This window comes from Ursus arctos, unplaced genomic scaffold (genome assembly GCF_023065955.2).
Source record: "Ursus arctos isolate Adak ecotype North America unplaced genomic scaffold, UrsArc2.0 scaffold_12, whole genome shotgun sequence".
NCBI classification, from domain to species: domain Eukaryota; kingdom Metazoa; phylum Chordata; class Mammalia; order Carnivora; family Ursidae; genus Ursus; species Ursus arctos.
In genome coordinates, this window is record NW_026622786.1 from 48,364,057 (window position 1) to 49,517,489 (window position 1,153,433).

Genomic DNA, 1,153,433 nt, shown 5'->3' on the forward strand with positions numbered 1-1,153,433 from the left:
AGGAGAGCCCCTGAGTCCCTCCACAATTTGGGACGTGCTTCAGTCTGAACCTCATAAGGAGGAAGCCCTACACCTTGAGGTGCGTTTTTGCTCCTTAATAGGAAGGATAGGAGGGGCAGGAGCAGATGGCGTGGGAGGCACTGAGGATGGTGACAGGAGCCAGCTACCAAAAGTGAGCATTCTTAAGCAGTATAATTCCAGAATAAATTGTAGATGTCTTTCAAGAATGTGTTTTTGGCAATATATTTCCAGTTTTTCATGCTTCTATTCTCTGACCAAGCAACTCCACCATTAGAAATGTTACCTAAAAAGAACTACTTTCATCTACACCCTAAGATCTATGCCCAGGTATGTCTGATGCAACATTATGAAGTATGAAAATTTTAGAAACAGATGTTAAATACAAGATATTTACATAAGGTATTTACAAAAGCATCCCTCAGAAGAGTCATTTTTATAACTGACTCCCCCAACACACACACACACACACACACACACACACACACACACACACAAATTCTCTCACATTTCTCTGTGCCCTTTCAATCACCTTCTTTTGAACAGGCAAATAGTGTTTAAAGGTGTATTAGCCAAAACAAGCTCTAATCAGTTAAAGAGACTGAGAGAAAGATAGAAAACTTTAACACAGATGTCGTAATCATTCCAAGTACGGCTCACAATTAGAAGTGTTGGATATGCGATTAGCAAGCCTTTTAAAGAAGACTTAAAAAAAATAATTCACTAAGTCGTGTTCAGGAATATGAAAAAAGCAGCTGTCCTAACATTATGCAAACATTATGTGCTTTCAGTATGGCTTGGTACACAATTTCAAGTAATGGCAGCATAAACAGGTTTAAAAAATAAGTGTAATGAAGATGATATGCTTTAGAAAACTGTCAAATGATTCAAAACATGGTTCAGTGACAGATAATGATAACAAGGCTGCATTAGAAGAGTTCGGATTACATTGTTTCATAATAATGTAAGGATGACAAAAACCAGCTACTAAGTTAATACATTATTCTACAAATATGCATCATATGAGATATTTATGGATAACTAAATTAATATTAGAAGTAAGCATTTCATCTTTATCCTAAAGGCTTATGTATTCAGTATGACCAAAAGAAATGTACATATTTGGAGGCTCTCATTAAAAGAATGAGAGGAGTTGCTTTATTTGGAAAGTCACCCTACTTTAGGGTAATAATTGCCCATCAATAAGAGAGTCATTAAATAAACAATATCCAAACTATTTGTGGAATAAAATCAAAAGTTAGAAAGAATGTTAGACTTACATGATGTGACATGAAAATTACTCCAAGAGAGTTAAAAATAAAACAATACGGCTGACCCCTGAACAAAGAGGTTTGAACTGCGTAGGTCCACTTACACGCAGATTTTTAAAAAATAAACACAGCATGGGGCGCCTGGATGGCTCAGTCGGTTAAGTGGCTGCCTTCAACCCAGGTCATGATCCCCGGGGAGTCCTGGGATCCAAGGTCCCTGCTCAGCAGGGAGTCTGATTCTCCCTCTCCCTCTGCCCCTCCCTGCCACTCATGCGCGCTCTCTCTCTCTCTCTCTCTCTCTTGCACTCTCTCTTCTCTCAAATAAATAAATAAAATCTTTAAAAAAAACTAATAAACACAGCACAGTGTTGTAAATGCAATTTCTCTTCCTTATAATTTTCTTTTTGTTTGTTTTTAAAAAAGATTTATTTGTATTTATTTGAGAGAGAGGGTGAGTAGGGGGAAGGGCAGAGAAAGAGAAGCTCAAGCTCCCTGCTGAGCACAGAGCCCGGCAATGTGGGGCTTGATCTCATGGCTCATGAGATCATGACCTGCGCCAAAATTATGAGTCGGACCCTTAGCCAACTGAGCCACCCAGGTCCCCCCCTTATAATTTTCTTAATAACATTTTCTCTTGAGCTTTCTTTATTGTAAAAATACAGTGTATAATACAAATAACATACAAAATATGTGTTAATCAACTGTTATCAGTAAGTCTTTCGGTTAACAGTAGGTTATTAGCAGTGGAGTTTTTGGAGAGTCAAGGTTGTACTTGGATTTTAGAATCCATGGGGGTCAGTGCATCTAACCCCCATGTTGTTCAAGGGTCAACTGTACTTGTTTTGTATGTTAATTTTTTAAAAATTTATTTGAGAGGGGCAGAGGGAGAGAATCTCAAACTGACTCCCCACTGAGCACAGACCCCGCTGCAGGGCTTGATTTCAAGACCCACTGAGTCATGACCTGACCTGAAACCAAGAGTCTGATGCTTAACTGACTGAGCCATCCAGGTACCCCTCTTTTGTATGTTAATTTAAAAGGCTCCAGACAGGTACAACAAAACATTGTCAACAGTTACATCTGGAAAAGTGAGAGTGGGTGAAGAGGGACATTAGTAGTTTGCGCATATATTTTTTATTCTGTGAATATATTTGTGTGTTGCTTATGTAAATTTTAACAGAAAAATGAAATTGATATGGATATAATGACATAGAAATACAGCAAAAATAATTGTTAATTTTTTAATGTGATTGGATAATTTTTATAGAATCATTAGTACATGTATATGCACGTATAGATATATATTCTGTAGGGTTGTGTTTGTGTGTGTGTGTCCAAACAGATTAGCATGATTACCTCTGAAAAAGGGGGTGGGGTAGTGGGATTTGGAAAATGGAAGGGACAGTCAATATTTCAGTGCTTAAACTGTTTATATATATATTATATTTATATGTATATAAATATATATGAAAATAATATATAAATACATGTAATATATTTAAATTTAGAAGTATATTAAATATATTAATATATTTATATTTATTTTATATTTTAGAAAATATAAAATTTATTTTTATATTTTATTTTAATTTTTATTGTATATATTTATATTTATTTTATTTATGTAATATATATTAATATATAAAATATAAAAAATACATAAATATATTTTATATTCTAACATATAAAATATATTTACAAACATAAATTTTATGTAGTTTTATATTTTTGTAATTTTAATGATTCATATTTTATATAAATACATATTTCTAAATATATTACATATAAATATATATAACATATATAACATATATAAATATTTTATGTATTATTTATTTTATATAGTCTATACATAATATATATTATGAATATATACATATATTAAATTTTTTGAATATATTTATGAAATATATTTATATATTGTTATATATTATATTATTATATCACATATAATATAATATATATTATAAAATATATTTATATATTATATTTACATTTAATTTATATTACATTTATATACAGTATATATGTTTAATATATATACATTATTTGATCATTTTAAAAAGTTTAAGATAACACTTCTTTGCCTATAATTCACAGTCCTCTCCAATTGGCCTTAAACTACATTTTCAAGCTTTGCTTTCAATTCCAAAACTTGTATAAGTCCTCTCGCTCAGCTCAAAACTGCTATTTACATAAAGCCATATGTAATCACCACAAGCCAAGACTGCAGGGTACAGTTGTGTAAGATGTGCCCTGCACAAGGGCATCTGGCCAGTGAAATAAGTTGGGACCCACCAAGGGGGTGAGGAGTTCATCCTCACCACCTCTGGCATAGGCCTAGCAACCTCTCTGACCTCAGCCAAGAGTGAACTTGCTCTCCTATGAATTCTTCTGACTCAGTCACCATCCTTTATAGAACATTCATTTGTTAACTTCCTTTTCTCCCCTATTATAGAGTGAAAGCTCTTGAGGATGAAAACTGCATTTTACTATCTTTCCGAGTGCCTAGAACACATATAATTTGGCAAGAAATATCTGCTAAGTGTGACATACACACCAAAGTAGCATGAACCTTTCAGTTATTACATTTTGATTAATATATAAATTTAACTTTCACTACAACTGAGGATCTATATATTGTAGCAATATCTTGCTGCCAAACTTTGAGCTAAGCAGGCCATGAAAAATGGGGTAAGGCAATAATCAACTTCCAAAGAGCAAAAATCGCATCATTTAACTTCGAGCTGAGACCAAAATACAATTATTTATTAAAACATAAAATAGTTTGCCCCTTGGATATATAAGTGAGCCAGATAAGGGAAATAAGCATTCTAATCAAATAACAATGCAGGATTGAAGAAAATCAAAAAGAAGAATGATAATTTGCATATGAAGGCAAATTAATTCCATAAAGTATGCTACACATATTGTGGCATTCAAAAATGTTCTGTGGACTAAATAAAGATAGTAACCCAACTCCCTATGTGGGCTCTGTGAACAGGTTATTCTCCCAGAGCTCTTACGCTATGACTCAGATCAACAAGTATCATGAAGCAGGAGCAGGCTCCAATCTGTGGTCTACATTCAAACCAGCATGTGTTGATTTAGCTCCAAAGATTGGACTACAGGGAGCTATATAGTCAATAACCTCTGGGGATCATATTTGAGTATCTCAGCCAATTTAGTTAATGTCTTTGGGTGCCAGCTTCCTTATACAATGTGTTTGTGCACTAGATAGATCTGTATGCTTGATCTGAACTTTACGGTTCCAGGATTTAGCACCAGGATATCAGGGGATTATATCGTGGGTGAAATGAAAATTATTTGGATAGGAGCTAAATCCTTCTGCTACTCCTTAGCCAAAATGCCCATGCTGATTACTTGTTACCTATTAATAAGGATTAGAATCTTACTTGATTGCCAGTGAACTTTATTCTTTATTGGCAAGATTGTCTAGGAAAAGTGCTCAGAATTTCCAGATAATTTTATTTGACCCCCATAGTTTAGGCCCAAGAACGAGCTTGAATACCTGTATCATAAAAGTAGTTCACTGAGAATCAAAGTCCCTGAAGGTGTTTCATGTTGATTTCATTAAATTTAAAAGCAAATGAGCATATAAAACAAATAATTTTCTAAGCAGAAATGGCACGTTTCCTGCAGAGGACACAGCTGGACCCAATTCCCTGACATATGCCAGTCTGATATAAGGGGTAATCAATGGCTTATGGAGTCCTGTCCTACCTATGAGAGAAGTGGGTGAAGTTTCTCTAGATCCTTACCTTGCTTCTACAATTTCTCACGTCGCCCACTCTCTCCAAAGATCCTTCTTTTCCTAGATATCTGGATTTTGATGCTTGATATTTCCCCGGACATGGAGTAAATCAATAGAGGAACTAATTCACATTAAGGTATTCATTACTAAAACATTTTCTGTTCTCTCTCACTCATGCCCCTGATTCCAATTTTAACATTGGTAATACTTCAACCTTTCCCTCATGCCCATCTTTCCAGGGATATCTGTTTCTGAAGACTCTCCTGATCACTTTACTCTCCAATTCCTGGTATTAGGAGAATCTCAACATCATCTCATGCAATTCTTTCTTTCATTTCTACACTTAGTCAAGTGTGGAAGCCAGCCATTTTTCCTTGATTTCTTAAAAGGCATTTCATATATAGCAGACATTACTGAAGGTTCAGGGGAATGCATAAGGTTTACATCAATGCAACATAAATGACCTAAAATTAAATGTTAGGCTTACCTGTACTTAAAAATAGTTCCTCAGCTTGTTTCTACCAACTCGAACGGCAACTTTCAATATTGCTACTCAATTGGTTTGCCTCCCCGCCGCGCACACACACAGACACACACACCCCGCCCTGCCCATTACTCCTGCTTCATTGGTGTAGGCAAATTCCTCTGTCTTCAAAGCCAGCAATGTCATCTTTCTCTGGCCATACTTCTGTTTTCTGTTGTCACGTCACTCTGACCACAGCCTCTTCCTAGCTCAAGGTCCTTACCCTTAATCACAACATCAAAGTCCTTTTGGCCAATTAAAGTAACCTATTCACGAGTTCTGGGCATTAGAACATGGACATCTTTATAGTGTGTGTGGTGCAACCAATGAACATCTTTCAGGTGTGGGGTGTGGTGCGGGGAGTGGCATTCTTGTGCTTACCAAACTGCCCATCCATTGAAACCTTGGCATTGTCATATACAGTTAGTGGAACTGACTTGGCAAATTCATTCTGGAGGTAAATTTCAAATATATCAAAATTAAATGTGTTCCTTCTCTTCGATTCCATAGAACTTCACATGTATGAAATCAATGCCACAGAAATAGTTACACATTTATTCATTCAACAACTAATTATTGAAAGTATATTGCACCCCAGGTATTCTTCTGGTTTCTAGGAATAAAGAGAAAGCCCTTGATCTTAAGCCACTTGTGGAAGAAGGCAAAGCATGAATACGTATCATGCTAAATGGGGGTTGATGCTTTTTCAAGCTGATCAGACCAAAAGCTTTAGAGTCTTTCTTAATTCCTCTCATTTCCACACAAACCAACACATCTTACTGGTTCTATCTTCAAAATAGGTAACATTTACAAAACGTTTCCCAAAGGAAACCAGGACATTACTACCAGAGGAAAGGAGAGCAAGTAATGGGTAGGGCACAAACAAACAGGCTTCTACCATGATATCTTACATATCTAAATGTGTGTAGCACAAAGTTTAGCCAACTAATTAGCAGTTATGACACACCGGCTATCAGGAAATCTTCATAGATATCTATCACATTTTTATTTTTGTATAAATATTTTTATACCCTATACAAATTGCTGTGAATAAATCTAGAGCGATAGTGAAGTATTAAGATGGCATCAAAGTAAGATCTCACATTTTTTGGAACATAGGAGAACCTTGTTTCTTAAACATGTAGGCAAATCCAGTCAAGACCATAACCCATTATGAGGGCAAACTTTTTCTGTGAAGAGTGAGATACTAAATATTTGAGGAATAATGTCCTCGCTTTGCAAGGACAGGCCATTTGGAATCTGCCACAACTACTCGACTCTGCCATGACAGCATGAAAGTAGTCACAGAGAATACATACCGAGCATGGCTCTGTTCTGATAAAATCTCAAGTGTCATATAATTTTATCTACAAAAAGATTAGGATGAACATCTAAAAGATACTCACTTTTAAAAACATGACCATGTTTTCAGTAGTTGATAGGCCAGGGGCTAGATCCTCGCCACAACCAGTTCCCTTCAAACAACGTAATACTGAAAGACACGAAAGTGCATAGCCCAATAAACATTAATTAACTGTAATTTAATTACATCAAGCATGCCCCAAACATTCCTATGTTTAGAAGTGTGCTATGACTACGGTTCAGAACCACCCAGGTCCCCATTTGGCTAGATGTGACTTTCTTCCTGAGTGCTTGCTGCCGTGATTCAGAACAGTAAGTGTCATAAGGGAAGGGCAGGCTCTAATCCGTGGTCTATACTCAAAACAAAAATACCTTGACTCTCTTCAAAAAAGCATCCTATTTGAAGCTTAGCAGTCAGGGAACCGCAGGGTACTCTATTTTAGTAGAGGTGCCCAGTTAATTAATACTCTTAGCTGACACTTCCAGTGGGTTTGAGAATAGGTGCACTAATCCGTGAGAATCTGTACTCCTTTTTTTTTTTTTTTTAAGATTTTATTTATTTATTTGACAGAGAGAGACAGCCATCGAGAGAGGGAACACAAGCAGGGGGAGTGGGAGAGGAAGAAGCAGACTTCCAGCAGAGGAGCCTGATGTGGGACTCGATCCCAGAACTCCTGGATCACGCCCTGAGCCAAAGGCAGATGCTTAACGCCTGAGCCACCCAGGCGCCCCTGAGTATCTGTACTCTTGATCTTCCTTTCCTCATACATAAATTTTGTCAAGACTAAAGTTTCCACATCATCTTTTCCCAGCCTGTCTATATATTCTCACCAAATGTGTTTTTTTTTTCTTAAATGACCTAGCAACCCTATCTGAAAAACAGAGACAGTTCATACCCATAGCTACACAATATTGGACCCGAAATATCTTTTTTATCTTTATTTCTGCTGTGCCTAGCACAAGCACGCACATCTGAGGATTTCATTACAGATTTGTTAAATTAATCTAGAGACTGAAGGGCTTTAAGAAACACTAAGGAACTACTGCCGGTGAGGAATTTTTAATCTTAAGACATCAGTGATTTTGCAAAGGGACAGGAGGGGCCTATTTTTGATTCAGAGCCCAAGCAGAATTTGCCAAAGCAAATTTAAAACATCCACCCATCCGCAAACACAGCATGTGAAACAGAAAACCATAACATCAAGAAGTCATTTTTATATATTAATGCAAATAAAAAAGGCAGCCAGTGGTTTGCCAGACATATTAGAAGTAAGCATATCCTTTTGCAAAAGACTATTAATTAGGGCTTGATCCTTAAAGACTGCACTTTTAGTAAGTGCATAGTCAAAGGCTGGCTTCGTAATAAGAGCCCTAAAGGAAGAAAATGACGGATCATATTATGTGGGACAAGACCCATATGGGACATACTCAACAGTATACAGATAGGACCAGAATGGAAACTATTTCTCTGCTATACTAGATAATGGATGTCACTAGATTCTTAGCCAAGGGAATTGAGGATTATTTCTGAAACAACTAAGAATCCTTTAAAGTCTGTTATATGTAAGTACATAAGGGAAACATTTCTTCTTTCAAAGTCTGTTTATTTATCCCTGACAAATCATTTTATTATCTATATTAAGTCCCCAGTTAGAGATAGCAGAGTAGCGCAAGACTCCTGACCATGGTGCAAATCTGGAAATAGCCTGCATTGAAGAATTGTAATGAAGCCTATTTCAGTCTTGAAAGGTAAAAGGTAGTATTAATTCAGATTTTTCCAAATAGTATTCTTTGAAAAAATAGACGTGGCTGATGCTCCCTGGTTTTGGGGTAAAGGAGGGAGGGTCACGGGAGAAGATGGAGTGTAAGTTCCTTAGCTCAAAAAATGCTTACTATAGACGTCTCCTGGAAATTGATAAGGTGTGTTAGCTTATTAATGATGGAGAGTTGTTGTAGTAAAGAAACATCTTTAACTTTAATATAGCATTGCTCAAATTTAATCTAGGAACAGCTTTTTTTTTTTCACAGAATAGTCAATAGTCCACAGAAAGATCTACTATTTCACAAGACAAGCTTTGGATGAGTACAATACTTTATGATAATTAGAGATGTGCAGTAAGGGCCTAGAATATAATCAGGCCCCCATAAACAGGTACTGTTTTCTTCCACCCCGAATTATAAATCTGTTCAAGACAGAGATTGATGGTTTAATAATCAATATTCAGGAACAAGGGTATAATTTGAAATATCTGGGATAGAATGACTTCCTGGGGAGTCTATCTTCAAGAGTTTGGTCAGGAAGAAATACTGCTGGGTTGCTTTGTTTGACTAATTGGAAGAGTGGGGAAGAGTATGATGGCTCATAAAAAGGGAACAAGTCATAAGACATCTAATGTGATCTTGGGAATCACAACCTCCGTAAAAAGGCTTTAAAGGAGGAATTCTTCAAGCCCCAGATAAGAAAGGTGTGAAGGGGGCGCCTGGGAGGCTCAGTCAGTTAAGCGTCTGTCTTCGGCTCAGGTCATGATCCCAGGGTCCTGGCATGGAGCCCCACATTGGGCTTTTGCTCAGCGGGGAGCCTGCTTCTTCCTCTGCCCTTCCCCCCGCTCATGCTCTCCCTCTCTCTCTCTCTTTCTCTCTCTCTCAAATAAGTAAAAAAAAAATCTTAAAAAAAAAGAAAGAAAGAAAGGTGTAAAGGTTAAGAATTACAGGTAGGAGATCACTGGAGAAATTAATTCCACTTTATAATATGTTGACAAACTGACCCTGTGTCGCAATTTGCACCTGCTGTCTCAGCATGAAAACTAACAGCATCCACTTTTACTCTCAAAAGTGTTTCAATTTGGATATAAATCATATGAGGACCCCCTATCTATTGAACACCTGCCATGTGCCAGTTGAACTAAGCAGTAATAAAATTTAAATAATAATAATAAGGCAGGTTGCTTGCATCAAAAAAGTGAACAATTTCATTATAGAGGCAAGAATAGCACGTCCAAAACAAGCTGAAAACATTAACAGGTTTTCAAGTTCAAGGTCAATGTGTAGAACAGCAAATAAATTGCAAAAAGAAAGCAGCAAGGAGAGTATAATGCTCTCAAGGTGTTGGGGCAGGTAGATGGACAGGCTGGAACCTGGAACCCAAACCTGAATCACTGCGGCCTGAATGAAAAAAGGGTGCATACAGATCTAACGCACTGACTCCACACCTGTGACCTTCAGGCTGCCTTTCCTGCAGGAAGGGAACTAAGACTCCATTCCGTAGTGGAGAGTCAGTTTTTTTTTTGTTTTTTTTTTTAATAAAATTTTTTTATTATGTTATGTTAATCACCATACAGTACATCCCAAGTTTTTGATGTAAGGTTCCATGATTCATTACTTGCATATAACACCCAGTGCACCATGCAATACGTGCCCTCCCTAATACCCATCACCGGCCTATCCCGATCCCCCACCCTCCCCTCTGAAGCCCTCAGCTTGTTGGAGGGTCAGTTTTTTAAACCAGTATCTTCAGATTAGAAGATCAGATACTGCTTCTACGGCAAATGCACCCCAAGTAAAAGCCAGGACTTTCCCTCATCTCTTTCAGACCACGAATACACCAAATTTGAAATTTTATTTATTTCCCCCAAGAACCTTTTACCTTCCAGCAAAGGGCAGGTTTTTGACATCTAGGAACCAACCTGTAGGACTGTTTTTGCTTTCAGAACCTTTTCCATGTCTAGGGGAGCCACTGGTTCTTGGTCTCTTCATTTTTCACTATTTCAGCAGTCCCTTGCTGAGTGTAAGCTCCTAAATTCAGTTTGCTCCCCATGGTCTTAGGGGCGGAACTATGCCATTTTTCTAAAAAGTAGTAATTCATTCAAACAGGTCTTACTTCTAAGTTGAGCCACAGAAGAACACAGCCATGTGCTATAAAAGCACATTTAACATTCTGTGAAATTTGGTGGCCTAGGAAGAAGACACATGCGGAGCATGGCACAGAACTCTGTAGTTGGTTTTCACAGGGAAAGAAGATGAATAACGAAATGTAATCATCCCCTCTGCGAGCGGCAGACCTAATGAAGAAAAGAGCCCTTTCATGTGGGTGCTTCCTAATGCTTTTCACTGACTTCACACAGCAACTTCAAAGACTTCCTCTGCCAAGAGTAATTCTCCAATTTGAAGAGCAGCACACAGTCTTTTCATAGATCCACAGTCCCCTTCAGACCTCGGGCCATCTGGATGTGGTCACTGGATAGCACTTCATTTCTAGTACCGGAAACAAGATCCTGATTCAGCCAACAAGGGAGGAAGGGGAATATTTTCAGTTAAAGACTTCCTGAAGAGCTATGTCCTTGGTGTTAGCATGCTACTCACAGATCTAAGAGCCCAAGTTAGCACAACTTGAAATTAAAAGACAGCCTTGATTCTTGGATCACTAAAATAGAATCCTAGCATGTGGGGCAATCCTTGTATGAGCAAATCAATCCTAATGCTATATAAGACAGAATAAACTAATAACATGAACAAAATACTGAGTTGTGCAACCTTAATTTAGGCCCTCAATGGTAGGTACTATTGTGTAACAAACCACTTGATTCCTCAAACAGTCAATGACTGGCTGTGAAACAAAATATAATTCATGGCATCTTATTCAAAGGCAGTAGACATTTCTTCAACATAGGCTCCCAAATGGTTCTAACGTGCAATCTTTTACATAGAGATTTTGATCATTTTAGTACATCACGCTAAAAGATATGAAAAGTGTGTAGAGGCTCTTAACCATTATGAATTGATTTTTCTAGGATTTCATGTTTTATTTTTAATTATCCAATGCACCTTCACATCAACATTCTAGGAACGATTGCTAAACTCCTACCACCGTTTCTTTGAGGTGGAACTGATTGGAAACCAGCAAGAATCAACTATGCACAGAACCTTTCCCCAATAGATTGTTTTAATTAATTCTAATTTTTGATCAAAGTATTACATCTGAAGCATCTTCTCTTCTGGTATTGAAATGCCATGATGATTAGCCTTGAGAAAAATTTGTCATTATTTCTTGTGCTGGGAATTTAGTGGACTTTTCCAACCTGGAGTCACAGTGTTTCAATTCTGGGAAATTTTCTAGAATAATATCTAATTGAAAATTTCTTCATTTCTGTTTATTCTCTTCTTTTGGGACTTACGTTAGCAGGATGTTAAACCTTCAGAAATAATGTTATCTTTCTTTTCTTATTCTCTTATCCTTTCCTTCCTATTATCTATCTCTTTGTCTTTTTATTTTTCTAGGGATTCTCTTAACTTTATCTGCTGACTTTTCTTTTGAATTTGTTTTTATTCAGCTATCTTAGTTTTAATTTCTTGGAATTCTTCCATATTCTGATTGTACTGTTTTATTGTATCCTGTTCTTGATTAATGGATGTCATGCTCTTATTACCTCTCTAAGGATAATGACTTTAGTTCTTTTGATGTTTTCTTCTGTCTCTGGGTCGTCTCTGCTTCCTCCAATGATTTCCTTTTTTCTGTTGATTTGTTTTGATGTCTAGTGCTCCTTAACTATCAGGGTCAGCCAACTATGACCCTGGAGCTAAATGCAGCCCACAGCCTATTTTTGTAAACAACCTGATTTCACTTTCTCTAAAGACTAAATCCCTAGTCTCCTGTGGGATGAAGAGGGTTAGTAACCTAATTAGCCAGTATGGGGGAGAAGACAAAGTCAATCTAACTGCTTCCTTTACAGACTTTTAAATAATCCCTATCTTGGGGCCCCTTTAATACCACTTATGCCTACATTATGAATTACTTGATAGTCCAATTACTGAGTTTTTCCAGGGTTCTTCAGGGCAAATTAATTTGCTTGTCCAAAGGGAAATTGCTATCCCTTCTAGGGATAAAACATTCACCCAACACACAAGGTCACCTTCTTGGTCTTTGAAGAGCCTGAGGAAATGTCACCTATACAACAAACAGCTGGCTTATGTGCTAAAATTACTATCTTGAGAAACCCAACTCAGGATCAATATATTCTGTGATACAAAGATTTCCTAGAGGCATAGCTGTTTACTGCAGAGAGAACCTCATAAAGATGAGAAGGGGTAAAGAAATAAAAACGGAAACATAACCAGAATGAAACCATCTGGTAGGGATATTGCCAAATACAATCTAGAGTGTAATTGAACATCTGCTTAATGACCTTTGAGAGCTCCAGGGAATGGTTTTTAGCCACTGAACCAAGGATGTCACTAACCACATTTCAAGTAGCCCACACTATGTCCAGAAGAATGATTTTCAAGTTTAGCAGAGACCTCTTAAGAGACCTCACACCAAATCAGACTGATATTAGAGAGGGTATAATAATGGAAATCTTTGAAAATAGATAGAATACCTAATGCAATTTTGCAAAGACTGATTTGCTCTTAACAAATCCCATGTTCTACTCTGAAAACTACTCTGAGCTCAGAAATGCTGGCTTCACAGCATGTAAAGCATTTTGCCCTAATTTTAGTTCCAACTAGCCATGAGACAGAGAAAAGAAAGTGAGAGAAGAGGGAGACAGAATAATAAAATATAATAAAAATGACTCCCATGAATAAAACAACCACTGACCTCTATTCAAAGACAACCAATTTGTTTGATTTTCTAAGTACATAATAGAAGAATAAGATGAAGCCCTTGCTCACATGGAGCCTAGTATAAAGACATAAGATGTGTATATCAGAAATATGGGATCACAGAGGAGAGAAATTATTTCCAGCTAAAAAGACCAGAGACGGCTTTTATGGGGGTATGATTTGAACTGGCTTTTAAAGGACGGATTAGATTTTGAAACAGATTGTAATAAAAATAAGGACCAGAAATTCGGATTCAAAGAAAAGCAATGCTTCTCACAGGTCAAGAGATATTCCAATTTTGAGACACCTGGCTGGCTCAGTCAGTACAGCCTGCGACTCTTGATCTCAGGGTCATGAATTTGAGCCCCATGTTGAGGGTAGAGTTTACTTAGAGAGAGAGAGAGAGAAAGACATTCCAATTTTGAGGCTCTCAGTGTAATAAAAAGTAAAGAAATGAAAAAATATAAGGTTTCCAAATATCTATATCTATATCTATAGATATAGATATATATGGAGATATATATAACTAAATATCTACATATACATAACTATATATATATATATATCCATACATAAAACTATATATATATATAGTTATAAAATATAGCATATTTTAAATATTCAGTCTTGTGTATGTGTCTCTGTTTCCTTTTGAGGCAATATTAAAAAGCATAAATTTAAGACTCTTTTTCAATGAAACCCCAAACAAATGGTCTTTTGGTGTCTCTCTATCATTCAGCCCAAACAGACTCTGGGATATAAAAACCAAGGGAGACAAAATTACAAAGCTTGTTCAGGAAAAAATAAATATGATCTTGATGACAGAAATATACAAGACAGGTTAGGTGGGTTTTTCCTTTTTCCTTCTCTATCTTTAAGAAATGTTTAAGGAAGTTCTTTCAGAATAAAGGAGGCACACAAAATGTAATTTTTAAAATGGCTTAAAAGATTTTATCTATGATCTTCACATATCAGCTGCAGTAATAATTTGCCTTCCTCGTAAACTATCACAGATTTTCTTCCACATCGATTTTGATTCTCCAGCAAAAGGAAGTATTATTAAAGCACAATGTGACTTTGCTTGGAATGGCAGCAGATTTTCATGTCATAAACACCAGATGATCTCTTTACCGAGAGTCAGAAGGCAATTGTGCTCTGAGGGAACAAGCTCATCTTCAACAACAAAAGCATCCAATAAAAATCACTGTAGATGCCGACACTCACGAGCTCATAAAGTCACTATTTTATGTTTTGCGAATCCCTGTTGTTTTGCCAACTGTATTTCACACAAAAATCACTCACTCCCCCGGCTTTTTCCCTATGAATATGTTCTTAGGATTAATCATAACATTTTAGATGATGTTGGTGAACAAATCAGAGTTTATCAGACAGAGAAGTTAGCAAATCTATATTTATTTCTCTAGACCTTAGAAGACAATGGGTTGGAAAACTCTAGGCAAGATACTGGAAGTGGGGAAGGGCCAGAAGTCACAAGAAAAAGGCTTTGAAATATATTGGCTCAAGGTTTTTTAGGATAAAAACTAACAAAAATTGAGAGCTATGAGTTCCACCTGAAAGTAACCAGAGTGTCATTTGAAAGTACAGGTGTCGAAGTTATAGTTTTGTTAGCTTAATTCTTTAAGTAATACCTTCTTATGTCAAATGGAGTTGCTATATATTAGCTTATAGAGGATGCATACTTAGTGGTCTTTTTTTTACAATACGATTTTTCTCCATTGATGAGTGAACGTAGGAAGACTGGTACTAGCGTCATTTTTGATGATTCCTAATAAAGGTAAGTATTTTTTAATAAATAGAACTTAAATTACATACATGCTATACATTAGTCTCCTTTTGGGAACTTCCCTGTTAGATCTATCTCTATTAGAAAGAAAGATTTATTCACTCTCCTTCGTCGGTATGTCCTAAGAAATCCATCATAGCAGAAGTGGCACCCGATAGGTTACGGAGGAAGATACAGATGGCTCAGAGGATAACTGAGTTGTCACAATCGACTCCATTCATGATTGTGATATATTAACGGCAAAAAGGTCCCCAATCATTTACCTCCTCCCTGTATCCATATCCCTTGGATTGTGACTCTCGGCTCTTCCCATAATGAGGCAAAGTCTCTCCCCCGTTCCTTGAATCTCTGCTAGCATTGTGACTTGGTCTGGCTGATAGGATGTGGTGGAAGCAATGCTGTGCCAATTCGAAGCCGTGGTCTCGAGAGGCACTGCACATTTCCACTCGCAATTAGAATCCTGCCGCTGCCATGGTAACAAGTCAGAGCTAGCAGGAGTGCTACGAGACATTTAGGGCAAGTGTAACTACTGCTGGATTGAAAATAAAACAAAAATACCCGCAGGACTGATCAAACTTGGGCTTGAGGAAATAAAGGCAAGAATTAAGGTAAAATGAAGAGAATGTAACATTTATATCTTTTGCAGTTACAAATCATCTTCTCAGATATTTTTATTTTGAGAGAATTTATACAAAGGGGATTACTATTTGCAACAATTGTTTTATGTAAATCAACTTAGTAGACTTTGTGAATATTGTAGTTTTATAGGTTGTTTTCCCCTTATATATATATCAAATATTATCTTTTAAAATCAACTGTCTGAGAGAATGATTAAAAGAAGGGAGAAGGAAAAAGAAAAAAAAAAAGAGCTTCCTAAAATAACCTCTCTTGACAAGTGAGGATATGCTTCTCTAGAAACAGATTTATTGACAACATAATCTTGTTGAATTTGTTTGCTGCAAACTTCAGTGAAATATATCTCAGCAGTGGGTTGCTCTGTCTGAAGTTAGGTACTTCCGGTTGGGGAGAGCCCTCAACCCCTTGTGAGCCAACTGTAGTTTGCTGTTTCTGACACTGTTAATGAAACTCCAGCACCAGACCAGATGTTCTTGAAGATTTAGCAAAGATTACTGATACATGAAGCCTTTTTTGAAAACAAAGAACCAAGAAAACACATTGTCACAATTTGCAGCAACTTTTAAAACATTAACAGTTTGAAAAAGTGAGAAGTGAGAAGAGAGTGGGATTTTGAAGTGTCTTTTGACTACAAAACTATAGTCAAATTTGGTTATAACTGATTTGGGGCATGTGGACACAAGATTAATACTTCTCTCCTATAGATTTTCCCTAAGACAGGGAGAAAAAAAAAATCACCCAACATCACAATATAAACATCTTTGTGGAGATTCGAAATGAGCTCTGATCTTGGATCCACACGGTCGCACTTGGCCATGTGACCACTTTCAAGTTCCTTCTCAATACCCTGGAGGTAATAAAAGTGCTCTTTCAATAACAACTTCCTTCATTTGACAAGCATTCTATCAGCTGTGGTTCAAAATAATGCAGAAAAGTAGATGTCATTGTCATCCCTGTTTTAGAGATGAGGAAACCAAGAGGAGAATAAGTAATTTGCTGAAAGCCCCAGGAAAGGAAAACCAGGATTCAAATTCAGGCCATATGGCTTCAGAGTCCATACTTGTAGCCCTATTTTGTATTTGAAAAAAAGTATAATGTACCCTAGAGATCGTATGTGATGTATAATATTGAAGTATACTTCACAGTATTGCAAAATATGGGGTCTTACCAGTTAAAAATATAAGTCTTACAAGTTAAAATTGTATTTCATCATAATTACATTAAAACTATGCTTAGCACAATTTCCCCCTTCTCTACTTCTGATAATACTTTTTCCAGCAGACTGGTGAGTAGGGCAGTAGAGGGGCATCCAGATCTGAGAGCCCTAATTTTCCCTCTCCCTATGTACCTCCTTGTTCCATGAATTTAGGAAATCTGGCATCTGGCATCCAAGTAAAAGAATCGAGCTTCTCGCTTCAGATTGGTTATCCCTTACCGAAATGGGCGTGATACTGCTCCTTCCTGTGGCTCGGTTAGATTCAGCTCAATACAGAGGGTAGGTCCTGGTTACTGCAGGTCTGAGGAGCAAGGAGGAATCCTCCAAGAGCTGAGGAAGACCCTCAGACTCAGTCCACCTTGTATATGACCTGGGAGCAGGAAGGAAGCAGTGCGGTAGTTCATCACCCCAACTTTGGTGAGGGGTAACCAGTAGAAAACATAATCTCTTTGATTCTGCAACCTGAAGACCAGAAGCCAGACTAGAGAGTACATAAGCAGATTGTCACCCTTTCCAGAATAACCTGAAGATATATCACCTCGGGTTGTCCAAGTGAGCTCAATCTAATCATATGAGCTTTTAAAAGTGGAAAATCTTTCCCAACCAGGACAGAGAAAGGGAAAAATGAGGAGAGATTCAAAGCAAGAGAGGCATTCAATCCACTGTTGCTGGCTTTGAAGATGGAGGAAGGGAACTGTGAGGAACGCGGAAGGTTGGAGCAACCCGCAGATGACAGCCAACAAGAAAATAGGCTCTCAGTCTTACTACTAAAAGATACTGAACAAGGAAATGAATTCTCCCCTGGAGCCTCCAGAGAGGAACACAGCCTGACTAATAATACCTTGCTTTTAGGGGCAGCTGGGTGCCTCAGTCAGTTAAGCATCTGCCTTCAGCTCAGGTCATGATCCCAGGGTCCTGGGATGGAGCCCCGCATCAGGCTCCCTGCTTGGCAGGAACTCTGCCTCCATCTCTGCTTCTCTCCCCGGCTCATGCTCTCTCTCTCATTCTCTCTCTTTCTCTCTCCAAAAAACCAGAAAACAGAACAAAAAAACCTTGATTTTAATGTAGTGAGACCTGTGTCAGACATCTAAACTTCCTAACTGTAAGATAACGAATTTGTATTGTTCAAGCTGCTAATTTTGTGGTAATTTGTTATGGTAGCAATAGAAAACTAATACAGAAGGGATCTTAGAGATGTTTTAGCTTAGTCCCTAATTTTAATCAGTAAGAAAACTGTGTCCTAGCTATGCTGTAGAATGTTCTTCCGAACCTGTTCATCTGATTAATACCTACTCTGCTTTTCAAGATTCAACTTGGACACCTTTTCTTCCAGATGTTTTCCCTGGCCCTCCAGGACTTGGTTAGATGTTCCTACTCTATGGTGTCATAGCACTCCATGCATAATTTAGCACAGTGCCTACTTCCCAGAATTCCCACTAAATGTTTAAGAACTAGGACTTCATCTTACTCAACATGGTATCTCCTAAATATAACATATTCCCAGCAGTTATAACTCAAAAAAAAAAAAAAAGAATGAAAAAAATGAAAGAATTTATGTCTCCTGATTACCAATCCCAGACTCTTTCCCCCATGCTTCCAGAGTATTCTACTAAAACTGGCAGAAGTATGGCAAACAAATTTGTAACCTTGAAGTGGCAATATGGCTTTAGAATCATACGAACTAGGTTCACATCCTGGCTCTACCATCTACTAGATGGCCTAGGCACGTTTCTTTAAAGGTTAGTTTCCAGGGCACCTGGGCGGCCCAGTCGTTAGGCGTCTGCCTTCAGCTCAGGGCCTGATCCCAGGGTTCTGGGATCGAGCCCCACATCAGGCTCCATGCTCTTCTGGGAGCCTGCTTCTTCCTCTCCCACTCCCCCTGCTTGTGTTCCCTCTCTCATTGGCTGTCCCTCTCTCTGTCAAATAAATAAAGAAAATCTTTTTAAAAAAATAAAAATAAAAATAAAAAAATAAACGAAGGCTAGTTTCCCTTAGTGTTAGTTCCTCATTTATAAAACAAAGGTATTAATAGCATCTGCTCAAATAATTGTATGAGAATTCATTGACATGATGCTTGTAAAAAGCTTAGCCAAGTACCTGGCATATAGGAAGCGCAAAATAAAAATTGGCCATTATTACTAGGTATCTGTGATGGTTAATTTTATGGGTTAATTTGGCTGGGCCACACTGCCCACATATATGATCAGACATTATTCTGGATGTTTCTGTCAGGGAATTTTAGACGAGATTAACATTGAAATTGGTATACTTTGAAGAAGATTGTTCTCCACAACACAGGTGGGCCTCATCCAATCAGCTGAAGGCCTGAACAGAACAAAAGACTGAACTTTTCCAAAAATAAAGAATTCCTTAGCACATGGTCTTCAGACTTGAACAGCAACATTGGCTTTCCTGTGTTTCCAGTCTGGCAATACACACACTCACACACACACATACACACACACATCTTATTGGTCTGTTTCTCTGGAGAACCCTGACTAAAAGAATATCAAACCTGCAAATATGATATTAAATTGTACATAATAATTATGTACAATTTGTAAGCATAAAAATATGAAGATAAGTAAGATTCCCATTATCTATTGTAAGTAAATGTTTCCTTCGTTTCAATATCAGATGGGACTCTTTCTGTTCAGAGCAGCAGTAACTAGTAAACAAAAGAGAAAGTGGCTTAACCAAAAACAAACAAGCAAACAAAAACAAAAGGAAAGAAAAAGAAGGGTGAATGGATACCAGGCAGTGAAAAACAAGAGCTGGTCACTCTAACTGCTTAACAAAATCACCCTTATATAATTTTGGTTATTCTGCCTTTTACAAAGGCTATTAGATTTTTAAGAACCAAAACCAGAGGATACCTGGCACTCAATATTTTTTTATTTTTTATTTGTTTATTGCTGTAAACACATCCAACATGGAAAATTTTTAACAGTAAACTTCCTTTCTTGGCTCCTTTAAAACAAGAACAACTTCAAACCTTTCCGTGTTACAATGAACATTATGGCTATCTGGTGATGATTAAACTTATAATCTTGCTTTATATTTTCCAAATACTGTTATCATTTGTATTAGCTACCACATATGGGCCAGCCAGATCTTCTGACATTTCTTTCTGCAATATTCAATTAAAAACAAACAAACAAACAAACAAACAAAGAATTCCCCCACACCAGCTGGTGGAAGCAGCTTGTGGCTAAGCTAAAATGAAAACTTCTTCCCCTCCTCACACCAACCAGAATAACCAGTCTGCTTGTTAATAACAACAGTGCTCTAAGTCTGAACTGCAACAGGAGTTGAATCCACAGTTTTTATTTGCCATGACTCCAGTATTCAAAACACTGTCTATATAATTAGAGAAAGAACTTGAAGACATACACACAGAAATTTTACAGTGGTTACCCCTAAGCCAGAGGCACAGCTAACGATGACTGAACACCTACTGCATGTCCTTTACATTTATTATGGCACTGAATTCTCATAACAACTCCATGAAGCAAACATTGTTATTATCCCCATTTTACCTATAAGGGCAGACACTGATGCTTAGAGCATTTAAATAAGTCACTCAAAACAAGGTCAAGTAGCTGGTAAACACGTGGGAGCTGGGTTTGGAACTCAGTCTGATTTCCACTTTTCTATAATGGAAGCCTATTTTTAAGAAACTGCTTTTCTGGGGCGCCTGGTGTGGCTCAGTCGGTTAAGCATCTGCCTTCGGGTCAGGTCATGATCTCAGGGTCCTAGGATTGAGCCCCGCATTGGGCTCCCTGCTCAGCAGGGAGTCTGCTTCTCCCTTTCCCTCAGCCCTCTTCCCCGCTTGTGTTCTCTCTCATTCTCGCTGTCTCTCAAATAAATAAAATCTTTAAAATAAATACATACACACATAACTGCTTTTCCGGAATCAGGGAGCAAGAGTTTCCTATCCCCTTGAAGGTCCTTCTAGCAGGACAAGATTGAATTGACATAAGACATTAACAGGAGAAAATAAAATTTAATTTTGTACTTACAGGGTACTTACACAGACATGGAAATTCCAAAAACAGTTTTGCAAAATGCCATATATATGTCTTCCAAATTGGGGTGAAGGAGTAGGAGTCTGGGACTTTATTTATTTGACAGAGAGAGAGAGAGCACAAGCAGGGAGAGTGTCTGAGAGAGAGGGAGAAGCCGACTCCCCGCTGAGCAGTGAGCCCAAAATGGGACTTGATCCCAGGACCCTGGGATCATGACCTGAGCCAAAGGCAGATGCTTAACCGACTGAGCCGCCCAGGTGCCCCAAGTGTGGGACTTTAAAGGGAAAAAATGCAATTCACAGGAAGATGAAAAAGAGTAAATGTTTGGTACACAAATGTTTGCTGGACGAAAAAAGAAACAATGGGATGTAGAGGACTTTGATCAACAGGCCTTGCTAGGTTCCTCCCTGTGTGCCACTCCTAGTTCATTGTATAATGTAGTTATCTACGGTGGTAACTCTCTTCCTGGAGCAGGTCCTCCATCTAAATTCTTTTCAGGCAGGTAAGGGGGTGGGAGGCTTGGTAAAAAGGTTTCCTGACGCCGCTGGGTTTTGACTGCTTTTTAACTAAAAAATAATCCTCATGCCAAAGTGGCCCATCTTGAGGCGGCCTGCCCTTGGCCCCTATAGCTGTAACTCCCTAAACTCTATAGAACAAAATCATTTTTCCAAAAAAGAAAAAAATATTGTGGAAGGAATGGAGGAAGGGAAAAAATTCATCATATTCCAATAATCACATTATAGCCACAGTAAGTTTTTTAGACTGGCTTGGAGGTTATCAGATCAACATGGACAAGGCATGACTTAATACTTGCAGTGGATACTCTAGTACCCATTGGATAACCTATACCCTCAGAGCACGCATCCACCCTTCTCCAAAGAATTGCCCTGTGCTGGCTGGAGCCACTTAATCAGGGAGGTTACACCACCAGCTTCCCTGCCCCTCTCCAACCCCAGTCCATAACTAATGACTGAATAAAACAGGACTATAAAAGGTAAGTCCCTGGTCCCATTCCTGTAGGGCATTTATTTCAGAGACCACTTCTTGAAAAGCAGGCCAAGGCTAGACTTTGCTGGATGCTCTTACTCAAAATAAAATAAGCTGTATGGATAAAATACATGTCCATCTTAGAAAATTGCCACCCTATTCTCTTTGCCCACTAGAACTGAGGGTTTTCCTTATGAGAACTTGATCACAAAACAACAACACTTGCAATTTCAAGAGAGTGGTTTGCTAGTCAGCTTAAACAGTCTCTCTACTGGACTAAAATGACACACTGGAACAATGAAATGAGTTCAGAAAACCAGAGTTGCAGCCCTGGCTCTGCTGTGTAATAAGGATCAGTCACAAAACCACTCGGAATTTTCCTTCCTTTCTCTGTAGAAAATGGACTATACTTGTGTCTTCTAATTTAGCAGGTAGGTATAACAAGTGAGCTAGTAAATGAAAACAAAAACACACAGAAAAGTCAGGCCTGAACTTTTTCCTAATTGAAGAAATTGAGATATAAAGTATAATAAAAATAGTAATGAAACGAGAAATCTCTAATCCCTAGCACTAGGCCATGTGTGTTCGGTCAGAGGCATTTTACTCAAAAGATTGGGAATGTTTGCAGTTGCTGACAGTTCTCATTGGAATAAGATTAAATTGATTTTGTGAGCAATAAGTCAACATTGAACCAAATGTGGATATTAAAAAAAAAAGACATACAGCAATCCTTTCTTCAACTAATCTTTAATTTCTACCCCAAAGCAATTATACTTTTCATTGCACTTATTTTTTTCTAAGTTTGCATTTGTACGATGAAGCAAATGGCACCAGGATTTCTTTTACTGTGGAGGTAGAAACTTTCTTTTTTTTCTTATTTATTTATCTTTGGATAATTTCTAAGAGAAGATTCCTTATTTTGAATAATACTACTTTTATCACTAGATGACTTTTGGCTTAATCATTTTCTCTCTCTCTCTTTTTTTTTTTTTTTTTGCTATTGGCCTTATGGTTTTCTTATGGAGCATTTGCATTCTCTTTTGTGTTTCTGTAAAATGCATTGCAAGCTTTCTTTCCTCTGCCCTGAAATTTTCTTTAGGTCCACCTGAGTAATTAGGTGATTGTATTATTTTCACTTTACAGAATTACCGAGTATTAGATTTCCATCTTTGTGAAAATAAGTTTGTAGTTCCCAAGTGTTTCTTGGCTTCTCCATGGAATTCAGGCCATTTAAGGCTACTCTGTGGTTAAAAAGGATGTCTTAATTTTTAAAAAATATTCCAGATTTCATTGTTACTTTCTGTTTACCCCTCACATCTCAGAACTAGTAGGCTTTGGCACAAAATTCCAAAATAATGGATGGCCTTACCAGCCTTACCAATGACAGAATTCACTAAAAAACTAAGAAAACATACAAGAGAACTGAGTGGAAGAGTAAGAGCCATTTCCCTTATTATGTAATACAAAGCAGCCAGAAGTCGGCTATGAATAAGTTCTAGATACAAATACATGACTAAACTGAGCCACAAGCAAAAGAAATGAGCGTGTTCTACTTTACCATGCCTGTAATGTGTTCCCCTACATGTTATCTAGCTGAATATAATAAACACGATGCTATGTGGCTACTTAAGATAGTACCCAGTGGCCATGGTATAAGATACTGATTTCACTCCGAATTTCAACAGTGAATGTGGCAAACACGAGGTTAGAATGGAATTTTGAGTAAAATGCCCTATAAAGCAATTCAGTGAACATTAGTGTTCTGGAAGCCTGACTTCATTTAACCCCACCAGAACGTGTCTAATTATTTCCCTTCTACAAAGCCAGATGTATTATGAAGGTGGCGGGAGGTGGAGGGTGCATTGTTTAAACACTAAACCATTGTCTCAGTGCAAACTATGTTAATGGAGAGAGACGTGTTTGCAGATAACCAAAAGTTGTGGATAAACCTCGTAAACCATAATAAACGGTTTAATAAATGACGGTGCCTCCGCAGGCAGTAAGGAACAGTGCCTGAAACATGGCTGTGATGGTTAATTTTATGTGTCAGCTTGGATAGGCTTCTGGTGCCCAGCTGTTTGATCAAATACCAGTTCAGATGTCACTGGGAAGATAATTTTTAGATGTGATTAGCATTAAATCAGTAGACTTTGAGTAAAGGAGACCAGGCTCCATAATGTGGGTGTCCTTCATCCACTCACTTGAAGGCAAAGCAATTCTGCTTTAAGCCTGCGACACAGAAACCCTGAGATTCCAGCTTGCTGGCCTGCTTTGCAGATTTTTGAACTCAAGACAGCAACAACTCTTTTAAGTGAGTCTCCAGCCTGCCCCATATATTTCAGACAGGCCAGCCCCACTGTCACGTTAGCCAATTACTTAAAATTAATCTCTTTCTCTCTTTACACACACAAACAGTGTTTCTCTCTGTTCTGTTCCTCCGGAGAACCCTTACTAATACAAGGGTGGTTACTGCTCACTAGAAGCTCTGACAGACTGAATAGACAAATGGACAGTCGATAGACCATATATAAAAATAGAATTTTGACCTACAATCTGCAGCAACCTCCCCAGAAAACCAAACCCTTTACCTAGAAACAACAACCGAGGAAGCCAGCCTGCTTTAAGTCAGACCTGCAGGAAACCTGATTGCTATCTCTACTGACAATTCAGGAAGCTAAACATTAACTTCTGGAACAATTGGCACCAAAGGGCCAGCACTTGATTAATAACTGACAGCTTCCCTAATTTTTGTCTGTTTTCAACTGAGGACCAACCCTACAAAGCCAAATATATACCCCTAACCAATTGCAGCAGGTGTCCTACTTCAAATCAGGCTGCCTACAGCTTCCCCATGCCAGCAGCCTCTCAGGGCATACCTGAAAACTTCCCTTATTTATTTATTTATTTATTTATTTATTTAAGATTTCATTCATTTATTTTTGCAAGAGAGAAAGAGAGAGAGAGAGAGAGAGAGAGAGACCAAGCAGGAGCAGAGAGAAGGTGCAGAGGGAGAAGCAGACTCCCCGCTGAGCAAGGAGCCCAGTGCGGTACTCAATCCCAGGACCCTGGGATCATGACCCAAACCCGAGGCAGATGCTTAACCGACTGAGCCACCCACGCACCCCAAACCTTCCCTTTTCTACACTACAAAACTTGTCCACTCCTCTATCAGCCTTAATTTTTCAGTTTTTTTTAAACATTTCTGACAGTGATTAAACATTATCCATTTAAAAGTCCTCTGACAGTTTTATATACGGAAATTTTAGTTTCTCATCCACGTCAACACATATTAAAATTTCTACAATTCTTTATGCTCTGCTTCCCTTTGAGTCTCTGTCAAAACACAAGATGACAGTAGCTGACTCCCTTGTAAGCTTGGAATAAATAGTCCTTGCTTTTTTGATTTGCTTGGTCTTCGTTATTTCCATGGCACTACAGTGTAGCCTCAAAATGCTGCTGCCCAGAGCCAGAATTTCCAGACTCTGTCACGTAACTCAAAATATGAACAATACGTAAGACATAGCCTTATGTATTCGCCTCCTATCTTGCATTCAGTGATACGCTTTTTTAAGGCGAAACAAATGGCAACAGCAAATGACTAAAAGCCTTTAATATAAAAACAATTTAAAAAACCTATTTGACATATGACTTATTAACAAACACTTGCTGACTATGTACTTTACTCTAAAATACGCTATTTTAAGCATTTCTCTCTTTAGGCTCATTAAGTTGACTGTTACAGGTAAAAATATAAAAAGTAGTATGTCCCTCTATAAAAGTGGCTTTTGACCTCCATGACAGAATCTATAATCTGCAAACACTAAGATTTGGACATGATAGTTATACAGTTGAACTTACAAAAATTACTGCAAGTGGCTGAGACCTCTGAGAGTTGAGTATTAAAAGGGCCCAGGAAAACAAGTCAATGCCTCATAATATAGGAATATCACAATGGGATACATTTGGCAATTAGATTTATTTATTTTTTTTTTAAATAGTAAGTACAACCTTTTATCAGCAGAATTTCACAGTAGGCTTTTCAAGTATTTGATTTTTGGCTTATGATAATTATGTGTAAACCATTGCTTTGAGTGCTGTTTTCGACAACATGCAAGAATCACACTTGATTTAAGAACATTCATTTAATAATTTAAATTCTTCAGAAAAACATAAAAAAATGAATTATTATATTGTAAACATGATCAATATAAATCGTAAGCTATGAAAAAAGGTCACAATCCCCAAAAGCAGCACAAATCCCACCTCCTTCAGAGGCAAATGTATACTAAAATTAACAAAAAGATATTAACAGAATTGACCTGTCAGTTACAATAAGGGAAAGAGGAAACAGTTTTTAATAAGGAGGATCCCTGGAAGGTTACAACTCTGACAAGTAATGAGGTGCCTTAAAATTTTCACTTGAAAATTCTGCAAAGGCTCATTCATGGTCCGTTCAATTACACAGAGTTGATCTTCTCAGGAAGCAACTTCTACCAGCAGTTCTGGAATGCTAGTTACGACCTGCATTTGGAGGGTGCTGCATCAAAAGTGCACAAGAAAAATAGGTTATTAAAACTGCAGGCAAAGACTTCACTTCTTCCAAGGACTCTTTTCTGAATACTACCAGTTTTTTAAATCTGCACTTCAGCTGAGTTCCTTGCAGATTTATATATCCTGTCTATTATAAGAAGAGAAGAAGAAACCTTCAGAATTCAGGGAGGCCGAACAGTGACCACCGGGGCGCCAGGGTGGCTCAGTCGGCTGAGTGTCTGACTTTTGATTTAGGTTCAGCTCATGATCTCAGGGTCATGGGATCAAGCCCCATGTCAGGCTCTGCGGTTGGTAGGGAGTCTGCATGAGATTCTTTCTCTCCATCTGCCTCTGCCCCTTCCCTCCGCACTCTCTCTCTCAAATAAATAAATAATCTTTAAAAAAAATAAGAGAGCGGCCACCCCCCCAAGATTAAACACACAAACACACCAAATAATTAAACTTACTGCTGCCTTCAAAGCTTGATCTAGATCTTCGAGTAGGTCTTTTTTATCCTCTAAGCCCACAGACAGTCGAATCAGTGTGTCACTAATTCCAAGGACATCTCGGTCACTCTTAGGCACTGATGCATGGGTCATGATGGCCCTGAAAGAAAGAATGAGCAAATTTTTGATCAACATATTGTATCTGTCTTATAAGTTGCAATTATCTTCAGTTTTTTTTCTATTCTAAATACCAAATTCTTCATATGCCTATAATTTTTCACAGGCAAAAAAATAAGGAACTGTGAAAATGATCTTTTCTAGTCACTATTGTAAGTGAAAACTAAGATCTTTTATCCTTTTTTATATCATCAATAAACTCAATCCAAACACTGAAGGTGCCAATCAAGCACTCCCACGCAGGAGGGAAAAAGATAGCCTCCAGCTGTGGATTTTAACATCTGCCTGAATGAAGCCTTGGCCAGAAGTCATATACCCCATGACCACCCAGCTGAACTTAAAAAAGACTTGTTGGACCAAGAGCCAGCCAGAATTAATTCCCTCCCGGTCAATGGCACCTTGTGAGGCAGATCAGGGAAAGACAACCCAGGACCAACACCAGTGGCAACCAGTGAGCATTAGGAATTTCAGCACATAATCCATGAATGGAGGTAGAGGCCTGGAAGGATTTTCAAAACCAGCCAGTAACTCATCATCATCATTAACGTGTATAAAGGTAAAGCACCTACTGTGGGTCAAGTACCACAGTAAGAATTGGGAAACCAAGAAAAACGAGGTATTTTTCTTGACCCTACCTAACAAAGCAGAAGCCAAACACTGTGACAATTCACAGAACCGAATAGTCTACAGCACATGCCAAACAAGAGTGGACAGCAAGGACCGCCAGAGTTGAGAGGAGGCAGAAAACTCTGGGCTGAGGCTGAGGCCGAGGCATCATGGAGGAGAGGCTAGTAGTCTTAGTGAACCCTGCCACCAACACTCATCCTTTCCGGGCACACTACCCGAAGATCAATGCCTAAGTTGCTCCGTCCTATCTCACTTCAGATCCAGGGACAGAAAATCTCAGATGCGGTCAACACAAATGAGTATCTTCTTTTATCACTCTACTGAAGTTGTACATGCAAACGTCCTTAAAATGTTCTGTCTTGGGTGCCTGGGTGGGTCAGTCAGTTGGGCATCTGTCTTCGGCTCAGGTCGTGGTCCCAGAGTCCCGGAATCGAGCTCCAGGTCAGGCTCTCTGCTCGGCAGAGAGGCTGCTTCTCCCTCTCTCTCTGCCCCTCGCCCCGCTCGAGTCTGCTTCTCCCTCTCCTCCTTAGCCCACGTGTGCTCTCTCTCAAATAAATTTTAAAAATCTTTTTAAAAAATTAAATAAATAAAAAACGTTCTCTCTTTTCAGGCTTTTAATTCCTCAAAAAAGAGTGTACACATAAAAATAAGAACTTAGGCCTCTGAGCCCAATAGACCTCCACATGAATCAGCTCCTTTACACACTGAGTAGGCTTGTAAAAGTTACCTGTCCTCACAATCAATTTCTTTATCTAAAATCATAACAATAGCTATCACTTATTATAGGTTTACCATGAGGCAGGTACTCTACTAGGTCATTTGTGTGCATTACTTCATTTTTTTTTAAATGAACAGAAGTTGGATGTAACTCCTATCCCAAGAGTTTATCACAGTCATTAATGGAAGGAACACATATAAAGCATTTGCAACCACCTGGAGTGTATCAGATGCCTAATAAAACAAAAATTCCTAATAATAATTAACATTTATTCGGCCCTTAGTATGAACCAAGGCATCGACTTAGGGATATTTTCCCCCCATGTTCCCCTAACAACCCTAAGAGCTGAGCGCAGGGTTATGCACATGTTACAGCCGAGGAAACAGACTGAGACAATGTAAGTCACTTTTCTGAGGTTGCGGAGTTAATGTGCCTGTCAGGCTGGAAGACTAATCGAGCACACATTGGCTCTGCCTCCTCCCGCCCCTATTGCAATGCTGCACCCGTTGCCGCAGCTGGGAGTCACAGAATGAGGGGTGACAGAACAGACAAGCCCTGACCTAATTCACTCGTCCAATAGCAGGCATCGGGGTGATGGCCTCGCTGGCTGGTACATCTGAGGGCCAAGCAACTTTAAACCAAATCCCTGAAGAAATTAGGAGGTGCCAATTTTTAAGAGAGCTTTAAAGTAATACACATTTCATGACTATGAAAAATAACCCAATTTCATATGCTGAGTGTGCCCTCTTGTGCATTCAGACTTACTAGCAGGCATCTTCTGAAAGACTCACAAAAACCTATTTGTGTTACCTTAGTTATTTGAATAATTATTTGGGTATCATACATTTTTTTTAAACTTTATGTGGAATTGCCTGACTCTTCCTTCCAAGAAGCCGCAAGCTACTGTGCGAGGACAGCAAATGTGCCTAAATTCTGGTAATCCCTGACACCCCTCAACATCGTGCTTCCAGAACATAGTTATTATGCAAATTAAAACACAGAAACATGCCAGGTGCATTTAGTGCTCTTGAAAATTATTAGCTAATGATGTTTATTACCACTGCAATATTTACAAAACATGGGTAGAGTACCATCCAATAAAATCAGGATAGCTCTGGAATGCTTGGGGGATAGGTAATCAATAAATGGTAATTGTCATTTTAATTATTAATCCCATTTTATGGATGAAAAAACTAAAGCTCAGTGGTGAGTAACTGGTGGAGCAGGTGTCAAATCCAGATCCAGGCTGCTTTTACCTCCTCTCCTTATCTCTACGCAAACCCTCAGGAGAGAAGTTGCTAACATATTCCTATGTGACATTTGAGTAACCAGCAAAACTTTCTGAATCTTTGTTTCCTTATCTATAAAACAAGCTGTTGGAGCACCTGATCTCTGGCTGCATGTTTCTATATCCTATGGTGCTTTGATAAAATTAGATGAATTGATTGGATCGGGAATACCAAGTTAGATTTTGGGTTTATCTTGCAGAAAACATGAAGTCATTCAAGGTTTATCCACAGAACAGAAAATAAATGGGATTCGGTGGCATCTAGTAGGGTCCTCTTCTGACCATCAGGGGCATGGCAGTATTTCAACAGAGACACAATCCCCACTTCCAAGGAGCCTTGAAATCAGCCCTTCTCATAAATGTCTCTGACCTCCCTCCCAGAGCAGAGTGGGATAGAACAAGCAGCTCTTGGTCAGAGGTCAGAGATCCTAAAATAACAGTCCACGGGAATGGCCTTCAGGCAGAACGGAAGGAAGCAAAACTGGGGAGGACACACAGAGCTCACTGAGATTTTGTTGGGGTCTCCATTCTACTGGGTTAAGAGTCCATTCTGATTAACTAGCATGATGCTATTCTTGTCAAATGTCTTGAATTACTCCTGATTTTACCATATTCCTTTTCAAACAACTGTTAAAGCTGACGTCAACGTTAAAACACTGAGAAAAACAGAAATATACTCACGGAAGTTCAGCAAGACTTTCGTATCCTCCCAAGCTCTCAGCCAGAGTAAATAACTATGGCAAAGAAAACATTCATTTAGATCTTTAATTAAAGTAAAAATAAAAAAATACAAAACTAAATGTTTTTAATAAAATGGCCCCGGACACGGGTTAAGAAATGGTGGTTATGAAAGAAAGTACAAGTTGGGCAAGAAACCCAGAGAAAAAATGAAAATAAAATCCGTAACACTGATGTCACCGATTAGACATATGATGTGCAAACTTTTAAAACATTACAAGTTGAGGAAGGTGAATCTCTCATACCTTCCGGATTTGGCCCTCTAAAGTGATAGACACTTCATTAACATAAGTCCTAAAACCTCAGAATTATTACATTTGAGACCTACCTCCGTGGTTACCCTTTAAATAAAAATCTCGACAAGTCTACCAAGTTATACACACTTACTTGTTAAAATAAAACACTTCCTAAATTAATACATCCATTTAACTCCCTCCTGGAGTAGGGAAAAAAACCAAACCCGTTTTTGTATTTAGTGTTATAGTGTCATAATTTTACAAGTATTTTAAAATTACTCTCACAACTGTATTTAATTAAATATACACGCTCTTTCTGCTTTTAGTACAACTTTTAGATACCAGTACAAGATAACTAATCTGGCAGCGGCCTCTGCGTTCGACCTCAGTATTTAACACTCAATCTGCTGCATGAACTCTGCAAGCCCAGTGTATGGAGTTACAGAGGCCTCTCTCCCAGGGGCCCCGAGAGCCTCCTGCCAGCGTGAGACTCAAACAAAGGCCTCTCTTCCTTCACCGCAGGCAGATGCAGCCTGGAAGGCACAGGGTTTGGAAAGTCATTCCTAGGCTGGACTTCAGAGCAGCCTTTGTGCAGTGCACCAGCCGCACATTGCTTTCAAGTTTCACATAATATTTCATTTGGAAAAGGGGTTCAATTTTCAATAAATCTGAAAACCAGTGCATCAGGACGTTCCATCTCTCTCAAATTGATGGCCCTGTCTGGAACATACTCAGATGTCTGCCACTGCACCAAAGTCATTTTCCAACCTAAAGCATTTCATGATACAGAGGTCTGTGGGTGCGACCTGCAGGTACAAAGACATGAATCTGAGCTGGATGGAAAGGAGAGATCATGAACTGCTGTTAATTTACCTCGACGATTTAAAAACCTCTTTTGAAAGTTTACCTTGAGGTTCTTGAGAAACGTCTGAGCATGCTGAAGAGTGCCTTTAATATAAAAGGTGATCATCCCCGGGCAGCCTGTGCACTGACGCTTTGCCAGCTCATGCTGAGGATGAGAGGGCAGCCCTGTGATCATGAGGCATAATAAAAGTCTTATTTTAGAGTCAGACATGTAATTTCAGAACAAATAAATTCACCGTTTGCCGAAGCAAACTGCAAGTAAGCCTAATAATGATGAGCTTTACGCCATGTCCACATCTGACGATTGTACTCTGGCCTCCGTTTCTGGGTCTCCAGCTTCATTCTGACCTATCTTTTCTATCCTCTCCATGCTCGAGCTACATTGACTTTCCTTACACCAGCAGTACTGCACTTTTTTCATCTCAGGACCTTTGTACAAGCTGTCCCTTTAACCCGGAACATTCTCCCTGCTGACTGCCCCTGCCCTTCTATTAATTATATCATTCTGCAATTTCTTGTTCAACATCTGTCTTATCCACCAGACTAGCTCTATGTGGAGAAATCCATTTCTTTTGTTAATAATTGGATCCCAGGCCCTAGTTCAAAGCTTGCTCCATCGTGGGCAATTAATCAACATTTGTTGAATGAATCGGAATGTCTGTCCATGCCCATCTAACAAATGCTTCTCATTCTTCAAAGCACAGGCGAAAACTTTTCTCCCTCCCTCCATTCAAAATACACACCAGTCAACAGCTCTTTAACCAGGGCATATACGGCATTTAATCTCATATGTAGTTCTGCCTTGGCTTATCTAAGTTCCTTGAGGACAGGAATCAAGCTCAATTCTCCTGTCCATCCAAGACCACATGGCTAACACCTCAAAGGGTTCAAAGTAACTATTTACTTAAGACCACAGCACAATTTAATAGACTGGCAAAATAAATTCAGAGAGTTATATATAAGTCTGCTAACTGCACATGAGTTGGCAGAGGTGAAAAAATCTGAAAAGGAAGTAAGAGAGCTTCAGGGGAATTTTGATGCGTAAGGAGCAAGTCCCAACCTAAATCAGATAAAAGAGCTAAGGCAGAATGGCAGACTGAAAGACTGGAAGTAAATCAACTGGAAAGTACAATGTTGCAATCTTGGGACAAGTAAACACAAGCCTTCAAGCTAAAGACCATGGCAGGAGCATCCAATGCATAAAATCAATTTCCTAACATCCAAGCAGCCACTAGATTATAGGCAACACAAGGACACAGACCACGTGTATCTTCACCCCCCAGACCCCCTACAGAGCCTGACATACAGCAGCGTCCAATAATAGATGAACAGCGTTAAAATACATGAAAGCAGCTACCTTACCACAGCTGTCATACACAGGATACTTAGGATAACCCATAAAATCCTAGTGTAAGCTTTTGTGCTTACAAATCATATCAACACTGGGGCACCTGGGTGGCTCAGTCAGTCGAGCGTCGACTCTTGATTTCAGTTCAGACCATGATCTCAGGGTTGAGAGACTGAGCTCTGTGTTGGTTCCATGCCCAGCGGGGAATCTACCTCTTGAGATTCTCTCCCCTTTCCCTTTGCCCCTTCCCCCCACTTGCATACACTCCCTCTCAAATAAGTAAATAAGAAAAAGAAAGAAAGAAAGAAAGAAAGAAAGAAAGAAAGAAAGAAAGAAAGAAAAAAGAAATCATTATCAACATACCAGGATAAATAACCTTTTCTACCCGAGGATTAGATTCCAGAAACTGAGCAACTGCCATTCCATTTTCGAAATGCTTCTCCATTCGGACCTGTAGAGTCTTCAGACCTCGATTGCAGAGGTAACAGTCAACAGGGGATGGAACTGCTCCAAGAGCTGTAAAATGAACATATGCTGGGTTAATCTGAAAGGCGGGGAGGGACCCAGGAGATTCTCTCACTCTCTTTTTCTTTATAGTGACTCTGAGAAACGAGCTACGAAGGCCAATATTTGAGTTTTAGGGGGGAAATTAATGTATCAAATCAGAAGCATAAGAATGAAGCCTAAAGTACACTCAAAGAAATGGGCTTTAAAATGAGAGGGGAAATGAAGATCCTGCAAACTAAACATGAATAAATATGAACTTTTCAAATATGAACATAAATAGTCCTATGATTTCCATTCAATGACATACTGCACATCGTTGAATCTTACATTTCTTTGAATAAGCAGAAAAAAACAGCATTCAGCTCCTTTTGTTCCTGAAAGTTCTACCAACATTCTATTTAGCTTTTGTCTAAAGCAGCCTAGGAGTTACTATGCCTCCAAGGTATGTACCTCGCCTCAACGTTTTATAAATCAAGCAGTAAGTTTTGGTTTTCCTCCTTGGTGTTTTTTTGCGTTTTTTTTACTTTAATGCTTATTTCCTTTATTTATTTAATATTTATTTACTTTATTCCTAAATATGTTTGCATCTGTCAAATCAGAACGGTTTAAACTAAACATCTTCAAATAAACCCTTACCCATACTTGACGTAACTAAACCATCTAAATAGGAAATGGTTTCAATAGACATCTATTGAAAAATACAAGTTTATATATTAAGTGCTATTTAAAGTTAACCACCATTCCAGATATAAAAGACAGAGTATAAGAAAGCCATCATTTCAAATGCTTTATCTAAAGAAAAAAAATCTAATAAGTCTGAAAACTAAAAATTCACTTGGGCTTTACCTAATTATGGTCAAAATTAACATGGATTTGAAAAATAACAAAACTCATCCCTTGAGTCACGTTGTAAAGCCCTGTTATGCTCTAACTATATTTTTATATCCTAATTTTTCTGCTTTCCTTTAAAAACCAGAATCTTTCTCCTCCATTTCTCATTTCTTCCTAATTAGTAGAATGCTATCACTTCACAACATTTAGTGGGACTAAAATATCAAATGTAGTCCCTGTGAGAGGATAAGGGGAATTCTGGGACTTTTTAATACTTACAATTTTGTAAGAAACGGAGCCTATTATGGAGGCTCTCAGAATTAAGAGACACTAAGCCCATTACGACATCACTGTGGCCTAAAAAAACAAAAACCTTTAAGTTAAAAACAACGTGTGTTTATTCTTCATTCTACAATTTCTAAAATGTAACTTTCACTTGAAAAAAAACTCTCTGGGAAAAAGCCCTGTAAAATTAGTTTAAATAAACTGTATTCAATTTGATAGTACCAAAAGCTGTACCTATAAAAAATGAAATAAAAATCATATAAAAATTAAATGTTTCTCTTTAAGCTGTCAGTAGAATAAAACTGTAACTTTTTAAAGTAAATTTTACTCCTCTGTTCATAAGTCATGAGCATAGTTTTGTCTGCTATAAATAAATCGCATATTTAACCAAAGCATAAATTTTTTACTTTTTACATGAGTCACATGAATAATACAAGAAAAGGATCAAAGTATCAAGCGCTATGGTATTTTCACCTATCCATGGAAAGGAACACTCAAAGTGTAGACTATGTATGTCTTACCATTCATATATTTTGTTGCTGAATACATACAAATATCAGCTCCCAGAGCCAAAGGCCGCTGAAAGGAAAAAAAAAAGAGTTTCATTTTAGATAGTAAATCACCTGAAAATATGCTTCATTACATGCCTATTTGCTATTGTAAATTTCATTCCTATTCTACCTTTTCAAAAATACATGCATCTTAAAATTTTCCAGGATCTCTGATGGTATCTTTCCCCTTCATCTTTCCCACCAAATAAAAATACAAAGCACTCAACCCAGTACTCAGTCCAAAACCACAAATTTTCTGGAAATAGCAGGTAAACTCAGGTCAACAGGTCTCCTGACCTTGTTTCTTTAGAGCAGTTGCTGGCTGGTCCTAAGCGTATTACTAAATTTTACAATGCAGGGATGCTGGTATTTTATGACTCAGTAAACACATAAAGTAATAGACATAAACATTTAGCAATTATTATGTCAAGTGAGTATATAATATGCTTAGATTTTTGATCATTAAAACCTGATAATGTATGCTGTGATTATTCACTTGATGTGCCATGATCTTGACTCCTAATTACTCTTTTATTTTACTAGTTTTGCCACGCGTGAAGTCACTTAGAAAGAAATTTCTTTGGATTGTTTTCCCTCACTCCATTTTCCTGCAAATCAATCCTTTAGTCTTAAAATGTCTTTGTTTATAGTGAGAATTAAAGTTATAATCAACTTATTCACTAAAAAATATATTATCTATATCTTTCTATTTACATTTTCTTTTTTTTAAAGTAAGCCCTATGCCCATCACAGGGCTTGAAATCACATCCCTGAGATCAAGAGTCAGTGCTCTACTGATAGCCAGCCAGGAGCCTATTTACCTTTTCTTTAAAAGATAGTGTGTGTGTGTGTGTGTGTGTGTGTGTGTGTGTTTTAATCTCACCGTTGTTTAGTCATTGGAAGGTGTTAGTGTAAGGGGCTATAGGACTTTTCATTTGGGGTGTTTCAAAAATTGGATGTTTTAAGTCAGGTATTACTCAAAGCACTCTCTACATAGGTGTCTGCACATCTCCAAAGTGATGGAGTCGAACTAGATGATGGTCTCTTCCAATGCTAACATTCTGTAAACTCTGTGGTCAAGAGAAAAGGAAAAATGAAAACAAATAACATTTGTTGATATCATTAAGTGCGGAGAACCATGTTAAATATTTGACATATCCCAGTGAATTACTACACAAAATATTTTACCTAACTCAATAAAATCAGTACTTTAAGATTCTTATTGTACAGATGAAGAAAAGGAACTAAGAAAAACAAAACGGTGGTGATTGGGTGGCTCAGGCAGTTAAACATCTGACTCTTGATTTCAGCTCAGGTCTTGATCTCAGGGTGGTGAGATCGAGCCCCATGTCAGGCTCTGCACTGGGCATGGAGCCTGCTTAAGATTCTCTCTCACCCTCTCCCTGTGTGCCCCCTCCCCCAGCTTGCCCTCTCTTAAAAAAAAAAAAAAGAAAGAAAAGAAAGAAAAAGAAAGAAAAACAAAACAGATCATTCAGATGAAGAAGCTGGTAGAGCTAGCAGCCACATCTAGATTATGTAAATCCAGAGGTTCCACTCTCAAACTATGAAACTTTATGATGGTATGCCCATTTTGCCTTTTGTGACATCTATAGAAGACCGAGAAGACAAAAGGCAGGGAAGAAAGAGAACATATCCAGTTTTCATGAGGATAAAATAATGAGAGGACCTTTTCAGAAGATCTACTGTATGCAACTAAAACATGTAGCCACTTAGGGACAACATGATTCTGATTAACTCAACTGGAATGAATCCAGATTGAAAGGAAGCAAACTGCAGTCCCTGGCATGCGGAAATGTGATGTGGGCTTCAGAAAGGTAGAAAAACTGGACCTATTTTAGCGACAGCAACAGGGGGAATAAAAGGGCCGGGCCCGATGAGTAATCTGGGCAGGCCCAGGCTAAAACAATTCATGTCATCTCTTTGGGAATATACAGGACTCACTGTGACTCAGCTAGAGCAACCTATGCTGTGTCAAGTGGCCTTTAGTGTAAGTGGTAGATGGGATAAGGAGTTGGGATAACAAATCCAAGACAGAAAATCACCTGGGACAAATAGATGATGCCAGGAGATTTTCACTTGGAAATAGACTGCTTTACTGGATATAAGAAGCAGCCAAAGATATATCGTGAGCCAAAGGTAGGTGGCCCATGAAGCTGTGTGAATCCAACATAGCCAGGAAATGTGAGGAATACAAAATAAACCTGGTAGTGCCTTCTCAATAAAATGGAAGAAGGTGAAGAGCAGATTTATACAAACTAAGGCAGCAGCCTGTGCCAACTCCAGGGACCCAAAACGAAAGCGGGGGAAATATAAACAACTGAGCTATAAACATCTGCCCTAATTTAAGAGTAGCAGAAAATGAGCTGGGTTTTCAGGAATTCTGCAGAATAAAGGCCAAGTACAGGAAGTGTAATAAGAATGATCAGAAGGTACAAGCAGGAAGGAAACATCGAGGGGAAGGTAAGCTCCTAACAAGGAAAGGAAACAGATTGGGCTGTTCAGAGGAAAGAGAGAGAGAACACGTGGGGAAAGGGCAGACAACTAATCAATTATAGAGAGATCCTTAGATGATCTACCAAAAGGAACAAAACAGAAAGAAACATCTGGAAAAAAAGTAAGAGAAAAAAGAAAAGGAATGGAGGATGAATGGGAGGGTTTGAGGTGGGAAGAGATGTATGTAGAGGGGTAGGTAGGAAAAGAGATAGTTTAAAAGGAGCACTGTAAAGGACTTGGTACTTACAGCTACAATGTGAAACAGGGAGTAGAAATTCCTAATACAAACAAGGTAAAGCTATAGAGAGCTGGGCATAGTGCATGGGGCACTGAGGGAAGAGAAACTAGAAAGGAGGAAAGTGGAGAAATAATATGTGTGACATCCACTGAGATGTCATGCAGTATAGCTTTCGTTTTCGTTTCATTTAGAAGGTTAGCCAGGTTTAATTAGATAACGTATATATTACATATATTATGTAATACATTTAAATACATCTTAAATTATATAGCTTAAGATTTAATTATGTATTTTAATAATTTAATTATATATTAATATAGTTAAAAATAAACATATATATTAAATATATAACATGTTTTTCAGTCACACCATATATATATAAAAAAACATAACTGATTTATAACCAGCACATAAACATTAAAGTCCCTACTGTTTATAAAGCACTGATAGATAAAATCACATAATAAGGCCAGCTCTTCAGAGAGTTTACACATCCTGAGAGAACTTCAAAGCTTTAATTAAGACATTTAAAACACACAAAGCCCCATACCGGATATGAACCTAGGATTGGCTGAAAAGATATTAGCTAATGGTAGAAAAGGTCCAATTTTAATTCTCTGTCTAATCAATAACTATGATTAGATTCCATGAGTTTGGTAATGATTTTAATGTAAACAAGTCTTTCCTTTCCTAGTTACAAGTATCTGTAGTCTACAATTTATGCCAAAAATATAACTTTCATTTACCTGGAAATAGGCTGACATAAAAGTGTTATCAATGACCAAAATGATGTCGCCATGTTTATGGACCGTATGTGCACAGGCTTCAATGTCAATCATCTTCAGGTTAGGGTTTGTGGGGGTTTCAATCCAAACAAGCTAAAACAATTCAATAGATGACAATAGTTTATAAAAATATACTGCGCCAATATATGTCTTATATATTGTAACCATCTGGCAGACTACACTGGAAGAATGTGGGTGATGAAGTTGCAAGGGCTGAATCTGAATCCTAGCCGCCATTAATTTCTGAGAGGTCTTAGTTAAGTAACTTACCCTCCATATTCCTCAAATTTTACATCTGTACAATAGGGTTGATAATATTTCATAGCGTTGTTACAAAGATCAAATGAGATAATGTTACATATAAGAAGAAAAGTGCTCAAGTTAATTATTGTAATTCCATTCCATTAAGAAGAGGAAGGATTTCAAAGACAAAATTCAGTGTCTAGGAATTTTGTTCTCAAAGGTAAATAATACAGAACATTAAGACCACAGCCTAGAATTTTCATTAAAGAGAACTATTCCTACAATGCCAAACACATGCTAAATATTAACTTAAAAAATGCCAGATGCATTAGAAACTATAAAATAAGTACCCAGAACTAGAAGAGCATGGGTTTTAAAGTGCAGGAGAGAAGTTACACACAATAGAAAACCTGGTCACAGCTCATTTAAGAAAGAGATAGCATCATACCCCAAAGCCTAGCACAATTCAGGCACACAGTAGATGCTTGACAGTGACTGAAAAGACCAAAGAAAAGAACAGAATTCTGTTTGTTAAACAAGATGCCACTGTATTGAATGACATTACCTCAGCTTTCTTTTTAAAAGGGTTAATGATTCTTTATTACTATATAAATGAGCAAGATAACTAGTTTAATATTCTTCCTACTCTAGAGTCTTACTGTGGAAAGATAAGGTAATTAAAATAATGCGTATTCTACAAGAAATGAATTATTTTAAAAATCAATAAAAAATTATTTCTGGGTAAGAATCTATTACTTATATTTATAATAAAAATAATTAAAATAATAAATGCAAAGTTGATTTTATAGGGACTTAAAAAATCTACTTCATATGATGAGGCAGATACTTCAGGGGGAAAAAACGTACTAATTCAAGTCAGTAAGAGCCACTACATAAAGTTCTGTTGACAAGAATTAACATACTCACAATTCGCTTTCCTCCCTTAGAAAGACTCAGACCAGCTATTTTAATAAGTATCTTTTCTCCTAAGCAAGATAAAAAACAAGTTCCTTTGAAAACAAACCTTAATCACTCAAAGCTCACCCCTGTGTTAATCTTCAAAGTAATTATTTGTGTGAGAAAAGGTTTTCATTTTTTAGCACTCACTGCAACATAATCTTGAGTACAATTCAAACCTTTTAATCATTAGCAAAAAGTTGGAAAGGGCTGACTTATAAAAGACACTGGTCCTTCTTTTACCCATGCAGAATTTAAATGAGGCCCCAAGAAAGAATATCACATATGCCATTCACTCAGGCACAAAACACCTTCCGGTGGCATGCAAGCTTCCCAGGATGGAGGCTAAAGATTGCCCGTGGCCCATTCTCTACTTGTAACTATTACTTTGTTGAAGTACCGCTTAGAATTCTTAAAAGGCCAGTGTGCTTAGGGTCTGGGGTCTTGGCAAGCTTCCTTCTCTGCAACCCAATCTCTGTAATGACTTCTGTTACCAAAGCAGCTTGGTAATGCAGTATAGAATTGTATGCTTTTGCTAACAAATTTTTTAAATTATTATGTGTTGCATACTGTACTGAGCATTTCGTATTCCTTATCTCATCTAATTTACACAACCATCTTTCTATAAAGCAGGTGCAATTATCCCCATCTTGCAGATGAAGAAACTGAGTCTTTAGTTAAATAATTTGCCCATGATAATACACCATGACACAGAATTAGAACTTGGATCTTGCTATGGAATTCATGTACCTAACCATTATGCAGTAATATTCCAGAGAAGCCAGACCTATCCTAATCTTGTTGATGGTTTCCAATGCCTTCTAATAAAATTTGTTATTCAAATTTAAATTATGTCCTCTAGTAAATAAAATGATAAAAACAAAACAGCACACAGAAAACAGACAAAACTGAAAACCGGGTTACCTTGGTTTCTGGTGTAATGGCTGCCTCTAGCAATTTCGTTTTGGAACAATCAACAAAAGAAATCTTTAATCCAAATTCAGTTGCCACCTGCCTGAAGTACCTGTTTGTACCTGAGGCAGAAAAGAATCAGACAAAATGGAAAGGACATTGTACTGAGAAATGTTCATTCCTTATCGGTATAAATACTTTAAAAATATAAGGAAGTATCAATTACCAATAAAAATACAACTAACAGCAATTGTACCTGGGTTAAATCATTTGGCTATCTTGTATAGTAAAGAATATAAGGCTTGGATTTTAAATTAAAGGTTAAAGAGTCAAATCAGGTGTGTTTTATTTGACTCTTTAAACTTTAGTTTAAAATCAGTCTTGCTTAAAGGTAAGGGCAACCTGTCTTCCTTACCTTCCCACTCACCACTTTAAGTAACTTGCATTTAAACTGTTTGGAATGGATGCTCTTAAATTTGGATCCATAATGGACTTCAAGGGGTGAGACCCCTTGATCCTAAAATTAAAATAATAAACATTGGGTGCAGTCTTAAGCACACTTTTCCAGTTTTGTGGGGAAGGGGTGCACATTTTCAACAATTTTCCAAAGGTTCCCTAAAACCAAAAGCCTAAGTATGTAGGGGAGATTAAGGGTCGGGTAGAGGCAAGCTCTTTGGGAGTGGCCTGGGTTATAGTTCATCTTCACTGCAGGCAAAAATTTTAAATAACACTAGAACACCCTCTCTCTTTAAATACTACCTTCTCTGGAACAGAATATATCTGAAAGTTGATCAGGTCCAACATCCTCATCCAGCAGTTTAAATAAAATTATTATTAAACAATCTCTCTTACAAGCAGTTCAGAACATAGACCCTAAATGTTTATGCTCTTCCAAGTCTGGGCCAAGACAGAAGGGTCCGTCACACCCTTAAAAGATAATAAATGATCAATAATCCTGGTAACATTGGTAATATAATTCAGGACCCACTTTATCGTCTTTAAAATATCAGCTGACACAACATGCATGAGAAAGGTCACCTACCTCCATACACATCATCCATGCAAATAATTTGGTCTCCTGCTTTTAAGAGATGGGTAATAGTCACAGTGGCAGCTAAGCCTGAAGCAAAGGCCAAACCTAAAATAAAAGCCAAGTTAGAGTAAGTCAAAAAAGTCAAACCTCTCAGTTGAAAAACACCTACAGTATTTCCTTGCATTACTTTATGATCTTCTCTCTGCTGATAGGACAGCCATCACCACTGAGACACAAGAAGTCTCCTGATGAAAATACAATTGCCAACTCGCCCTTTCTATTTCAAAACTAAAATATCTTTAAGAGAAAAAATAAGTAATTCTGCTTTGGTGGTAGCATTTCTCTGAAACACTTCAAAGAAATAATTCTTTACAAAGTTCTGAGATTAAAGGCCAATTGCCAATTAAATTACAGTTTAAAAACGACAAACTCTAAAAAAAATTTCAAACCTGAGGAACAGAGCTAAGGTAAGATTCACTCATTAACTATATGGATATCCAACTGAGCAAATATTTTAACAAAACTCAAAATCAGACCTGAGATGCGCCTGGCAAATTTGAAAATTTTTGTTTTTAAAATTTTTTAAGTGTGGAATTTCCTTTAAACAAATACGATCCTGAAATCTCGTATAGAACAAAAATAATGAAAACAATTAAAAAAAGAAAACCACCCGGCATTGTGCACATTAAACACTATAAAAGAAAATATCCTGACTAAATATCAGTGCATCACCTTAATGATAAAAATCACCTGTGACTGGTAGAAGGGATAATTCAATTAACTTGAAAAATGTAATTCCTATAAAATCTTCTCAGAAAAGTTTAGGTTAGAATTACAGTTCTCTACTCAGAACATCTGTAGTCCAATTCATACAGAAAGCTAAACTTTAAACCCAGTTAAAAACAACCATGTTTTCTGGAGCCCACTTGAAAAAAAAATGTCTGCCACAAGACTACTCAGCCTTTACACCCCCTGCAGTAAATAATGTTCCCTCTATAGGACTAAATTACAGAAGTTTAGTGTTCAAAAAGAACTCCCCTCAACCAAAACAAAAGACAAAACTCCCCAAACCCCCAAAAACCCACATTAACATTTCTAACCCCGGCACTCTTGCTATGAGAAAACTCATAAGATTCATTTTCTCTTCACTATTCTATCCTCATTCAGTATCATTTATATAAAAAATATGAAAATGATTTAACAGTAATCCACCCCTTCACGAAAAAAGATACAAAGAGTTAATCCTTAATCTCTGAGAGCATATTATCAAGGGCACCAGGTAAATGTTCCCTGGTGTTGTTCTCAAGCATTATCAGGTGAATGAACCAGAGTATCAGAAAGCTTATATTCTCAGAGGTAGTGTTACAAAACTCTGTTAATATTTATCTATTTATACTGACACCTTCAGATGAAGAGTGCATTTACATGAATACTAAATGGCAAATTCAGCCATTTTCCTCTATTCATATTTGTTTTTACCTAATAATTACACATATGCATATTACGCCATCTGTGGGACCTTAGACAAAAAAAATTCAATGTCCTGGTAAAAATAAAAGTTTTGAATTAGCTAATCCTTATTCCTTTCCAATTCTAAATTCTGTGCCTCTATGACTTTGTCTATACATATAAGAATGGGTTTTAGACTTCACAAACTTTGAAATGGAAAACCGCTTACTGTACTTGGCCCCATCCAGTGCTGCCACTGCTTTTTCCAAGCAATTCCTGGTGGGGTTTCCAGAACGGCTATATTCAAAACCCTGAAGAAAAGAAGTTAGAGTTTATCCTAGGAGATTTAGGTTTATTTATCAGAGTCCTAACATAGACACCTCCACAACTAGAGGTTCATCCAATGATAATGATCTTCTATTATTTAGTTATGACATGTCTTGCCACTAAACAGGAGTTTAACACATCTGCCTTCGGCTCAGGTCATGATCCCAGGGTCCTGGGTTCCAGTCCCACATCGAGTCCACCATCCTGGCATGGCATCATCGTGCTCCCTGCTCAGCGGGGAGTCTGCTGCTCCCTCTCCCTCTGCTCCTGCCCCCCTGCTCCTGCTCTCTCTTTGCATGCACTCTCTCTCTCCCAAATAAATAAATAAAATCTTTAAAATAAACAAATAAATAGGAGCTTAACAATATTCTGGGGGCAATGGTGTGAAAAGGCTCTGAAGTCTACCAAACTGGATTAGAATTCTATAGCTGCCCCTTATGAGCTGTATGCCAAATAGATAAGTTACTTAATGTTTCCTAAAGTCAATCTCAGTACCTATAAAATGGGAATAAAATACAAAAAACTAATTTGTAAAACTGTTGTGATGATAAAATTACACAATGTATAATAAGTTCTCTACATGGTGCTTCACACGTGCTAACTACTAGAGAAAGGGTTGTTTTTACCATTAGCATTATTATGATGTTAGACTCACCTTTACCCATTAACTTGGGGAATTCAGGAAAAGGGAATCACCAGAGCCTACAGAGTAAACTTACTTCTAACCTGTATTTCATTTCCTAAGAAATAAGTGATACAAGTCCTGTTTAGCATCCTGCAGGAAACTATGAACAGATCCTACAAATGCTCAGAGTTCAGATCTTGGCGCTACAAAAGCAACTCAAAAAATAGACAGTAGTTCTTGGCAAAGTGGCTACACACAATTTTTAAAAATTCGCTCTTTTTACATTTAGCATACTAGGAGTATTCATTCAGTCATTTTATTTAATACTCATGGTCGGCTTTTAGGAAAGTGAAGCCAAAGGTTATAGGGAACATCAGAACCAGTATTCAAACCTAGGATTTAAACACTGACTGAAAATGCTATATTTTCCCCATGCCTCATACAGCACATAATAAAACACAACAACCATTTTTTACACATTGTTTCTGATTCGGAAGCTCCTAGTATTAGTAATATATTACTAAAATCTATATATTTTAAGTTTGGTTGTTTGTTTTCTTGTTTTAGACAAACTGAGCAGATATATTTTATACAGTTCAGGGATATCCTCATCCCTCCCTCACCATCACCTCCTTGATGTGACTTGTACTCCCCAGACAGAAAAAATTTGGATTCATGTGGCTTCTGCCACAGAAAGGCACCCGTGTTTCCATAATTATTCACTGCAGAGATTTAACTCTGGGGTGGGGGCGAGGCATATTTTAGTGGCAAATTCCCACCCTCTCACCCATTCAATGGCTTTCCAAGTGGAATAGGAGAAATAGATGGTTCTCTTCAGCTCCTCAGGTTCTCTTTAGTGCTCTTCACTGAGTTTTTAAAGGTACTAAGAGGTGTCTGGTATTTGTAGATTTTACCACCCCTATTGGCTCTCTGAAAATATTTAATTACTAATATCTGGTTAAATGGTTAACTTTTGTACCAAGAGCTAAAGCTTGGACAGTCACACGTTCACAAAACCCTACACCAGCAACAGACTACAAGCTTGGAAAACAGGTTGTGTACACGTTCTGATTCCAAAATACAGTAGCTAGAAGCATCCTAAACCAGTTGTAGAAATGCCCTTTAAAACTGTACCTCACAAAACAAAGGGCTATGTTTAAAAGAATTTTCCTAGACTTACATAACAACACACTAAAGAGGTCTTTGAAGTATAACCAAAGCTTTGGACCTACAAAGTTTATTGAACTGATTTCCTTAAAAGCTCTGCAACTTTTAAATACTTCAAATTCCCATCAGTGTGTTGCCAAAAGGGATTAACAAAGACTGCTCCATCAAAACCTTACAAGTCATTTATCTATAACTGTAGGTCAGTTCCTTTTGTATAAAAAGTGTGTAATATTTGTCCTGCCCTCTGGCCTGCTTGTTGAGAGGATCAAATGGAAAAAGTATAAATGTGAACACTGTGAAATACCGAACTACTGAGCAATTATAATGTAACATAAAGCTTAACATCTATATCAATAATTTATGTAGGAGGTACTGATTAACCCCCTTTACTCAGGATTAACCTGAGGCTTGGATAGGTTAGGCAACTTGCTCAAGGTCACCCAGATCAGAGGAGGTGCTGTCGGAATTCAAACCTAGCCCCTCTGACTAGGTGATTTGTGCTCTTAATCACTAAGCCACACTGCTTAAATGATGCAATGGGTTAGATTATTACTAGTATTATTGGAGTATAGCAGAGTGTAGCCAAATGCCTAAGAGAAGGGTTCTAGAACAGGGTTGGAATCCCAGTGTGCATACACCATTTACCAGCCATGTGGCTCCAGGCTAGTTACTTAGTATTCCTAAATTTGTTCATTTGTTTTTTTCATAAGAAAAATGAGAACCTAGTTCAGACTAGGGTGGTTGTGAGGATTATCCCAGACCATACTTGTAATACATCTGACATACTACATGTAAGTCTGTATCTAGCCCATAGCAAGTAAATCACTATTAATAACAACAATACAGCCATTGGGCATGATCTTGATTCTAAGTGAGTTATCAGACCCTGAAGAGTCTGGTTGTTGCGGCTGTTGTTGTTTGGTTGACTCCCTACGTGTCTTTATAATTTTTTCTGCTGAAGGTAATTCAACAAAGTTATGACCCTCAGTTCTGAACCGCAAATTTGCCAACATTACATGAATTTCAGTTCAAATCTATATGGCAAGTTGGACGAACTGTTCCTTCCAGTCCTGCTTATCAAAAGAAATGTGATCATTGGACCAGCGAATACAAAGATTTAGTACTAGGAAGATCACGGGTGTAGCAAACCTCCCTTTGGAGTGCCTTCCTGATGTATAAACCATCTTATAAATTTCTTGCACGCCTTTTTATGCATAAGCCATCTCTCTTTACCCGCCCAAAACCAGCCCCACCCCCCACCTTCCCAGCCAGCCCCAGCTCACCGAGTGCTGGCCGGGAGCCTCTTGCTTGAACGTGGTGGCCAGTGAGATGGGGGGCACTACAGCGTGGGAGGTCCACTGCTCCGGTTCCTGGCCCACATGGATGGCCTGCGTGGCGAAATGTTGGAAGCGAGGCTGGAAACCATACAGGGAGGCGTCTTTTTCCTGCATGCTGAGCTGCGAAGGAGGGAAAGAGAAAAAGAGCGAGGAAGATAAAACTAGAAAACTAGTGTGACAGGGCCTGAAAGAGACACAAGAATCAGGAGAAAGGGAGCTAAAGACACGCCGGGCTGACGACACCGAGCGGACAAAAGCCAGGCTCCGGGACTCAGTGGCTCAGACTTTAGTAGCCGGCCGGTGGTTCGCGTTCACCGCAGGCGGAACGAGCGAGACCCAATGAGCGAAGGCCCCGACGCGACCCTCGTTCCTCATTGGCCGGAAGCGGAGGCGTTGCCTGGAGCGTCGCTGGGACCGCCCTTCCCGGTGCAGAAAGTGGAGTGAAGCGGGAGTCTGTGTGTCCACGTGGTGTAGGTCCCTGCGGGCAAAATTCCTGAGTCCTGGCGGTGGTGGGGGGGAGGCTGCCATGCTGGCTCCAGTGAGCCCCTCGGGCGTCTGTGTGACCTCACGCCGGAGGTTTGCCTGAAAGGTGGAGAAAGGCGGGCTTGGTGTTGAAACCGAGTAACCTTGTAAACAGGCCACACAAATAGCCTCCTCCTACTGTAGCCAGTGTCCCTGACCCCTACCCTCAGCCCCCTTTGTTCAGAGGGCGGTGCTGACCGACGCAAGCAACGAAGCGGAGATTCGTACGAAAACCGTGACACGACCTGCCAAATCTGCAGCTTGGATTCTCATTAACTACGGCGGTCTGCCTTTTAAGGTACACTGAACTCTGTAATGACCCAGTACTTGCGATAATTGAAACCTGAGTGAGGGTCATATTTTTCTTAAGTAATGGTGAAGCAACTGTAGTGAAGATCTCTAATCAGAACTCTGGCAGCGTAAGAGCCATTCAAATTTGAGTTTTTTTCAAGCAACATTATCTTCTTTTGAAGTAGCCGGAGAAGCTCTCCCTGATGAAAAAGATTGTATGACTTAAAACACAAAAAACCTTATTGGAGCCTCAAATCCTTATACAAAATGCCTTCATTGTTGCACAATTGACAGCAACATTTTTGTAGGAAAAGGGAAGCAGTTCGTGTGACGATTTACCACTCACCTGCACCCAGAGCCCTGCTTTCAAGGATCACTAATGTAAAACAAACAACGAAAATCTCCTTGTTCCTAAACAATACAGATTTGACCTACTTACTATTGTGACTATTTTCTAGGACTAGGGAATTCAGGAATATTTCTGTTCCTGCAAAGTATTAGCTAAAGATCCGAAACTATTGAACGAATTAAGAGAATAGGGAATGAACAGTTCTTAAAATTTTAAGGACTGTGGCATTTACTTTTCAGATTAGCTTCAGGGACACCTAGCCATTAAGCACTAGAGAAGTAGTGCCTGAGGGCCTGTTAGCTTTTAGAGGCAGAGCAAGATTTGTATGCCTGGGGGAAGAAATGGTTAGACTCCAAAACACTGATAGATATTAATATACATTCATTTTTTTCTATTTAAAATATAACATGTCAACTGCAACTCATCTCAAGAGGTATATGTAACTGTACATAGGTATGTTTTTATGTGATATGTTTAGGGACCATGAGGGTCTAAAACAGTACCTCCTAATATTTGTGAGCAAAACCTGAGTTGTATAAATACGGATATTTTATTTAGTGTTATTGTAATAAGGATTCTTTAAAAGATAGCACCAATATAAATGCTCTAAATTATACCCTTTTTTACTAATATAATTTGAGGAGACTTTATTAGATGGTGGCTTAGTATTATGTATTGAGGATTCCTATGACTCAGCAATTTTACTTGTAGGAATTTATTTTTCACATGTATTCCTACATGTGTGCAAAGATGAGACAGGATGTTCTTTTTTGTTGTTGTTTGGCTGGCTTTTTTTTTTTTTAAGACTTTATTTACTTATTTGATATAGAGAGAGAGTGCACAAGCAGGGCGACTGACCAGCACACAGGGAAAGGGAGAAGCAGACTCCTTGCTGAGCAGGGAGGCCAATGCCAGGCTCGATCCATCATGACCTGAGCCAAAGACAGACGCTTAACCGACTGAGCCACCCAGGTGCTCCCAGGATGTTCTTTCTATCTATTTTTGCCATTTTTAATGTCAAAAGAATGGATAATGGCTTAACTATCCCTCGTAGGAGACTGGTCAGTCAGTTATGGAATAGTTAAGTGGTGGCTACAGTATGGCAGAAGAGCAGGAAGACATTGATATGGGCTGGTATGTCATGATCTCTAATTTCTGAGACAGTAAAGCAACGTGCAAAGCAAAGTATATGTCAGTGCTTCCACTTTTTTCAAGAATGTACCAAATTGCATTATTTTTAGACAGGTATATGATTAAATAGATATAGAAATCATTCGGGTAGTAGAGACCATAGATCTGTAGTAAAAAGTTAACTTTCTTTATATTTATTTGCTTTTGTGTTCAAGTTTTATACCATAGGCATATTTTACCTTTTCAACAATAATAATACCAAAAGTCCTAATTTAGAAATTGTAGTTAAGCAAGTTATTTAACAAAAAACTTAAAAAAAAAAAGATAACCACTTTGTAGTAAATGCTATACAGTTTGGGATGTTTATGCAAATTAGCTTGTAACAACAACATAGCATCATAATACCTACTGAAAAACTATTAATTCCTCTCGAGACTGGGATTCAGCAGGGCGTATATTTTAGAGGAAATGAGAGATTTCTCATTTTTACATTTCTTTATTCCTTAATCCTTTTATACAACACAAAGTTCATTATTACTTTCATAATATATACTTTTTAAAACTATGAAAATGTCAGTGTACTTCTTGCATATGTATGCAAAGACTAAAACTACTCTCATTAAAGGCAGGCTGTGGATAATTATATTGTGACTGCATAGCAAAAACAACACAGTAAGAACTTGGGAGGGATGTCCATATACTATGTTATTATTGTCAGGATTCATATAGGAAATTATTAGATCCATTTTATTTTACCTCAAAGGAAAAAAGGTCTTGCTCTTCCTTAGGCTTTTGCCAATGAAATTATGAGAAGGGAATTTGGGGCACAGGAAGAAGTCCTAAGGAGCGGTGTATAAGTCCTTAATTTGTGGGTTTGTAGATCACTGCAGTGGGCCAAAGCCCTCCAGACATCACTTATGACACACACTTTCACTTGCCAGTGGAAACAACTTTTAAAAATAACAACAAAAAGAAACAATCTGGTTTTGATATGACATAATTAAAAGTGACATATCTTGAGAATAAAAGTCTTAACACTGTTGATGGAATTAAATTAAATTTAATATCGAAAGAGACATTGGAGAGCAAGTTTCTAGCACAGTTGCTTTGTTTTAGTGATGAGATGCAGAAAATAGAAGTGACATGCTCATGCTAGCATATATAGTAAGTATCTAGTCTGAGAATAGAACAGAGTTTCAGGCATTTGGGATGAGGAAAAAAAAAAAACAGAAATCACTAGAATGCATTCCACAATGATATAAAAGGAGCCAAATATGACTGGAAAACATAATGAAGTACTGACTCAGGCACTTTTGACTAACAGTAAAGCAGCTGAGTTTTGGAGTCAGAATGCTTGGTTTTGAAACTCAACCCTAGCACCTGCTATCTCTGTGACCTTGAGCAGTCAATTAACTTAACCTCTGTAAGTCTCTGTTTTCTCCTCTGTAAAATGAGGAAAATAGAATAATTGACAGTTCTCAAAAAAATAAGTCTTAGAAGCTCATGGCAGGCCAGAGATAGGGTAAGGGGCAAGTAGACTGAATGAATAGCACTTAGGTCAGAAAGCTACTTTTTTTTTTTATATGTGTGCTATTTCAGTATCTTTGCAAAGGTATACTGTACTTAGGCCATGTGGTCTAATGGAGAAAGTGGGTGAGGTCTTTTTGCACAGTTCATAAACCACCACAGAGATAAGATATAAGATATAAGATATAAGATAAGGTGACTTGAACTATCCAGACACGCAGAAGCCTTTTTCAACTGGTAATATAACAATTGAAAAGCTCTTGACTTTGTTGCTGACGATTTTATATCATAGAGAAAACATTTTAAAGGAAGTAATTATCCATGTTTTAGGACTGTCTGACTTACTGCAGAGCAGTTAACTTTCCTAGTGGCCAGTGGCATACCCCCACATATTTCCACCAACCCCAGTTGAGAACCATGGCTAGAGGAACTGAAGGATCATTCTGAATTTAGTCTTTCCGACAAGGAGAATGGATTGGTAATGGAGACATGGAGAACTTTGGGAGAAAATGACTTATTATCTTGAAGATTGTGGTATCTAGGAAAAGGAAAGACAGATATATAACACATACTAGACCAAACCTCCCCAAATTGTGCCCCAAGGAATATTTATACAAAACAAATGGTTCTGTGGCCAAAAAATGTTTGGAAAACACCACATATTCAGTCATATTTAGATTCCTAATGCCCACTATTAGCATGATAAACGGTCAGAGAAGTCCTACAGTAAGAAACCAAGTATGAAATATTTCAAAAGGGAAAATTCTTTTCCCCATATATCTCTTAATATGTTTTCTTCCTATGGCCCTTTTCCCATTTCTGCTCTAACAGTTCTGTTAACAATTTAAATTGAGCTTCTCTGCACAGGTTTAAAATATTTAAGGAAAGGTATAAAATAATAAGAGAAGATAGGTCAAGAAGTTAGTAGAGAAATTCCATCTCTTCCACTATTTTTTTTATGAAAAAGGAATGTCAGATTAAGATTCTCTCTTCTAATCCTTTAAACCAATCACAAATTCCCTTGGATGTCCACAATTGGTCAGTTTCTTTTCTAAAGGGCCACTATAGCTCTTTCAAACCCCAACACCAGGACTCTCTTCCTTCTTCTCTTCTTGGCAACTTCACAGAAAAATAGGTGTGAACTCACTTAATTTTTCCTTCTGCTCCCCAACTTCTATCGCTCTTTTATTGTCTTTTGTCTTATCTGAAAGTCACACTCTTAACAATAATAATAGTTATAACAACTACCTTTTGTTGAATGGCTACTTAGTCTAAGGGTTCTACATAATTACGATTGACCTTTGAAAAATGCAGGGGTTAGGGGGCTGATAGCCCCACCCCATGCTATTAAAATGTGCTGTCAAAAATCTACATATAACTTTTGACTTCCCCAATACTAAACTACCAATAGCCTACTGTTAACCCAAAGCCTTTCTGATAACATAAACAGTTGATGAATACATATTTCGTATAGGTACTGTATACTCTATTGCTACAATAAAGTAAGCTAGAGAAGAGAAACTGTTATCAAGAAAATCATAAGGAAGAGAAAATGTATTTATATTACTGCAGTATACAAAAGCCACATATAAGTAAACTCATGCAGTTCGAACCCATGTCATTCAAGGGTCAACTGTACTTTCTAATGCTTAGAGCAATTCCAGAAGGTAGGGATTACCTTGATTTTATAAGTGAGTAAACTGAAGTTCAAAGAGTTTACATAACTTGCTCCAATCACAGAGTCAGTGGATGAAGACTCTAAAATTCCAGATCCTATTCTCTACCTTCTACATTTTTATTATATCCTTCTGTCCAACTCCTTTCCCTCAGGATGCAACCATGACCAGGCTCCTCCTGTTTAAAAAAATAAATTCCTGAACCCCTTCATTCTTCTCTAGGAACAATGCTAATTCTCTTAATCTTTTCATAATCAATATATCTTTTAAATATAGCCTTACTTCTTCATGCCCATTGTAGCCTCCTTGATCAGGTGCTACTACGTACTTCAGTCTGTTCCCTCTTCAGCTGACCTTGCACATTATGGGCAGAATCATTTTTCTAAAGTGTAGTTTTGATCATGTCAGCTTTCAAGTCCCTCCTCTCAAGAAAGGACTTTGTACCTACAGCTTTATATATGTGTGTGGCCAGCTACCAATATGAAGCTATATTCATTCTTCATTAATTTATTCATTCAACAAACAGCTCTTCAAGTTATTTATGTGCAATCATGATGCTTTGTCTTGTCTCAAGTCACCTTGTTACCTCAAGTTACCTGTCACCTGGACTATCCATAATCCCTCCATGCTACCAGAAAGAATGTTGAAAATTAAGGTGCAATACTGATCATGGTATGCCCTGTCTACAAAAATTTTAAATTCCTTTAACTGGCATCCCAAACCCTTGGTTATCTTGCCCATCAAGATATGTCATTCAATGTCACTAAAAAGATATGACTGCTGGTTGATCTCTGAGTTGGACCCCAGCACTTGGAGGTTTCTCATCCCCTGCCCTGTCCTTGGAATTTGGGTTCCACTTGTCTTTCCCACTCCCAGAGGTTGCTCTAAGAATATAGCCTTGAGGTAGTGATGTGGTATTGAGAGCACCTACACAGTATATGTGACTAAACCCAGTTAAGGCTTCTATAAACTTTTAAGATTTGGTGGGTGTGTGCGGGGATCCAATCATCTTGCTGCCACCCAAGGCAATCCTCATATGTAAGTTCCCTTTGCTTATTAAAACTGCTACTACCAACCTATAGCGGTCTGCTTCTTTCTTCTGGTCTCTCCCTGTCCTTTGAGTATAGGGGCCAGTTTCAGATTACACCAGGGAAGCTTCCAAGAAGATTGCAAACCAACACATCCCTACCCCTCTCCAGCCATACCAACTACATCTAGTTCCTGAAATATGCCACTGTCCTTTCATGATTATGGGCCTTTATACATATTGTTATCCTGGGACTTTCTTCCCCCTTCCTCACCAGATGAGCTAATTCATATATATATGAATTTCCTTTTCCTCTTCTGGCAAAATCTATCTGAAGTTTCTATCCTGAGTTAATTTCCTTCCCACAGACATGGGTTCCATAACAGTTCTTATTGTTTTTAATTGAAATTGCTTGCTTATTAATTTTTTTAAGATTTTATTTATTTATTTATTTATTCATTCATTCATTCATTCATTCATTCATTTGACAGAGAGAGAGAGCACAAGTGGGCAGAGCAGCAGGCAGAGGGAGATGGAGTAGCAGGCTCCCTGCTGAGCAGAGAGCCCAATGCACGGCTCAATTCCAGGACCCCGGGATCATGACCTGAGCCAAAGGCAGATGCTTAACCGACTGAGCCACCCAGGTGCCCCGAAATTGCTTGTTTAAATGTCTTTTGCTAAATTATATGTTCCTGGAAGGAAGGCAGCAATATCTTATCTTAATATCACCAGCACCTAACTCTGTTTCTGGCATACAGAAAATGCTTAATAAATATTTGTTAAATAACTAAATAAATACTAGGCAATCGAGGGAATAGAAGCACTCAATCTTTGTCCACAAAAAGTCTACAAAGTAAATAGTGGAAACATACCAGTATTGCCACACTACTTACCGTGTTGTTGAAACTAACTTCTTTACAAAGGAACTTTGTTCCCAAATGAATTATAAACTATCGATTATAAGAAATCTTTAGGTATATCCATAAATCTTTTGTTGTCTGTTGGAGTGATTTTTCTGAAATACAAAGAAGTCCATAGCAAGAAATGAATATGGATGAGGGAGGCAGGATGGTAGAAGAGTAGGGGACCTCATTTCATCTGGTCCCTTGAATTTAGCTAGGTAACTATCAAATCATTCTGAACACCCATGAATTCAACCTGAGATGTAAGAAAAGAATATCTGAAACTCTAATCGCTAGTAGAAAAGCGATCACTTTCTGCAAGGGAGGAGGTGTGGAGAAGTGAATCTAAGGGGAGCTATCAGAAGATAAACAGCAGGAGGGAGGGAGACTCCATAAGCTGGCTACTGGAAAGTGATATAGCCCTGGAGGATAAAAATCAGAACCCTTAGAACCCTGCTCCAGTGAGAGACAGCCCTGCCTGAAAGGTGTTTACATGGTGAAAAGGGGCAAAATTCTAGGTGGAGCAGTGTGGCATCAGGATCCCCAGAGTCACAGAAATAGCGGGGGTGCTTGAACCAGTAGAATTCCCAAGCATTGGAACAAGGAAACTGGTTACAGTCAGTGATCCTGGGAGGGTGCTCTCAGCTCAGTTTGCATAAACTGCAAGCCACAGCTTGATCAGGTGACTGCTCTCAGCGTGGGGACCGTACAAAGGATGGGAACATGGGCCCCTCCGCCTTCCCTTGGGAGGGGCGGAGCAGGTACATGTACAACCATGGCAACAGCTCTCAGGGTAGGGGCCCTGTAAAGAACAGTAACAGGATGACCCCAAATTAATAAAAATAGATCAACACCCCAACATGTAATAGTGAAGCTTGCAAATTTCAGAAATAAAGAGAAAATCCTGAAAGCAGCTTGAGATAAGAGGTTCCTAACCTACAGAGGTAGGAACATTAATTAGTCTTATATCAGACCTATCCACAGAGACCAGACAGGCCATAAAAGGCTACCATGATATATTCAGGGTACTAAATGAGAAAAACCTGCAGCCAAGAATACTTTATCCAACAAAGCTGTCATTCAGAATGGAAGGACAGTTAAAGAGCTTCCAGGACAGACAGAAACTAAAAGAATATGTGACCACCAAGCCAGCCCTGCAAGAAATATTAAGGGGAAATCTTGTAAGCAAAGAGAGAACCCAAGAATAACATAAACCAGAAAGAAACAGAGACAATCTACAGAAACAGGGACTTTACATGTAATACAATGGCATTTAATTCATATCTTTCAATAGTTACTTTGAATGTAAATGGGCTAAGTGCTTCAATCAAAAGGTGCAGGGTATTAGGTTGGATAAAAAAGCAAGACCCATCCATATGCTGTCTACAAGGGACTCACTTTAGACCTAAAGACATCTCCAGACTGAAAATGAGGGGGTGGAGAACCATTTATCATGCTAATGGACCTCAAAAGAAAGTTAGGGTAGCAATCCTCATATCAGACAAATTAGATTTTAAAACGAAGCCTGTAGTAAGAGATGAAGAAGGACACTATTTCATACTTAAAGTGTCTACCCAACAAGTAGATATAACAATTATAAATATTTATGCCCCTAATTTGAGAGCAGCCAATTATATCAACCAATTAATAACCGAATTAAAGAAACACATAGATAATAATACAATAATAGTAGAGGACTTCAATTCCCCACTCACAGCAATGGACAGATCATCTAAGCAGAAGTCGACAAGGAAATAAGGGCTTTGAATGAAACATTGGACCAGATGGACTTCACAGATATATACAGAGCATTCCACCCTAAAGCAACAGAATACACATTCTTCACAACTGCACATGGAACTTTCTCCAGAACAGATCACATATTGGGTCACAAATCAGGTCTCAACTGATACCAAAAGACTGGGATTATTCCCTGCATATTTTCTGACCACAAGGCTGTGAAACTTGAGCTCAATCACAAGAGGAAATTTGGAAGGAACTCAAATACTTGAAGGCTAAAGAGCATCCTACTAAAGAATGAATGGGTTAACCAGGAAATTAAAGAAGAATTTTAAAAATTCATGGAAACTAATGAAAATGAAAACACGACTGTTCAAAACCTTTGGGATACAGCAAAGGCGGTCCTCAGAGGGAAGTACATTGCAATACAAGCCTGTTCCAAAAAATTAGAAAAATCTTAAATACACAAGCTAAACTTATATCTAAAGGAGTTGGAGAAAGAACAGCAAATAAAGCCTAAACCAAGCAAGAGAAGAGAAGTAATAGAGATTAGAGCAGAAATCAATGAACTAGAAACCAAAAGAACACTAGAATAGATCAACAAAACTAGGAGCTGGTTCTTTGAAGGAATTAATAAGATCAATAAACCCTGAGCCAGACTTATCAAAAGGAAAAGAGAGAGGACCCAAATTAATACAATCACGAACAAAAGAAGAGAGATCATGATCAACACCAAGTAAATACAAACAATTTTAAGAACATATTAAGAGCAATTGTATGCCAACAAATTAAGTAATTTGGAAGAAATGGATCCACTCCTAGAAACTTATAAATTACCAAAACTGAAACACGAAGAAATAGAAGAAAACTGAACAGACCCATAACGGGCAAGGAAATTGAAGCAGTAATCAAAAACCTCCCAGAAAATAGGAGTCCAGGGCTGGATGGCTTCCCAGGGGAATTCTACCAAAGAGTTAAAGAAGAAATAATACCTATTCTACTGAAGGTGTTTCAAAAAATAGAAATGGAAGAAAAACTTCCAAACTCATTCTATGAGGCCAGCATTACCTTGATCCCAAAACCAGACAAAGACCCCATCAAAAAGGAGAATTACAGACCAATATCCCTGATGAGCATGGATGCAAAAATTCTCACCAAGACACTAGCCAATAGGATCCAACAGTACATTAAAAGGATTCTTCACCACAACCAAGTGGGATTTATTCCTGGGCTGCAAGGGTGGTTCAACATTCATAAAACAATCAACATGATACATCACATTAATGAAAGAAAGGACAAGAATCATATGATCCTCTCAACTGATGCAGAAAAAGCATTTGACAAATTACAACATCCTTTCTTGATTAAAACACTTCAAAGTGTGTGGGTAGAGGGAACATACTACAATATCATAGAAGCTATCTATGAAAAGCCCACAGTGAATATGGGGGAAAACTGAGATCTTTTCCCCTTAGGGATCAGGAACACGACAGGGGTGCCCATTCTCACCACTGTTGTTCAACATCGTACTACAAGTCCTAGCCTCAGCAGACAACAAAAAGAAATAAAAGGCATTCAAATTGGCAAATAACAAGTCAAACTCTCACAAGTCAAACTCTCACAAACTCCTCTCAGATGACATGATACTTTATGTGGAAAACCCAAAAGACTCCATCCCAAAATTGCTAGAACTCATACAGCAATTCAGCAACATGGCAAGATAGAAAATCAATGCACAGAAATCAGTTGTATTTCTGTACACTAACAATGAGACTGGGGAAAGAGAAATCAAGGAATCGATCCCACTTATAATTGCACCAAAAACCATGATACCCAGGAATAAACCTAACCAAAGTGGTAAAGGATCTGTACTCTAAAAACTACAGAACACTTATGAAAGAAATTGAGGAAGACACAAAGACATGGAAAAACATTCCAAGTTCATGGATTAGAAGAATAAATATTGTTAAAATGTCTATGCTACCCACAGCAATCTACACATTCAATGCAATCCCTATAAACACCATTGACGTTTTTCACAGAGCTGGAACAAATAATCCTAAAATTTGTATTGAACCAGAAAAGACACCGAATAGCCAGAGGAATGTTGAAAAAGAAAGCCAGTGCTGGCGGCATCACAATGCCCGACTTCAAGCTATATTACAAAGCTGTGATCTCAAGACAGCACGGTACTGGCACAAAAATAGACACATTGATTGATGGAACAAAATAGAGAGCCCAGAAAAGGACCCTCAACTCTATGGTCAACTAATCTTCGACAAAGCAGGAAAGAATATCCAATGGAAAAAGAACAATCTCTTCAATAAATGGTGCTGGGAAAATTGGACAGCCACATGCAGAAGGATGAAACTGGACCATTGTCTTATACCATACACAAAGATAAACTCAAAATGAATGAAAGACCTAAATGTGAGATAAGAGTGCATCAAATTCCTAGAGGAGAACCCACGCAGCAACCTTTTTGACCTTGACTGCAGCAACTTCTTGCTAGACATGTCTCCAAAGGCAAAGGAAACAAAAGCAAAAATGAACTCTTGGGGCTTCATTAAGATAAAAAGCTTCTGCACAGCAAAGGAGACAGTCAACAAAACTAAAAGGCAACGTATGGAATGGGAGAAGATATCTGCAAATGATGTGTCAGATAAAGGACTAGTATCCAAGATCTATAAAGAACTTATCAAACTCAACATCCAAGAAATGAAGAACCTAGTCAAGAAATAGGCAGAAGACATGAATAGACATTTCTCCAAAGAAGACATACAAATGGCCAACAGACACATGAAAAAATGCTCCACATCACTCGGCATCAGGGAAATACAAATCAAAACTACAATTAGGTACCGCCTCACACCAGTCAGAATGGCTAAAATTAACAAGACAGGAAACAACAAATGTTGGGAAGGATGTGGAGAAAGAGGAACCCTCTTGCACTGTTGGTGGGAATCCAAGCTGGTACAGCCACTCTGGAAAACAGTATGAAGATTCCTCAAGAAGTTAACAATAGAGCTACCCTATGACCCAGCAATTCCACTACTGAGTATTTACCCCAAAGATACAGATGCAGTGAAATGAAGGGGCACCTGCACCCCTATGTTCATCGCAGCAATGTCCACAATAGCCAAACTGTAGAAAGAGCTGAGATGTCCTTCAACAGATGACAGATGAATGGATCAAGAAGTGGTATATATAATACAATGGAATATTACTCAGCCATCAGAAATGATGAATACTTATGATTTACATCAACATGGATGGAACTGGAGGGTATTAGGCTAAGTGAAATAAGTCAATCAGAGAAAAACAATTATCATATGGTTTCACTCATATGTGGAATATAAGAAACAGGACAGAGGATCATAAGGGAAGGGAGGGAAAACTGAATGGGAAGAAATCAGGGAGACAAACCATGAGGAACTCTTTAACTATAGGAAACAAACTGAGGGTTACTGAAGGGGAGGTGGGTACAGGGATGGGGTAACTGGGTGATGGGCATTAAGGAGGGCACGGGTTGTGATGAGTATTGGGTGTTAGTTGCAACTGATAAATTATTGAACACTGCATCTGAAACTAATGCTGTATTATATGTTGGCTAATTGAATTTAAATAAATACATACATACATACATACATACATAAAAAGAAAGACATAAATGTGAAAATATAGGGATAATTGTTAAGAAGCAAGGGAAAATGGGAGAATAGGAAAAGTCAGCTAGCAAATTAAACTGTTCTTCCTATAGCTTCAGTTCAAGAAAAAGAGGAGAAAAGATATGCATAATATTTGCTGTTGCTCTTAAGTCTTCTGTCATCAGATTATCACTCATTAACCAGAAATACTTTGTCTTCTACATGACTGTTTTATCTAATCATTAACAAAACAAATTATTCAACCTTAAAGACCATTGAGTAATTTTATGCAATTACATTGGAGCACTGTTGAGTTCCTAATACAGTAGTTTTTATTATAAATAGACCTGAAAGTCATGTTCCCCCTTTATAATTCCATAGTTATTTATTAAAAATTCCTTTAACCTTTGCAGAAAAATTTTTTATGACAAGATAGATCCCCTGATACATAAGTGAGAGACCCTGAGACCCCTGAGATAATAACCTTAACACATAGAAAGTCACTTTTAAAAGGCATCCTTATTTGTTTTGTGATCATCCAACTGACATTATGCATGATCCTTTCACTTTAACTGTGAAAGACACAAGTACTTCCACTGCCTTTCACCACTGTCTTTCTCCTGGATTACTGTCTTGGCCTCCCTTTTCCACGTTACACTCCACGCAACACAGCAGCCCGTGTGATTATTTTAATATGTAATTCAAAACATGCCACTCCGCCTTAATACTTTTACTCTTAACACTCAGAGTAAAAGCTGAAAGTCCTTAAATTGTCCTTCAGGACCTTAACTTGCTCTCATCTCCTACTCTTCTGCCCTCCATTCACAATGGTCTCCTTGCTGTTCCTGGAACAAGCCAGGTGTGCTCCTGCCTCAGGGCCTTTGCACCATCTGTTTCCTCCTTCCCTCTACCAGGAAGACCCTTCCTCCAAATAGTCTATGGATGATTCCTTCACCATCTTCAAGTCTTTGCTCAAATGTCACCTCCTCCTCAATAAGATTGCCCTGACCACACTATTACAAGTCTCATTTTCTCCCCAAACTCTGATCTCCCTTATTTTGCCCTAATTTTAGCATTTGTCAGCTTCTAGCAGACTCTATAAATGCCTTATTTATTATGCTTATTAGATATTATCTGTCTTCTCACTAGAATTAAAGTCTTTGGGACAATACTTTTTATCTTGATTACTTACATGTATTAGCACCTAGGACAGTGTCTGGTAGATAGTAGGTATGCAATAAATATTTATTAAATAAATAAATATAGAAAAACTACTACATTCCAGTTGGGCAAAAGGCAGGCTTGTGTTTGCTTGTATATTTATTCAGCCAAATTTATTAAGCATAAGTCATGATTTAGACACTCTAAGTAGAAGATGAAGATGAATAGAACCAGATTTTTTTCTCCCTGCAAGTATTCATATACATACTAGTGGGAGAGACACATAATTTCATTTTGTTGGGTTAAGTATCATAATAGAGGATACCATAGGAAAACAGAAGTCAGAGTAGCTAATTTTTGGAGATTCTCATAGGATGCAGAGAGATTTTCAGCTCATAATAAATTCATTCATTGTATGGCTGTTTGTGAGGGGTAGTAGGAATCTTGCTCTTAAGGAGGCTGGAGGTATAAAATAGTGGTTGAGTTACCAAGGTCTAGAATTAACATGCTTGGATTAAAATTCTAATTCTACTCCTTGATAGTTCTGTGCAGTTGGGGATATGATGGAATATCTCCAATTATAAAACATAAGCACTATTATTACTTATCTTGACACAATAGATGCTATAACAAAGATTCTTACACTTCAATTTAAAATAAAGAACCTGTCAAAGCTGTAGATTTCCTTTACTTTAATGCACAAAAGGAAACAGACATATTCTAAGCTTTCTGTCTAAAACCCAAGAGGATCAGTGTTTATTCTTTTAGAAATCAGAGATGTTCATCTGAATACTATTACTGGAAACAACCAGTTAACAAGTGAAATAGGCAAGTCAATAAGCAAAGCTCTTTAGAGAAGTAAGGTGGTATCTTAGTGTGGTTTTGATTTGAATTTCCCTGATGGCTAACGATGTATGCATTTTTAACAATTGGAATATGTGGCATGTAATACTCTGCTTTTACATCTATTTATTTTGAATATTAAATGAATTAATACAAGTTTTTAGAACACTAACTGCATGTAGTAAACGTTCAACAAATGTTATTTATTATAATCATGCATAATCTGTTACCCAGAAAATGCACTCCAAAAGAGGTAGAAAAATGCTAACAAGCCCATTCAAAGTGCTGTAAAGAAATCTCACGTGTTGATTCACTCTGATTTTTAAAACCAAATCAAAACAAAAATATTTATTGAGTACCTACTATATACAGGCCCTATCCTTTGTCCTGTGTTTATAAATTATTATTAGTTTCATATTCTATTCCTGATTTCTCCACAGATCCTTAGGGAGATAGCCTAGAAATCTGTGTCAAGATATTGTAAGAATTAATATGCTGGGGCAGCAGTTAAAACAATGACAAAACAAAAACTACAATAAAAAGTACATGCATGTTTTTTAAAAAATTCGCTTCTCAAAATTAACAACACAAGAAACAACAGGTGTTGGTGAGGATGCAGAGAAAGGGGAGCACTGGTGCACTGTTGGTGGAAATGCAAACTAGTGCAGCCACTGTGCAGAACAGTTTGGAGGTCCCTCAAAAAGTTAAAAATAGAACTGCCCTACAATCCAGCAGTTGCACTACTAGGTATTTACCCAAAGGATACAAAACTACAGATTCGAAGGGGTACATGAACCCCAATGTTTATAGCAGCATTATCAACAATAGCCAAACTATGGAGAGATCCCAAATGTCCAATGACTGATGAATGAGTGAATGAAGAAGATGTGATATATATATATAATGGAATATTACTGAGCCTTCAAAAAGAATGACATCTTGCCATTTGCAACAATTATGTGCATTATGCTAAGTGTATTGTGCATTATGCTAAGTGTATTATGCTAAGTGAAATAAGTAAGACAGAGAAAGATGAATACCATATGATCTCACTCATGTGGAATTTAAGAAAGAAAACACATGAACATATGGGAAGGGGAAAAAGAAAAAAAGGAGAGAGGGAAACAAGCCATAAGAGATTCTTAACAATAGAGAACAAACTGAAGGTTGATGAAGGGAGGTGGGTGGGGGGATGGGCTAGATGGGTGACAAATATTAAAGAGGGAACTTGTTATGAGCACTGGGTGTTGTGTGTAAGTCATAAGTCACTGAATTCTACTCCAGAAACCAATATTGCATTGTGTGTTAACTTACTAAAATTTAAATGTAAACACACAAAGACACACAAAATTAAAAATTAAAAAATTACCTCTTCGAATGCTTATCTCACCTTCCCCTCTTGCTATGCATCTTTTGCCTTCTCTTTTGAATTTCAGTGAACTTCTGTAAGAAAATTTGACAATAAAAATTAAAAGATATAATCTAATTAAAATATCTGACATCTGAAATTTTTTGATTACTTTTGTTGAGAAGATTTAAAAAATTAAAAGAGTTGGGGCACCTGGCTGGCCCAATCAGTAGAGCATGCAACTCTTGATCTTGGGGTTGTGAGTTCAAGCCCCACATTGGTAGAGTTTACTTTAAAATAAAATAAACGTAAAAAATGAAAAGAGTAGGATCCTGGAATTCTGATGCCCTGAATGAAGTTTTTTGACCTCCAATTTTCATCCTTCTTTGCCAAATGGTGACATAAGGCCTATAGGAAGCTAGAAGCAAGACAGGAGTCAACATCAGCCCCCCAGTGGGAGTGCCTGGTCCTCCCGAACTTCCAGTCCTGTGGCTGGGAGAATATGGGAAGAAAAGGAGACATAGAGGCAGCAATGCCTCACCAGGGACTGGCAGATTACCACCAGTCCATGCGGAGAAAAATAGAATTGCTTTCACCCACCTGCAGTACTGCGTATCTCAGGCTACCTTTACAACCAGACTTAAAACTCAAAGCTGACAAAGAAAATTACAATTCATTCCAGGGACCATGCATGGTATGTCAGGTTCCCCTAGAAACAGTCTCTGCAACTGTAAGATTTGTGTGTAGGGGATTTATTAGGGAGTGTTATTGGGAACAACAGTTGTGATGGGTGAAGTAAAGAGAACCAGGCAGAAGGAAAAGATGAACTGCCATGCCATTGCAACAGAGGCTCCAGCAGTAACTATGGGGTGCTCAGCACCTGGAATGGCCTCTCAGCATTGTTCTGGCTTGAGGCAAGGGGGATGGACTTGCCCTCCCATGCACCAGTCACTAGATATGGGCTATCCCCAGGAAGGGGGTACATTGTTGGGTAAGGTAGCTCTCTTCAGCTAAGGACAATTCCTAGAGAGAGACTCAGCAGTGAGTCATCAGTCATCAACATTCAAAGCAGCTGGGAGAATGAGTGTGTCCTATAGGGGATCTGAGTGGCACACTACGCCATCCACCCAAGTCCTGGGAGCTAAAGAGAGTGAAATCCATCTGGTCAAATAGGATAAACATTCAGTGAAAGAGAACTGCTAGAGGAACTAGACGTCACCTTAAGTGACAGAGATATAACCTTAAATGTAAGAGAGGCTAAAATAATTGTAAGAGAATACTAATAGTAGCTATGGCAACAGATTTGACAAGTCAGAAGTGGGTAATATCCTAGCAAAATAAGCATTACCAAAATTGACTTAAGAAGGAGGAAAAATTTGAAGAGACCAAAGAACAGAGATGAGAAAAGTGAGGAAATTTCAACCATTGAAAAGTGATTACATGCAGCTCAGAGAATTTCTTTTTTTGTTGTTTTTTAAAGATTTATTTATCTTTGAGAGGTGGGGGAGGGGCAGAGGGAGAGAGAGAACCTTAAGTAGACTAACCACTGAGAGTGGAGGGAGCTGGTGGGCTCAATGAGGGGCTTGATCCCAGGACCCCAAGATCATGACCTGAACCGCAATCAAGAGCTGGGCATTCAACCAAGTGAGCCACCCAGGTGCCTCAACATCTCAGAGAATTTCAGTGTTAATGTTCATAGGAAACTCCTGAGGATCTAGTTAGTTTTAAATGTGGCTACTAATAAAGTAGATATAATGTTATGCCTAAGATTATAAATTTCCAACAAGCTTCCTGTGATGCTAATACTGCTGGTTCATAGCCCACACTTTGAGTAGCACGGATTTAAACTAATGCAGTCATAGCAAACAGTGGAAGTTTCTTTGGTTCATTTTACGATGTTAATATAATTTTAATATGAAAACATGGCAATGATAATATAAAAAGAAGGAAGGAAACAAGGGAGAGAGGGAAAAATAGGGGAAGGAAGGAGAAATAAAGCTACAAAACAATGTCGCTTAATTGAAAATAGGCTCCAGCAACGTATCTAAAGGAAGGTATGTGACCAAGAGAGGAGTGTGGTTTAAGATTAGGAGATCTAGCAACCTAATCCATTAAAACAGCAAATTAGAGGGAGAAAAATTCATATGATTATAACAACACGTGATAAAAATGCATTTGATAAAATACAGTCATTATTTTTAATAAAACCTCTAAGTAAAATTTTAATATAAGGGAACTACTTAAATGTAATAAAAATTATATCCAAAACTATATTCAATTATTATTTTAAATGATTAAACCTTTAAATTGTCTTATTAAAACTTATCTTATTATCCTACATGGTTAAAAGCCTTAAAATCATTTTATTAAAATTTGTTTTGGTAGTTTTCATGAAATCAAGATAAGGAAACAAACAAAAAAAGAGAATTAAATAGCTAACATAAACATCAGAAGAAAAAAGCTGATGGTTTGATAGTATTCCTAAAAACACCTAAGACTAGTTAAAAACAAAAACAATCTTCTGGAATTAATAAGGTAATTTAACAAGATGGCCAAATAGAAGAAAATACACAAAAATCAATACCTTATTACCTGCATAAGTACCTACAGGAGATGTGGAAAAAGATATTCTATTCACAATATGAACAACAACCATAAAATATAAAATGTAACAAGAAAAGAACAGGAAGAAAACATAAAATTATTGGAAAAAACATGCCACGTTCTTCGATGGGGAGATTCGATTACATAAACATATTGTCACAAAATTAGAATTAGTGTTTTAATACAATTCCAATTAGAATCCCAATAGGATTGGGGTTGAGGGGTGGTGGCTGAAGTACTTTTAGAAGAATGAGAGGGGTGGTGGCTGAAATACTTTCAGAAGAATGAATGCCTGAAAAGAGCCAAGAAAATCATGAAAAAGGGCAATAAGGGAACACTTATTTATTAGATACCAGAACACACCATAAATCTTCCATAAATGGAACAGAGGGTTAAATTTGACTAATTTAAACCTCTGTGTCTGAAAGGTTTAAAATGATAGATTCTAAACCTATTTACATAGGACAGCATAAGAGATCATAAAAACAGGTTTTACAACCCATTGTCCATCTGTCTTCTTGTAAGAGGAGGTGAAGAAATTGATCAAGATTCAGGTAGCAAGGATTTTGTTTAACAAATTCCAATGTGTTGTATATTTATCATCCATCTCCTCCCTAAGGGGAAGAGGAGACAGGTATTTTTTCCATCTCCCATACGTGAGTCAAAAAATTGGGATGTCGGAAGACCACTGATTTATCATGGATCTCCTGGAATTTTAAGGTATGTAACAATTACCTCTTAATACCTGAAAAAATGTGTAAGAGAGTAGATGGTTGATACTGGGCTTGATGGCAGGGCAAAGAAAGAGCAATGGTTGAAGCAAGCTGAAATTCTGCAGTAGTTGGGCAAAGATAACTATTTCTCAGAGCATGATGACCTGGTCCTCACAAAAAGGAGCTGCAATAAGAAATCCACCCAAGAAACCTATCTGGAGGGATGAGAAAGAGTCTATGTGCAGAGTATACCACCAGAATCAGCCAGCTAAGAAATTACAAGTGACAGCCAGAGGAGTATCTATATCAGGGACCTTTAGTGATGTGTGTGTCAGGGGTGGTCATGAAAGATCCCTGCAAGAGAGTTAGCATTTGGACGACTACCAAGACGGAGTACATTTGACAGCCAAGAGAGAACTAAAGATGGCACCAGTTACGTAAGCCCTTCAATATCCCTGAAGACTCTGATGCTTATGTTCTGCCACCCAAGAGAAACTGGAAGTAGGAAGTGAAAGAGACACAAGTGCAGGACCAGAGGAATGATGATAAAGACTGACCACGCTGCTCCCTACCTTCTCAGTTCCAAGCCTGAGTCAGGCATAGGCTTGGGATAAGCAGGAGGTTTTATATTAGATAAATGGTTGGAGCTTTAATATTTATTAATATTTGAATGAAAGTGGCAAAATAATCTGGTCTTATTATATCTGACTGAGACTTCATGCAGTTGGAGCTAGGGGATGGGAAAACCATTTGACAAAACAAAACAGGTTTAAAGGTGCAGAAATGAGGGATGCCTGGGTGGCTCAGTTGTGTCAGTGGCTGACTCTTGATTTCGATTCAGGTCATGATCTCAGGGTCATGAGATCAAGCCCTGCATTGGACTCTGCTCCCTTAGCACAGAGTCTGCTTGAAATTCTCTCTCTCCTCTCCCTCTGTCCCTCCCCCTGCTTGTGCTCTCTCTATCTCTCCAAAATAAATACATAAAATCTTTAAAAAAAAAAAGGTGCAGAGATGAGAATAAAATTTCTTGCTTTTAATTCTAGTTCATTTAGGTAACTGCTTACATGATTGTATCAATATGGTATTAGAATAGGAGTAAAAGGAGCAGTGAACAAAAGTGAGAGTACAAAATTAGATCCGCAGTAAAATGAAAGATCATTTAGTAAATTTTGCTGGAGTATAATCTAGGAGACCGCAAGGACAGACTCGGAGTTGGAGAGCTCTCCACCCTTAGCCTTGAAACTCAGAAACAAAAAACAAATTTGATTTTAAAGATAAAAGACTTTGGTATGAGAAAAGAAACCCCAATAGGTAAAAAAGGGTTTGGAAATATGCTGACAGAGGCTTAATTATCTGTATGTAATCTACAAAGAAGTCTTACAAATTTATTTTTTTTAAAGACAAAAAAAAATTCTCCCCTCTAAAAAAATTTGGAAAAGGATTAGATAATGAATATATAAGTCACAGAAAAGCAAATCCAAAAGAGGAACAAGTGTATGGAAAGATGTTCAGATTCACTGATTGTCAGGAAATTTGGAGTTGCCGTGACAACAAATATCATTTTATCAAGCTGTCAAAAACTAACAGGAGATAACTGCTGAGGATATTGATTACTTATTTTATTTAGGCACTACTCTATATGATTTGTATGAACTGGCTCATGTAATCCTCAGTACAACCCTGTGATGAAGGTACTAGTATTATCCTTATGAATAAGATAATCTAGGCACAGAGAATTGAAAGAAATTGATATTGCTTACCCAGGTAGTAAATAGCAGAGCAAAGTTTCACACTCCAGCAGATAACTCCAGTATGAACCCTGCTTCCCACTATACTATTCATCTCTCTGAAATGTGGGAAAGGGCACCCCTCATATTATTGATTATATGATGACAGCCTTTTTGGAAAACCATCTGACAACATCCATTAAAAGCAAATGTAAATACATATATGGCCATTGAATCTATAATTCCATACCTGGGAATCTAGCCCATATAAATAAAACAACCAGCATATAAAGATAAATGTATAAGGATGTTTATGGGGAATGATGAATTAGGTAATGATATACCCAGAGAATGGAATACTATGATCACAGCAAAAAAGAATGAATTAGAGCTGCAACGACTGACTAAAAATTTCTTTAAGGTATTGTTGAATGAGAAAAGCAAGATGAAAATAATTGTATATATAATATAATCCCATACTTATAAAATTGACTGACAAAAGCTTTATATGTATGTGTGTATATGATAGAATCATTAGAAGCCTGGAGAAAAGAAAAAAAGAAAGCTATAAACAGTCATTATAAAATAATGGTTAGGAATTTCAGTTTAGAGTCAAATTTTATAAGCTCAAACTTGAGATGTATCACTAAATTGACTGTTACTTTAGACTAGTTACTTACCCTCTTTGTTCCTTAATTTATTTATCTACAAAATGGAGATGATTCTAGTAAGGACATCATACAGTTGTTAGAATGATTAAGTGAGTTAATATATATACCTGAAAAAATATTTTATAATTGCATTTACATAAAATTATGTCCATATATGTATACATATTTTTAATAGACTTTATTTTTTAGAGCAGTTTTAGGTTTATAGCAAAACTAAGTGGAAGATACAGAGATTTTCATATACCCCCTGCCCTCATTCATGCATAGCTTCACCCATTATCAACATCCCTCACCAGTGTTACATTTTTATGTTTGATGAATCTGCATTGACACATCATAATCAACCAAAGTTCATAGTTTACATTAGGGTTCACTCTTGATGTTGTGCATACTTTGGGTTTGGACAAATGTATAATGATGTGTATTCATTTTAGTATCATAGAGTAGTTTTATTTCCCTAAAGATTCTCTGTGCTTCACTTATTCATTCGTCCCTCACCCTGGCAACCACTGATCTTTTTACTGTCTCCATTGCTTTTGCCTTTCCGGAATGTCATATAGTTGGAATCATACAGTATACAGCCTTTTCCAATTGATTTCTTTCACTTAGTAATATGCATTTTAAGTTTCTACCATGTCTTTTTATGGCTTGATAGCTCATTTCTTTTTAGCACTCAATAATATTGCGTTGTCTGGATGTATCACAGTTTATCCATTCAACTACTGAAGGACATCATAGGTTGCTTCCAGGTTTTGGCATTATTAATAAAGCTGCTATAAACATCCGTGTACAGATTTTTATGTGGACATAAGATTACAGCTCTTTTGGATAAATACCAAGGGGAGTGATTGCAGTATTGTATGGTAAGACTATGTTTGTTTTTGTAAGAAATCGCCAAACTGTCTTCCAAAGTAACTGTACCATTTTACATTCCCACAAGCAATGATTGAAAATTGCTCCAAATTCTCGTCAGCATTTGGTGTTGTCAATGTTCTGGATTTTGGCCATTCTAAAAGGCATATAGTGGTATCCTGTTGTTTTAATTTGCATTTTTCTGGTAACATATGGTGTGCTTATTTTCCATCTGTATACCTCCTTTGGTGAAATATCTGTTGAGATCTTTGGCCTGTTTCTTAATTAGGTTATTTGTTTTCTTGTTTTGAGTTTTAAGAGTTCTTTGTATATTTTAGGGGCACCTGGGTGGCTCAGTCAGTTAAGCGTCTGCCTTAGGCTCACGTCATGATCCCGGGGTCCTGGAATCAGGCCCCGTGTTGGGCTCCCTCCTCAGCAGGGAGTCTGCTTCTCCCTCTCCCTCTGCCCCTCCCCCTGCTCATGCTCTGTCTCTCTCTCTCTCTCGAATCAATCAATCAATCAATCAATCAATCAATCAATATCTGGGGGAAAAAAGAGTTCTTTGTATATTTTGGATAACAGTCCTTTATCAGATGTGACTTTTGCAAATATTTTCTCAGTCTGTGGCTTGTCTTCTCATTGACATTGTCCTTCACAGAATAAAAGTTTTAAATTTCAGTAAAATCCAGCTTATCAATTATTTCTTTCATGGATCATGCCTTTGGTGTAATATTTAAAAAGTCATTGCCATACTCAAGGTCATATAAATTTTCACTTATGTAATCTTCTAGGAGCTGTACAGTTTTTGTGTTTTATGTTTAGGTCTATGATTTATTTTAAGTTAGTTTTTGTAAAGGGTGTAAGATCTATATCTAGACTCTTTTTTTTTTTTTTTTTTTTTTTTTGCGTGTGGATATCAGATTGCCCCAGTACTGTTTGTTGAAAAGATTGTCTTTGCTCCATTTTATTGTCTTTGCTCTTTTGTCAAAGATCAGTTGGCTACATTGATGGGGGTCTATTTATGGGCTCTGTATTCTGTTCTACTGATCTATTTGTTTAATTTTTTTGTCAATACCATACTGTCTTGGTTATTGTAGCATTGTAGTAAGCCTTGAAGTCAGACAGTGTCAGTCCTCCAACTTTGCTCTTCTCCTTTAATAATGTGTTATATGTTCTGGGTCTTTTGCCTCTGTATATAAAATTTAAAATCAATTCATCCATATCCACAAAATAACCTGCTGGAAGTTTAATTAGGATTCTATTAAATCTATAGATCAAGTTGGAAGGAACCTGTATCTTAACAATATTGAGTTTTCCTATCCATTAACATAGAATATCCCTCCATTTATCTCATTCTTCTTTGATATCTTTCATCGGAGTTTTACAGTTGTCCTTATATAGATCTTGTACATATTTTGTTAAATTATACCTAAGTATTTCATTTTGAGGAATGTTAAAATAAATGATGTTGTGTTTTCAATTTAAAATTCCACCTGTTCATTACTGGTATGTAAGAAAGCAATTAGCTTTTATATGTGTACATACTTTTTAATAATTTGATGATTTTTTCAAGGACCATGTCATCCTTAAATCTATTTCTTAAAATTTTCTTTCTCAAATTAAAAAATTGAAGCATATTAAACTTTGAGCTTCATATAAATTCCAAATGTTCATCAATTTCTAGTCTGAAGAAAAAGTCACAGTAGAGGTGGACTGCAGTTAGAAGGCAAGTTCATTTAAAATAGTTCAATTAAGGGTGCCTGGATGGTGCAGTTGGTTGGGTGGCCGACTCTTTGTTTCAGCTCAGGTGGTGATCTCACAGTCCTGGAATTAGGCCCCGCATTGAGTCCGGCATCAGGCTCAGAGCTCTGCATGGAGTCTGCTTAGGATTTCTCTCCTTCTCCCTCTGCCCCTCCCCAACAGTCTCTCTCTCTTTCTCTCTCTCTCTAATAACTAAACAAATCTTTAATAAATAAATTAATTAAATAAATAAATTAAATATTTCAATTGTTCATCCTTGCTATCTCTGGCCCATGTACCTCAACATCAAAAAAGAAGGGGGGGTGGAATTTATCTTTCTTGAAACTTACTAGCATGAAAATACAATGGGGAATTTCATATTTTTCAATGGAGAAATAATTTGGCCCATTGCAGAACATATTGTTCTTGCTAAATGAATCAGTAGAGATGAGTAGTTAATTCATTTGAGAAAAGTGTGTGTTATCAACCTAGAAAAAGATGGTGCTGGTGTTCTACTGAAATAGGTATAGTTTTTAAAAATACTAATAACAATATTAATAATTTTTAAAACCTATTCATTTGAATAGTATTTTCAATTTCCAAAAATATTCTTATACACAATATGTTATGTAATTCTTACACTTATTTTTGAGGTTGGTATTATCATGATCCCATTATATAGATGAGATAGCTAAGGTTCAGAGCATTAATAAACTTGCTTGAATTTATACAACCAATATATAAATTGATGTGCCTACCTTCAAGCTTGGGTCTTCTCATTCTAAATTCTAATACTTACTCATACCTGATTACCTATGACCTATAAATATATATACCATATCCTCTTTATCCATTCATTAGTGGATGGACATTTGAGCTTTTTCCATTATTTGGCTACTATAGATAAGGCTGCTTTACACCAGATTTATCTATAAAAATTATAGAAAAATTAAAAGGCTAAAGAAGAAAAACATTCTAATCTGATATATAGGTGGAAAGTAGATATTTCCATCTTTTTTCTACCTTAGATGAAGACATCAGAAGAGAATGGGTGGGTGGAAGGAGCAAGAGAGTGGTGGCTTAAACTATGTCTACAAATTATTTTATACTCCTCTCCTCAAGAGTTGAAGCCTAATTCTCATCCCCTTGTGTGTGGGCTAGATTTAATAACTCTCTTCTAATGAATAGAATAATGGTGTATAACTTCAGAAATTAAGTCATAAGAGTATTAAGTCTTCCTACTTGCTCTTCCTCTTGTATCTGTCACTCTGGGAGAAATCAGCTACCACATTGTGAGAATACTTTGGAATTCTAGGTAGAAGTTCACACGGTAAGGAACTTAGGGCCACAGCCAATAACTAACACTAATTTGCCAGAATCTTGGAAAGAGATCCTCCAGCCCAGTCAAGCCTTCAGATGATTGCAGCCCCAGCCAACATCTCGACTACTATGACATGAAAGACCCTGACTGAAAATGTCTCAGCCAAAATGCTCCCCAATTCCTGACCCACTTAGTTTAAGTCACTACGTTCAGGGACAATTTATTATACAGCAATAGATAACTAATACAAGAACTTCGGCAAAAAAAAAAAAAAAAAAGAAAAGAAAAAAAAAAAGTAAGTATAAACCAGGATGCCAAAGAATATTTAGAAAATCAGAGGGGCCAGGGTAGGGTCTAGAGGCTTTGTGTTAAGAAATGGATTCCTTAGTGTTTATCTCCTACTTGTTTGTACTAGGAGTTAGTAGGGAATTATACCTGTTGCAAATCACTTGTGAGTCAATTTCATTGGTCACTGGAATAGCTGTTCACCTTATTCCTTTCCAGTTATATGTTGAGTGATTGCCCAACAGAAGTTGGCCTCTCTCCAGTCTAGAAACGGAACTACAGACCAATACTCCCTTTTTACTTTCTCATTTTCTTCAGCACTTTAGTCAGTAATCAGTGATTGGCATAAGACCTTTGATCTGTTTCCATCTTTATTCAAAACATACTAGAAATAAAGGGCCACACTTTTAAAAAAGTGGCAGATCCTTGGGCTAAACTGAAGGGATGCTAAGACATTCAGAGGTCCTTTACAGTTATCTAGCCTAATTCATCAGGGCATTGGAATATAAAGAGGAATGATTGCTAATGGGTACAGGGTTTCTTTTTGGGGTGATGAAATATTCTAAAATTGATTTTGGTGATGGTAGCACAATTCTGTAAATATACTAAAAACATTGAGTTGTGTACTTCAGATGCATGAATTGTATGATATGTGAATTATCTCAATACGGGTGTTATTTTAAAAAGAAGAGTGGGAAAAAAATAAAAAGAAGGATGGGACAGAGTTAAGAAGATAAAACCTTGATTCCAGTGATCAAAACCCAACTCTGACTTTGCAGTGACCTCAGTATTGATCTTCCTTCAGTTATTACAAGGCACAGTTTTGAAAATATAATCTTAATTACTACAAAATAATGCTCCAGCAAAATTTATTTATAGCCTTTAGAAACAAATGCTTAGACATCTGAATCTTTATGCACTGTTTGAGCAAAGAAAGAAATTAACATTCATTCAGTGTCTGCTACTTGTCAGGTACTTTGATATATATTATTCATTTAATTCTTGTACAATTCTTTAAGATGGGTATTATTATTCCTGCTTTAAAGGTAACAAAGCAAGTGGTAGAGTCTAGATTTAAACCTAAGTTGTCCAATTATAGGTTTAGTGTTCCTTCTATACTATCATAAAGGTACCATACAATTTGCTTAGCTGTCATATTTAGGAACCTTAAACAATCTTGTTAATTGTCTTTTTTAATGTATATATTATCTCTCCCTCAGTGATTTTAAGCATCTTATTGATAGAAACCACTTTTTTGATAGCTTTCATATCACCTTTTATTCCAAACAACTGGTCTAGTGCTGTGAATGCATAAATGTTTATGATGATGAAAATGCTAAACATAGGATAATAACAATAATTTTGGGGTAATGATTAATTCAGGATATTTAGGTTGATGCTATAACCTTATGTATCATATATGCCACTGTAACCCTCACAATCTGCAAAATAATGCAATAAAAATGATGACATTGGATTGAGGCAGACCACTCAAAACCTATGCAATTCTATGGCCAAAAAGCTATCAAGAAAATAATTGGTACTTCAGAAGAAACTTTGTACAGCCTAGTCAGGCAGCTCAATATGTCTAGAGGCTACTTAGGGAATAATAAATATGCCAAAAAGCAATAAAATAAAAATGTCGGTATGAAGACCAACATAAATGAAGAATTGCTTTGAACAAATAAGGTTGCTATTTCTCCAAGATGGAGAAAGACCCCCTAAAGGGGAAATCTTTGAAGGGCATATCAATGGCTTTAAAAAGGACACTTAACCTTAGTTAATCACTAGTATCAGAATTAGGGATGGCAGTTTGCTATCCACTGAGTCAAAACTGGAATTTATTCTATAAGGTCTGGTCTTTGTTTACCAGATACTGTCTAAGTTTGCAATAACCTTACCACATTCCTCCTTTCTCCCTGCACTGCCAAACTCCCTTCCTTCAAAAACCTACTAGTTGAGGTCAGATGATTTGTTGATGAATTGATTCTCGGTCAGGATATGAAATTTCATTGTATAGCTCAAGGGAACTCATGCCTAATACTTGAATAGTAGGCTGAAGCCCTTTTTAAAAACAAAGTTCCATGTATCACCTTAATGGAACTTGCACATACACATCTTTCATGCCGATTTTAGTTTTTTGTAAAATGAGTTTTTTCCCAGAAATTATAATAATTAACATTTACTGAGCAATTATTATGTTCAAGGCACTCTTCTAAGTGTTTCACATGTATTCACTCTTTAATCCTCATAATAACAATTGAGATGGAAACTATTATAACTCTCATTTTATAGATAAGGAAACTGAGGCACAGAAAGATCAAATAACTTGCCTAAAGTAATGTGAGCTCAAGCAGACTGGCTCAGGGTTCCTATTCATAACCAATAAACCACCTATCTGAGATGATGTCATGTGATATTCCTGGATCTGATCTGATACAAATATTGGTCACTTTGTAAGTCATATAAGAATCTTATTTATAATTCCCTGAGTAGGGTCATTTAAAGTATTTTTAATTTTATTTATCAGAGGATGAGGGATCAACTTTTTAGTTAATTCTTACATTTGGGATAGCTGGTTATTTTATTATTGTGAAACACATTGTTGAATCCTTTTTAAAGTGCTTATTATATATGACCACTGGTGCTAATCAATTGCTGGATGCATCTTCTGCTTGGCTATTCTATATTACCAAAAGGATTGGTTAGCCCATTCAATTCTGGCTCAGTACCTATTTTTTTCTGGAAGCATTTGGCTCAATTAGAATTCTCTCTGTATATCTTGCTTATACAGATAGAAAAAAAAGTACCTATCTATATTTTACAGACACATACTTCTGGAATTAATAAAATGAACCTCTATATTAATGTCCCTTATTTATAATAAAATCACTAAAACTTGTACATCCATTATAGTCATTCTTTTATATTAAAAATACTGTTTTGCACATAGCGTATTAACCTTTTTTTTTCAATATCATTACCAAATTCATGGGCTTTTTATACTTAACTTGTTTTAGTTAGCAAAATCATAATAATAAAGATTCTGTGTCTCCCAGTCCCCTTTGCCCATTTTGCTTATACCTTCGACACGTCCCCTCTGACAACTACCAGTTTGTTCTCTGGTATTATGGGTCTGTTTCTGCTTTTTTTGTTGGTTGTTCATTTGTTTTGTTTTTTTAGGTTCCCCATATAGGTGAAATCATATGGTATTTGTCTTTTTCTGTCTAACTTATTACACTTAATACCCTCTAGGTCCATTCATGTTGCTGCAAATGGCAAGATCTCACTCTTTTTTATGGCTGAATAATATCCCTCTTTGTGTGGTGTGTGTGTGTGTGTGTGTGTGTGTGTGTATCACATCTTTATTCATTCATTTATTGATGGACACAGGTTCCTTCTATATCTTACCTACTATAAAAATAATGCAATAAACGTAGGGGTGCACATATCTTTTTGAATTAATGTTTTTGTTTTCTTTGAATAAACAGTAGTGGAATTATTGGATTGTGTGGTATTTCCTTTTTTAATTTTTTGAAGGATCTCCATCCTATTTTCCACATGGCTGTGCAATTTACATTCCCATCAGTACTACACATGGATTTCTTTTTCTCCACATCCTCACCAAAGCTTGATATTTCTTGTCTTTTTGATACTAGCCATCATGACGGGTGTAAGATGGCATCTCATTGTGGCTTTGATTTACATTTTTCTGACGATTAGAAATGTTTAGCATGTTTTCATGTCCCTGTAGGCCATCTGTATGTCTTCTTTAGAAATATGTCTAATTTGGTTCCCTGTCCATTTTTTAATCAGATTTTTTTTCTTTGGTTTTGAGTTGTATAAATTCTTATATATTTTGGACGTTAACCCCTTATTGGATATATCATTTACAAATATCTTCTCCCATTCAGTAGGTTGCCTTTCATTTTGTCAATGGTTTCTTTACTGTACAAAAGCTTTTTATTTTGGCGTAGTCCCTATACTTTAATTTTGCTTTTGTTTCCCTTGGCTTAGGAGATACGTCCAGAAATATGTTGCTAAGGCCATGTCCAAGAGATTACTCCCTGGGTTTTCTTCTAGGAATTTTATGGTTTGAGGTCTCATGGAATGTTTTAATAAATCTAAAGATTTTTTAAAAAGCAACAAGTAGATGTACATGAGATTTGGGGATGGAAGAGTTAGTCATCCAAGAATGCAAAGAAAAATGAGTCATAGAAGCACAGGTTGGCCCTGACCATCAAAGCATGGTGTGCTGGTGAGGAGTGGGTTATTACTCCTCCAGTCTTGTGAGTCTCCATCTGCCTCACGGACAGAATTGTTCTTGTGGAAGAGTGCACATCAGGCTCTCAAAATGCAATGCCATTAAACATTAGAATCAAATACCTGACTCCTCTTATTCTGATTCCATACTCACCAAGCAGCCTTCTGCTTATTTGGCTTTGTAAACAGTTTGTCTACAGGGGGGTGTGCTGATGGGTAATTCTAGTACACTCAATCATTAATTTTAGATTGGAATTCTGATATATTAGTCCTCTATCCTTGGCTATTTCAAGTCCATCCCTGGAAAATGGACTCACTCACAGGGAGCTGACAAAATTAGATTTCTTTACTTGTCACACTGATTACAAGCTCACAGACTATGGTGAATTCATCATCATAAGTGCCACTAAAGAAAGCTCTTGACTGCCAGCCAACATTCTGCAAACAATAGCTTTTTGCATTCCCTGGGCCAAATGCTCCTAACAGTCAAGGAACCATAGTAGGTTTAGATTTTAGCAATAGGGGTCCTCAATAATCATATAATTGCTTGACTTATTTTTCTTATTTTTCTACTCTTGAAGAGTAGAGTCTAGAGGCAGTACATAGAAGAAGTACCTAACCCAGATATAGACAATACTATTTTAGAAGCTGCAAAGGTAGAATGTGAGGATAAGAGTTCCCTAAGTGCTGAATTAGAAAGTTTGAGAAATGGAAATAAATAAAGAGGGTACAGTTGGAGTAAAGATGGCATCCTTATGATACCATACTTATGATATAGTTTCACATACTGTTTTACCCTGTTCAACATGTTCTAGACTCAACTCTTCACCAGTATCTGTCTTTTCTTCTGTTAATGAGGATGAGGAAATGCTAAGAAGCAGACTCTAAGAAGCATCTTAAAATCAGGTAAAGAAGAGACCTTTATTCCAGGTAATGATTTTTTTTTTTTAAAGATTTTATTTATTTATTCGACAGAGATAGAGACAGCCAGCGAGAGAGGGATCACAAGCAGGGGGAGTGGGAGAGGAAGAAGCAGGCTCATAGCGGAGGAGCCTGATGTGGGGCTCGATCCCAGAACGCCGGGATCACGCCCCGAGCTGAAGGCAGATGCTTAACCGCTGTGCCACCCAGGCGCCCCTCCAGGTAATGATTTCTAATCTACACACTACGAGGTGGTACGATTTATGATTTCACCTAGATACTGATTATAAAATAGGGTTCATGTTAAAAGTAAAATTATAAAATACCTCAGGAATGTTAAATAAACCAGCCTATCATTCATTAACTAATCAATTCCTACAACAAATATTTATTGAGGGTCCATTGGTGCCAGGCACTTGGTGGGGGCTGGAGACTTTATGGTGAATACAACTTAGTCTCTATACTTTTAGATTTTGTATTCTAATGGGAAATACAGACAAGTAAGTCAGCAATTACACTTGGTGAAAACAAATGTAGGTAGTGGTAAAGGTGCTGAATTCCCTGGCAGCACATAGGAGAAGTACCTAACCCAGATATAGATAAGGTGCCGGTGAAGTCCTGCCAACTAATTTGAGATTTAAGGACAAGAGGGAGTAGTATGGACAATCTTTTGAGGAAAATTGTTCAGGACAAACAGACTGTTGTGTACAAACTGAAAGTGACAAGCTAAGAGAGGTAAACAGAGCCAATGAACCCATGACGATGTTTATAATCAACGTTCAGTTCTTTGGACTTTATCTAAAGGGCTATTAAATATTTTTAAAATATTTATTATAAGCATTCAACACACACAAAAAGCATAGTAATGTAAAAAATCTGTATATACACCACTAAGCTTAAGAAATGGAACATCACTAGCCTTTAAAAGGGGGGGGGGAATCTAAAAGCAAAAATTAAAAATACATGCTTAATACAAATACAGCTATGATGGAATTTCCATATGGATACTTAACTGAAGACACTTTTTTCCTTCATGCTCCGTAGAAACCATTATCCTGAATTTGGTGTTATTATTCTGATACTTTCGGATTTGTACTTTAACTCCATATGTAACTGTAAATAACACAAACAAATGAGAGGTAAGTTTGCCATATAAAATACAAGATAACCAGTTAAATTTGAGTTTCAGATAAAAATAAATAATCTTTTAGTATAAGTGTGTTTCAAATACTGAATAGATATTTGCAATGCTTGCAATATTGTCCCATGCAATATTTGGGACATACTTTTATCAAAAATTGTTTATCTGAAATTTGAGTTTAACTGGATGTCTTGTAATTTTACTTATAAATCTGGCAATCCAAGGGGTGAACGGATGTGGGTTTCTGTGTATGCACGCATGAGTGGGAAATGGGAGCCAGAGACACAACAGTTTGGAAGCAGTTTTAAGTGGCCTGAACTCAAGGATGGCCACTGTAAAATCAAGAGAAGTGGTTCAATTTTAAAGCTATGTGAAAGGTAGAAAGGTCAAGATTTAGTAACTGGTTGAATGAGGGGCTTAGGGAGAGGGAGGAATTAAGGGTAATGGAAGCAGTATACAGGTTTGGGCAGTGGAATCACTGATGGAAATAAGGTCTACATTGGACAAGTTGAGTTGGATGCACTCTTGAGGCATATTTAGGTTAATTGATACAGTATGTAGTTGGATGTATTCTAGGCAATAAAACAGAACCAGGAAGCCATGGACACAAATACTGACCCTTATCCATCTATTCCATTTAATCTCTTACATATCTACTTATTTTATCTTAACCTCTTTCACTGAAAAACCCACTCCTATCCCTGTTCTGTCTCTTGTTCCAAGCCTTTGTTGGTGATCTAAAAATAATTTCACTTATAAATGTTGCAATGTATCTTTTCATATTCATCTCATATTGACTTGTTTTCTCATTATGCTCTTGGCATCTTTCCTCTCTCCCCTGCATAAGCCTGTGTGTTTAATCTGTCTCAGAGGAATTCCTTCCTTCCTTCTGGAACTTCCACAGCTATTGGCTCTGGTTTCCTTGGCAACCTCTGCCTCTCTGATTTTTTTCTGATTATTTAAGAGAAATCTGACTAAATCACTAATATTCGCTGATCAGAAAGAGTAGGGAAAAAAAGGAAGGTGCCCAACATTGCCTCAGAGAAAGGAAGTGGGAAGATTTAGAGGAAACAGGAAAATACTGAGACCGAGAGAGATGTATGTAGAATGTGCGAAGAAGGTATTGATCTACATGTTTTGTTATTTTCATTTTCAGTGCACTGTTAGGAATGTTGTTAGGGGATGCTCAAGACGAGAACCTCATTAGCCAGGCAGCTGTATCATCCATCCAACCAAAATTCTCCTAGACCTACCTCAACCAATATGGAGTGTAGGAAATCATATTTTAGATTATTGTGAAAATATGAAATACAAGCCTTCAGAGAAGGAGGGGGAAAAAAGATGTAGACCGAACTTCCTTTAATGTTTACATTTAAAATATATTAGCATACAAAGTAAGGAGGATTCAGTAAGATTAGTTAATTACCAATCTTAGTTGTAGGTCTGTTGATGCATTTATAAAATATAACCAGTGAGATTTTATTATTGTGTACTGGGCATTCTGTATTTCATACTGTGATATGATTTTTATTAAATGAAGATACCATGATGGGGATTAGGTGCTTTGTCTAAAGCTAATACAAATACATACATTTCTGCTAAAATTCAGAAATATTCATTCTGAGAATAAGGCTTAATCCTCTAGTCATCATTGGGTGCCAGTGAATCGACCACTATTTGGAGTCTTAGCCACACCAGGAGGGAAATTAAGAAGGGGTAGTCTGTAGGACCAGAGTATTATCTAGTAAACTGGATAGTTGAGTTACAAATTTGAACTGTTGGATTGAATTCTATCTTGGTAACATTTAAATAAAAAGTAAATTTATTGTTTGATATTTGTTGTTGAAGTTATTCACTCATTACCTATTGATATTATTGCTAATCACAATGTATTTCATCATATTTAGTCCAAGATACTGTGACAAGAGGCAAGTATTTTTTTTTCCAAGTAAAATCTCACTTTAAGTCTGAGTGTAGTACTTTTGCTGACTGCTCGTCTTTGTCTCCTTAAGATCTTTTCCACCTATTTCCCATTATGAAATAGTTTTTGCAGTTTGGGAGGGTTTATCCCCAACTTGCTGGATTCAGAGATGAGTGCTGATTGGGCAAAACTGATCAGAGTAACCACATCCCCTGCAGGGAGTTGTTTAGGTAACCCAGGCCTGAGCCAATCAACACTCTCCTGGATACAGGGATTGAATAGGGTCCTTTTAGGAATGTCAGGGGCCAGATGTCTGTGGTTGTGGGCCCTCCCTCCAGACCTGAAGGAGGGAGCACTTGTCTCTGTTGCTGCAGGCAGGCATCTTGTTCCTTGAGGGAAGCTGGCCTTTGGAGGACACTCCAAACAGGAAGAGGCACGCTGAGAGTCACCTAGAAACTGACATGTAGTTTAGACCAGGCCACTCTTGAAGACGTATCTCTGCCCCTTTCTGTTATGTAAGTCAATAAATCCATTTAATTTAAGCCAGTTTCCATTGAATTTACTGTTATTTGTAAGTGAAAAAACAATCCAAAATGAAATATTTACTCTTGGGTCTCACATAAGAATCCAAGAGAGTAGTGGTCAACTTCGGTGTTGTCAGATTGGGATTATTTATTTATTTAGCATCTCATCACTTAATTTACAATTGTCTTGGTACCTTGTAGATACTTTGGGGTTTTATAGTCTAATTGATAGATTAATTCAACAGCTGTTTATTATTACTATTAAACATTCACTATTTAACTATCTGAAAGGCACTGTGCATACAGCAGTGATAAACATAGTTTTAGTACTCAGAGAGCTCAGAGGACTGATTGAGGAAGCAGACCAGATGTATCAGAGAGGCATGCAAAAGTTAAAATGGGAAATCAGAAAGAAGCCTAAGGCGGGACTCCTAATTCAGAATGGTGGGGTGTTGGATAGGAAAGAAGGAGAGGGAAGGTGTCATTAAAGACTCCTAAGAAGAAGTTGCATTTAAAAAAAAAATTATTATTGAAGTGTAGATGACATGCAATGTTATATTAATTTCAGGTGTACAGCATAGTGATTCAACAGTTCTATACAACAGTTTTACTGAGTGCTCACCCTAAGTGTAGTAACCATTTGTCATACATTATTATAATGTCTTTTTATTATATTCCCATGCTGTACTTTTCATCTCTGTGACTTATTTATTTTATAACTAGAAGTTTGTACTAACTTTTCTTTTTGTGCTATGGACCTCTTTGGCAGTATGACCCATTTTCAGAATGATGTTTTTAAGTGCATAAAATACTTCAGATTGCAAAGGAAATAACTATTAAAATATTTTTTAAAATAAAAATTTGATATAGTAACTGTATGTGATTCTTTATTAACTCATTAAAGAATAAGATCCAGTAATGGAAATAATTATTAAAATAAGTTTGAGGTAGTGATGAGTGTAAATGATATTTTCAGATATCTGTAGCAATTGTAATGTGATACAGAAATATCTGTGTTTTCTTGTGATTGTAAAGGCACAAGTACTGCTAACACTTTGGTGGTTTGTGACCTACATTCATAATAGAAAGACATGCTAAATTTTATTCAGAGGTTTAGTTTGATGTAATTTCCTGGACCCCTGGATTCTATGCCAAGTTAAAAAAAAAAAAAAAAGGGAGCGCCTGGGTGGCTCAGCCGTTAAGCATCTGACTTCCGCTCAGACTATGATCCCAGGGTCCTGGGATCAAGCCCCGCATCGAGCCCACATCGAGCCCCACATCGAGCACCACATTGGGCTCCCTGCTTGGCAGGAAGACTGCTTCTCTCTCTCCCACTCCCCTTGCTTGTGTTCCCTCTCTCACTGTCTCTCTCTGTCAAATAAATAAATAAAATCTTAAAAAAAAAAACCAACTTGTGCTAAGAAGAAAGAGAATCTAAACTAATTTTTGACAGGCCGAAGGAGATATCTAGGTGAATGAAATTGAAATAGGCTTGGGACATATGGGACATTGTGTGCACAGGCATGGAAACATGAGAGAGGATGAGGGACTTCAGCAGATTGTTTTGGTTAGAATGAGGAATGAGTTTGGCAACGCGGTAGGAGGCAAAGCTGGAAAGTTTGGCGGAGTCTTCTATCTTTGGAATGTGGGTTGATTATACATTACGGCGATTAAATGTGATCCTGTCTTTACTGTGTTTGAAATCCTTTACAAACTCTCCACTGCCTAGCATATATTGTCCAAATGTCTTACCAGCTTTCCTTTCTAGTCTTATTTGCCACCACTTTTCCTGTCACGTGCTATGCTCCAATGATTGTCAAATATAATGCTGCATTTATAAATACTATTCTTTTTACCTCTACTCATCAGCTGGATGATCACTTCCTGTGCCTCAGTTGCCTCATCTGTAAAATGGGGACAGTAAGTACCTCATAGAGTTGTTGTGAGATTAAATAAAATAGTTACTGAAACTTGCTTGAAGCAATGCCTAATACATCATAAGCTCTCAGTAAATGATAATTATTATTATTGTAATTATTATTATTACCTAACTTTTCCCCTGTGCCCAATTAGTCCAATGACCCAAAAGTCATACATTCTTTCAATTCAGACAATTAGCTCCTTCAGAAAGACTTCTGATCACCTGACTTTCATTTCTTCCAGAAAGAATTAATAACTTCCTCTTCTGTATCATGTCAGGATCTCATATAATTTCAATTCTTGTATTTTTCATGATGTATTATAGTCTTATATTTCTATATCATTTTTCACTAATTATACTGTTGAACCCTTAAAAATAAGGGCAGAATATTATTTTTTGATGTCCACAGTGTTTGACTTTACTAGGGGAACACTTAGGAGGTTTCACATCTATCCACAGGTGGCAGCCACTAATAAGGTACTTTTAAATTCTGGATCCAGTGATAGTATACTTCTCAGATATAATGGTAGAATATTTGGTGTAGGTTTTAATCAGAACAGGGTACTGGCCACTCTGTTTATACACCTCCTTTTATGTTGGTGTTTTATGCTAAACTGGACCTTAATTTCTCACACTACACATTTTTCCTTGGGGAACTCACTTCTATGGTATGAATTACTCCAGAATTTTAACCCAGATCTCTGCCTCCTACGGTCATTTCAAAATATTCAAAATATATACCATCTAACTACTTCTGGGTGAGCAACAAGAGGCTTCAATTCAATATGCCAAAATTGAACTAATTTTTTTTTAACTCTTACCTCCTCTAGTATCACCATGGCTCTCCTAATTTCTCATCATCTGAATTACTGCATACTTCTTTAAAAATAATTTTTTTCTGATTAATAAAAACGAATACTTTTTCTTTGCAAAAAATATTCAAGCAATGTAAGAAATATGTGATTTAGCAATCTCATCTTCCAAAGATATCCACTGTTGACTCCGTGTGATGTATATATTTTGCCAGACTTTTACATGCATATACTAACACACTTATTTTTTGATTTATGCAGTAGTCTGTCATTTCCTTGTCTCTAGAATAGCCCCTCTGTAATTTATTCTTGATACATACTTTTCTCAAGTACGGGAGAGTGAGTGACTTTTCTAAAAGGCAAATCTCATCATGCTATTCCCCTATTCAACATCCCCAAAAGGCTATCCATTTCTTGTGGGATAAATTCTGACCTTTTAAGAAGACACGAAAATCCTGCATGATCTGGCCCTTTCCTGTCTTTCTAGCTCTGGAATCAGGCTGGATTGTGCTACATTCCAGCTTTGAAGAATTGTGCTGGTTTTTCAACTGTCGAGTGAAGATTAAGAATAATATCACATGGAGATAACAGCATATAAAGTGCCAAGCATACTGCTTGCCTTAGAGTTAATAAATATGGGCTCTTGTGAAAGAAGAACAAATGTTTTTGTATGTATGTGTTCAGTCTCTCTTGCTTTCTGAGTAGGATTCTTTGAGGTGTTAGGTAATGCTTGAACAGAATTGGAACAACCCTCACCCTTCACAAAAACAAAAACAACAACAACAACAACAAAAAAAAAACCCACCAAAGAAAGAAAGAAAAGAACAGCAGAAATAATTTGATTTGAACAGATTTGAAAGAACATGGGAAGTGAAAACCTGAGTGGCAGGGAAGGATAAAGAGAGGCCAGTTCCTACAAGTTATTTATTTATTTGTGGGGGAATGGAGGTGGCAATGAAGTTTAAGAAAGAAGAGATTTGAGAGAAGCAACTGTCAGTGTAAATGGGACTTTGGAGAGATAAATGGGTGAAGGAAAACCTTTACGATATCTAGCTAACTCTCCTCCCTTCTAGTTTCCCACAGCTTTAGTTATTTGGTCCAGACTTCAGGGATGTTAGATTTAGGCTTAGAATTTGACGGTGGGTCGAGTTTGGCCAGGAACTAGCCCAGTGATATCCCAGTTACATAATTATTATTTGCCATCCTTTAGCGTCCATTCCCCGGCTTGAAACAACACCTGCTTGAAATTCATTTATCTAACAAAAATTAGAGTGACCTCCTTTCCTCCCGTTTGCTGAATAGCCTGTTTTCCAAGGTCAGCCCCTAAACTACGGTGACTTTTCTGACACCCCAAAAATAAAAATTTCCCTATTTTTTTTGTGCAATGCAGCTCCCCACATTCGTCGCGCAGTGAAATATTGTACCCAATTGTTTGTCTTTCCTCCCCTGCCGAGCTCTTTGGAGTCACGAGTGGCGTTTTATAAATTTTACTAGCTCAGTGTATGGCACAAAGTAGATGCTTAGTAAATGTTTATTGAACGAGTGTCTTGTGCATCATCTCACTGACATCATATCCTGTGTGCAGTGGCGTCAGTTTGCAATAGTCTGCAGGAGGCCCAGAGGTCAGAGGGTTTAAGTCATCGTTTATAACGTGCATCGAGTATCTCAAGCACAGGTTAAAGGTTTCAGACTGCACAGAAGAAGCTCGGCCACCGCGGGTATCAGGTCATTAGCTTGGGGCGGAAACACGCTGCCCGGCAGCCGCTGGCGCTGGGCTGCTCTCTGGGAGTGGAAGGTACAAGGGAGGGAGCAGGCAGCTCACTTATCGCGGTGTTTCCTCCCTCCTCCCGAAGGAGCTCTCGCGAGAGGAGTCGGGGTAAGATGGCCGTGCCCTGTTTTTCGGTGTGAGGCTGGCGGCTGCGGCAGCGGGGACAGGGATCCTGGTGTCGTGGGCACCTGAGCTCTAGCTCCCCCCAGCGAGCGCGCGTCCCTTAGTGCCTAGGCGAGAGCCGGCTCTTCTTCCTCCAGGAGATGCGTTTGTCCCGGGCTCGGGGGCGCTCTGAGAGTTCATGCTGCGCTGGAGGCGCCTGGCCACCGCTCTAATCGCCTTGCGCCGCCGCAGCGCCAGCTCCGTCGCGGGCGGTGAGCCTCCCGGATCTCCTCTCTGCCTCTGGCGGCGATGACCGGGGAGAAGATCCGCTCACTGCGGAGAGACCACAAGCCCAGCAAAGAAGAGGGGGACCTGCTGGAGCCCGGGGATGAGGAAGCGGCGGCAACCCTCGGCGGCACCTTTACGGGAGGCAGGATTGGGACGGGCGGCAGCGGCAAGGGCGGCAAAGCCTGTCATAAGATCTTCAGTAACCATCACCACCGGCTGCAGCTGAAGACAGCTCCGGCCTCCTCCAATCCCCCTGGCGTCCCGGCCTTGCCGCTGCACAGTTCCTCCGTGACTACCACCTCTCAGTCCCCAGCTCTTCTAGCGGGCACCAATCCCATTGCTGTCGTCGCAGATGGAGGCAGTTGCCCCGCACACTATCCGGTACACGAGTGCGTCTTCAAGGGGGATGTGAGGAGACTGTCGTCTCTCATCCGCACGCACAATATCGGACAGAAAGATAATCACGGTGAGGAGTGCTCGTCCCTCTCCACCTCTTCTTTCCCGAACCTAGGGTGTGCCTCCCCAGGCCAATGGAATCCTAGGCTTCTCTCCAACAGACCTTTCTTTCCTCTCCTTTGCCCATCATCCGGGCCAAATGCCTGTAAATCATGACCGTTTCAGTAATAGCATGCCAGTGGTCAGGGGATTGGTTCTTGTGGGTGCAAAGGAATGTTTCCTCCTTGCCCACTTCAGAGTTTCCTCTGAGAAGCTATTTTGTTTATCTTTGAGACAGGCCTTCAATATACTGATTTTTGACAGAGAAATTTTAAAGTGCCTCTCATCCAACCTGGCCTTCTTCCTTTGTTTATGAAACTGTTCTCTTTCCTTTCTCTCCCCCTCTCCCACCTTGGAATGTCGAATCTTGAGCATATAAATAGCCCACCTCCCTTCATTACTCAGGTATAGATCCCAACTTGACTGCAACTGGTTGTGATTTCTACCTGCCATCAGGTTGTCGGTTTTTCTCTGCTTTCGAAACTTAGTTTGATACAAAGTGTCTACACTTGGCATTTAAGATGGAATATAGAATGCTTTGGTTTCTGAAAGCCACACGATAGAAATTTGTTGGCATTTGATACCTAGAGCAAGTAAAAAGTGACTTGAGTAGCTAAAATTTTGTTGGAGTAGAGTTTTTAGTGTTTTGCTTGTTTTACATAATTGCTAATAATAATGTTTCATCTTGATGACTCTGACTAAAAATAGTACTGTGATTTTTCATAGTAACTTCATCATAGCCTATATGACAAAGTAGAGTATCATTTATTATTCAAGGACTGTATTTCTACTTTCTGCCTTAACTCATTAGCTGAATTTTTTCCCTTTAGTTTTAAAAATATGTGATTGAGTTGACTTATAAGCAACAGTACAGTTATTAATAAAAACTAATGTAAACACTGATATTTTCAACATTTAATAAGTCATTTTAAATTGAGTAGTTAACAAATATTGTTGGTAGCTCTGCTTTGAACTGAACATGACAATTGTATACATTCAATTGGAACACACTTAACTCTGTGTTCAAAATAATATATAACATATTAATGAAATGCTTGCCTGAGGAATAAGCTCCCTTAATTCCATTGGACTCTAGGCTTCTTATCTAAAATTAGGGCAAAAATTGAGATTGAAAAAATGAGAATAAGATTTCTTTTGGCTGTATAATTCTCTAACAGCTGCACTTGTATCTGAATTTACAATATTGTAATAATATCACTGGCATTTATCGTATTTCAAATCCCCAAAAAAGTACCTGAAAGCTGCACCCAGTTTTTCATTCCTACACTTATTTATCATTTTACTGTTGTTGCAACAAGCATAATATTGCTTGTTGATGGTAATTATATTCTAACCCTTCGGGAAACAGTTTGTATTAGGAGATGTGTTGTAGTTTCAGGTTAATCATCATTTGTTAGGAAGTATTTCAGAGTTGACCTTCAAAGTGAGTGTGTGTGTATGTATATATATATATATATATATATATTTTTTTTTTTTTCCATAGGGCCATTACCTTTAAAATACTTACCTTGAAATATCTGTGAAAACAGAAATTTCTTTTTGAGAGGTAATTTCCTTTGAAAAAAGAGATAGATGAATATGACTGACAAAGTACGATAGGATGGTATTTTACAATTGATCCTCTTGGTTAATCACACAAGGTACTGAGTTATAGGATTATTCGGCTTCCATATTCTGTAATCCAACATTTAGGAGTTGGTTTGTTAAAATACAAATTCTCTTCAAAGTAAATAGAATCCTAAATCTCTTAAATTCTTGTCCTTCGTCCACTCAACTTCACTTTTTAAATTGCCTTGATATACCAAATGTTTGCATTGTACTTAGCTGCCTTCGTATTGTTGGTATTTCTGATGATTGTAACCAGTGGTTCATATACCTCTGGAAAGTGTAATGGTTTTTTTCTCATCTCCTGTGAAGTCTCCTAGGAAGAATAGCTTATATTTAATGTGCTACTTCTTTAGTCCCTTTTTTTCTGTAGCCGCATAATTTCCCCATTGCATTATTTTTAATCCTGATATTTTTACTAACCTGGATACTTTATTTAGATTTTAAGAATATTTTTTCCTTCACATTACAAAAGATAAATGCTTTTTAAGTCACCAAACAAATATAAGCTATATATTATATTTGGATTGTTATAACATGATAAGTGCATAGCAGATTCACGTACTCATACAGGTGCATAGCAAAGCTGTACAGTCATACCACATCATACCACATAGTTTTATATTCAGCAGAGAGATTCCTTCTGCAACGTGATGATGATGATTATTATCATCATAAACACAATTTACTGAGTGTGTCAGCACTACGCTAAATGTTACCTACATTATCACATTTAATTCTCAATAACCTTGCAAAGCAGATTGTTTTATCCTTATTTTAAAGGTGAGGAAAGTGAAACCTAGAGATGCAAGGAAACTTTGCTAAAGTTGCATACTTGGTATAAGTTGCAAAGCTGGGGACTGAAATAATAGCTGGGACTGAAGTCAGTGGTCAACTTCTGTAAATATTTCCATTGATTAGGACCCACTGTACTGCACAGAAATAAATTCTAATAATGTGTAGTGTGGTAATTTACAACAAAGTTCTTTTATATTTTCTCATTTAGTCCTTATAGTAGCCCTTTTTTTTTTTTTTAAGATTTTATTTATTTATTTGACAGAGAGCACAAGCGGGGGGAGCAGCAGGAAGAGGGGAGAAGCAGGCTGTCCACAGAGCAGGGAGCCTGATGTGGGGCTCTATCCCAGGACCCTGGAATCATGACCCGAGCCAAAGGCAGATGCTTAACTGACTGAGCCACCCAGGCGCCCGCCTTATGGAGAGATTTTGCCATTGGACAGCTTTCACAGTTTTTCTGAGGAGCACAAATCTCTCACTCTTCTTTGTTCTGTTTCTTTTTTATGTAATGGCACAAATAAGTGGGCTACCTCATCCATGTGATAGCCCTTTAGATATTTGATAAGAGCTAAATCATGTTCTTATCTTTAGGTTAAACATTCCTAACTTCTGTATCCATTCCTCATAGGGCTTGGTTTATAAAGTGCTAAGATGGCCCCTGAAATAGTAAATGCTATAGACTTATGTTAAATAAGTAAATGAAAATTTTAATCAACTTCTTTTAATGAAACTCAGTTTGTTAATTCTTCCTTTTGAGGTTGGCGCTCAAGACTAACCTTAGATGTAAAGACAAAAAGGAGATTCTGTTGCTCTAAGCAATATACGTTATATTACTAAAAAGCACACATTAAATAGTACAATGCCAGAGTATGTTAAGTTTTTAATACTGCTTTTTCTCAAGTGATTGGCTGTCTCTCCATTCTGTCTCTTCTTGCAGTTTTTTTTTTTTTTTTTTTTTTTTTTAACAGGGGTTTACATTTATTAAATTTTATCTCGGTAGTTTTGATCCTTTATTCTACATAGCTGGAAAGCTTATTGAACCTTAATTTGGTCACTGTTTAGCTCAGTATTCATTAGCCCTTTGAGTTTCCTGTGATCTCTAATTTGATAAACTTTTTTTGGAGTGCATATGTAATGTGTGTTTACAAATTACTGACTTGAATAGGAGCAAGGATCGAGCCTTTTCTTTTGTGGTAAAATGTTGGTTGAGTATGAATTGCTTTATCTGAGTTAATTTGAGGAATACTGTATTTGGATCCAAACATATCTTTGAAATGTAAGTTAAATACAGTAAGAGGTATAACATCAGAATATACTGTGTTCAGATACGTGAAATGATTATGACTCATTGTATATTTAGTAAAAGCATTTTTTTGGGTGGGGGAAAAGGTACATTAAATATACACAAATTTATTAAACTTTATATCTTTAGTGTATTTTTAGTTAATGTTATTTCTTTCTTTAGTATAAAATTAAAGTTTAAGTTAAGCCTTTTTTCACATTGTAAAAATTTTTCTGAGTCACTTTTTGCCATTGGTAAAGTATCGTGGTGACATTCTGTTTTTTTTTTTTTAATAATTCATGGTAATGAATTTTACTTCTTTAGCACCTTTAGAATTGAGAGTGCTTATGAAGCATATAGAACACTTTCTTGATTTTGACTGTGCTTAGTATTTGTTAAACTTGTAATTTTGTTTTTTCCCTTGAGTTAAATATCCTTAGACGTAAAGTACTTTCCCTTGGACATTCATCAGAAACTTTTAGGTACCAGAGTGATGAAAATCCTTGATGTATGAATTGCTTAAACCAGCCTTTCCTAGATGTGAGAAATTTCTGATGTATTCTGAGAGATTTGGCAGTTTCTACTCTCTTTAATTACAGTGCCTGGCATGAGACAAGCCATCTTCTCCATACAGTTAATTTTTATTTTTACTGAGTTGTAGCATAATCTTTGTGTAGCTGTTTCACAAAGTGATTAGAAATTTCAAATGTAACTTAAATTTCAGTTGAGAATATTGCTGCCGATGTTGGTAACTCAAGGGAATGATAATGAAATGGTTAATATGTATAGCCTCTGCCTGGTGGCTGGCAGATTTCTTCAGACAGGGATTTTAAAACATCATAATTTCAGAATGATTAAAAATTTATGTTTGAGAATTGAGGCAATAGGATAATCTGTTCAGTGCCTATGTGGTAGGTTTATTTTGTCTTATTCTATATACATCTTTAAATTTCCTTCTGATGTTTTCTCTGCTTTGTGTTTGTCACTAAAATCTTTATGATGGGTGATGCAAGAAAATAATGCATTTTATGTCTGTTTGAGAAGTTACTATAAAGTTATGGCAAAAAAAAAAAGAATCTTAAGTTAAGCCTTAGGTGAACTATTTTAGCCAGGAAGGTTAAAATGATGGCACATCTTTAAAAAAACAGTAATAGTTTTGTATTTTTCTCCTCGTGTTTTGTGGTCTTTTCTGGACTTTGTTTTTGAAAGGGAGACCTCAGTTTGTCTCAGAAAAAAACGAAGTAGTTTCTGGAGGCTCAGGATAATGCATTAAAGTCTACTGTACCTTCACTTGGTATGAGGATGGTTTGGCAGTGAAATCTGTCACTTCACTGATCTATCAGGGTTGATTCAGTTAATTTTTATGACAAGGTGGATATGACCTTCCTCTCACCTTTTCCTCCATGTTCATCTCCTAACAGAGTAGGACTGTCCTTGGGTTAAGTGAATATGTTTCATGATGGCATCACTATAAGTATTAGAATGTTTCTTCACGCTTAGAATTGTGATGTGAACACATCTGCAGAGCTGCCTCATAAGAGGTGGGGGGAATCCTCTCTTTTCCTGTACTGAGCTCTAATAGGAGCAGGAATTCTGACCTTTCAACTTTGGCAAAAAAGAAAGCAGAAATGAGCAGTTATTGACCATGTTGCATTCTTTGCATCCTCAATAAGGCAGGAGAATTCTGGAGGACTCCTTGATGAATAATAGAATTCTAGGCAGTCTGTCCCAAGTTAATTGAGTCATAGAACTCTAATGCAGAGTACAATGTACAGTGTAATAGGATGCTTTGGGTTCTAGAAAATGAGCATAGTTCCTCAAAAATTAGTAGGGGCTGGGCAGACCAAGCAGTGTGTTCTTGTTCACATGCTATTTATTTCATTGGGGGATAGATGGAAGACCAGTTTTAGAGCAATACTGAAGCATGTAAAATGGGGTAGGGAAAAGAGAAAAGGCCTTTTTCCTGTCTGAAAATTATGAATGGTGTATGTTATCAGGATATTTGACGTTTAACTGTATAGCTTAGTTGAACTTCCACCTATTCTTGAGCCTGTTACTCTTGTTCAAATCCCAGAGATTATCTGTAAAACTGGAAGACCATCTCTGTATTTGGAATTAGATCTAACTTTGAGACCATGCTTCTCTACAAACTGGTTTTTATGAAATTATACTATTTACTTAACTAGTGAAATAAGTAGATATAATAATATCTACCTCATGAGGCATTATAATCTCGATTGGGAGACTGCCATTGAACTATTTTAACTCCAAAGGCTCATATAATAGTAATACCCATTGATACCAGTATCTTACTCTCACTTGTGGTGTAAGTACCTTTCAGCAGAAGACATTCTTGTTCTTGAGGTTTAGATAGTACTTCTGTTGAAGTTTTATCTGGTACTTCAATGTATACTGCCTAACCTTTAATGGTTAGGTTTATTTGACTCTCCTACAAGTCATCTTTAATCTACTGGTGTAACTTGGTTTAGTGTATTTGAATTTTTGGCTGTAGATATTTATCAGGCATGTTAATGCTTGTGTTCTCTTACTCAGCACTATACTGAATTCTATAAAACCACCTATGCTGTGTTGAATATCCTCTTAAGCGTATATACCCTTTGGTTGGCTTTCATAGAGAATCATGTGGAGACCTGCGTTGTTTTGGGATGGAATGCTTTTTGGAGTAAAAACAAATTTTAACACTATTCAATGGTTCTTTATAGTAATTTTTTCTTTGTTCATTCATTCCTTCATTTAACAGATAAATGCTGAACTCCTAATATGTGACAGTGTTTTAGATGCTGGGGTTATAGCAGTGAACAAAGTGGCCAAAGTCCCTGCTCTCATGGAGCCTACATTCTAATGGGGGAAGATAAAAAATAAACTAATAGATATGTGGTATGACTGATAATGAGAAATATCATGGAGTGAAATAAAGCAGGTAAGGAGAATAGAATGTGCTGGGTGTACAGGCGAGGGGAAGTAGTAAGTATTTCATTGAGGTCAGGGTCAGGGAAGACATCAGGGATAAGAGAAATTTAAAGTTACCTAAAGAAAATTAAGGAGCAGATATCTGGCAGAACAGAGTTTCAGATAGAGAATAACAAATGTAAAGGTACCATGTTCAAGGGGTAGAAGGAAGGCCAAGTGTGGCTGGTCCAAGGGGGAGAGTGATAGGAGATTTGAGAGGTAGCTGTGGGTATGAGCATGTGTAACTTTTGTAGACCATTGTTAAAGGATTTTGGCTTTTACTCTGAGCAAAATGGGAAGTGAGGATTTTGAGCAGAGGAGTGACATGATCTAATTTTAAAAGACTCAGTCTGGCTGCTATATGAAGCAGAAACTTGGATGGGCAAAGGTCAGTTTAACATGCTATTAAAAGTGGGGATAGCTTTCAAAATAATGAGAAGGTAGAGCTGGTTAGGAGTCTGATGGATGTAATATTATGTGTGTATGTGAGTTTTAGTAGTATAATACTGTTTATGAGAGAAAATACAAAAATTCTCCCTTTTTACAGCCTGCTTGGATGGGGCTTGAAGGTGTCTGTAGAAGCTGGAGCTCTTTTGGTTCTACTACTTAGAATTTACTGTTTTCTCACTAGTTAGGGGGCAGGTGAAATCAAAACTATTTTTGTAATAATATAAAGTCATTGCTTGCCTTTTTCACTATGCTCACATTTTTGCCAATGGTACAGAAGCAATGGGGGGTAAAATTGTTGGAACCTGAGTATGAATCAATGCACTGCAACTACTAGTATTCATTGCGTAGTCACTGCCACATACTTGTAGTTAAAAGAAAAAAAAAAAAGCCAGTTTTACTTAATGTCTTTGATGAAGCTGTAGAAATGATTAATTTTATTGTCTTAATCTTGAGTACTTATCTTTTTGATATTCTTTGTGACATAATGTAGATTTTGCATAATGTTCTTCTGCATTCTGAAGGGAAAATAAGGGAAAACATTGGTATAGTTGTTTGAGTGGTAAGCCAGACTAGCAGCTTTTGTCATGGAACACCATTTTTACTTGAAAGAACAGCTTACAGACAAACTATGGTTATTCCAATTTAGGTACTTGGCAGAAATTTTCTGGAAAAAGAATGAAGTGAGCCTGTGACTTCACAGAAAATAATTGGTAGTATTTGTTGCCAATTAAAAAAATTCAAGTCTTGAATTAAAAATTAGAATTTGGGAAAATCGTTTTCGTTGCACTAAGGTTGACAGCTTCTCTCACTAAGTTTGACAGCTTCCCAATATTTAAAGACTTCTCTGGTCAGATTGGTGATATTACCAAATGTGATTTTTTTTTTTTTTTGTATAATGAAATATGTTGACATTTGGAAGATCTGTATAACTCAGCTTGTATTTTTCAGATGATCAGTGCATGATGTTTCAAAATCATGCATCAATAAAAGATCCATTTAAAGTACAAGAGAAACCAATGGATTTCAATGTAATTCAATAGAAAAAAATTATTGATATGGTTTTAGATTTAACATTGCTGCCAACCTTTAAGAAGTCACCACTTACTGAGTTTTGATGTAGTAGCAAAGAACATACAATTATTTAAAAAGGCTATTTCAATACTCTTCCTTTTTTTCGAATGTGTATCTTCTGAATCTAGATTTTCTTCATATACTTCAAACCAAAGCAAAGTTTACACGATTCAGTGCAGAAATAAGTATACAAATCTAGCTGTCTATAAAGCTGACATTAAAGAAATTTATTTTAATTTTTAAAGTTTAAAATAGCACACTCCTGTCATTTATTTTTATTTTAGAAAAGTTATTTTTTCATAAAAAATTTATATTGATATATAGTGGAGTTATTGTAAATGCAAAATTAATAAAGTTTTACAACATTTAATTTTAATTACTAATATGGTACATATCAATAGATTTGTCCATATAAATAATTAATCCATGTAAAAGATCTTTAATAATTCTTAAGAGTATGAAAAGGGTCTTGAGACCAAAAAGTTTGAAAACTATTGGTCTAGTAAAAAAGCATACAGATTTTAGAGTCATGACTCACACATTTCTAGATATATTGTCTTAGGAAATTACCTAACTGTTGTTAGCTTTATTTTTCTTACCTGTGAAATAGGAATAATATTTGTCTCACAGGGTGTCTGGGTAAGATAATGTTTATAAAGTATATAGCATAGCTGGGCGCATATAATAGATGCCCTGTAAATCTAGCCTTTTGGTTGATAATTTGCATACTTTAGCACTGCAGTGGTCTTAATATTACTGGAATATTTTTTATTCATTTGACAGAACAGAATTCAGTTTATTTACCACATTAGAACCAAGGCATCTGATTTCAGATTTAACAATTACATTGTGGAAAGTTGGTAGAAGGTTATTTTAAGTTTTTAGTATCTTTTATGTAACAAATTAGCTGAAGCAGCAGGTCGACGTCTTAGAAAACTGAAGGAATAGAAGAGGTTTAACTGGGACATTTGAGCACTTAGTTTCATGGTATACATGGCCAGTAAAGTAAATCCAGTGTTGGCAAGAGGGTGAGGAGGATGAGGATGAAGAAAATAATGATGATTTGCATTTAAAATATTGAAATCAAAGCTTTATATTTGGTATCCTTAATTATAATGTGTATTTCTGATTATGTACTTACCTGTAAGATGAGAGGGATTGGATGGTTACCATTCTCTATATGGTAACAAGGGTGATCTTGAAATATAATTTGTATCATGTCATATCCCTGTTCAAGATCCTTTAATGCCTTCTCTACTTGAAAGTAAGTTTATATTTCTTTTTTAAAAAATATTTTATTTATCTGAGAGAGAGAGAGAAAGAGTGTGTGTGCACAAGTGCGTGCGGGCTCGCACGCACCAGCAGGGGGAGCAGCAGGCAGAGGGAGAAGCAGGCTTCCCCCTGAACAAGGAGCCTGATGTGGGACTCGATCCATGACCTGAGCTGAAGGCAGACGCTTAACCGACTGAGCCACCCAGGCGTCCCTAAATTCATATTTCTTACTATAGTTATAGAGCCCAGCATGATCTGGCCCTAGCCTGCTTCTCTGATATAATCTTGTACAAATCTCTCTTTTTTCTATTTTTTGGCCATACTTGTTTTCTTTCCGTTCCTTGAATCTGTCACGTTATTTTTGGTCTCTCACTGTAATGCTTTTCTCATTCTTTGATTTCTTAGTTCCTACTCCTCTTTAAGAGTTCATTTTAAGCATTGTCTCACAGAGATTTTCCTGCCTGAAGAATCAGAAGGTGATGTCTTTCATTATTATTTTTGGTCTTAGCTATTATTATTTTTGGTCCACCTATCACAATCTATTTTGTTTCATTCTGTTTTTTTCTTTTTTGTGACTGTAAGCTCTGTGAGGACAAGAATTATTTCTAGCTTGTTAATGGTTGAATCTTTCATATCTAGCACTATGCCTAAAACATAGTAATGCTTAGTAAGTATTAAGTGAGAGTGAATGGATTTTACCTCCAGGTAAAATTTTGGGAAGATAATGGAAACTTTGAACTTTTCTTCAAATTTTATTAAACATTAAAACACAACAATGACTCTAGAATCAAGTAAACTAGATTATGAGAGAAGATTTCAATAACAGTGATATGTGATTATATATAGAAATTATATTGACTGACAGGTGTTCTATCGTGTAAGCAATGCAGTATGACATGAAACCCTTGCTGATTACAGCAGGGGTCTACGAACATAATTAAAAGGTGAGATAGTTACAGAGTTGTTGAATCACTATGTTATACACCTGAAACTAATGTAACATTGTGTGTTAATTGTACTTCAATTAAAAAAATTTTTTTTAAAAAGGGCAAGATAGTAAATATAGGCTTGCAGGTTGTACCATCTGTTGCATGAAAATAACCATCAACAATTGATAATCAATTGGCATGTGGTTATGTTCTAGTAAAACTTAATTTATGAAATGTCCCTGAATTAGAGGATGAGAATGTGTCTAATATGGGAAACAGATGGGTGACTGGGTGGTTTAGTTGGTTGGGCATCAGACTCTTGGTTTCAGCTTGGGTCATGATGTTGGGATGGTAGGATTGAGCCCTGCATCAGGCTCTGCACTGGGTGTGGAGCTTGCTTGGGATTCTCTCTCCCCCTGACCCTCCCCGCTCCTTTCACCCCCTCCCCCAAAGATATATATGGGAAACAGATGGCAGGAACAAGTTTGTGCCCTACAGCAAGCCTACCCCTTCCTTTTGCCATCATTTGTTACTGTCCTTCGGATTATAGCAGTAGCAAAAAAAATGAAGGTATTTCTAGTACCTTATTGAATAGAAAAATTCATACCAAAGAAGCAAGTGGGCAAGAAAGCCCATTTTAGTCCACAGCTGGACTAACCTGGGTGATGATTTTTTTTTTTTTTAAGTTTATTTGTTTTTTAGTAATCTCTATACCCAGTGTAGGGCTTGAACTCACAACCCTAAGATCAAGAGTCACATCCTCTTCTGACTGAGCCAGCCAGGAGCCCCTACCTGGGTGATTTTTTTTTTTTTTTTTTTAGATTTTATTTATTTATTTGACAGAGAGAAAGAGAGAGCACAAACAGAGGGAATAGCAGGCAGAGGGAGAGGGGGAAGCAGGCTCTCTGCTGAGCAGAGAACCCGATGTGGGGCTTGATCCCAGGATCCTGGGATCATGACCTGAGCCAAAGGCACATGCTTAACCAACTGAGCCACCCAGGCACCCCTGGGTGATGATTATTAGGGCAAAATAAGATGTCCAGTACAAAGGCTTTTTTAAGGAAGAAATTATTAGGGGCATGAATAAATATTAGCTGCAGTTCTAGCAAATTTTACTTATCCCCCACTTCTATTTATTTATTTTAAACAGCTTTATTGTGATATAATTCATGTACCATGCATTGATCCATTTAAACTGTACGGTCAAATGGCTTTTGGTATATTCAAAGTTGTGTAGCCATCACCACAATTTAAAAATATAAAATATAAATCCTGTACCCTTTACCTTTCATTTCCAACCCCTCCCCCCATTTCCCTTAGCCCTAAATAGCTACTAATCTGCTTTCTCTATAGATTTGATTATTCTAGACATTTCATGTAAGTGGAATCAAACAGTATGTGACCTTTATGACTGGCTTCTTTTACTTAGCACATTGCTTTCAGGGTTCATCCATGTTGTAACATATATCAGAATTTTATTCGTTTCTGTTGCCAAATAATATTCCATTGCACAGGTGCACCTCATTTTATTTATATATTCATCAATTAATGGACATTTGAGTTGTTTCTACTTTTTGACGATTATGAATACTGCTGTGAACATTTGTATGTAAGTTTTTGTGTGGACGTGTTTTCATTTTCTTGGGTATATACCTTTTGCTGGGTCATGTGGTAACTCTGTGTTTACCATTTTGAGGAACTGACATTCTGTTTTCCAGTGTGGCCACAGTATTTTACTTTGTATGAGGATTTATTTCGGTTTCTGTTCCTTGCCAACACTTGTGTTCTGTCTTTTTTATTATAGCCATCTTAGTGAGCATGAAGTGGTATCTCATTGTGGTTTTGACTTGTATTTCCTAATGGCTAATGATTTTGAGCATCTTTTCATGTACTTACTGGCCGTTTTTATATCTTCTTTAGAGAAAAAGCTATTCAGATTCTTTCCTATTTTTAAATTGGGATTTTTAAAATTATTTTGTTGTAAGAGTTCTTTATATATTCTGGATAGTATCAAACATATACCTTGCAAAATATTTTCCCCTCTGAGTTATCTTTTTACTTTCCTCATGTCATTCTTTGCAGTGCATTTTAATTTTGATGAAGACCAGTTTATTTTTGCTTCTGTGCTTTTGGTGTATCTGAGAAATCATTATCTAATCCAGGGTCACAAAGATTTCCTCATTTGTTTTTTTTCCCAAGAGTTTTATAGTTTTAGCTCATACATTTAGGTCCATGATTTATTTTGAATTAATTTTTGTGTGTAATATGATTGATCCATTGATACATAGGTCTCTTTTTACACAAGTGCATACTGTGTTGATTACTGTGGTTTTGTAGTAAGTTTTGAAATTGGGATGTGTAAATCTTCCGACTTTGATATTCTTTTTCAAGATTGTTTTAGATAGTCTGGGAACTTTGAATTTTAGGCTCAGCTTGTCAGTTTCTTCAAAAAAGCCAGTTGGGATTTTGATGGAGATCATTTTGAAATTACAGACCATTATATCATCTTACCAATATTTAATCCATGAACTCAGGATGTCTTTCCATGTATTTAGGATTATTTAATTTCTTTCAACAATGTTTTGTAGTTTTAGGAGTATGTCTTACACCATTTTCCTTATCTTTGATTCCCATGCAGCAACTGTCTCTCAACTATTTGATTCTCTTTGTTTTATCCAGAGTCGCACAGGAAAATGCTTAAATATCAGCTTGTTCTTTCAGCTTCAGAGTTTAGAAGATGTTTCGCTGTTCATTTTGTGTATGAATTGAGAGGAAAGTGGGGGCAGTCTGATTGTCCTTTCCCATACTAGATTTGAATAAATCTTCATTTCAGGATGGATGAGCAGAAAAAAAGTCATTTGATGGTCTTTGAAAAATATTCATTATAAAAAAAGTGTCATTATAAGTATCCTGAAGATACTGTTAAATAAAGTCTTGACAGTATAGAAAACTGAATGAAAGATGTAAAAAATTCATTTGAAAACAAAGACTAGAGGAAAAGGAGAAAAATTTAAAGAATGAGGGATAAGCTATAAACATGGAGTTAACACTGCTATAGATTTTATTTTATGAGTAATATGTATTTCCAGAGAATAAAACAGAATAAATGGATCAGAGGCAGTACTCAAAGCTATAAGTAAAGAAAGAGATTTTATTTAATTGAGAGAGATTTATTTAATTGAGAGAGAGAAGAGAGCACAGAGGGAGAGTGAGAGGGAGTAGCAGACTCTCTGCTGAGCGGAGAGCCCGATGTGGGGCTCGACCCCAGGACCCTGGGATCATGACCTGAGCTGAAGGCAGCGGCTTAACCGACTGAGCCACCCGGGTATCCCACAGAAGAAAACATATTTGATCCAAAATTGGTTCAGATGCCAAAGTCAGCACATAATGTATTCCAGGGAAAGTTAATGAAAGGAGATTCTGCATATGTTGGTGATATTTTGAAATTTAATGGAGAATTCTATACATATACAAGTAAAGAGCACAGATTGCTATTGGACAAATGAGTATCAATTTGGCCTCGGACCTCTCCAATATTAGAACATAATTGATTAGTTGATATCCTCCAATTGTAGAAATCTTTCTAGGCAGGTGTTCATTTGTGAAAACAATAACATTCTAGAAAAGAGAGTAACCACCATGCTATCATTCCTGAAAAGTATTATTCAAAGTAGTATCCCAGATCATAAGATATGAATTTACATGATTAACCCAAGAAAAGAGAAGTTGTGTCAGAAAAGGGTTGATAATGAACATTAAAACCAGTTAAATATACCATAGCTGAAGTCTAATAATCATAGCAAATACGATTACAATCTTGAGAGTAAATTTCCAAAAAAATCTTTTGCTTCAAAATTTAAAAGACATGTGTTCTATAAAGGGTAAGAAAAAGGTGTATGACTACTGATTAAATTAGTGAAGCAAAAATGGAGATGAGGAGAAATAAAAGTATGGGCTTTCTCATTTTTTGTTAAAGGGAATCGGGGTACCTGGGTGGCTCAGTCAGTTAAGTGTCTGACTCTTGATTTTGGCTCAAGTCATGATCTCAGGGTCATTAGATCGAGCCCCACATTGGGCTCTGTGCTCAGAGCAGAGTCTGCTGGAGATTCTCTCTCTCTCCCTCTCCTTCATGCCCCTCCCCCTGCTCATGTTCTCTCTCTCAAATAAAATCTTTAAAAAAAAAAAGAAAGAAAGGGGGCGCCTGGGTGGCACAGCGGTTAAGCGTCTGCCTTCGGCTCAGGGCGTGATCCCGGCATTATGGAATCGAGCCCCACATCAGGCTCCTCCGCTATGAGCCTGCTTCTTCCTCTCCCACTTCCCCTGCTTGTGTTCCCTCTCTCGCTGGCTGTCTCTATCTCTGTCGAATAAATAAAAACTAAAAAAAAAAAAAAAAAAAAAAAAAAAAAAAAAGAAAGAAAGAAAGAAAAAGGGAATCAAATGTATGGTTTATTTTTTTACTTTGTTAGATAAATGTAAGTTTAAAAACATTTTTGAAAAAGGTGTTAATTTTGCTACAAATAGAATTTTAAAAAGTATCAGCCTATATTCTGTGTTATTACAGAAGATAAATTACATTTTAAAAGTCCAAATAAAAAAGAATAGAAAAAACACCTAAAAAATAAAAGTCTCTCGAAGTTGATTATGGCAAATAAGGCTTTCTATTCCTGTGTTGTATTACTAATGATTCTTGCCATATAAGTGAAACTTACTGCCAACTAGCTTAAGCCCAAAGGCATTTATTGATTCATATACTGAAAGTGATAGGGTAGGAGCTAGTATTGGGCATGTATGTATCTAGACCTCCTGCAGTGTTGTCAGGACTTCTTTAAAAAAAATAACCTCTTTACTTTGCTATTAGGTAGAACTTCCTTCTTTTCTCTTGCAATTGGGCTTTATCTATTTCAGCTTTTCAACCTCTATACTTGACATTTTGTGCTGGAAAATTCTTTGTGGGAGGAAATTGTCCTGTGCATTGTAAGGTATTTAGCAGTATCCTTGGCCTATACCTTCTATATGCCATTAGCACCCCCACTGGTCAGTTTTTATAACCAAAAATTTGCTAGACATAGCTAGCTGTTCCCTTGGTATAAAATTGTCCTTGATTGAGAAGTACTAACCTATGTTGTAGAGAATATGTGGTCCCATACGCACCTTAAAGCACTGTAGTTCCAAGGGCAAAAGACAGTCTTCCCAACCAGTTCTAGTTTAAAAAAAAAAAAAAAAAAGGAAGGAAGGAAGGAAGGAAAGAAAGAAAGAAAGAAAGAAAGAAAGAAAGAAAAGAAAGTTGCGGAAAAGCACCTTGACCCAGGTGGGAATTGTTCCCTTTCCTGAAACAGTTTCTAGTTGGGTGTCAGACTGGTTAGGTTTGAGTCATGTGCTCTCCCTGGTTCATGTACTTAATGTATGAGGTTTGTTACACAGAAAAAGGAGTAGGGAAAAAAATTAAACAAAACAAAAAAACCCCCTATGACATCTGCTAAAAGAGAAGAACAGGACTTTTATGAGACACATCTAAAGGAGATTGGAAAAAATGGAGAATTTTTTGTTGATAAAAAAATATGAATGGCAAGATTAATTACTGATAAAATTGAACTTTAGGTAAGAATGATTTAAAAGCACTGAGAGAGTAATTATATTTCGATAGAAGTTATGGTCATTAGTGCCTATAAAATTATCTCATCTTTATGTATTAACAATACCAAAGAATAGAAGGCACATTATTACAGATATGGAGAAAAGTTAACAAATAAAATCGAAGTAGAATTTCTGCCTGTAGTAATGATAGACTAGATTATTAGGACTAGTCTTCCTTAGAAGCAGATAAGAATAAAATATTCAACTTAAGGGTATTGGAGATCTAATGAGGTAGGAAGGAATTACTGGGCCAAGATCTGGCAGAAGATGGAAATCCAAAGATTTGAGCCTTGCATTTTAGGTTATTTTGCCCCAGTAGCTTTTGCAAAGCCAAAAGAAGTAGTTAAGAGGCTGAGTAGCACTTTTGACAGCCTCACTGAGCTAAGAGGACAAGAGATGAAGGTCAGGGCCTACCAAGTGTGGGATATCTCTTAAACAACTCTGCTGTTTGGACTGGTAGCTTGAAGAGCTACACCTTAGGAATAAGAGTGAACAAAAAGTAAATCATTGCTGATGAAGGCTGGAGCACAGCTTTGAGTCTTTCGTGAGGGCTAGAAAAAAATGTCAGTTCCTGAATTAATGAAGTCTAGTACCCCCAGCCACATGTCAAAAGCAAATGAAAGTATCTGGAGGATTTGGTTCTTAGGCTTCAAAATTTTTATATGGAGAGCTTCTTAAATACTATATCCAGTATATAATTAAAGATGACCAACACTTTAAGGAAACTGAACAACATAAGTGAGAACCAGGGGGAAAAAAATAAACTCATCAGAGCTTCATTTATTATAATTATTTTTAGAGGCTTTAAATAAGAATGTTTATTATGTTCTTGAGGGATAAGAGACAAGTCTGAATATTTTAGTGGAGAACAGGCAATTATAAAAATTGAAGTCATGTATTTGAAAATGAACCAAATAGAAATTCTCAAATGGAAAAATATAATAGCTGAAATTCCAAACTAAATAAATAGGCTTAGACCCTGAAAAAGACAGAATTCATGATCTTGGAAATAGGTTAAAAGAATGTATCTGTAATGAAATTGGAAAGGGAAAGAAGTTTAAAAAAAAATAGGAAGGGTGACAAGTTCTACTTTAATTGAACCCTGGGAGAGAAGAGAGGAAATGGAGCTAAGGCAATATTTGGAGAGATACTTGCTGAGAGTTTTACAAAATTGTGGAAAGACACTGATTCAGAGATTCAAGAAGTCCAACCCTAGCAGAATAAAAACAGGAATCCACATTGGAGTGAAATGGCTGATAATTTAAACAAAACAAAACAAAACAAATTTAGCCAGAAATGTCATGTTACTTTCAAAGGAGGGATAGAAAGTCCTATGGCTGCCTTCTCAGCAAAAAAGGAGACCAAAAGACCACATAGAGTGCAGGGGAAAAATAATAGCCAATCAATAATTTATATACTCAGTACAGTGTTCTTCAAGATTGAATTTGAATACACAGTTACAAACAAAAACCTGAGGGAATTCACTTATCACACCTTCACACAAGGTAATCTTGAAGGATATGTTTTGGGTAGAAGAAAAATGATTCTGATGGAAGGTTAGAAATGAAGGAAGGAATGAAGAGCAACAAAAATGGTAAGTAAATCTAAATGAATATTGACTCTATAAGATAAAAATACAAACTTGTAAGAATAGATAACAGCATAAAAGAAGATACCTAGCTCCCTAAAGAATCTGAAATATTTGGAGAATTGAAGTTTGTCTTTTGGAAAATAGTTTATACCAATAATTTGGCAACTAGTAAAGTTTAGTAGTATTGTAAGCAAAACCTCTTTTCTGGGGACATGCTTCAATGTATGATTATTAGCAAAGTTTGCATATCTCAACTGGAATTTGTTATGAATGTGAAAACTGGGGAGTATATTGCCTAGTTGCTAAGGGAAATTTTATTTTGGAATAACATAATGTGAATTATGTGCCCAAATCTGTCTTTTTGTTGTTGTTCCTGATAGGATGAAGGAATTTATTGTTGGTCCAGGTTTTTTGTTTTATAAAATTACTTACAGAGAAAGTTTAAGTTTAGTGAATTTATTGAACTTCTAAATTTTGCACAAAATACTATCTTGCTATATTTACAGCCAATAATTCATATTCCATTGTGCTTTTATTAGCAGATTTTGTGTGTGTATTTTGACCATTTTGGCATTTTTGTCAAGCTAAGAGATTGAGGTAGATCATATATAAGGTTTTTTTAAAAAAGTAGTCAAATCTTGTTTTATCCTGTATATGGTTTTTTGATAAGCGTGCAGCTCATTTTATTGGCAAAAATTGTTCATGTGGTGCCTTCTGTAAAAATGCTAATATCTGAAAATTAGTATATATAAATTTATTCAGTGACTTTTTAAAAAAATATTACTATAGGTTTGCTTTCTTTTATAATCAAGATGCTTTTAGGCTACTAGTGTGGCTTAGGGTATCATTTTGAAATTAAATTAATCATTATATGACATCAACTAATGGGATATAGTCCAAACTTCATAGCATAGGCCATTTTGCTCATTTTGCCAATTTCATTATTTACTATTCTCTTTACCCCGACTAGTCATAAACATTTGTTTGTTTCCTAAATATAAACTGTTCTTGCATTTGAATGTAATTTGGGGGAATTGTTTTTAATATGGAATACTAGTCAGTATTGCATTGTTTGCCTATAAATTTTTTTTTTTTTAAGATTTTATTTATTTATTCGACAGAGATAGAGACAGCCAGCGAGAGAGGGAACACAAGCAGGGGGAGTGGGAGAGGAAGAAGCAGGCTCCCAGCGGAGGAGCCTGATGTGGGGCTCGATCCCATAATGCCGGGATCACGCCCTGAGCCGAAGGCAGACGCTTAACCGCTGTGCCACCCAGGCGCCCCTGCCTATAAATTTCTAACCCATTCTTCAAGACTCATTTCAGTCTGGTTCCTCTTCAATAGTTAATTCTGTTTGCACGGGCAGAATTAGGAGCTCTGTTTTGTGTTCCATTATCATGCTGTACTCTCTTCTATTCTAATAAATAATAATAGCAATTATTTATTTTCATATCAATCTCTAACAGAAGACTTCTGAACAACTTGAGGACTGGGATTGGGTCTTTTTGATATCTGTCCCCAAAGATGAGTATATAATAGGTATTTAAATTGTTTGCTGAATGAACAAAGAATGATATGATAGAGAAATTAGTAGCAAAGGAATCTGTGAAATCTATTGGAGAAGAAATCTCAAAAGCAAACTGGGGTATCCTTTTTTTTGGTGGGCATTGAAGGGTGGGGAGTAGAATACGTTGTATTTAGAAACCTCTAACTTTGAATTTGCCATATAAAGAAGATCATTTTGCAGTCACATTATTTTTGCTTAAAATCTGTCAGTGAGATTTCTGAAGGAAATAAAACCACTTTTAAATAAAATTTCCTATGTTTTTATACTAATTTATTTATTTTTTTTTAATTTTAGGAAACACTCCTTTACATCTTGCTGTGATGTTAGGGAATAAAGGTTAGTAAATATTTCCTTTCTTATGTTTAACTTCACTAATGTAATATCAAATGTAGTTATAAATTTTTAAAATGAATTTTGTTTTTTGAGTTTTTCAAAATTTACCTGATTATTTTATTTGCTAATTGAGTTAGGATTCAGTATATTAAAAATATTTTCTCATTTTCCATAGTTCATCTTAAGAGTTAATGGAAATCCTGTACTAATTTTACACTTTTTGAAATGGTGTTTTTTTTTTCTTATTGTTATTTTATCAAGTATTTATAATTTCCAACTATTAAGATTTGTTTATTATAATCCTTTTAATATTCAGAGAGTTTATAAGATTCTTTAATAGGGATTGTTTTGTATATCTAAACTCAGAAGGCTAACGTTTTGTGTGTTAGATGATTGTAAGAACTTGTTCTTTAAAAAAACCTTCATAGATGGTTTAAAAGATTTACTTTAAAAAAAAAAAGATTTTATTTATTTGAGAGAGAGAAGAGCATGAGCCGGGGGGAGGGGCAGAGACAAAGGGAGAGAGAAGCAGACCCACTGAGCAGGGAGCCCCCATGCGGGCCTGATTCTAGGACCCTGAGGATCATGTCCCCAGCTGAAGGCAGATGGTTAGCTGACTGAGCCACCCAGGTGCCCCTAAAAGATTTACTTTTTAAGGCTATTCCTAGAAGTAATAAAATCTTCCCAGTAATCCTGGAAAGTGAGGATTTCAGATAGCATATTGGCAACATTTTTATGCTAGATTTTTAAATTTTAGATGTGTTTGATAAAAATCTTTTAAAACGTAGGTTTACATTTTTAAACAGGGTAATAAATTTTTGTTAACGCTTTTCTTTCTGGTGATCTAGGAGTATAATTTTGGAACATCGATTACTGATACATAGTATAATACCGTTGGTGTAAACATTTGAACTGAATGTATGCAGATCCCAGGGGTGTGACCAGAACTTGCTTTGTTGAGAAACAAAATTCTTTCCTTAGTTAGGTTTTTAAGTTTATATGCTTAAGGATATGATCTGCAGACTAATTTAATTTTGATTTTAATTCTGTATAATATGCTGACTCAAATATTTTTTTAGTTCTTTTTTTATTTAGTTATGCTTTTTAAAAAAATACCTTCTTGCAAGGAATACTCATGTAACTTCTAAGTAAAGAGATTTATTAAGAGGCTACATATTATAGAAACTCAAGAAATGAGGACTAGCTATATCTCAGGAAGAGAAATAACAAAGACTATATGAGGAATCAGCCATTCTTCTCCCTCCACCCCACAATCTCTCTCTACCTACCTGCTTACCTACCATCTGTCTATCTCTTACGGTGTGTCTGCTGTTCTTTATATATATGTAAATTACATCATTATATATAACACTAAGGGGAAGACAAAGCGAATGTGATAAAATGTTAACAACTGTTAAACCTTGGTATAGAGTATTTGAATGTTCATTGTGATCATCTTTCTGCTTTTCTTGAATATTTGGAATTTTTTATAATAAAGTATTGAAAGAAAAACAGAAATGGTATTGTTATGCTTTATCATAGGTTTACATTAATTAGCCTGTTTATGTTTCACAGAACATTAGTGTTATGGCATACTGATAAAAGTTTAGGAGAAAATAGTATTTCCAGGTCAAATCTATTTGGAAAATAGTGGGTCAGTACGTATTAAACAGTTTTTTATTGTGATCTTTGTTAGAACTTTAATATGCTGATATGCATTGTGACCTTCTAAGTTGGGGCAGGTGTTGGATATACAGTCGTTGTTCTCCAGAGTTTTTTGATTTGCTTTTTCCCACATGTATCTTGAGAGACTAGAGTTCTGTGGAATGTATTTTTGGGGAACACTTGGTTAGATGATTCAGGATCTGCAAATAATATCAATATTCACTTTTTCTGAGTCCTTTTCATGTAGAGTAGGTACAACAGTTAGTATACTGATATATTTACATTTTTTTAGTTACATACTCTTTTTCGCTTTTTTCTTTATGGCCTTTTCATATTTTTGAGATTTGGTTACATAGGAGCAATATTGAAATGTGTAGTGGAAGATAAAACTTCTACCTTATTAATTCTGTAAATTAATTTTGCATTGTACCACTCTTCAGTCTATGGCACTCCATTCTCTTTTATCTTCTTCCTTAGAGATAAATATACTTTTTTTACTGATTTCATTGTTGAATGAAAACTTGCTGTTTGTATACTTGTCTGTAAACACGGTAAAAATACCCAGGGTGCTCAAATAATATTTGTTGATTGACTTAAAGAGGGATATCCTAGGACTTTTACACTGTTATTTACTTTTCTCATTCATCTTAACAACCTTATTTTTTTACCATTGAAGTCTGATTTTTTTTCTGAATTTCTGGGACTGTTAACCATGTTGGCCTTCTAGGCTGGGAAGTTGTTGAATTATGGATTTGAGTTGAAATGGAAAGAACGTTATACTTAAAGAAGATTTCAGGAATCTTTAGAAGATGTGAAATAGAAAAGTAATCTTTATTTCTTATCCTTTTGGTTGGACATGAGAGAAAGGTTCATCGAACCAGTTGCTGCACCTTTTAATTCATTCTTCTGGGTCTGCAGTTTTTGTATAATATTTTCCCTGAAATGACTCTAGAGTTAGTATGATTTCTTACTCTCATAAGTCTCTGTCTGGATGTTCTTTTTCCTTTGCACTGTCCTATTTATCTTATTCTCTTTGTATTTTATTATCTTTATAGCTCTTGCTTATTTGTATGTGATTTCTACTCCTCATAATTTCATTTTATCCAGACTCCTCAAGTCCTAACTTCTTTGTGGCACACTTATGCATTTTTTAAGCCTTAGTGCCTGGTTGTTAACTGTCTTGTTTTTTTATTACTCATTGTTAAAATTGCTGGGAGAGGCATTTGATTGATCCTGCTTTTTTTTTTTCATGTCTCAGAATATGTTATAGGTGACTGACATATTTATGATGATCTGACGTATTTTTTAGTTGCTCGTTTCTACATCACTTGAATTGTGAGTGGAGGGTGAGTCAAGGGCAGCCATTCAGCAGGATTTATGGCATATCAGAAAACATAGCTGACATGTCTAACATATATATAAGTCATACCAGTCTTATACCTTAGTTTATATAATTGGGATATTGCTTTAGATTGTTGTCCATCTTGCTTTATTTTAGGCTATTAATATATAACTATTGAAACAATTGAAATAATACAGTAGAAAAACATATAAAAATATTGTCTCTTCTACTTTTTCTCCTGATGTAATTAACATTAATAGCCTTGTGGGTATCCTTGCACCCCTTTCTCCTTACTTATATAACGCAGGGGCTTAGTTTGTTTTTACTGAAGTTGAATCACCATACACAGTACTTTGCTATATTTTTCTTTTTACTGAAAAGTTTATTATGAAATAGTTCTGTAAGTCCGTAGATATCTATCCATGTTTATGTTCCCCTAACTTCTTTATATGTACACACATACACACTTAACTTGCATAAAACCCCATGATGGTAGGTTTCTTGGAGAATCAATTTTATTTATTTAAAAGAATTCTTTTTAGCTGGGCTGTCATCCTCTTTCCTTGTTAACCTCCTTCTTTCTTTTTTTTTTTTTTAAAGTTTTTATTTAAATTCCAGTTAGTTAACATACAGTGTAATACTAGGTTTAGTTGCAGAATTTAGTGATTGATCACTTACATACAACACCCAGTACTCATCACAAGTGCCCTCCTTAATACCCATCACCCATATAAACCATCCCACTGCCCACCTCCCTTCTAGTAACCGTCAGTTTGTTATCGATAGTTGAGAGTCTCTTATCTGCTTTGCCTCACCCTGCCCACTCCCCATGTTCATCTCTTTTTCTTTTTGAATTCTGCATGAGTGAAATCCTGTGGTACTTGTCTTTCTGACTGACTGACTTCGCTGAGCATAATACTCTCTAGCTCCATCCACGTCACTGCAAAATGGCAAGATTTCATTCTTTTGATGGCTGAGTAATATCCCATTAATGTGTGTGTGTGAGTGTGTGTGTGTGTGTGTGTATGGCACCTCTTCTTTATCCTTTCATCAGCCAATGGGCATTTGGGCTCTTTATAATTTGGCTATTGTTGGTAATGCTGCTATAAACATCAGGGTACATGTGCTCCTTTGAATCAGTATTTTTGTATCCTTTGGGTAAATACCTAGTAGTTCAATTGCTGGATCATAGGGTAGTTCTATTTTTAACTTTTTGAGGAACCTCCATACTGTTTCCCAGAGTGGCTGCACCAGTTTGCATTCTCACCAACAGTGTGAGAGGGTTCCCTTTTCTCCACATCCAACAATACCTGTTGTTTCCTTTGTCGTTAATTTTAGCCATTCTGACAGGTGTGAGGCCATATCTCATTGTAGTTTTGATTTGTATCTCCCTGATGGTGAGTGATGTTGAGCATCTTTTCATGTGTCTGTTGGCCATCTGGATGTCGTCTTTGGAAAAATGTCTACTCACGAATTTTGCCCATTTGTTATCTGGCTTGTTTTTTGGCTGTTGAATTTTATACATTCTTTATATATTTTGGATACTAACCCTTTATCAGATATGTAATTGGCAAATATCTTCTCCCCTTCCAGAGATTGCCTTTGAGTTTTGTGGATTGTTTCCTTTGCTTTATAAAAGCTTTTTATCTTGAAGTCCCAATAGTTCATGTTTTGCTTTTGTTTGCCTTGCCTCAGGAGACGTATCTAGAAAGAAGTTTCTAGCCTATGTTAAGGAGGTTGCTGCCTGTGTTCTCCTCTAGGATGTTGATGGTTTCAGGTCTCACATTTAGGTCTTTCATCCATTTTGAATTTATTTTTGTATATGGTGTAAGAAGGTGGTCCAGTTTCATTCTTCTGCATGTTGCTGTCCAGTTTTCCCAACACCATTTGTTGAAAGGACTATCTTTTTTTTCATTGGATATTCTTTCCTGCTTTGTTGAAGATTAGTTGATCATATAGTTGTGGGTCTATTTCTGGGTTTTATATTCGGTTCCATCTGTGTGTCTGTTTTTGTATTAGTACCATATTATCTTGATCACTGCAGCTTTGCAATATAACTTGAAGTCCAGAATTTTGATGCTTCAGCTTTGCTTTTCTTTTTCAGTGTTGTTTTGGCTATGTGGGGTCTTCTGTGGCTCCATACAGATTTTAGGATTGTTTGTTCTAGCTCTATGAAAAATGCTATTGATATTTTGATAGGGATTGCATTAAATGTGTAGATTGCTTTGGGTGGTATAGATATTTTAACAATATGTGTTCTTCCCATCCATGAACGTGGAATGTCTTTCTATTTCTTTATTTCATCTTCAATTTCTTTCATAAGTGTTTTACAGTATTCAAAGTATAGATCTTTTACCTCTTTGGTAGGTTTATTCCTATATTGTATGGTTTTTGGTGCATTGATAAATGGGATTGATGCCTTGATTTCTCTTTTTGTTGCTTCATTATTGGTGTATAGAAATGCAACAGATTTCTGTACATTGAATTTGTATCCTAGGCTTTACTGAGTTCATATAGCAGTTCTAGCAGTTTTTTGGTGGAGTCTTTTGGGTTTTCTACGTAGAGTATCATGTCATCTGTGAATAGTGAAAGTTTGACTTCTTCTTGCTGATTTTGGATGCCTTTTATTTCTTTTTGTTGTCTGATTGCTGAGGCTAAGACTTCCAGTACTATGTTAAATAACAGTGGTGAGAGTGGATATCCCTGTCTTGTTCTGACAGTAGAGGGAAAGCTTTCAGTTTTTCCCCATTGAGGATAATTGGCTGTGGTTTTCCATATATGGCCTTTATCATGTTGAGGTATGTTCCCTCTATCCCTACTTTGTTGAGGGTTTTCATCATGAATGGATGTTGTACTTTGTCAGATGTCTTTTCTGCATCTATTGAGAGGATCATATGGTTCTTATCCTTTCTTTTATTAATGTGGTGTAGCACATTGAATGATTTGTAAATATTAAACCACCCTTGCAGCCTAGGAATAAATCCCACTTGATCATGGTGAATGATTCTTTTAATGTACTATTGGATTTGATTTACTAGTATTTTGTTGAGAATTTTTGCTTCCATGTTCATCAGGGATATTGGCCTGTAGTTCTCTTTTTTAATGGAATCTTTATCTGGTTTTGGAATTGGGCTAATGCTGGCCTCATAGAATGAGTTTGGGAGTTTTCCTTCCATTTCTGTTTTTGGAATAGTTTGAGAAGAATAGGTATTAACTCTTCTTTAATTGTTTGGTAGAACTCCCCTGGGAAGCCATCTGGTCCTGGACTTTGGTTTGTTGGGAGACTTTTGATTACTGATTCAATTTCTTTGCTGGTTATTGGTCTGTTCAAGTTTTCTGTTTCTCATTGCTTTCGTTTTGGTAGTTTATGTTTCTCGGAATTTATTTCTTCCAGATTGTCTGATTTGTTGGCATATAATTTTTCATAATATTCTATTATAATTGCTTGTATTTCTGTGGTGTTGTTATTTCTCCTTTCTCATTCATGATTTTATTTATTTGGATCCTTTCTCTTTTCTTTTTGATAAGTCTGGCTAGGAGTTTATCAATTTTATTAATTTTTTCAAAGAACCGGCTCCTGGTTTCATTGATCTGTTCTGCTTTTTTAGTTTCTGTATCATTTTTCCACTCTAATCTTTATTATTTCCCTTCCTCTGATGGCTCTAGGCTTTGTTTGTTGTTCTTTTTCTAGCTCCTTTAGGTATAAGGTTAGGTTGTTTATTTGAGGTTTTTCTTGCCTCTTGAGGTAGGCCTGTATTGCTATGTACTTCCCTCTTATGACTGCTTTTGCTGTGTTCCAAATGTTTTGGACTATTGTGTTTTCATTTTTATTTGTTCCCTTGTGTTTCTTTTATTTCTCCTTTAATTTTCTGATTGACCCATTCATTCTGTAGTACCATATTCTTTAACCTCCATGTATTTGTGGTCTTTCCAAATTTTTACTTGTGGTTGACGTGAAGTTTCATAGCGTTGTGGTCAGAAAAGATGAATGGTATGATCTCAGTCTTTTCTTATTTATTGAGGCCTGATTTGTGACCTGGTGTGTGATCTCTTCTGGAGAATGTCCCATGTACACTTGAAAAGAACATAATATTTTGCTACTTTAGAATGAAATTTTCTGAATATATCTGTTGTCTATCTGGTCCAGTGTGCCATTCAAAGCCAGTGTTTCCTTGTTGATTTTCTGCTTAGATGATCTGTCCATTGATGTAAGTGGAGTGTTAAAGTCCCCTACTATTATTATATTATTATCAGTGAATTCTTTTATGTTTGTTATTGTTTTATATATTTGGGTGCTCCTACGTTAGTGGCATAAATATTTACAATTGTTAGGTCTTCTTGTTGGATAGTCCCCTTTATTATGATAGAGTGCCCTTCTTCATCTCTTGTTATAGTCTTTGGTTTAAAATCTAGTTTGTCTGATATAAGTATGGCTACTCTGGCTTTCTTTTGATATCCATTTACATGACAAATGTTTCTCTATCCTCCCACTTTCAATCTGCAGGTGTCTTTGGTCCAAAATGAGTCTCTTGCATGCAGCATATAGATGGATCTTGTTTTTTTATCCATTCCAACACCCTGTGTCTTTTGATCAGAGCATTTAGTCCAATTACATTCAGATAATTATTGGTACATATTAGTGCCATTTTATTACTTGTTTTGTCATTGTTCCTAGAGATTTTCTCTGTTCCTTTCTAGTCTTTGTCATTTTGGTCTTTCCTTCCCACTCGAAGAGTCCCCTGTAATATTTTTTGCAGGGCTGGTTTAGTGTTCACAAAGTTCTTTAGCTTTTGTTCATCTAGGGAACTCTTTATCTCTCCTATTCTGAATGATAACCTTGCTGGATAGAGTATTTTTCATTGCAGATTTTTCCCATTCAGCCTGTTAAATATATCATGCCCTTGGCTTCTGGCTTCTCAAGTTTCTGTGGATAGATCTGTTGCTAATTTATGGGTCTTCCCTTGTAAGTTAAGGACTTCTTTGTCTTTTAGGATTTTTTCTTTATCACTGTATTTTGCAAATTTAACTATAATTTGTCTTGGTGTTGGCCTGCTTTTGTTGATTTTGATAGGAGTTCTCTGTGCCTCCTGGATTTGGATATCTGTTTTTTTCCACAGGTTAGAGAAGTTTTCAGCTATTATTTCCTCAAATAAACCGTCTGCTCCCCTTTCTCTCTCTTCTTCTTCTGAGACTCCTGTGATAACAAGTGTTATTACATTTAGTGGAGTCATTGAGTTCCCTAAGTCTGCTCTCGTGTTCCATTGCTCTTTCTTTTTTTTCAGCTTTATTATTTTTCATAATTCTTTTTTTTTAAGATTTTATTTATTTATTTGAGAGAGAGCAAGAGAGAGCACAAGCCAGGGAAGGGGCAGAGGGAGAGGGGAAGCAGGCTCCCCACTGAGCAGGGAGCCCCATGTGGGACTTAATCCCAGGACCCTGGGCTCATGACCTGAGCTGAAGGTGGACACTTAACCAACTGAGCTACCCAGGCGCCCAATTTTCCATAATTCTATCTTCTATTTCACTTATTCATTACTCTGCTTCTTCCATCCTTGTCATTACTTTTGAATCTCAGATATTGGTTTTTCTTTTCTGGCCAATTGTTTTTTAGTTCTTTTATTTCTTTGGTAAGGGTCTTCCTGATGTTTTCTATGAGTTTTTCTCAAGACTGGAGAGTATTCTTATGATTGTTGCTTTAAATTCTGTATCAGGCCTATTACTTACTTGTTTTGATTAGATCTCTGGCTGTGACCTTTTCTTGTTTTTTCTTTTGGGATGAATTCCTCCATCTTGGCGTTTTGTATAGGTCTCTGTCTTCTCTGTGTTAGAAAATCCTGTTATGTTTCCTGCTCCCGTGAGTAATGGCTTTATGAAGGAGAGTTCATATAATGTCCAGGGTCTGGCCCTTCAGGAAGTGCCTCTGGTGTGTGCTGCCTGCACTCTGCTGCTGTGTTTTCTCTGCCCTTTCTCTCAGGTCAGTCCTCTACAGAGGCTCTCCTTGCCTGCCGTGGACAGTGTTTGGACCTTGGCCAGAGTGTGGTGAGTTTTAACTAGGTGTGCTCTGGTCTGCTTGTTAAATGAGACCTGATGCTATTTCCACTAGAGTTGAAGCTTTGCAGAACTCTATGGTCAGTAGACGTGGCATATGTGGGGGTTTGTGCTGGTCTTCTGGGGGGAGGAGCTTGCTATGCTGGTCATTAGGCACACTTGCCTGAGAGAAGCGCACCAGCAGAGCGTGGCAGGGCAGGACCTGGTGTAAGTAGGTTAAACAGCCAGTGTTGGCACTGTGCTGTTTACTGAAGTTGGTTTCTTTTGAGGGGCGGGGAGGGAAATGGCTCCAGCCAACTCCTTTGTCCCTGGAGAGGGGAGTCCTTGCCTGCTGCTCTCAGGGAAGCCTTGCAGAAAAGCGAATAATTTCCCCTCATGTGTCCGAGCCGTTTTTGGGATCCCTGTTTTCACATTGCCTGTCTTCAGGTTGCTTGCCTGCCTGGAGCAGGGCTATGCACTTAGGGCTTTATTACAACCAAGCCCGCTGACTTTTAAGATTGTTTGTATATTTATTTATTTGTTTATTTATTTATTTAGAAAGCACGCGCAGAGGGAAAGGGAGAAGTAGAGAATCTCAAGCAAACTCTCTCTGAGTGCAAACCTGATGCAGGGCTCAGTCTCAGGACCCGGAGATCATGACCTAAGCTGAAACCACAAGTTGGATATTTAACCAACTGAACCACCCAGGTGCCCCCATGCCTGCTTACTTTTAAAACTTCAACCTTTAGGGACCCAGTGTGGCGGGAACCTGTGCTAGTTTTCTGGGTAAGGGTTTTGCTGCCTTGGGACTGACACAGGTTTCACCCAGAAGGGCAGTGGTGCCAGCATGCAGGGGCATGGTATTTGGAACAAAGCAGGCTAAATAGCCGGTGTCCAGTGTCCGGGTTCGCCGCCCTCAGCAGGTGCCTCTGCACTTATGCTGAGGGGCGGGGGAAATGAAATGGTGCCCGCGGGCTCCTTTGTCCATGGAGAGACAATGCTGTCACAGATGCATTCCAGGAAGAGTGAACAGACTCCCTCCATGTACCCTAGGTGGTCCTCAGATTGTGCTGTCTTCCCAGGGGTTGCTTGCCTGCCTTCTCTCCAGCAGTAGGGCAGTACCCTCAGGTCACTATGGCTGCCAAGGCCAGAGACCTCCAAAACTCCTGTCTTTGAACCCTGCTGGTTGCAAAACCTCATGAGAATCAGCCCCTCTCATTTTCGCAGTCAATGACTTTGGGGAAGTGTTCTTGTGCTTATCCCTGTGTGCTCCACTCTCTCGCCTTTCTCTGTAACCAGGGCTTTCTCCCCTCCCCAGCACCCACAGTCCTTTTCTCTCTCAAACCACTTCACTGCACTTTCCACCTTCCTTGATGTGGCCTTTTTTCTCCCCCTAGTTGTGGAGTTTGTTCTGTCAGTCCTCAGGTTGAATTCTTGGGTATTCAGAATGATTTGATGATCACAACGAACATTTTAATACTCTCTACCTAGGTTCAATAGTTAACATTTTATCATATTTGCTTTGTTTTTCTCTTAGTGTTACATATATTATTTTTGCTGTATCATTTGAAAGTTCGATGTAGACATGACATTTTACCACCAAATACTTTAGCATGCATCTCTAAGAATAAGGACATTCTCTTTCATAACCACAATATCATTATCACACTTTTTAAAAAAAGATTTTATTTACTTATTTGACAGAGAGAGAGAGGGAGGGAGAGAGCACAAACAGGGGGAGCAGCAGGCAGAGGGAGAGGGAGAAGCAGGCTCCCTGCTAAGCAGAGAACCCAACATGGGGGACTCTGGGATCATGACCTGAACTGAAGGCAGATGCTTAACTGACTGAGCCACCCAAGTGCCCCTACCATTATCACACTTAGGAAAATTAATAATATTATTATAATCTCTAATATCTAATCCATATTTTAATTTTTCCAGTTGTTCCAAAAATTTCTTCTATATGTGCTTTATATTGAATCAAGAGCCAATTAAGATTTACTCATTGCATTTGGTGGTTATGTTACTTTATTTTAATCTAGAAAAGTTTGCCTGCTTTTTCTTCTTCCTTTCTACTTCACTTTTTGAATAGTGTGCCCAATCAATTTGTAGAATGTCTCCCATCTCAAATTTGCCTAATTATTTTCTTATGATATAATTTAACTTGTTTCTTATCTTGTGTATTTTCTGCAAATTGAAAATTAGGTATCAAGGCTTGATTTGATTCAAGTTAAATATTTCTAGAAAGAATACTGCATAGGTGATGTTGTGAACTTTATGTCACATCACATTAGAAACATATAATGTCAAGCTATGCCACTATTAATGCCACCATGTTTGGTCACTTGTTTAAGCTGATGATCTCCAGATATCTTCACTGGAAAGGAGCATTTTTCTCTTTATAATTTGTAAGTGATCTTGGGATAATACTTTGGTATCATGTGAATGTCCTATTTTCCAGCACTGTAGCATTTTATATAGTGGCTTTAGCATTCATTGAGGACATTTGCCTAAATCAGTTATTACTTTGGTGTTGTAATACACTGATTTTCAAATTCTACCATTTCTTCTACGTTTATTAGCTGGCATTTTTCTGTAATTGATTGTTTTTAGTTTAATGTGTTATAACTAATCATTATTCTTTTTAATGTGCAGTTTCCCAAATTTGGCCAGTACCTGAGCATTCAGCCTGGTTCATATGTCCTTTTGATATGACACTATTCTTTAAAAATGGCTGTATATTACTCTAGTGGTATAGATGCATCCTATCAGTCAGTCAGTCCCCCATGATGGATATTCATTTAGTTTCCAGTATATTTGCCATTATAAACTGCTAGAATATACATTCTTGTACATATATTCTCTCTTTTTCTCTCTCTCTCTCTCTCTTTTTTTGGGGGGGGGAGGGAGAGAAGGTGGGGGAAGGGCAGAGGGAGAGAGAATCTTAAGCAGACCACACTAACACAGAGCCCAATGTGGGGCTTGATCTCATGAAATCAAGAGTCGGATGCTTAACTGACTGAGCTACCTAGGAGCCCCTCTTGTACCTATGTTCTTGTATACTGCTGTAGACTTTCTTAAGTACCTTTGTGAAATTTCTCTATTTATTTTATTTCATTTTAATAAAACTTAGCATAGTTATTCCTAGTGCTATATGTTGGTATAGTTATTCGTTTTATAACTAGGAATCACATTCTTCTTCCACTTGTGCTTAACTACATGACATTGTCATTACACCGTTATTTCCTTCAAAGCACTTACCATTATCTGACTTTTTTTTTTTTACTTATTAGTTTACTTATTTTCTTCTAACACAGGATGTAAGCTCTCTGATAGCAAGACCTTATCTTTCTTCTCACTGCTTTTATCAAGGACTTAGTGCTTAGAAATAGCATATTTGCTGAATGACTGATTGAATGAATGAAGTATTCATTTAGGAAATTTACTAATGGATAGCCATCCTAAATTTCCATGAGCCTCAGTTTTGAATTTTTTGCCTATTAATATACCTTTTATTTCTAATTTTTAAGAAGAGTATCTTCAACCTATAGAAGGGTCTATACCTTAGACTTCTTTTGATTACTAAAAAGACTTTCCAGATTTGTCCTTGGAATCATAAACAGATTTTTTCCTCTTTTGACTGTTTCCCTGAAGTAAAATAATTATAACATTTGAAAAATAAGGGTTTATGGAAACATTACTGGTCCTTTTGGAAAGCCCCCCCTTTTTTTTTAACTGAAATAAATTAGGAACTTTTCACTTGACATTACATACGTACAGATCCTCTTTTGAGTTTTATTAGTGGAATTTTGATGTAAATTACTCTTGGGGATCCTGGGTTATCTTTTAGACTATGGAAATATTCTGAAAATACTCTTAGGGATAATTATTAAGGAGCATAGTACTTCCTTGGAGAGATACAATTTATTTTTAAGTAATAGAATGGATACTTCTTGAATCTAAGGATCTGAAATAACCTTGTTTAGATATATAGGGCTTTTAAAATTATTTTTCTTTATGGTACAGTGTTTATATTATAGATCTATTTATATTACATGGTATACATTTATACATACAAATGTATATATACATTTCTTTAATTTCTAAATAATTTTTATATTTAGAGATTCTAAAAATTGCATGATGTTTGATATTATTACCGCTTTATGTTTCAGAATGTGCCCATTTACTTTTGGCTCACAATGCTCCAGTAAAGGTGAAAAATGCTCAGGGATGGAGCCCGCTGGCGGAAGCTATCAGCTATGGAGATAGACAGATGAGTAAGCAATATAAATTATTGTTTTTGATATAAACTCTCAAAATATAAAGTTGATGCATTTGATGTAATTTTCATTTAGTGTAATTTTCCATAGTATGAAATGTTTGTCATTATTTATAAACTTATATGTGAATTATTCATGACTTAGGAACTTGGATATCAGGTAGTACACAAAAAGAACTGAGGAATCATGTTTAAAAGTATATTGTTTATTATTTTTTTCTTTTACAGTATTCTGCTCTACTGATATTCTTCCATTGTTTTACTTATTTAATACGAAGGATTTTTAAAAGCACTGAGACCTGATTGTCCTTTCTGGCACCTACTTAATTATATGGAACATTAACTGCAACTGAAAGTAATCACAGTGTGTTATAACAGTTATCTTTTTGCTTTAATTGGTGGGAATAGGCTTTGCTGAAAGCGAGAAGCAAGTGTCTTTGTTTTAGTTTTTGAGAATTTCAAAAAGTCACATGTTTTCTCACAGTATACAAAGTGTTCAGTTACTCTATCTTCTATTCCTAAGTTTTCTTTTTTTTTCCAACTTCATATACAGATTTTATTTTTGTCAAGCACATCTCAATAGTTGAAAATTTTATAAAATTTAAATCTGGATGAACGAGAATATTGTCTTTCTGGTAATATCTTTTTACAATTTGAGGTTGAAAATAATATAAATCTCTACTTGTGGAAGAAACAATAAAAAAATTGGGCAGTTTTATTAAAGAAGTGCATTAAGATTGAACGCTCTTAGGCTGTTACGTCGATTTAGTTCTGTTTGATGCCACGTTTTGGGCTCTTATGTTTAAGCTTTATATGTAATCCATGTATTACATCTTTGTGGACTTTCTGCACATTTTGATGGTGAAGCTTTTGATGGTGAAGTTATATTTGGGCTTAGGATTTAATGAGATAAAATTGTGATGATGTAACAGTTATATGAGTATATATATTTGTTATTCATTGACAATTGTCCTTTCTGGGCAAAATCAAGAGACTCTTACGAGAGTAAGAAACGATACTAATCCTAGAATTATGTCAGGGAAAAGACCAAAAAATGTACAGATCTAGCATACTGAGAATAAAGTAAAATTTGCAGCAACCAGTCTAAAGGAACTTTCTCTGATGTTTCTAACCCATTAACAGAATGGAGAGGAAACCAGATGGACTCCTGGGTTTCTGACTTACACTGAGACTTATGTGGCTTTCACATAACTTTTATTTAGAGTCAGTGAATATTTACTGAGTTCTGACTATACGGCATGTATATATAGTAAGATGTGGAGAATGAACACATGGTCTCTGCCCTTTAGGAGCTTATAACCTATTGAGAAGTCCAAGAAACAGTTTTCTTGGAAAATCAGTTACCGGATTTTAATGTAAAAGATTGAGGCCCATAGTAGTTGAGATCTGCTTTTAAAGTGATTTTCTTCTGTAGAGTGATGTCTTAGATACACGTTCTGAATAGTATTCCATTGCCAATCATTGTATATACATAATTATTCAGTGCTTTCAAAAATTATTTCCCATCACATGAAATGGAAATATTTAACTGCTAACTTAAAGAATAGTAAATTTAACAACTCTTAAGCTGCATATTTAGAAATATATGGATGTGGGGCGCCTGGGTGACTCAGTCATTAAGTGTCTGGCTTCGGCTCAGGGTGTGATCCCAGAGTCCTGGGATCAAGCCCCGCATCGGGCTCCCTGCTCCGCTGGGAGCTTCTTCTTCCTCTCCCACTCCCCCTGCTTGTGTTCCCTCTCTTGCTGGCTGTCTCTCTTTCTGTCAAATAAATAAATAAAATCTTAAAAAAAAAAGAAATATATGGATGTATTTACAATAGTATTAAATGGGTCTGTACTTTGAAATTGTTTTAAATACTATGATTTAAGTTTTTAATTACTTAGCTTGTGTTACATTAAAAATTTCTAGGCATAGAAGATTACATTATTTGAAAAATCAGAGCTAATCTAATATAATTATTACTGAAATATTATCTTGTTAACAAAATATAATCTGATATTATAAATTACTAGCAAAAGCTGTGACCTGTTTCTTTTTTGGTCTGATTTTTGCTGATGTTTTTGTGCTACAGAACAGCTAGATGATATGATATTTTTTGGAGACTATCTAGAATTATTTCACTTGGGAGGGGGCGCCTGGTTGGCTTAGTCGGAAGTGCATGTAGCTCTTGATCTCAGGGTCGTGAGTTTGAGCCCCAAGTTGTGTGTAGAGATTACTAAAAAAACTTAAAGAACTATTTCACTTTAGAGTTAATAAAATTTCAAGATTATGTTGCTTTTCTTCCTTATGGTGGTTACGTGGTGAACAGTGATCAGCCCAGGTCAGTATCAGAGAGATATCAGTCTGGAATTTAATTACTTTGATGTTAGATTTGTTGAGTTTGAGTTATCTATGGTATGTCCATAGAACTATCTAAATAAGAAGTGTGAAATAATTTCTGGAGCATAAAAGGAAGTGGAGGGCAGACGATACAGATCTGAATGATTCTTGGAGCAGGAGGGCATAGTTCCAAAGGCTTTAGGCACAACCAACTGAATACTTTAAAAGTGCTTTGTATGGGAAAAGAAGGAAAGAGAAAGTTAAATAAGTTGTGGTTTATTGGAGTTCTTCATTTGAGTCTTTGTATGAATTCTGATACCATCCAAGTCCTCTAAAGGTAATTTTATCCTTATTATCAGTCATTAATGTGATTCTTACAATATGGGAGTACAAATCCTGATCCCACAAAAACATATTGCTAATTTTGTATAATTGCATTCTGAATGTTTGGTTCTGTTTCCATAAGAAAGTTTGAGTTGATGTTGTTTTTTAATGTAATGTAAATTTCTTTGTCACTATCTTTTTAATAATGTTTGGCCATTTTAATGTAATTGTTAATTTACTGCATGTGTTCAGTCAGTTTCAGTATATTTACCTGGTGAAAAATATAGGACTTCTGCTTTACATTAAGATATCTTTTCTGTTTATGAATTGACTTCTTTCCATTCCTTACATTCACAGAGGTTTATTTGAGTTTGAAGGCAAGAAAGATTTATTAAAATACTTGAGCTTATAGTGGAGAAGAACTATAAAAAGAATCCTACTACATTTGGGTAATGTAGCTTTGATATTAAAGTTAAATTATAACAAACATGAAGTTAGCCAGATTCATATAAATTTGAATCTGGAAGGAACTTTAATGATTATCCAGGTCATTGGTTCTCAGACTATTTGGATTTCACAGACCAGAAAAAAATTGTATTTGAGGATTGATGTGGAGTAGCTAACGTTTCATTTTAGCATGTAAAAACTTTAAAAAAGGATAATTACTTTCTTCTACGATCACCATTTCATTAAAAAAAAAGACATTTTGAAACCAAAAATACCAGAAAGAATAGTCCTTAAATTGAAAAAAGTATATAATTCATAAATTTAAAAAAACCAACTACTCCAGCCTGGTTCCCAATTTTTTCATTTTACTGCATATCACTGGGAACTTGAACAGTTGGGCACTGAAATATAGACTTGTATTTGGAAACTACTGACCTAGGTCACAAAGCTAGTTGTAGGACAGTATGATGAGATGAGGTCCCACACCTTGACTTCTAGGTCTCATCTCAGCCTCTTCTGTTGTTCCAAAAGACCATGAGTGATTTAAATTTGCTCTTTGATTTTTGACTTTTTAAAATACAGTGGGGTGATGGTTAAAACTGTGGTTCAAAGTAAGAATAGATTCCACTGTTTTTCAGATTATTTTCTGGGCTTTTCCTAATTTGAGCATTGTACACAAAACAAATCTGGTCTAAGCTTTCACTGCCATCTTCTTTTCTTCTTTCCTTTTTGTTTTCTTTTTATCTTTTGCTTCTGTATTCCACATAAGGCTTTAAGTAGGTTGTAAGAATGCATATTGTAAAATAGTAAAAATAATAGTATTTTAATGTATATGAATATATATATATATATATGAAAAATATGTCAGGACTAGGAGGAAGTCAGCATGTAGTGATGTACATATTTTTCCCCCAGTGCATATTTTCTATCTTCTTATCTTTTGTTAGGCTTATTTCATTTAAGTCTAATATTTTCCCTTATTTCAGTTGCATCATCTGACTGAGACTGGGTAATCTAAATACTCACTGATAATTAAAAACTAGGAAAACTAGTGTGAATATAAGTTCATGTTGAGGTATCTCTTCTCAATTTTCCTTGGGGTTCATAACAGTTTTATTAAACTTATTGACTTATTTATAATGTCTGTATATATGTCTTTGTATAATAAACTAGTGGTGTTTTCTAACATGACGAAAAAGTTTTTTGTATAAATTTTTTTTAATTGAGCTATAATTGACAATTTAGCATGGTGAAATTCATTTTAAATTAAAAACAATTTTTTAATTTAAACTTTAGTTACGGCTCTTTTAAGGAAGCTTAAGCAGCAATCCAGGGAAAGTGTTGAAGAAAAACGACCTCGATTATTAAAAGCCCTAAAAGAGGTAGGCTATATCTCTTTACTGATCTTGCACCTAAAGAGTAATTAAAGTATACTTTTAAGCATTTTTTAAATGCAGTCTTAATCGCTTGATTATTAAGAGTCAAGAAATGGTAAAAATCCTGTTTGAATTAAGCAATGATGATAAAACAAAATACCCTGATTATAATGGATAAATTTCATCCTATGGAAGCACTGTTTACTTTGAACTAGGAAAGTAGATAAAGAATTACTGTTTTCAACTAATTAGATAAGAACTCTAAGAAAAAAGGAGGTAGATCATAATTAATGGCAGTAATTTTCCTTTGTACTTTGGTTTAGAAGATTCCCTAAGAGCTGAAGCCACTATCTGCTCCAGGAACAGCATTTTCTCTATATAGCAAAACTCTTTTTGTCTATCCTACATCATGATGGTAAGAGCTGGGTGTGCTGGCACAGAAAGGAAGAGAGCTTTGTTCTCTTTTATTTTTGTCCACTGTATTTTTGATATCTGAAAGAACTGTGGGAGATAGACCCATCATGTTAACTGTGTCTCCTCTGAAGTATGCTTTTTTTGGTTTTTTATCTCTAGAGATAAATTTGTTTAGAATATTTGATCACAGTAGTTTCCTTAACAGTTATAGGCTTTGCTGTCTAGCTTCTAATTTGTGAAATACAAACTTTCATCTCGTAAACTTGTGTTAACAGTTTGTAGAAAAAGTTTCTATTTCAGAGTGTCATTTTCTTAGTTCATTATGAGGCTGCACAAATAGTCATTTTGGAAGTCATATTTTATAACACATCTAAAGTTATTAGCTAGTTTTACAGTTATTGTTATTTTGGTTATGGCTGAGAAATGGACTATTTATTGATACCAATTTAAATGCCTGTCAGTTTCAGATATGTTTCAATGTAGTTAAGATATTCTTGTAAAATCTGTAGTTGGTGCATATTTTCCTTTGTAGATAAATATAATAATGTGTGCTATTGTAACATTTTAAGTAATTTAACCATATTTTTTTCCTCCAGTTCCAAAAATTGAAACTACTTTCTATTCCTGTCTATAGACCGTTAGCGATAATAGATTTTTTTTTAAAAAAAGCAAAATATTCAATAGATATAAGAGCTGTTAAACTAAGGTGCATTTAGTAATTATTTGTATTTTGTTTCTTAGCTAGGTGACTTTTATCTGGAACTTCACTGGGATTTTCAAAGCTGGGGTAAGAGTGTGCTATGTTTTACTGTAAAATATGTACACATGCAGAAATGCAAGTTAGAAAAAGTTATTATATAGAAATGTTAACAAATTTGATACTTACCCTAAGGAAAATTAAATATTTTTTATCACATTGAATGTAATGTTAATAAAGCCCTGTAGTAATACTTAATTATCCCAACCTAATTAGTAACTTCCAAAAGTTTTATTTTTAAGATTGAAAATTATTTTTTTTAACAAAATGAAGGTTTGAATATTGTAATAAATATAAGGAATTCTCAAAGGGAAGAGAATAATTATAAGATTATTAGATTACTGAATTTAAGGAGGTTTGAAATATAGTACTTAGATCCCTGGATGAGAAGAATTCAGTTAACGTTATTTGATTTTGTATATTTTGTCATCTTTCAATCATTTTTGCCACTTTTATTGTATACTTTCCAGCTGCTTTCTTAGCATAGTGTTTGGTTGCACACTGTTTCAATTATTTATAAAACCTTAATCCCTAGATATTTTGTAATAATTTAATGATTTATCTTGGCTAGGTAAGTTTCCCTCCTCCCTATTTTAAACCTCAGTCCATTTAGGGAGAAAACCTTCATGTCTAAATAGGCCTTTGATCCTAGTGACCTTTACTAATGAAGCAACTACTAAAACAACTAAATTTGGGTTTTTTTTTTTTAAGATTTAAAAACAATGTAATCTGTATATAGGTTTGGATATAATGAGCTTACATGTGTTTTTAAAGCATTTGAATTAGTTTCTGTGATATAAAGATATTTGAATGCTCAGTGATATTTATCCCCAAAATAATCATCAAACTAATCAGATATTGACAACTATAAAAATCACTGTTACTGTTCATGTGAATGCTTTCAAACGCTTTTCAAAGATTATACAAGTGTATGTGTGCATGTATATACACAAATACATATATGTGTATATATCTTCAGAATTATTTTTTAATGGGATCATACCATTATATCATTATGCAATTTGCCATTTTTACATAATGTATCATAGGCATCTTTCCATATTTTTTCATGAGGAAGTACTTTAACAAGTACATAATAATGTATAGCATGAATGATTAAGATTTTTGTAGTGTGTTTAATCTCTAAATGTAAAGTTTTGATTTCTAATGTAATCCGTTCTTTCCAACATTGTTACAACTCTAGCTTGTTAGGTCAATTTTGGTTCCATCAAAATCACACATGATTTTGTTACTCTGTAGGCCTACCTTGCCTTTATGCTTTATATATCATTCAGAGTCCCGCTGTTTTAGAACACTGAGAGAAAAAGAGGTTTGTAGTAGCTTTGTAAAATAAAAGAACTCCAAGTCAGATTGGTGTAAAGCCTGAATACTATTTTTTTTTACCCATTTTTTTTTTTCCATCTGTAAAAACCCCAGGACTGCTTGGTAATCTTATATTCAAGGTAGTCCCTTGAGTATATTGGCTCTTTAACTGATTCTCAATAAATTGTTAGTGGTTTAAATTCTGAAATAGTCCATTTATCTTCCTGAGCAAATGTTTTAGAATATTTTAAAAGTAACATTTCAATTATATGAAGAGACAGAAATGGAAGTAATCACTGCTGAAATTGTACATATATCTATAGTTATAAACGTTATAGATGTTGCATAATCAAATTCATGACATAACTACTGCGGTATTTGTTGAAAGTATTGCTTCTTTGGGAACTTGACTTTGATGCAAAAAAGTCAGCACATCTGTTTCATTGTTGATTAAGGATTTTACTGATTTCATGTCAAGACTACTAGCACCTGATGGTTAGATGTCATGTGTAATTCTAAAAACTTAGCTCTTTGGCTAGATTTAATTTAGACACTTTGGACTTAAAAAATGCAGGATAATCCCTATTGTTAGATTTGATTAGTAAGCTTTTTTCTAGAGTTTAGGCATGTTTCTTTCTTTCCCTAATATTGGGGCACCTGGCTGGCTCAGTTGGTAGAACATACAACTCTTGATCTCAGGGTTGTGAGTTCAAGCTCCATGTTGGGCATGGAGCTACTTAAAAAAAAAAAAGAATGAAAAAGGAACAACTTATAAATTCCCTTTGCAAACATAAAATGCTAAATAAACGTGACACTTTGATTTTTATTAAGAAAAACCCTGATATTAAAACATAAAAGGGCAATCCAGAAATAAGGGGAAGTTAGGAAATACTGAGATCCAGGATTAGGTTTAATTAGAGGTAGTGGAGCATGAAAAGGATAATTCAGTCTTTCTCATAGTGTTATATTTAGTGTGTGGCTGAAAATAGCCTCAGACTTGGTTAATAGCAAGTAAACCAAACTATTCCAGCTTGGGTTTTTAGATATAGAAAAGCTTTAAATTGGAATTAGAAGTACTGGCTCCTATCTGATGTGGCAAATTACATGTCTTTCCTGAGCCTCAGTGTCTTCATTTTTAAATGGCGGATAATAACTGCCCCAGATATTGCAAACTTTCGTTTTGGTGTGGATAAATGAAACTATGTTTTGAAGGAAGCCCTTTATATACTTACTGTAAAAGCATTAAATAATTTATACTATTATAATAATCGTGACTTCAGATTTAGCTTTGTGTATATAGCACATTTAAACAGAAAAACTAATAGTTTTTAAAGTTTCTTTATCTCATAATCTACAGAATATCCATTCTGTATATGAGACTATTATTTGTGTATTTTAGATGGAAAACAGTAGGTTTACACACTGTTCTTAAGATCAAGGTGTAAATGACAGCAAAACCAAAATTAAAATGTAGAGACTCTTCTTTTTTCAGTTCAGTGAATTATGCTACCTTTGGAGTGCTGTGTTAAACTCTCAGATTATGCTGAGATAAGATATAGAGAACTTGATTATTCAGTTTATATGAGGGAGGAAAAAATCACAGAATTGGGAAAATGGAAATTGCTCCATTTTTGGACTGTATTAAAATCTAGCAGGAATCTCTTTTTTTTTGTCCATGATCTTCCTTTTTTCCTTTTTATTAGCTTTTGCTTCTCAATCCCTAAATTTCTTATTTTCTCTCTGTATTCCTCTGTTCCTGCATTTCTGATTTTTGATAAATAAGTATTGATACATAATTCTAAATTTTGTTATTGTAGGTTACCATACTACTTCAAAAGATGCAGTAAATTAAGTTAACAAATTAGAGTGCTATCTTTTAATTATCTTTTTCATGCTTGACTAGATGCTTAAGGACAGGAAAACTGGATCTTGATTAAAGAGCATTAAAGAAGAGTTTTGATCATTTATATAAAATAAATGCTGTAATTGTGCTTCTCAACTTCTGTTGTTTCATATAAGGAAAAAATTTTTATCAGATAATGACTACTGAGCCATCAAAAGGAATGAAACCTTGGCATTTGCAACAACATGGATGGAACTGGAGGATATTATGCTAAGCGAAACAAGTCTGTTAGAGAAAGACAAATACCATATGATTTCACTCATATGTGGAATTTAAGAAACAAAACAGATGAACATAGGGGAAGGGAAGGAAAAATAAGATGAAAATTGAGAGGGAGGCAAATCATAAGAGACACTGACCTCTAGGAAACAAATTGAGGGTTGCTGGAGGGGAGTTGGGTATAGGGAAGGGATAATTGGGTGATGGGCATTAAGGAGGGCACTTGATGTAATGAGCACTGTATATATTCAACTAATAAATGACTAAATTCACCCTCTGAAACTAATGGGAAAAAAAAGAAAATGACTTCTTATATTCTTTGACTAGGGTAACTCTTAGTTGACATTCCCTTTGGGCAGTAACTTTTCTTATTTTTGTACAATAAAATGTCTAGAAAACTGTTTTTAATGCTGAAAATCATTTTGGATTATGTGACCTCTAAGAATTTAAAAAAGACATTGATATAGTAATATACCTTTTATGTTAATTAGAAAATACTGATGCTTCTTAAAAAGTTAACTAAAAAACTAGCCTTGATTTTCTCTAAAGTTTTTGTTTCTTTCTAACTGAGGTTGATTTATCACTCATTTTTAAAACACTGAGTTTTATAAAATAGGCATGTAGTATATCTTATACACACACCACATTCTTTTTTTAAAATTTTTTATTATGTTTTTGATGTAGTGTTCCACAATTCATTGTTTGTGTATAACACACATGTATTCTTATATACATATGTATATGTGATGTTATCTTGATTTCAAGTATTTTGGGCTTCACATTTTTTCTTCTTCTTCTTTTGTGTGTGGTAGCTTATTATAGCCTGTATGCATATTTATTCATCCATAGAATAACTTGTATTTCCCAAAATGTAACAGATAATAAATAATAAAAAATATCAGAATATGCTTGTGATCTGAATGTGAACAACACTGGATGTAGAAATCTGTAGGTAAATAGTATGGTTCCATTTTACAGATTTTGAAACTGAGGTATAGTAAGCTTAAGTAACCAAGGTCACATATTTGGAATTCAAACTCAAATTAGACTATTTAACTCCAAAAATGCCTGTTTTTTCTTTAATACTCATTACTTTCCTACTATTTTATGAGGTTATATTTAAAGGATCAGAAAGGATCCAACTTCATCGGGTTACCCATTCAGAATGGGTTAGTTGTCATAGGGCACTGTTTTCTCATTTATAATAACGTCCTACAATATGTACCCAAGAGTGGCACTGTATTGACTCTGATATTCATGTATGTGTTTGTGGGTGCGTGAGTGGGCAGAGTGATGAACTATATAGCAATTACAGTTAAATAGTAGATATTTGAAGTTGCTCAGAATTGCTTTATATATATTTTTTAAGTGGAAAAATACTATTTTAAAGGGAATTATTAAAATTATAAAATGTTTAAGTTACTCTTTTTTTAACTAAGAAATTTATAATGTCTCAGAACTCTAGGTAGTTATTTTTTATCTTTTCTTTTTAAAAATACAGTGCCTTTACTTTCCCGAATTCTGCCTTCTGATGCATGTAAAATATACAAACAAGGTATCAATATCAGGTAAGGTGATTTGATTTTTTTCTGAGTAACAGGAAATTGAGATTTAGAGGAAGCTTTTCTTTCTGTATTAATAGGTTACATTTTGATGTAGTATTTTATAATACTTCACAATATTTTATCTTATTTGAGACATCCTATAGAGAAGGAACCGAAGATAAAATCTTGACTAAATCTATTAATTCTTATTCAACTGCAGACTAGAAGGCAAACAGAGTGAAGATCACAAAGATCTTAAAATGAGAAGATTTAAGGTGGTTATCTCTCTGATCCTGACTTTTTAAGGAATAGGGACACACACAAGGAAGACCCAGCTCTTGTCCTTTTCTCTCCATCCCTTTCATACCCCTCCTTTCTCTGTCCAACCATGCATCTATCTAATCATCTGTTCCTTCTAGTGAACACTTTAAGGCGAATTTTAATATTCTTCTTTTTCTCTTTAAAATTAAGATTGATTTTTGGATTTGATGGGTATTTATTTTACTCATTTCAAAATTTTACTTCTATCATTCTTTATATCTTAAACTTTATATTAATATAGGTGTATTTATAAGTTATACATATGTAAGATATATATAATACTGGTGAATATGCCAACTTTTATATATATATTAGTGTGTTTATAAATTATATATATATATATGTATATATATCAGTAATTTTGTAAATCTATATCATTATCTCCAGAATATTAATTTGGACGTGTAAGGGTCTAGAACTGGAAGTATCTTGAGATTATCTCATAAAAACTCTTAATTTTATAGATGAGAAAATTTAGAGAGGTGAAGTGATTTTTATAAGAGCGTATTGTGAATTAATGGCTGGGTCAGGACCTCTGACTTCCTGTTCATTCTCACCATGTCACAAAGCAGAAATTTTAGAAAGTTAACTCTGAGATTTATTATGAGTTATGTTGAATTATAGTGAAGAGATAATCTTTAGTTGAAAGTAAGTTCTAGGGTAATTGTTCTCAAGCAGTAGAATTTGATTAAGGTAGAAGTTTCTGGTTTTTGTTTTTAAAAAAATAACCTCTTCAGGGGCGCCTGGGTGGCTTAGTTGTTGAGCATCTGCCTTTGGCTCAGGGCGTGATCCCAGGGTCCTGGGATCGAGCCCTGCATCAGGCTCCCTGTTCTGCTGGAGCCTGCTTCTTCCTCTCCCACTTCCCCTGCTTGTGTTCCCTCTCTCACTGGCTGTCTCTCTCTGTTAAATAAATAAATAAAATATTAAAAAAATAAATAAATAAAAAATAAAAAAATAACCTCTTCAGGTGTTTCTAATTATGGAAGTGCTTATGTACATTAAATTCCATGGTCATTATAGAAACGTTGCAAAATACAGAAAAATATAGAAGAAAAACTAGGAAAGAATTTGATAATGATGTAGATTTATTTCAGCAGCCTATTAACATTATATTATGGTTTCATCAAAAATTATTCATCAATTTAACAATGTAAAGGTGCTTGCCAAAGGTAGTACGTAATTTGGGAGAATATTATTTTTCATATGCTACTTTAAAAAAGGGTAGTTTTAGTTCTGTTTGAGTCTTAGGGTTAGGAAAAAAGGAGCTTCTTTAAAAAAATTATTTCACATTTATAAATGACTTTTAAAAGTAAAAGATATGATGCGTATTACATAATAAGTATAGATAATAAAAACCACAAAATGGTTAAAATAGAGACATAAGAATAAGAGCCTGAGGGAAAATAATTGTGTCAGAGAATATAGAGTAAGAGAAAGCTACTATAATTCAGCAAGACACTCAGACCTGGAGCTTACAAGGAGCTGAAGATAAAGGAGAAATGTGATAGGTTCTAAAACTCTTGTTACCAAAGTTTACCAGATTAGTGGAGAGGCTGGGTTTTAGAATAGATGGCAAAGGGTTTTTTTTTGCATAGATAAGAAGAATCTAATGAAAAAAATCCATTAACATTAAATAACTTTCAAATGTAAACATTGTGAGACAGTTTTTTTTTTTTTAAATCACTTCAAATGAAACTGAATTTTAAAATATGTTCAAAGAAATCTTTTAAGTTTATTTGTATTTCATGACAGGCATGTGATCATTTAAAATATGTTTCTGGTGTGAAAGAGAAATGAATACTTTAGTGGAAATAGGAAAGTATGAGTAACTTTGTTGTTGAGAATATTAGTAAATATTTTCACTGTTAATAATTATGAAGTAATCTATAACCACTTACTGAAATAATCAGTGCAAGCTACTTCATTTCAGGCTTTTCCTGTCTCATGGGAAGGGTCTATATTCTTTTTCATTGTTACTTGGCATTTTTCAAGCTTTTATCTCAAAAAGAACGTTTTCTGTTTTTTCTTTTTTTTTTGAACATTTTCTATTCAGATTTTTGTGGTTATATAAAATTTTTTTTTTTGTTTTTCATGGCTAACTACATGGCAAAAAATTAAAAATATTTAAACTCAGAGGCTTAAAGCAAGGACTGGTTAATACATTAAAATACCATCATGATAAATTAGATCATTTTGAGGCATGTGTAATACAGTAGGCCGTCTAATATGTCAGGCATATTCCAGAAAATGTACTGGGCAGTCTCCTTTCATTTGCAAATTACAAAAACACAAATGAAATAAAAATTGACTATTGAGTGTTTTTAGGTATAGCTAGATCTAGGGGTTCAAATGTCATGTCAGTCTGTCTTTGTCTTTCTGTCTCTCTTTCTGCATCTCTCCCTCACTATCCTTATCTCCACCCCTTCCTCTTATCTCCATCCCTTCCAACCCATTACCACTTTCATCCAGGATAGGCAAGAAGGAAATGGAGGCAGGAGATTGTTCTGTTTCATTCCCTCTTTATGGGGGGTGTGGACTTCCCTGGTAGTTGAAGCTTGAAGTCCAAATAGACCACTTATATAAAATGATCTGTTCCTTTTTGATCTCAGTAGCCTACATCTTACAGAGGTAGGGGATGAGCCTCTTTTGCTGGAATTATTTTTTCTTATGCCACATATACGGGTAGTAACAGGGTATACTGAGTAGTACAGGCACTAGTAGTACAGTAGCAGGCCTCTGGAAGTGGACCAGGAGCTAGAATTCAGCTATAAAGCAGCAGTCAGCATTCACCCCTACAGGAGTTGGTGACTTGCTTTTTTAGGGCTTCTTGATATCATTCTGTGGGGGTGTATACATTTTATATGGCTCAGAGAGGAGGCGCTTGTACATAAAGTAACCATACTTCCCTGTTTGCTCTTGATTCCTCCTACTGTCCTGGCAAAATTATTAATAGTATCACCTTCACTTTTAAAAGGTACTGGTTTTGTTGATAAATTATATGTAACCCCAGCTACTCTTTTGATGCAGCATAAAAGATATAATTCTAGTTCTCAGATTTTTCTGTGTAGGGATACCAAGAATGCTCATTCCCTTTGCCTCGTCTGGGATGAGAATTGAATAATTCATGTAGTTATGAATTCTTAGAAACTCAGTAGCTAGGGTGTGATCAGCTGCTCTTAACAGCGGTGTCAACCCATTTTTTAGATTAAGTACTGTGTTTTGAGCAGCCAATAAGAGAGATCCTGATGTGATCTCCTACAAAGCTTAGTGAAAGATTGAAGCATTTTGGGGTGCTTGTGAACTTTTCCATTCTAGTATATTCCCTAATTTCAGCAAGCAGTGGTTTGTGGAATTTATTAGAGACCAATTCGCTGGGCTAGGCCATGCCATGTCTTGGTTACCAAAGAGTACGATAAACACATTAAGTGTGTGAGTCCATGAATCTTTGGCACATGAATGATCCATAAGGTTTTTAGGCTATGGAGATGATGGGAAAGAGACTGGTAATCTGCACCAGGGAAGTCAAACAGAAAGGATAAGAATTTGGAATAAGTTAAATGATTTATCTAGTTGAAGTACAAAGCAAGGTTTGGTATCAAGTGGCTAGGCCTAAGACATAGATGTAGACCAAAAGAACAAGACTGGACACATAGTCCTTAATCTAAGAATGTGGTCCATCCATTGCTGTACCCTCCTTGCGTACTCGGCTGAGCTAGCAACATGGTCTTATTGGGATCAAAGAATGTTAAGACAGCTCTGCTTTCCTTTAATGCCCGTCACAGTTGAAGTAAATTTATGGAGTATCTGCAGCAAGAGCAAAGGTAGGGAATGAGCTATAGTTAGGGAAATATTTGAACAATGTGGAAACAATCTTTTTCTTGTTGGATTAATAAAGTATATATTCAGGAAATGAAATATAGGAAAATGGAATATACATTTAAATATTCTTTCAGTGTTTTTAAATAAAATAGCTTTTACTGTAAGTTTGACTTTGAAATATGGTGTTAGCATCTTGGTTTGAGTTTAGAAGCAACACTTGTTTAATTATTGTGGTGTTTTATAAAAATTTTATTTGTCAGGATTTCTCATCTTCCCATCTTTCACAGGCTTGACACTACTCTCATAGACTTTACTGACATGAAGTGCCAACGAGGGGATTTAAGCTTCATTTTCAATGGGGATGCGGCACCCTCTGAATCTTTTGTAGTATTAGACAATGAACAAAAAGTTTATCAGCGAATACACCATGAGGTGAGCATGTTGTCTTATTGGTATTTTTCTAAATGGTTCTTTAAAAATGTCTATGTATGCAACCAAGCCTCAGTGTAATTGCTTTAAAAGGCATAAAATATAGGTGAGATAGTTCATTCCCAGTGCTTTCATTTCTTTACTACTAGCTTTAAGTTTTTTGTTTGTTTTTGTTTTTGTTTTGTTTTTTTTTAATATTCTGGTCTTCATCCTGACCATTCCATTGAGACCATTTCCTCATAATTCACTGACGATCTCCTAATTAAATGAACTCCACCTTCGTTTAGTTCTCATTTGTAGCTCTGATTTGTTGAACCTGTGCTGGCCCTTTTACCATTTTTTATCTTGCTACCTTAGCTTCTTTTAATGTTGCTGACCATCTCTGTCTCCTTAATAGCAACATCTCTTTTGGCTGTCTGTCTGTACTTTTTTTAATACTATTTTACTGTCCTTAACTCTTTGGCTCCTTTTCTCTATCTTTTCCCTCTTGGTATACAAAAGTATCTTCGTTTTGTCACATCATATCTCCCTGTTGGTATTGCCTCTGCAACCACCATTGAAAAATCATATGCATATTATCTTTATCCTTTGTTCCCTGAATGTCCCTTTCCCTGCTATGAACCAAAGAAAATGTTTCCTGTATCTATATATCATTGATAGCCTTAGAAATGTTTTTAAATCAGCATTTTATTTTGCCACTGTTGCTTTTCTTTTCTCTCCTCTCCTCTCCTCTCCTCTCCTCTCCTCTCCTCTCCTCTCCTCTCCTCTCCTCTCCTCTCCTCTCCCCTCCCCTCCCCTCCCCTCCCCTCCCCCCTCCCCTCCCCTCCCCTCCCCTCCCCTCCCCTCCCCTCCCCTCCCCTCTCCTCTCCTCTCCTCTCCTCTCCTCTCCTCTCCTCTCCTCTCCTCTCCTCTCCTCTCTTCTCCTTTCCTTTCCTTTCCTTTCTTGGTGCCCAACACAGGGCTTGAACTCACATCCCAGAGATCGAGACCTGAGCTGAGATCAAGAGTCAGATGCTTAACTGACTGAGCCACCCACACACCCCGCTTTTCTTTTGGCTTTATTTTTCAAACACTTCATTTCCCTACATCGTCATTCACCACATCCTGTGGCTCCATCCTTAATATCTCTTAGTTTAGAACTTCTTATCGAGATGCCTATTGATGAGACCTTAATTACGTTGTATGTGTATTATTAAATAGTTTCCTAACTGGCAGTGAGCAATGAAGATTTAGATTGGAAGAGGAGAAGAAAAAGAAGGTATTCCTTGTGGAGGAAACAGGATGAATAAAGTCAGGAAAGTGGGAGTGAGAACGGTTTGTTTGAGAAACAGAAAAGAGATCTGACTGTGGTGAAGGTTTCTGTTACTGAGCATGGGAATGTGGTTTATGGAAGGCTTTAAAAGCCAGATGAGATAACGGGATCTGCTGTAGTTGGCAACAGAGAATCATAGATTCTTAAATAAGGTATTGATTTGATCCACAAGTAATTTAAGTGCTTTACAGCTTTTCTCATTAAATCTTCAAAATAATCTGTCAGAGCAAATAGTTTTGCTATCTCCATTTTATAGATTAGTAAACTGAGGCTTATAAATGTAAAGTGACATCTCCAAGATCACACAACTAGTATGTAAGATGGATTGGGAAAAGGGAAAGATTAGAGGCAGGGAACTTATGGAAGGAGTTTTTATTTTTTACAGTTCTACAGTTGAGAAGTGATAAGGCTCTTGACTGGGATGGTGCAATGAATACCTAAAGAAACTATGACTTTCTAAGAATGAAAGATTGTGATTTGCTGATAGTTTGAGTGTAGTGAATTAAGAATTAGAAAGATTTAAGGGTAAGTGTAGTGTTTCTACCTTGAAAAGTAGAATGATGGTGGTGCCAATGATAGAATTGGAATGGAAGATCTAGAAATGTATAGGTTTGGGGTTTTAGATGATGTTAGTTTTGAGTCATTTGCTAAAATCAGTGTATTTGCTTCAACCCTGTCTTTATCAGACTTCTTGGTCTGTTATTGGTAACTCAGTTCTTAAAATTATCATTTCCTTAGGATTTGATTTTGCTCAATTGTTCTTTTCCCTTCTCTTCTTATTCTTCTTTGCCTGTTCCTTTTTCTCTGCCATATCTTGAACATTGATGTATCCTCAATGTAGTTCTCATTTTTACAAACTGTCAGAATAATCTCTTCCATTCCTACTCTCGAACAACCTACTATAGGTTGATGATTAATAAGTATATATTTCTATCCTAGATAGATCTCTGAATGGAGACCTATCTGCTTCAGTTCCTTTTTTTTATCCTCATCATAGTATTTATTTATTTATTATTATGTTATGCTGGTCACCGTACAGTACATCATTAGTTTTTAATGCAGTGTTCCATGATTCATTGTTTACATATAACACCCAGTGCTGCCTGCAATATGTGCCCTCCTTAATATCCATCACTGGGCTAACCTATCTCCTCCCAACCCCCCTCCCCTCTGAAACCTTCAGTTTGTTTCCCAGAGTCCATAGTCTCTCATGGTTTGTCTCCCTCTCAGATTTCCCCCATTCATTTTTTCCCTTCCTTCTCCTAATGTCCTCCATGCTATTCCTTATGTTCCACATAAAAGTGAAACCATATGATAATTGTCTTTCTCCGATTGACTTATTTCATTTAGCATAATACCCTCCAGTTCTATCCATGTTAATGCAAATGGTGGGTATTCATCCTTTCTGATGGCTGAGTAATATTCCGTTGTATATATGGACTACATCTTCTTTATCCATTCATTTGTTGAAGGGCATCCCGGCTCCTTCCACAGTGTGGCTATTGTGGACATTGCTGCTATGAACATTGGGGTGCATGTGTCCCTTCTTCTCACTACATCTGTATCTTTGGGGTAAATAGTCAGTAGTGCAGTTGCGGGTCATAGGGTAGCTCTATTTTTAACTTTTTGAGGAACCTCCATATTGTTTTCCGAAGTGGCTGTACCAACTTGCATTCCCACCAGCAGTGTAAGAGGGTTCCCCTTTCTCCACACCCTCTCCAACATTTGTTGTTTCTTGCCTTGTCAGTATTTGCCATTCTAACTGGTGTGAGGTGGTATCTCAATGTGGTTTTGATTTGAATTTCCCTGATGGCTAATGATGATGAACATTTTTTCATGTGTCTGTTAGCCATTCGTATGTCTTCTTTGTCTACTTAAGTTCCTAATGGATATCATTGTCTCCTAGGCACCTCAAAATTCAGCTCATCTAAAACTTAATTCTTTTTTTTCCCCTCCAAACTCCAAATCTGCCCTCTCTTCCATTGTCTTTCCTTTGATGAATGACAACATTCTCTATTCATCCAGAAAACTGTGAGTTATTTTTGAAATATTTTCTTGTATTCCGTGTTTCCTAGTTAGAGAACGGGTGTGGTACTTTCTGTCTCCCTAATGTCTTATAATTATCTCTTTTTAATCGTACCATTACTGCCACAATTCAGATATTATCTCTCAACTGGAACGTTGCAGAAGTCTCATAAATGATCATCCTGGTCCCCTTCTTGTTGGGTTCTAAATTATCTCACATATCAGAGATAGACTGAACATTGAAAATTCATGAAACCTGCCTTCTTTAAAGATACTTCAGAAGATCCTGTTTCCTAAAGAATGAAATCCAAATTCCTTAACATGACATGGAACCTTCTGTGACCTGGCTTTTGCTCACTTTTCCAGCCTGTTTTTACCTTACTATCTTAGATACCCTCACACTGAGCTCTTTGCAGTTTTTCAGATATGCCGTGCTATTTAGTGCTTCATTCCTTTGTTCACATTGTTTCCACTTCCTGGAATGCTCTTCTTTCACTTCCGTACTTCTGGGGCACCTAGTTAGTGTTACTTCCTCCTTTGCCAGGTGACCATTATTTTGTTTATGCTCCCACTAACTCTGGTACCATAGAGCTTCTAATGCTATATTCATTTATATGGCTTTCTTCCTCTGGTCCCCGTGGTACCTTTAATTGTGTTCTCTGGTACCTAATAGAGTGCATCAGTACATTCCAGGCTAGAGTTTGGCAAACTCTTTCTCTAAAGGGAGAAATAGTAAATATTTTAGATATTTAGATATATTTTTGGGCCAGATGGTCTCTGTCACAACTACTCAACTCTGCTTTTAGTAACCTAAACATAGGTATAGATAGTATTTAAATGAATGAGTGTGGCTGTACTCCAATAAAATTTAATTTATAAACACAGGTGGTACACTGGATTTGGCCTACTGGCCATAGTTTACCAGCCTTTATTCTAGACTCTCGGATAATTTATTAAATATTATAAATTTAATTTATAAACACAGGTGGTACACTGGATTTGGCCTACTGGCCATAGTTTACCAGCCTTTATTCTGGACTCTCGGATAATTTATTAAATAAATTTAACCTCTTGTGTATTAAAGACAACAGGATAGCTAACTAGGCAATAAGAGAGCTAGAAGCATGGTATTGCAATAGAAGCCAGAGATTAAGGCTACTGGTATAAGTATTAGTTAATGTTTAGGTATCAATGAGGTCACCAAAGGATTGGTATTTAGGGTATGTGTGTGTTTATTTTATGACTAAAAAAATATAGAAAAGCTAGATTTTGAACATTAATCCTCAAAGCAGGGAATAGTTTTTGTTTTTCCTAATATACATACATAAATAATAACTGTTCAATAAATGTTTGTTGGACAAATGTAATTAACAATTGATCTTCTTCAATGTTGTGGTTGGGGGATGGTCAGTCTATGATTTATGGAAGAGTTCTGTTCCAAAAGTTTATTTGAAAAGAGGATTTTTGAAACTTAAGGCAAATTTCTTCATCAACAGTGTTGTATATAGGATTATTCCCAAGCTAATACATGAAATCCTAATTGATTTATAGTATATTTGAAACATATAATGCCTAACAGTTCTATACCTATGCCAGCCAAAGTTTTTCTTTGGAGAACTGTGTTCAGAACTAGTTTGGTTAGCAGGACTACATTTTCACCTCTTACAGCTTCAGCATTAATGTCAAGATTTTTCATTTTTCACTTTTGAGGGTGAAGGAAATGGCACTGTCCCAGTCCCAAGGTTTTTTTCTATAGACTCATAGATTCAGAAATGGACTATATCTGGGTGAAGTTTGGTGGTGAAGAATAGAAAATGGGCCTCTTGGGAAGCTAGAAATCAGGAGGTATGGGAAATAGAGCGTCTAGTCATCCTAAAACCCTACGGACAATTTTTATTCCCCAGTCACCTCTCTAGTTTCTGCCTTTTTTCTCCTTTTTCCCCCCTTGGGACCCTGTAGGCCTAAGTATCAGAGATTCTGTTCTTGGCCTATTATGGAAGAGAACCTCATTTTATACCTACTCATTTACCCTTCTATGCCTGATCCTTTAGTCTCTGTCCCTGAAGCAAGCACAAACCTTTTTTTTTCTCATTTAAAAAATTATTAATCAATTATTATATACCAGCACTAGGGAATATGGAGAGGATAAACCTGAAACAAGACGAATTATTAAGTTTCGAAACCATGGGTTGATATTTTTGGATTCCCTATCTTTCTATAAGGAGTATAGAGAGGAAGATCTCTTTTTTTCCTTCTCTCCTCTCCTTCCCTCCCTTTCTCCTTCCCTTCCTTCCACTTATTGGGAAAGAAAGGCTCAAATGATGGTGGTGGGTCTTTGAAGGAAAAAGAATTAAAGTAAGAATGATCTATATTTAAAGAAAACCTTGATGTGGGAATTTTGTCTCAGACCTCTCAACTTTATTCTTAATCTTTTAAAATTGCTCTACATACTCTATATTTCTGTAATCGGTAATCCAGTGTTGTTTCCATGGCCTATCTGTAACAGAAGAGTACTGTATTTCATGTGCCCCATATTTATAGATTTATAATTAGTCATAATTCTAACTCATTTAGAGATATGGAGCTAAAACTTCTGTAATTGGTTTTTAGAATAAGTAGCACCTCACATTTTTTAGAATCTGTCCTTTTTGATTTTTGAAATCTTTAACATTTTAATTGTTGATATTTTCATATGTAGTACTAATAACCTTTGAAAGCCTAGATTCTTATATTTAACTTTTACCCCCACTGCAGGAATCAGAGATGGAAACAGAAGAAGAGGTTGACATTTTAATGAGTAGTGATATTTACTCTGCAACTTTATCAACCAAATCAATTTCTTTCACGCGTGCCCAAACAGGATGGCTCTTTCGGGAAGTTAAAACAGTATGTGTAAATCTTGATTTTTCAGCTTTAAAGATTGTTCAGTATTTAATGTTGCCAAGATAATGTGGTGAAAATGCAGGAAGTAGTAGCTTACTGAATTGTGCAGTAAGTGCTTTATTCCAGTGCTTTTATTCCCTCCTCCTAAATCCAGATAGTGAATTATAATGGTTGTTTACAGAGTTGGAAGATATTCTTACAGAAGCCAGGAGAGAAAGTTTAGCTCTTTTGAATTTTGTTGAGAAAGATCCTTGCTGTTGGCTGCTTTGTTAAATACAGGGAACAGTGTCTTCACATGGTTCCATTACATTTCTAATGCTTTTATTCCTAAGACCACAAAGAGGGATACACTTTTGAATTCGTTCCCCTGGATCTTTTTTTCTCTTCCTACTTTTAGACTTCTGAACTATTTACTCACTCAGTATCTGTTTCTCAGTATTGCTTATATATGACTAAAATTAAATAAGCTTACATTTCTAAAAAAAAAATTATGTTTTCATTTCTATAACACTGTCATTAAATTAAATTTCCATGGAGGTTCCCTCATTAATGAATTATAAATTCTTTCCATAATTCCCATTTCATCTGTCAGCAAGAGGTTATATAAGACTATTCAAAATATATTTAAAAATGTTTAATTAGAGATATGAAGAAACATTTTATAAAGTTTTAAATAAAATTAAGATTAAGTCATCACAGAGGTGACTGGCTGGCTAGGTCAGTGGAGCATGCAACTCTTGATCTTGGGCTTGTGAGTTCGAGTCCCACGTTGGGTGTAGAGATTACTTAAAAATAAAATCTTAAAAAAAAGAAGAATAAATCATCACATAGGTGAGGGCCAAGATTTATTTCTTTTAACAATTAGGTTTTAAAAATTATGTTTTATTACATACAATAGAAATGAATACATTCTTACTGGAAAAACAAAAACAGGTGGTATTACGGTTCTCTGATGAAGAACTCAATAGGAGATCTCTCTCTTTCTGTATCTCTATATATCCACATGTAGATATATGTATATCTAAAGATATGGATATAGAGAGAGAAAGGGGGAGGGGTGTGGGAGAAATTGATTTATTTAAAGGAAGTGGCTTATATGAATATAGGCACTGGCCAGTCTGAAATCTTTAGAGCAGTCTACCAGGTTGGAAATTCAGGGAAGAGTTGATGTGGTCTTGAGTCTAAAATCTGTAGGCTGGAATCTCAGACAGGGTTTCTATGTTGTAGCCTTGAGGCAGGATTGATTGCTTTTCCTTTGGGAAACTTCAGTCTTTGCTCTTAGGCCTGCATTTGTTTGGATGAAGCTTACCCACATTATGGAGAGTAATCTGCTTTATTCCAAATCTACTTATAACTGTTAATTACACCCAAAAAAATACCTCTACAGCGACATCTAGGCAGATGTTAGACCAGACAGCTGAGCACCATAGTCAAGCCAAGTTGACACAAAATTAATCACCTTATAACCTTATACATAAACCTGACAATTACCCCTTTGTTACTACTCAGTCCCTAGAGTGCTTTGGTAGAGGATTATGCATTTGTATATGCTTTAGATATTTTTTATTCTCTGCATACATAAATATGTATCCATAGTAATATGTAGCTTTAATTGTTGTTTATTTTTTCTAGTGTTATATTGTGTCTATTGTTTTGCATAGTATGTTTAGAAAGCTTTTTCTTATCAGTAGTACCACTTCATTCTTTTTAGCAACTGCATAGTATTCCGTAGTATGGATATATTGTGGTTTATTTATCTAGTCTTTTATTTTTGGACATTTTGATGAATGACACACATTTGTGTCCAGTTTTCTGTTACAAATGATGTTGCATTTACTATCCATTTACACGCCCTTGCATTATCTGTTATAGATAGCAAAAAATGGAATGGCTGGATTATGAAGAATATATACTTAAAATTTTTATTAATATGATTTACTTTTAATAAATGCTTTTTCATTATAAGATTTCAAAAACTGAGAATTATCTCCTGAGTATTTCTCAACCACAGATGAATTCTCACTATTAGATGGAGGCTCATCAACTTTATTTTCTAAGCCTATTTGACAACAGATAGTATTATAGGATTCCCAGTTGTGAGCTCCCACACTGCAGTCCGTTTGTTGGCTTGAAGTCTTATTTGTTTGTCCTGTGTTCTCTGGACAGCATTAGAAGGATCACCTCAAGAGAAGATAAAAATTGAAGCTGCTATTCATCTAGTGCTACTGCTAAGCAGCTCAAAGCTCTTGAACAGCGTCTAGGTGATCTTCTTAAATCTTTGACAGGTAAGGAGGGAGTCAGTAATACTTATGGTTCCCATTTTGTAGGTAGAAACAGATGCAGAATGCTTTACTTTTTGGTGACTAGTAAGGCCACCAAAAGCAAGGTGGACATGGAAACCACTCTAAACTTGTAGTTTTGGAATGCCAGAAAACATCAGTAAGATGGAGACCAAGTGATTTGCATGCATGTAGAAATGGGAAGCTTGTTTTCAGTAAGTTATTGATCATGGTTTTTGTAGTAAGGTGTTTAACCACCCATGGGTCTGAAAAAGGTGAAGGTTAATGTTGAAGGAGTTCTTCTTTGAAAGAAAATAAAAACTCTTTCCTTGATATCATTTATATCACTTGAGTTTCCTTATCCCGAATCCATAATGTAAACACTTAATTGTAATTGTATTGGTGAGCAAGACTATTCTGTTGTTCTCTCTTCTTTATTGAAAGCAGCAAGCAACTGTAACTTGAAGTTAGATTTTGTTAGAGAATAGAGTATTGGAGCAGGTAATTAATACTAGTTGTGCTAGAGATTCCTATGTGAATTAGAATATTTTTTATTCCATTTTTTTTTTTAATTTTTAAAATGGGAACAGTAATTATCACTGACCCCTCCTTGTTACTCATGATGTTTGATTGTCAGCTAAATAAAGTTTTCAGATAGCTTTGTGCTACTTGGGAGTAGATTCTAAAGGAATACTATGTGGCATTTTGATTTAGATTTAATTCATTTGCAGATTAACTTCCATACATCTTGTGTGTTTTAAATTTTCCTTTACAAATGTGAAATATATGATTTAGATATTTTTCAATTTAATAGAATCTGTAAGACAATTTGATAAGCTCAGTTACCAAAGGACATTTATTTTCACCTAAATGTTACATGTTTATGGAAGAACATGTATGTTACTTTGAAACTTTCTTTTTAATCTAAGATAAACTTAATTCATTTTATTATTTTAAATATTTGAATATTTTATTATTTTGATTATTTAATTTCGTTTTAGGAGAGAGTAGGAAACTTTTTGGCAGACTTTTATCTGGTGAATGGACTTGTTTTAGAATCAAGAAAAAGAAGAGAACATCTTAGTGAAGAAGATATTCTTCGAAATAAGGCCATTATGGAGAGTTTGAGTAAAGGTGGAAACATAATGGAACAGAATTTTGAGGTATAATGTTTATTTCTAATTTATAATGTTCTAAGGAGAGAGAGGGTAGGCTTCATTCCTGGTACTCGGTGAATTTATATACGTACACGCATAGGGTTATTTATTTATTTATTTACTATATATCACCTCTTATTTTTCTTTGATAGGGGCTTTGGTGATTTTTTGTGAATGTATTCTTTGTCTTTGAGTCTTTGCTAATAGATTAAAATAGTTTTAAAAGCATGAAACCCAGTGTTAATTTTTAATCTGTGTCCCTTTACATATCTTCTTTTTCCTACTTCACCAACTGAAATCTTGTGCTGCTTTAAAGGCCCAGCTAAAGATTTACCTCCCTTATGAGGTCATTTCTAATCTATACCTTCTCATAAGTTTTATTTAGCATGTGTATATTGAGAGCATGCTATATGCAAAGAATTGTGGGACAGTAGGGAAAGGGGAGGGAGAGGAAATACAAAGGTATATGAGACATCATCATTGCCTCTGCAATCTTATTCCGTAATAAAATGAATTTGATGGGGTCTTAAATTTACTTTTTATTTTGAAAATTTTAGATTAACAAAAAAAGTACAAAGAAAATAGTGCAAAGAATTCCACAATACTCTTCATCAAGATTCCCCAAATGTTAACATTTTACTACAGTTGTATAGCAGTGTTTTTCAAATCGAAGGTGGCATAGGGACCCCTTAGTAGGTTATGAAATTAATTTAGTGGGCTGTGACCACCCTTTTTAAAAGAGAAAAAATTAGAACCTAAATAAAGATGTTAGAGTAAAACCAGAACACATGACCCAGTATGGGTCATTACTTTATGAAATACTACTTTCAGGGGTGTATGTGTTATATAAATATGCATATGTATGAGTGCTGGTTTGAAATGTCAAATATGAGTCACAGTTGTAAAAAGATTAAAGGTTACTATGAGGAGGCTTGAATCCCTTGAATGTTTAGTTTCTCTCCTATAGTATTGTGCCAGATTATATTTTAGGGATAGATAAACTTTTCAGAACAGTACGGCAGGTTCCAGCTAATTCATGGTAATGGCTGTACGTGCCTGGAAAACATTTTAATGTTTCGAAAGTTCATGTGTTTAGTGAATCAGCTATAGTTTAGTTAAATAAGTAGAAGATATAAAATGTCTAAGAATTCTCATTAAATGTTAAAGTTGTGATTATGCCAGTGTAGTGTGATCCTGTCGCCTCCTGCCATATCGTCTTTGTACACCTTTTTCTTTTGTCCTTGGGATAGAGCTTCACAGGACTTCATTTTCTGGAAGCCTTCTGGTATTTACTGATCTCATGATCAGTAAGAGATATAGGACACGATATGCTCAGGAAATAGAAATGCAGATGGACTGAGAGAGGGAATGCTGAGCTCAGTCTCCGACAAAGCTGCTGCCCTCTCCCATTGTTGACCAGACAAAAGGCCATTTCTTTGGACTTGCATTGTGATTTAAATTTTATTGGACTTGTTTTTTAAAAAATGATTTTGTTGTGGTAGTTATTGCTACCTTTGTTTAAGTTTGGCAATAAACTATTTTGGGATGAATACTTAGAAACAAAACTTTATAGAATTGAGTTTCATGGGCCAATTGCCTTCAGTTGTCTGATTTGTCTACATTTAAGCTTAACAGTACACAACATGATTTTCTTTAGGGCAGAGATTATAACCTCATGCACCTGAGTTGTTAAAGGGGCCTTCAAATGGCATTTTAATCAGCAGTAGTTTTGAACTCTGAACTTAAACATACTTTAATTCCAAACGGGTATATAATGGAACAAAATAATATGAAATAAATTAAGCTTTTGACTTCTGCTCAGAAATCAAAGGAAACATTTCCTGTGTGAAGCATAATCCCTTGAACTGTATAGTTCTTGACAAATATTTAAAATCAACTTGTCAGTTTCCACAGAAGATAAAAAACTTGGTGGGCTTTTGTTAGAAGGATGTTGGATATATAGATCAATCAATTTTTATATAAAGGTCTGCCTGATTTTTCTGAATTCAGCTTTTTACTTTGAGATAATTATACACATCCATAGTCACAAGAAGTAATACAGAGAGAATCTATATACACCTCACTCAGTTTCCTCAAACGATAACATTTTGCAAAACAGTAATATAATATCATAACCAGGTATTTGAATTTATAGTCAAGATATAAAACATGTCCATCACCACAAGATTCTTCCTATTTCCCTTGTATAGGAACACCTTTTACCTTTTTTGTGCCTTCCCCGTCCTTTATCCCTGGCAACCATTAATCTCTTTCTCCAAGTTTTTAAATTTTGTCATTTCAAGAATATTATATATATAACCTTTTGAGATTGGTGCTTCCCCCCCCCCCCCCACTCAGCTTAATTCCCTGGTAATTTTTCCCAGCTGTAAATCAGTAGTTTGTTGCTTTTACTGCTGAGCAGTAGTCCATGGTATGAATGTACCATAATTTGCTTAACTAGTTACCTGTTGAAGGACATTTGAGTTGTTTCTAGTTTTTGGCCATTATGAATAAAGCTGCCATAAACATTCACATTACAGGTTTTTGTGTGAACATAATAAGTCTTAATTTCTCTGGGATAAATGCTCTCTTTGGGAATGCAGGAAGCTGGCTGCTTGTGTGTGTGCTTGAGGGGTAAATGGGCAAAGGGACCCTTGGGGAGTGGGCTGTAGGGTCCTCTGTGCCCCACTGCCCTGGTGGCTGTAGAGGACGGTTCATGCCAGTTGTCTGATTTGTCTACTCTGTGTACTGTTCATACTGTAACGAGGGCCCAAGCAAGAGCACCTGGTTCTGGGGGGGTCCCAAACAGATGAGGTTCAGCCAGTCACTTGCCACTGGCAAGATCCAAAGGCAGATAGACGAGTGGTGGTGAAGTAAGAAAGGACTTTATTTTGGTGAGGTCAACTCCAGGAAGGCAGCTAACTGATGTCTCAAAGACTATCCAAAGTGCTGAAAATACTTTTGGGTTTATGTAAGGAAAATGTGGGACAAAGGTACGTGGGTACGTGCTGCTGGACAGTAAAGGGTCAGGTTGATCATTGCCTTTGGGTCAGTCATGCAGGGTCTTGCTGGTGTTGGGGCAGTTCTTATTGCTTGAAAGAGTAGCTTAGGTTTCCATCAAGGAATCCTTTGCCTGTAGGGTTTTTTTGCCTGAGTTAAAAGATAACTGGAAAGAAGAACTTAAATTATAAAGTACAGACTGAGGTCAAATGGAGGTAGCTGAGGTCCTTTTTCAACACTCATCTCTAGAATGACCAGATCCTGTCTTTGCTCTGGTCCATTCAGAAGTCCCTCCATAATGAAGAGTTCACATCTCTTCATTATCTCTTCATTATGGGGGTGGGGGAATTCTGTACTCAAGTGCAATTAAAAGTACAATTACTGGGTTGTATGGTAGTTACATGTTTAGTTTTGTGAAAAACTGTCAAAATGTTTTCCATTTTCCATTTTTAGCAGCATATGAATGATTGTTTCTTTGCATCCTTTCCAGTATTTGATACTGTCACAGTTTTTATTTTACCTTTTCTTTCTTTGTTCTTTTTTATTTTATTACTATTATTTTTTTATTATTTATTTTCCCCATTCTGATAGTGTCTTCCTTATTAGCTCATGATGCATAACAAAATACCATAGACTGGATGGCTTAAACCATAAGAATTTATTTTTCACAGTTCTAGAGGCTGGGAAGACCAAGATGATGCTGGCCTATTTGCTTCCCAGATAAGGGTTTTCTTACAGACTTAACAGATGGCTGACTTCTTGATGTGTTCTTAGGCGGGGGACACTGGTCCCTCCTTATCTTATAAGAACAGTAATCCCATCATGTGGGTCCCACCATTATGACCTCATCTAAATCTAATTACTTCCCACAAAAATAGATTCAAAATGGATTAAAGACCTAAATGTGAGATAGAAATCCATCAAAATGCTAGAGGAGAACACAGGAACTTCTGTGATCTCAGCCGCACTACTTCTTGCTAGACATGTCTCCAAAGGCAAGGGAAACAAAGGCAACAATGAACTATTGGGACTTGATCAAGATAAAAACCTTCTGCACGGCAAAGGAAATAGTTGACAAAACCAAAACACAACTGATAGAATGGGAGAAGATATTTGCAAATGACATATCAGATAAAGGGTTAGTATCCAAAACCTGTAAAAAATTTACCAATCTCAACACCTAAAAAGCAAAAGAATCCAGTCAAGAAATGGGCAGAAGACATGAACGGACATTTCTCTAAAGACGATGTACAAATGCCCAACGGACACATGAAAAAATGCTCCGTATCATTTGGCATCAGGGAAATAAAACCACAGTTAAATCCCACTTCACACCTGTCAGAATGGCTAAAATTAACAAGTCAGGAAATGACAGATGTTGGCGAGGGTGTGGAGAAAGGGGAACCCTCTTACACTGTTGGTGGGAATGCAAGCTGGTGTAGCCACTTTGGAAAACAGTATGGAGGTTCCTCAAAAAGTTGAAAATAGAGATACCCTGCAACCTAGCAATTGCACTACTTGGGATTTACCCCAGAGATACAAATGTAGTGATCCGAAGGGGACCTGCACCCCAGTGTTCATAGCAGCAATGTCCACAAGAGCCAAACTGTGGAAAGAGCCAGATGTCCATTGAGAGATGAATGGATAAAGACGATGTGGTATACATATACAATGGAATACTACTCAGCCATCAAAAAAATGAAATCTTGCCATTTGCAACGGCGTGGATGGCACTAGAGGGTATTATGCTAAGCAAAATAAGAGAAAAGACAGAGAAAGACAATTATCATATGACCTTACTCATACGTGGAATTTAAGAAACAAAGCAGGATCATAGGGGAAGGGAGGTAAAAATAAGATTAAATTAGGGAAATAAACCATAAGAGACTCTTAATCATAGGAAACAGACTGATAAATCACTGAACTCTACCTCTGAAACTAATAATATATTATATGTTAATTAACTGAATTTAAATTAAAAAAAATGTTTGCTGGAAGAGTAGTCGGGAGATCCTGCCAGTGAGAATGTTGGGGATAGCCCTTGGCACCTTGTAGGAGCTGCTTTTGCTGCTCCTCTGTGTTGGTCAGTTCTCTTGAATTCCTTAGGACAGACACGATTTTGCTTGGTTTGTTTTGTTTCGTTTTGCTTTGCTTTGGTTCGAAGCCCTGTGAGGGGGGGTAGGTGTTGTGATACTGAGTCACACTTCTCAGCCACCACTGTCTTGTGTTCCCTACCATCTTGGAGAAATGTGGCCTAGGAAATTGGATGATACCAGTCCACAAGCATACACTTGGCTGAGGAGATGGCAGAATAGCTCCCAGTGGCTCAGAGGAAGGCCCTCTGCAGAGCATTTTATTCTTTTTACTACTTTAGAGGCTGATAGTCAAAGGAAGGCCTTGGTGCTTGTTTATAATATATGCCTATCTAATTTCCATGAGGTGAGGAGACCTATAATGAAGATCATGTTTAGAGAGATGTTTGAAAGTAAAAACGGAAAGCTCGAAGTGCTGAGGAATAAGCAGAAATGGCAGGGGCTGTGGCACAAGGTGATTGTCACAACTGAGTGTTGTATTTAGTTCTAAATTTTGTCCTAGCTAAGGAAAAACTGGCAATACAGGGAATAATACAGTGCATTGCATGAAAGGAAGAGATACAACTGTCCTTCAGAGATACGTAGTTTCTGTGACTGCATGGAGGTGTTAGCTAATACTGTGGTGGTAGTCATTTTGCAATATATAAATGTATCACATCAACATGCTGTACTCCATAAACCCACACAATGTGATATGTCAGTTATGTCTCAATAAAACTGAGGCAAATATAAAACAAAATAAATTTAATTACCTCCCTAAGGCCCCACCTCAAATACCATCACATTAGTGATTAGAGTTTTAACACATGAATTTTGAGGGCATATAAATATTCAGTACATATTAGACAGTAAATAGTGCTGTCTTATTGTGGTTTTATTCTTGCATTTCCCTAGTGGATAGTGATATTTCAATGCTCATCTTTTCATGTGCTTGTTTGCCATAAAATATACAGATTTATATCCCCTCTGATAAAATGTCTCTTCATGTCTTTTGCCCATTGTCTAACTGGATTGTTTCTTTACTGTTGAGTTTTTAAAGTTCTTTATATATATCCTAGATACTAGTTCTTTGTCAGATGTGTGTACAGATATTTTTTTCCCTGTGCTGTAGCTAATATTTTTCATCCTATTAAATAGGTCTTTTGAAGAGCACTATTCACTTTTGAAGACCTATTGAAAAGGTCTTTAATTTTGATGAGGTCCAGTTTTCAAATTTTGTTTTATGACTTCCACCAAGTCTAAAACCTCTATGCTTAGCTCCAAGTCCCTTAGATTTTCTCCTGTATGTTTTTCCTCAAAGTCTTATATTTCTACATTTTACATTTAAGTCCATGAATTAGTTAATTTTGTATAAGGTGTGATGTATAGTCAAGGTTTATTTTTTGCCGTGGATGTCCAGTTGATTTAGCACCATTAAAAAAAAGGTCTATCCTTCCTCCATTGAATAACCTGCTGGAATTTTTATTGGGGTGGTTTGAATTTGTAAATTCAAGTGAGGGGACTTGATATCTTAAAAATATTAAATCTTCTGTTTCATGAGCATGGTATAGCTCTCCATTTATTTAGATCGTCTATAGTTTATCTCAAGTGTTTTATAGTTTTTAGTATACAAGTCTTACGCATATTTTACTGAATTTATCTCCCAAGCATTTAGTATTTTTTAGGACTTTCATAAATGGTATTGTTTTTAGATTTCATTTTCCAGTCATTCCTTGATAATGTATAGAAATACATATGATTTGTCCATATTGCTAAATTAATATATTAGTTATATAGTTTTTATAGATTCCTTAGGATTTTCTACAGATGTTCATGTCAGGTAATAAAGGTTTATTTTTTCCTTGCCAGTCTTTTAGACTTTCATTGTTTTTCTTACCTTATTGTACTGGGAAGTAGTGCCAATATAATGTTGAATAAAAGTGTTGAGAGCACATCTATGGAACATAAGAACTAGAATGATCAGTAGGGGAAGAAAGGGATAAAGAAAGGGGGGGTAATCAGAAGGGGGAATGAAACATGAGAGACTATGGGCTATGAGAAACAAACTGAGGGCTACAGAGGGGAGGGGGGTGGGGGAATGGGATAGACCGTTGATGGGTAGTAAGGAGGGCACATATTGCATGGTGCACTGGGTGTTATACACAACTAATGAATCATCGAGCCTTACATCGAAAACCGGGGATGTACTGTATGGTGACTAACATAATATAATAAAAAATCATTATCAAAAACAAAAAAAAAAAGTGTTGAGAGCAGGTGCCATGCCTTTTTCCTGACCTTAGAAGGGATTTTTTTTATATGTGTGAATTTTAAGAAATTATTATACTAATTTTCAATCTGGCATAAATAATTTCTTAAGAATTAGTAAGAGCCATGGCTATATTGTTATTTGTTAACTCTATAATCCTTGTAAGATTACATTTTTATTGTTTTAGAATAAAGAAAATATGTGTCTCATTATATATTGTTTGGACTTTTGATAGGGAAGAACTGAAGAATTACATTTGAGAATCTTTTTGGAGTTCAATTATAAATATTTAGAAGAAATTTAAAGAAAATAGTAATTCTATCAGATACTCATCTATACATATAATTTGATTTGTTTGAATCAGGTAAGGTGCAGGATGAAAGAACATCAAAATAGAATTGATAAATGTAATTATAAAAAAGATACAAATAAGCTGTGCGGGGTGTGTGTGTGCGCGTGTGTGTGTGTGTTGTTGGGTTTTTTTTTGGCTTAGAGACAATTTGCTAACACATGGAAAGCAACATGAAACTGATACCAGTTTAATTATATTCAATAGTGGGCATTAAAGGAGAAGAGAAATATTTGAATGCATTTTGTAGATAATTTTAGGAATGTAGTTCTTTTAAACCTACATAAGCTTTTTAGGAAAGGTATATATAAATTAACATGTGAAGTTTAGAAATCGAGATTAAAAAGTAAAGGAAGGGATCTATTGAATTCAAGAGACATTTAATGATGAACTATGTTTAAAATTTTAACAGAGTTTAAAAAAACATATAATAGTATTGAAATTAATGGCTGCTAGGTCACATTTGATAATACAAAAACAAATCAATTGTGGAAATCAATATATGTTTTATTAACTTTCAAGTCAGGGTGAAATATAGATTAGTTATTCAAATGTATATATTTTAATTAGTGACCATCATATACAAAGTGTTACATTATATTGTAGAATAAAAAAGGATTCTCCAGTGGCCTAATTTGAATGGAGTACCTTAAATCTAAATTCAGTTTCTACGTAGAAAACTGAATCCATATTCACCTCAACAAGTTTTTTTTTCTTATTTGTGTTGGCTTAAAACATTGGAGTTGTTTTTAGCATAGGCATTATATTATTTCATATATCATTTCATTTATTATAATGGCCTAATGAGACAAGTATCATTGCTCCATTTTATAGAAAGGAAACTGAGGTTTAAAGAAATTAATCTATATGGAGTCACAACACTAGAAGTAACTAAGGTAGGTTTTGATTTTAGGACCCTTACCCTAAGATGTTTTTGCTCTAAGTATATTCCTTTCCAGCCTGCCTTTGTTATAGTTGCTTCTTCCTGTATATCAGATGTTTAACATGTCTTAATAATTCCTTCAAAATATTGGGAAGGTGAAGTTGGAAAAGGAGTGGGGGAACCTTAAGATACAATTCTGGGAAGGATGCTATTGGTAAATGTAGTAAAAAATAAGTATTGTGATATTTTTAAAATTATGGGCATAGAACACATATTAGTAAAATAAATATTTTGACTTTGGAGCATTATTGAAAATTTCAAGAACCTAGAAAATACATATGACTTCTGATTGTTTTCAAAAAAACATGACGATATTGTATTTTGAAGCCACATTTTGATAGAATTTCAGTTCTTAAAAATAAATGTGTAATTCTTTTCAGAATGAATTTATAATCTTTATTGTAAATGAATAGCTTTGAGTTTTTTTTTTTTGAGGCAAATATTTATTCTAATTTCCATAAGAAATAGCTTACAGGTAGCATTTAGGAGGAATTATTTGCCATTTAACTAGTTTTGCCATTCCTCCTCTTCCTTTACCTCCTTTCCAGACATGTTTTTAATATTTATGACATATTTTTGACAATATTTTTTATAATAAAATCTAAGTGCTCAGAAATTCTTAAGACACCGATACTTGCTCTTATATTTTTGGTGTTCTTTTTCCTCTTTGTTCTAACCAGTTATTGTTGGAGGAGGAAACAATGCCCTGTTTATACCTTAGACATAGAGTCGTTGATAAAAGCATTTATTGTGTGCCAACTATATATATAGAGTACTGGGTTAAGGTCTATTAATGCTTATGTATTTTTTCAAATATATAAAATCTAAATAGGAATACATAGATACAAAATACATGAATGTCTTCAACTTCAAGAAACCTTTGCCATATAATAGAATAGGAGCAAACTTAGCAATGCATTAAAAATATATTTTTATATGCTTCAAGGAAAATAGGCATTAGAATTTTTGCATTTAATTATGAAGAAAGGTTTGATGACATTTCTGTTACAGAGCCTGTTGACTTGGGAAAATAACGTTAGAAAACCATCTGATGTCCTGTGGTACCCTTCATGTCTTCCTGTTTTATTAGACAGCTATGGTAGCAGTGTAGAGGGAACACTGATGGATTTAGGTACAAGTGTCAGTGTATAACAAAGGGTCAGTTAGAATAAACAAACTAGGAAAGACTTTATTAAAATACAATAATTGATACTGTGATAAGATAAAGTACTCAGTAAAACATTAAATTATAAATTAGATTCATTGCAGTTTTTTAATAAGATGGGTAATGTATAATGTACAGTTTAAAAAGAATTCTACTAGAAACAGAACTGCTTAGGGAAGTTTATTACCTGAAAAAATATACTTAAGTGACATACCACGTTATCTAATCATGCCTGGCAAATGAGTCTTTACTATGATAATATATATACGTATGCATGGTAATATGTATGTATACATAATACATATATGTGTGTGTGTGTATACACACACACACACACACACACACACACACACACACACACACAATGTATAAAACCATTTATAGCCAAATACATGCAAGTATCAATTAGACTGGAAGCAAGAATAAACAAATTTTAAGCAGTGTTCTGAAAGAAATTGGCTCTGGTCTGCTTAATTAGAGATTTGGATGGAGGCGAGATTAGCCTTTGCTATTGTTCTGGGTTGGAGCAGCAGTCTTAAATTTTTCCAGTCTCTTCCCTTAGAATTACAGGTTCTGTTAGCATGTATCTGTTTCCCTTTTGTAGTATCACAAGATACTGTTTTACCTAATATCTTGTTACAGTATTTATGAGGGTCACTAACTACCTTTGAAGCCTGCTCGTCATTCTAGTAAGCCAGTACCACATGCCATAGTATTAGGTGTAGTATCCCATTATGTGTATTAAACTGGTATTGATTACTTTTTTCCCATATAAAAATCTGAGTTCATGTGGTTTCTCTGCCTTGCGGGTTAATCTCAGACCTAGTTTTTTTTGTCTTATTTCTCTGCTGTTCTTAGATGTGACTCTTATCCACATGGTATAAGATTGTTTATTACCTGTTTAGTATTCCAGCTAGCAGAAATAGTAATTCCTAATAGTAATTTGGAAGGAGAGGGCTTGCCTGTTTTGTTTGAGAACCCAGTCAGAAGTTGCACACTTCACTGTGCTCACATCCCACTGGTTAGAACTCAGGAACATGGTAACACTCAGCTAGCTGCGAGAATGGCTAGAAACTAAGTCTTTAGTCTATGAAGTCATATGTCCAGACAAAAATTTGAATAGGAGGCTTTTTTTTTTTTTTTTTAACCAATAAAGAACGGGAGAATAGACACTGGGTGGACAACTAGTAGTCTCTAATGTCTCATTGGTTAGATACATATCTGATGTCGTTTCTATTACCATGTAAATACTGGTAACTCTTACCCAAAATATGCTTTCAGTTGTGACTTCTCCTAATCATCAGATCTGTAGTACTTTCATTTACCCCACTTGGATAAACATAAGTATCTAAAATTTTAGTATGTTTAGGGGCTTCTGGGTGGCTCAGTTGGTTAAGGATCTGATTCTTGATCTCAGCTCAGGTCTTGATCTCAGGGTTGTGAGTTCAAGCCCCAAGTTGGGCTAAATGCTGGGCATGGAGCATACTTAAGTAAATAAAAATAAATAAAAATAAAATTTAGTATGTGTAAATCTGATCAAACAATTTTATTCCTCCTTCCTATCTTCTCTATCTTGAGTGGTGGCACCATTATCTACTACCATTACCCAAGCCAGCAACCTGAAATTTGTCCTTAGTCTTCTTAGCTTTCCTTATCCTGTGTCTGGTCAGTAATAAAATCGTGAAGATTTCTTGAATCTGTTTTTCTCCTTCCATTTTGAAACAGCATGCCGTTATCATTTCTCATTTGGATTACTAAGTTTGTAACTTACACACTGCTCTCAGAGTGCTCTGCCTGAAATACATGAGCTATGTAGTGCCTATGCTCAATAGCTAAAATGTATAGAATAATTACTGCTTGTCAGTCACCGCTTTAAATTAAGTGCTTTATATTTAACAATTCATTTTTATCTTCACAAACCCTGTGAGGTCATATAGTTGTCTTACTAAAATGAGACAAAAGAGGTTGAATATCTAAAGCCGGTTAGTAATTAACGAAGACAGGGTTTGATCAGTCTGGCTCCAAAATTTGTGTTTTAAAAACCACATTATATTGCTCAAAATATTTGTCCATTGCTTCCTGAGTAAAATGCAGTCTACTCAATGCACAAAACCCATCCAAACTACTTTTTCTTGTTTCTGACTTGCTTATTTGCCCCTGTATCTTACTACTTTCTCTTCATGTATACTACTCATACTAAGTAGGTACCATACGCTTGCAGTTTTCCTGTACAGCACATGACTTTCCTCACCATTGTGTTTTCCCCAGTCTCCTTTAGCTGGTTATTTTGTTCTCTTTCTTTTTGACTCCTCTGCTCAGGAACCATGATTACCGGCACTTACCTTTGGCTACCCCAATCTGGGGCAGAGACCCCTTCTCTGTGATTTTATGTCATCCTTTAGATCCCTTAAGCCCCCATCACTCTGGATTATAACCCAATTTCTGTGTGTCTCTTTGTAAACTTTTCAAGAATGAAATTGTTGTCTTTCATACTGCCTGATGCTCCAGCACTGTTAGGGTCCTCCCCGCCGCCCATCTTTCTGATGCTATTCAAAGATCTCAAATCATTTCTAACCAAGAAAAAAAAAAGTATGGCCCTTTTTTGAGGCTTCTTTCTCTTTAAAGTGTTTGTATTGTGATATATGACGGTCTTTTGGCCTCCATGACAACTCGATGATCTGATTTTCCTTTTTTCCTTGTTGATTAATATCTGGCTCCTTTCTGTCTTTTTTTCTCCCCCTAATGCATGTTGTTTTTAGAACTAGTTATCAACCCTCTGCTTTCTCACTTTTTTTTTTTTTTTTTTTTTTTAAATCTAGTCAGAGAATTCCCATGTCTTTTAACTCCGACTTCCCTTTTCTTTTTTGTAAGTGTCCTCTGGGAACTTCACAGTATATAATCATGACTGTTATTTACTGAATATTTTCTGCCAGGCATTATGCTCTTTCTATACATTATTGCCCTGAATTCTTAGCTAGGAGATAGGGGGTCATACATTTTGCAGGTGAGCTAAGTTGACGTAAGAGAATGTAATGCCCAAATTCCCATAGCTATCAGGTAGTGGGCCTGGGATTCCAATTCAATTTGTTGTCTTCAAAATGCTTGATTTTTAACAGTTCTAATATCCTGCCTACTAACATCTTATAATATCTAAAACTCTGCTAGGAATGAGACCCTCTCCCAGCGTTAGCTGTTTAGTTTGTGCTTTATATTCGTCCTTCATTTGTTGCGCTTTTGCTCCATGAGTTTGTCTTAGTAGTTGTCCTTAGCAATTTTTAATTTCAGAAGTGCCACTTCCTTAGTTCCTTATTGCCAGTTCATCCTGTGGTGGTACAAATGCCTATTTAACAAAGACAACATGTACGTTTTAAAATCTGACATGACCTTTATCACTATTGTTGATCTCCCTTTTGAGCTTTCTTTTCCAGTTCACATGAATTCGTCTGCTTGTGTTTTTTATCATCAGTTCTCCTTGTCTAAATATATATCTTTTGATTTTGTTTTTGTTGAAATCTGAGCCCCAATCCCTAGTCTCAGTTTATTGTCTAAAGAAGATTGCTTTATTTTCTGAACTTCTGTTCAGTTTTTTGTAAGCTCATTTGGCCTTTAATCATACAGTACTTTGTATTTCTGATGGTTATGTTTGTATGGTTTGGTTTTTTTTCTTCTTCTTTCCAACTCTGAACTGTAAAGTCCTTGAAGTCAGGATTAGTTTTTATATTTCTCTTTATTTCCCATGTTCAAAATCTGGCATAATACCAGGAACATTTTAGATGATTAAACCATTGAATGAATGGATTTTATTTTTTTGATACTTGTCTGATTTGAGATTTAGAAAAAAAATTGATAATAAATCTTCTGATAGAGCTTAAATCACCATGGAATTATCTTGGAAGTAATTCCTTAAAGCATTATATTGAAGAGATTTAATTTAAGTACATTAGTAATTTACATAGTTTATTGCATGTTTTTATTTTATATCTTTAAAAATATGTCATTTTTCTTTTTTTCTCCCTGTCTCTCTTCCTCTTTCCTTTTTCTTTTTCTTTTCCTTTTTTGGCAGCCGGTTCGAAGACAGTCCCTTACCCCTCCTCCTCAGAACACTATTACATGGGAGGAATATATATCTGCTGAAAATGGAAAGTAAGTTTTTTTGTTTTATTTTATTTTGGAAAGTAGGGCTATTTTTGTTTTATTTTGTTTTGTTCATTGGTTTTTAGAACAGTTTGTAAAAATGTGAATTGGTGTAAAATTATTTTAGAAACAATTTTTAGTATAGTTTTGTCTGAAGCAATTTTTATCTTATAAAACATGGATTAAGCGTGATGAAGGAGAGAAGTAATTCCAGTTACATTTGAATAATTGTGGAGCCTTCTTTTTACATCCCTGCTGCCATTTTATACAACCCAAAAAACTTAACAGCACATTATTGTAAGAAAATATGTGAGGAATTTTTCATTGCAGTTGCTTATTTGAATTTTTCCATTATATGTGAACTTTTATATTCTGTTATTATCCTCAGTCTTTAGCATGGCGAGTAAAGCCATTCACTGTTTTTCTACTTTTTGCCTTTCTAAGCTCATACCCTGTCATTATCTGTTTCAGCCTGTACCAGGCCTCTCCTCGCCATCCTTACATAAGACTTTGCTTAATGTTGTATTACTGATCCTTACTAGAGTACCTATTACGTGATTTGTAAGTAGTAAATATTTATTGAATAAAAGGATGATGAGTGAGCAAATGGTTTATTTTGAATGAATAAATAAAAAGATTTTTTTCTAGCCAACCCTGTTAAAGAAGGTACAGTTGTTTGTAGAAATATTTTTTCCTTTTGGTGGGGAATAAAATATTACCTACTTCCACGATTAGGAAGAAGTTGTCATGACTTTTTAAAAAAAATATTTAAGTTTTATTATTATACTTTTCTAACTTCTCCAAAATGTTTCCAGCTTATAGTAGTCTATAGTTAATATAGAATTCTTTATTCTTTACTTCTTACTGGTCAGTGCTAAGAAGTATAGACAGTAAAGGAGATTGAATTGAATATGTGATTTTAGAGATATACAATATTTTTAAAGTTTACTTTTTCTAATGGTTTGCTTTATTCCTAAAAATAAGCAGAGAAAGACAATTATCATATGGTTTCACTCATTTATGGAACATAAGAAATAGGAAGATCAGTAGGAGAAGAAAGGGAAGAATGAAGGGGGGGTAAACAGAAGGGGGAATGAACCATGAGAAACTATGGACTCTGGGAAACAAACTGAGGGCTTCAGAGGGGAGGGGGTGGGGGATTGGGATAGGCCAGTGATGGGTATTAAGGAGGACACATATTGCATGGAGCACTGGGTGTTATACGCAAATAATGAATCATGGAACACTACATCAAAAACTAAGGATAGGGGCGCCTGGGTGGCGCAGTTGTTAAGCGTCTTCCTTCGGCTCAGGGCGTGATCCCGGTGCTCTGGGGTCGAGCCCCACATCAGGCTTCTCCCTAGGAGCCTGCTTCTTCCTCTCCCACTCTCCCTGCTTGTGTTCCCTCTCTCGCTGGCTGTCTCTCTCTGTCAAATAAATAAATAAAATCTTAAAAAAAAAAAAAAAAAAAGCTAAGGATAGACTGTATGGTGACTAACATAACATAATAAAAAATTATTATAAAAATAGTGATTATTAAAATTATATTCAATATGAAATTTGTTGACTTTGATCATTTTTTTCTGAACTTTTACCTAATGCTAGCTTCTTTTTTTGTTACCCTTGGCTCATTTCTTAAACATGTTTTAAGTCCTTGTAGCATAATTTAAATTTATTTCTATACAGAGTAAGGAAAATTAACAGATTCTTCATAGGAAGATGGTAGCATGTAGAAAATGTTTACTAATTTTTGTTTTCTTCCCGTTTTAGAGCTCCTCATCTGGGTAGAGAACTGGTGTGCAAAGAGAGTAAGAAAACATTTAAAGCCACGATAGCCATGAGCCAGGAATTTCCCTTGGGAATAGAGTCGTAAGTTTGTTACTAATATACAAGTCTATGAAAGAAACTAAGAAACCCTAAAGGCTGTAATAATATTTGCATCTGAGTGTTGCGTTTGAGTTCTTTGAAATGAAAAAGCAAATAGCCATTGCTTTGATAGTTTGTGCACCCTTCTAGACAATTTCTGTTTCACAAATTATTAACATTTTTACTATTTTAACCAGATAAATTTTTTAATATTTTCTTAAAATTATAAGAGTAGTAAATGAATCCATGCTTACTATAAAAAAATCTAACAGCATGGAAGTTTATAGAATAAAAATGAGTTTACTTTTACCTCACTAATAGTTAATAGGTGAATAACTGCGGTATTTTTGTCTAGATTTTTCTGTGTGTTTTTGCCTTTTTTTTTTAAATAAGATCGAGGAATAGTTTAGATTTTGTTCTGTGAGTTTTGTTTTTTCTTTTAAAAATGAGTATACCTTGGAGTTCTCACAATAATTACATTTTTATCTCTCTTTTTCTTCTTTCCTTGTTATTTTTTAGTATTGATATACTGTCCTTTATTTTGTCATCTCCCTATGATAAACATTTTGATTGTAGTTTGTCATCATTGTAAACAATACTGCAGTGAACATCTTGAATATATCCTTTCAAACCTGTACTCATCAGATGTTCATTTAAAAAAATCCAATTTGTGGGGTGCCTCGGTGGCTCAGTTGGTTAAGCATCCACTCTTGATTTCAGCTCAGGTCATGATCTCAGGGTCATGAGATTGAGCCCATCATTGTGTCAGACTGCGCTGAGTGTGGAGCCTGCTTAAGATTCTCTCCCTCCCGGAGATAATGCTAAGTGAAATAAGTCAAGCAGAGAAAGACAATTATCATATGATTTCTCTCATCTATGGAACATAAGAACTAGGAAGATCGGTAGGGGAGGGGGGGATAGGGAAGGGGGGTGATCAGAAGGGGGAATGAAGCATGAGAGACTATGGACTCTGAGAAACAAACTGAGGGCTTCAGAAGGGAGGGGACTGGGGGAATGGGATAGGCTGGTTATGGGTAGTAAGGAGGGCACGTATTGCATGGTGCACTGGGTGTTATACGCAACTAATGAATCATCGAACTTTACATCAGAAACCAGGGATGTACTGTATGGTGACTAACATAATATAATAAAAAAACGTTAAAAAAAATAAAGACTATTATAATCTTATAAGAATATCATATTATCCATGCAATAAATATCTGTTTAATAAAATATCCCATTAATGAAATACAAAAAAAAAAAAAAAAAAGAAAAAGAAGATTCTCTCCCTCCCTTTCTGTCTGCCTCCTTCTCTCAAAAAAAGGAAATACAATTTGGAGAGATGGGTGGAATGGGAGTGGTGGGTTGGGACAGCTGACTGACAGAACTATAACTTCAGGCTCCTCTCTAAAGTAGGGGATGAATTGAAGCACCAGGCTATTTTTCCTTCGTAGTTCCTTCCCCCTCTAATCTGGCCTAGTATATTAAAAAATAATTATCATAGAAGAAAGAAGGACTCATATTTTCTACAAAAGTTATACATGTGTCGTACTCCTCAGTAACCAAAGTGAGGAAAATGAGTGCTATACAGCTCTCGATCTGCAGATCAGAGAGGGGGACTGATAGTTGTGAGAAGATGTGGGAAGGGCATTTGGCCATACCTGCCAATCTGCATACTTCATCCTATCTTGGACCCATCTGACTCAAGGAGCACCAGTTTTATGTTCTAATAAAGAAGAAAAATGTGGCTAATTGTAAGATGCTGTCAATTTTAGGAGCTGTCCCAATTTCACAGTTAATATGTGAAAAAAGTGGGTACATTAGAATTTATAAAATGTGGCCATTATAACCATTCCTTCTGAATAAAACAAGAAACAGTATGTAAAAGCCAGACAAAATATTCATTTTAGAATAAAACATAGGTCAAAGACAGAAGAAAATTCCTTGTAAATACTGTAGAAAAACGTAAAAAGAATGTGAAATCAGTAAACTAGGTATTCTAGATGAGATGATAGGATAATAGAATGAAATGAAAAGATTATAAAGCTAAGGAAATAAGTACTAAACACTGTTGCAGAACAAATACATTAGACACAACAGTGAACACAAAAGATGTGGCTGAAAAATAAGATTTGATAGCTCATAGTGAATTTAATAAAAAAAGATTACAGGAATTAGAGAAGCAGTATTTATGGAGGACAAAGAGTGTTCAACATAAGGATCATTGGTTATCCACTTACATAGAAAGCGTCCAACATGTAACCAAAATAGTATTCACAGTAGGGTAATAATTTCTCTGTAAGGAAAAACTGAATCTGTAGCATAACATTAGGTTCTAAGAAGAATCTAAGAATGATTAATAACAATAATTATCCTGATTAAACTCTTGGACTTCACTGGTTAATAAAGAAATCCTCAGGCATTTAGGCAAAAAAGCAGTAAAAACCTGGCTTTACAGTTTTTCACATCTTGATGTTTCTGAGACAAAGAAAATATGATTAGGTTGTGTATCTGGCTAAAAGGGATATCAAGCAATTGAAGAAAACATAGAATTCAAAAATATAGCAGCCATATGGGTCCATTTTGAAAGAAAAATAATACTATTTGAAAATGAAATCCGTTCAACTAAAATATGAAAGATGTAGTTACAGTTAGGCTAATTTGTAATACTGAATTCTGGGAGACATTATGAAATTATAATTCAGAGGGAAAGAAGCATAAACTGAAATTTTATGCCGGCCCAATTTCCCTTTAAATATGCAAAAAAGAAACACTCCTTTATGAAATCTGTAAGAAATCGAGGAATACAAAGAATGTAAGAGTCCTTCACACATGCAAAATTGACCATGAAATTCAGCCACCCAGTGAGACTAATTAATGAACTCAGGGATGTGTAGACTTCAGGAAGAACATGGGTGTAAGCCTTTTCATTTAAATATGGATCTAACAACTGTGTTATTATGGCTTCACAATCAAATGTAAATGTTGTAAACCTGAACACAGTAAAAAGAGCAAGAAAACAAAAAACCAGGAGGAAGAAGGAGGTGACATTTCCTCATCCTTCACATCTAGAAGTCAGTACTACTGTCTGAGTTTGGTGCATGTAGTTATAAAACAACATAAGGGTACAAAGAAGTCAATTTGAGAAATAACATTTTTTTCTCCTTCCATTTTTCAGGTTATTGAATGTTTTGGAAGTAATAGCTCCCTTCAAGCACTTTAACAAGCTTAGAGAATTTGTTCAGATGAAGCTTCCTCCAGGCTTTCCTGTAAAACTAGGTAAGAGAAAATTTACGTGTAATTTCAGTGTCTATTAGAAATATGGAGCTGTTTCCTAACATTTAATAAGAAATGTGTTTTGAAGGAAAATGATTTCCTAGTTGCTTGCATTTTTATAAAGTTTTTCTGTGGTTACATGGATTGAGATTCATGTTTTATCAAATGTGTAAAATGCCCAATGAGAGTTCTAATTCTACTGGATTTAAGTTAAATGTAAGGGATATGCAAATATCTCGTATAAGAGAGTGTGGGTGAACTTACAATGCACTGTGATAATGTTTTCTAATGTCAAGTAGGGAGACTGGATTTTAGCCCAAATTTTTAGCAGATTTTTGAGTTTCTGAACAGTGGGGATGTTTCTGGGATCAACAGTCACTATTCATGGGTAAAGTAATACTCATACATTTTATTTTTCAGTCTTAAATGTTTAAACTTAACTTCATCTTAAGCAATGATCTTTAAGAACAGTAAGCCCCCATTTTCATGCATATTTAAGTATATCAGAAAACTGGGAACAAGAGACTATTAAAAGACTCTTTAGGCGCTTAGGCTTAGATTTAACATTAAGCTTCAGGAGAGCCTTTACTACCACCCATACTCTGTTTGATGGTATTAAATATGCCACCAAATATTTATTTAATTAGTGCTTGCTGTATGCCAGATGCTTTTCCAGGGGTGAGAGACAGTTAAAGTCTCTGCCCTCTTAGGGTTTACCTTCCAGAGGGAGAGAAAAATAAATATATAGTAAATATAACCTTTATTTAATCCCTCAGATGGATTTTATTTTTTAGTTAATATTACTCAAACCACATTTCAGAATAATTAGGCCAAAATGCTTTTCTCACAGAAATAATGCTTTCGTTGCTAAAAAGTAAACATGACCTTTTCAACTTTACAGACTTGGAAATAAGCATGTTGTGGGTTAAAGTAGATTTTAAAACATTTCATAATGTCACTGTAGATTCCCTTTGTGGTGAAAAAGTACTGGAAACCAGTGTCTACTTGAAGAAACCAGTGATAAGATCTTAAGGCAGAAATGATTTGAAAACTAAAGCAATCAAGAGATGTGTGTTTGAATTATGGGTTGGGATCATTATGTGATCATTTCTGCAGACGCTAAAATCCCATTGTAATTTGTTATAACCAGAAAATAGTTGAAGCATTGGACTCTCTTCTAGGTACTGTATTTAAAGTGTCAAACTTTAATCCCAGTGGGCAGGGATTGAAAATATGAGAGTTTCAAACTATCCCAGCATTCACATCTATTTAAGTCCTAAAATATCTCTTTAAGTCCTAAACCCCATTCAGACCCCACAATACACTATAGATTTATATGCAAAAGAAATATTTTGATTATGTGAAAAGGAAAAAACAAAGTCTACAATACATTTTTGCAGGCATTTCTCTAATGTAGAACCACATTCTTAACAAGGGATTGATAATCTTTTGCTTGCATACTAAAGTTATTGGGAATTTGTTTATCTTTCTCTCTTTTGTCTTTTGTCCTTTTGAATTAGCCCTGTAAAACTCTAGCACTGGGTCTGTTTAATCTTCCACCATTTCTGTTTCTGTATTCAGGCTTAAAAATAAAATTGAAGGGAAAATTATAAAAATTTAGAAATTGTTGTTAAGATAATTCTGTTTTCAAAATCAGCCAGAGCTTTAAATGCTAGTTATGAATGATCTTTTCTCTTTTTGCTTCTCTTCCCATTCGACTCAAAGGCTAAATTTGAACCTCTTTTACCAGTCCCCAGCTTCTCCCACTACTTTTTGCATAGTCTAAGCAGATGATTTTTGCTTCCTTAGTTAGGAAAGAAGACAATCAGAAATGAGACCTCCCTATTACTCCCAACCCCCCCCCCATATACAGATGTTTTTTGTCCCAAGTTCCATATTTTCCTTTATCTTTCCTATCTCAATGGAAGTGGTACCTCTCTTCTTAGCTTGAATAATCTCTTCATTTGAGCTATGGATCTGTTCTCACATTTCTTTTAAAAACCTTGCTCTATCAGTCTCCCCATATTTTTCTTTTATCTTCAGACTCCCTTCTCTGCTGCTTTTTCTGTTAGCTGTTAGGCTTTGTTCAGGTCTTTCTCCTTTTAAAATTCAACCAATAAGTGAAATAACCCCTTTAACTCTTCCCTACCCAGCACTTGCCTTTAATCTTTGTTTTTCATAGCCAGGCTACTTGAAAGTCTAGTGTTATATCTCCATTGTTACTTTCTATTTACAATTTTTTTGTAAAGGGGAGAAGGTAAAGGGACATAAAGGGAGGCAGAGTTTTCTACTTGAACTGCTAAAATGATGACACTAGAAGATATGATAAGTTATATATAATATATATACAGACACACAGACATATATATGTATATATATCCACACACACACACAGCTAAAGAAGCTATACAAAGAGGTATATTCAAAAACACTATAGACAAATGAAATGAAAATGAAATTGTAAAATAGTCAAGTAACCTATAGGAAGGTAAGAAAAGAAAACAAAGAAATGAGAAACAGACAACAAATAAAAAAATAAAATGTCAGACTTAAGTCTTAATATGTAAATAATTCCATTAAATGTAAGTAGTCTAAATAGACTATTTAAAAGATAGAAATTGGCAAAACAGATTAAAAAACAAGCTCACAACTTTCCAGTGGCTTTCCACTTCATCCAGAGAAATAAATAGCGAAACTTTTTGATCTAAACCCCACTTGATCTGGGTGTCTGTTTCTCCCCGATCCCTTCTCCTGTTCATCTTCCCTTCTTCACTCGGCTGTTAGTCAGTCACACTGGTCTCTTAGCTGTTCCCAGAATACACCAGACACTGTCTTTTTTAGGGCATTTGTACTTGTTCCCTCTACTTGGGATTTTTTTTGCTGTAGACAACTAACTGTATGGTTCATACCTTTGCTGAAAGGTATGAGACTTTATTGAGGTTTTATTATAACCACCCTTCAAGAGCTCTTATCCCAACACTGCAACTCCTTTCAGCCTACCATGCTTTACTTTTGTCTATGTAGTCACAGATACTTTTTACTTATTTACTGTGTCTCCCAACCGGAATATAATCTCCATAAGTGCATTATTTTTTCTCTTGTTCACTTGTTTTGTTCCCTTGTTTCCAGTGCCTAAAATGGGTCATTAACTTTCTGAAGGATAGTAAATATTTTAGGCTTTGTGGGCCATATGGTTTCTGTCACGATTACTTAATTCTTTTTGGAAAACTAAAGCAGACATAGACAATAAGTAAATGAATAGCATCCTGTGTTCCAAAAAACTTGACTTAGGGACACTGGAATTTGAACTTCATTTAATTTTATCAGCATGAAATACTATTTTGTGTGTGTGTGTTTTTTAACTGTTAAAAAATGTAAAATCTTTCGTTAGCTTGTAGACCTTAAGAAAACAGGCCAGGCAGTGGGACTTACTTTGCTGACCCCTGAATTAGAATAGCATTTGTAACTAGTATGCACAAATGGATGATCCCCCCCCCCCCAGAAATAACTGGGAACTCTGTAATGTTTATGTAGATCTGTGTGGGTTTTTTTCAGAAGAATTACTACTTTCTGCAGTACAATACTAGCCGTGTAACACTTAAGTTACTCTTTGCCGTTATTCAGACAGACACTCACCTTAGTTTTCATAGAATCATTCCAGGGTTTTAAAGGAAGCTTTGGAGTTTGTTTATTTTGTAGGTGAACTCCCTGAGGACCATGAATTAAATGATTTACAGGAATCAGAACCCAAGTTTTATGATTTGTGCTCCTTCTAAAAACTCATATTAAGGATAAAACTAAGGGAGTGATTAAAGTATTTGGCCATTTTTAATGTCGGATTTCACTGTAATTTCAGTGAGAAATGCATATGTTAAAAATGTTAGGCTGTGTTGGCATGATGTTGCCCAATTCTGATGAGACTTTTTATCGCATATATTTAAGTGACGGATTGTATTTAGTATTTTAAAACAAAAGGGGTTAATGTATTTCTTTTGCATTAGAATGAAAATAAATCAGCTCAGAGTCAGAACAGTATATATGCTATAATATGAATAGAAAAGTTGCCAAAATGCAAAAAGTACAAATGCATGTGTCTCTTTGCCCCAAGAAAAGGATTAAAAGACTGGTGGAGTCTGGTATTATAGTTTTAAGATTGGGAAGCAATGGGAACTTGTTTTTGATGTGATTCTTGATGCCTTGGTATCTTTCTCTCTTCACTAATAAAAAACTCTTCTTCAAAATAGACACATTCACTATTGGACATATTATTAGGATTTGTTGAGTCCTTGAATAATGCTTTTTTACATTTTAAGGAATATGGATATCTCTAATAGTATTTATAGTCTGTAAATAGATAAGCATTTTATTTTACAATGTTGTCATTGATTGTCCTCTCTAGATATTCCCGTGTTTCCTACCATCACAGCCACTGTGACTTTTCAGGAGTTTCGATATGATGAATTTGATGGCTCCATCTTTACTATACCTGATGACTATAAGGAAGACCCAAGCCGTTTTCCTGATCTTTAACTGACATGGAAAATGATGTCATCTAACCAAGGAAAGCAAGAGAATACAGAGACCCCAGAAATGAATCCAAATAGAGGGGACAAATGTTCTGAGAAGAAAAGGGAATTACACTGAATCGACACATCAGTAATATGATATAATGAAATGGGCCTTTAAAAAGAATTCAGCGTTTCCTGATGTGCCATTTTCAGTCTTTTTAAAAATATACATATTATAAGTGTAATAGTTTGACACCTTAATGACCCTGAGTACTTCTTATGTAAAACAGCTATAAGTGCTGTGATTTGTTTTTAAAAATTTTTACACTTCTTCTTGACATATATATATGCATATAAATATATCTATATCTATATCTATATCTAAAACACTCCTGGACCATTAACATAAGTTAAATGTCTTAAGAGATATGAAGCCCTTTTAAACTTGTCATCTTATATTCAAGGTGACATTTATAAATATTCCTTCAAGCTTTGTTTTCATAAAATGTAAACTATGTAACATTATGTATAGTTCAGTAATTTGAATGTTTGTTCAATATAATGAACTAGAAGGAATGCAGTTTTCTGTAGATGAATGAACCAAATGGTAACCATTAAACAATTGCATTTATATGTTGCAATACATTTCAGAAGGAGCGTTCACTCTGCAGGGAATAAGGTACCTCCTTTAGCACCTTAGTGCAATTCATTGTGGTGCTATTTGTTTTTACCTGAATTCTTTCTTCAATGGAAAATGTTTGTTACTAATCTTCCTTTCATAGAACCTCTATTTTTTTTTTTTCTAAACTTGAGTTTAAAAGTCCTTTTTGTGTTCATGATAAGGTATGGTTAGCATGCTTAAAGATATTCCTCTTCCAAATCTCAGCACTTTAAAAAAACTCCAAATTTTTAAACTTGCTTCCTAATAAGTGCACATCATTCTGATTATTTTGTTTGTTTTTAATGGAACATGGATGCATTCATGTCAGTTTAAAAAAAAAAAAAAAACCACATATTTTGGACATCCCTACATATTTAATGCTTTCAAAGTAAGGTAAAAACATTTTATATGCTAACAGAATATATTTGTTACAAGCTAAATTCCAGAAATGTACACAGGATTGACAATTCCTACTGTTTATTTTTTTAAGTCACAGGAAAATATTTATTGATTTTAATCTCCAAAGTGAAATCATACATTACTCATTTTTGCATTTAAAATTTTTCATATTTATTCCAAGATGGTTTGAAGGTCCAAGACTGAAAATAAATTAGGGAGAATAATGTATAACAGTCACAAAATGTTATGTTGTATTAAAGAGCTTAGCTAAAGAAATGTTTTTTAAATGTATCCTGATAAATGTGTCAGAATGCATCTGTCAAATTTTATAGAGTGACCAATAGTTTAAACTTTTTCCAGGATTTTAAATAATTTGAATGAATTTAGAGACTTTTATTGAAGAGATGATTTATTTAAAAATCCAAAGCATCAACCATAAGAAAATTTTATAATAAACATCTTTAAAGCTGCATCTTCCATGCTGAAACATACTACATTGCATATGTTGACATTTTATTAAATACATTTTATAATGAAGTAATCATAGTTAAAAATTCAAAGACCAATTACTACCATATGTGGGTCTGTTGAATTTTGTGGAAAGAGTTGGTAAACCCAGATTAGGTTTATTGAATAGAAGTTGATCCCTATTATTTTGGGAATGCTTGTTGATCAAGTGACTTGGAGATTGAATTATCCTGTCTACGGTTATTTGAGGTGTGAGACACTGAACGGCGGTGATCACTGTTGCTTGTACGCTCCCTTACTTTGTGGGAATATGGTATACTTCAGGAATATAGTGCAGATTTTTTTCACACGTACAGACAACTTAGTGAAGAAGAAACATGGTAAATTGCAACTTGGTGTTTATCAATTTCCTAAAAGCTGTGAATATTTTGCTGGGGTACACTGGAGGTAGGAAGACTACTGAAAACTTTTGCACTTGGATTTTGTTTTTAACTCTTATTTTTTTCTTTCATAAAGAATAGTAGATTATCCATTCCAAAATGTCTTTTATCTGATCACAAAGGACAGCAAATGTATCTCTAATGATGGTGAAAACAAGGAGTTAATTAATGCAAATAAACTTTTCACAATATTAGACTTTTCAAAATGTGCCTTTTAATCCAGTTGATGAATGAAGCTCTATGTATGCTGTGTTTCACGTAAGTAGATCAAAACACCATGTATTTTGATAATCCCACATGAAAATTTAGATTTTATGTTAAGTCCATAAAATTCTATATACCTTCCATTTGTGATTGAAGAAACTGTTCAAGCTTGGGAGACTGTAAAATGGTCACCTTCAGTGGCCCTTCAGAAGTGCTCAAAATTCCTGCCACTAGTACAGTATATATAGAAGATAAGATTCTTACTGTCAAGAAAATTGTTCCCTAGATACAGTTTACCTTTGTCCGTCGTCATTCATTTACAGCGAATTGTCAAATTTCATAAAAGAGGAGCATTAAGCAGATGCTGTGATTATTTTGAGTACGGGTACATATGATGGTCTGGAAATAACACATTTCAGAGAAGCTGATAGCCGACAGAAGCTGAAAAATTACGTATGTATAGCTGACCCTTGAACAACATAGGGTTTGGGGTGCCAACCCCTGCCCCCCCTGCACAGTCAAGAATCCATGTAACTTTTGATCTCCCCCAAACTTAACTACTAACAGCCTACTGTTGACTGGAAGCCTTACTGATAAAGGTAATACATATTTTGTACATTATATGTATTATATATTCTCACAGTAGGGAAAAATGTTAAGAGAATCAAGAGAAAATACATTACATGTAGAGAAAAAATCTGCATGTATGTGCAGCTGCACAGTTCAAACCCATGTTGTTCAGGTGTCAGCCATAGTTTGTTTCTCCCGCTTAGGACTGGTGTTGAGCCCCACTGACACAGAATGGGTTTTCTGAGTGTTATGTATGTACAATTGCTTTTTCACACCTGGGGGGATGATGGTAAATGATTGTTCAGTGAGCCTTTTCCCCATTTTTCACTAATTCTACGGCAGACAAAGATCCTGTTTCAAGTCCACAGAAGGGGAGTAAATATTTTCAGGATATACTGAATTAAGGAGTGCTTCCTGCTGCTCATTTTTTTTTCTTTGCAAGCAACACGGTTGAGAAAAATTTGTAGTAGAAAACTAGGTGAATTTGAAGTCCTGCTACTAGTATTCTAGTCTTTAAAATTGAGAATTCTTGATGAGCATGGAACACAATATGTCTCTACTGTTAACTCAGCAAAAGGTACCTTAACCGTGTTTTGCAAAATTAACAAAATGCATCCTTACTTTGAAACTATAGAAAGTTTCAAAGATGACTGACAGTGAAACTTGCCCCAGAGATAATTGCACAGGAAGCGTTAAACCACTTACAAAATTAAACTTGCTAAAAGCCCATCATTTGTATGCTACCAATTAGCGAAAACTACCCTGGCAAAGCATTTTGTGTCAGGAATCTGGGGCGATAGGTTGTCCTAGGCCGCCATCTCAAGTATTAACATATTAACATTTTTCAGATCATGTGACCATCCTTCTAGTACTGTGATAACTTTTAAAACGTTTATAGCTCAGTTTAGAATAGTGCTTTCAGCCACAATGGCACCTGTGGTACACAGAATTACAATTTCACATTTGCCACAGCACCTAAAAATAGTGAAGCAAAATATCCTAAGGGTTTTAAAGGAAGGCAATTGACGATCATTCCTGAATTTGTTTTGCAGGTGAAAATGACTAGTAGAAACTTTGTGTAATATAAAAACAAAAAAATAAACCCACCGCTTATATTATCTGTACCTCCCATAGAGTTCTTGGTCACTAATGGTGCCCAACAATGACTGGCTGAGGTGTTTTAAATAATGAATGTGGGTGGTGTAGGAATTTTGGAGGGCAGAAGGAAGCATGTGTCTTGTAGTTTATGCACATTGTGGCTTCTCTGCTGGCCCCTTTGGGATGATGAGGCGGTAGCAGGGCCTACAATTGTCTCACCTTTTCCTACATCCTCAGCTTCTCAGACTAATTGGGCCAGTGTGTGTTTACCTTCACCACGAAGGTTCCTGGCTTCCTTAGACACCCCTGTCACCGAGGTCAGGATGAAAACAAGACCTGACCCAAGTTTCAGCCCATCCTCCTGGGCTCTGGCTCTTGTTCTTGGTTCCATCCTACTCCAGCTGTCCATCTTCCCTTGTAGACTGCCTGTGGGGTTCAATCTCTAGCATCGGATACAAAGACAATAAACACCTTTGAGACTAACTACTTAACCAGCCCTCACAATTAAGGTCAAACCTCTGTAATAAGGGTCGTTTCCAGTGATTCTGCTCCTTGGAACACAAACACATTCTTAGGGGCGCCTGGGTGGCTCAGTCGTTAAGCGTCTGCCTTCGGCTCAGGGTGTGATCCCGGCGTTCTGGGATCAAGCCCCGCATCAGGCTCCTCTGCTGGGAGCCTGCTTCTTCCTCTCCCACTCTGCTTGTGTTCCCTCTCTCGCTGGCTGTCTTTCTGTCAAATAAATAAATAAAATCTTAAAAAACAAAACACATTCTTAACCTACATGATACTTGTCTTCCGAAACTCGGTATTTAAGCAAGCAAATTTTAACTTTTTCCCAGTGAATGAAAAAAGGCAGTTTTTACATTTGGTATATCGATAAACTTGTATCTTGAGGTAACTGAAAAGTGATATTAAACATCATTTGGAACATTCCAAACATGACCCTAGACCTTTAATTTCTATGCACAAATCATACATTAACTAGCTTAAAAAAAAAAGATCGTGATACTCATTTTAGTGACAGTGCACTGGGGGGAAAAACTTACATGAACGAGAACATGTCACTTCCCTATTTGTGTAAAGACATCGTTAGACACAAATTAGTTCTATCAGATCCTTTCTCTGAATTGATTACCAGTTACATCTACTATACACTTTGTATATTCGTATGAATATAAGTTAGCATGGTTCACACCTGACTTCTTTTGCTAACGAATGTCTGAATGCATTGCACAGACTTTGACATTGTAAAATGAGAATGGCAACAAAAATAAAGCAGACTCAAAAATCTACAACCCCAGAATAATCTCATTGAGAAAGCTGCTTCTGATAAAGCCTTAATAGACATTCTGGATGCTCTTAAAAGTATCGGGAACATTTCTACCACGTCCACATTTAGCTAAAATAAACACAAGTGAATGTACTTGATGACAGAGAAGTATTTAAAAATAGAACAGGGCTGAGATTCATTAGCTTAATTTTGAGACAAAAGCAACAGAATTTCAATTCCAGTTTTAAAGATGTCTACCAATCTTCAAACAGCATAGCTCCCTAAGTATAAATCTGGTACCAACTGGAGAAATTGGTAGTTTTGCTAGAGAAGTTGGCATGTCCACGCTGATACCAACAGAACCTCACTCAATTCTAAGATGCAACACCAAGGTTAAAGATAATTTTTACTGTTCCAGTGGAAGTCCAGTTTTCCTTTCCCCCCAAGCACCTAACATTTTTTCTATGTTCCACATACTATATAATCACTAGCAGGAAGCTTATCCAAAACCCACCTTCACAAAAAGGAAAACATACCTTCTCCAAGCCGTATCTGCACACAATTTATCTTGAGCTTCTGCTAAACATTTCCCCAAACTATTACATAGTTTTGAAAAGCTCCATAATCAAATGACAGGTACCATTTACTGACCCAGGCATACAGGGCTACATCTTTTTTCTAACTACCAAAACACGTGGCAAGGTCGATACTACTCCCATTTTAAATAGGAAAATGAAGGTAAGAAACAGGTCTCCCACCTGTAAAAGAAGCCAAAATTCATGACCAGACTCTCATACTTCTCATGTACTGCTGAAAAATTTAAGTAAATAAATAGGACAAACATTTTTCTAACAAAACCACTTTTATTTTTTAATCATTTACTACCAAATACAGAACAAAACTCAAGTGTGGAGGCAGTATTCACTTGATTTTAACTGATTATGTGTTAAAGGCTTGTGTCCCAGTGCAACCCTTTGTGCATAAAATGTTCACTGAAAAATAACCTAAGTGTGGATTCCCTTCACTGTTAGCATCTTAAGTCAGTGACATTATTTTAAAGCCAAAAATTGAACTTTTTGAAAAGTTAGTGTATTTGTATTCAGAGATTACAAGTGAGGGAATAGGCTTTAATAATAGGTTAAACCATCTGAAACTGCCACTATTTTTACTCGTTTTTTCACTTACAAAAATGGCAGTGTCAAATGGTTCAACCTTTATCTACTAAAAAAGTTTTTTTAAGTTTAAACAAATGTCATCTGTGTTCAACTTTGTGTTTAAAAAATGCAATGATTAATAGAGGACTGTTACTAGAACTTCTTACTCACTATAGACAAAATTCCTTTTGATAAAATCTTTAAAAAGTTACTTACTACAAACTGTAAAAACAATGCTGCTTTTCTATATGGCATTTCAATTTTAAAAGTTAAAAAAAATTATACTCAAACTTGCATAAAACCTGCAATTCCAAGTCTCATTTTCCCCATAATGCCAGCCACTCAGCACTATTCAGAGTATTTCATAAATGAATAAATATACTATTTAGTACTGTACAGTAGATACATACCATTGACAGTTTCTACACTATTCCAGAAAAGGCAAATATTTATATTTCACGGAAAATATAAATTTACTAGATATAGGTGGGATCATTTATCCTAAAGTTCACTGCTTTACTCAACCCAATTCCTACACCCAGAATATGAGAAATAAAATTACACTAAGACTGCTTTATATAGAAATAAAACCAACTCTGACAATTCTGATGGCAACTAACTGCTAACGGTGATGGATTTCATCTTATTACTATATTTAAATATGTGGATTGAAAGGGGAAAGATCTTGATTTGTAAAATGAATGAGGTAAAGGTCATACATTCAACAGCGTAAATAAATACAAATACAGTTTTACAGGAACATGAACATAAGTTTAAGGGTTTTATTATCAAAGTCTTGTAAAACAATTTCAGAAACTGTACATCAACATGGCACAGACTGTCGCCTACTTTTGTTTATACTGCACAAAAGTAAAGCTTGAAACTCCTGTAACTAAGAAAACAGTTGCCTAACTACTCTGCGTTTAACATGGAATCACTGTGTGCATAAGATTACTACTGCAGTAACAGTAACACAAATTTATTGGTTTTATACAACTTGAGATCAAATAAAAAGTACATTATCAAGTAGATTTGTCTTATTTTAAAAGCATATGAAGGTCAATTTAAAATGCACTACCCCCTTTTCCAACACTGAGATTAAAACAAATTAATAAAAGAGTGGGAAATTGAAGATCAGGACGAGAGAGAACTTGTTTTTACAGATGGACTCAGGATAGGCAGCTTTCACTGATGTAGACGTGGAATAAATTATTTCAGGAAAAAAAATTCCCAAACACCTTATGAAAAAGTATACAACTCTACTTCAAAATATGCTATTTACTCACTGCCAGAGACAGTTTCATTTGAAATCTTGTTTCTGTAATTAAAGCCTAATCAGCCATCAAAAAAGGTTAGTGCATATATAACCTTTCAAAGTTAAACAAAAGCCACAAAAATTTAGCCACAAGGCTTAAAGGATTATCTATTTCAAATGTTCATTTTCAGATGTAACTATAAGAATGTTAATCTGTCATGTCAACAAATAAGACCATAAGTAGATCTATCATGTTGGAGGATTTTAATGACATTTAGGATATTCCTGCCACGATTAACATGCAATCAGTGCATTCCCTACATGGCTCTATTACGGCAATGAATCAAATTCTAGAAATACTATAAGTGAACTTACTTAATAAAGGAGATCATACAACATAAACAATCCATGCCTGCTGTAGAAGCATGCAGCTTTTCATTTTCGTTATGAAGCAGCACCAGAATAGTAAAACTGCTTGGTTACTCAATCAGATTTCACCATGTCAAGAATTGGTTACTCACATATCATTTTCTAAAAAGCTTTTGGATGTAAATAACTAATATCAATATCAGGAGCTTTATAACCATTTATAACTCAGAGCTGTACACATCTAGGTTTGAGATGAACAAATACAGCATTAAGAAATCACACAAAGGAATGACACTGATGCATGTATACAGTTGGATTCCCACGGAGGCAATGCTCAGTCACTCATATCCATGTCCTCTTCATGATGGTCGTCCCCATTCACTTTGGATTCTCTTAGTGAATCACCAGTTCCCTTTTCCACAGAGCATTCTTTTGCTTTAGGGGAACTTGCTTCTGTTGGCTTCTTCTCCTCTTTTTTCTCTTTCTCGCTGTCATACCCTTGTTCCTCTTCATCGTAATCCCGTGTAACCTGCTTTGCCAAGGAGAATAAAAAAAGTAAACGTCTTCCCCAAAAAATCACTTCTTAGATTACAAGCACTACCCCAAATATCAAAGTAAATTAGTTTGTAAACATACTTTTACATCTTTGTCACTCTCTGATTTTCTTTCCCGATCTTTTTCCTTATCTTTACTTTTCTTCTTCTTGCTTGTTGATCGTTCTCTTTCATCTCTGCTTCTTTCTTTGTCTTTATCTTTCTTCTTCTCCTTTTTATGTCTAGGATGACAGTAAAATATTCTCAAAAAAAAAAAATGCTTTAAAGGAACCACTCAAGAAGTTTCACCCTTAAGTGTAGCAGTAAGTTTAAATTTCTTCAGACAGTGAGCTTGACCCAAGTTTACATGACATGAAGAACAACAAAGACCCATTTCAAAACGCCAGCTACAAGTTGTACACTAGTGACACAGGCAAGAAGACTGTAATTTGGTTACAGGTCTAAAATGCCCGATCCTAGACACATAACAACAGAGTCTCAAGCAGAAAGGGAATATATCAGCATGAGCACTTTAATTCTTGAAAAGGAACAAAAAGCTTAGGAGAGTTTTTAAATAGAAACTGATAGCTTCTGAAGTGTAGAATCCATAGACCCACAGCTCTGACGTTCTTACCTCCTAGGAGATGGTGAGCGAGACAATTTTCTTTTAGGTGACCTAGGCTTTTTAGGAGATCTCGTGCCACTCCTACTTCGTCGTCGTCGTCTCTCTCTAGAACCACAAATGTGCAGACTAGATTTTAAAATACAGTATTATCTAAAAAATGCAGACACATCATAGCAGATATGTCTACTGAAGGAGCACCACTAGGAACTCCTACAACAGGATCTGATAATCAAAAATCCATTTCCTTCCTTCCTTCCTTCCCTCCCTTCCTCTTTCTTTCTTTTTTTTTGTTTAAAAGACTTTATTTTTAAGTAATCTCTACAACCAACCTGGGACTTGAACTTACAACCCAGAGATTAAGAGTCGCCTGCTCTTCTGACTGAGCCAGCCAGGTGCCCCTGAAAGACCCATTTTGAGCTGAAGAATCAAATGAATAATTCTTTCACAAACTGTTATGTTTTTCCTTTCATGCCCTCAAGAAAATTCTTAAAGACAAAAGTTCTGGGGCACCTGGATGGCTCAGTCAGTTAAGTATCTGCCTTCAGCTCAGGTCATGATCCCGAGGTCCTGGGGTCGAGCCCCGCATCGGACTCCCTGCTCAGCGGGGGGCTGCTTCCCCCTCTCCCCGCTATACCCCTTACTTGTGCTCTCTCTCAAATGAATAAATAAAATCTTAAAAAAAAAAAAAGGTTAAAGTTCTAATTCAGGAAGGAGAAACAGTCTGAAGTAAACTATTTTAGAACTTAGTCTTTCTCCTCTCTTTAAAATTGTGACTTTTTTTTTTTAAATATCTGCTTGTCACTGTTCTCAAAAATTTTAAGACTTGCAAGATGACCATTATTACAATTTAGGCAACAAAGAAATAAAAATAAAACCCCATATTCTCAGTTGGTTTCTTAAAAAAAGCTTTTTCTTTAACTCTTAGCCCTAGGGAACCGCCCCTGCCAGAAATATCACACACAACTTTTCATTCATCAAATGTTACGTTTTTCAAGTTTGTATACCTCCTACTTTTTGCTACTGCTCTGTGTAACCAAACTCAAAATACCCTAGGTGAAAGAGATTTTTTATATTTCTGTGTCCCTGTATAGATTGTAGCACGACTGCAAACACAGTAAGTATATAATAAAAACAGAATATGCCTTAACTTGGAATAATCCAATAATTAAGTAGGTAAGGTGCTTATAAATAAGTACATTAAGTGAAGCAATAGCAAAAAATAAAAAATAAAAATGCCTCTAGTTTTCAAGGTAAGAAAATATATGCTGCTCATCCCATCTTTTATGCGCCTTTGTTAGCTATATATTTTGTAGACCTGGTTTGGCATTTCCTGAAGCACTCACATCTAGTTTTGTTTTCTTGTTTATATATTTACTTTTAAGAAACTGTCACCCTGATAAGAAACCCAGACCCTTTAGCTATTCACACCAACCACTAACCTATTTTGTCTTTATAGATTTACCTATTCTGGACATTTCGTATAAATGGAATCATACAATATGTGGTACTTTGTGACTGGCTTTCATCCGTCACAACGTTTTCAAGGCTCATCCATATTACAGCATCTATCAGTACATTTTATTTCTTTTTACTGCTGAATAATATTCCACTGTATGAATATACTTTGTTTACCCATGTTAGTTAATGGACATTTGGGTTGACTTTTGGATTATCATGAACAATGCTGCTATATAAACATGAGCGTAGAAGTTCTTGTGTGAACATCACGTTTTCACTTCTCTTGGCTATATCCCTAGGAATGAAACTGCTGTGTCAAGAAATTCTAACTTTTTAAGGAATTGCCAAATGTTTTTTCCAAAGTATCTGCCCCATTTTACATTAATACCAGCAATGTACACAGTTCTAATTTCTCCACATCCTCACCAATCACTAATTATCATGTTTTTTGTGTTTTTTTGTTTGTTTTGTTTTAAAAGATTTTATTTATTTATTTGACAGAGAGAGACTGCCAGCGAGAGGGAACACAGGCAGGGGGAGTGGGAGAGGAAGAAGCAGGCTCCCAGCGGAGCATGGAGCCCAATGTGGGCTAGATCTCACACCGTGAGCTTCGCGAAGGCAGACACTTAACGACTGAGCCACCCAGGCGCCCCTGTTTTTTTTTTAATATAACCATCCTAAGTGGGTGTGAAGTGGTTCTGATTTGCATTTCCTTCATGACTAATGCTGAACATCTTTTCATGAGCTTACTGGACACTTGCTTATCTTTGATGAAGTGTCAATTCGGATCCTTTGCTCATTTTTATACTTGGTTATGATTCTTCCTATGTTCTAGATAACAAATTCCTTTTTAGCTTATATATAATTTGCAAATATCTTCTAGCACTCTGGATTATCTTTCTTGATAGTATTCTCTGAAGCACATGTTTTTATTACTGATGATCTCCAGTTCATGTTTCTCGTGTTGCTTATGCTTTTGGTGTCATTCAGGAAACCACTGCCAAATTCAAGGCCATAAAGATTTATTTAATTCTATGGTTTTTCTAGCAGGTTTTAGTTTTAGCTTTTATATTTAGGTCTTTCATTCACTGAATTTTTTTTTTATATACAGTGTGAGCCTCCTAGTGAATCTGAACATCAAGATTAAAGAATACTGAAGCAAGACATGTGTAAATGAGACTGGAAGAAAGCGGAGGTAGCCACCTTTACTACTAGCATATGAATTCCACATTAGGAGTGAAAAACGTATTTTCTGTGGAGTAAAGTTGCAATACCGAATTTTCACTGTGGCAGATTCAAGACACAATGACTAGAATGACACAAAGCGGAACTTATATGGGCTCTCATTTTATCAATAAATGACTATATACGCAGATATTTTAAACATGACTTACTATAACAAAATGAATTTAATGCAGTAATTCAGCATATATTAGCCATTAAAACTTAACCAACAAACCAAATCAGGATATGAAATGTACACAGCAAAAATAAAAACTGATCTCTGTTGAATTCCATGTCATTTCAAATATAACACCATAAATATTAAGTAAAAAGAACTTAGATTATTCTTCACAAATTGCTTTTAAAAAACTTCAATGCTGAAGTATGTACCTACGTACTGGAAAACATTCAATGCTCACGGCCTACTGTTATTCTTACAAAGTTGTGAAAGGTGCCAAGAGCTCACAACGCGACTTACCTGCTTGCACTTCTGGAACGTCTGGCTGTGCTATAGCTTTTTGGTGGTGTTTTGGAACGTTTCTTTTCTTTGTCTTCCTTCTTTTTGTCTCTAATAAATGAACACAATTTACGAATGCATTACAAGATTCAGCTAATATAAATATAGGAACTACAAATAAAAACAAAAGCACAGTGAGATTTAATCCCATTCTTAAAATATATTCTTATAGAAACTGTAGTAATAGTTTAAGTGGCATATTTGTGGTAAATTACTTAAAAAAAAAAACGATTCTCCTGCTATTCCACATAAAACTTCTCTCCAATAGAGCAAAACAGACTATGTGATGAAAAATAATATAGGATGTTGTACAATTTCTTGGTATATGTCTGGCAATAAACACCAAGTTTTATTTTTTATTTTTAAAAATATTTTATTTCTTTGTCAGAGAGCGAGCGAGAGCGCGCACACACATAAGCAGGGGGAGTGGCAGGTAGAGGGAGAAGCAGGCTCCCTGCTGAGCAATGAGCCTGATGCGGACCCATGCGAGGACTCTGGGATCATGACCTGAGCCGAAGGCAGATGCTTAACCGACTAAGCCACCCAGGCATCCCCACACCAATACTTTTAATAATTGTCTCCAGGCTCTTCAACACCCCTTCTCGCAGCTGATTACCAATTTCCCCACTCACCATGACTCTGTGCCCTCTACTGTCAGGCCAGAACCCACAAACTGCTTTCAAATTTAATGATCAGTATTACCCATGTTCTTCCAAAGCACATACCCCATATGGTTAAGCTTTACCATGGACCAAGCCAACCTTCTACTTTTTTTCCTGTTACATATTCTATGCTATTCAGTGCTATCAGAAAAATACCCCATCACAATGGACCATTACTATACATATTTCAATTCTAAATCTTTTATAGATTCTTGTAAATTTACTTTTATTTCCTACAGCATTTTTTCCTCTTAGATTACCATTCTCCTCAAGACTCTGGGGGAAAGGTAATCAATGTATTTGCTGAATGAGGAGTCCTTCACTCCTATAACATATACATACTACCTATCCTCAACGCTAATCGGAGAGATTAAAGTATTCCTCTTGTTTTTCTGAGCTAATCCCTATAGTTCCTATTTCTGTCCTTCCCTTCTTTGGTCACGTTGCTTCATCAGTCACCCCCTCTTCGTTCAAGTCTTTCTCTCTAATTTCTGATTACTGTAACAGTCCCTCAAGGAGACTCAGTCATGTTTCCACAAATTGATCCCCAACAGAATCTTTTCAAAGTAAAAATCTGAAAAGAGGAACTCCCTGTTCCATAACTTTTCCATCTCTTCCCAATGCTTCCTGGATCAGGGACGAACTTAGTGGGAACAACACAGCCCTCTGTGTGTCACCTGTCTCCTTACACTTTTTTGACCTTATTTCTCGGCACCCCCAGACCAAAATACTTGCCATTCCAAGAATTTATGCTAACTTTGTAAACATTCTCTACCTCAAACCATGCTCCTAAGTGCAGTCAAATCTATCAAAATTTAATACTCAGTCACTTCTCAATTAATTCTCTTCCAACACTACTAGCAATGAGCCTCCCTTGGTAATTAACCCCTGCTGTGTAAGAAAAGTTCCTTGAGGGAAAGAATGCTTATATTTGTTTTTCAATATGCCAGTTTGTTTGACCGACTGGATTAAGATGACTCCCCCTATAAAATAGAGTAACTAAAACCTCCTTATAGGCTGAATACTCAAAGCTACCCCCCAAACCTTTGTTCCCAGTTGAGTTACATGCTCACCGAGAATAAACTGTTTTGGATTCCAGCTGTCCTTGTTATTTACACAAATGCATAATAAATAGTATAAAATAAAAGGTCTGCTTCTAGAAAATTAGGCAAACATTTTAAGAAGAGATAAGGACAGTCGCTAAAAAAAAAAAAAAGCATTGTGAAACTGTATGCTTCTGACAACTATAAATGAGAAAAAAAATAAAATTCTGGCACTTTTAAAAAGTGATAGTTCTCTTGTCACTGTAAAGGTGGTTCAAGTGAAAAAACAATGACTTGGTAAATGTTACTCAAGACTACATATTAATTTAAAAGGGTTTGGCCCTATATGAAAAAGACTGACTACTGAATGAATGCATGTTTAAGCCAAAATACAATGTTAAGGTACGATGTTTGTTTAGTGAATCCTCAACTAACTTTAACCTTCTACTCATTCCAAATCATAGGACAGGAGACTCTCCAAGTATGGTTCAGTGTTTGCCGTACAGTAATTTTTTTTTTTAAAAGATTGTATTTATTTGACAGAGAGAAAGACAGCCAATGAGAGAGGGAACACAAGCAGGGGGAGGAGTGGGAGAGGAAGAAGCAGGCTCCCAGCAGAGGAGCCTGATGTGGGGCTCGATCCCATAACGCTGGGATCACGCCCTGAGCCGAAGGCAGACGCTTAACGACTGAGCCACCCACGCGCCCCTGCCATATAGTAATTCTTAATCAATGTTTATAAGGTGCTGATAATGGGATTTATAAAGGTGAATTAAGGCATGGCTGGCTGCCATAAACTCTTCAGCATACCATAAGGAATGGTGGTAGCACTATACCCTTAGCAGGGCTGAGTGGAAAGAAGGAAACAAAGAACATAGTAGGAGAGGTATGAATTTTTACTACAAAGAAATCGTATCTTGGTTTTCAGTTATAAGGAGAAACCTAAAGTTTACAAGGGAGACCAAGAAAACAAACGCCAGCCTCTTCCAACTTTAAATAGTTCCTTCTCCAATGTAGCCCTATATCTCCTTTTATCACCTCTTTTGTCATTAAGTAGCCTGTACTTAGGGTCTTGGGAACTCTAAAATTTGTCTTCCCACCCAAAGTCAATGGTCTACTGTATACCTGGTTTTTGATGTGCTCCTTGACCTTCTACCTCTCTCTCTGGAATGAGATCTTCTCCGTCTTGGACTTTTGGATCGTCGCCTACTCCTTGACTTAGAATGTGATCTCCTTCTTGATCTGCTTCTTGACCGCCTAATAGTGCGAAAGAAAGCCAATACACATATATAAAGTTAGAAAGACTAGCTCTGTGGACTGTTTCACTCAGCATCAGACAAATGATTCAGATATATGGGTTAGCTATCAATAAGTGGGGGTCATTTCCTATCAGCTGCTATTATTTCCTTAGTCCATAAATACAAGTTGTTGTTTTTTTTTTTTTTTTTTTTAAGATTTTATTATCTTAAGGAGTGAGAGTGACCAAATGGGCGGGGGTGGGGGGGGAGGGCGGAGAGAGACTCTCAAGGAGACCCTGTAGCCTGATACAGGGCTTAATCCCACAACCCTGAGATCATGATGCGAGCCAAAACCAAGAATCAGACTCTCAACTGACTTGAGCCACCCTAGGAGCCCCTAGGCATCTTTGATACCTTAGAAATTAATACTTTGTAACACCTAGAATTTCTCACCTTTCCATCTCAACCTGTCAAAATAGTTCTATGCCCTGACACTACAACTCTGAACCTGAAAATCATACTAGAGAATGAAGGAAAATAAAAAGTATCTGATTCATTTGCATCATATTCCACAACTATCTAGAATTTCAGCATGTGTCTTATGTGATTCCTCACTACTGTAGTTTAAATCTATTTATCAATTACCAAATACTTACGTTTGCTTACTACATGCTTTACAAATACTTATTCTCATAAGCCTGTCAAGTAGGCACTATTATTATTCTCATTTTATAAATGGAAACCACTTAGTGTGTTGTTGCTCTCTGTGATTTCTAATTGTTCTGAAATATTATTTTCTTTGATTTACAACTTGAGAGAAATCAAGCAATGTGGCCCTACACAGATATACACAACTCAGCACGAACTGCCTCTTTTACTCTCATTTCCCCTCAACATTTACACTATCTCTACATGATCATCCCTTTCCTGTCATGTAACAGAAGTGTTTCCCTCTGCGCCCTCTTCTCACCTCTTCCCCCAAATCCTATACACTTCCTCTTCCAGGACTTAAGCACAATTAACTTTTTGATGTTGTCACTGATCCTCTTTTTATATTTTATTCTCTTTTAAGAATAATCAAAAATAAACTGCATCCTCTGCTTAAGACTTTTATCATTTAACTTCTAAGGACCATTCAACCTGTTTCTATGGAAAACTTCTAATATAGTCTAAAACTTTTTGTGTTCACTTATTTAAGGTGCCCAAAGGATAGACACTTTAGAAATGATAAAGTTTTATGTCCAAATCTCACTTAAAAGCCTGCAAATGGAGAGCATTCCTTCAGCCTATTACTTAAAAATAACAGCACCTATATTACGAATATTTATTATTTAAAATGAAATTAGGAAGTTCAGCTCAGTGCCTTAGTATAGGTGTATAAACGAACTACTGACTTCTTTCTTTCCTCTTACTAATATGCTAATACGGCTTCTGCTGTCTCCTCTAAAACCACTGTTTCAAAACCGATCACTAGTATCTTACTGAATTCAATAACTTTCATTTTAATCATTTCCTATTTTTTAAATAATAATTTTTTATTATGTTATGTTTCATTTCCTATTTTTGACCATACATGGAAACTACTAAAACAATCCCTCTCAGTAACATGTCTATAGCCTAGGAAATGTTCATGTAATGCTTACTTAACCTTTCTGTAAGCTTCATAAAAAGGGGATTAAATTTGTCCATCTTATTCAACACTACACTCTTGAGCAATTACTACAGTGCCTGACTTCAGAAGAAGGTACTAATAGTATATTTTGGGTGATAGAGACTCTATATAAAGTATCAGAATCATCACTTTCTTCTTAAGAGTTAAAAAGAATTCTGGAAAATAAAAATTTATGTTATTAGAATTAAGCACTACTCATCTTTAGAGGATTCTGGCTTAAAGAAAACTTTAAGTGGACAATCATTTTAGCTAAACTGAGTTACTCATTTTTCCTACCTTTAATATATACACAAAAACCAGATATAGAAACAATAAATCATAAGCACATTCTTACAGTTTCTTTCTAAACAAAATAATATAAAATAGTTTCAGATATCTCATAAGCAGAGGTACCACATCCACCTATTCACTATAAGGTCCTCAAACAGTTATTTTTTTAAGAGTAACGTGCTGCAGAGCTACTTTAACTTATTAGTTTATATGAGCTTTTTTTTTTTTTAGTTTATATGAACTCTTAAAAAAATCAGAAAAATATATGAAATTAGTATATTCAAAGTTTGTTGAAAGTAATGGTAATTTTACATGCCAACATGCTTAAGATACTACAACCCATAATAATTCTCCGTTATAATGTATTATTACAAGCGTCCAAAAACACTTTGTTCAAGGAAATAAATGTTTCACTGTTATTTCCCACTGGTTGTATTAAAGTAATTCAAATTAAAATCTGAGAACACTAGTATCCACTTGGTATATACAGAAAAAAGGATGTGGGTTCTCAAACCTTTTAAGTGTTAAACTATAAGAGCATAGTCCTGGAAAATCAGGATTATAAGTAGTACCAATATCTCACGTAAGAGGAAAATTTTAGCTGATCTTGAGCAAGCAAACAAAATGGAGGTTCCTCGGGTGCAGATGAAGATGTGGGAAAGAGCATTAGCAGAAAGGAACAGTATGAGCGAAAACACGGAAGCGTACAGAATATGTATGTTCAGGCAAATACTACTGTAGTTTACTGTTTTGGAGTGGTAAACGACCAGTGTGGAAAAATAAACTGGGTTGAGAAGTAAAGAAACCTGAATGCCATTCTAAGGCTTTATTTACCATGTTGTTAAGGCCAATAAGGGTGCTCCTCAAAGTTTAACAAGGCTGTGACAAGATTCAGACTTAGTTTTTTGAAAGACATCTTTAGGAATGAGACAGGCTGGGGGAAGATGGGAGGCGGGGGGGGGGGGGAGGACAACCCTGTAACATTCTGCTATAGACTGAATTTTGTCCCCCTTCCATAATTCTTATGTGAAACCCAATTTCCAATGTGATAATACTGAGGTGGCGCCTTTGGGAGGTTATTAGGTCATGAGAGTGCAGCTTTCGTGGGATTAATGACCTTATGAAAGACATCTAAACCCCTTACCCATTCCATGTGAGGATATAGTGAAAAGACTTATAAACAAGGGTCCTCACTAAATACCTAATCTGCCAAGACCGCAAGCTTGGACTTCCCAGCCTCCAGACCTGTGAGAAATTAATTTCTGTTGTTTGTAAGCCACTGAGCCTATGGTATTCTATTATAGCAGCCAAGCCGACTTATGAAATGACTTGACTAATGAAATGACTGAAGTGACCTGACAATGTCATGGGATCCATATGTCAAAATTATTTTCAAAAAAAAAAAAAAACCCAAGATATTATTTGCCCTTTCCACTGTGTTGATATTTGAACTAATAGTGCAAAAGCTATGATGGTGTCAGAGGATTGGCATCTTCTTAGCAAAGATCAAGGTAACAGGAACTGAACTGCCCTAGTAGTCACCTGTATTCTTCACTGGCATTTGCAGCAAAAGAAAAAAAAACAAAAAAATGCCATTTTCACTAAAGAGGTCTTTGATGAAGCAGTAAAGATTATTAATTTTATTAAATCTGGTTCTTTAAATGCTATTAACATAGTATTACTGAGTAGTAAATATTAACTCTAGTCCCTTAAAGCAATGTTCTGTGCAATGAATGCATAAATCACTTCTCATATTAATTAAAGTTCAGTGACTATCATTATCAAGGAACACAATTGTGTGATTGAGTTGCAAGCTTAACTAACTGCTTTTCCCATGAAATAACATTTTACTTGAAAAAACAAGTATGACAAACTGGGTGTTCAGACTACAGTACTGGCAGACATTTTCTTGAAAAAATGCACGAAGCCTATCATCTCAAGAAAAACAAACTTGTTGCCAACGGTAAGATCTGAGCTTTTAAGAGAAAATTAAATTTTAAAACACCTGAGTCCACCACTGTGAACATGACAGATTCCTAATACTTAAAGAGTTTCAGATAAGATGTGTGGTGATATTACCAAAAGAACAGCAAGTCGTCATTTACAAATATTCATTTATTAGATGGGTAAGCCGTAAGTTGCATTATGACCTTCCAACTTAAGTCTCAAGAGTCTAGTGAAAAGTTAGAATGAGAATTCAAGTCAAAAGTTTCAAGTCTAGTGTTCTTCCGTAGTACTAACTCAATTTAATGCTCCAGTCCCAGTGCCTTCCTTCCATCCCCGGATTTTGGAGTTTTAAAGTACCGATCGTCTATTTAGCCCATACCTTTTCTCCATGTATACACACATGAACTCACACACGCTGCTAATAGCAACAGTCACTGAAACACACTTTAACCAAGCGCTAAGTAGGTTAACAGACAGAAAATTAAGAAGGATATGAGATACAGATATTACCTTTGTCTAAGGTACAATTAACTACCAACAACAATCAATCTAACCTGTGCCTAGAAGATGAGGGAGTCCTCCTCCTCCTAGAACGTGATCTTGACCTTGAGTGCCTTCGTTTTTCTTCTTTCTTATCTAGATTTAAAAAAAAATGAATCTCAATTTAGAAATCATCAAATAACTCCCATTCAGGAGTTATTCTAAGAAATTCTTTATCATCTTAATTTTCATATTTTATATATCATCCTTAAATGTTATATGGTCCTTTTTTCTAGGCTTTCGGTAGATCCAAATTACACATCTAATTTTCAACTAGCCAAAGTTTCCATTGACTATTTCATTTGTACCAGACTTGGAAGGCTGTCCATAACAATCTATGAAAAGGATTATCCTTCATTCTTTATAGGTTTCTAAATGAGGAGTCCCTTTGTCCATTCCCAGGTTCTACTTTCCCAAATACAGCTATAATTCACCCAGATTAAAACTTTATTTTCATGTGTTATGTATTAATATCTCCCCAACCAGCACTTAACTGTAAGATAAATATATTTAACAGATTTATAACAAACAGAAATAGACACATTTTAAATTCTTGGTCTGTTAAAATGTTCCTTCTTTACCACTTAAGTCTATGCTCCTCTGCTAAATAAATTCCTGTATATTTATGTTAAAGTGGCTGATAAACAGGCTCAATATTTGGCCTTCAGTTCCAGAAAGTCATGACTCATTCACTGTTCTCACTATACTCTGCGACAGAACTGAGTTTTAGTAAGCTAGCTCTCATTCTTAATCTGTCTGAACCTCCTCTTCTTCCCAATTTTCAATTCTGTAAGTTAGGAGACAGATCTAGATGATTTGACTCCCATTTTCTACTTTTTAAATGATACGTAAGTTAATTCCTTTAACTTGGGATTTAGGGGGAAATAAAGCCGTTGCATTCTTCACGCGTGATCTACAATCAAAGAGAAAATGAGTTCTTCTTTCACATTTAGATCATTTCACTAACAGGATTCAATTTATTGCAAATATCAATATTAATAATAAATTAACAAAAATCTTGGGGGGAGGGGAATTCATAAATAAACCAGTTTTAGTATTTCCAGTTATTAGTTTTCAATGAAAACAAAAAGTTACAGCACGGTGTTCTAGCTTTGGAGTCACATACATCCAGCTGCGTATCTAAAGCTCCTACTGCTTGCCTTGGGGCCTTGGACTAATTAATTCTGTTGATTAAGTAACAGACATAAAGCACTTGGTATTAATTTATCCAACATTATACTTATAATCATTAATACTATACTAATACTAATACTATACATAACTAAAACCTTCCCATTTATTAAGAAATAGAAGTGAAAAATTAGTAAAAGATTATTTAATGGGGGGAAAAATAATCCAGGACCAAACACCCAATCTATACAGTCAAGACAATAGGATAACCATTCATTTCACCTCAAAAAGACCATCTGCAAAGACTAAGGTACTATTTTTTTTTAATTTTTTTTTATTTTTAAAGATTTTATTTATTCGACAGGATAGAGACAGCCAGCGAGAGAGGGAACACAAGCAGGGGGAGTGGGAGAGGAAGAAGCAGGCTCATAGCAGAGGAGCCTGATGTGGGGCTCGATCCCATAACGCTGGGATCACGCCCTGAGCCGAAGGCAGACGCTTAACCGCTGTGCCACCCAGGCGCCCCTAAGGTACTATTTTTAACTATTTCCTTTTCTTTAAACAGTGTTTTAACAGAAGCATCTTTAGTAGGTTCTCTAGGTCAAATAAAAGACTAAAATCAATTAGGCTATGCCAACATAGGCAAACATACATCCAGGCACTACTATTAAGGAATGCATCATTCTTTGCGGGATGGGGGTAGGGCGCCGTGTAGGATGTTTAGCTAACATCCTGATCCTCTACCTGCTGGAGATGCACGTGGTACCAGCACGACAATTAAGTATCTCCAGATATTTTCAAATTATGTCCAGGTGACATGTTCCCTCCCCTCACCCAGGATCACTCTCCTACATGATCTTTTATCAGAATTTGGAAAATTAAAAAACGATTATAGTATTACTCAACATATTCCCAAACTTATGCAATAATCATTTTCGTCCACAATCATATAGCTTAGGATTCAACACAACTGCCTATATTTTACCTGGTTCTATAGCAGCAGAAATTAGGGACTGTGCTTCTCGTACTCTCTTCATGGCTTCCTCTATTTCTTTACTAGAGGTATCTGATTTCAGACTTGGTGAAACAAGACCAGCAGCTACATGATTCAACCTGAAATAGAACCAAGAATTGAGATCTGAAGTATTTTAAGATGCACAACAGTATTACAAATAAATGTGTAAATGTTTCATATTATCATCATTTTAGTAAGATGCTACTTGAAAAAGGGGAGATTTCATGTTAATTTTTTACCATACAGTACAGTATCCTTTTCAATATTTACAATCTGCATTTTAAAGATTAAGAGATAACCTGGAATAAGAAAAATACCTATTTTATTTTGCCGAACATCCATTAACTTTCCATAAACACAAGTTGAGAAATGCTAGTACCTGGGAATATGCAGATGCTGAAGATTTCTGATTAATAGAACTTTCCTTCATACGACTTAAAAACTTTCTACAGCAGAATTTTGCTGGGGAAGAGTATTACTTGTAAGGTTGCAGATGGACAGAAAATGAGGCAGAGGCCAATGGCACACCAAAGTTACTCATGAAATTGCTGACTGGAAAGATGGACCTTTAAAGGTTTATACATGTGAAAAAAATTATAGACAACGAATATAAGATAGTTAATTATTTGTGGAGAAAGGGCAATGTAAACAAGAATGAGTACAGAGGGAATTTCAACTGTACTGGTGTTACACGCTGGGTAGTAGGTACAGGCTAAGATTTTATCAGCTAATTTTTAAGAAAAAAGGTACTAACTACTACAGTCAAATGATTCTGTTCTCCCTCCCCCCCATGTTCTCTCACTTGTTTATAGTGAATTTCACCAAGCAGGAAAAGCATTAAGTTCAAATTTAATATACCAAGAAATTATACTTTGTTATGTATCAACTAGAGAATGTAACAGTTACAGCACAAAGAGAACTTTTCAAAGCACCTAAAAAAAGATGTTGGTATTATGTGACATGTACTACTAGTCTTTTGCTCTGGGATAGTGTTTCCTTCACTTCTGTCTCCTTGACTGCTATTCATGCCCCAGGCTCAGCCTCTCTGATCTTAGTAAGTTCTCCCTGTAGTAAGTTCCCATAGCCCCTGTGTACTACTTCTTGTTGGATGCACATACTTTACTATATTTAAATAATGTCTCCCTTTCTGAAGTATAAATGCTATAAAGGTACAAGCTTATAGTAGGTACTCAGTATATATACATTTTCAAACGACTCAACTAAAGATAACATTTAGCTCTTTTCCTGTCATCCTGGCAGAAGATATTCACAACTGTTCAGAAAGACTCAACTTACAGTGAAACAAACCCTTTATAGATGGGCTTACCTCTGAATTTTTATCCTTGTTTCAAGAAAACAGAATTATGTATTGTATAACTTGAAATAACTTTCTTTTTAACTATCAAAGACTAACTTCTCCAGACATTCACATACTATATCCGTATCACCCAATGGAAACACAGAAAAAATCCTTACTTGGGATCAACAGTACTCATAAGCTTCAGCAACTGATCTGCAGCAAGAGACTGCAAAAACAAAAATATAACAACAGTGAGAATATATAAAATAAATCAACTGCTATTTTATTTTTTCACTATGTTGAATTGCCTTAGGACAACCTGGCCAGCTGACAAAAAGTAACATTATTTTAGGCACACTGATGACCAACAGAAATATAATGCCAGTGAAACACATCATATTAAGCTGAGCTGCTTTAGTAAGTTAAATATGATTATTATCAGCTGAAAAGTCTAGGTTTTATACAACAGTTACCTCCTGCTTACTTTGAGACTTCCTGAGGAGGTAACATTTCAAAGAAATGTGTAAAGCAAAACTCCCAAGTGCTTAGGCAGCATAATAAAATCTTTCCACAAAGCAAGGACTTCAGAAAAAAGTTTAGCCAAATAACAATAAGAGAAAACAAAAATGTCCAAATGGGTAACAAGAAAACAAATTTTGAACCCACGTTCCCATCCTTTCATGAGTTTACTCTGACTCCAAACATACTGATGTATTGGCTTCCTGTGAAACTACCCTGAACTCCATAAAACGAAATTCTTTAATGTTGGGGCTAATAATGCAGTGACCTTTTAAACTTCTCATTAACAAGTTTACATAAAAAGAACATTATTACTACACTATAGCAATCAGTTATCTCCCATTCTGGAAATGCAAACTTAACTGTTAATGGAACAAATTCTTTAATTATAAAAATGAGCTCAAAGTTAAAAGGTATTAAGTTATACCTGAGAGTTCAAGTTTGCTCCAGGAAGCCCAAGTGCAGCAAGGGCAGGATCTAGAGTAGGAGCTCCCAAAGCAGCCAATGGAACAGCGCCAATCTGTAAAATTTCAAATTTTATTTACTTAAAATTTAATTTCTATTCCTGATACGAGGGTGACATTATTTTTTCCTGTTTAAAGGACGATATAATAACTAATTTAAGTCCGAGCTACGTGGGCTCTGTTGCAACTACTCAGCTATATATGCCACTGCAGCTTGAAAACAGTCAAAGATAATAAACAAATGGGCATGGTTGTCAAGTCAAAATTAACAAAAACGGGGGTGTGAACTAAGGGCTATAGTTTGCCTACTACCCCTGCCATAGACAATGGCCTCATTTTTCACTTATTAGATTTATCCCTAAAACCAGAAATCAGAAAAACATTAAGATTTATATATTCGTGTGCCAACAATTGTTATTTGTTGCTTCTCAGCTCCAAATCCACTGTTCTTTGCGTCCTGTTTTGTGATAATGAAAGCAGCATCCTTATAAGCATGTCCCCCTTGACAGCTAGCATGATGCTAAGCCTTATCTGTAGGGGGAATCAGGAGGACACTGTGGAAGGAGTTTAACCTCTGCGGTTTCTTTGTTCACTTTCTGATTGTTACTGCAGTGGGATGCCCAGTGGCTTTCACCTCTTTGGTGAGTTTCAGAGCCATCCCTCTTGGGCAGCTTCTTACAAGTTCTGTGGGCACCCCAGAGAACTTCCATACTATCCATCCTTTTAGAAGGAGGTCTCAAACTTTGCCTCATCTAATGTGTTTCCCGTGTTCTTTCTTCCCCAGATCTAGAAGTACTAGTTGACAATTACTGTATATTCATTAGAGTCCCACTAAGTAATATCCAGTTACTAGTTAGTAATTCTTTATATTAAACTTTCCCTATTCAAATTACCATGTGGGTTTTTTTTTTTTTTTTTTTGGGTCTCCTGCCTGACATAACTATAATCAAGAGATGCAAACCATGCAAAGTCCTATTGGAGGCAGTCTGACCTTCTCTCTGAGAACTGTGCTAAAAGTTGTTCAAGCTTCTAGTAATATTTAGTAAATGAAAGATACCAAACTTTCCGTACTTTAACTGTATATGGAGTACAATTAAAACAGTGTCACTATGAAATATCTACCTTAGTTATTACACAATTTTATATATTGAAGGAATCAATCTATAAATTACCCAGATCCTTATTATGTAAGTAAAAAATGCGGACTTAAGAGATAAAGTCATACTCAAAAAGACGGGAATTCCTGATTTCATCCTTTTTTCTGACTTAACAGTTAACAGAACTATTCAGACAGGTGAAATGATAGAACAGAAAGAAATGCTGCTATAAATTCTAGTTAAGGCTTGCAGTTCGCTACTACCTGTGAAACCACTCAAGGACCAGTTACAATCTCTCTGAATAAGAATACATGAAATTTGAAGAGCTTTTTATTTCTAAAACAATATGCTTTTTACAGCATCCTATCAGGGTTAGAAACATTACCAAGCAAAAAATTTCTCCAACTTTTTTTCACCTTCCCCATGTTAAAAATCTCTATTAAGAATTCATCTTTATTTCAAGCCATGTACTTAACTGAAACCTCAAAAGCAAAAGATCAAAGGGCATCGAGAAAGAAAAAAACAATAAGCCTGAATTTCACCCTTATTCTCTTTCTGGGTCCAAACGAATATACTATTTTTAATGGCATGTTCAACAGAAGTCTTATGCCTCATGAGAATCCAGCCCTATATCCCCCCACCCACATGGTTCCTTATAGGTTATTCTGAGAATCAGTGGCAAACCAAATACAAAAGATTTATGATTTTCAGAATGTTCTTAAAATGCAACTTCCCAAGAGGTTTTCTTCAGTATTTATGATTACAAAACAGCCTTTCACAATCCTGTGAACACGTGGTATCACTGTGTGAACTCTAATCATTACAGCACTTAAAAAGCTCAAGTATGTTTAGGTTTATCCACAATTCTGTGCTTCTTTGTACCCTTTACGAATTCATTGGAACTAGGAGTACCTGGGTAAGAGGGTTAGGGGTAGGCAGGAGTCCACCACCAGGCAGAAGACCTGCCACTGCATTAGCTGGTGCCAACAGAGACAAAGCCTTAGTCTCATCAGGAATAACTCCTGCAGAGAAACATCCTTGCATTAGAACACACTTTTTTGCAAGACAGAAAACACACAAAAACACCCAGAAAAAGTCTCCCTGATACACCACCTGAGTTTGTTGAAAGTACTTATGTTCGCTAAAATATAAAGCTTGACTTCTATGATTATTTATCATTAATTTTATGTCAGAATGAAACTTCAATGTGTGAAAATTTGTTTCCTTTTTCTCTACAAATGGTTAAGTTTCTAGAGTAAAAAAAAAATAGCACAATACACACTACTTTTTTGTTAACACTGCCAAGATTTCATCACCTGTACTCGATTTTTAAGTCATGAACCAAACGTAAGCAAGCACAGTCGGTTCTCCAGGGGTGTGCTCTCAACTTTCAAAAGCTGTTTTATGAACAACGACTCGTGTCGGCTGCTTCACTATAAAGCACACAGAAAAATCAAGATACACAAGACAAAAAAAGTTTGATTTAGGGGTTAATAATATGGTACAGTTACTATGATTTTTACACCTACCATACAAATTTTGTAAAAATTAAGAGAAGAAAGTATGTAAAGGAAATATTCTGTTGGAATCAAGCGTAGGGCTTTTGCTGACTCATGAAAATGAATATGAATGTTTCTGAAGGTCTCTGAATACACACAGGATGTGTGTGTGAAAGTGAGTAAGAGAGAGAGAGAATAGGTAAAACAACATGGCACATTCCTTACCTGAATAGTAAAATGCTTTATGTTCCAACATGTGCCATGCTAACCATACCAAAAATGCTGCTACATAGTGTCAGTTCAAAAGCTAACTTAGCCAAACTCCTAAAGCCAAAAACAACATGTATGTCTGTTTTTAAAGCCTAATCTGTGTATTCAGATAAAATCTAAGGGCCCTAAAACAAATATTTATGTAGACAATTTAAATTCTATCCAACAGCAAAAGCCCTATACAGATGGATTAATCTGTTAATGTGCCCAAGCCCCCAAAATGAGAGTTCAATAATACAATTAAACTACATATTTGCAAATACCAGTAGTATTTCTGTAATACATATTAAGAAACTGCATCTCATCATAAAACATACAATATGTACAGGGCACTTAAGAGAAACTGGATAAGCTGCAGAAGAAAACTGTTGGGTGGTATTTTCAGCAGGGCCTGGTATATAGTTCAGGCTGAACCAGGGAAAAGAACTGTAAAACACAACAACAAAAAAGAAAAACCACTGTTAAATAAAGGTAATGGTTCCTTCCACCTATACTGAGAAGTGCCGATAATATAAACAAATGTATACTACACAGCACTGTTATCTTGCTTGTGTCAGAGCTGTCATCAATTTAGATACCAAGAGTTATGGAGGGGTGGGGGGAGAAGATCATTTAGATATAGGGCATTAATGCATCAATATTAACAAACCTACAAAGATTATGGGATAATTTTGCATGCAAAATTATGTTTCAAGAGGATAATATTAAGTATCAACATCTTACTCATATTAGTGCATTTGCAACATTTCTGGCAAACTAAAATCCTCTTGAATTTATTGTGAGACACCTGATAGAAGATCTGCATCCATTAAAAAAAAGTCATGCATCTGATCCTCTGATTTAAAAAAGACTATTTAAAAATAAAACTACAATTTAAAAATAGCAATGAGGCCCCTCACCAGTTAATTTTCATGCGTCAAGAGTATTTTTTTTACTGCTGCTTTGATAGAACCATGAAATACTGCATGAATGTGTAGAAATGAAAGAAAAAGAAACAGACAAAAGAAACAAACATTAACCAAGGAACCTAAATAACCCCCAAATCCATTACTATTAAGAGTTCCTTCCAAATCCAGCTATCTCAGTTTTACCAATTAAGACTATGCCTTACCGTAGACTTTGTGTCTATTGTTCTAAAACACTGACCAAGAGCCAACACCAAAGTGTAGAGCTAAAACTAGGGTGAATGGTGACAAAGGGATTGAGTACATCAGTTATTTAGCAGTGGTAACATTAATACAGCATACCATACCAATAATTAAATAAACCAAAAATAGATTCTGGAACTAAATATTTCTGTAATTCTATATACATTCCTAAACATTTCATTTACAAAACAGATCTAGAATGGTTACTATAGTCTAAAAATACTTATAAAAGCCAGTTATATGATATACTGTATTATGTTCAGGACTTGGGAACTAAGATACTTAGCCAATAAGAATTCTTTAAATTTAAAGCCTAACTAAAGTTTGGCACATTACTCACATGATCTGAACTTTGTTTCAAAAACTATATTTTACTTAGCCTAAATTTGAATTCTGTAAATTTTCTCTTGGTGATATATCTTATCCTACAACAGGCACACTGATATAAAAGAAATTGCTTAATCAAAACACACTAACTCAAACGTTTATCAGCATATATATTTTAAAACCTTAAAAATAGGGCTCACACACTTTAATATCCCAGAGATAAATGTACTATTATTATATAGCATGCCTTAATCCATCTATGAATGCAACTTAGTTTCTTTAGAAAACCACAAAGGCAATTTTTCTAAGTTTTAAGGACTAGACATTTCACAACTTTTACAAGGCATGGTGTAAATGTTCACACTGGTATTCAAAGATCTGAGATAGCATCTAAAGTTAACAATATCGAAATTCTGCTTCCACTGACCAGTTCATTAAGGGGAAAGTATTTAAATTCTGGTCAGCATATATGTTAATTAGCTTAAAATCCAGTAATTTTATATTTCAGTGATTTCTTTGATCAAAATTTATAGTTACCGAAAAGCAAATAAAGTAACAGTACATTGGGAACAAACTAATTATAAAATATGTTTCAGAAAATTTTACAAAGTGGAATTAATATAGTGCTGTCTTGTCACAGTGGCTTTTTTAGATCCCAAAACCCTGCTCATTATTTTTCTGTCAAATTACTTTAACAGCCTAAAATGTAAAAAGAGAGAAAATGTAGTTAACAAATGGTTACACCAGGAAAACACTTGGGGGACTTGAGTGCTTGCTGGCCTTTAGTTAATGTCTAGAATCCCCTGTAGCTGCAGAGGACCCACTGTTTTTCAGTCATCTGGAAGAGTTTTGCATTTGCCTTCTCCACTACAAAAATCACACACACAAATAACAGAGAGAAGAATTTATTATTTAGAGATATCTAGAAAATATAGCAAGAATGAACAAGAAAATCTGGCATAAAAACAAATCACCCAGTGCCCATCCGGCACCTAAGCTACAGGAAATCTTGAACTTTCATAAAAACCAAAATCATTGCAACCCTTGGTATACTGGAATTCAACGTGGGATATTTTTTTAAAGTTATCTGTGAGAGGAAGCACTACGTAAATATAACTAACCTAGTCATTTATTCAAAACAGAAATAACATCATGCATTTATTTGAAGGTTTCTATGTAAATGTTTATGGAGTGAACCATTCACCTTCAGGACTTTTTCATAGAACTCAACATTAAATTAACTAAGTGTATATATCTTAAAAAATTAAAATCAGGCATATGGTTTTAATGAACTTAAAATGCTTTAAAAGAAGGCAAAAAGTTAAATATCTTATAAAAACAGGTCTGATTTCTAATTTTTAGAATTAAAAAAAATCTGCAAGTAAAAATATGGACTGCAGTATAACAAGGGTTTCAAAATGTTAATAGCTTAAATGTCTAACATGCTACTAATGCTCACTCTAAAACTATACTGAGGTAGATGGTCATCATAGGATGCCCTCATAGGTAGTTAAACAAAGCACAAACCTTCTGCATATGGTACGACTATCAAAGCTCTGTCAACGAATACAGTGTTTGTCAGATGCTGTGCCACAACTGCTGAATCCGGATCATGGAACTTAACAAAGCAGACACGGGATGAGACTGGCAAAGGTGAATCACTGAAAAGTAAACAAATAACATAAAAAAAGAGAAAAAGAATATCAGCTAAAACATAAACGTATGACAAACCAACACTTGCATTCCAAAAGTAAGATAGGCAGATAAAAATATATACCACATGTGTTACTTTAGTTCACCACTTAAAAAGAAAATGACATTTCAAATAAGGTACTGCCCAATGAACTCACAAACTGCGTGTAGACAAAAACAATCACTGTTTATACACTTAACAGTGTATCAAGTTAAAAACAGTCTGAAACTATAATCTCAGAGTTTGAGCAGACCACAAAAAAGTGTCAACATTTTTTCCATACCAATACCAGCTATTCTTAATTACTAGTAAAAATAATTAGTTTTGGTTCAGAAAACTTTTCACTACTGGTAAGTAGTAAATTAATTCAGAGTAAAAAACAAGATTTCTACTTCAGGGACAAAAGAATATTGTGGGAAAGTACATCTATTTGACAATCAATGAGTTTTCTTGACCTGCCTACTAAGTGCGGTCCTCTTCCACCTACAGCACAACTCCTAGGCATTATAAATAATTGCCTTCAGAAAAACAAAAAACAAAAGAGGTGTACACACACGGAGATATACAGTATCCCATAGTATTAGTATACAAAAATTCCCTCAGCAAATTGCTTTCCTAGATAAAAAAGTGCCAAAATGCAACCTATGGCAGGGTAAGATAGATTAGGAAGTGAGCAGGATTTTTGTTTTTTTTAAAATACAGGGTGGTTCAAATTTCTGCCACAAAACTGTGTGAAAGAGAAAGATTAAATAAAAGTCAAAGGTTGCTCCCTTAACTCCAAACCAAGTGTCTGAAAACCAATGCCTTAACAGCAGTAGTAATCACATCATCCCTGGCTATATCAGAAGCACCAGTGGGGGTAAAAAAAAAAAAAAAAAAAAAACCACCCAGGTTCTCTACTCCACATCAACTAAACCAAAATCTTTAATGTACTGAATGCCTCCTCTTTATTTTAATTCTCTATGACCATTTTAATATGCACCCAGGGTAAAGAACAACTGCTTTATTATATAATAAAACAAGCCAACTGTATCTTTAGATTCAATAATGAAAAGGTAAATCCTATAATAAATTTGAATGGCTTTACAAAAGGGCTTACCACTAACTCTTCTAATAAATTAGATTTTCATGTATATATAAAAATGTAATCACATCAGTTTTGGTTACACTGGTATTTCAGAGGTATTTGTTGTTGCAAAGAAAATATTCCTCATAATTTGAGCACTAACATGAAGTTATTACATAGCCCAAGAACTCAAACCCATCGGAACTTTTAATGTTTCCTGCCCATATACTAAGCACAGATCCAAATCCAGGTTCAAAGTAAAGCTGACAATACTGTCTATCCAAATGGAATCTAAGCCATCTTGTTAAGGAAGCTTACCTCCAAAAGTTTTTGAAAGGATACAGTGTTTTTTAAATGTGGATATAGTGTTGTTTTAATGTGAAGCTCCACCGGTCTAAAATTTAACAATGTTGCACCCATACAGTGGAAAGAATGCCATTTCAGCAAGCTTAGAATGAAAGCTATAGCACTTTGTATCTCTTTCTTACATATCTACATTTTTACCACATAATTTAAAAAGCTCTTTAAAAATGATGCTATCTTTCATTTTTAACACCTAACATCATGGGAAGTAACAGACATTTAAATTTCTAAAAAAGTGACCTCTACCATTTCTTTAACACTACTGTTATCTGACTAAAGAAGAAAATGACTCTATAATATTAAGTTCTTAAAGAATATCAATGAACAGTTCTTTTTAAAATAAAATTAGGAAATACTGCCTACATGCTCAGTGTATTTCTATTAATTTGGCAATTAAAATGATTCATATTTTTTCTATCCATTCACCTCATAGCTATTACTTGCAGCTATTACTTGGTTATATCAAACCTGTAAGTGGTGGGGAGGTAAAAACATTAATAATTAAATACCATGAAAAACACAGTCACAGTTAGACAACTCAGAAGGTTAAATAATTCATTTCTCCCCACTTCAAACCCTTTTTTGAAACCATTACTATCTGGACCGATAGTCACATTCTTTTATGTTCTCAGAATTTACTAATAGAAGACACATGCAGTAAGATAGCATGTTAATTTCACTTTCAGACTGATGCCTGAAATTTTCATACCTTAGAATTTTGTGCAAGTACTACTTCTAAAAATTTGTTTTTATTCTTTACCTTTAAGAATTAATATAGATGAGGTAGGGCAGTTGATGAGAAGCAAGATAGGAAAGAGCGAGACCTATATGATGCTTTTGCCTTTAGGTAAAGAGTGGCAGTATTTTTCCACTTTTTTTTTTTTTTTAATTAAAGTGTCCTCTAAAGGATGTTTCCCAATCTTCTGGGATGCACATGGAAAATTCAGATTTCTGTTCTCCAACAAGCCCAGTGAATTTGAGAATCCCTTTTTAGGAGGGGCTTTGATTCCTAAGATCCACACTTGATATTTATGCCAACTAAAGTATGAGAACTTCTGTTTAGACCACTGGTAACACTCTTTCAACTCCCACCTTAATACTGTGTTAAACATTTCTGGGTGGAGAATTTTGAACTTATAAGCATAAACAAAGGCAATGTTCACCTGAAAACGTGACTCTGTTCACTTAATATGTCCTTTCCTTCAATGTGTTCTTATCCATTTATAAAGAAATACAGTAAAATTTTGCATGTAATAAAAAATCTTTGAAGATAACCTTACCAACTACAACTGTAGTTACTTATACTTATCATCATTAAATTATCTATTTTTCTTGCTCATTTCCAAAGCACATATGGTGAAACTGGAATGATACAGAGAAGATTAGCATGGCCCTGTGTAAGAATAACACTCAAATTTGTGACACATACCATAATTTTAGTTTTTTTTTTTAAAGATTTTATTTATTTATTTGACAGAAATAGAGACAGCCAGCGAGAGAGGGAACACAAGCAGGGGGAGTGGGAGAGGAAGAAGCAGGCTCATAGCAGAGGAGCCTGATGTGGGGCTCGATCCCATAACGCCGGGATCACGCCCTGAGCCGAAGGTAGACGCTTAACCGCTGTGCCACCCAGGCGCCCCTAATTTTAGTTTTTTTCTAATATAGTTTTTGTTAGAATGTCTACAAACTCTTCCTTAGAACTGTAATGTATTAGGTTGTTTTTTTTTCTGTGAAAGAAAATTATAATTTTATTTTTCAGTTGGAGGAGCAAAGGAGTTCAATGTCAGTTTGTGAGTGAATTAACTTTCAATGATTTGAAATATCAAATACATACAATAGAGTCTGCTATAGTCATGGGTTTATGTCTCCTTGCCTATGCAAGTCTTCTGGTTACTATAAAAAATAATCTATCTTTGGTTACCAAAATAATCACCTAAATAAGTTATTTAAGTAACTGATGTGAACCTTCATTTTATGCATAACTTTGACATATGCTTCACTGGGATCATTACCCAATAAACACTCCATTTATATTCTCCATTCTGAAATACACTAAAACCAAACATTTAAAGAATACTTACTACTGTAAAAGAATGATTCCACTCGTAAGTTCCTTGTAAACCAAGGAAATCCTTCACCAAGTAGTAAAGGAGAATCACAACACTGGGGTTGAAATACTAATTCTGACACTGATAGAGTGATTTGGAAGTGCAAAACAACCTATGTGAATTTTAGTTCACCTGTTCATAAAATAGGTTTAAGATAAAAAAGGAAAGCATCTAGCATATACCAGACAATCAATGCTGAATTTCCAAAATCCATTTCAGGAACAACTAGAATTAAAGTTAATAATTTTCCTTTAAAAGAAAGGGAGTAAGTGAGGGGAACACCGACAGAGGCTTTCAAATAGCTCTAAGGGCTGTCATACTGGAGAGGATTAGAACATTATTTCTTGAGAAACAGTGTTATCACTGGGTGAAATTATAGGCCAGCGATTTTTGGCTTAAAAAAACCGAGAAAGAGAGGGATTCAATAATGAAACAAAGGGAGAATCCTTCTTGAGGTTGACACTGAAATGTCTGGCATAATTCCAGATCCCAGGATCACCACTGTACCACCCCAACCCCCCAGAGGCATTAATAACTGAAAGTAGCATTTCAGTAAGTGTGTGTTAAGGCTCTGTAGGTGATGTCACTGACCCACGGGGCCACATATTCTAAGAGAGAGAGGAAGCTAAACTTAACCTTTCAGTTGATTAGTGCTTTAGAGAAAAACAAAGCAGTTAAATTAAACAGGGAAAGGAGCAGGGGTGTTTTATTTTCACATAGGGTGATCAGGAAGGTTTCTTTGATTAGGTGACATCTGAGTAGCAAAAGGAAGTAAGCATGTCATAGGCATGTATCTAGGTGAAAAGAGTTCTAAGTGTAAATACGAATGCCTTTGGGGGAAAAAATACAAACACCCCATAAAAAAAATCAAGCGGCAAACATGTTTACGACAGTTAGAATTTTATATATTCTGAACCATTCACTCTTATTCTAGAAGTAAAAATGTCAGTTTCTGGAATGATGAACATTTTTTGGAGCACTCGTTAGGACTTCATAGCACATTACCCCCTGCAAGCTGCTCCTGAAAACAGTAGTAAGCTTAAAGAAATTGTCCACAGTAGTTCCAAATTATGCAGGTTGGATTAGCAATTGAAACTTACATTAAAAAAAAATAAACATTAAATGAACAAAAGTAGGACTCTACATCCATCCTATTCAAATCTAGAAGACCACGAAGGTAGTATTAGCATCTACTGAATTGTAACCTTATACAGTTTCAGATCTGTATGTGGGAACACTTATGAAGGAGTCAAAGCACAAAGATGTGTCAATTTTTATCTCTTCTTCCCAATACCAGGAAAGGAGTCCTCTTAAAGCACAGCACCCCAGACCATGTTATCTGATGCATATCAGTTATCCTGGTGATGACTGAACTACTCCTTTGACAACAAAGCAAAAAAGGCAGACTCTGGTGGATCATGACTCTAAGATATGGATCATTCATTAGGTAAAAGTGGAACCAGTGAACAGCCTATACCTCTGTCACCTTTTCATAAATGCACCATAAAAAGAGCATCTTTAAAGTCAGCAACTATAACAAAATTCTTAATAACATGCTGGGCTGGAAAGAATTATTTCATAAATCCAGTATGTCAGGCACTTTGAGTAATCACATGATTATAATAATCACATGTGTCACTCTCATTTTCTGCCTTTTTGCTGCTTAATTTCACAAACAACTTAATATAGGGCACGTTGTCGGAAAATGGAGTGACAGCAAATATTTTTGTATGTTCATATTATGAAAGCTATGTCCTTCATTATTAAAAGCAGTCAAGTTTCCATTCAAAATAACAAAAATGTGTTTCCAAAATTCTACTTTGTGAAAATCAGTTACTCTGAAACCTTTCTCTGCATGTATATTCCCCTGAAAATTAAAGACAACACACCCATTTGAAAACATTAAGAACCATCTAAAGCATTTTAGTAGAAAGTGATGAAATACGGGAAATACTTAAAACTGCAGTATGATCAACTTCTATTATTTTAGAGTATAAATGTATTTAGATTAGTGATTTATTACAGCCACCACAACAGTGCATTCCATGAAAATTCCAATTTCCTATTTAGTACTTAAGTGACATCATAAAACTCTCAATGTACAGTGGGTACTCAGTGTTTACTTGTAGTAACACTTGAATTTTCACTCTTCACAAAGAGCACACCACTGTTATTTCAGATGTCTGTTCTAATATTTATCACATCTTGCTTCAAAGCTTTATTTTTTCTTTGTAATTAATCCACTCATTTAATACTGTTTCAGTAAGAATGTGAGATAACAGAATAAAAAAAGCCATACACTCTAAAAAATTTAACATTCTATAAAATTCCTTCCCAAGAACAGCTGTGAAAATATAAATGTGTACGTTAAACGAAAGAAAACCTTATGTTTCAGCTACAACGCATTTTTGTAATTATAAAAATTAAGTATTCAGGCTTACTGAATTAATCATCTGTCAGAGTACTAACTTTGAATTATATTCACTGGGCCAGAATCAGTTAACGGCAATACTTAAAATTAAGTGAACTGACAACAAACTTCGTTATCAAATTAACGTTAAGAATTAATAATTGTTTTCAAAGAATTCAAACAGCTGATTTTTTAAAAAAGTGACTACACTATATACAAAACACATAAAGTGCAGTTTGCCTTGCTCTAAGCGCTCAAAAAAAAAAAAAGACCACGTTGTCACAATTTAAGAAAAAACCACCAAATCCCGAGATTTTAAAAGCCTGTGTCTATTTAATACCCAAAACACTGGCCCTGCTTCTTCGCATTAGGCCTAGCAAGTAGTTTTTTTCATAAGTAAATGCAACAGCCAGCCTCAACTAAAGCAACCTGGTCCAGGGAAGCGTCGACAAGGGCCTAGGAAATGGTGTAGGTTAGGCCCCGAATGGGGAGGAGTTAGTAAAAACGGTGATGGTGGACGATACTCACTCTGGCGGGAAGAGGCGCAGTTCGTCGATCTTGCCTAGGAAACCGAAGAGGGTCCGCATCTGCTCAGAGCTAGCGCTCGGGGAGACATTAGTCACCTGGATTACCTCGGTGCCGCCGCCTCCGCCACCGCCGCCGCCGCCACCGGGCCCGCCGCTGGGGCCCGGGCCCGCAGTACTGGGGACGACGGTAGTGTTGCTCATGGCGCTGCTCGCGTTCTCGCTCCTGCTTTAACACATCAAACACACAACAAACAGTGAGAGGGAGGGGGAAGAGGAACCGATTCGCTGGAGAGTAGACAGGAGGGTGTCCGATGCTACAGCCGCTGCTGCCGCCGCCGCCGTTCCTCCACCCCGCCGCTTGTCGGGAAAGGGGTGGCGGGGGGAGATGAGAACGCGCGAGTTCGAGACCACGAGAAAACAAACGGCCGCCCCCACCTCGCTTCCAACCACCTCACTCGCGGGCCCGAGCTCCCCACAATGCCTTGCGGAGCACGGGCGCGTCACCGTCGGCTCCGCCCCGCGCAGGCCCAGCCAGCCTTGCCTGCAGCCGGAGAAACGCGAGAGGCACCGAGGTCTAATGGCAGTCGTCACCCCTTTTCGCATCAGCCCTTTTCGCCACCCCCCCCTTTTTTGAAGAAAGAAATGGAAGGCATTAACTTTTTAAAAAACAAGCATTCACTCCTCTGCAAAAAAAACTGCACACTTTAGCAACTATTCTTATTAGAAATGCCCCCAATATGTATTTCTTCACACAATATCATCTACAGATCTTTCCAGTTATTAAGGAAATTTCCACCCTAGCAACCAAAATTTTCCTCCCCATCACTATAAAATTTTATGAATCTTTACACACAATTGGTAACATTAAGTTTTTTTTTTTTTTTAAAGATTTTATTTATTTGACAGAAAAGTACAAGCAGGGGGAGCAGCAGGCAGAGGGAAAAGCAGGCTCCCTGCTGTGGGGCTTGATCCCAGGACCCTGAGATCATTTCCTGAGCTGAAGGCAGACCCTTAACGGACTGAGCCACCCAGGTACCCCGGTAACATTAATTTTTTAACCAATCTGCTTTGTCACTAAAACCTTGAAAAAAGATTTATTTTAGTGTTATACTTACTAGTGCTTAATAAGCAAATTTTATTTCACAAGTTGACTTTTCAAAAGCACGCTTTACACTACCTAAATATATTCAAGTATATGATCTGAAATTCCTACAGAAAAACTTGATTTACATGCATATTCTTGCTTAAAATAATTTTGAAGCTTTGACTATAAAGACTCTTAATTTTTCAACCTCATTTGAACTACTCTCCCATTTTCGTCCAATGTTATCCAAAGACCTGCAGTTTTCCAAACATGACAAAATCTTTAATTTCACTGTGTCCTTATACAAATTACTAATGACCTCCCTCATTTTATCTAACTACCATCCTCTGTTTGGGGCCTGCCCTCACTGCCACAACTTCTGCAAACAGAGTTAGGGCTTCCTCTTTCTTCTCTACTCAACAGCAGAAAATACACATACTCTACTTGTTATGTTGACACATATCCCCTCCCAAAGTGGTTGAGTTTTCTGGGTCAGTTTAAGACCTAGTGCAGGGGCGCCTGGGTGGCACAGCGGTTAAGGGCCTGCCTTCGGCTCAGGGCGTGATCCCGGCGTTATGGGATCGAGCCCCACATCAGGCTCCTCCGCTATGAGCCTGCTTCTTCCTCTCCCACTCCCCCTGCTTGTTCCCTCTCTCGCTGGCTGTCTCTATCTCTGTCAAATAAATAAATAAAATCTTAAAAAAAAAAAAAAAGACCTAGTGCAATGTCTGTCACATAGTAAATGTCCAATAAATGTGAAACACATGAATAAATATGCCTTAATGACAGAGCTATTTATTATAAGACAGTTGTTAAATATTTTACATGCCCCTGAATATTTTTGGAAGCTAAAACCTGAGGCCTTACAGAATATTTTCGTTGGTAAATACATCTATGGAATAATGAAGTCAACAGTGTGATTTGTGAGAGATTAGAACACAAAGTTATTGAGACCCGGATGCAGAGGCAATTAGCTAGGTTTACTTACCAGCTAAGTCACTTCCGCTAGTTTTTATAAAAACAAGCGATAGGTTGGTTGAATGTAAGCCTCAAGGAAACTACAAATTACAACAAATGGCATGTAACTCATTAACGTTTATCTGTGAATATAAAAAATGTCAGATAATTTATCTTCTCATTTTGAATCAAACACATGTAACTGCCAATTACAGATTCTTAATTTGATAAAGTTAATTTGTATCAGGACCCACAAAATGGGAGGCTGCCCTAATGGCCTGGCCCATGTCACAAATCTAAGTCAGTCTGCACTTAAGGGAAACACCTATCAAGAAACCTAACGTAACATTCATCGCAATCCTCTAACTCAGCTTTAGTTAACTTATCTTACCTAGAGAACAGGACCTGCTAACTTTATTTTTTTTTTAAGATTATTTATTTATTTATTTGATAGAGAGAGAGCAAGAGTGAGGGCACAAGGGGGGGCAGTGGGAGAGAGAGAAGCAGACTCCCCGCTGGGCAGGGAGCCCCATGCGGGGCTGATCCTAGGACTCTGGGATCATGACCTGAGCTGAAGGCAGATATATAACCCACTGAGTCACTCAAAAGCCCTAGACCTGCTAGCTTTATAAAGAAATCCCTCAATCTCCTGGCCAACATGCCCTATTTCTGTGTTGCCTCTCCTAATGTTCTCTGAAACATGCTCTTGCCTGAAATCTTTCGGGACGACTGTTCAAATGCTTGTGAGGCACTGTAATCCCCCAATCCAAGGATTGTCTTCCCTGTAATAAAGGACATCAAACTCATTACTAAATTGTTTTTTGTTTTGTCGTTTGACAAGTTCCACATCTACTAGAAGTGCCTACCATGTGCCAAGGATGCTACAATGTTCTATAATAAAAGGACAACACAAAGGCAGGGTTCATTCCTGCCTTTTTTTTTTTTTTTAACATTAGCATCTTTTTATTCTTTATTGGTGGATACAAAGAAATCTTTTATGTTATTCTACATATATTTGACATATTTCATAGTTAAAATTACATGTTCAAACCAAGAAACAGTTTTGTGATAAGATAAAATCTTTTAAATCATTAGAAACCAGTTTATGTATAACTTACTGAATATGCCAATAGATGGTGCCTCCAAATGCAGAAATAATGGTGGCAAAAAAGAGTCTTATTCTAATAAGGAGAATTTTTGAATATTTTATTTTCAAGTCATCAGGCAGGTGGAAAAAATACTAGACTTAGAGCCAGGAGAGTGGCTTAGAATATTAACCTGTCATTTATTAAGTGTGATTTGAAGAAATTTCACTTCACTTCTAAGAACCTACTTCAGTCAGGAACTGAATCATAATTTTGAAAATCTTTCTAGGTCTAACAGATAGATTAAATAATTAACGATCTTGACTTATTATTGTCCATTGCCCATAGAAATAACTAAAGACAAATAAATATTTCAAAGCAAATAACAAATATATCCAATCTACAGTAGTTTTAAATCACTTCAGACTGTTTAGACTCCTGATTAAACTAACTATAAGATAACCATAAGAAATACAGATCTGGAGATGGGTATCATACTTGTCTTATTGACTTTAACCTCAGTGTCACAAGAGGTTGTTAAAAAACTTACAAATTCCTTCAAATATTATGCACCTGTTATGTTCCAGGATTTTCCTAGACACTAGGAATAAAGCAGAAAAAAGATAGGCAATGTCTCTGATCTCCTATAACTTCAGTATGGCAAACTTTCAAACACACACACAAATATGTACAGGAGTAACATTCTGTCATGAAAATAAACCAGGATAAAAGATAAGAGAAAATGTGTTATTGAGCTGAGACTTTAGTAAAAGGAAGAAGCAAGTCATTTGAATTTCTGGGGGAGAGATCCAAACAGAGGAAATAGCAAATTAAAAAGGTCTAGAGGGTAAGAATAAGTTGGAAACTTTCAAGAAAAGTTGGAAGACCACTTTATTGAATGAATGCTTTCCAGTTTATATTTCAGAGAGAGACTTACAAGGAGATCCTGCCAGTATCATGTGGAAAGTGAAGTGAAAGAAATATGCAAAGGGAAGCGTCATAGCTTATCTTTGGAAGTGGACTGGGAAGGCTTCCAGCTATATTTGAATGATAAATATTACTAGTCTTACTAAGGGTTAATGTTATTTCTAATCCAAAGCAAAAAGTAACCTGTCATTTTGGCCTATATATGCATATTATAGTGCATCATTTCTGAAAAGCTTTTGTAATATAGAAAATGACTTATAGGCTCCCCATAATAGAGTCCTATTGCTTATAGGTGGATTGCCACTACCACACTGCTGAGATACTGGCAGGGATATATTGATATTCTGTTAAAGAATATTAGAAAGTAATACTTAACACAAATCTTCAGAAACAAAACCAACCTTCTTAGTCATAATGAACAAGGTTTAGTACTTTCCAATCTCAAGCTTCTAAAAGATCTCATGTTTAAAAAAATGAAACCAGAACCCTATCTTATACCTTATATCTCACAAAACTTAACTCAAAATAGATTAAAAACTTCAATGGATTAAAAACCTGACACTGTAAAACTTCTAGGAAAAAAAAAAAAAACCAGGAAAAAAGCTCCTTGACACGGGGCTTGGCAATAATTTTTTGCATATGGCACCAAAAGCACAAACAAGAAAATAAAAAATAAATGGGATTACATCAAACTAAAAAGCTTCCGCATAGCAAAGGAAAATAGCAACAAGATGAAAGAACAGACTGGGCAAAAAATATTTGCAAACCCATATATCTGATAAGGAATTAATATTCAAAATATACTCATACAACTCAAGAGCAAAAAAAAAAATAATCTAGTTAAAAATGTGCAAAGGACCTAAACAATTTGTCCAACAGGTACATGAAATGATGCTCAGCATCACTAATGATTAGGGAAATTAAATTAAAACTATGATAAGATATCACCTCACACCTGTCAGAATGACTAGCAACACAAAGAGAAGAGATAAATGTTGGGGAGGATGTGGAGAAAAGGAAACCCTTGAACACTCTTGATAGTACTGTAAATTGGTACAGCTAGTAAGGAAAACAGTATAGAGTTTCCTCAAAATTTAAAAATAGAACCCCCATATAATCCAATAATCTTCTGAAAATATATCTCAAGGAAACAAAAACACTATCTCAAAGATATATATGCACCCATGTTCATTGCAGCAGCATTTATAATATCCAAGACATGGAAAAAACCTAAGTACCCACTGACAAATGAATGGATAAAGAAGTTGTGGTATGTATATTTCCAACCCACTTCCATATTTATAATACACAGTATATTATAATTCGGTCATAAAAAACAAGGAAATCCTTCCATTTCTGACAACATGGGTGGGCCCTGAGGGCATTATGGTCACTGAAATAAGTCAGACGAGAAAGACTAATATTATAGGATCTCACTTACATGTGAAATTAAAAAAACAAAAACAAACAACCCCCAAACTCATACAAAAGGAGATCAGATCTGTGGTTACTAGAGGCAGGGATGGGGGGAGGGAGGGGATTGGAGGAAGGTGATAAGGTGGTCAAAAGGCACAAACTTCCAGTTACAAGATAAATGTACTAAAGATGCAATGCACAACACGATGACTGTGTAACACAGCTGTACGATATATATGAAAGTTAAGAGAGTAAATCCTTAGAGTTTTTATCACAAGGAAAAATATACTTTTTCCTTTTATCTATATGAGATGATGGATATTAACTAAACTCATTTGATAATTCACAATAAACGTAGGTCAAATCATTATGCTGTACACATAAACTTAGACAGGGCTGTATGCCATTTATATCCAAATAAGACTGAGAAAAAAAGAATACTTGTAATAAAGATATTTCCAATGCAAAAGAAAAAAATCTCATATATTTAGTCGGAAATTCTTCAATTAAAAGATAGAATAGGTACAGATATGTATAATCACTCTACCCACTGGATACCACGTTCCCCATTGGATAAATCAAGTCACCTCTGTTATTGTCAGCCACCTTCGTGCACACTTATAGAAGAAATGAGTTCCCCTAATTGACACAATTTTGCAAATCTGCAAAGCAATAGGACTTCAATCAAATTAGTTGTTAAGCAGCAATTCCTCTCTTGCAAATACACTTTTTTGAGGAGAGGGAAGGCAATGTATTATTAATCTTTGTGTTTCCTGATCACTGACAATATACTAGTACAAAGACAGTATTTGACAAAACTTACTATCATCAATGTGCTAAAAACTTCACAAATGCCTCACTCAAGTAATATACTCAGCAAAGGTTTGCTGAATGACGACAGGAATGCATTTATCAGATTTATAAGGAAATCTGGTTGAGATAAACTTTCCGAGTATTTGGCTATACATTTTTTCCTCTATGGCTATAGAAAGCAGTAAGACTAGGAAATAAACTGCAGCTTATAAATCCTCAACTTTAGGGGCACCTGGGTGGCTCAGTAGGTTAAACATCTGCCTTCAGCTCAGGTCATGATCCCAGCGTTCTGGGATCAACCCTGCATGGGGCTTCCTGCTCAGCAGGGACTCCGCTTCTCCCTCTCCCTGCCGCTCTGCCTACTTGTGATCCCTCCCTCTCTCTCTCTCTGTCAAATAAATAATTAAGATCTTCAAAACAAAACAAAACAAAAACAAATCCTCAACTTTAAAAAAACTTAGCTGCAGATCTATACTAATTTGAATTTCTAATTCTACAAATTAGATAATTGTATTTCCATTCTATTTCTAATTCTATAAATTAGACACTTCCATAAGTATTAATAATATCTATTTTAATATTAAATTGTAAAGCTCACGCTCCTTTTTTTTCCTCTATCTAAATGAAGGGAAGAGGCTAAAGGATCAGTTGGCATTAGGGGGCTGACAGACAGATAGACACACACTAGGCCAGAAAAAAAAGTCTCCTTAAATTTATTTCCAAATACTAGTTTTGTATTGTCTAATTTATATTGTCTACCAATAGCAGGATAATCTATATTTTTAAATTGACAGCACAGGCTCTGTGAACACCTTGAAAATTAACATAGAGGAAAAAAGTGGTAGTCTGAACATTAAAATACTGTTTCCTATATACATATGCACAGTATTCTGAGCTATAACGCATATGCGTTACTTGGAAAATCACAATTTGTACAAATTTGTTTGGCTTTTTGGATTGAATGGGGTCAAAATAAATATTTGGATGGAGAAGCTCCAGATACTAACTACTCAATACTCAATACTCAAAAGGCCATTTGAGGAACTGTTCACAATCTTTACAAAAAAAAAAAAAAAAAAAAATCCAGTAGAGTTATACGTATCTTTAAGTAAACAATTTCAAGCATTTTAACATTAAATAGTTTTCCCTAATCAAGGAATTAGACATTTGTGCCATTTGAGCCTTTTTCCCCCTATGGTATAAAATTAATTTTCTCTTCATGAAGGAAAATTATTTCTAAAGTCTCATAAAACTGCTAAAAAAGAAAGTGTACTCAACTTAGTAATGAGAGGATCTACACTAACTGAATGCTTTTAAAATGACTTTTAATCCTCACAATATTTAAAAGGTGCTGCAGTGATTATAAATGGAGGCCTAGAATAAAACTGAAGGGGCTCTACCACCAATTAAAATAATTGTGACCTTTGGTTCATTACTTTGTGCTTTGAATTCCTCTACTGAAAAATGAGAATGATAGTAATGTTCACCTCACTAGGTTGTTATGAGGATGAAAATACTAAAACAAATGCTTCGAAAAGGTAAATATTAGCTTCGACTATTATTCTTATTGTACAAATTAAAAGTTTTTCATTTTGAAAAATGAATGGTTACCTCAACTGGGTTCCATTTTACACCATCACTCTATTTTAGGGTGGTACTGGACATCATTCACATGAAAGACGAATAATATACTAATATACACAGTGAGAAGAGTTTCTTAAGATCTCACATTTTAACATAGGCTTTGTGGCATATTTTAAAAATTATAAAGTAATAAATGCAAAATGTTAAATATTCAAACTCTAAGTGCAAAAAAAGTGCAAGTCCCCCATTCTACTCCTCTGTACATGTTCTCAACCACTATAATAGGTGCTGCCTATAATTAGCCATGTGAGCCCCAATTCCCTTTAGTGAAAAATGAGGACAAAGGTGTGAGTTTTTAAGATCAGAAACATTATGAAGTACCTAGCACAGCGTCCAGCACATAGGCACTTAAAAAACTGTACATACCATTACAGGAAAGTCTGTGTTCAACTTCCTTATCTTTTCAATGTCTTACCTTAGAGCATTATTGTCAAACATGAAAATACTTTGTAAACTGTTAAGTGGTAGTCAACATGCAAAACACACTTATTAGACGCCCTTTCCTCAAGAGGCTGCTGCAACTGAAACCTGACACCAACAGATTTCAAATTTTCATATTCATTTTGATCCTAAAGCAGGACTTTACCAACAGCATGCACAGATAGATGACAGCTATACAAAATATTCCTTTTTATTTTTTTAAACATTTTATTTATTCATTTGAGAAAGAGAGCACAAGCAGGGGGGAGGGGAAGAAGAACAAGGAGTAGAGGACTCTCTGCTGAGCAGGGAGCCCGATGTGGGGCTTGATCCGAGGACCTAGAGATCACAACCCCAGCCAAAGGCTGATACTTAATCATCTGAGCCACCCAGGTGCCCCCAAACATCCTTTTTTTTGATAAAATGCAAATGTTTTAGGGCTCCTGGACGGCTCAGTCAGTTAGGTGTCCGACTCTTGATTTCGGCTCAGGTCATGATCTCGGGGTAGTGAGATGGAGCCCGTGTCAGGCTCTGCACTGGGAGTGGAGCCTGCTTAAGATGCTCTTTCTCCCTCTACCCACTTCCCCACTTCTTTCTCTCTCTCTCTCAAATAAACAAACGAAACAAAAAAATCTCCCCCAAAACAACAAAAAAGACACAAATGTTCCAAGGAAAAATCTTTCTAGGAAGGCTTCAATTACTTTTCTACATTTTTAGAGCAAGATTATTATTCTTTTTTTCAAAAGACATAATTGCACATATGCTTGATTAATCTTAAAAGTACTGTGACATGGGTCAGAGCAATAGACCATCAAATGAATGACCAAAGCACAGGGAAAAAAAAAAAAAGGAAAGTATTACTAAGAACACTTGACAATCTGAATTCCTGACAAACAATAAAGCTTAAAACCATAATGCTTTTTTCCAAATGCCATCCCAGTCACTTGAAGCTATGAACTACGAGCTAGAATTAGCTCACATTGAAGTCTAAAACACTTGGAGATGTTGATCAAGTAATTACTTTGGAGGGAAGAGATGGTAGAAAGGTAAATTTCTGGGAAACGAATTAAAAGCAAAAACGTCAGAATCTCTAAAATGGAAAATAATCAAAGCTGTATTAACAGTAAATAAATTCAGTGACGAGAGCAAAACATGTATCTCTAAAGAGATGAAAAACAAAGCTGGGTTCACAGATTTGCATTGTAGGGACCACATATTTTAAATGTTCACTAGTATTTCACCATTCCAATGATGGTACCATTCATATTAAGTATATGTAACTGTGATATTTTGAGTGATGGGAAAAAAAAACTGATGTGGAAAAAAACTGTGGACAGTCTTAAAGTTATTCTGAAAGTTAAACTGGCACTTATCTTAATTGCAATTGTGAGTATATTCTGCCTTGAAATTTGGGTATCAAATTTTTAAGTAAAAATCTATTGATCTGAATGTGATTGTCAACAAACTACCAAATTATTCTTATATTCTCCTCTTATCAACCTAAGTTGACACTAAGAATAAAGTCTCAGTGATTATCATATTATCTTATTAAAACAGTTGGGGAGCTTTGTTCCTATAGAAAAATATTTGCCATGCATAATCATGTGATTTCTCTTTTTGAAGTATTGAGCAAATGAAGTTGTAAGCCGTATCCAAAAGAACAAATTTATCAGCAGAGAGTGATATAAAGTCAAATTTTAAAACAGTGGATTTTAATTAAAACCAATTTTTAAACAGATTTATTTGACAGTGGTTTATGTGTTAATACATACAAATAACACAAAGACAGAACGATGTTACGAAGTACATTCTAGGGTTTGGTGCCCTAATTTTCTCTCATATTACTCTACTACTTTAAAGCAGGCAAATTCCAAAAGCCTATAAAATTAGTATTTTCAGTCAGAGAGACATTAATCTTGGAAAAATGAGCAAGAAAATAGCTTTTAAAGGTTAGGGGTGGGAATCACTAGGAATAATGGGAGACATTCTCAGCTGATTTTAGAAAAGCCAATAAGTATTTATTTAATGACATAAAAAGACTGCTCTGTAACCACCCATTTCAGCTTTTTCTTCTGCAATGGAAAGAAAATAAACCAAAAAATAAAACTAATAGTAATTAGGATTTAAAAAATGTTTTTTTAACTAGTTCCTCCACTTTTCTTCAGAGGAAAAACACTAGCATGTAGAAGCTTTTTTATTTTATTTTTAAAAAGATTTATTTATTTATTTTACAGAAGGGAGAGGAAAAGAGGATTTTTTTTTTTTTAAGATTTTATTTATTTGAGAAAGAGAGCAGAGAAAGAGAGAGAATGAGCTGGGGGGAGGGGCAGGAGGAAAGGGAGAGGGAGAAGCAGGCTCCCCACTGAGCCCAGAGCCTGACACGGGGCTCCCATCTCAGTACTTTGGGATTATGACCTAAGACCAACGCAGACACTTAACTGACTGAGCCATCCAGGCACTCCGGAAAGAGAGGCTTAATCAGACTCTGCATGGAGCCCCACGCTCGGCTTGATCTCACAACCCTGAGATCATGACCTGAGCCAAAACCAAGAGTCAGATGCTCAACTGACTGTGCCACCCAGGCACCCCATAAAAGCCTTTTCAAAAGAGGAAAATGAAAATGATTATTTTCCTGCAGCCGGTGGACTGAAATTCTTTTGTATTGAAAGCACAGAGAAATGTTAAGACCCAACATTTCAATCAAATATTAAACCACCTAGGGCAAGCTCACCGCTTTGACTCAAAAGTAAAAATGAGGGGCACCACCGGTTAAGCTCCCAACTCTCAGTTTCAGCTCAGGTCATGATCTCAGGGTCATGAGATCCAGCCCAAGTTGGGTTCCCCACTCAGCGCAGAGTCTGCCTGAGATTCTCTCTGCCTCTCTCCCTGCCCCTCCCACTTGTGCTCTGTGTCTCTCGCTCTCTCAAATAAATAAATAAATCTTTAAAAAAAAGTAAAAAAGAGAAGCACAGGGAACATACAAAAATATACAAATAACTATTCTAAAATAAAATGCACTCTCTCCAATGAAAAAATTATCACACACAACTCACTAATAACAAAATACAATTCAAAGCCACATTTGAAACTATGAATAAAAATGCAATGTACTGCCTTCAACGAAATAGCATAGAATGTTTCCTACTGACTATTTTTAAAAGTTGGTAGTTATAGCATGAATGGAAAACATGTGAAACTGCAAACTGAAATTTTTAAAGTAAACCAAAAGACATGTGTAAACAAACACTTGAAAAGTTGAATATTTAAAACATGGAGAGCCCCTGTGCTATATAATTTTGCTCTTGACTTTAATAATTTAAAACAACTTATTGACAGAGGGACAAACAGAGAAAACTTTGAATGATAAATATATGAGAATGTAAAACATTCAACTCAAGAAACATTTAATAAGCAATATATGTTAGGTTCACCAATGCCAATCAATAATGACAGTGATAAAAAGCGAAATGTTCTCTCAATAAATAACTTTACCATAAAATAGCAGTTCCCACTAATTAGGCAACACTCTGAAAGAGAAACATAATACTAATTCAAAATAGGCTACATCTAAATCTGTTAACACAAAAAGAAACTTCCTAGAAATGTCTGCAAAGCAAATTCACTTTGCTCTTAGTTGATAACATTTTAAAAACAAATGTGCTTAAAAATTTTGCACAAATTAATGCCATCTAGCTTTACTACAGTTTCTCGATTTGCCTATATAAATCCATCTTAACTGTACTTTTCAGCTTTGAAAAAAATCTAACGTGGGAATGTTCATAAGAGTAATATAGACATGTTTGAAAATGTCTTACTGAATTGTAATGGTAGAGGTAAGCCACTCTATCTTACTTTGATAATAGTTTCCGTTATGAAACAGAACAGCATTTTCTGGCTGATGTAATTCTAAGGCTCGTATATTTTTTGTTTTTTCACTTTCTTTTTTCATTTGGCAAAGGAGATTGACAAGGGAAACCTTCCATTACTTTAGCAAAACGAATATGATAAGTTGTAGCTAGGCAAATTCTGTTACAAAAGGTAGCTATGCAGTAGACTCTAGCCCCTGCACAGGAGACATCCATTTCCTTTTACTTCAAAAATCCATTTTTTTAAAAAGCAAATACTTTTGCTGAAATGCTCAACTTGAAAAAGGGTTGGGTTTTTTGTTTGCAATGCATTCTTCTTAAAGTAATACAATTGATACAAAGTATTAAGTCCCAGGAATACAAGTATACATAACTATATCATTAAAGAAGCTCAATTCAAGTTGCTTAATCTGTACTTGCTACACAGGTATAATACACAGTGTACTATAGATACATACTAGTAAAATTTTTTACATATGTCAGTTTATATCTGTTGAAGTTTACCACAAGCATATGGTCACTTGGATTTTCAGAATTACTTTGCCATTAAACAGAATTATGCTTCTCTTATACATAATGTAGCAATGTTTACTCTAAGTGTCAATAACAAAATATTTAACTTCAAGTAAAAGCACAATAAATTAAAATATTATACCTTGCCTGTGATTTTAAAAAACATTGAACTGAAAAAAGAATCTATGATGGGGGAGGGGTGGCTACTCTAAGCTTTTATACTTGAGCAATTCATCCTCCAAAGGTAGGGTGTTACATCCTACAAAAGAGGAAGTTTTTTCTCTAATAACACAAAAAGAAAACCCTCTTTTAAAACATAATTGAGTGTCCCTTAAAATGGTTCTAGGATAAAGGCATTGAAAATGATGAAGTAAAAGCCACTAGACATTAACAAGAAAGACTGGATAGAGACCTGGGTTCGTATTCTTGGCTACACCACTTACAGAAACTTGTGACCTTCATTCAGCAAGTTCTTTAATCCCTTTCAGCCCCAATTTCTTCACCTGCAAAACTGGTTATTGTGCTGAATAAGAGATAGCAAAGGAGGTATTAGCAAGGAGCCTGGCACTTAGGGCTCAGTAAGGTGACAATAATCATTACTCTCAAGATAAACTTGGGGTGGGGAGGAGGCTCATTAGTGACCTTGCAAAAACTAGGGTCGTTGAATTAAAATCCACTCTTCTTGCTTGGTAGTGTAACTACGGGGACTTTTCTGCTATTCATTTTTAGTGTAAAGAACTCTAAAAAACAGGAAACAAAAGCTAGAGGGGGGTTAAAAACTGAATTTTACAGGTACCAAGAACCTGGACTCAGGCAAAACTCTGTGTGCTGCAGAATTTGTCAGTGGGCCGTCATTCTACCTTTCAAATATCCTACCGATCCCCAGTTAATGGAGGGTTAGGAGGATATTTCCCGCTATACGCCTTTTAAAACAAAATCACTTCAGGCAAAAGAAAAGTCTAGCACCCAACACAGTGCTGAAGATGATGAGTTCCTAATTATTTGTTGAATGAATCAATACAGGTGTACATTTCAGACAGAAACTAACTATCCAGGAAAACCGACATATTGAACAAAATTTTCATTTTCTATCCTGGAGTCCCTTTCTTCACCAAGCACTCAATATTTAAAGCTCTATCTTCACTTATTTAAACAACACCAACAACAGCAACAACAACAACAAAACCGAATGAGACAGGAATTATCTCTAAATTCACGAAAAAGAAGTAAGCTTTAAAAACGGTCAAATAAACTGCCTAAAGTTAGTTACAGGGCTGGTAAGATACAGAAGCAGCTGGGATTCGAACTCACATTTCCTGGGCTTCAAAGTCCAAGCTGTTTTCGCTACACTAAAGGTTGCGCCTCCACTTGTCTCTGTAAACTGTCCAGTGGAAAGAACATTTATCATTAAGCTTTCTTTTTTCTCCTCTGATGCCAGCCCTTCCATTTCACACTCCCTCCTATGCCGGGCTGTAAACTAAATACAACAGCAGGCAAGGTGCACTAATTCTAAGAGTCCGGATATACGCGCGAAGAACAGAAATCTGTTTTATTTGTGACGCCGGACGAAGATCCGGCGCCACCGCCGCAAACGACGAACACACACTAGGGTCCAGAGAGGCTGCAGACCGCGCCCAGGTCTCAAGTTTTAGTCAAGGCCCACGTTCAGGCCAGGCGAGGAGAGAAGGTTATCCTTCCCTGACAACCCCGCCAAGGCGGAAGCCCAGAAGAGAAGGTTGGAGTCGCAGTAACAGTACAAATAATAAACCCTTAAAGCCCCTCTTCAGCCTGTTAAACGCACTTACTTAAGCGAGGTAATTGCAAGACACAAGGCCGGCACCGGCAACGGGAAGGGCTCCTCTACCCTCCAGCCCAGGCACTGGCGGTGACGACATCGGGGCCGCGCCGCCGAGAGCGAAGGCCCGGCGGAAGGCCACGAGCACAGCGCACGGAGCGCGCGCTCACCGCTGGGGCGGGGTAGCACGCCGGCGCCACCTTTAAACGTCACGCGCCGGGCTCTGCTTCTGGACTCAAGGGTTTGAACATGTCGCGCCTAAAGGGTGTGGCGGAGCGGGATACCCGAGTGGGTTTCAGAGCTGAGAGGAAAGACTTCGGTGCTTCAGTACCGCAGGGGCTGTTAAAGGCAGCGAGGAAGAGCGGCCAGTTAAACCTGTCGGGTCGGAATCTCAGTGAAGGTAAGATCCAGAGATACGACCAGACTATGCTATTAGAAAGCACTTGCCCCTGGTAGGCTCCCTTTCCTTGGCCTGCTTTTGACCATCTTTGCCACAGTTTCCTAGCCAGAACCCCAGGGTTCGAATTCAGGCACCCATCACATTCCCACTGGTTCGGTCAGGCCCGTTCGGTTCCTACTTTTCCTCAAGGAATAGTGAGCATATTTCCTAAATTGAGGCTCAAGATAGATGCCACACAAAGTGAATTTGAGACCATCCTCAGAAACCTCGTAAAGATCAACAAACATCCATCTGAATACCATGAATGAGTAATAGCCAAATGCTCTCGAGATTGTCTCTTGTGTAAGGGAGGGAGTGGGAAGTGGGGAGAGAGAATATAGCATTATTCCTGTTATGTTTTTCTCTAATTATATTCAGGTTTTAGGCTGTCTGGGATTGAAACCTTCCATTTTCCTTTTAATGATTGTTTTTTTATTGTGTCATGTATAGAGTAGACCAAGCAAATACTTTCGGAACAAATGAAAGGGTATGTGACCGAAAATCTCTGCTCTACCTGGAAAAGCTTTTAATCAATGGAAGCATAAATATTTTAAAACTACAGATGGACATGCACATTTGTTTTTCCCAGAGCCTGGAACATTTTCCTTGATCCCTGACTAGTGGTTTTTGCTTCCTGTAGGACGCTTCTGAAAGGTCACACCTCAGACAGGCCCTTCCTAACTAACAACCCTAATCAATAAATACCATTGTTAACACTACCGTTGGTTTTTTTTTTTTTTACCTGTTTAATTTTTAAATAACATTTATCACTATCAGAATTTATATTATGTATTTGTTTATTGTCTTCCCTGCTATCTCACTAGAATGTTAGTTTCATGAAATCCAGGAGCTTTGTGTTACTCATTGTTGTATCACTAACAACCAAAATAGTGCTTGGTTCATGATAGAGTCTTATTAAATGTTTGTGGAAGGAATAAGCGAATGAATGAATATTTCCAAATATTAAGTGGTGTACTAGAATGTACTTTTTGATTGGACCCAGATGATTTTGTCTATTAAAATTTAAGGAAGCAAATGAATTTTGATTCTTAACTCCATGATCCCATGATCAGGGCTGTTTAGGTTATTATTAACAGAGCCTACCACAGTACCTGGCACATACTAGGTACTCAATAAATTACATTGAATGAGTGGATGTATAGTATTTCATAGAGGAGAAAAATATAAATGGAAGAAGCACATGGTATTTGTAGCTTATGAATCAAAAAGAAATCCTTGTTACCGTAATGTAGAAGGTGTCTATCTAGCTATAGCCTTCAACATCTCTTATCATTCAATCTTTGACACCCAGACCACTGTAATTCTGAACCATGTATAGCCCCTTATGGAGCCATGCTCCTTATCTGCATATCTTTCCTCATGTAACTTTGAGGTGTTTAATCTCATTGTACCTTATTTTCTCATTTATAATGTGGTAGTGATAATAGGGCCTACTAAGTTTAATTGAGATAATACACACAAAGTATTTGGTACATGAAAGGTACACAATAAAAATTGTTATCATTTTTATTGCTGTTGCCATTAACATCGTAATAGCTTCCTAAATGCTTTCCTGGATTTCCCTAAGTCTCACACTCTAAATCAGTGTCATTACCAAGAGTTATCTTTCTAAAACCTGGATCTTATTATGTCACTCACATTTAATGACTCCCCATACATCACAAGATTCAGTATAAAGTTCTTAGAGCAACATGCAAAAACCTTTTGAAATCCTGCCCTTAAGTATTTACAAGGCCCTCCCATATTTTCTCAGAATCCTATACTTTAACGACAGTAATAAAAAATTCTTTTCCCCAAACAACTAATCTTTTAAAACAATCTTTTAGACTGTAGAACAATAGTCTTTTTAGAATAGTTTTAGGTTTCCAGAAAATTGAACAGATAGTACAGAGTTCCCATATACACCCTTCCCCAGCTTATAGTTTCCCCTTTGTTAACATTTTACATTAATGTATTGTACTTGTTACAGTTGATGAACTAATATTGATACATTATTATTAATTAAAGTCCATAGTTCACATTACTGTTCACTCTTAGTATCGTACAGTTCTATGAGTTTTGACAAATGCATAATGTCCTGAATCCACCATTGTGTTATCATATAGAACAGTTTTACTGGCCTAAAAATCCTCTGAGCTCTACCTATTTATTCTGGCAAGCCTGGAAGCCACCAGTCTTTCTGCTTCTGTAGTTTTGCCTTTCCCCAAATATCATATATTTGGAATCACACAATATGTAGCTTTTTCAGACTGGCTTTTTTTTCACTAAGCAGCATGCATTTAAGGTTCCTCCATGTCTTTTTATGGCTTGATAACTCATTTCTTTTTACCACTGAATATTATTCTATGGTATGGATGTACCATTTTATCCATTTACTTTTTGAAGGACATCTTTGTTGCTTACAGTTTTTGGCAGTTATGAATGAAGCTGCTATTTGTGCTCAGGTTTTTGGTGTGGACGTAAATTTTCGACTAATTGGGTGTAAACCTAGGAGTGCCATTGCTAGATCACATGGTAAGAGTACGCTTAGCTTTATAGGAAATTGCCAGACTGACTTCCAGAGTGGATGTACCATTTTGCATTCTCAACAGCAATGAATCAAAGTTCCTGTTGTTCCACATCCTTGCCACTATTTGGTATTATCAGGTTTTTGGAGTTCAGCCATTCTAATAAGTATGTAGTCCTATCTCAATGTTGTTTTGGTTTCCTATTCCCTAATGACATATGATGTGGAACATCTTTTCATAAGCTTGTTTGCCATCTGTATATCTTCTTTGGTGTGGTGCCTGTTCACATCTTTTGTTCATTTTTTTAATTGGGTTGTTTTCCTACTGTTGAACATGGTTGTCCTTTGTCTTTTTATGCTGCATGTCTCTGTTCAGTAAGTTAGGGTTCAATGAATAAGCGATACGTAGAAGGCCAGTAGCCTGTTAGTTAGGATTTTTTAAAATGTGTTATATGACGTATAGATAAAAGCCGTGTAAGTGATTTTGTTTTTTGACATAAAGTAATTGTAGAAAAATGATTGCTATTTTCTGAGAAACTTTTACTAACTTGTCCCTTTTACTGGTCCACACGTTGTTATACTTTTAAAAATATACTCATTTTTTAAAAAGTCTTATTGGGGTGCCCGGGTGGTTCAGTCGGTTAAGCATCTGACTCTTAATTTCTCCTCAGGTCATGATCTCAGGTCCTGAGATCGAGCCCCACATTGGGCTCCACACTGGGCGTGGAGCTTGCTTAAGAAGTTTTAATGACTTTCTCCCTCTCTCCCCCCCACTCCGCCTTGCTTTCTATCTCCAAATAAATAAATAAAAATAAAAAAGTCTTCTCATTATTTTTATTATTATCTCCAAATATTATTACCTAAAATTATGAATTATGTTCAAAAGCGATTATCAAACATAGCTTCTTTCTGATTGCTATCAATATGTATGAGATATCATGAGATATTTTATATGAAAGATATGAGATAATAAATGTGGAAGTGTTTGAATGCGTGGGGAGTTACAGATACTTATTTAATTTGCATTTGTTATATATCTGCTATCTATGTTTCTTCCAGATATTGTGAAGAAGCAAATTAACACTTCAAACAACTTATAGTCACATAAGCATTTTAATATAAGTTTTATTCAAATTTATTTATTAAGAATTGCATATGTTAAACAAATAACAAATTTTTGTGTTGTACTTCAGGTCTTTCTTCCCTCTATATTTATGCAGCAATTTAAAATTGCTCATGTCCATTATTTCTATATTGGAAAAATAGAACTTTACCTTTAATTTTGATGTATATAACCCAAAGCAGTTAAAATTCTGTTTATTCTTTCTCTTAAATGGTGGCTTTCTTGACTTGATTGTTCTTAGTGGAAGCTCTAAGAGCAGTAAGACATTTTATTACCTAATAGAGTGTTAACTGGTACCCAGTACACATTAATTTTTACCTGTAACTGAAATGAGTACTCTTGATGGCTTTTAGTACCCTTTCTTTTGATAGGCCATAGTTCTTTTATGAAAATACCCATTTATTATTTTCTTCTTTATAAAAGCATTGTGCCTATTATAGAAAAAGTATAATCTATAGAAAGCATAAAAAGGGAAAATAATCATTCAGGTTTAGTCACTGTTGACATTTTGAAGGTTTCTAAAGTTTTTGTGTGAATATGATGTATAATTTGCTTTTTGTTTTTTATTTTTAACAAATTTAGAATTGTACTGAGTCCTGCTGGACATCTGTTTGAACATGTGTTTGGTGTCACTTGAATAATCTGATTATTTTTAATGACTGTAATATATCATCTTATGACTACTATAATTTATTTAAACATTTGAATATTGTTGGCATTTTTAAAGTTATTCTTGAGTGTCAGTTCTATAACTTACTGACAAAGATGTGCTGAAACAAAATAACTGTTAATAACCAGCTTCAAAGAAGAATATTAGAAATATTCTGGAAATTTTTGAATGACAGCTCTTTTTCTGAGCAAGTATACAAAAATATATCATTGTTTGGTTTAGAATAGATATTGCGGCTTTTTCATTGGACCAGATAAAAGAAAGATGGAGTTGAAAAGGAAATATTGATTGTTGCCTTGTGGTTACATGACATTGGTAGAATGGTGGTGTAGAAAATGTTTTTGGGTGATACATCAAAAATTGAATGGAAGTAAAAGGTATCAGAGTTTGGAACAAAAGAATGCTATAAATTTTAAAGGAAACCACATTGTTAAACTGACAGGAATATTGGTAAGTGGATACTCTACTAAACAAACCAATTAAATTTGTTTAGAAACCCCATTTGAAAGGGATATATGGGTATAAGGCTATCCTTATTTTGAAGAGAGCAGTTTGGTTAGTTTCCATTTGTGGAATTAAGGAAATAGGTCTAGGGCTTCTAGGCCATCTGTTCTAAGGTACTTAGAATTTGCCTTTTTCAGTATGTACAGTTTGTTATGACACAGTAAAAAGGGTAACATAAACCATATATTTCCCAAGTTTTAAATAACCGTTCTTAAATCTATATTAACTGTGTTCTGCTGTACTATTTAGCTTAACTCTATTTTGACTACTGGTTATCTTAATTGAATTTAATAGTCTAAACAGCTAATAAGAATTAACCAAAGTATCAGATTTTGATAACAAATATTCCAGAAAGAAACTATCGAGTGGATCATCCAAACAAGCTATTCTTGAACATTCTTAGAAATGAAAACAAAAGGAAAGTGTTTTAATCTGTATATAATGGCAGAATCTTGAGGTAAACATTTAGTTTTTAGTACACTGAAATCCAGGAAAGTCTGTTTGTTTGGATTATGAAGCAAGGAACTTGATGGTTAATTGAAAGTGCCATTCCTATTTCTTGGTCTGTTAAAATAGTTTTGAACTTCAGTGTTTCAGTCTCTTGAGAAGTGTATCTCAAGTTATTATCAGTGCCAAAATTTGTTTAATTATTTAGTGCAAAACTTAAGCTTATCCCTATATTAATATGTTCACTCACTTGCATTTTAGTATGTTTTCTTGAGTAGGAGAGGACAGGGGGCGTTAGTTAAGTGAATGCCATCTGTCATAGATATTGTCACAGGAAAAGTACAGATTGGGAAGAATGGAATCACAGTTTCAGTGAGGCTTATCTTAACTACAAAACTGAATGTACCCTCAAATTAAAGTATAAATTCAAACTTGTTTTTCTCTTAAAGAGAAATGTTGAGATGTCCTCTTAAAGAGAAATGGTAAAAATGTTTTCTTTTTTGAACATTGTTTCTTTTTCTTTTTCTTTTTTTTTTTAACAGTGTCCTGCTGGACTTCAAGAGAAAACAGTTCTCTTCATGCATTCTAACATAACAATGACTCAGGTGTTCTAAAACACAAAGATACATTCCTCTGTATCAATCTCAAGCTGAAACTGAATTAATGCCTTCTATATAACTGTTTAATTTTACTCTGGTGGTGTGTGTGTGTATATGTGTATGTGTGTGTTTCTTATTAAACTTTAAAGATAGTCTGAAAGTGACACTGTAGTATTGTGGATCCTCAGTATGGGATTCTTTCTTTAATGTAAAGGGGCCATTGGTTGCCATGAATAAACTGTGGAGAAATTTGGAATGTTTATCAATGAGCTTTCCCTGATCTTTTACATAGTGCTGGACTTACTGGTTTATTCTTATAAAATCTTCATAATTGGGTAGAGGGTTTAGTGAATGGCATTTGTATGATAAGCTGATATTAAAATATTATTCTGCACCTAGCAAAAGACTTTTTGTATTACTATAGCTGCATCCTAGGGTTTAAGTTACTGTGGGGCCCTCTCATTTAATTAACAAGGAAATTGGTAACCAGAGATGTTGGATTACTCACCAGTTTGATTAGTTTCACAGTTTAAACCAAGGCTTAGTTCTCTGACTCTTTGGTCAGTGATACATCCATGATGTCATACTGTGTATCATAGTTTAATATATTTACAACCTTTTGGAAGATGGAATCTACATATATGAGGATATAGACCTTAATAGGAATGATTACGGTTTTCTCCTTTAAGGAAATATATACTATGGGTGATCATTATATCTGTGAAACTGTTCAAAACCATCAAAAAAGATTTTTAAATTTCATGATTTGTTGCTCCTGTGGTTTTCTGGCTACACATTCTTTTATCCTTCCATGTAAACACCATTTTAAACATTTTTAAAAAATTTCTTTTCTGTTTCTTCTCTTACCCACTTCTAAGTATCTTCCCTAAATTAGGCAGTTCTTTGCCATCACCCCATCTGTAGTCCCCATTTCTATAATTAGCTATCGTCAGTGAAGAAAGAGTAATATGCCCCCCAAAACATGCAAAGAAATCTTTTCTCAGTCTTTTTTAATGGCCATTCTGTTCATTGTGGAATCCTCTAGTCACGTATGGCTATTTAAATGTTAATTAACCAAAATTAAATAAAATTCACCTTAACCACATTTTAAGTGTTAATAGCTGTATGCAGCTAGTGGCTACCATATTGAATAGTGCAGCATATAGGATGTTTACATCATTGCAGAAAGTTGTATTGAGTAGTAGTGTTTGAGACAATTATCATCTTGTGAGAAATATATGTATCTGTGTGTGTAGGTATATATATGTATGTGTATTTATGGACATATATATATACCTCAATTTGTTTACTCATTCACTTGAGATACACGCACACACACGTGAATATATGCATACATAAGATTACCTTGATATATTACATTATTTTATTTTGAATTAACCTTATTGGGGTATAATTTATAAACAATGTGTGCATCCATTTTAAGTGTACCATTCAGCAAGTTTTGACATATGTATATATATATACACGTACACACATATATATATATACACACATACATACAATTGTGTAATCACTACCACAATAAAAAATACAGAATATTTCCAACACTCAAAAAGTTCCCTTTAGCCCCTTTTTTGTCAGTCAACCCCTCACTGCTAATTCCACACAACTGGTAATCTGCTTTTTGTCAATATATGTTAGCTGCTTCTAGAATTTCATTTAAATGGAATTATACATTTGGAATTTTTGTTTTGTTTTAGGCTTCTCTTGCTTAGTATGTTTTCTGAGGTTCATCCATGTTGTTTATATCAGCAGTTTTTTTATTGTTGAGTAATAGTCCATTGTATGTATATTCCTCAATTTTTTATCCATTCACCTGTTGATCAACATTTGATTTGCTTCTAGTTTTTGGCTATTATGAATAAAACTGCCATGAGCTTTCAAGTACAGTCTTTGTAGACATATGTTATCCATCCTGTTGAGTTACATACCTGAGAATAGAATTGCTTGACATATAGTGATAAGTATATATTTAACTTCTTAAGAATTTACCAAGCTTTTTGCTCCTAGTAAACATGAGAGATTCAGTTGCTCCAGGTCATTACCAACACTTTGTATTGTCAGTCTTTTTGACGTTAGCCATTCTTGTGCTTGTGTTGTAGTACCTCCTTATGGTTTTATTTACATTGCCTTAATGACTCATGATGTTGAGCATCCTTTTCAACTGTTCATTGGCCATTTGTATATCTTCCGCCAAGTGTTCAGATTTTTTGGTCCATTTTTAAATTGGGCTATTTGTATTTAAGTTGTAAGACCTTTTGTATTTTGGGGATAGAAGTACTTACTGGATTTCTGTCTCTGTTGATATCTAATATAATTTCCCGGTCTGAGGATTAATGATTTCTTTAGAAAAACATATGGTTTCAATTTTGAAGAAGTCCAATTAATTACTTTTCTTTTGGGATTTGTACTTTTTCTGTATTAAGAAATGTTATGCATCCAGGGGTTGTGAAGATTTTCGCCTCTGCTTTCTTTTAGAATTTTTATAGTTTTGTCTTCCATATTCAAGTTTATGATTATTTTAAGTTAATTTTAGAGTGTATCATAAGGTAAAGAATGAGGTTCATTTTTTTTAACCATATGAATTTACAGTTCCAATGCCATTTGTTGAAAAGACTATTTCTTATTAAATTGGCACTTCTGTTGAAAATCAATTGACAATGTATTATTGCATGGAATTTTCCTGAACTCATCTTTTCTATTGATTTGTATATCCTTATACTAATACACTGTCTTGACAAGTTTTGTGGTAAGACTATTTAAATTAAGTACTGTTAAGTTCTGCTTTTTTCTACTGTTTCAAAAATTATTTAATTTAGTTCTTTTGAGTTTTGATAATACATTCTAGAATCATCTTGTTAATTTCTATAGAAACACCGTCTGAGATTTTGATTAGGATTGTGCTGAATCTGTAAGTCACCTTGGGGAGAAGTGACAACCTAATTAGTTTGTAATGTGGTATATTTATCTGCTTATCTAGACCTTCTCCAAATTTTCACAGCAATATTTTTTATTTTCATACCACAGATTTTGCATATATTTGTTAAGCTTAGCCCTGAGTATTTCATAGTTTTAGATGCTGTGTCTTATAAATCTTTAAGCATTTAAAAAAATATTTTCATTTATTGATTGCTAATACACAGAAGCATGGTTGATTTTTTTTATATTAACCTTGAATTCTGTGGAATCTCTAAACCCATTCCATATAATTTTTTTTTTATAGATTCCTTAGGATTTTCTACATAGATGATCATGTTTTCTACTAATAGAGACTGTTTTACTTTTTCCTTTCCAATCTGAATGCCATTTTTTAATTTAAATTTAAATTTAATTTTTAATTTTAATTTCCCTTATCTTACTGCATTGGTCAGGACCCAGAGCAAAATTCTGAAATAGTGATAATGGGCATCCTTGTCTTAAGAAAGCACTGAGAGAAAACACTTAGTCTTTATCATTATATATGATGTTAGCTATATGCTTTTCATAGAAACCCTCTATTAGGTCGAAGGAATTCCCTTCAGTACTTAGTTTTTTGAGAGCTTTTATCTTGTTTATTTTTGTCAGTTTTTTTTTTTTTTTTCATTTCTTGAGAACCATTGGTGTCTTTTTTTCTGTTAATACGATAGATTGCACTGATTGATCTTCACATGTTAAAACAGCCTTGCATTCTTTATGTAATTCTCACCTGGTTGTGATGTATTTTTTATATGTAGGTAATAAATTTCTTAAGGAATTTTGGGCCTCTAATCATTAGGGAGCTTGGTTTGTAGTTTTTTTTTCTTTCTTTCTTTCTTTCTTTTTTTCTTTTAATGTCTTTGTCTGGTTTGGTATCAGGGTAATGCTGGCTTTATAAAATGAGTTGGGGATTGTTCTTTCCTCCATTTTCTGAAAGAGACTATGTAGAATTAGTATCATTTCTACTCCAAATGTCTGGTAGAATTCACCAATGAAGCCATCTGGGCCTGGAGTTTTCTTTGTTTTAAGTGTGTTTTCAATATTTAAATGGGAATATTTAAAATAGCAAATTCAATTTCCTTAATAGATGCAAGGCTACTCCGGTTTTATATTGCTGTTGTGGTTTTTTCCCCTTTTCAAGGCATTTGTTCATTTTATTTAAGCTGTTGAATTTATAGATGTAAAGTTGTTTATAATATTCCCTTATCCTTTTAACATCTATAGGATCTAAGGTGATACTCCGGTTTTCAAAGAACGAGGTATTGGTTTCATTGTTTTTTATCTATTCCGTTTCATTGATTTCTGCTCTTTATTTCTTTGCTTCTGTTTACTTGGGTTTAATTTGTTCTTTTTCTACTTTATGATTGTAGCTTAGATCATTATAAAATGAGATTATGTATGAAGCAAGACTAGACATGAGTTGATAATTGTTATAGGTGGGTGATGGATACATGGAGTGTTACTTCATTATACTATTCTTTAAATTTATGTATATATTTGACATTTTATATAATACTTTAAATATTACATAAAGCAAATGAGGAGCACTTGGGTGGCTCAGTTGGTTACGTGTCCAAAACTTGATCTCAGCTCAGGTCTTGATCTCAGGGTTGTAAGTTCAAGCCCTGTGTTGGCCTCCATGCTGGTGTGGAGCTAAATAAATAAATAAACAAACAAACCTGACTACGTAGTAATTTTTGTCACATTTAAATGCCTGTTGACATTTATTTTTACCTGATAGTATCTGTTTCATGCATTGGTAAGCTATTTTAGGATGGCTCTATAGAATTCCTCAATAATTAGGACTTTTTATGACTTTTAGTGGTTCTTTGTATTTGTGGGTAGAGGAAGAAAAGTGACATAGATCTTGATGCTATAAGCTCTTGGGATACCTCACAAACAGTAATGGGGAAAAGAACAAGCAGTATGTCAGGGTTTATGGAAAAGCAAATTGATACATGTTCAGTAACAATATAGTATCAACAGTTATCCATCCCTTGATAGTTCCCAGAAGGACAATTTTGCTAACAAAAAAATCTGAAATAATGGATAAAATTGTAACATTCATTTAGTGTACTTGATGTGTAACAGATATTTTATGTTGTGTATAAACTTCTTGTGCTCCCCGCCTTTGTCCCCACCAAAATTTGTTACTACATTGCTTTTTTAATTATAATTATCTTAATGTACCTATATATAGGTGTCAGAGAAAAATAGATACACAAATGCTCTATATATTTTCTTTGGAGTACAGTTGTACGTATCACCTAGTTTCTTCTGTACCTTTTTGTGTGTGTTTTGTATTGTTTTGTTTTGCCTTGTCTTTTTGTTCTGGAAATATTTGTTGGTGACTGAACCTGGATAGCACATCGGTAACTTAAAAAAAAAATTTCTCAAGAGTAACATTGATATTTAGTCAAATACATGAGCATCCCCGTTTCTGTGGACTCTTCTGGTGTCAATAAATTCACATGCTAATCTGAGTTGATCTGTGTTTCATATTCTCCATACCTATATGCCAAAATAATATAATAATAATAATAATAATAATAATAATATAATAATAATAATAGCAGCAGCAGTAGTAATAGTAATAGTAATGGTACATTTTATGGTGCTTTTGCTCTCGAAAAAGTTAGGGAGAATGAATTCTTTTTATTTTTCTTTGCTTTAAAGATAAACCTCTATCCACAAACTTAAACATGAATGGACTTATATTCTATAATATTCATATTAGCTGGATTCATTGGTAGAAGTATAAAGAAGAGACTACCTAACCAGAGAGAAGGGGCAGGAGAGGGATCATTCTAATATGAATATAGGTACCCCATTTTTTTTGAAGGAGTGTAAATCTCATGGATTGCAGGAGCTTTGCTTTGCTTCTATAAAACCATTGTATCAGATTAGTAGTCCTGAATTACACTTCAGTGTCCTGAACTTGAAACTTTGACCACACCTTTCTATTTAGTCTCATTCTGCAATCTTAGTCAATGACTGCAGTATATAACCAATTGTTAATTGTTGCCTTGATTAATAACCACTCAAAGTTCTAAATCATACTTCTATGTAGTCCTACTTCTAAGAAGGAATGAAGTATTTTTTTTTTTTTTTTTTAGATTTTATGTATTTGAGAGAAAGCCCAAGTGGGGGCAGGGGCTGAGGGTAGAGGGTGAGGGAGAAGCAGGCTCTGCACTGGGCAGGGAGCCCAATGTGGAGCTCCATCCCTGGACTCTGGGATCATGACCTGAGCCGAAGGCAGACACTTAACCGACTGAGCCACCCAGATGCCCTGGAATGAAGGACTCTAAAATAGTTTTGCTACAATGCTATAGCAAGTTAATAACCTTCTGGACTTTCAGATTTTATAGTGGAACCTGGACTCTCCCTGTTCAACTTATATGGTCTTATTTGCTATGTTTAAGAAGTTAGTGTATTTGCTGTAGTAGAATTCACACAATGTTGTGTGCTGGAGCAAGAAATAAAATTTTATGTTAGGTAAAATAGCAGCTACCAGAATTAGTTACACCTTCCAAATGAGAGTCAAGACAATATAGCTATGCAGGTGTTTGAATCCCATTTCTGCTACCTACTAGCTGTATAGCCCTGGGTAAATTATACATTCTGTGCCCCATTTTTCTTGTCTATAAAATGAGAATAGTAATAGCACCTACCTCACAGAATTATTATGAGGTTTAAATGAGTGTGTTAGAAAATTGCCTGGTATTTATAAATGTTAGCTATTATTATTACTAGTGCTTTATCAGACAGTATATGCTCCTATTATAAAACTTATGACATCACCTTATAAATGTTGATTTTCATGCTTTTATTGTATTAGCATAATGGTAAAGTCCCTTCTTTATTGTCTTACGTATCTACTAGTGTCCTGTGCAGGGTATGTGTATAGTAGATATAGTTGAATGAAAATAAAAGTAAGGGACACCTGGGTGGCTCAGATGGTTAAACGTCTGCCTTCGGCTCAGGTCATGATCTCAGGGTCCTGGGATCAAGTCCCGCATCATGCTTCTTGCTCAGTGGGGAGCCTGCTTCTCCTTCTTCCTCTGTCTGCCCCTCCCTTCGCTTGTGCTCTTTCTCTCTCAGACAAATAAATATATAAAATCTTTAAAAAAAAGATAAAAGTAAGATTTAATATATAAAATACATATTCTGTTTTTGAATAAAGTAAACTTTAGTTATAATTCATTGCTCTTTGAATTTTTAAAAAGTTTTTAATGTTTCAAAAAATGTTTTTCGGTAGATAAACTGGTTATTATAAAAGTATGTCACTTAGTATCTCACTTCTTGTTTTCTTTTTGGTGTGGTGTTGATGGAAATAGTACCTCAGTGTGTCTGGAGAATAAATGTGGATATTCCTGAGGAAGCTAATCAGAATCTTTCATTTGGTGCTACTGAGCGATGGTGGGACCAGACGGATTTGACCAAACTGATCATATCCAACAATAAACTTCAGTCACTTACAGATGACCTACGACTCCTGCCTGCGCTCACTGTTCTTGATGTAAGTTGACTGATGTAAATATGGGTCATTAGATAAAGAGACTCTAAAGGTAAATTTAGGCTTTGATAAGCAGAAAACACATGTTTAATTGGTAGAATGCAAGGAAGAATGAATTATTGATAGGCATAGATGATGGTTAAGAGTGAACTTACAAAACCTCAGGCTTCCAATTCTGGCTGCGTCACTTGATAGCGGTGTGACCTTGGGAAAGGTACTTCATTGTACCTCAGTTTCCACATCTATAAACCAGGACTGACACTACTACCTATTTTTAAAAATTGTTCTTAGAATTTAATGCAAACAGAATTTGTATTTAACAAGTGGTTGTGGTTGCTCATTTCTTTTTTTATTGCTGTTGTTTTTCTCTTCATTATTCTAGACATTAAAGCAGTACATGAAATTAATTTTTTTTTAAACTTCAGTATTGACTTAAATTATTGAACTTAACTTTTTGTGTGTTTATTCAAGGACTATTTTTTAGTCTCGTTGCGATGTCATATTGTAAAGCATGAGTAGTTTATTTCACAATCTATGGAGTTCTGATGTACTATACTTAGGAACATCAGAGATCTTCCAATTCATGTCTGAAAGTGTTGAATCTGGCCAAATTTCTAGAGAAGTTTTTTTCCTCACTTGCAAGATGAATGGATTGGCTTAGACATTCTCTAAGGTTCCTTGTATCTTGAAAATAATATGAGAACATAATAGAGGTCCCCCTCCTCTTTCTCGTTTTTTCTTTTTTTGTATATGTTGTCATAAATCATACCATCAAGTGCTATTAGTTTCTAACCCTCTTATCTCTCATTTGAGATTGAAATTCCACTCAATGAGGTAAAGTTTTTTTTTTAATTGTATTATTTAAAATTGATGACTTATCACTTCATTATTTTTGAACAGGAGCTTGGTCAACTTCAGATTCCTTTTCTAATTCTATACATAGAGCAAATTAACAATACTCCAACTATACTATTGAATTAGAATAACAGAATTATTGTGGAAAAATTTTGTATAATGGCAAACTCATATGGTTAAATATAAGACTAAGATATTGACTGTTTCTTAATAACTTTTAGATACATGATAATCAGCTGACATCCCTTCCTTCTGCTATAAGAGAGTTAGAAAATCTTCAGAAACTTAATGTCAGGTAAAATTTAAGCTTATTTGATTTCAATATTGCTAATATAAGGGTGTAAATCTAATCTTTAAAATTTTTTTCTAGTAACAGAGTAAGAATTTTAAATTTTCTCAGATTATTTTTGTTTTAGAATTGCTTACATGTTTTTCTGATTTTCCAAATGTAAGGCCAGTTGATTTTTTAAAAAGTACTTTTTGTTTTATTTATTTATTTAGTTTTTAAAAAGATTTCTTTATTTGGGAGAGAGAGTGAGAACATGAGTGAGCAGAGAGACAGAGGGAGAGGGGCAAGCAGACTCCCTGCTGAGCAGGAGCCTGAGGACCTGGGGCTCAATACCAGGACCCTGGGATAATGACCTGAGCTGAAGGCAGATGCTTAACCGACTGAGCCACCCAGGTGTCCTCTTTTTGTTTTATTTTTATGTAACAATCTTTACTGATTATTTTAGTAACCTTTTTGTTGATATCTCAGGTTTTAAGTTATTTTGATATTCTAAAAAATAGGTTAAGCAATAGGAAAAAATTTGAAATAATTCTTTCATTAATGATGGAAAATGTCATGGTTTTAGTATTAGTAGTTTTTAAACTTTTCTGAGGACTCCTGGAGTTCCGCAGATATGCTTCAGGTACTCGTTGATAGGTATGTGGGAAGCCAGGTGGCTAAGGCTCTGGCTAACTTTGTTTGCCCTTCAGTACACATCTAGACTTCTAAGAAATGATAAATACCTTATGTTATTACATATACGCAGATTAAGGGAAAGGGATTTGGGAAGATTTCATTTAGGAGATAATATAAAAAGCTTTATTAAGTCTTCAAAACATAGTTTGAAAAACTGTGGTTTATGAAATTGGTATGGTTACAGATCTATCTAACATAGCATAGTCAAGTCAGTGTTCTGCAGGTAAATTAATTGCTTTGAGGGAAAATGGTTCCTTAACACGAGAGACTGTGGACTCTGGGAAACAAACTGAGGGCTTCAGAGGGGAGGGGGGTGGGGGATTGGGCTAGGCCGGTGATGGGTATTAAGGAGGGCACATATTGCATGGAGCACTGGGTGTTATACACAAATAATGAATCATGGAACACTACATCAAAAACTTAAAAAAAAAAGGGCTATATGTAGTGATTCCTCACCAAAAAAGAAAAGAAAATGGTTCCTTAAGTTACAGTCCTTATCTATTGAAAAAATTACCACAAATCAGCAAAACGATCTATACATAAAAGGTGCTAATTGTTTAGAGCTACATCAGAACCTCTTCCCCATACAAGTCCAAGGCTTGGATATGACCTGCAGAGGCAAGAATGGGGAGGGTTGAGAGAATATGTGAGGGAATATGGATTGGGTGTGGCTTTAGCTTTAGCTTCCGACACTTTAAAATATAATCGTTAGGTTGGAGGAAATAGATGGGAAGAGGAATGCAGGAAATATGTAGCTAGAATTACATCTCTGCCCTACTGCATCCCTGTGAAATCTACAAAGATTTCTGTTAAGTGACCAAACAATAACAGACAGTTCTTGATAGTTTTTTAGTGGTTTTTATTTATTTTAGAAGACATCTTTTAGTATTTTTGTTCCAATTAGTTTTATTTTTATATAATTTAAGGTTATTTTTACCCCATTGTATTTCTCATTTCACCCTGTTATTTGTTAAGTAGTTGTAGATGGCATGAATATAGAATAGAATTCCTAAGTGAATAGTTGAGATAATCTGGGAATAATTAAATCAGGTCATCTCTTAATTATTAGGGAATGTATTATCTTCAGTGACTTGGGACTTCTAAAACAATAAACCAAGTATCTCTACAGAAGAACTGAGCTGAAAAGTTAAGACTAAGTACAAAGAAGAGTGGAGTTGCATATTACATTCAGCTGGACATGCCAGGCCTTTAAACAGGAATAGCTATTTTTGTCTTGAGTTCTAGCTTAAAAACATAATCCTCATAGACGCTGTGACTCCGTTGTAGTGTATATGTGCCCATATCTCTGTCACAATTCTAAAATCAGATACAGGGGCGCCCGGATAGGGCTCAGTAGGTTAGGTGTCTCACTTCGGCTTAGGTGATGATCTTGGGGTCCTGGGATGGAGCCCCACTTCGGGCTCCCTGCTCAGTGGAGAGCCTGCTTTTCCTTTTCCTTCTCCCTCTTCCCCTCCCCCAACTTGTACTCGCGTAAGCACTCCTCTCTCTCTCGAATAAATAAAATCTTTAAAATAAACTAAAATTCAGGTACGGTATGAAAAATTAAGAGCCCAGTGTATCCTTTCACATTGTGTATAAAATCAAGAGTGGGTTATAAGGAAGCAATCAAAAGTTCACAAATTATTTGGTTAAAAACCTTTATTTCTTTGTTTTCTTTGAAAACTGTCAATTTGATTACTTTAGATGACTATAATCTTAATGAGTTATATACTTTTAGGATGTGAAATTTGATACATTTTAGAATTAGTAACCATATTTCATTTTTAAAAATGAGCCCATATAGTTGGTTAGCAAAAATACCTTTACAAATATTTATTATGTTATTACCAAATTACTCAGCATTTATTTTATCAATCAATAGCCATAATAAACTGCAAATACTTCCTGAAGAAATTACAAATCTAAGAAACCTGAAAGGCCTATATCTCCAGCATAATGAACTAACTGGTATACCAGAGGGATTTGAACAGCTTTTCAATTTAGAAGATTTGGTAAGTTGTGATTTTCCAATTTTTATATAATTTGGAGCTGATGAGATTTTTCTTCAGGCTGAGAAATTGGATGTATGATTGAAATCGTGAAAAACATGGACAGCTGATTATATGACTAGATTATCAGAAACTGCATTTCAGTTAGATTTCTGAATTAGTAATTGTAAATTTATTTTTCCTATTTTTTCTTATAAAATTGCCTTAGGTTTTAATTTAAGAATAGAGTGTGGGAAGGGGCGATAAGGATGACTGTTATTCAGAGGATTTTATGGCTTTGCAAAATAGTGGAAAGGTGTCTTTAGCATATACGAATTCCCATTTCTATACCCATTCCTTCTTTATTGCCCCTGTAACTCTCCTGTCCTTTGAGTGTCCAGACAGTCCCTTTAAGGCCTGCCTTTTCTTCCCTATAAAATTTTCATTCCATCTATGTCATATCCTAAATAAAGATAACCGTAAAGCAATACAGATACTATTTTAAGAATAATGAAAATAATAGGCACTTTGCTTTGTGCTTTACATATAGCAAGGTGCATAGTTTTATCCCCTAATACAGATATGGAACTACGGTTTATTTAAAAAAAAAAAAAGAAGTACCTTTTCTGAAGCCATGTAACTAATAAGTAACGAATTCAGGATTTTAACATAAGTCAGTTTGACTCCAAAGTGTATATCCATCTTTTTTTTCTCCCATTATACCCCTGAAGGAGTAAGATTCCACTGTAGAATATTTGATCTGAAAGACTAACTAGATTAGATTAGTTGTTCTAGTGTATAATCTTTACTCCACATAGTTATTTCCTCTTACATTCTTGTTGTTTTCCCTATTACATGTTTTCAAAAACTTACTTATGTCACTTTAAAGTTTATTTCTCATTAAAGGGAAAATTCTTTTACCTCTATTTTTTTCCTGTAAATACATCTTCCTTGATATTTCCCTCATCTGCTCTAGTGTTTGAAATCAACATACATAACTCTCCTCAACCATTCTTCAGTATCTGTCTTTGTCTTTCAATTTGATCAGATTGGAAATAAGGTTTGGAAAGTAAAAGGCATAGGTAGATAAAATGAATGGCTAAGGAAGGGGCCATGAGATTTTCTTAACAAAGTCTGATAGTAAAAGATAGCAATTGATATATAAAAAAGAAGAGTGTTTAGATTAGAAAGGAAGCCTAATAAATTACAGCAGTTCCCAGTTATTTCCTTTTTATGGGTTCCCGGATAGTCATTTGCATAATGAGAGGATATTTCAGTTGAGAATTGTGTTCTTAAGGACTCAGTATCAAATCATAAATATAAGCAGCAGTACATCATATTAGAATATAGGCATATTTAATAATTTAAGCTAGTAATATTTCTTAAAGTTATATAAAAACTGCTTAGCAATGGTACTAAATAAATATTTATTGAAGAAATGACAGCATAAATACTAATTTATGTATAATGTACTTATATTTTATATTTAACTTAATTATTAACCGCAATAATTAAATGTCTAAGTTTATAGTAATTTTGTTGATTTGGGTTCTTTAAAATATCTTAAGAATTTATGAATTAATATCTTTTCTGTATCAAAAACTTTTTTATCTTAGGTTTTTTATTTTGAAATAATTTTAGACTTACAAAAATGTAAAGAGAGTACAGAGAGTTGCCATATACTCTTCACCTAGCTTTCCTTAATTTGATATTTTACATACCAATGGGACATTTGAAAAACTAAGAAATTAACATTGGTACAGTATTACTAACTGCACTATAGATTTTATTAAGATTTTCCCAGCTTTTCCACTAATGTCCTTTTTTTTTGTTCCAGGATCCAATCCAGAATACTACATTGCATTTAGCGTCAGTAACTTTTGATATTACAAAATATTTATTTAGTAGTAATCTGTTCATTCTTAGTGTTTAGAGTATTGGAGTTGTAGATTGTTGTTTCCTTTTGTCGATTATGGTATGTTGTTTAGTGTTATTTATAAATATAACTGTTTTATAAAAAATAGCTGATCTAGCATTTTTACCTTTTTCTATCTTCTTTATTGATTTAGAGTTACAGAATGGAACTGTTTAGTGTTAAACTAAATGAGTCTTCAGAGAACAAGTTCCCTTAAGTCATTTTTTTTTTTTTTTATTCATTATTGCAACTGGTCCTACCTGACAGTTTGCTGATAGCTAGTGGAGTACTTACACCTAATTCAGATGTCATAAGAATTATCTGATTGTCTTTTAAATAGAGTTTCAAAAAAAAGTTCTCTCATAACTCTTTATGTTTTAAAGAAAACATACAGAAACAATGGCTTAAAGAAACAGACATTAATTAGGCAAGCTTGAATGAAGAAAAGCAGAGTGTAAACTTCTGGACTTAGTCAAAGAGAACTTGCTGAGGTCAGCAGAAGAACCAAAGGGAATATTTTTTCCTTAAAAATTAAAATGTCCATTTTCTCAGCTTTATATTTTTTCTTTCAAGATTTTTTCTCTCTTGTAAAGACATTTGTCATTTCATATTACAGTTTATACAGTTTGCTTACTTTATCCTAGGTACTAAATAAATATTAGATGGACAAATGGATTTTTTTTTTTAAAAGATTTTAATTATTTATGTGACAGAGAGACAGCCAGCGAGAGAGGGAACACAGCAGGGGGAGTGGGAGAGGAAGAAGCAGGCTCATAGCGGAGGAGCCCGATGTGGGACTCGATCCCGGTACGCCGGGATCACGCCCTGAGCCGAAGGCAGACACTTTAACGACTGCGCCACGCAGGGGCCCCGGACAAATGGATTTTTTAATTAAAAACATGTTGTATGATATAGCATGACTTAGTAATAACAGAAACCTTTATGTAAAGTATTTCTGAAGTCAGAATTCATTACGATTCCTTTCTGCTACATTACTGGGCACATAGTGCTCTTAAAGAATACTGAGGTAGTGAATGACAGACAACTTGTGAAATTGCCAGTGAATGAGGGTTACAAAACAACACCTCTGAAATAGTCTTTCTTTATGTTGCAATCTCCTCAAAATCCTGGAATCCCTTTGAGGGATCGATTATTTATTCATTTATCGATCGATTCATTCATTCATTGATTCATTCATTCATTCATTCTCTTTCTAAAGGATATTTCCAACAATCGTCTTACAACTGTTCCTGCTAGTTTTTCGTCTCTCTCCAGTCTGGTGCGACTCAATCTTTCCAGTAATCAGCTGAAGAGTTTGCCAGCAGAAATAAGTGGAATGAAAAGTAAATCTTCTCTCTTTTAAAACATATATAAATGTGAAGTTGGTGCAAATTATATTTAGGAAAATAAATTTTAACGTTGTTAGTTACAGGGAAGTAAAATAATAGATTTTATGCGGGTAAAGCAAATAGTAGCAAGTAGTCAGATTTTCTCCAGACCATTACTGTCTAGCTTAACTTCCTAAACAATTACCACCAAAAGCATATTTTGGAATATCAAAAAGAGGAAAATAAAATATGATTATGAATTATGATAAAATTATATACCTGAGATATTGATTAGGGTTTTGAGCTATGTTATCTATTCATTCATTCATTCAATATTCACTAAGAGGTTCTTCCCTTCTAATAGGTGATTCTACTTGTGGTTATGTTATAGCTGTAGCCTCCTCATGGTCCATAAGTAATGATGCCAGGAGATAGCCTAGTTTTGCCCAAATGGTCAATCATTTTTTTAAGAAAAGGTTAAAATAGTGGTTCTATTGAAGTTTACCATTGAACCATCATATTTAACATATTCTAGAACTAATATTAAGGGATAAAGAAATTGAAGGCACATTTCAGTACCTTTTAAATAATTATACTTAATTATTTTAGAAATCTTGATTTAAAGGATGAAATAATTATAGTAATTATTTTTGTTTAAAGGCAAACTATTATTATTTCCTGGTTGATAAGCATACTGTGTGTCAGCTGTACACTATTTACCTTATCTAGTCTTTTCTGCTAATCACGTATAAGCCCTCTTCACTTTTTTAAGCCTCCCTCTTGTGGAAGTTATAGAAGTGATTTTGTATAGCTCTTTACAGATCATTCTGAGATAAATTTGTAAAATTGTGCTATTTTACTTTAGATTAATAATCTTTTGTCATTTGTAATAGGAATGTATAAGTTAAATCTTCCATAAATCGAGTTGATATTTTAGGGGAGCCTTTACTTGGGATACCAGTAATTAAGACTTTGCTTATCTTTGCCATTTTTCGTAAAGGAGTTAAAAAGTAGAGCTAAACATAAAATATGTTATCTTTTTTTTTTTTTAAAGATTTTATTTATTTATTCGACAGAGATAGAGACAGCCAGCGAGAGAGGGAACACAAGCAGGGGGAGTGGGAGAGGAAGAAGCAGGCTCATGGTGGAGGAGCCCGATGTGGGGCTCGATCCCGTAACGCTGGGATCACGCCCTGAGCCGAAGGCAGATGCTTAACCGCTGTGCCACCCAGGCGCCCCATAAAATACGTTATCTTAATATATAAGAAGCTTGAATTTTTTTTTTTCATAAATTGGGTGAACTTATCTTGAGAGATGGGAAAAGAGGGAAATCAGTAGAAAAATACTTTGAATTTATAGCAGTTTTTCCAATATACTATATAATTAATGATCAGATGCTTTCTTCCTTTAGCCATGACAGTGATACTTTTGAACTATCACCAGTAGGACATTTAGTTGTTATTTCACTATTAATGACTGGGCCCCAAGAACAACATCTAACATTTGTGTGGTTCTTTGTAACTCAAATGCTTTTACATATATTGTTTTGCCATCATGAAGTTGTATTGTTAGGGGGATGTGTATTTTTTACATTTTAAAGATTCATAAACCTAGGCTTAGAAATTATGTTATATATTGTAGAGCCAAAGCTTGAATCACAACAGTTCTATAAGGGCTTGAATCCTCTTACTCTATCCCCATTGCTCTTTCCACTATACACTGCTTATATTCGCAGTCAGTGCTCTTACATGCAAACAGTTGTGAAAACTATAGTGTCTTAACTTTTAAAACAAACTTTTCTTTATAGAATTTACTGGATTTGGGGTGAATCACATTGTGATGTTTTTTATTTTATTTTATTTGATCCTTATTTTTAAATATTATATTTTTTTATTAGAAAGAGAGAGAGCACAAGCAGGGGAAAAGGGAGACGGAGCATCAGGCTCCCCGTTGAGCATGGAGCCTGATAGAGGGCTTGATCTCAGGACCCTGGGATCATGACCCAAGCCGAAGGCAGACACTTAATGGACTGAGCCACCCAGGCGCCCAATTGTGACATTTTAAAAAATGCTCTAGCCAAATAATACATAAATTATTATAGTATTTGTTGAAAGCAGTGCTATTACATTTGTTTTGAAAGAAATTATCTTCTTTAAATACTAAAAGCAACAGCCTAAGGCAATATCAACTCAGTCTTGCATTATGTTAAAATCGATAGGCTCAAAGTACAGCAAAAAAGTTGTAAAATGTATATCACCTATTCAAACTAGAGGGTTGAGAGTGAGTTGTGGAAAATATGTGGTGGCCATCATAATGGAAGAATCTGTGATATGTTTTAGGAAGAAAGCTGCTTATTGAATCCTTAAGGGAAAGAAGACCTTTACTTTTTTCCATTTTTGTTTTCTTATATGCCTTTTTAAGAAAGAAAGATCCAAGAGGTAAGAGAGATGCTGCAAGTAAGAACATCCTTCTTGAGCTATAATATGCTTTCCTGTCCGTAGTGTTAGCTAAGATGTTAGAGAAAGCATGTAATTTAAACAAAAATAGGAAAAGAAAAGAAAGCAGACAGGGAGGGAGAAATAGGCAGTATGGATAGATGGAAGAATAGGAGGACAAACATAGAAATCCAAGGCTTTTTGACAGAAAGTCAACTTTCCTAATTTAAATACATGTATCTAAGCTATTACTAGCCAGTTACTTGACATCCATTCATACAGCTAGTACGCATGCATGTCTTTAACTACCTTAAGCTTTTTCTTTTTAAAGATGTATTATTACTGGGGCACCTGGGTGGCTCAGTTGGTTGAGCGGCTGACTCTTGATTTCGGTTTAGGTCATGATCTCAGGGTTGTGAGATCAAGCCCTGTGTCAGGCTCCATGCTCACTGCAGAATCTGCTTGAGATTCTCTCTCCCTCTGTCCCTCCCCCTGCTCCTGTTCTCTCTCTCTCTAAATAAATAAAATCTTTAAAAAAATAAAGATGTATAATTACTGAGGTAAATAATATCTCATAATGTGTAGTTTGTGTGTTTTAGAATACCTTAACAGAGTACTGGAATATTTTGTTTTTTACCATTACAAAGATGACTTGGACTATTATTAAACATCATTTTTAATGTCATATCTCTTTAATTATAATTAAATATAAAAGCAATCTCAGTTTATGTTTATTTCATTCAGTGATATTCTAGGATTCTTAATTAGCAGTATACAGTGGCATGGGTTTGTAATTCTTCATGATGATATTCACGTTCTTTGAATGTATATACAATTATAGACCGATATTTTTCTCTTTATTAAAGTATTTTTGTTTTTCACCTACTACGTATTATAGGATTAAAGCATTTGGATTGTAATTCAAATCTCTTAGAAGCTGTACCTCCTGAATTGGCTAACATGGAATCACTAGAATTGCTTTATTTGCGGAGGAATAAATTACGTTTTCTACCAGAATTTCCTTCTTGTAGATTATTAAAGGTAATATTTAGATGATTATTAAACTATATATTTTCCAAAAGTTTATTATGAAAATGAAATTTTTAATCTTGCTTTACATTGGAAATATGTATTAGTTATAAATGCTATGTTTTTCCTATATTTTTCAGAATTTTAGTCTGACTAAATACGTTAATGGTATTGTTAGTAGTAGATTTTTTTTTAAGAAGCTTGTAAATTTTTTAAAAGATTTTTATTATTTGAGAGAGAGAGAACTAGCAGTGGGGAGGGGCAGAGGGAGGGAGGGAAGGAGGGGGAGAGAGAGAGAGAGAGAGAGAGAGAGAGAGAGAGAGAGAGAAGCAGACTCCCCACTGAGCAGGGAGCTCGATGCGGGGCTCAATCCCAGGACCCTGGGATCATGACCTGAACTGAAGGCAGATGCTTAACTGACTGAGTCACCCAGGTGCCCCAGCAGATTTTTTTTTTTTTTAAAGAAATAATCAACTTAAATACAGGAATTTGTCCATTTCATCTGGGGAGTAGTATATAATTGGAAAAGTAGATGATGAGGCTACATAGTAAGGTGGAGTCATACTGTAGGACACCTGGAGTACTAGGAAGGAATATGTATCTAATTCTGTAAGTTGCCACCTCTCATGTGTACCTGATCATAATTGAGTCTGTTTAAAATTAATTACTTTCTTTTGGTTTTAAGTATATAGCATTAACATTGTCTTAAATTTGCCATGCTTTGTTTTCCTTCATGTATACTTATATCTATTAGAGTTAAAAGGGCTTCTCTTAAACAGAATGGTGACAGTGATAAAAGGAACTGAAAAAGTTATTTAGTTAAAGATTAGTTATATATCTGATAATTATAGATTCTGTTAAAGGGAAATCACTATATTTTATAATCACTAATGAGGGGCACCTGGGTGGCTCAGTTGGTTAAGTATCTGACTCCTGGTTTCTGCTCAGGTCATGATCTCAGGGTTGTGAAATGGAGCTCTGTATAGGGCTCCCCGCAGAGCATGGAGTCTGCTGGAGATTCTCTCTTTCCCTTGGCCTGTGACCTCACTCGCACTCTAAAATAAATCTTTTAAAACAACTAACCACTAGTGAAAATGTTGAATAACAACAAACTGTTTATAACTTTTTATGGCTTATTTTAAAAGTTAAAATTTTTTATCAGTATAGTTCTTAGATTTGTATTTTAATTCTATAAATGTAACTACTAAATCATTTCTGTGCTTTGGTTTGTAAACCTGGAACTTTCTGAAAGATTAAATCTTTAATTATTTTTAAATTATCAGAAAATCCTTGAAAATCTTGTTTTACCCTTTTTAGCTGTAAGACAGCTTACTTGTAATTGAAAACTTAAGCACCTTAGTAATTAGAAACTTACATTTTTTTCATGTGTTTTTCAGTGATTTGAAATTTCAATTTTATTTTTATTATCTAATATAAAATTGAATACAGAAATACATACGATTCATCTTTGGTTTTGTAGGAATTACATGTAGGTGAAAACCAGATTGAAATATTAGGACCAGAACATCTTAAGCATCTGAATTCTATCCTTGTGCTAGACCTGCGGGATAATAAGTTAAAATCTGTTCCAGATGAAATTACACTACTACAGTCTTTGGAAAGGCTTGACCTAAGTAACAATGATATTAGTAGGTAAGTTTAAAGATCAAAGGAATAAGAAATCATACCGGTATTTGCTTATAATTCATAAGTTAATAAGATTTGTAAAGAACATGTAGAGATCTTTTTTTCTCAATTGACTTCACTAAATATTTATTGAACAAGTATCATTGCAGACCTACAAAGAATGGTTAGATTTGGTCCTTGGCAGCAAGCTTAAAATACTAATAGAATCAGATATATTTATAAGTTACTCTAATCCACTTAGAACATAAACTAAGAAGTCAGGGTTTTTATCTTTTGTTCACTGCTCTATCTCTAACTCCTAGATCAGTGTTTGGGTATACAGAAGGTACCTGATAAATATTTTTTAAATTTAACGAATGTAAAGCCATGGGAGAGATACAAAATGCTTTGAAGGCTTAAAGGAAATACAGGAATCAGCAATTTATTGAGAGGAATAGGGCAGATTTTGTAGAGGAAGAAACCTTTTTAGATGATCTTTAGGACTGGGACTAGGGTGAGGCAGGTTAAGTGCCTAGAGCACAGAGTTTAAGAGCATACTAACCTTCAGGGTCATGCCTCACTCTCGTGCCACCACATGATCTTTAAAGGATGACCATGATTTTCAAGTGCACAGGTAAGGTGGTGAAAATGATTGACTTGATGGGACAAAACTGCACAAAGAAAACCTTGAAAGTTCAGGAAATTATAGGGGTATATTGAGAGAACAGCAAGGAATCAAGTTGACCTGGTAAATTGGGTACAATTAGGGAGATTGTGACAATTTAGGGCTTGAAAGGTAAATTGGGGCCATATAGAATTGGTCCTTAAAATGCCTGTGAAGAGTAAGTTTTCATTCATTTAAGAGATGGGGAGCTACTGAAAGATAAAGAACAGAAGCAATTTGATTATAATCTCATTAAAAAATTAATTGGTATTGGGGCTGATCACAATATTTGTGAGCTAGGAGTGCTTTTGTCTGTGGGAAATAATATGAGATTATTAGGGAAGAATTTCATTTGCTTACTTGAAGGACAAAATCGAAACATTAGTATCCTTGAGTAATGGCTATCTTGAATCACTGATTCATTCAAATTAACTTTCTACAGTTTTTTGTAGCTCACATTTTTTTTAGCAGTCACAATATAACAATTTCAAAACTAGTCTGTTTTTTCTTTTACATGTTCAGCATTTATTTCAAAGGGAGATATTTTAGGCCTATGTTACCTGAGCTCTCTTTTTTGACACTATTCTATGATACATAGTTTGTCATATGTTGTTAGTTTTATAGTCAACCAACTATTGGTTGAATTATACTTACTCTTCATGTTTTCCCTGAAATCAGTTTAATCTTTTTGTAGTCTACCATGTTCGTTGGGAAAACTTCATTTGAAATTTCTGGCACTAGAAGGAAATCCTTTGAGAACCATACGAAGAGAAATTATAAATGTAAGCATATTTAGAATTCAGTTCTGGTTTTTAAATTTGAAATTCAGACATGCATGTTGATCTATGAAACTGCAAGGTATGTCTTGGTGAATATGTGTCTTTTCTCCACCTTCTCAGAAAGGAACCCAAGAAGTCTTAAAATATCTGCGAAGCAAGATTAAAGGTACTTTTCTATTTTTCCCTATATTTTGGAGGATAATATGAAAGGTGGTGAAGCGCTAACAGTACATAAATTTGCATGTACTTTGGGTGTAAATAATTAGAGGAAATGGTCCCTTTCAGGTGTGGTTCTAATTCTGAATCCACACAGGTCATAAATATGCTGAAGTTATAAAAACATCCTTAAATTCACAATAATAATATTTTATCCTTAATTTCTTTGATTTGTGTTACAGTGTATCAATTGGAAAATATAACAAAGATTCAATAGCATCCTAGTGCTTTAACTTTGAAAAAAAGAGCAAAACTTGACTTTTATGATATAGTATATGAATTCTATGGCCTGGGAAGTATATTAACAGTTATTTGAATATCCGCTTCATGCATAGTTTTGCTAAGTATAAAGATAAAACACATTTTTCAGGATATGTTAATTTAGCATGAATATGCACCGAAAGAGAAAATGATACTATACATTTAATTTTTAATGCTTCACTAAAATTGTACTATATCCCAATTTTTATTTTATGTATATCATTGTAGGATACACTAGACTATTAAAAAAAAAGTCAGCTATACTAGCATATCGCTGCTTAACAAACACTGTACAACTTAGTGGCTAAAAACAGCAACTATTAATTTAGCTCATGACTGTTGGTTATGCACAGCCTAACCTAGCACCATATTGCCAGTCAGTGTATGTTAAATGAATAAGATAATTATATACTTTAGCAATTTCCATTTTCCACCTTGACCTTCAAATAAATTAACATAATTTTCTAAGACTCTTATTTCCTGCCAATCAGGGAGTTTCCTTTGTTTTCCAGGTATGCTTTCTCCTCCAGAAAAATTTAATAATTCTGATATGAGTCGGTCAGAAGTCATATCAGAATAATCAAAACAAATTTTTAAAGACTTATAGAGTAGTTTTAGGTTTACAACAAAATTGAGAGGAAGGTACAGATATTTCCCATATATTCTCTAGCTATTGTGCATTTCTTGTAATCCCACATAAATTTTAGAATCAGTTTGTTGATTTCTACAAAGAAGTCGGCTGGGATTCGGATAGGGATTACATTGAATCTGTAGATCAATTTAGGGAAAATTGCCATCTTAGGTTTTGTAATTAAAAAGTCAGTAGATGTACCTGGTAAAAAAATTCAACCAATATACAAGGATATATAGTGAAAAGAAAATCTATCTCTTGTATAGTTCCCTCCCAAGGGATATTAGGCACCCTCTTTCATTTTTCTTGATGCTGATTATTAAAAGTAGCTCTTTGGAAGTGTTGAGAATACTCTATCTCAATATGTTGTCATGCTCGTATGCACGTATATTTAAAAAATAATGCCGGGTTTTGTTGCTGGTTTGATGTTGCCTATCTGCTGATGTAATTTGGCAATATATATTACATATTTTTTAAAGTGACATAACCAAAATGCTAGGATACTTCTAAATACCAAAGCATTTACTTGATACTAATAAATATCTTGATGTCTTTTATTTCTATTTGATACTTTTATTCTGTGCTCTTTCTATGAACAAAATATCCATATGTTATTTGCATAAGAAATACTAGCTCAGTGATCATTGATTAGTGAATTATTGATGAGCTCCATGCAAGAGAAATATACTTCGTAGTTTTCAACAAATGTTCATTAAATGCCTACTGGGCTGAAGCAAGATCAGAGATACTACTAATTGTTCTATGTTCTTTTGGTATGCCTTATGCTCTTAACATATGATGAATGCTAGGACTATTTCATTTTTTTCACATTGTTAAAAATTAGTTGTCTTATTTTATTTCTGTCTAGATGGCTTGCAGTCTCTTTTGCCAAAAAGTCACAAAGCCATTTCTTTTTGATGTGTATGCTTTTTGTTTTTTTTGTTCATTATATCGTACGATGGGAGTGTTAAGTCTTTGGAGACTAGTGAGGGGGTTAATTGTGTGTGAGTGTGTGAGTATGCATGTATGTTAGGAAATATCTATTGAAAATAAAGTCTTGCATTTGCTGAAAAAAAGCCTCAACATAAGTAATGTACGAAAAGCTTACTCGATTATGTAAATCCCCAGGTTTCAAGTGATCAAGGATAATCAGTTTCCGTATGTCCTAACTCAGAAGATAGGTATATGCCTCTTTGGTAGACATTTATGGGAAGTGGTATTTTTCCTTTGTTAACACATTCATTCTAATACACCATATTATTTTTCTTAAGAGGAAGGATTAGTGTCATTGTTTCTTCTGAGAGATTGTAGTTATTTTTTGAAGGTTCTTTCCTACTCCTAAATTTTCTTGGTAGGATTTATTAAAGATTTTGAAGCCATATTATAGTAATTTCATCTTATTTCTATTAATTAAATATTAAATTCTACACCTAGATTTGAGTTATTAGAAATAAAGTATATGACTAAAGACATTCTTACTAATAATATCTAGAAATCATGTATACCATTTTTTACATATTTTCAATAATTTAAAAATGCCTTTATAGTATAGTATAAATATTGGTTTCATATAACTTTTCTTTTGCCAGATGATGGACCTAGCCCAAGTGATTCTGTTATTGGGACTGCCATGACACTACCAAGTGAATCCAGAGTCAATGTACATGCTATCATCACATTAAAAATATTAGACTATAGGTATGTAATTTTCTTAAACACTGCAGAATATAAAGGAAACTTTGAGAAATAATCCTTCAGATAAAAGGAGAGTTGGTGAGGAAGAATTCTTCAGAGTGTATTAGTACTTGGAGTAGTAGCAATTGCAAAAACAGTGATGAGATAAAAGCATATTAAAAGTACAGTGAACTTAAATACCATTCCTTCAGTGATTTGTGTTTACTATGTTTAAGAGATACATGTTTATTAATATTGACATTTTTATAATAAAGAACATTTTATTATTATAAAAAATAGGAGTGACTGTATTGGTTGGTAATAAAATTGCTTTAGTAACCAGCATCAAGAGAGGATTTTATTAGTCTCTATTTAGTTAATGAGTTAAAGGGAGAGTCTCTATTTAGTTAATTAGTTAAAGGGAGAGTCTCTATTAGTAAATAAGAAATTAGTATAATTTAGTTAATGAAGACCTTAAGCAGGCAAAGCTAGAGAGGTTGTATCCCATTAATACATTTAAGCCAAATAATATGCCATAATATTATGCTGTATTACATATGTATTAAACCTGGGACAATTCAATATTGGTATGTAAATTGAGGCAAAAGCCTAAAAATGTTTATAATATGGAAGTGTATTTGACTGAGGAAAGAAGATACCTATGCAAAGGTTAAGTATTCTTTCAGTACTATCTAAGGCAACAATGATAAAATTAACCAATACTCCTACAGTGATTAGCTCATGTCTGGATATGGTAATGAAAATACAGAAGGATACAGACTGAAGTTCAAGTCAGGTGACCAGAGTTATTAAGTTATCTAACAGTAAGCATCAGTGTCTGGCCTCTTCTCCATAATGTGTCAGTAGGAACCACCTTCTCAGAGGTCAGGATACAGTTTCTGTCTCAGATCTGTTGTTTCATTCACACTGTTTCCACCTTTAGTCTGACACTTTGATGTATGTAGAACTCCCTACTCTAAGCCAACTTCCTTCTTTGACACTGGAACACAGGATAGTACTCTTCCATACTTATATTTGTATCCCTCTTTTCTCATAGCATAGCATGGCAGCTTAGCATGTCTTCTCTTTCACATAATATACCCATTTATTCAGTAGATGTTTTTGGAGCCTACTAGGTTTCGAATCCAATGCGAGGTGTCATAATACACTGAATGATGATAAGACAGACTTGATTTCTGCCTTAGAATTTTTTTCTCTGCCTTCATTCCCTCGACCCTGAATGGATACGATTTATTGAGTCTGTTCTATGCTGGGCACGGTACTAGGTATTTTACATGTGCTGTTGCCTTTAATCTCCCAAACAATCTATAAAGTATTATTAATACAATTTTATTTGAGATAATCATTCCCACTCTTTTAAGTCACAGATATAACTAAAGTGTTATAAGGATAGCATTGAAGACCATACATCTTAGATTGTTTTGATTCTAAATTTATTGTAATTTGTTTTCCTCAGACTTTAATTGAGAAGGAGAATTCCATTTAAAATATAAGGCATATCAAGGCATAAATGCCTTCAACTAAATATTTTTTTAAAAGAGTGTGAGTCTTCAGTGTTTGATTACAATAAATCAGTTCCCCATGATTTGAGCATTTATGATTAAAAAGATAAAAATGCTACATTTGTACAATAGAAAATAGGGCCCTACAGCAGAAGTAGAAGGCATAAAAACTGTGAAATTTAGGCTGTCTTTTTACCGATCTGTATTACAATGCCTTTCTTACAGGTTTCTCTGTATTGGACAAATAATTGTTTTCATGTTCATAAAGTCATTAATTTCACATTCCATCAACAATATTTTTAAGTGGATGATGTAATAGACATTAAAAATTGTAAAAGAAGAACGTGAGGACAAATGGCTAATTATAACATCAACAAATTATTAAATCCGCAAATGTCAGAGTACTACTCTACTTTCATTTAAGATCAAAAGTGTACTTTATTGAAAATTTTATTGAAAAGGAAATTTATTTACATTTATATTTGCAAAAGCTCTGACCCACATAACAATGAATAACTCTTCAGATTCTAATTTCACAGAACTGAGGTTAAGAGAAAGTGAAGTGAATTTTAAAAAGCTCCTTAATGGTAAGATCAGGAAGAGTTTAGTCTAAGGCCACTACCCTGTCTACCTTGTCACATGCTAAAGGAGAGAGAAATTGGCTTAGGTTATGAGAAACAGTTCAGTATAATGTTGAACTTTATTTTAAAATTTTTATTTATTTTTTTTAAAGATTTTATTTATTTATTTGAGAGAGAGAGAGCACAAGCAGGGGGAGCAGCAGAGAGAGAGGGATAAAGAAGCAGGTTTCCTGCTGAGCAGAGAGCCCAACCTGGGACTCGACCCTGGGATCATGACCTGAGCTGAAGGCAGAGGTTTAACTGACTGAATCACCCAGGCACCCCAGTGTTGAACTTTTAAAAATGATTGTTACCTTGCAGTTAACTACATAGCTACATAAAGTTGGCAGATAATCCCTGTTAGAAAAGGGATGACAACAGTTTTAAAATTATAGATTTAGTTCTATTCTGAGGTAGAAGAATCCACTTACTAATTATTATCCATTTACTATATGATTTCTAAACATCTTTGACTCTGAAGATGTATGTGGTTTTATTCACACTGAGTATGTGAATGCTCAGAAAATATGGTACAGTGTATTGTGATATGATTTGTTGTCTGAATTCTTAACAGTTAATATTTTGTGAGTTTGTAGGTTTTCGTGGCATTCTTTACAGAACTTCAAAGTGTTCTTCAGAAGCAACTGCCTTGCTGCCTTGAAAACTCATAAAATCTTTAAGAACCTTTAAAAGTGAAAAGTAATAATCATATCTTTCTATACTACTAAGGATGATGCATTTTTAAACCATTTTTCATTTAGTGATAAACAAACAACTTTAATTCCTGATGAAGTATTTGATGCAGTAAAAAGCAACGTTATCACTTCTGTTAACTTCAGTAAGAATCAGCTATGTGAAATTCCTAAAAGGTGAGAATTGTTCATGATGTCATTTCTATTAAGTTGTGAGTCATTCTCAGTTATGTTTGCATCTCATTGGCAAGAATAATTATTTTTCACGGTTTTTTAATTTGAAAGTATATGTAGAATTTTTTTCATTGATATTTGGGGGATTTAGCAAAATTCATCTAAGTCTTTTCTGAGACATATTAACATCAGTTCTGAGACATATATAAGTTTTTAAAATTTGATTTTCTTTTACATCTTAAACATGGAAAATGGGTATTAGAATTACTAAAAATATAAATTACTTTTTCCATGTAATAAAATATTCGAGGAAAAGTTTAAAGACACCATCCAAAGCCAGGTCCACGTGGATTAATAGGAATTATTATTTTGGGTTTTGCCAAGCCCACTGAATTTTTCACTGATAGTACAAGCAATAAAAAACAGATAATTCCGTTAATATTTTCCTCCCAGAAAAGGATTCTTTACTATCAAATATTAGAAGTCATGTGCATTGTACTTGTACTGTTCAGTATGTCTTTGTTGATACTAGTTAGAGCAAAATCTTTAGGTTATGAGAGAAAATTAGTTTAGCATAATATTGAACTTTTAAAATGATTGTTATCTTGTAGTAAACTATAAACCCAAAGAAAGTTGATAAATAACCTTGCAATTAAAACAACAGTATGGGAAACAGAGTCGGGTAATGGTAAAGAACTTGGACAATGGAGTCAATTGCATGTATCTGTATCCCAGATCTATGAGGTGTGTGGCTTTGGACAGGTTAACTAGCTGCTCTTAGTTTCCCTACCCATGAAGTAAAGATAATAAAGTACCTATTTTACAAGAATTAAATTAAATGACATAATCCACACAAAACATTTAACCAATGCCTAGCACTTAGCACTTAAATACTTAAAAAACATAAAAAAAGGTGATTGGGAAAATAAAATGACTTTCATCTGACCGTCAAAAACATTTTTTAGATGTTTAAAATATTTAAACAGTCAGACAAACTTTAACTTGCTTTCTGTTTTGCAGGGCAGTTTGGAGAATATCGATCTAAAAGTAAATTAACCTTGAGATTCCATAGCAAAAGGAGATCTAGTTCATCTCCTCCTCTTGTTTAAAGGGCTCTGAGGGTACTTGACAGAAGAACTGAGCAGTTAGGTTTGCTCTCAGGATGAGTTTGCTCGGGGATCCTGGATCAAAACTGGGAATGAGGATGGAAGGAGTTAAAACACATCACCTTATTACTTATTTCTCATTTTACCTCACAGTCTGGTAATTCATATGCAAAACAATAGAGTATTCTGTTACCTCCATTATTTCATCATATTTTTGGCAATTTAGAGGGCCAAAGAAGAAAGATAGTAAAGACATACCTTGATCTAGAGAGTTTCTGAGTCATTTTCCTCTTTCGTAAATTTTTATTTCGCAAGTCATACTTTTCACTATATTATTTCCTGATTGTGAAAATAATACTTATTCATAAAATTTTGGACAAAATGAAGGGACAGATCATTTGTAGTCCCATCACTATTCTATTCATGGCATGTTTTATTTCAAGCTCTTTTCCATTTAGAATTATATATACAATTTGTATCTTAACTGGTTTGTCATAAGTGTTTTCTTATGTTGTAAACAATACTTTTAAAATCTATTTGTATACTATAAAGTTGATTATGGCAATAAATAAAACAAAACATACTGTTTCTTTAGACCGGATTTCCAGAAGAATTACCTAAGAGTATGGCTCTCAATACATATATCCAAAAACTTCCCAAAAAAGTCTTATCAGTTACATATCCAGACTTACCTTTCTTTAACATAGCAGTTGATGTTCTTTCTTTCATATAGTTTCATTTCTTGGCAAATCATATCTTATCTAACATTTCTTGTTCTTAAGTTAATAACATGCTTTAAAATTACTAAAGTTGATTAGGCTTTCTTAGAAATATTTAAGTCTTTCTTTTGACTTAAGTTTCTTAGTCGTGACACTTACCAAACCTAGGAATTAACTTAATGTTTTCTTGCAGTCATGACTAATATAATGATAATTTGGACAAAAAATACTATACTTTAAAAATGTTGACATATCATAGTTAAAAAACATTGTGAAGTACTTAGATACAGAGAATATTATAATTATGCAGCCTAAAAGAAAATGACTATGTTAAAGAATACAAACTGAGTGAAATTTTTGTGAGAAAAAAGTTACAGAAAATCTTACTTAGCAAAAATAATATAGGATTTGTCCTCCTATGCTTTACTTGTAGTTTTGAAGTTCTGACAGTGAATTCAAGAGCTAACATTTTAAAATTATTTTTGTTTCAGGATTGTGGAACTGAAGGAAATGGTTTCTGATGTCAATCTCAGTTTTAATAAGCTTTCCTTTATATCCTTGGAATTATGTATGCTTCAAAAATTGACTTTTTTAGATCTCAGGTATTTATTGATTTTATTCCTTCACTTTTTCATTATAACTTGTCTTTGAGTTTTGCCTAACATTTGCTCTTTCCCACGTATTTCCTAAGTAAGTGTGGGAATTGGCTCTTTAGTTTATTAATTACATTTTAGGACAAATCTAAAATTAAGCATTTAGGAAATATTTTAATCAAATATCTATCATTTGTAGGCAATTGATAAGTTAAATTAAGAAATAATTATTTAAAATATTAGAAAGTATTAACACATTCTTTAAATTCATGCTTAAGCAAAATTACAAATAACCCATGGAAAGTGTTTGTTTCCTGTTTTTCCTTTTCTGAAAGTAAGTAGCATAAAACTCAAAATCCTGTGCTGGCATAGCAGCTAGCATGGCTTCTCTTAAAAAGAGCCTGTTTGGTTTCAAAATATTATAGTAAATATTCAAGGCCAGAAAGAAAAAAAAGACCACCATGAGTGGCAACAAAAGGAAAGAAACTAAGGCTCTGCAGACGTAGTAGGAAGTTTAATTTAAATATGTCCTAAGTTGAAGTGACAGGACCAGAATTGCCACAGTTCATTTGGGTAATAATAAATGACTCAGAGGTAGATAGTCAAATATTTATTTGTTTGGGCTTTCAGTTTTTATTTGTAAGCTATAGCTCTATTATCTGCACTTCCTACTCATATATAATTACTAGATGTGCTTTTAGTTTATTTAAGCTGTGGCTCCTCTTGCTCTGCTCAAGCAATAGGTAAGTAACAGTAAGCGAAGTTATATCCGTTTGAGGATTTATTCTGCCTATAGAGACTTTGTTTTTGGCTTATGGGATTAAAGCAAATCTAATACTCTGCTCCTATTAAATGTAGACTTGCTTCTGTTTGGGGTGGCAGTTACCCTGGCAAAGCAGTGTAAAACCACATTGTAGTTCAGTATTAATGGAGTAAAGAGAATGAATTCATGTACTTACTACTGCTCTCTTTATTTTTATCCCAATTTTCAGTGTGTGTGTGTGTGTGTGTGTGTGTGTGTGTGTGTGTATGTGTGTGTGCACCCCTTTGTCTATACCTTTAAGTTTCTAATGAAGTGACTGATACACACTTTTATTTTATTTATTTTATTTTTTTAATTTACTTGACAGAGTGCAAGAGAGCACAGTAAGGGGAGCAGCAGAGGGAGAGGGAGAAGCAGGTTCCCCGCCCAGCAGGGAGGCCGATGTGGGGCTCGATTCCAGGACCCTGGGATCATGACCTAAGCCAAAGGCAGTCACTTAACCGACTGAGCCAGCCAGGCACCCCTAATGTACACTTTTATATCTGGTATCAGTAGGTATATAAGACCCTAGGAAAAGGATAGAAACTAGCAGTAGGTTATTTGGTACAACTTAATAAAGACAATAACAGGAGAAAAGTACAGAGAAAAGAAAAAAGAACATAGTTGTAGAAAGTATGACTTAACATATTATTAGGCTTGACTTCTGAACACAAAGAAATTTAGAGAAAATTACCCAGTTGTAATAGGTAGCCATCTAGTTGTATATAATTTTCTCATATATATTTTCTATTATAAGTAATTATATAGGCTCTAGAATCCTTCTGCCTTCCTGTTGTTAACCTTTCTTTTAACATTGTTCCCAGATCCTTCTAATAATAAATGAGATTCTGTTTACTGCCATGCTTTGTTCTCAGATTCTTAAAAAATATATGCATTGTACAAATTGAAATTGTAAACTTAGAGTAGAAATAGACTTGCTTTTAATACCTATGTAGTAGAAAGCCCCAAATTTCTAAATCTATAGAATTTCATCACTTCCTGTTTCATTTTTTTTCATAAAATTTTACAGTTCTGCTTAGAGTAGAATTCGTGTCTGTATGCAAGATACATGTATTAAACACCAATCAAATATTTGTGGACTCAAATAATGTGGTATTTACAGGCATGATCTCAAGGGCCCTCTCTGTGAGAAGTATTGCTGAGATCAGTTTGAAGGAGATAAGTGATACAGTGTTTGCCCTGTTAAAATATATTATTAAAGATCCCAGTTTTATCAGTTGGTTGCATATTGGTACTAGGATTTGGCACGCTAATCAAATCCCTGAGGCAGCTGACTGCATTGAAACTGAGACTTAAAAATTCTCAGGACTCAGCCTTAATGAGATTCTCAGGACTCAGCCTTAATGAGATCAGATCAAGGACTGACAAACCGAGCTACATAATTTTTTGTCTGATCAACACTTTGTTTTTTTTAAAGATTTTATTTATTTATTTTGAGAGAGAGGGCATGCATCAGAGAGAGAGAGAGCATGAGCAGAGGGGAGGGGCAGAGGGAGAGGGAGAGGGAGAAGCAGACTTCCCGCTAAGCAGGGAGCCTGATGCGATGTGGCACTCAATCCCGGGAGCCCGGGATCATGACCTGAGCTGAAGGCAAATGTTAAACCAACTGAGCCACCCAGGCACCCTGATCAATACTTTAATTATAAATTAAAGTTGTACAAATTTTCAAACTTTGTAAATCATCTTTTTCTTTCCAATTTAGGAACAATTTTTTAAATTCTTTGCCTGAAGAAATGGAATCGCTGATTAAACTACAAACAATTAATCTTTCCTTTAACAGGTGAGAGACAGAACAGACTAATCTGTGACTAAAGATTTTTATGTGGAGAATTTGTAGGTCTTAGAGAATACACCTAAAAGAGCCAAATAAAACAGCCTCACGTGTTTAAATATTCAAGTTTATTTTCACCTTATTCTACTTAAAATTGAAAGTGATACTGCTTTCTTAGAATTTTCACAGCTGATGTCTAATAGGAATTATTATTTACAGATACGTAAATAATAATTATAATTGCTATAGTGAAAATGCAGTGCATGGGTAAAGGTGTTTCCTGAGATTGCCTGAAGGCAGAGGAGATAGCATTGAAACTGAGACTTAAAAATTACACATCAGCCAGACACACAGGGATAGGCATCCCATGTGGAGTAAATGACATGTAGTAAGGCACAAACATGAGAACATGGTGTGTTTGGGACACGTTAAGAAGTCTGATATGGCTCGGGCCATAAAGTGAGGGGGTCGAGGAGTAGAAATAACAAATGAAGTTGGGCATGGGAGCAGTACCAAGTCCTGTCAGAGCTTTGTGTGCCAACTAATAGATTTTATTCTGCAAACACTCTAAAGATACTGCTAATAATTAAGAGTAGCTGATATTTATTGGGGGCTTATTATCTGCTGACACAGGACTATGTGCATATATTATCTCATTTAATCCTCACAAAAGGTGGTTTCTGTCATTATATTTATTTAAAAATCGAGGATCAGAAGTTAAGGAAATCCTGAGCTGCTCTGTAAAATGTCTTCATGCGGGTAGTCTTCCTTAGTTCGCTTTTACTTCTTATGAAACAGAATAACTGCCAATATATTAAGTAAATATTAGATATTTATGTTTTGCTAAGGTTCACATAAATAGTACATTATAGATCTGGGGTTTGAGCCCAGGAGGCTTGCCTCCAGGGGTTGGGCTCTTAACAACTATGTCATTTGTTTCCTATAGTGCAAGTTGATTCTGGTAACAATCTAAATATTAATAGCTAACATTTATTTACTGTATTCTAGCTGAAATATAATCATTCAGTCCTTATAACAAGTGTATAAGTTTAGTACTATTATTATTCCTTGTTTACGGTTAAGGAAGCTAAGGCACAGTAATGTGTCTAAAATACTGCCTATTTAAATTTTTGTTCTGTCTGCTTCATTATTGCCCATGGTTTCTTATGTATAGGTTATATCATTGTTGTCATTATTTAAAAATATATGCACTCCTCAGATCTCTGCTAATTTTTGTTTGTGAACTGAGCTATCAGTTCTCTATTTTAGTCTGTTGAGCTTTGTTACATTGTCAAGTAATGTCCTAGGGGAAGATGGCAAAAACTAACCCTAACTTCTGTGTCAGCAGGTGAACTACATCTTTTTAAATTACCTTGTTCATGCATTGGTGGGAAGAAGAGGAAGGACTGCTTTGGGCTAGTTTGGTCCCTCTGTACTCCTAGTTAGTGACTCTCCAGTCCCTCTGGAACTTCAGAGCTGTCTTGACTTTACACTTGCTGTTGCTTGCTTCTTTTCTTTTCTTTTCTTTTCTTTTCTTTTCTTTTCTTTTCTTTTCCTCTCCTTCTTTTCTCTTTTTTCTTCTCTTCTCTTCTCTTCTCTTCTCTTCTCTTCTCCTTCCTCCCTCCCTCCCTCTCTCTTCTTTCTTCTTCTTTCTTCTCTTTTCTTTTCTTTTCTTTTCTTTTCTTTTTTCTTTCTTTCTTTTTCTCATCAAGGCAGCAAAAGAAGGGCAGTATAGGAAAGTAAAAGGCCACAGCTATAAATCTCTCCTTCAGCCCATCCCTTGTCTTTTCTAATCCATGCCACAGTTTATCTCACACTGAAACCGTGCCAGCCTCTGTCTCCCAAGAGATCCTCAATAATGTTGCATTATTGCTGAGTAATGCTCTGAGAGCAATCAGCCTTCCCTTCTTTTTTGTGACATCTTCAGTGTTGCTTTGGATGAGCAAGCAGCAGCCTATGTTAGTCTGTCATCTTTTCAAGCACCAAAATGCACTCATGTTGGAAGCTTCCGTCAGAGCAAAATATAAATCTCTAATATTTAATATATTGGTAAGTAATTCTGTTTCATAAGAAGTAAAAGCAAACTAAGGAAGACTACCTACATGGGGACATTTTATATAGAATCTCGGGATTTCCTTGTCTCCTAAATGTGAAAAGAAAAACATGGGAGAATTTAAAGTTTTGTTGGGTCTACACAATAAATAGAAAATGTTACAAGTCTGTCCACTTAACATATATTTCAAGGTTTCCAAAATCAGTTCATTTTCTTGAAAACTTGAATAAAGGACTTAAAGCAAATATAAAATAAATTACACTAAAGGAAACTACATCATGATATCAAACTTAAGATCATCTGTTTGAAAGAATGATTTTGCCTTGATTTAAGTATATTTAGGTGTTCTTTTTTTTTTTTTTTTTAAAGATTTTATTTATTTATTTGACAGAGAGATAGACAGCCAGAGAGAGAGGGAACATAAGCAGGGGGAGTGGAAGAGGAAGAAGCAGGCTCATAGCGGAGGAGCCTGATGTGGGGCTCGATCCCATAACTCCAGGATCACGCCCTGAGCAGAAGGCAGACGCTTAACCGCTGTGCCACCCAGGCGCCCCTATTTAGGTGTTCTGTTCATATTTTAATAGGTTCAAAATACTACCTGAAGTTCTGTATCACATCCCCACACTTGAAACAATTTTGATTAGTAACAATCAGGTTGGATCTGTGGACCCTCAGAAAATGAAGGCAATGGAAAATCTGATCACATTGGACCTTCAAAATAATGACCTCCTACAAATTCCACCAGAGCTTGGTAATTGTGTGAACTTAAGGTAACTACATTATTCTACTAAGTTTTTCCATTTATTTGATCAATTTATACATTTTTTTTCTCTTGTTGAGGTAATCTTGCAGGAAAGTTAAAGTAAAAAATTTAATGTTGTGTTAAAAATAACAGGTAATAAAATCCAGAATCCCAATTTCATTTTTTAAGTTTTACCAAATAATGTATTTTTTAGCTTTGTTTCTATGGTATAATATATGTGTAAATATAGTAACTGATTGTTTCTGATACTTTTGTCATCACTGTGTGTGTGCATAACTTGAAACTCCACTGCATAAAGATGTCAGGGAAATATAAACTCCCCAATTATGCATACAAGGTTTTTCAAAATCTAATTCTAGACCATCACCATTTATTTCAAGCCCAGCATGGTCTTCCGTACTCTTTGTGTTAGCTGTTACCTTAGCTTCAAATGCCTCTACCCTGCTTTTATCAGTAATCACCTTACATAGCATCTTTGAAAACCTTCCCTCTTCTCCAAGCAGAGTTAGTCCTCCCTCTGTTTCCCATCCTGCTTTGTTTGGACTCATTTGTATCATTTCTTTTTCCTCCTTTAGAAAAAAGTTGTCCTAGTGCCTAGAACACAGTAAGCACTCAATTAGTGCTTGTTAAATGAATATAAAGAGAGTTTGAGAAGTCAACAGAAAGCCAAATATTTAAGCAGGATGTGTCAGAAGGAATTTAGTTACTGAAAACTGTATAGCTGGTTTAGGCACATTTTACGAGGGCGGCACTGCATGTGCTTCGGTGCCTCGTAGTAGTGACGGAGAAGAGGCGAATCCAGTTGGTTCTTGTTATTTGCAGTAGTTGGATTTTATAAAGTCTCTGTGAACAACAAGTTAGTGAATACTGCACCATTACTGCTAGGGGAAGTATAAAGTTAGGCTCTTTCGAGCCTTTGGTCACATTTCATGAACCAGTAAATACATAACCTTGTTCTATGTGTGTTTCTGCATTTAATATTAATTATTCATGAACATTTAACTATGGCCAAGCAACACTGTAATTCATGCCTGAATGAAGCTTAGCTGGTATATGTATTTTTTCCGTAAGGCACACGACAGCCTTCTTGTGTTGAGGAAAAATAAACAACACTTCAGCACGATACTTGCAGGCCATTTTAAACAGTGGAATCACCAACACAAAGTACAAAAATGCAAAAAATGTTGCACTACTAAGTAGACCACAGAAGGGACACTTGATTACAGTGTGAGAACTGACACAAAAAGGGAGAACGTCACCTTTTTGACCTCAGCTGAGAATGTGCCTAGTGATTGACTCAAATTTTTTGCTGCTGTGTGCGTATCCAAAAATGACCTCGAAAGTGCCATGTGTATTGATTTTGGGGTTACTAATAAATTTTAATGGTAGGCAAATTAGCACATATGGAGGCTGTGAATAATGAGTATTGACTATAATTAATTCCTTTTTATAAATTAAGAAAATCAGTCTTTAAAAGAATCCCCACAGCCCATAGAAATATTGAAAGTATCATTTAGATCTATTGTATAATATGGTATGAATCCTTTGGCTTTTGTTTACACAAACACGTAAATTATTGAAAATTAAAATAAAAGTCTCTTTATCTTATAATTTATTTCATTAATTATATAAAGAAACAAGTCAGCCAGCCCTCAAATCTTAAATTGAACCTCATTTTAGAACATGTAAATAGATTTTCTGTGTGTATCTGGTCAAAGGAGGTAGAGAGCCGGAATTTGTCAATGTTTCCCAGAGTGGAGGGGGATATGTTGATTACATTGTAGTCCTTGGAATACTGACAAGTATGCTCATTCTAATGTGTAAGTGTAATTCAACCGTGTAGTATACGGTTATTATAAGATTGAGAAGAAGATGGGTAAAATGGTGGCTCATGTCACAGCTCCTCTGTTTAATAGCTATGTAATCCTGGGACACGTCTGTCTTACTTCTCTGAATTTATGTTTCCTTACCTATTAAATAGGAATATCAATGGTGTCTACATCATAAGATTGTTAAGTAAGAGAGTCAGTGAACATAAATTACTCAGCACAATACCCTTCATAAAATAAGTATTCAATTAATGTTGTTTGGGTTATTATTATAGTTCTAATTCCAACTATTGAAATGCTTAGATTTGAAAAGGGACAAATGGAAAAAAATACACAAATTTATTTATAAAGTTTTAAATGAAATTAGAAGAAAAGCCTCCCTAGTGGAAAATGTTAAAATTCTTTATTCTATCTTTTGTTTAGAACGCTACTACTAGATGGAAATCCATTCCGTGTTCCTCGAGCAGCCATATTAATGAAAGGAACAGCTGCTATTCTGGAATATTTGAGAGACCGGATTCCTACTTAAATTGGAGTTGTTTTATAATCTTGGTCATGTTAATTCTTAGACTTCTTGCATTGATAAATAACATTTTTCTAAGGTATCGTGCGTTCGTATGGTGATAACCACATACAGTATTCATTCATTTATTCTGAATGTTTTGCATAAATTTATCTTACTTTCATTTGTTATAGCGAACAATTTCTTCAAAAGTAAATTTTTATTTAAATTAGTTTGATATTTTTATAATGATAAAGCATTTTTGTAGAAGTGGGATTTTTCCCACCATTTCTGTTTGTGTTACATATAATGTGACCAGTTGATTTGAATATGACCATCTAATTTCTACCTCTTTGTTAGATATAAAATTGAATTGAATTTTATTCAAAACTGTTCTTTGGCATTTAAAAAAATAAGGCTTTTTCTTACCCATGTTAAGATTTTTGTGTTGTGGTTGGTCTTGGTATAAGTTTTAAATTAACATTTACTGTCTTGCTTTTGTTTTAATCTAGTTGAGATGTTTCTTTTCTAGCCTTTTCCCCACATTATATGAAACTGTTTTGTTATAATTTCTAATGTAACAGAAATGTTACATGAGATGTAGTTATTGGTAGAGAAAACAGTAAAAGTGTTGTTTAAATTGCTGTCATAATTTTGAATTTAAAACATGACAAGTTTTTTTAAAACGATTTGTTACTACTAAGTTTCCGTACAGTAACCCAGTAATTCCAGATTCAAGAAATTTAAAGGGATTGGATCTGCATATTTTCCCCTCAGACTGTTTACAAATACCTTTTGTTCTTCTTTAAAAAAAGTACTGAAGAGCTTATTTTAATTCTATAGATAATCAGCAACAGAAAGTAATTAATACCATATACCGCATAGAAATCTTTGAAATTTCTTAAATGACTTACTAAGCAGATATTTGTATACATTCTCTACTCTGTTGATGTGTTCTAATCCAACCTTGTGCATTTATTTTTTTTTTAATTTCCAGGGCCTTACTTTTCAAATTTACTTCTAATCTTCATAAGACTAAACTTGTAGTCATGTGGAAATTTTCTAAAAGGGATTTTGTGACAGGTTAACTTGATTTAGTAAAAATAAAATAGAAATATTTTTATTTACACCCAAAATTTCAGAGGTAGGCTGATCAGTCATTATAAAACTTACCATGTGATTCTATTAAGTAGCCAATCCACAGAATGTATATTAACTTGTATAGATAGGTAGGTAGGTAGCTAGCTAGCTTTTGGGTGATTGAGGCATGCTTATATTATGAAAAAACTCATATTACTAATAAAGATGTTCATAATAAAAGTTACATTTTTCAAATATTGATTATAGTGGTTGTTTTCGGCTTAAAAAACATGCCCTTTTCATACTACAACTCTGGCTAAGAAATCTTTGATATTAAACAAAAGACACTTTACAATAAGGTGACATTTTATTATTTATACAATAAAGAGACTTTTATGTTATTCAAAACACGTTTTTAAATACTGAAAAAGTTGAGTACACCAAAGCCGAAAAATGGCTCTGCTATACACTGCACAGCATTATTTTAGTCCCTGTATTTTGTATCTGTACAGAAAGCATCTTCAGAATGCATTCTAATCACATCGTACACCTTTACCAATTAGTGTCAATACATAAAATAAACTGGAGCGTACAGCTTGCATTTGCAAATTAACTGACAAAGTAATTAATGTCACTGATTCAGTAAATTTAAAATATAGATTCATAGGACTCCTTTGCACATAAAATGAAGCAGCTTTCAAGGTCATTATGGTCTCATACTGCAAAAAAACCATTAAGTACATTCACAATCTATGTTAATAAAGTAGTAAATATGTCTTCATTCAGTTTTTATTTACATCAATATGTAGTTCAACTAAAAAGTACTGTTAATTGTGATACATTTTTTAGCACATACAAAAATGACAACTTTTTCTATATAATTGAAGCTCAGAATCACAATTATCTCAAAATATTAATTACAATACAGCCATCTCAATTAAACATGTCATGATTTAATTTTTTTTATAAAATGGTAAAATTTTTTTACTAAAGTAAGCAATTTATTTTGAATTTACTAGAGTTCATCCATGTAGAAAACCTTAAATGTTAAGAGGTGTTTCTTGCCCCCTCCCACCCGAATTTGTATACAGCCACCTAGGCTAGCAAAGAGACAGAAAAGGCCCCAATTTATAAAGATTAAGCCTCTTTTGCTATACTGCTGTGGCTTGTTTTTATTCCATAAAAGCTTTACAAGGGGAGAGTCAATAAACTATGCAATGAAATGCATGCATTAATATACAATATGTCTATGTAAAATGTCAGTGTTTACCAGTGCACGTTAAAATGTTCACAAAGACTGCAAAAGAAGTCAAAAGTAGCATTTATAAAGATCTACCAGTTGCAAACTGTGAACTTGAAAACTACTTGATAACATAATGAAATTTCTTTGAGAACAGATCCCAATTCAAGTTCTTTCTCTGGCTAAAGGAGTTCTAGTTACTTGGCCTTAAGATGTCACTGTTGTGCTGCACATATGGTAGTGAAGTCAGATGTTGAAAAAGAGTGAGTCTAGAGACTGTCTTCATCTTACTAAAATAGTGGCCCAATGTTGCATCACTGCGTAGGAATTTTTCTTAAAGAAGAGTGAAATATTTCACTAACTGAATTATATGATCTCAAAGGAAAAATGGATAATTTGTATGTATGCACATGTGTTTAGCATATGAAAAATATTAATATAAATAGGTGGAATTAGAACTTCTTTACACAGTAATAAAAGGATTGTGTCATGCCCCCCCTCCCCCATAACTAAGATCCAAAGTAACCAATTGTCAAGTATTTTAGGAATGAAAGAATAATTTTCATGGATACTTGAAATTCTAAAAACCTAGTATCTAATATCCTTTTACTTATAATTCTTTACAGACCAATTAAAAATCTGTTGCTGTCTATTTAGAATTGCTGCCGTTAATATTTCTTCTCTGAGTAGAAAGAGACCATAGTTCATATTATGGTTTACTCACATACAGCTGGGTGGGGGGGTGCTCTTGGGTGGTTATCAAGTGGGGAAAAATGAAACTACAGCACTTACAACCTTACTTTTACAAGGCTATTTGGGATGGTCTTTGAAATTTACAATTTAGTAGATTCACCTCTGACTTTTAACTAGGAAAAAATTGCTCCTTTATATGAAGACAGTGCCATTGTTCTTAAGCTTCCTTTAGTCCCTTCTATACACTGAGTCCAAAAAGAAACTTGGCTGGCTTTGAGACGAAAGTATCCAGCTTATCTGCCTATCAATTATCTTTCTCTTCATTCCAAACAGAAAACAGTAAGGCTTGCATTTTCAAGGAGAAAAATGCCGTTGAGGATGTTAAACGGAAATACCTAAACATCAGAAAGCAGTATAAAACATTTATTGCATTCCGTTGACACTAGGTGTCATCAAAGCTAAAACCAAATTTCCTAGAGTAAAACTTAACATACAACATTAGTCACTGCCCTGAACAGATGCCTTTTCCACATTCAAGACCAATAAGAGTCCTCTGAGTGGAAAGACTCTACAAGTACTGAATGTAAAATTTATTTCGGCATTACATTCTGAAAATAAATAACCATTCTAACAAATAAGGGAACCGCTTTATGTTCTATCTGCCTGAGACTCGCAACTTGGTTTTCCTGCGGACTTTCCAAAAATATTACGTAAGATTTCCTGACTAAATAAGAGATGTATGCTAGGGAAGGGGAAGAGAGACGGAAAGATACAAAGATCATGTGATTTCTTTTGTCCATTCATCGAATGCTTTCCTTAATCTAGCTACCATAAAAGTCAGTTGACCTGCATACCTGGGCATTGTTTAGTCTCATTATTTTACCTGTGCAAAACAAGTGCGCAAAGAAAAACACCTATATACTGTGTCTGTACAGAGACACAAAACCTGAGTCACAATAAAAAGTTTTTAATATAAGAAAACTTTTCTTAATGTAGGAAAATAACCTTTAAAGGGCCAAAAATACCTTTGTACAATATAATCAGCTGACTCTAAAACTTCAATGTGCTTAAGTATCACATATTTTTATAAGACCCAATGAAAAAGGAATCATTTACATTTGATAATTTTCTTAGAGATACCCACATTTTTATTTCTAACATCTATTTTCATTCCCCTGAATTCATTAACTTTTCAACAACAACAAAAAAAACTAAATAAAAAGCACATTAAGCATGGGGACTGTTAAATTTCTGATGAACAGTTCCTGATTTTTTCCTAAATACTGAGGACGTAGGAGATTTGGGGTTGCTAGGCATATAATTTACTGCCAAGCCACAGTGGAATTCTAGAATTCAAAATAAAATATTTAATCTGTTATTAAGAGAAAAATTACTTGGAAAAATATTTTGTAGAGGGAGTTGGGCCAAAGTCTGCAGAAAGCTATTCTCTCATTTGCAGGCTCCCTTTCTGCAGACAGTTAACTCAAAACTCCTTTTTTCTCTATGCTCCATTTCCTTAGCTTTCGGTAGGTTTCTTACCTTTTCCTTACTTGAACCCTGAATTGTCCCAGCTGTAGCTCCCTTGCTCACATTCGGCCACCAGTCACAAGGATTCCTTTGCTTCTCTAGATCATTTGTTATCTCTTCCTCTTCCTCAGGAGCTCAGTCCTCTGGAATGACTCCTTGGCTTCCCCTCATGTGGCACTTAACTACTCATTGGGAGAAAATGTTTTAATGTCCCCATTGTCCTAAATTAGACACCGATTTAAGGCTCCATTCAGGACCTACTTACTCCCTGGGCTCTATACATCTCAGATGCATACTAAGGATATTTTATAGAAAATTGAGTGCAAGTTGCTTCTCTCATGTTGCTTCCAAATGGCCATTGCCATTAGTTACACATTTCTGTCCGGTAAGTCACTGACAGAAGAGGAAGCCATCTGAACAAAAAAGGTTCAGTCCCGGCATCTGTAGTTGGATAGGAGGGCACTTCGAATACTTGGATCAAGAGGTGAAGGGATTCTGGGCAGTGGGCCTGGTTTGGGAATAGGGTGGGCAAGAACATGCAGTGGGGTAGGGGTTTAGAGGCCTTAGCCTAGGGAACTGTAGTCTCTCCCTGCCTTTTTATATGACACTTGCCTGAGGGTCACTAGAAGGATTTTGTATTGTGCAGAAGGCTAAAAGCAGAGTCACACTTTCTCTGCCAATAGACTCGTTACCATGGGAACCAATGCAGAAAAATGAAAATATGACAAGAAGCTGAGGATTAAATGTGGAGAAAATTGATAGGGAGTTGGTTTCTACATGGCAATTTGAGCATCAGAGATTTAAAGAAACAGGATGTTCCTTGTGTGGTCAGACCAATGAAAATGGACAAAATGACTTGTTGGTAGCTTGTCCTGGAGGCTGAGATGTGGAGAGAAAGCAGTAAGCATGTTGTAGTTTTTTAAGGGGAGCTCTTGATAAAATCCAGCCCCATCCCTGGTGAGGCTGAATTCCTCAGCCCAAATGTCAAGTTAACCATATGATCAAAGCTGCCCTTTGAAAAGCAGACTGCTGTAACAATTCTCTTCTCACCCTTCCAAAGCCAGGACACTCTCCCTGACAAAAGTATTGCACACCTAATATATTATTGCTTCAAACATTTTCCTGAACATTTAAAAAAAAAATCACCACAACTTTAAATCTGTGGTTCTCCTCCCCCAACAAGCAGCTACTGCAAGTAACCTAGAATTTAGCTTTTCATTAAGGAAATAATTATTTCACTTCACCTGTTACAGGTCCTCTCTGTGTATGCCCCTCTGTCATTCTAGAGTTGATAATAAACTGATTAAACCAGACTCCAGGATTCCAAGGCATCTGTACAAAGACTTGGAAGTTTCAGCAAGGACTTGAAGTTTCAGCCTAATCTGAGAAAGGCAGACTTCACACACCGCACTTTCAGAGGCTCTAGGGTCACTGCACCATCCTGTCCCCAAGCTTCCCAAAAGGCTGTTTTCTGAAATCCTGTGATTAAGCCTCATTCCTGTGACTTAAATGTTGGCCTATATTTAAATGCAATTGTCCTCAGGAGATGAGGGCAAATCACACTGTAGATGATTTGATCCTTCCAGGAGAGCTAGTTTTCAAGTAGTAGTGACACCCTCCCCCTGCCCCACCTTCCCAACACACACAAACTAGAAACACCACCACCCAGGAAGTAGGAGACAAACCATGATTGGATAGTTGTCTTTATGGTACAGCTAACTGCAAATGGTCTGGATAAAATAAGTTCTTTGTGCAGTATGCTAAGTACACTGGACATAGATTTCACTAGAAATGCTTACTGCTTTCTCACTAATGATTCGCTGTCCTATTTGTTTGAATTTCTTACTGAAGTCTTTGATAATCCCAACAATGAGTTCTTGAAATGCCAAAAGCCCGTTAATTTCTGTTTTCCCCAGAGTGCCTGGAGAATTCCGAAATCCCATAAAAGCCTGAAGTTTTCTCCACTCGCAGAGTTTGGAGGCAAACTTGATAAACAGAGATTTGAGTACAGTGGTCTTGCTTATGCTAAAATAACTTCGATAAATATTCCAGTGAATTTCAGGATTTGAGACTTGTATGGTTGGCTTTTGCAGGGAGGAAGCATTAGAATAACCTGACACAGGACTGATCTTTAAAGCCACAGGAAAGATGGCTTTATACTAGGGACAGGTAAGCACATCTCTTTCTGTGGTGAATAAAGCATAGTAGGGTCTTCACAAGCAGCTATGCCTTTGAATTTGACATATGATAAATAAGACACTGCTTCTTTTCATTTCTGATATGGTCTCTAAAATCAGGTAGCAGATGCCTGGAGAAGACAAATTGGTGTGGATTAAACTAAAGATGATTAGCTTTTTCGAGACTTTGTACTGGTCTCCCGGGTAGATCTTGGACAAACTTGAGTTCCTCCAGGCTGGGAGGCCCCCTGACACAACTGTATTTAATAGTTTTACCATGTCCGTTCATTCTTCAGACAAGAATTTAAAACTGTTATAACACGTGTCATGATGTATTGAGAATTTAAATTTGATTCCTTCAGTTTTTTTAGTCAGTTTGGTTTCTCCTCTCAGTTTTCTCTGGGGTTGTGTAAGTGATTCCCTGCTATTTCATGTACCCTAAGGAGTTAGAGACACAACTTTCACAGAGTTTTCTCAGGTTTAGCAGACAGTCAGCATTAGTTCACAAAAGAACCAATCTTGGCACTATTAGGACGTTTACTGCTTTCAACTGTCACAAGAATTTGGAAATACAAAAGCTGACTTACCAGTGGAATGATGATGTCTGCATAGTAGGAATGTGATGAGTAAGTCTAGAGTTCAGCATGCTGACTGTAGTTAATAAAATTGTATTAAATACTGGAGATTCGCTAAAAGGGTAGATTTCAGGTGCTCTTACCACACACACACACACACACACACACACACACACACACAAAGTAACTGTGAGGAGATGAGTTAATTAGCTTGACTGTAGTAATAATTTCATTAATGTATTTGTATATTGAATCCTCATGTTGTACATCTTAAGTATATATAATTTTTATTAAAAACTAAAAAACAAGGGCATCATACCCCATAGCTGTTAAATAAACAGTTCTGTTCAATAGTGCCCCCCCCCCCAAAAAGATGGCTTTTTCATGTTGGCCACCGAATATATATAGATACTGGGCTTTTTCCAGTAGTTCTCGAACTTCATGTCCAGCAATATGCCCAAAGTGGTACTTGAGGGTCAGGAGCCCACAGGTTAAGTATTGAAGAAGCACAATCTCATTTTCAACTGTAAGCAAGCTTCACAATCCCTTGCAAATCGTTTTAATAAACTTACATTTTCTAATTTGATGCCCAGAGATACTAAATGACTCCAAGGGAAAAGCCACCACTTCATCTCTAAGTGGCAACTCATTTTCCAGACCATAGTTGAACTCAGACACTTTTTGAATCCACCTTTATGATATAGTTGCTCTTCTACCTCTAGGCTAATTCCAACCTGAGTTAAAAAAAAAAAAAGCCTTAATTTAACCTCAAAGAATAAACAAAAACACTGGGATTTTGTTCAATGTAAAACGGTATCTGGTCTTTCTCTTGCCAGTGTCATCCCTGATGAGATTTTTCCCTTAGAATAATTTACAGGAATTTAGATGGCTACCGCTTCCCAGTGCTTAGAGGTGTTGCCCTGTGGAATTGCAAGACACTGAAGGACCTTTGAGAAGGATCTGGGGCTAGGCCCCACGGACTTCTCAGCCACCTCTCCGACGCCATGCATGAGACTTGGTCTGTATACTTGCATACTTCCAGGCTCTCTTGGTGTTTTGCTTCCTAGAAAATTTTATTATAGGTGCTGTTCAAGTTGCTTTTCATACTGAACTCTAATGGGTCCTGTTCTGTTCGTAAACACAAAGCATCCTTCTAATAGTGGGGTGTTTGCTAATAGTAAAGAATGTGATCTTTTCCTTGTCTGTAAGTGCATACGTATTCAGAATATGCAAGTCCACCAGAATTATTGGCATTTTTCTTGTGTTTAAAATACAAGAGAATTATTTTAAAGCAAAGTTTCAAGAGACGCCAAAGGTTCACTGTTCTGTTCTCTCCTTTCCTCAGACTGATCTCTTCCAGCGGCACAGTAGGCCTTTGTTACTAAGCTGCAGTGCTCTCCCTCCAGGAAGGAGGAGCTGCCCTTCAGCGCCTCTGACTTTGGCCCTTAAGGGACAATCCGTTGGAAGGACAAAGCCAAGTGAAAGCGGAAAGTCAGAACTCAGCTGGCCTAATGACTATTCCTCCCTGCTACGGTACATTCTAGATGAGGACTACAGTTATTTCCATTCCCATGTCACCTTAGACATTGTCCTTTTTGGAAAAGAACATATATGAGGGACAGGAGCCTGCCTTCCTAAGGGAATAGAAAACTTATCCTCACTCACATTATAAAAACAATAAAGCTTGAGGGGTGCTTGGGTGGCTCAGTCGCTTAAGCATCCAACTCTTGATTTCGGCTTAGGTCATGATCTCAGGGTCCTGTCTAGCCCTACATCAGGCTCCGAGCTCAGTGGGGAGTCTGCTTGAGATTCTCTCTCGTTCCTCTGCCCCTCCCCCATCCCCAGCCCACTCTCTCTTTCTCTCTAAAATAAATAAATCTTCAAAAAAAATAAAAACAATAAAGCTGAAAGGAAACATTTGCCATCTTACTGGGAGAGAAAGTGATAATACCTTATTCTTTGTTCTCTCCTCATATCTTGTACCTACACAGCATTTATTAGACTTTTTGTGTCTGTCTCCCCACTACACTGTTTCTTGAGAGGGGGATGGTAGCTTATTTATATCTCCCACTGTTCTCAAAATCCTTTGCTCATTAATATTTTTTATTTAATTGAATGGTACAGCAAGACAAAGATAAATTGTTTTAATTACTGATAACTTTTTAAAAAGGATAAGCCACAGATTGGCTGGAGAGCAGATCTCAGGATGGCCCAGAGGAAGACCTAGGAGAGCGTGCTTCCACTGCTCTCTAAGGCAGATCTATTCTAGTCTACACAAAGGCCCGGCTCAAAAGCCTCTAAATATGGGTATAGATTGTGCGGGTGTAGCTGAACATGCTGGAGGTATTTATGGACAGTTTAAAAAAGAAAAGAGGAAGAAAGTATAGTATTTTAACTCTGAGTAGTTTACGATGACCTAGGTCCCTCGATCACAGGGTAATAACTATCATTTTTCAGAAATATATGAAAACCTAAAAAAAAAAAGTGACTGACGTGTATGCGTGCATGCGTGTGTGTGTGAGAGACAGAGTCCCAAGTTTGAATTTCTCTGGGAAATGGTTACAAACCTATATTTGTAATATTTTCCAGCAACTTTCATGCTTTTATAAAGAACATACATATCATAGTGATGGCCTGCTAGAGAAGTCTGTCTTGATCATAACAAGATGTGGGATTCTATCAAGTGCAAAATACTTATTGCTAAATTGAATGACACCGTAACTATGGCTGAAGAATTATGCTCAAAGGCCAATCCCCAAAGAAGGTTGAATGAATTTCCTAAGAAAGAGCACACTATATTCGTGCTTCGTGATCATGGGGCCAGAAGGAAATGGTTTCCTCTGGAGGAAAACACCAGAGGATTTAAGTAGTTTCACATAGACTTCAGAAAAGAAGAACATGTTTTCCTTCTATTCTTGCTTGGGGTTGGAAGAAGAAAAGATTAAATGCTTGGAAGAGAAACACCATGAACCCACAAATAAATAGGACTTTGATGGAATTAACGAAGGAGAGTCCCAAACAAGGGTGCTGGCGAAGCTATGAGGGTGAGGATATAATTAACTTAGAAGAAGTAAACAGTAACATTTGGCTTTTAAAGCTATGATCCAGCCATCATGTAAGGAAGCCTGTCCTAGGCACATTTAAATCCCGATGTTTAAGTTTTAGAGAGCTCATTTAAAAATATGTATTGTAAATAACGTGTACCAAATATCTTTCGACATATTTAGAATGAGCATATCTGAAGGAAGCTTGGTTAAAATAATGGCAGATAGACACAAAATATTTGGAAATCAAAGCAAATTAGAGAACTATTAAAATGGCACGTGTAATAATTAAGAACAAAATTGGGAATATCAAAACTAAATCACACGTTCACCAGGGCTTAGAGAGAGAGCAGTCTCTCTCTCTCTCTTTCTCTCCTCCTATGATTGGGTCCCTCTGTGATTGGGATGCAGCCAGAGAGGTTTAGTCAAAAAATATAGAAACTACTTTAAATAACTCAAAGCTCTTAATTTGTTTTCTCATAATGTTTGGATTTAAAGTGTTGTTTCAAATTAATTATCTCAAAAGAGTACAGAGATGGGTGTTAACAGTTTTACCAGCAGTTTATTAGCAGTTACTTATTCACAGTTAAATTAGCACAACAGGTATGAGAATGGACTGTCCAGAGTGTGTGGTCATTCCAAGCTAGAGACTTGCCAAGACATGGATATAAAATATAGATATAAAGGCTCCATCTAGTGGCGGCTCTTCCTAACTGCAGCTATGTTTCTAAAAAGTATATGGCTCTGTCCAACTATAGATGAGGATAGTATATATCAGATTTAAGCCCAGCATTTTAAACCGAGTCTTATTGGGATGAAACACATGTTTTGTTGCTTTATCAGGCTGGGTTACTGAGTTAACTGGCAGCCTCCTCTCTGGAGGAAATTAAAAATAGCATTATTTCCAGAAGGTAGAAAAATGAAACAGATCCTCTCAAGGACCTTTTCTATCTTACAATAGATCAGTAATTTTCCTCATTTCCCCTCAGAATTTACCTATGGCTATCTTGTTTGATATTAGTCTTTATTTTAGAGAACTTCCCAGTTTATTTTTTTTTAATGAGATAACTTTTCGTGATTTTCCTTACACTGGGAAGTTGCATGTCAAAAAATTATCCACTACATTATGAAAGTAGTTTCTGGAAATAAATAGCAATGAAATGAAATATAATTCCACTATATGTCTTATTTTTCATTTTGAGTTCTTTCTACTTCTAAAAGAATGGGAAGGAGGCCAGAAACCAAGAAGAGCTGGAAAGATCACTCTTCCAGCCTGGAGAGGGGAAAGGAGAGGAAGGGAGTGCTGGGGCTGTCTGAAGGAGGGGTGTGGTCATCAACAAATTGGAGGGTCTGTCTCTGATTTCTGTCATCCAGTTTCTCATTGTTCCTCTCTGTCAGTCCTTTATCTTCCTTCTTTCCCTTTTACATTCTTCTCTAATAACTTACTAATTTCTCTCCTTCATCCAGCCCTCAAGTCTGCTCTCACTCATTATTGTAAAATACTCTTACTTAAAGTACTCTTACTATTCTGAAATATCCTTACTACTCTAAAATGTTACTCTCTCAACTAATAATTTACTTTTCATTTTTCACTTCAATTGGTTCAAACAGACATTGGCATTCTCTCCCTCTGTAAATATATAAAACGGGGCTATAAGACCCAAGTGTAGACCTCTGGAGAGTTTGAGGCACCATACTCTTAAAGAAAATGATGATGAAAGTTCCCTTAATGTATACTTAGGGCTTCTAGAATTTAAAAAATCCTGAAAAGAAGCCATCATCAGCCAGGTAGTAAGTTCTCTTCATGTAAGGACATAGCAAGTTCCCCTCATACAAAGAAATGAAAAGACAGAGGCAGATGGAGTAATTAATATTATTTGTATAAGCAAAATAGTAGATGAGAAATGGATTTAACTTTGGGACTATTTCACTAAATTCTGCAGTCAATGTGCTTTGCAACTCAAATAGAAAAATAAGGGAAATATTTCTGAGAGAAAGATAAGAAAGAAACTTTACTTGCAAGGAAATCAAGATCCTATGAGGTAATAAAGGAATTGTGTGGTTAGGAGCGTACCAACCCAGGGCTTTCCCCTCTTAGACACTACTTTTTTTTTCAGGGGCTAGATTCTACTCTTTTTCCCCCTGTAATGGAAGTATCTAATAAAGTTAATGCTAATGGCAGTATAAATAGCTTTCTCTCTACTTTGATATCAACAGGATTCAGACCTCTATAAAAGTTTGGCAGGGAACATGTGGTTTTATCAAGTAATCTAGATATCCTGTGATCTGTCTAAATAGTTATCATGTTAATGCTATAGCCTCTGCAGCTTTTCTTGATAATTTTGGCTGGAGTATATGACATTTTCACTTTAGGGATGCAAGTGGTGGAATCTGTCCAAGAAAAGATGCCAAAATGTAATGCGTAAACATTGTCAGACTGAACTATGGCCAAAGGCCCGTGGACAGACTCCTCTTTATTCTAGAAGAGGCAGCATGAGGCTGAAGTTTCACTAAATTTTAGAGCTAAAATAGGGTTGGGGACTCCCTCTTCCTGACTACCTCTTCCTAACCCCATTCCCAACCCAACTCTCTTAACCATGCCTCATGCCTCCAAATTTTAAAAATAGCTTGCACAAAGTAATCTACCAAGTCACAATGTACGGGGAGAACAGCCTTAAAAAGGGTCTAAAACCAGATCCAACTATACACTTTTGTCTTCTCAGTTCAGAGTCACATCACCTCTCTAGGCTTTGGGCCTCCGATATGATGAAGGAACTGGCCTTGATTATCTTTTTTTTTTTTTTTAAGATTTTATTTATTTATTTGCCAGAGAGAGAGACAGTCAGCGAGAGAGGGAACACAGCAGGAGGAGTGAGAGAGGAAGAAGCAGGCTCCCAGCAGAGCAGGGAGTGCGATGTGGGGCTCGATCCCAGGACCCTGGGATTACACCCTGAGCCGAACGCAGACACTTAACAACTGAGCCACCCAGGCACCCCTGGGCTTGATTATCTTTAATGTGTCTTTAAGGCCAAAACCATGGCTCTGTACATTCAAACTCATACATTCATTTCTCTGAAATATTTCTGGGATCTATATGCATGACTTCTTCCAAGATGAGAAATAAAACCCAAACAAATAAAAAGAATAGATGTTATATATTCCAATTCAGTGAACAAAAGCCACTTCTTAAACTTTTTGGACCGTGTTAAGGTCCTTAGAACACATAAATGAGAAATTAAACACAATTGCTGACACATAGCAGAAGAGCCTAAAAGGTCTTGATAAAAAGGGAGAATTAAAAAAAAAAAAGAGCAAATAAAAACAAAAACAAAAAACCAGGCATGGTGAATGAACTGAAAAAGTGAAAAGTCTATGGTTTAAGATTGTGCAAACTGGACACCAACTTCCTATTTAATTCAATATTTATTGTGTTTATGTGGCAGGCCTGCCATGATTTAATCACTGTGTAAACATTTATTGAGCACCTACTATGACAGGTACTAATGATACATGGTGAGCAAAACCAGATGTGCCCTCTGGAAGCTCTTCTATATAGAATGCATCTTTGAAGTATTGTCTGATCCTCTTAAGGAGTGTATCGTTGATAGGAGAGAAAGCACAAATACCAAATAGCTGTGACCTTAGGTGGAATGTGATAAGTACTATAAAATATACCAAAAATTAATATGACTGTATTATCATAAGAGAAATTTCTTCCAGTTAAGATTAGGAGAAGTTTTATAGTGGTGGTGATGCTTGAGCTGGACTCTGAAGGCTGCATCTAATTTTGATAATTAGAAAGGGAATGGAGAAAGGAAGACATTACAGGGGAGGGACCAGTGTGGGCAAAGGCTGAGGTTGAAAAGCACAGGGAATACTCAGGGAAAGTTAAGGATTTCTAAGTGTCAAAAACACTGATTATGCACAGGGAGGGTGAAGAAAAAATAAGGAATTCCCAGATTCAGAGGAATCACGCTTTCCTTGGAAGAATAAAGAGGTCTCTGTGATTTGTAAATACGCATGATCCCACCTCATGCAAACAGTATCTTCTTGGGGTGGGAGGAACAGCAGGCAGTGAAAATGTCCTTCACCCCACTGAAGGAAGTGAGGTAAGTAAACAGGAAATGCAGCTGGCTGAATGAATATTCAGCTCACCGCGTTTCTGAGTGCCTCATTCTAATACTGGATCTTGAGGACTCCCACGCTCCCCGATAGTCTATAACAGGCAACGGTCATAGGAGCAACCCTTTGGGGATGCAACACAGAACAATCTCTTCAACCCAACAGCCCACACTATAAAGTACTGACTTCCATTGCTTTTCCCCAACATGTCAGGGGCATATAGACAGTGCTGGGCCAGGCGGAACAACACCATTTTTCATTATATTTTCTGTCTTCTTTAGAACAAACCAATTGGCAAAATTCTCTTCCACAGATTCAAGGGACTGTGGTTGCTACTTATCTTGTCCAGTAAGTCTCCACTCTTGCCACTTCTAGCCTATCAAATATTGCCTACATCTTGGTAAACATCAATAATGGCCTCCCAAAGGCCATAAGACCCAGTGGGGAGAACTATCTATAGCTCCCAATGGAACAGCCATGCTCAAACCGGGAAGAGAGTTGTCTAGATAAAGATGCTACTTCCTTTTGCAATACATGGGCTGAGGGCAGGGACAAAGGGACTCACCATATTGCCTTGTACTCTTTTTTTCTGGAAGCTCTCTCATCTTTCCACTTGATTGTGAGACTCTGTGCAGAGGAGACCATGTTATATCCTTTGCAGAGCCTGGTATATAGTTGATGCTCAACAAATATTTATGAACATTGTACTTACTGTTTTCATTATATTCTTCAATAAAATGCTCCCAAATGTTTAGAATTTTGAATGACATACCTTAATCCTCTGAGATTCAGCTATAGTAATTGCTTTCCTGTGGAGGAAATATGGAGTTTTCTGATGACAATAAAAGTCTCTGTACTAGGATATTTTACTCCAGGTATAGAGACACCTGCCTGTAGGCTGCTTACTCGTGTTGTTTTAAAGACAGAAAAACAAAGAAACAAACAAACAAACAAAGACCTGGTGCAAATAATACAATTGCGCAACAGTGATAGTTTAAAGAAAAAAATATATATATTTTTCAAACTAGAGAAAGATTGGATGATTTATTTAACTTTTTCTCAACACTCATTCCCACACACATTGAAAATTATGCTAGGTTTGAAAATAATATTTGTAAAAGTTTGACCCATTGCTTTTTCTTCGGGTCAAGCCTATAATTGGTTCCAACATGAGACTAAGAGTCACAGGATTTCAGTGCTTTCTACATAAACAATGCCTGGATTTCATGATCTTCCACTCTTTGAGGTGCTGCTATTAAAAAAATAGGCCAAAAAAAGAAAAAAAAAGTGTTTTGGAGCATCATTTGGGGAGATATCAGGGCAGCTGCAGAGACAGCCTTCTCTTCAGTGCCTGTCTTACATCCAGTCCCATTTCTTATCTTGCTTCATGCTCAGTGGGTTGTTACAAAGTGTGAGCTGACTGCCCTACCACAAAATCCAGCTAGGGAAACTCTAGCAGATAGAGTAATGCTTCTAAACCTTCTGAAGCTGGAACCAATGAATTATTTCCCTCCCCTCAGTTTTCCTCTCTTTATTTCCCCTAGAACCGCTCTCAGGGAAGATTATGATAATCACATAGTTAAGAGTCCAGGGGAATTCAAGATTCCTAGATTTTCATTTATTCTTTTTAATCAAGAGTTGAGTGTACTTTTCCCCTCCATAGATCAGAAATCTCTGAATTCTCCAAAGCAGAATTTGTGCAATTTGGGAGAGTGTTCCCAAGCCATTCGCTTGCAGTTAGTGTCGAAGGTGAGGAAGATCGGAACTTGTCCCAGTAACAATCAGCTGACAGGCTTACAGAGGGTCGTCAATATGGCAAAATTCAACATTTTAAAAACAGAAGTGGAACCATGGTTCTATTAAGGCATCGCCACCTCCCCCTCGCACACAAGGTTGGTTTGTTGTTGTCAGAGACATAAAATGCCCCACCTGTGCACGTTGGTTAACGCTACTACTCCAAGTTCCTTGGTCACCTAAGGAAGTTCTTCCCAAACCGGAAGCCGGAACCATCAGTAGATGCTCAAGGGTCTCCAAACAATTAGAACTCTAAGGGGGGCTCTTATCCTTGTGTCCGCAGGATAGAAGCAGCCATCCACTGCTTTTGGAACATCACGGGGGGTGAAGGGGACAGGTCTATAGCAGCTACAGCAGCAATGACGAGAGGTCAGTTCTACATACGAGAAATGTAAATGCCCCCAGGAGGTTCAGAATATAGCTATGCAATTTAACTTCATCTGCTTTGAGTTTCGTACAGCAGGGGCTTTCAGAAAATACATTCTCTGAATAGTTTAGATCAAATGAAGTGAAGGATGCACAGGAGAGCTGACAGCCAGGATCTCCTATCACAGTAACCCATGTGCTTCCTAGAACGCACGTCTGTTTTTCCCCAGCCCACATTCTATTTTCTTGCTATCATGTATCCCTGGGCGATGGTCTTAATGAGCGATGGGGGCAATATTCTGGGCCAAGGCAGGATGCTTTTCTTAATGGAAAGCAGGTGTATTGCTAAGGAAAAAAGTTCATGCAGGTGATCTCAAGTCTGAAGATACCGCCCCCACCCCAATTCCCAGATGATCAGGTCACTACAACCGTAAGACAGGGCACATCACCAACCCAGTGTTTGAACATTTTATTGACCCTCAGAAAGACTGGGAATTTCTGTGAGAGGAACTTTCCTGGAAACTCGACCCTGCTTTCCTTGATACTGGAGAAAGGACTTATCTCCTTAACTTCTTGGAGTTCATTATTTGCATAACTTTTTACTGACCCAGTGTTTCAATAAACCCGCTGTTTGGTCAGTATATCAAGAATCAGTCAAACATATTGTCTGATTGAATTTACCAAAGGCTTACAGCGGTGGTCCTCTACCAGCAAGCCTGCTTATCTGGTTTTGCTGTATTGTTGCCTCTTGAAAACAGCAGATCCATCAGAATGGACATTCTTCATCTGGGTGCCAAAGAGGGGGCAGAAACTGACCGAGGACAGCATTAAGAGCCAATGAAAAGACAAGTTGACAAACACACTATGCTTTCCAAATATTTAAATTTCGGTGGAGATATTTGATTTGATGATTTACAGTAAAATGTTTTTCTGGCTCCCTTCATCTAATCATTCTGGCAAATTCACATACTTTTCACTTAATATTTGAATGTATAAATCTAATTTCTTCATTTTCTTCTGTCTGGGTATACTATCTCTTTGGTTTGCTTGCTGAAAGATGCTTCAGTCCTACTTTTTAAATAAGCAATTATATTAGTAATATGTGTGCAATCATCTTTAAGATTAAAAACAAATTAATGCTGATTTGTCATCCTCTCTTTAAAACTGTTTTTATCTTGAAAGTGGTAATCCAATGTAAGACCCAGAAACAACGGAGATTGTTTGATATTTATGCAATTAACAGTTTTAATTAACCGGGACATATATATTTTATAGGTTTCAATGAGCAATAAATTAGCATGATGTATTAGTATGTTATACTGATTTTGAGTATTCCTTGTCAAAAGTACACTTATGTTTCAAAATTACTATGTTTGTTAAAGTGACTTATATTGTCTGGAAGATGGGAATTATCATAAGAGAGCTTTTGTGGCAACGTATTTTAAGTCATGTAAATGTTTTAAAAATTGTCCACTAATGTCTATTTGGCTTTGCAAAATCTGCAGGAACTCTACCAATACTGTTCACTGCTTGTTCTTTCCACCCTGATCTTTCCCATCCCCTCTATTGCGTCTTACTGATCCACCGGACCTAGACCGCTTCCTCAGTAGAGAGATCTCAATAAAAATCAAAGACCAAGGGGCGCCTGGGTGGCTCAGCCATTAAGTGTCTGCCTTGGGCTCAGGTCATGATCCTAGGGTCCTTGGATCAAGCCCTGCATCGGGCTCCCTGCTTGGCGGGAAGCCTGCTTCTTCCTCTCCCACTCCCCTTGCTTGTGTTCCCTCTCTCACTGGCTGTCTCTCTCTGTCAAATAAATAAATAAAATCTTAAAAAAAAAAAAAAGATCAAAGACCGAGAGGCAAGCCTATTGGAGTGAGTCATGAATTCCACTCCTTTGTTGGTGCAGATTTTCTTTTTTAAAAAGACACACCTTTTTTTTTTTTTTTTTTTTTGGTGGGGAGGGGTGGCTAACATAAACCAGATTCTAATTTCAGGTAGCAAAACCAGTTACTCTAAAAGTCAATACTCAGAAATTAATATATTTTTGGTTTTGGTCACCTATGGAATAAATTAGATTTTTTTAACCCCTCCAGTAATTAGCGATTTTTTTCAATCTAAAAAAAAAAAAAAGCCTCTTTTCATTATTACCTGCCTTTTCTCAGTATGCAGCAGTACAATTGACAATGAGGTGCTTTGAAACATCAGATTTCTTTTCCAGGTGGTCAGGAACCCCTTTTCTTTTCCTTATTTCCTGTAGAACAGGAAGGATGAGAACCCTGGGCCAGGACAATGTTGTCACATCAGGAAGAGGTGTTTACTATGATCCTTTTAGCTTTGTGCCTCAGAAGCATCTCTTGAAGCCCTGGGTCTGATGTGGGAACCTGACATAAGAAAAGAGACTTGGGCAGTCCTCTATCTGGCTCTTCTTCCACGTCTCCCATAAAAGATAAAACAAAACTGATGGGATGAGTTGAGCTGCTTCATTGCCAACCAAACTACACCCAGGAGTTTGTTTTTCCTTTAAGTGATCTTGTGTGGCCTGTGGGGGCCTCGATCTTGATTAATGATGGTCATCCTGGAATAGCAGCTGGAAACGGTGGCACCATGGTTTGGTGTGAGTTTTTGACAAAGAAAATTAGGCTCTGAAAGACATTTCTCATCAGAAACTGTCAATATATTAAAATGCATTTAAAAGTTACTTCTGGGAAACATATTAAATAGGCCAATCATTTAATCATTGCTGAATGTCAAACCCTATAAAATCATGGTATAATGTCACCTGACATAAAGCAACATCAAAATTAGTGCATCATCTGTAAAGTGAAGTATCATTTGCCTTCAAGTGACAAATTCTATTGCCAAAAAATACCACTGTACTTCTAATAAGTGACACTCATTTTAATAGACCCTACAAAAATACAGTATTTTCAATGTCCCCATAAAACAGTTAACTTACAAATATTACTCTCAGAGCTTTGGTGACATCAATACATGATACTATCGTGAAAATCCTAATAGAATACTTGAAACACTAGCATGTAAACTAAATCCATTATATATATAAAGAGCTATGTGGAAATATGAGAAAGCATGCATACAACCAACTCTGGGAAATTATTCTGGACTTTGAAATTAATATTTTAATCATATTAATGACTAATGTATAAAAGAAGTATTTTTAAAGGATTATAAAATGAATTTTGATCATTTATAGAGGAAAACAATTCTAATGTAAAAATAACGAATTCTCTATTAACTATGCTTGTCTTTCTCTCAGTAAGACAGGACCCAGGATTTTATACTTTGAAACATTTTTGGAAAAAAAGTATTTTCTCTATTTTTGCCCACAAAAACAGGCACTGAAATTAATAATACAGGTAGACCACAGCTCTGAGAAATTATATTTGAAGTTTCATATTTAAATACCAAAGTTTTTAAATCATCCACCATAACTTTCTAACAATGGTCTTTCTTAATGATAAATTTTATCAATCTCCAAAACTCATTTTAAATTATTTAAAAGTAGCAAATTAGATAAAGCAACACACAAATAAATTCCACATTTACAAGTAAAGAAATCACAGGGCTACAGTTTATAATCAACATAAACTTGAAAGAAATAAAGCAATAACTTTCCTGCCACCCATCATTCACTGCTTAAATTTGTGGTGAAAAAGATTTATCTATAATGACCTTTAGTCTGTTTCTTAACTCTGTGTGTATTGTAATTAGCTAAAGGCATTGAACAAATTAGTTTGTCCTATTTTTATTCCGGTCCCAGAGATAAATGGCTAATTTATGAAATATTTCACTCCGCGTTATGAGAATTTAGCAAATGAATATGGAACCAAATATAAACACTTTATACCATATGTACAGTTACTTTCATAAGGCATTATCATGTAATTTTTTATTGAAAAAGATTCAATATAGTAAAGTCTTATTTTAAGATATAGTTTCTTTCTCAATCCGAGATGTTTAGTTTATGAAAATATTGTTTTTCTCTATATTCTTTTTGTATATATGCCAACATATACCTGTGCTAGAAATATTTTATGGGAATTACAATTCTTTATATTTGTATTTTCTATATAAAGGCATATACAACTTTGAGGCAGTGTTTCTGATGGAGAGCAGAATTCGTAAAGAGCTTGAATGTGCTTCCGTGCTCCGAAATTATATGAAATCCACTTCGAGAAGAAACTTATTTGATTAAAAAAACAAAACAAAAACAAAAACAAAACTGCACCAATGCACAGCCAGAGGCTGACAATTAAAACTAATACAGAACCACATGAACATCATATTTATATAGTTAACATCTTTAAGGATGATCAGTGCTAACATATAGTATTAGACATTTGGCACTAATGTTTGCCATTGGTCCAGCAATTGGCAAAATTTGTTTCTATGTATAAATTTATTTTTGAACATTAGGTCTGGCTAGACGTATCTTCACTATTTATAAAAAATATTTAGACAGTAAGCTCACGTTGAATAACTAGGTCTACTGTGTTCTGGAAACTCTTCAGTAGTAATACAGCTTTTTCATGTTCCATATGTACAAAACTATGTCCATTTGCCTGTAAACACAGAAATAAAACAGGGAAATCAATGCAAGATACTTGTTTGTCACCTCACCACTGTTTCTAACCATAAGATTCAAGGGAATATTGAGCAACCAAAAGCTACCAGTTTTTAAAATTCACAACAGAATTGTAACTATGGAAACAACTAATTAATTTCACCCAGCTTTGATTCAGTTTATTAATTCAACGAATATTTAACAAGCATCTAGTATTTCCTATCTAAGACTGTCCTAGCCACTGTATGAATCAGAGATATCCTGGTGAATAACAGATAGATACATTTGAAATATGGTAGCTGTTCTGTGGTTGTTCTTTTGATTTGTTTTGTTTTTGCAGGTACTTAGTTGAGATGTTTTGGAAGTGTCCACAGGACCATTGCTTACTTGCTATATAATTACTGAAAGAATAATCCCATCAGCAAGGTCAAATATTTCACTCTTGGCACACACGACTGCACACTTATAGTCTTATTAGATCTTACTTTCACTCACTGAAAAGTTCTTAGTTTATACATTTTTTGTATTTTTTTATGTTCTTTTTTTTAAAGATTTTATGTATTTATTTGGGGGAGAGTGAGAGACAAGGAGAGAGAGGAAACATGAGCAAGGGGAGGGGCAGAGGAAGAAGCAAGCTCCCTGCTGTGCAGGGAGCTCAATGCAGGACTCGATCCCAGGACCCTGGCATCACGACCTGAGCCAAAGGCAGATGCTTAACTGACTGAGCCACCCAGGCGCCCCTACATTTTTATATTAAAGAAACCATTTTTACTTCCCCTTGCTAAATGCAAGTATATTCATTATTTATACCCGTGGTTCTCAATGGCATCCAATATACCTAAGAGATCTATTCCTCTGAGGTAAAGCACAATGATATTAGTAATAGTGAAAATGCCTGCCATCTTCTAGTTAAGAATCATCAGTCTATGTATTCAAAATCCATTTTAAACATAATTGCCTAAGGTTACAATTTTGGGATTCGCCTTGTTATTATTTGACATTTCACATGCTTCTCTGTTGTGAGTGCTCATTTTTTCTACAGTAAATTAGAGATTCTCTTGATTGGAATAATTTTTACTATTAATATAAAAAGAAGTGGATCCCATAAACCTTCACTGTCATTAAGGCCCAAAGAAAACATAACTCTCCTGAAACTTGGTAGGAATAATTCTTGGAACTCTAATGACTAACAATTATGTAACCGTCTCCTTGCATCTGGGACTCACTTGATGCGGAAGAGCCGGCCAAATTGACTACTTGGCAAAGGACAGATAATCGAGCCGGTTAATCAGCTGCTGTTTTCAGTTTTCAATTGACTGATACTAATTTTGGGAACCCAGTGCCTTTGTTGTTTTACTTTTTGAATGCTTTCTTAAAATATGATTAATATTTCAAATAACCACTCAAGACATGTCACTGCCTTTGGCTTTTTAAAATTTAAAACAGCAGATCACAGTACTGTATAGCCTTTGTAACATTGATGAAAGTCATCTTACACATTATATTTTATCACTAGTTTGTTGAAATTGGTTGGCTAATGATACAATAAAAAAAGAAGGTCCTAAAATATCGTATTTCTTAAACCACAGTACATCTAACAAGGAACATACTAGGACACAGAAATGTAAATCCATGAAAGCCCATATAACTGTAAGTATAAATTGGTTTTGAATTGAAGAATCTCCTTCTCTCTCTCGCCCTCCCTCCTCCTCTCTCTCCATATATATCTATATTCTTTAATATATATAATAACATTTAATTAATGGAAATGCCTATCAAAGTTGGCATTGGGTGTTTGAGTGGCAGGAAACAGTAGTTGGGTAGAACTTTGGGTTTGTTCCACAGCCCAAATTTCTTGCTTAAGTTGTAGCTGAAACCAGACAATTGGGTTCCATGTGATGTTATTTCTGGTCAGATGATGATGTGGGATAGAGAACACAGCATATGGTACATTCTTCTTTTGATTCTCAATCTGTATCCGACATTAGGAAAATAGCAAACTTGGGTGAAATGTATGCTTTTTCCACTGTATTTTTGAGGAATATACTAACTACCTTAATGTCTTCAATTTGTTCAAAGGACATACTTGAATTGTGAATTAAATTTAACTTTATTTATTTATATTTACTTACTTATTTTAAGTAAGTTTGATGCCCAGTGTGGGGCTGGAACTCACAACCCTGAGATCAAGAGTTGCATGCTCTTCTGACTGAGCCAGCCAGGTGCTCCTAAATTTAACTTTAATAATGGAGTTCTTGAATGTCCTTAATAATAACTTTGCAACTGCTCTGATTTCTCTATCAGAAGACTCAAAATCTAGAATTGTAATGAACACACAACCCACCAAGAATTTTCAGGGAATTGTTTGAAATTTCAGTATCTTAGTGTTTTAGGGAAAAGGAATGCTCTAGGGTTTGGAGGCCATGAATGGTATATTGTCCATCATTAGACCTCACCATTCCTGGTTTTAGGAACTGCCAAATATCAATTATCAAAATAATATCAATCTTAAGAGCATAAATGGCACAGAACCCAGAGAGCAAATTAATCATAACTGTTAATTTTGAATGATACTTTTATCAAAAGGTCTTCAAAAAAGGGTGTTCCATTTCCACCTTTTCTTTCATTTTTTTAATAAAAAATGTCTGTTATGTATTAACTGTGCCCAAGGCATTGTGCGTGGCACTGGGGATAGGAGTAAGAAAGAGATGAGACAGGGAAGGCTCCCATCAAAGAGGTGACCATCCAGAAGGGGTAATTTAGCCATGGACATAATTAATGTAGAAAATGCCTTACCTGTCGTAGGCACTCAACAATTGCTGAATTGAATTAACATCAGAGGGGATAAATAAAGTTCTAGGGTAGCTCAGTGGAAGGAAAAGGGAAGATGGAAAATTTTCAGGGAATCTATTTTCTCTGAAGTAAATAAGAAGAGTTTCTCCCGTACTCACACCTGGTGAGTTTCCCCTGTACTCACACCTGGCAAGAGTGTGATTAGCGAAGGGCCACAATCCTTGTCTTGCTCAAGCCTGCAGTCTCCTCCAGCCCTAGACGTGTGAACAGTTGGCTATTTCAAGTAAATTCTTCAATGATCCATGTAGGGGAAAGAGTTTTAAGATGACCTAGGTATGCAATCATTGTTGTGAGAATTTAAAAATATCAGTGAACTTAGACCCTAGGCTTTAGCAGAGGAAACAACCATAAAAATAAGCTAATGCGGGGGGCTTGATAGGAGAGGGGGTTAGTTTATAGATTCTTTTCTTCAAAACGAAGAGGGATAGCCCAATATGTGAAATATTGAAACAGAACTTTTCTGAAGTGATAGAAAGAGGTAATAAGAAAGTGAGAGAATGAGAGAGCAAGCATGATCTAGGCTAACCCTGTTATTTAGTAAGTGAAAGAGGTACACCGCAGAGAGGCCCCGCTACCAGACTGAGGCCACACATCCAGGGCTGAATGATCCAATACCATAATATTCATTCTTATTATTTCTCTCAATACTTCACTGAAATAATATGACCATGATTGCTTCCATTGATCTGAACTGACATTTCACTGATTATGATAAAATAATGAACATGTTCCCCTTAAAACTGTTTTGCTCTGCTGCCTCCTGACATAATTTGTTCTTTACAGTGCTTTCAAAACCTTAATTCTCATTCAGATTCCTATCAAGATTAACTTAAGTCATTCCAAAAATACTGGTAGAAATAACATTTAGTCCTAAATTAGCATCTCCAGAAATGCTGAACCTCTCATTCTTATTATAGTGTTAACTCTGGCTTAATTGGGTTCTTGTAGCCATATGCGAGCTTTTCTCTCTCAGAAGTGGAAAGACTAAGTCAGGCTATCCGCTAGGACAGTGCCAGGAAACTTGAGAGGAAAGGGATTAAAAAAGGAGAAAACTTTTCGGGTAGAATCTATAAATTTGGCATTTAGTTGAACCAGGATAGAAGAAACAGACAAGAATCAGATTGTGACACCACTAACGGAAAATGGCAACGAAGGAATAGCTGAGTTAGGAAGACAAGGGGGTTTGAGGCCATGGCAATGCATGCAAGGGAAATGTTGATCATATATTTAGAGACAAGAGACGAGTTCAGGAAGGAGGTCAGGGTGGCAGCATTAGCGACGGAGGTTAGGTTTTACTGCCATTTGGTGTTCACCGCATGGAATACTGAGAGATTTATCAGAAAATAAATTTAAAAGGGAGCATTGTGAAAGAAGGGAAATCTAACTAGGAGAGCAGGATGAGGTTGCAGCTTGGGACATGTAGAGCAAAGCTGAAAGATAGTGTTTGCTGTTGCCTTGGGCGTCTAGGAAAATCTGTCTGAAGTAAGGGAGGGGAAGGTGAAGCAGAGCCTAAGCCTTCCTGCAGGAGGATGGCAGACAGCTGGCTCGAGCTCAGTGGCAGAACTGAAGAACAGGGATCCTCACGGGACCGAAGCACGGAGGGGAGAGAACAGGACAGCAGGGCTCCTGGGAGATCCCGGCAGAAGGATAACTGGGAAGAGTCGTCAGGAAGGGGATCAAGGTACTGTGCTCACAAAAGTATCAGGAAATCCAAGAGAATCAAATCTTTTCCAAAGGCCCCAATGAACCCTAGCATTCTGCAGCAAAGAGGAAAAAAGCAGGGAAAAGGCATAGCCAGCTGAAGTCTGGCCTTGTGTCTGGGTCTGTTTCCAATAAAACAGTCTTCAAGATGTTCCAAACCACCATCTGAGCTCTCATTCAAGGCTAGAAAGATCCCCCTTATAAACTAGCTTTTAATATCCCTTTACACCATCAGCTTTTAGTTTCATGCTTTGTAAGTGACAAACGAGAGTTATACGGTTGGAAACTCAAGTGCAGAGCTGATTTCCCCAGAAGGAGATATGCAGGCTGATAATGTAGATCAAATAAACATTGGGACTCTACCTGTAATTTTAGTCCCCAGAAATATTCTGGATCTAAAAACCAGAGCTTTTGGAAACCTCAAGAGGCCTATTTAAAATGCCACAACTAGGGACTGCCTAGGAATGTCTTCAAAACAGCAGGAGAACTCTGAAAGATCAGAAAGCACATTATCTTAGAAAGTTTTTTAAAGATTAAATGGGTTAATGTATGTCAAGTGTTTAGGCCTGGCACACTCTAAACCAATCAAATGCTACCCACTACCATTAATATTACTTCACTATTACTTTTTTGAATTTTCATTAAGTCACAAGAATAGAAAGACAAAATGTCAGAGCAAGGGACTTTCTTTTTCTTGTTTAGTTAAGCCTATTTTTTTTTTTTATTTTTAAGATGCAAATGTGAGGATTGGAGATAGCACATGAGATAGCCAGGCTAACAGAGCTAGTGAATAGGTGGGAATTTATGGTACAGTAGTCAACTCAGTAACTTGAAATAATTCATTTCATTGGATATTGTGAGGTTGTTAATGAATGTTTCAGGGTCATTAAATAAAGTCAATTTTTAACATGAATTGAGCCATTTCTTGACATGGAACATTGGGTTAGGCCTGATGCAGGTGGAAACAATGACAGAAGGGGTCGGAAGGGGTGTTTGAATGAAAGGATAGAGAATCTCAGTTTGAGAGAACCTTCTCCTTCCACTGTTAGGACCGACGAGCTAAGGGAATTTATATTGTTAAAATGAATTTGGCTATCTGGCTAACATCTTGGGCAGTTCAGACAAGAAGTCAGAAAATTATGTTACTTTGTTTGTGTAGGGCTTTTCCAATTAAATGAATACGAGAAGAATCGTAGTATTTCAGCTAGCAATGTTTTGTGGTTGTCTTATGTGTGTGAATAGAAAAAGAGCTGAGGAAGTAAAGGCCACTACTAGGCAGTGTTGATTGATTGCAGGGTATAAATCCAACGATGCTTGGAAAAGTAAATGCAGGCGCGCCTGGGTGACTCAGTTAAGTGTCTGCCTTCGGCTCGGGTCGTGATCCCAGGGTCCTGGGATTGAACCCCGAGTCAGGCTCCCTGTTCAATGGGGAGTCTGCTTCTCCCTCTCCCTCTGTCCCTGCTCGCATGCTCTCTCTCTCTCAAATAAATAAATAAATAAATAAAATCTTTAAAAAATAAAAAAAAGTAAATACATATAATCTACATTTGTGCATTTGATATTTTAAATATATGAATATTATAAGTGCAAAAGATGATTTGAAGAATCAATGCTAAATTAAAGAAATTTTAAAATACATTGTCAAAGTTGGTCACACACATGTTTTATGTAAACACAGTTTATTATAATAAATGTGCACTTCAGAGGAAATAGCAATTTAATGAAAAATTAGAAATAAATGAAATGGCTTATCAAGTTAAAATGAAGTTAAGAAGAAAAAAATTCAGGACAGAAAAGATATTCTGAAAATTTTGTGCTTTGAGAATATATAATTAATGGGTTTCTGGCTTTAGCTGATTTGAAAGTATAAAGGAACATTTTACTGGATAATCTTGAAATTGTTTCTAGAAGATATCCTGCCTTTTTAAAATTCCACTTGATATCGGTGCCATAAAATGTTTTTTAATTGTCCCTTTGCATGATTTAGACATGGAAAGATGGAGGGTTAATGAAAATCATATTCACAGTTACAACAAAAAGTACAGCTTTGCAATTATGGCTCATCAATGTACTGTAAAGCCTACTTGGTTTCAGGATTTCATCCTTTTGTTCCTTGCAAGATTTACCTTGGATTTCCTTCTGGTAAATGTTTTGTTAAATGGAGAAATTACAGATGTTTATACTACAGAACTTCTCCAGAGCATGCTGTAATTCTCCCAGGAATTTTCTTGTATCCTTATTATTCAAAGTTCTAAATTTAAAAACTAGTTGCTAAGAAGGCTTGGGCACAAGGTTGGTGGTATTATCCAATAAGAAGGACAGAATGGCTCTTTCAGAATCCAAAAAAGAGATGGGATGAGGGACTCAGGTGTGTGATTTTTGGTTGACTGAAATTCACCCTCAGGGACAAACATAAGGGCCGTACAGATGTATTTTGTACACTGGATATACATTAGTACGTTAACATCTTTGAAAGCCTATAGCTCTTGGAATGAGGGAAAGCTAAAAAATACAGCAACCATATTAGAGCTACAAGGGCAAGCCTTCATGGTGTTTGATCCCGACAGCCAGACATTATGAGGAACAGTGGGAATCTTAAATAATCATAATTATGTTTCACATTAGCTACCTGGAATTCAGAGTTTTAATCTGGCAGAGTACTCTCGTTAAATACTGGCATTTATTTGGAGCTGAATACACTGCATAATCAATATAACATTGACTTTATGCCAAGTCATTTGAAAAATTTTCCTTTCTATCAAAAATCTGAACTACAGATCTTAAATTCGTGGAAAGTTCCCATGAAAAATTTACATTGCACTTTTTTTTTTTAAGATTTTATTTATTTATTCGACAGGATAGAGACAGCCAGTGAGAGAGGGAACACAAGCAGGGGGAGTGGGAGAGGAAGAAGCAGGCTCATAGCGGAGGAGCCTGATGTGGGGCTCGATCCCATAACGCCGGGATCACGCCCTGAGCCGAAGGCAGACGCTTAACCACTGTGCCACCCAGGCGCCCCTACATTGCACTTTTTAAACGTGAGAAAGTTTGAAGTCTTAATGGCTTTTACTGCAGTATTAAAAAAATCTTCATAGAATTAAACATAGATAAGAATTTCTCTTCTATCTTTTTTTTTTTAAAGATTTTATTTATTTATTTATTCGACAGAGACAGCCAGCGAGAGAGGGAACACAAGCAGCGGGAGTGGGAGAGGAAGAAGCAGGCTCATAGTGGAGGAGCCTGATGTGGGGCTCAATCCCATAACGCTGGGATCACACCCTGAGCCGAAGGCAGACGCTTAACCGCTGTGCCAACCAGGCGCCCTGAGAATTTCTCTTCTATCTTAAGTGCACACATGTATTGCAGCTTGAATGTTTCATGAATTCTGGCTCATAAAAGACATGGCAAGCTAGAAGAGACTCAACTAAAGACTTTGTCAATTATCTGTTTAGAAATTTGGGCATGGAATTGATAGTAAGTAGTAATCCTGAAGACATTTACTTATTTATCTGCTCTGATTTTAGAATGCCTGTTTTCTTCTTATCAAATATGGTGAATGAACATCTCTAACAAATGAATTCCATACCTTGGTTTGCAAAGCAACTCCCTGACAAGCTATACTTTATTTCTTTTAAAAGAAATAGAAAGTGAAAATGAACAGAACTGCAAAATTAATCTCTCATTTTCAGGGGGCTCGTGCAGTCACATTGGTCTCTGTTGGGTAGAGCACTTGCCTTAAAAGAAGACAGACTGGAAGTTAATTTTATTAAATGTTGAAAATGTTCTTTCCTCTCTTCCTCTTTCATTTTCTGCTCAGGTAATTTTGGGCATGCCTGCTTCCTGGGCTAGGTTATGTAAAGCCATTCTCTATTACACTGTTCACATTGCTTGGCATAATACTTCCTACACAGTAGGCACTTAATACATGTTTTCCAAATATATAAATAGTAAATGTGATGAATATGATGCTATCAGTAAAATTTGTTCCAGTAAAGTCAGTATTGTATAATGGAAGAAGCTCTAATGAGTCATTTAGGCTCTGTCAACAGTAGATACCTTGTTGCGTGATATAAATGAGACCATACAGGTGCTTAATTGTTACTTTTATTTCAGCCAAATTATGGAAGTTAGAGCCAGTCTAATGAACTTAACTTGTTTTTATTGGTTTGCCTGTTTTACTTATTCTGTATACTATTACTGTTTTCATTTGCAATATGTATTTACTCAATCTTTTATTAGTTCACTGCACTGAATTTCATAAATTGAATAAGATATGCAGTGCAACTCTGGCAGATAAAACCATACACATTTTTAAAAATTATTTTTTGTTGTCTTCTAATCAAATTGTATTAAAAATCTTATTCTTCAAATGTATTATATCATTAAAAGCAATAATTTCTCTGAACATTAAGAATCATGTGATTCCTGACCCCTTCCTCCCACCCTTCCGCCAAACTCTCTGATGTTTTTGATTTTCAACCACCAAGTAAGATCAACTAAAGAAAAGCTTAACTCATTTGACCTTGTTGGGAAATGCTTAGCGAAATTTCCAAATAGCTTACGTCTATTTTTTTAAGGGTCCCATACTTCATTGTAACCATAACGAAAATTTCTCACTCTACTTTTTGTGGCCTTTTTGGGAGAAATTTTTAAAAATTCAGAGACATGAATATACTCTAACACTTTCCAAATGACTCATGATGATAATTATGAACATGAACACTGTGGGATAAAGCTGTGGGCACAGTTAGATGCTTCTATAAGAAACATTTCCCAAAGCGTGTTCTGTGGAGGTAGTTAATTGATGTTGTTAGTAAAGAGGGCTTGTATGGTTAAATATGTTGGGACATATAAGTCTGTAAGATTTCTCAGGTTCTGAAATGCTCAATACATTGTGAAATCCTGAAACAAGGGATAAAATCTGAGGTAGCTCTGAAACTTCTTTGACTAAGGAACTCTTTTCAAAAAAAGATATTGTAAGGGACACTATTGGGAAACACTACATAGTCTAAACTGAATGACTCTGCTGTACTCTTTGAATTTTGTTTCTATGTTTTAAAGGAAGTTTCTCTCTCTTCTCGGGCAATGAAACTGTCAGCTATACTCCTTGCTTCTGGCAATGTGCCTGGATTCAAGAGGCTTTCCCCTTGGTGGTCTTGAAAGCTAGGTAAAAGATTCCAAGTATGAAATAAAGTCTTTCTTATGAATAAATGCATGAAATTTAGTGCATGGACTTTTGACATTAATTACAGCTTCTCAGAAGCATTTTGCTTTGAGGTTGTTGAAGAAATAAGCTTTAGCTAAGTAAGATAATGACTGTTAGCAGCTAAGCACACCTACTTGCCATTCAAAGAAGCGGAAAGCTTCTATTCACACAAGGAAGGCTTGATCCCGGGTCAAATACTGAGACAGCATTGTGTATCTTACGCAGTAGATACAGGCATCTGTGGCCATGTCATTTAGACGTTTGGGAAATCTAAACTTTCTTCTCGCATTCTGAGCCTTGAAAACTCTATCTTAGTACCTCCTCCCCACCTTCATCCCCATTCCAAGCCCCCTGCAGGTTTCAGTGCTCCAGCTCAGGGCAAAACCTTAAAATCCTAGGGTTTTCTTTTTTTTATGCCTGCAATCTCCCTCTCCAGTGTTCTCTCTTTGGACTGCACACACACTCATTCTGACAGGAGCCTCTCACCTCTGCTCCTGAACACTGCTGCCAGGCAGCCCACAGCTTGTCCTCCTGCTGCTCATCCTCCTTTCGCCTCTCTGTTAAGCCTGGAGTAACTCCTGCTCCATCAAGGGTAAACTCTCTTGATAAGGCTCTCTGAGCCAAACAACCTACCGGCAGTGGACTGAAATCTCATAGATTTATTCATTCAGAGTGGGTTCTTGATCTGTCTATATGAATTGTAGAATCAAGGTTTTCTAAGACTAGAAAAAAGGGGGAAGTACCTGATTTGCTTGAATTATTGTACCTTTTGATTATTCTATTTTTGTATTTTAGAGAGAGAGCCATCGACCAGGAATGTATTTTGGAAAACACTTAAAATTATGGTATGGTAGAAGAGACTATGAAATGATCTTCAATTCGGTATCATATTAGTATACCTTGTATGAGAAAACTCTGTTTTGATAACTGGTAAAACCTGGGTGTCATCAACAAGTATCTATATGCCATTTATTTTCTCTTCTCCTGTCAAAGTTAGGCTCCTGTCTGGAGAACAGGGTGGGCAGGTAAATGAAGAGGATAGGGTTTGACGACAGTGATATCACAGAATATATACTTATAAATATAATATGTAATATAATGTGTAATATCCTTACAAATGAGTGTTAGGCTATAACTGTGAACCATGTTAACTATCAAGTACAATATATTCTTTTTTTCCAGTCTATTCATCGTTTCAACAGTAACTATAATTAATAGATTTTCTATATTTTAATATATTTTGAATTTAAAATGTATAATAAATTAGATTGAATTTTTTAACTGGAAAGAACATTAGAAAAAAGAAACTATGGTGTTAAACCAATGAAATTACTACTTGAAAAATGGTCAAAATTGGCAAATTCGTATGGTTCAATCTAATAACATTTTTTTTATGATGCATGTGCTTACACCTGTTCTCTCTCACAGCGGTAAGATTTGACTTTGTGGAGGAGGGTGAAGCTGGGAGGGACCAGTTCTCCCAGCATGGCGACTGGCTCCTCCTCCACAGGGTCTTCAAGCAACATGACTCACTAAACACAGTAGGTCATTTGAATATGTTTCATTAATTATAGTGTATTTATTTTGGGAAAATGAGCAGTAAAATGACAGAAACATCATGTGAATATGTTTTAATTCAGATCACCTCTGATGCACACCTCTTTATGTAATTCCAGTAACATGTTCATGATTCCGTAACAGAGTAAGAAGAGAGTAGTGGGTAAAAAGAGTTACAGACAAAGAAAGAGAAAGCTCTTCTCTAATAAATTTGGGGCCTGGGGGAAATTTGGGAAATGCATATCTTTTTTGCTATTTAGTGTCTCTTTTGCTATTTGCTGTTGGGTTAGATCAACCCCAGTAACTGCCATCACTTAGGGGGCTCATTCATTGTTTTTGTTGTTGTTGTTTATTTCTTTGTTCCTTTTACCTTGATTTTCTAGGCTGTTACACTGTCATCAAGGCTTGTAAACAAATTTGCTCCAGTGAGGACATATTTTAATGATCTTCTAAATGAGAGGTAACTCATTTTTTCCAGTGGTCTTTAAACAAAGAGCCAATAGTGTTATAGACGAAAATATAATTTGCCCTCTTAGCGTCTGACCCTCGCAATGATTTCAGTTTAGAATTAGCCATTCTTCTCTCTTTCAGAGAGTATAATTGGCCACTTGTGCTTTTTAACTAGTATGAGTGAAACTGTAAATATAGTAATTTATTTGATTACAGACTATGTGCATTTATCTTTTGCTGAAAATGGACTTTGATTTTATTGTATTAGATACAAATGAGTTCCAGAGCAAAAATAAAATGTTACATCTTTCATAGTCATTTGTGGAGCGAAGAGCCAACCCAGGGGCAGCCCTCCTGCAGATTTGTGGCTTTTAACAGACTGGGTTTACAATTCCTTCCTATTTCTTGCATTAGGAATTGATTCCTTGGTGCACTTTGCTGTTGCTGTATACCTCTGAGGGACTAGAAAGACCCAATCCTCATGTCTCCTCATATAATCCTTCTAGAACGGACAGTCAGAAAAGACTATTCTAACCCTGCAACTAGACACTAACTGAATTCTCATTTCCCTTCTGCAGGATATCTATATTCATCTATACTGATTATCTATCTATCTATCTATCTATCTATCTATCTATCATCTATCTATCAATCATCTATCACCTGTCTATAGATATATGGATATATAACATTTTAACATACAGCATAACATATGTATATATATATGTGTGTGTGTGTGTGTGTGTGTGTGTGTGTGTGTTTATGTGTATGGATAGATAGATAGATAGATAGATAGATAGATAGATGATAGATTTTTTTTTTCTGAATCCAGAGAGAAAAGTCTTTCGTTTGCTACCTCTGTCATGCATAAAGGCCACTCCCAACCTCGTCTCAAGCTCTGGAAGGCTTCTCTAACCGCCATGGATGGCATTCAAGTAGATCAGAGATCTGAGATTAACTGGCTATGCTTTTTTTCAGACTCAGAGATTCAGAATAATTTCCTTGAAATTCAGTAGAGGAAAAAACTAGCCATTTCCTTTGCTAAACAGCAGCATTTACCAAGTGTTAGGGATTTACATTTTGAGTTTATTCTTGACCATTTTTCATGGAAATTTATACAATTACTGAACAGTTGGATTTTTAACCTGAGGGGACCTCAGATATAATACAAACCACAGTTCATTTTACATATCATAATTGTAAGTCCTATAGACATGCTATAAAATGCTTAAGATCAAAGAGCTAGTTAGGAAATAAAAAAAATATAGAACTTCCATAACAAAATGGTAAAAATAATTCAGATTATTTTATGTGTCTTTTTCGTTTCAAGATTTTAACTCTGAAGATCAACTGCTGGCTTGGTCTTCTGCCTGCATGGAATGGACTCAAATCTGTTTGGATGGTATTTCTACCGTGACATTGCCACGGGTTCGAGCAACCCAGAGTCTTCAGAGAATTATCATTTTTGAAAATTTAAGTTTTCATGATCTTGTTAGTTAGTTTAAAATATTTCTGAGAATAAAATATTATGATTATATATACATATAATATATGTATATGTATGTATGTATACACAGTTATATATATATTATGATTGTATATACATATATGTATATGTATGTATGTATATACGGTTATATATATATATATATATATATATATATATATATATATATATGGTTATATAGGGGTCTTACTTCTCTAGAACTTTTTGAAAGTGTTTGGTAAATAAAAGATAGAAGATCTCCTCAGAGCTGAGCTGTGTGGGGTCCTTGCATTGTTGTAACAGTTTGCAGAGCTAGTGTAACTAGAAGGTTCCTTTCCCACATGTCTTCTCTCAGTGTCCTTACGTCTTCAATGTGGAACCATTTCATAATTGCTTCAAATGGTTAAAGTCTGTAATGTCAGATAGTTCCACCTAGTCATATAGTGGGGAATTTCGGGGTTATAAGTCAGAATACTGAATCTTAAATAAATTGATGACTTAAGGGCCTTTCTCTGGGACATAGGAAATGATTAATAGAAGCGAATTCAGAGAGAAAAAAGAAAGCAAAATGGTTACACCAAGCATTTACTTAACTGTTTACTGGAGTGACCCTTTTCTGTTACATAGAGCTTTAAGTTAGAGAAAAAGTCCTTTCCATCAGACAGTACATTTTAATAAGTCACCTTACTATAGTTAAACTTCTGTTCAAGTATCTGAGAAGGGGGAGTAGGGAGATATAACCACGCATTTCACAGTATTCAAACAGTAATAAGCTTTCCGTTGAGAACTTAAATATGGATCAGTCCCTTCTTCCTCATCTAAAGTTTAAATAGATACCCTAATTCAGTACTCTGTTACTCTTACTTATACTTGATAGCTATGCATAGATTCTTGTACATTTCAATTCTTCTTTTATTACCAAATAACACTATTCATTTAAACAAAAATATGCAGAACATCTACCATGTGCCAAATACTGGAATAGATAGGATTATATCAGATTGAATTTGTTTCTGACTTGCTTCTCAACCCTGCCAAAAATTAAGGCAAATAAGAAGTGTGAAAAGGACTTATTGCCAATCATTTAACTCAAGTCACTCAATAACATGGTTACATATTTGTTTTAGTGTGGCATTCGAAAGTTGTGGCTTTCATTTCTCTTACCTGAAGGATCTTATCACCAGGCTGCAGCAGGTTGGATGCTGGTCCATCAGGCTGAACCCTAGTAACAAAGATACCCTATAAGTCAGAAGTAACAGAGGTTAGGATTGTATTATCAAGAACTAGGCCTCGTTAAAAAAAATTTCATTCACATAGAAAACAATGAAAACAGACTAAAAACAGTTTCCACACGTGAGCTTCAAAGATTTTGATAGCATTCTAAGCAACCACTCTTCAAGTCAAGTTTAAGAAAAGCAACATCTTTACTTGCATAACAAAAGCTGATCTTGTTTTTAAAGTGCATTTACGATTTATAAATTAATCTCATGGCATAGTCTTAATTTCTTAAATAATTTGAAATATGGTACTAAACCATCTTTTATATAATTCAGAAATTATCCCAAGTTATTCTTCATTGAAATGTCTTCTATTTGACAGGTTGTAAATTCAGTGTACACTTTAAAAACCTTATCAGAATTACATATAGATACTGGTTTATTTTAATCAGTATTACTTTGTATGTTACTGGAAATTTTAATATAAAATGTATATGAACAAATTAAACATAAGAAAATTTCAATATGCATCTTAAACATAAAGTTTCTGCCAACGTAGTTACCAAATCCTGAAACTGATTTAGTTTATAAAAAAGTCAAATTAATTTTATTGATATGTATATAAAGTAAGCATTTATTGAATGCCTACCATATGCTAGGTCTTGATTACTAGTATTATAGAGATATACAGGATATAATTTTTGGCTTCAGTGAGCTCATAATATAGTAGAAGAAAAGTCCAGAAACAAACAATTACAAAAAATTAAAAATATAATTTACATAACAATATGTATTGAATAATAAAAATGATATCTCAATACAGTTGACATTATTTCTTTTTAGTTCCTAAGAAGTATTAATAGAAGATAATATTGTAATGTCATTGCCTGTTATTTAGGAAATTATCTTATTTGTTGACTTGTAGACTTAATGACTCTCACTTAAAACCATTACCTTTATGTATGCGTGTGTGAATGGTTTAACAAGAAGGCCCTAGTTGAAATACTTCTCCGTGTGTTTTCATTTAGGACATCAGATCTTTGTGAAAGTTATTAATTTATAGCTGTTGAATAATTTTTATTGTTGATTTTAATCTGTTTTCCTTCCCATTCAAAGATGAAACTATAGACAGCGATAAAAATCCTTAGAAAACTATATAACTTTTAACCAGTAATTCAACTTCTAGAACTTATCTTAAGGACGTAACTGGACAAGTTGCAACATTCATTTACTAATATGTTCATCATAGTATTATTTGTAATAATAAAAGTTACAAACCGTACCTAAAAGTCTAATAACAGAGACTTGATTAACTAAATTACACAGTAAATTCACACAATAGTATGATATGTGATCATTAAAATAAAGTCCTAGATGGGAGTTACAAAGTACACTAGTCCTTAGTGAAGCAAGCAGGTAATAAAACACTATACCCTATTATACACTATACCTTATTATGCTATGATACTGTTTTGGCTGAAATATGTCTATATGCATATTTGTGTGGAAAATATCTGGAAGGATATATTCCTTTTTTTTTTTTAAACGTGAGAAAGGATGATGAGTTGTTTTTTTGTTGTTCTTGTTGTTTTTGTTTTTTAGATTTTATTTATTTATTTGACAGAGAAACAGCCAGAGAGAGAGGGAACACAAGCCGGGGGAGTGGGAGAGGAAGAAGCAGGCTCCCAGCGGAGGAGCCTGATGCAGGGCTCGATCCCAGAACGCCGGGATCACCCCCTGAGCCGAAGGCAGAGGCTTAACGACTGCGCCACCCAGGCGCCCCTGGAAGGATATATTCCTAAACATTAACAGTGGTTGTACTGGGTAATGAGACTTCACATGTATATATATATATATGCACACACATATATATATTTCCTTTTTGCTTTATGTCTTTTCTAATTTTTCTACAATGATTATATACTACCTATAACATTAAGAAAATAATAATAAAAGCTTTAAGAAAATTTTAGGTTAACAATGTCACTATTCAGAGTGATGATCAGCTAGTTACTATTGTCTATTCAGTTGTACAAATGGTCTGTTCAAAAGGAATAAGAAAACTGGTTGTTTGAAAAGGACAGTAAAATAAGGCACAATGTTTAATCCAGCAGACCAGGGAACGGCACTGGTTTGAAAACAAATATAATCCCTACGGCCCCTTTACACACTGGGCACATAACACTCATGCCATCAGTCCAGGAGACTGTATGTGCTTGGTCCTTCTGGTAGTCCCCCTCTTCACTATTGGAATCTCTGTACCACAGACAGAATGCCACTTTCACCCAAAATAAGCTGCTACATCTCTCGATGCTGGAGGTGAAGTTGTTGGACTATTTATCCCAGCTGTCAACGTCTGGGCTACCTAGTTAATTTTGACTGCCTTTCTTCAGCTTATTCTATGGGAACCATTTTAATGATGTTTGCATGAATCCAGACCATAGGAGCTAAATTACTGCCATCGTATCTGCAATGCTGGGAGGAACTGGTAATGCTCCACAACCTGACTGCTGAAAGAACACAAGCGTAATGTACGTGGCAGGTTTAATTTCATTCATCATAAAGCTCTGTGGGATTCAACTGCTGTTCTGAAGACTTGTTTTGTTGTTGTTTTTTAAGACTTATTTATTCTAGAGAGAGAGCGAGCGCGGCAGCAAGCATAGGGAGGGGAAGGGGGAGAGAGAGAATCTCAAGCAGACTCCCTGCTGAGTGCAGAGCCTGATGTGGGGCTGGATCCTACAACCCTGAGATCACGACCTGAGCCGAAATCAAGAGTTGGATGCTTAACTGACTAAGTCACTCAGGCACCCCATGAAGACTTGCTTTGAAGCTTACTCTTATGGCGGCCTGAGTCTTCCAAAGCATTTATTGCTGCTTTCTAAAGCTTTAATATTTCTTTTCAATCGAAACATTTCATGAAGTAAGAAACTGCTACTGCCCACTGGTGTAGTTTTACTTTTATATATATATATGCAGATATATCCTATCAGGCAGCATCCTGCCACATTAGCCGAAGCAGATAGCAATGAGTGCTATGTTTGATAAGGACCTGTGGCATTCATCATTTGTGGGGGTGGAACATTTCCCAAAAGACTGTCTGCAAAAGCCAGTGCCCTGATTTTTCACTGTATTTATGTATATACATACAGCCATATGAGAAAAATAACTCTGAACCCATTTTGTGGTGTCTGTTATGATGAATATCGATGACTTTGATACAGTTTTGGAAAAGCTCATTGTAGTAATGTGTCAGTCTCCCTTTCAACAAATTCATTTTATTCTGAGACTTCAAAGAATACTTTCGCCCTGATGACAGAATTGGTAAGGAATCAGACTATTTGTATTCTGAACATTAGAACAGTAACTTTCCATTGGTTGGTCAAAAGCCATCATGTACTAATCAAAGATCCATATCATGGCATCTGGTCAAATTTATAACTCTGCTGCAAGGGTTAAAGTATGTTCAGTTTCTTGTAACATTTAGCTGAGTGTTAAATGTGGGACAAACTACCACCTAAAACATTCAAAACAAGTGAAACAACTTACGCACCTAAGGTTATAGCAAAACCATTTTGCCCAAGGAAGGAAAATGCCTCAGTAACTCTTTTTCAACAAGCTGCTGCTGTCAACTTATCAGAAATTTAGTGGCTTAAAACATCACAAATTTATTATCCTACTGATCTGTAGGTTAAAAGTCCGAAACCGGTCTTACTGGGCTAAAACAAAGGTGTTGGCAGGTCTGCATTATTTTCTGGAAACCCTAGGGGAGACTCTTTCCTTGCTTTTTCCAGGTTCTAGTAAATGTCCACATTCCTTGGAAAAGTTCCCCTTTTCCATCTTCACAGCCAGCAATTGTATATATCTCTGACCATTTTTCTATATTCACATCTTCTTCTGACCATAGCCAGGAAAGATTTTCTATCTCTAATGACCTATGGGATTAGATTGGGCCCACCTGAATCCAGGATAATCTCCTCATCTCAAGGTCCGTAATTTAAACTCACCCACAAAGTCCCTTTTGCCATGTAATGTAACAGGGTCACAGTTCTAGGAATTAGGGTGTGGCTATCTTTGGGGGGGGGCATTTTTTTCCTGCCTTCCCCATAGTGCAAGAAGTAAGAGCATAGCTCTGGAGTTTAACCTGTGTTCACCATTCAAAAATTGGGCGTTTTAATTAACTTTTCTGTACTTAACTTTCCCTCATCAATAAAACGGGTATAGTAATAACACATACCTCACAGTTATTAGACTAAGTAAATATATACAGAAGTACTTAGAACAGTGGATGGCATTCAGTGTAGCATCAATAAATGTTATCATAATTATTGAAAATCTGAAGGTTGAGCTAAATCCAAGGTCTTTATAACCAGTAAAACCCATTTTGAGAGTTTCTGAGTTTCTAATTGTTCCATATTTATTATCTGGAAATTCTTCTTTACCCTCAATCTGGAGTATACTGAAAGGCCAACATTTGTTATCTTTCCCCTGAATGCCCAGCAGGTAAGAGGATTTGCATCTCGTATTTCGGGAAGAGGACAGGAAGCGGGGCTGGGAAGTCTCTACTATCTCATTTGTGGTTTTCTAGTGGTGGCATTTAGTGATAATGGTTCCAATTATTGTTCGCTCTCAGTAGTGGACGTGGGTCCCAATTAGAGGGCTTTTTGGTGGTTCTTAGTAACTTTCAGGGGCTACTTCCTTTGGTAGCTCCAAGTCAGGAGCATTAGCTCTTTACAGTAGTAGCTGCTAGAATCTAGTTACTAGCTTATGGCATCTGAGTGTGTTTTTCTAATGTTTGACATCTCATGACCAGAACAATGGTTTTCCCCTAGCACCACCTCTAGAGAGCATCTCACACCACACCAACAAAATATGTGCTGCAGCCTTTTCCAAAGAATACATGTTTGCTTTCCTCAGACCCCAATATCTGGGTGTGCTTGAGTCAGACACAGATCTCCTGGACCCATGCATCACAGAGGGACCCACACGTGTTTGCACCAAAGCTAAGCTAGAGAGGGCTGGCCAGGTGCTGCTAATAGGCATGACCTGTTGCCGTTTCATTTTTCTTCCCCGTTTTTTAAAAACCAGTATTTACACAAGTCATAAATGGTTTTATTTTCCTAAATAATCCAGAATTGGTTTTTTTTTAAAAACTTTTACTTTTCACAAGTAATTTTGGAAAGTAGTGAGTATGGGAGGTTTTTCATAATGTTAAGATCTGACCTTGTCTTACTGGTTACCTAGTCTATACACCACTGGACATAAACTTTAATGGACTCAGAAAGTTAGTCTACAAGGCCAACATTTAACATTCTAACTTTAGAGGAGAAAGGAACTTTATATGGCTTTTTAATGATGAAGGTGAATGACTGTGACAGTCTCAGCTATTGTAAATGTAGACTCCAAAATAGAACTTGTCTTAAGGGAACTGCAACTTCAATTTATGAAATATGCTTTTCTTTAAAATTCTGAAAAATCCTGGCTCTAGCTGATGCTAAGAAATTGGTTTCTAGGAAGGCCATATCTCAAATAAAAATTGCATACTCGTATCATTATAATTCAGAACACACTGGTTAAGTATTATAGAATATAGTATTTTATGCTTTCATATAATTATGAAAGTTCAGAAAATATTTCTGGAGGACAAACTGACTCATAAAGAACAAACACAGCTATAGATTCGATAGATTTTAATGGGTTCTTTGTTTTGCCAAAAATGTGCAAATATTTTTTTTTCATGGGTTGGGCAAGGTTAATATGAAACTATGTTGTGGCTCATGGAAACAGAATTACATATACACAACAGACTGCATTTACTTAACCCCTGTGATTAGTAGAAGACTTGACATGTCAAGGATATAAAGGTATTATCAGTAGTTCTCCTCCCTATGAATCAGAAGTGTGATCACAAAATTTATTTTAAGACTAATTGCTGAGTGTCAAATCCTAGGCTTTGAACAATTTGCTACCCTAACAACCAAGGAATCTATATGTAGCAAAAGAAGAAATTTATCCAGGCCATTAGAAACCAAAGGAGAGTGGGGAGGAAGAGAGGAAGAAAAAGGGGTGCTGGGAGTGAATGTGATGCTTCCGCGTATTAAGGAACTTTAGTCAACAAACCAATGAAATGTAAAATCCATAAGGGATGAACAGAAATAATTGTTGAGAAGCCTAGGAAATTTGAACCTCAAAAGACAGAGATATAAATATGCTACAACTGACCAAAGTCCTCTAAAATTTCTCAAAAATCGTATGCACAGATGTTTAAAGGAATACACATATACATGGTATATATATTTATTTATTAAACTCACACATTTTTAAATAATGTAAACACTAAAAAAGAATCACTTGGCTACATTTGTAAAAAAATTATTAATAATTCATTGGAGCAACAGGGAGACTAATAAAACCCATAGAAATTGACTATGTGATTGCAAATACCTTCGTGGCGATATTATGGAGATGATCCTAATGGAAGAACTATACGTTGTTTGCCCTTTAGACTTGCATCCTTCTTTCAGGTCATTCTAAAGGTTTGTTTAGTAGACAAATGACAAATTGACTACCAGAATATTTTTTATAGTTTCATGCTGATCATCATGCACTGTTCTTTTGGGGGGAAATTTGAATGTAAGGGTTAAAATTTTGCTTGGCTTGGGTTACTTTATATTTTTCCTTTTATTAATTGCTCCAGTATTCCAATTATTAATAAACAATGAAACATACATCTCTGGGATGTCAGTCCATTGTGACTGAAAGTACCTTTGCTTCCTGTTCATTTCTTAGTGAAATTCTTGAGCTGAAAAAAGAGTTTTCTTTCATTTGATTTTCATATTTTCTCTTGAAGGTAAATGATCACGCTCCTTCACGTGTTGTCTTTTCAGATTTTTGCCTCTTTGGAAAAAATTAAAAAATATTTTTCTTTTGTCTTATTTCATGAATTCTTTAAAGCCTATATTTAATACGCCGCCTCAAGGGGTAGTGAATATTTGGATTACTGAGCTTCATGCCGCTTACTGATTCTGTCAGAGCCCCTCGTGGATTTTCTTTTCAGCTTCATAGATAGCATAAAATAGTAGAAACAATTAGAAACAGGAGTGGGGGACTGTAGGTGGCTGTGGATTCTTCTTTGTAGCAATTCCTAAAATAGTATTGGTAATCAGCTTTCTGATTATCATCACTGCAGGCTTCCTCAAAGCCTTTTCAATGGTAAAATCTTTGACACTATTTCAAAATAATGAACTGCAAAGTGAAGAATTTAGTGAAAACTTTTTTTGTCACTCATGCTAAAATAAGGTTTTTGAAGTGAAAAATTATTTTGTGGGAAGCTAGATTCAGTCAAACTATGATTCCTTTAGACTTAAGTTTTGGTTTTATTTAATGGCTAACACATCATTGTATAGTTAGACCAGGCAAGCAGTATTGCTCAGAGGCGGCAGTGAACTCAGGAGGTCCAAAAGGCCAGTGATAAGTGCCCAGGAGGCACACAGTTGTAAATTCCTGATAACACTGACCCGTGAAGTGGCTCTTAGGCCAAGGCAGTGCATTGGCAGTATAGCGTGGAATGACAAAGAAGTGTCTTTTTTTTTTTTTTTCACTTTTTAGTCTCTATATTCCTATATTATTTGAAATTTTACAGCGACAGTGTTTTCATTTATTATCTGCATAAATTTTAATAGGTGTAGGTTAAAGAAAAAGGATTTTGCAGTTGTACACATTTGGGACTAAGAATGTGTTACAGTTTTACAGGATGATGACTAATGTCACCCAGAGTAAAAGCACTGAGACTGCCCCATGGCTGATGAATGGAAGGGAAGCCGTTCACACTCAGGCAGAAGGTTCCTAAGGAAAAGTGGTTCTTGATTCTCTGTCTCTTTGATCACTATCATTTTACAGTTCAGAGACGGAATCCTTCAGAAGACCGAAGCCACCCCAGCTGGTGTGTCATACAGAACCGAACATATTGCGGAGTCTTTCTCGGAATAAATGAATAAGCAAATCTTCACAAGTCCAGGTATCCCACTAAATTTGTTACTCAGAGTCAAGGCAGAAACATTTTTTTTCAAGGACGAAATAGACGAACATATGACTTTTTTCATTCAAAGAGACTGAAGCATACTTCAGTAAACAAGGAGGCAAACAAAAAAATATGATTTTTCTTTAATCACTTTAATGTTTAGTCCAACACTAAAAGAGGTTGCTTTCTATCTCCTATTAATAAATGTCCTCGGGGGTTAAATGATAGTACCTTATTACGGGAATGTCATTTATATATGGTGATGGGGTTTGATCAACTAGGTTACAAATATAGGAAGTAGTTTTCTACTCCATTATACTTAAGACAGTGGAATTAGTTACTAAGAGCATGTATAGCTGTAGTAATTATATTGTAAAGGTGACAGGCAATTAAACAAATGCATATTTTCCATTTTGTGCTTCATATAATAATCCTTAACTGTTATTATCTACTCACTGCTTAATCTAACTCTGGATTTATTAAAATAGATATATATTTTTAATATATATTTTAAGTATATATATATTTTTAGTTAATTTTCTATTTTTAAAAATAACACACTGTAAATTCTGATCTACTAGTTTAATTTTCTGGTATAGTTCTAAGACTTTCAGGTTGACTTGTCTTAGTCTTTCCTGGAAATCTATTCTCATCTGTCTGTGGCTTTCTCCCAATTTATTAGAAGGATCTTAGGGAGAATTTAAGTTAGAATTCACAGAACTTAAGAACCAGCTCTTTGAGTTTACATGATTTCTTCACACACCCAAAAGAGAAAAATGACACAATAAAAGTGTTTTGTAGTTATTTGGTTTTCTTTTTTACTTGTCTTAGATTCCTACGATCTTATCTCTTGTCACCTGGCTTTTTTTTTTTTTTTTCCTTTTCCCCTCTAAGGGTGTTGACCCTAAACTTCCCTGCTCCTTCTGATCTAGTTTTACAAACTGATCTTTAGTTACCAAAGAACATAGATTTGGTTCAATTAGTGATTATTATCTCAGGGAAACTAGGACTGTATTTGTAGAATATAGTGGTGTCTTTTTTTTTTTTTTAAGAAAAAATTAATCAGGAAAATGACAAGGATTCAAAAGCAGATTTAAATGAGTCTCACTGCAAGAAGTCTGACATGGTCAATTTCAGGGTCCATACTGAAGTACCAGCTGCTTGGCAATCTCAGTTAAAAACTGGTTGAAAGCATGCAGGTCCTAGGAGTACTTCTCATAGATGCAATGTTGGAGTCTTTAGTACTAAAAGACTTTCAGTTTGAAAGATGAAAAAAAAATCTATTGTTTTCATGATAGTGTAATGGACACTTTTGGGGACCTGCCCAGATTCCCTTTATCAAATTGATGTTTTCATCCTACAGGCATTGCCGATGGCTCATATCTGACCCCTCTCTTGAAAATTACCCTCAGACTGGAGCCTGCTTACGCTGAAATGCTTGGAAGGTTATACCCTCCTCCCTGGGAATGTCCTACAGCCAATCCCTGATACTGGGGTACATAAGGCCATTTCTCTCTTCAAGGTGAGACAACTCTGTGGCATCACTTTTCCTCCTGAGCACTCTGTGCCATCACGCTTCCCACATCTTAGCCCAGTTTCTTCCCCGCCCTATCCTGCATCCCTCTCTTCCTTTAGATTTCACCTGAGAGCATTTCTTCAATTAACTACTTGCACAACAGTCGCCATCTGAGGTTTTGCATCTAGGGGAACTGACTTTAGACAAATACAAACTACAAAAGTTAAAGCTCTGCAGTATCTTCTTGCTTGGTACGGTATGGAGAGTCTATATTTTGCTTACCAGTGACTCTCTGGAGGCCAGAGTCAGCATAGAATAACGTTGGGGGTGGAATGGAGGAAAAGTGGATGATATTGTTATTAAATACATATTTGTGAGATATATCTCAAATATTATGTGGGTAAAAAATGTTTAGATATAATTGCTACAGGCAGACACCTGATAGCTATTCCTTTTTATTTATTTTTTGTTTTATTTCTCATAATATTTCCAAGAATTCTGGTTGGTTTATAAACTTTGCTTGTTTGTTTATAAACTTTTCAAGCAAGAAACTAGAAATACTGCGAGACCCCTGGAATAGCACTTAAGTCATTGTAGTACTAACTCCATAAATGGAAAAAGACTTCACACTTCCCAAAGATCTTTTTGACCCTCACTAATTAGCTTTCTTTCATTGATCGGTCTGTCAATTCTTGTTAGTTATTACAAGAATTAGTTACAGAGTTAGTTATAGAATTAGTTATAGCGTTAGTTATTACAAGAATTACAAGTTAGATATTATTTATGAACTAATTTTAAATGCTTTCATATTTTGATTGAGAAGTGTCTGGCATTTTTCCAGTAAACAGTAACTAACTTAAAAGTCTCGAAATCTTTCCCCACACCATTTTCTGCCTGCATATTTTACTTACTTTGTTCCATGCTAAATGGCTACCATGATGCAGCAGATAGAACATAAATAATGTGTAACTCTAGCAACTAATATAGCTACTAATATAGTAGCTATGTACTTGGGCTTTAATTTTATTGAAGAATATTTTACTGATTGTTATAAAATATCATAAAGTGACAGCAATCTTAATTCCAGTGATTTTCTAAATATATGGCTGAATTAAAACATTCCCATCAGTGTTCTTATTGAAAATGGTACTTTTTAATTCCCTTATATTGTTCACACGTATACCCCAGTGATATTTTTGTGAAGAACCAAGCCAGTGTTGAGTTTTATTATGTTCTTTCATAAGCTGAAATCCATGTCTTGTCTTCTCTATATTATAATGTCTAGAACCTACATTATCCTATTGGCTAAAGCACAGTGCCATGCCTTTAAAAAGTTTCATCTAAGTGGAATACTTGCGGGAACCTACTGAAAGAAGATTGTGAAGACTACATTCCTATCCATATTTCTGAATAGATTCAAGATTTTTTCAACACAAAGAACAGAATATGCAAAAATACATTTTTTATTAAAAAAATCTCTTTTAATGTCCTCAAAGTGGCATTCTGAACCTCAGATTACAATTTGACTAAGATGCAGCTGAAATAATCAGTTATGTTGTAAAATAATTTATGCTTGGTATTTATTTTGAAAAATTTAGTTTTGTATCTAGGGGCACCTGGGTGGCTCAATCGGTCAAGCGTCCAAGTCTTATTTTGGCTCAGGTCATGATCTCAGGGTTGTGAGATCAAGCCCTGCATCGGGCTCCATGCTGAATGTGGAGCCTGCTTAAGATTCTCTCTCTTCCTCTCCCTCTGCCTCTTGTCTACCCCCCAAAAAAAAGAAAATAAAAAAGATTAAAAAAATAAAATTAAGTTTATATCTAAAAAAAGGACACTTTTTAAAAAAAAGATTATTTATTTAATGGAGAGAGAGACAGCCAGAGAGAGAGGGAACACAAGCAGGGGGAGTGGGAGAGGAAGAAGCAGGCTCCCAGCGGAGGAGCCTGATGCGGGGCTCGATCCCAGGGATCTGGGATCAGGCCCTGAGCCGAAGGCAGACGCTTAACGGCTGAGCCACCCGGGCGCCCCTAAAAAAAGGACACTTTAATTCCTTCCTAAGTTTAGTCCAAAATACAGTATGTAAACAGTATTACCTCTATCCCTTGCTCCTGAATGTTACTTTTATATAATTCATAGATTCTCCAAATTACTTTGCATTACATAATCACTTGAAGTAGAATTAAGGATAGGACAGATATATAAGTTATAGTACAAAATTAATTTGGAAATAAATAAAATAAATCATATGTATCTAGTAGTTGTACAAAGTAAAGGAAATGTGTTAGATGCAGTTTAAGACTTAAGCAGTAAATATAAATCATATGCTGTGTGGAATTCTAGACAAATGTGTCTGCTATTCTTGATTTTTATATCCACAAAGAACGCATGACAAGAAGTAGCCATGTAGCATGTACCTTTTTCATAAGTCAAGAGGATATCTTCTGCAACTGTTTGTTTAGGAATCACCCAATGCCATGAGGATGAGCAAACCTGGAAAATTATTCCTGTGCTTTTCTAACTTACCACTGCAAAGTGTGCCTCTGGCTGTTATTATTCTTGGGTAAAGTATCAAGTAAATGCTTTGATTGGGCACATCTAGTCCTTCTTCTCTTAATATTAATCATACACAAAGTTTTATTTGAGAAAATACCCATCCCCACACAAGGAAATTCCCATTGTTTTTCTAGGTGAGGAAAGAAGGGGTAAAGGTGTTTAGGTCCTGTTTGCAGGCTCTTTCGGCATCTGGAGTCAATCTTTTAAAAGTCATATAGGATAAAATATAGTAAGGTATTCTAAATTCCAGGACATTTATCTGGGGTTTATTGGCAATATATTTTACATCTGCCATGACTCCAGTATTTTTCCTGGGCTTGGGATTTTACCTGTACCATAGGCAAAGTAAGACATTTAAAAATTTTAAGAACATGGATTTATTTCTCCTATCATTTCTGTGTCTACATGCAGATCACCCAAATCAGTAGAAATAGGGGTAGGTTCTATGGCATCTGCTGAATGTGGTTATTATGTTCAAATTGTGGAGAACAAGTGATTGCTTGGTCCCAATGCCCTAGTATGTATATTTCCTGATGTCCAGTGCTTTGAGGATATCCGTAACATGGCTTTCATTTTGATACTATGACTAGATAATTGTATATGGGACTGTTCAGTACTATACTTTTAGAGCATATAGAGAAAGGGGCTATGAGTTTTCTTTAATATCTTTTTTTTTAAAGATTTTACCCTTTATTTGACACAGACAGAGAGAGCACAAGCAGGGGGGAGCAACAGTCAGAGGGAGAGTGAGAAGCAGGCTTCCCATCAAGCAGAGAGCCCGATGTGGGGCTCAGTCTCAGGACCCCAGGATCATGACCTGAGCCGAAGGCAGAAGCTTAACCAGCTGAGTCACCCAGGCGCTCCTCTTTAATATCTTTAAACTTTAGGAGCTTAGTCCTTTCTCCTTAAATGAGGCAAGGAGGGTTATCAGTCCCTGAATGATGAACTATGTGAATGCCTCATTAAAAATGCAGTCATGCTCAGAGTCTTGGGCTGACTTAAGAAGTCACTACAATAACATGGTATCAGTCATCCATTTAATCCAGTCTCTTCTTTCCAACGACATCAGGTGGAAACTGTATTGGTCAATTATTTGAATTTTGCAAACATGAATTATTATCCCATGAACATTTAAAAATAGGCAAAGATTACTGTGGTTTGTTCCATTGGCAGAATCACCACTATAATGATACCTTAGTCCAAAACTTACATAATTGCTTAGTAATCCACTGTGTGCAGTCCGCTTCTAATTATCTGGGTTCAATAGAGAATACATGCTGACTTCCAAGGACTTGTTGAAACAAATATCTAGACTATGACAAATTAGAGGACTTTGTAATACTCTCAATATTAGAATATCATATTAGTCTCAACTCTACAGGGTATAAATTTGTCATGTGGCTCTTCTGCTAAGTGGCATTTGAAGATAGAGGTATGCATCATTGGTGTTTATTAAGAGAAGAGGATTTAGAGTCAGATCAATTTGTGTTCAAATCTTGTCTGCCACAGATCACCTAAATGACCTTGGACAAGTTAATTAACCCCTTTGGGCCTCAGCAAAATGAGGGATAATAATACTTAACTAACACAAGTTGTTATGAAGATCAGATAAGTGTGTAAAGGGCCTAACAGAATGACCAGCACATTATAGGTAGTCAATACAAGGCTATTGTTTTTACTACTTTTACTATTATCATCAGATTTGTTAGGTCAAAATCTTTCAACTCTCTGTAGTATATTGGTATCTTGACAGCAATGTTTCCTATGATAATAGACTAGATCATGGCTTCCATCCACTTTACTGGAGGGCAGAGGCAAGCATTATGCAGGACCATTTTCATTTGGTTTTCTACAGTTTTCCCTTTCCAAGTATGTAAAAGCAGTTTTCACCTGGCAGTGAACCCATAATAATGAACTCCATGATAAGTGACTAGGTCTGTTCAATTATTAAACCTTGTTCTGACAAACACATGAGCTGCAGGACTAGATGTCCTCCATCCTTTCAGCCCAGAAGACCATATTTAATTAGGACAACCTTGGTGTCTTTGAGAGGAGTTAAGTTTGTAAGACCAGATGTTGTTAGAAGCTCTCAAAGTCCGGTACAGAACAGTCCCCATCTCTGGCTTAATCCTGAATTCCCTCTAAAGCCTCAGTCAACTTTTAGACTGCCTTAAGTGTTTTCTGCATAATCTCATGCTACCCCAGAATTTAAATGGGAACTTCTGCCAGATGAACAACCCAGCTCACTTTTACCTCATTCCTATACTCCCAGCCTTTTGGGATGACTACTTCATACTTCATGCTTTCCCTGTCTGACGTTACACAGGTAATGTTTGGATCCTATCTCACAATGGTCCACGGCATTTGGCTGGAACAGTGGTTGCCATCAATCATAATGAAGAGGATGGAATAAATCTACTGGCTACTTTATATATAAAGTCCTCAATGCCTCAAAGACATTCAGTTATCTCGGATACTTAGAATTTTACAAAGCATTCAAACATTGATGAGCAGTAAGTAAAATGTAATATGATACATATTCTCTTCCAATAAACAACTTATGGATTAGAAATATTCTCAGAACCACAGTTTCACCTTTTGCCTGACTAGGACTCCTTATAAAGCATTCCCCTCTGACTCAGGTAGTATCTGTCCAATTTAAATATCTGTTTAATTTGGTTCTCCTCACCCTCAGCTGTAAATTAAACTCATGAAAAAACAGTCTCTTTTTCAGCATTGGAGAGAGGAGTATTTTTAAAGTTCATTTTCATTTTCTTACTGTTTGGCATTTTTGGTTAGTTTAGGCACTGGGTTCTACTCTAAATTTTACGCCACCACTACAGGAAATGGGACATGGGGGTAAAGAAATGCAATTGAATTTCCAAGAGATTAATCCCTTTCCTTGCGAGTGAATTAAGTTCTTGTAATAATCGTCAGACCCAAGGTCTTTAGATCCTCTGTACACTTTTAACTAAATATCCACCATATGTTTGGCATGACATCAAAAGTGGCCAATAAATTGAAAGCAATCTTGAGAGTCTTCTGCAGATTTAGAACTTTAAATTACTGTCATCAATTTTACAATAATAGAGATTCACTTTTCAGATTGTGAAGTGTTTTAGAGAGTAATCAGGCGAAGAAAAGTGCTTTTGAGGGGAAATCTTTCAGTGGACACATTATCAATTCAAGCTTTATATCTGTTGCATTTAACCAAAAGAGCAAATTATAATATCATAGAAATAGTTCCGTCTCACTAGAGTCATCAAAATGTTACAAATGAGAAATTAAATTAATAGTTATAAAATGTTCATATTTGTCATACTGGAAGAATTACAGGCAATAATTTTAAAGCCTCGCATTTACTCTCTCCTTGAGTTAAGAATAACAGCAGAAAAGCAATAGCATTCAGACCTCTTGACTATTTAGCAATGTGTTCATCCCTCATTTAAAACATTTATAACCCTGTGCTTTCCAAAAATATGAAAAGATGTATATGCTGGTGAGAAAGGGGAGGAAAAAAAACATGTCCTTCTGATTTTAACTATATTAAGAATGATACGGTTACTAACTTCTCATTGAAAGAACTTGTGGAGAAGATGTGAGACCAGAGACAAAGAGAAGGGTCATAATGAATAAAACATAATGATTTGAGGCTTTTAAAAATAGCACCATATGTTTCTGATAATTTTGAACTTTCATACTTTTTGTCTTAAAATATATCGATAATTTGTTAAAATTAAGTAAATGCTTGATCCTACTAAACCATGAATATTTTAATTCTACTGTATCAATGGTTATCCTCAGCATCATTTCAAAATAGAAAGGCAGTAGTTAGTTATGAACAGACATTGCTAACTGGCATTCCCCTAATTATATAGGGCTGCCTCATACACATTCCTTATGTATGAATAACTGCTCCAACCATTTGACCAAAGGTGCTTCCATCTAGAGCCACTGGGGATTTCTTTCTACTCCCTACCATCTTAATGTGTATAGTGTGAATAATTCTACCTTATAGTCCAACCTCTTCCTCTCTTCCAGAAAGGAAAGGGAGAGGGCATAAAGAATGCTAGAGAACAAAAAGATTGGGAAAAAGTAGAGGAAAATAAAGGATTAAAGGCCCTGTTTCAGACTACAGAAATCTCTAGAGTAGGGGCATCCAAGTTTTTTTCAGAAGCAGGTTTTATGATCAGAAATTGATGTGTGGGTTATTTTTTATAATAGTGATGAGCTGAAAGAATCTGTCCCAGGTTGTGACTCGGAGGTAAATCGAGAATCTGTGGAGGTTTTACCATATCTAATTTGTCTTCTTTCATCATCCCAGAGTTTTGTGATGTTTGTGATGTCACTTAATGCAATTAAATGTGATGAGGTCAAAAGCAGATAGTTTCAATTATCATCAAATTATAATTATTAATTGATTCAAAGCTGAGGCCATTAAACACCGATGTAGCAGGGTAGGTTATGTAACTCCGGGTAACTTTTTTTAAATAAAAAGTCAGGTGGTCCAGGTCCACATTGGGATCATACAGGCCAGATGTGAGTATGGGCAGTAAGCTGGGTGTTCAGCATGGAGGTGGTGGTGAACTTTTACTCATGGTTTGACAAACAGGTAAGCATGAGAGGAGGCCTTGATTTTTCTGCATGGCTAACTTTGATTTTCCGACAGGATGTTTGTTTTCTGTGATGTTTTAGTGAAATATTTTATGAATACAATTACTTAAAGAGATTTCAGTCAGCTGGCCCTGGCAACGAAGCATTATTTAATCATTCTGTTACTATGAGGAAACATTTTCCCAGATAACTGATCTACAAGTAAACTTTTGAAAAAAACTTGTTATAAATTGCATGTATAGTTTTCTTTAAAAATATATACAATTGTGAGCAAAACAAAAAGCAAAAACCAAACAATTTTCCTTAATTTTTTTCCTATTCTTAGGATTTGTCAAGCACTGCAGTGAATTTTTCTTCCCCTGTGCTGAAAATGTGTCTAATTGGCTTCATAATTAGCTAGTTTATTAAAGCCCAGTACATTTTTTCTGACCTTTTTTTTCTGCTGTAAAAGACTGTTTTTCTAATTAAGACTGTCAATAAGAAATTCACTTCTTACCTTGTCAGAAGGTTTAAATGGATTTCCTTGTCCACTAATTCCACCACTGATACTAAATCCAAGGCCAGGATTCTTTTCTATTCTCACACAAAACTATGTAAAAAAGATATAAAAAGGTGATCAAATATATATCAAAGCTAAATATCTTCAAATAATTGCATCACAGTAGAAAAGGTTCACATTTCACTTAAGTTCTCAGGATTAGCCTATTTAACTTAGTACACAAAAGACAAAATACTTAGTGCTTCTACAGGCATAAGTTATGAATGAAACTAGCTTGAAATTACCTGGGCAAGCAGATATTAGTAAGTATTTATTCATTATTGTGTATAGAAATGCACTTTGATGAGCAGTTTTAAAAAATTAAAAGCTATACTTATAACAATAACAAAACTGTGCATTGTTTCAGCTACCTACTTTAAATGCACATATATTACAACCAATTAGAAGACACTGTATGAATAAATGAAAGAAAGTTTGCGAATATACAGTGAGGGAAAATATGGCTATTTAAATAAGTTGCTACTGCTTTCTAGGAGAATAGTACAATTCATCTCTTTGGTAGATGATTCTATTGTTTAGAAAAGGCAGGTCTTTTATTTTGAGAAAGGGGAGAACTTTTTTTTTTTTAATGATTTTTTATTATATTATGTTAGTCACCATACAGTACATCCCCGGTTTCCGATGTAAGGCTCGATGATTCATAAGTTGCGTATAACACCCAGTGCACCATGCAATACATGCCCTCCTTACTACCCATCACCAGTCTATCCCATTCTCCCACCCCCCTCCCCTCTGAGGCCCTCAGTTTGTTTCTCATAGTCCATAGTCTCTCATGTTTCATTCCCCCTTCTGATTACCCCCCCTTTCTTTATCCCTTTCTTCTCCTACCGATCTTCCTAGTTCTTATGTTCCATAGATGAGACAAATCATATGATAGTTGTCTTTCTCTGCTTGACTTATTTCACTTAGCATTATCTCCTCCAGTGCCGTCCATGTTGCAGCAAATGTTGAGAACTCGTTCTTTCTGATAGCTGAGTAATATTCCATTGTATATATGCACCACAACTTCTTAATCCAGTCATCTGTTGAAGGGCATCTTGGCTCCTTCCACAATTTAGCTATTGTGGACATTGCTGCTATGAACATTGGGGTGCATATGGCCCTTCTCTTCACTATGTCTGTATCTTTGGGGTAAACACCCAGTAGTGCAATGGCTGGATCATAGGGTAGCTCAATTTTTAACTTTTTAAGGTACCTCCACACTGTTTTCCAGAGTGGCTGTACCAACTTGCATTCCCCCCCAACAATGTAGGAGGGATCCGAGAAAGGGGAGAACTTTTGACCAGAGCTCGAGCGAGGGTGGAACAGAGGAAGAATGAAATACTCAGAAGTTGTGGGTTTGGCACCAGCTCTTGGAGAGGCAGTTAGAAGCCTTGGAAGACAGAGGAGAATACTGAAAACAGAAAGAGGTCAAGAATATGGAGAAACTGTGACAAGGAATAGTTGATAAATATTTAGAACCATGAGGGCTGATAGTCTAGTATTCTGTGCTGTATTATCTCACCAAACCCTAAACTATCAATGAAAGTCTGTTCAACACAAGAGCCTTGTGCTTTGAGACCTATGGGGAAACAATGGCACCAGGAGTAGGTCCATGTCATGCCAAGGCTGTAGTGAAGGTGAAGCTATTATAAGAGTGAATGCACAATGTAGATCAAGAATTCAGCAGAAAGGAATCATTGCCAGAATGACCTAGAGACACATGACAACAAACCTAGGAATTCTTTTTTTTTTTCTCAAGATTTTATTTATTTATTTGTCAGAGAGAGAGAGAGAGACAACATGAGTGCACAAACAGGGGGGAGTGGAAAGCAGAGGGAGAAGTAGGCTCCCCACTGAGCAGGGAGCCTGATGTGGAACTCTGTCCCAGGACCCTGGGATCATGACCTGAGTCAAACGCAGACTCTTAACCTACTGAGCCACCCAGGCGTCCCAAACCTAGGAATTCTTGATGATCCTGAGCTGAGATATGTATGAAGACTGTGGTGAAAATCCTAGTTTTCCATGTAAAGTGGGATGGGGTGACCTGAGATGATAGAAAGACCTGGGACCCCAGAGGGAGCATACACTTTGGTTACAGAAAGAAAGGAAGAAAGAAAGAAAGAGAGAAAGAAAGACAGAAAGAAAGAAAGACAGACAGACTTTTATAACTTTTAAGTACAGAACAAGTACTGGAACTAGGTAAACCAAGTGTTACCAGAGATTAGCAGGCCAAAGATTAATAAGGAATTAAGAAAAAAAAAATCTAAAGAAACACATTAACACATATTTTGTATCTATATAAATATATAATGGGAAAGTTCTTAAAGATGATTGGAAATGTTTGCTTTCTTAAGTAGTGTAATGCTTTCCCCACCAATCTTGCTTAGTTAGCATATTAATTTGATGGGGAAAAATGTAAACGCCCAAATGCTCTCTATATTTTTATTTTCAAGATACCTTTAATCCCTAGCTCTTAGATAGTTCAAGGCAAACCTGAGTACTGTTTCTGGCTTAATTAGCATATATTAAGAGTCGCTGGGATCTGGATTAATTAGGTTTGGCCGTTTAATGAGACTATCCTTAATTTACTATCATATTTCATAATAATAAATATAATGTTTAACTGTTACATAGTTCACTTGCAACACAAGTGCAAAACACTATCCACTAATGTGATTTTTATGGTAGAGTCTTTAATGAATAGTTTCTAAATTATGGGTAACTGCAATTACCATAAGTACTTTCCCATATTTTTATTTTAAAGATATGTTTAATTATAACTTTTCCTCTAATTGAGCTAGGTTTGTTAAAACTAGTTATCATAGGGTAATAGCAACTACAGTTTATAATGATTTTGTATTTATATGGCTCACCATCTGTGGATACGAACATAAAATAGCTTGATGTAGCTCAAAGGAATATTTTAGCTTTATGCAATACACCAGTTTACCTAGTAATCCTTTTTTGTTACCAGTGGTTAATTAGAAAATAGTAAGAAAAGAACTAATATGATTTAAACATTTTACCTTTGTGCTTCCCCATATATCTGCGCGTTTCCAATTAAATTATTTGAAATTTGGATTAGATCATTCTAATGTGAAAATTTTATATTGCACAATGAAATATGTGGAAGGTATATACACTTCTGGTTTTCCCCAGGCCACTATAAAGCCTGAAAGGAAACCTATGCAACAGATTTTATTTACAAAGTAAATTGCTGAGAGTACTTTCTAGTGGTTTCTTTCAAGGCACTGACTGTATCTATTTTATATTATTGTCAATCTGGAAGGCACTAAAAATCTAAGGGAAACAAATTTCATATGTGCCAAGTATATGAAGAACTGCCTCAATATATTTTTTAATAATAGAAATAATAAAGATGACACTGTGGTTTTATACATGTGACAAACAACCATAAATTCTGATCTGAAGCTAGACTGCCCTTGGGCATGCTATGGTATGGCTAATAGGTTGTGTTGTGACTGTTGTGTCCCATAAAGCATGTCACAGAGAGTATTCATCTCACACATAAGGAGTTCCACCTGCCTGGTAACAGGGCCATAAAATGTAAGAGCAGAGAATAGCTCACAGCCAAGAAGCAGTCAGAAACTAAAGAGATTTAGCAAAGAGGAAATGCAGTGTTCTAGCAAAAGGTCAGAACTAAAAGGCTAATAAATAGCTTATTTAATGAAAAATTTCAATTTTTTATTAAGTTATTGATATGAATGAATGAAACTTCTGGCTGAAAATATAAATAACAGGCTGGAAGTCAAGGGTGTATTTGCTTCTTTGAGCATCTGCTTCCATCATTTGACTTGACTTCATGCTTCTGGTCTGTGTCAGTCTTGCTCTAATTATAATACTGGGTTATTTTATTTTATTTTAAATATTTTTTAATTAATTTATTTGACAGAGAGAGACAGCCAGTGAGAAAGGGAACACAAGCAGGGGAAGTGGGAGAGGAAGCAGCAGGCTCCCAGGGGAGCAGGGAGCCCGACGCGGGGCTGGATCCCAGAACACTGGGATCACGCCCTGAGCCAAAGGCAAACGCTTAACGACTGAGCCACCCAGGCGCCCCTGGGTCTTATTTTAGGGAGGTCTATGATAAAATGGATTGTTATGTAACAGTGAGGCCCTGTGAAGGTCATAATCTATAATGTCTAGAAATAATATCTAGAAGGTAGTAATCTGATTTGGTCTTACAATGCTCTACAACCTAGTGGTAAGAACAAAAGAAATGGTAGCACTTGTGTGTACATGTGCACATAGAAACGACACGTGTGGTGTGTGTGTATGTGTGTGTGTCTGTGTGTCTGTGTTGGGAGGTGTAATGAGGGTGAGGGAATTGCATTCCAGAAAAACATTTGGCGATGCTGTAATGAACTGGCTTACTAGGATATGTTCTAATTACCATTCTTTTTCCTAGCAGTATATATAAAAGCTTTTAATGGATATGTTTGCTTTTGCTGTCCAAGATCCATTCATCCAAATTCTGGTAGCTATAACCTTAATTTCTCTTTGAATAACCACCCACTTCTTTATTCTCAGCCTATATGCTTTGGATGAATCATGTTATCTAGACCTAAAACAAAGTACTGTATCCCTTAGAAATACGATTGTTTACAGGCTGGGCAGGTAATCCAATCAAAAAGGAGTAATGAGGTATCTACTAGGATTTCCAGGAAAGAGAATCTTGTGCTTTCCTGCTGGTCTTAAATCTGAGAGGGTCTGGAGTTTTCGACCTATTTTTCTACCATGATGGGAAAGCCTTTTTGAGACAGGAACCAACCCATAGAGGTCATGAGCCCACTGTAAGCCTCATCTGAAGCTTACCCATCCCTGGAGTTTCAGCTAACTGTAAATGAGTTAAAACTCTTTTTTTGCTTAAGTCTTTTAGTATGAGTTGCTTATAATTAAGAGGCTTGATAAAAAAATCAAGGGGAAACTTGCTTATTTGTTATAAAAGAATTGACTTTTCTTATTTTTTACTTAAAAAAACCCCAAAATATATAGTTGTTTGAAAATCTTTTGGGGAAGTAAAGTAAGCAGAGCCTCAAAAACTCTGTACTGATGGAAATTCAAGGTGAGATTTTGACCTATTGGAGAGTTGTTCATTGTTGAAGCATCAAGAAGGAACCTTGTAATCAAGAACATTAAGCTTCTGAGGCCATTTCTAGGCCTGAGTCCTGAGAGTATTATCAGAGAGTATTAGTGAAGAGGCATCCACATCCACATGGATTTGTATGCAAGTAGGACACTTGAATCCCCTCTATTAATCATATCTAGTATGTTATCTCTTCATTGACTCTCTAGGACAATGGCTGGCACATAGTTAGCACTCAATTAACTTTTGTTTGAATAAATATGTGCATATATGACAAAAGATACTTTCAAATATACATTGTCAAAAGTATATAATGGCTTCTTCTTAAAACATGTGATGAGCTATTAGAAAGTATGCCAGTTCTTCAATGACATGCTCCAATTATGTGACTAACTGCTTGGAAAAACCATTATAGCTTTGAAAATGAAAATTGTTGTAGAAATCATTATTCATGCCTTTACTCCACAAATATTTACTGATTTCCTACTAAGTGCCAGGCACCTTGTCAGAAAGATAAAATATCCTTACCTTCATGGAACTTACATTCTAGGGGGGAAAATATATTAAACATGTAAACAATGAATAATTTCAGATAGCGAGATGAGCTGTGAAAAAATAAGGCAGGAAAGGTAGTAGAGAGTGATGGAACAAGAGTGTGGAGCTATTTTAGGGAGAATAGCCAAGAAATGATATTTCAAATGCTCAAATGACATTTTAGTAGAAATATGAATAATGTAAAAGATCATGCAACAGACAAAAAGAAAAATGGGAAAACTGTGCCAGTCCCTAAAGTCAGTGATTTTAATTGCCCTTAAGATAGATGGGTCTTTATAAAATCAAGAAACAACAAGATGGCAAAAGGATAGATGTCTAGATCAATGAAATAAAATTGAGACTCCAGAAATAAACCCTAACATTTATGGTCAATAGATTTTCAACAAAAGGTCCAAGATAATTCAATGAGGAAAGAACAACCTGAAAAGATTGTTGGTACAGGGACAATTGGACATCCACATGCAAAATAATGATTTTTACCCCTACTTCACCCCACACACAAAAATGAACTCAAACTCAAATCAGAGACTGAAATGTAAGAGCTAAAACTACAAAACTCTAAGAAGAAATACAAAAGTAAGTCTGTATGATCTTCAATTAGGTGATGCTTTCTTAGCTATGAAACCAAATGTGATAAAAGAGATGATTGACTTTATAAAAATTAAAAACTTTGGTGCTTCAAAGGAGACTACCAAGAAAGAGAAAAGATAACCCAAGGAATGGGAAAAAATATTTGCAAATCATATATATGGTTAGGGTCTTATCTCCAGAATAAAACAACCCTTAAAATTCAGCCATTGAAAACACAAATAACCTAATTAAAAAATGGGCAGGGGCACCTGGGTGGCTCAGTCAGTTGAGCAACCAACTCTTGCTTTTAGCTCAGGTCATGATTTTGGGGTTGTGAGATTGAGCCCTGCATTGGGCTCTATGTTCAGTGTGGAGTCTGCTAAAGATTCTCTCCCCCTCTCCCTCTTCCTCCTGCTCTCCTTCTCTCTCTCTCTCTCAAATAAACAAATAAGTACTTTTAAAAAATATAAATGGGCAAAGAAGTTTAATAGACATTTATCCAGAGAAGGCATATGAATGGTTAATAAATGCATGAAGAAGCACTCAACATCATGAGTCATTAAAGAAATGTATATTAAAATAATTATGACATACTACTTCATAGGATGGCTATAATAAAAAAGACAATAAATAATGGTAAGAATGTGAAGAAATTAGAATACTTCTTCATTGCTGGTGGGAATGTAATATGTGGCAGCCACCTTAGGCAAGAGTTTAGAAGCTTCTCAAAATTACAAACACGATTACCATTTAACCAAGCAATTTCCTTCCTAAGTAACTACCCCCGCAGAGAAAAACTACCCCCACACAGACTTGTACATTAATGTTCATAGCAATATTATTCATAATGGCCCCAAAGTGGAAATAAAAGGTACATAAACTGATGGATAAACAGTTTGTGGTATATCCATATAATGGAATGTTACTTGGCAATACAAAGGAATGAATTAGTAATACATTCTACACTTAGCACAATATGCTAATTGAAATTAGTCAGTCACAAAAAAAACTCACATATTGTATGATCTCATTTATATTAAATACCCAGGATAGGCAAATGTATAGAGACACAAAATAGATAAGTGATTGTCTAGGGCTGGGGGAAATGAAGGGAAGGGAGTATGGAAAGTGACTGTTAATGGGTACAAAGTTTCTTTCTGGAATAATGAAAATGTTTAAAAATTACATTATGGTGATGGTTGCACAATTGTATAAATATATAAAACCCACTGAATTGTACACTTTAAACAGGTGAACTTTAAGGTCCGTAAATTGTATCAATACTGTTAACAACAACAACAATAACAACAACAAGTTCAGCATGACTAGAGAAAAAATAGGTGAAGGAAAAAGTAGAAAGAGAGGAGGCAGAGGCCAGATATGTAGGGGCTGTATGCCATAATAAGGATGTATATGATTTCAGAAATTTCAAAGCCACTAGGGCTTTTTAAGCAGAAGAGTGATATGATCTGATTTATATAATGACATGATATAGCAATATGTAATAATTATATTATTATATATAATAATCATTATATATGATATATTACATGTGATATATAATAACATATAATAGATTATTATATGAAATAATTATATATCAATATATAATTATATATCTAATTATATAATCAAATATATAAATGTTAATATTAAAGAACAATTAAATTTTTCATTCTTCTATTTTCATACCTTCTTTTGTTGTGAATTAGAGATGCAAGTGCAACTCAAAGTACTAATTAAATCTTTTGAAGAGACTTACTAAATAAAGACTGACGAATAAAATCCTCTGATGTACCATTTTGTAGATCTTTCAGAAAAATTAGCCAACTCTAATTCCAGCTCAGCTTCTAAATGGTTGTGTGACAGTTAACTTCTCTGAATCTTACTTTTCTAGTCAATAAACAGAAACTGCTCTATCTGTGTCATATCGTTATTAATTGGATCAAGTCAGTTAATATATGAAAGGGTTTTGAAATGTTTGAAGCATTGTGTTGATGTTTTTCCCTCCTATTTCTGCTTTGGTATCTGTATGTTCCACATATATAAATATACTTTGTCATGGACTATCCATTTACAAAAGAGAAAAACCAAGTTAATGTTAGTTTCTTTTGAAAATATTCAGCAAGTTATGAACAAGTTATGAATCAAATGAATGATAATAACAGTATATTATTCACCTGGTAAATTTTATCTCAGCATTCCAAACCATTTCAGCCCGAAACCAAGGCAGGAAAAAAACTGGGAAGCCTAGAGGAATTTACTTAAGTCCCTTCCTTAACACAGCCATCGAATGTTTCCGTTTTTACCTCTCAGATTGAAAGGCATCTGATGTTGGAACTGTGGACCCAAACACCTGCCAGCCATGACAAATACCTTCACTGAAAGAATCATGATGTTTTAAGTTTAATAAGTATGTAAACTTTAGAGTTTAGTACTCCTCTCATTAGTCAAACTATACAATTTATGTATTTTGAGAAATAATGTAAAAAAGGCCTTTACATTTAGAGTGCTCAGAATAACTGCATGCTGATACTAACCCTACTATTCAAAGTAGGTGAAACAGAGGGCATTGATCTCAGTGGATTTTTAAATGTGCTCATTCTGAGGGGAAAAAAAATCATGTAGCTTCTAATAGGAATAATGAAATCCAAGAACTTCATTGAGGTTATGATATTTGTGGGCGGAGGGAATATGAACAATTTTTCACCTTCTAGGTGCCTCTAATAAAACATAATTTAAAAACGTTATTAACTTTAAGGAATCTCTGGAGAGTTAAAAACCTCATATTATTACCTGATTACAGGCACCTGTCTGATTTACTTACCTTAAATCCAACACTTGACCTAGATCAAGGTAGGACAGGAAGAAAATTATCTTAAAAAAATGTATGATTCTGAGAATGATTAACACCTAATCGAAGCCTCAAGAAGGGTGTTAAGAAGTACAGGCAATGTCTAGAGTAGTTGGGATCCAATAATAAATGGCTCTTCACAGTGTAAAAGAAAAAACTGGAGAAAGAAGGTAACGTATGAGATGTTCAGAAAATAAGGTAGGGTGATATCTGAAGCTGTAAGTAGGCAATAATGAAATGAAATCTTTATAAACCATATTAAGGACTTAGTGAAGTCAGTGGGAGCTTTGCCTACTTATCTGAAGAATGAAATAAGAAAAATTAATTTTATGGGAGTATTAAGATCTTAATGTCTTACTTTCTAAGCATAATGTAATCCAATAGATAAGATTCTATTCAGTTTTCTGGTTCTAAGGAAGAAAAACAGATTCTATAATGGAAAAGTAAATCCTAATTTTAGATAGGTCAGGAGAGCAGCAATTTTTTTGTTACATGGTACTTATCAGCAGTTTTTGGAGCATTTCAGAAATGCTTCCCTTCTAACTGTTCTTTATCATTTTCTTCAAGCAAAGCTTTATCTTTGTCCTATTCAACAACCAGAAGATAGAACTTTTCAAAAAGGTTCCCACAAATAGTTTATCTTTCACACTCTCAGTTTCACCAGAGGCCTTGGTAAATACACCTATTCCAGGGAAGCTCTGTAACATTCACAAGCCATGCTATAGCCTTAAATTAGAGTGGAGAGTGAATAGGAGAAGAGGTAGGATAAACCAGAAAAACTTCCAATTCATCAGTTTTTCCTTACGTGAAATGGGCATTTTACCAACTATCGGTTTTTATATGTTGCAGTGTTTAACCACTGAAAATAATGATAAAACCCCTACAAAGAGTGCTCCACGCCATTCAACATGGTGACAGCATTAATTTGTCCCCGACAACATTAGTGGGGGAAGGTAAACTGTGGATTCACTGGACTTGCCTGAACATTTCCTGAAAATTCATCAGTGATAAAAACTCTTCTCACCTGCTCCGGATATCCATCCATACTCCTTTGCCCTTTAGTTTGAATTAAGCACCGTCCAGGCTGAGGTCCCCGGGTGGCCTGTGAAGAGGGGATCTGAATAGGCAATGGTGACTGAAATTGCTGGATGGTCACTTTGTTTATATTTCCCTCATATGGCTGCTGCTCCCGGCTACGATGCTGAAGGCTTTGAGACCCCATCAAAGTCTGGATGTGGCTGCCTGCCTGTGGAGAAGATAATTTGTCAGACGAAGATTCGTGGTGTTGAAAGGATGTGATTAAAGTAGAACACACGTACAGAATACCTCTCTGGTAAAGTGGCATCACTCGGGCTCTCAGTCACTGCTGGAAAGGATAATGAAAAAACAGTAAGGGTCTGCCTACTGTGGTTTGTGAAAATGTTAATACTGGAGCCAGGTTGCATTAAATGCATTCGTAGTCATCTGGTGTCTTGCCAAAGATTATTTCATCCCCCATTTTAAGGGAGCAAAATTCTCTCTGAAAAATCTCAAGAACAAAAAGTAGTCACAGCTTAAAAATAAAGTGGAGTTCCATCTGGCATTTTATTTTGAATAACAGCAGGGAGAGAGATATGATATAGGAAACATCAAGGGGAGAATGAGAGGGCCTGGTTCCTGATTCTGAAGCAAAAGAATCGAAGGGTGTACTTTCCTTTATGTCACAGGTGCATAGTGAGCTAGTTCAGGTGAGGTTAATCAATATTTACTCATGTTCTGCACTATCAAATCAAGAGTATGGTTTTTGGAATCTTTAAGTCACGTTGGAAATGAACCATGTGATAAATTCCTGTATCTGTAGCTCAGGGAGGCACTAGATGTGGAAAGGTCTTCAAAGTGAGCTCTGTATGTAGAGCACCCCAAGGTTAGCTTTCAGAGACATTCATTAGTATCTCATTTAAAGCAATAATGACCATTTCTCAGTCCTTAAGGTGGCTGTTGGAGGGAGAGGGCATGCTCACTTTGGTCTCCCATCTTCAACTGCTATGGTGCACACCATTGTTCCTTGCTCACTCTGATTTTCTCACCTTTGTTTTAGCATCGGTTTCTTGAGTCAGTCTACTTGATATCTTTTCCACCAAGCAAGCAGTTCTGCTTGTGGGCTGGTAACCGAGAATATGCCTTTTATAATTATGTATGGCTTAAGACGGAGGTCTCACATGGGAAGCGAATGCTTATCACTAATACTTTTAAACATATGTTTTACTGCTGTGCTTGGTACACCTATTACTAGGGAGGCATCTGAGGGGTTACTTTCTGAATTCATTTTCTTTCTTGTTGATCTTTTAAGGGTAGATAATTTGGAATTCAAAACTGAATTTCACCTTAGAATTCATTAGTTAGGAAAGCCTGTGGATTCTGCTATTTGTAACAAATTTGTAATTCATTAGCTAGGAAAGTCTGACTAATCAAGATTTTTGATTAAAATTCAGATTGGAGGAATAAAGGAAAAATTATTAAACATGCATTCAAGAAACAGATTAATTTGAATTTTTAAAAGCTCTTTAAAAAGAGCAACATTAAGAGACATAAGGAAATGACAGTGATCATGGAAAATCATTTGGAGAAGATGGAAAGCATATTGATTCCAAACAAGAGGTGACTTCAGTGAAGAAAATATTCAAAATTATTATTCGGCAATACGTGTGGCAAAGCAAACAACCATTTGATTATATTTTTAGATGCCCAACTGGTTGTCTTGTTATTATGTACAATGTTTACATACAGAAACAGTAAAGATATTTCAGTCATGAGAAATTGGAGGAAAAGAGGCAAAAAAAAGAGTCAGGCTATACCAGCACAATGTGAAATAATCATCAGTCCAACACTATCCGGTGCAACTAACCCACAGTGGCAAAGCTATAACATCATGAACACAACTAAGATAACTTCATAAAGGGCAAATGTATATTTCTTTATTGTATCTATGCCCTTCTCAGAAATCTAAATGAAAGGAGATATTGCAACTTTGATAGCTGCTCTAGATGACTGAACACCCTCCTGGTCAAGTTTTTCCCCTTAGTTTGATTCTCTCCTACCTCCATGGAATTTCATGTTCTCTTGTTTGGTAGGAGAGGAAAACCATGATAAACCGTATGACATTTTGAGCTGCTATACTCTGAATGAACTCACTGGCATGCTAAGTTATGTAGGTGGAGACAATGACTTCTTGGAGTTTGAAATGCTGACAATGTAGGCTGACTAACGGTGACTAGCCTGGCTATGGAACAATAAGTTGATTTTACATTTAAACCTGCTTGTCACCTTCATTGGCATAATACTCATGGGGCTTCGGTCAGTGTTAGAGCCAGTGGACAAGAGGAAGACCAGCAATTTATTTGAAAGTGATAATGTAGACAAGCAAAGAATTGTTAACACCCAGAAAAACTTAGCAGGATCCAGAGCATGGATGCATAATCTACATGAGAAAATTAATAAGGGCCACTTAACAATCTCTTCATTGATTAGAATATTCTGGTAATGGTCTATCCAAGGGTGAAAAACTGTTTGCATATGTTATATAACTATTATAGCCTGTAGACTTATTTTTCTGGTTTAGTTTTCCCTTCTGATGGGACAGTTGGAGCCCAGAATTGTGCTTTGATTTGGAACTCCTTGAAGGCAATCACCATATCCTACTTACCATCTTTAATGATTGGCACAGTAGCTGGCATTTAATAAATAATGGCTACTATCGAAACACTAGGTGCCAAATAATGTGCTAAAACTTATCTGACACATATTACTTCCTTTAGTCTTTACAACAGCATTACAGGTTAACTATTATGAATTATCATCATCCAATTTTACTAATGAGGAAACTAAGGCCTGCAGAAGTTACGTAGCTTCCCCAAGTAATTTTCATTACTGGTAAACTGACAGGATCAGGATTTGAACCAAGGCTATCTGACTATGAAAGATCATGCTCTTAAACACAAAATTATACTGCAGTCCCCTAGCCCCCAAATAGGCTCTCTCCCCCTAATAGTTGAACTGTGAATTGAAAAGGAACCATGAAAAGGAACAAAAGGATCCGATTGTTGGATATATTAAATTTCTTTAGCAGCTCTTTAATTTGCCAAAGGGCCACTCCTACTTATTGAATTAGGTCTGTTATCTATTTTAGATCCAATGGATGTGACTTAGAGCATTATAGTTAAGCAAATAAGTGTATTTAGTAATCTTCCCACAATTATGAAGTGATAAAGCTCATGTTCTCAGGTAGTTTGGTAAAACATCAAGTGGGCATGGAAGGAACGTGCTGTAAAATGATTCTGTTTGCATCAGTACTGTTACTTCATTCTCTATTGGGACTACGGGCTGCACTGCATGGGGATGGGGAGTGACAGCTGTAGAAAGCCAAGAATTAGCACTAAATTTTGTGTGAAGTTAAGCAAACATAAATGACACAAGACATTTAAAGGGACAATTACGGTGTTGGAGGGATTGTAAAGAGGACTTTTTTTTTTTGACTGGCACAAAGGCTTACGGAAGGTAATAAGGACGCTCACGACGAAGTACAAAGGGCTAATGAAAATGTAGAAAATGTCAGAGGCTGGATTTGTTCAAGCAGAGGGTTAGCTTTGAGAACACTGACTCATACTGAAGGGGAATGTGAACATAAAGGTTTCTGTAAAGACTGTGCTACACATTTTGAATGATAAAAAGAAATAGAGAAGATCTGACATTTGTTTTGAACTTTCAAGGGGAGGCTGGACAAAATAACACATATTTGAGGGGAATAGTGATGAAATATAGTGTTTTCAAGTTGACCCAAAACCATACTGTCAAAATTTACAGAGAAAAACTCCAATATCCATTGGACCCAAGAAAACATCAATGTCAACACCACAGAAAACAAATATTGATTTGATACCAAAGGGCATTGTTCATGCAAAATTTAGCCCACAGCTAATCAGGCTTATTATGTAGAAATTTAAAGTGTTTGGGAAGTTTTGTATGATATAAAAGAAATGACTTTTTTACTACAACAATGCTTTGGTTCACACTATTCTCCTAGAAAAGACTGTTAGACTGAGAAGTATATTACCCAATTTGGTCATCTGTTTTACTAGCCATCTTGGCTCTTGAACCACTTGGGGTTGCTTCCAAAAATCATACACAGCTTCAAAGGATGACAGTTTATGCCACTAAGAATATTCAAGTGGACACAATTCATTCTCTCAAATTAAGTCCAGTAGAGTTCACAAAATGTTTGGGAGCAGTGTCAACAACACAGAATCATCTACAAAGGTTAACTCAGTAACCGATTTCAAGGAACAAGTGACGCTCATTTAAATGAGTCAGTAATTTTGTAAAACAACAACAATAACAACAAAACAGTCCTATTATTTTCCCTTTATACCATGTGTTCTATAGTGACTTTTCTTTAGTAAGCAGGTTAAGTTTTAAAAATCTAGGCAGTTGGATTTCTGCTTCCAGATAGATGGAGTAGACATACTATTCTCTATTCCCTCCAAGAACAACTAAAACCTTGGACATTTTATGTCCATTTCCAGAGGAAAGAAGACAGGAGAAAGTAGATCAACTCAGATATGGAGACCAAGTAACAAAATGGCAGTGAATCTCTTGGGTTTTATTTTTCTGTCATAACAAGACTTGCAGCTGAGCAAGTGGGCAACCCCAGAATGCCAACAGATGCAGAAGAGGAAAGCCCCAACAGTAGCTTTCTCTCTTTAGCCAAAGGACCAGAAAAGGGGCAGCCTAGCAAGACAGACTTTTAGACAATAACAATTCTCCTATAAACAAACATGATGGAAAAAACTGTGGCCCCACCCTGACAATGCCAGCAACAGCCAAGTGTGGAGCCTAGACTTCTACCCTTATAATGATGTAACAAAGCACACCAACACTCCTGCCAGGGTGGTGTCCAAGAAGGCAAGTAAGACACCACTGCATTAATTCCCATCTGCCTATAGCAAGTCTTCCCCACCCCAAAGATGCCAGTGGAGATCACACAAGGAGCCTGGGCTTTCATTCTTACCCTGCAGTAATGAGGCAGCCCTCTACCTTAGCAATAGTATGATCAGAGAGGCCTTGTAGAGAGTCAGGACCGTCTCTATCACCCAATGAGGCCACCCCCACTGTACCAGTGGAGACCATCTGGGGAGATGGAAATTCCATCCTCACCTAGCAATAACTAGAAGATTTACCTGAAGTATCAATGGAGACTGAATGGGAAAATTGGACTTCTCCCTACCTGGCCAGAATGAGGCAATGACTCATTCTCCTCCAGCTGGAGTGGTGTCAGAGGAGGCCAGCTAAAACAGAAGGTTTAAGTACAATCCAGACTTTATAACATTATATGAAAATGTCCAGGTTTCAATCATACCAAGAACCAGGAAAATGTCAAACTGAATGGAAAAAGATAATCAGGAAATACCAACACTGAGAAGACAGAGATGTTAGCATTATCTGACAAAGATTTTAAAGTAGCCATTAAAAAATGCTTCAGTGAACAATTATGCATATGCTTAAAACAAATAAAAAAAAAAGAAACCAAGCAAAAAAAAATAAAAAGTCTCAGCAAAGAAACAGAAGATATTAAGAAGAAACAAATGGCAATTTTCGAATGTAGAGAGCAAAGGAAACAAATGTAAATTAGAAGATAGGGCAATAGAAATGATCTGGTCTGAATAATAAAGAGAAAACACACTGAAAAAAAAAATGAAAAGAGTATTAGGGACCTATAAGACCATATAAAACTTCTAGCAATCATACTATTAAAAGGAGAAGAGAAAGAAAATGGGGCTGAAAATTAAATGAAGAAATAATTGCTGAAAAATTCTGAAATTTGTCAGAAGACAAAAACCTACAGATTAAAGAAGCAGAGAAAATAATACCATACAGATTAAACCTGAAGAAAACCATGCATAGACACATTATAATTAAACTTCTGAAAACTAAAGACAAAGAAAAATGTCTTAAAGGCAGCCTGAGAAAAATGACATCTTACCAGAGAAGAAGAACAATTCAAATGACAGTGGATGTCTCATCAAAAACCATGGAGGAAGGAAAGAAGTGGCACAATACTTCAAGTGTCCAAGGAACAGAACAGTCAACCTAAAATTCTATACCAATGAGAATGTTCTTCAACAATGAAAGGGAAATTGAGACATTCTTAGATGAAGACAAAGAAAATTTGTCACCACCAGACCTATCCTAAAATAATGGCTAAAGAAAGTTCTCTAAACAAAATGGAAATAATAAAAGAAGAAACCTTGGAACTTTAGGAAAGAAGAAAAACATGGCAAACAGATATATGGGCAAATATAACGCACTACTTTCTCTTCTTGCATTTTCGAAGTTATGTGTGATGATTGAACTAAAACTATGGCACTATCTGAGATGGTTCTGAATGTATGTAGAGGAAATGTTTGAGACTATTATAAACAGAGGAGAGTGAAGTGATGTAAAGAGAGATAAAGTTTTTACATTTCACTTGAACTGTAAAGTGATGAAACTAGCAGACTCTTGTAATTTATGTATATACAATGTAATAGCAGAAGAAACCATTTAAAAAGCTACACAAAGAGATTTACTAGAAACACTATACATAAATAAAAATGAAATTCTAAAAAATAACACACAGGAAGCAGGTAAGAGAGGAGAGAGAGAGAGAGAGAGAGAGAGAGAACAAACAAAACCCCCTGAAAAATTACATTAAAACTTAAACCATAGTGTGTCAGTTCTTAAATTAAATGCAAAGAGACTAAATGCACAAATTAAAAGACAGATCTTGGCAGAGAGGATTAAAGAATATTAGTCAAGTATATACAGACTGTAGAAACTGTATGCAGACATTACTTCAAATATAACAATATAGGCAGATAAAAAGTAAAAGGATTAAAAACATACATCATGCAAATATTAATTAGAGGAAAAGAAGTGGCTGTATTAATACCAGATAAAGTCGAATTTCAGAGCAGAGAAAATATACTAAAGATAGAGAGGGATCTTATGTATGAAAAAAGAGTCAATCTACTGAAAGGACATAGCAATCTTAAATGTATACACAACAAACAGCAGAGCTGCAAATATGTGGAGCAAAATTGATAGAACTTAAAGAGAAATAAGCAAATCTACAATTATAGTTGGAGGTTTCAACACTCTTCTCTCATCAATTGATAGAACTACACTAAAAATCAGCAAGACTATAGAAGAACTCAACCATGCTATCAACTAAGCAGATCTAATTGTCATTTATAGAACATTCTACCTGACAGCGCAAAATACACAGTATCTTCACGTTCCATAGAATATTTACAAAGAATATGCCCTGAACCAGAGAACAAATCTCAATAAATTTAAAAGAATTGAAATAACACAGAATGCATTCTCCAAACACAACAGGATCAAACTAAAAGTCAATGACAGAAAAAACTATCTGAATACTTGGAAACTAAACAATGCAGTTCTAAATAATCCATGGGTCAAAGAGGTCTCAAGAGAAATAAAACAATACATTGAACTGAACGTAAATGAAAATAGAGCACATAAAAATTTGTGGAACACAGCTAAAGCAGGGCTGAGAGGGAAATTTATGACCCTAAATGCATGTGTTAGAAAAGAAGAAGCCTCAAATCAATAATTAAGATCCTACATCAAGAGCCTAGGGAAAGAAAAGCTAAATAAACCCAAAGCAAGAAGAAGGAAGGATATAATAAATAAAAAGAACGGAAATTAATGAAATGGAAAGTGAGTAACAGATAAAATAGATGAGAAAAAAAGAGATGGTGCTTTGAAAAAAATCAATAAAAGTGACATGCTTCTAGTAAGACTGGAAAAAAACAAAAGAATACACAAATTACCAAAAGTAGGAATGAAGAAGGGAATATGATTACAGATCCTGTAAACATCATAAGGCTAATAAGGTAATACTACAAATAAGTCTACATTCATAAATTTGACAATTCATATGAAATGGGCCACTTTTGTGAAAAACCCAAACTACCCTAATTCATCCAAAATGAAATAGATAATTTCAACAGCCCTACAACTAACAAGATTGTAATCTATAATTTAAAAACTTCCAGGAAAGAAATCTCCAGGTCCAGATGGTTACACTGGAGAGTTCTACCAAACATTTAAATGAGAATTAACGCTGGGGCCCCTGGATGGCACAGTCGGCCAAACTTTAGGCTCCATGCTCAGTGGGGAGTCTGTTTAAGATTCTCTCTCTCTCTCTCCCCCTCTGCCCCTCCTGCTTGTGTGTGCTTTCTCTCTCTCAAATAAATAAATAAATCTTTAATAAAAGAATTAATGCCAATTCTACACACTCTTTTCCAGAAAATAGAAAAGGAAGGGACACTTCCCAATTTATTTTATGAACTAGTGTTGCCCCAATAACAAAACCAGACAAGGACAGTATGGGGGGGAAAAAAAGGAAGAAGAAGATTAACTATAGACAAACAAAAAATACTGGCAAACAGAACTCAGCAACATAAAAAAAGAATTATACACCGTGACCAGGTGGGGCTTATTCCAGTGGTTCAAAGCTTGTTCTGTATTTCAAAATCAAGCAATGCAATGCACCATATTAATGGGCTACAGAAGTAAAATCATGGGATCCTGTCATTGGAAGTAGAATAAATTTGACAAAACTCAGCACCCATTTATAATTAAAAAAAAAAAACCCCAGAGATAGAGAAATGGAGGGGAACTTTCTCAACTTGATCAAGAACATTTACAAAAAACGTACAGCTAACATTTTACTTAATGTTGCAAGAGTGAATACTTCCTCCCTAAGATGAAGGACAGGCACAGATGTCCACACTCACCAATCTTTTTCAACGTAGGGTTGGAGGTTCTAGTCAATAGGATAAGTCAAGAAAAGGAAATAAAAGGCATACAGACTGTGGAGGAAGAAATTCATTGTTCTCATTTGCATATGACATGATTGTCTACATTTGAAAATCAGAAGAAGCAACAAAAATAAATCCCTAGAACGAACAAGTGAGTCGAGCAAGTTTGCAGGCTACAAGATCAACATGTATTTATGTATGTTAGCAACAGATGTGTACACATCAAAATTTCAAGTGACACTATGTACAATGACTCAAAAAAAAGTGAAATACTTAGGTGTAAATCAAATGAAGCCTGCACAGGACTTGTATGCTGAAAACTACACAAAGCTGGCGAGGTATTGAAGAAGATTTAAATAAATGAAGACATACCTATGGATTGGAAGACTTAACATAGTAAATATGTCATTCTCTCCAAACTGATACACAGGTTTAGCAAATTTCGGTAAAAATCCCAGCAAGATTTTTTTATGGATATGGGTAAGATTATTCTAAAATTTATATTGAAAGGCAATGAAACTAGAATAACTATAATGATTTTGGAAAAGAAGAAAATAAATACGAAGAATAAGGCTATCTGATTTCAAGATTATTATAGTTACAGTAATCAGGACTGTGTGGTATTGGCAGAGGGACAGACAGATACATAAATGCAACAGTTCAGAGAACCCATAAATAGACTCACAAAAATCTGTCCAAATGGTTTTTGGCAAAAGTGCAAGAGCAATTCAGTAGAGGAAAGAAAGCCTTTTCAACAAATGGTGCTGGCTCAAATGGTCATCCAAAGGCAAAACGAAACTCGACCTACATCTCACACCTGACGTATATAAAAATTAGCTCAAAATAGATCACAGACTTAAATGTAAAACATTGAGAATGAAACACAAACCACAGAGTTTGAGAAAAGATTGGCAAATCACATAACTGACAAGAATAGTATCAAGAATAAAGAACTCTCAAAAGGCAGAAGTAAGAAACTAAATAATCCATAATGTCGAAAGATATGAAGAAACATTTCACCAAAGACAATACAGATGGCAGCAAACAAGCACATGAGAAGATGTTCAATATCATTAACTACTAGAAAACTTAAAATTAATAGCACAATGAGCTATCACTACACACGTATCAGACAGCTTAAATAAAACATAGCGACAGCAGCAAATGCTGACAATGATGAGGAGAGACTGGATTGCTCAGAGGCTGCTGCAGGAAACAGAAAATGGTACAGCCATTCTGGAAACATATCTGGCAGTTTCTTTTCTTTTTTCTTTCTTTCTTTTTCTTTCTTTCTTTCTTTCTTTCTTTCTTTCTTTCTTTCTTTCTCTCTCTCTCTCTCTCTCTTTCTTTTCTTCCTTCCTTCCTTTCTTTCTTCTTTCTTTCTTTCTTTCTTTCTTTCTTTCTTTCTTTCTTTCTTTCTAGATTTTCTTTATTTATTTGAGAAAGAGAGCAAGAGCGAGAGTACAAGCAGTAGGAGCAGCAGGGAGAGGGAGAGGGAGAAGCAGGTTCCCCGCTGAGCAGGGAGCCCCATGTGGGGCTCGTTCCCAGGACTCCAGTCCCAGGACTCCGGATCATGACCTAAGCCAAAGAAAGGCAGACGCTTAATCGACTGAACCACCCAGGTGCCCCTATTTTGCTGTTTCTTAAAAAACTAAATATGCATGTACCATATGATTCAGCAGTTACGTTCCTGGATGTTTATACCAGAGATGTAAGACTTACATTCATACAAAACCTGTCCATGAATGTTTAGAACAATTTTCTTCACAACAGCCCCAAATTGGAAACAACCCAGGTTTCCTTCAGTGGGTGAATGGTTAAACAAACAGATTCATCCTTACCATAATACACTAATCAGCAACAAAAAGGAAGAAACTATTAACACATACAACGATGTGAATGAATCTTCAGAGAATTATGCTGAGTAAAAAAGCTAATCCCCAAAGATTACATACTGTAGGATTCCATTTGTGTGACATTCTTAAAATGACAAAATTATAGAAATGGAGGGTTGTAAAAATGCCAGGAGTTAATTTAAAAAGTAATAGAGGCAGTACAGATAACAGTCTTTGGAGTCAGATGCCTCTGGGTTTTTTCTTGTTCGCTCATTTTTCAGTCATACAATCAATCTTACGCAAGTTACTAAACCCCCTCTTCCTATCATATGAAGACTATAGATAATGACAAGTGCTTCACAGAATATTGTAAGGATTAAAGGAGATATTGTAACAAATTGAGCATCCTGTTTGGTACATAGTAAGTACTCAATAATTGCATTGAGAATAAAAAATTCTCTGCTAGGTAAAGGTCTGATTGTTCTTTGGACATAGCAATAAATAATCACCCAAAAGAACGGTTTTAAAACCTGTTGCAATTAATTAATGACAATTTGCATTAGAAACTGCTCCTGTTGGGGCGCCTGGGTGGCACAGCGGTTAAGCGTCTGCCTTCCGCTCAGGGTATGATCCCGGCGTTATGGGATTGAGCCCCACATCAGGCTCCTCCGCTATGAGCCTGCTTCTTCCTCTCCCACTCCCCCTGCTTGTGTTCTCTCTCTTGCTGGTTGTCTCTATCTCTGTCAAATAAATAAAAATTTAAAAAATCTTAAAAAAAAAAAAAGAAACTGCTCCTGAAATTAGCCGATCAGCAACAGTCTCATTCAAATAACTATGCTTCGCAAGTTCAAGGTCAACGAACCCCTAAATATTCCAACTTCTGAAAATCCACCAATTCTTGAACTCTATGCTTCCCCAGACTCCGGTTTACTCAGAGATTTTGCCTTACAAGTTATTTGTTAGCAAGCAGTAAGCTATGCATTTTGTTTCAGATATTGAAAAATGGCCTCTTTTGTGGAGGGGTATAGCATATACAAATTTAAAAAACACAATTCTGCCTAAGTAGAGATGATACTACTCACTCTTCACTAATATGGCTAGTATTTTAATTTGAAGTGATTCACCTTCATTTTTTTTCCCTTAGACACTTCCGTCCCCATTATTTATATGATTTCAAGAAACTGTCCAGGGGAAGAGTAAAGCCTGTGTTCATATATAAGTAATTGAGAAGGGATACTAACTCATGACCTTGGTCTCATTAACGGCCTATTGTTAGGAAAAACGCTAAGTGAAAATTTAGCTTGCCATAATTAACACAGATTTTTACCCTAAATAATAAATATCGTAATAGCTACCAATAGTTAAATACTTATATGACAGGCACTGTGATAAATATTTTAAATCATGATCTTAATTTTTAGAACCACTCTACAAGGTATGCATCACTGTCCTCTTTTCCCCCCTCTTTTCCCCGACCTGGAAACTCAACAGCAGAGCTTAATGCCCAAGGGCCAATTAAAGACAAAGTTAAATCTCACAGTTTCTCTGGAAACAAACTGAGGGCATCAGAGGGGAGAGGGTGGGGGAATGGGATAGGCTGGTGATGGGTAGTAAGGAGGGCACGTATTGCATGGTGCACTGGGTGTTATACTCAAGTAATGAATCATGGAACTTTACATCAAAAACTAGGGGTGTACTGTATGGTGACTAACATAATATAATAAAAAATATTATTTAAAAAAACCCAAAAAACAGAAAAACAGCCAGATCTTAAAAACTAACAAAAAACTGAGATTTTTTTCCCCTGCAGGTTAGCGCACAGTTTAGTTTTTATGTTTTAGTGTAATTGTCATTTTACAGGGATTGATTCAATATTCAGTGCAGTTTTCTCAGTTTTACCAGTAGTTTTTGGAGACAGGGTTTAGGTTATCTTTTGGAAAATGGAGACAGTATCAAATGGGAAGTGGTGGTTGGAATCCTAGATATATAATTAGGAAGTTTGATGAGCTAAATGATTGAGAAACAAAATTAATTCCACATGATGGAGGAATCTGTAGGTAGCTTTCAGTCACACTTAGAGCTCCTGATTCTGTCCCTTCTGAGATTCACAAAAGTCAGTAAAGAATTTGTAAATGTGTCAGATAAAAGAAAATGAAATTTCAGAAAACAGGTGCATTTAAGAATATCTAAAATACTCAATTATGTGTAGGATCAAGAAAAACAAGTTGAAGAGGACTCAAAAATTATTTTTAAGCACATGACTGGTGCCAGAGTTTCTTTCTCTCTTCTGAACATGAAACAGAAGAAACAATACCAAATTGTGGCCAAAAGTACTAGCTAGTTATATATCAAATATATTCCTGATATTGGGGGTTATTTACTATTCCAACAGGGCTATGCTATAATATTTTCTAATTTTTTTTGGTTGAGTGGAGTGGGAGGGATACCATAATAGTATAACATAGTGGTTAGACCAGGCTGCAGAAGCAGACATTACTGGGCTCCAATCCCATGTTCCTCGATTCCGCGCCTCTAGTTCCTTGTCCCATAAGGTTGTTGTGAAGATGATATGAGGATGTCTACATTAAGCACCATGATAAAGTCCTACTATATATTGTAGATACTGTCTTATGATTATGATAATGAAGCTATTAAGCATTATTTTTTCTTCTCTCTTTCTCTCTCTTTTTAAATTTTCCGTTAGGGCAGTTCCAATGCCAAAAATCTATGTTCTCCCATTTGGGCATTAGAGGACAACTTGGAAGGGAGCTCTGAAGCTTAAAAGAGAGGGGGCAGGAAGATATTCTTTTCTCCTGACCTGAGGACTGCGTGACATTGCATTCTGCTAGCACAGTGCAATATTTGGGGAGCGGGTTATTGCATTCTGCTAGCACAGTGCAATATTTGGGGAGCGGGTTATTCAAAATACTTGTTGGCTAAATTTTTTAGAGTCCAAAACCGGTGATATACTCCAATGTCCCAAATGACAGATAAAAAGGTGAGGCAGTAAGGCCTTTCCCTTCAGTGCATGTGCCTTAGGATGACAGCTGGCTGACGTGTGCAGACAAGTCTTTTCTGGCTTATTGAATCTCATAAGCATATTCTTGTATGATTAAATGTCAATTTATAAATATAGCTATGGAACTGGAAATTATTAATCAAATGGAAAAATAATAAAGGATTCATAAAAGCAAAAATGATGACATTAGAACTATCTGACATTTTCAACCTACAATTTGTTCTGTGATGGTGCTAACTTATACAGTCCTGAAATAAAATAAAAAGATGTCAACAGTAACAAAAATTTGACAATTATTTCTTTCACCCTTAAGATTTCTAGGAACCTGTAGGTAGTAGACTAAATCAGATAAAAATCAAATGGCAAGAAATGGGATCATAGTATTTTGACATCTTCTATTTGGCAGCAATCCTTGATCATCTGCCAGTTGTCATGTTGTTTAGGTCTTCAAATTACATACTCAATCATGGACATTTTTATTACATTGGATTAATTTTGCATCTTCTTTTTGCTTTTATATTTCTTCCAAAATGAGGATAGTATAAATGTTATTGAGTTAATTCAATTTTCTGAAGTAGAATAGTCATTTGTTTTAAAGAATACCTATGTCAAGATTTTATGAAATAAATAGTTTTAATCTGCCATTCTATTGTTTTAATCCGTGGCAAGGTTTTTTTTTTTTTGTTGTTGTTCTGTTTTTTTTTTTTTCCTTCTTTACCTCTGGCTTAATAGTCCTTTGATAGATACTCTTTGGGTTTGCACTTTTATTGAGGAAATAATTTAGAGTCAGTCCGGAGGAGAACAATCTCCTGATTTTATGATGGTGATGTCATGATGTCTTTTACTATTGGAGATAGCTGTATTGTTGCACTGATATTAGGAGATAAAGGGATATACTCTGGAAGTTAAATAATTAATGTGGTATTAAGTAAAAAATTTTTAAAAAGTGACTATGAAACTGAACAGTGTTTTATTCAACTGTCACTTTTGCTTTAAGTTAGAGAAGATTTTTTCCATTCACATTTCCACAACCTCCTATCTGCATTATTTTTTGAGAACAAACTTCATTCCATAATAGAAACACTTAAAACATCTATGAATTAAATAATACTAAAATCAACTGATTAACCACATCATCCTAGCTGTTCGGATTAACAAAACGTATCCTTGAAATGGATCATTAAATAAAGGAAATTACTTCATTGATTTCTTCAAACCCTTCTTCCTGATTCAGGTACTATTACCAAGGACATGGTACTGCCTCTGACGGGTTCCCTTTTCTTGAAATTTTTGACTTCCTACAGGCCATGTACTCTTGCTTTGGCAATTAGTTATTGTTTAACAAGCAAGTTTTTTTTTTTTAAATAAATCTTCTTTTTTAAAAAAATATTTACTTATTTATTTATTTGACAGAGAGAGAGAGAGAGAGAGAAGGAGAGTGAAGGACAAGCAAGGGGAATCGCAGGCAGAGGGAGAGGGAGAAGCAGCCTCTGCTGAGCAGGGAGCCTGATGCAGGACTTGATCCCAGGACCCTGGGATCATGACCTGAGCTGAAGGCAGTCTCTTAACCGACTGAGCCATCCAGGCGCCCATAACAAGCAAGTCTTTATATTTATTCAGGCTTCTCTCTCTCATATCAATAATTTGCAATTATGGGGGGCATTGAATCTCATTGGATATATTCATTCTTATTTCTCTAGTATAGGGAAAGACATGGTTGCACTGATTTCCTGGAAAAGGTAACATGTTAGTCAATCAATAAGCTGTGTTTTTACCATCTGAATAACTGTTCTGATTCTGGTGACATAAAAGGAGTGCAACTTGAAATTCTCAAGACTAGATGGAACCCTTAGCTTACAACTCCTATTATTGTTCTTTGGATTGTCCTATGTATTTTAACTTAACCTCTAGCAGTGCATTTTTATCCTGTTCTGGAACAATAACTGATAGTTATGCCATAAAGACCATGTTGATGCTATTCTAGTAGAGAAAGAAGCATATATGTGTTAGGCAGGGGAAGTTAGTGCATGTTCTTAATATAGTCACTAAATATAAGCATCAGAAATTTCAAAGAGCTCCAGTGAGTTTTTGGTGGATGCCTAACAACATTATCAATAATTGATACCTAGCCACAAAAGCCATATAAGATACAATTTTCATCTACCTACTTCTACTCCTGACCCCTCCTAACCTGGAAGGATATTTGTGTGAGGGTGGGTATGCTGGCCTCCCAGGCAACTGGTGTGTTGCTTAAAACTCCTTTTTCAATCTAAGGGTAAAATTAATGAGTGGGTACTTACTATTTTCACAAATAATCTGCTTCAAATTATTTTTGGATACCAAAACTTCAAGAAAAACAGGGTTGCATTATTGTAGATCTAGAGTCGTTTTCAGAGTCCTGCTAGGGATAGAGGTTCATGCATTTCCCACTGCTCCCCTCTCCTTTTTAAACTTTAGTTCCCTGAAAAAAGTGGGTTTTGGTCAAGAGAAAGACTTTGCATATATTAGTGTAAGAAATGTCGCTCTGGGGGCAACAGATTGTGCTAGGAGATTTTTGTTTTTGTTTTCATTTTCATAATTTAAAAATCTATAATTGTATGACTTCATCAATTTGCCCTTTTACTGACTCATTTCTTGTTTGGGCCGAGCTCACTGACAGCAAATGCATTTGGCTGCTATTTCTTCCTGAAGCTCAGCAGCCCTAGTAGAATATGCCATCACCATGGTTATCAATGCAGTCTTTATATTGTTCAGTAAGAGCCCTAAGTGACACCACCACGAGTGAGGGGGACAGGAAGAGGATGAGGGAAGCAAGGAGAATCTCAACCTTCCTAGTGACTCAGAAAGATCTTTTCTTAATGTTTAGAAAAATGTCTGGAGTTCAAAATGACTTTATAAAGGATTCCAATCTGTTTTTGAGTTTCAGTGATGGCCCAGTCTATCAGAAAAATTAAAGAAAAATGTACTCTATCAGAGGAGAAAAATGAGGCCTGGGAAAGAGAAGCAGAAAAGGGGAGCCAGGATTGTGCTTGGCATTACTCAGTGATGGGGAATGTTGTTCTCATTTGCTTATGGACTGATGAAGTCAGGGCATTACTTCTGGGATTCTTCACTGTCAATAATCTACATTGCTTTGGGAGGGAAAAATACAAAGCCTCAGGCAAAACCTATTCTATCTGATATATTTCTTTCTGTATAAAAGGAGAGTTTAGCTACAGAATTGACAATTACTAAGGTTTCAGAATATTTTTTTCATTTCAGTTTTATTTTAGACTAGAACACATATTCTTGACTCTGATGTAGTTGATGGAAACGAGAAACACTTCATTTCCCTGTATCTTCTCTCTTACATGCAAGGTTTATTGGGTTGATTTTCCTATCTGTTTCTTCCACATCTTGACTTGCTCGCTCTCTCTTTTTAAAAGATTTAGTTATTTGAGAGAGAGAGAGAGAGAGAGCACACAAGTGGGAAGGCAGAGGGAGAGGGAGAGAGAATCTCAAGCAGACTCCATGCTGAGCACGGAGCCAGATGCGGGGCTCCATCCCAGGTCCCTGAGATCATGACCTGAGCGGAACCAAAAGACAGACACTTCATCGACTGTGCCTCCCCGGGGCCCCTTCACTTGCTCTCTTATAGCCTCAAGATTTTACTCTACTTTCTGCCATCTCTACTTTTTCCAATATTTAAATATTCATCTTTCTTATCTATTCTAGACTTTCCACTATTTCCATGTAAGCAAACTATATCCACCCTCCCCCTGCCTTCAGTATAGGGGACTCCAATAACACTCTTGCTCCGTCTCAGCTAAATTACAAAAACCGAGAACTGTTATTTTTATTCTAGCTCCACGTATATAGAGTGTGGATAGCAATATTTGCTTTTAATGGAAAAGGGTTTGGAGAAAGTTACTTGTTAATGACAACTTAATTAGTTATATAATTTAGAGAAGATATTTGTGGCATAACACTAGGAAGCTTTTATTTAAATTACTAAATATATAGGTTAATTTTCATATGTCACATTTTAAAATATCTACTTATTTAAAAATGATCAGTTTATTCTCACTTTTTTGAAAAGTTCTATGATAGATTGACTTTTGTTACCAAGTGAAAAAACAATTCCGGTAGAAGTTTATTTAGTTTTTTGGGGGGGAGGTTGGTGAGAGTCAGTGGGAGAGGGAGAGAGAGAATCTTAAGCAGGCCCTGAGATCATGACCTGAGCGGAAATTGAGTCAGATGCTTAACCAACTGAACTATCCAGGTGCTCCTAATTTAGTTGTTTTAAAACAAAAATGATGTCTTGACCATATGGCCAACAGCAAAACAACATGAGATTTTCAGAAGGTAGTTTGGATCTTTTCTTTCTAAATATGTATAGAGAGAAATGGTAAAATGCATTATACTAAGATATAGGAGAAATGCCAAAATTAAAATAAGGAATGAATATTCCTTCCCAGAAACTTAATTTAAAAACTTTTTAATACGTCATATGATCTGAAAAAGCAAAAATTCCAATTTGGGGGTCTGGAAAAGAAAGGATAAAAAGGACATGAAAATGATCAAAAAGCCCATATAATTTCTCTTAAATTTCTTTAAGTCTCTCCTAATGAGTTCCTGGGCATGCCTCAGAGATGACAAGCATCTGGCAATCATGAAGCCCTTAATGGCTGAGCTGGCATTGTAGAGGCGAGAAAATCATGGGCAGATTCAGCATGAGGGACAAGTTTGAGAGCCAAGACTAAATTAGCTGTGTTTTTATACTTTTCTTTTCAACTGTGTCAATCCTGATGTTGACCCTTGATACCTATCTTTATTATCCTAGCTACCAAGTCATTATGTATTTAACATAGAAAAATAGACACGTGGGGAGGGAAGAGTTGCTAATGCTAAGAGACCTTTGAATGCCTAGTCCTATACATACTAAAAACAAATTCAGATTTAATATCTGTAGGATTTTAAAGCTTCTTTGTTACCCTTTCCAGAAAGGAAATGTTTTAAGTTTCATTTGTTTTAATATGCCACTTTAGCCTTTTTTGCTGCAATGCTTTTCTGCTCCAGCATTGTTTTATCCTTCTATTTTATATCTCCTAAGGGATATTCAACCTTAAGACTCTCAATATTTTTTTAAGACTCTCAATATTCTCAAAAGAGTTTGTCATTTCAGAATTGGGGAAAAACAACCTTGTCATTCCTATGGAAGGAGTCTACCAAATCAGAGTATAATGTCTGACTTTATTTTTTATTATTTTTTATTTTTCTTTAAAGATTTTATTTATTTATTTGAGAGAGAGAAAGAGAGCAAGAACAGGGGGAAGGGCAGAGGGAGAGGGAGAAACAGACTCCCCACTGAGCGGGGGTGGGGGGTGGGGACTCTGTCCCAGGACCCTGAGATCATGACCTGAGCCAAAGGCAGGTGCTTAACCGACTGAGCCTCCCAGGTATCCCTACTGTCTGACTTTAAAATGAAAAAATTTTCACTTATGTTTTACACTATGACCTTTCCTACTGTTTTCTCTTAAGTGTAGGAGAGTGATCTAAAATATTTAGTCACCTGTGAAATCTCAGCAAGTAATCTAACCTAAACTCCATGTCTCTGAGAAACTGTTTCTTTCATACAGCGGATAAAAATAATAGTACTTACCTGATATGGTTGTCATGGGGTTTAGATGAAGAAATACATTAAAACATTTAGCACAATGCCTGACACAGAGTAATATTTAATATATGGTACATAATAGTTCTGACCAGGTGACTGCAGCATAATCTAATAGACTACAGCAGTTAATGCAGAAATGTGACGGGAGTCTAACATACAAATACCCCCCAAACCCCTGTTGTGTTCAGCCATTGCAAAGTTTTTAATAGCAATTCTTAAAGTGCTTGAGTAGTACGGCTTGGAATGCAGAGGGAGATTTACAGAGCTGTGACATGTTCTTCTAGCAATGACTCCCAGACTTTTTGAATTAATGGACATTTAGAATTTGAGATTTTGGACACTGACAAGGCAAGAGAGAACTGAAAACTACCACCTGCTATTACACCATTAAAAAAAATAAGTCAGTTAAATCCCACCTTTTGCCACTCAGAAAAAAAGGAAACAAAAAAAACAAAAACAAAAAACCAAGTCAGGATTTAACACCCTCAACATTTTGCCAAGGGTTAGCCACTCTTGGGTACTCAGGACAGAAAGAGTAGATAAGGAACAAAATTTTTCTGATTGATGAGCACCTTTGTCTAATTATTTTATGCGTCTAAAATATTTTATGTGTTGGAGGGTAGCCAAATTTGTTCTCCTTTAGTGCTTGGAGTACTTATAGGCATACCCATGAGTACTACCAATATTAGTTCAACCAAAGATCTATGATAGCCAGAACATAGAGCCACAGTTCAATCAAAGTCTTTCTAAAACTGTGTCTCCCACTGAATCTCTGAGTCATCCCAGTGGTTTCCGCTCACAGCAGTAACACAGCACTAATCACACAGTTGGAGTATCACAGTAGTAACAGAGGAGTATCTCTAGGCATAGCAATAAGATGAAAAAAAGTCTAATACAGAGACTTTAAGAAATACACTCAAATGGAGCTGGCTAAGACTTCTTCACTACTTATTCTCTTTTGATTCCCCATTCCATTTGTAGTTCAATTTTTAATTTTTCATTCTCACTCTGTCTAGCTTAATGACTACTCACTTCAACTGCAAAAGAAATATTGATTTTTAAAAACATTCACTGTAGAATGAAATATAAACCCAGAAAATAATAGTATAATTTTCATAGCTATTATAGTAAATCGGGCAGCCCAGACTAATAATTCCATTACTATTTTCATTTTTAAGGTTGTTTTTCACTGAATATTAATATATTCAATTATTATATAACAAAAACTAAATTTGAAAATTTAGAGCATTCTTTATTCTCTCTACTCTGTAAAATAATAGGCAGCCACATCTGTATGTTCTAAAATCTCACATTTTAGGCAAAAGTGCTATAACTTGGGGTAGTCTGAAAATGCATATTATTATAGTAAGAAGAAGATACAAATGAGTTTACACATGAAAGACATACATTATTTCACATTTGACAAGAAGCATAAAGGTTATGAAGTTTTCAGGTAGATTAAGCAATTATTTAGTCTTTACTAAGATCAACAACCTCACAAATGTCTAATCAATGATGGATTGCATGGGGTTCTTAAAGCAAGTAGAGAAGCAAGCAAATGATCACCATGATTTGTATGGATGATATGATTACATAATATGGAGTTTGAAAATAGATTTCAGGTAAAATGGATATATGGATGGACAATGTAAACTTCTGTTAATTCCACCTAGAGTAATAAGTGAATAAATCTTTTTCTTTAATGGGAATATTATAGTAGCCCTTTGCAAACAGGTAAGTGAATATAGTTCCCTCCTTTGGTCAGGAAACCTCCCCTCGGCTCTGATAGGTATTCCTTCAAATTACTGCCATCACATTCATCCTCTTACCTTTCCTCATAAACAAATAGATGCCCCTCCTTTCTTCTCTGAGATTTTCGACTTCCTCTTCACCAATAGCTTCTTATCAGCCTTCAAATATGATCAGGTGTTTGCCATCTTAAAAATTCCTTCTGGCTTCCTTATATCCCTTTTTAGATTCTACCATAATTCTCATTCCTTTCAAACGGAAGCTCCGTTCTCAAGTTTTCTAGGTTTCTATGTTTATCTACTCCTTAATGTAAGTTCCAATGGATTCCACTCCATCAGTAAAGTAAACTGCTTTTGCCAAGGCCACAAATGACCTCTCTGTTTCTAAATCCAAAGAGCCTTTAGTCATACTTACCTTGCTTGATTTTTTTTTTTTTTGGCACCACATGACACTGTTGACCTCTCCCTCCTTAAAACATTATTTCCTTCTAACTTTTTAGTGGTCATTGGAGTTGAGAGCCCTATCTATTCTACTCCAACTGATCAGTCGACGGCAATCATATAATTCCATTGACTTGCTAGGGGTGGGAAGTCCCTAGCTATTTTGGATCAGTGAGATGTAAAAGAGGTTTGCTGAGGGATTTAGGGTTGAAAGGTTCTGCCTGTAAGAGACAGCTATTGGGAACTTGGTTCTCTCCCTTGATGGATTTGAAAAAGGAAGCTTGTATCTCCAATTGTCATTGGTAGCCAACTTATAATATGAGAGGAACTAATTTTAGGATAAAGCCAACAGTATGGATATAAGAATAGAGAAGGAAAAAAAAGCCCTAAGTATTTAGATTATATAACTGAAGACTAAATTTGAGGCTTACTCTAGATCTTGATAATCAGCTAAATATTTACTTAACATTCAAGGCTGTTTCCCCTGAATTTTCTATAACTTGTGGCAGAAAGAACCCTATTGAACCCTTTCTCTGTTCTTCCTAAGAACATCCCTTAAATGTTGGTGTTCCATGGAGTTCTGTGTCACCCATCTGTCTCACTCACAGCAAATTATGACATATATCTGATGATTGCTAAGTTTATATCTTCAGCTAAGATTTCTCTCCTGAACTTCAGATAAATATATCCAAGTATCCACTAAACATTGCCACTCAGATACCCTAAACATACCTCATATCAACACATTAAAACTTAAACTATCCTCCCCTCCTCCACTTCTACCTATTACTCTTTTAGTACTTCCAATATCAGTGAATGGCACAACATCAATCCCTTGTCCAAATTAGAAACCTGTGTATCAATCATGGAACTTATATCTAACTCCTATATGCTATGCCCAGTCAATCACAACATCATGTTGGCTCACCTTTGAAGACGATATTGAATCTATGCATTTCTCTCCACCACCCATTGCTTCCACTTACTCTCCCCTGTATTACAAAAGAAGCTTCTTAACTGGTTCCATTGCCTTTAGTCTTTCTCTGCTACAATTCATTCTCTGTAAAGCTATCAAAGTGTTATTTAAATGAAAATTTAGTCTTGGCTTTCTCCTGATTTAGATGCTTCAATGCTTCCCTTCTTATTTCCTTCAGTATAAAATGCAGCATGATCAAACTTCTGTTTACCTTCCAGCCTTATTTCACATCACTCCTCTCAACTTCCTTTAGTTTCTTTACTAAACAGGTGCCTTTTCCAGATACTCTCATAGTTCTATCTTCCAACTTCATAGCACTAATCACACTATATTATGTTTATCTGCTATGCTTAAATTGCCCAATAGGCAGATTAATAACATGTGTAATACATGCAAATCAGGTCACTAACAATTATTTCAGGTAAAATAACGTGGTAGTTAATATATATTTTTTAAAAAAAGCATTGAAGCAGTCATCAAGAGGAAAATCAACACCTAGGTTACAAAGAAAGTATGTCATTATATATGTAAGTTATGAAGCATAATTATAAAATAAACACTCATGTACTTAAGAACTATGTGTAAGGCCACAATTCAAGAAATAAAAGAGTAGCAAGAATAATACAAGTTTCCTTCCTGATCCTTCCCCCAGCCTTCCCTTCAGAGATAACCATAATCGTAAATTTTGTTAACCATTCCCTTATAAAAATAGTTTACTGACTCATGTACTTATGCCTAAACAATATATTTTTAGTTTTGCTTGTTTTTGAGATTTATAAATATGATAGTTTTGATGTGTTCCATCTTCTGAAACTTGTTTTTTACTCAAATTATGTTTCTAAAGTTTATACACATTATCATAATTATGATTAACTAATTTTCATTGCTTTAAAATACTCTTCTGTGTGAATAGCAGGGTTTATTTACATACTTTCCTGGTGGTAGGCATTTGGGTTTTTCCAGTTTTCTACTGCTGTAAACATTACAGGTGTCTTGAATAATACCCCAGGAGGGCGATTTAGGGATTGTAGGTTATGTGCATGCTCAGCTTTATAAGATAATTTGCTACCAAAGTGATTGTGCTTCTTATTCCCATAAGAACCATAAAAAGGTTTCCATTGCTCTTATACTTGCAAACAACTTACATTTTTCAGACTTCTTTTAATTTTTGTGACTAGTTAGCATCCTTTTTTTTTTTTTTGTATTTCTGGTTGACAAAAATATTAAGTTTTTAAAAATGTTTATTCACTCTCCTAATTCCCCTGATATTTTACCATTCTTTTGTAGTGTTGTATGTCTTTTGTTACTGATTATATGAGTTTTAAAAAATATATTCTGGAATACCAATCCCTTGTCCCTCCTATATGTTGCAATTATCTTCCCAGGTTGTGGCTTCTTTTTATTCCCTTCATGGCAATTTAATATGTGGTATTATAATTACCTGCTTATCACTTAGGCTACCTCATTAGAATAAAAGGGTAAGACACCATCTTACTCATTTGTTCCCCAGTATCTAGTAAGTGCTCAACACATAGCTGTGCACACACAGTTGCTCAGTATTTATTGAATGAACGATTGGATGAATGAACTGCTCTGACTTTAAAATGGTAAATCAACTTTTTTAAGTTAAATTTCATTTTACACAAATTGGCTGCACCATACTGCTAAACTAAAGAGCGCCAGAAGTATGCATTACACACATTCCTGTACTTGCACTTCAAAGGTGGGAGTCAGGCACGAGGAAGGGGTATCTGCAGAGAGGTGGCAGGATATTGTTTATAAAAATTTGTTACCAACTCTCAACATTTGGTAGTGTTCATTTCCCATTCTTTTCAATGCAGTTATAGTTAACTAAACTACCTATAGTGGGATAATATTTAGCCTAAATTTATTACAAAATTAGAAATGATGTTAAGACACAAGATATGGATTACATATTACAATGGATGCACAAGGTTCACGGTTTGTGTCATTAATTTGAAATTGGTTACCTTTTTAGTAATGGTGTCCGGAGGTACATCCCGCCTCCCAAGAGGATAAGGATTCCATTGGCCACTAGGAGATACATCTTCTTGTCCATTGTCTAAAATGTTGCTTTGCTGGGACGGGGTCTATTGCGAAAATGGTATGGCATTCTTTAGTGATGTAATAGAAGTTTATCATAGTTTTCTGAAAAGAGTCCCTAGTGACTATGATAAAATTAATTTTGTTTAATTGAAGAAAAACAAATATCCTGAACTGGAAGAATTATTATACACTATTTACTCAGTTAAGAATTCTAAATTGACAGCTTTTTGAAGCAGTGAGAAATTCAATTAAAATAACCACCTTAGAGTTATTTACTGAATTTTAAAGAAAAGTTTAGATTATATACAGTACCTGAATCAAAAATAATCAGAATAAAATTGACCGATTGTTAAAAACCACAACATTTAAAACCTGCTTATTTCATTTCTTTAGTATGATCTTACCATTTAGAATATAAACTGAAACATATAATACATAGTATGTAACTTTCAATATTTCAAACCATAACCTAAAACGAATTTTATAAGGCTATACTGATTCTGGCGGAACATGCCTTGCACTAATCCAATATAGTGTTAATACTAGCATAGTGTAAGATTTATGATACTATTACATTATTTACAGATTGCTTTTAGGGAAATATGAAAGGAACATCAAAAATATTGTGCTATTAGAATCACAGCATAAATAAGTGACTGTCTTGATTTTAAATTTATTTATATATAGGTTATGCTTTAAAGTTTAAACTCTTCATATATTTTTAGCTGATTTACTGCTTATTATTTTTAACAAATAATAATAATACCCATCTTTATTATTATTAATATTAGATACCAGGGAGGGCTCCATAGTCTGATTTGAGTAATAGCAAGTAATTACACACCATCAGAAAGACAACCTCCAGTGGAGGGATATAGTACTGGTATATTTTTCCTGTGGAAGCAAATCAACTTTTCTGAAAGACTTTCTCCGCCCCTAACCTCCAGGATATCCAGGTATTCCTTGATTTCCTGGGGAATTCTTATATGGGTGAGAAATTATGCTCAGTGTTTCCTATGCCATTTTCTGTATGTGTTCTGAAGTATCCCTATGGATAAATAAAGCCTAGTTAGAGGGTGTATGTGCAGCTCTACTCTGTGTGAGGAATTGTCCAACCCCAGGATGAGAGAACTGGGCCATTCTCTTCACAACATGGCACAGATGGGCTGCTTGGCAGCCCTCATCTGGTTATATCAAGTGGTCCTAGTTGTTTTTTTAAAAAACAATTATATAACCATCCAATCTGCATTCTGACTGCATGCATTTTTTTTAAAGGGATTGCTTGGAAATGTTTTAAAATAAGATTATGACACTAGATAAAGTTTTCCTAAGATCTAATGGATATAATCAAAAGTAAGGAGATAGCTCAATTTTCTTCTTGTGCTTTGGCCATAGGAATTCCTTTTTCATGAGTCTATCAAAGTGTGAAAAAAAAGAGAAAAAAGGTACTGAATTGAAGCATGTGGGTTAGTTAGAAATGAATTCACTTGTGTTTGTTTGAAAAATCATATGTAGGTAACTCATTAAACTACATACTACTTCAAAAAAAGCCCAGATAGCTATTTGATGTCTGTCTGTTTTCAAGCATTAATTTTCTAGTCTTTTCCTTTTTCAGATTAACATGTTTGCATATGTCCACACACAATTTTTCTAGATATTAAAATATGAAAAATCACATTATTAAAATTAAGCAGTTAAAATATGAGTTTTCAGGGTAAGCACTACTGACAAGTGTTTTTTTGTTTTGGTTTAAATTAATGGTTTAAACTATGTCTTTCTGGCTCGATTTCTTTGCCAGGGAAGTAGGATAATAAATGTGTTCATCTGGCTATGTGTGTGTGCAAAATATATTTTTGAGAAGAGGCCAGAATGTAACACAAGTATTCCCCTCCCCCACCCCCCCATATCATCCTCCTTTCCTTCCCTATTTCCTCCACTAGTCTTGCTTCAGCTGCTCAGACAGGACTCCTAGTCACAGAGAGCAACTGAGAATTGCAGAATTCTTTCTGGTGTTAACAAAAATGTGAAAATCCTTTAGTCAAAATCCTAATATGATGGTGTCGGCTCTTCCCTAGTTTAAGAATCAATCTTTCTCTTTTTAAAATAAGAATTAGCAACCACACTGATTCTACAGTACAGGGGTCAGAGGAAACATAAACATGCAGACAAATGAAAAAAAGTACTTTCACTAGACACCAAAATTAAAAGAATTTTCTGAAAGCAATTTCCTTTCTTCATTTCAAGAATGCTCTGGCCTCTTTGTTTTTCTTAAGTGAGACACCCTGGGGGCTTAAGTTTGGAGAAATAGAAAGATGATGAAAACAGTTTATTAATGTGGGGTGGGGGGAGTGGTCCAAAAGAAAGTTATACAGTGGGTTCACATTCTGTCCCAAAAGACGTATAGCTATTTACAAAAAAATTATACTTTTGATAAAGTGCTACTGAACTGTATATAAATGCAGTTGCTTAGTTGTTAAAATTCTTATAAAAGATTAAAAGGAACAACTGAAAAATATAAAAAAGAGTAATGAAGCGATCACTGTTGAAATTTGTTATTACAGAGATTATAACCAAACTGAGGTTCAGTTATTCATTCAAATATTTCTAGTACCACATTCTAGATATTTTCTTTAGATACTTTAAAAAAGTAAGAATGAGTCTTCTTTTCCTTAGTATATATAACCACTTAAACATAGAAGACATGGAAAATCACCATAATGCACCATTTTCTCAGCTTCTAAATTCTGTAGGTCTTTAAATATTTTAAAAGAATAGAGAAAATGGTCATCATGATTTAGTGAAAACTCAGAAATTATATTTATTAATAAATACACCAATGCTAAGGAGAAGTTTTGCTGAAGGGATACGGTTGCAGAAATGACTGTGGACATTTATAGATTTAACATTTATGTTTTTGACTACCATAAATGACCACAAGTGTCTACTGGAAGAAGCAATTTCTAATTTTGCTAAGACATAAATGTGCATGAAAATCTGTGATATGTATATGTGCATGTGTGAATGTGTGCATACATGTGTTTACGTGTGTCTATATGTGAGTATATGTGTATGTACAGGATTCACAAATATGAACAAATGAGCTTAGCTGATCTAGTAGTTTTGCTTGGTTAGCTAATTAATGGGTGAACTGAATGCTTGAAAAATTATACTTCCTGCACCTAGCTAGAGAAATTATGAGAGTAGAATTAGCATTTGGCACTTTGCAAAGGTTTTGGGATATATGCCTTAAGAACTCAAGGATCTATTTTGCTTAGTAACTGGCATATAGTTCACAAATGGCATTACCATAGATTGAAAAAATGTTTTAAAAATAATCTTCACAGAAGTATTTCTAGTGAAAATTATTGTTATATTATTCATTTTCTGTATGTGTTTTTTTTAAAAAAATAGGTATTACAAATATATGCCAGGTTTCAATATAAATGATTATGATTTCAAGGGGTTTAATCTGAAGGTTGTAATGTAATGTTCAGATGATTTTTTAAACCAGCATTTCATTGTCATGGTGAGGAAGTGTCTGTATGAGTACTAACAGTATTATTTTGGTAATTTTAACCATTGTCCATGAGGATTTATGTGGATTTACAGGCTGGAGGTTTTTTTCATAATTAGAAAGATAAGTGCATCTTTCTTGAGTGATAGGTAGCCAATAATAAATGCAGCAGAATCAACAGAAGCTATAGGCATAAGTTGCCTGAAGGTGCTGCATAAATCTTGTTTGCTTTCAGTGGGAAAAAAAAAAATAGAATTAAGTAAGTAACCCTTGAGACTAGGGTGAGTGAATAAATGCATAGCCAATGTTGGTACTATTTGATCCTGAGTCATCTGCATAGATGCAGTATGAAAGGACATTAGAAATTTAAAAATAATTTAGGTGCACACATTTCTACCCAAATTTCTCTAATGCAAAAGATAGTGGGATGAGTATCAACTGATAAAACAGATAGCGAGGCCATCTTCTTCCAGGCAAAATCCTATGAAAAGATTATTTAATACATATATTTCCATAATTTCAACTTCCCTTACCCTGAAATTGTAATTTATTAGTGTCTGTTCCAATAAGCCAATAAGCAGTAGGTGCTATGGTATGATATTATGGTGGTAGAAGTTAAAAAGAAAGGAACAAGAAAAAAGTGTCAATTTCACCACCGTGGAGGAGATCACACTGTACTGTCAGCCACACACCTGCAGAGGAGGAGCTAGCAGAGGCCAGCGATTTCGTCCCCAGCCCCACGTGTCTCTGGGGCTGCAGGAGCAGGAGCGATTAACTTGTGATTTCCTTGGGTTCACAGCCTTTGGCCTTTCACTGCCACCAAGCATATTTCTTGAAAACACTGAGTGCCCAGGAAATGCAAGTGAATCTTAAAGAGTGTGAGGTATCTATGAGCATGTATTAGGTTCTGCTAACTGAGAGAGCCCTGTATCTGTAGCACACAGGGAATGATTTGGGTCATGATACGTTATGGATTAGTTAATACACTCTACTGTGTAGTCTTTTCTCCATCCCATAAAATCTGTTTTTCTGGATTATTGTGAAGATGATGTGAGATAATAATGTATATGAAAGAGCTTTACCAACAATTATAAATAACGTTCTCTGAAAATGTCAGGTTTTATAAATATTTGAGAAGGCTTCGTTGTATGGTAAAAACAGCAGGGATGCTGGTGCCAAGCAGAGTCAGATTCAGATTCTACCTACTACTACTTTTAGGTGCAGGGGTAACAACAGGAAAATGGTAGAATGTAGGTAAGTTCCTTCGTGTGACACATGAGCCTCAGCTTCCTGGTCTGTACAATGGAGATAAACACTTCCTTTGAGGGTTTGTGAGGGTTGTGTGAAAAAACATACTTAAAGTCCCCAGTGGTACCAGGTACACAGTAGGTTCTTAATAAATCCTAGTCTTAATCTCCTGTTGAAATATTTATTCTACCATTAATCTGGATAATAAAAATGGCAATTTGAATTGACATTTTACAATATTATATTTCTCTCTAATAACATAAAATTTCAAGACAATAACTAAGCTCAATACAACAGAACACATCCGAGGAAGCACATGGAACCATTAATAATGTCATAGAAAGTTGCCTTAAATGCTTTTTGGAGAGGCAGTAAATAAATGATAAATGAATAAATGAATGAATGAATAGATGGATCGATAGAAAATACTAATAATTTTATAATTTAATAATGACATATATATTAAGTTTCTGGTTACAAGTACTATTACATTTTTTAGGAAATTAGAATAAACATCAATAAATAAAAACACTAAAGGAAATTAAATATTAAAATAATTTTGCTGTATATCTTAACATTCTGTTAATATCTTAACAGGTCTCATGAAATTACCATAGAATACGCAATTTACTGTTTTTAGAATAGGAAGCCTCTATGTAGCTTGTAATCCATGAAAAATGTATAATACTTGACCTGGCATGTAATACATACGAACAAATTAGAAATATTCAAAGGACAGAAAAATCTGGGAGTCTTTTCTTTTCATCTACATAAATATTCGCTTTGTAAACAGAAGTACAGATTCTTCAATCTTCATTTACAAACAGCTATGTCCTTTAATTAGTTTATTATAAATTTGTTTAAAACATGAGAAAAAAAATAACTAGATATGTTTGGTAACCTAAACAGAAACTCAAATCAAAAAACAAATGACACCCTGAGTTAGGACCTCAGCTAGCACAAAATGTCGGTTACCAAAATGGAGGTGGGGGGAGGTCAGAATCATAGAAAGGTGCCCTCTCTGGGTACACAACCTGCAAAAATATCGCCTCTGTGTGACAGAGAAAATACGAAAAAGCACTCCTTTCTCTTAATTGCAAGAGGTAAGGTTTGCCAAGCAGAGTATGGGAAAGGGTGTGGATTTCAGCCCCTGAATGTTCCTGGAGGAGTAGATGCAACTCCGTTCCCAGGGCTTAACCAGTAATACATGAAAATGTCAATTAATTAATTAGTTAATTAATTAGTTATTTTTATTATTTTACTATTTTTTATAATGTTCAGTTAGCCAGCATACAGTACATCGTAAGTTTTTGATGTAGTGCTAATTTAGATTCCTTAGGACATCCGGAGTTTTCTGCCACAGCATCTACCTAGAGATGGCTAGTATTGTCATTTAGGAATTTTATAAATAAAAAGAGCTCCTGTATATCCATGGGAGAACGAACAGATTTATCTGTTTTATCTACTGAAAATACTTCTTTATAAATTGATCTTACTCTGTATTTTCAATGCAGTTCTCATGGCTAACAAGCATTTAGAGACTGCAAAGAAATCTTAAATTGCTGATACTAATTTTTATTATCTTAAGTAGCAAGACAAAATATGTTGGAATAGGTTTTTATGCATTTGTAAGTCAAAGGAAAATAATTTTTTCTCTTTCCTCTCCCAGTGAGAAGGGTTCAGGGAAATTGAACCTCAACCATAATACCTGTTAGCAATGGTCAGTGGAGCCAAGAAAGGAAAATTGTAAGAGAGGGTGACTCTAAAACTTGGCCAGAAAGAACGAAGAAATTTTCAAATTAAAGAAACTCTTAAGATGAGCTATGCCTAAAAACAAAGATGAAGGGGCAGAGACTGCGAGTGGAATCCATGCGAGTAAGCAGTGCCTGGAGTATTCTTGAAACATCAGGCACCCAGTGCCTGTACCTGAGAAGGTTCCTGCACTGGCAGCAGGATAGGAAAGTTGCCCCAGATGCCTAAAGCTGAAAGTTTATAGGCCTTAAACTGATAATCTGGGGTCATAAAATCTTTTAGGAATAATTGTCCTGTCTCTATTCCTTATCTCTCCCTTGCCTTCTCTTTCTCTCTCTCTCTCTCTGGTGTGGATAATAACATTATTGATTATAATTCATTTTAAGATGGAGTCTTTCAGTACTTGCCTTATTTTTGGTTTGCAATTTAATGTAGCTTCCAAAGAGAATTCCTTTAGGTTATCTCCGTGTCTAACTGAGGAAGGTTGAAAAGTCTCTAAATATTAGAACTCTGTAATATTTCTGATATAGATTATCTTAGAGCTATAGCAACAGTTAATGAATCTGTTCCCTAGGGTACCCCAAACAAGATCAGAAAGTTGATATAGTAACATAGAGGTACCAAGTTGATATTTGGGGAACAATTAGACATTGAGAAACAGCATTTCAAGTATACTACCATTTTTCAGACACTGAATATATCCATATTGTTATATATATGGATGAGTTTAATAGGGCTAAACATTAAGCAAAATAACGGGCTTCCCATATAATTTCAAGTGGTGCAAACAACAGCTCCCTTCCTATCAAGATCTCGCTAATCTGTTCACTAAATTTTGAAATTCCATCGTATTAGTTTATAGGTTTGATTTTTATCAGTTGCCAAGCCTTCCAGGAGAGGGGCCTATTTAAGTGATGCTGTCTTATCTATTCCTCAGTGCAAATTCAACATTCAAAAGTTCTTAGTTAGTTGTCCCCCCCCAAAATGACTGTGGGTGATGAAAAAGCTGTGAATATAAATGTCTTTTTGGTTTTATTCCTCTATTGACAGTATGAAGCAAACTATCTAGAGTTAGGAATTGTTATTAAGACTAATTTAATAATAAAACATGGATTTGAGGTCTTTGACCCTCATTTTGCTGGGATGGGAGTTTGTTCCATATGTTCATTAATTTTATTATGAGAGAAGTATTTGGAGGCTACTGTCATTCTGTTATCCCTACTTTGCACTGCTTTTTTCATAAAACTTACTAGGCTAATGACTATATTAATAGTATAGTTATAATGACACATTGCGTGAAAAAGACTCATTAGACTCCATCAAAATGTAACTAAGACAGAGGCATTAATCAATTTAAACAGGTAAAATGTGCATTCTCAGTTGCCTGAATAAAACAGCAGAAATGTTCCTTTGACAATGGAAATGTTTCCTCTTCCAGTATATTTCATTTCAAATGAGCCTACAATTATCTTGAAAGCCCCGTTAACAAGCTCCTCTTCCATTAGTCTAGGATGAGTAACAATTTGCTAGCTAAGCCACAAACCTGTTCCTCATGTTTTATTTCTGTGTGATATTTTCCACAAAGACAATGGGCTGAAGAAGCATTTAGGAGTGCCAACCACTTCATTTCCATTGTAATTTAGGTCTCTATGTCTTTTCCAAAGGGATCGACTGAAATCCAACAATAATTTCTAGCTCTGTTCTCAGAATGCATCAGCAAGGAAGAGAGGGCTAGCTCCAAAAACGCTTAAAAAATACATGTTTATATATCTACACACACACAAAAGAAGGGAAAACAAAGAATAAAAGAAAAAAAATGAGTAATAAGAAAATGAGCCTGAAAGCAACTCAAAAAGCCATGTAACTGCTCAATCCAAAAAGCAAAGCCGTTAAGCAGGAACCTGAGAATCATTCTAGCTCCGAATATTCGTTTAGCAGCTAAGAGTTCGGGCTCTACGTTATTTGCCCTAGTGCTTTGTGGACTCAGAAGAGTCTCTGAGCAGGGTTGTGCGTACAGCCTAGACACAGTAAGTGAGCAAACAACATTAACTGGCTTTGGTACGCTGACACGTGTAAGGCAGTCCGTACTTACTTTCTGAGGAGGTAGTTCTTGTAGATCAAATTTAGACTTAGTCTGCACGTTTAAAGTCATGCTTCTGCCTGCATGCATTGCTGAAATACCTCCATAGGGCAGCATGCCAAGGTTAACTGTGTTGTGTTTGTAAGCAGCATTCTGAGTAGAGGAAATAATCATGTGACAGGGTGTGAACACATGCTCAACAAACTGATTATTACATGAACATGTTTAAATTTATAACATTTAACTTTAAGCGGGCAAACAATAACTTCCTTTTAAACATGCACTTGATCAGACAGAAGCATACAGTCCACAGTGTTAGTTATGCACATAATGAGTACCATCCAAAACTACAGAAAAGACAAAAAGCAAGGATACGTTCTGTTTTACATTTGCCGCTAACTGAAGGGCATAAAACCTATCTCTTATAGATCATGACTGTAGTGACTTGGGACAAATGTTATTCGTCTGTGGTAGTCTATTAGTTAAAAAAAAAATTTTCAAACAGTGAGATCTTAATCAAAATCTGCCAGCTCCAAATCTCATGGTTTCTTTCATCATTGTGAGATAAACACATTCAAAAGACAAATACCAGCTTCTAATTCTGCCCTAAAACGAAGGCACTACAACATTAAAGCCAAAATCGGTGTCCTTTATTGCTCACTCTACAGACATAATTACAGCAACTCAGAAAAGGAGCTGGTCAAAAAAAAAAAATCATTCAACCTGTTGGCTAACTGAATTGACTGATGAATTTAATTAAACCAGTCAAAGAAATTGTATGTGGATCCAAAGCTTCTGACTTTTTTTTTTGTTTCTTAAAAATTACATTTTAAACTGGAGAAATTTCATAATGAAACTAAAGGAATTATGATTTGAGCTATGAAGGCTACTTATCTAATATACCTAAATACTTATAGAGCACTCTGGTGGCGTCTGCATTGTGGCTATCCTTCGACAGGTGCAACTCAGCTTATTCTAAGGGTCTGAGAGCTAGTTAATTTTTCTTCTACAGAGCTTCATTTATTTCAAAACATTTTGTATGTCCCATCATCAAATAGTTTCCATTAGTACAATCTCCACTTTTCACCTCTCATAAAAAGATAATAATTGACAGTATTTGGCCCTTTAAAGCAATTCTCTTATTTCAGAAAAAAAAATCTACACAAGTTAACTGCGTAAATTTTTTAAAAAACTGAGTCTTACTGAACAATAACAGGAGGCAGCTATCCTATTCTGAGGGCATTGTTTGCGAAGTAATGATTTTTGGCATCAGTTTCACTGAGCTCAACTGAAAAACAATTATCCTCCTGATGGTGTGCTTGTCTACCAATCATATTTGTTATGGATCCTTGATTATTTCATCCAGTGATTCTTCATTGTCACCATGCCAAAGAAGGAAAGGACACCGAACATTTCAATCTAGCACTTGAATGATTCCTTAAGGTTTAAAATTATTCCGGTCTAGCGCCCTCTTTGCTCCTGTAGAAGGGTAGCAGTCTCGGACATATGGGTTCATGTTTTAAATTCTCTCAGTCACAGGGCTCTGTGGTGGAATCATGAGCCTTGAGGTTAAACTACAGGAGAAAACAGCATCTTTTATCTACGACAGTACTTGGAGCTGCCTCTCCAAGGTCAGCACCAGGCAAGATCTTTAACCAATATTATCTCGGGCTGTTAAGCTTATCCAATGGCCAGGCCTCTGGGCAGTTCTCTCTTATGAAGAATGGACAAAGATCTTGTAGTTTCTAGTGTAACTATTTGATTTCTGGGTTTAAATCCTCAAATAAATTTCACAGGGAAGGAAACACAGTGTTTCTCTGGTGCAGTCTGACTTTGAACACTATGTTAAGAAGCACAGCTATGTCAAAACTAGTCTTACATAAAAAGTCTGTGCTTCGGTACTCTGAATTTATCTTTTTGAGTGCCTGGGAAGTTCTAAGTAAGATACAGCCTGAATAGCTCAGTCATGCAACTGTGAGGCGGGAAGAAATGTTCCTTGGAGAAAACAAGAGGACAAATTTCAGGATCTAGTGGCTTGAAGCAATACTCTCAGGTAACCTAATTTCTTAGAATTCAATAAGGAGCTATGGAATATACATTGAAATTGCTCTGGAAAATGAAAGACAGACTGAGGGAATTATAAACGAAGAGGGGAAGCATGGAAACTAATTAAAAAGGAAGATGTTGTCACAGCAATAGGAAACACACATGAGTTTACTTTTAGTTTTCTGGATCTGGGCCAGGCAGGGCTCGCAGACTTCTGCCGATCCAAATCCCCCTCCCCCGGTCCTATTTTCCTCTCTCCAAATTCCTGCTCCAGCTAGAAGAGTAGCTCCGATCAAAGGAGAGGAACCATTTATCTGAGAACCAGTAAATAAATGATGGTACCAAAGGCTTAGCATTTTGTCTTCTTTTCCATGCTTTGTTTTCACTCACTCCTCTGTTGCCTCAAATTACTAGTCATTGTACGTATGCTCCGAAAAGCTTCTCACAACCTTTCTTGACTAGTTCATCTTACCCTGTTACGTATGGTCGTGTCTACACGAGGCCAGAGTTCCCAAACTGTACTGTATTATTTGGCCCCCAATATTTTCGCCCTCCAAGTTATCTGTCTACATGGAGGGTATAAGTTGAGGTAAGGCATGGTGACAACTGACCAGGTGTCTCCCACTGACAGCCAGTCATGAGGCTTTGATGAGGCTCCCTTCAATGGGACTGAGCACACCTATTTGAAACAGACATTCTGATGAAATACTTTGCAAGGCAGAACCAATTTCCACATTGAAAAACTAACACCCACACCCACATTTATTAGTTCCCTTGTCCCTAAAAATAATTGTTTTCTTGTCATGTAGACACGACCTACAAACAATATAATTATTTAAAAAGAGTATACCTGAAAACACAAAATTCAATATTAAGGAAATATATAATAAATGCAGTGGCCTGTGCTTTTAACAGGACACCAAATAGAACAATAGAACTATTGAGTGAAACTTTCTAACGGTATATTATTACCCAGATCCCTAATTTACACTAGGTATTTAAACCCTAGAAAATGAGAGCAAAAGGCCCTGTTTTCACAAAAAGGACTTTAAGATTCTAAGGTCAATGCAGAGTACACAAAGCCCTCTATATCAAAGCCACAAAGTACATTCAGTGATAATGGTCAATTGATCATAGTTCTAGAAAATGAAATCTCAGATTTCTCTTAAGGAGATACGAATAGGCAACAAAAGTAATTCTAGGCTTTAAAGCAATATATATACATATATTGTTTTTCTTTTTTTTTTTACCCTCCTCAATCACTGTGCATTCCATGCTGTATTGTCACTCAGTTTGTAACTGCATTGATATTAATTTTCTTTTTTTGGTTGTAATATACACACTAATTTGTATCTTTGTAGTCTTCATGAAGACCTCATCTATTTTTGTTGCCTATAGTATAATTAGAATTTAAACATTTCTTTTTGTATAAAAATCAACATTCTAAATGGCAGGATTTTTTATTAAGTAAAGTAATATGTAGGAGGGCATTCAATCTCTGCTTATTTTATTTTTCTGTTTCTTGCTGGGAAGATTATTGCTCATTAGAAGTAATAACTTTAGTAGTCCCATAGCAGTAACTGTATGCAAATTTTATAAACAAATTAGGCCTGACTTTATTATAAGTGAGTCTGTGCAGAAAGGGGCAAAATACTCACTTTTTATAGATTCAATAAAAATCATACTCTTTAGGTTGCTAGAGAACAGTTCTGTGTCCTAGGAGAGGCATTCCGCCTTAATGGCTAGAAAGCAATTGAAGCACCATCCCATATAATCGAGTCAAATTCTTTCTTACTAACAATATTTAGGCTAGATTTGATAAATCATTCACCTACAGGTTATGGACTCTCGAAGAGCATTAAACAATATCCATGAGAAACTATTATGATCAATTTCCCCACAGTAGAGAGATAAATAAAATGCTGATCATCTATTCATTCATGTAGTTCATGCTTCACTACATGTGCTTAGAAATGCCAATAAAGTAAAACTAAAGGCAGGAGGGATATTCTTACAGAGAAATGCCAGACATACCCTGTCTAACCTTCTAGCTTCTATATGTCTAAGCAGCTGTTGTCTCCAGTCTGCAGGCATTTTACCACAGCTCTCCTCTCCCTTCACAGGAGTGGGCCTCGTCTTTATATCACTGTTATCTGATGGCTTGTCACCATAGTTACCCAAGTTATAGTCAGATGGTATTTTTTCCAAAAGAGCTGCCATAGTAGGCCTAGCTGAAACTGGCCTGGTTTGGGAGGCACCGTAACTCTCTGTACTGTAGCTTCTTGCAGACAATGGCCTCCTTTGGGTAAGGTTTTTAACTGGAAAACTTCCCGCCTGAGCTTTCACTTCTTGATATGAAGGGTGTTCATCTTCATACCTGCCATTCCTTTTCAGGAACTGGGACTCAGTCACTGAAACGCTGCTTTGGCGATCCAGACCTCCCCTATACGGAGGTCTGCCGTACCTATCACTCGGAGGCAGCTCATGAGGTTCACTGACCCTTCTAAACATGGCCATTTCTGTGGAGCTCGCCAGGGAGTCGGCTCTTCGCAAGAAGCCTGCCCTGGCACCTTGGCTTGCAAACTGGGCATTCACCACAGCATCCTCATTAACAGATGGCTGAGAAAATGAAAACATTTGCTCCATTGGTGGGTATCCTCTGTAAGCTCTGGGACTAACCAAATCCTTGGCGATGTTTTTGCTGGGCTGTTGCACATACTCAGAATTGTGTTGAAAGGGGGGCGGTATCCTCTTTTCGGCTTTCACTTCCACTGCTCCTTGGGGATTGAAGCTTTGGTCAAACTGATAGACTTTTTTGGTCATGGAAGCTTTTTGTTGCTGTGGCCCTTTACTACTTCCGTAAGTGAGCATCTCATCATCCAGCATCGGGACTGACTGGCTTCGAGACATACTGGACATACCATGCTCTGGTCCCAACATTTTGTCTGGCCGTTCATGGCTTCCTAAGTGATCACTCCCAGAAGCATAGTTTTCTAATGGTATATTATACACCTTGTATGTGCCAATGTCAATCTCATCGATACTCTGTGACTTTTTGAATTTGTTGGACTTGATATCTTTCATGAGTGGGGAAAGCCTCTCTGTGCTTTTGCTAATGGAAATAACACCTTTAGAAGATTCTGGGCGGCAGTGGATCTGAGAAAAGACATTGCTAAGACTCCTGTTGGGATTGGAGTCGTGATACTCCCATGGTACTCCCGGAGAGAAAGGACTAGGTATTTCAGCAGATTCTTTCATATGTTCTTTCCTTTCAGGTAATGGGCTGGTGGTGGGGGTTGTCTCTAATTTGGAAGGGAAAGCGGTCCTGTCTTCAAAAGGACTAGGGGTTCTGGTCCAATTCTGCCAAGGATTGGAAGGAGGCACTTCTGTTTCTGGTGTGTGTCTGTGTGTAGACTGCTCAAGTTCCAGGGGAACACCAACAATCCTATCCTGCCTAATCAAAGGCCTGCGTCCGTGAGAAGACGTGCTTCTAGATTTCGAACTTAAGAGAGGATTGTTGTTGGCATTCTCGCCTGTGGTCTCCTCTGCAACAAACCCTGTGTTATCATAATGTGAACCATCAGTCCAGTTGTCAGTGAAGGCGTCACTCATTGGCAGCCGGTCAGGACGCTGTGGTAGATTCCCTGGGGGAACAGCCTCCCGCTGGCTGAGTAATGGCTTTGAATCAAGAGGCTGTGGGAAAGATTGTGCAATCCTGTGAAGACAGTGGGAAGAAGAAGTATGAAAATGAGGAAGAGCTGGGTCTTTGCCAGAAAGAGAAACTAGCAGCCAAGAATGCCACAATCCTTTGTTTAACGGATCATTCATCCACACCTCACTTACGATTAAGATGGCATTGTTATTTCATGTCCCCCCAAATCTACCCCTTTACCTTGCTCTTTTATTTCCTCCTTGAAATCATCACCTTCTAACATATTATATTATTTACTTACCTATTTTGTTTATTGTGCACTGATGTGTGTCCTCTGCTAGAATGTAAACTCATGAGGGCAAAGGTTTTTTTTTTCTCTTCAGGCCTAGCATAGTGCTTGGCATATAGTAGGCATTAAAATACATATTTGTTGGATGATTAAATGAATGAAAGAAATAGGTCTTCAGTAATGGTCCTGACACTTGTCTGATAATTAAAAACATCTGATTCTTGGTCCTCATACCTGGAATTTCTGATTCAGTACCTTTCTAAACTATTGGTCGAGAGGACCTTTCTTATGAATACTTGATAAATCTAATGAACCCAAATTGTCTTCAGATAACATTTATTTGAAGGCCAGGTATTGAAAACACTAAATTCATTGTATAGGGAACATGTTTTCCTAGAATATAAATTATATTATATTATGACTTTTGGTCATTGGCTTGTTTACACCAGTAACTGGAGTATTTCTAAAAGATGCTCATTTTTCTAGATCTATTCTAAACCATTTGCACACCAATAACATTGAATGATATATTTTTATCAGTAAGAGAACGACTTTTAGGTGCTTTTGCTAATTGAAAAATGGTACATTTAGAAGGAACCTTCCAAAGCACCTCATTGATCTCAGCTTATATCACAAATAATGAACTTACAAACTGAAAGAGTTAAGATTTTTATCATGGGCACTGATAGGTAGAAATAATTATCCACTAATTACCAAAGAATATATTGCTAACAGCACTGATATTATCAGTAAAATATGAGTAATAACCACGACTACCTACATCGTGTGATGATTTGTATTCGCTGTTTATACTGTAAAACAAGGTACAAAACAAGAGAATCAGAACTGGGTAATTACTACCTCACTGAGTCTCTTTACTGTGCTCTTTGGCTTTTGATTTTTATCTGTAAAATGGAAGTAATATAGAGTAGGAACCATTTGGGAAAGATTAAATACTTCTGCTTACATCCTAACTTTTCCAGGTGGTGATAAAATGATGATGACGATGATGACCATGATGATGACAACAGCAATGACAATTTTATTAAACAGTTACTTTGTACTAGGCACACAAGTGCTTTCCATGCATCTTGGTTTAATCCATAACCCCATTTGGGATAGTGAAATGGCCATGTGTGCCATAAATAAGTATTGGGCAAACCGGATTTTTGGGTTCTGATTTTTAAAATTTCTGTTCCTATTATCTCAACCTGATAATCTCCTACCATCTCTCCCTTAAACAATGGTTTTGCTGTATAAAATGGATTCATCCTCTCCTGGAAATCCCTGGGGGACTGTGTTTGCTTACCTGCCCCTTCCGTCTGTCTTCTATACCATTCACGTGCTGAATACAATTCAAAAATTAGGGTCCCATTTTTTTTTATAAAGTTGCTGAAAGTAAGCACTTGGGAACAGAAAAAAGGGAATTCTAAACACACCTGTTACCCCATAAAGAATTATGTACTGCATCTTTAGCTGTTGTCTGCAAGGACCCCACTTTCACCCGGGTGTTAGAGGATCCTGAGGAAGCCTGGGAAGGCGAGTAGTCGGAGTAAGTGCCTGAGGAAACACTGTTATTCAGACAGTGAGTTTTGTCAACTTCAGACTCATCAGTTGATTCTGAAACGTAAAGGGGAAAATGTTATAATGCTATGAACGCTGGCAATAATAAGCACAGAAAAGCAAGTACGAAAAACAGCATAATGATGTTAGGAATATATATTTGTAAAATATTTCTATAGACTATGGTGTAGCATAAGTTACAACTGGTGATTCATCATGCACATGCATTTGTGGCATATTTTCCACGTCAGGGTCACAGTGTTACCTTTTTTGTCCTTCCCTAGCAGAACAAGTTTGGGTGGGTACAGAGGGGTCTCAGCTAATGAAGGGTGAAGTTCCCCAATCCTCATTTCATTAGCTGGATGAACAAAAGAATCCTGAGAGATATAATAATATAGGACAAGGAAAGTAAACATTTAAACATTGGTTAACCAAGGTGGCAATATCTTTATTTGGTTCAGATTTAAAGATGGGGCTCTAGAATATAAGTCATTGTGGAGCACTGGGAGAAGTGAATCATATGTTTCTCTGAGGTAAGTACTAAAATGTTTTGTTTTTCTAATTTAAATGAGTCCATTTGTTCATCAGACGTTTTTTGAATGCCTGTTTATATGCCTGGCACTGTGCAAAGAACTGTAGAGTTTCCAAAGAAAGACAAAATGTCACCATGTCCCTTGGAGATTTACCATCTAGTGGGGGAGATGAGATACATCTTATTATAACACAGGACTGAATTATGATAAGCTGTATGTGAGCATATATATATATATATATAAATTTAAGGGGGGATCTCCCTTAAGAGTTCTAAGAGGAAAGTCCATCACTGACCAACTAAATTTCTTTTCATCCTCAGCCCTGCTCATGCACAACTGGGTCCTTTAAATCCTGCTTTTATTGCCAATCCCCCTCTTAACTCCTACTGTTTCCCAAGTGATCTTATCTCAATTTCTTTAGTTCTATCATGACTTCTTCACAAGGTTTCTAGTTTTCTCGTGATTAATCTACCTTGCTAATCTTCATTCTAAATCCATTCATTGAGTGTAATGAGCAACACTGGTACAAGAATATAACTTTATAAAGACAAATGAGCATGTTAAAAAAGTCCGTGAATTTTAAACTTCTATAATTAAAATTAAAATTATTATTTCCAGTTAACCAGATAGTGAGAGAACATTGAGGAAGGTAAAATACCAAATTTTCACTTTCTTACACATATAAAAATGTCTTGTCTATGCCCACGGGGAGGTAGTGATATAAATTTATGCATGGCAGTTATCTTTATGTCTTTTTTTCTTAAACCTTAGGTTAATTTGAATTCAAAAAATAATTTTCAGTGTTTTTCAGTTTTCTCATTAATTAATACTTATTAGTTTAAAACATTAATGCAACACATTTAGAAATATTTTGTTAAATCAAAGAAAGAAAATACTTGAGCACAAAAATACAGTAAATGAAATGTGTTCCACCTTATAACTAATTGGTAATAGACAGAAACTCTTATATATTTTAATGCCCCACATAGTGAGTGACAGGCTCAAGTCTTTGGGTATTGCAAAAAAAAAGCCATTTCTTTAACTTCTGGCTTACGTTCAATTGTTTGGTTTGGTTTTGGTTAGGTTTGTATGAGAATATTAGCCTGTGAAAAACCTGGGCAAATACCTGATACTTGTTAATTATTTAAGAAAATACTTTTAGTCAAACCTTTCATTTCCTACAAGTGAATTTTGAGAATAAAAGAGGTCCATGCTTACAGAGATAACGAGACCAAGATTCAGCATAGAGGCAGGATTCTCGGGTTCCTGTCCAATAATCTTCCCTTATATTATGCTGCCTGCTAGTGAACTCAACTCTGAGCACATTAAAGACTTTTAAAATCCTGTTCCAGATTTGAAGAGGGATAGGAAAGAGAGTGGGATTGATGGAAATTCTGGAGATGAAGAGGAAAATCTGTGTTTTCATGGATTTTGAAAACTATTTCAAGGTATTATGATAAAGTTTTAAGGTGACAAAATAGTGAGTAAAAGCCTTTACACATCTTTGTAGAAATTAATAAATAGAAGCAGACACAAGTTTGAGAAATAGTACCATGAAAAGTCATAAAATATGTTAAGGCTTATCAAAAAATATTCAATTACAAGGTGGCATATTTCTATTCCATTCCTGCTTTATCATTTATTAATCAGGTTATCTTGGGCAAGTCAGTGTACCTCTCTACCTTACTCAATTCATCAGTAAAATGAAGGTAATAGATGATAGGAATTAATGCTCTTTTCTGTCTAGTACTAACATTCTATGAATCTAAATGTAATTTATTTGTTGAAATAATACTTTAAAAAGGAAGTATTTTTATGATGCCTGATAATAAAGTACAGGAATTTTGTTTTAGTCAACAAAAGAAACCAAAGAGTTGTACAAGCATAGAAATGTAAATATAATTAAGGGTTTCATTATTTTGTTTTCCTTATGAGTTATACATTCAGTATACAAATTATCTTGCATGTATAGATCATATTTTCAAATTTGCATCCCAAGAATGTGGCTGGAGCTTGGCATGGTAGCTATGGTATGACTCAGATTCAAGTCTCTGGTTCTGCTCAAGAATTTCTACTTCGAATCAAAAGGAGCTCTAGTGACTAGGAAGAGACTATGATATCAGCTAATCATGAGGTTGCACCTTTTCTCCAGAGTTCTGTGGCCCTCCACCTAGAAGGATTAACATTACTGAAGCAAGAACAGTGAATTCCCACTGATCCAGTTAGACTCACTTATCTTCACGAGCAAAATGATAATAATGATGATGATGATTATGATGAAGCTCATGATGCCATCAGTTATGGAGAATCTATTACATATCTGCTACTGTGCTACATGTTAAACACTTTATCTGTATCATCTCTGTTAATTACTTAATTGATAACCTAGTTTTTTACCGTTATTTATTATTTTTAAATTATTTAATATCATCATCTTTGTTTTACAGTTAAGGACATGGAGAGAGGTAAAGTCGTAATTCCAAGTCAGAAACTCAGTGAGTGGTAGAGCTGAGATTTGAACTGTGATCTGTGCTACTGGAAGGCCTTCTGTGTGATACTATGTATGCTATATTGTCTACCCTAAGAAAAGCTCACCTCTCAACTGGACTTTACAGAACAAGTTAACTGTCCAACAAAAGAAATTAATCATTGATTTTGTCTCTATAAATTCTGTTATAGAGGCTGGAGGAATCAAGTTCATGTTGGAAAAGTGGGTGAAGCTTTGGGGACTACTTCTATGGTGTAGGCAATGGAAGTTATTGGTCGGGAATCAAATACAATGAGGGTCCCATTTTAAGCACATTGAACCATATTTGCTTCTGGCAAGGAGGCAGAAGAGGGGGCAAAAGAAAAGGTAGAATCTCTTTTTTCTTTAACCCATTGACCTTGTGTCATTCAAACTAAATCTCAGCGGCTACTGTAGGGAAAGGGAGCCTGAGGTAGAAGAGAGAGGGGGAAAAAACTTGTGCCCGAGCTTTCAAGAGTCCGGGTCTGGTATTAATAAAAACATTTAAGGATATTTTCAAGGGTAACTGGCTACTCTCTATTACCAAGAGATAGATTTGTTTCCTCTATAGAAAGAAATTGGGTGGAATCTCCTAACAAAGGAAAAAGTCCAGAACCTTTATGAACATGGTGGACAGAATAAACAGGTATCCAGTGAGAAGTTTTCTGAAATGCAGGGTAGTGGCCTATGAAAGGATTAAAGGCAGATGGGCAGGATTAGCACATCACTCTCTTGTGGAAGGGCAAGGAATTATCATTTACTGTAGCTTTCCCCTTTGCCAAGAACTGTGCTTGCAGCTATATAAAAATACTTGTTTTCATCTGATTTCATTTCCACAAAACTCTAAATGTTATTGTTACCTGTACTTCTAAAGATATAGAAAGCAAAGCTCAGAAAGTTTTCAATGACTTGTCAAGGTCACAAAATCAGTAACAAGGTAGATTCAAGATTTGAATTAATGTCTGCTAGACTTGAAAGCACTTTCTCTTGTTCCCAAACTGTGCTCCAAGCTACCTGTGGTGCTGTTGTTAATTCACAGGGATACATGGGTTATTTTAAATATGTGAGGGAAACAAAGCAATACTCGACATCAGTCAGTTACTATGTGAATTGGTGGCTCTCAGTTTCAATATTAGATTGCACTTTCCTTTTGATACAATTTTTGTGAAGCTGGGTTTTTGGTGGTTGCTGTGATCAAAAATCAAGTGCTATTTGAAAATCAATGTGAAACAGAATTGTAGTATCTGATATGATTCCAAGGTTTGAGAAGATAAGTGGTGTCCCACAGGTACACACATTTCATTAATAGGTAGTTTTGTTATTTAGGCATGAAATAAAACTATTATTTTCCCTTTCAATTTGTGTGTATTATTTTTCAAATGACCGCTAGGCAGGGCATAAATATTTACTAAGTTGTCAGACCTACTACTTAGTAAATGGAACTGTTAGGTACTTCTTTTGGTCTATGGTCCTTATAACAATATTACTAAGACATTAAAGGCATACCAAGATTTTTAGAACCCCTTTATTTATTTTATGTTGTAGCTTTATTTACCATACCATTCTCCTTCGTCCCCTCCTTCCCTCCTCTTTCCTTGCTTTCCTCACTCTCCCAATATTCTTCATCATGATATTTTGCCTTTACTCATAATATTATATTAATGTATTAATATGGTAAGTTGTTGTTTTTAAATACATGTTATTCAAAACATAGGTGATAAAATATAAATAGGTATGGCAGCCAACAATTAATTCATGATTAATTTGACAAAAACACAGAGAAATTGTTCTTCCCCTCAATTAACTTCTAATTGGATGTAGAGACAGACATGTTATCAGTATTACAACATTAGACTCTATTAGTTGTTCATGTACTCAACAGATATTTATTGCATCTGACTTTGACCTAGGCACTGTGCTAGACACCAGAAAGACAATGGTGGACAAGACAACCTGGTTCCTGCCCTCATGAAACTCAGTCTGAAGTTAATAAACAACATAATCCTATGGACTATGAGAAACAAACTGAGGGCCTCAGAGGGGAGGAGGGTGGGGGAATGGGATAGACTGGTGATGGGTAGTAAGGAGGGCACGTATTGCATGGAGCACTGGTTGTTATACGCAACTAATGAATCATCGAACTTTACATCGGACACCGGGGATGTACTGTATGGTGACTAACATAATATAATAAAAAATCATTAAATAAAAAAAATAAAAAATAAAATAAACAACATAATCATAAATGTTTTCATTATATTTAACACAAATAAACAGAATAATGTGATAGAGAAAGTAGAGGTTTTATTGATCATGGTGATTAGGGAAGGCCTTCCTATTGAGGTCATCTTTAAACTAAAACTCAGAAAGACGTGGAAGTGCTAGTCATATAAAGCGCTGAGTGCTACAGACTAAATGTTTGTGTCCCCTCAAAATTCATAAGTTGAAAACTATATGATGATATTTGGAGGTGGTATCTTTGGGAGGTCATTAGGTCATGAGGATAGAATCCTCATGAATGAAATTAGTGCCATTGTAAAAGAGACCCCAGAAAGCTCCCTATCTCCTCCCGTGTGAGGTCACAGAGAGAAGATGGCTATCTATAAACCAGGAAGTAGGACTTTACTAGACACTGAATCTGTTATTACCTTGATCTTGGACTTCTTAGCTTCCAGAACTGTGATAAATAAATGTTTTTATTTATAAATCATGTAGTCTATGGTATTCTGTTATAGCAGCCTGAATGGACTAAGACACTGGAAAAAAGCAAATGTAAACTTCATAAAACTTATATAAAGGAATATGGAAGTAGAGGACAACCTTCATACCTCCCTGTTCTCCTTGTTCATATGACTCTCCCAGCTGTATTCTTTGTCTGGCATAATGTATATTAAAAGTCTTGGCACACGGTTGGCAAATAGAAAGTGATCAATAAATCTTGATTTACCTTTCCTTTTCCTTTTTTCTCTGCTGCATTTGCAATCTATTTACCTTGTTTATTCTTACTGTTTTCTGCTTCTGGTTCTGCCTACCACTAGTCTTTTTCCCTTGGTTTTCCATATTTAACCACATGGATAAACGTATCATGCAGTGTGTAATACTCTCTTCCACATTCTTGACAGTATGAACTAAATAATGACCCAAAAATGTCATACAAGTGCAAAACATACAACAAAATGCTTAATATACAGTGATCAACTGGATATTTGTCTATCTGTATTTATTTTATCTGGAAGTTGAAAATATGGAGTGTGGCCCCTTGATCCGTGTAAGCAATTCGAGAAGGGAGGATGATAAAGAAAGCAACAGCTTCTCTTTGCTCTAGCATGGCTAAAAGTTGGGGAGAGAAGATCTAGAATCTCAATTTTAGAAAACGTATTGAAACTACCGGTGAGATTTCTATTCAAGATAAAAGGCCAGGAGAAGAAGAAAACTAAGAAAAGGTGGGGTGAATCATTGAAATAATTATAAAGCTTAAGACTGAGTTTCAGTTAGGTAGGAAATAAGTGTTTTTAAGGAGGGCAAATTAGATTTGTGTCTTAACAAGATCATTATTAGGCACACCTGGGTGGCTCATTTGGTTAAGTGTCCAACTTTGCCTTGGGTCATGATCTCAGGGTCGTAGGATCGAGTCCTCATTGGGCTCTCTGCTCAGCTGAGGGTCTGCCTGTCCCTCTCCTTTTGCCCCTCCCCCTGCTTGTGCTCTCTCTCTGTCTCTCTCTCTTAAATAAATAAAATCTTAAAAAAATAAATTAAAAGTTCATTAGCAAAGTAATGAGGGGGCTGGGGACAATGTAAGCCAAGAAGTTGACAGTTTCTATAATAATGCAGGACAGAGCTGAGGGCCTGAGGAGGTTGAGGAGATACACTTAGATGAAAATGTATAGATTTAGGTGACTGTTTGGAAGGGACAGTGAGTGGAGAAAAAGATGGAAAAAGAAACCAGGATATCTTCCAAATTTCTAGCTTGAGTAAGCTAGTAGATAATGGTGCTAGCAGAGATCAAGATTGGGCGTATAGGAGCAGAAGCAAATTTGGGGAAGAAACATTAAATTTAATTTTGGATTTTTTCAAGTTTTAAATGATTGTGGGATAATTTTAAGATTTATTTTCTCTAGTAGGGTTATTACTAAATTTATGACCAAAGCCATCTTTTCCTTGCCTCACCTATCCCAGCCCTGTATTAAGCAATTTTAGAATCTTCTCATTTTGTAGCAAAATTACTCAGTTTATGGGTTATCATGACCTCACAATTATTTTAATGTTAAACTGTGATTGCATGAGGTTTAAATACAAAGTGTATGTGTATTTAGTGCGTACCTCCTAAATGCTGGCTTTCTTCCTTTTTATATTACTGCACTGCTTCAGGGATAAAAGAAAAGTCTGTTTCTCTGCTATTGCATATCTGTAACATTTTAGAAAGGAAAAAGTACAATAATACTGATTTCATAAGCAAAAAGAAAAAAAAAACGAAAATGAGTATTTACTTAAATTTTCCTCCCTTGATACCAAGCTGTATTCTTTTCTGGGGTGGGCTAGTACCTCCACTGCAAGATATTCACACCATGCTTATTTTTGCTCAAGCTTTTTCCTCTGTCTGGAATAACTTCCTCCCTTTCAACTTTAAGAGAATCACCCCCTTATCGAAACACAGTTCAACCTTAAACTGTTTCACATAACTTCTTAATTGATTGGCAGTGACTGCTTCTCTCTCCAATTTCTTAAAGTATTATTATATTGTCTATCACACCACTAATCATGTGATCATATTTTATATAATCTGTTCTCTAATCACTTCATCTGTGGTAATGTTACCCGGCTAGGCTCTAAATTAGTTGGGGACTAGGCACACATTTTATATTTCTTTTCTCTCTCTCACAGTGTTTAGCACAGTGCTAAATATACAGTTGGTGTTTAATCAGTGCAACAAATTGATGCTGTGAAATGCAGATTTGTAAAAGAGTTTCAGGAACCTAGATTTTTGAGAAGTAGGTACAGTAACTTCTAGATGTACTCACACCAGTTATGTTTCTAATGAAGATAAAAAGGTGATAACCAAATCGGCTGAAGAGTGGATGAGATAGTGTAGAGGTGGCATAAATGTAGTTGAATTCTTTTCAGACCCCACAAATTGATAAGGATGAATATCTAGTTTATTCTAAAATATAGGAATTAAGTTTCACATGGCTAGATCCAGAAATTATCTCCTCTTTGTCATGTTTATAGTAGTGTTTCCTATAAAGGTTTTAATCCAAACACAAACAAACAAAAAAAAAAACTGGCTCTAAATCTGATCAAGAATTTTACTGAGATTTGCAGACTAAAAAAAACAAAAAAACAAAACAAAAAAACCAACTTCATTTAGTCTTTTCTAATGACTCATACAATAAAAGTTTGGGGTAGCCAAAAAAGTAGAGTGAAAATTATATAATGCACTTACTGGCCAGGCCTAGCTGAATGAGCAAGTTATTCCTTCTGTGTGTATTGGAACTTTTGGAGCTGTGTTAATAATTTTAGGCCATGAGGGTGTCATTTACCTGTAATTTATTAAATGCAACCCTCATAGTCTGAAAAAGTAGAGAGACTCATTTATATTTTAGGGGGAAAATGCACTTAACAGAGAAGATCTAATCGGTTAAAAAAACATATAATTTAGTAATTCCAAAAAATCCAAACCACACTGGCAATTACCAATAACCTTGAAATACCTCCACTGTAATCTCCTTTGGGGCTACAGGCCACTTGTGTTCATATTTTTCTTTCACAGTTTGCTCCGTGTTAGCAGTTGGATTTGAATTCTCAACACGCACTCCATGGCTTGGCTTACCCACCAGATTTTGAACAGATTTTACCATATTCTTTAAATCCTCTGGATAAGGAGTTGGATATCGTTTTAGGTTTATTTCAACCTAGAAGTTTATAAAAAGAAATTTAACATAAAAATACCTTCGGCAAACATGTTCACAAAACTACTCCATTTTATGTGCAGTAGTAAAACCAAATGCAATATAGTGAGTGTTGAGCTGGCTGAGAAACTGTACTGTAGAGTAGAGCACATGGTATTCTTTGCACATTCTGCCCTCATGGGGCTTCTTCCCACCCTGCCCACCTTCTAGATTAGAAACAATTTTAGGGTTCTATTCTATCTTTAGACCTACCCTGCAAATGGTTAAAATAGCAGTAGGTCAAACATATAAGTGACTGGTAATCTGAAGATTTTAAGCATAACTATCAGCTGCTTTTATACTTTAGAGGCTGTTCCTTCACTATCTTAATTATTTATAAGTAATTATTTTCATGTTAAAATATCTTTGGAATATCAATGTAGATGATAAGAGGAGACCCCAAGAGATTTACAAGTAGAGTTTATCACGGATTTAAAAAATGGGGGAATTGTCAGTATCTGCTACCAAATATGCATCAGCTCTATATTAATTAGCATGTTATATCAAAAGGTCAGGGAGCTAATTCTTGTTAAAACTTAAAAAGAATTTGCTTCAAGGTGGCTTTTATATTTAGTTTTTACCCTAATAAAGTCACATGCTTTGTAGGTAATGTCTTAAAAGAACAAGAAATTTAAAAATTTAGGAGGAGATTTTCTAAGATGTTCTAGATAAACATGTTAATTTTGGCTTATATTACCCAGATATTTATTTCCATTCTTGAATTCATTTTTGTTGTATTGATCTGACTTTAGGGAACATATATGTTAATGATTATTCTTCACATTTAATTTAAAGAGAGAAAATACGAGACACTTCCAAATAGAAAATCCCATTATCAGAATATTTAAAATATACTTAAATTGGAATAAATACAAATTATCCATGCTGATTAAAAGGGAGTGGGAAGGAAAACAAGGAGCAGGTTTATTTGTCCTGGCTTCTTCCAACTGTCATGGCTTTTTGCATCTGAGTAGAACCAACTTTACAAAATGGAATGGTTTATGTGATTGTGGTGAATATGTGTCTGTGGAAAGTGTGTGCGGGGGTAGGTTGGGAGGAAGGGAGAAGAAAGCAAAGCTGAAAAAGGAAGGAGTGGGAATGAGAGGAAAGGAGAAAGTGGGGTGGGGCACATACATACCCACCCACCCACACCCATGTAATTCATGGGATGTAAGAAACTATGATGGTGGCATAGATCTGAGGATTATACATATGAATTCAAACACTTTTGCTCATCTGCAGTTTTAGCAAATCCACCAACTTTGTTATATTTATCTTCCTTGTGGCTCATTTTCCACATCAAATACTGGGATTGGACTCCACTTGATGACTTTTAACATTCCTCTTAGTATTAAACATACAAAATTATTTTTCCAATAAATTTTTGGAAAGCTGAGGAAAGACCAAATAATTTTGCTAGTATAAATATTGTAGTCTTTTACACTCCCAAACAAATAAGAATGAAATCAATAATACATAGAAATAAAGCTACAAAAACATAACCCAAGAAAAAGTTAGACTTCTCAGAAAAAAAGTGTTAAGTTGTTAGAATGTAATATAAATATAGCTCAGGGTACTTAATTTATAATGCATTCTTAAATAAACATAAAAAGAATGATATCCATGCTAGACAAAGTCCATTGGGATGCATGCATTCTTGGATCTGCTGTTTAAGTTGGTATTAGAAATGTTAATCACAAATTACATCTAAATTTTAAATTATATTGTTGAACTCATTTAAAAGTACTTGATAGCAAAGGGCTAAAAGTCAAAAAACTACATTTAAAAAATATAGATTGTAGAGTGGTATGGCTATTATGCCAATTAAGAACATCTCTTAATTTTTAATAACCAATGGTATATGAATGAAAAATAATTTTCATGTAGGTCAATAGATTAAAATTCCATGTACCTTAAAAAATCCTCAATGCTAAAATTACACTTCTAAATTGAATCAAAAGCAAAAAAAAAATGTGAAGCGTTCTTTAATTCAATTAAATTCCACACTGAATAATGTAATCTATTTTGTGTAGATGCTATGTCTCATCTGACACAATTAGATGACTATTTACTATGGCCACAGTGCCAATATCACACTAAATGTGATATTTTAGTCACATCACCAGAATATGTTTGGGTACTTTATCTCTGAAAAATATTTAAATTTAGAAACAGAAACAGATTTGTCAAGCTAAGGAAGCTTAAGCTTCAGAGCCTGTCACCTACATAGGTTCTTTCCAAAGCCTGTGTACTTATTTATTTACATGGTTATTTCATATTCCTTTCCTTAAAGAGGTCCCTCTCCAAACTGTGGGAGTTTCAGTTCTTATAAAATTTGGATTTGTTCCACCTGGACAATAAGCTCCTTGCTTCCCATTTACTAGTCTACCAACAGAACTTGCTGGACTTGGAGCCAGAAGATTTACCCCCAACAAGCTATCAGCCACTAAGCTTTCTGTCCAATTTCTGCTCATGTATGTAAAATAGGAATGATAATATCTTCAGTTAATCTAGAACTAAAATGAGATAATAACTGTGAAAATCTTTTGAAAATGTATAAATTCTATGCAAAGATAAGATACTATTTTCTAAAATCAGATTCTACTTAGGTATTTTTAAAATCTGAATTTTTTTGGTAATTTAGATTCTACTGCATTTTATATGTATATATATATACACACACATATATATATATATACACACACGCATATATACATATATATATGCGTGTGTGTATATATATATATATATACATACATAAAACTCAATACTACCTGTAACCGTTTGGACTTTTTTTCAGATTGTATACGGCAACAACTATTTATTCAGTATCTGCCATGTGCCAGGTATATGCAAAATGTTTTATAAGGATATTCAATTAATTAATAGTTATTTATTTAATAAATAATATTTATTTTATTGGTTATATAGATTTGGATATAAATAAAAAATAATTATAATTAACATTCTTTAAATACCTTAATTAATTATAATTAAACATAATTTAAATTTCATAACCCATTGAAGCATCTGTTCCTATACCCCTGAGAATAGGGCTCAGGCAGTGTAAATTCCTTGCCCAAAGTCATACAACTATACATAGCAATGCCCAAATTCAAACTCAGGTCTTTGACTCCAGAGCTTATGCTCCAGAAGTGTTACTTGGCTCAGGGCTATTCTCTGATATAAGTAAAGCACGTATTTGTACAATCTTGTAGAAAAGATAGTGTGTGTAAATCTAAAATGTAAATTTTATTGAGTTAAAAAACAAGATAATTTCAATTTTTTAAAACATAAAGCTAGTTTATAATTTCTTCTTAAAGGAAACTATAATATTTTATAATTGTTAGGTTTATAAGCTCTGTAAAAGCGTATTTTATACCCTTTTACAGACTGTTTTGCCTATGCCCTCCTACTTTTTAACTCTTGTGCAATGCTTCAGAAATGAAAAAACATGATCATAAATACAATTTTATTTATAGTTCAGTGATGCCCAAATAAAAACAGTTTCTTTATATTTCTAAATACATAGGCTAGAAATGTTCTCTCATTCTAATATGGATGGAGAAAATGTAAATTCATTTATGATATAAATAGGCGGGAAAAAACTGTCAATTGTTCTCACCAAAATGTTGTGGATATCACTCACCATAAAGTATTTGTTCATTTTACATATACATTTTATTAAAATGCAAGATTTTCACTGCAATGTTACTTCATTTTAATTTTAGAAAAATAGAAATGTTTCACAACATTCTATATATCTCAGATCTAAAAAAAGTGCAGTAAATGCAAATAGCAGCTGCAAGATGTTGGAGACTCCCAAAAGTTTAGCAATGGAAGAAAGAATTCATGTTAATAGCTAGGGCATTTAGAGACGGTATCTTGAATTCTCAAAGAACTGTGGTTTGCTTATATAATGATTAAATTCTAATTTGGCTTGACTGTAAATTCCAGTAAGAGAAGTAATAGTTAATGCTTTGATTACTGATCTTTAGGGATCTTATTCTGGGAATTAATCAGAACATTTTACACAGAAAGGAAACCTATAGGAGTTTTAGTTAGGATTCTCAGCTGGCCTTATATTGCAGAAAGAATATAAGACACAGAATTAGAATCTAGGCCATTACATGTGGATGGTAAAGCTTACCAAAAATGTAGTGTTCTTTCACATCCCATTAAGACATTTTTTTTCCATTGAACTTTTAAACACCCAACCCACTGAGATAAGGAAGCCCTATTTGCTACAAGTCCCAAACCAATCTTCTCTTACAGGAATTCTCATCATCTGTGCCTTCAAATTAGAGGGAAATTGATGCTTTTTGACAGATGTCCATCTTTGTGTTCAAAGTCCACTCTCAACAAATCTCAATTCGAATCTCATGCTATTTTAAGAATCAGGTTTTAGTTACTTAATCTCCCTCTGAATTGATATACAAAAATGTGTGTATGTGTGGGGGCAATTTAGATTTTATCAATAGTGTCATCAACATTCTGCCCAACTATTGGTATTCCCACACTTTAAAGAAAAAAATCTTTAAAAATAAAAACATAAATAAAAATGAAGCACCCAACTCAAAAATCATGCCATATATCCCACCATTAGGCACCTCATTATTGATGTTCCCTCCCCTCTGACTTGGTTCTCTCCACCCCATTGCCAATGTCAATGAACAAAAACTTAAATTGAGATCAAACACTGGCAATTGGATGGTTTCTACACGATCAACATTTCTTACCCCAAATCATGCAGAACATACCCCATAAACCACTGTTCCAAGGTTGCCTCTACATGGGGGATTCTCCTACCCCAAACACCTAGGCCTACCTGTCTGCCACTTAGAGAGGGAAGAGTGGTGGATTGTGCTGCAACTGGCAATGGAGTACACATGCTCCTTTCCTGCTGGAGGCCACTTATACAACCCCATGCCAGCTGTGGGTCATTCTGGGGGACGGGCATATCTTGGATCTGCTGATCACACCTGGCCCATGGTGTGCAGCAATCGCCAGACAGTCTGGCAGGTTGGAGAGTAATCCCACGCTGGCCCCTTTCCCAGGGGGCTTGGCAGGAGTGATCCTGTGGGAGAAGGAATCTCCATTTTCTGGGAGAAAGAGGAGCACTGTAGCAATACTTTCACTTTATCATTTTTCTACTCTTGATTTTTTTTTTCACTCTGGGTAATGCATTTAAAACAACCATCAGAAAATTAGTTCAAACTCTGTAATAAAATAGTACCAATATCATATGAATGGGTCACAATTTTTTTCACACAATGCAGCATTCATACTACACTATACACTCTATAAGTAGGGCATTATACTCTAGTCCATTTGGAAGTTGATGACATAGGTCAGTGGTTCCTTTCTAAGTTTTATGTAAATGAAAGGTAAAATGGTGGTAAATTTAATGTATATGTAATGAACCAGAAAAGTGTGATTAATTTATTTTAAGATTTCTGTATATTCCATTCATCATACTTTCATGATGATTTATTTAGAAGTTTGTTTGTGTTCTAATTTGTCCAATAGCCAATGGCATTGGAAATATTCAAATTAGTCAAAACCAAGTGTCTGAGATTTTTGAAACACATATTGTTTCACCAAAATATAAATAAATCAAATATAAATAAGCATAAAGAGAATGCAATCTAAAGTATAATGAGCCTACTCTGATTATAAACAAACCTGGCCACATAACACACAAACAGGGCTTCTAAATAACTGTTTGCATTTACCATATTTTATGTTTTCATTGACACATATACCAGAGTATATTAATGTACTATTTTCTTGTTTAATCCTTTGAATATGGATTTTTAGGAATAAGTATGTAGTTTTTGACATTCAGTGAAGTAAAAGAATGAGTCAGAGGTCCAGTATAGAATGCATCATCCATTGGTTCTAGATTTAACATATGAACTCTCAAAAGAAGAACTGAAATGCTGTAAGGGTCTTTGTTTTAGTTTAGCATTGCTTTTTCTAGAAATTCACAAGTTAAAAAAAATGTTTCTTTGGTTATTAGATAGCACTAACCAAGCATCCAGAAACATTTTTTAAAACCCAAATCTTTAACAAAACTATCACTTTGATTTGGGAATCCACTTTGGATTTTACACAATGATGTAGAGGTGGCCCTTGTCGATTACCTTACTGTCTAAATCTAGTAAGGTTCCAGGGTGCGTTGGTTTAAGAAAAAAGTTTAGAAAATGTGGGAATGAGGGGACAGAAAAGAACACATTACACAATCTAGATCTATTAATAGGATGCACATACAATTACTTAGGCAATTAGTCACTCAGAGTGAGATCTGTTAGTATTCATGATGGAGAAAGTACACAAATAATACCATAAAAGATTAGAGATTCAAGATGTTGCCATGATGATAATATGAAGATCTGATGTTGATAAAATCTGTTCTGTACTTCAAATTTAAATAATGAAAAAATATAGATTTTAAAATTCCACTTTGTTACTTGACTTAGATTAGTTCTTATAAAGGATTTTAAAAAAGATGTTGGAGGTGAAAAAATTGAATATCACCTGCTGTTAGGCACTTGCCTCCTTTAAAACTGGTTTTCTCATTTAAGAAAACTCATAAATTCTTTTCAGATACCCCAGAGACAAAATATTTCAGAGATTTTTAAAGCCAATATAACATATTAATCCATTGGCTCGTCCATAAATGTATACTTTGGTCTCCTATGGCCTGCCTGGTGCCTTGCTTAGTGATTAAAAGAAAACCATTTCAATGTTTCAAAAATGTAATAAGGTGCTTCGATAAAGCCGATCACCCAGATTCGTTGGTTTGTTTTGGCTTTCTCTCACCTTGAATCTCTTTCATGTTGTTACTCTGTAAGATGGGGTGGTGTATCAAATTTGCTCAGTCAGAATTGGGACAGGAGTCTCATTCTGAAGCACACCAAGGCTTCTCAAGTTACCGTACTGCTATAATGAAGATGTGAAGATGTATCTGACCTTCAAGCAGAGGTCACTCAATTTGTCCCAAAGTCTATTTAAATAATAACAATGGACAAACAAAAATAATGAGAAGAAAGAAGAAACAAAATGAAAAGTTTCACCTTAACTTTCCCAGCATTTTCGTCATCTTCCTTTTTTTCTTCAAATTCAAAGGCAACAGTCATGCGTTGTTGTCTCTGCTCTTCCCACAGGGTAGGGTTAAAGCTGTCACTGTCTGACTGGAAATCTACAGTTAGATTCCAAAGTATTATTGCTTTTTTTTACATGAAGTGTTATTAATAGAGCTTAGTACACTATGCAAAAAATGGCAATAGGTACTACAAACAAGTACAAACATAAAAAAAGGGAAAAATAAAGAGAAAGAAAGAAGGAAATAAAGGAAAAAAAAAGAAAGAGAAGAGAGGGAATAAAATTCCCTTGATATTTGTTACATGGTTTTTTACATCTTAATTCAAATTCAGCTTTCCTAAGTACATATTAATTATATATTGGGATGGGGAAGTTTTCTAGTGTGGAGAACGGGCTCTCCAAAGGAAAATAATAATAATAATAACAATAATAATAATAATAATAATAATAAAGAGAGCTGGACTATACATTTTAAAATATTATTTTTAAAAATCTTCAACTAACACACCAGTGGTAGTACTAATATATCCTCAGTTTGTTAATGAGAAAACTCTAGGGGCGCCTGGGTGGCATAGCAGTTAAGCGTCTGTCTTCGGCTCAGGGCGTGATCCCGGCGTTATGGGATCGAGCCCCACATCAGGCTCCTCTGCTGGGAGCCTGCTCTTCCTCTCCCACTCCCCCTGCTTGTGTTCCCTCTCTCGCTGGCTGTCTCTATCTCTGTCGAATAAATAAATAAAATCTTTAAAAAAAAAGAGAAAACTCTAGCTGAGTTTTAAGAGATTTGCTCAAAGTTGTATAGCTTCTCTGGGTCAATGCAGGATTCTGTTCCAAGTCTGTGATTACAGAGCCGATACCCATATTTGTAGCTACTGAACTCTATCAGGATTTTGTAAAAGATACTACATAACATTGGTTTTTCGGTAAAATGTGTGAGATTGCAAGCTTTTCTTTGTGTGTGTGTGTGTGTGTGTGTAGTTGTGGGGGTAGTGGAGGGGAGCTTGTTTTTGGGGTAACTTTAAAATTATGGTCTCAAAACTAGTCTAAATATGACTCAAATTAACAAGGAAAATAAGCGGCTTATAAATCTTTAATTTATATCAAAAATGTAGGCTAATAGTAATATCTTCCTTACCAACATTAATTGTGAAGATCACATGAAAAAGCAATACAAGTACTTAGTTTAGTCTAAATTCTTTCCCAAAAGATGACCTTTATCATATATTTCCTTTTTTGTTGCAAGGGATTCTGAAGATTCATTTATTATACTTCTGCCTGAAAAGCCAAAGGGTGACGTACTCAAAGTTCAAGAAAATTTTCCTATTACTGTTCTTTCCTCAAAGGAAAGCAGAACAAAACCAAACCAGTCTAATTCCTTAACATCGTACCTTGCCTGACTAGTTATACCTCACTCCCCGCAATAAATGAGGGATTTAATATGTGAGACTGTATCTGAGAAATGACCAGCAAATCTGAGACTCTACACTTTTCCCTACATTTTCTTGAAATGAAATATTTCAGTAAGCTAGGGATACTAATATGAAAATATAAGTAAAGTTGCATGAATAAAAACAATCCTTAATTAAGGTTTTTCTTATAGCATATGTAAACATGGTGACTTCTCTTGCATAAATTCAAAAGATCAATTTTACTGAAGTCTGAAAAAAATATGAAACAATCTTTCCTTTTCCTACTTTTGTTAGTCGAAATTTGACTAAAAGATTCTAAAGTATCCCAAAATGATTCACTTATATTTGTAAGTCAAAGACTAATGATGTTTATTATAATTATCCCTGAAAATAGATCCATAAACAGACAGTTGCTTTTAAAATGTGCTCTCATTCAAGAGGATTGGGTGGATTTAATCCATGGGTGAAGTAAAGTGGGTTTACTCTTCTAAGAATTACCATTACTGTGAGACTGTAGAAAATATGTGTGGCAGCCTGTTCCGGCTTGGGTGAAGGAGCCTATGCAGGTTCCACAAGATAAAGGATAAACCTCCTTTAAAAATTTTATGAAATTTGTCATCATAAAGGATAGAAGATTTAATTTTAAAAAAGGTTTAGGTTTTCAACAAGTATTCCTATCAAAGCTACTGACATCATTTAGAGAAATTCCACTTGAAAGAGAAAGAATGGTCATTATTTTCAAGTCATCTCTTTATGGTTGACTCTTAACATGAAATAATTTGGGGCCTGGGATCACTGGACAATATGTTTAAATTGTGCTCATGAAATTGGTGAACACAGAAAATAAAACAGTACATTGAACCTTCCTTAAGGTCAGACTCTTCTTAGCCTATTTCAGTTGGCTGGATACTACATTTAGTGACCTAGTCCTATGTCTTACAATCCACCAAGGGAAGTTGTTCCTAGAAATCAACATTTTCACATAAGATATGAAGAGGGAGAGTTACGTTTTTGGAATCTTACTTGAAATAATATAGTGGACGTTGATTTTGTATCCTGCAACTTTACTGAATTCATTTATCAGCTTTAGCAGCTTTTGGGTAGTCTTTAGTGTTTTCTATATAGAGTATCATGTCATCCACAAATAGTGACAATTTGACTTCTTCCTTGCCGATTATGGAAGATAAGATTCATGCTTAGGGTTAACCCTTGGATGATTTATATGTGTCATGTAATTACTTTTATAGCCTTGCCCATGGGCCAGATTCCTGGCCAGAGATCAGAACAAAATTAATCCCTTTTATCCATGATCATATAAACATAGGAGACATTTTTACTGACAATTTACCTTCATCACCACGAGGTTGCTGGGGAAACATGTAGTTAGTCAATACTCTTTGCTTTGTTTCTGGATGGGCTTCAGTTTGTAAAGGGATAAGGGCTTTGGACTAGAAGCAAAGAACATATAAATCAGATTAATAGGATAGCAAATATGAAGAATATTACTTTTAGAGAAGATAACGGTCAATAGTCTGGCCTCACTGAGCTGAATGAACAATTAAAAGAAAGGCAGGGAAAAAAAGTAATGAAATAAGAAAGCATCTCATAAAATAAGACTGTTGCTGAGGAATATTCTCAAATTCTAAGGTCTTTATGCTGAGAGTTTCTTTTTCTCTAGTACACTCTTTTACAAAACCTATTCATCTTCACTGGCAATATCAGTTTTAATCTTAAAGAGACCAAGATGTATTAAATTGTTTCAACTAAGTGAGCTTTTGGTGTGGTTCTATATACTCACTCATTTTCACAACCTGCTGCCCTAAAAAGACAAATGGAAATTGCTATCAAATTCATGCTATTGCAAGATCATCTATGAATTTAATTAGGTTAAAACATAAGGATTTTTTAAGAGATAGTACTTTTTGTATCTGCTATATCAACAATATATTTCTTAAGAATGGCAATATTTCATTCTTTATTATTGATTTGATTTTAGAAATACTATTTCTGAAGGGTGTTTTAGAGCTCTGATATTATATACTATACATATAAATACACTACATATAAATATATTGGAAATGATGGTATCTAATGTTTAAAAATTGGTTTATTTCATGACATTTATCAATGGGAGTGAAGCACAAGGGGGATTTGGGATACCAACTTGTCTCATGAAACTGAGTCAGAAACACATTAAATCACTGTTCTAAATAAAAGTTAAATGATGCAGTCACCGTTCAGTTCATTCTCCCACAAGAATAATAAATCATAATATTAGTGGTTGTTTTTTCACAACGCAAGACTGTAGCATAGACTGTTCCATTAGCATAGCTCACATTGAATCCAGAAATGATTTACTTATATTGATATATTAATGCCTTGAAAAATCTATAGTTCATTGATAAGATTGGAATTTGAATGACAATCTTATTTTTTTTTTTTTTACTCAGCAGATGGAAGCAAGTGCTATAATGACTGTAGGGACACAAACATTCTAGTGCTTACAATCTGTACAGATTTATCTTATTTTTTCACAAAAGTAGCCCAATACCTAGAAGTCTGAATGATGATGCTACTTTTATGCTCAGGAAATGACAAGAAACTAAATTCAGATGATGTGTTTTCATTTGGCTATTCATATTTGGGGGTGTTTCAAAATTTTAGGATTATAAGATGAAAGTAAAAAAGACCAATAAACTATGTCAAAATTATCTGTCATCAGTTTTTTTCTGGTGGCAAATCAGATGTCTTCAACTGTTTCTTGTTATTTTCCTTATTAAAGTTACTCATTAACACTTGATGACTGATTCAATTATAATCTACTTATGCGAGTATAAAAAATAATATCAAACCAATTACAGAAAGTACTGGTAATAGTTGCAAAAACTATCTGAGAACTTCTTATATAAAATTTTAGGATCAAGTTGATCATAATTAAAAGTATGAAAAAAAAGGGAACATGTCCTCTGTGGGGACTACATTAATGATTTCTTATTCTTTACCTTCAGAGATTTAATTAAAGAATGTCCCCTAAGGACATATATGTACTACTTAGAAATAAAAAGGTATGAAAATGATCAATTTTGTGTATTAGATCTCTGGGAATGAAGTAGATGCTAAATCAAAGTATTTAAAGAGGGTGGGGATTATAGTACCGTATTGTCTGTATATAACTTGAATTGCTATCGTTACAAAAATCTCTCTTTTAGAAGATAAAGAATCTATATTTTGCAGTAATTGTTAAGAGTATCTATTGGGAATAAGTTAGTAATTCAAAGTTTCAATTATAGTTTATCTTAATAAATAAAATAAATCAGGTAATAAAAGTTTTTACCTGATTGTCAGAAAGCCACAAAGCTGCAAGCTCTTTAAGTTTGGTAAATGAGAATGGTAAATTCTTCAATCTGCAAAAACAAGAAAATTCTAATAGCATGGGTGAAGACGGAAATAGCTCGTTTTTATGAAGAATTATTTAAAATAATGTAACTTATTCGTTTCATTCTTCTCTCCAATTCTTTCTCTCCAGTAGTCTGAGCAATCTTTAAAAAGTGAAAATTTCCTGCTTACAACCCTTCAAATGCTTCCTATCATTTCTAGGATAAAATCCAGAATTGTTAACATGCTTTGTCAAACCTTACAAGATCTGGCCCCTCAGGCCTCTCCAGAAACTTATGCGACTCTTTTTTGGACTTAGTCTTCCCAGTGGCACTGACGGGCTTTCTAGCAGCCCACTACGAGGATTAGCCAAACTTTTCTCTCTGTCTGGAATATTCTTTCTCCCCAGCTTCACTAAACTAAATCCCACATGTCCTTTAGCTCTCACCTTAAATGTCATTTTCTCAAAGAGGCTTTTCCTGACTCTTCATTTAAATTACTTTCCCCAACGTAGTCTCAAAGTACCTTATATTCTCTTTGATGGAACATACCAAAGTTTGTAATTATATATTTATTTTTGTGATTACTTTTTTACTGGGTGATAGCCCCACAACATTGTTGCCTCCATGATGGGAAGAGGTCATGTCTGTCATCCTACTAAAGGTATCTACAGCTCCCAATGTTATGCTGACTCCCCAAAGTGTGTCCTTTTGTTCTCTCACTGTTTGTATACTGTGTAGTAAATATTCCAAGAGGGAAACTTAAAAAATGGATTTTGAGGTACATGAAGTTTGGCATCAGCTTTGGTATTCAATCAAAATGATCTAGTTTTGGCTTCAGCCTTTGAAGGACCAAATTAGCAAATGCCTACTTAAACATACTATCTGATATCCCTGAAATTGTGCATGATGAATGAATTGTGATTACATAGGTTACCATCACAGCTACTCAGCAAAGTGCTAACACAATCAAGGCATGCTGATGGATTTACTGTTAATTTCTGCATGTTCACTTTTGAATATACATACACATTTTAAATAGAACATGGAATAAAAATTTCCTTAAGTCTTTAATATATTGGAACTCTTTCAGCCAATTGATGAGTACATATATTTTGATAATGGAAATGGAAAATGTTACAATAATTAATAAAGATTATGGAAGTAATGTGATATGTAAAAGCAGTAAAATGCTTTCAAATAATTTAATAAATGTGAAAAGATATTGACAGCCAATACAAACATCAACAGTGTGTATTAGCCAGATAACTTTGGGAAGAATATAATAACCTCTCTGAGCTCATAAATATTTATAAAACATAAATAAGAATATAAAGAGTAACAGAGACTAACTTATAATTCTTTTTTTATAGAATATTTTGTTATATTAGTATTTATACCATGAAACCAAATTACATAAAAACTATTTATAGTTTTTAGTCACTTAATTTCATTTAAGCCAGGAATTATGAAGTACGGTCTTCTCACAACATATGGAGATGAATTAAAAGCAGAATATCAATTCTGCCACATCAAAATTACATGAGGGGTAACTCTCCAGAATCATATACAATAACATGTATGATAAATAATCATCAATTCAGTCATAAATATAGAGTATAAAGAAAAGAAAAGAAACTGTTAGAGAAAGATACGTTTTGTTTATTTCTCCTTGCTCTTCCAGTAACCTACATTGAAGGTGAGCTTCTCTTTAATATCACAAATGTACAACAATAAATTCACCATAGGAGCAATCTCGCAGTTGACAGTACAAAGGAATAATTTGTTCCTAAACTATAATACCAAACTTTTTAAATCTATTCTATTATAAATATGAAATTGTGATAGTCAAGACATTTGGATAACATTTCATATTTAATCTTTTATCCAGGAAGTTCTTTCTCTGATGGTAATGTTCAATTTTGGACTCAGTTTTGGCTGAATATTGATTTTAACTGCAGGCTTAGATTCATTGATTAATTCATTAATTAAAAAATATTAATTTGGCTCTATACTATGTTCCAGTCATTGTACTAGGAAAAAAATTAAGCTAATATAACTGGCCTGACAAAATATTTTACGTTCCTGATATTGTAAGATTCTCAATGTCTTACTCATATCTTTTACCCTAGCATCTAGCAATATGTCTGTCCCATGGTAGTTACTCAAGTATCCTTTATTTGTTGAATAAATAACTTCATTAGTAGCACTTGTACTTTCTAACACCATACCCAAAGATGAACTCAAAATGGATCAAAGACTTAAATGTGAGGCCTGAAGCCATAAAATTCCTAGAATAAAACAGGCAGTAATTTCCTTGACATTGGTTATAGAAACATTTTTCTAAATAGTCTCCTTAGGCAAGGGAAACAAAAGCAAAATTAAACTATTGGGACTACACCAAAATAAAAAAACTTCTGCACAGTGAAGGAAACTATCAACAAAACAAAAAAGCAACCTACTGAATAGAAGATATTTGCAAATGATATACCTGATAAGGGGTTTAATATCTAAAATATATAAAGAATTTATACAACTTAACACCAAAAAAAAAAAAAAAGTGCCATTTAAAAAATGGGCAGAGGACCTGAACAGACATTTTTCCAAAGAAAACATACAGATGGCCAAGAGACACATGAAAAGATGCTCAACATCACTCATCATCAGGGAAATGCAAATCAAAACCACTATGAGCTATCACCTTACACCTGTCCGAATGGCTAGAATCAAAAAGACAAGAAATAGCAAGTGTTGGTGAGGATGTGGAGAAAAAGGACCTGTTGCACTGTTGGTGGGAATGCAAACGGTGTAGCCACTGTGGAAAACAGCATGGAGGTTCCTTAAAAAATTAAAAATAGAAATACCATATGATCCAGTAATTCTACTACTGGGTATCTACCCAAAGAAAATTAAAACTCTAATTAAAAAAGATATATGTACCCCTATGTTTATTGTAGCCTTATGTGCAATAACCAAGATATAGAAACAACCCAAGGGTCTATCCGGAGATTAATGGATAAATGGATAATGGATAATGGATAAAGAAGATGTGCGTGTGTGTGTGTGTGTGTGTGTGTGTGTGTGTGTATATATATATATATATATTACTCAGCCACAAAAAAGAATGAGATCTTGACATTTGCCAGGTCCCACAAGGATGGACTTGGAGGGTATAATGTTAAGTGAAATAAGTTAAACAAATAAAGACAAATACCATATGATTTTACACATATGTGGAATTAAGAAATAAAACAAACAATGGAAAAAAAGAAATAAACAAACAAAAAAGACCTTTAAATACAGAGAATAAACTTGTGGCTGCCAGAGGAGAGGTGGGTGAGGGGATGGGTGAAATACATAAAGGAGATTAAGAATACACTTACAGTGATGAGCACTGAGTAATGTATGGAATTATTGAATCAATATATTGTATACCTGATACCAATGTAACACTATATGTTAATCATACTTCAATAAAAATAGTCAAAAATAACTTCACTTGTAGTACTTCTAATTATGGGTCATTTAAAATATTTGATTAGCATATTTTCTATATCATCATGGGAATATTATTGAGTTACTAAGTGAACAGTCTTTGAAAATCACATTATTATCATGATTTGTCTTAAACAAACTAACAAACGAATGAGAACTTGTACACTTATCTTGAAACTTACAGATCTGAATATTCTTAATGATTCCATAAAAGTCATCTTTGACAGTTTTGTTGCAGTCTCTCAGTTTCTCACTTTATCATTTGTCTGACTGAAACTTATTGAAAACAGAGTTCATACATTCTATTCTGTAATCACTTTGTCTACTTAGCAGTTATCTTCAGTCAATATTTATGTTTATCCTTTCCTATCTGAGAACAATTGTGGAAACAAAGATGAATTCAGTTTCGCTTTTTCTTTTTGTCTATACACCACTATAACACCTTTGTCACAAGAAGGGAACCTATCTTTTCTTTTTTTTCTTTTCTTTTTTTTTTGCCCTACTCTGAACATGACTAAAGGACCATTTGGTTGTCCTTACAATAATGTACAAACTTCACAATTTTTGAGTATTAGGTAATTGGCAATATTCTTACCGATATTCTGGTGGTGTTGACAATACACCCATTGCCCAGTTAATTTACTGGAGACATAAATGCGTACATGAAAGCATATATATATGCATACATACATACATACTTATATACATGATTTCAATTAATGTATTTTGTATCTTTTTATTATAATTTTTCCAGGTCTTCATAATATTATGCTTTCTGCATATAGGAGGGTTTTGGTATATAAATTTGGGTGTATAAATTTTATATAATTTAAACATACAACATAATATATGACCTGAATTTAATCAAATAAATTTAGAAATATCAGTTTATAAATAATTTAGCTTCTGCCATTTTCTCAATAAAATATTGATCTACATTCTATATACTTCATAAGACACAGAAAATGTTTCTAAAATCATTAACAAGAAACAATAATTTCCTTTCAGTAAGTAACTAATATGTGATTGTGAAATGTTGCAGAAATACCTGTTGTCACTCAAATTTAAGACTCTTAGTTTCTGCATCTGTCCAATCTCTTCAGGAAGAAATTCCAGTTTATTGGAACGTAGAGACATAACTGTTACATTCTTACAGCTTCCAATCTATGGGTAACAAAAGAAAGTAAGTAAAGAAGTACACCATAAACTATTTTTATATTAATTTTTAATATTAAAATAACTTAATTTACACATTTCCTTATCACTTTTAAGACTCTTAATATATCTACTGCTTTATTTTTTGTAATCTCTCCTTAAAATATGTGAATATATTATATATATTCCTTTAGATGTTAAGACAACATATATCTCATACTCTTTTGCATATTAGGAAGTTTCTTTATAATTTTATTATTAGAATGCTCATTAGCTTCATTGTTTTCATAAATAACATTGTTTTTACAGTCCATCCAAGTGACTACTAATATATCTATGTTTCTAATAGATTACTCATACACAAAAGATAAAATATTGTTACCAGTTCCAAGACCAAGTTAGGCTCATTTCATGTTACAATGGTACTTGTCATGTTTATTCATAACTTTTGGCTCTAAAATAATGACATATTGACTATTGTTCCTTCATTATAGAAGTGTTCAGCAGAAAATATTAAAGCGAAAACATACTTCACACTTTTTTCTTGACATTAATCAATAAAAATCCCACTTAGAAATAAAAACTGAATCTTTTGGTGAAATCTAAAATAAAAATAATATTATCATGTCATATGATACTTTAAAAAAAGTTATTTCCATTAAAAATCTTTCACTTCAGAAATGGAAATGTAATTATCCCAGGATGTTACTTATTACTATTCTTAAAAGCAAAATATTTAAATTAAATTATTTAAAATTGTATTCCTTAGCATTGATTAACTTACAATATTTTATTACTTCTCTTTCTAAGTAATGTTTAAGTCAAATGGATTTTCTGAGTCAAATATAAGAATTTATCACTTATTTAAAAAAGAATAATTAACACACACATATGTAGATAATTCCTATATACATTGACAGCTCAACTTATGAATCTATGTTGCCATTGCACCTGTTAAGACTTAATCCCCAAACATATTCATTAAAAGTTAATTAACAGAAATAAGTTTATTCCTCACTTCTCGGGGTAATTCTGGAAGGAAATTCTCATCGACTGCTAGCGTTCGAAGACTATGAAGGTAGCCAATAGTAGAAGGTAGAGACTCCAGTTCATTACAGCTGCAGTCAAATTCTTCCAATAAAGATAAACTGAAAAGTTAAGTACATTAGTTAGACATATTAAAAGGTAAAATGGCGAAAGAGCTTTTAAAAAGCCACATATCCAAGTTCACTGAACAAAAAGCTTATTCACCTAATGACAATAGTATCATATAAATTATTTTATCAGTTCAGCCAAGTGGTTCAATACCATTTAATGAGTGGTTCAATTTTGTAAAATAAATATGGCTTCTTTTTTCCCTTTCTAAATTCACCTGCCATTTAACTGAGCCATTGAAAATGACACAAGGTTTTGTTTGCTTGTTTTTATACTTATAGGCTGATGTTCATAGTGCATGTCCTTGGAATGGCTGCATATAACTGGCATGGCAGAAGTATGGAGAGGGCAGGTCCACAAAAGGGAGGATAAAGGGGCCCAAACATTAAAAACAAATCACTGGTTAAATTTTAGGCATTTTACTAAGCATTTTAAAGATAAAAATAACTAATCTTTACCTTATAGCAATTCTATAAGATAGTTATTTTTAAACCCATTTTAAAGATAAGGAAATTGAGACCTACAGAGGCTAAATAACTTGCTCAAGGCCACACAAAATAGAAAAGCTGGGACCCAAAATGCACACAGTATGCCTCCACTGTATTTTCCTGCCTCTTAGCCCGTGCATCTGTAGCGGAGGCTATGGGCAGGGCCCATTTCAGCCTGCAGATAAGTTTAGTTTGGTTTACATGGTATTTTATTATTGCATTGTATTGTATTTTTTTTTTTTTTAAGATTTGTTTATCTATTTTAGAGAGAGAGAGAGAGTGTGGTGGGGGGGAGCAGATGGAGAGAATCTCAAGCAGACTCTCCACTGAGTGCAGAGCCCGATGTGTGGCTCAATTTCATAACCCCGAGATCATGACCTGGGTCGAAACCAAGGGTCAGATGCTTAACCAACTGAACCACCCAGATGCCCCTACACAGCATTTTAAAAAGTGGTAAACTCTACATAATGACCCAGACTTTTGGTGCCTCTTGAAAGAGGGAAATCTGGCGATACCAGGCTGGTATTCCTCCACGACGAGCAACAGAAACAGAGTAATGGCTGCTGCCTTCACATGAATGCAGTTCTTTAGCTTGTCGCAATCTCTACTACTCCATGTATAGCCAGTTTTAACCCAGATCGACACAAAGAAATTGTATAAATGCACATTCATGTTATCACAAGGGAACAAGACATTTCAATATCTGGTTTGAGATAGCTGGGAAAGAAAGACGGCCTGTCACTGAGGGAGCGCTCTCTGTAGTTAAGCTGTCATTGATGCTGTTGTTAGTATTATTACACTGTTATTACCATTCATATCATCGTTATTACTGTAATAGGAAGGAACCCCCAAGTGTGAGGATCTCGCTGTTGCAAAGGGAAGAATGAATTAGAGTTAGTGGGAGTTAGAGTTGTAGAATCAGCTTCCTTTTTTTACGTCTTGGAACTAGCTGGCTTGAAAGCAATTAACTCCCATCATTTAGTTAATGAGTAAACACAGACATTAAGCATATGGGTTTTAAGTCAGAATGGATTTGTGCCCCAGCTCTGTCGCTTACTCGATGTGTTATCTTGGGTGTCAAACAATAAAACGACGATCACAGCTCAAAAGCCAAAGCTGATTTTATTTACCTGCGAGGTGAAAGAACATACCAGGGAAGACATTCACTGAGTAGTGCTCTGACGGGGAAAAGTCAGTGCCAAAAGGGGGTGGTCACAGTGGAATACGCTTATTAAAGATTAAACATGTGCATTATGGAGAGGGTGGAATGAGTTCACAAGTCTGTGTACTGTTAAGTAAAGCAAGTCCCGTTAACCACGGGTCAGGGAAGAATAATTTGGTAGGTCGAGTCTGACCCTGACTAAGGTAACCCAGGGTTCATGGTCCTTACCAGCTTCAACTGGTTAGAACCAGATGCAGTGAAACATGGCATTCAGCTTTGAATAGTGTCTCATAAACAAATGCTGCTTTATTTTATTTTATTTAAAAATAAAAATTTCAGATGTATGTTCAGAGGTAGAAGTCAAAGACTTAACAGTTCAAAATATAATGAAGGTTTCTCATTTTTCCTTTCTTTCATAAAAACATTTTTTTAAATAAAAACATATGTTGAGGTTAGTCTTGAGTCACAGTAAAGCAGCCCTTACTTTGCATAGTTCTGATATGAACTCATTTCAGTCATCATGGTTTCATTAAATAACATTATTCCCCCATCACCAAGGCTCAAACTTCAGTATATTAACTGTGAGTAACGGCATAAAACATAGACTTCGCTCTTAACTCCTGGGCCCACAAATCACAATGTAAATAACAGATGTGCAGCACGGTCAGTGACTCGTCACATACCTTCTTTCTAAGGCTGTCAGTGATTTGTCCCTAAACATCGGTCATTTAGTTCACACCACAAACAGTACATCATGCAGTTGGTTTGCCTTCTTGTCAATCAGTAGAGAGATACTATAGGTACAATAATTTAATATTTATAGCACTGTTACTGTTGGAAAATGCTCTTGGTCTCCCTAATTCTCTTGGTGATTTAAATGAAAATGTGAAAACTGGCTTTTTATCGCCAAGAACAACTTCATTAACCCTGCCAACGGACCAAGGAGTTATTTCAACTTTGAAAGCCTATTATCTTACACAGACTTTTGAATAGGCTATCAATGCTACAACTAGAGATCATACAATTTCTTTAGTTGAGTTTTGGAAGAAATATGACATAAAGCATACAAATGAAAATATGCAAGCATCATGGCAGGAAGCCACGGTAAGCAATAAGCGAGCATGACAGCAGAAACTTTTACCACACTGTGCAAACAACTTCACAGGGCCTGGAAAAACATAACTGGAGTTACAGAAGAAATAGCTGACTGTGGGCATGTTGCCTGCCACTCTTCAAGGGACCATGCACACTCTGCCAGAGGAACTTCGAGGCAAGCTTGTTGACATAAACGAGGGAAGTGGTTGTAATGAAAAGGATGAAGATGTCTTAGAGGAAGTGACACTGGTAATAAACTTCACATTAAAGCAACTGTCAGGGATGTTTCATGACACTGAAAGCACAAAGGATAGAAGTTTGGAAGCCTATTTAAGCTTAAAAAGACAATTCATCAACACATAGGAAAGATGTTCACTCTGAATTATGATTTACATGATGAAAAGAAGGCAAGTACTGTTCAAACTAATCTTGATAACTTTTTTTTTTTACAAAAAGCCCACTTTAATTCTTGATGTTCCTGCTGTTTACAAAGACAGCAAACTATAGGAATGTTAGTTTTACTATTTTTCCATTTCCCTATACACTTAAAACCAACAATAATAGTATTTAATGTTTTAAAAAAGGTTTTAAAGACCTTCAGGCAGAACTATCAGAGTTTTCCCTCATTGACTATTTTTTTTTAAAGATTGTATTTATTTATTCGACAGACAGGGAGGACAAGCAGGGGGAGTGGCAGAAGGAGGGGGAGAGGGAGGGGGAAACAGGCTCCCAGCTGAGCACAGAGCTGCGGGGGGGGGGGGGGGGGGGGGCTCAATAGCAGACACTTAATGGACTGAGCCACCCAGGCGCCCCTCCCTCATTGATTATTAAGACTGTTGCATGATTTCAGCTTGAACGGTTGTTTTCACAGTCCTCCACTACTGTGCAAAGTGAGAACTTCCTGCATTGAAAAAGACAACGTTTTGACTGCACAATGGGCTGTACTGAATCAATAATTCATAGTCTGAAAGAATTTTACATCTCTGGGTTATAGAGAAAGATATTAAATGCAAAGTACACACTCTTCAATGATCTCTGAAATTCAAAAGATTTAAACCCATAACATTCCAGCTGACTTTGCTGATGGCACTCTTATTAGGAATCACTTAAGGTATTTTAATACAGGATCCTCGACGAAAACAGTTATATCACATTTACTCAGATTAACACTGGCTTTCAAAAGATAGAGCAAAATAAGTGAAATTGGTCACCAGAGAAAGACAAATACTGTATAATCTCACTTATATGTGGAACCTAAAACAAAATGAAACTGAACTCATAGATACAGAGAAGAGATTGGCGCTTGCCAGAAGTAGGGATTGGGGATGGGAGAAATGGGTGAATGTGGTCAAAAGGTACAGACTTCCAGTTACAAAATAAAAAAGCAATGTGGATACAATGTCCAGCATGGTGGCTATAGTTAACAATACTGTATGTATTGCATATTTTAAAGTTGTTAAGAGAATAGATCTTACAAGTTCTTATCACAAGCAAAAAATTTTTTTGTAACTATGTATGGTGATGAATGCTACTAGACTTACTGTAGTCATCATTTCACAATATATACAATCATTGAATCATTATGTTGTGCACCTGAAACTAATATAATGTTATATCAGTTATATCTTAATAAAAATTCATTATACTTTTTGCCAAAAATAGACCAAAAGTTCCTCTTTTTTTTTAAGAATTGTTTTCTGTAGTCTATAATTATACACATTAAAAGGAAAAACAAAGTGCAAAGAAAGTGTAAAATAGTTTAAAGCAGTGCTTCCCAAACTTCAGAGTGCCTATGAATCAACAAGAGAACTTATTTAAATGCAAATTTGGAGTCAGTGGTTAGGGTGGGCCTAGATCCTGCATTCATAACAGGTTCATAGGTGATGTAAATGCTGCTGGTTCTAGGACCACACACTGGGTTAGTTGTTAGGTTTTAAATAACGTCCCTGCAAATACTTCAAGAGCAGCATTTAAACACAAACGCACACACACACATACTAGACATGCTCATAAAAGCGAAAAATCTATAGAAATATTACAAGAGTTGTACTCAGTAAAGCTTTGTCTTAGTTCACACATGAGTGCTACTGCTAAAGTAAGCTACTGAAGGTAGTAATGCTTGAAATTAAACAAAAATAATAGTATTGACTTAATTTTCTAAAAATACTCTCTGCTTTTTTCTCTAGTTTGGTCTTCATGAATTAGTTTTGGCTGGGAAGATATTACTGTATCATTAACCCTAATTACCTAGTAAGAGAGATTGTGAATATATTATATGGATAATCTGTAATTTCACTTTAACATCATTCATGACTATTAGAAACCATTAGATCCTATTAAATGTTTTATTAATGTAGATGCTAACAAACATAAAAATAAATGGCTTTGGGCTTCATTTTCTTTGTTCAGTTTCAACTCAATAGAAATAATGTAATTCAGTGGAAATATTCACAGACTTGGTTTCTAATTCTAGTGTGACCACTTAATAGCTGGGTGACTTTTGTCTACGATTAATCCCTGTTTTCTCAACTGTAAAATTGGTTGATAGTGTCTAATACTGAGAGTTTCAAAGAGGATTAAATGTATGCTAAGCCCCTGGCATATATACGGCACTTCAATAAAATCACCTGTTCCAGGGTGGAGAGTACCTGAAAAATATCTTGAATAATATTTCTGAAGTATATAAAAGTTATCCTGTTTAAAATGTGTTGTTTCATATAAACAAAACCTTCTAATAGACAAAATGTAAAACTACCTGCAGTTGATTAGTAAGGCACTGGAGCTAGAAAATTTAAGATTAAATTTATAAAATAAATTTAATAGTATTTGCAAAGATTTAGTAGAAAGGGATATATAAGCATAACTTGGAGATATTGTGTGTTTGGTTCCAGACCACCATAAATAAAACAAATATCGCAATAAGGTGAGGCAAATGAATATTTTGGTTTTCCTATAATATTTTGGTGCATGTAAAAGTTATGTTTACACTATACTACAGTGTACTATTAAACGTACAATCGCATTATGTCTAAAAAATGTACATATTTTAATTTTTTTTTTTTTTTGCTATAAAATACTAACCCTCATCTGAGCTTTCAGTGAGTGATAATCCTTTTGCTGTGGAGGTCTTGCCTTGATGTTGATGGTAGCTGATAGATCAGGGTGGTGGTTGCTGAAGGTTTTTGTACAATTTCTTAAAATAAGATGACAATGACGTTTGCTATATCAATTGACTCTTCCTCTCATGAACCATTTCTCTGTAACATATGATGCTGCTTGATAGCATTTTATATACAATAGAACTTCTTTCAAAATTGGAGTCAATCCTCTCAAGTCCTGCTGCTGCTTTACCAACTAAGTTTATGTAATATCCTTTGCTGTCATTTCAACAGTCTTCACACATCTTCACCAGGAGTAGATTCCATCTCAAGAAACCACTCTCTCTGCTCATCCATAAAAAGCAACTCCGTATCCACTGCATGTATGATCATGAGGTTGCAGCAATTCAGTCATATCTTCAGGCTCCACTGCTAATTCTCTTGCTATTTCCATCACATCTGCAGTTACTTCTCCACTGAAGCCTTGAACCCGTCCAAGTCATCCATGAGGGTTGCAGTCAACTTCTTCCAAACTCCTGTTAATCTTAGTATTTTGACTTCTTCCCATGAATTACAAATGTTCTTAATGACACCTAGAATGATGAATCTTTTCCAGGAGGCTTTCAATTTACTTTCCCCAGATCTATCAGAGGCAGAACTATCTACAGCAACTATAGCCTTACAAATTGTATTTCTTAAATAATAAGACTTAAAAGTGAAAATGACTCCTGGATCCATGGGCTGTAGAATGGGTGTTGTGTTAGCAGGCATGAAAACAACATTGATCTCATTGTATATCTCCATCAAAGTTCTTGGGTGAAAGGGTGCATTGTCAATGAATGAGCAGTAATATTTTGAAAGGAATGTTTTTTTCTAAGCAGCAGGTCTCAACAGTGGGCTTAAAATATTCAGCAAATCATTTTGTAAATAGATGTGCTCTCATCCAGGTTTTGTTGTCCCATTTATAGAGCACAGGCAGAGGAGATTTAGCAAAACTCTTAAGGGTCCTAAGATTTTTAGAATGGTAAATGAGCATTGGCTTCAACTTAAAATCACCAGCTGGTAGTGCCTGGGTGGCTCAGTCAGTAAGCATCCAACTCTTGATTTTGGCTCAGGCCATGATCTTGGGGTTGTGGGATTGAGCCCTGCCTCGGGCTCTACACTCTGAGGGGAGTCTGCTTATCTCCCTCTCCCTTTGCCCTACACTTTACTCTGTGTGCATGTGTGTGCCTGTGCGTGCCTTCTCGTGCTCTCTCTCTCAAATAAATAAATCTTTAAAAAATAAATAAATAAAATCACCAGCTGCATTAGCCCCTAACAAGAAAGTCAGCCTGTCCTTTGAAACTTCTAAGCCACATATTAACTTTTCCTCTTTAGCTGTAAAAGTCCTAGGTGGCATCGTCATCCAATAGAAGGCTGTTTCATCCATATTGAAAATCTGTTGTTTAGTGTAGCTGCTTTCATTAATTATTATAGCTAGATCTGGATAACTTACTGCAGCTTCTACATCAGCACTTGCTGCTTCACCTTGCACTTTTATGTTATGGCAACAGCCTCTTTCCTTAAACCTCATGTACCAACCTCCATTAGCTTCCAACTTTTCTTCTGTGCCGTCCTCACCTCTCTCAGCCTTCAAAGAACTGAAGAGATTCTGGCTCTGGATTGGGCATTGTTGGGGCAGGGAATGTTGGGGCTGGTTTGATCTTCTAACCAGACCATGAAAACTTTCTCCATATGAGCTATAAGACTGTTTTGTGTTCTTATCATTCATGTGTTCACTGGAGGAGAGTTGTAATTTCCTTGAACAACTTTTCCTTTACATTCACAACTTGGCTGTTCGGCACAAGAGGCCTAGCTTTTGGCCTATCTTGGATTTAAGCTAAATCATTTCTAGCTTTTGATTTAAAGTATGAGATATGCAACTTCCTTTCACTTGAATACTTAGAGGCTGCTGCAGAGTTAGTATTTGGCCTAATTTCAATATTGTTGTGTCTTGGCAGATAGAGAAGGCTGAGGAGAGGGAGGAAGATGGGGGAACATCTGGTTGGTAGACCAGTTAGAACACAAATGACATTTACAGATAAGTTTGCGGTCTTGCATGTGTGCAGTTCATGGTGTCCCTAAGCAGTTACAGTAGTAACATCAAAGATCACTGATCACAGATCACCATAACAAATATAATAATGATGAAAAAGTTTGAATTATTGTGAAAATTACCAAAATGAGACATAGAGACATGAAGTGAGCAAATGCTGTTGGAAAAATGGCACTGATAATGTTGCTCAATGCAAGATTACCACAAACCTTAAGTTTGTAAAAAATCTCAGTATCTGTAAAGTACAATAAAATGAAGTATGTCTGTTATAATTAAAGAGAAAGATACAAAACTTGTTTGGAAAAAGCAAGTTGCTTAAATAGCTACTGCTTGAAAGCATTAGGATATCCCAGGAGTTAAGAGACCAAACTGCAGCCAGCCAGCTGGGATGGACTCGAACAATTACTAACAGCAATATCCTTGCCAAGTTACTTAATTACTCTGTACCTTAGTTTCATCACTGGGCACAAGAGGGTGATAACAGCAGTTAACCATGTGTTACAAGGACCAAATACAGGTAAAACACTTAGAATGGGCCCATAATGAATGCTAAGTAACTTTTGCCATTATCCTTATTTTCAGAGATTGTAAAATCAATTTCATTTAATGTAGGCCAAGAATCAAGTTTTAGACCCTATTCTTAATTTTGTCATTAATATTAGGTAAGTCGCTTGTGCTCCTTCTAAACAATGCAAGAAATTAACAAAACTGAAACTAATTCTTTTCTGTAGTGTTCACTAAATGAAACACCCAGTTTTTGTACTAAATCTACAGTTTAAGGTGAATCCAGTCAAATCATGGTGGCAACAACATTTGTTGGGTATAGTCAATCATTTAGAGGTTTTACTCGTGAAACATCTATGTTGACTGATTTTAAACAGTCACCATTATTGTCAAGACAATATACTTTTCATTTGACCCAATTTTCCCATTCTTCCAAAGTAATCACTGATCTTTCCCTTCCTTTGGATTCTTTAGGAAGTTAATTAGGTTGGTTGAAAAGAATACCTGTAATTTTTTTTTTATTATAGGAGAAAAGTACCACCCAAATGTAAAATTCTATCCAGAAGTATTTTTTTTTAAGTGAACATTTCTACAACCTATGAGTAGAAAAAAGCTTTTCTCATTGCAAAAGACCACTAAAAAAAGACTCTATATGCTTCAAGATAGGATACTGAAAGATTTTTTAACTAACCAAAATATAGAAATATTTAACTTATGCTGTATTTATAATTTGGCCACAATCCATAAATGGTCACAGTCCTAAAATATTCAGGCAGGGAGTGAAGGAGAAAATAGATAGTAGAGGACAATGGCTTTTAAATGGAAATCATTTCTGGTTTTGTACCTTAACTGAAATCTTATAGAATCAGTGAAGTTCCATTTGATCATTTCTCTGTATCTTTCTCAATAACTTTACTCTTTCTATATGGACAACTCTATCACTTTGGGAAATACATTACAATCTTTTTCTTTTGTGTTTTAAATTTCTCTCTAGGTCCTTAGACTTTACAACCAAATACTATGATTCTAAAGGCTTATTCTTGAGAACTCTGCTAAAAAGCTTAGAAACAATTTCAAACAGTGCTTTTCTTGAGAGTGTATTTTATAATTTTAAAATATATATGTCATGGACTAAATGTTTGTGTCCTACCTTCCAATTCTTATGTTAAAGCCTTTACCTCCAGTGTTATAGTATTTGGATATGGGCCTTTGGGAGGTAATTAGGCTTAGATGAAGTCATTGAGGACTGGGCCCTCATAATGGGATCATTACCCTTATGAGAAAAGACACTAGAGAACTAGTCTCTTTCTCCCCCTCTCTCTGTATACACAAAGAAAAGGTTGTGCGAGCACACTGAAAGACAGTAGCTGCTTGTAAGCCAAAAGAGGAGTCCTCAGAATGAAATCTACCTTGCCAAGACCTGATCTTGGACTTCCCAGCCCCTAGAACTGTGATACATACATTTGTGTTGTTTAGGCCACCTCATCGGTTTTATTTAATTATGGCAGCCTGAGCAGACTAAGACAGTATATTATTATATTTGAAAATCAATATAAAACATTTTTCTTTTTAAACACTGGAAGTTACTTCATGTTATATTACTAATCCTCACACAAATGAACATAAACAACAATAAATAAATAAATGTCTTTTTAATTACTATTAATGACTATTATAATTTATTGAAGACTATCCACCACTAAGTCTCACAACAACCTCTGAGATGAATTATTATTTCTATTTTTCAGATGAGAAACTGCAATTCTGAGATGTGCAGTGACATGTCCAAAGGTCCATTAGTTAATGAGTGGAGAAGCCAGGATTGAAATCTGTCTAGTTCCAAATCTTGCAAACATTCCCCTTGGCCATACTGCTTGGGTACATACAATGAAAGACATACTCAAGACATGATCCCAGACTTTAAGGAGCCTATATTCTAGCTGTTAAGACACGGCAAAATAATGGAAAAGTTAAATGATGATACAAAAGATAAATAAGAAACTGATAAAAGAAATGGTAAAATATCACAAATTAGAATGTTCTCTAACTTGTTTACAGAGTTCCCAAAACTTATTTGTCCATGAAACTTATCTTTGTGTCATACCTATAAAATCCCAAGTAAAAACTGTTTTGAGAAATACAATTCAGAAAACGCTGGTCTAGTTTGTAGGTGTACTAGGACTTTTAATTTAGAGGAGGAAGCTGCAGTGGTCTGGTGGGCAGAAGAGAGAAGAGAGAAGAATTAAGTTGTAAAAACAGTAAACATATTCTTGAATCCATATCCCAGAAGTGCAAATTAAGTCAATAAATTTTTACTTTATCAAACTATTTTTGACAACATTTATTGACTGTATAGCACTTTCCGTCCATTAGTACATTTAATCCTCGCAACATTCTTATGAAGTAGGCATTATTACTATGACTTCTATTTTATGAGGAGGGATCTAAGTCTCTTTACCCAATAGCAAATCAAGGAGCCAGGGTTTGAACCCAGAATGTTCAGGCTCCAGAGCCAAAGCAACCAACCACACTATGGTAAACTTCCTCTCTGAAGCAACTTCACTTTAAACCAGCATTTCAGGTAATTCTGGTACAGGCACAATAGATTAAGGTTTGAGAAGATATCTGATAACTGAAAGCTGAATCTAGATAGTTGTTCGAAAACTTTAGCATGCATCAGAATCCCCTGAAGGGCTTGTTTACACAGAGATTGCCGGCCCAATGCCCAGACGTTCTCCTTCAGTACTTCTGGGGTTGTCTGAGAATGTGCATTGCTAACAAGTTCCCAGTTGAAGCTGATGCTGCTGATCACACAACCACATGCCGAGAACCACTGGTTTAGATGAGACTACGAAAAACTTGAATATTGTGTAAAGAAATTTGGGTTTTATCCACCGAAGGGTGTGTGTGTGTCTGTGTGTGTCTGTGTGTGTCTGTGTGTGTATCCGTGTCTGTGTTCTGTCTTTAATTTTTTGACTGGTATAACATTACATAATAAAAAATTCAAAAACTACAGAGAGTATATGATAAAAGCAAGTCTCCCTGTTTATTCTATTCACCAGCCCCCACATTCTCCTCCCTAAAGCTGTGTACATTTCTAGTTTCTTATGTATCTTTCCATAGGAAACACTGGGAAAAAATGTTTTTTAGCATTCAGTTACCTAGAATAAAGTTCACTTATTTTCTTGTTATAACAGTCTAGTAAGTGAACTACTGGAATTTACTATCTGGGGTATTGACATCATATAGGCTAAAGATCTGGATCAAAGAACTAGAGAATCTTGGATGTAGGTAGATACTATAAATGAGGAAACTAAGCCAACAGAGAGGTTAAATAACTTGTCCAAGTTCACACAGCGAGTGGCACAGCCACGGTTCACACCCATGTTGTTTGACTCCAAAGCCAGGGCTCCTTGCACTAACCCTCAGGAATTTGAGGCCCAATAAGAAGAAGGGGCTTACCCAGCTTTGCTTAGTTACTTAGATTTTCTGATTCCCTGTCCAACAGTCTTTCTGTTTGGCCATACCCTATGAGGGAATGACTTTTTAAAATTTCCATTCAGATTTTTGAGTTTTTATTGCTTTTGACCAAGGCTATGAAGCTAAAAAAGAGAAGGTTTAGTATGCAGTTTCTCTTCCTGTGGAAGATCCTTTGCCTCTAGAACAGTGCGGCCCACTAAATTACCAAATATTACAAAACGTGTGACTCAACTATTATATATATTAAGAGGCATCATAGGTCAATTAACTGCTTAGTTTTGAAATCTGTTGACTTATTTCAGCCTCAGCCTCTGTAACTGTTGAAGGGGAGAGGGAGATAATGATACATATAGAATACTCTTAATAGAAGCTTTAACTACAAGGGAATGTGTGTAAAACACCAAACAGTATTTGGCACCATGAGAAAAACAAAGTTATTATTATTTTTCATTGTACATTCAATTCGTAGAGTGGCTGGAACTCCTAGGTACAAATTAAGGTTTGACAACAAAAATAATCAGTTTTACAAGTCATTTCACACAAAAGCCATGGAATCCATTTCTGAAACATGTTCAAAAATTAATTCTTCTAGCAGTTTTTAATAGTTGGAATACTAAAAATGACCAAAGATAATTCTAACATATCGAAACATTCTAGGTGCAGAATAAGAATATCACTACAGCTTGTCTTAATATTTCTAGGATTTTGGTGTCCAGAGTTCTAGGTAGAATGTTTCATAATAAAATGCAGACTATTCTACTGTTTACAAAACACTTTTTGCATGTGACCTGGGGTGCCATTAAATAAGATCATAATCAAATTTCACCTCTAGGCCTTGCACTAAACCTCTGATCTATCAACACCAAATTCCCTAAGAAAAACAAAGCTATCACTATTATTATTATTATTGTTATTTTTACTTCATACAGATTGCTTATTAAGGTATACTATAAAAGTTTAGATATTTAGTTTATTTTTTGCCATACATTCAAATTCAAATCATTTGTATTCAGGTGCTACCTTGAAATGAGAACATAAGTTAGACAATAGCTCTCAAAATTTTATTTTACAAAACATGATGTGATATAGAACAGACATCTCCAAAGTTTTTGGTCCTAAGATCCCTTTACACTCTTAAAAATCATGGGTAACTCTAAAGATCATGTGTTTATATTTTTTATATCTACTGGTATCTACTATATTATAGATTAAAACAGGAGTTTTAAAAATAATTACTATCTGTCAAATAATAATAGTAAACCTATAGCATGTTAAATAACATATTTTTATTCAAAGTAACCATATTTTTCGAAACAAAAACATTTAGTGAAAAAGGTGACATTGTTTTTAGTTTTGCAAATCTCTTCAATTTTTGGCTTACTAGATGGGACTGGATCTCATATCTGCTTGTGAAATCTGGTTACAAAATCCAGCCTTACACAGATATGTAGTTGGAAAAGGGAGGAACATTTTAATTGTCTTTTTGGATAATTGTGATTTTTTTTTTTGATACTACAACAAAACTCAACAAGTGGTAGTTTTTTAGGGGATAACTGCAATGTAGGATCTGAAATTACATCAAAGAACTTTTCTTACTCTTCACATCAATACATGAAAATCAACTGGTCTATTTTGCATTTTGAATGGGTTTTTTACTCATGTCTGATTTTGTAACTCATGCATTGGTCATTTGGAAATACTGCTTCACTGAGTTATATATATTCTCCAGATATTGACACATTGCATAACATAATATCAACAAATTACATTAACTTATATCACACTAGTCTTATCAGAAAAGCCTGTAAGTATTGGGAAGCTGTCAAGCTCACAGTGGCAGATAGGAATTTCCCAAAATTCCAATTTTTGCTTGATAGCTCAAATTTTACTGTCAGCGACAGATACTGTCAGTTGTTTTCCTTGAAGTGACAAGCTCACTTTGTTCATTTTCGACAAAATGTCTGCCCAAAATCCAAGTTTAAATAATCAGTTTGTCAGTCATTCTTTTTCTTAAAGACTATTTTTTTTTTAAGAGCTGTCTTAGGTTCACAGTAAAATTGAGAAGAAGGTATAGAGATTTCCCATACACTCTCCACTGGCTTCTTTCTGTTGGTTTGTTTTTCTCACCAGTTTTTGTTTTGTTTTGTTTTTAGTTCATTCCTCTAACACTTCCCTTTTATTTTCCCTGAAACAATACTCAAAGGAAGATAATGGCACTTAAAACTAAAAAAATATGAACTTTTATGAGAAGATTCTTAACCTTTATCCCTGTAAACCAGTAATCAACTTTGAATTGAATAGGCCCATTTATCTTTGATGAACCTTTTTCATACTTTCAAAGGCAAATAATTTTATTAATTTTTATAAATAACTTTTACAGTACTATTATATAGTACTACTACTATAAACAACAATTACTAACATAATGTATAAATCACTTATACTGTAATGGCAACATATACAAACTACAGATCTTTATACAAAATGATTTGATTTCATAAGGTATATTCAAGTGAATTTCGAGCTGCTACTCTCAAATTAATAGTATCTGGGAAATTATAAGCAATAACATAATTAATGATCTGGGTAATCCCTTTGCTTATGAAAGAGTCATAGTTATTTCTCAGGATTTATATAGTGTGTCAATGCAATGCTCAGATATAAAACTAAATTAAGATAGAAAATGTTCTGAAGTAAAAAAAACTCAACATATCCTTTTGTTTCTGGCTCAGAGGGGCTGACTGGTATGGAACTTTGGCACTTACTTTCCGATTGTGTTGGGTAGCATTGTAAGTTGATTGTCATCTACTTTTAGAGTAGTTAATTTTTTCAACAGTCCTAAAACAGAGAAGAAGGTTTATTAATACATAAGAACAGATCTCTGGCAGGAAATACAATACGAGAAAAAGAATCACTTGTGATGACTACTTATCATGCCAACTGGCTACACTCTGCTTATATAAAGCCACAAATATATTTGTCTGTAGTCTAGTCTCGACTGTCCAGTTGTAAAAACTTCACTTACGTCAGTGGGAGTTCACGTACATCAACGCAGACAAATAAACAAAACATAGAGCTCCGTAGAAACCTAAGTTGACAGCAACACGACCACATTTCCCTTATCTAGTATACTGCAAATGGACCAGATGAAAATTTTTAAGCCAGCTGTGATTTAATATTTAATTAACTCCTAAGCACTAATAACTAACATCCCTGTTGTGATACAAATTAAAAACAAATCTGAAGTAAGCCCAATAATCAACAAATGGGTACTGAGGTATTGCGATGCAGTGCTTATAATTATGGGCTTGGAAAATTACAACATATGATCTCATACTCTTTTTGTTACCATAAATCCTTGACTTGGATCAGCAGAAAGCACAAAAACTTGCAATTTTAATATACCGAGTAGAACTGGCCAAGAATCGAAGTTTCAACTATTTATATTTCACTGTCAGATTTATGCCTCCCATACCCTTACTGCCTGCTCTATTCCTAGGGTTTTATGAGTATAGCCACAGAGTAACTGAAGAACAGCTTCCTTTACCCAGGCACGATGTAGTATCAGAATGGCTTAAATAGCCAAAGTCCAAGGACAAAGTGCGGTTAATTTCTGTTTTACATTGGAAATATACATATATACTGTAAGCTACTTTTTTGTTTCCAGAAAACTTGTTTTCATGAATATAGTGGGTTCCATGGTCAAATGTGTTTGGGAAATGCGAAATTAAACAACAATAAACATATTTCTTTAGTGATGTTTTCCTAGGAGCTTTTAATACATTAATGTAGCAATGTGACTCTCCTAAGCTTTTGTGGAATGCGTGTGAGTGTGCAGCATACCTTGTACAGCTAGTGTTTTGTGAATATGCTTTGAGAAACACTGCCGTGGACCATGCCCCCCCCCCCCCACCTCAAGTATTCTGAGGATTCCTTAAAGGCACAGAGTAAGTCAGAATACATCTGAAATAAGCAATTATTGCACTTTAAATTTCAGTATGCTCAGTTACATATTCTGTAGAAGCACTCAGAATCTCTAGTGGAGATAAAGGTTCTCACCATCAGACTGCTGTGAGAAAATATCTACAAAATATTGGAGCTTAATACATCAGCTTGTGCCCCCAGGCTTCACTGCCGAAAACAGCAGCACCTGGGAAAGAGCACAATTCTCACCAGGGTAATTTATCTCTGAAGTTTGCTCACCCACTGCCATATTCATCTACGTTTAAAGGGTGACTGAATCACTTCAGCTTCTCTGTGTGTATGTAAGAAGTATCAACCTTGGAAATAGAAAAGAGCTTGTTCACCAATTGTGAAAAGAAAACAGGGGGTGATGGATTACAGCTAAATTCTTTATGACTTGGTAGCCCTTATCAACTACTGCACCTGCCCACCAGTGGAGCTAGAGGAGGGTCGACAGTCTCAATGTCACTTGACTGGAGCATAAGAAGTTTTACGCTGGGTCACAGACCACTGTGCAAACACCATGAAGCCAGGCTGCAACATAGCCTTTAAGAGAATCACAGTACCAAAGTCTGAAAGTAGTGGTGAAAAATCTTGAGGCACGTTAGGGACTAAAACTAAAAGGTTGATGCAGCAGAGATTTTTTGGAGAATGGAGTAGTGGCTCTGGCACCTGACGGAAGCTTCTACAGCTTTAAAGGTGGAAGCAAATTGGGTCTCTGTGCTTAGCTCCATGTCTGTGGGTTTAAAGGAACCTTGCTCATTTGTGATGGGACTACTTGGTCACTCACATATTCCATCCAAGGGGATGTTCTTTGGACAGATTCTGCAGGAATGTGGTTGTCCTCGGAGCAGAAATAGGGCATCAACCTAACCTTCATTGCTCATGACTTTTTCTAACAAATAATTCCTTTACTGCATTTCTATATCATATCTGCTTGGATGTTTTTCTTTCATCCTACAGGAACCAAAGGTATTCTATTCCGTTCCTTCCCTCTATTTGTGTCCTTCCCTAATTCCCCACCTCTTTAGCCTACATTCCCAACTAAGTATTGAAGGGAAAGAAAAAGGAGGACTTTAACTATGATTTTATATATATATATATATATATATATATATATATATATATATATATAATATATATAATAAGTAGCAATGTATTAAACATTAATATGATTTGTTATCAAAAATAGCTAATATTCCCATGGCATGTACACACATGTAATAGAATTTTGAAAGCCAAATAGCTGTGCACTCATCAAATTTAAGATTATAATAGTTATTATATTATTATAATAGCTAACATGAGCACACAAGCACTTACTATGTGCCAGGTACTGTTCTAAGTAATTTTACATATATGAATTCATTTATTGCTGAAAATAATCCCATGATGCAGGTACTACTACTGCCCTACTTAACAGATGAAGAAACTAAGCACAGAGAGATTAAGTAGCTGGTCTAAGGTCACAAAGCTAGCAAGATAAAAAAGCCAGAATTTGAACTAGGATAACTTGACTACAAAACCTGTGTTCTTAATTGCTAAGTGAATAAGATAAATTGCTTTGGACAGTAAAAAAAAAAAAATTATATAATTAAAGCTCTATCTAGAGGAATAAATGAGCCCCTTTCATGTTCCCTGGAACCAGACAAGGAAAGGGACTCAGCACACAGGTTTTGTTGAGTGTATCACTCCATTCAAATACCTCAGAGCTGCAGAAGAACTAAAATAGATGTGAAGAAAGTAAAGATTTTAATTTTAGTTGCTATTTTCCTTAATTGATACTATGAAATTTCTCATCTTTTGTTCTTTTAAATGTTGGTAGTCCAATAATGTCCAAATAAAGAAGATAAGATGCTATTTCCCATCCAATTAGAATCAATGAATTCTTTTAGGGCCTTAGAACACAGCTCTCAGTCTCCTATCCCAGATACTTCTCTTGACCAAGAGGGGAATTTTTGGAGGTAAGTCAGCCATTCCACATGTATAATCAGGGACTCTGGCAACTCTGCAGATGCATAAATGTAATTTTCTCTGAAAGTCAACAGGGTCCAAAGATATAGTCTCATGAGTAAGCTCCTCTAACAAAGTTACTTTCCTAATTTGAGAGCCATTCAGATTCTTAATGAAGGTGTTAAATACATAGTACCCGCTTTCTATCCTAGCCTGCTTTATGCTGGCCAAGTACCTAATCTGGTGTTTTCTATCACCTTTCCATGTTGTCTTCCCCAGACCATAAGGCTAATTTCCTAGTCTACCGTCTTAAAGAAAGATATTTTAAACAAATAATTATATCATCTTTTATTTCACTATGTGCCATTTGCATTTCCAGGATTTCTAATTGTTTTTTTTTATAACCACCTATTCTTAGTCATAGTTCTTGTTTTTGTTTTACAAGTTATTATTTTTATGAATGTTATTGCAACTTTTGTCTATTTGAGGATCTACACATACTTAAAAATAATTTTTTATATTGCTTGATGACTTCAGTTTTTCCTGGGTAAATTTTCCTATTTGAGTTTTTTGTTGTTGCAACATTAGTTTTCCTTTAAGATTCCTGTTTGCACGCTCATTTGTGAGGGTGAATACTTTCTCCTTACCTATGCTCACCCCTCACTCTCTGGCAGTTCTATGGTTACCTACCCCTGACCCCAGGTTTCTGGAGTTCGGAACCAGGTCTGGTATTAGCAACATGGCGCTCTCATCGCATGTGTATAGGGCAGATCCAGTCCAAACCAGCTGTGACTTGCCAGTTTTCAGCAAGGAATGTGTATCTGTTCTCTCTAATGCCAGCTCCACATACCAGTTGTAGCTTGTTTCAGGCTCTCTTCACAGAAAAGGAGCTGTTGCCTCAATCTCCTGTGCATTTGGATGCTCTTGTTATGCTTATGGTACTTTATTTTTTTACTTTTTTTTTTTTTTCACTGCAGAAGTGGAACTTAGAGCTGCCACTGCTGTTTGTGGTCTGGAGCTCATTAGGCGTGGGGTCAGTGCTATATTTCCATTCTAGCTCCGGTTCAGGTAGATGTTCATTCTTCCTAAAGCACGGCTCAATTATTTTATTTGCTAAATATTTAAGGAGCCCTTATTATAAACTAGGCACAGTTCTTGGTACTGAGGAGGCAATAAGGAACAAAAATATGTTCTTTAAATGTAAGTCGCTTTTCTATTCTCATTATGTCTTTGAAGAGATATGGAGTGGTGATGGAATGGGGATTTAAGGCATGTATCTTGAGTGGTTATCTTGACCGGAGATGATCACCTCTGTCATCTTAATGCAAGGATGCTCTCTCTTTTTTTTTTAATGAATGATATTTTTTAATTATATTATGTTAGTCACCATACAGTACATCCTTAGTTTTTGATGTAAAGTTCCATGATTCATTACTAGCGTATAACAAACTGAGGGCTTCAGAGGGGAGGGGCGTGGGGGATTGGGATAGGCTGGTGATGAGTATTAAGGAGGGCAGGTATTACATGGTGCACTGGGTGTTATACGCAAGGATGCTCTTTTTAACCATTATACCTCCTCATCTTCTACAACATAAAACAGTATTTTCTGAACTTATCTGATTATAAGTTTCATCTAGGATGCTTAATACAAACAAATCAGAGGGCCTATCACAAATGTAGTGAATCAGAATTTTCAGAGAAAGAGCCTGGAAATGTGTAAGTGTTCAATAAAGCTCTCGCATAAGTCTTACAATGGAACGAGCTGGAAAAATACTGTTTTTATAAAGTACGTGGTTACATAAATAAAAGATTATCAATCTACAAAGAAAGGAAACCTAGATTGCTATTAGCTTGAAAGAATGGTGAAAATGGGAACAAAATATTGAAGAAAAATTTGAAATACTGCCTTGTCTTCTGGCTTCCTTTCCATCAGAGTACCTAGGTTGTAACTTAATTGTCAGAGGTTTTAATAAGTTCCAGAATATATGACATATCAAATTCAAAGAGTGTTAAAAACTAATCTCCAAAGTTAAATAATTACCCTCCTGAGTCCGCTCATAAATAATAGTAAGATGTCTACACAAAACGGTTTGCTCATTATTAAATTATAAGGAATCTCTAGTTATTTTACTCATACAAAAATTTATAACAAAAATGGATTGGGTACTTGACATATACTAACAGACAAATTCTCTGCTGTCATAAATCTTAACAGCATATAAAAGACAATGTACCTGTCTTTAATAAAAGAACCACAAAGAGATTTTATATTTATTATACATCTTTATGCTATTTCTAGATTATAGCAGTGTTATAATAGTATTGAAAATAGGATATGGCAACACTCTGTGGATAGAAGCTAACTCTATGGTGATAAAAGGAGACATACATGGTTATCAAATTACTCTAAATCTAAGAAATACACTTTTTAAAATTTATAATAATTTTTTATTATGCTATGTTAGTCATCATACAGTATATCCTTAGTTTTCAATATAAGGTTCCATGATTCACTATTTGCATATAACAACCAGAAATACACTTTTTCCAGTAACATTTTATAACTTAAAAGATCTGAATTAAAAAAAAATATGTCAATTTGGTAAGATCGTTTTAATAGGAGAGCCTTCTTGAATTTAATAACTAGTGTTACCATTTCATTCTAAGATATTGGTAAAATACTATTTTTATATCTTGAATAATGAACTTGGTAATTTATTAATATCAGTCAGGCTAACAGTATATTCCCCATATCTATTGATAAACTAGGACTCGGCCAAAAAAGAAAATGATATATTTCATATAAACATTCATGACATAATAGAATATTCTCACCTATAGAGTCAGGCAACTGTTGCAACATATTGGATGACAGTAAGAGGTCCTCAAGGGCTTCACATCCAGAAATGTCCATGTCAACTGTTTCTATTCTGTTTTTTGATATATCCAGGTATACCAACATCTTTAACTTCCCTATAGACTTGATAACATTGCATAAACTCAGGGTTAGTTGAGAAACTTTCACAAGACATTTGAAAATTGTAAAAACCACAACACCGTAAAACTAATTTTAAAAGCAACTACAACAATAATGAGCATTGGCAAGAATGTGGAGAAATTGCAATCCTCATACACTGTTGGCAGGAATTTAAAATTGTACAGTCACTTTGAAAAACAGTTTGCTAGTACCTCAAAACATTAAACATAGAGTTTCCATATGACCCAGCAATCCCTCGGCATATACTCAAGAATGCAATATACGTCCACACAAAAACATAAATGTTCAAAGCAGTATTATTCACAACAGCCAAAAAATGGAAACAACCGAATGCTTATCAGTTGATGAATGGATAAACAAAATGTAGTATATCCACATGTTGTAATATTATTTTGCCATAAATGCAAATATATGCTACAAAATGGATGAGCCTTGAAAACATATGCGGTGAAAGATGCCAGTAACAAAAAACCACCTGTTGCATGATTCTATGTATATGAAATGTCCAGACTAGGCAAATCTATAGAGACAGAAAGTAGATTAGGGTTGCTGGAGGTTGGGGGGAAGGGACATGGGAGTGATGGCTAATGGCTTCAGGGTTTCTTCTGGAGATAATGGAAATGTTCTAAAATTAGACTGTGGTGATGGCTATCAATCATGCAAGTATTCGAAAAGCCACTGAACTGTATATTTTAAATGAGTGAATTTTATGGCATGTGTATTGCATCTCAACTCAACAATCTCAAAGATGCAGAAGAATGAATGAATGAATGAATGAATGAATAAATAAATACAGATTGCCACCAAAACAACATATGTTGACATGTTGAGTCTTATAATTTCAAGTGCAGGAGAAAGGTTTTAAATCATGATTTGGACTTTATCCTACCAAACAGATTCTGTATCTTGTTCATTCAACAGTTCTTTTTGAGGATCTACTATGTGTCAGGGTTTGTGTTGTATATGGGAGAACAATTATGATTAAGTCAACTAAGTATGAGGAGAGACTTGTCATGATACAGACAAAGTCTTTATCCTTATGGAGCTCATAGTAGTGGAGGAAAATGCCAAATAAACAAATAATTATAATACCCTATAATATATGCAAGAAAACAAAGCATGTGGAGAATGACACAGAAGCACAGGGCTACAAAATGCCAGGAAGACACAGATTATCAAGAAAAGAAGAACCTGCACCTGGAAGAGAAAATGACATATACATTCATAGCAGAATGTGAAAAATCATGCACGTTTAAGGTAGAGTGGGAAATTCGATTTGTAGGATTACAAGAAGCCAGGTATTAAAAGGCCTTACGTGCTATGTGAGGAGATGTCAATTCTACCTTACAGGCAAGGAAAGCTGTTCAAGGTTTTTAAGATGGAGAATGACACGCTCATATTTGTGCTTTAAAATACCAACTTCAGGGGACTGTGGAAGAAAGATTCATGATGGGAGTGGCAGAGACCCATCACGAGGATCTGGAAATGGTGTAGCTGAGGAGATGAGAAGGAGAGGGAGGAAAAAAGTCATACTGTGAACAGGAGTATCAAGGGCTGCTTAGTTGGGACAGGGACCACAGAAGTCAGAGCAAGATGAAAGTCCTCATTTTCTTTTTCTTTCAGGGCATGTTTTGCAAATAAATGCCCCACACATATCCGTGTTCACTGGGTCATCTGTTCTTCTAATCTACCTGTGTATACTTTAGTATATTGTCTCCAATTATTTGACAAGAGTGTAAACAAACAAACAAACAAACTTATTACACACACAAGCACACCTTTGGCACTGTGCTAAGTACTTTATATATATTATTTTATTTAATACTTCATATCCTTGCTACTCAAAATGTGTTTTGCAGACCAGCAGCATTGGCACCACCTAGAAGCCTGTCAGGAATGTAGAATCTCAGACCCGCTCCAGACCTACTGAATCAGAATTTGCACTTTAACACGCATTAAAGCTTAGTAATTAAGTAATGTCACACACTGGGTTCCCTGGGAAGCACAGACAAAGAGAAGTTTATGAGAGAGTGTTCTTAGGATTAAAACAGCGAAAGACAGAGGGGAGAAAGCAAGCATGAGTGGGCAGATGAAGATGCTGAGCTGTGATGAAGTCTTGAGGAAGTCTGCAACTGGTCCTTCAAGACTCACTAAGTTGGGATTGCCCTGTAGTTGTCCTGAGGAAGGGTGAGGAGCCAGACCTTTATCATTGGTCATTGGGTGGAAGTCTTCTGGAATAGGGATGAGACCCTGCGTAAGGAAGTTCTCTTCAGCTGAAGCAATTCCTGAGGAGGGTGGATAGCTGCAAGCAGCATTCCCAGAAGCTTCAGAAATAGAGTCAGTTCTTCATTCCAGGAGGATGATGCATGACAGCATCTACTACAAGTAACATTCCAAGGTTACCCCACTAATAAGGGGTGGAGCTAAAATTCAAACACACTTTTCTCAGATTACAGACCACAAAGCCTGTTGATTATATTGTCAGTTACTGACCTCGAACTCCCTAATTAACCCAGCACATATATCTAGGCCTGTTCCCTCACTCCCCATGCAGGTAGAGAATGTGAGCAAGGTCTTGGAGTAGACGAACAGTTGCTAAGCTAGGAAATAAGTACTTTGGGCGACTTAGGTCAGGGGGCTGAATTCTCCCCATGCCTGGAAATATGTCATTTGGAAAAATACTCTCACTTTACCTATAGATTTCCACCCCAAGGAGCTATTATGTTACCATGGCTCATTCTTCTCTTCTGGTGAGCAAGAAAAGAATGATATATGTGTTTATGTGTGTGTGTGTGTGTGTTTGTGTGTGTGTTTCTTTTTTGTTCCTTTATCATGAGAAAATGTCTTTACTCTAAAGGCTCCTTCATTGTTATCTGCACTGCAACTCACTATTTTGGTGTGAAATTTCAAAACATCATTTTCAGAAGCAAAATAACACTTCGGTGTTTATTTTTGAGTCTTTCTAAACCTTCACTTTCAAGCACCATATAAAGGCAATAGTAGCCTGGAGTGATAAAGGCCTTTGAAGTCCACTGTCTCAGAGTACTTGGGGATATTGAATCTTGCTCCAACATCCCTTGACATAACGGGGTCTATAAGTGAGCAGTAGACAGCAAATGAAAGGAGTGGAAGCCATCACAAACAAAAGAAGATACTGGAGTTTGTTTAAGAATAAATACAGATTCAATGTGTTGTTTAGTCACATTTTGATTGATTGATCTTAGAGGGACAGTCACGAGACAGCTATTTAGAAGACTAATTTTTCATCATCATCTACTTGCTTCTCTGATTTATGAAAAGCAGAGTAGCATAATGATAGCTCAGGCTTCCAAAAGTCTTTTACAAGTATATTAATTTAATGTATTATGATACATGAACTAATAATAAGATGAACTTGCTTTTTTTCCTGTGTCTTGTGAAATGAAATATTTAGGATTAATCATTCTTTGAAACTGATAGACATGGGTTAGCTGAAGTCTACATTCAAGAGAAGCGTTTCAAAGACATGTGTTTCTAGGTACTTGCATAGCAACTATTTGCTAGCATTGACATTCAGAAAGCCATGCCTCTTTATGGCAAGGATGTAGGGGTATTCCCCCAAGCAATAGAACAAAATATGAAACTCAAGTATACTAAAATGAGAAATCTACTTAAAGCAGTGTTTAAGAAAAATCTACTCTTGAAACAGACAAATTAGGCAGCATTATCTGTTTCATGGACAGTTTGATTACTACTTTTCCATTTAGTTAATAAGCTTACTAAAGAATCTGAGGTCTGAGCTGACTTTCAAGGTTGGATTTTGGAAATGTAATGGCTATGAAAAGAAAGATGAACATCATTCTCATTTGTGCCTTCTGTTGATTCTATAGCAGTGGCATGTTGGAACATCATAGTGAACAACAGCTTCTGGTGCTGGTTTGAATTATCACCATCCACCTGCTGCACGACCTGGGGCCAGTTACTTACTCTTTCTGTCTTAGTTTCCTCATCCATAACATGGGGATGGTAATAAACCCTACTTCATATGCTCATTATGAGGATCAAGTGAGTAAATATCTGTAAAACACCTAGCATTTATCATGAGCTACGCATTATCTAGGTGTTTTTGAATTAATAAATATATCAAAGAGGCAGGTATAGACTTTTCCGACTACACATTCTGATCCTCAGTCTCTGCACAGGGAATTGATGAGTGTCTTACCTGTGTTGCTACCTACCTTGAATCTGGCACAAATCAGGCTCTACTATGTGTAGTGGAATCTAGATATGTCTCTCCTATTATGTGTGAGCTCCTCAAATAAATATATTCAAGGTCATTGAATATATTATCTTTGTAACCCTAACATTAGCACAGTTTCTGGTTCATAGAGGTGTATTTATAAATGGTTTTTAAATAAATCAATATATAAAGGATGTGCATGCTTTTTTGTTTTGTGTCTATGATGACAGTATAAATGTATTCTTTTGATAAGAGAAAAGGCATTTTTTTCCTTAATCTTTTGCCACATTTTCTCCTTTATGTGGTTTCATGCTTGTTCAAAAGAGAAAAACTTCTTATTCTACTTGCTTTTGCAATCATTTTAAGGAATTTTTAATGTCAAGTCAAAAGAAGAATAAAACTGGCTTTGGGAACACACATCCAAATCTCAGTGGCTGAAGAGTTATTACAAATCCAGCTGTCCTGTCTACTTAGCCCAATGCAAGGGTTTGGAAGTGGCTATTACCAATAGGAACATTGTGGTTGATGTGTGTGTGTATGTACATGCTTATTTAGGCGCATGTATTATGAGTGGCAAGAGGCAGTGTTTTATGACGCCATTCTTCCACTGAATGGAAAGGTAGGAATGTTCACACTCAATGAGTTGACTGGTAAATGTACTATTTGGGAAATATTGCTGGATTGTCGGTTAGTTGAAAAAAAATGGACTCTAGTTCTACTTTCTATTTTTAACACTTTGTAATTTGTCACATACCATTTTCAAAAATTTAAGTGTATCCTATTGGAAATCACCTAAACTGAGAGAAAGATTTTTATTTTGTGGAAGAGCTCTAACAATATGAGCAGAAACAGTTATCTAGTTACCTATAGGAATAAATTTGATTTTGCAAAAATAAGACTTGAATTTTATATGTAGCACTTTCTTTTTCTATATATAACAATATAAGTTTCTTAGCTTTTAAAAATCAGTATGTGGAGAGATGAAAAATATAATCCTAAAAGAACAAGAAAAATCTTTCATACATTGTATATACCTGCATCACTTACAGAAGGTATGTGGAAAAAAAGAAAAAAACGACTAGTGAAAAACACTTGGTGACCAAACAAATGTTTTACTTTGAAAGTCAAACACTGAGATTTATAAATGAAGATTATTATTAATCACAATTAATATATAACATAGATGCTAGACTACAACATGTCATAATAAAAACTTACATACCCCAGGTAGCACTTGTAATGCATTATTATCCATCCACAGCTCCCTTAAATTTTGTATTTGATCCAGAACTTCAGGCTAGGAGAGAGATAGGGAGAAAGAGAACAAAATTAGTCTTTTCTTAGTACAATATAAGTGTAATTTCTTGAATCTGGAAACTTTATTTGGGAATCTAATATTAATCCACTAAAAAGTCCTAAGTTTAACAGACTGGTAGTCCCTGAGGTAGTCAACCTAGAGCTGATCTGGAAACAATCAGAGCAACAATAATAAAAATTAAAATTGATTATTCTCTCTTAACACCCTACAATCATCCTTTATAGCATTTATTACACCTTAATTACTCAGTGTGTTTGTCTTCACTAGAATATAAATTTTTGAAGGGCAGAGCAGTGTTTGTTTTTAAATTACTATTCCTTGTATCCCCATTGTTTGCAATGGTATTTGGCACACAGTAGGTTTTTATTATGTGTGTGTATTAGAACGTTACACACATACCCCCTATAGGCATTACATTACTGTGAAATGATGATAGTATGAATTAGACCCATTCATTTCTTATCCCTTCATTTACTTGACAAATTATTATTGGTTGAATAGTGGGGATGCCCAGTATGTGAAAGGCACAAGGCAGGATCCACAGTTATTCAAATCCAGTTCCTGCCTTAAAGTAGCTGATGATTTAATCAAGGGAACAAATACATTTAAATAACTGAAACAGAAGTAGCATACGGGAGAAAAGAATAACGTAGAGAAGTTCAGAGTAAGGAGAGTGAGAATATGATCAAGGTGTAACACACAGTGCTTAATGAAACACTCTAATTCCCTAAATTGAAGTTGTCTCTAAATTCTACCTATGGGCAGCAGACTATTTGGAGAGGATAAAAGAAGCTATTGCTACCAGCATCATCTCTTGATTTCTGATTTCTCCCCCCAAATTTTCCCGTTTAGCACTGTAAGGCCATCTGCTTCCCTTGAAGTTGATTCCTTTTTGGCACTTCGGGGAAGTGAGGAACACCTAAGCTAATTAGTGCGTTGTATTCACCTGGCCACAGGGGTTGGCTCAAGGATGGGAACAGGGTCCATTCAGAGCAGATGAGAACTAATGTTTCTTTTACTGAGACTTCAGGGGAAGAGACTCTTTTTCTTCCCTGCTGGGTTAGAAACTGGAAGGGTACAGCTCTGGGAGCTTCAGGCATGAAAAACAGGGAAGAGCCTGTTTGAGTTAAAAGATGGCTCCTGATAACATATTAGGCTGAAATTAAGCCACACCTGAAGTCAGATGTTTTGTCTCTTTCAACTGAAAAAAAAAAAAATCACTGAAACAAGATACAACCATAGTTCAATAAAATTTGAGACCTAATTAGGAAAACCAGTGTATTTTATAGAATAATAGTCAAAAGAATGGAGTTGTTTCTATGTTATGATGAGACTATTGGTAATTGTGGATCAGCAGAAGTTACACACACACATCTTTGACACATTAGGAAGGCTTCAGAGACTGCCAGGACTACTTTGGAGAGAGTCTCTGAGGCCTTTAGGCTACAATTGCAATGGAACATGGTACTATTCTTTGGAGAAATTTATTTATAACAAGGATGAATGGATAAAGAAGAGGTGAGATACACACACACACACACACACACACACACACACACACTGGAATATTACAAAGCCATCAAAAATGAAATCTTGTCATTTGCAATGATGTGGATGGAACTGGAGGGTATTATGCTAAGCGAAATAAGTCAATCAGAGAAAGACAATGATCATACGATCTCACTGATATGTGGAATTTAAGAAACAAGGCAGAGGATCATAGGGGAAGAGAGGAAAAAATGAAACAAGACAAAACCAGAGAGGGAGATAAACTGTAAGAGACTCTTAATTATGGAAACAAACTGAGGGTTGCTGGAGGGGAGGGAGTTAGGGATGGGGTAACTGGGTGATGGGCACTGGGGAAGATATGCGTTGTAATGAGCAATTGGTATTATATAAGACTGATGAATCACAGACCTGTACCCCTGAAACAAATAATACATCATATGTTAGCTGAATTTAAATTTAAAAAAGTTAAAAGAAATCTCCAATAAACACAGAAAAAAACAAACCAAGGATCAAAATCTAAAGTTAGAGCATGGCATTCAGCTGTGTAGACTCAGAGGCACGTGTGAATAAGTGTGGGGGATTTTTTTGTGTAGGAAAACATTCTCACTTTTACTTAGATGAACTACTCTACCTGTATGTTAAGCTGGGCAAGAATGGAAAACAAATCAAGTGTACAAAGCACACTCTGATGTGCAGAGGCTTTAAGGCAGAGGGCTGGCTAGGAACAGTCAGGCCAGTTGTAAATATCAGTCACATGGTGCAGATTTTCCTAAGCCTATGCATCTTGCAGACTTTAGAAAAAGAGTTGCATACTGGTAACTTCAATACAACCTTATGTATGTAATAAGATGGATATTAATTTATAAATGTGGAACAATGAGCATTATTTAAGATAAACTCAATTTTGCTGTGGTAACAAATTAATCCTGAAATCTCAGTGGCTTAACACCAGATAGGCTTACTTTCCACTGTCCACTGTCATGGGTTCTGCCCCCAGAGTATTATGTTGCCACCATCTTAAGACTTCTAGAAGAGTCAAAGCAGAGAAGAGAGTATAGAAAACAAGCCACTGCTCTAAAGATCTCAGACTGGAAGTGACCCAGATCACTTTTGCTTATATCTCCATGTCTAGAACTATTTACAAGGCCTCAACCTAAGTTCAAGAAAGGCTGGGAAATATAAGAGAAATTCATGGAATAGTTGGTGAACACTACTGTCCATGCCACACAGTTACCTCATATATAAAAAAAAAGAATGACAAGAATGGGTATAAAGTACTTCAATAATTTAGTTATCCCTTTATTTGGTAAGTAGTTATTAAACATCTACTCAGTTACAGGCATAACACTAGAGTCATAATGCATGGTATGGTCTCTGCCCTCAAGAAACTCATGTTCTATTTCTGGGGCAAACATAGAAAAAGTAAATACATGGTATTATGGAAGTATAAAGAAAGGGGGACCTAAATGCCCTAGTAATGAGGAAGCCACATAAGTATCCATGGCGCCACATACGTATTCATGAGAAGGAGTAGGTCAGTAGAGAGGAGAGGACAGGAAGCACATTTTAGCCAGAAGCAGAGGTGAGAAATAGCATGATCAGTGAAGGGCAACAGGCAGTTTTCTTTACTGAGTGTTAAGTTTGAAATAGAGTGAATAGCAGAAAAGAGGCTAACAAAAAGGGGTGGGTTTTACGAAGTCCTCATATTTTTTTAGGGAGCTAGAGCTTTATTATACTGGTGAAGGAACATCACTATACTATTCTTAATAGGAAGTGATTGTGGCAGATTGGTATTTTATGTATATCTATCCTGGTGATAAAAGAAAAAAAAAACTGGAAAACTTAATGGGGCTAGTAATGAAAGAGATAATGAGGAATAAGGAGAAGTTGGATTCAAGAAACATTTAGAAGATGAAAACAGTAGGACTTGGTGATTTGATACAGGGGTGAGAGTGGGAGTCATGGTTGTCCCCCAGTTTCTCAGCACCTGTGGTGCCACCAATGGAGCTGCAGAATATCAAGATGGAAACAGATATATGAGAGAAACTGAATTCAGTTTTAACCAAGCTTTAGGTTCCTATGAGACACTGGTGGAGATGTCCAGGAATTGGTTAGCTATTAAAATCTGAAGCTTAGGGAATAGGTCTGAGCTGAGGATACAAGTTAGGTATTTTGTGAGAGTATGGGGGAATGGGAGGGAATCAGAGGTGCAGCTGACTGAGGGAGGAACCCTGGGGAACCCTAACGTTTGAGAGCTAAAAACAGGAAGAGCTAAAGAAGGCAAGAAGGAATAGAGTCCAGGAGAGTAAGGGGTTACTAAAGTCCAATGAATAGTGTTGTATTTTTTTATAACAATTTTTTATTATGTTATGTTAGTCACCATACAGTATATCCTTAGTTTTTGATTTAATGTTCCATGAATCATTATTTGCGTATAACACCCAGCACACCATGCAATATGTGCCCTCCTTAATACCCATCACCGGCCTACCCCAGTCCCCCACCCCCCTTCCCTCTGAAGCCCTCAGTTTGTTTCCCAGAGTCCATAGTCTCTCATGGTTCATTCCCCCTTCTGTTTGCCCCCCCCTTCATTCTTCCCTTCCTTCTCCTACCGATCTTCCTGCTATTTCTTATGTTCCATAAATGAGTGAAACCATATGATAATTGTCTTTCTCTGCTTGACTTATTTCTCTTAGCATAATCTCCTCCAGTCCCGTCCATGTTGCTGCAAATGTTGGGTAATCGTTCTTTAAGAATAAGGAAGTGAATAAGAGTATCATTTACAGCAGAGGTGTCCAGTGAAATAAGAGACTGAAGCTGTCCACTCAATTTTGGAAACAGTAGCATACTGGTAATCTTAGCGATAGAAATCAAGGGACTAGGATGAAATTGAGGAAGTCAAGCTGATAAGATGACACTGGCAAAGAGGGTCAGATTGAAGACAAATAAAATGCTATAAAATTAACGGAGTAAATTCTAAGAGGTGACAAGATGAAATTGATAGCACAAGAAAAAAAGCTGGCCTTGAACACAAGTAAGACAACTCTTTCACTGAGACTCAAGGGAAGATGGTAAGTATGGTTGTAGGTGAGCTTGATGGGGAGAAGAGAAGTGGAGAGCGGGCATGTCTGAAAGTCTCAACATTCCTTGATGAAGTAAGGAGCAACGTAATCCGTTGAGCAGGAGGGGTCAAGAATTTTGTATATATAGTGCACTTGGGGAGAATGGCGCATACTAGCATAGTTTGAGGGGAGTCAAAGAGGAAGTTAAGGGCAATCAAAAGAGCTCTATCAATGATAATTATTTTAACTTTTTTGGTGACCAGGTGGGGGACTGACAGTCTAAAAAACCAGAAGAAAGAGATGTCAGATTTCCATGAGGTCGGCAAGGAGTTTAGTATAAGTGAGGGATTGAGAGAACTAGAAATGTGAAAAATTTGAATGAGAGCAGAAGTTAGGAGTTTAAGATTTCTGAAGTGGTTCCAGGCAATAACAGTCTTGAAGCTGGAACTCTGGGTGGTATGAAATCTTGGTGTGTGGGCAGGGGAGGATGCTGTGGGAACAAAAGATCTCACATGGTCTCTAAAAATTTGGGTAGGCTTTGATGTACTGTCTAATATGCTCCCTTGGCTATGTCAGAGAAGGTGGCAGATAAAGCTGACCAATTATACCTGTAAAATAGCTCTCACATTGGGTTCTACTGGGAACCCTAGACATCTACGACTACTTGGAAAGGGATAACTAATGTCAACCTATATTTCCACTTCATTTCAAAGGTTCTCATTTAATTTGTTTAATAACATCATAAGGTAGTAATAGTCCTACTTTACGGGTGAAGAATCATAATCATTTCCTGGGGAAAATGAGAATGATTTTATGAGGGTTGCATAACTGCAGCTGGGATAGTTCCTCAGGTCTTCTGGCTCTATAGATGACATCATGTTACAGCTTAAAACTGAAATTCTGAAATAACAAAGAATGCTGGTGATCACAGTTGCCCAATAAAGAAAGTAAAGCATATGCCAGATTTCAAAAAAAAAAAGATAATATTTTTATTACTGGATGTTATAATAAAATGTGCCACAGAAGAAATTTCAGCCAGTTCCTAATAATAGCAGAGAGAAAATAAATTTAGTAGATCAATATATGACCTTGCTGAAACAAAAACCATAACATGAAGATGACACAATGACATTTCATGATCAATAAACAATCTTAAGTGGATCTTTGAACTAAACTAAATGGCTTACACCACCCAACCTTATCTTCCTTGATTTACAATGGGGTTACATCCTGATAAACCCATCATATGTTGAAAATATTATATGTCAAAAATGCATTTAATACACCTAATCTATTGAACATCATAGCTTAGCCTAGCCTACCTTAAACATGCTCAGAACACTTACATTAGGCTACAGTTGGGCAAAATCATCTAACGCAAAGCCTATTTTATAATAAAGTGTTAAATGTCTCACATAACTTATTGAATACCATATTGAAAGCAAGAAACAAGAATAGTTGTATGGGTACAGAATGATTGTAAATGTATCGGTTGTTTACCCTGGTGATCCCCTGGCTGACTGGGAGCTGCGGCTCACTGTTGCTGCCCAGCATGGCAAGAGAGCATCCCACTGCATATTGCTAGTGGTATGATCACAATTCAAAATTTGAAGTCCAGTTTCTACTGAATGTGTAGCATTGTAAAGTTGAAAAATTGTAAGTCAAACCATTTTTAAATCGGGGACCATCTGTAGTTAATTTCATAGGAATGTCAATTGTTTCCATTAAAAATGAGTGAATTTACTCAAGAATGGCTTTGCTGGTGAAAGTGTGTGAGCTGAGCATTCATATAAAGTGCTTTGAGGATTACGGATAAGCATAGTCTTCTCAGGAAAACATATTCAAATGTTTCTCATGTTTCAAAAATATTCATATCAGCTTTCAGGCAACTATCCTTACTGAGATGCTCTGAAATATAGAAAAAACCTTATGATAGACAAATTTCACTGCAGAATAATTTATAATATTAAAAAGTTCATCACAATCTAAATAAACAATAGCCTAAGGGAACAGATAACCAAATTATGATAAAATCATATGTTGGTATAGTACACAATAATGAAAGTGAATTATCTATATTTTTAAGTATGCTGATGGATGGATTTTGCAGACATATTGAATGAAAAATAGGTATAAAAATTCATATAGCACAAATTGATTTCCATAAATTACAAAACAGTGCCATATATATATATATATATATATATATATACACACATATATATATACATATACATAACATGCAATTAAAATAGGAATATATGGAATAGAAGCACATCAAATTCAAAGTTGTAATTGTGCTGTGATGGGAACAAGACTAGGAAGGACAGCATAAAATACTTCTATTTGATCTACAGTGTTTTATTTCTTTCAAAAAAAGATTGAACTCAAATACAAAAAATAGTTAATGTGTTCATTTTGGTTAGTAGGAGTTTGATATATCTCTTTAAAATTTTTATATGTTATATCTTTATAAAATACACATTTTAAAATATAAATATTTCTAAAATGTATATTTTATAGAAATATTTATATATTTTGTAAAATATACTTTTTCAAAATTTTTCCTCTCTTCCCCTATGATCCTGTTTCGTTTCCTAAAGTCCACATATTAGTAAGATCATATGAAAATTGTCTTTCTCTGACCGACTTATTTCACTTAGCAGATATACTTTTATATGTTTTCACTTTTTTAAAAGTTAGAAAAATATCAGAAGAAACTATATCAAAATATTAACTTTAAAAATATCAGTGGGATTATGAGTGATTAAAATTTTCCTTCTTCACATTTTTTCTATAATTTCCAAATTTTCTATGGCATATATATGTTTATTTTAATAATAAAAAAGATTAGAGAACATTTTAGTCTTCTAAATTTATGCCCACCTCAACTGCTTTAGAATTCTTTTTGAAGTGAACCTACTTTGATTAGTTAAAATGAGCTAAGAAAATGATTACATCAGTTTTAACATAAATAGAACAGATATTTTGCATGACTGCAACAAATTCCAATAACTCCTGTCATGTATATACAATTTTAGGCTGTTCTATGGGTTTGGCTATATGTGTCACTTTTATTCCACTAATTTGCATAATAGAGTCTGACTATATTTATTTATACAGCTATTAAATTTTTTCTTCCATGAGGTTAAGAGAAATACTAACGGAAAAGCATAATATTCAACATTTATCTAATTTTGCCAAAATTAAACTAGGAAAACTTAAAAATTTAAACTTTAGAAAAAGAACTTTAGGGGCGCCTGATGGCTGGGTCGGTTGGGCATCTGACACTTGATCTCAACTCTGGTCTTGATCTCAGGGTCGAGTTCAAGTCCCACACTGGGCTTCCCACTGGGGATGGAGCCTACTTAAATAAATAAACTAAATATACTAAATAAACTAAAATAACTAAACTAAATAACTAAACTAAATAAACTAAAAATAAATAAACAAATAAAAATTAAAATAAAAAAAAGAAAAAGAACTTTAAATTTTAGTGTCTTAAAGTTGATGAGATGCTCTGGTGATATAATAATAATTTGTTATTCCCAGACACTGCAGAACTAGAAGGCAGTAGGATGGAACCTGTTTCAAAATGCAGATGATAAATAAAACTTTTTTTTCTCAAAGCAACAAATGTAAGATACCAAATGCAAATCTGAAAAATTATATTCTCTAACCAAAGTGATGTAATTATCATATTTCATTGAGATATTTGTTATTACAATTTTTCTTAATTTTGAGATCAATGCTTCAAATTATTATTTATTTTTTTTTATGTTTGCCCTCTTTGTCTGTTGCTCTTTAGAGTTTGCAATTTGCGAAGGAACCAAGATTACATTCTAAGAAACTTTCTGCCATTTCTCTTTAAATTTTTTATTTAATAATACGCTTGGCATACTATATAGCCCTATAGCTCTCATAACTGGGAAACTTTCCATTCATGCATTTCATCATGCACATTTGAGACCCTTTCTGATACACAAAATTGGATGATTAAAGTTGTTCTGCTCTGATGACGAGCCTACTTGTTCATTCTCTCAACTGTTCTGTCCTACATGCCTTGAGACTGTTTAACTTCTTCAGTTAATTTCTTTGGAGATGAAAAGTTTAGCACCATCGAGTCTCAGCCTAATTCCACTTTATGTTAGTTTTATGTTTCCCAATTTTATTTCAGATGTCATTCCCACTAAAATGTTCATATTTTAAAGCTTTATTTTTAATTTAATTACTGCAATTAGTTAACATTTAAGAAAATATTTTTATATTCTAGAAATTATCAAATGAATAAATAAACAGGTATTCTTAACAATTAATAATAAGATGCACTGCTGAGAAAATGTGATTAATTTATAATTAATTGAAATACTTTCAGCCATAAAGTTTAATGAATATTTTAATATGAATATAATATCTTCCATTTAAATACTCAGATGAGAATATTGATGGCACACAGGAAAAAAAATCTACAGATGACATGATGTTGAGAGGGAGAGACAATACATAAAATGACTGAATTAGTGTCCAAACTGATCTGAAAATGTTAGAAGACTGGATAGTTCTAATTATGTGAAGTTTAATAGGGACAAATGTAAAATCTACCATATGGCTCCCAAACCAATTATACGCATATAACTTAGAAGAAGAAGTAAATGGGAAGAAAATTGAGGATTTAAGTCAGGAGTAAGCTCAGTGTTGACTAATTCATTTGTTTATAGGTGCATTCATTCAGTCAAGAAATACTACCTGCTTCATGCAAAGACGACACTACAATGATCTCTGGGAATATGATTCAGACTGGGAAAGTGCTGTCCCAAGATCTTTTCTGTCAATGTCCTGCTCTGTATGCAACCATTAGCCCATAGGAGGACTACAGTATTCTGTTCCCCTCTAGCTGCCTAAGGGTAAGGGTGCCTTCAACAAAGCAGAGCTTATTCAGAATAAGCCATAGGAGAAATGGCAGAAATGATACAAACTGTTTAGATTGGAGAACAGAAGATGTAGGCATAAAAGATGCCTGTCTTTGACTATCTGAGGGTTGTTGTACAGAGAGGAGGAGAATTTGTCCTATCTTTATCTCCAGTTCAGAAGTAGAATCAGTGAGGAAAGTTGCAGGAAGGTAGATATAAGTCAGCATCACAAAAGGCGTGATTGTTTTCCCAATTAGATTTGTCTAAACTGAAATAATCTAATTTCCTGAAGGAGAGAGTGACTCTTCTAGCAAATGAACACATAGCTCCCTAAGAAAATACAAACAATAAGAATAAAACAATAACAACAACAAAAGCTAACTTCTTTTGGTCACTTACTACAATAAGGCACTTTTCAAGGGGCCTTTTCATAAATTATTCTTACTGAATTTTGACAACCATCCAATGAGGTAGGTATGATTATTGGACAGGTAGTAAGCAGGACGGTTAAGAGCATGGTTTCAGAAGCTAGACAGAGTTCCGTTCAGGGTTTTGTTGATTACATGTTGTAAAATCATGGTTTGGGTTCTTTGTCTGTAATAGGTGAATGACAGTGGTACATTAATGAAGATTAACTGTATCAAAATATCTAAAGTGTTCAGAACATTGACTGGTTTTAAGTGCTTGTGCTCAATGCTCAGTGAATATTAGCTATTATCCCTACCTTACAGACAAGGGGATTTAGGCATAAAGAAGCAAATCACCATGCCCAAAATTTTAAGGCTAATATACAGGGAAGGGAGAGCCTGATCCTGAAGTTTTTTAAGATGATGAGTAAAGTTCAAAAGAAGAGGAGTATCCAGAGAAAAGTGCTAAGTGGTTCATACCCAGCATGGTGCTACTTGGGCAAGGCAGCTTTAAGATGAAAGTGCCAAAGAAGAGATCAGATGCTGAAGAGAGACTTTAATTCATTCAACAAATGTATTCAATCAGTATTTATTAAGAATCTATTTTGTACCAGGCACTGGAGAAACAATGAATAAAGCAAGCCCTCACAGAGATTACATTCTGGTGTTTTGTATTTCCTGGGATGAATCCCATAACACGTTAACATTTAGGTAAGGGAAGCGATTCTGATTACATGATTTCCATTTTAAATACTACCCGCTCCCCCACAGAGATGACAAGTTTTGATGATCCTGTCTGAATCTAAATTTAAGAGGGAAAACTGTGTCACACATACACTCTCATCTCATAATTCAAACTGGTCATCTTCAAGCCTTCATCTCCAAAAAACCGCATCCACTTCCTTCCTCCACCCTGTCTCTATTGCAGCTGTTATATCTGCTCTTGCTTGAAACAAAGTTTTCCCACTATTCAAAGAATACAAATTCCAGATACCTTTACCAAGGTACAAAACAAAACAATTCTCATCTGACCCTTTTCTTTCCCTACACCCTCATTCCAACTTGAGCCTCAAGGAAAACCTAACTCTGCTGTTCCTAAAGGCATCAAGCTTTATCTTGCAATCAGGCCTTGGCAAATGTTGTTCTCTAAGCCTGTTGATCTGATCACTGATTGAGTTAAGTATCCTTCCTTCTGTGTTGGGATTCCTCCTAGAGCACGTTGCATGTTATACCGTGAGCTCCTTGAAGCAGGAAGTGAATCTTGTTTACCTTTACATCTCCAACTCTTTCCAAGGTAATATGCTAGTGCTTTACACATTCCATCTGAATTGAACAAAATAAACAATCCACATGCATAATCAATCTCTTCCTCTACTCCATTGCAGTAACTCACTCCCAATATCCCACTTACACTGTCATCACAAGTATCTGTATCAACTCTGAAATCTCAATTGCAAATATACCCCTGGCTGACCACCAGCTCCTACACTGCCAGGTTCTTAGGTCAGAACCCTAGAACTCCCCTGGAGCAGCTACTGGTATGACTGATACGCTGTCTCTACCTTTACTCATCTATCTTTCCTTCCTTCCTAAACCGAGAGTCATGATTAACACTCCACCATTATAAACAGTTTCTTGCAAATATCACTTGGCAAATTTGTCCTCTTTCCTTTTGTCACATTCACCCAACTGAACTTAACCTGGGGTGAAGCCAACTTTCTGCCTTTTCTGCTACTGCACTGAGCTTTGTTTAGAAGAAATCACAAGTTGGCTGATTGTCTCACTTTAAATTCATGACAAGTACCTGAAATGGGGACTGAATACTGCTAGACAACCATATTACTTTTCCTTGAGAAGTCTCTTTTCAACTCTCTGAGACTATTTCAGAACTCTTCAATATTGTCAAAGATTGTATCCTCCTCTTGACCCCAGCTCATAGCTCACCTTATTGTTCACTGAAACAAACAAACAAACAAGCAATCAGAGGTAGATTTGCTCCAAAGGTAATGAAGCTTGCCTCTCATACGCATGTTGAGGCAAATTTACAAAGGAATATATTGTAAAGACAATTGCTTAAGACTGCTCTAGTTTGCTACACAGACGTTCCCTCCATCATACTTCCTTGTGTATAATGTGGCACATTTGAGTCCTGGCTTAGTTGAAATTGAGTTGGGGATACACTTTGGATTTAGCACAGTATGTTTATGTGTTTTGTAGTCACCTCTGTGGTTCTCTGGCCCTTCAAAATTCATATACCCTTCCTGCCCATTTGAGCTCTAGATCACATCTGTTTCATTTCTACTTGTCTTTGCAGGGATCCAGACCTGGAGTTATCCCCTTTCCCACACACATCAATCTCTGCCTCCACTGGGCCATATAAACATGCTTTAGTTTCTCTGATCATTAAAAAAAAACTATTTTCATTACCTCTCCAGCCTCTTCCAGTTACTTTTCCATTCATTGCTCTTCTTCACAGAGAGACTTTAATTTTTTTTTAAAAATTATTTATTTATTTATTTATTTATTTATTTATTTATTTAGAGAGAGAGATAACTAGAGAGAGCACAAGCAAGGGGGAGAGGGAGAATCAGGAGACATAGGGCTCGGTGGGCCTCAATCCCAGGACCCTGAAATCATGACCTGAGCCAAAGGCAGATGCTTAACCGACTGAGCCACACAGGCACCCCAACAGAGAGACTTTAGAAAAAGTTTTGTCTCTATTTGCCTTTGCTTTCTCATCTCGCATTCACCCTTCAAGTCACTCTGAGGTATCACTGAAAACAGCTCTTGTGAAGTCATCATGACCTCTACTTCAGAGCTGGGGTCCCTAAAATACACCTACAAAAGTCAGACTTAGTACTTAGTTGTTAAAGTCAGATAATACAGGACAAATAGCAAATCAGGGAAGAAAAAAAAGAATATTAAATGTAGAGCTGAAGAACTTACATTAAAGCCCAATTGACCAAAGGAAATTTTATGGCTATAAGTATTTTCAAGGTAGAAAAAAAAATTCAATTGCTGATGCAATTTCAAATTCTAGGATCTTTAGGTGATGTATGGGTGTTTTTAATGCAAATTATAATTATAGTAAACTGTATGATTTCTACATTATACCTATTTTCCCTATGTCTTATTAATGTTTGAAATGTTGGAAATACATACATACACTTTTAGTTACAACATATTCTATAATTTACACATTTTTATGAGCTAATCTCTGAAAATAGCTAGAACTGTTTTATTTCTTTTGTATCAAATAAGTATCTTTCCAATATAGATATTTCACTGAATGAAAAACATATCTGAGTGATTATTTTTTATTTACCACTGATGGTCAATCCCCTGATATGAATTAATTTATAATATTAGTGAGAATTTTTTAAAGATTCATTTATTTATTTTAGAGAGAGAGAGAGAAAGAGAGAGTGTGCTTGAGGGGGAAAGGGCAGAGGGAGAGGGAGAGAGAGAATCTCAAGCAGACTCCGTGCTGAGCGCAGAGCCAAAATGGGGCTCCATCTTACGACCTTGAGATCACCACCTGCGCCAAAACCAAGAGTGGGATGCCTAACTGACTGTGCCACTCAGGTGCCCCACAGTGAGAAATGTTTCTAATGAAATTGCTAAGATGTACATAACAATCTATTATAGCATTAGTCTTATTTTCTGTAGATACTGGAAAACTTTTTGTCTTGGTACTTCATGATCTCATTATTGGATTTTACTTAAATATAGTGAATGTTAGTTTATCTGGCAAACCCCAAACTTGAAATTTCTTTAAACTTTTAGTTCTACACCCACTATTGTAAGCTTCTGGAGCAGGTCTTTCATCTTTGAATCCTTAACATGTAGCAGTGTGCCTGTTGCAAAAAATTCCAATGACCCTTGAACGTCATAAAGATGTACTGCAAAACTGAAGTAACTTCTGAATCTAAGACTACTTCTGCTCAGTGTTTCCAATGAAATTCAGAATTCAAATTCTTTGAAAATCGGTAATCAATATCTGGTATATATGATAATTAGTTCTGCATAAACTGTAGAATGACCAGTTACTGGAACAGAAAATAACAAACAAATTGCTACTAACCTGCTGAACAGTAAAAGTTGCAGCAAATAAGAAACTGAACGGTCACATGTGTGTGCATTACCTTTTACTGCTTGAAAGTCAGTAAATGATAAGGCAGATCATTATGCTTTATGTCAGTATCTTAAATTTGTTCAGTGGAAGTGAAGACCTATATTAAAAACTGTAAATCTTTCCACAGGAAGACCATTTTGTTGTGTTTGGTAGCAAGAGTAGTTCATTAGAGGCAAGCAAGAAAGGAGTGAAGACAAGGGCCATTCATATTTGGGTTCCAAAGCCATTCTGTCTTCAATTTATAACAGTTACAAAATTCTACAACTGAGTTGTAACCATTGTATCCTTACCACTTAGCCTAGTGGATGTTTAATAAGTATTTGTTAAATGAAAAAAGAAAGTCATTAGTATTATTGGTAGAAGCCTTTAATCTTGCTGTGCTTTAATTTTCCCATTAGAGAAGTGGAAACCCTTATATTATCCTATTTTACCTCACTACCTAGTAATGTTATGTAAATCAATAAAACCTTGCATGTTATGCTTCATGGGGTTTTAAACTACATGGTTTTTTTGTTTTGTTTTGTTTTGTTTCTTAGAGAGAGAGAGAGAGGCTGGGGAGGGGCAGAGGGAGAGAAAGAATCCCAAGCAGGCTCCATGCTCAGTGCAGAGCCCACCATGGAGCTTGATCTCACAACCCTGAGACCATGATCTGAGCCCAATGAGACGCTTAACTGACTGAGCCACGCAGGTGCCCCATCCTACATTTTGAGAACATAAATATTTATAAACATTATTAGAGTTCTATGGGTTATTTTAAGTAGAATTTGAGTTATTAATTTTGCATATTTTTATTTTCTTATTTCTTAATATATTCGTGTTTATAATTACCCCTGAATATGTCATCTTCTACTTTTATAATCTATTCTGATATTTACTCTTCAGTTATGCATTTAATCTCAATTAAGAATCAGATCAGAACACAAATGGTAGAAGTGTTGCTGGATATTTATTATATTTTTTCCATATCCCACATAAACAATATAAACTGAAAAAGACAATATAACATTTTACAACATCTATCCCTCAACCTGGTTACTGTAATACTTATTATCTAAGTAATAATAATAATAATAAACTAAACTTAATAACTTATGCTACCTCTCAGTATTAGTATTAAAACTTAAACTATTTATGAATATTCTAACTGGCCACTTCTGAAGATTTAATAAGTACTTACTAAGCACTCACTTCATGTCCAGCACCATGTTATGGGACATAGGAGCATGTGCACGTGGGGGAGGGAAAACTCAAGAGTATTACAATATGATCTCAGAGAAAATGTAGATATAGGTTCATGGAGAGAGACACAGAATTCCAAACTAAATACTGTGGTAAAAATGATAGTAGTATACAAAGTCAACGAAAAAACAAAATGAATTGAGGAAAATATTAGTCTCCCTGACCAAATACTTTATAAGAACTAGTGAGAAAATAAAGTCAATTATCTCTTTAGTCAGATTTTAACATTTCATTGCTTCCACATTTGCTTTAAAGCTCTTGAAAAGTCTCAGCTTAATTTTTCCTGCACAAACCATTAAATTATATATTTTTTATTAGGTTTATACAACAGTTGAATGAACTGTTTGCCAGGGTATATTAAACTGTCAATACAGTTCTACATCAGTGCACCCAAATTATTCTTATGGTACTGTGTTGATTCCTTTATTAACCCGTATTTGAGGGCTAATTGCTGCTATGTAATTTAGTAAAATTATAATATTTATTGGTGCAATCTACAGAGATCAAGGATATGTAATTTGAAATTACATGCTTGATTGTTTTGCTTGTCACTGTAAAAAATTGGTAAGTTTTATTGGACAATTTTTTTTTATATTACAAATGAGCAATGAGTTTTGAGGTTGCAACTCAAAGCAATTTATATTGTATCAACTTTAAATGAGATATTTCCCTATCTATATAATCTTGCCTAATACAGATAATTCTAGAACTCATTAAGGGTTGTCTTAACATACTTTTACCTTACCTACCTAGCTTTCCACCCACATTTTTGTGACTCTCTCTCAAACTATACTGCAGTCATCATGCTCCTTCCTGCTCCCTCTTCTGCCTAAAGTGCTCTTCTTTCTTCTCTTTGCCTGGTTAATTTCTACTCACCCTTTAGACTTCAATTCAAGATCACTTCTTCAGGAAAATCTTTGGCCAAATTCCACTATAGACTCCTCAACACTTGTCATGGATGCAATTTTGTATTTGTGAGTGTACTTGACTAATATTTATTCTTCACTAGACTATAAGCTCCAGGAGGGCAGGGACAATCTTTGTTTTCACTTTACTTTTATATATGAGAGTCTGACAGTGATCAAAAAATGTATTCATCCCAAAGATATTTATTGACCACTTAACGTATATCAAGCACTGTGCTTAGTGTGGGGGATATAACAGAGAACAGAATTAACTTATAGAGCTACCTTCATTCATCCAAGAGTTGTTGAATGAATAAAGGAATAAATGATAACTTGTTGAGACAAATGATTCCATATCAACCTTTGTCCCGTGTAAGGATGAATCTTGTAATTTGTATCATATGCATGGTGCTTTACCATTAACATCTTGTGTACAGTGCTTTGCAAGTAGTAGACAGCTAATGATTATTTGTCCCAATTGGTGAATGAATTAATTTCTAAGTGGGTTAATTTAAGATGTATAGGTGATGTTTGCTATGTTAGAACACCAAAGGAATATATTTTAACTGAAAATTTATTATCCATTTAGTAACAAGTTAATCTTTTCTTCACGTCTTATCAAGAATGCTTTTTAAAAAATTTTGCTTTATCATTATTATGGTTCTTTAATATTCAAATTCACAAGAACAAGTTAATAAGCGATTTTGCTAAAAATGTGAATTCCAATCAACATAATATGAAAAAAAAGAAGTTGTCCAGACTTCAACTTGTAACATATGCTTTGGTCTATTTTTTTCTTTTTCATATGGAGCTGTGAACAGATGCTTGGGCAGGTTAATTCTGTGTTAAATCTTGTACTTCTGCACGTGCCATGGAGGTGGATGCTTGCCAAGTCAGCACTGTAGCTCCCTTGTTGGTCATTAATCACATCAAAGCCACTTATTTTTGCTTTTATTAAATTAAAATGAAAATGAGAGTTCTGCTAACAAAGGTTTATTTTATAGAGTGGGGAGGCAGCCTCATCTTTCACTCCTTTGCCACAGGAACCTCTGCTCTTGTTAAAATAATCTAATCACCAACCCTCCTCATGCTTGTGTTTCTTCATCTCCATCTATTCCTATGATCTCATCAATCCCCTGGCTGGGATGATCTCTTCCCTCCCCACCTATCCAAATCAAACCCATTCTTCAAAGCCCAGCAAATCCTGTGTCTAATGGAAAACTTAAAAATTATACCAATCATCAGGAATCCCATGAACATACAACAATTCCAAAGAGTTTGAGAATCTACAGTGTTCAAATAGCTAGGCCACAGATAGGAGAAACACGAAGATGAAGTCTTTCCCTTAGGATGCTTATAACTGGTAACAATTTTCAAATTTACTGTGGATAAGAATCATCTTAGGAGTTTGATAAAATGTAGATTCCTGAGCTTCACATGAAACCCACTGAATCAGAATCTCTCACAGTGGGGCCCAGAAATCTAAGTTTTTAAACTTGTGAGTGTTGATGGTAATTTGAGAGTGCTTCTTTAATATACACTGTTTCTACATAGGGGTTACTAAGATGAATGTCCAGATTCTCTGCCCTCAAGGAGTGCATATCCTAGTTAGGGCAGGTGGTTAGTCACAATACAAATAAAATAGTTTGTAACTGTTACATTTAAAAAAAAATAGAGCAGGCTTGTGAAATCGTTTCAGGGACCATAGAGGATAGAAAGAGTCAATAGTACTGATGCGCTGCAACCACAAGTTAGCCTCATTGGGTTCTGAGAGTTTGAAAAGAAATCCTTTTATGGACAATGTTCACCAAGCACTAGGGGTGGGAGAAGGGAAGGCTGTGTTGTGATCATGCACCTATACAGATAGGGACAACTACAATATAAGAAAGAAAGTAATGGGTGCAGTGGAGAGCTCTTTGTAGAGCAATTTACAGGAGGGGAAGATAATTTCAGAGTATTTTTGAAGAGGTGCTGCATTTGAGCTGAGCCTTGAGGAAGGGTAAGATTTATAAACTATAATACAGAGATGAGGATGAGGGGAAGCAAGCCTATTCCAGAAGGAAGAATTAGTACAAGCAAGGATACAGAGGCAGGAAAGCAAGCTGCGTGTAAGGAGAATAGCAAGCAGTCTATTTGGCTTAGTGAAAGGTACAAGAAGGACACTTTTTATTTCTCCTGTAGTTTTAGAGTTAGGAAAATAGATTAGAAAGGAAAACTGGACCAGATCTTACAAAACCTTGGATACTAGAACTCAGAGTAACATTTATTCCTTGGACAACTCATTTGACATTAAATATATACTACTTTTTATGCCTTGTCTCCCCAGGAAGCTTATGCTTTTTCTTTCTTTCTCTCTCTCCCTTTCTTTCTTTCTCTTTCTTTCTTTCTTTCTTTCTTTCTTTCTTTCTTTCTTTCTTTCTTTCTTTCTTTCTTTTCTTTCTCTCTCTCTTTCTTTCTTTCTTTCTTTCTTTCTTTCTTTTCTTTCTCTCTCTCTTTCTTTCTTTCTTTCTTTCTTCTTTCTTTCTTTCTTTCTTTCTTTCTTTCTTTCTTTCTTTCTTTCTTCTTTCAAGAGAGAGAGAAAGAAAGCACACACAAGCAAGAGGGAGGGGCAGAGGGAGAGAAAGAATCCCAAGCAGGCTCGCTCCACGCTCAGCACAGAGCCCAATGCAGGGCTCCATCTCACAACCCTGAGGTCACACCCTGAGCCGAAATCAATAGTTGGTCCCTTAACTGAGCCACCCAGGTGCCCCGAGCTTATACTTTTCTTGAAGGAAAGAAAATGTTTCATACTTCTTAATAAGTCCTTCAGAATGTAGTGCTATGCTTGGCACAAAGGAGGAGTTAAAAAAATTTCCATTGACTGATTAAGAGTAGTTGCTTTTGTTCCCAAAGGGAAGGCTTCTATGGCACAGAGGAGGACCATGCACCACTAGGATTTTCTCCATTCTGTCGGCACCCATAAGGCATACAAGGAGACTGTCACCATCAACAATCACAGAGGTCATGCCACAAGGATGCTGGAGGTGTCTAAAAATGAAGAATGAAATTCTAACCCATTGGGAACTTTACTACAGATACATGTTTCCTTTTGTTTTCTCCACATCAGCTATAAATATTTTCTTAAATTTGTATTTCCATCTTATTAGTATAATGTAAAAATGTGTAATTGGAATGGAAAAAAGGTATTTACTATTCAGTAAAATGAATTGTTCTAATATTTAAAAAGTAATAACTGATTGTTGTAGCTTTATTGGGGCTACAGATTTAAGGAAGAACTGTCTGTTTTATATGGAGTATTTTTTCCCCAAAGTTAAAGAACTGGCTCTCAAATACTTCATCACTTTGTGACTATCAAAGAGGATTAGAAGAGGCTTCATCAGGAAAAGCCATGATTCCTAATGCATCCTGTAACAAACACATATATCTAAGACATTCAATAAATGCATCCAGGCAAGACAATAAATATTTGCTGAAAACCTACCCCTTGTTTGAAAATGTTCTAGGTTCTGTGAAATACTGGTTAACAAGGGAAACAAATTTTCTGATTTTGTGAAACTTAAATTCTAGTAAGATCTAGTAGTTTGGTTCAGTTGTCCCACTAACAACAATAATAACAACAATAATTAGTTATATTGTATAATATCTTAAAGTTTGTAAAACTTTTGTTGTGCTATTTTTCACAGTACTCTTCCCTTCTGATTCGATATATTTTCCTCTATTTTTTAAAAAATCCACTAATTTTGTCCCTCTCAACCCATCTCCCTTCTGGCAACCACCAATTTATTCTCTGTATTGATGAGTATGGGTTTTGTTTTGTTTTTCTTTTTAGATTCCACATATAGGTACAATCATACGCTATTTGTTTTTCTGTTTGACTTATACTTAGCCTAATTCCCTCAAAGTCCAACCATCCTGTCAGATATGACCAGATTTCATGCTTTTTTATGGCTGAACTGTATTCCAGGGTGTGTGTGTGTGTGTGTGTGTGTGTGTACATAACATATCTTCTTTATCCATTCATCAGGTGGACACTTAGGTTGTTTCCATATCGTGGCTATTATAAATAATGCTGCAGTGAACATAGGGGTGCATATATCTTTTCAAATTAATGTTTTCATTTTCTTCAGATAGATACCCAGAAATGGAATTGCTGGATCATACGGTAGTTTTAGTTTTTAATTTTTTGAGGAAGCTTCATATTGTTTTCCATAGTGGCTGCACCAATTTACATTCCAACCAATGGTGCATGAGGGATTCCTTTTAACTATATCTTCACCAAAAATTGTTGTTTCTTGTCTTTTTTATAATAGTCACTTTGACAGGAATAAAGTGATATCTCATTGTGGTTCACGTGCACTTGAGAAAAATGTGTATTCTGCTGTTGTTAGATAGAATGTTCTGTATATGTCTGTTAAATCCATTTGCTCTCTAGTGTTGTTTGAATCTGCAGTTTTCTTTTTTTTAGCTTTTATTTAAATTTCAGTGAGCTAACATATAGTGTAGTATTAGTTTCAGGTGTGTAATTTAGTGATTCAACACTTCTATACAACACCCAGTGCTCAACACAAGTGCGCTCCTTAATCCCCATCCCCTATTTCACTTATTCCCCTACCGACCTCACCTCTGGTACCATCAGTTTGTTCTCTATAATTAAGAGTCTGTTTCTTGGTTTTTCTTTCTCTTATTTCCCCTAATATCATTTGTTTTGTTTCTTAAATTCCACTTGAGTGAAATCCTATGGTATTTGTCTTTCTCTGACTGACTTATTTTGCTTAGGAGAATTCTCTCTAGCTCCTCATCCCAGTTACAACTAAAGACAACATACTTGATTCTTTTCCCCTTTTATCCACCCCAACCCCTTTCTGCCAGTTCTTTATTTCTTAAATCCAACATTTTGTTTTCCTTCATTTCTTCTGTCTTCATTTCTTAGTTCTGGCTATATAATCTGTTTCCTAAACTATTACAATAATTTTCACTTACACTGTTTTTAATCTGTTCCTGTTAAAGTCCTAGGTCCTTTCAAAATTTCTGACACACAGTAGGCTATCGATAAAATATTGTTGATTGAGTGATTAATTCATCCTTCATATCAGAAGTGAACTGTAAAAATGTAGACTTGAATATTGTAAATATTGTAAATTGTAGACATGGATTATTTTCCTACTCCACAATTTTCAGGCTATCTGTCATTCATGAGCTGAATACCAGATTCTTAGCATGACATTCAAAGACTCCAATGCTCTTGCTTCAGTTCATTTTTCTAATCTCACCTCCCTTTATCCTACAAAAGAATCTACTCCAGCCATATTTGACCACTTCAAGCTTTCCAAGACTACTCTTCTAACTTCTACTCTTTTGTAACTTCCATAAGCTGTCCTCTCTCCCCTACTTATCTTTCAAGTCTTTCCTCACCTTGAACCTGTCTTTCCTCCCAAAGTCACTCTTCAGTTCTATTTTATAATCCATTTCTCCATCTACCTTTTATTTGCTAATTGTGGTGCTATCATTTGCACTTTCAAAATTTCTGAAAGGTAAATTTATGTTTTATTCATCTTTGTATTCTCAGTGCCTGCAGTGCCTGCATAAATACAGAGTAAATGTATGGTGAATGAATAAACAGTTAAGTTGACTCAATGTGAAAATGGGTTTTATCTCTCATCTCTCCCCAAGTTCCACTAAAATGACAAAACAGAAACAAAACTGAAAACAAATGAAAGGGAAAAAAATGGTGCTGCAAGTAAACAGGAAAGGGTAAAAATAAGAAGCCAGAAACTTAGAGAATTTTGTAGAAGATACAAAGTAGATTTAATTATATTTTTAAAAAATTCAATGCCAATCACCTGTGACTTAGTACAAACCGAAAGGGGTCCTTCTGGGAAGTCAGAATTGCTTGGTTTCTCTAATGAGTTCCAAAAGTTTGTGTAAATTAATACTGCTTTTGAGAGGGAAAATTTGCAGTATCTAATAAAATGAAACATGTATAATCAATGATCCAGCAGTTCTAAGAAGCCATCCTTTGCACATATTTGCATGCATATATAAAGAGTTGGTCATTGCATTATTAAAATAGCAAAACAGTGGAAGCAAGATAGATATGTATCAATAGGTTATAGATTAAATAATGTGATGCTTACTATAGGAAACTTTTAAAAGCATAACAGTTGTACAATGCCCATTTTCTTTTCTTTAGTGAAAAGATGCATATGCATATACACCTTTGTAAATGAACAGAAAAAGAAGTGGCACGACAGACATTAAACTGTGTTTACCTCTGGGGAATGAGACTAGGAGGTAGTTGAGGAGGATTTTTCTTTTTTCCTTTATATACCACTGTATCAGGATCACTTTTGTAACTAAAGAGCAATATAAACAGTGTAACAATTTAAACAAAGAAAATTTCCAGATGTGAAATAGCAGGGGATGGGAGCAAAATAGGCCATAGTCAGTCCATAAGGAACAACTGAAGGACTTCTAGATAGTTGCGGATTAGTACTTAGGGTTATTTCACTAGCTGGAACTGCTCATTAAAGATCTTCCCATTGGCATCTAATATGAGTGGTAGGGTCAGATAGAGAAGGAGGCAGTACTCCAGCTAACTTCAGGCTGGCACAATCAAAATAACAGGGAAATTCTATAATGTGTCTATCCTCATTAATGATTCTTCCTCCATACCTGCTGGCAAGTGCAGCTGTAGCGCCTAAGAATCCTCTGACAACAGCTAGAAAAGATGGTGGGTTAAGGACTGCTCTGCAGACGTAGTAACTCAACTAGAGTATCTCATAACAGGTGGCTGACCACAGCATTAATTATCTCGGCATGGGCAGCAGATTTTGAATTGGAGGTTTGTCACGTAAAGAAGGGCCTTCTGCTGCAATATATCTTTCTTGAAGGCCCCAAATGGTATCTGCTTGTTTGTCTACCTACTTGCTCACTTACCATAGCCAATACGTAGTATACTGCTTGGAGTCCCAAGGAGAGTGAAGAAGGGAAAGGGAAACAAAACTGTATGGGATAAATTATTTTACAGTAGAAGTGGTTCAACTCTATGTTTATCTCTTAGGGAAGCCTATGAGTCTGGTACTGACCCTTGGCTGAGATAAGGGCAGTGAACTAATTAATGATTTATAATGTACTATTTAAAGTTTGAAACTCCCCTGGTGATACCCAGGGCTGATTTGTTTATTGGGGCTCATACCTGGCATCACCAGTCAGATAGCCTGGCTTGCCTAAGTGTAAAGAAGGGCACAAAAAGCACCACTGGAAACTTTTAGGGAGCTTCTTGAAGCTAAGACTAATCATGCAAATCATGGTGCTTTTATTTGGAGATGAAGCACATCCTCGTGTGAATAAGAAGGATCTTGGGAAGCTGTATTTGGAAGGTTCTTGGTCCCCTGATGTTTGCCTGCATTATCTTTCTACTGCTCTACTCTATCATTTGCCTTTATTGAAAGTCTTATGTGAGTATGCTCTGTGGAGACTTGCAAATCCTTTCAATTATCCAACACATTGTAATCTTTGCAAAAACAATGAATACAACATAGCTGTATTAGTTTTTCAATGCTGCATAACAAGTTACTGAAAATTTAGCAGCTTAAACCAGCATTCATTTATTAGTTCTGTTCTATAGGTCAGAAATCAGGGCGTGGTGTGGTTGTGTTTTCTGCTTAGGGTCTCAACAAACTAAAATCATGGTATTGACTAGCCTGCATTATCATCTGGAGCTTGGAGTTCTCTTTCAAGCTTATGTAGATGTGGCAAGATTCAGTTCCTTAGGGTTCCTGTTTCCTTGCTTGCTGTCAGCCATTTTCTTGCTGCAGTCACTCTCAGATCACAGAAGCTAGCTTCATTCCTTGAAATATGGCTTCCTCCATTGGCCCTCTCATACTTTTAATCTCTTTAATTAAAAAGAGCCCGTTCCCTTTAAAGAATAAACCTCATTAGGTCAGATCCACCCTGAATAATCTCTGTATTTAAGGTCAGCTGACTTAGAACTTTAATTACATCAGCAAAATCACTTCCTGGCAGTACTTTTATCAGTGTTTGACTGAATAACTGGGAAATAACTGATCTTGGGGGTCATTTTAGAATTCTGCTTTCCATAATGGTCCCCAATTATTAATTGAACCTATTAATACAAACCACAAAATTGCAGTTTGTGGAGCCAGAGAAAGTAGAAGGAGACTGTTGGGTACTAGACCCCTCTCTTATTTTACCAGAGTGATTTTACTTTTATCTATTATATACAATTATAGTCTGTATAAGTTGTTGCTATTATATTTTATTTGTACTCCTTCCTTTGATAATCACATCCAGTCTCACGGTTTTAAATTATAAACACACACACACACACACACACACACACACACACACACACAAAGACACTGACATTTCTTAAATATATTTATCTGGCCTGAATTTCTGCCTAGACTCATAATTAACAGACTTCTTGACTTCCCCACTTGCATATGTAATAGGCATATTAAACTTCAGATTTCCAGAACAGAACTTCCGATCTTCCCTTTAAAACTATATCTCTTGTCCTCAAAATTTTTAGCTGGGCTGATGGTGAAGGCCTTCCCCTTTACAAAACTAGTCTGTAAAAAATGGGGAAAGGTAGGTGGTTTTCAAACGTTCAGACACCAAAACATAGTGTCATGGAATATTAAGAAACAGGGAATATAGCTCAAAGAAACAAAGAAACAAAATAAATTTCCCAAAAGCAATGCTAAATAAATGGGAATATATTAATTAACTGACAAAGAACCCAAAATAACCATCATAAAAATGCCCAATGAGTTTAGGAAAATAATACATGAAATAAATATTTCAACAAAGAAAATATAATTAATATAAATATATCAAATATTATATATATTTAAAAACCCAGAAATTTTTGGAGCTAGAGAATATAGTAACTGTACACAGTAACTAATAAATTCTCTATAGGGCTTCAACAGTAGACTTGATCAAGCAGAAGAAAGCAGACTTGATCAAGGAGAAGAAAAGACAGGTCATTTGCAATTATCCAATCAGAGGAGAAAAAGAAAAAAAAAAGGGAAACTGTGTAAAAAAGGGACGTATGGGATAACATAAAATATATTAATATATCCATTATGGAAATACCAGAAGAAGAATAAGAAAGAGATAGGGCAGAAAGCATATTTAATGAAATAATGGCTGAAAACCTCCTAAATCTGGGGAAGGAAGTGGTCATCGAAATTAAAGAAGATATTAAAAAAGAAATAAATGTCCAAATAAGATGAACCCAAAGAAATCAATACCCAGGCACCTTGTAATCAAAGTATCAAGTCAAAGACAAAGAGAGAATTTTGAAAATAGCAAGAAAGAAGTGCCTTGTCTCATGCAAGAGAACATCCATATGACTCTTCATGGATTTCTCAGAAGAACCCTTACAGGCCAGAATAATGTGTGATGGTATAGTCAAAGTGCTAAAAGAAAATAACTGCCAACTAAGAATACTATGTCTGGCAAAACTATGCCTCAAAAATGAAGGAGAAATAAAGACTTTACCAAAAAAAGTTGCCAGAGTTCAATACCTGCCTTACAAAAACCCCAAAAAAAGTCCCTCAAGGTGAAATGAAAAGTTGCTAAATAGCAACATTAAGCATACAAAAGTATGTCTTGCTGATAAATATAAATATATAGGCAAATGCAGAATTTGTAATTCTGTAACAGTAGTGTATAAATCACTGTTAATTATGGTATGGAAGTGAAATGGCAAAAGTATAAAAAGTAATTAACTATAAAATATATTAATAGATACACAATATAAGAAGATGTAATTTGTGACATCAATAACAAAGTGTAGGGAGAGAGAAATAAAAGTGTAGTTTTTTGTGTACAACTGAAATTAAGAGGTTATTAGTTTAAAATAAATTCTCACAATTATAAGATGTTTTTGTAAGCTCCATAGTAAAAACAAAGAAAACACCTATATTACACACACACATACACACACACACACACAAGAAAGGAATCAAAATATGTCACTACAAAAAAATTAACAAAACACAAAGGAAGACAACAAGAGGAAAAATACAAAAGAGCTACAAAGCAGACACAAAAAAATTAACAAAGTGGTAATAGTAAGTCATTCCTGATCAATAATTACTTTAAATGTAAGTGGATTAAACTCCCCAATCAAAAGACATGGGTCATGGCTTTTGGGTTTGTTTTTGTTTTTGTTTTGTTTTGTTTTGTTTTGTTTTTTGCCTGAAATAGATATAAAAAACTAGAACAAACTATATGCTGTCTATATAAGATGCACTTTAGATATAAAGACACACATAGGCTGAAAGTGAATGAATGGGAGAAGATATTCCATGCAAATGGTAACCAAAAGAAAACAGGGGCAATCATACATTTATCAGACAAAATAGGCTTTAAATTAAGTACTGCTAAGAGACAAATAAATAAGTTATATAATGATAAAATTTCACCAAGAAGATATCATAACTATAAATAAATACGTACTCAATATCAGAAAATCCAAATACAAAGAAAATATTAAATGAATTGAAGGCAGAAATGGATGGCATTGTAATAATAGAGGATTTTAAAACCCTACTTTCACTAATGGATAGAACATCCAGACAGAAGATTAATAAGTAAACACAGGACTCAAACAACACTATAGAGCAAATGGACCTACCAGGCAGAACACACATTCTTCTCAAGTGCACATAAAACATTCTCTGGGATAGACTACATATTAGGTAATAAAACAAGTCTTAATAAATTTAGGAAGATTAAAATAATATCAAGTATATTTTATAACCACATGGAATGAAACTAGAAATTGACAGCAGGAAGAATACTAGAAAATTCACAAATATGTGCAAATTAAATAACAAACACTTGAACAACCAATGGGCCAGAGAAGAAATTAGAAAATATCTGAAGACAAACAAAAATGAAAACATAACATATCAAAACTCATGGGATGCAGCAAAAGCAGTAATATGAGGGAATTTTATAGTGCTAAATACCCATATTAAAAAAAGAAGATCTCAAATGAACAACATAACTTCACACCACAAAGAACTACAAAAAAGAAAACAAAGCCCAGAGTTAGCAAAAAGAAAGAATAATAAAAATTAGAGAAGAATTAAATAAAATAGAGAACTGAAAAATAATAGGAAAAATCAATAAAACTAAAAGTTGTTTCTCTGAAAGGATCAACAAATGGACATCTGTTTGACTAGACTGAGAAAAAAAGAGAAAACTCAAACAAATAAACTATGGAGGAGACATTACAACAGATGCCACAGAAATAAAAACAATTATAAGAGATTACTCTGAGCAATTAAACCCCAATACTTTGGACATTTCCTAGAAGAAATGGATAAATTCCTAGAAACAAACAACCTACCAAGACTGAATTATGAAGAAATAGAAAGCCTGAACAGATCAATAACAAATAAGGAGATTGAATCAGTAATCAAAACCTTCCAACAAAGAAAAATCCAGGACCAGAGAGTTTCACTGGTTAATTCTACCAAACATGTATAGAATTAATCCTTTTCAATCTCTCCAAAAGACTGAAGAAGAGGGAACACTCCAAACTCATTTATGAAACTAACATTACTCAGATGCCAAAATCAGGCAAAGTATACTGCAAGAAAAGAAAACCACAGGCCACTAGCCCTGATGAACATAATTCAAAAAATCCTCAACAAAATACTAGCTAACTGAATTCAATAGCACATTAGAAGAATGACAAACCATGACCACGTGGAATTTATCCAAAAGATGAAAGAATGTTGGAATTCCTACAACCCAATTGGGAAAAAAAGACCCAACTAAAATATGCTTAGAGAATTTGAATAGACATTTCTCCAAAGAAGACATACAAATGTCCAGCAAGTATATGAAAAGATGCTCAACATCACTAATCATCAGGGAAATGCAAATAAAAACCATAAGGAGATCAATCACATGTATTAAGATAGCCATTATCAACAAAGCAAAAAAAAAAAAATTAATAATGTTGATAAGGATATGGAGTAACTAGAACTCTCATGCATTGTTGGTGGGAATGTAAAATGGTGAAGCCACTATGGAAAACAGTATGGAGGTGCCTTAAAAAATTAAAAATAGAACTGCCATATATATGATCCAGCAGTCCCACTTCTAGATATATATCAAAAAGAACTGAAATCACTCCAAGATTTATTTGCAGTCCCATGTTCATTTCGGCTCTACTCATAATGGCCAAAATGTGGAAATAAATGTCTATGGATAGATAAATGAATAAAGAAAATGTGGCATATTTGGCATAAATATATATGGTACACAGTTATATAAATATAAATATTAATCAGCCTTAGAAAAAGGAAATTCTATAATGTTTGACAATATGGATGAACTTTGAGGACATTATGCCATGTGAAATAAGTCAGCCACAGGACAAATACTACATGATCGTGCTTATATGGGGTATCTAAAGTATTCAAGCCCATAGAAGCAGAAAGTAGAATGGTGGTTTCCAGGGGGAAGAGCACATGGGGAGCTGCTGTTCACTGGATGCAAAGCTTCAGTTATGCAAGATGAAAAAGTTCTAGAGATCTGCTGGACAGCATTGTGCTTATCATTAATTATAAATATACAGTGAAATATAGTACTGTATACCTAAAAATGTGTTAAGAGGGTAGCTAATGTTATGTGCTTCTCCCACACAATTAAAACAAAAAAAGAACTGAAAAAATAAATAACTACCTTGCATCTGGTATAGCAGTCTATTGAGAAGTAGAAATTTCATCTTTTAGTTGCTTAGGTCTCAATTCATGAAGTCATTATTAACTCCTATCCCTCTCATTCCTGCCGTCGAGTCTGTCAACAAATCCTGTTGCTTCTACCTAGAGGCAGATGTACTTTAAAGTTAATGATGTTCAAACTTTCAGGCCTCTTACTTGCATGAACTCTTCCCAGATCCTGGAAGGAAGCCTGGCAGTGTGTTCACATGGCTACATTTTGTGCAATTTGCAAAGTTAAGATTGTTTTCTTTTTTAAGATTTCAAAAATGGAAGCATAATTCACATATCATAAATTTCACCTTTTTAGAATATGGCTTTCAGTATACTTACAAAGTTGTGCAACCATAACAACTATCTAATTCTAGGTCATTTTCATCACCTCCCCCAAAAAACCCCATACTCAATCTCCCCATTCTTCCTTTCCTCTAATACCCTGGAAACTACATATCTATTTTCTGTCACTGTGGATTTGTCTATCCTGGACATTCCAAATAGATGCAATCATACAATACATAGCCTTCTGTTTCTGGCTTCTTTCACATACCACACTGTTTTTAAGGTTAATCTATATCAGTACTTCATTTTTTTATTGCCGAATATTCTGTTTTATGGATAAACTATATCATGTTTATCCATTTATTAGTTAATGGACATTGGATTTTTCCCACTTTTTAGCTATTATGAATATGCTGCTGTGAATATTCATATGTAAGGTTTTATGTGGACATGTGCTTTAAATTTTGGGGGTGTAGGGTGTCAAGTGAATAATGGCTCCCTATATGAAATCCCTATATGATATGCACATCCTAATCCTCAGAAACCGAATATATTACCCTACATGGAAAAGGAAAATAGAGGTATGATTAATTCAAAGATCTTGAGATGGAGAGGAGAGATTATCCTGGGCTATGCAGGTGGCCCAATATAGTCACATGTGTCCTTATAAGAGGTGGGATGGAAGATCAGAGAAGGCAAAAATGGAGATATGATGACAGAAATAGAAGCTGATGTGGTGCAAGGAAAGGGCCACAGGCTCAGGAATGTAGGTGGCTTCTAGGCTGGAAAAAGAGAGAAAATGGATACTTCTCTAGAGCCTCCTGAAGGAACACAGCCTTAATGACACCTACAGAACTTTAAAATAATAAATTTGTGCTGTATTAAGCCACTCAATTTGTCATAATTTGTTACAGCTCAACGATGGGAATCATATGTTGGAATATGGAAGTGGGTTACTGCCATAGTAAATAACCAACAATGTAGAAGTGGCTTTGGAGCTGGGCAGGGGACAGAAACCAGAAAAATTCTGACTATAAATTTGTGACAGAAAAAGCCTAGATTGCCTTAAACACAGTGTTAGTAGAACTATGGATGATAATGACTCTCTGCTAAGGAAGATTCTGAAGGAAGTGAAGGAAGGAAGCATGTTAAAGAAAATCTGTGTCATCTTAAAGAATACCTAAATCATCATGAAAAGACTGCTGGTGGCAACAAGGACACTAAAAGCACTACTAGGTGAGAGCTCAAAAGGAAATGAAAAACATGTTAACATGGAAAATGGAAGAAAGGGGATCTTTGTTACATAGCAGCTGAATTGTGTCATACAATTATGTGGAAAGCAAAACTTGTAAGAGGTAAACTTAATATTTAGCTGAAGAGATTTCCAAGCAAAGTTTTGAAGGTGTGTCCTGGTTACTACTTGCTGATTACAGTAAAACGCAAGAAAGAGATACACTGAAAGAACTGTTTAGCAAAAAGAAACCAGGACTTGATGGGAAATTCTCATCCTATCCAGATTACTAAAAAAAAAAAAAAAAAAAAAGCTAAAATTAGGAGATTCACTGCCAGGAAAGAATATTCTAGAAAGAAAGCCAAGGATGTGTCTGGGCAACTTTTGCTAGTGCCTTATAAGTATTAAGAGGTCAAATCCATTCATTCATTCATTCATTCATTCATTCATTCATTCATTCACACAGAGGGTTCTGAAGAGATTAGGTAGGTGTCTCATGGAACCTGTCAGACATTTTAGAAGAAGCCAGGAATACAGATGGGATTATCCAAGGAAGATATTTAAAGGAACTTCTTATGCACTGAAGAAATCATCAAGATATACAAGGGAGACCCACAAGGTTCTTAAGACTGTTGCATCCACAGAAATACTGCCAGCATGGGCTGACAGGGACAGAGAGAGGACAAAATGAGAGGAGACTGCAAGGCTCCTAAAATTCTAGAGGTAGGAAACAGGTTGTTCAATCTACTTGACTACAAACTCTTGTGTACCTTCCTGGAAAAGGAAGGATGACTCAAAGGGTGGAGCTATAGGCACAGAATAATAAATCTTGAGCCACAGAGGTTATTCCCAGGCCTAGAAACCTAATGGAGTTTTCCTGGTTGGATTCTGAAGTGCTTCTGAGTGTAGACTCCTTTTGTACTCCTATTCCCCACCTCTCTCCCTTTTGCCTATAACTGTTATCCCATGCCTATTCCACAATTGTATTTTGGAAGCAAATGAACTGTTTTCTATTTTCACAGGTCTACAGATGGAGAGGAGCTTTGCTCCAGGATGGATTATACCGGGAACTTCACCCATGCTTAATTTAGATGCTTTAGATGATGAAATTTGGGACTTCTGAGCAGATGAGATTTAGATGAGATTTTGTACTTGAGTCAACGGTGTAATGGATGAGACTTCTGGGTTGGGGTGGGTGCATTTTCATGTGGGTCAGACATGAATCTTTGGGAACAGAGGCCAGACCATGGTGGCCTGAATAACAGACTTCCAATGATGCCCATGTCCTGATCTCCAGAACCTGTGAATATATTACCTTACATGGTAAAAGAGAATTTGCTGATATGATTAACTTAAGGCTCTCGAGACAAAGAGATTATCCTGGATTATTTGGGGGTTCCAATGTAATCACAAAGCTTCCTATAAGAAGGAAGCAGGAGGGTCAGAGAAGGCAGAGAAAGAAATGTAATAATAAAAGCAGTCAGAGTAGAAGATGTACTGTCTGATACAGAGAATGAAGTGATATGAGAAAGGGGCCACTAGTGGAGGAATGTAGGCAGCCTCTAGAAGCTGGAAAAGGCAAGGCACAGATTCTCCCATGAATCCTGGAAGGAACAGAGCCATGATGATACACTGATTTTAAGATATCCGACATCCAGAGCTGTAAGATAATAAATTCATATTGTTTTAAGTCACTAAGGTTTGTGGTCATTTGTTACAATTGAGCAATAGGAAAGGGATACAGGTATATGCCTCCTCCTGGAATGCTGGGTTAAAAGTAAAACACTTTAATTATAATTTCTATCCTGACTCTCCCTATGTTGCCGTTTCCCTCATGTCATGTACTGATGGAACGGCCACAGGCATTTTGGGGAGCTGGATACAAGGAAGTTGCATGGGAATATAGATTTCGTGGAATGTATTTATATGATTTGCAATCTTTTTTTTTTTTTTAAAGATTTTATTTATTTATGTGACAGAGAGACAGCCAGCGAGAGAGGGAACACAGCAGGGGGAGTGGGAGAGGAAGAAGCAGGCTCCTAGTGGAGGAGCCCGATGTGGGACTCGATCCCGGCAGGCCAGGATAACGCCCTGAGCCGAAGGCAGACGCTTTAATGACTGCGCTACCCAGGCGCCCCTATGATTTGCAATCTTGTTTGCATATAGTTAACTTGTTGCTAACCATTGAGGGTAGAAAAGACTTCCAGTAGTACTCCTGCCCATTGTGCAAACTCCCTTGACCATCATAACACGAAAGTGCGGGGCCAGAAGACATACTGAACACGAAAGTTCCCTTTGGTTTCCAGCACCAGAAGTATGAGAAAAGGAGGAGAAACAGGCTTGAAATGTATGGAGTTAGAGGTTTTTCCCAAATTTGGCAACAATCCTAAAATTTTATAAGACATACCAGTGAAAAATTTTAAAGCTGAAATGAATGTTTCTGAACTATCAGTAATAGAAATTATGCTAAAGATTGGATTCTTTTCTATTACCTTCATAGAAAATGATATTATAAGATATATGTCATGTGAAGGCTGTCAAAGAGCATGAAGCCAAAGCATAGGGAGAGAAAGAGCATAATAGATGTGTGTTATTTTGTTATTTTCCTGGCCTTAATGATGTTTACAGCATTTGCGAGCTTTTCAAAATCGTATTTTATTAACTTCAAATTGTAATTTAGAATTCATAATTTCTTTTTCTATCTTAAGTAAGCATTTCACTTTTGTAATTAATTACATATTCCTAATTTTTGTATTACTTATTGAAAGGGCGTATCCCGAGTTTACAAATTCAGATCCTACTTCTGGCTGTACCTTTCAAATTTACCCAGAAATCAACTCCTTACACCACCTCCACTGCTACTACCTCAATCTAGGACACTATTATTTCTTGCCTGTATTATTGCAATAACTTTCTAACTGGGCTCTTTGACTTCACCTTGCTCCACTTTCCACTTATTCTCAACATAGCAGTCAAAGTGATCCCATGTAATGTAATGTAATGTAATGTAATGTAATGATTCATGTAAGACATAATGTAGCATGTACTGTAATATAAAGCAATGTGATGTAATATAATTTAATATGTCAGACCACAGGTTCTTCTTGTTCAAAACCTTCCAAAGGGCTTCCATTTTACTCAGAGTAAGATGCAAAATCTTCAAAATTTCTTACAGGGTTCTATCTATTTACCTTTATTTTTCTAACTTATTCTATTCCATCCATTTTAGTCTTCTTGCTGTTCACATGTAAGTTTTGCTCTCATCTCAGGTGTTTATAATTCCTGTTTCCTTACTATTTCTACCCAGATATTTGCATGGTTCACTCTTTCATCTACTTGAGGTTTTTACTAAAATGTCACCTGTTGAGTGAAGCTTCCCTAGCTACCCTAACTAGTTGCCCCAACTAGTTACATAAACACACAACTCTATCCATCCCCCTTCCTTTATGTTTCTTCTTGATATTTTTGTTGTCTTTTAGTTTTGGTTTGTTGTGAACTGGAAATCAAATACATTTTTTTCTATTAATTCAATTTCAGATCATATGTCCAAATATTACCATTTCAGCACATAAGGGAGGAAGAAGTAAAGTTTAGTTTGATTATTTTAAATACAGTCTTTATTATTTTTTGGGTGATTCACAATCCCTATTCACAACTCAAGAATAAACTCTTGGGTTTACTCCATGATTGCATAATACTTCTGTTTTCTTTGTAAAGCCTTAATTATAAATGTATACTCTTACTTAATGTAGTTTACCCCAGTTCAACTAGGGAATATTTCTTTTTTCTTTAATTTCTCTGGTAGCAACTGTTGACAGGGACACCAGGATACTTGACTACATTGAGATATGTGCCATTCTTAGAAAAATCTATTTATGGAAAGGCAAACAGAGCTAATTAATTTCATTCATGGTACCTAATCATGATATTGCAGTAATGAGAAATGGCAATGAAGAAAAAACTGCTTCCTTTAAAAATAGGCAAAGATGACTTATTTTATTGCTAGGGAAGGGAAAGTTTGAAAGCATGGAAATGAGTTTCTTTATTTGCATGTTTGACATTGGAGTTTGCTTATTAAAGCCCTAGGTCAACAGATGTGGTATTTACAAAAGTGGAGACCCCAATTTGGTCATCTTATGAAAAAAAGGCTCCACAATTATTTTCAGTCAGAAAATACATTTTAATTGAATGATTCATCAAGGATTCCTTTCAAATTCCAGAGTTAGTGGAAATACAGTTTTATTTACTTATTGATCACAGTGGCAAATTGGGTACTTTAGAGTTTCATAGAGAAACTCATTTGGAAGTTTGTCTCAAAGTGAATTGAAATTGATTTCTTAAAGGATATCTAATTGTAGAATGATCGCTTTTCAGGTAAACTAAAGTATTTCCTCCACCTCTATTATTGTTTAGTTTGAATTAAAAATTTCCAATTTATATAGGCATGATTCTGATGATGAGAATTGACTGAACTGTTCACTTTAAAATCAAATGATTCATTCATTCACTCAAAAACATTATCAAGTGCCAGTTGGGGACATGGTGCTCAGCTAAGTACAGGGAAAGCTATCTGGAGGAAATGATGCCAAAATGGAGTCCACAAAAGTAAATATTTGTTTTATTTTATTTATTTATTATCATTATTTTTTTTACATTTGTTTTATTTTAAATGCGTAAGCTCTTGCCTTTCAGCAGGGGGCCCACTTTTCTAAATTCTACTTTGCAATCCTGAGGTTAACAACATTTCTATTTTAACAGGAGACTCTGTGTCAGGCACTGACAATTGGGTGGACTGGAGAGAGACTGGGAGGCTAGAGGAAGAGGATGGGGCTTCTCCTTCTATTTAATTTTAGCATCTCAACAGCAACACTTGTCTCTGTGGTGACACTAAGCTTCAGGAACAGCAGTCCTTGGTCTGTAGTTTTCCCACACCCAGAATCAGGCTTATCAAGGCCCCTTGGAGACACCAGTACCAGCCTCTTTACAGGTCTGAGTCCCATACATCACGTTCTTCCATTTGATTCCTACGCTAGAGGTGCTAGCTGTTTCCTACAGTTATCTCCTCTGTGATCCCTCAGTGTCGCCTCTCTGTCCTTTCAGTTTTCCAACACATGAGTAACTGTTCTTTGTATTAAATTTCCTTTGTTAAACAATTGATGTAGTTTCCACCCTGACTGGGCTTCGACTGATGCAAAAATTGATGTGCTTCTAATAATTTTTAAAAAATGTTTCATTTCTCAAGTTTCTTTTGATATATTAATAACCTTTGGCAATGCCTGTGATGTACACCTAAATCAATGTCCTCAGTAATTTTACAAAAGCAGGAGATGGACTAGTTAATAATTAGGATGTCTCAAATATTTTCCCTAAAAATAGTTACAGGATTGCAAATTGTATTTTATTATTTTGTTCTTTTCTATAAGCTTAATCTGAAAAAATAATTGACAAAACTTGATTAGTAGGTATGGCAAACCTATGCTGTAATTACTTATGAAGGAAATTGCTAGATATGCAAATATAGTGCTTGCCTCAGGTATACATGCATCCTAGCTAATTAAAAATGAGCACAGCTTGGGCAAACTAAGGAGGCAAAGCCAATGGCAGCTATGCTTTTAATAGAATGAGTTTAGTTTAACTCAAGTCAACTTAAATTACAAGTTAAATCATTAGCTAAAGTCCTTGATTATTTCAAATTTCTATGAAACACATTTGTATTATTTTTATAGCCCAAATAAATAGTCCATTGTAGGAGCCAAGGGGAGATAGCCCAAAATGTACCACTTTGGCATATTGATTATTTCAAACTGAAAGTTACTTAAGTGTTAAAAACACTCTGATGCCTTTTTGTCTCTAGAAACCAGGAGATAAATCTTCCATGTGAAAGGTACTCTCCCTGCACCGGGTGGTAGAGACAGTCTTATCAGAGGCAGAGAACTCAGAGCCAAGAAAGCTGTATAAACAAAGCTTGTATTTTTGCTAATTTACTATTTCGGCCTAACTCGAATTCTGTTTAGAATTCCTTACTAACTGAAACCCCCAAACATAAGTTTCCTTTGTCTTGCCAATTTCATACAAATGTATTGTCTTTTTGTCTAAAAAGCATTAAAACTGCCTGCCTTGGTCATTTCTCTGGGTCTCAATTTCATTATTGGGACTCCATACACAGTCAATTAAACTTTTATTTTCTCCTGTTAATCTTTCTGATGTCAAATTAATTCTTAGAGCAGCTGGAAGAATCTTGAAGGCTACAGTAAAATCTTTCCACCCCAATATTATACAACTATTGGCATTTCTTTTCAGTGTCTCAATTCTTTATTTGTCTATTTGAAATTTATATTTAACCCTACAAATAAAGTGATAAAAAATCAATAAAAGTAATTCACTTTGAATATTGATATTAGAAATTCTTCCTTACAGTGAACTGTAGCCTTACTAAGCATTCAAAATGGTGATTTGCAGAGTGCAGAATATTTTTTAAGCTTTTCTAAGAAGTTTTATGGGATATCAATCCTCTAATAGAGTTCATGGATGGCTGAATTTATGAAATATTTTTATAAAGACTGCTTGACATACTGTCTCAAATATTAGATAATTAGAATGATACTGCTCATTTCCTGATTAATTCCCTAGACTTTAAATACAATCAATCTTTGCATTGTCTTTTAAAAAATTAGTTTTTTATCACATAAAATATATATATATGTTATGTATATATTTTACTCTTTAAATTTTTTTTTTACTATAATTTAGGTGTTTGTTTTTAAAAATTCATGTTGTGTTCTTTAATCCAGAATGAGTGGCCCATAATTTAGAAATGTTTCTGTCAGTAATTGGTACATTAAATAGTTCAAAGAGTTGACAATACTCTTAAAATCATCTGACTATCATACCTCAAATTCTGGAAAATTAATACTGGATAATTTTTGATAGAGAGACAGAAAGACTTTCTTTAAGGAGATGAACTCTTTAAATTACTCCTTATCTGGTTACTTTTCCAAATAAAGATCTTACAAAATAATTATTAAAATAGCATTTAAAAATCACTTATGATATCATACTCATATTCATATTTAGTCCAAATTCCAGAGGAAGATACAGAACACATGGATAAAAGGAAACATTTGAGGAAATAAGGACTGATAATTTTCTAAAATTGATGAAAAACATAAACCCACAGGTAAAGAAAGCACACAAGAATAATGTATAAAAATCAAACACATGAGCATAGATTGTTTTTAAAATCCCAGAAAAGATTAAGCTGAAGGCAATTTATATATTATGTTGCATTTCTTTCAGGGATGCAAAAGCAGTTTTACATTAGAAATCCTCTATATAAAAAAATTTAAAAGGCATGGGAGAAGATATTTGCAAGTGACATATCCAGTAAAGGGTTAGTATCCAAAGTATATAAAGAACTAATGCAACTCAACACCCAAAAAACAAATAATCCAATTAAAAAATGGGCAGAGGACCTGAATAGACATTTTTCCAAAGAAGACATTCAGATGGCCAAGAGACACATGAAAAGATGCTCAACATCACTCATCATCAGGCAAATGCAAATGAAAACCACTACGAGCTATCACCTTACACCTGTCAGAATGGCTAAAATCAAAAACACAGAAAACAACAAGTGTTGGTGAGGATGTGGGGAAAAAGGAACCCTCTTACACTGTTGGTGGGAATGCAAACTGGTGCAGCCACTCTGGAAAACAATATGGAGGTTCTTCAAAAGTTAAAAATAGAACTACCCTATGATCCAGCAATCGCACTACTGGATATTTACCCCCAAAACACAAAAACACTAATTCAGGTACTTGCACCCCTATATTTATTGCAGCATTATGTACAATAGCCAAATTATGGAAGCAGCCCGTGTCCATTGATAGATGAATGGATAAAGAAGATGAGGTATATGCATATGGAATATTATTCAGCCATAAAAATGGATGAAGTCTTGCCATATGCAACAACATGGATGAAGCTGGAGAGTTAATGCTAAGTGAAATAAGCCAGTCAGAGAAAGACAAATATCACATGATCTCACTCATATGTGGAATTTACGAAACAAAACAAATGAGCAAAGGGGACAAAAAGAGAGATAAACCAAGAAACAGACCCTTAACTATAGAGAACAAAAAGTGATGGTTGCCGGGGGGGGGGGGGGGGGGGGGGGGAGGACAGAGGGGATGGGTGAAATAAATGATGGGCATTAAAGAGCACACTTATCATGGTGAGTGCTGACTAATGTCTAGAACTCTTGAATCACCGTATTGTACACTTGAAACTAGTAGAATATTGTATGTTAACTATACTGGAACTAAAATAAAAAAACTTAATGAAAATAATAAAATAATACATATTTAATAATCTTTAAAAAATCCTCTATATAATTTATAGCACTAACAGATGAAAAAGAAAAAATGTTATCATCAGAAAAAAATTGTTATAGAGTTTGGCACTTCTCATGATAAATTTTCTCAGTAATCTAGAAATAGAAAGGTATATTCTGAACTCAATAAAGAGTATCTATGCAAAACTTACAGTAAAAAATATTCTTAATAACAAAACATCAAATGCATTCCTATTAATATCAGAAATCAGACAGTAACATTTGCTTCTATTCAACTACTCTCAGATTATTTGAGTACTTACACAGAAATCTCTAACCTATAGACAAATTATTTATATTAATAAGACGGTTTAGCCAGTAGCTAAACATAAATTTAAAAAATCAAGTGGATTACTGTATACCTACAATAAAACACTGGAGATTATAACTTTTGAAAATGTACATTTATAACTACAACAAAATGATTAAGTACTTAGAAATAAACTAAAAACGTGTAAAACCTTTTTTGAAGAAAATTATAAAACTTCACTGAACGATATTAAAATGGACAAATAAATGGAGATACATCATGCATAGATTCAATATCACAAAAATATCAATTCACCATAAATCAATGAAAATTAATTTATATAATCAACGCATTTTTAAATTTTTAACATATAATGTATTATTTGTTTCAGGGGTACAGGTGTGTGATTCACCAGTCTACACAACACACAGCGCTCACTACAACACATACCCTCCCCAATGTCCATCACCCAGCCACCCCATCCCTCCCACCTCCCTACACTGCAGCAACCCTCAGTTTGTTTCCTGAGATTAAGAGTCTCTTATGGTTTGTCTCCCTCTCTGGTTTCACCTTGTTTCATTTTTTTGCCCTCTTCCCTATGATCCTCTGCCTTAGAATCAATGCATTTCTAATAAAATCCCAAAGACATTATTCCCTAGTTTACCAAGGAACTTGATAAACTAATTCTAAAATTTATACAAAAACTAAATGTCTAGATGCCTAAGTTGTACAGATTTATTCTATCAGATATCAAAAACATTGTTTGTGCTACTTAAGATGGTTTGGTTTTGTTACCCAGATCATAAACTAACCAATGAAGAAGGTAACCTATGAATATATGGAAATCATATTTTCTTAAGAGGTCACACTCATTCAGGGGGAAAGGTAGGACTGCTTATAAATGTTGCTTGGAAAACTATCTTTTCAGAAAAAAAAATACATTCAATGTAAAATAATTAAGCCCAGATGCAAATACACCTGACTCTAAATAATAAAACCTTCAAGCTTTTAGAAGAAAACATATGAAAAGATCTATTTACTTTGGGGACTCAAGAACTTCTTAAGTAAGACACAAAATATGCTAGGCATAAAAAAATTATGCATTTTATTACATTATAATTAAGAACCTCAGGTCATCAAGAGACACCAAGAAGAAAGTAAAAAGAAAACTGCAGAGACTGGAAGGAGGTATCTGTAGCACATAAAACCAACAGGAGATTAACATCTAGAATATATAATAGATCCCAGCACGTCTACAAGAAAAAGACATTCAATAGATAAATGAGCAGAAATACACAAACAGGCATTTCACAGAAGAGGAAGCACAAACTGCCACCTACATATGGAAAAAGCACCAATCTCATGAGGGCTCGGGGATAGGCAGATTCAGATCATAATGAGATGCCACTGTCAGCCATTATACTGGAAAAAATATGAAGTCTGACATTATCAAGTGTAGACGAAGATGTGGATTGGGGGCTGCTGGTAAACGAGTGCAACTATTTTGAGAAAAACCACACATAATTTTTCAAGTTGGGAATATGTACACAATTAATGACTGGGAAATTCTACTTCTAAACATATGCCTTAGGAAAATCCTTGCACATGTGCACTTACAGAAATATTCATAGTAGCAATGTCATAAAACACTGGACAAAGATGATTGTGAAGAAAAGCGTAAATAAGTTGTAGTATAGTCATATTTTTAGAAAGCCTGAGAACAGCAAAGTGAAACAGTGTAATATTTAGACATACATACAAATGTAGGGTATGTTAAACATAATTCAGGATTGTACTTGTCTCTGGGAATGAGGCAGAGCTAGGTAAGAGCCTACAGGTAGCTGTACAGGACTGGTGGTGATACTCTAGTTCACGAAAATATGGCGGGTTCACAGGGATGCATTTTATTATGTTTTGTAACTTAAACATATACTACATATATTGTCTTATATGTATCACATTTGATATAACAAAACTTCAAGCCTCTCTGATTTTATTATTTTCTCTTAAGTTTGAATTTCAATTCACTACTTATTTTTTGGGGCTATTATTTGACAAGTCTTCCTAATTCGGCTGCAGAGAAAGCTTCTAACTCATACTGTTTGTAAAGAATTTATTTGAATTTGATCATCATGCATTAATATAAAATAGAATGCACACTGCAATTCCAATTTGGTAAACAGAACTATCTCTGCAAAAACACATACACCAGTACGTATTATGTTGCAGTTACAGTGCAATTTCAAATCTCACTTCTCTGACCTCCCTCCACTCGAATAGCAGAAGATCAAGAAATTAGGTCTTTCCTGGGATCCCCTTCCCCAGTTATTCCTTTTAGGAGTGGCTTTGTGGCAGGGAGGGGAGTAGAGACCAGGGAACCTCCCACATAACAGGACATGTTGCTCCAGTGACCACCATTCTCTCTGTTTTCTGTGTCACTCACGCTGCAGTCGGCAGATTGCAGGCCTTGCCTGCCTTCCTGCATTCTGTTGCCACGCTCTGAACCAAGCACAGACCACTTTGCAGTCTGCTCTTTGCCTCCTCCGGGCTCAGCTCTTTTCTCTTTCTGGTTTGCAAAGAAGCTTTTGTAGAGCAGGGAGGGTCAGAGAGAGAAGCAGACTCCCTGCTGGGTGGGGAGCCCTATCAGGGATTTGATCCTGGGACTCCAGGCTCATGACCTGAGCAGAAGGCAGTCACTTAACCAAATGAGCCACCCAGGAGCCTTTAGAGCTGGCTCTTGAAGGTTCCCATAGCAGAGTTTTTGGGGGCTCTGAGTGACACTTTTCTTATTACCGTGGCCCCTCCTTCAATACAGGGACGGGAGAGGGAAGAAATGAGAGGCTAGGAGCTGAAAGCTGGGGCTTGGTTAGGGGGATGGTCATAGGCCCTCACATTGTTTCTGGATCAATCGATCCCATCTTCCTCCAGGCTCTGCTGCTCGGTCTGCTTCCTTTGCCAGTACTTTCACTCATGGTAATTTGCTTTCCGGGCCTTTGTTATTTCCACTACCAGTGCAGGATGAATAGGACTCTTAGTTCTATTGGATAGATCTATATACACCTAAAATATATACCTATCATAGGGCTCCCGGGCCCCAGGGCAATCACTGAGTCTGTTTTAGTGTCCCTGACCATTCTGTGACTTTGGGAAGCTTATGATTTGTCTGCAACAGTTAGTCGGCTGTCTACCTAGAGTATATAGAGGAATTGTAAGAACTGATGTTACCCAACCCATCAACCTAATATATCCCATCTCTGACCTGGCCCCAGAAAATACTCACTTGATCTAATTAAAAAGAAAATGATGGTGGCAGGGGAAGAATATACCAAAAGCACTGATAATGGTTATACAAGGGGATGAGATCATGGATGACTTTTACTATAATTTTTACAATTCTTTTAACTTTTTAAATAAAAAAATGGACATTTGCTAATTTTATATTAACAAAAATAAGCCAGGAAAGAAACAACAATATAAAAAAACCTTTGAGAATTCATTATGTTCTCAGAACTTTTCCCAGTATTTTCCGGGGATTACTGCTCTTAGAAATGTAAAATAATTCTTTCTGTTTAGAATCTTTCATTATGACAAAGGCAGCCTTAAGTAGATCTTTCTACTTCAAACCTAATTTAAGATATTTACATTGAGTCTCAAGCAAGCAAATTTCTGCTCTTTTTATTAGACTTTCACAGTGTAAGGTTTTGTTTCTTTTTTTTAACTTATTATCATCTTCTCTCCATATCTGTCTCTTCAGAATGTCACACAAAATGAATTCTGACAGTAATCTCCTAGGTGTCAATACCTAGCTACAGAATGGAACTTATCCCCTTTCCTACACATGACATTGTCTCCAGAGGCCTCTTATCAAAGCAAATTCTCTTATTTTCTCATTAAAAGTTGTTACTTTCAGAGAAACAACAGCTAGTCCCACACATATGACTAATAAAAGCCAGACATCTGATTAAAAGGGAATGACAGAAATGTGAAATTCCATAATTATACTCCCCAACCCTCCTTCCTGCTGCCAATGCCAAGTAACTCAGTATTATCGATAAGTGGTCCAGGGACAAATGAAAGACTTTTTTTTTTTTTTTTTTTTTTTAGAGAGAGACTTGCTTTGTGACTAGCATGGACTACTGGGAATTCAAAAATTAAAAAAAAAAAAATTTCTCCTCAATGATGATTTCTTAGATACCACAAAGCATAAGTTAAAATAATATGTTTTTTAAGTGTATTTTTACTATATCTACTTTCAAAAACATATAAATATACCCTATTCATCTTTTTGGTCCAAATATTTATAGATTTGATTTCTAAAGTCATATACCTGACAGAATTGAAATTCATAGATACATATATTGAGTGTTTATTATAGATTCTCTTGCATGGAATATTCCCCAAAAGCCTACGAGACAGATGGCTTTTATACTGTTATTTTCTTGAAAAGAACACTGAGGATAGAGAGTGAGTTACAGACCCAAAGGTACCCGGCTAGCCAGTGATGGAATTGAGAGTCAAATCTCAGTTGTCTGTATCCACAATCCATGTTCTTTCAACCACTAGACCTAGCTACACCTCTTCATGGAAGCCTGGACAGACTGTAACTTCTTAACAATTGACTTTTAAACTCCCAGTATAAAACAGTTTTGCTATGGCTATTTCTTACCCTTATCAATCTATCTACCTACATTATTAATAACTATCTACTTTAGGGGCGCCTGGGTGGCACAGCGGTTAAGCGTCTGCCTTCGGCTCAGGGCGTGATCCCGGCGTTATGGGATCGAGCCCCACATCAGGCTCCTCGGCTATGAGCCTGCTTCTTCCTCTCCCACTCCCCCTGCTTGTGTTCCCTCTCTCGCTGGCTGTCTCTATCTCTGTCAAATAAATAAATAAAATCTTTTTAAAAAAAACTATCTACTTTAATAAAGGTACATTAGATAGTGTACTGAGTCATTTTGCCCCCCATATCTGTACTGAGGCCACCTTGCAAACTGCCCTATAACAAAGTTGAGAGCATCCAAAACAGGGCAAACTTGGTACTGTGATGTAGCCAGAGGGAGGCTCTGAAGTTTATTTTGACTGGGCCTCTTTCGGTTCACACATCATGTGGACTCTCAGAGCCTGCACGTGGGCTATAGGGCTACTATTGGTATTAAGGCTAGTGAGGTACCTTCACAACAGAAACTTGGGATGGATTTACAAGACTGATGCTGGCAGGGAGACGGGATAGAGACTTATATATCTAACAGCCAATGACAGCTGAGTGGTAGCAATGCAAGCAGCGGGGAGCTGGCCAGTGCTCACAGGGAGTAGTACCTGAGCCCAAAGAACTGACCATGGCTTCAAAACTCCAGATTTAACACAAGGGGCAGGATCAGCTGCAGACAACAGGCCAGAGGCCAGCATGTCTGCCAGCACACTTCCGAAAACCAGCCTGAGACCAGGGAGTCCCTTCTCTTCAGAAAGATGTATAGCCTCCTTTGCACATGTCCAAATTCCATGTAATGAAGAGAGGCAGGGGAAGGTGTGAAGATACATGACAGACAGAATTGGTATGCAAGGGAGATGAACACAACCCAAACGGATCTTGTAACCTCTTAAATCAGACTACGCTTTTAATTGCAGAAGAACAAATGTCAGCTTTTACCTTCAATAAACTGTTGATAGAGGCTGTAATAATGGCCAGATTAGTTATGGTCAAAGTCAATAAGTTAATTTCCTTACACATTCAAGACAAAATGTGGATTATACACTGGCATTTACTGAGAATCCTTTTTTTTTCCAGGCCCTGTACATGCATTATCTCATTTAATTCCCACACAAGTCCTGTAAAGGAGGAGCCATTATAATTTCCATTTTAGAGAAATTGAAAAAGAGGCTTAGAGAGGTTAAGTAATTTGCCCAAGGTCACATTGTTAGCAACACAGCTGGGAGAGAATAGTTGATTACTTAATTAAATGTTTTAATTTAAAAGTAGGTAAAATACATTTTAGATGAATTGCATTTTTGAAATTTGAAGACGTTCAAGTGGAGACTTCTGAATTAGAGAGAGTCTGCTTATGAAGGACTATGTGCTTTCTAATTTGCATTTGAGATTTTGGTCTACAGGCAAATTTAAAAAAAAAACATAAGCCTGAAAGGAGCAGTCAGAATTCTGTCAACTTTGGTGGCAGCAAGATGGTAATATGTGTAATTGGAAATAGAAGACTATTAACCCCTCCTCTCCACTAAGCATCCTCAAAGGCAGAAGCCTTCAAGGTATGAACTTTGAGTTAATCAAGTCTTGCTTTAATTGTTGTCCAAAAACACAAAGGCTCTTTGAGCTCATTTCCATAAAGTTAACATGGCAACCTGTCAAATAAGGGTTAAATGAGATAACATATGTGACACACTGAACTTGGTGCCTGCTCATAGCTGGTGCTCAAAATTATCCATTCGCATCTGCTTACCTCCTCCTTTTCTCTCTCTCTCTCTTTCTTCTTTTTAGGGAATTTAATACTATCCAGTTCTCTGTGGTTTACTATATAGTCAAACAATCACTTTATTTCCCAGGTTTCATTTTGTTTTTATATTTAGAAACGAAAATGTGCACTTGGATAATTTAATACCTGGGGTAACAGAGACAAAAGAAACAATCTCCTGGGGTGTATTTATAAAGTTTTGAAAATGCATTCGCTTACCAGCTCACTGAATTCATTATTGCCTAGGTCAAGTCTTTCCAACTGGGCCAGTTTGTGCATTGACCTATAACAGATGGAGAAAAATACTATTGTGAGGCAGTCCATGACACATTGCTCCAAAAGACATTCCACCCACCCCCTGTCAGATTTACCTGGCTTTATAGTTCCCAGAAATGGGAATATTTTATAGATAGGAATAAACTGCAAATATATAACAATATATGCAAACTGCCACCTGCTTACCATATTTCCAAAAGCCAATCTATGGTCGGAATACAGAACTGGCTGCTTAACATAAATCTGGGAAGTTTGTTAAATATCTAAACCAGTAGGAAGTATAGGGTGGGTCCACAACACCTACATTTTTAAGAATCATCACAGATTTGGAAACCAATGGGTGAAATCAATTCTGAGCAAAGCATTTTAAAACTCCACAATATGGCTATAATTTCATCATCGATCTTGTCATTTTCTACTTCCCTAAATGAACTTTTGTTATAGACAGACTGTTGTATTCATTGTCTCCTAAAAATATTGGCTGGGCTACAGCTCTGTAAAATGGTAAAACCTTGAACAAGAGTTGGTGCCAAAGGTAGAGGTACTCTGGCCTGTGAAACATGTAATCAGCACTTCTTAAGCCATTCTCAAGTACAGCATACCATGTAAGAAAAGACAGTGTTTTTCTGAGTTCCAAGTTTTATCTTCCCACTAAGCAGACTGCTATCCTTAAGGACTGACTATACAGAAATTCTGGAGGCATCATTGACTCAAAATCTTGGAAATTTTAGTTCCTTATCTTTAAAATGGCTATGGTAATTATCTCTTAGAGTTTTTTTTGAACATTAAAATGCTACTATAATCCAGACACTGTCAGGCACTCAGAAATGCAAAAATGTGTGTACCCTTTGTTCATTCAGCCACTGTTATATTGAAAGATTATGCGCCAGGCAATCTCCTGCGGTCTGGGGTATAGCAGTAAATAAAAGGGACAAAAACTCTTGCCCAAAGGGACTTTACATTGCACTGGCAGGAGAATTACAATAAATAACAATAAATAATTAAGTATAAATACTAAAATAATTAAGTATAATAAAATAATATATTAGAAGGTTATAAGTGCTATGGAGAAAACTTCAACAGAAGAGGGAGATATGAAGAATGGATATAGGGGGATTGCAACTTTTAATAGGGAGATCCAGGCAAGGCCTTAACAAGAAAATAAAATTTGACCCAAGGCTTAAAGGAAATGAAAGAACATGCTAGTACATGGACTTTAGAGCAGGGACCTGTTGCTTGTTTAAAGACATCCTAGGAGACCGTGTGGCTAAAGCAGAGTGAGGGATGGGGGGAATAAAGAGATGATAATGAGGAGTTAGGTAATATGAGGTCTTATAGCCCAATGTTAAGATGTAGGCTTTGATTTTAACTAAGATGGTGGGTCACTAAAAGGTTTCGATCAAAGGTGTGACTGAAGTGACTTATTTTAAAAGGATATCTGTGATTGCAGGCTTGTAAATAGACTGAGAAGGACAAAAGTGGAAGGCAAGAGATCAAATAGTAGGCTAATGGAAGAAGCCAAATGAGAGGTAATGGTAGTTTGGAGCAGGGTGGTGGTAGTGAAGGTTGTGAGAAGTGGTTGGCTTCTGAACATATTTAAGATTAGAGTCAAATGTTTTGTTGCTGAAATATCTGTGGGGATTAAGAGAAAGTAGAGTCAAATATAACTGAAAGTATGTTTTGTTCTGAGCAACTACAAGGTTGAAGTTGTAATTGATGGATAAGGGAGACAGGGTAGAACAGGGTTTTGGGTAGATCAGAGATTTGGTTTTAAATGTTCTCCACCCCACCACCGTACCCTCCCCATATACAAAAAAGGTAAATATTCGAGGTGATGGATGTGTTAATTAACCAGATGGGAGGACTCCTTTCACAATACATGCATACGTCAAATAATCACCATATATACTTTGAATACCTTACATTTTATTTGTCCATTATACCTCAGTAAAATTGAAGAAGAAAAAAAAAGAAGTTGAATTTGAGGTTTCTATTGTAAAGTCAACTAGAGATGTCAAGCAGGCAGTTATACACACAAGCCTAGAGTTTAGGGAAGAAGTCCAGGCAAGAGAGATAATTTGAGCATCAGCAAAGAGACAGCATCAGGTCTCGAGAGTCTGAGATTACTAAGGGACTGAGTGTAGATGAGATAAGAATAGGTATAACATGACATGAGGATGAGACAACAAAGAAGACTGAGAAGTGACAAGAGACATTCGGAAAAAAACCAGAAGAGTGTGAAGACATGAGAATCAAGTAAAGAAAGTGTTTCAAGGTGAAGCAAGTGACAGATTGTGACACAGACTGCTGATAGATCTGAGAACTGACCACTTGATTTAACAACATGAAGATCGATAGTCACTCTGGGAAGATTAGTTTTCTGTTTTAAGCCTTTGCTAATGACATAAATATATTGATTTCTTACTATCTCTCAAGTTTTAGTGTTATCAAGATGAAAGGTATTATTCATATTAACAAGTAGCTCATAATCTTGAGAGATATAGCTAAGACTATGGGTAATTTTTACCCAGTGGAGTAAGTGTAATAGAAAATATATGTGTAGGTTTCCAAAAAGCACAGGGAAAGGTACTGAGGTACTTTCTCAGTGTTGGGAGGAAAAGGCTCCACTGACACTTCATTTTGGAGCATTAATCAGGCTATAGGATCAGAGGAGATGGCCTCTTTTTGGAGGAAATGTCAAAGGGGTGCGTTGAAAGAGTTCATGGCCCATTTCCAGAACTGTGGATTAGTAAAAACAAAAAGAAAAATAGTAAGAAATAAGAAATAATATGTAGGCAATGGCCATATCATAATGTCATCCATGTCAAGCCAGGGAGTCTGAGTTTTAGCTTGAAGGCAATGTAGATTGGAAAGATTTATCAGATATGTACGTTAGAAAGCTTGGAGCAGTGTGAGAAATGGGGAAAGGATGTGCTAGGAAAGAGAGCAAATAACACTGTCCTGACATGCATGTAGGCTATAACTGGGGCCAGAAATAAGACAAAGGCAGTATGAGTGGCACTGTGGGCCATGAGAGATGCTCTGGTGAAGACATAGCTTGGTAATGATGATGACTGATTGGGTGTGGGAGGTAAAGGAGAGGAAGGAATTTAAAATAGTTTCTGGATTGAGTATCAGTGTGGGAATATTGGAATGGAATTAGAGAAAAATGTGTGTGTGTGTGAGAGAGAGAGAAAGGAGAGGGGGAGGAAGAGCCAAGAGCTCAGGTAAAGGTCTTGACTGGAAAAAAAAAAAAACCAACTAAAAAATAAATAAAGGATATTTTTTGTCTATTCCACCTGAAAATTATCCCCCCCCCTTTTTTAGCTCACATACCATTTCTTTTCTTTTTCATGATTTACTTGATATTTACCACTTGCTTCCTTGAACTGTGAGTTTTTTCATATGTATATGCCTCCTTTCTCCACTCAGATCTTTTTTTTTTTAAGATTTTATTTATTTATTTGACAGAGAGACAGCCAGCGAGAGAGGGAACACAAGCAGGGGGAGTGGGAGAGGAAGAAACAGGCTCCCACTGGAACAGGGAACCAGAAGTGGGGCTTGATCCCAGGATCAAGACCTGAGCCGAAGGCAGACACTTAGCGACTGAGCCACCCAGGTGCCCCTCCATTTAGATCTTAAAATAATGTTTCAAGATGACCAGAAGGGCCTGTCTGGGACCACCAGTCCAAAGATGGTTTTGTAACTGTCGCCAGCATTTTAAGAAGAACATCAGCCTCACCTCTTGCCAAATCTATACCACTGATTCTAGGAAAGGGGACGGTAGTGGCTGGGCCCCATGAAAAGAGAATTCGATTTTCTTCTGAGCCTGGGAATATTGAGGAATGCCAAATTCTTGCAAATCTTGTTCCTCGACCACACAGCTCAATAAGCAAATGATGAACACCAAAGCCTTGAGAGCCAAGGTGAAGGACCAAGTGGCCAGCTATGCTAAGTGAATGAGAAATAATCAAAGGAGTAGCAGAGCCATAGGAATAGCATTTGACTTAACCATATAGCCTCAGACAAAAAATATTTCTAGTGAGAACCACCATGAGCTGAAGACCAGGGGCCTTTCCATGATTTTCTGGATTTATGAATTCTGTAGTTCTCACCAATCCCCAAGGAAAGTATCACATAAACCTGAGAATAAATTTTTTTCCCAGCCTTAGTGGTGGAGAACCAAGACAAAATTAATTTTATTAAATGAAGAAATGGGGATGTCTTTTACTTTAGTGTCCTAAAGCAGATTTTGTTAATTCTAGGATGTATCTTTTCTCTAGGCTAAATCTAGCGACTTCTTAAATCACCCCTAGTCTATTTCCAGGCTCCTAAACACTATGATTATCTTTATCAGTGTTTCTCTTCCAAAACAGGGCCAGGTCCAAATCTGGCACCTCTGCTTTTTGTAAGTAAAGCTTTATTCGAACAGAGCCGTGCCCATTTGTTAACATATTATCTATGGCTGTTTTTCACCACAACAGTGGAATTGAGTAGTTGAGACAGGGATCATATGGACCACAGAACCCAAAACATTTCCTATCTCAGAATTGAACACTATTCTCTAGATGTGGGTTGACCAAGACAATATACAAAGAAACTATTCTTTCTTATGTGTATCTGTGTAGTTTAAGTTTGGTTTCTTTTGTGTGAAGGAACAGATAGCCTCTATGAGACTGCTAAGCATTTTTCTCTTCCCATGCTAGTCTTAAGGCTACCGCTTCTGAAACCCCTGGTTCATAAATTCATACTTAGAAACCACATTTTAGAAGTATAACATAGCTTCCTACCATTCCTTTGCAATTCTTCTGAATGGGCAACATTTTTCCTTTTGTTTGTTCTGGATCAACAAAAAAAGCCTTCCCCATGAGGTTTTCTGAACTTTTCCTGAAGCTTATTTAAGTTCTGTTATGTAAAATAGCATTTCTTTTACCTTAATTTTATCTTATTTTATTTTTCTGACCCTCATTTCCATCAGTGTTTATTATTGTCACCGAAGTTTCCTTCCATCATTACATTCTTCTGTTTTCCAGTATTTTTCCAATATATGATTCCTTATACTTTATATTTTTAAAATTATTATATTTTTACTTCTGTTTTTTGAAGTTGTCATTCAATACTAGTTCTTACATTTTTTACACCTTTAAAATTGACTGCCTCTACCCACAAGATTTTAGGCAGTTCATAACACGGCCTACCTGCAGATTGTCCAACAAATGTTCCTTTTAGCTGACTGTATGTAATAGGTTTTAAATTTCATCAGGATATAAACAAGTAAGATGTAAGAAAAATAAAATAGAATCCATGGCATTTTGTGTTAGTAGTGTTCTTTGTGAGTACTCATTCGTTCACGTAAGTTTGTGCTTCTTATGGCAGGCACCATGTGGATATCGGATTTCTGCAGAGTTACAAAGATTTCTGGGATGCAGCACTTCTCAACTTGGCACTACTAACATTTTGGACAGGTAAATTCTTTGATATATGGGCCCACTGTGTGCATGGTAGAATGTTTAGCACATCCTACACAGTCTCTACTCAGAAAGATTTATTTTTTAAAAGAATAATTAGTTCACAGGGTGACAAGGGCTAAGGTAAAAACAGGTATAGATTGCCATACGAGCTCAGAGGAAGGAACATCTGACAGTTTAGTAATTAGGGAAAACTTTAAGAGGTGACATTTCAGCTGGGTTTTGGAGAACTGTGCTATATAAACCATATATATTTACATATGTGAAAAGAAACAATGAAAATATTAAAAGAGTACATCTAAAGCTGAGATTCTTCTGAAATTGTAGCTTAAATGTACAAAATTAACATGTATCCTTGAAGGATATAAAAGATTTCGCCCGAAGTGAAGAAACTCTAAAAATTCCCATTGCAGTTTGTTGCAGGAAACATTGTTCTACCCTCATGGCTGCACCAGGGGACTTCTAGGATACAGCTATTTTGTTCATTGAGGGATGGTTAACAGCATATCAGAAGCACTCTCCGCAGTTTTCACAACCAGCATATTTCCACACATTGTCAAATGTTCCCTGCTTGGGTATGCAGGGTGAGGTTGGGGTGTGCGAATCATCTCTAGGTGAGATCCACCATGCTAGTGGAATAATTCAGGCCATTATCTCCTCTCTACTGATTAGTGGGAGGGTGAGCATCTTATCTCCATTTGTTTACTTCCTTACTTTACCCGTGGGTTCCCATGTGGGCTATCCTTATGCAGGTCACGCCATCCTGCTTGAGGGATACACTCATTTGTCTATGCTCCTTCCTTACCATAAGCACCTGTGGGTCTGGGGGGCTTATCTCTCCATCCCCACAGGGGAATCCAACTGATGTGATTACCCCTTACAAATCTGGCCTTGAAGATATGATTGCCACCATAGGTGAGGGAGAAAATGTTAGGACTTTGTCACAAATTTGGGCCACATTCTTTACCAGTAATGCTGACAATTTGATCTTTATCTGCTTGAATCAGATATCTTGCTGATTATTTAGATTCATTTGTAAGTTCACCTAATAATTTAAAGGTGCAAGTTCCAATGTAATTGGTTGTATTAAATAATGTTTACCAAGCTAAGGTCATATTATATATATAAAAATTACAGAAATGTATACAATTTCTATGACTGTTACTTTCATCATTGCTGTTTCTCTTGACTTGTAATGTTCTTCCCCTAAATCTTCCAAAAGCTGTTTGCTCTTCCTCAACTCTGCTGATTCGTTTTCTCCTCAGAATAGTCCATTCCCCATTACCCAAAATAAAATCTCCTTTGCACCTTCACCTTATATGTTATTTTTCTGTTTCATTTTATTCTTAACACTTACCACTGAAAATATTTATTATTTAATTAAATACTTTAAATGCTTAATACTGAAAATTAAAATCTTTTTTGTTTGCTTACTAATTATTTTTTCCCTGCTAGATTAAAACTCCATGAAAGCAAGTAACTTGTCAGTCTTATTCACAGCATAAATAGCTTTTCAATCGTGTTGTTTAATGAAGACATTCACCCATGCATGAATGAATGATTCTTTATCAGTGAGAAGTCTGAATTCTAGAATATTTACAAAGACAAACCGCTCAATTTTTATCAGGTATCTACAATTAATTAACAGTTGCCAAGGAAGCAGCTACAATTAATTAACAGTTGCCAAGGAGATATCCTGATAGGTCTGTTTCAATAAATACTGTAATGAACATACATTAGCTCATTTATTATGAACTATGCATGGTGATAAAAGCAGATAAAGCTGAGGTTCACTGGTCTCTGAATATCTAAATCTTGTGTTAAGTTGGCCTAATGACATTTCTAATAATAAGTTTTCTTGAAATTCAAATTGAAATTCAAAAAATATTCTGTGAAATGTTTAGGTAAGTTTTTCACAGTTTTGAATATCAAACATAACAACAAAACTGTAAATGTGGAGTCACTGAGGGCGTGGAAGCTGGATTCAGACTACTTGGGTCTGAATCCTAATTCTATCACTCACTAGCTGTTTGATTTTGAACAAATTAAAGCACATCTTTGCACCTCAGTTCTCTCATCTGTATGTGGAATGATAATAAGAGTCCCTACTTCATAGAGTTGTGATGATTAAAATAGCTACTGTAGGAAAAGCACATAGATAGTGCCTGATATGTGGTAAATGCTCTATAAGATTTGGCTATTAAAATAGGGAAGGCTTTCAGAGTTGGAAATAAGAGATTTTCTAGGTCAGAGTTTCCTAAAGTTTTCTTAAGGATTTATAGATGTTGCATGATTTTAACAAGTTTTCCGATGGCCAGTACATTTTGGCAAAGCTTGCTAAAAATGTTAAATGGAGTATGTCTTGAAATCTGGGATTGTGATACCTCCAGGGTTTTTTTAAATAATTCTAGTAAAATTAATGGACAGTCTTATATTAGCTTCAGGTATACAATACAGTGATTCAACAATTCTACACATTAATCTATGCTAATCGTAAGTGTGCTCTTAATCCCCTTCCCCTATTTCACCCATCCCAAACCACTCTCCTCCACCTTTCCTCTGGTAACCACTGGTTTGTTCTGTACATTTAAGAGTCTTTGTTTGCCTCTTTTTTTCCTTTATTTTTTAAATTCCACATATGAGTGAAATAATATGGTATTTGTCTTTCTCCAACTGATTTATTTCACTGATACCTCCAGCTTTGTTCTTCCTTTTTAAGATTGTTTTGGTTATTTGAGGTCTTTTGTGGTTCCATACAAAGTTTAAGATCATTTGTTCCAGTTCTGTGAAAAATCCTATTGGTATTCTCATAGGGATTGAATTAAATCTGTAGATTACTTTGGGCAGTATGGACATTGTAACAACATTTGTTCTCCCAATCCATGAGCATAGAATATCCTTCCATTTGTTTATGTCATCTTCAATTTCTCTCATCAATGTTTTTACAGTTTTCAGTGTACAGATCTTTCACTTCCTTGGTTAAGTTTATCCCCAGGTATTTTATTATTTTGGTGCAACTGTAAATAGGATTGTTTTCTTAATTTCTCTTTCTGTTACTTCATTATAGTGTAGAGAAATGCAACAGATTTCTGTATATTGTTTTTGTATCCTGTGTCTTTCCTGAAATCATTTATCAATTCTAGTAGTTTTTTGGAGACTTTAGGGTTTCCTATATGTTATATCATGTCATCTGCAAATAGTGAAAGTTTTACATCTTACTGGCGGTACTTCTCAGGTGAAATGTACAAAGTTTCATTGTGATTCTCTAACAGATGCAACTAATTTGGACTTTTTCCTGTCTAGGTAACCAAGGGACATTTGCTTTTTTCTTTCCAACAGGACATTTCTCAGACTACCACTTCGAGTAACTTCTTTTTGCAGATGATGAAATTGAATTCTTGTCCATGAAAACACAGGCTTAGACATATTTAAATTACTTATTTGAATATTTAAATGTGATCAGATCATCCTTATTTGTCTGCTTGAAATTCTGACCTGTTAGGCTCTGTACCTCAGCTTCCAATATTCACTTGAGGCTCTCCTTCCATTTATGACTATCTCGGATATAGTTCTCTGGCCTGACTTTCACATTTCCTTTAAAGACCATGTTGTTTCTTGCCATTTGACCTTATGCACCATAACCTCAGTAAAGGGAAATGCTCACTTCTTACTAGAGGAGAATTGGTGACTTATTCAAGGTCACATAAACAGTTAGGAAAAAGGCCGACTAAGAATGATAGAGTCATTCTTTTCCCAGCACTGGCCAGCCATCTATATCTGGCCTGAAATGTTTGGATTGACCATTGTTTAAATATGAATGTTTTTACGAAAAGCATGTGCTCTATAGCTCACCATAATCTATGCCAGGGGCCAGCAAACTTTTTCTGTAGAGGGCCAGGTTGGAAGTGTTTCAGATTCTGCAGTCCATATGATCTCTGTTTCAACTACTCAGTTCTGCCATTGTAGTGCAAAAGTAGCCACAGATAATATGTTAACAAATGGACATGGCTTTGTTTCAATAAAGCTTTATTTACAAAAAACAAGGATGCCAGATTTGGACCATAAGCCACAGTTTCCCAACCCCTGGTCTCCATCACTCTTTAAAATCTCACATCTAGATGGCTTCATGGGTTTACAATTTAATCCTGGTCCCTAAAAACAGTGAAGATTTCAAACCCTTGAATATAGATATGATAGGTAAATTAAGAACTGAGAATATTAAGGAATTTCTACTAGATAACTATTTACATTAATTAACTATTTGAAATTCTCATTTCTTAGGGTACATGCTATTGGAATCCAGGGACATTTGTTCTTAATACTGTCATTTTGGTTGTATTTATGAAAATTAAATCCTTACCAGAATGTTATTACTTTACAGAATTTACCTAATTGCAAATCTGGAAAAAGATTCCAATTGGAATTCCAATGATGGAAAATAATGCAATATCTTGGTGCATCTGCATACAATGTATGGTTTTCTTTTTATCAGATGCAGAGGTTTTATTTATTTAAATGTACAATTACCCCTGAAGCTACATAAAGTTGGCAGGACTATTATTTTCCCATAATTTCCCAGTGTAGTAACTTAAGTTTGCTGACTCTCATAGAATTCTGCCAATTTTTGGCATGGGTTTACGCGTTCCAGCTTTTAACTTGTCTTTCAAATGTGCTCAAACACTCTCTCTAATTAGTGGCTATTCATGGCACAAGGAGAGGAAACTGCTCTCAGTTGTTAATGTCCAATATTTCTCTCTTATTGAAACTTAGGGAAAGAAAATAATACCTTTATATTTTGCTTAACCTGTGTCTTATGTTTAAAGACCATTTGTATTTTATAATTTAGACCTGCGAAGTTTGCCACGTTATCATGTTCTTCCCTTGTTAATGATTTCTTTTTAAATGATCCTTATACTATAAATTTTTGAAAAAAAAAATCATTCTTACAGCATAGGTAATAAACATTAGAAGGCCCAGGAACTGACATTCTTTAGAAATGCAACTATGGGCACAACTTATTTTGAAGAAAGAGAAACTTATTATCTTTACAAACCAGGAAAAATTAAAATACAGGGTCTGATGGCAGATAAAACATAACTTCTATGATCAAATGTTTTATATAAAAATTCTGCCTTAATTATTACTATACCTTAAACCAATGTCACAGCTACAATTTTTATTGCTTCCCATCATTTCAACTTCCTCCTAAGAATGAGAACAACAAAATGCTAAACAGGCTTCCTGGAATCTTCCAGATGGATATGTAGCCAAACTAAACATCTATTACTTTGTCAAAGAATATTGGGAAGACAATTTTTTAGACAGGTTTGTTAATGCTTCTCATTTAGGATATTCTTCCCTGCAGTGTTTAAATTAGTAGAATAAACATTTAAAATATGTAATTTATATAACGCTGTCACATATTTCAAGCAATTCCTTTGAAAATACATTTTCCTTTTAAACATTCAACATTTAAAGGTTTATGTTGATTTTATGATGTCATATTGGAAAAATTCTCTTTCTTGTAATTACTTATCTCTATTTTAGTGCAGAACATGAAAGAAAGATTCTGTATGAAGAAATAAACTCTCAAGTGATCTCTCAAGAATACTTCTAGTTTATACAATAAGGTATACTTGTCCAATGAAGTAGATTACAGTGAAAAATAGAACTATAAGGACAGCAACTAGCTATACAGGACAAACTCTGCACTGCTCTTTTCAATGAAAAGTCTGCTTAGGTAAAGGAGAAGCCCACATTTCATTCTTCCTTCTCTTTACAGTCTACTTGGGTTTATAACCAGAACTAATCATTCATTCACTCTTTACATGAATTTTCCCACTGGCCAAAAATTATTGTGCATTCCTAACTCATGACAATGCAGAAAGATGTAATTATACTCGTAAGGCTTTTCGAGCTCTTTGTGGTGAGGAAAAGTGCCATATAAGCAAGAACTGTGACAATTATCTCTGTGGACGGCTACCTGCTGGAACTGACACTCCTAGTTTGCACTGCAGCAAAACGTTATGAAGAACAGAATCAGCTATGAGGATGCTCATTTTCACTACCATATATTGCAACCTACATTGTATGGTTATGAAGAGATTTTGAATGCTACTGAAAAACTATTTAGGCAGGTTTAAGCTATTTTAAAACTCTTATAGTTAACTGAGCAGGGACAAACGGCAAGTTCCTCTCCTAAGCGATTTCTTTAACACACACACACACAAACACACACGATCCAGGCTCATAGTTTCTTGGCTATACTTCATAGAAAAATTTATCACTGGTTACACTGGGCTTTCTAAATATTAATTCATGTACCTTTACATAAATTTGGCCTTAGATTATTGATACCCTGTTGTATACTATGATGGATGCAACCCTGTCAGTAAGGTGTCAGAGAATTTGAACTTTAGAGGATAAAAGCCTTTGAAAATAATCTGCCACATTAGCCATGGCTGGCCATTGCTCCCAGACAACTGTCATTTCCCACCCCTTTCTTCCTTGCCAGCAGTATCTGCTCTGCACCAGACACTGAAAATGACAGAGGCACACCTCCTTTGAAGCTAGGACATGAATGCATGACTCAGTTTTGGCCAGTAGATCAGAAAAAGGAGGAGGAGAGATTCTGGGACTGACTGCTGAGGGAGATTCTGAGAAAAAATTTCCTCCTTGATTTAAGAGAGAGAGAGAGAGAAAGAGAGAGAGAGAGAGAGAGAGAGAGAGAGAGAGAGAGACATGGGACTTTTTTTTCCCTGTCCCCTTTATTCCTCTTTTTCCATGGTTGGATAAGAATGTGATGTCTAGAGCTGCAGCAGACACTGTGCAACCATCTGAGGGAACAAGTCCAAGGAAGAAAGCCAGTGTGCTGGGGAGAGCAGCATAGAAAAATGCAAAAAGCCCAGGCCTTTGATAAAATCATTGTTACTGAAACCAACTTCGGAACTGCTTACCTTGAGACTTTGTTATGAGCAACGATGTACCTACTATTCAAAGAGTCACTTTTACTCAGAATTCTGTTTCTTATAGCCCAAAGTATACTTTCTCCTACACTCATTCTATCTTTCTAGTGTTTGGGGATCATGAGATAAAGTACATTTTAAATAATTTTGAAAGAAATAGAAAATATAAAGGAAAATATTTACATGGTTTTACATGTTGATCATGTTTTAAAAAAACATTTCTACAAATCATGTAGGGTTTAGGGTAGTTGATGTTTTCCTTCCTTCATTTGACCTCCATGTTCCGGTTTTCCATTTTGACAATTTCATTTTCATAAAGTATTCTGTGTATTGTGGTGTGATTTCAGATGTTTATAATTTCTGCTTTTCAGAAGCCATGACTGTAATTCTACATATATTCTTTTCTTTTACTTTTTATTACTTTATAGTTTTAGGACTCAGGTAAAGATGTTAATATTTTTCAAGTCTGTATTCCTCTTCTTTTTTATATTTATTATATCTTCAAAGAAAATTACTCCATAAATCATTTTCTCTAAGTTCAATTTCTCCTTAAAATAATAGGTGCCTCAGACTCAACTAGATATTTCTTCCTTGTGAAGTTATTGCTAGATAACTTCCTTTATCATTTGAATGCTAAAACATACATTAGTGGTATATTTTTTGGTAGTGTCTATCAATACACAGAAATAAAATTTTAAAAAATAAAATAAAATAAAAAATCATATTTTATTTGATAATTTATTTAATAATTGGAATCATTTAAAATAGCAATTTGAGAACAAATTTCAGTTAGGATGACTTTCTGGTTGGCCTTCACCAGGACTAATTTTTTCCCCCATGGATATAACTTGACGCAAAGATTATCATCCTAAGATATGATTATAATAACCAGCACTTAGAAGTTGTGAAATAAAATATAATGGGATACCTATCGAAATAATGGACTATACACTAGAAATAACAATGGGTAAGAATCTATTCTAAATGAGACCACTGTGAAATGTGTCTCATAATGGAAACTCATTTCAATCAAAGAACTGTAAAAGACACTGAAATCTAATTGCATTACTTCTTTTGGTTAATTATATAAAATAAATCTAAATCTTGCTTTGAAATAGTCATAAGTTCAACCATTGCTTCTCCACATACTCTCAATAAAAATTATATTTCTGAACCTGAATTTTACTGAGGAAAGATTAACTTTCGGTCAACATGACAAAACACTTAGCTAACTGTCCAAAGAGGAAGAAAGGACTAATTCTTCATATCATTGTTATCATTGTAGACAGAGTAAGTTCATTATCTAAACGCTTTACTTTTGTACTACACTGATACTTCACTTTATAAATTTTCTGTAAATTAAACTTTTAAATTCATTAAGCAAATAATTATTTCTTCAGTGTAACAAACTTCTGCTGAGCACATATCAGATCCTAGGCTAAGGGCTGGGGCTTGTACCTCACAACCCAATGGAATGATCATGAAAGCTTACAATTATTCATGTTAGTTATGTTATTATAAGCTACGTTACTAGTTACACCATCAGTTACAATTAGCTACATTATTATTAAAATAATAATGAATACTGTGAGTTTTTTTATTATGTGTGTGAGAGTGACTCGAGGATTATCAGAACAAACACAATCACTGCGCTGAAGGAGCTTACATTCTCTCAGAAAATTCAGAAGTTAAATGACTATGAAATTAATATATTAATTTATTAAGCCTGGGATTCATGCTACCCAGAAGATTTCAGAATGCTATGGGAACTTGTAATTCAGGACCCAAACTAGAGATAACTTCATGTCAGGTAATATTGGAATTGGGGTTTAAGAGAAGAAGATTTTGCCAGATGGAGAAGGCAGAAAGGAAATTAAAAGCAAAGAAGATGATGCTGGTATCAGTCAGTATAAACCTAGGTGTTTAAAGTATTAGACATACTCTGAAATAGCAAAGTATTTTCTCAATAAAATTCTTTGCAACATGGAGGGGATCAGAGGAGTTCTTTGTTTCCTTTACATTAATGCCCAAAGAAGAGACAGAAAGTTCTTTCTCAAGAGCAATTCACTCATGGACGAGACTGGTCCAGAGAATTATTCCCCTGTCAGGCCACATTAGGCTATGTTCCAAGGGTCAAACCATACTAGATCTTCCCACTGTGAGCAGCACCTCATTCTTAGAGGAAACAGCAGAGCCAAAATAAGAAGATGGAACCTATTTTCCCTATAAAGAAAAAAAGGACCCAGTGTCCCAATAAAGCAATGATAGAAAGAATTTGCCTCTTACTTCTGTTTCCTATTTTGATGAATGTTACCACTATCCTCCCGGTAGCCTAAAATGGAAACTTGGAAGCCATTCAAAACATTTTTTCCTCCATCACTGTCCGTATTAGTCAATTACAACCACTTGTTTATTCTACCTCCATTGTATGTCCTGAATGTTCTCTGCCTGACTCAGAGATGACTTCCGATCAGATAATACTGGAATTAGGATTTAACAGATAAACAGTCTCCAAGCTCCTCTCACCTCTTTCTTTTAATTTCTTCTTAGTTAGGCGCTTCTTCCTGTTTTAGGGTAGCCTCTTTTACTTCCTGCACTATGATAATCCAGGTCTTTGTAACAGCCTTTTCACTAGTCTACCTGCCTCCACTTTCAGCTCCTTCTAATCCATACTTATTACTGGTACCAGAGTAATCCCTAAAACAATTTGGTGATGTCATACCTCTGGGCTCAGAAATCAAATTATTTTAGGTATAGGTCTAAGTTCCTTGACACTGAGTTCAAGGAGACTTACACAGTTGACCTTTGAACAACATGGGTGTGAACTGTCCTGGCACACTTATATGTGGATTTTTTTTTTTTTATAAATACAGTACATCACTGTAAATGTATTTTCTCTTTCTTAGGATTTTCTTAATCACATTTTCTTCTCTCTAGCTTACTTTATTGTAAGGCTACAATGTACGTACAAAATACATGTTAACTAACTATTTATGCTATCAGTAAGGCTTCCAGTGAACAACAGGCTATTGGTAGGTAAGTTTTTGGGCAATCAAAAGCTATATGAAGATTTTCAATACTTGGGGTGTTGGTGATCCAAATCTGTACCTTGTAATTTGACACCGGCTTGCCTTTCTGGCTTATACATATTATAATCCATAGCCATAATAAGCCATTTATAGCATTCTAAAAGTTAAGTCTTCTAATGGAGCCATTCTCTGGTAGATTGTGCTTTGGATGTCATGAGACTCAATTTGGCCCTTTAATGTATCTCAGAGGACTCCTCAGATTACAAAAAATACAATGGGGAATAATTGCATTTTACAAAGAGCAATTTTTAGAGAAAGTATTTGTTATGATTTCACTTCTTGAAAGAATATTGTTATTAAAAAACTGTCATAATTTTTATAGATTACAAACAAGGAACCCAAAGCTTTTGGTTTGTATGCAGCTCATACGAAGTAGCTCATGTGAAGCCACCAATAGAAAATAATCTTTACAAGTCTATGTAAGGGACATAATGCAATATGATGACTTTAGTTAACAGTGCTCTATGATACATATGCAAGTCGTTAAAGGAGTAAATCCTAAAAGTTCTCATTACCCAGGAAAACAGTTTTCTTTCTTTTTCTTTTTATTGTTTCCATATTAGATGACGCATGCTAACTAAACTCATTGCGGTAATCATTTCATGATAGATGCAAGTCAAACCATTATTCTAGACTCCTTAGACTTACACAGTGATGAATGTCAATTATATCTCAATACAACTGGAATAAAACTAAAGAAAAAGAGCTTGTTATAAATACGAATCATACTATATTCGAATAAAAGGAAAATAAACTTTAAAAATCTATGTAAAGAAATTTGTCCTAGAACATCAACGAAATAGTAGGTAGAGTCTGTCAGAGCTCCCCCTCTCTTTGCCATGTGGGGACACAGCAAGAAGGAGGCACCTGCGAGTCAGGAAGAGGGACCTCTCTGGAAACAAAGAATCAGCCAGCACCTTGATCTCGGACCTCCCAGCTTCTGGAACTATGAGAAATAAATCCCTGCTGTTTAAGCCACCCTGTCTACGGTATTTTGTTACAGCAACCCAAGCTGACTAATACAATACCTAATAGTTGGAAATTGTAGGCTTGAGTAATTTTTTAATTCGCAGCCCAGCATCTGGTGTTTTGGTAATTGCTGCTTGAAGAGTCCTGGTAGGAGGCAAAGCTTACCTACTGAGAAAGGAAAAGGCAGCCCTGACAGCTGACTGCTGGTAGCTAGCTGGGTTACTACACTCTAGGCCATGGTATTCCCCCACTGATCACAAACAATTTCATGAAATATCAACTTCAGCTGAGGGCTCTTCATGGTCATGATGGAACAAAACAAAAGCAAAACAACTACAAAATCATACCTGAATAGAGACAAAAACAAAGGCCTTCCGCCTCCACTACTCTGAGGGACTACCACTTCTCCCACAGCAGCTCCAGCAACTCTTCATTCCTCTGGTCTCACAGGTTAAAAATACTAAAATCTCGAATAACCAAATGCCCCAATTTCAGAGAATACCCAATCCAGAAAAGACAACCATGTTCCGGAACCTTCTCCAAAATCACCTACACAGTCCTTTCTAATTCCCTCTTGCTGATATGCTCCATGGTTCTCCATGGTGTGCAGCCTCTCTTGCTGCAGCAACTAATACACCTAAGGTTGGTGAGTAGGTGTATTTGGTGGTCTTCACCTGCTGGTTATTAAAATCCCTTGTAGACGCCTGATGCCTGGTTTTCAAGCCTCTTTGGCACCAGTGAATTGGGCATCTGGCATATGCAAGTCAGACACCTGGGCTACTCCACAGAAGCTACTGACTGTGGAGAAATGTTATGGCTTGGGCAGCAGCAGCAAGAGTGGTGACATCAACAGAGAGGGCAGGCTGCTGGTGCTGCAGCCCAGGGCAGGACTCGGTGCTGGCAGAGTGCCAGCAAAACCCATGGCTTTCAGTGCTCACTGGTAGCAACAGTGGCATTATACCACACTGTTCTTTTTACACTGGCTTTTGCCTGTGTTCTAAGTTTTACTTGTCTTATGGTCGATTCTTTCATTTATTTAATGTCCTCTCATTGAAGTCTTTTTCAGCTTAAATCATACAGAGTTGGTTATTGTGTGATCAACCAAGACGCTGTTGATTTTGGAATGATATTCTATATAATCTCCCCGTGCACCTTCATGCATTTGATGACTGAACTAGAACTCTCCAGTCACAGATGCTCTTCTAAGTTCCAGGTCTACATTTTTTTTTAATTGTTTACTGAACAGCACCTTTGAATATACAACATGAATTTATGGTTTGATAAACCATATTCATATTTGGTATGATTACTGAACACAAAACTAGTCATATTCCCAGACCTCCTCTATTTTCTGTTTATGTAGTTAATGCTATCTAAATCAGAACCCCCTAATTGTTCACCAAGCCCTATGGATTCTACTGTCCTGAAAATCTATTTCTTCTCATTTACATAGTCACCCTTACAGCTCTGGTTCAAAGCTTTTTTTTACCCGTGGGTTATTTCCATGGCTTCATTAACTGGTTACTATGTCTTCCACTGTGGTCTCTATAATCCACCCTAGAATCCACAGAAATCTTTTTAAAATGCAAGTCATATGATGTCATATAAAAACTCTCTTTGGTTTTCCTTTGCCAGAACAAAGTTGCTTCCAGAATAAAGATTCACATGACACTGGGATGTCCAGAAATGCTCTTGAGTTAAGATTTCCAGGGCATGTTCAATTGAATATAGAACATAGAATGGAATGTGTATTGGTGTCCATGTTTTTACCTAATAGAGATCCTTTTTGGTCTCTATTCTAAGCTGAAGTGACTTTGCTAAAAGGGGTTTTAAAAAATCTTTGCCATCTGTGTAGTACCACAGTGGCACAGCATAGGAAGCATTTATTCATTCATTCATTCAACAAATATTTATTAAGTATCTACTATGTATCAAACCTTATTCTAAGATACAAGAATATAACAGAAAGTAAAACAGATAAAGTCTTGTCCCTCATGGAGCTACCACTTTAGTGGGGAGAGATGTATAAAGAGGAAATAAATTCAAATATACAATATATCATGTGATGCTAAACGCTGTGAGGAAGATGAAGCATGGTGAGAATGACTGAGAGTATTTGGAGGGCTGCTATTTTGTAATAAAGTGGTCAAAGAAAGCCACACTGAAGAACTAACATTTTACCAAAGTTCAGAAGAAAATGAGGAAATGTAATGACATAAAGTAATAGATATAAACACAGAAGCCTGTACTGAATAGAGCATAAGTTCTGGAGTTAGACTGGGATCAACCATGAGCTCTGTGATCTTGGACAAGATATTTATCTTTTTGGTGCCTCAGTTTCCTTGTTTGTGAAATGGAAACCATGTGAATACCTGTACTGTAGGGTTGTGCATCTTAAATAAGTTAGTAGATGTAAAGTGTTCGGAGCACACAGTAAATAATAATAAAAGTTATTATTTTGAGAAATGTATGCTAACACAAAGACTTGAGGTTAAGAAGAAAAACTTTCAATATCACAGAATCAAATCAATAATTTGTAGACCATAAGGTAAGCAAAGCCTTTAGTAGAAACCAAATAATGAAGACTTAGACGCTAAGCTTTGAGCAGGGGCATAAGCAACCATCCATCACATTCATCCCAGTGTTCACTAAATATCTACCATGTTCCAAGCATCATGCCAGAAAATGGACACAAAAGTGAGAAAGGTAAACATTATCTTTTTTCCCCAGAAACTTTATAGAGGAACAAGAAAAACATATAGTAAAACAAGCAATTACAGTAAAAGGTAAAGGCAATGGTATAAGACATACTCCTAGGGTATATAACTGGAATAGTAGTAAGGGCTATGAAATAAAAAACAGGAATGCCAAACAACATATAGAAAATCTTCTGGACTCAACCAAACCATCTCATTAGCTTCACTTTTAACTTTTAATCAAAGCATAAGATACCTATAGAAGAATACATATCCAAAGTATAATGCTCACTAAGTTTTTATATACTGAACTTGTTGCCCATGTAATCAATATCAGGATGAAGAAACAAAATATTCCAGAGTCCAAAAGCAGTCCCCCTCATGCATCCACTTTTTGGTCACCACCTTACCTCCCAAAAGATAACCACTATCACAATTTCTGATAGCATAGTTTTGTCTCATGTTGCATTCTACATAAATGAAAACATATATTATATATTCCTTGTGCCCAACTTCTTTTCCTAAACATTTCTACAGAGACTTGTACAGAATATTCCTAGCAGCCTACCTGTAATAGTCAAAAACTGGAAGAAATTGATAAACATTACAACATGGACAAATAAAATAATTATGCTCTGTGAAAGAAGCCAGACAAAAAAAGAATATACTCTATGATTGCATTTATATAAAATTCTGGAAAATTCAAACTAATCTATAGTGAGAGAATGGCGAACAGTCTTTGTCTGGGTGGGGAGTCAGTGAGCAGTGTCATGAGGAAACTTTTGAGGATGATGGACATGTTCATTACCTTGACCACAGTGATGCTTTCACTGGTATATGTTTCAAAACTTATCAAGGTGGACACTTGAAGCATGCATAGTTTATTAGATGCCAATTATATTTAAATAAAGCTATTTTTTTTAAAAAAAAAAGGAGATTTGGGTATTTTACTAACCAGTTATTAGCAAAATCTTCCTGAATTCAATATGTATTCCAACTTCTAAAAAATAGATCATCACATATCTTCAAAACTTTGGTCCACTTTGGATGGATTTTACTCAACTGTGCCAAGTCTTCTGATTCAGGCTGCCAGGGTCCAAATCCTTCCCCCTCACCTTATCAGCATGGTGACACAGGGCAATTATTTCCTTATGTTTCAGTTTCCTTATTTATAATGGGTTAATAATAATACCTACTTCAAAGAGTTAATGTGAGGGCTGTGCAAGTTAACATATGTAAAGGGTTTAGAATTCAAGAAATATTAGCAATTATATTATGTATGAAAGTTAAGATTCTGGTAAAATTAAGCAGGCATAATTCCTTGCAAAATTGACTGAATTGAGCTTATTTTCTTTATTGATCTGACTCATATACTGGCATACAAAGCCCTCTTTGAATAGGCTCTCTTCTACTTTTCAAATCTCGTCTCTTGAAATGCACAAGCTAATGCATCCCACCCAAATGAATCTCCTAGTACTTTACATAATTCATCAGTTTCTCTCTCTTCTTTCTGCTTTTGCACATGACTTTTGTTTGGCTTAGAATATCTCTTCCAGAAAATCAAGAACTCATTGACAGGACCGAATATATTTCTGAAATTCTCAACACATGGTATAGTTCTCACCACAGTGTAAGTTCTCAACAAATGTTGGGACAAGTTTTCCCTGATTCCAATTTTCATTCTTTTATTGTATAACTAATGTTAGATACACTGATTTCTTATCCTGTCCCCTAAGCTTGGTGTTGACTGAATGTACCATTTTCCACTTCTGTTAGAATTACTAAATGATGAAACCATGATGACAGTTTATAGATCTGCATCTCACTGGGTCCACGTTGACTACTCTTTTTTAATCCTCTTTTTCCCCCAATCTTCCTTTACAGTTATAGATGCCCTCATAAGCCTATTAATCACAGCAGGATAAGAATGATGGTCTTTTGCTTTTTCCTAAAATTTTGTCCAGTTTCTATTTTTTCCCCTAAATTGCAAATGCATACTGATTATCTGCATCACAGAAAATAAGGGTTTGATTTTCAAATATGAGAAATTTTGTATTAAGAAGTAAATTTAAAAATTTTATAGAATAACAAATGCCTTGACATGAGAAGCTACATAGTTTCTATATTTATTATAACAAGGAATACTGAAAGTACATTGTTCAGTAATTACTATATAGAAACATCCTGGACTGCTTAAGTGTATTTTATGGTAATTACTGCATAAAACAATTTATATTTCAAAGCTTTACCGGTTTGTGTGAAATCCTTCTGCAAAGCATAGACCTATAATAAAAATTACTATTCTAAACATTTGTCCTCGAGGAGAAACATAGTATGAAATTAATATATATCAATAAATAGTATAAGCTGACACAAAAATTAGTGCAGTGCCTGTGGCACAAAGAATATTATTTATATGATAGGAAATAACATTAAAGTTCTTATTAGCTGAAAGGAAAATAATTTTATGCCTTCCTTAACAGGCTAACGTGCAGGTCAGAAAAACATATTGTTAAAAGCATTTTTTTAATGGGCTTTGAAAAACGTAATGCATGTTAGCTGTGTGAGGTATTGCTACCTTCACAATCTGATATTTTAGGAAATGAAAAAAAAAAGAAACCACCTTTATTTCAAAAGTTTGAAAAGATAAAATTGATACTTATGGACATCGAGCCATAAAAAAAAGTACAATGAACATCTTACATTATTACAAATAATCTGACACTCTTTTAACCTTATGAAACTCACTGATAATCTCCTCAAGGTATCATTTTAAGGACTGAACACAAAATGTACCCTGACGTACATTTCAAGAGAATAAGCAATTCTTGTCCTGTGTGACAAATATCTCTAATCTACTAGAAGTATTAATATAATTCGATTTCTAATCAGGCGCTGTGGAGGTAAACCAATCAAATGAGCAACAACAGCATAAATAATTTGAGGTTGCTAAAAATATAATTTAAGCAGAACTATAATCTGTAGGCAGATGGTGAGGCTGGTACATTATGGAGTACTCGAGAGAGAGGTGGGTTTGAATACAGGTTCTCTCATTTCCTATCAGAGTGATATCAGTTTTCCCATCGGTAAAAAAGTGGTAACATACACCTTACACAGTTGTTACAAGGTTTAATGAAATCATGTTTGTGGGTAAAGAGTCTTGCATGTCCACTAAATAAATATAGGTTTCCCTTCACTGTCAAGGAATACAAGCCCACTTGTAGGCTAAATCAATTTCACCTCCATTAATGTTTTATTAGAAGGGAAGACAAAGTTTGAGTTGTAACACATATGACTTCATGCATCTTCAGGTCTATCAAAGTGCCAGATGCTCAGAAGAGATTTAAAAATAAGTATTGTACTGGGTTTAAATAGATCAATTGCTTTATTTATGGGATGTTGTACTAACGTATTTTGTCTTACTTGAGTTTTTAACTCCTGCCTTAAATATCAACTCTTCCTTGTTACTCACTTAGTCAAGAATCCTTTAATAGCAACCAATTAGTCAGATCTAAGTACCTCAGTCTACCTTTACATTTTTACTTCACTGTTCCTTTTGACTTATTTCAACCATCAGCAAAATCAGGGCTTTCCTTATTCCATAAATTGGACTTTTCTACAACTGTCATTTCCTTTGACTGGTTGCCACTGCTTTCCCTCCAACAGTGGAAATGTAACTTTCCTTTTAAAACCTAGATCTATATGTTCTCAAATCTGCCCTCCCTCCCTCTCTCAAACAGAAGTAATCTTATTTTCTTTCTTTTTGGTAGGTGGTACTTCCTTTCTATCTTTCTTTTCTTTCCTCTTTCTTAGCTATACACACCATTTGCAAGCCACTATGCTAGGTACCCTGGAGGATGAATAAAACACCAACCCTGTCCTCAAGAAACTTACAATTAGAAAATATAGGAGAAAAGTACGTAAATAAATAACTAAAAGCTAAGTGGAATACAGAAGATGGAAGGATAGATGTGTAGGCCTCATATACGGGAAGAAGTGCTGGATAAAGTCCCACTGCGTGCACTTCTACTATGTCATGTTCCCTCACCTCCAGCTTTCACATGAAGCCCACAGGGGATTATACTCTTCCTCCTCTGATAACTTTTCTTTGAAAGAATCTCCCAGTGACTGTTGTCTTTTTCTCCTCTCAGAAAATGGAGGTGGAGGAAGAAGCTAAGTGGGCAAAGTAGAAGAAAAATAGAAAAATGTCCATCTTATCCCATTCCATTTTAATGTATCTCTTTCTCTCCCCAACCCCAGAGTATGCAAATATTTGTCCAACAGCTCTGGACATTTCACAAAGGAATATCAACTTCTTATGATTTAAGTACATTAGTATTAGTAGTTGATCTCTTTCCTTTTTAAGACCAGAGTTTGAGTTTTGTTTCTGAGCTTATCCTTCCTGGTAAACCCAAGTAGTGGGCATATTAAACCCAGCACTCAGTCTTTTTATTCCATCAGCTGTACTATAATCCTGTGATTTTTTTTTTTTTTTGTAACTAGTAGTCCATACAAGTAACTCCAAAACTTGTTTTATCGTCAGTCCTATAGCACAGCCAGATCAGCAAGGCAGCCCTTCTCAGCTAGTGAGGTAAAGCTTGGAAGTAGACCCAGAGAATGTGCCAGAAGCCTTATCTTCCAAACCTTCCTTTGCAGAAAGAACTTTAATTTTTTCAATACTTGGGTGGCCTCATCATGCCACCTACGTGTCTCTCCAACTGAACAAGAATTCCTAAACCAATCTTGCATTCTCTAAAAAATTGGAGTTCTAATCTCAGTGTAACGATCACATTTGTCCCAAGTGGTTTTCCAAAGAAAATACAGCTTGTTCTAGATTCACTTTTGAGCTTTTATGCTTTAACTGCAGATGTCAGTCTGTCACAATTTCTTGGCTTTCTCTAAGGTACTGCATTCTTCAGAGAAGTGATTTTAACTCAAGAAGCTAAAAAGCTTGTGATATCTATAGATAGTAACCACAAAAGTCCTATTTGCAAGTGTTTACAATGTTTACAAATACCTATTACAAACCTTTAAAATGGGGAGGAAACAGAATTTCAAGATTTAGTCTTCAGCAAATTTTATTAAAATATCTTGACATGTTTTCTTCTACTTTTACATTATTGTGCAATTCTCATTCTTCTACCCTGACTGAATTGTCTTTCCATGCCATCCTGTCCTTACCATCTTGGTCCCTCTATCTTTTGTATCCTTCACACAGTGGCCAGGCTCACAGGACATCCTTTTTGCACCTCTTGTTTTTCCAGTATTCACAGTCTCTTTGGGAGTGAAATACTGCTGTTTTGTTTGTCTCATAACAATTAGATAGAAATTACAAAAAGATTATGCTAAGTGAAAGATGCCAGACACAAGAGACTACATATATGATTCCACTTACATGAAATGTTCAGAGAAGGCTATTTATAAAGACAGTAAACAGATTAGTGGTTGCTTGGGCTGCTGTGGGAACTTATATCAAAATGAGGATAGGCTGCAAATGAGCACAGGGAATTTTTTGTTGGGGTGATGGGAATGTTCAAAACTGCATTGTGCTAATGATCACAAAGCTATACATTTGCTAAAAATTATTGAATTGTACACTTAAAATGGGTGAGTTTTATGTTATGCAATATATACCTCAATAAATTTGTGAAAAAAAAGAAGAATCTACTGAGTGGCTTTTTTTCTTTGCTTTCTTATAGGGGCCGCTACCTGTGAATTCTTACTTAAAGTTTATCCCAGTAGTCACAAATCTAAATTACCATTTCTTTGCCTAAATAAACCTCTTTCATTAAAACATCATCACTGTCCACAACATAAAGTCCAACTATGGCAAACAAGCCTCTTCGTGATTATCTACCTTACGGCTACTCCTTCCTCATGCATACTACTTGCACATTTAATCTCTTGTGATATGTTCCTCTTCCAGTAAGACTCCTTTTCCTACTGCCAATAAATCACAAACTATTGTCCAAAAGAATCCTTAGACTTCATCTCCTTTGGAATTCTTACATAGACTTTACCAATAGGATTAAGTATTTCTTTGCACTATTTTTGTTCATTCATCACATTTCTATAACCTTATGTAATATGCTGTCTTGTATGTAATGCATTACTTGTCTAGACTGTAATCTGCCTAACAGAAGGGGGTCTGTTGTACTTGGTGTCTCCAATGTTAGTCGCAAGTCTAATATTAGTCTAATATGAGGCACAAAATAGGCCCTCAATAAATGTTAACTGAACTGGACTGAATAAAAAATTTGTATTCTCTCCAAACTTTGCCCAGGCAGAGAGGTGACTAAGAATTTGGGTTTCAAATGTTATATCCATATGTATCATACATCTGAAATCAAAGCAAGCTGTGTGTGGGAGGAGGAGGAGGCAATTATTGGTTTGAAAGATTTTTACTTCAGTGAGATTTTGAGCAACTGTGTTGTCTGTACATCCGCAGGCTGTTCTAACCCTCTTCTGTTCTGAGTGTGTTATTTTTACTGAAATGACATCCATTTGATGTACTTTTGCCCTACTAATAATTGCCTTTTATGCCAGTAAATAAATATAAACTATCTGTCTTTATCCAGTTTATGTTAATTGCTAGTGGCAGAAGCAAGCAACATAAAATAACACAACACCTAACATGACTTCTTTACATTTTGTTTTTGACTAAAAATTGATAGAACATTCATATTTTTTGTGATAAAATTTAGATCCGCCTGTTTTGCTCTAGAAAAAGTTGACTTGATTAAAAAGAAAATACAAAATGGCAGAAATCTTAGTAAAACATGATATGAACAGAAAAATAGGGATGGAAGCCGGTTCCAAGATGGCGGGGGAGCAGGAGACCTAAAGTTCGTCTGGTCCCAGGAATTCAGCTAGAGAGCTACCAAACCATTCCGAATACCTATGAACACAACTGGAGAACGAAGAAAAGAGTAGCAGAAACTCTATGCACAGAAAAGTGACCACTTTCTGCAAGGAGGAGAAAAGATGGCAGAGGAGTAGGGGACCCCTTTCTCAGCTGGTCCCCTGAGTCAAGCTGGATACCTACCAGACCATCCTGAAAACCCACAGAATCAGCCTGAGACGCAGGAAGATACATCTGGACTTCTACAAACGAAGATCTCCAGCGCTGAATATTGAGGTACGAAGCGGGGAGCTGTGAATCCGTGCACAAATATTGGAAGATAAATGGAAGGGGGAGGGAGCCAACATGCTCGGGTGCTGGGAAGCAGTAGCCACTTGCACTGGGGAGCGGGCCAGACTAACAGACCAGCGCCTGCAAGAGAGCAGACTGAGACCGTGAGCCTGGGAACGTCGACCAGACTGAAAACCGGAGCTCCGGAGCGCACGCTTGAACTAGACTGAAACTGAGAGCTCGGGGAGCGCACGCGTGCAACTAGACTGAAAACTGGTGCTCTGGAGTGCGTGCGAACCATACTGAAACAGGGAGCTCGGGAGCGCACGCGGGAATGGGAACAAGGGCTGGCTGGTGGTGTTAGAAGCGCAAAGGACAGAGACGTGCCGGCCCTGGAAGTGAGGGCTGGGAGAGCGACTGTGGGGTGCACAGCCCAGGACACTGCAGGGTTTTTAGCAGCACCAACAGAAACAGAGTTAAAGTGGCCAAGAGAGATCAGTGGAGAGCAGACTGCGATCTCTCTGTTCTGAGGTAGAGGCTAGGATATGGCCACTGCTGCTCTCTCAGAAGAGTCACAGAAAACCATGAGGGAAAGCCACCAGAGAACAAAAGCCCAGAAATACCAGCTCACAATGTGCCCATCCCCATTCCCCCTTGCAGGGGACAAGGCGACTCTACCCAAACAGGGTTGCCTGAGTATCAGCGTGGCAGGCCCCTCCCCCAGAAGGCAGGCTGAAAAATCAAGAAGCCCACATCCCTAAGGTCCCTATAAGACAAGTGCACACTGCCTGGGTCCTAGTCAATAATTTGGGCTGTGGGCATCCCCGCAGCCTCACCTCATCAGAATGACGAGGAGGAGAAATCCCTCCCAACAAAGAAAAGATAATGAGTCTGTGGCCTCTGCCACAGAACTGATGGATATGGATATAACCAAATTGTCAGAAATGGAGTTCAGAGTAACAATGGTCAAGATGATGTGTAGAATTGAAAAAACTATTAACGAAAATATTAATGAGAATATAGAATCTCTAAGGGCGGAAATGAGAGCGAATCTGGCAGAAATTAAAAATGCTATGAATCAAAAGCAGTCTAAACTAGATGCTCTGATGGCCAGGTAAATGAGGCAGAAGATGAATTAGTGAATTGGAGGATGGGATAGTAGAAGAGAAAGTTAAAACAGAAACTTGGCTCAAAAAAATCCAATCTCAAGAATGTAGATTACAGGAGATTACTGACTCAATGAAACGTTCCAATGTCAGAATCATCGGCATCCCCGAGGGGGTGGTGAAAGAGAGAGGTCTAGAAGAGATATTTGAACAAATTGTAGCTGAGAACTTCCCTAATCTGGCAAAGGAAACAAGCATTCGTGTCCAAGAAGCAGAGAGGACCCCTCCCAAGGTCAATGAGAACAGACCTACACCACGTCACGTCATAGTGCAATTCGCAAATATTAGATCCAAGAATACAGTATTGAAAGCGGCCAGGGGGAAGAAAATCCTTACGTACAGAGGGAAAAATATCAGAATAACGTCAGACCTGGCAGGCTAGGAAGGGTTGGCAGGGTATTTTCAAATCTCTATCTGAGAAGAACATGCAGCCAAGGATCCTTTATCCAGTAAGGCTGTCATTCAGAATTGATGGAGAGATAAGGACCTTCCAGGATTGGCAGAAACTGAAGGAATTCATAACAACCAAACCAGCCCTACATGAGATATTAAGGGGGGTTCTATAAAAGTAAAAGGCCCCAAGAGTGATACAGAACAGAAATTTACAATCTATAAAAACAAAGACTTCACAGGCAACATGACATCATTAAAATCATATCTGTCAATAATCACTCTCCATGTGAATGGCCTAAATGCTCCCATAAAACACCACAGGGTTGTAGATTGGATAAAAAGACATGACCCATCCATTTGTTGTCTACGAGACACTCATTTTGAACCTAAAGTTACATCCAGACTGAAAGTGAAGGGATGGAAAATCATTTTTCAAGCCAATGGACCTCAAAAGAAAGCTGGGGTAGCAATTCTCATATCAGACAGATTAGATTTTAAACTAAAGACTGTTGTTAGAGATACAGAAGGACACTATATTATTCTTAAAGGATGTATCCAACAAGTGGATATGAAAATTATAAATATCTATGCCCCCAACAGGGGAGCATCTAGATACACAAGCCAACTCTTAACCAGAATAAAGAGCCATATAGATAATAATATGTTAATAGTAGGGGACCTCAACACTCCACTCTCAGCAATAGACAGATCACCTAAGCAGAAAATCAACAAAGAAACAAGAGCTTTGAATGACATACTGGACCAGATGGACCTCATAGATATATCTAGAACACTATACCTCAGAACAACAGAATACTCATTCTTTTTGAATGCACATGGAACTTTCTCCAGATTATACCATATACTGGGTCTCAAAACAGGTCTCATCCGATACCAAAAGACTGAGATTATTCCCTGCATATTCTCAGACCACAATGCTTTGAAACTGGAACTCAATCACAAGGAAAAAATTGGAAGAAATTCAAACATTTGGAAACTACGAACATCCTGCTCAAGAATGATTGAGTATTTCTGCCTGACGTCATACATTCCCAAACTTATAAAGAAAGCACATACTGAAGGGAGATGTACAACATTGTCTGAGGACAATACTTTTTAGAAAAATGTTTAAAAATAATTGAAAATGCAAGTCTCATTGATGTATTTAGTACTCGAATTTCTGCTGTGGAAAATGTAATGGATGCTATTAATTCTAATTCAAGACTTGTATTAATGTCTAATATCAATGCATCTAAGAGCAATGCATCTTTGTCATAAAGTATCTTAGAAGAAAATACTCATGTTTTTCTCATATTGGCTTTTGTTTTTGTTTCTGTGGGTTTTTTTTGTTTTGTTTTTGTTTTGTTTTGTTTTGTTTTGTTTTGTTTTTAGGTCCTCTTATCTTAAAGTCAAAATGTTTACCAAAACTGATTTTCTTTGGAACTGACTTCAGTCTTTCCTTTTCTGTTGGGTGACCAAATTAAGAGATTTACGATTTTAGAGTTGAACATTTGTTTTAAAAATAGAAAAAGATGAAAATGTGTTTTCTTTTTATATGATGGGGGTTTAGGCTTTAATCTTACCATCTTTCTTTATTTATCACTCATGAATTCAATCTGAAATAAATATACTGATTGTAGAAAAAAAAAAAAGAATGATTGGGTAAACCAGGTAATTAAGAAGAAGACCAAACAATTTTTGGAGACCAATGAAAATGAAAACACATTGGTCTAAAACCTATGGGACACTGCAAAGGCAGTCCTAAGGGGAAAATACATAGCCATCCAAGCCTCACTCAAAAGAATAGAAAAATCTAAAATGCAGTTTTTATATTCTCACCTCAAGAAGCTGGAGCTGGATCAGAAGAATAGGCCTAACCCACGCAAGAGAAGGCAGGTGATCAAGATTAGAGCAGAGATCAATGAATTAGAAACCAGGAGCACAGTAGAGCAGATCAACAGAACTAGAAGCTGGTTCCTTGAAAGAATAAATAAGATTGATAAGCCACTGGCCAGACTTATTCAAAACAATACAGAAAGGACCCAAATTAATAAAATTATGAATGAAAGGGGAGAGATCACAAACAACACTAATGAAATAGGAAGGATCATTATAAACTTCTATCAACAGCTTTAAGCCAATAAATTAAACAACCTGGAAGAAATGGATGCCTTCCTGGAAACCTATAAACTACCAAGACTGAAACAGGAAGAAATTGATTATTTAAACAGACCAATTAATTATGAAGAGATTGAAGCAGTGATCAAAAACCTCCTCAAAAACTAGAGTCCAGGGCCTGATGGATTCCCCGGGGAATTCTACCAAACATTCAAAGAAGCATTAATACCTATTCTCCTGAAGCTGTTTCAAAAAATAGAAGGAAAACTACCAAACTCATTCTATGAGGCCAGTATTACCTTAATCCCCAAACCAGGCAAAGACCCCATCAAAAAGGAGAATTACAGACCGATTTCCCTGATGAATATGGATGCCAAAATTCTCAACAAGATCCTAGCTAATAGGATCCAACAGTACATTAAAAGAATTATCCATCAAGACCAAGTGGGATTCATCCCTGGGATGCAAGGGTGGTTCAACATTCGCAAATCGATCAGTGTGATAGATCATATCAACAAGAAAAGAGTCAAGAACCATATGATCCTCTCAATTGATGCAGAAAAAGCATTTGACAAAATACAGCATCCTTTCCTGATTAAAACTCTTCAGAGTGTAGGGATAGAGGGTACATTCCTCAATTTCATAATAACCATCTATGAAAAGCCTACAGCAAATATCAGTCTCAACGGGGAAATGCTGCAAGCCTTTCCCTTAAGATCAGGAACACAACAAGGATGCCCACTCTCGCCATTATTATTCAACATAGTACTAGATGTCCTTGCAACAGCAATCAGACAACAAAAAGGGATAAAAGGTATCCAAATTGGCAGATAAGAAGTCAAGCTGTCTCTCTTCGCAGATGACATGATACTCTATGTAGAAAACCCAAAAGACTCCACCCCCAAACTACTAGAACGTATAGGGCAATTAAGTAATGTGGCGGGATACAAACTCAATGCTCAGAAATCAGTTGCATTTCTATACACGAACAATAAGACTGAAGAAAGAGAAATTAGGGAATCCATTCCATTTATAATAGCACCAAAAATCATACGTTATCTCCGAATTAACTTAACCAGAGATGTAAAGGATCTATGTTCTAGAAACTACAAATCATTCTTGAAAGACATTGAAGAAGACACAAAAAAATGGAAAAATATTCCATGCTCATGGATTGGAAGAATAAACATAGTTAAAATGTCTATGCTATCCAGAGCAATCTACACTTTCAATGCCATCACGATCAAAATACCAATGACATTTTTCAAAGAACTGGAACAAGCAGCCCTTAAATTTGTGTGGAACCAGAAAAGGCCCCAAATCACCAAGGAACTGCTGAAAAGGAAAAACAAAGCTGGGGGCATCACGTTGCCAGATTTCAAGCTATACTACAAATCTGTGATCACAATGACAGCATGGTACTGGCACAAAAACAGACACATAGACCAATGGAACAGAATACAGAACCCAGAAATGGACCCTCGGCTCTTTGGGCAACTAATCTTTGACAAAGCAGGAAAAAACATCCAGTGGAAAAAAGACAGTCTCTTCAATAAATGGTGCTGGGAAAATTGGAAATATGCAAAAGAATGAAACACGACCACTCTCTCACACCATACACAAAGATAAACTCGAAATGGATGAAAGACCTCGATGTGAGACAGGCATCTATCAAAATCCTAGAGGAAAACATAGGCTGCAACCTCTTTGACATCGGCCACAGCAACTTTTTTCATGACACATCTCCAAAGGCAAGAGAAACAAAAGAAAAAATGAACTCGTGGGATTTCATCAAGATTAAAAGCTTCTGCACAGTCAAGGAAACAGTCAAAAAAACTAAGAGGCAGCCCATGGAATGGGAGAAGATATTTGCAAATGACACTATAGATAAAAGACTAGTATCCAAGATCTACAAAGAACTTCTCAAACTCAATACACAAGAAACAAATAAACAAATCAAAAAATGGGCAGAAAATATGAACAGACACTTTTCCAATGAAGATATACAAATGGCTAACAGACACATGAAAAAATGTTCAAAATCATTAGCCATCAGGGAAATTCAAATCAAAACCACCTTGAGATACCACCTTATACCAGTTAGAATGGCAAAAATTGACAAGGCAGGAAACAACAAATGTTGGAGAGGATGTGGAGAAGGGGGGTCCCTCTTACACTGTTGGTAGGAATGCAAGTTGGTACAGCCACTTTGGAAAACAGTGTGGAGGTCCCTTAAAAAGTTAAAAATTGAGCTACCCTATGCTCTAGCAATTGCACTACTGGGTATTTACGCCAAAGATACAGACGTAGTGAAGAGAAGGGCCATATGCACCCCAATGTTCATAGCAGCATTGTCCACAATAGCTAAATTGTGGAAGGAGCCGAGATGCCCTTCAACAGATGACTGGATTAAGAAGATGTGGTCCATATGTACAATGGAATATTACCTAGCCATCAGAAAGAATGATAACACAACATTTGCAGCAACATGGACGGGACTGGAGGAGATTATGCTAAATGAAATAAGTCAAGCAGAGAAAGACAATTATCATATGATTTCACTCATTTATGGAACATAAGAAATAAGAAGATTGGTAGGAGAAGGAAGGGAAGAATGAGGGGGGGTAAACAGAAGGGGGAATGAACCATGAGAGACAGTGGACTCTGGGAAACAAACTGAGGGTTTCAGAGGGGAGGGTGGCGGGGGAATGGGATAGACCAGTGATGGGTATTAAGGAGGGCACATATCACATGGTGCACTGGGTGTTATATGCAAATAATGAATCATGGAACATTGCATCAAAAACTGGGGATGTACTGTATGGTGACTAATATAACAAAATAAAAGTTATTAAAAAAAAGAAAAATAGGGATGGGAGAGTATATGAAATTCTTAATGAACTTGCAGGAAATAGGAAGATGTATCCTATTTTCTGAGGCATTCCTAACAGCCACAAAAACTGAACTTCACTTCATGAGATGTCAAGAAGATGTTGAAGGGCAATACAGTACGTTGTGTACATGGTGACTCAGGAGGTAGGAAAGAGCTGTATTGTACTATCTTGAGAGTGGATAAGCATATATTGTGCTGCCTTCTTCTTAAGGGTTTTTTTTGTTTTGTTTTGTTTTAGCTTTTGTTTATTATTAAGTACATTTAGTCAAATTCTGGCTTAATTTGCAAATCCTACTATTCATGAATTTATAATCAACATATTCTTAAATGATAGCACAATAGGAAATTATTATTTCTAGAACTCCAAATGCATATAAACACATTTTGTCCTTTTACCATTTTATCTAGTTTAAAGATACCTATCTAAAGGCTAAAAATTATCTAACTATAAAAGAAACATATTTAATATTATTCTAAGTTGGTATGTGTGACTCCTCTTAGGATAAAATTGGAGTGACATAAACATTACGAATGAATTTACAATCATTTATACTTGTTGGAACATTAACAGTGATGAATAGTACTAACAGTGGGCAAAAATGGATCAAGTATTATATTGAGTGGTACTAGTTTAAATTTTTACTTTTGTAATCACTTTTGCTGATACAGTTTTAAACCATTCCAGTTTTGACAAGTTATTCAAGTTACTTGTTAATTTCTTCTCATTAAGAAAATTTCCTTTATCCTACAAATACAAGCTCTGAATTGTAATATCGTAAGACCAGAAACTCAACATGGCTTACTGCAGTAAGATCACGCCAACAAAACAATTATCCAACAGAACTACTGCACATTGCTGCAGACTTTAATCACAGCTCTGTAAGACTTCAGAATTTTAACAACGGAAAGTCCAGTTTCTCCCTTGGAACATGATAGAGGCGGAACAGCAGTATTTCTTTAATCATTAAAGCTACTTTCATGCAGAATGTTTTAAACAATCTCTAAAATGGTATTTGAAGGACATGGTGAGAACATGTTATAAACCTACACTAAAATAGCACAATTTACTTTAAAGCAGAGTCAGAGATTTACTTTTGCGTTCTTAGAATAGCAACATACCTTTCAAAATACAGTTTCTAGAGATACAGGCAATATATGTAAGAATGACAGAAGTCAATTAACATATGGCACAAACAGCTAAAAACGATGTACAATTAAATAGACTTACAAATTTTTACATACAGATCTTCATAAGTACTCATGAAAAAAATCAGCATTCACACAATTTTAACTAAAAAAACCAACATACTCATACTTTCATATGCATATGCGCTTTTTACAAAGGACTAGCATTTTAGGACATATTTTTATTATTTTATATATTTTGCATAGTTAAAATACATTAAAAAAGAATACAAATATTCAGAGAAGTGCATTTCAAATCTGTAGGGTAGGTTTTGCAAAAAATAGCGGTTTGTAATTTCCTAAATGACAAAATGGAATAAAAACAAAACGAAACAAAAAAGGAAGAGCTATTATATTAAGCTCAATGTATCCTGCTCATATGTGGTTAGAAAAGGACTTTCTAATTATATTTAATCAAGCAATAGTTACAATAGAATGAGTATAAATTCTTAGTATCTTGCTTTGTTCCAAAAAACAAGTTAAGATGGAGTGAAGGATGAATATATTGTACTGCACCTAGATGAAGGCCTCTGTAAGTTGAATTTCAAACTCTTCAAAATTTCAAGAGGAAACATATCCTACTTCTAAGTCGTATGTTTAAAAAGTTAAAAGTTAAATGCACCCATTATGTCGATTGTTATTTATTTTGCAAAACATTATTACAAAGACTTATTTTACATGCAAATTGAAATGCTATAACTCATTGAACTGTACAGATAAAGCCAATGTGGTTAATTAACAAATGTGTTTTATAGTTACAAAATTAACTATTTCACATTAAATTACAGAAAATGAAAGGATACCAAAACCAATCAATCACTGGCTTTTCATATTTTGACTTGGGGCCATCTGGGAATAATCTTTCACTTTGCAAAATAAGTTCACAATGGAACATTTTTAGGAAGTACGGCAGAAAAACTGGGCAACCATATTTAGCCTTTGAATAAGATAACTGACTAGAGAAATTCTCCTATTTACTGCATTAGGATGACTTCTAAAATGATGAATTATTCTGATCTATACAAAAATATTTATACAAAAATTATATGTGACAGCAGCTTTATACTACAAATAATGAAATAAATTTGATAAAAATATGGGTAATAATGTTTTTCTGAGACCAATAAAATTTTGTATTCACTGAAATTTAAGGCAACTGAACACACGTGTAAAAAAGAAAAATCAGATTTCTCTGTATTAGTCAGAAATGTCATTGTTAAACTTTAACAAAGACCAAACATTGCATAAATCTAGGGCGTAAGAAGGCAGCCCCCATCAGCAGGTAGCACACCAAAAATGTTTGGTTTCAATAATACAGTTTGGGAGAACTACCTCTACAAAGTCTATTCGTGCTGATGCTCCTGATGCTGCCATTTCTGGTGCCCGAAAAGCTGCTGCCTCCACATCCTCTGTTGTAGGTGTCACTCACTGTATAGTCTCAGGCGATTGGGCAAGGGGCACACTCTGGATCTTCAGATGCTAAGATGAGAAAAATCAATTTCAATGCCCAAAAGATGGAACTCCTAATGCAGAAGGTGACTAAAATAATTACCAATTGGTCTACAGTACAGGGAAGTGGAATGTTTGTTTGTTTTAATGCTATTCCACAGAAATAGGTTTTAAACAAGATTTTTGTAAGGAGGTATAGGTCTAGGATTAGAAGAATGTTAGATAAGATAGAAACAAAATTAAACTGAGTGGAATTGGACCAGATAACTAAAAACACGCATTCTTCTTGAAAGGAGAGAGCAAAACATTCACATAAAGATCATTGAGTGATATTGTCTCCAAAAAAAACCACAAAAAACCTGCTTAAACATTCATTTCCAAGGTTATTTCTTCACATTTAAATTAACTCTCTACAATAACAAGCATTATTGATGCATGCCATTTAAGGCAGAATATGAATGCACCCCATCAGTATTTTATGCTTAATTTCAGTGTCCTTTTCTTTCTCTGAAAATAACAGACTTTTTTTTTTTTTTAAGATTTATCCATTCATCCCAGAGGGAGAGAGAGAGAGAGAGAAAGCCCGTGTGATGAAGACTGGAGGTGGGGAGGGGCAGAGGGAGAAGGAGAGCGAGAATTCTCAAACACACTCCCTGCCCAGTAGGGAGCCCTACAGGGGGCTCCATCCCATGACCCCACGACCCAGAGATCACAACCACAAGATCAGGACCTGAGCCAAACCAAGAGTCAGATGCTCAACCGACCGAGCTATCCAGGCATCCCTAGACTTTATGAATGTCCTCCGTAACATAAAATTTTCTTCTCAAACATATCAGTTCCCGTTATACCTAGAATAATTCAGCTTAATCTGTATAGTGTTTGAAAAAAGCTCTTATGTGAGAAAATATCACTGAAAGAAACCAGTGAGAGATATATATGGAAGAAGACATGCTGTAGAAGACATTTTATAAAACGAATTTTGACCAGAAGAATGTTTTGGGTTGTAAAAAATAATCATTCCTCCCATTTTTTTAAATTAAATATTTAAACAGCATCTTTTGCCTAGCATGTTTTAATAAAAATATGTGTAATTTGTATCTTGAAGCATATTTTAAAAAATCATTGACTTGAATGCAAAATGATAAATGCACATATTAGAACAAAATAATTTACAAAATATTTACCATCTCTGGAAACACAGCAGTAGCACAAATTAATATACCATGGCTATTTTGAATTAAATCAGTAAAGTAACCATCTTTTTTTAAAAATGGCATTTTTATGACAGTCATTTATACAGCTTGTGCACCTGAATCCATTATATTTGATATACTGTATAAGGACAAATGATCACAAATTATAATGAAAGATTCTTATTGAACATAATTTTTCAGCAGGAGCCATCCTGAATCAATTAATCATGCTATTACTCTGTTTTAACTTTGTTCTCCATTTTTTCCAGAAAAGCCACTAATCACATTTCACTTAATGACTTATACATATTTTATTTACAATTTTTGATGTACTACATTTTTCCAAATTATTAAATGCTTTACTAACTTATAATGATTTAAAAATTGGATATGCTTAAAAAAAGCAAATTATGGCTTCTCAGATAAATGCAATTATGGTTACACATAATATTAAATGATAATCGAATACTTTAGCTACAATAGAAATTTCTCTTTGCTCCATCTAAAGATACTTCTATATTTTCAATTAAAAAATACAAATATAATTTTACATTAAATATTTTTACACACAACTGAATTTAGTGCATAATAATCTTAAAGCATTTTCACAGAAGGCAAGAAATAGAGTCCTCAAATCCATATAATTATTAATTATATTAGAAAAACTTGGCAAATGCTAAAAATGCACATAAACTATTTGAATAAAAATTACCTATCTGCATGTTTAATTGACAGGCAATACATACACAGATTCTTTGTGAGGATATTTTGTCTCATAGATTTTGCTAGCATTTTAGTTTCATTTATTTTTTGGCATAATATTAAGTAGTCATTTAAAAGAGGTATTTATTTACAAATTGACATAGCTATTTCACATCATTATCTAACTCTCCCAATGTATATTTATTAAGTCCCTGTTCTTAACTTTAGTGATATATGGAAAATAACAGCATGTGCAAATATTACAAAAGCATCATATTTTATATATTCTACTATATTTTATAAATTAGAATGTAGATAATACTATGTAGCTCAAGTTCAAGCTCAAGTTGAAGATAACTGTGCACTTTGTGTACTTTTCTTGGATAATTTGAAATATGCAACTCGATAGGGGTCAGACTCAAAACAATTAAAGCTTAGTGTTTTTTCTCAGATCTCTCTGCCTTATCATTTGACCTTCTCAAAGGGCATATAGATTACTCAAGAATGAATCTGTCTAACAGAATAGTAATATAGCAGTCAGTATTCTCTCATTCCACTATTAAACCAGCCAAAATTCAACACCACTTGAAAGCTTAAAGTATTACAGCATACAATTTGCCTTTGAAGATAGGGCACAAGTACAAATCATTTTTTTAAACATCAAAGGTGATCAATAGAGACATCTTTAGAACGTCAAGTAACATTTTATTTTTTAAATACATTGGATAAATTTTCCCAATCTATGCGTCATTTGCAGCATAAACGTATTAAAACTTAACAAATAAAGAATATGCTTTTACTACAAAATGTAGTCATTTGAAGAATAAGAAAATTTAAACTGTATACATATTATTTGTATATGAAAGGTGGAACTAAATAAAATGCAATCGTGTGCAAGCTAAATCAACTTTTGTTTTTGTTTTGTTTTAATTTAAATTCAATTAATTAACATATGATGTATTATTAGTTTCAGAAGTAGAGGTCAGTGATTCATCAGTCTCTCATAACACTCAGTGCTCATTCAACTTTTGAGACTCTTTTGCTCTAAAATATACCTTATAACATCTGAAAATATTTTACTGATACACTAAGGTATTTCAAAGGAGTTTAATAAATAAGTGGAAGGGTGTTCTTTCTATGGCCTCCAATTCACTACAGAAGGCATGTATTAAGGGCTATAAAAGAGAAGGAGCGACAGGATTCTGTTTGGGGAATTCAAGAAACAATTTGAAGAGCTCATCTATGATCTGAGTCTTTATTTTTCAATAGGAGATTAGCTAATACAGTGAAAAAGAAGACATTCCAGGCATAGGGAATTGCATGTATAAATATATTACAACTTTAAGGCAAATAACTTAGAAATGGTGAGATACTCTTTTATAAGGGAGCTTAATATGGAGGAGGTTGTTGGAATATGAAGCAATTGTCCTTATACATTTGCATAGGTTCTTATACATTTATTTCTATACCCCATTGTTTTTGTTCAACCTAAAAATATATTTCTTCAGCTATTCAGGTCAAATTCTTACTTCTGCACTTGATCCTAGACCCTATCAACCTTTTCTAGGAAGTATCTGGATTCTTAAGTTTTCTTCTCTTCTTCAGTGTGGTTCCCTATAGTGGCTTCTTGCTCTTGGGCCGTGTGCAATCTACGACTCTGCTACCTCCTCTCCTACCCATAGCATATATATTCTTTGCCTAGCTCAAGGTAACATTTATTTCTTGTTCACTGAACTAAAATTTATTTAGCGGCTACTTTGTGTCAGGCAATGTACTAAACAACAGAGAGCAAGATGAGTTGGTCTCTGTCCTCCTTTCTCCTCTTCTGAAAAAGGCAGTCTGTCGATATTACTTCCTCACCAAACATTCAGTCATCAACCCACTGCTCTCTAGCTTTCTTGCCCCTCCAATTTAATGAAACTGCTGTGCTCTCAGGGAGCTCTTAGCAGTGTTAGTAGTTAGTCATGACAGTTTTGGTGACATAGAAAGCAATCTAGAACTGACTCCCACATCTGTTGCTGTCTACTGACCTGACACTAGTTATTTGACTTTTGTTGAGTCACCATTTTCTTAATCTATAAAACAGATGCAGTGACACTTATCTCAGTTTACTGAGCGAAGCTCAAGATGAAATATAATGCATGCTTTACAGCTCTTTACCCAGTGCCTGGCACATAAAAGTTCAAGGATTTGTTGTTAGGTATCAGCGTCCAAAAATCTAATTCCAAATCCAACTAACATTTCTCAGTCTTTATCTTCTTTAGGATCTCTTTGCTTTCTTTGCCTGTTGATTATTCCCTTCATCAAAGCTTTTCCTTAAATTCTACACAAGGTACTCTTCTGCTTCATCTCACACTTTAATGTCTCCTTCATGAGCTTATTCTCTGCCTATTCTGTAAATATTGGCTTTCTGTTCTAAGTCCATTGCTCTCATCACTCAATACATAAGGATCTGCTCCCATAACATATGTACTAATGATGCCCAAGTCTAGACTTTCAGCCTTTTTCTTTGAGCTTCAGATTCTTATATTTAACTGTAATCTAGATATAGAATTGAATCTTCCCAAATTGAATTCATTGTCTTCCCCTTTAAACCAGCTGCTCTCTCTGGATTTTTTTTAAACGTTCATTTACCTTCACTGATTTACATTAATTATTCTGCAGAACACCGTGATTTCTTACCTGGATTATTACAACAGCCTGTTAATCCATTCCCTCTTCCTGAGATCCATATTCCACATGGTTACCAAAGGAAATTTAATCACATCACCCCCTTATGAATTGAATAGTCTCCCTTGTCCTCCAAATTCATATGTTGAAATCTTAATCCCCAGTACTTCAGAATGTGACTGTATTTGGAAATAAGGTTTTTAAAGAGATAATTAAGTTAAAATGAGGTCACTACAGTGGACCTTAACCCAATATAACTTGTGTCTTTGTAAGAGGTGATTAGGATATAGATTAACAGAGAGAAGACCATGTGAAGACACAGGGAAAAGACAGCTATCCACAAATCAAGGAGTGAGACCTCAGAATAAACCAGTTCTGCTGAAACTTTGATTTTGGGTTGCTAGCTTTCAGAATTGTAGAAAATAAATTTCTGATGTTTAAGACATTCCATCTGTAACACTTTGTTATGGTAGCCCAGCAAATGAATATACTACCCTTTGTATATTTCTTTAACAGTTGTTCAAAGGAATAGGATAGAACTCAACATAACAAGCCTCCATAGAGCTACCATACCTTTCTATTTAGCTTCCTTTCTGACCACCTTGTGTTGTCATGCTGTTTCAACAACCCTCCACTGCTTACAGTTCCCTGTACATACTGTATTCTTTACCTTTGTACCTCTGCTACTACTGTCCTTTTCCCCTGGCTGATTTCAATGCAGTCCTTTAAATTCACCTTAATCATTATCTTTCCAGGAAGACATCCTTTACCCTAACTTGATTTTTAAGTAATGCACAAACAAAAGTTGTAAAACACAGATACACAGAAAAAGGGGGGAAATCACTATACCCTTTAACCTCAATATGACCATTATAACTCTTTAATGCTTTTCCTTCTAGCCAGTTACACAATTGAGATTTTTACGCAGTTGAGATTTTACTGTACAAGCAATTTTGCATACTGTGTTTATTTGATTTGATATTATTCTTTGAGCATTTTTTCTATTATTTAAAACACACATAATTTTAATGACTCTATATTTTACCATGTTGGTGTACCTTGATTAATCTAATCATTCTTCTACAACTACAAATTCAGAAGTTTTCATTGATTGCCCTGGGCTTAATAATGAATTGTATGCAACTGTTAAAGTTGCAAATCTGATCATGTCACTCCACAGCTTAATTTTCTTCAGTGGATCACTGAAAACCATGTTTTAACTAAGATGTTGAGTAAATAACTGAGTTATTTACTGAGATGTTGTCTTTTTTAATTTTACAAATATTTTGGAATTCAAATGTGTTTTTGCTTCCATGAGGATTAATTTTGAAAGGTTCTTAATGACTCTACTGACTTCGGATTTTGCTTGAGATTGACTTCAATAAATTGTCCTGTATGATCCAAATTAAAAACAAGCAAACCCATGTTCCAACCATTTCTCATGGCACTGTAATGGGTGTTTTATACACACATACACACGTATATATATATTATATATATTATTTATTTATACATTATTCAGTCCTTTTTGCAACCCTCTGAGGAAATCAGCCTTTTCCATTTCATAGCAGCGCTTCTTAAATAACTATATTGTGACTGTTTACATAAATATCTGTGTGCCTGACTCCATCCTCACACTGGGAACTTGGAAAAACATACTATAAAAACTAAAAATCGTTAAAAGATTTAACTATCTTCACAGTATGTTCAAGGTAGGAAGAATATTAAAAGAGAAAAAGGAGACTGAAAAATAAGGAACTTGTATAAAATCATAATGAGAACTGAAATAAAAATATTCTTTTCATTTTTACATTCCTTCAGCATGGAAACATATAGTAATTCTGTGAAGTTCTCTATGATGGAGACTTTACTAAAGTAGTTTATTTAAACCAGTGTTTCAAAGGGCCTGAGAAAAAATGTGACTTATTATTCCTACTGTGAGTTTAAATATATATATAAACTTCTCAAAGTTTAGTCAATTTGCAAATGTTGGAAAAACAATAAACATATTGCTAAAAACATTATTACTCTAAGAATAACTCATTAAATCACAAGCAGTAATCAACAAAGTACACATTCATCATTTCAAACATGGAAACTTAATGGAGCCTTGATGGTAAGCAATAATTACCAAAGAAGCACTAATGCAGAATTGATATTCAGCACTAACAAATTAATTTTGAAGCTAATTGAAAAGAAAATTTGCTTTGAATAACACCACTATATTGTTATAATTTTTTATCATATTTTTTAAAGAATGTTCTGGTACATTCATTATATGGGACTCTTAGTTATATATATGTTCTTAATGCAGGATTATAGTAGGAAGTTTTGTAAAGAAGAAATGGTTAGTAACCATGAGAATCAATGAAGGTCCACATCAGAGAAGTGTGGCTGCCATCACATTCTAACCTCTAAAACTTATTTAAATTTACTTAGGGGGAATGAAAAGATATACCTTTCTAATATCTAGCCTGCTGCTGTGTGTCACACATTGCTGATTCTCCACACTCTCTCTGGTTTTTGCTCCACTTTGTGAAAATTAATAAAGGGAAACCTCACTAGAATGGAGTAGGAAGGATAGAGGGGTGAGACACAAAGGGGGGACCACTTAATATCAATTATGGGAAGAACTGTCAATTATCAGACTCCAACAGAAGAATCACCAACTGGAAAGAATCATCAATTGCAATGCCCCCCTCCCTGGAAGGAAAGATGTACATTGCATCTCCTATAAGAAATAGACTTCCGGGGTGCCTGGGGTGACTCAGTTGATTGAGTGTCTTGCTCTTGGTTTCAGCTCAGGTCATGATCTCATGGGTCATGAGATAGAGCCTCACATTGGGAATCCACACTCAGCAGGGAGTCTGCTTAAGGATTCTTACCCTCTGCCTCTCCCCCATGCACACACTCTCTCTTTCTCTCGCTCTCAAATAAATAATCTTAAAAAAAAAAAAGAAATTGAATACCATAATCACCCTGGACTTAGGCTTTTTTCCAATGCACTCATGCTCAAAACAGCCCCTTCCAAATTCCCCCTTCTTCTCCATAAAATAATCCTCCTTTCCTTTCTTTGTTGGACTTGCCTATGGTTTTGCCATAGCTTGCATGTCCTCAATTGAAATCCTCTGTTAATCCCAAATAAACCCATTTTTACTGGTAAAATTCTTGTTTTGTTTTGTTTTGTTGTTTTTTAAGGTTAATAATGTCCAGACCCTACAGTTGCCACAGCTCTGGCACAGCAGCCCTGTCTCCCTTAAAAACCACATCTCCCATAAAGAACATTTAGCTTTAATAGAGAGGAAGTAAGGGAAACATTCTATTTTCTCTCATTTTCTTCACCTATTATATTCTTTTTTTTCAGATGCAGTGACTCAAAAAAATTGTTTAAAACACAATAAATCTACTTTTTCCATTAGAATGATCATCCACCTGGGCTCTTTCATTCCAAAATTTGAGGGTTAAAAATAGTAATAGACCTAAAGCAAAACATCTTGTTGAATTTAGCTTGGGTTTCACTCTTTTGCCATTTGAGAATTTGCTATCTTGACAACTACAAATCTACTCAAGATGAAAAAGTTAGATGAGGTACAGTTAGGCCATGTTTTCCTTTCCAAACATTCCATTTACCACTAATATTCTTTTCTACTTGGCAGTAATACCTAAGAGCTATGTCTTCACTCATTATTGCTGTTGAATCTAAAGTTATCTTGGTCACAGGCTGATTTTCAGGTCACTCTTGAAGCGACTGGTACTTTGTTCTGTCTCTGTCATTTATATAAAGGGAACTCTCTTTAGTGACTCATTCATTCTGATGCTCTTGAGGACCTTAATTCCTTGGCTATTGGAATCTGGTGGTGGCTGTTAGTGTTGACTCCAAAAAGTTCACTATGGCTCCATTCCATTGGCTACTCTTAGTCTTCCTTTTGACAAATAGTGCCTGACACACTGCAGGAATTTAATGAGTATTTGCTGAATACTGGACAGATGTTTTGCAGGTGGTCAACTGACATCTCAACTGGGATCATAGGAGGTATGTAAGTACTTGCATTGGTGCTTAGGTAATCCTTTTCAGGCAAGGGAAGTTATTTTCTAGAGGGTCATCAAAGACTTTTGGTTTGTTGGGGCTAGGGTGGAAGTAGTTCCTTTGTGCTAGGATGTTTTCAAGAGAATAACTAGAATCACCTCATTTTTATACTTTTGATCTATACTCATTCTGTCCCTAATGACTAACTGTAGCAAGTAACTCTGGTTGCAAACAGATCCTGAAAGATTCTCAAAAACCATCTTATCTTTGTCCCCTCATATTCCTCTTAACTAGAAAAAACAGTCAACTTCCTCTGGACAGCAATGGTTGCCATATATTTATAAATAAGTGTCAGCCTGCACTGTATTTTATTTATTAGTCTAAATATTCAAGTTTCCCTAACATATGACATGGTATTGCCTCAGGGATTCTATGTATCTGGTTTACGAAGAGATTGTAATCACACCTTTTCTTTGGTCACAAAGTTCCTCACTGAAAACCAGAGGATGTTAATAACCTTTGTTTTAAGCAGTATTTCATTAGTGGTAGAAATCTTGCAAAGCGTCTTTCAGTCTGATGATGTAACTGCCATGTTACCTTATCTTCCAACACTTCAAATACAGGACTATAGATAGTTGATGTTCTTTCCTTAATATCAACAAACATGGAATAAAATTAGTGAATAAATTAGTGAGTGCTGCCTGCCATGGTACTTGGAAGATCCAAAATGGATTTCACTAGCCTTCTGTTCTGACCAGTATGTTTTTTACACACATAGTGTGCATATGTTTGAATATAGTATATGTTTGAAGCTGTGTTGAATGTCATCCTAGGCTTTTATTTTTAATTTCGTCAAATGAACCCATTCATCCATCCAGCCATTATTCTATTTATTCTACATACTTGTTACTGTTTTAGGTAATGTAGAAAGAAATATGAAAGGCACTCTGCTATAAAGGAAATCATAGGCCTGTGAGGGAAACAAGTAAATCAACAATTATAGTATAACAGGATATATATATGTATGTATATATACATATATATTTTTAAATTCTATTTCTTTTTGCTATGAGAGCACAGAAAAGGGATGGGTAGGACAGTCAGAATATATTCAGAAAAGGATTTCTGTAGGAGCTTATCTCCACTGAGTTATAAAGGATAAGTAAATTAGTTAATCAAAGAGCAGGGAAAGATGTAGTAGGAAGAAGAAATAATATACACAAAGGTCCAGAGATAAGACTGTATAATTCAAGATGACAAGGGCATGGAGTGTGATGAGGGGGAAGAAGTGGTGAGAGATAAAGGAGAGATAGTTGAGAGGCAGGTCATGAAGAGCCATTATCTTAAAGAGGGTGGATATTTTTTTTCTTGAAGGTCACTGAAGTTATTAGGGATTTCAAGGTAGAAAATTACTTAAGATTTGCACTTCAATTTTGGAAAAACAGAGTGGAGTGTGGCAAGAGTCGAGGCAGAAAAATGAATGATTTTGGGGCACCTGGGTGGCACAGCGGTTAAGCGTCTGCCTTCGGCTCAGGGCATGATCCCGGCGTTCTGGGATCGAGCCCCACATCAGGCTCCTCCGCTATGAGCCTGCTTCTTCCTCTCCCACTCCCCCTGCTTGTGTTCCCTCTCTCGCTGGCTGTCTCTATCTCTGTCGAATAAATAAATAAAATCTTAAAAAAAAAAAAAGAAAAATGAATGATTTTAATAGCTGAGTCATGAGATTTAATGATAACCTGAATTAAAGCAATGGTAATATAGATTAAGGGAAGGAAAAACATATTTGAAAGTAGCTACTCGGGGCGCCTGGGTGGCACAGAGGTTAAGCGTCTGCCTTCGGCTCAGGGCGTTATGAGATCGAGCCCCACATCAGGCTCCTCCTCTGGGAGCCTGCTTCTTCCTCTCCCACTCCCCTGCTTGTGTTCCCTCTCTCACTGGCTGTAATAAATAAATAAAATCTTTAAAAAAAAAAAAAAAGAAAAGAAAGTAGCTACTCATAGTTGTAATTTTGCATTGACTTATGTGGTTATTTAATTAGTGACTTTCTCTTTTATCAAATATAACCTCCATGAGTACAAAGATAGAGTCTGGTTTTGGGCCCACCCTCATGTCTCCTATGCATAACACAGTGCCTGACAGACAAGGGCTTAATAAGTATTTGTTGAATGAATTCTGTAATGAGTAAATTCAAAAAGTACATTCATATTAAATGTATACCATGAATTGGACAGTATACTAGGCAGTGAGAAAAGTGATGAACAAACTAGGCAAGATTCCTATTCTCATGGAGAAATTTTAGAAAGGTGAGAACAAGTAATAAATAAGAGAATTTACAATAGTAATCAGTGTTACCAAGAAATTAAGGCTTTGGGGAAGTGCTACGGTGGGAGTGGCTACTTTAAATTAGAGGGTCATCAAAGACTTTTGGGGCAAGTGACATTTGATTTAAGATTTAGATGATAAAAAAAAGAGCCGGCCATGGATGGATCTGGGGGCTGAGAGTTTCAGACAGAAGGAAATGAATAAGCGAATTAAACAGATTTGACAGAACTTGCTGACTGATTGGATGTGGGAGTAAGAAATAGGCCTAGGATGATTCACAGGATCTAGAAAATGTTATTTCCATTATTTCTAAATGAGCTTGGGGATACTGGAACAAGCACAGATAGTGATGTAAATGATGAGTTCATCACTGGAACTGTTGACTTTATGGTACCTGTGATGCACTGAAATATATAGATTTATCCTAAGAACAGGAAGAATACAGACCACAACTCTAAAGGATTGTTGCAAGAGTGTTCTCTAGGTTGAATTCCTTATTTGACAGTATCTTCAGTTGACAATATTTGTTGAGAGTCTTCCCAATATCTCCTGCTGCTATTCAGGGCCAGGAGATGCATTTCTGTTTCAAAATTTTCTGTTAATGTGGTCATACAAATACAGCATGACTGTTAATTATTGGTAGGCTTTAGGCAGGACTAATTATTTCTAGGCAGAAATCTGAAAATCTGGACTCTTCACTATAACACTTCAATACTGTTTTAATATCTACTTTCTTGTAAAAATAGATTCACTTCTGTTGAAAGAGGCCCAGTTCTTCTGGTAACTCATCCAATACTTTTGCCCAAAAAATAACCTGTATGTCATATTTAAGGATCTACTACTTTTTCATGTTCAACCTAGACTATCAGTCAAGCTCAGATCTGTGTTTCAAATACTGTCTGGGGCTGTAACAGATGAGAAGGGGGAAAATTAGACTTCTTTACTGAGGATTCTTTGTGGTTAATTTTGGAAGGTGTTGTACTAACTAATGACTGTCCAAGGTATGAAGTGCCCTTTGTATCAGACATGCCAGAGATTGTCCTTCTATAAAAATATATAGCCACTGGAACTTCATAATGAAATGTTATCTCAATAGAGAAGGTTCAAACTCAAGGAATTTGACCTGATAAATCTGTCTTACTTGTCAGATAACTAAAAATGCCAGAAAGCTAGACTGTCTCATAAATTCTAAGATTATTTTGTCCAATTGAAAGTCTTTCGAATTATAAGAGAAGATGGGTTAAATAAATATTGAACTTTATTAATGAGTAATTTGGGGAGAAATAACATTTTTATGAATTAATCATCCCATAAAGGAAATGATATGTTTTTCCATTCATTTATATCTTCTTTTATGACCTTCAATTAGAATTTATAGTCTTCCTTCATAAGCATTATGCCTTTCTTGTTAAATTTATTCCTAAATATTACTTAGTCTTGGTTTCCATTGGAAATGGAATGTTTATTTCATTTTCTTTCATCTTTTTTTTTCTAGACTGGAAAAAATATTGATATTTATATATTTATTTTGTCTTCAACCATGTTGAAAATTTTAGTAGTATATTAGGGCTTAGACTCACTAAGTGTACATAAGTATGAAAGCATGGTTAGTAAGTAGTGTAACTGTTACTATCAGTTTTTTCTATCTGATTTATAGTAAGACAGCTCTATCTTTGAAACCTTACCTACCTTTAAGAGTTATACAATATTGGGCAAATTGTTCAATCTCCTTAAGTTTTATTTTCCTCATCTACAAATGTAAACTGATAATGGTATCTATATTACAGTCATACCATTTGGATTTAAATATATTGATAATATAAAACACTTTCATACAGTCCCTGGCAGGTATAAAACCCTATGAAATGTTGGGTGTTATTATTACTATTGCTCCTGAAGAATTCATAGGCAGAAAACCAGTTTTAAATAGCAACTACAAATTGTCCAGAAGTACTACCTCTTAACAATATTTAAAGAGAGAATAGATATAAGATTTTAAATAGACAAGCTAGAAGGCCTTGGATTCTTCTGGATAGGAAGAGGTTCTCCAGGCAATATGGAAAAAAATGATCCAAACAAAAAATACAATGACAGTCAACCATTTAGCAAAACAGAATCCAACAAAGAATACATATTTCATCCAATGAACCTTTTCAAATTAAAAACAATAGCAACAACAAAACAATTTTAAAAAACCTCTTATCAGAGAATCAATGTCTGCATGAAGAAAGAAAAATAAAAGAGAAATAGAATGGTGAATTAAATTTTGTGAATTGTGGGAACCACTGGAAAAAAGAATTGAGTTCATAAGTAGACTATCACTTATGACTATGAAATAAATATATTCAGTATAAATGTCTGCTCACATCATTTAGTTCAATTTAACTTATTAATAAAAGAAGATTAATAGTTTCTTCAAATATTAACACACCTTATTGAAATCTAACTAATTCTCTAGGAAAGTTTTTTGTTGATTTAAAAATGGGTCAAAATGGGGGCACCTGGGTGACTCAGTTGTTAAGTGTCTGCCTTGATCTCAGGGTGTGATCCCGGCATTCTAGGATCGAGCCCCACATCAGGCTCCTCCGCTGGAAGCCTGCTTCTTCCTCTCCCTCTCCCCCTGCTTGTGTTCCCTCTCTTGCTGCCTGTCTCTCTCTCTGTCAAATAAATAAATAAAATCCTTAAAAAAAAAGGGTCAAAATGAACACATTGTATTTATCAGTTTAGAGAAACTTTCCATACTGTTTTGGAGTCCTCGTTCCTTTCTCAGCTTTGCTAGCTCTTAACAAAATCGTTACATTTAGAGAAGGGTTGACAAGATTAAAATTTTATAATTTAACTAAGAAAAGCTTCCCCAAAAGTGATTAATTTACACTTGTCAAAAGAAAGACACTTAATATCAGAATCCATTAACCCTAAGTGCCACCAGAGAAAAGTAAAAATGAAGAAAAATTCCTGACTCAACTTATAACAAAAACCTGTACTAAACGAAAAGAGAAGACAGAATATTCAGGTTAGCTGTCTGTCAATAGAATATTGGATTTGGGGATCATAATTAATATAATAATGATAGTTTTGATAACATACTATCTAGATATGTAATACTAATATAAAATGTTAGAAAAGCTAAAGAAAAAACTTTAATCTGGATAATGCAAGAATCACAATGGATGTGTTGTTGGCAAATTAAAAAGTATTTAAATTTGTCTTCATCTAATTGTGGGAAATGATCAAAAATCAATTCTGACTCATTTAGTAATGTAATCCTCGTATACACAGATGGAAAACTGAGCCACTCTCAGCAGAAACATGCAATATTATGGGCTGTATATGAAGCAGTGGATTTGGGTTTGGGTTGACCCAGCAAATCTTTTTTGGGGGGGAGCAGTGGAGTCTATTTTCACTTGTGAATAGTGACATTTATTTCCTGATCATTACCTAGGGTTTAAAGTACACTTGATAGGGGCGCCTGGGTGGCACAGCGGTTGAGCGTCTGCCTTCGGCTCAGGGCGTGATCCTGGCGTTATGGGATCGAGCCCCACATCAGGCTCTTCCGCTATGAGCCTGCTTCTTCCTCTCCCACTCCCCCTGCTTGTGTTCCCTCTCTCGCTGGCTGTCTCTATCTCTGTCGAATAAATAAATAAAAAATCTTAAAAAAAAAAAAAAAGTACACCTGATAGTTGCAAAAACCACTTCCTTAAACTTTGTCCTTTCCAGATCTTTATTAAGTTTGTCCTTGACTGTAATTGCCATTTTCTATTAAACACCTGATTGGAATACAAATACAATCCAAGTTTTACCCTTCTCATTTCTGTATAAAGGGGCTCTTTGTTGGATGTCAACATAGAAATTTCAGTAAACTGAGTTTGTGTGTATACTGATTGAGAAAAAATGATAATCTTCCTATAAAAAAACAACAGTAAGTTATCTTCAAAGCTATGTGGAGAAGGATTATCATTTTAATAACTATTCCTTCTGTGTCACACAATCAGGAAAAGGGATCTTTGCTAAATATTTTCCTTACCATCAGTGATCCTCCATTGAAATTGCCTAATAGGAAGACTCACCAAGCAACCAGTGCAGTAGGGAAGAATCGGATTCTTAAATCAAGTCAAACATACAGAACTACTCCTTAAATTGTCATAAATTCAAATGGATTATTTTAGGCAGAAGTTTGTAATTTTTTTTGTATTCTCTATAGGTTTTCTCACACTATAAGCTGGGGTGGCATGCTTTGAACATATTAAAATAAAGATTAATGGCAACATTAAACAAGTCAGGAATAATTCAATGCAATAACTACAAGAGTGTAACAATATCACATTGTATTTGTGAAAGCATCCATAATATTAATTATTCCTTATTCATCCTTATGCATTTTTTGCCTCTTTGAATAAGACTATTTATTGCCTTTACCTGAATCAGAGTATATTCAGAAGAAAAATTATCACTTGTTTCAATAGACACACCATCTTCTTTTGGTACTGGCTTGACTGATTGTATGTTCTATCCTCTTATTTATAGAAGTTGTACCCCATTCCACCCACTGTTAGAGTCCCCAGTCAGGACAATATTCTGCCTGATGCTCACTACCGTAATGATAAGAACATTCATTTGAGGCAAAAATAACATTTATATTTTAACTGCATTTGGCATGCTTGTGAAATATTGACGGGGTTCTCATGTGCCACAGCATTCTAAAAACAACTTTTCTAAATTAGCCAGATATAATTCTAAATAAAGGTTTTTAATATATTTCTATATGATCTTCACGGTTATTCAAGTAATTACATTGTATTTTTAAGACAAGAAAAGTTTGAAAACATGATAAATATTAAACCTGACATAAAATATACTATTATATTTACTATCATTAAGCATGGAAATAACAAAGAAAGTTGAATACTTGACCTTAAAAGTATCACAAAATATATAAATATTAGTGATACATAAATCTACGGATCTTCATTATCCAGTGTGTGAATCAAAAACAATAATTTGAAAATTTTCAAACATTACTACTATAAATAAACACATCTTTCTTCAGTCACATTAATGACCCATATATCTACTCAAGGAGTTGGTTCATTACGTTTTGATTTGATTAAGTTTGCCAGATTTCAGTATGAGAATATGAGACACATGATGTCTGATCTGGAGTGTGGAGTACAGGGGTACACTGACAAATACTGTCTGGTTGTATTATGCTACAGGGGTATCACTAGGACTTCTGGGTCCAAATTAAAATATGTGTTCTGTGAAAACAAATGACATTTATTTCTTCATTTATTTAACAACTATTGATCAATTGTTTAACTCTGTGCCAGGAAGGATGCCAGGTACTGAAGAGGTTACTACAATAAATATAAGGACTCAGAGAACAGTTCCTGAAGAACAAAAGTTCAGATAACTCGGAAATGCAAAATGGACACTCGTGCCATGGCAATTTAGTGCGAATATCTTATGACTCATAAGAGTCATGTCTGGTTAGCGGGCCAGAGGGGGTGATTCTAATATCAATACTTTGGCTCCCTGAGCAGTTGTTACCTAGTTCCTGCTGTGTGACTGCCACTGTGAGGTACAAAGCAGGAGCAGAATAGGTAAACTTGGAATCCAGAGGCCCTGTCAAGGTTCCCAACTCAAAGGATGAAAGGGAAAAGAGAAAAGAGAACACCAGGAGTGATCTGGCATGGTAATACTGGTGTAGCTTACATGGGTATGGCTCCCTTCGCTCTGAATTTCTTTTTATCTTGAGAAAAGAATACTGCCATATTTGATTCCCTGTGAGAAGTTTCTCTTGGCTTCATTTTTGTTCCTTTCTTCTGAAGCTTAAGAAGCACTTTCATTTAGCGTGCATCAACAATGTGTAATCACTATTGGGTATAATATATGTATTATGTTATCTATAATGCCTAAGTACATGATACATATAGGAAACTGAAGTTTGAAGAGGGTAAATCATTTATTCTAAGGCACACAGGTACTAAGTGATGAAAGAGATCTGAATTCATGTTTGCCCACTTTAAAGTCCAAGTTCCTTCCACTTCGCCATGGTGCTTTTCCTGCTCCTGATGTAGGCTAAGTTAAGAAAAAAGAACCCAGATTTGATTTTGTAAACTTAAAAGAATATATTATCAAGAGAACTTTTGATTTTTTAAAATACTGGTATATTTTGGAAAATTGCATTGAATTTTAAAATATTTTTAATTTGACTATTAAAAACTGTTGGAATAGCTCATATAACAGCTATTTGTTTTTCAAAGCAATGATTTATAAAAAGATTTTATTTATTTATTAGAGAGAGAGAGCCTGCTTGGGGAGGTGGAGCCGAGGGAGACGGAGAAGCCTAGTGATACCCCTGAGCAAGAAGCCCAACATGGGCTGATCCTAGGACCACAGGATCATGACCTGAGCCAAAAGCAGATGCTTAACCAACTGAGCCACCCAGATGCCCCACAATAATTATTTTTTAATGCACACTTGTCAAGCAATAACTTTATTCTGCGTGAAATTACTAAAGATTTCTGGATTCCCATTTTATCAGGTCATCCCAAATATGATGGTTAAAAAATAGTTTATGACATACCAAAAAATTCATATTCCTGTTTCATCTTCCTTGTCTGGTAATTACAGATAAAAAAAGTCAGTATGTGTTTCTATTTTAAAATATAGATAAAAAAAGTAACGAAACAATGAAAGAAACTCAGGGAAGTTAATTATCCTTGTTATAATTATATCCAAGGTCTTAACTTACAAACAGGCTAGAGTTAAAACTATGTTGATTTACTCATTTAAAATTTACTTTGCAGGTGGAATGGGAATAGCAACATAATCAGTTTATTTAATGGGATTTTGTATCATCTATCCAAAACCTTATAAATGGAGTGTCTGCTAGATTTTATAAAGGAATAAACATTACTTATGAACCAATACGGAATGTTAATCATTATATTTGATAAAGAATATATAATATATTATGTAAATTACTGAATTACAACTGAAGCAAAAATTTCAGGTTTTTCAGTATTACCATAAATGGTAACAGCTACCCACTGCTCAAATCAACCAAATTTATATTTCTTATCTACTTTATCCCACAGTTTGCTGAGTTTTAGTTCTGCCTTCATCTTGGATTAGACTCTTTCAGCATACTTCTCATGACAATTCAAATACTTATTTTAAATGCAAAATTTTCTATCAGGAATTATATCTAAAAGAAAAAAAATAAGAGGTGGTAGTTTCTTAATAACTCAAATAGAAGATAATTCCATAAAAACATGGCTTATTTTACAATTTCAGTTTCAGATAGATCGCAAACCACCAAATAATGGTTCCTTCAATACAACAATAGAACACACTGTGTTTCATCTATTAGTGGTTTTTGTTTGCTTTTTTGTTTTTTGTGATAGCAATCTCATCAGGGGGATTGCAGTAGTTGCATTTGGGTACCGTGCATGATTTAAAGATTTTGTAAGCATTTCATTTAGTAAGCCACAGAAACTTTGGTAAAATGTGTCTATAGCAAATTATAATTGCATTTTGGATATTCAGATACAAAGTGTTTTAAATGGTTTGCTTTCCCGGCAATAACATTTGGCAATCTAGGAGAGGCCATATTGTCTCACAATACACTGTGCCTTCATTACTTCTTTCTTTAGAACACATTTTCATTTTACATAATGCTATGGAAATTCATTCCATAAAAAAGTATTATAATAAATTTTCTTATAAGGAAACATAATCAAAGAATATACCCAGAGCTGATACTTCTTTTTTCTTTTCTTTTTTTTAATGATTTAATTTATTTATTTGAGAGAGAGAGTGAGAGAGAGAGAGAACACGAGGGAGGGTCAGAGGGAGCAGCAGACTCCTCGCTGAGCAGGGAGTCTGATGGGGGACTCGATCCTGGGACTCCGGGATCATGACCTGAGCTGATGAGCTGATGGCAGTCACTTAACCGGCTGAGCCACCCAGGCGCCCCCCAGAGTTGATATTTATTTCTTCATTAGAAATAAATAACATATTAAACTAACCCAAGAAAGTAAAGAGTGTCAGTTTAAGCCATGTCTTTATATTGCCAACATTTTTTAAAGAAACAAAAGATAGCGATACCAATTTGACATCTGTAGTGCATGCACTCTTCAAGGCTAAGAAGGAGTGGAGTGACCAAAAAGTATGTAAGCAAAATGAGAAAAAAGAAAAACAATGTGCATTATGTTTGAGTTAAGTTTTCAATAATCAAGGGCCAGCTGCAGTGTAAAGATCATTTAATTAAAAAATATTGCAGACTTTAAGTTTGTATTCATTTCTGTTCCTTACAATCAATCAGGTATTCACCAAGTGCCCACCAAGTGCTTGGCATCTTTCTGGGCATTGAAGCAGTCCTTCCTATACTGCACTGCCTGCTTTTCGTCAGCAAATGCTCTTTGAGAACTTCCCTTTTGCCCCACATTGTTGTCAATATAAAGATAAAAATAAGGCACAGTTCTTCCCATTAAACATTTACAATCTTGGGGATATATTCTTAGACAAGTCCAATAAAATGTGACAAAGGCTATTAGAGAGGAATGTACACAATGCTATGGTAGCAAAGAGTAAGGATAATTACTTGTGCTGTAAATGTCCAAAGACAATAGAAAAGTGGCACAGGATTGTAAAGATTAATTTTGATTATATATCAAAAAAGAGAAAAGAACAAATAAATACTCCTTCCTGTTTCACATCCTCAATTACCTCTATTCTCTCTCTGAAATTCTATAGTCCCAGACCCTCTGCAATCCCCCCTTAAACAGCCTGAGTTCCTTTGCTCCTCTCCTCCTCTATTGGGAGTATCTGGCAAAACCCAGTCAGCTGTTTCCTGCTGTGCTTACTGTAAAGTATCTGACTTCCTGAAGAAGACTGCTCAACTTTGCTGAGTGGATTTCCTTCAAACATATAACTTTAAATTTCAAATGGACTGTCAACACTGCCAGATGATTCTATGACATCACCTTCATATATTCACTTTCCCATTCTATAAGCCAAGTACTCTTTCCTACTTTCTCACATCCCCTCAAATCTCCAGCATTTCCTATCACTCTCAGGTGATAACTTTTCTTCATATTTCATAGAGAAAAACAAAGCAGTTAGTTGCGAATGTTCTTAGTTTTCGACTCCCAACCTAGCAATCCCTGTTTATATCCATTTTCTCTAAGACCCTTATGTTTCCATGTGAGAAGGATTTTGCTTCTATAGCCACATCACTCACTTGTGCTCTCCATCCCATTCCCTCATCTCCTCAAGCATTTGGTCTTATAATTATTTCTCTTCTCTTCTGCATCTTTGTTTTCTCTGTTTCTACTGGATCATTCCCAAATATGCCTTGACATTATCAATCTGAAAAATCTGAAAAATCCTTTCCATGACACCATATCCTCATCCAGTTACTGCTGGCTTTTTACTGTTCCATTCTGCAACTAAACTCCTTGAAGGAATTGTCTGTACCTACCATCTCCTTTTGTTAATCCCTATTCTCTCCTAAACCACTCCATGAGGCTTCCTGTAATGCATTACTGAAATAGCTCTTATCAATGATCTATATCTCGCTAATGCCAATGCTTACTTTTCTATTCCAATTTTACTTGACCTCTAAGTGGTGATGCAATTGACTCCTCTCTTCCTCTTTTAGACTTTCGTGTACTTCTTGCATTTGGTTTCCTTCTTAACTCTCTTGTTGTTCACTCTGCGGTTCTTTTTTAAGGTCACTTTCCGCGCTTATACTGTAAATGTTAAAGTGTTCTAGGTTCACTTCCATGTTCTAGTCTCTTTTCTGTATTCTCTCCCTTGATTACTTCATCCAGTGTTTGAAATTTAAATATCTTCATGCAGTGAAGACTCTTAAAATTGTATCTCAGTCTTCCCGAGCATATGATTTATGTACCCAACGGCCTACATTTGATTGTCTAATAGGCATCTCAAACTTTCCACTGCCAATATCAAATTTCTAATTCCCTTCATCTGCTCCTATGTGAATTTTCTCTATCTGAGAAAATTTTGCCACTATCCATCCTGTTAGTCAAACCCAATCTTTGAGAAAGTTCCTTGATTCCTATCTTTTGCTCTCACCACAAATTCTTTCCAACAGTAAGGCTCTTCCTCCAAATGGATCTCAAATCTGACCATTTACCATTTTCACAGATACAATCCTAGACAAAGTCATCATCATGTTTTATCTTTACTATTGCAATCATTTCCTAATTGATGTCCTTCTTTCATTTTGTCCACCTAAAACCCCTCTCTTCAGAATTGCCATACTGATCTTTGTAAAGCTTCAATCGAATCACACTTCTCCCTTGCTCAAATCCTCCAATGGCTTTCCATTTCAATCAGAATATAATCCTAATTTTCAAACATGGCTTACAAGGCACTTTATAATTTTGCCCTACCTGACTCTACTAATCTCATCTCATACTCCTTCACTCCATGCTCACTATGTTCCAGCTACATTGGTATTTTTATTCCTCAGCTACATTGGGCTGACTCCTATCACAAGTGCTTTTATAACTGTTGGTTTTTGTTGTTTTTGCTTTTCCTCTAGAACTTCTAATCACTTTCATTATTCAAATATAAGTGCAAAATGCCACATTTTTTAGGTCTTTCCTGACCAGCCTCACCAATAAACAAAGAAAACAAAACAAAAATCCAAAAGCAACAATCCACCAATTAAATATAAAAATCCAACAAACCTAAACACTTTCTATAATAACATCCATTTTCTTTGAAGCAGTTACTTATCTTCTTTCTTACTTGTGCTTATTGTCTGTCTCCCTCCACCAGACGTGCAAGTATTAAAGAATAGGGATTCTATTGTTCATTTTCTCTATTACTCATTGTCATATCCTCTAGCACCAATAATAGTGTCTGACACATGTTAGATACATGTGTATTTAATTAAAGTTATTTTTAAACTGACTTGTTCATTATATAAAGTGAGAACATATCCATAAACGTGCAAAAGCACAAACCTGCAAGTTGTATTTAGAGAATTAAGCAGGGAATGTTTGGAGAGAAGGTAGGGGTCAGACTGCAAAGGGTCTTGAATGCCATATTTAGTTGTTTGCATGTTACTGTATAAACAATGGAAAGCCAAAGTTTTTAAATTGTATATTCTCTTATAAATAGAGCCTTTAGGTGTGAGATCTTTCTTTTAAAAAACAAAGTATATATTTTAAAATGCATATCCACTTAGTTGGATGTAATAGTTATAGAGATGCTCTTTATGATTTTATTTAGTATAAGAAACGCTTTTTCTTTGGCTTCTGGAAATTTCACAAAACATTTAATCAAAATAAAGTTTTTACTTTTAGAAATCTGTTTAATTTAGAAATGTTTCACTATAATCAGAAGAATCAATACCCTTCATAGCATTTTAATGTAATTAAAACACATACATTCATTCATTTATCTAAATTATCACTGAACATTTCTTAGTGGAAAATGTATTCTTTTTTTAAAATTAGAGAAAGAGCACATGCATGCAAGTGGGGGGAGGGGCAGAGGGAGAGAACTTTCAAGCAGACTCCCGTTAAGCTTAAAGCCCCATGCAGTACTTGATCTCAGGACCAATGAGATCATGACCTGATCAGAAACCAAGAGTCAGACTTCAACTGACTGAGCCACCCAGGTGCCCCCCCAAATATATTATCTTTACCTTTTAATTCATGTAACATAATATTTTTATCCCATTTTTTAGAACAAATATAAGTCTGAATAGCTAATGCTTTATAAGAGTCATATCATTTTAATCTGATTTATTTTATTTCTCATCTTATAAAATTATAGGGCATTTACTTTTATAACTAGAAAAGATTGTTATTATATGCTAAGGTTAATAGGAGTCTTTTTAACATTGAATAAAGTTTAAATATAAAGAAAAAATGAATATAAATACAATGCAGTTGGGTAAGGGTTTGGGATCTTTTTGAGGATAAGTAATATAAAACTAAACATAATGGAATACTAAGTTTGGGAAGGAAGAAATAATAATTTTTAAAAGCCATAGAAGGACAACTAAAATATCATATTACTAAAAGAAAATATAAAATATACATTCAAGGAAATTAATGTCATGAAGTTCATATCTTATGTGAATTTTTATTTTTAATATTGTTCAGGCACTGATCTTAAATGTCATAGAAACTGTGGAAGACATAGCAACTTAGAAATATTTCCCTTGCATCTATTCAGCAGAAAATCAAGCTTTTTAAGGAAGTATTTTGCATACTGAAAGACCTGAATTAACCCTGACTTAACTAGAAAGGAGAGTGGAAACATAAAGAAAGCAAAAAAAATCTAGAAAGAGATACATTTCATCTGTTTTATTGGTCTTATCGAGCCAACTATGGTTTGTTATTTATCCATCAAGGATCCTTTTTAGAAGTAAAAAACAAAACATGGGTGGCAGGGAAATCTTTTTAAATGCTGGAGTAAAACCTACCTCCTGAAGTTCAGTTTTTTTCTGCACTTACTAGAATACTATAAAAGGGCCCTAGTGAAGATCAATTCACCAGTACCTCTTGAGTGTCCATATTGCTGAGACTGTGTGCCATTACAAAATTTATAACTGGAAGGAAATGCATACTGCTTGGCATTGCTTACTTGATAGCTGGACTATGGAGTTGAAGCTTATTATAAGGTTTCTGAGTCAAACTATAATCAGATCAAAATTCCTGTGAGAATGTTGCCTTGGAAAATCTCTAGCAGATTTTCTAAGCTACTACTCTGAATGCAGAATCTATGGCTAATTTCACAGTGAAAGTAACGGGGAAATTAAGGGATGATTTGGAGTTTTCAGACAGAAAAGGAGAAGGTTCCAAGAAATGCTTGGAAATACAAAGGTGCATTGTATGTTGGATGTAGCAGAGAGATCCCGTGGGATGGTGAAGTTGAGAGGTAATGGCACTAGAAATGTTGACTCCAGATTATGAAGGGTCTTGACATATTTGTCTTCTGTGATTTGTGAGCGGTCATTGTGAGCTTTTAAACTGACATGTATCATGGTGTTTTAGTAAGGAAGCTCTGACAACAGGAGATGAATTCCAGTGGGAGAGATAAGAGGAAGAAGGAGTTACTGAAGGCTAAGGCAAGCAATATTAAGGACCTCAAATTAGGCAGTTACAGAATGAAGGAAAGAGTTCTTGCATGTGACATAAGTTGATGGCTAGTGGATCTGGGGACAGTAATACAGGAAAAAGAGGACTGAAATTTCTAATTTCTGTAATTAGGTGGATGGTACTGTCATTAGGCAGCATATAATTAAAAACCTGGGATTTCTGTTTTGTTTTGGTTGGTTTGGTTTGGCTTTGTTATTAAGTGATGGGTGGAAGAGAGAGAGAAAGATGATTTTGGTTTTGATACTGGTGAAAATTCTATTTGAGATCTGGCTATTAGAATATAGAATTGGAATTCATGTGAATATTTATAATTCACCACCACAGAGGTAATATCTGAGACCATAAGGGTAGATCTGTTAACTAGATCTTTTGTGTCTTTGTATATTTTTCCTGGCCCAAGACTCTGAAACCAAGATCAACAGTTGGCCTATGATGTTCAGAACATATCTTTAGAAAAAATACTACATTTATCCTCAAGGCAAAGAGCAATCATCCACATTAAATGGTTTGAATTTGCAAATATGCAGTGAATGGATTTATAAAAGTACAGGAAGTCATAAATAGTGGATATGTTCCTCATGGTGCTTGTTCAGAGTTTTTGTTTATTTTTATCATGTCTTTTACAATTTGAGTTCAATTTACCCAATTTTAAAATTTTAGAAATCTTAAAAAGAAAAAAGTTTTTAAGAATTGATAATTAGATACTTGAAGTTTTTATACACTTTATTAAAGAGAGACAATCATTTATATGAGTTCTCATTATAGTACTGCTTGAAAAATAAGAAAGGCATATTAGCATCCCATATTATTTTAAGAATTTGTTATAAAGTAAATAATAAAACCCCACCATTCCCTTTCTAATAAAGAGATTTTTATGAGATAAAATAAAAAATATAATTCATGCATCTTTTTAAACACACTCAAGTTTCCTAAGTGCCATAATATAACTACTTTTGTTTAAATACTTCTCTAGTTTTAAATGATCACAAGATTCATTTCATCAACTGTTACCCAAAACATATTTTCCACTTTAATGGAGGTAATGACCACTGAGTATTCTTTAAAAATAATGACACTGAAGTTCAGAGAAGTTAGATAATCCATAAACAAGCAGCAAGGTCTTGAACAGAAACCCAGGTTTGTCTGACTATAATGTATATACCCATTGCAGTACATTACAGCTCTTCTCAGGTGAAATAGAACCACATAGACGCTAATTGTTCTGTGAGAGACTAAGCCTTAAGCTCTTACGAAACTGAAGCCATACCACTTTCAACCTCACTATTATATCAGGCAGTTTTCATCTTTTGGTAAATTTACTCATTAGAGATCGGAGTGGCTATTAATTGAAGTACTCTGAAAAAAGTTATTTCGTTCCATGGTTTAATTTGCCTTTTGTGCCTTCTCCCTAGCTCTTGACTAGACTTGACATAACCTTAGCTAACCATAATATTCAAAGTCTTAATTTTACATCAAGAGTATAAGGCTAAATAGAAGTACAAATTAGTTCAGAAGACAGAGAGCTCACAGCCTTTCCTTTGGTCAATCCTGGCAAGTGTGTTTGATATTTTAGAAGGGACTCTCGTAATCGCATTGTTATAATGCGTTATAATTTATAGAATGCTTTTAAGTATAGAATGTCATAATTGTCACTTATTTCATTTTATTTTAAAATATAAGACCAGGTGAGAAGAAGTAAATACCTCGTTCTAAATGCAACTCTCTAAAACCAGAGGTCACCGATATGGTTACCCTTGGTTAGTTAGCTTGTCATATTTTCACTTTTGATAAAGATCACCTAGAATGGGATGGTACCATGTGTCTAACAAAACACCATGCCTTACAAATTGATATACATTCCTAAAAGCATAAGGTAATATGATGATAAAAATACATTGTATCCAAGTATGTATTATAGTCACAAAAATAGAGTTAATAGAAACATCAAAAAGCTATTCTGTAAGCTGTGCCTGACAATGGAATTTTTTGTTACAATAGCACTAAGGAATCTATTGATGTACTTCATTGAAGCAACTGTTACAATAATGCCAAATGAGATAATTCATTAATAGGATACTGAAATGAGAATAGAAAATGACTTAGTCACACCTGTCCGGTTCAGAAAGCATATTATTTTATGACTTTTTTCTTCATTATTCTGACAGTGAAGAGAGATTTTAAAAAAGAAAACTTGACAAGTGCATTATATTTTTGTTATCTGCCTATAAAGTAACCTTATTTAAAAAGAAAAATGAACTTACATGAAAATTGAAAACATGTATTTGCAAATGAATAAAAATTTGAGGATATTATAAATATAGAGTATTTATTACCATTCAAGTTGGAAAATAATAAGTCTACAATATATATATCATCGATATATGGAGAACCTTTATCCCTAAAATGTTCATTTTTATGGGATCATTTTAGTACACAAATGAAACTCTCTCCTTGTCCTCAATATACACATGTATTTCAAAAATGAAGCTGATGATTTTCTCCATGGCTACAGTGTTTCTTTTTATTTGCAAGGTTTTTCTATTTTAAAACAGCTTTTTTAAATAAAGTTTTATGTTAAAAAATCACAAAATTACAAAAAGTTTCAAAGTACTGTACCAATAACTTTTCTGAACTACTTGAGAACAAATTGCAAACCTGGTGCCCCATTATTTCCATATATTTCAGTGTATGTTTCCTACAGACAAGAACATTCTCCAACCAAATCAAAATACAACCATCCAAACTAAGAAATTTACATTGCTACATGGCTACCATCTAATCCTTGGACTCCATGCAAATGGACCAGTTGCCCAGTAATTTTTTTTTATAATAAGAGAAACAATTCAGAATTACTGCTTTTAGTTATAATGTCTCTTTAGTCTTCTTCAGTCTGAAATAACCCCTCAGTCTTTTCTTGACTTCCCTAATCTAATGTCTCTCATTAATAATGCTTTAATGTAGCTCTGGTTTTAATTTATATTTATAATTCAAGGGATCTTTTGTCTTAGAGAATGTCCAGATAAGGTATAATGCTTCAGTGCCACTTGTGAATAGTTATATGTATGTTGTATGTGGGTCCTTATGCATTCTCACAAACATGGGGAATTTTTATTTAAAAATAAAACTCACCATTGTCACTATTTATATGCTGTTAGATTACTTCCATGGAAACAATTCCTAAATTTCATTTTATATTATTTTATTTTTTTAAGATTTATTTATTTAATTTGAGGGAGAGAGAAGGAGAGTGCAAGGTGGGGAGGGGCAGAGGGACAGAGAGAATCTCAAGCCGATTCTGTGCTGAGCATGGAACCCAATACGGGACTCAATTTCACGACCCTGAGATCATGACCTGAGCCAAAACGGAGAGTTGGATGCCTAACTGACTAAGCCACCCAGGCACCTCCCAAATATCATTTAAAAAAATTGTTCTAACCTTTCATTTTTTATCTTGACAAATATTATGTTTCTGGACTAAATGTATCACATTTTAATGACAAAAGCAGTAAGTTATACTACTTTTGGTTTCTTTAATTGTTATAAATATTAATTTCCTTAATTTGAAATTATTTTCCTTCTTTGTCATGCCTTAGCTATTATTATGTGTAACTCAACCACCAGAAGGAGCATGTGTGTGCTTATGTGTGTGTGTTTGCTATGTGTAGGTTTAAAAATCTTAGGCTCAGCTATCAGCTATTGAAAGACTCATCTGATTATAATATTTAATATTTCATGGAGTTTTCAATGGAGAAAAGTAATCAAGTGACACAAAATATCCAGGTCATATAACATATATTTCTAATTGTGAATTAGTATATTAGCATTCTTGTTTATTTACTGAGTGTTAACTATTTGCCAGATACTGTTTTAGGCACTGGAAATACAGCAGTAGCAAAACAGAGATAAAAAAGTCTTCTTAACAGAACTTATGTTCTTCTGAGGAGATCATCTCCAAGTAAACAAAGAGTCAAAATAATTTAGAGAACCATAAATGATATGAAGAAAATCAAAAGAAATAGTGGAATGGCATAAAGGCTAAGAAGGGACAAACTTATGTGATGTACTCTGACAAGGCAACGTCTGAAGAAAGATGTGAATCATAAGTAAGGTCTAGCCATGCAAAGACTTGTGGTAAGAGAGTTCTAGATAGAGAAATACTGCAAAAACTCCAAAATGGGAACAAACTCATTTTTTTACTTCCCCTCAATAAACATAATTTTGAAGAGAATTCTGCTATGAGGAAAAGTGTACCATGAAAACTAAAAGTTTTCTTTTTGTTTATCCGGCTTTTTCAGATGTTCAATATCCTCAATTATTACACATAATCAAGACCGACTGTTTCAGGGATTTTTAAGCAAATGGGTATCTGAGGAATTTAATTTTCTCACTCATTCATATACCTAGAAGAATGATCACAAATGACTTGTAAGTAGTAACAAAGAGAATTTGTCCTAAACTCTGCATATTATCAAGAAGTCTCATATATCAAAATATTAGTTTACTTAAAGGATACACATTTTAATGTAGGTTATATTGTAATTCTTACACATTTTCACATTTTGCACAGATAGACTTTTAAAACAAAATGAAGAGAAAATCACTGAGGACCCAATAAAGACTTAGCATCTTGTTTGTATCTCTGAGAAAAGCATGAGCTATCTCTTTTTGGTGTAATCATTATAAAACTAAAATTGTTTTTCCTAAAATGACATTTTTTCTTTCTTTTCATTGGAAGTAAAAAATAAAGGATAGTAAGTGGAAAGCTCTCACATATTTCTTAGTTACAGGTCTAAATTGGTGATTCAAAGGTACTAAATTTAATACATACTGAAAAAGTATTTTTATGAAAGACAAAACTTTATGCAATTCTCATTTTATAGACACCAAAGCTAAAATATAGTTCTCTGTATTTTATGCATGTCCTTGGTTCTTTAAATTTTTGTCTATAAGTCCAAAAATAACATACTAGATTAGATATAACTTTGAAAATGATTTTTTAAGTGCAAAACTAAAATAGTTATACAACTTATCCACGCATAATGGTCTGTCAAGGAGACCCAGTGTCATTTCTACACATCTTTACAATATTTTTTAATGCCAGACATACTCAAATCCATATTATTCTAATAATTTTATTCTGTTTGATAGTAGGCCATCGTTTAAAAGCCTACAGAATGCCCCCGCACCAACTATGAGCTTCATTACTCATTACTCTGAACTATTAACACAGCTACCTCATATCGAGTCCATATTACCAATATATGGTCAGATTTTAATTTGTATTTAAAATTTCTATTTTAAAAAATATATATTTAAAAACCTGACAATCTGTGTCAGATTTATTTTATATTTACATCAAAACTATTATTTGAAAGCAGAGGGGAAAGGATTTTCTTCCACACAACTCAATATTTTCTCCTTGACCTAAACGTATACATTTAGATGAAGAGAACAACTGCTCTTTTGCTGTGGTTTGGATTCTACTTAGCCATATTTCCATTCTATTTTAAATGCAGACATTTAAAGTATTAGGGATGCAATGTTGGCAACTAGCTGCACTTGCAGAAGATTACTGCCAAACAAGTAACACTCTCAACCATATTCCCATCTTTGTTTATGTCCCCAAGCTGGGAGAGGTGTCTTCCATTAGACCTATGTATAATGCTCTGGCTTAGAGAAAAGCTAGTCAAAATTGCAGGATGTCCAGCTTTGGAGACATTTCCTCCTTTTCATGCTCTCTCCTTGTCTTCCACTTATGGGGGAATGAATAGATGTTTTATTTCTATGTATATTTAAAAAATGAAATCATATCATTATTGAAACTTTTATATTGCATGGACAGAATTTTCATACATAATATCATATATGAAATGTATTTGAAGATATTTTATTGACATATTGGTTAAAAAAATCAATCAAATTCAGTCTAGTTAGCTTAGCGAAAGGATTTAAAAAGTAAAAAATAAAATTAAGTTTTGGTCCTGCAGTAGAAAGGTCTGCTTATATGTTGGAAAATTAATCACTGTATTCATTATTTTTCTGCAATACTGTAGGAGGATAATAATGCAATATAGTACTTTTAATAATCTAATCATAACATATACAAGTCATATTGATTTATTTGGGTAAAAAATTCCCCATTTTATATAATTTTTGACTTTCAAAAATATTTTTTTTCTGTACAAGACAAAATTCTATTATTAGACACAAACAAGGCAAGGCAGGACGAAACACAGCATTTTATTAAATTAAACATTGCATACAATTTGGAGGATTACTTTTCCCATAAAAATATCCTGTGCTTTCATATAAACCAAATTTTAAATACACTAGTAAAAAGGGACAGTTTGAAAGAATGTATAAAATTTCTGACAAACCATTTTGGATCCTTAGAAAAATTTTAATCACTTTTATGAAATATTTTTGCATATTCTCGATTTAAAAACTGAAAGCTATCACAATCCATAAATTAACTGGAAGAATTAGAAAATGATTAGATTGAACCTTTTGAAACTGTTGATTGTTTTGAGCTATAAAAATGTCAGTTTCTTAAGTTTCAATGTGGTAACTTCCTGGTGTGCGTGTTCAGCTAGGAGAAGAACCTTCACTTTGACTTAAATTCACTTTGACAGTAATTACACTGTTTTCTAAAGCACAATACGTTTTTACTTAATATGAATCTCATAGTATACTGCACTTTTTAGGCGCTAGGAAAAAATTGTAGAAAGATTAAATCAATCAAAACGGCTAAGCATAGCCAAAATAAAAATAGTCCTTTTTTTCCTACCACTAAAAATCACAATTCAAAATTTACAAAATACATAGTAACTTACTTTGGTAGAGTTTTCAAATGATTTTCTCTTAACTCCAAGATCCGCAATTTGACAAGTCTGTAGAGGTGAATAAAAAAAATTGCTTCTTAATATTTCTCTATAAAACGATATCCTATGAGAAAGTCAATTATCACTGCATTATCCAAACAACTATGTCTGAACATTACATATCATGGTTAAAGATTTTAAAGAATTATACAAATTTATTACAAGTAGGGTTGCATCAACATTGGACAATGACAAATACCAGTTTACTAAAAATAAAGATCATTCAAAGATATCATTGGGTCCAAGTAATCTAAATTTCATGTTTTATAAAAATATATTCACTGTTAATTGTAGGTAACAGATTATTTAATATCTACTTAATACCAGGTTCTGTGTTCACTGGAATATGGTAATAATGTCCCTAAAGAGACTCTAAATGAACTTATAAAGCAAAGAGGATAGCATAGTGGTTAAAAGCTTGAGCTTTGTGGTCAGATGGATTTGGATGAAATCCAGACTGTCATATTCTATCGTTGTGACACTGGGTGCATTAATCAACCCCTCCTAACTTTAGTTTCCCAAACTAAGTTCCTACATCTCACACTTACCTACCTGTTAAGCTCTACAGTGTGAGACATACTATTGTTAAAATGTATAACTGAGCTTTAAAATGTACTCAGTTGAGGCTACTTTAGAACAAATATTAGGGGTGCCTATGTGGCTCAGTCTGTTAAGCATCTGCCTTCGGCATTGGTCATGATCCCAGGGTCCTGAGATCAAGCCCTGCATCAGGCTCCCTGCTCAGCAGGGAACCTGCTTCTCCCTCTCCCCCTGCTTGTGCTCTCTCTCATTATCTCTCTCTCTCTCAAATATATAACTAAAATCTTTTTTTTTAAAAAAAAAGAACAAATATTAATTGCATTCTCTGAATTCTTGATGTTTTGGGAATATTGCAGTATTTGAACTATTTCTCCCATATTTACTTGGCTTTTAGATATTCATCTAGGTCTCCTCCCTTTTCTTTGTGTTTTGACTGCTACCAAGTTTCAAATTTAATTTTAATTTTAAAACTCCTAATCTCCATATGAAATAAAGTGATTCAGTTATTCAGAGCATGGTTATATTGCTAATAAAAGAGGTTTCTTAAACATCTGTATATCTCAAGTCTTCTCAACATCTGTACTACTATGAAGTTATTTTGTAACTCACTTTGGCTTTTAGGGGCACCAAATCTCATGTTTTGGAAGGAAATTAAATAATTCTTTTGTTACATTATCCAGCTGAAAGTTAAAAATCTTTTTAGACTATAAAAATAGAGCATGTCTTGGCAGACAATTTACACAAAATTAAATTCGAATTCCAAGTGGTTTTGGTATTATGTTTTCTGTTTGCCCAAATCTCTTCCTTGACATTAGGACCACTAAGAGAGAACTGAGAAAAATTTAAGTCAAAAAAGTGTGGTCCAGGGTGATAAATATTCTCTGATTTGATAAATCAAAAGTTTTTGTATTGTGCAGTCAGTACCAGACAACAATGACAGTTTATATGAACAAATGGTGAAGTGTCAATTCATTTAGAATCTAGGCAAATGCTCTTTTGAAGATCTGTGAATTTTAAAAATTGCCCAACTATATGGTGTTCATAGGTGGTATGATATTATGATCTGCAAAAGTAATGGAACTTGGGAAATGTTGATATGCTCTCTGTATATAAAATGAGGCTGTTACATGTTAAGGGACTTAATTATTCTACTGAGCTTTTCTTAACACCAACAGATAGGTATTGAGTTATACCCAATTTATTATTTGAACAATTTCAAAAGTGATCACTTAGAAAAATACAGTTGATGATAAATGTAAAATGTTTTAACTTTAAAGATATATCTTTCATATATAAAAAATAGTTCATTGTTAACTCCTGGAAACTATTGAAAAATATGAAGATGAAAATAAAAATTATCCATAATTCACTTCCAAGGAACCAGTTTTTTATCTCACTCATATTTTATATTCAAATCGGTGAAATATAGTTTACATATTTTATTATAATATGCTCCCAAACATAATTTATAGGAATTAAAAAAGTATTTCTCTAAACTAGATTATAAATTGACATAGTGTTGTCATGGATGTACCATAATACATTCAACTAATCTCCTAGACAGATGTGTGTTTCCACGTTTTTCATATGGTAAGTAATGACAAATATCCTTGTCCACAAATCTTAGTGTGGTATCTGATGAGGATATGATACATTTCTAGAAATAAATTACAAAGGCAGTAGTTGTAAATATTTTCAAATCTTTTAAAACACACTGTTCTGCATGAAGGTCATAACATTCTGCAATTCCATTAGCTGTGTGTGAGATTATCTTTTTTCCTTACACCGTATAAACAGTTTTTATAATATGATAGAACACAAAGCTCTTTATTGTCATTTTAATTTGTATTATTTTTATTGTTTGTGAGGATAAACACTTAATGTATTCACTAGCAATTTGTACATTTAATTATGAATTGCTTGTATATGTCATTTACCCATTTCTTCTCTAATGAGATCTTTGTCTTACTCATTTGTAAGAATTCTTTATATGTTAAGGATATAATTTGCTTTCCATATATAGTGGAAATGTTTTCCCAGTTTATTGTGTTACCTTAATTTTAAAATACTTTCTGATATTATTTTATTTTAAATGTATTTATGTAGTCAAATCTATCCACTTACTATATTTTCCTTTGTTTCTAAGCTGTAGAGGTATTTCCCAACCCAAGAGCCATAAATATTCATGTGTATTTTTCCCAGATTATCTCTGATGTTATTTTTTTGTATTAATTTTTAATTCACCTGGAATTTATTTGATTATTAGTGACATGTGAAAACCTAATTTTACTTCATTTTGGAAAATGTTACATTAATTAACACTGTCTTACTTAATGAATAATAATGGGTCCTATCTTTAATCATAATTGTCATCTTTGAAGCCTCATCTACTGTGCTGGTAAGGAACTTACCTAAGTGAAATAAAATGTCATCATTTAAATTTTGTATTCTTACCTTCCAAAATTAGCTGGAAGAAATTCAAGAAAGGCGTCATTCAGGTAGAGCTGGGTCAGATTTAGAAGCTGCGTGAAGCCATCAGGGAGTCTAGAAAGGAGTTAAAGATTTAGTCACTGCATCGATGTTGCCATAGAAACAGAACAAAAATATATATCTCTAAGGAGAGAAAATAGAAGTGTAATACATTTTTCAACTCTCCTTTGGTATCATAGTAATGGAAGAATTTATTGAGCATGTTGTTACAGCTTGAAAATTTTGCCTGTTATTAAAATAAATGGCATTCACCCACCTCCACACTGTTCTCCTATGAGGAGATTTATGTCACAGCGACATCATCTCTTACTGTTCCCTAACCTTATGCACACCAGTGAGATATTTTTTTCTAGAAATTTCAGGTTGTATGTCATGTTATATAATTTTGAATTTAATATTCTTTCTCAATAGAATATTCATATTTATAGCCAGGCAAGGCTATCTATTTACTCTTTCACAAAATCATTAACATATGTCTATACTTTATTGCAATGATGACTAAAACTGCCCAACAGGAAGAGAGAAGTATTCTGTGCCCCTAACTGATAATCTATGTGCATTGTAATTCAAATTTGTTCAATTAATTTTCAACAAAAATGACCAAGAACTTTGAAACTATGAATATACAGAATCTTAAATACTTTAAGAGGCATTAAGAGAGTTGAAGAAATATCCTTTGGGAAAATTTACCAGTTGGATGAAATAATTATTTGAAATATTTAAATATTTTTCACCAAAAAGATTTAACTCAAGGACTTTCCTGGAGACTTTTTCTTAGAATATTTATTTTTTCCTATACTTAAATTTCTATTCAAACATTTTTAAATGTCTTTATCAATGGTCTAGACAAGACTACGTTGTTTTATAAAATACTTCTAAATAGTGTTCAAATTTGTCTTCACTTCAAATTACAGCCTATCTCCCTCCTTGCGTTTACTGACAAAATTATTTAAAGGCCTGCCTATACTCACTGTTTTTTATTACTCCTCAAGCCATTGTTTTCTGGCATCTACCCTAACTCTATTACTGAAACTGCACTCGCCAAAGCCTCCAATGACCTCTTAAGTCCCAATTCCATGAACTGAATTTCATTTTGTCTCCAGCAATGCCTAGCAACAGTTGTCATGGATTGTTCTCTCTGTTTTGGCTTGAGTATACACTTTTCCTATTTCCCCTCCTTCTCCTGGGATACTCTGAGTTTCTCTTCCTGTGCCCAATCTTTTGTTAGCAAAAGTTTTATATCTTAAAGAATACATGTGTATCTCACAACATAATTTAATAAATAGAAGCAGTATCTTAAAAGAACCTCTGAATACCCCCCGCAACTACCTCATCCTATTTGCTCCTCAAATTCTTGAATGATGTTTATTATTCTGCTTTCTAGTTTTACTATACTACACCTACTTAAAACCCTAAAAAAAGTGTGGTTTTTGCATGTTTTTAAACATTTTATAAATGAAGTCATACAATGAATATTTTCCTGAAACTTTTAAAAGTTGGTATTGAATTGTGAAATTCACCCATTTTGCTGTCACTGACTGATCACCATAGTATTCCACTGTATGAATATACCACAATTTATTTATTATTCTCCTTTTAATGAACATTACAGTTGTTTCTATTTTATTATAAATATTGTTTCTGTAAATATTTTTAATATATGTCCTGGTGTATAGAGAATACTTAAATTATATCCCTCATCATAAGAAATTAATGTCCCTCAGGAACAGCCCTCAACTAATGACTAGTAAGAATATAAATACCTCAGCTTCTTCATCCATTATGTTTGACACCATGTGATAACATGTTTTATACTGTTTCCCAGAGGTCCCCACAGAGATTAAGGTCCAGTTGTCCATACTAGTAAACAGTTTGATAACATACCCTCAACAAGTATTTCTTGAGGCCATATCCTAAATCTACTGCTTAAATTCTTTTCTAAACAGCCACTTCTGGGAAATCCAAACTAAACACAATCAAAATTTTTACATTACTTTGTACAAATTCTTTACACACTGTTAGGGTACTCTTCTATTGATTATTCCTGTTGCAAATATCTTGTTCCAGTTTGTATTTTGAAGTTGGATTGTTTTTTATGGCTTCACAGAGGTTGTTTCCACAAATTTCCCTTAAACAGAGGTAGGATTCATGAAAATAGAAAAAGAGAAAGAAGGCAGGGGAATAATGTGGTGAGAATTCACCTTAGGGGAGTGACAGAGAAAGATGAGTTCTAGAGAAAATACTTTATGTACAAGAGTGTTGGGAGTTAAGATTTGAGAATATCAATAGGGGACAGGGTTTAGAGGGTACTGAATGCTTGACTCCAAGGTTTGAATTTTATCCTATAGGATTAAAAAAATCTATGGGAGATCATTTTTTTTCTTTGTTATCTTTTGTTGTAATACATTAGCTCATATCCTGAGAATATGATAATTTTCATGATAATGGTACAGATGTCCAATAGATTTCAATATACATTTAATTACTATCTTACTCTAATGTCCTTATGGTTCCTATACTCATTGGAAAGAAGGTATCACCTATGACTTTTTAAAAAAGAAGATTAATACATGTAAAATGACAAGAATGTTAAAACCTTTGATCTAATAATTTACTTTAACATGGTAGCTATTAATACATAAAAAAGCTTTAAAATGCTAATTTCCTAGTTTTAAAGACAGTTTGAACTAGTCCAGCTTCCCTTAGTCTACTATTCTGCATATGTTGTGTACTAAATGGTATTACATTATATTATTTCTCTGATCAAAAATTTCATTATTTCTGCTTCTCTGACAAAGGCTTTTTTTTTTTTTTTTTTTTTTTTTTTTTTTATGCTGCAGGGAAATCTGGTTTCTTATATAGAACACTTCTTTAAGGATTTAAGAATTGACCACACTGTGTAGGTTCCAATTGTAAAACTGGACTGCTAAAAATAAGTTATATGAAAAACCAGAATACAAAGTAAGATACTTTTTTCAGCCTGGTAATAAACAAAGATGTGTTGATATTTTATATCAAATCTTTCTTTTTTTAAAAAAAAAATGTAGAGTTAATGTGCTTATTTATGCAGTATATCTTATTTAATACCATGTATATTTTTATTTCAATTCACTTCAACAAGAATTTATTAAATAATTATTCTGTACTTATATTCAAAATTAATGTCTTCTTCCTCACTTTCTCAATAGAAGTCTACTCATAGATTTAGCAAAGCTTTACCAATTACTTTATACCAAGTTGCTTATACTAAATGCTTATATCAATTGCCTTGTACAAGTGTTAGGCATTTTCTATTCCAGGGATAAATAATAAATTGCTTGAAGACAATGAATTTTAAAAATGTCCTCAATGATCTAGTATTGTAGTTTGAAAACATATTATTTGAAAAAAATATATAAAGTCAGTACGTATGCTAAAGAAAATAATTTTATTTATTTTTAACTTTATGGTACAATTTTTGTAGCTTCTAATAGAGACAAAGGCTCCACTTATCAATATTACCATTTCCAGAGGAATGTACAAGGAGGGGTGAGGAAGAAGATATTCCCTAGTAAGCTAGGTAAACTTGATGCAGATGACAGTCATGGGTTGTCTTTATCCTCCTTCAAGCTCTCTTCAGTGAAATCCAACATTTTATACTAAGTTAGGGAGCTCTCAATGATGAAATGATTTTACTATCCAAAAGTAACTGATGGGGCTCCTGCGTGGCTCAGATATTTGGGCGTTTGCCTTCAGCTCAGGTCATGATCCCAGGGTCCTGGGATCAAGCCCCATTTTGGGCTCCCTGCTCAGCAGGGAGCCTGCTTCTCCCTCTCCCTCTACTGTTTCCCCTGCTTGTGCTCTCTTGCTTTCTCTATCAAATAAATAAATAAAATCTTTTTTTTAAAAAAAGTAACTGATGGTTTTCCACATTGGACTGATGTAATAAAGAACTCAAAGGAGAAATGTTTTATGTATATTGGTAAATAATTCTCTCTCCACTAAAGAAACACATTCATCTTATTATTCACTTAAATTAAAATGGCATAGTCAAACTACACAAAGAAAGTATAATACAACACCCATATAGTTTAGTGGTTGAGCACATGGGCATTGATGTTAGAAGACCTGGGTTTGAATCATACTTATTTCAATTGTTATCTCTGTGACCTTTGTAAATATTTGCATGACTCAATTTCCTTATTTGTAAAATGATGATACTATTATCCACTTCCAGAGTTGCTTTAGTGATTAAACGATTATCTCCCCCATAGTAAGAACTCAGTAAATGAGAGCAATTCTATTACTTGTCCTTGGTATTACTTTTATTCTGATATTTCAATAGTAATTAGAATATTAATTTAAATACTTTTATTAATGCTACCTTTATTGTTAGAATAGGCAAATTAAGATCCGCTACCGACAATTTGGTTTTAACATTTTTTTCTAATTGCATTTACTTTAAAAGTTAAATGAAAACACATTACAGGCATTTGACCCCTAATAGAAGAGTTAAACCAAATTACATTACGGGTTTTAGAAACTGTGATCAAGAAGCCAATGTAAAATCTTCTACTCTAATTGAAAAATGTTTTACATCTACATATTTTAATTTACACATTGTAAAACTATAAAATTAATATAATAATACTATAGAATATTTGAAATATAAAGAGAAAAGAAAAATATTGCTCATATTTCTACTTTCTTAACACAAACATCATTACCATTTCATGTATTTTAAATCTAGTTTCCAATTAAATGTTTTAACATCACTGCAAAATTGTATCATGATTTCTCCCTTTACTTTGTAATTATCTTTCAATTTTGCTGTATAACCAGAGTGACTACATAATCTATCATTCAAACTAGGACATTTTTGAGAGTTAAAAATGAGCTATTATTAATCATGTCACATCAAGAGATGTAAACTGGGATGACTTGAGCAAACAGAAACATGTGGTTATGCTATATATAATCTTTGTAACCATCCAGTAGATATGCTATAATTTATTAGCATTATCCTTATCGTTATACATTAAAATGTGTCAAAATTTTCAAAATATATCTTTTAATTTAAACCAAAATCAAATGCTTCTTCAGAATTGGTGAAATACAGTGAAAGAATCCCAGAAATTTAAATGCCATCTTCATGTGTTTCTATCTGTAAAAGGGTATGCAGATAATATTTACCTACTTTACGAGGTTGCCAAAAAGATGAAAATGAGATAATGTATCTAAAGGTCTGAGATATGATAGGCTCTCAGTAAATGTTTGTTCATGCTTTTCTCATTAAGTAGCTGTTTTCAATTTTATTATGATAATTTTCACCAATGACTTGGTTAAGGCATTCAGACTATACTATAAAGTTCACATCTAAAACTAAAACTAAGATGATAATATTCAGAACTATAATTGTCATGTTCCAGGGTCTTCATGACTTATTACTTCATAGATTTCTTAAGGAAAATGAACAGAAAAGTGAAAGAAAAACCAATGAAACTCAAACATGGTTATTTGAAAAGAGGAATACAATTGACAGACCTCTAGTCAGACTGATCAAGAAAAAAAAAAAAAAAAGAAGACACATATTACAGATGCTAGGAATGAAAGAGAGAGCACCACTAGAGAACCCATAGATATTAAAGGGTCGATAAAAAAAACATTATAAAAAGTTGGATGCCAATGAATTTGAAAACTTATATGAATGTACAAACTCCTGAAAATTACCAACTATCAAAGATCACTCAAGAAAAAATAGGAATTTGAATAATCCTATAGTTATTATGGAAATTTAAACTTGTAATTAAAAACTTTCCCATCAAGAGAAGTCCAGGCTGAGAGGGCTGCACTGGCAAATCTGACCAATACTTAAGGAGGAATTAATTCGCATTCTATACAAACTCTTATAGAAATAGAAGAGAATGTTTCCCAACTATTTTTATGAGGCTAGTTTTACCCTGTTATGAAAACCAGGCAAAGAAATGATAAGAAACGAAATTTTAGACTACTTCATGAATATAGATGGGAAAATTCTTTACAAAATATTAGCAAATCATTAATTAATTTATTAAAAAATAATAGCCATTAATTTGTTTTAATAAAGTAATACTTCCTGATCAAGTAAGGTTTATTTCTGGAATGCAAATTTGAATCAACATTCAAAAACCATACAATGTAATTCACCATATCATTACACTGAAAAAGAAAAAAAAGCCTATCGTCCTGTCAATACATGTTTGAAAAAAAAGAGCTTTGACAAAATTCAATATCCATCAATAATAAAATGTCTCAGCAAACCAGATATCAAAGATGTGGTGGGCAGATTCCAAGGTGGCCTCCATGACCCTCACTTCCTGATGTTCATGACCTTGTATGATTTTCCTTTAAGTGTGATAAGAGTTGTTACTTGCTTCTAATCAATGGAATATGGATAATATGAGATGTCATTCTCATAACTATATTATATAATACTGTCTTCCTAGAAGATTAACTCTACTCAGCTGCTGACCTTAAAGAAGCAAGCTGCCACATTGTGAACTGCCTATGGAGAAGGTCAACATGGCTGAGAACTGTACCAGCCTCTAGGATCCAAGTGTGGCCTTAAGCTGACAGCCAGCAAAAAGCTGGGGCTCTCAACTTTAAAACAGCAACTAAATGAATTTTTCCAATAACCTGAGTGAATTTGAAAGTAGATTCTTTTTCCATTTAGCCTCCAGATGAGCCTACAGCTTGACTGATACCTTGATTGCAGTTTGGTGAAACTCTGAGGCAGGGAATCATGCTACAACATGCCCAGATTCATAACTCACAGAAATTGAGAGATAATAAACATGTGTTGTTTGAGCCACTAAACGAGTGGTAATTTCTTACATAGCATTAGAAAACTAACACAGATTACGGTATCTGGACCTGGGATTCTGCTGTAGTAAGTTCCTAAAAATGTGGAGTGGTGAAGGAACCAGCTGGTGGTCAAGAGACTGAACAATAGTTGAAGGACATTACAGAGAAAGCTTAGATATCCTTGTAAAGATTGAAAGTAGAAACCTAAACTTTGAGTAACCTGCTGGGGAAAGCTCAAAAGGAAATGGGTAATAGGTTATTGAAAATTTCCCCAACCTGATTAAAGGCATGAATGAAAAAACAAGTAACAATCATACACAATGGTGAAAGTCTGAATGCTTTCTCCCTAAGTTGGGAACAAGACAATGTCTCTTTTAACCTCTTTTATTCAATATTGTACAGAAGGTCCTATCCAGGACAATAAAGAAAGAAAAAGAAATAAATAAAAGGCACACAGATTGAAAATGATAAAAAAAAAAACAAACAAATCTGTCTACATTCACAAGTGACATGATAGTCTACATAGGAAATAGCCCAAATCTACAAAATATTGACTAAAATAAGTGAATTTAGTGAGATTGCAGGATATAGGGTCCATAAAGAAAGACTGATTATATTTCTATATACTAACAATAAACAATTCAGGAATGGAACAATCTTTTGCAATTGCACAAAAAACATGAAATACTTGGAATAAGATGAATGAATCATATACAAGATTCATATGCTGAAATCTACAAAGCATTGATAAAAGAAATTTTTTTTATTATTATTTTTTAAAGATTTCTACTTATTTACTTGACAGAGAGAGAGAGAGAGTACAAGTAGGCAGAGCAGCAGGCAGACAAAGAAGCAGGCTCCCCACCAAGCAGAGAGCCTGAACAGAAAGTTCGACACAAGGCTCAATCCCAGGACCCCAGGATCATAACCCGAGCTGAAGGCAGATGCTGAGCCTACTGAGCAACCCAGGCGCCCTGATAAAAAAATTTTAAAAGATCTAAGTAACTATAGAGATATACTATTCTCAGGAATAGCAACATTCAATATTTTTGAGATGCTAATTTTGTCCAAATTGATTTACAGATTCAATGTAATCTCCATTAAAATTCCAGAAGGATTTTACATTTTTGTAGAAATTGGCAAGCTGATTATAAAATTTATACGGAAAAGCAAAAGTTATAGATAGCCCAAATGATTTTGATAAAGAATAAAGTTGAAGGACTGAAATTCCTTGATTGTATGAATTACCATAAAGCTATAGTAAGACAGTATGGAATTAATACAAGAACAGGCATATAGATTAATGTACAAAATGGAGGATTCAGAAATGGATCCAAACACATATGATCAATTGATTTACAAAAAACAGCACTCAGGTAATTTTATGAAGAAAGGATAATTTTTCAACAAATGGTAATGGGATAAATGGATATCCATATGCAAACAAACAAGCTAGCAAACAAGCAGGGGGAGGGGCTGAGGGGAAGGGAGAAGGACAAGCAGACTGAGCTGAGCATGGAGCCCGATGCAGGGCTTGATCCCACCACCCTAAGATCATGACCTGAGCTGAAATCAAGAGCTTGATGCTCAACTGAGCAACCCAGGCACCCCTAAAAATTAGCTTTAAATAGATCATAGACCTAAGTGTAAAGCCTAAACTACAAAAGTTCCAGAGGAAAGCACAGGGAAAATCTTTAAGACTATGAATTTAGCAAAGATCACTTACACAGGAAGGAGAAGCATAAACCAATAAAATAATTTATGAATAGCACTTCATCAAAATTAAAATTTTCTCTTTGAAAGCCACTATTTTAAAAATGAGAAGATAAGTCATAAAATAGGAGGAATTATTTGCATACAAATAAAGGACTTTTAGCCAGAATATATAAAGAATTCTTTTTTTTTTTTAAGATCATATTTATTTGTGAAAGACAGAGAGAACACAAAAATGGAGGAGGGGCAGAGGGAGAGGAAGAAGCAGACCCCCTGCTGATCAGGGAGCCTGGAGCAGGGCTCGATCCCAGGACCCCGGGATAATGATCTGAGCCAAAGGCAGAGACTTAACCAACTGAACCACCCAGGTGCCCCTAGAATTCTTATAATTCAATAATAATAAGATAAGCCAATAAAAATGAACAAGAGATGTGGGGTGCCTGGGTGGTGCAGTCAGTTAGGCATCTGAGTCTCAGTTTCATTTCAGGTCATGATCTTGGGGTCATAAGATGAGCCCTAGGTCAGGCTCCACGCTGAGCATGGAGTTTGTTTGAGACACTCCCTCTCCCTCTGCCCCTCCCTCCCAGCGTTCTCTCTCTCTAAAATAAATAAATAAATCTTTTTAAAAAATGAACAAGAGATTTAAGCTTTTACTGAAGAAGCGATTCAAATTGTAAATAAATACATGAACATGAAAACATGTTACCTGGACATAAAAAATGTAAATTAAAACTACAGTGTAATGCCACAATGAGGTACCACATCTGTTAGTGTGGGTAAAAATAGGAAAAAAAAACCCAAAACTGATAGCACCAAATTCTTTTTCTTTTTTTATTTTATTTATTCATTTGACAGAGAGCACAAGCAGGGGGAGCAGCAGAGGGACTGGGAGAAGCAGACTCCCCACTGAGAAGTGAGCCGGACTTGGGGCTCATTTTCAGAACCCCTGCATCATGACCTGAGTGGAAGGCAGACAGACCCTTAACCGACTGAGCCACCTAGGTGCCCCCCGATAGCACCAAATTCTGACAAAGATGAAGAACAACAAAAACTCTAATAAATTGCTGGTGGGAAAGACAATGGGATAGCTGTTTTGGAAAACAGTTTGGAAATTTCTTATAAGGTTAAACATACATGCACCATCTTACCCCGTATACCACTCCTAGGTGTTTACCCAATGGAAAACATATGCTGACACAAACATCCAAAATGTCTACCAATTGATAAATGGATGAATAAATTGTGGTATTTCCATACAATGGAGTATTACCTAGAGATAAAAAGGAATGTAATACTGATTCTTGAACCAGTGTGGATAAATCTCAGAATCATTGTGTTAAGTAAAAGAAGTCAGACACAAAAGTATGATATCATTTATATGACATTTTGGAAAAGGCAAAACTATGGGTATAGAAATCAGAAAAGTGGATGATTGAGCTGAGGGAACTTTTTGGGGAGATGGAAATAGTCTATATCTTATTATAGTGGAGGTGCACAATCGTATACATTTGCCAAATTCACTGAGCCATACAGCTAAAAGGTAAATTTTACTATATATGGATTATATCTTTAAAAACCTTTAAAATTAGTATAATACATAAATTGACTTCTGCATAATTTTTTATGAATTCCCAAACTACTTAATGCTTTTAGTGTTAGGCATTTTTAATGAAATAAGTCATACTCATTCATCTTTTAAAAAGCCAAATGTATGGAAGGTATTCAGAGACACAGCCAATAAAACTATAGTTTTGAAGCTTCTTAAAGATACAAATTATCATCTGATCTCCACTCCCAAAGACCTTATCATGATTCCTAAATAAGATGAGCTTTTGGGATTAAAGAACCAGAGGTCAAAACAATTCATCATCTGCCCTGGATTATGATTTAAGGCTATGGCTGTAGTCTTGATGTGAAAAGTTAGTCATGTCTATTTGTTGAGAGAATTGCATTCTGGTTTAAGAGTTTTGGAAAATACTTTTCACAGTTTTTTTTTTCCTCTTCCATATTCTACTTTTGAGCACATTTCTACATTTCTCTTTCAAGCACATTTTATTTCTTGATGTTCCATACTTTCTACTAAAGGCCGTAAGTTATTTGACAAACCATTCACTGTAAAGATCACCATCTAAACTTCTATCTTCTTCTTCTTTTATATTCTGTTCCTAGTCTAATCTACAGCCTCTTCTCATGACCCATAGAGAAACCATCCTCATTACTCCCTCTTCTCAATGGTATTGATGAAAAATTTCCCTTCAAAGTCTCTTTGATAAACTTTCTTTGTTCTAAAAAATACTCCACTCATTAAATGCCTTTCCAGTGGGCTTCAGTTTCTCCCAGTCACTCCAATTTAATATAAACAGAGGACTTAAGGTTTTTCTCAAATCCTACTGTCAGTTTTTGTGTAATTATAATTTCTGTCTTACTGAGATTCATTATTTGCATCCCAATACCACTGATTTGTTTCAACCTCTTCCAGATATTGCTGCTACTGTTTTTCCAGATTTTATGTCCACTTCTATTGTTAAGTGACTTTAACATTCAGATTCATGACTTATCCAATCCATTCACTCCATAGTTTCTTACCTATTTGACTGCACAGCACACACTATCCCTATGACATAACCATAATTTACCAACAGTGACACATGCTGGATCTCATCTTCCCATGCTATTTCTCTACTAACAGACCCTAAAGCATAAATGCCCATTTCTGATCACAGCATCTTTACCATCCAAGTCTTCCATTCTGTTATCCTCATAAAATTGTTGTTTTGCTCTTCCTTGTACACAAATAGTCCCTTTTTCTGGTCATACTTAATTCATTTTCCAGCTGGAACTACGTGGTCAGCTATTTTCATGCACCTATCAATATCTCAAACTCTTGTACTCTTGAACTTTCATTAGATCCTTGATGTTAATTTTCCACCATGATCGTAACTAATAACTGTTTCTTTCACTTCGGTGCTCTTTCATGGAATGTTGCCTGAGAGCCAGAGGATGATGACATAGTTTACTTCAAAGTAATGTCATCTTGTGCCGATTAGGCCTTCATCATTATTCAGCAATGCTTTTAATCATCTTTTGTTAAACTATTCTGATTTGATTATTTTTCCTCATTCTATTAAATTGAATTTTAAATGCAGCATTTAAAATTCATTTATTATGTGAATTTCCTTTATCTGGGTACATCATTATCCAATGGAAACATAAATATAAATAAAATGTAATCATACTCACTTAGAAATGGGATTGACACTGGCTTCAATAATTGTTAAACACTTACAGCACTTAATGTTTTCTGGAAATTCTTGTACACCTAAAATGCAAAGAAGAAAAAAGCACATGAAAATGTCCCAGCAAAAATTCTTAAACTATAGTTCTAATATTAAGACTAATTAATTAAAACTATGAATTAATATATAGTATAGATATAATACCAATACACCATTAGGATAATCTTTTAAGTAAGTATAATAATGTAATAATATATTAGTGTTATATAATACATACATTTTAAAAATAAAATTTAAATAATATTTTATCACAGTAATAGTAGGAAAATGGATATAAAATTGAAGACAATTATATATTCGGCATAATATAGATCTTGGTTCTGTACTAACTTAAAGCAATAAAAATAATTAGGTGTTTGGTCATTAAGTGCTGCTACTGGGGGAATGGGATATCAGCAGATATAAAGAAAACAGAAGATAAAAATCTTTGTTTCTTTTATTTTATAAGATGAGAAGATTAAACACATGCATGTGAAAAATATCTAAGGATATATCATAAAACCAGTAGATATTCCCAAATTAATGTGGGTGGGTCTCTAACAAATTTTATGCAATTTTTCCTGTTGGCTGCACAGAATGTAGTTCTGCATCTGCCTGAAAGGGTAAAGAGGTGAGCAGCTCTTTCTTGGGTCCTCTCTGGAGTCTCTGAGATAGCCAGCCTGGCTCATCGCCCTTGGAGAACTGCTCATCTGCTGTCAAAGTTGTGCTGTAGGCAATGCGACAGAAAAACATAGGTGTTTCTACAAAACTGAAAATCAGTAAGCCACAAACCTAATCCATAAATGTGAGGGTCAGAGAAATAAAAGATGTGGAGGATATTTCAATTGATACAAGTGAATCAACTATAGTAGGTCCTATAAAAGAAGAGAAGGCAGAAATATGAAGCTATTCCTATATGCCTACAGTACTACCTGCTCTAAATTTTTGAAATGATTATTAAGGGTGTAAAAATTTCTACAAGGTACTAGTCCTGCTCACTACTTCATAGCTGACAAAAGGAGAAGGAGCATTTTGCAGGTTTTGTTGAACTTTTTAGTGATGGATACACAAGAAAGAAAAGCCTCCACCTTACTAGATTCCATTGACCTAGATCACCATGTCTACAAAACCTTGAAGCCCAGTGAAGCAGCAGGAGGACCATCAAACCAAGACAGGTCACTATCCACTGCAAATGAAGGGTATAAAAGACAATATGGGGATGTTTCTCGTGCTCTTTCTCCCTACATGAAATTTCATCAGAAACTATGCTTCCTAAAGTTATTTCTAAAGTATACCAGCTTCTTAATAAGAAGCGAAGGAAGTGTAAAAGCTGCATTATGAACAAATTGAATAAGAGCCAATTTTCTTTTTTGGAAAGGCCATAATACCTACAGATGCCCTCATTAACTAGACCTTAATAAAATGGCAAAGAAGCCAATAAGTTAATCCTTGAGATGTCCTCAACATTTTCCCTTAGTATTTTTATTTACTTTGGATATCAGCAACCAACAGGGGGATAATCATTTACCCCTTTTGCTTTTTCTGTTTGGTCACCAATTTGGGCTCACTGCATACTGGTGTACCTGGTGCCTTATCAAATACTACTAAATTATTTGTTTAAAAACTTTTATTAGGTTGTTTGCAGTTCAAACTTCAAGTTGTTCAAAGCAGAGTCTATTGAATTAAGATGGAATCCCAACTTCATCACTTACTGGCTGGGTACCAACTTTAAGCAAGTCATTTTTTTTTTTTTTTAAGATTTTATTTATTTATCCGACAGAGACAGAGACAGCCAGCGAGAGAGGGAACACAAGCAAGGGGAGTGGGAGAGGAAGAAGGAGGCTCATAGCGGAGGAGCCTGATATGGGGCTCGGTCCCATAACGCCGGGATCACGCCCGGAGCCGAAGGCAGACGCTTAACCGCTGTGCCACCCAGGCGCCCCCGCAAGTCATTTAAATGTTCAATGTCTTAGTTTCCTACTTTGAAAATTGGTGATTATACAAATGGTTTCAAAGACAGTTGTGGTGAGGATAGAGAGATAAAGCAGATAAAGTAATTGGCACAAAGTGCTGCATAAATGTTATCTATAATTATCAAAAATACAGTTGACGCTTGAACAACATGGATTTGAACTGCAAGGGTCCACTTATACATGCATTTTTTTCAATAAATACATGCAGTACTGTAAATGTATTTTCTTTCCTAACATTTCTTTTCTCTCGCTTACGTGGCTGTAAGAATACAGTATTAACACATTTAATACACAAAATATGTGTTAATCAGGTGTGTGTTATTGATAAGGCTTCCAGTCAACAGTAGGGATTTGGAATTAAGTTTTGGGAGAGTATAAAGTTATATGTGGATTTTCGACTGTGCAGGGGAATGGCACCCAACACCCCCATGTTATTCAAGAGTCAACAGTAAATAGAAGCAGACTGTCTCAGTCAAGAGAAGAACCAAATATCAAAATGAGCTGGCTTGAGGTAATACATTTATAAAATTTATCCACCTAAGAGAACAAAGCAAATAAGTAGGAATTAGTGTGCTGAAAGAATATTCCAATATCTAATCAACATGTATCTGAGATAAATGCTCTAAAACATTTCCAGGGGAACTTTATCATATGTCCTAATATATGGGCCCTAGAGTTTAGGAAAAGTTCTAGAGCATATCTTTAACTCATAGTTCAATCTAAACATGAAGAGGTAGTTTAGCAAAGGGTTAAAAGCACAGGTTGGAAGCATGACCAAACCTCAGTGTGGTTACATAACTCGCCATATACTCTTATGTGATATAATATTTGAGCATTACTTATTCATTTCTCGTCTAATTCACAGGGTTGATCTGAGTATTAGATGGTAGGTAGGTAAAGCAATTAGTATCATGTCTGGCACTTAATAAGTGCTTAATATATACTAGATAAAATTCATGTATTAATAAGAGTTAAGGTAACTTACTCTTCTCCATGCCACTGTGTAAAATAATTTAATTCTCTTAATAATCGTGTGAGGAAGATATATTAGGTAATATTATTTTCATTTTATGGATGAAGAACCATACATTAACAAAGATTAGGTGACTTATATAAACACCTAATGGGTGTTTATAGATGAGAATGGATACAAGTAGGAATTAATTCAATATTTTAACACTATCTTTTATTCCTTTTTACTTCATTATGTTCCTTCCTATTAAAATTATGATAGATTTGATTATAGAATCCACACCTTTATCAACCAGTCTTTGTGACTGATCTGTCTGGTCCTCTGAAACATAGTGTTTTCAATTTATAAAAAAGGTTATATTTGTGAGATATATATATATATATATATATATATATATATACACACACACACATTTTCTAACATGAACTTTGTTTTGATTTTCAAATGTACTCATCCAGAAATACAAGGATACATACCCTCCACTTTAACAATATATCTATTTCAACCATTTTTACTTGTGATAACTAGGAAATGGGGGGGTCAAGCATTTGTAGACAATTACAGTTCAAGTTCCTACTCCCTGTTTTTCAGTTGAGGCAACACACAAACTTTCTAACATAGGCCTATAAGGAACTCTCTTCCAAGGGTATTAAGAGTTTACTTTTGGGAATCCCGGGAGGTTCAAGCTCATTATATTTAGACTAGATTCATAATTTTTTTTTAAAGATTATTTATTTATTTATTTGACAGAGACAGCCAGCGAGAGAGGGAACACAAGCAGGGGGAGTGGGAGAGGAAGAAGCAGGCTCCTAGTAGAGGAGCCTGACGTGGGGCTTGATCCTAGAACACTGGGATCACGCCCTGAGCCGAAGGCAGACGCTTAATGACTGCGCCACCCAGGCGCCCCTAGACTAGATTCAACCATAGGCTGAAAAACCAATGAGAACTGTACTCTAAAATAATTACATGGCAAAATATAGTCAAAATGGTGTATTTAGTTTTAAAAATGGACTATTGTTCTATTCACAAATAGCTGATGATACCAATAAATATTTACCTTCTCAATTAAGACACTATGGTAATATTTAATATGTTCACTTCAGTAACTGTACCACAAAACTATTTTGAATCTGTTCAAAGAAATACTGTCAAATGAGAAATGACATTTCTGCATCCTGAACTTAAAACAGAAACAAAACTTTTAATGTAATGGAATTAATCAAAGTTGCATTAACAGAATATTAATGCGTTGAAGTAAAAAATATATAATATTGACTACTTTCTCTGATTAATTGTTTTCTTTGCCCTTCTTTTTTTTTAAAGAAGTTAGATTGAAAAAGTTCCTGCACAATTTTCAATTATTCAAGAACTTATCCATTTTGTGGATTATTCGTTCTAGTTCTCTTTCCTGCTTCCTCCATTTGACCATTACACGTCTCTGTCACTCTTGCAGAGGGTGTGCAGAAGAAGGGAAAGAGGAGAATTCTAAAATCAATCAGTTATGGATCTTTCCTGACTAGCATGGGAGAAGTTGAAAAATCATAGCTAAATTTAGATTTTAGCATATCTGGTTGTTTTTATTTGGACTATCTTATCTATTACTAACGCAGATGACTAAGTCTTGACAGAATGATCATAAACTTGTAAATATAATATAGATTTAAGCTTATTTAGTTATAAAAAAAGATTAGTGGTATCAAAATACAGAAAAAAAGAAAACTAAATTGTCTTTAAAATCTTGGGTTGGGCTTTACGTTGGTTTTAAGTTGATATTGAAGTATGAAAGCAAATGTTTTTCCCCATGCAACAGATTAAGTATGGAGTCTAAGTGAAGCAAACAATTTTTCATTATCAAACATAGAGCCTAACAATAGTAATAGCAACATTGACCCTTATGATCATAAATGAAAGGCAAACCAGAATGTAAGACATTTATATAACAAAGAAACAGTTTTTAACTCTTATTTTCTGAATATATTTATTTAATGTTATAATTTTTACCTGTCCTCATTCTAAATCCTCACCTAAATCCTCAGTCTAAATATCATCCATACAAATACTTTTAAATTCTATCATCTGCATGAAAATTTATTCCACTATTTTAGTCCAGGTCGCTCTCTCCTCTTAACACCTAGCATTTTAGATTATACTATGTCTGAAATTAAATAACACTGAGAAATGAGACAAAGTACTTGCTTATAAGTTGAGGAGTCACTGTTCACCATCTTATTATATATAGTTTTCCAATATTTGAATCACTAACTGTAATTATAAGGTTCCTGAGAGAAAAGGGCCATTCATATATTCGACAAATATTTGAGCACCCACTCTGTTAGGAACTGTACTAAACATTGGGGATACAGCGTGATAAAGATGGATACATTCTCATTTGCAGAGCTTGTATTCTAGTAGATGAATTTGTACAATAAAACATAGTGATAATTAATATAAATATATAAAATTATATAGTATCCTAGCAATAAGAAGTGCTATGGGAAAAGATAATTAGAGCAGAATGAAGAAGGATCAGAAACACCTGGGAATTTTGAGGTTAACTAGGGTGATTAGGGTAAGCCTCATTATTGATTAGGAAGATGGTATTTGAGCAAGGACTTGAAGAAGGTGAGAGAGATAGAGATACAGATGTCTGGATGTCTGAAAGCAGAAAGAAAGAATGTTCCAGGCACAGGGAATAGATAGTGAAGAAGCTATAAGGCCTGAGTATGCCTCGTGTATTCTAGAAATAGCAAGAGAGTCCAGAATGGTTAAAATACAGCAAAGAAGAGAAAAGTAGCAAAAAATTAAGTCAGACAGGTAATAGGGGTGTGTATGTGGGGTGTAAGATGAGGGTATCTACTCTTCTCAAGCCATTGCAAGGACTTTGGTTCTTACTCTAAATGAAACGAAGAAACGTTGAAGGACATAAATGTAATTTGTTCCGATTTATAATTTAAGAGGATCACTCTGGTTCCTATGTAGGGTGGCCATTTCCAGGAGGAAGGCCAACTGGAGGCTTTGGAAGTAAAATATGAACAGGGTTGATGGTGGCTTACTCTGGGTGAGAGCAGTGGAAGGACTGAGAAGTGAATGGGATCTGGATGTATTTTGAATGTAAAACAAATAGGATTTCCTGATAGATTAGATCTGGAGTATGAAAGAAAAAAGGGAATCAAGGATGACTCTAGGCTTTTTTGGCCCAAGCAACCTGAATGAAGGGGTTGCCTTTAATTTAGATGGGAAAAAGCAGTATGTGAAATAGGCGTTGAAGAGAAGATAAAGAGTTCACTTTTGGACATGTATAATTTGAGATGTCTGTTAGACTTCTAAGAGGACATGTCAGGTAGGTATTTGTTTATGAACCTAGAGTTTAGGAGAGAGGTCTAGACTGTAGGTCAAAATACTGAGGATTCATTATTATATAGATAGTATTTAAATCATGAGACAAAATGTGAACACCAATGATGTAGGATAATGAAGAAAAGAGGAACAAGAACTGAGGCATGAAGGACTCCAAAATAAGGATAGGAAGAATCAGCATACAAGACTGAACAAAGTCAATCAGACAGATGGGACAAAAAACAAGTGAGTATTGACTCCTAAAAGCCCAATGAAGTAAATGTGTCGTGTAGGAAGAAGTGATCAGTTGTTTGAAATGATGCTGATAGGTCAAATGAAATGATGGCCAAAAACTGCCTGTGGATTTAGTAATGAGGAGATCAGGGTGTGCCTGGCTGGAATGATTTTGGAGAAGTAGTGGGCTTCAAGGTTGGAATGGCTTAAGAGAGGATGAGAGGAAAGAAACTGTAGAGAATATAGCATTCCCACCTAGAGCTTTTGCTGCAAGGGGGAGGGGAACATTCAGGGAAGAGAAGCCAAGAAGTTTTCTTTAGAATAGAAAAAATAATAGCATGTGTGTACATAGAGTGATATCCATGGGTAGGCAAGAGAGGGTGGTTATTTAGTGGAGAGACTGGCTTCAGAGAGGAACAGGAATAGTTCAACTGTACCAATAGGCAGGAGTCAGAAATATGGATGCAGATGCTTGTAGATGGGTAGATATTATGCTAAGTGTCTGGGAAGTTATCATCTGAGAGCTTTAAATTTTCAGGAGAGTAGAATCAGTAGCCACAAAGATAGGAGAGAAGATGTGGGAGTTTGTAAAGGAGAACAAAGGAAATAACCACCAGAAGAGGAGAGTCAATGGACTAAGGAAGTATAACATGACTTTGGGGAAGTATTAAGGTTGCACTTCAGATTTTTTATCATGAATTTAAGTGATATCGGTCAGTGCGATTGAGTAGTTTTTCTAGACCCTTTTAGCAATAGGTAGAGAGTTGGATTCAGACAGGTTCATCATTTTACTGAGCAAGCAGAGTGATATGATAGGAGAAAGGGTGTCAAGCATGTCATGTGATGAGTGACCACAGAATTCAAGTCATGCAAAGAGGGCAAAAGAAAATGAACAAAAAAGGCAAGATTGGAAGGATACACCAGAATATTAATAGATTGGTGGTTCTGATAGAGTTAAATGATGATTGGAGTTGTACAAGAAAGTGATCTGAAAAGAGGATGGAGTTGCAGAATGAGATTCATCAGTTGACATTCAATTTCTTGATATTCCTGAGAGTTCCTCAATCAGACCGAGGAAAAAAAATGAAAACTCAGCAAGTGTTTATTAAATTGGATCTAATTATATTTTCACATCAATACCTTAAAGCAATGAACTAAAAGATCTTAGAGTAAGGTAATGGAAAGAAATACTTGATTTTAGTACAGAGACTTAAGATTCAAAGGTGTCTCTTTCTATTCAAACATAATATAAAAGACTTCCTACAAATATCAAATTTTGAAATGAATTAGTGCTCTCTCAAATGCATTAAAATTTATATTACTTATAAATTTTGAATGAATCATTACACATGATAATAGCTGTGTATAGTGCATGTTGACAAGCTTGTTTTCCAAATTTCATAGATATCAGTCCAAAGGGTTCATTCCGTGATATAAGTGCCATATGCTGATAAGAGACAAAAACAAAATGTTATATCTTGTATAAAATAAAGGAGGAAATATATTTATGAGATTTTAATATTTTCATCTAATATTTTATTTTCATTGTGTTACTGATTTTTGTCATTTTTTTGTGTATCTAGTAAATTGAATTAGATTTAGGAGCAGAAAAAATGGACTTTATTGAGGAAATGTTATAAGCACTTTGCTTTATTTCAACTTCACAACAATTTTTTAAAGTGGTTTATTACTCCCATTTAACTAATGGAGAAACTGAGTCTCAGAGGCTGGCCAGGATTTGAAACCTATCCAACCTTATTCCAAATACTATCAAATCTTACCCATGTTAAGCCGCCTCCATCAAATCTAGGATTTAAACTACTTTGGGGTATAAGTCTTAGATATGCAAGATTGACAATGTAGCATTTATAACAGAGCACTAAATGTTGCATTTGTTCCATACATACTCTCTAGGTCAAATACAAACAACCCCAACTTTCTGGAACTCTGAGTTTTTTGCACACTCAAGATTGACTCTGTAGCATTTTTACATGGGGCACTATAAACTGCATTTGTTCTATAATTACCTTCAATCAAATTTCAGATGGTATCAACTTCCTGAAACTTTGAGTGTAGTGGTCAGGAATAAAGTTAATTATTTCTGAATTTAAAATATCTGCAACAAGTGCTATAAGCCTAGTTCAGAATGTTTCTATTCTTTATATACTGTTAACTGGAGTAGGAGGCTACTCAAATTGGCAGGGTATTAGTATGAATAAATTATAACTGATGTCTGATAATAGAAGGGGTGATGGGAAAAACTACAAAGTCAATAACAAAACTCTTCAAGTCTATCATTCTTATCTCGTGTAGAGACAAGCAGCTACACATACTAAAAAAAGTTCAATAAGACAGCCCACGATGAACTCGAGTCAACCTGGAAAAGTTAGATTGCACTACTTACAACAATTTAAAGAAGATAATGCAATATGAAACATTCTTGGAACAATTTCTAACCAGAATGATTAAAATAAAATATTTTGATATATAAAAGGATACATTGTAATTTTATTTTGGAAAATTAGTTTGTGTATAAACCTACATTCCCCAAAGATATTTGGTAAGTGAGGCAATACTCCACTGAGTAGGAAATAATGATTATAGAGAGATTTCAGAGGGAGCAATCTATTGCATATGAGAAAGCAAAAGCATTCAGCAACTAGGTTTGTAAAATTGGGAGAAAGTATACAGGTCAGTACACCCTAAAGGAAAGAGAGAGAAAAAACAGGAAAAATAAACAAGATGTTATGCTTTGCTTTACCTCTAACCACTCTAGTGAAGAGAATCAAGAAGTCAGTAGGAACGTAAGCAAGGAGAATCAAAAGGTCTCCTGCAAGACTCTGCCTATTTTAGTGGCACTATAAAGAGAAGAACCAAATGCAGGTAAGGTAATCAATAATTTGAGACAGTCATGCAATTGATTCTGCCTTAGGAATATGTCTGGCAAAAATTTTGAGAAGTCTTTGTGACCTTGACCAACAATGAGTTGATTCACAGAGGAATAAATCTGACTTAGACCAAATGAGTTAAAAAGTGATACCTGATTGACTCTCTCCCTTTCTCTCTCTACTTCAAAAGCAAACAAGCATTCATAATAGTGAAATGAACTGTTTAATAATCTTACTTCATATTTGACCAATGAAGTTTTCCTTCATTATCAATCAACCACCTATTGAGCACTTACTACACCTGCATATTGACAGTGTATGGTGTAGCAGTTCTTGTTCTCAAGGAGTTTATACCGATGCTGGGAGGAGGTACAGAGTAGTAGAGAGAAGGCTCACATGCTTTTTACCAGTTCAGTTTTGTTCTCTTAGAATTTTTCAGGATTTACAGAGACACAGAAGACAGGTTAATCACTCAGCTCAGAAACGGCTCTGCTATGACTCAAGGAAAGGTTATCAGTTCAGGTGACAGAGCTCAGAACAGACCTCAGAAGGATGAGGGTGTCAGGGCAGTTCCTTTTTTAAAAATATGTATTTAGTTATATTATCAAATTGTAAACTTCATCCCCTGAAGAGTAAGTGTTAGTGATACACACAAGCATTGCTTATTGATTTTATTTCTTGATGAAGACAGAAAAAAAAAGTTAAAAGTCCCGGCATTAGGCTGAGAAGGTGGCAAGAGAACAGACCTGGTATTTGTTGCCATGATATTCTCTAATGGAAACACAGGGAGTCAATCCTCAGTTTATTTTAACACTGTAATCTTGGGTAGAAGTGGACTCTCTGGAAAGGTAGTCTTACAGTAAGAGAAGCGCTAGTGATTTTCAGATAAATAACACATTTAGAGTGTTGTGAGGGAGCCATTTAATAGGGCAAAATACTAAGCTTTACTGTAAACAAATGGTCTAATGACTTGCCAGACACAAAAAAAGCATATTTATTGTTGATAACAACTGCACGGTAACATTTTCTCCCCAGTTCACATAAGGTGACCCAAAATAGATTTCCCTAAGAATTTATATACATACTACTAAGAGTCTCTGTTTCTCTTATGCTCAATTTTTTAAAGATTTTTATCATTTAATTGGTTACCCATATCTTCTTTTTCTAGTGTGTTTGAGAGAAATTCCCTCTCCTCATTGAAAGTTGAGGATAGTATTTGTCGTCAGTGTTTTGCACGCCTTTGGGGAAAGGGTGGAATAATTGTCAAGTTAGTAAAACACATAATAATGCCTTCAACTCTGATTGCCTTTCATTTTAACTAACAATAGTGATTTTGCCCACTATGATGCTGTTCAAATCTGTTCTTGTACAGAAATAAGTTTTAGAGGATGAGAGAAAAATCACTTAATTGCTGCAGAATTAAGAAGGGTTTTCACGTTAATTCAGTTACATTAAAGTCCTTAAATTATAGTATCAGTCTCTTTGAAGCTATGACAAATCAACAATCAGACTTAAAACTGAACCACTACCTAATTAAACCTTATCATTTATTGTCTTGCTTTATCATATAAAACAATTTATTATGACTGGGTATCAGCTCTACAAACAGGCATAGGCTATTTATTCAGAGATCACAATATCATAAAATGCATTTATCTCTAATAGACATAGGATTTTTATTTTACTATTGAATTAAGATCTGAGGAATAAATGATAAAAGACCCATTGGCATGGAAAGTGATGCATTTACCCATGGATTGCTACATGTAAATTTGGTAACAGAAAGGCTTAAGAGAGGAAGGGTGATTTACATGCAGCATGAATGTTTCTTTACTTGTCTCTCTCCTCTCTCTGTCTCTTTCTCTGTGTGTGTGTGTGTGTGTGTGTGTGTGTGTATATATATATGTAATTGTATATTGTAGTGTTAGTAGATCCTTAATGTGTACTCAATAACCAGAAGATATGTATTTTTATTTTTTATTATAAGCAAAAGGGAATATTTTCAAAAATTGACAATGTACTTGGCCACAATGTGAAAGTCAATAAATGATGAGAAATCAGTATCATCCAGACCATGTAGTCTGCAATATAGTTCAATAAAAATAATGTGATGACTGAAAATGCCCCAAATATATTAGAATACTAAAAGCAACTGAGTAAACCCAAAGAAAGTAGAAGGAGCATAATAAAAATTGCAGTAGGAAGCAGAAAAGTAAAAATTAATGATGGAGAATAAACAAACCAACCAACAGAGAGACTAACAAGCTTTATTAAAAGGATTAGTAAAGTAGAAAAACTTCTGACAGGACGGACGATAAAAATAGGAAAAAACAGATGGCATGAGTAAACAATACTAGAAATAGGGAGAAATAGGCACAGGTATGGTAGAGATCTATAAAATGGGTAGGAGAAGCCTATGGGCAATGTGTGACAATAAAACTGATGAAATAGCTGATCTCCTAGGAAAGTATAACTTCGGCAGAAGTGACACAAAAGATATGAAGGTATAAGGATGGGAAAGAAAAACACTGTCATATGCAGAAAATACAATTTTATACATAAGAATTCAAATCTAGTGGTCATGTACTCAGCACCAAGGCTGAATATAAGATCAAGATATCAGAATTGGTAATGTTTCCATATAACATCAACTAAAATTTTAAAAAAGTACTTAAAAAATGAACATGATATAAAACTAATAACTTAAATTGCTTAGAAATAACTCTAATAAAATGTGTGTAAGTCTCTCTTGAAGGAAATCACAAAACCTTACCTGGAAGACACAAAATAAGACCTAAAAAAGGTAAATAGCATATCCATAGATAAAACAATTGAGTCTCTTTGTGTAAAAAGGGTCAGGAGTATTTCTCAGAAAAAATGATATCTGAAAGGTCTTTTAAAGGTGCGGAGGACTCTGGTTGAGGAGGTACAGCAGTGGGGAGGAGGGAATATTTTGGGCAGAGAAAATAGTATAGTTCCTTGTGTCACAAGTAACCAGCCTGATGCATTTGGGAACAATTTGGCATTACCCGAGAATGAAATGGAATGGGATATGAGTCGGTTGGAATTGTGGTTAGAAAGGTAGATGAAAGCTATTCACACAAATTGTGTAGATATTTTTTCTGTACACAAGAGTTCACTTAAAGCTTTTAATATAAAAGAGTATTTTTGAATTATGGAGGGAAAATGGTGAATCAGGATGTCAGGTGGCAGAAATGCATATGAAAAGTAAAGATTTGGGACCACATGGACAATCAAGATCAGATTTAACCTCAGCCTCCAAGTGACTTAGTTTTGTCATAAAAGGTCACTTATCAAATTCAGGCACATTTCAAGCAAATTTTTACCTAGATTGACTAGTACTTGAGTGAGTCCCTGCCTCAAAATTAAATGTTCTACTGCCGATACCTAAATGCCAATACAGATTACATTCTCTCATACCTTAACTCCTCCACCAGGACTATTCCAACCTTGTCAACTGTGATGCTGACACTGCATTTATTTTTTCCTATCTACTCTTTCTTCCCTTGGCAGATTTCCAAAGGATGTATTATGCTCGTTAAGTCACTGTCTAGGTCTCTGCCACAGAATTCAGGGACAGCTTTTTTAGGTATAATTTTGTAAAAGGACTGATGTGTCAAAATCTTTTACTGTTTGTGTAACTTCTATCAATGGCTGATATAACATCATGTTCGTCAAACCTTTTGTACTATACTAACTTTGCAGATTGCTTCACCATGTCTAGCACATCTTTTTGCTTAAATATTTCCAGAATACAGAGATCATAAGCACAGCAGAAACTCCCTAAATAATATCCAGAATGACTTCTAAGGATGCTCACAGACTTCTTTCTGAATCAAATAAGTGTAACTTGAAGTTCACTTCCTGGTAAAAAAAAAAATTCTTGATGCAAGAGGACCACTAGGATATTATTATAAAATAACAATGTTTCTTAGGACTTGCGTTTATATTTGGGGATGATTTTTTTTTCTAATCCTCCTGAAAAAAATAGATATTTATTTACTCAGACTACTCAGCTAAACCTGCCAGAAGACCAAGAGATGTGTTATTTTTGGCCATATGATATCTCTCAGAATTGTAATTTGAAAATAGAATTTGATATGTGAATGTTTTTAAGTATATAATCAATATAAGTATAGAAATATCTATCCACACAAATGTGTGGCCTATAAATCTATTCTCAAAAGAATAAAGGTAGACAATGTCATCTTTCAATGGGCCTAAATCTAGCTGCCATTCTCTCTAAGTCAACACATAGTCCTTTTAAGAATTGTCTTTCTGTAAACCTTCTATGTGGTAAGTTACGTTGGTGTAGAAAGATGTGTGTTTCCCTGTTGGCAGTCTATTGTTTTCTTCAAATGAAATGTTCTCTTTTATTCAGATGCTACTGTACCTCATGGAATTCCTCAAGTCATAGGCTTTATTGAACTATTCCCTAATAATAAAGTAGTATTGAAGTATAATTGATACACAAAAGACTACACGTATTTAATGTATACAATTTGATGACTTTGGACATATGCAAAAACCAATGATACCATCATCACAAATAAGATAATAGATATATCCAGAACCTCCTAGGGTTTTCTTCTGTCCCCCTACTATTTGTTTTTTGTGATAACAACATTTAACATGAAATTTGCCCTCTTAACAAATTTTGAATTGCACAATATTGTATTGTTAACGATAGGCATCAAGTTGTAAAATGGATCTCTGTGATGTATTCATCCAGCATAAATGAAATTTTATACCCATTGAATAACAACTTCTATTTGTCCCGTCTGGGCTTAGGTATCATTTCTTAGGGTAACTTTCCTTAACCACACCAAATGGATTTATTCCACTAGTATACGTGCCCTTCACATTCAATGTATCTTCACTCTAATTGTTTATTTAATCATCCATAATTACTTGTTCAATGTCTAATGCATCCACTAGAATGTAAGTTTCATGAGGACAGGGCCTTGTTTTGTTCATGCCTGTTCCTCTGCCACCAGACTGATAGCTTGAAAAAAACCAAAGCAACACACACACACACACACACAGTTTAACCAACTTGCTTAATGATGGAGGGGTCATGTTTTATATCCTCACAGTGCCTAGACATAAAACTTTTTGATTAATCCTTGCTTTATTCTAATAAAATGAGGAGGCACATTCATTTGGAAGGAAATCAAGATTTATGAATATCTGAGGACACGGGAGACTCCCACAAACATTTAAAGGAAAATGTCATTAACAAGAATATCAACATTAGCATCAGCATTTAACAACATCACCACACATATAAGTTTGGCCAGAAATATAACAAATACTACTGAGCACTTATTTTTTCTAGCCACTGCTCAAGACATTTCAGAGAGATATATCAGCGACCAAAACAGAAAAGTCCCTCCTGTCTAATAACAGAATTTACATTCTGAGGCAGGAAAAGATAGGCAATAACCATAAGAAATAAGTAAATTCTGCAATACTGAGAAGATGGTCAGTGCTATGGGGGAAATGGAGCAGAGAAGGGAAATTGGGAGTTCAATTCCAAGGAGGGTGAACAGGTAGGCCTTATTGACCACGTTGGAAAAAATTTTACTCTGATTATGAGGGAAGTAAACAGTGTAAAGGTAGTAAAATGTTCTACAAAAGATTAAATCAAGTATCTGAATACAGAGTGGAAAAAGGTCCTGAGTGAGTCAGGGACGTTAATAAGTGGAGGGGAGAGAACTTTTCACTTTGATTTATGGTTTAAGATTTAACTTTTCAAGAAAATCAACTTCGAGTTACAATAAAACCAAATAAAAAGCGTTATATCATTTGCTAAAAGAAAACAAAGCACATTTTCAATTAAAAATTCAAGTTATTTAGAGATAAGATGAGAATCTTACCATTTTTACTGATGTCGAGTTCTTTAAGATTAACTAAACTAGCAATAGTGGTTGGCAGATTTGAAAGATCATTATCAGGAATACTTAGTTTTCTTAGAGCTTGACAGTTGAACAATTGCTGTAAAAGAAAATAATGATTAATTAGTTCTCCATTTGGTTAAATCCATTTGTACATAAAGTTAGTAACAAAATTCAATTCACCATCTTTATAAATGGGGTAATAAAAGGGCCAGCTGCAAAAGTCTCACCTCCCACACTCACACTCTCAATTCTTTTCAGAATGCTTCACATTACATCTCCATGTTCATGCCTCACTATTCTCTGCTATCCAAATTCAAAACACAAGGTATTCCATTTCTTCCCCTTCTGTTTACTATTAATGTTAAATTTGCCCCTGATTCTACTAATTTTTTTCTTTCAAATACTTTCTGGAGTTGTCCCTTCCTTTCTATTTCCACAACTACCAGGATAACCTCAATCTCTTTCTCTGAAACCATGTATTACTTCCATTTAATCATCTCCAACAATTGTTTATATAACATCCAAGAACTGCAATACAACTGAAAACATGGGCTCACATTTCTTTTGTGTCCCTCCACACTGCTTCACAAATATCTAACAAATGAAACATTTAACTTTTGATATTTGGTAAAAAAAAAAAATCACTAGTGATTGGTTCACTTCTGCCATCAGTCAAAGTACTACATGGGGAAGAGTCAAGTTTTAAAGCAATGGTTCTCAAATCCAGCATGGTTTTAATCATTGCTAAGTGGAGGTGCTTATTTAAAATGTGGATTCTTGGACTTGACCCAAAGAAGTACTGATGAGGTGGGTCTGGGATGGGGGTCAAAATCTGCATTTTTAATCAAGCACTCTAGTGATCTAATTATTTTGATGTACATGTTTCCGGTACCACATTCTGGGAAACAATGTTAGATTTTTTAGGTATGTCAATCTTATTTTGACTGCCCAAGATATGAACAGTTGGACAGAATTTCTTATTCATTTCTGGAAGAATTATCTTAATGAGATCTTTTCTATTTGACATTTCTAATTCTGTTTTGCTGAATTTCCACAGATAAAGTGTCCGGTATTCATGACTATGCAATTGGCCCACAGGACATTTAACTACTGCTTGTTCTTTCATGTAATTCATTATTTGTAGGCAAAAACAATGTAGTACATAGTTGTTATTTCTTAACTTGTTAGCTTTCTAACTAGATTGTACTGGTTGTTACTTAAGATAAAATATACAATTTCTTGCTTTTTGTTAGGCATTTTTGGCTCCGTACAACAATTATTTCCAATACTTCATGTAATGCTAGAATTTCAACATGCTATACAGAAAACCTAGGAAAGAGAACTTTGAGTAGTATAGACATTTTAACAATATCTGTTTTTCCAATCCATGAATATAGAGTGTTTTTCCCTTTCTTTGTGTCATCTTCAATTTCTTTCATCAGTGTTTTACAATCTTCAGAGTAGAGATCTTTTACCTCTTTGGTTAGGTTTATTCCTAGGTATCTTATGGTTTTTGGTACAATTGTAAATGGGACAGATTCCTTGATTTCTTTTTCTGCTGCATCATGATTGGTGTATAGAAACGCAACAGATTTATGTATTTTTATTCTGTATCCTGTGACTTTTCTGAATTTGTCTATCAGTTCTACGAATTTTTTGGTGGTGTCTTTTGGGTTTTCTATAATGGAAAAAGTCTCTTCAACAAATGATGTTGTGAAAACTGGACAGCAACGTGCAAATAAACGAAACCAGACAACTTTCTTACACCATACACAAAAGTAAATTCAAAATGGATTAAAGATCTAAATGTGAGAAAGGAAACCATTAAAATCCTAGAGGAGAACAGAGGCATTAACCTCTTTGACATTGGCAATAGCAATTTCTTACTAGATACGTCTCCTGAGAAAAGGGAAACAAAAGCAAAAATAAACTATTGAGACTATCAAAATAAAAAGCTTTCTACACAGCAAAGGAAACAATCAACAAAACTAAAAGGCAACCTTCAGAATGGGAGACGATATTTGCAAGTAGCATATCTGATAAAGGGTTAGTATCTAAAATATATGAAGAACTTAAAAAACTCATCACCCCAAAACTAAATGATCCAGTTAAAAAATGGGCAGAAGACGTGAATAGACATTTTTCCAAAGAAGATAGCCTGATGGCTAACAGACCCATGAAAAGATGATCAACATTACTCAACATCAGGGAAATATAAATCAAAACTAGAATGAGATATCACCTCACAGCAGTCAGAATGGCTAACAACACAGGAAATAACAGGTGTTGGCAAGGACATGGAGAAAGGGGAAACCTCCTGCACCATTGCTGGGAATGCAAACTGTGCAGCCACTCTGGAAAACAGTATGGAGGTTCCTCAAAAAGTTAAAAATAGAACTACCCTAGGATCCAGCAATTGCACTACTATTTACCCAAATGATACAAAAATACTAATTTGAAGGGATACATGCAACCTAATGTTTGTAGCAGCATTATCAATAATAGCCAAATTATGAAAAGAGCCCAAATATCCATTGACTGATGAATGGATAAAGAAGATGTAGTATTTTTTATACAAGAGAATATTACTCAGGGGCGCCTGGGTGGCACAGCGGTTGAGCGTCTGCCTTCGGCTCAGGGCGTGATCCCCGCGTTATGGGATCGAGCCCCACATCAGGCTCCTCTGCTATGAGCCTGCTTCTTCCTCTCCCACTCCCCCTGCTTGTGTTCCGTCTCTCGCTGGCTGTCTCTATCTCTGTCAAATAAATAAATAAAATCTTTAAAAAAAAAAAAAAGAGAATATTACTCAGCTATCAAAAAAGAATGAAATCTTGCCATTTGTAAATGATGTGGATGGAGCTACAGACTATTATGCTAAGTGAAATAAGTCAGTCAGAAAGAGAAAAATACCATATGACTTCACACATATGTGGAATTTAAGAAAGAAAAAAAATGAATATAGCTGGGGGTGGGGGGAAGAGAGAGGGCAAACAAGAAAGAGACTCTTAACATAGAGAACAAACTAATGGCTACTAGAAGGGAGGTGGGGGGATGGGTTAAATGGGTGATGGGTATTAAGGAAGACACTCGTTATGATGAGCACTGGGTGTCGTATGTAAGTGATAAATCACTAAATTCTATACCTCAAAGTAATTTACACTGTATGTTGACTAACTAGAATTCAAACAAAAACTCGGAAAAAAATGAAATTAAAGAAAAAGAATTAATAGAGATCCCTATATTCTTCTCCGATTTTATTTTATTTTATTTTTAAAAGATTTTATTTATTTATTTCAGAGAGAGAGTGTGAACGTGAGTTGGGGGAAGGCGCATACAGAGAGGGACAAACAGACTCCCTGCTGAGCAGGAAGCCTGACACGGGGCTTAATCTCAGGACCCTGAGATCATGACCTGAGCCAAAGGCAGACACTTAACTGACTGAGCCACCCAGGTGCCCCAATTCTTCTCCAATTTTAAATGAAGCTATGTCAGGAACAAAAGGTATAGAAACTCCTGAACATCTTATTACATGGAAAATCTAACACTCCTGTGGTATAGAGGCTAAGAGCATGGCATTTGGAATCATCCTGATGTGGGTTCAATTCCCATGCATCTGGTTCTAGCTGTGTGATCTTGGGCAAATTACCTAACATCTCTGAACTCTACGAATTTCTTCATTTGTAAAAATGGGAAAAATAACATTGCCTAGTTGGAAGGGTTGTTGAGATGATTAAATGAGTTACTATATTTCATCAGTTTTAAGTACTGCATTTTTTCACATATTAACATCTTTGATATTTGGACTGAATCTTATAATCAAGAGCAAATTATAATTTTGGGGCTTCCTGGGTGGCTCAGTCAGTTAAGTGTCCAACTTTTGGTTTCGGCTCAGGTCATGATCTCAGGATTGTGAGATCAAGCCCCAAGTCAGGCTCTGTGCTCAGCACAGAGTCTGCTTGAGATCCTCTCTCCTCTGCACCCCCCACCCCCGCTGTTCACACACACTCTCTCCCACTAAATAAACAAAATCTTCAAAAAAAAAAGAGCAAGTTATAATTTTTAAGGAGTGTATCTTCCTTAGTGGTACAATAATGACATGTCTTATAATCAGTACCCCTGGAATTAATGAAATTATTTACTTGTAAATGTGTAAAACTGTGTTTGGCATATAGTAAGAGCTAATAACTGTTGGCCATTCTGAATATTTATATACACAAATACAGAGGCACCCCTATATAGTAATCCATTTCTTTTTTTTTTTAAAGATTTTATTTTTTATTTGACAGAGAGTGAGAGCACAAGCAGGGGGAGCAGCAGGCAGAGGGAGAAAGAGGCAGAAGAAGAGGGAGAAGCAGGCTCCCCACTGAGCAGAGAGCCTAATGCGGGGTTCAATCCCAGGACGCTGGGATCATGACCTGAGCCGAAGGCAGAGGTTTAACCAACTGACCCACCCAGGTGCCCCTATATCTTATTTTTCTAGATGATGAGAGGTCTTTGAAAGTGGGATTCATGTCTAATTCATCTGGATATCACTTGTTTCACCTTTGTACATGCCAAAGTGGCTAGCACCATGTCTTGTACATACTATATGCTGCATAAATATCTAAATATACTGCATAAATATATAAGTATACTTAGATAAGTCAAGGGAAAATGAGGACACTGATAAATTCCAGCTGAGAGTGGTACTTAACTGAACTGGAAGCTTCAGATAGGTAAACAATCTCAGTGGAATCCAAATTTCATAAACAAAGCAGTGAACTTTGAATATGAGTCATGATGTCTACAAATTGGCAAAGAACTTAGAAGGCATTTTAATGATTCTTTCAAGATTCAAGCTTTGAATGAAAATGAAATAAAGAATGATTATGAACTAGCTGTGATTCTTTCATATAGTATAAAACAGCAAATATAATTAATAGCTAATTAGAGTAAGACTGTTAATGGTAATGGTTATCCTGTCTTTCATTTGCTAAAGATATTTCAGATTTCAAAAACATTAAAACTGTTTGAGTCTTAAAATATTTTTGAACTGAAGTGTTCTCTTTCTTGGGCAAAAGGAAGCAATTTAACTCTGACAGAAATTGGTTTGAGAAGAGTATGCAATTTAAATTACTGACTCCAGAAAGCAATGGTTAGGTATTTTCTAAGGAGCTGACACAAGAGATAAAGTCCTGAGTGAGGAAAATAAAACATATTTAGACCCAAAAATGTATATTCTAAGAGATATATTATTCATTTATTCATGGAAAACCATGAATTGCTATTTGCTACAAACGAGATACTATGCTAAGTGCAAGGGACACAAAATGAATAAGACACAGCAACTGAGCTCAGATTGCTTACAATTTAATATTTACACAATAAATTAATTACAATGTGAAAAATAAAACTGTGTGAAGATAAATATCCGGTGTTATGTAAACACAGAAGTAGGATATCTGCACCAAATGATGTTGATGATAGCGGTGGGGTAGATTCATGAAAGTATACCTGGAAGAGGGATGAAAAAATGGATCACCCAAGAGCCGGCACAGGTTAGGCAGATGAAGGCTAAAGAGGGATAACATTTTAACTTTCTATAGCATCTAAAGATACTCCCAACTCAAAGAATGTGTAACTTAATCTAGCTGCAATGATTTGTTTTAAAGCATGAGGAGACTTCGATCTTGGAGTGAATGCTCTGAGTTTACATTTACATATATTTAGAATATATTTAGTGAATACCTATAACATGCTACGGTCCATGTTCACCATTGAAATTAAAGACATAAAATGAGGGGTGCCTGGGTGGTGCTCCCTCTGTCCCCCAATCTGTGCATTCTCTCTCTCTCTCTTTAAAATAAACAAATAAATCTTAAAAAAAAAAAAAAGACATGAAATGCTTCTGTCAATTTCTGTTTTTAGAAGTATGGTGGACTAAATATTCATAGAAGAATATTTTAGTGTAGCAAAGCTACACACATACTCCTTTAATGCATAACTAAGCTCTGGCTATAAAGTACAAAATTCCTCCAATTCCAGATAATAAGAAAATATTAATACAGAGAGTTGAGTAGGTCTACATTTAACCTCTGCTCTGGTGATAGATACTGGTTGTGGTGCCTGAAGGCTTTCAAACAGAGGGATGGAAAACTGCTTGGGGTATGAATAGAGTGGGAAATTGGCTTATGAGCCACTCCAGTTAGAACTGGGTTTTCCTAAGGGTGACATCCTCTGTGAGTGAACTAGAAAAAACTGAGTCTTTCAAAGAGGGTCAGTGGGGAATGCATGTCTTTCTTAGTTTTGACTCTGAGTGAAATGAGAAGAAAGAAAGAAAAGAGAAGAAAGAAAGAAGAAAGGAAGGAAGGAAGAAATGAAGGAAGGAGGGAAGGAAGCTAGGAAGGAAGGAAGGAAAAATGGAGAGAGAAAGAAGAGGGAAAGAAAAAAAAAAAACCAGGAAAGATAAAGAAGCAACAAATAAGGAAAGGAAGGGAAAGAAGGAAGGCCAAGAGGAAGAAAGGAATGAAGAGAGGGAAGAAAGGAAAGAAAAAGAGTACGAAAAAAGGAAAGGAAGAAATAAAAACAAAAACACAAAGAAAAATGAAAATTAGCCTCCTAGGGCTTACCAATCACGGTCTATCTTCCCCTGAGTTAGGGTCTGGAATTCCCAGTATTCATAAGGCTTCCTAAAACCCAATCCAGAATTACAAGTGGTTCTAGATTACTATTGCCCCCAAATGTCTGGTAAAAGTAAATACAAATGTCCTCTGAAGGAAAGTCAGACCTCAATGAACTCCCACAGATAAAGTTCTAACAAATACAGTATCATTTTTTAATAAATCACTAAATATATAATAAATAATCAACTGAATGAGATGATGCAGAAAAACAAATGATCTTGCCTCAAAATAATGCAGATATTAGAATTATAAAACACAAAATGCAATTTATATGTATTTAATATGTTTAAAGAAATAAAAGCGTGATTTGAAAGCATGATGATAGAAGAGGAGATTATTACAGAGAGCTCACAGATCAGAATAATAAACATTGCTGGAGAAAGTAATAGTGAGCTAGATGTTAAGAAATTAACAAGGGGATGGAAAATAGAAAAGACTGGTTAAATGACATGAAGAACACAGCAAGAAGAACTGTTAAAATGTAAGTAAATTTATTAGAGAAAAAGAGGATGAGGCACCTGAGGAATTCCAAAATTGTTGAGAGACCCTCATCTTCAGATTGAGGAAGCTCAAAAAATTCTAAATAAGTTAAATGAAAAATAACCTACATCTAGACTTACATGAATTTGCAGAGTATCAACGGCGATAGATCTTACAAATTACCAAAGGAGAGATTACCTTCTAAAGATTGAGATTGAGAAAGAAGATTTAACAATTAAAGCAATGACTCATTAGTTGTACTAAAGTACAAAGAATAAATAATAAAATATTTGCAGCTATTTTTTTAGGAAAAGGGCAAAATGACAGCATTTTTAGATAAAGACAAACTGAGTTTATTACCAAGACACCTTCACTAAAACAACTGTCAAAAGATACATTTTTTTAAAAAAGATTTATTTATTTACTTGAGAGAGCAAGGGAGAGAGTGAGCACATGAGCAGGGGGAGGGGCACAGGGAGAGGGAAAGGGAGAGAATCTCAAGCAGATTCCCTACTGAGCACAGAGCCTGACTCGGACCTCCACCTCAAGATCCTGAGATTAGGACCTGAGCCAAAATCAAGAGTAGGACGCTCAAGTGATTGAGCCACCCAGGCGCCCCTCAAAAGGCATCTTTAGGAAGAAGGCAGAGGACTCTAGCAGACACAGTTGAGCTGCAAGAAGTAATAGCATTAAAATTTTTTTAAATTAAACAAACATGTGGTTAAATCTAAATAAACATTAGCTATATAAAAAAATGGCAAAATTTCTAATTACAGGATTAAAAAAATCAAAGGTCAAAACAGTTTCGCAATGGCATAAAAATAGACATATAGATCAATGGAACAGAACTGAGAACCGAGAAATAAACCCGCTCACATACATTCAATGAATATTTGACAATGGAGCCAAAAAGCCGAAAGGATAGTCTAGTCGATAAACAGTGATGGGAAAACTGGACAGCCACATGCAGAAGAATGAAGTTGTATCTTATACGACTAATAAAACTTAATTCAAAGTGGCTTAAATACTTAAATGTAAGATATGAAACTGTAGGAGTACTAAGAGAAAACATACATAGGTAAAAAGCTCTTTGCATTGGTTTTGGCAAAGGTTTTTGGGACATGACATCAAAAGCACAAACAACAAAAGCAAAAATAAATAAGTGAGACTACATCACACTAAAAAGCACAGCAAAAGAAACGATCTGCAAAATACAAAGGTAACCTGTGGAATGAGAAAATATTTGTGAACCATTTATCTAGTAAGGGGTTAATATCCAAAATGTAAAAGGAACTGATAGAACTCAATAGTAAAACAAAACAAAACAAAACAAACGCAACCTGATTTAAAAAAGGGTAAAGGACTTGAATAGACACTTTTCCAAAGAAGACATACAAATGGTCAACAGGTACGTGAAAATATGCTTGACATCACTAATCATCAGGAAATGCAAATCAAAACCAATGACATCACCTCACACCTGTCAGAATGGCTATTACCAAAAAGAGAAGAAACACGTGTTGGTAAGCCTGTGGAGACAAGGGAACCCTGTGCACTGTTGGTAGAAATGTAAACTGGTGCAGTCACTATGAAAAACAGTATGGAGGTTCCTCAGAAAATTAAAAATAGAACTACCATATGATTCAGCGATCCCACTTCTGGGTATATACACAAAGGAAATGAAAACACCTATTTCAAAGAGATATCTCCACCGCCATGTTAGCATTATTCACTATTGTGAATAATAGTATAATAACACATAAGAATAATATATTATATATATATGTATATATATATATAAAATAACATGCAAGTATAATAACACATAAGTGTAATAACACATAAGAAACAACCTAAGTGCCCATCAACAGATGAGTGAATAAAGGTGTGGTGTATATATATTTATATACAAAGGAATGTTATTCACTCATATAAAGAAGGAAATCCTGCCTTTCGTGACAATATGGATGAACCTCAAGGGCATTATGCTAGGTGAAATAAGTCAGAGAGAGAAAGACAAAAAAATACTGTATGATTTCAATTATATGTAAAATCTAAAGAAGTTGAACTCAGAGAAATAGTAGAATGGTGGTTGTCAGGGACTGTGGGATGGGAGAAATGGGAAGATGTTGGTTAAAGGGTACAAATTCCCAGCTATAAGATAAATAAGACCTGGAGATCTAATGCACAGCATGGTGACTATAATTATCAATACTGTATTATATACTTGAAAGTTTTAAAGAAGGTAGATCTTAAATGTTATTACCACACACACACACACACACACACACACACACACACACAAATCCTAATTATGTGGAAGGATGGGGATGTTGTACCTTACTGATACCTTATTACCTTATTGTGGTAACTATTTTGCAATATATACATTTATTTAATCATCACACTGTACACTTTAAATTTGCATATGTTATACATCAATAATAGCTCAATAAATCTAGGTAGAACTAAAAATCTGAACAACAAAGGCATATGTATCAGGCAAGAGATAGTCAGGTTAAGACAGTTTCAGATGGAGTGCCTGGGTGGCACATTTGGTTAAGCCTCCAATTCTGGGTTTCAGCTCAAGTCATGATCTCAGGGTCATGATCTCAGGGTCATGAGATCCAGTGCCTTGTGGCGCTCTGCATTCAGGGAGGAGTCTGCTTGGGTTTCTCTCTCCCCCTCCCACTAGCCGTCCCCCTGCCACCTCCTCAAATAAATAAACAAATCTTAAAAATAAATAAAATAAAACAGTCTCAGATGTTTGCTCTGTTTGTGAGGAGGGTAAAATACTGATTAACTTTAGATTAATTTCTAGGGTAACAACTAAAGAAATAGCAATAGGTATAAAATTTCCTACAGGATAGAAGCAAAATAAATGGAATAAAACAAAAAGAAAAAATATATCTTTAATAAATATAATGAAAAATAAGTAAATACTTAAAAGAAGCAATATAGATAAAAATGAAGACTAGCATGGAATAAATTTATGCAAATATACCAAGAGTTGTCATCAATAAATATGGATTAATTTCTCTAATTAAAAAACAAAAACTATCAGGGCAGATTAAAATAAAAGATAATCAAGCTATATCTTATTACTAGTGATCCACTGAATACGTGATGAAAAAATGATAAAATTGTCAAAATTTACCATAATAAAGTTTATGCAACAATACTGATTTAAAGCAAAATCTATTAGTAGAGAGTGGCCATATGTTAAAAAAACACTAGCTCACCAGGAATATATATATCTAAACTTGTATGCACCCACTATCATTACCTTTAAAACATTTAAAGAAAAATTTGACTTATCTACAAGGAGGTAACATCATAACAGGGTATTTTGACAAATATCTCTCAAAAATGGATTCAAAATAGACAAAAAGAAAAGCTATAGAAGAATTGATGGCCACTAGACTGTCCTGCTGGACACATAGAGAATACTGAACTCAACCATAGATAGTACTTATTTAAAAAGTGCATATGAAAAATTTGCAATTAACCATATACTAGACATAAAGTCTTAATAAATTTAATAAACTCAAGAACTTGTAACAAAAAGACCAAATTCTTGGACCATAATGCAAGTAATAAATGATTCACCAAAAGATGACTTTAAAAAGCTTTGTAGAAATTTAAATTTAATAACTCATGGGTCAGAGGAGAAATCATATTGGAAATTATAAAATACACGTAAGCGATAATAAAATACTGCGTGTTAAAAATGGCAGGAGACAGCTAGAGTAATTGGGAGTGATTTGTCACCTTAAAGGCTTACATTAGAAAAAACAGAAGGCTGAAATGAACGAGCTAAGCATGCAATTTAAGAAGAGAGAAAAATGGTAACAGAATGTAGAAAGGAAACAAAGATAAAGGAAAAAGTTCTTCACAACTCATTAGTCTATGAAAGAAGAAGGGCAGAGATTCTCAAACAACCAGACTGGGAACTCCTTAAGCTAAGGAACCATGTCTTTTGTAGGTCATTATACTCATCTTATGATTGTTTTGTCTTTTTAAATTTTTTATTGTGAAATGTGAATACACAAGAGTATATATATATATGTATGTTCTTTTAAAATTATGATGATAAAACAAAGACCCATATTCCTCAATCCAGTTTAACAAAGCTGCTTTATGCCCTTCTGTCATGTCTTTTGGTTCCTACCCGACCCATCTTGAGGCAACCAATTTCTCGAATTTTATTTTACTCATTCCCTCACTTTTATTTATACTTTACCACAGGTCTACTAATACTAAAATATATATTGCTAAGATTTGTCTGTTTATATGAATGGAATAATACTGTATGCTTTCTTCTGCAACTTGCCTTCTCATTCAATATTATGTTATCAACATTATTCCATGTTGATGTATATAATCTATTCACTTTTACCACTTTGTGCTTCACAGAACACAACTGTCTTATATATTCTACCGTTGACAGACTTTTGGGTTTTTTCCATTTTTTTCTAACATAAGCAATGTTGCTAAGAATATTCTTATATATGTCTGCTAGTGCACATGTACAGAAGTTTCTCCAAGGAGGTAGGCATATGCCCAAATTTACTAAGTAATAGAATTTTTTTCCAATGTAGCTGTACAATTTAAATTCCCACTAACAAGGATAAGAATTCTTATTTCTTCATACTATTTCCAAAATTTAGTATTGCCAGACAATTTAATTTTTTCCCAATCTGTGGTGCATACCATGGTAGAACATTTTACTTAATATCTAATAAAACTGAACGTATTTTCTTGTTTTATTCATTTGAAAGAGTTCATCACATATTCTGGATACTGATTCTTTGCCAGTTCTCTCAATATATGGCTCATCTTTCCATTCTTTTTATGGTATCTTTTGATAAAAAGGCATTTACAGTAGTCAAATTTATCTCTCAGTTTTAATATGTACAGATGGCCTCCTATTTTTTTTTCCTCCCAAAAGTTTTAATGTTTTGACTTGACTCATTTGGAATTTATTTTTGAGAATGATGTGAAGTAAGGATCCATTCTTTTCCCTTTATAGCTGACCAGTTATTCTAGCACCACTTTTAAAATAGTCCATTATTTCTCCACTGATTTACAAGGCAAGTTCTGTTGCATATCTGATTTCCACATAAGGATGTGTCAGTCTCTGGACTTTCTATTTCTAGTATACTGGTTTCTTTGTCTATCGGTCATTCTAGTCAGCTCCTCAGAATTCTATGACTGTGATTTGAGTTTGTGCTAGAGAATAACAAGGAAAAAGTATGAGACAATGCCTTAAAGGAAGAAACAGTTCATACAGGCTTTGAGAGAAGGATAGTTCTGTGAGCAGAAGGTGGGCTGGGAAAGTAGGGACAGACTGGGAAGAGCAGAGCAGTTCAGGAAGTTGTACTAGAAGAAAGGCTCGGAGATGTATTAGAAATGGCAGAAAGTTAAAAGCAGCTACATTCTAAACTTTGTGGAAGGGAACAGAAAACAAAGGTTTCAGCCAGAATGTGAAAGAGTCTGAGAGTCAAGGCTTTATCCTACAGGAAGTGCGCTGGTGGTAATCTTTAATCATTTGAGTCAAATTTACAGTTGCTATCTCTAGAAACACACACACACATACACACACTCAATCTGTATCCAATTTCAAGAACTTGCAAATCACCAAAAGCCCATGCTTGGATCTGAACGTCCTTGTAGTAGGTCATAACATGTTACTTCTAAAAAAGCACATGTAATTGGGTCCATCCCCTGCTTAGGCATTTTCATTATCTTTCTGCTCTCTTCAGGACAAAGCCCAAACTCCTTAACGTGGCTTTCAATGCCCTTCACCTCTCCAGTTTCTCATCTGATCATTCTCCGGTTCCCTGTCTCTTCCTCACTCCTTTCCCTCTACAGGCCTGCATTACATCTCCTGCCACACTCAGCCAACTCCAGTTTCTGTACCCAGCATACTCTGTTTTGCCTTTGCAAAGCCAGGTCTTCAGCTGAGGCTTTTCTCCATCCCACCCGATCCCACCTCCCTTCTACCCCATCTCCAAGATGAGGCCCTCCCATTTTTCAGGTCACAGCTTAAGACCAGTTGACTTGCTTGTGTACTTTCATAACATCCTGCTATTTATCCCTATTGAAACCTGGATGTCAGTGTTTTGGGATTGTTAAGACTGTAAGCTTCTCTAGTTCTGGCAGCATTAACAGGGTATCATGAAATGCCTGACATATTGTACTTTCTCCATCTGTAAATCCCTTGTTCTTTCATGAATATTCTAATGCAGGGGAATTGCAAATAGTTCGGGCACCATTTCCTCAGTGCCTATTATATAGGTGTAAGCCACTAAACTAGATTTCAAAAATCTATCATCTCTACTTCTTACAACAATGTTGCAAGCAAGATATTATTATTCCTACTTTGCAGATGGAAAACTCAGGAGGCTAACTTTTACAATATCATAAACCTAGGAAGTGTCAGAGCCAGCAGTCAAATTCAGCTCTGTCTGGTATAAAACCATTTCTACTGCAGTGCCCTACTCCATCTGCACCATCACATCTGTGTTTTGTAAAGGTAGCAGTGACAACTGACAAAGTGGTTGGCAGCTGCCTAGGAAGGGAGAGTGAATAAGACGGTGGGAACCTTGAGCACATCATAATGGTCCTAGGAGGACTTGGGGAAGAAACTGAGATTCAATGACTATCTTTGACAGCAAGGTCCTAAATTAGAGTAAATGTGAGTATATGTTATAGCACTTTGCTATCCCTAAAATGCTATATAAATGCAAACTATTATAATTTGGATTAGCATTTTATTACCACCTTTGTACTCAGGCTCGGAAAATTAAGGACACAATAAAAACGTCATGAATGTGAATGACTATATCCCCAAACATAGTTCCTTAGAAAAAATAAGATATGTTTATTTTTCCGCCACAAGCAAAAAGTATTAGTTGCTTGTGAGTTTAAAAATATAAACAATTTTCCTGAAAAGTTTCATATAAGATCATAAATATTCAATGAAAGGGTTATTGATGCCATATGTTGGCACAAGTGGATTCCAACAGGGAAAAGGACTGTCTAATGAGCTGGCATTGCTGAATGGCTGATTTCTTAGAAGTTCTTCCTTTGAATCCCTTTAAAAGTGTTCAGGCTATGTAGTGTTTCCAAGTTCTTTAGAAAGCTATTTAAAAAAAAATAATTATTTTATGCACATTATAATAAAATGTTTTAAAATTCTTCAGTTTAATACAAATGTTAATTATCTTTAGTTAGAAAAGAGCCAACTCAAAAATAATAGAGTAAAAAATGGTTTCATATAGGTACTTGGTGAAATGGTAAGCTTCTAATTATGACATCCATTTGCTTCTTTTTTTTTTTCTTTCCTCTCTCCCTTCTCTCCACTTTTCCCTTCCTCCTTCCCTTTCTTCCCTACTTCTTCTCTTCTCTCCTTCTCATTTCCCTTCCTTCCTGACTGCTGGCATTCAGTGAGCACCTCCTGAACATCTGATACTCAGTACACAGACGCAGTGCCAGCACCCAAAGATAAATAACGAAGTACCCGCTTCCTCAAGTATATAGTCAGCTAGCGGTTATAAATACAGAAAAACAAAAACAAAAACAAAACCAATGCAATGTGATAAATACTGAAGTGAAGAGAGGGGCTTTGCAAAGTACATTTTATTTCAAAAGAAACATATCTAGACCTTGCCTTTAAACTAGAGAATTTGGATGTGTGGATCCGTATGCCTTTCAAACTAGTCTACACCGTTCCCTCACATTAATATCCACTCCTTAAATGTTCACAGGCGGGGGAAGTGACTGACTCAGATTAACAACTGGCACCCGTGACAAGAGCAGGCAGGTGGGTGATCAGAACACCGTTAGGTGAAAATAAGGAGAGTCTTAGTTAAGGCACTGTCAGGAGGGGTGACGAGGGAGACACGCTGAGAGGAGAAATCTTTCCGATTTGGTACCAGTAGTATACAAGCAGTCAAAAAAGGGAGGGTTTTGTGCAGTAGTGGAACCGTAGATGGACACGGAAGGTGTGGGGCTGGGCAGCGCTGATAGCATCAGAGAAGACTGCGGCTTTAGCTAAAGGGAACACTTCAAATCCCTTCTACGGCATTTTAGTAGTACTGAGTGTACATCAGAGAAGAGCTCTTTTCTTCCTCACATAAAGATGGCAACTACAATAAATACCTAAGCATTTTATCCCAGAAAACAGTAAATATCACTGCTGTTGTTTTTGAAATACAGATCTTTTCAACAACAATTTGTACAGGGGCGTTGTCGAATCATTTCTCCCTTTAGAACAGCGAGTTTATTTTAGCATTTGTCATTGCCTTAGAAGGAAGGAAACATATATCTATTTTATTGGAATCACAGCTGTCAGTTTGAATATACAAGGCATAGCAACCTTGCCAGACCCATTCTACTTGAGAAAAATATGCATTTAAAGGTTTTAAATGAAAATGGTTTCTAACTTACAAGCCCCTAATTACTTCACTGGATGGTAGTAAGCTAATAACACCAAAAAAGAAATAGGAAAAAAGTGAAAGTGGAATATAGAAATAGCAATTTAAGTGTTTTTAATTTGGACCTATCTTAACTGCTGCTAGGCATTTGGGGCAAATTCCTGATATCCTTATAATACTTAAGACAAGTGACATCTACGTGTACGTGTGTGTGTATGTGTGTGTATGTGTTTGTGTATGTTTGTGTGTGCATGTGTGCCCACAGACGTACCTTGGGGGTTTTCTTTTGTTGCCTTTTTAGTAATTACTAGGTGGTAAAAAATCTGGCTGACATTTATAAAAGTATTGGCTTTGTCTATAGAGAGAATAATCAATACGGTGTGAGAGCAATTGGGCTGAATGGCATTTATTTAGACTTTCATATACACACACAAGGTTCTTGTATATCTATGCTTTGATCAGTTATAGGTAACTGAAAATCCAACCTGAGCTGGCTAACCCTGCCCAGGTCAGTAAACCAGACAAAAGATGGTATAGTTGGAGTCTCTTTTCCACTTACACTGATAGTGAAAATGTTATAAACTTCGGAATCAAACAAACCTAGATTTGAATTCTGACTCCACCCTAACTGGCCACATGCTGCTGACCAAGTTCCATACATTTTCTCGAAGGCTCGATTTAGCATTTAAAAAGCCCAGCTGGATTGTGTTCTAGTCTTAACCTTTAACAGTGCACTTTTGCCAAGCAGAATTCCCTGACCCCACCCTCCCAGCAAAGCATGATTAGTTGTCTATTGTGGTTTCATATAATCTGCGTAACAGTTCTACAATCCACTTTTACAAAATCATATAATTATTTATGAAATAAATATTTAATGAGACCTTAACTTTGAACCAAACAATGTGTTTCCTGTTGAAACAAAGATTAAATAGATATAGTCCCATAACCTAGTATCTTTCTTCCTCAACCCTATTTCCTTAGAATCCAGTAGGTATTCAATAAATATGTATCTAATGCATAATGACCTTAGGTTTGGTAAGTGTCACTGTAGAATTGTAACGTGGAGGCACAGTGGAGAGTGAAATAACTGCTCATGAGTGAAGGATGAGGGTTGTGGGAGGACGTGACAACTGGGAAGACTCTGAAGGGAGCATATGAGGCAGAAGAAACAGCATGAGCTTAGAGGCAAGAAAGCTTTGTGTTTGAGCTTTGTGTCTCTTACAGGACAGCAAAAGTAAGAGACAGGAGAGGTAAGCTGTTGGGAAATAATGCCTCACATTAGCATGCTATGCTCGGCTGCATGGTTTTATTCTGTAAGTTAAAGAGGAGACAGGGAATAGTCTTAGCGTACGTTGTGGCCTGGTCACAGTTACATTTGGATATATTACTGTTGACTGTGTGAAGAATAAATCGGGGCAAAAAAAAAAAATCAGGCTTAAGACCTAATGAAAAGGAGATTGTTCCATTAGTCTGCTAAGAGATGCTGCGGGCCCAAAAAAGGTTCTGTTTATAGGGTGGAAAGGTGAGATTAGATTTAAGAAATATATAGGTGGCAAAATTGACAGGACTGGCTGTTGATCTGATGCAGAAGGTAAATGAGTAGGGAGAGAATGACAGGGTCCTTCTATTGCTACTGAATGGACCATCACCAACTGAGACAGACTATAGAACAGAAGATGGGTTTCAAGGGGAAAGACTAGACTTGTTGAGGGGCACCTGGGTGGCTCAGTCAGTTAAGCATCTGCCTTCGGCTCAGGTCATGCATGATACCAGGGTCCTGGGATTAAGCCCTGCATCTGGCTTCCTGCTTAGCAGGGAGTCTGCTTCTCCCCCTCACTCTACCCCTCCCCTCTGCTGATGCTCTCTCTCTCTCTCAAATAAATAAATAAAATCTTAAAAAAAAAAAAAAGAAAACTAGACTTTTTGAGTGTGAATATTCAAGTAAATCCAGAAAGCACATATAAATCTGAAGACTAAGAATAGGGCTGAGCTGGAGGAGGGCACTGCACTGGGTGTTATATACAACTCATGAATCACTAAATTCTGTCTCTGAAACTAATAATACAGTATATGTTAATAAAAAAATGTTCAAAAAAAAAAAAAAAAGCTTTATTGCCTGACCTAATGAATTACCTAGTTTTTGCCTTACTTGGCCTTCCTATTCCTCGACAATGTCATCACTCCCTCCTTACAACTCCTCGCTCCCTGGTTCCTATGACTCGGTTCTAAACAGAGTTCAGACTTCTGTTAGCATCCCCCATGCCCTGACCTGTTGGCCTCTGCCCTGCTCCATGTCTCCAGAGAACTACAACTTCTGGGCAGGCCGGTGACAGTGCTTCACTGGCAATGACAGAAGGAACCATCGTTGATGTTAATGAGTAAATTCATGCGGTGAATGTATATTACAAGAATGTATATTATGTAGTCAATTCTTAATCATTTAGAACAAAGAAAGAGAACCTTTATTCCTATTAAAGGCCACTGACATAGATAAGAGACAACTGAAAGCCCTGGGAGTTAAATTTAACACAATTAACCTTTATTGCCACCTCAAAAAAAAGAGAACAAACGTTTAATTCATTTGCTTAAATTTTAAAAACAGAGTTAACTCTCTAGGCAATAAATCCCCCCCCCCCCACACACACACTTTCACTCATGCCAAAATGAAAAATCAACAGTGAGGCTAGTTTTTACTGAGAAATCAAGCAAAAAGATTCTACAAGAGATACATAGAATATTGGCATTTCCTCTAATCTGCGGTCAAGATTTAACTAATTTATTGCTGTTTTGGGTTCAATACAGAAACAGCAAACTACCTCCTAGTATAGAAAGGATAAATATCTCTAGGATTTTGTTAAAAACTAATTTTCACATAAATTTTGGAAGAATGGGTATCTGCAAAAGGTTTTCTCTGTTTACATCACTGTTAATTTAAAAAAGAAAATAGTTTCCTTTCTATAAAGTGGATTATCATTTCTCATTTTATACAAAAACGTCAGCCTAGTGGTTTTCTTTACAGTACTGTAGCTGCTAACAATTGACATTTTGCCAGGCCCCATAACCATACTTCACACACAATGCTTTTTAATCTATAACAATGAAGAAGAATTACCACAAGGTCAATAAATGACAAAAATAAGATGCTGGCAAAACAATCCTGCAAGGCAGGTGTTTTCTCTTAAATAGGAGAGAAACCGAGATGGAGAACCTTCCCCTGTCTGTGATTCAATTTCAAATCTTCCTGATTCTAAAGCCCTAGGACTTTCTACTAACCAGACATTTCACTTCTAACTTCTCTTCCTCTCAACAACTAGAGGCTCTTAGTGGAATTTTGGAGTTGACCTTCAAAGTTAAATAATACCAGCTAGTGGGCAATAAGTGTGAGTTTACGTTATTCATATCCTTTCCTTCTCTTGCTTCCTATCATTTCTCAGCACCTGGGGAACAGTTCATTATCTCTGAAGTCTAGTGGAGGGTCTCTTAAACTTTTTTGGCACAGTAACTCTAACAACAGAATACAGAGAACAGGACTTGATATCTTTGCAATATAAATGAATTTTGCATTTGATTCCATAACATATTCATGTTTCTTTTTTTTACTTTTTAAAGATTTTATTTTCTTTATTTGACAGAGAGACAACCAGAGAGAGAGGGAACACAGCAGGGGGAGTGGGAGAGGAAGAAGCAGGCTCCCAGCGGAGGAGCCTGATGTGGGGCTCGATCCCAGAACGCCAAGATTACGCCCTGAGCCGAAGGCGGACACTTAACAACTAAGCCATCCAGGCGCCCCAACATATTCATGTTTCTGTCTTAAAAATCTTTCTAACTAATTGTCATTCTAGAAAAATGTAGCGCATGCATGCCATAGTAGATCCTAACTCATGGGCTCATATATCTGTACTAATTTTTGGAAGCGAATGTTCACATGGTGATTTTTTTTACATATGACTAGAGGCTAGTTCTATGGAAGGTCAGCCGCATAATCACACTGAACTAATCCTGTGTCCCCATAGCAAGCTGAGAATGGCCTGACTTCCCAGGATTCCCTGGTCAACAACTGGATCTTAAAGTGCTTCTAAATCAGAAAGGCATTCTACTAAGGCAGCAATTTGGAATCACTTTTGGAATGAAATCAGCCTTTAGGGAACCAATGGAGGATTATTTCTCTAGAGTGTAATAAAACATTTTATAGAGAATTTATGCTCTAATCTCTCTAGAAATTTAGGGGATAAATGTACAAAGAAACCAAGCAAATAAGAGATGAAGCAATTTCATTTATACTCTAGAGACAAAATCCTCTATCAGTTCCCTAAAGGTTGATTCCGTTCCAGAAGTGAGGCCAAATTGCTGCATTACTAAAATGCCTTCTCTGATTTAGAACCACTTCACATACTAAGGACCGAGCCAGAAAACGAATAACATTAAAACATGTAATAATCAGTTAACAACTATTATAAGAACTAATGGAAAGAATAGATAGAAGATATTGACCCACCTTTTTCCATTTACATTTTTACTTTTTATGTCATTTAATTTTCTCAAATGATACTTTGTAATTTACTTGAGTGTTGGACATTTACATTCATCACTGCATCTTACAGATCATTTTCAAAAGAAAGGACCATGATATGGTCAGATCCAGCAAAAGGTTAACCCCTGGTTTTCTCTTCCAGCTCAATTCTCTTTCTTCTAATTTTTTCAAAATTAATTTTTATTTTTATAAAAGCATTACATCAGTTCTTTGTCCTCTCCTTTGCATCCTACAATCCCTCTTCTAGAGGTAGTTGCTTTCAACTTTTTAAGCTATTATTTCTTGTATTTTCTTCTATATTTCTAGAGAATACACATGTTATTTCTACTTCTTGTTTTATCAATTGTAGACATTGCCTATTTACAGTTAACCTTGAACAACATGGTTAAAATGCACAGGTCCACTTCTCTGTGGGTGTTTGTCAATACAGTTCAGTACAGTATTTTCTCTTCTTTATAATTTTCTTAATAACATTTTCTTTTCTCTTATTCTACCGTAGGAATTCAGTATATAACACGTGTAGCATAAAATATGTTGACCAACCGTTACATTATTGGCAAGGCTTCAGGTCAACAGTAGGCTATCAGTAATTAAGTTTTGGGAGAGTCAAAAGTTACACATGGAGTTTTGACTATGCAGGGGTCAGTGCCCCTAACGTCTGTGTTGTTCAAGTGTCAAGTGTATCCCATATTATGACAGTTGAAAAACCATTATCGTTTCTCACCATCCCATCATCACTTTTTTTCTTTTTCCTCATCTTCCCAGTATACACACATCCAAAGTTCTTGTTAAGTCAGTAGTTAATGCTGATATTAATGATGTTTATTTGTACACTGTGTTTGTTGTTTACTCATAAAAGATTTTTTTTTTCTGAAATTGCTTCCTGTTTTATTTGCTTGGTTTTCTATACATTTATCCTTAATTTTTTCCAAATGCTCAAACAGCTCTGTCAAATGCCCAGCAATTTTATTTCCAAATGCTAAAGCACATCAGATCAATTTTATCTTATTTTGATTCTGGAGGAACTCACTCCTGTACCCTGTGTAGCGGGCTCCAGTCCGGACAGATTGCTCTCTCAGTGTGATATGCATATGGCTTCCATAGATATTCATTTGCTAGTGCTCTTAACTGGGCACTGTTTTCCCAAATTCCATACCTTCTGTCTGTCGGTTTACTCCCACATACTCTAGTAGAAACCTGAGAGTCACCTGTGACTCACTTTGCATCTTCCCTAAAATATAGATATGAAACAGATGACCAAATCCAGTAAATTTTGCCTCCAAAAAACATTTCCAACCCATGTCCTTTGTTCCATCCTCAGCATTACTATCAGAGGCCAGGTCATCATCACCTCTCACAGGTTTCTATAAGTTTTGCCTAACTGGTCTCTTTGCGTCTGGGCCTGTTCTTTTATTTCTATTCTTAGTGCAGCTAGAACTTTCCAAACTATATTTCTGATCTTGCTATTGCCAGATAAACCTTTAAATTAATTTCCACATATTTCAGGATAAAATTCAAACTGTCTATCTTAGTGTGGAAGGCCTTCATAACTCTCCAGCCTTGTTTCTCATTGTCTCTTTTGCACTGTGTTTAAGCAATACTTAACTTCTTTCAGTCCTTAAATATGCCTCATAAGCACTGTCTCTGGAAACACAGCTCTCTCCTCTTCTGGTGAACCCTTACTGTCCTTAAGTCTTAGTTGCAATGTCATTCCTCAGGAAAGATGCTCCAAAAATGTTTCCAAAACACCCATTGCTTCTCCACCCATCATAATAAATGGCACACTTGAAACAATTACTTGTTCAATGTCTGCCTTTCATGCTACAGAGTACATACATCTATTCAACAGCTGTTTTCTCAGTGACTAGGGAAGTATCAGGCACAAAGTAAATAAATATTTTTTTCATGAAAAAATTAGTAAATATCTGTAATAGGTTGCAAACTCCAATTTTCTGCGGGAGCTAGGTAACTTCAGTGCTAGGGGCAGCTTGGGTGGAATCTGTGGGAAACTAGATCTGCTTCATCAAATGAGCCCAACAATTTTTACTTAATTGTTAACAATTAGGAATACGGACTCTACCAGATCTTCCTTCTTCCCTTTTTTTTTTCTTTAAAGACAAGCCAGGAATCTGTACTGTTTGATAAAATCTGATATTTTATAAGTTGACCACTAATTCATTAAAGGAAAAAAAAAAAAAAAAAAAAGAATAGGCAGGCCAGAACAAAACATGGCTGCTTGTTTCAGATCTTTGGGTAAAGAATAGATATGTATTGCTGGTCCTGATCGGATGAGGCTGTTTCAGATCTATTACTATCTTCTGGTATCTTTTTAAGAATCTTAGCTAATAACACATAGTATGCATCTAAAACACAATTTGTCATATTTTTCTATATAGTAACCTCTTCCAATGTATTTTTTAATAGCGTTACTTTCTCAGGTCTCCAGGATGAAAATCTTATCATCTTTAATCCCTCCTTGTTCATTCCCGAATCTAGTAAAATGCCAAATTCTGAAAGGTCTTCCTTCGGATTAGTGAATTGAAAAGGATCTGGAGTGATATAGGCCAAATTTGTGTTTCTTAGTTGTAAAACCTTTGGTAAATTCTTTAACCTCATTGTGCTTCAGTGCCCTTACATTTAAAATGAAGAAAACAAAACCTGTTTGTCAAGGTTGTTCTGAGGACAAAAGAGCTATTATTGCATATGAAGGGCCAGGCACACAGTAGGTGCTCAATAAATATCCATTGTACTTCCTGCCTTCTCCTTACTTGCTCTGTCAGTTGTTTTCTTCTTTTCTGTTTCTACAGCTAGCATACTGGTCCAGGCATATAAGCTAATGTAATTTTAACTTGCCTCTTGCATCTGTTTTTGGACTACCCCCAACTCAAAAATAACTTTACAAAATATAGTTACTTTATACATTTAAGGACCTCAATTCCCTTTGTAAATTATATTCCTCTGTAATCCTAAACTTCATGCACCCCGTTCTTCCACCTTATCTGCTCACTTAAAGATCGCCACTTCCCATGCTATCAGTTCAATGGTTCAAGCATTTCTTTAACACATTGAGACCTCTATCATTTGAATCAAATTTCATATCCTACCTGTCCCTCAAGTCCTACAAACCAGCATCATCTGTACCTATATTTTCTTCTTTCTCTCTCATTAAAATGGGGAAGCATGCCTGTTCCTCTCAAAGGCAACCACTTCATGCATTCTGTAAATCCTATGTCCTTTTGCTTTCAGGACTTGGAATTATTTTCTTCTAATTTATTCTCATTAGTGTACAAATGTGCTTTAATGTCATTGACCTTGAAAACAAACAAATAAACAAAATACTTATCTTTACCTCAAACTTCTCTCTAGCTTATCTCATTTCTCTGCTCTCCTTCACAGTATAGCCTTTTAAGAAAGATGTGTAACTCCATCATTTTCTTTTCAATCCATTTCATTGGGTTTTTGCCCTACTACTCTTATCAGGGTCACTAATTACTTCCACACTAGCAAATACATTGGTCCCTCCTCTGTCATTTTAGTCAGTCTCTTAGTTTACCACTCCCTCTTCTTAAAACACCTTCTGTTCTCTTCTGGCTTCCAAGACAACACATGGTTTCCTTCTATACCCACAGCAGCCCTTTCTCTCCTCTTCTTTTCTTTTAGCAACAGCAACTCTTTCTAAATCTCTATGCAGGTCCTTCTCTTCAATCTCTCAAATCCATGCCATTAGCAAATCCTATTAACTTTACTGACAAAGCTTAGTCTAAAATGCTTCTTTTTCCTAACTACTCTCAACCTAGTTGAAGCCACCACCTTCTCACCTGAATAACTACTGTAGTCTCTAATCTCATCTTCACTGTCCACTAGCCAAAATGTATTCCCATACTGCAGCCAGAGTGGTATTTTACAAATATGTTATTTCACATCACCCCTTTCCTTAAAATCTGCATCTTGTACTGCTTTTCCTCTCACTCATTACACCCCTACCTTCCTTCTGTTCCTTGAACATGCCACTCTCATTCCTGCCCTTGAATATTCCTTCTCCCAGGAATGTTCTTTCTCATATCTGCATGGTTGACTCCTCTCTGCCATTCAAAACTCAACATAATTGCCCTCCTTTATTTTCATCATGGCACTTGCTGTTAACTAACATTTTCTTTTAAAAATTACTTCCATTCTTTTTTCCAGCAATGTAGATTTTGTGAAAATAGGAACTTGTAGGTCTTGCTCCATAATGTATTTCTGGTACCTAGAACAGTTGTTTGCACATAACTGGTACTCAAGAAATGTTTGCTGGATGAATGAACAAATCAATGAATATATTTTACCTAATATTTTTTATACCATTTCAAAAAATTGGCAGTAAAAATCAGCAAATGGGCTGCTTATTCAGGTTTCAATAAAATTTGATATTGGGTAAAGGATAGAAATAAGTAATAGGATGAAAAAAAGTGATATGATGAGTAAGACCTCAGTTGGAAGATTATAAAACAATTCAAAAAATGACTAGGGTACTCTGGATGTCCTAGTTTCTCACTGACACATAAATAAGAGATGTTGATACTATAAACCTTTGAAACAGTAAAACATTTTAAATAAAAATAGAAATCAGAGTAAGACAAAAATGATCTAAAATTTTCCACATATAAACTATGTTTTTTACAAATTTGTCCTTCATCTCATTTTCTCTTGAGCCCCTATGGAATCCACGTATATTATTTATTTATTGAAAAAAGCTATGCATTTGAATGCCAAAATAACTGCAATAAAAGAACACATTTGGAGAAAGATGCTTCAGGCAAGAGATTAAACAGAGTCAAATTTTGATTATGTATGCATCACTCATGTGAGCTTCATTCTGGAGATGGTTTTATATACTCAGATAAATTCTATACCTTTGGCACCAGAGGAGAGAGTGGTGCACCATGAATATCTTTGAGGGGGTTACAGAGTTGAAAAGGTCTTTTTTTTCCCCCCTTATTTAAGCCCAGGATCTTAGGAGGGCCCTCCATAGATATATGTGGGGCTCCTTATGTAAAATGCCAAGGTTATGGATAATTCTGAGTTTCTGAAAGACATTTACTTAAGAAATTATTTGTTAATGCGCAATTTAAAAAAATGAGGCAACTTTATTGAACAAGTATGTTTATGCTCTCCATTTGTAAATTTAGGCCATGTTTAATCTAGAGTAAGGCTTTTCATATTTCTCAATCATGACAATTGTTTAATCAGCAACAATAGTGATAAAAGTAGTGCCTTTCATTTTAAAAGATTCCTTTTGAGTAGAAGACAAAAGAATCAATTATCATTCAAATTTTGATAAACTAAAATCAGAATTATGAACTAACATCTCTAAATTTGTCACCCTAAAATATTTTTTCTGTGGCTCCTTTGATCTCATTAGATTTCTCACAAAACTAGCAAGTGACCTTGATTTCAAATAATTTTATTTAAAGGCCTGAGAAAAACATGCCTTCAGACTCCTAAATCAGAGGTAGCAAATATCAGTGAATAAAAAGAAAAAAGGAATCAATTAAATTGAAGATATACGATATGTATAACATTGGAGGACACTGTTTTTTGCTTGTTGAGCAGCCATTCTTCTCTTTCCTTTAGAACCTTGACCTTCCTTTTAAGGGCATCTCTCATTGCATATTAATTGGGGAGGCAACTGGAATTTGAATCTTGAACAAACATCATGATTGCACGGAGGTGTTTGGAGATTGCATTCCTCACAAGAGCAGCAGTGTGGCCCATACTGCTACCGAGCAGGATTCTGTGCAGCAAGCCAAAGCTCTCTTGTTTCTTATCCTTTTCTCATGTAAAGTTCTCCAGGATCCTATTAAGTTAATGAGCCCCTGATATATTTCCAATAAATGTTCATCTTTACCAAAAGAAGCCATTTCACTTAACTCAAGAGTTACTTTTCATTCTACTGTTTTCATAGTATTTTCAGATACTTTATATTATTTGATCCTCATCACAATCTTCAGAAATGAACAGGAACAAATCTGTTAGCATCTACCGCAAATGAAGAAGCTAAAGTTCAAAGGGGTTAAATAATATGTCTGATGTTTCATGGTTAATTAGTATCAGAACTTGTGTTAAATAAGGCCCTCTTTCTCCAGACGTCTTTACATTATATTGTAGTACTTACATGATAATAACCAGTGATTACAGTCACTACTCTTGTCATAATGCTTCTATCATTTTTATCTATTTAAAAGGAATCTTAGGGTGCCAGGGTGGCTCAGTCAGTTAAGCATCTGCCTTCTGCTCAGGTCATGATCCCAGGGTCCTGAGATCAGGCCTGGCATTGGGCTCCATGCTGAGAAGGGAGCCTACTTCTCCTTCTCCCCCTGCCTGCCAATCTCCTTGCTTGTGCTCCCATGCGCATGCTTGCGCACTCTCTCTCTCTCTCTGTGCTGTCAAATAATAAATAAATAAGTAAAGTCTTTAAAATAAAATAAAAAAATAAAATAAAATAAATAAAAGGAATCTCAAATGAGTGAATCACAAAACATAAAGTTCAAAAGCGATTTTAGAAGATTTATTCCTTCTCCATCCCCATGCATGTAAAAGTACGCTTCATGACACCCTTCCTTTGTTACCTTTGACTGTTTTAGAGTCAGAGAACACATTCCGTAACTTGAGAAAATATCACATGGCAGATCTAATCTATATGGACAAAGTACTCAGAGTTTGAAAGAAAAAAAAAAAAAAAAAGCAGAATGCATGGTATTAGGTCACGGATTGCAGAGGAGGCTCAAAAATTACCCCACCTCACTTCAACCCCCAGAATTGCATCAAAAATTAAACAAACAAACCACTATAAAATGAGAGAATTTTATTTTCTGTGACCTGTGCTGAAAGGCTCTAACTCTTCCTGACCTTCCTTACCTCTGGCCACTGTCAAACGTCTTACTCTTCGTAAAATAAAAATAACAGATATCATATTGGAGGAAGCTATCTATGCTGACGTTTTATAACAATGATAAAGTATTGAGGCAGTATCTTAATACTCGTTAACACAATTGAATTGTACAAGAAATCCAGAGAACAGCTTAAGTCTTAAATTTTGTTGGGGGAAACAAGTGGTGGTGGTGATGAGTATTATTATTCCATATACGATAATGGGAAAAACTTCTTTGGTAAGGTGCTGTTTGAGCAGAGGACTGAAGGAAATGAAGAAGGCACAGGCCATGTGGAATGGTGGCAGAGGGAAAAGCAGGGGCCAAGTCTCTGAGCAGAGAGCTTGCTTGGCTTTTCTGTGGAGGCTCAGGACAAACGCTACAATACAGTTGTCATAGCCCATTTGCCGGTCATTAACTCTGAGCTCTATTTTACCTGCTGGCTGCTGGCACAATTCAGGTGCATTTTTGCTGCTCATTTATTTTCTGCAGAGTCAATGAGGATTTCTGCTATTCGGGGCTTAGTGACTGAAGCCATGCCATGACAAAATTTTCATCAGTCTAAAATATCCCCCCTTTGATAAATTCCTGACTGCTTCATATTGGGTGACCAATGCTTCAGCTACACAGCCCTGTATGAGTGGAAACCATGGAACAGTGGGCACCAAGCAATGGTTTTTAATGTAGCCCTTGCCTGGCTCCTGGCTCCCCAGTGCCTGTCTGTTGCCCTGGAGAAGCAACTGTTAGATATGGGGGCATTTTTTTCTGGCATTATCAATATGCCTCCAGAAAATTAGCAAGTTTTAAGAATGTATAGTTTAATATTCAAATTAATATGTTTCTTTGGTCTTCTTCCTAATTATTTAAAAATAGTTGTATGACTTCCCTATATCTCACCCGTTTTGTGTCCCTCTGAGTGCTTTATGGCATTCTGATAGGAAGCTAGAACCTCTCTTTTCTCATATATAAAACTCATATTTTACAAGTAAAATGCTCATGACCTTAAATTTTAAATGACTTGGAAGATGGGAAATTTCCAGAATTAGTTTTGATAGTACCACACAGCCGAGGTTACATCCTTTTCTTCTATTCATTATGAGCCAATAGGTTTTTGTAAGCTATAGATATCCAGATCAAAATCAATTGAGATACCATATTCCTCTTACCCATGGAGTTTTTACCTACATGAGCATAATAAAATTCCCGAATTTTACCCCTGTACACACAGTTGCCATGACTACTGGGGAAAACACAGGTAACTTCTAGGCAAGTTCCCATGGTGGGTTTGTACTGTCATTTTGCTTTTTATAGTTTAATTATTTGTTTTTCAGCAATTTTCTTTTTCCTTTCTTTCTCAGGGACATTATCTTGTCTCCCGGTTTTAATTCTCACCTCTAAGTGGCTAACTCTTAAATCCATCTCCAACTCTGACCTCTCTCCTCAGTTCCATTACATTTTGTTTATTTCTCTGTTGAATACCTCCGTGTGGACAGATATTTTTATTTGCTGTATCAATGTCTAAAACCAAGCTAATAATTATAATGTGTCCAGAGGAATGTAACTAAGATGGGGAAGCATTTAGAAAACGTGTCTTTGAAAAATGTCAAAAAATTTTGGAAACTTGTTTTGGAAAAACAGAACTTTAAGGCAAAGTATATGAATTCCTTTAAAATATCTGAAGGATCAGGGCAGTAATGCAAGAAGCATAGTTCTTTGTCCAGAGAAGGCATGACTTAATAATCTTTGTATCACCCCAAGTGCCTAGCCCAGTTTTAGATGATTAGATACATGGATGGGTATGGGTAAACATAATTAACATATTGCAGACCATTCTAATAACCCAAACTTTCCAATAATAAAATGGTCTGCTTCTAAATTTAGTGCTTTCTTTCATTAATAGAAATATTTATGAAGAGGTTGGATGACTGTTGTGAGAGAAATAAGTGGACATTTCTGCCTTGGGTGGACAGTTAGATTAGTTAACATTGGGTTTCTAAAGGGCAGGGCTTCCTGCCAACACTCACAGGAAACCAAGTAAAACTTTTTTTCAGTTACACACTGAGCTTTTAACTTTTTGTTACTGTAGCATAACCTATTCTATCCTAATGAATACACGGTGTTTGGTAATAGTTTTGGATAGGAATCTAACATCCCATGTGGCCTAAAAGAAGTTAATTAACTTTTCTGGCCTGAATTTGCTTATTAGTAATAATTGAGGGCTAAATTAAATAATCTTCAAAGTTGCATCTATTCAAATATAATACAACATTGTGATTCTGTGAGTCAGGGAAATTTTCTGCATAAACGGTGGTGTTATCACAAATGTGTTGATGCAGCTGGTAGAGTCAAAAAACTACACCCATTTTAGGCAGGGAATTGATTTCCTAGAAGCTGTCTTTGGAGATTTCAGAGTTAAGTCATGCCACATAATTTTTTGTTAGAGAGTCAATGCCCAGAACTATCTTGAGATGTTACAAAATCTTACTTTAGTTTTACTCGGGGTAATTAACATGGGAATTATCCTTCAACTGTGATAGGAGAATGATGAATACTGATTATTGGATATTTCTCTATTCCAGGTATTTCATATGCATTATCTCACCCAATACTCATTTATTTATTTATCTACTTATCATCTATCATCTATCTCACCACCAGCAACCTTGATTATTTTCCCATTTTTGCTAATGAAGAAACTGAAACTCCCAGAAAATAAAATATCTTCCCAACAGCACTGCTAAAATCTAATCCCATGTTTGTCTGGGTCCAAAGGTCACGTTCTTAATCTCTAAAATATTTCAAGGGTAGATTGTAAAGTTTAATATGGAAAAAATTTTCTAAGTCTGGTGCTTCAGATTTCATTCTACCCTCTTTTACATGTGGTTAAAATGACCTCATCTGTCAAATTCACTCTCTATGTCTTTCAATTTTGGTCACATATTAGCTTTTCCAAATTATTTCTATTCTCTTTTTAAAGGTTCCTCTTCAGTTTTAAGAGGTTTCCCAGCAATTTTTCTCTTTATTGCTTTTTTTTTTTTTTAAACTTTTGTCTTCCAACACTACTTCATATATAATATGCACCTGTTATGGTCTATTACTCTGTCTATAATTTTAAGTTCCTGGTTCAAAATAACAAGCAAAACAGTACTAAATTATAAGCTGTGTGGGTTTTCTGTTACTGTGTGAAAGGCATGTCATTTTGTACTTTTACCTTTTACTACAGCAAATTAAGTAACACAGATTGAACCATTCCTAATAAAACAACTTCCTGTTCTTTCATATCTATTTTTGCATCTTTTCTGACACAGTCTTGACATATCTTTTTCTAATGTCATTAACCTTGACTCTATTCTATACCTGTTGTATAACATCTTACAGTAGCAATTCTTAGCCAGCTAGAATATTCTCTGAATAAAATATCAGAAAGAAAAAAATAAAAAAAAATTATAAAGGTAATTCTTTTCATAATGTAATACCAAAAATACAAATAGTGATCTCATTTACTCAACAAATTTGAGATCACCATGGTAACAATGCCAGGGAAACATAAAGAAAACAATGAAATAAAATTGGAGACAAAAAAGGTTTTATTTAATTTAAATTTGAAGATTAAATGCCCTAGAAACTCAATACTTTGTCTACTTTTCCTCATGAAACAATGACTGTATAACATTTTCTTTGCAGTGTACACTGTGGTAATCTCCCCACAGTCCTTGCACTCCTTCCCTTTATGTTGTGGCCAGCAATCACAAATCCACAGAGGTGGCCCATCATTGTTTAATTCAATCAAGGTAATCTCATTTTCTTGGCATAGTGGATTCTATAGCAAAGGGACTGCATCAGCAATAAACATGTAACACAATTAAGGCCAATGAGACCTAAGGATAAGTTAGGACTTTCTTGTCTTTCTCAGAAAAACAGAGAGTTTTTGTTTAACTTCTTGTTTTTCTAATATGCACAAATATATTCATGTACAATTGTGATATCTCAACGTCAGATAATTTAGATCATATCTCAATATCAAATACATTAGAAGAAAGTAACACAGAGCTGTTTTATGAAAGCAACACCTTGAATTTGGGAACTCAAAGAAACCTTGAGAGATTATGTGAAAGATCTTTGAAATATATAAAGCATACCAATAACCAAAGATAACAATTTCTTCTCAAATCAATACACTGGGAAATCATATTGAGTCTTTGGTTCACTTGTATTATTTTTATGTATTGTTAATCCAAGCTTACGTAGGCTCCTGGTGACTTACGTGATACATAAGATTCTCCAATGACACTATCTGCATAATTCATCGAGTCAAACAATGCTTAGTGACTCTCAATGCCTTTCATAATCTGGGTTCTCCATGCTCTCCCTACTCTACTTACATATTGTTGGCATTCCCTTACTAGTGTTGGCACTCCCTGCTGTTCCAGACTCTTCACAGCTCTACTGTCCCTCTCCTCGCCCTCTCTGTATGTACATCTTAACTTTTGCATCTTTACCTTTTGGTCAAGCCTTCCTGGACCCCCTGCAAGAATGAAACTTTTCTCTTCAATGGTATTTGGCTCTTTGGCTCTGATTACACATTATCATTTTGGTCTCTAATGCTTCAGTTTTCTCTGTGATTAGGTGGTTAGATCCTTGAGAGTAAGAATTGAGATTGATTTCTCTTGTACCCTCCTAAGGCTTCAAACACCGTGTAGTAATATAGATATTAAATAAACACTTGATTGATAAACCATGTTTTTGCTATTTTTCTTACAGAATCTGTTGCATGGATCTAGAAAAAGACTTTAAATAACTAGATTGGCTTAGGGCTCTCAAGATTCAGCAAATAAAAATACAGGATGCCAAGTTAAATAACCATTTTTTTTTTTTAGTATAAGTATATCAAATGCATTTTGGGGGCATAATTATACCAAAAATATTCCAGTTTTTAGTTTAAAATTCAAATTTCAATGGATGTCCCTTATTTATCTGGCAATCTTAGATGGGACTGCTCTAAAAAAATACTTATTTTTCTAAATTAGAGCTAAATGTCACATTTATGAGTTGTTTAATGTTTATGTCATTTTGCTAATCAAGTCCTGTAGTACATGAAATTCTCTGCATTGTTCCACTGGCAGTGACAAGAAAGAGACTGAATACCCATTATGTGAACATCACCATGTGTACAGGGAGGCAGAGATGAATAAGATGCCAACTCTGCCCTCCAGAAGTTCATAGCCTTTGGGAGAAACAGCCCATTTCAAGCCAGCCTCTACTTGATATGCGTCTACACGGCACTCCATACAGTTAAAACTCTTTTTAAGCCTCACCCAGACCTCCTGATCCAAAATCCAAGACGGCGCTATATACTTTGGTTGTCAAAAATGAAGTATATTGGTTTTGAAGTACATATTAAATAATTCCTGCCTCTAAAGTATTATATTAATACCATAATTTATAATCCTAAGTGAAAACAATTATTCATGATTTGGTTTGATCAGCACATTATACTCAGAATTTGATAATGAAGTGAGTTTTTATTATGGAAGTTTCCTTTCCTGGTTCCTGGGTATTTAATATGCATTTTTTTTAGCATAAGCAATAGAAATGTATTGCAAGACATTTTTTCCCTCTGAGTCATTATGTAAATCCTTCACAGGTAAATGCTATACCAGCTACTTAATGTGAGTCACTTATCTAGATGATCATTAATATATGGTGGTTTAGATTTTGAGCCTCTCTGCTGTGTGGCCTTAGTCTGTGTTAGCTAATCTTTAATCATCCAATCTTTTCTGCAGTGGAGAACAGGAGGCAGGAGATATTTTCTTTGCACAGCACAATGTCATAATGGCAGTGTGTGTGCAAAGTTCTATATTAGTTAAATTTTTAGCTATACTCTGCTTATACTTGTATGCCATATATTCAGTGATGTCTGTAATAATCAAAGATTCCAAATTCCAGAAATAATAGCATGTTTTTCATAATAGTATTAACTGTGTGTGTGTGTGTAAAAGTACTTCTTAGACTTGGAACATATATTTCAAGGTTTTAAAACAATGTTTCCTTATCCTACAACATAAAAATTTCACTTCTGGAATAGAGGGTCATATCTTTCCTTTCTTTTCCAAACATAAGCTATTGATCTCAACACATTGATATTGATCTCAATCTGTATTTTCATGGAGGCCATTTTAAATTAAAATAAGGCGTAATTCAGGGGCATCTGGGTGGCTCAATCGATTAAGCGTCTGTCTTTGGCTCAGGTCATGATCCCAGGCTCCTGGGATAGAGCCCTGCATCAGGCTCTCCACTCAGCAAGGAGTCTGCTTGTCCCTCTGCCTCTCCCCCTGCTTGTGCTCTCTCTCGCACTCTCCTTCTCTCTCAAATAAATGAAAATAAAATCTTTAAAAAAACAAATAAAATAAGGTATAATTCATAAAATGATGATGTCCGTGGAGTTCAACTGGTCATTAATATATCACATTAAGTTACAAATGAAGTGGTATTAAAAGGTACCAACAAGAATATTGGGGAAAGTTATATCAGTTTGAACAACTTGCCAATTGTCCAGAGAGAAGGCTATTGTTAACATTATCATTATGCCAAGTCTTCGGATATTATGAAATACTCATCTACAGTGTATATTTTAGGTTGTCAAAGATTACCTTGGGTAGCTCTTCAATTTGATTGGCATCTAGATAAAGTTCCTCTAACGTCCGCTCAAAGTTAAAGACCTCCTTTGGCACCTGCTGAAGACTGCAGTGGGAGTAGTCTAAAACTGAGATGATTTCTTCTTCACCTCGGAAACATCGGCACGGCACCAGTCGGCCGATGATTTTCCGTTTGGTGGTCATCTCCAGGCACTGCACTGAAGAAAAAAAACAGGAAAAAAAAACCTGCTTAATTGACTGACTTTGGAGGGCATTCCTATAATATTAAAGCCTTAGAAATTTAATTTTGGTATATATTTTATAATTATATAATGGTTTGAAGTTTATATAGGACATGTACATGCATTACATCACTTAATACTTGAATAGCCCTGCAAGGTATGTGAGATAGGTTTCATTCCCATTTAACAAACAAAGAAACAGAAGTCAGAGAGGTTAAGAGATTTCCCATCATCACACAGTTTTGGAATGGCAGAATCTAGCCAGATTACAATCCTGACTCAGGGCAATGCAATTACTATGTTTACATTCTCACTTGACACACAAATCTATATGTTTTTAAATTTTACTAAATTACACTGCAGAACAGAAATATTTGGAATTTGTTGGTATTCAAGTTTCACCCCTAAGGTTTATGATGACCTCTTTTGACCCACAAATTCATTCCATTAATTAACATATATTTACTGAATAATCACTATGTTCCAGGCACTGATCTAGTACTGGGATAGAGTGATGAATTGAACAAATTCCCTGTTTTCATGAAGCTTCTATTCTATTGGAGCTACAGATTAGAGATGGATTGGTTTTTTGCTTCCAAATGAGAACCTATCTTTATGAATCTTATGACCTTAATGGGAGAAAACAACTTATAATCATGGTAGAAATTCCTGTAACATCTTTGTCTAGGTTAAACTGACCAACTGTCATGAAATCTTACACAGGCTTGTACCATGTCACTTACAGCACTTTACTAAATCTATTGATTTTCATGTTATTCTTCTAGACTATAAGGCTCTTGAGAGTAGGAACCGTGTTCTATTCATTTTGCATTTGTCTTGGTGCTCAACATGCAGCAAATATTTAATAACAAATGTAGAATGAACAAAGGAATTTTATGGAACCACAAAAGACCCCAAATAGCCAAAGCAATCTTGAAAAAGAAAAAGCAAAGCTGGAGGCATCACAATTCCAGACTTTAAGTTATATTACAAAGCTGTGGTGATCAAGACAGTGTGGTACTGGCACAGAAACAGACCCATAGATGAATGGGACAGAATGCAAAACCCAGAAATGGACTCACACTATATGGTCAATTAATCTTCAAAAAAGCAGAAAGAATATCCAATGGAAAAAAGATAGTCCCTTCAACAAATGGTGTTTGGAAAACTGGACGGCTTCATGATAAAGAATGAAACTGGACCACTTTCCTGAACAATACACAAAAATAAATTCCAACGGATGAAAGACCTAAGTGTGAGACAGGAAACCATTAAAATCCTAGAGGAGAACAGAGGCAGTAATCTCTTTGATGTTGGTGGTAGAAACTTCTTACTAGACAGATCTCCAGAGGCAAGGGAAACAAAAGCAAAAATAAACTATTAGGACTTCATCAAAATAAAAAGCTTCTGCACAGCAAAGGAAACAATCAACAAAACTAAAAATCAGGCCGACAGAATGGGAGAAGATATTTGTAAGTGACATATCTGATAAAGGGTTAGTATCCAAAATCTATAAAGAACTTATAAAACTCAACAACCAAAAAACAAATAATCCAGTTAAAAAATGGGCAGAAGACATGAATAGATATTTTTCCAAAGAAGATAGCCAGATGGCTAACAGACATGAAAAGATGCCCATCACTCATCATCAGGGAAATACAAATCAAAACTACAATGAGATATCACCTCCCACCAGTCAGAATGACTAAAATTAACAACACAGAAAACAATAGGTGTTGGTGAGAATGAGGAGAAAGGGGAACCCTCCTACCCCATTGGTGGGAATGCAAACTGGTGCAGCCACTCTGGAAAACAGTATGGATGTTCCTCAAAAAATTAAAAACAGAACCAACCTACAACCCAACAATTGTATTACTATGTATTTACCCAAAGGATAAAAAAGACTAATTTGAAGGGATAAATGCACCCTAATGTTTGTAGCAGCATCATCAATAATAGCCAAATTATGGAATGAGCCCAAATGTCCACTGACTGAGGAACAGTAAAGAAAATGTGTTGTGTATATATACAGTGGAATATTACTCAGCCATCAAAAAGAATGAAATCTTGCCATTTGCAAAGACACGGATGGAGCTAGAGACTACTATGTTAAGTGAAATAAGTCAGTCAGAGACAGACAAATACCATATGATTTCACTCATATGTGGAATTTAAGAAACAAAACAAATGAACATGGGGGAAAAAGAGAGAGGCAAACCAGGAAACAGACTCTTAATTACAGAGAACAAACTGAGGGTTGCTGGAGGAGAGGTGGATGGGGAGATGGGTTAAATGAATGATAGGTATTAAGGAGGGCACTGGTTGTGATGAGCCCTGGGTGTCATATATAAGTGATGAATCACTAAAGTCTACACCTGAAACTAATATCACACTGTGTGTTAACTAACTGGAATTTAAATAAAAACTTGAAACTAAAAACAACAAAAATACAAAAATACAAACAAATAAAAAATGAATTCATGAATGATTAAATGAATATATTTAGGGCTCTCCTCCCTCCCTCCCAACCACCATCAACTATTGACAATTTGAAAAACTTCTCATTCTAACTAAAGGTCAGTACCTCTGTGAATGTGTCTCCAGTTAGAACGACTAGAGTCTTCCTCTGAGTTCCCAGAGCACTAACCACATTGCTTCCCAATTACATGTTCTATTTCCCCCCTAGGTAAGTTCTTTGAAGAAAGGATCTTGTCTTATTCATTTTTGAATTCACAGATACAATATAGTTTCTCAGCTACGGAGTAGTACCAAATGAGCATTAATTTGAAACATGAACTTTTTTGGTTGATTTATATGACTTACCAACTTAAGTTTATTACCAGAAAGTAGTGTTAGTTTATAAAAACAACATAGCATTTTGCTTTTAAATTGCTTAGGTTAAATCAAATTTGGTGGGAAATGAGTAGAAAATGTTTAAGAGATGTTGCACATTCAGCCCAAGCCATCCTTACCCTTTCTTTAACTTCCAAAATTAATAACATAATATTTTGAGGACAGGTTCATGAGTCAGCCCTTACAGATGGTTATTTGCACTTGGTATTCTGTAGAAGACCAACCAAAAACATTAAAAAGATGACCTTTCTTCTTCATTACTTTCTATCTCTTGAACTCCTACACTTCACATTCTAAGAGCCTGAATCACAAGGTTTTGTAACTGTTATTTTACCTGACCTTACTTGAAATCCCTGATTATCCGTTGGTGCCTTTCCTGTCTCTACCTGGGACCTACCATACATTAGGCAGCCAGTAGATGCATCTAGTAAATATCTGACACATATTAGGCACCTAGTAAATGTTTGTGGAAGTTATTATAGTTGTAAGGTAAGTGATGATGGCTTAGACTATGACAGTAACAGTAAGGATGGAAAGAAGTGATGGATTGGAAAGATATATAAGAAGAGGAATCCAATGTGTTTTGGTGTTGGATTAAATGAGAGGGGGAGGGGAGCCTGGGGGACAGAGAGGTGTCTGAAAAGCTTCCCAGATTCCCAGGTTTTAATTTGAGTCCCTAGTAGTCACATCAACCACACAGCTGTAATGTCATGCCCTGTCTGCCTCTCTGACCCACAGATGAATGTGCATTCAACTGTTCATGCCTGTGTTGTCCAGTGCCTAGCACTCACCCTATTGTGTTGAACCATGTAACTATTTCTAGATACCTGTCTGTTGCTGCCACTGTAAATTTTCAAATATAAAATAAGAGGAAAAAGAATATCCAGGCTTGCGCCTAAACCATTTGGCCAGAGGGTCCACTGTCCACTAAGACTTTTGGAATTCAGCTCACTTAAGACTGTTTTCCTTTTCACTGCCCCAAGATGTAGGCTCTTCTGGTCATCTTTTCTGTCCCTTCTCTCATCTCCACAATGTACTGAAGTTTTCCCCTGACCTAATTTCTCTCTTCTCTATTCCCTCTGAACTCTGAGAATGTGCCTTATACCATGATTGATAATCCCATTGAGCCTTGTCCTCTTCACCAAATGCTCCCTCAGTCTCAACTAAAACTTGAATCACTTGTAGCCTTTAAAAGTGGAGCATGCTGACATCCTCACCCCTTAAACACTTCAGGGCTGGAAAGTGGAATTGTTATCCCCCTTGCTCTCTAAAAACTATTATTCTTCTCTCCTCCTGTAAAACACCTCTTCCTTTGATGGTCTCATCATCTAGTGGTAACATCTTCCTCTCTCATGCCATTCATTTACCATTTCTTGAACATTCTTCTGCACCCATTGATAACTTTGGTATCTCATTTCTGGACTATCTCTCAATCATAACTCCTTCTAATCCTGATTTATGCTCCCTACATCGAATAACTTTCAATTTTTGAGCTTTTCTTCATCTTAAATTTCTAAATAACTTGATTATAACGCTACTCCTTCATTTTTCAATTACAGGTTTCTAGCATGTAATGTGGTTTAACTTCCCGCTAACAAATTCCAACACACTTCTAACCAAGCAAAAATATAGAGAGAGGAATTTTGTTTTAAATTAATAGTATTTATTTTATTATAACTATATACTATTATAATTCAATCACATTTTATTTATTGTGCATTTTTTTTGCTTCTTTATTTTCTTATTTTTTCTTTGCTTTATTTTTCTATGTACCTTTCATTAATTCAATTCTCTATTTCCTCTTGGTAGAGTCAAATGAGTATAATCTGTCATTTTCCCCCTGGAATAATCCTTCAGGAACACTGTATTTTCTTGTTCCTGTCTGGAACTGTTATCCTAAAATCTCTCTTCACTATTATTCTGTGAATTTTCCATTTCTTTTTTGTGTTACATCTTCTATTTTCTGAATCCCATGTCTTTTCTTTATGGACTTATTGGAATACAACATCCAAGGTGGAATATAACATCTAGTAATTGACTGAGAAAGGATCTCTGGTACATGAATCTCCGAACATGGTTTCATTTCACCCACAAACAAGTGAAAATTTGACTGGATATATATTTCCGGGTCAGAATTAATTTCCCTTCATAAAATTGAAGGCATTTTTAATTTATTATTTTCTAACTTTTAAAGTTGTTGCCAGGAAATCAAGTTCCATCACTATTCAAAATCCTGTGTTATACTCACCTTCCCTTCCACCAGAACATCTTAGAATTTTTATGTTGTCTTCAGTCTTTTGAAACTTCATGGTAATGTGCTTTGATGCATGTTTTTTAATCCTTTGTAGTGGGTACTTGACAGACTCTTACACTTTGGAAGCACTTATCTTTTAATTTTGTTAAATTTTCTGTCATTATATAATTGGTAATTGTCTCCTCTACATTGTTTTTATTTTCTCTTTTTCTGCAATCTCAATTAGCTGGTGTAGGACCTATCTCCTAGATGTATCCTGTAATTCAATTATTTTTTTCTTTTGTAATTTCTGTGTCTTTGTCTTGTTATTCTATTTTCTGGGAGATTTTCTCAACTTGATCTTCTAAACTCATCTGCTGTATTATCTTTTATCTGGGGCATATTTTTACTGTCAAAAGTTATTTGTTGCTTCCTGAATGCTCCTTTTACATAGTAACCTGTTTGTTTTTGAGGGTGCCATATCATTTTCATTTCTCTCAGAAGATATTAACTATAGGCTTTTTGTCTTTGTCCCCCTGCTCTTTGCATTATTTCTAAGTTCTATTTGCTGTGTTTCTTTCGATCTTTATCTTTCATAATAGGGGTTTTCCACAAATATCTGGTGATCCCTGACTGTCCTTCAGAATTGAAGAGTAAAGCTCTAGGATGCTAATTGGAAGTTTTATATGCATGATAGGTTTCATTGCAGGATGATCTGGCAGCAAGCCAAAGAATATTCTGGTCTTCTGCCTGGGGCATAGCTATGTAGCTTTATATAGAGAGTATTTCAGTCAATTTTCCTGTTTTCAGTACTAAGTATCTTCAGTTTCTTGCCTGGTACCTGTTGTCTCCAAGACTATAAGGAGGTCTGTGCAGTAAATCAATTTTCATACTATATTGTAGCTAACTGTATTTTGTATGTAGATGATATTAACTACATATTCCTTCTCTTTCATCTCAAAATTCATTGAAATTTCTTATTTCCTGATGCCTTCTCTTCTATTTTCTCTGTCCATATGATTATGTGTATTTTATTTTTATTTATTTATTTTTAAAGACTTATTTATTTGAGAAAGGGAGAAAGAGAGACAGTATTCCGGAAGGGGCAGAGGGAGAGGAAGAGAAGCATATTCCACTAAGTGCAGAACCTGACGCAGGGCTCATCTTATGACCCTGAGATCATGACCTGAACAGAAATCAAGAGCTGGATGCTTAATCGACTGGGCCACCCAGGTGCTCTGAGTATATGTATTTTAAAGTTCCTTTTAGTTTAGTGGAATGATCTGCATTTTAAGAATAGATAAATAAGGAAGGTGAGAGATTAACTTCCATGTTTAAAATAATTCATACTTTTCCTTTCTTCTTACCCTACCTATTAGGAGCATTAGAGGACTACATCCTTTTTTTGGAAACATTCTTTGGCTCCCCTGACATCATACTCTTCTGACATTTATTCTTCCACTTTGGTTCTTCCATTTCAGTCTTTCAAGAAGGTGCCATCCTCTTTACTGAACACTGAGATTTATAATATTAGATATGGTCCTCGCCCCTGCCCCTGCCCCAGGCTTGTTGCCTTTTTAACTATACATTCCCTCCCTTTACAATCTTCATTCACCCGACTTCATTTAACTTTGATAATAGCTGGCTGTAAAATTTCTTTTATCTCTACTCAGATTTATTTCCCTCATCATTTCCACTTTATGTTTTAAGAGCATCTCAAACATAACGTGTTCAAAATTGATGTGACGCTCTTGAAAGGTACAGAGCACATCATCATGGTCAAGAGCTTGGACTCTGGCTGTGTGAGTTGGTACATTATTTTATCCCTATATTTAGTCATCTGCCAAATAACAGAGTGCATACAAAGCACTTACAATTGTTTTTTCAGGTTTTAAGCATTCACTCAGTCTTAGCAATTACTGCTCTGCCCAAGCCTCCTCCTCCTCCTATGTTCTCCATCTCAGTGAACAGCAACACCATTCACCCAGTTTCTCAAGACAGAAACTTTGGCATTGTCCTTGACTCCTCTAATTCCCACACTCCACATCCCTAACAATCACCAAGTATTAATGATTAAATAGCTGGAATATTTCCTCAATGAAGCCTATTTTTCTTCATTTCAAGTGCCCAGCAACCTAGCTCGAACTATTATCTCTTGCATTTATACTTGTCTGTTGTTCTTCTAACACAGTACAGCTGCAGTGACCTTATAAAACACAAATAGTATGTCACCCTCTTGCTGCAAATACTTCAATGACTCCTCTCTGCCCTCCGGGCGAAGTCCAAAATTTTTACTGTGGCCTGCCAAGTATAATACAGTCTTGAGGTCTGATTCCTACCTTCCACACTCACACCGAGCTCCCTTTGCAGCCTGGCCAGGTAGGTACCACTCTTCTGATTGCTTTCTGTGCTATTTGTATTCATGATTTCTTTTGCATTCCTAAGACTAAATTTTCTTTTTTTCCTAGGGCCCACAGAAATAGGGCTGCCTCTATATAAGACAATTTCCCTTGCCTTTTAAAAAAAATTACTTTAAGGGAAAATAGCCTCTTCCTATTCAACAAAGCAGGCTGTGATTCTTGAGAACGTGTTCCAGCTATATGCTGCAATTCCCTTTGATTACATTTCAGTAACGTACTCAATATCAAGCTTGTCCACTAGACTGAAAGCTCTGTGAAGACATGGACCATGTCTAGCCTGTACAGCAATGTATATTTCCAGCCACTTGTCTAGTATCTGATTTAGAGTACTTTAAAAATATTAACTATTAATGAATATAGGAGCTAAACATGATTATAATCACTTCTGTTTATACAGATTTTTGAAAATTTCAAACCAATTTGCAATCTATCATCTTGCTTTTTTTACAAGAAATAGGTATTCATATATTGTTTTCCATATTTTAGTAGCAAACCAAAGTTTAGTGAGTCTGTGATATATATAAGGTCACACCAGAATAATTAGTATACCTGAAATTGGATATCATATCTTTTTACTCCGAAGCCATTGATTTTTTTTTACTTTAGCAGATTCTGTATTACATTAACAGCCATGTATGTAGGTTAGCATATGAGAATTTACAAAGACATGAATTTATCAGCAGTTCTATCACACACACACACACATGCATGCACATAGGCATGCACACATGCACATGCTTGACAGTGATTTAGACATAAAATATTTCGTAGGTGCAAAACGGAATGAAGAGTAGCAGTGAGGGAAATATCTAGCAATCAGTTTTAAAGACTTCTTTGAATGTCAAAGGAATGGAAATGTAGAAAGGTAGAATGGAGAAAGTGTTTCAGGAATTGGGTAGAACACAAAACACAAGAATGAGTAGGTTACATACATGCTATACAGAAGAGCATGTTTGTTTTTCTCCAAAACATGACCAGTGCCCGGTATACCATAGAGGGGCGTGTAGCTTCGCATCCAGTGTTTGGACTTTGACTCAAAAGTAATCTGACTTCCCGTGTTAACATGGATCCTTGGCACACATCCAAAAAAGTAATTCTTAGATTTTCAGTTTTTCAAAGGGATTTAAAAGACAAGAGGAAAATAGGTAAACAGGTATTCATCTCTTTCTGTTAAAGCCCTACCAGTAAATTCCTTGAAATGTAAGATAAGAGAATCCTTTTCTAGATTCTCAGGGCACTGCATGGATTCTCTTCTTTCCTGAAAATATATACATTTTTAATCTAAATTGAATTGCTAAAGAGGATTTTTCTTTTTCTTTGCCACAGTGTGCAGTCAATAGCCTCCCTTTCAACACTCTCCCAGAGCAAAATGCATTTATACAGCAGGGCTTGCTAACCTGGACTAACCAAGGTGAAGTAACAAAAAGATTCATCTTGCTACATTCTTCAAATCCTTCTCTATTGATTTAAGTGAAAGATTTTTGCAACCACTTAAGAATTACGCCTGTGGTAGTTGACTCAAATAATAAGAATATGTGTATCAAAACACCTGAATTTCAATACTACTGCATTCCCTAGGATTTTAGACCCATGTTTGTCCATGTTATCCTTACCTAATATTCCATACCTGGAAAGACAAAAAGACAAAAGAAAGTACGATCTTTCCAAGATTTGTGATAAATACTCTGGCTGTTTTCATTAGTTGGCACGGTCTTACATTTTTCAAATGACAAATGTTTCTAATTTATTTGCTGAGAAACCCTTTGCTTCACTAAGTGTGCCACAGGGATATGAAAACCTGCCAAGCTCTCTCCATGTCCTACTTCAAGAAACATCTTTAAAGCCATTACCTAACCTCAAGTATGTCTCTGAAACCTCCTTATCCAGACAACATACATGGTGATTCTAGGACTCTAAGTGGAACATTTAAGGCTTCTTTCTTTGTTTTTTGACTGTTGAAATAATTATATTTCAAAAATACTCCAATTTCATAGGTTTGTTTTCATTTTATCATTACAATATTTGAAAGCCTGCAACTGTTACACATGGTTTGATTTGCTATCCATACAAGCAAACCAGTTTATCTTTGTGAAGATCGATGGACTGGTATTGGGACAAACCCTTTATGGTCTTTAATGCTGATATCACACCAGCAATCAAAACAAGAAATCAAGAAAGAAAGCATGATACCTGGTACCAAGTAGGAGTTTATTAAATATTTCTAAGTTCTGCTTTTAGACAAGTTACTTATTTTAAGAACAGCAATGCTCCGTTCTCTCTCTGCACATTCTTCCCAGGAATTTTCATCTACTGACTTCAAAGAGATTTCAAAGAGTTTCTATGAATGATTTCTAATATAAACCATTATCCCTGATGTAGTTCCTAACTGCTTAATGAACTACCAATTTTTAACTAACACTCTACTTGTCTAAAGCAGAATTTGGAAATATTTATTAAGTTCCTACTCTGTACCAGACACTGCTCTATTTCTGGATTTCTTGTTTTGATTAGTTGTGTTTTCATTCTCTCAATTCTGTACCTTGGAGTCATCTTTTATTGTTCCTCTCTTTTTTTTTCTATATTAAACATTTCTCATCTTCCTCTTCCTTTCTTTACCATGTACTCAATCTAGTTCAGACCCTTGCCATCTCCTAGGAATATTGCTGAAATTAATACTGAATGAAAGTATACTATTTCCAGACATCTTTCCTCTGTAATCATTTATTCAATAAATATTTATTAAGTGTCTACAATGGGCTAGGTACTAGGCTATAGGCTAGGAAATACCAGCGAAAAGAACTTAAAAGAACTCCGGTCACTGCTCTAATGAATTCATTGGATTGTGAGGGAGATGAATATTAAATAAAAGGTTTTCAAATAAATCTGTAATTGTACATTATGATAATTGCTATACAAGAAAATATTAGTGCTTTATCATTTTATATATTGACATTTACACTAAATATCTTCATTAATTTTCTAAAATGTATGTCCATTCCCTAGTTCTAGAAGCTTCACTGCATCTACATTTTCAACAGCAATGTTTCCCAGTCCTGGGTTGTATTTTCCTCCAAGAAATAAGCAGTGTGAATTAGCATATTAAGGGCTCAGAGAGGTCTTGTGATAAAGGATTATGCTTATCTTTGTTCAAACCAGTGTTTCCTAAACCACTTTTTTAAAAATTAAAAAGTTAAAAACTTTAAGTTTATCACTATAATTAGGATTCAGTATTCTGAACCACACATTTTAGGAAAGGCTCATCTACAAGATTCTTTAGCTTGACATTCAAGCTGTCTTCAACCTAACTTTTCAGCTATTTTACTCCTACAAGCATACATTTCCAATTCTATGCTCTAGCTTATACCACTCTCAATGTTGAATGTCCCTTATCCATTTTCTTCATCTAAAGTCACCAACCAATCTATGGTAACATGTTTACATCTCTTTAAATCATCTTGAATGATTTTATTTGTTGGCTATTATAATTTATTTGCAGATCTTAAAACATCACAGTACCAGACGTTACAAAAATCTGTGAATTGGAATTTTTTGGAATAATAAATGGAATATTTTGTTTTACTCTTTATTTATGTCCTTGCCTACTAGTCAGTGTGTACTGTTAGAAAAAAATCCGCAGCACTTGAGTCTGGATCACTCATGGGAGGTCAAATTTTTCTTTATAAAGTCTTCTCTGGCTGTTCCAGACTATAAATAAGGCTGCTTTCCTTGTCTTCTTTCTCCTTACTGTTTATATTATCATCTTAACACTACCCTAAAGAACATCAACCTAAGGATTATAGACTCAATCTGAAAAAAAATCTCTTGAGAGATTTGTAATAAGTAATGGCATATATAGGCTTACTCAAAATTTCTCCTTATTGTATCACATAGATGAATAACAATATTTTAATACTTCATTTCTTTTCTGACCACACATCCTGTCTTGGAATTTTTATCTACTGATTTACGTAAATATATAAATATAGCTATAGAAGACAGTAGAAAGCAAACTTGAAGACTGATTAAAAATAGCTCAAGTTCAGGGAAAAGTTCTAATTCTTTAAAAAACTGTTACAGTATATAAAGAACTTATAAAATGAACACTCAAAAAACAAATACTACAGTTTAAAAATGGAAAAAAGCATGAATAGACTTTTTTCTGAAAAAGACATCCAGATGGCCAACAGACCCATGAAACGATCCTCCACATCACTCATCATCAGGGAAATACAAATCAAAAGTACAAGGGGATATCACCTCTCTCCAGTCACAATGGCTAAAATTAACAACACAGGAAGCAACAGGTGTTGGTGTGGATATGGAGAAAGGGGAACCCACTTATACTCTCTTGGTGGGAATGCAAACTGCTGCATCCGCACTGGAAAACAGTGTGGACATTTCTCAAACACTTAAAAATGGAACTACCCAACGACTCAGCAATTGCTCATCTAGGTACTTACCCAATGGATACAAAATATAGACTCAAAGAGGCACATGCACCCTGATGTTCATAGTGGGTTTTTCAACAATAGCCAAACTATAGAAAGAGCTCAACTGCCCATCAACTGAGGAATTGATAAAGGAGTTGTGACATATATAGACATGTACATATAGTTGTGACATATGGAGCTAGAGTGTTGTGCTAATGAAATAAGTCAGTCAGAGAAAGACAAATAACATATGACTTCACTCAGATGTGGAATTTAAGAAACAAAACAGATGAACATGTAGGAAGGAAAAAGAAAAGAGAGAGGGAAGCAAACCATGAGACAACAACAGAGAACAAACAGGGTAGATGGAGGGAGCTAGGTGGTGGGTAGTCTAAATGGGTGATGGGTCAGCACTTGTTACGATGAGGACAGGGCATTATAGGTAAGTGAAAAATCACTAAATTCTACTCCTGAAATGAATATTACACTACATGTTAACTAATTAGAATTTAAAAATCTAAATAAACAACAAAAAAGAAAAAAAAACTGTTACAGTTCTATTTCTTGAAGAATATTGCTTTCAGGCAAGATGTGAACCCTAGCCAAGATTAGTATGAAGAAACAAATTTCTAAGCATTAGGACACTTTCAAAGATTTAACTTTCATAAGGTGATAACTTAAAATAATAACTTTCTGGAATAGGATTTGAAGACTTGTTTATATAGAGAAACAGAATAAGAGAATAGAATGGAAATGGTAAGATACAAGCTATTTAATTACTAGAAAATTAGGTTTGGTTGCAACCTTAGCCTAATCACTTATCTCATCCTTGAATAAATTATTCAGATGATGGTTTTATACCTTAATATCTCCTGAGATATTTTTATACTGTAGTATAAGACAATGGTTTATGTTCTTAATGATGACTGAGTTACCAAGAAAAGATCAATTATTCAGCATGATTTATTGAAAAGCCAGAGATATGTATAGTACATTTAGATGTAATTTAATTAAATATTTTATTTAATGAAAATCTGGGCATATGATGACCAATATTTATTTTTGTAAAGAGTCAATCTATGTGAAAACCTTCACATCTTGACTAGGAGCTTTAGTAGGAGCTAGTAAGAAAGTATTTTCCACATAGTTGTCTCATCTCAGGGATTTCTTGCCTTTTGTGATGTTGACACAATGTCAATATGGTGCCCTTCACAAGATGTGATAAAAGACGTAGGCTTTCAATCTGATATAAGCAGATTGAAGACAGCATTTTTGGATGGTATTTCATGCTGCTTTATGCTCATTCTTCTATCATAACTATAGATAACTTCTAATATTATCTATGTTTATTAATATTTTAATTAATGCTGATGATGGTGGTACTTGTGCCTTCAGGACCGAGCAAATGCTGCAATTCTGAAACTAAATAAACAGGGCTTGTAGTGATAATCTTTTAATCAATTAAGTTGCTTTGGGTATAAATCTAGGCAGTTACTTTATAATTGGAAAGATTTTAAGAGATTCATGAAACATATAAGCCTACTTGATGTCACCCTCAGGCTGAAAAAAGAGTTAATATAAAAGAAAAATTAATTTAAGAAGCTTTTTGCAAGGAAGTTAAAGGCATGTGATAATGCACTCAGAGATTTAATAATTGTTAAATGAAATGTTCATGAAAGTTAACATGGCAGAATCAGACTCATTTTAAAATGGAACTACTTTGTTACGATTCTGAGATTTTTTTTCATTGTTAGTCTTCGATATGAGATTAAAAGTACAATTTTACACAATGAATTAAAACATCTTGAGTATTTAAATAGTTATCTTTATTCATGTTGGAAGTAATAAATGCTATATATGGGATTTTTGTTGTTTGTTTAAATCCTTACTGAATTAAATTATTTAGGAAATGGTGAAAGGCAACAGGATTTGAGAAAATTAAGAGAATAAAATCAGGAGCAAACTTTTTGCAAAGAGAATTGGAAAAGGCTTTAAAAAGGCAGGAGAGGTCTTGGAGTGAAAGAGCATGCTTAAATAATGGGGTCCTTTTGGTAGACAGAGTACTTCACAAAGATCACAGTGCTACCAGAGTAAACATTTCTAAAATTCAAATCTAAACACATGTAAAATTCTTCCCAGTTTCCCTGTCTCCTTCACCATCAATCCTATATTGCTGAGTTGAGACTATATAAGCCTTTGCCAAAACTACAGTCTCCTTCCAAACCACACTCATGCCTTACATTCCATGCTTTTGTGCCTTTGTATTTCCTGTTCTCCTGAACTCTCTTGCCAGATCATCTCTTCCTTATCATTTTCAACTAAACTCAGAAAGAAAGAAAGAAAGAAAGAAAGAAAGAAAGAAAGAAAGAAAGAAAGGAAGAAAGAAAATGTACATAGAAATTTTAAGGAGAAAGTCAGAGATTATCAGGGATTATCCTCGTGCAGAATTTTCCTCTACTATCCCTGTTATAAGTGAATTGTATCCTCCTAAAATTCATGTGTTGAAGTTCTAACCTTTACTACCTCAGAATTTGAAAATAGGGTTGCTGCAGGTGTAATTAGTTCAGATGAAGTCATACCAGAGTAGGATGGGACCCTACTCTAATACGACTGGTATTCTTATAAAAAGAAGATCATTTGAAGAAAGATGTACTGAAAGAGAAGATGTGAAGGGACATGGACAAGACATCCACCTGTAAGTCAAAGCGACATTTCTGGAACAGATCCATCCCTCACAGTCTTCCAAAGGAATCAACACTAACAAGACTTGATTTAGTATTTCTATCCTCCAGAATTATGAGACAACAAATTTCTTTTGTTCGAGCCATCTAATTTGGGGTCTTTATTACAGCAGCCCTAGCAAACTAACACAACCCCCTTCTTCAGCTTCCATTCAACAGTTAGGTGGCTCTTCTCCAGTGTCTATAAAACTCAGAGCCCAGTAAGGCAACTTATTACAACTGTTTTCTTGTCAGTCTCTTGAGATAGTATGAGTTCTTAATTAGAGCATAAGCTCTGTCTTTTGTTGTTGCTATTGTTCTCCTAATCCAAGACAGACATGCAGATTAATGAAGAGAGGCAAAAACAGATTAATGAATAGAGGCAAAGATGGAACTTTTGTTTGGCCTTAGATTTTACCAACTGTTTGAAGAAGACTTAAAACTTGAAACTTAAAATTTCAGTTACAGCTAAAATTGTCCAACAAAAGTATAAAATTAGATACTCTGAAGAACAACATGTGTGATGTCACCAAAAGAAAAAAATGGATAGGTTACCCCTTCAATCTCAGAAATAAACATGCTGGAAAAGAAATGATTTTCAATGTCTTTCATCAATACACATAGTGAATATAATAAACTACTTGAACTTAAAAATTTAACCCAAAGACTTAAAGATTTCAGAAGTGTCTTGAAAAATTGATATGGTGGTTATCATTTGAAAACGGTGGGCATATCTTGTTTAGAAGGAGCCATTCTAATAGAAAAGAGAGAGCATTATATGTCAATATGGACATCCTAAACTGATAATGGAAGTAAATTGAAGACTATTTGAAAGAGAATAGAAATAGAAATTATATTATCTTGAAAGTACATTATTAACCACCAGACCATGTGAAATATATCTGAGTTATACTTTTCTAATGAGCATACTGGCAGAGAGAAAAAATAAGAACAATGAGAGAAGAGCTGTTTAGACATTGTGGGCACATAATTCTGCTCAATCAAAATATTGCTACTTAAAATCTCACTTGTTATTTTCTTCAGCATATTTATTACTAAGAATTTGGAAAATACAGAAAAGTGTAATAAAATTCACTACATTCCTATCATCCAGAAATCCAGCACTATAAACATATTGGAGTATTTTCTATCATCCATTTAAGGTTGTACTCAAAATACATACATATATACGCATACATACATGCACAAACATACAACATATTTGTATATTATTAAAATTAAATATATTGTTTTGTCTTGTGCTTTTCTGCTTAGCATTAAACTATGAACATTTTCTCATACCATTAAACGTTCCTAGAAACATACTTTGTGAAGATAATGAAATACTCTGCTGTGAATACGCCTACCAATTTATTTGACCAATCTTTTTCCTAATCTATAAATTTATGTTTGCCATTTTCCACAATTATAACTAATGCCTTCATAAACAATTTCAAATACAAGTTCTTATGCATTTACTAGGTGAAAAGAATTTAAACACTTTTATATTACAAAATTGCTCAATTATTGTACCAATTAATACTATGCAGAGTATTGTATATGAATAACTATTTCTTTGCATAGAAGATATTATCAGTTTATTTTCAACCACTGTCAGTTTGATAAAGCAAAGTATAATTTGAGGTGTTTATAATCTTTTCCTTTATTTGTTCTTTCTTTAATTTATGTTTATAAAATCAGTTTCTTGAGTGAACTTAACTCAATGGCTTACAAATAGGAAAAATTTTATTTTTCACCAATCACTGCCTTTAAATATCATCTTTGGGAACTCTCTTATCCCATCTTGGATAAGGGCTTCTGCCAATCCCATAGGTTTCTCATTTTTTAGTCGCAGAAACATTCTCCTTTAGATAATTAGTTTCGTTCTCAGGTATAGTTGCAGAACAGTGTACGAATAATCTAGATATTTTTGTTAAGTGTAAAATTGGCCATGGTTCTTGAGCAGGTGGGTGCACTACAAGAGAATGATATAAACGACTATATAAAGGATACATCATTATATGTGAAGGGTTAATAGAATTTAATGTCTCATTTGATTGTGTTTGTATGGAAAGGCTTTTATAATAACATGAATAAATGGGGAAGAAAAAAATTCTAAGATTTTGTTCTTTACTGTCACTAATGGATCCTTTCAAATGGAAATGCCTCTTGATAGCACTTCTGTTAACTGACCTTGGAATTTTGCACCAAGCTTAAATGAAGAATATTTACTTTTCTTACTAATACAGGATGCCACAGAACAAACAATTCTTACAGTAATATAAATTCAGTGTTTTACTTTGTTTCATGAACCCAGTTAGAGTTCAATCCACCTCTAGCAATTATAGTGATATAAACACATGAATGTTGTCAGAACAAATCTTCCTTCTATTTCACATTTTCTAGATGTATGTAGAAGAAAACAAGGTGCAGCAATGAGCATCAATGGAGACAAAATGCACCTAGTTTCTCAGTGAGCAGCAACAACTGTCTTCTGAGACTGGCTCTGAACCAGGGGCCAAATCTAATCTGAAGCAGAAAAGTGACATGATTTCATTATTCTCCTGGACCATCTGCTTCATTTTTAAGGATATTAGAAAGGAATTCATTAAATGAATTTATATGCATCGTGTTTGTGCGTTTGTATGTGTATACTGAGCTTGAGAGCATGCAGGGTTCAGAGTAGGCAACAAGATGGATGTTGAGATAAATGAATATACCAGGTAATTAGAGTAATCTTTTTAGCTTCTCAGAATAAGCATTTCACTTATATTTTAAAAATATTTTCCCCATAGTAAAGGGAATATATTTAGAATAATTAATTTTTTTCTGCTTGTCTCAGAGTTATCATGAGTATTATGGTTATTTTATAAAGATTATAATAGATATAATTGAGTACAGTATAGAAATTAAAGAGCACGTAATCACATATTTTAGACATTTTCCACTTTTAAATAGAAATAGAGTAAATATGTACAACCTTACTACCTCAATATCAGAGTAAGAGGCAGAGCGTTTTTTTTCTTCTTAAAAATACCATCGACATTATTCACAGAGTTGGAACAGATAATCCTAAAATTTGTATGGAACCAGAAAAGACCTCAAATAACCAAAGCAATCGTGAAAAAGAAAACAAAGCTGGTGGCACCACAATTCCGGACTTCAAGCTCTATTACAAAGCTGTAATCATCAAGATAGTAATGTACTGGCACAAAAACAGACACATAGATCAATGGAACAGAATAGAGAACCCAGGGGCGCCTGGGTGGCTCAGTCGTTAAGTATCTGCCTTCAGCTCAGGGTGTGATCCCAGGGTTCTGGGATCGAGCCCCTCATTGGGCTCCCTGCTCTGCTGGGGGCCTGCTTCTTCCTCTCCCACTCCCCCTGCTTTTTTCCCTCTCTCACTGGTTCTCTCTCTGTCTGTCAGAATAGAGAACCCAGAAATAGACCCTCAAGTCTATGGTCAACTAATCTTTGACAAAGCAGTAAAGAATATCCAATGGAAAAAAGACAGTCTCTTCAACAAATGTTGTTGGGACAATTGGACAGCCACATGTAGAATGAAACTGGACCATTCTCTTTCACCATACACAAAGATAAACTCAAAATAGATGAGACAGGAATCCATCAAAAGAACACAGGGAAACAATCTCTGTGACCTCACCTGCAGCAACTTCTTGCTAACAGTGTCTCCAAAGGCAAGGGAAATAAAAGTAAAAAATGAACTATTGGTACTTCATCAAGATAAAAAAGCTTTTTCACAGCAAAGGAGAAGATATTTCCAAATGACATATCAAATAAAGGGCAAGTATTCAATATCTATAAAGAATTTATCAAACTCAGCGCCCAAAAAACAAATAATCCAGTCAAGAAATGGGCAGAAGACATGAACAGACATTTCTCCAGAGAAGACTACAAATGGCCAACAGACACATGAAAAACTGCTCCACATCACTCGGGATCAGGGAAATACAAATTAAAACCACCATGAAATACCACCTCACACCAGTCAGAATGGCTAAAATTAACAAGTTAGGAAACAACAAATGTTTGTGAGGATGTGGAGAAAGGGGAACCCTCTTACGCTGTTGGTGAGAATGCAAGCTAGTACAGCTACTCTGGAAAACAGTACGATGGTTCCTCAAGAAGTTAAAAATAGAGCTACCCTATGACCCAGGAATTACACTAGTAGGTATTTACCACAAAGGATACAAACATTGAGATCTGAAGGGGCATCTGCACCCCAATGTTTATAGCAGCAATGTCCACAATAGCGAAACTATGGAAAGAGCTGAGATATCCATTGACAGAAGAATAGATAAAGAAGATGTGGTATATATATATATATAATAGAATATTACTCAGCCATCAGAAAAGATGAAATCTTACCATTTATATGGATGGAACTGGAGGATATTATGCCGAGTGAAATAACTCAGTCAGAGAAAGACATTATCATATGGTTTCACTTGTAAGAGGAATATAAAAAACAGCACAGAGGATCATAGGAGAAGGGAGGGAAAATGGGAGGCAGAGAGGAAGACAAACCATGAGAGACTCTTAACTATGGGAAAGAAACTGAGGGTTGGTAGAAGGGAGGTGGGTGGGGGGATGGGGTAATTGGGTGATACCCATTAAGGATAGCACATTATGTAATGAGCACTGGGTGTTATATGCAACTGATAAATTACTGAGCCCTACGCCTGAAACTAATGATGTACTATATGTTGGCTAATTGAATTAAAAAAAAAGAAAAAAAACAATTTACATTTCAGTCCATCCTAAAACAGCAGAACATACACATTCTTTTCAAGTGCATATGGAACATATTAGGCTACAAAATAAGTCTCAACAAATTTAAAAAGGGTGGTCATTCCATGTATCCTTTCTGACCACAACACTATGAAACTAGAAATCAACCAGAAGAAAAAATCTGGAAAGAGCACAAATACATGGAGGTTAAATAACAGGCTATTAAACAATGAATGGGTCAGCCAAGAAATCAAAGAGGAAATCAAAAAATACATGGAGACAAATGAAAATGAAAACACAATGGTCTAAATCTTTGGGATGCAGCAAAAGCTGTCCTAAGAGGGAATTTTATAGTAATACAGGACTATCTCAAGAAGCAAGAAAAATATCGAATAAAGCTGTCCCACTAAGATCAGGATCAAGACAGGGATGTCCACTCTCATCACTTGTACATCTTACAACTAAGGGAACTAGAAAAGTAAAAACAAACAAAACACAAAACCAGCAGAAGGAAGAAAATAATAAAGGTTAGAGCAGAAATAAATGAATAAAACCAGAAGCTGGTTTCTACAAGAAATGGATAAATTCCTAGAACATATATCCTCCCAAAACTGAATCAGGAAGAAATAGAAAACTTGAATAAACTGACTACCAGCAACAAAATTGAATCAATAATCAAAAAACTCCCAAGAAACAAAAGTCTAGGATGAGATGGCTTCACAGTTGAATTCTATTAAACTTTAAAAGAAAAGTTAATACCTATTCTTTTCAAACTATTCCAAAAAATATAAGAGGAAGGAAAGCTTCCAAACTCATTCTATGAGACCAGCATTACCCTGATCCAAAACCAGATAAAGGACTGCAAACAAAAGAGAACTACAGGCCAATATCTCTGATGAACATAGATGCAAAAATCTTTAACAAAACATTAGCAAATCAATTCCAATACATTTAAAAAATTATTCACCACAATTATGTGGACTTTATTCCTGGAATGCAAAGGTGGTTTGATATTTGCAAATCAATCAACGTGATACATTGCTTCAATAAAAGAAAGGATAAGAGCCATATGATCATTTCAACAGATGCAGAAAAAACATTTGACAAAATACAACACTCATTCATGATAAAAACCTTCAAAAAAGTAGGTTTGGAGGGAACATAGCTAAACACAATAAAAGCCATATATGAAAAACGCACGGTTAACATCATACTCAAGGGTGAAAAACTGAAAGCTTTCCCCCTAAGATCAGGATCAAGATAGGTGGGGCGCCTGGGCGGCTCAGTCGTTAAGTGTCTGCCTTTGGCTCAGGGTGTGATCCTGGATCCCTGGGATCGAGCCCTGCATCAGGCTCCTCTGCTGGGAGCCTGCCTCTTCCTCTCCCACTCCCCTGCTTGTGTTCCCTCTCTCGCTGGCTGTCTCTCTCTCTGTCAAATAAATAAATTAAAAAAAAGGATCAAGACAGGGATGTCCACTTTCACCACTTCTATTCAACATAGTACTGGAAGTCCTAGCCACAGGAATTCAACAACAAAAAGAATAGACAAGAATAAAACACATCCAAGTTGGTAAGGAAGAAGTAAAACTTTCACTATTTGCAGATGACATATGACTCTATATAGAAAATCCTAGAATCCACCAAAAAAACTACTGGAACTGATAAGTGAATTCAATAAGTCCACAGGATACAAAATCAATGTACAGAAATCCATCACATTTCTATACACTAAAAATAAAACAACAGAAAGAGAAATTAAGAAAACAATCCCCTTTACAATTGCACCAAAAAGAATAAACATCTAGCACGAAACTTAACCAAAGATATGAAAACCCGGTACTCTGAAAATTATAAAACATTGATGAATGAAATTAAAGACAACACAAACAAATGAAAGGTATTCTACACTCATGGATTGAAAGAACAAATGCTGTTAAAATGTCCATACTACCCGAAGCAATCTACAGATTTAATGAAAGCCCTAACAAAATACCAAAAGTATTTTTCACATAACCAGAATAAATAATCCTAAAATTTGGCTGGAGCCACAAAAGAACCCAAATAACCAAAAAAATCTTAAGAAAGAAAAAAAGCTGGAAGTATCACAATTGAGATTTCAAGTTACATTACAAAGCTGTAGTAATGAAAACAGTATGGTACTGGCACAAAAACAGACAGATCAATAGAACAGGATAGCAAGCTCGGAAACAAACCCATGATTATATGGTCAAACAATCTGCAACAAAAGAGTCAAGAAATGCAATAGGAAAAAGACAGTCTCTTCAACAAATAGTGTTGGGAAAACTGGATTGCTTTGTGCAAAAGAATAAAACTGGGGCACTTTCTTACACCATACACAAAAATAAATTCAAAATGGATGAAAGACCTAAATGTGAGGCCTGAAACCATCAATATCCTAGAGGAGAACATAGGCAACAATCTCTTTGACATGAGCCATAGCAACATCCTTCTAGATATGTCTCTTGAGGCATATATATATATATATATATATATATATATATATATATTTCTTCCATAAAAATGAATGAAATCTTGCCATTTGCAATATGGATGCAGCTAGAGAGCATAATGCTACATGAATAAGTCAGTCAGTGAAAGAGAAACAAATGAGCAAAGGACAAAGGAAAAAGAGAGCCAAACCAAGAAACACTTTTAACTACAGAAAACAAATTAATGGTTATCAGAGGAGAGATGGGTGGGGAGATGGGGGAAATAAGTGATGGGAATTAAAGAGTACACTTACAATAAGCATTGAATAATATATACAATTGCTCACTATATTGTATACCTGAAATTAATATAACACTGTATGTTAACTATACTGAAATTAAATTAAAAACTTAATACTTAATAAAGTTTTTAGAAAAGTTTACATTTCAGGTAAATATCTCAGATTGTTTTCCCCGGTGAATTTCTGCTCCTGTCCAAATTCTCTGATGACTTTCACTGTCCTTTAAACTGATGCTCTTGTTATTTTTTCCCCCAAATCTGACCTTCTTAATGTACTGCCATCTTTTAGTTAATGAATTAATACTCATCAGTCTCCTAAGCTAAATATTCAGAACGATCTTCCACTCTATATTTTCTACCACTTTTCTCTTTCAATGTCACAAATGAGACAGATTTTCAAATGTGGCTCCTCCTCTCCGTAATCATTGCTGGAATGTTGGATCATGTTCCCTTCTCCTCTTCCTTTGACTTCTCTAATAGCTTTCTAGTTGATTTCTGCATAGCCTACCATGTAAATGTTGCCAACTTCCTCAACCCAACACATCCACGATGCCTCTGTATTCTTCCATGCTTTTGCAACTGCTTTTCTGTGCCATGAATGATCTTCACTCTTTGTTTTAACTTGGAGAAATCTTAATCGTTCATCCTCAAGTCAGTTCAAATGTTACTCTCTTTGCAAATCTTTTCCAACTTCCTCACGATGTAAGTTGCTTTCTTCTTTTGCCCTTAGAGCTCTTTCTAGCATTGATTGTGGTAAGTTGTCAAAGCTCATTCTAAAGACTTATCATCACCCAAACCTGCTCGGCCCTTACAAAGACAGCTAATTCCAAGATTTTTTAAAAGTACCCATCCCTCACCAGCTAACAATTCAAATTTCTTTTTAAATTTCATCAGAAAGGCAAGTCACAGCACTTTCATGCTTTACTAGACGTTACATATGGATGACATCAAAGTGATGAATCATCTTTCTTATGAAACGTCTTCTATAATAATATGTTCTAAAGAACACCTTGGCAGGTTATAATAAAGACCAACTCTGCTTTCTTTAACAACAGAGTAGCTTGTACACTTAGTTACTTTGTGGCTCAGAAATGCTATTCTGCTGCAGGCAGAAAATAATGCATATGTTTTAAAAAATTCTTTGTCATTTATACATTACAATTATGCCCTATAAACAATAACAAAATGATTGACAAAATTGAGAGCATTAATATAACTATATGTTCAGTCACAAAGATTTAAAATAATGAAGGACTATGGCATAGCTCTGTGAAATAACAGTCACCTTATTTTTCTGCTTTAATCTGAGAATGGTTTACCATGCTAGTGCAGAATCTGGCTGGTAAATATTATTAAATAATTGGGTCTTATATCACAAATTATTCATAATATATTTGGCTATTACTGAGATATCTCACAATATTTACACACAAACATAAAAATATACACACATACACACATACAAATATCTTCTAATGACCATATATAATCTGAAGTCACTAAAAACACCCAAAACAAAATACATAAAATAACATAAAATTATTTTATTCCTAAAAATATTTTGCCTTTAAAATTACATTGGTTTGGAAATATTTTCACTGGAAATATTCTCTGTTAGTTGGTTACACATGAATTATACAAAGCAGCATGGTTAAGGTATACTGCATTAAAATATCAAGAAATATGCATTCTAATCCTAATTCTGAGGCAAACCAATAAGTTTAAATTATTTCATGTTTAGTTTTACATAGGTAAAATACTAATTTTGGACTGGAATTTCTCAGTTCTTTAACAGAACTAATAGCTTACTACTCTATTTCATATACCTAGCTCTGCTTTACTCAGTTTAGAATCTGTAAGAATTTTTGACAGTTTTCCTTCTAGGTTTTTGTGTCACATAATTTGCATTAACACATACATATACACATATAGTTTTATATTTCTGTTCTTGCTCTTTTAAAATTATGTTCAAATCTCTATTAGCTTTTTAAATCTTAGCATCACTTTCTGAATTATTTGTATTGGCTTAAACAAGATGAAAATTCATCTTAAAATGTCCTGAGGGTTCTAAATGGAAAGGATCTGGTCAGATCTTTTCTATCTTGCTGTTCAGTAGAGAATAATTTGAAGAAGGCTGAGAAACCAATCCGGAGGTTCTGTGGTCATAAAAGAGGTAGAGAGGAGAGAAGTAAGCGTAGTAGAAGATAAAGTAAATAAATAGAGTTATAATCAGCAAGACTTGGTGATTGATTGGTCACAGTTGGTAAATCTCCTTTAGCTTGCTCCTGGTACTAAAATAGCTTTGGGGGCTAGGAGAATTTGGTTATTGTTTCTTCTATCTCCTCCTCACACACGCCTCTGTTCTTTATTCCCAAATGTCTGCTTCCCATCACTGGTTTCTCTCTATTTTGCATTTTGGTGATTTCTACCTTCACTGCTGGTCTTCAGCATCTTTCTTTTGCCAGGATTCTTTTCTTCTTGCCTTTTCTTTTGGTTTCCTAGTCTTTTCCTAGTCTTTCTTATTCCCTCGGGTCTCAGGTTACATGTTACCTCTGTGGAGCTTTTCTGATCCTCCTGGATTGTAGAGTTGTCAGATTTAGCAAACAAAATAATAATAATAACAAAACAAACAACAAACACAACCAAAAACAGGATGCCCAATCCAATATAAAATTCAGATAAACAATGGATAGTGCAAGTATGTCCCATGCAGTATCTGGGACAGGATTACCCTAAAAAAAATTATTTTAAATTCAAATTTAATTGGGCATTCTATATTTTATCTGGCAAGACTAAGAATTGCTGCTAAATGCTACATAGCTCAGTGAATTTGGCACTTTCTACCTAATATACTATAATTGTTTAAATGGTTCCCTTCACCACTAATTCACAGAATAAGATCTAAGTCTCCTTTTCCTGACTGTAGTTCCTTTAATGCCCGGCGTAGTGTCTGGCACATGGTGGATATTTAATAGATATTTGTTGTATAAATGTATGGATGGATATTTGCTTCCTCTGTTTGGGGGGTTGGCAATGCTATGGAGAGATGTGTGTCCCTCTAAAATTCATAGGTTGAAGCCCTAATCTCCAATGTCACTGTTTTGGGAGCGAGGGACTTCACAGAGGTAATTAAGGATAAGTGAAATCTTAAGAGTGGGTCCCAAAACAATAGGACTGGTGACCTTATAAGAAAAGGAATAGACACCAGGAACATGCACACACAGGGAAAAGGTCATGTGAGAACACAGCAAGAAGGTAGTTGTCTGCAAGCCAGGGAGGGAAGCCACAAGAGAAAGCAAGTCAGCCAGCACCTTGATCTTGGACTTCCAGCCTCCAGAAACTGTGCAAAAATAAACCGTGGCTGGTTCAGCCACACAGTATGTGATATTTTGTTACAGCAGCCCTAGTAGATGACTACAGCAATCCTTGCTATGTGTAGCCATCATCAACCAATATACTTTTTCCCTTCTATTTAGAAAATTGACTAATCATATAATAGAGTCAATAACGTTTCACCTCTTGTTTATTTTCTGCATTTGGTTACTCTTTGTCTTAGAGGTCTTTTCTGTTATCACTCATATTGTGAATGCTGGATAGTTATGAAACTAGATTCTGACTAGCAGATGACAAAGGCTTTTTTATTGTAAATTTTTCAAATGAATTCTGTTTGCCTAATGATAGTTCTTTATTTAATAGTGTAAACCAGTAGCCAGTTTCTCCTCTGGTGATTGACACCTTGAAAATTCAGAGTTATAGCCTGAATAATTTGTTGTATACAAATTAAACTTTGTTTTTGGCAAAATATGACTTTATATCTTCGTTAACTAGTTCTTCATTAGATTAAATGAGGCATAAATTATCTAGCACAGTTAACCAGTAAATTGCCTAGTTAACCAGTAAATAGCGGGCTTCTCCTTTGATAATAAAAATATAAGTATTCAGAGCAACTGGGAAAAGAAATGAATACACAGGCCTATAGTCAAATCAATTAACTTTCTAAAAGTGTGCTCCCAATCCTATTTCAGTCTTGTGCTCTCTCATGTTGTATCCATTCTGAGACTGTACAGTTTAAATCATCCTATGTTTGCTAAGCAGCCTTGGCAGTAGAAAGATAGCCTCAAACCTTCCTGATCTTTGTGAGTTGGAAGCATTCCTTCTTCTATATTCCTAGGCTTATAGTGGACCTGCTGAAAGCCCACAGCTGTCCCCCTCTATGACTAACACCTTCAATTACCATGCTTACCCTTATCTTGGCCTGCCTTCTGCTAGCCTCAGTCAGGGTAAGGGAAACTATATAATTTAAATTATGATATTTCCTAGCTAATGCCTATCCCTCTGTCTTTTCTTTTCCAAGTCAGAAAATAATAGATAGGAAAAAGCAACCTGATTTGCTCTCTTTATGGCCCCTCTACATAAGCTCAACTTAATCTCAGCAGTGTACTTTCCCATCAGCATCATTTCACCTCTGGTTACCATAGTGACCAGCTACTGCTATCTTGCTTTTAGTCAAGTCTCCCAAACCCTCTTTATTGTTCAATATGGGAATTTTGCATTATACCCAGTAACCTAAAAACTGTAGTTTGGGGTATAATTATAGTTTGTTTTTCCTCTCTAAGGAATTTCTCACTTGGCCACTTTTTTTTTTTAGGTCCTGTTTGTTTCCAAGCTATTAAGAGTCCCCCCAAGAACTTACTCCTGCCTATCTACTGTTTCTGAGTCTCTGGGGTCCACTTAAGTTTTTGGTTTTTTTTTTTTTCTTTTCAAGCTGCCAAGAATCATATTTGTAATTCATGATAGTTTATTAGGTAAAGCAGTCTAGCTCTTTCTGTGTCTTATTTCTCTTACATAAACTACCCCTGGGGGCCTTGCCTTTTACAACTAACAGATCCATCAGTGTGTTGTTTTGAATAAAAATAGCTTTTTTTCCCCTCTCTCTCAAAGGGGTACTATTCGATATTTCTCAGCAATTGGCTCAAACAGCAGCCTACAGTTAAACTAACACTTTGTATAAGAAGAAAAACACATTAAGGCAATTTTTAAAAGGTAGGCCTTTTGTTTTAGAGTTCCAGGTTTCAATTTTAAAAGATACTTAATGAACTGACAATAGAAAAAAAAAAAAAGAAGTAGTAAAAACTGGCAGAAAAAAATTTTAAAAATAGGTTTATATCACTATCAGAGGTCCCATAAAATACTCAATTACAGATTAGTACCAGCTTGGGAGTAGGTAAAGTAGAATGATGAGAGGTCAAGAACATGGACCATGAAATTATAAGACCAAGGTTCAAATTCACAGCTTTACCAATTACTAGCTCTCTCATCACACTTACCTTCCAAATAAAATAGAGATATACCCTTCTAAATAAGACTGAGAAATCAGTGCAGAATTTATTAGATTTCAGTATGTTTTCCATTTTCTATCATCTCAATGAGACAAAGATGGCTTTCCTCAAGCAATTCAGCCCTCATTGGGCACCCAAAAAAGTTCTCAGTAAGCCCAGACAAGATATTTTTGCCTCTGGAATAAAATAAGGCAGTTTCTGCCAAACACAGTCATATTCCCTGTTGGACAAGTGCAATGTGAGTCTACAATCAAATTCCCTGGGGTGAGGGTGTGAAATAAATGCAGCCAAAAGCTCCTTCTTTTCCTTCCCTCCTGTCCTAAAAAAGCAAGAGTAAATTCCAGACCTAATATTTATTAAAAGACTCGCTTCTTAGTCTTTGACCCAAATTCCAATATAAGACTGTGGTAAGTTTAAGTATATCAGGGTTGATCAAGGGAAAGTCACAACCAGAATAAAGCAGTATTTTATAAGCTTTACTGGGTAGCACATGGAGACGTTTTGCAAGAGGGTTCTGGGAATTCCCTCTGGAGAGACCTTCCAGATTCCAGAGACAGTGGTGTGGAGAGGTTTGCAAGAGAGTTCTGGGATTCCCTCTGGAAAGGAACCTTCCAGATTCCAAAGACAGTGGGTGTGGAATCACTACCCAGAAGGGGAAGAGGGCAAGCCATCTCCAGTGGAGAGGGAAATTGGAGAGGGCATTTCTATGTCTAGGGTATGTTGCTCAGCAGCAAAACAGGGAATCTCTGTGTTGGAGAGCTGCAAAGGGTAGCAGCCATTTGAGGTCTTTGTAGCCATAAGGTTTGTCTTTTTCTATAGGTAGCATATACTGGGTGCAGTTTTGTGGGGCATGCAAAGCAGGCAGATTTGAAATGGCTAAAAATATACTTATTTGGGCTCTATTTAAAGCAATTGAATATGTAAGAATTTGAATTTGGCTCTGGCAGGCTTTGAGCTAGCACTCCTAGCCCACGGTGAAGAAATAAATATAGAGGCCAATACACAGAGGTCATCTTTAACTCATTTATATAACAAAGACTCATACTTTCAGAACCTTTGTTTACAACTTCGTTGACTCCAAGCAATTCAAGGGCTGATAATATCAAAGGCAAGGTAAAGATAATGATGATGATAATAATCATCATCATGGCTACATTAATTAGGTGAGGGCCTACCATGAATCTCATAAAAGAAAGAACTGGAAGCTTTTTTCCCTTTATACTGCAGATAAGGAAACGAAGTCCCAAAGCACTGAATGTGTTGATTCAAGCACACAAAATCTGTTTAACTACAAAATCTGTATTTGTGCTCTACATACACTCTCTACTTATCATGAGAAGGAACTTTTGTATGAAAATGAACCAAAATTTTCTGCAACTTTCCAGATGGAAATTCTGCTTTAGTAGATGTTCTACTCCTCTGAAAGAGGTACATTACTTAACTTATTCACACGCACTAATGAAGTATTTTTGAAAATCAGCTTCTGGTGACCAAAAAGGTCTCATTGTTATTGAAATACTACTGGATTATGTTAAAATATGATAAAAACATTAAATAATTTTTATTTGTGTAAAAAACTAAAAATAGAAAAATAGCAACTATAAATAGTTTCTTGTTGTCTAAGAGGTGAAGATACAGCAAAGTGACTTAACAAATGTTCAACTATTAGACATCATAGAGTTATTAAATAAATTAATAATTGTTCTTAGTGAATCAGTCAGAAAAAGTAAATCTTATGGGAATTAAAAAAGAAGCTATATAACACTTTTTCTGCAGTGTTTAATCTCACAAATTCCAAATGTCATTTTTCAAAATAGAAAATTGTGAAATAATTAACTTCAACATATGTCGTGGCGAGACTTGCAGAAAAGCAGCAAAAATTTTGTTTTAAAAATAACAGAGCAATGCCACTGTTAATAAATGTATATATTTTCCAAGCACCAAATTCTGAACATTTTACCAGCAAAAGTGAGCAAGACTTAGAATTAAATTTCTATTGCTTTTAGTGAACTTAAAAAATTCATAAGTCTCTAGTGAAGAAAGAGAGAGATCAAAAAGGGAACTTCTTAAAAGAATGCTAATACAATGGAGAAAAATGACAGGATGGGTAAAAAGTTGTTGGAGTTAAGATATTCACACACTTTCAAATCCCACAGTAATCACACAAGGAGAAAATGTACAATGGAGGGATTTGACACCACCTCAATTAAGTGGTCAAATTTAGTATCATCAATGGTGGGACAAAATGACATTATATGCATCCTGATGTGACAAAAATGAAATACCAACAATCTGGTAGTCTTGTCCAAATGGATTACCTAAATATAATAATGAAGAAATGATTAACAAATCCAGTATCTTGGACATTTTAAAAGATGACTGGCTAAGACTTTCCGAAGTCTTAGGTGGTCATAAATAGAGTAAAGCTAAATGCCTTTGAACAAAATGACAATTTAGCAAAGACAATATTTCTCTGCATAAAGAAAAAACAGGTTCAGTGTTGAGAAATTTGTGGATGGGGTTTTTTGTGCTAGCAAAAAAATGGTTTGATATCTTAAAGAAGAGAAATGTTGGTCGTGACATATATGACTAAAATTCAGGGGAAACCTGCAAGAATTGATGCGGGAGGCACCCGTTTACAACAGTTTTTCCACCATTATTCAGAAATAAAATTAAAAATAACTTGGGAGTCACTTGTACCTAAGACAGATGAATCAGGTACTTAGTTAATGCAAATAAGGAAACATGAGTAGGAAATAAATAATCAAATCATGTTATTATCCTTGTTTTCTGAACGATTTAAATAAAATTACTTTGCTGGCTTAATTTACACACTCTCTTCTCTGTCCCTAGGTGAATAATGTGCCATCTTATGGAATCTGGAGAAAGGCATGTTCACAGAGAAGTGGAACAAGGACCAATTATAAGCTTAATTGCATGTCTAACAGGGAATATCAAGTATCATCAGGAATCTTGCCAGAATTCCATTAAAAAGCTTTGGATTAAGTGTCAGACCTGAATTCTAGTCCCAGTTCTGCCATTCAGTAGCCACATGATCTGAATCAAATCTTTTATTTTTTAAGTGCCTTTACCTATAAAAACATTGGTCCTCATTGCTATAATTCTCTAAATATACCATGTCTTAAATAGGTAAGAAAGTACATGTTCCATATTTTTTTTTCTTTAATTGTATTTCTTACCAAAACCCATCTATATCTTTTCCCACACTGAGATCTCCTTTAGGAACCGGATATTCCTTTCACATCTAGCTTGGTACAGAGCTCCTGAATCAATTCCTGAGCCACTGACAAATTCCCACTTTCTCAGGAAGGTATGGAACCCTATTAACCATAAAAATGCTTTATTTTTAAGATGTTAAAGTGGCTTCGTCTATAGAAGTAATTTTGGCAAACAAATATGTTCAAAGGAGCCTGTTGGTTACACCCCAGTCTTCATTTGAATGTCATTTTCTAGTTTAAGGAAAATAAAGTATTTTTGTTTATACAAAGGAGATAGAAGGGCACCCGGATGGCTCAGTCGGTTGGGCATCTGCCTTCAGCTGGGGTCATGGTCCTAGGGTCCTGTGATAAAGCCCCACATCAGGGGTCCCTGCTCAGTGGGGAGCCTGCTTCTCCCTCTCTCTCTCCCTCTGTCACTCTCTCTGCTTGTTCTCCCTCTCTCTCTCTGTGTCAAATAAATAAATAAAATCCTTTTTTTTAAAAGGAGATAGAGCCAATTCTTCATTCATGTTGTCAAAACTCAGAGTCAAAATATCGCAAGCATATATTAAGTCCAACTAAGCATTACAGAAATTCTCTGTATCTTCTTCAATAGATCACTGTATCATCTTCATTTATTACATTTACTTAAATCTCATTTTCTCTGGATTATTGTCCTTGTTTCTCAATATGAAACAATCTTTATTTCATTCCTTCACAACAGAATGTTAACATACAGAGCTTTAAAATAACTGCTGGTTCACAGTTCCTGAATTTGGATAAAATATTCAGATACTTTGTTTTTAAGCTTTTAAGTGGACTCTTTTTTTTATTGACTAGAACTTTGGGAATTTCTCAGTGATTTCATATTTTAGTCATAATTGTATGTTTCTTCTTTTGGACAATTAGCTACCTATGTGTTTCCTATTTTTCATTAGATTGTGCAACACTGATTTTTTAAAATTATAACCAACCTTCAAAAATCTGTTTTCTTTCATAAAACATAAATGTTTCCTTTACTTAAAAAAACTCCTCTTGGGGCACTTGGGTGGCTTAGTTGGTTAAGCCTCTGATTCTTGGTTTTGGATCAGGTCAGGATCTCAGGGTCTTGGAATCCAACCCAGGGTGGGGCTCTGCACTCAGCGCAGAGTCTACTTGAAACTCTCTCACTCCCTCTCCCCCCACTCTGTGCCCCCACCCCCTGCTCATGCATGTAAATAGGATACATGCTTTCTCTCTAAAAACGATGACAACAATATAAATCCTCTTTTTCTTGAAATATGATCCAGACCTTTTCCAACAAAGTCAGTATTTTAAAAATTAGCTAAGTATTATTACTACTAAGTTGGAATTATTTTTGCAAGTTGTAATACATTTTTAATTGAAAGACTGTTTTTCTATTTTATTGTATTTTCTAGGCATTAAATGGTTTGAAGAATAGTTCCATAGTTTGTATAAAGGAAATCAAATAAAATTCTTTGTGTAGTGTTTTTTTGAAAACTAAATTAACTAGTTAGCAATAAAAATGTTAAATTTTTTGTAAAGTGAGGAAATTTAGGGATAGTATAAAGGACATTTTCACATTTTACCTGGAAATATCAAATGATAACTTCTTACTACTACTAAGCAAGATCTTTTAATAGTGTCACTCCTATTTCATAACTGTATTCCTTATAAACTGCTCAGAAAATTTGATATTGTTATCTTGTTTTCAAACTTCATCAATAGAGAATCCTTAGGTAGACTTCATAACATTCATAAATGGAGACTACTTTCAATAACTTCAGCATTGATCATTTTGTTCCAGAGACAGTTTTCCAATTTGTTATTTGACAAGAAGTTGAACACCTATCAAAATTACAACCCGAGGAAAACTCTACCTTGGAAAAGGGTGTCTGAATACTTTGTCTAATCTTTTTTGTCAGAGAATTAAGTCAGGGGCATTTTATTTTGTTACCATCCTCTAAATGTGTTTTATTTTCTTGTGATGCTTCCATGTTTTGGTAAAACAACAGTGAACTTATATAATTGCCATTATCTTAGCTTATAAAACATACCTTTTGCCTATGTGTTCCTTTCCCCTGGGCATAGCTGCAAAACTGTAAGTCAAAATTTACTTCTTTCATGTATCAAATTCCATGATTGCAAATAGAAGTTGTGGTTTTTTTTTTTCCCCTAGTAGAAAAAGTAGATCTGCTCCCTTAAAATGAAGGAACCGTAATTAATTTTCACCATTTCCTTGGCTAATAATCATGGAAGGAGCTGGAATTTGGAGTCCAGTGTTCTGTCTCCAATTCTCTTATTCTCTGCAATGGTAGATATTTGATGTAGCAACTGCCCAATCTGTCTCGTTCACAAGGAGAGCCCTGCACAGTAGGTAAAGCCAGTGAACTGCAGGATGGCTTCACCCTTCTTTCCCTTGCTGCATATTTTATGGCCTTTAACATGCAGCTTCATCCCCTTTTAAATGCATTCTCCAGGCAATCTGACAGAGGGGATGGATTTTTGTGTGTGTGTGTTTATATGGTATTTCCAAAGCAAGAACAAATCTGCCTTTTCAAACAGTCTCTAGTTAGAACTCGATAAAGCTGTACATGATTCTGGTTGGGTTTTTTTGTTGTTTTGGTTTGGTTTTTGGTTTTTGTTTTGGTGGGGGGAGGGTGTTTTTTTATTAAATGGGAATTTAATATATCAAAACTTCACAGTTCCACCTCCCCCCCAAAGAAAGCCATGCCAATACATCATAAATATTAAACTAAAAATATGGCCCTATATATTCTGAAAAAAAAGTGATAAAACTGCCAGTAAATACACATCTCAGGTGACTGCCAGAGGCAGTTGATATTGCATTAAGCACCTACAAGTACACAAGGATGCAGGATGATTAAAAAGTGGTTGACATAATGATATAATACATGTTGATTCAAATTTCTCCTGGGAACTATTTTTACACTATCCTTACATTCAGAGCTGCCATAAATTTATAATCATCAAAATGATTAACAGCTTTTATTTAACCTTTTCTATATTCATGAGCATGAAATGATAGTAAGAATTCATATTTATAATTGTATAGTCTGTTTAGTGTCCTCTAAGGAAATGTAAAACCCTACATGCTACATGTAAAATCAGACTCTTCAATACAGTCAGAGCCTTGCAGTGATACATCAAGTCTTGGTTTGTAATTTCTAAATTCCTTAACCTAGAGCTTCCATGGCAAACCTCCTTTCTAATTGTAACTGATCTAGGAAAAGCAATTTTGTCAAATATGGTTATTTTTCACATAACATGTATTAATGGAGGTGGCTATAGGAATCCATGGTAGAGAATAGGCCAAGCGTAAAAATGAAGAGAAGTGAAAGAGAACTATTTAATTGCAGACCTTATGAGTAAATGAAACATCTAAGAAGAAAATCTGGCAGTAAAGGAGTTAGCTGGCAAGACGGTGGTAGTGGAGAAGAATTTGGAAGAGAAAATTAGTGGCTGCAATAATAAAAATCTCTTATAGCAAAGTACTTAAAAACAGAAGCTTACCCTTCCTATTCCTTTCTTCACTCTCTTCCAGGGTGCTGTGAGGGAGCTGCCCAACCCGGATCCCTTTGTGGATGGAACCATTCATTCCCCCAGCTGCTGGAAGGCTGCCTGTTAATGGCTCACAGGTGCATCTCTCTCTGGCACTGCCTTTTACCGAAGTGAATTATCTAACCCAGGTTATAATCCTCTGATAACTGGTTTCTGCTGGTTTAAAAACCCAGCCACCTTGTCTCACTTTGGCATAATTCTGAAGGGCTTCCCCAGTTCCAGTAATACACACAGGCTTTATGGAAGCCTCTGTGGAAAACTCACTGTAGTTTAACTTCTCTCTCTACCCAGCACTCCCCAATAATCCTTATCTTTATCTCAGAGCCAGTTTTCAAGGAGCCCAATCTATGACACACTTGACTCCTTACTCTACAGTGTTAAGAGGTTCTCCCACACGTTCCCAACAATAGCTTAACTACCAGATTCCATGAACCCTTAGACTTCTTGGCAGTTTATATTTAACTTTGTTGATCTCCCCTCCCCCCCCACTTAGCATTCTCTACTCTCTTGCTTCCATGAATCTGCTTTACCTTAGTTCCCTTCCTACCTCTCTGAATGTTTTTCATTTCTGGTTTTGGTTTTAACCCAAGTTTTGTTTTCAGTTATCTTCTTGCCTCTTGCTTTGTACTTTTTCTTGGGAAATCTCATCTACACCCGTGACTTTAGTTCCCATTTTCACGGCAAAACCTCCTAAATCCAAATATGTAGCTCAGATCTCTGTCCTATATTTCAAAACCCCAGTAGGTATTGTTTACAAGATAATGCATGGCTGCTCCTGAGAGACATTCTTCCTACCTCCATGATCCCCGTTACACTATGACCAGAGGTACCATATTCAATTCATCAATACTTACCAGTACTGTCATTGTCCCACTGCTGTTGTGTTAAGAAGGAGTTGTTCATTTCATAAACCTATGACTCTACAGAGTTTTATGATGGTAATAAAATTTACCATGTTCCCTCTATCCAATTTGTCTCATGCAAACTCTTTCTTCCTGGCAGTATAGTAGAAAGAGAATGGTCCTTTGAGTCATATAGAAATAGACTGTGATACTGATTATCCCTTTAGTAACTGGGTAACTGTGGAAGTCACTTAACTAACTTCTCTGCAGCTCAGTTCCTCACCTCTCTTATAAAGATACCATGAGGGCTAAGTGAGAAAATGTGTGTATATATATATACTTGAACTACATAAAAGTTACTCAATAAATGTCATCTGCCCTTCCTTCCCTCTCCAGGTTTATTGTTCCAGCTATGCTGTAAACATAGTTTCTAAACTCAGTTTCTAAATTCCACCTAAAAAGTGCTCAACCAGACCACAGGTAGGAAGAGGGATTTTTGTTTAGCACAGGAAATTTAGGAATAAAGTCAGACAGACATAGTAGCATTGGGAGCTCATTCACCTGGCATCAGAACACTTCAGGACACAAAAGCCAGGTTGCTGGGCCGTGCAGAGATCCCCAGGGCAGCACACGTCTGGCCAGGAGCCTGGGGTATGCAGCTGGTCTTAGTCTCTCTCTGCTTATCTTGGCCTTGACAGTCAATTACGATTTGTGTCAACTTCGCTGCTTCCCTCTAGCTTCTCTCAGCCAGGATCACTATTTGTGGCTCACCCCAGTATTTAGTGACTTCTTTCCTGTCATAATATTCATGACCTTTAGACAACTAAGTCACATACAGGAATTATAGGATTTGGAGAATCATGGCTTTAATTTCATCCTTCAAATTTTAAATTTCTGTCCCTATAGTTGCCACCTGTAATCTGTAATAGTTGGTTATCAATTTCAGGTTATTCTCAACGGATAACGTTAGATTATTTTTCATTTCTCTCTGTGTCGCAAACACTACTGATACACTTTCAGGAGGATATTCACTTGGAGGTGGTTTGGGGTTAGAATTTTTTTTGAAGTAGTATAGGCTTATTAAATTTTAAGGAAACCAAATATATAAACCAAATAAAGGTATACATAATTATTTGTAAAAACAGTTGAAGAGGACCTATTCAAAAACAGCAAATCCCCATATTACACTGAAATGATTTTATTTACAGAAATTCAGTAACAACACAATTGTATAATTTTTGTACATCTCTCTGCCATTCACAAGTACAGGCCTCTGACTTCTACCCTAAAAAGAGAAACAACCTCTTGAGTGATTTCTACGTCTCTTGTTTCTTTCTATTCCAATCTATACCTCACATAGTTGTCAGGATTTGTCTTTCAAATTCATAGGCCTAAACTATTGCCCCTTTGCGCAAGATACACACACTCATGAGGATGAGGATTTCTTCTGTTTTGTTTACTGCCATAACCCCAGCACTTAGAACAGGGTTAAGCACGTAGTAGCTGCTCAATAAGTTTTTGTTCAATAAATAAATTCTACCATAAAATAACATAAATTTGTCATTTTTTGGTATAATTTTCCAATGTTATTTTCTCCTTTACAAACTATAAATGAAAACTCTTTTTATAAAATAGTTTAGAACAGGTTAATAAGTTCTGAATACAAATTCTGCTTAAAGTATACTTTCTTTTAAAATAAATTTGTCTAAATTTGTTTAATTTGATTTCTATTTATTGACCCTAAAACAATTATTTTATTTTATTTTAATTGATTTTTAAATTTTTAAATTCAAGTATAATTAATACACTATGTTATACTAGTTTCCGGTGTACAACATAATGATTCAACAATTCTGTACACCACTCAGTGCTCATCGCAATTAGTATACGTAATCTCCTTCACCTATTTTACCCATCCTCTCACCCACCTCCCCTCTGGAAAACATGTTTGTTCTCTATATTTAAGTCTGTTTCTTTTGTTTGTTTCTTTTTTTATCAGTATATGATGTGCTTACTATATGCCATGTGTCCTATTGCTTCTTACGCCAATCCATTTCTCATACTATTCTTAAATATATATTTTATTCAAATAACTCAAATATCTCATTTATAAGGCATGAGTTTTGTCATTTTCATTTGCTGCTTCATTCATAACACCTAGACAGTCTTAGGAGGCAAGTACAGTTATCATGCTTTTTACAGATGAGGAAACAGAGGCAATGAGAAGTTAAGGAATGTGCTCTATTTCATACAGCCTTAAATGGTAGTTCTGGGTTTTAAACGAGATTATTCAACTCCAGATCACGCACTTCAATCACTAGACTCTGCAGCCTTCATGACATACACATCTTTGCTACCCTTTGTGCCTCCCTAACACTATAACTTTAAAGAACGGGGACTCTAAGTATCACATAAGATAAACCGTGACAAAAGGAAAAGCTTGAATTTCCCAGTAACCTCCCTAATAATTTATGGGAACCAGCCAATAAAACATGGAGATAAATAAGGGGTAACCCAAGAACATTTTGAGCAACTTATTTAGTATCAGAAAAATTGAAAAACACCAATATTCTTCTCCCCTTCTTGGCATTTTGTGATACTTTTTTTCTCTTAACCCACTAAGTCTCAAATGAGGTTTACCGTCTTTCATTTATTGACATCTCTTATCTAGAAAATAACATCTTCAGATAGCTGCAAAAAAGCAGGAAATCATCTTTGTATTCCACATTAAATATAAAATGTTCGATAATTGCGAAAACTCTTTCACAATCACAAGTGAATTAAGAGTAAAAAAATGAAATAATTCTGACTTCCTGTCATAATCTATAAGAACTACCCATGCTTCTAGAGAATTAAATACCAATAAAAATATATGTAGAAGAATTCTAGCAAAAATGAGTTAATTCCACTACAAAAGAAGAAATGTATTTTGCCTCATACACTAAAAAAATGACAAAAACTGGCATAAAATCAAATTTTAGGTGAGGAAAATATTTGCAATATATTTGAAAGAAAAAAGGGCTGGTTTATATAATAAACAGAGATCAGTTACAAAGCGATAAGAAAAAGCCAACACAATAGAACGGTAGGCAAAAAAATATCAAAACACAAATTACAGAAGAGCATGTGACTAATGTACATATGAAACAATGCTTAATCTCTCTAGTGGGCAGGAAAATGCAACCTGAAGTAATTTGGATATTACTTTATATCCAGCAGAATGAGAAAAATAAAGAGGGATTGCAACTTATTTCTGGGTGGCAATGTAGGGAAGGGATATTTACATACCTGTGGCAATCTCAATCATCATAGCTTTTGAGTATAATAGTCACATATTGATTTTAGAAAGTCATATGCATCACATTATGGATAATGGTAAAAATTGAAACAAGCTCTATGCAGGGCAATTTTACAAATTCTACCAAAATTACAAAAAAAGCATAACAGTGTACATAGCAGCTCCACTTTTCTTATGATATGCTTGCACAGATGCAAAACCACCTATGCTTATGGTCATTTAGAGTAGCACTGTTTGTGACAGCAAAAGACTGGAAGTGATATAAACCCACACAGTATGCTACGAAGGAGTTTACAGAAAATGAAAACAAAATAAGAAGGTTCTTTACAAACACATATGAAATTATATCCAATATTTTCTACTAGGTGGGAAAAAAAGGTATTGAACAGTTCCCAAATATGTTATAACCTAAAGAAAAAAAGAAAAAAATATGTATGTGTGTGTACATAGGCTTATATATTGGAAAAATATCTCTGAAAATTTATGTAAGAAATTGATAATAACCAGTTACCTCCCTTGAGAGGGGAGAAACTGGTTGGGGGTAGAGTTGGAAGAGACTTTTTTCAGATATCATTTAGAAGCTTTGATTTTTGAACTATATAACATTCATATTAATATTGATGATTTTTTTGTACAACATAGCTAAGGTACTTAATGCCAGTGAACTGTATACTTAAATATGGTATATTTTATGTTATGTATATTTATCACAATGAAATGATTTTAAAATGATATACTATATAAAAATAAAATAACATAATTTAAAAATTATATATTATTATGTATATAAATTTACATAATAAGGTGTATTTATATCCCAACAAGATTATATCTGGGCATGTGTCCCTTTGGAAATTTTTTTTTTTTTTAAGATTTATTTATTTATTTTAGAGAGAGAGCATGCAAGCAGGGGGAGGGGCAGAGGGTGAGAGGGAGAGAGAATCTCAAGCAGACTACCTGCTGAGCATGAAGCCCTAACACAGGGCTCAATCCCACAACCCTGATATCATGACCGGAGCCGAAATCAAGAGTCAGACGCTTAACCAACTGAGCCACCCAGAGGCACCCCTGGGTTTGTATCCCTTTGGAAACACAAGTAAATAAATGAGGATATATTCAAGTTATCTCATATACCATTATATTACAAGGTAAAAAATTAGAAATAGAGTAAATAATCTCTAAGTAAGGGATTATTTAATAAAACTTATCCAGATATTATAGAATCTAATACAAACTGTTAAAAAGAATACATTGTAGAGGCAACTGGGTGGCTCAGTGGGTTGAGTCTGCCTTTGGCTCAGGTCATGATCTCGGGGTCCTGGGATCAAGCTCCACGTTTGGCTCCCTGCTCAGCAGGGAGTCTGCTTCTCCTTTTCATTCTCCCTCTGTGCTCTCTCTCTGTCTCTCAAATAAATAAATAAAATCTTTAAAAAAGACTATATTATAAATGGATAAACTGTAGTATGTCTGTACAATGAAATATTTCTCAGTGCTAGAAAAAAATAAGCTATCAAACCATGAAACAACATGGAAGAAACTTAAATGCATATTATTAAGTGAAAGAAACCAGTCTGAAAAGGCTACATACTGTTTGGTTTCAACAACATGACATTCTAGAAAAGACAAAACTACTGAGATAGTAAAAACGGTCAGCAGTTGTCAGGGATTAGGAGGCATGGAAGACAAAGGATTTTTGGGGTAGTGAAACTATTCGGCATACTATAATAACGAATATCATTATACATTTGTCCAGACCCATAGAATGTACACCAAGAGTGAAGCCTAATATAAACTATGGACTTTGGATGATGATAATAATATGTCAACACCGATTGGAACAAATGTACCCTGGTGAGGGATGTTGATGGTGTGGGAGATATGCTTGTGCAGGGTCAGGTGATATATGGGAATTCTCTGTACTTTCTGCTTAATTTTGCTGCAAACCTAAAACTGCTTTAAAAACTAAAGTCTATTTTAGGAAGAATTCTAAGAGAAAAAAGTGGAAGAAATGAAAAGAAAAAATACATTAGTTTATGCTAATTGACATGTAAAAGTTTCCACTGCACAGAAAAACAATATACAAAAAGTGTTCTTTGGCAGCATCAATGCTTGGAAAAACTAGGAAAGCCATATAAATGTAAACATCTGCTCTAATGCATTAGAGCTGAAGAACCTACAAAACTAGTTGGGCTGTTTTCAGTGAGGAGTGAGGAGAACCAAAGAGCAGTGAGCTGAGCAACAAAAGATCCTTTCTCTGGAAGCATTTGCCAATTCTATGACAGAGAATAAGAGTCTGAAAATCTGGGTTAAGTTTGATTAGAGGGCCACAATTGGGGAAAGACAAATAACAGGTTTGGGTAGCCTGGAGAACTTACAGTAAACATTGGAGAATTGAGGAAACTTAAATGTACAGTTGATCTTTCCTTTGAATCATTTGGTGTATTTTGGTGCTTCCTGGCACAGAAAACTAGAATTTTAGATAAAAATCTCTGAAACACAGAGAAAAATGTCCTGTCTTACCAATAAATTCATGAGGGGCAAGAATCATGGAAAACTCACCAAGATTTCATTTGAAAGTCTTGGAGCGCTAGACATTAGAAACAGAAAACAACCAGAGATAGTCTGAAACACCCAGACTCTACTCATCTTAATTCCTGAAAAAATTAGGAGGAATATTTTTTCTACTTTGCTTGCCAAGATATTATCACCTGGAGACTCTAAAATTTTGCATATTCCGTGTCTGGCAGTTAGTAAAAAATTACTTAAAGAGACAGGTTCATAATGACCAAAATATAAGGGAATAAAAAGACACTAAGAATAGATGTGTAGGTAATCAATGTATTAAAGATAAGAACGTTAAAATAACTATAATTGATATGTTCAAGACAATAGTGGGAAAGGTGGACAAGATAGATCAGATGAAAATAAATAGAATTTCACCAGATAATTAGAATTTATTAAAAAAGGATCAAATAGATACTCTATAATTGAAAAATATAGTATCTGAAATTCAGAATTCAATAAATAAATTTAAAATCATATTAGAAATTGGAGAGTGAACTGGAAGACAGATCAACAGAGAATATCCAATTAAGGTAGAAAGAAAAAGAATATAAAATAAAGAATAGAGAATAAGAGAAATGTGTGCACAGTAAAAAGATCCATGTAGCTGAAGTCCCAGAAAGAAGAGCGAAAGAATGGGATTGAAAAGTACTTGCAAAGATGATGGCTAAGAATATCCTAAAATTGATGAAAAGCTCTAACCCGGAAATTCAGGAAAATTTGCAAACGATGGGAGAACAATTGGAAAGAAAAACACACCCAGGTGTATCATAATCAAAGTAGTGAAAATAAAAAATGAAGAGACAATCTTAAAAGGCTATAAACAACGAAAAACAGTTCAATTAAAAATTAGGCAAAGGATTTGAATAGATATTTATCTAAAGGATATACACAGGGCAATAAGCCCATGAAAAGACATTCAAGCACTCATTACTAAATAAATGAAAATCAAAACCACAACAAGATACCATTTCATATTCACTAAGATGGTGACCATCAAGCACACACACACACACACACACACACACACACACACGGTTGTTGGCTAAAATGTGGAAAAATTGGCTTGCTTTTGCACCATTGATGGTAATTTAAAATGGTGTAGCCACTGTGGAAAACAATATGGCAATTCCTCAGAAAACTAAAAACAGAATTATCATATAATTCAGAAATTCCACTTCTGTATATATACCCACAAGAATTGAAAGCTGGGATTTGTAGATATACATACACCTATGTTCATAGCAGCATTATGCACAATAGTCAAAAAATGGAAGCAACCCAAGTATCCATCGACAGATGAATGGATAAACAATATGCGGTATATATATATAGAATGGAATATTATTTCACCTTAAAAGGAAGAGAATTCTGACACAAGCTACAAACACGGACAAAACTCAAGGACATTATAAGCCTTTCACAAAAGTACAACACTGTATGATTCCACTTAGACTACTCCAGAAGAGTCAAATTCAGAAAGACAGAAAGTAGAATGGTGGTTTCCAGGGGCTAGGAAAGGGGAAGGAGAATGGGTAGTTACCGCTTAATGGGTACAGAGCTTCAGTTTTGCAATATGGAAAGAACTATGGATATGGTTGGTGGTAATGACTGCACAACAAAGTGAATGTACTGAATAACACTAAACTGTCCACTTAAAAATGGTTAAGGTGGTAAATTTTATGGTACGTGTGTTTTAGCATAATTTAAAAGCAATTTAAAACATATTTTTTAAATGTTTTAAACAATAAAACAAATAATCATCAAAGGAGCACCCATAAGACTGATGACTTTCTTCCCAACAGAAAGAATGGAGCTACAACACAATGGAATGGTATCTTTGAGGCACTGAAAAAATTCTATAACCAGTAATAATAATGTTCAGAAACAAAGATGAAGTAAAATGTTTCGGAGAAATAAAAACCGAGAAAATTTATTTCTAGCACATTGTCACTAAAAGAAATGCAAAAGAGAGTCCTGCAGGCATGAGAAAAAATATTCCGTAATGGAAACACAGACACATAGGAAGAAATGAAGGACAGACTGGTGTCAGAATTGTTGGTAGTCATGTGAAAGCAGAGAAGGAATGCAGGAGAAGGACTGGGTTTTTCCCAACAGAGGCAACTACAGTATTTTTCAATCTATTATAGGAAATATTTATGAGATTACTACATGAAATAATAATAGGCCATATATATTTGATAGGATTACCCAGTAACAAAAATTTCCTTAACCAAGATACATTAAATTGAATTAGCTATTCAAATTAGGGGAAGTTTCAGGGAGTTATCATGATACTCTGAGAATAAGTCTGAGTTAAAAATATGAAACTATGCAAGATAAATTTGAAAAACACAATTCTATTATTGGGATTGATCTGTGAAGGAGATAAGGTAAAGAACAAAGGCACTGTATGAAAAAGGATTCACAAACTCGTTTGGCCTCCAAGGTTGGATTATCTCCATTGGGGCTCCCAATGACTGACTAATTGAGATATCTAAAAGCTTTTTCTCCGTCAGTCATCCTCCTCCCAGGCTTTCTGGCAGCATTTGACATTGCCAATCCCTCTATGGATCTTCCTGCTTCTTTAGTTTTTTAAAAAAACAGGACAAAACAAAAATACTGGAAGCCAGTTTTCTTCTTAATGCTGAATTTTTGTGGTTGATTTCTCATTCTCTAAACAGAATTTTGATGATTGAATATTAATCCTAGGAACTGTACCTATGGTAATATTCCCCTTCCACTCTGTACATGTTCTGCCTGATGAAATCCTGGTGGCCTCAACCACTGTGTCTATTCAGAGAAATCTAGTCCAACTCCAGTTCTACATTTCCACCAACCCTGCAATATCCCCATTTTGCTACACTCAAGGCACCTGAACTTCAAATTCCAAACTAAAGTTACCATTTTAACATCATCTACTGAAAGTTAACTGCTCTTCTCTTAATGTTCTAGATCTCAAATAATAGGGCCACCATTCATCCAAACAAAGTTCCTGTCGAAACCAGTGAAGAGGGTATTGGTTTCAAATCACAGTCCTCTCTATCTCTCCTGCCATCACTTTAGTTTGACTCCTAAATTCCCCAGCTGCATGACTGCATCAGTCTCCTGGGCTCCCACCATCAGACTCTCTCAACAGCCTTCCTGATGTTTTTCCTTTTTAAAAGAATTCTTCTTTTAAGTTCTTCAATACCTTTCAAATTATGGTCTTCTTCATTTCCTTCTGAGCTAAAATTGATGCTGATGCTGACTCTTTTTTTTTTTTTTTAAAGATTTTATTTATTTATGTGACAGAGAGACAGCCAGCGAGAGAGGGAACACAGCAGGGGGAGTGAGAGAGGAAGAAGCAGGTTCCCAGCGGAGAAGCCTGATGTGGGACTCGATCCCGGAATGCCGGGATCACGCCCTGAGCCGAAGGCAGACGCTTAACAACTGCGCTACCCAGGCACCCGCTGATGCTGACTCTTAACCAAGGTATTTCTAAACACATTTTAGAATTTTCTCTCCTTTAATACAAGAATAGGCCAACTATACTATTTTAAAGTCTTAATTTTGAATTTCAAAATTCTTACACCTTATTGTGTAAGGTTATATAACTCTATGACATCCCAAGATAAAAATTCTAAATTTATAAACTAGACTCATTAGGTTTCATTCATGCTTTTTATCTCTGAGCTTTATTGAGTTATTGTTTAGGATTCTTCTTATCAAAATATGTGGTTCCAAATATATAAACATTTGATATAGTTTGTATGTGAGGTGTTTATCATTCATGACTTCTCATTTATAAAGCCTTAAGAAAAGACTGAAAGGGAAGAAACTACTTTTGACTTATGAAGTTCTTTAGGAATGTTTACAGTTAAGCAGTTGAAACACAATTTTAAACAATGTCTATAATTATAGAAATTTCTACTACAGGGGTGCCTGGGTAGCTCAGGCATTGAATGTCTGCCTTCGGCTCAGGGCATGATCCCAGGGTCCTGGGATCGAGCCCGCATCAGGCTCCCTGCTCTGCTGGGAGCCTGCTTCTTCCTCTCCCACTCCCCCTGCTTGTGTTCCCTCTCTCGCTAGCTGTCTCTCTCTCTCTGTCAAATAAATAAATAAAATCCTAAAAAAAAAAAAAAGAAATTTTGACTACAATAGGATTTTAAATATAAAAATAGGTATAATTTCTAAAATATTTTTATTGTGGATACTGCCATCATTTCTTGTAGATTTTTCTTTGCAGACATATTTTAATCACCATCCACTGAAAAATATGTTAAATTAAGAACTATATTTTTATCCTAAAAAATACATGTATATTATATATAGATGTGCATATAAATGTATTAATGTGTGTGTATACATGTGAATATGACATGTAAATTCAGTTTCTAAGTGCAAACTTCATTTCTTAATCCATATCAATGAAAGAATTGATATAAATACTTTCCAAAAAACTTTTAGCTTTAACATTTTCTGATTCTGTTACAATCTCCAAGATACATTTGAGGAGAAACAATCAACTCCAAACATTTTAATATGGAACAATGAGATTTTCAAAGATTCTTCTTGCCATTCAAATAATCTTATTTACCTTTCCCACATTTTTAAGCCTTTTTAAAAATCCATTCAACCAAATATTACATGTTCTTATCATTGAACCTCCTATTTCATTTCTTGAAAATGTCAGTGAGGACTGATGAATGGAAAGTTCCTGCTTAATGTCTGGATTTCATATGATATCACCTTGAAATTTTGAAATGTAACCTTCAAAAGTGAATGTCATTTCATTCTATTTCTTAAAAGCATGATTATAATAGAATTCCTATTAGTGGTTTATGAGAGGAGTTAACACATTTATACAGTAGTTGAATGTGTTACAAGGTATAGGGAGATTCTTTTACTCTTTTTAGAAAGGAATATATCGTTGAATTAGGTCTCTAAGTATAAGACCTAGAAAAGATAAAATATTTAAATTCATCTTTCTGACCAAAATCATTTCATTATTATTGACAGAAAATTTGTTTCCTGAAATCCATAGTTACCATTTTTCTTCCTAACTATTTTTGTGATGTGATATAGTTAACACAAATACTACTAAATATGAATTTAAAATTACAAGACTATTTTATAATTATAGAGTAAAATTCCCGGAACACTACTGAATTCTATATACTTAAGCATAGTAAAATAACATAGTATCTACTTGCTAGTTATTCCTGTCTCTGCAGACTTCTAGGTTGTGACCACTTTGACTTGCATTTTTTTCATGTAGCGGGCTCCTTTAAAAAAAAAAAAGAAAATTTAAAAAATTTTAATTAACTGTACTTATAAATTGACAAATGCATCTAAATGAACATAATAAGCAAGAATGGAATGTGAAGAGTTTAATCAAATGTATTTCTAATCGTCAGGTTATACATCCTAATCAGAATAACTCCACAAACACTACCAATTTAAATATTTGAGCTGTGAATATATAAAATCAGTGTGGAACAAAAGGATGATACTATTGTCCAATACTCCTTCTAAAAACAATTCAATATCTTCAAGGAAAATTCTTTGTAGAGTGATCTTCCTCCTTGCCTGTATTATTCCTAATAACTAAATAATAAATGTGAAATGTTATTTTCCCTTGTTCTTAAAAATTATAAAAACAGAATTTCTTTTAAAATATTTCATAACTTAGATTCTTACAGGTGAAAGTTGCCTTTCCTTTAATTATTCTGAATGAGCAATATTTTATGTTCTCGCTATTACACCTTAAACCCTGATTTGGTAATCCCCAGTGATCACTAAAACAAAGTGCTTTGACACTGGCATTTATTATGTATGTATATATTCATAGCTTAATGTGTTCGATACATTACATTAAAATAATTGAGCCTAAAATGCCCATATGCATTTGTAATAATCAAATTTATTTTTTAAAAGTGACTTTAGTGAGATTAATGCAGATATGCACATTTATTTAGTATCATAGTTTGTACTCTGTAACGTTATAACCCATGGTTGACATGGGAGATGAAGAAAATGACACGTTGAAATTATTTGTTTGAACATTTAATGTAAAGCCTTTATATTTATAAAACCCAAGAATCTCAATTATAATTATTAAATCTATAAGTCAGGACTATAGGAAACCTCCATTTATCAGTGAAACAGAGAAGTATCTAGTTGATACTAGAGTCAGGCTGAGCCTGGTGTGTTTTAGGAATCATAAAGGAAAGCTTTATTGATATTATTTCCTAATAATTTCCTAATAAAATTTCCTAATTTTATTTATTTATTAATTTGTTACTAAATTTATTAATAAAATTTCCTAATAAAAAATTTAAAAAGGGGAAGGGGAATGAAAGGACCAAGAAAATATTCAAAATCTGCTTAATAAAGCCAATTGTGCATAGTAACACTCAGGTACTAAAAAAAAATCTCTTCTTTAAATTAGGACACTAAAGGATATTTTGGAAAATAAAAACTGTATTGAAAATATATAAATCACAGTTAATATGCTGGAGATTATGTTTATTTAATTGATGTAATTACTTACTTGCATAAAATGCACAATCTTAAATAAAGCTTAGCAAACCATGTGTTTAGGCTGAAGTAATTTTCTGATTACAAATGCATTATTAAAATGAAATAGAAATTAACAATTTTTAGAGTAATTCTTAATACCTTTGTCTTTTAACTTTTATACTAAAATTAAAAATGATTTACATATCACAATTACAGGTTATATAGTGAAATGCTTACAGCCTGCAATATATTATCCTGAATTTCATAGAAATACAAAGATAACAGTCTGGTTAAGTACCATTTAATACAGTCTAGAATCTAGATTAGAAACTGGAATCATCTATCGTAATTTCTTTATCTGTATAGTGGCAATAATAATTAATCTTAAGTGTCTCACAAATAGTCTTTAAAAAAATAAAATAAAATAAGTTCTTAACAGCCTAAGCACACTTCTTAGGAGAACAGTCTTTGCTATTATTTTTTTTTTATTGTAACAAGTAAAATTATAAGTCTAAAATAGATTGTTCCACTGCCCAAAAAAGTGATATATACTTAAAAATAATTATATTCTTGTTTTCTGTTCTCTTATTGCTATTTTGTTAAAAATAAAAAATTGCCCCTCTACTTTCAGGCAGATTCACCACCCGATATAATGAAAGAAGTATGTCTGAATTATTAATATTATTATTATAGTTATACTATATGATACTGTATTATAATATAGTATACTGTATTATATTATTATAATAATAGTTATATTAGTATATTATATTATCATAGTATAATATATAGTTATATTATTTTAAGAATGAGTAGACTTGCTTTTATTATTTGCAAATCACTGGAATTGGGCCTTGCCATGCCTACTGTGGCAACACTCATCAGGGAAGGGAAATAATGTTAGGACGACACACACTCTTCTAAACACAGTATTTTATTTTTCTTTTACAAGAGACGTAATATATATAGTTACAGGTAAGAGCACATTTTGAAGGGGAAAAAGAGAACAATTTGGCTATCAGAGAGACCAGGATACCAGCCTTGATGGTAACCTTTTACTTAAAAACTTAAAATGCTTAAAAGAAAAATAATTTTCAAGTGTTTTTTTTTTTTTTTTTCAGTGCTATCACTGTCCCTTCTGGTCCAGCGTAAGCTTGGCTAAGTGTCTAAGCCCCCAGGTTAAAGTCCATTTTAAAAGACTTAGTGGGAGAACTTCTATATGGAAGCATTTTGTGCAAGTCTTTTGAAAGGTTTCTTGCTTTGGGCTACACTTATTTTGTGGTATTTCTGGTTTCTCGTTTTTTAGTCAACAGTATTGAAATATAACCTCCTCATCCAGTACCTAAATTGAATGTAAATGACAAAAAAAAAATCCATGTCATGCATTAAATGGATGCTAATTCTAACTAGTGCTCCTTATTACAGCTTTTTTCTTCCCAAACTTTCCATTTATTTAATCCTAGTTTTTATTTAATCCTAGTTTGTATTTAATCCTAGTTTGACCTGCCTCTTCCACCTACTACTCAAAAGTAGAAACTGTATGAAAAGTCCTTAAGGTATAAGTTACTACTTAAAACATGGCCTCCCGGGGGCAAGTCCTTGTTCGGTTATGCTTCTAACCAGCGTCTATCACTCTGTAGACACTGTAATATTTAACAAGTGTCAGTACAGCACTTGGGCTGTGACAACACAGTAAATAAGCCAGATTCCTACGCCAAGCACCACAACTCCCAGCTTACATTTCAATTATATTTAAACGAGATTCCTAATGTGTTTAAATGTTCTTTAAAATTAACCTTTCACATCTCGAGGGCACAGTGGGTTTTCCTGAATAACACTAAAATTTTAGACTTAGGTTTCCAACACTACTGGATAAATGAAAAATTCGGAGGGTTTGAAATGTCAACAATGCTCTCAAGTGGATAGTGAATTGGCTAAGAAGTTTAACTCTGTCTCATGGTTAATGTTCTCTTCGTGTTTCTGTGATGTGATTACTAACAGCCATTGACTATTTAATGCCAATAATGCTCTCAGAGCTAATGAAGTATAGGTGTTGCATACCACAGACATTGATAATATTAATCCAAGCAAGAATTACGGTAGGGAACATATTTAGGTTGAATTACAAGGTTGGAAGAAACTTTAAATAGCCATAGTCTGTTCGTTATCTTAGGGGGAATTTCACCACAGCCATCCTTAGCAAGTGAGGATATTTTGAAAGTCACCAGTATCTTCAGAAAATTAATTAGAATTTGTTGTCACATCTTACAGGTATCAATCTATAAGAATTAGAGAGGGAAGGCTTTCCAGAAAGCATGAGACTGTACACTCAACACTGGATTTGTGAGATCTGAGTGGAGCAAAGGATTTCTTAGCAGTGAACTGTTAATTCATTTGACTTTAAAGACAGAGCTTGAAAGTCCAAATATGAAGGCTTTTCAGAAACCAGAGGGCAAAACAGAATTCCCAATATGAGACTAAGGCCTTCCAGATCCTGCCTGTGTAGCCTCTCGGATAAATTATGAATAAACCCCAAAAGAGCTTATCACTGAAAGGCAGAGATCGAAAACAGATTTAAGTATAATCTGAGACAGGATATGACAGAAGTGTGCACACTTTACTATGGGAGCTGGGGTGGGGGAGCACTCAGCACACCCCGTAAGTTTGTGGAAGACTTCTGACTCAGTGACCAGTCAGTGCCTTAGATGCCCCAAATATTTAATACATTTTGTTCAATTTTAATTGAATTTTGATGAATAAAACCAAGATTCTTTAACTTTCTTCCATGCATGTATTTTACTTTAAAGGCCAGGAAAAGAATAGAAAAAAAAAAATGGCAGAGCCTCATGAATCACTATAAGCCTTTTGTGTTCCTTTTATATTTACTTCCCTCTCCACATCCCTTAAACTCTCCAGGGAGGGGAAGGAATAGACAAATATGGAACTGCTGATATTTGGGGTTTAATTTGTTACCACCATCTATTCTATTCTTTCTTTCTTGTCTAATATAAAATGTCATGGGTGAAACAGACACAAGGATAATTGAAGACAAAAACCAAAATTGCTTGGAAGGCAATAAACTGAGCATTTTGAATAGAAATAACAAAGGAGACCTTTTGTAGTATATTGGATCATAAATATTCAGATGTATTCCTTTCCCACTCCCAATATTTCCATTGGAGGAATACACCACTGATGTTGGGTTTGGCTCTGTGACTTGCTCTGGTCAATAGAACAGGTGCAAGTAATGGTGGACCAGTTCTGATTAGGCCTTAAAAGGCCTTGTGTGTTTCTGGCCATATTGTTACCATCCTGCCATGTACAAGAACTATGAAATGAACATGTCCAGATTAACCCACTGGTCCTAGGAGTAAAATGAGAGATCAGAGCACAGTCATATAGCAGAGGCATCATAGATCAGCTGACTTCCATCTGACCTCCAGACATGAACAAAACCAAACGAAATCAGCAGAGCCCCCCAGTGAAGCTCAGCCCGACTTGACCAATTCCCAACCAACCCCGCCCGACACATGGGCTAAATAGATGCTCATTACTGCATGCCACCGAGATTTTTATTGCTGTTTGTTATGCAGCATTATTTAGTAATGGCTAAGTGATACATTTCAGATAAGGGGGTCAAGAAAGGCCTCACTGAAAAGGTAACATGTAAGCAGACACCTAAGGAATGAGAGACCTATTTATGTAAACAGCTGATAATTAAATTCCAGGAGGAAAGATCAACATTCAAAGGGCACTAAAACATGTAGTGTTACCTGGAGGAACTAAATAATGGCCAGTATGCCTGAGCCTAACCAGCATGAAGAGTAACCCAAAGATAGACTGAGACACGAGGTGACAGATCAGACCCTGTATACTCTGGTAGGAAATAAATTTTAAAAATTTTCAAAAGCCAATAGAATCTTCAGATTATCTGTTTAAGGATAGCTTAGAAGTAGAAAATGAGTTAGAAGAAAGGACAAGGAATACTTGACTTGACTTGAAAATGTACTTATATGGCAAGCACATTGGTTTTACTTTAATTTTATGCATTATATGCACTGTTGACCCTTGAACACATGGGTTGAAACTATGTGAGTCCACTTATATGAGTCTTTTTAACAGTACAGTACTGCAAGTGTATTTTCTCTTTCTTATGATTTTCTAGTAATATTTCCTTTCTTTAGCTTACTTTATTGTGAGAATACAATATATAATACATATAACATACAAAATATGTATTAATCGACTATGTTATTGGTGAGGCTTCCATTCAACAGGAGGCTACAGTAGTTAGGTTTTTGGAAAGTCAAAAGTTATATGCACATTTATTAAAAAAAGATTTTATTTATTTATTTGAAAGAGAGACAGAATGAGCTGTGGGGAGGGGCTGAGGGAGAGAGAGAGAGAGAGAGAAACAGACCCCTGCCGAGCAGGAAGCCCAATGTGGGGCTTGACCCCAGGACCTGGGGATCATGACCTGAGCTGAAGTCAGACGCTTAACTGACTGAGCAACACAGGTGCCCCTACATGCAGATTTTTAACTATATGGGGGTAAGGTGGTCAGTGCCCCTGATTCCCACACTGTTCAGGGGTCAACTCTCTATACAGCAGCTTTGAGAGTGCTGCTGGAAATAAGAGGCCCTTCCACATTTTCCCAGTATTAGTACCTATGGGCCTAGTATGACGGATAGGAGGAGGAGCCCTTGTAATCTCTGACCAATTTCACAGAACACTTTGCTGATCTCTCAGCCTACTTTTATTGGTGTAATAGTGTGTATAATTTTTCTTCCCCAGTGGTATCTTTATGGCACCTCTACTCTCTTATAATATTCCATTGAACCACACAGTCCAGCAGAGTATATAATGTGCAGTGAAGGATACAAAAGAATATAAACAGGCCACCGTAACTAAATTTCACTGGCATTTCACTGGCATTTCACCTTGGCTTGTCCGGGTTTTTATTGCTTTTTGTCAGTACTAAAGTGGTCGTCTGCTTCCTCACTGGTTTCTAGGACTCTGATTTTAGTTACCTCCAAAGCTACAGTATAGTCTAGAGATGACTTTCTAAAACATTTCATCATGCATGCTTGACTTGGGGGAACAAGGGTGAGGAAGAGGGGAACTAATATTTACTGAGTGCATATTGTATTGCAGATATTATTTAAGGTGGTTAGAGATGATATTTCTCTCAGGTTGGTTTCCCCCTGCAGTAGATTCTACCTAAGACATAGATTTGAGAATAAATGCTTTATTTGGGAGGCAAGCCAATGAAACACCAGTACAAGAGTAAAGAATTGAAACAGGAAGTAATGAAGCCACTGCCACTCTGGGCAACTGAAGCTGTATCTACATGGAATATACCTCAGGGGGTGAGAGGGGTGAGGGAGGTGAGCTACTTATTCTCCTACTCCCATCTGTCAGTGACTGAGGCTGCACCTGGAGGAATTAACTTTCAGGCTGCACTGAACACCTGCTAAAAGAATGTTCTCAAGAGGATTCAACAATACTTGTACTTAGATGCCATGGGAGCATAGTAGAATGTTAAAGATCAAGAGGACATGGATAGTTCCCCAATAGCTACAGAACCCTTTTGGTATTTATTCTTTCTTAATGTCACCATTTTAGAGAGGCTTTTCTGATCAATTAAAGATATAAACCCCAGTTCTCTGTCACTTGTTCCTTTCCTTCTGTGCTTATGTCACAATTGTTCACTATTAATTTGCTTCTTTCCTTATATATTTCCGTATTTGTCCCTAGACTGTGAGCACAATGAGGTCAATAACTGAGTTGGTTTTTCCAACAACTACTACAAAGGAGGAACCCAGTATTTATTGAATCAATTATTGAATGACAGCGTTATGGAGTAGGTAATGTGACCTTCATTACTGAATGGGAATCCTAAGGCCATACTGGTGGTGACAGCCTTCCAATCCAGGATAGTCTGACATAAAATCCCATATTCCTTGCCACACTGTGATGACACCATGCTGTTTTTCTATTTGCTGCCTCAGAAAACTCAATTAATTCCTATTTGCTACATCATTAAATTCAAATTCCTCTAACTTTCAATTCCTTCAATAACTTGGCTAGTTAGATTATTCTTGCACCTTAAAAAAATTGTGCACAAATACATTACAGGATGAGTGAAATGTTGCTTAAAACCATATGTTAAAATGACTTTCAGGTTGCTTATTGTTAATAACTATTTTAATATGAGAAAACAGTGTGATCTGGCCTCCAAAAAGTCCAATGTAAAAGGCTAAATGAATGCAAATAGAGCAGCCAGAGGGGGTGTGTGAAAGAAGGTATAATGCAAGACGGTTTCCAAGGCCAAAATGACTTGAACTCAGAGTAACTGATTATAGAACAGCAAAATTCCTCTTATCCATGCATAGGTAAGTGATTTTGCTTTAGGTAGTTGGACCTGAACAAAAACCACACAACTATACAAGCAAAATGGAACCAGGAAGGATGAAGTCAAAAAATGAGAACCACCACCAAAAAAACCCTGATGTATTCCTACTTATGTTTGTTAAGGATGTATAGATGCTTTGATTTGCATTATCTCATTTAAGCCTCAGGACAAGGTCTTTAACATGACTGTAAGGCCTGACAAAAACAAGAAAAGAATTTAGCATTCAGTCTTTCAGTAAAGAAGCAACTGAGTACTAGGGTAAAAATTCACATAAGAAATAATTAGGTAATAATATCACTTTTTTTTTCTTTTTTGGAGAAAAGATGTTGTAGAATGCATTGATTGATCAAAATATTTGAAGCATTTTCCCATGCTATCAGGCTCCTATAAGTGCCTCTTCTTTGGGAGGATCATAGCTCCTGCTGCAATAATGTTAGCCTAGGCCATGTGACTTACTTTGTTTAATGGAATATAAGCCAAGGCAAAGCTTTACATCAGCCTGTATTGCTACTGGTACTATTTGCTGTCTGTGGCAAACCCTAGCTATAAGCTTCATTTTCTTTCTAGATTCTGGAACAGAGAGAAGGCAGAGCAGAACCCCAGCAATATGTAGCCAACATGCAATAGAGTGAAAAATAAATTTTGCTGTTGAAAACACTCAGGTTTGGGGTTGTTTACTACTGTAATGGTAAAAGTTGTGTAAGAAGTGGGTAAAAGTGTCTTTCTAATTCTGGGGAAATTTACAAATTAAAAATTGAGATCATGAAGAAAACCACTTTCCATTCATAATTTTGAGTTTAATGTAAGAAAAATTTATAAATGATATTAAACATATTTATAATATTAAAGAAATTGACATATGAAGGGATAAGAACATGTGATTCCAAATGAAATGAGAAATGAATTACGAGTTATAATGTGAAGGGGAGCAGAACAGGCAACCTCAAAATATGCCACATTGGCATAGTGATTATTATTTTCAGAAACAGCTGATACAAAAATGGCCTTTGTCCCCTGAAAGCAGGAAATAAATCTCCCATGTGAAACGTACCCTCCCTGTACCAGGAGAGTAGAAGGCATCCCTATCACAGAAATGGGGAATTATGGGCCTGAGAAGGCAGTGTAGACAAATCTTATTACCGCTTCACTAATTCACCACCCTCAGCCCAAACCTCTTTGTCAATTCTTTACAAATTTATTCTTTCTTTGTTTATTTTTCCTTTTGTCTATAAAATTAATTTTTTTCTGTTAATCTGTGTCAATTTAATTATTAGGCCAACCAAAACACATAGAAGGGAAAAATTTTCTGCCCCTACAGATGTTTATTTGAAGTAGGTAGGAGAATTTGATTTAGTTGGTTTACAATAGTATTGTGATGCCTATAAGAACTTGAAATATACCATATTTATACGTTTAATTGATTAGATTTGCAAGATGGTTTAAGTGCCTATAGAGGTTTTGCTTGTTACATCAGGGCTTGAAGAACCTGACAAAGAAGATAAAATATATTAGAAATACATTAGCAGTGTGGTACAGCAGGTTAGGGAGGCTACATGGTTACATCAGGATTTGTCTGCATGCCCAACATTTGAGCAATGGATGTGTAAGTATAGCTGTCCATTAGAAGTAGAGCACACAAAAAACAGAACTCTTGTGGGGTTGTCTTTGGTTCCATCCAATATGGCTGCCAGACGGACAGATGAAGCCCTTAGGAGGAACCTGGAGGCAAATGCGGGATTCCTAGGAACTGCAGAAGACATTGCAAAGACATTCAGTAAAGGGATGTTTCTGCAAAGACTGGAGAGAAGTTCTGCCAGTGAAGGCATTCACCAAAGAAAAACCATGAAAATAACTCCCCAAATAGTTACTTTTAACATCTCTTAGAAAGAGTAAAGTTCTCTAGCCAGGCAAATCTTCCAGCTACAAATGGGGTGGGAGGTGAGGGAAGAAAAATCTTAAATTTGAATGAAGATTAAAACATTGATCAATAATTTGTATTGACATAGTCTAATGAAAAATTGAGGCTGTGGTTTATGACTTAAAGCAATCACAAGGCTCTCTATTCCCCAAGAGTGGGTCAGCAACATCTTGGACAGAGGATTACTATCCCCTTTCAAAGGGACAGAGGGAGACAAAAATGCAGTTGCATCTCAATTACATCATGAAATGTCATTGCTCAACATCTTAATTATAGGATTGTCTAAAACAGAAGTAGAATGCAACATACTTGGTTATGGGCATAAGAAAGGATTCTAGAAATTCTGTGCACTTTTCTATGTGTTCCTGGAGAGCAGATATAATAAAAGGAAAATCAGATGGGATTCTCAAGTTATGGGAGGCTTCTTGTTGATTTAGTTAATAGTGGCTTTGGATGGAGCCTTTGCTTTCTGGGGCATGGTTTGGAAGTCATTCTGGATCAAGTATTTTGGTAGAGGGTCAACTTTGTTAGGCACCAGGGAGGTGGGATCAACATAAGAAAATATGGGCATTGAAAACTAAATTTAACTAATATAGGACAATCAGCATGGAGTTGTGAGTTTTATCAGGAGAAGCTTTCTGGGTTGGCCTTTCATTCTGAAACAGGTGTTCTAGGTATTGATGTACAGTCACATCATGGCAGACTGAGCCCATGATAACTTGTCAGAGATGTTCATGGTTATAAGTGACACAGGTGTGTGGTAGGAGGGGACAGACTTATTGTTTACTTCTCAGGATTCCATGAGGAGGCATTTTCCCTAAACTTCCTAGGCTCTTGCCCCACTCTCTCTTTTCCATGGGTGTAGGAGTTATCCGATTCCTAGGTTCTGAAGAACAGAGCATAAAAGCAGAGCTAAGGCCCTTACCCTCTCTTCCTCCTGGAGTCTGCCTGTGAACATTTGGTTTTCCTTTCCAAGGCCTCAGTTGTACAAAAGCAGGACCCATGAGATGAGGCTAGGTGAGCTAATTCTCAGACTGTAGCCATATATTTGAGCCACATCCTCTAATGCCAGTTTTATCAGCAATAAACAGAAGTAGACAAAAAGTAGATTTTGGTGATTCAAATTATACCTGGAGAAGTTTTTGATGGGACCAGGACATATGGCTATGGGCTTTTACCTTTAGCAAGTAGGTCATGCAGGATTTGATTCAGGTGTTTGTTATACTTCACAGCAGTTTCTTTGTCTTTCTTTCTTTTCTTTCTTTCTTTCTTTCTCTTTCTTTTAAAGATTTTATTTATTTATTTGAGATAGAGGGAGAGAGCAGGAGCAGGGGAGCAGAGTGAGAAGGAGAAGAAGGCTCCCTGCTCAGCAGCGAGTCAGATGCGGGGCTTGATCCCAGGACCCTGGGATCATGACCTGAGCTGAAGGCAGCCGCTTAACCAACTGAGCCACCCAGGAGTCCCAATTCACAGCAGTTTTATTCTCAAGCAAGTGGTTGCTTTCTGGGGCATGGTCTGGAAAAATGAGACTATTTTGTCAATGCTATATTGACCCTATTGATTTTAGTGGATAGTAGCCACAGTGTCTGAATTACTGCTGTATGACCCCGAGCTTTGGCCTGAACAATCCTGTGAGAAGTGTCCATGCCTTATAATTCAGAAAACACTCATTGTGGAAGCACCCACAGAAGAGTGGTGAATCTGATTAGTAAACAAATGAAAAGTAAAAGAGAGCCCTTATAATGACGAAAATCTGCCCTCTCCTAGGTGGAACTGAAAAAGTTAACAAACAAGTCATTGGAATTACTGCATACCTAAAGGACATACAAAGACATAACAAAGCCTGTGTGTGGAGCACTTAGCCTTTAAAAATTGAATTTGTGTAGGGTATCCAGAAGGAACTGGAGTGGTGTGAAAAGGGTTCAGTTTTATTATCAGAACAGAAGCAATAGAAAAATAAAAACAAAATAAAGGAAAACTGGCTAATTACTTTGGAGAAAAAAAAGGGATTTCCTTAGGAGAAATACTGACATTGTATGAGATAGATTAGACAGATATGAAGCAGAAAATGGGATCTTGAAGACTGGGAGAAACAAATATTAAAAGGAAATGGGTAGACCCAGCTCTGACTAAACTGAAAGAGGAAAGTAGAAAAGTAGATGTTTCAGCTGTACTAAGTCAAACAATTGTGACTGGAGCCTAAAGAAATCTAACCAAAGCAGAATGATGGAATTTTAGCAAGCAATCTAGAATAAATCCCTGAGAAAGGGCAGGATCAGAGGAACTGAGGATGCAGCTTTTTAAAGCTGTGGATAAAAAGTACAAAGTGACAGCAATTAGGAATTACAACTTGAAGAATAGAGAACTACACCAAGGGTCCAGAAAAGCTGGACAAATTTTAGGGTAGAAGGCAGAAAACCAACACAAAATATTTAAAGCCTTCTTGGGTGAGTTTTAAAATGATAAAATCATTAGAGGTGATGGTACAGGTATTGCCTTGCCTTTGGGTAACATTCCAGAAATTTAAAGAATCAGCATTTTAAAGAAAGATACAGCAAAGACAAGACATATTAAAGGGGACATATTACAGGAAAAGGCATGCAGAATAATAAGAGATCAAGTCCAGGTTTGAGCCTGTGTAACTTCATGGGAATCTTCCTGGGTGGGATCATCCAACCCAGGAAGGAAGAGATGGTTATGATTTGTTTAAATAGTGAAGGCTTTGAAAGACCCAGTACTTACTGATTTCATATTTCATATGGGAGATCTCACAAGACAACATTTAAAAAATATATTAGAAAAATATATATTTGCATTCAGGAGCAATAAAAAACAAATCAAAACAAGAGGTACTAGTAAATAGTACTAGTTTTACATTGTTAAAGAAATAGATCAACTAAGGATGCAAATTAAAGTCTTAGAAACTCAGTTGAGACCCCTTGAAATAGGGTTGCCAGATTCAGCAAATAAAAATAAAGGATACTCTGATGGTTAATTTTGTGTCAACCTATTAATCTAGCCACAGTACCTACATAAGTGGTCAAACATTACTCTGGATGTTTCTGTGAAGATGTTTTTAGATGAGATTGACATTTAAATTAGTGGACATTGAGTAAAGCAGACTGCTGTCCATAATTTGAGAGGGCCTCATCCAATCAACTGAAGGCTTTTACAGAAAAAAGATTGATCTCCTCTAAGTAAAAACGAATCTGTTAGCAGATGGCTTTTGGACTTGTCTTGCAATATTGGCTCCTCTCTGGGTCTCAAGCCTACCAAACTACCCTGCAGATTTTGGACTAGTTGGTCTCCATAAGGATGTGAGGCAATTCTTTTCTTTTCTTCCCTTCCCCCCCCCTTTTTTTTTTAATTTAGAAAGATAGAAAACACACACAAGGTGGGTGGTAAGGGTGGGGAGAGGGGAAGAGAATCTTAAGCTCCATGCCCAGCATGTAGTCCTATATGGGACTAGATCTCAGGACCCTGAGATCACAACCTGAGCAGAAATCAAGAGTTGGATGCTTAACATACTGAGCCACCCAGACACACCAACATGTGAGTCAATAATTTAATAAATCATATATATACACATACATACAAAGAGGGATTTATATATAGTGAAAGATCTATTTAGATCTATAGATATAGATATTTATGCCTATATCTATAATTAGATGTAGTAGCTTTTTTATGATTTATTTACTTGTTTGAGAAAGAGAGAGATCATGGTGGGAGGGGCAGAGGGAGAAAGAATCTCAGACTCCGCACTGAGTGGGGAGGTGGAGGCAAGGAGGGGCAGATCTCACAACCAGAGCCAAAACCAAGAGTCAGATAGACGCTTGCTTAGCTGACTGAGCCACCCAGTTGTCCCAAGATAATAGTGTTAAAAAATAGAAACAAGCCCAAAATGGAGTCTTTGCCCCCCCACAATAGCAAACCAAGACTTTAAATACAGTTTCAGCCTCTCCCAGGAATGTGAGCTTTTACCAATCAGTCTAAAATTTCCTGAGCAGCACTAATGAGGTAATCTGCATGATAAAAACCCTACCATTCTCTTCTCCCCAAAAAAGAAGATGTGATGATCCTTTCTTATCTTTTGCAAATAACCTCTTGCCCTACCCTCCTTCTTATAAAAACCTTCTATTTTGTATAGCTCCTCAGAACATCTCTCTGCTTGCTAGATGGAATGTTGCCCAATTCATGAATCACTTAGCAAAGCCAGTTAGATCTTCAAATTTACTTGGTTGAATTTTGTTTTTTAACAATAGATAGACGGATATCCTATTGTTTCTGTTTCTGGAATACCCTAATACAGACACTCAGTTACATTTGAGTTTCAGATAAGGAATGAGTAATTTTTAATATAAATGTGTCCTAAATATTGTCTGAGACATGTTTATGCTAAAAATTTGTTACTTATCTGAATTCAAATTTAACCAAGTGTCTTGTATTTTATACATCAACCTTATTCTAAACGTTATGGAACAATAGAGGGAGATGAAACACACTACGTACCTATTTCACTTCTATAAAAAAGATGCAGTAGAAAGAAATTCTACTCAAGGCCTATCTGGAAACAGTCTAATGTGGAGGAAAGCAAGTTTTTTGAAAGAGCAGATATTTATCTTCCTTAGGTCCTTACGTGCACATAATTCTCCATTAACAATGGATGCTTTTGGTCAGGAACATGCTGAGGTTAATTCTCCAGATGATACAGACAAGAATGACAGGACTAAGCAATTACACAGTGATGCACATGGTAATGGCCACTAGGGTTCCAGGACCAAAGACACCTGCTCACCAGACTGTAAAAATCAGGCCATTAGACAGACTCACATGCAGGATGCTGCGGGCACTCAAAAGTTTGGAAATATTTTATGGGAAAGAAAGGCACTCTGATGATTAGGGTGCTCAGCACTATAAATTTCTAAATTTTGCAAAAAGGCAAAACTATCTTAATAGCCTCTCTTTGAGAAGAGACTGTATATATAGGTGACATAACATAAATGTATCAGGCCAAAATTAACATCTGAATTGTAAAGTTCTCCCAGTTGAATTTAAATGCAGAAGTCATGGATTCTAGATAACTAGTAGAGTGGGGTGGCTAACTCCTTTACCTCCTTGCTCATATGTCATCCTTTGTATGAAGTCTATTCTATTCTCCCCACTAAAAACTACCCCAAATCTCTCTCTAGTCTTAAACCCCCATAACTTTGCTTGTATTTTTCTACAAAATGAATCACCTTCTAATAAATTATTACTTATTTGATTAATGTCTGCTTTCCTCAACTAGAACATAACTTTGTTGAGAACGGGAAAGTTTGCCTTTTTTGTTTTTTTAAATTTTTGCTCACTGTGTATGAAAAACACCCAGAACAGGAAGAGAGGCGCAGGGCAGGTACTCAATCAGTATTTGTTGAATAAATGGGTGAATTTAATCATATTGTAGCAGCTTTGATAATCACATAGGACATTATTTGGGATGACAAGTAGAACATGAAATGAAGTGTCAAGACTGGTTTAAAATAATCTTAGAGTGAAAGCTATACTGCTTCTCCTCTCTGCCCCCTATGATCCCAGAAGGACCCAAGAAAGAGCAGCAGTTGATATCTGGTTAGAGATTGATATCTATTAGAGATTGCCCTAATAAATTTCCCCCTCATTATCTAAGGTCTTAAAGTTTAAGCCCAGTAGCTTAAGAGATAAAAATTCTAGGGAACATTGTAAGTGGAGATTCTTCCTATGCACTCATCTAATTTCTGTGTGAAGAAATTTCCCCAACATTCCTGACTTCTTTTTCATTTCTAACTCTTGTTAGGAAGTGCAGCAATTTACTTAATTCATAAATTTTGAAGAAGAACTAGATATGTGTAATTCAGTTGGTTCCTCCATCTTTCTTTGAGATGAAGCTGCTTCAGGAGACATATACTACATTGATCTGTTCCTCAGTGTTAATAAATTTTGCGAGAGAAATTCTCCATATGAACAAGCCTATGATTTTTCCTTACTGCTGTGGCTCAGTAAATAAGCATGCATACCTCTGGAGTGTAGTAGGAAGTAGAACATTGTTGCCAAACATCTGAGGTATGACCCATAATCTAGCATTTAAGTCATAGAAAAACCTGATGCTTGATCTCTGTCTGACATCTTGTCAATATCTGAATTGGTTCCAAAATTGTTCTAGAATACAGAAGTTATTTATTGGATGCCTATAAACTCTAGTAAGTGTCATGACATGACTCAAATTGTATATTTTACAATTCACTCCTTTTTTGGTAAATTTTTATTGGAGTAATGACTGTATTTCAAATATTGTGCTTAATGCTAATAATAAATGAATAAGATGTGTCTGCTGGCCCTTAAGCTACTTATAACCCAATAGGGAGGAAATAGACATGCAGACAAACGGGTAAAATACCATGCTCTTAGCACGGCATTAACAATCTCCACAAAGTGTTCCAGGGATAGAAGGGAGGTCTTGCCCTGTGCCAAGGAGAAGAAGAGAAGCTTTTGTAAGGAGGAATGAATTAGCAGGGTGGTTACCACTGAAATGAGAGGAAGGATGTAGAAAGGGCTGAAATTTTATGTGAAAAGCCTTTCACCAGATAACAGAACCAACTCTTAGCAAAAATATGTAGCAGGTCAAACTTGTTTTTCAAACTCCTCAGCTATGTATTTGTTTTCTGACCTTTCCTTTTCTTCCCGGGCTTCCAAGATCTCTTGATGTTTGATTCCTTCTAATTCTTGAGGTCAGGGATCTAAAAATCACTTTTATATTAAAGAGTTTCATGATTTGACTGGAGTTTCCCCTCAGAGGAATTCGCATTTTAAAAGAAGTCCAGTGGATGTTCAAGCCCTAACACAAATGAATGACATGCTAAACCAGACGTGCTACAAAAATAAGTGCTGAGAATCCTTTCTAAAGTTGTATCCTGAGTCGAATCTTGGAGGAAGCTGTTTGCAGAGATAACTAAGTAATCTGGCTTGAACCTTTGGACTTTCCAGAGAAGAGCTGAAGACATATTTTTGTAAGTTATTTGCCTAGATTTCTATTACAATTTTGAAAGCTGTCTAAAATGCATCGACTCTATACTAAGTTTTCATGAACCTGATATCAATTTTTTAATAAATCTAAGAATGTTCAGGCTGTGAATCAAATCCAATCTAATCTCCCTTTAATCTTATTTTTGCATCATGCCAAAACAATTAGTCAATAACGTGTATTAATTTCAGTTGTGATGATAAAATTCAACTGGGTGCAACTTCAGTTTTTGTTATGGCACTGTGTAATCACAGTCTCAGATAGTAATACAAACTGTAACATTTAGTAAGGTTTCCTAGCCAATGAGAAATCACTGACCACTTGTTTCTCTTGAGTCGTCTTCTACTAAAATTATATACATTATTGGCTTTGTTGTAGGACTTAAATCTTCACCTTAAAGATGGACCTAAGCAATGAGGAGTAGGGAAAACTGGTCTGGAACGGAGGTACTGAACTAAAAGAGATAATCAGAGGTGGGTAGGAATATGCAATCCAGCAACTCTGATATTTTAGGTACATGAATGCTAACTTACAATTCTTTAAATGTACAAATATGTTATATGCATTTCTTTGTATGTATGATATTTTATGTTTAAAAAACTTTAAGGATTAAGCAGAAGGTAAATTCTAAAGAACTAAAATGAGGATGTAGCATAGTGGAGTTATAAAGAATGAAACCGAAGAAATGAGATGGTTTTTGGAGTCAAATTGAGGTTTGTATTCCAGCACTGGCACTTACTAGGTGCGTGACATTGTATACATTACTTAACATGTCTGAGGTTCTATAGCCTCATCTATCAAATGTGACTAATAATTAGTTAAGCTTGAAAGGGAGATGCAGGAGAAGTGGGTCTCATTCCAAACCAGAAAGAAACTGAATGTTTAAGAAAATTAAAGGAAAAGCTGAAGATAATAGCAATACATATTTGCCCACAAACTATAGGGCTTGGATAGGAAAAGAAGGCACTGAATTATGAATAGGGGCCCTTTAATATCAATGCACAGATTCCTGATCCCTCAGGTAACATCTCTTCTTTCCCTTATTCCCTTTCCCAACCTTAAAATATTTTAGGATAGCTGAATAAATATAGATAAATACATACTACAAGCAATAGTATGGGATACAGTGTTGAATAATTGTATGATAGGCCAAATGGCAAACACATTATCTAAGATTACTTTCAATACTAAATCAACTCTTTAAAGTGATTGGTGCGGTATAACAGTCCTAAGCTAATGAGTGCATAGCATTTTGCTGGAATACAGTAATGGTACAGGAACAGAGATATAACACAATTTAGGCGAGTGAAATGATAAGGAACATTTTTCAGGAGCTTCTTGGAAGTTTTCTAGCATAAAGAGAGATCCAGGAAAAGAGAATTCTTCCTTTGTACATTGACATTGTTATGCATATGTGCAAGGTCTGTAAATGTATAGCCTGAGGATTTCATTAGATTTCTTTATTGGATATGATCTTCGTTAGATTTCCTCTCCATACCCCAATGCCTAAGTCCCTAACCAAACAACTGAGATGACAGTTGCACCAGGTCACCAACATCACAGTTGAGGCACTGCAACAACCTGGTAAAGAGATCCAGTACAGACCTGAGATGGGGTCAGGTAGAAAAAGGGTAACCTCGGGATCTTTTCAAATAAAGCACTCCACTTCTGCGCTCAATGTTCCATAGTTCTTTGTCTTGTTTATCATACATCAACCAAGGCTTGATTAGTTTTCAATCCTTGATTCATTAGCACTCATATATTTCATAATTCTTAACAAGGGTGGTTTATCACCTTTCTGAAGAAGGAAACAAACACAGGAAACAATATGTCAAAAGAAGGGGTAGCTTAAAAGCAAGAATAATCGCAGCAAAAGTGACAGCGGACAACTTGATAGGGTGGAAAGCACACATGGAATTCTATTACCACACTTTACAGTAATGGGTGTTTATAAAATTGTCCTTGAATCATCAGGAGAAGGTTAAATCATGTTCAATAACTTCTAAAATGAAGGCAGGAACATGACTAAACATCATGATTTTCACCAAACTGGTTAGTAGAAGAACATTTTGACATTTGGAAAGGTAGCATTCAGTTATTTGAAAACAATATAATTTTAAGAGTTATCTCTTGATAATATCAAATATATTCCTTGTAATGCAAAATATAATATCATTACCATAAGGATAGAATTATATTATCAGGAATTTAAATTCTATGAAAAGGTCAAAGAGAAAAAGAACCTCTTCAATGAATTTTTCTTATTATCTAGAAACTCAATAGATAGGCTTTGTGGAATTTTAGTTTCCATAATATTGGTTCAGTTTAATTCTGAGGAAAGATTATACCTTCATAAATATTTCTCTATATAAAAACAAGTGATTTTTTAAAAAGATTTTATTTATTTATTTGAGAAAGAGAGACAGCAAGAGAGAGCATGAGCAGGGAGGAAAGGGAGAAGCAGGCTCCCTGCTGAGCAGGGACCCTGTCTTGGGACTTGGTCCCAAGACCTCAAGATCAGGACCTGAGCCAAAAGCAGACACTTAACCGACTAAGCCACCCGGCATCCAATAATAGTGTCTTTTTTAAGCAGGTCACAATCATAACTATGCTACCAAGAATTTCTTAGCTATTAGAAACTAAATTGTTAAAAAAAAATTATAGCAAAGCTAAACTGAAGGGTTTATAGCTTAAAATTATAGGGAAAGTCTAAGAAAATATAAATTTGTAAAAAATAAATTGAGGATTGGTATATTCTCTAGATGAACTGACCCCTTTATCATTATGGAATGACTTTCTTTATTGTGTGTTACTTTGAACTTAATTTCCCCGACATAAATATAGTCACTCTAGCTTTCATTTAAATAGTGCAATATATCTACTTTTTTATCCTTTTATATTTAATCTTTCTGTGTCTTAACATTTAAAGAAACTTTTTACAGGCTGCACATGATGTCTTGCCTTTTTTTTTTTTTGCCTTTATTTTTTTATTTTTTTAAAAGATTTTATTTATTTATTTGATAGATAGAGACAGCCAGCGAGAGAGAGAACAGAAGCAGGGGGAGTGGGAGAGGAAGAAGCAGGCTCCTAGCAGAGGAGCCTGATGTGGGACTCGATCCCAGAACGCTGGGATCACACCCTGAGCCGAAGGCAGATGCTTAACGACGGCGCCACCCAGGCATCCCTTTATCCTTGCCTTTAATCTGACAAGTTCTGCCTTTTAATTGAAGCATTTACAACCTTTATTATTAATGCAATTATTGATATCCTAAGGCTTAAGTCTGCCATTTTATTTTTTTCTGTTCATTCCCTTGTTTTCATTCCTCTGTTTCTTTTTTTCTTGCCTTCCTGTGGGTTATTTGGATATTTTTTTAGCTCAATTTTTATTTATTTATAATTTATTTTTATTTATAATTTTTGGTTATATCATTTTGTATAATTTTCTGAGTGGCTGCTGTGGATATTAAAACATAACGTACATAACTTACCACAATCTACTGGGTTCAATGTCGTTACCACTTAAAGTGAAATAGAGAAACCTTACTTATATTTAGGTCTCTTTACTCCTCCCACTTCGCATATGTAGTTATCTTAATTATTTCTTCTACATACCTTGTGTACCTTAACAAGTTTTGTTATAATTTTTGCTTCAACTATAAAATATGAGATAAAAAAAGTCCTATTATGCTTAGTTCTATTTTTATCCATTCTGTTGTTCTTTTACCATTATTTGAATTTTTGTTCCTTTATAGGTAAATGGCTAGGTCTTTATTTCTCTCTGACTGTTTATAAGATTTTCTTCTCTATCTTTACTTGTCAGAAGTTTAATTATGACATATCACGGTAGAGATATTTTAGGGTTTATCACATTTGGAGTTCATCTAGCCTCTTGAATGTCTAAATTTATGTCTTTTACCAATTTGGGGAAATTTACAACCAATACTTCTTCAAATACTTTTTTTCAAATGCTCTTTCTCTTCCCTTTCTGAAACTCTAATGATAAAAATATTAGATCTTTTGTTATTTTTACACAAATTATTGAAATTCTGTTCATTTTTATTACATCTATTATTCTCTTTGTTGTTTAGATTGAGTAAATTTGAATAATCTGGCTTCCTGCTCATCTACTCTATTCTCTGCCATTTTCACTCTACTATTAAGTCTATCCAGCTAGATTTAATTCCTTGTCAGATTATTCCAACATCTGATTCATCTTAGTATTGGTGTCAGATAACCGTCATTTCTCATTCACATTGTGGTTTTTCCTGGTTCTTGATAGAATGGTATAATGTCATTTTTATCTTTTTTAAAAAAGATTTTATTTATTTCTTTGAGAGAGAGAGAGCATGAGTGGGGGGGGGGGCAGAAAGCAGAGGGAGAGGGAGAAGAAGACTCCCCACTGAGCAGGAAGCCTGATGCGGGGCTTGATCCCAGGACCTGGAGATCACAACCTGAGCCCAAGGCAGATGTTTAACCATCTGAGCCACCCAGATACCCCATACCATTTTTATCTTACAAATACATAATAATACCATTGGTATAATATAATTTTCAATTGTATCTTGGACATTGTGGTTATTATTTTAGGAGATTCTTGAACCTGGAAGAATCTTCTACTTTTACCAGGCACTTATCCTGTTTAGATTTAGCACATAGATTCTGGCCTACTTTTGTGGGCTTTAGTTACAATGACAGTTTTCTAATTCCTTGTAATGCTAATGCTATTCTGGTCTGCTTTATTCTTCTAGCACTGTTGGGCTATGCTCAAACCCTACTGGTGACATCTGCCAGAGTGAAAGTGCCTTTCTGGCCTCCCTAATATTACTGAGTTACTTTCTGGGAAGGCACAGAAACTACTGGGTCTATGTCTCCTTATGCCACTGGGTGGAAGGTAGGGAGACACAGGGTTTCACTAAGACCTTTGTTACTGCTAGATAGGTCTGTGTGCCAGGGAAAGTAGGGTTGGGTGTCTGGGGCATCACTGATCTGCTACTACAGGTGGATTACACTGTCAGCTGGGATTTTAGAATAAAGGTTAGGGCTCTCTATAAGGTATCTATGGGGCCTCTCTTGCCCCATTCTTTTGGACTGGAAGAGCAGGCTTTTCTTGATGATGATGATGACAATGATGATGATGATGATGATGATGATCAATGTCTTTTGACAGTGTTAGTTTGCAGTTATCCCTGGTGCCCAGTCCAGGGATATACGGATGAAAAGAAATACTCAAAAATACACAATGTCGTCTTTCCTTAATTACTGAAGTCCCAGTCAGTTTGCCTTCTTCTTTTAAGCTTTCAGAGTCCTTTCATCATGGCCCATTGAATAATTTTCAGGGTATTCAGTTGCATTTGAAGGAAAGAAGAGGGAAAATGAGCTCATGACATCTGTTTTAAAATAAAAAAATTTGTCCTTCCGTTCTTCTTTCCTCCCTCCCTTCCTTTCATCTTTCCTCATGTCCTTCATTTCTTTCCCTTTCTTTGTGTTTCTCTGTTTCTAATTCTTTCTCTTTTCTTCACCTCTCTTTCTTTCTTTCAAGCAAATTCCTATGGTGCACTTTTATTTTTAAAATTAAGTAATTAATTTCTTCACGCTTCTGAAGTATTTGTTAAATATCCCCCAAGTTCCAGGCACTACACTATGTGTTGTTGATATAATGGTAAATAAGACATATCTTGCTTGTCAAGGAGCTGATAGTGTAATTTAAAAATGTTTGTCTGGATGTGTCGATGCAGATCTCATTTAAGTGATTGTATAGTTCACTCTAAGACATTTTAATATGTGGTCATATGTTTTTACTACCTTGAAAAGTATATTCAATTAAGTCTTTGATGATTTTTCCTTTGAATCACTTTGATTTCTTTCTTAGAACAATTTGTAATTCTTAGGTTGGATTCTTGATGTTTGTCATAATTTCCTTTCACTTTTTTTTGTTCTGGTCATATTTCCTTTGTATTCATGGGTTTTCTATATTTGTTCTTCAAATATCTTATATTTTTACAATGTTAATTATTCTTTGACTAACTCCAGTGAAGATTTTATCTGCTTTTCATGTTTAAGTTTTTTGTAATACCTTTTCTCATCAATGTTGATTTTTATTTCTTTCTTTTGCTTTTTGAAAAAAATGCTGTTTTTCTTTATTGTTTACTTTGCAGTTATTTCAGAGTATTCATCTTCTTGTGATTATTAAAAAATTCACACAAGTTTCTAAATTTTTTTGTTTCTACATTCAATATTTTCCAAAAGTATACTCTTCCTTTTAGGATAATTTTTGTTAATCTTCCTGTTCTGTGATTCCATATCATTTAAAAATATGTATATTCTGTTCCCCATCACTGAATATTTTCAGGAATTAAAAGAAAGCCCATGTAGTTGGAATACAGAGTAAGGGAATAGAGTATGAGATGAAGCTGAAGAGGTGGGTACAAGTTAGACTCTGCAAGGTCTTATAAACTATAGTAAGGCTTTTGTCTTTCTTGAATGAACAATGGAAAGCCATAGAATTATTTTAAAATGAAAGGTTTTCAGAATACTATGTAGGAAAACAACTTATAGGAGTATCTGGTAGAATCTTAAAATCTTTGCAGAGGAGATAATTTATAAACAGATTCATAAAATTTTTGGAAGGTAAAATTAAGAAGCCTTAGATTTATGGTGGGTATAAGAGGAAAAGGAGAAGAAGATATGAAAAATCACTCCAAGATTTGTGTTTTTCAAACTTGGATGGTTAAGAACATATAACATTCAGACAAAAAAAGGAAAAAAGAAACAGTGGAAGAAGTTCAGGTTTTGAGGGAAAGATCATGGATTTGGAGACTTTAAGGTACTTTTAAGACAACCAAGAGGAAGTATCAAGTAGACATTTGGATATACAGAGAGAGGTCTGGGTTAGAGGCATCAATTTGTGAGACATCTGATTATAGGAACAATGGATGCTGTGGGTGAGTGTAATGAGATTGTTCATGGAATGAGTATATTTGGAAGAAGACTTCAAACAGTACTCAGAAATTTTAATATGTAATGGCTGGAAAGAGGAAGTTGAACATGCAAAAGAATAACCAGAGAGATGGAGGAAAATGAGAAGATTATGATATTCGTTTGGTTATTATGATTATTTGGTTATTATGATAACCAAAAAATTAGAAGATTTTCAAAAGGAAGAAATAATCAACAGTATTAATTCTTGCTAAGAACTTAAATAAAAAGCACATTACAAAAATTGTCTGGTGGATTTAGCAAGTGGTAGGTAGAATTCTAAGATGGCCTATGATCATCATACACCCAAGTGCTCAAGTCCTGTATAATCTGCTCCCCTTGGATGGGGGTAGGATCTGTGACTTGATTTTAGCCAACAGAATATGGCTAGAATATGGTGCAAGTAAGGCCCCAAGTCAGCTGACTGTAAATTAAACAAAAGTAGATTTTCTTGGGTGAGCCTTGCTTAATCAGCCGAAAGCCCTTAAAAGATGGACAGGGCCTTCCCTGAGGACAGGGTCTCTTTGTTGGCTCAATGAAGTGAGCAGCCTTATTGAGAACATACATATAGCAAGGAACTGTAGGAGGCCTCTAACACCCAAAGGTGGCCTCCAGCTAGAAGTCAGCAAAAAGCAGCGCTTTTGGTCATAAAACCATAAGGAAACAGAGTACAGAGTGCTCACCATTACATGATGGAACCATAAGGAAACAACCACAGGGAAACAAATTCTTCCAACAGCCTGAGTAAGCTCAAATAGATGCTTCCTCAATTGAGCTAATGATGAAACTTCGCCTGGCAAGATCCTGAAGCAAAGAACATGGCTAAGACCAGCCTGGACTACCAACCCACAGAAACCTCAAGATAATAAATGAATGCTGTTTTAGCCACTAAGTTTGTATAATTTGTTACATGGCAATAGAACACAAATAACAGCAACACAAAGCGATTATTGGTGGTCTGAATGAAAGCTGTTTCATTTGAGTGGCTGGATAGGATCCAGATTGCATGGGTTTGGAGGAGTGAGTGGGAGATAAGTAGATGTCTTTTTATAGAGGCTTACCTAGGAATAAAATAAGAATGTAGTGCTGTAGCTGAATGGGGCTGTGGTTTGGAGGACAAAATTTATATATTTGTTTTTTTAATGAGATGTAACTTGAGCATGTTTCAAAGTCTGTCTTTTATAGGAAGCAATTTATTTTTACTGAAAGCTTGCTTGACTATGCTAGATGTAGAATAGCAAGATATAATTCACATGAAATAATTGGTTAAGAACTATGTCTGGTGACCTAATGTTGATCTTCACATTGAAAATACTGCAGAAAAGTATAAAAGATTATAAAAGAGGAGCAGTATGAATTACGCTACTTAGCAAAAATCTTCTGTATGCAATATCTCCAAATGAAAGAGGTCTCTCCTTGCATCTGAAGGAGTCAAGTTTTACTTTTCCAATTCTCAGTAAAGGGAAGCGACTACCTTTTGGCTTTCTATGATGGCTTTCTAAGGTGGCAGCTTTCCATGGGAATTGATGCAGCAAGTCTCGGTCAAGATCCCACATGGAATTTGTAGAATAACAGGAAAAGAACTACCTAACGTGAATTACTATCTAACACTATTGCAAGAATTTCAAATTCATGTCATTTGTGTACATCCTGTTGCTTGCTATGTATTATTGTTTTTAAAAATGGTGGTAATGTCTGTAATTTCCATTTCTGTGATCAGAAACATGATTTATTATCGTCACACAAACGCTTACTCTGGAATAAGAAGAACAATAATAACAAGCGAAAAGAAAGAGAGAAGAAGGAAAAGAAAACTTGCTCTGTCCCAGGTTTTATACCAAGTACTGACTGCAGGCATACCTCAATTTATTCCACTTCAACTTTATTGTGCTTCACAGATAACTGCATTTTCACAAATTAAAGGTTTGTGTCGAGCTAGTCTAGCTGCCTCACCTCATCTATCAAACAGTATTTGGTCATTTCACGTCTCTCAGTCACGTTTTGGTAATTCTTGCAATATTTCAAACTTTTTCATTACTATTATATCTGTTATGGTTATCTGAGATCAGTGCTGTTTGATGTTGTTGTTATAATTGTTTTGGGGAGCCACAAACCATATAGGATATAGGATAGCAAGTTTACTCAATAAGTAGGTGTATGTGTTCTGCTTCATCAACTACCATCTTTCTCCCTGTCCTCAGGCTTCCCTATTTCCTGAGACACAACAATATTGAAATTAGGTCGGTTAATAACACTATCATAGCCTCTAAGCGTTCAAGTGAAAAGGAGAATCATATGTCTCTCATTTTAAATCAAAAGCTAGAAAAAATTAAGCTCAATGAGGAAGGTACGCCAAAAGCCAAGATGGGCTGAAAGCTAGGCCTCTGGTGTCAAACAGTTAGCTAGGTCATAAATGCAAAGGAAAAGTTCTTGAAGGAAATTAAAAGTGCTATTCCAGTGAATATATGAATGCTGAGAAAGTGAATAACTTTATTGCTGATATGGATTAAGTTTTCATGGTTTGGATAGATCAAACCAGCCCCAACATTCCCTTAAACCAAAGCCTAATCCAATCCTTCAATTCTGTGAAGGCTGAGAGAGGTGACGAAGCTGCAGAAGGAAAGTCTGAAGCTAGCAGAGGTGGGTTCATGAGGCTTAAGGAAAGAAGCTGTTTTCATACAATGTAAGTGCGAGGGGAAGCAGCAAGTGCTGATACAGAAGCTGCAGCAAGTTATCCAGAAGATCTAGCTTAGATAATTAATGAAGGTGGCTACACTAAACAACAGTTTTTAATGTGGATGAAACAACCGTGTTTTGTTTTGTTTTTTAAGATTTTGTTCATTTATTTGAGAGAGAGAGAGAGCAGGGGAAGGAGCAGAGGGAGAGGGACAAGCAGACTCCATGCTGAGTGCAGAGCCCAACGAGAGGCTCCATCTCAGGACCCTGAGATTATGACCTGAGTCGAAATCAAGAGTCAAAGCTTAACCGAATAAGCCATCCAGGCACCTGAAACAGGCTTCTATTGGAAGAAGATGCCATGTGGGACTTTCCTTGCTAGAAAGGAGAAGTCAATGCCTGGCTTCAAAGCTTCAAAGGACAGGCTGACTTTCCTGTCAGGGACTAATGCAGCTGGTGACTTTTAAGTTGAAATCAATGCTCAATGACCATCCCAAAAGTCCTAGGGCCCTTAAGAATTACGCTAAATCTACTCTGCCTATGCTCTATAAATGGAACAAAGACTGGATGACAGCACATCCATTTATAGCACAGTTTACTGGATATTTTAAGCCCACTGTTGAGAACTACTGCTTAGAAAAAAAAAATTCCTTTCAAAATATCACTGCTCATTGACAATATACCTGGTCACTGAAGAGCTCTGATGAAGATGTACAATAAGATTCATGTTGTCTTGATGCCTGCTAACACAACATTCATGCTGCAGTTCATGGATCGAAGAATCATTTAGACTTTTAAGTTTTATTACTTAGAAAATACATTTTGTAAGATTATAGCTGCCATAGGTAGTGATTTCTCTGATGGATCTGGGCAAAGTCGAGTGAAAACCTCTGGAGAGAATTCAACATTCTAGATGCCATTAAGAAAATTTGTGATTCCAGGGAAGAGGTCAAAATGTCCACTTTAACAGGAGTTTGGAAGAAGTTCATTCTAGCCCTCACAGATGACTTTGAGGGATTCAAGACTTCAGTGGAGGAAGTAACTGCACATGTGGTGGAAATAACAAGAGCATTAGAATTAGAAATGGCGCCTGAAGATGTGACTGAATGGCTGCAATCTCATGATCACACCTTAATAGATAAGAAGTTGCTTCTTATGGATGAGCTAAGAGAGTGGTTTTTTGAGATGGAATGTACTCCTGGTGAAGATACTGTGAAGACTGCTGAAATGACAACAAAGAATTTAGAATATTACATAAAGTTCGTTGATAAAGCGGCAGTAGGGTTTGAGAGGACTGACTGCAATTTTGAAAAAAGTTCTACTGTGGGTTAAATGCTATCAAACAGCACTGCAGGTTACAGAGAAATGGTTCGTGAGAAGAAAAGTCAATTAATGTAGCAAAATTTTTTGTCATCTTTTTTTCAGAAATTGCCATGGCCACCCCAGCCTTCAGCAACCAGCACCCTGACAAGTCAGCAGTCAGCAACACTGAGACAAGATCTTCCACCAGCAAAAAGACTACAACTCACTGAAAGCTCAGATGACAGTTTGTATTTTTAAGCAATAAAGTACTTTTTAAATTAGGGTATGTACATCACTTTGTTAAACATAATATTATTGCAGACTTGACAGACTTCAGTATAGTATAAACATAACTTTTAACATGCTCTAGAAAACCAAAAAAATTCATTTGACTTATTTCATGGCGATATTTGCTTTATGGTATTTCCATTGTCTAGAACCGAACCTGCAATATCTCCATATAAATATCTTCCTTTAATTCTCAAAGCAACCCTGCAAAGTAAATGCTATCATTATCCTCATTTCTCAGATAAGTAAATGGAGTCTTAGATTAAAAAAATAATACCCAGGTTCCTGCAGCTGGTCACATTAAGTGTCACATTAGAGAATAAACCCTTCTGTGTGACTCTAAAGTTAATGTCTTAATTAACTAATGTGATAATGCTGTTTCCATTCTGAAAAAGAGGCTTGTTACTTAGGGAATTAACACTGGTCTGTAACAAGGCAGAAGGAACTGCTCATTATACTAACAAGGGGTAATGAAGACCTCTCTGGAAGAGAATAACATTTTATAAGTTTCTTATTTCTCATTATGTCTTTCCATGTTCAATAACTTAGTCAACCCAACTGAGTTCCTGTAATGATATTTGAAAAATTGCCCTGACTGCCACAGTCCAGTTGATGAGGACTTGCTTGTTATAATACAAGCATCAGTTGTGTTATGTACCTTAATTAAACAGCAATAAGACAACTTTAAATATGCCTACCTTTATTACTATTTTGTATCCATGATGATTTACTATCATCTGCAACCAATCATTTGACTTAGACTACAGGTTTTCAAATTTGAGCTTGCATCAGAATGTCCTTCAGTGTTTCTTCTAAACACATAGTTTACTAGATTACTGCACCCAACTATCAAAGGTCTTGATTCAGTAAATATGGGTTACAGCTCTTAAAATGTGATTTTTAACAAGTTCCTAGATGCTGAAACTGGCTGATCTGAGGAGCACACTTTGAGAACCAATGGCCCAAAACTGGATTTAAACTCTTTCCTGTAAAGAATCAGATAAATATTTTTGGCCTTTTGGGCCATATAGTCTCTGTCATAACTACTCAACTTTTCCTCTGTAATATGAAAGCAGACATACACAATACCTAAATAAATAAGAGATTGCCATGTTTCAATAAAATTTTATTAACAGAAACAGGTGTCAGGCTGGATTTGGTCAATGGACCCAGTGGTCAACCTCCAGCCTAGACTAACTCAGAGTTCTAAAAAATCACTTTATCTATATTAAATAGCACTTCTGAGAGAATCAATGATAGATTTATTTACAAAAATCCCTTATAAATTTAAAAATTAAATCTGAAGAAGTATACCAAAAACTAAGATAATTGTGTTAAACCAGCATAGAGGAGAAACCCCAGAGTTCCCCTATGAACCCAATAAAAAAGCAGTACTTTTGTGCAAGAGTCTGCATCTTCTAGTTTTAGTTTTATGATGCCCAGAACTCAATCTTCATTTTCAAATTTTAGTTTTAACTGTGTATTGTTTATAGTGTTAGAAGCGGTAACATTAAAAAAAAGAAAACTAACAGTATACTGAATGACATAGATGATAACCCAATCAGGTTGTCTATTAACTTTATAATAAAACAAAATAGAATGAAAACACTCTACTTGCCATGAGTGTGCCCAGCTTTAAAATACTTTGTCTTTACTCAGAATGGTGTACTTCAAACTAATTTAAAATGCCAATATAATCTTGAAAGTCTATTAAGCTACATATGTCAATAAACCCACTGCATTAACTCTATCCTTATAAAATGTAAGTTTCTGTAAAAGGACAAAATTCACATACATTTTTGCCATTAATAGAATGTGATTTAGTTCCCTGAAAATAATTATTTAAAAACAGCATGAAGGAAGTTAGTATTTTTTGTTATCTTATAAACTTAAAATGCAAATATTATGTCAAATGTCTCCAACAATGCTACAGACTAGAAATATTAAAATAAAGTCCTGATAGACAATTACATAATCTGATATTTACTAATTTGCAGATGGAGTAAAATGACTTTATGGTAAGATATGTGACTTCCATCTTTCAAAATCTTTTCTTAAATTTGATTGATCCAAAGTTTCTTTTGACCCACGGCTTTATGTTTACCATTAGGTATTTATTCTTTAGTCTAATGCAGTGGTTTTCAAAGAGTCCTCAGGTTAAAAAAAAATGTTGAGTGTTGTGGTCAAATGAAAGTGAAATCTATTGATTTTAAGCACATTTCAAAAGTTTCTTTTACTTCAGGACTCCTCAGAAACAGTAATATTCATGGTAGGAAGATACGGTAGATTATGTAGCATTTTTCAATCTTATCTGAACATGGAACTCAATTATCAGTAGAACATCTTAAAGTACAAGAGAAACACTTAAGAAAACAATGTTCCTAGTGTCTGAATCCAGGTATCATTTAGTCATATGTTTTTAAAAAATAAATTCAATTTAATTCAACAAATATTTATTAAGCACTTCTATCATTTGACTAAGCACTTAAAAGTTAATCCTTTTTTTTAAATGTTACTCACCAAAATCTATCTAGAACATATCTTAATCCTATTAAACATACTTACACTCTTCTTCAGGCCTCTTCCGAAGTGCTGCACGAACTTCTTTACAAGGACTTCTCTGATATTGTGGGGGATTCCTTCCCCTTATTAGGTTCTCCATCCTATAAGAGAGAACCAAAACTAAATTTTAGTACCAAAATCTTGATAAATTTTGACACTTTAAATGGTCTAAATCAAGAGTCAATAATTCAGGAACCTACTGAGGTTCAGTAGATAACACTATTCAGTATCTAGCAAGGAATAGGACAGAAGGGAATGGCAGGGAATGTGGTAAGCTGGAGTGTTTGACATTTCCAAGGAGTTCTAAATTAAAAAAAAAAAAAAAGTTAAAAACACCACGTGGACAAAATTCATATGCCCAAGAGATTGTTATGAACTGAATGTTTGTGTCTGTGTCCCCCACCCCCAAATTTGTATGTTGAAGCCCTAATCCCCAGCTTAATAGACCTCAGTTACTAGCAACATTAGTGATGCTGACAACATAGCAATGCTGACAACTAGAAAATAAAATAAATGGATCAAATGTAACTCGAGTTAGCATATTTTATAGTATATTTTTTGTGGTATTTTTTGGTTTCAGTAAACTTCACAGTTTTGTTTCACTGATACATAATCTACTCATTTTGATAACCCTAAAAAACTACTGAGGATAGTCAGAGATACAAAAGGAAACTTTTTATTATTTATTATTTTTCCTTTTCTATCTCTGACTACTGATGATGTGAAATTGATTCCATATTACTACGTTTGTTTTCATACAACAAGTTAGAAAGCACTACTAGGACTCCAGGATAATTTTACTTATATGGTTGCTATTGGAATCAAATATCTGCAAGTCAACTCCCACAGGAATTGTGGTGCCCAAAGCTTGCATTCTGAGAACACTCAAGCTGATCTGTAGGACACCATATGTAATGAAGTGTGGCTTAAATGTGATGAGTCTAGGTTCTAGAATCAGACCACTTAGGTTCACACTTCCATTTTGTCTCTTAAAAGATGATTTTAGAGAAAGCTACCTACTTCCGTGCCTTAATCTTTTCATCAGTAAATGGGGAAAACATAAGCCAACTCATAGGACTGTTATAAGGATCAAATATGTTAATACATATAAAATCCTTTACCTTGTGTCCATCACAATTCAAGAGCTCAACAAATGTAGCTATTATTTATCACAATTATTCCAAATAAAAATGAAATCATATACTAAAATTTTAAATGTTCAGTATGTTAGGAAAAGTATGAAAGCTGGCCTTTGTTCAATAAAGAAAAAGAAGAGACAAAAGAATTCTGGCTAAATAAATAGTTCTGTTTATTAGAAGAACACAAAACATCCATACACATGAATTGCCAATTTGCAGAAATAAAGAACTTAATAAAGTATACTTCATTTTATTTAATAAGATTTAAGATTTATTATATGTTAATCTTTCAAAGTTACTAAGATGGATAAAAGTGAGTTGTTATCCTCATGAATTAACTAAAGTGCTATATAATGTATTCTTTCTTAGAGAATTTAGAAGATATTTCAAAATTGTGCCCTTTGACCTTGGCAACAATAAATATATTTTATAATGTATTACCATTTATCATTTATTACATTTTGTCCTTACAACAACCTCCTGAAAGATCATTTTGAAGATGAGGATACTGATGTTCAGTGTCCTGCTCATGGCCATACATGAAATAAAAGTCTCAACTGAGATTTAATTAAGATTCTCTGACTTTTCATCTTTTTCTTATTGTTTCTTAATCTATTATTTCCATGAATTTATGATTATTATAATTCCACTAGGAGACTGATACTTGATGTTCTACTGTGTAATGAATAATTAATGATGAAATTCTTTTTTTAAGAGTTATTTATTTAAGAGAGTCAATATATGCAGGGGGTGGGGCTAAGGAAGGGGAAGAGAGATAGAATCTCAAGCAGATGCCCTGCTGAGATCGTGACCTGAGCCAAAATCAGGAGTCAAATGCTTAACTGACTGAGCCACCCAAGCACCCCTAATGAGGAAATTCTTTTAAATTCAATAATATTTATATTAATCTATACCTGTATATAAATAGCATACATATTATATATATATATATATATATATATATAAAATACTACACAAATATATATATTTACATATAAGGTTATTTGCTAATTACATGTTGACTTTTGACCAGTTAGCTATTTTCACTAAAATGTTTCCTTTTATCAGCGATACTTTAGAAGGCAGCTATGCTCAACACAATACCACCAATGCTGTACCTATGAGTGACATTTTAAGCTTTTGAGAACCACCAAAAAGATAACTGGGGCCAAAGAAACTCACTATAAATTATGTATACAACACACTAACAGATGAAAAAAAAATTAATACAGCATTGAAAGTTCTTTTTTCCCTGGAATGCTAAATGTTGTGCCCAGTAGAAAACACACTTTGAATTAAATTAAATTTTTACAGAGCAATGTTCATGTCCAAACTATTACATAACTGTGTGACTTTCATCTTCCTGAGATAACACTCCTGGCTGCTTGAACTCTTCCACCAGTGTCATCTATGATCTACAGTTTGCATTAAATGGTCAGACAAAAAGACCAAAAATGAAGTTTTGGAGCATAGCCAGAACACAGCTACGGAGATATTCTCGCTACTTTCAAACTTGGCAAGCCACCAGTGGGAGTGTGTTAACAGTGCCAGCAAGGACAGATTAAGTGTGATGACCACAGGCAAGACAGATGCTCTGACAACTCACTGAAAAGCTCTGAAAAGTGCAGCCTACATGTCAACTGCTGGGAAGAAATAGAGGCAGCCACAATAATATTAAAGAGCGTGAAAAAGCAATCCGAGATTATGAGTAAAGATATCTACCACTCTCTTGGTGGTGTCTCCCAAACTTAGGTCATAAAAGCACCTGAAGAACCTTAAACAAGCACAAATTCTGCCATTCCCAGTAGTAAAGATTTTCATTCAGTAGTAGGAGTCAGGTCCAAGTAGATGTACTTTTTAACATTAATCAAATATTTGTGAAGTAGCCTTACATGGCATCGGCATTTGGGAATCCCTACAAATAAAAAATATACCCTTAGAGATACAGGAGAGAGAAGTTCAGTGAATTAATTCCAGGATATAGTCATTTGCTGATGCAAAGGTGAAGAGAATACATTTAGGACAGGTACTACCAAAAATGAAAAGATTAGCCAAAGAAGTAATGTCAAAGGCTTGCCAAGTACTCTAGTAGTCTACCAGATGAACCAGAAGGCTGCCAACTGATAAGCCTGATAATCTCAATAGTGAAATGATTTCTTCCAACAAGGTTTGGCAGACTCAGCTGGATGAGAGAACAAGTTTGGATTAATCTAGAATTGTGGATTGGGTTGGAACTATGACTAGTTAAGAAAGGAAGCTTGGGTGCAAATATGATTGAATGAATTTACAATGGATGGAGGAGGAAGAGGAAGAACAATTGAGTCAGTGGAGGACAAAGGTGTTAAGAAAATAGAGCTATCAGGTATAAGTATTTCTAAAATGCCTATTATGTGCCAGATGCTATGTTGAGTTCTTTATATGTATATTATCAATGTCATTCTTATTTTATCCATGGTTAACCTGAGTTTTAGTAAGTGCAAAACTAGGATTTAAATCCAGATCTATCTGACTCAAGAGCCCAGACTATTAGCTACTATGTGAACTGTGCAAATAGAACTTTCTGTGGTGATGGAAATGTTCAATATCTGTGTTGTCTGATATAGTGCTGCTACCCATATTCAATGATTGAACATTTAAAATGTGACCAGTGTGATTGAGGAACTGAATTTGTGATTTTTGAAATTTTATTGTTTAATTTATTTAAATTTAAATTTCAATTGCCAGATGTGAATACTATAGTAGATAGCACAGCATGCCTAGAAGTCTCCATTTAGTACATGACTGGTAAAGATATGATTCTCCACAGAATTCTGAATTAGTCAACAAAAGCAGGGAAGGAAAGATTTGGAAAAGTGTTCAATATGAGGGTCTTTAGAGACAAATGAACAACTTAACTCCCCAACGTAGAATCGGTTCACAGTGACCTCCTAGGAGCCTCTTTGCAGAAATACAATTTTTCACGCAACTATGGATTTCACCTATGGAGCTCTGCCCCTGGGATATCCAAGTGCCTTGAATATACACTTAAAACTCATTCCTCTCTCTGGGTTTCTACATACAATGCTCCTTTGGACTCAAATGAGTCCTCCTCCTACTCTATCTGACTAATTTTTAATCATCCTTTCAGTCTTCATTATAATACCACTTTTTGAGATAATAAGGGATCACTCTGACACCTTAATCTAATGAGGTCCCAAAATATGGCTCCACCCTATAGCCTGGAGTTTTCCATCATAACAGTTATCACAAATAGCAATTATATATTAATCTTCCAGAATTTCTATTTAATATCTGCCTTCTTCCTGTACTGTTAAGTCCCATGAAGGCAGGGACAATGTTGATTTTATTCTCCACTTTGTTGGTGGAGTGAAGAAGCTGGCATGGTGTTTGGCATTCATGAATTATATGCTGTTTGAATGACTGACTAAATCTATCTCTCCTACTCCTGCCATGAAGGAAACTATGTTCTGGGATCACTAGGTGTGACCCAGGTAGCTGAACTAGTGTGCGACTTTCCACATATTGCTGCTGTTCCCTTACCCCCAATGCATGTCCTTCTCCTCAGTCATTCACTGGCATCTCCTGAAACTTTCCTAGTAAGCCATCATCTTGTACTCAACAATAGCCTTTCACAACTGTACTCTCCACCTGCTACCAAGGCTTACAGATACCAGAGAGCATGGTGGGCGATCCCTGATTCCCTTTGCTGCAGGGCCTAGGGATGGGAGGAGAGGATGAGGGAGCTGCTCTCCTTAGTGTGATGCTGCTCTGTGGGGTCCTTCCTCAGCAGAATCAGGTGCCCCAATTAGTGTGGGGGAGGGTAGTGATTTAATCGTGACATAAAAGAACTGGATTAAAAAGCAAAATCAAATTGTTTTGCTCACAAGACACCAAACATACTGAGCCTATTTTTTCCCTTTTCATTGAGCTTTTACTATATTTGCTGCTTTGTAAGCACAACCCAAACTGGAAAAATGTAGTGCTTAATGGGTTTACTTGATAAGTAGACAACTTAGATAAGCCCCTAAATGAAGTTCGGTGCACAAGCAATGAATGGAGTATTTGCATTTGTTTGTGCTAAGTCTCTCTAAGACTTCCAAAGGAATTTTTTAAATCAGTTAAGTAGATATAAAATAAATTATAAAGAATAAATATCCTTGACTTAGTTTCTAAAAAAGTAAACATTTCAAGTATGTTTAATAATTATTTTCAATTAAACCATCTTGAACAAACGCAGACATTTAAAAAAAATCAGACTTACCTTCCACTGAGCTTTTATTTAATTTGATTATAAGCAGAACTAGACACAATAAACAACATACCTATAAATAAACACAACCCCTTATATTTAAAATAACAATCAATAGGAGTAGGGAGCTTAGTAAGATATATAGTAATATGGTAGCATTTGTTGCCTTCAAATCTAACAGTGAATGTACAAGGAGCATTTCTGTTAGTACAAAGCCATACGATATTGACTATGATCTGAAAATTCACCCAATAATTTTGTGGTAAAGAGGTTGCCACCTTTTAATTCATCAGAATCCAAAGATTAAAATGTATATCACATGACAAAACTTAAACTTCTTTTTCTTTCCATAGCCACTCCATCTTCCATGGTATCCCTTAGCATAGTGCCTATGGTAAACACTTCATAGATACTTAAAAAATGATTTAATAAATGGACGAATAAAGTCTGCTCCTTCTTAACAAGAACATTTGGAAGTTTGTTCTTTTCCATTACAAATTTTACCCATCCCTGCAGGCCTATTTTTAAGTCCCAGTTCCACTCAGAAACAAATCCAATCACTTCAAATATACTCAGTGCTTACCTTCTGAATTTTCCATATTATATCTATTAAACATTGGAAGAGTTACCAGCAATTTTCAAGCTAGTATTAGTCTCCATGTCAGTTTTTGTGCCCTTTACTCACACGAATTCTAAACCATTTGAGGGCTTTGACACAATGCATTGCAGTTTTCGAAATACTTTCCCTTAATTTATTTCATTCCATTTTCATGACAATTCTGAAATGGGTATTAGTACATCACTATTTTATAGATGAGACAACTGGAAGTCTGAGCAATTAAGTGATACACGCAAGGTAACACTGAAAGGCCAGAGTTGAACTCTCTTCCTTTGACTCCCAAATCCCAGTCTTCACTTCAAACGCCCCCATGCATAGAATATATTTATTCTTTTCTTTCTTCTAGTATCTCATGTGGTAGGATTCATAAGTGAGTCACTGATGTTAAAAAAATCTTAAAATACTGAATATTCACAAGTAATTGTCACTTTGATTTATGCTTCTGTATGGCTAAGAACTCAACAAAAAGAATTCATGGCAAACTAAAATAAATACAAATAATGGGGATTAAAAAATAAAACTGTGCTTAAGCATGCATATGGAAAAAGGAAGAAAAAGGTTGTTATTATTTTTGGAAATAATGATTAGCAGTCAGTCCTACGAGGGGAAGAAAAAAAGAATAAGGGGGTAGCATTCTGTGACCATGCATCCTCACAAAGTTCTAAAACCAAGTAACCCCAAGTGAAGCCAAGCTTCAGAATTCCTTATTTGGCTTAGAATTCAAGAAAAAAAGGGAAGAGTTGAAGAAGCAGTGGAAGCACTCTTGCTTTATCACTGAACTTCCATTTTAAGTGAAGTTGAGCCTGAATTCAGCACACTGAACCAAACCCCAGACTAAAACTATGCATGCATGTTGAAGAAACAAGAGCCATTAAAAAGTCTCAAATGCGTATAAAGATCCAACTTGAACTGCAAATGACAGTGCAAAAATAATCAATACCCAATTATCTCAGCCAAATGTGTTGAGAGGATAGTTAATAAGGACAAACTGAAGTTAAAGAGCAAGATTATTGTGAAAAGAAATCACTTCTTAACTACAGTGAAACTGCTTGAAAAGAGAGCAAAATGCTTGACAGAACAGAAAGAAACACACTGTTGAGTCAGAGAAGTATCACATGCCTGAGTTTAAGGGTCAGTGGTAATTTACCAAAACTACAGGGATCATCAATAGTTTCAGAGAAGAGAAACTTATTGTTACACTTATTGTTACATTGTCATACATTTAAGGGATGACAAATACTGTAGTATACTGTTTTCACCTTTTTCCAAAGAAATAGAATTCAAAGTAGGTAGGTATTATTACGGACTTCTTGAAAATCTAGTTTAGCTTATATAAACAACAAACCAGAAATGTGAATGGTATATATAATTTACTCTATAGGGTTGTAGCAGACAATTGTTCCATGAAAAATCTATGAAATTAATGGAAAGCGCATGTGTAGCAATGGGGGAAAAAAGTCAAGCTCCTCGTAAATTCAGGAAGCACACTATTGACAAAATTCCAGTTCAAACTGATTTACTTCTCTCCTGTTTTTGTGTTTTTTATCATCACAAAATAATACTGTATCAGAAGTCTGTTACCTATACAAAGGTATTTTATTGACAAATTCAGTTGGTACAAGGAGTAGCAATCTTCCCCTAGTCAAAGTCCGTACAGAAATTAATAATTACATGTAAGATTTAGGAATATATTCATTACCAAAGTTACAAAACGATAATCAACTACATTCACTAGACTCAGAGTTATTTTTTAAAAGTCCCTTAAATCTACATAAATTAAGTGGCTAAATTAATGGAAAAATTTGCCTAGAAAAATGAATGACATTCACAGGATAACAAAAATGCAAAGAAGGCATAATAAGAAATAAATCAATACATCCAAAACACTCAAAAGATATATATTTTATTCTCAAGAGCAAAGACAGAGAGCTGGCAATGAAGAAGAAATATATCAATTAAAAATGGTAAGAATTCTTAAAGTAGTCTTAATGTTGAATCAACATAATTATGCAAGATGAAGTTGATACTAAAAAATACCCCCAAAATGCTAGGTTCTTGAATATTACCACTCAGATTATACTATTACAAATTATACCTGAATCACCCATCATTCTTTTTTTTAAATAATAATTTCTTATTATGTTATGTTAGTCACCATACAGTACCTCCTTAGTTTTTGATGTAGTGTTCCATGATTCATTATCTGCGTATAACACCCAGTGCTACATGCAATATGTGCCCTCCTTTATACCCATCACTGGCCTATCCCAGTCCCCCACTCCCTCCCCTCTGAAACCCTCAGTTTGTTTCCCAGAGTCCATAGTCTCTCGTGGTTCATTCCCCCTTCTGTTTACCCCCCCTTTATTTTTCCCTTCCTTCTCCTACTGATCTCCCTGCTATTTCTTATGTTCCATAAATGAGTGAAACCATATAATTGTCTTTCTCTGCTTGACTTATTTCACGTAGCATAATCTCCTCCAGTCCCGTCCATGTTGCTGCAAATGTTGGGTAATTGTTCTTTCTGATGGCTGAGTAATATTCCATTGTATATATGGACCACATCTTCTTAATTCATTCGTCTGTTGAAGCGCATCTCGGCTCCTTCCACAATTTAGCTATTGTGGACAATGTTGCTATGAACATTGGGGTGCATATGGTCACCCATCATTCTTAAAATTTAATAGCACACAGAAATTATTTCTTAAAAAAATCGTATTTTGGATAAGGTAAAATCCAGATATAGAATATAATTATCTGCCACCTAGAAATTATTACCATTTATTACATTTATAATCCTAGTTTGATTCCTTTTCCACATTCTCTTTTCTTCCCCCATACTTTGACTTTAAAAGACAAGAAAAACACCCAAGCCAACATTTACAAAATGAGAAGACTAATGCCACCAGAATACAGAATCATCTCTCTTCTGGAGAGCCTTCTATGATTTTGCCCACTTCCCCAACTATCCTCTGTCTCTGTCCTATTAAGGGTCCTATATGTATATCTTATCACCCAGCCTCCACTAAAAATCCTTGAGGGCAGAAGCTATCTCATCTGTGAAGATCTACTACAATTCACAGAATACAACAGAAATTAAATATTTCATTTTAAATGATTAAATGAATAAATGGTGTCAGAAATAAATGTATGTCCTATACAGCTGTAATGTGATCTATGGTTATACAACATCTTCATACATATTATTTATTCCTGAAAGAGCCTGTGAGCTTAGTATTTTACAGATGAAGAAATTGAGACTCATTTACCCAAGGTCAGCACAAAGCCAGATTCATGTCCGGATTTTCTGATTCCTGCTGATCTTCTCACCTCGGCACAGCTGCCTGAATGAAGGAACTGCTCTGCTCATTTTCAGATTATTCCACTTTCACTTGGAGCCCTCTTAACTCTCAGAGAAGGGCCTACTATCACATATGGTAGTTGTTTAGATGCAGAAAAAAATGTGTGTGAAAGTGCTGTAAGTATTTTGCAAGAAAAGCATGTATTCCTTTCCTAAAGTGAAATGGGGAGAGTTGGCAAACATGAATAAATATTCTTTTCAAAATGTGCATAAATATCTAAACATATACTATACTATGTAAATTAAATGACATCATGGTCTTTACAATGGAGGGATATAAAGACCCAAGTTCTTCCCTGTCGTTTTCTGCCTTAAGTCTGTTCTTCTGCATCCTATTCCTGATGAATCTCTTTTAATCGCAGTTATGGCCCACAGGCCAATGGTTCACAGTCACTACTGAGATTTTTGAATGTGAGGATAATGTTCTCCTAGTAATTTCTCTAGAATTGTTGCAAATGGTACAGAGTCACAGAAGATACTCGAAATCTTCTTTAGATAAATGAACTGCTATGATTAATCAAGTGAGTCCTGTTTGATGGTGATGTTCTTATCGATGACAAAAGCAGATAACATCATAACCAGAACCATATTTATAATTTCTAGGATATTTTAAAGCATTAACACTTTCTATCTCTTAGTATCCTATACAAAATGAAAAAAAAAAAAGGAACATGTGGTATGTTTTACTAAGAAAGAGGAGTCAAGATGATTCATCTAGGAAGATAAATTTCTGGGAAAAACCCAATTACGTTCCTATTTGAGGCTGAGTGAGTACCCGAATAGCCTGAACTACTCAGATGGACATCACATAATTATGTGCTAATTCTAGGAGCATTTAAAAAATCTTTCTGCTTTTTCTAAAAATTTATGGGATCACAGGAAAGGATCACATCACATGGTGTATGGCTTTCACCACAGAACTCCACCGGGCATTCACAGTGTCTTTCCCCTACAAGGCCAGAGGGGTTTGCTTTTCTTGGTGTCCTTTTGCTTATCTTCTATTGGCTTCATTTGTGGGTATGTAAATATATTATCCATTAAAAGAATAGGACAGCATACGTTCACAGCCTCTGTGGTACAACCCTTGCTTCCCTATGGTCTAGTTCCAATTCGGCAGCCAGGGAGTCTTTTAAAATCAGGAGTCAGATCTTGAACTGCACTGCTCCCAGCACTCTGAAGACTTCCGTTTTACTCAAAGCAAAAGCCAAAGTCCTTACAATGGCCCATGGGGCCCCTTGTGTTATGCTGCTCTCCTCATATCCTTTTTTTCCCCTCTTAGTCAATCCGCATGACTATATATAGTATGCTCCTGCCTTAGGCCTTTAATCTGGCAGTGTCCTCTGGAACCTCTTTACCTTGGTCAAGTTTTTATTTATTTCAATGATGTCTATCTAGCCTAACAACCATATTTAATACCATACTTAGAGCAGCTCTCCCAATATTTCACTCCTGTACCAATACTTCTCGCCCTGTTGTACTTTTCCTTTACCCTCGTGCTTATTAACCTCTAATATAATCTCTTAATCTACTTATTTATAGAATTTATTGTTTATTGAGACTATAAAGTCCAGATGTGCTTTGAAAAGAATGTATATTATCCAAATGTTGCTGACTTTTATTTTTGCTTATATATTAATTGGTGAGAAATGTCTGAATACTTTCCTAACATGCTGGTGAATTTGTCTATTTCTTCTTGTATTTCTGTCTTTTTTGTTGTTGTTGATTTATATAATTTGAGTCTATATTACTGAGTATATAGAAGCTATAACATCCTGATGAATCGAACCTTCTATCATTTTGTAGTGATCTTAAGATCTAATAAGGTTGTTTGCCTCAAAATCTGTTTATCTGTTAATAATACAGTTGCAAGAGCTCTCATGGATAGGAACCGCCTAGAATATCATTTTCCATAATTTGGATTAAAATTTTTGAGTCCTTATATGTAAATTATGTTTCTTTGGAAGAAAATATCATTGTATATTTTAAATTCAGCTTTTTACAAATTCATTTTTAAACCAGAACATTATATTTGCATTTATCTGATCTTACTGATAATAATTTAGATTTATTTCTGCAATTTTATTTTGTGCCTTCTATTTATACAGTTTCTATTTCCCTTTCTTCTTTCAAATTAAGGTTTTTTTTTTCCCCTGTTTTCATTATACTTTTGTCTTCTATTTTGGAAATTATGATTTCTATGTTTAGATAGAGTCACATATTTAATATTTGCTTTACTCTTCTTTATTCCATCTCAAACATTCTGCCTTTGATAAGTATCCTTCTTCCTGAAGTTCATCCTTTAAAACTGTCTGTAAAGTGAATCAGGAAATCTTAAACTTCTCAGTTGTTCATGTACATTTTGTACCTCTTCTTCAGAGACAGCTCTGTAAGATGAAGAATTAAATGTGGCAAGATAACGTATAGCTCATCAGAGGAGTAATTTCCAACTTATAGCCCAACCGTTGCTGTTGAGAAATCAGTTATGACTTTAACTACTCTTCTTTAGGAAGTAATCTTTTTTTCCTATCTAGCTGATTTTAACATCTTTTTATTATCTGTCCTGTTTTTCAGTTTTACTATGATATTGTCTATTTGTAAATTTCTTTTTATATGGGGTTTGCTTTTTGATTTAAGATGTATTGTCTTTTAGCAATTCTAAAAAATTATTCATTGTATCTTTGATTATTGCTTTTTCTTGTCTTTTTCTTTATATAACTGTTTAAATATAAGTTAGGCCTTTGCACTCTATCCTCAATGTCTCTTAACTTCCTGTGTTTGGAATTCTCTCTTTGCCCTGCTAAACCTCCTTCCTCCACTTTGTTCTGTGTCCTGGCACACTAACCTCTATGTCATACATCAACAAAGTTCCCTTGCCTTTGAATTCAGGTATGTTTTACCAATGAAAGGTACTAGCAGGAAACTGAGTGGGAGAGGAGAGAGGTAGGGGTATTTATTTTCCCCGCTGCATTCTTCTAGCAAAGTTTGCAGCTCCTCTCAGATGATATATTGCTATAGCTACAATGACAGCTCTCTCAAGTTTCTCAAAACCTGTCCTTTCCCATGCTACTTTAGACGCAGGGGTGAAAATGGCTCTTTGCTGTTGTTAGCCCCAGGATGCTTCATCATACCTTGTTGCTTTCTTTAATTCTGCCAAATGTGTTCTCATAAATCCGCCCTATTATTTTTATAGACTCCTGTTCTTTTCTCACATTTTCATTTATTTCTTAAAATGCATAAATTTAATATAATTCTAATACCCGAAAACTTTGCGATCTGATTCTTTTGGTTCTTGTTTCTGTGATTCTGATTTATAGCGCCATGCTTTTTATGGTTTCTGGTTTCTTTATGCATGTTGTGACTTTATAAGATGAGCTCATTTTTCTTGGAAATGTTATCTTTGAGGATTCTTTGAGGTCCTGGTTAGAGTGTATTTAGCCCAGAGAATATCTAAGCTTTACTTCCTGACTGCCTGGCCATTTCCAGCCACCAAAACAAGAGCTCAAGTTTCCTATATTTAGCAGATGGCCCTAGGGTAAATCTAGCTTCAGTTCCTACCTACCTCCCATGGTTTTCTCCTTCATTTAGCTTTTGACTACTTCCTTATTGTCTAGCCAGCTCAGCAATTCATTTAAAGAAATGTAATTTATATTTCATCCAGATTTTTTAGTTGTTTTCACGAGAAGGTACTTTCAGGGTATGCAGTGCTCATGTTGACAATAATAGAAGTTACATTTTTTTACAACACATTAAATTTTCATGATATATTTTGGAAGGGTGAAAACAAACCAATAGAAATTACTTAAAATATTACCACTGTATTCAAAATATGAGGAAACTGAACCTTAGAAATGCTAAGTATGTAAGCTGCAGGAGATGACACAGATAGAAAGTAGGAAAGATAGGATTCAAATTCATATTTCTCTAATTCCAAGATCTCTATGCTATAAGGCGTCTGTTGACCCTGGCTTCTTTGCATTGTATCAGAATAATATTACTAAGAATATATAAAATTACTTTAGGATCAAGTAAGAGCCATTAAATGCTCATGCTACTAGTATAAAAGTGATGAGTTAAAAACAGCTACTATAAAGTACACTAGAGAATATTAGTAAAATAGTATACATAATTTTTTAAGCAATGGATTTCCATAATTTTCAATATTAATAAATCGAAGGAATTTATTTCACTTGATAGAAATGTTCTATAAACAAGGATGGAGGATAAAGAAATCTTTGTACTTGGTGAAGAACACAAAACGAATGAACAACCTGCAAGGTAACATGATAAAAATCCAAGGCTATTCCTAGACAGAAATTTTAAATAGAAAAAAAAATCCATGTGCATGAACCCTCAAGTATCTTTTTGTTCATTTTCCTCATTTCCCATGCTTTCTCTGCCTTTGCTGTATCTAGATTCTTTGCAGATCTGGGGAAGTCAACATCTTATGGTGAATTCACTCAATAGTACCCCTTATAATATTTTATAGAGAAAAGACCTATCAGGGAAAAAATAATATGTATGCATTTTACTTATGGTGGTTCCGAAATAGCACCTGGATGAAGGGGATCTTTTTAAATTGTACAACACAGATATTCTAATCTGGTTCCACATGTAGTTCTATGTGTCATTCTGAAGTAATTCTACCCATAAGAATTTTCTTGAAGCACTGATAATTCTTTGCATAAAATCATCTATGCAAAAGACAGCACCATTAAGAATCCAAGAAATTATTGTTTTAAACAAATAATTATAATGTTTTTGACTAGTCATTTCAGTTTAAAAACATTAAGTTTTGGTCTTCCAGATTAATCATATAGTAATAATATCTCAGGACTATTTATCACTAGTATTAGAAACATTCAAGTGCTGGTGAGAAATTAGGTCATGGGAATTTGGGTCAGTAACCAGTATCTCTCACACACACACAGACTCACAATGCAAGTATCTAATTTTGGGCCTGTAATTGACTGCAGATTTTTATACCTTTACAAATAACTATGATTTTGCTTCTAATTGAATATTTATGTCTTCTATTTTCCTTTCCTTTCCTTCTATTTTTTTTATAATTATGATGAAGTAAATGATTATAGTAGTTATTTCTTGATGCTTTCCATTATATTGTCACTCTAATTTATCTCTACTATCATTAATGTCATAGACATTTATCAGTATTTAATCAGTCTTTAGGATCTAAAAGTTCTGTTTAGTGAAAAAATTATTTTGAAACTCTACTTTCTATAATGAGAGTAATGTTTGTATTGTAAAATATCTTCAATAACCTGACAAATCTTGTTAGGAACCTAAAGCCACAAGTGGATGACTTCACAATTTTTTTAAAAAAAATATCCTTTCCTATTTATCTATTACTATATACTAAATAAGCTAAGTGTCACTCTTTCAGACGTTACACAGCAACAAATTTTTTTGATGTTTTAATTCAAAAATCACTAGCATGTGGAGAAGGGATGTACTGTTCTATACATAGGTCTGTAATTAGTTCTCTTGATATTTACTGCCTCTCTTTCCTTCTGTTCTGTTTTCCAAAATTTTGAACTGTGGATGACAAAGCTCTCACTGGGGAAATGAGAATAAACAAAGTTTTGAGGTCTGCACTGAGCAATCTTTTTGGTGTTGAAATGTTCCTTCTCATAAAATGGCAGTGATAAATGGTAAATTTATCATTATTATTCTAATAAAATGTTCCAACGTTTTAAAAATACTACTGCTCTGTGAAAGTTGTGTTTGGAGACCACTGAATTGCATGATCCTGGAGAGGATCTTTTGGGAAAATGTGGCATTCTTGACCAACGTAATAAGTTGAAGATTGGTAATACTCTTGCTTAGGGAAATAATATAAAAAAGCAAGAGGAAGGGCTTAGCACTGTGCTTGGCACATGGTAAACATTCCAAAAATAGCACCTTACTGCATGTCTAATGAATGAAAGTATAATTGTACATATAGGTGGATATATTTGAATATGTGTTAGCCAGTCAGAAGTTTTGCACACTGAACTGATTTTGAGGAGTATGTGCCTGGTAGCACTATAATGACAAGCACATTATATGCACAACTAAATACGGAAGCAAACAAATACCAATAACCAATATACAGCATAAATACTCTTAACCAAAATTTATCTGAAGATGTAGGAGAGAAAGAAAAAAATTACTTCCTTTGTAAATCCAGATTAATTTCTGTACAAAATTTAGAAGGTAAAATTCAAAACAAATAAAATAAGCTTTCTTTAAAAAAAAAAAAAGTTAATTTGAGAGTGGGGTGGAGAGGGGCAGAGGGCAGGGGAGAAAGAGAATCTTAAGCAGGCTCCACACCCAGCATGGAGCCCAGTGTGGGGCTGAATCTCACCACCCTGAGATTATGACCTGAGCCAAAATCAAGAGTAGGCTGCTTAACCGACTGAGCCACCCAGGTGCTCCAAAACAATCTTTCTTGAATGTACTATTCTATATACAAAAATATTTTCTCATTTTTAAGCAATATTATCTTATATAGGAGTCTTTAAAAATAATGAATCAGAACTATTTTGCTAATATTGAATAAAAGTTACGTTTGCTAGCAGTGAATGGTGCAAGTCCTAAATTTTTTACCTAGAATGGCATTTTTTTCTACACTGCCTAGCATTATTATATAGGCATTGGTAAAAATATAAAGTTAGATTAATAGATGCATTAATAATGCATTACATGTCAATACAGTGATCTAATCTGAAATAGCTTTCATCACAAAAACTAAGATTTTATTAGCTCATATTTAAATAAGTTGCCCTGTTTGTTAAAATAACAGCATATTCTTGATCAGAAAAACATGCTGTATTACTACAATATAAAAAGATATATTATTTCATGTTATTACTTGTTTTGTACATTTTAGCTGAAGTCTAATGTCCAATAAATAAGGAGGTATGGAAGAAAAATGATGTCTAAATAGATTGTGTTATGGGCTGAATTGTGCTCCTCTTCTTTAAAAGTCATATGTTAGGGGCGCCTGGGTGGCTCAGTTGGTTAAGTGTCAGACTCTTGATTTCCATTCAGGTCATGATCTGAGGGTCATGAGATCGAGCCCCACTTCAGGCTCCACTCAGTGTGGAGTCTGCTTCAGATTACCTCTGTCCCTCTGCCCCTCCCCCTACTCTCTCTTTCACTCTCTTCTCAAATAAATAAAAAAATTAAATTAAAAAAAATAAAATTCATATGTTAAAGAACTAATGCCAAATATGCCAGAATGTGACTGTATTTGGAAATAATGTCTTTAAAGAGACATTTAATTAAAAGAGACTTATTTAAATTAAAATTAGGCATTAGGATGGGCCTTAATCCAATCTGAATGGTATCCCTATAAGAAGAGGAAGTCTGTACACACAAAGACATACCAGAGGCATGCACATGAGGAAAGACCATTTAAGAACATGGTAAAAAGGTAGCAATCTGCAAGCTAAGGAGAGAAGTCTCAGAAGAAACCAAACCTACTGTCAATTTGATGTTAGGCTTCCAGTTTCCAGAACTGCAAGAAAACAATTTCCTATTGTCTAAGGCATCCAGTCTGGGATATTTTGTCATGACATCTTTAGGAAAATAAAACAAATTGCATCTCTATTAGTCTTTTGCGTTAAAGGCTAATTGATTATTTTATTAATGCCGATTTTGTGGTCTGATTAGTGACAAATAAGGAACTGTTTACTGTACTTGCCTCTGTCACTTTGAACTGAGATCAAAACAGAATGATTTTATGGTGTGGGTATAGGGCAGGATTTTTAAAAATTAGAATCCTGTGTTAATTCAAAAGCTTAACTCTTAAGCTCTTCCATAATTCTGGAATTTTATATTGATATTAAATAATCTTCTATGGATGGGGATTTTTTTTAATGAAGTACTGCATTGGTCAATCATAATTTTTCCAAAAGTTGGAAAAATTGGGGTGGGGGTGGGTGGAGGTAACTTTCTAGATCAGAATCATAGCTTCTCTTTCTACGGGGAGATACCTATCCTGGAGAAAACACAGAAACATTAAGTTAGAACACTTCCGTGAGCTTAGTAAGCAGTGTTCATTGCAAAGTACTTAAAATATTCAATTTTACTTCTCTTGTTTTCAGTTATTAAGAAGCCTCAACTATATGAATTATAGCTGAAACTATGCAAAGAAGCCAATAACAAAACAAAAATAAAGTAAAACCTTTAAATTTCATTGTAGCAAACTTTGTTCTGAGACTCAAGTGATATTATACATCTGAAATGCTTACACGAGTCCTTTGTGCTCAGTAAGCAATCAATAAATGTGAGCTCATTTTACTGTGGTATATCAATATTTGTATTAATAGTATTTAAATATGAGGAAAAGTTTACAAGATATTTATTTTATTAACAAAGGCAAAGAAAAGTGCATAAAATAGCTAGGAAAATGATTATCAAATACTGCTGAATAAAATGGATGGTGAGTCTTAATAATTCAGCTTCAATTAATAGGCTAATCACCAAAATATATCGAGAATGTACGATTACAGGAATTACCTAGCTCCTTTATCTTCACAGGAACTGTATAAGGTCAGCAATTCATAGAGGACATTTCTCAAGGTCATTCACACCTAGAAAATGATATGGCCAGAATTTGAATTCAGGCCATATGGGTCCTGAGTCCACACTGTTTACCTAGAGAACTGAACATTTCTTTTAAAACTAAAATTTATTGTGCCTATATAATCCCTATATGTTATCTTATTTAATCCTCCAAATAACATTATAACATTTTTCCCTTTGAGAAAAATCCCATTTCCCAATTATGGTGGAAAACTGAGAAGTTATTGTAATATGTATGTGGTTAACCTGGAGCCTTCTCTTTATAACAACCTGGGGGAGGCATCTTTCACTTGGAGTACAATGTGAATGGTGGCCTGTGGAATTGTGGATCCTGTCAACCATAAGTTACCATTGGCATTTACTAGATCAAACTACCAAATCCTAAGAACAGAAAGTAAGCCATGTTCACTACTACAGACTCAATGTCAATCAAAGTGGTTGGGATAAGTCACCATTCAATTGAATGAATATTTATTTATTTAACAAAAGATGGCATAAGTTTTTGATAACGTAAGACCTGGAGTTTTTTAAATTATAAAGCATTATTTCAAAGGGAGTGTTCACCTAAAATATAGATGAGTCATTAAACAAGAAAAAGTTATCATTTCACATAATGTGAATTAAACCAACTACCACATATTTGCACAATGCATGAGTCAGCCCTAGTTTTATATAAGCTCATATAACAAATGTTATATAATACTTTCTATTTGCAGGACAACTCATCAGACTTTGTTAATGTTATTGAAACACTTGTAGTTTTGTTCATGTTATTATAAAGTATAGATCGATCGATCTATCTATAACACACACTACACCTTCTTTATGTATATGTATATATACCTACACATATACCACATCTTCTTTATCCATTCATTTATTGATGGACACTTGGGTTGCCTCCATAATTTGACTTTTGAAAATAATGCTGCAATAAATATACGGGTGCACATGTCTTTCTGAATCCATGTTTTCATATTATTTGCGTAAATATCCAGTTGTGGAATTACTGGATCACACGGTAATTCCATTTTTAATTTTTAGAGGAACTTCCATACTGTTTTCCACAGTGGCTGCACCAATTTACATTCCCACCAACAGTTCATGAACATTCCCTTTCTCCACATCCTTGCCAACACTTCTTTTTTGTGTTTTTAATTTTAGCCATTCTGACAGGTATGCAGTGATATCTCATTGTGGTTTTAATTTTCATTTCCCTGATGATGAATGTTGAGCATCTTTTCATGTGTCTGTTGGCCATCGATATATCTTCTTTGGAGAAATGTGTGTTCATGTTTTCTCCCATTTTTTAATTGAACTTTTTTTTGGTGTTGAATTGTATAAGTTCTTTATATATTTTTTTGAAATCTAACCCTTTATTAGATAAGTCATTTGCAAATATCTTCTCCTAATCAGCAGGCTGTTTTTTAGTTATGTTGATTGTTTCCTTCTCTGTGAAGAAGTGTTTTTTTTTTCTTTTCTTTCTTTCCTTTCTTTCTTTCTTTTATGTGGTCTCAATGGTTTATTTTTGCATTTGTTTCCCTTGCCTTAGGAAACATTCCTAGAAAAATGTTCCTATGGCCAATGTCAGAGAAATTACTGCCTGAGCTCTCTTCTAAGATTTTTATGTTTTCAGATCTCACACTTAGGTCTTTAATCCATTTTGAATTTATTTTTGTGTATAGTATAAGATAGTAGCCCATTTTCATTGTTTTGCATGTAGTTGTCCAATTTTTCCAACATCATTTGTAGAAGAGACTGTCTTTTTCCCATTGCATATTCTTGTTTCCTTTATTGAAGATTAATTGACCATTTAATTGTGAGTTTATTTCTTAGTTTTCTATCGCTTCCCATTGATCTAGGTGTCTATTTTTGTGCCAGTATACTGTTTTGACTACTATAGCCTTGTAGTGTGTCTTGAATTCAGATTGTGATACCTCCAATTTTGTTCTTTTTTAAGGTTGTTTTGGTTATTCAGGGTCTTATGTGATCCCATACAAATTTTAGGATCGTTTGTTCTAATTCTGTGAAAAATGTTGATATTTTGATAGGGATTGCATTAAATCTGTAGATGGCTTTGGTTAGTATGGACATTTTAACACTGTTTGTTCTCCCTATCCATGAGCATGGACTATCTTTCATTTGTTTTGTCATCTTCAATTCTTTTCATCAATGTTTTATGGTTTTCAGTGTATAGGTCTTTTACCTCCTTGGTTAGATTTATTCCTAGGTATTTTAATATTTGTGATGCAATTGTAACTGTTAACTTCTCTTTCTGTTGCTTTATTATTAGTGTATAGAAATGCAAAGGATTTCTATATGTTGATTTTGTATCTTGTGACCTTACTGAATTCATTTTTCAGTTCTAGTAGTTTTTTGGTGTATCTTCAGGGCTTTCTATATATAGTATCATGTCATCTGCAAATAGTTAAAGTTTTACTTCTTCCTTCCCAATTAAGATGCCTTTTATTTCTTTTTTCTTGTCCGATTGCTGTGACAAGGACTTCCAGCACTATGTTAAATAACTGTGGAGAAAGTAGGCATCTTTGCCTTTTCCTGATCTTAGGGGAAATGCTTTCGGTTATTCCTCATTAAGAATGATGTTAGCTGTGAGTTTTTCATACACAGTCTTTATTATGTTGAGGTATGTTCCCTCTAAATCTACTTTGTTGAGGTAGATGGATGTTCATCCATCACGAATGGATGTTGTACTTTTGTCAAATATGTTTTCCATCTCTATTGAAATGATCCTTTTTACCCTTTCTTTTGTTGATGTGATGTATCATTTTAATTGATTTAATATTTGAGAATTTTGAACCACCCTTGCATCCCAGGAATAAATTCCACTTAATTGTGGTGAATAATTTTTTTAAATGTATTGTTGGATTTTGTTTATTAATATTTTATTGGAGATTTTTGCATCTATGTTTATGAGAGATATTGTCCTGTAGTTCTCTTTTGCTTAGAGCCTTTCACCTGGTTTTAGTATTAGGATAACACTAGCCTCAAAGAATGAATTTGGAAGTTCCTCTTTTATTTTTTTGAATAGTTTGAGAAGAACAGGTATTAACTTTTCTTTTAATGTTTGGTAGAATTCATCTGTGAAGCCATCTCATCCTGGACTTTTGTTTGCTTGGAGTTTTTTGATTATTGATTCAATTTCATTGCTGGTAATCAGTCTGTTCAAGTTTTCTATTTCTTCCTGATTCACTTGTGGGAGGTTATATGTTTCTAGGAATTTATCCATTTCTTCTAGGTTGTCCATCTTGTTGTTACATAATATTCTCCTATAATCCTTTGCATATCTGTGGCATTGGCTGTTATTTCTCCTTTTGTTTCTGATTTTTTTGAGTCCTCTCCTCCTCTCTTTGGGTTTTTTTTTTTTTTTTTTTTGGTTTGTTTGTTTGTTTTGTTTTGTCTTTTTATGAATCTGGCTAAAGGCTTATCAATTTTTTTGATCTTTCCAAAGAAATAGCTCTTGGTTTCACTCATCTGTTCTTTTGGGGTTTTTTTAGTTTCTATTTCATTTATTTCTGCTCTAATCTTTATTATTTCCTTTTTTCTGCCGGTTTTGGGTTTTGTTTGTTGTTCTTTTTCCAGCTGGTTTAGGTGTAAGAGTAGGTTATTTATTTGATATTTTTCTTGCTTTTGAGATAGACCTGTATTTCTATAAACTTCACTCTTAAAACAACTTTTGCTTCATCCCAAAGATTCTGGACCATGTGTTTTCATTTTTATTTGTTTCCATGTGTTTATTTTCTCTTTGATCTCTTTGATTTAACCTCCAAGTGTTCTTTCCAGATTTTTTTCTTGTGGTTGATTTCTAGTTTCATAACATTGTGATTGGAAAAAAAAAAAAAAGTATGGGACAATTCTCTTTTTGAACTTCTTGAAACTTGTTTCATAGCCTAACATAATCTATTCTGGAGAATGTTCCATGTGCACTTGAAAAGAATGTGTATTCAGCTGTTTTAGGATGGAAAGCTCTGAATGTATCTGTTAGATCCATCAGGTCCAAAGTGTCATTCAAAGCCACTGTTTCCTTGTTATATTTCTGTTTGTATGATCTGTCCATTGATGTAAGTGGGGTGGTTAAGTCCCCTCCTATAATTGTATTACTACTGATTACTTCCTTTATACTTGTTATTAGCTGCTTTATATATTTGGGTGTTCCCATGTTCATGCATAAAAATTTATAATTGTTATATCTTTTTGTTTGATTATTACCTTTATGATTATATAGTGTCATTCTTTGTCTCTTGCATACTCTGTTTTAAGGTCTATTTTGTCCAGTACAAGTATCATTGCCCCTAGATTTTTTTTCACTTCCATTTGCATGATGAATGTTTTTCCATCTCTTCACTTTTAATCTGCATGTGTCTTTAGGTCTGAAATGAGTCTTTTGTAGGTGAATGCTTCAAATTCTCAGAAGCATTCTAGTACCTGTTTCCCCCTTCTTTACTAATAGAGTCCCAATTTTGTTCAAAGTAGTAGTTCACTAAATATTAAAATCCTCCATCTCTCAAACTCCATTGAATATAAGGGTGGCAATGTGACCCAATTCAGGCTAAATTTCTGTAAGTCAATGTCACTAGGGGCTTCCGGGGAAGCTGTTTAAAAGAGACAGGCACTGTTGCTCTTCTCTATGTCTTGTCCTTTTGCCCTTTCTCTTCTTTCTGATTATAACATGAATATGATGTTTGAGATGGCACATGAAACACGCTGGCAATAAGCAGACAAAACCCATATGGCTGAGTAGACAGCTGGAAGAAGCTGTTGTTTCCGGTGACATCTCTGAGCTACTTCAACAGCCTGATATTACTACTTATACCAGAGATAAATATAGGGAAGTAAAACACCTGATCATTTAAGTCAGTCAGTTTTAGGGGACTTGTATTACTAAAAACTGAGTGTAGTCATAACTTATACAAACGTCTTTTAGTAATAAATGTATTCAAGCAAGTATATAAGCTCTGCGAATTCTTTTATTTAACTTCATTAAATATTTATCAAGCAAAATTTTATTATAGAAATCTGAACAAGTTCATAGCTTTCTCAACCTGCCTAATTGCTCTAGGGATTCATTTGTTTACTGGCTTGAGGAGACCAATTAGTTGTGAGATATGGAATATTATACTATCTTAGAAGAAAACTTTGATCATGATGAATGGCAACAGGGTACACAAATTGAAGCCACTCTGTTTGAAATACTGGCCAACATACCTGGTATGGGTAATTCTGATCATTTTTCATCAAAATGTATACTTTTTATTAATTTCATTTCTGAGAAGTGCAACCCATTTATGTTATTAAAACAATTTATCACTTATTAATGGTGAATAAATGGCAGGCAAATTGCCCTATTCACTATTAACTTGCTTTAACTTTTCTCTCACTTGTTTGCAGAAGGATATTACGTACAGCTTTTCTTGTAGGCTAATAGCGGCTATCATCTTTTTAAAAATGAACCTATAATGCATAAAATAAGTACATTTGGCAAGGGTTCAGAAATGACTTACTAAAGTAGAAAAGTTAGATGTTCTGTCTTAAGAATCGCAGCTTTGTTTCTTCACCTGGCATCATTATACAAGTGCACTGTCAGGGAGGCATCTTAAGGTCTATATGGCACATACTCTCTGTGATAAGACTGATCACTTCAAGAAAGGCTGTTGTTTCTTCTTGTCACAACTCATTTGGGAAGCAAGTATCTATTAGGAACTTTTTTTTTAAGATTTTATTTATTTATTTATTTGACAGAGAGAAAGATAGCCAGTGAGAGAGGGAACACAAGCAGGGGGAGTGGGAAAGGAAGAACAGGCTCCCAGCGGAGGAGCCCAATGCAGGGCTCCCTCCCAGGATTCTGGGATCACTCCCTGAGCCGAAGGCAGACGCTTAAGGACTGAGCCACCCAAGTGCCCCTCTATTAGAAATTTAAATTGGAATAACCACCATTAAAGTATATCTTTTCTCATGTGGATTTTTTGAATAAAAGGTAAAGATATTAGAGGTTTACATTTTCACATTTCATTTAAAAATGTTCTTTGAATTGTATACATACAGTTTTCTTTTTATTTATTTATTTATTTATTTGGGAGAGAGAGAGAGAGGGCACAAGCAGGGGGGAGGAGAAGAGAGAGCAGGAGAAGCAAGCTTCCCGCTGCGCAGGGAGCCCAACACAAGGCCGGATCCCAGGGCCCTGAGATCATGAACTGAGCTGAAGGCAGATGCTCTACCAACTGAGCCACCCCGGCACGCCTACATACAGCTTTCTTTAGCAAGATGGAGGAGACATACTAAAAAAAGAAAGTAAAGTAATAACTAAACCAGTGACACAAATTTAAAACTTCCACATTTTGGGGATTTTTCTGAAGTTTCTTATGCTGCTATATTTTGATAATTTATCCTGTGTCTAAGATAAACATAAGGTTCTTAGTATCATATCTATGCTTTTCATACTGTGCTTCTGATTTTTAAGTAAATCACCCAGTTAATTTCAACTGCTCTAATAGATGTCTTGAAACAAAATAAATAATCTTTGAATTGACAGATGTTACTGGATTTTCAAAATTTCATTATGACCAAAAAGGATTCATAATTTTGGTCTCAACTACAAAGAACATTAGAGCTACTTTTCTTGCAAACTTTAATTTTTTAAAAATCAGTATCATAGCTAATGGGTAAATGAGGTTAAACTTGCCTCAGTAAACAACGTTTGTAAGTATATTTATTTCTTTCAATAGACTTACACACTTAAAACTATATACGAACAATATGAATAAAATATTTAAAAAGTTATCATTATTTATGTCTCTTAAGTTTATTCCAGAACTTAGTTATACTCAGGTGGTACCTCTGGCTTGTCACCTAATTAGAAAGAGTTGACATTCATCACTTATTTTTATGAATCTAGATGCGCCAAACTGTCTTGGGATGATTTAGCTGGAGGCCTCAGTCCATAATTCTGGAATTGACATCTATACTTGTCATCACTGCTCTAACTTTCACATAAGGATAGCATTCCTATCTGTGGCAGCTATAATCAAATGAAAAATGTGCTAAAATATACCCATTAAATTAGGTAAGCTATTGGCAGTGCCAAAGTAATGATGCTTGCAATCTGCTCCCAAATTCTGCCAAAGTGTTTCTGCAAATTTGAAGCACTCAGAGTACATTTAAAAAGAAAGAATAAAAATTTTCTGATTATAAGAAACTGCACATTACATCTTATTCAGAAGGAATGGTTAGAAACACTAATTGACTATAAAACACTAATTGAATACAAAGAATGCGCGTATAAATCAGACTTCATAGACAACCCACAAAAGGTGGTTAATGAATATTTGCTTTGTGTAGGAAACAATGTATTCCTGTACAACAAATGGGAGATATGCTTGGCTTTTTGTCAGAAAGTTTTTTGACAGTGCTCCAAAGCATGTTTTTAGAAGTAAATTTGCTTTTTTTTTTATGAGGAAGAAACAGAATTAACAGTAAGGTGACAGGGAAAGAATTTGCCTTGAAGAAGGAAAAAAAATAAATAATAAAGTAATATTTTTACTGTTGTGCTATGTCCTTGAGTTTCATTAGCAGAGTCACACTGACTTAATATTTTGTTTGGGAACTACTGATAGATTCTCTTACTACAGTTATAATCTCTTATTGTACACTTGCCAGTCACCATTCATAAAGGATTCATTTCTGTCCTGAGATTAAACATCCTTGAGGAATGAGCCCCACCCCCTCGTGACTGTCATTGAAGGCCAAGAATTAGCCTACAAGGGAGTCTTTTTGAAATCCAATTTATGGGGCACCTGGGTGGCTCAGTCGGTTGTGTCTGCCTTGGGCTCAGGTCATGATCCCAGGGGTCTGGGATTGAGCCTCACATTGGGCTCCATGTTCAGCAGGGAGTCTACTTCTCTTTCTGCCCCTCCTCCTGCTCATGTGCTCACGCTCTCTCTCCCTCTCTCATAAATAAATAAAATCTTTGGAAAAAAAAAAGAGAAATGTTTAAAAAAATGAAATTCTATTTATTCTTTATTCATTCTTAACTGCCTTTGCCAGGCTCTGGGTAAAGTCTGGGGTGCTTGCAGTGTAAACTGGGGCAGTTTGTTAACTGCATAAGGACTCTTGGTTTGGAAAGTCTGTTCATCAAACTATATGCTCCTGCATGACGCTCCATCTGCATGGAGGAAGGGGAGTCTCTTTTCAATTAGCACGAAGACACCATATGGGCTAACAGTGTCTTTCCTGACATCTGTCCTGGAGGGTTTCTAGAGCTTTCTTATATTCCTCTCAGTCTCTATTCTCACCTCCTTCCAACTCCATTATCCAAAGGTTTCAGAGATTATTTTCTAAAAAAAAAATAATAATTATAAAAAGATGAATATAACTATCTCCCTTAACTGTTGGCAGTTCTTATCCTCCAGATATTTACTGAAATTTTACATATCATACAAGACTCTTCAAACCCTTTGAAGAATTCACTTCCATTCGTTTTTCCCTAGCCCTGCAAGTCTGCCTAAAGCCTAGATTAGGCAAAGCAAAAAAATCATTCCTCACCTACCAGAGCAAAAAGTATTTTCCCATCCTTTAAAATTGGCAAATAACAATAATAACAATAATAATAATAATAACTATTTACAATTTTTGAGTACACATTGTATGCCAGGCCTCACTTTAAGCTTTTTATGAGGTAAATAGTTCTATTATTATTTCCATTTTACAATTGAGTAAATTAATGCACAGAGAGGTAAAGTAACTTAACACAACATCAGGTAACTAGTAAGTAGTGGAACCAGGATTTGAAGAGTACAGAGAGTGAGACACGGAATCCAAGAATATCTCTATGCTCACATTCCAGTAAAAATAACCTATTAAAAAACTGAACATTGAAAAACTGCAACTTAAGATTATTAATAAATATTTACATTTGTGTCAGCACACTATTACATTCTCAAAATAATAATAATATCCTCTCAACATTTTCTGGTGGCATTCTATAATGCATAGAAGCAGTTATTACATACTCTGTGTTACCTAGAACATGTCTTTTTGTGCTATCTAGAACATATCTCATCACCTACTTTTTACCTGGTGTCTCATAGTAAACAAACAAACAAACAAACACCCAAACCAAACAAACACCACTTCGAATGTTTATAACCAAGAGAACTGAATGAAGAGAAATTGGTTGAATGGAAGGTGGAGAAGCTGAGAAGCCCAACAGGAGGGAGATTAGCAATAACAGACAGCCACTGTCAACACTAGTGTGTTATAAGAGAGGGAGAGGGCATGTTTTTGAAGCCCATGGTATCAGTTCATCTGGTAGAAGCTGAACCGAAGTAGGCCTATTTAGCAGAAGCAAATGGAGGAAATGTTGCTGCTACTAGGTAAACTCTTTGTGGCAGAGGAGTAGAAGAGAACTACTCTGGCTTCTCCCTTTCCCCTTTCTCTCTTCTCCAACCAGAATCTCCCACTGGTTAACTCCTTTCAGAAACCAGCTAACAGGTCATCCTATGGAGTGGGAGCAATGCAGAGGAAGAGCAAGGACTGACCCTAAGGGCACATAAGGCCAGGCCCTGAACATTCAATGAATGCCTCATTGTTAGGCCTTCCTCAGGAAGATCTCTCTGTTCCTCTTATATTCTCCCACAATACCATACAATTCACTTCTCATAACACTTTGCGTATTATTTTTTAATAAAATTAGTAATAGTTAACAATTTGTAAGCAATGAACATGGGACAGACACTAAATCCTATACACATTCTCATTTAAACCTACCAACAATCATAACAAACAAATCCGTATTTTCTTCTAGTGGATAAGTTTCATGAGGGCAAGGTCCACGTCCACCTTGTTTTCTATTATTAGCTGAGCATTTAGAATAGATCCTAACATGTAGAAGGAAGCCCACAAATTTTTAATGAATCATTAAAGTTCCTTGAAATAAATCTGGAAAAAAAAAGGATTATGGGCTAAGCTTAGAATATTTTTCATATTAGCTAAAGATATTTTCATTTATATTCAGACAAACTTACTCAAAGAATCACTGAATTTTATAACCTAACCTGTAACAAATTAGTATGTGGGATATTTAAATTCAATTCCAGATGATAAAGCGGATGTATTAACATTTGAGAAAAAAATTGTCAAAATGTGTATCTTGATGAATGTAATTTGACTGTTTCAGAGTCTTTCTGAAGAAAATTTTTGTATGAAGTTTATGACTAGTGGTTTTTATTCCTCTTTAGAATTGATGGAATTTCTTCAAATGCTTAACTCATTTTTATTAATAATACCTGTAAGTATGTAAAGAATAGTAAAATCATTTCATGAATAAAGTGTTCTAAGTCTTAAACAGTTTTTCTTTAGATTTTAATCTAACATATTAAAAGAAAGCCACGGCTCTTTCGATAATCAAGAAACCAAAGCACTATGAGCCAGTACATACGGGAAACTCTACCACTTGCCAATTCAGCAGCTATTCCCACTTCTTTAAAAACTAAATTCCAAATTGGTTTGGGAAGGTGACATGCTTAGTCTCAGGATATAAACAATGTTTTTTAAAGCAAACACAGCAATCCAATTCTTTCCCAGGTATACATTTTCCAAGCCTCCTTAAGTTTTTGCATGCGGACTGATTCTGGCCTATGAGTGGTAAAACTATCGAGAGGTTTCTGGGAATGGTGACCTAGATTCGGAAAGGCAAAAAGAACCATACAGTTTTGAACATCACTAAGCCCCTAAAAACAGACAAACTGTAGACTCTCCCACCTCCAGACCTCTTGTTAAGTTAGTTTAAGCCCTTGTCTGGTGTCTTTTGGCTAAGTAAGAATAAATAAGAAGTTACATATATCCTACCAACGAAGATCAGAATAATCTTTTATCCAGAAATGTAAGTTCTTTGTATGAAAAAAATAAAGGAATTAAGTATATGATGTACAGAGAATAAATGCTGGAAGTAGATATAACTATTCAATGTAAATTCAAACAGAAATCATGATTGATACATTTTTATTATAAAAATATTACAAACTAATAAATCCTGTTTGATCAACAAAAATAGGTGAATTACAGTGACTATTACCTTGCATTCTTTCATTATTTCATAAATATTTATTTATAATATATCAGGCACAGTTCTATTTGCTGAGAATACAGAAGTAAACACAGCAGACAAGATTCCTATTCTGTGCAGACATGGAATAGGCTAGGGTGGCTTTTTGCTTTGGCCTGGGGATGTGACAGCTCTCCATCCAGGGTGGTAGTAGAAAAAAAAAGTGCGGTGAAAAATTAATCAAAAGGAATTGGGATCACTCTGTTTTCTCTTAAACCTGGGACAATACATTTATGAAATATGAAAATAATGACTCCTGGCTGAGGTAAATGCAGAACTGCACCATGTAGAGTGGTCTGTCATCCAGAAAAGTACAAGTGAGATTCCTGTGGAAAGTTACTCCAACTGAAAATAAACTCAAAGTCTAAAACTCCTCATTTCAAGAAAAAACTATCATGTGATACATCTGCAAACCAACAAATGGCACAATTCACTCCACAAGAATTATAGATAATAGAAGCTGTACAGTAAGAATGTTTTAGTGTTCAAAGATACAAAGATATAAAGGAAAAAATATATTTTAGAAAGCAAGAATGTGTGTGTGTATCTAAAATATATCTAGCCAACTATTTAGCTATCTTGGGTGAATTTGGAAAAGCAAATAGAAATTAAATATATATAATCACTGAAATAAATAAAACACCAACAGAAAGTTAAACAGCAGAATACAACCAATAGAAAAGGAAACTCGTACACTGTAAGACTGTCCTCAAAAATCACCCTATATGCAGCATGAAGACTAAGGTACATGAGAAATATTAGAGAAATATTAAGGAGCATGGATGATTGCTTGGGTATAGTTAATATAGATATAATGGGATTCTGAAAAGGAGAGAATGAGAGAGAAGCAGTATTTGAAGAATAGACGGAGTTTTCCAAAAGTAAACATATGCAGTAAGCTTCATATTAAAGGACTCCACAATCTCCAAGCGAAATAAAATTTAAAAAATCTACACCTAAATAAATACAAAACATTAAACAAAAAGATAAGTTCTTAAAAGATACCACGGAGAAATCAGATAGACATCAGAAAATCAGTAATTAGAATGGTAGCAGACTTCTCATAAGCAAAAATGGTAGCCAGAATTAAAATAACTTCAGTATTGGGGCGCCTGGGTGACACAGCAGTTAAGCGTCTGCCTTCGGCTCAGGGCATGATCCCGGCGTTATGGAATCGAGCCCCACATCAGGCTCCTCCGCTATGAGCCTGCTTCTTCCTCTCCCACTCCCCCTGCCTGTGTTCCCTCTCTCGCTGGCTGTCTCTATCTCTGTTGAATAAATAAATAAAATCTTAAAAAAATATATAAATAAAATAACTTCAGTGTTGAAAAAATTAATGTAAAAACTTAGAATTTCACTTTACATCCACTGTTATAACACTGAGAGAAAAATAAAACCATTTTCATTAAAAAGTTGTGATTTTTCTTCAAAAAAATCTTTAAAGGATAAGCAGCAAGAAAAAAGCTAAACTTGGTAGGGGAAATAGGATGTAAAAAATCTTCAGTCAGGAAAAAAAAAGGTAAAATACACTGGTAGATCTAAATAAGTATTGACCTTAAAAATTAAGTAAGACAAAATTGGTAGCCCTTCCGACTAATAATGGAACTAAAATGCTGGGCAATATTAACATTGGAAATTAGGTAATAATTATCCTAAAGGTTGTTTTTTTTTTTTTTTATCTCAACCAAATCTTACCCTAGAATTTTTTCTTTTCTTTTCTTTCTTTCTTTTTCTTTTTTTCTTTTTTTCTTTCTTTCTTTCTTTCTTTCTTTCTTTCTTTCTTTCTTTCTTTCTTTCTTTCTTTCTTTCTTTTTCTTTCTTTCTTTCTTTCTTTCTTTCTTTCTTTCTTTCTTTCTTTCTTTCTTCTTTCCTCCTTCCTTCCTTCCTTCCTTCCTTCCTTCCTTCCTTCCTTCCTTCCTTCCTTCTTTCCTTCCTTTCTTGAGAATACATGAGAAAGCACAAGCAGGGGCAGTGGCAGAGGGAGAGGGAAAAGCAGGCTCCCTGCTGAGCAGGGAGCCAGATGCAGGGCTCAGAAACAAAGACCCCAGGATCATGGACCTGAACCTAAGGCAGAGGCTTAACCCACAAAGCCACCCAGGCACTCCTCTTCTTCTATCCTTATAGGCCATAACTCTTCAATCAATATTTGCCAACCAATTTTTTAAAAAATGTTTTCACAACAAATCATTTTCTGAGATCTTCTCCTCCACTGAATATTCAAGATGATGCTTTCTTTCATATTTTCTAATTTATCTTTCCCAACCCCAAGCCATGGGCCTCATCCAGACCTAGTGTCGGTCAATAAATAAAGTGTGTGTAGATGACTTTTGGTCCATTTTCTGCTCACTTGGATACAAACCCATTTTCCACCAAAGACCTCTGCCACAATGATGTAGCATTTTCTCTTACCCTCAGCTTCTGTTCCTCCAATTAGTGGAATAGGTGAAGGACCTGAAAATTTGCAATGTTACATTTTAGCATTAATAACAGGGGTGTTTTTGCCTCTGCCTACAATGCCTTATATGAAAAGACACATATTCTAGGACTCTGTTCCCTCCTATGAATGTTCTTCATTCCTTTCCAGATTTTTCTCCAGGAATTGAGGTCTTTAGATTGATGTGAAGAGGCCCTCACATGTGGTGGACCCGACACCTGGCTGCTTCAAAAAGTAGCACTAACAGTATATAGTTCTCAATGTGAATGACCAGCAGGACTTCTGAAGAATATAAATAATTAAGCCCCATTTCGAACTTACCAAAAAAGACTCTGGTGGCATCAAATCCTTTCAAGAGCATCCACAAATATATTAGTGTAGCCAGGATTGATAATCACTACTCAAGAGATTCAGCTGCACTGCTTTTAGATTGATATAGATTTTTCAGAACCAAACATAACATAGGGAGCAGTGAATGTACACTACGTCAGGGAGCACTGTGCAGAAAACCACAGAGATTAACATTCCTGCTTTTCAGTAGAGCTGTTTCGCTTTTTGCGGCAGCATAGCATGGCAGCCAATGAGAATCCCTCTCCTTATAGAATGTGTTCATTAATTTTTACCTCATATTTCAAGTTTTCCTTGTCTTCATAGCTAATTTGTGGTATGCTTAAGGAAACTGCATCAAGGACTACTAGTTAGACTAGAAAATGTTGACATTCAGGGGCGCCTGGGTGGCACAGCAGTTAAGCGTCTGCCTTCGGCTCAGGGCGTGATCCCGGCGTTATGGGATCGAGCCCCACATCAGGCTCTTCTGCTGGGAGCCTGCTTCTTCCTCTCCCACGCCCCCTGCTTGTGTTCCCTCTCTCGCTGGCTGTCTCTATCTCTGTCGAATAAATAAATAAAATCTTTAAAAAAAAAAAAAAAAAGTAAATGTTGACATTCAAATTGGAAGTCAACATTTAACTTTCATTATGCCAAGAAACTACAAAGCCAAGTATCTTGTTTCTATACCACTGCTATTCTAAATGTTATATATGTACCACTTGTTATTAATTACAATGTGAAATATAATAGATTTGCTTATTTACATTATTTTATTGCTTTTCTCCAAAAAGATGAAGAAAAATAGAAAATAATGGCTTAGGTGGAAATTTATACAAAAATACTCAACAGACTTTCAGATCTTTTTAAAAACACTCTTTCAGGGATGGAAAAAAGAATAAAATAAAACAAATATATAAGTCTCTAGTACTTAAACATAAATTCTAAGTTATTGTTATAGCTACAAAAATAAAATAAAATCGTATGGAATGTGTTATCCATACTTCTATGCTTAAAAAAAAAGGAGTAGAGTTACCAGCATAATTCCAAGTATGCTAAGTGGACACTGTGTATATGTTTTTAATCATTCATATAAGTAATATAATTTCCAAAATCTTAGAATGTCAGTGATGCAACATTCATAGGGAATGATTATAAGTTAACCACTATAAGTTCTGAAACATTATATAACATGGCCTCTGACCTTGAAGATTTTGCAATCTGGGTTAAGAAAAAATTTCCCACTAGATTTTATTTTAAATGTTTACTAGAAGGACACCTGGGTGGCTCACTTGGTTGATTGCCCAACTTTTGGTTTCCATTTGGGTCATGATCTCAGAGTTAAGGGATTGAGCCCCACATCAGGCTCCATGCTCAGGGGGGAGTATGCTTGAGATTCTCTCTCCCTCTACCCCTTCTCCTGCTCCCATTCTCTTTCTCTCTCTCTCAAGTAAATAAATAAATCTTAAAAAAAATGTTTACTAGAAAAATCTTTTGGGTATCAAGATTTACCATAGTAAAATAGCTGGGACCTTTCATAATATGATTTCCATAAAATTTGATTTTTAATATAGCATTATGAATGCGTAATAATATCTCTTTGTGGGTTCTCTTCTTGATAAGGCATATTTATTAATTAAACATCAAGTTATGGGTGCCTGAGTGGCTCAGTTGGTTAAGCATCTGTCTTCAGCTCAAGTCATGATCCCAGGGTCCTGGGATCAAGTCCCACATTGGGCTCCCTGTTCTGCGGGGAGTCTGCTTCTCCCTCTCCCTTTGCCCCTCCCCCTGCTCATGCTCTCTTCCTCTCCTCTCTCCCACTCTCTCAAATAAATAAATAAAATCTTTAAAAAAATAAAAAAATAAACATCAAGTTATGTATTACAAAATATTTTCTCTAAAAGACATAGTAGAATGTATTTGGCTAAGATTGTGTGCTCTGGAGTCAGATGACCGTCTTTCAGATAGCAGTTCAAACATTAATTAGCTGAATAATCTGAACAATTACTTGTGCTCTCTGTGACTCACTTTCCTGATCTATAAAAAGTAAGGAATAATGAAAATCATGAAGAAAGTGTTGAAAGTTGAAAAAGTACAGAAAAGAATATCAGATATATCAATTTTGAGGGTCAGGTATCCTGATTTATTGAAATTCCATATAGAACACACAAAATGGAGAACAATTATGGAAAGACAAGGCAATTTTCCAGAACTGAAGACTTGAGCTTCTGTGTTGTGAAGGCCTGCCATATGACTAAGTATTTTATGAAGTTTGGTGCTATACTAAATACAATTTTAAAGTTTTTCATCTTGAAAAGCTTTGTGGCTAGTATACAGAAATGTAATTGAGTTTTATATGTTGAACTTACATATTTTGAACTTGCTAACTTTTCTTAATCTAGTAGTTGTTTTTATAGATTCCTTCAGGTTTTTTTATAAAATCAGTCACGTCATCTGTGAATTTAAAAACAGCAGGGGGGGGGGGGTTCACTTCTTTTCCAAACTTTATGTCTGCCTTTACTGCAGTGGCTAGAACATCCAGTAAAATGTTGAATACAAGTTATGGGAGAGGATATTCTTGCCCTGTTCCCTATTTTAGGGGAATGCATTCAATTTATTAAGTATAATGTTTGCTGTGGAGTTTTGTAGGTGCCCTTATTTAATGAGGAAAATTTTTTTCCTATTTCTTTTCTACTCCAGAATTTCTAAGGATTTTTACAATTAAAAGGATCAAATATTGTCAAACAATTTTTTTCTGCATCTGTTTTGATGATTATATGATTTTACTCCTTTATGGTGTATTACATTGATTTTTTTTAATGTTAACTCTCAGATAAACCTCACTCATTCATGATGTATTCTCATTTTTTTTTTTTTAAAGATTTTATTTATTTATTTGACAGAGATAGAGACAGCCAGAGAGAGAGGGAACACAAGCAGGGGGAGTGGGAGAGGAAGAAGCAGGCTCATAGTGGAGGAGCCTGATGTGGGGCTCGATCCCAGATCGCCGGGATCACGCCCTGAGCCGAAGGCAGACGCTCAACCGCTGTGCCACCCAGGCGCCCCTGTATTCTCATTTTTATATATTGCTAGATTCAGTTTGCTAACACTTTGTTAAGGATTTTTTGTGGTCTATTCCTTAGTGAGATATTGGTCTCTACTTTTCTTATAATATCAGATTTTGGAATCAGGATCAGTTGAAAAGTATTTCCTCCTCCAGTACTTTTTGAGAGTCTGCTTAATACTGACATTATTTCTTCTTTTAATACTTGATAGAATTTGCCAACGAAACCATCTGGTTAAAAAAGCAAAACCCAATTTTATCTGTTTATAACAAAACTTTGAAATGTAAAGATACAGTACATTGAAAATAAAAGGATAGGAAATGATAATTATGCAACTTGTAAAAATAAGAAAGCTTGTGGGACTAGAGTTATATCAGAAAATGTAAAATATGAGACAAAAATATAATCAGAGACAAAGAAAGACTTTTGATAATGATAAGGAGGATCATTTATCAAGAAAACATACAAATCTTAAATGTGTATGCACCAAGTAAGAGACCTTCAAAACGCATGAAGTAAAAACTGACAGAATAAAAGAGAAAAACAGAGAAATCTACAATCATATTTGAAATTTGCAATACCTCTATTTCAGTAACTGAATACGTAGAGAAAGAATCATTAAGAATATAGAAGATCCAAGGGTGCCTGGGTTGCTTAGTTGGTTAAGTGTCTGAATCTTGGTCCCATTCAGGTCATGATCTTATGGGTCGTAAATAAATTTTTAAAAAATGTACTGGATTGGTTTTAAAATTTTAAAAAAGAATACAAAAGATCTGATCATCATTCTTAATCAACTTAATCTTATTGACATTTATGGAATTCTACACCCCAAAACTGCAGAATACATATTCTTTTCAAGCACATATGAGACAGACAGACCAAATACAGGGCAATGAAATAATAAAATCTTTCAGAGCTAAAAGTTTTGCTCTAAGCACTGCTTTAGCTGTATCTCACAAAATTTGATATTTCTTTATTTTCATTCACAAAATACTGAAATATTTTCTAATTTTTGTTTCTGATTTCCTTTTCACCATTTAAAATGTTTGGGGATTTTCCAGTTTTAAAAAATTGATTTCTAATTTAATTCTGCTATAATCAGAGAACATATCCCATGGACCAAAAAAAGGGTTATGTGCCTTCTTCCCAAACCAAGTAAGTGTGTGGGGAGGGTGGATTCCACAACAATTACAGAATTTTGAGATTTCTGTCAACTGTTTATCTTATTCTGACATAATTTCTTCAGTTGTTGAGTAAAGAGAGCAAACAATTTAAGAGTAATGGTAGAACATAGAGAGTTTGGGGTAGTTTAGATGTACCCACCACTTGGTCTACCAAGGAGCAAGAGTTCCCTATGGCTAACCAATCATAAGACAAATTGTTCATAATTAGAAAAGAGGACTTGAACTGCAAAAGAATGTGGACTGTATCTTTAGGAAAACAGGTGTGGCAAGTTGGAGGAGAATGAGCTAGACAGGCATTTCTCATACAAAAACAGAAGTGTGAAGAACCCACCTCTACTGGGTCCTTTATAGAAATCATATCTATGCCCCAAAAGAAAGTTAGCAAAGGATATCCTCCACTCAAAGGGCACTGATGGAATATAACATGTGGTAAGAGTCAATTCAGATCTTTGATAGGGGCCAGATCACCAAGAGGCACTTGTCCTTGACCTATGTCTTCCATCACTCAAAATATATGAGGAGAAACTGTTTTAAAAGAGGAGGAAGAGGAGGGAAAGAACAGATCATTCCTCTTACTTACTGAATTGAAGACTGGCCTAGCTCAGCCTAGGTGAAGGGAAAAAGGATATTGCCTTGCAATTGAAGTTTTAGACTAGATTGGAAATTTAAATATCAGAAATTGATCAGGAAATTATGGAATCTGCCAAAAATGTTTTTATGAGGCAAGAAAGACAGAGTGTGTTGTTAATGGGGGGGGGGACTGATGTTTGAATCCCACTGAATTATGACAGTTCATAAGTAGAATTAATTATAAAACAAAGTTCAATATAAAAGTCATGAAAAAGTGCAAGAAAATGGTGTAAGAAAAGATCAATTCCTACCCTAATACAGAAGAAAATAGTGCATATGATTATAAACACATAATCACATCACCAGTTAAAAGAAGAAATAGCTAAATCATCCTTGTTTTTACAAGGCATTTCAGTAGAATTTTATAAATGTTATCCTATGTAATTTTCAGCAACCTTGCTTTATCCATTTAACAGATAAGGAAATAAAGCCTCAAAAACTTAAATAATGAAGTAATTAAGACTTAAATTGGAAATGACAGGACTGGATTTGAATGTTCATCTGATAGATTTTAATCTGTGTCCCTGGACACTGTATATTATTTCTATATATAGTTTGAAAAGACATGTTCCAAATTGTTTAATATGTCATTAACCACTCTGTTAGTTATTTAGTTTGTGGATATTTTTAGTACATATAATAAACCAAGGTAGATCTCGTGTCCCTTATATAGAAGATTTAAATTTTTTCTTCTTTATAGGGATTATATATGATATATCACTCTCTGCCTTGATGATTGATTTAACATTATGTCATCCTCAGTCCACTAATTGAATTGGAAGCTTACCATTTAAGGACTATCGTAGAACTACCACTCAGACAACAGTTTAAAATGAAGCTTCTCCTAGGGCTCATTCTGGAATGGTGTTAAGAGGCACAGGACTAACTTAGGATAAGTGGTGGTATTGTTGGTACAGCATATCAATTAGTGGCTGATTGCTAAACCAGTAAGCATGTCAAACTGTCCAGTGAGCTATTAAAATTATTAACAAAATAAATTCCATGTGATCTACTATAAGAAGCACCACATTTTTTATCTTCCAGTATATCGTGGTTTTGATTTGTCGGCTGAGATTTACAACGTAAAATCTGCATTTTGAATAATTAAAAAACACTTTCAGTATTACTTTCACATTATGTTAAACTTAGAGAATATTTCTTCTGTTAAAAGTATGTAATTCATGTGATAGTGAATAATTTTCCTTGTTAATGGAAGAAAGAAATGACACAGGCAATTCAAAAGTCATTGAGATTTAAATTAAGATTACATTACATTCTTTTTTAACAGATTGGTCTTCTAATGTAGATACACTTCCACTAATGTTCACAATGGAAACCAACATAATTTTCTATCTCTGTGATTAACAATCCTGGGTGCAGACATATCTGCCTGTCCCTATGTTAAACAACAACAAACAATAATTTGTTTCAAGATGACATTATAAAATGAGACTGTGAACTAATGAAAATTATTTTAAATTTACCAAAATTAAACAGTAAATGATGGGGTGTCTGGGTGGTGCAGTAGGTTAAGTGACTGACTTTTGGTTTCGGCTCAGGTCACGATCTCATGGGTTCTGGGATGGAATACTCAGCAGGGAGTCTACCCGAAGATTCTCTTCCTCTGCCCCTCCCTGCACAAGTGCACATACACTCTCTCTCAAATAAATAAATAAATGAATCTTAAAAAAAAATAGTAAATGAAAGTAGCTTATATACCAAGCCTGTCAGCTTATTCATCATGACTGATTCAAAACACTTGCCTAACTGTGCCCAATAATTCAAAGCTATTGTCATAAACTGACCAACTCTAATCAATTCTCTACCTTGCAATTCACTTTAAAATGATATGGTCTGGTACTGATTAATCCAGACCCGTACTTCTGTTTGATGGCTTATATCGCAGTTTAGGGTTAGAAATGACCAAAAGAATGTGACTAAAGACTGCAATAAATGTGATTTCTTGACACTGTGTCAATAATAGGAGCAGGACCGTGTATCTAAATTAAGCAACACTGAGACACTGAATAGTTTCCTGTCCCTGTGCTAATATTAAGAACAAGCCAAAAAAAACACCAAAAACAAAAAACAAAAACAAACAAACAAAAAACCACCACCTTGGTTGTAGTTCTAGTAAATACTTGTTCCCAAAAGATAATTCTGTGGATTAACCAAAACTTTTGTTTTTCAAGATTATCATATTGTTTACCAACACTCACTTCATTTTGTCCTCCAATCCCAACCTATTCCTATCCTTGCAGAACCTACCTGAAAATCTCAGACTAGTCTCTTAAAACCTAAAAGATCCTACCCTGACCTCCCTATTACTAAGATTCTCTCAAAGTGGTGTTTTATTACTTATTGTACCGGGCTTAAGAAAGTTAACTTTGATTGATCACATATCTTTGCTTGTCTTTTAAGAATGTCTTTTAGAAAATCAACCACTGATATATTAGAAGTACTATGTATAATCAAATATAAATACACAAGATGAAAGCAATAGACCAGGAAGTATGGTGGCCATAGGGAGTGGGATTATAGGAGGTAAACAAATCAATAAAGGTAATTCACAGAATGGATATCTGCAAATAGCCATAAAAGGGAAGAAAAAGAAAGAAAAAGAAAACTAACATGATTGGTGACCCCTCTCTTAGAGTCTGATACTTTAAATGAATTATCTAATTTAATTTTCAGAACAACTCGACCAATTTTCCAAAATTTTAGATAAGGAAATAGAATTGATGAGATTAAATATCTTGCCTAAGCCACCATGTATATAGTTAGTGACAGAGCTGTGATAAGAAATCGGGTTGTGGGGCGCCTGGGTGGCACAGCGGTTAAGCGTCTGCCTTTGGCTCAGGGCGTGATCCCGGCGTTATGGGATCGAGCCCCACATCAGGCTCCTCAGCTATGAGCCTGCTTCTTCCTCTACCACTCCCCCTGCTTGTGTTCCCTCTCTCGCTGGCTGTCTCTATCTCTGTCGAATAAATAAATAAAATCTTTAAAAAAAAAAAAAAAAGAAAGAAATCAGGTTGTATAACTACTGGTCCCATGTTAGTATTTTCCTGCCTAATTCTGCAATACTGAATTATTTATTTAGAAATAACTCAAGACTATAAGCAATATTGTTCTTTTAAATTTGAAAATGTAAAGGAAATGACCATTTTTATGGAAAATGCAAAATAGTCCAGGAAAAATTAGAAAACTTAAATTTATTTAGAACTATTAAAAACATCCATCAGTACTAACATAATATAATAAAAAAACATTAAAAAAATAAAAAACAAAAAAGATCCATCCAGTAGTTTAAGATCAAACACAAAATAAAACAGACACAAAGACAAAACCCCTACTAAGCCTAGCTGGTTTGAATAATCTACTTTACACAAACTATTCTAGAGAAAGAAAGAGAGGAAGAGAAATTGGGAGAAAAGAGAGAGAGAAAAAGATAGAAGGGAAAGGATAGTGAGGAGGGAAGGGAAGATAAAATATTCTCCAATTAAAAGAAGTCACCGTAAACTTTATGTCAAAGAAAAGACAAAGACAATATGAAAAAAGAAAATTAGAGTCCAATTTAATTCATAAGCATAGCTGAACTATGAATAAAAATTTGCAAACTAAATCCATAAGATATAGATATTTAAAACTTTTATGATTAATACAAGGTTATTTCAAGAATGCATGGTTGATTTAACTTTAGACAGTCTATTATTGCAATTTCCCCCAATGAACATATTAGAGGAGAAAACCATATGACCACTTCAATAGGTGCAAAACATTCTAGATAAATTTCAACTCTGAGTTTTTCATATGTCAGCAAAGTAGGAATACCAAAATTTCTTCAACTTGAAACAGGTACATATCCAATAACTTCAGCAAACATCATGTTTAATGGTAAATATCAGAAATATTTCCTTTATACTTAGAAACAAAAAAATATATATCCACTATCAATATTTATATTTAACATTGTACTAGAGCTCCTCAACAGCCCACAATAAGAAAACAAATGATTAAAAGAGTCTAGAAGTTCTTTAGATAACCACAGGTTTCTTTCTCCTACAAAATTTATTTCTGAAAAAAAAAATAAGTATGTGTGTGAGAGAGAGAGAGAAAGAAAGAGAGAGAGAAATCCTTTGGATCTATAGTGATGTCAGATTTCATTTAGTTAGTTAAGGAGAAGATATTCTAAAGTTTAACATAGAGTTACATTCTCTTTTTGCCTAAGAAAAATGCAAGCTTCCTAACAGAAGAAGCTGTCATATGCCAAGAAAAGAAAAAGTATTTAATAGATTTGGAGTAGGACAAAATTAAATATAATCATATATATGGTTGCATGAACCTGGCCATTCTTTTTTCAAGACATGCAACTCTACACCTTTCCTAGGTAGTACCAAATTGGTGCATGGTGGATTCTTTAAAACCAGGAAGTAGGCTCAGCATTCATTCATCTATTCAATCATTAAATAAATGTTCCCGAAAAAGCTTACCACTGAAATGAGAAATTAATCCTGCATATAAGGGAACTTGTTTTAATCCAGTTTCTAATATCTGCATGGTTTGTGGTTAAAAACTAATATGCATTGTGCTCATTTGAATACCCTCATTGGATTCTTTCATATGATTCATGTTGTCAATATTGGTTTTTAATTGCCATATTATTGACATATAATATTGTGTAAATTTAAAGTATACAATGTATTGATTTGATACACTTACACATGGAAATATGATTAACACCCACAGCATTAGCTAACAGCTTTATCATGTCACATAATTAACATTTATTTTTGATAGTAAGAACATTTAAGATCTAGTCTCTTAGCAACATTGAAGTATATACAAGCATATATTGGAGATATTGTGGGTTTGGATCTAGACAAAGGAAATACAGAGAATATCACAATAAAGTGAGTCAAATGAACTTCTTGGTTTTCTGGTGTGTATAAAAGTTATGTTTACACTATACTGTAGTCTGTTGAGTGTGCAATAGCACTGTGAAAAAAAATGCATATCCCTTTATAAAAAATACTCTATTGTTAAAAAATGCAAAACGTCATTTGAGTTTTCAGTGAATTGTAATCTTTTGCTGGTGAGGGTCTTGCCTCAGTGTTGATGGTTGATAACTGATTAAGGTGGTGGTTGCTGGAGGTTGGGGTGGTCATGGGAACTTCTTAAAATAAGACAAACAATGAATTTTGCTGCATCAGTTGACTTCCTTTCATGAACCATTTCTCTATAACATTTTACCCATAGAATTTCTTTTAAAATTAGAGTCAATCCTCTCAAATCCCACCACTGCTTTATTAACTAACATTATGTAATATTCTAAATTCTTTGTTGTCATTTCAAGAGTCTTCATAGTATCTTCTCCAGGAGTAGATTCTGTCTCAAGAAACCACTCTCTTTGCTCATCCATAAGAAGCAACTTGTTATCCGTTAAAGTTTGATCATGAGATTGCAGTAATTCAGTCACATCTTCAGGCTCCACTTCCAATTCTATCTCTCTTGCTATTTCCACCACATCGGCAATTACTTCCTCCACTGAAGTCTTGAATCCTTCAAAGTCACCCACGAGGTTGGGATCAACTTCTTCCAAACTTCTGTTGAATCATACATGTTCTTAATGACATCTAGAATGGGAGTGCCTGGGTGGCTCAGTCATTAAGCATCTGCCTTTGGCTCAGGTCATCATCCCAGGGTCCTGGGATGGAGCCCCACATCGGGCTCCCTGCTCAGCAGGGGGGGTGGTGGCTGCTTCTCCCTCTCCCACTCCCCCTGCTGGTGTTCCCTCTCTCACTGTGTCTCTCTCTGTCCAATAAATAAATAAAATCTTTTTTTTTTTTAAATGACATCTAGAATGGTGAATCCTTCTCAGAAGATTTTCAATTGACTTTGCCCAGATCCACTGGAGAAATCACTATCTACAGCAGCTACAGCCTCATGAAATGTATTTCCTAAACAATAAGACTAGAAAGTTGAAATTATTCCTTGATCCATGGGCTGCAGAATGGATGTTGTGTTAGGAGGCATGAAAACAACATGACTCTTGTATGTCTCCAATGGAGCTCTCCAGTGACCAGATACAATGAGCAGTAATAGTTTGAAAGGAATCTTCCTTTCTTTTTCTGAGCAGTAGTTCTCGACAGTGGTCTTAAAATATCCAGCAAACCATGATGTAAACAGACATGCTGTCATCCAGGCTTTGTTGTTCCACTTATAAAGCACAGGCAGAGGAGATTTGGTATAATTCTTAAGGGCCATAGGATTTTCAGAATAGTTAATGAATGATGGCTTCAACTTAAAGTCACCAGCTGCATTAGTCCTTAACAAGAGAGTCAGACTGTCCTTTCAAGCTTTGAAATTGGGCACTGACTTCTCTCTAGCTGTGAAAGTCCTAGATGGCATCTTCTTCCAATAGAAGGCTGTTTCAACTATATTGAAAGTCTGTTGTTTGGGACAGCTGTTTTCATTAATTATCTTAGCTAGATCTTCCAGATAATTTGCTGCAGCTTCTACATCAGCATTTGCTGCTTCACCTTGCACTTTTGTGTCACAAAGATGGCTTTTTTCCTTAAACCTCATGTACCAACTTCTGCTAGCTTCAGACGTTCCTTCTGTAGCTTCCTCACACCTCTTAGACTTCATAGAATTGAAAAGAGTTAGGGGGACCTGGGTGGCTCAGTCGGTTAAGCATTTGCCTTTGGCTCAGGTCATGAGCTGAAGGTCCTGGGATTGAGCTCCATGTCAGGCTCCCTGCTCAGTGGGGAGTCTGCTTCTCCCTCTGCCCTTCCCCCTGCTCGTACACACTCTCTCTCTCAAATAAATAAATAAAATCTTTTTAAAAAGGAAAAGAATTGAAGAAAGTTAGGGCTCTGCTCTGGATTAGGCTTTAGCTTAAGGGAATATTAGGGCTGCTTTGATTTATCTAGACCACTAAACATTTTCTATACCAGCAATAAAGCTGTTTTGCTTTCCTATCATTCATATTTCATTGGAGTAGCACTTTTAATTTCCTTCAAGAACTTTTACTTTGCATTCATAACTTGGCTGACTGGTGCAGGAGGACTAGCTTTTGGCGGCTTGACTTTTGACATGCCTTCCTCACTAAGCTTAATCATTTCTAGTTTTTGATTTAACGTGAAAGACATTTGACCCTTTCTTTCACCTGAGTACTTAGAAGCCATTGTAGGGTTATTAACTGATCTAATTTCAATACTGTGTCTCAGGGAAGAAGGAGGTCTGAGGAAAGGGAGAGTGATGGGGAAATGGTCAGTGGAGCATTCAGAATACACAGACATTTATTAATTAAGGTCACTATATGGTGCCCCCAAACAATTACAATAGTAACATCAAATACCAAATGTAACACAGAGACACAAAGTAAGCAAATGCCATTGAAAAAATGGTACTGATAGACTTGCTCAACACAGGGTTGCTACTAATCTTCAATTTGTAAGAAACGCAGTATCTGTAAAGCAAAGTACAATAGAATGAAGTATGCTTGTAATGTGGTATTGTTGACTATAATCACTATGTCATGCATTAGATCTCCAGAATGCATTAGATCTCCAGAACGTATTCCAACTGCAAGTTTGTACTCTTTGACCAATATCTTCCCAGTTTCTCATCTCCCAGTCACTGATAACTACCATTCTACTTTCTGTTTCTACAAGTTTGCCTTTATTAGATTACACATATATGTGACATCATACAGTATTGTCTTTCTCTGTCTGACTTATCTTACTTAGCATAATGCCCTCAAGGTCCACCTATGTTGTTGCAAATGGAAGAATTTCTTTATTTTCATGACTGAGTACTATTCCATTGTTACTGTGTGTGTGTGTGTGTGTGTGTGTGTACATCCATTGATGGATCCTTAGGTTATTTCCTTATGTTGGCTGCTGTAAATAACTGCTAGAATGGCTATCATGAAAAGACAAGAAAGAAGTAAGTATTGGCGAGGATGTGGAGAAAAGGAAATCCTTATGCACTGTTGGTGGGAATGGAAATTGGTGCAGCCACTATAGAAAACAATATGGAGATTACCCAAAAAATTACAAAGAGAACTATCATATTATCCAGCAATGTCATTTGGTATATATCCAAAGGAAATGAAAACAGTATTTTAAAATGATTGTCTCAAAGATCTTTGCATACCACACAGTAATTATGTAAGTTACTATCTAAAGTTTTCAAAATCAACATAAAACTACATGATAATAAAGCCCAGTGGCTAAAGCAGACTCTTCTACCAGACTACTTAGATATACTTCCTGGCTCTTCTATTTTTTACCCTTGTGACCTTAGCAAGTCACTCAGCATCTTTTTGTGTCCCAGTAAAATGTATATATTAATATATCGACCTGATTGGGTTAGTATACAAATTAACATGTTACTAGAAAAAAAGAATTTACAACGGTATAAGATACATTTTAAGTACCTTTAAATTATTGATTATTATTAAGCATTAGCTCCTATGTCACTAATTATAAATGAGTTAAATCCTATTATACTGCAAAGATTCCCAGAATGGATTGCAAGACAAAGTCTAACTGTAAGCTATTTATAAGGATCTTACTCAAAGAAAAATGACAGAAAGGATTAAAAATAAAGTATTAGAAAAATAAAATACAACAAAATAAAGTATTAGACAAAAATATGCAAGAAAACATGAGCAAAAGAAATATTAAGGTAATATAAAAATATTTTTAAAGCAAATAGCTTTAAATTGGACAGAGAGGGTGAGTTAACTTTGGTAAAAGATATGGTCCATAATTACAAATCTTTATGTAACAAATAACAGGATATTAATGTATAATTTGCAGAAATGTTAGAAATGCAAGAAAATTAAAATAAATGGGATAAAAGAAGATAAAACTCATTTTTGAGAATTTTTTTTCCAGAACAAGTAAGTAAAAACTAAATAAGTAATGAGATCTGAATTCTATATTATTGATTTCATAGTTGTAAGTCAAACATGGTAACTTATAGAGACCTTATATTTAAGTAATGATGTTAGCTTTAAAAAATACTGATCAGATATTATTCCACAAAGAAAGCCCCAACAAATTTTCAAAAGCACAAATTGTAAATGCTTTATTCTTGTGATTTCATTGCAGGAAAATTATAAAGTAATAATACAAGCTAAAAAAGAAAGAAAAAATTCTCAACTATTTGGAAATTATAAAAATATCTTACTTAACTCTAGGAGTGCCTGGGTGGCTCAGTTAAGCTTCTGACTCTTGATATTGGCTCCGGTCATGGTCTTGGGATCCAGCACCCACTGGGGCTCTGTGCTCAGTGGGCAGTCTGCTTGAGATTCCTTCTCCCTCTCCCTCTGCCCCTTCCCCTACTCACGTGTGCTCTCTCTCTCAATAAATAAATAAAATCTTTTTAAAAAATACCTTGCCTAATTCTAAAGCTAGAGAGAAAAGAAAAATAGAAACTCCAAACTAGTTAGGAAAATTATAGCCTTAATATTATGTATTTATTTATTAATTTCATATATATTCACTATGCTAGTCACTGAGTTTCTAGTCATGAACGAGACAAACACAGTCCTTGTGTCAAAGAGGGGAAAAAAAAACCCTGAGAAAAGCAAGAACAAAATACAGTGACTAATAAAACAGTGATCTGGAGTACCAAAAGATATAAAAGTGAAAAATAAATATAGAACAGCTCCTTGAAAAATAAAAATCATGGGTGCCTGAGTGGCTCAGTCAGTTAAACATCTACCTTCAGCTAAGATCCTGATCCCAGGGTCCTGGGATCGAGTCCCACATTGGGCTCCCTGCTCAGAGAGAAGTCTGCTTCTCCTCTCCCTCTCCCTCCCCCCACTCATGCTCTCTCTCATGCTCTGTGTCTCTTCCTCTCAAATAAATAAATAAAATCTTAAAAAAAAAGGAAAAAAATCAGTAAAATGGGATTTTACACAGTAATTATGTAAAAAGTTTAATAAAAAGCATGCAAAACTAAGAGTAAATTATAAAGAAAATTTTAAATACTGTAAGGGGATACTCGGCACTCCATTACTTATTATTCTGCAGATATTTATGGACCATATAATAGACTCTAGGTACTGTGCTAACTGTTGGTGAACCAAACTGTTTTATTTCCTCATATAGCTCAAAGTCTAGTGTGGGGGCTACAAAATATATTCAAGGAAGAAAAACAAAATGTGCTAAGTGCTAGAGGTTGGAAAGAAGCAACAGATGCTATGGACACACCTTAGGGTGGCCATTCACCCTGTCTGAGATCTCAGGGTTACAGAAAGAAATGTATGGAGTCCTGGCTGGAAGGAGCACCTTGTGAAAAGTCCCAAGGTTAGAGAAAACACATTTTTATTAGAAAATTTAAACAAGATTCAGACTGCCTGCTGCAGAGAGAAGAAAAATATTAAGATAGAAAAAAAAAAGGAAAAGAGGTCAATCAAAAAGTCTTGTAAAGCATGATAAAGGTTTTAGATTTTAACCTTAGGTCAACAGGGAGCCCTTGGAGTGATCTGAGTAGGAGACACACGGATCAGATTTAAGATTAAGATGAACACTGGCTAGCTACAGAGTTGAAAACAGATTGTGAACACACTGAGAGAAGTTGATCATCGGGTTGGGTTTCTTTATCAAGCAGCCAGCCAGAGTGTAGTAAGATACAAAAGTAGAGATTAAGGTTTTTGGGGAAGGTGGTGTCAGAAGCCTAAACAACACACTATTAACTAACTTGACAGAACTCTTACTGAGGGGTATCTGACATCTTTGAAAACAAAATGGCATCTTCTCTCCCCTTTTTTGGCTATTGTTCTTTATCAAAAGGTCTCTCAGGGCATTATGGAGAAAGGAAAGAAGGGAAACTGGCAGGGTAGGACCTTGGCATTCCTGAAATCTCTGGCCACAATGATATCAAACAGAATTAGGACATCACCTTGATTGCAAATCATCAAAATAACATCAAACTCTAAGATGATTATTATGGCCACAAGACAGTGTTTGTGAAATGAGGAGAGATGAAGTCCTGTGGCAAAACTCTGAGGAATATCAACAATTAAGAATTTTGAGTTAAATGAGTGTGTAGACAAAGAGGTAGTCCAACAGCAAGGAGCAAAATACGTAGATTATGGTATCATGTGAAACAGCAGAAAATAGGATTTCATAAAAGGTGTAGTCACTCTGACTACAAGAGGAAGTTCAGTGGAGTGAGACAGAAATTCACGCTGTTGTCAATTAAGGTATAATGAGGTTTCAAAAAGTGCAGGCAATCAATGTAAACAATTCTCTCAGAGAGTGATTTTTGAAACATGTCACCCAGGAGCCAAAAGAAAAAGAATTACAGATTTGGCTACATAACTATCAAGTAATTTATAAGCCAAATGGGAAAATATTTATAGTACATATTTATATATTTACTAAGATATCCTAGAAACATAAAGATAAAAGGCTAAAGGATATACACAATTGATAGAAAAAGAAATAGCCAATGAATATTTGAGAAAGTACCAATATCATTACTAAAAAAAAGGCAATGAAGTACAACATTCAGTTTTTAGTTTAACCAAAAGTAGTTATTAGTAACACCATAGGGGTGGTGTGTATAGGTAAACAGAACTGTTGATGGGTTGGTCATTGTTACAGATATTTTTGTAAGTCAATTTGGCAGCAGCTATAAAACCTTTAAACACTAAAATCCCATAGCCTACCAGCAACAATCCTGTACATCTACGCTACACAAATACATGGTGATTTCACTATTGTCTGGATCGCACAATATTGAAAATAGTCCTGTGTGAAACTAGACTACCGCTTTAAGAAGGTTTGCAGTAGGGATGCCTGGGTGGCTTAGTCGGTTGAGTGGCTGACACTTGTTTCAGCTCAGGTCAGGATCTCACAGTCATGGGATCTCTCTCTCTCTCAAATAAATAAATAAAATCTTAAAAAGAAGAAGAAAGAGGAGGGGGGGAGGGGAAGATTTGCTGTAGGAGTGCTTGGGTGGCCCAGTCAGTTAAGTGTCTGACTCTTGATTTGTGGCACATGTCATGATCTCAGAGTCATGAGATCGAGTCCCACATCAAGTTCCCCAGTCAGTGGGGAGTCTGCTTGAGATTCTCTCTCTCCCTCTCTCTGTCCCTATCCCCTGCTCTCTCTCTCTCTAAAAAATAAATCGATAAATCTTAAAAAAAAAAAAAAAAAAAGCTTTGCTGTAAACAGGAGAGAAATAGATGGTAAACAGTGGGGACAGAAACCAAAGTAGTAAAGGACAATTTGCTTGTTTTTAGTGATTTACTTGTGGAAGTTTAAATGAGGAAGGCAACGAACAAGAGAGAGATGTTAAAATGCAAAGACCACAGGTAATGGATGGGTGGAGGTAGCAGATATTGTAATCCCCACGCATGAGCAGAAGAGTCACTTTAGAAAAACGAAGAGGCAGCTCACAGAATGGGAGAATATATTTGCAAATGATACTACAGATAAAAGACTGATATCCAAGATCTACAAAGAACTTCTCAAACTCAATACGCGAGAAACAAATAAATCATAAAATGGGCAGAAGGTATGAACAGACACTTTTCCAATGAAGACATACAAATGGCTAACAGGCACATGAAAAAAATGTTCAAAATTATTAGCCATCAGGGAAATTCAAATCAAAACCACACTAAGATACCACCTTACGCCAGTTAGAATGGCAAAAATTGACAAGGCAAGAAACAACAATTGCTGGAGAGGATGTGGAGAAAGGGGATCCCTCCTACATTGTTGGTGGGAATGCAAGTTGGTACAGCCACTCTGGAAAACAGTGTGGATGTCCCTTAAAAAGTTAAAAATTGAGCTACCCTATGACCCAGCCATTGCACTACTGGGTATTTACCCCAAAGATACAGACGTAGTGAAGAGAAGGGCCATATGCACCCCAAAGTTCATAGCAGCATTGTCCACAAAGGCTAAATCGTGGAAGGAACCGAGATGCCCTTAAACAGATGACTGGATTAAGAAGTTGTGGTCCATATATACAATGGAATATTACTCAGCTATCAAACTCGTTCTTGAGTTCTTAACATTTGCTGCAACATGGACGGCACTGGAGGATATAATGTTAAGTGAAATAAGTCAAGCAGAGAAAGACAATTATCATATGATTTCCCTCATCTATGGAACATAACTAGGAAGATCAGTAGGGGAAGAAAGGGATAAAGAAAGGGGGGGTTATCAGAAGGGGGAATGAAGCATGAGAGACTATGGACTCTGAGAAACAAACTGAGGGCTTCAGAGGGGAGGGGGGTAGGAGAATGGGATAGGCTGGTGATGGGTAGTAAGGAGGGCACATATTGCATGGTGCACTAGGTGTTATATGCAACTAATGAATCATGTAACTTTACATCAAAAACCAGGGACGTACTGTATGGTGACTAACATAATATAATAAAAAAAATGTTAAAAAATTTACAATAAAGTAATGGAGAGAGGGGAAAAAAAAAAGAAGAACTGTGATGTAGGAAGGAAGAGAAGAGAATGGGTATACATGCCAGTGTGATTATAGATTTAGTGACCTGGGATTGAAAAGCTTCATATCTGATGATGTCTATAGTCTCGCTGATTTAAGGAGAACAGTAGTTTAAGTTGCTGAAAGTTGGAAGAGATATAGTCAAGTTACATTTTGGGGAAGTAAAAAAGATAATAAAGAACCAGTATATATATAATGAGAACAAGAGCATAATAGTAAAATATAGAAATATTAATTCCAATGGCACCATGGGGTTATTTACTTTTGCCAGTAGTTAATAAAGGCAGAGAGAGAACTTGTCACTGACTAAGAAGGACAAAAAGAAAGGAACTGAAGATATATTGGAGACACAGTGGTTAAAGTGATGTATCAAGCAGTCAAAACCAGGTCAAAATTGAGATGAAACAAAATCAATAGAGAGTGTAGAGTTGTCATGGGAATGGAATCTCAATGTAGAATAGGTGATAGGATGATTGATTGAGTTTTGAGAGGGCAAGTTGCAGAGAGCAAGATGCCTAAGTAAGGTTACAAAGAGATGGCATTTCTAACTGATAATGATATCCAAAGTATGACTAGCATACTCCTTGAAAGAAATTACTATACTAAATACATAAGACTGTCAATCAATCTTAATGTACAGTTTTATTTAAACAAAATTCTTATGCAACTGAAAATGTTTTCAAAGTGGTTATTAAAATGGCTTTTTGAGAAGAGCCAATCGATTTTTATTTAAATAGATTTTATTTTTTAAAGAAGTTTTAGGTTTACAGCAAAAATGAGCAGAAAGTAGAGTTCCCATACACTTGCTGCCCTGCTGTAACCACAGTCTTCCCTACCGTCTACATGCCACACCAGAATGGTACATTTGTTACAACTGATGAACCTATGTTGATACATCATGATCATTATCACCCAAAGTCTATAATATACATTAGGGTTCGCTCTTGTTATTGGACAGTGTATAGGTTTTGACCAACAGATAATTTATATATAATTATGTAGGCATTTTGTATTTTTATATAAATGTATTGCACAAATGTGTAATACATGTATGTACCTACCATTATAGTATCACACTAAATAGTTTCACTGTTCTAAAAATCCTCTGGGCTCTGCCTATCCATACTTTCCTGCACCCCCTATAGACTGCCAATCACTGATCTTTTCACCATAACCACAGTTTTTGCCTTTTTCAGAACATCATACAGCTGTACTCATAGAGTATGTAGCTTTTTCAGACTGGTTTCTTCCAATCAGTAATATTCATTTAAGTTTTCTCCATATCTCTTCATGGCTTGATAGCTCATTTATTTTTAGCAGTGAATAATATTTCATTGTCTGGGTACACCACAGTTTATTCATTCACCTCCTGAAGGACATCTTGGGTACTTTGAAATTGTGGCAATTATGAATAAAGCTGTCATAAACATCTATGTGCAGGTTTGTGCAGATATACTATTTTCCAAAGTGGCTATAACATTTTGCATCCCGACTAGGAAAAATGATAGTTCCTGTTGCTCCACAACTTCAGTTGTCAGTGTTTTTGGAATTTTGCCTTTCCAGTAGATGTATAGTGGTATCTTATTGTTGTTTTATTTTGCAATTTCCTAATGACACATGGTGTTGATCATCTTTTATATGCTTATTTGATATCTGTATACCTTTTTTGGTAAGGTGTTTTTTTCAGGTCTTTTGCCCGTTTTGCAATCTGCCATTCATTCATTTTCTTATTGTTGAGTTTTAAGAGTTCTTCATATATTTTGGATAAAAGTCTTTTATCATATATGTCTTTTGCAAATTTTTTCTTCCATTCTATGGCTCGTCTTCTTATTCTCCTGACAGTGTCTTTTGCATAGCAGATAGAATTTAATTTTAATGAAGTCCAGCCTATCAATTATTTCTCTCATGGATCATGCCTTTGAGAGTGCACCTAAAAAGTCATCATCAAATTCAAGGTCGTTTAGGTTTTAATCTATATTATCTACTAGGAGGTTTATAGTTTTGCAATTTACATGTAGGTGTATGACCCATTTTGAGTTAATTTTCGTGAAGGGTATATTATCTATGTCTAGATTTTTTTTCTCTTTTTTTGCATATGGACTTCCAGAATTATTGAACCAAGAATACTTGTGTATTCTTTCACCAATACCACATTATCTTGATTACTGTAGCTTTATATTAAGTTAGAAGTGGTGCCACTCCTTCAATTTTGTTCTTCTTCAAAATTGTGTTGGCTATTTCATAAAATTTAGAATAAATTTGTCAATATCCACAAAATAACTTGCTGAGATTTTTATTGAGATTGTGTTGAATCTACAGATTAAGTTGAGAAGAGCTGACATCCTGACAATATTGAGTCTTCCTATCAATAAACATGGAATATATCTCTATTTAGTTCTTTGATTTCATCAGAATTTTGTGGTTTTCCTTGTATAGAACTTATATATACTTTGTTATATTTATACCTAAGTATTTCATATTTTGAGTGCTAATGTAAATTGTATTGTGCTTTTAATTTCAGATTCCAATTTTTCATTGCTGCTATATAGAAAAACAGTTGACCCATGTGTATTGATCTTGTATTCCACAACCTTCCTATTATTGCTTCTTAGTTCCAGGAATGTTTTTATTGATTCACTTGAATTTTGTACATAAATAATTATGACATCTACAAAAAAGGTTTAATTCTTCCTTCTCATTCTGTATATCTTAATTTAATTTTCTTGCCTTATTGCATTAGCTAGGATAACGTTGAAAATGAGTGGTAAGAGGGAACATCTTTCCCTTGTTCACAGTTTTAGCAGTTTCTCATCATTAAGTATGATGTTAGAGAATCAATAGTTTTTGTTTCTTTGTTTTTTAAAGTAGGCCCCATGCCCAATGTGGGGCTTGAAGTCATGACATTTGAGATCAAGAGTCACATGCTCTACTGACAGCCAGCCAGGCACCCCCAACAGTTTTTGAAAAGAAAAATCCCAATGAAAATAGTCAAACATCAAATATATTAACTGTATTACAAAGCTAACATAATTAAACTGTGATATATGTACAAAAATATAATAATGAACCAATATATAAAACCAGAAATAATCTGAAAATAACTTAGCATATACTAAATAAGGGTTTCAAATCAATGAGAAAACAAAATATTATTTAATAAAGATATTGGCAAAATTACTTTTCTTGGAGAAAAAATTTAGATATTTACTTCAAATTATATTTCACGTAAATCAAAATTTTAAATGGAAAACAAATTTAAAACAAAACAATTATAAAACAGAAACTATGAGAAGAATATGCTTGTGAATTGCTATCCTCAGACTTGAGGTAACTTTTATAAAAATAAAACTAACACAACTAATCTTTGAAAAAGCAGGAAAGAATATCCAATGGAAAAATGACAGTCTCTTCAACGAATGGTGTTGGAAAAACTGTACAGTAACATGCAGAAGAATGAAACTGGGCCACTTCCTTACACCATATACACACAAAAAAAATTCAAAATAGATGAAAGACCTAAATGTGAGACAGGAAACCATACAAATCCTAAAGAAGAACACAGGCAGCAACCTCTTTGACCTTGGCTGCAGCAGCTTCTTACTAGACACATTGCCAGAGACAAGAGAAACAAAAGTAAAAGTGAACTATCAGGACTTCATCAAGATAAAATGGTTCTGCACAGCAAAGGAAACCATCAACAAAACTAAAAGGCAGCCTACAGAATGGGAGAAGTTATTTGCAGATGACATATCTGATAAAGGATTAGTATCCAAAATCTATAAAAAACTTACAAAAATCAACACCCATAAAACAAATACTCCAGTTAAAACATTGGCAGAAGACATGAATAGACATTTTTCCAAAGAAGACATCCAGATGGCTAACAGACACATGAAAAGGTGCTCATCACTCATCATCAGGGAAATGCAAATCAAACCCACAGTAAGATACCACTTCATACCTGTCAGAATGGCTAAAATTAAAAAGTCAGGAAACAACAGGTATTGGTGAGGATGCAGAGAATGCAGAGAAAGGGGAATTCTCTTGCACTGTTAGTGGAAATGCAAACTGTGCAGCCCCTTTGGAAAACAGTATGGAGGTTCTCAAAAAAGTTAAAAATAGAACTACCTTAAGATCCTGCAATTGCACTACTAGGTATTTACCCAAAGGATACAAAAATACAGATTCAAAGGGGTACATGCACCCCAATGTTTATAGCAGCCTTATCAACAATAGCTAAACTATGGAGAGAGCCCAAATGTCCATCGACTGATGAATGGATAAAGAAGATGTTGTGTGTATATATACACAATGGAATATTACTTAGTCAACAAAAAGAATGAAATCTTGCCATTTGCAATGACATGGTTGGAGCTAGAGTGTATTACACTAGGCAAAATAAGTCAGTCAGAGAGAAACAAATACCATATGATTTCACTCATACGTGGAATTTAAGAAACAAAACAGATGACCATATTGGGTGGGGGGAGGAGAAGAAAACAAGCCATAAGAGTCTCCTAATGATAGAAAACAAACTGAGGGTTGATGGAGGGAGGTGGGTGGAAGATGGGCTAGATGAGTAATGGGTATTAAGGTGGGTACTTGTTATGATCAGCACTAGGTGTTATAAGTAAGTGATGAACCACTGAATTCTATTCATGAAACCAATATTGCACTCTATTTTAACTAACTAGAATTTAAAGAAAATTTTGAAGAAAAAAATTTGAATAATAAAGATGATGGGGATTGGGAAGTGCACATGCTGTGATGAGCACCGAGTGTTGTACAGAAGTGTAGAATCACTGTACTGTACACCTGAAACTAATATTACACTGTATATTAACTAAATGGAATTTAAATTAAAAAACTTAAAAAAAAAAAAGGTAAGGCTGGACTAGAACACATGACCAAACAAAAATGAAAATTCTGGAGAAAAAGAAGGTAACATCATAAGTAATATAAAAATAAATCTTCTTTCGATGATATTAATAGAAATAATCCAGACCAACCCTTCTAACTGAAAACAGCCAAAAAATTTGCACAAAATATTTTTAAACATCTAATTGAAGTAACATAGAGCTAACAAGGCAGTAAAGAAATAGGGTGTCAATATCTAGAATAATAATGATGCAGACAGATGAACCTAGCCTTTGGAACAACTTTTCATTAGGGGCAACTCTAAAGAGGGGACAGAAAATTTGAGTAGAGTATTTTTGAAAGTCCCTTGAGGCTAAGGGAAAAAATAAGATCAGGGTCCTCAAGCAAGGTGTTCTTGGGGATTACATCCTACAACTAAGGGCAAATCAGATATAGATAGGATTCAGGAGAGACTGAAACCCATCCTGGAATCATCTCATACTTTATGTAACGAATAACATAGCCTGAAATAAGTTAATGAAAAAGTTGGAAGTTCTAGAAGCAAAAAGAGTTAATCTGCAATCATACTGAGAGTTTTTCATTCAACTCCCTCAGTGATTGATTGAATAGAAATCAGAAATCACTCTTAACTATAGAAAAAAGCTGATGGTCACCAAAGGGGAAGTGGGTGGTTGGATGGGTGAAATAGGTGAAAGAATGCACTTACCAACAACAGAATTTGTTGAATTACTATATTGTACACCTGAAACTAATATAATACTGTATGTTAATTATACTGGAATTAAAAATGTAATAAAATAAATAAATGAAATACACACAAAAAAATAAAAAATCCGTAAGTGTGTAGAAGTTTTGAACAATATGATTTAAAAATGATCTTATTTACATTTATAGAACACTGTATCAACAATTGTAAGATATACATTATTTTCAAATATACATGGAATATTTACAAATTTCTTCACATTTCAAAGGATTGAAATTTACTACTCCCAGCAGAATTTAGCAAATCATTAACAGGAATAAACAAATGAAATAAATTACTGGAATAAACAACTAGTGCTGCACCATCTCCATTTTTTCTTTCTTTGAAAAATACCTAATCTACAGACTTTCACATTTTAGTGCCTGTGATAAGTGTAAAATGGTATATCACTATTTTTTAATATATTGATTCAATAATTCTATACCTTTTGCAATGCTCACTATGGTAAATACAGTTACCATCTACCACCATACAACATTATTACAATATTATTGACTATATTCCCTATGCTGTGCTTTTTGTCTCTGCCACTTATTTATTTTATAACTGGAAGTTTGCATCTCTTAATCCCTTTATCTATTTTATCCATCCCTCCACCCACCTTTCCTCTAGCAACCAACAGTTTGTTGTCTATTTAAGAGTCTATTTGTTTGTTTTGTTTTTTAAATTCCACACATAAGTGAAATCATATTAAAAAAAAAGAAAATTCCATATGTTTGCAAATTCAGAATAAGTATTCTAAAAAACCCATGGGTCAAGAAGAAATCAAAATGGAAATTAGAAAATATTTTAATAGAATAATTAGAAAAATGCTACATGCCAAAACTTGTGAAAAGTTTGTAGATATATTTGCTTATAGCTAAACTTGTTTATAGCCAAACTTGTGAGGAATTTATAGCCATAAATCAATGTATTAATTAAAAAGAAAGACTAAAAACCAATTATCAAGCATCCATTTACAGAAATTAGAAAAAGAGCAAGAAATTAAGCTTCTCAAAGTAAAATTTTGGAAATATTAAAGGGAATAGAAGAAATTATTGAAATATCAAGTAAACACACAGTTGAGAAAATTAACGATGCTAAAGGTGGTGTTTTGAAAAGATTGACAAAATTGATAAAGCTCCTAACTGAGACTGATTCAGAAAAAAATAGAGAAGACATATATAATACCAGGAATGAAAATGAGGGCATCACTAAAGGTTTTACAGCATTAAAAAGTGAAGGCTATTATGAACATAATATATTATGCTCATATACTTGAAATTAGAAAAAAACCACAATGTATAATAATTGTAAGAGATGGCATAAATGTAGATGAAATAAATCCCCAAAAATCTAGAAATAAATTAATTAACAAGAGAGCTCATCAAAATTGCTGGAAACAAGATTAATATTCAAAACTTAATTTTATTTCCAAATACGAGAAACAATTTTTCTTACATTGTGACAGTATAAGTACAACTAAAATAAAAATAGTGATAGTGAACACCTTTGTCTGGTTTTCAGAATCAGAATAAAATTTCAATATTATACCATTAAGAATGATGTCTGAAATATGTCTTTTGTAGATACCCTTAATCAGATTAAGGAAATTCTTTGCTATTCCTACCTTGTATATGCTTATCAAATCATCACATTGTATATCTTAAATATATAAAAGTTTTGTCAATTACACCTCAAAAAAATTTTTTAAAGTACCATTCACAATAGCATACAAATACATAAGAGTAGAATGAATTATGCATGTAATATCTTACAAAATACCATAAAACATTATTGGGTAAAAGTAAAGAAGATCTATAAAGGTAGAGGATATATGGATTGGAAGATACAATATTATTAAAGGTGTCAATTCTCCCCTGATTTATTCACAGACTTCATAAATCTCAATCAAAATCAAAGCAGGTTTGCTTTTTTAAAGGATTTGGCAAGTTGTTTCTAAAATGTATATGAAAATGGATCTAGTATAGTTTACTATCAGGTAATAGAGATAAGGGCCTACACAAGTATAGGCAATTATAGTCTACTATGTAAAGTATATAGCCAAACCAATATAGAAAAAGAAGGGAGGGCTATTCTCATAAACAGTATAATTATAATGCCACAGTAATTAAAATATGTAGTAATGGCTTAAGGATAGAGGAATAGATCAATGGAAAAGAATAGAGTCTAGGAACAAATGATGCATATGTGGACATTTGATTAGTAATAACTGCTAGATGAATTAGGTAGCCATATTAGAAAAAATTAAATAAAACTTGATATCTACTTTATATTACATACAAAAATAAAATTTAGATGAGTATAGAATGAAATATAAAAAGCAAAGAAATAAAATTTCTAGATTGCAATATAAGAGAATATCTTCATGACTCTGGTAGCCACATATTTCTTAAAGAGAATACAGAAATCATATCCTACCCAAAAAAGACTGATGGAAATTAGATTTTAAAATTTTAAAAACCTTCTGCTTATTAAAAGATCAGTGAAAAACAAACCGTAGAGAAGATATTTAAATCATATCTAATCAATATAAAATATGTATACAGAATATTTGAAGAAATCTTACTTATAAATAAGAAAAGGGTGACCTATTAAAAAAAGATACATGCATCCTGAGCAGGGACTTCATAAATAAACATATCCAAATGGCTAATAAGCATATAAAAAGGTGCTCAACATCATTAGTCATCAGGAAAATGTTAATTTAAATCACAATGAGATTCTATTACATGTCCACTAGAATAGCTAAAATTAAAAATGACTGACAGTGCTGGGCATAGGGGCCAATAAATAACAACAGGAATTCTCTGCTGGAGTGACTGTAAGTAATTCAATAATTTTGAGAAACAATTTGGCATTATCTACTGAAGTTGAATATATATACATCTTATTATCAAGCCATTCAACTACAAGGTGTCTATACCCAAAAGAAATGTGCACACATGTCCCACTCTTTTTGCTTTCTCAAAGGTCCAAATAACAGCAAACTTGGACTCCGACTTACAGAGATTGTCTGAGCACTCTCAGGGATGGCAGACAAATTGTTTCCTGCCCTAAGCAGGCAGACCAGGAACCAAGTACTTAAGATGTAGCCTTGAAAAGGACCTGAAGCCAGTCTTGAGCCCATCATCTATTAAGAGCAGTCACCTCTAATAGAGTTGTAAGCTTCTAATCCTTAACCATATTTAGTATCTTTAGTTTTCATTTGCTAAATTGAATAATGGTATGGTCTCTGATATATTACAGGGAATTATTTAAAAGATCTTTCCTATACTTGGAAAAGCAATGCATATGATTAAAATGCTGTTCTTTTCCCTGAGACATTGAGCCTCTTCAAAATCCATTATGGCCCATTTTATCACCACTTCAAGGTGGATTTCTGTACAGTTCTCCAGAATTTCTTCACTGTGAACATTACATCAGGTCTTGGGTTTCAATGAGAGCCAGTATTTCCTAGGAGTTCCACACCTTTGGATACTGATGTATAAAGTCCATCATATCTTCTTCCAGTTCTAGAACAACCTGTTCCTGAAGCTCAATTCAGAGATGCTAAGTCTAAACAGAAATATACATTATCATCAAGTTATAAGAAGAAAGACAGATTTTGTCTTTTCATGATCTTTTTTTAAAATATTTTTTATTATATTATGTTAGTCACCATACAGTACATCCCTGGTTTTTGATGTAAAGTTCAATGGTTCATTAGTTGCGTATAACACCCAGTGCACCATGCAATATGTGTCCTCCCTACCACCCATCACCAGCCTATCCAATTCCCCCACCCCCTCCCCTCTGAAGCCCTCAGTTTGTTTCTCAGAGTCCATAGTCTCTCATGCCTCATTCCCCCTTCTGATTACCCCCCTTTCTTTATCTCTTTCTTCCCCTACCTATCTTCCTACTTCTTATGTTCCATAGATGATAGAAACCACATGATAATTATCTTTCTCTGCTTGACTTATTTCACTTAACATTATCTCCTCCAGTGCCGTCCATGTTGCAGCAAATGTTAAGAACTCAAGAACGAGTTTGATAGCTGAATAATATTCCATTGTATATATGAACCACAACTTCTTAATCCAGTCATCTGTTGAAGGGCATCTCCGTTCCTTCCATGATTTAGCCTTTGTGGACAATACTGCTATGAACTTTGGGGTGCATATGGCCCTTCTCTTCACTACGTCTGTATCTTTGGGGTAAATACCCAGTAGTGCAATGGCTGGGTCATAGGGTAGCTCAATTTTTAACTTTTTAAGGGACATCCACACTGTTTTCCAGAGTGGCTGTACCAACCTGCATTCCTGCCAACAATGTAGGAGGGATCCCCTTTCTCCACATCCTCTCCAGCAATTGTTGTTTCTTGCTTTGTCAATTTTTGCCATTCTAACTGGCGTAAGGTGGTATCTTAGTGTGGTTTTGATTTGAATTTCCCTGATGGCTAATGATGTTGAACAATTTTTCATGTGTCTGTTAGCCATTTGTATGTCTTCATTGGAAAAGTGTCTGTTCATATCTTCTGCCCATTTTATGATTTATTTGTTTCTCGCGTATTGAGTTTGAGAAGTTCTTTGTAGATCTTGGATATCAGTCTTTTATCTGTAGTATCATTTGCAAATATATTCTCCCATTCTGTGAGCTGCCTCTTAGTTTTTTTGACTGTTTCCTTGGCTGTGCAGAAGCTTTTTATCTTGATGAAGTCCCACAAGTTCATTTTATCTTTTGTTTCTCTTGCCTTTGGAGATGTGTCATGAAAAAGGTTGCTGTGGCTGATGTCGTAGAGGTTCCTGCCTATGCTCTCCTCTAGGATTTTGATGGATTCCTGTCCTTTTTGAATAGACTATCATGTAGGAAATGGTCCTGAACTAATGAAAAGCCATATGCAGAGAAAAGTCATTTATAGAATAACTATGTTGAAAGTGTGGTCCACATGTGGACCACAGTTTCTGTCCCAAAACTAGTGTCAAGAAAATAATTTTTAAATTTAAAAATAATTTTTAAAAACAAAATTTAAATTTAAAATTAAAAATTGAAATTTAAAACTAATTTTAAAAACCATCTTTCTATATGATGTTCATTCCCATAGAATTTTCCACCTATATTAGATAATTAGTAAACTTAGAAGAGTAGAAAGCATATTTACCTATAGCTACACAGAATGAAGAACTGTTATACATAAGGCATTACTAAGATAGAAGATGAGTAAGGCAGGATTTCTTTGTTCAAGGAACTTATGAGTGTAATTTCAGAGTAAGCCAAGTATACAAACAGATAAAGTAAAATAAAACATAATAGAGGCTCTAAGAAAGATACAAATAGAAAACTGGGAGTTTAGAGAAGGAAAATATTATATATAACAGTCTGGTAAAGCTTTGGGTAAAGGTCAGGATTCAGAGAGACATTGAAGAATCAAAAGAATTTAATTAGGTCCAAATAGGATGGAGAGGACATCCTATTGGTTTGATGAAAGAAAAGACATAGGCAGGTAAAGGGCCAGGTAAAGGGCTGAGAGAGGACAACACAAGTTAGAAAAAGAATGGTCTAGTCCAGTAAGGCCTTAGAGAAAGTCCACGGCAGTGAGGGAAGAAGTGCCAACGCACAGGAAGAGGCTTTGAATACATTCCAAGTTGGAATTTGTACTTAATTCAGTAGACATTTGAGGGGCACTGAATGTTTGAACTATGGGAGTGGTTCCATCTAATGAGTAGGAAATGTTGGACTGAGAAAAATAGAAAACAACTGAGGAAAAGCAGAGCGCTTTGGTAGCATATTTATCGCAACAGTTCTAGAGGAGGGTGATGAGATTCTTAACAAGCAGGATGGCAGCAAATAAGGAGCGTGGTGGTAACTTTACCTCTTCCAGAGACTGAACTTGCCAGAGCGGCTGCTACCCGACTAGTTAGACAGTCTGGTACAAACATCTTTACAAATAAAAATGATAGAAACTGACAAGGCAATTTGCAAGCTCAGACTGAGAGTTGAAAAATAAATGCCGTATTCTGGTAAAGAGATTGACTGTAATTATTAAACAACTATGATATTTCAGTCAGGATATTTTCTAGTGAGAGAAAAATCTCTTATATGTATCTGAGACAAGAACATGTTCTGAATGAAGTTCTAAAGATTTCCTAAAATGCTAAGATTCTAGACAATGTGTGTTAGAGTTGGAAATCTATTAAGACTAATATAATTTAATAGAAAATCAGATGTCCAGGCTTGGATTGGGGACAGTCATTTTTCTATAATGGAATATAAGAAAGTGGAAAGAACAGAGACAATGGGATTGGACTAAATCTAGGTTTGAATTCTGGTTCCAGAGGGTATTGGGTAAGTCACCTCACCATCTTGCACCTAGATTTTCTCTCCTGTAAAATGGAGATAATCCTTCCTCATCAGAACTTTTTTGAGTATTTAAATATAAAAGAAAAGTACCTTGTCAAAGTCAACTTATTGTGAAGGCTCAATAAATGGTAATTACAGAAAAAGAGGACACATATTTACAAATCAAGCAAATAACAATTAGAAATAAATCGAAAAAGATGAAAACAGTCCTTGTAATGGGAGGAATATTGTCCAAGAATTCTCTAATATCAACCACATCAAAAATAACCATAATTTCAAACACAAAAAAAGGTTGAGAAGAGTGTCATTACTTGCAATTTTGTGAATTTCTTTAATGTTGGCTTAATATAACTATATTTTCATATCTGATTCTGCATATGAAAAACATTTAGCCTCATGTAGCTAAGTAGTTGGAAAAGGAAGTAATTTAAGATGATTTGGGATTTTCTTTTTTGATACTTCACAAAAGCTCCTGGTTTCTTAAAGTCTCACTGCAATACAGAATCTGAAACTATATCAACAGACTTTTAATATTTGTTACATTAAAATTCATGGCTGTATCTTGCACTCTGAATGGACAGTTTACCACTACATGGTTTTGTAATATCAAGCATCAGTCCTTTGGAAAACAATGGATTATTGAGTTGTACGTTATCTTCTAAATGTTGACACATCTCATTATACAGTATGAATATTACCACCGATCTCATCAGAAAAGTCTTTAAACATCGGGAAGCCTTCAAGTTCATAGTGGCACAAGTTTCTAAATTCCAAATTTTTAACATCCTAATTTTTACTTGAAACCTTGAATTTTACCATTTGTCACAAATACTGACAATTGTTGTCTTTGAAATAAGTGGCTTACTTTGTTAATTTTTGAGGAAATTTTTCCAACAAATACAAAAATCTGAATTATCTGTTCTTTCAAGCAGAAACCATATTCTAGGAAAAAAGACAAGTTTATCTTGAAACTCAAACAATAGAAAAAGGGCTTTTCCTTGAGACCACCACTGTGCTTTGGTGTGCAGCAGAAGTTGCATTATGCATACACCCACTTCTTCATGCAGAATATGAAAAACATTTTGGACTCAAAAGTCAAGATTTACTAAAATAATTACTTTTCCCTCATCAAGGATATTCCTAAGAAACTGATCATGTTTTAACTGCAAGTGAGTGGCAGTGAAGAAGACAGTGACTATGATTACATTTTGATGCCGCTGTTTTGATTCGCATGAAGTCACCAGCAGGCCTATTCACCATTACTTTTTTACATCAGTACAAACGTCAGCATACTGAAAAAGACATATAATGTCCACTAATTGCTAAGAGAAAAAAACAATAAGTTTTGGCCTTATAGGCCACCACCTCCCTACAAAGGTCCATGGACCATAATTTGAGAACTGCTGGTCTAGGAGTCACAAATAACTGGGACAGGAATTTCTGAGGTACTAACATAGAGCTTGCACACATGACAACCCATCCACCAGACAGAAAGCTACATTGAACTGTAACAGGAGTAAGACGTAAACTCTTATTGTTTAAGCCATTCAATGTTGAGGCTGTTTATTGCAGCAGTAAGCCTCTGTGAATATAGAGATTGATAGCTGGGTGCTACCGTGACAAAAACTAAAATATGGGGCATTAAGCTAATGTTAGATATGTGGGCCACAGATGGCAAGGAGTCAGAAGCTACAAGCCTTGAAAGCCTTATTCTGCTTTTCTCAAACATTTGGTAAAACTACCACCAGTGATAACTTGGAAAGCAGACACATGTTCACAGAGCCTATAGCTCTAAGGAAAGTAATGAGAAAGAATCAACATGACCATGTGTCGGATGCTATTGTTGTTGTCAGCAGAATCTTGAGAGAAAGAGATAAGCTTAAGCAAAAATGGGCAGGTTTGTTAGCAAAAGTAATATTTAAGAGAAAGCCCTCGAATTTGAGGCCTTGAAGGAATGCTAAAGACAACTATTTCTAAGTTCCAAACAATAGGAAAAAAATTATCTCTGGGAGTCAAGGGCCTACTAAGTCTTAGTCTTTATGGCAAAGATCAGATTCAGGATATAACTTCCCCGGCCAATCTGATGGCCTAATGTAGCTACCATCCAGTGGAGAAAGACCAACATGTATAAGAAAGAACTTTGGGTGTAGTTACTGACATAGAATTGACTAGAATCAAATAGACCAAAGCCTAATAAGTTTTCAAAGAATATTTTATGGCTAAAGAAGCCAGGAGCCTAAATTTATTTGATATTTAAAATAACTCTTTGGCCCCAATAGTTGCATTTTCCAGATAAGCCGTGAACATGGGGCAGCTATTAAGGTAGGCTCACTCAGATCGGGCAATGGAAGCTAATGGAAGAGGAAGAACTTCCCAGAGCCTGGAGCCAGGAGTCTTAGGAAAAAATGGATGAGTGTGTTCTTCTTAATAGAACTGGAATCTAATTAAGGAACATCCTTCCCACCTACACCACAGTGGGGGTCTTCACATCCTGCCTAGTCATACTTCGTAATTGTTATAGATGAGTGTCTTCTATTCTTTCTCTATCTAAAAATGTGTTTCTGCTCTGTTTTCCTGATAATGTTCAATCACTACATATTATTATGTATGAAAGTGTGGATTACTTTTCAGTTTTTAGGCTGCTGGCTCACAAGGATTACATCCAGATCCTACAGAGAGGACTGCCTACCACCCAAGTATCCACCCTCCTGAATCCAGTAACTAAATGAGATTTTGGGTTGCCTTCCTGGAAGAGAAATGAGTATATTGTATGCATGGTAAAAACAATTAAACAGATATGTGAAGTTCAGAAGAGTGGACTATCGAACGGATGCCACTAGTACTGACCAGTTTGCACGTTCTCCTCTTGTTCCTTAGCAAAGTGAGAGTACATTTTATATATCCTTTAAGTCTGGCCTTGTGGCTTACTTTTAAACAATGGAATGTGAGTGGAAGTGATGTGTGCCAATTTCTTAGTACATAAATACCTCATTCTCTTTCTTCACCTGTTGGCTGATGGAGAAATACCTAAAGATTTAGAGGAAATAGATGCAAAAAAAAATAGGAGTCTGAATCTCTGGATGACTGCTTGCATTGAGTGTGCTCTATGGACCTGCACGGGACATTCAAAAGAATAGGAAATAAACCTTTTATTACAATTATGTGATGAGATTTGGGAAGGTTTTGTTATAGCAGCCAGCTACCCTGAACATAAGGGCTGAGGCGCTGAGTACAGCAGACAAAATAATTTTCTTCATTTGCAGACTTAAGTCCCACCAGCTCTCAGAGTATTTCTGATTTTTGACTCTAAGTACATAACACATCTTTTTGCTTACAAAGATTTTTGCACCACATTCTATCCTTGTTGCTACTGTGTTCTTCTTATAAATAACACTCCCAAGATATTTCTGACCTTGTTTTTTTTTTTAAACTGGAGATTCAATAATTATTCATTGGGAACCTACTATGTGCCAGGCATTGTAGTAGGTGCTGTGATACAAGGATAAGCAAGTCATGTCTGATCCCTTCCCTGATATAAATGATATACTTGCTTTTGTGGAGTTATTTGCATTTGACTTACAGCTTCTTGAATTATGTTAGATGCCATCCTAGTCCTTCCTGGAGATGAACTCGAATCTCTAGCTGCTGCCACCCATATTCCAATGTAACTGGGACATCCATTCAACTACCACAGCTGTGAGTAAAATGCATTAAAAGGGGGGGGGGCACTAACAATGAAACTGGACACCAGACAATTGCTGGTTGTGTTACTGATTAGAAATTGAATTTCTTTGTCATGTAGCTTGAAATAGATGGAGGATTAAAAATGCAAATATAATATGGAAATTAAATTCTTCTCAAAGAACAATGAATAACTCTGACCTCCAACATTTAAATATCATCTAGTGATTTAAAGTTAAGCACAAGTTCTGACAGAATTTCTTCAGGAACACATGTTCCTCTCAGTTCCCTGCAGTACATTATGAACATGGAAGTTTCATTGAATATGGAATAGTTCATTAAGGAACAATGCTTCAATTACTCTCATTGCCCCTATTCTAGTCTATCTCTTTCCAGTCTAAATGTGTCCCTTTCACTTTGAAATACAGGTCATGTCATTTCTCTGAAAACATGGCAAGGCTAACATTTTTGACAACATATCCTTAAGGCTGAAGCCAGAATAACCTTGGTTATTCATTAGCAATGTGGAGTATTTTTAAGTGAAATTTCTTTTCAGATGGTCTTTTTAGGCTTTAGATTATTATTTCCCCTTATCATAAAGTCCATGAATGTATTAAGTCATCAAGCCTTTGGAAGAATTCTTTCAGAGTTTTCTGTATTATAATAATGATAACTCTAAATAAAAGATTGCTAAATTAAGGAAGCAAACGCAAAGGACTTGAAGGCTTTAGTATAGTATAGAGTATTTTTATTTTATTAAAAATTTGCTTATGAGGGCACTCTGGATTTATATGTACTATGGTATTACTAAAGATTTTTATTTTAACAGAGAATAATTGACCTATTATTTTATTTTACTCATTTATTTTTTTTAAGATTTTATTTAAGATTTTATTTTAGAGAGAGAAAGAGAAAGAGAGAGAGAGTGCAGGAGTGGAGATCGGGGTAGAGGGAGAAGGAGAGAATCCCAAGCAGATTCTGCACTGAGCATGGAACCTGATGTGGGGCTTGATCTCACAACCCTGAGATCAGGACCTGAGCTGAAATCAAGAGTCAGATGCTTAACAGACTGAGCCACTCAGGTGCCCCTCTATTAATTATTTTAGAATGTAAGTACAGAAGGTAGACATACGTTTCTTTTTTTACAAAAACAAAAAGGATTTTTTTAGTAGTAATAAATCAGTACTTGTACTAATTTATTCTTTTTACGAATAAAAATTTTGTTGGATTTCACTAATAAAAATCCACTTTCTAGGTAGCTGAAATGGCCATTAAATTTTATTTACCGCACCATAATTACACTAAAGGTTATCTTAAATATATTTGATGTTTACTATAAGCTTCTTACAGGCAAATATTAAGAATTATACTTTTTTGGTAAACATTGCAATGCTGGCACAGCCCTGCTTTCATAGATGGCACTTGAGAAATAATTATTGAATTCCTTTGATAATCACATTTAAATTTTGCTTTGTCTTTTAAATTATATTACATTAACAGTTTCATTAATAGGAACCTTGGTTATACATAATCAGTGATTAAGTCCCATCCTCTGACCAGCCCCAAAGGAGTTAAAATTCTTACCTTTTCTGTGGTGAGGGTGTGAAGGGGGGTGCCATGAGATGTTAGGAGGTGATTGCTGCTTGATCACAGGGAATTTTCTCAATGCAGTGTGTAGTTATAACAGTATAGATCTTTAAAATCTTTATATTATTTTTGCTAAAATAGTGATTTTCATTAACCTCACAGTAATGTCAACCTGCATTTCATACAATTAAATTTTTTGCACCCTCCTCAAATTTCTTGCTTCATTAACATATGCATAGTCATATATATAATATTGCATGTACATTTATACTTTTTTCTTGTTTCAGGAATGCGCTTACTTTAAAACAAATTCACTTACAATGGTTTAAATAAATAAAGGTTTATTTTTCCTCACGTTGTTGGAATTCTGAAAGTAGGAAGCTCGTGACATTGATTTAATAGCTCAGCAAGGTCAGCTCCTTGTTCTCTGTTTTTATTCTGGTTTTTCCTCAAGATGGTTATTGGAGATTTCTTTCAATATGATAAAAAGGCTATCAGTAGCCTCTGCTTCTTTTACTAGGAAACCAAAATCATTTCAAGAACCACCCCAATAATCTGCTGTTTCATTGACCAGCGCTATTGTTACAAGCATCCCTAGCTGCAAGGGAGGCTGGGGAAATGAGAAATTGTATTTTTAGCCTCTATAGATGCAAGTGGCAAGAGAGAAAGGAAATAAGAGTTTTTACTACAAAAGAGTTTATAAATTCTTTACAAAAGGGATTATATTGTTGGTAAAACCTAACAAAGGATTTTAAAGCAGGAAGAGTAATTGCATGGATCTATAGTCTAGCATGTTTATATTTAATCTGAATATTTGATGCCAAATATTTGGCTAAAAGAATGTGTTTAGCTTAAAACAAAAATATTTGGCTATTAAGAAAAAGTAGAGAAAACTACCCCAGGCTCTTGCAAAAACACAAATACAGTATATCTGAGCTAGTTCTTATCCTATCCAGTGCGTATATTGTGGAAATATCTATATGTTTATAGATATTTTATAGAGAGACATTTTATATAAACCTTGTCTAATCTCCAAATTTGTGGCAAATTGTTTCCAGTAAGTCAAGTAATTAGAGTTGCCTGGTATTATTAAAATTCTGTTCATTGCCACAGTAAGTAAATTAGTTGCATTTTACAAATGAGAAAGATCATGCAAGTTGTTAAATTTCTGTATCCCTCAAGTCACACAGAAGTTAATAGGAGAGCCAAGATAAGTAATCAGTGCCAAGAAAGGGAACATGAATGAAGACAATGAAAGTTGCCTAAGGGTGATTTAAATTGCTCCTGTTCCTTCCTGCACAAAAGAACATGGCCCAAATTGGTATTTGGCCAGTGATATCAACATGCTACAGAGGCCGGGACAAATGAGAGTTTTATCTGCCTACAGCACTGATAGGTAAAAATGAACACATTCCCTAGCTGGTTTGCCTTCAGTTTAAGTGGCATAGAAAGAGTGACACACAGTTATCACATACTCCAGTGTTGTATTCCAATTGTATTTAATATTGCTTGAAATACGCTGAGAATGGAATTGAGTTTGCAAATTGTTTGTTATAATGAACAGTTTCTTATTGTGCTTCTGGGTGTTCGTCTTAACAATAAAGTTCTCTGAGAAGAGGATCTATGTCTATCACACTTCATGTTGGTGTCCCTCCCATGTGCCACTTCAAGCACAAAGGTGATTAATAAATACTTGCAGTAAGTATAAGTGCACCAGTAAAATTTTACAATAAAAAGTTTGTGTGTATATATATGATATATTCATGGATCTATCTTAATTAATATGAAATAAAAAGCAAACTGGTTTGTCAAGAAAAGAGCTATTAGGTGTCTCATTGACGAGATAAATGTTTTCTAATTGCTAAAGTTTTATGAATGATAATATTGTGTTCTCACAATCATGTCAGATAAATATTTTTATACACTAGCTTTTACTGTTTTCCAGGCTTTTAATGAAAAGCCATGTTTTTTTATTATCCTTTCCTCTTGGATTATATATATGTGTGTGTGTGTATATTTATATTTATATCTATACCTATATCTATATGATGATTTCTTTCATTTAATTGTAAATATAACTTAATGACACTAGGAAGACATCTCTCCAGAATAATTTCTCTTCTTTGGCTTTCTCCCATAAGCCAATTATAATGGTTTCAGGAAATTCACCATCTCGAAACTTACCAAAATGCTTACATTTGCTGAATCTAGAAACATGTTGCTTTGCTCAACATTTAGAAATATACGTTTATTTAAGCAGCAAATGTTTCAGATCAAATGGGCTCACTATATGCTAGTCAGTGTGCAAGGGAGTGAGAATACAACCGTGAACGAGACCTACTCCCTGACCTCATAATTGTACATACCAGCAAATACAATGTGGTCAGTATCAACAGGAATGTGCTGAGTGTTTAACGCTTGTGCTTGAGAGACATCTCACACAGACTGGAAGATGATGCTTGGGCTGAAAACTCAAGGATGAGAGAAAGAAAGATGAAGGATGAGTAAAAGTTGATTCAGTGAAGATGGTGGGGAAAGGTACTATTTTTTGAGGAAGAGGAACTAGCATATAGAAAGGCCAAAAAGTGAGAAAGAATATGTGAAAACTAGGGAACATGAAATTGTTTAATGTAACTAGAGCTGGTAGTGTGAAGGGTGGAAAGATAAGCCTTGGTTTTAGCATTTGCTATGTGATCTTGGGCAACTTAATTTACTTGGGTAAGTTCTTTAAGCCTCTGAGCCTTAGTTTCCTCATTTATATGGTAGAACTAGTGATACCTTCAATACAGAGTTGTTGTGAAAAAGGACTATGTGTGGGGGCGCCTGGGTGGTGCAGCGGTTAAGCGTCTGCCTTTGGCTCAGGGCTTGATCACAGCGTTCTGGGATCAAGCCCCACATCAGGCTCCTCCGCTGTGAGCCTGCTTCTTCCTCTCCCACTCCCTCTGCTGTGTTCCCTCTCTCGCTGGCTGTCTCTGTCAAATAAATAAATAAAATCTTTAAAAAAAATGACTGTGTGTGTGTACACGTATATTTACTTTCCATAATTAAGGTAAAAACATTAGAAATGTTTTAGGTAAATAACATAACCTGTTGTAAAATACACTAATCAATTTAAGAAAAAAGTTCCTCATACCAACATTCTAAAATTCCTGATGTGTTCCTTCACCATTATGGGTATGCATTTAAGGCAAAAAGAAGTTCCTACATAAGTAATAAGAGTTTCAGAATAAATCTAAATTTCTCATTAAAAATTTTTCACAAAGGCTTATTTTCAAGCTGGGATGTGGTCATTTACTAGTAATTAAACTGTATATTCAAGCATATATAGCAGAACAGCCAATAACCAAATTCTTAAAATTCTCACTAACTTAATTTACATTTATTCAAATATTTTCCAGGTATTAGAATATTTATTCTAACAGAAGATTACAGAAAATTATATAAAACGGAAGTGTTTCTGATTAGAAAAAAGCATGAGTAATGATTTTTTAACTCTCAGATCAGATCAAGATTTGACATAGTCACTTAAATTTTTAAATTCTTAAGAATCTTTGGTACACTATTTTATTGCAGAAAACACTGGTTTGGTATATTATTTAAACTTCAGTTCACTGAAATACAATTATTTACTTTTAATGCAATATAAGTCAATAACATTAGACCATAATAGTATTATTCAAAGACATCATTAAAATGTGGGTAGCTCAGAAAAGCAAAGGAAGAATCAAAAAGGAAAATATAGTCCATCCTCACTATTGGGTATTGTGAATTTATGAAGTGGCCTTTTCAGAAAAAAATTTTTGTAATACCTAAGCCTATATTTTTGTCCATTTGTGGTCATGTAGATAGAGAGTAACAAAATTTTTGAGTTGTTCCATGCAGACATTTCCAGCTGAGGTGGAACAAGGCAAAGCTTTGCCTTCTTAGTTCCCTTTTCATATTTCAAACAATGTCCTCTCTGTGGTCTTTAGTGCCATGTTTTTGCATTTGTGTACTTTTTATCGGTAATTTTTCTCTTTAGAATGTTCTACAAGCATAGACTGCTGTCAGCATTCCTAAGCAGAAGAAGGCTATCATGAATCTTATACAGGAACTACACTGGATAAGTGTTGTTCAAGCATGAGTTAGTGCTACTGGCCATGAATTCAATGTTAATGAATCAACAGTATATATTAACTAAGGTGGTTCTGAAGAGAACACACATAAAACAAGGTTATATAGTGACTGGTGAATAAAAATGTGACCAGAGCTTCACAGGAACCTAACTTGTATTTCCACTAGGAGCAATGATTTAATATTCACTTATTCTGTGTTTGCACCAACTTAATAAGAACATAACTACTTTGAAATAACGAAAATCAACTGTCCTGACATATTTTACTTCATATATTTTAGAAGTTATTACAAATCTAAAGGATGGTAAATAAGGTGAAAGGCAAATGACAACCTAGGCAAATGACAACCTAGGCAAATATTCACAGTACTTCAGGCAGCAAAGGTTTACTATCAATAATGTATAAAAATTAGAAAAAAATGAAAATAAAATATGTTAAGGGCTAAATGATTTTAACTTAAGTTTTGTTAAAATTGTGTAATATCATTGGTCACAAATTTCAAGAGTATTAATGAGAAATATGAAGTTAAAAAAAAACAAAAAACCTGTTGACACAGTGTTTTGAGAATAAAAGCACCAGGTTATTCATTACCTTTTGTTGGAAAAAAATAGCAAATATTTATGTACATTTTCAATAATACTTTAATTAAATTTATACTGATTTTACATATTTTCATCATGAGATGAATTTCTTGCCTAAGTACATTAAATAAGAGCAAAGATTTTTTCTATAGTCAGGTTTAGTAAAAATTCAAGAACCATTGACGTGTAACTTGAGTCCGAAAATGTTTGTTATAGAAAACTATATTTAAAAAAAATATTTCTGTATAGGGGCACCTGGGTGGCTCAGCTGGTTAAGTATCTGCCTTCAGCTCAGGTTATGGTCCCAGGGTCCTAAGATCGAGCCCTTGCATCAGGCTCCCTACTCAGTGGAGAGCCTGCTTCTCCCTCTCCTTCTGCCTGCTGCTTCCCCTACTTGTGCTCTTTCTCTCTCAAATAAATAAATAAAATCTTTAAAAAAATATTTCTGTATAGGAAATTGTGTTTTTCCTTAAATTTGTGAAATATTTTTGTCTTGAAGATTGAATAAATTCACCAGTGTTATAATAGCTTAACCACTATGTGTTATGATAAGTTAAGCCACAGAAGAAAGGTCTCTTGTTAAATGAGAAGCATTTTTAAAGCACTCTTAGTTCTATGTAAAAAAATTAAACATGTCTCTAGTCTAGTTACTTTAATATACAACAAAAGACTTGTTCATTCTCCCACAATGGCAAATAGTGCAGTGAACAAAAGACATAGAAGCAATTTACTAAGGCAGTTCAAAAGGCCAATCAATAAACATGTGAAAAAAAAATCACTATAACTAGTAATCATAGAAATGGAAAACAACAAGTTACTAATTTCTGGCTATCAGATTGGAAAACATTAAAAAATAAGAAAGGGAAGGGAAAGGAAGGAAGGAAGAAAAGGAAGAGAGACTAAAGGACATGTGCCTGAAACCAGTGACCAATCTTGTTTGTCATTGCTAAGAACAGGGCAGCCTGAAATTGTATACTTCCCAATATGTGTGCACAGAACCACTGATAAAGTATTCTTGCCCCCCCAAAAAAATTATACCTGAATTTCCTCAAGCCTTTAAATCTAACCACCAGTTCACAGGGGAAATAAGGTGGGAAAATAAAAAATAAAGATGGGAAAATGAACAGGTTAAACAACACCACAATAGATTAGTAAAATCTAGGTCATAGAAATTTTCTGAAGAAAAAAATGATTCTATTTCTTCAACATATGAATTGCGAAAAAGAAACAGAAAATCATTACAAAGTTCAATTCCTTTTTTTTTTTTTTTTTTTTTACAAAGTTCCATTCTTGTCTGTTAGAGATACACACTGAAATCCTCATGGGTAAAGTGATATATTGTCTGAATTTTCCTTAAAAATTCTGTAAACAAAATAAAACACCAGTATAAATGAAACAAGAGTAGTAAAAATGATGATCACTTTTGAAGCTAGCTGATGGGATACAATGGGGTTCATAATATTCTTTTTAGGGGCACCTCGGTGACTCAGTCGTTAAGCATCTACCTTAGGCTCAGGTCATGATCCCAGGGTCCTGGGATCCAGCCCCATATTGGGCTCCCTGCTCAGTGGGAAACCTGCTTCTCCCCCTGCCACCTCCCCTGCTTGTGTTCTCTCTCTCGCTGTCTCTCCCTCTCTCTCTGTAAAATAAATAAATAAAATTATTTTTAAAAAATTAAAAAAATTAAAAAATATATTCTTTTTATTGTTTTCTGTATATATAAATAGATTGTGGAAAATAATTGTGGAAAGTAGTTTGCAAAATGTCAGCTGTACAAATTCTCTCATTTTTAGGCATTTTTCTGTATAAAACAGTGGACAAGATGTCCAGTGTTTACTGTAGCACTGTATAAGAAAAAAAAAAGTAACAACCTAAATATCCAAAAATGGAGTATTGGTTAAATAAAATACACACACACACACACACACACACACACACACACACACACACCCATAAGAAACCATAACATAAGAAGAATTATTCACATTGGCTTGAAACAGGGCTTTGAAGTTGACAGGTTCAAATCACCTCTATGCCACTTAGTATTTCAGCCCCATTGTATAAGTCACTTCACACATCTCAGCCTCAATTTCTTCATCCATAAAATGGAAATTATAATTTCACTCATATTAGTGAGATATTTTAAGTATTAAGTGTTATTAGTGTTTATTTCTGGGTGGTGGGATCAGATTTGATTTTTCGTTTTCCCTTCAGTTTTAGTTTTTTCTATTATCTCTCTATGTATATACATAAAAAAATTAAGATAGCCTCATTAATCTATCTAATTTTTTGATTTTCTATTATTGTTCTGTTTAACTAATCATTTTTATGAATATGTGGAAGTGGGTTAGATTTGAATAATGAAAGGGTAAAATATACTATCTGGCTGAATTACAGAATAGAAGCAATAGTCTAACAATTGTAATAAAGCAAGGTTGGCCCAAGGTCAAACTGTGAGGTCCACAGTCTCCTTCCATTCTCCTTTGCTTTTACAGCCTGGTTATTTCTCATCACAATTAAAACGTCTAATGTTGGGGCACCTGGGTGGCTCAGTCGTTAAGCGTCTGGCCTTCGGCTCAGGGTGTGATCCCAGAGCCCTGGGATCGAGCCCTGGGATCGAGCCCTGCATCGGGCTCCTCTGCTGGGAGCCTGCTTCTTCCTCTCCCACTCCCCCTGCTTGTGTTCCCTCTCTCGCTGGCTGTCTCTCTCTCTCTGTCAAATAAATAAATAAAATCTTTAAAAACAACAAACAAACAAAAAACGTCTAATGTCTTCATGCTGCCTCTGCTAATCATCAGATATCCCATTTATCTGAAAATATTTTCTATGAAGAAATACCAATTTTAAAAATATGATATGTTAGACTATATGAACATGTTTTCTGGTAAATTCTATTTTTTTCCAGTATGTAAAGTTGAAGATATACATGGCAGCTTAGAGAAAATCCCAGGTGTTATTTTAAAGCTATTTAGGTAAAACATTTGGTAGAATATACAGCTCTGAGGACAGGGTTCTTACATGTCTTGTTCACTTCTGTACTCCATCGTCTAGTACACTGAAAACATCTAACAAGTATTTACTATATTTGTCAAAGAAGCTGAAAAGAAACTAAGTTAGGGACTACATATGGCAAGGTCACTGGTGTGTGATATTTTTTATTAAATTATTTTAAGGTGTGATGGGATGCTGCCTGGTAGAGAAGGACTCTCCCTGAGTGACTGGCAGAGCCTTCACATCACATGACCACATCCAGACAGCCAGTGGGTGAGTGCAACAGAGAATTTCAAATGTGGTTGCAGAAGTCACAGGAGACAGGAGGTGGTGTCACAGTCTTTGGGGGTGAGAGCCATGCCAGCAGCTTCACAGAGCCTTGGGATATGAGGAGGATGGCTATAGCAGAGGTGGTGGCCAAATAGAAGATGGCCAAAGAAAGGTGACTTAAGGAGTCTTTTCAGGTTAGTCTTGAAGACGTAAAAAAAGAAAAGAGAATGGAATAATAACTTAGCGGAGATCAGGAAACTCCAACTCATTTGTGGCTGTGCTATACCAAATAATGACCAACATTTCTATACGGTTTGAAAATGATCTGAACTACAGGGGCGCCTGGGTGGCTCAGTCATTTAAGTGTCTGCCTTCGGCTCAGGTCATGGTCTCAGGGTCCTGGGATCCAGCTTGGTGTTAAGCCCAGCATTGAGCCCAGTGTCCAGCCCCCTGTTGTATTGGGCTCCCTGCTCAGTGGAGAGTCTGCTTCCTCCTGTCCCTCTACCTTCTCCCCTGCTCATGCTCGCATGCTCACTCTCTCTGTCTCTCTCTCTCAAATAAATAAATAAAATCTTTTTAAAAAGTTATCTGAACTATAATAGAATGTTTTAGATTGGGAAAATGAAAAATGCAAAGTGAGAGAAGCCCAAGATATCATCTTACACCTGAGAAAAGAATGTTATACCTTGAATGTCAACTATTTGCTTTGAAAGAAAAATATATTTTAGAACAAAGAGACCCTGCTCAGGACCAGTGAGTATGTCCATTTGGAATGGACTCCAAAAGAAATGATGACTCCAAAGACTTATGTGTGAAGGTGTTTACATCAAGTTCGTCCTCAGGAAGCTGACCTTCCAGAACAAGGAGAACCATTACAAATAGAAGAGCCAATACCTGCTATTGCTCAAAACAGACATTTTGATTTTGAATATTCCAGGTCAGCTGAACATAATCTACTGACAATGTGTTTCACAGAACTGGATCTGTCCATCCATCAGTTGGAAGAAAAGTTTTAATGATATTAATAACTTTCATACATTGGATGACTTCGAAATGAGTTACTTGTCAGGGAAATTTTTTGAACTGAAAAGAATTATATTTGCAGACCTTCTAGTAAACATACACATACCTGAAAATGTAGAACAAAATGTTTGTCAATGGAACAAGGACAAAATTAACTAATTACCAAGGCTTATTCTCCTAGAAAAAATTACCAACACAAAAGAAGTTATCTTCAAGACTAAATCTGAGCAAACTAAAACTAAACTTAGAAATTCACAAAAAAGAAAAAGAGAAGACAAAAGAAAAGCTAACAGGAGTAGAAAATCAACGTGTATATCGAGGTATAAGGAGAGCAAAATGAAAATTTTTTAAAAAAGGAAATATTTCTAAAAAATATTTGGATGGCTCTTTCAGCTCCAGTAATGCTTACAATTTTAATTTGATTTTATGTTACTCCTTCCTGACAAAACAAAATAAGAAATGATTCTAAAGACAACGAAGTAACAATGAGTCTGAAATGAGCACTAGTGAATTAAGTCCAGGAGATGATTATGATGACTTCTATTTGCCTTCCAAAATGCTTGCTAATATTTCAAAATCTTGCCAGTAAATCATACAGGAGCCCAATCACCAGGTCTCCACCAAAAGAGAATAACACCTACCAAAGAAAAATAAAGATTCCAAAGCAACACAAACTCCTATCAGTGCACTACCTGAAACTCTTCAGTCACCTCATCTTATTCTGAAAGATATCATCAATGTCTATTTTTCTCCTTTAGTAAAAATCAGAAAATTAAATCTTTTCCCAAAAAGAACAAAGAATAAAAAAGCCCAATATTGACCTTGCCTAAGTGTAGGTACACACCCAGCATGAACTATAAGGCTCTAACTCACTTTGAAATAAAAAAGAAAGGTAACTTATCTAGGTGTGTGTTTCTTGAAATTTATTTTCCAACAATACAAAAAACCCACAACTCTTATAAAAATGCAAATCAAATACAATGACACTTTTGTTGGATGATTATAGTTGAACTAAGTCCTATACCTCTCCCCTTCCTTTGCTCAAGAGAGAATCTATAAGATGGTACCTAAGTGGGCCAAACTGCCATGGACTCTATAGATCATGAAAATCTCTTCAAAACTCCACTGAAAATATGATGTTTTATCTTAAGCCTTCAATAAAGTTAGGCTTGTTTTTTTAAATATACATAGCTGGACTTGAGTACTGTTGTAGTACTATAAATAGATTTCTTATACTGCCTACAACCTTAATTATAGTCAAAATATATATTATACTTCACTGGAAATCAATAAGATGTTTTATTTATTTTTTATTCACTTTTTAATTTGAGTATAGTTGACATGCAATGTTACATTAGTTTCAGATGTATAACATAGTGATTCAACAAGTTTATACATTATACTATGTTCACCACAAGTGTAACTACTATCTGTTACCATACAATGTTGTTACAATATCATGGACTATATTCTTTATGCTGTGCCTTTTATTTCTATGACTTATTCATTCCACAACTAGAAGCCTATATCTCCCATTCCCCTTAATACATTTTGTCCGTTCATCTGTTATCTATAGATATTTTAATTATTATGTTTTGACATCGTCATTTTTTTTCCTTAAGTGAGAAATGAGAAGTGAATGATTTTTCAAGACAGAGAGAAGAGATTTTGAAATTCCTTACTGTAATATTTGAGTAAAGTAACGACCGGATGTTCAAGGTAGGGTACACCATAAGTTTCATGTAAATCCCTTATACCATTGTTGTACTTAATTTCTCAAATAAAAAGTGTTTGAGATCATGGTTAGAAAACTGATGATTTCTTACGCTTAGGAACTAGGCAACTGACTACCTCTGAATTAGCTCCACATATACGTTATTAAAGTATGCCTCAGCAAAATCAGTGCTGCAGACTTTCAGGATACCCCTTTTCCTGGGGTGCCTGGGTGGCTCAGTCGTTAAGTGTCTGCCTTCGGCTCAGGTCATGATCCCAGCGTTCTGGGCATAGGGCTCCCTGTTCAGAGGGAAGCCTGCTTTTCCCTCTCCCACTTCCCCTGCTTGTGTTCCCTCTCTCACTGCCTCTCTGTCAAATAAATAAATAACATCTTAAAAAAAAAAAAGACACCCCTTTTCCAGGGACTATCCTTGAGTACTTGAGCCAGTAGTTGTCTCTATCTAATCAGAATTACAGTCACACAGCACTTATCAGTATACAAATTGCGCATCCCTAATAGACCTAACCACTTCTAAAGAAGACATCTTGTCTTATTAATTTTGGCATCCTCTACAGCATATAACAACCACCTTGCACAAAGCAAGTTGTCAGTAGCTTTGTTGAATGTAATCTATATACTTAATAAAATAGTCCAGTTCTATCAGGACAATCATCCTCACTAAGGTGAGAACACACCTGCCTAGCTAGCCAACCATTCAGATATCCAATGAGGTGCCATATGTCAAAACCAGGTTGTTCTCACACATTTCCTGAACAACTGATTTTTAATATTTTGTTATCATATACATTAGGTGTCTTTTTTACCTTCTTTGTGTAATACCATTAGTAGTACATAGGGGTTTTTTTAAAAGATTTATTTATTTCAGAGAAAGAGAGCATGAGCTGGGGGGTGGGGATTTGAGGAAGAGGGAGGCAAGAAGACTCCCTGCTGAGCTGGGAGACCCATGCTGGGCTTGTTCCCAGGACCCTGAGATCATGATCTGAGCCGAAATCAAGAGTCAGAGGCTCAACCGACAGAGACACACAGGCATCCCAGTAGTAAACTGTTTAGCTTTCTTTTACAGAGTACACACTTACTAATTTGTATTATCTCTCAAATTCTGAAGTGGCAGCAAGTTTCTTAGAGCTACCCTAATACTGGCTGTGATAAAAATGTTGGCAGATTTAAAACTACGTATAAAATAATTATAGCAAAACCCATGAAACAATAAAAAGTGAGGCCAAAGAGATCCTAGTCCTTCATCATGCATTTAATTCTCTAGGGGTTCTGTTCTCTACTACAGCTAATCCAACAAACCAAACCACTAAATCAAGTTAAGGTGTTATTGACTTAATTTTTCTCTAGTTCCACATAGCATCTGACTCTTAACAGAAGACTTCTGTAATTCATCTGCCTCTCACTAATCAAGAAGATTTTGGGAGATTTTACAAGTTTTAAATTATTTTAAAGGGCCAATACAAGACATATTATTTTCTATTGACGCCTAATTAAAATTAAAAATGATTTTGTTTTGAAGACCACAAATAAAATTGTAGTATTTAGCTCTGTGGGCTAGGATCAAATCTAGAATGACTCACCCAAATAAAATAAAATCAGAAACTGTAGAATTTTTTAGAGGTTTGGGGTTTTAGATCTTGAATTTGAAAACAGCATATCCACCTATGTAAAGTCCTAGAAAGAACAACAGAAAAGTCATAATTTTCCTTCCAAAATGTCTCAGATAAAATTTGCTTCTCCAGGTCCAAAGAAAAGGAAAAAAGACCTTAAAATATTCAAGAACTTGATAAGGTTAAAAAAATTATAAGGCTGATATAAACTGAATTTTTTTTATACTGCTAATATGTTTGAAAAATAGTGCATTTATTTTGCAACCAAATTTTTGGGAATAAAAAAAAGCCATAAGCAAAGCAACTACAAAGACACTGGTTACTAAAGGCAAGAGAAACAAAAGAAAAAATGAACTTGTGGGACTTCATCAAGATAAAAAGCTTCTGCACAGCCAAGGAAACAGTCAAAAAAACTAAGAGGCAGCTCACGGAATGGGAGAATATATTTGCGAATGACACTACAGATAAAAGACTGGTATCCAAGATCTACAAAGAACTTCTCAAACTCAATACACAAGAAACAAATAAACAAATCATAAAATGGGCAGAAGATATGAACAGACACTTTTCCAATGAAGACATACAAATGGCTAACAGACACATGAAAAAATGTTCAAAATCATTAGCCATCAGGGAAATTCAAATCAAAACCACACTAAGATACCACCTTATGCCACTTAGAACGGCAAAAATTGAAAAGGCAGGAAACAACAAATGTTGGAGAGGATGTGGAGAAAGGGGATCCCTCCTACATTGTTGGTGGGAATGCAAGTTGGTACAGCCACTCTGGAAAACAGTGTGGAGGTCCCTTAAAAAGTTAAAAATTGAGCTACCCTATGATCCAGCCATTGCACTACTGGGTATTTACCCCAAAGATACAGACGTAGTGAAGAGAAGGGCCATATGCACCCCAATGTTCATAGCAGCATTGTCCACAATAGCTAAATCGTGGAAGGAGCTGAGATGCCCTTCAACAGATGACTGGATTAAGAAGATGTGATCCATATATACAATGGAATATTACTCAGCCATTAAAAAGAACAATTTCTCAACATTTGCTGCAACATGGACAGGACTGGAGGAGATTATGCTAAGCGAAATAAGTCAAGCAGAGAAAGACAATTATCATATGGTTTCTCTCATCTATGGAACATAAGAAGTAGGAAGATTGGTAGGAGAGGAAGAGGAAGAAGAAGGGGGGGTAAAAGAAGGGGGAATGAAACATGAGAGACTATGGACTCTGGAAAACAAACTGAGGGCTTTAGAGGGGAGGGGGGTGGGGGAATGGGATAGGCTGGTGATGGGTATTAAGGAGGGCACATATTGCATGGTGCACTGGGTGTTATATGCAAGTAATGAATCATGGAACTTTACATTGAAAACCAAGGATGTACTGTATGGTGACTAACATAATAAAATAAAAATTAATTAATTAATTAATTAATTAAAACAAAGAGACTGGTTACTATATTTCCTAACTTGTCGTCTACTATCTGATATTCCAAGGAATATATAGTAAACTTACATTTTAAAACAAATTTAAATTTAAAAACAAGACATCTGAATATTATTAAAGAGATATTACATAAAAATAAAAAAAATTAGAGCTCTGATATCAAACATCTAGCCACTAAGGTCTAAAAAGCAACAAAGGAAACAAAAATTTCTGCTCATTTTTTGCTTATTTTTTACTTATTTTTGCTTTTTACTTGTTTCCATTAGTCTTTTGGATTAAGATATTAGTCAAATAGAAGTTAAAATGTGTAGAGACTATCTGGTAGAATGGCGTTTCAGCAAAGAAACATAATTAATATGAATTACAGTGAATGTAGGAGGTACATTTTTATGAAATGAAAAGTTATAAAATATAATTACAACTACATATGAAATTATTTTCAACATACTTAAGCTCTTTTCCTAACAAGCAAGGGAGCTCTTCCATTTATCACATCCATCTATCATCAGCATTATCAAATTTCTCCAGGCTCATATAACTTAAAAAATTTACTGATGTTATTCCAAGTCATTGAATTCTATTATCTAAGCTATGTACCTATAGTAGACTAAATACTAGCTTCAAAAAGATATGTCTAAGTCCTAAACTTTGATACTCATGAATGTGATCTTATATGAAAATAGGGTCTTTGGATTTCAATATGATGCAAATTTAGGGTAGGCTTTGCAACCAACCATGAATGTCCATAGAACAGAGACAGAAAAAGAGAAAAGAGACACAAGGAAAAAGCCATGTGAAGATGGCGTTAGATATTGGAGTGATACATGTATAAACCAAAAATTGCTAAAGTTGCCTGAGTCTCAGCCACCAGAATGTAGCAGAGAGGTATGAAACAGATTGGTTTTTCCTCATAGCCTCCAAGAAGGAACCAATCCTGTTAACACCTTGATTTCAGACTTTATAGTCCCCAACTATGAGAGAATACATTTCTGTTGTTTTAAGCCACCTAGTTTGTGGTAATTTGTTTATGGTAGTGCTAGGAAAATAATAATACATAGGACAATGGTGTAAAAATGATAAATAAGAAGGATTTTGGTAAAATAAATTTAAATTGACTTACAAATTTAAATTTATTTTACTAAAATCCTTCTTATTTAAAATTTTCATTTCAAGCCTTTGTAAAAGTCCGAATATGTATGATAACATCTAGGTATATAACATTTGTAAGAATCATTGGTTTATTTCAAAGTATATTTACTCTTGTAGTTTACTTTTTCTACAATATCTAACTATTATGCATTATGGTCAGTCTTGCACTGTTGATTAGGAATACTGCCTATGTCATTTATTTTTTTAAATAAGCAGGAATTTTTTAAAAAGATTTTATTGTTTTAAGTAATCTCTACACCCAAGTTGGGGCTCAAACTTACAACTTCGAGATCAAGAGTCGCATTCTCTACAGACTGAGCCAGCCAGGCACCCCTGCATATGTCATCATATTAATTATGAAAATGTAAAAATGTAGTAGAATGAATCCATTTGGAGATGACAGAAAGATGCTGTCAAAATTATGATTGAACAGGGAAACAGAAGATCTGGGCTTTGTTTCTGGCTTTGGCATTTTAAAGTTTTAAGGTCATATAAACATGGAAATAACTAAATCCCAATTTCTTTGTTTGTAAAGTAAAACTGAGAAAACTTGTTTATCTAAATCCTTAAGATTCTCTTTGAAATAAACTTAAATGTATATAAGCATGTTTTACATATTATTGGGGTTGTACACCTAAATGTTTTCTTATTTACGTTTTTGATCATAAAACTGCAAAGAAAATATGTGTATGAAGCAGTGGAAGTAACTTTACAAAACTGAATCCTGCTGTTAAAACCAGGGGCCTTTTCTAAAGGTGCAAAAGTAATACTTTGGACCAACAAATTTTAAGTTGAAAATCATTTGGGCCTCAAGACATGTATATTCATGTCATTCTTACAAATAAATGAAAAAGAAGACAATATAAAAGAAGTTGGTAGCATAACATAATACCTTTATTTTCTCATGTTGATCTGGGAAAAGTTTGATATATTAATATATGTTTTAAAATATTAATCACAAACAATTTGAAGATTATATCGTTACATTAAAAATGACTACCCTGGCAGGGAAAAGGTGCTAACCTAAGTAGCTTTGTAAATAAAAGGAGTCTGTAACACTAAAGACAAAAGTAGTTGCACATAAGTACTGTCCTCTAGTTGATTAAACTGTTTCCCATACACAAATGCTTTACCAATTCTGAAGCCACTATGTATGCGTGCATATGTATATATATAGTGGGATTGAACAATTAAGTAAATGGATAGTGAATGGTAGAAACCAGGCTTCTTACAATTGCAATGGGATATCTCAGAGAAACAAGAGGAGGAGGTTAGAATGATCCATGCGGTAATGGATTAGAGTTGGGAGACAGCATGAATTCATGTTTAACTTAATACAGATACAGATAGTAACACACAGAAATATTTCTGGATATGTATATGTATACATGTTAGTAGGCACACATACGGTTCCTTGCTCTGTCAGCTGAGAGGGCCCAGAGGCAATAATACCCCAGTAGCAATACCACAGCTAGTGCTCTGATTTTGTTCTTTGATATCCTTTAAGATTTTATTTATTTATATGTGTGAGAGAGAGAACACAAGCAGGGAGAGGGGCAAAGGGAGTGGGAGAGGGAGAAGTAGACTCCCTGCTGATCAGGGAGACCCACGACTCCGATGTGGGGCTGGATCCTAGAACCTGAGATCATGACCTGGGCTGAATGCAGACCCTTAACCTGCTGAGCCACACAGGTGCCCTTCTGATACCACTCTTTACCAAATGTACTAGAGCTCCTTGGAAAAATGTCTGTTTCTAGGACTGGGACAGAAAAGACACAAGATAAGCCTGGAGCATCTTGTAGGGATACAAAGTAAATTAGTGATTAAAAGGAACATAGGAGTCCAATGAAAGAGCACCAAATGGTTAAAGCTGAAACAATTTGAACAATAAAATTAATAAAGTTATATTGGACTATAACCCAAAGTATAAAATAAACAGCCATGAGTTCATAAGGTACTTTATCACTGTGTTCTTCCTCCCAAAATCCTATAGGCATAGGCTAATCATAAGAAAAAATAGCACAAGTCTCAATGGAAGGATTTCTAGAAAATACCTGACCACTATACCTCAAAACTGTCAAGATCATCAAAAGTAAGGAAAATCTGAAAAAGTGTCACAGCCAAGAGGAACCTAGGGAATTATGATGACTGAATACAATGTGGTATCCAGGATGATACTCTGGAACAGAAAAGAACATAAGGTAAAAACTAAGGAAATAAGAATAAAGTATGGGATTTAATTAATAATAATATATCAATTTTGATTAAATAATGGTAACACATGTACCACACTAATGTAACATAAGAAAAAGGAAAGTGGGCAAGCAGATATATGGGAGCCCTCTGTAATATCTTTGCAATGTTTCTACAAACCTAAATACTTACACTTACTGTTAAAAGAGTAAAAAAAAAAAGATTATATTCATGGAATTCTGAAGAAAGAAGCCAACTTAATAAATCCCCCATTCCAAAGACGTCACCTTATGTGGGAAACTAAGATATACATTGGCTTATGGTCACAAAAATTATTAAATGAAATAAACTGAGCTTTATACTTAGTTCAATATATTGTCCTCTATACTATAATATCGACTTATTTCTAAAGACAAATATAAAATTCATGGGTTTAGTTTTCTTTTTTTTTTTTTTTTTTAAGATTTTACTTATTTATTTGACAGCGAGAGAGAGACAGCCAGCGAGAGAGGGAACACAGGCAGGGTGAGTGGGAGAGGAAGAAGCAGACTCCCATCCGAGGAGCCTGATGTGGGGCTCGATCCCAGGACTCTGGGATCACGCCCTGAGTGTGAAGGCAGACACTTAACGACTGAGCCACCCAGGTGCCCCTCATGGGTTTAGTTTTCTGTTACCTGCTGATCCCATTTCATAGATCCTATACATAATTCAATACTTTATCTATATGGCATCATTTCAAAGAAGCTCACAGTGATTTGTTACTAGTAGATTTAGCTGGAAAATACTAAATAGCACTTAGAAGATATCATATTGTACATTTTACTTCTCTGGTTAACAGAATATACTTAATATAATCTTTTCTAAGCATCATTCATGTGGCTTTTCTCTAACTCAATGATTCCTTAAGGAGAGTTTGTATGTGTTTTTTGCTTGTGGTTCTAAACTTGGTTCTTGCAAACACTTTGTAGTGATCATCTATCTCTTCCTCCTTGACTATATTTCTAGTTTTCAATTTGTCATATACTTTGCCACCCTTTAGCAGCCAGTTCCCTTCTTCAATTCTGTTACTCCTGGGAAGTCTGCTATATTGTGTTAAAGAGAGCACAAGCAACAGAGTTATAGGTCTTGAGTTCTGCCACTTTTTCATAATGTCATAATTTGAGACAAATCTGTAACCTTTTTGAGTTCCTAAGGATTATATAAAGATACAATGAGATATATGCTAAAGTCTATATATATATAATAACTATATATATAGTTATTTTGTTTTCTACAGGAAAGGAAAGATAACTAGGCTTTATAAGAAAATTTCTGAAACAAAAAATACAGTAGAAATTAGCAGTATAGACAGCCAATAAACATTTATTGAGAATGTCTTTATGTAGAGCTTAGGATGCATAAAATGAGCTTAGAGCATAAGGTGTCCAGCACTATATTAAAGTGCTTTATATCCATTATTATATTAAATCCTTACATAGTCGATTTATTACCATTTCCTTTGACAGCTAAGGAAATTGAGCCCTAGAGAGGTTAAATGTCTTGCCCATATGAGCATTGGTGCTGGAATTTTGGGGCCTTATTTTTTCAACTTGGAGTAGTATTTTTTTATTTTTTTTATTTTATTTTATTTTATTTTATTTTATTTTATATTTTTGGCTAAATTTTATTTTTTCTAATATATCTGGATAAACAACAGCAAAAAAAAGAGAGACAGAGAGAGAGAGAGATAAAAAAAGGTGCAAGTCTCAGAATCACTCCAAAGAAGGTGCTGTTTCTTCTTCATTAAAGTCAATTGTATCATTTAGAATGGGTTTGGCTAAAAGTAATAGAAAACTTGGCTTCTTTGGCTCAAACAATAAAGAATACTGTTTTAACTTGACATATAAGGTAAATCTACTAGACTTAATCCGACTTAATTTCAATGTCTTGAAAGTGTCACCAAAGAACTGGAGAGCTTCTATATACCTATTCTGTCAACTCCTAAATTAGATTAATTCTAAGACTGGCTCATTTTCTTTCTTTCTTTCTTTTTTTTTTTTTAAGATTTTATTTATTTATGTGACAGAGAGACAGCCAGCGAGAGAGGGAACACAAGCAGGGGGAGTGGGAGAGGAAGAAGCAGGCTCCCAGCAGAGGAGCCTGATGTGGGACTCAATCCCAGAACACCGGGATCACGCCCTGAGCCAAAGGCAGACGTTTAACGACTGTGCTACCCAGGCGCCCCCAGTCTGGCTCATTTTCTGGTCAGATATGGATGCATCAATTTCAGATATAACATCTAAATAAGAAAATATGCATAAGAATAAAAGGGGCAGTTTATTTTTGTGTATCTTCTTAGGAATCAGGATCTTTTTTTTTTTTGCAGACCTCCTTTCAATGTCTTATTGGCCAGAACTGGGTCTAAACCAATCGTTGATAAAGGGATTGAAATGGCCATATAATTGGGCTAGACTAATCATGACTGACCCTGGAGCTGGGAAGAGATACATCTCTCCTGAGATTTGTGTGGGAGGGCAGATACCCAAATAAAATACCTAAAAAAATTAGGGCCCTGCCGGCAAGGAAGAAAAAGGGACTGGATGTCATAGATATAACTAGTCATGTGTGTTGCCATCCCAAAATCAAGTAAATGGAAGAACCAAGGCTAAAATACCCCAGGCTCCAACTATCATTACTTTTCATTTGTAGCATGCTGCTTCAGTTTATCAGATGTGACTTCCTGATGAATGAAATATTATTTTCTAAAGCTTGTATAATCAAAAGTCTTATCATAGGTTTATTGCACTGAATTTTTTAAAAAATGAGAAATAACTTACAACATGGCTTAGGACGCAGACCAGAGTTCATTCTACATTTGGTCTAGTCTCCTGCCATAATTTACATAAATTATTTCATGAGAATAAAAGGTCCAAAGCAATGCAGTGAAGTTTGCAGTGAAAATTTAGCCTGTGCATATGCTCAGAGATTAAAGAAGAACTTAACAAGATAAATGATCAAGAAAGCTCTCCGTGCACTTCCTCAGGTGTGCACAGAATTCTCGGTAAATGTAGCAAAATTAAAAGGACATGTATACCAAAAAGAAATTGGTGTGAACCACATCTGCACTCCATTCTATTTGTGTGATCTATTATTTACCCTCTCTGGTCCTTTGATTCTTCATTTGTAAAATTGAGATCATTTCTACCTCACACTTGTGAGGTGCACATTAACTAAATGTAGGAAATGAGCAATACATGCTTTTTCCTTGTTTTTATCTTCACTGTAGAGACTCTTCCTAGAGTTTCAGGCACATTTGTGGCAATTATTATGCTTCATTTGCCATGCCAGTTCAGATTAAAAAAAAAAAACTGTGCGAACAAAGTATATATAATCCATGGTGACTCTGAAATTGTCTGAAATATGGGACTGTGAGAGAGAGAGAGGGAGGGAGAGAAAGAGAAAGCACTTCTCAATGGTACAAAAGTTAATAATGTTCAGTAAATCCCTAAAAAAAAATGTTCAGTAGAAATACTGAAGAATGTAAAACTTGTAGAATATTGGATCATTGACTTTGATAATAGCACCCTTGACTTAACCAGTTGCATCCAATATTCTTTTGTACATTTTGGCTGGAAACACTGTGGTATTTGGGAAGGTTAATTTTATGTGTGAACTTGGCCGAGCTACAGTGCCCAGGTATTTGGTCAAACATTATTCTAGATGTTTCTGGGAAAGTGTTTTTTGGATGAGGTTAACATTCATTTAAATTGGCAGACTTTGAGTAAATAGATTATCCTCCATAATGTGGGTAGACCTCATCTAATAAGTTGAAAGCCTTAATAAAAAAGACTGACCTCCTCTCCAAGCAAGAGAAAATTCTGTCAGAAACTGTGTTTGGCCTCAAATTGAAGCTCTTCTCTGAGTCTCTAGCCTGCCGGCCTATACCATGTGATTCACTAACCCTCCACAATATTCATGTGAGTCAATTCTTTAAAATCAATCCTCTTTCTCTCTGTCTCTCTCTATATTTATACAGACACACACACACAATACATATATATATGTGTGTGTGTGTATATATATATACACACACACACATTTGCATATATACACACATCTATCTATCTATCTATACATACATACATACATACATACATACATACATACATACATGCATCCTGTTTGTTTGCTTTCTCTGGAGAACCCTAATAGTGTATGTATCCTGAGCCTGCCTTAAACATTTCTTGATACAGTGGATAGGCACATATAATAGGAACAGAAGACTTGGTTTCAGCTGGAGCTCCACCGTTTCCTAATTCTTGGTAAGTTTCTTTGATTACTTCTTAGTTGCTTTACTCCCCTGAAGCTTCTATTTTCTATATTTAGTGCATGGTGGTAATCACATCTACCTTACAAGATAGCTATAAATATCAACGTACATGAAATTCCATTTGATGGCTGGGAACAGTCCCTCATAGAACATTCCCTACTGATTGTTTTTTTCTGTCAAGTATTCCTTGCTTTCTTTCTCCCTATTTTCAATGACTATGATTGACATGAACTCACTGAGTCACAAAACTATTTGCAAAAGTGGGAATTATAAATAAAGTGACCACACTGCTACATGTTTTTATATGATATTGTTTGATTCAATATGCTAGTAGTCTACATTGAAGTAAAAAGCAAATGGACATCACCTGGAGTAGTTAATTCAGTCTAGCGGATTGCTTTTCACATATTTCTTCTTAGTATCTTTTCCACACTCACTCACTTCGGGGTTTCAAGTCAATAACCTCTTTTCAGTCTATAGTAATTTACTGAACATTGATTAGGATCTGGCATTTTCCTAGGTGCTAGAGACACTGTGCTTGATGCTGGAGTTCGAATTAAATCTGGAAGATTTATTACTTAAATTTTAGCTGGTGGGACCAGTCTCATTTAATGGAAATTTTTATTTATACTATATGGTAGAAGGGGACAGAGGCTAGAAAGGTGGGAAAGACAGTAAGTTTTCCTACCTTATAAAGGCCCTAGGAACCCAAACCATTTAAATGACAGTGGATTTTAATAGTTCAGAAAATCAAATACAATCTTTGTAGTCTCTGGACTTTTGTACATGATTTTTTCCCTTAATCTATGACTCTCTAGCTTCCTATTCTTCTCTTCCCAAAATGTAAATGTCACTTCCACCCAGACGATCTCCTCTCTTTTGAGTCTTGGTTACTTGACTATGTTCCTCTCTCATGTCACCATGTACTGTCCCCTATCATAAAATTATAACGCTTGCCTTGGTTTTATTTGTCTTTCCCTCAAAACTGTTAACATTCTGACAGCAGGGGCCATGTACTTCCTGATTGATGTTTATCTCCAGGGCACACAGTAAGTACTCAATAATTATTTGTCAGATAAATAAATGAATGGGTCAGTCAAGCCACAATCGATATAGGAATTACAGATGCTTTCCCTTAATCTAATGATCTTCATGTCTCTACCTCATTCATTCTTTTCTGTCATTTGGCAATTATGTACTAAGCTTCAAGCATGTATATCAAAATCAGAATTAAATACTCAACATGTTCTGCTTATGAAAGCATATCTGGATATGAATTAATTAATTAAGTCATCAGTTATTGATGCTGAAATATTTATTCCCAATATACTATATAAATTACTTATATATTTTTTATACTCATCATAATAACACATCTTGTGCCACACCCCCCAACTAGAATATAAGCCATGAGGACAGGAGCTTTTGACTATTTTGTTCAGTGCTTTACCCTGAGTTCTTAGGATAGTCCTGGCACATACTAAGTACTCAATACATATTTGTTGCATGAGTGAAATAATTAATGAATATACAGTATAAAGAACTCTAGTTTACAGATGAAAGCCCCAAATTCAATCTTGGCTGAGAATCTCTGATAGTATCAACTACACAGTTTTGTGAGGGTTAAGATTATGTTTGTGAAAGCAAACTGGGAAACACTGACCAAGGGTAGAGCATTACCAGTAATATCGAATCAGGAAAATATCCTGTTATAATAATACCGATAAAATATAGCAGTAGTATTTATTGGTTTTCATTTCTGTTCTATGAGGCAGTGAATGAAAATTTGAATTAATTTTTGAAGCTAATCTGCCTGCTTCACCAACACACCAAGTGACTAGTACCAGACTGTTGCCAATCAATATGCTATAACTAGCTTTTTGTAAACAATGTGCAGTCTTTATATCAGTAATAGAAGGGAAGGAGATGCTCCTTACGTCATAACCACATACTGCATAACTGAGTCCAAAAGTGTATTTGTGGGTGAACTCCATTTCTGTGCTCCAAATAAGCACAAAGAAATGTTTGAAAGTAAGCTTTAATTCCAAATGAGAATATACGGGTTTCAGGTTTTAGCTAAACCTAGTAACAAATTTTGCACAGATCCAAATGACTGACTTCCTGTTCACTTCAAGTGAAAGAAGAATGTTTGCTCCAATTAAAGCTGAGAATGTATTTATAAGCACCATTTAGTTATAGAACAGGTCATCCTTCTGAGACACTTCTATAGATACTACTGTTTCCATCCATTGGTTTATCTCCATAATTCAAAGCATCTTGTTATATGCCAATTTGCTTATGCCTTGGTTAAGCTCTGTGGAGTAGTTAGTATGGTTAGATTTCTATGCAGAAATCTAGGCACAAAGACATTCCACTAGACAGCTGTCACACAGTGGTTAACAATAAGGGCCCTAGAATCAAATGGTCAGGGTTTTGTCCTGGTTTCTCCATTTAATTTGCTGTGTGGTCTTGAGCAACTTATTTAACCTCTCTAGGTTTTTTATTTTTTTATCTAAAAGTGATACTGACATTAGTTTTGCTGTGAAGGGCAAAGGAGGCAATCCTAGTAAAGTAGTTAGAATAATGCGTGGCACAAACTAAGTGCTCTTATTATGAAAAAACACTAGACTCAGAACAGAAAACAAAGAAGTCTTTGCTTTAAAGTAACTGCACAGTCCTTCTCCTACAGATGTAGATCCACAGGTATGACTGTTCATGTGTGTGACTGAGACAAATTCTTACTCAGAAAAGTCAAGTAAAAGGTAATTAAAGCCAACTGTCAATCACACAAGCTACTCTATATGAGACAGTTTAATAGCCTAAGGGTAAGCAATCACGTACTGAATATATTACTAAATACATTTTTAGAATAACAATAGTGCATATTATACAAGCTAAGCAAGTTAAAGAAAATTTACTGAAAGCTTTTTAAAAAAGATTGTATTTATTTATTAGAGATGGAGAGCGTATGCACAAGAAAGAGGGAGAGAGAGAGAGAGAGAGAGAGCAGAAGCAGGGGGAGAAGGAGAAGTAGACTCCCTGCGGAGCAGGGAGCTAGACTTGGGCTCAATCCCAGGACACTGGGATCATGACCTGAGCTGAAGGCAGATATTTAACTAAGTGAGCCACCCAGGCGCCCCTGAAAACTTAAATAGTAATATTGTACCTAAATATTTTCAGAAGAGGCATATGATAGGATACCTATACAGATTTCATAATATACCATCATATATTATTGAAGTGCCATCTGGCAGAGTTAATTGTTGTTGGAATGAGTAATGTGATACACAATTTCACCACATCTGACATGCAGTGAAGTCAGAATAGGTTGAACTTTACTAAGTGTAGTAGTGTCTATTGTACCAATACAGCAAGGAAACCTAGTTAAGGAAAATAATGTTGTAAAGTTAGCAGCTGCAATAATTATTATTGAAAAATATATGAGTTGCCAGACAGCTGTTTGCCCTGTAGTGGTTAAAAGCCAGACTTCCTGGGTTTGAAACTCAGCCCTATCCATCACCAGCTATAGACCTAGGGCAAGTTACTTCACCTTTTTATACCTTACTTTCTTCATTTGAAAAATAGACACAATGATAGTACCCATCTCATGAAGCAGTTGTGAGATTTACATGAATAAATCCATGTGAAATGTTTAACATAGTGCCTGATACATGATAAATACTAAAAAAAATTAACAATGATCATTTTTTATAAAATTCTCTTTAAGTTCAGTGACATCATCTTCTATGTATGTTGATATTAAAAGGGAATGATGTAAGACTCTTCTCATCTTTTAAGATAGTTTAAGTAACACCTCCTCCAGGTTGAGTAGGAGTTAGCAGGCAAGCTGGTAGCAAAGTCACTGAGGAGAGAAGCAACATAATGAATGAAAAGAAAATGCAGGATTTGACCAGATCCAGGTTTTGGAAAGATACCTGTTAGCATGAGAGACTATGATTTAGGAGAGAAAAATACGGGTGGCAGGGAGCCCAGGTAAAATGCTAGTAGAATATGTCAAGCCAGAAATTATGAGGATCTATACCAGGGCTGGCAATAAGAAGAGAAAAACACTGGTGAGCATGAAAATTTGCAAGGAGAGTATGGACAGGACTTAGCAATGAATAAGATATAGAATGCAAAGGAGAAGGAGAATTCAATATCAAGTCCTGAGAAGCAAGTACCAAGAGTAATTCCAAAGGCATTTCAAGACCTTTAGGAGCCATAACAGAATTGCTAGCATTAGAATAGGGCCTTCCTAGGGGTTCCTTTCAAGAAGAGAGTACAATTGCATTTATTGTTAGTGTTTGTATTCTGGAATGCTTGCCAAATAAAACTGGTCACAGTAAAAGCCCAACATTAGTATAATCCATTTGGAAAATAATTTGACGGTATGCATAAAGAGGCATAAAACTGTTGATAATCAATCATATAACAATTTTACTTCCAATAATCTATTCCAGTGAGTTTAGTCAATAAGGGGATAAAAACCGTATACACAAAGACGTACTTTGGACATAGCTGATACCAAGGAAAATGTCTGTATAGCCTGAAAGACCTTTAGGAGACTAGTCATATTGCTTATCGATGTCATACAATGTTATACAGAAAATAAGAATTATAGATTGTAATAACTCCTGCTACTTTCCGAGTTTATTGTACTTTATACATAGTACACTATATACATTATTTCATTTAACTGTCATAATTCACAAGTAAGTACTATCATCCTCATTTTACAAACAACAAAATTAAGCTTCAGAGAAATTAAGAAAAATTCCCAAGGCCACCCAGCTCATGAGTGGCAAAGGGACTGCAGATGTTGCCGGTGTGTTAAGGGATAGGACCAGTTGTTGTGTTCCGGGCTGTAAGAAGTTCCCGGTCTCTGCTTCCACAGATGAAAAACAGCAGCACAAGGATTTAAGGTCAGGTCAGGTTCATCTAGACTACAAAGTCTGCGCTCTGAACGCCAGGCCTACCAAGTCGTGTTTAAAGAGGAAGAGATAAACATCATGCACAGTCTATGGTTTCAATTGTAAAATGTGCATGCCCAAAAGGTAAATAGAAGGATACAAGAGAAAACAGAACTATTGTGTTTTGTAAGTTTTAACAATTTCCTTAGGTTGCAATTTGGTTTACAAAGAAAGGACATTAAAAATAAGTGGATATTAGAGTTAGGAAAAAAACCTTTTATATTCTATTTTACATGCCCAAGTGTCTTGATGACATATCAAATTGTCAGTACATTTTTTAAAAAAATCAAAGAATAGTTATTCAATATCTACTACTTGCTTAAGAATAAATAAGAAATATTCTTTTAAGTACCTGTGAATTGATTGTAAAAGCAGAACAATGTAAAGCATGTGTTAGATGTCCCAATATAGTTTTATTATTATTAAAACCACTTGGATTCTATTGTGGGTTTTTCATGAACTTACATTATTTTACACTAATTTGCTTATAATAGAGTATGCTTCTTTATTTCTCAATTAACTAAAATTCCAAGAATCAAAATTCTAAATTATCCAAATTATAGAATTCTCATTTTCTATGCTCCTTACTCAGCCTTTCCTCCAGGCTACATACTACACACATAAATAAACTTAATTGTCTGAAAAAGCTGATTCTTTGAAAAACCAGTATATAGAATAAAACAAGATATTAACTAGAAATATTATGTAAAAAAAAAAAAAACAAAAAACTAAAGCCTTTATGAGGCATTAAAAGGTAGCATTTAAATGTCAGGATTCCAGGGCTTGGATCATAGCTTTTCCTCATAAGATCCTGATAAAACCACACATCCTCTCCAATCACACATCTACACTTCCCTCATTAGTAAAGCTGGGAAGATAAAATTCCCTTTCTCCTAGAGATGTTGTAAAATTTAAATACATGTTGGTCATTAAAGTATTCCTGATAAATGAAAATATTAGCTGTTATTTTTAAATCTAGGATGCCTGGCATTTCTCTTCCCAATATAAGTTCTTAAATTTGTACAGTGCTCCCTAAATGCTCACTGCCATATATTCAGTTCTGAACTCAAATCAGGCAACCTCTGCTTGTAGATAGAAAATTTACAGTGGTGTTTGGCTAGCATTCAGTGCTTACAATGGAATGACTTAAAACTCAAAAGTTATGAAAATGATCAAGTGTTGTCAAAAAGTCAGCTTTTTTGAGAAAAAAATATTACTTTTTCTGTCTTCTTTTTCTTTTTTATTCTTTTGTTAGGAATAAAACATAATCCCTCTAAATTTTTTATTTTTGATTGCTTTCAAGTGATGTTCTTCTGTTCTTTTGAATCAGCAGATTTTATATAATGATTTAATTCCATTTAAAACTTTCATTAAATTGGAACATCCACTCCATTTTAAAGACTGAAGAGCTATGATATGTGTGGGTTGGGGTGTGTGTGTGTGTGTGTGTGTGCATGCTGGTTTGTGTGTGTATTGTGTGTGTGAGGGAGGTGGGTGGGAGGAGAGAGAAGAGAATATGAAATAAGATAACCTGTACCACCTTATTGCAGCACGTGGCACAAAGTAATATAATTGCCTTCTTGCCTTTATTTCTCTAGACAATGAGGTGTTTAAGAGAAGATATTAAGTCCATCCCCAGCACTTGACATAATGCCTACACACAGGGAATATGGTTAGATTAACATATTTTTAAATAAGTGTTTATAGGACAAGAAAGAGAAAAAAATAAAAGGGGAAATAAAAGGAGGACTGACAACACAAAGATATGAGGAAAGTTTGTGTATTATTGAGGTAAGATGGTAGATTAAACTTAAAGAAATAGATGGAATGAATTTGTTAATGCCTTTTTAATAAAAATAAAAATGTCCAGTCCTTGCTTTATCTAGTTTTTGTTTATTCTAATTGGATGAAGAAATGGACAGTTAAGTACCCACTTGATCATCAATCCTGGATCACAGATTTCTGGTGAAATTCCAGATAATATAGAAAAATATAGAATATTTATCTTTGTGATACTGGGTTATGAAAAACTGTGAAATCAGAGGTAGTTGTCAAAATACTAAAGATCAGATTTATAAATGTCCATAGAGTAAATCCATCATGGAAGGTATTGTTTTTATTATGCTTTTCTATAGGGAGATTATTTGAGGATCATATGGCTTTACTTCAAAGCATGTATGATTTATGTTTGCTGGGCAGAGAGATTTTTCCTCTTGACATCTATGAGAAAACCACTGTTCTGCCAAATAGGTCTTAACCCTAACCTTTTTATGTGGCAGCAAAATAAAATGTTCCCAACATTAGATATTGGTGTGAACAAATAGACTAAAACACGTAAAGTGGTCGCCCACGTTAATCGAACACCCTACTTTTTTTTTTTTTTTGTCATTGATTATCACTGTTTTTGGTTCTGCCTATTTTGAGGAAATCTTTGGAAAATTCCAAGGAATAAACTAAAGGAAGTTCTATAACTACTGAGCACAGCATCTCCCTCTGGTATGCTATCCAGAATCAAAGATCAAAGATTATATCCCGCTGTTTTCATAGGATATTTTAGAGTTTATTTTCCATTTCAATTAATCATTATCATCCTCATCTAATGAAAATTAAACTTTAATTTATGTATTGCTAAGGTTTTCTACATTTAAGCAAAATACCTATAGTTTCAAACCACCACTTCTTAGCATAACAATAGTTATAAATGATTATCTATGATATTTTATTGCATTTTATATTTTAAAAAGTTTTCATATTTATTTTCTCTCATTCACTACATCTCTGTAAGAGTAACAGAAAGCAAAGAGATTCAATTTCTACAAAAATCATATCTTTTATGTATTTTTTATATCTGTAACTCATATTGATATTAAGCCAGGACTACAGAGCTGCCTAGAACTCCACAAGCTAAGAGCTGAACAGCTCATCTGTGGCAGATGCAACGAGGCCATGGTTGGCATTGTCAGGATTAACTGGACACACCATCAAGTTAGAAAACTGGAACATGATATCTACTACCTCCTAAATGCTCCAAAGACATAACTTCACATGATATTCCAGTCAATTCTATATTAGTTTATCACTTGTCGTGGTAGTGACTTCTAGAAAAAGATTTCCAATTCCCATTGTTGCTGACAATCTGGGGGGGGTAAAATAGGCTTCTTTTGTGCAAAATACCATATTGTCTTAAGCTTCTGTAAAGGTTGCAAAAGTCCACCACAGCTGGCTGATAAAGCAATTATTAGATGCCACACATCATTGTTAATATTATTAGACTTTACTAATTCTGATCACTGGTTAGTTCTGTTAGGAGCTATGGAAGAATACAAGATGAAAGAAAGATTAGAGAACTAAATTTATTGAGCACTGACTACATGCTAGGAATTAACTGGGTGCTCTATGTATATTACCATATTTAATATTCATAGTAACTTGATAAGATAGATATTATTAGTCCCAGCTTGTAGATGAAGAAATCAAGTATTGCTTTTGTCTTCAATTTCTACTTTAGTTGGGGATACAGAACAAACAGAACAAACAAATTTGTTACCTTATTTGGGGGGGAATTTTAGGATATAACTGGTAGTTTATTTTAAAGAAACAGTGGAAGCTCTAAATTGCACAGACTACCAATATCATGGCCATATAATATTTGGAGATATTTAATGGATAATACTCTTTCCTACATTTTCTTTCTATACATCCTGTGTCCCCTGCAACTGTGGAGCCACCGGCCTTCATTGTAGGGGGAGAGGATGAATATGGTGGAAAATAAAGAAGTTACTGCTCACTCTAAAATTTCAAAATAGAGTTTTTAAAGCCCTTATCTGGCACAATAGTCAGAAAGCCAAATACTTGTTGAGATAAAGGTTTTTCTTGGAATTTCAAAAGCTGGACATTAAGTATCAAGGATAAGCTAGGAGAAATGGCAAAACTTGTTAACTGTCAGCCATAGAATACTAATAGTATTTGATCACTTAATATCTGACTTCCTACCGCAAAGGAAACAGGCACTTTATCATATAAGAAGAGAGAATGACTCAAAGTGAACAAAACTAGAGTGTGGATACCACGGGTGGCTCATGATCAACCCATTATTAGGACTAAAATCTCAGGTGGATATGACAGAAATATCCAAATAGCTTTAATGGCATCTCTTCAGGGCTTGTGCTTCTCTTACCAAAAATATAACCCTAAAAGTCTAAAAGCTTCTTAAAACACCCCAAATCTACAATTGGTATCTGAGCAAAAAAACTGAAGGGACCTCTACAGACATGGGGCCAAGGAATTCATGGAGTTCTTCATACTCCACAGTTCTTTGTGAAAGTTTCTGACCTAAAAGTCTCTGAGGTGAGCATGAAGTGCTGAAAGGATGGATGTATCTGTAGAGAAGGAGAGCTGAGATAAGGAGAACATAAAATGCAGACACCCGAGCGATTAGTGGCCCAGGAGGGATATACAGAAATGTTAAAGGCAACAGTAGTGACAACAGTTAACCCAGCGGTTGGATACCTCAGCTCAGCAGAGACTAGAGAGACACACACACTCTTTTAACGCACATACACATGCATGCACACCACCAGCAGCAGGCAAAAAAAGGAAAGAAGAATATACTATTTTAGACAAAAAGTGACTTGATAAATTTGTCAAGGAAATATAAATTTAACAAATACAAAATAAGACCTTGTGAGATGCTTTGACATAAGATGTAAGTAGATTTTAAGAGTTATGTTTTGGCACATCAGAGTTTGTGACTGTGACTAAAATTTTAAACCTACCAAAATATTAAATTAAAAACATCTAGTCTTTAATAGTTTACAAATCATTTTAATATATTTACCTTATTTGATTCTTACGGCCAAATGGTGAGGTAGATATTAATATTTTTGTTTTCTTTACACAGATGAAAAAACCAACCCTTGGAAAAATTATGCAGCCTGCTCCAAACTAGTAATTCCTAGTTATAACTTGGTAAAGCTAGAACCCAAATCCAGGTTTTACAATGATAAAGCTCATACTTTCTCCACTATTCTATATTGGTTTTATTTTACTTAATGTTGATATACTCAATGTAGAAAACTAAATGCTTAGTATATTCTTTCATCTGCACCTAATAACAAGAAGAAAAATACAATTTAGAATATAGACCTGATCACATTATGCCTGAAGTAATTAGTAATATGTATATACAGGTTAGCTGTCAAATTCTTATCAAGTTCATTTATTTTTTTTTTTACTGTCTATTTATTCCTCAAAATTTATTGAATGGGTACTGTGTGCTAAGTAAGAGCTGGGTGTACAAAAAAGAATTAGATGCTAGTTCTGATATCATAATTCCCTTCCTAGTGGAAAAGAAACACAAACAATTAAAATACAACAGAATTAATGTTTTGATAGGAGATATACGCAAATTACTTTCACAACACAGAGGGAAAGCCACTAATTTTCTCTGGAATGCTAGAAGGAGAAAGGTTATAGAAAGCCTTCACGGAGAAAGTGACATTTGGAACTAGAATGTAAAAAACAGGTAGAAGTTTGCCAGTATTTCTGGCAGATACCATGCTTGGGGCAAAGCAGGGTACATTTCTGCAGCTTCTAGTAGCTCAAAAAGGCCAGAATATTAAAGACACATGGGAGGAGAGTTAGAACAGAAGTCACCGTGTGTATATGCAATCCACATCAAGGAGTTTGAGCACAGGGAATCAGGGACAGTTTTTAATCAGAACTGTCCTAAGTAGACCTCCATATTTCACAGTCTCAAGGCTAGCCCCACCGAGGTTGGAACGGAGGAAGAACAGTACAGAGGAAGTCAGGGGCCAATGCAGTAGGGCACAGGAGATCTAAAGAGGCCCTGAACTAGGAGAGCAGTAGTGGAACCAATGAGGGGAAGGGAACTTGAAAATTATTTAGGGATTAGAAATCATAAAATGGAAAGATAAAGCATATGTTGATAAGGGAGGGAAGAAGTAAGGGATGTCAAGTTTGGGTGACTGAGGAAGCAATAGGAACAACTAAAGAGAAGTGATTTAATAAAGAAGACATTTTCTATCAGTAAAGTACTCTAGGATATTATACCATATTTTAACACATGCAAACTTAAAAATATTCCAGACAATAGACATCTAGGTATACAAACATATGCAATATATTCCTTCAGGTAAACAGATTAAAGGCAAGAAAATAATACCAACTACAAATGACATTATTTAGATACTATTGTGGAGAGAGCATGAAAATGTTAAGAGTTACCAGAATCACTCGCTTTCCATTTTATTCCTCTGAATTCCGAAAACAGCAAATCCAAGGTTTAACAGTGAATGGGATTTTTTAGGATCTTAGATTTTATTGTTTAGCAATGGACAAAGGACTGTATTTTAGAGAACTACAGAACAAGTATTTACGCAATGTGCATGAAAGCCTTAAGTGACACTTGAAATGCCAAGAACAACATTAGGTAAAAATTTCTTCTTTACTCTAATAGTTTGATGAAAAACAATCTACATTGGCATCTAATAAACTGAAAAGACTTGTTTTTCAATTACTGTAAAAAATATAAAACATTTGTCAAGACTCATTGGGATTATTTTAAGTTAATGGCATGCATTATGTCCTCTAATCCTCCCCGAATACACTATCAGAACAGGATTACTTTGCATATTTTTCACATCAGAAATGGTGTCTCAGAGAGACTAATCTGTCCACTGCCTCATAGCCGGGAGAAGCAACACTAGAGCCTGTTCCAGGCCAGCTGAAGCTGAAAGCCTTGCTCCTGACCACAAAATCTACACAATCTCTCTTCTCATTTTGTCTTCATAATCAATAGAATCTGCATTTCACTCTGACCTTGAGCAATTCGCTGGTACTTTTAGGGAAAGTATGTACTCAATAAAGCAAGAGGTATGAGAACTAGCATTTATTAAGCCTTGACTAGCAGTGCTGGGCTCTTCACTTGTTGCTCTGTATCCATTATCCTATGTAACTTTAAAACACCCTTATGAGGAAACTTATAACTATTATTGCAGTTGTTCCCAATTAAAAGAGAGGGAAACAAAATCAGAGGGGAATGAAGAAAGCTTTGGATCCACAAAGCTCACAGCTCACTGGTAGAGTAGAATGGGTAGACCCACCTGACTGCACAGCCATTGTCCCGCACACTCCTCACGATGTCTCCTTGGGGGGACGTACACAAGGTCTCTTTGGAGACTCAGCTCAGTTTAAACAGAGTGCAGTATTTGTATAAAGAAGGAGCAGAGAATAAGTTTGAGAAACTTGTAAGTGGAATCTGAAGGCTTGTGAGCTTCAATTTAAGAAGTTAAGACTTTTTATAAGCAGTGGGAAACTACCGGAGATCTCCCAAGGAGAGTTAATTTTGCAAAGAAGGCATTCACAAAGATTCATTTGATGGGTGGGTGAGGGAGACTAAAGTCAGAATGACCAATTACAATAATACATTAAATTCTTACACATAAGGAAGTAGGTAGACAGAACAACAACAACAACAAAAACAACTTCTGAGTGTGTCAATATTTTAAATTGACAAAAACTTTCATTTATTTTGGAATTTTGGTTTATCATCTAATATAACGGGAGACAGTAAGCCTGGCTGAGTGTCAGATCAGCTCTAGAACCTCCGCTACACAATAGCAGATTTAAATCCACAATCACCCTCCATTCTCTACAAATTCATATAAGAATTCACAGTCCTTCCATTGTAAGAATCATTTTTGCGAGCAAAAATTTTCATCGAGTTGACATTAACCATATTTGTGGTATAAAGGAACCAAAGACATTATCTCATAAAATATATAAGATAAACAACGAAACAGTTTGCTAATTAAAAATTTTAGAGGGATGTATTTCCTGGTAATAGCTCATATATTCTTTCTGAATTCCCCGGTGGCTGGCTATATCATTCCGACAAGGTCAGTGGCCCTCATTTAACCGGCTGCAAGTGCTTTATCACATATTGTACTTCTAAGAAATGTTTATTACTGTGATGGCTTACAACTTATCCCTGACGTCTGCAGCCTCTTTCAAAGCTTCCCTTTTTATCTTTATGGTGCAAATGAGTAGCAGCATCATAGATACTTCCATATGTGATGGGCATCATTTTTATAACAGTGACTTCATTTATAAATATATATATATATATATTATGCACAAGATATAGACTATCATCTTTTCAAAAGCTTTATATTTCATCTAGTCTGAACTATACAAGTGGTAAATATACCCGTGGGGGAAAAAAAGGATTAAAAGATTGTACAACATGAAATTTTCCTTATGTAAAAAACTTTCTTTTAACTCTCTAGCTTTTCAACAAGAAACAAAAAGTACTTTTTAATTTTTATCCCAAAAGAAATGACAAATCAATAAATTATTTTCAATGGGGAGGAGATAAGGAAATGTGATTTGCATGTCCAAAATATCACTAAAACAGTAGTGTGCTAGGATTAGTAAATTATGATGTAAAGAATTTAAAATAATTTTCCTAAGGTTGCCTAGCAAGGAAGTAACAGAAGAAACTTTAAACCCGTATATTTGTTCTGCCTGCAATTCAACTATGCACATCACTAAACCACAGATGCCAGCAAAATTAAATTCTGGCAGATATTTGATAAAATAAAAATTTCAAGTCCAGGGTGGCAGAAGGTAAGAGAATATTATAGGCTAGTCAACAAAGGTAATAAGAATTCCATGTCTTCTAAGATAGAAGACCCCCAAAAGACTCTTAAATATTTTTGTCATATGTGATAACAGGAAAGGAAATTCGAGGAAATAATCATTCTGTTTACCTTTGCCTCTGAAGCTCTTTTTTGCTGATCAGCCTGGAGTCCACTTTCACAAAAACTGAAACCTGCCTCAATGGGATATTTAGGATGAGAGAAGTCATCCCAAGGCCTGACAAGTACAAAAAACCAAAACCATCCTAATGATCTGTATTCAGCAAAATGAGTCTTTTCATCTGCCGCAGATTATCCTGGAGTAGTGTTTTCTCTACCATTTTGCTTATTTAGCTGGGCCAGAAGATATTCATTAAGAGGCAGAACTGGCAGTCCCAAATACCTTTCTGTCTTGAAGAAGCCTTGAATACACACTGATAATCGGTGTGATAAAGTGAAACCCTCATGAAAGTTTTTGTGTGGATAATATCACCCTCTGACAATCGAAGAAAAAAAAATGAAGAGCTAATGCAACAACCCTATTTATACTCGTTGAACAATTCAAATGACTTTGCTTAACTCTAAATCTGTTGGAAATCTGTAGCTGAAATTAAATAATGCCTACATTTTCTTGTAATTTCCTCATTTGGGGGTAAAGTATTTTTTCTGTTAAAAAAGGAAGTGAGAAATTATAAAATAATTATACTTTGGCATGATAATTCTTGAATATAAAACATAGCAATTTTCAAGCACAGCAGTCTTACTTGTCTTTTATGCATTGGGGTTGTTTGTGCTATTTCATTTGCTAAAAGAGTTCCACAATTACTGAAGTGTTTGAAAACCATTCATCTAGTGGAGATTGTGTTACCATCGAAAGCAGGAGTCCAAGTGGTTTCAAAAGAACACCAAAGGAAGTTAAACATCAATGATTTAAACTGTTTACATACTCTCAATTTTAATGATTCCACCTGTTAATACAACAAAACAAAAACTAAGAGTTTCTTTGTGAAAAGATGGTTCATGAAATAATGGTTATAATTCAAAGGCCTAGCTAAAGTAGACATGAACAAAAATAAAATATATAAGGTTTGAACATTAAAGGGAATTTCAGATTATAGCTTTATCAACTGACAGTTATCTTGAAAACTCCAAAGTATATCCATTCTTAAAATCTAAATCACTCCACAGGTCCTCCAGGTTTTCATTAAAAAATAAAATTTTATTTCATAACTAAGCCTCAGTACTTTAAAAGAAATTCTGTTTCCCCAAGCTAAAACTGAATTACTATTAATCTAAATTTCAAGGTGAATGTTACTTTTTTTCCAAGGGCCCCATGCTAGGAAAATAGCTGTGCTAGGGAAATAGAAGGGCACTGCAAAAGTAATTTATTTGAGAAATTTATAAAATACATTTCAACTCAATCAAAGGAAAAAAAAAAACCCAAAATATATTTACAAGTACTGCTGTATTAAATAGATCCGCATGCTGGCCAGGATAAAAAAACAACAACAACGAAAACAAACAAACAAAAAACAAAGAAGACAGAGACTAGAGAACTCACAGTTGACATCCATGGCTGCTATTATCTTTGGTGCCAGTCCACTTGAAGACAATTATGTTAAGGTAGGAAAACTCAGAGTATAAGTGCTTAGAACACTACAAAGGTAGGCAATGATTTGAAAAGAGTCGGAGTTCCTAATGGCATCACTGAGCCTTAATACTGGTGTGGATGTTTATCCATCTATTCTCTTGCCATGCCACTCTTGATTATGTAACTTGCTGCGGCTGATGGAATGTGAATGGACACAAAATATGCTGTATGTGAGTAGAAGCATTCATTGAATTTGATGGGACAGTATGGCCTCTTGTTCCTGCCCTCTTCCAGGGGAACAACACATCCCAGGTACAGACTACTCCTTCATCCTGGATGCTGGGGGTTAGAAAACTGGGTGAACATGGCCAAGCAGAATTTTGGCTAGCCTGCACATCTGGCAAGTGAGAAATAAATCTCTGTGGTTGTAAGCCACTGAGATGTTTTGGGATTGTTACTTCCCACTGCAAATGCTAACTGGAAGGAGTAAAATCACTATCTTACTCAATTAAGCCACTAAGTGTTGGTTACTTGCAGCTGAACACATTCCTAAAGCACATATCCATAACATGTACATGAATGAATGATTATCACTTTACTTATATAAGCACTCTCTGGGCAGCAACTTACAGTGTGTCCTAACTGACAAAGCTTAGTGCCAGGAAATTATAAAGGTGGAGGCCTCTAGGAAAGGGACCACACAAAGAGGATAACTTGCAAATGTGTGTGGCCTTGCCCAGAGAAGTCCACAATATGGATACCTGGGTAGCTACGGAGCTACAAGGAGCTACAAAGTACTTGAGATGAGTTGTTTAAACAAATGCTCCCAATGGGTAACACCCTTCTGCTCATCTTGGGAAAGCAAATATAGAAGGACCAGGAGTAGGTTGTTCTTTTCAAACTTTAAAGCATAATGGATAAAGATGGAAGAAACTAGTATTCAGAAGGGAAGAGTATACATTGTTATTTTCTTTTCATGCCAAAGAATAATTAGAAGAAAACTATGATAGCAATACAAGGTGAGTCATTCTAACGCATACTCAATAAGCATTTATTTGAAAACGTTTGTTTTCTTAAAAAGAAGCTTTAATTATTTTCCCCACAAAAGTATTCACTACATTTCCGGTAACTTTATATAGGGATTTTTAGTTTTATAAATTGATGCTCTGATTCGTGTTTCTTCAAAGTAGCAGCCAGTTATTCAGTTTCCTTCATATTAGTGTCAATATTCTAGTTATACTTGACTAGATTAGCTCCCTCTCTAGGTTTCCCCAGATAAGAAATTGTACCTGCAGGTATCCAGTTGTTCCTGTCAGAAATCTTACAATAAGTCTTGATACTACACTTTTACTCACTAGCCGTCTCCCAATATCAATTCAGCAATGAATCCAATAGGTTGTACAAAGCACATCTCAGCTCTATCCACCTTTTTCATTTCCACTACCATAATCCTAGCCCAAGACACCTTAAGGTCTTGTCCAACCTAGTGTAAACATCTCCTAATTTATAAAGCCCTACTCCCACTCTGGCCTTCTAATGCATTGTAAACAGAGCAGCACAAATGATCACTTAAAAATATAATCAGCTCATACCACTCTTCCACTTAAAAATGCTTAATGACTTCACATAGGATGTATAATAAAAATCTTACATTTTTAACCTGGTCAATAAATTCCGAAATGATCTGGCTCACACCTGTCTCATATTATGCCAATCTTCTTCTGATCCCTAATATCCAGCCACACCAGCCTCTTTCCAATCACTCTGCCCTCCAGCACACCATCTTCTCCTGACTTAAAGTCTTTGCATATGCCATTTGCCTGGCCTAAAATTCTCTTGCTTCCTCCCTTTGCCTGGCTGATTTCTATCATCTTAGAGGTCTCATTTAAATAGCTCCTCAGAGATGCTACTTCTGGTCAGACCCTTATTATACTCATTCTCAGTACCTTGGTGTTATCCTTCTCAGTTCTTATTGTAACTTGAAATTATTATATCTCTAGAATGATTATTTAATGTCTGCTTACCCTATTAGTGCCATGGAGACAGGGGTCACATTTGTAATCAGCCTTGCCTAGGACAGGCTCTGGCACAGAATAAGAGCACAATAAATATTTAGAATGAATGAATGAATTAATACATAAACTTGAATAAAATTTATTAAATGGAGAAAAGTTTGCAGATTCCAATAGATACAGTAGATTTTTTATTATAAATATTGTCCCAACCATCTACAGAATGGGAAAATATATATCAAATACAAAAAGATTTCACTTGTTTACAAATCAGAGGAGCTGTTACTGCATTGTACAATAACAGTACCAAGTTCTTAGACTTCTGGTGTATCAAAATATGACTGTATACTAAATTACAAATTGAGAAAGTCAAAGTACTTGAAACCTTAAAATTTTCTCAAGTAGATTGATCTTTGTATTTTTCAAAAATAACTTTGTTAATTATTAAAATTTTAATCAATCATTAAATAGAATACATTTTAGTATTAAAATGTAAATAGAGACATGTTCAAATAATGTCCTGTAATTGTGACCTCATGAACTGAGCATCAGGATTGCACTTTCACTAGAATTTCACTCAGTGAACAAGTGAAAGGCTAGGCTAGGTTATCTTCAATAATAAACAATAACCCCATTCCCAAAATCTTAACACAATACTTTATTTCCTGCTCATGTTACATATTGAATACATGTGTGCAGGGATGACTTATTTAATGTTGTTGTTCAGGGACCATGCTGATGGAGGGTCCATCATGACACACGTCTCTATAATTGCTACATCAGGGGAAAAGCAAAGAGTGTACTAGGTCATAAATATTTCTATTCAAGAGACACTCCTCATTTTTGCTCCTATTGCATTGGCCAAAGTAAGTCATTTACCATGCCTCACATTGAAGATGAACTGGGAAGTATACTCCTATGATGTTGGGGTGCCTGGATAGCTCAGATAGTAAGCGTCTCCTTTGGCTCAGATCATGATCCCAGGGTCCTGGGATTGTCCCCCCCTGTCCGGCTCCCTGCTCCTTTGGGAGCCTGCTTCTCCCTCTACCTGCTGCTCGCCCTGCTTCTGCATTCTCTCTCTCTCTCTGACAAATAAATAAATAAAATCTTTTTTTTTTAATTTTATGATGTTCTTAGAAAGGAAAGAGAAGAAGAAAACGAAGGGACTACTAATGGCTACAAGAGTCACTTAGAAGCATTCAGAAGCGTAAGTGAAACCATTCATTCGTACAACATGCATTTTTTTCCTGCACTATGCTGTGAGCTATTTTGCTAGGGATAAAAAAAAAAAAAAAAATCAAGCAAGCCACTATATATGTGCCGGTTTTGGAGACAGTTATTCAAGCAAACAATTATTTAACAATGCTAGGAATGACACATATTCACATATTGAATTATCCTGAAATGACCAAGTACGCACAAATCACACAATTTTTTAAAAAGGGGATCATTTTTAAAAGGTTAATCAAGGAACTCTAAAGTTTCATTAAACTACATTAACATTCTATACATTTTTCATTCAAACAAGCACTCTAAAAAGAACTTATCAACTTTACAGTGATCTTTACTCAGTTTAAGGGTAAATTTCTAACTTGACTGAGATCCAGAAGAGACTGCAAAATGCTTCAAGTAGTCTTTCAAGAAGCATCATAGAGTTTTTAACTTTCCTTATCAGTGCAAATACCAGAAGTTATCATATTAGTTTTTATAAAGTGAACATCAGACTGTAATTCTTGACTCCCAATAAAATATTCTATCTTCTATACTCAATATACACTATTTTGCCCATGGTTACACAATAATATTAAAAATATTAAATGACATTTAAGACAAAATATTCATCCATATTCTCCAAATCTAAGTTCAACTTTCTTTTTTCTGCATTCCTATCTATTTTTCACACATGATCATAAAAAGAAATTCTATCAGGAAAAAGAGGAAGAAGATAAAGAACACATTACATTCTTAAAATTATGGATAATTTTATACATGCAAAGAAGACATGTACCCTCGAGGTTTGGGGCTGTCCTGGCCACATGCAGAGCCAAAATGAGTGACAAGTGCATCCTCACGACTGATCGCAGACAGTGATGTATTATTCTGTTAGTAGTCACTGTTATACCATGTCTTCAGGGCTGAATTTATGTTAATTCTTAAATATTAGAGAAAGTATATACCTTATAACTGCTACAGAAGACAAGTTCCAGGTACTCTTTGTAGATCCCACCCTAATATACCTGCTGACCCAGGAACTAAGAGCTTGACATATATACAATTATATTTAGGAAAAACAGACATTAAACACTGTTTATACAAACCTTGTTCTAACTTTTTTATTCACCAGTGCATTTTAGACTTTAAGATAAATGATTCTCAATTACCCATTGTCTTCCTAGTTTTTCCAGCATACTTTCATAAATGAGCATGCACCCTATCTCAGTACAGAATGTGATCCTATTAATCCACATATTTATTAACTATTAATAAAGCTTATTTTCTTTACAATTTTTACATAGAAAATGGATGTGCACTGCAGTTCTAGTAGTTTCTTCCTGTTTCAAAGTATAAAAATACATCACCTTTGCACCTCTCCTCCTTTGTTCATATCCTACTTCAGTGTCTGCTGTGTTTGAGTTTCAGCAGCTTGCTTAGCAGCTAAGCAAACCTTAGGTATGTTGAGGTAGAAAAAGCAAGAAAGCAGGCAAGTAACCAAGCAAGGAAGCAAACACAAACACCCATACTCCTTATATTACATGTCTAAATAACATCTCTTTAAATGAATTAGAGAGCTGGAAAAATAAAACGGTGTTATTACAGAGGTAATTCAAATCCTCGACTGGCGAAGGCTGACATCTTATCTTTAACACCGAGTTTTAGGACATTCAGATTTTGTCATGTAAAATGGTGTGTGGGATTATATTCACAGATACAGAAATATGTTCCGTTCTATCACACCCACGAGTCCCAGAACAGTACACTGAAAGCTGGCATGAATAAGAACCATTCTACAAATGAAAAGCATAGCTAATGTGCTGATATGTAATGCACTAATTTAGTCATCATGGTTTTTCTTCAATTTTAAACATCATTGCTGCACTAAAAAGTTCTAATTTGCCTTTTAAAAAGGATTCTTAGATCTAACTATGTAGGTATGTCTTGTTAAATCAATACTTTTGTTTGTAAATATTTCTATATGCCATTGCTTATAATTATAAACCAAAGGCATATTTTAAGAGATGTACATCATAATTTCAAAAGTGCTTTATTATTGCTGCAAATATGTCTTGGCCATCAGTTAAGAAAACATCCTGCCCTAAGTTTCCCAGTAACCAAACTTCTTGATAAAGTAGACTCGGAATTTTAGCACTGGAAAAAACATTAAGTGAGAAACATTTATTTCAAATTTGTTTCATGAAAGAGAGAATTAAGCCATAAGAGATATACAAACAGCTATTTAGCAGTAAGAGGGAACTTGTTATTTCAAAGGACCCTTCAAAATGTAATTTTTTAATGCAAAAAAACTCACAGAAATGAATATGTTTCACAAATTCCAACTATATCACATTTTGTTTTCTTGATTAAAATGTCTTCCTGATCAAATTCTAAGGCAATATTGTGTAGAAGGGACTAACCTCACTTTATTTATTTTTTTAAATTTATTTATTTGACAGAGAGACACAGCCAGAGATAGAGGGAACACAAGCAAGGGGAGCGGGAGAGGAAGAAGCAGGCTCCCAGTGGAGGAGCCTGACTCGGGGCTCCATCCCAGAACGCAGGGATCATGCCCTGAGCCGAAGGCAGACGCTTAATGACTGATCCACCCAGGTGCCCCACCTAACTTCACTTTAAATCATTCTTGTTTTTTGGTAAGAAATGTCAGTGATTGATCCATAACGAAATTAGCACATGTAGAAAATAATTCATTTATGTAAAATGAATTACACGTTTCTCCATCATCCAACACTAATTTAGTTGGTACCATACTAAAAAGATCAAGAATTTAGAAGAACATTTTAACTTTCATTAAAAAGGATATAGTGTCCAAATTTAGAATGCTTTAATATGAGTGAAATTAATTTCATATTTCTTAAATAAAGGTATCTTTAAAAAATAAAATAGCTAATAGATGTTAAATTTATAGTATTAAACTGCCTAGACAGTCAAATTAAAATGGAAAGATAAGATGATCGTCCAAAAAACTTAGGCCATAATTCAGGCCAAAAATGACATGAGAAATAGATGTATTTTGGATGGAGTCATCATATTGGTTGGTTTCATTAACTGGGCTTATTGGATTAAGCTTCTTTTCCCTATTTCCCTTTTCTCAAATGTAAAGGACTCCAATTGTTCCAGGAGTATGGTTTTACCGGCAGAAATTGGGAGCCAAGAGATCTGGTTCTATTTCTATTTCTATTTCTCTCACTAACAGCTATGTGCCCTTGAGCAAGAAAACAAATTTAGCAAGGCTCAGTTTCCTCTTCTGTAAAATAATACCCCCTAGAGCCCTTGCCATCTCTAAAGTGTTATGAACTCATGAAATAAGAAGATGATAGCTCTGTGTGTGTGTCTGAACGTGTGTATTGCAAATGGAGCAATTATAGCTGTATGTGTATGTGTGTGGTATGCCCGATGTTCAATATGGTATTACCCTAAGGACATTGCTAATATTTAACAATCACTCAAAGTTTAAATAGGTATTTGATTTAATTACAATAGCTTTTATAATTGTCTTAAGAAATTAATCACACTTGAAGTAAGGAAGAAAATTTTTTCGTGTCTTGAATTACACTGACTCAGAATAACACCAGAGTAAATATCCAATGTGGTATCAGTATGTATTCTGAGGGGCGACTACATTCCACATGACTCTGTGAGATGCCCATTTGTGGTAAGAGCTACAATGTTGAATACATTAGCTGCAGAATACTCAAGCAGCTACTACTCGAGAAATCTAATTATTTGCACCTTTAAATAATTTTAGTTGCACCATTTATGTCACCTTAATTCTTTAAATTTAGCTGACACATTTTAGGTTTGTGTCCATTGCTCACCTTTTTGGTGCAACAAATGTCTTCATAACACTTAGGCACTATCTCAGGAAAGTTCATTTCTTGCCTTTCCTTCTATTAACAAAAAATTTGAAAATGCAGCCAGACATCTATAAAATATTTTGTCACTACACAAAAGTATCTTTATCTCTTTCAATATAATAGTTTAAAAACCTGTAATTTTTCTTCTTGGTGAGTTAAGTAAGCCAAACAGCTCATTTTCAAATGTTTTTCTCACCGTTTCCTCTGCGAGGACTGTATTTCACAGTACCGCCTTCCTCTCACCCTATGAAAATTTCCCAATGGTACTGATAGTACTTAAACTACCAGTATTTTTCTTTTCAGGTCAGCTACCTCTTTTCTATAATTGAATTGAAACCTATAATGTCTCACGTGTTTACCTCTTGGATAACACAAAATTCAATTCTCTCCAAATGAACTCACACACACACACACACACACGCATTCTACAATTCCCTTGTTCTTAACAAATTTGTTATGCTACTACTTTGGGCACGATATCACTATCTTTTGATGTTAAATACGCTCTCAATCTTACTGAACTTCAGGAAGAGCAAAAATACCCTGGCACAACTGAAGAAACAGCATCTTTAAGAAACCAATTAAATGAGTTCCTTTTAACAATGTAAGCATTTACTCCACTGTTAAAATATTTAAACAGATCATGTCAATGCTAATATAAATTTCAGTACTTCATCTGTGGTAACTGCAACTGCCTTCTTGTGTATTAAAGTAAAATAATAATTTTGTATAGATTTTAAGTAATTTATCAAGCAGTGAACAATGTAATGAAAATGATTATATGCAGGAAATCCTTTGGGTTATTAAATTTATTTAATATTTTTCCATGTGTCATTTAATAACAAATGATAACTTTCTGTTATGGTTAATAATTTAAATAGCACATATGATACCTCTCCAGGGGCTTATATATCAAATATATCATCATAGTTTCAAAGTAGAAATGACAGCTCTTGACTCAAAACTTGCTTTATTGAAAATCTCCTTAATGTACATTTATATGACAGATTCTAATAGCTTATTAAATGTTTCTGTCATGAATTAATTACCAGGAAGATAAGCAGCAGTATCACCTGTACCATATTAAATTGTGGTCACAAATGTAATATAGTGCATTATTGCCAAATATGTTAATAACTCTGAAAAGCTGTTTCAAAATATTAATTTTTCTTTATTCATTAGGAAATAATTCTTTTATCTACAGATTTCAGTCATTTAACAAGTGTTAATTTATGTCTATAAGGGAGAGAGCACAGTATGAAGAAAAAGGTATAGAAGCCAAATCTGGGTTTAAAGCTTTATCCCTTTTTACCTGTGTGATGTGGACTTGTGTGACGTGGACTTGTCATTTCTGTCATTGAACCTTAATTTTCTAATCTTTCAAATGGTGACAATAATGCTTCTTAGAAGACTATTTTGAAGTAAAGTATCTGAATCACAATAGGTGTTTAATACTTGGTAGCCGCTACTATAATTATGATTATAGTTCATGCACTATGGTAAGGGAAGTAAGATGACAATGGATGGCTTCTGATCACAAAAGCTCATGGATTTCTGAGCATAAACACTTAATTCCAAGATAGGAAATAGATATGTTAAACTATTTCAATGGCAAACCTTAAAAATATACTATGCCATCATGATATGCAATCCCCCACACACAGGTTATTACAGAAAAACTGATCTGTATCAAAAAGTTTATGTCCCACTCCTCTAAAGTATCCAAATCACTTTTCATGCACCACTTTGTCTTATTATTTGCTATGCACTAGAATTAAAAACTAGCAATTATTACTACCTCCATTTTATAGCATTTAAAGAGGCTAATTATATTACCAAAGATCACATGTTAATTCTGGAAGTAAGAAAACTAGTTTTCCAAGGTTTTCTTACTCCTCTTTCACTACTTCAGGATAATTCACTAGAGTATTTTCTATAAAACATGACTATCGGGGTGCCTGGGTGGTTCGGTCGGTTAAGCGGCTGCCTTCGGCTCAGGTCATGATCCCAGGGTCCTGGGATCTAGCCCCACATTGGGCTACTTGCTCAGCAGGGAGCCTGCTTCTTCCACCCCACCGCTTTGCCCCTGCTTGTGCTTGTGCACGCGCGCGCTCTCTCTCTGTGTCAATTAAATAAAAATAAAATCTTTATAAAAAATGACTATTTGTAATGATTCAAACCTGATTAACCAAACATGGCTAAAAACTTCGTAAAGGAAAAATATTACTGATTTGGGGTCATCATCTTCCAAACACTGTTGATTTACAGTGCTACTTCTAATTTTGAGTTTTTCTTGACAATTCACAATTCAGTATTTTAACAAACATGCAAAATCTACCATCTATGCATCTCCTCTCTGCTTTTGTGTTTCCTCAGAATAGAATTTAATTGCTATACTATATGGTAAAATTGTTATTTAATATTAAAATTCCATTTTTTAAAATTCTGGGTATTAAACACTCTCCATTGAATAGCAATGTGGCCCCTAGATTTAAGAGACAGAACATGAAAAAAAAAAAAAAAGACTCAGGATTCTCAGAAGATCCTAGAGTCATCTCCAAGTCATTTCCTTGGAAATATGAACTACTTAATGGCCATTCGGCTTGGCACAAACTAAAGGTCTGTCCTGTGTCACAGATTTGAATTAATGGTCTTCCTGGAGTAATACTGAAAATTCACATGACTGACTAGACTGGCCCAAAAAAGAATATGGGTAGTACTCTACAAAACAGTCATTGTTACTGGAGAACAAATGCTCCAAATAATGTCTTTTATTGATGGTGTGGTTGCTACAATTGTTATACTCAATGAATAGCATATATTTTTTAAATGAAGAATTTTCTGAAAATTATGAAATAATTCATGTGAAAGGAGAAAATGTAAGAAGAATCCAGAAATAATTCAGGTGGTAATTCATCAATAGTTGGTACTCTTTGTGCACTCTGCTAATTTGGATATGCAATGAGCTTACAATATCATGGAGTGTGTGATCCATCCTTATGTTAAGGCCACAGCCATCTGAAGATAAAATTATAGTATAAATTGGTGTAATTTTGATACATCAATTATCAAGTTATCAATTAATCAAGTTAAAACGTAACTTATCTTCAAATTTTCAACTGTTCTAAAGGGTGGACATTTTAAGTCATGATTAAAGAGGCCAAGTTTTTATATCAATATTACCATGCGCTATGAACTGCAAATAAGAGCGATCTAAGAAATACCCCTGGGAATTAATACCATGTGGGTAAGATAGTTATTTAATGACTTTCATAAACGATAAAAATTCATAGTGATATTCACGTGTATCTTCACATTTTTTAAAAAAATCCAAAGCAAGCAAAAATATAGACACACAAAAACTTTAAGCTATGTTCCATATGTTATAGAGGAAGCAGAAAAATTAAAAACCCACAAAAGAAAGAATGATTTTAATTATGAAAATTTTGATACCAGCCTAAAGCAGTGCTAAAATTCTGAACAAAACATGGCTACTGTAACTGGACCAGGTTTATTTCTTTAAGAAGTTGTTTCTAATTCTGAAGCTGCATATGTGCAGGCACACGTGATGGAGAATGGAAGGGTTGCTATGGTAAGCACACATCTTTTCTTGGACAGTGAAGTATAAAAAAAAAAATGTATAAAGAACTCTCCCTTCATAACATGTCATGGAAATTGACTCTGCTTTCCCTAACCACATATGATATGATGCAATGCAGTATAGTACAGAAATAGCCCACATTTTCAAAACTTCATCCCATTAAGATGGCTTATAAAACACGGAGTGAAAAATGAAGTAAGAAATCTCCAGGTCAGGTAACTCTATTTAAATGGCGGGTCTAGAACAAGTTCTACTTCCATTAAATTAATAAATAATCCCACCTTGCGGATATTCGACAGGCCTTGAGATGCCCCGGGAGTCCAAATGCAAAAATTGCTAACCACCCATTTCAATATACTTGAGTCTTAGGACTCTTATTTTTAAGGGAAAATAAAAACATTCCAACATCCCTACTTTCTCATTCTTGCCCCGGTGCGATTAATGATTTTCAGCAAGCACGGATTTGACCCCCCTCTACTGTCTCTTGCAAAAAGATCTTGAGGTGGTTCTCTTAGAGTCGTGAAGCCAGCTCAACGACGCCTGGATGGAGGCGTGACACGGACTGGGGAGGTGGCAGAATCTGTTGCGAATAGCAGCAGGTTCTGAGGCGCTGGAGAACCCACGTGTGCAGGGGCTGAAGAACTTTTCTGCCACGTCTCCCGGAACGAATGCCTCACTTTTAAGTAAGGGACTAGCTGGGGCGAGGGGTGGGGCGGGAAGTGGGCGGTAAAAACCGAGAAGTGGGCGGCAGAGGAGAAGGTTCAAGCCCTTCACAGGTATCTATCTACCTGTGTTTTTCTACCTTCTATTCTCGTCCCTGGTCAACTTTATTATTTTTCCCACTAATTGGAGGACTTAAGCAACCGCATGCTGAGCATCTCATAGGCTCAGCTTGGAACAAAGAAAATCGAGTTCCTAATACTGTATCTCTCCAGTCAGAGAGATCACGTGTCCTGCTTTCGCTGGAATGCACTCTTCTCGCCCACGCTATAAAAATCTCTATTGTGCTTAGAAATTTTGCCAAGGTTAAAATATGATCACATACGAATTGTTTTTCATCTATCAAGACAGCCACATTTCATCGTATACAGGTACATATATGTACGTGCTGACCCAGTTACCACTGCAGGTAAATTCAATGTGTTGAAAGTGTGGTGGGAAAGTAATCAAAAAGAGCAGGTGGAGGACCTCTATGTCTCACTGACCCCCACCTCCACCCCGCATCATTTCTAATTCCTTTTAAAGGAGAACTTCGAAAGGAACGTGGGAGTCGCAGATGGTTCCATGCTGAAGCCGATTCCCGGGAGTTGTGAAAGTGACCCCTTCCCTTTTCCGCCTGGCGGTGCGCCCTCTCGCCCAGCCCGCTCGCTTTGTGACTTGGTGGGGAGGAGACAGTGAGGGAGAGGGCGGAGGCGGGTCCTTTATTCAGCCCTGATGGCCAAGAAGTAGTATAATGAAGCAGTTTTGCAACCATCGCCGTTATGAAGTCACACTATTTTTAAAGGCATTTTGTTCAACCCCTATCCCCCCCACCCGCATTCTTGACTCTGCAAACGGTAAGACTAGAGACCTTCGGGAACCAATCTAATTGTCCGTGAGCCAGGATGCCATAATTACCTTAATGTTAATGTGCTTTCCTCCCTCTTTCAACGTAGGATCCGAAACTAGTCCTGCATTCTTAATGACTCTAAGAGAAGGATACAAGATGCTGAAGGGGGCCCAGCTCTGGGACTGGGAATAGTGCAGGTTCACCAGCTTCGCCTTGCAACACAAAGGAGATGTGTGGGCAGGAGTTGTCTCGCTTAGGGGGAGATAGGTATCGTTCTCCCTGACTCTCAGGAAAAGCTTCCACCCCATTGCTCCCCCACTTCTTTCTGTCCTCCAATCTGTCATACTCCTCTTCCCCTCCATCCCCCCAAACCCCACCCTTTCCCTTCAATCCCAAAGGCAAAAAGATCTAATTGCATTTTCCAAACAAATGGACATCAAACAGTAATACTACACCTTCCAAGATAAAGGGACAAATGCGACCTGCCACAAGTGTGTGTGTGTTTGTGTGTGTGTGTGTGTGTGTGAGAGAGAGAGAGAGAGAGAGAGAGATGATCAAATGGGCGCTTCATCCTCCAGACACCTCCGATAAAAAGCTTACTGAAGATATCCAAGATAATAAAGAGCTAAGACTACCTCAGCTAGACCAATGGTCCCGGCACCAGCGTCCAACACTCGCTCTTTACCTTTCCTTTTCGCAGTATGTAACCCTTTAGGGTCTCCCGCCAGCCCAGGCCACTCGGTGCTCCCATGCACCCACACAGCTAGCACCCATTTCCAAATGCCCCGCAACGTACCACATCCCCGCCGCCTCCGCGGGCCACCTCGCGAGCAGCTCCCCTGAGAGCGCTGAAGGCTCGTGTCCTCCTCCCCCGCCCCCTCCCCCGCTGGCACTTGTGTCCCACACCTCGGGCGCTCACTGTCACCGAGGCCACAAACGACGAGGCCCCCGCAGTCCTCCCCCCCTCCCCCCCCCCCCCCCCACTGGCCACGAAACAAGAGTGTGCTACTCACATCGCCGGAAGAAACTGCCCATGAGGTTTCGGAGAGAGTGAATCGTGCAGCTGCCAACGCTTATTCCTTAAAGTGTTCGGGGGTCCGCAGTGGAGTGGCCACGAGGGTCCTCGCAGGAAGAGAGGAGGGGTGGAGTAGGAGGAAGAAGACCAGGAGAAAGGGGATTCCAGGCAGGTGCCGCGTTAGACCATGATGCCGGTGCCCTTCAGGTGGACCGCTGGAGAGGTTCCGGCGGGAAGCGGCCGAGGGGAAGCCCAAAGCGCTGCCCGGGAAGGCAGGAGCGCCTTCACTCCCCTGCCTCCGCCTGCCCTGCGCGCCGCGCTAGCTACCGCAGCAGCAGCGGCGGCGGCGGCGGCGGCGGTGGCGGAGGCGCAGCTCCCTCCCCACCCCCAGAAGGCTCCACAGACAATAAATCCCGGGCGGAGAAGAGACGAGCAGGAAAGGCGAATCGTGCACGCAACTCTAACACACCCTGCCTGCTGCTGGGCGAGAATCCCCGGGGACCCCGTGCAGCCGCGGCTCTGAGGAGCCAAGCGCTCCCGGGTCTGCAGGCGACGGCGGCGGTCTGTGTAGGCGGCTGCAGGTCCCTTCGGCGAGAACCCGCTGACCAGGAGCTGGGTGTCCGTGGCTTCAAGCCCGGCGTTGGCCCGGAGCGGGGTCCTCCTCCGTGCAGTGGCTCGGCGCACAGGTGCCAGGCTTGGCAGGCGAGGAGGCGCTGCTCGTGGCTCTTGGCTGTGTCTCCCCGCTCTCCCCGCCCCCTCTCTTTTTTCCCACCCCCTTTTCCGACGACACCAGCTGCAGCTGCTTCAAAGTGTGAAAAATGTCAAGGAGATTTTCCAGCGATAAGAGGGGGTGCCCACTTTCACAGCCCTCGGCCCCTTTTTGAGATTCTCGCCTGCCCCTCTGACCTCTAGTCGGGCTCCCCCAAATTGTGAGAAGAAAAATCCCAGTCCTGCGAAGAACTGAAATGCTCGCCTTCTCCGGGCTTTCACAAGCTGCTTTTCGAGAACGGGAAGCTCTCTGGGTTCCTTTCGTCGCCCGCGGTGCTCGAGGCAGTTGCTCGAGGCACGGTGCCTGGCAGCGCTCCGCCACCGGCTCCTCCTGCTGCCGGACCGGCCCGTGGCGCTGGAGTGGCGCGGCGCGGCGTCCTGCAGCGCGGGCGACTCCGCAGCTGTAGCGGCTCCGGGCCTCTGCACCTCCCCGAGCGCCCCTGCACCCGCACCAGCTCAGTGACGCTGCGCTCGCGGCTCCGCAGGCTGCTGTTCCTGCTATCTCAGCAAAGAGGCGGCCAGGAGCGCCTCCTCGGGGTTTCCTCCCCCGCCCGCCTCTCCTGCTGCAGGTTGTTGGCTGCCCAGGAGAAAAGTCTCTGCTTGAGGGTCGGTCACTTCACATCAGTCAAGGCAGCGACCTTTGTGCCTGCTTTGACATTCCCTTCTCCTTCTGGGGCCGGGATTGCTAGCCTGAGAGTGCGCAAAAAGAGAAGGGTTTTCCCAACTACCCTTCATGGTTTCACTGCCACTCCTCCTGCTGTGAACACACACTCTCACTCACACACACTCATAGGCTCCTTTACATAAAGGCACACAGAGACACTTTATTCTCACATACTTTAAAGTCTTATAAGCAGCAATATGTTAAGAAACATATTGATGAAGCTAGTACTATATTTAGACTTCTCTTTTATTTTCTACACCCATCTGATGAATTCTTTCTTTGAAACTGGATTTATTATGCTGGAAACATTTTTTTTGTGCAATATAGGCTATAGGGTTGGTTGGTTGGTTGGTTGGTTGGTTTGTTGGTTGGTTTCCTCCAAATGGAAGAGAAAGAACCTCCCTTTCCTAATACAATCAGACCTCATGGCATTCAGCTGCCACTCTGGGGTGGATGTAAGCTCACAGTTTGCTGAAAAGAAAATGCAATGTGCTTGCTTATATTCTTGGATTTGCAACGCTAAAATCTTCAAGGTCAAAAACCTTTCTGGCTGCTAGGAATTATCTAGGAAGAGACTTTTGAGATTGAAGATCTAATCTGCAGAACACCAAGAATGAGGATTATTTCCCACATCACCTGGGCCATGAAGGTGGGCTGACTTTTATTAAGGAGAACTCCCCAGTATTTCATATGATTTGCATGAGGAAGGGAGAATATATTTTTAAAAGTCAGATCATTTTTACAATGTATTATAAAACACCACAGGGAAAAAAAGAAACGGTTCTGAAATGGCAAAAAGATAAAAAAAAAAATTGTTAAAGTGATAGACTTTTGAATTGACCTCTATGGAGCTCTATTTTTTTTTCACCCATAGTTTTGTCCTTGCAAACATATTACCACATCTCAGTGTCTCAGCTGGATGGAGTGAGATGAAAAATTTTAGGTACTGATTGAAAATATAAAAAGCTAACCTCCCACAACAATTATACAATTGTAGCAGTCTTTTATAAACTTCGAGTTCTTTTAGATATAGTTTACACAGAACTTTCACTTTTCTAAAACTAGTTGGTGGACAATGTTATCTACACTTATAGGAAGGCACAAAGACTCAACACAGAAAGGTACCCAGCTGCCTTGTATTTGAACTCAGAATTTCTTATTTTAACTCCAGGATTCATTTCCTTGTACCAAAACATTTGACAAAAAGTCTTCTACTTAAAATCATAATTGATTATAAGTAACTGCAGATCCTTACAAACAGGCAACATACCTACCAGTGAAGTTACCTCCCACGTGTTAAATGGAACTGTTTTCCTAACTCAGAACAAATTTGTTCCTTTCCAAGCAGGAGAGATCTTTTTTGTCACTCCAAATTAAAAATTGATAATATCCTTATATTTCAAACGATATGTCCTCCTTTTCCCTTTATTTTATCCTAGAACCTTGATTTCAGGCCATAAAAACCCAAAAGGTTAAAGATTTAAAATATGTACCAATGTGATGTAGTGCCTATGGTTTTTAACAAACATGATTTTAGCATTTAAAAAAAAAAGGAAAAGAAGGAAGATGTATATGTTCTGTAGAATAGGCTTTGGATACAATGGCCCAATTTTTTTTTTCTTAGATTTATGAATCTTGAACAAAATGTAGCTACCTTCACTATTTAAACAATGAGGCATACTGAAGAGATTTCAATGCTTTCATAGAATTATGGAACTATTGAAATGCAAATGCAGATGCTGTCTTTAAACTCCAAGTTGCCCTGTCATCAACCCTCTGGAAATGCAGATGACTGTCTGAAAATTGGAGAAAGAGGAATGAATATCCTCAGGCTGTCATTCAAGCAGAGGTCTAATACCAAAAATAGCAACAACTTCAAAAGTTAGATCAAGGAAGTTTTAACAGATTAGCTGTTCAGATTACATCTATGAACGGCTGAACATTAACTTCTATAAAATTTTGTGAATTGTTCATCAGTCCCTTTGACCACACTACTACAATTTTTGAAACGATAATCTATTCCCAAGACTAAATTACTTGAAAATAAAAGACACGTGGTGATGTTAGTTAAACAATAGGTGCCGACTATCTTCCTAATATTTCTCTTTGGAGGCCTGAAATGTCATTCTGTCTTAAAATATTTCCTCTCTGGAAATTCTTGATTAAAGTAAAACTACTGATGGAAAGCACAGCACTTTTACCTTTACCAACTGTTAATATCTTAGTTAGATACTGGTCCTTAGGGAAACAGAAAAACATTGTTAAAATTTGATGTATGGAAATACAGATCTGAAAACCTCAGAGCTGGTAGAGTTTGGTAGGACAGGATCTTTATCCATGGGGTTGGGAGTGCTAATTGTTGTGGTGAGCCTTTGAAAACCTGGGGAAAAGCTCTGAATAGGAAGCAGGAATCATTAGGATTCTTTCTCAAATTAATTTGTTAGATGGCCTTTACTGTGAAACTAATTTCTCAGATTAACAACCTGTTCTAGCTAAAGAGAATGCTTTTTTTATTGTGGTTTTTAATTTATCTGGATAATTTTTTTTTAATTTTTAAACCTTAATTTGCATATTTAAGATATACAAAATACAATGAACACTGATGTACTCACCACACACCTTCAGAAGGACAGATTGAAGTTTCCTCTCCCACTCCTCTATTTCTGCTCCCCTCATCCCACAGAGGTAACCTCATTCCTAAATGTATTCCTAAATTAATTAATTAATTTCATGCACTTTTACTGCCAACAGTATTTTTGCATTGCTTTGGAAATTTAACCCTTACACAAATGATATAATGCAATATGTATTCTTTTGCAACTTGTTTTTGATTTTTAAAAACATATTATATTTCTAAGAATAATTGATCTGCATGTGCGTCACTCTGGTTCACTAATTTTTACTGTTGCATGATAGCAGATTGTATGAATTTATCATATTCATATTCTGATGACAAGTTTTGCTTTTACAATAACGATGTTGTGAATATGTTTGATTATATCTCTTTACGTATAAGAGTTTTCTAGTTGATATATCACCAGGGAGTAGATTTCTTGGGTTGTAGAGCATATTCAATATTAAATTATTTTCAGTTTACATTTCTATTATCATTTATGAGAATTTCCCTTGAACCATATCCCAGCAGTTCTTGGTATTATCAGACACTTTCATGTTGTCCAGTCTTAGGAATATGAAATGGTATTTCATTATGGTTTAAATGCATAATTTCCTGGTTACTTATGAGGTACAGTATCTTTTCATAGGTTTATTAATAATCCACATTTCCAATATGAATTTCTTGATTTATATATTTCACTCATTTTTCAATTTGGGTATTCTTGGTGTGTGTGTCCTGTATTCTAATCCTTTGTCAGTTATTTTTTATCTTTAGTTTTCACTGTTAATATGGTGTTTTATGAAAAGAAGTTTTAATTTAATATAATCAACTTTATCAGTACTTTCCTTTATGATATATGCTTTGTATTTAATTAAAAAAATTTTGCTATCCCAACATTAAAAATATATTTTCCTGTATTTTTTTTTTTTTATTCTGAAACTCTGCATATGGTGTGAGGTAAGGGATCAATTTTTGTTTGTTTCCATGTTTTTCCTCATAAGAAACTGATGCCTCCTCTATCATATACCAGCTCATTGGTCAATTTTTGGCCTGTGCATTTGGTTCCATCTGTCTTGCTATAATGTCTCAGTTGAAAATTATTCTAAATTGCTTCAATACTGATATATAGGAAGAACGTGGCATTTCATCTTGTTCTTCTTCAAAATGTCTTTGAGTTTTCTTCATCCCTTCTTTTTGGGCTATTGATTTGTAAGCTTGGTGTAGATGCATGATAGCTTCTTTAATTTTTTTCACACCACAGATCTCTTGAAAACAGATTGTGAAAGCACAAGACCTTGCTCTGTCTAGTGCTATATCAAATTGGCAATTCTCTCTCACAAGCAGTTCAGACTAAATTTATCATGCCAGTACTCTAACAGGAAGGTTATCTTAGATAAAATATGAGTAAAAAGACCAGCTAACAGGAATGAAATATCTTTTTTAAGAAGCAATGCATATGAGTTCACTAACACATTATAGTGTAAAAATTTCCTGAGAACATCTTTGCTATCTCTAAGTAGGTTCATATCTATATACAAACTTTAAAATGTATTTTTCATTCTAACATTAATATGTGTTGTTAAAGTATCCTAAAGGTCTTTCTGATTCTAAAATTGCATTATCCTATGTTTTTAAATTTTAATATAGTACATTATTATTAATTTGAAGAGATAAGAATTATAAAAAAAACAGGTAGGAAATTGATTTTTTTCTAGCAAAGTTTTTTAAAATTTTTTTAAAGAGTATTTATTTATTTTTTTGACAGATAGAGAGAGAGTACAAGCAGGGGGAGCAGGAGAGGGAGGGGAAAAGCAGGCTCCCCGCTAAGCAGGGAACCTTATGCCAATGCTGATGCCAATGCCGGCCTCAGTCCCATGACCCTGGGATGATGATCTGAGCCACAGACAGATGCATAACTGACTAAGTCACCCAGGCGCCCCTAATTTTATTTCTTTAAAACATCTCTACTTTATCATCAGAAAAGAATAGTGTTCGTTGAACATGAAACACGTAGCGATTTATTGAGATTCAGGATAACATCAGTGATAACATCAGTGAATTTTTCTCTCCAACAGTTTTCACCTTATATCTTACAATCTATAAGTATGAAAAAATCAAATTCCAGTATTTTACGTTAGATGAAAATCTTTTTTACACCTTACTCTTCAATAATAATTTAGCTAGTATACAATTCAAAGTTGATGTTATTATTTCTCAGTATTTTGAAGATATTGTTCCATGGGTTTTGGTGTTCATTGTTGCTGCTGAAATATTTGCCCTTAGGGGCGCCTGGGTGGTGCAGTCCTTAAGCATCTGCCTATGGCTCAGGGCATGATCCCAGCGTTCTGGGTTCGAACCCCACATCAGGCTCTTCGGCTGGTAGCCTGCTTCTTTCTCTCCCACTCTCCCTGCTTGTGTTCCCTCTCTCGCTGGCTCTCTCTGTCAAATAAATAAATAAAATCTTTAAAAAAAAAAAAAAGAAATATTTGCCCTTAATCTAATTGCCATTTCTTTGTACCCAACCATTTCTTTCATTCTTGCTATTGTTAGATATTTCCTGTCTGTGAGTACTGGTATTTTTAGGAATGATTTCCTTCCTTTTATTTCCTAATTTTTATCAGATTTTATTTCCTTTACTTATTACTTTTTATGCTGCTAGGAATTAAAAATTCATTTGGGGGAAAAATAATTAAGCTTTTATCTCTTTATATATTCTCTCTCCCTCATTCCCTATATTGTCTCATTATTTTATCTTCCATGTCTCTTAACCATTTTTTAACATTTTTCTCCTTTTGTGTCTCTGTGCTACATTTTATGTAAATTTGTGTGCTTTATCTTCTAGTTGACTAATTCTCCAATTATCTAATGTAATGTCTAACCCACCATTGGGTTTTTAATCTCACTAACTATATTTATATTTCAAATTCTATTTTACGTATCAAAATTTTCTGATCTTTTCTGAAAATGTCATGTTTCTTGCTAATGCTTTTGATTCCCTCTTTTATATTACATGCTGTGTCTAATAATTTTAATGTCTGAAGTTCAAGGTGTCTAATTTGGGGTGCTGACTTATTTTCTCCTGACCCTTGCAAATGGTGGCATATTACCTTGGATTCTGAGCTCATTTTCAGTTGGATATTCTGTATGGAAATAATGTGAACCCTGGATTGAAGATGTTTTCCTCCAAGAAGGATCTGTATTTGTTTTTTTCGGGTGCCCTGGAGAGTAAGCTATCCAAATAACTTCAATTTTTAGCTCTGGGTTTTCTAGGCCACCCAAATAAGTCCCAACTGATCAAAAGGACATGACTGTGATTATAAATTCTCAGAGAAAAACTTTCTTCTCTACTCATAGCCAAGGGTGAAGCAGATAATGTACATTGCAATCTCTGTACCAGGGTATTTACCAGGGGTAGATAATTTTGAATTAACCTTTTAGTGAAAATGCAGGCCTTCATGTTTCCCACCTTTAAACAGAGGTCTCAGTTAACTCCCATCTTTCTTGGATGAAAGGTCTTATATTCTACTCATCTGCCTGTTAATAGGCACATTTTAGGATACTAGAATACTCAGTGTCATAATGCCTTTAGAGGAATTATATATTTAATGTTTCTTCTTTTTTTTTTTTTTTTTTTTAAGTAATCTCTACACCCAACGTGGGGCTTGAACTCACAACCACAAATCAAGAGTCACATGCTCTACTGACTGAGCCAGCCATGCAGCCCCCCCCTTTTGTAATTGAATGAGTCTTATCACTGTGATTTTCTATTTTCTCTTAATTTTTTGGCCTCCAGAATCTTCTTTTTGCAATTTCACTGTCCATAAAATAATAAATAAAAGCAGTTTGTTATTTTTATCCAGCATTTCTAAATTTTTTTTTTCTATAAGTATTTTCATGATATTTAGGCTGCCATAGTTTGGAAGTGGAACTAATTTATCTGTTTACATCACAATTTTTGAGGTGATATTTTTCGTTGTCAAAATGTTTAAGTTAGCTGAAATAGCATTTGTGTATTTCCTTTTTGAGGAGGATGCTATTATTATAAGTGGTGGCAGTGGGAATGAGCCTTGCCACCATAATATTGTTACAAATGACAGTGTGGTGACTTTACTGATTGGTAGCTTTTAAGTAAAATAAACAAAAACACATTTGGTTATTATGTTTTGATGATTAATATATTTTCAGAGTTAGTATAGGTAAAAATCTCAATACCAGTTATCTCCATCAGTTAGATAATAAGCACATTCATTTAAATGAGTTATTATTATTATTATTATTATTATTATTATTATTATTGGACCCACTCTGAGATAGCATTCATGGTTATTATTTGATTAAAGTCAACTCTTCTGATAGCAGTAACACAAACAACTTGAATTATGAATGGTGTTCGTCTACCAATTAAAAATTTAAATATGAGACATAAGAAAAAGAACAAGCAAATTTACCTCCTTTAGGAATAGATGGACACTTTGATGAAGATATAGCAGTGAATTAACTAAACATTTTATATAATAATATAAATATAATATATATAATAGAAATATAGAATATTATATAGAAATAATTATATTGTATTATATAGAAAAAATTATATAGAAAAATATATTATATTATATAGAAATATAATAGAAATATAAGTATGTCATGATTATTATACTGTTACTGAAAACTGTAATGCGCACAAATTGATAGACAGTACCAATTTCCCTCCCAAAAATGTTAAACTAATTCATGTTGTCATAAATTGTGCATCAAAATTCTTGTTTTTCCAAAATTACTGACCTTGGGTACTAGTCATCTTTTAAACCTTCCCAGTCTAATAGAAAAACATGTTTCATTACTTCACTTGTATATCTGCAATAATTATTAAGTTGAGGTTAAGCATGTCTTTTTATGAAATTTTAAATGCAGAGGGCTTACCTTATTATTTGTAAATGAATAAGATGGTATTGTTTCATCACATCTTTTACCTGTGGCAAGAGAATAACCAGATATGAGGGAACAGAATAGAAATCAAAGTCTTCCCTATAGAAAAATCAGTTTTTAGTTAAGTCCCATGAGACTTTAGGGGTAAAAGGAAAAGGTGTTGAAGTTCTCTCAATTCATTACATATCCCCACAATCCCAACCCCCAGCTCCTTCTCATTTCTCTACCAAGAGAAAGGTCACGGATCTGAGAATGTCTGATATCCTCCTGGATTTAAACCACATCAATAAACCAACCTTCACCTAGTTGACTGAAAGGAATGTTTTAGTGTTCGGACAGGAATTTGGACATTACATAGATATAGCCAAAGGGTTTTTGATAACCTTATTCTTCTTGCCAGACACTGACAGTTCACATTGTGTAATCTTCAAACTTAATAGCATTTCCCTAGTTTCATTGTCTGAAAATGCCATAGACCACTATCTCTGAGCATGGGTAACTTAGTGTGTCTGTTCCTGCATAGGAAAAGAAAATTAGATACAGTTCACTGTCAGTCATTTTGTCTTAAACTTGATTATTTCAAATAAAAAAGAATATTTGTTTCTATACAGTTTCTTTAATATAAGGCATTTAAAAAATAATTAAGAATCTGAGAAGGTTGAGAATAAATAGATAATATGAAAATCATTATGAATGTAATTTATTTATAGTATTAAACCAGTGAAAATATGTTTTGTTTTGTTAACTTTCATTATATAAATATATATTGGATTGGTAAGCAGATACCATCTTCTTAAAGTCTAACAAGGTATTATAATGTTAAATCCATATCTAAAATGACCAGGAAGATTTTATTATTGTTATATAACCTTTCTGTATTGTATACCTTTAAATATGTCAAGATAATATTCCTGTTTCTCTAAAGTAAATAGCTGGATAATTTAAGATTTCTATGCTTATGCTAACATTAAATTTAAAAAGATTATTTTACTTCCCTGGAAATAGCTCAACATTTTATATAGGTAGCAGAGTTATTACATTAAAAACTCCTTAATTTAAAATTGAACTTGTATTATATTACCCACAGTGTGTGTTTAAATGTCTTTGTAACTGTAATCTGTACCAAAATTATCTAACAAAAAAAAAATCTTTTTTATACTTTCCCAATTGTTTTTTCTATGCCCTCTAATATGCTTATTTTTTGGAAATTATATTATTAGTTGATTTTCATAAAAATGACTGCAAAATTAAAACTTTGAGGTCTGTGTTCAAATTCCACTTCATACTGAATGTACAGTGAATTGTGTAAAATTATATTCAACACATTTAATGAATACCTACTATATGCAAAACACTTTAAGTGCAATAGAGAATATGAATTACAATATCAAGACTCCCTGACTGGCAGTGACAGTTGTGGGCACTTGAATCTCTTAGAGAATAGGAAGAAGGTCAAAAACGCCATTCAACTGATGAGGTTTATTCAACAATCTATACAGTTGACCCCAATATCTGTTACCTTGCCCCATTATGATGCTGAGAATTTGTGACTAGAAGGTAGACTCCATTTTAAATTTGTTTTTCCAGGGAGTCTATTATTTCCACCTCCAGCCAGCTATTCTTTGATGCACCACCTCCAGACACCTGTTCTCTGATGATGGCACCACAAGAGCTTAAAGATTTTTTGCCTTGAATTGTATAACTTCTCTCACAGGCAAGGTCAATCAAAGTGCAACACAGATAAGCTTTTAAACATGGGCAGAACATGTGCATGTACCCTTGCTCTTCTTGTTTACCATCTTGATTCTACTTTCCTCATGACATAGCACAGCAGTCATGCAAGGTTTGTCTTTCATAAACCACATCCATTATGGATGTGTCTATCAATTCCTGCCTCTAAATTCCCATGACCTTTCAGAGTGGAGATGAAATAGACCAGGTCTCTGACTTCCAGGAGCTAAAAGCCAGTAAGTTCACATGGATGTTGTTTGAAAAACTCCTAACAAAAATGGACTACTGTATTCTCTCCCTTCCAGTACATAAAACTCAATAATATATGCCTTTCCAGAAGTGTTGGAGATAAGGAAATCTCTCTTACTAATTTACCTTATCTGATAGTCTATTCTATTTAAGCAAACTAAATAATATATAATACAGTATTTACCCAGTTTACCCAAGAAACTATGGATAAGATAGAAAAGCAGAGTGAAATTCTCTGAAGCATATTCAATCTCTCCCTCTCGCTCTCCTTCTCTGTGTGTGTGTGTGTACACACATACATATATATGTGTATATGTGTATTTGAAAATTATTTACAATTCTCATTGTTTTCTAGGATGTGATGATTCATTATTTTTCTGAGGACTGGAATGGGCATGGGTATAAGAGCTGAGGGTAGAAGCTCATATGAGATACACTATTCTGTGAAGTAAAGTGGGCATTGGCAGTGCTGACAAATGACATAAACAGAAATCAAAGAAGAAGGTAGAGGCTAGGATATCAGCCACTATTTGGAATAGAACTATAGTAGAGAGCCCAGGGAATGAAATAGTTTGGGGAAGAAAATCAGATGGTGAGATAATGAAAGTCAAATACCAAAATATGATTCAGCTACATGACTCTATCAAATGTTCACCAAAGGAGGTGAGCTGAGGAAATGGTGATTGTGTTTAGATTTCTCATAGCCAGCAATGAAGGGACCAATGACCTCATACCAACTTCTGGAGGGAGGAGACAAAATTAGCCTGAGGATTATCTGCTTACCTATGAACATGTAAAGTAATAATTTATGAAGGAATACAACCACTTCTGAAAGAATACATCAACAGGAAGTATTTTATGAGTTCATAACAAGGGTGGTCAGGAAAATTTTCAAACAGAAGGGAAGATTTCTAAGTCCTTGCCAATTTATGTTGAAAATCTCCCACTGCTAAATAGTAACCCAAGCGGCAGTTTCCTGTATACCTTACAAAGCTCAGGTGATCTTAAAGCTCCTTAGGAGAGCATGCTTGTGTACGCCTGTAGAAAATATGCATAACAGAATTTATATTCTAGAGAATATGAGAATATGTTCATAGCCTAGGCATCAGAGACTAATTATGATTGTGGTACATGGGACAAGTGTCTATCACAGAAATCACTATTAGCCTCTTACACCTGAAATCAAAGCATTTCCTTCAAAGTTTTTGGCAGTTCCTTGTCTACATCCTGGGACAGAGAAGCAAACTGAGTTGTTGTTCTTTTTTTTTTTTTCAGAGTTCTCAGAAAGATAGGTTATGAACTTAAGACACGGTCTCTTAAATTACATTCTTATAATGGATCCAAGCAACCACACAATGTGGTGAATCAAGCTTTTAAATGTGATAAAATAGGTTTCATTGCACTGTGAGCTCCTTGAGATCACAGGATTTATCTTTCCATTGCCTGACATGTAGCACATGCTCATTCAATCTTTGTTTAATGAATATTTATAGTGTTAATATACATTAATCACTGATTAGTGGAGACTGGAGAAGTTAATGTTGAATAGGGTTAAAATTCATTCACTATTTCTTCAACAAAAACTACATCAGTTCTGGGGCACCTGGGTGGCTCAGTTGGTTAAGGGACTGAATCTTGGTTTTGGCTCAGGACAGGATCTCATGGGTCATGAAATGCTGGGCTATGCTGAGCACAGGGTCTGCTTGAGGTCCTCTTTCTCCGTCTCTACCCCCTCATGTGCGTACACATGTGTGTTCTCTCTCTCTCAAATAAATAAATAAATAAATAAAATCTTAAACAACAACAACAAAAAACCAGTTCAGTTCTAACAATTTTTAAAAGAACTATTCCTGGTACTGAAGATGTGATAATGAATAGCGGGTTCTGACTGTGCCCTCAAGGACATTCCAGGCTAGCAGGAAAAACAGACATCAAGCCACAATTTAACTCTTCTTGGTGCAAGTGTTACGAAGGAGAAAGAAAGCACCCAGAGCAAATGACAAGAGGCTGTTTCTGATTGTAATGCTGACATTAAAGTTAAATTTTTAAAAATGTTCTTCTAAATATAGCAAAGAACATGCTTATTGTTAGAACTGAGAGCAGATTCAGAGTAAGTAACACAAAAACACTGAAACAGGAAAAAGTAAGATGAAAAGTTCCTCATTTTCTCTGATAAGTTTTAGGCAAGATTTTTTTTTTTTTGAGATTTTATTTTTATTTATTTGAGAGAGAGAGCAGGAGCAGAGAGAGGGAGTGGCAGAGGAGAGCTAGAAGCAAGAAGCAGACTCCCTGCTGAGCAGAGAGGTTCATTCCCAGGGGCTCATTCCCAGGACCCTGAGATCATGACCTGAGCTGAAGGCAGATGTTAAACCAACTGAGCCACCCAGGTGCCCCTAGGCAAGATTTTTAATACCTGAAGGAACCTGTTTTAAACCTGAAGGAACCTGAAGAATTGGGGAACGAGGTAATGAGGAAGGTAATTAAATGGACTGATTCTAAACATTATACTCCTAAAGCACCTGTCACTATGCTTTTCATGAAATATGGGCTCAAAAAATTTTAAAAGACTAAATAAATTAATTAATTTATAAGACTAAGACAAGATGATGGTTTAAAAGATGCTTAGAGGAGACTACCAGGTAGGACCGTTTTAATTAGGAACTAAGAGTGCATTTAGAAAGAAATGATATGACAATGACTTGGACAAAGGGATTTGTATTTCTTTTAAATCTTGCTCTTCAATGCCTCAGGTTGTTCAGATATTACTTCTAATGTTCCATAGCTAACTTACACTTTTGGGCTGAGGATCAGTGCTGGTCCAGAGGATATTAAAAAAAAAAAAAAAGTGTATCTATCTATTTGCCTATTATCAATGTAGATTACAACTGCACTACTCTTCATTAGAACTCTCATTTTGATATTATGCTGTTTCTAAATTTAAAGTGAATATGTCATTTTTTAAAGAAATATGCATTATTTATTAAATCACAAAGTGTTGACTACACTGAATTAGGTCACCTTTTCTATCACAGGTGACTGATTTGTAGAGACACTGATTTTTTTTTTTTTTTTAAGATTTTATTTATTTATTTGAGAGAGAGAGAGAGCAAGAGAGCACAAGCAGGGTGAGGGGCAGGGGGAGTAGCAGGCTATCCGCTCAGCGGGGAGCCCGATGCAGGGCTCGATATTGGGACTCCGGGATCATGACCTGAGCTGAAGGCAGACGCCCAACCCACTGAGCCTCCCAGGAACCCCGAGACACCAATTTTCATACAACTCCTCTCCCGTCCCTTGCTTTGTGCTAACAACCTGCTTGTCTTCTGAAGTAAGTGAAAACAACTCTGATTTTCCCAAGAGTGCTAAGGGGTAGGTTTTGGGGGGGAGTAGAGCTGTTCAGAAGAAACAGGGTTAAATTATATCTCATACAGGAGAGATGGAAAGGGATAAATATTGTTGGTTGCCTTATGCTCAGCCATTATACTCTTCTACTTATTAACCCAAATGATTGTAAGCCACTTTCAATTGCATATTCTCTAAACTGAAATCAAAATCATTCTGATTAATGGGGAGTTTGTGAGGATCTGGTGTAAAAGAAATTATGCAGTTAGTTTATATTTTAGTCTATTTATACAATATTCTGATCACACAGCGAATATTACATAGAAAACATAGACGGTATACATTTTTAAAAAATAGTAACATCCTTGGATAGTCATCAATGTAACGCTTGGTTTGGTATCATATTACTCTCAAAGTTCTCCAAAGTGCTGAAAAGATACGAAGGTATTTGTTAAAGCACTAGCAATTGTAGTTAAACAGCACATCTGTTAGTGCAGCGTCATAAATGTTTACTGCTATGAAAAATATAAAGCCAAATTTTAAAAGACCTTATCTGAGGCCTGAATCAATCAGCCAAATGGGTGGGGAGGGTGCTCTAGACAAATGGAAGAACGTGAACATCAGTTGCTCCGCAAATTATTCCCTGTGGCAAGAAAGCAACAGATGAAGGTCGAAAATCTATAACATTCTACTTAATGGGAAGTTTGAAGATAAAAAACAGCTATCTTGTTGCACTTAGGATGCTTTTGGCTACAGAGATCAGAAAATATGACTCAGATAAGTTAAACTGATAAGGAAAGTCATTTGCTCAAATATGAGCTCCAGATGGAGAGAAGTTCTCAGGGGTGGTTGGCCTAATATATCAACAGTGTTATCAAAAACCCAGGTTCTTTCTGTATCCTTACTCACAGGTACCCTAGATGATTGGGTGGTTGCTAGTGGTTACTGAAGCTGTACTCTTTCTTCATATGCAGACATGGAATGAGAGGAAGAAGGGCTTTTTGAGACTCTGTTTTAAATGTTAGCAATCATTTTTTTTAGAAACTTCTACCAAACTTCTCTCTGGTTCTTACCAGCTTGAATCAAATCACTTGCCTATTCTTTGATTAATTCCAGATAAGGGGGAACAGGACTTTTTAAACAATCAGGATTATCACAGAACTAAGAGTAGGGACATTTTTTCCTGAGCCATGTGAGCTGCATGGATAGGATTATTATACCTGAATCAAAGTGAGGTCCTGAGAGGCAGAAATGCCAGAGAAATGAGTTAGAATAAGCAACAAAGAAAGCCAGTTGCTTTTTATTCACCAAGAGCCTACTATATTCAGATATGCTAGTAGGAATTTTTATTTTGTTGATTATTTAATTAGCATATTATCTACAAATAAAAATGGTGTTCCGTGAGGGGAAAAGTGTTATTTTCAGCTGGCAACTTAAAAAATTACATAAGTCCTTTTCTTGATACAAATACATTTTGTTGTTATGCAGAAGTGATTTTGGCATACTTCATGTTTTTGTCACACAGAATATATTATAAAAAGTATATTCAAAGGTTGAGATTTAATTTAATAATTTTTATTTCTGTATCAAGAACAGTCAAGTAAAATTGGAATTTTTTTATGTTTTATTTTTAAAGATTTATTTATTTATTTTGGAGAGAAGAGTGGGGGTGAGAGACAGAAGGAGAGGAAGAGAGAAAGTTAAGCAGACTCCCTGCTGAGCATGGAGCCCAACGTGGGGCTCTTGATCTCACTACCCTGACATCACAATTTGAGCTGAAACCAAGAATTGGACACCTAACTGACTGTGCCACCCAGGTGCCCTCTGGAATTCTTTTTTTTATTATTTTTAAGAGTGTGAGTTCTATTTTTAATTATTATTTAGTGAAAGTGTGGTGAAATACAACTGACAGTACAGTTTGGTGCCACCGCCCTGATCCTTGCTACAAAGACTGCAATTTTACCCACCATTCAGTGTAAAATTCAACATGGTGAATGAAGCAAATAATGTCTTCGCATTATTATAAAAATATCTTTGTCCTTATGGCTTCCTTATAAAAGGTTTAAGGCCATCCAGGGGTCTACAAACCAGTCTGAGAACTACTGCTCTAGGGATGCCTGGGTGGCTCAGTCAGTTAAGCGTCTGCCTTCCCAGGGTCCTGGGATCAAGTCCCGCATCAGGCTCTCTACTCAGCAGGAGCCTGATTCTCCCTCTGCATGTTGCTCCCCCTGCTTGTGCTCTCTTTCTCTCTCTCTCTGACAAATGAATAAATGAAATCTTAAAAAAAAACCCTGCTCTATAGAAACCTTATAAAGTCAGCCAATTTAACTTACCAATTAAGTTTAGTTTTAAAAAAAATTGCAACATTGTTCTCCTCTTGGCACTGTGGTAGGTGTTAGGGCAAAAAAGATATATAGTATAATGTTCCTGCTTCTTGAGAGCAGGAACATTCAAGAATGATTCTAGGCCTCGGAGCTGAATTGTGAACAGATAACTACCTCTCAGTGTTGTAAGTATTCTGATCTTTCTTGCTCATCTTCACTCTTCTGGGTAGTCTGGGGTTGCTTTTTATTAAAAACAAAACAAAACAACAACAAAAACCTACTTTAAATTTTCAAAGATTACCTAGTTGTAACAGTTCTCAGTTTAAGTTAGTCCCTTACTCATAGAAGCTGTTTTCTAAAGTTTTGTATCCTTCCTCTGCTCTTCCCCAAAATGGCATTTTTAATTCTTGGGATTACTGTGTCCTTGTGGTGCTAACAGTGATAGAAAAGGCTCTTTGAATCCATAGGGCAATGGGGTGTCTTTTTGGACTCTGTACTAATTATTTCCTTGCCCATTTGGTCATTGCTTTGTAGCTGACATTCAGTGACCAAGTTGGAATTATGTTTTTCCTGAGCCTGGTTATGGGTCTCTAGTCCTCCTAGATAACTTGGCCTCAACTTAGTCCTCATTGGCACTTGAATTTTGGATACAACCTACCTAAACCCTAATCTATAGTTTTGGAGTTACTTTCTTCTATTGCAGGAATTTCTGTAGTAAGCTCACTAACAAGCTACTTTCTGTGCCCTTGCAGGGCACTTGGGAATGTCTGGATGCCTGTGAAACCACAAGGCATTCTGGACATTGACACTCTGGGCAAGTAACTAGTTAGCATCTGTCCAAACACACCTACCATTGCCTTTATTTTGTTTAATAGGGTTGCCTCTGGTTGTGCAGAATCATTCTGCAGAGGGTTCACCTCACCAATACTAGTGAAAGAATAACCTTTCAGCCCCAGAATTGACCCTCATCTATATAGCAAACAATGCTTCTTTAGGCTGGAGATGAAAGGTCAGGACACACAGGTCTTATTGCCTAATTCCTTTACTTCAGGATTTCTCCACTTTCCCAACATTCATCTGAGGTCAGAAGAGGCAAAATTTTCACTTAGCCCAGATTTCACCAGGATTTCCTCTAAGTCATCGTATACTTCTTCCAGAAAAGTCATTTACCCTCTACTCCCTCCCCAAGGCTATACGAGTGGAAAGACTGCAATGGGCACAATTTATATGACAGAAGAGTAAAAATATATCCTCTTACATTTTAATACGATAATGTATGAAAAACCTCAAGAAGGAGATCAGTCAGGTGGAGTTTTTGTTTCTTTCTTTCTTTCTTTCTTTCTTTCTTTCTTTCTTTCTTAAACTTGGTCACAAACCATTAATGAAAAGAGTATTTCAAGAGATAAATTTTCTTGAAATTTTGGGAAACACTGGAGACTTTCAGAAAGGAATAAATGAACCACAAGGTCAGATTCAGGAGAAAAGTTCAGAATTATGAAGACTTGGAATGCACCACTAACTGGTCAGTGGGGAGTTTCCTAGAGATGCTAAGTTTTTGTTTACTTGTTCAATGAGATTGTAGAAAGCTGGGGAATAAGCAGGAGATAAGAAAATGGCAGTAAGTGACACTATATTTTCCAAGGACGTGGGTTGAGAAGTGAGTGAATTAGGGCAGTAGCTAGGAGAAAGACCCTTCATAGAGAAATATTATTTTTGGTGGTTGAAGCATGAGCATGTCCACACTAAGGTCAATGAACTACTCAGAGGAAGTTATTGAAGATTCAGGAGAAAGGAGAATGGAGCAAGGCCCAAAAAGCCATTAAATGGATTAGATAAGGATTACAGATAAAGGGTTATTGTGGAAACAGGATGAGGGACACCTGTGCCCTCGAAGCAGGAAGGATGGAATTGTGAATGTGTGCAAATATCCAAATGTTTCTACACAGAGTGAAGAGAAGATGATGGTGGTTCAGGCCAGATTGCCTTAAGTTTTATTAAAATAGGAAACAAAGATATTTGCTGAGAGTAACTAGCATAGGGGGTTTGAGGAAAACTGGGAGCAAAATAGTGAAGGTCTGAAAAGTTCTGTAAAGAAAGTGACTAAAGTACTAGTTGAATATAAAAAGTAATTAGGTACCGAGACTGGAACCCATGACTTTAGTGGCACCAATGTGCATAGACATAAAATTTTTATCAAGCATCAGTCAGTAGTCTGGGCCAGAGAAGATCACCTGTGGAAGTGATCCAGAGTTGGGATTTTCCTATATGGATGACCCAAAAGAATATGAATTTGAAGGATCTGAGCATGTTGGCAAGAGAACAGTTCATGTAATCAACTGAGAAATCCAAGGAAGAAATCGAGGTCAGAAAGGGACGAATAAAATGGATTCCATAAATAGAAGGATCAAGTACCTCATTGTATTCAGAAAGAGGTATATCATAGGCAAATAATGATAATAAAATAAAAAAATTAAAAAATCCAAGTTGAAGGAGCGGCGGGTGATAAAAACGATCTACAGTGAGAACAACTGAAGTGTGTTCTAGGTGAGTTTTCCTGGAAATTAGAAGAAATAACAATAGTTTGTTATTGTCCGAAATGTATAGCTGGTTTTCCCAATGCTATACATTGACCACTTGATCTTTACCCTACTGATTTTCAATAGTTGTGATAAATCAAGTTGCCCTGTACAGGTGAGTTCATTTCTGTTCTACTCTCATGAGTGACTCTATGTCAAATGAATCTATAATAAAACAAATATAGTGGTTTTCAATATCTGATAGGATAAGTTCCCTTCCAATATACCAAAATATTCTTGGTTCTTCTGGTCTAGTCATTAATATAAATATAATTTTTTAGATAAGTTTTGCAAAATCAGTGAAAAACCCTGGTGAAACTTTGATTGGAATATCATTGAATGTACAGATTAAATTAGAAGAAATTATCTTTTAGCAAAAGTGAATCTATCCATTCATGAAAAGTTTGCTGGATTTGTATTTCTTTTTATAGAGATCTTTTTATATAGATTTATATTTCTTTCATGTTTTTCATGACCTTGCTGATCACCAGGATTTATTCTTGTTTTTTACAGATTATTTTCATATTGTGAATACAACTATTTCTTTAAAACTTAATCTCCAACTGATGCTGATATTGAATGGGAATTATTGATTTTTAGATATTGACCTTATATTTAGAAGCTTACTGATTAATAATTAGCTATTAGACTTTATTTATTAATTCTCAGAGTTTATAGACTCTACTAGTTTTATATTCAGTCATACCAAAAAGGAATAATAGGATATTTTTTTTTCCACCCAAATACCTACATCAATCAGTTGGGAGGAACATTTGGGTAAAGAATAAATATAGTCAGGAAGCAAGCAGTGTAGGTATTTGGGGGAGGAACATTCTAGAAAAGTGGGCCTTGTTTGTTTTATAGTATTATTATTTTTATAGTCCATTTTCTTTCCAAATATTAATATTCTCCCTCTCTCTTCCTAACCCTAGCTCTTTGTCAACTTTCTCATTTTCTTGTTATCTAAAAGATCTAGTTATTGCTTTCATTAATTTTGTTTCCTATTCAATAATTTATATATGTATTTTCATAATCACCTTTCTCTTATTTCCATTTACTTTGTTCTTTTTACAATTTCTTGAGTTAACCTCTTACCTCATTAATATTCAATCTTTTTACTTTTTTAATGCCATTTATTTCCCAAGATATCTCATAAGTTTTGATTTTAATGTCCTTATTGTCAAATTCTTAATGTTATGCAACTTACATTGTGATTTCTTCTTTGAGATATTTTGATAAGATATCTGAAAGTATTTTTTTTTATTTAAATCATGTGAATGTTAGGGTGTGTTTTCTTATTGGCTGTAAGAATGTTTTATGGTAAGAAATCATTGAATTTATCATTTTTATTTGATTTTTTGGAGATTTTCTTTCTCGTAGGTGACCACATTTTGAGGAAGTTTTATAAGTGCTTGAGAATACAAATTCTCTAATCAACGAATTCTATGTTCAATTTAACAATGATGTAACTTAAGTCATCTATTTTTTCACTAAGTTTTTCTATGCTCAGTGCATCAGTTACTAAATAAGTCTATTAAAATTTATTATGATTATAGATTAATCATTACTTTTTCTGCAATTTTGTAATATTGCTTTATGTATTTTGATCTATGTTATTCCATGTGTTTACATTTAGAATTATAGTATCTTCATGGTGAATGTTATTTTTTATAGGCTTGTTTTTTCCAATTAATATTTTTGCCATTATGTCGGTTTGGTCTGATATTAATGGAACCATACCATCTTTCTATCAGTATTTGCTAGCATACTATTTTTCCATCTCTTTATTTCCAAATTCTGTCAACCTTTTTGTTCAGTGTATGTCTGAAACAGCAGATGTCCTACTAAGAAATATATATTGGATTTTAATATTTTCAGTACATCCTGAGACTGTCTTTTAATAAGTTTGTTACACATACATATATTGTCATTACTGATAAACTTTTACTTACATTTAACACCTTATTTGTGTTTTCTTTTTATCATACTTCTAGCTTTTTTACTCCTTTCCTGCTTTGTATTAGATTGTTCCAGTTGTGTTCATAACCATTTTTTATTTTCCTCTCCTCTATTGATTTGAAGTTTAGAGATTACACATTTATTCTTTAGGTGAATACTTGACTAAATTAAGTTTATTCTTAATCCATATTTCTGGCTCACTCCAGAAGACTGCAGGGACCTTACAGCATTTACACTCCCCTCCTCATATTCCATGCTGATATCTAGTATTTTAGTTCTAACTTGATCTTACACCCTCAAATTAGTCATCATCATTATTATTGTTTTATATAATCTATGCTTATTTAGATTTGCCAATACCAATTACTATGCTTATTATATTTCTTATATTACATTCTTTCCTTCTGAATTTGAATTTCTCCATAGTAAAGGGTAGACTTTGGTAGCTATCTCAAACAGGATCTATACGTGGCAAAGTCCTTGGCTTTGTCTGACATGTACTTGTTTTTGTTCATGATTAACAATTTATGTGGGAACAGAATTTTCAATTAAGTTATTTTTCAGCATCATTTTGAAGAAGATATTCCAGTATTTTTCTGTCTCTATGACTGTTGCTATTCTGCCTACATATCATTCTCTATTATTGCTTTCTGCCTACATATCATTCTTTAAAGGTAATCTGCCTTTTGTTTTAAGGTGTTTTTAAGTTGTACATACAATTATAAAAATTAAATAACTTAATGCATATAAAACAAGTAGAATGGATTATGGCACTTGGTAAGTTCAAAATAAACCTAATCACTGTTGTTATCACTTTAAACATATATATTTTTTCCCTGAAGTTTTATCTCAAGGTCTTAAGTTGCTGATTCTTCTGTTTATATTTTCTGCTAATTCTCCCTTATGATGAATTGTTTCCTTACATGGTAGTGGCTTATCAGTTTTGTTTTGTTTTTTGGGGGGAGGGTGCAGAAAATGACTGTAGCTATTTCCCAGTAGGAGCTTCCAGAACTGGTTGGTTTTTATTTTGTTGTGTTTTATTTTTTCTATTGAGTTATATTTGACATCCAATATTTTGTAAGTTTAAGATGTGCATCATATTGACATGATACACTTATACTGCAATATGATTGCCGTGATAGTCTTAGCTAACACCTCCATCGTGTCACATACTTATCATTCCTTCTAGTGTTGGGAACAATTAAAATCTAATCTCTTAACAAGTTCAACATTTATAATACAGTTTTGTTGTCTAGAGTCACTATACTGTGTATTAGGACTCCAGGATGTATTTATCTACTAGTTGCAAGTATGTACCCTTAAGCAACATTTCTCCTGTTTCCCATGCCCTAGCCCCAGTAACCACCATTTTACTCTCTGCTTTTATGATTTTGCTTTTTTTAGATTCCAGATATAAGAGGCATCATACAGTATTTGCCTTTCTCTGTCTGACTTATCTCACTCAGCATAATGTCCTCAAGGTCCACCCATGTTGTTGCAAATAGTAGGATTTCCTTCTTTCTCATAGCTGAATAATATTCCAGTGTGTGTGTGTGTGTGTGTGTATGTATATACACACACACACACATATATATATGTGTGTACACATATCTCTTTATCTTTTCATTCACTGATAGACCCTTAAGCTGTTTCCATATTTTGGCTATTGTGAATAATGTTGCAATAAACAAGGGAGTGCATAAGTCTCTTTGGTAATCTGTTTTCATTCCCTTTGGGCATATATACAGAAGTAGGATTGCTGAATCTTAATGTAGTTTTATTTTTAAGGTTCTAAGTCACTTCCATACTGTTCTCCACCGTAGCTGAACCAGTTTACAATCCAATCAACAGTGCACAAGGGTTCCTTTTTCTCTACATCCTCACCAACACTTATCTCTTGTCTTCTTAATAATTGCCATTCTTACAAATGTGAGGTGACATCTCATCTTGGTTTTGATTTATATTTCCCTGATTATTAGTGATGTGGAGCACCTTTTCATATACCTGTTGACCATTTGGATGTCTTCTTTAGAAAAATGTTTAGTTCCTCTGTCTATTTTTTCCTTTGTCTATTTTTAAATTAGATTTGTGTTGTTGTTATTGAGTTGTAGTGAGTTCTTAATAAATTTTGGATATTAACCCCTTTCAGATATATGATTTGCAAAACTTTTCTCCCATTCTGTAGGTTGCCCTTTTCATTTTGTTGGTTGTTTTCCTTTGCTGTGCAGAAGCTTTTAAGTTTGTTGTAGTCCCATTTGTCGTTTTTTTTTTAAATTTTATTTTTTTGTATGTGCTTCCAATGTTATATTTTTAAAAATTCATTGCCAAGACTATGTCAAGAAACTACTTCTTTTTTTTTTTTTTTAAGATTTTATTTATTTGACCGAGAGAGACACAGTGAGAGAGGGAACACAAGCAGGGGGAGTGGGAGAGGGAAAAGCAGGCTTCCCGCCGAGCAGGGAGCCCAATGCGGGGTTCGATCCCAGGACCCTGGGAAGGCAGACACCTAATGACTGAACCACCCAGGCGACCCATATGTCAAGGAACTGCTTCCCTATTTTTTTTCCTAAGAGATTTATGATTTCAAGTCTTATGTGTAAGTCTTTGATCCATTTAAAGTTCATTTTTGTGAATGGCATAAGATAAGGCCTTAATTTCATGGTTTATCAGTTTTTTTCTGTACTCCACCTCTTGTGGAGGTTTTGTTTGTTGTTTTGTTATGTAGTTTGTTTTTTCTTTCCCGTGGGAATCCAATGAGTACTAGTTTTTCAAATTTTCCATAATGCAAAGCTTTGCTTTTTGTTGGACTCCCTAGAGTTTTCCTAGTATTGGGCCAACTTTCATACTTAAAATCTAATGCTAAGTGAAATGTCAAGCAGAGAAAGACAACTATCATATGATTTCTCTCATCTATGGAACATAAGAACTAGGATGATCAGTAGGGGAAGAAAGGGATAAAGAAAGGGGGGGTAATCAGAAGGGGGAATGAAACATGAGAGACTATGGACTATGAGAAACAAACTGAGGGCCTCAGAGGGGAGGTGGGTGGGGGAATGGGATAGACAGGTGATGGGTAGTAAGGAGGGCACGTATTGCATGGTGCACTGGGTGTTATACGCAACTAATTAATCATCGAGCTTTACATCGGAAACCGGGGATGTACTGTATGGTGACTAACATGATATAATAAAAAATCATTAAAAAATAAAAGAATTCCTATTCTATATAAGTAGTGTCAATATGAACCCCATATCATGTAAGATTCAGTGTAAGACGGGAGCCTTTCTTTTTCTTACTTTAGGTCCAAGACGAACTCTTACAAGGTATCACCTTAGTATAAGTATCTAGGTTTCAGATCCTCACCTTACTCTGGTCCAAGTCTCATCTGCTTTGGGTTGTTTGTTAAAATCACACATCCTAACCCCTAGGGATTATATTTGGTTAGTACCTGTCTAAATTCCCACAGCATCAACTAATGTCCATGTTGAAATGGCATTTGGTTACTTCTTTTCTGTCAAGTGGGATTTTTTCATCTCTTCCATTAGAGGTTGATTACATATTTAAAAATTGCTATATTTCATCAAATATCTCTATATATTTGAGCAGGAGTCTTTTCCATGCCAACTCGGTCTGCCATAATGTTGGAAATGTATTTGTTTTTTATCACATATATCACATAATATATGTGATTAAAAAAACACCAGATTTAAAAAAAAAAGTTTTTTGTTTTATTATTGAGCAGCTGGGTGCATGTAGAGATCTAGTGCTTAAGAGAGAGATCTGTATTCATTTACTATATTCATTTACTAAGAAGATCATACATTTTTAGCTAATCAGGGACTTCATAAGAACAACCATGTTTGACAAGTATCATCTTTATCTTCTTTTTATAGATAAGGAAACCAAAGATGAGATTAAATGAATTACTCAGGGGCAACAGGCACAAACAGGATAATCATTCAAGGTACTAACTCCAAACAGAGTTCTTTTCTTCATAAGGCTGCTTATAAGTATAGTTGAAACTTTTCAGACAATATGACTATTATTCTGTGTAGTGAAAGTTTGAGTCCTCATATCAATGAGTATTATAAAATATCAAAGCCATATCAGAAAGAAACCAGAATTTCCCTCAGTATTTTGTGTGGTATCTATTTTACCTGTTCTGAGATGTAAAATGTGGTCAAAACCTTTGGGTCAAGGTCAGTTCATAATAAACAACTACTATATAGGAAAAAATAAAAACTTAATGTGTGATGGTTTTGTTCTCCAAGTCAAAAAGTTAAACTTACTCTCTTTTAAATTGACTTGAATTAAAAAAGGGAAACATAATTGAAAGTCAAAATCATATAGCTGTCTTATGTTTTTGGCATATTAGTAAAACTCTTTGTTTAATAAAACATTTACTCCAACTTTGCCTATGAAATAAAGCAATTTGTTGAATTAATACATCAATACATTATCAGAAACAGTATGTGTACATGTGTGCATACACACAGACATGCATACATATACATCATATATATATATAAACATACATAAATATATATTTTAGATGTCTTTGGACTTTATAACATAATCATGTTTTAATTTCATACAACACTGAACTGTAGGAGCTAAACTGTACATTTTTAAGATATTTTATCAGTTTTCTATTTATGAATGTAAGAGCTAGAAGCAAAATTAGAGATAATTTAATTCTCCCTTCTTATTTCAAAGATGAAATAATATCAAAACAGAACCAGGCTGAAATGCTAGTTTTAGCACCTTTCAAATACACTAAGATTCTTCTCAATATATTGAGATATAAAGGGTAAAGTAATTTAACAAAATAAAATGTTTATTTTATTCATTTAAACCTGGGTCTTTAAAATAACCATTACCACTCAGTTCATTTATTCCATATTTTATTATATCAAGTTGTATCTATTTAGACAACAGAATTGATTGTTTGAAAATTTCTAATTTTTAATGTGGCTGCTTGACATGGTGAAATCAATAGTGTCAATGATACAAAGCTCACATTAAAATATTTAAACATGTTAGAGCTAGCATTTTTGTTTCAATGTTTGTCACTAGATTTGAAATTAGAAACAATACAAATATTGATTTATTCTCATAATAATTCTTTTGAGATTAAAAAAAAATAAAGAAGTGGGTAACAGATTTCCACTGGCATAGCGGTAAGAATTACGGGCTCTGGAGTGAGACTGTCAGGGTTCAATTCTGGGTCAGTTATTTAGCCTTTTTGTGCCTCAGTTCTATCTGTAGAATGAGATCCTAACACCACTGTGAGAATGACATGTGTTGAATGTGTATAGTGCTTAGAAGAAGAGTACCTGGTGCAGAGTTAATAGTGAATGAGTCAGCTATTATTGTTATTGTTGGTGATGGTGTTATTTTTAATTAATTAATTTTATTTTGGTAAGAACACTTAACATGAGATCTACCCCCATAATTTCTAAGTGTACAATGCATTATTGTTGATGGTAGGTACAATGTTGTACAAAGATCTCTAGAGTATTCACCTTGCTTAAGAGAAACTTTAAGCCCATTGATAGATAATTCTCTATGTCCTCCTCCATTTCCTCCTCTCCCCAGTCCGCAGGAGCCACCATTCCATGCTTGGAACCTATGATTTTGACTATTTTTTTTTACTACCACTATAATAACTCTGACACTAAAGAGTGTTCAAGATAGCTTAGACCATCTGATAAATTGGAGAAGAAAAGGTATATTGAATTGTTTAGACCACCAAGGTTTAGAAGGATTTATAGAATTTAAACTAATGTAGAATTTAGTTACTCAAATCAAATATGCTGTTTCTAAATAGAAATTTAGTTCCTGGTCAAGAACAGAATTGAAAAATTATGATTCCAGATGATCTAAGGCTCTTTTCATTTTCTGGATCTGTGTTAACCGTGTTCTCTATGTTTTAAAGGAGGCTAACCTAATCAAAGAAAATATCAATACTACAGATCACTGTCAAACCGGAGTATTTGGTAAGGCCCAAAGTAGCAATAATCAAAAAATTACTAATTCAAAGATAGTATAACCACGATGAACTGAGACTTACTAAGGCAGACTTCTCTGAAGTATTGCCTAGTTGACCTGTAAAGTATGAATAATAAACTCTTTATTTAAATTATTATATATGATTAGACCCTTCTTATTTTTTCTCATTCTATATGTGACTGTGTGTGCCAACCAAAGAAAGCATTCATAATTGGCAATTGGAGGATTCGCAATTTTCATGGACTATATTGTGACAATTTGGCTTATATCTGATTATATTTACTAAGGAAGCCATAGGTCTGTGGGTTGAAAACAATTTTTAGACCACAGAATTGTATTTGTAATAGACATTATGTTTACCTTGCTAGTATCTATTTTACTTCTTTCCCATTTTGTGGCCACCATGCTAGTTCAGTGATTTTGACCACTCCATGAGCAAAAAGCTCGGTTGAAGCAATCAGGGAAGTTCTGTTTCCTGCCACAGCTATTGGTTTAGGAATGGGCACATAACTCAGGCCTACGCCATCTAGTATAAGATATTCTCCTGATCACAGTAAATGTGACCAAAGTTATTTCATCCAGAAGGGAGCTTAGCACATTACTAGCAATAAGTAAATGAAAGAAGCCCTCTTTTTTTCTCCTGGATGTTATCAAAGAACCATTAATCTGCTGTTTTTCTACCATGAGAAAAGCAATCTGAAGATGCAGCTAGTCCATGATCATGGCTAAGTTGAGAGAATTAAAGAGAAATGTAGCTGCAAAGAAATGTAGATGCATTTTAAAGATGATTGCTCTTTAAAAAAAAAAAAATCCCAGCAAATCCTTTGACTCTATCTTTAAAATATATTCGGGATCTGACCAACTTGCACATTTATTGCTTTGGCCTAGTCCAAGCCACCTCCATCTCTTCTTGCTTGGCTTATTGAAACAGCCTTCTCACTTGTCTCCCTGCTTCTACCGTTGTCCCCATTCAGTCTATTCTCAGCACAGGATCCAAGTGTCTTGTTAAAGTGTATGATCTGGCCAGTTCTCTGCTGAGTGGCCCCTAATAGCTTCCCATCTCATTCAGAGTGAAATCTAAGCCTCTTACAATGGCCTATAAGGTTCTCTGTGTTCCAAACACTCTTTTTGTGAACTATTGCTCTCCACCTTAACTCTCCCTCACTCTGCTCAGACCAAAATGGCCTTCTTTCTGCTTCTTAGCATCCCAGACAAACTCCTACCCTTCACTACTTATCCCCTATGCCTGGAATGCTTTCCTCCCAGATATTCTCCTAGATATTCTCATGCATCACTTCATCATTTTGTTCAGGTCTTTATTCAGATGTTACCTTTTAAGTGAAAACTTTCAAGACCAAACTATTATTACAAGCACCATCGCACGCCACATACACACACTCACCATAACTCTACTTGATTCCTCCTCAGCATTATTTTTTTCTCCATTATCTTCATTATCATGTAATTACTATCCATTTATTTATTAATTTTGACTTTTTTGTCTTCTCTTATTTGAATATACGTTCTAGGAATGTTTCTGTTTGGTTTGCTATTACATCACCAAAACAGAGTACATTTCCTGGCACAGAGTTGGCACTTAATAAAAGCTTTGCTGTTGAGTGACTCATGGATCTTTGAATGAAATTTTGCCTGAAGTCTGATCTCTCTTTGAATTTTTTATTTACATAAAGCAATACATTCCTTTCACTATACATGTAAATTTAAGTTGAACTATTTTTTCTTTGCAACTGACAGCATTGTAACTGAGACAGTAATTAAATATTTGATGGACAGAATGAGCCTGCCAGAAGCAAATCTTGAGACAGATAAGAATTCATGTGACAGTGATTTATTAGGAAAAACTTTGTTATGGGTTGAGTTTTGCCCCCTGCCCCCGCAAAGATGTTGAAGATCTAATCCCTAGTACATGTGATGTGAATGTGACCTTTTTGGAAAGAAGTCATTACTCATGTAATTAATTAAGGTGAGGTCATACTGGAATAGGGTGGGCTTTTAATCCAATATGACTAGTGTCCTTATAAGAAGGGGGAAATTTGGCCATGGCCATGAATACAGGGAGAATGCCAAGGCTGAGATAAGGTGATGCTTATACAAGTCAAGGAACAAATAAAGATTGTCAATAAACCACCAGAAGCTAGGCCAGAGGCATAAAACAGATCCTCTCATAGCCCTCAGAAGTAGGTAACCCTACCAACACCTTGAACTTGAACTTCTAGCTTCCAGAACTGTGAGATAATAAATTTGTACCCATTTTGTGGTAGTTTGTTATAGCAGCCCCAGGAAACAAATATAAGCTGCTGGGGATTTAGAAAGTGGAACTGAGATGGGAAGGAAGGCAAGCAAGGGGACAAAGGTCCACAAAGGGTGACTTTGGTTCAATCTCACAGAACTCTGTAAACCCTGCAAGTACCACTTCTGAGTTGTCTTGGTCAGAGGCAGGAGAGCAGGAGCTTTTGAACCCCTGTACAGCAGTTATTGATTAGGCGTACCTGATGGGATTGGGTAGATGGAAGGGGCACTTCTGGCTTTCCTTGTGCTCAAGGAAAAGCTGGTTCCAGCAGCTAGCAGCCAGCCTATGAATAAAGATCCATGGATGTTAACTGCTAGCTTTTGGAGGAAAAGAACAACAGTAGGTTATATGTGGAAATTTGGTAAAGGGCCTGAGGATGGGCACCTGGGTGGCTCAGTCAGTTAAGCGTCTGCCTTCAGACGTCATGATCCCAGGGTCCTGGAATTGAGCCCTGCATGCATCGGGTTCCCTACTCAGCAGGAGAGTCTGCTTCTCCCCTTCCTTCTGCCACTTACCTCATTTGTGCTCTCTCTCTCTCTCTTTCACTCACATTCTCTCTCAAATAAATAAATAAAATATTTAAAGAAAATAAAATAAAGGGCCTGAGGATATGGGCAAAACACTGTAATCTTCTAGCACAATGGGTTAGGAGGCGATTAAGGGGCACTGAATAGTTGGAGAAAAGGAGGGAAGTAAACCAGACATTGTTTTTCTGTATAGTAAGTTTCTGGGTGGTTATTTTTATTTACACTACTTGAGGTAATAAACTTGAAAATGACTATTATAAACATGTATGTTGAGTATCTGTAAATAACTTCCTGATGCTTAAAATCGTATTTGATTTGAGCATAAGGGAATAACAAAATGGAAACAAATGAGAAAGCAAATATGTGTGCGTTGAGTATCTATAAATAACTTCCTGATATTTAAAATCATATTTGATTTGAGCATCATGGAATAACAAAAAAGGAACAAATGAGAAAGCAAATATTAAGATATAACAATGAAAATTGTATGAAGGGCACAACTGTCCTTTAAAAGGTATGTGTGTGGGATGGCACCTGGGTGGCTCAGTATGTTAAGGACCAACTCTTGATTTCAGTTTAGGTCTTGATCTCAGGGTCCTGAGCTTGAGCCCTGTACTGGGTCCGTCCAGGGGTAAAGCCTGCTTAAGATTCTCTCTCTCCCTCTGCCCCGGCCCTCTCACGCACATATGTATGCACTGTCTCTCAAATAAATTAAAAAATAAAATTAAAAAATGTGGTGTAAGTGTGTGTGTGGGTGTGTATGTGGGTGTGATTTGAAAGGATTCACATTTAATTTGTCTGCAAAGCCCTAGAAACCAGGGTAAGCAAAAAGAACCCAATAGATGGTACTCTGATTTAATCAAGTATATATGTTGTTGGTACCCAGGTACAGAGCAGTTTCATTTTGAGATATTTTCTTGCCTGCCCGCAACTGAGAAACCATGAGTTACAGAAGTTTCACAGGAAACTCTTGATTCTGCTGATTATTAAAACAGAATCTATTTCTATGTGTACCCAAATCCAATAAACTTAAAGAATTATAGTAATAAAAGATATTTTTACTGACTGTATGGTTGATCTCTATGCAAGAAAACACTGTCCTTCCTACTGCACGCAGGTCAAGATCACATTTTTAGTTTTCATTTGTGACTTCTCTTTAAAACACTTTTCATTTCATGCAGATCATTAATTTTGATACATTTCATCAAATCCATGAACTGACTCAGAATTCTGACCCTAATATTTATACAAATAAAGGTTTTGTAGTTATCCATCATTGCATAGTTTTACTTCTTTGTACTATAAGGTATCTTATGTATAATGAGCACAAGAAACATTTGTTTTTCTATTATTTTGGAAGACTTTATTAGTGGCTTAACCAACAACCATTTATCCTTTTCCCCTTGCTAATAAAACCATAATTTTGTTCAATGTGTCTGGCTACACAGATGAATCAACACTTGTCCAAGCCTATCATAATTTGAACAACCCCATTCCTTAGTCAGTTACTGTTTTGACAAATGAAATGCAAATATCTACGGAGTGGCTTCTGGGAAAAATGTTTTTCCCTGGTAGAAACTCACAAAAGAAGAACCCTTCCCTTTCTTCCTCATTTAGACACTTGTGACCTTGAGAAACAACCAAAGACAAGAAGCCAGCAAGGCACATATGCATTAGAGGAAGAATTAGAAACAAACAAACTCTGGTATCTTAACAATGTTGTTGAGGGGCGCCTGGGTGGCACAGCGGTTAAGCATCTGCCTTCAGCTCAGGGCATGATCCCGGCGATCCGGGATCGAGCCCCACATCAGGCTCTTCCGCTATGAGCCTGCTTCTTCCTCGCCCACTCCCCCTGCTTGTGTTCCCTCTCTCGCTGGCTGTCTCTATCTCTGTTGAATAAATAAATAAAATCTTTAAAAAAATAAAAAAAAACAATGTTGTTGAGCTGCTATAAACAAATTTGGGACCATTGACTTCTAGTTTTGTTAATAAATACGAAATGTCCAGTTCATGTCTTCTTTTACTTCATTCTAGCTGAAACAACTATCTTTTACATACTTATGTGTTTGTCTAAAGAATTTTTTTACCTTTGATATGTAAACATGAAGTTTGTGCACCTGTGCTTATTTTCCAGTATTCTAGCTATGGATTATTCCTTGGTGTCACACATTTGTAGTGTGTGCATGTGTGATCTTCGTATCAGTTTTTCTCACATAGTCTCTCTGTTTGAGCTCACTTTCTAAACCTGTTATTTTGTTGGTCTTCATCCAACATGATACCAAAATGTGGGTATCTTGAGTTAGATATGGCTCTTGAGTTAGACAAAGTTGAGTTCAAGCCTTTATTGTGCCATTTAATAGCTGTGTTAAGTTAATCAAGGTACTTAATCTCTCTTAGGCTTCAATTATCTTACCTGTAAAATGAGGCTCTTGAGTTAGACAAAGTTGAGTTCAAGCCCTTATTGTGCCACTTAATAGCTGTGCTAAGTTAATCAAGGTACTTAATCTCTCTTAGGCTTCATTTTTCTTACCTGTAAAATGAGGAAACCAATGGCATCTTCATTATCTTTTAATATGATGATAACAAATGCTCAGTCAAGAACCAGCAATGATGCTTATAAAGATAATACTTTTGCCCTAAACATATGCATTAACCATAATCTGGTGTGTTTGCTTGTTTGCCAATGGACTCAGTTCCATAAGCACAGAGATTTTGTTTGTTTGCTTTCACTGCTTTATCTCTAGTACCTTGAATAGTGCCTGAAACATGGTAGGCACTCAATAGATATGTTAAATGATTGAATGGGCTTAATGAACTTGGGTTTGGTGGTTCTATAATCTAGGGCTACTAACAGTCTTATAGAAAATTGTACAGTTTCATGGGAAATAATTTACGTATTTAATAGCATTGATATACAGCAGGCATCATGCAAGGAAATCTGAGGATCATGTGTTGCCTAGCTGCTGGATCTGGCTGGCAGAAGTTTTGTTTGTCTTAAAAATTTTTCAACATTTTTTCAATTAGTTGTCAATTTTTTTTTTTTTTTTTTTTTTTTACAGAGAGAGTCCGCATAAAATAAGTTTCTCTTTGAAATTAGAAGATTTTAAATCACTGCATGGCAACCAGCTGAAACATAGTAGCTCTTTGCTTTAGATTTTTCAAGCTCTTGGAATCCTTGCCCCCCACTCCCATTTTCTGACACTGGTTGTTATCACTCAGTACTCTTGCACTGCAGTTTTGTTTGTTTCAGCTTTACTGAGGCATAACTGACAAAGAAATTTGTAAGACATTTAAAGTGTACTTCCACAGTACTGTAATGATTTGCTATATGTATACATTGAAAAAGGGTATCCCTTAACTAGTAAATTTACACAACCATCACCTCACATATTCATCTTTGGGGGGGGAGAATTGCACCACAGTTTTTAAGTTACCTTCGTTCATGTACTACTGTTATCTCTCTGGTCTGGTAGGCACTTGAGTTTGCAACTTTTGCAGACCAGACCCCTGAAATTTACTTGGGGCTTCCTGCTCCATGGTATGTATCATTTCCAAGTTTTCCTTTATCAGGAAACTTGACTAAAAGAACTCAGGATTATAAACTATTATTTAATTTATACTGTGGAATCTCATTACTTTTCCTTTTTAAACAAATATTAACTTTCATTTTTAATCCAAATGTTTAAAAAATGCACATAATTTTAAAAATGATACTAAAAAGCTATGCAATAGGATGATAAAATACAACTTCATTTTCAGTTTTATTCAATGTCCAAAGGCCAAGAACAAAACAATCATTCCCAAATAGCCCTGTATTCTGAATCTGCTTATTGATTTTTGTTGTATAGACTAACCAATTGTGGAACTGATTCTCCCAGCTTTGATGATTCCTCCCCCAAACTGCAAGAGAGGGCAGGCTTAAGTTGGGAGAGAGAATTCCTGGAGAATGCTCTTATGTGCTGTGTCTTATTTACCTCGAGAAGGTGAGGTGAGGGATGCCTCCCTCTCAGCTCAAGACGAATGAGAGGGGCCTTGAGAGGATCACTCTGACAACTTGCATATATCTTTTAGATTTTATGGGGACATACTTACTGGTAACTGACTCACTTCTAGGTTAAAGTAAAAAGTAGTATGTGGAGTTCCCTGCCTGGCTGCAGAGCAAACAGAAGAGGTTTTTCCCATTTTTAGTTTCCTTGGGAGGAAGCTGCATTTCCATTCTGCTCCGTAGAGAGGTGAGACTTTCCCATGAGCCCAGTGGACCCATTAGATGTACGTGCTCTGCAGCCAAGTTAAAAGAGTATATCTTAAAGGCTGAAGCTATTACTGGATTCCTAAACAGAGGGTATCAACCAAAGAGGGCAGGTTACTAGTGGAGAACCATTATTGTCCACAGCAAAAAAGAGAGTTTTTATGGGACAAGCCCCAGAAAAATTATCCCTGAGAAACTCGCAAAAGTGCCCCTGCCCATAAGAGGAGAAAAAAAAAAATCAGAGGGTAAGAAAAAAGGAAAAGTAATAAATATAGAAGAAGCCCTCCATGGTCTCCTGTCACTACTTCCCAGCCTTCTCTGTAGGCTTCCCAGCCTAAAAGAATCCTGAAGATTACAGAAAGATTTTAAAATGGGGACTACTATAGAGATCTGCAATTATCACTTTTTTTCTGGACAATGTAAATGCTATGCTTAGATCTAAAAATGACCAGAGAACATTTTATTGTTAGAGAATAACCTAAAATAATTATTGTATCTACCAGAAATTTTACCCAAAGGAATAGAGAAAAAGAGACAGCAGATTGTATTTGAGATAGCAGTGGAGGCATCAATTTGTTTTCCACTTGCATGTTATTGAATCCTGCCCATATATATATAATAAAATATTCACCCTTATATCAAAAAGTATCTGTGTCCAGAGTGTCTTTTCTATCAGAGGCAGCCACTTTTCAAACTTTTTAGCGTCTTCTTCTGGCATTTCTGTCCATAACTTCTGAATACTACTCTGATTTCTCTTGATTGATTATTAAACTATTTAAATCTATTAAACTTTTCATTATAACAGTTAAGAGTTTGGATGAGCTAACATTCTTTCTCTTATCTCTTCAATACAACTACACCATAATTTTTGGTGAAATTGTGAGTATTTACATTACTAGAATTAAGCAAATTGCTGAGCCTGTTAGTAGACTCTGAATATATTTCCCTTTTTGCAAAAACACATTTAAGTTGACCCAGAGCTAATTATTGTCTTATTTGTATCCATTTGCTCAGTGTTACATGTACCAATTATTATTATTATTTTCTAAATTCTCTAACAGGTCTACCAAATACCTGACAGTAATGTTCATAAATACTGCTAACCATCAGATGATTTATCATTTCTATGCTTTTATTTTCGTCTGTTTTCTTCCTGTCTCTCTCCCCCCTCCAGTTTTCCTCATGCAATTCTTTGTTTTTTCTGCTCCAATTTAAACAGATTTCTTTCTCAGCTGTCACCCAGGAACTTCCTTCACTTTTCTTTGGGAAATCACCTTTGCTTAACTTCTTTGTTGTTTAGGGTTTTCTTTTTTAATCTCTCTTTAGTTCTGTGCTCTGCTGAGATTCAACAATCATTGGTCTCCTAAGTAAATGCATTAAATGTAATGTGCTTTGTTTTGTTTTACTCTATACATGTGTAAAACTTTTACTCTCACAATTGAAAGCTTGCTTGGATATATTATTTTAGGTTGGGACTAATTTTCCCTAAATATATTGAAAACAAAGCTGATTGTTTCTAGTATCTACAGTTGCTGTTGAGAAGTTTAATGCCATGTTTTCTTCTTATTGCTTTGTATCTGACCTGTTTCTCTCATCTGAAGATTTTTAGGTTCATCTTAGTATCTTATAGTATCTCATCTTATAGTATCTTATAATGTTGCCTTGATATGGATCATTTTTATTCGATGTATTAGATCCTTGCCAAGTCTTATCAAAGGAAAGACTCAAGTCTTTTGGTTATGCAAATCTTATTTTATTAATTATTTGGTAATATCTCCCATTTTCTCTATTCCTTCAAAAATTTCTATTATTCAGATGTATAACCCCCCACACTGACTCTAATTTTCTGTCTCTTCCTTCCTGTTTTTGATATCTTTATCTTTTTATTTTCCTCCTAGGTGATTTTTTTTTTTTTCAAAATTTTGAACTATTTTTTTAAATACTTTTACTTTGGTCATCAAAACTCATTCTTCTCTATTTTTATAGAATTCTCTTTTATCAATGTAATGTGTTATCCTTCTCATATTAATTACAGTTTTTCATTGCTTTTTTCAAAACAAATGGGCCATAAGATGTAAATTAGGAATGATTTCCTCAGTGATCATTTCTTGATTGCTATACTTTAATTTGAGGGCTTTCATTTTAAAAAATAAATAAAATTTACCTGAATGTTAAAATGTCTATTCATTTCATTCCATTATTTTTATCTAACTATAGGACTACTTATTATCATACAGATAATATAAGTAATACAAGATAGCAGTTACTTACATCATTTAATAAATTATGAATTATTTCTTCCCTTTGCATGTATAATGTTTTGCGGATGAGACCTTTGGTGTTCTGGTCACAAAACCTCTATTTTAAGAAATTGAGATTAACATTTAAGTTTCATTCAAAATCTGTATTTAGGTCATGGGTAATATAGGACAATACAATTTTCTTGCAGATTAGCATATGTGGAGAATTATTGAAATCTTCCATTTATAGAAAATCACAACTGTTGCAATAGTACTTGTATTTGTGTTTTGTTGCTGATTTGGGGACCATACTTTCACAAAAAAGCATGCAATACTTCCCCCTTTGCTAAAAGAGCAGCATATAGCTGCCATTTGCTGTAGTCTGCTGAAAGTCTGCAGCAGTCGGTGCCAATACACTGCAGATGCTGCAGCCACGGTAATGTATTCATGATGTGTGCAACTACATTTCGACAGCAGCAGTTTCTAGATGTGTTTAGTCAACTTTTGGCCTTTGCAAGGAACATAAATATAGATTGCTTCATATACTATGCACATCCATCAAATTGGAAATAGAATGGACCCTTATAAATAGTAATATAAAAATCCATGAGTGTGATGGGGAATAAAGTCATAAAAGTTTTATTCATTATAATTTGAAATATGACAGGTAACCTGTGAAGTATTTGTTGTTTGGATGTAGAGCATCTACTTAATTCCTGCTACAATATTAGCCAAGGAATTCAACAAGTCAAAAATGTCCAATATAATATCTAAAGCTAAATGTAATCAAAGGTGAGGTGAGCCCTGCTCAAAAATCAATGTGATTCTTTAGATAGTTAATGGAACTAAAGTTTGTATAGCATTAGAGCTTTAAACTGTGCTATAATTGATAGATTTTAATGACTATGATTATGAATATTTTCTATTTATTTATTTTAAAAGATTTTATTTCTTAGAGAGAGAGAGTGAGCGAGAAAGAGAGAGAGAGAGAGAGAGCACAAGTGGGGGGAGGGGCAGGGGAGAGGGATGAAGCAGGCTCCCCAAGGAGCAGGGAGCCCACTATGGGGCTTGATCTCAGGACCCTGGGATCACAACCTGAGCTGAAGGCAGATGCTTAACCAACTGAGCCATCCAGATGCCCCAAATATTTTCTTTTTAAAAAGTTTGTATTATAGAATTCCAATTTCCCCTTGTATTTTTTTCTCCCCTCTTCCAAAGCAATAGAGACTTTAGCTACGTACAGTGCAACTCACAATAAAGATGATATTTCCAAATTTCCATTGCAGTTAAGTTGTCCATATGACTAAATTTTTGACTAACGGAGTGTACATAAAAGTGGTATTTGTGATTTTTCAAGTCTTGCCCAGGAAGAGATGATCCACAATTCCCTCCCTTTCCCTTTTCACTAGCTGCAATGTCAGCATAGTGGTGAGACATCTACCACTCAGGCAAGAACAACACTTTACAAACTATGGAGCCCTTGATAAAATCATGCAGTAGAGTCAATAAACAAACTCACATTTTTGCAGAAACAAGAAATAAAATACTTCTCTTAAGGTCTTTCACATAATTTTGCTTGGTCCACCATATCAGAATTAATCGCTCCCATTCTTACAGTCCCTTATCATGTAATTAGGGGCCTTCTTGTATTTTATCCTGTTCTGTTTGGGGTTCATTTTTTTCATGTATGTATATTTGTTAGCCTTTAACATCATGACATGGCTCTTCCTCTCTCAATTCCATCAAGAAACAACTAGCGTACTATATTCTAGTCCCACTGGATTCCTTGAACAAGCTAAGAATATTTTTCTCCCAGCATCTTTGCACTTGCTATCCCTGCTAACTGGAATGTTATTCTCACAGATATGTTATAAATATCATATAAGATATTATGACCCATTTTATGTCTCTATTAAAATGTTACCTCTCCCAGATGTCTTCTATTATCCTTTTTCACTTTAACTCCTTACTCTGCTTATGTGCAATCAGCAAGGACACTAGACCAGAAACTTTGAGGAACTGATGAGATAGAGGGCATATCAGTGAAAGATTCCTGGGCTGACAGGAGTGATTTTGGGAAACCGAGCTCAGAGAACATGGATAGAACTGGAGAAAAGATAATGTTAGGGTGATCTCTGAGTAAGCTGCATTTGAAGCAGTCGAGGGATTGTCTCATGGTTGGCCAAATCGTTGGTGGCTGGATTATTTGCCCACAAGTTTATGGGAGTAAGAGTGTACATTGAAACCTGGGGAACAGAGAGTACCCACAGTAGTTAATAACCCCAACTAGAGTCTGGCACCCAACTGGGTTGGCACCCAAATTCCAAAGACAAGCTTCCAGTCCACCCAGCCCAGTATGCCATCACAAGCACCACAGGCAGGCAGGCAAAAGGAGAACTTCAACACAAATATGAGAAAATAACAAAGAATCATTGACAATTCAAGAAAAACTGACACCATGAAACAGATACCAAACTCAACATCAGTATTAATAAAAACAGAAAAATAAATGTATATAATATATTATATATTTTATATTATAAATATATTTATGAAGATATAATATAGAGTATTTCTGAGCCTACTATGTATAATTTAAAAAAGAAAACAACTAGAAATGTTGCATATCAGAGAAAAGGAAGATAGATACTGACTAGAACAAAAAAGGCATTCCATTTCTCAGTTTAAAGATAGAGATTTAAATTCCAAGTCTGGGACAATGGTTTTAAAGCCAAACATATTTGATTTTAGTTGAAAGGGAAGACTGTCCTTGTTTTCATAAGCTGAGTTATAACTATAAGGAACAAAGTGTAGAGGACTGAAAAAAAATTGCTATAGAGCAAAACCATAGAAAGAGGAAGCTCAGATGGGAGAAGCCTATCAATTATTAGCTGGTAAATTTCTAAGTAGCTATTTCTGTCCTACCTCCTGCAGTTCAAATCCTAGTGTGCATGCATGTGTGTATATGGGTATAGATGATAAAGATGACCTTGATAAAGATGACCTTTCTGCTCTGAGACCTCCCAAACTGTACTTATACAGAGTAGCAGGGATTTGGTTTCACACTTCCAAATGTAGAGAGGATGCAAACTTCTTGAGATGCCCAAAAGACTAAGGAACAATGGAGGGGAGGATATGTGGTTAGACAGATAATCTGAAAAGAAGTGTCACTTGGTGAAAGCAAGTAGATAAGTAGCTAAGAAATTCAGAGACCCCTCTCCCTCCAACCTTTCTACCATCAGCAATGGTAGAAGGACAAAGCTATTCAAAGGGCACAGGAAGAGGAGGCAGAGGCTGTAGAATATGGGACAAGAGCTCAGGTGACACCAGACAACAGCAGCTGATGCCAGTGCAGAGTGAGATCCAAGATTAGGTGTGACCGTATGTATGGCAGTAAAGATCAGTAAAGAGAGAGGGTGGCATTCATAGCAGATTGTACTTCCCTGGCATATATATATGACTCTGTAACAGTTTTCAGTTGTATACAGAAACTCCTCTAGCTAGTTTAAGCAGAAGATTAAATTGTATAAACATTCTGTTTTATAGCTACAATTGTCATAGATATTAAAATTTAATTCTTAACTTAAATAGAATTATGAATAAATATTTTACGAGTAAAATAAATGTAACATTTCATCAATAAATATTTTTATTTTTTCAATATTTTGCTTTATAATTTTACTACATAATTCCTTTATTTTGATTAATCTCTCATTTGACTGGATTACTTCAAATATTTTTTTTAAGATTTATTTATTTATTTGAGAGAGAGAGAGCAAGCAAGGGGAGGGGCAGAGGAAGAGGGAAAGAGAGAATCCCAAGCAGACTCCATGCTGAGCAGGAAGGCTGACATAGGGCTCTATCCCACAACCCTGAGATCATGACCTGAGCAGAAAACAGGAGCCGAATGCCTAACCAGTTGCTTAACCGACTGAGCCACCCAGGTGCCCCACCTCAATTAAAAAAAAAAAAAAAAAAAGGTTACATAGGTGATGCTTCGGAGTGCTGGTGTATTTTAAAATGTCTTTTTATTGCCAACACATGTGAATGACAATCTGAACGGCTAAAGGTCTTGATTTGCACTTTGATCCTTCAGCTTTGGGCACTGCTCCATTGTCAACATCTAAAGTTGCCAGAGAAGTGCTATAAATCTATTGTTTTTCTTTGTAAGAGACCTACTTATTTTAGCTGAATGTTTCTTAGATAAGCTAAATATAAAACTAATGACAAATAGAATTTGAGACTGTCAATTTTTGCAATTTTTTTTTCTGACAAGTAGACCTCAGTGAGTCCTTTGGAGGTGCAGATTTATGCCATTTATTTTTTTATTTCAGGAAAGTTTTCTTTCATTAATACTTTGACATTTTTTTTCTTATTTACTAGCTCAGTTCTCTTCTCTAGGCATACCAATAATCTTTGTGATGGATATCTGCTGTCTTTTTCACCAATTACACTTCTTTAATTGTTTTCCAGTGTATTATTTGTGATTTTCTGAAATCTCTACTGCACGCCATTGATTTGATCTAAAAGGTGACTGCTCTTTGGCTTGTTTATAAGTTCTTTTCTATCTTTCTTGTTCCCTTTAATTTTTTCCTTATTCTGCTTTAGTCTATTTCATCTAATTTATTATCATAACCTCTATTTTATAAAATCTGTTTTCCTCAATGTCCTTAATTGCAATAAAAATATTTCTTTTTAAATATATGTTCTCAATTTTTTTGCTGAAGTCTTATTTTTTTTGTTTATTTATGTTTAAGTAGAGTAAATTCTATTTAAATCCATATGTCACAAAATTACAAGTAGAACCTCCTTGACTCTCTTTATGTTCATCTGTTCATATTTTTTTAAGATTTATTTATTCTAGAGAGAGAGTGAGAGAGCGCGCGCGCGCGCGCGCGCGCACACACACACACACACACACACACACACACACGTGGGTAGGGGGAGGGGCAGAGGGAAAGGGAGAGAGAATCCCAAGTCCACTGTCCAGAAACCACAGTGCCCAACAAGGGGCTTGATCTGGTGACTTGGGGTCACGATCCCAGTGAATCAGAAGCTCAACCGACTGAGCCACCCAGGCCCTCGTTCATCTGTTCATTCAAAGCACATACATTTATTGAGTGTCTATGCTGTATTAGGAACTATTTTTCACCCGGGAGGTATAAAAGTTAACAAGACAGACAACAGACCAGCTCTCTAGGAAGTTATATTCTAGTGTGAAAACTTAGGCAATTTGATAAATACATAAGATAATTTTTAACATCAGTAAATACTGATGTAGTAACAAAATGTAGTGGAGCAGACTGTAGGACTGATGCATATTTAGCTAATATTAGGTAAATCTTTCCTAAAGATGCTAGAAACTAAATTATAAATTCAATGTTTAGTATTTTGGTTGCTGATTGAAGGCCCAAGGAGCTGGGACCCTGGGCAATGCAGTCCTGTTGATCTGTTTTTTAATTATTAGATTTGTTCTATTAAACCAGGAATATATTTTATCCCGTCGATAAAATCCCATCCCATTGATGGTGAGTAACCTTGAAATTCAGTTTCTTCTTTCTATTGTGACTGCCCCAGTTATTTGCTCAAAATTTAAGTGAGAGAGATAACACGTAATTAGTAAAACTTTTTTATATCATAGTCCACATATTATTTATCTCTGTACAGTTATTTCTAGAAGGTGTACCTCTAGCTCTCATTTTTTTTTTCATGAAAAGGCCAGGTTAGATAATAAATGTTCTTCTATTCGTGCCTGATTTGATGACTTAAAAAGTATGGGTCTTTTACATTCTACCACAAAGCCCACTTTTATTTTTAGCCTTCACCTATTAGAACCTAAAAGTAGATATTTCTGGGGCGCCTGGGTGGCTCAGTCGTTAAGCGTCTGCCTTCGGCTCAGGGCATGATCCCGGCGTTCTGGGATCGAGCCCCACATCAGGCTCCTCTGCTAGGAGCCTGCTTCTTCCTCTCCCACTCCCCCCGCTTGTGTTCCCTCTCTCGCTGGCTGTCTCTATCTCTGTCAAATGAATAAGTAAAATCTTTAAAAAAAAGTAGATATTTCTAACTTATTCTTCATAACACTGCCCCATGCTCATGAACAACTGAGCCATACACTGGTTATCAGCATCCTTCTGTAAGTTGGTTCAGAATTGTTTTGTATCAGGTGGGTTTTCACCAAAATTTGTGGCAGGAGGTTGAGCTTTTTACTGGTTTTGGAATATATAATATTTTTACCTGTACTTGGACCTTTTTGTTATTGTTAAATTCCTTGGTTTTTAAGGAGGGTTATTTGCTAACATGTACTTATTCCAAAAATTTTACCATGTTTGTTGAAAGTCCTCCCTTTCAGTGCTCTTCCTTGTACATTTAGAATATTTGTTATTATTTTATACTTTATATACATGTTACTTATATGTGTTACATATATATATATATGTTACATATATATAATATGTTTTATACATATTGTGTTCTAACATTTAATTACCAAATGTATCTATTGGTCATATAAGAAGAAATAAAGCACAACATTGTCCTCCCTTTATGAAAACAAAACAAAACAAAACAATTATTTGTTCTGCTTCAGTATGCACCAGGAAAAAAAAAAACACCAGAAGACAAACATTTTATAGTAATATATTTAGTTCTAAATTCTCAGCATCTTTCAGCCCTAGTGAATATTAAAGTGTACATACATGTATGCATACTGTGAACAAATTACAGCGCTCAATCACTATATATTCTGCAGGGAGGCATAATAAAGAAAGTATAAGGGGAGACTGATTAGGAAAAAAAGGTATGTTTTGCTTTTCTGTGCTCTTAGCACTACAAAACTTGTAACACATATTTTAAATATAATGAGCAAACCCAAGATTCTTCACATTTCTCTTGCCTCTAGAAACTGGTTAAAGTTTCCACTATTAATAATACAGAAAATATTCTCTAGAGAATCATGGTATGCTCTAATACTGTGAGAATTTCACCTATATTATGTAGTCCTTTGTAATATTTGAGGGCAGTGATTTCAGGGAAAAAAATAAACCAAAATTGTTACTAAAACAAAAGAAAAGAATCTTTTAAAAAACTACCCTTTGTTTACCATTGGCCATTATCAGATTGTGGTGCTTGCATCACAAGATGATCCACTGCAGTATAGAAATAATTTTTTAAAATCCCTATATAATACATTTTTATCTTATACTTAAAAATGTGTATAGTTGGCGTGTGTTCTTCATAAAAAGTTAATACAGCAGAACACACATTTAATTTATGAATAATTAAATGAGCCCACAAGTCTTAGAGGTACATGGTCAGACATTTTTACTAACAGAGTGCATAATGAAGAAAAAAATGGATATCACTGGATGCAGACCAAACTGTGCCTCCATCCTCCACTGCACTGCGTTTGCACCTTTGCAAAAATCAATTTGCTGTACTTGTGTGGGCTTATTTCTAGATTTTCTATTCTGTTCCATTGATACAGGAGTCTCTCCCTTTATCAGAATCACACTGTCCTGATCAATGGAGCCATATAATAGGCCTTAATGTCAGATTTCTTCCACTTGATTTATTATTTTAGCTATTCTAGAGTTTGTATCTTTCGATATCCATTTTAGAATAAGCTTGTCTATGTGTACAAAAGAACTTTCCAAGATTTTGATAAAAACTGCGTTAAGCCTATAGATCAACTAGGGGAAAATTGACATCCTTACTATGAATATTCCAATCCTGAACCCAGTGTTAATCTTTTTTCCCTCAATTTTTTTTCTGTGAATATTATTGAAATAATATTCTGAATTAATATGAATATTATTCACATAATATGGCAACAAACAGAAACTTGGTCTTATTAATTTAAATTTCTATTTGTCCTTTTCCCCATTACTTTTTCATCATTTTCTTTATAAATTGTATTCCAAGTAGTTGTTTGTTTGTATGTATAAGTGACATACAAAATGCTGTATATATTTCATGTATACAGTTTAATGAGTTTGGAGATAAGTATACACCATTAAACAATCACCACAAACTATGAAACTTTGTACACTTTGCCTATTACTCCTTATTCTTCCCTAACCCCAACTTCTGGCAACTTACACTCCATACTTTTAAGAGTCTATTTTACATTCTTTATATAGTGGTATTATATGGTGTTCGCTCTTCTGTGTCTGGCTTATTTCACTTAGCATAATATCCTCCAGATTCATCCACATCACCATAAATGGCAAGATTTTCTTCTTTTTTTAAAATGTCTGTATAATATAACACTGTATGCATATACCACATTTTCTTTATCCATTCATCTACCAATGGACATTTAGGTTGCTTCCATGTCTTGACTACTGAAAATAATGCTGCGGTGAAATGGGAATGCAGACATTTCTTTGAGATTCTGACTTCAGTTCTATTGGATATATACTCAGAAGTGAAATTGCTGGATCATATAGTAGTTCTATTTTTAATTTTTTGAAGAATCTCCATACTGTTTTCCATAGTGGCTGCACCAATTTACATTTTCACCAACAGCGTACAAGGGTTCCCTTTCCTCTGTATCCTTGTTAACATATATCTTTATATATATTCTACATGTATGAATTTATAAATATTTAATTTATATATGTTATATACATTTATATGTACTATATATAATTAAATATACTATATATAGCCATTCTAAAATGTGTGAGGTGATATCTCACATGTGGTTTTGATTTGCATTTGCCTAATGATAAGTAATGTTGAGCACATTTTCATATACTTGTTGGCCATTTGTATAACTTCTTTGGAGAAATATCCATTAAGTTCATTCATATGTTTTTAAATTGGATTATTTATTTTTTGGGTCTAATTGGAGTTATTTGTATTTTCTGGATATTAACCCTTTATATGTTTTGCAAATATTTTCTCTCATTCTGTAGCTTGCCTTTCATTTTGTTGGTGGTTTACTTTGCTGTGTGGAAGCTTTTCAATTTCATGTAATCCTGTTAGTCTAATTTTGCTCTTGTTACCTGTGCCTTTGGTGTTCTATCCAAAAATGCATTGCCAAGCCAGTGTTAAGAAGATTTTTCCTTATGTTTTCTTCAAGAATGTGTTATGGTTTTAAGGTCTTAATTTAAGGTTTTAATTCATTTTGAGTTTATTTTTGTGTATGGTGTAATAAAGGTCAATTTCATTCTTTTGCATATGGATATCCAGGTTTTCTTAGCGGCACTTACTGAAGAGATTACCTTTCCCTGTTGTGTATTCTTTTCACTGTTATTGATCAATTGACAATACATGCATGACTTTATCTCAGGGCTCTCTATTTTGTTCCATTGGTCTATATACTTCTTTTTATACCTGTACCTGTTTCGATTACTATAGTTTTGTAATATATTTAAAATTAGAAAGTGTCATGCCTCCAGCTTTGTTTTTCTTGCTCAATTTACTTTGGTTATGCAGAGTGTTTTGGGTTCCAAAAGAATTTCAGGATTTTCTTTTCCTGTAAAAACACCATTATAGTTTTGATAGAGATTGTATTGCATCTCTATATTGCTTTGGGTAGAGTGGACATTTTAACAAATAATTCATCTACTCCATTAACACAGCATGTTTTTCTATTTATTTGCCTTTTAAAATTTCTTTCACCAATGTTTTATAATTTTTGGTGTATAAATCTTTCACCTCCTTTGTTAAACTTATTCTGTTTTTGTAAATAAGGTTGCTTTCTTGATTTCCTTTTCCAGTTGTTCATTGCTAGTATGTATAAATGCAAATGATTTTTTAGTATTTTGATTTTGTATCCAGCAACTTTTCTAAATTTATTTTTTTTTGTGTGGAGTCTTAAGGTTTTCTACATAAAAGATCATGTCATCTGGAAACAGATAATTTTACTTCTTTCTTTCTGATTTGGATGGCTTTTATTTATTTGTCTTGCCTATTTGCTCTGGCTAGGATTCCCAATACTATGCTGAATAGAAGTGGTGACAGTGGGCATCTTTCCCTTGCTCCAGATGTTAAGAAAAACGAAGTTTTTCACCACTGAGTATGATGTTAGCGGTGGCCTTTATTGCGTTGAGGTATGTTTTTTTATACCTCATTTGTTGAGAGTTTTTATCATGAAAGGGTATTGAATTTTGTCAAATAGTTTTTCTGCATCTGATGATATGATAATGCTATTTTATCCTTTGTTCTGTTAATGTGGTATTATTACATTGATTAATTTTTCCATGTTGAGTGATGCTTGCATCCTGGGGATAAATCTCACTTTATCATGGTACATGATCCTTTCAATATACTGTTGAATTTGATTTGCTAGCATTTTGTTGAATTTTTTGCTTCTATGCTTATCAGGAATATTGGCCTGTAGTTTTCTTTTCTTGCAGTGTCTTTGTCTAGCTTTGGTATCAGGGTATGTTGGCCTCATAAAATGAGTTTAGAAGTGTTTCCTCTTCTTCTACTTTATGGAAGAGTTTAAGAAGGATTGGTAATAATTATTTAAATGTTTGGTAGAATTCACCTGTGAGACAGCCTGGGCTTTTCTTTGTTGAGAAGTTTTTGATTACTTATTTGATCTTCTTATTTGTTACTGATCTGTTCAAGCTTTTTTCCTCTTCTTGATTCAGTCTTATCAGTCTTATCAGTTTCATTAATTTTTTGTATTGTTTTCCAATTTTCTATTTCATTTATTTCTACTCTAATGTTTATTATTGCCTCTATTCTGCTAACTTTGGACTTAGCTGGTTCTTTCTTTTCTTGTTCAGAGTGGTATAAATTTGGGTTGTTTATTGAGATCTTTACTCTTTTTTAATGAGGTGTTTATTGCTGTGAATCTGCTTCTTAGTATGGCTTCTGCTATATCACGTATATTTTGGCATGTTGTGTTTTCATTTTCATATTTTTTGAGATATTTTTGAATATTCATTTTTATTTCTTCTTACATTCAATGGTTGTTTAAGAATGTATTATTTAATATTCACATATTTGTGAATTTTCCAGTTTTTCTAATGTTGATTTCTAGCTTCATTCTATTGTGGTTAGAAAAGATTCTTGGTATAATACTAATATTCTTAAATTTATTAAGATTTTTTTTTAACCTGGCATATAATCTATCCTGGAGAATGTTCCATGTTTGTTTGAGAAGTATGTGTATCCTGCTGTTGTTGGGTAAATGTTCTGTATGTTTCTCTTAGGTTCTTCTGATCTATAGTGTTGTTCAAGTCTACTGTCTCCTTATGATTTTCTGTCTGGATGTTCTATCCATTATTGAAATGGGATATTAAAATCTCCAACTATTGCTATCTATTTCTCCCTTTAGATCTGTCAGTGTTGCTTTGTATATTCAGTTGTTCTGATGTTGGATGCATACATATTTATAATTGTGATATCTTCCTGTTCAATTAACTCTTTTGTCACCATAACTCTTTTATCACCATAACTCTTTTATCACCATCTTTGTCTCTTAAGACCTTTTTTTTTTTTTTCGATCTGTTTTTTTATTTGAGAGCGAGAGAGAGCATGCAAGCAGGGGGAGAGGCAGAGGGAGAGAATCCCCAGGCCGACTTCCTGCTGAGTGTGGAGCCCAATGCTGGGCTTGATCTCATGACTCTTGAGATCACGACCTGAGCTAAAACCAAGAGCTGGATGTTCAACTTACTGAGCCACACAGGAGCCCTCTTATGACTGTTTTTTACTTAAATTCTATTTTGTCTGATATAAGTATAACCACCCTGCTTTCTGCCAGTTATCATTTGCATGAGATATCTTTTCCCATTTTTTCACTTTTAGACTATATATGTGCTTAAATTTAAAGTGAGTCTCTTACAGAAAGCATATCATTGTATCTTGCTTTTTTAAAACTTTTCAGTCATTCCATGTCTTTTGATTATGGAGTTTAATCCATTTACACTAAAAGGAGTTATTGGAGTGCCTGGGTAGCTCAGTCAGTTAAGTGTCCAACTTTGATTTTGGCTCAGGTCATGATCTCAGGGTCATAAGATTGAACCCTGTGATGGGCTCCAGGTTCAAAGTGGAGTCTGCTTGTCTCTCTCGCTTCCCTTGTTTGCACTCTCTCTCTCTCTCAAATAAATTAATAAAATATTTTTTTAAAAAAAAGCAGTTATTGATGGATAAGGACTTACTAGTACCATTTTGTTCATTGTTTTCTGTTTTGTAGTTATTTTGTTCATCCTTTCCTCTCTTGCTGTCTTCCTTTGTTATTTGCTGATTGATTTGTATTGATATGGTTTGATTCCTTCCTATTTTTCTTTTGTGTATCTTCTTTAGGTGTTTTCTTTGTGGTTACCATGAGGCTTACATAAAACATCTCACACTTAGAACATTCTGTTTTAAGCTTTTAACAAATTTAGATACGTAATTCTCTAAGTACCCTCAAAGCCACATGCACATCTTATTGTGCTTCCTGTCACATTGTACGGACAGAGTTTGTTTCCTCTATCATATCTTCATCTAGGCTGAGAGATTCTTAAAAGAAAGGCTTTTGCCTTATTTTCTTCAACTCTTTAATGGCTGACACATAATGTGTGTTCAATGTTTGTTGAATGCAATTAAGGGGGTTTTGCAGTTTTATAAAATCCTTTATACTTATTATCTTACTTGTTATCTCAATTACTATCTCACTCCTGCACTAATTCTAAGAATTAGATTGCTTTACTCTGATTTTATAAGTAAGGGAAATGAAATTCGGAGAGTTTTAGTGCCTTATTCATTGTTATAAAACTTGCAATGATATCCTATTTTCCTAATCTAAGACAATGCATTTCTTGTTCATATTTACTTTGAGACTAGAAAGATAGACAAATATTTTACAATTTTTGTTTTTTTCAACAAGAGGAAGGAAAAAGGAGACTAAAATCAATTAGAAAATTCATATTATTACAATGTTTCCTTCACACTAGTTAAGGATCTCTATATGGAAAATGGGAACAATGGTAAAGAAAGCTGTAATCACCATTGTTAAATTATTTTCTATTTCCAATCCATTATATTTAAATGGAAAATCTGCTTATGACAGAAAGAAAAAAATGAGCTGTTGATTTATATTGTGCTGCCTTGTTTAAGGTTGTGTCAATAAAATGCCACAGATAAAAGTAAAACACATATTTCATTTATATTCATAATTGAAATCTCTCATCTGAATTTTGATAAACAGCTGGATGGTCTAGAACAACTGAACAGTTGGTATCCTGAAATATAAGAAATCATTGGGAAATTCACTTTCTTTGATGAAAAACATGCTAACATTGAATTGTTGAGTTGAGGTAATATTTGCAATGTCTCTGGCTCATCCAAATTAACTGAATGTTTGACCTCAATATGGGTGCTGACACAGCCTAAGTGGGATGAATGCTGCTTGATTATGATGAAATCAAAGCAATGAGCTAAAGGTTTTTTTTAAAGCCTTTTTAGACAACATTTTAACTAAAACAAATATAAACCATTATATAATATATGAAACTTGTGGTCTGCAAGTGCTCAGCAATAACCAAACTAAAATATCTTTCTATTGGGTCAGAGAACCTTACACTGAAACCAAACAAATCTTTGAATAAGCTTTAAACAGATATAAAAGCTATAAATAGGCTTAAAAGATAAAAACTTTAAAGAGATATAAAATACTATGGCTTTAATATTTTCAATTAGTATCTTTCAGAATACCACATTTTTATCTGGGTTAAATTTCAACATAATAATAAAATCTTTAAATGAGGCATAAATAGAACTACTATGAAGCACAGAGTAGTTTTTTGCTATAATTTTTTAATGATTAAATTATCTTCATAAAATTTCTTAAAACTTTTGGTTACTGTGTATACTTAACTTTCATCTGAATGGCTTTTATGATCTCATGACCCTTACTTATTCTTAATTTTTTTTAAAGATCTATTTATTTGTTTGAGAGAGAGAGAGAGAGAGTGAGCAAGTGTGTTCCAGCTGGGGGTGGGGGGGAGGGCTTGAAGGGGTGGGAGATTCAGAGGGAGAGGGAGAGAGAAAACCTCAAACAGACTCCACAATGAGCACAGAGCCCAACTTGGGGCTTGACCCCACAACCCCAAGATCATGACCTGAGCTGAAACCAAGAGTCATATACTCAATTGACTGAGCCACCCAGGTGCCTCTGTTCTTGATTTTTTTTTAACCTTTCTTTTAAATCTGTTCACCTGACATCACAGTCCAAATCCAAGCTTCACTCCAAGTGCCTTCCCTTTTCTCTGTATTCCTTCTTAACTTCCAAGTACTAATCTAGCCAGATACTTCCAGGTATTTTAACATATCTTTTCTCTTTCACCACATCTCCTCTTAATTCAGTTTCTTATCACCTGTCAGCTAAAACATTGCAGTTGTCCATTTCCTTGGTGCTAGTCCTGCTCCAAAGCAACTTCCACCCATTGCTTCTGAAAGTAGGATCTGTTCACCAGAGCATTGGACTCATGTAGGATTTTTTTCACCTGGCTTCACAAAAAGATATGTGTAGAAGTAGAACATGTCTGTCAAAACACTGATGTGTCTTAAGATAAATAAATTTCTTGTGAATTAACGAAGTGCCAAGCCTTAGAACCAACTAAATTTAAATTATATATAATTGTATATTAGATAATGTATATAATTTATAATATACAATACGTTATATATGCAATATATATTATATATCACAATGTATAAATTTACGTATGTGATTTTATGTATATAATACACATATATGATCATCTATATGTTATTCATATGAATATCATAACTGTGGCTGCATTGTAAACTGCCCCCAAGGGACAGGACAGACAATACACTGCAGCTTCGTGACTCACGATCCTGATCCTTAAACATAGTATTTATATGCTTTCTCTTTGTGTCTGAATTTGATTTTTTCTTTAAGTTCTGCTTGGCTCAATATTTACAGCTCTTAAGTTCTTACTCTGCTTCTAAGAAAATAATAAATATTACTTCTTTCAAGGAAAAGTAGCAAAGCATAGTACAGTAAAAATTTTAGCTTGTAAGTCAGACAGAAAGTAATCCAAACTTTTCATAACTGAGTGAATTTTTAGGTCTGACTGATTGGGTTCCTTTACCCACCTCTCCCTTCCCTTTAAAGGAAAGACACAGGAGAATGGAGGCACCTGGATAGGTATAACAAACAAAACAAACTTAATAATAAAAAGACACTGGTCTCTCTCTCTCTCTTTTTTTTTTTAAATATTTTATTTATTTATTTGACAGAGAGAGAGGGACACAGGCAGGGGGAGTGGGAGAGGAAGAAGCAGGCTCCCAGCAGAGGAGCCTAACGTGGGGCTCAATCCTATAACGCCAGGATCACACCCTGAGCCAAAGGCAGATGCTTAACGACTGCGCCACCAAGGCACCCTGACACTGGTCTCTCTTATAATACCATGTGAAAAGCAACCAAAGCCAAAATGTATGAGAAAGCCATTACTACCTTCCTTTCCCAATCCACCCAGGATATAGAATACCCAACCAGCCCCCTGCCTAGAAGTGGGCTGCTATTTCAATAATCATTCTAAAACAATAATTTTGCTTAGGTGTTGTGAGAGAGCAAGATAGCAACAAAATAAAACAAGAACAAGAACAAGAAGTGATAGGAAAACATGACACATTTGTGTTTCTAGACTGGGTTTTAAATTCTAAATCTTCAATTCCACTTAGATTTTTTAAATTACCTAAAATCTTTGAACTCCGGTTTGTTACTGATATGAATGGACTTAAAATACCTACAGCTTCAGAAGTAATTAGTCATAACAATAATAGCTAATATTTATTTACTGTTTATTTAATATCAGCATAATCTAATTGCTTTACATACCTTTATTCCATCATTCATCAACATTGCTGAATAGGTTCTGTAATTATCAAAATGGAGAAATTTGGTATTATTTTGCCTATAGTAACTTACAAAAATATTGGTGAGCAAGAATTCTGGAACATGAGTGTCTACCGTCGTACAACACTGCACTGGATTAAGAGAAAATATGTGTGTGAATGTAACTGATAATGTAAAATGTGCTAACTATATGTCAGTTTCTTTCTCTTTCTACTTTATATTTATAATATTCATGACTCAACAATGAAATCATGATAGTATTGTTTCAATTTTACAGATCCCGGTATCAACAAGTCTAAAAAGTTTTAAAATACTTTCGAACCATAAAAAATGGAACACAAGATTACAGCAAATAATCAAGGAAAGCCTCTTAAGGAAGATAAAATATAAGATGACTTTAAAGGAGACGGTACATATAGACCAAAAGGATCAGGAAGCGAGAAGGTAATTTGCCCTCCACATAGATCCATTTATAAAAAGCTATTATCTCAAACAATTAGTTTTATCATTTTTTTCATTGATTTTGCAGTCTCTGTTATAAAGTTCTTCATTTGCCAATAGAAGTTAAGTGCTTTATTTCCCAATAAAATTGACTTTGACTTGTAATAACCTATTGGAGTTCTATGAGCCATATTCCTGTGAACTCTTTAAATGTGAGCGTTCAGTTCTTCATTAACATCCTGATTTACATGTCCCTAGCGCTGCCACAGCTGCTTGATTCCGCATAGGCCTGTTAGTGGAAATGCTTTGATGGAATCAGAGACAAATATTCTCTTGCTTCACTGGGCATATGCTGAACGATCAGAGGTATTCATAAGCAAAAAAATTCTCAATAACTAAAACAGTGGTAACAAAACTAGACATTCACAGTTTTGGTTTTTGGGGTTTTTTTTTTTTTTTTTTTTTTGGCAGAGATCATATATTGCTGTGAGGTCACTTACCAAATTAAGTGAATAGAACTTGATTTATTATTATTTTATTAACTTGTTACTTATGAGTAGTTTTACTTGGGCTGGGTCCATGTACATAAATTTGTCACACTTAGTCAAATAATAGATTCATCTCCACCCATATCCAGACATGACAGGTGTTTGACTCCATATTAAAGTTCTCCATATAATTAAACCATGAAGTGTGCCACCATTTTGTTACGGCAACGGATTTAGCAAAACACCAGGTTAAACATTTGTACCTATAAAGTGTTCCTGAAATGTTGATATAGATATGTCAATAATCACCAAGGAATATAATTTTGCTATATATTTATGAATAAAAACTCAATGTGTTTGTACTTCAAAGTCAATAAAGTCTATAAAGGATGAATAAAAGGAATTCCTGAATTACCCTGAAAAGGGTAATTAATGGAACTGATGATTAGCATTAATATGGACCACGTACTGTGGTAAATGCTGTGGTGGTGACTGCAACTCTCCCCTAGGGGGGGTCCATTTTTTCTCTTTTTTTCTCTTATTTCTTTTGGTATTAAACCCCAAAACTCCAAAATAAGACTGAAAAACAGGCTGCAGCTAGAGAGTATAATAGCCACGTGACTAAGTTTGGGTCAGCGGGATGGAAGTTGAAATAACATGTACAAGATGTGTTAACTTCCTGAAGACAAGCTTTCTATCCTGGACTTCTGCTCTCTCTTGTCCGCCAAAACAGGAATGCAGACACGGAGGTCAGCCAGCTTCAACCAGGAGTGTGACCATGCCACAGGATATGAGAAAACCTCAACATGGAGACAACTGAAGTCCCTGAATGACCTTGCAAAACAGGCCTCTCCTACCACACACTTAGTCTTTTAGGTGGCAGAGAAATACATTTCTTTTTTGAAAATAGCTATAATTCTAGGTGTTTTGTTATAGCACCTCATCCTATACAGTGAATAATTAATGCGCTCTGTGTATTTTTCCCTCATTGATCTTTAAAACAACCAGTTGGCATGGGCATTATTATCTCTATGTTGATGTTCAAAAAACCAGGTTACATGACGATCAAGTCTTCAGCTTATATATAATGTAAAAAGCAGTTGAGTACACAACTTATGCCTTTTAAGCAATCATTTGATTTTTTTTTTTCTGGATTCATATTCCCCCTTCAATGCCCATGTAATCTGCTATTGAATGCCTTTCTTTCCTCTACTCCTAGGTGTCTAGCTCTTCTGTGACTTCCCTGGTGCTGTCTTGCTACCTCAGCAGCTATTCTCAGTCATTTCTGGATTCAGCACTTCCCAGAACTGCAGTGGTGAGGTGTTTTGGTTTGTAATGTGTAAATTTTCAGTATACATAATTGAAAAACTATATTGAAAAAGTTCCATTTTTCATGAGTTCATGTAAACCAAAGAGAAATAAATCTGATTGCATTAAAAAGACCAATTCAATGAAATAAATACGCTCTGCATCTTGTAGGCGTAGAGACTGAAATCTGGTTTATTGCACACATTTGAAAACTCCCATTCCTGGCTCACAGTCTTCTTTCTCTCCTCTATCCTTACTGACCTATGTATCAGTGATCTCTACAGAAACTGGAATCTCAGTTTTGTTTTGTTTTGTTTTTCTCTCCACCTCCCCATGACATTTCTTCCACTCCACCTCAGCCATCTACTCTTCTGGATGCACCTGGATGCTGTCATCAGAAACTGAGTCTTTTCTTACATCTGGGTTTCACACACCCCAATACTTCATCATAACTTTCTATACTTCTAAGACATTTGCTGTAGAACCACAACTCCTCTAATTCAACTTTCTGGAGACCAAAATAAGGGATTTCACCTTTTCTCACTACCTCTTTGCCTCTTCCCTCTTGTCTTTACTACGTTCCTTGTTCAGATTAAATTCCCTGGTCTATAATTATGATCACACCTTGGCAAACATCCTCGGCTCACTTGCTCTTCTCTCCCTCCGTTGTTATCACACGATATATCCTCAATCCTAGAGAAACCAAATTAGTTTCTTCTCTTTGCCTGTATCCAAGGAAATGAATATTGCCAGAGAAAACCACAGAGCACTGGTTTCACTTTAAATTCATAACCACAAACCTCAAACAGGTCTCTGATTCGGCGTATCATTTCTGCTGTGTTTTCCGATAAAATTCACTTCTCACTCTCTGAAATAATTATTTCACACATTGTCCCAACTGTTCCTGCTTCCCCCAGTTATGTCCCTCCTCTTTGTTTTCTATATTCCATCCTTCCCTTCTTGAGCAACTGACGCCTTCCTTTAACCTTTAACCTTTCATTCATCACCCTGTTCCTTCTTTGTATCTCTACCTCAGCCAGGTAGAGGCATGCTCTGACAATAACCCCACTTTCCTGCATCATCATTTTCTCTTTCTGTTGTGTATCATTCCCATCAATATATATAAATCTGCCAGAGTACTTCCCTTCTTACCAAAAAAATCTGCCCTTTATCCCACATGTGCTCCCTAGTTTCTCCACATTTCTTTGTTTCTGTTCATAATAAAGGGTTTTGAGTCATCAGTCTTCATTGCTTCACACCCTGTTATTTTGTTAACCTTTCTAATCAGTATTCTATCCCCACCAACCTACTGAAATTGCCATTTCCTATGCTTATCAGACCTTGAAGCATCTTTCAACATAATTGACCACCATCGTTTTAAACAAAACTTTCTCTCAATTTTTATAACACTATGCTCTATTGGTTTTCTTACAAAGGCTTTAGTTGCTCTTTCTATATACAACTATTGAAGTTCTGCATGGAGCTCAGTTCTTGGTTCCTGTCTTTACATTTCCTTGCTATATGAACTCATCCATTCCTACGACTTAGAAAATCATCTTTATGCTGTCAACTCCCATACTTATATATAACAGTCCTGACATTTTTTTCCTGATATCTTGACTTATTTAACTGAAGAAATATTTGACTTTGCCACTTACATATTTCACAAGCATCTTAGAGTTAACATTTCCTTAAATAAAACTATTTAATTTCCCCCAAAAACCTATTTCCCATCCAGGCTTTCCCCATCACACTAAAGGACACTGAAATTGATTTAGTTGCTCAATTCAGAAACCTGATAGTCCTTCCTGATATCTCCATGTCTTGTATGTTGAATAACCAGTCCACTCCTGTTCCAATGGTTCTCTACAATGTATTTCAAATATGTCTGTTCCATTCCATCATCATTGCTTCTACCCTAGTGTATATCATCATTTCCAACCCGAATGATCTCTTTGTCTCCATAGTTTCACTTTGCACCCTTACAATCTATTCACTAAAACTTCATATGAGCAAAATATTTTCTAACTTAAAACTCTTCTATATCTTCCCATTGTCCTTGGCAAGAAGTCCTTTTTTTCCCCCTTCTTTCATTATGGCATACATTGCCTGCCTATAGGTATGCACTGTTGCTTGCCTACCCTCCAAACTCATAGTGTATCACTCTCCCTCTTGCTTCACTTCTGCACTTCAGCCATATTCAGTTTCTGATAGTCTCTTGTATATGCTAAGCTCTTTCCTATCTCAGACTCTACACTCCTCTTTTTCTATAACTAGAATCATCTTCCTTGGTTCCTTGAAATCTGGCTTCTCATAGTTTAGGTTTAAGTTTAAATATCTCTGAAAGCTACTTCTTTTTCTATGTATTGATTTATGCAAAAAAAAATTAAAAGAAGATTTTGTAGTTGCTATTGTTGCTAATGCACATCAGGCTGTCCCCGTTACCTTCACGGTATATAGCATTTAATACAGGGGAAGTATTACAGAATCTGCTCTGTGTTCAAAATAATTTACTAGGAGAGTGCTAACGAAGAGAAGACTTTATGGACATTTTTTTTTGATAAGTAAAACTTCTCCATAGTTATTCAAGGTGAAAATTAATACAAGTTTATTTATTTATTTTTATTATTCAGGTCACAGTCAAGTTGCTGCAGCTTGTGCTTAGCTGTGAAATAGCAACAAAACTCAGTCTGTGCTATGGTTTGCATACTACTATTAGACACTGTACTGTGTTGTTTATCTATTCATTACATATTCTCACTCCAGATTTAATGCTGGAAAGAACCCTAGGGAACAGGGCTAAAGCCAATATGGATTAAAGTCCTTAGAAAACTATTCATGACACAGAGTACATAATCGAGTGTGTATTCTCTACAAAACACTCTTAAAAATTCAATTTGATTGATAATATGTGTAACTGAAGGTTATATTGGAATGGTGCTGCTCTTGTGATAATAATTAAATGTCTGCCTTGGTTTTACAAAGCCTTTATAATTTGGTTGAAAAGAATTGTCTAAAAGTAAAGCTGGACTCAGCAGGACTATAATTTTATTTTACTACCTTTCAAAAAATACAGTTATCTTTTTGTTCAAAGTGTAAACAACATAGACATTGATGCTTCAAATGCTGTCTTTCAATAAAGGAGTTTTGCTTAAACCAATTTGGACGTATCTTTGTATAATAATGCCCCTCCCACCCCATGCCTGAATATTTGGAATTATACATTCCTACTAAAATTGGTTATGAATAAGCCATATGTTAAAAGGCATCTAGAAATTTCATGAACCTTTCTCTTAGTTTTCCTCTGAGTCTACCTCATAAGGACTTCACTCTTTGAAAGAAATTCTATGAATTCCATTCCTTAATGGCTGTGATATTTACTGTCTACTAATTCAACATTAAATAATAATGATGTTATGTCATCACAGCTTTAATAGCGGCAGGTTCTACTTAGGACTCATTTTGATAAAGCTGTTTTGAAAAAGCAGTTTCTATAATTTGATTTTCTCTTTATGAAAGAGCAATGCTAAATGGGTAATCTTAAATAATGTGTATTTTAACTAGAACATAAAAGCAGCTTTTATTCCTTCTATTTGTGAATGTACTAATATATGTAAAAATCTCAATTCTAAAATGATTGTAATATATACTTGTACCAATCATTTCTTTACAAAATAAACACAAAGCTCATCTGCTCTTTGAACTCATATTTAGTCCATTCCCACTGAACATTGTGCTAAGTGCAGAATCATACACACGATGTTACTACATGATGTCAAACACAAAAACAATCATGTCAGATATTAAAGATGACCACAGAACATTTGACATTCCTCCTATTGCATATTCTGTATAGGATAGATAACTGCTTCTATTGGTAGAATAAAATGGAAATATGTTGTACCAGTTTCTGAGTATAAACCCCAAAACTGACCCAATCATTGTGCCACCTCCTGCCTCCTGGTTTTCTTGCCTCTTCTTCCTTTTGAGATTTTTTTTTTTTAAAGATTTTATTTATTTATTCGACAGAGATAGAGACAGCCAGCGAGAGAGGGAGCACAAGCAGGGGAGAGGAAGAAGCAGGCTCACAGCGGAGGAGCCCGATGTGGGGCTTGATCCCATGACACCGGGATCACGCCCTGAGCCGAAGGCAGACACTCAACCGCTGTGCCACCCAGGCTCCCCTTCCTTTTGAGATTTAGTCACCATGCTGTGTGGAAGCCCTAACAGGCTTATCAAAAAACACAGGTAACACCAGTACCAATATGCCATCTGTGGTAGCCAGCCTCTAAAGTGACCCACAATGATCCCTTCTTTCTGGTATGCATGGCCTTATGTAATATCCTCCCACATTGAATAAAGTTGAACTGTGCTTTACCCGTCAAATATTGCAGAAACAACAGTGTGTGACTTCTTAAGCTAAACATTAAAAGCCACTGCAACTTCTGTTTTTCTCTTTCTTTTACCACGCTGGGGAAAGCGAGCTGCCATGTCATAAGGTCATTTGAGCAGTCCTATGGAGAGGTCCACATAGTGAGGAACTAAGGTCTTCTGCCAATAGCTAGTACCAACTCACAATCAATGTGAGCAAGCCCCTTAAAAAACAGATTTTCCAGCTTCAGTCAAGGCTTCAGATGACTGCAACCCTTGCCAGTGCCTGGCTGTAGCATCATGAGAGACTAGAAGAAAAATCCAACTAGTTCTCTCTCAAATACCTGACCCACAAAAACTGTGTGGAACAAACAAAAACACCCACAAATGTTTTTGTTTTTCTAAGCTGCTAAATTTGAGTTAAATTGTTATGCACTAATAAATAACCAATACACCAGTAATTCATAGAAGCCATCCTGGAAGTTGATTTTCCTGCCCTAGTTCAGCCACTCCACTGCCACTTTGTGAAACAAAACCAAACCATCCTTGCTGAGGTCTGTCCAAATGGCAGATTTGTGAACAAAATAAATGATTATTGTTGTTTTAAGTTTTAGAGTCATTCATTGTGCGGCAATCAATAACTGGAACATATGAGGATGAAGTAATATATGTTCCTACTGTAAGAGACTTAATCCTACAGAGGCAGATGAATAAATTCACAAAAGTGTTATAATGGTGAATAAATTGTGCCCTTGGAGTACAGAGCACAGACCTAACCTAGACACAAGAGTAAGGATTTTGAGAAGGCTTCCCAGAGTAAATAAGTCTTGCAAGTCTGTCTTGTAAGATAAGAAGCTTTTATTCTGGTATTTGGAAATGTGGCATACCTATATGGATATTATTTACTTCTTCATTCCTCATTGTCCTTGGAAATCCAAGTTTATGGTCTTCTATAAATATTGATAAATAATAACTACAACTACCTTAACAGAATACAATTCTATAAAATTGGTCATTATTATTTTCATACAAAAAATAAAGCCAATATTTGATAGGAACAAACACATTTAATATCTTTGATTAAATGAAGATTTGTATTCTAGCTGCAATGAATAATTATCATATTTATAGAGAGGACAGTCCAGTCCCACCATCATCAAAACAAAAGCTTCTTATGCTGATAACAGATCTGGATTCAGAATGTTTGGGTTTGGAATCTGTATTAAATCCTTACAGTTTCCACGGAGTGTCATCTCTCTGTCTTATTTCCACTGCCCCTCTGGGCCATTCTAATCCCCCTGGTTGGTAGTAATCAGTGTGAGGAAAGCAATCTAAGCAGCAAGATTTTACAATCATTCTGAACCCCAAACAGTCTGCACAGGTTACCAAGAGAAAGAATTTACACCATTTCTCAGATAAATGGTTCTTTAAGACAGTGATGCCAATATGTAGAATTGATGAGACTGTATGAATATGCAACTACATACTTATTACATACCCTAACTTTTAGCAAAGTCATAGGGAAAAATAGGTATGCCAGTCAAAAGATTTTTCAAGCAGAGATTCAAATTTAGCATTCTGTATACACTTAAAGTTCTTTCACTCATGGCCTTAGTTTTTGTTGAATACTCTGACAGGGTGCTGATTAGACAATGTGTGGCTAGTTCTATCTCTAATTTGCTTCATTTGCATATATAATATTCACCATAATGGCATTACTATAGACAAGTTCTCCTTCCAGGGCAATCAGGAAGAGCACATGGCAGCAGTTTTAGCCCCTATTTTAACTATACTTGGTGAAACATCCACTGTATTGTTTATTTACTTCATTGTGATATTAAGAGCACATACATTTTGTGCAATTTCCCCCTTCCTTTCTTCTTCTTCTTTTCTTTTCCCAAACAGACTTTAATCCATTGTATTAGACTATTAATCCAAATGTACTATTTGTTTTTTTCAGGATAAAAAGATACAACTTTTATTATTTTAGTACAAGCCATGGGAACATAATATAACATTTAAAAGTAACTGTTTGCAATTTCAACATAGTTCAGTTGATTTATTATATATCCAGAGGTATTTTTTGTCCATTACTTTCAACATTTTGCTGAAGTATGTATTTGGTACTAAATTCCAAAACTAAATTATCTTATTTAACCTAATTGCTTTCAATATTTTTCCTTCCTCCTTTTTTTTTTAAAGATTTTATTTATTTATTTGACAGAGAGAGACAGTGAGAGAGGGAACATAAGCAAGGGGATGTGAGAGGGAGGAGCAGGCTTCCTGCTGAGCAGGGAGCCCGATGCGGAGCTTGATCCCAGGACCCTGGGATCATGACCTGAGCCAAAGGCAGTCACTTAACGACTGAGCCACCAGGCGCCCCTTTTTCCTTCCTCCTTTTAACAGAATCCCCTTCTCACCAATACTGTCTATGTTTGTTAAGATATCTCTTTGGTTGTACTAACAAGGCAAAGTAACACTGGCTTAGATAACATAGAAATTTCATGCAAGAATACGAGTATAAAGACTCCAGATCTTAAATGGAGGATCCATAATATCAGAGACTGTCATTATCATAGTGCAACTACCATATAGCCTAATATGATTGCTATCATCAGGGATACCTTCCAGCCATTGGAAAAGGGGTAAGGAGGAATCAAGAGCATGCTCCCTCCTGTTAGAGAATCAGCCTAGAAGTTGCACAGATCACTTTCACTTACAATCCTAGCTTCACCTAGTTGCAAGGGAGATTGAGAGACACAGAACTTTACTGGAACATGTGACATACCAAAACGTGGGAGTTCTATTTCTAAATAGAAAAAAAGAAGTGATAATGGATGCCATCCAGTTCTGTGAAGAAATACAAAATGGGTATACTCTACTTCTAATTATGAATTATGGGGAGATTTTTATTTATAATAGATGCTGAATAAATATTGTTTTGAATAGCTATGTAGAATATATGTTAAGATATAATAACAAAAAACCTACTTATTCTTCCTTCTGAAGCAGAAACTTATGAAACTCGTAAGACCCTTCTAGTGTCAAGGAACAGAAAGCTACTTGAGAATCTCATGAGTCTTAGAGGTAAAAGTGGAACTAGAAATTTCAAACCAGAAAATCAGGAGCTTACTCTGCATCTCTCGAGCACTGTATCATCTGTCTATACTCAGCTATGCCCCAGAGTTGGCTGCATCATCTCCACCACCAGCCTCTACCACTCTCTGACTTGATCAATTTATATACATGCATATATTCAGATGTCTACAAACTTCAGCTTTATGTCGTGGCTTCCCAGCTGTAGCATATTTTATTAACAAAGCCTTTTAGGTTCCAAATTCCTGAAACTGGAATCAGACTGAGCCAAGTTTGATTTTCCAACAATTCCACAAGTCGCTGGCCAGCCTATATGTGTTTTCTCTGAGTCAGTTATTCAACCATGGCTCATCAACATTATCAGGCATCATTTTGTTAGTTTCTCTCTGTTAGAATAAAAAGCAAAGTTCTAAAGGCTATGTTTTTCAAAGGGCCATGTTTTTCAAAGGGCAGCTATATCAAAATGAGAGAGGATAGGGTAGGTAGTGATAATTGACAGTAGTTCACTCTGCAAGTCATTTGCCATTATTATCATCATGACATCATCATCATCATCAACAACTGTCATCATCTTTATACACCTATGATTTACTTTATACTTTTGTCAATAGACATTTATACTTCCTGAACACACATTTAGATAGAACTCTAGAACTTTTCATACAACTTTGAGACAAACACAAATGCAAATAGCAAGACAAATGAGTTTAAAATCACCGAAAAGCTAGAGAACTGCTTAGTTTCAAGTGCTTGTAAAAGGACTAAATAATACAATAGGGGATAGGGAAGGGTGATGTCAAGCTTAAACACTGCCAAGAAAAAAAAAAAAAAGACAGAAACGAGAGCTATAAATAAGAAAGGATAGTAAGGAAAAGAAAAAGATGAGTTAGAGAGAAGAAAGGAATACATAATAAAGAAAATAGAAATGCATAAGTTGTGTTGAGAATTGGGTACAGGCATGTACTAAGAAACGAATTTCAAAAATTTTCAGAAATGAGCTTGAGCAATGTACACAAAAACACAAAGCCTGGACTGAATGATTTATTTATTTATTTAAGGTATTCATACAGGTGACATCAAATGTTCAATACGTTTGGCTTATGCTATCTCATGAAGCAAGGAAGAATGTATGCTATTCATAGCCATCTTTCGATCATATATTCCATGTGCATTGATCATAAGTGTAGTATATGCCAACCACTACTGGCCTTCGAGTTCTCACTCAGCAGTTCTTTCAGCAAACTGGCATCACATGTGTGTCAAATATTAGTAAATGTTCAAGGTGTTTGAACGTAAAGTTATCTAGAGAAAGATAAATTTTTTGGGAAATAGTCATCTCACATACTCCCTTTCTATATTTGTTAAGCAGAGACATAATTCTGTGGCAAAATTTTTACCTAACTACTGACCACCGAGAAAATGCCAGAGGTATATATATCTAAAGTACTGAAACTAATGGGACCTGTGACAAACTTATTATTTATTTAATAATTGTAGGCAGTCAATGAAATATCTTGTATTTAGGATGTCTTTTCTCACAACATGTTTATGATTTTGGAAAGAAAGCCTGAATTTTAAAAATAAATGTATCTATAGATACTGTGATGGCTAATTTTGTGTGTCAACTTGCCTGGACCATGGTGTTCAGATACGTGGTCAAGCATTGTTCCAGATGTTTCTGTGAGAGTGTTTTGGATGAGATTAATATTTAAATCAGTAGATATTCTGTAAAGCAAATTGTCCTCCATAATTTGGGTGGGCCTCATCTAATCAGCTGAAGACCTTAACACTTCCCAGGCAAGATGGAATTCTACCAGAGATTGCGACTTTGGCTCTTTCTTGGTTCTCCAGTTTGATGCCCTTTTGACTTGAATTGCAACATCAGCTTTTCCTGGGTCTCAAGCCTGTTTGCCCACCCTGCCAACCTCCATAACCAGGTGAGATAATCGTTCAAATAAATCTCTCTATAAATGTGTGAGTGTGTGTGTGTGTGTGTGTGTGTGTGTCCTACTGGTTTGTTTCTCTGAAGAATCCTGATTAATATATAATACAAACATACTTTCTATTGATATTTTTGCTCCATTCATATATGTTTGAAAAAATAAGGATTTTAAGCTTGAAACCTGCATCTCATGTGTCTTCATTTCTGAGGCATTTTTTAGTTTGTCTAAAGAATTTTTTTCTGATGCCATCTCCAAAAGCAGATATTTTGTCTTCCCATTGAAAATTACACAAAAACTTGCAGGATAACAAATGATAACTTGTATATTCTCTAGGAAAAAACACTGAAGTATTTTTATGGGCCTTTCTGAAGAAGATAGTCTTGGCAAAATTCCTGTGAAACTGAACTGATATGGACCAAAGACAGATCTATGTGTTAGATCTAGTGCTTATACCTCAGTTTGGCTGATCTTTCTTTATCTTTTGCTAAATTAAGCAAATTAAGCATTAATTACTTAAAAATTTTATTTACAAAGTTAAGTAAGACAATGTTATGTTTACAAATTCATGAATCCTCACTGAAGAGATCTATGTATTTTCATTTTCTTTTCTTTTAGTCTTACTATTACTGTTGATTTCTTTCTTTAAGAAACACTAACCCCCTCAACGTATCCATCATTGATTAGTTTTTAGATGTATTTATTTTGTGTCTCTTGCATCTTTGGACCATGCCATTGATGAAGTATGTGAATAATAGAAATGGTTTGAAAAAGCAAATTTGGCTCCAAGTTCAACGGAATGAGAGAAATGAGACTCAGGTCTCTTTATCATCCAGCAGTGTCTCTGGTAAAGTCTCCTTGTCCCCCATTTCTGCCACATTTATCATTCATATTGTTATCCACTCTATCCTAATGAGCTAGTAGTGTCACTGCTATTCTTCTAGCTTCTGATGGTGACCTGAAGTGCTTAATGTCTCTTGTGAGAGTGATTTTCTTAAAACTCTACCTGTGGTCCCTTTCCTCCATATTAGGTTCTTAAAAAAATGATCTTGCTACTTCAATTTTTTGGTCATAGCATCATGTATTCTACTAAAGCTTCAGAAAGACTCACTTTAAGCCTCCAGTTTCTTCTAAAACCCCTCACTCTAGGTACTTAGGGCAACTCCCAAGAAAACTAAAACAAAAGTATATTTGTATGACACATTTCCTGTCAATAAATGTCCTTTGCCACCAAGCACACAAATTCTCAAGATGTGTTCAGATGTGCTTAAACTCCCTGAGGTTTAGAGAAATATTTATCTACTTTGGGCCTTTTATGCCCCATTAGGTTACAGAGTTTTAATCCAGGTGTCCTGGAGCCCATTGCCTTTATTGGGGAACCCTTTTCCCAACAGTACATCTCTTTTGGCAGTTGGATTCCTGTTGAGATGGAAAATTTCTCTTAAACAGCTTTATTCTCCACTGCCTTAACCCAGATACAGGTGTTGGTTGCACAAGATCTCTGTTAACTTCAAACCACTGAGCTTTTACAGGGCTTCTTAAACTCTCAAAACACTCCTATTGTTAAGGGAAAACCAAATATCAGTTTTGTCAGTTCTCAATCCTGTTGCCTTCTATCGCTCTATGTTAATAATATGATCCAGTAAGATTTTGGTTGTAGAGACACCCCTCAATATACTTGAATGTTAGTCCATATTTCCTTCTTCTTTTAGATGCTTAATTGTCAGAAAAGATGTTGGACAAACAATAAACTGAGACACAAAGAGGCTAAGTAGTTAGGCCCTATACAATAGTAAGAATTAGAATTGGGAAATTATTTTCCCCACTTCATCATGTTGGCTGTGTGCACAGTCTCACACTAGGTCCCAGGTATATGTGAGGCAGAAAGGTAAGAATTGAAGGTCCCTACAAAGGTACAAGGCACTATTGTTGAATACAGTAAAGCCAAAATATCGTACACACACACACCACACACACACACACTCCTTCACTTCTATGGATAGTTTTAAGACTTTTAAAGCCCTACTGTGAGATTATCTCTAATAAGATAAACAGCAATGCAACTTTCCATAACCAAAGAAAAACAAATTGGCATATAAAGAATATTCTTCAATTCTGTCACTTCTGGTAAAAGTGGTGTGTCATTCACTAAGAGTGTGGTCTGCCAATTTAATGAGAAAAGTATAAACTGCTGAGTTGTGATTTATGAAATTAGTTCCCAACTGCTAGTCCTTTTTGGGAAGTAAAATTATAATTGCTACCTTAGTCAACAGTTATCATCAAGTGAAATAAGCAAACAACAGAATAATCTGATTTAAAATCACTTTCTCCAGATAAGACACAGATCTAAACAAATTCACTATCACTGTATCAACGTGCTCCAAATTTTAAAAATTATGGTTATTTCTACATATTACTTTTACACTTACAGAATAATTTTGGTAATTTGACTTAACGTTACATGGTCTGTGCTTATTTTTTAAAGTAATAAACTTATTTATTTTTTTAAATAGTTTTAGGTTCACAGGAAAATTGAGTGAAAAGTATGGAGAGTTCCCATATAACCCTTCACACACGTGCACAACCCACTACTGACATCCTGCATTACCTTAGTACGTTTGTTACACTTGCGTTCACTAAACTGATGGATCATTATTACCTAAATTCCGAGGCTTATATTAAGGGCCATTCATAGTGTTGGATACTTCTTATCACCTGGCAACCACTGATCTTTTTACGGTCTTCATAGTTTTGGCTTTTCCACAATGATAGACAGAATCATACCAAATGTAGCCTTTCCGATATGTGTCTCTTTTTAAGAACAATAAGATCATAACCAGAAACCTCTGGCACACCTCTGCTCATACGTCATTGGGCAGAACCGAGTCACGTGGCTGCCTCTTAACAAACCCATTGGAGGTTATCCTGCTCAGTATTGACAGGGACTGCATGAGGAAAAATCACAAGTGAGGTCTGTCTTATGGATAATATGACACTATGAAATGAATAAGGGTTTTGAAGTCACTTTGACCTGGATTTTAATCCTGGGTTTGCTATTTACTTGAGCCACATTTTCCTCCTTTGTAAAAAGCAGATATAAATATCTATAGAATACTTGTAATGATTGAATAATCATGTAATGAAACTGACCCAATGCCTGGCAAAGAGTTAATGCTAAGTAAACATTTCTCTCGTACGATACTCTGCCTCTGTACATGCTACATTCACAAAACAATACATGTGATTGAATACAACTGAGAATGGTGGGGCTAATTCAACTAGTCATATCTATAGCAACAGATTCGCACAGAGTTACAAAGAAAAATTAGTTGGATTATTTTAATTAACATGGGTCACTACATTGTTACTAATAGATTATTCCTGAGTAAAAACAAAACAAAACAAAACAAACCCGTGCATTGTTTTACAATTCTCATTGGCAGCATTTTTTATATTTTGCTGCATGAGAAAAAATGCATGTGTTTGTGGGTATAAAGTTGGAATGATCCTATGCAGAGAAATGTCTTTTGACTTTTCTCCTTAATCTAAGTGGAGTATGCCCTGATGGAGACACTATTTTCTTTCATCCACTTTCTTTTATTTTCTGAACTTCATTAGGTTTTGAACCAGGTGTGCGAGCTTTGCTGAATTTTCCCTATGAGAAAATTATTTTGAGCTTGTCAATCCATCAGCATGATGACTGGGGAATATTTTAAAGAAAATGCAGACTATACCAAGAAGCTGAAAATCTAACGCGGTGTTTTCGACTTGTCACTGTAAAAGAGCATGACAAATTCATTGTTATCCTGATTCATTTAGAAGTCATCAGAACAGTCATCAGCTGTTCTACATACAGTGCTAGCATAGGCGCTATGGTTGTCACTGGCAGTAGAGCTTGATTATCTTTACAAAAACATCAAACATCACTGCACTGCACAAAGGGAAATGACCATTATTCCTGGTAAGACAAGGGATATCGAAAAATCTGCGATTTAGTCACTATGTGGTCGGACAACTTGAAGTTAATTGTGTTATTTTGATAGGTGTTGGGGGCGGGTAGGTTTGTTTCTCTCAGTTTTCATCCCAGTTTCTTGTCAGTTTTCCTATAAAGGTGTGCAGCTGGTTGAAAAGGGGATCATATTAAAGAGCATTTATCAATTATCAAAGTAGAGAAGAAAAATAAATTTCCAGGGAGACTACCATATGCCAGGCACTGTGCAAAATGTTGGGGACACACAGATGGATGCAATAAGATCCTCATTTTCAAGATACTCACAATCTACTGGTGGGCAAAATTGAAGCTGAGATACAAGTGTTGTCTGTGCTGGGATGGAGCTGCACACAGAACGCTGTGGTAGCTCAGAGAGGCGCGGTGCTTAGGGGAAGCTTATTTGATAACTACTGGTGTACATAACGCAGGAAAAGCGTGGTAGGAAAGGGCATTTTAGGCTAAGGCCACATAGGTATGAGTGAGTAGGGGACTTTGGGGAGCTGGTGGTTCAATGCAGTTGCAGTTTTCAGTTGCAGGGGTGGAAGTCATGGCAGAAGATCAGAGATCTTGAAGACAGAGCAGGGAGGAATCAGGTCAGGAAGTTTCTCCATGCTACAAGGACCTTGTATTTTACCCTGAAAATTACAAGATGCCGGTAAAAAGGCAATGAACATATTTGCAGAGAAGTTCTGTAGCAGCATAGAAAATAAGTAGGATGGGAATAATATTAGAACTAAATCCCTTTGGTTAAGTGCTGTAATACTGTTACTCAGCTCTTACTCCCCCAGAGTGATTCCTACAAATGTTGCAGGAGGAGGATGTTAAATTACACAGGAAAAGATCATCACTATTTCTGTAACCAAGGACAAATAATACAACTCTCACAAGCAAGCAAGATTCATGTCTGCCTCCAGGGACACTTCTCATTAGATAAGGGCTATGCTATTATGGTACTCAATAGGATAGAAAACCATGCTGCACATGAGAATTCATGGTGGAAAGGTATTTTCAGCAGTTAGAGAGCAGAGTACACTGTTAGCTATTTGATCTGGGAATGCAGTGTCAGATGCTGCCAAGAAAAGCCTTCTGGCACTCTGTGGGTAAGGCCTCTGATTATTGCTTCTTGCTTCAAAGATGTTGGCCATTATCTTAAGCTCACCTATCTGCTTGAATTCAGACAAAATCAAGAAATAAAGTAGCCCATTAAATTATAGAAAGGTGCTTTCAATATATTCAAAGCTTTGGGTTTCAGGAGTCCCCGAAAATGATAAAATATAACAGAAAGACATCTAGAAATTACTAATATGATTCCAACCCTTTTACTTCAATAATATTAATAATAAGTTTTCTGTGGCTGGAGGTAGTTAGATTAGGTCTATGTTAGTCTGGGAATTGGCTCTAGTCTGTGAAGTGTTTTTTTTTTTTTCTTTTAAAGGTAATTTTTGTTTTATGAGGCAAAGTGAACACACCCTATAACCATACTCAGTTCTAGAAATAAAATTTTTATATGATAAAGCTAAATTTGAAAAAAATAAAATATAAAAGCTATAATGACTTTTCTACAAAGTGAAACATATTCAGTGAAAAATCTTTCTTTTACTGAGACTGTGTCTGTTTTTTTTTTTTATATAAGATATTCTTTCTATTGGGAAATGATATTTGTAGATCTTAGGTTTTCTTGATGTTTTTATTGTCTTCAATTTGACAAAATGATAAGGTATAAAAGCAACACTGACTTCCCTGGATACCTCTTGAAATGTATATCTTTCATCAGCCATGAAATCCCAGAATATAGATAACTACATGAAAAAAATGATGGAAAGCGTATTTATTCATTGGATAGTGGAGGAATAAAATATATTTAAAGTTTTTTTTCTAGTCTTAAAATAAAACCAAATAAAGGCAATTTTATTTCAAGAGTTAAAGGACTTTTTTTACTGTATTTTTTTTTTTTTTGCTCATTAAAAAAAGTTATTTTTTACCTGTCTGTTTCTCTGGAAAAGGGAAGATCCAAAATACACACTCTTTTTTTAAAATGTTTATTTTTATTTAGCAAAGATGTTTTCTTTTTTTTCACAAATTTTAGCCTGTTTCTCAATACCTCAAGAGATTTTGAAGTTTTTAATGTTAAGTAGCTTATGGTTTCAGATTTTAAAAAACCAACAGCACTATAGAAAATTTAATTAGGACATTTGTAGTTATTGCTTAAATAAACTATACTTCTAAATTTAATATAGCAAATATAATGGTTTTTATGAGAAAATCAAGATGCATGTATTTTATGCTTCCAAGTAACTTTAAACCTATCAAGAATTTTTAAAGGGTATTGTATATTGTACATTTTAAAGTATATCTTGAAAATGTTTTTTCCTGAAAATATCATTAATAACAATAAACTGCTTTGCCATGATTTCAGCTTGCCCAGAAATTTTACAATATAAGAAAAGATCATTGCAAATTAGTTACTACTCCCAAAAAGGCAACTCAAAACCATATTACTGATGACAAGTTGGCTACATTATCTTTGCTTACAGAAAGATAGGAGTTTAGAGAATGATGGTTGAGCAGAACTGACTGTTTTTCTAATCAAAAACTCAGGCTGACATGTTTTATCTAGCAGCCATGAATAATGTCCTCATTTTTCAAAAACTGTTATTATGTGCCTGCTCAAGTCCAGGAATATAGTTGTTTCCCCTTTGCAGTTTGCTACAGATAACAGAAAAACCTACCAATATCATTCTATATAACAGATATATAACTAATGAATATTATTTCTCATGATGATAAAATAGATCAGAATGAGGCATACAGGAAAGAAGGATATTGGACATATGGTAAATGGTTTTAACTGGTAAGCCACAATTTTGTACCATGTACAACTAAAGCCTCTGAAATGTTATTTGAAGACTGTCTAAAATTATTGAAAAAGAAAAGTAAAGATGGTATTCAGGTTAATAAATGTTGACTGGGTCCATCATATGTCTGAGATATTGTGCAAAATTCTGAGAAGAATACAAGGGAAAACATACCACAAACAACTGGAGAAATGGACTGATTCATTGTTATAATTATGGATATTAACCTAACAGCTCTATTGACATGCAGCCCTTGAAATTACTCCCCATGCCCCAAATATAACACAATTTTTAACTTTGTAAGTGATCAACGTGAATTCAAATTTATTTATTTTTTTAAGTAGGCTCCACACCTGATGTGGGCTTGAACTTATGACCCTGAGTTTAAGAGAGTCAGGCTCAAGGACTGAGCCAGTCAGGCACACCCAGTGATCAACGAGAATTCACTTTGAAATAAGATGTTATTTGTAAACATTAAGTCATACAAAACTAATTATTATAAAAGTCTTTCATGCTGGAGAACTAGAAATAAAAATGCAGCAATTACACTTGTAAGTGGTGTTGCAGATTGGCACAACATTTTGAATTAATTCTGAAAAAAATCATTCTTCAGAAAAAGCTATATAAATTTAGATGTCAACTGCAAAAATTTTTTAAATGAGATCATCATAAATATCATAGAAGGATATTGAGAAAGTTATAGAACACCAGTTCAATGAAATATAATGTGATCATAAACATTTATGTTATAAAATTAAAGGCATACCTTGGAGATATTGCAGGTTCAGTTCCAGACCACTGCAATAAAGCAAAAATCATAATAAAGTAAGTCAAATGAATTACTTGGTTTCCCAGTGCATATAAAAGTTATGTTTTAACTCTACTGTAGTGTATTAAGTGGGTAAAAGCATTATGTCTAAAAGCCAATGTACATACCTTAATTAAAAAATACTTTATTGCTAAAAGATGCTAAACATCATGAGCTTTCAATGAGTTGTAATCATCTATCACAGACCACCATAACAAAAAAAAACAATAAGATTGAAAAAGTTTGAGATATTGCAAGAATTACTAAAATGTGACACAGAGACACAAATGAGCAAATGCTATTGAAAAAAATTGTGCTGATAGACTTGCTTGATGTTGGGCTTCCACAAACCTTCAGTTTGTAAAAAATACAATGTCTGTGAAACACAATAAAGAGAAGCGAAATAAAACAAGGTATGCCTATAATTTAGTGATATCTCAGAAATATTCATTGTAGGTATGTCTCCTGTCTATGATGGAGTAATATGTTGCAGGCCAATAGTTTCACCTAGAATAATTAAACAACAAAACAACAACAGAGCTTCTAATGTACCAGGGTGTGAGGGGCCATATCAAGCTGAGAAGGGAAATTTATTAAAGTGTGCCCAACTTTCTGCATGCTGTTTTTTCTCTTAGTACATTTGTTCATATTCTGCATAGGTCGAGAGATCAAAAGACAAAGAAGCTTGCCAGAGTAGATATTGGCAGAGAAGCCAGTATGATTTCAAAGCTATCTCTTCGGTCTGGGAAGATAAAAGTTGACTTGGAGGCAGCCAAAGCAGCCTGAATTTGAAAGTTTAAGATTTCAGTGAGAAGAAAGGTGCAAGTAAGTCACCTTGACACTGGGGACATGTTTACCTCCCAAAGCATTTGCCATTTCAGCTGCACATGAAAAGAAGCTAAGCAATCAAGCAAAAAGTGATGGTGACACAGAGTAGAATTTTGGTAGTCTTCTGCTGTTGAGAAAGAAATGGAGTTTAGAAGCCCCCCAGAATGGGGGTTTTAAAATATAGCCCAGACTGTCAATTGGGACCCCTGGAGGGCTATACTGTAGGAACATGGGCAAAAAAGAAAAAGTTTGAGCCTAACAGACACTGAAAAACAGTTTTAAGTCGGTTAAGTCCATAATTAGATTGAGCTGATATGCCTTTTTTTGCTTATCAGAGAATCGGGTAAATCATCTCTAAAGGGAGATAACATTATCCAAGCTCATAAATTTTCAGATGCAACATATGACATTAAAAAATATAGTTTTGACATATGAAGAAATAGGATCAAGAGAAAGAATAGGCAAAACAAACAAATCTTTACCCTTTAAGAGAATCCAGAGTTACAAACACAGCAGTCATAATGTCCATAATGATATAAAAACACAAAACAAAATGAAAAACAGGAAAATATGACCCAATTGTAAGAGAAAAGACAAAATGAAGTCCATCTGCAAGAAGACCTAGATGTTGAAGTTAGCTTTCAAGGATTTTATAACAAGTATAGAGCTATCTGCAATGATGAAAGGAAATACCACTGGGGTGTTGTGTGTGTGTGTGTGTGTGTGTGTGTGTGTGTGTGTGTGTGTGCGTGTGTGAGACAGAGAGACAGAGAGAGAGACAGAATTTTTTCTGACTCCTCCCTATCTCCTGGGTCCAAGTCCCTGTACTGACTGGAAGTGGGCTCACTCAGTGCTCAGGAAGACCCTCTTGTGTGTGGTGTTAGTATAGGGGTGCCAGACCATTCCATGTTTGCTGTAGTCTCTTGCTCCACTGTGCCCAGGTGGGTCATGTACATGAAAGGAGATGTAATTATCTTGGTTTGAAATGGTGATGAAAAGGTGTTTGTCATCTTTGGGCAAAGGGAACAGATACCAGAATATGTCAGACATTCCCTTGCCCAGGTGGACAGAGAAGCCATAAATGATGTGGTGAAGCTTGGCCTGACATGGTGTCCATGTTGAGGACATCATGACACATGATCACATTCACAGTATGGAATAAGCAGTGAGGCTGAAAGACAAATAGCTGACAATGAACCCCACAGGTGTGCCTCTATGCTCATGAACAACCAGCATGTTGGTGACCTTGTTGGCTTTGCAGGCTTACACCAGTGACCCATCTCATGCCAGCCACACTTCATGCATTGGGCACCCCAGAACACCAACTTCAGCTCCTTTGCAAACATCTTGAGGTGGAAACTGGGCCCTGGGGAGATAGTAATCATGACCCTGCCCATCATTAAAAACTAAGGAGTCAAGAAGATAAAGGGTAATATTTTCCAAGTGTTCAAAGAGAAATAAAATTCACCAAAGAATTCTACATGCAATGAAAATATTCTTCAACATTAAAGGCAAAATGAAGATACTTCAAAATAAAAGATAACTAAGAGAGTTTATCACGGACAGATCTACACTATAAGAATGTTTAAAAGAAGTCCTTCCAGTTGAAGGGAAATTATACCAAATAAGAATTTGGTTCTTTAGGACAAAATAAATAACACCACAGTTTGTTAAATATCCAGGTGATTGTAAATATCTTATAATTCCTTTAAAATAACACGTACCATATTAAAACAAAATTTAAAAAATTTTTCTGGTAGAGTTTATAATATATGTTAGAAATATTACATAACGATAGCATAAAGGATAAAGGGTGATAAATGAACCTACGTAGTTATAGGTTTTCTACATTTTTCTGTGTGAAATATTATAATATTAACTCTAAGTACACTGCATAACATTATGGATGTACACTGAAATACCTTGAGAAGCAACCAAAAATAACAACACAAAAAAGTACAGCTAAAATACCAACAGAGAGATTAAAGTGGAATTCTAAATATATTCAAATAATCTAAACAAAGGCGAGAAAGGAGGAACAGAGACTAAAAACACAGAGTGGGAAGCAGTGTCAAACAGCAAATGAAAAATAAAACATAAGGCCTAAATTCAATCACATTAATAATTGCATTAAAATTTAATGTAGTAAGCACTCTAATTAAAAGTCAGAGATTATCAGAGTGGATTAAAAAAAGCAAGACCAAACTATTTGTTTTCACAAGAGATATGCTTTAAATATAAAGACAGAAGGAAGTTGAAAATAAATAGGGAAGACATATTATGCAAACAGCAAGCATAAAAAGTCTAGAATTGCTATATTAATATCAGATAAAATGGACTTCACAATAAAGGGTGTTACCAGAGATAAAGAACACTTCACAGCAATAAGAGTCAAATCATAAGGATGAGCTAACCATCATATATGTCTCTGCAGCTAACACCAAATCTCGAAATACTTGAAATAAAAATTGACAAAATTAAAGGGTGGAACAGACAATTCTGCATAAAGACTTTTACTTTATTCTTCTGTCAATTAATAGAATATTTAGACAAATATTTAGACAAAAAACTCAGTAAAGACATAGATGATCTGAACAGCACCATCAGCAATCTTGACTTAACTGATATTTACAAAATCCTTATATTCAGCAATTGTACAATATACTTTCAAGTGCATATGGTATGTTCATCAATATAGACTATATGTTAGACAATAAATTAAAACATAATCAAAATTACAGAGTATACTGTCTGACCACAATGGAATTAAATTAGAACCTAAGAGATATTAGATAACAGTAAGATATCTAGGGAAAAGTCAAATACTCAGAAATTACATATAAAGAATCCATGGGTCAAAGAATAAATCCAACGGAAAGTATAAAATATGTTCAACTAAGTGATAAGGAAAATCTACTATATCAGAATATACGGGATGAAGCTAAAGCGGTACTTAAAGAGAAATGTATAGGTTTAAGAGAAATATTAGAAAAAAATATTTAAAATTAATGACCTAAGTTTCCAACTTAAGAAGGTAGGAAAAAACCAAATTAAAGCCAAAGTAAGTAACAGGGAAGAAAATAGCAAACAAAAGGGTAGCAATAAAGAAAAGTAACCAAACCAGACTTAGCACAAAAGAGAGAATACAGACTCTCAATATTAAAAATTAAAAAAAAGATTATCATCATAGATTCTACAGATATTAAAAGTATACTAAGGGAATTTTATGGCCAAGTTTATGGCAACAAATTTGTCAACTTACATGAAAAAAAATGAGTATCTGAAAAATGTAACTAGCCTAATTGACACAAAATAACACACACACACATATATATCTTTACATATATATAAAGATGTATATCTTAATACCTTTTATATAAAAGGTATATATATATATATAGAGAGAGAGAAATACATACATATATATAGATAGATATAGATATAGATATATAGATACAGATATATATATATATATATCTTTCGAAGATGTTTAATTTCTTATCCAAAATCTTCTACAGGCACTCCAGACTCACAGGTTCTCAATGTAAAATTTTCTCAAATATTTAATAAAGAAATGTCATCAGTCTAGGGGCACCTGGGTGGCACAGCGGTTAAGTGTCTGCCTTCGGCTCAGGGCGTGATCCCGGCGTTATGGGATCGAGCCCCACATCAGGCTCCTCCACTATGAGCCTGCTTCTTCCTCTCCCACTCCCCCTGCTTGTGTTCCCTCTCTTGCTGGCTGTCTCTATCTCTGTCAAATAAATAAATAAAATCTTTAAAAAAAAAAAAGAAATGTCATCAGTCTAAACATTTTTCAGGAAATAAAATAGTAGGGTACAATTACCAACTTATTTTATAATAGTAAAATCTTACAAGGAGAGCACAAAAAAGAAAATTCACAGCCAAATCCTTATTATTATTGGTAAAAATACTACCAAGGTACTAGTAAATCAAATATAGCAATATATCAAAATCATGACTAAGTAGGTTTATCCCAGGAATGCAAGATTGATTTAAAATTTGAAACCAACGGTTGTAATTTGCCATTTTAACATTTTAATAAAAAAGAAAAATATATGGTATATTCAATGCTGCAGAAATTGTCTACATTGTCAAAATTCAACACTTGCTGATTTTAAAAAATAACTCTCAACAAGCTAAAAATGGAAAAGAATGTCCTCAGTCTATAAAAATATCTCTGAAAAATTATATGAAAACTGGTATATTCAATAATATGATATTTAACACTTTCTAAAATTGAGAACAAAGATTCACATTCTCATGACTTCTATTTAATATTATACTAGAGAAACTAGCCATAGACAAAAAAGAAAAATAATAGGCACAGATCAGCAAAGAAGTAAAGAGTGTTCTTACAGACAACATGATAACTTATGTGGAAAATCCTATGAAATCTACAAAACAAATACAGAACTGAATATTGAATTTAGCAGTGTTGTAGGGACACAAGATGAATACAGAAAAATCAGTTTTATTTTTATATGCCAGTAGCAAACAACCAGAAAATAATATTTAAAAAACAATTCCCTTTACCATAGCAACAAAAAACTAAGTAGTAAATGTAATAAAAGATGTATAGGAGTTCTACCCTGAATTAAAAAGCAACAACAAACAAAATTTTTAGCAAATTTTAAGAAGATCCAGCCTAACAGACAACGCATGTCATTCATTGATTGGAAATATGAAATATTATATGGAAATGTAAAAGACAGAATATCCAAAGATATATTGAAAAAGTACAAAGGTAGAGATCTTCTAGTACCTGACTTCAAGACTTAACTATAAACCAGTCAGTGTGGTGCTGGCATAAGGGTTGATAAATAAATCAGTGAAATAGAATAAGGAGCTCACAAACAAATCCTCACTTTCAACAAAGGTATCAAATCCAGTGGAGAAAGGAAAACTTTTTCAGCAAATGGTTAACCAAATATATATGGCAAAAAATAACCTTTACCTCCTACCTTATACCATAAACACAAATTAATTTGAGATGTATTGTAGACCTAATCATTAAAACTAAAAGGATAAAAATTTCAAAAGGGGAAAATATTTCAAAGAGAATATAAGAGAATATATTTTTAACCAATAGGTGAGTAGAAGTTCCTTAGACCAATAACAAAAAATTAATGATCACAAAAGAAAATTTAATAAATTAGACTTTATTATCACTAAACATCTCTGCTCATTGAAAGACATCATTAAGAAAATAAATAGGCAAATCAAAGACTAGGAGAAAATATTTCTAAAACCATATCTAACAATAAGTGGTATCCAAGATATAGAAAGAACTTCTACAACTCAATAATAGAATGGCAAACAATCCATTTAAAAATTTTGGTAAATAATTGAACAAACACTTTGCAAAAGATATACAAATGCCCAGTAATTCCCATTTTCAATATTTACTCAAGATAGATGTTGAAAAAACATGTCTATGAAAATATCTGTACTAGAATATTTATAGAAACTTTATTCATTATACCCCAAAATTGAAATAATCCAAATGTCCTTCACTAGGAAAATGGATAAACAAACTGGTATGGAGAGCTCCTGGGTGGCTCAATTGGTTAAGCATCTGGCTTTGGCTCAGGTCATGATCCCAGGGTCCTGGGATTGAGTTCCGCATTGGCTCCCTGCTCAGCGGGGGCCTGCTTCTCCCTCTTTTCCCCACTTGTGCTCTTTTTCTATCTCTGTCTCTCTCTCAAACAAATAAATAAATAAATAAATAAAATCTTTTTAAAAATCTGTGGTACATTCAACAACAGAATATTAGTCATAAAAAGGAACAAAGTAATGATATCAGCAATGATATGAATGAATCTCCAAACAACATATAATTTCATGGATTAAAAGTTTCAATATTATAAAAATATCAATTGTCTCCAAATTATTCATAGGTTTACTGAAATCTCAATCAAAATCACACTAGGTTTTATTTTTGTGGAAATGTCAAGTTATTCTAAAATACAATGAAAGTGCAAAGATTAAATAATAGCCAAGACAATCTTTTTTTTATTTTTTTTCCCCAGAGAGAGAGAGAGAGACAGCAACAGAGGGAGAGAATCTTAAGCAGTCTCTATGCTCAGTGCCGAACCCCAGGCAGGGCTCAATCTCATGACCCTGAGATCATGACCTGAGCCAAAATCAAGAGTCAGATGCTTAACTGACTGAATCACTCAGGTGCTCTTAGCCAAGACAATCTTAGGACAAAGCTTGAGGTCTGACACCAACTGAGGTTTAATGAAGGCTACAGTAATAAACTGAGTACTCTTGTATCTTGGACAAACTAACAGACCCATGGAATAGAATCCAAAAACTGATTGATATATACATGCTTATAGAGATGACACTGGCACCACGGAGAAAGAATGTTTTTAAATAAATAGTGATAGGCCATTTGTATAGAAAACAATGCAGCTTGAACTCATCCTCAAATCTTACACAAAAATTCATTCAGAATGTACTGTTGATATAAAGCAAACTTAAAAATGTGAAGTTCTAGCAATGGGATATTTTAGGAATATCTTTATGTCTTTAAGATAAGCAAACATTTCTTAAATAGAATGCAGAACCCTACCAACAAAGGAAAAGCCAGATAGATTAGATGGCATTAAAATTAAGGCCTTTTGTTCTTCAAATAACACCCCTGAGAGGGAGAAAGCAAACTGTAGGGGGGGGGGGGGGACCAACTTGTGGCGCATATATCTGAAAACAACTTGGACCCAGAACTAAAACAAGAACAAAATAAAAATAAAGATATTCTTACAAATATTTAAGTAAAACGGGCAAGAAGCCAGATAGAAAACTGAAAAGGATTACACATGCAACAGCACAGCTAAAATGAAAGTGATCAGTAACACCAAGTGTTGGCAAGAATGTGAGGAAACAGGAATTTACATACACTCACATACATTGCTTGTGGAAATGTAAATTGGTATAACCACTTGGGAAAACTGTTTGATAAGATCAGCAGGTGAAAGTGTGCATACCTAATAACCTAGCAATTCCTTTCCTTGGTATATCCCTAACAGAAATTCATTCATATTTGCAGCCAAATCGTGCACAAGAATATTCACAGAAGCTTTATTCTTAATAGCCCCAAGCTTGAAACAGCCAAAATGTCCACCTATATTAAATTTAAAAAAATAAATTTTATGTTCTCATGGAATGTAATATTATTTAGCAATGTTAATGAACAAACTGTTCCTATATGCAAAACATGTATGCATCTAACGTGCATAATATTGAGCAAAATAAGCCCAACACAAAAAAATATCTATTCTATGATTCTGTTTATATATATTTCAAAAATAGAAGAATAAAAAAAGATAATCAGGGGCGCTGGGTAGCGCAGTCGTTAGGCGTCTGCCTTCGGCTCAGGGCGTGATCCCGGTGTTCCGGGATCGAGTCCCACATCGGGCTCCTCTGCTGGGAGCCTGCTTCTTCCTCTCCCACTCCCCCTGCTTGTGTTCCCTCTCTCGCTGGCTGTCTCTCTGTCACATAAATAAATAAAAATCTTTAAAAAAAAAAAAAAGATAATCAATGGTGATTATATATTGATTACCTTAGGGTTAAGGACTGAGTATAAGGAAACTTGGTAGTGTTTGATAATTAAATCTATGGAATAGAAAAATGTGTATGTATTATTATATGAACAATTTATAGGCTAACAGCTCGCTGATGCTTTTATTCACTCTACCCATTCCCCCATCACCTGTCTTACCACTTCTTTTTCAGTGCAGATGACATTGCCTCTTATTTTGTAGAGATGACTTAAAATATTGAGAATAATCCTCTTTAGCTTCTTTCCCCCACATGTAAGAGCACCCATATACGTACAAATATCAGTTTCCCTATTCAAACTAATCATACCACTTATGTTCTCTATCTGATATTCTTTATATTCACCAGGATATGAAATTTGCACCAATCATTCTTTCCTCTTCTTAACATGCATCACGTTACATCCTATATGGCTCATGGTGATCCCATTTTAATAAGAAAATGAAAAACTCTGAAACGTTCTTGACTCTCTAACCTCATCTGGTTGTTAATTTCTTTTTCTCATGCGATTCTTCGATACTAACTACTTCCAAAGAATAATTTAAATTTGTGGTTTCTTTCCCTTTATGTCTACACAATTTACTATGGTTGTGTAAAATATTATCCAAAACTTAGTGGCCTAAAACATCTACAGTATTTCATCTACAATTTGAGAAGGGCTCAGTGGGGATAGCTCATCTCTGTTTCTAATGTATCAGCTGGAACGGCTCAAAGCCTACGGGCTGAAATCATTGAAAAGATTGCTTACTCAAGCAGTTGATGCTGGTGTTAGCATGTGACGTTAGGTGGGTCTGTTGGCCAGAATACCTATATGTGGAATCTCCATGTGACCTATGCTTCCTTACAACATGGTTGGTAGGTTTTAAGAATCAGGGATGAGAGAGATAAAGAGAAGGAGAGAAAGATTGGGGGCGGTGTGGGGTCTTTATTTCCTTTATGATCTAAACTTGGAAGTCACACAGCATCACCTCTAGTGCATCCTGTTCACTGAAACAGTCATGAAGTCCTACTCTGGTTCAAGGGAATAGGAAATAGACTCCACTTTTCTAAACAACCACGGAACCAGCCTGAGACGCAGGAAGACGCATCTGGATCTCTACAAATGAACATCTCCAGCGCTGAGTATTGAGGTACGAAGCGGGGAGCCATGAAACTGTGCACAGATATCGGAAGATAAACGGAAGGGGGAGGGAGCCGCCGCGTTCGGGCGCCGGGAAGCGGTAGCCACCTGCACGGGGGAGCGGGCGGGGCTCGTGGACGGCACCCGCAAAACAGCAGACTGAGACCGTGAGCCGGGTGCGCGCGCCACCAGGCATCTCGCGGAACCCCGGAATCCCGGTGCGCTCACTGGATCCAGACTGAGACCGGGAGCTTCCGGAGCGCGCGCGCGGGGCGGCTGGCGGCTGGCGGCATTAGAAACACAAAGGACAGAGACGTGCCAGCCCTGGAAGTGAGGGCTGGGACGCCGGGCCGGGTGTGGGGCGCACATCCCAGGACGCTGCAGGGTTGAGCAGCACCAACAGAGACAGAGTTAAAGTGGCCAGAACATTAGTAGAGAACGGGCCGCGATCCCTCTGTTCTGTGACAGAGGCTGAAATTTGGCCGCTGCTGCTCTGACTCTCAGAAGAGGCACAGCAAACCGCCAGGGAAAGCCGCCAGAGAACAAAAGCCTGGAAATACCGGCTCAGGGAGTGCCCATCCCCATCCCCCCTCGCAGGGGACGCGGAGACTCTACCCAAACAGGGTTGCCTGAGTATCGGCGCGGCAGGCCCCTCCCCCAGAAGGCAGGCTGAAAAATCAAGAAGCCCACAACCCGGGCGCCGGGGTGGCGCAGTCATTGAGCGCCTGCCTTCGGCTTAGGGCGTGATCCCGGCGTTCCGGAAAGGAGTCCCTCATCGGGCTCCTCCGCTGGGAGCCTGCTTCTTCCTCTCCCACTCCCCTGCTTCTGTTCCCTCTCTCGCTGGTTGGCTGCCACATAAATAAATAAATAAATAAAATCTTTAAAGAAGAAGCCCACATCCCTAAGATCCCTATAAAACAAGGGGCACGGCCTGGGACCCAGTCAATAATTTGGGCTCTGGAAACCCCGCAACCTCTCTTCATCAGAATGACAAGAAGGAGAAGCCCCCCCCAGCAAAGAAAAGACAGTGAGACTGTGGCCTCTGCCACAGAAATAATGGATATGGATGTAACCAAATTATCAGAAATGGAATTCAGAGTAACGATGGTCAAAATGATGAGTAGAATTGAAAAAAGTATAAACGAAAAGGTTACTGAGAATATAGAATCCCTAAGGACAGAAATGAGAGCGAATCTGACAGAAATTAAAAATTCTATGGGCCAAATGCAGGCAAAACTAGAGGCTCTGACAGCCAGGGTCGCAGAAGCAGAGGAAAGGGTTAGTGAATTGGAGGATGGGTTAATAGAGGAAAAAATGAAAATAGAAGATGGTCTTAAAAAAATCCATGCCCACGAATGTAGGTTACGGGAGATTACTGACTCAATGAAACGATCCAATGTTAGAATCATCGGCATCCCCGAGGGGGTGGAGAAAAACAGAGGTCTAGAAGAGATATTTGAACAAATTGTAGCTGAAAACTTCCCTAATCTAGCAAGGGAAACAAACATTCGTGTCCAAGAAGCAGAGAGGACCCCTCCCAAGCTCAACCACGACAAACCTACGCCACGTCACGTCATAGTGCAATTCGCAAATATTAGATGCAAGGATACAGTATTGAAAGCGGCCAGGGCAAAGAAATTTCTCACGTACCAAGGCAAAAGCATCAGAATTACGTCAGACCTGTCTACACAGACCTGGAATGAGAGAAAGGGTTGGGGGAGCATATTTAAAGCTCTTTCAGAGAAAAACATGCAGCCAAGGATCCTTTATCCAGCAAGGCTGTCATTCAGAATTGATGGAGAAATAAAGACATTTCAGAATCGCCAGTCACTAACCAATTTTGTAACTACGAAACCAGCCCTACAGGAGATATTACGGGGGGTTCTATAAAAGTAAAAAGGCCCCAAGAGTGATACAGAACAGAAAGTCACAGCCAATACAAACAAAGACTTTACTGGCAACATGGCAACATTAAAATCATATCTCTCAGTAATCAGTCTTATTGTAAATGGTTTGAACCATCCCATAAAACGCCACAGGGTTGCAGATTGGATAAAAAGAAATGACCCATCCATTTGCTGTCTACAAGAGACTCATTTCAAACCCAAAGATGCATTCAGACTGAGAGTAAGGGGATGGAGTACCATATTTCATGCAAATGGTCCTCAAAAGAAAGCTGGGGTAGCAATTCTCATATCAGATAAATTGGATTTTAAACTACAGACTATAGTTAGAGACGCAGAAGGGCACTATATTATTCTTAAGGGAAGTATTCAACAAGTGGATATGACAATTATAAATATATATGCCCCCAACAGGGGAGCAGCAAGATACACAAGCCAACTCTTATCCAGAATAAAGAGACATATAAATGAAAATACATTAATAGTAGGGGACCTCAACACTCCACTATCAGAAATAGACAGAACACCCTGGCAAAAACTAAGCAAAGAATCAAAGGCTTTGAATGCCATACTCGACGAGTTGGACCTCATAGATATATATAGAACACTACACCCCAGAAACAAAGAATACTCATTCTATTCTAATGCCCATGGAACATTCTCAAGAATAGACCATGTTCTGGGACACAAAACAGGTCTCAACCGATACCAAAAGATTGAAATTATCCCCTGCATATTCTCAGACCACAACGCTCTGAAATTGGAACTCAACCACAAGGAAAAATTTGGAAGAAACTCAAACACTTGGAGACTAAGAGCCATACTGCTCAGGAATGACTCGATAAACCAGGAAATCAAAAATCAAATTAAACAATTTATGGAGACCAATGAGAATGAAAATACAACAGTCCAAAACCTATGGGATACTGCAAAGGCAGTCCTAAGGGGGAAATACATAGCCATCCAAGCCTCACTCAAAAGAATAGAAAAATCTAAAATGCAGTTTTTATATTCTCACCTCAAGAAGCTGGAACAGCAACAGAGGGACAGGCCTAATCCACGCACGAGGAAGCAGTTGACCAAAATTAGAGCTGAAATCAATCAAGCAGAAACCAGAAGTACAGTAGAGCAGATCAACAGGACTAGAAGCTGGTTCTTGGAGAGAATCAATAAAATTGACAGACCACTGGCAAGACTTATCCAAAAGAAAAGAGAAAGAACCCAGATTATTAAAATTATGAATGAAAAAGGAGAGGTCACGACGAGCACCATTGAAATTGGAAGGATTATTAGAAATTTTTATCAACAGCTATATGCCAATAAACTAAGCAATCTGGAAGAGATGGAATCCTTCCTGGAAACCTATAAACTACCAAGATTGAAACCGGAAGAAATTGATTCCTTAAACAGGCCAATTAATTATGAAGAAATTGAGTCAGTGATAAACTACCTTCCAAATAACAAAACTCCAGGCCCGGACGGTTTTCCTGAGGAATTCTACCAAACATTCAAGGAAGAAATAATACCTATTCTCCTAAAGCTATTTCAAAAAATAGAAACAGAAGGAAAGCTACCAAGCTCATTCTATGAGGCCAATATTACCTTGATCCCCAAACCAGGCAAAGACCCCCTCAAAAAGGAGAATTACAGACCGATTTCCCTAATGAATATGGACGCCAAAATCCTCAACAAGATACTTGCTAATAGAATCCAACAGTACATTAAAAGGATTATCCATCACGATCAAGTGGGATTCATACCTGGGATGCAAGCGTGGTTCAATATTCGCAAATCAATCAGTGTGATACATCATATCAACAAGAAAAGACTCAGGAACCATATGATCCTCTCAATCGATGCTGAGAAAGCATTTGACAAAATACAGCATCCTTTCCTGATTAAAACCCTTCAGAGTGTAGGAATAGAAGGTACATTTCTCAATCTCATAAAAGCCATCTATGAAAAGCCTACTGCAAATATTATTCTCAATGGAGAAAAGCTGGAAGCCTTTCCCTTAAGATCAGGAACTCGACAAGGATGCCCACTCTCGCCACTATTATTCAACATAGTACTAGAAGTCCTTGCAACAGCAATCAGACGACAAAAAGGGATCAAAGGTATTCAAATTGGCAAAGAAGAAGTCAAAATGTCTCTCTTTGCAGATGACATGATACTCTATATGGAAAACCCAAAAGAAGCAACTCCCAAATTATTAGAAGTTATAGAGCAATTCAGTAACGTGGCAGGATACAAAATAAATGCTCAGAAATCAGTTGCATTTCTATACACGAATAACGAGACCGAAGAAAGAGAAATTAGGGAATCCATCCCATTTACAATAGCACCAAAAACCATACGTTACCTTGGAATTAACTTAACCAGAGACGTAAAGGACCTATACTCTAGAAACTATAAATCACTCTTGAAAGACATTGAGGAAGACATAAAAAGATGGAAAGATATTCCATGCTCATGGATCGGAAGAATTAACATAGTTAAAATGTCCATGCTACCCAGAGCAATCTACACTTTCAATGCTATCCCGATCAAAATACCAAGGACATTTTTCAAAGAACTGGAACAAACAGTCCTTAAATTTGTATGGAAACAGAAAAGGCCCCGAATCTCCAAGGAACTGTTGAAAAGGAAAAACAAAGCTGGGGGCATCACAATGCCGGATTTCGAGCTGTACTACAAAGCTGTGATCACAAAGACAGCATGGTACTGGCACAAAAACAGACACATAGACCAATGGAACAGAATAGAGAGCCCAGAAATGGACCCATAGACCAATGGAACAGAATAGAGAGCCCAGAAATGGACCCTCGGCTCTTTGGGCAACTAATATTTGATAAAGCAGGAAAAAACATCCGGTGGGAAAAAGACAGTCTCTTCAATAAATGGTGCTGGGAAAATTGGACAGCTACATGCAAAAGAATGAAACTTGACCACTATCTCACACCATACACAAAAATAAACTCCAAATGGATGAAAGACCTCAATGTGAGACAGGAATCTATCAAAATTCTAGAGGAGAACATAGGCAACAACCTTTACGACATCGGCCAAAGCAACCTTTTTCATGACACATCCCCAAAGGCAAGAGAAACAAAAGATAAAATGAATTTATGGGACTTCATCAAGATTAAAAGTTTCTGCACAGCCAAGGAAACAGTCAGAAAAACTAAGAGGCAGCCCACGGAATGGGAGAATATATTTGCAAATGACACTACAGATAAAGGACTGGTATCCAAGATCTACAAAGAACTTCTCAAACTCAATACACGAGAAACAAATAAACAAATCAAAAAATGGGCAGAAGATATGAACAGACACTTTTCCAATGAAGACATACAAATGGCTAACAGACACATGAAAAAATGTTCAAAATCATTAGCCATCAAGGAAATTCAAATCAAAACCACACTGAGATACCACCTTACGCCAGTTAGAATGGCAAAAATAGACAAGGCAAGAAACAACAATTGTTGGAGAGGATGTGGAGAAAGGGGATCCCTCCTACATTGTTGGTGGGAATGCAAGTTGGTACAGCCACTCTGGAAAACAGTGTGGAGGTCCCTTAAAAAGTTAAAAATTGAGCTACCCTATGACCCAGCCATTGCACTACTGGGTATTTACCCCAAAGATACAGACGTAGTGAAGAGAAGGGCCATATGCACCCCAATGTTCATAGCAGCAATGTCCACAATAGCTAAATCGTGGAAGGAGCCGAGATGCCCTTCAACAGATGACTGGATTAAGAAGTTGTGGTCCATATATACAATGGAATATTACTCAGCTATCAGAAAGAACGAGTTCTCAACATTTGCTACAACATGGACAGCACTGGAGGAGATAATGCTAAGTGAAATAAGTCAAGCAGAGAAAGACAACTATCATATGATTTCTCTCATCTATGGAACATAAGAACTAGGATGATCAGTAGGGGAAGAAAGGGATAAAGAAAGGGGGGGGTAATCAGAAGGGGGAATGAAACATGAGAGACTATGGACTATGAGAAACAAACTGAGAACTTCAGAGGGGAGGGGGGTGGGGGAATGGGATAGACCGGTGATGGGTAGTAAGGAGGGCACGTATTGCATGGTGCACTGGGTGTTATACACAACTAATGAATCATCGAGCCTTACATCGGAAACCGGGGATGTACTGTATGGTGACTAACATAATATAATAAAAAATCATTAAAAAAAAAAAAAAAAGGAAATAGACTCCACTTTTGATGGGGTATAGCAAGATTCTGGAAGATTTGGGATCAGAAATATGCCTGTGCCCAATTTTGGAAAAAAACGTCTACCAGAATGTTTCATTCATACTTCAACCTTCTACAGTCTGATTACAGTACCTATTATTGCAATAAAACTCCTCTGCAAATATCACAAGCAACCCAGTAATTATCCAGTCATATGGTATTTCTTCTCTCCTAATTTTACTTTACTTGCCCGCAACATTAGCAGGGCTGACCACTTCCTTCTTCTTGACAGACTGCCACCTTGGTTTCCTTGGTGTCACTATCTCCCGATCTCCTTGGTACTATACTGATGTGCCTTCTCAGTCTCCATTTTAAGTCCTTTTTCTTCTGCCTGTCTTTTGTTTTGATGTTTCCCAAAGTTCAACTCTTAGCTCTCTTCTCTATCTAATCGCTATAAGCAGTTATTTATGGTCTTGTAACTTCATTTCCCTAGTATATGTCCTGAACTCCAAGCTGAAACCAGTGTAACCAATTGTGTGATAGACCTCTGTGCTTTTATGTCCTACAGGCAACATGAACTCTACTTCTTCAAAACCAGCCCTACCTTGTGCATCTAGTTCTACCCTTCCCCCTTTCACCTCCCATACTTTCTCTTGCATTTGCTATCCTGACCATCTTTTCGGAGGCTGAGTGTCATTCTTAGTTCTTCCCTTTTTCATGTGGCAACCCTATGTTAGTAATGGTGCTCCATTATTTCCAGATCCTTATAATCTCATACAGATTCTTTTCTTTCCATTGTTTCTGTAGTTGACTTGGTTCAAGCCTTTATTATTTTCTTATGGACTATTGAAAAGGTCTTGTAACTGCTTTCTCTCCAACTCACCCTCCATACTGTAAGCAAAATGATTTCTTAAAATGCAAAGTGATCACAGTACTCTTCTGGGTAAAATTCTTCAGTGGCTTTCTATTGTCTACCGCAGTATGAAATCTAAAGTCCTACATGGCATAACAGATTTTGCAAGCTGTGGCTCTGACTCCTCCAGTTTAAATCTGATTTTTAATCTAACCAAAGTAATAATAGTATCTACCACTTACAATGCACAATATGGAGACTGAATTCATTATTTCTTGTTAGCTTTGTAACATTCCTTTATATTGGGAACTAAGTAATATTTATAGACATGTAATATATAATTTTAAAGTATATTTCATAATTAATTACTATTTATAATCACTATGATTTTACATAAATTTACATAAACTGAGATTAAGAAAAGTGAAGTTATTAAGCCCATTGTCCCATAACTAGTTAGTGACATAGCTGGGTATAATTCAAATACAAGTCAGCCTACAGCTAGAGGCCAGGATTCTATGTTCCACATAGTGGCCAAAACTAACTACTTGAAACGCTCTGAATGTGTTATGTTTTTAATTCAGGTATTATTTACATTGGGTTACTGTCTCCTTGCATTCATATAAATAAGGGAGAGCTGAATTGCATTTCTTTTTAGTGTGCATAACTTGTATGCAAAGGAAATTTAATTGTCACTCAACAATTTATCAAATTTTAAGCAGTAGATCTAAATCCTAGAATGAGTGAGAAGTGAATTAGAAGGTCTTTGCATTTTCATGATAATTAATGCTGGATACTTTGAATATAAATTTGGATTTTTCTTGACAATTAGTTGATGGTTTTTCAAACTTTACAATGAAATAAACAGTACCTGATGCATTGTTAAGATTTTTTTTCTTAAACAGATAAATTAAGGTGTGAAAGTTTTCAAGATGATAATTACAAAGTCATGACATTTATTTATTTTGTTCCTGTGGAGACAGACTCATTGCAAGCTTCTTACATAGAAACAGAAAAAGAATGTATTTTCTATTAAAACTTGAAGGTGTTGGAGTGATTTCAAAATACGCACATAGCTAGGAGGTATGTATTTATGCTGTTTGGAGGTTGCTGTATGTCATTTTAACAGGGAGACCAGATATAAGTAGATACAATAAGAAATCACTATAAATTTTCCTCTGATGATTCCTATAATTGCAGCAGTGGTTCAAAGGCCTATGCTTAATTTAGAGATGTGCACGTACCTGCACGGGAAATATTGAATTATATAAATGTTCATTTCCTAACTGTTTGTCCTATTTAGTACATACTAAAGCAGCTTCCCCATGTTTTGTTCTTGATGAGATAAATGAATCCATAATCAGCCTTTGCACAGTGAAAATGAGCAGTAAGAAAAAATTCCCATTAAACTTTGTTCTGAATTATGTTTTGTTTTTCTAGCTCAGCATTGGATACCTCCTTGTGTTTGATAACCTCATATGTATCTACCATTACCACTAACATTTCTTTCTCTAGCCTCAGTGGCAAAGGTATGTGTACTTCATGTTCAGATGATACTTTAGCCCATTTTTAAAGAGATAAGTAGATCATTTTCATTGTGAAAACGGATAAGTGAATTAACCTCACTGACCTTTAATTCGCTTCTTAACACAGAATAATAAAAGCAACTTCATGGGTTTGGTAAGTATCAAAAGAGATACCACTTTTGATGTATAAACTGACAAGTTCTGAATATTCATTATCTGTAACCTATGAATTATTCTTCCCAGAAGTCCCATCCTAGAAAGCCTCTTGTTAAAGGACTATTTTCTATGCTGAAAGAACTATTTTCAATATTTTAAAGTATTTTAAAACTCTAAATTTGTTTAGTAGTAAGAACACATTTCTCATTATTTTTCCTTCTATAAAAAAGGTATAACAATACCCAACTTGTAGGGTTCTTGTAGGAATTCAGTGAGAAAATTACACTAAAATCCATAAGAAGAGCACAGAGCATATAGTAAGCACTCAGTGAATATACTGTTATTACTAATATTGCATAACTAAGTCCAGAAGCAAATATTTGGAGGCAACAGGGACCAAGACAGAAAATAATCTGTTATTTTCATTACATAAGGCTAGTTGGTTTTCTCTAGTGAACATGCCCCAAGATATTGGATATGCACACAGGCTGAAGATTGTGTAAAGAAACATTTCCTCTTCTCCTTTTACTTATTCACTCCATAAACACATTTTGTAAATTTCCCAAACACGATATTTCCCAGTGAGCCTGAATTTGTAAAAAAATTTAAAAATGGATTTCTTAATTGGAAAAAAGATATACATCAACTATGAGACCCAACAAAGACAAAGAATTGTGAGGATTATTTATTTATACGCTTAAGTACTTTTTCTTATGTGCTACACATTGTTCCAAGTACTTTAACAATATTAACTAATTTAGTGATTATGATATGTGATTATGGGAGCCTCTATTACTATTTCTACTTACATACAGCAAAATCAGGCACATAAAGATTAAACAAATTTTTCAAGGTCACACTTTTAACAACTGAAGCTGATTGGAACACAAGTGGTCTAGGTTCACAGCCTTTGTTGTTTACTACATAGGCTTTTTCTAAAAACTTTTGTTTGCCCTCTCTACAACAGTACTGGACCATGGACTCAATCTTCACGTGAGAATAATAACTTTATCTTATCATTACTTGGCCAGGCAAGTGTGGTTAGTCAAGAGCACTCAGGTCTCAGATTAAAACTTCGGTGTTACTTTCTTTGCTGTGTGAACTCTAACTACTTCCACTGTTTTCCATAATGTATTATTTGTGTATGTGTGTGTGTGTGTGGACGATCTGTGGTTAAGTGGAAAATGCTAGTCTAAACAAACTTAAATCGATTTTTAATCAAAGGACTCCTCAACAATTTTGATATTTCATATATATATTGGAATTATTCACGGAATTAAGGAATAAGAAAAAATATTTCACAAACTCATTTTGATTGGAATTCTTTATACAGAAAATCTAAAAATCTCACACACATAATGCTTTGAAAAAAAATTTTTGGAAATGCTTTGTTACTTTGTGAGACATAGTTTTTTATTTTATGAAGAAAAGTTAATTTTTTTATGATTTAAACTATGCAAAAATCCTATAATTTTGAAAAAGAAAAAAAAGCTTGTATTTACATTACTTTGATTCATTACTATGATTTGATGTAAAATCTGTTAAAATATATAGAAAATTTCTTCCTTAGGAACCTGGAAGATAAGTTAGAACACCAGGATGAAATTCAGACTTAAACTAATACAGTGCATCCTCTTGCAGATTTATGTCTCATTTCTTAATGACAGGAAATCTATATTACTCATCTTTGTATCCCTTGTGCCTAACAGAGTTCCTTGCACAGTACAGCTCTGGATGGAATGAAACTAACAAGGCAAACTTTTTCAAAGAAATTCCAAGTAGAAATGCCCACTGAGAGTACCATAAGATATTTTTTTCCCAGAAACACTGTAATACAAAAATATATACCTCTTATTCCAAAAAAACTTGACTATTGACCAAATACAGAAAAAAATTATTATCCTCATTGATAAGTAGAAAAGAACTTCTGAAGACATGAACAGAAGTATTCAAAACGAAGTATTTATGAAGTATTTTCAATTTGTCATTTTCTTATCTTTTCCTAGTATTATAAAATAATTCCTATTCCAAAAATTTATTTAAAAAATAGATTACTTTTCTCATAATGGTGTGATAATTTTTATACCTGAAATATCACTTGAAATGTAGGAACTTCAGTCCATAATGCTCAATGCTTTATATGTGATTTCTACAAGCAACATCAAAGATTTATTTAACAAGCTATATTTAGTATCTACCTTGTAATCATTCACTCTTTTTTCTCACCAAAGTTCAATATTTTTTATAGATCCTAAAGTTAGCAATCAACACCCTGACATACAATCGTGTTAGTGTAGACCATCAGAAACATAACTTTAGATTTTGGGGGAAAAACTGCTTAGCTATTTTGTAGGACCTAGAATAGACACAGAACATTAATTTTATTCACATAAGTTATACCATTGTGTAATTAACAGTACTGCTACTAAAAACAAAAGATCCCACAATATCCTAGTCCACTCTCCCTAAAACCATATAGATCAATGTCCATTGTCTAAACATTGAGACATTTGAGGTACTCCAACAGAAAAAGTAGGTGTTAAAAGTATATAGCAGTGGTTCCAAGGTGAATCAACTCAGGCTGACAGTGCTGCTTATGAAAAGTGCTGCTTATCTACACCCACAGAAAGTATAGATATAGAACTAGAACATAGGAAGAAAATACCTTCTTCCAGACTCAAATTTGAAGACTGCCTCTGTTAACATTCAGGCCCAAACACTTCTACTTTAATACCCTGTCTTCAGCATACTGAATTGTTCTGTTCTGTTTAGATATGACTGATATAAATATAACTCTTCCCCAATAGTAGAATATGGAGTTCATTGAAATATTATCTTTTGTTACATATCCTTTTCTTCTGTCTCTCTCCCCATATCTATCTCTCTATCTCTCTGCAGCTGTTTAAAGATGTTTTTCTTCACAAGTATTTTTCAACATGTAATGCTCTGACTTTAAAACAGTAAGTGATGATGACATATACCCAGACTTTAAAGATCTATCAATGACCTATGTGTTACTGACTTAATAAAGTCTATAAAAATTTCAAATGCTTGGTAGATTTTTATTCATTTTAATAGCAAATGTTAGACTTAAAATATAATTGTCTGTTCTATATTTATATCATGAATGCCTCAGGACAAAAGCAAATCTCTTCCAAATGCAACCTACTTCCTTAATAAAGATGATACTTATTTGAGATCCTTTGGTTGAGCCTTTTAAAAAATACATTCCATGAACTCATACATAGAAAGGTATTAGAAGATGTCAAAATAAAATAATAAACCTAATAATGAATATATTGTGGTTTAAATAGTAACTTCAATTATACACTTTAATTCTAGAATTATACCTATAATGAAATACACATACCAAAAAAAACATGTATACAAGTAAACTTAGACAAAGATTGAGATAATTTATTGTCAGCAGACATGCAGTTTAAAAAATACTGAAGGATGCTCTTCAGACAAAGAAAATTATCTCAGATGAAATCACAGAAAGGAATAAAGAGCACCAGAAATGATAAACAATGGGAAACACTACTGGGAATTAGAGTATATTAGTCAGGATCTAGCCAGGAGATAGAAACCAAACCAGTTATTAGAACCGAGAAAGTTTAATGCAAAAATTTGTTCACTAGACAAAAATAGCTAACTATTAAAAGAAGTAAAATAGGTCCATAAGTAGAATGTGCAAACAAAACAAACAAAAACAGCTGTTATTTCTAGGCTGAAGGAGAATGAAAACTAAAAGAACTGAGGACTTAAGAGTCTCTCCCTAGTACTCCCTGCTTCTGCCCAAAGCTGAAATTCAGGCTTTTTAAAAGAGCCCGTGGTTCCCATAGGAAAATGGCACATTACAGTGATGAAGAAAGTTTCCAGAGGGCACAGGCCAGAACTGCTCTTCACAAATGATCAACATGGCTGTAAAACATGAGCAGGCTGGAGCTGTTCTATGGAACTTAGATCTTTATGATGGAAAAAGTTGCTTGAGAAGGTAACCATAGTGCTATGCAAGCAGCCCACTGGGGCTTCTCAGGAGCAGCCATTGGGTAGGGAGGAATGGATCCAGACAGGGCTACTAAAAAAACACAATGGGAGCTCTGGGAAATAACGACTGGGTGGGGAGAGCAAGGCTTGAAGGTGTGGTTGAAATTGGTCTGTGAGGTCTATAGGGCATCCATGACAAATATAATCATGGAATACCTGACCCAGAAGGAAAGTGTCTTCTTGCTGCATTGCCTTCCTTTCTCACTAGGGTCCTCTATTGACAAAGTCTAACTAACATTGATCCAGACGGCAAGGAGAATTGTTTAGAGGGCAGCCAGAGTATCACAAAGCAGGCAAAAAGGGTATATTTGAGGCCAACAACAATAACTTGATAATTGGGTCACTGATAATGTGTCTTATATGGTTTAATAATACTGCAGTACATGTTAATAATAGCATAAAATTGGGAGTGAGGTGAAAGAGTTATTTTTCTAAGATCTTTGGCATACCTTAAAAAATGGAAAACATACTAATTTGAGGTAGAATGTATCAAGTCAAGGATATTTATCCGAATCTCTAAGGGACTGTTAAAATCAAAGACAAATAGAGGCTGGCTTTGAAAATCCCCTAAGCAGACAAAACCAGTTTAGTTATACAAACAAACCTTAGTTTAGCTTATTTTTCAAGACTAACTTGACCTGGGTCATTTCTTGCTTATGTCCTTGAAAATTTTAAACAAAACTTAAAACTGTTTCCCAAAATTGATATGAGGTAACCACTAACCAATTCCTTACCATTTAAGAAAATTTTGATATAATAATCAATCACTGTGAAGAATAAATAGTCACTGCCTCCCTACTGTAAGTTGTATTATAACAAAGCTTTATAATATGCTTTATACTCCTGAGCCTTATTCTGTGTTTTGGTATGAGTGCTCCTGGTTTGCAAACTGCCTTTTTGGTGGGGGCATAATAAACTTTTATGAATTACTGCTTTGGTGATTCATTGGTTTTACTTCTACTATTTCTGAACTTTTGATAGAACTTACTAAAAGGATAACAAAAGACAGTATGACTGATAAGTTCAATAAGGGAACAAATAGAATAATGAAACATGATTGATCCTACAAATATTAGAAAATGAATAGGAAAAAAAGAGATCAGACAAGCAAAAAAATAATATGGTAAATCAAAACCCAAATAAATTATTATCTATGTATGTATGGGTACAAGCTAAATACCCAGTTAAAAAAAAAAAAAGATTTTAGAACTGGAATAAAAAATATAAAGACAGACCAAGACTGAAAGTAAAATGAAGAAAAAAGAGATACCATAAAAATTGTGAGTAAAAGAAAGCCAGGGAAACTATAAAATAGAAAACTTGAACTTGGAGGCATGAAGTATTATTAGGGCCAAATGGAATTTTTTACAATGACAAAAGGGTTAATTCAACAGAAACATAACATTCCATAATTTATATTATAATGCAATTAATAACATCCAAAATACCAGTAGCAAAATCTCTCAGAATTATAGGAGACATAGGAAAACATATAATTATAGCTGATGATTTTATCATACCTCTGCCACTAACTGAAAGAAAAAAACAGACCAAAATTCAGTAAAGAATAGGAGATTTAGATATCTTGATTAACAAAATGTCCTAATTTACATGCTTAAAGTGCAGCATCAACAAACACATGGAACATTTACTAAAATTGACCAATTATTGTTCCATAAAGCAAGTCTAATCATAATTCAGAGCAATTGCTGACCATAGAGAACTTAAGCAAGTACTCAATAATAAAAAGATAACTAGAAAATCCCCAAATACTTTGAAGTTAAGCTCATACTTGTAAATAACCTACGGGTTATTTCAAAATGAATATTAGAATGCATTTTGAATAAATTATATTAAAATGCTACTTACCAAAACACATGAGGACCAGCTAAAGGGATATGTTTATATATAAATCCATAAATTAGAAAATAAGAAAAGGTGAAAATTAATGATTATAATCATCTATCTCAAAAAGCTACAAAAAAGAACAGCAGCAAATTATCCCAAAATATGGGGAAAGGGAAATAATGACAATGTGAGAAAAATTTAATGAATTAAAAGCAGACATACAATAAAGGAGGTAAAAAAACATACAAGTTGATTCTTTTTAAAAGCAAATAGGGATGCCTGGGTGGCTCAGTCAATTAAGTGTCTGCCTTGGGCTCAGGTCATGATCCCAGGGTTCTGGGATTGAGTCCTGCATTGGGCTCCTGGCTCCTTGCTCCTTGCTCAGCGGGGTGCCTGTTTCTCCCTCTGCCTGCTGCTCCCCCTGTTTGTGCTCTCTCTTCCTCTCTCTCCCTCTCTCACAAATAAATAAAATCTTAAAAAAAAAAAAGCAAATAATATTATTCATCTTTTAGCAAGACTGACCAAGAAAAAAGGAGAGAATGAATGAAAAACCAATTTCAGGAATAAAAAGGAGGATATAATCACATATTCTACAGATATTATAAAGTTTACATGAGGATAGTATGAAAACTTTATGACAACAGAATTGAAATTGAAATAAAATGGAAGTTTCTTGCAAAATAATTTAATAAAATTGAAATGAGAAATTCAATTCATCAAAGAAATTCAATTCATCAAAGAAATTCAATCCATAACTAAAACCTTCCCACAAAGAAAACTCCCAGAAAAGACCCAGATTGCTTCAACAGTTAATGAAACCAATTCTTTCATTTATGATGTAACAACAATCTTACATAAGCTCTTTCAGAGGGTAGAAAAAGAGGTAAAACTTCCCAAGTTTTTTTATGAGATCAGTATTATGTTGATAAAATTCAAAACCCATTCATAATAAATATTGTTAGCGAACTAAGAATACATGGGGATGTCCTTAACCTAATGATCTGCAAACAAACAAAACAAAACAAAACAAAAAAACTTTGGCAAAAATTGTCAAAAGTTTCTTGTGTATAGAAACAAGGATGTTTGCTATCACCATTTATTCAACATTGAACTGCAAAACAAGCCATTCCAATATGGTAAGAAACAAATAAGGAGTACAAATTTTGGAAAGAAAGAAGTAAAACTTCCATTATTAACTGAAGCTTTGACCATGGATATAGAAAAACCAAAATAAACTACAAATACATTCTTGGAGTTAGTGAATCAGTTTAACAAAGTCATTGGATACAAGGTCAATATAAAAAAATCATTTGTATTTCTAATCCCTTTTAATAAATTAGAAAATGGAACTGAAAAAATATCTTTTAAAATGGGTTTTATATATTCTTGGAGAGAGGAAGATGGCAGCAGAGAGGAACATAGGCTTTCCTCATCTCACAAATACAACTAGATTGTATTTGTAACACCATCATCTTAAATACCTGAGAAATTGACTTGAAGACTGGCAGAACAAATCCCACAACTTAAGGCAGAGAAGAAGCCACACCGAAGAAGGTAGGAAGTACAGAGTTGTGGTTTGGGAGAGAAAAAGACTATGGCCACTACAGTGCCATGGGAGATGTGGTTGTGGAGAAGGGACAAAAACAGAGCGACACACTCGGAAGTAAACAGGGAAAATGAATCTCCATAGCAATTGCCTTGGAAAGCAAGAGGGGCTGAATTTCCTGAGTTCTGGCATCCAGGAGGCCTTAGGGCCTGGAGTTTTAAAGGTTAGTACACTTGTCTCTGGGAGAAGTCAGAGGACATTGGAGCTGCTCTTAGAGAGAAGACACAGCAAACAGCCTAGGAACATACAGCACAGAAACAGGGATCTGAAAAGACCCTGGGACACAGATGAGAGGTTAGGTGCTCATCTCAGAGCACATTCCAGAGAGATAGAATTCATGGAGAAACCTCTCCAGGAACAAAGGAATTGGTAGGCACCATTTCCCTTCCCCCACCCCCCAGCATAAGCACAGGGCCACATCTGGGCACCAGTATAGCACCAACACTTGCTACCTAACTTGCTTACATACCAAGCCCTTCACAAACACACCCCCATGTTCAGGCGGAACTGCCCCTCTCAGTCACACTTGCTGAGGCATGATGGGTCACCTTTCCCAGAAGACAGGCCCTAACCTCTGCTCACACCATGTTTCCCAATGTAGGAGTTTTGCAGAGCCTTGGTTCCAGTGACAGTGGCAACAGGTCTCATTTCACAAACAAATCAGAGCACACCTAGTTACAATGTGCCACATTCAGGCCAAGAACCAAACACTGCCGACAACAGGCAGAGAGCTTTTGCAGATGACCATCGTGAAGGATAAAGCGGCCAGGACAAAATAGCAGAGCACATGCAGCACACATTTGAGACACTCCTGAAGCACCAGGCCTTGGGGAACAGGAGACACCACACAACAGGGCACTTTGGGACCCCCTCTTCATAAGGCTATTACACTCAAGAACAGGGGTTATAGTTGACTTTCCTAACAGAGAAACAGGCACAGAGATTTAGACAAAGTGAGAAGACAGAGAAATTTATTCCAAACCAAAGAACAGGACAAGGCCACAGCCAGAGATCTATTAAGTAAAATTCCTGATAGAGAATTTAGAGTAATGATCATAAAGATACTCACTGGACTTCAGAAAACGGGAAGACACGAGTGAGACCCTTAACACAGAGAGAAAGAATAACATAGCAGAGATAAACGGCTCAATAAACAAAATGAGAAACATGTCTCTTAAGGTAGGCCTGTATTGTTATAAACTTCCTTCTTATAATCAGTTTTGCAACATTCCAAAGGTTTTGCACTGTTGTGCTTTCATTTTCATTTATTTCCATGTACTTTTTAATTTATTTTTTTTATTTCCTAGTTGACCCATTCATTTTTTTAGTAGTGTGTTATCTAACCTCCATGTATTTGTGGTCTTGCCAGATTTTTTTCTTGTGGTTGACTTCTAGTTTTGTACCTTTGTGGCCAGAAGATGCATAGTATGACTTCAGTGTTCTTGAATTTGTTGAACAGAAGGATGAAAGAAGCAGAGAGACAAATTAGTGACCTTAGACACAGAGTAATGGAAAGTAATCAAGCCAAATAAAAGAGAGCAAAAAGAGTTATGCAAAACGAGAATAAACTTAGGGAACTCAGCGACTCTATCAAAAAATAGTAACATTCATATTAGAGGAGTCCCAGAAGAAGAAGAGAGAAATGGGGCAGAAAATGTATTTGATAAAATAATAGCTAAAAACTTCCCTAATCTGGGGAAGGAAACATATTCAGATCCAGAAGGCACAGAGAATTCCCATCAAAATCAACAAAAGCTGATCCACATCAAAACATATTGTAATGGAATTGGCAAAATATAGTGGTAAATTAAAAAAAAAAAAAAAAAGAAAAGAAATTAAAGCAGCAAGACAAAAAAAGACAGTAAGTTACAACAGAAAACCCATAAGGCTTGCAGGAGATTTTTCAGCAGAAACATTCCAAGGCAGAAGGGAATGGCATTATATATTCAAAGGGCTGAATGGGAAAGTATAATGGGCTGAAAGTCACGAATACTCTTTATGCAGCAAGGTTAGCATTCAGAATAGACGGACCAATAAAGAATTTCCGAGACAAACATAAAGTAAAGGTGTTCATGACCACAAAGCCAGCATAGCAAGAAGTATTAAAGGGAACCCTTTGAGTGGAAAGGAGTATAAAGGAGGAAACACAAAAGCAGTAAAAATAAATATTTCTGTAAAAAAAATCAGTCAAGGAGCTCACAAAATAAAAGGATATAAAATATGACAACATATAGCTAAAATGTGGGGAGGAGAGGAGTAAAGAATGGGTACAAACATAAATGACCATCAATTTAATCTAGATTGTTGAATGCAGAAAGGGCTGTATACTTAATGGTAACTATATATCAAAAACCGCCAGTAAATATGCAAAAAATAAAGAAAAAGAAATCCAAATATATCACTAAAGAAAATCAGCAAACCATGAAAGAAAGAAAGACAATAAAGGATCAGAGAAAATCTTTAGAAAGAATCACAAAAAATAATAAAGTGATAATAAATACATGTCTATCAATAATTACTTTGAATGTAAATGGACTGAAAGTTTCAATCAAAAGATATAGGGTGACAGGATGAATAAAAAATCAAGACTCATCTATAAGCTGTCTACGAGAGACTCATTTTAGACCTAAAGACACCTGCAGATTGAAAGTGAGGGGATGGGGAGACATCTACCATTTAAATGAATGTCAAAAGAAAGCTGGAGTAGCAATACTTACATAGGACAAAATAGACTTTATTTATTTTTAAGATTTTATTTATTTATTTACTTTAGAGAGAGAGAGAGAGGAGCAGGGGGAGGGACAGAGGGAGGGAATCTCAACCAGACTCTCCTCTAAGTGCAGAGCCCAAACTGGGATTCCATTTCACAACCCTAAGATCATAACCTGAGCTGAAAACAAGAGTTGAACGCTTGACTGACTGAGCCACCCAGGTGCCCCAGGACAAAATAGACTTTAAAACAAAGACTGTAACAAGACAAAAAGATGAAAATTATACAATAATAAAAGACATAATCTAACGAGAAGATATAACAATTATAAATATTTATGCACCCAGGATAGGAGCACTCCAGTACATAAAACAGTTACTAATAAAAATAAAGGAACTAATTGATAATAGTATAATAATAGTAGGGGACTTTAACACCCCATGTACATCAGTAGACAGATCACCTAAACAGAAAATCAATAAGGAAACAATGGTTTTGAATGACATACTGAAACAGATGGATTTAACATTTATAATCATAACATTCCCATCCTAAAACAGAATACACATTATTTTCAAGTGCACATGGAACATTCTCCAGATTAGATCACATATTAGGCCACTAAACAAGCCTCAACAAATTCAAGAACACTGAAGTCATACCATGAATCTTTTCTGACACCAATGCCACAAACTAGAAGTCAACCACAAGAAAAAAAATCTGGCAGGACCACAAATACATGGAGGTTAAATAACACACTACTAAAAAATGAATGGGTCAACTAGGAAATAAAAGAAGAAATAAAAAATTACATGGAAACAAATGAAAATGAAAGGGCAATGGTGCAAAATCTTTGGGACGTTGCAAAATTGATTATAGGAGGCAAGTTTATAGCATACAGGCCTACCTCAAAAAGCAAGAAAAATCTCAAATAAACAGCCTAACTATACCTAAAGAAGCTAAAAAAAGAACAACAAGCAAAACCTATAAGGGAGCTAGAAAAAGAAAAACAAATAAAACCTAAAACCAGCAGAAGGGAGGAAATAATGAAGATTAGAGCAGAAATAAATGATATGGAAGTTAAAAAAATAATAGAACACATCAATGAAAACTAGGAGTCAGTTCTTTGAAAAAAAATCAATATAACTGATAAACCACTAGCCAGACTTACCAAGAACAAAAGAGAAAGGACTCAAATAAGTAAAGTCACAAATAAGAGAGGAGAAATAACAACCAACATGGCAGAAATACAACTATAAGAGAATAACATGAAGAACTATATGCCACCAAATTAGACAACCTGGAAGAAATGGACAAATTCCTAGAAACATACAACTATCAAAACTGAATCAGGAAGAAACAGGAAATTTGAATAGACTAATAACCAGCAAAGAAATTAAATCAGTAATCTAAAAACTGCCAACAAACAAAAGTCCCACCAGATGGCTTCACAGGCGAATTCTACCAAACATTTATATATTTTTAAAGATTTTATTTATTTATTCGACAGAGAGAGAGTGAGAGAGAGAGAGCACAAGCAGAGGGAGCAGCGGGCAGAGGAAGAGGGAAAAGCAGGCTCCCAGCTGAGCAGAGATCCTGACATGGGGTTTAATGCCAGGACCCCAGGATCATGAGCTGAGCCGAAGGCAGACACTTAACTGACTGAGCCACCTAGGCATGCATCTACCAAACATTTAAAGAAGAGTTAATACCTATTCTTCTCAAACTATTCCAAAAATTAGAAAAGGAAGTCAAACTTCCAAATTCATTTTATATCCTGATACCAAAACCAGACAAAGACAACACTAAAAATGCGAACTATGTACCAATATTTCTGATGAATATAAATGCAAAAATCTTCAACGAAATACTAGCAAACTGCATTTACCAAAACATTAAAAAAAATCATTCACCACAATAAAGCGGGATTTATTCCTGGGTTACCAGGGTGGTATTTACAAATCAATTTGATTTGATTTTTACATTTGATTGATATTTACAAATCAATCAATGTGATACATTGCATCAATAAGAGAAAGGGTAAGAAGCATATGATCATATCAATAGATGCAGAAAAAATATTCAACAAAGTGCAACATTCATTCATGATAAAGGCCCTCAACAAAGTAGGTTTAGAGGGAACATACCTCAACATAACAAAGGCCATATATGAAAAACCCACAGGTAACATCATCGTTAATGGAGAAAAACTGAGAGCTTTACCCCTAAGATCGGGAAAAGACAAAGATGTCCACTCTCGGGATATTTATTCAACATAGTACTGTAAGTCCTAACCACCTCAGACAACAAAAAGAAATAAATGGCATCCAAATTGGTAAGGAAGAAGCAAAACTTCTACTATTTCCTGATGACATGATACAATATATAGAAAACTCAGAAGACTCCATTAAAAACTACCAGAACTGATAAATGAACTTAGTAAAGATGCAGGATACAAAATAGAACTCCGGAAATCTGTTGTATTTCTATACACCAATAATGACAGGGCTGAAAGAGAAATTAACAAGACAATAGTATTTATAATTGCACCAAAAATAATAAAATACCTAGGAAGAAACCTAATCAAAGAGGTAAAAGACCTGTACTCTGAAAACTAGAAAACACCAATGAAAAAAAATCGAAGATAACAAAAAGAAATGGAATGATATTCCATGCTCATGGATTGGAAGATCAAATATTGTTATAATGTCTATACTACCCAAAGCAATCTACACATTTAATGCAATCCCTATCAAAGTACCAACAACATTTTTCACAAAGCGAGAACAAGCAATCCTAAAACTTGTATGGAAATGCAAAAGACCCCAAAGCAACCTTGAAAAAGAAAAGCAACCTTGAAAAAGCAAAGCAAAGCTGGAGACATCACAATTCTGGACTTTAAGTTATATTACAAAGCTGTAGTAATCAAAAATAGTTTGGTACTCGCACAAAAACAGACCCATAGATCAATAGAACAGAATAAAAAATCCAGAAATAAACCCACAGCTATATGGCTAATTAATCTTTGACAGTAGGAAAGAATAGCCAATGGAAAAAGGACAGTACAGTCTCTTCAACAAATGGTCTTGGGAAAACTAGGCAGCAACATGCAGAAGAATGAAACTGGACCACTTTCTTAGACCATACACAAAAATAAATTCAAAATGGATTAAAGACCTAAATGTGAGACCTGAAACCATAAAAATCCTAGACAAGAACACAGGCAGTAACTTCTTTGAGATCAGCCATAGCAACTTATTTCTACATATGTCTCCCGAGGCAAGGGAAACAAAAGCAAAAAATAAACCTTTGGGATGCATCAAAATTGAAAGCCTCTGCATAGTGAAGGAAACAATTAACAAAACTAAAAGGCAATCTCTGGAAGGCGAGAAGATATTTGCAAATGACATATCTGATAAAGGGTTAGTATCCAAAGTGTATAAAGGATTTAGCAAACTTAATACCCAAAAAACAAATAATCCAATTAAAATGGGCAGAAGACATGAACAGACATTTCTCCAAAGAAGACATACAGATGGCCATCAGATACATGAAAAGATGCTCATCATCACTTATCATGAGGGAAATGCAAATCAAAACTACAATTAGATGTCACTCCACACTTGTTAGAATGGTTAAACTTAACAACACAAGAAACAACAGGTGTTAACGAGCATGTGGAGAAAAAAGAACCCTCCTAAGCTGTTGATGGGAATTAAACCGGTGCCGCCACTCTGGAAAACAGTACGGAGCTTCCTTAAAACGTTAAAAATAGAACTGCCCTATGATCCAGCAATCACACTGCTGGGTATTTACCCAACAAATACAAGAACAAAAACACTAATTCAAAGGGATATATGCACCCCTATGTTTATAGAAATATTATTTACAATAGCCATGATACAGAAGCAGTCCAAGTGTCCATCTATTGATGAATGGATAAAGATGTGGTATACATCTACAATGGAATATTATTCAGCCATAAAGAAAATGAAATCTTTCCACTTGCAATGACATGGATGGAGCTAGAGAGTATAAAGTTAAATGAAATAAGTCAGAGAAAGACAAATACCATATGATTTCACTCATATGTAGAATCCAAGAAACAAAATAAATGAGCAAAGGGGAAAAGTAGACAAATCAAGAAACAGACTCTTAATTATAGAGAACAAACCAGGGGAGGTGGAGATGGGTGAAATAGGTTATAGGGTTTAAGGAGTGCACTTGTGATGAGCACTGGGCATTGTATGGAATTACTGAATTACTATATTATACACCTGAAAGAAATATAACCCTGTATGTTACCTAACTGGAATTAAAATTGAAATTTAAAATATCAGATACCTAGAAATGAACCTAATGGAAGACCTCTACAGATAAAACTACAAAATACTGAGAAAACCAAAGACCTAAATAGCTGAAGAGGTATTGCATACCCACATATAGGTAAACTCAATGTTGTAAAGGTGATATTCTTTCCATAAATAATCTACAGATTCAATACAATCCCAATTAAAATTCCAAGAGCTGCTTTTTATTCATTTGAGAGGGAGGAGGGATAGAAACTGACAAGCAATTAAAAGTGTTTATAGAAATCAAAAAAGCCTAGAATAACATGACAATATTTTTAAAAAGATTTTATTAATTTATTTGACAGAAAGAGAAAGTGAACACAAGCAGGGGGAGCAGCAGAGGGAGAGGGAGAAGCAGACTCCTCGCTGTGCAGGGAGCCCTACGTGGGACTTGATTCCAGGACCCCAGGATCATGACCTGAGCTGAAGGCAGACACTTAACTGACTGAGCCACGCAGGCATCCCTAACAAAAACAATATTAAAAAGAAAAGAGCAAAGCTGAGCAAGAACTTATACTACCAGGTATAAAAACTTATTACAGAGATACTGTAATAAAAATAGTATGGTACTTGAGCAAGGAGAAACAAATAGACTGATGAAAATAAACAGTCCATAAGCAAAGGTGACACTGCGATGCAATGGAGGAGGATGGTCTTTTAAGTAACTGATACTGTGTTGATTGATGTAATTATAGGAAAATCATGAACTTCAACCACTAATTTGTACATACAAATACAATTTTACATGGTTTGTAGACCTTACATGTGAAATTTAAAACTATAAACCTTCCAGAAGATAACATAAAAGAATATCTTTGTGGCCTTATTGAGATAGGTAATTTTTTTTTAAATGGGAAACCAAAAACATTCATTATAAAGGAAAAGATTTACATTGAACTATATTAAAATTTAAAAAGTTCATCAAAAATTCCATTAAGAGTGAAAACCCTAGGCACAGACTAGATAACAATATTTGCATGTATTTTACAAAAAACTCATGTTAGAGTATATACAAAATTAGTATTAAGCCATTAAAAGGGGACAAGTGGCACAACATTAATAAAACATGATCAAATACATTGGCTTGACTGTAAGCATATTAAAATGTGTCCAATGTAAAAAAATGCATTCAATGTCATTAATCATCAGGAAAATATAAATTACACCTTCAATCAGATGCCATTCCACTTAAAATGGTTGAAAAATTCACAATAGTCACTGTTGGTACAGATGTGGATCAGCTACAACTCCCACACATGTCTAGTGGGGAAGTATAAATTGGATCAATGATTTTGAAAATGGTTTTACAATATCTACTAAAGGTGAAAATGTGCACCTTATGGTCCTGCAATCCTGGGCTAGGTATAAACACAACAAAACTGAGAACTAAGACATGTTCAATCATAGCATTATTCAAAATAGTCCCAAACTAGAAATAAATGTTCAAACATTTAACAGGGAACCCTATGAACAAAAGAATGAATAAAAAACTTTATATTGATGTAACCCAGAAATAAGAATGAACAAAATGCTTCTTCAGGCAGTGACAAAAAGAAATCAGAACTATAATATTGAGAAAAGAAAGCCAGGCACAGAAGAGTACCTATAATGTTATTCTATTCATGTAAATTACCCAAATAGATAAAAACTAATTGATGGTGATAGAAGTAAAAACATTGTTTCCTTAAGATAGTTAAGACTTGGCTGAAGGCATGAGCAAGGATTTGGGGTACAGATATCCTATATTTGAGTGGTATCTACTTGGTTGTTGTCATTCACTTTATCAAGCTGTATACCAAAGATTTTTGAAGTTTTCACTTTATATTTAATTAAAAACTTTATAACAACAATTGTAATGTCAACAACAATAAATATGACTGTCATCTGTTGATCACTTATTCTAAGTTAAGGACACAAGGTTTTAGGTCACTGTTTCACTTAATTCTCACATCAGTCGTATAAGATATTGCACTAATTTTGATGGTAAGAAATTGATTGTAGAAAGGTTAAACAACTTCCTTGTCAGTGGTAGAGCTTGTATTAAAACCCAGGTCTGAATTCAGAGGGTAAACTCTAAATCACTCCAAAGTACCATTCCCAAATGCTATGTTAGATTGCGCCCGTTGAAGGGAACAGCTGCATGCTGAAGATCTGTCTATCTTAGTAGAGAAGATACAAATAAGGAGGGTGATAAAACATTTAGGTTAGAATGACTAAGTATCACTTAGGACACAACTGCTACAATCAGGTTATGAAAGAAACCATATAACACTGGCAGAATTATTGCTATTGACTCGGGTGAAATGAGGTCTGAAAGAGTGTGTCAATGGTTATTTTCTAATGTCAACTGGGCACGAGCACCAGCCAAAGGGTTTACTGAGTCACAGCAAGCAGAGTAATCCAAGAGGTAGGAAAAATGGCAAGAGTCACTGAAAGTTAACGAAACATTTGCAGGCAACACAAAGGAGGAAGTCAATGGGTTGTTTTCATCTTCTTAGAGCACTTATTCATCTATGTGGTCTAGGGAATACTCAGAGTTTTGAGTGGTTTTACAGGTAGAGAGTAAGAAAGGCAGGATATAGAGAATGTGACTTGAAAACCTTAAAATACTTATCCCATAACCATAAAAACCACCCTGATCCACTTAGTAAAATTAATAGAAGAGTTTATTTAATTCATAGGCTTCAAATGAAATAATAAATATCAGTGCATTTCAATCTTTCTCCCTAAGTGCCCCCAGTGGCAGAAGACAGTGAATGAAAAACCCCCATGGGTCTGGATAAGCAGCACAAATTAATTGAAGCAAGTACAATACTTCTTTAAAACTGGATGTTTCATTTATTTATTTTTTTGCATTTAATAAATAGTAGCTACTTATACTACTTTCTGGCTTTATTTTTCAAATTTTCTGAATCAGCATGTTTATTAATGGAATGTGACCAGCAAACATTCTTAATCTGCTATTGATTAAACCTAATCATTACTGAATCATAATATACAGCTACTGTCAGTGCAGTAGCTAATACTGAGTAATTATTGAGGGAAAGTCTCAATGAAAAGTGCCCTGGGGAGAGGGTATGGGAAATGCAGAGGTAAATAGGCATCTGTGCCCATGGAGCTAAGATGTTTTGTGTGAAAAAAAATGTATTGCATGAAATAAACCATAGCTATATATATATATAAAAGAAAAGCTGAACATAGTGAGTGATCTCACAAAAGATAAAAAGGTAAATTTTATCTGAATTAGGGAAGAAGAGACAGTTTAATGGGGGGTGGCATTTAAGTGGGTCATTGAAAGCTCAGAAGAATTTCAAAGAATAGTGAAAATTGGATAAGTGCATTTTAGGTGGAGAAGACAATGTGTGCAAGGCAGAACCACAAGAAACTACAGCATTTGCATGTAGAATGATAAACTTTGGCCCAAATATTGTAGTATTTGGCCCAATTATCTATAGATACTCAAAAAGCTAAACTAGCAGGAACAGAGTAGGATGGTGCTTACTAGGGCTGGAGGGTGGAATATTTGGGGAGATGTTAAAAGGCACAAACCTGAAACTAGAAGATGAATAAGTTCTGGATGTCTATGCACAGCAAAGTGATTATAGTCAATAATACTGTATTATAAACTTCAAAGCTGCTAAGAGACTAGATCTTAATTGTTCTTTCTACAAAAAAAGAAATGATAATTATGCAAAATGATAGAAGTGTTAACTAACAGTATGGTGGAAAACATATTGCAATATATAAGTGTATCAAATCAACACTGTGTATACCTTAAACTTACACAATGTTATATGCCAATTATATCTCAGTAAGAAAAGAAGACATTGTCTTCTACAATGTTCAGGTGGTCCCAGTTTAGTTTTACTGGAGCCCAAAATGATGTGTGTTTTTTGTTTAAGTGAGAACTGAAGCTAGAAAAGTAAATTGGAGGCAAATAATAATAATAATAATAATAATAATAATAATAATAATGTCTTACTTCAATGCTAAGGGATTTTAGGCTTTTTTTTTCTGGAGGCAGTAGGAAGTTTTGAAGGTCTTTTTTTAAGCAAAGGAATGGCAAAATGGGTTTGAATTAAACATGACAAATATTTATAGTATATATAATGTATAAGGAACTGTGCTAGACACTAGAGGTATAAAGATAAATGAGACCTGAACCTTATCTTCATTACGCTTAGAATATAACAACAGAGACAGACATACAAACAATAATAGCAAAAATAAAAATCTAGACAAGTGTCAGAGACTTCACTGATTAAAAAAAAGGCAAAATATTCTATTGAGTGTATGAATATGTGGGGCAAGGTGGTGTTTAAAAGATAAAAGTGCTCTCTGGGCTGATATGGTAGAGTAAAGCCTACTAACAAGGAGGAAACAAATGCAAAAGAACCTAAGTAGGAATCAGTGAGTTGTGTTATGAGAACTACCAGCACTTTTATATTTCTCAAGACTGAAGAGTGCGTACGTGTGTGGGTGAGCATGTGTGCACATATGTATACTCACATACATGGGGGAAGTTCAGCAAGGATGAGAGAAAGAAGAGACTGGAGAGTAGTTAGGAATCAATAGTATGAAACTGAATTATAAACTATAAAATGGATTAGAGAATTATGAAATATTAGCTTCATAGGCAGCATAGCATCTTGGTTAAAAGCATGGCCTCTGGAGTCAGATTGCCTGGGTTGATAAATCCAGCTCTAACACTTATTAGCTCGGTGCCCTTAAACAAGTTACTTAACCTTTGTTTATCTCAGTTTTCATCTATATGATGGAGGTACCTGTTTCATATGATACATATGAGGATTAATGAGTTAAAATTTTTAAAGCATTTAAAGCAATATTTGTTAGATTAAAAAAAATTAGGTAACTCATATTTCATTATAGAAGGTCTACCAGATTGGTAGAATTAGTGATTTGACTGCAGCTTAATCAGTGACATTGACCTATCAGGAAGAAAGGAAGGAAGGAAGGAAGGAAGGAAGGAAGGAAGGAAGGAAGGAAGGAAGGAAAGAAGGAAGGAAGGAAGGAAGGAAGGAAGGAAGGAAGGAAGGAAGGAAGGAATGCAAGAAAGAAAGAAAGACAGAAAGAAAGAAAGAAAGAAAGAAAGAAAGAAAGAAAGAAAGAAAGAAAGAAAGAAAGAAAAAAATTGTGGACAGAAGAGGAATGGTCAGCAAAGACACATTAAGTTCAGAGAAGCAGTGAGGATTGGCCTTCATTGGTTGGGTTAAGTTAGCTGAATCACAACAAGAGGAAGATCCATGTAGACCACTCTAAAACAAATATCTGTAACTGGATATACTGGAAACCTCTCTAGACTCTTACTTCTTTAAACATATGACTAAATTTGAAGAATCCTATTAGAAAAACAAAAAATAAATGTTGTGGGAAAAAGCATTTCTAGAGACTGTGGGAGGTACTTCATTGAGATTAGAAGATGGGAGGATGTAGAAGCCATCCTTTTGTAAGTGGCAGCAGCAGGAGTTCCAGCAATGCCCATTTCAAGTAGTGGTTCCAGAAGTGGCAAAGGTGAGTGAGAGACAGCTCCTGCTAAGTACCAGAGAGGCCAGCTCAAGGAGTATCAGCTATGTGTGAGCTCTTGGGTTCCTGTGGAGTGATGATGACTTCCTACACTTCTTAATCTGAGGGTAATAACACAAACCTTTTTGTTCCTCCAGCTCTCCCAACATTTTCATTATCTAATAACCTGAATTAAATTCCTGTGTACTTTAAAAACCTTTAGGTACCTCTGCTTTTCTCACTTGATGCTTTGCTTACAACCAATATTCTTAGACCTTGGGTAGCCAGGCTTTTTGTATTTTATCCCACTCTGTTAAGCAGTGGCTATGGTAAAGGACATCTTGAGAGACTCAGAATCTAACAACACTGGGAATATGACAGACTTTTACATGTTATCAAATTATAACATAATTTAAATTCAGCTTTTCCATAATCAATGATATTTTTTTCTAAGTTTTTACTTAAATTCCAGTTAGTTAACATACTGTGTATTATTAGTTTCAGGTGTAGAATTTAGTGATTTAACACTTAATATACAACACCTGGTGCTCATCACAAGTGCCCTTCTCAATCGCCATCAGCCATGTCTCTGATATTAAGACAATGACTGTGAAGAAGTGGGACCCTGAGGAAAGATAATAGTTACATTTGGGTGGATTTGGATGACTGAGAACTTTGAACCCCCATAATATCATGAGGCTCACTTGATGTAGGAGTAGCCCTTTCTTTTCTATTTGAGGAGACTAGACATCCTTTGTTTGAAGATCATCAATGACCTTATCTAACTATGTCTATTCTCCTCAAATTCCACTCTGTAACCTTCACTGCTATTTGTCTAACAAATACCCCAGATATGCCCAACAGGAATAAGTATAAAATCTCAATATGGAGGAGAGATCTACCCACTGATAAGTTTTGCAAAATTTTGATTTATATCAGTAGAGACTGGGAATCAAGAATGCATGCTGTGCTAGCTCGAGGAGAATGAAACCACATTACACTGGGATGATTTTATCAATATGGCTATACTTACTTAATTGTTAAGGATTGAATTATGCTCCCTCTACATACATATGTTGAAGTTCCAACCCCTAGTACCTTAAAATATAATTGTATAGACCCTTTACAGAGGTAATTAAAATTAAATAAGGTCATTTGGGTAGGCCCTAATCCGTGTGATGGTAGTTGGGGATATAGCCTTCAAAGGGGCAACTGAGTTAAAATGAGATTATTAGGGTTGGAATCTACTCCAATACAATCAGTGTTCTTGTAAGAAGAGGTACAGACACTAGACACGGATGTACAAAGACCACATGAGGACACAATGAGAAGGTAGACATCTGTAAGGCAAGTAGAGAGTTCTCAGAAGAAATCAAACTTTTCAACAGCTTGATCATGGATTTCTGGCTCCAGAACTGTAAGAAAATACATTTCTGTTGTTTAAGACACCTAGTCTGGGGTGTTTTGTTATGACGGCCCTAGAAAACTAATACACTGACCTTCAGTATTAATGGGTTAGTTTAAGCAGCCAAGAGTGGATCGAGTTCATTTGATTGATTTGAAACCTTTAAGCTCATCCAATACCTCAACTTAATTATGACCTAAATTCAACACCAAAATTTATGTGGTACAATGTAGAATGATGGTCCTTAGGGGTGCATTTAAGAATCACCTGCAGGATGCCTAGATGGCTCAGTTGGTTAAGCATCTGCCTTCGGCCCAAGTCATGATCCCAGGATCCTGGGATGAGTCCCACATCGGGCTCCTTGCTCAGCAGGGAGCCTGCTTCTCCCTTTGCCTGCCGCTCCCCATGCTTGTGCGTGCTTTACCTCTCTCTCTCTCTGGCAAATAAATAAATAAAATCTTAAAAAAAAAAAAAAAACCTGGAAGACTTGCTAAAACACAAATTGCTGGGCCCCACTCCCAAAGTTTCTGATTTAGTGAGTCTGGGTTGAAGGAAGAGAATATGCATTTTTAACAATTTCTCAAATGATATTGAGGCTTTTGGTACAGAGGACACAATGTGAGAATCACTTAGGCAAGTACCCAGGCATTTCTTTCATCAAGGAACTTCTCAATTCTTTGGTGAAGGGAGCATCAGCATCCATGAAAGGCTTTAGAGTGAATTTCCTCTGCGTATCAGGAATGATGTTTGGGGACAGTGGAAATAATAGGATGCTGGAGGAGTGAAGGCCTGGTGCCAGTATTTAAAACACCAGATATAAGATGGAATATAGTTAACATAATAGACAGCAAAGCTAGAGGACAATCAAAATGTTTTAACCATAGGAAGTTTTAGAAATGATTAAGTAACCACTTTGTTCCTAGGAATGGAAAAGAGGGACAACCTACCAAAATATTATTTGATCTAAATAACATAAAAATAAAACTCTGAGTCTGATGGCCAGAACTCTGACTTGAGTTGTCACAAATGTCTTTTTCCCAGTTGCCATACTTAAGCCAATTGATATATCAGGAGTCACTTTATTGAAGGAGAGGTCAAGTTCCCTTCTACTGACACAAGTCATATTGTAAATCTTTAAACCTTTACTAAAACAATTGAGGAAAAGGAGGGAAATAGACCTCGGGAGGATCACTAAACAATGGCTCAGGTTTGACACTAATCCCCAGGGGACTAAAATGACACTGTGGTCTAATGGTCTAACTAGGGACTTACAGAGGTCAGGTATTAAATGAAATTTTGGTCTAAGCCTTTCTCAAAGTAAGCCCCAGTGATTAAAGAGACATAATCAGTTCTTGAAAGTATAGTTGAAATAGACATTTTTTGGCAGCTAGTAAGACCCCACATTGGCTTCCTGACCTGAACAGTAAGGTCTATTATATGCAACAACAAGATAGAAGCCACTGAAATGTCAATAACAACCAAAGTAGAAAATCAAATGTAATACTGCATCCCTGAGGGCATTTCAGAAAGCAGTATCATTGTCAAATATTTGAAAGATGCAAGGTAGTGATTCCTGTAACATCTTCATTTAATTTATTTTTTGAATTGTGAAAAAGACCAATGGTTCCTGGAGAATGACTATGCATTATCATAAACCTAACCAGGTGGTTACTCCAATTGCAGCTTCTGTTCCAGATTGATCTCCTAATTGGAGTAATTCAGCATAGCCCATGACATTTGGTACAGAGTTATTGAACTGAAAAATGCTTTCTTATACTGTTCAGTAAGAACAATGATAAGTAATTTGGTTTCATCTGAAGTGACAATTGTACACCTTTACTGTGTCATGTCAGGGTTGTGTCAGATCAGTGGCTTTCCTGTCATAATCTAAACTATAGGAACACTGTAAAGTTTGCCTTTACAAAAATATCACACTGGTCCCCTATTTTGATGACATCATGCTATTTGGACATCACAGCAAGAAGTATTCAAAATGACTGGTAAGACATAAAAATCCCAGTGTGGAAGGGACATTTATGAAAACTAAGGGACATGTAGTAAAGTTTCTTTCAATTTAGTGATCTGGCACATGAACAAATCGAAGACAAACTTCACTTCCTACATAACCTACTACTAAGGAAGAGGCACAATGCTTGGTGGGCCTATATGGATTTTAGAAACAACATTTATGGCTTCTTCTCTGATTCAGTTACCAATTAACTCATATACTTAACAGTTTTGAGAGGGGCCTAGAGGAAGAGAAAATTTGCAACAGATCCAGTATGCAATGAAAGTCTTCCTCAACTTGGTCCATATGACCCAGGGGATTAGATCATGTTGAAAGTATATATAATAGAGGTCAGATTGATATTAGCCTAGACGGGGTGAATCACAAGGTTTAGGGAAAAGTCCTTTTTAGAAAACAACTATTCTCTTTTAGAACAACAGCACCTCACTTGCTATTGGCCACAGGTAATGTATAAATGCTAGACCATGGGATAAGTGACAAGAATTGGGCTTATCTAACCTATCAACCCAGTGAGTGAAGCAGCATATCATCGTCAAGTGAATGTAACTAATACAAGGTTGGGTGAGCAAGTACTGAAGGCAAAAGTAAACTGCATGATTTTAAACCATTATTGGAGCAATATTGTTTACTCTCCTTCAACAGTTTCTATGATCCCATGGAACAAAGGTTGGCAAATTTTTCTCTGTAAAGAGCTAGATACTAAATATTTTAGGTTTTGTGGGCCTTAATGGTCATGATCGTACCTATTCAACACTGCCAATATAGTGTGTAAGCAGTCAGAGACAGTATGTAAACAAATGAATGTGACTATGTTTACATAAAACTTTATTTATAAAAGCTGGCTGGATTTGGCCCTTGGACCATAGTTTTCCAATCCCTATCATAGACAGTTCCTTACAACTAGTTGACTAAAGGAGAAAAATATTAGGCCTGGGCTTTCTAATCACTCTGCACAATATTCTGGAATTGGCCAGAAGAGAAGTATTACAACATTACAGGCCTACTCAGGGAAATTCTGGAAACAGAAAATAGAGAATTCTCTCAAAGAGCAGAAATTCAAGCAGTTTATCTAATTGACACTTTATTTTAATAGAGAGATGATGGATCTACATTGTATGTATCTTCACTGATTCACAGAGGATAGCTAACGATTTGGCCAGATGGTCAGGACTTGGAGAGAAAAAGTTTGGCAAGTTGTTAACAAAAAGATGTACAGACAAGGTATGTGATAGATATTTTAGGTCAGGCACAGATTGTGATATTTGTGCCTCATGTGAATAACCAACAAAGGACATTCAGAACAGAGGAATATCTCAATAGTCAGGGGAGTAAAATGTATCTTGTTGTGGTCAGTCAAGTTCAGTCAAACTCTTTCTTCAACCTGCTGTGTAGTGGGTTGAATTGTGTCCTGCAAAAAGATATGCCCAAATCCTAGCTTCTCAATACCTATAAATATATCCTTATTCAGAAATAGGGTCTTTGCAAATATAATTAAACTAAAGATCTTGAGATAAGATCACCCTTTAGGATGGCCTCTAAACTCAATGATTGCCACCCTTATAAGAGAAAGAAGAGGAAGATTTGAGACACAGAGACACAGAGGGAAGAAGCCCACATGAAGACAGAAGCCGAGATTGGAGGTTTTGCCAAGGAATACCAAGGGTTGCTGGCAACCTTCAAAAGTAGAAAAGAGGCATGAAACAGGTTTTTACTCAAGGCTTTCAGTAGGAATCAACCCTGCCAACAACCTAATTTCAGATTTCTGGCCTCCTGTACTGAAAGATAATAATTTTCTGTTGTTTTAAGTCACCCAGTTTGTGATGTTTTGGTGGCCCTAGGAAACTAATATATGGTGCTTGCTTAATGGAAAAGTGGACTTGGCATCAAGGATTGAAGGCTTTGCTTAACCATCAGGGCTGATATGGTGACTGCCCATGTTTACAGCCTGCCAACGAATGAGACCAATATTGAGTCTAGAATATGGCACCATACTGGGGAGAGATCAAGCCAGCCATCCAGTGACAGACTGATTACATTGGACCCTTTCGCTCCTGGAATGGGCAGTGGTTTATCTCAACTGGTCAGACTTTTTCTTGGTTTGAACATATCTTCCACACTTGCAATGCTTCCACATGTGAACTTATTGGTGCCTTATCTGTGGTCAAGAAACATTGCTTCTGAACAAATAACTAATCGTACATCAAAAGAAGTATAGTAATGGCTTTAAACTATGGAATTCATTGTTTCTAAATTATCCTGTTGCAGCTGGCCTTATAAGATGTAAGAATGGCCCAGTAACTAATCAGTTATGGTGCCATGTAGGGACCAAAACCTTGTAAGGTTAGAGTGTTGTCCTGTAAAATCTGGAATATGTTTTGAAACATGCTGCTATTGTTTCCATGGCCATAATTGGACTTCCAAGAAAAGTTGAGGAAGGGGGTAGAAGAATTAAAGTTCACAAAGATTCTATAAAGAGGGATAGCATAAAGGAAACAGTAAAATTTTATTTGAACACATTTGCTCCTAGAAAATTTCAAAGGGACTCTTGTCTTTAAAAGAAAAACAATCTTCCTATTTTTAAAGAGGTGGAAGCTAAGGTAATTAAAAAAAAACTTTCAAAATTAAATGAGCATAATGAAGCTGAACAGGAGTAATATTCTATCCAGCAGATGTCAATACCTGTTAATGTAAATTTAAAGCTATTCCGATATCAACAGTTGTGTGAAAGTAATAGGGTATTCCATTTTGGTCAAGTAATGAGGGCTTCATAAAATATTACATTAAAAATCATATGTACCAATGATGGCTTTTCAGTATTCTTACTATACTCCTAGTGCTATTATTTTTTTTTACAGTTAAATTCAAATTGTATATAGTTTTCTATGTTTTTCCTTGATAGATTTTTTACCACATTCTTGTAATATTGGAACTTGGGAAATTTTATTTTCTGGTTTTCTTTTTAATTTTTATTGTGCACTCTATCCTCATTGTTACAAACATAGCTACCTCTATTCTTTAAGACAATGACAGCTCAGATAGAGAATGATGAAGCACACATATTACCAACTGTAAATATCACTTGCAAAAAGTTATTGCGTTACATTGAATATCAAAGTGTTTCTAATCACATCTATAAATCTTAGGAGTATGATTAGAATATACAAGCCCAAAATAATGATTTCCATAATATGCCTAGAATTGGAACATAATGAAACATTCAATTTATAAACTTACAGAACCTAAACATTCTGGTATTATATAGTAGAATTTCAAGCCAAAGAAAAATACCATTTTTTAAATGATGCTTTAAAAATGAATGTATTGTATGCTATCTTGTACAGCAATACCTCAATTAAGAAATACCCTGGAAAGAGAACTGATTTAATGAGAATCATACAATTGAAAAAAAGTCATCAATCATGCTAAATAGAGCTGCCTATGATTCTACCCACCACACAAAAATCCCCCAGTGTTCACATCTATATGTCAGGGCCCAACTGAAGGCAAGTAAAACAATTTTTGAAAAGCCAGAATAACATTTGTAGTAGAAAAATCTTTATAATTTTTAAAATTTTTCTCTCTGCAAATCCTGAGGGACTATTCCCAGAAATTGAATAGCCTAATACCTTGTATCTCTACCTACTAAAATTAAGAAAGTTCTGATAATTGGTGACCTACTCTTGGTGTATTGACTGGTTCCTATGACTAAATATCAATCATGATGCATTATTATCTTATTTAAGTTATTACCTTATAACTCAAGTTTCCTCCAATTTTGTTAAATTAAAATGACTAGCACATTCCTTGGTCCATAGCAGAAACCCTACTCAATGAATGATAGGTACTTCATTACTCCCCTCATCTCTCTGTACTTAATAGATTTTCATGAAGACTAAGGCTCAGATGGTTCTGGAAGAAGAAACTACTGTAGAGGACCAGTGCAATTTGGAAAAGAAAAAAAACTATGATTTATCCATCTTTTTATCTACTATTATGTTTTGGTGTATGGGGAGTGGGACGAGCAGGTGGGCATGATTGGACAACTGAACAGAAAATGCCTTTCTTTCAATTAGCTGTTATCTTGGAGAAGTTGTTAACTGGGAGGGGAGGTGGCGTCCAGGTTCCAGTGCCAAAGTTCAAGCTCCCAATGATTACTTAAGCTCAGTGGTAGCCAAATTCAGCGTCCTAGGGGAAGAAGAGAAGCCTGGCTACAGTTTGGTCAAATCAAATTAGCGGGCATTTTGTCCAGATTGGTCAGTAGAGACAAACAGATTAGCTAATCATTTATGAAACAGATAATGGGAATTTGGAGGTTCTATGTCTGGCCTTGTTATAGATAAACAAGGAGGTCATCTGGGAGCTTTATCTAAGTCATATGGGGAAGAGTGGCTCATTGCAGTAGACCATTTTCTGGAATAATAATAATGATAAAAGGTAAGCGGATTTCTTAACCATTGTTGCTTTCTAGGAAAGCAGGGCTCAGGTAAAGCTGAACAATGTCAGTCCTTAATATCTCCTCTAGGTGAAATAGTAAAATATTGGGGAGGAAACCAGCCGCTCTTTGAATGGTCACTCCATTATGCAGACAAAGCTTCGCTACAAATCTCAGGTAAATCTACAAACCATCCACTCCCGTAGACAAGTTAATTGCACCAGCTCTAGCACACAGGAACTGTTTGGGATAGAGAATTCTATCTTCAGGCAAAGTTACCAACAGTTCAGGTGATACCTGAGTTATTCTGGACATTGTATTTAAAAAGGAATAAAGGAAAATGAAAACTCTTTTCACCTTCTATCTCTTCAGTATCTTGTAATTTCTGTTTCATTGAAATCAAATAAACAGAAAATGGTTTTCAATTTTGTCAAGTGTTTTTAAAATAATGTTAAAATATTGATCTATTGGCCTTATTATGAAGATTTGAGATAATATCCAATGATAGTGGTTCAGATAAGAGCAGAAAGCTTGTGGAGGAAATATTTTGTCACATAGAGGTGACCTAAATCCTTAAATAATCCCAAGTAAGTGACTTTCTAACACTCACTAGTTTCTTCTTTCAGCCAGTGAATACTTAACTGAGCACCTAACATGTGTCAGGACCTGGATAATGGTAATACAGAAATGAATGGGACGCTTTTCCTGCTTGCTATGATTTTATGGTCTAGTGGAGAGGTATAATATAAAATTTGCTTATAACTTAATGCTGCAAGTACATGTAGAGGTCAGTACAGAATCTTACTAAAACACAGAAGATAGAAGTAACTACTCTCTGAGAAAACACAAGAATCTCCTCACATGGGAGTGATATTTGGGTGAAATGCTGAAAGATGAATGAAAATTAGCAAGACGGAAAGTGTGGAAGGACCTTCCAAGAAGTAGAAATTAGTGGTTGTAGAGGCAAAAAGGCATAGGAAATATGTCATATATGAAGACCCACCTGTTATGTAGATAGGGTAGACAGAGAGCAGAGATAGAGGGGAAATGGCTATGGGATACAGAGCAGCATGTTTCTCAAAAGGTGATCTCAGGAACCTTGCATCAGAATTGCCTGGACTGACTGCTAAAAATTCAGATTTATGGTATTTATTTATTTATTTATTTATTTAAAATTTATGGTCTTTAATTGAGACCTACCGTTTGAGACTGTTCATGGAGTAAGGATCTAAAATCTGCATTTTTAATGAACATTCCAGGGGACTCTGATACATTATGAAGTTTGATATTCACTGCCATAGAGGTTTGCAAATTTGAATGACAAGGTTCATATTTACTAAACTGTAGAGATTATACTTTACCCTATAGGTATTAAAAGGTTTTAAAGGTTTTAAAATGAAGGTCTTAATATTGAAGTTAGACTGATCACATTTTCCATACCGTAAGATCACTGGCTGCAGTGTCAATGAAAAAGGGGGAAAGCTGTGTGTGTGTGGACAATACAATGATAAAAATAATTTAAGATGTGATTGCCCCAGTCCAGGCAGGAGATGTTGCTGTTGAAGATTTAAACTAAAGTAGAGTGGAAGAAGATTTGAAAGGCATTTAAAAGGAATGAACTATGAGAGACTATGGACTCTGGGAAACAAACTGAGGGATTCAGAGGGGAGGGGGGTGGGGGAATGGGGTAGGCTGGTGATAGGTATTAAGGAGGGCACGTATTGCATGGTGCACTGGGTGTTATACGCAAGTAATGAATCATGGAACTTTACATCAAAAACTAGGGATGTACTGTATGGTGACTAACATAATATAATAAAATATATTATTTTAAAAAAAGGCATAATTGGCTAAGTTTTGTGAGCAATTAGATATGGAGGATGAAGTGGAGGAAAGAGCCTGGAATGAAAGAAACTGCTTTCTTGCTTTGGTGTCTGATATTTCATAAAAGTGTATATGCATTAATGTACACATTTGTGTGTGTTTAAATGTTTTACACACTTCACCTTAATAATACTTTTAATAACTCCAAGGGAAGCAAAATATTTGTCTTTATTTTATCTCTTACAATTCATGAGACCAAGTCTTAGAAATGTTGAGTAAAGATGTCCTAGATCCCAGATTACATAATAATTAAGTGCCAGTGACAGGATACAAATGCAGGTAGGCTGAGTCTAGATGCTACACTTTCACCCATTACACCCACCATTTCTCCATTGAATTAATCAAAACATTGTTTAGGAAGGGAAGGTTGCTATTCTTCTTATTGCTCTTATACATTTCACTGAACACTTCTTTAAGGAAGCCTGTAGTGTCCTGGCCAAATTATTAAACTAGTAACAACAATAATTTGTTTCTCTGTACACTTTAGTCTTCGGCTTGTTTCTGTATTAATTACAGAGTTCTCTCTTTTATGAGGTTAAGATCTGAGAATTAAATAATTGTTCTTTCTTTGAATAGCATAGTACCAAACAAATTGGTCTGTTTAGAATCACAACACTGGCCACCCCTTCTGTCCCTATGGGAATGGCATAATTTCTTTTCATAGTAGATGATCTTTCATTTAACAAAATGTCTCTGTTCCATAGTGGCTGAGTATTTAGGAATCACATTCTCCAGTTTTCTTGATTCCAGGGCTTAGAATACAATTTATGTTTTACCAGTGAGGGACATTTGAACATGATTTGAAAGGTGGAAGAGAGGCAGAGCCATATATTTTTTTTTTTTCTTTGGCAGTGGCAGGTGAGGACATGGGCTTTAGCAGATGTGAGATGTTGTAGAGGTTTTGTTGTGATCATCAAGAATAGCTTCCTATAGTTTTCTGTCCTGCCTGGCAGAACCCAGTTGCCACCTGGTTCTCCACACTACACCTGTGGTGGTAAACCTGAGAGCTAGTTAAGTTTCCCCTGACATTTGCATTGTCAGCCCTTCCAATGGTTTTGTAAGCAATTCAGTCCCTGTGTTAAGTTCCCTTTTTGCTAAAAATACTTAAAGTGATTTCTGTGTCTTGACTGAAACTTGGATTTGAAATTGATGATATTGAACTTTATCTGAGCCCTCTATGCCTAGAAAATATGGATAGTTATGAATTACCCTTACTCATTTGTTCTCAGCCATTCCTGCCCTTGCATACTACAAGATAAGACCTTCCTTCATCCATCCTGAGGATGCCCACAAGACTGCAAGACTTCCTTGTTTACCTGCCTCTGTAAAACCCAAGCCCCTTCATTCTCTTTGAGACATTCTTCTTTAACAAATGTTCTCTCTATTAACAAAATAGCCTGAAAAAAATTATCTCTTTGATTGTCTGATCCATTTTGTCTTTCACAGAATTATGCTTTGTTAATATCACTCTACACAAAGACTACTTATGTCAGGAATTCATAAGGACTATAGCAGCAATTCTTTTAAGATCAATGGATGAGAGTTTCTCATTTTCAATGATTCTCCTCAGACACACAGTTTAAAGAAATTTCCTGACACCCAGATGTCATTGTGGGTTCAAATGACATTATGATTAAGAACTTGCTGCAACTTATTCTAGGATAGGATTCTTACTCCGATCTTTAGTAATAATAATAATAATAATAGAAATAGAAATAGTAATAATAATGGTCTACTGTGCAAAAATTGACTTTTGGTTATCAGGAAGCAGATTATTAAAATAAAAGCCATTGAGATCTTGCCATTTTTTGACAACATAGATGGAACTTGAGAATATCTTGCTAAGTGAAATAAGTCTGAGAGAGAAAAACAAATACCATATGATTTCACTTACATGTGCAATCTACAAAACAAAACAAAACAAATGAGCAAACAAATAAAAACAGAAACAGACTCATACAGAGAGCAAACTGGCGATTGCCAGAGAGGAAGGGGTTGGGGACATGGGTGAAATAGGTGAAGGGGATTAAGAGGTACAAACATTCAGTTATAAAATAATTAAGTTATAGAAATGGAAAGTATAGCATAGGGAATATAGTCAATAAGACTGTAATAACGTTATATGGTGACAAATCGTACTTACACTTGTTGTGATGAACATTGCATAATGTGTAGAATTACCAAGTCACTATGTTGTATACCAGAAATTAATATAACATTGTATGTCAACTATACAACAATAATAAAAGATTAAATAATCTAAACACATCAGTTAAAGATCAGTGATTTTCAGAATGTATTAAAAATAAATATGCTGACTATAAAAAGGAAAAAAAGAATCAAGAACTTCTATATTTAAAAAAATAACAAACAAAATATAATAAAAGCCATGGCAAGCCTGAGTGGGTAGGTCATGTTATTTTTTTAAAACTTCTATTACTTGCATTTGGGTCCTAGAGCAGGTCACTTATCTCTAAAGTTTAGATCCTCTATAAAAGAAAAATAATTTTTTAAAAATTTGTGATAATATATGATAAAGGTAGCATTCTTCCTTAGAAAGGTATACTTCTATATATTGTATATTAATATAAATTTCCTCCATGGGAATGCTTATCTAATAAAAATCAAGATTTTAACATAGAAAAGTTTACCTTTATAATCATAGCTTGAAACCCAAACTTTTTTATTAGTTGCATTCATCATCTTGTCTTTCTTTTACAAATAATTCTTGAAATAAACAACACATGTCTGTAGGAATTTGAGAGTGTAGTATAACATTCATGGCATTTTACACTTAAAATTAGGTTAAATCCTTTCTTCTTTTCCCAAGAAATTTATTCTGTTATACCCCTATGTTTTCACTGTATAAGCCTACCCTCATATCCAATTCATAATAGCTAATTTTCCCCATCAATGATTTTATCTTCCTTTCACATGTGCATAAATTATGGCTGATATTCTAAGCAGGGGTCACAAGAAGTGTGATGCAAAGAATAGTGAGAAGCGAAACACTATAAAGATTTTATTATTAAACATACCAGGCTTGCTATATTGAAAAGAAAATAAAGGTACTATCAGAGTAGACTGGTTTATGCTGTGATAACAAATGACTCCAGTTCTCAGTGGTTAAAATACGCATGGTTTTGTTTCTTGTTCATATAAGTCGTTAAGGAGCTACCTTCATCATCATGTCTCAGGGACCCAGAGGATGGAGCAGCAACATCTCAAATGCAGTAAATCCTCATAACAGAGTTTAAAAAAAAAAAAAGACTCAAACTCTTACATAGTCAATTAAATGCTCTGACTCTGAACTGATGGATATCATTTTCACTCACTCATTGGTCAAAACTAGTCACTTGGCCCTACTCAATCTCAAATTGTGCCTAGAAGGTAGATGGAAGAAAGCCAGAAATATTTGGTACACAGCACCAGTAATGACTATCAGAGAAATGGAGGGAGGTGATCAATTCTATAAGATTTTTATGAATGGCATTATATGGGTTGGCCATTCTGGATCATACTCATATGTGGTATTTGGTTTATACGTACATGAAGCAATTTAGAAAACCTGACATCTTTTATTTAAGACAAGATCAATATATGCAGGTAGTATTTAATGAGATTGCTTTTGCTTTTATAGCTATTATATCCTATGATCTTCTCATTGTAAGATCATCCACATATTTACTGAATATCTGTTATACACAAGGTACTCAGAGGTACTCAGAGAATATGAAAATGAATTGATGCATTGTATAGTCATGGAACTTATATTGTACAAAAAGAGATAAGACATAGACATACATATTACAGATGTTATAAAACAATAAATATGAAAGTTTGAAAGAGGAAAAGATTACTTTGGCGTAGGCAGGAAAATGACAGTGGAAGAAATCACATCTTTGTTGGGTCTTGAAGATCCCACCTACACCTACACCTCTCCTGCCTTCCCTTACTATAGACAATAGAGACAAAATTATAATCACTAAATTGGGTATAAACATTAGAAGAGATGTAAAATATGTTTATTTTTCTCTAGAAATGTCTCCACTGACTCTTAGATAAGATTAGGTACCCAATCTACATGTTTCTATAGCATGTCCCTTTCATAACAGTTAGCAAGGAGCTAATAGTGAGTAGTATTTGAACACTTGTAGAAGGAGGAAATGAGTATTATAGGGAAAGGAATGGTATGAGTGAAGTTAAGGTGGTTGAACATGGTGGTCTGTATGAGAAACAGAGTAGATCAGCAAAGAACATGTGGACTGAAGGACAGAGAATATTGGAAATGCAGTAAAAACACAGCAATAAAATAGACGAACTTAATTGTAAACATTATCTAGGAATTTCATCTGATAGTATATCAAATGTCATAAAGTTTGGAAAATGACCTAGGGAATCTCAGGTAGGCCCAAAGATGAAGTAATATCTCCAAGGCAAGGGAAACCAAAGCAAAAACAAACTTTTGGGATTAAATCAAAATAAAAAGCTTTTGCACAGCAAAGGAAACCATCAACAACAACAAAAAGGACAACCCACTGGATGGGAGAAAATATCTGTAAATGACATATCCAATAAAGGAATAATAGCCAAAATATATAAAGAACTCACACAACTCAACACCAAAAAAACAAAAACAAAAAGAAACAATACTATTAAGAAGGCAGAGGACCTGAATAGACATTTTTTTTTCAAAGAAGATATACAGATGGCCAAGAGACACATGAAAAAATGCTCAATGTCACTAATCGTCAGGGAAATGCAAATCAAAACTACAGTGAGAAACCACCTCATGCCAACTAGAATGGCTAAAATCAAGAAGACAAGAAACAAGTGTTGGTGAGGATGTCGAGAAAAAGGAACCCTTGAGCACTGTTGATGGAAATGTAAATTGGTGTAGCTACTGTGGAAAACAGTATGGAGGCTCCTCAAAAGTTAAAAATAGATATACCATTTGATCAATAATTCCACTATTGGATATTTACCCAGGGAAAATGAAAACACTAACTCAAAAAGATATATGCTCCCCTATGTGTACTGCAGCATTACCTACAATAGCCAAGACATGGAATAAACCTGTGTCCACCAACAGACAAATGGATAAGGGAACTGTGGTATATATACACAGTGAACTATTACACACCCATAGAAAGAATGAGATTGTGACATTTGAGGCAAAATAGATGGACCTAGAGGGTATTATGCTAAATGAAATAAGTCAGACTAGGAAAGACAAATACCATATGATTCCATTCATAAGCAGAACCTAAAAATGAATAAATAAACAAAAAGCAGAATCATAACTATAAATACAGAGAACAGATTGATGGTTGCCAGAGGGGAGGGAGGTGTGGGATTGAGCAAAATGGGTGAAAGGGAGAAGGAGATACAGGACTCCAGTTATAGAATGAGTAAGTCATGGGAACAAAAAGCAGAGCATAAAGAATACAATAATATTGTAATAGTAATGTAATGGGATAGATGGTAGCTATACTTGTAATGAACATAGCATAATATATAAACTTGTCAAATCACTAAGTTGTACACCTGAAACTAATGTAACATTACATGTCAACCATACTCAAATACAAAAAAAAGATAAAATAATAACTCTATTTTTTGATATGACTATTAGGGAATTTAGCTATGGATGAATTTTGAAACAGCATTCTCAGAAAAAAAACGTTCAAAATAATCTAAGAAAAGGTAGTCAAAGGTAGTCACTATTAATTACCAAGTGAGACCAGAACTATGGAGAAAGTAATGATATAAATTACTCATCCATTCATTCACACATTCATTGTTTCAGCAAGCACTTAAGAAACTCTATTGATGTACCAGGCAACTAATTTAAATGCTGATGGTATCTGTGGACAAAAAGGAGTTTGAGTCTAGTGGGAAGATTTTACTTAATAAATGACAATAATAAAATGGGATAACTGTTATGAGAGGGACATACTATAGAAACATATTGCTTGGGTACTTAATGTAAGAGTCAGAGGTAGCCTTTCTAGAGAGAAACAAACATGTTTTACATCTCTTCTAATGTTGTTTACATCCAAGTTTAATGATCATTATTTTGTCTCTATTGTCTATGGTAAGGGAAGGCAGGAGAGGTGTCAGTGGGCTGGAATCTTAGAAAACAATTTTAATGTTATTGTGTGTATCAGTCAGGGCTCTTGATTACACACAATAGGAACCAAGTCTGGTTGATTAAAGCATAAAATGAATTCACTGCAAAGTATTCAGGTAACTCAAAAATCACCAGGTAGGCCAAAGAAACAGGCAAATAAAATGAGCAGAAACAAGGAGATTTTATAGTCAAAGTCACAGCCAATATCATGCTATAGAACTAGTGTGACAACACCACCACTAGCCCTGCTGATAACCACAAGTTTCAGTAGCCTGTCTACCAAAATCTGCCAATACTGGATCTTGCAGATTGCCTCTGCCATGGCTGTCACTAGAGCCTGATGCTGCTACTACCACTACTACTTATTCCAGAATAGATTCTTCACTCCTCTGATTCTCCGTGTCACCATTCCCCAATTTAAAGAATAGGTGTGTCTGACTGACTATGCAGACAGACCCTAGGGTGGCTCCAACAATCCCTGTCTCCTGGCATTAATGCCTTTGTGTAATACTGTCATCTTCAGCATGGGCAGGACCTGAGACTTGCTTGTAAGCAATAGATTAGACAAAAGTGACAGATGTATTGATTATATGTACATGATTATGTTATATAAGATCATAATACCCACTTTCCACAGAGATACTCTTCCTTGCTGGCTTTGAGGAAATAGGCAGCCATAGTGGAAAGGCCCACATGGTGAGGACTGAGGGTTACCTCCAGCTGATAGCCAGCAAGAAACTGAAGCTCTCAGTCCAACAATTCATGAGAAATGGAATGTTGCTAATAATCTCATAAGCGTGGAAGCAGATCCTACCTCAGTCAAGCCTTAGATGAGATTGCAGGATATGGAGAAAAAGGAACCTTCATATACTGTTGATGGGAAAACAAAAGTAATTTATTCTCTAAATTTCGGAGGCTAAAAGTCCCAGCACCAAACTCTCTCCAAAATTCTAGGGCAGAATTCCTTGGTTCTTCAAGCTTTTGGTGGCCTCTGGCATCCATTGCGTTGCCACAGTATAACTTAAATCCCTGTCTCTGTCTTTAAATCACCTTTTTTCTTTTCTGTGTCTCTGTCATTTTCTGTAATGTATAAGACCACTCTCATTAAATTTAAGGCCTACCCTAATCCAGTATGACATTATTTCAATCATTACCTTAAGTATCATCACACTAAATTTTCCTAAACATAAATATGCTTCCTGACTATGAAGAAGTACTTCAAAAGCATTGCCATGTGATTAGTTTACTGTATCTTGATTTATCTGGCAAAAGATGACCTGGTCTGGGTACTTTCTTCACTGTGATTTGAACTACTTGTTTATAATTCAGTCAAAACACATTTTGAGGGGACTTAAGGGAGATTCATTCCCTAAGCAGAATAAAATGTTTTAGAATCTAATACCAAACCCATGACTTTTCTGTTTTAGAGTTCCTACCTTTGCTTTATTCTATGTTTATATGTGAAGAAAGAATTCACATTAAAGTCCATTGAAATAAAGAATGGAGTAAAACTACATTCATAGCATTGACATGAAGACTCTGAAAAAAATGCTCTGAGTTAAAAAAGGGAATGGAAGATTTTTCTTTGAATAACTTGTTTGGATTCTGAGGGTCTTTTATACAACTTCAAATGCACAAAGTTTTGCAAGAGCTTTTTGAAGTCAAGTGATTCTTTTGCTTGTGAATTATGGCCAGTAAGGTCACGTTCATTGTTTTAAAGCTTCAATCTAGATTCTTTTTTTTTAAAGATTTTATTCATTTGAGAGAGAGAGAGAGTGAGAGAGAGAGAGCACACAGGTGGGTGAAGGGGCAGAAGGAGAGGGAGAAGCAGACTCCCTACTGAGCAGGGAGCCCAACATGGGGGCTTGATCCCAGGACCCCAAGATCATGACCCGAGCCAAACACAGACGTTTAACCAACTGAGTCATTCAAGTGCACCCAATCTAGATTCTGATAGTGAGCCCTGATAAAGAACTCTCCATAAGTTTTCTTCTGAATTTCTACATGCTCAGCAGGATTGAGTTCTGCAGGGGAGGGGGAGTTTATAAAGGAAAAAAAAAAAAAAAGATTTTGGATGCGGTTTACTATAAGAAACAATAGCCAATTTTTGTTATATAAAGGAAAATCAATTTCAGAAATTCTACGTAAAGTTTTAGATGAATTTGGGTATGAATTCAATAGTCATAGATTGACCTTACATGAAGATGTTGAAGATTGATATGAATAATCCCCAAACTGCCAGCTATATATCCTGCCACTTCGTAATGGCTGTTTTCTACATCTCTCTTTATCTGACATTGGCTATTACCTTCTGTTTATGTAACAAACTCTTGAAAGTAATATTGATTTGCAGTGATTAAATGTCAATCTTCCTTCCACATTTAATGACTAATTTCTGTGTTTTTTTTTTCTAGATTTTATTTATTCATTTGAGAGACAGAGCATGAGCAGGGGGAAGGGGAAGAGGGAGAGGGAGAAGCAGACTCCCGGCTGAGCAGGGAGCCCAACCTAGGGCTCAATCCCAGGACCCTAGGATATGACTGAGCCAAAGGCAGATGCTTAACCAACTGAGCCACACAGGTGCTCCTGATCCTGTTTTTTTTTAAAAGCATTAAACTAAGAAATATTTTGTAGTATCAGTCAGCATCATCCTATAGTTTAATGATAACAAACAGAATCATGATATAGCAGGGAGCCTTTACATATACAATTTTGCATTTCCTGTATAATGTTGCAAGTTGTTATTATATCCTACTATCCATATAGTAAACTCTTAAACAATGCAAAAATTCAGAAGAAATATCATCTTGGATCACAGAAGACAAAATTGTCTTTGGCAATCTTCTGAACATCATAGAATCATATCAGCATCAAATTTGGATATATTTGTCACCGGTTCATCACCAAGTGTGATTTAGTATAAAATTCTAGTTCAAGGTAGAGGAACCAAATCCAAGATGCTGTTTCAGTCATTTGGTTTAAACATAGGCATAATACTGACTTCCAAATCTATATTTGGACTGGTACCAAATGTTCTGATCACCAACAGGACTGTTCAGAGATAATCTAATCAGTCAACCCAACAAAAACTTAATAGCATTCAAATAAGCTTCTTAGAAGTATGAATGTCTTATTCATTCATTCAAAAATATTTATTAATCTGCCTCCAGTCCCTGTCATAAGTGTTTTCATCCTGTACTAGGTGTTTTATCATTCTTTGTCCTCATAATTCTTCAGAACAGGTGGTATTTTCCTCATTTTGGAGATAAAAATGCTAAGAACTTTTTAATTTTTTGGTAGCAAGTAAACTAAAAGGGACGTAAGCAAATTGAGATTTACTTTTGTCATATAATCAGTTATTTAGAGATATGTAAAAGTTTCTGCTGATATTGATTCAGTAGCTCAAATACATCAAAACCAATATTTCTGAAATTCTCTTGATCTCTCCCTACCCCACACCCTTACCCCAACTAAAGCATCAACAAATCCAGGTTCCAGGAAGAAGAAAATAGGAAGAAAATTGCTTGGGTGATACTAATCCAGTTGCTTTAACCTAGAAAGCAAAATCTTCTAGGAACCGTTCTACCAGGTTTCAACTTATACCACAAGATCCGTAGCACATGGTAGTCTATTGCAAGAGAATCTGAGAAAGTGATTATTTATTCTTTCAGCTTCTGTGATAGAAACAGCAGGGAAAAGAGGGTAGGAAATAGGTGTTGGATTTCCCGTACGATGCAACCAGAAATCATCCAATACTTACCCAAAACTATTGCCCATATTCTTGCAACAGGAACGCACACACACCAAACAGTAAGCCAGCCTGGAAATGAGATTGCCAGAGTGTATGTACACATGTTCATTGTATATGTACACATGTTTATATGTGAGTGGGATGGGTGAGTGAAATACAGAGATCAACATCTGGAACCTAGATGAAAGATACAGACACAGGAAACAGGACCAAGAAAGAATAGTAAGAGTTAGTTTTTATGTGTAGCAGCTTATTTTTAATCAGAAAAAAGCTGCAGAAGACACATTCCACATAATATTATTGCCTCAGTGGCTCTCGTGGCTTAACAATTTTGGTAGATCCTCCTAACTTGTTCTTTAAAGTCCTTCACTATCTGGCTTCAGACCCATTTTTAGTTTACCTTCTGCCTTAATAACTACATTCTAGCCACATAGGTCAAGCCTACTCCTTGGCTATGCCCCATAGTTTTCTAACTTACTCATGCTATCTCCCATCTTAATGATCTTTATTTATATTTCCTTGTCTTTACTCAAAATGTCTGTTTTTCAAAGTTTTTTTTTTTCTTCTTTTCTTTTTCTTTCTTTTTTTCTTTTTTTAGAGGAAAGGAGCACAGGCAGGGTGGGGGAAAGAGAAAGAATCTTAAGCAGGCTCTATGCCCAGCACGGAGCTCCACATGGGGCTCAATCTCATGACCCTGAAATCATGACCTGAGCTGAAATCAAGAGTCAGAGGCTTAACGGACTGAGCCACCCAGAAACCCCTGCTATTGAAAGTCTTAGGCATCTTCTAAAAAATGACTTAGATGACAACTTCCCCATGAAGACTTTTGATTTCTTTACCTAAGTGTAAACATTCAAACAACTGAACCTTCACAACACTTTTAAAAAATTATTTCTTACATGATGTTTGACTTGCATTTTTAAAATTCAAGAATTAAATTTAATTTAATTTAAAAATTAAAGAAAAGAATACTTTTCTTGACCTTTTGTTACCTTCAGCACCAAGTGTAATACCCTGGCTGAAAAAAAAAAAAAAAACAAAACAAAACAAAAAACGAATGAAACAAACGTGCTGATTTGAGGAAAAACACAGAATTTTCTCCTGATGACTTCTATTGATATTTAGTTACATCTCATCACACATTAAAGATTATCAGGACTCTTTAAAAAAGGTAAGTAGCATTCAGAGTTGCTGGATAAACTTATATAAAAACATTTAATGACAGATTTTGAAGATGAGAATTGGTACAATGGGTCTATTAAAAACATAAATACTCATTTATAAACATGAATTTGTAAGAACAGTATTTGCAGCATCCCATCTCCTTTCTCTCCCAAATATCCTATGTTTTATATAAATTTAAAATGACTGCAATGTTTCAGGGGTGCCTGGGTGGCTCAGTTGTTTAAGCATTTGCCTTTGGCTCAGGTCATGACCTCAGGGTCCTGGGATTGAGACCTGGGTCAGTTGGGCTTCCTGCTCAGGGGCAGGGTCTGCTTCTCCCTCTCCCTCTGCTTTCTCTCTGTGCCCCACCCTACTAGTGTCTTGTGCTCTCTCTTTAAATAAATAAAATCTAAATAAATAAATAAATAAAATGACTATAATGTCTAAATTCTATGGAATAAGATCAACTGTTAAACATAAACAGTGATTTTATTTTAATAGTGTTTTTCTAATCAAAAGGTTTTTGCTAGGTTTTCGGAGGGATTTGTTTTAGGAGATAAAAATCCTTCATATTAATTAATCCCTAAAGGTCAATTTCATATAAGATTTATGTATCATCAGAATGGATTCCATAGTCTTCCTGTTACATGTTGGTTTTGTAGAAAATCCTGCTACCGCTCCTTAGATCAACATTGATTGGTTACCAGTTACTTATTAAATATGTTACTCTGTTGCAATGTAACGTTAACATCTGCACTGTGCTCACTAGATGAGTCAATTACTGTAATACTCTTGATATTGAACAACTACACATGGCCCTTCCTCAACAACAACAGTTCAAATTGGATCTCATCCTATTAAACTAGCTCATTCTTTGATCTGTAGTGATTGTTTGGCATTAAGCATATCGACAGCATTTCAGAGTTTATTATATGCTGAAGCTCATACGATATTGAGTGTAATATGATTACATAATTCTGCTGGGCTACCAAAGCCAATAGGATGAGGCTGTGTCAGAGTGGAGAATGTTTAATGATAGTTTAGTCGGTATCACAGTGTAATATTTATTCCCAATGCATGTGGGGTGGCAATAATGTCTTAACAGAAAATTGAAAATCAGTTCTTTCGTAGGAAAAGTAAAGTTACCTCCTCTTGCCTTATATGTAGGAAACAGAGGCAACTGGAGGAGAAATACACACGTACAAAACAGTGCTGGAAGGCACAGCAGGATGTATGCAAAGCATTTTAAAGGAAAGTAAATATCAGGGCTAGTATTTGAAATATTCACCAAGGAGTTTTCTTCAGATTGTTTTGTACCCTTTAAACTTCACCCATTTGGAGGTACATTACAGCACAAAAGCATAGAAAATAAATCATTTAAGTTTCCAAAAATCAAATCCTTAGCTTTTCAAAAGCCTAAACGTTAAAGAACTCAGATATATCATGCCACAGATGATAACTTTGAAAGAAAAAAATGAAGAAAGAGACTACCACCTCATCTCTCTCCAGATTCGATGGATGTTCTCTGGAAGAAAATAAGAACACAAGAGAGAAAACAACTTAGTCTATGGTCTCTCCCCAAGAGGTAGATTTGTTTCTTGCCCTTGCCTCACCACATACAGAAAGAACTCTTGAGGAAGAATATGAGAGAATATTATGGATATATTTGAAGATCTAAGAGCAGAGAGGAATTATAGCTTCTTCCCCAGAGCACAGCCTTGAGTAACTACACAGCAAGCACACAGTTAGACAAAACGCAAAATAAGTACTAAGCTAACATCCTTCAAATTGGAAATACAAAAGGTACCTTTAGCCTGATGAGTTTATAGTTAGTAGAATCTATCTTTTGTACATGGAAAGGCATAGGTGTTAGTGCCCTAAATTTGGAACAAGGAGAGAGAGCAACAGACTGGGTTAATCTATAACTATACATCAGATGGGAACACATATGTGTCAATGGTTGCCAGAGTAAATAAATAATAATGTCGGTGTATCGTGCTAGCCTACTCCTAATATGGCAAGACCAGAGTGCTACAAAAGTCCTCTCTTCCACAGAATTTGAGAATAACCACTGTGGAAGGATGGTTGGACTCCAAATTATCTGAACATATTTCTGGAGGAATATAGATTTAAAATAAAGTACAATAAAATAAATAAAATAAAAAATAGTCCACTTCTTACACACTTCCATTTACGGCTTACTCATACATATAGCATACCATTGATAGGGACTACTTGTTATTCAACCTGACCTTTAATGAAAGATAATATGTTTTCTATATTTAGAAAGTAGAGCTACATATAAGATATCAACACTCCAATGCAAGCAGGTTTAAACAAGAGTGTCCCATGATTCAGAATATAGACCATGTAGGCAAAGAAGAATGGGAAGTAGAAGATCAGAATAGAGAGTTAGTCTTTAGGTTACAGAATCTAATTGTTGTCATTTTATTAAAAAAGAGAAATTTAAAAATATTGATTATAACCCACATACATGTTATTTAGAGTAAATGGTATGTAATTACATATAGTAAAATAAATTGACCTCTATTTCCGTGTTATGAGTGTCTTAACAAATCAGTTTTTCTTCAGATGTCCTGAGATTAAGAACAACATAGCATAATAAAAAATTTAAAAATAAATTTAAAAAAAAAGAACAATTTCAACGACTGTTGCAGTTAGGTAATTGACCAATGCCTTCTCCCTGCCTTTTATAATTAGGAAGTCCCTGGGTGGGCAAAATAAGTTAATAATACACTTTACCAAATGTATTTTATCAAGACTTCTTTCTTTCCACATTTCCTGAATACTAAATATTCATTCTGGAGTCCTTGGATTTAACTTGTTTGACATAGAAGTTGTGCCATCCTGACCTTCTAATTACATATGAAGGGATATAATTTCCCTTAAATCTTTATCAAGTACATATCTGAAAACAAGCAGAGTTTACAGGTCATTAAAAATGGCATTAATGTTCCATCTCCCATCAACCTTTTTTTAACCTTAATCTGTTGAAAAAAATATTTTGATACTAAACCTAGATTCCGACCGTGTAGAAACCTGATATTTCCTCAAGAATATTCAGGGTGCGGCAGAAAGTAGAAGAAAAAAAAATCAATGTTTACTTAATACACTGTCTCACTTAGAAAATGAAATGTGTATCAGTGGAGGGGAAATACAATTTCAAAATGTAAAAGAAATTAGAAGAATAGACTGAACCATCCACATGTTTACCCTCAAATAAAAGGATCCCAGTATAAACGAAATGAGGTTCTACACAACACATGGCATACTTGTTTAAACCAGGAATGTATTGACATAGGACTGAGGGGTGATTGGAGGAGTTAGCTAGAGTAGGCATAATCAGTTAAAAGAGATTGTCTTTTTTATTCTGAGCTCTCAAGTACAATTTTGAGATTGAGAAAAACAATTTTGAACTAGTCTCGCATTCATGGTTTAAGTAAGTTATCCTGTGAGAAACTTTTCAAAAAATTCTAAAACCTACTAAATAAAGGAGAATAGCATCTTTACATTTGTTGTGGTCATCCCTAGGGTAAGTACATGATCTCAAAATTTTCCACAAGCTAGAAACCTGTGGAAAATGTGTTTTGCTATGAAAGTTTGATGTTAGAGTTTGTTGACAGTTTTTATATTCTAGGGTAAGCAAGTAGCCCTCTGTTATGGACTAAATGTTTGTATCCCTCCCCCATCCCCCAAATTCATATGTTGAAACCCTAACCCTGATTATGATGGTATTTGGAGATATGTTCCTTTGGGGGATAATTAGGATTAGCTAAAGCCTTGAGAATTGAGCCCTCATAATGGGATCAGTGCCCGCATAAGAAGAGACATCAGAGAGTTTACTCTGTCAAAAAGCACAAAGAAGAGGTCATATGAGCACATAGTGAGACGGCTACCATCTGTAAGCCAGGAGGAGAGCTCCTACCAGAACCTCCCCATGCTGGCACCCTGACCTCAGACTTCTAGCCTCAGAACTGTAAGAAAATAAATTTCTATTGTTTAAACCACCAGCCTATGGTACTTTGTTATGGCAGCCCCAGCTGACTATTACAGGTTCTGAAGTAATGGGAGTGGGATCAGAGCTCCAAGAGGTCAGGGGAAGGATGGAAGAGTTTTTAGTCATAATTTCCTGTGCTGTCCAGGCCTAGATCTTCTCAGTCCTAGGGCTCCTACACAATCACCTCTTCTATTTCCTCCTAAAAGCCTCCTTCCCTTTTCATTTTATAACTTTTGGCTTCTGATCTTTGATGATAGCTTGCAACAGGTGTTCCCCTTTAATATTGCTACCTGTGTCTCCAAGACCTAAGGTCTACCCTACTTTAGATCATGCAGCCATCTGTGTATTGTTATTTCACTGAAGAAGCTGGAAAGGATTTTGAGTATTTAGTGGGATTTGAGTATTTAGTGGGATTTGAGATTGGAAGTAAGTGTGAGGAGATAGAAAAAAAAGTGGAAATTAATATTATCAATTGACTATATGAAATGACAGAGAAAAATTGAGGAGGGACACACTGCCCTTTAAGGATGATTTAATAGGAGATAAATAAACAAAAGAGCTGCAATTGTAACACAGTCCAGGCTACTGCTAAGAGCTAATCATCTGGGTCCTAGGAGGTGGGTTGAGATGCCTGCCCACATTTTAGGGGTGTGACCTTGATGTGATTGTAGGCAGATCACATCAACTCTCTGGGCCTCAGTTTCCTCATTGGTAAGATTATAAATTTGAACTAGATGAATTCTAGAATTGCTTTCAAATCTCTTTGGAATAAGATGCTTTTATTTTTGCTTTGAATTCTGTCAGGGAAAGTTTCTATTTCAAAAATAATATAGGTCACCTTTATTCTTCTTCTTTTTTTTTTTTTCCTGGTACCAGCTGAGCTGGTCTTCTTTACATCAGAAACCCTGCAAGAAAGAATCCTAGACTCTGAGTTCAAAGGGAGTTTAGGTCATGTACCCCATTTCACCCAATGCAGCCACGCAAACATTGCAGTCTCAATATCTAATGGAGACTTGATAGGCTCTTAATTAGCTCTCCTAGAAAATGTTTAGCAATCATTTAGGAGAAATAAATTTATTTTGTTGAACGTGTCAAGGTCTTAGAAATGCCTTGCAAATAGTGATTTGTATTTAATGTCCACCTATTGGTACCAGTCCATTAGTGAACACTAAATATGCTTCATTTCCACCTTATTAAATATCCTTCATTTTTTTAGTCATTCCTCATATAGCATGGTCTCAAGATCTCTCAGGTTTATGTCAAAATTGCTATAAAAATGTTCTGTTCTTGAAACTGATTTCTAATTAATTAGATGGTCTATGGTTGAGTGCTTATGCCAGAACTCAAGTCAATGGAGAGCCTAAGAAATTCATTCACATTCTAAGTCCAGGGCATGCTGTCATCAGTTATGGTGCAGGAGGTCATCATCTGCTAAAGAAACCATGACGAGGTTTTGGGGATTATAAAGCATGTAACTCTGGAGTTTGTTAAAGAAAGAAAAAATGACCTCATTATAACTGAATATATAGTACACTAAAATTCTGCAAGAAATGACATCCTTTGCAGTTAAAATAAGGGATAATTAGTGGAAAAAAAGGTTTTCCTAATTTGTACTTTAAAAAGTTGCCATAGATGCAGTATTGATGAGATACTTGCCTTATATCTGCAAGGCATAAATAAATATAAACATACATTCATTTAGACATCCTTTCTTGACATAAAGGGGACAAAGCTAGTAGTTTATAAAACATCAAAGAGTTCCTCACAAATATTTCCAACCAAAAAGGCAAGTTCCAAAATAATTAATGAAGAAGGATCTTTCTATTCTTCTTCAGAGGATCTTTACATCTGTAGGATCACCCCTGACAAGACACTAAATCTCTTTGATATCATCAAGCCCATTTTATAGTAATTTTTTTCATCTTCTGAAGGATGTTTTATTTCACACACAAAACAAAAGTCCTGTACTGTGCCATAGGCTTTTCCATTAGGCATTTTTGAACTGCCATTTTTTTTTAATGTGTAAGTTCTCTGTGATTCTCCCTTGCCTATGGAATACCCACTTCTTATCCTAACCTTAAGGTGCTACACATTTTCAGTCTACCCTATTCCTTCCCCTTCTACCTCCCAAAGTGACTGAGGGTCTCATCCCATAACAGCATCAGTTTAAAACCCAAAATTCCATCATCTAACTTACATAATAAGGTACCAGTGAGTAATTCATTATGATGAAAGTTATGGCAACAATTCCTCTCCATCTCTGGACTTTTGAAATGAATGAAACAAGTAATCTGCCCCCAACACTCCTAAAGTACAATCAGCATTCAGGAATATAACAATTATAGGCATTACTGTTAAAAACAAAAAACAAGACAAAACAAAATGTTTCTATCTGTAGAGCACAGGCACTAGTCTAATGTAATTTTGAATCCACCTGGGCAAAGTCTAGCTAGACTTCCTTGGTTAGGCTTCATGGCCTAGGAATAATCCTCTGTGGCTCTCAGTTCTGCCTTCTGGGCACTTGGTAATAACCTTGGGTTCTTGGTTCTGCCCTCTGAGTCATCCTTTTTTTTTCATGAATAATAGCAAGTGTTTGCAGCTGAGAATTTCTATCAGCCTGCCAGTAGAAACTGGGGGGTTCAAGAGTCTCTTTTAATTTCACACTCTTCTGTTTTTTTGTAGTCCAAGCTGGAAGTGTTTCTGCTGACAGAATTTCTCAAGAATCTTGTGGGTACGTATGTGTCCTATGTAGATTTCACAGGGATTCATTTCGTTAGACAAAAACCAAATGCACAGATTTTTAAGACAATACCTTCTCTACCCTGGCCTCCTGTTGAAGTGGCTTAACGACACTCAAGCTTCCTAGGGGCTTTCTGGTTTGAATGAGAGGATCTGTAAGGCATGACCTTAAGTTCTTGTGAGTGATTCTTGTGATCTTTCTGAGCTTCAGCAAAGGACTGGAGAGTCACATACTTAGCCTTTTCTCCAGAGTTTGATTTTTAGGCAGTGAATCTTTTAGCGAAATAGTTCTTCCCTCAATCTGTCTCCTCTCCCATTTTATTATAAGTAGCAAGAAGAAACGAGGCTGAGCCTTCACATCTTTGCTTGGAAATCTCCTTAGCTATACATGCAAGTTCATCACTTACAAGTTCCGCCTTCCACATCACTGTAGGACACAACTGCTACTACTGCCTAACAAGGGTCCATCCCTTTTGCTCTAATTTCCAAAATGCATTCCTCACTTCCTTCTGAGGCTGCAACAGCAGCATTTTCAATGTCCATGTTTTTCCCCTAACATTCTGTTCAAGGTAAGTTAGGTTTTCTCTTGTATGATCTTCAACATTCTTCTCAAACTTCTTCCAGCTTCTGCTCAGTGCTCAGTTCCAAAACTTTTCCACATTTTTAGGTATTTGTTATAGTAGTACCTCCCTTCCAGGAATGAAAATTTGTATTAATTTGCTTTGGTGATGGAACAAATCACCACAATTTAGCAGCTTAAAACAATACTCATTTGCTAATTCACAATTATGAAGGTCTGGATGTGGTATGGCTGGGTTCTCTATTTAGAGTATCATAAAGCCAAACCTGAAGTTTTGACTGGGGTTGCAGTTCTTATCTGTGGCTTGAGGTTCTCTTCCAAGTGATCACTGGAAGAACTCAGTTCCTATCTATTGTAGGCCTGGGATCCCCCTCTCCTTGCTGGTGGTCAGAGGGGGCCACTCTCAGCTCCTTGAGGTCACTCCTCTCCATAGACAGTTCACAACATGGATATCTCCTTTCCTCCAGGTCAGCATGAGCACATGCCTCTTAACAACTTCTGCTACCAGCCAGAGAAAACAGTGTACTTTTAAATGGATTATATAATTATGTAAAGCCACCTGGATGATCTCCCTTTCTTAAAGTCAACTGTGCTATATGACATAACCTAATCACTGGTATAAAACATGTTATCTTCATTATAGAAATATAATGTAAAATCTCTGGGATTATACAGGACATGCACACCGGAAGGGTGAGAAATCGTGCAGTTCTGCCTACCATTATGGTAATACTTAAATAACCTTAACAATATCATCTAGCCCAAGGTCTCTCTCTAAAAGCCTAACATAAACCAGCTTTAATTATTCTTTTTTCTATCCAAATATAATATCAAGGAGACAATAATAGTTACAATGTTCCCAGAATTATTTTATTTTGAACTTTATTATTTTAAACAATACTTGAGATATCCCAGGGAGCTCTATAAGATTATAAGGCCAAATTTACTAAATATAATACAACAAAACCTAAATTTTATATATAAACCTTTTATTTAGAAAAAAATATTTAAGCACAGGTAAATCAATTTGCACTCAAAGATCAATCATCTTTTCCTGTAAAAATTGAGCTTACAAAAATCTTTATGGAAAAAAAATTATGGATGTTCTCATACTATGCATACTTGTATATTAATCAATATAAATATAACTATTGAGTGCCAAATGGGAAAAATATACATTGTGTATATAGATGCAACTGAGAAAGACTTGGAAGCCCTTGTGTAGTAGTTCTCAGTCTTGGCTGCCAAAATGCACCCAGGGAAATTGAAGAATATAAACTCCTGGGTCCTATCCCTAAAGATTCTAATTCAATTGCAGGTCATGGCCATAATAAATTTTATAAATGGCCCTAACTGGGGTCCTCGGAGTTTTGACATCTAAAGTGAGAAAAAGATACTTAAAAAATCAGCTGCTTTCACCAAGGATATAATGTTAACTTTAAAAAAAAATGAAGTTTAATATAGAGAAAAGTACAAAGTCACAAATATATAGCTCAGTGAATGACCACAAAGGAGCACACCTGTATAATGCCCACTCATGTTAAGAAATTTAAAAGTAACACAGAATTGGAGGCCCCCTCGTGACATTTCTAAAGTATTAGACACTTTCTTCCCAAGGGTAACTTTTTTTTTTTTTTTGTATTTTAATACCAAAGATTTATTTTGCCTATTTTGAATTTCATACATACAAAATAATAGAATATTTTTAAGAATTTGTATTTTTTCACTCAATATTGTTTTTGAGGTTCATCCATACTATTATATACAGCAGAGATTTCATTTTTCTCCCACACTCTATATTTCCTGAATTGTACAAATATATTCCAATTTGTTTATTCCTTGATTTGGGTTATTTTCCAGTTTGGGCATTTATAAATAATGCTGCTATAAATATTCTTGACTTATCCATACATGTCTTTTGGTGCACATATGTACACATTCCTGGGTCTGGGATTTCTGGGCCATTAAATATGCAGATGTTCACTTTAATAGTTATTTATATGTAGTTTTCTTAGTGTAATTGTACCAATTTATATTTCTACGAGCAGCATGTGATAATTCTCATTGTTCCACATTTACCAACACTATAGTCAACTTTTTAAGTTTTTAGCTATTATGGTAGCTATGTAGTGATGCAATGAAGCATCATTTCCCTAATGATGGCAATTTGAATATCCTCCCATGTTAAGTGCCTGTTCAGGTCTTTTGCCCTCTTTTCTACTGATTGCTGAATTTTTCTTATTGATTTGCAGAAATTCTTTACATAATCTAGCCACAAGTACCTATTTGGACATATGTTTTGCAATATAGATTGTTTTGCCCTCTTTTAAGGGTTTCTTTCATTTAAGAGAAATTTTAATTTTGGTGTAGTCACATATGTTCTCCTGGATATTTACCTATAGATATGTTATATCCTATATACTTTATTTGTTTGCCTTTCACTTTTAGCTTTATTAAACATTATTTTTATATGTAGATCATGAAATATCCTGCCATTGTTTTTCTGTATGGACATTCAATTAACCCAGCACCACTGGCTAGAAACATTAGATGATATTTTCTAAAGATCATTTCACGTTCTAAATAGTGTTATCTTATAATAGTAGATTTGCTTCTGTCACATCCTAGGTTAAGGGCATGTAACCTTAAAGGAAAAAGGCATTGAGATTTGAAGCCCTAGGAGAGCTAGTATATTTCAGATTGACTATTATTCCTGAAGCATATATGTTTGCTTTTCCAATTTGGAACCCTCACTCTTGGTGGGCTCTGACCTCTAATTTTTATTCCCCCAGCCTGTGAGTCTGCCAAAAGTTTCTGCCCACTTTCTTAGCTTCTCAGCTACTACTTTACAATTAGCAAATGCTTTGAAGGAAACAATTGCTGTCAGGGTCAGGTCTACATTTCTGCGTTTTCTTCATCTTTGGGATCTTAGGCTGGTGGGCCTTGTTAGCTTATAAGTAATACTTCTACACAGACCTTGTTTGATTATAAGGAGAGTTGGCTTAAAGTAGTCTACATTGTCCGAAACAAAACTTTTAAAATGTAATTTAAAGCTTCTAATGGCTATCTAACTTTCTAAAAGAAATAGGAAACCAGTAAATTTCTGTTTACTTGACTCCTTTTGATATGGATGAAATACCTATTTAATTTAATTCATTGTAAGTACTGAGTGACTTTTAAATTCTATTTTTAAAAGGCTATGTAGAATCAGCTCGTGACAGGTCAGTGGAGAAATACATTTTTAGCCAGAGAACCAGGTCTTTTAGGCACTTTCAAATAATAACCCAGAGATAGACACTGACTTTGTCTCTGAAAAGTCTCTCTTGCTAATGGGGGTGGTAGAAATTACCTGTGTTTGTAATAGTGGTATCTGGAAACTAATGACAACACCTGTTTCTGGAGTATAATTTGTACAATGACAACTATGGTTCAGAATCTGATTTGGGGAAAAGAAAAATACTGTGATATCCTTACACATTTTTGTTTTCCCCCATTTATTGCTTTGTCTCATGTCTTTGATATTGATTAAAAGAAACAGGTTGTTTTGGGGGCCATAGCTATATGGTTAAGTGGAAACAACAGGTCAGTGATGCTAGCTAGCTTACTCAGGCCAAAACAAAGATCAATTTGGTCTGTATTACTCTCTGTTCTCTCTCTCCATCTTTCTATTCACATTTGAGCCTTAAGTATGTTTAACCACATGATATGATGATGGTTAGGGCACTAAAATGGGTCTTTACTTATTGGCACTTTTTATCCCTTGTTTCACTCTAGATAACAATAATTATGCTGAAAATAGTGGGGGAGAAAAGGACATTCTGAATCCATACATTTCTCTCAGGGATTTTCATATATGGTATTTTCAAAGATTACAGAAAATAATTTGGTACTTTTCCTTCTTTTATGATCATTAGTGGGACTAAATAACTTAAGAGTATACAATCTACAAAACTTAAAATGTTTCTAAAATTGTGGTCCATAGCTGACCTGAAGAGGGTCCGAGGGTCTGTAGAATGTATGTTCAAAATTTAGATTTATAGGTTTGCCCCGGATCCAAGTCCAAATCTCTAGAGAAGGGCCTAGTAATTGGCATCCAACAAGTTTTCTATGCAAACACAATTCTTATACACATTAATTAATGTTTACAGTGAGAAGATCTGTCACATACATACCTCACAAAGCCTTCTACAATAGGTATGATTATCTCCAATTTCCCAAAGAGGAAAGTAAGACACAGAGAAGTAAACCACTGGAACAAATTCACATGAAAATTGAGTTGGCATGCCACCCCCTTCTCTTGACACCAAGTTGAATGCTTGTCTCACTGCATCAAACTTTACACTCTCGAAAGAATCTCTATCTCAGAAAAGAGATCTTTTTTCCCCACATATAGCTTCCTAAGCTGCACAAACCCAAACAGCCTAATATTTGCTCTGTGATAGTAATTATTGAAATAGTGTATTGTTAACAACTTTCAATACATACCCTGGGCTTTTATTTTCAGAGTGCTTAATTTTGTCAATGCACTTTAGTGCTCACTTGAATGTTCTGAGTATAAAAGCTCTGCCCTGGAGAGAGCATGTTTAACACCCATGAGTGATAGTACAACATGAGGTTACCAGGATCAGGGATGTTGCCACTGTTAGAGCAGATTTAGATGACTTCTAACAGCCTTTGATGAATGACTCAGCCTCAACTCCACAGAGGTGAAGCTCATCAAATCCACTTACAATTACCTTCTATAATGGACAAGAAAAAGTGACATTTTTCCTATCTGAGATCTTAAGTATTTTGTTGGCCATCAAATAAGTTACTGATAAAGACTTATCTTCTACAATTTATTGGACTAACTGGAATTGGGGATATTTTTTTGTTTGTTTTTCTCCCAAGCAAATACATGAAGAAAATAAGCATGGCCACTATTGACATCTACTGATATTGAACACTTACTATATGCTACAAAACTCAGCCTAGAGCTTCATATCAACTGCCTAACTTTGCTTATCACAACAAACTTATTCTTTGATTTCATAAGAGAAAACTAAAGACTAGAGAAGTTAAGGAACTTGCCCATGGCCACCTTGGCTAGTAAATCCTTGTCTATCTAAATCTTAACCACTGTATTACATTTTCTTTCCTGATGTATTGAAGATCTATTTTGATGAGATATAGATATGTCATAATTTAAAACAAGTAAAGAGAAAGACCATAGAAACATCTTTTATTTTTTCCCATTGAGTTAGAGTTTTTCCAGTAGCTTAGTAACAAATGAATATTCTCATTCAACCCACAAGGAAGATGGGGGAAGAGAAGTTATTAGTAATTCTGCCCCTTTTGCATTCCTGAAAATCAAAGTGGTTTGAAATTGGATTAACTGGTCACTCAGACTAAAGAAATATACTGAGCAGTAATGGGCTTGTATATCTATCAAGCCAACTGGCCACCAGAACAAGCAGAGTTTTAATATGGTAGAAAAGGCAAAGGAACTTAGAGATTAAAGAGGAAGGACAAAGACACAAGTCCAAAGAAAAAAGCACAGTTTTGAGAGTGTGTGCCACTAAACTCAGAACAAAAAGGAATGCGGGGAAACTGAGTCCTGCATAGCTGAATCTAACCCTCAGATACGCAGAGCACAAAGGAAAAGGGAATGAAATGAATGTAGTTCAGATAACAATATCAATAAAAGTATTTTCTTAGGAGTTTCCCAAATCTGTATTAGTAGGCAGAACCATATCTTCAGAGGGAATTAGTTATAATTTAGGAGCTACATCTCCTGGATGGCTCTGATTCAAACACGCAGAACAACTTTGCAACCCTGCCGGGCAGCAGAACATTTTATTCTTTCATAGTATTATTCTCTGAATTATAAAAAAAACTGTCTATTTGATAATGTTATTTATATCCACACTTTTTCCTCAGTTCACAATGACCACTGTATCACTTAGTCTCAGTTAATAGTTTTATATAATTACATTCATTCATATTCTTTTTTTCAGATAAGAAATTAAATCAGCTTATATTCTTATCATTACAAATCCATAAATAGTTGAGCAAACTGAAGAATAAAATGTCTTAAAATAAATATGGATAAAATATTAACTATTGGCACTCTACTATTACTATTGGGGATTGTGCTCTCAGGATATAGCATTACCAAAGACTACCAATGTATCACTTAGCTATGCTAAACACTCCAGAATTTAGCAGTGTTCACTTGTGCAACTACATTCAGCTGATGGGTTTGTTGGGGACTAGGCTCAGTAGGGATGGCTGGGAAAGCTGGGCCTCTCTTTGCTTGTAGTGATTCATCAAGGGAGACTAGGTTGGGCTTCTTCTTTTCTAAGTTTTTATTCAAATTCCAGTTAGTTAATGCACAGTGTAATATTAGTTTCAGGTGTTCAATACAGTGATTCAACACTTCATACAACACCCAGCGCTCATCACAACAAGTGCACTCCTTAATCCCCATCACTTTTTTAACCCATCCCCCCACCCACCTCTCCTCTGATAACCATCAGTTTGTTCTTTATAGTAAAGAGTCTGGTTATTGGTTTGCCTCTTTCTCTCTCTCCTGGCCGGGCTTCTTAAAATGCAGCTTCAGGCAGCATTACCGGGGTATAATCCTCAGTGCCTATTCAACATTTACTGCATCCAGTTTGTCCTACTGGACAAAGCAAATGATGAGGCCAAGACCTGTGTCAGTAGGGAAGGGGACTACACAAGGGCAGAGGTATGAATAGCAGATATAATTCATTGGAGGCCTTTAACATAACAATCTACCATGATCAACTCTCCTCTCTGACTTCATATGACAGTTTTAAGCTAGCGTTTCCACCTCAAACTCCAGAGTAAGTCATGCTTAAAGACTGACTACTGTCCAAATAGAAAAGATAAAAGTCCCATGGCTGAGGCAAAAGTTACTTCATTTGTCAAAGTTTCATCTGATTATTCTTGCCTCTATTCCATTCCTCTGTTCCTTTATCCACTTCCCTCCCACCGACTTATCTCTTGCTATAAACATCCTTTTCCCTGTCTTCGCTTTTAGTACTTGTACCAGATCAGCCAAAGAGGCAGAACCAGTAGGAGATACATATATTAAAAGATTTACTGCAAGACTCACGCTGATTGTGGGGGCTGGCTAGAAAAGTCAAATTCGTAGAACAGGCCACCAAGAAAGGCAAGCTGGCTCTCTGGGACAAGAGATGAAGCTACAGTCCACAGATGGATTTACTTCTTTAGGGAAATTTCAGCTCTTATTGAATCAAGCCCACCCAAATTTCTAGGATAATCTGCTTTACATCAAATCAACTAATTAAAGACTTTAATCACATCTACAAAATTCCTTCATAGCAGCATCCAGATTTGTGTTTGACGGACTCACTAGGGACTGCAGTCTAGTCAAGTTGACACATCCAAAGACCATCACAACAGTTTTCAATACTTGCTTTACAACAGCAAATTTGAAACTTTGTAGGCCTTAGCCACCACTGTTTTTTTTTTTTTTCCTGAAAATGTATGTTTTCTATAAATTCTACCCTGGCTGCCAGTGACTCACAATATCTACCTAATCTTATATTCCTGCAACATTTTATTCTCACAGACTTGGGGGCAGAAGTTGGTCATGTAAGTTTCTAATTTTGGGGTTACTTTACTGTTGCTTTTTTCTTTTCCAGTTTTCCGACAACTATAAGTGATTACAACTGTGTAACTGATTCCCTACATAAAACACCCTCTGTTTAAATACCTGATATGTTTGGTGCTTTTGTGACAGGACCATGACTAAGACAGTGCATAAAGTATAGTATAACATCTAATTCATTATAGCAACTCAATACATAGTAGTTATATATATATATGTATGAATATTATGTATATATGTAGTTTATATGTATGTGTGTGTATACTATATATATATATATATATATATATATATATATATATATATATATATATAGTTTGAGTGTGGCCTTGGAAATGCATATGTACATGTTTTCATTTTTTTCCTTCCATAGCTATCTTTCTACTGATGCATCAATCCATCTGCCCTTCATTCTATTTTTCCCACAGAACCCAATCTACTACAGTCTGCCATCTCTGTTAACAACTACTCCATTTTTCTAGTTACTTAGGTCCAAATCCTGGGGTTAATCTTGACTCCTCTTTTCTTCCAACACCATACCCAATATGGCAGTAAATTCCATTGCTCTCCTTTCAAAATATCTGCACTTCTCAACACCTGTCCTGCCACAACCTTGTTCTCTGCCAACTTCATTTTAATTCTTGAGAGGACATTACTTGCAAAGGTCATGGTACTCTTTTGGAAATCAGTAAAAAATAATATAAAACCTACATGAAAATGTGGCCTTTTTCCTGTGCCTTCTGGCATTTGCTTTTTCCTCTGCCTAGAATGTTCTCTCCTAGAACTCACCTTGCTTATTCTCACAATTCCTTGAGTTCATTACTCAAAAGTCCACTTTTGCAGTTTAGCCTTCCTTAGGCTCCACATCTTGTATTTGAACTACCACTTATTTCCTGCTTTATTTTTTTTTTCCTTTAGCATTTTTCTTGTTTATTATCTCTATTCCCCTCAAATAGCAAGTCAGCTTCATGAGCTCATAATTCTTGATGACTTCATTCCTTGCTATATTCCCCAGTCCTAGAAAAGTGCCTGGTATGGAAAAGATACTCAAAAATTACTTGTTAAATGAATGAATGGATGTTATTTAATTGATACAATGACTCTGGATGACACTATTGTTAAGGAAAATTAAAAAAAAAAACAAACAGAAGAATATCTTAGACAATATATGCCAAAGTAGACATGAAAAAGTATTAGGTTATTTTTCAGCTTTATGAAGATTTTAGGTTTCCTCTTATTGCAAATAACTACCCTAAAATATTGTAGAGCATCAGAAGGAAAAATGACGTAAAATGTAGAACCAGAAAATGAAATAATATTTTTTTAATGGTGGATAATAAGTTTCATAGGGACATGAAATTGAAAAACACGCTTCAGTATTTAACAGGGAGGGGAGTAATCTTCAGTATTGATGCAGTACTTAAGATCCTCTCTCTTCATAGAGTTCAGAAAGACTTGAAAGATCTAAGGCTAAAAAACAAATTAGGATTTTGCATGAAATTTGAGGGTGCTTTAAAATTCCTGAAATCCAACCAGGGACTACCCTTTGCACCACAAGTTAAAATTTGAGGAATGGAAAAAAAAAATGCAAAACCTTACATCTTTTCTTATCTAATTATGAAAACAAGTCCTAAAGCCATGAAAAGTTAAATTGCAAGGGGGAAACAAATACATGGACTAATAAATGAATAATTGCATGTGTGTGTGTGTGTGTGTGTATGTACAAAATTTCTAGAAGGGAATATACAGTTAATAGCTAAATGAGAGGAACTATTTTAAGTGCTAGCAAATTAGGTAACAAATACACAAAGAAGCAAAGTTATGTGTCAGTTAGTTGACCTATAAAATAACTTAATCCAACATATCAACATTAAGCTTTAAAAAGAAAATATACCCCAAACAGTACTTGAAATCCATTCAAATTTCCTAGATATGATAATTCTACTCTATTGTCATTGCTGATATTGCTATCTGTAGAATATATAGGAATGACATAATAATAAATGAGCTCGTCAGTCAATCCAGTATTTGGTTTTGAAGTAGTATGACATAGTGGAAAGAATTTGAAGTAAAAAAAAAAAAAAAATCTAAGTTTAAAATACTTTCTATCATTTGGTAAATGTTTTCTTGAAAAAATCTTGGCCTTTCTGAGCCTCATATCCTTCCCTATAAAATGGGGATATTCTAGCTCTTTATTGCTATGTAACAAATTACTTTAAACTCAGTGGCTTAAGACAAAAACAATTAGCTATTCTATTATATCTTAGCTTTTATGTGTCATTAATTTGGACAGGGCTCAGCTGGACAATTTCTCTGTTGACTCCCTCAGTGTTGACTGAGATCACCCACTGATATCAATTTGGGAATTGGTTTTGACTGGAGGGTCTTAGATGGCATCATTCCCTTGTCTGGTACCAGGTGTTGGGAATTTTTGGACTCAGCTGGTATTAGTTGATTGGAGCACCTACATGGTAGCCTCTCTGGCATGATACCCTCAGAGTAGTTGGACTAGAGTGAAAATTTTCTAAGAGAAAGGAAATGGAAGCTGTTAGTGTTTTAATGACTCAGCCTAGAAACTGGTACATCATCGCTTCTGTGTGTTGTTCCATTATAGCAATGACAGAGATGACCTACATTCAAGGTGAGGACACACAAGCTCCATCTCTTGATGAAAGGAATGTCAAAGGTTTATGGTCATCTTTTATATGCTTCAGGGATTAATATTTCCTACCTCATTAAGATTATTATGAGTTAAATAAAATTTAATATATATGAATCAAGTTTATTGAAATACTAGAAAAGGTTAGAAACCAAGCATACTGCATGATTATCTCCCAACAATTGCTCCTACAAACTGCCATCTTTTCTCGGGTCCATTTATCTTGAATTCTGCAAAAAAGATCCAGCAGATAGCATAGAACAGTCACTCTTAGGTATTCCAAGAATACCTTCTTTTCCCAGGTTTTAATAACAGATCAGTCCATAGGTACTTGAACCATTGAATTTTCATTCAATTAAAATCTTTTCTTTTCCCTTATCTTCTAGTTGGGATGAAGGGAAGGCTTCCATTCTTGTTTTTAGTTGATCTTTTCTAATACCCGATAGTTGTTTTGGGACACAATAGAAGATAGGAGAGGTATGAGGCAAAGGAGGTCTTATTGTACTTGTAATTACTTTTAGTGATACTTACCAGATGTAGTAAATATTCAGTCATTTCCTTTGTCACTTCTGTGGATCTCTGACTTCAGTTTCTTGATGCATGTGATAATTTCCACTTGGCCACATCCATCTCCATTTAGCTTTTTCTTCTAACACCTCTGGCTTCTTTATGCTGAAGTGTCCTTTGTCTTTGAACAAAGGAGATTGGCCTAGAGTCATTTTCAGAACAACTTACAGCTATCTCCTTTCTGGTACATGGAGATCACATAGGCATCCTTACCCTGGTGAACTCTGGAGGTATAGTTTATTTTCAGTGAAGACTTTATAATTCTTCTCCTATGGGGTACTTCAGCTAGTCAAAGCTGCTAACCTTTAGACTTTTTAGGCATGAGTCAGGTACCAACAACTGCATCCTTCAAATTCTACAACATGCATTCAGATTCTCCAAACTCTTATAATATCTCTTCCTCTTATGTGAGAGCAAAGTAATCTCCTCCAATCCTCCGTTTTTCGCAGTGATTGACATGGAACAGTGGAATACAGGACATTTTGACAAGTTCTTCAAAGCAATCCTAAGGTCTGCTTTCTCTAACTCCTCACATCTCTTTTTTATCCTTGACTTGAGTAAGGTGCTAAAAATTTCAATGCCATTTTATAATTTCTTAAAGCATGCTCTGCCTATGTGATCTGATATTTTGACTTTTTGAAAACATGGCACCACAAATTTGATACCCAGTAAAAGGAGGGTTTATGTTATTTCCTTTTAAATGTGAGAAGGTTTGATTAGTAAAATATGGTGGAAGTAACATCATGTGACTTTTGATGTTGGGTCATAAAAGATGGTGTAACTTCAGCCTTGTTTGCTGAAACACTTGCACTGGAATTCCTGAGCCTCCACGTAAGTAGTCCAGATACCTTGAGGCAGTCATACTGTGAGGAAGCCAAAGTCACCTAGAGAGGGTACATGTAGTAATTCCAGTCTGCAATTCTAGTTTTTGAGTCCTCTCAGCTCAAGTGCCAGAAATACGTGTAAGTGAGCCTTTAGATGATTTTGGTTCCTAGTTTTTGAGTCACCCCTAGCCTTGGAATCAGCTGAGATGCCATACACTATATATAAATTCTTGACCCACAGAACATGTGAGCATAAGAAAATGGTGTCTTATGCTTCTGAATTTTGGATTATTTTGTCAAAACTGTAATAACTGAAACAAGTTCTTGACTTATGTGTGTGTATGTGTTTTCCCCAGGATTGGGATCTTAATCAAACCTGAGGAAGAAAGAGTTAATGTTTACATAAAGCATTTGGAATGCAACATGTATTTAATAAAAGATAGTTGTTATTCTTCTTAAATAACACAAGAAACAAAAGCTCTACAAGACTCCTTTACTCTCAGTATGACAGGATCCAAAAGTCTTTAAAATCATTTTTCTAACACATGCCGGTAGGAATAAAAAGGGGCTACCCAGCCAGTCTGTATTATTCCATGCTTTGCCAAAGCATTGCTTGTTGGCATGTCAGGATACTGCACCCCTCATAGGATATGTAATCTGATCCATGACTAAGGATTATATGTATTTCTCCTATATACAGCCTGTCAAATGCAGATGATGATATCTGGGAGAAAGCTGCAGAGCTCCATCCAAAATAAATATTTGAAAATCTCATTAAATCAGAAATCAAAGTGCCAAAAGTAAAGAAAATGCTTAAACAGTATTTGCTCCCACACATCACTTCTCCTAATTCACACTGAATCTGAAGAATCATGAAATCATGGGGAGCTCTGTGGAACCAGTATGGTATGAGTTGGTCAAGTCTTCAGACTTGGTGGCAGAAACTCACACACACCAAAAGGGCTCAACTCATTTGTTTAAGAAATGCATCTTGCTTTGACAGTGATTTTGCTCCTGACAAGTTGTAAGCAAATGGACATTTTTCAAATATTGAATACACTAGAAGAGCACAATAGTTCAAGAAATATTTTTTGCTTTAATCAAATGAAGGTTTTTGACAGTTTGGTAAAGGCCATATTTTTATGTATTGGAGTCCAAATTCCTCAATCCTGTTTACTATGTTTAAGTGGATATCCACAGAGTTGTTTTCTTAGCCCTCACCTTACCCTGAAAGAGCTTCTTCTATAGCCTTTGTGGTGATATGCTGGTCCTATATCAATCAAGCTTAAATTATCTCCATTCAATAGACCAGCCAGGGAAAACATTCTTATTATCTTATCTTGGGCCAACTACCTATTTCTGCAACAATTAAGTACAAAATGAATACTGGGGCCTACCATGCCAACTGTATAAGAACTTTTTTCACTATAATGACAGAAACTGAGCAAGCAACTTGAGTATCTACTGTGTGAAGCAGAGAGAGCAAAATTATAGCCTATTAAGTAGAGAAGGTGTCAGCAGTGAGCATGGAGTATGAATAAAGCCAACACAGAGAAGAGCAAAGATGAATGGTAAAGAGGAATCCTAATATCATTTAAGTTCTGAACTCCCTCCTTTCTTGAGGCCAAAGAGATCCTTGATCCTTGGTTCATAGGATATCACATTAGGTGTATAATACATCCCTCCTTTACTTTTTTAAGCTACTTACTTAAGCTAAGAACAATATATTTCTGCATGTTGCTCCAACAAAATCCTAAAACACTACAGCCTCATCTTTTAACATTCTGTTTTCATACTCTGAACGTTAGCCATACAAATGTGTCCTAGATCCCTGAATTTTATAGTCTTTCCTCTTGCTAGTTATTTGTACATATATTCTTTCTGCCTCCTCTCTTCCTACCTCTACTGGACTAACCCGGCCTATTCTTGCATATACTCTAGATCTCAGCTTAAAAATAATTTATTTTGGACCCCCTTCTTCAGGCTTAAATTCTCCTCAATAATCCTATATTACCAGTATACCTCCTACCAAACAAGGTATTTCACTAAATTTGTCTGTCTTCCAACAGACTATTTACTCTTTAAGATACAGGGACCTGGGCCATTCTTGCTCACCTTCTTATCCCTAAGTCCTATAATATTGTCTGTCACATGGAGGTATTCAAAAGCAATCCCTCAAATACATATATAGATTTACATAAAGCAAGCAAGACACACACACATTAAAGATATATAAATCTTGGTTATATATTGGCTATAAGTGCAATGTACATAGTAAAAATTATGAATCAAACAAAATGTGTTCTTTTTAATCTGAATACTTTGTGCTTATCTCTTCTTCCAAGTGTGGTTTCCTTATTTTCTTCCAACTGTGATACTTCATTTTTTTTTCTTGGATCTGCCTTTAAGAGTGTCTCATACTCAAGACTCTTTCTTTTCCCTTTTTTTAGCAAAATGTAACAATTTTGTATTCTATTCCTTCATAGCCTTCTTTGGGCAGGGCACCCACCGACACATTAGCACATTAGCCATTGTTAACATGCCGATATGCTTTCCTTTTCCAGTACGTGCATAGTAAGAATGACTTCTGAAGAAAATGTCTTAACCAAAAAATACGTCTTGCGTAAAAAAATTCATGCAAAGGCAGCCCAGAAAGAAGGTAATATTTTTAAGTAAGATCCTATATTCCTCAAGTCAAATAAATAGCTGCTTATCCCCCTCTTTCATAAGGTCAATCCTAACTATACATAACTATCAATATATCTCATATATGAAGAGAGAATTAATCAATTATCCTTAGTTTTTTAAGCTCATAAGAATAAGCACCTTGTAGATGATCAAAAAAATATATAACATAAATATATATGATGGCAATAAATAATAGGACTCAAATAATCCTCCCACTGATTCTATTCTATTTAGTGAATTGCCCTTTCTTTCCAATATCCCTTAGTAAATATCTTACTCAAAGAAATATGGGGGATAGGAAAGAGACAGCCAATAAAACTTGCTACATCCCACTGAAGAGATGAACAGTGGCTAACACTCTTTCAGAACGGGTCATATTCTTCAATCTCTTTAGTAAGCTCTTTGAGAATCTTCTTTGGTGAATTTTAAGGTTATCTCTGCTGCACTTTGTTCATATCCTTTTACAGCATTTTACTGTATCACGTTATAATTTATTTCTCTGTTCATGTCCTCTGTGGAATTGTTACGTATTCAAGGACAGGGTCATTGTTGTTTTGATTTTGTATACCCAGCTTGTTACTGTCTACACAGTTACTAAGCATGTGTGGTAAAATAAAGAGAATACATTCTCATATTACTATTTGCACGGATGCTTTAATGACATAAACAAGTCTGATCTCAAATGATCTTTATTACTTCCCCTTAATTGTTTCCTTCTGAAGATGCCATGGAATGTTAACCAGGGTTCTGTTACATTCTATCCAGAAAGGAATTAGCATGCACACCTCACTTGTTAAAAAGCAAAGGCCAGTGGTGAGGCTTTCTCACTTTCTTCCTACCTAGGAATATGTTTACTTCCATAATTTCTATTTACTCTCTTAGGGCTTCCTTGAGATGGCTATTTGGAATTGTACATATATAAAAATTGTTTAATTAAGAAAGATGTCTCTATAAGATTTAAAAGTGTCAGACCGTTATGGCAGTTTGAAATTATGAAATTTTGAATCTTGTTCTCTAACTTAACCTTTATTTACCCACTTGTTTGTACCTTTATTTTGTAATTCTCTATGTTAAATCCCAACAGTTTTTCTATATATTTAATGTGTGGTTGTTTTAAATTTGCAATTAATTTAATTTTATTTTATTTTTTAATTATTTTTTAATGATTTTTTATTATATTATGTTAGTCACCATACAGTACATCCCCGGTTTCCGATATAAAGTTTGATGATTCATTAGTTGCGTATAACACCCAGTGCACCATGCAATACATGCCCTCCTTACTACCCAACACCAGTCTATCCCATTCCCCCACCCCCGTCCCCTCTGAGGCCCTCAGTTTGTTTCTCATAGTCCATAGTCTCTCATGTTTCATTCCCCCTTCTGATTACCCCCACTTTCTTTATCCCTTTCTTCCCCTACCGATCATCCTATTTCTTATGTTCCATAGATGAGAGAAATCATATGATATTTGTCTTTTAAATTAGCTCTCATAAATTCGTCTGGATTATTATGTTCCACAGGCACATTTGTTCACCCACATTTTTGCTCATTCACTTCTTAAACATTTATTAAATATCTATTTTGCAGCTGGCATTTGGGATAGGTGTTAGGGATATATCCAAGAATAAGACGGCAGTCAAGGAAATTGCAGATTTGAAAAAAAACAAATGTACTTCAGTGTTTATATATTTTAGGAGAGTTTTTTTTGTTTTTTGTCACAAAAACTCAGCTTAAACTAACATAAGCAAAAATGGGAACTAAAGTATGAGTGGTCCATTCTGGATCATGTGCCCATCCTGAAAAGATGTACTGTGTCCAAGTGGCAGCATGTGTGTGAGAGCTTCTGACTGGGTCATGAATCACTCCCTATCAATGAACTGTGGCCATTGGGGCCTGTCAGTGCTGTGTAGAATGCCTATTTCTACAGTAATCATATGAATGGGTAAGGAATAATTACTAGAAATGGGCATGTGTAGACCAAACTATTTTCCTAGCACAGTGTTTCAGTGAAATTTTAGGAAACTGGGGTCACAGTAGATTAAATATTAGGAGAGGGAGTCAAAGGAACTTCATCAATATGGTATATCTAGAGCTTAAGGTCTCAAGTGATGAGTGGGTATTTGCTAGTTGGGTCAAGATTGAGAGGAGAAAACTACTCCAGGCAATGTAGCAGCTGGAACAAAGCTTTGAAAGTGAAAAAGCCTGATGAGTTAAGAGCACAGTGTGTAGTCAGAGCATAGTTTATAATCTGTGAAAGGGAGAAGAGTGATTGCAGAGGGGGATTCAAGATGAGACACAGGTTGGAAGGGCAGGGGTAAATTAGCTACTTTCAAAATTTTAAGCAAGCAACTTTTCTTTCTGAAATTAAAAGTTTACATGGAAATCTAATATATACAATAGACAAAACACTGGCTTGTTCTGGTTGAAGGCAGAGAAGTAAGTACAGAAGCAGAACTGGCTCAACTTGCTCTTGCCACCCCTTTATTTTATTTTATTTTATTTTATTTTATTTTATTTTATTTTTGTCTAAAAAGTTAGAGTTTTTATTTTTTAAATACTTTTTTTAATAATATTTTTTATTATATTATGTTAGTCACCATACAGTACATCCCTAGTTTTTGATGTAAAGTTCCATGATTCATTACTTGCATATAACACCCAGTGCACCATGCAATACGTGCCCTCCTTAATACCCATCACCGGCCTATCCCATTCCCCCACCCCCTTCCCCTCTGAAGCCCTCAGTTTGTTTCCCAGAGTCCATAGGTTCTAAACCTTGCCACCCCTTTAGATTCCACTATAACACCTTGAGAACTACTGAGGTAGGCAAGGGGCCGACAAAATTGTATTTTTGAAAGAGCACTTTTAAACCGTATGGTTAGTATGGCTGAGACTCAAAATGAGGATATTAGTTAGGAGAGAATTTTAAAAGTCCAGTCTTAGTTTTTGAATGAAAAACTAAAACTATTTAAAGCTGGAATAAAGGGAAAGAGCATTATAAAACTCTTCCTTGGAAATAATAATTACCTAGCATTCAAACATCTCAGTTCATAATGATAAAAAAGCAACACGAATGAATCTCAAATACATGCTTAGCAAAAGAAGCTACACACAAAAATGTAAATATTGCAAAATTTCATTTATATGAAATTTTAGAAAAGGCAAAACCAATCTCTAGGAACAGAAAATACATCAGGGATTGCCTAGAACCATGTCTGCTTGTGATTGTGGGGAGGGGGCGAGGAAGGGGATTGACTGCAAAGGGGCACAAAGGAACTTATTGGGCAGGTGTAAACGTTGCATATCTTGATTGTGGGGGTAGTTTCATGAAGATATAAAAATTTTCAAAAATCATCAAATTGTGTACTTCAAATTATACCTCAATAAAGCTGATTTAAGAAAGAAGAAACTCTCAGTTCAGATTTGGGTCTATTACTAAGTAACTGGGTGACGTTAATAAATCCAGTATATCCTCTGAACCTCATTTTCTACAACTGCACGAGAAGAATAATGAATAACACTGTCCAGTCTACCTAACAAGCTTGCTTATAAGCTAAATTCAAATAGATAAAGGAAGCAAAAGAAATGTTTTAAATGTAAAACACTATAGCATAAGTTATGAGATGCTATTATTGGATCAGAAATTTTTAAAATGGGATTATATAGTTCTTATAAAGGGTCTAGAATTAAGTATATTTTAGAGAGCTGGTAAAGTGTTTGCCTACAAAGCCTGTCACGAACTCCTGCTATTGGTTCAAAATTGAATCAAAATTATCTTGACCAATTTTTAAAAGAGCTAAAAAGATTGAGTGGTGAAAAATATAATCCATTTCCCTCAAATGCAGCTATAGAAGTAAATTATGAAAAGGTACAATTCATATATTATTCTTGTTAGAATACCTTTTTTCACCATTATCAAGAAGCATATATAAACCATTTACTATTAGAAAGCCCTGTGTGCTTAAGAAGAAATATGAATTGTTTTAAGTTTAAATTAAATTTCATTTTAAAGTATTCATGATTTAATGTTCAAGCTACCACCGGGAAGCATTCAGGAGCCTAAATCTAGAATAATGAAATCAATGCCAAGTATTTACTGTAATTTTCAACTATCTATAATATGGCATGAATATCCTACCTTGGAATAGCATGGATAATTAGAATTAGATTTCAATATACTTGTACAAGAAAAGGAGTTTGGACATAGCTTTAAAACTTCAGAAGTTCAGGGGTGCCTGGGTGGCTCAGACAGTTAAGCCTCCGACTGTTGGTTTTGGCTCAGGTTATGATCCCATGGTCCTGAGATCCAGCCTTGCATCAGGCTCCACGCTCAGCTCAGAGTCTGCTTCAGATTTTCTCTCCCTCTACCCCTCCTCCTGCTTGCTCTCTCTCCTCTCTCAAATAAATTAATTAAAATATTTAAAAAAAAAAAAAACACAAAACTTCAGAAGTTCAGATGAAATGGGTAAATAAATAGAATAGGACTTCTAGGAGTCATTCTCTTATGCTCCTGGAAAAGTAAAAGCTATTGTAAGAAACAAAGACGAACAAACCTTTAATTCTACTTGTGGTCGTATATAATGTCTGGTTTGTTTGTTTCCTATGGAAAGGTGCATTCATTGCAAGCTGGCATTGGTAAATTTTCCATTATCCAGACGGTAACCCTCAGTGTTTACAGTCTCAAAACTTGGTCTTATAAAGAAATTAAGAAGTAATATATTTTGTAGCAATAGATTCCTATAAAGTGATTTCAAGAGTGATGAATTGAGCAAGAATACCCATATCAAAGTTTATTATAAGAAGTAGAACTACTGCAACAAAACAGATAATAGGTGAACATTATCAGTCCATTTCATCCAAAACATAATTAGAATCTCAGTTGGTGGGCATGGGAATCGAATAAGAAGTGTAAGAGTATCAGGCTAAAATAATTTGACATGACTGTGTGATAATGAGAATGGTCTTGTCATTGGGATAGAAACTAGAAATACTACAAGGCCCCTTACTGAGGCCCCCTATATCAGCCAGTGCTTCAATGAGATGGACACTCTTCCTCTTGTGAGTCTTCTTTTGTTATCCTGCTATGGCAGACCAATCCCTCACCACTTCCAATTGATGGACTCTTTCTATATAATTAATATATTCAGTTAGATAACTTAGGTTATGAATATTCTGAATCATGATATATTGGACCTTATAGATACTTTGTGGAGGGCAAACTTATTTCTGTCATCTTTATTTATTTTCTTTAAAATGACAATTATAAGCTTTTTAGGGAAAAAGTTTCGTCATTTTTGTCATCTCATCTCTCAGACTTTAGAACAGAGTTCTAATCACATAACTGACATAGAATATTGAATGATTTATCTGCATGATTTAAAGTGAATTCTTATCCATTTAAACTAGTATACATATGTTTAATAAAGTGAATAATTACAAATAAATATATACATACACAAATGTTTCCTGACTAAACATTTGTTTGCAGTCAATTCTGGTGATACACTAGAAAACTCATTTCAATCTTTCTTTTTCTTAAAAAAATAAAATATTTGTTCCCTATTTGTATCAATCAAGGATCTGTTACGGGTATCATATAAGCAGGAAGTAAATGATATACTAAGAAAATTGTTGGAAGGGGTAGGGTACCAGCTGTAGGCCAAGCATCTAAGATTACTTCTAGAACACCATCATAGTAGCCACTAAGGGAGCTGTTGTCTATCTAATCAGGAAGCCTAGAAGTCAGGGAGCCACTGCTCCAGCTCCTAGCTCCAGAATCAATCCAGCTCTGCTAAGATCTGTAGATCAAAATGCTGCTATACCAGGGGCGCCTGGGTGGCTCAGCTGGTTAAGTGTCTGCCTTCAGTCAGGTCATGGTCCCAGGGTCCTTGGATCTAACCCTGTGTCAGGCTCCCTGCTCAATGGGGAGTCTGCTTCTCCCTCTCCCTCTGCCTCTCCCCCCAGCTTGTGCTCTCTCTCTTGCTCACTCTCTCTCTCTTTCTCAAATAAATAAATCAATCAAATCTTTTTAAAAAATGTTGCTACCAAACTCTCTGCTCTAAGATATGGAATACATAAGACATTACCCCAACTACTAGTTTCAGAAGAACATTATTGCAGCTAAGTTCATGCCAAGAAAGTGAATGTTCTGTGGGTTTCTTGTATTCTCCCTCTAAATGCCTGCAAATGTGAGGAATAGTTACTGAAACCTGTGATAAAGCAAATAAGGAAAATCTAAACTTATCCTTGCTTGCCAGTACAAACAGAAGAATCCCCAGGGAGGGGGACTCTGCATCACTTCTTACTTCCAAATCCCACAAGGGTGTATTGGCTTAGAAGAAGCTAGGTCACATGTGAAACTGAGCTCTCAGGGAATCAGAGAAATCAGGATTGTGAGTAGGGTGGAGCAAAAGAGACATCCAGCGCACAAAGTTAAAAGAGGCATTCATTCACAGGTGCCAATCCTGTACTTGCACAAGACTTAGAGTAAATTCATCCTTAAATTTGGGGGACAGGGCACCTCACTTGCCTCACTCTAGTCCTGGTCATGCTGAGAATTCTTCAGTTTGCTAGCCTCAAATGGAGTAGGTTGGAAGAGAGTTCATAAGCCAATCTGCAGTATTGACCACAGCCAGACACTTGTCTCCTTAATGTCCTTCTTCCCATAGTAAAACTACCAATAAGCCTAAGGCCACACAAAGCCACTATGTGTGCTTTTGTCTACCGCAATACAACTACCCCACATATAAATGAAAATTTAATACCTTTTCTCCATTTTAAATAAAAGACAATTGTTATCAGCTATAAGATACCCAAAAGAAAAACAAATACACTGAGACTATAACATTCAGTAATCTGCTTATTATTTTATCTCTTTGTTCAAGAATGCCAGTAACCATAGAAACATGTTACTAATCAATCTAATTCATGTTATAACTTCTAGTTACTCTATTTATCATAACTAGGAAAGGAATTGTAGTCTACTGTAATTGAGAGAATCACTATCTCGTAAATGAAATGTCAAAAACAAACAAACAAATAAGCAAACAACCATGATTCAGTCTTTGTGCCCAGTAGGAGAAAACATAATCAGAAGAAATTTCTATAGTTTCAAAGATAGATTATGCCAGAATTTGGATACCACTGAAAGTTTCTTGAAGTGTTTTTCCCTTTTGACAGAGAATACTCAGAGAGTTCACCTAGGATAATAAGAAACACTTAGAAAGAGAAGACAGAATCAAGTCTTATTTGCTTCTAAAGTAATATCTCAGTTGATTTATTTGTGAAAGCAGAGATGAATACTCAAAGGGAAGTTTTCCTTAATAAGACATTAACAAGAATAATATGCATATAACATATTACCAATACATTCTTTTTTTAAAGATTTTATTTATTTATTTGAGAGATAGCAAGAGCAAGAGAGATCATAGAGGGAGAGAAAGAGGGAGAAGCAGACTCACCATTGAGCACGAAGCCTGATATTATGACCTGAGCCAAAGGCAGACACTTAACCAACTGAACCACCCAGGTGCCCCAATAACCAATACATTCTCATGGGAAAAAAAAAAGAAAAAGAAAAATAGAAAAAGAAAAGGAAAGAAAAGAAAAGAAAAAAAAAGTGAGGAAGGAATACAGGAAATATCAGGGTGAGGGTGAGAATTACAATTTTAGGTCAGGTATCCTGAGAATGTATTATTGAGAAGGCAGCTTTCTAGTAATAACCCAAAGACTTAAGAAAGAAGGGGTAATCCATGCTGATATCTCAGGAAAAGGGTAGAGAACTCAACAGAACTAAATTACTGAAGTAGAAGCATGTCTGGAGTGTTGTAGGAGTAAAAAAGATTTGGTGTCCCTGGAATTGTGAGTGTGAGTGAGGTAGTAAATGAGATAACAGGGAGCCAGAGCATGGAAGGCTTTGACCATTTGTAAAAACAAGTTAAAAAAAAAAAAATCCACTCAAGACTTAAATAAATAGATCAAAAAAGAATGGAACTTCCTTAAGCTGGAAGACTGGAACCTACAAAAATATCTAGAGCATGTATCACATTTAAAGATGAAACATCAAAATCATTCTCTTTAACATCAGGGGTGAGTCAAGGATGTGCACTTTCACATTCTCACTACTTTTCCTTACACCTTGCACTGGAGGTCCCAGTCAGAACAGTTAAAAGAATAAAACAAACAAACAAAGAATAACAAAAGAAACAAAGGTATAATAATTAAAAAGAAAGAGAACTATCAATATCGCAGATGATGTGATTGCTATTAAAAATCACCAATGAATCCACAGATAAAATATTAGAATTAATAAATGAATTTACAATATACAATATACAAAATAAAGCAATGATTGGTTAGAAAATTTAATTTAAAATAAACCATTTACTACATAAGGGAAAAAATGGTATATCTAAAAATAAAAAAAAAAAAGTGTAGAATTTTTATGAAAAAGATTATAAGACTTATTTGAAGATGTTATAGATTCAAATATGAAGAGATATCCATGTCTCTAGTTAGAAAGATTCACTGTAATAAAAATGCCACTTCTCCCTAGACTATTTCTAATCAATATTCCCACAGGGTGGGGATGGGTGAAGGGAGTCAAAAATTAAAAAACAACAACAACAAAGAAAAAATCTTCACAGAATCTTCATAAAATTTTATAACTAGTTTTAAAAAATTATTTGGAGTAAAGAGCTCTTTTCTTCAGTGCTGGCTGCAGAGATGGCAGCCATCTCCTACTCAGCATCATGGCCACCCTCAGACCTCTGGTGAAGCCCAAGATCATTCAAAAAAGGAGCAAGAAGTTCAGCAGGCACCATTCAGACCAATATTAACCGTAACTGGGGGAAATCCAGAGACACTGACAGTAGAGTGCACAGAAGATTCAAGGGCTGGATCTTGATGCCCAACATTGGTTATGGGGGTAGCAAGATAATAAAACACCTGCTGCCCAGTGGCTTCTGAAAGTTCCTAGTCCATAACGTCAAGGAGTCTGAAGTGCTGCTGATGTGCAATAAATCTCACTGTGTAGAGATCGCTCACAATGTCTCCTCCAAGAACCACAAAGCCATTGTGGAAAAAGCAGCCAGCTGGCCATCAGAGTCTCCAATCCCTATGCCAGGCTGCACAGCAAAGAAAATGAACAGATAGACAACTTATGTGCACATTGTATTTGTGTTAATAAAACCATAAAACTACAAAAAACTATTTGGAGTAAAGGATCAAAAATAGCCCTGAAGAAAACTTTCTTTCCTATAACAAAAATTACTATGAAGTTATGATTATTTTAATCATAGTATATAATCATAGTATAGTATTGGTTCAGGGATAGAATTCTAGACAAATGTAAGCAAATAGAAAAGTCCACAAGTGATTCTATCTATACATGAAAATTTAATTTAATTTAATTTATGACATAGTTGTCAGTGCAGATCAGTGAAAACAAATGGTTTTGGATCATTATTTATCCATTTGGGGAAAAAGAGTCAAGTTAGCTCTTTATGCCACTCAAAAGAATCAATTCCAGATAGATTTAAATGGGAATGGAAACCTCTATAATTATTATAGGACATTTATAACCTCAGGGCAAAAAAGAGTTTATTAAACAAAAACCAGAAAATCCAAATCATAAAACAAAAGATTTATAAAATCTATTATAAGATTAAAATGAACAACTTCTAATAATCACAAGACTTCATAAAGACAAAAAAATACAAGCTAAGAATCAAGAAAATTCTCACAACATATACAGCTAACAAAGTATTATTACCCTACCAATCAATCAATAAGAAAAAAAGGAAACACCCAAGGAAAGTTAAACAAAAACCACAGAAAGACACTTCATAGAAGAGGTACATGAATGACCTTTGAATACATGAAAAGATCTACAAACTCATTAGCAAACCCAGAAGTGCACTGATGTCTCAATAACTCTTCATTTTAAAACACAGTGTCGGCAAGAATGTGGAGCAATGAGAATATTCATCCATTGTTCATGAAGTGAAAATTGTTGCAAACACTTTGGAAGAGAGTTTGCCAGTGTGTTGTAAAAGGAACAGGTACAGCTCCACTTCTTGGTATACATGTTAAGGAAAATCCTGCACAAGTGCAAAACAAGGTAATTTATAAGGCAGCAATGTTTGCAAAAGAAAATAAATGTTAATATTTTGCTGATCAATGGTAGAATAGATTAACAATTGTGTTATATTGATATAGTATTATTCAGTAGTGAAAATAAATTAACTACAGCTATAAACTGGGTCAATCCAATTCCCCAAATATAATGGTTGTAGAATTATACCACAGAACCACACACAGAATGATTCTATCATTAAAAATATTTAAAATAGGAAACACTAATTATATATTCTTTAGAATCACCTGTATATGGGACAAAAACTATAAAAAATTTTAAGGGGTGATTAGTACAAAAACTGAAATGATGGTTTCTTCTTGAGGAGAATGAGGTTGGTGTGATTGAGGAAGGATACACGAGGGGCATAGGTGAAGCTTTTAAAATACTAGTCATGTTATCTCTTACCTTGGGCCATGGGTTCTAGTTATTTCTATACTTATCTTTAAATGTGAATGTATGTTTAAAAACTCTCTAAACCTCTGAACTCTCTAAAGCTATAAAGCATTTTAAACAAAAATAAACATCATTTTTATTCATTGATCCTTGTATCATAGAAACTTTGAGGTTTCTAAATTATCTCAGTACACTTTTATGATACAGACTCACACGTCTCCAGCTTTATTTGATTAACATACATGCCAAAATTTTTCATATTTCCTCAAAAATCTCCATCCATGTACAGAGCTGTACTGTTTGATCACCTAAGAAACTTGTCTGGTAGAGGAAAAGTCGAATGAAAGAAACTTTAGACATATAATTATCCTCAGTTTTGCCTGCCTCAGCAGAGTCTAAGAGCTGCTGAATTTTGGGTCAGATTCTCTGCCAGGTATTTACGGATAGCATCTCAATTAATTCTCATGAACTCATGATGCATCTGCTATCACTTCTGTTTTGCAGATAAAAAAACAGTCTCAACAATGATTAAGCAATTTATGTATCACTACCCAAGCTAATAAAGGGTAGAAGAGAGAATTAATCCCTGGTCTTCAGATTCTGAAGCCAGGACTCTTCCCATTACACCCCACAAGGAGACTGGAATTGCCAGGTACCAGAGACATCAAGCACAGTAGCTTCAGTGGAAAAAGAGCTTATTTAATAAGATAGATGATAGATAGATAGATAGATAGATAGATAGATAGATAGATAGATAGATAGATAGATAGATAGATAGATAGATAAACGAGTTTCCTGCAAATATGGTTCTTACTTGAACATTGATTATTTTGTTTCTAGTGTGTGATTTCTTTTCCACCCTCTGTTATATCTCTGTATAACTCTGGACTACAAAAATTCATTTAATAATTGTAAATCACTTTCTCATAAGTGGAACATTTTAGACAACATGCTAAGTAAACAATCCTACCATAATCCAATTATTTTAACTCTGTTTTTCTTCTTTCCCTTTTTTATGATACTATATTCTGCCTAAGAAAACAGGGCAATAGCAATACCCCTTACTAGTATTAACTATTAATGATAAATTCTGCTATGAAAATTTCACAGGCTGAAAGTTTAAAGTTATAAAAAATGAATTAGGCCTTTGTGTTACAAATTCTCTAATCCCAAAATGCTGCAAAGTGATTTTATAAAAGTCACATTGTGTTACGTGAAGAAAACTTCTAGTTTGTAACAAAAAGTTTTCTCAAACTCAAACTATTCTTAGTTTAAGAGTCTAGAGACTATCACTCCCTTTCCACTGAAGTAGCTATGCGTGTTAAATAATCACTGTGCTCAACAGCTTCTTAATTTCTAAGCAAGATTAATTCGGGGGCGCCTGCGTGGCACAGCGGTTGAGCGTCTGCCTTCGGCTCAGGGCGTGATCCCAGCGTTATGGGATCGAGCCCCACATCAGGCTCCTCCGCTATGAGCCTGCTTCTTCCTCTCCCACTCCCCCTGTTTCTGTTCCCTATCTCGCTGGCTGTCTTTGTCTCTGTTGAATAAATAAATAAAATCTTAAAAAAAAAAAAAAAAGGTTAATTCGATAAGCAAGCATCTATACTATTCCCCAAGACTTCTATCCGCCAGCCTGGGAATATTTTGCTACTAGAATCACGGAGTTTTTATTGTAGAATGAGTGAACTGGAGAACGTTTATTTGCATGTCATACATGTAGTATTTTTTTATACCTTACAAATAATGAAATAAAGTACTTAGGTTTTGTCTGAAAATAATTTCTAGATGATACAAGTGTTGTATCATCTAGAATTGGCTGTATCATCACAACAATTGGTGCTGAGAAAGAGCCTCCTCGAGGGCTTGCTGATGGTTTTCATGTTTCATAAAACAACTACAGATTAGGTGTCTTTATGTTAAACAGTGAGAAAGATAGACTTTTCATTTTCTGGGTAATTTATATTTAATGTCGATAGAATGATAAATCTCAACAATTTCATATTTCCTGCCTTTCTCCCTCACTCCCTCTCCTACCTTACTTCTTTCCCTCCCCTCTCTCTGTCTCTTTCTTTCTCCTTTCATCCTCTTGCCTTTATTCACTCTTACTTTTTTCTTTCTTTTCATTCTATTCTAAGACAACAAAAGCAGAACTTTTAAACACTATTGTTGCAATAGGAAAAATCTCTGGGTTTTGAATAGTGATGCAACTTAAAAAAATTAATTCTTAAACTATTGTCTTAATTTACCACAAAATTTAAATTTTGCAATAACATGTTCTGAAAATAATAGGGAAAATTCAATGTAATAGAATACTTCTAGAGTAGGAAGTGGACCTGACATCTAATGCTGGCCATAGACTCATCCCATCCTAGTTGTATAATTTCAGGCAGCTCATTCAGTTTCTTCTTCTATGAAATAGAGTGTTTATTAAAGGAAACTCCAATGAGATTGCTCATGTCAAAGCAAGTTAAAAATGGCAAAGCTTCGTATCAACTGAGAGCAAGAGAATGTTTCTTTTCTACCCTGCAATGTTTGGAATTACAATGGCTATAACATTTCCTGGATTTACTATAAATTCTATTCGGTTATTTGGAGAAGAGGAGAATTTGAAAATGGAGAATTTGAAAATTCCAAACTGGTCTTTTGATAACAAGTTGATATATTTGATGTTGGCAGGGATGGGGGGGAAACTCATGAGAATATCATTTTACCTAAATCAGCAGAATGCTTTGCCTTATAGCAGTAATCCTATTCAGTATTCAACTTGTCAGCCACATCACAATAGGGAATATTTTAAACTGATTTTATATTAAATTCAAATGCATAATGCAGAGTACATAAATATTTATCCAAGCTATCAAATGAACCAAATTCTTAGAGTGACAGTAAATATATAAGTATATATCTTAAAAGATTAAACCTATTCTGGCTTCATTTTTATTGTGTTTCCATAATTCCCTCTCATGTAACTTGCTTTGTTGGTTTGTATTTACAAATAAGTGTAAGTTTGCAGTCCTTGGCCTGCCCTCTCCAGACTGGCTATAATCAAGACAAAAATTTTGCTTTGAGGGGTGCCTGGGTGGCTCAGTTGGTTAAGCGACTGCCTTCAGCTCAAGTCATGATCCTGGAGTTCCAGGATGGAGTCCTGCAATGGGCTCCCTGCTCAGCAGGAAGTCTGCTTCTTCCTCTGACCCTCCCCCCTCTCATGCTCTATCTCTCTCTCATTTTCTTTCTCTCAAATAAATAAAATCTTTAAAAAAATTTTTTTTGCTTTGATTCTGTTTCTTTTTGCTCAGTGTAAAGTAAGTAAAGACTCTGGGCCTAGAGCGCATGGGCTCTAGGACACCAAAATGTTCTGTTTGCAAATTTTACTTGCTAATTGAAGCAGACTGGGAAGAAAACAAAACAAAACAGGTCAGAGGTGAGATGTCAAAAAAGGATTATGACGATATTTAAGGCTTTACCGAGTATGTAAAAATTAATTAATTATTTGTAGAATATTACCCAGACATTCATCCATGATGGTATTTGTATTGATTAATATGTTGAAATACCATTTTCTCCCCTTGCTACTGATAAACTCTTCATGGAGACTCTTGAGTTTTAGTTTTATTACTTATTCCCATAAGATTAGGTGAATCCCATATACCCTCTGAACTTCAACTTCATCTGTAAAATTATAATAACACTAAGCACAGGAATGCTGAGAAGATTTCCATTATTACCTTTTTTCTTTTAGATTCCACATATAAGAGAGATTATATAGTATTTGTCTTTCTCTGTCTAACATTTCTCTTAGCATAATGCCTTCAAGGTCTATCCATACTGTTGCAAATGGCAAGATTTCATTCTTTTTTATGGCTGAATAGTATTCCAATATAGATTTCTTTATCCATTCATCCATCAGTGGACAATTAGGTTGTTTCCATATCTTGGCTATTGAAAATAATGTTGCAGTAAAACATGGGGGTGCAGATATCTTTATGAATTAGTGTTTTTGTTTTTCTTCAGATAGATACCCATAAGTGAAATTGCTGGAACATATGGTAGTTCTATTTTTAATTTTTTTGAGGAGTCTCCACACTGTTTTTCATAGTACCATTTCAACAATTTACATTCCCACCAACAGCTCACAGGTGTTCCCTTTCTCCACATCCATACCAACACTTGTCTTTTTGATAATGGCCATTTTAACAAGTGTGAGGTGATATCTCATTGTGGTTTTGATTTGCATTTCCCTGGTGATTAATGATGCTGAACATCTTTTCATGTACTTGTTGGCCATCTGTATGCCTTCTTTGGAAAAATGTCTATTCAAGTGTGTAATTCTTGTTTGATTTATCCATGAAACAAAAAAGTGATAAAAGTAATGATCTTGCTAGCACCCTAAGAAGGCACAAATCAAGATTCAACACTTCTGGGTTATTTTAAGAAGTCTGTTGTCACAACCACCCTTTCTGCCTTGGTGTGGTAGCAAGAGTCCTGTTTGTCACCACCTCTCTCCCAGAGGAGTAATGGTGTGAACCATGAGTCCTTCATGGGTTAGTTCAAATTGATCAGTTGAGGGTTGTGAGTGGGACCTAAGCTAGATAAAACAGACTTCCAGTAAGATAGGAAATGAAATATAAGTAATCAGAATGTATTCTAATACCCCATACTCATACCTTCAGAAATTTCCCACTAGCCTCCATATCCTAGAGAAAATAGAAGTTTGAAAGAAAGATATCTGATAACATTGGCATCAATAATGAAAAATCATGGTCAAAGAAGGATATTGTTATATTCCATTTGTAGCATTTTGAGGTTTCATTTCTATGTCACATATATTTCATTACATTAATTTCTTTGAATGAATAAAATTAATTCATTAAACAGAGGATGTCTAGCTGCTTGCCTAAAGATTTCCCAGGTTAGGGAAGCAGCCCTTGGCCTTGAAGTCATATGGGAAGAATAAAGTGCATCCACCACAAATGAGAAAGACAGGTGACTAATTATTGTTCTGAAAGAGTAAATCCTTATTTAGCACTCAGTGTGCCCAGGTAACAATAGTCCACATCAGAGTTAGCTAGAATTCTACATGCTTTGCAATCTCCATCCCAGAAACCAATGTCCTCAAACTTAAGTAATATCTTAATTCTTGCAGAGGGATTTTCTTGCTTAGCTCCAGATTCATTCTTGGATTATGATAAGTAAGAGAAGGAAAGAGGCCTGATCTTCTCTAACAGCAAATTAATTTCCCCCAACCATCTTTTACATATTCCCAGCTTAAGAACTGGAAGATATCTCTATCTGCACTTTTTCTCCAGGTGATCTCATTAGTCACTGGTTTTAAATCTCAACTATCTACTGATGAAATTAAATTGCATAATTTCAGCCAATAAATGCTCCTTAAATTCCAGATTTGAGTGTCCAATTTTCTATATTCCCACTTGGATGTTTAATATTATGTCTAAAGGAGAACTTCTGTTCTCCCAAGTTTTCCTTTGCAAAGTAACTACTTTTATGTCCATGCTTATGATTTGGGAAAATCTTTTATTTGCCCTTTGAAATCCATTAGTCCTACAGATTCTGTGAGATAAAATTTTCTTTTATCTCACTATCTCTTTCTCCCTCCCTCTGCCTCTATCTCTCACCCTGTATTCCTCTCCCTCAAACACTCTCCCAATAAAGGGAACATCATCCTCATTATCTAGACTTTTGTAAGCTTTCCAATTGCTTCCATTCAATCTAATTTTCTTCACACAGTCACCAGAGATTTTTTTTTTCAATTATATGATAAAATCCAAATTCCTTAAATTGGCATGCAATGCTCCTAATGATTTACTTTCTTTCCTCTTTAACAAATATTTTTCCCCATGACCCATAATGTAGCTATAATAAAGAATATGCATTTCCCATAAAGTGCTATGCTCTTTCCACATGCTAAAACTAATGCCTGAAATTATCATCTCTTCACTTATTTCCTGATGGATTTCTATTTATCCTTTAGGACTCAACTTAAGCATCACTTCTCTGAACTAACCCTAACCCTTAGGAGCTGCTGCCTTTTGTTGCTATCGCTGTCTACCTCTATTAAATTTATTTTCACTTGGATTCTAACAACATAAGACAAGATGAAATATTGTCCTTCTTCTCTACTTATTAGACAATGAAGTCTTTGACACTAAGGATTTTTTTCTTCTTTTTTGTCTTGCTTATCTTTAAATCAACAAGAACCTAGCACAAAGTCTAGCAAAAATTGGTGCTCAACAATTTTTTTAGGAAAGAATAAATGTTGCTACATAAAAAGCATTATTTTATCCACTTAAGATAAGTCATTTAAGAATTATTTAACATATGTTAAGTGTTTGGTAAATATATTCCTCCATTAACACCATCTTCACCCTAAAATATCTAACAAGACTGCAATCTAAAATGTATTCTAGCTTTTACTTTGCTGTGGAGAAATGAAATAATATGTATGAAAACTGCATTTAAAGAGAGAACTATTAAATCTCTGATATTGTTACAAGGTGTGATACCTTTATCTGTGAGTTGATGTTCAAGGCATTTTCATAACAAGGAATTTGAAGTTTGAGCGTAGAGTGGTGTTACAAGGGGCATCCCTGGAAGTGAGATGTTTTAATCAACTACAGTTACAGAAGAAAGCCCTGAAATTAAAGAAAATAAGAAGCTCTGGCTTTAGCTATATACAGGCATACCTCAGAGGTTTTGCAGGTTCAGTTCTAGACCACTGCGATAAAGCAAATACTGCAAGTAAGTCAAATATTTTTTTTTGTTTCCCCGGATATATTAAAGTTATGTTTATACTATACTGTAGTCTATTAAGTATGCAATAGTATTGTGTCTAAAAACACAATACGCATACCTTAATTAATAAATACTTTATTGCTAAAAAATGAAAACTATCATATGAACTTTCAGTGAGTCATAACCTTCTTGCTGGTGGAGGGTCTTGCCTTGATGTTGTAGCTGCTGACTGATCAGGGTGGTAGTTGCTGAAGGTGGGGTGGCCATGATAATTTCTTAAAATTAGACAACAATAACGTTTGATACATTGATTGACTCTTCCTTACACAGACAATTTCTCTGGAGTATGCTATGCTCTTTGATAGCATATGGCCCACAGTAGAACTTTTTCAAAATAGGAGTCAATCCTCTCAAACTCTGTTACTTTTTTATCAACTAATTTTATGTAATATTCTAAATCTTTTGCTGTCATTTCCATAATCTTCACAGCATCTTCACCAGGAGTAGATTCCAGCTAAAGAAACCACTCTCTTAGCTCATCCATAAGAAGCAACTTCTTATCCGTTAAAGTTTGATCATGAGGTTGCAGCAATTCAGTCATATCTTCAGGCTCCACTACTAATTCTAGTTCTCTTGGTTTTTCTACTACATCTGCAGTACTTCCTCCACTGAAGTCTTAAAAACCTCAAAGTCACTCCTGAGGATTAGAATCAACTTCTTCCAAACTCCTATAATGTTGATATTTCAACTGCTTTTTACAAGTCATAAATTTACTTAACAGCATCTAGAATGGTGATCCAAACTGTTGTTAATGTTGATATTCTGACCTCTTTCCATGAATCATGGATATTCCTAACAACATCCTTTCCAGAAAGTTTTCAATTTACTTTCCTAGACTCATTAGAGGAATCTCTAACCATGGCAGCTACAGACTTATGAAATGTATTTCTTCAATAATAAGACTTGAAAGTTGAAATTACTCCTTGATCCACAGGCTGTACAAAGGATGTTGTGTTAGCATGCATGAAAATGTTAATCTCATTGTACATCTCCATCAGAGCTCTTGGGTGACAGGGGCATTGCCAATGAGCATTAATATTTCGAAATAAATCTTTTTTTTTTTTTTTCTGAGCAATAGGTCTCAACTGCAGGCTTAAAATATTCAGTAAACCACATGGTAAACATATGTGCAGTCATTCAGGCTTTAGTGCTCCATTTATAGAGCATAGGCAGAGGAGATTAAGCATAATTCTTAAGGACCATAGGATTTTCAGAATGGTTAATGAAATGATGACTTCAACTTAAAGTAACCAGTTGCATCAGCCCTTTACAAGAGAGGCACCTGCCCTTCGAAGCTTTGAAGCTGGGCATTGACTTCTCCCCTCTAGCTGTGAAAGTCCTAGATGGCCACTTCTTCCAAAAGAAGGCTGTTTCACCTCCATTGAAAATCTGTTGTCTAGTGTAGCCACTTTCATTAATTATCTTAGCTAGATCTTCTGGATAACTTGCTACAGTTCTACATCAGCATTTGTTGCTTCACCTTGCACTTCTTTGTTCTGAAAACAGCTTCTTTCCCTAAACCTCATATATCAACCACTGCTCACTTTCAGACTTTTCTTATGCAGCTTCTTCACCTCTCTGAACATTCACAGAATTGAAGAGAATTAGGTCCTTGTTCTGGATTAGGTTTTGGCTTAAGGAAATGCTGTGGCTGCTTTGATCTTATATCCACACCACCAAAACTTTCTCCATTTCTGCAATAAGGCTCTTTCGTTTTCTTATCATTCACATGTTCACTGGAGTAGCACTTTTAATATCCTTCAAGAATCTTTCCTTTGCACTCGCAACTTGGCTAACTTGATGCAAGAGGCCTAGTTTTCAGCTATCTTGGCTTTTGCCATGCCTTCCTCACTAAGTTTAATCATTTCTAGTTTTTGATTTAAAGTGAGAAATGTATGATTTTTTCATTTGAACATTTAACGGACACTGTAGGGTTATTAATTGGCCTAATTTCAATATTGTTTTGTTTAAGGGAATAGGGAGACCTGAGAAGAAGAGAGATGGGAGAATGGTGGTCAGCCGAGCAGTCAGAACACACAGAACATTTATCAATTAGGTTTGCTTTCTTATGTGAGTATAGTTTGTGACTCCCCAGAACAATTACAATAGTAACATTAAAGATCACTGATCTCAAATCACCGTAACAAATATAATAATGAAAAAGTTTGAGATATTACAAGAATTACCAAAATGTGACACAGAGACATGAGGTAAGCAAATGTTGGAAAAATGGTGCTAATAGACTTGCTCAGCACAGTTACCACAAACCTCCAATTTGTGAAAAACATGACACTTTGGAAGCACAATAAAGTGCAATACAGTGATGGAGGCCTGTAGTGATCATCCTAAGCAAAATTAAAGATGAGAAATCTAAATCTGGAAGAGGTCCATATGCTAAGAAAAATATTTTAAAATATTTTAATGAGAGAAAGGAAAAAGCAATCTTAAAAAGGGAACACAAAGGTGAAATTCGGTAAGACCTTGGATCTGTATTTTGCCTTCTGGGAACGTTATGCAAAACCTCCATTTGCCCTAAGGACCTAGATACAGCCAGGTATATCTGCCATCACTTTCTACCTTATAATGAGCAAAGGATAGATAGGAAAATAAATGAGGGAACAGTTTTAAGAAAGGAAAACCCTCTTCTAACTCACGCAGTTAATATTTTTATTAATAGCATTAATAATAGAAGTAAACAGATTAAAAATAAAAGCAATACTAATAAAATAAAATGACCAGTGATGGTGCTCAGGTTTAGGGCGAGCCTGCCAATGGATACTAACTTTGAAGGGCAAGTTGCTCCCCAGATACCTTTTCTGCCCATTTATATTCTGTCATTCCTTCAAATTCAGATCAAGGTAGAGAATTTTAGAGTTATTGGACATTTTAGATGTCATTATCTAATTGTTCTTTTACTTAATAACAAAGGAAGTATATAAAGCCCAGAAACATTACATAGTTTGCTCCAAAATACCCTGCTGGAGAGTAGTAGCACTACCAGATCATGTATTTGCCAACTACCAATTTGATACCATTTTTGCCCCATGAATTTTCCAGTCTATCTCCAGCATGAAGTCTAACCACTTCAGTGCACACAGCAGAAGTCTACAAGTAAGAATTAAATCCCATCTCTGTTACTATTTGATGTAGACAAATCAGGTCTGTGAGCAACAATTTTTCATTTGTAAAGCAAGAATAATAATAAATGGAAAAAATCAAAGAAATATTTAATGAATGCCAGATTCTGTGCTTGGTTCTGAAGACACGGAATTGACTGAAACACAGACCATACTCCCAGGGACCTCACAACTTTTCCGTGTCACAATTTCTAAACTGTATTCTGTGACATTCTCGTCTTATAGGAGGTTAATGATGTTTGGGTGGAAAAGCATGGGAAATGATTAATTTTATGTCATCTTTTGGAGATTTGCAATTCATATTAGCATATTGAAGGCTTTCAAAAATTCTGCTTGAAATCAGTTTAGTATTAACAAATAAAGATCTGAGATAATATTTATGAAAGTGCCTTGCTAAGTGTACAATAGAAGACAGATATAATATTCATTATGCCCTTTTCCACATTCTTATTAGTTTATCCTACTTGACTTTTTTACTTCACTATTTTTTTTTCCAATCCTTACTTCATTTCTTCTAAGTAGTTAGGCATTTATAGGTTCTAGTGGTAAATTCAGATTCATCTAACATCATTTGCCAGGCACTGAGCTAAGCACATTCTCTATGCTTTCTGGCTCAGCATATAAGAACCAGTGTAAAAATATTGGCTGCTGTGAGGATGATATTGTACTGCAGATTCTTCTGGTCACCCATGAGCTGGAGACCAGTATCCATGGTATCATGGATGAATCAGAGCAGTTACCTTAAATACCTCTAAGAATTAAATTGCTACTCATCCCTTTCCTCAGCTGTTATGAAAGTTGGTCCTTAATGAAATATAAGATTTTGTTCTGAAAGTCATTAAAATAAGAAAAATAATAAGGTGAAATAAAGGGGATGAAGGATATACTTATTGTCATGAGCACTGAGCAATGTATAGAATTGTTGAATCATTGTACACCTGAAACTAACATAACACTGTATGTTAATTATACTTCAATTAAAAAAAAAGAAAAAGAAAAAGAAACTGCTTCAGCATTTGTTAGCAACAAATGCTGACATTAACCGAGCACCTCCATGTGCAGGCTCTGCATTATACAGAAGACAATATACATGTACATATTAGCATTTATTCCTTTCCACAACCCTATCAAGCAGGGTTTTTTTGTTGTTTTTGCCCATTTTTCAGGCAACTATTGAGATAATCCTGTTTTGGGGGGTATAGCCTATTAATGTGATAAATTAGATTTATTGATATTTAAATGTTAAACCAAAGTTACATAACTGTAATGAAACCAACTTGTTCATGATGTATTTTTAATTTATTTCTGGATTTGGATGGCTAATACATGCTAAGAAAGTTCATAGCAGTGTTCATGAAGGATATTGGTTTGTATTTTCTTTCCTTATGATATTTTGCTAGGTTTTATTATTGAAGCTATGCTGGCCTTATAGGTAAGTTGGGAAATGTTCACTGGTTTTCTATTTTCTAAAATAGATTGCGAAGATTGTTATTTGTTTTTCCTTAAATATTAAATAGAATTCACAAGAAAATCTTCTGGGCTTGAAGTATTATTTAGGGAAGTCTTGGATAATGAATTCTTTTCACATATATTTGTTATTTTTATTTTCTATTTCAATATCTTGTATCAGTTTTTTGAGTTCTGTGCTTTAAGAAATTTGTTCATTTCATCAAAGTCATCAAATTCATTGGCTTTATGTTTTCATAATATTTTCTTAATATTCTTTTAGTATCTGCAGGATCTGTAGAGATGACCCATCTTTTATTCTTGATATTGGTAATTTATATTTTCTTCTCTTTAGTTATTTAGTGATATAGCTATGGTTTTACATATTATATTGATTTTACCAAAGGATCAACTTTTGTCTTTGTTATTTTCCTCAAATATGTCTGTTTTCCATACCACTGATTTTTTTTGTTCTTAGTTTTCTTTTCATATTTCCACTTACTTTGACTTAAATTTTTATGGATTTTTCTAGCCTCTTATGCTAGAAAATTACAATATTGAACTTAAACCTTCTTCTTTGCTAATATAAGCAATCAGAGCTTATAAATTTCCCTCTATCCACTGCTTTAGCTGTCTACCACCAATTTTGAAATGTTGTATTTTCATTATCATTCAGTTTGATATGTATTCTAATTTCTCTTGTCATAGCTCTTTTGACCCTTGGCTCATGTAGAAGTGTGTTGTTTACTTTCCAAATAATTGAAGATTTTGCAGATATCCTACATATCTTTATTTATTGATTACTAAATTAATTTAATTCTCTTATGGTCAAAGAAACTCCTCTGTAAGAATTAGTGTTTTCAAATTAATGAGAGATATTTTATGGCCTAGCAGGTAATTTATCTTCATAAATGTTTCATGTGCATTTAAAAAAATGTGTATCCTGTAGTTGTTGGGTGAAATATTCTATACCAATTAGATTTAGTTGTTTAATTTTAGTATAATTGTTCTATCAATTACTGAGAGAGTGGTGTTAAAATACCCAAACATGATTGTAGACTTCATTTCTGCCTTTTATTTTGCATCATGTATTTTGAAGTATGTTATTACATATAACATTACATACATATGTACGTAAATATGTATACATATACATACATATAAAATACGTGTGTGCATATGTGAATATATATACGTGTGTGTGTATATATATATATATATATATATATATATACACACACATATCATGTCTGTGAGCATACCCTGATAAACCCATCATAAGTTGAAAATATCTTAAGTCAAAATGCATTTAATACAACTAACCTACCAAACATCATAGCTTAGCCTAGCCTACCAAAACATGCTCAGAACACTTACATTAACCTACAGTTGACAAAATCATCTAACACAGAGCCTATTTTATAATAAAATGTTGACTATCTCATGTTATTTATTGAATACTGTATTGAAAGTGTATTGAATACTGTATTGAAAGTGAAAAACAGAATGGTTGCAAGTATATCTGTTTACCCTCGTGATCACGTCCTTGATTTTTAGCTGCATCTCATTGCTGCTGCCCAGCATCATAAAAGTATCATACTGCATATTGCTACACTGAGAAAAGGTCAAAGTTCGAAATTCAAAGTACAGTTTCTTCTCAATGTGTTATTACTTTTGCATGATCATAAATCAAACCATCGTAAGTTGGGGACTATCCGTAGTATCATTTTCCTTCAGCCTGAAAAAAATGTCCTTCGGCATTTCTTGCAGTATTCATTTGCTGAGTCCAGCCCTACAAGCAGGGTCCCTCAGCTTTTGTTTATCTGAAAATGACTTTATATCACTCTTATTTTAGGAATATTATCACTACATATAGAATTCTTGTGGGGATGATTTGGTGGATAATATGTTGTAAAGAGTCTAAATTATGATGTCTTCCTTTAATTGATAGGGATTTTTTTTCCGGCAGATAATTAAATTGCTGGCAGATACTTCTGATCCCATCAAGCTTAGGTTTACTCTTTTTTTTAGGAGGATAACTTATTTCAGTTCTGTATTTTAGTCCTATGACATGGCCATTATGCTAGTGTTTGGTTCTTATTCCTCCCTACTTACTGAATATCTAAGGTGCCTCGCCTAGTGAGGTCTGTCCTGACTGTCTACTCCAGAACCACAGTGTCTCCCAGCAATGTAACCTTCAGGTATCTCCTTCAACCCTCAACTCTTGGACCCATAGCTCTTACTCTCTGCCAGGCATCGGAAGTCTTGCAGTACAGTCCTTGTCAGTAAATGGCATGGCACTCTCTTCTGACTTCTGGGGCTTCTTCCCTCCACAGCTACCTTGTTTGGTTCTCTGCCATTCATATTAGAAGTGTTTCAGAAGCCTCAAGGTCCAGTCTCCGGCTCCCCATGCTCTACTCTGGGTCCATCTCCAGTGTCCACTCTCAGGAGAATGCCTCCAGGCTGCGAACTCGGTGAACAGAGGGCTCACTTGCCTCAAGTTTTACCTTATTTCAAGAACCCAGCCCTGTACTGTTTTACACTGCCTGAAATCAATTGCCTCACATATTTTGTCCAGTGTTGTAGTTGTTTACAGCACGATGGCAATTTCAGTCTACTTGCTCAATAGCTTCCTGTCATAGCTGAAAGCAAAGTACCATGATCCTTTTTATTTTACTTACCTAAACCTTGGCATTTTAAATTGATTCATTGAAAGTCAAGGGTCAAGGGTATCAGTACACCCAAAGTATGCTATCTTAGCTTCTAAAAGAGCAGATAATTAGAAAATTCAAATGATTTCAAATTTGATTACTTTCTGTTATTAACAACAGAAGAAAACTTTTGATTTAATTGCTGAACATGTGACAATGGAGTCATATTTTATAAAACAGATGGCTCAAACATAAATTTATACATAAACTACAAGTTCTGTTTGATAATTACACTAAAGAAGCCAGCCAGTTTTCTTAAATTTGGCATATCTATCCTGGGTTTTGATTATGTCTTTTCTTACAATGTTTCCATCAAAACATCTATACTTTGATCCATTCATTCTTCATTAAAGCGGCCTTCCTTCTTCCTTTTTCTTATTTTTCAAAATCTATCTCAACCAAATATTGTCCCTTTTTTATATCTGCATGCCCCTTACTCTCTTCCCACATTTTCTTGCTTTTAAATTCATCCAATAATTTTGTTTCTATCTTCCAGAATTTTATGTAGAATCTGCTTCTCTGGAATGATATTCCCATGTCTGATTACAAATTGTACCCCACAACCTCACACATTTACATTTCTGGCCCAAAATACTCTGGGCTTGCTCTTTGTATTTTCTGTAGGTACATCCAGTTCTTTAAAATTATTGTAAAGCAAGTTTTCCCACTGTTGTTAATGCCCCAAACTTTACCCACTCCCTTTTTCCTATAGTTGTTTCTGATCTCCTTTTGGGAATATTCCTGACATAAATAAATTAATCCCATAACATTTAAGAACGTCATCTCAGAAAACTGGCCAGAGCTGCAGTTTTAAATTAACCTTCTGAAATTTCATTTTCAGATGAATATTTAAATAAAGAAGTCCAAACTAGAGGAAATAAGCAATCTTCTGAAATGGGCTTTACAAATAATGAAAATAATAAAAATGACTTTCGTTCCCTATTCCTTTATGTAGCATCCATGCAGGCATTGAAATTACTGCTGTTAACTTCGGGTACACATTAATTTTCAGAAATATTTCCTTTATAAAGAGGCAAGAAAAGTCCTACGTCCTGATAAGTACTTCAAATTTCCAGTTCAGGTGAACAGAAATTGAATGGAAATACAGTTCATAAAAAATGTAAGCTGAAAATAAGTAAGTTCCTGACATTCAGTAGAAATGGCAGCTTAGATGAGAGAAGAAAATTTTGTTCATACCCAGCATCAAATGTATCTGCAATATATTTGAGGAAGTAATGAGAATTTATCTCCTGAGGTCATATAATACCTGTTACTAAAGGAGTTTCAATTATTTGTTCTGTGGGTACACACACACCAGGGCCTTTACTGCATACACCAAAAGAAATATTGTAATTATGTGAATCATATTTTCTAAGCTTAACATCATGTCACATGGTCTGATAACAATATTCAATACTGCAATCAAGATTATTTTATAGAATATAGAATGTTACGACCATCATTAGATATATATATATGTGTGCGTGTGTGTGTGTGTGTGTGTATACAATATATAATTGAACTGAAAGTGTAAACTAACATTATGTGGATGTTTATTATTATGCATTAGACATATTGTATATTGATTTCTAACAGCAGTGTTATTTCTAGGTAAGAATTATTAGGTTTTTTTTTAATATAAAACATTAAGATACAACAAATAGGGATGCCTTTGGTGGCTCATTCAGTTAAGCATCTGCCTTTGGCTCAGAGCATGATCCCAGGGTCCTGGGATCAAGCCCTGCATCGGGCTCCCTGCTCCATGGGGAGCCTGCTTCTCTCTCTCCCTCTGCCTGCTGCTCCCCCTACTTGTGTGCTCTCTCTGTCAAATAAATAAATAAAATCTTAAAAAAAAAACAATAAGATACAACAAATAAGTGAAAAGATAAAATATGAATCTAAGTCAGTCTAATTCCAATGGCCGTATTTTTAAGAATCTCGCCTTTCAAGAAAAGATTAATTAGGAAGCCATTGAGCATTCAGATTAAGAACATGTAAATTGAGATACAGGCAGAAGTAATTGAAAAATATGATAGAATAATCAGGAAAGTAAAACTTATAGAATTTGGCAAATATTTGTTTGTTAGTAGATGAGAAAAAGGAAGAATTTAGAGGAGACTCTATGTGAACAGTTCTCAATTCTATCAGACCCCAAACTCCTCATATATAAAAATATTACTAGTAATTCTCCTTGTTTATGATAAAACGAAGTTTCTAGATACTTAAAAACTATGTGCATCCATTCATTAAACAAAATTAGTGTAATCCTTTAATTGTAACATATAAAACAGAAATTAAAGAAAAATAATTTTAACAAATGTACTTCAGTATATAAACCACAGCACAATTATCTTGGGAAAGTATAATGAAGCTGTAATGTCTTGAATGAATGAATGAGTGAATGAGTGAATAAATGCAGTGACTCTTCAGATGTTCACACCCATATGAATAATCACTTCAACTGTTACAGCTATAAATGAAGATATATGGGATGGTTGTGTATTGGTGACTCAAACACCATGAGCTGTGTTGCTAACAGTGACATAATTTTCCATAATGGTGAAAAACTCTTGGCAGTGTTTAGGAAAAAGGACAATTTACATAGTGTATGAATTTCTGGAAATTCAATGTATATTAAAACTGCCAAAAATTCTTCCTGTTTAATGTAAAACAGAGTTGAATTCTAAGCTGTAAGAATTTTTAAAAATGTTTTTTACTTATCTGAATGTCTGGTAGGACATTTAAAACTCACTCAAGATGTGGAACAATTTTGGGGACATGGTAGCCTAATCTGCAGGCTGTGTAGCATCTCTAGCCCCTACACACTAAGTAGTACTAGCAAACTTCAACCCTTGTACTAACCACAACCCAAAAGACTCCATAAATATCCCAATGCCCTCTCCAGAGAGTTTCTCTCCTTTTGAGAACTGATATGCTAATATTTTGAGCCAACGTGTTGGGGATTATGTAGATGCCATTAATGAAGACAGGAAACATGTAAGAAAGAACAAGTGTTGGAGGGGCAGATAATGAGACCAGTTTTAGATATATTGAAATTTAATTAATATAGTATATTCATGCAGGGCTCCCTATGACAAGGTGAAAATGTAGAACAAAGATTTAAAAGAGAGATTAAACAACAGTTTGAAACTATAGGAATGGTAGCTGGTCAAGGGGAAAGATGTAGAAACTAGAAGGAGAGAAATATGAAGACTGATCCATCATAAATTATATTTAATAGAAAAAATTGAATGGCAAACAGCAAATGAGACAAAGTAGATACAGAGAAATAACAGAAGTAGGACATACACATGTTAAAGAAGAAAACCAAAAAGATTTAGAAAAAATAGTCACTGGAGTTCTCAAATACTTGAAAGAAGTAAGGGAAAATGAACCGAGGAACTAAGACAGTTGGGCAGAATTTGGTAGTGTGATACAGCTAAAAGCCATATTCACAAATGATTGAGAGGAGCAAAAAGCGAAGACATGCAAACAAAAAGATGCATTGCTTTCTTCACCATCTCTACTTGGCATCAGAGTCTGGCAACATTCAAGCTTAGTTTAGGGCAGGCAAATGGTGAGAAAATCTATACCATTTAGAAATAAAATATCTGGTAGTATCATAGAGGCCATATTCCCACTGGCATATGGATTTGAAATGTATCCTATTACCTTTGCAGTCTTCAGTGGATCACAGATGAGCTCAAGGCATAAAACTAGCAATCAGTCTCCATATCATGTAGAGACAGAAACTCTTCCTTGACAGAGTCTATCTGACAGGGTCTGCACACTCAGCTAAGCTCCTGTGAGTGCTCAGCTTCTGAAACCAGGCCATTTCCAAAAATTCCAGTACCTGATTAGAACCCTGGTTCTCACTGAACAGACCTTGTGGTCTCCTATGGGCCTGGGTCCAAATATCACTACTACCTAAAGGCATCTTTGAAACTCTGACAAGACCACATCATCAGGTAACATTAGCATTTCTTCATTTCCAGTTGCAAATGTCCTTGTGGACACTATAATTGAATGTCAGCATTATACTCAGGATTCTAGCATCTTGTTTTTCTCCAACAGCCCTCATGCTCCAGAAAAAATGGGGGTCACACATTTATGAATGAAATCAGCTAAGGAAAAAGAGCTAATGATAGAGAATAACTATTCAAGAATTTTGGAGGTAAAAAGGGAATAAGGCGGAGTGCCTGGGTGGCTCAGTCGGCTAAGCATCTGACTCGATTTCAGCTCATGTCCTGATCTAGGATTGAGCCCTGCCTTACTCAGTTCTGGATGTGGAGGCTGTTTAAGATTCTCTCTCTCCTTCTGCCCTGCCCACAACCCTCCACACCCCAACTCGTTCACTCTCTTTGTATCTCTCTCTCTCTCTAAAAACAAAACAAAACAAAACAACAAAAAAGGGATCCATACAAATTTAGGATTGTTTGTTCCAGCCCTATGAAAAACACTGATAGTATTTTGATAGGGATTGCATTGAATGTGTAGATTGCTTTGGGTTGCACAGGCATTTTAACAATATTTGTTTTTCTAGTCCATGAGCATGGGATGTCTTTTTTCCATTTCTTTGTGTCTTCTTCAATTTCCTTCATAAGTGTACAATAGTTTTCAGAGTACAGACCCTTTACCACTTTGGTTAGGCTTATTTCTAGGTATCTTAGGGTGTTTGGTGCAATTATAAATGGGATCAATTCTTTGATTTCTCTTTCTTCTGCCTCATTGTTAGTATATAGATGTGCCACTGACTTCTGTGCATTGATTTTCTATCCTGCGATTCTGCTGAATTCCTATGTCAGTTCTAGCAGTTTTGGGGTGGAGTCTTTTGGGTATTCTACATAGAGTATCATGTTGTATGGAATCAGAAAAAACCCTGAATAGCCAAAGGAATGCTGAAAAAAAAAAAATCAAAGCTGGAGGCATCACAATTCCAGACTTCAAGCTGTATTACAAAGTTGTAATCATCAAGAAAGTATGGTATTGGCACAAAAACAGACACGTAGATCAATGGAACAGAATAGAACCCAGAAATGGACCCTCAGTTCTATGTTCAACTAACCTTTGACAAAGCAGGAAAGAATATCCAATGGAAAAAGGTAGTCCTTCAACAAATGGTGTTGGGAAAATTGGACAGCCACATGTAGAAGAATGAAACTGGACCACTTTCTTAGACCATACACAAAAATAAACTCAAAATGGGTGAAAGACCTAAATGTAAGACAGGAATCTATCAAAATGCTAGAGGAGAACACAGGCAGTAATCTCCTTGACCTAGGCCACAGCAATTTCTTACTGAACATATTTCCAAAGGCAAGAGAGACAAAAGGAAAAATGAACTATCGGGATTTCATCGAGATAAAGAGCTTTTGCTCAGCAAGGGACACAGTCAACAAAACTAAAAGGCAGCCTACGGAATGGGAGAAGTATTTGCAAATGTCTTATCAGATAAAAGGCTAGTGTACAAAATCTATAAAGAACTTACCAACTCAACACCTAAAAAGCAAAAAATCCAGTCAAGAAATGGGTACTTGACATGAACAGACATTTCTCCAAAAAAAGCATACAAATGGCCAACAGACACATGAAAAAATGTTCCACATCACTCGGCATCAGGGAAATACAAATCAAAACCACAATGAGATAGCACCTCACACAAGACAGAATGGCTAAAATTAACAACTCAGGAAACAACAGATGTTGGCAAAGATGCAGAGAAAGGGGGACTCCCTTACGCTGTTGGTGAGAATGCAAACTGGTTCATCCACTCTGGAAAACAGTATGGAGGTTCCTCAAAAAGTTAAAAATAGGAGTAGCCTATGACCCAGCAATTGCACTACTAGATATTTACACCAAAGTATACAAACGTTGTGATCTGAAGGGGCACCTGTACCCCAATGTTTATAGTAGCAATGTCCACAATAGCCAAAATATGGAAAGGCCCAGATGTCCATCAACAGATGAATGGATAAAGAAGATGTGGTATACATATACAGTGGAATATTACTCATTTCATTCATATGTGGAATTTAATAAACAAAACAGATGAACATAGAGGAAGGGAAGGAAAAATAAAATAAGATGAAAACAGAGGGAAGCAAACCATAAGAGACTCTTAACTCTAGGAAACAAACTAAGGGTGGCTGGAGGGGAGGTAGGTGGGTGGATGGGGTAATTGGGTGATGGGCATTAAGGAGGGCATTTCATGTAATGTATATGTTAATTAAATTAAATTTAAAGAAAAAAATTTAAAGGGAATAAGGGACTTTTTCTTCACAAATCATTATTATTAGATCACTGAGAAGCTATTCTGGGACAAAAACTTAGATGGTGAATAAATGAAAACATTTTTTCAAATGAAATGAGAGAGAGAAGGAGAGAAACAGAAAGAGGGAGAGAGAGAAAGAGAGAGACATAAGCCAAAAATTTAGAGTAAGATAATTCTTGGGAAGTGGCAGGGAGAGGGACATAATTGTGTAGTGTTGTCAAAGGCAGTGGTCATGTTTTATTTCCTAAAATAGGTAGTAGGTAGGTATTTGTTCTATTACTATGTAAAATACATATATTGTTTGGATATATTTAATATTTCACACAAATAGAAGGTATATTTTTAATGAGATGATAACTATAACATCATCAATAATGCAATCATTTGTTAATTGTACATCATGTTCCAGACACTGTGCTACTTTCTATTAATTTTCACAGAAACTGTGTAAGATAGTGGTTATTACCTGCAAGCTATATAATCAGGTAATAGTGATTAAGAGCAAGGGCTCTGGAATCAAGTCTATAATTCGCCACCTACTAGCTATGTGTTCTGGAGTAGTTTACATACTATCCCTATGCCTTCATTTCCTTATCTGTAAAATGAAGATAATAAAGCTATCTACCTCAAAGATTGACTATGAAATAATCAATGTACAATACTGTAATTATTCTTATTCCTTGGATTGTTCTTAACTGATGGTATCAAGCCTTATAGTTCCAAAGTCCATGGTATTCCATTGTTTAATTTGTGGGCTGAGACTTCTAGATAGCAAAAAATAGACTATTTAAAAGAATAAAGATATATAATAAGTCAAAGTCTCAGGTACTAGGAGAGAATAGAGCAATCTCACTTCTTTTACAGTTTAAGCTAATATGTAAAACAGTGTAGAATGGCTAATTTACTTTCCTGAAATAATTTTTAAGGTTTCTCTGCTCTTTGTAAAGCCAGAGATTTCATATAAGATACATCTAGAGGGCTCTGCTTGGCACTGGGAGTAAGCATATTTATTAGGTTTAACAGGAAGAATAGCAATCCCTTTGCTGAGCTATCAGTCAGGCAATATTTTTCCATTCTTCAAATATCATATTTAATACTTTGTCCCACCAGGAGAGAGATGTGCAGTTTTCCATATTTTAAACATTGCATATGAAACCAGTCTATGTTTCAAGTAGGGGCCATAGGTGGTTATTACTTCCACCTGAAAATATTTTAATCTAAAAAATTTCTGCAAGAACTTTACAAAAATTGGAGAAAGTTTCATGACATAATTTGAATATATGCTAGGGAATGTCAAGTGTCTATAACAATCAGCAGATAAACTAGTTATTCACGTCATGATGGGTGTTTTAGGGACAGTGTAACATAGTGGTTATTGATACAGGAACCAATGCACTTAGCTTTATGATCCATTTCTGTCTCTCATTGGCTGTGTGACCATGGACATGTTACTTAACCTCCTATTTATAAAATAAAAAGAGATAAAATGTACAGCATAGGAATATAATCAGTAATATTGTAGTACCATTGTATGGTGACAGATGGCATATACACTTATGGTGAGCGCTGTGTATGTATAGAATTGTCAAATCACTATATCATGTTTCTAAAAACTCTAATATAACATTATATGTTGACTATACTTCAATAATAACCTTTAAAAACAATAAGGATATTAATTTTGAAAATGTAATATCCAAAATGAAAACAAAAGTAAATATAAACATGTTTTCCCCTTGACAAATTCAACAAACATAATCCAGATGGTTTAACAGTTCCAAAGATGACAGAAATTTTAAAGCAAATAATTAGTTTGAAAAGCATCACAGGTTTAAACTTTGAGATGGATGACTATTATTGGACATTAGCCACTTTATGAACTTAACTGTGATTTTATTATTCATAATAAAGGATGACACAGTTACAAGCAAATCATTACGTGGATTATTTGTGTGCTGAAAATATTGATGCTCATTTCATTACCTGAAACTTCATCTATTAAAAAGTGACTATTGTAGAAGTCCTTTATACTTCATGATTCATGTTTTTTCAAAATCATTTACCAAATACTTTCTAAATTATTAAGGCCATAGACCAGGCAATTGACATAGCAAAAGGAATTGCACGGTCCCTGCTATAAAGATAAGTAAAAAAAAAAAAAAAAAAAAAAAATGTGCTGCAGTACATTGTGTTGTATGTGTTATAAATAATGTGTGGTATGCAGTTGTATGTAGTTATAATACAATATGTTGGGTTTGTATCAGCACTTAAAATGAAATGGATTTTGCTGTATTGTATTCACTCTTTTTAGAGGCCTGCATCATTAGTGCAGAGAAATCTGATTCATCAACTCACTCAATATCCATATCCAAATAGATATATCTATGAAGCATATGATACAGTAATTTTTAAAATCTTAGAGCCAAATATTCTGTCCTTCATCATTGCAATTCACCAAAATCAGCATTAACCTACTTCAGTAGCTATTAGTCACTTATGGATATAGAAAAGTACTTCTAAATTGATTAAGAGAATGACACCTGAAATTCTGAACTGAAACAAAGGAATAATACTTGTCTATAACCCACTGGTTTTAAAATTTTTTTGGCTTTTCACTTGGCAAGTAGATGTCTAGGAGCTTGACATAATCAGGATTAAATGTTGTAAAGTATAAAAGGATAAGAGTATATTTGGATTTTTATGTCATTGACATTCCATGGGATAAGGGTACACAATCAATCAGTCATCATTTTGAGTGGAAAGAGATTTTGTGATTCAAATCAGAAAAAAAAATTCACTGAATCATCACAAATATAGAAGTGGTTTTGACTTTAATGACACTCAAAATTAGTGAGTTAAAAAAAAATCTCAAAATCATGTGGTAACATCAAAATATTAGCATTGCATCAGCCGGCATAGCTGTCTACCTATTTCAGAATTGTGTTAGCTTCATATTTCAGCAGAATTCATAAGCTGTTATCTGCCGAGTACACTATTTAAACCACTCTGGGTCTCTGCCAATCTGCTGGATGGACCTGAGCTGATTAGTGTCCCTGAAAAGTTGTAGCCAGAACAGCTCACAGCTCAGAAGCAGTTCTGCTACCTTGAATATAGTTATGACAATCTCAAAGTGTTGTGGAAGTAGGAAAAAGAAGAGAATCAAGAATTCTTGAACACTAATGGACAAAATATTTCAGTGAAAAATAACACACAGTAATCTTGATAGTCAAATCTTTCACTATGTCCTGCTGCTTCTCACATCATCATCTTAAGTTCCCATATCTACTATCTAAAGGGACTATGGCTAATTGACAAGTGTATTAAAAGACATACACCAACGAAGCTCCTTGAAAGGGAATTTATGAGAGCATAAAATAAAGCGGTTAACCTCAAATAACAAAAGTCTATTTTCTGGCTTCTTCAAAGAAGGCCCTAGATTCGAGGAGATGATGATGAAGGTGAAAACAAACATTTATATACTTCTCACTAGCTATTTATTTTCATTTATTTCTCAAAAGAAACTCCTATAAGATTAGTATTATTTTTAACCCCACTTTATTTATTTATTTTTAAAGATTTTATTTATTTATTCGACAGAGATAGAGACAGCCAGCGAGAGAGGGAACACAAGCAGGAGGAGTGGGAGAGGAAGAAGCAGGCTCACAGCGGAGGAGCCTGATGTGGGGCTCGATCCCATAACGCCAGGATCACGCCCTGAGCCGAAGGCACACGCTTAACCGCTGTGCCACCCAGGCGCCCCTTTAACCCCACTTTAAAGATGTGAAAACTGAAGCCCAGAAAGGCAAATTAACTTGCCCAAGCTCACACAGCTGATAAGTAATGGGGATCCCACCATGGCATTTGCTCTGTATCTGTATTCTTAACTCTTTTACTATCAGTAAACACAGAATGGAACGAATGGAAATATTTTCAAATATTTCAAATATTATGCAGCAAAATCTTTTAAGAGCCATGTATACATACACACACACATACACATTCATAATACACACTAAAAATGCTGCAGTTCTTAGCCTTGTCTTTCAGAGACCTGAACAATGATAAGCAATTTATAATCTACATGTTCCACAAAATCTAATTTCAAAAACAAGAGAGAAAAAACTTAAAGCCAATGCAATGTAAACATCGTAAAATGAAAAAAAAAAAAAACAAAAAAACATCGCCAAATGACATTAATAGCTTTGTGGCACCTTTAATTACCAAAGGAAATTTTAAGGATCCATCTCTCATGTTTTGTAGCTCTCTAAGAAACAAAACTTCTCATCAGTGTCTGTTCCCCCAGCATGTGAGTCTGCTGAAATCCCTGCTCATCTTCACAGCTCTACTTTCTTTGACTCTCAGCAGCTGACTAGGAATCAGCCAATGTCTGGTAGGGAAAAGCATATCGGAGTGTTGGGATCACCCTCTGGATTTTCTTTTTCTCTGAGATCTCAGTCTCCCAAGACTTGTGTCTTGGTGGCTCTCTGATAACTAAAAATAGATTTTCCTTTAAAATATTTTTTTCAGTGATTCCAGCTCTTCTAAATGGGAGGCTCAGTTCAATGCAAGGCAAATTAGTCAACCATTGTGAATTAAAGACCTATGCTCCTACCTAACTTTAAAGGGAGATTTTTTTCCTCCAGCACAGAAAATACAGACCATCAAGGGAATGCTATTTAGCCATAAAAAAGGATGAAATCTTGCCATTCGCGATGACATGGCTAGTGCTAGAGAGTGTGATGATGCTAAGTGAAGTAAGTCAGTCAGAGAAAGACAGATACCACATGATTTCACTCAACTGTGGAACTCAGGAAACAAAACAAACGAACAAAGGGAAAAAAAGAGACAAACCCAAAACCAGACTCTTAACATGGAGAACAAATAGATGGTTACCTGAGAGGAGGTAGGTGGGGGATGGGTGAAATAGGGAAAGAGGATTAAGAGTATACTTATCATCATGAGCACTGAACAGTGTATAGAATTGTTGAATCACTATGTTGTACACATGAAACTAATTTAACACTGCATGTTAACTATACTGGAATTAAAATTTTAAAAAGGAAAAAGAAAAAAAAGAAAATAGAGACCTTCAATCATTTGACCACTAGGACAATTCTCTGACTCTCAAATGCTCACAAACCAGTGCTGGGCAGCTAAAGGGATATACCCTTGAATACAACTCTAAATAACTTTTTTCTTCTTTTCAAATAGGCATCTTTTATGGCAGTTATCCTTTGGAGTTTATAGATTATGTTAATAGTTGCTCAACTTTATTTACCTGTTAGTCATGGAATTCTAGGACCTAAGACCCAGCATGATAACCTCAGAGGGGTAATGGACATCATTCAGTGATGATGCATTGGCAATCAGATGCAACAACTGCATGGGTCTTTGGTTATCCCCTTACGGGAGGAGAGAGGGCATTTTTAGTTAAAGACGTAGTTGCATTATATACTTGGAGCATTATTTAAATTGTAGGTTTGAGACAAGATATGTGTGTATGTGTACATGTGCATGTGTCACACATAAGCTTGACCTAATGTTTTATATGTGTTGCTTTTACAGCCAGTCTTCTTGTGCTTCCTTCTGTTAATTGAATACAAGATTTTGTTTTTGTATACACCTTTCCTCTATTCTCTCAATTCAAGTGATAGTAGTATAGCTAGTTCTAACACTACCTACTAGCTCTAAGGTGGCCATAGGACCAAGCAAAGCAGAAAACCCTCCGACCACAGTGATTTATAAAATAGATGGACCCAGCAGCTACACTTTTACCCTGATAGTCAGGTGCAGGACCTTTGCTGGAATTGTTAAAAATAAAAAAAAAAAAAGAAGAAGAAGTGCTCTGTCACTGCCGTTGCTAAGCTGGGATGATGTAAGTTTGAAGCTATTGTGGGCTACCACAAGAACAGAGCCTACCTGTGAAAGAGGCAGAGTTAGGAACCATCATTCCAATGATCTGTGCACTTTCTGATATCCACTTTTACCTAAAAGAAAAGGGAAATATTATTATATAAGGATCCCAGGAGTCAAAAAGAGCAGACTGTGTATCATCAGAATTGATACATTTCCATTCTTTTTTCTTTTTGCTCAAGCTACTTTGAATTGGATTTCTATAATTGTATCTGAAAGAATCTTGATTAATATAGTTCAACACTTAATGAGTAAGAATTAAGATATGCAAAGTCACACTAACGCTAGAATTTGGACTTTATACTGGTGTATACTTTTCCAAATTAAAAAAAAATAAAGTCTATGGCTTCCTCTTTGTCAGATTTGGCATTGTATAGGGTTAATAGGAATGCCACACAAAACATCTTCACTGGTGTTATCTTCTTAGATCCAAGGAATCAGGCCCAGGCCATTTGACCCAAACCATACCAGTAGTCACATCTCTTTCACTTTCATGCTTATAAAGTGAGGCACTCAATTTGTAAAACTCTGGGCAGAATGCAGAAACTCAGTGAAAAAAAAAGAGACAGAGAGAGAGAGAGAGATTCCTGTACCATGTTGCAAATCCACCAGGGCTCCGGGACCCATGTGAGGGGAAAAGAGGTTGAATAAGGTTATTTTCAGTGAGCTGAAAACATTGTACTTTAATTATAAAACCGCAGGTTAAATAAGCTAACAAAAAGGAGGACAGGAAATTAAGACAGAGGCAGTTTGGGAACCAAGGGATTTCTCCAGTCACTGTAGCAGATGCTGGATTTCCTGCTGAGTTCCCTCAGAGATGTCTGCATGCATAAAGTCAGATTTCTCAAAAAGCTCAGGAATCCCATCATATTTTTTTTTTTTTTAGATACGCAGTAACACATTAAATGATTTGATTCCATTCTGGAAAAACAAAGTTCAACTAAGCCATTCAAGTCTTTGGTCTATAAAACATTGGTTTGATTGATTAAAAATGAAATATAACAATTTCAATTTGTTATTTTGATATTACATACAGTTAATATCCTTGGTCCCTAAATCACAGTGATTCAATAAATTTGTAAACAAACGAAAAGTAAAAATGTCTCACAATCTTCCTTCCAAGGCTTAGCCTGCTTGCTTCACCAGATTTGTATTTGGTTTTATGGAATTAACTAGTCCAGTAAGTCAAATGTTTTATTCAGTCATTTTGTGTCAAGCTAGCTACCTGTTAAGATAAATGGTTATAGCATAGCATTGGGATCAAAAATAAGAATAACTAATGAATCATCAAACTTTATATCAGAAACCAGAGCTGTACTGTATGGTGACTAACATAATATAATAAAAAAACATTAAAAAAAATAAGAATAATAAAAATTTTTCCTGGAAAAGAAAAATTCCAAGAAATGCCTATAATTAACTGCTTCTATTTTGTGATGCAAAGATGAAAACAATCTAGATCACACAGAAAAGGATGGGGGGAATGGGATAGGCTGGTGATGGGTAGTAAGGAGGGCACATATTGAATGGTGCACTGGGTGTTATACGCAAGTAATGAATCATGGAACTTTACATCAAAAACTAGGGATGTACTGTATGGTGACTAACATAATATAATAAAAAATACTATTATTAAAAAAATAAAAATAAAAAATAAAAAAATAAAAGGGTAAATTTGGCAAGGGAAATGAGATTAGGACAAAGATTGTTACTTTACCAAATCCAATTTATCTATATCCATTAAAAAAAAAAGAAAAGGATGTATTTCTGTTCCATGTATATTATTCCTCTGGCTTTTGCAAAGTTTGTCACAGCTTTTAATATGCTGGTTGAGAAACAATTTTTAGAACTTGCAAATAGAACAACTTCAGCTTCCATCAGACCCTCTGCTCTTTGAAGTCTACATGGTGGCCATATCAAGTGCCCACAGCATTATGTTTGCAGTCTGTTTTCTCTGACCCCTGGGAACTTTTGCAATAATGATGTTGGCCCTTTGATGTCTACTCTCAAATTTTTTGATCTTGAAAGTAGAAAATAAAGGCACCTGCTTATTTCTAAAACCATTTTCATACAAGAAGCCTGTATTCACCTGTTGTTTATTTACTTGAGTGGTTTTGTTTTCTATATAATATTTTCTATTTACAAAATGCAATAGAATCTAACAACTGTTTTATCATCTTTTGGGTTTCTTTTCGCACCCCCATTAACTGGCCAGCAGCAACAGCAAGGTGTTTGTGCAGTGAGAGCTAAGGGTCCAGAAAGTAAAATCAAAGGACCTGCTTAGGCAAGAAATGTTAACAAAACAGTATTCCAAACAGTGTTTAGGTAGATACCCGGCAGGAAGCTGACAGAGAGAGCCTGCAAACCACATTAATGATCATCCAGTTTGAACCCTTGAGGGCTGTGTCAGCTATTTACTAACTCTGTAGGTGACAAGAGTAGGCCACCCAAAAGTGCCACTTTGGCATACTGATTATTTTGAATCAAAAGATAACTTAAGAAACAGCCAGTGCAAAAGAAACACTCTGACTCCCCTTTGTCTTCAGAAAGCAGGAAATAAATCTCCCATGTGAAAGGTACCTTCTCTATACCAGGAAGTAATGAGACATCCTTATCACCAGAGATAGGGAATTCAGAGCCAAGAAGCCTGTATAAACAAACCATGTTACCTTTTACAAATTTATTACCCTAACCCAAATTTTATTTAGAATTCCTTTCTAATTGAAGCTCCCAAAGTTAAGTTTTCTTTGTTCTGTCTACTCCTCATAGATTTATTGTCTCTTTTTCTAAAAAGTATAAAACTGCTGCTTTGATTATTTCTTTAGGTCTCAATTTCTTTACTGGGCATCTGTGCACACCTAATTAATTTTTTTTTCCTCCTGTTAATCTGTTCCATGTCAATTTATTTCTTAGACCAACTGGAAGGCTCTTGAAGGATAGAGGGAAATTTTTCCTCTCCAATATCTCCACCCTGCTCTGAGTAGATGGTCGCTCTACTGGGAAGCCCAGGAAATCAGACCAAATTAGTGTTTAACTGAACTAAAACAAAGTACACCCACAGAAGGGGAATCCCTTCCATTTTATCAACTGCAGAGAATTAATGAGTTCAGTTTTTAGAAGCACTTGCCATAGAAGCCTAAGATAATTTGTAAAAAAGATCTAGAATCCAAGAAGATTGAGATGTACTAACAAAGAATAATTTCAAATGGTACAGTCATGACCCTCATACACATGTAGAATGCACATGTTTCCAAAATTTATTTCATTCAGTAATTGATTAAGGACCAGTATGATAGTCATAGTAGCTCAAAGGATATTTTAGGAATTGAGAATTTATAGGACATTTTAGAAAAGATTACTAGGTTAGATTTAAAAAAGTGATAAATATTATACAGTTCACCTCTAGGGTTGACCTTTTCAAAAAAGAAATTATTCATGTACCTACAACATAAAAATCTCCAAGTTCACATGTATCTTCACAGTCTAAACTCTTAATAAATAACAAATAACAATGTCAAATAATCATATATTCTCCTTAAAAAATTAACTGGTAGATTGCTATGTTAAGCAATGCTTCATTATGCCATTGAAAAGATATGTATTCATTGTCTTACTTACAGGTTTTGGGTGCCTTTTCCTAACAATACGAAGCAGATAGGCAAGAAATAATTCTTTGTGTTTATAACCAAGAGGTGCCATTATATCCTCAATAGTATAATAACCACAAATGATTAGTCATTTCATTTTTCCTGTTGCATTAACTAATAGTTTTAAAAGACTGCTCCTATTTATCACATGTTTCTGGCCTAAAATATTTTATAATTCTTTGAGAAGGACTAAGATTTCTCATTTTGTAATATTTAAAATATTCAAAGGCATATGGATGAACTTGGTGCTAGGAAATAAAAAGTGGACCATGTAATTTCAGATAAAAGATAAAGAATATCGACCTCTTTTTTTTTCCTCCTGGTCTGCTGAATGTAATAAGAGGAACAAAAATCTGAGAGACACTGGAGAAGAAAGTAACACTGAAACTCAAAAACAGTGAAATCTCTTTCTCTCAGCTAGATTTGGATTGAATATCATGACTTCTAATAGGTAAGAAAATTTCCCAAGTTCCTGAGAGCTAAACAGTCTCTGCCTTCTCTAATTTTACTTTAGGTCCTATGTGGCCGTGGCTAGTGCAAAGAAAAATCCAGGGACCAATTTATATCCAGATACTGATTGACAATGATATCTTGTGTAGTTAATTAATTTAAAGATTTTCTCAAAGGTGCCTGGGTGGCTCAGTCAGTTAAATGTCTACCTTTGGATCAGGTCATGATCCCAGGGTCCTGGGATTGAATCCCACATTGGGCTCCCTGCTCAGTGGGGAGTCTGTTTCTCCCTTCCCCTCTGCCTGCCGCTCCCCCTGCTTGTGGTCTCTCTCTCTCTCTGTCAAATAAAATCTTAAAAAAAAAATAAAAATTTTTTCAAGAAGTTATCAATTTCATCTTTGAATCTCCCTGGGATTAAACATGACAATAGGCTTAACGATTTAATTCTTACTTGAAAAACAAAACAAAATCATCCAGTAAACCTTGTTCTTATCCTATTGAAAACAAATAAGTAGACATGATTTTTGTCTTTATAAAGTTGACATTCGGCAGCCAATTGGTACAGGAAGAAAATTTCAAGGCCTGCATTTAACAAATATGTAAATCAAGACAATACTTGGCTGTATCTCTAAAGGTAATCAATGAATTAGAATTTTACATATTGTTATGTATATGTAAATCAAGACAATACTTGGTTGTATCTCTAAAGGTAATCGATGAATTAGAATTTAACATATCATTATGTAAAAGTGAATTTAAAATTTTAAAAAATGTGTTAGTTAATCACACCAACAAGAAAAAGGATAAAAACCATGTAATCAGAGGAGGAGTTAAGATGGCGGAGGAGTAGGAGACACCTTTTTCAGACGGTCCCCCGAGTCGAGCAGGATAGGTACCAGACCAGCCTAAACAACCACGGAACCAGCCTGAGACGCAGGAAGATGCATCTGGATCTCTACAAATGAACATCTCCAGTGCTGAGTATTGAGGTACGAAGCGGGAAGCCGTGAAACCACGCACAGATATCGGAAGATAAACGGAAGGGGGAGGGAGCCACGGCTTTCGGGCGCCGGGAAGTGGTAGCCACCTGCACGGGGAAGCGGGTGGGCTCGCGGACTGCACCGCAAAACAGCAGACTGAGACCGTGAGCCGGGAGCGCGCCACCAGGCTTCTCACGGAACTCCGGAATCCCGGTGCGCTCACCGGAAATAGACTGAGACTGGGAGCTTCCGGAGCGCGCGCGGGGGCGGCTGGTGGCTGGCGGCGTTAGAAACACAAAGGACAGAGACGCGCCGGCCCTGGAAGTAAGGGCAGGGACTCCGGTTGTGGGGCGCACATCCCCGGACGCTGAAGGGTTGAGCAACACCAACAGTAACAGAGTTAAAGTGGCCAGAACATCAGTGGAGAACGGGCCGCAATCCCTCTGTTGTGACAGAGGCTGAAATTCGGCCGCTGCTGCTCTGACTCTCAGAAGAGGCACAGCAAACCGCCAGGGAAAGCTGCCAGAGAACAAAACCCTGGAAATACAGGCTCACAGCGTGCCCATCCCCATTCCCCCTCGCAGGGGACATGGAGACTCTACCCAAACAGGGTTGCCTGAGTATCGGCGCGGCAGGCCCCTCCCCCAGAACACAGAAGGCAGGCTGAAAAATCAAGAAGCCCACAACCCAGGCGCCTGGGTGTTGCAGTCACTGAGCGCCTGTCTTGGGCTTAGGGCGTGATCCCGGCGTTCCGGAAAGGAGTCCCTCATCGGGCTCCTCCGCTGGGAGCCTGCTTCTTCCTCTCCCACTCCCCTGCTTCTGTTCCCGTTCTTGCTGAATGTCTGTCTCTCTCTCTCAGATAAATGAATAAATAAAAACTTTAAAGAAGAAGCCCACATCCCTAAGATCCCTATGAAACAAGGGGCACGGCCTGGGACCCAGTCAATAATTTGGGCTCTGGACAACCCCACAACCTCTCCTCATCAGAATGACAAGAAGGAGAAGCCCCCCCCCCCCCCAGCAAGGAAAAGACAGTGAGTCTGGGGCCTCTGCCACAGAAATAATGGATATGGATGTAACCAAATTATCAGAAATGGAATTCAGAGTAACGATGGTCAAAATGATGAGTAGAATTGAAAAAAGTATTAATGAAAAGGTTACTGAGAATATAGAATCCCTAAGGACAGAAATGAGAGCGAATCTGACAGAAATTAAAAATTCTATGAGCCAAATGCAGGCAAAACTAGAGGCTCTGACGGCCAGGGTCACCGAAGCAGAGGAACGTGTTAGTGAATTGGAGGATGGGTTAATAGAGGAAAAAACCAAAATAGAAGCTGCTCTTAAAAAAATCCACGCCCACGAATGTAGGTTACAGGAGATTACTGACTCAATGAAACGATCCAATGTCAGAATCTTCGGCATCCCCGAGGGGGTGGAAAAAAACGGAGGTTTAGAAGAGATATTTGAACAAATTGTAGCTGAAAACTTCCCTAATCTAGCGAGGGAAACAAACATTTGTGTCCAAAAGGAAGAGAGGACCCCTCCCAAGCTCAACCACGACAAACCTACGCCACGTCACGTCATAGTGCAATTCGCAAATATTAGATCCAAGGATACAGTATTAAAAGAGGCCAGGGCAAAGAAATTTCTCATGTACCAAGGCAAAGGTATCAGAATTACATCAGACCTGTCTACACAGACCTGGAATGAGAGAAAGGGTTGGGGGGGGGGGGCATTTTTAAAGCTCTTTCAGAGAAAAACATGCAGCCAAGGATCCTTTATCCAGCAAGGCTGTCATTCAGAATTGATGGAGAAATAAAGACATTCCAGAATCGCCAGTCATTAACCAATTTCGTAACCACGAAACCAGCCCTACAGGAGATATTAAGGGGGGTTCTATAAAGGTAAAAAGGCCCCAAGAGTGATACAGAACAGAAAGTCACAACCGATACAAACAAAGACTTTACTGGCAACATGGCATCATTAAAATCATATCTCTCAGCACTCAGTCTTAATGTGAATGGTTTGAACCTTCCCATAAAACATCACAGGGTTGCAGATTGGATAAAAAGAAATGACCCATCCATTTGCTGTCTACAAGAGACTCATTTCGAACCCAAAGATGCATTCAGACTGAGAGTAAGGGGATGGAGTACCATCTTTCACGCAAATGGACCTCAAAAGAAAGCTGGGGTAGCAATTCTCATATCAGATAGATTGGATTTTAAATTAGAGACTATAGTTAGAGATGCAGAAGGGCACTATATTATTCTTAAGGGAAGTATTCAACAAGTGGATATGACAATTATAAATATATATGCCCCCAACAGGGGAGCAGCAAGACACACAAGCCAACTCTTAACCAGAATAAAGAGACATATAGATAAAAATACATTAATAGTAGGGGACCTCAACACTCCACTATCAGAAATAGACAGAACACCCTGGCAAAGACTAAGCAAAGAATCAAAGGCTTTGAATGCCATACTCGACAAGTTGGACCTCATAGATATATATAGAACACTACACCCCAGAACAAAGAATACTCATTCTATTCTAATGCCCATGGAACATTCTCAAGAATAGACCATGTTCTGGGACACAAAACAGGTCTCAACCGATACCAAAAGATTGAAATTATCCCCTGCATATTCTCAGACCACAACGCTCTGAAATTGGAACTCAACCACAAGGAAAAATTTGGAAGAAACTCAAACACTTGGAGACTAAGAACCATCCTGCTCAGGAATGACTCGATAAACCTGGAAATCAAAAATCAACTTAAACAATTTATGGAGACCAACGAGAATGAAAACACAACGGTCCAAAACCTATGGGATACTGCAAAGGCAGTTCTAAGGGGAATTACATAGCCATCCAAACCTCACTCAAAAGAATAGAAAAATCTAAAATGCAGTTTTTATATTCTCACCTCAAGAAGCTGGAACAGCAACAGAGGGACAGGCCTAATCCACTCACAAGGAGGCAGTTGACCAAGATGAGAGCAGAAATCAATGAATTAGAAACCAGAAGCACAGTAGAGCAAATCAACAGGACTAGAAGCTGGTTCTTTGAGAGAATCAATAAAATTGACATACCACTGGCAAGACTTATCCAAGAGAAAAGAGAAAGGACCCAAATTATTAAAATTATGAATGAAAAAGGAGAGGTCATGACCAACACCAATGAAATTGGAAGGATTATTAGAAACTATTATCAACAGCTGTATGCCAAAAAACTAAGCAATCTGGAAGAGATGGAATCCTTCCTGGAAACCTATAAACTACCAAGACTGAAACAGGAAGAAATTGATTTCTTAAACAGGCCAATTAATTATGAAGAGATTGAGTCAGTGATAAACAACCTTCCAAATAACAAAACTCCAGGCCCAGATGGTTTTCCTGGGGAATTCTACCAAACATTCAAAGAAGAAATAATACCTATTCTCCTAAAGCTATTTCAAAAAATAGAAACAGGAGTAAAGCTACCAAGCTCATTCTATGAGGCCAATATTACCTTGATCCCCAAACCAGGCAAAGACCCCATCAAAAAGGAGAATTAAAGACTGATTTCCCTAATGAATATGGACGCCAAAATCCTCAACAAGATCCTTGCTAATAGAGTCGAACAGTACATTAAAAGGATTATCCATCATGACCAAGTGGGATTCATACCTGGGATGCAAGCGTGGTTCAATATTCGCAAATCGATCAGCGTGATACATCATATCAACAAGAAAAGACTCAGGAACCATATGATCCTCTCAACTGATGCAGAAAAAGCATTTGACAAAATACAGCATCCTTTCCTGATTAAAACCCTTCAGAGTGTAGGAATAGAGGGTACATTTCTCAATCTCATAAAAGCTATCTATGAAAAGCCTACAGCAAATATTATTCTCAATGGGGAAAAGCTGGAAGCCTTTCCCTTAAGATCAGGAACACGACAAGGATGCCCACTCTCGCCACTATTATTCAACATAGTACTAGAAGTCCTTGCAACAGCAATCAGACAACAAAAAGGGATCAAAGGTATCCAAATCGGCAGAGAAGAAGTCAAAATGTCTCTCTTTGCAGATGACATGATACTCTATATGGAAAACCCAAAAGAAGCCACTCCCAAACTATTAGAAGTTATAGAGCAATTCAGTAATGTGGCGGGATACAAAATCGATACTCAGAAATCAGTTGCATTTCTATACACGAATAACGAGACCGAAGAAAGAGAAATTAGGGAATCCATCCCATTTACAATAGCACCAAAAACCATATGTTACCTTGGAATTAACTTAACCAGAGACGTAAAGGACCTATATTCTAGAAACTATAAATCACTCTTGCAAAACATTGAGGAAGACATAAAAAGATGGAAAAATATTCCATGCTCATGGATCGGAAGAATTAACATAGTTAAAATGTCCATGCTACCCAGAGCAATCTACACTTTCAATGCTATCCCGATCAAAATACCGAGGACATTTTTCAAAGAACTGGAACAAATAATCCTTAAATTTGTATGGAACCAGAAAAGACCCCGAATCTCCAAGGAACTGTTGAAAAGGAAAAACAAAGCTGGGGGCATCACAATGCCGGATTTCGAGCTGTACTACAAAGCTGTGATCACAGAGACAGCATGGTACTGGCACAAAAACAGACACACAGACCAATGGAACAGAATAGAGAACCCAGAAATGGACCCTCAGCTCTTTGGGCACCTAATCTTTGACAAAGCAGGAAAAAACATCCGGTGGGAAAAAGACAGTCTCTTCAATAAATGGTGCTGGGAAAATTGGACAGCTACATGCAAAAGAATGAAACTTGACCACTCTCTCACACCATACACAAAAATAAACTCCAAATGGATGAAAGACCTCAATGTGAGACAGGAATCCATCAAAATCCTAGAGGAGAACATAGGCAGCAACCTCTATGACATCGGCCAAAGCAACCTTTTTCATGACACATCCCCAAAGGCAAGAGAAACAAAAGATAAAATGAACTTATGGGACTTCATCAAGATAAAAAGCTTCTGCACAGCCAAGGAAACAGTCAAAAAAACTAAGAGGCAGCCCACGGAATGGGAGAATATATTTGCAAATAACACTACAGATAAAGGACTGGTATCCAAGATCTACAAAGAACTTCTCAAACTCAATACATGAGAAGCAAATAAACAAATCAAAAAATGGGCAGAAGATATGAACAGACACTTTTCCAATGAAGACATACAAATGGCTAACAGACACATGAAAAAATGTTCAAAATCATTAGCCATCAGGGAAATTCAAATCAAAACCACACTGAGATACCACCTTATGCCAGTTAGAATGGCAAAAATAGACAAGGCAAGAAACAACAATTGTTGGAGAGGATGTGGAGAAAGGGGATCCCTCCTACATTGTTGGTGGGAATGCAAGTTGGTACAGCCACTCTGGAAAACAGTGTGGAGGTCCCTTAAAAAGTTAAAAATTGAGCTACCCTATGATCCAGCCATTGCACTACTGGGTGTTTACCCCAAAGATAGAGACGTAGTGAAGAGAAAGGCCATATGCACCCCAATGTTCATAGCAGCAATGTCCACAATAGCTAAATCGTGGAAGGAGCCGAGATGCCCTTCAACAGATGACTGGATTAAGAAGTTGTGGTCCATATATACAATGGAATATTAGTCAGCTATCGGAAAGAACGAATTCTCAACATTTGCTGCAACATGGATGGCACTGGAGGAGATAATGCCAAGTGAAATAAGTCAATCAGAGAAAGACAACTATCATATGATTTCTCTCATCTATGGAACATAAGAACTAGGAAGATCAGTTGGGGAAGAAAGGGATAAAGAAAGGGGGGGTAATCAGAAGGGGGAATGAAACATGAGAGACTATGGACTATGAGAAATAAACTGAGGGCCTCAGAGGGGCGGGGGGTGGGGGAATGGGATAGACTAGTGATGGGTAGTAAGGAAGACACATATTGCATGGTGCACTGGGTGTTATACGCAACTAATGAATCATTTAACTTTACATCGGAAACCAGGGATGTACTGTATGGTGACTAACATAATATAATACAAAATCATTAATTAAAAAAAAAAAAACCATGTAATCATTTCAATAGATGCAGAAAAATCATCAACACCCATTCATGATAAAAATCCTTAACAAAGTAGTTTTATGGAAGGAACATACCTCAACATAATAAAGGCCATATATGAAAAACCCACAGCTAACATTATTTTCAATGGTGGAAAACTGTAGGCTTTCCCCTAAGGTCAGAAACAACACAAGTATGTCCACTGTCACTACTTTTATTCAATATAGTACTGGAAGACCTAACCACAGCAGTCAGACAACAAAAAGAAATAAATGGCATCTAAATTGGTAAGGAAGAAGTAAAACTTTGACTATTTGCAGATGACATGATATTATATATAGAAAGCCCTAAAGACTCAACCAAAATACTACTAGAACTGACAAATGAATTCAGTAAGATCGCAGCATACAAAGTTGATATACAGAAATCCATGGCATTTCTATGCACTAATAATAAAGTAGCAGAAAGAGAAATTTAAAAACAATGTCATTTACAACTGCACGAAAAATAATAAAATACCTAGGAATAGACTTAACCAAGGAGGTGAAAGACCAGTACTCTGAAAACTACAAAATATTGATGAAAGAAATTGAAGACAACACAAACAAATGGAAAGATATTCTATGCTCATGGATTTGAAGAACAAATATTGTTAAAATGTCCATACTACCCAAAGCAATCTTCTTACCCAAACAGATTACCCAAACAGATTTCATTCAATCCCTTTCAAAATACCAACATCATTTTTCACAGAATTAGACCAAATAATCCTAAAATTTGTATGGAACCACAAAAGACCCCCAATCGTCAAAGCGATCTTGAAAAAAGAACAAATTGGAGGTATCACAATCCCAGATTTCAAGATATACTACAAAGCTGTAGTAATCAAAACAGCATGGTATGGCAAAAAATAGACACACAGATCAATGGAAGAGAACAGAGAGCCAAGAAATAACCCATGATTATATGGCCAAATAATCTTCTACGAAATGGTTAAGAAAAAGAAAAGGAGGCAAGAATATGCAATGGGAAAAGCAAAAACAAAAACAGAAACAACAGTCTCCTGAACAAATGGTGTTGGGAATGCTAGACAGGTACATGCAAAGGAATGAAACCGGACCCCTTTTTTTACACTATACAGAAATAAACTCAAAATGGATTAAGGACCTAAATGTGACACCTAAAGCATAAAAATCCTCAAAGAGAGAACAGGCAGTAATTTCTCTGACATTGGCCATAGCAACACTTCTCAAGATACGTGTCCTGAGGTGAGAAAAACAAAACCAAAAATAAACTATTGAGACTAATCAAAAGGGAAGAGTTTCTGCACAGTGGAGGAAACAATCAACAAAACTAAAAGACAACCTGAATGGGAGAAGATATTTGCAGATGACATATCTGATAAAGGTTTATATCCAAAATAAAGAACTTATACAACTCAACCCCCAAAAAGCAAATAATCAAATTAAAAAATGGGCAGAAGACATGAACAGGTATTTCTCCAAAGAAGACATAAAGATGGCCACAGACACATGAAAAGATATTCAACATCATTCATCATCAGGGAAATGCAAATCAAAACCACAGTGAAGTATCACCTCACACCTGTCAGAATGGCTAAAATCAAAAACACAAGAACAAGTGTTGGTGAGGATGCAGAGAAAAGACAACCGTAATGCACTGTTGGTGGGAATGCAAAATGGTGCAGCCTCTGTGGAAAACAATATGTAGATTCTTCAAAAATTAAAAATATAGAATTACCATATGATCTGGTAGTTTCCCTACTGGGTATTTACCCAAAGAATACAAAAACACTAATTTAAAAAAATATATGCATCTCTGTGTTTATTGTGGTATTATTTACAATAAACAAATTATGGAAGCAGCCCAAGTGTCTATAAATAGATGAATGGATAAAGAAGTGGGATATATATATATAGATATAGATATAGATGATAGAGATATAGATATCTATATATATATATCACTCAGCCATAAAAAAGAATAAGATCTTGCCCTTTGCAATGACATGGGAAAGATCTAGAGAGTACACTGCAAAGTAAAATAAATCAGAAAGACAAATATCATATTATTTCACTCATCTGTGGAATTTAAGAAACAAAATAAATGAATGAAGAAAAAAAGAGACAATCCAAAAAATAGGCTTTAACTGTAGAGAAGAAACTGATGGTTACCAGAGGGGGTGTGGGTGGGGAATAGGGGAAGAGGAAAGGGGATTAAGAGTTCATTTATCATGGTGAGCACTGACTAATGTATGGAATTGTGTGTTTTTTTTTTTTTTTAAGATTTTATTTATTTATTTGACAGAGATAGAGACAGCCAGCGAGAGAGGGAACACAAGCAGGGGGAGTGGGAGAGGAAGAAGCAGGCTCCCAGCAGAGGAGCCTGATGTGGGGCTCGATCCCATAACGCCGGGATCACGCCCTGAGCCGAAGGCAGACGCTCAACCGCTGTGCCACCCAGGCGCCCCTGGAATTGTTTTTAACCGCTATATTGTATATTTGAAACCAATATAATACTGTATGTTAACTATACTGGAATTAAAAAAAAACCCTTTTGTTATTAGAACATTAAAAACAAACAAACAAAAATACATTAATCATTCACTTACATGAAGCAATATTTACTGTCTTAGAAGTAGTTTATTAATCCTTAGTCTTTTCCAAGAAAGTTTCTGTGTGCGATTGTGTATTTTAAGTATATGTGTGAGAAAGAAAAAAACTTTCTGTTTTTCTTTTGGAAGGTAAAAGTCAGTCTGGGTAAGGTCAGTACTAGGAGAGCCAATTCAACTTGAAAGAATATCTGAGACCAGAGGTCCCTGACCTGTGACCTATGATCTAGAGGAAAGCCCCTCAAAGGACTGTATGGCCTAATAATTCTCCAGTGGGAATATAAAGCCTTGAGAAGCAGATGTGAAGAACATAAAGAAAAAAACAATGTTTATTGCAGCTGGATCGCGAGTATGCAGGGACACTGAGTTTAGCAAACTATTCAGAGTACCAAGTCTAAATGCTCAAAAAATAGAAGAAAAACTTCAAAAAGTAACATAGAACAGTATGGGTGAAACCAGGATTTTTGCATATTAAACAGCAGACTTTTAAAAATCCTGAGGGAGCCTGATTAACTACTGTGGCCAGAGTCACTCTAGATTCTTTCCAGCCAACCCCATGATGACAATCAGAATTCAAGGAGGAAAAAAAAAAAATTCCAAATATCTGTTCATCAAGGCTAGAATGGACCTAGAAGGAGAAGAGGCCAAGTAGGTGACAGGAACGGATCAGTAATAGAGATAGCTGGGGTGACATAGTGTTGAAAGAGTGGGAGAAGAAATACAAATGGGATGAGACCAATTGATAGGATCTGAATAGACTTACAAATGAGCCATGAGAAAGACAAGACAAATGATGATGTCACCAAGATGGGGATGGCCATAAAAACAGATACTGCAGGAGTTCTAGGGGAAGACAGACCAATTGGGCTAAAATATTTGGGAATGAGCTCATCACAGTGGATGCATCTTCAGGTTTTGAAAATTGTTAGGACTTTATTAGGCTGAATAGGGAAAACTGCTACAAAGCAACTAACATTGAAGCCTCAGTAAAAACAAGTAGCAACTATAAAAGGCAATAAACTTGCCAAATTAAAAATAAAATATGTAAGAGACATAGAAAAGTAGAAAAGTGTAAAATAGGATTTTTTTTTTTTAGTTTTGTACATCTCTTTGCTTCTATTAAGTGTATCTATTATACTTGCAGTGGGATGCCCCTCAGAGATTAGAACTTTTTCAAATGCCAAAAAAAAATCCTCTAATCTGATTGCTAAGTATGTCATAATTAATGTAAAGGAAGGTCAAGTCCAATAAAACATTTTTAAAAAGTAGATTCTGAGATTTGATCTAAATGATAGCTACACGCATTGATCAGCGAAAAAGCCCAATTACCGCTATCATTTGAAATTGTGGAATACGTGTCCTTCAAGGTATTTTCATCTCACAGTAGTTACTTAAGACCTTTAAGAACTGTTAAGTCAACGTTGATGGTGAATGGTATTACATTTTTTTTAATCTCCATTGAGATTGAGGAAAACATTCAGTAAAACTGACAAGTCTGTTATTTGGATCTTAAGTGTTAGAAAATAACACTTTTACTGCATAAAAGCCCTAATAGAGTGCTTGAATCTATTATGTTAACTAAATGGAAGGATAATGACCTAATGAAATTTTAGCTAGGGATTTGTAGAAATTAAATATTGAGAATTAAAATACACTTAGTAAATTCTAATTCCCCAAATTATACCCATATAAAAGATAAAAATATGTAAACTAATACAAATAATTTTTGACCCCTGCATGATATTACCATATTCCTACCTAGAAACTTCAGATTAAACAGAATTACCAGGAAAAATTAAGGAAGAATGACACTATTTTGGGAGTGAGGCATTCTTTTTTTTTAAATGAATTTTAGTTCTTCTCCTAGCCCTTGTTGTTAGTGTGTTTTATGAAGAATGAAAAGTAAAGTTTCTCATTAGATTCATTCTTTTCCATTGGCTGACATCAATTCTCCCCCTCCTTGAACCCTCACTTCAGATGTAGGGGTAGGGAGTTTCTTTTGTCCATCAACTATCTGTTAAATTCGATGATTCTTCAATCAGACAAACTAAGTATCCATTTAAAGCTTTAAAAAATTTGTATGAGACAAAATTGAATTCAAGGCAACCTGATCCAGAAAGTACCACTTTATAATTCACAAGTCCACAATGAGGACATAGTTGTCATAAATATTTAAATATCATAGCATCAAAATAAGTGAAAGCCAAATCTTCAAGTACATGAATAGATAGATAATAAGCCGGGAATGGCCAGCAATCCCTGTACGAAGGATGCAAGATTACTCCAAACTTTGCTGTGAAAGTGAGAAGGAAAAGGGGCCGTCAACGCTCAGAGACAAAGACCCGTTGGTCTTCTTTGCTCCCGCTTTTATTGGTCCTTCAGAATAATCACAAATTCTTATCACTGTTTCTTAAGCATGACAAAGGGTCTTACTGAAACTGGGAGGGATTTGTTTACAGGAAAGATACGGTATGCTAATCTGCGTGGTCTACGAGTTCTGCTAAACATAGCCCAAGGGACAATGCCTACCTCTCTTAGAGCGCAGGGCAGGGCGGATGTTCGGGATAAGAAAGCTTCTTGGGAAAGGCAACTCCCTGCAGCCTTCCAATGGCAGAGGGGTCGTGCAGACCTGGCATTCCAAAGGCCTCCTCCCTTCTCAGAAACCTTCCCTGCCCTAAGGGGCCTCTGGGTTAACATTTTAGCAAGCAAGGTATTGTGGCTGATTTCATGCTCTACATTAACCCCAACATGTATCTCTTTTACCTCATGTTAGATTGCATAGCCAAAAATATAAATAAGAATAGAAGGGATTTTAACAAAGGTATCGATAAAGTTGAATAAGTTTAGATCTATAAACATGTAGTAAAAAAAGGAACTCATCCATGGAATAGTTATAAAGATGGACAACATACTGAACTAAAAAAAGTCATTTGATTTCAAATTTGAAATAACACAGATTGCATTATCAGATGATAATATAATTCAATTGAGGCTGCCCTTCTGAGCATCCACATCCGCACCTTGCTCCCCAGGAGTCTGGGGTTTCTTTAGGTGGAAAAGTCACAGGCTGTTGTCACTAAGCAAGTTTTTGGCAACACAGTTTCCTTAAAATCCTAGAAGGCATAAAGATTATTTGACTCTGGTCAATTCCATAAGAATGAGTAAACTACATACAAAGACAAAGAAAGCTCTTAGACTGAGAAATTTTATCTTTGGGCTACTGGTCGTTTTCTCAACCCATTTGTCAGTTTAGAAAATGGCCACAATTAAGGACACACCACTTTTAATCTAGCCCTTGACTGATTTTGCACTCCTTTTGTTTGGCAGGGAAAGCTTGAAAAAGATGTATCTTTTGGAGAAATTTCTGGAACATCAGTGTTTTCAATTGCATGTTTGCAAATTTTACTGCTTCAATAATGCATAGAATAGATAAGGTTCATATAACAGAAATCAACTCCAGTTAAATTAAATAGAAAGGGATTTAACAGAGGGAATTTGGTGCTTACACAATCATTGGGAGAGCTAAAGTTGAGTCTGGCAGGCTCTAGGCTGAATTTCTAGGAATGACTCACAGAACAGCACTGCAGCACTGGCCCACAAACAGCTGCTACCTTTGCTGCAGTCAGGAAGCTGAGAGATTGGAAGCCATCATTACAGTCGTAAGCAGCAGGATCTTGCTGTCCTGCCACAAACTGGCCAGGCCCAGGTAGTTACTTGTCTCTTAACACTTATAAAAACATCCCTAACTATTAAAGTGACATTACACTGTGTTTTTGATAAGTAGTTGTTGCATTCTAAATTAAATATCCCCTCTCCTGCAACCGTGATTTCATTCTAAATAGTAGTCATGTAACCCCTACCAAAAGGGAACAAAATATTTCAATAACCAATGAGAAAATTAAAAAGCACCATTGCATTGATTCATCACACTATTTATTTATTTATTTATTTATTTATTTATTTATGTGTGTGTGTGTGTGTGTGTGATGCATTGTCATTGTGTGGTTAAGCAAAAGGCTTTGATGTCATACAATTTGAGTTCAAACTCCACTATTAACTGTGAAAGCCTGGGGCAATTTAATCATGCTAAGCTTTGATTTCCTTATCTGTAAAATAGGCATGATAATAGTAGTGACACCTCCTGGAGTCATTCTATAAATTAAATAAAATGGTGTCCTGAAGTGCTTAAAACATTACCTGGCACATAGTGAGCCCTCAATGATGTGAGACAGGTTTTCTTATCACCACCTTGTTACTTGCTGTTCCCTCTTTTTTCAAGTACATCCTCTCATATCTGCCACGATCATTCTAGAGGCAGTTGACTTCCTAAATACCAAAATCCATCGATCTTTTCTCCGTCCATGTGATCTTGATTTCTCTCCTGACTTTGACATTGTTCATCATTCTCATCAATTCTCACCACCATTGACAGTGATGGCAAATACCAGCTTTCACTCTTCCCCCTGATTCCACCCTGCATGCTCAGTCTGTCAGAGTAGTTATCTTTTCCTTTTCCATCTATCATCCTGGTGCCAACCCTCGTTATCTTATGCCTGTGTAATTTTTTTATTTACTTACTGACCTGGACTTTTTTTTCATTATCTCTGCTTCAATTAATTTTGCATACCAACTGACAAATGAATATCTTTAAAATACTGATTATGTCATTCTCATGCTCAGAAAGTTTCAGTGACTTTGAATTGCTTTAAGTTCAAATACATTGGTCTGGTTTTCAAAACATTTCTCAATTTGTCGCCTATAATGCCTCTCATCCTTTTATCCAATCCTTTTATCCAATCATCTGAAATGTGGTGCTCATCAAATATTATGCTTTTTTTGAGGCCTTTTTTCATAGAGAAAGTTGCCTAGAATGTCTGCTCCCTAGCAATTTCTACCTCCTAAATTCTTATTTATCCTTCAAGATCTAGTTAAAATGCTTTCTTCCCTAGGAAGATTTCTCTGATAACCCCAATTAGGAGCAATCTCTCCCTTTTCACAACACTAAAGATTTATATCCATCATCAGGTGCATCATACGCATATCCAATTTTTGGTAAACATGACCTAACTAGCATACGATACTAGGGTCAGAAAACTTCCTGAAAGGCTAGATAGCAAACATTTAATTAAATATGGTTTAGGGACCATATAATCTTTCCCACAACTACTCAACTCTGCTTTCTTAGTCAGAAAGCAGCTATAGAAAATATGTAAACAAATAGGCATGACATTTTCCAATAACATATTCTTTACAAACCAAAACAAACAAACAAACAAACAACAAAAAAGAAAGTTGGCCAGTCCAAGCACTGTAGTTTGCTGACCACTGCATTAGACTATCAGTTTCTGAAATGCTGAAACCATGCTATTGTTATTTGAACACTGCCAAAACTGCTACTAAGACGTCATTCAGTACCTCTCTAGTCTCTGCCAGGCACTATGCAAGTGCTTTTATGCATAATGTTTGTAACAACTGCAGTGCCTTTTAAAAGTAAGTATTGTTATATTCCATTTGTAGATAAGGGAATTGTGCTTATCACAATTAAAATTATTATTTTTATGTATATGTTTACATGCTTTTATTTGTCTCTCCCTCTAAAGGGAAATTCTGCAAAAACAAAGAATGAGTCTATCTCATTTGCTATTGCGTCTGGCACAGAATAAGATATTCAACAAGTGTTTATCTAATACATTAATAGCTAACTCATTTGCCTAGGGTCACACAAACAGTAAATATAATGGAAGAGGAATTAAAGTTTCACATTTTTCTTTTTTCAGCATTCCTTCATTTTGTTCCTTTAAATATTTCTTGAGAACTTACCACATGCCATGCGTTATGGGCTTTCAATGATACAAAACTGCCTATCATACTGTATACAATACAGCCAATACTTCTAGATTTCTGTTCTGAGTACTTTAAATATATCAATGTATTAACAACTCTAAATGGTAGGTATTATTATGATTTCTACTTTACAGATAAAATTTAAACACAGAAAGCTTAAGCACCTCACCCAAGGTCAAATGTCTAGTAAGTAGTATAACCCAGTGCTTTTAAAATAAAGCACATTTCATTTCCCTTAATAACTAGTTTCTAAATACTGATAAATATTTGCTTTATCCTTACCTCTTCTTTTGTCCTTGTTAAGAGCTTATGTTTTATAATAAGCTGCCTAACATAGCAATAAGATCCATGTTTCCTGAGAACATTCCTCCCTAAAATTCACTTTTAATTCTGGTCATGCAGACCATCTCATTTTCACCTTTTCATTTGCTCGAATCGCTTCTGCAATCTAGAATACCTTCCATTTCCTGTATGTCACACCAAACTTTCAAGGGAAATTTTAATAAATATTTTTTAAGTTCAATAACGCCATCTCCTAAAAGGTAGAAAATATTCACTTACCTTCTAGACTATACCTGAATTTAGTGAGTAACTAGTCTTCATAGAATGAATTAGCCTGTGGGTCACACCCTAATATTTGACATCTTACTTCAAAGTCCCATTTCACATAATAATGAGCCAGTAATACATACAATAATGCACATCCAAGTTTTGTCTTTTGCACATCATTTATCAAGTTTCTCATTGGTGAAACATTAGCCATCATTTACTTTTCCTTTCAGGTATTTAAATATGCCATTCCTCCATTTCTAGGCTGTGATTTGGCTAAGAGAAGGAGCTGTGACTGATTCATCATGGTATTTTTTAATAGAGTGATCAATAGACAATTGTGAAGGGACTGAATGAAGGAACATGAGCATGAATATGTGAGCATCTACTTTATGTATTTCTAATTAGAACTCATCTTAAATTTACCTCGTAAATACTTCTCAAACCTCATTCCTACAATTCTATTCCTCTATTCACCACAACTGCTTTAGGTCCCTAGGGCTTTACACCAACATTCTTATAACAGCAGCAGACCTGGCCTCCTTACATTGCATCTCACTAAAGTTTTCAGTCCGTCCTTCTCTTTGCTACCAAACTAGAAAATGTAGCTTCATTCATAGATTATACATTTTTCAGTGTCTTCCCATCCCATACTATGGATGTGAGCTAAAGCTCTTTAGAACTGCATATAAGACCCTCTTGCCCAGCTTTCCTGGCTGCTCACATGCATTCTGTACCCCAGCCACACTGAATACAGGGCTTGAAACTTCTGAAACATACCACACTCTTCCACCCAAGCCTAACTGCAGACATGAATTTCCTTCGTGCAGAATCCTCCGCCTCCCCACCCCTTCTGTGGAATACACTTTTCTCCCAGCGTGGGATTCTTTTTTGATTTTCAAGGCTGAATATAAATATCACTTACATTATGAAGGCTTTCTCCATGCCAAAAACTGAAATTAACGCTCTCTCCACGGCTCCCGTAGCCCCCACCCTTTTTTTTCTGAATACCTTTACACTGTTTATAATTAGATTATATAGCTATTTTTTTTTCCCATTGAACTAGAAAATCTGTGAGGGTGGCAGCCTTCAGACATCTGTAGCCTTATCACAATGCCTGCCATATAGTTGCCCCACAAAATATCTTTTTTTTTTTTAAGATTTTATTTATTTGACAGAGAAAGACAGCCAGCGAGAGAGGGAACACAAGCAGGGGGAGTGGGAAAGGAAGAAGCAGGCTCCTAGCGGAGAAGCCTGATGTGGGGCTCGATCCCAGAATGCTAGGATCACACCCTGAGCCAAAGGCAGACGCTTAACAACTGAGCCACCCAAGCGCCCCCCAAAATATCTTTTAATGAATGATTTCACCAATCAATACATTTATGCTGACATTAAAGAAGCTGTGCTATAGAGATAATGACCATTCAAAACAAAATTTTGGAACTAAAACATACATAAAAAGATTTTGAGTACAGCGTTATTTAAAATCATGTTATGTTATATATTCATATCCTTATACTTTATTTGGAAAGAAAATTTCACACATAGGCATTAAACTGCTTAAGCAAATAATGCCTGGCATTTAAAAATGGACAACCTGCCAATTGCATTGTAAGAAGTTCCTAATTATAAAAGGATATATAAAGGAAACTGGATTGATTTTTGATGGCTACTATAAAATTAATTATATAGTTATATTAAATGTACCATGAATATATTAATTTTCCTAAATGATATTTAATTTTTGTTCTCTAGTTTTCCTACTTAATTACTGCTAATTGCAAATTTGATAAGTATTTATTTTAGTTTTTGAGGACAATACAGGAAAACCTTCTTTCCAAAGAAAAGCTACTTTAAAAATTGAAAGCATTCCTATTTCACTGATAGTGCCAGTAGAACAACATTCTAGTAGACCCCCCTCACCCATCCCATTATGTACTCTAGAATGTTTGTGTCAGAGAAATTGCAAGCCAATATAGTATCTGCTTTTACCGCCCAAAGCAAAGAAATTTTCTGGTTTAATTTATTGCTCATGTCACTGGTGTTTGAGGCACCTCTAGGTTGTTCAGTGGGACATTTGACCAGAAACAATATAGGAGACTATCATATTATCAATCTTCTCAGAAGGAAAAGTTTGACAAGAGGGGTGAATAAAAATGTCATTATACTAATCTTGGCAAAAACATTTTTCCTCAAATGGTTCCAGGACCAGTTATGAGTCCAAAATTGCCTCTGCCTTTGATAGTGGGGTTGGGGTTCATGTTGATGCAGAATCAGTTTAAAAATAATGTTTAATTTAAGCAAGATGAAGAAAATGCAGTCATACCAATAAATAAAGTAGAAAGGAATAGTCAAGTGAGGTACATGTTCCTAACAACTGGTAAGTGTCTTCTGACAAAAATAATGTTTAGAGCTAGGATTGAATTTAGTAGAAACTGGTTGAATGGTACATTTTCCTAACAACTGGTAAGTGTCTTCTGGCAAAAATAATGTTTAGAGCTAGGGTTGAATTTAGTAGAAAATGGTTGAATGAATGAATATTGCAATTCAAGGTGTAAACATCTCTTGGAATAAATCAATCTTTTAAAAAAAGAAAGGAAGACTCCTAGTTAGAGAATATCCAACTTTGGATACATTTTGCCATCCTAAAATTGGATATTTTAGGATGGTAGGGTTATAGCCAATAAATGTCAGTTCATCTATACAGTAGTCCCCAGAGAATCTTCTCACTACTTTTAACTTAAATGCTCATAAAGAATAAGAAAAGAAGAAGAGGAAGAAAAAGAAGAGGAAGAGGAAGAAAAAGAAGAGGAAGAAGAAAGAAGAAGAAGAAGACGATGACAAAGAAGAAGACAAAGAAGAAGAAGAAAAGAAGCATTATAAGAAATAATAATGACTCTTATTTCAGCAACCAATTGATGGTAAAAAGATACCTTATTTCATAAAAGAAAGCCACTCTCTCTGCTTAAAATAATATTGGAAACTAATGTATCACTCTGTTATAATCTATCCCTTTGATAAGAGAACAAGGTATTCATAAACCATTAACATTTTACAGCCCCCTTTCCACTTTGGAAAAGCCATTAGCTCCATGAAAACCAAATATGTTTATCTTAGTTCACCATTGCATTGACAACAAGTAGAACAATAGCTGGTAACCAGTTTTGTATTCAATACTTATATTTGAAATGAATGAGTTATTGAATGGTATTTTTTTTAGTATTATTTCTCCAATTCCAACCCCTTCCCCTTTCTATCTCTTGCCCACCCATTCTTTTCTAATCATTTGGACACTGCCCCTATGGAACAACACATTATGTTCTGACTCATGTGGATTCCATAAAGAAATTATGAAGAACCTTATTAGTACAAATTAGATAATGCAATTTTCTTTATATACCACTGATTCAGTGACATAGAGCCAGGCAAAATGGCTGGGAGTATATCCAGTTTTAGGATGGCAGAGTTATGTTCAGTGAATGTCAACTAAACTACAAATTTTGTACAAGGAAATGCATTTTCACCTAGCCCCTACACCATGGGATGCTGTATTAAACTGTTTACTGTGCTATGTTAAGTTTAACAACTGGTTCTGGAGGTAGGGGCTAAGTTCTGATTTGTGGCCTTTGTTGATTTCTATGATGTATTATAAGACTATATGACTTAATGCAGAGTTATGGAGCTGACTCCAAGATACCATTATCTGTAGGTACTTATACCTCACTAACAAATATGTATACTTCAATAACAAACAAAAATAAAACACAAATAATAGAATAAATAGAACAAAATAAAATAAAATAAAGAATAAAAAATTCATTCCTCATTATTTGCTAAGTACCAAACAAGTTGTTTACTGTCTATGTATTAATATATTATAGTATTCTTTACTGTATTTTATTAATTATGAAAATGTGTCCATGGTGATTTATGAGTTCCTTACAAGCAGAAAAATTCATTCAGTTATTTATTCAACAAATATTTATTATTTGCAACTATGTGAATTCTCTGTAATAGAAGACATAATGGCCTCACAATAGAGTGGAATTCAGAAAAAGTTTACTTAATAAGCTAGATTCTTTCACGATTTCCTGTAATCTTGTCAGCTTTCCAAATTCCTCCCTAATAGGCCCTTGTGTCTCAAGCATTCTCATGAAGTATTTGTTGCCTGCACAACTCACATAATTTAATTTTTGTATGTATCTTTACAATATATTTACATATAAATATACAAAATAAAGTAAGCTTCTTCTAGGGTAGAGATTGTATCTTATTGTTCTGTATCTTTAAAAACCACTCAAGGAATTTTTATGACCCCATAGTTCTTTTATATATCCTGTGGTTTCTAGCAGGCAGATTAGATTCTCAATAAATACTGGTTGCATTTAGTAGAATGATTTTGTCAAACTCACATAATTCTTCATTCAGTTTCTTGATGTAGTTAAAAAATTTATGTAAAGACTAAATACGACACTGTTTTAAAATACTGAACAAAAGCTATATTTACCTCTCTATTTTGAAAAAAAAATACATTGAAAATATATTAAATTTTGGTATACTATGACAAAATAAAATTTTCCTAACCATTTGAATTTAGATATAAATCATACCACATTGCCAAACTATGAGAGAATAAAATATATCACATTAATAAATCATTGAAGTGAAGTTGCTAGCCTTTCTATTAAACATATTTCCATATTAACAGAAGATACTCATTGAACATCTCCAAGCATGTTTTATAATTAGGAATAAAACAACTGATTCTTAGAAAATCTTTAAGGTTACAAACATACTAGCTCTATCTATATTTAGCTGAAATGACAAAAGGCTGTTAACCCCAAGAATATAAACAAAGAGTTAGAACTAAAGCATCTTTGACTTTTCATCCAGGTATAAAATCCTTTATAAACATAGCTACTCTTGAAGAACATGTCTCTGTAGTATTTCTTTTAAATTACGAAAAAACTGGAAAACAGAAAGTCAAGTGTAAATTGACTGTATGATAGATAATCTATTTTCTTCTCAATTCAATGAATAAAGAAGTAGACATGATCTTAAATTGACAATGACACAATCCAATAAGTAAACTCACAAGAGTATTCTATATCCTATTAGGCAGGAACTATAAAACTGCCTTTTTCTGAATGTCTTCAATGATTTATTAAATCTCACACTTAATGATATAAGGTGTGACTTTAGAATATCACATTGGTATAGAATCCAGGTAAGAAAATTCACTTCCCTCTGTATTTATAATTATCCTATGGTAGAATATGCATATTTTCCTCCCTAAAGAATTGATTTTTCATTTCCATGTATGTTGTATTTTTTTGAATAAGTGACATACTTACTATTCAAAAAAGCACAAGGGTATACTGTAGAAAGTCTTTCTACTACCAGTTGTTCATTACTGATTCTCCTGCCTGGAGGCATTAAACGTTATAAATTTCTTATTCATCCTTTGCTATGTGTACACAAGCACTTATTCTTTTAAAATAAATGGGAACTGGCCATTCAGGTCTCCTATACCTATTTTTCTTGAAATTTAAAATATATATCTTGGGAATTGCTCCATATCAGTGCATAGAGCCTTGTGTGTGGGTTTTTTTTTTATAACTCCGTAATTTTCTATTGAATCGCTGTTGCCATAATTTATTTAAAGAGGTGTCTATTGATGGCCTTTGAGGTTTTTAAGTTTCTTACTAATACAAACAATGGTGAAATGAATAACTTTGAATGTACATCATTTTGTTCATGTGTTAGAGCAACTGAAGAATATATTCTTTGGAGTAGATTTGCTGGGATAAAGAATATGTGCATTTTTAGTTTTGATATTTGGTATGATAAAAGTTGCCTTCCATAGATGTTGCACTTATTTACATTCATACCATCACTGCAAGAGAACCTTTTTCTTTTTATTCCCCAGCCAAAATAATTTTTAATATTTCTGCCTTTCTCATAGGTGAAAAGCATAGTCTTCACTCTTTAAAGTGAAACATGGCATATATACAGAAAAACATACAAAATCACAAATGGATCAAGGAATTGTGTTTCACAAGCTGAGCAAGTCCATGTAACCTGCACCTAGATCAAGAAAAACAGAGCATTACCAAAATCCCAGAATCCCCCCCCCCCTTGGGTCCCTGGGAGCAATCACCATCTCCACCCAAGCGTACCCTCCATCTGACTTCTAAAACTACAGATTAGCTTTACTTGTTTTTGACCTTTATGTAATCAGTAAGTTTTATACCAGATTCTTTTCATCAACATTCTGTGTGTATGTGGAATTCATTCATACTTTAGCATGTTCATGTTTCTTTCTCACTTTCATTGCTATATTGTATTCCATTTTATGATTATTCCACAGTTTATATTCTAGTTTAGGTATAATCTGGGAAGTGTCCAGTTTGGGGCTTTTACAAATAGTGATTCTATGAACATCTACATACATATTTTTAGTGTGCCTATAGCTGAATCTCTGTTACAGATTTAGGAGTAAAACATCTGGGTCATAAAGTGTATACACATGCAGCTTTTGTAATTTCTGATGCAGTTTTCCAAAGTGTTCTTACCAATTTATACTCCTACCACCAGCATACCTGAATTTGAGTAGCTCCATATCCTCACTAACACTTCAGATTATTTCTTCTACTTTTGCTATTCTGGTGGATGCATCTTAGCAACGTTTTAATTTGAATTTCCCTTAATATGAATGGAATGGGTTTCTAATGTATTAACACTTATTTATATTATTTTTCTTAAATCTGTTGCTCTAACTTCAACATATTGAAATAATAAAACCACTTCTTATCACCTCTGCTACTACCACTCTGAACAGAGGCACTGATATTTCTTACTTGGAAAATAGGAAAGCCTTCCTGACTCAACCTGCTTCCATTTCTGCTCTCCTATAGTCTAATCTCAACGTAACAGAGTGATCTTGTTAAAGAGTGAGTCAGATCATGTCACTATTCTGCATAAACCATTCAATGCTCATTTTACTCAGACCTATAATTTTATACATGATCTGGCTCCCGTTCCTTCTTAAACTTCATAACTAGCTACTCTCCTTCTCACCTATTTTCTCTGATTCAACTGATCTCCTTGTATTTTTCAAATATTCTAAGCATGTTCTTGTCTTCAGATACTAGCTCTTCCTTATAATATTTTTACAATATCCTTAAGATATTTTTACGGCTAACTTCCTTGATATCTTAAATTTTTTTTCAAATGGCATCTTCTCCATGAAGCTCATCTGAACATGCTTACTCCTAACACAAGCATGCCTCATAGAGATTATTCTGCTCTTTTTCTTCCATAAAATAATCACCTTCCAATATACTACATAATTTACTGATTTATTATATTTATTGTTTCCTGCTGCCAGAATGTAATCTGAGAGCAGTGTCTTCAGTTTATTAACTCTTCTCAATTATCCCATTCAAGTATATCATCTACTTCCTGCTGGAACCCTGACTGATACATCATTTTTACCTCTATTTTTTGATTTATCAACTTCACATAGTATCTCTTGACCTTTTGTTAGTAAACATGAGGAAGTCAACAGGTTTATATTTCCTTCCATCATCTCTCTTCCTTCCACTCTCAGTTTCCCTTTTTAAATGATCTAATTTCTGTATTGTCTCAATTTATATTCCACTTTATAAGCATATACCTTCATTTACTTAATATTAGACCCAATGCCAATTATATACAGCACTCATTACCAGTTCATCTGCTATAAGGCTCCAGTCATCCTTGGTTATAAAAATGTATTCTATACTGCTCTTTTTCCCCCTAAATGAACATATAATGTATTATTTGTTTTAGGGGTTACAGGTCTGTGATTCATCAATCTTATATAATACCCAGTGCTCAGTACGCATACCCACCCCAACGTCCATCACCCAGTTACCCCATTCCTTCACCCCTTCCCCTCCAGCAACCCTGTTTGTTTCCTAAGATTAAGAGTCTCTTTTTTAAAAGATAGAGTTATGAGAGCAATATCTCTGACTTCTTCTTACAGGTTGAAAATATCTGTGCCTTCACAAATATTGAATGATTTTGGTTGAGTACAAAATTCTTAGGTCACACTTTCATTCCTTGAAAACTGTAGAACCCCCCCACCCCATACCTCCTTCCTTCACGGCCACAACACCTATATTTATGCATTCAATTCCCTTGTGAAGAAGACTAAGATCTCCATGTTGTCTTCCTCCTTTTTCGCATCTTGCACATGTTTTAAGAGGCTTATTTCTTTAGATTTGATATTTAACAGTATTAATAGAATTCACAGTTCAGTACCCAATATTGCTAGGTAGGTCCTTTCAAGTTTTCTTTATTTCTTGAATATTTCCTCTGTTTCATTATTTTGCTTTTCTTTTTCATGGACTCCTATAATGTATATTTCTTAAATCTATCATTTTGTCCATAATCTTGGTCAAATATTTATTATACTCATTTTATTTTTTTTTAGTTTTATCATTCCTGTCTTCTATGTTCTTTATCGTATTTTCAGCTCATTTCTCCTACTGTCCTCACTTTCTCTTCCCTGAACTATTTATCTTTGCCTTGTATTCTTTTTTCATAAAAATTACTGTATCACTAATTAAAAAAATATATAGCCATATTTGAGCACAATTTTGATCTGCTCTATATTAACATCTTTAAGGTAGGTGATATTTATCTGTAATTAGTTTCTCCTTTTCCTTCCTTCACTTTTTCTTATAACAATACTGTGTCCATTCCTTTTGGATTCTTTATATCTGAATAAAAAGATGTTGGGTTTTCCCCCCTCAACTAATTCTTTGCAAAAAATTCATGTTGGCAAGATGCCATGAATATATTTTGTATTAGCAGGAATTTTTCTTGAGATTTAGTGAATTATTTTAGCTTTAATTTCTTCATGCTGGTGGATTTAGGTAGGTGTAAGCTTGCTTATAATGCAGACTTTTCTTCCCACTCTGGTACTTAGAACCAAACCAGATAGAGATTCCATTGTTAAGCCTAGGCATCCTATTCCCTTCGTTGTGAATATGAGGCTTTGTTTTTATACTTAAGAGTGTCTCCTCCACGGCGGGTTTACTGTGAAGTTTTTCTGAGATCTGTAGCCACTGTATTTTCTCTCTTTTTCTCTATCATTTTGGTAAACTATGCATAACATGAAATTTACCATTTTAACCATTTTTAAGTGTACAATCAATGACAATAAGTAAATTCATGATGTTGTGAAACCATCACCACTATCCATTTTTTGAACTTTTTTACTATCCCAAATAGACATTCTGTACTCATATAATAATAATTCCATAATATCTCCTCCTCCCAGCCACTGGTAACATCTGTTCTCTTTCTTTGTCTATAAATTTGCCTATTTTAGATATCTAATATAAGTGGAATAATACAATATTTTTATTTTTGTGCCTGGCTTATTTCACTTGGCATAATGTTCGCAAGATTCATCCATGTCATAGCATCTATCAGAATTTCATTCCTTCTTATGGTTGAACATTTCATTGTATGTATAAAACACTTTGTCTTTATTCATTCAAGTATTGATAGACACTTGGATTGTTTCCACCTTTGGGCAATTATGAATAATGCTTCTATGAATATTGGTGTACAAGTATCTAAGTCTCTGATTTCAAGTCTTTCAGACTAGGAGTGGAATTGTTGGATGGACATTCTCTTTTTAATCTTCCTTCATCTTTGTTGATGTTCATTGCTTGTGGCAATGCTTCCACATATTTTGTGCATTATAAGACCACTCACAGTTTTATTAGAGAGCATGTTTATGTTTCCAGTTTTTATTTTTCTTGCTGATTTTGTATGTATCTGAGAAGAAAATGTGGGACAATGCTAATTTTACTCTATCACTTTGAACTAGAAGTATTTAACCAACTTCCACTGTCAGAAAATTTGTCTAGAGATTCTTATAATATCAGTACTAAAGTTTATTTCTCTTTCACATATATAAAAACTGATAATAAATGTTAACAGTTAAATTTTTAAAAAGCACAACTGAGCATCTACTAAACTCTGGGCTAGGTGCTTGGTGTTTTAAAATTATATATAATTACTTAATTTATTTAATTTAATCATTTGAGAAAGCCCGATAAGGTAAGTGTGTAAATGTAAGTGTTTAATCCATTTGGTCCAATTCGGGATATATCTAAAAACTACTGATCAGGAAGAAGCAGAATTTTTGGCTTGGCCATTGCATACTTATACGTCCTCTCAAGAAACCAAACTCCCCCTTAAAATAAGACAGACATAAATTCCACAATTACCTGGTAATTACAATGAAAAGATTGCCTCCATCTGCCATTCTTTTATTGCTTTTCTTTTTGTATTTCCCTATTTTTTATGTACATCACAGCAAAATGCTGAATACTGACTTATGTCTATAGCAAGGGCTAGCAATGCACACAATTGTGAATGCCACCTTAGCTAAGAAGATTATGCTTTTTTTGGCTTAAGTAAAATTTTGTTACTCTCTTGATGAAGGCCATTAATTAGTATGTCTAAGTGATAATATGTTTTCAACTTCAAAATTATATTTACATGTTATATACCTCACATGCAAAATGTGAACACTTAACTCAGTGAAACTTATGATTCTAACACTTGAGTTATAAACTACTAAGTTAATATTTACATATTATTATAAAGAGAATTCTAATTTCAAATATTCTCATTGGTCTTCTTCATTATATGTTAGTTTGTGTTCATATTTTGTTGTTTGGATAAGAAATATATTATGTTTTTATGTACTGTCTTGTTTCAGAAGTGATTTAAAGCAATGTATAAGGGAAATGTAAAATAAAGTAAGAGAAAAGAAATTAAGAGTAGGGGGGACCAAAGCAAAAAGAATTGATATGTGTGCGTGTGTGTGTGTGTGTGTGTGTGTGTGTGTATGTGTGTGTTTTATAGATCTTGGTATGATGAATTACTTCCCCAGGAATATAACCAAAGTTATAAATACAAAGAAAAATTCTTCTGAGTTTAAATATATTATAGAAACAATTTGAACATCTTAAGATATGAAATAAAATTTAAATAAAATAGGTTAAAAATATATACCATAGATAAAGCTGTCAAATGCCTATAAGAAAAAGACAAATACTTAATAAGGCAGTTTCAGAAATTCCTAAGTATCTAGTCCAATTGCTAGCTCTTAGTATTCTAATCTCATCTCAATTTATAATATAATCTTTTATAACACAGCTTGACAAAGATTAAAAATTTTGAAAAATTATATCATATGAATGTGTGATATTTTAGACAATAACTAAAGAAAACAAAAGTGGAAGTATGGATTGATAAAATATTCCTCAAAAGAAATTTTAAATTGTGTATGAGGGTAAAATTTGGAAGAAATATACAGATGTCTGAAAAAAATACTATTAGATGAATAAATTATAGTATGACTGGAGAGTAAGTTGCTATATAACCACAAAATGTTGCCAATAGCATTTAAACTTAGGAAGATATTTATGACATATTGTTAAGTGAATATCTGGTTAAAAGATACCATTATTTAATTAAAAAACCTATATCATTGCCTCTTAGGAGAAGATACAGCTTTTATGATCATTTTTTAAAAATAATCTCTACACCCAGTGTGGGTCTCAAACTCATGACCCTGAGATTAAGAGTCACATGCTCTACCAACTGAGCCAGCCAAGTGCCCCTAGATGTATCCTTTATAATATAGTCTGTCTGTTTACCTCGTCACTATCTGGTTTGATATTTTCGAATATCTGGGAAGGTGAATGGTGTGTTTACTTTGCATGTAATTCTTCCTATATATTGTGTATCGCAAATGAACACTGGGAAAATACTGTTACAGTGAGCTCAAATTTGTTTGTTACTGACAAGGCCCTAGTACACAAGTATTTTATGCTACCAGTTATATAAAGACCCATGCACCTTAAAGATCATGGGAGATATTGATAGACATCCATTTTGAAAGTTGTCTGAAAATTTATCAGTAGGACCAATTCTTTTTTTTAAACTATTTTGATTTCATTGTTGCACATAAGTAGGTATACAAAATTAAATCCAAATTATGCTTATTTCATTGCCATAATAATTATATGCTTCAAATAAAAGTTAAGCAGTGCAAACTCACACTTATCTCTGCCATCATTAGAAATGTGCTCAAGAGTTTAAAAAAAAGGAAAAAAATAATAATTCGATTTATGGCCTTGCTCTTTATAATAAGGCAGTTAAAATTTTGAGGCTATTTACTAAAATATTAATTGTACCTGCTAGTAAAATTGAGAATATCTACTCAGGTGATAATAACAATGCAGATTTTCCAGACTTCTATCAAAAATAGCTAGACAGTGAGGATATTAATTAAAAATAGAACTCATACCTACCATGAATGCATATTAAAATTCATTTGATAGTTTATCAAATTCTGTGAGTTTAATCTTTGTATAAACCCATAATATATCTTTCACTTAACTAAAATGGGGTTACTGCTACTATACATGTTGACGGTAGTACAACAATAATCATGACAAGGCATTGGATATATTTAATTACTTTCCAGAGTATTATTGGCTTTCAGCATTATCACTCAAACCACAACAGGTGATTATATTATTCTTAATTTTATCAGTTCAAATTATATCAAATAATTCTTTTCAGTAATGTTGCCATAAAAGTCAATTTAGTTAATATGCTTAAATGACATTTATTTTTTTTTAAGATTTTATTTATTTATTTGACAGAGAGAGACAGCCAGCGAGAGAGGGAGCACAAGCAGGGGGGAGTGGGAGAGGAAGAAGCAGGCTTCCAGCGGATGAGCCTGATGTGGGGCTCGATCCCAGAATGCTGGGATCATGCCCTGAACCGAAGGCAGAGGTTTAATGACTGCGCCACCCAGGCGCCCCTTAAATGACATTTAAATACAAACTCTTCACTTTAAATACTGAGACCGAAATGGCTAAATGACTTCCCCATAATTGCTAAATGACTTCCCCATAATGACAAAGTTGGGACAACTTCTTAGTTCTTTTAATTCCCAATTTAGCACATATATTGTCTGTAAGAGAAAATAAAACATTTAAATGCAAATTATTTACTTATACATAAATGCACATTTATAGAGATTTTTAAAATATTTACTGAGTCCCTGGGATACAAATATTCCATAGACTCATTTTTGAATAATGAAATTTGCTTTTTTTAATAGATGGACGGAAGAGAGGTGTATCTCTTCATAAAAAGAGAATTTTAATAATGTGCTTTCAAGAGGAGACAATTACTTGAAAGAAAGACAGCAATCCTGAAAGACATCAATGTAAGTTCATCAGTTGGTCTCTCCTTAAAAAACTGTAGTCTCTGTGTGTATTAGGATTCTTATAATTAATTTGTTTTCCACATTGACCAAAGTATTTAAACGATGGCCATCTCATGACATCTCACGATATCTCTGTATCCGTTAGGTGACAGAGGGTGTATATACACACCAGAAGAGGTTTTCTTCTAAATCAAGGATGAACATGAATTTCACAAATTTCATTGATCTCAACAAATCAATCATTTTGAGGAACATATAATATTGTTCAACTTTTTTTTCACTTTCAAAACTCTCACTTTCATAAATTGGAGGAAGCATATTTTGGTAACAGATAAACTATTCAAATCCATCTTTATAAGAAAGACTGAGATATATAAGAAAAGTACATATAAAATTTCCTATTTTTCCCTTACAATTTCAAATGGTAGGATAGAATTTGTAGAAAATATGGTGATAAATTTTATATAATCTCTCTCAAAAAGCCTTGGTTAAATCATTTTTAACTAAAGGCCAAATATAATGTGTTAGTCTCCAAGATGTAAACACTAAATTCCATGCACAGCAGCTCTGGATTATCTCCAACAATCTGAATTTACTTACTTAGCTTAAAAAACAGTTCCCTATATTCCTAACCACAGCCTTTCACAATCAAAACTGCCATAATCCTCACATAATTACATCTAAACACATCACTAACCCTCCAACAATTGTCTCCATGCTGTTTCTTTTAAATTCTTACAGTTGAAACCCATAACTTAACTCTAAATTTTTCTTTGTGCTCTGACATTTAAAAAGCAACATGCTGTATTTACCACTCTCCCTTAACTTCTTGGACTACGTCAATTCCCTCCATTCCTTTTTGTTCTTCTACTTGTTCCAGAGTTACCTTCAGTTTTCCAATTAGTTTATGCCCAGAACATCCCATTAATTTTCTCATCTTTCCTCTACTTTTCCTATCTATAATAATTTCTGTCTTGTTTCACTGATCAGTTCTTACTGGCCTCATTCTGGAAACAACTCTTCACATTATGGATCTTGTCTTCTCTTTATACATAATGCTTAAGGCCCAGAGGAGAAAGCCATACCTGGCAGCAATTTCTTATGTAGCATCCTTCTAACATCTACCCGTTCACTGAATAAACACCTATCTAGATAGAAGGTAAGTAGAGATGGATACAATATAGGGCTAGTTTAAATACATGAAAACAATTATAAGTAAATAAGTGTAACATCTATATCTCAATTAATTAATCAAATCTTTTACATGCATCTGATTGCAGGCCTATATGAGACAGGCACTGTCCTAAGCTCTGAGAGATGGTAGAAACAAAATAAATATGGTCCTCTCCCTCATGGAATTTATATTTCAATGAGGAGATAAAAATTGAATGTAGTCATTTAAATAGCACTTTGGAGACTACTAATTTATCACCCTTGTTTCTTTAGTGCTGGAACAACATTCTCATGCTTCATATTCTAAAGATAAATATGGCATTAAACAGAATGCTTTGACCTACATTTTATGTATATCAGGCTTCTGGTAATAATGGACTGAAATCACAATGATCATCACTCTCCGGCTATTATTTGCCGCAGCTGCATCTGTGAGCCGAGCTGGGTCACTAGGAGGCCTCCAACAGTAAGGCCATTTGGAACTGTCATTTATCTTCATTGTGCATGATAATATTTCACCTGACCAATATCTGCATATTTACAAAGCTTACAGGGACCATTGTTTTTCTTTGCTTATATATCTCTGAGCACTGGGCGTATTGAAAAGAATTTTTATAATCAATAGATAGGGTTCACCAAAGAAAATCAAGGATAATGACAAAGTCTGATTTCCTAGAGGAAAGGAATCCCAATAGCTTCAAGCAGTGTTGTTTCATGAAAATTATGTAGAACTCTGAAGTTAAATCAGGTCATCAATTATTTTAAAAAGTTCATATGTATTGTGTTCTTTGATTTTATGGCCTTCGTGTTTTAGGGAGGAATCTGAATGGCTCCTGATAACTGCTAACAAGAGTCCTTTGGATCCCAAAGTGAGGCTCTTCTACTGAGAAGGAGGAATATCCGCTTTGTTTCAGGAATGTGCTGGTGAATTATGCATTTATACCAATTAATTTCATGGGAGAAATACGAGAGGTGCAAGGATGACTAAGAAGCTGATGTCTGAAGGGGCCTTACAGAATAGGAATATAAGAATTCCTGGAGCACCTGAGTGGCTCATTCAGTTAAGCATCTGCCTTTGGCTCAGGTCATGATCCCAGGGTCCTGGGAAAGAGCCCTGCTCTGGGCTCCCTGCTCAGAGGGGGGCCTGCTTCTCCCTCTCCCCCTAACCACCCCTCTTCATGCTCTCTCTCTCTCAAATAAATAAAATCTTAAAAAAAAAAAAAAAAAAAAAAAGAGAGAATTTCCAAAGTAGGTCCAAGCAGTAGGTCCATCTGGTTCTGTGTTCATGTCTGTTCGTGACACGGAGAAGCTTGCTGTGACTGAACCTTAAAATTTTGGTGTGTCTCTTACTGTAGTAGGATGACAATGAACAAGAGCTGTATGTGGAAGATACTAGCCTGGCAAGAAGATGTAGGTCCTAGTTCCAGTTCCCCTACACACACACCTGTATGCACCAAAACATACACATACTACTAGTCTTGTAACTTTGAATAACTCAGACTTCTCTGAACTTAAGTTTGCATGATCTCATAATCTCATAAACATTGTTATTTTTACTAATAAAATTGTATGACATTGCAATAATCATAAGAAGTCTAAAGTCACACTGACTCATTGGGTTCACTGACTTCTAAAAATAGTTTAACTGTCAATGGCCAGTGAGTGGTTTGCTTAGGGGTGAAAAAAATCATCTACAGCAAAAAGTGAACATGTTTACTTTGTTTCCAACCCTGCATTCTTTTGAAGACATACAGGCAACTTCTGATCCTGATGAAGTAATGGTCGCAGGGAAATAATTCGCTGGTGCCAACTCTTGTTGCCGGCTTTGCAATCCGTATAATTATATGCACGATTTTCCTCTTTGTTAGCAATAAAGCTAATGACTAGGCTGGCTTATCCATGGGCAATTCAGCAGCATTCTAGGATTGCTGCCCCACTTTACTACTGCAGAATTTTGTTTAAACATCAGACCAGTTACTTTAGCAGTATGCACTAATCAAATACTCGTTGGAGCTGTGGAAAGCCTTTCAAATAAATACCATATCAAAACAATTCTACAAATTCAGCATGAAACTATAAGATGTCTTGATCTTATGGTAATTGCTGGTCAGAAGCTCACTATTGTTTTCCATGCAGAATTTGAAAATTGACATTGACCCTGCTGTCAGTGACATCCCACAAAAAGTTTTCCTTTGAAATAAAAAGAACACTGAGTGGTGAGCAGACACACAGTGGGCCCTTTATGAAGCAGAGCCCTATTGATATTTGAGCATTAGTACATTTAAAACATTCTTCATTATTCTTTAACTTTGTACCTCTTCTCCTTTCCCTTCTCAGTAACTTGCTTTCATAGGTATCCTTGATGGAAGAACAAGAGGATATTTTTCAAAGGATAAAGTATACAGGAGTTGTAACATCCTTTACACAGCAGGGAAACCAAATAAATAAAAGTTTTCTTCTTTTCAGTATTATGCATAACTGTGCTCTCAGGAATGTTAATTAATTCAGAAATACTGCCAGAAACAGTTGCAGTCATCAGACTTTGAAAATGAATCTGGAGTCACATACATATTTGTTAATGGACAAAAGAAGAAAAGAGTTTTCAGGAAGGATTGCTGAGCTTTTACAAGGTGTTTTCAAGATGGTTTGAATGTAAAAGGTTTGTATCTACTGGGTACATTTTTCTCAGTTCTTGTTCAAAACAGCAGTTTTTGGAATGAATGACACCAGCCTAAGATATTACATAATATGATATTCTAAAAATAAAATTTCTGAACATCAAATTTCCTCAGTATCCTGAGGTTCCCAAGATGAGTAGAAGAAAGGCTTTGAAATAGGGCACAGGATTGAGAGCTGTGGGAAGAAAGTTAAAGCATACAAAACAAGGAAGGGGATGGGAGCTTAGAAAGCACTTTTATCTGCTTATTTCATCTATTTTTCTGCTGAAAGTAGAGGTTCAATTAACTAATCAATCTCCTTTCACTTTGATCTCCGGATGCAGTTGTTTTTTTAAAATTATTTTATTTAAAATATTGGTTTTCCTGCATTTGTATTTTATCTTGGCATAGCGCTTGTGAAATCACAGAGGGTTTGTAGTTTCACATCCTACTGAGGAAAGATTCTAAGGCCAGACATTTATATCTGCCAGTTTCTCTTCTGTGCCATGAACTGAGCTCACACAGATTTAAGCTAGGATGTAAACTCATCCTGACTCTGTTCAACTCCTTTCATTCCAACTGGCTTTTCACTGCTAACTCCAGCTTATTGCCTGCCCCCACCCCCATGTACTTGCCTTGATTATTTTCCTCATTTATATACTCCCACTATATCAGTCTGAGGTCCTGTGAGCTGCATGTCGTAGTTCCTGTCTTGTACAACAACTCTGATTAATTAATATGAAAAGACATAATCGACTTGTGACCTTTTTCTTTTCTTTTGCTCAAGTTAGCTACTCTTCAAGAATTCCTTCAAGATATTTTGTATTTTAATAGTAGCCATCAAGTAGTACAAGAATTCTGTTCATGTCCCAGGTAGAGTTTTGCAGGTTTTATATTTTGTCATGTTTTTTCTGATGCTGTCTCCCAGTACCACTAATCCTGAGTATCTGTATGTAATCCCTGCTATGGATGGTGGGGCAGGAAAGAAAACAAGTAATGGTACATTTTTCTCCTGTCACTTTCTCTTTTGCTTCTCCCATGTCTTTTGGGGCATCAGTGTAGGAGACCTGGGGTTGATGTCTTGTTTATAGAACTTTCTAAATAAATCTCTCCTACTATCTCTCCATGTCTCCCTTTTATTTTCCTGTATGCTACTTACAATAAATTGTAAAGCTATTTATTGGAAATTGGTTGAGGATATAGTTCTTTCTTAGAGAAGAATTGCAAATAACAAATGTAGACATTGTCCCTCCAGGAGGTGAAGCTTAATTCTCTTCCCGTTGAGTGTGGGCTGGGCTCAGTGACTCTTCTACTGAAGAGCACAGGAAGGTAAAAATAGTCACTTTGCAGTAGAGAAACATGGCTCTACTTGCCCAGGTGATCAAAGTTAACATCACCAATGATAGTTCATGCTGATAGCATGTATCTCCTAATATAATGTGATGAAAGTGTACTTACTATTCTTTTCTAAAACCCACAACCCCAGTTTAATCATGAGAAAAATATACAAATTCAAATTGAGGGATATGCTACAAAACTCCTTAACAGTACTTTCCAAAAGTATCAAGGTCATGAAAAGTAAGAAAAAATTGAGACACTGTTACAGATTGAAGGAGACTAAGGAGGCATGATGATTAAATGCAATGTGGTATCCTAGATTGGATTTGGGAACAGAGAAAGGACATTAGTGGAAAAATTGTCAAAATCCAAATAAAGTCTCTAGCTTAGTTAATAATATTTACCAAAGTTAATTTCTTTCTTTTGACAAATGTACCATGGTTATATAAGATGTTAACATTAGGGAGAACTGGGTGGAAAGTGTACAGAAACTCTCTGTACTCTCTCTTCATCTTTTGCGTAAATCCAAAATTCTTCCACAGTAAAAAGTTTAAAAAGAGAGTGAAAATATGTATTGGGTATAGATCTATTTAACGCCTGCCTCTCCCATGATACTGGAAGCTCCAAGAAGCCAATGAACATGACCATATATCTCTATTTTTGAGGCCTAGAATTATAAGAGTTCCTGGTAAGACCTCAGGAAATATTTGTTGACTAAATAAATACAATTGCATGCAGAGGACTTGTCCAATATCTACTGTTTGCTAACTCTAGCAGGGTATATACCCAGATTGGAGTGAACTCAAGACACCAGAGGCATAATGTAAGACCCAACTAAGACATTTTCTCTAAAGAAAAATTGTGTACCTTCTCTTATGGTTTGATTTGTACATTCCTTTATTTCTACTTCTATGGCAAATTCTTCTGACATGTTGATGGGGTTCAGGATATGCTACCCCAAAAGATGGCCCCTTGGCATACTGAATACTTCAGTCTGGAGGATTTGAGAAATGGCATGCACAGAAAGGACTTTCTGACCTTCCCCTGAAGCAGGTCATAAAACCCTCATGTAAGAAGTTGCTCTCCCTATACCAAGAAATAAGGAATGTTCATATCCTTGAAGATGAAGACATCTGAACAGGCCTTGGTAAGTTTCCCACAGTTTACTACACTTAGCTCAGTTTGTCCTATACTATCTTTCTACAATTTTCCACTTCATCAAATCTAGCATAAAAAACACTCAAATTTAATAATTTCTTCGGGCCTTCATTTCTTTTCTTCTTTTTTAAGATTTTATTTGACAGGGAGAGGGAGAGAGAACAACAGAGGAAGCAGCAGAGGGAGAGGGAGAAGCAGGCTCCTCACTGAGCAGAGAGCCTGATGCAGGGCTCAATCCCAGGACTCTGGGATCATGACCTGAGCCTAAGGCAGATGCTTAACTGACGGAGCCTCAGGACATTTCTTGAAGTCTCCTATGCCTCCTAAACCTTATATTAAGTAAATTTGTATGCTTTTCTCTTGTTAATCTCTTTTGTTACCAGGATCCCAGCTGCAAAGTTAGAAGGGTAGAGGAAAAATTATTTTCCTACTCTACCTTGTCTTGATCCAATTATTAGAAGCTAGATCTAACAATTAAGTCAGCTATTCGAAATCTTAGAATTTCAGATCTAGAAATGAGCTCAAATAATCAAGGCTCTTTTTTTTTTTTTTTTTTTTAAGTAATGAACACTTATCTTTAAACAAAACCATTGGTGAAACACATGAAAGAGACTAAAGGACTTTTCTTGAAATCCCACTTAGGTGGCTGGCTCCCTCTTATACTCATAGACCTTCAATCAGAGGTCAGAGAACCTATAGAACCCACTTTGAAAACAAGAACCTCTTTCATTTCACTGACAAGGAACACTAAAGCCCTGAGTGACGAAATGATTTTGTCAGATGTCACTTAATAGAATTTGTGACAAGATCAAGAAGAACCAAACTTCCTTGAGAATCTTTCCTAATGAGTTTGGTATGGGTTGCTTAGATGCAAATTATGCATGTTCTCCGTCACATTGGAATTCTTACTGATTCTCCCTTAAAATAAAGACATCTTTTTGACTGGATAAGAAAAATACTACTCTCCATCTTTCCACCTTTTTCATAGTTTTGTTTCATGAGAATTTTTTCTTCTTAGAGCCTACCAATAGATCTATGAGCTGAGTGAAGTCAAGACCTCTCATTTGAACTTGTAAATTGTATTTCCCAAATCCTAGTCTCCACGGTGACTGTCATATTCATATGAAGATTTACGAATTTCTCTAAAACTTGATCTACCCTTTGTACAATAAAGTGAAATGTTGAGAATGACATTTACATGAAGATTTGTGAATCTCTCTGAAACTAGACCTACCCAGAATATAATGAAAATGTAATGGTAAGAATAAAACAATTAATTTAGAGTGTATATTCAGCCTTATTAGATAACTCATTAAGAAATAAATCACTTCAGGCATAAATTATATGAATTGGAAGTAAGAGAGTATGATGTGGTAGAAAACTTACTTGAGTGGGGCATCAGGAAATCTGGGCTCTACTTCTGGCTGTGTCATACATTCTATATATAAATTTTGTAACTTCTAAGGTTTGAAGGGGTGAACAGGAAGAGATGTGTCCCATTTTGGAATTGTATCTACATCTGAATTGATAACAACATCATTGCTGGGGGAACCAGGATGCAAAAGGAAAGCTGCTTTTAGGAAGGCATTTCCTCTGCTCTTTCAGGAGCCCAGGGAATACTTCATACATGTCTAAAGAGTTCTGATACTTGCTTTTACCTTCATACATTTCGCATGCCAGTCCACCTTTCCTATACTAATGAAGATTTTCAGCTAAGTCCTTCCCTGCTAATGATGTCTAAAAACCGAAGGCCAAGTAATGAGCAGATCAATAGCTCCCATTAAAGCCTCTTTGTAGAGCCTCTTCTAATTTTATCTCCTATGATGTGACCTCCAATTTGCATAAGAGAGATACTGCTTAAATTTACAGGCAGGATTGATTGACTGAACCTGACAAAGGTGGGAGAGCAATTGCTTAATTTAAAGCACATCTAAAAGATGGTGAAAATGATTAAGAACTATGCTATAAATACTCTCATAATCCTTATTTCTGCTGATTCTTAAAATTAACCCCCTCGTGCATTTTCCTTAGGTCAGGAATTAAATACCACTAAAATAATTCTAGGTCAAGGGACAGTGAATAAGGCAGTAGGCATTTCAGGTTACTAGAAGCAGAAGAAAAATACCTTACCCTAAGACATCCAGCTGCCTAGTGTCAAAAGTTTTACTTTTGGTTTGTAGCCCCGGTACTTGGGGCGTTTTTATTCAATTTCCACAGTTAATTGTTTTAACGTGATAGTGTTGGCCTAAAAAATCCCTTTACTTCATTCTTTTCAGTCGCTCCCTGTTCTTATATCATCCTTTTAATGTTTTCTTTTGTGGCCAGGGACACATTTCTTCTTTTTCCTGGAGCCTCTTTTTCTAGATGATTATCCCACCCATATTTCTCTTTATGGAATATGCCTGTTTCACAGCCTTCTTAATATGATTAGGAGATCCTGGAAATGTTTTCTCTCATCTCAAGTGCTCCTCTTCAATTTGTTTCTCAGTTGTTCCTATTACTATTATTGAATGAACGCCCAAGATTTAGAAAGAGTGCGTTAGTGTGCAGAATAGCATTAAACTAATATTTAAATAGTAAGGTCTAATATACAGTGGGTGCTTACAGTGTGTCTGGAATTGGGTTAAATGTTTACTGGAGTCATCTTACTTTATTCTTGAAACACCCTTATTAAGTAAACACCCAATCTGCTCCAATTTATAGGTAAGGGAGCTAAACTCTTAAGAGAGTTTAAATAGAAATGGATTTGGAACACGTGGATTAAGGTGCTTATAAATATCACTGAAAAGTGGGAGGAGTGGGCTCTAGGTGGGGCCTCTGGGAACAATGTTCAACAAACAGAACAGGACAGGGCTGATCTCCCAGGGGAAAGTTGGGGGATCAGGAGGTTTCTGCTGAGCTATTGATTATAAGAACATACAGCTATACCTGGAAGTGGAAGAAAGGACCAGGAAGGTTCTGAAGCCATCGTGATCCCTTCTTAAAACTTACAAAGCTAGATACTAGTGTGCACTGTTGCAGAAAAAGCCCTCATTTCTATATTTTTAACCAGCAAAAAAAAACCCACAAAAAACCTAAGTACAATGAAAATATGGTCTATATGATCTGATCTCTCCTGTACCTTTCAAAACTTCTGTGAGTGCAATCTAACGTGTGATCCTAATTTGTCACCAGATCCTACCAAAAGGGAATCTGGGAAGTGTAGTTTTCAGTCTTCCAGTCTCTACTGCGAAGGGAGGCATCCTAGAAGAGGTGGGAATAGATATGGAGTGTCAATTGAATACACTATATCTAACACAGAAAATAAATGAGTGTGACGTAATATGGAGCTTGTATTCATGCAGCCTAAAGTACAAATCAGGCTGACTTGTCTGCAAAGTGTAACGCTCAATCACTATACTACACTGCCTGCATACCAAGATGTTTCATATTTCCAAATGCAGCTTTTATGGAAACTTGTGTATTTTAACAGGAAAAATCTTCCCGATAACAAAGGACTAGAAAATGAAAAACAAAACAAAACAAAACTCATAGACGTTATCTTTCCTTTTTTTAAAAAAGCTATTAGCTTTTTACAGTAATTAATATGATACATTTTTTGATCTGGATAAAAATATAGGTTGCTTACACTTACTTCATGTAAATTATGCCAAACCAGAGAATGTTGCTCCTTTGAAATATTCTTTGTTCAAATCCCACCATACTGTGATCTGAAGGGAGGCTAATTCTTTTGATATTATTGCTATAATTTTATAGCTTTTGCAGTCTATAATTTAAAAGCCTAAATATTTCAGGAACTTCTGCTAGATTTTCTAGGTATCTTTAAGGTTGTGGGACAGTCATCCACAATTGCCAAAATGTATCTGATTTCAGGACTAATGATATCCAGAGATGAAGGCTGATAGCATTCCTCTGCCAAAGGAAGCGTAGGGAACATACAGATGCTAACAATGGGAGGCCCCTCTCCTCTGCCCTATGAATTGTAAGTGGAGTGAAAGATACTGATAACGCTATCCCATCTGCCTTGTTTTCTTTAAGATATTTATGTACGTTATGTTCTTATATACCTTTAAGGTTCACAAAACAATTTTCTGAGCCTGAGAACTTCTCTTTAGCCTTTAATAAAAATGTTGTTATTGCTATTACCAGTTTCAGGGACTCTTCTCTTTCAATCCACTTCTTTCAATCTCATCCATCCTCAAAAAATAGAAAACACATCACTGGATACTCTTTGAATGGAGTCAACATTCAAAAGAATCTTAGGATTTCTATTTCAGGTATCTGCTTGACTCCTTACCTTATTAAAAAAAAAAGATGCAAAAGTCTTTATACGTAGTTTTCTATCATAAGGATAAGAATACAAGGTTAATGAAACATTTGTCATATTCATTATTATTTTTTTTATTTCTGGGGTTGCTCTTTGCCCAAATGTTTTATACTATGTTGCAAGAAAACTGCTTCCAATAAGACAGGTAGGTCGAGTTTTCTGAGGAAACAAGAACAGTCATTTGAGTGGCAGAAACTAGTAAATTTGCTTGAAGAAAATGCAATTTATGTGTATGTGTGAAAGCTGTAGTGTTAAAAAAAAAAACAAAACACACAGAAAAATTCCCATTCCTAGCTACCCTTCTTTTTGGTTTTCACAATTGCAGTGGCAGGATATTAAACAAGCTACCAGAAAGTGTATATACATACTCTTTGGACAATTAAGGAAATAGGATCAATTATTCAATAATGACTGTTAAGCCCCTACCATGTGTAAGAAAAGTGGACAATTTCTGGGGCCCTATGGTCTCTTTTAGTCTTTGTTATGCATTTGTTGAAGTAATGTAAGGAAAATCTTTGACTCTTTCTTAATAGGAAAAGGACATACTATTATCTTTGTTCTTTCCTCCAGAGGCTATGTAAGAAGGTGATCTTTTCAGATAGAGGAGTTCTGCTCTTCGGCCAAGGGGATTTCTTCCTTTCTATCTCCCTCTAGATTTTAGATTCATTGAAGGATGGAGCAGACGCTCTGTCTTAGTAATCTTTTTATTTTCCTATAGCTATATTTTCCTTACCTGTTTATATTATGAAACTGCAATAATCAATTGCTTTTATCACATCAATTCTTTTAAGTATGACATTTGTGTTATGTTAGGCCCTCCATCAAGTAACTATAAGAAGCATGACTTCTGTCCTCTGAATTTATTTCAAAAACAAGCAATGCTACAAAAAAATAGTCCACGACATTCTTCACAATATTTTTATTATCATTTCATCATTTTTATACTATTTTATTTCTCATGGTATTTTGCCCAATTGTAACCATATTTATGTGTGGGTTTTCTTTCTAACTAAGTTAAATTTCATGAAAGAGGGACCATATCTTTCCCGCTTACTACATTCTATCACTAACATCATGCTAGTTGGTTTTAAATTTATTGTATCACTCAGAAATCAAAAGCAGCCTATGATTAGGAGCTACAGTTTTCTTTTTATAGAGAGGAAAACTAAGTCTTCAAGATGTTAAGTACCTATGTTCTTAAAAGTTACACAGCTAGTAAGTGGCAAGGAATGATTGTTACTCAGAGATCTGTGTCTCTCAAACAAAGGCACGTTCTACATCTTGCTACTGCTGGAGCTCTAAAAGGTTATAAAATCATGTTCTGTATAAAATACAAAACTCTAGCTCACCTGTAATTCTGATTCCATCTTGTAGTATTGTAACTGACAAAGCCTATTTTGGTCAAACATCAACAGAGATTAATAGTTTTTTTCCTCCCCAGATATGATCCAAGCATGCTAAGGAGTTCAGATGAAAGATGTCATATAAATAAGCAGCAGTACTTTCAATCTAATATGATAATGAGTGGTAATAGAACTGTGAGAGGTGATGATATAGCTTTTGATCTTTTAGTTTTTTCCTTACTATTTTGTAATTGTTATACCTAGTTTCTTAATTATTTTCAACAATGATGCCACCTGACTCCATCCTCTCTAGAGAAAATTTATTATTTGTATTACATTAAATATATTCAAACATCATCATTACAATGCCTAAAAATAACATTAGTAACCATTATCATTGAGTACTTAAAATGTGCCATCATTCAACTGGTTAGTATTTTCAGTGCAAGACATTAATACTTTAAACAAACTTTTGGAATGTGTACTATCATTATCCTTATTTTTCAGATAAGGAGACTGAGGCTGATAGGATTTTCTTCATATTCAAGGCTCAGCTTAAACATCTACTTAAAGAGTTTTCCTAATCATCCTATTTTAAATTGAATCCTGGTTTCCCATACTCTCACACCTCACATTCTATTCCTTTGCACTGTTATTTTAAAAAAAAATGTGTAACTAGCTGCCATGTGATATTACATATATGTACGTTTACTGTTTTTATTGTCCTGTCTCTTCTGAGTGCAACTAAGGTCCATAATACTGTGTGATCTTTTTGTCACCTCTGTATCTCTAATGTCTGAAACAGCACACAGCATAGAGTTAACCCTCAAAATAATTGCTGAATAAATAAATGAATGAAACAATTGACTTGAAATTAATGTTTGGAGCTGAGAAGAGAACTCAGGTCTTCTAATTTATAGTCCATTTCTCTTTGAACTATACCATGTAAGATTATACAAGAAAACTGAACTTGTGCATTTCTCGAGTTCGAAACCCTGAGATTTCTTTGGTTTCATTTTTGGCTACATAGTTTGTCTTAAGTTGTATTGGGTTAACATGATTAAAAGGGGAAATTTTTAATCTGCTAAAAGAGCAATCTACAAAGACGGTATGCAGATTGCTGCTCCTGTTTATAAATCAATCTTGTTTGTGAGAACAGGAATCTTCATTGGACAATAAACCAACAATACAAAGTTCAAATTACTGTACTCTTCAGAATATATTTAACTTCTTTTAAAAATGCCAAAAATTCACACTTTTACTCTCCTTTCTTTGATTAGTTGGGAGTAATAAAGCCTTATTCTGTGTCTATATGGATCTCTTTGATATTGCTCACCCACTTTGAGTCTGAAAATTAACCTTTGATGAAACCTCTCTTGGCTCATTTTGCTACAAATTAGAAGAACTTAAAGAATGAGAATTCAGGAACTGAATTTGAATTAAGATGACTTTTAAAGGTACAAGTCAATTAGCCAAGAAGGCTTCAGAGGTGAAATCATCTCATTTGTGATCCTGCCCATTGGGGGTCCTAATGGCTCCATCTGATTAGCTTGACTGCTTTACTTTTCCAACATCTACACCCAGGTAGCTGAGGCTAAGGACTAAGTTGCAGCTAAAATTTGTGCAGTAACCTGCAGATGTTATTAGTGAAGTATATTAGCAATTTATCCCAAAAGAGGGCAATGGGCTTTATAAACTCCAGACTGAATGCACTGTATTCCAGAAGCATCTGCCACATGCACTGCTTTGGCTTCAACTACTTCTCGTTTTATTTTAAAATTCTTCTTGGGTAGAAACAAGAGTCATGAAGGATTTCTCAGTAAGTGAATTTAATTGCATGATTTTAAGGTTCTCATGTTGAGTACATGACTTTTCCTAAATGAGAATACCACATGTATGACCAAGCTTGGCATTTAACTTTCTCTTACTGGCAATAATGAAGCATGTGCACTTAGAATTACAATTTTAGGAAGAATGCAATGTGTTGGTGCCCGTCTGGAGGCTGCCATAAGCCTATATGATCTAAGAACTGACTTGAACCTAGCTAGAGATGGGCATTTTTTTAAGGGTGGAATGAGGCAGCATAACCATGACTGTGAAACAGAATTACTGTTTAAAAGAGTTGATGCAGGTGGTGCCTGGGTGGCTCAGTAGGTTATGCATCTGCCTTCAGCTCAGGTCATGATCCCAAGGTCCTGGGATCAGTCCTGATATTGAGCCCTGCATTGGACCACCTGCTCAGCAGGGAGTCTGCTTCTTTCTCTCCCTCTCCAACTGTCCCTCCCCCTGCTTGTGCTCTCTCTTTCTCTCATATAAATAAATAAAATCTTAAAAAAAAAAAAAGAGCTGATTCAGGGAATCAAATTCAGAGTGTTAAATTAAAAAAAATTCTGCACTTGTTAAAAACTAAAAATTTAGTCTTTAACATGAAGATTTCATTCAAATGACTACTGAAATGGGATTTTGCAGTAGAGGCAAGAGATTGCCCTCAACTACAAATACAAGGAAAAATAGTATTTTATAGTTAAGGGGCATGGTAAGGGTCAGTAGATGGAAAATTACTAGAAAAGAATTTCAAAAATAAGGGGGGGGTTTCTGGTTAAAACAGGTTGGACAGTATTCTAGTTGAAGACAAGCCAGGGAGGTCAGATATCACCTGGGGGAGCGTGGAAAATGAGGAATATGAAAATGTATTGTGGGTGATCAGATATATTATTAGGTGGGAGATTCTTATTCTTGCTAAACTGACTTAGCAGGATTCTTGCTCTTGGCCCCAGTATAGGGCCACCTCAAAAAGGGCTCAGATGAGCCTGACTAAAGTGTGGTTAAGCATGCAAAGACAACAACAAAACATTTTATAAAACCTAAGTCTGCATTCAGGAACATCATAGATTCAGAGGTCTGGTTGAGGACAAGACCGTGCATGTAGAATCATTGGTGGAGTGTCCTTTAGATGTGATGCCCACTGTCTGTCATGAAGGTAGAAGTGAGGGCAACTCAGAGGAGGAATATAGGACAGAGCATATTGATGAGTCACTCCTAAAATGGGGCTCCATAAACCAAATATCTTGATAAAAATGAAAAGATTAAGTGACAACTGTGTAACTGTGCTCTCAAATATGAGACTTTTATCATCCTCTCAGTTATCATTAGTCCTGTTTAGATGGGATTTTTTTTTTTTTGGTCCATTTTTTAAAGATTTTATTTATTTGATAGAGAGTACAAGCAGGGGGAGCAGCAGCAACAGGGAGAGGGAGAAGCAGGCTCCCTGCTGAGCAGAGAGCCCAATAGGGGGCTTGATCCCAGGATCCTGGGCAGATGCTTAACTGATTGAGCCACCCAGGTTCCCCCTGAATCATTCTTTTAACCTATTTCTTTCTGAGGATTCACAAAAATGATCATGATTTCCCTAATATTAACTAAATTCATAGTTTTTTAAATAAAACTTTTCTAGGTGTTTTCATATACTTTATCTCATTTGATCCTTGAAATAGTCATGAATGGTTTGTATGTAAGTGTGTGTGTGTGTGTGTGTGTGTGTGTGTGTGTGTGTTTATGCCTTCATGTCCTTTCTCTCAGATTGAAGAAACAGAAACACAGAGAGGTTAATTGGCATGACCATGGTCACACAGTTTGGAAGTAGCAGAGCTAGGGCCTAAACCTAAGGCTTCAAAATTCAAATTCTGGGCCTTAAGAGCAATGTTTATATCGGAACATCATATATATAAAGAGAAAGTTAAACTTATTTAATGTGTTAGGGTTGTGTCACAAAATAATAACAGATGAAAAGGCTTCAGTAATTGTCCTACCTAGTCAAAAGATAATATTAATGTTTATTTCTTTGCTGCTGAAGAACCAAAATATGTTCCTGTTAATGCCTGCTTCATTGCCAAATGATGGAAATACAAGTGCATCTATTTTTGCAAAAGCATTTTCATCAAGTCACATGGAACCCCTGGGAGGAACAGCACCCATGAAATCATTTAGGATTAGTTTTGACTAGTTTGGGTAGTTGGAGCTCAGGCTAGGGAAGCCACGGTGAAGGACCAAGACAAACACCCTGGTAGGTCAGTGGGCTTCATTCTGCTTTAGGGCCAAGGACTGTCCTCCTGATCCTGTTCTGGTGACGAGAAGAACAACTATACCAGAGAACCCTAGCCGATGTTCATTTATTCACATACTGTCTAGTTCATGCTAAGCACTAACCTACTTACAGGGGATTCTAAGAGAAACAACAATGTGTTCCTGTCTTCTTAAAAAGCTTATAATTTCTTGTTCAGTGGTTTGGAAATGCTTGAAATATCATGAAATAAACAGAAGTCTGAAATGACTGGTTTGTAGGACAGCAGGGTATAGAAAAAAGAGCTCAACACAGTAATTAGAACACAGATTGTGGAGCCAGGCTGCCAATGTTCAAATGTTACATCTGTAACTTACAAGTTATGTCATTTTAGCCAAGATAGTCTACCTTTCTTTGTCTGTTTCCTCATCTGTAAAATGGGCATGAACTTAAGGTAAGTTCAGGGGCCAGTTTGAAGATTAATATTTTTAAAGAGTTTGGCACATTGGAAGCACTAAAGAAATTAGTAAAGAAATTAGTAAAGAAATTAAATAAATAAGAATCAGGAATCAGGAAAAGCAAGAAATAAGTTTGGACAGGCAATAAAAATGAACATTTGTTAAGTGTTTATAAATGCCAGGTACTGCATGGCACTTAACTTTTAACTGTTACAATCAAATGATTCAGTAGGTTTATGATCTCCATAATGCAGAACTTCTCAACCTTGACACTTTTGACATTTGAGAATGAATAATTCTTTATAGTGGGGGGCTGTCCTGTGCATTGCAAGATGCTTAGAAGGATCCCTGGCCTTTATCCACTAGATGCCAATAGCACTTGTCCCCACCAGCTGTAAAAATCAAAAATATCTCCAGACATTGACAAATGTCCTTGGGATGCATGATCACCTCAGACTGAGAATCACTGCTAGAATCAGGAAAATGAGCCTGAGTGAGGTTAAGCAAATTTTCCAAGGTTTCACAGCAAATGATGATAAAACAGCAATGGCAAATTAGCCTGGATGACCCTTGTAAAGATAAGGGTATAATGCCTACGGCCATACCACCTTGAACACGCCCGATCTCATCTGATCTCGGAAGATAAGGGTATAATGAATAATGCCTCATAAAGATGAGGACATAATGAATAAGGTTTAATAAAGTTTCTAGTCTCAGGTTGTGAAATCCATATTATAGTGATAGACTTGATTATTCATCAGGCAATAGGATTCATTTGATCAGATCTATGTTTGGTATTATCATGGCACATAGACTGAAGGAAGGAAGAACCAAAAAGTAAGAAGTTATATAAGCATTCAGATGAGGCATGATGAGGACTTGAACTCAGGATAGATAGAATGAAAGAAACAATGAATAAAAACAGAGTACAGTCTGTTGAAACTTATTATTATTGCATTCAGCCTATGTGAAAGACTCCAAATGCCTTTCTGACTTAGTAGCCTCATTACAAGATAAATATAAGAAGCCATTATTCAGGTCCACATTATAGAGAAACTGGCTCTGGCCCTGACATATTAATTATAAACACACAGGGTCATACAAATGGTCAGTGGTTCCTAATCCTTCAATTTAATCCCTGAAATGCCCTGTCTTCTCACATTCCTTCTAATCTAAAAAAATCTCCCATTACTGACTGCAAGAGAATGGATATTTACAAAGCTAATCAATACCAGCTTAATGTATCTGCTTCAATCTACTTTACTTAATGACATGGCACTACCCCAAATAGCCTTTTCAAATAGGCAAGGTTTAGATCCTCTCAACTATAAGTCTGATATTAATCCCTTCTTCTTTTCATTCATCTCCCTGCCTTGTTCCCTCTCCCTCTCCCTCTCCCTCTCTCATCATCTCTTTTTCCTGTCCCTCTTCTCTCAGTGTGATACAGACTTTAAAAAGCACAATGAACTTAATAACCATGATCATGGGTTCAACAAAAATAGCTAATACTTATTGAATATTTGCCATGTGCCCAGCACAATTTTAAGCTCCCTGCATTTATTAAATCATTTAATCCTTACCACGACCTTATGAGGACGATATGATTCCTATCCCCATTATACAGATGAAGAGCCAGACAGATTTCCTCCCAGCAATATCATAATCCAATGAGCTAATGGATGCACTAGCAAACTGTAAAATGGGACAGATTTGAGCTGTTGTTACTAATTCATTTTCTGACTTCATTATCTAACCAAGTGAAATCTGACAACTCTACTTAACCTAGACCCTTAAAACCTACAAACAATAATTGGAATGGAGAGCAGATGCTTGCTATTTAACAAGGCTTGTTCTAACAAATAACAAAAGCTCTATGGTTCCTGTTTACTTAGTTGGAAATGAATTTCTGTTCACTTTAAATCAGGTCAAGCATAATTAGGATTAAGAACTAACTGGAATTGAAAAATGATTGAACATAAGTGTCATCTATCTGGCCAATATATCTGTATTAAAAGAATTAACCCGAATGACTGAAATGCACTGAACTTGTGTATTTGATTTCTGTTCTCTACTCAAATACTGAGGGATGGGCTCAATGAGGAATAGACTCTTCTCAAGCGGCTAATTTTGTCATCCCACCAGACCTTATCACAGCAATTGAAGCTAAGGACAGAAACTGAGCCAAGAGGAATATACTGTGATGTAAAAGTCAGATTTTTCTCTTAAAAGTCTAAAATATTTCACACACAACCTTGTCTCATCACACGTTTATCACTACTCTCTTAAGTATCATCTCTAAACTGATTTTTTTTAAAAGATTTTATTTATTTATTTGACAGAGATAGAGACAGCCAGCGAGAGAGGGAACACAAGCAGGGGAGTGGGAGAGGAAGAAGCAGGCTCATAGCGGAGGAGCCTGATGTGGGGCTCGATCCCATAACGCTGGGATCACGCCCTGAGCTGAAGGCAGACGCTTAACCGCTGTGCCACCCAGGCGCCCCAAACTGATTTTTTTTTTCATTGCATCCAAGTTGGAATGTATATATAAGTGGGTCACCCAGAATTACCAAAGAACTGATGGTCAGTACAGGGTCTCACCTCTGTCTTCACCCTTTCCACCATTACTCATCACCTTCCCTTGAACTTCTTATTTTGTTTCTTTAGAATATTCAGGTTAGATTGTTCATCTCAGCCTTTCCCCTCTTCCCTCTCCTCCCCTCCTCTTCTCTTCTCTTCTCCTTCGTTCTTTCTCTCTTGCCTTCTCTCCCCATTCTCCCTCTCTGTGCCTCTGTTTCTCTTCTATTCTTTCCCATGGACTCAAATGCTGCATTTGCCTAGATGATGTTCTGACTCAAATGCTATATCTTCTTTATGAAAGTTCTAATGGACTTTAAAATAAAGGATGGCTCCCTTTCTGGGCTAAACTATACTTTGATTTCTCCGTCTGCAATCAGAACAACATTTCAGGGCATCAATAGATGTATCCAATGAAATGTTCGTACTTTCCCTCAATGCCCCATAAAACAAATGCCAAGAAATGTTGCGTTCAGGTCTTTGTCAAAGGTGAGATGTGTCAATGTTCTAAGAAGTACTGGCAGGGCTAGCATAGTGAAAAGAGTGGATATAGAAGGATCTTCCTAGTAGTCTAAAGATAAGTCCTTATGGGCAACTCTTTCATGAAGAAGGGGTTGTTCAGACCTTTTTCATTATCTTCCTTCTGCAGAAATTAAGAAACATCCAAGCTTAATTTTGTTTTGTTTCATTCAATATTCAAAGGGACATATTTTCCTACAAGTTATTTATTTAGGCATAAACATAAAAAGATAAACAAGTATGATTTCTAAGTAAAATGGCTTAAAATAGGAGATTTGCAGATGTTGTGTAATCACTTAATGTACAGAAGCAGCCTACCTTTTTGGAAAGGGCAAGCACATATTGGCAATCTCTTACTTAAGAAAAATAGAAAATAACTACCATTTGTTAATTTCATTTGCTTTCCATGAAAAGGAAAAATCACTGCCTGGTGGTAAAATGGAGAAGATTCTCCCAAGGGTTGCTCTTTAACACCATGATATTTGAGCTCCAGATAAATTTCTACTCAGCTAGGGAATGTGAAAAAGATGATAGGCAGATTTCTTAAGTTATGTCTAAAACTAAATTGACTAATTGAACCTCAAAATCTGGTCAACAACTATATTTCCAATCTCAAATTATATAGACAACATCAATTTAATCACTCAAACTAGAAACCTCAGAGTCAATTTTCTCTTCTCTTTCTTTACCCCTCATAAGCAATCAGTTCCCAAATCCTGTCATGCAGTAGTTATTGGACACTGAGTATGTGGAAGTCAGAAAGATATCCTCCTTTTCCATTGTCACTGCCATGGCCTTAGTTGCCTCTCCTGTGAGCTATTGCTGTAGTCACCCCACTGTTATGCTGGCTTTTGGTCTCTCACTTCTCCAATTTTATCTTTCATCGCTTCCCTTTCTACTTCTGTAGCCTTCGCTCTTCCCATGGCCTTCTTTGAATATTTTTAGTTAACCTTTCTATCTTCTAGACCTCTGTACACTTTGTTCTTACTTCTCCCCAGCTCCTGCATGATTTCACACCTTAATGTAGATGTCACTTTTTTCCTGTTAATTGTCCTTCACTAACCACTCTCTCCTGAAAAATCCAAAATAAAATAAATCTGAAAGTCCACAGAAGCTGGGTTAGGAAAGCTTCCGAACGTGTTCCAAAGGGCTTTCTACCCCTCATACTCATCTCACATAGCACTGTCACTGTTCACTGACACGTGTGTATGTATATACCACATTAGCTGAGGAAGCGAATGAGGACTGAAATCATTGCTCTTGTTTCACAGTACTTAGAACTGTGCTCAATAAACGTTTATTGAATAAACTGATAGATGTCATTCTTTCCCTCATTTATTATCTCACATTTTTACTTATTCATTCAGCAAACTCATATTGTGTACCATTGTTTAAGACACTGTCATACTCTCTCTCGCTCACTCTCTACCAAATAAATAAGCAAAATCTTAAAAAAAAAAAAAAAAAAAGAGCACCTGGGTGACTCAGTTGGTTAAGCGTCTGCCTTCGGCTCAGGTCATGATCCCAAAGTTCTGGGATTGAGCCCAGATCTCCCTCTGCCTGCCTCTCGCCCTGCTTGTGATCTCTCTCTTGCTCGCTCACTCTCTCTCAAATAAATAAATAAAATCTTAAAAAAAAAAAAAAGACACTGTAATAGGGGCTAGGTGCTAAAAGTTACTGGCTTGTCATTTGCTATGAGTTCACTTCAAGCTTCATCTAAAAAATAAAGCTTTCCACAATTAGATTCCTGCTTGTCTTTCAAGCATCATTCCCTCTTTCTTCCATAAGCACTGTCCATAAACTCTGTCATATCATTTACCATTACCACTCATACTTATCAGCCTGCTCACTACTCAATGTTCCATGGATATTCATAACAATGTGATTTTGTTCTTTCTCCTTGTTCAACATTAAACACACATCAGTAAATTAATGCTTATATTAATGAATTTAATAAACACTTATTGTTTATTAACTGGATATATGCTAGTTACTATGTTATGTGCTGTGGATATATGGCTTGATACATCATAGTGTTTCCTCTTTTGGAACTTATTCTCATAATTTTGAACTTTTATCTCCTTGTCATGTTTCTCAGTTCACCTTCTCCATAAAACCTTTCTTGATAGCCTAGTCACATTTAACTCTCCCTCTCTTGCTCTCCCATTTTATAATATTTCCCAATCTACTTACTACTTATTTCATTCTGTTTTGTACTTGTAGTCAGTTGTTTATATAGGTCTCTTTTATACCTCTCAAAAGACAAGGAACATATCTTATTCACTTCCTGATATAATAGTGCCAGATTCATATAGGCTTGAAATAAAGGCTAAATAAACATGGTCCATGCAAATCAGAATTACCCCAAATTACAACTGCTTGACAAAAAGAAAAGCCACCTGAGAGTTTCCTTTTGAACAGAATAAAGCAAAAAAGTTTACTATATCCTGGTTAACTTGTTGCAATATAAACTCTACTCTGTCTTGCTCATATTTGCATTCTTAGCATATAGCATAGTGCCTGAACATACTAGGTACTCAATAAATAGTTACTTCATGAGTAAACAAACCAATTAACTAATCTGCTATTTGACTAAAAAAAGTCAACTCTGAGCTTCAGTTTCTTCATCTATAAAATGATATATCAAGTCTTAACTCACAAGTTCTTTGAAGAGCTTAAACAACTAAATTAGATTCATTTGTTGAATAAAGAGCTATTATTATCATTTGCTAACTTTAAACCCATGTCTTGGGACTCATAACTACAACTAAGGTCAGCATGATTTGTGTGCTTATTAATGAGACAATAAGCGAGGATACTATCAGTCTTCTATAGTTTTTTTTCATTTTCCCTGCTTCAGGTAGAAGAAAATAGAAAGATTGTCTCTTGTTCCCTTCTTCACTTCCTGGAATTCTGAAGTATGAGTCATTTTGACAGGAAAGTTTCACTGTATTTCATAAATATGAAATCTTAGGATTGGTTGGGACTATTGTAGTCCTCTCATTCTTTTCTTAACGAATAGAAATAGTTGTTCTTTTTTTTTTTTTTTAAGATTTTATTTATTTATTTGACAGAGATAGAGACAGCCAGCGAGAGAGGGAACACAAGCAGGGGGAGTGGGAGAGGAAGAAGCAGGCTCATAGCGGAAGAGCCTGATGTGGGGCTCGATCCCATAACTCCGGGATCACGCCCTGAGCCGAAGGCAGACGCTTAACCGCTGTGCCACTCAGGCGCCCCAGAAATACTTGTTCTTAACAATCATGATTTGATGGTCACTAAGTCTCAGATTTAATACCTAATACTGGGGAGTTTACATGTAATGATATCTTGCCTTCCATTGTAGTAAAATTCTGCCTTTCCTCAGTTTTCCTATAACTCCCAATAATTCTTCTTCCCTCTTCCAGAAGTGAACTGTGAAATTCTACTTCTCCTTTGACCCATCTGAACTTTCAATTTTACGGGCAGCTATTAATTCATCTTTAAGATATTTTTTATCTGGGGGCGCCTGGGTGGCACAGCGGTTAAGTGTCTGCCTTCAGCTCAGGGCGTGATCCCGGCATTATGGGATGGAGCCCCACATCAGGCTCCTCCTCTATGAGCCTGCTTCTTCCTCTCCCACTCCCCCTGCTTGTGTTCCCTCTCTCGCTGGCTGTCTCTATTTCTGTCGAATAAATAAATAAAATCTTTAAAAAAAAAAAAAGATATTTTTTATCTGGGTAAGTATTTCCAGGTCCTTCAATCAGCCTCATACTATATGGTTCATAAATCCTCTGGCATTTTGATTGTCATCCCGCTAAATCAGATTATGTATTTTCTATACAGTATTGTATACATAACTTGCTGGGCCTAGCACAAAATGGATATGTGCGGCCTCTTGTTTAAAATACATTAATAACTTCAAGACAGCAACAGTAGAGAATTAAACCAGATGGGGAGACCTTCTAAGTAGAGAGCCCTGGGCAACTGCACAGTTGCATCCTGATGAAACTGCCCTGATTCTATGGAGAAACTTCATTTACACAGCCTTATACGACACCTTAAAGAGGGTTAGGAACCCTATTGTACAGTCACATTGCACACTGATATTTTCCTTTGTATATGGTGACAAATTCTAGTTAGCTCAGGGCAATCCTGATTTGTATCTGTTCTCACACTGTAAGTATTAATAGTATTTTTTTTACAGTATCAAAGTGTACTGGAAGCTAAATTATATGGATACTCTAACTCTAAAAACATATTCAAATCTATATTTTTTGTACCTGTATTCCCAAGGCCTTCATAGTATCTAGGGAAAATAACTGCTTAACAAATATTAAGCAATATTGATCACAACGTGAGATCTTAGGAAGAAAAGTTTGACATATTACCAACTAACACACAATTTCAACATTCTTTTATAAAATTTTGTATCATAATGTTCTAGATCAACATTTATATTTATGCACAAATACTTGTTTCCCTTCCTGTACTTTTAGTTCACTCCCACTCTTGGTTTCCTGGACAGTACCAGGTAGAGTGATTATTTCTGTTTTTTTCTACTTTTCTATAATTCGTTGTTCTTATCTATTTAATAACAGTTACTACAATTGAATTATAAATGTTTGTTTATGAGCCTAATTCCACAATTAGATATAAGGCCCTATTAGACAGGAACGTTATTAATAATGGCCATAAAAGCCACTGGGGGTTCTTAACATATGTTTGTGGAATAAGTAAATGGAAGTGACATAGGTAACAGTTTTAGATTCTATCTTCATAGTTCTTGTATAATATACATATACATATAATTCAGGGGTTTTCCAAAATTCTCTCTTCTGCATGTTGGAGAAAATTGCACTACAGCAATGTAGGAATCGAGTTTAAATAGAACTTTCTTATCAGACTACAAGTACTCTCATAATTATCAGCCATGGTACAGAGGCAGAGAAAAGAGCACACAAATTGGAACTCATGGGCCAAAGTTCAAAAGCAAGTCACTCTAGTTTTAGGGGAATATTAGCATAGTGTCCAACACATGGTAGGCACTGAGTGAGTCACATTTCCCCCATTTGATTTAGTTTGATGCTGTCATTTGATTCAAACAGTAAATCAACCTAATATGTGCTGAGCACTGGTTCCGTGGACAATGCATGGCAGTGGATATGGAGTAAACATATTTCTAGAACAGGCTTTAACACTAGACTGAATCACCCTGGGTGACTCGTTTAGCCTCTTTGGGCTTGTGTTTTTTTAATCTATAAAATTATAATCAGATTATTTAAAACATATATTACTTTCAATCTCTAAGATTTTCTAATAATGTCGGTTTAGTGCTTTTGTTGTCTTTAGGGTATACATTTGAGGTCTATATGATTTGATTATATAGGACTTTGAAAGTCAGGAAAAAGTTAATCATAATACAGACGGCAAAATAGATTCACTCATATATGGGACTTTGTAAATATAATAGGTAGCATTAGAAATCAGTGAGAAATGGTGAAATGGTGAAATATAACTAAATTGTACTAAAACAATTGGCTTATATATAGAAAAATATTATTGGTATCCTATCCCACACTACATACAAAAATTCCAGATTGATTAAAGAAAAAGACATGATAAGCATAACTTTAAAACTTGTGAAAGAGAATGCAGGAGATTATAATTATGTACTAATGGGAAAGGGTTTCTTTTCTTTTTCTTTTTTTTTTTTTTATTAAGATTTTACCTATTTATGAGAGAGAGAGAGCATGTGAGAGAAAACAGGATAGGGAGAGAAAGAAGCAGACTCCCTACTGAGCAGGGAATCCAAGTAAGGGCTTGATCCCAGGACCTCAGGATCATGATCTGAGCCTAAGGCAGACACTAAACTTAGCCACCCAGGCATCCTGAAATAGACTTCTTAAAGCAGGTCAAAAGAAAAGTGACAAACCATAAATGAAAGTATTGGTAAATTGATCCTGTAAACAAAGTTAAGAAAACCCATACCCTGGGAGAAGATATTTGCGATGCATGTAACAATAAAAGATTAGTATTCAGTACCTATAAAGAAAATCTACAAATCAGTAAGTAAAAGACAACCCATTAGGTAAATGGATAAAGGATATGAACAGAAGGTAAAATCTCAAAGACTGTAGAAAATCTGTAAAATAAAAGTCTACTGATTGCATTCCAATATAAGAAGTCCAGGTAGCCTCACCAGCGATTTGGGAGGAAGCTGTTTAAGTGCTGAGTCGTTTTAGATAAAAATTGCTGAAATACAGATAGGAATTTAATAGATCAAAATTTTAACAGGAGCATCTAAGCCTAGAGTCATAGAGACACTCAGTGGTTTCTGAAATTGATTACTATAACAGAAAAAGCTTGTGGTAGTACTAAAGGTAGAATGCAAATGGCTAAAAAAAAATCTCAGTTAACTTTATGCATCATTTGCCATTGTTCTGACATGAATCTCTTTATTTCAAGACTGTCCTGATTTTGTATTCTAGGACCTTATCTCACTAACCATTTTGCTTATTCCCTGGGCATACTATTTACAATACCGTTCTTCCCCAGTGGCTCTAATTGCATTACTTGGTACTTCCTTCCCTTGACAGACTGCTAGAATTTATTACACACACACACACACATCTATATACATACATATATCTGTTCAGAATTCCCCCTCTCTTGTGACTTACCATTCTTCCTACCTTCTTCATCTCCCGCCTAACATCTAATACCAGTTTTAGTTGATTCCTGACGTCTTCAGCCATAGCTTCAGACCTGGGCCATGAGTTCTTAAGCTTAGGACCCAAAATACATAGTGCAGTTTGGGAAAACATAAGACTCACAGGCTGGTTGGAATAGCTTAGATCCATATGACGACTCTTCTTGAAAGGTATGTTAAGGTTACTTGATGAATGGCTTGATAGTAGACTAATGATTTCATAAAGACCACATGAAATAATTGCTTTGGTTGAATCGTTTGTTTTTGACAACTGATTGTTTCACTCTTGTGTTTCAAATTCAGCCGTTACTTCTGGCTGATTTTTTTTTTTTTTCATTTATCTACTTCACCAAGAAAACAAGATTTCTTTCTATCCTTCAGAATTTATCTTATTCTTTGTGACCCCTCTGTTTTCTTTGATAAATCAGATAGTTACATTACTTGTTTTTCTCTCTACCACCAAGATGCTTTCTGTATCCCTGCTGACAAGATTTTTTTTTTTCTTTAGTTTGATGAGCTGTTGCTATGGGAAAATGTTTTGCTTTCGTGACATGAACATGTATCCCTGGGTATGCAAATGGAATTAAGCTTGCTAGGCTGAATAAGGACTGGTTCTGAAACAGTGGAAAAATAAACTAGAATTTACATGAGGTTTGGAGTCCTAGAGACCTAGATTTTGAATCCCTGGCTCAGTCATCAATGGGAAATTAGAGAAATTAATTAATCTTTCTGAATTTTAGTTTCATCACTTATATAAAGACAATATTGCCATATTTCCTTAACTTTAAGATAATATCAAACATAAGACATGGGAGCTATTTAATAACGGTATCATAAAATTTATAGATAATATCAAATGCATCACACACATCAATTATAAAAAGTACAAACAAGCAGATGTTTTGTATCATGAAATTTAATAATACCTTTCTTCCAAAATCTCATAATTAAAAAAAAATTATTCACAGTAGGCACATCTGTAGGTATGTATGGCACATAGTAGGCATTCAAAAATGGTAGCTATTATCATTCTTTAACTGAAATATCAGTTGATACATTGCTGTTGTTTAAAATTTAATTAAAAAATTGACCTGAACTCACAAACTCTATGTCATGTCTAATGTCCTTCTAATTTTCCGCACCTCCCTGTGGTGGTCTTCCCTAACAGTTTTTACCTCAAGTTCTTGTTTCTTTTGAGCTCTGACTCATGCCTCAATTTGCCTTCTCTTATGCCTGATTTTCCCCACATTCACTCAAGTTTTGTGTGCACGGAAGTCTCTATTGAATATTTAGAGTAACAGGATTTTATTATCCTAACATATTGAAAATAAGTTATAATTAGAAACTAATCACTTTAGTTCATAAACGCTCCATGGCTGCCTGGCCACCAGAAATGTCTTAGTGATGTGCTTCCTCAGACTTTGGATTCACTGATCTGTTCTTTTAACAGCACCCTCTTCATTCCCTACTTTCTCCATTATGAAAACTTGGTAATTTTTTTATGCAGAGTACTTTTTTTCCTATGTATATATTTAATTATATCCTTTTAACCTATATACTTGGACTAACTAAGTACATTAAAAAGACTAACCAATATTCCTGGCACATACAGACTTCTCTCCTTACACATAAGTCTAATGTTAATTATCAATATATTTTTCCAAATAGCTATAGTTCATGCAGGATATATTTACTGTTGTCTAAAATGTTAAACCCAGCTTTCCATTTGTACTTTACCTGTCTCCATACAACTGAACATGGCTGGAGGGAAACAGAAACCATACTGACTGGTCTTACTTTACATTTATGACCATGTACTTCAGAGGTACCCTTAATGCTTCTTGGAAATCATACTGTATTTCCTTTCTCTATTCACTGTCCCCATTCTCTTAAATAACTTTTTCACACTTTCTTCTCTTCCTTTAACACCACAACACAAAGCTTTCTTCTTCATTCTCTCTTTTATTTACAGCTTGGACTTTGCCCCTTGGTAATCTCATCCAGTCTCATGGCTTTTAATGTTACCTATATGCTGATAGTACACATACACACACATACACACACAGATACACATACTAACACAGACAACCAGGATCATCTCCTCCCTTACCATTCTTTCCCTCAAGTTTCTCCCTATGTATCCAACTGCCTACATGATATCTCCACTTGGATGCCCAATAAGTATCTCAGGCTTATGTCCAAAATTGCTGCTTCCTCATCCTTCTGCAGTATATGCTCCGTGGATCACATTCCAAATTGTAGTTGGTGGCAACTCCATTCTTTCAGTCATCCAGGCCCAAAATACTAAAATCATCCTTGATGTCTCTCTATCACATGCCCTCCCAAATAGCATACGCTATTGACTTTGCCTTCAATATATCACAAATTCAAACACTTCATAGGGCCTTCTCTGCTACCTCACGCCATCATTTTTTTTTCTTCACCAGATTATTACAACAGCCTCTTAATTGGTCTCTTTTCCATTTCCCTATGCCATCCTGCACACAGTTCTCAATAGAATATCCAGAGAAAACCTGTTAAACTCTAAGTCAAAGACTATCATGCCCCTCTCAAAATGCTTCTATGGCTCCCCAGTTTCTCAGAGTGAGGGGTGATGTCCTTATAATGTTCATGAGGTTCTGGTAATCTCCATGCCCCCAGTTACCTCTCTGCCTTTATCTTCCACCACTCACTAGACACACTCTTTCCTGAGGATCTTTGCAGAGGCTGCTCCCTCTGTTAGAATGCTATTCCATCAATATCTACATGGTTCATATCCTCATCTCCCTCAAGTCCTTCCTCAAATGTCACTTTTCCATTGAGACATGCTTGACTGCTTCATTAAAATTAAAATTGCCTTCCCTACCCCAGCATTCCTGAAAACCTTTATTGATTTATTTTTTTCATGGAATTTATTACTTTCCCACTTATCATTTAATTTACTTACTAAATTTATTGTCCATTGTCTCATTTTCAGTACCAGAATATAAGCTTTGTGTCTTTTTTATTATTGATCTCCAGCAGCTAGTATAGCAAATGGCAAATAATAGACATTTAGTAGATATTTATTGAATGAATATGAAAAAAATAATATCCAGTAATTCACTAACTCATTCAATTAAAACACCCAGAAAGATGTGGAGTTTTCAACAAATAAATTGTGGTAACTGAGGACTTCATAGTCTACTGAAAAAGATAGATTTGTAAATAGAGATAGCATAAAACATACAATTTCAGAATTATAAAAAAAAAAAAAAAAAAAGAACCCTGGGGACATATAGGAGAGTTATTTGAAAAATATGGATGACCTTAAACAATGTTTTGGTAGCTAGTAGAATATAGCTGGAGAATGAAGAAAAAGAGTGTAATCTAAAGGGGGTAACATATATAGTACAGGATGATGGCAGTCTTTTTTCATTTCTTTTCAATACTGTATGACTTGAGCAACTCAATTTGAAAGGAGTATGCTCCATAGGTTAAGGATTCATTGTTATATTCCCAGTATCAGAAACAGTATTGGGCACATGGTGCATACTTTTTTATAAAATGAATCAATGAACTTCTTACAAAAATAAGGTTTCTGCCAAATGGATTTTAAAGTCTTTTTCAGTTCCATTACTCTAAATTATAATGGGCATGTTTTTAATTAGTATAAAGAACTTCATAGTGATTAGACCAAACTCAAAACAAAATGGCTGTTAGAGAAATGTTATCTCCCCATCCAACAAGGCTTTCCATATTTAAAAAGCTATATGACCACTTTCCAAGACACTGTACAAAATATTTCTAAATTTGAAAAGACTATACGAATGCCTGTCTCCAACTCTGATACTATGAAGATGACACTCAAAAAAAAAAAAAAAAAGATCCTCTCAGAAGCCATCCATCGAATAAAAGAAATCCAAACTTTTGCCAGCACTATGCCTCCTGTGGATAAATCTCTGGTTGGTTTAGAGTCCTTTTTTTTTTTTTTTTTAAGATTTTATTTATTTATTTGACAGAGAGAGAGAGTGCACAAGCAGGGGAAGTGGCAGACAGAGAGGGAGACAAGCAGACTCCATGCTGAGCAGGAAGCTGGAGGTGGGGCTCGATCCCAAGACCCTGGGATCATGACCTGAAACAAAGATAGACGCTTAACTGACTGAGCCAACCCAGGTGCCCCTTGGTTTGGTTTATAGTTTTATGTGATGTCATTGTCAAAGGCATTTACCTGAATTCAGTCTATCTCTTATGGCTAAGTAAGTAACTAAATTGTAATTCAGGCTTAAAAGAGAAACTCAGCAAAAGTATTTAAAAACCACAGGCATGGTTTTGTGTGCTTCAAATTTCCTCAAGAGCTAAGAAATATCAAAAAATAAAAAATAAGTAAAAAGGGATAACTTTTATTTTGTGGAAACTAGATGTGCTGTTGTTAGGTAGTGTGTACATGACTCCTTTAGCAGAAGACTTATGGTGGGACCTCAAAGACATTGTTTATATCTTAAACTCAACAGCCTCTCAAATCAGCTGCCCTGTTCAACACTCCCTGCTGTCAGAGAGCCATTTGATCACCAAGGAAGGCACACAGGATCAGGCTATGACTCTAAGCAAGAGACCCCAGAACTGCCCATCTGCTATGAGGTAGACAGTTTCACTTGGATTATTTTCACCTAGAACTTTTGGCTCTCATTTCATCCAATCCTGACAAGTCCCTTTAGTATTAGACCCTACTCCAAATATTTGTACAGCTTTCTGCCTCCATGCTTGTTCCTGGAGGGTCTTATGGCAGAGGAAACTTTAAGCTGCTGCATACTCATTATTTCTGGTGGAAGTCACCCCTCCCAGGTGAGCTGGCCAGCATAACACACAAACCTTTGGGGACACTTCTTTTGGCTGTTTACCTAATTAATTATTTTATAAGTGACAGTAATTTTTTCCAGGACAGTCCATTCCTCACTTAACCTCAATCATATCATACCGGCTGCTAGACAGGATAAAGTGAATGGTCTCCATCTAATTTTATGTTTATCTATTTAATTTTTCTACTAAAGAGTTCACTTCCAGTCCTTTGAAAGGATATGAAGAGCTCTATACTATGGCAGCCTCATTGTTCAATTTTCTTCCCATATGTCTTTGATGCCAGCACATACACATGAAATTTGAACAGAGTTAGGCTTTGTGATCAATACCATTTCCCTTAAAATGTTTATGCCTATTGGAAAACTTGTTTTTAGACCATTTGGTCACTAACATGCAAGCTTTTGAGTCACAACTTTACATTAAAAATAGGGCTTAGGAAAAATAAAATGAAATAAACATGTTATACAATATCCTTTAATTGAGGATAACCTTGCATTCTATGAGGAGGTGATGTTTCTGGAAATGACTCAGTAGTCTCAGGGGACAGATATCTAGAATATTATCCTGCTGCCACTGCATAGGAGGAGAAAAAAAAATGACTGATGGGTCCCTGGGGCTATTCAATGATACTCCGCACTGCCATAAATAGGACACACGAGGGACAGTGACACAGTAAATATCAGAGCTATGCTATTTATGCCTGTGTTATGGAAAGATAGCAGAAAGAATGCCTTCTATTTGGATCTCCAGGTCATACCATTGCCAGTTGTTGCAATTAGGTTTATCAAGCAACGTGCTGCCTCAGAACTCCACACTAGTGAGCCCATGCAAACATTTATTTATCCAGCAAATTATCTACTGAGAGCCACCATTGTGCCAGCTGCCAAGGATATATTGACAAACAAGGCAAACAGAATACCTGCCCTCAAGGATGTTATCTATCAGAAGACAGACAAAATGGGAGGAGTTAAGATGGCGGAGGAGTAGGAGACACCGTTTTCAGCCGGTCCTCCGAGTCGAGCTGGATAGGTACCAGACCAGCCTAAACAACCACGGAACCAGCCGGAGACGCAGGAAGACGCATCTGGATCTCTACAAATGAACATCTCCAGCGCTGAGTATTGAGGTACGAAGCGGGGAGCCATGAAACTGTGCACAGATATCGGAAGATAAACGGAAGGGGGAGGGAGCCGCCATGTTTGGGCGCCAGGAAGCGGTAGCCACTTGCACGGGAGAGCGGGCGGGGCTCGCGGACGGCACCCGCAAAACAGCAGACTGAGACCGTGAGCCGGGTGCGCGCGCCACCAGGCATCTCGCGGAACCCCGGAATCCCGGTGCGCTCACTGGATCCAGACTGAGACCGGGAGCTTCCGGAGCGCGCGCGGGGCGGCTGGCGGCTGGCGGCGTTAGAAACACAAAGGACAGAGACGCGCCGGCCCTGGAAGTGAGGGCTGGGACGCCGGGTGTGGGGCGCACATCCCGGACGCTGCAGGGTTGAGCAGCACCAACAGAAACAGAGTTAAAGTGGCCAGAACATTAGTAGAGAACGGGCCGCAATCCTTCTGTTCCATGACAGAGGCTGAAATTCGGCCGCTGCTGCTCTGACTCTCAGAAGAGGCACAGCAAACCGCCAGGGAAAGCCGCCAGAGAACAAAAGCCTGGAAATACCGGCTCAGGGAGTGCCCATCCCCATCCCCCCTCGCAGGGGACACGGAGACTCTACCCAAACAGGGCTGCCTGAGTATCGGCGGGGCAGGCCCCTCCCCCAGAAGGCAGGCTGAAAAATCAAGAAGCCCACAACCCGAGGCGCCGGGGTGGCGCAGTCATTGAGCGCCTGCCTTCGGCTTAGGGCGTGATCCCAGCGTTCCGGAAAGGAGTCCCTCATCGGGCTCCTCCGCTGGGAGCCTGCTTCTTCCTCTCCCACTCCCCTGCTTCTGTTCCCTCTCTCGCTGGTTGGCTGCCACATAAATAAATAAATAAAATCTTTAAAGAAGAAGCCCACATCCCTAAGATCCCTATAAAACAAGGGGCACGGCCTGGGACCCAGTCAATAATTTGGGCTCTGGAAACCCCGCAACCTCTCTTCATCAGAATGACAAGAAGGAGAAGCCCCCCCCAGCAAAGAAAAGACAGTGAGACTGTGGCCTCTGCCACAGAAATAATGGATATGGATGTAACCAAATTATCAGAAATGGAATTCAGAGTAACGATGGTCAAAATGATGAGTAGAATTGAAAAAAGTATAAACGAAAAGGTTACTGAGAATATAGAATCCCTAAGGACAGAAATGAGAGCGAATCTGACAGAAATTAAAAATTCTATGAGCCAAATGCAGGCAAAACTAGAGGCTCTGACAGCCAGGGTCGCAGAAGCAGAGGAAAGGGTTAGTGAATTGGAGGATGGGTTAATAGAGGAAAAAATGAAAATAGAAGATGGTCTTAAAAAAATCCATGCCCACGAATGTAGGTTACGGGAGATTACTGACTCAATGAAACGATCCAATGTTAGAATCATCAGCATCCCCGAGGGGGTGGAGAAAAACAGAGGTCTAGAAGAGATATTTGAACAAATTATAGCTGAAAACTTCCCTAATCTAGCAAGGGAAACAAACATTCGTGTCCAAGAGGCAGAGAGGACCCCTCCCAAGCTCAACCACGACAAACCTACGCCACGTCACGTCATAGTGCAATTCGCAAATATTAGATGCAAGGATACAGTATTGAAAGCGGCCAGGGCAAAGAAATTTCTCACGTACCAAGGCAAAAGCATCAGAATTACGTCAGACCTGTCTACACAGACCTGGAATGAGAGAAAGGGTTGGGGGAGCATATTTAAAGCTCTTTCAGAGAAAAACATGCAGCCAAGGATCCTTTATCCAGCAAGGCTGTCATTCAGAATTGATGGAGAAATAAAGACATTTCAGAATCGCCAGTCACTAACCAATTTTGTAACCACGAAACCAGCCCTACAGGAGATATTACGGGGGGTTCTATAAAAGTAAAAAGGCCCCAAGAGTGATACAGAACAGAAAGTCACAGCCAATACAAACAAAGGCTTTACTGGCAACATGGCAACATTAAAATCATATCTCTCAGTAATCAGTCTTAATGTAAATGGTTTGAACCATCCCATAAAACGCCACAGGGTTGCAGATTGGATAAAAAGAAATGACCCATCCATTTGCTGTCTACAAGAGACTCATTTCAAACCCAAAGATGCATTCAGACTGAGAGTAAGGGGATGGAGTACCATCTTTCACGCAAATGGTCCTCAAAAGAAAGCTGGGGTAGCAATTCTCATATCAGATAAATTGGATTTTAAACTACAGACTATAGTTAGAGACGCAGAAGGGCACTATATTATTCTTAAGGGAAGTATTCAACAAGTGGATATGACAATTATAAATATATATGCCCCCAACAGGGGAGCAGCAAGATACACAAGCCAACTCTTATCCAGAATAAAGAGACATATAAATGAAAATACATTAATAGTAGGGGACCTCAACACTCCACTATCAGAAATAGACAGAACACCCTGGCAAAAACTAAGCAAAGAATCAAAGGCTTTGAATGCCATACTCGACGAGTTGGACCTCATAGATATATATAGAACACTACACCCCAGAACCAAAGAATACTCATTCTATTCTAATGCCCATGGAACATTCTCAAGAATAGACCATGTTCTGGGACACAAAAGAGGTCTCAACCGATACCAAAAGATTGAAATTATCCCCTGCATATTCTCAGACCACAATGCTCTGAAATTGGAACTCAACCACAAGGAAAAATTTGGAAGAAACTCAAAACTTGGAGACTAAGAGCCATACTGCTCAGGAATGACTCGATAAACCAGGAAATCAAAAATCAAATTAAACAATTTATGGAGACCAATGAGAATGAAAATACAACAGTCCAAAACCTATGGGATACTGCAAAGGCAGTCCTAAGGGGGAAATACATAGCCATCCAAGCCTCACTCAAAAGAATAGAAAAATCTAAAATGCAGTTTTTATATTCTCACCTCAAGAAGCTGGAACAGCAACAGAGGGACAGGCCTAATCCACGCACGAGGAAGCAGTTGACCAAAATTAGAGCTGAAATCAATCAAGCAGAAACCAGAAGTACAGTAGAGCAGATCAACAGGACTAGAAGCTGGTTCTTTGAGAGAATCAATAAAATTGACAGACCACTGGCAAGACATCCAAAAGAAAAGAGAAAGGACCCAGATTATTAAAATTATGAATGAAAAAGGAGAGGTCACGACGAGCACCATTGAAATTGGAAGGATTATTAGAAATTTTTATCAACAGCTATATGCCAATAAACTAAGCAATCTGGAAGAGATGGAATCCTTCCTGGAAACCTATAAACTACCAAGATTGAAACCGGAAGAAATTGATTCCTTAAACAGGCCAATTAATTATGAAGAAATTGAGTCAGTGATAAACAACCTTCCAAATAACAAAACTCCAGGCCCGGATGGTTTTCCTGGGGAATTCTACCAAACATTCAAAGAAGAAATAATACCTATTCTCCTAAAGCTATTTCAAAAAATAGAAACAGAAGGAAAGCTACCAAACTCATTCTATGAGGCCAATATTACCTTGATCCCCAAACCAGGCAAAGACCCCCTCAAAAAGGAGAATTACAGACCGATTTCCCTAATGAATATGGACGCCAAAATCCTCAACAAGATACTTGCTAATAGAATCCAACAGTACATTAAAAGGATTATCCATCACGATCAAGTGGGATTCATACCTGGGATGCAAGCGTGGTTCAATATTCGCAAATCCATCAGCGTGATACATCATATCAACAAGAAAAGACTCAGGAACCATATGATCCTCTCAATCGATGCCGAAAAAGCATTTGACAAAATACAGCATCCTTTCCTGATTAAAACCCTTCAGAGTGTAGGAATAGAAGGTACATTTCTCAATCTCATAAAAGCCATCTATGAAAAGCCTACTGCAAATATTATTCTCAATGGGGAAAAGCTGGAAGCCTTTCCCTTAAGATCAGGAACTCGACAAGGATGCCCACTCTCGCCACTATTATTCAACATAGTACTAGAAGTCCTTGCAACAGCAATCAGACGACAAAAAGGGATCAAAGGTATTCAAATTGGCAAAGAAGAAGTCAAAATGTCTCTCTTTGCAGATGACATGATACTCTATATGGAAAACCCAAAAAAAGCCACTCCCAAATTATTAGAAGTTATAGAGCAATTCAGTAACGTGGCGGGATACAAAATAAATGCTCAGAAATCAGTTGCATTTCTATACACGAATAACGAGACCGAAGAAAGAGAAATTAGGGAATCCATCACATTTACAATAGCACCAAAAACCATACGTTACCTTGGAATTAACTTAACCAGAGATGTAAAGGACCTATATTCTAGAAACTATAAATCACTCTTGAAAGACATTGAGGAAGACATAAAAAGATGGAAAGATATTCCATGCTCATGGATCGGAAGAATTAACATAGTTAAAATGTCCATGCTACCCAGAGCAATCTACACTTTCAATGCTATCCCGATCAAAATACCAAGGACATTTTTCAAAGAACTGGAACAAACAGTCCTTAAATTTGTATGGAAACAGAAAAGGCCCCGAATCTCCAAGGAACTGTTGAAAAGGAAAAACAAAGCTGGGGGCATCACAATGCCGGATTTCGAGCTGTACTACAAAGCTGTGATCACAAAGACAGCATGGTACTGGCACAAAAACAGACACATAGACCAATGGAACAGAATAGAGAGCCCAGAAATGGACCCTCGGCTCTTTGGGCAACTAATATTTGATAAAGCAGGAAAAAACATCCGGTGGGAAAAAGACAGTCTCTTCAATAAATGGTGCTGGGAAAATTGGACAGCTACATGCAAAAGAATGAAACTTGACCACTATCTCACACCATACACAAAAATAAACTCCAAATGGATGAAAGACCTCAATGTGAGACAGGAATCCATCAAAATTCTAGAGGAGAACATAGGCAACAACCTCTAGGACATCGGCCAAAGCAACCTTTTTCATGACACATCCCCAAAGGCAAGAGAAACAAAAGATAAAATGAATTTATGGGACTTCATCAAGATTAAAAGTTTCTGCACAGCCAAGGAAACAGTCAGAAAAACTAAGAGGCAGCCCACGGAATGGGAGAATATATTTGCAAATGACACTACAGATAAAGGACTGGTATCCAAGATCTACAAAGAACTTCTCAAACTCAATACACGAGAAACAAATAAATAAATCAAAAAATGGGCAGAAGATATGAACAGACACTTTTCCAATGAAGACATACAAATGGCTAACAGACACATGAAAAAATGTTCAAAATCATTAGCCATCAAGGAAATTCAAATCAAAACCACACTGAGATACCACCTTACGCCAGTTAGAATGGCAAAAATAGACAAGGCAAGAAACGACAATTGTTGGAGAGGATGTGGAGAAAGGGGATCCCTGCTACATTGTTGGTGGGAATGCAAGTTGGTACAGCCACTCTGGAAAACCGTGTGGAGGTCCCTTAAAAAGTTAAAAATTGAGCTACCCTATGATCCAGCCATTGCACTACTGGGTATTTACCCCAAAGATAGAGACGTAGTGAAGAGAAGGGCCATATGCACCCCAATGTTCATAGCAGCAATGTCCACAATAGCTAAATCGTGGAAGGAGCCGAGATGCCCTTCAACAGATGACTGGATTAAGAAGTTGTGGTCCATATATACAATGGAATATTACTCAGCTATCAGAAAGAACGAGTTCTCAACATTTGCTACAACATGGACAGCACTGGAGGAGATAATGCTAAGTGAAATAAGTCAAGGAGAGAAAGACAACTATCATATGATTTCTCTCATCTATGGAACATAAGAACTAGGATGATCAGTAGGGGAAGAAAGGGATAAAGAAAGGGGGGGGGGTAATCAGAAGGGGGAATGAAACATGAGAGACTATGGACTATGAGAAACAAACTGAGGACTTCAGAGGGGAGGGGGGTGGGGGAATGGGATAGACCGGTGATGGGTAGTAAGGAGGGCACGTATTGCATGGTGCACTGGGTGTTATACACAACTAATGAATCATCGAGCCTTACATCGGAAACCGGGGATGTACTGTATAGTGACTAACATAATATAATAAAAAATCATTAAAAAAAAAAAAAAAAGACAGACAAAATGAAAAGGAGAGTTGCTGTAAAGTTCATAAAAGGAAGCACTGACTCAGGAGAGTTGAGATTGAGACATTAATTGTTCACCCCTTTCATTTTCATCCTCTCTCTGCACCCTCACTCACTTCTCTGCCAATGATAGAATGCCTGAATGAATGCTGAGTTGCAAGGAGGAAACTGCGCATGTTCAATCTCTCTGGTTTATTTTTTAAATGAAGAGCCTCAAGGGATTGTGCGCCATAATCTTCACTTCCCCCAAGAAGCTAGATCAGTAGAGGGACTCTGGCCTTGCAGCAGCAAATCAAGAAATGGTGAAGAGTTGGTTCAACTCAGGCTTCAGCACCAGAGCTAAATCACATTCTCCAGTCAGCTTTATGGAACTAAAACTGAGCTGGCTTTTTGACATCCAACCATCTGTCCAGGGCTTAATTTCTTAATAGATTCTAAACTCAGAAGAGAAAATGAATATGTTATTTATCAGTGTACCTTATACTCCATCATCTTGGTGCCTTTACCAAACATCTTAGGAGTAGATACAAAAAACTGGCATTTGAGAACCAAATTATTCCATTGGCTAGAGAGAGGAAGAATTTTGGCTTAAACTGAGGAGGCACTGAAATTTAGCAGTGCTTTAGTAAGTTTAGATATTTGGAGTCTTTGTCTTTGGTTATTGAGGATGGTGACATGAAGTATTATAATAACCAGAGACTACGCAGAATAATAATGGAAAATTAAAATTTGAAAATATCAAAATGAATTAAAGAACATGATAGTTGTATTATTTTTGAGTCAACAAAGACGACAAAATACAAAAAATGGAAAAAGAGAGCTACAATTTTACTTCTGGGGTTACTTTTCTAAAGAAAGTCTGGAAAAGGCAGGGTGTTAAGGAGCAGATGGCAGGTGTCTTGGTGCTCACTGGACCCACAGAGCTTAGGCTTTGGAAGCACTGATAGCATTTACAATGCAGGAGACTTCATCATGATTTTCCAGCATAAATAAAAATGGAGAATATGGAGGTTTCAAGTATCAAAAAACTTTTATCAAAAGAAGCAATGGGAGTAACCACTATACCACAAGACTAAAGGGCTTACTCACAAGAAAAGTGTAGAGCATATCTCACTAAACAAAGCACACAACACGGTCCTGAACAACAGGAATTTAGAAGGGAAAAGCAGAAGTAAGAGGTGTTGCACATGCCAGATGGGGAAGAAAGGCATGTCTAATAAGATCTGCTGACTAAAGCTGCCACTTGTGCTCAGCTCTAATGTCTTTGAAATGGGGCAGGGATGTCTCAAATACTGTTCTTTGAGAGCTGAGATAGTACATAGGTGGATCCTTCCTCCCTACAAATGGCAAATATGGTGCTACAAATAAGTTTATGGGAGTTTTTCTCATAAAAATTTAATTGCACAGGCTGTAGCCATCAGATAACTGACACAAATTAACAGGCATGCTATTCTGTCTTCTATAATAGAAAACCCAGAAATGGACCCACAACTATATGGTCAGTTAATCTTTGACAAAGCAGAAAATAATATCCAATGGGAAAAAGATAGTCTCTTCAACAAATGGTGTTGGGAAAACTGGACAGCAACACAAAAACACCTGAAACTGGATCACTTTACTACACCATACACTAAATTAAATTAAAAATGGATTAAAGACCTAAATGTGAAACCTGAAACCATAAAAATCCTAGAGGAGAACATAAGCAGTAACCTCTTTGACATCAGCCATAGCAACTTCTTACTAGATGTGTCTCCTGACGCAAGGGAAACAAAAGCAAAAAATAAACCATTGGGACTTCATCAAAATAAAAAACTTCTGCACAGTGAAGGAAATAATCACCAAAACTAAAAGGCAACCTACAGAACAAGAGAAGGTATTTGCAAATGGCATATCTGATAAATGTTAGGACCTAAAATGTATAAAGAACTTCTACAACTCAACACCCCAAAAAATGAATAATCCAATTAAAAATGGACAGAAGACATGAATAGACATTTTTCCAAAGGAGACATACTGACCATACTGATGGCCAACAGACACACAAAAAAATGCTCAACATCACTGATCATCAGGGAAATACAAATCAAAACTACAATGAGATATCACCTCACACCTATCAGAATGGCTAAATCAACAGCACAAGACACAGCAGGTGTTGATGAGGATGTGGAGAAAGGGAAACCCTCTTGCACTGTTGGTGGGAAAGCAAACCAGGTGTTTCCTCAAAAAGTTAAAAATAGAACTACCCTATAATCCAGCAATTACATTACTAAGTATTTACCCAAAGAACACAAAAATACTCATTCAAAGGGAAACATGCACCCTGAGGTTTATAACAGCATTACCTACAATAGCCAAATTATGGAAAGAGCCCAACTGTCCATCAACTGATGAACAGATAAAGAAGATGTGGTATATAAATACAATGGAATATTACTCAGCCATAAAAAAGAATGAAATCTTGCCATTTGCAATGATATGGATGGAGCTAGAGAATATTATGCTAAGCAAAATGTCTTTCTCTGTCAGAGAAAGACAAATATCATATGATTTCACTCATATGTTGAATTTAAGAAACAAAGCAAACAGGCAAAGGGAAATAAAGAGGGGGGGGGGCAAACCAAGAAACAGACTAGAGAGAGAGAGAGTGAGAGAAAGAGAGGCAAACCAAGAAACAGACTATTAACTATACAGAACAAACTAAGGATTGCTGGAGGGGAGGTGGGAGAGGGGGTTGGGTTAAATAGGTGATAGGTATTAAGGAGGGAACATATAACTGGGTGTTATACATAAGTTATGAATCACTAAATTCTACTCCTGAAAGTAATATTACACTGTATGTTAATTAACTAGAATTTAAGTAATTGAAACATAAAAAAAAAGTAAAAAAGATTTTAAAAGAAGAATACACTTGTGATGAGCACCAGGTGTGGTATGGAAGTGTTGAATCATTACATTGTACAACTAAAACTAACATTATACTGTATGTTAATTAACTGGAATATAAATAAAAAGTTAAAAAAAAAAAAACAAGCTTGCTGGTAAAACTCTAAAATCCAGATTTCCCTATATCTTTCCTCTTTCCCGCAGCCACCAAGTTTCTGCTCTCATTTCTAGGAACAATAGCCCGGGTCTGGACTGTGCAGAGTATTGGGTCCTGGCAACAATATTCTGTGGAGGCTAGAGATAGACTTGAATTTTTAAGTTTTGTAAGATGGAATTGATGTGGTGATATTCTTTTCTGTCCAAATACTAGAATAATTTTTGCACATAAGAGGTTTTAGGTTGGATTAATTCCACACTGAACATGCTTTAGAAACTATACTCTTTTAGTAGAAAACAGTCCAGGCTGCTGTCTATTCAACCCAACTTTGTCGAACAATTCATTGGGGATCTCTCTGGGTCATACTGAACAGAACAAGAAATTGGATGATTGTGATCAAAGAATTTTGCACTTTATTTGGTCTTGTAAAGAGAAAGGGATGTGACTTTTGGAGTACCTTTTATATCCATGTTCTTCATAATAGGTTTTTATTCAAATTTGGGACTCCCTTAGGATTGTTTTTAGATAACAGGTCTATTTGTAATTCAGGATGAAAAACTAAATAAAGAGTGGATTTTCTATCCAGGATTCAGAAGGACTTTGAAATTAGTTCTGTTCTGCCCCATTTGGCAGGTAAAAGCTAACCTGCCCACCAATTGCCTGTCAGGACTGTAAAGGATGAGTGGTTGATATAATGAGGTGTCCTCATAAACGCAGTAGCATGACCATCCTAACGGCTCCCCACTAGTAAACTAGCCACACCAATAGTTGACCATAGACATGATGAATAAATTTGGGGAACTGAAGGAATAAAAAGCTGAAAGCAATGGAGACAAACACTTACTCCGCGTTCCTAATTTTTCAAAGGGGAAGAAGATGGAGAGAGGAGAATTTCTATTCAACTTCCTTGAAAGGAAAGTTTTAAAAAGAAACGCCTTAGTTTCTCTACAGCCCCAATGCAGGAAGAGTAACATGTTTGACTCATCAGTTTTAGAGAAGAGATTCAGCTCAGTCCTGTTTCTCTCTCCTTTGGGAGTCACACGCAAGCCTGCTCTTCATAATGTCTACAATTTGGAGGATTAAGCCCAATTCAGGGAGAGTTGTGGAAGTCCACCTGGCTGCAAATTTATAATCATATTCTTAAGTCAATTTTGTTTTCCCTCTGTTTTTTCTTCTTTCTGTGTTTTATTTCTCAATTGGCTGCTAACTCAAGAGATCAAGGCAGGGTTTTTATTTATTGCCTACACTATAACCCTAACAAGGGTAAGACCGTACATATTGGCTTCTCAGGTGAAGATTTCAAAGATTTGAACAAATATAAGTTGTTGGAGTAGGCAAAGAAATAATATTGATGGTTGGTGGTGGGAGCACAGATTTTCTAGACCAAAGGGAATAGCTGTGCAAAGGCATGGCAATGAGAGGGCAAATAATATATTTAATGAACTAAACCCAATATGACTGGAGTAAAAAAAAAAAAAAAGGAGAAGATGAATGGATCTGTATACAGAAGAAACATTGTTTAGAGCTTGGCTATGGAGTTGAGATACTTGTCCTAGGTTTGCCAGATAAAGCAAATAAAAATACAACTCCAGATTTGCTTAATCTGGCAAACCTAGAACAAATATCTCAACTCCATAGCCAAGCTATGAACGGATTTGTATACAGAAGAAACATTGTTTAGAGATTGGCTAGATTAAAAAAAAAAAAGGAAATAATTTTTAGTACAAATATGTCCCATGCAACATTTGCAATATGTAGGGTATACTCTGACTAAAAATTATTCATTTCTTATCTGAAATTCAAATTTCACTAAATGTTCTGTATTTTATCTTACAAACTCTATTCTAAGGGAAATGACAAAAAAATGAAGTCTTGAAAACATTGAATTGATATGATCAGAAATCAGACAGAAATCTAGTCATGCAGCAAAAGGCAAAAATCTCTTTCCAAATGTTTTTAAGTTTCTTTAGGGCAGCTTTCAACATGGCCTCACCATAAAACCAATAATTATGAGAATCTGCTATATCCTGTGACTGATAATAATATTGTAAATATAGCCTGATGAAGATAAATTACAGTCTCAGTAATATGGCAAACGAGGATGACTTATGCCAAAATAAGAATTTTGGCTTCTACTCTTAGCATTCATTAATGCTCTGCAGAGAAAAAGCAATACACAAAAGTGACCAATAAACACAGCAATTTTAAATCACTTGCAAAACTAAGCACACTCATTTTGCTCCCGTTTAAGTGTATATTTCACACTTCCCTAATCCTCTACAAAGCATGTGATTATTGTGCCTGACGTTTTCAGAATGCAATAACTTCTGCTGAGTTCATGGCCGCCTCAGTTTGATTCATAGCAAGGTGTTTTAAATGGACTGACACTGCAATTACTAAAACATGATCCATCAGAGAAATAATAGCATTCCATGCTACCTGCAGAAGAAATGGGCATATTGCCAGTTAGCAGAAACTATCCTCCCAATATCCATTTTCTAAAGCACAAATTCTCATTTTTAATTATGACTTCATGTGTTTCCTAAATATCTCTGTGCCCCTGCTTTGTAACCCTTTCCCTAGGAATTCTCTCATATAGCCATTGTTAGAGCTCTAATTGCAACTCTCTGGAACAGAGTAATGGTCAGATTAGAATGAGGTGTTCTCACCTACCAAACAGTCAATTTATAGGCTTGCAACTGTGTGAGAACATGCATCACCAGGAAAACAGAATCTCCATAGGAGGTCAATAACCATAAGCAGTAGAAGTAGTGTCAAAATAGAAGGGAAAAGAAAAGGCTAAAGATAAAGTTTGAGAAAGCATTTGACTTTTTTTTTTTAAACAAGGCCAGGAATGCAGATGTAATACACTATAGGTACTTTAAAACGTCTTCCTACCAAAAACTTTTTACACATGCTATTGATGATACTCAGTATGTCCATCCAATCCTGGTCTCAGTATTACAAAGATGAAATTAAACTATAGGAAATTCAAGCCTGAATAAGCGGCTGGAATTAATACCTTTTCAGCCAAACCAAGACCATTCTAAGTGACATAGAGTTCAGCAAATAAATATAAACTCTGGCTAACATTTGATGAATTGCTTATCATGTGCCAGGAATTATTATCAACACTTTAATGATATCTATTTAATATTCACTACAATCTGACAAGGTAGGTATTATTATCTTTACCATTAAACAAATGATAGATGTGAAACAGAAATCACAAGTTATTAGCCAAGGACAACAAAGCCCTAAGTAACAGACCAAAGATTCAACATAGGCTATTAGACTCTAAACCTGTACTTTTAACCACTATACTACTCACTGTAGGGAAGGAACACCTTTTAATAATAGAGAACACTTATATGGCCTACAAAATGTAAATGCAGTTCCATTAGGTTGTTTTGCCTTGCTAAGATGTTCAGGTCTACAAGTTTTCTTAATTTCCCTTTGCTGTTCCATGATTCTAGGTAAATTTACAAGAATTATAATACAGAAAGAAAAATATGTGGTTGTGAATTAAACTGGCTCAAAGCAACAATCAGTTATGTTCTTTGATTTAATCTATATCCATCCATTCTTTCATTAAGACATTAATGAACATTGCATGTTGGTTGAGGTGCATTCAATTTGATTATCAAGACATCATTCCTGATCAGAAGCACAGCCTACAGGAATATATAGGCATGCAAAGAAACAATTAGAATGGCAATTGTATTGACAGTAAAAGCTACCCAGTTGTATCCTAGGTCTTTAATGCTCTGAAGAATATGTAACTCAGTGTCCTAAAGGCTCCCAGTCTTACTCTTTCTCCTACCTTCTTACTCAGGACCGTCTTGCCTCTTGCAAAATATCCCCAAAGATTTCTAGAAATACCCAATAGGTGCTTCTTCTGGTACATGAACTGATCCATCATCTCAGAGACTTTATAGTAGATAGACTGATTAGAAGAGCCGAAGAGGGGAGGAAAAACACTGTCCTGTTCTCATAAAATGGCTTATGGGAACTTCAGTATGGCCATTGTTGATGGTGGCCCTAAGCTACTCCTCTCTCCTATACCACAGTGTAAGGATATTGCCCTTGATCTAATTTTGAGTTACATTTAGTTAATAGTGTGTTCTGTAACAGAGCCCAGGAGTACACAGGGTCTTACAGATTCTCAGCTGTAATTCTCCTCTCTCTAAAAATGAGAACAACTATCCAAAGGATTAGGCAGGGACATATGCTCTGTTGTTTTTCTATTTTTATTTCTATCTCTCAAGAGCTTGAAGCAAACAGATAAAACACAAACAAAATAAAAATTTCTCTGTCCTTTAACCAAAAAACATAAAAAATCTTATGCAAAATACTTGTGCAAATTGCAGCCACCAGCCCACTAATAATGTGCACAGGCTGACTTCCTTTGGACTCACAGGAAATCCTGCTACACATAGGACATGGCAAATGCTATAATAGAGACATGAAAAAAGTAATTGAGGAGCACAGGGGATCACTGCATCTAGGAGTTCTGGAAATCTTTGTCCAAGTAGGGACACGTAGGCTCGATATTGAAAAATGATCAGACTTTTGCTTTCAACAAAGAAATATTGTCATGTTGGGCAATGGAAATTGGAAACACAAAAGTTTGGATGTATAAAAAAGCTTGGAATTCTTGCATGAGTAGGAAGTGTAATGTGTTTGGGGCATAAATCGTGTGTTAGTGTGTCCATGTGGGGAGGCAATTTGGGGCAGTGAGGCTATAAAGAAAGGATGGAACCAAATTCAGAGTGGCCACTGTTCTGGGATATTTTCAGTCAAAAATTTTCTAAGTGGTTCTCAGTGTAGGGAAAGGAAAAAATATTTTCCCCTTCTACTCATCTTAGGTTCATTGGTTGGGGTCCTATAAATTAGACTAACAAAAGACATATTATAAAGAGAAAAAGAAAGCCCAGAAGTTTGTTAGAATGTGCATCACATACATACACATGGGAGCACTCAGAGATGAGTAACTTACAGGGGTGGTTAGAACTTAAGCTTATATAACATCTTAGCAAAATAATAATAAATTTTAGAGAAGTGACAAGACAAAGGAGAAGGACTTGTAGCTTCCAGGGGCAGCAAATGTGGAAAGACAAATATATGGGGAAATTAGGTGTTGATAAAAACTAGTTTTAGCAAAATTTGTTATGCTGAATCCTTTGGTGCCTTCCCTGGGCTGTTAAGGGTTTAGAGTTGTCTCCAACGATTCACTTTTGTCCTTTTTGGTAGAGAGGGAAAAAGGGGACACTGCTGCAAATTTCTGCCCTATTTTTAGGTAAATAGGAGGGGGGGCAGAGAGGTTTCCTTGTATCTGCTTCTTTCAGTTGATTTTAGCACAAAATAATCCTTACGCCAAAGTGGCATATTTTGAGGTAGCATTTCCTGCTATCCTTCATCAATAAAGTTAGGCTTCCATTTTTTCTAATTTGTTACATACTCTTTAACTCCATTTAGAGAAGAGGAAAAAATATTAAAAAGAATGTGCATTAAAGATGCACAATAAATTCCAACATATGTAGTTGATAAAGACTTCAGGGGCAAACTGAACAATGTAATACAGCCTTGGACATTTTGTGTTAAAAAGACTCTTTTTACAGTTCTAAACATAATGATCTCATAATTTGCTTTAGTCGGACTTAGTATTTATTGCTTATTTTTATTTAGCTTGAAATAGTGGTCTATGATCACACAACAATTATAGCAATTGGTATTGGATTACTATCTGAAGATGGTTCTCACCTACTTCCCTGATTTGCATTAGGAAAGCATATCACTAAATCCTGCAGGTCTTTAGCCCTCTCCCTTACTTTTCCCGGCAGAAGTTGGTAGGAAAGAGCATTTTGCACATTATTTTATATCTGGTGGAGCTCACCTAATCAAAAATCCTAAACATGGGGGATTCCCTCTCTTTCTACCCTCTTCTCCCCAGGCCAGTAGTTGCTGATGAAGAGTAAGGGAATTTTCTGTAAACTCTAGTTTCACTGTTTGTCTATTCAAAGGTCTAGACTAGGGTGTAGGGAGATTAGGAATTCCATTGTTACCACCTGTCTATGCCATATCCTCCATGCCATCATCTTCTCATGCTCATATTTTTATTTCTATTGCTCTTTTGTTGTTCTCTGGATTGGGTCAAATCAAAAGTAAGAGAAAATAAATGTTATTTTTTAAAAAGATTTATTTATTTATTTTAGACAGAGAGAGAGAAGGGTGGGGAGGGGCACAGTGAGAGGGAGAGAGAGAATCTCAAGTAGACTCCCCACTGAGCACAGAGCTCCCCACACAGGGCTCAATCTCATGACCCTGAGATCATGACCTGAGCTGAAATCAAGAGTCAGACACTTAACCAGCTGAGCCACCCAAGTGCCCCAGAAAATAAATGTTATTGATTGTCCCCTGAAAAATAAATATTCCTACATTTAATTGACTGGATTCACCAATGGTATCATATTAATAGTACTTTATATTTGATAGCAGTCACTATTGCTCAAATTATTCTCACATACTTTGCCTCATTTCCTCTTCGCAATAATCACACAGAGTTGGCAGTGCAAAGGCATTATTCTCCTTTTACAAAGCAGACTATAACCCAGTGATCAAGTGGCTTGCTCAGCCTAGTCAGTTCTCTGCATTTTGTCATCCAGAGAAATTCACTTGTGTCCTGGATTCACAATACCGTTAATAGTAGTGTGAGGGCATTGGTATGAAAAAAAGATGTCTTCATATTTTTGCTCTGGTCCTTACCTGTTATGATTAGATGAGTTACTTAACCTCTTTGGCTCAGTCTCCTACTCTGTAACATAAAGATAACAGCCCCTATCTCAGAGTTGTTGTGTGCAGTAAATGAGAAAATATATATAAACAGCACCATGCCTGGTATATAGTAACAACTAAATATATTATTGCTTAATAACATCATCATTAAGAAATAATGGATAATGGGAAATATAGTGTGCAATAGAAGGAAAATGGAAATTCAAGTATTTGCTCTGATTCCCTGCTTTGGCCTAAAGTTCAGATTCCTGAAAAACAATTTTTTACTTCCATCCTTATGTGCTTCCATTTCAAAATTCATTAGGTCTGATTGGCTGCTGTTAATGCCAGAATGCTGGTTGAGACTGGTTGCTTTATAGTCTCTTGCAGGTTTGTAAAATGAGAGAAAAAAAAATCCCTGAAATTTCATTGTGGGGGCTATATTCATAAATTATTACATGTGTTGCTGGACCACTGTGAGCACTCAAATTTATTTTTATGATCATGCTCACTTTCATGTAACTTTGGGTCTTTTATTTGGTCAGTTAATGACTGTAGTAAATTATGAGGAAATGGTCTAATATCACTATTCCAACAAAATGATTTATTGATATTTAATGTGATATTAACATTGCCTGAGAAAATCACTAGAACATTTTGAGCAAATATATCCATATCCTCCCCCCAAGAGAGAATTTTATTGTTCCTTTAATGAGACAGCTAAGCAAAAACAAGGAGATCCTTTTTTTTTCTGTATATAGAAATGTACTTCTATATACAGTCGTGTAATTTGACTTTCTGTCATCAAAAGTAAATGTATTAAGACAATCAATAGCAAACATTTTCCAGTGTAACCTTCAGCTTTATTCTTGCTGTCTGAAAGGGGCCATTGCTGTGGGAGGTGTATGTCTTAAAGATTTCCCTATTCTTGATACCTTGGGTGACTACAATAGCAGGAGCTTTCAAAATCTAAATTACTCATTTCTGCTATGTGTTTATTACCATCATTCAGATGAATGAAATTAAACTTGCCACTTTGCACCATCACACAGAAGAAAATTACACAAGTTTTTTTAATACTATTTTATTGAATTAAGGAGTAAATAGAATTCTGTTCTACTTTGGTATAAAAAATACAACATTGAGGAAAAAAGTAAAGCATTACACTTTTATAAGAAGTTCAGTATGTAAATCAAAATCAGAACTGGGCATTACCTTTAAATGCTACTTATACAACTGTAGTTTCCACTTCATCAGAAATTCTACCACTCAAGTTCTACCCAAAATTCTACCACTCCTACTTTCTTGTTAAATTTTGTCCTTGGTATTGTTTTTGGAGGGAGGTGGGGTTCTTTTTGAAATTATTTCCGTTTTTAGAGAGAAAATGATTAATTCCTAAAAGAGAGAAACAAAATAAGAAAGCTCGGGGCAAATCTTTTTCTTGGTTCTCACACTTCTTTTTTGAACCCACATTTAAAAATGCATAGACTTCACATGAAAATTGGAATTAGTGGTTTGTCTTGAAAAATAAGAAAGTCTGGCCATACAGAGACTACATTTCCACATGACAAACACTAGTGAGAGCTGAGTAGCAGTCGCCTCTGTTAGAGGCACCTAAACTCCCAACTGGTTACAATCCCCACCAGTTTCTACTCTGTCTACTCCAAGCAGCTTCCTTTATGCAGTTATATTGCTGGCATAACTACTGAAGACATGTGTATTGATGTATTTATTGATCTATCAATCTAGATCTAGATCAGGATAGATAAATATTCTATTAATATTGTTATTATTATTATTTTTAACAGTAGAAGACTGCTTAAAAGAGAGGTAAGCAGCCTCAAAGTCTACCTCAATTACTTTAAAATTTTTCCTAGGATAAGTGTGACCTTAGGTAATTTACTAGGTAATTTTCTAATTTATAAAACTGAAAATAATATTCATAGTTTCTATCTTTTGAACTTTTATGACAATCAATAAGATGATATATGTAGAGCAGAATGCTTAGAGCACAGTTGGTGTGCAATAAATGTTAGCTACCAATGTTCTATGATATATCAAAAGAAATGTGATTTTAAAAATTATGTGTTCCTATCACACTATTTCATATAAAAGATGCCCTGTATCAGGATCTTTGATTTTCAGTTACATTTTCCCCCTTGAATGATCTGGGATACTTGCCAATAGACATGCTGTCTCTGTCATTCAGGACGACTCTTTTGGTTTTGAGCTTTGAGCAGGATAATGAATGAATTAGGAAAGCTGAAGCAAACATGCGGATAGATATCCCTTGTCAGAGCTTTGATTTAGATTCCTTGCAAAACAACAGAAATATTCATTATATTTTCATTCTTTTCAAAATGCAAAGGATGCCAGAGCTTCAAAAACAGGAGAGAAATGCACTACGCTAGAGGAAGTTGTTTTAACAAATTTAAAACCAGCCTCTAGAAATCAAGTGTATGGATGCTTTCCTCGTTATTTTCCCTGTTCATTATTTAGCACCGTTCTGTTTTGATCCCTTCCCACAGATTTTCCAGTGCTAATGTGCTGCAAATGTGATCCTTGGATTCAATAAAGGGTCTGTAGCTCATGTAGAACACAGTAGATCATTAAACAGATTGCTGATTTACTGTCTTTAGTTTCTTCTTCAGGAGCAAAAAACAGAAGCTTGTGGGTGGAGATAGAGGATCTTTGATTACAACCACGGATAGAGAAATGGTTTCTTCTGACATTTTTCTTTCAGAGAGACTAAGCAAAATTGCGGTACAGTTTAACAGTACTCTTCTTAACTCCCTGCAGGTTGCCATGGAAACAGGAATCTCGCATCAACAAGAAAGGCATTTAGGGAATCTGTTAGGCTTTAACATTAGCATGATCTAGGCATTCTTGCTCTCCACCAACAAGTCTAGCATCTCTTTCAGAATATCATTAATACTCATTAAATTTCTGTGCATGTGCTTTTGGGGATCTTCATTTTGCATTTGAGGTTGGTTTTTTTTTTGCTTGTTTGTTTTTTTGTGTTTTTTTGGTTTTTTTGTGAGTGACCAACTCAGCAGAGATACATATTTTATAGAACTATATTTAGCTCATCTAGCACATGAAATAAGACTTACTTTACTAACACTGTTATTTTCACATGATCCAGATTTAGATTTTAATAGAGTAAAACATGTTTGCTGTGGCAATTAAAGAAATCTGCTAATATTTAGGAAGTTTATTTATAATAAAGAAGAACCAAATGGGAATTTTTATTCTATAAACAAAGATTAATAAAAACAGACCCTTTGACCATTTACTTGCGCTAGGCAACTTTTAGGTTAGCTGTTATATGTAGGTTTAGTTTTGCTAAATAGTATACTTTTAGCGTTTGTTTTTGAGGACAGTTTACTTAGGAATCTGAAAACACTAAAAGATTACATCGTTGGCAAAATTAGTTGGACTTTTTTCTCCCCAAGAACTATAAAAAATGTGATTAAAAAGTCACCAATTTGTTTAAAGCAATTATAGCAATGGCTAAATTACAATTTTCTTTCACCAAAGAGAGGATTTTTTGTGGACTTGTTGGGGGAAAAAACTGAGAGAAGTTCTGTTTGAATTATGTGTCAAACTCTTCCAATTATTTTCTATGTGAATTGAAGTAAGTCACTGGTTCAACAGTTAATCTTCTCCAGTGAACAATGACCACTCAAACTGGTTCTGTGTCTTCCCATTATTGAAAGGTTCTGTGTGGCTCTCAATGCCAAGGGAATACGGCAAGCAGCAAGTTGTTGTGGTGAACACATTAGCTTTGGAATCAGAAAGCCAAAGTTCAATTCTCAGCTCCACTTCCTGCCAGCTGGGTGACCCTGGGCAAGGTACTTTTAACCACATTATACTTTCTTTTCATCTTGAAGTTGTCATAAGGATTATATGAGTTAATACATGTGCAGTACTTAGATTTTTGCTATAATATGTACCTGGTGTAGAATACAAACACAATGAATTTTAATTATAAGTATCAATTTTATAGCTTGGATAACCTGAAAACACTACTAAACCAGGATTTCCCTTTTTACTAAAATTAAACATCATTAAATTTAGCTCTCCTTTTTATTCCCCCGAGCTTGTTCATCTTCTTGAAAAATGCATTATAATTAATAAAATGTCCAAAAGCCAGAGGATAGGTAGGAAATGAAAATATTGAGACTATGCACAAACCAGAAATGTGATTTGTAGGTGGCAAGTTAAACAAAACCTACCAACCAACCAATCAGTAATCTGCAAATATACAGTCAAGATGTGTCTATCAGCAGTCTAGTTGCTGGTTTATCTAGCTTCTGGACCATAATCAATCAGTCTATAATAAAATATTTATCATGCACAGATCCAGAGTCTATGATTACTCTCACGTGATGTTTAACCTCTTATATGTTGAGTTTTAAAGATGTAAATGAATTATACCCCTTTCCAATTCACCTGAAATGGAATCAAAGTGAATAGACAAAGCAATAAATCAGCTGGAAACCAAAAGTCAGCTTATTTAGCTCTTAAGAAAATGGCTTAGATTGGGGTTGACAGTGAGATTTTTAAAGCTGCACCCCAGAATTAGACAAACGTAAACATCCAGTCATGGGAAGCAGTAGAAAAAAGCAGCCTTCCCTCATCTTGTATTTCTAGTGTCTCTTTGTGTGTCCAAAATCCTTCTATAAGTAAATCAGTCAGATTGAGTTAGGGCACTAATGGTCTCATTTTAATTTAAACACCTCTTTAAAGGCCCTATCTTCAAATACAGTCACACGCTGAGATAGTGTGAGTTCAGACTTCAACATGAATGATTTGGGGAGGGCACAATTTAGCCTATAACAATAAATGTTCTCCATAGGAACACAGTAATAACTGGAGATTTTTGCATTGTAATTAATTCTTCTGTAATTTTCTTCTTCCTTTTCTTTATTGAAAAAAAAAATTCTTCTTAGACAGCTTTTTAAGGAGCGAAGCTGCCTTTACAATAAGGGGTAAACCTGTAGCCAGTAGCTTATAATGTCAATGATATACAGAAACAGAATGAGGAATTGCCAAGTCTATCTTAAAAACACCATCTACCACCTAGTTTCTTGATGGATATATTAAATTCCAGCAAGTTCAAATGTTCCAAAGTGGTTAATCATTCCAGAAATATCAATAAAAATGAAAAGACTGATAATTTATTTTTGGAAAAACTAAAGATTATATTTTACCAAGGATTTATTTTGTTATATTTCTATGTGACATGACATTCTAAAATGTACAATAATTTCCTCCTGGAGAACAGTTTGTTTTAATAAAGCTGAACACAGAGAGCAAGAGTAAAGATAAAGCCCGTTAACTTTGAAGTGAATAACTATAAATGAAATGAAATTAAATGAAGCCATAAAGAAAAATCATTTGTTCTTTCATAGCATCTTTCTACAGAGACATCAAGAACTTTATAAATGGCCATTAATTAGGTTATCTGGTGCATTGCACCTTGAGAATTATCCCTATATTCAAACCTAAAACTTGAAGATTTTGCAACCTGACTGTGGAACAAAGAGAAAAAAATAAAAGCTTCTTCAAAAATTCCCAGGACCATATCTACCTACCTATACTCTGTTCATTGTTTAATATGCTACATAATGGAAAAGAACTATGACTAAGACTTATCCCAAACTTCGGGATTCCACTTCAATCCATAGGTAGATAAATGGAAAAAGTTGGAATTAAGGAAAAAACCCTCAACTTCTATGGTTTTGTGTTAAAATTATTCATATTAATATCAAGAGCTAAGATCAATTAAATCCTATCTCAGGAACTGCTAAAACATTTTAAAATTCATGATTTCAAGTCTGCCTTGAACATAGTGACCATAGGACTTTGCTAAAGGCTGAAGAAATACCAACATAAGGAATGAAACATGGTGTTTGGCCTCAAGGTGTTCACACTCTCACTGGTAAAATTAACAACTTTATAACAACTGTAGTACTTGCTCGTGAAGTTAAGCTTAACTAAAGGAAAAGAAACAGGAAGCAAAGCCTCTCTATGCTTAGATGATCAAAGAAAGCTTCTTAGAGGAGAAGGCATTTAACCTGGGTCTTAAAGGATGAGAAAAATTCTATAGGAAAATGTTTTCCAAAGGTTAAAGCAGAACATACCAGAAGGACAACAGAGAAAAATACATAATGAGATATAGTGAGTGGAATGCGTGGTGTGAAAACAGTTTGATATCAAATAATGGAGGACCTTGACTAAGTTTTTGAGAAATGAGAGAACCAAAATATGAGTTGTCCTCCTGAAAGACTGTTCTGGAAGCATGTGAAGGGTGGCATATAAATAGGAAAGCAAGCAGGCGGACGGCTTTTCCTATAAGGGGCTACCAATCAGGTTTTCAAGGGCAGCCTGAACATGATGTCCCTTCCCAAGTTCATTTATTGTTCTACATACAATAGATTCCAAATTCTTTCCAGAACACTCCTTTAATACTTTGCATATTTTTAACTGAAGTTTAAGGCTCTCTGTTTAGCTTTATCTTCTTGTCTTTTTATTTCCCAGACTCTAAACAAGATCCTATCCAAAAAAGCAATGTAGTCAATGGTAAGTGTGGCTTGTTGCCTCCACTTTATAAAATCTCTTTTAGCTTTGTTTAAATAGCATTATTAATGTCTCTTGTTTTATCATGCTGGTCATTACACCTTCAGCCCATATGCCATTAAAAGTGCAGCCAAAGGTTGGCTGAAAGCCATTCTCAGATGTTTTAGAGGACTCAACAAGGATCTCAGGCAGGTTTGGCAGCATCACAAAGGATTTCCCCCACTTCTTGGCTAGTGGATCTGAACAGAGACTTTAACTTCACCCTAAGGATTTTTTTCTTTTGAACAAATTCATGATGTTAGTTGATTACTGTTGCTGAAATAAATTATACTGAAGTACTGGACTTTTTACATGTATTGCCAAATCATTCTTAATTTTTGATTGGTCTTCATTCAATAATAATTCTAAAATGTGTGAGCCTTTTCTTAGTGTACTGCCTTTAGTACATCCAAATGCCTAGTTGATATTTTTACTTAGATGTCTCACCAGTATCTGAAATTTAATATGCCCACACAAAACTCCGTATGCTGTCTCCACAGTTGTCTTGTCCATTTCATTAAATGGAACCACTATTCACTCAGGTGACCAGGCCTTACACTTAGGAATCTTCTTACATTCCTCTCTTTTTCTTATAATTTAAATGCAATCTGTCACTGTATCCTATTGGTCGTACTATCAAAATATATCCCAATCAAACCTCTGCCTACCAGCTTCACTGCTACTTGTCAAGGAAAAATGACATGCATTGCTGCATAATCCTTCCAACTAATCCCCTTCCATTGATCTTGTTTACTACATTCCATTCTCAATATAGAAGCGAAGGAATCAATCTTTTAAACGTGTAAATCATGTAATTACATGAAAAGCATGTAATTCCCTCACACAAAATCCTTCAATACCTTCCTTTTACATCAGAAAAATATCTTACCTCCCTTTCATGGTTCACATCTAGGGCCCTTCACCCTCCATCTCACATCTGGGCAAACTTACTGGAACGCCTGGTGTAGGTGGAAGATTCAAACTACACAGTGTCTTGCTTAAGTGGGAATTTTTGCCTCTGCCCCACACCAATCCACAATAAAGACTTTGAGCCAATCTCCTTTCCTTGCTCTGTCAAGTGATTTTTGGACCAGCTTCTGAAGCCTATTCTTCTAAAAAGCCTTATTATAGAAGGAATAAACTTTTCATACCCATCTGGTGTGTGTGTGTGTGTGTGTGTGTGTGTGTGTGCATGTGTACGTGTGTTTATCAGTCTTCACATCCAAATCAAATTTCTGCAGGATGACTATAAGAATGAATGAATGATTTCTCCTGTGTGCTTCATCTTGTTCCTGAAACAATTTCAAAATGAATTGTTCTCTTATTCATCCTTCCTCTTTTAACATGTTCTTCATATGTTTGTTCTCCTGCATGGTCTAAAAAGGCTACGTTACCATCTGTACACCTATCTATATACCTATGTATCTATCTGTCTATTTACCTACTTACCTACCTACCTATCTACCATCTCTCTTTCCTCATCAACCTGGAGTTATCATACTTACCTCATTACTCTTGGTGGTGTGTATACCTTTTGCTCCAATTTCTTTACCTTTAGAAACTCTATGCAAGGACACCCCCCCCCCCCCCCATAATTTCTACATGCAGGCTTAGAGTTTGGGGCTTTATTCCTTCTTCTGAGAGTTTTTTTTTTTTTTTTAAGTTTTTATTTTAATTCCAGTTAGTTAACAAGCAGTGCTACATTAGATTCATCTGTACAATGTACTGACTCAACAATCCATATATGACCTGGTGCTCATCACAAGTACACTCCTTAATCCCATCACCTATTTAACCCATCTCCCCAGCCACCTCCCCTCTGGTAACCATCAGTTTGTTCTCTATAGTTAAGAGTTTGTTTCTTGGTTTGTCTCTCTATTTTTCCCTTTGCTTGTTTTGTTTCTTAAATTTCACATATGAGTGAAATCATATTGTATTTGTCTTTCTCTGACTGGTTTATGTCACTTAGCCTTATACATTCTAGCTCCATTTCTCTCTCTCCTGAGAGTTTTCTTTGCATCATTTATTACCAAGTGTTAATAAGACAAAGACTCTCTCCTCGACCAGGTTCCTCAGGCAGGTTCTTCTGAGCCTGACTAGGCCCCATCTTCAAGAGCTCAATGTTAGGAAGAATCCTGTTAAGTCAGTTTAGGTAGAATCTCCCACCCTCAATATATGATCAAATTCCTCATCTCCCACTATCCCCTCCAGATGATACCTGATCACCCTGATCTGCCTTTAGAAAGAATCCTGCCTAGTTAGGTTGGCCCAAATCCCTCCTCATCCCTAAAGATCTTCTTGGTAATTTTCTATCCACATACCCCTACTCTGCAACTTGGCTATTTGGCGTTGAGCCCAATCTCTCTCCCATATTTCAAAACCCCATTGTCATAGTCTCTATACCTATTGAGATAGTCCTGAATTGTCTGCCTTTCCATTTTAACAAGTGTCAAAATAATTTTTCTTTAACATTGCTCTCAGATAGTTTGAGAAGAGAGAGAGCTTTTTCTCCTATTTATCAACCTGCTTGCCATTAAGAACAATTCATCTGCTCTAATGGGAATTTGACCTTCTTCTATTTATCTATGTCAAATTTTCTAGCTTTTGAGAAATTAATTTCAACAACTATTATATTATGGTGAGAAAACACAATGTCTCTCATTTTATCACAATCTCTATTTATATAAACTCTATCAGTTCTCTTGGTGATTACCTCACTTTTGATAGTACTGATCAACCTATGAGTACAGATACTCAAATCCAGATTCTGTATTTACATACACATACAAATAATACCTAAATGTGTGGTTTTGTCGATCATTTTTATTTCTAAACCTAGATACCAGAGGTAGAATTTATTACACTTTTCATGATATAAGCTGTACACAGAACAAGTGCTAAACTCCATAGGAAACTTCTCTTTTTTGTATTTATAAGGAACAAATATTCCCAAGCCTGGTCCACGTCCTTTCTTAAAATAGCTGTAGTTTTTGTTTTGACACTGTATGTCTTAAAAAAAAAAAAAAAAAAGACACACATAAAATATCACTCCCCGTTTTGGTTTGATGATCAATTCTTGTCCATCAATTCATAGCACACTTGCTATTACATGCCTTCCTTTTCTCCATGCTTAACCTCATTTACACTCTGTGGACACTACTGCAGAATTTAACTCAAAACAGTATACCAGGTGGCCATGCCAGTGTATTTAAATGATCTCAAGAGATAACATACATTTGCTATTAAGTATCACTGTCAAGAACCCTAATCAAAACAGTCCCTTATCAAAATATTTTTCAATTTTTTCTCCAATTTTTTTTTAGGGACTTAGGGACTGATCAGAGAGGGGTCTGCTGGACTGCTCAGGCCAGGTTCTGTCACTGAGGCTGGATCATTATCCAGCAACCAGTCTTCTGCTTCACTGGTTTAGAAACATAATTTTATTGATGCTCTCTGAATTTGGAAGACAAAAACTTCCACTAAATAAACTCAGAAGAGATTGAGACATAAAATAAGACGTTTCTCTATTAACAGGAAAAAAATGTAATAAAGCTAACGAAAAGAGCAGAATATTTATACTGCTTGATTTGCATATTGTATTCCTCTGAGAATAGTTGTATGAGAAATTGTACCGTTATTAAATGCACTTGATATGACAGCCAGGGGATTATAAAGGCCGGTATAATAGACCTACAATATTGTGATGAACCACCTCTACTTGTAGGACCATCTTGACAAGCAGAGTTTCAGACCATCCCCTGGATGATTTCTTTTAGTCTCCATGCAGACCATACTCTCTGTATTCACATATTCTTTCCCTAGATGATAGCTTAAAAATAATATCTACCTTTTATTAACTACCTACAATGCCCCTTCTAATGTTTTAAGATAATAATAATAATAAACACTTATTAAGTATTTACTATGTTTCAGGCACTGTTCTAAATAACTTGTTTATCTGCATAGCAACCTTATGAAGTAGGTACTTATTACAATCTCCATTCTTAAAAATGTATTGAATAAAACATATTATTTACTTAAAAAGTGTATAAAATGTTAATAATGATAAAATGAACACCTAAGTATCTACCATTCAGCTTTCCACTCCATCTCAATGAAGGAGAATTTTGAGCCTACTGTTAATAACTCCCTTTCTTCTCTATTGGTTTATTGGATTGTCTTTTATCTTAGGGATTTGTAAGGTTTGCTATTGTTGTTGTTACTATATCCTGAATATTGATATTTAACGTTTTATGTGAGATCTTCTCCCAGTTTATGGTTTCTCTTTTGCTCTCTTTACTGTCTTTTAATTTTAATGTAGTCAAGTTTATCAATCTCTCTTTTTATAATTTATAATTATTGTGTCTTGTTGAAAAAAATCCTTCCCAATACTGAGAGCATAATAAAATTGTTCTATATTGCTTTCAAAAGTTTTGATAGTTTTGCCTTTCACCTCCTAGAAATATTTTTTATAAATGTAACATAGATATTATTTAAACCTTGCAGATGAAAAAAAATGAGGCAAGAAAGTTGGCTTACTCAACATTCACAGATGGTTAGCTGTAGAGCTAAGAGTTGAACCCAGTCTGATTCTGCAGTTCCACTCCTATACTGCCTCCCAGTGTATAATTAGAAAAATTATACAGATGTGGAAACTGAAATCAGTGAAGGTAAGTGACTTGTCCAAGGTCATACAATCAGTAAGAGCTATAGACAGTATGCAAACTTCAATACATTTTTTACCAAGAGTTTGTACATTTTTCTTTATATGCCCTGCCTTCCTGGGACCACATGCTGGTCTGTGGATTCTATTTTCACAAACACTCTGCTCTCTGCTTTATTTTGGGAGTCATTTTATCCTCTAATTACTCCTGCAGAGAGCTGGTTTTATCTGTACTCTTTGTATTTAACTGGTTTAACCTACAAAGTAAAAATTTATCTCCTAGTTTTAGACTCATTTTTCTGAATTTATCACATAGCTTTATTTCTTAGTATGAATTTATATGTAATTTTCACCTCTTAGAGCCCCATCTGCTGACCTTCTAATATTCTGCATTCAAATTCTATTTATAGCAGATCATCCTACTTTCAGCTTCATGTTACCTCTTTTTCAGTGATTGCAATTAACACTTCAAGGATTTCTTTGATCTTACTCCTTTCCTTCTCCTTGGCATCATCTTTTACTGCTCCTTCCGTTTAATTCACATTCAGCTACTTCTATAGCAGTCAAGGATAATAGCTGACTTTTCCCTGTCATGTCTTGGAAGGGCAGAGATAAAGGTAAACTTTTTGATAAAAGTTGGCCACTGTTTCTGACTCATGATGAAATATAAATGCTCAGCTTCTGTGGTTACTTTGAGTTCAAATTAAGCAAGCTTGTCACTCCTGGAATTGTGGAAGTTCCTTGATTCTGCCTAAATTATCTCTGAGTACAACCTTTATGCAAATTACTTTTTTACAAACTACTTTTTCTATTTTCCTAATACTTCTCCCTCTGCTCAAAATGTCAGTTTCTCTCTTGTCACGAATTGAAATTCTGCTCATCTTTCAAAGTCTAAGTCAGATATCACCATCCCATGCCTGCCGTCGACACTTTTCTGACCACATGAAGCAGAATCCAAGTGTATACCCACACACATTGCATCACTCTTAGCTCATTACTCTTACACATATGGAGTCCCCCAGTACACTGCAAGTTCCCTAGGGAATAAAACCCAGACTGATTTTAGGAAACTACAACTACAATAGTTCATACTTAGGATTGTGATTTTCCTACAACCAGAATTTTATGGGCCTGTTGGGTAAACCTTTAGAGCTATTCATTGAGCTACACTGGATTACATTAGTTGTGCTGAAGAGTTCTTTCTTCTTTCATGAAATTATTTAGGGCACCCTATGCCTTGAACTGTATCATGCAGTAAAGATAACAGCATGACTATAACAAAGGCCGTGTCTCATAGACTGGTGAGATAAATACATGAGAAAACAAAAGGGAGTTCATGCAGTGTGGGGGAAATGCAGAAGCTGGAGAGCCAGCACAACTACTGAGTTACCAGCTTTGGCACTTGCTAGCTGTAGAACCTTAGGTATATCTCCTAATCTAATGGTGCCTGAACTTTTTTCACTTGCAAACTGAGGGGAGGAAATTTTCGCCTTTCAGGGAAGGGTTTAGGTGTAGGAATAATGCACAGAGCATAGATATCAATAAATGGGAGCCATTTTTTTCGTTTTAGTATGATATTGCATATTAGCTAATGTGAAAGCAGCCAGGATTGTTTTAAACCATTTCAGACTGGAAGATTAATCCAAATGACTAAATTGATATAATGATATATCCACTCAAGCTAGATTTGTTCTTGGAGCACAACAGTACTTGTAGAGGTAACTACTGTCAAGATCTTCTCAAACTTCATGAATGAAAATGGGAAAATGGATAACATTTATTAAATGATTGTTATTTATCACATTCTTATTAGGTGTTTCATATACATTATCTCATTCAATTGCACAATAGTCATATGTGTAAGTGGGTACTATTACCCTATTATAGAAACTGAGATTCAGAGAAATTAAACGTCTGCATCTCCAATATTATAGTACAAAAACAGACAACTATACTTCAAGAAAAGCGTGTGTGTATAATATACAAAGAAATTATCATTATTTTGCCAGGGAGCATGTTATTAAATAGTGACTTTGAACATCTGCCCTGTTAACAGCAATTCAGGTGTATGTATAGAACAATGTCATCCCTTTGCCAAATCAAATGACACATAATATACTATCCAGCGTAACAAATGAAACCCAAGGTGAACTTTGAAAATTTCCAATCTGATTTTTCAGAATGTACTAGGCATATATATGATTATTGGCAAATGAGAGAGCCATCTTTGCCTTCCTATATAAGCAGGTAGCTATTGTACCTCACAGGTAGTAGAATGGTAGAGTAGAATATTATTTCTAGGTGAAATAGTCTTGTTGGGATCATCAATGTAATTATGCAATCTAGGCTGAGTTGATGCAAAGGGCATAATAAAGCATTGCTAAAAATTTTGTCTGTGCCTCTGATGGTTAAGCAGAGGCTGGTCCTTTTATTTCTTTTTTCTTTCAGTTACTGAAATATTGTTGTCTATAGTTAGCATGTCATATATACTGTGATGTAGTCAGGCTCTTAATACTGTAGTCCTTTAATTGAGGAAATATTTAAAATTGCTTTTATGAAAGAATATTACTGTATTTTTAAGATTGAAGTATTAACATTCTTCTGCTCTGCCTCTATAATTTTTTAAATGAAGATTCATAGATATATGTATATATGTACAGAAATATATTACATTTATATGTCATATATAGAAATAAATATATATATTTACCATATGTTTTTGGTTTGTGTGTGTATCCACTTAAAGTATTCTTTCCAACAAAAAAGCAACATCATGATAAATAATGGATAGAATTAAAAAATATATAAATACAAGTTATAAATGTGCCCAGGCCTGCAAATTTGAAGATCATTCAGTTTGTATTTTTAATGTCAAAGATAAAAATGACATATTTTCCCTTGAAAAAACATAGATGACAATTCTAAGTTGGGACTTGTCAAAACTGGAGTGGCTGCACAGTATGGCATACTTAGCTCTTGGAAGCAAGGACAGCGAAGAGAGGGAAGAAACTGGAATTAAAGAAGACAGGATCTGGTTCTGTGAGACTGAGTCTGGTCAGCATGTAAGCCGCACAGTTTGGGCAGACCTTACTACTCTGCTTGGGGAGTGAGGAAGAAGGGAAATGTCAAACCTGGCCTATGGGACACGCATGGGCTGTGAGGCAGGTGTTGGGCAACAAATATCATCCAGCAGGGGGTGCTCTCAGGATGATGCAATGAATCTCAAAGCCTTGGACAGGAAATTAAAGAAACACTAGAGAGGGAACAGTCGGCTACTCGAATTTCAGAGCAGTTGAGGTTATCAGGCCAATGTAAGAGGCAAAGAAAACAGGGCTCTGCCTTGTCCTCTGGAAATAAAAGTATCAACATGGGGTAGGGGTTGAGAAGCTGAGAAAACTGTCACTTAGAAGTTAGTTGGACTCAACCAAGAGCTTATCTATGGCACACTAAACACTGGGCCCATTGATTGTAAAATCAAAGCCAACTTCCCTCACATGATAGTGACAGAGCTTCTTATATGGCCTCTGACTTTGCCAAAATTGGCTCAGGGACAGAAGTAGACAAAAAGAAAGGCGGAGTGGCTAGAAATCAGGTTGACCTGGAACTATAGCCTGTTAGTGACCTACCAGATAATGCTGAGAGGCAAGAGAAGAAATAACCATCATTCTACTTGTAAAATTAAAGATGTGTCCTTCACAACTAATATTTCAAAATTATTTATTAAAGAATTCCCAATGTGTAAAACAAAATCTTCCTATGCAAATGTCTAATTCAGACGTTATGCGGACCAATAAGTACCTGAAGAAAGAATAACTGAATGAATTTAAGAAACAAGACACCTTAGATTAAAGAACAAAGGCAAAGGGAACCTTCATTTCTATGATGTTTTTCACATTTCTGAATGTCCCCAAATGCTTCACAAAGCATTTAATTACATGCTAGCAGCAGAGGAAATGCTGGCATTGCTGTGTGCCAGCTCCAGCCCACGTACAGCGGGGAATGTCAAGCTAACTCACTAAGTGTAAGGAATTTGCAGACAGCTCACTCACAGTCTCTTCTCTTGGAAAGTACAGTTTGTAATTTCTGAGCACTTATATATTTCATGGGGAAAGAAGTGGCCTCTTTGCACTGCTTCCACCAGGCAGTCATGAAGTTATGAAGATAGGAGAGTAGTCAAGACGAATGATAAAAGTGGAAGTTATTTGCAACTTAAGATTCCACAAAAAAGACCTGAGCACCTAGGAGTATATAAGAGTGATGGGCAGGGAAGCTTTTGGGAATATCAGCTGAAGAAAGACACAACCGGCAAGGTTTAGATTTATAAAATGGGCTGGGAATATTTTTTAGATTTTGCTTAAAGGTTGGCCTACATTTTAGCATACCCACTCTCCTTAGATCCATAGGTAACAAAGAGCTCCCACAAGCCCTTTCTCATCCGGTCCTTAGTGCAGGAATGGCCTGATTAACTAGACCCTTAAATAGTTCAACTGTGAATTTGGATGAGTCATGGCCTTGAAGTCTGGAACCCTAATACTCATTAGAAGAATTACTTGTATTTTACTATAAGGGGATCATAAATAAATGTATGGATACAGCAGAAGACTCTAGATTAACCAAAGGACTTATGAGGAGACATTGCTTAGTGGTATACCTTTGAAATAAGTTCAGACTTTATTTTGTAGATAAAGGGCATCTGCTAAAAGATTTTAAGCAATGATAAATATTTATTTAGTTTCTTTATAAATACGTACCAAATGCCTTCTCTGTGCCAGGCACTGGGCCTGAATAAAACAGCCCTTGATCACAAGGTGGGTACAGTTTAGTAGAGGAAGACTCTTATGTAAGTAAATAAGTGCAGCTAGGTATTGTTAGTGCTATAGTAGTGTTAGATTTTATGTTTATTTAAGGATACCAAAGAGGTCTGAGGGACTGGTGAATTTAATGTAGATGTTTAAGGTAAAAGGTTTAAGAAATAGAAGCTGAAAGAAAAGGCTGATGAGATGATTTTTGAAAGATCAGTGAAAGCTCATTAGGTGAAGGAGCAGAGAAAAGGCATTCTGAGTACAAGTGAAAACACGATCAGGGGCATGGAAACTTCAATCAGCCTGGTTTGTTTGGGAAACTATAAGTAGTTGAGTGTATCTGGTATGCAGGAGTGTGGAGGTGAGATGTGAAGTAGCTAGAGGAGCGAACGGTCATCTTAGAGTCCACACTATGGGGTTCTGAGTCTAATAGCAGTATGGAGGACAGGTGAAGGCTGGGAGTCAATGAGCTAGTTAAGAGATAATAATAACTGCTCATTCAGGATGGGTCAAGGGGAAAATATTTACAAAAGACACATCTGATAAAGGACTGTTATCCAAAATATATTTTTAAAAAACTCTTAAAATTCAACAATTAGAAAACAAACAGCCCAATTAAAAAAAAAAAAAAGGTCCGAAGATTTTAACAGAAACCTCACAAAAGAAGATCTATGGATGACAGAAAAGCAAGTGAAAAGATGTTCCACATCTTATGTCATCAGGAAAATGCAGATTAAAACAAGATGCCACCACACACATAACAGAATGGACAAAATCCAAAGCACCGACAACACTAAATGCTCACAAGGATGGGGAGCAAGAGCAACTCTCATTCACTGCTGGTGGGAATGCAAAATGGTTCAGCAACTTTGGAAGATAGTTTGGCAGTTTCTTACAAAACTAAACACATTCTTAACATACAGTCCAACAATCACACTCTTTAGTAAGTTGAAAGTGTGTCAGTACAAAAATCTGTACATGGATGTTTATAGCAGCCTTATTCATAATTGCCAAAACTTAGAAGCCATCAGAATTCCCTTCAATAGGTGAATGGATAAATAAACTGTGGTATATCCAGATAATGGAATATGATTCCACACTAAAAAGAAAGGAGCTATCAAGCCATGAAAAGACATGTAGGAAACTTATATACATATTACTAAGTGAAAGGAGCCAATCTGAAAAGGCTATATATTGTATAATTCCATTACATGACACTGGGGGTTGGGGGATAAATAGGAAGAGCAAAGAGAATTTTTAGGACAATGCAACTAATCACACTCTGTATGATACTATAATGGTGGGTTCACATCATCATATCTTTGTCCAAACTCATAGAATGTACAACACCAAGAGTGAACCATAATGTAAACTATGAACTTCAGTTGATAATAATGTGCCAGTGTAGGTTCTTCAATTGTAATAAATATATCACACTGGTGGGGAATGTTGATAATGGAGGAGGCTACGTATGTGTGGGGCAGAAGTTGTATGGGAAATCTCTGTATCTTCTAAATTCTGCTATGAACTAAAGGCTGCTCTAAAAAATAAAGTTTATTGGAAAAAAAAAAAAAAAAAAAGATGGTGCCTAAGCCAAACAATAGCAATGGGGATGGAGAGGCATGGTCAGATGTTCAACAGTTTAGGCGATAGTAAACATGACATGGAAAAGAGGAGAGGGGAATTTCTTAACTTGATATTGTGAATTCTGGCCTGGATAACCAAGTAGCTGATGAAGGTGTCTATTGCTTTAATCTTTGTAGCTGGGTATAGGTATCAGTATTTCTCCACATCACCACAGACTATTGTATCATTACTAATTTAAACACAGAAAATACTTCAAACATTTGTTGTTTTATAGATGCATCTCATTAATCTTCACAACATCCCAGCATTAACACAGGGCTTGGCAATCAGCATCACTTGTTGAATGAATGAATAAATGAATGAAGGAATGAATGTACAATGATGTTGGGTAGAGACGTTTGTAATTCAAATCTTGAATATTATGAATATTTTTGAATCTTGAGTATTATGTACTCTTAAGTATTATGCCTGCAATTTGGATCTGATTCTGATTCAAAGTCTAGTGTTTATTGCATTGAACCACAATTGCCACTTTTTATACAGAAGGAAAATTAGAGATAAAGCTATAGCCATAGACTCGGGATTGAATCTAATTTACCACTTGAACTGTGGGCCTCTACTTATAAAATGGTAATGATATCTTTCTCATGAGGTTATTTTATATTTATTTTTAATTTTTTATTATGCTATGTTATTCACCATACAGTACATCATTAGTTTTTGATGTAGTGTTCCATGATTCATTGTTTGTATATAACACCCACTGCTCCATGCAATATGTGCCCTCCTTAATACCCATCACTGGCCTAGCCCAATCCCCCACCCCCCTCTCCTCTGAAAATTTTATATTTAAATGAAATGATATGATGAAACTCCCAACACACAGAAGGTACTGGACATAAATTAAAGGAATCTGTTTTGATCATGTTACTCTACTTTATACAGTTCTTTTCCTTTTTCATTCTTACCAGTTTATGAGAAACTGCTACAGAATCTGGTCCTTAAATTACTGATTGAGACGATGTGGAAAGGCTCTCAAGAAAATTATTCCCCCTTATAATCCCTCTCAAGCAAGCCCACACATTAATAAATCATATAAACTCAAACTAAATTCTGTAACATAGTCATTTACCAGCAGACAGGCATGCTGATGGTCATGCAACATGTGTGGTAAGCTGAAAGAAATCCCAGGTCTTTTATCATTTTAGGTGCTCTAATAGTACCTGAGTGAAAGATTCACTCCAAAGGATTATGAAAAATTCCAGTGGCAGGATTCTAACATTACTGTTGTTGTCTCGTGGGGGAAAAAAATCATCAGAAAAATGGTCTAACAATGAAAAAGAATCCTAATCCTTGGTCACTCTTCTGCATGATATAAGTACTGAGCTCAACTTCATAAATGTATGTAACTATGATTAATACACTATTGCAATTAAAATGATGTATTTTAGAAAAAATCACAGACAACACGACAAAGAAGTCCAGTGAGGCGGGTGGAAAAAGCTTTTTGGAATCAGGACACGTGGATTCTGATCTCAGCTCTGCCAATAATGGACAGAGTAACTTTGGGTAAGTTATTTGCTTCTTGGAATTTTCATACATTTTATAGCACATTGCAGTGATTTATAGGGTTTAACATAATATTCTAGGTAAGAATGCTTTGTAAACTCTAAAATTCCATGTAAGTAGTAAGATTAAGATATTATCTTTGTTGGTATAGTCATCATTGTCATCACCACCTGAAATAGACTCAAATTTAATTCTAAGTTCAGAGTATTAATCAAAATTGGAGCATAACTGGTCATCTTTGGAGATTGTCTTGAGCAGCATAGTCCAAGAGAAATTTAATGTAAGACACATATGCAATTTTAAATATTCTAGCAGCCAATATTTAAGAATGCAAAAAAAGGGGGGGGCAGGTGATATTAATTTCAATAATATACTTTGGTTAACCTAATGTGTCCAAACTATTATCATTTCAACATATGATCATAGGCAAAATCATTAATAACACTGATACATTCTTTTTAAAATGAGTCTTCAAAATCTGGTATGTATTTTACATGTTAGCACATCTCAATTTGGAAACTGAATGTTCATCAGAAATATTTGATCCATGTTTAAATTTCATAAAGTTTAGAGAGAAGGTGGATTCACAATCTAAGTTGTCCCAAACATACGTAAAGTTTCCCATAACTGAATTTAGTGTCCATTTTTAAACTTAAATTAACTGAAATAAAAATTCTATTTCCCAGTTGCATTAGCCACATTTCAAGTGCTCTTTGGGTACAGTGGCTAAGGACCACCATGTTGTACAGCACCAAGATATACGCAGGGGTTCAGGCTAGCTTGTTGCAGATAAAATATAATAGTACAGCAGGTACCAGGCACCATCAGGGTGTTCAGGAGCACAAAACCAATCCATTAAAAGAAGAAGAATAGTAATAATAATTCCTCACATTTCAAGAAGCACTTATTTGATACTAAAAATGTGCCAGGTGCTGGGATTCGTGATAAAAGTCCTTGGGTAACTTAGCGGCCTACATGGAGTTGAAGTGGGAGAGCTAAGTTCTTATCTCAGTGTGTCAAAGAATGAATCTCGTGGACAAAGGAGAATGAGTAAAGCAAGAGAGTTTTATTAAGGATACAGAAAAAGCTTTCAGGAGTGAGAGGGGTCCTGACCAGGTTGCCAATGTGGGCCTCCACTGATAATCTTTTATTTAGAACTGACCAGGGAGCCTGTGGCCTTAACACTCTTGACATCTTGATTTGAGTAAGGACTGGTGATAACAGCTTTAATGGCTTATTTCATTTTAGGGTCTGGTTATTCTTTGTTGGTCACAGGTGACTGTTATAAAAAAGACCCCCCGCCCCACCTCTGACACTTAGGGCAGGGTGATCTGATTCGTTCCCTTTTCTCTGCTTTCCTTACACCTCCACATTTTGGGGATTCTGTGAGCCTGACCACATAGCCCCCTACCTACCTCTCCTAACCTAGGCCCACCTGTCCATTACTCAGATTAATAAAATCTATAAAGCAAGCTACAGTTTAACTGTAGTCAGGCAGGTGTTATCTAGTCTAGTCAACAAACTGTGAATTAGCATTATCAGAGTTTTTTAGATGAGGACAACAGAGCTTAGAAATGCTTTTCCACAACTCTGAGATGAACATGGGGCTCAAGGACATCACCTGATAGGATCATGCCAGATAGGAGGGTTTTTCATGGCCTCCTAGCACAACCCTGTGTACCAAGGAACACCTTCTTTTCTTTCAAAGTTATTGGCGTTCCAGTCCTTTGGTTAGCATATCCACATTATTGGATTGCAATCTACAGGAAAAGGCAAAAACTCAAGAATTTAGCAGATCTCACCCTTCAGTACTTAGTCTTAGGATCCACAAACAAAGCACAGCTACACTCCCTTTAACTAAGAAATAGGTTCTGGGGTTGAATCTATCTTTCTTTGTTTCTATCATAACTACCAGAAACTTCTTGTTCAAGATAAGAGTGAAAGCTTAACCTATTTCAGAATGAGAAATCAATCTCAAGGCTCAAATCTGCCTGAGCAGGGTAAAAGTCGTTATGGCTCTAGCAGAGAATTCCCTTAGGAAGATCCACATCCTATAAGGAGCATCCTACATAATGAGCCTTCTTGGTTCTATTGATTGTAGCAACTTATTTCCCTCAAGAACTTGAAACTATCTTGTGCTATGCTCCCCCTATCAAGTCTATCTATTTAATATCTCTAGGCACATCTGCTCCACTACTCCAACTGTCTCAAGTGTCTCACAGAGGCAGGTGTGAGTATCAGGATCTTCTTTCTCTAGCAGGGAAAGTCTATTGGTGTAGTAGCCATGTATCTCTCTACCTGATAGCCTGACTTTTTTCTACTTCCTTGGCTGTAATTCTGAACCCCTGCACATAAGCCCAAACCATTGTCTCCCTTGTTCTGCTGAAGTAGCCAAGAGTTAAAAAAAAAAAAAAAAAAAGACCATTTTTCTCATGTTCTATCTTATATTCACTGTGCTTATGCTCATTGCTGTGCTGAAGGCTGCACTTAAAATCTGGTATAATGCAATGTTTTCTGCCCATTGAGAAAGTGTCAAGAATGTCACTTCAGGAAAATATATGTTTCCTCTGAAGAAAACAGATACAGAACTTAGGAGTGAAGTTAAATTAAAAGAGGTGGTTCAATTTTATTAAAGCTCAATTGTGTGCTTTAAAAAAAGAAAGGTTTTATTCTGAATTTCATCGTCATGGTTTGTATCAATTTTTTCTTTGTGCTGTGTAAGAGAAAAAAAAGAGAGAAAGGGAAGAAGAATAGGAAAGAAGAAATTAAAAAAATGAAAAACTGAGCACCTTAAGATCTTCATTACTTTAATTATGTTTTATTCTGGTACTGCACGTCCCCTTTTACTACCAATACAGCCCCTGCTCCATAAATCCTCATACTGTAAAGGTGAACTTCCAGCACCTCTCATAAGGACTTCACCTTACACTGCTTTTCTCAGGCTGTACACCACGTCTAACTTTCTCCAAATACTCACTTTTGGATCTGATGCTAGGCACAATATTTTTAGCTTTAATGTAAGGTTCACTCTGGGATTATGATTAAAGCAGTCTTTTGGCTATAATGCTTCAGCTTCTCCTTATACCACTCCCCTTCTTTTTATAAATTTGGACCTGCTTTTCTCTTGGACCTCCTCAGTTTAATCTGTACTAGGAGATTCTCCTATGGGTCAGAAGATATTCCATAGCCGTCTCCCCAAATAAAGAAGAATGCTCAGAGATCTTGATATTTCCAATGTTTGATGAATAAGTGAAGGGTAGATGTGTGGATAGATGGATGGATGCATCAATGATAAGACATGCCAAACAGAGGGAAGAATGAAACAAAAGACAAGGTGACTATAAATGCAAGAAGTTTTCTGTTACCTAAAATTCTATTACCTGGCACTTCACAAGTTCTATAGCACAGTGATAACTGATCCAGGGAAAAGTGGCCCTGAGGCTCTGAAAAAGCTAAAGTGCCTTCTGAACTCTCAAAGGAAAAATAAGGTGCATTCAAAGTAATTTGATACTCAGGATATTGGGTTGAACTAAAACATTCTGAATTGGCAACCCAAGTAAGTACTGAGGTATATAACATGGACATGGTTTTTTAAAAGCATAGAAATTAGAAATGAAAAGGTAATTTAAAAATTACTTAGTGTAACAGCCTTATTTTATGAAATGTTTATATTCCCTGTATATAATTATTTTTTAATCATTCATGTACTCATTTCTATCAAGTTTGTTCCCACCACTCCCCCAAACTGCATTTGTCAGAGCTACAATGACCTGCACATTACTAGATTCTAGGGTAAAGTCACAGTTCTCATTGTATTTAACCTATTAGCAGCTTTTGAAACTCCTTCTCTTGGTTTCCAGAACAACATTGTCTCTTGGTTTTACTCTTATTCCATGGGTCCTTCTTTCTCAGTCTCCTCTGATGGTTTTTCCCAGTCTTCGAGAGCTATGCTCATGCCCTTTATCTTCTCTGCCTCCATTCACTCCCTTGGTGACAATTTCCAATCCTATGGCTATAAACCTATCCATATTAGGTAGTTCTCAGAGTTTAATCTCACCTCCTCTCCAGACTCATTTATCTTACTGTTGACTGTTCACTTGTATATATCTATAGCTACATCGACATGTGCCTACATCTACACGTACAACTGAATCTATATCTCCTGACATCTAATTGATCTTTCAGTCTTCTCCACTCAACCAAAACCTGCTCTTCTCAGTCCTCCTAATCTCAGAAACTGGCCTGAAGTTTTAGTCATCACTCATTGTTCTATTTCTTACCCATTTCACATGCAATTCATCAGCAAAAATCCCATGCTATGAAATCTATCTTCAAAATATATCTAGAACATATTTCTCACTGCTTTCTCTGCCATCATCTTAGACCAAGTCATCAGTCATGTTTCCTAACTGATCTTGCTTCTACCTACACTCTCCCCTCCAACTCTATCTACTACATAGAAGAGTCAGAGTGCTGCCTTAAAAGTACAATCAGATCATGCCACAAATCTGCTCAATATCCTCCAGTGGATTCCCCTCTAACTCAGAATAAAAAGGATGTACTTCACTATGAGCTACAGACCCTGCGTGACTTGGTCATGCCAACTCTTGAACCTGGTCTTTTACACTTCCCCTCCTTTATTGTGCTCAAACAATGGCAGCCTCACGAAGAACAAACTCTCTCAGGCTTCTTAACCTTGCGGTTCCCTCTACTCAGAATCCTCTTTCTCCAAAAATGTGCACGCTCATTCCTTTATTTCCTTTCGGTCTATGCTCAAATATCACCTTATCAGAAGTGCCTCCTCTGCCCATTCTATTTAAAATTGCACACCCTTGATGCTTTAACCCGTTTATCCTGTTTCATTTTGTTTTATAACTCTTGCAAAAGCTTGATACGTACTATATATCTATCCATTTATTTTTTGTCTGCTCAAACACACTGAATTCCATGAGAAAAGGACTCTATCTCATACATCACTGCATCCTCAGCACCTAGATTTGTGCCAGTCCCTTCCAGAGATTCAAAGAATATATATATGTATGTATGTATATATATATATATAAATATATACACACATATATAAATCTAAAAATATATAAATATATATTAAGATTTTATTTATTTATTTGACAGAGAGAGAGACAATGAGAGAGGAAACATAAGCATAAGCAGGGGGAGTGGGAGAGGGAGAAGCAGGCTTTCTGCTGAGCAGGGAGCCTGATGGTGGGCTCGATCCCAGGACCCTGAGACTATGACCTGAGCTAAAGGCAGACGCTTAACGAATGAGCCACCCAGGCACGCCACCAAAGAATATATATTTTAAAATAGGTAAATGAAATAGGGGTTCAGACAATAGCGTGGAGAGTAACAGAAACTGGACCTGGACCTCTTGACTCCCAGTTTGATGGTATCCTCCCTGAACCCTGGTAGGCCAAAAAATCCAATCTCTGACCAGGTGGGATTATAGAAAGGGTATTGTGCATGCTCAATACATGAGCATAGAACATTAATAATTCTTTATTAACCATCACTGAGTGCTCACTTTGTGCCAGGCATTGAGGTACAGAAATAAATAATCCCTGCCTTCAAACTACAAAGAAATTCTCAGGTAAATGTGGTATTGTTAGAGCCCAAGCAAGGAATTCTCCCAGACCCATGGTGTTTGTGTGGTCAAGGATGATGTTGCCTGGTAAGTCTTGCAGAATAATAAAACAGTGAGTAGGCAAAAAAAGAGGGGTCCTAAACTGTGAGATGACATGCGCAAACTCCTAAAATCAAGAGAGAGAGCCCAGTATGTTGAGAAAGTTGCAAGAAGTATGGATGAAAGAAAGATGGCAAGGAGAGGAATAACACAAAAGAGGTCAAAGAAGCCCACACACATGGCAGAAGTTTTGAGAGATCAGTCTGCAGCATGTGGACTCCGGTCCTAAGAGCTGTTGGGAGACTCTGGAAGGTTTTTTTTGTTTTTTGTTTTTTGTTTTTTTGTTTTTTTCTGTTAACACTTTATTTTTTTTATAATATTTTTTTTATTATATTATGTTAGTCACCATACAGTACATCCCTAGTTTTTGATGTAAAGTTCCATGATTCATTACTTGCGTATAACACCCAGTGCTCCATGCAGTACGTGGCCCTCCTTAATACCCAGCACCGGCCTTTCCCGTTCCCGCCCCCCCCCACCCCTGCCCCCAAAGTCCTCAGTTTGTTTCCCAGAGTCCATAGTCTCTCATGGGTCATTCCCCCTTCTGTTTACCCTCCCTTTCTTCTTCCCTTTTTTCTCCTACAGATCTTCCTACTTCTTATGTTCCATAAATGAGTGAAACCAGAGAACAGCATGGCATGAGAAGATTTGCATTTCAAAAAGATAATTCTGTTTGTCAATATTGAGAAACATGCTTTGAAAAGAGACAGGAAGGCCAGTTAAGAGGCAATTGTCATAAGACAGGTACAAGGTAAGGGAGTGTGGTTCAAATTGAGGTCAGTGAAATTCATTCTTTTATGCAAATCCTGTTGGGGTTACAGCATATATAGTAAATAACAACATTCTGCCTTTATGTTCCTAAAAGAAAGCAAAGATGGCAAAAAGGGATCATAATAAAACATCCTTCAAGGCCAGCATATAAACTTTCTCTCATTCAGAGAGCAGAGGAGTATATATAAAAAAGATTACAATCTTGATAATCAACCCTGACAGCAGGGGTTGCTATCAGTGACATATGTAGAAAAGATGAAGAGCTTGTAACAGTATATCTGAGATAAGCACCAAGGTTTTTGAAAAGGCAGAGACAAGCAGAGGCAATTCAGATACAAGGTTGCAAGATTAGGAAGGCCTGGGATGTGGGGAAAGAGGCGAGAACTTTCCAGGGAAATTAGAAGCATGACACTGACACTGATACCCTTCTTGGGGTTGCAAGCAGGCCAAGACCCAGTGGGAATATTCTCATCCTTTACACACCCTGGGTTCTGAAGCTTTGTATCTTTTCATAAGGAAGGGTGATTGCAATTGTGAACAAAAGCTTAACAAGAGAGAAGGACGGAAAAGAATTGGCAAAATAAATCTAAGAGAGACTTATTTTTCACAATGTAAGACTTGTTGGCAAGGGCTTATTTTTTTCTTAATAAAGACTAGATTTTTGAGGCTCAGTTTCTGATGTCTAATGATATATGAGGGAGCACACAGAGAGATGTGGAGAATGTCAGCAAAATTAAAAGATGACGAGTTTTAAAAGTTCAATGTTCTAAATCACTCAACCTTCCTGTCCCCTTTTCCCCCTCACTTGTAAAGTAATGGTTATCAAAACTGTCCTGTCAGCCATGGGGTGTGAGAGAACTAAAAGAGAGGTGGAAACACTTCGAAAGCTGTAAAACAATTATATATTCTTAGATATGCCCTTCAGGAGATTTTTCTAGGTGATAAATAAATCATTCAGTATGCTAAATTTTAAAAAAGTTCATATTAAAAGATACTTTCACGTTTTGTATTTATGGCTCATTTCCCCCCGTGAAATGCTAAAGTCATTCTTAATTGTAAATGTTGAAACACACATACACACACAATGAGGATCTGGTAATAAGCCTCAAATGTTATCATTTCCCACATTCTCTGGCTGTAGTATCTTCAATATTGACTGTGACAGATGCATATCAGTGGTTATATAGCCAGGACTCAGATGCTAGATAACAGTCTGGTGCTAAAACCTGTGATCTGCCGAAGGAGCCTGATTCTCAGTTTAGGGCTTTTAAATTCAGGAATTCTAATAGATGTGCGTGCATCAATCACTTCCTGCTTTTGCTTCCTTAATAAATGTACTATTTCAAAATGATGTGAAATCTTGGGAAATGTCATTGAGGAGAAGTACGTCGCTAATGTCAGGCTCAAACATCAAGGCTTGGTTATGGGAGAAAATCACTGATCCTATAGTCTGGCCACTAGTATATAGGTACAGGGCACAGGGTAAGCTAACACCTGGGCAGAACACCTGGGCGCTGATGAGAGAAAAGGGTGGGGAGTGTATTCTGGCGAGTGCAAAGGATTGTGCGGAGTCCTGACAGGAGTGAAGACAGGCTGATTTTGGAAAATTAAAACAATTTCGTATGGTTGGAGCTGGGAGAAAAGGTGTGAGGGGCTTGTGGAGAGAGATGGGACCAGAAAGTAAAATGGGAGCAAGATTGTGAAGGGCTTTTGATCAATTTAAATGTGGTGGAGGGTTGTCCTCACTATTTGGGGCTGGGACAATGATGCCTAGACTTTATGTGTAAAGCGGCTTTGGCTTTACAACGCATTTGTTCAGGGCTTGAATAACAGCTGTCTGCAGGACTTGGTGGTGATTGTGGACTATTTCTTACAAAGAAGGGGTACTATAGCTTGGAGATTAAAAATCTTTCTGGAGCCAGATAGCCTGAATCAAAATCTTGGTGAGCTGTGAGACTTTGAGTAGTTATTTCATTTAAGCCCCAGTGTCTTCATCTGTTAAAATGAGGGAAATAATAGTACCCATTTTATTTGGTAATTGTAGAGATTATAAGAATATTTAGACGAGTGGCTGGAACATATATGGAAAAGCAAATGAATGTTTGTTTTTATCACTGTAGTTGTTATTTTTATAAGCGACTTCCATAGTTTCTCCAGTATGCAACATATACCTATTGAATACCTACAAGGTGTAAGGGCTGCAAAAGGTGACAAGTTCCTGGCTGTAGCAGTTGTAGAGCATCTATGCAGTACAGGCTTTGGGTTTGGCTCAAGCTCAGTGCCCCATTGACACTGCATTTCCCCACAGTGTGTCAGCAGGCAGCCTAGATTCTCATTACCCTTTCACAGTCAGTTGGCAGGACCTGCCTGAGAAGAGAAATTAAGCTTTGTGTTCATGGTAACTTAAGAATCTAAGGTGGAGGGTGTGTTTATGCAGGGTCAGATGGTCTTTAGCTCAGTCCCCATTGGGATCATCTTTAGACCTTGGCACTGTGCATCTCCTGCACAGTGGTCTGAGATTAAGCACCGACCTTCACTGTGCCTAATGAAAGTATGTGTCCACATTCAAACATTCTCCTGATGGTCAAAATATTAAGAATTTTTTTGATGGAACCAAACATGCCTTATAGTTAGATGTTATATAATTGGAACATCTAAGAGATTTTCTGTTTTTCTCCTTGGCTGTCAAATGTATATAATTAACATTTACTATGTGCCAAGTATTGTGATAAATGCTTTCTATACATTACTTAATTTTATCTTCACAATTGTTTTTCTTCCTATTTTATTGATGTTATAACTGAGGTTTCGTGGCTTGTAAGAGCTAGAGCCAAGATTACAATCCAGTTTTATTCTGTGCAAAGCTTATAGCTCTTAACCACTGCACTAGAATGTCTATTCTGAAAACGATGAATTGTTTCCTTTAAAGATTATAATCCAGAGTCCTACTAAGACCTTCATTGGCCTTCCTCTCTTTGAGGAAGTATACTATATAGGCACATATAAATCTGTATTTGTTGCCTTTCATGATTGAAGATATTATTGCTACTGAAGACAATTACATCATACAGATGGTTTAAAAGACCAACAGATGATAAGTAATCTGCATACAGAAGCTTTAATTTATACTACATTATTGCTAGTAGAGTCTGCTGTCTATAGAAAACTAATTCACACAGCAATTCTTTCCATGTGCTCATTAAAAGCCTTTTTTTTTTCACTTTATGGGTCTCAATGATTTCTCACAATTTCACACCTAGTCTGTAGGATAAACCATATCAACAAGAACAACAGTAAAGACTACTACTAACATTGCCACTAATCTCATTGATTAGAGTAAGATATGTCAGACACTGCACTTTATATATGTTATAATATTTAGTAAGTAAAATATATCCCCATTTTACAGATAAGGAAACTTAGATTCAAAGAGTTTAAGCAATGGCACAAAGTTATACAGGAAGTAAATGGTGAAGTCAGATATCAAATACAAAGAGAACTGAACCCAAAACCTATGCATGTTGTTTCTACTGTATTCTACCAGAAATACATTCTTTTTAATTCAGCACCATTTCTTCTGCTACTAATCACACATACTTTCCTGAACATTTCTAAGAACTCAGCTATTTATCACCATGTGGTCCTACTATGCAAGGGACCAATTCTTTGCCTTAGTATCTGCCTAGGCTAGATTCACTTCATTTCAATAAGTACATACTGAGTGTCCAGTTTTGTTAAATACATGCCATAGATTTCCTTGATAAAAATTTTCAATAAACTCAATGTGATTCTACAAATTGTTCAGAACATATGATCATCAAAAACAGAGTTTAGTTCAATGTGAAAGTTCCATCTTCACATTGCTTTTCCATTTTCCTAAATACAAGCAACATTTTAGATTCACTTTTCTATGTCCTTTTCTGTTATTGCCACCTAAGGTTACAAACTTTCTAAAATAAATAAATAAACAACAACAACAGCAACAACAAAACAACAAAACAAAATCTGTGTAAAGCGTTTCACTAATTAATGTAGGTGAAACATGATCTAAATTCTTTAAGGATTGCTGTAAATTCATCAACATATAGCAGAACCATTTATCTTTTTCAGGTTTGTTTTTCTTTCTCTTACAAAGCAAATGAACAAATAGAACACACACACATCCACACACATACTACACAAACAAAAAACAGAACTTCCTCCTTGATGACTTTCTCTAGAGTGCTAGAGATCTTCCGCCAGTAATGTTGAGAGCGGGCCAGAAACCTATCAGCTTCCTGGCCCTTTAACACACTATTCAGCAGGCATAAATCAGAACACATAAATCTGCTCTGCTTTCTCCAGTATGTCTAAAAAAGATACAGTAAAAGCCAAAAATCATGTTCTAAAGGAGGAGAGGAGGCTTTCTGTTATGATTCTACCTGTTTGTGCCTGTGCTTACCATTGCATTCAGCACAGAAGGGTCAATATTTGGAATAGAACAAGAAGGATATTTATGAAACTGTGGGAACACACATTTCATTTGGAAGTGCTAGCTGTGCCTTCCACACTTTTTCTGAGCCATCTCCATAGGAAGCCAGTATAAATGCTACCTATTATTTTTGTGAATTGAGCTCTTAATTTGCATCTGTTTTCTATTGGATAACTCCAGGAAATTGAGATCACAAAGTTTAAAAAGGAGAATACCTGTTTAATGTTCCATGGCAGTCAGATTTTGTGCTTGATGCTTGCTCACAGCAAAAGCCTTGCAGGCAAGAGGCAGAATGAGCAATTTAACCAATCATTTACTGCTTGAGTCCATTATGTAAATGGAAAACAAGGCCTTTGTACTAATGGGAGAAAAATGGAAAAATAAAGTCTTATCTTGAGCAGTTCATTGTTTAAAGAGAGACTTACTTTAATGACTGTCATATAAAGTCAGACTTTCAAAGCAATACATAGAAATTTAGAAAGGAAGTCTATTTTGTTGTTATAAGCATACAGAAATCTAGTATCAAAGGTTCTAATATAACATTTATATTTTCTTTCTTTGTTGGGTCTAATAAATAGTAATCACAAACTCTAAAATATTTTGCATTGTGAAAAGTTTCTAGACATCTATTGGAGGTTGACTTTTTCATTCTCAGAAACCAACCCTTATTATATGCCTCTTTAATGGTAGATGCTTTGTGTACCTTGTGTATTTTAATCCTTACAACAACCTTGTAAGGATTGCTTTTTTTCCCGCAGTGAAAGTTTGATGTTATATCTGTCTGATTTTGATGTAACTGATGATGTACCAGTTAGCTAATGTTGAGTAAGAAACATCCACAAATCTCCACGATATACAACAGAAAGTTGACAGTTTACGCATCCGGAATCAGCTCTCCTGATCTTGGCTGGGTTTTCTCCCAGGTATGGAGGTTGCCTGGCTGTCAGCTGAGGTTACTGGAGCAATTTGGCCCTGCTCCATGTGTCTCTCAAACTGCCACAGGCTGCCTCAGACATGTCCTTCTAATGACAATAGCAGAGATGTAAGAGGACTAATGTAAGTGTGCAGTTGTTTTTATAAGCCTCTGTTAGCTCATTTGCATTAATACTTTACTAGTCACAGCAACATATATAGAAAATATACTCCGCCCTTGATAGGAAAGTTCTAAAGTCCCATAACAAAGGGTGAAGTATTAGGTGCATTAAAATAATCAGTCTTCCACAGATGACAAAGACTTAATATCGTCTATTTTACCAAACTGCTGTTCATGTTCTGTTGTTTAACTTATGATATAACTATGGTACTTACTACTTTTCTACAGAAACTAAAAAACTAGAAACCAAAACAGACACTCAATAGCCCTTCATAGATTATTTAATTATTCCAAAACATTCTCAATCCATTTATTATTTTATTAATAATGAAGATAATGGTGGTGGAAGTCATCATTTATTGACATTTTACTATACGCCAGACACTGACTAAACATTTTTAAATCTTACAGCGATCCCACTGAGTTGGTATTATGATCCCAATTTTACAGATGAAGAAGAAAATGAGCCCTAGGGAGATTAAGGAACTTGTCCGACTCTGTCCTGCTAGTAAGTATCAAAGCTTGGATTGAAATGAAAGTCTATTGGATGTCAATACCATCCCCAGGGAATATGAATTAGCTATAACATTTCCTCTATTTTTGCCCACTCAAGAAAGTGTATGGAAATAAAAATAAGAGAGCATTATAATCTAGAGGAGATTTTCACAAAGAGGTGTTCCATAAAATATTCTCACACTTTTCTAATAGGCATGCTTTAAACAAAAGATGAGGGAAGCTACGTAAGTTTAGAAAATACTGATATTATGATAAAACAGTACTCTGCTGAAGCTAGTTCATACTACTTCACAAGAGCTAATGCCTCTTGTCTCCATCTCTGCATTCGGTGATGCCCCATGGTACTTTGAAATAGGCCATAGTGAAACTATTGACATCATGGAAATCTACAAACACTTCCAATTAGAGTCTTCTTTTTTTTTTTTTCCAGAGAGTAGTTTATCAGCATACCTCTAGATGATAAATTTCATTATCACAGAGGTTCCAAGAGATTTTAAAATGATAATACCCATGATATTGTTAAGATATCTGATTATGAAATACTTCTGGCAGCAATGCCATGTAAGGATAAAATTGAACCCCTTATAAACTACAAGAAAAAATGAATTCATTAAAAAAATTATACTATCAACTATATTACTGGCCATTTATATGTACCATACTAACCTAGTGATCATTCCTTCACTTACTGATATACTTATCCAGTAATTTTTCAAGAGCCTACTAAGCACCATGATACAACAGTTGAATGCTACCTCCTGATACCACTTTCAGATGTTAGTATATTCTATGTTTTACTGTTCTCGGTGTCAAGATACTCATCCACATGTCCCGAAAGCAGCTCCTTTTTAGTCATTGGAAAAGAGTGGACTTCCCATGCATCTATTTAGTACTTAACACTCTCAATATCCTAGGCATCATGCTAAGTTTCTTAAAGACATTATCATATCCAATCTTCATTCTTTAAAACTACCATAATAATCTGTTATACCAATTATTACAGGTGAGGAAACTTAGTCACATAAAGCTTAAATGATCTACCCTAGGTCACATGCTAGCAAATGCTAGAGTCAAAATTTCAAGCCTAAATAAACCTCAATACACAACTCATAGATACAATTAACACTATGCTTTTCCACCTCCCAATAAGACTTTTAAGGTTATGCTGTGACAGCCCCATGTGCTCAGAGGAGAGGACCAAACTGAATAAGTTCACTTATCTGTTCATTAAGTATTTATTCAGTGCCTACCATGAGCTATGTTAATCGTGTTTCTCAAAATATGTTGCATATACACCAGATGTGCTCAGATGTGCTCCATGGAGATTCCACCCAGAGTCTCAGAAAAAAAATATGGCTCATCCTCACAGAAATTCAAATCTTTAAGGGCATGAGAGTACATTCTCATGATAAAACAAAGAGAGATATATTTGGAATAGAATGTGAAATTTATGCAAGTTTTAGAACACTTGAAAGTTCTCAAAAGATTTCACACTTCACAGTAGCAGCTACCTTGCTCTAAGTCTCAGAACTCTTGTGGTCCACTCCTGAGCTAGGAACACTCTAAGTCTGAAAGGATCTTAAATGTTAGCTATTACATGAGAGTGCAGGTTCTAGAGTCAGGAGACTTGGGTTTACCTCATCGATTTGCTTTTTTGTTATCTCTTGTGCACTAAACCCAAGTACACTGGACTTCTTTCTCTTTCTACATACTCCACCCTGGTGAAACTCTCCTTCCCTAGATCTTCTTATGCCTGGTCCTTCTCAACACTGACCTGCAGCTCAACTTTCACTTTTTCAAATCTTCCTTGGCTCTTCTTCTATCTAAAGTCATGCTCTATGACCACAGCCACTGTATTTGGCATTATATTTAATTTTTTCATAACATATATCCCATATATTTGTTTTTCATGCAGGTGCATATTTATTTTATGCGCCTATGTATTTGGCACTGATCATCACATAGAAAAATGACAATGCCCTTTTTTATTAGAAATTTATTGTTTTTTTTATTTATTTCCTGTTTCTCTTACAGGAATTTAAACATTCCAGAGCGGGAATCTTGTCTGCTTATTCATAGCTTTACTCCTAATCCCCAGAATAATGCTTATTATAAAAGGGCATTTAATAACATTTGTTAAGTAACTGAATAAATGATGAAGTGTGCATACCATTTGCAACTTAATTAACCTTTCTTCCTCGGTTTTTATATCTATTATAAGGGGGGAAACCAAACAATCAAATTTAAAAATGGGTAGAGGATCTGAATAGACATTTTTCTAAAGACATACAGATGACTGACAGGTACATGGAGACATGCTCAAGATCACTAATCATCAGGTAAACACAAATCAAAACCACAATGAGATTTTACTCCATACCAGTCAGAATGGCTAGTATCAAAAAAGATAAAAAATAAAAAGTGTTGGCAAGGATGTGGAGAAAAGGGAACCATTGTGCACTGTTGGTGGGAATGTAAATTGGTGTAACTACTGTGGGGAAAAAAGTATGAAGGTTCCTCAAAACATTAAAAATAGAAATAATTTATGATCCAGTAATTCCACTACTGGGTATTTACCCAAAGAAAACGAAAACACTAATTTAAAAGGATATCTATACCCTAGGTTTATTGCAACACTATTTACAACAGCCAAGATATGGAAGTAACCCAAATGTCCATCAATAGATAAATGGATAAAGTAGATGTAGGGCATACACATATATATGATGGAACATTAAAAAAGAATAAGATCTTCCCATTTGCGACAACAGGGACCTACAGGATATTATGCTAAGTAAAATAAGTCAGACGAAGAAAGTTGTAAACCATTTGATTTCACTCATACATGGAATCTAAAAACAAAACAAATAAAAACCAAGCAAACTCTTAATTACAGAGAACTGTTGGTTGCCAGAGGGTGGGGAGATGAGTGAAATAGATAAAGGGGATTAAGAGGTACAGACTTCCACTTATAAAATAAATGTTACAGAGATAAAAAGTATAGCAAAGGGAATATTGTCAATAATACTAATAACATTGTATGGTAGCAGATGGTGACTACACTTGTCATGGTGAGTGTTGAGTAATGTATAGAATTGTTGAATCAATATGTTGTATACCTGAAACTAATAGAGCATTGCATATTAATTATACTTCAATAAAAAGAGTCATAAAAAGGAGGAAAATATTATGGCATTTTTCCATAGTGTCATCACAAAGATTTACAAAATATATAAAAAGTGCTTGTAAGAGTTCTCAGCATATAGTAAGCACTTAATGTGGGTTGCTATTATTATAACAGAAAGAAATATAAGAATCTATGTGTACAAGAAAAATCACTTTTCTATATTATCCAAATTTCACAGACTGTATTGAAGAAGCATGCTAAATTAAAAATATACGGATTCTTTAAACCTACCTCTTCAAACTACAACTAAGCATCAGGTAGATTTATGTTGGTCTTGTCACTGTGCACATAAGCGCAATTCCCCAAGAGTAGTGCAAATCATAAAATTCTTCCTTCATAAGAAGGCTATAAAATTTAAGCAATAAAGTAAAAGACAATGGCCATTATGATTAATGGCAAGGGCATGGGCAGAAGGCTGCTTCCTCTGGTTAATATGTTATATAAATGCTTAAGTTGTGGGTATTTGTTTACGCACCTATGTATTTGGCACTGATCATCGCACAGAAAAATGACAATGAGGCTTGTCCTTTTTTATTCGAAATCATAAACCTTTAACTGAACTTGCTTCTTTGCTTTAGAAAAAGTTCCAATTTTAGACTATCTTTTATGTTAATAAAAACATTTTGGTGTAAAATGGGCATTTTACCCTAAAATCCTTTTTTGCAAAGTCTTTATAAAAATTGGAGCTTATTTAATTATTATAATTTAAAGTTACAGATTAAGTTTGGATTCTTTATCACAGGTTGGTAAACAGTCACATCTAGCTCATTTCCAATCATTTAAAAACTATCGTCTGATGGCTTATTATAAATTCTGTTAAGTTATGGGGGAAGAAGCACTGTACAGCAGATCAAGTCCTATCAATGTTGTTTACATTGTAGGGTGGGGAGGGAGAAAAAATATACTTAGGTGTCCAGAGCATTTTTAATCTCAACTCTGGCTCAACTCTGATGGATCCAAGGGCCATTTTTGAAGTTTTGTTATTAAACTGGAGTGCAGCCAGAGCAACTGTCATGCTAGCAAGCACTCAGCTCTCTAAGGGTAAGTTAAATAAGCTAATTTTCTAACATTACCTACTAGTTGTTGTAGCTGGTACTGATGGGCTCTGTGTACTTCTCTTTTACTCAGTAGTAACAAGTGTCCTGCCCACTATCTTTTCAACTCATCTCTCAGCCACCTGCGTCTTATACTCTTGTCCTATTATTTCTTCTTTTCTCCATTTATTTAGTTCATCTTCTCCCACCTCACCTTGTGTGCTCTGCACACAACCTATTTTATTGTGAACAAAGTGGCTATAATTGTTTTTACAATATTCTTTTTAGATCATGGAAACAAAAAATCAATATAAGATACTTGTAAAAATCTCCCCCCCAAAAAATTACAAAGAGCATTAGTATTGTCCAATAGCACAACCCAGATATAACATGGTGTGTTTGCCTATACTCTTTTTTCCCACATGTATACCATTACTAAATAAATGCTATTTTTGAATTGCTGATATTTTCTACATTGTGGAGGAAGCCAATTAGTGAAGAGTAACTCAATCACTCTGGTCCTTTGTCTCTCTATATACCTTCATTCTTTCTCAAAGGAGGAGAAATCAGCTTGGTGAGTTTGGAAGCGGAAACTGGTGAGTTGTCAAGCCCCTTATTCTTTTCATTCTCTTGAGACCCAGCTGCCTACAATGGAGCACACTTTCAGTTCTGCTCCTCCATGTGGTAAGTCTTACTAAAATGGGAAATCTGTCCTAGCTCAAGAATGCTAAAGACTAATGGGGAACTCTGTCTAATTTTGGTGTATTAGAAAGCCCACTTGCCATTTTCTTCAATAGCAGGGTTTTTTCATTTTATTTATTTATTTTTGTAATAAAGATGATCTGTTTAGCCTTCATTCTGAAGAGCTTTTCATCTTATTTTTCCATTTGCTCAGAACCTGGACACCAAAGAAGGATGATGCTTTATTCCTCCCACAGAGACCAAAACACACACACTTTGAGACAGATGCTGTCTGGGTAGCCCTTCCATAAAGACTTGTCTCAGCTGCTAGAACTAGCACCTTCACGGACCATACCTCAAGTGAGAAGGACATCCTTATCCAAGGTCATGCACCTCCCTGTGGAAGTCCACATTGAACAAGTAATTGATACAGGGATATAAAATCTTGGCCCACCTTTTGGGACATTCAATGGCTATTCTAGCTCCAGAGCTCCCTGAGGATCAAAAAAAAATCATCGTTGGGCATAAGTCACAGCTTGATTTCTTTTGCTTACAACTACTTCCTTTCTGTCTGTTCTACAGGTATTGTTCCCAAGCATTCTCTTTAAGAAATATCCAGCATACCAACTTTTGTGTCTCAGTCTACTGAATCTGTTTCCTGAGAAATTTAACCTCTTATATTCATGTATACAAATACACATACATCATCATTATTAAAGATATTTGTTATAAAAACTATATATAATTAAACAGTATAATAAGAAAGGAATAGTATTATATTCAATGGTAATTCCATAATTAGTCTAACTCCTTTTCTTGGACATTAATAGTATTTCCAATTCTTGCTATTTTAAATACCACATCACAAAACACCCTTATTCACAAATATTTTTGCACATATATGATTATATCTGCAGGATAAATTTTAAAGAGTGAAATTACTAGGTAAAATGAGATGCATATTTTAAAACCGTTCCAATATTACTGTCACATTGCCTGTTGAAAAAGCTTACACCAATATGCACTCCCACCAGCAGGGAAAGTGAAAATCTATGTCAAACCACTTTTACTAACATTGATGATTAAAATAATGTATTTTCTAGTTATTCAATTATATTTTTATTGCCTTTATTAGTGAATTAGAAATTTTATTTATATATTATTAGTCAATATTATATCTTTTCTTGTGATTTATATGTCTACATATCTTTATTCCTCTAGGTTGTTATTTTTCTTAATAATTTTTTATATAAAGCCCTTTAAAACTGAAAAGAACTGACATTTTTATAGTACTGAGGTTAGTATGAAAGAAACTGATCATTCTCTTCATTTAAGACAGAGTTCTTTTATAACATAGGCTATCTCAGTGGTTCTCAACTGGGGGCAATTTTGCTTCTCAGCAATATTTGGAGACAGTTTTGATTATCATGACTTTGAGGTAGAGGACAGTATGGGCTTTTGGAATCTAGTGAATAAAGGCTGGGATGCTGTTAAACACCTACAATATTCAGGAAAGTCTCCTACAACAAAGAATTATCCAGTCCTAAATGTCAATTGTACCAAGACCAAGAAACCCTGGTTTGCACAGAGAGTTCTGCAAACTCGTTGATTAAGTTTATTAATTGAAGATTTATGTGTGTGTAAAAGTTTTCCAAGTATATTTTCTGAGTTGTTAGTGTAGGTTGAAATGAATGACAATTTACATGTGTATTTTATAATTCCAAACCTTATTTGTTTAGTATTTAAATATTTGATTTTATTCTTCTGGGCTTTCATTTTAATAATTTTTTTTCTTGATAGTAATGTAAGTGGTGTAATTTTGAAATTATTTTGCATATAATGTAGGAAAGAAAAATAAGTAAGCGTATAGATATTACTAGAAATCTGGGTGTTCAGTTCTTCCAAGGACCCTACATGCTGAACATAACTCTTACTTTATTTATAGTATAGAGCTGTTACATGCTACAGTATTTCCTTATATAATAGTATCACTTACAATAGCTACTATTTACTGAGTCTGGTGTGTGTCACTCTACTCATTGTGTATGTGTAATACTCAATCAAAAATATAATACTCCATTTTCCCCCATATTAATTCTATGATGTGCGTATTATTTCCCCCACTTTACAAATGAAGTTTAGAGATAATTAAAAATATATCAAATGCCATCCAACTAAAATATGGCAGAGATTCAACCTTTTCCATGTCTAATTGCAAAGCCTATGCTCCTCTATCTGAAATATCAAAAATGGAGCTAAAATATCCTAGTGAATTCAAATCTTTAGCTTATAGTTGATACCATTTCCTCTTACAGATAAACTTTGGGGATATTTTTGCCAGGTACCATCTGCCGTTGAGACTTTGATTGGAATTAGGTATAGAAGAATTTTTAAGTTATTTTCAACCAGCCACTGATTTAAGCAATAAATATTTCCAGCCAGCTGAGTAATAAGAGGCACTGATATTTGTTTTTCAACAGCTTCGTATTAAAGGGTCAACTACTGGTATGATCGTCAGTGTATTACTTCAATGTCAAATTTTTCAATAGCTTTTTTAGTTATTGGCATTAATTAACTGGTTGTTTACATATATCATTCTTTCACAAGATGTGAATTCCTGGCATATTTATTTTTTCCTTAATCTTCTTCAACATACATAAAATATGAATCTGGAATAATTACAGTAGAGCTGACAAGTCACTGTAAGTGACAGACAGCAAATAGCTTCTGTGACTGGGTCAGGTCATAAACCTTCTCTGCTGAAGTGCTTTTCTGTTCCCAGAGCACCATCTTCCAGGCTGAATCTGCTTTTCCCTCCCAGGCTGAGAGATAGTAATGAGAGGGTTAACTAGTCCAATTATTTGCGAGTGTAACTGCCCATGATTTGAAGAAAACAAGTGCCATGCTTTCTGGAGCTTATAGGAAAGAGAAGAAAGATTCTTATTAATTAACTAGTAGAACAGAAGGCAGGTGAGCTTCCTTTATTACTTTTCTTTCAAGGAAGCTTCAAGCACTTTGCACTAAGGGAAAACAAAGGTGTTAGACTGCTAGAAAAATAATTGCAGCAAGAGGCCAGGCATTACTGCGAGTGGTGGCCAGGCGAGAGAACTGCAGAACTCAGAAAATTCAGTAATGCACAACTGGCTTGACCAGTTTATACCAGTAGCTGCATTCCAACCTAAAACTATAAAGATCCCCTAGGCTGCATGCTCTCAGTTTCTGTGAAATACGCCTAGAATCTCATCATAAATTCTCTTGTTTTGCTTAAGCAATTTTGAATGGGTTTATTTCACCTGAAACAGTAAATTCTAACTCATAAAAGACTTGTGTAACCAATTCAGATACTGAATCCTTTGGAGAAAAATATACTTCCTTTTTTGAGAATTAAGTCTCCAGAACTGGGAGAGGGGCAAAATGTACACTTTCCCTAAGATGAGAAAGTTTAGTTTCTCTGGAAAATCTATTTGATTAGTTCTAGGGCTACTCTGCCAACCAATATGCTAGCAACTAGCACCTATAAGCCCTTTCTGTGGGATAGGTTGCATTTTCACAACAGGTCATTCAGGCAATGAAAAATCCTTCTCAAAATTAATTCAACATACTCCACCGGCCTTGTGAGGGTTTCAGCAAAATCTCAAAGATATATAATCATGTGCCTTGAACAAAAGGGTTCAGTAATTTGTCTCCAGCTGCTAGTCACTGCTCATTTCAATCCATTTAAGTGTGATTGAACTGCTTTGTGATCTGGTTAAGGAACCAAAAAAAGACAGGTAGCTTTCCCTGGGAAATTTGTACTTTTTGAGTTTACATTTCTATCCTGAAATAAATCAATGCATACTTTAATTGTTACTTCACTTCTTTACCTTTGTTGACTAAATCCTATTTTGGGGCCTCAGCCCTTGAGTTTCAGATGATGCTGCGCAGGCAAGTAAAAGCCACAGGGCTGGTTCAGGGATTCAGAGAGAACCACTTTCTTTACCTCTAAACAGAGAGACTGCAAAACAAAGTAAAACAAAACAAAAAATACATGACTGTAAATGAACCAGACTTTTAAAGCTGTCTTCATCTCTAACAGCTATGATTCTATGACCCTAAATGATAAAGTATGAATACAGAAAGAAAACCTTCACCTGAATGAAGAAAGTCATCCACCACAGATGAATGATTCATGGAATATTTTTTTCTATCGCTGCCTTTAAAAACTTGTCTGCAGTAAAAATCTTTTGAAAGAGAAATGAGAGTTGGGAGATTTTCTTCGTATATGCTAATGTCTTTCTTTTTTTTCTCTTTTGGTTCTTTGCAAATGAGTCTAATCCAGGTAACTTCTCCAAAAAAATAGCTTAAATAACCATAAAATGATGGATGCATCAGCAATGCAACTAGTGAATAGTCATTAAGAATTGGGCTTTAGAGAAAGAAAACAGATGAACATACAGGGAGAAAAAAAAAAAGAGAGAGAGAGACAAACCATAAAACAGATTCTTAACTATAGAGGACAAATGGAGGGTTGCTGGAGGGGAGGTGGGCAGGGGGGATGGGTTAAATGGGTGATGGGTTTTAAGGAGGGCACTTGTGATGAGTACCAGATGTTGTATGCAAGTGATGAATCACTAAATTCTACACCTGAAACGAATATTACACTTTATGTTAACTAACTGGAATTTAAATAGAAACTTGAAGCTACAACAACAAAAGAAAGAGTTGGGCTTTAGAGTTGCCTTGGTATTACTTCCAAAAGCTGTGTCATACTAGGCAAATAACTGGAAAATTCAGGTTTCTTATCTGTAGGGTAAGGTTAATAGTATTTATCTCATAGGGCTGCTATAAGAATTAAAGGAAATAACTCATGTAAAAATGTTCAAAATTCTAATAATTTTTAATGAATATAAGTTCATTCATTCATTCAGCAAGTCTTTTCCAGAGTGAGCCCAATGTGCCAGGCACTGTTCTAGGCTTTGGGGATGTAGCAGTAAGCAAATGATAAGATCCATTTCCTCAGAGAGCTTACTTATTTAGTAAGAGAGACAAATGTTAAAAAAAATGAATAAATAAACATATGCTATAATACAGACTTACAATGACTTATAATGGTTCGCCTTACGATTTTTGGACTTTACTATCATGCGAAAGTGATATGCATTCAGCAGAAACCATACTTCAAATTTTGAATTTTTATCTTTTCCCAGAATAGGGGGATGCAGTACAATACTCTCATGATGCTGGGCAGCAGCAAGAAGCTGCAGCTCCCAGTGAACCATGGGACTACAAGGGTAAACAATGGATACACTACGACCATTCTGTTTTTCACTTTCAGTATTCAGTAAATTATGTAAGATAGTCAATATTCAGTTATAAAACAGGCTTTGTGTTAGATGATTTTGCCCAACTATAGGCAAATGTTAAGTGTTCTGAGCATGTTTAACATAGGCTAGGATAAGTAATGATGTTCATAGGTTAGATGTATTAAATGTATTTTCAACTTAATGGTATTTTCAATTTACAATGAGTTTATCAGTGTGTAACTGCACCATAAATCTGGGAAGATCTGTCACAAAAGAATACTATGTTGTCTGTCACATAATTAAAAGCAAAACAATAAATTATTAATTTTACAAATTATCATCAGAAACTGCCCATATTTAGTACAAATTCATTTTTATAACATAAGAGAAAACTAACATTTAAGAACAGTAAAAATAAAACAAAAATAAACGTGGCAGAAAGGAACAAGTGGGTCAATGTATGCAAAAAAATTTTTATAAATAGGCAACTGGTATTTTTGCTATTTTCTAGTCTTATGTAGCATTCTATATTTTCTTCTTATTTTTTCTTCTTTTGCTTTGTCTTCCTTTCTTTTCTCTTTTTTTCTCTTCTTTTTGAGAAATAGACAGTGGGAAGAGGATACTAGCTTTTTTTTGCTATAATGTTTTCATAGCCACTTGTCTTGGCTCATGTTAAGATCCTGAGACCAATTTCTAATTCAGACATTCTCAACTATCTCTCATGTCAAGAGCCAGTTGAGATGACATCAATCAATGCCCAGCATAAACACTGTCATCACAGTGAGTTTCAGCCTGTCTGAACAGATGGGGTTGAATCTCTGGACTCATTATTTACCTTCCAAGCCCTTCTTCTCCTTTGGCAAAGCACTTGGACACAGTTACAGTTAAAGCCAAATGGCCTGCATTTTTTTTCACAGATTGCACATTGTCCTTTTCTTCCCTTTTGGCACCACAGTTTTAGCCATTTATCATCCTTACGGAACTGATTCAAGAAGATTTGTGGGACTAATCCACAATCCTAAATAATCAGCTATGGTGTAATTCATTGCAATTCTGATTTTTATCTGGGATTCATAACGAAGACGAGTCATTGTCTTGAAAGCCATGTGAAGTAAACCTTCATTCCATCCTACCTGGCTGAAATAAGCCAGAATACTAATTTCTGGTTTTCTCTAATGACTTTTGGTTGAAGAGGAAAAGGATAGTTGAATCAAACTATTGAACAACTCATGATATATACAGAGTAGACCAAGGCTTACAAACACCACGAAGTGGTTGAAAAGTATGATAAGGGTACCAATAAAATTGTCCTTTCATCCCTTTCATGATTACGAAACCACCATCTTTTTAAAGAATAATTTTATTTCATTTCTCTCAATTTTGAATTTAACACATGCCACTCTCCAAGAAGTTAAAAAAAAAAATTAAAGGAATACTGGGCTCCAACTAATATTAATGAAATTATCTTAGAAAACATACGATACTCAGAGAGGCTAATTATTTTTATATGACAATGTTCCATACATTTTACCTAACATACTTGACAGAATAACAGACAGCATGCTAAAAACTGGGACTGCCACACCAAGGAATACTATACACCAAAATGTGCCAATTGGTGACATACAGCTTGAATTCAGCTTTTGGTTGACTTTTATCTATCACAAGGTTCATCTGAATTGTTAATTTTAAAAAAATTACAAGAAAAACTTGGGAAATTTCAAATAAAACTGAAAACATTCTGCCACAGAAATAATCAACTGCTTCTGACCCATGTCAATCTAGGATTTATTCTACTGTAAAGTTTCCAAGATCATCTAATATTTATAAATTAAAGAATTCACAGTACCAGCTTTTCAATTAAAAAAAATCCTTTCCTCTTTTTTTCCATTATATTACTATCATTTTTTTCTGTTAGTTTTACCCTTACAACTTATTTTTTGTTTACTATTAATGCCTAATTCCTTATAAATGTCAAGTTCTTTCTTTTTCATCATCTTAAAAATCAAGTCATTCAAAACTATACATTTTTCCACGTGTATTGTTTTTTCTATATCCTATATATGTTTTGATATAAAATATTCTCCAAATTCTCTTTGCTCTATGATAATTCTTAATTTCACTTTGGACTTTTTCTAAATCTAAGTCATCTATTAGTGTCTTTCAAATTGCTAAGATTTTTAACACCCTTAAATTACTTATTTCTAATTTGATTGGATCATAATCAGAGAGAATACCCTGAAAAGAATCTTGAATTTAAAAAGTCTTATGACACATTAAATAAAAGTCTATATATTTTTTACATAATGGTTCTAATATTTTAAATGTGTTTATTAAATCAAGCTTATTGATTTCACCATTAAAGTACGATCTCTGTTTTTAAAATTTTGTCCACTAAATCTTTTCTGTTCTGGAGAAGTGTTTTTGAAGTCTTCTGTTATAAATTAACAATTATATCTTTGTTTTCATTTTCTTCTTATATTTTTAACAATTATGCCTATGTAGTTAAGTGCTACATTGTTTGGAGTATAGAAGCTTAAGACTATTATGCCATCATATTGAATTTTGCCTCTTTTTACACAATGACCTATTTTAGCCATTTTGTGTTTTAACATTAAATGTTATCTTGTCTATTATTATTTCCATTATGGTTATCTACTTATAGCAATTTCTTAGTATCAGTTTGCCAAGCTGTACTAGTTAGGATATGGGTCAGGCTCCTCTAAAAATATACACAGTTATTCCCATCTCACAAATATCAAGGTAAATGATCCACAGCTCAATTTGTGGCTCAATGGGGTTAAGTCCAGAGCTTCTATCTTCTCAGTTCACAGATTCCATCTTGTATTCTAAAATAACTATATTTTCTTCTATAATATCCACATTCCAGCCAGCTGGATGGAGAAAGGAACAAATGGGTGGGCAGGGACTTTCCTTTCAAGGGAATTACTAAAAAGTTGTAAAAGTCACTTCCATTTTTATCCATTGACCAATATTTCATCTTTTAACTTTTCCTTATTTGTGTTGATTAAGTCTGACAATTCAATCATTTTCCCCCTGGATAATTTATAAGTTGTGCTATATATTTCCATTCTTTTTCAGATACATAAAAACTGAAAAAGTTACCAAATAATGCCTCCACAAAGATGATTTTGTGTAATAAAGAATTTGGCTTAAGCCCAAAGAAAGGTGTGACCTTTGTCTCCAGTTCCTTTGGGGCAACCTCTAAACCCTGCGAATTTCTCAAGTACTTGGAGTAAATTTGGTATTCATGGTTGATCTCTCTGATAACACTTGATCATTTATGCTAATGAGATGATTCAGAATGGGGGCTGGCCACATCAGAAAGACTAACCATGTGATTAGAGGGCTAGGATTTTAAGCAATATATCAGCCTGACCTCCAGGGAAGGGTTATAGTAATGGAGATTGAGTTCAATTATGTGGGCAATTGTTCAACAAATCATGCCTACATGATGAAGACTCCATTAAAACTGGACACCAAGCTAAGATGAGCTTCCTAGGTTGCCATTACTGTGTGCATGCATTGCTACATGTCAATGCTAGGAAGGTAACACATCCCTGAGGATATGGAATCTTTGTGTTTGGAACTTTTCCAAGTCTCCAATTTGCCCTATGAATCTCTTCCTCTGGCTGGTTCAAATTTGTATACTTTGCTATAATAAAACTGCAGTCACGATTATGTGTAGTGCTTTCCTGAGTTCTATGAGTTATTCTAGCAAATTATTGAATTTGAGGAAGTCTGTGGAGACTCCCAAATCTGTAGGTAATTGTTCTAAAGTAATGATAGCCCTTGAGATCCCTGAACTTGTGGCTGGTATCAGAAGTCTTGGAAGTCCTATGATTTAAGGACTGTGTCCTCAAACTTGAGTTTGGCTAATTCTGGGTATTCTGTTGTACTCCTCCCCTACTCACCTTAGCAAACTAAGAATATAAGAATACTTCTACTATCCTCTCTGTAATAGTCTCTCTCCCCACCAGATGAATGATAAAAATGCTTTAAGTTCTCTTTTTCCTATTCTTACCCCAACTCTTGTTGACATAATTTATTACTTTTATTTCTGGGCTATTATTAGAATTTATCTTGATTATGTTTCCTATATTTCAGGAAGCTCTATTTAACATTGTATTTCTACTATCAAATGATCTGTAACCATTTATTTAAATTTAACTTTAAGTTTTATTGCTCATCACTTATTTCCTTCCAATTCATGTTTTCTCCTCTTAAGTGTTTAGATCTTTATCCTGATTCTTTTATTTTTTTTTTTAATGGTTCAAGCTCTTCAGAATTTTCCTCAAATGTGGTATATAGGTAATAACCACTCATCCTCATTTTCCTAGGAAGTCCTACTTGTTTTGGTGTAAGTATTCATAGTGCCATCTCTGACTCGCAGGATGATAAATTATATGTCAGTCCAGTTTTCCTAGCAAGTCCTAGTTTATACCTGTTGTTGTAGAATAATTATTAATAGTGGCACCTTTCACTTTCAGTTGGAATGATGAATTATATATCACCTTATGTAAGGGGACACACATTCTGCACTCTTGAGTATCTATATCTATCTATCTATCTATCTATCTATCTATCTATCTATATTGTTTTACATGTTAATACCTTGGCCAGAAATAGGTTTCTGGGGTTTTAATTTTTAGATCTCACTCATTAAATGCCCTATTCTACCATCTTCAATCTTATTTTACTTTTGTAGGCACTTTGATCTTCTTGTCTGAAACTTTAAGAGATGTTTCTCTTTATCATTAAATTTAGAATTTTTTATGCTCAGGCACATGTCCTTTTTTTATTACTTGTAACAGGAATTCAGTGCATCCTTTAAAATGATAAAATCTGGTCTTTCTTTAGCCCACAGATATTTGTGTTGAATAGTGGTTAAATTAATGTAACCTCTATATCTGCTCCTTTCTCTTTTTCTGGAAATTCTATTATTGGCATATTGAATCCTGGATATCCTCAGAATCTCTTCTCCATCAATGACTCCATTTTAAAATATTTGCTCTGAGCTTTTCTATTTGATCTTCAAGGTTACTAATTCAGGTCTCAACAATGGCCACACTTTTTTTCAGCTTACTTATCAAAATTGTTTAGTTGGAAATCATGTTTTATTGGTGCGATTTTTATTTCCAAAAAGTTATTGCTCTGTTTAATTTTGAATGCTAAGTGCTCATATTATTTTTCTATTCAAGTTGACATTTTTCTTCTCCAGCAGCTATATTTTGTCAGCCATCTGACCTTTTGTTTGTCCTCTCTCTGCAGATATAGAATCCCCTTTAATATGTTATGGGTTTTTTTTTGTCAGCTTACTAGAGACAAATTTTGGCCTCTGAAATTCCCTAACTAGTGATAGGCCCATAAATTATGGGAGGCAAAACATTTTCTAGCCCTGTGAGCTGGCAGTGTGCAGAAGATAACCTGGACTGGTGGTACTCTGAATGGTCAACAAAACAAGCTCTTCCAGACCCTTCTAAACTGTAAGTTTAATAAGTCTCTTATCTCTACCCAAAAAGCCACATCTCACTGTCCTCTGTTTAACTGATACTGTGGAAAGGATGAGCAGAAAGAGAGAAGTAAACAAACTTATCTGGAAAGGAAGAGCTCTGGCTCACTTTCTGTTCCATGTGATGGAAAGAAGCAGAAAAGAGAACATACATGACCATGCCCACCAACTAATGAGGCTAATCATTAAGCTGTATCTGACCAATCAGATTAATGATACTCTTCCTTCAAGATTAATGAGAAAGGAGTCAGGACAATGAAGAAAACTTCCTTGGAACTGGGAGAAAAGCCAGATCCTTCTTTTCCTCTAAAGACCTACAACAGGTGCTAGAAATAATGAGGGAGGCAAAAATAAATAAATAAAAGGTAGCCTTTGTTGTCAAAGAGCTCAATGACAAGTAGAGAAATCAGACAGGTAATCCAGACAAATAGAAATATAATGGAAATTTATGCAAGATGATAGGGGACCCAGAGGAGAGCATCCTAAACTCCACTGGGAGGTTTCACAGAAATCTCTCAGGGGAGGTAATTTAAAGTAGACTCTCAAAATCACCTTAAAAGATCAGGAAATTGTTAGGTATAAGAAAATTTACCTTAGGCAGAAGAGGAAACTATACAAAAGAATTAAGATAAGAATCAAACATAAAAATTCCTTGTATAACTAGAGTTCCAGATCCAACGGGTACAATATTAAGAGATTAAGCTGAAAAGTAATAAAGATCAGTAAATGAAGATCATAGAAGTCTTCTATATCATGCTAAGGAGTTTGAGTTTTGACCTATAGGTGATGAGGTATCAGTGATAAGCTTGCCTCTTCTAATATACATGGGCAAGTCAGCTCCACTAGGTTTTTAAAATGGATAATAATTTTAGGAAGTCATAAAGTCTTAAAAAAGGGAAAAAGGGAAGAATTTTATTTTAATACATCATAAAATGCCAAAAATATGATGTATGCCACCTACTCCCTTCCATACAATTCCAGGGACTTTCTTTTTTTTTTTTTTAAATGATTTTATTTATTTATTTTATTTGGGAGAGAGAGAAGTGAAAGTGTCTGATGGTGCCAGCAAGCAGGGGTGGGGCAGCAGAGGGGAGAGGGAGAGAATCTCAAGCAGACTCTGCTGAGCACAGAGCCCAACATGGGGCTCAATCTCACTGCCCTGTGATCATGACCTAAGCCAAAACCAAGAGTGGGAGGCTCAACCAACTGAGCCACCCAGGCACCCCCAATTCTGGGGACTTTCTGATGCAGAAATACCAATTAAGTTTACAAGACCAAATCAGTTTCTAAGTCCCGTCTTACAGACTTGATTTCAAACAAACAAAGCTGTATAAAAATTTGAAAAACTGATGGGGACTGCAAAATTGACTGATTATTTCGTACTATCAACAAAGTCTCATCATCAAAATAATAGTTCCAGTTTGGAAAGCAGAACAAGAAAGACAAAAATTGGTAATTGAATCATCAAATTATCTAACATGGAAAACCAAAGGAAAATTACTTTTTATGACTGATTTCAATAACAATGCAACTTAATTTTTTATTCAAAATTGGATTTTACTGTAACAGTTAAAGAATTCTTTTCCCTTGAGATGATGGCTATGATAATTAAAGGCAATCTTGAAGACCTCGTAAAAGTGTGATATTCAGAATAAATTTACACGGCTTTCTTGAAACAATAATAAAAAATATTGGAGAGAATGGGCTCATGTACCCTATAAGGAGGAAAAATAATTTCAATCAATTTACATTCAATTCGGGTGTTATTTTTTATGTCTAGCCTTTGTTTTTCTTATTTCTACCATATGTTTATGTTATAAATTAATTGTCTTTAGTAAAATTCAATTAGTTGATATTTGTAAAGCTGTCTAAAGATGGGCTTTGTATAATTGCTAAGCACTTTTTTATTACCAAGTATCAGTGTTTTCTCTGAGTGTTTGCTGCATATAAAGAGCATTCATTTTTAAAATTGCAGTAAAATCTCTCTTTCTACATAGCTGTATAGAAAGAATCAGGGGCTCCAGAGCACCTGAAGAAACATTCTTAAGGAGTTGATTTCTAACTTATGTAACTATTTGAAGAGCTCAGATACATATCCAAAGCATTCTGAGGGCCTAAGAATATCATGTTCTAGTCACTAAGACACTGTCCTCAGCATTAGCACGCAGATGATCTCAGGTTACAAAGATCACCATTCAAGAAGGAATGCTGAATGGTATTCATGAGAAGATGTGCAATGTGATTGAGAACTGACCTAAACCAATTTGGTCATAGATAAAATAGCTACTGGTAAATTCAGGTGGCTGGTGTTTGTTACTTTCCATAACCTAGTTGTCAGGTTATAAAGAAAGCAAGTCACAGATTATTCCTCAATTTTATCCCCTACATGGACATTAGATTACTATTTATTAGGAAAGCTGGTACAGAATGAGTTCATATAACCTGTTTTCTATACTAGAAGAATCCTCAGCTGTATGTCCTTTAGGTATTTCAATCATTTAAAGTGGTTTTGATGAGGACATGGCAAAATTCCTGAGACAAGGAATCCATCTAGTTGGCATCATGCAATCTTCCATATCATGCATATACTTCCAAAATCAATAACTGGACACTGGACCAATTAGGGAACCAAGAACACAGAAGCTCTGAGAAGTACAGAGTACAAAGCAAGGATAGTTTAGTCAAACCCCATATCTTGAATATTTTCAATTTTTCAAATAAGGTTCCTTTTAAAAATAAATGATAATTAATAACATTAATAAAATCCCATTTTTAAGACCTATTATCCTCTTAGTAAAATATCAGTCATTGATTAGGTATAAATAGCAGAAGGATGTGCTTCTCTGTGGAAAAGAAGACTTCAACATCAAGCAAGCTAGCCTAGCTAGCTAAGAGAGTCTCTTTTAAAATAGGGTCAGAAGGCCATAAGGGAGGAGGAATTTATGCACATCCTCATTGAAGGAGCTATGAACTTTTTGAACTTTTAAGCCAGCCACAAGCCCTTTGCCAGGACTTAACTTCCTCTTCACTATGGCAACTAGATCATCCTCATTCTTCTCTTCTAAAACAGCCAGTCCAGTTTAACAAGCTTTAGTCCCTCATTTGCAATTTTGACCCAGCCGATCCTAGTTAACCTAGTTTCAATCCATGTTTTGCATAGAGGACCTAAATGAGAACTATACTTTTGGCCTTATGCCTGTATAACTCTGACCTCTCTTTGTCTTCCTCAGAACACAAAATTTCTGCCTGAATCTGTGTCTTCCAAATTGCAATTCTTTTTTCCTTTTTTTAAAGATTTATTTATTTGAGAGACAGAGAAAGAGTATGCATGCACACAAAAGTCTGGGGTAGGGGGTTGAAGAGAAGAGGGAGAGAATCTTCAAGTAGACTCCCCAGTGATTGTGGAGCCCAATGCACGGTTCCATCCCACAACCCATGAGATTGTGACTTGAGCCAAAAGGAAGAATCGGACCTCAACCGACTGAGCCACCTAGGCACCTCACCGAAATTGCAATTCTTAATTGCCTAAGTAAATGCCTGTTTTCTTTGATTTTCAGTGAATTCTTTCTTGGTAAACATCTGCTATTGCTGGATATAGTCCTTTATCATCTTGCTAGGTAACTACCTCTAGACTCTAAAGTCCTATTAGCATGGTGCCATCTAATCACCCCTAGAGCTAAAATTTAAGTAACTGGCCCACACATGCTATCACATTAACTATATCGAAGTGTTTTAAAGTAAATTATGGACATTTTAACAAGTGTGCTGGAAAAAGTATAGGATGTTGAACAAAGGTCCCTTTAGCAAATATCTGCTAAGATAGTTGATATTTTCAAAAGTTATTTAACTTCCTATAGTCTCAATATATTCATCCATAAAGAAGGAAATGTAGTAATACATATTTCATAGGATTGTAATGAGAATTAATTGAATTTTTGAAAAGAGCTTTATATATGGTAAAGCATTACTTTTAGGTTTTATATAGGTTAAATGATCCTTAAAGGCAGCTGGATGTATATTTGTAGGAAGAGGAGGAGGATGTTCTTAGTACTACTTTATACCAGAGATTTTGCTAGTTGTTTTATTGAGAAGAAAGAAAAATATAAGTCCATATTCTTTAATGTCAAAATAGAAAACCTATAAGCTTCATATTCTTTAATTCAGTCCTATCTAATAAAAATCATGCTAATACCAGAGACTCTAAGGGATCATATTAACAAATGTTAATAAAAAATTGGGGGAGGATAAAAGATTATGGACTCAGTCAGGTACATTGTAGGAAGCAAAGTTCTGAACTCTAAAGTCATTTACTGTTCATTGATAAAGATAAAATTTTTGAATGTTTGCAAGGTATTTGACCTAGAGTTATTACAAATACACATTCTATTTCTTGTTAGAGTAAGATCTGTGTCTGATTTATGCCTCTGTTGTATCTCTTCATCATAAAATGCCTTGGCCATTTTTGAAAAATTTCCCTTAAGGCTATGGGCTTCACAAGTTTAAAGACCTCTCCTATAAAATATAAGTAATTCTGAAGTTATACATTCTAGATATTAGCATGTAAAAACTACCTAATGATTCACAATTGTTTGCTGCCCCTCCCTGAAGGGAGGTTATAATTTCATGACCCATTGATGACAGAATCAGCCGATTTAATGAAAATAGAAATGACTGAATTCTATTTCAAGCAGAAATTTTAGGAGCTAGAACATACTTCCCCTTTGTTTTGAGTTCAACAATGTTTTATACATTGGGTATTGCAGAGTCCAGAGAGAAGACAACATAAAGAAGAGCCACCTGATGATCAACACCTATCATTAGTGATCAATAAATCTTTGCTGCTGCAGACCAAGATCTTAGAGTCATTTGTCACTGCAGTCTATCCTGACCTGCTTTTACTCAGTGCTCCACCCACCATCTGTAACTTTATTTGTAAATAAGATGCTTAAAATTCTATTGTTACTCTATTGATCAGAAAGAATCATATTCTGTGTTTGATTTTCTTCCTTCAGGCTACATAGTGACAGATGCTGATTATTTTGTAGAAATAATATAAAGGTTTATTTTATTCAATAGCCACTCCACCGGGATATAAATTAAGTAGAAAGCCAGCAAGGCAGGTTTTCTGTGCCCTATATAAGAAAAAGGAAATATCATTGATATTTGAAAAGTACTAATGCTGCCCAGAGTAATCCCAGGCATGTAGTAGTCATTCAGTAAATATTTGTGGGATGAATGGATAGAATATAACAATTCAGTCAAGTAACAGTGGCATGTAAATTGGTCCTATTCCTACACTATTAGTCAGTTCTCACTGTAAAATAATTGTATTAGAAACAGCCCCAAGGGTGCCTGGGTGGCTCAGTCAGTTAAGTGTCTGCCTTCATCTCAGGTCATGATCTCCGAGTCCTGGGATATAGCCTCTTGTCAGGCTCCCTGCTCAGTGGGTAGTCTGCTTCTCCCTCTCCCTCTGCCCCCCCCCCCCCGCTTGTGATCTCTCTCTCTCTCTCCCTCAAATAGATAAGTGAAATCTTAAAAAAAGAAGAAAGAAAAAAGAAACAATCCCAGAACTTCAGTGGCTTAGGAAATACATTTCTTTACTGATAGATCTGTGGGACAGTTGCTATGGCTCTACTTCTAACTATATGTCCAGTTTAGGTCTGTTCCACATGTTTCTCAGTCTGAGACAGTGAATTATTTCCTTATGTCAGACAATAGAAGCAAAAGTGTGTAAACCAAGCCATGCAACTGTAGCTTCTGTCTGCTATCTGTGCACATTTTATTCCTCAAAACAAGGCACAGAGCCAAACTCAATGGCAATGTGGACATATATTCTTCTTGACCTACCTTCTTGAAAGTTACATGACAGTGTATGGACACAAAGTTATATTTTAAGGAGGCTAAAAAAGTGTTGGGACAAAAATACGATTTAACTCATTCCCCAAGGATAACTTGTTTTTGAATAGAAATTTAAAAGCAACAACAATAAACAGCAGCAACCTCCTCTACAGTACTAATTACCTCTGTTGGGAATTTTACATCAATCTGGAGACTGGTCCATCAAGGATTGCTTAAACTCAATCATTGTAATCAGTTGAAATTTTGAAATTGACTAATGGGTGACATGGGACTCTCTGCTAAGAGTTACTGATCTTTTTTAAAAAGCTAATTTTATTTTTTTAAAAAGGCTAATTTTAATATAAGTATTTGTGAACTTTTAAAATATATTTTGAGCGGCACCTGGGTGGCTTAGTTGGTTGTGTCCAACACTTGGTTTGGTTCAGGTCATGATCTCAGGGTCATTAAATCAAGACCAGTGTGGGGCTCTGTGCTCAGTGGGGAGTATGCTGGAGATTCTGTCTCTCCCTCTCCCTCTGCCCCTCCCCTGCTCACTCATGCTCTCTCTCTCTCTCAAATAAAGAAATAAATAAAATCTTAAAAAAAAATATATATATATATATTTTGAAGAAGGCTTTGTAATGATACACATGTAAGCTAATTTATGTATTAGTGAATATGTATGACGGTGATGATTAATTGAATGTGCAAACCTGTCTAGACCACAGTACTCAGAAATTATGTCAGTTGGCAAACCAAGTGTCACCACACTTCGGGAGAAAGGTAGTAAACTGAAAGAGAATGAGCAAGATAAACAAGATAATCTGTATTTATTATATTTTAAACATGTTTTTCTCTAATTTTAAAGGATTTGGTGCAGAAAGTAGACTTGATGATTATACTATATGCATTCTTCACCTAGTCTCTATAAATGTCAATTAATAAAAGTGAGTAAGTTTACTCCATGTTTAAAATGAGAGAAATTTTACATGCATTAATCATCCCATAACTTTACAAACAAGGAAGAGCTGACTTTGGATAAAGTTAAGGAAATTCAGAAATAAATAGAAATTTAAAAATAATTGACATTCTCAGGGGAAAAAAATGGAATAGCTATTGCAACAACAAAGATAAAGAATCTGTACTATAAAAAGAATTACTAAAATAAAAAAAGTAGTTAGAACTAGAGAAAACAGAAGAAGGGTGAAATAGAGAAAATAAATGGCTGAAGGACAAATTAATGGTATATAAAATAAAGTCAAAGAAATCACAAAAATAAAAAGCAAAAGACAAAAAAATTAAAAGTCAGGCAAAATAAGACTCATAGAGATCAATTCAAGATATCTAATATCCATCTAAAAGGAGTTTCAAATCAAACAATAGAGATAATTGATGAAAATAATAGAATACCTTTCCACCGAGCAAAAGAGAGACATAAAATATGATTAAAACTGTCTTGTGAATGGCAAACAGCATGAATTTAAAAAGAAAAAAACAAAGACATATCCTGACATATTAGATTTCTCGTACTGCTTATATTCTAAAATGAATGGAGTACTATCTTAAATTTTCTGCAAAAAAAAAATTGGAAGACACTTTTGAAACTATAATTTTATACTTAGCCAACTTTTTTGTTGAAGAAGATCAGGGAGAGAATGTAAATATTAACATTAGACATTGTTAGAGAAAATATCAGTCTAAATATCATCTTCAAATCAAAGGTAATCCTAGAAAGCCTAGAAATATAATGTATAATTTTAAAAAAATTCAAGAATACTTCAAAAAACTAAATTGAATAACCATAGAAAAAGGAGAAAATGTAGTCATATTTCTGCCTACAAAATTATTAGGCTCATAAAATATTACAAGCAATTCCTTGCAAACTTTTAGGATCCGATTGTTTCTGTGCTGTAATTTTTAACTCTCTGCCTAACTTGTATTTAGTCCCTTAATTAACAACCTCTGTGATAGTAAGAAATTAAATGATAAAGATCTAAACCAAGAGTGCCTGAAGGATTAATGCAGAATAAAGGGGTTTCCAAAGGTAGAATTACAGAAGTTGAGATCATTGCAATGTAGCGATGAAGGAAAAGCAGTAGTACAGGATGATTCCCAGTTCAGCTGATAACTTGATGAGTGTCATTTACTTAGGAAACACAGTAAGGGATGGTGTTTGTGACAGAGAGCAGATACTAAAATATAGCTACAGTATGGCATAGGCCCTGGGGTCAAGGAATATGACACTTGAAGGCCCCAAATCATTAACACCAAACCACATTCTACCAGGGCTATTGTTTAGCCACTTCATGTGTAATGCACAGCCCTCTTGAATAAAAAGTCAGAGTCAAAGTAACAGCAATGGCTTTATTATTATTACTATTATTACTATTTTTTTTCCCAATCCTGTGCCCTGGTTCCTGGAGGGAGCACATGAGGAGCTACACTTCAGCAGACATACATTGATCTGGTATTGACTAACTTCAGATTTTGACTAATCTTAGATTTTGTAAACTATTATCAGAGTCATTTATTATTAGAATGTTTTCTATGTATGCAGGGACTAATCAATCATTTCTGAAAGTCATTTCAGTTCTTGGAAAATTACTTACATTTCTCAAAATCATGCAGTTAGTCTCAATTGTCTTTATCCTCCTATTTCTAGGTACAGAGAGTGTTGGGCAGGGCGGGGGAAAGGTCGGGGGAATACATATATACACTTTGTAGACAGAGGTAAATGACAAAGAAATATATTTCAATGCTCCATAGCTATTATATTCAAAAGAGAGACAGAATACCAATATGTGCCAATATTATTAAGTTTTTAGAATATATATAATGATGGAAGGTTTCCCAGGTAATTCCACAAAGTAAGCATAAGTCCTAACAACAGAACTGGATAAGAAATAATATATTCTGATCAAAAAGGATTTCTTTCCAAGAAATACAAGAAGGGTTTAGCATTAGGAAAATTATATATTATAATTTTCTACATTAGTGGATTAATGAAAAAACAATTTTTATCAAGCTGATAGATGTAAAAATCATCTGAAAATTTTTATTTAAAAAAAACTTGGCAAGCTCAAAATAGGAGGAAACTTCTTTTATTTGGTTACATCTGTATAACAAAACTTCCCAGCAAAACGTACTTAAAAGGAAATAGTTTTAAAATTATATAAGCTCAGGAACAACTTATAGATACCAACTATTGCTGTCCTTAAGCAATATTTTAAAGATTTTATTTATTTATTTGACAGAGATAGAGACAGCCAGCGACAGAGGGAACACAAGCAGGGGGAGTGGGAGAGAAAGAAGCAGGCTCATAGCGGAGGAGCCTGATGTGGGGCTCGATCCCAGAACGCCGGGATCACGCCCTGAGCCGAAGGCAGACGCTTAACGACTGAGCCACCCAGGTGCCCCAGCAATATTTTAATCTTACAGGAGATTCCAGACAATGCAGTAAGTCCAAAAATAAATAAATAAATAAATAAATAAATAAATAAATAAATAAATAAGACACATATCTGAAAAAGCCCAAACTGTCATAAGTCACAGATGATATAATTCCGTATCAAGAAAATCCAGAAGAATTACTTTAAACATCTCTTAAAATTAAAAATTGGCTTTAGTAATATTGCTGGATAAAAAGATCAATATATGAAAAAATCAATACCTTATATAATAGAAATTAACAGTAAGAAAAAGCAAGGAGAAAATATTACTTAAATTAGCACCAAAAATATAAAATATTTAGGCATATATCTAATATATCCACTACTTTTATGAAAGAGTTAAATATTTACTAATGGACATAAAAGAAGACTTAAGTAAATAGACATACAAAATTCATGAATGAAAGAACTAAATATTACAAATATGTAAATAACCTCATGTTAATCTGTAAATTCAATGCTATCCCAAATATGGTACTGAGTTCTCAGATGACTCTGACAAGCTAATTCTTCAATTCAAAAAGAAAGGAAAAATTTATAGACAGAGAAGAAATTTTTGGAAAAGAGAAAAAATAAAACCTTTTATATCTTAACCCTCCAGGTATCGAGCAGATCAATATTTATATGAACCCAGAGTTATCTAAATTATGAGGTTTGAGGGCAGAATTCCCACACAAAACCATCTTTACTTCTGATACCAGTTGCAAGTTCATGGGGTTTCCAAACCCTTAGGTTTGATCATTAGCAAAAAGGAAAAACAGAACTTATGGAAAGCTATTATATTAACATAATTATTTGTTGCAGGAAAAGGATACAGATTAAAATCAGCCAAGAGAAAAGACATATAGGGGTAAGTAGTCTAAACATGGAGCTTCCAGGTGTCCTCTCTCCATCAAGTCACAAATAGCATGGTCATGTTGTTGGTAATATGTACAGAGTATTGCCAACCAGGGAAGGTGGCTTTTGGTGTCAAGAGTTTTTATTGGGGCTCAATCACATACTGCTTACTGACATGGCTCACGTTTAGTCTCCAGTCCTTCCTGGAAGTTAGATTAATACCTTTAGTCATCAGTTTCTCTGGAAGTTGTATGTCATTGCCCAAAGCCCCCATCAAAAATCACATTGTTAGACTGTCCAGTGGCTAAAGCCCCCATACACACAAAGGCACTCCTATCCAGACTTTTGAGTAAGGTTAATTCTTCACTATGCAATATGAAAATTTAGTGTATAGCACTGATCTCAAATTTAGGAAATGAACATCACATATTCATGTAAAAGAAATATATATTAAACTATAATCTATAATATACACAAAATTATGAAATAGTAGAGGACTATTAGGGGTCGAGAATGTAAGGAGAGATTCATTTTTTTTCTCTTTGTGCTTCTAAGGTATTGGGATGTTTTTTAACAGGAATCACTTAATAGATATGTGATTTAAATAACTAATGAAATGAGATTACCTCCACTTCCACTAAATAAATATGAACATAATTCTAATAATGTTACATTTAAGAGGAGCCATATTTTTAGCCTAGTAAAGGTACTAACATGCATCAGTCTGGGTTTACTGCCTTTCCTACTGACGTTTGAAAAAGTGAAGGTTGAAATGAGCGGACTACAACACTGTGAATCTATGAGCATTGTTAACTATGTAGGGAGCCATTTTTTTTCTTCTTTCTTCTTTCTCTTAATCATTATTCACAGTCAAATGGCTCAGCCTTGAGAAGGACAGAGGTAGGCGGAGATTGCACAATGGCTACGCTCAAGGTCTGCTTAATGAACTCCACTTCTTAAATCTACCCTTTAGAGTCAGTGTTTCCCACACTTCCACCCTTGTTCTGCTTCTCTTACCAGGCTCCAAAGCCTCAGAAGGTGAATTCATCTACTTTAAAGTTGTCTCTCACCATTCATGGTGATTCACAAATTATATTCTCTATCTACAATTCCATGGACTTTAATTTCTGTATTCTGTTTCTTTAATCTCTCTGTAATCCCTTTACTTTGCATTTATCCATAGTCATTTTTAGTTTAGGTCTTCATCATTTCATTTCTTACTATTATAAATGTTGTTCATTAAGGAATCAGGATGGTAACATAAATAACAGCTATAAGAATATCAGGAATTGGGGCAACTAGATGGCTCAGCTGGTTAAGTGTCCGACTCTTGATTTCAACTTAGGTCATGATCTCAGGGTCCTGAGAATGAGCCCCAGGTTGTCAGGCTCTGTGCTCAGCATGGAGTCTTCTTGACATTCTCTCTCTCCCTCTTCCTCTACCCCTCCCCCTGATTGCACGCTCTCTCTCTCTCTCTCTGAAATAAATAAATAAATCTTTAAAAATATATATATCAGGAATAGTGAAAACTGTAAGAAATTGGAGAATTTTTACCTCTTTAAAAAGCATTCACATTCAAGGGTTTTTTGTTGTTCGAACATTTTGTTTTGCATCACTGAGGCTAACTGCTACTGTGGCCAAATTCTGACCTAGTTTATAAACTGTGTGCATGGTCTCCACACCATGTACCTTACAGTCTTCTATTTGGCTGCTGAATTATCTGTCTAGAAATGAAAAACTAATGATTTCAGTCCTCTACTCAAAAATTTTCCAATGATTTAACTCTAGACTAAACTCAAAATCCCTGACCCTGGCACTCAATCCTCTAATTATTTGACTTCTGATTATCTTCAGCTGTATTCCTCACAATTCCCATAACACACTGTGATCCAGTCATCCTGAAATTCTGTTGGATCATTCAATGTCCAATGCTCCGTATTGCCTTTGTGACTTTTATGATTTTTTTAAAGCCTTCCCTGACTTCATTTTGATGTAAACCTCTTGTTGTTTCCTCAGTGCCACCGACTTACTCCCCTCAAAGCGATTTTCATGGGTTGTACGTAATAATATATGTTTGCTTTTCTACCTCTTGCACTAAGGTATGTGTTCTAAGCCCGCTACGGGTGGGCTTGATGTGTTTATCTCTGTAGAAATGGCATTTGAAACTTAACAGAGACTGTCTCTCTTTCCCTTTTTCTGAATGGATTATTCCTCTTATAGCTACAAAGTTAGCTATTGTTTCGAGGTAACACACTAATTGAGAACACAGGGTTTTGAGTAAGACAGGATTCAAACCCTTTCTCCACGACAAACTATCTGTGTGACCTTAGGTAAGTTACATAACCTCACTAAGCCTCAGTTTTCTCATAGTGCCTACCCTGCAGAATGGCTATAAATATTTAAATAACTCATTAGTACACAGCCTGACACTTTGAAGCTATTCAATAAATGCAGGTTATGGTCATGGTAACAGTAGTAGTAGAAATAGAAGTTATAGTAATGCTGGTAACATTTTAAAAAGTAAACACTTAAAACATTCAAACATTTTTTGTTTGTTTGTTTGTTTAAAAAGCTAACTCTAATTCAAAAGAAACAGTAAAGCATACTGTACTTTTACTATAGTGGTTCTCAGTAAACAATACAAACTTCTTCCTGCCCCAAACCAAACTCATTACATCACCCCTTCCTTGATCCACAGGCTTGCTCTTCCTTCTACATTTCCAACCACCATCCATAACCCTGGGCAATTCAATAATTTAAGAGGACTTCTTGATCCCTTCTCATCCTCAGCTCCTACAGCCAATCATCAAAACCTGTTGATTCTCTAATGCAGTCACTACCACACTAGTCTCACTATATCTTGTCTTGCTAACTCTAATTGATTTTCTAAACAATAGTGTAAAATCCTTTGTCTATTCCAGGCTCTGTGATGACCCTAGAAGAATCACTGCATTCCTGAGTTTTCATAGTTGTCTACAGCTAGTCTGTTTGATGTTCAGCAGTTCTATGAAGTTCTGCAGTGTGAAGTATAGCAACTCCCCTCTCCTCAGCAGTAGGAGACTTTTTCACACTTTATCTATTGGACTAGCACTGCTGATTCTTTCACTGCAAATTTCTTCTTCAACTGATTGATTTTATTTTTCATAAACTCAGAATTACTTTTCTCAAACTTTTATTTATTTGATTCTTCTCTTCAGTCCTCTGTGTTTAGAATGCCACTGGTTTTTATTACTATTACGATTGATAAAACCAGCCAGCTATGATGACTGGGTCAGTCTTCTTATTTAGTTTAGATATTCAAACTTTTCTTTTTGATTTAAGGAGAAAAGAAAAAGTACATTTCTACACATCAGTGATTTGATGCATATGGAATGATGCTATTGCTGCTATCTATAATCCCTTTGAAGAAAACCCCGGAAAATCTATTCCCTATCTCTATTATTCGTTTTCAATGAGAGGAATGCTTAGGTTTCAGTTATGAAAATCAAATCCTTCCCAAAAGTTTTGACATTATCCACTTTTGAGGATAAATAAACAGACATAAACATACAGTTCATCATAAAGGAAAAAGCATATGGACTTTGGGGTCTGACGGAAATGAATGCAGTTGGAATCATGGCTCTGTGACTTCCTTATACTGTGTAAACTTTGGCATTTTAATAAACTCTCTAAGACTCGTTTTCATTATTTATTTCTTTAAATAGTTTACCATAGTAACTACAATAGAGCTGTTTTGAGTGTTAATTGAGTAAGGCACATAAAGTGCCTTCTACACAATTTGTTATTGCATGTAGTATGAATATATATATTACAGTAACTGTTTGCAATGAAGCAACATCTGCCGCAGAATTTATAGCAATAATATGCTGTTATATAATCTCAACCTAAATGATGCATGTTGATCCTGGTACTCTTTGTAAAGAGCCCTTTGATGAAGTATACCCTGGGAGCTATCTTAACAGTTTAGATAATCAGTATCTTTCCCATCGTTACTTAGGGTGGTTCAGGTATTAGTCCAAAAGTTATAACTAGCATTCAAAGGTTCCTGTTATGAAACACATTACAACCCTTGGTTTTCAGCTTTCAAGATCATCTGTTGTCAGGTGATGTGATTATAACTTTTTCTGAACTTCATTCTTGTGAGCTGAAATGACATATTCTGCCAGTATGGCCCTGTTTCTAAAGGAATTGGCTTAAATCTTGAATCTGAAAGCAGAATACTACTAGAATACTGTTCAGCTTGAGCTCAGCATTTGCAAAGGCCTAAAGATTTTCTAGAGTTGGCACTTCTCACCTGCTGACTCAGATGGGAAACACTCTCTTCTTAAGTATTATGGCCAAGATTTCCCCTGGAAAGATGCTTTTTTAATTTTGTAAACATTTAATGAAGTGGTTCTCTGACAAGGCTCTTTACTTGAATGACTAAAAATGACAAATTTTACTCAAAAAGTTCCTGCTCAAAAGAAGGCGTTTTAGTTATCAATAGCTGCTTGAAAAACTACCTAAAATAATGGCTGTGACAGACCCAGTTAAGGTAACCAAAATGACTCTTATACAATCCCTTTCTGTTAAGTGCAAGTGGAATCTGTGACTTCTCTCTAACCAACGGTATATGGCAAAAGCAATGAAATATCACTTTCTTGATCAGGTTTATTATATGGCAAAAGTGATAGGATGTCACCTTTGATTATGTTAAATTATAAGACTCTGTCTTAGCAGATTGGGGCAAGAAATAAAGAGCCACATTGGGAACTACCTATGGAGAAGGCCATGTTGCCAGGAACCGTGAGTGGCCTGCAGGACCTAAGAGAAGTCTTTATCCAACAACCAATAAGAAGCTGAGCCCCAGATATGGAGTTGCAAGGAAATAGATGATGCCAAAAACCTGAATGAACTTAGAAGTGGATACTTTGCTAGTCAAGATTCAGATGAAAAAGAAGCTTGTTCAATACCTTCATTGCACTGTTGTGAGATCCTCCACAGAGAATCCAACTAGATTATTACCTGACTCCTGACCCAGGGAAATTGTGAGAAAATAAATGTGTGTTGTTTCTAGCTGCTAATTTTGTGTTGATTTGTTATATATCAATAAAAAGTAATACAGTGTCTTGAAATAAAAATGATTTATTATTTATTTAACTTATTAATTTATCATTATTATTGTTGTTGATGGCAATATTTTCAGGCAATTTGCCAAAACCCTCCCTCTGGCCACAACAATTTACATCCACCCTACATACAAAAATCTCTCACACTCATTAAAGAGCAGAAATCTTATCCAATTAGAGGATTAAGTTAAAAGTTCTCTATCTTGGGGCGCCTGGGTGGCGCAGTCGTTAAGCGTCTGCCTTCGGCTCAGGGCGTGATCCTAGCATTCTGGGATCGAGCCCCACATCAGGCTTCTCCGCTAGGAGCCTGCTTCTCCCTCTCCCACTCCACCTTCTTGTATTCCTTCTCTCGCTGGCTGTCTCTCTGTGTCAAATAAATAAATAAAATCTTAAAAAAAAAAAAGTTCTGTATCTTATGCCTCACATTCAAGTCCAGATAAGGCTCTTCTAGTATGGACCTTGTAAATCTGTTGATGTGTAACACAAAAAGACAAACTCAGCATACAATGGCATGATATCAGCTCTCAGAGCACTCTACTTTTGGACAAGAAAAACTGGGATTCAGTTCTGTTCCCTAGGAGTGATTTCAATGTCTCCTAACTCCCTCCTTAGACTCTTGCCTCTCTTTTCTGTACTATCCTTCCTTTACTATAAGAAATGTCCTATATAGCTAAACGGCATTCTCAGTCTTCAGCCTGCCCATAGCAAGTTAGAGGCCTACAAGTCTCTTTTCATTTTAAGCTTTGTCACTTTTCATCCAATCTAATTCAACTACCTTAAAAAGCACTGTGTTTACATGGTATGAAATTATAATCCAGTACATGAGAAAAATGCCACAATCACAAATCTCTTCAAGGCGGGTCTTTCTCTACTTTGGGTTGAGACTCAGGAAACCCTAAGATAATATGTTTAAAATTCTTTGAAGGCTTTTGTCTGGTTGAAAGGGTCTATAAGGCACTGCCTTAAATCTTCCAGAGTTCTTATCAAGCAGTATTATAGCTATAATATTGATTTGATCTTAACCCTGAGGCCACATTTACTGTCGGAACCTCAATTTGAGGCTCTTACTTACTTTGAGAACCTTTTGTCAATTTGAGAAATTAGGGTTGAGAAATAGTGTTATTTTCTAACCCAGCAAGACTTGGGTTGAAAATATTTCTTCTCAATTTTGCTTGAAAACTGAAAGCTTCCTTCTTTAGTTCATCTGTGTCTTGTAGTACCTTCGCATAAGTAGCTAAAAAGAGTCATTTTCAAAATTTTGCCTAGAAATTTCCCCAGCCAGATCTAGGGTTCATTAGGTAATTTCTCTATCTTCCAAGTAACTTCAGGCAACAAACTCGATTTTTCTGCCGAAACTTAATTAACATGGCCTACCCTTTCTCCAGTCTTCCATAGCGACTTCCCCATTCTTCCTCCATTAACAGTTTACTTAACGTTCATATCTCTTCCAGCTATTCACTCAAAATGCCAATGTCATATATTTTGCACTGGGAACTGTACCCGAGTTTCTACATCTGAACAACAGCCCCCCAAGGAGCTTTTTCACATCTATGCTTGATCTAGGTGACAGGATCCTGAACTTGGAGCTGGTTTGACTCCAAGTCAAATGGGGATAGGACTTTGGGGGGAGAGGCGAATGTATTCACAGGTGCTGGGGATGTGAATTGTTGTGGCAGAGTACAGAGATGGATGGCTTCCAAATATGGTTATCAACACTTCCTTACACCTGTGTACATATATCCCACTCTTGCCATCAAAAGGCAAAAATCTATTTCCTCTCTCCCTGAAACTGGCCTGGTCTCATGACTTGCTGGAATGCAGCTGAAATGACATTCTGGGCCCAAATGTTAATAAGACCTGCTTTCTACCTCGTGGAAGACAGTCACTAGACTAGAATATGTCAAGAGACCACATTGTCCAGGATATGATGCCTTTTTGGTCATTTTAGTCCCAGCTCTTCTCAGGTGAATGTGGCCTCAGTTAGCTTATACAACATATAAAAACCATCCAATTTAGCCCAGTCAATGCATAGAACTATGAGAAGTAATACTTTTTTTGTCATCAAATCTTATAATATTTTTTTAAAGACAGCAACAGATAACTGAAACAAATCTTGATCATGGAACCACATACAACACAGTTACATTACATGTCAGTTAAAATTCTTGTTCCCTTATGTATAGCTCTAACCTATATATATTCAAGCCACTTAAGTTGCTTATGTCCATGAAAATAAAGTATATGAATAATGTGCAATTGAGAATAGTTGGCTTTTTTTAAGATTTTATTTATGTATTTGAAAAAGAGAGAGAGAGAATGAACAGGGGGAAGGCAGAAGGAGAAACAGACTCTGCACTGAGCAGGGAGTCTGATGTGGAGCTCCATCCCAGTACCCTGGGATCATGACCTGAGCCAAGGGTAGACATTTAACCAACTGAGCCACCCAGGTGCCCCCAAAATAGTTTTTTAAATTATTTAATGATTTCATTAAACATATTTGATTAGGATGAGTCAGAAAGACTAAGGGTTGAATAAGAAATATAGCTGGACTCCACAAACGTGTAGGAATTTATTGCCTGATATCCTGTTTGTTATATGGTAGCTATAAATTTCTCACAAATGCATGACAAAAGGTAGAGTGACTGATATTAAACTAGTATGTCCCTATTAGTTATGCTTTAATTTGTACAATTTATTCACATATTAGGCAGGAGGCTGGATTAATACACTTAAGAGAAGCTCAAATTTAATTGTTCTCTTCAGTTTTCTTTTTCTCATTATCATTCTATCCTCATTAATTGAAGCTACAGTGCCTTGTAGTTAGCAATAATCAAGCAAAAGTTCTGTTTTAGACCTGAAACATACATAACTAACCAAGCTCTACAAAGTGTAGGTTAGGAAAATATAAACCCTATGCCACGATTAAATATAAACATACTCAGATAATCATTGCTTTTTCCATAAGGAAACTGAATTTCAGGGAGATTAAGTATCTTGCCCAAGATTGCATCTAATTCTGTCTGTATCATAAGCCTATGCCTTTCTCTTTTTTCTTTCCCTCTGTGTACCACAGTGTCCCCTAGAAACTAAGGTGCTCTGTAAGGTGTAAAATCCGTGAATATAACATTGAACAGATGCTGGTTTGTAGTCTTCTTAGTCTTCTTAGTAGTTGAATGCAACTCTAGAAAGTACTAGTCTCTTATTGAACATATTACTTTTGATTATTAGTCACTTGCTATGGCTACCCTCATTTTCTGTAACATTATAAATTCCATTACAATATATCAGTTCTTAATTATACTATGCCAACTTCCTCATCTCTCAAGAAAAACATCAAGGACAGAGAAAAATAAATTCCACTTACCAAAATATATTGCTACCTTTTATTAGGTGTTTACTATGTGCTTCCAACAATTCTATATCTAAGAAATTTATATATAATAACTTCATATCTAAGGACTAGTATCACTTATCATTGTTACTCAGGGTGTCATGGGAAGAAAGATTTTCCCTAAAAATCAAGACAGACAGCAAGATAATTTGTGTTATTGCAAAAGGTTAGTGTAATGAAATTATTGTGCCCAGGTAGTTAATTTATCTGGATACACCACCAGTAAACAAAGCAGGAGAAAGAACCATGGATCTTTACCAAATCTAACTCAGGAAGCTTGCAAAAAATTTAGCTTCCTGGTTAATGCCTTCAGAGATTCTAATTAATTAGTTTATCAGTCATGGGTCCAGCAAAGGTCAGAAGAAGTGATTCAAAGAGTTTATTCAAAGACTATTTTAAACAACAAATTAATAACAACAAAAAAAAAGTTCCAACATCACAATTTTAAAGATTTTTTTTTTTTTGAGAGAGAGAGCAAGCACAAGCTGGGGAGAGAGGCAGAGAGAGAGGGAGAAGCAGACTCCCCACTAAGCCAACATGGAGTCCAATGCGGGCTTGATCCTAGGACCCTAAGATCATGATGTGAGCTGAAGGCAGATGCTTTACCAACTGAACTACCCAGGTGCCCTACAACATCACAATTTTAAATAAAGTGCCATAAGAACTATGCTGGCACCTGAGGCAAAAGGAAAAACAGGTAACGGTAATCCTGTCTTTATTTAAAATTTTGATACTGTGTTCACCATGGATTTTTCCATTATTTTGATTTTTTAAAAAACAGTACCTTAAGATATTATCCATCTTAATTATTGAGTTTTTATGGTACATTCCTTTCCCTTAAATTTTATATTCAAGGCATATGCCTGAGTCTGCTCAGACCACTTACATCCTTGCCACAGAGTATGTGATGTCACCAGACAAACAGAGCACCACTTCTGACTGCTTAGATTCACATCACAGCTTTACTATTTATCAACCCTATGGCTTCAGATTACTTACTTCACTTCTTTAAAAACTTATTTCATTGACATCTTGTGAAAATTAAATAAAACAATCCTTATGAAACACTACAATGTCTGGCACAAAGTAAGTTCTTAATAAATATGAGCTAGTGTTGTTATATGTGGAGTTCTAATTTAATTTGGCTAATTAAGGAAGAACAGTTTGTCTTTTTATGGTCTTATAGACTAAAATAAAGCATTTGTTTAGAATTTTAGATAGTGTCAGTGGCAACAAAGAAAATCTCTGCTTGTGACTCATTCCAGACAGACTAGATTTATCCAATAGCACTTTCTGAAGTGATGGAAATATTCCATAATGTATGCTGTCCAATATGGTAGCCACTAGCCATGTGGTTTGACATGTGGCTAGTGCAAATGAAAAACCCCAAATTTTTATTTCATGTTAATTGATTTAAATTTATATAGCCATATGTAGCTAGCAGCTACTTTACTGAACAATAGAACAACACAGGTACGGAACACTGATTATTAATCAACTTTTTTTATGCCATAAGAAAAAGGAGAATAAATGTGAAAGGATATACCAAAAGACTTGTCACAAAGATGTCCACTAAAAGCTGTTTTCCCTTATCCAAACCCAAAGGACTAGCATTTTTTTTTTTTACCACTCCAACTTTTGCTGATTCTCCCACACAGATTATATCCAAAGTTTGCAGTCTTTGCATAGGACACCAAAGTGGGAACCACAAACTCAGGAATGTACAAGATGACCCATTGGGGTGCCAGAAGAAAATACAGTTAGAGTGCATGATATTTATTTTTAATAAAGATATGAGGTGGCCCAGTTAGTTGAGTGCCTGGCTCTTAGTATTGGCTCAGGTCATGATCTCAGGGGTGTAGGATCAAGCCCTGTGTTGGGCTCTGTGCTAGCATGGAGTTTGTTTGAGATTCTCTATCCCTCTGCCTCTCCCATTCATGTATGCTCTCTCTAAATTAAAAATAAATAAATCTTTTATATATGTGTATATATATATGTGTGTGTGTGTGTGTGTATATATTAATTTATCAGAGAAAGAGAGAGAGAAAGAAAGCACAAGCAGGGAGAATAGCAGGTAGAGGGAGAAGCAGTCTCCCTGCTGAGCAAGGAGCCCAATGTAGAACTTGATCCCAGGACCCTGGGATCATGACCTGAGCCGAAGGCAGATGCTTAACTAACTAAGCCACCCCGTCTCCATACGTAATAGGGATGCCTGGGTGCCCCTAGTTAACTGTATTTTTAAAATAAAGATTTTAAAATAGTAAAATCTTTACAATACTATGTGATAAAATGGGGGAATTGACTGTAAAAACGTTTTGCCATTATAATGAAAAGAGTTGTTGATCCTAAAGATGAATTACAGGTTTTTATTTTGCAGAAGATACGTGTTCCAAATTTTCTGATTTTTTCCCAGTATGACAGGTAACTCTTAGGTTGCTGTTACCTATCACATATTTAAATAAATTAATAAATTCATCTCTTTGAGGTAAAAGTAATATTTCAACAATAAGCAAGAAATAATTGCTTTTCAAAAGAATTTCTTGCTGTGTAGAGAGTATCTGGAAAAAAGATGCTTAGAATTGTTCCATTCTTTGGTGTTGCTGCCAAAAATGCTGTATATCACCCATAAAAACATTCATATCTGCAGACTCTAAAACCTAAGCAACATAATTGTTTTACCTTCCTAAAATTCTCACAAATGACATTTTAAGGGATTTGAAACTCCTTTTTAAAAATTGAAAGTACAACTTTGTATAGTTAAGTTAAAAAGAAAAACAATTGAATCAGGGATGAAAAACATTGACAAGATGAAACTCAACATAAACTTTCCATAATTCATGCATAAACTTAATAATCTTGTATAATATTTTTAACAGAATACTTCATGGTTGCTTTTTTGCCATTTGGACTTATGTCTTTTTCAACGATGACAGTCATAAAAATCAGAAATTAAAAAAAAAAATGAAACCAGAATTAGACCTTTACATCGCTATGTCACAAAATGTTAAAGCAAGATTAAAACTCAGTGATGCATATTCAATCACATTGCTTTCCCCCAAATTTAATGAATTTATATATTAATAATATTTTAGTGAAAGCAAAAGTGATTTTATATCTTTAATCTTCACCTCATTCTAAAATGTCTACTTGTATATATAATATTTATATAATACACTAGTACCATAACATGTATTTTTTTAAGATATATATTGAGAAGGTCCAACTTCTTTACTGAAATATGTGAGTTATCAGAAATGTTTGTTTAAACAGTTTATTTCTTACATCACTCTGTATGTTTTGACTTTCTAATTAGGTTGAGAAAGCTTTGGCACATATAGTTTTTGAACTTCTCACAGTCTTTAGGACATTGGTTAGCATATAAGAATAGGCAATAATAAAAATATGTATCACTTATCAAATGCTATGTCAATAATTATATTTACGCTTTATAGTATAGTACAAGCTGCCAGGTAATTTTTTGTTTAAACCTCACAGCATATCTATGAGGTAAGCAATATGATCCTCTTATGTTATGCTAAGAAACTGATAGAGCACCTAAACAACTTTCTCAAGTTTGCAAAGTTAGTTAAGGGACAAAACTGTAATTTAAATACATTTTTTCTGGATCTGAGTATTAATATTACTAACAAAATAATTATAGTAATAATAATGTCTAAAATCTATTGAGTTATTACATGCCAGCATTCTAAGTGCATTGTATCATATAACCCACACAAGAATTCTATTAAGTAGGTACTATTCTAGTTATCTATTCAGTACCTAGAGTTTAAAATAGAATTTAAATAACCCACGCTAGTAATTGGCAGAGGTAATATTCAAGCCCTAGAGACTCTCTCTTAAGTATACCCTGTTGCCCCTCAAGGCTGTGCTCTTTCTAATATGGCACCCTTCTTACAGATTGACACTCGCCAACAATGATATAATCATTGTTAAACTCATCATCCTAAGATCATTTCTAGGTTTTCATACTTTAAATGAATTCTTCAAAAAGTTAAGATTGCTGAAGATCAAAATGTTGGAAGCCAAAGGCAGAGAGATGAATTGGAAAATTTTAAAAATTGCCCACACAAATTAAGTTCTTGACTTTTTAGGTAATTTAAGTATAACTATTTTGCTAACTTGTTCAATTTAGCTTTAGAATTATCTCACTTCTCCACTTCACTGAGCATATCTGCTGATAGGGACAATGTAAAGGAAAGTTCTTTTCATAATTAGACAAGAATACTAAGATATTCACTATAAAATATGTGGCAATTTGGTGAGCCATTATTTAAATCAGTTTTTGTTTTGTTTGTTTTAATGTCACTTGTGAATATTGCATCCTAGGCTTTCTACCTATGGCATCTCGGAATTCAAGTCACTTGCAAAAAATTTAGATTGGAAGACTGTACATTGTCTATTAACAATCTACCTTTTGTGGCTATTTTTTGCTATTGATTGAAAGGCTTTCAAGGAAAATGGGATATAAGATGCAGATATACATTTTGCTTACCACAATGAAAATTATTCTGCTGAATATTGAGGAATCCTAAGTTTAAACCACTTTGTGTATTTCCCCAGAGTCTGTGGAACACTTACTGTGACTGTGTAGTTTCATTTCTGTTGAAAGAAAATTTAGTCTCAATTCAGTGATTATAATGCTATGTTGTATTAATAAGCCTCCTATTATGCTAAACCAGCTGGACACACTTGACTAACTCTGGAAGGCAGTGGATGAATATGTTAGCTGTCTGGCCCAAGTTCCAACTTTCCATCTGTGAGTTGGCCCCATTTGCTGATACTGCTACTTGGGAGATTATTAATAAAGAAAGTTAGACAAGTGTTTATAAGAGCAGTTGAAAGGTGGGCACAGAAGGGGAAGATACAGAAGGCATTTGGAAATACAACTGTTATTATTCATTAGGCTTTTCAAACTTAGACCTCTTAGATCTGAGAAAAAGCTTGAGCTCCAGATAAAATAGTTATAGGAGGATTTTCAATTCAGTTCAGTTTAATTCGACAAATACTGTTTCACTATCCCCACTAGGAGTGAATCCAAATGAGATATTTTTCTTCAGTAACAGTGTATTGTTGGGTAGAGCCACAGACTGAGTAACCCTGGATGTGACCTTTCAAACAAATCTCTGGAAAGAACCAAATATGAGGCAAGTCCAGGACTTTTTTTTTTTCTTTTCAGATTCTCATTCATTCTCATTCTCTCTCTCTCTCATACCCTCTTACCAATTTAGCTATCAATCTTATTTACAAAGAATAATTAAACATAGATCATGAGGGTAAATATTCAAGTGGCTTGATGTTTTCTTCAAAAGCAAAGATGTCTCTTGAACAGAATTATATCATTGAACAAGTGTGAAAATAACAGCTTTAATCATATACTAAAACACTTCCTGTACTTTACAAATAATATTTCTTACTAATAGTCTGACATATTGACAATGCTCTGTCATATATTAGATTACAGAAATATATGGATTAATTAGATTGTGGAGAACATTATGTGAACTTCTGGTACAGTCAAAAGAGAATAAAGATGCTCTGATTTTCAGGTATTTGCAATGTTAGCAAAAGCTTTACTGAAAAGGCCCTTTGTTAAGATGAGATTTCATGAAATTTTCAATAAACACCAATGAGGATCCACTATATATCAAGCAGAACTTTGAACATCTAGCAAGAGAAAAAAAAATGCAAAAGCATATGTTCACAAGATTATGTGGTGAACATGATAATAGAGGTAAGATCAAGGGAATATGTTACCATGGATTGCTATAGATAATGTGTAAAAAAAGTTGTGAGACAAGACTTTAAAGAAGAGCAGAGTTAATCTACTCCTTTAAGTAAAGAAGTTCACTGGCAGGGGAAAAAAACAGGAAAAATATTCTAGACCCAGAAAATCTGAGAGAAAATGATAGATAATATTCATGGAGCAATTGCTGGACATTTTACTAAAATTCTAAGAATGGGCTAGCTCATTAAATCCTGATTTAGAAAAAATCTTATATACTAGGTAATTTTATTTCAATTGTAAAAATAAGATGCTAAATATCAGATTGGTTAAGCAACTTACCAAAAATCTGAGAACTAACAAATGGTAGTGCCATTATTTAAACCAAGATAGTATGACACCATAACCCATGCTTTTATTTGTTTGTTTCAAGTTTTTGATTAAATTCTAGTTAGTTAAATTGGTGTAATACTGGTTTCAGGAGAATTTAGTGATACATCACTTACATATAACACCCAGTACTCATCACCAACAAGTACCCCCCCTTAACGCCCATCACCCATTTAGCCCATCTCTCTCCCACCTCTCATGCTTTTAAATAATACGTTATACTACTTCCCAAAGGTCTTGAGATGAAAAATAGCATGATGTTTCCAGGGGAGTTCAATGAGGTACTTGCTTAAAGTAAAAAAAAAAATCTATCTATCTATCTATCTATCTATCTATCTATCTATCTAATCTATGATATTGTGTAGTCTTGGTTTCTGAGAAAGTAGTTACTAGAGACACATTATAATTATGTCTTATTGTTTTGCACCCAACAGGAGACTCTAAGTTCTTTGATACACAAAGACTGATTTTTTTTTTTTAAGATTTTCTTTATTTATTTGACAGAGAGAAAAACAGCCAGCAAGAGAGGGAACACAGACAGGGGGAGTGGGAGAGGAAGAAGCAGGCTCCCAGCAAAGCAGGGATCCCAATGTGGGGCTCGATGCCAGGACTCTGGGATCACACCCTGAGCCGAAGGCAGGCGCTTAATGACTGAGCCACCCAGGCGCCCCAAAGACTGATTTTTTTTTTTTTTATCTATACTTCTCACTGTACTGAATAAAGTATAAAATTCCTTTTTTTCTATTTTTTTTTTTTTGTTTTTCACCTATTCAGGAACTATTCATCTTCTTTCCAATAAGTTTCTAATTTTTGTTAAGAAATCACTCCTCTTCTTTTAATACATGAGTTTGGTGAAGCTAACTTCACCCTAAGGGGGACATAGGAACGAGCCAGGAAAATAAGACCATCACATACGTCTAAACACAAAGATTGGTTTCATAGATGACATATGACCAATCACAGTCAATGAGAAATGTTCTTGAAGTTTATGGGGGTATATTGAGAAGAAAGAATTACTCTTTCTGCTCAGGTTTATGACAGAATAGTATGCAAGGCATGAGTTACTGTTAATCATCTTGCCACCACATTTTGGCAACAATTCTTATTCTGCCTAAGTATAAAAGTAATAATGAAGAAAGATATATGACATTATTTGAGTCCCAACTGGGGATAGTAATTGAAACTAGCTCAACTTGGGAGTTTCAGTTATGTAAATTAATACAAACGTTTCTTGTTTAGGCTAGTTTCGGTCTGACTTTGTGTGTCCTAAAACAAAAGAAATTTATTATTTTATGTTCTGGAGGTCAGAAGTCCAGAATCAGTATCACTGGGCCAAAACCAAATTGCCAGCAGTGCTGTATTTCCTCTGGAGGCTTTAGGGAAGAACGCATTACTTGTCTTTTCGCCTTCTTATTGGTTGTTGACATTCTTTGGCTTGTGGTCACATCACCCCAATCTTCAAGGCTAACATCTTCAAATCTTCCTCTGTCCCATCTTCTTATCTCCTTTTCCTTTCTGTGTGTAAGATCCCTTTGGCTCCTTTTTATAAGGATACATGTATTGCTTTTAGGATCCACCTAGGTTATCCACCCAAAGATGGACAATCTCTCCCTCTCAAAATCCTTAACATAATCACAACCACGAAGGCTTATTTTGCCATATAAGGTAACATTTACACATTCCAGATATTAGGACATGTATATCTTTCAAGGGGGGGATTTTTCAGCCTACCACAACTCCCAATGGCCCCTACTTCCCAGTAGTCACACACTTGTGTAATACCCTCTCCTTGGGTGGTGACTGGACCTAGCAACTTACTTCTAATGAAAAGAATGTGGAAAAAGTGTTATAATGGCACTTCTCTGATCTGGGTATAAAACACTTTGATTTCCATCTTGCCAGTCTTATCTCTTTCCATTGCTTTCATGGTTTACATATCTTGATAAAGTAAACTGACAAACTGGATACGCCCTTGTAGCAAGGAACTCAGGGAGGCCTCTGTCCAATAGCCACTGAGAATGTGAGGCTCTCAGTCCAACAGCACATGAGAAACTGAATCCTGCCAACAGCTATTTGAATAACCTTAAGAGCAGAATCCTTCCCTAGCAGAATCTTTTGATGAAAATACTTTAGGCAACACGTTGATTATAGCCTATGAGAGATCCTAAAGCAAAGGAGTCTGTTAAGCCATTCCCAGATTCTTGACCCAAAGAAATGGTGAGATGGTAAATGCTGTTTTAAGCCACTAAATTTTCAAATAATTTGTCAGGCAGTAACAAATAACTAACAAGGAATTAAGTGAATATTCATTGAATAAAGTGATAAATGAATGAGACTTAATCAGTGTGAACAATTGGTCTATGTATGATAGAAAATGGGTAAAAACAGGAGAAAGGTATGCTCTGGAAAAAGATTCAGGTGTAGTAATCAATCAGTGATAACTTGTAATTGTCACAGAGATGGTACACTGTTCTGTGTTACTAAATGAACAAATTTTATCTGGGTATAAATTAGAAGTAAAATATCTACTATCGAGTGTATCTACATGAAAGCTTTGGTCAACGTAGAAAAAGCCACCAGTAAAACTGATTCTGTGTGTTTTGGTAATGACGCCAATGTGTTCTTTACTCCCTTTATTTTCTGAAAACCTGTGCATCTGTCTGCTATTGTTATCTAACAAGCAAACACAAAAATTTCAGTGTCAAACAACAATAAGCATTTTTTTTTTTGCTATCGTATCTATCGTTTGAATGAGTGAGTAGAAAATTAGTTGATCTAGATGAGTTTCATCTGAGCAGCTCTAATTTGTAGGTTAACTCTCAGTCAGACCTACAAGCTCCTCATCTCCTGGAACCAGCTGGCTCCCAGGATATATTCTTCTCAAGGCACTGGCCAGAAGACAAGTAAAAACATTCAATGGGTCTTAAGTAGGGTTGCCAGATAAAATATAGGATAGCCAGTTAAATTCGAAATTCAGATAAACAACAAATAGTTTTTAGTGTGAGAAACTATTTGGAACATTTTATGTAAGTATCATAAAATGTTTGGGACATACTTATACCAAGATACAGTTTATCTGAATTTCAAATTTAACTGAACATCCTGTAGTTTTATTTGCTAAATCTGGTAATCCTAGTCTTAAACCATAGGTGTAGAACTGGTATATCATTGCTTCTATCCAAATTTTATTGGCCAAAGAGAGCCAAAGACTGAGCCCAAAATAAAAGGTCAGTACACATATGTCATGGAGAGGAGGAAGTGAATATTTTGCACAACGACCTAATCTACCATGATTTGTCAAGCCTTGCAAAAAGACGAATAAAATGTAAGTTACATATTTTAGACTATTTTTTTAGTTTTGAAAAACACGTGCATAATGTCAGTATTACAAAATAACATTGTAGGTTCTATAGGCTATAAAGTAAAATTAGTCCCACTATCTTTGTTCGTATGTTTTATAGAAAAGGTAATATACAAATATTTTGTCTACTTAGAAATATGTCAGTAGAATTTCAATACCCATTTCCTAAAATAATAGCATTTTCCGATTTCAATTCCTCCATGCATAATTTTGTGCCTATATGTATTAAAATAATTCTGTGTTTATCTGAATACTTCTTTTTTATCATACCTGGCTACAGCACAAATTTCTGTTTTATGTCTGGCTAGACAACCTATTCCAAGAACAGTTTCGAACATCTTTATATGTTGGAAGTTTTCTTTTAATTAAAAAAAAAGAAAACTAACACTACTTTTTAAAGCAGTTTTAGTTTAGCAGCTTAAAGCAGCAATATCAAGGGGAAAATACAGAGATTTCTTGTATAACCCCTGCCCCTACCCATGCATAGCTTCCCCCAATTGTCAACCTCTCTCACCAGAGTGGTACATTTGTCACAACTGATGAACCTTTATTAACACATTAGAATCCCAGAGTCTGTAGTTTATCTTTCCATTCTCTCTATGGCTTTGGACAAATGTATAATGACATGTATTTCATTATTATGGTATCATACAGAGTATTTTTCACTGCCTTAAAAAGTCCTCTGCAATCTACTTACTCATTTTGCCCCTTTCCTTCAACCTCTGACAACCATTGATCTTTTTACTATCTCCATAATTTTATCTTTTCCAGATTGTCATATAGTTGGAATCATATAGTGTGTAGCCTTCTCAGATTGGCTTCTTTCACTTAATAATATGCATTTATGTTTCTTCCATATATTTCCGTGACTTGATAGCTCATTTCTCTTAGTGCTGAATAATATTCCATTGCCTGAATGTAGCATAGATTATTTATCTATTCACCTACCGAAGGACATCTTGGTTGCTTCCAAGTTAGGGCAATCATAAACTAAGCTGTTACAAACATCCATGTGTAGGTTTTTGTGTGAAGAAAGTTTTCAACTCCTTTAGGTGAGGTAAATACCACAGAGTATGATTGCTTCATAATACGGTAAGAGTATATTTGGTTTTGTAAGAAGCTGCCAAACTGTCTTCCAAAGTGGGTATACCATTCTGTATGCCCACTAGCAATTAATGAGAGCTCCTGTTGCTCCACATCCTCATCAGCATTTGGTGTTGTCAGTATTCCAGATGTTGCCCATTTCAGTAGGTTCTGTAGTGGTATCTCCTTGTTTTAATTTTCATTTCCCTGATGACATATGATGTGGAGCATCTTTTCATATGCTAGTTTTCCATCTGTATATCTTCTTTGGTGAGGAATCTCTTAAGATCTTTGGCCCATTTTTTAATCAGGTTGCTTGTTTTCTTATTGTTGAATTTTAAGAATTCTTTGTATATTTTGGATAACAGTCCTATATTGGATATGTCTTACATAAATATTTTCTCCCAGTCTGTGGATTGTCTTCTCATTCCCTTGACAGTGTCTTTCATAGCACAGAAGTTTTTAAGTTTCCCCGCACAGAAGTTTTTAAGCACAGCTGATCAATTTATTTCATGCATCATGACTTTGATGTTGCATCTAAAAAGGGATCGCCATACCCAAGGTCACTTAGGTTTTCCTCTCTGTTATCTTCTAGGTGTTTTATAGTTCAACAGTTTATATTTAGGTCTGTGATCCATTTTGAATTCATTTTTTTGAAAGGTGTAAGGTCTGTGCCTAGGTTCATTTTTTTGCATGCAAAGTCCACTCATTCTAGCACCATTTGTTGAAAAGCATATTTTTGTTCCTTTCTATTGCTTTTGCTCTTTTGTCAAAGATCTGTTGACTATATTTAAGTAGGTCTATTTCTAGGCTCTCTATTCTGTCCCATTGATCTATTTGTCTCTTCTTTCACCAATACCATACTGACTTGATTACTGTGGCTGTATAATAAGTCTTAAAGTCGAGTAGTGTCAATCCTCTGACTTTGTTCTTCTGCTTCATTACTGACATGACTATTCTGGATTTGTCTCTTCATATGAGCTTCAGAATCAACTTGTTGATATCCACAAAATACTTGCTAAGATTTTGTTTGGGATTACATTCGATCTATAAATCAGGTTGCGAAGAACTAAAAAAAAAAATAAGTATGTTTTTGTATGGATTATTTTATAAAATCAGAGCCCATTTTTTTAAATTATTATTTTAATTCCACTTAGTTAACACGCAGTGTTATATTAGTTTCAGGTGTACAATATAGTAATTTAACACTTCCATACAACATCCTGTGATCATCACAACAAGTGTACTTCTTAATCCCATCACCTATTTCACCCATCCTCTCACCCACGTCCCCTCTGGTAATGATCAGATTGTTCTCTATAGATAAGGGTTTGTTTCTTGGTTGGCATCTCTCTTTTTCTTCTCTATGATCATTTGTTTTGTTTCTTAAATTCCACATATGAGTGAAATCATATGGTATTTATCTTTCTTTTATTTCTTTCTTATCTTTCTTCTTATTTCACTTAGCATAATACTCTCTAGCTCCACCCGTATCATTGTAAATGGCAAGATTTCATTCTTTTTTTGTGGCTGAGTAATATTCCTTTCTGTGTGTGTGTGTGTGTGTGTGTGTGTGTGTGTGTGTGTGTCTGAGTACTACATCTTCTTTACCCATTCATCAGTTGATGGATACTTGGGCTGTTTTCATAGTTTGGTAATTGTACATAATGCTGCTATAAACATTGGGGTGCACATATCCCTAAGAACTAGTATTTTTGTATGTAAACACATATTTTGTGTATAAATACCTAGTAGGGCAATTCCTGCATTGTAGAGTTGTTCTATTTTTAACTTTTTGAGGAATCTCCATGCTATTTTCCAGAGTAGCTATATCATTTTGCATTCCCACCAACAGTGCAAAAGAGTTGATTTTAGCCATTCTGACAGGTGTGAGGTAATACACATTATAGTTTTGATTTGTACTTCCCTGATGATAAGTGATGTTGAGCATCTTTTCATGTGTCTGTTGGTCACCAGTATGCCTTCTTTGAAAAAATGTTCATTCATGTCTATACATGTTTTTTTAATAAGTTTTTAAAATATTTTGGATACTAACTAACCCTTCATCAGATATGTCATTTGCAAATACCTTCTCCCATTCTGTAGGTTGCCTTTTAGTTTTATTGATTGTTTCCTTCGCTGTGTAGAAGCTTTTTATTTTGATGTAGTCCCAATAGTTTAATTTTGCTTCTGTTTCCCTTGTCTCAGGAGACATATCTAAAAAAAGTTGCTACCGTGGATGTCAAAGAAATTACTGCCTGTGTTCTCTTCTAGAATTTTTGCAGTTTCAAGTCTCACATTAAGGTCTTTAATCCATTTTGAATTTATTTTAGTGTCTGGTGTAAAAAAGTAGTCCAGTTTCATTCTTTTGCATGTTACTATCCAGTTTTCCCAACACTATTTGTTGAAGAGATTGTCTTTTTCCCATTAGATATTCTTTCCTACTTTGTTGAATACTAATGACCATATAGTTGTGGGTTTGTTTCTGAGTTTTCTGTTCTGTTCCATAGATCTATATGTCTATTTTTGTGCCAGTACCATACTGTTTTGATCACTACAGCTTCGTAATATAACTTGAAGTCTGGAATTGTGATGCCTCCAGGTTTGTTTGTTTGTTTTTGTTCTTTGTTTTTTTTTCTTTCTCAAGATTGCTTTGTCGATTTGGTCTTCCATACAAATTTTACGATTATTTGTTCTAGCTAAGATCAGAGTCCATTTAAACATCTCTGATAATTTTGATTTAATAATAGAACTGTTTTGCTCTAGATTAATGGACCATTCTCTCTTGTCCTAGTTTAGATGTGATTTGTACTTACTCAGCTCCTACTATATGCTCTGGCATGGCATACTTTTAAAAAATACAAAGTGAAGCAATATTAATATTATCTCTCAGCAGAGATCATTGAGAAACAAACAGAGAAGCAAGAACATTGACAATGTGGGAGCATATCTGACTATTTGAATGAGAAACTACTGTGAGAAGTACATTGCCTTTTGGATGCCTTAATATTTATCCCTTCACTCATTTATTCATTATTTACTCTACAAGCATTTCTTGTGTCTATTGAATAAAAGACATTGGGCTAGATGCTGAGGAAAGAATGAAGAAGGCACAAATCATCTAAAATAATATAACAAACACATTTTTCCTTCAGTACAAGATAACATACCACATCCTTTACATACATTGTTGCATATAATCATCACTGTATGCCAAATAAGTTGAGAGTTTTATTCTCATTATACTAGTTAAGAAACAGGGCTATGAGGCTGGACTCGCCAAAGATTATGAATTTAATGATTCATACGACCAGAATTTAAACACAAATCTTTTTCTCTTTCCCTTCTAGAAATCATGCTCTTTACCCTAATTTCACTGTCTGATAAGGAAAACTTCTATGAATGTAGAAGACAGCATTGTGCAGGGTTTGAGAACATGTGCTTTGGAATCAAATAAACTCAGGTCCAATTTTTGAAAACCCAGGGCTGTGCAATGCTGCACAAGTTACTTAAAGCTTCAATGTTCAGTTTATTTATAAGAGAGAAAAATGGACAAAACATCATTGCTATCACAGGCTTCTTAACTAGCATCGTGCCTGGAACATAATGTCTATAGTCTAGTAGGCACTCAGTAAACCCTGGTGGGACAAATGTAATAAAGCATATTAAGTGCGTTACACACTCTATCCAGCACATCGTCAGTATTTAATAAATGTCAAATTCCCAAAACTCCCCCTGACTACTGGAGTTCTGATTTCTAATAAATTCTTGACTTTTTTTTCAAATGTATTTTTTCTTTGTTTCACAAACTCCCCCAATTTGTTATAATGGCTAGTTTTAATTCAGTAGCAGTTAAAACTTTTATATTAACTTATTTAAATCAATAAAAAATAATTAGTGAACCTCTGCTTTACTGAAATATGTGATTAATTGTGTTATATAGGAAACATTGTTATCACTGATTTTGTCATATCACATTTAATCCACACAGCAATTTCAGGAGGAAACTGGGTTTAATAATGTTAATAAGAAACAAATGTTAGCCTGGCTTTATCCTCAGACTCTGTGCCATAATAATCAAACTCCATAATATTTCATGGACATGTGAATTTTATAAAATACATACATCTATCTGTGTATACATAAGACAGATCAAAATACAGAAGAATAATTTTTCATTCCTGTATAATCATTCTGACTTATCATAGTTGTAATGTAGGGGTCTGTACGAATTATTAAGTACACTCCAGGTCTGAAAGAGTGATCAGTTTTATTTTATTTTATTTTTGAGAGCAATCAGTTTTAGATTAATTTTGTCTGGTAATCTGCTTCACATAACCACTGCTTTATTCCCCCAAGCAATGAAGCTACATTCTTCTTAAAGAAAATCTTCAAACATAGCCTTTTCAGACTGGTTGGTGTGGTGTACCACTATTAGGTAGAAGGAAAGCAGGTAAGAAATCTGATATATTTCTTTGACTGAAAGGATGTTGTGCTATTCACCATTAAGAGTATAGGAGGGTCAAGTATTTTTTTTAAAGGTAGGATATCAAACTTAACATTATTTGGTCTAGAGCTCAATTTTAACTCAGATTAGTTCTGGAGGGAGTATAAAATAGCTTTAGACTCAGGATAATTTTATTTGAATTTCATGTCCTTCCTCTACTAGCTGTGTGACCTTGGGAATGTACTTGTGATCTTGTTTTTTTTTTCTCTTTTCTAAATAAAGATGATAATATTAGATAATATTTCCTTTACAAGGCTGTTATAAGGATGAAATAAAGTATAAAAGATGCTTAGAACAGATCCTAGCATAGTTCGAGATACCCAGGAAAGGTGTCTATTAGGCAATTTAATGCATGGTGACGTTGAGAAACAATTTTGTTGGTGTTCTCTTAATCAGCCTTTCCTTATTCAAAGGGAGCTATACTATAGCACCATAACTTTGCAACGTATTGGGTACATCTATATCCCAAAGCAAGCGTACACTTTTATTGCAGATATAAATAGTAACTGTTCAGTTTATCTGAAGATACCATTCACATGAAAGCTCCATTGTTAGCTGTAATCTTAACATTGAATATAGTCAGTCTTGAGTTTTGAGTCCCAGGCTTTGTAAGCAGAAAGCAAGCTAGGGTTTTAGAAACTCAGAATGACAAGCCAGTGTTTCTGCCAGTCTGTTCAGTGGTGTGTCCATGCTGATTTCAAATCAAATAATCATCACTCGATTGGTGAGTCCGATGATGCTTTTATCACAGCAGGATACATTCTCCTTGTCAAAATTGGAACCAATTATGCAAATGAAATTTGAAGAGTTCATTAGCTAAATGATAATTGGAGCAACTTGCATTAAAGAAATGATATACAAAACTTTTATCAAAACTTTTATCATTTTTACAATAACCTTTAACAGGCTTCTTAGTAAATGATAAGTAGTAAATAAAGATTTTAGAATTATTTTATAGATATTTAATGGATTCACAGCTGACATTCTGTTCACAATTCATTTTAATATTTGTTCCTTTGCTGACATTTTCTTGGTTAAAATATATTGTTTATAGTACTAATAGGAAAGATATGAGGCATTATTGAAAGGTGTTTCATTGTCAATTAAAACAAATGTAAATTCAATAAACTTTTATTGGAAGAAAATTTAAGCTTTCCTAATCATTCCAGGTAGATTTGATAAACCCCACAGATAAATGGCAATGATAACATCTATCACTGGCACTGGCCTTATTTATTCAATGAATTTGAAAGAATTTTCTCTTTTTTTTAATTCCCAGAAAAGTTTGTGTTGAATTGATATTACTTTTTCCTTAAATATTTGTTAAAACTTACCAATGAAATCATCTGCCCTGGAGCTTTATTTGTGGTACATTTTAATTTTAAGTGAGTTTCTAATGGATAGCATATACATGAGTCTGGATTTTCTTTCTTTTTTCTTTTTTTTTTAAACCCAATATGACTATCTCTATGTTCAAACTGGGATATTTAGATCATTAATATGCAATGTAATTACTTATATGGTTAAGTTCATCATCTTCCTATTTGTTTCCTATATGCCTCGCCTCTTCTTGTTCCTTTTTTCCTCTTTTTTCTTAACTTGTGAAGTCACTAAGCATTTTTTATAATTCCCTTTTATTTCTCTTATCATCTTGTTAACTATAACTTTTTTCATTTTAGTGGTGGCATTAAAGTTTACAGTATATATCTTTAACTTTTACAGTGCATCTCCAAGTGATATACTACTTTCTGCATAATATAAGAATCTAAGAATAGTATAATTTTGTTTCTCTCTTTCTGGCCTTAATGCTATCATTGCCATACATTTTACTTACAGTTATGAAATATAACTCACAATGCCTTGTTTCAATGGTTAATATCTTTTAAAAAGACTAATAAGAAAACAGTTAATATATTTACCCACATGGTTATCATTCCCAGCACTCTTCATTCATTTGTGGAGACCTAGATTTCTATTGTATCATTTTTGTTCTATCCAAAGAACTTATTTTAATATTTCTTGTAGTGTGAATCACCTGGTAATGAATTCTTTCAGCTTTTGCTGTTTAATCACTTTTTAAATGTATTTTTGCTAGGTATAGAATTCTCGATTGAGTGGTATCATTCTTTCTACACTTTTAAAGTGTTGCTGTATTTCCTTCTTGCTTGCATTGTTTCCAAGGACAATTCTGCTGTCATCTTTAAATTTGTTTTTTTCTATTACATGTGACTTTTTTTTTTCCTCTGGTTGATTTTACAATTTTCTCTTTATTGTAAGTTTTGAGGAATTTGATCATTGATGTTCTTTAGTTTACTTTCCCACATGGTTCTTATTTTCGCAATTCATTGAGCTTGGATCTGTAGGCTCACTTGGCTACCCCTCACTTTAGGGACTCCGATTTTACAATATGTAAATATGGGCTTCTTGAAGTTGTCCTAGCAGCTCAATGATGCTCTTTTCATTTATTTTAGCATACTTTTGACTTTGGTCTTTTTTATATCTTCCATGTTTCTACTTAATTTTTGAACATATGGAATATAATTATAATAATTATTTTAATGTCATTGTCTACTAATTCTAACATCTGTGTCTATTCTCGCTCCATTTCAATTTACTGATTATTCTCACTGTGGGCCATGTTCCCGTGCTTTCTTGCATACCAGATAGTATTTAGTTGGGTGCCATACATCGTGAACTTTATCTTTTTGGATGTAGAATATCTTGGTACTCCTAAAAATATCCTTGAGCTTTATTGTGAGATAATATTTCTTTTTAGTCTTGCTTTTATATTCTGTAGGTGAGTCCTGAGCAATGCTAAACCTAGGGCTAATTATTCCCCCACAACTGAAGAAAGATCTTCATCATTTATCTATGCAACGCTCTATAAATGAATTTTCCATTTAGGCTGGTGGGAAAAAGTACGAGTACAGAGGCAGTGTTCCGTATTTGCTGCATCCTCAAGTTGTTTATTCACAGGCGTGCACTGATCACTACACAGCTGAGTATCTGGCAGGAGTTTTCTGTAAATCTCAAGGGTTTTTGTTTTTTTTTTTCTTCATGCAGCTCTCTGGTACTCTGTTAAGCCATATCAATTTTTTTGAACTCCTTACTAATTTTCTCAACTCAGAGAGTCAGCCGATTTTTACCTGAATTCCTCCTCCCTGAGCGGTAGCCTGGAATCTCTCTCAAGGCACTAAGCTCAGGAAATTGTAGAGCTTATCATATTTGTTTCTTGTTTTTCATAGGTCATCTTTTGTAACCTAATTCCAGTGTCTCAAAAACAATTGTTCCATATATTTGTCTCCTTTTTCATCTTTTTCTGGACTGTTTCAGATTTGAGTGTAAATACAGATCCCGTTACTCCATCATATTAGATTTTAATCTAGACATGAATATAGTAATTGAATTCCTATTTTTTTCCTCTAAAAAGCCCATGTTCTTTACTGTTGTGCTATAGTACATTATTACAGACACTGTTGTGTTACTTTTAAAGAAAAAGAAAGACATCACTTTTTCTCTACAAGGAATTCTAAAGATATACAAGAGGTACTAAGAAGGTAGTTGGAGAGCTCACATCTCATTAAGGAAATAGAGAACACTGTCAGCTATAAGGAGAGGTGGGAAAAAATAAGTAATGGAAGGCTAAAGCCTGGGTCTGCCACTGAAGCCAGAAATCCAGTGAGGAATGAACAAGAGGGTTGCCAAGCTAATATCCACATCCAAGTTATGGTTGGACAGCACAAACTTGTAGTAAGCCAAACTTGATGGTTCCAGCAAACACCGTAGCCCAGAAGCAGGAGCAGAGGACAGAAAGCTAAATGTGAGGATAATGTAGGGCTTGATACTGGAATGCCAAGAAAGGGGTAGGTCAGAGCAAGAAAGGATGTCAGCAATTGAAGTAATAGAATTCAGGTAACTGAGTTGGCAAAAAAAGAGCACCAGTTAGACATAAGGGGACTATTTAATAATTTAAGAGAATAATATTCTAAAATATCAGTATCAATATCTTGTGCATGAGAGGAAGAAAGGCAAGAAATGACAAGTGAGGATATTTTGATTTTGAACAGTACTGAGTAAACTCAGGGATAATACTTTATTCTTTTATTTATGGTACATGACTGATCAGAAGTGGAAATGAAAGTTAACAGAGGCAGAGGGTAATTGACCATGAGATCAAGTGTCTAAAAGATAGTAAATGCACTGAAAGGAATAATATTTTTGAGCCAGATGCTGTAGAATTCTAGGCAGAGAGACACTCATGGAAGGGAGTGAATGTAGATGCACAGCACAGTCCCCAGTGCTGAAGCGCTGAGGTAAGATAGTCAGTCAGTGAGGTGTCTGGCTCGGGGACAAAACCCCGTGTGTGATCTCTCTGGCCAAACCATACCTGATAACAAAGCTTTGTCTCTTAAGTCTCATTGAGGAAATTTGCCCTCCCCACATCAGAGGTGGTGCCCAGCCAGTGCACTGCAGTTTTCTGGAAGGAATTGCAGACAAGGACTCAATCCCTTATCCTAGGGACAGCCAGACATACTCATATTCATATTTGCATTCCTAACCTAGGCACCTTCATTCAAAAGCCTCCTTACTGAGGGCTTTGGCTAAGGTACTTTTCTTCACTTTCACTCAGAACATTTCTACTCCTATCCATCACAGACACATGTGTACACACAGAAGCCTATAAAAAATCAGGAACCTTTTGTTCAGGGCTTCTTGACAGTAAGATGATTTCTTCTGTCTGTCATAATCCAACTGACTCTTGTCTGGTGCTAATCCATGGAAAGAAATGGAATACTAAAGAGCCATTGTTACTTTTTGCCTCTTGCTTGCTCTGTCACTGTAAGTGAATAAAGTCCTAAATGTTACTTTCAATTTGTTTCATTGTCCTAATTAGCCACCTTGATATCTGGCTCATCGACAGTCAGAGCTTAAAAAATTAACCATTTTCAAATTAAAATGAAATTATTTCAAGCTCTATATGTAACTAAAATATAAAGCCCCTGCTAGTATCAGTGAAAGAATGTTATATTGTCCTGATACAAAGTTTTACATATGGGGTACCTGGGTGGCTCAGTCCATCAAGCTACCAGGTCTTGATTTCAGCTCAGGTCATGATTTCAGGGTCCTGGGATGAGCCCAGCATAGGTCTCCATGCTCAGTGGGGAGTCTGCCTGAGGATTCTCTCTCCCTCTCTCTCTCCCCCGCCACTCTCAAAATAAATAAATCTTTAAAACAACAACATCAACAAAGTTTTACATATGAAGATTTTTTTCCTCTATGAGTTTCTGCAGACTGGACAAAAAGTCAGAACCAGTTAGTGAGGTTAATCACAGCATTCTTATTAATTGATACAGAATATTACAATAATATCAATTAAGCAAAATTGATGTTGATTACTTAAAAACACCATGATAGAATATGTGGCTGATATTAAAAATGTTTTTTGAAGTCCAGAAAGTTACCAATTTTACAAAATTTATAGTGTTGGATTCAGTGTGTAACATAGCAGACACACAGTAAACATTTATGTTTTTTTTTACATTTATGATTTTCAACTAAATTAAATATGCCACTGTTTTATTTTGAATTTGATCTTTGTTGTTCATACATCATCCAATCATCTATACAGTTTTCACTGCATACTTTATTATGTTTCTACTACCTTACTATGTCCTAAATAAAAAGATGAAAAATGCATGGTTCCTGACCTCAATGAAATATCAGTGTTTATACAAGACAAGCTCTCTTATGAAGACCATCATTTGGTATCGATAAAGCAGCTTTAATGAAACTGTACTAAAATCTTAAGAAGAACATGAGCAACTTTTAAACATTAGAAGTTATAGAGCAATTCAGTAATGTGGCAGGATACAAAATCAATGCTCAGAAATCAGTTGAATTTCTATACATGAACAATGAGACTGAAGAAAGAGAAATTAAGGAATCCATTCCATTTACAATAGCACCAAAAATCATACCTTATCTCAGAGTTAACTTAACCAGAGACGTGAAGGATCTATATTCTAGAAACTACAAATCACTTTTGAAAGACATTGAAGAAGACACAAAAAGATTGAAAAATATTCCATGCTCATGGATCGGAAGAATAAACATAGTTAAAATGTCTATGTCTCTAGATTGCTACCCAGAGCAATCTACACTTTCAATGCCATCCCAATCAAAATACCAATGACATTTTTCAAAGAACTGGAACAAACAGCCCTTAAATTTGTGTGGAACCAGAAAAGACCCCGAATCGCCAAGGAATTGTTGAAAAGGAAAAACAAAGCTGGCAGCATCACTTTGCCAGATTTCAAGCTATACTACAAAGCTGTGATCACAAAGACAGCATGGTACTGGCACAAAAACAGACACATAGACCAGTGGAACAGAATAGAGAACCCAGAAATGGACCCTCGGTTCTTTGGGCAACTAATCTTTGACAAAGCAGGAAAAAACATCCAGTGGAAAAAAGACAGTCTCTTCAATAAATGGTGCTGGGAAAATTGGACAGCTACATGCAAAAAAATGAAACTTGACCACTCTCTCACACCATACACAAAGATAAACTCCAAATGGATGAAAGACCTCAATGTGAGACAGGAATCCATCAAAATCCTAGAGGAGAACATAGGCTGCAACCTCTTTGACATCGGCCACAGCAACCTTTTTCATGACACATCTCCAAAGGCAAGAGAAACAAAAGAAAAAATGAACTTGTGGGACTTCATCAAGATAAAAAGCTTCTGCACAGCCAAGGAAACAGTCAAAAAAACTAAGAGGCAGCCCACGGAATGGGAGAATATATTTGCAAATGATACTACAGATAAAAGACTGGTATCCAAGATCTACAAAGAACTTCTCAAACTCAATACATGTGAAACAAATAATCAAATCATAAAATGGGCAGAAGATATGAATAGACACTTTTCCAATGAAGACATACAAATGGCTAACAGAGACACATGAAAAAATGTTCAAATCATTAGCCATCAGGGAAATTCAAATCAAAACCACCTTGAGATACCACCTTACACCAGTTAGAATGGCAAAAATGGACAAGGCAGGACACAACAAATGTTGGAGAGGATGTGGAGAAAGGGGATCACATTGTTGGTGGGAATGCAAGTTGGTACAGCCATTTTGGAAAACAGTGTGGAAGTCCCTTAAAAAGTTAAAAATTGAGCTACCTTATGATCCAGCAATTGCACTACTGGGTATTTACCCCAAAGATACAGACGTAGTGAAGAGAAGGGCCATATGCACCCCAATGTTCATAGCAGCATTGTCCACAATAGCTAAATCGTGCAAGGAGCTGAAATGCCCTTCGACAGACGACTGGATTAAGAAGATGTGGTCCATATATACATGGAATATTACTCAGCCATCAAAAATAACGATTTCTCAACATTTGCTACAACATGGATGGGACTGGAGGAGATAATGCCAAGCGAAATAAGTCAAGCAGAGAAAGACAATTATCATATGGTTTCACTCATTTATGGAACATAAGAAGTAGGAAGATCAGTAGGAGAAGAAAGGGAAGAAGAAGGGGGTGTAAATAGAAGGGGGGAAAGAACCATGAAAGACTATGGACTCTGGGAAACAAACTGAGGGCTTCAGAGGGAAGGGGGGTGAGGGATTGGGATAGGCTGGTGATGGGTATTAAGGAGGGCACGTATTGCGTGGTGCACTGGGTGTTACACGCAAGTAATGAATCATGGAACTTTACAACAAAAACTAGGGATGTACTGTATGGTGACTAACATAATATAATAAAAAATTATTATAATTAAAAATATAAAATAATAAAAGAAAAAATCAAGCTAAAAAAAAATAAAAACCCGCCTACCTGAGGAGAGAGGGCAAATGCTAAGTTTTTATCTCAGTAAAAACTGTACCAAGAAATTTGGTAGGGAAATACTTGATCTGTAAATGCCTTTTTATGTGTGGTACAGTGCCTTAAGAGAGAAAAGTGAAATAAAAATATAAGCTATTTAAATTCACATAGGATTTCCTCTTAGAGTTGCTTAATGATTTGCTTGATTCCAATTGCAGTACAAGAAAAAGATGAGTGCCCAGATTTCAAATCAAAAGGCAAAATCATCTAGATTTTAAAATGCATTAGTTGTTTTTTGTTTTTTGTTTTTGGGTTTTTTTTTTTTTTTTTGGCATTTTGGAGCTAGAAAACAAAAATAATCCCATAGACTAAGAAATACTGATTAAAACATTTTGACATTACAGTTTATATCTGTTTAGCATATCACAGGGATAGCACTTACTTAAGAAAAAATTGTTTTTAAAACCAAAGGAAAACCAGTAGTCAAAATGGATACTAATGCAGGAACATTTTATATCTTTTGACCAACAGTTATCATAGTTATCTTGCCACCTAGAAAAGTAATATATCCTTGTTACATATACTTGGGCTAAAATCTAGGTTTAAATTACAAATCTGTACTCAGAGAGGATAAAAACAAAATCATCCACTCCAAAGGATAAAGAAAATTCACTCTTCCTCCTCCCCATTCTCCCTCCCTCTCTCTTTCTATTCTTTCTATTCGTAAAATATGAGTGCTTTTTATGTAGCAGACACTGAGTAGGGTGATGAGGCGATAGAAATAAATAAAATAGATTTCTTCTCTCAGGAGATCAGTCGCAAAAGATCAGTTGCAAAAGCCAAAACATAAAATTGGTATAATGTAGTATGTGCCACAATACAGGTTTAATCGAAGTGTAATGAGAACCCAAGTTCTAGGAATCTATTAACCTACCCAGTAGGATCAGAAAAGACTTCAGAGGAAACATGATATTTGAATTGGATCATGAAATTTGAATGAGATATTTCCAAATTACACTGCCCCCAAGTTTTATCCTTATGCCACCAGCATCCAGAGCAAAGGAGAAGTGTTCTCCATATGCCTCTGAAATCTTGACTCTTCTCAAACTTTCACTTCCCTTATTTCATGAAAATAGAACAGATAATATTGATAAGGCCAAGCCCAAGGCAGTAAGTCCAGGAGAGGGTCCTTAAGAGGTAGCCCCAGCAAAGAGAAAGGTAGGACAGGGCTCTCTGCCAAGTAACAATGTCCTTGTGGCAGCTTGTCAAGCTTCTGCATCCATCAGGAAATAGGAAGCATAGATGTAGGAGATAAATATGAGAAATTATGGGCTAAGGAGCAGGGGAAAGAACAATGATCAACATCACAAAAGGAAGGCTGGTAATGTATAATTATAATAATGCCTTATATTTGCATAACAGGTCATTCATTGTCTTCATGATAAAAAACAAAAAGCCATTGTTCTCTTACATTATACAGAGCAAAAAACAATCAGTAAGTATTTATGGAGGCCTAACTTGTTAAGTGCTTGATTCTTTTTTTGCCAGTTTCTGATTCAGAAGCACATTCATAACCTGAAATAATATATATCTGTACATACAACTTGTATCATCCAAAGTTGCCTTATCTACTCTCTGAAAGTACCCAAAGTGACTTAGTGATTTTTAACCAAAAAGGAGCAAAACCCACAGTTTTAAGATGCACAACCATAGTGTAGTGCAACATAGAACAAGGCCATGGGGCATATTCAGTACTCACATTTGATTAGAAAAAAAAATGCATTAGAGTCAAAGCCCGGTTTTTAATTTTTTTCCTCCTAATTTTGTCTTTTCATAAAAACCTTAAAATAATGCAAGCTTCCAGGATAGTTATAATCTATGTCTCTATATAACCAGTAGTGTAAAACAGCACTTAAATAGAGGTATAATGAAAAAAATATTCAGGAAATCTGTTCCATGCAAAATAACCCAAATGGTTATCTTCCGGGGCAAAGAATACAAATGTCCAGTACTTCCAACTTTACCCATTTTTGTGACAATCCACAAACTTTACCATACTGGTGTATCACCTGCATTGTTAATGTTCCTTTAACTTAGAGTTTTTGCTTTTTAGCTTATATCAATTTATCTTAAAGGAAAATACATCTCATACTCTTAATTAGAAGGTCCAAAATAAAAATGACAAAAATAAAAATCGTATTATTAAATTGTAGTGATATTGTTGTCTGCCTTAAGCTCTAGACTGATGATGCTTCCATTCATTAAAAAAGTACACACACATATACATATATACTTTTATATATAGTATATATATAAACATCCTCTTTGATGATAACCAGAAGACATGAAAAAGAGAAGGGAACAGAGCTTGCCCATTGTATGATGGATTGTCACTTAATACCATTTCAACATACTACCTAAAACCTACTCTAACTTGCAGCTAATGCTTTGGGATACCTTAATTTTGTAATTTTCTTCCTTCATATACATAGTATATAGGAAATGCTTAATACATATGTATTAAATATATGTCAAATCAGAGAAAGACAATTATCATATGGTTTCACTCATTTATGGAACATAAGAAATAGGAAGATTGGTAGTAGAAGGAAGGGAAGAATGAAGGGGGGGTAAACAGAAGGGGGAATGAACCATGGGAGACTATGGACTCTGGGAAACAAACTGAGGGCTTCAGAGGGGAGGGGGGGGGGATTGGGATAGGCCGGTGATGGGTATTAAGGAGGGCACATATTGCATGGTGCACTGGGTGTGCAAGTAATGAATCATGGAACATCGCATCAAAAACTGGGGATGTACTGTATGGTGACTAATATAACAAAATAAATATTATTAAAATAAATAAATAAATAAATAAATAAATAAATAAATAAATGTCAAATCAAAACAAATATATCTTACTATGTTGGCCAGAGTATCAATACTATGGAAGAAGCTAGTGCTTCTTTATCAACTCATTTGCTTAGGAAAGCTAACCTTTATCTAAAGAGAACTTTTAATTTAGACTTGTCCCTAAAATGACAATAGCACATGTTCAGTGTCAAACCCTCAGCTGCTACTCTTGTTGACATTTTTCGTATATTCTGTCCTAATTGCATCCAGGAAACATAAGGTTGTACTGCATATTAAAAATAAACAGGGTTTCTATACAGCAATCAAAAGAATGTGTTTCACATGTTAATACTGGGTTTCAAAAAACACAGAGGAATCATATCTTTTGAGAATGATAAACATTCTAATTCAGAAGCATTATAGTAATATTGCAAACTTAATAAAGAAAAAAACCATGATTTGTAAATACCTTCTCCCATTCAGTAGGTTGCCTTTTTCTTTTGTTGATGGCTTCCGTCATGGTGCAAAAGCTTTTCATTTTTGTGTAG

General features: G+C 35.4%; 5 protein-coding genes, 1 non-coding gene and 2 pseudogenes across 22 annotated transcripts; 4 read left to right on the plus strand and 4 right to left on the minus strand.

Annotated features, from left to right (window-relative positions):
* Positions 1 to 10,230: 10,230 nt before the first annotated feature.
* On the minus strand, positions 10,231 to 47,626 carry CTH (cystathionine gamma-lyase). 2 transcript variants are annotated; one of them, XM_057310562.1, is made up of 12 exons: positions 46,897 to 47,626; positions 43,724 to 43,805; positions 42,055 to 42,150; positions 41,025 to 41,134; positions 38,862 to 38,993; positions 35,334 to 35,391; positions 34,807 to 34,884; positions 33,553 to 33,705; positions 31,885 to 32,006; positions 30,685 to 30,737; positions 27,215 to 27,353; positions 10,231 to 11,220 (listed from the first exon to the last, which is right to left on the minus strand). In XM_057310562.1, exons 1-12 carry the CDS (start codon positions 47,062 to 47,064, stop codon positions 11,134 to 11,136), a joined length of 1,278 nt encoding a protein of 425 aa, XP_057166545.1. In that variant the 5' UTR covers positions 47,065 to 47,626; the 3' UTR covers positions 10,231 to 11,133. The 2 variants fall into 2 exon arrangements, with proteins under 2 accessions (XP_057166545.1, XP_026353603.1); XM_026497818.4 differs by lacking the exon at positions 10,231 to 11,220 and adding an exon at positions 26,175 to 26,754.
* Positions 47,627 to 86,229: 38,603 nt separating this feature from the next.
* Positions 86,230 to 170,648, plus strand: ANKRD13C (ankyrin repeat domain 13C). 4 transcript variants are annotated; one of them, XM_026497819.4, is made up of 13 exons: positions 86,230 to 87,154; positions 106,665 to 106,706; positions 119,913 to 120,017; positions 124,428 to 124,513; positions 125,663 to 125,708; positions 130,625 to 130,691; positions 135,095 to 135,239; positions 141,328 to 141,459; positions 144,737 to 144,898; positions 158,754 to 158,833; positions 160,595 to 160,693; positions 163,869 to 163,969; positions 168,366 to 170,648. In XM_026497819.4, the coding sequence occupies exons 1-13, from the start codon at positions 86,710 to 86,712 to the stop codon at positions 168,494 to 168,496; spliced, it is 1,641 nt and encodes a 546-aa protein (XP_026353604.1). In that variant the 5' UTR covers positions 86,230 to 86,709; the 3' UTR covers positions 168,497 to 170,648. The 4 variants fall into 4 exon arrangements, with proteins under 4 accessions (XP_026353604.1, XP_057166548.1, XP_026353607.1 ...); XM_026497822.4 differs by lacking the exon at positions 144,737 to 144,898 and having other exon boundaries at positions 86,376 to 87,154; XM_057310563.1 differs by lacking the exon at positions 106,665 to 106,706 and having other exon boundaries at positions 86,378 to 87,154.
* Positions 170,649 to 174,427: 3,779 nt separating this feature from the next.
* SRSF11 (serine and arginine rich splicing factor 11) lies at positions 174,428 to 219,655 on the minus strand. Of its 12 annotated transcripts, none has more exons than XM_048220603.2 (13): positions 219,559 to 219,655; positions 205,030 to 205,251; positions 198,389 to 198,522; positions 194,530 to 194,639; positions 192,484 to 192,576; positions 191,714 to 191,763; positions 190,208 to 190,335; positions 188,106 to 188,187; positions 183,550 to 183,681; positions 180,681 to 180,770; positions 177,530 to 177,625; positions 176,999 to 177,137; positions 174,428 to 176,894 (listed from the first exon to the last, which is right to left on the minus strand). In XM_048220603.2, exons 2-13 carry the CDS (start codon positions 205,227 to 205,229, stop codon positions 176,697 to 176,699), a joined length of 1,452 nt encoding a protein of 483 aa, XP_048076560.1. In that variant the 5' UTR covers positions 205,230 to 205,251; positions 219,559 to 219,655; the 3' UTR covers positions 174,428 to 176,696. The 12 variants fall into 12 exon arrangements, with proteins under 12 accessions (XP_048076560.1, XP_026353612.1, XP_026353613.1 ...); XM_026497827.4 differs by having other exon boundaries at positions 177,530 to 177,646; XM_026497828.4 differs by having other exon boundaries at positions 177,530 to 177,646; positions 205,030 to 205,254; positions 219,559 to 219,647.
* LOC113254857 (U6 spliceosomal RNA) lies at positions 201,316 to 201,421 on the plus strand. Its single transcript, XR_003315980.1, has one exon. It is a non-coding gene; the product is annotated as a U6 spliceosomal RNA (small nuclear RNA).
* Positions 219,656 to 219,724: 69 nt separating the features above from the next.
* LRRC40 (leucine rich repeat containing 40) lies at positions 219,725 to 264,217 on the plus strand. Its single transcript, XM_026497835.4, has 15 exons — positions 219,725 to 219,948; positions 233,171 to 233,352; positions 234,426 to 234,499; positions 237,051 to 237,180; positions 240,291 to 240,414; positions 243,733 to 243,875; positions 245,344 to 245,516; positions 246,848 to 246,935; positions 247,053 to 247,098; positions 249,630 to 249,738; positions 252,619 to 252,726; positions 255,040 to 255,150; positions 257,667 to 257,744; positions 260,373 to 260,558; positions 262,804 to 264,217. Exons 1-15 carry the CDS (start codon positions 219,798 to 219,800, stop codon positions 262,907 to 262,909), a joined length of 1,809 nt encoding a protein of 602 aa, XP_026353620.1. The 5' UTR covers positions 219,725 to 219,797; the 3' UTR covers positions 262,910 to 264,217.
* An 18,163-nt stretch (positions 264,218 to 282,380) lies between these two features.
* On the minus strand, positions 282,381 to 790,808 carry LRRC7 (leucine rich repeat containing 7). Of its 2 annotated transcripts, XM_057310572.1 has the most exons (27): positions 790,085 to 790,808; positions 672,721 to 672,818; positions 595,813 to 596,015; positions 562,120 to 562,237; positions 546,781 to 546,859; positions 534,970 to 535,059; positions 531,928 to 531,984; positions 465,450 to 465,513; positions 419,582 to 419,656; positions 413,978 to 414,122; positions 407,992 to 408,064; positions 393,168 to 393,297; positions 392,043 to 392,158; positions 387,460 to 387,529; positions 385,474 to 385,573; positions 382,692 to 382,816; positions 380,441 to 380,689; positions 375,376 to 375,576; positions 366,894 to 367,005; positions 366,505 to 366,685; positions 363,159 to 364,839; positions 359,091 to 359,231; positions 350,409 to 350,528; positions 325,904 to 326,125; positions 315,752 to 315,844; positions 298,503 to 298,577; positions 282,381 to 284,083 (listed from the first exon to the last, which is right to left on the minus strand). In XM_057310572.1, coding segments are annotated over exons 1-27 (4,728 nt in total). In that variant the 5' UTR covers positions 790,087 to 790,808; the 3' UTR covers positions 282,381 to 283,975. The 2 variants fall into 2 exon arrangements, with proteins under 2 accessions (XP_057166555.1, XP_057166554.1); XM_057310571.1 differs by lacking the exons at positions 359,091 to 359,231; positions 380,441 to 380,689; positions 790,085 to 790,808 and adding an exon at positions 642,230 to 642,305 and having other exon boundaries at positions 672,721 to 672,809.
* Positions 790,809 to 863,379: 72,571 nt separating this feature from the next.
* LOC113254252 (U3 small nucleolar ribonucleoprotein protein IMP4-like) lies at positions 863,380 to 863,921 on the minus strand (annotated as a pseudogene).
* Positions 863,922 to 951,243: 87,322 nt separating this feature from the next.
* Positions 951,244 to 951,777, plus strand: LOC113254329 (60S ribosomal protein L32-like; annotated as a pseudogene).
* Positions 951,778 to 1,153,433: the final 201,656 nt, after the last annotated feature.

Bases quoted from the DNA above. Each gene is read 5' to 3' on its own strand.
- LRRC40 (XM_026497835.4), top strand. From the start codon at position 219,798: ATGTCGCGCCTAAAGGGTGTGGCGGAGCGGGATACCCGAGTGGGTTTC. The intron at 237,181-240,290 runs GTAAGTTGTGAT...CTCTTTCTAAAG, and splicing joins TTTTCAATTTAGAAGATTTG to GATATTTCCAACAATCGTCT. The intron at 255,151-257,666 runs GTATTTATTGAT...TTTCCAATTTAG, and splicing joins TTGACTTTTTTAGATCTCAG to GAACAATTTTTTAAATTCTT.
- SRSF11 (XM_057310566.1), bottom strand. The intron at 191,764-192,483 runs GTATAACTTAAT...TTGTTTTTGCAG, and splicing joins GAGCAAACTTGAACTCTCAG to TCTCTTGCTGCAGATCAGTT. The intron at 180,771-183,549 runs GTATACAGTAGA...TTCATTTATTAG, and splicing joins AGGAGCACATCAAAAACCAG to AGACAAAAAGAAGGAAGACA.
- CTH (XM_057310562.1), bottom strand. From the start codon at position 47,064: ATGCAGGAAAAAGACGCCTCCCTGTATGGTTTCCAGCCTCGCTTCCAA. The intron at 33,706-34,806 runs GTAAGTATTAAA...TTCATTTTACAG, and splicing joins GCTCCGTTTCTTACAAAATT to CTCTTGGAGCAGTTCCATCC. The intron at 32,007-33,552 runs GTATGTTGATAA...TCATGATCACAG, and splicing joins AGAAAAGGTTATTTATCCTG to GGCTGCCCTCTCATCCTCAG.
- LRRC7 (XM_057310572.1), bottom strand. The intron at 535,060-546,780 runs GTGAGTATGATT...ACTCCTTTCTAG, and splicing joins AGTGTCAATCCCATTTCTAA to ACTCCCTGATGGCTTCACGC. The intron at 414,123-419,581 runs GTATGTAAGTTT...AATGTTATCAAG, and splicing joins CATTACAAGTGCTACCTGGG to TCTATAGGGAAGTTAAAGAT.
- ANKRD13C (XM_026497819.4), top strand. From the start codon at position 86,710: ATGACCGGGGAGAAGATCCGCTCACTGCGGAGAGACCACAAGCCCAGC. The intron at 87,155-106,664 runs GTGAGGAGTGCT...TTTTAATTTTAG, and splicing joins CGGACAGAAAGATAATCACG to GAAACACTCCTTTACATCTT. The intron at 106,707-119,912 runs GTTAGTAAATAT...TTTATGTTTCAG, and splicing joins TGTGATGTTAGGGAATAAAG to AATGTGCCCATTTACTTTTG.